The 1153433-nt window shown below is 46.1% G+C and overlaps 3 protein-coding genes across 4 annotated transcripts in view; 1 reads left to right on the top strand and 2 right to left on the bottom strand.

Annotated features, from left to right (window-relative positions):
* Positions 1–138100: 138100 nt before the first annotated feature.
* Positions 138101–675439, bottom strand: ZC3H18 (zinc finger CCCH-type containing 18). Its single transcript, XM_085638957.1, has 17 exons — positions 674806–675439; positions 636795–636879; positions 605373–605521; positions 550986–551078; positions 504215–504366; positions 461218–461386; positions 407354–407616; positions 319396–319698; positions 282245–282370; positions 252735–252974; positions 251022–251183; positions 206164–206304; positions 190203–190360; positions 187016–187230; positions 176819–176915; positions 171126–171219; positions 138101–139430 (listed from the first exon to the last, which is right to left on the bottom strand). Exons 1-17 carry the CDS (start codon positions 675421–675423, stop codon positions 138845–138847), a joined length of 3651 nt encoding a protein of 1216 aa, XP_085495083.1. The 5' UTR covers positions 675424–675439; the 3' UTR covers positions 138101–138844.
* On the bottom strand, positions 623036–626591 carry LOC146776433 (uncharacterized). Its single transcript, XM_085638954.1, has 2 exons — positions 623249–626591; positions 623036–623158 (listed from the first exon to the last, which is right to left on the bottom strand). The coding sequence occupies exon 1, from the start codon at positions 625672–625674 to the stop codon at positions 623821–623823; it is 1854 nt and encodes a 617-aa protein (XP_085495080.1). The 5' UTR covers positions 625675–626591; the 3' UTR covers positions 623036–623158; positions 623249–623820.
* A 40493-nt stretch (positions 675440–715932) lies between the features above and the next one.
* LOC146776434 (thyrotropin-releasing hormone receptor-like) overlaps positions 715933–1153433 on the top strand; it is a 508281-nt gene continuing 70780 nt past the window's right edge. Inside the window, exons 1-2 of one of the 2 annotated variants that reach the window (XM_085638955.1) lie at positions 715933–716132; positions 906903–906944. The gene's annotated coding sequence lies outside the window, so the exon portion shown is untranslated. Of the gene's footprint in view, positions 716133–906902; positions 906945–1085683; positions 1085818–1153433 lie in introns of those variants that run through there. The other variant, XM_085638956.1, reaches the window with a different exon arrangement.

Consider the following 1153433-nt stretch of genomic DNA (forward strand, 5'->3'; position numbering starts at 1 on the left):
AGCACCTGATCGAGGGGGTGAGCAGCAAACACGATCGGCTGTTCGGGAAGCTGTCCCTAAAGGTGCCAGAGTCAGAGAAGCGGCGCATATGGCTGCGCATCCGAGAGAGGGTCAATGCAGTGGGAGTGACGCCCCGCAGCATAGATGATCTAAAAAAGCGGTGGTACAACCTGAGGAAGCGGGCCAAGGAGAGGATTGCGGAGAGGCTCCGGGAGGCATCCAGAACGGGAGGCGGACCTTCAACAGTGCAAGCAAACACTGCCCTGGAGGAGCTGGTGGAAGGGACCATCGAGCCTGAGGCCGTCGTGGGAGTTACCCAGATGGATACCTCCGGCGCAGCCACAAGTGCCCAAGGTAAGATGCATGCCTGTGCCCATACCCAGCATTGCATTAAACCATTCCCAACCCCCCAGCACGATCACAGTGTGCATGCAGATTTGCCCCACACAACTTTACTCCTAACAGTAGTGCATCATGGGAGTTGTAGTCAAGTCAGCCCGGTGTGCATGCACAGGATAAAACTAAAATTAAAATACACTACATCAGTAGAGGCTGGATATAGACAGTTTATTTAGTGGATCACAGAGGGACATGTATGTTTACAATACTACGTAGGTGTAACTATCCCACTAACCATGCACTGTTTCACACACAGATGCATCTCCTGGCGATTCCGAAGACAGCGACCGGCTGATTATTTCGGAGACACCAGCCGATTCGGACGTGGATACACCGCAAGAGACGCATACACCACCTCCACCAGCAACCACACCAACACCACCACCACCACCACCAGCAACACCTGCTGGCGCAACAACTGCAACTAAAGAGCGGAGACGCAGGTCACAAGTTCCACCCATGCAGGTGATGGATACATATCAAACACCTGCAACACCATCGGGCCAAAATCTGAGTATCATCCCACCGCCTGCAGCACCACCAGCACGCGTCAGACCCCCACAGCGCCGCAGGCCTCTGCGCAGTTCACAATCTTCAGGCGACGTTGCAAGCTCCCCAAAGGGTGACATCGAGGAACGGATGCTACGTGTCCAGTGCCTGCAGGGGAGACACATGGCTACAATCAGCTGTAACATAGCGCGCCGTGAGGGACATGAGCACTGTGGTGGCAGAGGGCAATGGGTACCTGAGGGAGGACATACAGGAACTCACCCGTGCCATGAGAGAAGGCCATGACAGCAAGAGGAGGAGGCACCGGCAGAACTTGCTCCGGTCCGCAGCCTCTACGAAGGCCATCACGAGGCTGAGCAACAGCACCGCAGTGTTGGCACGCCGCTCGGTGTCACTGCAGGTGGACCTTGGACACTTTTGCGGTGATGTTGCCAAGGCCCTAGGACAGGTCACCGCTGCAGTTGAACACCTGCAGAGCAGTAAATTCAGTGCTAGCGCATTGGGAGGGGAGGACGGCAGTGAGGCTGCCTCAAGTGTGAGCAGTGTTTCGGTTGCAGAGGCCAGCACCAGGCGGCGCAGTTCGCGGTGCTCCACAGGGACAGGCCGTGGTGAGGTGGTGGAGACACCTGAGAGGAGGCTTGGCGTTCGTGGCAAGCGCCACTAGACTAACTGACAGTCATGCTTGACCGTGGTGGGGCAACCAGGGTCCTCCCCTATTTGACGCTGCAAAGCCGTGACTACAACGGCCATTTGTTGTAACACTTTTGTTGTGGATATATTATTTTATTGCTTGTTTGGTCGCACATACCTCAGTGCTCCTGTGCATTAAACAGTAGGAGCACCAATGAAATCGTCATGTTTCACTCTTACCTGGTTCAGAAATGATGTTGCGTGATGTATGTCCGCCTCCTATGGCCCTCAGCTGTGTTAGGGACGTGTGCCTGTCGGTGTTGCGCGGGTGGTTGGTCATCCCGGTAGTCGTCATTCCTGTCCACCTCTATGGGTATCCCCCTTCTGGTCGCAATGTTGTGCAGCATTGCACATACAGCTACAATCCTGCAGCAGATATCAGGTTTGTATCGCAAGGCACCGCCAGTCTTATGTAGGATTCTAAAGCGACTCTTCAGAATCCCAAAGGTCCTCTCTATGACATTCCTTGTGCTTATGTGGGCCGCGTTGTATCGTTGCTCCTGTGGTGTTGCTGGATTGATGTAGGGGGTGAGTATATATTCCCGCAGGGCGTATGCACTGTCACCTACAAGATAGAAGCAAAGGCTTAGCAACGGTGATGTATATACATGTGTGGTGCTCATGTGTGGAAGTGGTATGTGTACGTACCAAGCAGGAGTCCCTCTCCGAATTCTCCTTTGAGTAGACGCCTGTGGATGCCACTGTGTCTGAATATGTAGGAGTCGTGTGTGCTCCCCGGAAATTGTGCAACTAGGTCCGTGATGATGTGCTTGGCATCGCACACAACCTGCACGTTGATTGAGTGGTAGGACTTGCGGTTACGGAATATGTACTCATTGGCAGAGGGTGGACAGATGGGGACATGCGTACAGTCGATGCATCCAATGACATGGGGGAAATGGGCCACCTTGTAGAATGCCTGTTTGTTGCGGTCCAACTGCTGTGGGGTTGTGGGGAAGCTGATGTGGGTGTGTATCATTGTCAGCATGGCATCAATGAATTTGTGGAAGAAGCGTGAGAGTGCGCTTTGCGATACGCCTCCGGCAACGGCGATTACCCCCTGAAAACTTCCTGAGGCCAGTAGGTGCAGGCTGCATAGGACCTGGACGTGCGCAGGGGTTGCATTGGTCCGATGTGTCTGGTGCTGCAGTAGTGGTTCGAGGTCTGCAATGAGGCGCATGATCATGGCACGATTCAGTCGATACTTGTCGTACACCTCGTCCTCATTCTGTCCTAGCAAGGTGATGCGCACTCTGAATACTCTCTCCTGGACCCTTCTCCTGCGCTGTCCTGCTGCATTGATTCGCATCCTCCTTGCAAGCACGTAGAGGGCTGCCATTTTGTGCTAGCCAACAGGGTCTCCTGGGCCAAATTTAAGAGTTTACTGATTGGTACCATCTGTTGCACATGTAATATTTTTTTTTATTTTAATTTTTTTCTTTGTTTGTAACTTTACCTCCAGGTTCTGATTCCCCTTAATCTGCTCATGCTAAATAGCGATTTTTGGGATTTTCGCTATTTGCGATTTTTGATGCATTGAGTAGCGATTCGTTATTAGCCATTGGCACTTGCCGGGAGCTAATAGTGATTTCGGTGATAGCGAGTTCGGTATTTACCGATTATTTATTTTTGCGGGTTGGTTATTAGCGATTCCTTATTTTTCCGGGTCATTATTTAGCGATTCTTTATTTTTTCCCCGATTAGTGTTGATGCATTGGGATTCGGTTTTTGACACTCGCTAATGGCTGATTTTACCGATTCGGTATTTTACCGACTGGGTTTTTGCTTGATGCATGTGCCAGAATGACATCAATTTAACCTTTGTTTTTTTCCTGTGAATTTTGAGGGTTTTTTTTTTTTACGTTAACAAATATTTTATTACCATATGTAATACCAACCCCACACTGTGCATGGTTTTTGGCGATGTGTGGTGTGAGGCTGGCTGAAAGGCCAGGCCTGTGGCCAGACCCAGCATCCAACCTCTCGGGGGAAGGCAACCTCACACCGTTCATGGCCGTTAGTTTTGCTAGTCGTGAGGTTAGCCACAACAGAGGAACCAGCCCTGGAGGATGGGTCGGAGCCTTTCAAGGCTAAGGAGGGGAGCGCCACGTGCCCACCTCCCCTACATATAAATACATCCTAGGGGGATGGGTCCCTGAGGGCCCCTCAAAGGGCCCTAGCACACCCCAATTTTTTTTAAATGAGCAGGAGCCCACACTTTCTTAAAAATATTTATTTCTGTTGAGTTTGCACTGGAAATCTGTGGCATAATGTAAAAAATATATGTTTTTTACCATAATCAGGCCTAGGGGGCAGGTTATCCCTACTTTTACCCCTTGTAACGTTTTTAAAATCCTTTTTCCTGGGACTCTGGACTGAGTCCTGAGTCTTAAGATGGCTGCCGCACATGTGTTGGTAGCCAATCAGATCTCGGTCTCTCCACAGATCCTCTGTGCTGCTGGTGGTGTGGTGTTGGTGCTGCTTTGGGCCCTGCCCAGTGCTTACCGCAACCCACGAGACTTGTCCCCCAAGTCGCTGCTACTTACCTGTAAACAGCCCCTGTCCGATTGCCCCAGTCCCCTTTGATTTGTATTGAGCACCTGATCTCGAACTGGCACCCTGCACCCAGCCACCCCTGTTCAGCTGGAGGTGCACTGTTGGTGCTGAACTGAACCTTTTCAAATACCGATCTTAACTCCCGAAGACTGGCCTTGTAAGTTGAAGTTACCTATATGTATGTTAATGTTTTCTTCCCCTCATAGGTTAACATTGCAAAGCCAGAAAATTGCACCATGCCCACTTTTTACATTGAAAAGTATTGCAGAATGTATTTACCTAAGATTCCTTTCTGTGGTTCTGCAAAGTAAATATAACCAAGTACTATTTTTATAAATTGGTCTCAGATTTATTCATTGAGTGTGTGTCTCATTTATTGCCACTGTGTGTACAACAGATGCTTAACACTAACCTCTGATAAGCCTAACTGCTCGCCCACACTACCACAAAAGAGAGCATTAGTATTATCTACTTTAGCCTCTCTAAAGCCTCTGGGGAACAACTGGACTCTCTGCACACTATACCTCAATTTGGTATAGTACATAGAGAGCCAGCTTCCTACACCTGCTCTTACCAAATCACCTCTATCTCGCTCATGCTGTGTCTTCTACCGTGGTTGTATGTTTGTCAATGCCAGTACAGAATCTAAAAATAAAGAATACATCTATGACATATTATCTGAAAAAAAACACAGACCTCTTTTTCACCACAGATTCTTGTCTGCGGGGTGGTATGCCAGGCAGTTCCACCAGGGTACCAATGCTTTGTGCAGAATCGCCAAAACAAAAGAAAGTGGAGGTCTAGCATTGATATTCAAGAAACACAATCATCAGCATAATGTGCGGTATAAGAAAATCAGGTTGTGAATCTCTACTGACAAGATGTCACCCTATCCTATTGTTTACATGCACATTTCTACTACTTTACAGACCTCCAACCGAAACAGAAGCATTCACCAATGCACTTCTAGACACCATATCTGACATTACCATCAAATACCCAGACTTATGAGTCCTCGGTGCCTTAAATATTTGGTTTGACAAATCAAAATGTTGCAGCCTAATACCATCATATCTGGATTAGCCACACTCAACCTGTCCCAAATCATCTTTGGGTCAATTTACACAGCTGGACGCTGTCTTCTATGACCAGGAGCTATTGAACATCACAGAAATTGACCCTGTCTCTTGGAGCAACCATGCCTCATCTCAATGAACCCTAATATTCCAACAACACCTCTAGACAATTCCCTGTTTCACAGGTCGACATACAGACAAGGAAAAAACACTAAATGGAAAACATTGAGGCCCTTCTTAACAAATATACAAATGGTCTAAATAAACGCAATAGAGACACTATAAGATTGGGTGAACTCCGCTTCCGAGTTATCGCCATGAAAATGTCAAGCCAACAAAAATGGAAACAGACGCAGCCGTGGACAAATGACGATATAGCACAACTATGTACCCTTGAACAATCGTAGTACAAAACAAACAACATACTGGACACAAGATGCTTACAAAGACATACCAGGATGTACAAATCAACAAGCATTTGCAATGTCATAGGTCTCGAATTTGCGAGACTTTCAGCTATTGTCTTTGTAAATATAAAAGCGGGTGCCATGCTGCAACATAAAGCACGGCTCCCTTGCCTTATTGTAAATACCCGCTGGGCCTTTTATGTGCAATAAAAAAAAAACGTAAATATAAACACAGTCGTACAAGCACAGATACAAAGAAACACACACACACGCACACATTTGGAAACACAGCCACCTGCAGCCGTATACACAGATAGATGAAACCACACACACACACATATATATATATATATATATATTCACTGAAAAAACCATAGGTTTCACACACGTTATAGTTAGGAATTAGCATTTAAAAAACCTTGCAAATTCACTGAAAAAACCATAGGTTTCACACATGTTATAGTTAGCTGGACATTTTACTGATAAAAAACCTATGAAATTCCCCCGTTATAGTTAGTGCAGGCAACTATAACTCACGCGACCGCAATCCTCTGCTGATGCTAATACTGTATTTAGACACTTATTTGCCCATGTCTTCTTCCATTAAATTTTAGCTATACATATATTACAAATATTTTTTTTTCATAAAGACACATATGTCATCAGCAGAGGATTGCGGTCGCGTGAGTTATAGTTGCCTGCACTAACTATAACGGGGGAATTTCATAGGTTTTTTATCAGTAAAATGTCCAGCTAACTATAACATGTGTGAAACCTATGGTTTTTTCAGTGAATTTGCAAGGTTTTTTAAATGCTAATTCCTAACTATAACGTGTGTGAAACCTATGGTTTTTTCAGTGAATTTGTACGGTTTTTTAAATGCTAAGTTACTTTACGCCATTCGTGGCGTGCGCGCCCACTTAACGCAGTTCGTTCCGTGCGGAGAATATAATGTGTGCTTGAAAAGAAGACGTCAACCAGGTAGGTTTGAAGAGCTTCTTTAATCCAGTCTAGTCCAGCAACTGCTGAAACCACTCGTTCTATGCAAGGAACACACGGAACAGAATGCACACGAGAAACCCCCCGAGAGATCCCAACACACCATCCTCCCTTCACATAGAAAACAATGAAAAGTGAAAACTTATCTAACACAAAGTTAATATCTAACACAAAATTAATATCTAATATAATCCTGGAATTTGGTGGGAGGAGACTTAGTTCTAGGAAGGCATTGGCAGGGAACTGTGTCCTTCGCAGGTACAGGAATCCTCGGACTCTCCACCACAGGAGGCAAAGTCGTGCAACGAGTGTGAATCACAAACTCAGCTTTCGACTCCAGCACTACTGAAACAGCACTTATTCGAGATTTTCCCATTCTCCAGCACAACAACATGGTCTCCCACTCTAACAGGAGCAGAAAACCGAGAGGATCCCTTGCTAACAAGAACAGGTTTCTTAATCCTCACCCAGTCCCCTTGACGCACCGGAGATACTCTGACACAAACAGATGCATACTTGGCTTGGGCAGCGTCCCTGACATCAGCTACTCTATCTAGCCTCTGCAGATCCTCTTCCTTCCTTGACATCCAGTCTTTATTCAGCTTGGAACCAGCCACCCTACCCCTTAAAGTGAAAGGAGACATGCCAGTACTAGAGTGAGGAGTAATTCTCATTGCCCACAACATGTCAGAAATCGCCACTTTCCAGTGCAAGCCATTAATAGAAGCCAACTGTAATTGATCCTTGATCACACAGTTCAGGCGTTCAACCAGACCATTGGTGCGGGGATGATAAAGGGAGGTGAGGATATGTTTAATGCCATGCACCTTCAGGAATTCCTGCATCTCTACAGATACCAACTGGGTGTCGTTATCAGTCACCAACTCCTCAGGAAACCCTTCCCGAAGAAAAACATCCTTGAAGAAATTGATGACAGTGGCAGAATTGATCCCATCTACAAACCTAACCTCAGGCTATTTAGACATATACTATTAAACAACGAAAGAGTATGGGGAAAAAACTACAAAAAGGGGAATAAAGCCAGTACAAATAAATCAATCAGATTTGTAAAAAGAGCCCTCACTCCCCAACCTGGTTGGTGACATGCTTCATCATTGGGCTCCCACCAGGGAGGTCTAATTCCTCCCCGGTGTGCTACTACGCCTGTTTACAGCAGAGCTGGTGATTGAATGTGACGTGTAAGTGCAAAAAAATGTGCAAGGTGAGGTAAAAAATGACAGGGTTTTAAACCAAAATTCTTTATTGCGGTAAACCCGGCATTAATTAAAAAAGGGGGATTATAATAACTAATTACCAAATCTGGTTAGTTATCCCTTATAGTGAAAAAATAATAAGAAGAAATGGTCAACATGTTTCTGCCTTTGTGGCGTGTTCACCAGGCATTCGTCAGAACCCCACTGCCCAGGTGGTATGCACACACTAAGGTGCACTCAACCGTTGGCAGTAATACTTTAAAAACTCACGGTTTTTGTTACCGGAAAACTTCAGGATTTCTGAAGACAATGTGGCTGCAAAAGTAAACAGAGACATAAACAAACAGGTATACATATACAGTTTGCAAAAGACACAATACATAATTCAAGAGCATGTCATATAAATAAGACTGGCGAATGACTCCCTTCACCATGTCAAAGTACCAAAAGTTGGTATTTAATGAAGGCTGTTAAATTCAGACTGTTAAATTCAGCAGAACCAGGATACTTAAAAGCCTGCTGGTCAAGTATCTAGCATCAGTGGATAGCTTCCAAACCTTTGTTGTGCCCAAAGTGCTTGGAACATGAAAAACCTATGAATCACAGACAGCATGCGTTTCATTCAATTAGTTCTAAAATACACTACTGCCTCGCGCGCCCTTCAATATGCATTTAAATACATACCTCAGCCAGCTGTTCAGTATAATCTAGCATATTGTTACAGAGACCTTCAGCAATTTTAGGGAGATGGAGTTGTGCGCAGGCCCTTGTCTAAATAAGCATTGGCAAAGTCAGCAAGTCAAGCGGGCGCCTGCTGAAATATTAAGCATGGCGCCTGTGTTGTCGCTAATGCTTAAACTTTAGCGCATGCCCGGGGCAGGCGGTAATGAGGAGCAAGCCTTCGGGCTGCCTAAAAAAAGAATGCAAGGGGCGCGGCTGCTACAGTTAAAGCGTGCTGTGCTTGTTAAAAAAAAATAAAAAATACAGATTAAAAGGAGCAAGTTGCAAGGAAAATAAAGGTGCGTGACAGCTATAGTTACAGCATGCTGCGCTTCCAAAATAAAAAACTTAAAAATGTAGATAAAAAGGTGCAAGTAAAGCGGCGCTGTTGCAGGAAAGCCGGTCGTGCCTGCAGAAGGAGAAAATCAAGAAAGAAAATAGTGCTCCTAGGCTGTAAATAAGACATACTGTGTAACAAGAAAAGTAAAAGGGCCAGTCCTCATGGGAGGTTACAAATGAAGACAAGGCAGTACAAAGGAGGGACTAACAAGCCCATTAACGAACCAGAAGCCAACATTTAGAAAGGACAATGATACAAGCCAATTTAAAATATGGGCGGAGCTCAAGATCATACCTGACTACAGCATGCCTCGCAGAGCAGCGCATGAGCTGTCCAGGCTCGACCTAAAAAGCAAAGACGACCAACAGTGTAAACAAAATGATCACTCCAAATGTCCAAAGGAAATGCCAAGATTCTGTCAACATTTTGCAATCCAGATTGCTCAACTACATCCACTTTAATCCCTAATTCCAATTTGATTTCTAATTCATTTTGGGTTAAAGAACTTTGTGACAAATATACCTAGACCTTGCTTGAAATTCATCTTGTTTTTAACATCTGAATAGCTTTTGTTGTTTCTAATTGCATTTCTAATTCTGTCACTAAGTAAGACTATCAATCACGAGGTGTGGTGTTCCTAACAGGAGGAGTGGTTTCCAAAGAAGGGGGGGATAGCTCCTATAAGAAGCAAAAGCCCTCACATACCCTAAGGGGTGTCATGCTTCATCATAGGGCAGCTCCTCGTTGAGCCAGCGCTGCAATGCCCAACGGGCCCCAATGCCGGAGATCTTTTCCCTGTGGTTTCAGCCGTAGATGGTGTGAGTGTGTTTGAACTGTGGTGTATGTACAAGAGTGAGTAGAGTGTGGGTGGATAAAGTTAAAAATAACTATTGGAACTTGCTGTATTCACTTTATTTAGCGGGTTCCATTTCATAATGTAAAACTTGTGATGCTTGCATAAAGAGATTGCTAATGGTCTTGTCAAGCATTGTGAGTCAGGAAAGTGGTCAACATGTTTCATGCCTTGAGTGTCATAAAGATCATGGCATTTCATCAAGACCAAGATACCCTATTAGCTACTCATAGAGGGTTGGTGTGCATATATACGTAAAAACTTACAACCATACCCTCACCAAAATACACCAACTGCAACAAGGTTTATAGGATGGGATTTATAGTTGGATTGTGAAAAGTTGATTGAGTACACTTTAATATCTACCTTAAAAAAATCAAAGTATATCTTCACATTGAACCACACCGCACCCTGAATATCGAAACCAGAATATCAGTGGCATAGAATATTGTGGACAGAAAATTGAATACAAATTATCGACAGGCAAGTATAGATTTTCTATACATTGCTTCACATATATATCTACATGATATAGATATCTCCATGGTACGTGGATGTGGAGTTAGGAATAGTAAATCTATGCTGCCCTATGTGCACTTGCCTTTCAATATTCAGTACCGATATTCTTGTACTACGGTATTCTGTACAAGCTGTATTTGAGAAATATGCACCTATAGTGCGAAAGATTTAATGTTTGCCACAGCCGAAGTCCATACTCCCTAGAACTTTACAATTATACAATTGGCTATGGGCCTGATGAGAGAGAGCTAAGAGCGGTGATGATGCGGCCATATCTTATGGTGCTGTTGGCAGCAAGTAACCAGAGGAATACATTTAAACTGGTTAAGAGGCAATTTTTCCCCTGCAGATCTCATCTGTAAATATTCCCACATGCTAAGCTTGATGCAGACACCTGCTTATTGGTCACCAGGTGGCATCCAGTGACCCCCAGTAGTGTAGGTGTGCAGAAGTTGTCACTGAAAGTGAGTTACATGGGCCATATAGGTGCTGCCTATGCCCATGCCTTGGCTCTTCTCCATGACTCATAACACACATGCTGGGCTTGCAGCTTCTCTTTCTTGATTTCTTTTTTTTATTAACTTTGTTTTCATAAGGCCCTTACCAAAAAGTGTACCTGCATTTTCAGGCTTCAACCCATGTTGTGACTTCAAGTATCAAATGTCATGGTTGGATCTACACCAATGAGCTGCATGTCGGTTGGTGTTCAAACACGACTTTGGTGCATGGAGTTGTTCTTCGGCACTCAAGGCAAACTTTTTTTTGTGCTGCAGTGTCACAGTGATCAAAAGCCCCAGTCGAGCTATCTGTAGTGGAACTAGCCAGAGCCATCCTAGAGAAGCCTTCCGCAGAGAACCAAGAAAAGCATCACTCCGATGTCTTTGACTGAAGAGGATTATGTGGTCCCTTTTCCAGTTGTCATCTCCATTTAAGCACCGCTCCTGTTTAGGCTTGAACCAGCCCCGGGAAAAGAAGGATTTGAATGCACCAAAGACGTTTTCTTCTGGGTTTGTTCCAATCCCAACTCTGACGAAAATCCAGAGAGTTTCCTGTCCCTTCTGTATCACTGCCCTAGTTTATGGATGCAAGACAGTTCATGCTGTCAGAGCTTAAGGTAATGCTACCTGAAAATCAAGAGCGGCCCTTTACACCTCATCACTGGATGACATGAACCCTGATGCCCTTCCTAGGGTTTGCGTTTCATCAGCACCACTACAGTCCGTGGATCCCTTCAGAAAGTTCCAGCAACACTTTCAGTGCCATTGTAGCTAAGAGGCTGTATTATACGAGGCTCCAGTGCTCCTTCAAACACCATTTCAGCCCAAGGAGAAAATGAACCCTATTCTTTCTGATGTGGGCCCCAGGGCCGAGAACTCCTCCCTTGCATAGTGATTCAAAAGAAGCCAACCCATTGCTTTCTCATCTCCTTCTGTTCTGCAGTGGTCACCTTGTCTTAAAAGATGGCATCCGGCTGACTTCTAAAATATACAAGTGATCTCGCTCTCAACTTGGCTGAGGAACTGAGCATGCTAGAGTTGAGATACTTCATCAAGAATGAGGGACTGATCCCAAGAAGGAGCGAGTGACGTGGGGGGATGAAGGTGGTCAGAGGAAATGAATACACTACCGAAACAGAGGAACAATATGCTGTGCGTATATTGGCTTACTACATGACAGTCACTATGAAGGGGCTAAACACTCTACAATGGGTACTGAAACATTGCATTGCTATTCCCTTCCCCTCCCAAACCCCAGTGCCAGTTTCCACTTCTTTCTTGAAGCTTCTCAGAGATCACTCTTCAAGGCTGCCTACTGCAACAAACTGTATCAATTCTCTTGTGTGCTGTTCAGTATCTTTCCCCTCTGGATGCACCCATTCTAAAGCTCCTGAGTTTACATTTTTCCTGGCTAGGAAGCATATTTGGTACAGTGAAAGTTTATACGTCTTGCTTTTTAACTTATGTTTGTTCACCAGAGTAGGGCTCTTCGTTCGTGTTTTTTCGCATTGCACAATTTCAGAACTGGTTCTTACATCTCTCTTGTAATCACTTACCTTGCGCCTCAAACTCATGAAACCTTTCATTCAGAAACATCCGGATCCCAGTTTGGTACAAATTTCCAAATGTAGAATCCTTTTGAGCCTTAACACTTATGTCCTCTGAAGTAAGTTACTGATGTTGAACAATGAGTTCCTCATTACAATGACTTTCCCAAGTAGAGTGGAAACCTACAGGCTCTTTGTGTTGATCTATTGTTTTTGTCATTCCTACCAGACATTGTCGTTCCTACCTGACCAGTTTGTGGTGCATGTTTCGCCACTGTCTTAGTGGATTAAACTGATATTTGCTTACAAAAAAAGTTGTTTGCCTCTCTACGTTCTCCTCCACGTATGAGAAGAGACTGTATCATCTGGACCTTGAAATAGACTTTGGGCCTAATTTAGAGTTTGGAGGATGGTACTGTAGCACAAACCGGACAGATATCCCATCCCCTGTATTACAAGTTCCGTATATAATGCACTTGTAATACAGCGAATGGTATATTCGTCATGTTTGTGACAGGGTAATCTGTCACCAAAGACAACCCTTCCATTTGATACACTCTTTGCTTCAGCTAATTGCTTGTATGTTTTGAAGCCAGGTTATTTTCCTTACCATTCACACATTTATGGACAAATATTAGGTCCATATATATTGGTCATACAGATTGCTTTCTGTCCACTGACTCGCAGATATTTTCCTAAAACATCCCCAAAAAAGACTTTACTATGCAAAACGTACCCACTTAATCTATCCAAATGCAGGACCAGGCGCATAAATGTATCTTGTCGATTGAACAATTTTTCTGGCTAATTTATAAATACTCTTATCTCAAGTTAGCATGCTATCAGAATTTCTTGATGGTTGCAAATAGTTTACTAATTTGGCATTCCAACATTGTATCCAGTGTTTTATGACTCCCAGATATAGGTGTTGTGATTACTGAGCAGGTGGCACAACACCTGGCACACCTTTCAATGCCAAGATACCACTGTTATGAGGCGAGAGGTAGTCTGATCTCTACCGTTTATCATTCAAGTTATCATTGGCGCATGCAAGAACCAGAAAAATATGACGAACAATTTCCAGTGGAAGTGGTACCTATGCATGTGTTTCTGGTAAGTATTTGGCATTGGATGTACCATAGCATTCTAACCTGGCATAAATGCCACAGTGGCTAAGCCACTTCAGTTTATCGACGTGTTTCTTGTGAAGTGAGTACAAAATGCCGTTTTCTATCCCTTTGATTAGAGGTAGAGAGCGTTTTGGAAAATAATCAAGATTTATTTACTAGTGTTCTCAGATAATGGTCTTTCTTCCTACTCGCCAGCGTAGGACTAAAGTACCCGTTCTATGCTTCCGGCACACAGGTTTTTAAGCGCTCATTCCAAATGTTTTGTTTCACATCCTGGAGCACCAAAGTGAAATTCTGTAGTGATGGTACTCGTAGAATTGCAGAAAGTGCTAATGACTATATACTTGTTACATCAAGCTTAGCTCCCCCCCCCCCCCATTCGATTTTAGCACAGTCCCTCTAAACATATCTGTATTTCTGTGACTTGCTCTTGAATTTAAAACAAAAACAAATCTTCTCCCATGATGTTCAGTGTGCTTCACCCCGACAGCTAAGGATACACTGTTGGAGCCAGAAGGGTCCTTCCACCTCCAAACGGGAAGAGAAAACGTGAGGTTGGTGGATAGAGATTACATCAACTTGTAAATGGCCCCACCAAAGTGGTTTCCCATTTCAGAAAAACTTTCTTATAGAAATGTTAATGCAGTAGCCTCAGTTGGCAGCTTACCATCTTTCATTTATTTATTTTACAAAGCCCACGATTGCCAACAAGCGTGTTGGCATTGGACAGATGGGCCATACACCAAAAAGCTAAACGAAACAAAATGAGAGATGAAAAAGCTAAGTTTTTAGTTGTTTACCAGATCTATACAGATTAGATTCACAACGCAAAGGAAGAAGTTGGACTTTGATACAATGTGGGCGGATGAGGATGCGATGCTGCGTAACAGGTAGCATCTGTTTGCCAAATTCAGAGGACACTCCGTTTCAGCTTGAGACCCTAACACGTCACTTCCTGTACAGATGAGATCATGCTTTTTCCATTGTTGGACCATGTGTTTCTTGCAGATAGGGCCTGTTTGTATTTGCGGATGAACTTCCACTTGTTGCAACGCTTACACACTGCTGTTTACACACAGGCTTGTTATCGCTTGAACCAGGCACCACATTATGAATGAATTATTCCACACCACATCAGTTTCTCGTGTGGGAGTGGAAAATATATTCAATTAGACAAAGGTGAACCCTGATTGCGAAGATCAATATATTTATTTTCCTTAATAGCAGCCGGTGCAATTTCTGACGATAGCAAGGGACTGGAGAATGCCAATGAAGTTTCAAAAGTGAATTATTTGGAGACACTGAATTGAATAGTCTGCAAGACCTAAATAGAGTATTGGAATAATGTAACCAATTACAGCTTGGATAATGGAAAAGTGAGGTGACGCTGGTGAGCAGAGAGAAGTTTCCTTAACAGCTGTCACTGAAAAATAAACATCGAGGTGAATTTATCAATCCGTTGTTAAAAACTATAAAGGGGTTCAATCACCCCAGAATTGATTACAGAACTTACTGGTTCAGGCGGCTGACCAAGAGAGAGAGGCCACCATATGAATGATCAAGGGGAGATAGACCCTCACAAAGTCCTCGGTTTTAACTGACTTTAGTCTCATGTAGTAGTTCGATATCCAGTCTGCAACTGCTTTTAAACCTGTACAGAAACCATCCACTTGAAGGATGATGAAGTTGTCACCTGCATAGAACATGCAGGATGATTCAAATGTCCTCATCAAAGCGGACCAGGCAGCCACATACAGATTAAAAAGAGGTGGGTTAAGGGTAGATCCCTGTGGTACACCACTTTGCAAAGAGTGAGTAAGAAGAAGAGTCAATAAAATGGTTTGAGTGCTACCAGTTAAAAATGAATAAAACAATCTGAGCATGTCTGGCCAATAACATCAAATATCATAGCACACCGTGTCAAACGCCGCAGGTATATTCAGAACAAATAACTCTGCCCCCCCCCCCCCCCCCTCCATTTATAGTTCATTTTGGACTGCGCCAGTGCCACGAAAGGGGCGGAAACCTTTCTGAACAGCATCAAGCAAGGATCTTAAGGAAATGTGCTCCATAAGTCGTGTATTGGCTATTTTTCTGCAATTTTCGCACAGAAAGGGAGCCAGGAAATTGGGCGACATTGCCTCAAAACAAGAGGGCCTCGAGTTGTTTCTTTTAGTAACAGACTCAAGCCCGTGTCCACTGCATGGGCACTAACCCAGACTCAAAACGTGTTAACAAACCGGTCGTTGAAATCGTTCACTGTAACTATCTCTCTTTCAACAGTATTCTTTATTGTAATAACTTTTCTTGCACTTATTGCACAGAACATATACGAGTAAAAACTGCTTCTTTGAGCATGCTTTCAGCAATCTTTTAGTCACTGATCTCTCGTTTCTTTTGTATACACCACTTATTTCTTTATCTTGCCAAAATATACAGTTTTGGGCCCATTAGACAACACTTTCACACAACAGCGTTTTTAAGTTTGACGTGGATTGATTTTTGTTCTCTGCAGTCGCAGTCATTGGCTGCACTTGCTCTTCTCCACAAAGGATGCCCAAATCACTGTTTAAAGACGCATGCTCCATTGCAATTTCAGTGGCACTTGAGCTCTGTCAAGTAAGCCACACAATTGAATACCGCCATTTAATAGAACCAGAACCCAATACAAGCAGATAAGAAAAATTCAAAGCTTTTCAAATCCTCATGGTGTCCAACTTCCATCTCTCTGTAAAATTTGTGAACTCTACACTTTAACAGTTAGGAGGTTTGCACACATCTGTACCTGAAGGTTTTTTTTTTTGCCCCCTTGGCTTCCAAGCTTTACCCCCCTAGAATGGTTAAACGTTTTTGGGTAGTTTGTAATCCTGGAATTTCTACAGGTACTCGGGGTTTGTGGATTCACTGTAGGTGACTGTGAAATTATATATATATATATATATATATATATATATATATATATATAGATATATATATATATATATATATATTAAATAGGAAAAAGCATTCTGCCAAAAAGTGCCTGTTTTTCCTAAGAGGGCATCAATGAAAGGTTTGCTGCGCTAAAGTCACCATCTCCCCAGCATTAAGGTACATGCATAGCTGAATTTGAAAAAAACTTTTTTGACCACAGTTTTGGCATTTTTCAAAGAGGTAGCCCATTTTTCCTAATTTGTGTGCTTTCAACCTACATCCAGTTTGTGATGGAAACCGGTGTGAAACCCATGGGGATCCCAGAAAGCTATAGATTTCTGAAAAGTAGGACAAAATATGAATTCAGCACAGGTCATTTGTGTAGATCCTTCAAAGCTTTCCCAAAGAAACTAACTGTTAAAATAAAACAAAATATCGAAAATTAGTAGAAATAAACTGCAATTTGTGACATTTTCACCTGTAACTTCATGTAATGCTAGGTGACATACAAAAGCAATATACTACGTAAGCTAGACCCTTCTTGTCACAGGTAAATATAAGGTTTGTAGGTTCTCCAAGAATCCGACCTACCCAGAGCGAACAACTGAGCTGCATCTTACAATGGTTTTTCATTGTGTAACAACTATACAGCAATTCATACGGTAAAATATAAAGAGTGAAAAATGGGTATGTAGAAAACCTATGTATTTCTGAAATGTACACCAGATATTGAGTCTATGAGCAATGGTATTTGCACATCTCCAAATTTGTGGGGACCTATTCTAGCATGTGATTGAGGGCATTTTTCAAAATATATTTTTTCTTATACACTGGATTACATTTGAAAGGCACACAGTCAGAGAAATCTAATTAGTAATAACAAATGTTCTACTATGTACTACTGTGCTCCCCTAAGTCTTCTGATAAAAATGGTACTTCACTTGTGAATCACATATTTTCACTGAAAAATTACTTTTGTTTTCCAATGTGGGTAGCTGTTGATTTTGGTCCCTAGCTCAGCCGGCACATAGAGAAACTTAGCAAAGCTGGACATTTTTGAAAACTAGACACACAGGGGGTGTCCAGCGTGGGGTTTTCTTACCCAGAAGCCCTCGCAAACCTCAGTCCTTGGCTAAAAACACACATTTTCCTTACATTTCTGCAAGGAAACCTTTTGGAATTTGTAGGGATCCACACATTTCCTACCACCTGACATTCCACCAAGTCTCTTGATAAAAATGGCACCTTACGTTTGTGGGTAGGCCTAGTGCCAATAATAGGAAAGGGCCCAGAAACACAACATGCACACATCATTCTTCCACTGAAATATTACCCTATTTTGTAAACTGGGTAGCAGTAGATTTTTGGCCCTAGCTCAGCCAGCATCTAGAGAAAACTTCCAAACTGCACATTTCTGAAAACTAGACAACCGGGGAGTCCAAGGTGTGGTGAATTGCATGGCTCTCCCCAGGTTTTCTTACCCAGAAGACCTTGCAGGTCTCAAACCACCCAGCATTCCCCCCCAAGTCTCCCGATAAAAATGGTACCATACGTGTGTGTGTGGGTGGGCGTAGCACCCGCGACATTATAGGGCCAAAAACAATGTGGAGACATCAACATTTCTTGTCACAAAAGTGAACTCGTCTGGCAATGGGGGGGGGGGGGGGGGGTAGTCGTCGGCAACCCAGGGACACCTACCAATCCCAGACATTTCTAAAAACTAGATACCCAGGGGAGTCAAGGGTGGTGTGCCTTGCATGTGCTCCCATTGACCCTGGTTTAATCTGATCCTGTCCCCAGCACTAGGCCCACTCACACAAGGGGGGTATCATTTGTATTGGGTTAAGTGGGGGGAATACTGGGTGGTCCGAATATTTTGAATGCCTGCACATTTCAGAAGTTATGTCACAGGAATGCAAGGAAAATGCTACATTTTATGCAAAGTTTGAGGTTTACAGATCATTCTGGGGAAAAAAACATTGTGGGATCAATGCGAGGCAAACCACCCTGGACTCCCCTGGTTGTATATTTTTCAGAAATGTCTTGGTGTGGTAGGTTCCACTGGGTGGCTACCGAGCCCTAACCAAACATCTGCGGTTACCCTTTTTGTTGATTTGACCCCATTGCATTTTGGACCCCTTTCTGCCATGGGTTCTAGGCCCACCCACACGTGGAAGATATATTTTTTTGGGAAACATGAAGGAATGTTGAGTGATAGGAAATGTGTGGCTCCCGCAGATTCCAGCACTTTCACTCACAGATATATGAAGAACATGTGTGTTTCAGCCAATGTTTGAGGTTTGCAGGGGCTTCTGGGTAAGAAATCCTTGTGGTATCTATGCAAGATACACCACCCTGGAGTCCCGTGGTGTCTAGTGTACAAACATATCTGGGGTTGGTATGTTTTCCCTAGAGACAATGTACACCCTAGCAGTTAAAGTCAGAAAAGATAAATATTACTGCACACTCATCTACCAATTAAGTACACAAAGGGGGCGTGGCTTGCTGCCGTTGCAAATGGTCACAGCTTAGAGGAGCTCCAGAACCCCCGAAGGCCGCAGCTGTAATCCGTACATTGATCCGTGCCCTCAGCCTGCCACTATCGGCGGCTCCAGCCGTCAGAACTCCGGTGGCATCCGAGGAACAAACCTAAAGACCCCTGTCGGCGCGTGGAATGAGAGACTGCGGTGGGCTCACAGAGCGGCCTATGATCGCGCGATAAGCCGGGGACTCAGGTGCGGGCCGGCCTGGCGAGAGACCCGAGAGATTGGCACCAGCACCGCAACACCGGCGCGGCCGGGTCTGGATTGGGGGACGCCTCCTCCCCATCGTGACTACAGACCGCGCTGCCACCTAATGAGGTACAGTGCCCCGTAAGCGCCGGGGGTCCCCACTGGCTGGCCCTGCGGATTGCGTGATACGGACAGCGCTGCAGCGGGGGGCAGATGGCGCCAGCCGGCCCGACGCCCGGACCAACACCATCCTGGGCTTGCGGTGGGGGGGGCGGGCGCCTGTTCATCGGCACCACCGCTCCAATGAATAAGGCCCTACTGCAGGGGGCACAGTGAGGGAGAGGTGACCCCGCGTGTGTCTTCGGGGCCCAGCCTCCACCCCCATACGCCACACAATAGCAGCAGCAACAAGAGGGGGCCTCTGGGCCTGAGAGAGACCCCATTTTGAGTGGCGGTGGGCTCGCTGGGGGCAGCCACCACATTACAGGCGACAAGCTCCACTCAGCAGCGCCAGCGACTGTCCAGGGCACCTACTACCTGGCCCCCACCCCCATACATCGCAGACTGTCAGCGGCGGCAGGGGGGTGTCTCTGGCCCTGAGAGAGCCCCCGCACCAAGTGACCGGTGAACCTGCTGGCAGCAACCATCATACTGTGGGCGGCGTGATCCGTGCACTACCACCAGTGACTTTCAAAGGCGACATACTACACAGACGCAGTTGAGAACGCCCCCCCCCTCGGGATCAGCGACACCCTACGGCTGGTGAGAAACCCGACAGGCCGCGTGCCAGATAGAAAGGCGCAGGCAGGCGGCGGTGAATATCACCTGCTGTTTCCTGGTGAATAAAGCCAGGTGCTCCTGGTCAGGGCACCATGGGGGGCTGGGGCCAAAGAGGGATCCAACAGAACAGACTGGAGAAGTATGCGCACTCCAAGAGCGAATTTACGGACCCGAGAGGGGCTGCTGCGGACGACGCAGCAGGTAAAGGCCCCACACCAGCCAATGATATTACCTTGCAAGACATTATGGCTACGCTCAACAAGGTCCATGCATCACTGGAATCCTGCATAGATACAGTCACCACCGAATGGTCCCTCATACGCGCTGACTTTCGCAACCTTAGTTTGCGAGTGACGGAAGCGGAAAAGACGACGAAAGAATTAAGCGCAGACACACGTACACTGAAGAACTAAATGAAGCAGCTTGAGTTGGATAACAAACAAATGGCGGCGAAGCTGGATGATTTCGAAGGTCGCTCTCGTCGCAACAACATCCGCATCGTAGGTGTGCTGGAGGGAACGGGGGTCCTGCCATGGATCTATTTGTGGAGGATTTGATTAAGAATCACTTGCAGCCAAAAGGACTCTCCAACTACTTCTCAGTGTAACGGGCTCACCGCGTTCCTGGGGGCAAGCCGTGACCGGGTGCCCCCCCCGACCAATCCTAGTGAGGCTCTTCAACTTTCGCAACTTAGATTTCATCCTTCAGACGGCAAGGGCGGCAACCCCCTTAAGGTACCAGCACACGGTGATCTCCATCTTTCCGGACTACACCGCGTCCGTCAAACAGCGACGGAGTTTCCTGGCCATAAAACAAGAACTCAGAAGCCGAGACCTCAAATATTCCATGATGTTCCCGGCTAAGTTGAGAGTGGAGGCAGAAGGGAAAACGTGGTTCTTCACCACACCAGAGGAGGCACAGGAATGGCTGGAGGGCTGGCGACGAGTCTCCAGCCGTAACGGATCCGGACGAGACAAAAACGGCGATAGCCATCCACCGCCAGGGACACAACTTTACGAATGAATGGAACAGGCAACAGCGGTGAGCAGCCAGGCTGCCAAACAGCAGACCTCGCCCTGAGTTCTGGACACTCCCGGAGAAAGATGTGGTCACAAGTCGAATGCGACAGCCAAGTACAGACTCAATGGTGAAACCCAAAAGGCGACGAACCGGACAAGCGTGCAGTAAATGAACACTAAGTCAGCAAAGACCATACCCAGTTGATACTGACTGCAGCCGGGCCTCGATATGTGAGACAAAAGTGGTGAACCACGGACACACTCCGTCCACCTTCGACCTCCTCATACCAGCCAAATTGGGACACTAATCCCGTGCTGCGGCCCATAAACAGGGACATCTGGCGGACGCTCCTCTCCCCCTACAGATGTGTTGGGTAAAGGGATTTAGGCCCTCTGCAAAGTTGGGGTGGCGGGAAGTTTCTATACCATCTTGCAGGGAAGCAGGGAGGGGGGAGGGATCCAGGGTTAATAAGGGAAGTTTTAGTTTAGTTCATTTGCTTCTATTGTTATGTTTTAAGGCACACTGTCAGTTTATGTTGACAACTTCACCGGAATTCCACTGTTATCTAGACCGTACATTATACACCGTCACTACCCCACATGCTCACTACTCATGATGCACCTCAGCAAGACCGAATGCGCATGCATGCCCTGCACATGATTTCCTGGAATGTTAATGGCCTCCGAGACAAGCTGAAACGCGGATTAGTCCTCCAATACCTAAAGCGCAAGGCGTCAGCGATAACAATGATACAAGACACTTACCTGACGGGGACGACATGTAAAGCACTTGACAGATGGGGCTTCAAACTAGCGGTCCACTCAGAGTTGACGACCAGCTCTTGCGGGGTGGGGATTCTCATTAAAAAACAGTACCCAATCGTGGAGAAAAAGACATACACAGATGAACAGGGACGGTTCGCGGCACTGACATTCCAATGGGAGGGCTGCCTACTTAATGTAGTCTCTGTTTATCTCCCCCCAGCGCTTCACTCAGTGACATACCCGGCACTAGGAGCGTTCTTGCTACAGCTCCCCCAGGGCAATTTAATTATAGGCGGAGATCTCAACGCTACGCTAGATGACACCATCGACCGCACACCCCTGCGACACCAGCATAGGGCACACTCGACGCTTACGGACTTCATGGAGACCCTGGGCCTCGTGGATGTCTGGAGGCACCGTTACCCGCAGGCGCACCAATACACATACCACTCGGGCGCCCATAACAGCTTCTCTCGAATAGATCACATACTGGCTCCGGCGGCAAAATAGCTCACTTCTTGGAGATCTCCCACCTGCCGAGAGGTATCTCCGACCATTTCCCACTTAGTACTAATTACACATGGCATACAACAGCTAAACTTAGAACGTACCCGATTTATCCCGGATATTTGAAAAACCCAGAAATAACAAAGGGACTATTAGATGCTACCACGCACTACTTTACCGAAAACGAAACCTCAGTCCCCTCACCGCTTACCCTGTGGGAGGCATATAAAACTGTATTCCGGGGGCAGGCAATCTCCCTCATAACGCAACACAAGAGAGATAAAACCCAGCAAATGGAGACACTTGAGCGAGAGATCGATGATCTAGAGAAGGATCTGGGTCCAGATCCTTCGGACGATGTCACACATAGGCTATGGCTCAAAAAACGAGAATACAAAGACTATCTATGGGAAGACGCTAAGTCACGACTATCGGCAACGCAGCATACAATATACGAAATGGGCGACAAAGCGGGCAAACTGTTGGCCTGGCTTGATAAGCACGAGAAAGCGGACAGATGGGTGGCAGAACTCAGCTTGCCCACGGGAGCTACCACACAGAACCCACAAGAGGTGGTAGATCTCCTAGCACACCATTATGAACAAGTCTATGCCTCCGCACATTCACATACACACAGGAGGAGTTGGATGACTTCCTCCGTGACATCCGTCTTCCTAAACTAGCAGAGGAGGAGTCTCAGCTCCTAGAAGCAAAGCTTACGACAGACGAACTGGCCTTATCAATTCATAAAATTCAGTCTGGGAAGGCCCTCGGCCCCAACGGAATCCCCATAGAATGGTTTAAGCGGAACGCTGCGACCTTGGCACCCCATCTCTTAACGATGTTCGAGGAGGGTCTGGAGGTGGGAGTACTACCACCAGACCAGTGCTTGGCGACTATAGTGGCCATCTGCAAACCTGGGAAACCCCAGACAGACTGCACCTCCTACAGGCCTATATCCCTGATAAATGCGGAAGCCAAAATCTTGGCCAAAACCTTGGCCAACCGACTCACACCGTATCTAGCCAAATTAATACACCCAGACCAATCGGGCTACATGCCAGGGAGAAATACGGCTCTAAACCTACGCCGCCTCCATGGAGTTATGGGGCGCAAGCACACGATCCAAGAGGACGCCATTATACTCTCATTGGATGCAAGAATGGCCTTCGATACGGTCGAGTGGCCTTTCCTATTTGCTGTCCTCAAAAAGCTAGGATTTGGCCCCAAGTTCTGCTCGTGGATACAACTCCTTTACACTAATCTCCTGGCGCACTTGGTGGTGAACGGCCACATCTCCAGAGAATTTTCACTGCATCGCGGCACACGACAGGGCTGCCCACTATCACCACTGCTCTTCGCCCTTATACTGGAGCCCCTGGCAGCGTGGGTACGGCAGGACCCGCTCATTCTTGGGCTCCGATGGACTGCCGACTATGAAGACCATATATCGCTGTACGCAGACGATATTCTCCTATACCTGGCCTCTCCGAGCAGATCTTTGTCATACCTCCTAGATATCTGTGAATCCTAAGGGAGATTCTCAGGATACACAATCAATTCGGCGAAATCCGTGCTCTATGTTCTACATGGCCCCCCACCTCGACTACCAGCTGGCTGCAACGTTAAAATAGTGACAGACCACTTTAAATACCTAGGGATATATATTACGCACAGCCCCGAGATATTCACAGCCCTCAATCTACACGCCCCACTGCAACGGTTGCAGAGAGACACTAAGCACTGGCAATCGCTACCGTTAAGACTTCTAGGTAGGGCGGCGCTCTTTAAAATGATGGTCTTGACACGTTTTCTGTACGCCCTCCAATATACCCCTTTCCAGATTCCCCAATCCTACTTCCAAGCTATAGACGCAGAGGTCACTAAGCTCCTCTGGGACAACAAGCCGGCTCGCATAGCAATGGTTAAACCGTGTCGAACATGGTATGATGGTGGAATTGCACTCCCTATTATCCAGACCTACTATTGGGCATCCCAACTAACGGTAATCAACAACTGGCTGCATGTCCCTCACACATGGGAGACGAAGGTCCGTATCGTGCAATCTACGGCAAGCCGACGGCCCTGCTGGGTCCGACGAAACACACCCTCCAAATATGGCAAACAGTACATAAAAAACTGGGCTGGCATAACAAAATCACACAGGCCACACCACTTTGGGTCACGGACAGACTGGGTAGACTGAGCAAGAGCAAGGGATTCCAACAATGGGATGCTATTGGCATCTCCAAGGTCGGGGACCTCTGGGCACGGGGGAAGATGATTACATTTGAGCAACTCCAATCCAAATATGGGATGGCACCAACAGAGCGTTTTCGATATTATCAAATAAAGCACGCCTTAGAGGCAGCAATCCCGCCCGCCACCAACTTACCCGAGGCATCGCCATTAGAAGACAGGTTACTCACAGAACACATGGACAAAAGGGCAATTTCCCTGATGTATCGGAAATTCATTAACAACGCACCTGACCCCATGCCAAAGCTCTGTGGTAAATGGGTCGCGGAACTGGGAGACCTTGACGACTCAGACTGGCAGGACGCATTAGCCTCACCCAGGGAAGTGGCAATCCCCTCTCGACTTAGTCTGATACAACTTAAGATCCTACATAGAGTGTACTATACACGACTGACACTCCACCACATGGGGAGAAAGGATACTCCACTTTGCTTGAGGGGATGTGGGGCACCTGGCACTTTTTTCCACACTATCTGGGAGTGCCCTGAGATAGTGAAATATTGGAGATTGGTAATGGCAAAATCACACGATTCAGTGGTAGCCCAGTCCCGCCCGAACCGAAGCGCTGCCTTTTAAACATATGGGAACCCACAGACCTTAACATGACACGACAGAAATGGGCAACCTTGGGAATGATGATGGCAAAAAAGAATATCGCAAGACACTGGGGTGCAGCGACCGCCCCCACACTCTGTAAAGACATGGATATAGCTATGGTAGCTGAAAAAACGGTATATGTACGCAGGGGGTGCCCAAAAAAATGGATACGGCTGTGGAAAGGGTGGAACATATACAGGGGGGGAGCTATGCACCTTACCACTTATACCACAAGACCCAGAAGGAACAATATGAAGAAGATCTCTGTAATAGAATACTGTGATCTGCATGTGAGATATTACGTACCTATATGTGACGTCACGCTGATGACTGAAGTTTACAACCCAATCGGTGGATGTGACAAACACGCTAAATGTAAGAAGGAATATCTGGCTGTTTGTATGATTTACTTATGTGCCGCCTGGTTAATGTTATCTTATGTAAAAAAAAAAAAGAAATTAAATTAAGTACACAAACTGGTTGTATTTGGGACAAGGGGAAGTTTAATGTTCAAAATGTAAATTTTATTAACAAAAGATGTCACAAAAATTATAATCAGAAATCACTGTTAATAAGATCATAGAAATTTCAGAATACTGAACCAGTGACTCACAGATTGTTAGTTGTAAAGCCACGGCAAGGAGCGACCGCTTTACAGGCCATTCATGCACCTTTCATGTGTCACACACTGAAAACCATTCACAGCGCAGATCCAACACATTAGAACAACCACAACAACAACAATTGGTGCCATTCAATTGCCCATTACTTTCATACACCCACAGGACTGACACACCAACTGTGACTGGCAGAGTGTGTGGACTGATGTTTGGCTGCTAGTGTGTGCTTAGTACACAGCAACAAGTATCTAACACACACACTAACACACACACACACACACCCACACACACTAACACACACACACACACACACACACACACACACACACACAAAACACACACACACACACTCAACTGCCATTTCGCACACACTGCCAGCCATCCAGTTATGACTACAGACACTGTCAGTCAATTGCCACTATACACATCTCCAGCCAATCACCTGTCCACACACACTGCCAGCCAGACACCAGTCCCCATACAGTGCCAGCCAGACACCAGTCCACACACCACCAGCCAGACTCCAATCCTCACACCTTCCAGCCAAACAGTTCACATACATACTGCCAGTCCACAAGCCACCAGCCAAATGTCAGTCCACACACACCACTATCCAGATGCAAATTCACTCACACTGCCAACCAAATGGCAGTCCACACACACTGCCAGCCAAACACCGTTCCGCATGCACTGCCAGCCAAATGCCACTCAGACATCACCATAAAGCTCCACATCACTTTCATTTCAAAAACGCTCCCAGAATGAACAGATTGCATACGCAAAGCACATACAGAAAAAAATATAAGCTCCACCTAAAAACACATTATTTTCAGTTTGTTTACAAATTTAAAATAACCCACCAATTGGTAGAAGATGAAAAAACATCTATGATTGCATGCACAACAGGTGTAACTAAATACAAACTTTTGGCACCCTGGTGTCTAAACAGAAAATATATAGCAATTCAGACCATAGTCAGTTGCCTTTTACTTTTATGGTTGCTCCCAATACTGGAGTTGTGTATGGTACAGTTTCAAATGTGGGCACATACCGGCCAGGATTAGACACTCGGGGCAGTACGTAGGACTCTCCATTCATACTCCTCTTCGGACACAAACTGGTGATCTTTCAGTCTAGCCACATTTTCCACCACTCCAATGCTAGGAGGACTTGCTTGCTCTACTACAACATGGCTGCCTATTACAGACTTCTAAAACTGTATAGAATACATCTTGGAATCTGGAAAACGATATTTAAAAACAGCGTAAGCATTGAAGGAGGCTAAATAAAATTCATGAACAGGCTATTTCTTGTACCAGATACAGGACTTCTGAGCAGCACTGTAAGGCTCTAAGTTTTGATCTACTCTATCTACACCTCCCATGTGCTTGTTGTAGTCTAGAATACGCACTGGTTTACACACTTCTGCTACCCAGTCCGTGGCGCAGCACTATAATCATGAATAGCTGTGAGCATGTGGACATGTCTTCAGTATGAAAATTTTAACACGAGTAGTTCATTACTAAGCAAGGCACAAGTTTGTCCCATCTGAAGTGTCTTACACACAAGCTCTTTAAGGTAGAGTGAATTATGCCGCAGTGCCCACTCTGAACAATTCTTTAAATAATTGCACACCTGGGTAGAATTTGTCCATCGATAACTGGTGACCTTTATAATAAAAACATGTTCTCTGGTATGTTTCTACATAAGTTTTTTCACTGACTCCAAAAGTGGAAGGACAACCAAAGGCATGTGAAGGTCCACATAAAGAATCATTACACCATGAAATTATACACCTATCCAGTGGCAGTTTCATACAGCACAATACCATACTATTCTCTTTTGCTGGGTATATACAGTCTGAAAACCAAGAACAGGACCAAAGATTCTCCCACAGGTATATATTAACATGGAACATAAATATATGAGAAACGATCAACTAAATGGTCAAGGACAGGCTGAATTTCGAAGAGATGGTCACAGTCGGGATGATATCATGGCAATGCTGTAGCATTATCTACAAAATGCATCATCCGCTGCAGAAGCAAATACCAATCTCGACGCATGGTTGCTGGAAAATAGCAGTTGCTCAATAGATCAATATAAAGACAATGATGGATTCTTTAGCAATCCCATCAAAAAAGTTAAACCCCAGAGTCCACTGAGTAGCTGTCGAGTAGATCTTAAGTGTGGTACTGTTGTCTCTCAAATACTTTTTTGCATGCAAATTGGTCTGTTCAATAATATCATCCAAAAACACATAATCAGTAAATAGCTGGTACACATTGATAGGCAAATGGTTTCTGTGTTAACTCTACACTCTGCAACACCACTAAAAGCAGACAAAGCAGGCTGCACCATGTTGAGAGAAACCCAGGATTTAGCACTTCCAATGGGATACCTTCCAGCACCTGGCTGCAAACCATCTCTCTCATGCTGCATTACCGGCACATCAATACCCACCTCTAAATGAGTTACTTCATCAGCGCTACTAGTGGATTTATCATCAGATGATTAATCTAGGACAGAAAATTAACTGCCAGAATTGGGAATTTGGTCCTCTGCCACAGATGCAAAGTGAGTCTCAAAGCCATGTTGGAAGGCAGATTCAAAAAGTAAACCAACAACGTGCTGGCTGGTCAGCCTGCACGCAGCCATGATGCATAATAATAAAACAGTCACTAAAAAGAAATAGACAACTATAAACAACACTGCGTCAAATTAGAACTCAAGAAACTGTGGCTGTATCAAACAGTAAGTACAACTATTTAAATATAATGATATGAAAAGAAACTATCAATGCAAACCGCACAATGAACATTCTGTGACAAAAAGATACCTAGATGCCGCTTACTTGCCTCAGAAAGCTAGACCAGTGATCAACTACATCTACTCTGCACAGACACAGCAAGCACCAAATATATTCCACTAGAAAGTAAAAACAAAAAAAATACTCTCAAGACACCGCAAAACCTATCTTGCAGAAATCCAAACATGAATTTGAAACACAATAAAGCATAAGTTGCTGCAATCTGATGGAGACTTCTGACACCTGGAAATATTCTTAGGTAAGGAATCTGCGGCTAGATAGTCTCTCTACTGGATAATGCGTTACTGAAGGTAAGTAACTTGATCATTATTACAACAGTTGAAAAAACATTCAAGGAGGACAGTGATACTGATTTGAAGTAAACTTTGCCAAACACATACAACTACACAAACAGCAGATCTACCAATGCCGAAACTGCAAGCAGGCATTGCCACCAAGGAAATCAAAAGCTTTGCACTACAATAAAAAGGAGAAATAAAACATTCACAAATGCAAATGATAACAATCAAGTTAATATTATAATGAAGTTTTCCACTGGGGGCAGATTGGCATCACAAACATACTATCTACCCCCAAGGGGGGCACAAAGCAATGGCAAAAAATTGCCACCCCAGAGGGGAGTGACCCTTGTAAGAAAGTGCCCTTTTTGTATGGTCACCCCCCCCCCCCCCACGAATTTGCTCCAATGTTGATGGGTATGACTCTGATAGTGCACTGGAATCTGCTGCCCAGACCCCGGGGCCAATGCCTTCTCCCTAAAACTGTTGTGTGAATTGCCAATCCCACTTGACAAGAACTTTACCCCCTTATAAGTCCTTAATATATGGTACCAGAGGTACCCAGGGCATGGGTGGGAAAGAGGTCCCCAGGGATTGCAGCACTGTTTGTGCCACCTCGAATGACCCAAAGAAACTACTGACAGCAGGCCTGTGATTGCACTGACCATGTTTGGCAAAATCAATGCACTATCTCTGATATATTCCATTCTCCCTTAAGGAAGGCTCCTAAAGCCCAGGAGACGGGGTTCATAAATCAAAGGTGTGGACATGTAAGTGAAAGCTTATATGAACCTATAGTGCCCTTCACCAATAAAGGAACACTGCAAGTGATAGACGGTCCATAGGATAATATGGGTTGGCACACGGGCAATCCTGAGGTTGGCAGCTCCATTATGGTACCGCTTAAATATGTTGTGTTTGGTATCGAACAACGTGTCTTCTCACTCCTAACACGAATCTTGTGTCAAGGGCAATGAGGTATGCACCCAGATGGCTACCTTAGAGGTTGGCCACCTGGTTGCCCAAACTTCTCTGTGCTCTGGCTGGCAAGCCTGCATATCCGGTGTTTGCTGCTGCCAAGACAGGATTGTGACCTCCTGCCAGGCAGCGTGATCACTCCCAGGAGTAAGGACCAACGGATTGGCCAAGAAGGAGTTCGCACCTCCCTCCTTCCAAGCAGGCTAGTGAAGTGGCACATCAAGGCGGTGAACTTCAAAGGCTGCACTGCCTCTGATATGCCCCAGGAGGCACATTTACACCCAGACAGGTGGGAAATTAGCTAGTCAAGGAGGTGTACAGACCCAGAAGGCGAGCCACATCTCCAGGTTGAGCAGCCTTGTCTGTACACTAAAAATAGATTCCTGCCATCTTTAGGAGTGGCAAAATAGAGGGTTCTGGGCAGAAAAGGTGACCCACATCCCCAAATGTGGTCACCTCAGTGGTGCACTAGCAGCCCATTGGCTACTTGCTCCCACACCCCTAACTCCCGCAAATCTAGGATTTAAACGACACCCCTGATGCCAGAACCTCAGTTCTGACAACCTGCATCAAAGAGAACAGAAGAAGAGACCCGTGTCAGCGACAACAGGACTTTCATAAAGCAAAAGAGGGATACCCTGCATCTGTTGGTACGCCCCTGGAAACTGCCTGATCAAGACTCGTCCTAGGCTATATCTTGGTTCCCCCAGACAGAGGGACCCTTGCGGAAGCCTGACGCACACTCAGTCTCCCCTGGACTGGTGGCAGTAGTCTACTGCAAACTGCAGGTAAAACAATGTTCAGGGTGCGAAGAATCACTGGCCATCGGGCCCTTTGAGGGATCACCCAAATCCAGATGGTCTAGTGCATTGTGGGAACAGTAGTCATGTCTGCCACAAAGTTACAGGCAGCTACGGCGTTCCCCGGGACCACTGGAAGTCGAAGTTACTTTTTGCTCTACTTACTGCTGCCAAGGCTTGTTGGTCCCAAGTGCAGCAGCCAACCTCTTTCCTCAACGTTGCACTCAGAAGGAACTCCATTCGACCTACATCAGCAATCACCCTGTTGTGTTTTTGCATCTTTTTCCCCCCACAGCACCATTTCAGCGGAAAAAGCAGCTCTCCCACTGCTCCCGTTCAGCACCAGGGACAGCAGGACAACTCTGCACCCAGGCTCCACGGGCAAGGTAAAATTCAACTGACTGTTGTGGCTTGGTCCTGGGACCTGCATCACCTACAAGGGTACCATGCCACTCGACCTGCAAGTGACCGATTGTCACTAGTGGTTTTTCCTATTGACCACACTGATAAAGTTTCACTGTATTATTTTGCACTGATTTGTTATGGCTTCAAAAATCTATAACTCTAGTTATATGTATGCTATTCTGTTTGATTTGGTGTTTAAATTAGGATAAAAATACACTCTATTTTCATAAATTGGTGTCAGATTTTGCTCGAGTCATGTTGGTACTCTGAAACTGTTCATACATTTTCCTCTAGTAAAGCCCGACTGCTCTTTGCCATACTACCAGGACTGAGCTAAGGATTTGTTAGTGTGAATCCAGGGGCAGCTCCCCCAACATACAGAAACGTACTCCCTGATGTCTAGTAATTTTCTTCCCCATCCCCCCATGGGCAGATTGGCCTAAACAAAAGTCTGATCTGCCCCCGGGGGAGAGGGGTACGAATAACATGTGTGGGTATTACAGAGGAGCTACCATTGCACAAGGGGTTGCTCCCCCAACATATATAAAAAATCCCTGGTGTCTAGTGGATTTCAGCACCACTTGGGGACAGATCAGCCGTAAAAATGGCCGATCCGCACCCAGGTGGGCAGTAAACAAAGGAGATGCTAATTTCAATATAGGGTGCAAACCTTGCAAAGTCATCCATAATATTAGACTCCCTAGTGACTACTGGTTTTCTGCCCCCCTTGGGGGCAGATCAGTCTGAAAAATGGCCAATCTGCCCTTGGAGGGGGCGAATGGCCATAACATTATCACAAAATTGGGGCGTAACCCTTGCCCAGAGAGCTGCTCACTCAGCAAAATAAACCAGCTCTGTTGTCTAGTGGGTGCATTCCTGCTGCATGATTGCGGTGCCACCTGCAATCCCATAGTAAGATTGCACTGAAAAGAGACACTGGGGACAGGAAAACTCTTCACTTTCTCCTGGTGTCTCTCCCCCCCCCCCCCCCCAATCCCACCCCAACAGAGGGTTTACCTTGGAGTAGGTCATCTTCACCAACCGTGCTGAAAGCAAATGGCTTGCTGCTCCTCTTGATACCATCGGCGTGCCATTCGCTGATGTCATTAGATCACTGGGGAAGTGGGAGGGGTTGCCAGCAGAAGTGCTTTCGCTGTCATCACCTGTAAAATCACGCGGGGGAGCTCCAGACCTTCCGCCATCAGGAGGGTGTTAGGACGTGCTGGACTCTTCCTCAGCACTCGAGCACCTGTGCTGAGAACGTGTCCAAAACATACTTAGCACCCAGGGGATTATATAAAAAAAAATTAAAACATACAAGCTAAGTTTTTCTCAGGACAATTATGTCCGTGCATTGGTACAAACCCGCATCGTTACCTTTTTGCAGCCTGAACATTTAATGTAAAATGCAAAGATATTTTATTTTTTTGAAACACATTTGCTCAATATTTTGATGCATTCTTGAAATGGAGAAACATAAATCATGGAACTTTAACCAAAGGAAATGTTGGCCTCAATGTCTGTAGTGGATAAATACTAAAAGATACTTTCGAATGGAAGGTGACCAGAAAAGCAGTCTGGCTAACGAGCTTAGTCCATCATGCCGATTTTAACTAAAGTTTGAATAAATAAGAATGATGGACTAAGCTGGTTATCCAGACTGCTTTTCTGGTGCACCTTCCATTCAAAGGTATCTTTTCGTCTCTGGATCACAGGTGCTCAATGATGGCGAGTGCCAGAAGTAGATGCACAGGACATTAATTCAAATACGACAGGGATTGAGGTGCTGAACCTTTCGTCAGCCGTTGTGTGCCTTTGTGTATAATTGAATAAATATTAAGTATGTGTGGGTTTACCTAGGGAATATTGAATCCATATTCAACTATGTAATATAAGCACAGATCCCTCAGGACTCTACAGAAACTATATCATAAACTATACAAGTACTAATTCTGTACGATCTAAGGACTCTATTGGTGCAAGTCAGACTTACCTTGACTGGCTATCCAGTAAAGCATACTGAATATAAAGTTTGTCAGACTTTTAGCATTTAAAAAAAAAAAAATGCACTCCAGTCTCACTCACACAGGAACATTTCCCCCCACAAAGGCCTGACCCCAGATTTGTTCCTCTGGATCTCCTGAGAGTGGGGTATGATACATGAATGTTTTTTTCTGAACAAAGGTGCTCCAAGCAAACAGCAGATTACTCGCCTTTGGAAATCATCTCTTTGGTGTATACTCCATCTGCAGTTTCCTCACGCCTAATCTCCTCCAGGCACCAGACCGGATCTGGAAACATGAACTGGCTCTCCTGTGCCAATAGGTGGCTTCTCGATCCATTTCGGCTCTGGGAGAAACCATGCAATAGGACATCACACAGTTATATAAAACATCAGCCTGGCATATTGACATGAGTTCCCAGTTCTTTTTCCACAACCTCTGAGCCGGAGATGAGTCTACAGACATTGACAGGAACTGCAGTGTACCAAAAGTAACTAGGGGCAGTATTAAAGTTGTATGGCCATTCCTCAGAACATGGAGGTGGGTGGGATCAGTGAGTGATCTGCAGGCAGATAGAGTTTCCACCAAAACATTGTTACCGAAGGTAAGTAACTTGTTGTTCAGATGGATACTTCCACCTGCATATTCCTCACCTCGTGAATCATTACTCAAGCAGTAACTCGAAGATAATTGGTCTGAGGAGACAGGCATACTAAAAAGATCTGTTGCACATATCTAGCAACATGGCCATCTCTGCAGACTTAGAGTCAAGGCAATAATTGCTAGTGAGGGTATAGCCTGAAGCCCATGTTGCAGCCTAGCAGATATCCTGAACAGTGCAGATGAAGCAGGATTCACACTGGTGGAATGGCCCCCAAGAGACTCAGTCTTGACAGGAGCATAGCAGATTTTGAAGCACAACGGGAGCCAATGAGAAATGGTCTGCTTCTGAATCACCTTGCTTCTCTTTGAATCAGCGTAGCCAAGGAGATGTTGATCATCATTTCTGGTGCTCACAGGTCTCGTCAGTGTAAAAAACGATGACCATGTTTGGATCCAAGTAGTAAAATCTCTCGTCCTCTTTGGTGGTGTGAGGCGTGAGTGAGTTAAAACATTGGTATGGTGATGCACAGACAGACTTTAATTGCAGCAAATATATTCAGCAGGAAAGAAGCCTTGGACCCATAAAGCGGTTTTTGTCTGGTAAAAATGTGGTAAAGGGAGGACCACCAAACAAAGCCTGCAGCTTAGACACGTTGAGCCGAGGTAATGGCAGTCAAGAACAATGTCTTTCAGGTGCTCAGCCACAAGGAACAACTGTGCCTATGCTGTGAAGAATGTGAGCTCTAAATTAGGGTCCCACTGAGGCATAAAAGAGGAAGAAAGGGGAGCAAATTGGTCAACCACCTTTGAAAAAAGTATAACAATAGGAGACTTAAACAATGATTGCTGATCTGGTAAACAAAGAAAAGCTGAAAGGGCTGACAAATAGCCGTTTACAATACCCAAAGCAAAGCCTCGCCAGGCCAGGGCAAGCACACCACAGATAAGTGCACTTTAAGGGGGCAGCTTCAGAGGTAAAAATGGGGTGACAAGCTGCCAAAATTACATTCACTACCTCAGAAGGCAATTTAACGAACTCTGATTACCTTGCTCAATCTCCAGGCATGAAGGTGGAGCCTCTGAAGGGTTGGAGCAGAACCTGCTCCTTCCACTGGCGGTGAAGGCTCGCCCTAAGTAAATGGAGGGTACAGGAACAGGCAGAGCCGATGAGTGCTACAACCTCTGAGGCCAGTCTGGCGTTAAGATCAATTGCTTGTGATCCTGACACATCTTCCTCAGGTCTCAAGGGTTCAGAGGTATAGGATGGCGGGTAGTGTAAAGGAAAATTCCACTTCAGGTGGAACACATCTCCCAGTGCTCCCTGCAGCGGGACCTGCAAGACTCAGAGTTAAGGGCAATGAGTGTTCTCATGAATGGTAAAGAGATCCAGTGGAAGACGGCCCCCAAAGGACGAAGATAGACTGCAGCACGTTCTGGTAAAAATGTAATTCGTGATTGGCAAGAAGGTGCTGACTGAGGTCATTGGCCTGCACATTGAGAGCCTGTAAGATGGTTTGTGGCCAGCCATTCATCAATGAATCTGATCCCAGAGACCATAGCTTTACAAATTTCAGGCATAGGGGTACAAACCTATGCCACCCTGCTTGTTGGATTACTAAATTGCAGCATATTGTCTGTCAGGACTTGGACCACTCAACTGTGGATGGAAGGCAAGAGCTCGATAAAGGCTAGGCGGATTGCCTGAAACTCAAACTCTGCTCTGAAGGCAACCACAGTTCTCTGGTCACCAATGCATTGAGATGTCTGCACCAACTGAAGGAAGAGGCATCTCTAACCATTGTGGAACTGGCAGGGGGCAGAAGGGCTTCCCACCTATGAGGTAGTCTGATACCAGCCACCAAAGCAGGTCTCGAGCTGTTTCTAGGTTAAATCAAATGCGGTCCGTCAGAACTTCCCGCTGCTTGGCTTACTGAAAATGAGGACACTACTGGAATGTATGCATGTACCATCGAGCATGGGCCCCAGGAGGGTGCAAGAGACGAGCAGGCCCAAAAGACAATCAAAAGATCATAGCCTGAATGTCCCAAACTTGCTGGGCAGGTGAGGTGGTCTTGAGATGTTGGAGGGAGATTTATTTAAGGGTCAAGAGGGCAGGGGGCTGAGCACAGAGCGCTTGGAGCCTTCACGGAGTGATCGAGGGAGTGAGTTAGGGACAAAAGGGGCACCTTAATTTGAGCCGGGTGTCTGGGAACGCTCGCTCTAAAAATTAAGGAAACAGACATGTGAGCCATGGAATTTGATTCTAAGAGTATTGGCAGTTTATTGAGAAGGTGCAACTTCAAAAACTGCAAGACAAAGACATAAAAATACAAAATACAAATATAGTGACCTCGCATGAATCAGAAGGCATTGAACTCGTTCGGAGAGAGACACTTCAGAAAACCTCAAAGATACATCTATAAACGCATTATGAAAAACATAAGTTACATCAAGGAAAATGTTCCCAGAATGCAAAACACACTTGATCTAAAATACAGAGAATACTCACGTACCTACCTAAAACCTAAAAGAAAACAACTTTGCAAACGTAATATAAATATGAAATGCTCAATAAGAAAACACAAATTTAGGGACAAAATAGCGTAGCAAAATAGCATACATAGCATATACAGCAAATATATTGGCAAGTTAAATTGTATCTTAAAAACAAAAAAAAAAACAAGAGCTCTTGGGGAGCACCCACACCCGCCTGCCATCTACTAACAGACGGGTGGGGTAGTCCAGTGATGTCTCTGTGGTCTCCCTTCTTATACTCTTTAAGGCGGTTTGCAGTGCCTACGGTATCGTCATCTCATGCCACGTCTACCTAGTCACTTATGGCATGGTTCTCACATTTTACCATACATGGTGATGCCTTTTCCAGTAACTGTGGTACGTGAGCTAGGTGAAAGTTCATATCTTAGGCCAGGCGCTTGTCGTAAATTGAATGGGGCAAGCAGAAAAATGTGTATTGTAAAAGGATTCTATATATACATATATAAATCTGCACGTCCGGTTTCGCGACATTCCTGCCTCAGCTTGACACATCTGCGGTGGCAACTTCCCTAAAAGTATGTACTGGCCCAGAATGCAGTCTGCTGCATGTCGAAAGAACAGGGGGATGTTGAACTTTGAGACACGAGTAGGGTGGGGGCTCTTTAGTTTGGAGCAGGAGGCCTCGCTGAGAGAGGCTGGCAGGGATTTTGGTCAGACAAGCCTTGGGCATGCTGTTCAGTAAAAATGGGTGCAGAACTCTGGTCAATTTAACAAAAGGCATACAGATCAGGCTGGCAGGGCCTACGTAGGGGTTCATGCTTTGGTGAGTGACAAGGATGGCCCAGGGTATTTGTTATATAGTAACACAGGACCCTCTGGTCAATTTAACACGGCCTACAAATTAGGCTCGCAGGGCAAGGACAAGGGTCTCTTACCTCAGGTGTGGACAGAACGGGCCTGGGGTACCCTATGACCAAAAATAGACCCTCTCATTCCCTCCTCTTGTTCATTCTTGAACAAAATCCTTACAACATACCTTTCAGGTCTTCGAGGTATTTTGGTAATGGTAGTAGGCTGCATTTGGTATAGTCCTATTGTTACTTCTACAACTTCTATAAGTGCTAAGTTATTCATATTCCCTGTTCTATTCTTGTTCTCCCTTTGCTAATTATGCTCTTCTCAGGAGGTGCAACCGCTACGTACTTGGTGTGCATACTGAAGAGCATATTGTACATTAGGACAAACAGGTATGAAATTGTAACACATGCTGCTTTCTGTGTCGGTAGGCCGGTGTGTGCAAACATAACATCCTGCTCTGTCAACTGTTCCCCTGTCCCGTCTTTATCAATGGCAATTTATTCAATGTAGTACAAAAGTCATTATAATAGCAGTAATGGGGGTCAATGCTGCTAGTAGCACCCATGATCATTTTCTCTAATTGTTCTGAAAGTCTTGAGCAAGTCTTGAGGCATTGTTCCAATCGTTGGTACTTGTGGCTAGTGTTACTAGTTGGAAGAATGTCTTATCTTCTGTTGAACTTTTACTCCATAAAAAAGTCTGCTGAGTAATACTGTAGAGCCTCAGAGATGATACCTGTAAACAGAAAAAGTAATCGTTGGTGCCTGTCTTCAAGTAATTTGAGAGGTTTGCAAGCACTTCTATTACTTAGGCACATTCGATATGAAGAAAACAAAGTGAAGAAAAGGTAAAGATGTCTCGTTGTCACAACTTGTAGACTGAGGGGTTGGGGCGTCGATGTTTCCAGACGTTTTTTAGGTGATGTATCCTTGGGGCCCGCTTACACACTCGTCCTTTCTCTTCTGTGTAGCACGTTCAACCCTTCAGGATGAGCTTGGGATACCATTCCCACTTGGTAGTTTCCGTGGAACACATGTAGTTTCTGTGTGGCTCCTTGCCCCTTGCACAACCCCTCAATCACCTGTGAGATGAACGCCGGTCAATTTTCAGAACCCAAAAGCATAGGTACTCAAAAGCGCAGTATGATCTCTTTCAGGAGGCATTTGGCAATAGTTTGTGTATTGCTGTTCTTGAATTGGCATGCCTTAGTCCATTTGCTGATCATGCACACAATAACCAACATGTACTTGTAGTTTTAGTAGGGGAGGGGGTATGTTGATGAAGTCCATTCAATATGGGGAAATGAAGTGGCCTGAGGCAGTGGAAATACAGCTTTAGGAAAACAGTCTGATCTTCCTATCACGTCGTACAAGTGTTGAACCATGAAAAAGACGGGCCATGGGGGCAAGCATTATCATTGGTAAACATTTCTTTCCATTTGGGCCTATTCATATCCCTTTTCTGTTAGCATACATCCTCCCCTGTTCCCTTCTTCCTTTTCTTCCACCCAGCCCTTTCAATAATATACTTAGTGTCATAGTACATATCATCATCCTTTATCTTTATATCAGGATATCATGTATAGTAGAAGCAATTTGAACCATTGTGTACTCACAATCAGTTAATGCTATTTTTTTTTGTACATCTGCATCAATAAATTATTTACCAATTGATACACAGTCCTTGGGGGAGGTGTGTGCAGCACATTCTACAATTGAAACTTTGGTAGTAACATGCCTTGCAATAGTTGAGCTATTAATGGTGCACGCTGCATGTGTTGTCCAGCTGAGGTAAGGAGGGAACTCCAAATGAAGAAAAGAACCCACAAATTATATTGGCATCCCTGTACAAAACTTTAAAAAGAAATTCATTATCTCCAAAAGCAAAAGAGGAATTAAAACATTGTGCTATAGCTTGACCCAACAGCAAACATAGATGAAAATCTCTGTCACAGTAACACATTTCGTAATCAAAAACACTACTAGTTTGTCAAACTGTGCCCAGGGATGTGGAATTCCTGTAGCCCCACTCCCAGGACATATTTTTGGCTACCAGTTTACAGTACCACACTATGGATCAGGGAAAGGCATTGTCTGCAATAAAGGTAATATTTGTGTCCATGTGTTAATGTTGTTCAAACTTGTATTTCTTGTTCATTAATGCAAAGGCTTTATTATTAGGGTGAGCGCTCTAAGTAAATGTTGTAAGCTCAGACTGCACTTCTGACAGTTGTTACAGTATGAAAATGTGTACACACTTTTTAAATATTTAGCTATGTGAGGCTATGTATACTGCTCTCAGAATGCTCTCCAATTAGATGCAAATATTTGCAGCAGCTTGAAAGCAAGACTGATAATTCTTTCCCTTCAAAATAAAAATGTTCACACAAAAAAATGCAAAAACATTTCGCTAAACTACTGGAATAAGGTAGGTACCATTTCTTTGCAACATACAAATAAACAAGCATTGGTAAAGCCAATGAAACTGTTGGTCAGCCTTTTGGCTTTGTCAATGCACAACTTTTTTTGGCAATATTTTTGTGAAACCTCGTTGGTGTGGAAGCTGCTGGGCCCTCACCATTATAACAAACATTGGCAAAATCAGAAATTGTTGTGGTCTCGAGAATCACACATTGCACAGTAGATCCTGGCACTGGATAAAACCACTGTGTGTTGATATGCTCCTTGTGAAAGAACACAATGAAGTCACTCACAGTGAAGCTAGCCAAGAGAGGGAGGGAGAGACAACATTTTACTAAACATAAAAGGTCATTGTTAACGCCAGACCTAATTAGGGGCCAAATCATGAAATAAAGTGCACCCATGTCCTTGTATTAAGTGCAGATATACAACTTTTGTGAATTCACAAGACTACAGAAGTAGGCCAAGGGACAAGTGTATTTTGATACAGGACAAGTATATTTAAGAAGCAACCTGCCCCATGAACAAGTAGATATTTCATTAAATTCCACATCCCTTTGTGCCAATCCGTACACCTTGAAACCTATTTTCAAACACCCTGAAATATTGCACCCATATATTAAATCACATATTAAATCTGTACACATTGTATCCTTGAAACATTATAATATGAAGCACAATTATTCAATGCACACTATCCTTCTGTATGATCAATACGTAAACATAATATAAACACAACATTACTACTTTTCCTATTACTCCTATCCTTTGTGTCCCTGGTGAATGCACTGCATTTAGAATGCATTTTAGCACATTCCACCTTACACTGTAATTTATTACTCCAATATTCTCTCCAACTCTGAAGAACATCTGCTTGTGAAGATGGCAGTGTTCCTGTTGTGGCTGATCACCTGTCCTCCTCTTCTTTGCACTGAGGGATGATGGGGCGGGCCCTTCTCCTTCTGCCTGAATACCTGAGTAGAAAGACACTTCGCAGCGGGTGTTAATTTATACAAATATATGCCTTCTTAAATAATTTCATTGCCACTGTGAGGTCTAGTTGATGTGACCTATACATATCTTAATTGATCAGGGAGAAGTATATGGGGCGTTAAGTTGTTGTCAGAACATTGTAATATTTGTGAGTGAAAACAGAGTGATCCATGGGCAATAAACTATTTTTGCTTTCTCTCAATTTATTACCTTTAAACCAGGGGTACTCACAAACTTTCTCTCGGGGGCCAAATTTACAGTGTGGTTTCTGGCTGAGGGCCGCACCGGTGGGGGCGGGGCCAGTGGGGGAGGGGGCGGGGCTAGACCAAAAAAAACTATGACCATGAGGTTGAACACAGGCCCCTGCAGCGGACGCCTTCGTCCACTGAGCCACCAGACCAGGCATTCACACATATCTATCTATCTATCTATCTATCTATCTATCTATCTATCTATCTATCTATCTATCTATCTATCTATCTATCTAATCTCTCGCTCTGTCTCCCTCCCTCCCTCTGTCTCCCTCCTTCTCTCTCACTCTCTCCTTCTCTCTATCACTCTCCCTCACTCTCGCTCCGTCTCCCTCCCTCTCTCTATCTCTCTCCCTCCCTCTGTCTCCATCACTCTGTTTGTCTCCCTCTCTCTCTGTCTCCCTACCTCCCTCTCCTTCCCTCTCCCTCTCACTCCGTCTCCCTCCCTCTGTCTGTCTCGGTCTGTCTCCCTCCCTCTGTCTCCCTCTCTCTCTCCCTCCCTCCCTCTCTCCCTCTCTCTCTCTCTCTCTCTCTCCCTCCCTCTCCGTCTCCCTCTCTCTCTCCCTGTCTCACTCACTCTGTTTGTCTCCCTCTCTCTGTCTCCCTCCCTCCTCCTCTGTTCTCCCTCTGTCTCCCTCCCTCCCACTCTTTCTCCCTCCCTCTCTCTCCCTCTCTCTCTGTCTCTCCCTCTCCCTGTCTCCCTCTCTCTGTCTTCCCCCTCTCTCTCGCTCCGTCTCCCTCTCTCTCTCCCCCTCTGTCTCCATCACTCTGTTTGTCTCCCTCTCTCTCTGTCTCCCTACCTCCCTCTCCCTCCCTCTCCCTCTCAATCCGTCTCCCTCCCTCTGTCTGTCTCGGTTTGTCTCCCTCCCTCTCTCTCTCCCTCCCTCCCTCTCTCTCTCTCTCCCTCTCTCTCCCTCCCTCTCTCTCCGTCTCCCTCCCTCTATCTCTCTCTCTCAATCACTGTTTGTCTCCCTTTCTCTCTGTCTCCGTCCCTCTCTGTCTCCCTCCCTCTCCCTCTCTCTCTCTCCCTGTCTCACTCACTCTGTTTGGCTCCCTCTCTCTGTCTCCCTCCCTCCTCCTCTGTTCTCCCTCTGTCTCCCTCCCTCCCTCTCACTCTGTCTCCCTCCCTCCTCCTCCCTCTCTCTCGGTCTCTCCCTCTCCCCCTCTCTGTCTCCCTCTCTCTGTCTTCCCCCTCTGTTTTTTTAGTGATTTGGCAGTTGAATGTAATAAAGTTTCAAGAAAGACGTATTGGAAAGAAATTATATTTTTAGTGTAATGTTTTTAGACTTTTGTAATGCAGCAAAAGATGACGTAAAACAGAACCTCCGAAAAACACAATAATAAGAAACATAATGTCTCAAGGCTTACAGAACCGATTGCTATGGAAAGAAATATTTGTACATCTGAACAGAAATAAGTTGTGTTAAAATGTTGCGATGTATTTCCGGGCATGGACTAAAAGGGTTGAAAATCACTTTGTTGTGGCACATGTAGTTAAAGACAAAGGGTAAATACAAAAGGTTTGGGTCAAAGGTTGTGAGCACAGTTATCAGTCTGCTGGGTCATTGTTCAGGCTTTCGTTGGATGGCCTCTTCACTGAAATCACCAATGGCGATGTCTTGGGGCTCTCCCTCTTTTTCTGCTGCTCGGAAGCCTCGAGTCGTCTGGGTATGTTTAGGTGTGCGTGGGGCAAACCATGCTCCCCGACTTCACTTTCTTTCTCGTCTTCAGTGTCTTCCTCCTCAATACGCCCCACTGATTCAGGGTCCTCACTGTAGCGGGGGGCAGGGTACGGTGAAGGGAAGCCTCCGTCCCCCCTGAACCGAAGCAGGTGATGGGCAGCCCTGTTTTTCCCCAAGTTTTTGAAGCTGATGGCAGGGGAAGCTCTTCCCCCTCTCCCTCTCTCCCTCCCTCTTCCTCCCTCTGTCGCACTCGGTCTTCCTCCCGCTGTCACCTCACCCCCTGCTCTCACTCCCTGCTGCCCTCCATCACCTCACCCTGCTGTCCTCGTCACCCTCAGTCACCTCACCCCGCGCTGAGACAGCTTCCCGGGAACGCACACAGCCGTCGCACCCAAGAACTTCACAGGTCTTTTAAAGACCATTCACTTGTTAATGAGAGTGGAGATGCAGGGGCGCTAAGAAGAGGTGAAGTACAACAAAGCCTCATTAACAAGTGAATGTTCTTTAAAAGAATCGCACGGCCCCCATAGCTCGCAACCGGCGATATAAAAAACACAAAGGCATATGATGTCTGCAAGGTCCGCGGGCCGCCAAGGAAGGCTTGCCGGGCCGCTGACAGCCCGCGGGTCGTACTAGGAGTACCCCTGCTTTAAACAGTCCATTCAGGCAGTGCTGAAAGTTGTTGCTGCTTTTATATCGTAATGGACACATGGTCTAGCTGTCATCCAAACGTGTGGGAAAATGTGGTAGGCCTGAGCCTGTGGTATGATAAATTTTCCTATTTGTATTTTATTTCTAACCAGACATGAGGTGATGAAAACAATAACATTGAGCCTATGTAAGCAAACATCCCGAAGACAGGAAATCCAATACACTTCTTGGAGACGCAGGGAAGACTCTAATAATAATAATGTTGCAAAACCTCTAATCATTTATTAACTAAGAAAGCGAAAAAGAACCCAAACAGAAGATAGAAACTTTTAAGAGAGATAAAAACTTGTAGTGGTCGAACTGCAAAATATATGCAATCACCTCTAAAATCTGCAACTCTACTTTTAAAAGGCCTCTTTAAATCCACACCTATAATTCTGACAATACTGCGATACTGAGCATTGCTTACTCCATGCATACCGTCCTTTAACATTGAGATCTACTTTATATCTGCACTTATTATTTATTCTTTTGTATTTTCCTAGTACTGGGGCATGTGGTGGCTATCTGTGGTAATCTGATTCCTACAAATCTCTGGTTGTCTCATATTTCGAAGGCTGCACACGGCTGTGCATATCCGAAAACGTATTCCTTACCTCCTCTCACCCATCTGCACATAAACACATACATATTCCTTCACTAAACTGCACAACGTGAAACCTGAAACACTGTATTCAATCTCGGCTTCCCCCATTACCAAATTGTGTGATTCTAGGCGACTATTTCTCTTGATTCACTTCCACAGACACAAATATATTTCAACACATACATTTTCTTTCTACTCAATCTCATGCTTGCTGCCAACCACAGGAAGCCCATTTCCTGCCTGGTTCAACGCTCAGAATCTGTGGTCTGCCAGGAATGCTACTTCTGAAGGCAGCCTCAAAAATCTGTTAACCCTTCAACACCATGTAATATCCAGACACGTGTTGTCTTTAATTGTACGTAAAATATAGCTTATTTTAAAATAATATGGCATTTTTTGTAAAGCGCACGTTTACTCAAAATGGTACTGTGGCGCAAATAGCAAATCTTTATTGTTCCCCTTACTCAATGGTACTCATTTTATCCAACTTGGAAAGATGAAAGGCTGAGGAGACCTAGCAGCATTTGACGTGTGCCAATGAAGTCAAACCATGGGTATATCTAGCGTGCATTCCACTCCATCATTTTATCTCCCCTCTTCTGTGCACTTCCGTGCACAAGAAATTGGAAGGGAACAGTCTTCAGTCTTAACTTGCTTATTCCAATCGTCTGTCTAATGTTCACCATCTGCTCCGACATTTACGTTGCTCTAAGTCTAGAGTCACTAACTTTCTTGGCCGTGAGACACAATTTCAAAACTTTCCCTATTAACTAACCCCAACTGTGTGCTCTTTGTGGCAGCACTTACTGGATCTGCCTTAGCATTCGGGCTACTGCTTGTGCCTGCTTCAGTTGCTGCTGAATTTAGACGCAGGTAGGAGTAAATTATTCTGTACTTGGTTGATCAGTACTACAGCATTTGGTGTAATCTTCAGTTTGAATTATAATTGGCCATCCAAATAGAGAGATATTAATATGTATTTGAAACTGAAAGTATCTCCTTTTCTGCCAGGAAACTATATTACCTATATTGATGGCATTTTTAGTCTTTTTAATATTGTGGTCCATGATCCAAAAATATCAAAAGGAACAGCTCCATTATACCTGGCATTACATCTTCTATCATTGTGCTCTGGGCGGTAAGGGATGGCAGTCCTTGACCTCACCTTATCATGTCACTCTTTCTTTTGTGTGGCTGGTCTATCATTTGACGCTGGGCCAAGTCTAGGGCGTAATAGCAACCATAAAACGCAAAAAGGTGCTGTGTGTTGTGGCGAGAAATGCATGCAAAAGCCTTCCTCCCCCTCTTACTACCCCTTTACTGAATATTCAAGTGGGAGGATCCTTTACTATGGGTGCACGCACGCCAGAAAGGTGAGATGAGAAGCGTGAGGTGTCACTGTCAAGGAACAGAATGTACTTAATTTAGTGTGTAATGAGTTAAAATAGGGGAGCCTATTTAAAACCGTGCTCAAATATACGTAATTAATAGTCGTGAAGGCAGCTACTTGGAAGCTAGACACAGTATTCACTGGATGCACCGCGCACCAGTTGCGTGGTCTCTAATTGAACCTGTCTCAGTTAAAGTAGGTGTGCTTGGCACGTGCCCAGATGTTCCTGGTTATCACTTCTCACTGCAGTGCACAAGATACGTACACCTATATAAATCATCTCCTGTGGTACCACTGTGAGAGAAAGAGATGAGGAGGGCCCATAAGCAAAATAAGAGATTAATGGTAAGTATTTCCCTTCTGAAAGCAAAAGGTCTTACGTTGAAGTGGCACCTTTATTCATCAAATCAAATCATTAACAAATTCATCAGTTTGTTAGCTCCAGAAAGACAATTCAAAACTACAATTGTAATCAGCCAAAAATAGTAACACAAGAATAGATGTTTATGACGCTCAAGTATCTAGAAGGCAAACCCTTAAATGAGAAAATTAATCATGCAAGAATTTACAATTTCAAAGTACATTTATAGGCAATGAAAAGGGTGAAATTTCATTGTCCTGGGGTACAGCACCAAGGCAGCTTAATTTGAGGGGGTGCTTCTGCAAAAGTATGACAAAAGAGACGTGTAAACGATAAGGAAAAATAGCTGTCTGATTTATATGAAAGAAGAACCCCTTTTTTAAAAAAAATAATAATAATTCAATATATAGCCTGGAAGTCTCAACAAAGTCTTGGCATTTAAAGACACATTTCTGGAGCGAAGAACAAACTCATGTAATGCAAATATACTTTAAGTCAATGGAAATACTTTCAAAATGCAACATACACTTTACTGCAATGCTAGGAATGCACATGTTCAGTTAGGGGGGACAACCATTAGTGCTTTGCAATAATGTTTTAAAATAAGGGCAATGCAGAGGAGAGAGAAAAAGACCATTTCAAAGTACAATAAGAAATTAGAGCTTCAGCCAAAGATGCTTGGATAGAGGGCTGAAGGAGACCACTCAGGCGTCAGTGACCCAAGGGGTCACTGCAGTGGGGTAGTCCGTCGAATGGACTAAGGAGCAGATTTTTATACTCTTTTAATGATGAACTATTGACCACAAAAGGACAACATTATCATGTGCCTCTGACCTATAGGACATGACGCATTGTAGTCACTTCTGGGAAATATTTAAGAAAATAGAAGTGCAACCCACGCTACAAAAATTTTCTCAAAGGTCACAGGATTCTTGACATAATGAAATTGAGCACCTATTGAACAGGATTTGCGTCACTTCAGGGAGAAAGGCTTATAAGCCAGGTAAGATAGGGAGAGACGCTAAATTTCAAATCGAGAGAAGGTGACAGACATTATATCTATTAAAGCACACCGCATGTAGCTGAAAAAGGAGAAGGACAGAGGACACCCATTACAATATGGAGAGAGAAGTCGAAAGGCGTTGGCTACTGCCAGGCCTGAGATAGGAAACCACAATGCGATGTGTTGAAGGATAGTAGCTCCCCTTTTGGTAGCATACAGTTGAAATAAAGACACTGTTAAACTCAATGCGATAAGATGCCTCCCATTCCCTGCAGAAATACACGTTCAAACAATACAATTTACACCAAATAAGTAATCAAAATTCAAAACAAATGTGAGCTGCCAAACGCAGTCCCATAAACATGTATGTGTGGCACAAAGTGGGAGACGCCAGACGCAACCTCCTGTCACCAAGTACATGCTTCAAAATATAAATGTGAGGAAATAGTTAAACAATTCGGGGTATATTGTTGTGCACTACGTGGTCAGTTATCTGAAAGTGACCTGTGCTAATTAAATGTGGTGCTGCGCCACATGGGTCAGACAGGGGCTGGGGGGGGGCAAGGGGTAACTATATAATACTATTTATTCACAAACAGGCAACAGCTTTCACATATAAAAACAGTTACAATTCTAGTTATTAATGATCTCACTAAATACACAAAAAGGTCATTGCGCCAGGCACAGATGCTTAAAAAGACAACCACAATGCATGCTAAAAAAAGTCCATAATAAAAAGACATTTGACCGTAAAATATTCGCACTTCAATTATACAAAATGTGAAGCATATTATGTACACGTCTATATATATTTAAACCCACAGCGCTATTTGCGCATTCTCTTCTGCTGGCCTAAACGTGTACAGAAGGGTGTCTTAAAATAACATAGCAAAAAATAAACGTCTTTACATTTCATTTTAACACAGGAAGAGAACAAAAAACCACATTGAAAGGTGTCCTGTTCATAAACCATAATCACACAATACTCATGTTGACTGTCTTTGGAAATAAAAATATATACTGACAGTCCCTCGCAAAAGCCGAGGAAGTCTGATAACTGTTTATCATGAATCCTCATGTGCCAGTCACAAGACCTAGAGTGGCACATCTTACCTGGGACTCGAAACCGCTCCTGAGCCCGCAAAAAGCTGAGATTTGCATCATGCAAATGCCTTGCCTTCCTGCACAGGCGTAAACTATCTCCGTTGCACAAAATATATCTCTATAATAATTAAAAAAAACATAATGTAAGCCCTAAAAAAAAACAATGCTTAAGCTAGCAAAAATATAATATCTAATAAATCATCCCGGGGAAACCACTTGTAATCCGCTCTAAACAGGAGATATCCGTGAGCCCGTTAGCTAGGCGGGTCCTCCGGTATAATCAACCTCTTCCCTATTAGTATTGAAATAGGGGCCCCCTCTGAATTTTCAGAGAAGCACTGGAAAAACACATAAATAATCACTGAAAGATGGCAACCGCAACCTTTCCCTCCCTGTCAGGTCCTTGTGACTCGGACAGAGGCCCTCCCCTTGCTATATGTGGAGAGGCACGATAACACGTTATAACAATAATAAAAAATGAGCACTGAAAGATGCCAGATGCAGTCTTCCCTGGCTTTCAAAAAGGCACGGTAACAAGTTATAACATCAATGAAGAAAAGTGAGCCCTTGAAAGATGTCTGTTCTATGAGAGGCACAGTAATAACATGTGTCTATTTCTAGACAGATAAACACGTAAATCACATAACTTCCTAACTTCACTCTCTGGCTCATAATTCCATTTCGCACACAAGCTTCCCCAGCTTTAGAATGTCCTTTAGTGAGACCAGCCAGACAGGGAAGAAAAACTGAAAGGGAGAAGGAACGCAGAGGTCTCACAAGCGCTCCTCTTAAAAACTGTTACCAAAAGACACAATCACGTCAGGCAGCAATCATAGACTTACCCGAGTGTTGTTCTCTGAGGTTCAGTCAGAAAGGAGTCACGAGTGTTTAGTCTGCATACTCTCGGTCCCAGCTGTCTCAGCTGTCTGCTGGTACTGCCAATCCGAGTCACAGCGCCAAATGTTGGAGGGAGATTTATTTAAGGGTCAAGAGGGCAGGGGGCTGAGCACAGAGCACTTGGAACCTTCACAGAGTGATCGAGGGAGTGAGTTAGGGACAAAAGGGGCACCTTAATTTGAGCCGGGGTGTCTGGGAACGCTCGCTCTAAAAATGAAGGAAACAGACATGTGAGCCATGGAATTTGATTCTAAGATTATTGGCAGTTTATTGAGAAGGTGCAACATCAAAAACTGCAAGACAAAGACATAAAAATACAAAATACAAATATAGTGACCTCGCATGAATCAGAAGGCATTGAACTCGTTCGGAGAGAGACACTTCAAAAAACCTCAAAGATACATCTCTAAATGCATTATGAAAAACATAAGTTACATCAAAGAAAATGTTCCCAGAATGCAAAACACACTTGATCTAAAATACTGAGAATACTCACATACCTACCTAAAACCTAAAAGAAAACAACTTTACAAACGTAGTATAAATATGAAATGCTCAATAAGAAAACACCAATTTAGGGACAAAATAGCATAGCAAAATAGCATACATAGCATATACAGCAAATATATTGGCAAGTTAAATTGTATCTTAAAAACAAAAAACAAGAGCTCTTGGGGAGCACCCACACCCGCCTGCCATCTACTAACAGACGGGTGGGGTAGTCCAATGATGTCTCTGTGGTCGCCCTTCTTATACTCTTTAAGGCGGTTTGCAGTGCCTACGGTATCGTCATCTCACGCCACGTCTACCTAGTCACTTATGGCATGGTTCTCACATTTTACCATACATGGTGATGCCTTTTCCAGTAACTGTGGTACGAAAGTTCATATCTTAGGCCAGGCGCTTGTCGTAAATTGGATGGGGCAAGCAAAAAAATGTGTATTGTAAAGGGATTCTATATATACATATATAAATCTGCACAGCTGTTTCGCCACATTCCTGCCTCAGCTTGACACATCTGCGGTGGCAACTTCCCTAAAAGTATGTACTGGCCCAGGATGCAGTCTGCTGCATGTCGAAAGAACAGGGGGATGTTGAACTTTGTGACAGTGAACTTCGCACACGAGTAGGGTAGAGGCTCTTTAGTTTGGAGCAGGAGGCCTCGCTGAGAGAGGCTGGCAGGGATTTTGGTCAGACAAGCCTTGGGCCTGCTGTTCAGTAAAAATGGGTGCAGAACTCAGGTCAACTTAACAAAAGGCCTACAGATCAGGCTGGCAGGGCCTACGTAGGGGTTCATGCTTTGCTGAGTGACAAGGATGGCCCAGGGTATTTGTTATATAGTAACACAGGACCCTCTGGTCAATTTAACACGGCCTACAAATTAGGCTCGCAGGGCAAGGACAAGGGTCTCTTACCTCAGGTGTGGACAGAACGGGCCTGGGGTACCCTATGGTCAAAAATAGACCCTCTGTCAGAGGGAGACCGTGTCCAATGCCATCCCGACGAAGAGGAGGCACTGTGAAGAACTGAGGTGAGACTTGGTAAGATTGATTGAAAACCCCAGGTGAAAGAGCAGGGACCTTGTGGCCTGCAGGTGGTTTGACTTGGTCTACTGAGAGCCAACCTTTAGCATCCAGTTGTTGAGGTGCAGGAAAGCTGCAATCTCTGACCTGTGACGATGTGCTGTGACCACCAATATTACTTTGTGAACAATCATGGTGCTGATGTTAACCTACCGAATTTTTAGCGGGGGTAGCCACCACAAAACACAGATACCTCTTGGGTGACTGTAGGATCGGATGTCCTGAATGTCGAGAAATACAATCTTCACTGGGTGCCAGACCTCCCTCATCTTGATTGGCTTGCGAGGAAATCATACTGAACACAGCATTTTTCAGATATTTCAAAACATGGTAGTTCCCTTCAGTCTCCGTCGAGCAGAAACATATCCTTCCCAAAGTTTGACCCTCAGCTTTGTGCCACAGGGTATCCTGAGTGTGGGTTTACCAGATGAGTCTAAGTTTTTTTAAGAGATTGGCATTCTCACAGGTCATATACTGGTGTAGTGCATTTGGGAAATTTGAAAGGCAACTAAAAGAGAAATGCTAGTTTAAGCTACCTGTCGTTTGGCCTCAGGAAGCACCCATGGGCACATGAAAATCTACCACACCCATATATGTTAACACACACATCATAAGGTTTCTGTCACTGAGTGAAAGACTGCCCTGATTGACTGGCTGGGACAATCTGCTGAACAAAACATTTTTCAGATTTTCAGAATTGTTTTTCAGAAGACCAGGTGGTTTTCTTAAGACTTCCTTACCCAAGAACATACCCCTGCCAACGATTGATCAAAATCTGCATTCCCCTATGTCACCTTAATATGGGCTTATCAGACGTGTGGGTTTCCCATGATTTTTAGCAAGGATCCATACACTGGACAGCAGGGAATATTGATAGGGGAAGACTGCAGTATTTGGACTCAGAGTCAGCCGGCACCCTGACATCCTACCCAACCCAGACATTTTCTGAAACCTAGAAACCCAGAGGCATTTACTGTGATGCGACGTCCATAAATCTCAACATGTTTCTTCACTTTTCTGGGACAGAAAGCTTCAGACAAATATGAAACATCCTACCATCCAAAAATAGAACCCCGCATATCAGGATTGGTGTAGTGCCCAGGACTGGAATATGCCCCAATTGTCAGCATGCAAAGACCACACTGACACTATATTGACTGCACAAAGTAATAGATTTGGCCGGTTCCTGTCAATCAATATAGGCTCACCCACACATGTGAAGTACTGTTTTATTGGTAAAAGCGTAGTAATTGAGCGGCTGGAGTTCTGCTGTACCCCACAAATTGAGGAGCATTCCGTTATAGATATTTGTGAAAAATCTGTTTAGTTTTTTTAAACCAATGTTTTAACTTTGTGAGACAAAGTAGTGGTATCCCTACAAGCCACACTATCCAGAACTCCTCCAGGTATCAAGCACTCTGAAATGCCCTGGGGTAGTAGGTTTGCTTTGGTGCTGCACATACTACAGCTACTCATATTCCAAAGCTCAACCTAACTCGAAGCTTCTTTCTTGTGCCTACCTCGGTTGAGTTCTTGTTAGATTACGCTTTAATTATAAGTGTGGGAATGCAGGATAGTAGGACATTTTATTTTGTCCACTGAATTTCACAATATTTGTGACTTCCTTTTGTAAGTCAGTGTCCATAAAATACACCTTTTGAAAAAACGTCTTCAGAATCACCTTGCACTTTGGGTAATCCAGAATTCGGTTTTGTACAAAGGTCTTATAGTCTTAAACACAAATTCTTGCGCATATTTCAGCAATATATAGCATTCACTCACCCATAATATTTAGGCAGTGGATTTTCTCAAGTGATGCATTCTCCGTACATTGCGGAACAAAGCATTTTAAACCACAGCTGGATTGCCCATTCTTGGTACTGTGGGCTTTTGAACTAACTGCAAAAAAAGACATGTCTGCTGTAGGGGGTGTCCCATGAAAGCATTTGTATATTATTTTTGAGGATCTGCCTTCTGTGCAAAGATTTAAAAGTTGAAAACCTTGTGATAGGTTGCTCTAGGAGCTAGTTAGTTTAGATTTTTTTCTTAGCCTATGAAAAAAAAAATTAACCTGTCTGGATCCTTGCAGGAGCTCAGACACAGTTCTGCCCAAGCAAGGAGCAGTGTGGATATATTATATATATATATATATATATATATATATACACACACACACACACACACGCACACGCAAGCACACACACACTTTTGAAAGCATGCAGAAATTACCATCAACTTGAAGTTGATGGTAATTAGCGTTTCCTAAATGCACAGTTAGCATTTAGGAAAGGCTACATGCACCAGCAAATAGGGATTCGCAAATTGTGATTCCCTAAATTCATTCACAATTTAGGTAATCGCAAAAATTGTGATTCCTTAAATTGCAAATGACAAAAGCTACATGTATCTGAAAAGGCCTTTTTCCATCCGCAAACCGAAAAGACTTGATGCATGTGCCCCCAAATCTCCCCATGCCTATGAAACAAATGTGTCCTTGTGTAATGTAACTGGTGCTCATGTTAAGCACTCTAGTACCTTCGGGTCAAATCTGTGCTCCACAAAACTGACAAATAAATAATAATTAATGCGCTAAATTAGTATGCAACTACAGTTATCTTACTGACTCGCCTAAGAGAACATGTGTGCAGATACCTTCCCAATAGCTTAATGCTAACTTGTGAATACAGTGAAATAACCAATGGGTTGATTCTCTATTTATTCGGTTCAGAAGCAGAACACAGCTGAAGAGCTTAAGAGAGTTAAGGAGTTGGCCGTCTCCATACAGTCAAAGGTGATGGTGTTCCCTTTAACCTGAGGCCCTGGGAGGAGGGGTTGGCAGGCTATTCATTTTAAACGGAGCAATTAAGGCACCATGAGCGAGCTGCTCCTAAGCTGTCACATGAAAATTGACCTTGGCCTCGCACGGTGTTTTTAACTTCCCTGACTTGTTTCACTTCATTCCTGAGAATGGACCAGGAGGGTTTGACGATTTTAACTGGAATTGGAATTAATTCTTGGATACTTTAATGAGATTAGAAAGATCGTCTTCCTGAAATTGCACTTTTGCACGATGTATAAACTGCACTATGACAAGATAAAAAGAAAAACGCTTTCAGCTTTGTCATTCTTTTCCAGCTGCAAATGAAAATATGCTTTCACCACATTTAAGACTGCTTTCCATTTATCGTGGGCTGAGCATTCAGACACAGAATGAAATTAGGCAGCTTAAATTGAGGAACATTTTTGAGCAGCAAATACATGGTTAATGTAAGTATCCGAAACTTCTCATATTTACAATTGTTATAATTAGGAAATAATGCAATATGACCCACATGCTTCTATTTGTGTGGTTTATAAACTTTAGAAAAAAAGTTACGTACAATTCAAAAGGTCATTGCATTCAAGTTTTATGATGAGTTTACTTCTTTAAAATCACTTTTCTCTTTGTTGCTAGATGAGCTCCAAATCCTGCAGTGTGTTTAATAATCTAAGTGTGTTTAAGGCCACAGTACCACCTCCTGTCTACAGGGGCAGAACTGAGCAAGAAAATAAACACACTTGGTGAAACACATGTCCCCACAAGGCAATTTTTTAAAAAGTTGTAAAAATTGGTGCATGTTTATTTCAAGTCATTTAGGAGACTTTACCTTGTGGGGACTTGGATTCAGGTCCCCACAGCGTGAGTGTGTTATCATACTCAAGTCCCCACAAGGACTCTCTCTCTCTCTGTGTCTGTCTGTCTCTCTCTCTCTCTCTCTCTCTCTCTCTCTCTCTTCTCCCATCCCCACCCCCCACCCCCACCCACCCCCCCTGCCCCCCCTCCCCCCTTGGATTTAATTCAGCCAGTATCCAGCTCTTTGCTGCAGTACGGACATTTATGTGCCCCAGCAAGAAGTCAGCTGCTGTTTGTATCTTAGACTTAGAAAAAAATCCAAACAGCGCCTTGCTCCTGGTGGGGCACAGACATATGCCTAAGTCCCAATAAGGAGACAGGCACTCCTTGGAATTTTTCTTGGTTTAAGAAAATAACTTAGGAGCATCTGGCTCCTTTCTGGGGCATATGTCTGAGCCCCGGGAAAGAGCCATATGAACAAGTTACGTACCTTCAGTAACGCATTATCTGGTAGAGACTCTACATAGCTGCAGAATCTTTACCTTAGAATTCGGCGTCAGATTAGACCAGGAAATTTTTCGTGAGCAGTACCCCGGCATGCTGGTTGGTGACGTCTATCAGCTCTGTGTGGTGTCGTCTGCGCTGCAAGTGACGTATGCGGTGCCTATATAGATGCCATCCCAGTGCACTGGCAACAATTTCTTCTCACAACTTTCCACGCCAGGAGCACGGAGCCATGAACACAGACCACTGGTGTGGAAAACTAGGGCCTCGAAAGGGGGCACAGCCTTGTCCCTAGAAATCTGTTTGCAGAGCGGGGAGGATGGGTGGGTCAGTAAGGATAGCAGCTGGATAGTCTCTCTAGCAGATTTTCCAGTCAGTAGTGCTTGGTAAGTGGATGCAGAGATGTCCACGTTGCTGCCTGGTAGATGTCCAGGACCAGAACTCTGCGTGCTAATGCAGCAGTCACAGCCTTGGCTATAGTGGACTTAGCACGCAAACTTTCAGTGGGTTGCTTCTTGGCCAATGTGCAGCAGATTTTGATGCAGAGCACGATCCATCGGGAGATGGTCTGTTTCTGTACTGTCTTCCATTTCTGGGCTCCGACACCCCACGAAGAGATGTTCATCCACCCAGAATGTTTTTGTGTGGTCTAAGTAGAATGGCAACGCTCTTTTTGGCTCCAGATGCTGGAGTCGCTTCTCTTCTTTATAGGGATGAGCTGGAGTGTAAAAGGTAGGCAGGGTGATGGATTGGCCCACATTAAAGGGATGACCATCTTTGGTAGGAAGAAGCTCTAGTGCAAAGGACTAGTTTGTCTGGGAAGATGTTTAGTTATGGAGGCTTAGATGACAAAGCCTGGAGCATACTGACCCTCTGGACAGATGTTTTTGCAACTATAAAGGCAGTCTTTATAGTTAGACGCCTGAGAAGACAGTTCTGTAGCATCTCAAAAGGACCGCACATCAGGAAAGTCAGAACTAAATTTAGGTCCCACTGAAGCGTAATGCAGGGTGAAGGTGGGAACAAGTGTTGGAGGCCTTTCAGAAACCTTTGTACAATAGGGGACTTAAAAACAGAATGGCAGATCAGGCAACTGCAGAAATGCTGAGATGGCAGAAAGACAGCCTTTTAAGGTGCCCAAAGCACAGCCCTTCTTGGGATTAGAGAGAATAAAGAGAAGGACCGGTTAAAAGGGCGTAGTAAGGAGGTCAACCTGTTTTTCTGTTCATCATGCCACAAATTTGCCCAAACGGCAGGCATATAGCGTCTTGGTGTAGGGACGCCTGGCTGCTAAGATGATATTACAGACTTCGGGCAAACTGTTGCCACTTAATTTTAATGCATGAAGGCAGAGCTTCAAAATGTTTGGGTGGAGAACCCTCCCCTGCTGCAGTGACAGAAGATCCTCCCGAAGGGACTGCCTGATCTGAGGACCGATGGCTATGCTCAGCAACTCGGAATACCAGACTCTCTGAGTCCAGTCCAGAGCCACAAGGATGACTTAGTCCTTGTGTTCCTGATCTTCTTGAGAACTCTGTGCAGGGGTGGTATGGATGGGAAGTTGTATGGGAGGCCTGAGCTCCACTCACGATGAAAAGTGTCCCCGATCGAAAGCCGCCTATGAAATGGCAGCACGCAGGTTTGCTGACATGGCTCATTCTTGGCAGTGGTGAACAGATCCAACCAAGGTTCTCCCCACGGCTGAAAGAGACCTTGCACCACCTCTGGATTGAGACGTCATTCGTGAGACGCTAGGCATATTTGGCTGAGTTTGTCTGCCCTGGCGTTCAGTGATCCTGCCAGGTGTTGAACCACCAGGGAAATGCCCTGACATCTCAGCCATGTCCAAAGATTCAGGATCTCTTGGCAAAGGGTCCACAACCCCACCCACCCGGCAGTGCCATATGGCGGTGGTGTTATCCATGAACATCCGTACAAGCCGTCCCTTGATGGGGGGGTAGAAAGGCTTTCAATGCCAGTCGAATTGCAGGTTAATGTGGAGCTCATATTCTTCTGAAAAGTAGAGGCCTCTGATTTCCACCTCTCCCAGAGAGCCGCCCCATGCCAGGATTGACACATCGGTCACTAAGTGTTGGGGAAGGCAGAGGGGTCTGCCACTGACCCAATCATGGTTCGTTAACCACCATTGCAGATCTTTTGCTGTACTGTCTGAGATATGGACCATTACGGAAAGATTTCCCTCATGGTGCACTAATTGGAACTTAATGTCCCACATTTGTCAGCTGGTACCTGTCACACGCAGAAGGCCATGTTGCACAGCAGCCTCAGAGTCCGTTTCACCAAAATCCAGGAAAGAGGCTGAAACAGTGGTATCATAGCCTGAATATCTTGGACTCGCTGGTTGGGAGGATAAGCCAGAAGCTGCACTGTGTCCAGAACAGCTAGGATGAAAGGGAGAGTCTGAGAAGGCATCAGTTGTGATTTCGGCATGTTGATATCGAACCCCAGCAAGTGCAGGATGTCCGCTGTAGTCTGAAGGTGGAATAAGAGTGGCTAGGATGAGCCCACCTTCAACAGCCAGTTGTCGAGATAGGGACAGACTGGCAAACCTGATCTCCGTAGATGAGCTGCAACCACTGCCATCACCTTGGTTAACACCCAAGGCTCATTGGTAAGGCCAAAGGGGTGCACAGTAAACTGAAAGTGCTTGTGACCTACCGTGAACCGCTGGTAATGTCTGTGAGCAGGCAGGACAGGGATGTGGAAGTATGCACTAGCATCTAGTCTCCAGGGACCACGGCAGAGAGGACTTGTGCGAGTGTGGGCATTTTGAATTTCTTCTTCAGTAAGAAATTGAGAGAATGTAGATCTATGATAGAACAAAGACCTCTGTCCTTGTTGGGTACCAGAAAGCAGCGATAATAGCTAAGACAACCTACTTCTGGCTCCCTTGGCCAAGAGGGACGCCATTTCCTGGCAGTGTATGGAGAGATGGCCCTCCATCAGCCTGACGTAAGTGGGTTGCATGGTAGGTATTGGTGGTCAGGAAGGGGACAGAGTAGCCCCTTTGGACAATCTGGAGAATTCAGCGGCCTGATGTTATTAATCTCTAGTGGTGCAGTTGATGGCATATCCTGCTGCCCACTGGTTGCCCATGAAAGTCGGAAAGTGAACTAAAGAGACTTGGAGGATGGAGTTTTCCAGGGAGTGGTGGACTGGGTCGGCTTCTGGCTGCCTAACCCACCAGGTCTGTGGGTGCCCTGTCCTCAGCCACACCTAGTGGTTGTAGGAAGGAGCCTGAGAAGAGCCTGGCTAGTCCTCCTGCCATCCCTCACTCCAAATGAAAAAACATGGATTCAGCTAGTTGTCATGGCTAGGCAGTAGTTGGGGGCATTAATAGCTGTCTATAGCCCCGCCCACTAGCTCTACCCTTAGATGGGCTTGCGAAGGGCTGGGGAATCATTCCTTCACCCATCCGATATGTATGCAAGGTCATGCATATATTCATGTGGCGACCCAGAAATGAACACCTGGTTGCCTCATCCAGGAGTTTGTTGGTGACCAGAAGGAGCTCCTTCTCCCAACTACAAGGCACTGTAGGAAGTTGCCCCCCCCCCCCCCAAACAGCACAAACTCTTTCCTGGTGACCATAAAGGGTTCTATATATAGATATGGATACATATATAGGCACAAAGGTTACAGGGACATTTTAGTTAGGCTCAGGTTTCACTCATACAAAACTAAGGAAATTCAGCCATTATAGTTAGTAAGCCTAGTATAACTCGTGCCCCCGTAATGCACTGCTTATGACCTCACATATTACATTACTGATGGCATGGTCCTTGTAACCTTTGTTTTTTTTTTCACTGAATTTCTAAGGTTTTTTAAATGCTAATTCCCAACTATAACGTCCCTGTAACCTTTGTTTTTTTCAGTGAATTTCTGTGTTTTTTTTAAGTAGTAGCAGTCACGTTTGCAGAGTGGTGGAAAAAGGGGTGTGTGGTCTCCGACCGGCTATCAGGAATCCCACTTACAGGAGGTACCAGGAGGACTTATTAGCCCCCAGGCTCCCTTAGGAGTAAAATGGACTTCATCCCCCAACCAGAGTTGCAGCAGTAGCTACGTATGCAGAGTGATGGCGAAAGGGGGCGTAGCCTCCGAAAACCTCTTAGCAATCCCCCTGTGTGGGACTTACTGGACGTAATAGGAGGGGTAGTTGGCCCCCAAGGATGTTCTTCAGGGCCAACTACCCCTCCTGTTACGTCCCATAAGTCCCACAAAGCATGGTTGCTGAGAGGTTGTCAGAGGCCACGCCCCCTTGCTCAACCACTCTGCAAATGCACCTCCTGGTGCACTACTATTTGGGGGATGAAATCCCCTTGGTTATTCAGGGTCCTTTGGGCCAACTAACCCTCCTGTTGTCATGTAGTTCCTACACATCTATATAGGATCTGTGCATTTTAGACAACAAAAACTAAGGGATTGGTGTCCAAATTGATTCCAGACACCACCAAAGAATATGTTAGTCTGTAGACCAGCTAGCTCACAGTGTCACCATGTGCCTCTCTTACCAAGGAGAGAATAGTTTCTGGCAACTATCGAACATGACAACCCTGACCCTCAGGGATCGTAGATACAGTACAATACTTTTTGCTCAGTCACTCGTGCTCACTTTGTCTCAGAGAGATACACAGAATAAATGGTGAGGACGTTTTCAATAAGTATTTATTGAACCAGCGTCATTCTAGTATAAAATACATGTGCTGCAACAACCATGAGACAGAAACAGATGTATATGATTATAAGTAACAATAGAGTAAAAAGAAGGTAGAATTCTACCACAGTGCTAAAACTATGAATATATGCAGGCATATAGATACATGACAGTAATAATGCGTACTCCTGTGATGCAAACCCTAACTAGATGTACCTAAGTGTACCTAGCATGTATGTAGGTGTAAAGCCAAGAATCCCCCTAAGGAAAGAGCCAACCCTATTACCTGCTGTGAGGGAACAAATACCCATCTTGGTCTTGAGATGGACACCCCACAAGGGATGTCAGACCACTGCATGCTGGAGTGTCTGCGTGCAGGTACCTCAGTGTCTCATGTCAGCATGGAAGTCTTTCTTCTCTCCTTTGCCCAGCAAAGATGTGGTGCTTATATACCCGAAAGTTACCCTCAGGGGTTCTACCTAGATGTGTCATGGTACTGTGGGCATGTCGGCCAAGGATGATGATAGTGGTGACCCTTATACAGAGTTGTTATGTAAAATATGGGTATCCTCATGCACAATAAATGAGGTGAGTTTTCAGAGAAAACCACCCAACATTTATGCAGCACCTAACTAGGTAAAAGATCAGCGCCAGAACGGTTATGTAGACCAATGATAGGAGAAATGTAGGTGAAAGGCCATGCAACTACCTAGGCCTATATTGGGATACATTGGATCTCATAACACTGTTACATCAAGTAAGTCCCAAACAGTGTGTTTGCTGAGATGTTTTCTGTGGCCAGGCACCCCTTTCTGCACCACTCTGCAAATGCGCCTCCTGGAACACTACTAGTCGAGTGATGAAGTCCTCCTTGGCTCTTGGGGGCCAACTACCCCTCCTGTTACCTCCAGTAGGACACCCACAGCTGGATTGCTTAGAGGTTGTCAGAAACCACGCCCCCTTTCTCCACCAGTCTACAAACATGCCTCCTGAAGCACTACTGGTTGGAGAAATAAGTCCACTTAAGTCCTGATGCCCTCAGGAGTGAAGTGGAATTCATTCCGTAACCAGTTGTGTGCCAGGAGGCGTGTTTGCAGAGTGGTGGAGAAAGGGGGAGTGGCCAAGAAGTCCTTTCAGCAGTCCCACTGTCTGGTACTCATTAGAGGTAACAGAAGGGTTTCCAGGACCCCAAGCATCCATGGCGACTTCATCCCTCAACCTGCACTGTGCAGGTAGTGCAGTTGCCGAGTAGTGGAGAAAGAGGGGCGGGCCTCCAGCAACTTGCCCTCCTGGCATTTGTTTTCCTTAGGGGAGAAGGGCTGCGTGCCCCCCATCCCTGGGCTCATTTGGGCCCCAGGGACCCCATCTCCCAGACCCCAGCCTATTGTTCTCTTTTAAAGTAGAGGGAGGGGGCAGAGCGGACCCCACCCTGGCAAATTTCAGCCCCCGCCTTTTGACTTATTATTTTATTTTAAATAATGGGAAGTGCGCCGCGCAGCCCACCTCCCGGTCCGATTTCGGACCAAGGGTCCCAATCACCTGAGGCCCCGCCTTTAGTGTAGGTGCCCTGGTTCTACCCAGGGCACCCACTTTGTAAAGGTTGGGGACCGCGGTGGGAACCTGGAGGCCACTGTGGCCGCTACCGACTCCCTGTGTCCTGTGGGAGCTAGCCTTGCTTTTACACATAGGGAGCTGCTAACATGAAACTTCCTATGTGTAGAAGTATTTCTGCTTCGCCTCTAGCGAGAGCATTTTTTCTGCTCTTGCTTGCTAGAAGTGGAGCAGAGTTTGATATGGCTTGGTGGAAGCGGTGCACCCGCCAAGCCACAGCAAACAACAATGTCCTGGGGGTGTATGTAAATGTACATTTTAGGGGTACACTGGTGCAGGGTCACCTTTTTGTCCACGGGTTCAAAGACCAACAAAATAGAGATCAGCACTGGAGTTGGAAATAAATAACAAGTTTATTAATCACTCATGAGTGGGACCACATCCACACAGCACTCTCAAGTGCTGCCTGAGGTAGTACACTGAATTCACAGAACACATGCCTTATGTACAGGTTTTGTGCAGTTTAAGCATGTGAACAGAAATAGGTAGAACAGGTTTTAGATATAGTTATCAGCAAACAAGGACAGATGAAAAACCACATGGTCAGCAAAGTGGGAGGGGGAGCAGGAATGCTTATGGCAGCAGTAAATGATTGACAGTTAACATATGAGACCAGGTGCTCTGGCAGCTACAAACTCTCAGCCCATACATTGCTTTTAGCTGAGTCAGGAAGTCAACTGAAATAGATAGCACAGGCAGAAAAAGACGAGCAGCAGAGGATGGGAAAATTATGAAGGGAACGAAATGGACACCACAGCCAAAATGGCTGCCGCTTATGCTAAGTAAAATATTACACTTTTTCCACAGACGGCCCTTTTGAGATAAGCTAAGACATTTTCTTATGCTTCTAAAGGGGTACAATGAATGTCATGTATATCAATTAACATTATCTCGTTGATTTCTCGGGCTATTGCTAAACGAGCATTTACATTTTGGACATTCGTTTTAGATGGTAGACAAGTAGTACAAGTGGATATACAGAGGGAACAAAGCATTGGCCCGCATTGGATACATAAACAGCAAGAGAAAAGAATTGCAATAATTATGAACAAGGCCAATAGTATTTTTAAACCCCATACAGAAAATACGCTCCAGGACCATCCAGCCGAAGTCCATGTTCCTGAATCGTGATGTATCTCAGTGGCTATTTTATGCATTTCGGAAATGGCATCATAAACAGAAGTGGCGTGATCAGGGATGAACATGCAACAACTACTACTGATAATGCGACATGCTCCACCACGATCAGCTAGAATTACATCTAGCTCCATCTGGTTTTGCAAAGTCACAATTCTCGTAATTTGGAGTTCTTCTGTAATATTTCCAAGCGCCATTGCTGTCTGATTAGTCACAGCCTCTACTACACGAGTTAAGCGTCTGATTTTCCTGCTATTCAAAGCCGCACCAACAAAGAAAATGAGTCCCAAATTAAAGTCAACATATTGCTGTAATGCAGGGTCAGTTTGATCCACTTCATCATTATTTATAGTTCTTTTGAATCGGTTCATGTAAATGTCGTTAAACAGTTTTTGATCTTTATGAGAAGATGCAGGTGCTAGGAACACAGAAGGAAGCCAGAAGGACACGTAACATACCCCAGACCACCCAATTAGCAGATGATAGTAGCTTTTACTCCCACAAATAAAATAAGTGTTGTGCAAGCATAGAATACTGCTATTGTTCGTTCCAGTAATGTTCAATACTGTGGCACACTCACTTTTCCCACTGGGATACTACCAAAACTGCTCACACAAAGATTTGCTTGGGCTCTAGTAACGGTGATGTCAAAAGGCGTTACCCTTAGCTGTTCGAGGGTTGGGGAAAACATAACGTGTGGAGGAATTTCCTTTGCCATGCTCCTCCATTTCCCATACAGTTCCTTTGGCTTGTGGATCCCCTTCCTCATCGGGGCAACAAACTTTATTAAGCTTTGCATTAAGTCCTCCTACATCAGCTAGAGTAATCTTAGCAATTTCAGAGGCCCACAACAGTGCAAACCCGGCTCTACAGGAGCCATTGTGCGAGAATGGCAAGGGAATGAAAGACGTTCCTCCCTTCTTCTGATGAGCTGGCATCATTCCACATACCCAGATGTTGGTAATGTTCGTAGCATTATGAGTATGATACAACATTTGTATGAAAGTGTTATTGAGATACGACATTCGGTGCTTTTGTTCATGATATGGAAGAGCAAAATAATAATGTTCGATGGGGACAGGAGTAGTAGCAGTCAATACGTTTCGAGCCGGTGCTACTTTCTCTACAACCCACACTATTACAGCAATGATAACAGCAGTCAAAGTTAGTCCAGTGATGAACATTGTGCTTTCACTACAGATTTTTACAGCATTCGATTTCTTCTCCTCAGGCATGTTCAATTTCGTCGGAAAACAACAAAACAGATGGTGCCCTACGGTCCTGGGCAGGCGTTGGTTTCTTCTGTAACGTTGAGACGAATAGTCACTAATAGGCTACCCCCTTTGTAGTCAGTCTTTAACCACCCAGGACAGTGACTCAAACAGTCTCTCTTTCTGCGATGAAATGTCTTTCTTCCTGGATCGAAGCAGATATCTAGATGGACCAGGGATCGTGTGGTCCGGGAAGACTTCCTCAGATCTTTCATGTGACACAGCTCGTCCTTTGTCGGTGACCAGGATGTCGCGGTGGTCTGTAAATACAGCTGGGCTCACGAGGGCATGCAGAACTTTACGACAGTGGGTGGCATGCACCCAATTCTTCAGGTTGGTCACTCGTACCGCAGTTCTGGTAGCCAAGAGGACTTGCTCCGGTCCACGCCAACGGGGTGCCAGGGAACTGGTCCGATGAAAAGACTTTGTCAAGACAAAGTCGCCAGGCCGCAGATCATGGCCATCACCCTGTGACCTGTCTGGAAGGGCTTCCCGTACCTGCTGATAAATAGAAGACAAGCTGTCAGTTAACTGGGACAAATAGTCACTCAGCAACACATGGGGTACATCATGTATAGGGCGAGGCTTAGGGATTCCCCAAATTTTCATGGGCCTGCCAAACCCAACCTCATATGGCGTAAGGCCAGATCGTGTATGGGGTATTGATCTGATAGGAAGTAGTGCTAGGGGCCGGGCATCAGGCCATTTCAAAGAATTGGAAGCCTGAATTTTAGCCAATTTCAGTTTCAGGGTGGAATTGTAACACTCCACCAAGCCTGATGATTGTGGGTGAAAAGCGGCATGAAATTTCTGCTTAATCCCTAACCTTTTCATGACATATTCAACAACTTGCCCAATGAAATGAGGTCCGTTGTCACTCCATAAGACCCAACAAATGCCGAATCGAGGAGAGAACTCCTTTAGGAGTACTTTCGCAGTCATGAGGGCTGTATTATCCTTCGTAGCATACGCCTCCACCCATTTACTAAAGGCACAAACCACTACCAGGACATTTTTCAAGTTATTACAGCGCTCAAACTGAATGTAGTCCATTTGCAGGACCTCAAAAGGTGCAGTTGGTGTTGCAAACCCTCCTGTTGGAGTTTGCGTTCCCTTTCCAGGATTATACTGAAGACAGACCAGATAAGACTGGACTATCTTTTTAGCAGTGCCAGTAATATCAGGATGATCCCAAACTTGCATTCGTTGTTTTGTCATTGAGGATGCACCAACATGTGCCGGCCCATGTGCCATGTGAATCATGGGGTATAAGTAGGCTGTGGGCAACTTCCATTTGGTCATATCTTTATTCCTCCAACAGCCCTCATCTTCCAGTTCTCCCTCCTTAGACCATTGGTCTAGTTCATCAGTGGAGGCAGATTGTTGCATGTCCAGCAACTATTGCCTGGCTTCATGCCAACGTTCAGCTTGTGACTTCACTGCATACATAGATGTGGTACTTCGCTGCATTGCGGTTTCACGTGCTGTGTGATCTGCAAAGGCATTACCTGCTCCTATTTTATCAGTCACTTGTGTGCACTACACTTAACAATTGCCACTTTCTTAGGATAGGTTAGAGCAGTAAGGAGATTATGTACTAATTCTCCATACACTATCTGTGTCCCATGTGAGGTGAGAAAGCCCCTTTCTTTCCATAAGCGGCCAAAATTGTGTGCCACCCCAAAAGCGTACTGGCTGTCAGCAAAAATATTTACAAGCAAATCTGTACTAAGCTCACACGCTCTCGTTAGTGCGATCAATTTGGTCGCTTGGGCTGACTTCTGTGGGATGCGAGCTGTTTCCACTATTGTCTGAAGTGTTGTAATCGCATAGGCAGCAGATGTAGTACCATCAGGCAATTTTAGACATGAGCCGTCAACCCATAACTCCCCGTCAACATAAGAGAGAGGTGCATCTTGTAGGTCAACGCAGCCCTTTGTTTGCTCTTCAGTAAGGCATACACAATCATTTAACTCTTGCGACTGAGAAGCTGGAAATGGCAATAGTGTAGCAGGGTTTAGGTATGTAATATGAGGGGACAAAAGTGTCAATTCATATCCTGTCAAGCGGTCACTAGTCAAATGCTATGTTTTAATTTGATTTAGCAAAGCATGAACAGAATGGGGTGTTAACACAAGCATTTTATGTGACATAACTATTCCTTCACTCTGATGTATTGATACAGCCATTGCTGCCACCTCTCGGAAACATCCAGGAAGCGCACGGGTGACTGGGTCAAGAACAGCTGAGAAATAGGCACAAGGACGTTGCTTATCACCGTGTGTTTGTGTTAAGACTGAGAGGGCACAACCTTCCCTCTCATGTACATAGAGTGTGAAGGTCATAGTGTAGTCTGGAGTTCCTAATACTGGTGCAGAGCAAAGAGCTTGGCATAACTGTTGGAAGGCATTCTGACATTCAGTAGTCCATGGGAGGGGCATCGGAGTGTCTTTAGTCATAAGGGCCATCAAAGGTTTAATAATGTGTGAAAAACTAGGGATCCATTGCCTACAGAAAGTAAGGCCAATCAGTGCACGAACATCCTTCTGAGTACGGGGAACAGGAGTATCTGATGTGAGAAAGTGCCATCTTTCTTGCATGGTATGCCCCCACTTTTTGCTGAATTGCTGAATGTACTTTGACTGAGTGTGCCTTGGACTCCTGCCAATCAGGTGCCCAGGGCCTATGTTCCTTCCCTAAACACACAAAACCCAAATTGGCAAACCCTGGCCACATGTCAGCCCTTGGTAAATGGTACCCTAGGTACCCAGGGCCTTGTGACCAGGGATGGCCTCTAAGGGCTGCAGCACTCATTGTGCCACCCTTAGAGGCCCTGTACCCTTACACACACACACTGCCCTTGCAGGCTGGGTGTCTGGGTGCAAGACAAAACAAAGAGTCGACATGGCACACATCCCTGTGTGCAATGCCCATCACCTACACTGCCATGGCATATATCAGCCACCCCTCTAGCTGGGTGCCCTATGTCAATGGTGTGGGCACAGGAGCAGGAGCCCTGTGCCCCTACAGTACCCAGGTCCATTCCTGGGCACTGTAAGTGCAGTGCTGCCATTTAAGAGTACATGGTGCTGAGAGCTCGTCAAACACAAACTCCACAGCACCATAATGGCAACACTGAAGACTGAGAAGTTTGGTATCAAACTTCTCAGCACATTAAACCCACACTGATGCCAGTGTGGGATTTAATGTACCAAGCACCCTAGAGATGCCCCCTAAAACCTAACCTACAATCCACGTCTGTTCTGAGGCTGCCTAGGCTGCCACACAGCAGACATGTTGCTGGACCCCTGGGTAGGAGAGCCCCTGCTCTCCTGGGCCTGCAACAATGCACATCCTGGGCGAGGTGCTAAATCTCCTCCCCCAGGATGGGCAGGGTGAAGCTTCAAAGGCATGCCACCTCTGTGAGCTTCCCCAGGCCACTGCCACCCCCCACTCTGGTGGGAAGCTTGGCCGGAAACCCCAAATAAGGACAGGGGATGTGCCAGCCTGCCAACCCCACCCCTCAGGTGGGGGAGGCGAGGTGAAGCACATCTCCGGGCTCTCGCCATCTTGTAGATGGGAAGCCCTACCCTATCAGTACTAGGCTACTGCCCCCCTCCCACAGGAGAGAGGCAGGATAGGGGGTGTACCCACCCCAGGACAGGGACCCATTGGTCCCTGCCCTTCACCTACCTGTAACGCCTCTAAATTTAGTATTTAGGGCCACCCTGAACCTTCCTTCCCCAGATTCCAGATTCCAAGAATCCAAAGAAGAGCTAGAAGAAAGAAGACCTGCCCTGCAGCTGCTAAGAAGAGGAAGACACAAACTGCTTTGGCCCCAGCCCTACCGGCCTGTCGACCCTCAAACCTGCTCCTGCTCCAACCCGGCATCTCTTGTGGCCAGCAACCTCACAAACCCCGGAGGACCTGGCTACCTACTCTAAGTCCCTGGGACTCCCATGAGTAGAGGCTCTACTCAAAATCTACTTCCTATCCCTGGCAGCAGCCCGGAACCGCGAACCCAGCACACTCTGCACCAGCCAAGCCTGGCCTGTGCCGGAGTGAACAAAGACCACGAGGAGGACCCCACGGCGACTGTGACCCCGAATCCGGCACCCTAGGACCTCCCTCGACACTCCTGAAGAAGCCTGCAGCCTCAGAACAAGGTCCCCTCCAACCGCGATCAACAGAGGGTAAGATTTCCCGACACCAAAAGGCACCCCTGCACTCGGCGCCCCGCGGCCCCCTGTGCCTAATCCCGGAGTACCTACCTATCCTCCAACTACCCAACTTACCTCTCGAAGTGGTGGTGGCACCTGAAGAATCCTCGTCCCCAAGCTTGCAGTCTTTTTCTAAACCGGAGATTTCCCATTGAAATCAATTGAGCGCCCGAAGGCTCAAAAGCACCCTGCACCCAGCCGCCCGAGTGGCCCTGGCAGTGCAACCTCTACACCTATCTACTTGCCCTGAGTAAGTGACCAGGAGCCCAGCTCCCACAGCCACGTGACCTGCTAGTCAGCAGCCACCAACCAAGACCCCCTACCTATCATAGGATAACATTGGGCCTAACTCTCTCTGCACCCGGTCGCCCTTGTGCCGCTGGGGGTCAACCAACTGTACTACCTGACCCTGGGAGACACCCCCCCCCCCCCCCGAGTCTATGCCCAGAACCTTAACTCTGCCAGTCGAGTACTTACCGATAACTCAATTTTCTCCATAGGGCAACATTGACTGGCTTCTTCTGAAATTTCTTCTAAGTGTAGACTTTTTCAAAACCTAAAGTATTCACCAAAAATCAGCTGAGCTCCCAGTGCTGGATCTTGGTGCCCAGCACTAACTCTGAAAACTACTTACAACTGTACTTACCAGTAACCCAATGTTTTTCCATATGAAGTCATAGACTGTTTTTCTGTGAAATTTCTTCCAAGTGTCGATTTCTGCAATCTTTAAATATTCTTTAAAAATCGTATAATATCTGAAAACGTAATTACTTACCTGTTTTGGATAAAGGTCCCAGTACTGAGTCTAGGCACCCAGTACTGGATTACAAAAGTAACGAGAACATACTATACCTGTCAACTTTTAAAATAGCAAAATATTGTCTAAATATCATCACAGTACTTAAGTCGACTTTTATCACTTGATCCCAAGTACTGACCCAGGACTGAATCTAGGATCCAGTCCTGGAATTCCAAAAGTAATCCTAAAAGTATTCTGTGGCAAATAACATGAAACTTCCATTGAACTCAATGCATTATTGTGTTTAAAATAGAGTTGCCTATTGCAACCACTTGTAACTGTTTACAAAAGTCAATTGCATATTGCAAAAGTATTTATATAAAGCATCTCATTCTGAGAAAGTATATTTTAATTCCAATTGTTGGTTCTAAAATAAAACAAGCATATATTTTTTATATATAAACCATTGGCCTAGAGTTCAGTTATTGAGTGTGTGAGACCCTTTGCTGACTGAGTGTGTTCAACAAATGCTTTACACTGTCCTCTGATACTGCCTTACCGCTCGACCAAGCTACCACTTTAGAGAGTAAGGTTATATGTAACTTTAGCCTCTGCCAAGCCTCTGGGGACTGTGGACTCTGTACACCCTGTACCTATTTGGGAACAGTATATACAGAGCCACTTTCTCACATTGGTGGATCAGCGGTGGGATACAAACTTGCATTTGTTGGACTACTTGGTTACCATCTGATCACACGACAGAACTCCTAAAATTGCCTTTAGAATTCGGATTGGTCTTTTCCAAAATTACTAAAAGTCTTGCTAGGGCCTTGCTTAAGTCCCATTAGAATTTTAGAAATATGAAAGTTACTATAGTCAGGGTAGAGGATTAGAACTGTCAGGTTAGAATGACTCAAACAAACCCAGATATTAGAGAAAATAATAACATGGACCTGGTGGAGGAGCTCGACCTCACACCTTACTTACACTTGTCTTTCAAGGAATTGAGGTCCCTATGGAAACTTAAAAATTTACCAATGGGCCTGCATCCAACCAAACTAGGGCTCCAGGAGCTCTTGGCTGAGTATGCTAAGGACCACCCATCTGAACATGGTGATGGCCAGTCAGATGAGGAAGGGGAAGAAGAGGAGGTGGATAATAACCCCCCCATACTATCCCCTAGGGAGGAGAGGGCACCCATACCCTTCAATCCAAGAATTAGCATCTGGGGACCTAGAGATCACACACATGACTCTGGTACCAGAGAGATCACTGGGGGAACCACCAGTGAAGGACAGCCTTATGAGGCTGGCCAGAAGATTAGAGCTAGAGTCCAGGCTCCTGGCTCTAGAAAAAGAAAGGATAGAGATGGGTTTAGCACCCATCAATGGTGGCAGCAATAATAAAACTAAGGATAGGGAGGAAACTTCTGACCTTAAAATCCCCAAAGGGATTGTCCCTACATTTGAGGAAGGTGATGATATCACCAAATGGTTCACAGCCTTTGAGAGGGTTTGTGACATCAGAAAAGTAAAGAAACCTCTCTGGGGGCACTCCTGTGGGAACTGTTCTCTGGTAACTGCAGAGACAGGCTTCTGACCCTCTCTGGGCCAGAAGCAGGATCCTATCACCTCATGAAGAAAGCTCTGATTGAGGGATTTGGATTCACTACTGAGGAGTATAGAATTAGATTCAGGGGTGCTCACAAAACCCAGACCCAGTCCTGGATTGATTTTGTAGACTTCTCAGTAAAGACACTGGATGGTTGGTTAGCTGGACATGGTGTGCAGGATTTTACTGGATTGTACAATTTATTCATGAAGGAACATATATTAAGTAACTGCACAAATGAAAAGTTGCATCAGCATTTGGTAGACCTAGGTCTAATTTCTCCCCAAGAATTGGGAAAGAAGGCAGACCACTGGGTCAAGACTAGGGTGACCAGGACAACCACTGGGGGTGACCAAAAGAAAGTGGTCACAAAACCTCCCCAGGGGAAAGGTGGTGAGAATCCCCAAGATAAAAAGTCTGAGTCTTCCAAAGAGCCCCAAAAACCAGTTCAGGTGGGTGGGACCCAAACTACTCCCTATGTGCCTCAACCCTATAGGGGGAAGAACTTTGATCCCTTAAAGACCTGGTGTAATAACTGTAAGAGGTCAGGACACCTAACTGTAGATAAAATTTGCCCCCACAACAAAGCCCCTAAGGCACCCAGTACAGCTACTCCTGCGGCAGAAAGTATACAAATGGGATCAGAGGTGTACCCTGAGTAAATCTGGGAACACACTGAAGCAAGTCTAGTCTCCTAGGGAGAAGTGGAGTTTGCCACTGTAGCTGTGTGGCCTCCCAACTTAAAGAAATACTTACAGTACCCCTGGGTGAATGGAACTAGGGTAGAAGCTCTGAGGGATACAGGTGCCAGTGTCACTATGGTGAAAGACACACTGGTTTCCCCTGAGCAATACTTGATTGGGAAGTCTTACCCAGTCACCAACTCTGACAGTGTCACCACTAGTCATCCCATGGCGACATTAGGCTGGGAGGGGGGGGGGTTACTGGCCTGAAACAGGTAGTGGTCTCTCCAAAGTTGCCAGCTGCATGTCTGCTTGGAAATGATCTGGAAACCTCAGCCTGGGCTGAGGTTGAGCTAAAGGCCCATGCAGCCATGCTGGACATCCCTGAATTGGTGTGTGTGCAAACCAGAGCACAAAGCAAGAGGAAGGGTGAAAAAGTAGGTCTGGAGCCTGAAATAATGGCCCAACCAACCAAGAGAAAAGGTAAGAAGACTGGGGAACCAGCTTCTGCACAGCAAAACATTCAGGACCCCTCTCCACAGGGAGAGGATTTGGATACCCCTGAGGGAACTGAGTCCATGGAGCTTGACCCTTACCAGGTTGAACTCTTGGGCCTAGGGGGACCCTCTAGGGAGAAGAGTGCCAGGGTCAGCGAGACTGTCCCACTCTTGAAAGCCTGAGGCAGCAAGCTGTTTCAAAAGCAAGGGGAGATGTCAGTGGTACCCACAGAGCTTATTGGGAAGAGGGATTACTGTATGCTGAGGCAAGAAACCCCACTCCTGGAGCCAGCCGGAGGGTGGTAGTGCCACAGAAGTACAGGGAGTTCCTCCTAACTTTGGCTCATGACATTCCCCTAGCTGGACATCTGGGGCAATCCAAAACTTGGGAAAGGCTAGTGAGTTACTTTTACTGGCCCCAGATGCACCAAAAGGTGAAGGGGTTTGTCAGCTCCTGTGTTACCTGTCAAGCCAGTGGCAAGACAGGTGGCCACCAAAAGGCCCCCCTCATCCCACTACCAGTGGTGGGGGTCCCCTTTAAAAGGGTAGGAGTGAACATTGTGGGTCCACTTGAACCTCCCACAGCCTCAGGGAACACATTTATTCTAGTAGTAGTGGATCATGCTACTAGGTACCCTGAAGCAATTCCACTTAGGACTACTACAGCTCCTGCAATAGCCAAGGCCCTCCTGGGTGTCTTCACCAGGGTAGGGTTTCCTAAGGAGGTGGTTTCAGACAGAGGTTCCAACTTCATGTCTGCTTACCTAACACACATGTGGAAGGAGTGTTGAGTGCAGTATAAGTTTACTACACCCTACCACCCACAAACCAATGGCTTTGTTGAGAGATTCAACAAGACATTGAAAGGTATGATCATGGGTCTCCCTAAAAAACTCAAAAGGAGATGGGATGTCCTGTTACCATGCCTGCTTTTTGCTTACAGGGAAGTACCACAGAAGGGAGTAGGTTTCTCACCCTTTGAACGTCTGTTTGGTCAACCTGTAAGGGGACCACTTTGTCTTGTAAAAGAGGGCTGGGAGAGGACTCTTCAAGAGCCCAAACAAGACATAGTGGACTATGTGCTTGGCCTAAGGTCCAGAATGACTGAGTACATGGAAAAAGCATCCAAGAACCTTGAGGCCAGCCAGGAGCTCCAGAAGCACTGGTATGACCAAAAAGCTGCACTGGTTGAATATCAACCTGGGCAACAGGTGTGGGTTTTGGAGCCAGTGGCACCAAGGGCTCTCCAAGATAAATGAAGTGGCCCTTACCCTATCCTAGAAAGAAAGAGTGAGGTCACCTATTTAGTTGATCTGGGCACTAGCAGGACACCCAAAAGGGTCATCCATGTGAAGCGCCTTAAGCTCTACAATGACAGGGCTGACATCACCATGCTGATGGTGACTGATGAACAGGAAGCAGAGAGTGAACCTCTCCCTGACCTCCTCTCCTACAGCCCAAAAGGTGGGTCAGTAGATGGTGTGATCTTCTCAGACACCCTCTCCGACCAACAGCATACTGACTGCAAGCAAGTCTTGCAACAGTATGCTAGCCTCTTTTCCCTAACCCCTGGTCTGACAAACTGGAATACCCATGATGTCGACACTGGTGAAGGTGCACCTGTCAAAAACAAAATCTATCGACAGTCAGACCAAGTTAAGGAAAGCATCAAAGCTGAGGTCAGCAAGATGCTGGAGCTAGGGGTCATTGAACCCTCTGAGAGCCCCTGGGCTAGCCCAGTGGTTCTGGTCCCCAAACCTCATCAACAAGGTGAAAAGAGAGAGATGAGGTTCTGTGTGGACTATAGAGGGCTCAACTCTGTCACCAAGACAGATGCTCACCCTATCCCAAGAACAGATGATCTGATAGATAAATTAGGGGCTGCCCAATTCCTCAGTACCTTTGACTTAACTGCCGGGTACTGGCAGATTGGCATGGCCCCAGGAGCAAAAGAAAAGACAGCATTCTCCACCCCTGATGGGCATTATCAGTTTACTGTAATGCCCTTTGGGTTAAAGAATGCCCCTGCCACTTTCCAGAGGTTGGTGAACCATGTCCTGGCTGGGCTGGACTCCTTTAGTGCAGCTTAGATTGATGATATTGCTGTCTTTAGCTCCACCTGGCAGGATCACCTGATCCACCTTGGAAAAGTTTTAGAGGCTCTGCAAAATGCAGGTCTCACTATCAAGGCCTCTAAATGCCAGATAGGGCAGGGCACTGTGGTGTACTTGGGCCACCTTGTAGGTGGAGGCCAGGTACAACCCTTACAACCCAAGATCCAGGCCATCATGGACTGGATTGCTCCAACAACCCAGACCCAAGTCAGGGCATTCCTTGGCTTGACTGGGTACTACAGGAGGTTTGTGAAGGGATATGGGTCCATTGTGACCCCCCTCACAGAACTCACCTCCAAGAAGATGTCCAAGAAGGTTAACTGGACAGTTAGTTGCCAAAAGGCTTTTGACACCCTAAAAGAAGCAATGTGCTCAGCACCAATTCTAAAAGCTCCAGATTATGCCAAGCAGTTCATAGTGCAGACTGATGCCTCTGAGCTAGGGATAGGAGCGGTCCTATCCCAGACCAATGATGAAGGCCAAGCCCAACCTGTTGCTTTTATAAGCAGGAGGCTGCTCCCCAGAGAGCAGCGTTGGAGTGCCATTGAGAGGGAGGCCTTTGCTGTGGTTTGGTCCCTGAAGAAGTTGAGGCCATACTTGTTTGGTACTCACTTCCTGGTTCAAACTGACCACAGACCTCTCAGATGGCTAGTGCAGATGAAAATCCAAAACTACTAAGGTGGTCCATCTCCCTACAGGGAATGGACTTTGAAGTGGAACACAGACCAGGGACTGCCCATGCCAATGCGGATGGACTTTCCAGGTTCTTCCACTTAGACATTGAAGACTCCATAGGGCAAGATTAGTCTCATCACCTTTCGTTTGGGGGGGGGGGGGCTTGTGTGAGAAAGTGCCATCTTTCTTGCATGGTATGCCCCCACTTTTTGCTGAATTACTGAATGTACTTTGACTGAGTGTGCCCTGGACTCCTGCCAATCAGGTGCCCAGGGCCTATGTTCCTTCCCTAAACACACTAAACCCAAATTGGCAAGTCCTGGCCACATGTCAGCCCCTGGTAAATGGTACCCTAGGTACCCAGGGCCTTGTGACCAGGGAAGGCCTCTAAGGGCTGCAGCACTCATTGTGCCACCCTTAGAGGCCCTGTACCCTTACACACACACACTGCCCTTGCAGGCTGGGTGTCTGGGTGCAAGACAAAACAAAAAGTCGACATGGCACACATCCCTGTGTGCCATGCCCATCACCTACACTGCCATGGCATATATCAGCCACCCCTCTAGCTGAGTGCCCTATGCCAATGATGTGGGCACAGGAGCAGGTACCCTGTGTCCCTACAGTACCCAGGTCCATTCCTGGGCACTGTAAGTGCAGTGCTGCCATTTAAGAGTACATGGTACTGAGAGCTCGTCAAACACGAACTCAACAGCACCATAATGGCAACACTGAAGACTGAGAAGTTTGGTATCAAACTTCTCAACACATTAAACCCACACTGACGCCAGTGTGGGATTTAATGTACCAAGCACCCCAGAGGGCATCTTAGAGATGCCCCCTAAAACCTAACCTACAATCCACGTCTGTTCTGAGGCTGCCACACAGCAGACATGTTGCTGGACCCCTGGATAGGAGAACCCATGCTCTCCTGGGCCTGCAACAATGCACATCCTGGGCGAGGTGCTAAATCTCCTCCCCCAGGATGGGCAGGGGGAAGATTCAAAGGCATGCTGCCTCTGTGAGCTTCCCCAGGCCACTGCCACCCCCCACTCTGGCGGGAAGCTTGGCCGGAACCGCGAACCCAGCACACTCTGCACCAGCCAAGTCTGGCCTGTGCCGGAGTGAACAAAGACCACGAGGATGACCCCATGGCAACTGTGACCCCGAGTCCGGCACCCAAGGACCTCCCTCGACACTCCTGAAGAAGCCTGCAGCCTCAGAACAAGGTGCCCCCCAACCGCGATCAACAGAGGGTAAGATTTCCCGACACCAAAAGGCACCCCTGCACCCGGCGCCCCGCGGCCCCCTGTGCCCAAACCCGGGGTACCTACCTATCCTTCAACTACCCAACTTACCTCTCGAAGTGGTGGTGGCACCTGAAGAATCCTCGTCCCCAAGCTTGCAGTCTTTTTCTAAACCGGAGATTTCCCATTGAAATCAATTGAGCGCCCGAAGGCTCAAAAGCACCCAGCCGCCCGAGTGGCCCTGGCAGTGCAACCTCTACACCTATCTACTTCCCCACTTGCCCTGAGTAAGTGACCAGGAGCCCAGCTCCCGCAGCCGCGTGGCCTGCTAGTCAGCAGCCACCAACCAAGGCCCCCCTACCTCTCATAGGATAACATTGGGCCTAACTCTCTCTGCACCCGGTCGCCCTTGTGCCGCTGAGGGTGAACTAACTGTGCCTACCTGACCCTGGGAGACCCGTGAGTCTCTGCCCAGAACCTTAACTCTGCCAGTCGAGTACTTACCTTTAAACCGATAACTCTATTTTCTCCATAGGGTAACATTGACTGGCTTTTTCTGAAATTTCTTTTAAGTGTAGACTTTTCAAAACCTAAAATATTCACCAAAAATCAGCCGTGTAACGAAAACGAAAATACTCACCTGCTCTTAGGTGTGCTCCCAGTGCTGGATCTTGGTGCCCAGCACTGACTCTGAAAACTACTTACAACTGTACTTACCAGTAACCCAATTTTCTTCCATAGGAAATCATTGACTGTTTTTCTGTGAAATTTCTTTTAAGTGTCGATTTCTGCAATCTTTAAATATTCTTTAAAAATCGTATAATATCTGAAAACGTAATTACTTACCTGTTTTGAATAAAGGTCCCAGTACTGAGTCTAGGCACCCAGTACTGGATTACAAAAGTAACGAGAACATACTATACCTGTCAACTTTTAAAATAGCAGAATATTGTCTAAAAATCATCACAGTAATTAAGTCGACTTTTATCACTTGATCCCAAGTACTGACCCAGGACTGAATCTAGGATCCAGTCCTGGAATTCCAAAAGTAATCCTAAAAGTAATCTGTGGCAAATAACATGAAACTTCCATTGAACTCAATGCATTATTGTGTTTAAAATAGTGTTGCCTATTGCAACCACTTGTAACTGTTTACAAAAGTCAATTGCATATTGCAAAAGTATTTATATAAAGCATCTCATTCTGAGAAAGTATATTATAATTCCAATTGTTGGTTCTAAATTAAAACAAGCATATATGTTTTATATATAAACCATTGGCCTAGAGTTCAGTTATTGAGTGTGTGAGACCATTTGCTGACTGAGTGTGTACAACAACTGCTTTACACTGTCCTCTGATACTGCCTTACTGCTCGACCAAGCTACCACTTTATAGAGTAAGGTTATATCTAACTTTTGCCACTGCCAAGCCTCAGGGGACTGTGGACTCTGTACACCCTGTACCTATTTGGGAACAATATATACAGAGCCACTTTCTCACATCTGAAATAGTCTGAATGCGGTCTGGTTTAAGTGCACGTCCCTCCTTAGATAGGAGGTGACCCAAATAGGTAACCTACTGTCTACAAAATTGCAATTTCTTTCGCGAGACTTTGTGATTGTGAGCGGCAAGAAATTATAGCAATAACAGTGTTCCTTCTTCACACTGCTCAGGGGTATCTGCAGCTAACAAGATGTCATTGACGTATTGGATAAGAGCCACCCCTTTGGGTACAGGAAAATAATCAAGCTGCCTTTTTAATGCCTTACTGTAAATACTGGGACTCTCTGTGTTGCCCTGTGGAGCTCTATAGAACCAATATGATCTATTTTTCAGGGTGAACCCGAACAAATAACGGCTGTCAGGGTGAATGGGTATCGAGAAGAAAGCATTCTTCAAATCAATCGCCGAAAATGGAGTGGCAGTAGGAGGGACCATAGTGAGAAGTGTAGTGATGCCAGAAACCACTGGATATTGGGGCACTACAATTTTAATAACCTCTTGCAAATCAATAATGAATCTGTAAATTTTAGTATCAGTGTCTTTTTTCAAAATAGGGAGGATAGGGCTATTGCAAGTGTTATAGGGGACCTCTTCCACTACCCCCACTTTAATAAAATCTTGAACAATGTGCGCTAATGCTTCTTCACCTTCTCAGGATATTTTGTATTGGGGCAGTCGAGGCAATGAGACACCCTCCTTTACTTGAATATGTACAGGTGGAGTAACCATTTGACCCACATCAGTATCTGATTTAGCCCACAAAGTACTAGGTAAGGATGCCAGAGAAACATCCTCATTGATAAGACAAGATCTCTCAACCATTGGATAATTTTCATACAAAATAACATGCACAGCTTCCGGAGAACAACGTATTGTGGCACAAAAATATTTAAGCATATCGATAGCCACAATGTTGTCCTGTGTGGTAGGGTAAAGAAAAATGGACATCCTGCAGTGAATTTATGAAGTCTGAATTTAAGTGGCTGTGAAAGTGGGCTAGGTGTAGGTGTCCCATCAAATCCTATCGATGTTATCATTGTGCCGGACAGGGGAGCCCTAGGAACCAGTTTTTTAGACAGAGCACTACGAGTAGCCCCTGTATCAACCAGAAACCGATCAGTAGATCCCAAGACGTTTGCGTCAACATAAGGACCCATTTGATCTACAGGCACCTCAACCGGTTCCTTACCCCGTCCTAGGCATCCCTATGCATAATTAGAATCTGCAAAGACCTCATCAGAATAATCAAACATTTAATATTGATTTCATCTATCAAAAGTATTAGAGTAATTTGGTCCCTGTTCAACTGCCTCAAACCTGGGACGAGCTCCTGTACCTCCCCTGTTTCCTGAATTCCCTGGGCGTCCTCTTATACGGCCCCTTCCACGCTGATACTGCTGACCTCGCAAAAGGGGGCACTCAGAACGCCAATGCCCAGTCTCTTTACAATAAGTACAGTGATCAGGGGACAAATTTGCTCGAGGGAGAGGGGGTACTCCAGGTGTATACATTGCACGTCCGCCTCTCCCACCTCTCCTAAATGGTGGACCATATATTTGAGCCAACATAACTTTTGTCTTAAAAGTTTTATTCTTCTTATCCTCCCTGCCTTTCGCTTCCTGTTCCTGTCGCTCATAATATTGGGCCACAGTCAAAAGAGAAATTGGGGAAGACGTAGTCAAAGAACTCTCACTGGCCTTTAAACGACTAGCTATTTCCGGTAACATATTAGCGACAAATTTATTGACAAACAAATGCTTACACGTATCATCGCTCAATGACTGACCACTAAAATCATGGAATGTTTCCTCAAACCTTGAAAAGAAATCAGAAACGGACTCAACCGTTTTCTGTTTACAGGGCGCTAACGTAGTCCAATCTATTTTCTTAGGGGGTATGAAAGTTTTTAACTTAGTCACAATAGCTTTAGGAATATCTAATATCTCCTTCTGAGGTTTCTGCCCAGGTTCCCTTTCCGCATCTATTCTTTCTAATTCCACCCAGGTGTCACCAAATGCCGCATTGTTATCTATTTTAGGTATTGTTCTACACATATCAGGGGGCAAAATAAGCCCAAAGAACATATCAATATCTGGCAAGGTCATAGTGCAGGAGCTGATGGCTCTTTTCACCTTTTCTTAAAAGGCGGCAGGATTTTTCCGGGGGTCGGGCAAAGCAGCTTTAAGAGCCATCACATCAGCTCTACTCCAAGGAGTATAAACCAAATTATATATAAAATATCCCCTGCATCATCCGAAGTTTTATCATCATTAGTTCCCGCACCCTTCGGAGGAACATACAGGAGTGCAGCTTCACGCATAGGTTTTACAGTAACTGTAGTACTACTGGGTGCACCCTCGTCCACCGGAGCGACTACATTCTGTGCTTGAGATTGAACTGCTTCTACACCTCTCTGTGTTCTAGCTAACTCTTGCTCCTTTCGAAAACGCAATGTTACGTCTTGTATTTTAACCACTCATCTAATCATGTCAGATAGGTTTGAAAAAGGAAAAGTCCCCTCTGTTAATCGTTTGTAATTAGTATTTATATCAGTTGGCTCTAGTTCCTGAGAAATTTGTCTATAATCAAATACTACCTCCCAAACAAATTTTTCTAAAAAATAAAATTGCTCTGCACTGTTCCACTGTTGAACCATTGTTAAAATGAGAGATGCCGCGTGAGACTGACTCCCTAGCAGCTGTTTTTAAGGTATCATTTTCTGCTTTAGTCAAAGTAGAGCGAGTCTGTCACCCATCTTGTTTATCTTGTTCTTTGTCGTCTGAGGACAAGTGCTCGTCGTCAGAAGCCTCATTAGGGGCACTTGGAGTGGGAAATGAATACGGGGGTGGGGGACGTTCGAATAGGAGGCAATCATCCTTAGATGTATCAAGTAGGGAATAGAGAGGGCGCTTAATAGGATACTTCCCATTTATCTCTAATCGACGTTCTCTATCTTCTTTTTCTGTTTTTTCCTTCTTTTCTTTATTTTTTAATTCTAGCACTTTTTGATATATTGTTTTTCGTTGTTCTTTTTCTGCCATAGCTTCTGCTCTTTTCGCTCTCTCTCGCACTTTTCTCCCACATACGCACACAATCAAACATATCCGGTCTACTTTTTCTTTTAAATAAACACTGCTCTACATATTGAACCTTTTTAAGATCAAATGACCCATTCACTGGCCATTGTAGATTGGAATCTTTCTTTGTGTATTTGTTCCACAGTGGACAGTACATTATGGAAGAAATACCATATTTGACATACATATCTCGATTTGGCGGTACACTGGCACATGGTCACCCTTTTGTCCACATGTTCAAATACCAACAAAATGGAGATCAGCACTGGAGTTGGAAATAAATAACAAGTTTATTAATCACGCATGAGTGGGACCACATCCACACAGCACTCACAAGTGCTGCCTGAGGTAGTACACTGAATTCACAGAACACAGGCCTTATATACAGGTTTTGTGCAGTGTAAGGATGGGAACAGAAATAGGAAGAACAAGTTTTAGAAATAGTTATCAGCAAACAAGGACGGATGAAAAACCACATGGTCAGCAAAGTGGGAGGGGGAGCAAGAATGCTTTTGGCAGCTGTAAATGATTGACAGTTATCATCTGAGACCAGGTGCTCTGGCAGCTACAAACTCTCAGCACGTACATTGCTTTTAGCTGAGTAAGGAAGTCAACTAAAATAGATAGCACAGACAGAAATAGACGAGCAGCAGAGGACGGGAGAATTATGAAGGAAACGAAATGGACACCACAGCCAAAATGGCTGTTGCTTATGCTAAGTAAATATTACACGTTTTCCACAGGTGGACACCTCTGGACATTGCAAGAGCTGGCAGTAGGGGGTGGCATTCCACAGGGTCATCTATAGCTCCAGGAGGGGGGGTCACGTGGCCCCCCTTCAATCTTCTAATATTCCTGGGGAGGTGGTGGTCCCCGGGGCTGTGGGGGGGCAGCATCCAAAGAAACTTATGCCCCGGGGAGGTGGCAGTCCCTGGGGCTGCAGGGGGGTCCATGTGGCTCCCGCATTATTTTAAGAGTAAGTCCCAGGAAGATGGTGGTTCCCAGGGCTGGGATTTGAGGGCCCCCCATCCAAAAAATAAATAAACCCCCGTGAGGTGGTGGTCCCCGGGGCAGCGGGAGAGCAGTAGAGGCATCCCCCGCATTTATTTCAAAATAAGCCTCTGGAGGTGGTTGTCCCGAGGAGGGAGGGGGCAACCTTTATTACAATGTCACCAAGACCTGGCCCACCCGGGGGGCAATTTTCAAAAAGTTTCAGTAGGAGTCACGGATCTAGCATGACTCCTGCAGATTAAAAAAAAAAGAAAAATGCTTTTTTAGCCCTGAGGGATCCCTGTGAGACGCCACCAAAGGGCCTATGGGGTTTCTACCCTGCACCCTTTTCTTTAAAAAAAAAAAAAGTTTTTTCATGTGACTCGGTTCAATCGAGTCACAAGATGGCTCTGCCCTGGTTTGAAGTGCTGGCAGCCAATCAGATCTCAGTACGAGAACAGGAAATCATATTTCCATTATAAGATGGCATAATGATTAATACATTTTTGAGCTTGTAAAGTGCAATTTAACCAAGTTCCCTGGTGCTCAAGTCAGGTAATCAGCTGAAGCAAAACCCCAATGAGAACCGAAAGTGTTACTGGGATAAAGGAAAAGCTTCCAAGGATTAACAGTAAAATGATTAGGTTTACAGGAGATCACCATGGGGAGGGAATACCGCCTTCTGAAAAGAATCACCTACCTTAGTGGGGTTTACAGATCCTTCACTTTATTGGCTGATCTTAGAGTTCCAAAAAGCATAGAGTTGACAATATTTTATGGAAGATATTGAAGCTGTTGCAAGTAGAGGACACAATGAGACCTGCAGAGGGATTGAGAGACAATGCATCTTTTAGACAGTCAGCCACTGAAGTTTTGCTAAGTGCGAGGCAATAGTCACAATTCTTCAAACCTAACAAGCGACTGGCATCCGGCTTTTTGGACATAGCTCGAAAACCAGCCCCAATCTAAATAGATTTCTGCATTCCCTCTGCAGTATTATTACAGACAATTAATTACTATAGATTAATACTGAGAGGAATCAAAACCTTAATTTAGCTTTAGGCCCTAATCATTCTGTTCGTTACTCTGTTTTACCTGCCTCTCACCCAGAAACTGAAAAGCATTATTATTATGTAAAGAAGGACATTTTGTATGAAGCTGTTTAAATGTGTGGTTAAAGTGCATAGAGAAATAGATGTGTATTTAATTAAACTTGGCAGACTGTTTTTTTTCCTTGTGGATTTATCAGAGAAATAGGAATTATATAAGATTATCCTGACAGTTTAAATTAGGAAAACGCCAGAGAGAGAGAAATAAAGTTGACATGTTGTATAAATATATTATGTGAGTTAAAAAAAAATATATAATGTAGATTTGTAATTATTATAGCATGTGTAATATATTATGAGCTCTCTTGCATCATTAGAGGCACACCTGTTCTTTTAGTGTTAACTCCATTAGTACAACAGCCTTTAATAATGTTAAGAGTTGGGTCTACTAGGATACCAGGCAGATTTATTCCATGTGATATAGATCCATGTGATTTGAGTGTAGGTATTTCATGTGAAACTCTTGTAAGTCTTCCACAACTTGCTTATTTACTGCAGACGAGGCTAAACAAAAGGAAGTAGTCAGTCCTGTAGCCACTAATATTTTCCCCACAAACAAGAATAGAAAAAGTTTCCTGTAGATCAAAAGATAACAATTGCGAGGTCATGCCTTTCTTTAAGAAATGTTACCCGGGGAGAGAGGGAGAGAAAGGGACTCCTTTAGGCCACAAGATTTCCACATTTCCAGGAGACTCTGATAAGATAAAAAGACATTGCCAGGAATGGGCTGAAGGTACAAAGGCTTCCCTGGTTCCATGCCCCCAGATGGCTTTTTTGGTAATACAGTGATAGCTCAAGTTATATTTTATAGGAGCATATAAAGGTGATTAAAGAACAAAAAGATTTGTGTCATTAGACATGTGGAAGATATTCAGTCAGGATTCCCATGTGGAATTCACAGCATCACCCGACATATTCTGAGATAATTAACGGGCCCCTTTGCCATCAGGATATGTATCCATCATTGTTAGTGGAAGATAGGAATCTACTACCTCAAAAGACTCAGCGGACACTGATGTTCCGGCTGTAGGCTACAAAGATCCGACAATAATACCCCTGACTGACAAACAAAATTACACCAAAGGTAGATGATTTGTTAAACATGGGGGAGGATGATCTTGCTCAAAGAATTAATAAAGACTCTCTTAAAGCTAAAGAAGTATATGAGGGAACAGTCTCTAACAGGAGACATTTCAGTAAAATTAAGACAGGGCAATAATGGAAAATTGATGGAATAAAAGTCGAAAGACACATTGGAATGGGCCAGTAGGATACCCCAAAACTCAAGTGAAGGTAATGAATACTATATTAGTACCCAACAGGTGAAGTTTGACATAGTGGCACGATCAAAGATGTTTGAGGAAAAGGATAGGAGTTATCGTGACATGACCACCAGTGTAAAGGGAATACAGAACGCAATTGAGAGACTAGGCCATATTACTGATGACTGTTCAAATATATGTAAATCCATATTATGTAAGAAAGATGAATATCCAGTTGTGAGGGATATGAAATATGATGTGGAAGTCAAGAGTGTGACAGGAGAAGATGAGGACGAGATAAACTCAGTGGGGAGTGAAATCAGAAGGGTTCTTGACCGTGAATGCATGAGATTGTGGCAAGAGGCTGAGAAAAGAAATGCTGAAATAAATAGATGAAGATTAGAGGAACAAATCCCCTTTAGAGAACAAACAAGAGGAAAGCAGATGTTTCCCAGTTGTATAACAAGGTCTGAACGTCCGTTTCGAGCAGAGTGTATGACAGAGTTAGGGAAAAGATCCCTCCCCTCCGACTGGAGAAAGATCTCTTTATGCATGAAATATGCAGGGAATTACAAGTTTTATACAGAGACAAGAAAGGAAAGGAACTAGTGACTTGACACCCAGAGAGCAGAACTTTGCAACTGGCACACTTGCTGATTTTCGGGATACAGAAGACCCCGATTACAAGTCGGGACCTGATTTGCTTGAACCTTATTGTGGGGTGATTTCCTGACTGTTATAATCACGGAAGAAATTATAGAACATTCTACTTGACTGTTTGAGCACTGATGAAGTTCCTTTGGTCGAAGGGATGAAACGCGTTGGCTGATGGCCGTTTTTACTCTTGTCACCAATAAAGCGAACTAATGGACTAAATTGTCCGATTCTGACTTCATTTCTGGTGCACCCCGACAGCAGATGTTTCCCAGTAGTATAACAAGGTCTGGGCGTCCGTTTTGAGCAGAGGGTATGATAAAGTTAGGACCAAGTTCTCCTCCGACTGGAGCAAGATCCTTTTATGTACGAAATATGCAGGGAATGAGTTTTATACAGAGACAAGAAAGGAAAGGAAATAGTGACTTGACACCCAATGAAATAGTAGCGAAGAGAGAAAACAGTTGGTATAATGTTGTCCCATTCACTAATGACTTTGAGGGTTGGACAGAAGGTATGGTGCCACAGATGTAAGTGTGGCCAAGAGCAGGATCCTTTGACCCTGTATTGATAAATAAGGGCTGATTTATGTATTTTTCAAGGTCATGGGGAGCCAGACTGGGATTATGATTACATGCAACAAAGTCTGTGCGTGTGGAAGAAATATGCTATAAGGTCTAAGACACCTTATGAGGGATTAGTGGTAAAAATATTGCTGTAATGCAGATGCCACTGGTGTTTAAGACACAGAGAGCACAGCTTATGTTCCATGGCAACACATGGATAAAGAAAATCTAAAAAAAAGTGCCTGCCTTCAATACATGAAGGAGCAAGGAAATGGATAAAAGCATCTGAAAAGGCAACGACTGGAATACCTTTAGCTCTTGAAGATGTGAAGAGCCTATTGAGCTCTGTAGTAGGAGATGAGGTGGACAGTATGAGAAGTGTAGGGATACACGGAGTAACTATTAAAAAGGGAAAACATGATGGGTCTGATTTTGGAGCAGTGCGCTCTAGGATGTGAACTGAATTAAGGAACAGGTACCCAGACCAACCAGACATTGGGGCATTGATGACACAAACTATGTCTCCAGGACAGTCCTGTGCAGACTACATAACGATGATGAAGAAAAGGTGTGAAGCAGATGTAGGACTTGTAGACATGGGAGGTGGTTGTAGATTATTCCACAATGTTTTAATAAGGGCTACCGGGAGATATACAAGACTATTTAGATCGGGTAGTGTCCGTAGATGTAAAACCCTGGGCAGAAATATAAGCACATTCTATACATTTTTGTAGAAAAAAGGAAGAAAAGGAGAGGAAAAACTAAGACCAAAGTGGCAGAGTCCAAGCTAAACTGGTAACACAAAAAATACATCAAAATAAGAAGGAAAAAAGACAGGAAAAGAAATGACTGTGTAGGAACAGGGAGCATTAAAGGGGTCAAAGAGCAGGGCGACAAATACCAGGAAGAAGACATTTTAAATGCCATTACTGCGGTAACATTGGACTTTTTTTATTGCTGAATGCCGCTTTAAGAAGAGTGCTGAAGCGCACGGAGTGATAGGAATAAGGAGAGGGAGGGAACAACAAAGTGCCAATACGTTAGGGCCAGCGCCTCAATGTGGTCCTTACCAGTATGTCCCCTACCCTCAACAACAAATAAATCCACTACCACAGTTTTATATGCCACAACAGCAATTTGTTAATGTACCTGTCCAAGGGACGCCAGCACCTGTAGTACAGACAGGAGGCAAGCCTCACGTGCAGACTACCGCAGTGGTGAGTACAGGGAGTCAAAGACAAGTGTGAGTGATTGTTCAGGGTGCAAACTCCTTTTATCATACAGCTTGATGGGATGCACCAGGGAATCCCAATTGTTCTGTAGTAGCTAGGACTCTTGACCCAGAGAAACAAACAATGGTAGAAATTATCATAATGGGAAAGAAGTATGCTTTTTTGGTTAATAGAGGGGCAACAAAATCTGGCTTCTCCGAAGGAAATGTTCCGTTGTCCTTTGCCACCATGGATACGCAGGGCTTCTCTGGTGAAGTACAGCGCATTCTGTAAAAGACATATATGCCTATAGAGGTGGCAGGACTGCGAACGCAGTAGCATCTCCTTTATTCTCCAAACTCACCAGCAAATTTATTAGGAAGGGATATCATGTCTAAAATAAACATGACAATAAGGTTTTCCTCTGATGGGTCTATGACCTGGGAAATACCAGGTCAAGCAAAATGTGGGATACATTTGCTAAGAATACCAGAGGAAATTGTGGTTGGAAGGGCAGAGCAAGTGCATTATAAATTACTAGCAGATGCAGTACTCAAGGTTCTGAAGACTGAGGAGATACTTTTAGGTAGATGAATGGAATTGCCACCTAGATTAATTTTCCAGAGGCAAGTTAGTAGTGACAAACTGGTACAGGTGAATTCCCTTTACCTTGAGTGCATAGAAGTAACCAGTAGATGGGGAGTCCTGGTGGCATCAGATAATGGTGGAGGAATTTGAAAGGTCCTGATTTTTCTTACGCTTGATCTGAGACCACAGGACATTTCTGATTCAGAACTTTTTCAGACAATCCCACCAGGGCTGAGATAGTTTACACACTCACTGCACCCTTGCTAGTGCTTGTTTACTGTGCACAGACAACGTCACAAGTTGTACCATATCCCTCCCATAATATTGAATCACTTGCAGCGGTCCTGCTTTGTCTTTGGTCATCAACTCCAGACGAGGTAGGACCGATTCTGTCTGCAGGACCATTTAAGATAAAGTTGAAGCCGGGTGCACAATTGCACTGTGTAAAACAGTATACACTGTCCAAAGAAGCAAAAAGAAGGTATTAGAGGGGGAAGAATCAGGGCAGTCTTGTGTTCCTGTCCATACCCATGTAACTTCAATTTATCCTGTGAAAAAAGCTACAGGATTGTACAGGATTTACGCCCCCTTAATGCCATAGTATTAGCAGAGTACCCCAAAGGGCCAAACCCATTTGTGATATTGACTCGTATACAAAGTGACTGCAAATGGCTTTTTAAAGAATTCTTTTTTTAGCATACCTTTACATCCTGACAATCACTATTTATGGTTAACAACTTGTCTGCTCTTGTCTCCCACAAAGCTATTACGAGTCTTCAGTTTTGAGAGACGATTTGTTAAATTTCCAGTCAGACAGTACAGTCTTGCAATATGAAGACGATTTACTAATATGTAGTAAAACAAAATATGAATGTGTTTTGAACACTGTAAAACTCTTAAAGCTACTTGTTACTAAGGGATACAAAGTGGACAAGAAATAAGTACAGTTGGTGCAACAGGAAGTGCTGTATTTGGGCCAAGTGTTGCCTGCAGAAGGCAAAAAGATAGCAGGTTCTATAATACAAACTATATGTGATCAACCTCAGCCCAAGACAGTAAATGACATGCAAACATTTCTAGGCCTTTGTAATATTGTCAGTGGGTATTTGATTATGCTACCATCATAAAACCACTATTATATGCAATGAAGCAAGCTAAAACTGACAACACAGACATACAGTGGACTGATGACAGTGTAAGTGCATTTCAGACATTGAAAGAAGAAATTGCTTCTGCCCCAGTGCTAGCAAATCCAGACTATACAAAGATATGTTTTCTGTTCTCCACTTACACAGAGGATTCCATGATATCAGTCCATGTTCAAAAATACCCAATGAGTCACAAACCCGTCACCTATTTTAGTGGACTATTAGATCCAGTAATGAAAGTCACTTTCCTTGTGAGTGAGCACTTGCGGCAGCAGCTTTTGCTGTAAAAAAGAGTAGTACTATTACGGCAGTATGCCTAGTAACGCTGTACGCTGAGCACTCTCCATTTGCTCTGATGCCAAAAAGTAAAAGTACACTGACCACTCAGAGCGATAGGTTATGAAGTAATACTGCCAAATCCTTTTATCTGTATTGAGCGTGTACACTCAGTCAATCCTGCAACTTTTTTTAGTGCACCCACTAGAGCCCACTGATCATGACTGTAGTGTAACATTGGAGGAGGACGATCACCTCGCACATGAGCACCCTTTGTCTGATAGCCGACAATTGTTCTTTGATAGTTCCTCATTGATAGACCAGGAGACAGGCAAAAGGCATACAGGTGCAGCTATGGAGGCTATTGGTACATCTACTGATCATACCTTACACACATTGCACCTCTTACCCTTATCATCCCAAGACTCAGTCCAAGTAGCTGAGTTGAAAACATTGATAAGTGCCCTACAGCCTTGTCAGGGTCTGCCAGTAACCATATACACTGATTTAGCATATGTAGCTTCCACAGGTCACTCAATACTGAAGAGATGGTAATGGCAAGGATTTCTCAAATCTGATTGGATACCAGTAGCACACCAACATATCTTAGCTGACCTTTATTCTGCATTACAAATACCATGTCAAGCAGAAGTGGTTAAGTGCCAGGCACATACAAAAGGAACAGACTTGGCGTCTAAGGGAAATGAAGCTGTTTATGCAGCTGCGAAGTAGGCTAGTTTATATGCAATGAAAACATGCAGTATGCACACTTTAGCTGCAGGTGATGAAGTTGAGATCAAACACTATGAGAAAATTTCTACAGAGGCATTTTTAGACATTCAAAACACAGCACCTGAACATGAAAAAGATCTGTGGAAATTGATGGGGGGGGGGGGGGGGGGGGGGAAACTGGATTTCCAGATCTGCTTTATAGACCAAGAACTTCAGGTAAATGTATAATGCCCCAGTCCCTACTTAGAACAGCCCTTCACCAACTTCATTTACCAACACTCAATTATAAAATTGTAATGATGGATGAATTAAGTAAAAGCTGGTTTATCCCTAATCTTGAACCATTAGTTGACGTATTCCTAGCTTCATGTTGTGTGTGTTATCAGTACTCTAATAAGAGATCACCAAAATTGCTTTCATCCTCCATTCCATGACCAATAGGTCAGTTTATAGAGTTACATTTAGACTTTGTAGATATGATACAAAAATGTAACTGATATAGGTACTTGTTAGTAGTGATGCGTCCTTTTTCATGATGGATTGAAGCGGGGGCTCTGCTCCAGGTGTGATGCGGATTAGGCAGCCAAATTCCTGGTGAGCGAGGTCATACCGAGGTGGGGGTTCCAGCAGTAATAGGTTGCGATAATGGAAGGCACTTCACTAATGCAGTATTTCAGCAAATTACTAAACTACTAGGATTGGAACACCAGTTTACCTCTGATTACCACCCAGAGAGTAAAAAAGAGTAAAGTATCAAGGATTTGTGAGACATTGAAAAATAAATGGCTTTATTGCCTTCCCCTTGCTCTGTATACGTTGAGAAATGCCCCTTCAAATGTCATCGTTTGACCCCTCACCAAGTTATAACAGGTAGGCATTATAATTTTTTCTTTAACCCCTTCAGTGTCGTGGACGTAATGGTTGCGTCCTGGGCAACGGTGGAGCTGTGCCGAGGACGTAACAATTACGTCCTGGCACTAGCTCACAGAGGAAGCGCTGGTGCTCCCCCCGTGGGCCGCCCCCCTACATGCCACCACTGGTGAAGGGAGCGGAAGCGCTTCCGCTACCTCCCCAACCCCTCCCTCGGCAATCATATGACGTCGGCACGCTCACGGCGCGCCAACATAATCATAGGTTGCCGGGGACGTGCTGGAAGCCATTTGCTTCCAGAGCTTCCAGAGAGAGGACACAAAGGGTAAGTCCTTCTCTCTGGGAGGGGGGGGTTGGGGAAAACGGACACAAGGGGAAAGGAAACAGTTTTTCCTTTCCCCCTGTGCCTGTTTCTAATGGATTCCTGCTCCACGGAATCCATCCACTGGACCACCAAAGATGTTTTTTTAGTTTGGTAGGGGAGCAATCCCTTAGGCAAGGGTCGCTCCCCTGGGGGCACATATATCCATGTTTCGGCCTCCTCTGGGGGGCGATTTTAGGCCGATCAGCCTCCCGGGGGGGCCAAAACCCACTAGGAACCAGGGAATTTCTATTTGCGCATTTTGGGAGCTACCCCTTGGGCAAGGAATGCTCTCAGGGGGGTGATTTTTTTAATCAATGTTTTGCCCTCCCCCCGGGGGCTGATTTGGCCATTTTTAGGCCAATCAGCTCCACGGGGGGGGGGGGGGCAGATACCCACTAGGCACCAGGGAATTTATTTATGTGCATTTTGGGAATGACCCCTTGGGCAAGGGTCATTCCCATGGGGGTGTTTTTTTTTACCTCCATGTATCGCCCCCCCCCCCCCCACCCCCCTGGGCTAGATCAGCCATTTTTCCTGCTGATCTAGCCCCCGGGGGGGTTGAAACTCACTAGATGCCAGGGATTCATCATTTTTAGTAATATAGGGGAATCCCTTGGGCAAGGATTGCTCCCCTTTTGGGGATTAATGTTTTGGTTATTTTAGCCCCTCTTGGGGGCAGATTGGCTTTCTATTTTTAGGCCCGTCTGCCCCCAAGGGGTATAGAAGCCTCTAGACTACCAGGATTTTTTTTTAATGTGCGTATATACATATATATATCCCAACCAGAAAACACGTACTGTTTGGTAACGTGATGCAGGCCACACCGACAGTGCTTCATGAAGTTGTTTTATTTTCAGGCAAACAGAAGGCATAACGCGTTTCAACTCATGAGAGTCTTTGTCAAATGCACACAATCATTGGGTCAGTTCATTGGTTTCTTTTAAATATTTAACAGCTATGGACATTGAGAAGGGACTAATAGCCCACATATAATTTAAAGCAGCAGTGAATTAATTTCGCGATTATATTTCAAATAACTTGGGCATAGATGGAAAGTATTCGCAGTTTATAAGTTCATGCTTTGTAAATGTAGTATTTATAATTTACCATCCTTGCATGCCTCACATTTAATGATTTTGCAGCCACCTCGACTACATGTCCCATAATGCTCTATTCCTGCTGCTCGTACTTGTTCATAGTTCTCAATTGCAAAATAAGCTCGTTTTCAGATCGTGCCTTACGATTTCATCGAATATTCATACATTCAATTCCAAATGCAGGCTGAACCGCTCCAACTCAGATCTTTCCATATTTATACTCGCCTTAAAAATATGGTAACGTGATGCAGGCCACACCGACAGTGCTTTATATATACAAGGAGAGAGGGTAGGGGCTGATTAGGACCGCACCAAACAAATATTCGTGGTTAACGTAAATAATTCAAATAGTGCACGAAACCAGAGAGTACTGCCCTCTATACTCTCAATTATGTGGGACAAAGTCCTACAATAAAATATACATACACAGGAGGTTCAGCACTATGTACTATGGTTGGATCTCCAAGTACCCAAATTCTTTTGTATCGTTAACAGTAAACGAGTAAAATTCTGATGAAGCACACGACACATTAGAAATATAAGTTTTTTTCTCTTTTTCTTCTTTATTAATTTTGTATGCAGATTTCTTCCATGTTATATTTCACATTTTCATAGCCAACGCGTTTCGTCTCCCATGAGACTTCTTCAGGGCTCAATGATATGGTGAATCCAATTCCTTTATATCGTGTTGTTCTTTAGGGTATGGTTTCCAAAATTCTAGTATTGTTTGCAGCGATCTAGTAACCACCGACTTCGGACATCATTTCAGCCTCACCGACAGTGCTTCATGAAGTTGTTTTATTTTCAGGCAAACAGAAGGCATAACGCGTTTCAACTCATGCAATTCTTTGTCAAATGCACACAATCATATATATACATATGTTTTGGGGAGTGGCCCCTTGGGCAAGGGTCACCCCCTTTTGGGGATGACTGTTTTGGCCTTTTCTGCCCCCCTTGAGGCAGATCGGCCATATATTTTTAGGGCAAAAGGGGGCAAATGCTGCTAGACCACCAGGGATTTTAATGTTTATGGTGCAAAATGTTTTGGGGAGTGGCCCCTTTTGGGGGTGAATATTTTGGCTGTTTTTGCCCCCATAGGCCTTGTATTTTTAAGTCCATGTGTCCCCGGGGAAATTTTGTGTGTTCGGCTGATGGTCTGTGTGCCATTATTTGTGATCATAACATTTTGTTTTCTCCTTTTCCTTTTAGGGCAAAGTTTTGTTGTAAATTGTGCTTACGGTTTCGGGACTGGTAGAACTGTAGTTTAGTTGCAAGTGTTTGCTAAGAAAACTTTTTTTATATTGTTTACTACAAATGTTACCTTCATGAATGTGTTTTTTGGAAATTTTGTAATATTAGAAGCCTATTTAGCTTTTGTTTGAGTGTCTGTGCCATTTTCCTTGTATTTGTGCTTGCTGTGTCTGTGCAGAGCAGGTGCTGGTGATTCTAGCTGCCTCTGGCAAGTGAGTGGTATTGTTTGACAGTATATAGGTCTTTGTGTGCTTTGTATTGATAGACTTTGCCTTGCTACTGCTATATGCTTGTAGTTTTTCTTTTAGTTTTATAAATCCACACTTTGTTTATTACTTTTTTATACACTTTGGGCACTGTTGACTTATTTGTCAATATAGCAGGATGACCGCTCAGCAGGTTGTTGGGATGTTTTTTGAGTCTTCTTCTGACCATGATTATGAGACTGACTCTGCATCTGAGGCAGAGGAGGGAGGGGAAGATTCAGGCGCTGAGTTTTGTCTCCACATGGAATCATCTGATGATGAAGCTACACTCAGTGCAGATGAAGCTACTCTCAGTGCGGATGAAGCTACTCTCAGTGTGATTGAAGTGCCTGTTTTAGAGGAGGACACTGATGTGCCGATAGTGCAGCAAGAGGCATCTGGATTGCAGCTTGAGTCTGCGAGACTTCCCATTGGAAGTGCTGGACTATGGATTGATCCAAACATGGTGCAGCCAATGCTGCCTGTCTTTAATGGTGTTGCAGGGTGTAGAGTGAATTGTGATTTTTTTGCCTATAAATTTCTTTCAGTTGTTTACAGACGATGTATGTTTGGCTGAGATTGTTGAGCAGACTAATTTGTATGCTGAACAGTATTTGAGGGACAACAGTGCCAGGCTTAGGCCCCACTCTAGAGCTACCCGGTGTACTCCCACAAATCTGGATGAGCTTAAGAAGATTTGGGTTTAACTGTTTTGATGGGCCTGATTAGGAAGCCATCTCTGTCTTCATATTGGTCTACTAATCCCTTGATGGCAACAGCTATATTTCCTGCAACCATGAGTCATAATCGGTATTTGCTTCTTCTTCGGATGTTTCATTTTGTTGATAATACTTTTGCGTTGCCCCGCGATCACCCTGATTGTGACCGTCTTTTTAAGATTTGGCCTGTCCTTGATCACTTAGTTGATCGATTTTCTGAGATCTATGTGCCCGGGAAAGAAATAGCTGTGGATGGGTCTTTGGTCCTGCTCAAGGGTCGATTGGTTTTTAGGCAGTACATTCCTAGCAAGAGGGCGCGCTATGGAATTAAGATGTATATGCTGTCAGAGTAGTACTGGATATGTCTATAATTTCAGAGTCTATACTGGTAGGGATTCCAGTATTGACCCACCTGGTTGTCCGTCCACTTTTGGAGTTGCAGAGAAAATTGTGTGGGAACTGAGCAGAGGACTTTTTAACAAAGGTCACCATTTATATGTAGATAACTTTTACACTGCTGTGCCATTGCTCAAGGAATTGTTCAAAGTGGACACTGTTGCTTGTGGCACAATCCGCTCTGACCCTAAAGGTTACCCAAAAGAGCTGGTTTGTAAAAAAAATTGTGAAGGGACAGCGCAGTGCCTTGCGTAGTGATGAGCTTCTAGCTCTGACATTTTCTGACAGGAAAGATGTCTATATGCTGACTACCATCCATGATGAAAGTACTAAACCTGTGACTGTTTGGGGTCAGGTTGCTGAAGTGCGCAAACCTGTGTGCATTTTAGACTACAATAAGCACATGGGTGGTGTAGATTGAGTAGATCAGAGGTTGGAACCTTACACTGCTGTTCGTAAGGCGTACGTTTGGTATAAGAAGTTGGCTATCCATTTATTCCATTTAGCAAGCTACAATGCTTTTGCTGTATTTAAGGATTGCTCTCCAGAGTTAAAGATGACTTTTGTTCAGTTACAGCAGTCTTTGATTGGCAGCCTTGTTTTAGTAGAACAGACAGGAGTGCCTAGAGAAGCAGTGGTGGAGGATGTGGCTAGATTGAAAGATCACCACTTTCCTGATCACCTTCGTCCCACGGCTAAAAAGGACTTTCCGGCTAAAAAATGTAGAGTGTGTGCGCAAAGAGGTGTGCGGAAGGAGAGTCATATGTACTGCCCCTATTGCCCTTCTTATCCTGGGCTGTGTGTGCCCACATGTTTTAAATTGTACCACACACAACTGAGTTTTTGGTTACAACCGTGAGCATTAAAGTAAAGTGAGAGGTCTGTATTGTTTTATATTTTAGTTCAGATTTCATGGTTGGCAAAAGTGTGATGTATTCAGTTAGAGCAGTTGTGCTTGTAGTTAAAGGTTTGTATTTATTTGTGTTTTTTTTGTTTCATAAAATATGTGATGGCGGTGTACGTGGACTGGTGTTTGGTTGGCGGTGTGCGTGGACTGGTGCTTGGCTGGCGGTGTGCGTGGACTGGCGCTTGGCTGGCGGTGTGTGTGGACTGGCGCTTGGCTGGTGGTGTGTGTGGACTGGTGCGTGGCTGGCAGTCTGCATGGACTGGCATGTGGCTGGCGGTGTGTGTGGACTGGCACGTGGCTGGCGGTGTAATGGAGACGGGGTTTATGTGCACACATTGCTATGTTAGCATAAGCGCTTTAGAAGTAAAACACCATCTTGCCACTTTGCTGCTTTTGCACACGACACTACAGGTAACTTATTACAAGTAAAACTGCTTGCTTGCTTTTTCTTCACATGAGAACGGTCTGTTGTTCACATCCCTAGACGTGCACTGCGACCTTAGTCTGAACACTATGTGCAGAAGACGTCGAGGTCAAATAACAATGTATGCTGTTGAATTCAGGTTGATCGACCTACGCTCTAGGCACAACACGCACACAGCTACAAATATCTGAAACTCGGGTGCCTCTAATATTGCATTTGCATGCATGATTCAGGCACTTGGAGAAAACCTTTCCAGACACAGATAGCAGAGCTGATCCTGTGATGTGATTCACCTAAGCTGATCTTTGAGGTATGGGGTTCCCCATTCAAACCTAGAGACCTTCTATTAGTTTATAAAACTAGTTTACTAGCCAAGGGAGGGTGGTTCACAAAGTATTATAGGACTTGTTTTCCACTATCATTTTTAATATGATTTCTCCCTTCATTTTCTATGGTATTGTAACAATGCTGATGGTTTTATTATTAATCATTTGCCTGCTTATATTAGCCAAAGTACTGCACCTTAGAGCACGTAGTTAAAAATAAACATTTAAAACTTTTCCGTGTCTCTGATTACTCATGTTGTGGACTGATGTGAGAATAATAACGAAAAGGTGTTTCTGATTCCCACCATTCCTGAGAGTACTCTAAGTCGCATGTTCTGGGTTTGTCTAATCATTGGTAGCTTCGAGATGATACGGAGAACGAATGAGACACTGATGCTAGTCGGATAAGGGTTCTGGGTACTGAGGTGAGTTTTTTGGTACACCACAATTCACTGAGGTCCTGGTTTCCTGTGCATAGTTCTGTGCATGAGCAGAATCCCCGCAACATGGTGCACCTAACGTTTTGGTCTTATGAATGAGACGCCTTAGTAGTGCTTATATTTGTCCACAACAACCTCACTCTTGTTTCCAGTTGACGGGAGAGACGGTTTAAACCTACCTAAATAGTTAATATATAGGTTCTCTCAAGCTTGAACATTAAAAAGGTTTCATTTAAAATTCTACCCTTTTTGTTCTACGATTTAAAATAGATTGTTTTTCTTCTCTGTATCCTTATGGCTGAAGTCGCTATTGCAGCGCATAGTCTCGCACCTCTCAGGCGTCATTTGACGCAGTTCGGGGTGCCTGACGATGGGATGTCTATTATCTTTGTAGTGAGTGCCGATGTGTCGTTTCCCTATGAGTTGTTTTACTCTTGGGTTACTTTGCCGGAGGTGAATGCGGATGATAAGATGTTTCACACATACACTCCTACGGCAGTCCCAGCTAACTACACGCCATATAGAACTGGCACTTGGCTGGCGGTGTGTGTGGACTGGTGCTTGACTGGTGGTGTGCGTGGACTGGCACTTGGCTGGCGGTGTGTGTGGACTGGTGCTTGGTTGGCGGTGTGTGGACTGGCACTTGGCTGGCGGTGTGCGTGGACTGGTGGCTGGCAGTGTGCGTGGACTGGCGCTTGGCTGGCGGTGTGCTTGGATTGGCGCTTGGCTGGCGGTGTGCGTGGACTGGCGCTTGGCTAGCGGTGTGCGCGGGCTGGCACTTGGCTGGCGGTGTGCATGGACTGGCGCTTGGCTGGTGGTGTAGGTGGGATGGTGCTTGGCTGGCAGTGTGCATGGGCAGGCATTTGGCTGGCCGTGTGTCAGTAGTGACTTGCTGCTGGTTATTACACACACAGCTAGTCAAACGCCACTACAGACACTATGTCAACCACCAGCCGGTGTGATTGTTGTGTCAGTCATGTCGGCGTATGAAAGAGATGGGCCCTTGAATGGCGCTGTGTGATGTAAATGTTGTAATGTGCTGGGCCCGTGGCTGGCGGTGTGAATGGTTTTGTGCGTCATGTATGAAAGGTGTGTGAATGGCCTGTAAAGAGGTTGGTGACTTGCCGTGGCTTTACAACTCACGAGCTGCGAGTCATTGGTTCAGGTTTTTAACCTTTTAAATATTAACAGTGCATTTCCTTTTTGTGAAATCTCTTGTTAATAGAATTTTACGCTCTGAACCTTCACTTACCCTCGTGCCAAATCCGACCAGTATGTGTGTGTACTTGAGAAATAGGTGGACAGGCAGTCATATTTGTCTCATTTGTCTTTCTGTGCTAAGGTGTAGTCTGTCTCAAGGGAAAAGTTACCAACTTTAGATATTTCTGTAAAGTGAAGAAAAAAAAGAAATGGGGAGTTCCGGGTGGTGTGCCTCTCATGGATCCCAACATGTTTTTTTACTCATGCCACGCAAACCTCAAAATGTGACTAAAGTCACTCATTTTCCTTGCATTACTGTGTCAAAATAATCTGTTGTCAGAAAAACCACAATTTTCCTTCCACCCTGCATTCCCCCCAATTCTCCCAAATAAAATGGTACCTCACTTACATAGGTAGGTCAAGTACCCGTGACAGGCAAGGGCCCAAAACGTATGGAGGAGACATCAAAATTGCCTATCACAAAACAACCTGGTTTTGCAAGGGGGGTCACCTGGGTTTTTTGGCCTCGTGCTCGGCGGCCACCCAGGGAAACCTACCAAACTCACATTTCTGAAAACTAGACACCTGGGGGATTCCAAGGAGGTAGGATCCTCCAACGTTTTCTTACCCAGAATCCCCTGCAAACCTGAAATTTAGTAGAAAAAAAATCACTTTTTTTCATACATGTTTGTGTGGGAAAGTTGTGGCATCACGGGGCTGACACAAATTTATTGAGGCAACATCAAAATTGCCTATCACAAACATTTCAGGTTTGCAGGGGATTCTGGGTAGGAAAACGTTGGAGGATCCTACCTCCTTGGAATCCCCCAGGTGTCTAGTTTTCAGAAATGTGAGTTTGGTAGGTTTCCCTGGGTGGCCGCCGAGCACGAGGCCAAAAACCCAGGTGACCCCCCTTGCAAAACCAGGTTGTTTTGTGATAGGCAATTTTGATGTCGCCTCCATACGTTTTGGGCCCATGCCTGTCGCGGGTACTTGGGCCTCCCACACGGTTGAGGCATAATTGTTCTCGAAAGACTTTGGGAAATGCGTGGTGGGTGGAATTTTGTGAATCCACGCAGATTCCAGAACTTTCCACCACAGAAATGTGAGGAAAATTTGTTTTTTTGGACAGTTGTTTAGGTTTGCAAGGGATTCTGGGTAACAGAACTTGGTGAGAGACAGTCAAGTCACCCCATCCTGGATTCCCCTGGGTGTCTAGTTTTCAAACATGTATAGGTTTTCTAGGTTTCCCTAGATGCCAGCAGAGCTAGAGTTGAAAAACTACAGCTAGGCACTTTGCAAAAAAAGGGTCATTTTTCATTGTGATAATGTGGTGTGTCCCCGTTGCGTTTTGCGTTGTTTCCTGTCGCGGCCACAAGGCCTACCCACACAAGTGAGGTACCATTCTTCTCAGAAGACTTTGGGGAACGCTGGGTGAGTGCAATTTTGTTGATCCACACAGATTCCAGAACTTTCCACCACAGAAATGTGAGCAAATGTGTATCTTTTGACAATTCTTTTAGGTTTGCGGGGAATTCTGGGTACCAGAACCTGGTGAGAGCCAGTCAAGTCACCCCATCATGGATTCCGCTGGGTGTCTAGTTTTCAACAAAAATGTATAGGTTTTCTAGGTTTCCCTTGATGCCGGCAGAGCTAGGGTGCAAAAACTACAGCTAGGCACTTTGCAAAAAAAGGGTCATTTTCTACTGTGAAAATGTGGTGTGTCCATGTTGCATTTTGCGCCGTTTCCTGTCGTGGACACTAGGCCTGCCACACAAGTGAGGTACTGTTTTTCTTGGAAGACTTTGGGAAACGCGGGGTGGGTGCAATTTTGTTGATCCACGTAGATTCCAAACTTTCTACCACAGAAATGTGAAGAAAATGTGCCTTTTTTGACAATTTTTTAGGTTTGCAAGGGATTCTGGGTAACAGAACCTGGTTAGAGCCAGTCAAGTCACCCCATCCTGGATTTCCCTAGGTGTCTAGTTTTCACAAATGTATAGGTTTGCTAGGTTTCCCTAGGTGCCGGCAGAGCTAGGGTTAAAAAACTACAGTTAGGCACTTTGCAAAAAAAGGGTCATTTTTCACTTTCAAAATATGGTGTGTCCACGTTGCGGTTTGAGCTGTTTCCTGTTGCGGGCACTAAGCCTACCCACACAAGTGAGGTACCATTTTTGTCGGGATGGAGACTTAGGGTAACACAGAATTATAGAGCAACTGTTAATACCTATTGACTTTCGATGCATTTCTGTCTTCCAAATGAAAGCCAATGTGTAAAAAAGAAGTATTTTTGAAAAATGACCTATAATTCTTATGCTAGTATGGGTTCTCCCAATTTCGGAAATGTGCAAATATCTACTGTTTCTAAACTCTATATTTTGTAACCATTTCAGAAATACATGGGTGTCTTTCATATCGATTTTTCCATGTATACATTTTCCCAGAATAGTTGCTATATACCCGGTACATAATAAAAAAACACTGCAAGACGCTGCTCAGTTATTGGCTCTGGGTTCGTCGTGTTCTTGGTAAACCTACAAGTCCTATATATCACCACAACCACAAAGGTCCAGCGGATGTAACGGTATATTGCTTTCAAGCAGCTGTCATAATTAGAAGAAGTTATAGGTGAAAACGTTGACACAAATTGCTGTTTTTGTGAACTAATATTCAATTTTTCCTACAGTTAACTGTTAGTTTCTATACAGAAAACATGAAGGATCTACACAAATGACCCCTTGCTGAATTCAGAATGTTGTCTACTTTTCAGAAATGTTTAGCTTCCTAGGATCCATTATTGCTTTTATACCCATTTCTACCATTAACTGGAAGGAGGTAGAAAGCACAAAAAATAGCAAAATTAGGCTATGTCCCAGAAAAATGCCAAAACTGTGTAAAACATTTTGGTTTTCTGACAAAAGTCTGCTTGACCCTAAAAGCTAGGAAATGGTGATTTCAGCACCACAACCCCTTATTTTATACAGTTTGCAGGGAAAAAACCAGACACTTTCATCTGGAGCCCTTTTTTCCCATTCCCCCCCCCACACACAAAATTAGCTGTATTTTAGCTAATTTCTGGGTCCCCTCCAGCGAAATCCACAAACCCTGGGTACCTTTAGAATCCCTGTAATGTTGGAAGAAAAGGACGCAAATTTGGCATGGATACCTTATGTGGTCAAAAGGTTACAGGGGCCAAAGCGTAAACTACCTCAAATAGCCCAAAAAAGGCATGGCACAGGGGGGAAAAGGTCTGGCAGCGAAGGGGTTAAACAAAATCAAATTAATTGTTCTGATACTAAATCTGCATCAAAAGGGTTTGGCAAGAAATTAATGCATACATGTCTGCCTTAAGCAAAGCTGTACAGGTATATTCTAAACAGGTTCAGTTGCAACAGGCAGACAGTACTGCACCACCCCTGCCTTGGTCTTCAGCAATAAGCATTGGTTCCTGGGTCTTTGTGCAAAACTTTGTGAGGAAATGGAAGGACCCCAAGTTTCTAGGCCCCTATCAAGTAACATAGAGCATGCCAACAGCAGTCAAAGTGGAGGGAATGCGGAACCGAGTACACGTAACTGACCTTATTCCATTTTTGGCCTTACTTCCACAGAGAGGGGAGGAGGCAATGGCACAATGAAGAGACAGTTAAATGATATTTTTCATATTATGAGTTCAGTGGTTATGATTATTACTTTGATATCATGCTATTGTATTATATGTTATGTAGATGCAAAAGACCCCACCTATAGGGAAGAAATATTACGCCTTCGCAGAGCTGGTTTTATGAAAAAGATATACATCCTTTGCATGTTTCTTTACTTGATAATATGTAGTATAAAGATATGCATAATATTGGTACTAATACACAAAATGAGAGTTATGAATGTTCTCTTATTCCCCATGCCATATAAACGCTGCCTTTAGTATATCCTAAAGAAGTGCCTGTTAACGTAATGAACTGTTTACTGCATTTTTTGTGCAGAATAAAAGTACAATTACAGTCAACTCATGTTAAGTCCTGTCACTGCCTGTTAATACAACTAGATTTGACACAACCCTTGAAATTTTGCAAAATTCTGACAGATAAAACAGAGATAATGAAAGATTTCCAAAATGAAGGGAGCAAAGCAGAAATATAGTTATGTAAATTAGGAGGAAGCGGTATTGGAATGAGGTATTCTAGGGAGATCTACTCCATCATGCACCTGTAGCAATTATTCTGCTAAACCACTCCCCCCCCCCCCCAGATTTTGCAGCCAGGCCAGTATTAAGTATTGAAGCATCAATATTTCCCGCCAATAATAAATGGTTTACTGGAGCAAGGTAGACATGTAAGGCCATATCTTTACAGAATGGTACAGAAACAACTAGTCCTTTGAGATTTGATGATTTAAAAGGATCATGTCAGCAAGTATGGCATGAAAACATACAGAGATATACATGGACTGGAACTAAACAACATCCTAACACAGCTTGAAACTAATTAAATTCTCTCTTTGCTTTCAGGGAAATGGGATTGTTAAAGTGGGACAGAATGGCTATTGCAGCTCAGCTATATACAATGCCGATATGGAGGGCGGTCCCTCAAGCCTCATGGATTTATTCTGGCAGTGTGGCGCTCGACTATACACTCAACTACCCCCCACTCCCCCCGACTAGAGTGGACCCTGCTCCTTGGTGAGGCTGAACACCCCATCTATGGTAATACCTGCAAAAGGAAACAAAGAGTTGCATTTTCATTCTATGAGTAAAGCATCAACTTTGCTGCCTCAGCACAGAAAAAGAGGATGTCTGAGTACTTTGGAATTTCAGTGTGGCAGGATGTGCCCAAAGAGTATAGGCTGTTCAATGATGCCCAAACTTTTTTTGGGAGTCTATTTTTCCATGGTTCAAGCGAAAGCAACTGTTCACTGGGTCCAAATTACCTGTTGGGAATTGATGAAAATAATAAATGCAACTGAAGATGGCTTCAATGCCATTAAAGAGGAACTGCGTACATTCAGACTTATGGTAATGCAGCATCGATATACATTAGACTTGATGACAGCGATCGAAGGAGAGGTGTGTAAGAAGATTGGCTCTGTATGTTGTACATTTATACCAGCATATGATCAAGATGAAGGAAACCTGACTCAGGCCATATTGACTTTGCATAACTTTCATACACAAATGAAGAAAGAGGGGGTGCTCGGATGAATGGTTCACTGGCTGGTTTGACTAGGTGATGTCACGGATGTTGGGGTTGTTTAAGGCCTGACTGTCTATTATAGTTCTATTTCTATTGATGTGCCTAGTATTTCAGATTATTTTAGCATGGTGCAAGAGGGTTAGAGCTACAGTGGGAGATATGTTTCCTATAATAAGAAATAAAGATATGCAAAATACAGAAGTGAGAGAAATCTACAGGCGTAGTAAAGACGAAGTCGAAGAATCAACTAGAGAGGGGATTCTGAAAAGATCTCGTAATCAACTGAGACAGATAAAAATGAATCCTAAAGATATGGATTTGGGTTTAAAATTGAAAAGGGTCAATCGTAACCTACAGAAATTATTGTGGGATGAAAAGATTAAAAAGAAACATGATCTTTGGGCTAAAGTACTCTTTTGTAGTAAACAACCAAACTCCAGAGAGTTCTGGACGTTGATAAACGGCTTAGCACGATCAAACAGAACAGTTGTAACATCATCCTTAACCGAGAATGAGTGGATCAGGTTCCTGTCTATACATCTAAATCCTGCTGGTGATATAATACAACTGAAACCTAGGGCTAATATGTTCGAACCAATAAGAAAAGACAAGATACAAGAAGTTTATATAACAGATAAAAGAAATTGTAAATTAATTCAGAAACAAAAAAATGGTGCGCCAGGCCCAAATGGTATACAGTTTGCACTTTATAAGAATGACCCTGGATTATGGTCAGGATACCTGACAAAGGTCTTTAATGAAATTGTACGGTCATCATCGATACCTGAAACTTGGAAGGGATCGCTGATAGCTCCCATTCATAAAAAAGGAGATTGGTCTTTGACGGAAAATTACCGACTCATTACGCTCCAGGATACTGATGCCAAATTATTTGCAGGTGTACTGCTGTCTAACCTAACAGAATGGGTATGAGAAAAGCGGATGATACCTCCTAATCAAAGTGGATTTACACAAGGTTTAGGTACCACAACAAATAGCCTAGTGTTATCTGTTCTAATGGATAAATACATTACTAAGAAACAGTCACTATACTTGTGTTTTGTAGATTTTAAGGCGGCTTTTGACTGTGTGCATAGAGACCTTTTGTGGCAGAAGTTAATAGATCAAGGTATACCACTCGCCCTCTTACAATTAATCCAACTTCTTTACACTGACACATGGGTCAGCGTTCGGATGGGAGATGGCCTAACAGTAACAGAAAAAATACCAACAGCATCAGGTTTGAAGCAAGTTTGTGTCCTGGCTCCGTTGCTTTTTTAATTTATTTTTAGCGGATCTAACGAGAGTCCTGGACGAGGTGAATGCTTGTCCCCCTAAACTAGCTAATACTACGTTATCAAACCGGTTATATGCAGACGATGTTATTTTACTTAGCCAAACAAAGGTCGGACTACAACGCCTGTTAAATCGGATACCTACCTACTCCAAAGAAAATAGAATGGTGATAAACGAATCAAAGACTAAAATCATGGAAATTAACAAATACTGAAGGTCAAAACATAAGTATAAACGGTTTCTGGATAACTCACAATTAGAGCAAGTAAATACATACAGATATTTAGGAGTACTATTTGATGAACGAGGATCATATCAACCACACAAGATGCATATTCAACGGAAAGCTAAAATATTGCTAGTGGCATTCAGAATTATACAGAATTCCACAGGAGGGCAGAGTTATGGTCCATTGTTGAAAGTATTAACAGCAAAACTTTTACCAACTTTGATATATGGAAGTGAAGCATTATGTGGAAAAGACTCGGTCATAATTAATAACGCAGTCACGACAATCTATAAAGCTCTCTTTTTAATTCCACATAATGCATCACCCGCGCAGATACGATTGGAATTTGGGATGACTAATCAGGTACTTGCGCGAAAAGGTCAATTTATTAAAGTGTGGAAAAGGATAAAAATGGATACTGTAAATCAATTGTGGCAGGAGATAAACTTAAACCAGAAAGCAGAGGCATGGAAATATCTACTCATATCATTAGCGGAATAATCAGTAAACTCGGTCTGGGAAATGCCAATTACTTTGAACTCTTTTAAAAAAGTTATTAAAAGTACAACAAAGCATTTATCACTACTCCTGGATAAAGATACCTTTTCAAAAAGAAAACATGCGTGGCCACTCTTGAATGGCTATACCAAGGTAAAAGTGCAACTGTACCTTGAAACTCCTTGGTCTGTGAATTTGTTTTCTTTTTTTTTTTATAAAAGCCCGAGCATTTCCGGGCACATGTCATCTAATGCCATGGTTGAGAACAGAGGGTCCAATGACTTGTAACTTATGTATACTTGGAGAAGAGAACATTCTGCACCTCCTTTGTGTTTGTCCAGAACTGAAAGTTGAAAGAATATCTATTCTTAAGAGACAAAGGTTTAAATGCGGTCTGACTTTTCAGCGTTTTTTTCCCCCTGCACAATTTGTGTTTCTGGAGACTTTCATGACTTGGAGAGTTTGCAGGAAACTCAGAGCAGCAAAGGATGTTCCAAACTTATATTTCTATAGGTAGCGGGATTGCTAGAGTCACGAAAACAGGAAAGCTGAGGAAGTGTGTGATTATGAAGTAGCAGACTGGTTGGAGAAAAACTGAAAAGCACAAAGCTTTTTCTATTGTGTTGGAGATATGGCTGCTGGTCTAAAATAGCATTATAAGAATGGGCTCGCAGCGTGTGCAATTTGCGACTTACTTGTGCTTCTTTTGTGGTGCGGTCACTCTCCCAGCTGCTTTATTTTGTGCATATGCTATAAATAGGTTTGTCTTCCCTTTGTTGCAGATGTGGTGATTAATGAATTTAGCTACATAAAGGATTTTTACTGAAAATACTTAAAATACAGAAACCCTACTAACGAACCATTTGAGCTGTTCGGTACATAGTCACCACCATTTAGTTAGCATAAAAGGCTTTACCAAGAATAACAGATATTCTGAAAAGTACACAAGCCATTGGTTTCAGGGAAAGTCACTTGTGTACCTCCCATAAATCGGAAGTACCCATAATGGCACAGAAGTTGGGAATTTCTATGCAAAATATTATTTCCTCAGTTGCTGAGAGGTATCCATCTAGAATCCTTAACAACCAAAGCACTAACCAGGAGTGCGTCCCCAAATTAATTTTCTTAATTATTGTTTATTGGTTGCCAGGCCATACCACATTGTTATGTATTTTCTTGGGTTATCACTCTTAAATATTTGAAGTGCTAATCGTCTATTTTGTCAGACAAAACATACATTAATATGACCTAAGAAGTTAAACCCCAACTACATCAGTATTACCAGCTTAACGGCCCTCACAGATATTCCTCTTCCTGTATATTTTATTATTAGAAAGAACCTACGACTTTCTTTTTTTGAAGGTTCTTGGTTTTATATACTTTGCTTATTATTATTTGGTTGACAAAATTAGGCTTCTATACCTAGACATTTCGAGGCAGTGGCATGAAAAAGGCATCATAGGTCCTCATGCATGCTATCAAATTGGGCCCCCTACAAACAGTTTAGCACTGAAGGAAAAAAAAAAGATTTTTGCCCCAGAGAGCCCCTCGCACACCTGGTTCCTTGGGGCAACAGCACCTAATGCACTAATGGTAGTTACGCCCCTGTTTCAAGGTTGGTCTCCTCTCAGGTAAAAACACAATTTCACTTTTGTACTATTGGCTGAAAATAGAATATGCAGCTAACCATTGATAAATAAAGCACAAAAGCTAACCAACACTGTTGTTCCTCTATTCAGATCACAATCTCCCTTGCAGTCGTGTATTGTTTTTTTCTCTAATAAAAGCTAAATTAAACAATTTAATAAGCTGGACCTTGGTCACCAAGTGCAGAAATACATTAAGTATATCCTGTATCGGTGTTTGCATGTATCAGGAAAAGACAAGACAGTTGCTCAAATACCTGTGATGGAGACTCCACAGAGAAAGGTGTATGTTCCAAACATAAAAGTTACTTACCTTCGGTAATGTAATATCTGGTAGAGACACAGTCTAGCTGCAGATTCCTTAAGTTTTGAATTCTCCCCAGGCACCAGTCTGGATCCTGAAATTTTTCAGCAGTACATCTGCACGCCGGGGGACGGCGTCGTACGGCTCCGTGATGACGTCTGCTCCGGCCAAGACGTGGAGCTACTATAGAAACTGGTTGTGGAAACAGTGTGCCAAAAATATCAAAAATCTTTGAAACAATAATGAAGAACATCAAATGGTATGTTAATACCACACATGGATTCGAAAGAAAACCCCAAAGAATCAACGAAGCACAGGGCTACATGAAACCCTGCACCCTAGTGAATAACCTTACACTCCATATACCATTCATCAGTTGTAATGAATGGCATGGTAATAGCAAACTAAACCTATTGAAACAACACCAAGCTATTTATTGAATCACACCATTACATGACAGTGATAGTGCCAATACAAGGTGTGAACTTACCAAACAAAGACTTTCAAAGAAAGAACAAATAAATCAATACTACTCACTGGTGTCTGAACCAGTATGAAAGAGAAGACACACCCACCCTACCGACCACACACATTTGGAAATGGATGGTATGGCAACATCTAAACAAAACCTATGTGGCCAGGCCAAGTGTTCTGTAGAGTCCCAACATAAGTTGAGACAGTGATCACTGGTATATAAAACCAGTACTGAAAAAAAAGAGTATAACCCTTACCTCATTGGTTGTTCTCAGAGTGGGGAGGATGGGCAGGGGGTGAAGGAATCTGCGGCTAGACTGTATCTCTACCAGAGATTACGTTAACAAAGGTAAGTAACTTTTACATCTGATCTGTAGATTCCTTAACTTTTGAATTAAATACCATAGCTATACTCCCCCTGAAGGATGGTCTGTGAACGAATCCTACAAAAGTACTCAAAGAGAACCAGCCGGTCATAGCTAACAACGACCAAATGTACGCAGGAATAGCAGGTCAAGAGCTTGGCTCCTAATAGAAACCATGATCACTGTCACAGAACATATGAATAATAAACAAGCCTACAGGCCCAAAAGAATCGGTCCGTGAGGGAAAAAGGGAAAAAAACCAAAGTACCACTTGTCAGATATCAGACATTATCTTCTATCCTCTAAAGGGCCAAATGCAAGACAAAAGTCATGCAATCCGCATTGTTCACGACAATAAAGAAATGGAGGAAAAACTGTCCTGATAAAATCCAAAAGAAGAACTCTCAGAACTCATTCCCATTATACCAAGATGAATGAATACCAAAAGAAAGATACAATAATGGTATAAAGAATTTTGTATTAACAAAATGACCACTCCGAGGTTAAACAATGCACTGTAAAAAAGCTAAAATGACACCAAGCAGTTTTGAATCTCATATAAACGTTCATCAATTATGCCAGTTGTATAACATTTTGCCACAAAGATGTATATATAGACACATAAATGTGTTACCAGAGACTCCGAGCGGCCCGACAACTCACAGAATTTCGCTGGCTAATATGAACTACCGCAGCGCAAGGATCTACAAAGCTTGCCCCCACACAGCCTTCAGTGCCATGGTCTGACAGTCTGAACAAGACTTCGAGCCGTGAACACACTCGAAGCACCAAGGCAAGCGAGAAAAGAGATCCAACCACATCTCACATTAAAATCTCTTTGTTTTTTATTTTTATTTTAAAAATCAAAAGCAAAATATATGTAACACATATGCACACAGCCATGTATACTCTGTATACCTAATCGTTAACTAGAACTGAGAAATCAGTCCAAAAACGCATATTATTGAAAAAAAGAAACGTACCCATTAGTGCAGAACCAAAATATATCAAAGAAAAATTGAAACATTAAAAAGAAATTAAAGAAATCATACATAAAATGAATCCTTGTCAGTAACAAGCACATACAACCACACTTGTGATACAAAACAAAATTTGATCGCAAGTCTGACAAGGAGAGAGAAAAAAAATAAAGAAAAAAAAAAAAAAATATATATATATATATATATATATATATATATATATATATTACCTACTGGCGGTCGCCAGTAGGTAGTTATAGTTAGGACCACGTTTCCATAGGAAATCCGCAACATTCTATTTTGAATAACTTTGGCGCCGGTCGACGAATCCTCGCGAATTTTTCAAAATAGGTGGGGCGCTACGCTCCGCTCCTACCCTGAAAGTCTCGGGGGGATTCGTCAAGCGGGGGCTGAGATAAAAGGGGGGTCCCAAAACGCATTTTTCCCATGCATTTTTCCATAGGACCTTTAGACAGGGCTACAGCCCGAACGGCTGAACAGAATTACTAGAAATTTGGCAGAGAGGTAGTCCTCAGGTCAAGGAAGTGCCTTTTGTAGGTTTGGTGTAAATCTGTTCAGTAGATTCTGAGAAAATAGCCTTTAAATCAATATATATATCTGAGCCAGCTTACGGTGCGCTTACGGTACGCTTACCGTACGCGTACGGTGGCGTGCGCGAGCGCGATTCTGATTGGCTCTTAGATCTTAGTAAACATTCGAATCGGCCGAAACCAGGAAGCGGCGGCCGCCATTTTCTCTCTCGCACTGAGAGTGATTTCTAAAATATAAAGCCCAAAAACATGTAAAGGGGCTGTTTAGACAGCTCCCACACACATAGCCATGTTGAGGGAGTCCCCAAAGATCCCCCAAGGCCAAAAACGGAATTTTTATTTTTTCGGTAATTTCGCCGATTACGCTTACCGTACGGTTAAAAATTTAAAAAAAAAAAAAATTATCCACACTCTCTCCACCCCGTGTGCAATTGGTGCCCACAGGGCACCAATTGTGCATGGCTTAGTAGAGTTGAGATAAACTAAAATATTTTTTAAAAAAATAATAAAAAAAATAATTATCCACACACTCTCCACCCCGTGTGCAAATGGTGCCCGAAGGGCACCATTTGTGCATGGCTTATAAAATATACGAAAAATTAAAATATTACCTTTCAAAACGAAGTGCATCATATGGCCTCCATGTGCGCACGGTGCGCGAAGCGCATCGTGTGTACATGGCCCATCTAGCGTAACGTGGGCACGCGGTGCGCGTAGCGCACAGCGTGCCCACCGTGCGTGCACGGCACTAACTGCGTAAAGTGGGCGCGCGGTACGCGAAGCGCACCGCGTGCTCACTGTGCGCGCACGGTGCGCGAAGCGCACCGTGCTCGCACGGAACGAACTGCGTTAAGTGGGCGCGCACGCCACGAATGGCGTAAAGTAACTTAGCATTTAAAAAACCGTACAAATTCACTGAAAAAACCATAGGTTTCACACACGTTATAGTTAGGAATTAGCATTTAAAAAACTTTGCAAATTCACTGAAAAAACCATAGGTTTCACACATGTTATAGTTAGCGGAAATTTTACTGATAAAAAAACCAATGAAATTCCCCCGTTATAGTTAGTGCAGGCAACTATAACTCACGCGACCACAATCTTCTGCTGATGACATATGTGTCTTCATGAAAAAAAAATATTTGTAATATATGTATAGCTAAAAATGTATGGAAGAAGACATGGGCAAATAAGTGTCTAAATACAGTATTAGCATCAGCAGAGGATTGCGGTCGCGTGAGTTATAGTTGCCTGCACTAACTATAACGGGGGAATTTCATTGGTTTTTTATCAGTAAAATTTCCGCTAACTATAACATGTGTGAAACCTATGGTTTTTTCAGTGAATATATATATATATATATATATATATATATATATATATATATATATCGTGAAAGAATTGCCATGCAAGGAGATGCCACACAGGTGATAACAGTGCCTCCATTTAATGTGGGCAACAGACACGTTACATTCAGCCCCACCATCAGCGTCGCCAAACATGTTTCGGGCATTCCGCCCTTGTTCACTGGCTGCAACACAAAGTCCCGGCAGCTGTGTGGACTTTCATATCCTGCCCCGCCCAAATGGGACTTCTCCATGCCCAATGGCATTCTGGGGTATGTAGTCCTACTGTTACCTGAATAGGTGCTGTGCGAGGCTTCGTGCTCAAAAATAAATCCCAAGTGGGTCCCAAGGTGAGGAAACGCAACAGTGTCCGTTGAATGAAGCACCCCACAAAATTCGGCAATTATCAGCTCCTCCAGGCGCCCCAATGACAGGCACCGCAGGTCCACAAAGTACGTGGCAGGGCATCTCCGCGGCGTGGCACGCCGCAGTTTCATATCGTGAAAGAATTGCCATGCAAGGAGATGCCACACAGGTGATAACAGTGCCTCCATTTAATGTGGGCAACAGACACGTTACATTCAGCCCCACCATCAGCGTCGCCAAACATGTTTCGGGCATTCCGCCCTTGTTCACTGGCTGCAACACAAAGTCCCGGCAGCTGTGTGGACTTTCATATCCTGCCCCGCCCAAATGGGACTTCTCCATGCCCAATGGCATTCTGGGGTATGTAGTCCTACTGTTACCTGAATAGGTGCTGTGCGAGGCTTCGTGCTCAAAAATAAATCCCAAGTGGGTCCCAAGGTGAGGAAACGCAACAGTGTCCGTTGAATGAAGCACCCCACAAAATTCGGCAATTATCAGCTCCTCCAGGCGCCCCAATGACAGGCACCGCAGGTCCACAAAGTACGTGGCAGGGCATCTCCGCGGCGTGGCACGCCGCAGTTTCATATCGTGAAAGAATTGCCATGCAAGGAGATGCCACACAGGTGATAACAGTGCCTCCATTTAATGTGGGCAACAGACACGTTACATTCAGCCCCACCATCAGCGTCGCCAAACATGTTTCGGGCATTCCGCCCTTGTTCACTGGCTGCAACACAAAGTCCCGGCAGCTGTGTGGACTTTCATATCCTGCCCCGCCCAAATGGGACTTCTCCATGCCCAATGGCATTCTGGGGTATGTAGTCCTACTGTTACCTGAATAGGTGCTGTGCGAGGCTTCGTGCTCAAAAATAAATCCCAAGTGGGTCCCAAGGTGAGGAAACGCAACAGTGTCCGTTGAATGAAGCACCCCACAAAATTCGGCAATTATCAGCTCCTCCAGGCGCCCCATTTGTGCATGGCTTATAAAATATACGAAAAATTAAAATATTACCTTTCAAAACGAAGTGCATCATATGGCCTCCATGTGCGCACGGTGCGCGAAGCGCATCGTGTGTACATGGCCCATCTAGCGTAACGTGGGCACGCGGTGCGCGTAGCGCACAGCGTGCCCACCGTGCGTGCACGGCACTAACTGCGTAAAGTGGGCGCGCGGTACGCGAAGCGCACCGCGTGCTCACTGTGCGCGCACGGTGCGCGAAGCGCACCGTGCTCGCACGGAACGAACTGCGTTAAGTGGGCGCGCACGCCACGAATGGCGTAAAGTAACTTAGCATTTAAAAAAACGTACAAATTCACTGAAAAAACCATAGGTTTCACACACGTTATAGTTAGGAATTAGCATTTAAAAAACTTTGCAAATTCACTGAAAAAACCATAGGTTTCACACATGTTATAGTTTGCGGAAATTTTACTGATAAAAAAACCAATGAAATTCCCCCGTTATAGTTAGTGCAGGCAACTATAACTCACGCGACCACAATCTTCTGCTGATGACATATGTGTCTTCATGAAAAAAAAATATTTGTAATATATGTATAGCTAAAAATGTATGGAAGAAGACATGGGCAAATAAGTGTCTAAATACAGTATTAGCATCAGCAGAGGATTGCGGTCGCGTGAGTTATAGTTGCCTGCACTAACTATAACGGGGGAATTTCATTGGTTTTTTATCAGTAAAATTTCCGCTAACTATAACATGTGTGAAACCTATGGTTTTTTCAGTGAATATATATATATATATATATATATATATAATATTTACACTTCAAGTAGCAACAACCATGATTTCTCAAGGACTTTAAAGCACAGGATGAATTAAATATATACCCAAGAGGACAGGTAATTTCTAACCTTCAGTCAGATGCAAAAAAGCATTGTAGGAAAATAACAAGAGCTCTCTATCAAGCCTAAAAACACCTACCATTAAAGGTACGGCTGAAAACAGCCATAACTGTTTCAGACACTGCCTATCAGACAGCTTAACCTCTTCAGTGCCCATGACGAGATAGTCTCGTCATGGAGCACGGTTGCGCTGTGCCCATGACGAGACTATCTCGTCATGAACCCCGCCCGCTAATGTAACGCCCGGCACAGGGCGGGGAAAGGGCGGGGCACTGAAGGGGTTAAGATACAGTGTTCACACCGACATGTTCCCAAAATTGAACAAAGGAATTACCTATACCGTCACACAAGGGAGGAGGTCACTAACTTGTATATTCCAAAGAATACACCATAAACTCAGAAGTTACCAGCATAACTCTTCAAAAATTGAAGCACTCATAATAATTATGCAGTCCACTCAAGAAGAGAAAACGAACTGCATTGATTACCCTGGCTAAGAAAAACCAGAGCGGCGTGTAAATGAAACAGAACCCCAAAAAGAGCATCACCAGAGGAAAAGAACAGCTATTAGCTCACAACAATAGCACTTAAAAGAGCATATAATGAAGTCCAAGAAGGACTAAGCTGTATAGCCGAGTGATGCCCACACAAGACAGGGTAATCAGAGAAAACTATTTATTTTTATTTATTTTTTTATTTATACATTTTCAAAAGATTTACAACCATAAAAGGTATTAGCAGTTGTGTAGGCATATAGATCACAGGCATCAAATTCAACACATTACAGTAATCTTCCATAAGACTGTTATAAGAGCACGCAACAGTACGACAGCAATAAAACATATAAACAAGTTGAGTAGAGCATCACAGTGCAAGAAAGGCCATCAAATATAATTTACGGTAAGCAAGTAAGAGTTTAGTGGGCCCCATATGTCACAAGGTTTTGAGGCACTGGGTAGTTCTTCAGCATAGTAGGTGAGTTGACCTTGACAGTATACCATGTCTTGTAACCATTGCCTGTGTGTCGGCGCGGGCCTACCGCCCCAGTTTATAGAGACTCTTTGTTTAGCCAATAGAAGCGCCACAGCCACCAGCTTTCTAATAGAGGCTTTAATATCGGCAACATTTCCCAACAGGCATAGTTGTGGAGTGCATACTCTTGGTGTCCCCACCATCAGTGTCAGACTATGCGTGACCTGTCTCCAAAACCAACCGACCTTCGGACTGGACCATGCTAAATGTTTGAAATCTGCATCCAGAGCACTGCATCTTGTACAACTGGCAGATTCACGTAGACATTATTTATATAGCTGAGCAGGTGTATAATACATTTGATGTAAATATTAAAAAATATATCAATCTAAGATTGACGTTTGCTGTTAGTTGCCCTGTCAACCTACAGCAGTCCCTCCAGATCACTTCCGACAGTGGTTCAGAGAGAGGCGCATTCCACTTGTCCAGCAAGCCCCCCCTCGTGACAGTCCCCTCCTTCTGTGAGGCGCAATATAATCGCGTTATAAGTTTGGAACGCGACGGAGTGGCGTAGATGAACTGCAGTGCCTCCAGGGTCAGTGGTTCTGCAGGAATCTGTGGGTATAGCGTACGCAAAACGGAGCGTAATCTAGTGTATACGAATATTCGCATTGCAGCATTCTTTCTATCTTCGAGGAACGCTGAGACCTCCACAAACTGACCCCCAGGAAACATCACCCATCGTTTGCATTCCTACCTCATTAAGAATTTTAAGCGCACCAGTTTCACCTGACACTGAGATCGCAGCATGGTGCAAGAGTGGCATATTTGGCACGTAAAGCGGCAGTTTCTGTGCTTGCCTCCCAAGTTCCTGCCATGCTCCGGACGTGCATTGCACCTCATCTATCTCCCCTTTTCAAATACGGGGTGCTTCTTTACAATCATAGCTGTAAGCGGTATCGGATGTACTGCTCCTGCTTCTACCACAGCATGGGGAATGTAGGCCGGCGTCTGTTGCCAATAGTAGGCATAATGTGCCTGTGCGCAGAGATAGTACAGCTGTAAGTCCGGAGCAGTGAACCCACCCATGTCATAAGGGAGCGTTAAGACTTCCCATTTAACTTTCGTTTTTTTCCCTCCCCATGCAAGTGTGATTAGCAAAGAGTGAAGCATAGCTAAGAAATGGTGTGTTGGACGTACAGGAATATTCATGAATAAATATAAAAATCGTGGAAGCACAATCATTTATATCAGTGCTATCCTGTTGACAAGTGACAACGGCAGTTTTATCCATCTAGTCACTTGGTCTTCGAGCCGTGTGATGGCTTTTCCATAATTAGTTTGAACCACCACCTGCGAATCCCCATGAATCCATAGCCCAAGGTTTTTCACCAGGGTCTGCGCTCCATTCCAATGGGTAGCCAAGCTCTATCTGTTGAGTGCTGTTATTCAGGGGCAGGATAATTGATTAAGCCCAATTTATCCCTAGCCTGTAGTACCATTCACACCGTATATATTCTCTGATAAGTTGTTCTAAATGGGTTGCGGGATCTTGTACATAAAGCACCATGTCGTCGGCGTACATGGAAACTGCCAGAGGCCACTGATAAAAGCGCAGTGCTGCCTGTGCGTATTGTTGCCGTAAGATGCACACTAGTGGTTCTAACACCACAGCAAATAATAAGGGAAACAGTGGGCACCCTTGCCGTGTACCACGTATCTTGAATGCGTCCGATGTCTGCCCATTGACCCTCACGCATACTGCACGGTCCGTGTATAATAATGTAACCAGTTTGTAAAAATGAAGGGCACCTCCATGCAGTGTAAAATTGCAAACATATACATCCAGGAAACGGAATCAAAGGCCTTAGCAGCGTCCAGTAGGACCGCCACTGCAGGCAAATTCGGTTCCAGCACATGCAGCACCGCAAATAACGTACTTAAGTTGTGTGATGTACATCGAGCGGGTACAAATCCCGATTGATCATAAAGAACCATAACAGGGAGTAGCAGACGCAGGCGGTTATCCAGCACTTTCGCCAACATTTTAACATCGGTATTGTTCAATGATAGGGGCCTATCCGATTCACAACTGTCCAGCGCCTTTCCAGGCTTTAACAATGCTATAATCAGTGCTTCCCATAGAGTGGCTGGGAGATGCTGCTCATCGTACGCTTCCATATACATCTCAAGAAGACAGGGGGCCATTATGTCAATGTATTCCTTATAAAACTCTGCTGGCAAGCCATCTGTACCCGTATCCTTCCCATTCGGCAATGCAGTGATGGCCTCCCGAATTGCATCAAGCGTTATTTGATGCATTAGAAAATCCTGCAGCCTTTGCGAGAGCCACACAACTGCGACATCATCCAGGTATTGCGCTATTTCTGCCTCCCCTGCCGACTGTTTGCGTGCCCCAGAGAAACCTTGTGTGTCTGCGATGTGATTGGAGATGGGCAGTGCTCCATCCCTGATACAGGAATATGTAGCACCTGAAGTTGGTGGTAATTTGCGATTCCTTAAGCCAAAATTGCACAACTTGGGTGCTTCCTACATTGCATTTAAGGAATCGCAATTTCGGGATTCCTTAAATGCATTCACAAAATAGGGAATCACAAATTTTGTGATTTCTTATTTTGCGAGTGGGTTTTTGTGTGCTACATTGCACACTGCCTAAATTGCGATTGCAAACGCTGAAATTCTGCGAATTTCTGCATTTGTGATCGCAATTTAGCTTCATACATATGGCCCCAAATCCTTAAACCTAAAGATCCACAGCCGTGGCTGTGTAAAAGATAAGCAAATGACCTCATAAGGTCAAACTACAAGTGACTAGCCATGAAGCATTGTATCGCTGAATCTGCATGGCTGTCAAATAAACAAACACCATAAAAGGACATATCTTTCAAACTCTCCCGAACATTATAGGGGATCTTCGAATCACACACCCAAGTGTGTCTACTGAGAGCAACAGATTGAGCCATAGGTCTGCCAAAAGAATCGGTGGTGTCCATTCCTGACTAAATACTAAACATTGCCATCTCATGGCCATGTTGCGCAAGCTGAAAGAGTTCCTGGCCCCTCAGGAAGGGAGGAACTGGGTGACACAGTCGCACAAAGCATATGAAGATCTTCCTAAGACACAAGACGTGTTTAACGACCTCAAGGCCAAACTAGCAGATGCAAAGTGGTGTATGGTGAATTTGGCTGCGTCTCTCCAATCTGCCACTGCTTGAGAGAGAAGGGTCGAGGCCTCCTCCTGAGTGAAAGTATGGGACTAACGGCCCCAAGAGGCATTCAGTATTCATCGACAGCAATGCAAAGTTGGAGGAAGAGAACATTTTCTTTGCAAGATGGTCAAGCTTCTTGGATTCCCTATCTGGGGAGCAGAAGGGAATGATTCTTTTTATGAAGAGGCTTGGACTACCAAGCTACCAGGGGAGGGGTGTTTGGTAAGGAACACCAGGTCGCCCAGTGGGCAATAGTCCTATCCACAGGAGCCCCTATGCTGGGCTTGGACCAAGTACCCAGAAGGACGTCCCTGAGGGCCTCATTGAATGGCAAAAGGGGTTCAGAAAATGTAGCCGCATGCTGAAGCACCTCTGTCACGAGGTTAGTCCTGACTGCCACTGTAGGGAGCTTGAGGCCTAGGACCTCGACTGTCCTCCTCACCACCACAGCATAGGAAGCTCCCTCCTCCGTTGCCACAGTTGGGGGAGAAAGGAGACCAGTGTCAGGGGAAGTATTCAGCCCACTGCATCACCCATGTCTATTCTCCAGTCCGGTACCCGAAGCTGGTCAGTTAAAGTGTCCAGTGGCCCCTCCCAGTCCTTTTTCTAACCTTCTTGCCCAAAAGGAATGCCAGGCATAACACAGTGACGAAAGTATGGAGTCGACGCCGACCGGGGCACGGACAACTATGCCAGGAGTGCCGTTGTCGGGATCGAGATCGGGGAAGGTCAAGTGAGATCGACCAAAGTTGATCCTGATCCAGGTCTGGATTCATGGGAACCCCACCTCCCCCCGGAGCCGCCAGCGTCAAAGTCCCATGGCCCCTGACTGACTCCGCGTGGCCCGAAGGCAAACCGGTAGAACCGGGCTACCCAAATATGAGGTACAAGGCCTCATAGAGCTTCTGAATTTAGGCAGGAGACGCTTTGGCACTATCCGAAAGGGAGGGAGGCGTGGAGCCGTCTCAGTAGTAGGCTCCAGAGATGGAGCCTTCGAGCGACGACTCTCGGGATCCCTCGTTGCGTCGGACAACCGATGGAGAGAAGTTGAAGAACGCCTGTATCTTACTGTTTCTGGCAACCACCGAACATGACAACCCTGATTCCTCAGGGATTGTGGAAAACAGTACAGTACTTTTCACTCAGTCACTCGTGCTCACTTATTCTCAGAAAATAAACAGGGTGGCAATTAGGACATTTCAATAAGTATTTATTGGTCCAGCGTCAGTCTTGTGTAAAACATATTTGCTGTGACAATCAGGAGACAGAAGCATATGAAAGAGATTGCTAGTACCAATATAGTAAACAGTAGATACATTTCTGCTAACAAGATGAACATAAATAGTTCAGATAAAAACAGTAGCACTTGCATATTCCTAAAATGCGCGCCCTAAGTAATTTGCCTAAATTGACCAAGCCGAGATCTGTATGCGTAGCATGTATATGCGTATATGTCTGTATGTAGCCAAGAAACCCCTAGGGAACAACAATCCCCCTGACCTGATAGTAGAGAATGAAGAATCCCATCTCGACTTAGAGGATGGCACCCCACAAAGGATGTCAGACTGCTGCGTGTTGAAGATTCAGCAAGCAGGACCCTGTGTCAGCTTGGAAGGAATTCTCTAATTTGTGGGAGGCAATAAGGGTCTTATATACTAGAGTGGTCACTCAAGGGTTTCTTCTAGAATCAATATGTTTTGAAAACAATCAAATGTTTTGAAAACAATCAAATGTTTTTCCAAACAAATGAGATCATGCACAGCGGGCTGTTGGCCAAGCATGAAAAAAGTGGTGACCCTTATACAGAATAATTATGCCGTGCCTGAGGAAATGTTTATGCACGTCAGTTACAGGGATTATGATGCAATACTAAAAGCCAGGTGTCGAAGAGACAAGAGCAAGCTACTAGGTAAAAGGTCACCTGTTCAGAAACGTTATTGGCATGTCAATGGGAGAATGTATGTAAATAGAGGTATACATGATAGGACTAGCCTAAAGGACATGACAGTAAGTGCTTCAAATTGTCCACTTTGGGATTATGTCCTGCCATTTTAGGAAACCCTGCCACCCTTGCCACTGTCCTCAGATCGGCTGACGGATGACCACTTCTTGCTACGTCAGAAGTGCAGGCTATTTTAGCCAAATAAGCCATTGTGGGGGTGTCCGCATCAGAAAAAGGTAGTGGTTGCTTTTTCCGATACTTGCTGATTCCGAAAAAGGACGAAGACCTCTACCATATCCTAGATCTTCGCTCTCTCAACGCCTTCCTACGAAAAGAGCAATTCAAAATGTTCAACCTCGCCCAGGTCTTGTCTGCACTGGATCCTGGATGGTTGGAGCTCCAGGATGCGTATTTCTACATCCAAGTCCTACAGGTGTTACCCGCAGTTCACGCTGGTTCAGGAGCATTTCCAGTTCCTTGTGCCCCCTTTTGGCCTCACCAGTGCGGTTATGATTCGCAATGTACCCCAATATAGGCCTAGGCAGTCTCCTAACCTTTCATCTACATTTACTCTGCCATTGTACTACATACGGTTTTGGTGCTGACATTTTACCTAGTTAGGTGCTGCATAAATGTTGTGGGGTTCTCTCTGAAAACTAGCCTCATTTATTATTCATGAGGATTCTCAGAATTCCAGCAAGATTACTATCTTCTGCATTATAACTGTGTATAAGGTTCATCACTAGCGTCATCGTCGGCCAACATGACACAGCAAGGTAGAACCCCTGAGGGTACCTTTTTGGTTATATAAGCACCATATCTTTGCTGGGGCAGGGAGAGGAGAACAGACTTCCATGCTGACACACACCGCTGAGGTCCCTGCACGCAGATACTCCAGCACGCAATGGTCGGACATCCCTCGCGTGGTGTGCATCTCGAGACCATGACAGGTGCTTAGTTCTCTCACATCAGGTAATGGGCTTGGCTTTATCCTAGGGGGATTCTAGGCTATACGCGCACATACATGCCAGGTACATTTAGGTACATCTAGTTAGGGTTAGCATTGTAGTAGTACACATTAAAACAGTCATGTATTTATATGCCTGCATATATCCATTGTTTTAGTAGTATGGTAGAATTGTACCATCTATTTACTCTGTTGGTGCTTATAACCGTATACATCTGTTACTGTCTTATGGTTGTAGCAGCACAAGTATTTTACACTAGAATGACACGGGTTCAATGAATACTTATTTGAAAATGTTCCACCATTTATTGTGCATCTCTCTGAGACAAAGTGAGAATGTGTGACAGTGTGAAAAGTACTGTACTGTTTCCACAATACCTGAGGAGACAGGGAGGTCATGCTCGATAGTTGCCATAAACTATTTAATCCCTGGTAAGAGGGGCACCTAGTGGCACTGTGAGCTAGCTGGCACCCAGGTGAACATATCCAGTGGGGGTATCTTGAATCAGTCAGGACACCAGTCCCACAGTTTATGTTGTCTAAACGCGCAGATCCTATATAGATTTGTAGTAAATACACGACCGCCAATGTTGTTTTGGTTCTTATTTAATGGTCAAAGCTGAGTAATTCAGTCGTGCTTTCTCAGAGACCCCTAATCACATCTACCCAGACATCTGGAATGGGATGGGAAAAATCCGCCGTAGCTAAGTAGACAATTTCTATGTACTGGCTGTAGGTTTATTTAAGCTTGAAGGATTTTAAGCTCCCTAATGTGCATAAACCTTATCTCATTTTCCTTGAAACTCCTTCACCAATGTCTTTCGAAGAGGACTCAGCGCCAGCATTACATGCAAATGCAGCGGGGGATGGGGAACAGGAAGGTGCTACAAAGATTTCAGAAATGCACTAACTTTAAAACTAGCAGAGTTTGGTGTATGAGCATTATGTGGGACCGTAACATTTAATATTGAGGCACATGAGTCATTCAGGATGGAGGTATTCTATTCATGGGTAAAATTCTCACCAGCAGATGCACGCACAAATATATTTCATCCTTACAACCTGGATGAAACACCGGGAGAAAACTGTCCGTACAAGGACAGTGAAGTTCCTCTAAGTTGTCAGGAGCATATAAACTGGTTCAAAGGCACCCTCCCACACACCACAGAAAAAGTGAGACTCAGTCAGCTCAGCAGAGACGGGGCGACTTTGCCGGTCCTAGCGGCTTACACGCCGCATAAAGACGTTGACACATTGCAATAGCAGACTTACATCCACTTCACAAAGAAATAATAAGACTTTACAAAAACTTGACAATTCGTTACGAGAACAAACACACTTCAACCTACAAGGTTTACACCAGCAAGTCAACTAAAAGGGACTGCAACTAAAAATCACCCCACAAAAGCTGAACGCGGTTATGGGGAAAATGCCCACTGTACGTGAGCAAATGCCATTCTGGATAGCACAGAAAATTACACAGTTAGAGGCAGTATTTCCACACACAGGCCCACAAGAAAAACACAGAATACTGACAATATGCTTGCCGATGGGGACAGCTCCTCCGATAGAGGATTGTACCTTTTGGGAGAACTCATGGAATCCCCTCAATAGCTGTGATACCAGAAGTATTAAGACAAATACAGAATGAGTGTGGAGCAGAACCTGCTCTGAATATAGGGGTGAAATTAGGCAATTTTTCCCAAGTATCTACAATTATGTTAGGAAACATAAAAGGGGAGGCAGCAGCAGTGGCTATACACCAACACCTGAAGAAATGCACTCCTGCACAACAGGAGCAAGAATTACCTAATATTATCGAAGATACATACGCCTAATTAGGTAAAGATAATGTGTGAGCTACAGCTAAAAAACTACAAGCTATGGGTAGTCCTGAAAAGGATAACTCCACGCAAGCAGTTGATTCTTCTAAAAAGAAATGGGATAATACACAAAAAAAAAAAAAAAGATCCTAATCAAGGGGCGGTTCTCCTCGACAGGAGGTATAACCTTAGAAATCGTGATAACATTGAAAAACCTGACAGGTATCTGGATACTGATACACATTCCTCTCGTTCCTTTTAGGGTTCATCAAAAAATTCTGAGAGGGAAAGACTGTCAGAACACAGATCAGAAGAGTCAACAAAGTCCAGAGATACACATCGGACTATAATATCAAAAAGATAAACCCAAATCAAAACCTCAATTTAAAAAGAAGAAAGTAGCTGGTCTTAAAGTAAGAAACGCCCAGGCTGCTGAGGACTCAACTTCTGAACGGGGAATGGGCTCTAACGATCCTAGACATCGCAGCAGAAGTAACAGCTCACCAGAACCTGATGGAATTTTTGGCGACAGCGGCATTGAATGAACATATCACGGTGGAGACACCTGATACTAGGGTAAGTGTCCCACAACCGTTATGTGAAATAACACTCCAAATGGAGGGGGACAAACCCAGGAAAGTTGAAAGTCTCTTTAAGGAGAACCTGAGTTTTGGTTATGACATTCTTTTGGCTGAAAAAATTGGCCACCTAAGTTGGTTATGGATTGCCCAAAAGGAGAAATGGTAATTTTACAAGCTTTCTCTGACCTCGTTCCAGAATCACTAAAACACTCATACGCGCAGGAGTGGGCGGTAGCACTAGCTCCTGCATTATACCGCAACCATGTAGGGTGGGATGCGGAGTTACGTCACCATGTAATCCTAGTAAAAACTACTCCAAACCCATAGAGACAGTACCTAATAAAACAAGGTGCGGAAAAACAAATCAGGGAGATCTTAGATCAACTTGAATACCAAGGTGTAATAGAGAATTGCACCTCTTCCATGAATAATCTTTTGTTTCTTGTAATGAAACCAGATAATTCACATTGTCTAGATTTAGACTACAGGCATTTGAACACATTGTCAAAGACATTTGCAGTACAGAATGCACACAGTGCAGACTTGATGAATAACATAGCGCGGAAAAAATACAAAACACTAGATATCTCAAATGGATTCTTTTGCCAAAATATAGCGCCTGAAAGCAGATATTGGACAGCATTTTCAGCCCTAGGCTCTTAGCGCCAATTCAGTCGACTGCCCCAAGGGTACAAGAATAGCTCAGAGCTGTTCTCAGCAAGGGTAGCAGAGTTGCTTCAAACGTTTGATGAAGAGGCATTGTCCTATGTAGACGATATTTATTTGATGGATGATTAATTTTTGGATCACTTGACCAGGGTGAACAACAATTTTGGGATTCGCCTCCGAGGGCTATAAATTTAACTTTCAAAAAATCAAAAATTGCCCACCTCAATGTCCTATTTTTGCGATATGAGCTTTTTCAAGTGAAGGGAAAAGCCTGGCAGCTAACTTTTTAGAAAAGTGTGCTCTGCTCCACCCTGCAAAGACTGAAAAATCTACAATCCATTTTAGGATTCCTAAATTTTGGCAGAACATACATTTTGGATTACACAGAACAAGTAAAATTATTCTACGACTTAATCAGACCTGATTTTGCAGGTCTCCATTGGACACAGGAACACACAGAGACAATTTGTTCCCTAGAAGCTGACAAGATAACTTCAAAACACCTGCACACACATGTAAACACCATAAATTGGGTGATCCCTGTAGTTGCAGGTCAATCCGGGTACAGTTACCTAACCTTCAATGAAGGCAAAACTGTACCCATTGCATACAATTCTCATCTGTACACAAACGCTTAGATGTGCTTTGCATCCACTGAAAATATTCTAACAGCAGATCAGACTGCTGTAGTGAGAGAAAGAGCACTGGCACAGGGGAAACAAATAAATGTTGCGACTCCAGTACCGGCCTTAGAGGCTGTTACAAAAGCTAGCATTCCAAACGCTAAAGCACTGCATCCAAGATAGATACAATGGGCAAATTCTCTCACTGCAACAGATGCCGACTACAAATTTGATTCTATATTAAAAACACAAGCATTTCTGCCGTACGAACAAAAATATCCTCTCCCGAATTAAACAATGCCTCTCGATCAGTATGAATACGTTATTCACACTGGCAGATCTGCTCAGCCTGCCATAGGAACTAAACAGCAATACAGTGCAGCAGGTGCGATTGTAAAGGGTCATATGCGGAATGGCAAGTTCCATCCTAACAATGCACAGAGACAGTCTCTAGGAGATTACACAGTTCAGCTGGTAGAAGTGAAAGCCCTACTACTGGCACAATAAAATACAGAGCGAGAATTCCCCACACTTATTGTGTGCGGTTAATTTTATTGTGTCCAGTCATAAAATGAATATTTTCACTACTGGGGACAGAATGGTTTTAAAGACTCAAAAGGTTGCACAATAAAGCACAAGTTGATGTGCGAACAAGTGGCAGAGCTGAAAAAAGGCTTGCCGCGGACTCACGTGATTCATACGCTGAATCATCAAAGTGTTGGCGTGCACGTTGAAGAGAATTCATTGTGTGATGAAGCCACCAAGGCAACAGTGCGTACCGCTGGCGTAGCTGAAATCACTTGTTCAAAAATGAGTACAGACTGACAGATAATTGTTGCTGTCATTGCTTCACACAAAAACAGTTTAGCCATGCCAAAAGGCTTTCCACTCAAGTACTCCTACAAGTTAGATGCACAAAATATTCCAGATCCTCAAATTCCAGAAACGGTGGATAGAGCGATACCAAACATGGATCGCAGATCTGAAAGAAACACGTTAGTTAGATTCCTCACCATAGAATTAGTAAGGCTGGATCCGGAAAGATTTTTGTAGCAATACCCCTTGCGCGTCGCTAGGCGTCGTCTGCGGCTTTGCGTCCGGCGTTGGTGTCGTGCACCGGAATGACGTCGGAGTACTTAGACGCCGCCCTCGCGCGCTGACGTCAGTTCTTCTTTTTTCCGCGTCAGACAGTGCCGATCCGGGAAGAGCTTACCCCTTAGTCAATTTTTGACTAAACTTTTTTGATCCGTTTTGGTCTTCTGTCGACTCGACTCTGGTGCCGGTAGGATGCCTGGAATTAAAGCCTGTGACTCCTGTCATTGACTGATGTCGGTGACGGACCACCATCGCCGGTGCCTTTACTGCCTGGGGGCCGACCACGACGCGGAGTCGTGCCCCGATTGTCAGGCCTTGACCTCGAAGGCTAGGCGGGAGCGGTCCCGTAAGCTTCTCGAGCTTCGGCACTCGGCTCCGCGCCGCTCACGGTCCCGGTCCAGGAGGAGGTCCAAGGACTGGTTGCGGAGCCGCAGCCACCATCATCGCTCGTCGGGCTCGAAGTCTTCGGGTAAGTCGAAGCGATCAAAGAAGTCCAAGAGACGACACCGCTCTTCGGACTCCCCTCGCCGGTCGCGCCACTTGGCCGAGGGTCAGGGTGGCCCACCCCACGGCTCCGTTGGAGCTGCAGGAGCCGCGTCCGTCCCCATACTCGCCGGTCCCTGGGACTGACGCGACTCCGGCGGAGGTCAGTGCCTTCCTCTTGGCCATGAGGGGCCTGGCGCCATCGACAACTTCGGTCCCGACGCCGCAGGTCCCTGAGGGATCCAGGCCTGGATCTCTGCCGGCGCCGGTCGACCTCACGACGCCTCCTCTGCGGGCACAGACACCAGTTCCGCCTCCATCTCCGGACGACGCCGTTCCCCGGTTTAGCCCCGGTCCGGGCGCGGCGCCGCCGCTTCCGACGCCGATGGATGAGCGTTTCATCTACCGCTCGGCTCCAATCATTCCTCCTGTTTATCAGGAATCGGATGACAGGGGCGACTGGGAGGGGTCTGAGGACCCTACGGCCAGACAGGGCCAACTTTCACAGGACTGGGCAGACGAACTGGGGGATGCCAGTGGTCTGGTCACCTCCCCGGACGCTGGTTTCATCTCTCCTCCGACTGTGGCCTTGGAGGAAGGTGCAGCTTTCTCAGTGGTGCTGCGCAAGGCGGCCGAAGTCCTGGGGCTCGAGTTGCCTGCTGTGGCCGTGAGGACTAACATCCTCACAGAGGTGCTTCAACTGTCAGCAAGCTCCACAGAGCCTCTGCTGCAGTTCAATGAGGCCCTCATAGACGTTCTGCAGGGCACTTGGTCCAAGCCCTCCACAGTTCCTCCTGTGGATCGGAACGTGGCCCGGCGCCACCGCCCTCCTCCGGGCGACCCCAGTTTCCTGTCCCAAAATCCCACCCCGAGAGTCTGGTTATCCAGGCCTCAACTTCCCAATCCTCCTTCCCGTCCGCTCCTCCGGATCGGGAATCCAAGAGGCTGGAACAGTTCGGAAAGAAGCTGTTCTCTTCCCAGCGTTTGGGCCTGCGGTCTTTGAACACCGCTTGCCTCTTGGACCGTTTCTCCCACTCTCTGTGGGATACGGTGGAGGACGTGCTGCCCCTGTGTCCGGAGGAGGCCCAGACACGTCTCTCCCAGGCGCTTGCTGACCGGCGAGATGCAGCACAACATGCTATACGGTGTGGAATAGACACCACGGACTCGCTGGGTAGGGCGCTCCAGCACCACGCTTGGCTGCGGTCCACGTCTTTCTCGGGGATGTCCAGAGTACCCTCATGGATATGCCCTTTGATGGCACTCGCCTTTTTGGTGAGAAGGCGGATAGTGCGCTGGCTCGTTTTAAGGACTCCCGGGCTACGGCCAATTCCTTGAGTCTCTCGGCCCCGCGGCCACAAACTTCCGCCTTTCGCCCCTTTCGTGGCCAAGGAAGGGGCACCTCCTCAAGTCCTCCTAGCCACCGGCCGCAGAACCAACCTGCACGCGGTCGCGGATGTGGATTCCGCCGTGGCGGTACTGGAGGACAACGTGCCGGTCTGTCCACATCCACCCCGGCAGCATCCGCCTCAAAGCCCTCCTAGTCCGAGCTTTCAGGCCCACTCCCCGCCAGTGGGCGGCAGAGTTCGCCATCACCTGCTCCACTGGCGATCCATCACATCGGACAGGTGGGTGCTGCAAATTGTCCGAAGGGGCTACTCCCTCCCCTTCGAGACGACCCCTCCAGCCATGCCACCGCAGTGCCACCGTATGTCGGAGGAACACTTGAATCTTCTGCGGAAGGAAGTTACGGCCCTCTTGGCCAAAGAGGCCGTCAAGCGCGTTCCTGGTCCAGAAGTAGGCCGTGGTTGCTATTCCCACTACTTTCTGGTTCCCAAGAAGGGCAAAGGGGGCCTACGCCCTATCTTGGACCTCAGGAGCGTCAACGCCTTCCTCCGGAAGGAACGGTTCAAGATGCTCACTTTAGCTCAGGTTCTGGCTGCCCTCGACCCTGGAGACTGGATGGTAGTGTTGGACTTGCAGGACGCCTATTTTCACATCCCCGTCCTGCCGGCCCACCGGCGTTACCTGCGGGTCACGGTGGGTCAGGAGCACTTTCAGTTCACCGTGCTCCCCTTCGGCCTCACCAGTGCCCCTCGGGTGTTCACGAAAGTGATGGCGGTGGTCGCAGCTCATCTGCGCAGATCGGGGGTTCCAGTCTTCCCCTATCTCGATGACTGGCTGTTGAAGGCGGGCTCGCCCCAGCAAGTCGTCTCCCACCTCCAGACTACGGCCGACCTCCTGCATTTGCTGGGGTTCTCCATCAACGTGCCGAAGTCGCACCTGCCACCCTCCCAGAAGCTCCTCTTCATCGGAGCAGTTCTCGATTCGGCGCAGTTCTGGGCCTATCCTCCGGAACAGCGGGTCCGGGATATTCAGGCTCTGATTCCCAACTTCCGGCCTCTATCCTGGGTTTCAGTCAGGTTGGTGCTGCGGCTTCTGGGGCTGATGGCCTCCTGCATCCTGTTGGTGCATTACGCCAGGTGGCGAATGTGGGTTCTGCAGTGGGACCTGAAGTTTCAGTGGTCCCAGCATTGAGGCAACCTGTCCGACCATGTCTTGATCTCGGAGGGCACTGCGAAACAGTTGCAGTGGTGGCTCACGGACCGCGATTGGGTCAGGGGTGAATGCCTCTCCCTACCCCAACCGGAGCACGTAGTAGTGACGGACGCGTCCCTCCTGGGATGGGGGGGCCATATGGGAGAGGCGGAGATCAGAGGCCTCTGGTCTCCGGCGGAGTCTCAACTTCATATCAACTTGTTGGAGCTGAGAGCGATCCGGCTTGCACTGAAAGTCTTCCTTCCCTCTGTCTGGGGAAGTGTCGTGCAGGTGTTCACGGACAACACCACCGCCATGTGGTATTGCAACAAACAGGGCGGGGTGGGGTCGTGGACCCTTTGTCAGGAGGCTCTGCGCCCCTGGACATGGCTGGAACACCAGGGCATCATCCTGGTGGTTCAACATCTGGCGGTTCAACATTTGGCCGGCTCTCTGAAGGCCAGAGCAGACGAACTCAGCCGCCGGTGCATGATGGATCACGAATGGCGTCTGAACTCGGACGTGGCGCAAGGTCTCTTTCTGCAGTGGGGAGAGCCTTGGTTAGATCTATTCGCCACCGAAGAGAACGCGCAATGTCAGCAGTTCTGCGCGTTGGAATTTCCAAGGCGGCACTCGCTCGGAGACGCTTTTCGTCGCGAGTGGAGTTGCGGTCTGTTGGACGCCTTTCCGCCTATAAAACTTCTGCCCAGAGTGCTGAAGATCAGGCGCGACCGGGCCCAAGTCCTCGTAGTGGCTCCGGATTGGGCACAAAGGTACTGGTATCCCGAGCTACTCAGTATGTTGACCGATCCTCCGATACGTCTGCCCCTTCGGGAGGATCTTCTGTCGCAGCAGCAGGGGACGGTCCTCCACCCGAACCTGTCCAGTCTCCACCTCCATGCGTGGAGATTGAGCGGCGACAGTTGATGCCATTTGACTTGCCTCCTGAAGTCTGCGATGGGATTCTGGCAGCCAGGCGTCCCTCCACAAAATCGGTATACGCCTGCAGGCGGAACAAATTTGTGGCATGGTGCACAGCAAAGGCTGCGGATCCCCTTTCCGCCCCTCGTTCTGAGGTTCTACTCTTTCTTCTTACTTTGGCCCAGCAGGGCTCTGCTCTGGGGACTCTTAAAGTTTATCTTTCTGCTATCTCTGCCTTCCTTCGGCTTCCTGATAAGCCTTCTCTCTTCAAATCCCCTCTTGTTTCTCGGTTCCCTAAGGGTATTACTCACATGTTTCCTCCTGCCCCTTTCGTAATGCCTCAGTGGGATTTGAATCTTGTTTTGACTTATCTGATGTGCGCTCCCTTTGAGCCACTTCATAATTGTCCTCTTCGTCTCTTGACGCTTAAGACTGCTTTCCTGGTAGCCATCACCTCTGCTAGAAGGGTGAGTGAACTCCAGGCTCTCTCTTCTAAGCCTCCTTTCTTTTCTATTCATCCGGACAAGGTTGTGCTCCACACTCGCCCTTGCTTCCTTCCTAAGGTTGTGACTGCTTTTCATATCGGGCAGTCTGTTACACTGCCCACCTTCTTTCCGCCTCCGCATCCCTCGAAAGAGCGGCTCCACTCTCTGGACCCAAAACGTGCGCTCTCCTATCTGGACCGCACAAAACAGTTCCGGGTGGACGACCAACTCTTCGTTGGCAACGTGGGCGCTTAGAAGGGGCGGGCGGTGCACAAGCGCACCACACTTTCCCGGACAACGGGAAGGAATGCCTTCAGTGCAAGTCGGATCGCTCTCAGCTTCGAAAGGTTGATATGGAGCCGAGACTCCGCCGGAGACGAGAGTCCTCTGATCTCCGCCTCCCCCATGTGGCCCCCCCATCCCAGGAGGGACGCATCCGTCACCACTACGTGCTCAGGGTGGGGTAGGGAGAGGGATCTGCCGCTGACCCAATCGCGGTTCTTGAGCCACCACTGCAACTGTTTTGCAGTTCCCTCCGAGATCAAGACATGGTCGGACAGGTTGCCCTGATGCTGGGCCCACTGAAACTTCAGGTCCCACTGCAGAGCCCGCATTCACCACCTGGCGTGATGCACTAACAGGATGCAGGAGGCTATCAGACCCAGAAGCCGCAGCACCAACCTGACCGAAACCCGGGATAGAGGCTAAAAGATGGGAATCAGAGGCTGAATATCCCAGATCCGCTGCTCCGGAGGATAAGCCCGGAACTGCGCCGAGTCCAGAACCGCCCCGATGAAAAGGAGCTTCTGGGAGGGACTCCGATGCGACTTTGGCACGTTGATGGAGAACCCCAGCAAATGCAGGAGGTCGGCCGTAGTCTGGAGGTGGGAGACAACCTGCTGGGGTGAGCCCGCCTTCAACAGCCAGTCGTCGAGATAGGGGAAGACTGGAACCCCTGATCTGCGCAGATGAGCTGCGAACACCGCCATCACTTTCCGTGAACACCCGAGGGGCACTGGTGAGGCCCAAGGGGGATCACCGTGAACTAGAAATGCTCCTGACCCACCGTGAACCGCAGGTAACGCCGGTGGGCCGGCAGGACGGGAATGTGAAAATAGGCGTCCTGCAAGTCCAACGCTACCATCCAGTCCCCTGGATCCAGGGCAGCCAGAACCTGAGCTAGGGTAAGCATCTTGAACCTCTCCTTCCGGAGGAAGGCGTTGACGCTCCTGAGGTCCAAGATAGGGCGTAGGCCCCATTTGCCCTTCTTGGGAACCAGAAAGTAGTGGGAATAACAACCATGACCAACTTCTGGACCAGGAACGTGCTCAACGGCCCCCTTGGCCAAGAGGGCTGCAACTTCCTCCCGTAGAAGATTCAAGTGATCCCCCCGACATGTGGTGGCACTGCGGTGGCATGGCTGGAGGGGTCGTCTCGAAGGGGAGGGAGTAGCCCCTTCGGACAATTTGCAGCACCCACCTGACTGACGTAATGGAACGCCAGTGGAGCAGGTGATGGCGAACTCTGTCGCCCACTGGCGTGGAATGGGCCTGAAAGCACGGACTAGGAGGGCTTTGAGGCGGATGCTGCCGGGATGGATGTGGACTGACCGGCACGTTGACCCCCGGTACTGCCTCGGCGGAATCCACGTCCGCGTGCAGATTGGATTTGCGGCCGGGGCTAGGCGGATGTGAGGGGGCGCCCCTTCTTTGGCCACGAAAGGGACAAAAGGCGAAAGTTTGCGGTCGCGGCCCGAGAGGCCCAAGGACTTGGTCGTAGCCCGGGAGTCCTTGACGCGCACCAGCGCACTATCCGCCTTCTCGCCAAAAAGACGAGTGGCATCAAAGGGCATATCCATGAGGGTGCTCTGGACATCCCCTGAAAAAGACGTGGACCGCAGCCAGGCATGGTGGCGGAGCGCCATACCCAGCGAGTCCGTAGTGTCTAGTCCACATCGAATAGCATGTCGTGCTGCATCCCCGCCCATCGGCAAGAGCCTGGGCGAGGCGCGTCCGGGACTCCTCCGGACACTGGGGCAGCACGTCCTCCACCGTATCCCACAGAGTAGGAATAACGGTCCAGGAGACAAGCGGTGTTCAAGGACCGCAGTCCCAAACTAAGGGAAGAGAACAGCTTCTTACTGAACTGCTCTAGCCTCTTGGATTCCCAATCCGTGGGAGCGGACGGGAAGGAGGATTGGGAAGTAGAGGCCTGGATAACCAGGCTCTCGGGCGTGGGGTGTTGGGACAGAAAACTGGGGTCGCCCGGAGCAGGGCGGTGGCGCCGGGCCACGTTCCGATCCACAGGAGGTACTGTGGAGGGCTTGCACCAGGTGCCCTTCAGAATGTCCACTAGTGCCTCATTGAACTGCAGCAGCGGCTCCGAGGAGCTTGCTGACGGTTGAAGCACTTCAGTGAGGAGGTTAGTCCTCACGGCCACAGCAGGCAGCTCCAGCCCAAGGGCTTCGGCCGCCTTGCGCAGCACCACTGAAAATGCAGCACCTTCCTCCGAGGCCACAGTCGGAGGAGGGATGAAGCCAGTGTCCGGGGAGGTGTCTAGACCACTGGCATCCCCCAGCTCATCTGCCCAGTCCTGAGATAAGTTGGCCTGCATGGCCAGAGGGTCCTCAGACCCATCCCAGTCGCCCCAGTCATCTGATTTCTGATAAACAGGGGGAATAATCGGAGCCGGACGGTAGATGAAATTGTCCTCCATCAGCGTCGGCTGAGGCCCCGGACGGCGCCGGGCTCGGACCGGGGCTGAACTGGGGAACGTCGTCGTCCGGAGACGGCGCCAGGGGTGGAACCGGTGTGGGCGACGGCGGAGGAGGCGTCGTGAGGTCGACCGGCACCGACTGAGATCCAGGCCTGGATCCCACGGGGGCCTGCGGCGTCGGGACCGAAGTAGACGACGGCGCCGAGGCCGGAGTCGCCGGCTCGCTAGGCCGCCCAGTCGAGCCCGCGGGGCCCGAAAGCGCGCCGGCAGAGCCAGGCCCCTCATGGCCGAAAGGAAGGCACTGATCGCCGCCAGAGTCGCGTCAGTCCCAGGGACCGGAGGGTATGGGGACGGACGCAGCTCCTGCGGCTCCAACGGAGCCGCGGGGGTGGTACCACCCAGACCCTCGACCTAGTCGCGCGACCGGCGAGGGGAGTCCGAAGAGCAATGTCGCCTCTTGGACTTCTTAGCATGCTTCGCCTTACCCGAAGACTTCGGCCCCGACGAGCGGTGGTGGTGGTGGCTGCGGCTCCGCGACTGGTCCTTCGACATCCTCCTGGACCGGGACCGTGAACGGCGCAGAGCCGAGTGTCAGAGCTCAAGAAGCTTATGGGACTGCTCCCACCTAGCCTTCGAGGTCAAGGCCTGGCAGTCGATGCACGACTCCGCATCGTGGTCGGCCCCCAGGCAGTAAAGGCACCGGCGGTGGTGGTCCGTCCCCGACATCAGTCGATGACAGGAGTCACAGGCTTTAAACCCGGGCATCCTACCGGCAAAAGAAAAAAGAACTGACGTCAGCGCGCGAGGGCGGCGTCTAAGTACTCTGACAACGTCATTCCGGCGCACGACGCCGACCCACAGACGACGCCTAGCGACGCGCAAGGGGTATTGCCGACGAAAAATCTTTCCGGATCCAGCCCGACGCCTGAGGATATTCTAAGGTGAGGAATCTAACTAACGTGTTTCTTTCAGATCAACAAAGCACAGATGAAACATTTCTCAATTCGGCCTAACACCGACTTCTATATGAATATGCCTCAAAACAAGTCATCTGCCAGTTCAACAAAACCTGCTGAGCTACCAGAGATAGATCAAACTGCATCTGGCTATTAAATCGATTTTGATACCTGCTCTTTGGATCCGAGTGAACCCGAGTCACAACCAGCTCCAGTTTCCTGCAAAGAAACAACTTCATGATTTCTACCTTTGGCTGAAAGACTTACCTGGTTTCACCGTGGCTACAGATTTGGATAGCGCGCGATCATCTGTTCCTAGTCCTCTGGGTAGATTTAGTGACTGTCTTTTTCTTGCTTATGAATGGATATTATATCCCAGAACGCTCTGCAGTATCACATGGGAACTTGGTACTGAAACCACATACGTCATTTCATCATGAACAAAGGGACCTGTCCTTTGTAAACATAACAGCAGTTACAGTCCCTGAAGGAATAGTTTGGGATAGGGTGTCATACGATGTGTTTGGTCACACTGAACTTTTGAAAATACCACATGTATTTAAAACTTCTTTAAATTATATCACCTCCAGTACATACTCTGACAATTGGGACGTTGAAACTGTAACTAGTATGTTGTCTGAAATTAGAACAATCTGTTGCATTCTCAAAAAATGTAATGTATGATGATACGTCTGATTTCGCCACCATGTACTGTTACCAACATTATGGTCATCGTTTTTTGCATAAAACAAGTACCCCATGTAATGTTTTCACATACCATTGGGAACATTGCCCAACACCACCGAAAGGTAGTTCACAAACATTTGCACAAAAGTTTGCTTATTTTTCTGGGTTTAACACATCAGATCCATGCTTATATTATAAACTTGCACCTACATCTGCAAATATACTCACCAAAACCAAACAGGGTTTTGACTTATGGAAAGTCACTATAGACATAAAAATCAGTCTGAGGACTAAAGAATAACAGGTTCAGGGAACTGAGGCACTATTTAGAGCATGCCTCATTCCACAGCAGATTATTTTCCTGAACAACACTGTGCAACAGACTTCCTGTCTTGGGTTAGCCAAGATTAAGGACTTGAACACCTCGTATTTCCTCGCTTTCACACTTTGAGGTATGGCAGAATTATACAGAACACAGTGAGGGTACGCTAGGTGATATCATACATGACGTTTCATACAATTCATCAGACCTCAATTGGAAGGGATGGTTAGATTCAAGGGTACCACTGAAGGGTTTAGTAACAATAGGCCTGACCTCCGCTATGTACAACGAGAACATCCGGGGGTGGTGACATCATACAGTGTTGGGAAGTTATGCCTAGATTGTCCCAGGTGAAACACAACTGTCCTTACTCTCAGATGACATGAGTTAAGGGATTTTTGCTAGGTCCCCGGAAACCAAGTAGTAAACGCTTCATATACGCCATTTACAACGAAGTTCGGAAAATCTCTCGACAGGAAGCTGCAGAGAGATTGAGTGAAATTGACAGAGTTAACTTAGAAAAGGCTTTGGCAGTGGTTGATAATGGAATGACCACACTAATATCAAGGATTTATTCCCTGGGCAACATTGTCTCTTCTGCTATAGATATAATGGAACAGGATCTGTCCATCCTACAACATGGGCAATCACAGTTGAGATCCATTCTATTATTAAGCTTGACGCTACATTCGTTGCGCTCTGGTTACGTGCCCTGGCGATACATTAACAGTACGTCTCTATTCTCCACATATAATCTATCAGGAAGGCAGACAAGAATGGCACAAAGAGATGCAAAATATACAATGCTACACATTTAAAAATTAGACCAATTCCCTTTCACAGTGGCAGAGTCACCGTCCACAGAATGGTTAATTCATGGACATATACCATCTTTCCAATTTCAATATTGCCTAGACCACCACCAGGTAGGCAGGTATGAAGCGATGAGAAAGGACTTCATCCATGAATCTTGGGAAGTACTATATAGATTTGGATGCAGGAATGGGGACACTGAGGTGTTTCTCAGTGGTACAGACTGCGAGACTTCATTAAGTGGTTCTCTAATTTTCCAGGATATTATGCTTTACGGGGCCTGTAATGGTTCAGTTGCAAGCTTATCCTGTTGTGTAAAGAGATCCCCAGCTGCCGTGTTCAATCCAATGTTCAGGCTGCTCCCAAATGGGAGTTACCTAATGCTGAATGATCAAGGTTGTTGTGGGATGCTTCCAGACATCACACATCTAGTAACAGTAAGTTCCAGTGTTACTTGTATGCAAGTATTGTTTCCACTGACCCACAGTCAGGGAGGCACTGTTATGGCCTTCATTGAATGTTTCCTTTATACGGTTTGATTCTCTGAGCCAATTAAAAGCCATGCTTTCACAGAAGGACGTGCTCTTAACCTCATCCTGAGAAACTTTTGATCTTCAGCGGCGGTACAGGCACTAGTACGAACTAACTGCCCTTTCCATCTCAGAGAAATGGTACAGCGTATCTTTAACATGTCTGATACAAAGGGTATTGTACACCTATTTAAGACCATAGGTTCTGGACTGTTAAGCCCCCTCCAGACAGTCTTCGGAGTGATTCCAGCTTTTATACACTCTGTATTGGGAAGCGTTTTATGAGGGCTTCCACTAATCCTGCTACTGGTAGTGGGTATCCTGATTTTAATTGTTCTGCTACGCAATGAACGTCCTAATCACCAAAGAGATGGAAAAAACACTCTTGGAGCGACGTTGCCATAATCGCATGGTACTCCATCTGGGAACACCTAGACTTCGGGAGCTACGAGAGTCTTGGTTCCTATCATTCCGACCAGTCTGGATTGACTGTGTTCTGCCTGTTCTCTGCTGCTTATTCTGCAGACAAGAATGCATGTTGGACCTCTATCTAACACTTCCATCGGTTGCACCTCCGGACGTGGATGTATTGCTGGACCCGTTAAAGGCCCACGTAGTGAAGTGTCCTCTGCGTATTTCCATGTTGATGTCGGCATTCTTAGAGCACCCACGGGATGCTTCAGCTCCTGTTGGATTGGACACTGGCCCTACCACAGGCACACAGGCTTTGGATGTTTCACATGCTTCCTCAGCATCGGCTTTGCTTGACTGACCTGATCTGTGAGGTGTTACAGGGACCGTCGTCTGCGAAGGCAAGTAGCAGTGATGTTGCATCTCCCACAAAGGACACAAACACTTGTCTCTCCGTGTGCTGGGAAGAATTCGGCCTTTTTCCAAAACAACCAAAATCGGAATTTTAAAACAAATTTTTTTCTCTTCTACTTTTACTGAGCACCATGGCTTTCAGACGTACTCAGTTGCTCAAACTTATTTTAAAGGGCTTCTATAGCTTTTTAACATAAATAAAGGACTTATAGGGTTTACATATTTTTATAACTTTTTAGAACAGTTTATTAACATTGTTTTTATGGTTGATTATAAGGGCATTCTTTTTCTTATACATATATATATTGTGATATATCGTCCAGTCGGATGAGGAGTGGGTGTTATGATTCGCAATGTACCCCAATATAGGCCTGGGTAGTCTCCCAACCTTTCACTTACATTTACCCTGACATTGTACATACCATCTTCTGCATAATAACTGTGTATAAGGTTCATAAATATAGTCATCCTCGGCCAACATGACACACCAAGATAGAACACCTGAGGGTACCTTCCATGCTGACACGAGCCGCTGAGGTCTCAGCACGCAGTGATCAGACATCCCTCGAGGGGTGTCCATCTCGATACCAAGATGGGGTCCATTGTTCTCTCACATCAGGTAATTGGGTTGGCTTTATCCTAGGGGGATTCTTGGCTATACACCTACAAACATGCTAGGTATATCTATTATGGTTAGCATAGTAGGAGTACGCATTATTACTGTCATGCATTTATATGCCTGCATATATGCATTGTTTTAGCACTATGGTAAAATTCTACCATCTATTTACTCTGTTTGTGCTTATAACTGTATACATCTGTTTCTGTCATATGATTGTTGCAGCAAACGTATTTTACACTACAATGATGCTGGTGAGCATGAGTGACAGAGCGAAAGGTACTGTACTGTTTCCATGATCCCAGAGGGGACAGGGATGTCCTGTTCGATAGTTGCTATAAACTATTTGCTCCATGGTAAGAGGGCACCTAGTGGCACTGTGAGCTAGCTGGTATACAGGCGTACATATCCAGTGGGGAAGTCTTGAATGAGTATGGACACCAGTCCCACAGTTTGTCTAAACACGCAGATCCTATATAGATTTATAGGAACTACACGACAAAGCCCCTTGGGTGTTCACAAAAGTGATGGTGGTGGTTGCTGCACATCTTCGGAAGTCATGGGTTCCAGTCTTCCCCTACCTCATCAACTGGCTGAAGATGGGCTTGCCTCCCACCTCCAGACTACAGCAAACCTCCATTCATTGGTATTCATTATCAAGATGCCGAAATCACACCTGACTTCTCAAGACGTTCCCCTTCATTGAAGCAATTATGGACCCGGTGCAGTTCTACACTTACTCTCAAGAACGGAGAGTCCAGGTCATTTGGGCTATGATACCAAAGCATCAGCCTGGGCCCTGGATCTCAGAGACAAACTGAGGCTGATGGCCTCCTGCGTCCTGCTGGCTCAGCACACCAGACGGAACATGCAGGCTCTGCAGTGGGATCTGAAGTCCCAATGGGTGCAGCACCTTGACAACCTTTCTGATCAGGTCCATATCAGGCCTTGAAAATTCTACTCGCCCACTCGCAATTGCGAGTAATATTTTATCAGGTCGAGCTATTTTTAGCACCTACTAGTCACATCTGGCAAATAAACTTACACGGAAAGGAACACGTTTCTGTTCATTCAGAAAGTGAATGAGCAATAAAGATGCAATTAAATCTGTTTTTTAACTTGATACATTTGCTGTCTGTTCAAGGAAAGAGGTCAAGTGTCAGTTTGCCTTTTAACTAATTGCTGCTTGGAAAATGAGATTTATTTTTCTCTAGGTTGCTAGATTTAGAGGTTTCTGTCAAGTGTGCTGCCTGAAGATGTCAGTTATTTTTGTCTAACATAACATTTAAATAAATGGCCAGTTAATTAATATTATAAATATTTCAAAATATATCAGGAATTACAAAAACACCTTCTCTGTGAATAAGACGTTCGATGCAAACAAAGAGTTATATAGGAGCAAAACAAACCAGAACACTTTACTTGGTGATGTGCGAATGACACATTTGCTGAAACTCTATTTCCAAACACTGTTTGTACACTATATAGTTGTATCAGTAAAGCTGCATTTCAATGGAAAAGATTGTGGCTATTTCAATGTAAAATCCGCTGTTTACAAACGACTGTGCTAGCACTTCATGTTTTAGTTATATATTTATTAAAAGTGATAGTTTTTAAAAATGATTTGAGAAACATTCCTGCCCCCGCCCTGATTACAATGCTGTTAATGAACTAAGAGGCAAGTCAGGGGTCATGTGTATCCTATATGTGGCTAGATTTGTATTATATATGGAAAAAAAGTGCTCTGATAAGTGATAATGAAGACCATGTCAGCTCAATAAATTAAAGTATTTGCCTATGGTCACATCATTTTAAACCAGTTGATGGGTCAAGAGCATTACAAATAGGTAGAGTAGATTATTTAAGTCACTAGACCTGAAGGTCTAGTAACATTTTTATGATTTTTGAGGCCTGCATATTTCGGAGACTGCAAGAGATCTGCTGTTGCTGAACCACAACTGGGTCAGCAGCAGGCCCCTCGTCTACCCGACCCAGAACTGACATTGGTGACCAGTGCATCACTTCTGATGATGACCCGTATCTAATTAAGTTAGCACTGAGGGTCAAAAAGTTGACTAAATTCCGACTGAGGACTGTTTTTTTAATTTGACTGTGGATCACAGACATTCATATTATGAGTGCTGTGTATAACATCGTACTATCCATATCAGTCATGTACATTTTTGTTTATAGCACTTGCGCACTATTTGATAACTTTCATTGCGTCATCAACAATTAGGAGCACCTTGTTATACCATTGCAACTACTGAGAATCCTAGTATCTTTATATAGGATTCATATGTGATAAAATAATAAATGCCCTGAGAACGGTTCTTTAAAACTATTGCTGTGGAAGTTAATGGCTACACTTTCTCCATAGGGATCTCTTTATACCCCAAGCATTTCTGGCTGAACCCTCAATTTGCCAATTAGTTCTTCTACTCCCTTTAAGCCATCCCCTTTGGTGCCATGTGATTCCAAATTATACACCTAAACTCCACTACCTGTTGATGGACGGCAAAGCTAAGTTTGGGCAATGTCCTGTTCTTCGCCACTCAGTGACATCTAATTTCTTACCAACTATATGTACATACCCTTGTGCGTTTCAGCAAGAGTAAAATTCATTAATTCAACCCACTGGCACTTAACTGAACTATTACAATAGTCTATAAGTAACTTTCTTCTAGCAATCTTTTCTCCCATTTGACAATGGCTTAAACTTTGCAACTGAAACATTGTACAGCCTAGCAAAAGACACTCCCCACCCTTTACTCTTTACTACAAAGCAGAAACCCTCTTTTCTATAACAGGGCTCTCTTCAATCATATTTCCTGTTTTTTAAACCCACCCATCAACTATACCCAGATTACCTCCAACTCCATGGTCTGTTACCCCCTTAGTTGCAATTTAAGATGTACTAATCATACGTCCCAAGTATCCCCTAAATCACCACGAGCGGCATCTAGATTTCGACTTCCACTCTAATGCACTCCCATCAGTCATCTGAAGGTGCATCACTCTCCAAGCCTTTAAAATAACCCAGAAGTGTCACCTCCTACTCATATACTGTAAATATACTTACTGCTGCTTGTTTCTTTAGCTAGATTTAGGTATGATCATCTGATACTGACTATACTGTTTTAACATTCACACAATGACAACTTGAATCTCACCGCTCTACTACATTATGGCCTATGATAACCAACGAGTTCTGCTAGCTGTAGCAATATTTTCTTTTGTACAGGGTTTCTGATGCAATGCTTTGGTATTCAGTTATAACAAATAAAATAGCTTTACTGCAGCTTACAAGTCGTAAAATGCAATATAAATGTACACTGACACCATACCAAGCCACAGAGTGAACCAGAACTGTTTATCAAAATACTTTATTTCTGGAGAATCTACCCACTTCATCCCCAAAAAAGACCCTCCTTGTTTGACAAACACCCTAACAATACCGTTGAGTTATTTTGTTTCCCTCTCTTTGAAAGAAATAAAACAATCTTATGTTTTAAACAAAAGACAGGCATAATTGTCATTCAAACGTCAGCAAGAATATATATAATACATATATATATTGTCATTCCTTGTAAGAGTGGAAGAGAAGGAGGGGAGGAAGAAGGGTAGATATGCCAGTAGTTCACAGCAGATTTCGGTTTCTGTTTTGGGCAGTATAAAGGACTGCATTCTGAAGCCACGAAACACAGCAAGGATAGCTAAAATACAACTCATGGCACTGCGTGGAACAGGAGCAGATGGGTAAGTATCCTTTACAGAGACGGAAACTGTTTCCTCCATGCATAAGTTACAATGACGAGTCACTGAAGCCTCAAGTCTTTATACAAGTTTGCTCGGTTTCTCTGGTGCTGTGTGCTTACATATGGAGGAAGGTGATCACTGGGTTCTGAAGCTGCATTAGCCAGATCTGCCAGCTTTTGCCCTTCTGGGTTGAAGACACTGGCTTTTTTGTACATTTTATTAAGTTTAAAAAGAACTTGCAGCCAAAATAAGACAACTCCAAAAACCCCAAAATGGCTGTTCTTACACTATTTATAAAAACAACAAATAGTCTCTCTATTCCATAGATGTTCGCTCATAGGTTCATACCCGTGTGTTATACTTTTCCTGGAATTTTTGCTCGTTTGCGAGCAATGGCATCTTCTACAGCTTTCAGTTGTTTCAGAAGCTCCTCGCGCCGCGTCAAGGTGCTGGTCTTGCTAGATTTTGCACTGGTTGATGCTACCTGCCCGGCATCAGCTGGTTTGCCTGGTACACTTGTAACCTTGCCGGGAACACTAGTCACCTTGCTGGGCCCACTTGTACTCTTGCTTGGTCCACTTATACTTTTGCTGGGCCCTCCTATGCTCTTGCTGGGAACACTTGAAAGTTTGACAGGACTGCTCTGAACTTTGACTGGTCCACTTGGAATTTTGCTGGGACCGGTTGGAATTTTGTTGGCACCAGTCAGAACTTTGCTAGACCCACTTGGAACTTTGCTAGAACTGCTTGGAACTCTGCTGGAACTGCTTGGAACTCTGCTGGAACTGCTTGTGGTTTTTGTCGATCCACTGGGTATCTTCACTGGCCCGCTCACAGTCTTCCCTGACCCACTTGTGGCCTTGGTTGGCATGCTTGGACTTTTGCCTGATATGCTTGTTACCTTCCCTGAGCTCTTCGGTGGTGGCGATAACGTCCGCTTCCTATAGGAGAAAGGAGGTCGAAGCATTATTATTAGAACAAACTGGTCGGTGTGACATTTCACAAAGCTACTAAAACATGTAGCATTGCCAGGCTTTATCAAATCTCAATTCATATTTCTTTTAGTAACTATGAAGGCAACATCTGCAATGCCTAGAATGTAATTGCTTAAACAGGGTATAAAGGTTCTGCCTGAGGTTTTAGAGACTAGAGCAGGATACACACAACAACAGGAACGTGGATGATCCTTCAGTTGAGGTGTTTATCGCAACTGGTGGAGTACGCTAGAAAAGAGACTCCATTAGATGCAAACATATAGAGTGGGTTTAAACAAGATGAAAATAGCCTATTTACTAGACTGAACAATTTGTACATTGCTTAGCCGGGTGCGAGCATAAGAAAATAAGTTACTTACCTGTAACTACGGTTATCCGGTATTGGTATCTTTCATAGATTTGCATGCCTGAATCATTCCCCATCGTCGAGATGGGAGCCCCACATTACCATAAAAAAGCAGTATGTACTGCCGTAGGCTATAATGGTCCGGAGCTCTGTTCTATATAGCCTATCTATGTCCTTTTTTAAAAAAGGACTAAATGTTGAATGCAGCCAATAAGCTTCTAGCACCCTCTAGAACCTTCCTAGCTGAGGCAGTTTCCCTCAGATTTTCCCAGCACAAGTGAGAAGTGAGTGTCTTAACGAATAAATGGAAACAGCATCTACGGGGAGGAGGGTGGGTGCATGTGGATCTATGAAAGATCCCAATACTGGATAACCGTAATTACAGGTAGGTAACTTATTTTCTAATCCAATATTGGGGTATCTTTCATAGATTCACGTCTGCATCACAGTAGCAAGCAGTCACATCCAATTTTTAGTTTGTCTGTTGCGGATGGTGGGTGACTTCTGACCCGAAAATTTGAGTTAATATGAAAAAACCATCAAGGGCTATACCTGTGTATACTGTTATGTTTATCAATGCAAGGAATATACTCTTAAAAGAAGGGTCAAATATCACTTATATACTAGCATTTACATATGCACAGCATTAGCGAGGGAAAAGGAAAAAGAAACAATAGCGTAACCAATAGTACACTTAACCTAGATATGCTTTATATCTTTCAATATATGCTAGTAAATGAAAGCACCATAAGAACCAAAGACTCTTTCCAGCGGCTAGAAAGAGGCTTACCTTAATTGAAGAGATGGCGAAGCATGGCTTGGGCTACTGCTGCATCTGCATCCTGTGCGGATTCCAGACAGTAGTGCTGCATGAAGGTATGGGTAGTCCTCCAGGTTGCAGCAAGACAGATCTTTTCAAAAGTCACTCCTGCAAAGAGGGCCTTTGACGTAGCAACCACTCTGGTAGAGTAAGCCTTTACTGTCCTTTCCAAAGGTTTGTAGGCTTTGACATGACAGAACTGGATTGCAGCCAATATCCATCTTGAGATAGTGGCTTTTGTTATTGCAGTCCGTTCGCTGCCTTGGCCATAGGCAACAAATAAATCGATCAGTCTTTCGAATGCCCTTTGTTCTCTGAAGGCAACGTTTGACATTCAGCCCATGTAGTGCCTGCTCTGCAGGCGGAAAAAAGGACCTGTGTATAACCGGTTCATTGAGGTGGAATTGTGATGGCACTTTAGGCATGAATGTCGGATTAGACATTAGAAACACAGCTTCCTTCTTATATATTAAAAAAAGGCTTCTTAATGGTGAATGCCTGGATTTCGCTTACCCTTCTGGCTGAGGTGAGGGCCAGCAGAAGAGCGACTTTCCACGTTAAGAATTTAAATTCAGCTTTATGAATGGGTTCGAATGGTCTTTTCATGAGTTGTGCAAGGATCACGCTGAGGTTCTATTCCGATGGAGGTGCTCGCATTGGAGGGAAAGTATGGAACAGCCCCTTCATGAATTGTTTGATCAGGCTTGAGGCACAAAGAGAAGTAGCACTGAAAGCTCTTCTATAGCAAGAGATGGAAGCCAGATGCACCTTAACCGAAGCGAAAGCTAAACCCGATTTTGCCATGGAGAGACAATATTGTAAAATCTGTTGCGGGGATACTTGAAGTGGATGCAGACCATTTCGTTGGCAGCAAAAAAACAGAACCTTTTCCATTGTAGTTTGTACGTCTTGTTGGTGCTCTCCACTCTAGTTTTCATGAGGATATCTCGCCACTCTTGCAAAATGTTCATGTCTCTAAACTCCAAGAATTCAGGAGTCGAGAGTTTAAGTGCAGTGACTCCGGATTCAGAAGGCATACTTGACCGTTGTCCCTGGACAGGAGAGTAGGAAACAGCTGCAGACGTATAGGTCTGGCTTCTGAGAGGTGAAGAATTTTTGGGAACCAATGTTGCCTGAGCCACCTGGTGGCAATGAGAATCAGGCGACATCCCTTCAGCTTCATTTTGGTTAGTATCCTGGGAATCAATGGAATGGGGAGAAAGGCGTAGGCATATATCCCTAACATTACATCCAAAGGGCCCCTGGGAGGGGGAACCTGCTGGCATAGGACCGGCATTTTGCTTTGATTTTCGTGGCAAACAGGTCCAGAACTGGCTTTCCCCATAGAGCAAATACTCCATGCAGCTGGAATTTTTTGAGTTCCCATATGTGGCAATTGTCTGTAGCTCTGCTGAGAGCATCTACTAGCGTGTTGTGTAAACCTGTAACATGCTCAGCCCTGGGAGAAATCCAGTGCTGATACCCAGCTCCACAGTTCTTGTGCTTTCAGAGAAAGCGTGATAGATTTGGTCCCTCCCTGTTTGTTTATGTAGAACATACTGGTCGTGTTGCCCATACGGACTAGTACAGAAGCGTCTGCTATTCTCAGCAGGAAGGCATGCAAAGAAAAGAATACTGACTTCAACGCCAAGCTGTTGCTATTACTTTATTTTTGGGAATTCAACCACCTGCCTTGAATTTAAAGGTCCTGCAAATGACCTTCCCAGCCTTCCATGGAGGCATCCGTTGTCAGGATGTAGTCTGGTATTTTTTGCGAGAAGGTAAGTCCTTTTGCAAGGATTGGGATGTGGCACCACCATTGCATTGCTATCTTAATGACCAGAGTAATATGAATGATGCCTTCAAAAGATCCCGATGTTTGAAGCCATTGCTTTTGCAATTCTTTCTGGAGAGGTCGCATTTTGAGTCTGGCTAAGGAAACCAGGATGAGCACATTCCTAATAGCGACTTGGATTTCCTTACTGAAACAGACTTTTTTTCTTGAGATGACCATAGCCAATTGTAGACTGGTTTGACGTTCTTCCGGGAAGAATGCTTTGCACTGGATTGTGTATAATCTTGCTCCCAAGAATGGTACTATTGGATTGGGAATAAATGAAGATTTCGCGAGGTTGACCGGCATGGGTGGGAGGTCAAGAGACTGGCAACCCCAGCTTGCTGAACAGTTGAAGACAAGCCTTCGTGGTCCTGGTTGCTTGCTTTGCCATAGGTGCCTTTGTCAGCCAGTTGCCCAAATAGGGGAATACTTGGTGACCCGGAGAACGTAGGGCTGCGGCCACCGGCACCAGGCACTTTGTAAAAATCCTGGGTGCTGACTTGAGGCCTAAAGGAGGAACTTTGAATTGGTAGTGGGTAACAGCCAACGTGAATCTGAGGAATTTTCAATGCTTCTGATGAATGGGGATGCGGAAGTATGCGTCTTCCAAATCGAGGAATGTCATGAAGTCTCCTTTGCTGGGACGTCGTAAAATCTCGGCCAGAATTACCATCCTGAAAGTTTGCTTCCTCAGGAACTTGTTTAACTTTGAGATCCAAAATCGGTCTCCATTCCCCTGACTTCTTCATAATAAAAATAAAACGGGAATAGAAACCTTGACCTCTTTACAGGAGTTGGAACTTCCTCAATAGCTTCTTTTGAGAGCATAGCTTCTTTGTGCAATAAGTGAAGACAAGGGGGAGGGGCTCCACTGGGTGGAGTAGTGGAGGTTTCTCTGCGAACTCCAAAGTATGACTGAAAGCAATCAGATCCAGCACCCAATGGCCCTTTGTTATACTCTCTGAATGCTGAAAGAAACTGGAGAACTTTGCACCCACAGGAGGGGAAGGGGGAGCTGGTACCCTGTTCCTATCATGGTTTGCTCTCGTTGTCTCTGCCTTGGGTTGATCATCTCTTTTGGCCCCCTTGACGAGAGAAACCAGCAGTGGAAGGTTGACGGTAGGTGGCAGGTTGGATATCTTGCCTGTATTGTGGCTGGTAGGGCTGATATTGTTGTGTCCTCTGGAAGTTTCCTCTCGGGGGTCCTGGAGGCCATGGGTATTGGCCCCATTTTCGTGCAGACTTTAAAGAATTGTTATAATGGGGCTATGGCGAAGATGGAGTAGTTTCTTACCTGTAACTCCAGTTCTGTAGTAGGGGTATCTCTGTTATAGTCATAATCTATGAATAATCCCCGCCCATGTGCGGGGACCCCGGAGCAATCAAAAATATCTCTTAAGCTGTCCCGCATTTGCAAACCTGCAAAGACACTTAAGAGACAGACAAAATAATACAGCCTAATCACTTTCAAGCGTGCACTGGCCAGCACTTCCTCTGAAGTGAACACAAAAGCCAAAATAAAGTTTAAATGTCATTTTTATTCACATCTGACATCCTCCTTTATTACCACACACTCCCTTCACCAAAATCCCTTTAAACAATAGAGAGGAAGGGGTGGACAGACAAGCCCTATAGGCTGTCATTATGTGTCTGCTAAAGGGATACCGTGCCTTTAAGAAACTCTCCAGAGACCCCCGGTATCCCAGCATGCACAGCCAACACAAGTTACTTTCAGTTCTTTTTGAAGGTGTATAACAACAGGCCTGATACTATCAGGTTACTCCACCGGGGAGGAGGGAGGGTCACTTATGACTATAACAGAGATACCCCTACTACAGAACTGGAGTTACAGGTAAGAAACTACTCCTTCTGTAGTAGGGGATCTCTGTGTATAGTCATAATCTATGAATAGAATGGCAAGCCCATCCCAACCAACAAGCAGCGGCGGAGTAAGCCCAACCACCAACAAATCACTGTGCAAACAAATTCCTCAGCGAAGCCTGTCCAACCTGCGCATCTGCCCTAGCATCAGAATCCAGGCAGTAATGCTTCGTAAACGTATGGACCGACTTCCAGGTGGCAGCCTTACAAATGTCAGCAATGGGAACATTCCTAAGCAAAGCTGTAGTAGCAGCCTTGCCTCTAGTCAAATGTGCCGTAGGCTTACCCCCAATGTCTTATTAGCTTTTTGGTAACAAAGCTGAATACAGGAAACAATCCATCTGGAAATGGACTGCTTTGAGGTAGCTAAACCAGTTCTTACCGAACCATAATTAACAAACAGTTGATCCGACCTGCGGATATCTTTTGTCTTATCCAGGTAGAATTTCAGTACCCTACGTACATCAAGTGAATGCAGAGACCTCTCCGCCGGAGAGGAAGGATGCTGAAAAAACGTAGGCAAAGTTATCATTTGATTTACATGGAAATCTGATATCACCTTAGGCAAAAATTTAGGATGGGTACGCATCACTACTTTAGAAGCATGGAAAACAGTATACGGCTCTTGACAACACAGAGCCTGAATCTCACTCACCCTCCTGGCCGATGTAATGGCCACAAGGAAGGCAGCCTTCCAAGACAAATGCTGCAACGAAGCCTTATGGATAGGCTCAAAAGGCTCCCTCATCAATCTAGATAACACCACATTCAATTCCCATGGTGGAGAAGGTCTTCTAACAGGGGGAAACACCTTACGCAATCCCTCAAAAAAATCCTTAATCACAGGGATTTGAAAAAAAGAGGTTTGAGAAGGGCCTTTCCTATACGCAGTCAGAGCTGCGAGATGAACCTTAATAGACTGAAAATTAAGCCCAGATTGAGCTAACTGCAGCAGATAAGGCAAAATAACATCATCTTTACAGGATGTAAGGTCAAAGTCCTTTGCCTTGCACCATAAGCAGAATCTCTTCCACTTATAGGCGTAGGAAGTCCTCGTAGACGGTCTCTTCGCCTCTTTCAAGATCTCCATACAGTCCTGAGGTAGGTTCAAGTGTCCATACTGTACTAGCTCAGGAGCCATGCTGCCAAACCCAAGGACGAGAGATTGGGGTGAACCATCTGTCCTCCGAACTTCGTGAGAAGGTCCGGCCGACACGGCAGGCGTCTGCGTGGCAGAACCGACCGGTGAAGAAGGTCGGTGAACCACCATTGCCTCGGCCACTCCGGAGCAATCAGGATCATTCTGGCTCCGGATTGCGACAGCTTGATCAGCACGCCGGGATCAGGGGAATGGGTGGAAAGGCGTAGAGAAAGCTGTTGGACCAGCTGATCCATAGGGCATTCCCCAGCGTCCCTGGTTGGTAGTACCTGGACGCGAAGTCGCGGCATTTGCTGTTTTCTGCCGTAGCGAACAGATCTATATCCGGAGTGCCCCACTCTGCGAAGACGTCTCTTAGCACGTCGTCGTTTAGCACCCACTCGTGGTTTTCTTGAACGAGCCTGCTGAGCGCGTCCGCTTGGGCATTCTGCACCCCCGGCAGATGGGTCGCCGTGATCGTCAGGTTCCTGGCCACCAGCCAGTTCCAGATCGCCTGTGCCTCCCGAGACAGGGTGCGTGAACGTGAGCCCCCCTGCTTGTTGAGGTAATACATGGTCGTAGTATTGTCCGTCTGAACCAGCAGGGAGTTCGTCCTGAAGGAGGGATGGAACGCCTTCAAGGCCAAGTGTACCGCTCTGAGTTCCAAAAAGTTGATATGGTAAGTCGTCTCCATCTGCGACCATATCCCCTGAATCTGAAGAGGGCCCGAATGCGCTCCCCAGCCCTGGAGAGACGCATCGGTCACTATGGTCTGGACCGGAATATCCTTGTGAAAAGGAGTCCCCTTGCAGACATTCCCTGGGGCACACCACCATTTCAGAGACTGCCGAGCGTGTTGAGACAACTGGATCTTGTCCTCCCAACGCCCCCGCCTCTGGTCCCATTGATCCTCCAGACATTCCTGTAGGGGCCTCATATGCAGACGTGCATTGGGGGTGAGAAAGATGCAAGAAGCCATCGACCCCAGTAAGGAAGACACCGTCCTCACCGTAGGAGAGCGGGCAGAGATGAGATGCCAAGCCTTCCCACGGATCGATAAGCGTCTCTCCTCCGAAGGACACACGCTTGCGGTCAAAGTATTGACCGAAGCCCCCAAGTACTGGAGACACTGCACAGGGACCGGCACTGACTTCGTCATGTTGATGTGCAGCCCCAGTCGATGAAGCAAAGCCGCCGTCCTGTTGAAATGGCACTGGGCTTCCTGGTAGGTGGACGCTTTGATCAACCAATCGTCCAGGTATGGATACACAAACACCTTGGTCTTCCGTAGGTGTGCCGCGACCACTGCCATGCACTTGGAGAACGTCCGTGGTGCAGACTTCAGGCCAAACGGGAGTACTGAATACTGGTAATGGTTGTTGCCTACCAGAAACCTCAGGAACTTGCGATGCTTTGGTGCGATCGGCACATGAAAGTAAGCGTCCTGCAGATCTATGGCGCACAGCCAGTCTCCTCGATGCAACTGAGGGTAAATCTGATGCAGGGACAACATACGGAACTTTTCTCTGCGGATCCACTTGTTTGCTTGACGCAGATCCAGAATAGGCCTGAACTCGTTCTTGTCCTTTTTTCTTACGAGAAAGAACCGTGAGTAGAGACCTCTTCCTTTTTGCTTCAAAGGAACCGCTTCTATCGCCCTCTTGTTTAACAGAACGTCCGCCTCCCGCTGGAGCTCCCTCACCATGTAGGAGGAGCGCACTGGTGGAATCTGTGGAGGCGGGCTGGTGAAACGAAGACAGTAACCATTGCAAACAATATTCAGCACCCACTTGTCCTGCGTTAGTCCTCCACTCTGCCAGGTAGTGTTGAATACTTCCCCCCACCGGAGCGGGTAACGGATGAGGGGGAAGTAACTTTTCAGGGCTTCGACCCGGCCGGGCCTTTGTTCCCCGACGAGGACTGATGCTGTCCTCTGCCCCTCTGGCGCTTCTGAAAGGACTGCCTCGGGAACTGCTGTTGTTGCTGGGGCTGTTGTTGGTGGCCCGACTGACGCCCTTGACCTCTCTGCTTGGCGTAGCGCCTGCCCGAGGATCGGAAGGACCTCCTCTGCTCCTTGGGCCTCTCGAGCCCCACCGCCTTCAGGGTTTCCGCCTCAGCCTTCATGCGGGCCATCTCGTCATCCGCATGCGACCCGAACAGCGTCGTGCCAGAGAACGGTAAATTGGCGATCTTCTGCTGCGCTTCAGGCTTGAGCGGGGTCAGCCGCAGCCAGGAATGCCTCCTCATGTGTATGCCGTGGCAGTACCCATGGGCCGCCAGCAGCGACACATCCCCCGCCGCACTGATGATCTGATAAGAGACCATCATGCCCTCGTTCAGCACCTCCTGAAAGTCCTCCCTCTTGTCTCTAGGCAGGGAGGCAGCGAACTGCTGCAGGGAGTCCCAAAGGGACCTGTCATAGCGACCCAACAGAGCGGAGGCGCTAGCGGCCTTCATCGTAGTGGCCGACGTGGAGCACATCCTCCTCCCCAAGGAGTCCATTTTGCAACTCTCCTTATCCGGAGGAGCCGTGGATGAAGGCGTCGTAGAGTGTTGTTTACGAGCCGCCGCCACGATAACAGGGTCCGGTGGAGGATCCACCCTGAGGAACGCCGGGTCCGAGTCAGGAGCCCTGTACTTTTTCAGCAGTCTCGAGGGCGCCGGTTTCACCACGGCCGGCATCAAGAACACCTCCATTGCAGGTTCCTCCAACCCCGGAACCAATGGGAGGAGGGGGCGCGACAGATGAGCCTTATGCAAAGTTTCAAAGATCACAGAAGTAGTGGGAATAGGGGTAGTGACTGATATCCCCAACTTCGCCGCCCCTCTCATCAGCACCTCCTGGAACGTGGCAATGTCATCCACCGGCGAGACGCGGGTAGGAGGCGTCTCCGACAGCGAGGGCGAAAACCGTCCAGTCCCAGAAGAGTTCGTGCCCCTCGAGCCACTGGAACGAGACCGATACCTCCGTCGTCCATGTCCAGAGCGAGTGGACGATCTGCGCCTACTCCGTGATCGCCTGCGAGGGCGAGAGCGAGATCTCTGCCTGTGAGGAACCCTCGGGGCGGAGGCGGTGGAGATGCAGGCCGCTGAGGCACGGGCAGAGGTAGCGGAGGAGGGGGAGGAGGAAGATGAGGAGGAGGAGGAGGAGGAAGATCAGGCGCCGGTAGAGGAGCCGGTGGAAGATCGAGCGCAGGAGGCAGAGGCGGCTGCTGAGTACGCAGCGGGGACAGATGTTCCGAAGCCCCATCACTCCTTGCAGGAGAGCCCGCACCAGAACTGTCCGGGCTCGCGGCCACTCTCCTCTTCTTGGCGGGCCTGTCCCGCGTGGAAGCCACCGACGGGGAACGTCCGCGTCTGCCCGATCCCCAACTGGAGATCGTAATCACTGAGGACGTGTTCCTCGATGTCCGTGACGTCGAACTGTACGTCGACCTCGTCCGGCGTCTCTTCGCCCTCGACGCCGAACGCCGTCTCGCAGTCGAGCGTCCTCTCGACGTCGAACCATGCCTCCTCGACGTCGAACCATGCCTCGACCTCCGTCGCCGCCGCGTCTACTTCTGCCTCGACGTCGCCTTCTGGTGCTTCGACGCCGAACGCTGGTGTCTCGACGTCGAACGCTGGTGTCTCGACGTCGAACGCTGGTGTCTCGACGTCCTGTGCCTCGACGGCGACCTGTGCCTCGACGGCGACCTGTGCCTCGACGGCGACCTGTGCCTCGACGGCGACCTGTGCCTCGACGGCGATCTTCTCCGCCTGGACGGCGGGCGCCGGGATCTCGGCGTCGACTCCGTCAGCGTCGAGCCGTGGGTCGACGGCGAAGGTGGCGAGTGAAGGCTTCCATGGGGCTCGGTACGACGTCGATGGGGTATCGACGTCGACCGCGACACCTGCGACGGCGACCCGGTCCCGGGTCTCGCCGGCCCCTCTCTCGACGTCGAACGCCGAGGCTGCCGCGACCCAGAGCCCTGGATCGACGGCGAACATACCGGTGCCTTCTCCCTCGCCGTCGTCGCCTTCGACGTTGAACGCGACCTACCAGCCGATAGGCACTGTTTCTGCTCCCTGCTCTGCCCGGAGGACCCTCCAGGGGCTGAAGCATGGGCGGAGGAGGGAGAATGAGACCCTCCATGCCCCGAAGTCCCACCGGTCCTCTGCTGCTCCTGTCCCTGAAGGCAAATCTTCTCCCTGTCCCTCAGGGTCCTCTTTGAAAAGGTTTTACAGATGGCACATGTAGCTGGGACATGTGAGGACGACAAGCAGAGGATACAAACATCATGTGGGTCCGTCTTGGCCTTTTTCCTCCCACACTCAGGGCAGTTATCGAACAAAGCCATGCTAAGAGTGGGCCAAAACTGCTCCAGATTGCAGGCAGTAGTAGACAAAGGCTCTAGACGTCGAATGAAAACACTATTTAGCCAAAAAATCCAATTTTAATCAAATAAACCACCCAAAAGGGTAGAGCTCAAGCTCCAGGGTCCTGCTAGCAGGAGCCGGAAAAAAGAACTGAAAGTAACTTGTGTTGGCTGTGCATCCTGGGATACCGGGGGTCTCTGGAGAGTTTCTTAAAGGCACGGTATCCCTTTAGCAGACACATAATGACAGCCTATAGGGCTTGTCTGTCCACCCCTTCCTCTCTATTGTTTAAAGGGATTTTGGTGAAGGGAGTGTGTGGTAATAAAGGAGGATGTCAGATGTGAATAAAAATGACATTTAAACTTTATTTTGGCATTTGTGTTCACTTCAGAGGAAGTGCTGGCCAGTGCAGCCTTGTTGTGATTAGGCTGTATTATTTTGTCTGTCTCTTAAGTGTCTTTGCAGGTTTGCAAATGCGGGACAGCTTAAGAGATATTTTTGATTGCTCCGGGGTCCCCGCACATGGGCGGGGATTATTCATAGATTATGACTATACACAGAGATCCCCTACTACAGAACTTATTGAATGGTTCTCTGACCCTTTGCATTGACATTCAGAGAGGGACAAGACAGGGATGCCCCCTATCTCCTCTTTATTTAATATATATATTGAACCCCTAGCGCAGGCAATAAGACTGGATAGCACCATCATTCCATTCAGATCGCAGAATTATCAGTGCAAAATAGCACTTTACGCCAATGATGTTATTGTGTATACTAGTGACCCCGATTCTACCATTCCGCGGCTTGAAAACATATTGAAGGAGTTTGGTCTGATCTCAGGATATCTTGCTAACTCGGCTAAAACCGAAGTTATGTGTTGGAAAATAGCTTATGGAGGCGGCCCTTCCAGCAAAGAATTTAAGTATCTAGGGGTTAAAATAGTTCAAGATCTTAACAAAATCCGCCTGATAAATCTGGCAAAAATCGAAAAGGAAATTGACTACCTCTTTGCCAGATGGAAAAACCTCCCCTTGACGATCTACGGGAGAGTCAGTCTGGTAAAGATGTTCGTCCTCCCCAAGCTGACATACCTTTTTAATGCTGTCCCCTTAACTTTCCCTCAGAAAAATATCAGTAAAATGCAGGGCAAAATAGGGAGCTTTGTATGGGGACAAAAAAGCTCAAGGATGTCGTGGAAAAAATTAAGAAGAAATCTTTTAAAAGGTGGGTTGGCCCTCCCAGATATTACCTGGTATTTAATGGCTTTCCAATTCAAGGGGATCAGGATGCTGTTGACTACCCCAGAGGAAACTGCATGGGGCAGGTTACTTGGAGAAATGGCTCTAACAGAGGGAGGCAGTGGAGGGGCTGGGTTCCTATATAAATTCGGGCCACCCAGATTCTTCAAGCGTGTACGTCTTAAGGTCTTGAAGGCTGCTCTGTCGACCTGGTACAAACTGAGATGTATTTGGGGTATAGGTTATTTTTCTGATTTTGCCCCCATTTGGGATTCCCCGGGGACTCCCCCCTGCATGTGCGACAGCCTGGTGGCTCCGATAAAAAGAGCTGGTTTGCTGAAGTGGTCGGACCTGGTGGATTCAGACGGGGTCCTCCTCTGGGAGGTTTTACTAAGATCGACTCCACTTTTTCAAGGTTCAAATTTCTTCAGTTAAAATCATGGTGTGAGGTTGAGGCGGGAGACATAAAAGGAAGATGGGAACTTGAACAGTTACTACAAGATCCGCAGCCTAAAAAGAAGGAAATCTCTTTGTGGTATACAAGGCTCCTTGAAGCAGAGGATAGCGAGGTTCCTTCTCAAACTTCAATATAGAACTCAACTCCACTCGTCCAAGGCATTGAAGAAACGTATGAAGCTTCCCTCAAGCTACTCTACAAATACATCCAGCCCGTCCACCTAAAGAAGAACCACTTCTTTGTGTTAAACAGGCTATATTACACTCCGGCCAAAAATGCCCCGGTACCTATTCCAACTTGTCCAAGATGTAAACAAGATAAAGCAGACGATATTCATATTTTTTTGACTGCCCAGAGTTAAGTTCTTTCTGGAAAAATGTGGGGGATTCATTATCAGCTATCTTTGAAATTGATACTGAGGTCGACCCCCACATTGTGTTCTTTGGAAAAAACGATCAAGTAAATGGGTCTACTATACAGTCTCACAAGGGCTTATTGTTATACCTTATAATTCTGGCCAGGAGGGAGATTTGTATCAAGTGGAAAGATCCGTCCCCTCCGGTCAGAGATAGCTGGTTAAAAGCTGGGCTGAGGATGGCCCTGCTTGATCAAGAGAGTGGGGGGGGCTTGGCCCGACAACATCTGGTTCCCATTATTAACTTGGGGACGTGGTCTTCGAATAATCCCTGGATAGATAAAGGTGCCAATAGTGGGTCCAATGATTACACCAGACCCCAAAAAACACGGGGAAGGCAATGATAGCCTAGACAAAAGCAGTTAGCCGAGGGGCGCCCAGTTTTTGTTAAAGTTGTCGGCTTGTTAAATCTGCCAACGTCTTTGGTGAGATGAGGACAAAAAAAAAAAAGGAAGTTTCCTCTGTAGGTGGCAAAACCACGTCCTTTTGCTCCCCTGAATGGTATTTTCCTGTACTGGAGGGAGCCTAAAATCCTAAAGATTTTGCTGTATCCCTATCATTTTTGATGGATAGAAGTGCCTCATCTATATGTTTCCCAAACAAAGCGTCCCCATCAAACGCCATATCCAAGACTTTGTCTGGACTTCAGGTCTAAAGGTGGTGGCTTTCGACCACCCATGGGCCCCTCAAGACTGACGCACTTGCCATTTGGTGAAACCCTGTGTTGGCTATGTCAATAGCGCAGTCGATTGTTTCAGAGGCTGCCCGTTCTCCTTCTAAGAGGATTTTCTGGCTTCTTGCCTCTTGTCGTCAGGAATGAAGTCTAGTAAGGAGGCCATGTCCGACCAAATCGGTCTATCATAGCGGCTGATGATAGCCAAAGCGTTGGCTGCCTTGATGGTAGTTGCAGCCATAGTGGAGAAACGCTTCACAATGATATCTAGCTTACGCCCTTCTTTGTCCAGAGGGGTGGATATCGGGGCAGCCGGGTTATTTGATCTATTTTGAGCCGCCTCAGCAATAACAGAATCCGGCTTAGGGTGGCCTGTCAGGCAGGAAAGCGAATCTTCTGGGACCTTGTACTTCTTCTCTATGCGAGAGAGCACTGGTGGTATCGTGGCCGGGTTCTTCATTATCTTCACTCCCTCTAGCCAGATGTAGTCTATTATTGATATTGTTTGCATGGATTTGCTAGCTTCCTCTTTAAAATCATACAGGAAGCAGTCCGTATGTTTAACCGTCATGGGGAGATGGAATCTATTAGAAGCCCTGTCCATTAAGTTATGGAAACCCCTATGTCTTCTGGTGGGGAATCCGCTAGATGGTGTGACGGAGGTGAGGGAGTAGGAATGATGTAGTTCTCCCAAGGATTTGCAGGCATAGATTCTGGAATTTCACCTTCTTCTATCCTCGTCTGAGGAGGAAGGGTCAACCGGATCAGGCTCCTGTATAGGAGGGCGTGGTACTGTAGGTGTCACTGGCGAAACCGGTGTTTCAAGTATACTCCATCATCATCCTGATAATTGCTAAAGACAACAGCATACAAGTAAGTGACATCTTACCCTGTGACTAGTCAGATCATCATCAAATTCCCTTCCTCATCTTGGATAAGTGCCTGGGTAGAGAGGGACAACCCCTCAAAGCGAAACAACTGACGCGCAATATGAGAACCTCAACATCAATACGCTAACCTCAATCGCCCAAATTAGACTACAACCCCCCCGCTCAACTTGACCAACCTTGACGATCTCTCTGATCACTACATTAACACAGTGTCTAACATTCTTGATTCTATTGCACCGAAGCAACTCAAAAAGATTCCCGTCAAACAATCCAAACCCCGGTTTAATGGTGCCTTAAATGCTGAGCGGTGCAATCTTAGACTCTGAGGAAGAATGACCTTTACAACGTGGTTGTTACACCGCGATAGCTTTACAACGCGGTCATTACAACGCAAATCGTTACGACTTGCGATGGATGGCTCTCTAAACTAAGGAACAGAATGATTTACTATTCCAACACCTTCCCTACTGTTAAGTAGGCTGGAGTTGGAATAGTAAATTATACTATTCCTAGTCCAGAGCCCTTCAGCACATATCGTTGTAATGACTCGCGTTGTAACGAACGGCATGTAAAATACCGCGTTGTGAATGTATGCGATGTAACGTCATACATTCTCTCAGAGAGACTCTGGAGAAACACGCCCTCCACCACTAGTCTCACTCAACTTAGAAAAGTCGAAGTAATTACAACAAACACATCCACATGGCTACAATAGACCACTTCAGGACTCAGCTGGATGGAGCTAAAAATAGACCTAAGAAACTCTTTGAAATCATCAAGTAACAAGCTAATCATTCTTCAAACCCAATCACATCTACGGTTTCCATGCTTCCTAACGGTGATGATTTCACTGTCACTTTTCTGAAAAAACTAGGAAAATCGTACTGGAGCTACATCCTGTCACTCCAACTCTGAGGCCTCCGAAACCATCCACTTTTCCAGTTGAGCTGGTAGAATCCTCGACAATATCATCGCCTGTAGGATGTTCTCTCACGAATAACGCCTCTTGGAATTCCTTTCGCCTCCCTGATGTCAAAGAGCTTCTACACAACATGGCGTCCCTTAAACCCTCCAACCATTTTAGTGATCCTTTACCTGCCAAGCTTTTTAAAGAGCTTAATTCAGCCTTTCCCCCTCTTTGGTCCAGGATCATCCATGAATCCCTCTTAAAGGGAAAGATACCTGACTGCCTCAAGGTTGGGCAAGTTACTCTCATCCCTAAGAAACCCAACGTGGACCTGTCGGACCCTAACAACTTCAGACCAATCACCTGCATTATGACACTAGCTAAGCTGCTTGAAAAATGCGTCCACTCGCAGCTATGCAAACACACGGAGAAACATCAACTCCTCTGACCCCCATTAATCAGGTTTCAGATCAGGACACAGTACTGAAACGGCACTAACCCACATTGTAGATGACGCCTTGACCAAAATGTCCCTGGTCTCCTGATCATGCTGGACCTGTCTTCAGCCTTTGATACCGTCAAACATGAGAACCGGATTGATCTTCTTCAACATGGATGGGTCTCTCAGGCCCGGTCCTAAAGTGGTTTGCCTCTTTCCTGCATAACCGCACACAAAGGATCAAAATCAACCAGTCCCTTGCTTCCAGTACCCCTGTCACGATAGGAGTGCCTCAAGGATCTGCGCTCTCGCCCACTCTCTTCAACCTTTTTATGGAACCACTCTCTGTCATTCTGAACCTTGCTAACATTCAGTACCACATGTATGCGGATGACACACAATTGTACCTGAAGATCTCCTGTCAAGAGGACCTTAAAAACGCTAAATGCTGCCCTTGCACAAACCCAACAATGGTTAGCTCACAACCATCTGCTGTTAAATACCCTCAAAACGGAATTTCTTTTGATTCCACCCCTAATCACTCGGCTCCTATCCTGGATTGGCTTAAGCAACTCACTGCTCTGAACTGCACCCCTCATTTCGTAGACTCTGCCAAATCTCTAGGCATCACCTTGGATAAACACAAACATGCAAGCGCACATCAGTACAGCTAATAGGAGAGCCAACTTTCAACTTAATACCCTCAAGAAAATCAAACCTTTCTTCCCCCCTGAAGACAACAAGCCGGCGGTTCAATCCTTGGTTATCTCTAGGTTGGAATATGGTCTGGTGACCCTTGCTGGACTTCCCAAAGCTAGCTTGGCCCCACTCCGATCTACCCTGAACGCATCAGCCAGACTCATCACGGGCTCCAGAAAGCAGGACCACATCTCCCCTGACCTTTTGCAACTAAGCTGGCTATCTATTGAAGCCAGAATCTGATTCAAGATATAAAATGAATGGCATTATGGGTCAGGCAAGCTAACACTTTGATCTACCTGGCAAATAAGCTTGAACTCTCGGGCTCTGGCCGGAACGTTAGAAGTACGTCCACCCTACTCTTGAAACCACCAAGATTCAAAAAGAAAAAAATCTTACAATCGTACGTTCTCCGGTATGGCTCCAAGAATCTGGAACTCCCTGCCTCCTGAGATCAGATCCAATCCCTGACATATATCTTTCATGAAACTTGTCGAACGGCTACTCTTGAACGAACTTTAACAGCATCAACTGACTCTCATGCTTTCGTTCTGTTAATACTGTGATTCTTATTGTAATACACGAGTGCACCTTATTGTTTGCTGGTATGTTAAAATGTTTTCGTGATCTAGGACACCTCTGATATCCCCAACTCTTAACTGGCTCTGTTTCCCACTTTGTTGTAACCTCACTTACTGTCCCATTGAGTTGGTTACCCTCGTTTTTGCCTTTTCTGTACAGCGCTCTGATACCCGTATGGGTCTTGTTCGCGCTTTATAAAACTTTTCAAATAAATAAATCCATCATCATCTTCTTCCGACTCCTGTAGGTTCATAAGGTGCGAATGAGGCAAAGGGGAGATCTTACTGTATGCTGACATTTCCGGATGAAAATATTTTTTGGTCACTTTAATCATCGTCGAAGGTGGTGTTGACGGAATCCTGGCCACTGGCAATGCAATGCCGGTTGCCTACGGTGTTGTTGCAATCCATGTTGCCGTCGCCGGTGTCGTCGTAATCGCCCTCGGCGATGTCGTCGGCAAAGCTGTCGTCGACGGTGTCAGCGTCGTCGACAGTAGGGATGTCGGCGGTATCTTCGCCGACTTCGCCAAAGAAACTTTCGTCGACTGCACAGGTGGGGGTGGTCCTCAACGACTATGGCGTCAACGATGCTCTCATCGACAGTATAGGCCCGGGGATGGCTGCCGTCGTCGTCCCTGCAGTCGATGGGACCGACGAAGTAACAGTGTAACTTGTCGTCGTCCATGATCTGTCGTCGACGGAGGTGTCGTCTGTGGGGAAAAAAAATCAGTTCTGAATTTCCCTGGATCTGATGAGGAGGCTTTATGTCTTCCCTCACTGGAATAGAGGAGGCTGAAGACAAAGGCTCAGAGGAGACTTTAGAATCTCTCTCCTGTTTTCAGCTCTTGCTCTCTGGGAAGGGTTTAAGGTGTTTCCTGCCCTCTCCAGAGTCTTTCTCCTGAGATCTTGGTCTCTTGTGGGGCTTGGACGAACCATCACTGTCGTCCTCAGATGATTTCCGGTGCTCAGTGGAATGAAGCCATAAAAGCAGCCTTCCTTCTCTATGTCCGAGTTTTTGAAAAGAAAGTAAGACAACATTTGCAATGGTTTACCTTATGGGCTGTGTGGAGGCAATAATGCAGTCCTTGTGAGGATCATCAACATGAACCCTTTTCTGGCCACAGGTCTTGCAGGCACGAAAGTGTCCTTTCTCATCAGACATGATGAAAAAACCTTTTAGGAAAAAATGCTAGAAGGTAGAAGAAAACTGAGTAGAACTCAGGGAGACTCCCTTCACACATGACGTGCGGTGAACATCTGAGGGAACTTGCCTCTGCTGGGAAGGTTCTAGAGTGTGCTAGCAGCTGATTGACTGCATTCAACATTTAGACCTTTTTTTTTTTTAAAAGGACATAGATAGGCTATATAGAACATGGCTCTGGGCCATTATAGCCTATGGCATTTACAAACTGCTTGATTATGGTACCGTGGGCCTCCCATCTCGACGACGGGGAATGATTCAGGCATGTGAACCTATGAAAGATCCCCCTTCTGGATATCACAAGGGATAACCTAATTTAACCACATGGGAAAAGGTTGTAGATTCCTCAAGCACAAATAGGAAATTATTGACTTAAAACAGTTAAAAAAAGATAACCGCCCTAGCATCCCAAATCTCCAAACCCCTAAAACGTCCTGAAGCATCAAACACTGGAAACTTGCAAGGGGGAACTCACTCCACAGGACTCTGTGTTATGCACTGAAGACTTTGGTTGCACAAGTAGGTACCTTTTGCCGCTGAGGTAGTGAAGTCATACCTATATGTAGTGCAGATTAATTGAAACATACATGTGACCCATGATCTCGGTCTCATATTACCTGTCCTGCAAGAAACTTACTGGTTTTGATATAAGTTCCCCAGATCCCTCCCCTAGGTTAATTTAAGAAAAGCATTTACTGTACGCCAGCCTAGTACAAACGTGTACACCAATGGTTAGAAATATCACAATTATATTGGCAATAGCGAAAACCAAATATTTATAGAAAATTAAGTTATCATTTCATCAGTTGGTATATTTGTTATGCCCTGCTTAGTGCAAATTAGCAGTAGTTAGATAATTTGCCATAATGAAGTGAAATTCAGAACTAGGTGTTGCTCAGGACCCAAACGATCTCTATCCTAAAGTGTGGGACTGAATTTCAACTAAATATTTTCTCCCAGTTTACTTTTAGTCAGTCATTCTCATCGGCGAAGCTGTTGCACAATTGTGCGGTTAAAAATATTCTCACAGGAAGTGACCTTTGGCATTGAGCTATGCAAAATCCGCCTATTTGATTGTGACGTCCTCTTTATCCTAACGGAGCCATAGTCATCCCTGGTGGCAGTTTGCAGGTGCTTAAAGGATTAGGAAAAGATATCGAGGTTCAGGATCAACACGGACAAATTTGAGATCCTAAATGTCTCTTTTTCCAGTGATCACGAGAACCACCTAAGAGCTGGACAGTGAAATGGGCAAAATATGCAATAAAATACTTGGGCATCTATACCAAAAACTTAGACCACTTAGACCAAGGCCTACTGGCCCAGATTAAAGGCACAGTTAATAGACGATCTGAATAAGTTGAAGAGGCAATTTATTTAATGGCTTGGGAATATAAATGTAGTGAAAATAAACATTCTCGCTCGCCTCTTATATCTGTTCTTTTTTATAGCTACGCCCATACCTAAAACTGAGCTGCAATTCCGTCAGAATCACATTATAAAATAGTTCTGGGGGGAGAGTTAGAGCGAGACAGAGCAAATAAATGTTGATGGCGCCCCTAGAGAAAGGTGGTCTGGCGCTTCCAGACATTTCCAAATACTACCATGCAGCCCATTTCAAAATATTAATAGAATGGCCAATGCACGAATTTGAAAAGCGTTGGCTCTTTATGGACAGAGCGGTGGCAGGAAGGGAGGTTTAGGACATCCCAAGGCTACTTAAATTTCAAATACCAGGATGGCTTTCTCTATCAGATGTAACTTAAACAACATTTGAACTATGGGATGATATCTATGACAAAAGGTCTCTCCACATCTGTAGCACAATACATACTGATCCACACAAACACAAATTTCCTCCAGGTCTAGACAGACCGATTCCAGAATTAGAAACAAGCATTGGCATAGCCAATAGGTCTCGCCTTTGGGACCTTATAAGTGTTTAGCCATGCAACAGTGGCATAACTAAACACTTACAAGGTCCCAAAAGCGAGACCTATTGGCTATGCCAATGCTTGTTTTAACTGCTGCAATCTATTGAAGCCTCACGGAGAACATCAAAGTGAAAGAAATTGCGGTAAAGTGCGACGCGCGCGTCCGCGCTCATGCACTGTAGCTCTAGGCTGGCCTGGTAGCACTTTATGAGCCCTCACAAAATGTCTCGTCAGACCAGCGCATGCGCTGGGTCAGGCGAGACCTAAAAAGGGGGTTGCCTCATGATATGTTACATGTTTCACAAGAGAAAAATCAAAACCTTCAAAGACTGTAAAAGAGACTTTAAAGTGCCCGAACCGGATAAGCTGCAATATGTTAAACTAAGACATTGGGTGATGCACCCAGGGTAAAGGGACCACACAACTAAAACCCTCACACCAGTTGAAACAAGCATTGAAAATGCAATAGGCCTCGCCCTCGTTTAAGTTAAAGCAATTCTGTTTGTAATTAGGTGGCTTTTTATCTTTGCTTGTATTAGTGTCTTTCAAACTTTCATGTACATAACATGCATATGTATGCATGCATTTATATTTGTATGTATATAGATATGCAGAAGTAAATATGTTTATACATGTATGTATGTATATATATACCCATACATATATATAAATGCATATATATACATGTGCATATGTGTGCGCGTAGAGAGGTAGAGAGTAGTAGAGAGTAGAGTAGTAGAGAGAGAGAGTAGTAGAGAGTGAGTAGAGAGTAGTAGAGTGAGTAGTAGAGAGAGTAGTAGAGAGAGTAGTAGAGAATGAGTAGAGAGTAGAGTAGTAGAGAGTGAGTAGTAGAGTGATTAGTAGAGAGTGATTAGTAGAGTAGTAGAGAGTGAGTAGTAGAGTGATTAGTAGAGTAGTAGAGAGTGAGTTGTATAGAGTGAGTAGTAGAGAGTAGAGTGTAGAGTGAGTAGTAGAGGGTAGAGTGAGTAGTAGAGAGTAGAGTGAGGAGTAGAGTGAGTAGTAGAGAGTGAGTAGAGTAGTAGAGTGAGTAGTAGAGAGTAGTAGAGAGTAGTAGAGAATGAGTAGAGAGTAGAGTAGTAGAGAGTAGTAGAGAGTGAGTAGTAGAGAGTGATTAGTAGAGTAGTAGAGAGTGAGTAGTAGAGTGATTAGTAGAGTAGTAGAGAGTGAGTAGTAGAGAGTGAGTAGTAGAGGGTAGAGTGAGTAGTAGAGAGTAGAGTGAGTAGTAGAGTGAGTAGTAGAGAGTAGAGTGAGGAGTAGAGTGAGTAGTAGAGAGTGAGTAGAGTAGTAGAGAGAGTAGTAGAGAGTAGTAGAAAGTGAGTAGTAGAGAGTAGTACAGTGAGTAGTAGAGAGTAGAGTGAGTAGTAGAGAGTAGAGTAGTAGAGAGAGAGTAGTAGAGAGTAGTAGAGAGTGAGTAGAGAGTAGTAGAGAGTAGTAGAGAGAGTAGTAGAGAGTAGTAGAGAATGTGTAGAGAGTAGTAGAGAATGTGTAGAGAGTAGAGTAGTAGAGAGTGAGTAGTAGAGAGTGATTAGTAGAGTAGTAGAGAGTGAGTAGTACAGAGTGAGTAGTAGAGAGTGAGTAGTATAGAGTAGTACAGAGTGAGTAGTAGAGAGAGAGTAGTAGAGAGTAGTACAGAGTGAGTAGAGAGTAGTAGAGTGAGTAGTAGAGAGTAGTGAGTAGCAGAGAGTAGAGTGAGTAGGAGGGAGTAGTAGAGAGAGAGTAGTAGAGAGTAGTAGAAAGTGAGTAGTAGAGAGTAGCACAGAGTGAGTAGAGAGTAGTAGAGAATGAGTAGAGAGTAGAGTAGTAGAGAGTAGAGTAGTAGAGAGTGAGTAGTAGAGAGTAGTAGAGAGTGAGTAGTAGAGAGTGATTAGTAGAGTAGTAGAGCGTGATTAGTAGAGTAGTAGAGAGTGAGTAGTAGAGTGATTAGTAGAGTAGTAGAGAGTGAGTAGTAGAGAGTGAGTAGAGAGTGAGTAGTATAGAGTAGTACAGAGTGAGTAGAGAGTGAGTAGTAGAGAGTAGCAGAGTGAATAGAGTAGTAGAGAGTAGTAGAGGGTGAGTGGTAGAGAGTGAGTAGAGAGTAGTAGAGAGAGAGTAGTAGAGTGAGTAGTAGAGTGAGTAGTAGAGTGAGTAGAGAGGTGGTAGAGTGAATAGTAGAGAGTAGTAGAGAGTGAGTAGTAGAGAGTAGTAGAGAGGGGTAGGTAGAAAGTGAGTAGTAGAGTGAGTAGTAGAGTAGTAGAGAGAGAGTAGTAGAGTGAGTAATAGAGAGTGAGTAGTAGAGAGTGACAGTGTCTCAGTGTCTCACACAGTGTCACTCACACACACACAGTGTCTCACACACAGTCATACAGTCTCACACACACAGTCTCACACACACAGTCTCACACACACAGTCTCACACACACAGTCTCACACACACAGTCTCACACACACAGTCTCACACACAAAACAGAGAAGAGCAGACTCAAAACCAAAGGTGGAGACTATCAACATCCAAGGACGGTCGTGAACACTATCAACATCCAAGGACGGTCGTGAACACTATCAACATCCAAGTACGGTCGTGCAGTCAGAGGCAACACCTGTGGAGGTCCATCAACAGCCATGGACAGCCAGCAACAGGTAATATATGTGGGGCCAAAAGTAGGCATCTTCTGTGAACAGAGAATAAGTTACGGGAGAGTCAGCCAGACAAAACAATGCCAAACTTTCACACCTCACTAATATGCGGATGACATTTAAATTAACAGTCTCTGCACAAAGTAAATTAAAACAAACACCAAAACTGGGTAAAATCTGCAACAATGGCCAGCTTCTTTCTGGGTGCCCATTTCCCCCACCCGACTCCGATCTGCACCAAACAGTGCTGGTATGCGCCTGTCGGCGTAAACTAACAATAAAGGTCGCCCTGCCAGTGTCTCAATCTATTTCAGGGAATAGAAATACTAGAACGAGGTTGGTAGTTGAGAATGAGAGCACACCACACCAATTTGCGCCACATTTGTCGTCTCCACAAAATGCCATATCAGTGTTGTGTCATGCTATATAGATGTGTGTACTGCGCATAGAGTTTAAGAGGCTTGGCAGGCCGTGTTTTTGCCATACTACGGTCTTCTCTGTATTCACAACCATTTCCGCAGATAAAAAAATAAAAATCGTAACTTGCTGACTCGCCAGTCTGTGTGATAATTAATGCAACAAATCCTCTGGGGCGAATGAGAAACATCTCCAAACCCCCCAAAAGCGTCACCCACTACCTCTCGCACGAGCTTCCTGACGAAACCCCAGCCACAATTCCAGGAAACACAGAAAACAAGCGCTCCTAAAGCGAAAGAGGATTGCGCCGGAGCTTGCCTTTATGGGGCCATGTGTTTGAAACACATGGCCCCATAAAGATAAGAAACCTTTTGCGACCCACGGAAAGCAGGCAAGCCCGTCCAAGTGGGCCGTCTGAAAAAGGCAAAGGGAGGCAACATGGAAAGCTCTTTTCCAATGGCTGGCCACCGTTTAGCATAAACGGTGACGCCAGTCAATGGAAAAGAGGGGCGGGGCTTAAAGCCCTTTACAGAAGCTACTCAAAAACATTAAATCTCGCCGAGCGAACTGCGCAGGTGCGCAGCCACGCTAGCCGAGATCTAAAAACTGCTGGGTACATATGACACCACAAAAGGGCTCATAGGGACGCTGTACAGAATCTTGATGGACAAACCGGTAGACTCGAAATGGTCCTACCAAAAAGCATGGGAAAAGCAGCTGGCACAAACATAAGGAGACAAAATGGCTTCTGGGGAGGAGGGTGGGCACGAGTGAATCTACAGCTCTTCACACTGCAAACAGATGGCTACAGGGTAAATAACATTTCCTGTTCGTTCCATGTGTGGCTGAAGATATATTATAAAGCAGACCCTCTCCAATGCAGTGGTTAGCAAGTAGATGATGCAAATGTTTGAAAAAGTACTCTTTGGACAGATTGGCCAGAGAAAACCTGGCAGCTCAATGCTTTGGTTCATGTGAAAAGGTGAAACTACCTTGGACAGAAATGTTGGGTTAATCCTTAGAACTACCCTATCTTTGTGAACCTTGATGAATAGTTCCTATACTGTAAGAGCTTGAAGCTCACTAATGCAACTGAGGGAGGTGACTGCAACTCTGAAAGCCACCTTTAAAGGCAAGAGCTGTAGGGAGCTCAAAGGAAGGGTCCATGAATTTTATGAGGACCACGTTAAGGTATAGGTAAGAACCAAACAACCTGTCTGGGGATGCAGCAATGCATGAACCTTTTCCACTTAGCTGTATAACAGGCACGAGTAGTAGGCTTTTACGGTATCCACAGGATATCCATGCATTCTTCTGGAAGACTGCTGCAGCCGAACTCTAGTAACTCTGGTGCAACAATACGAGTTTTACCGGTTTGGGAGTCTGAGTTTACCCGACCCTGATGCTCAGTGAGAAGGTCTGACCTAAGCAGGAGCTTGTAATAGGGGTGGACTGACAGCGCTAGGTGCACTGAATACCGAATAGTTTCTTACCTGTAGGTGTAGTTTTGCAGCTTGAAGATCTTTCTGGATTCACTATGCTGTGCATTATTCCGCGATCTGATGGTTGGGTCCGGATTCGTAGTCTTTCTTTTGTTTTTTCGTAGCCCAGGTGGGCGTCGACGTCCCACCATTTGGTGTACCTCTCGTGACGTCGGCGTGCTTCCTGCGGAAATTCCACCTTTGGGGCACCATCTTCGGGTTCTTTTTTCCCTTCCTCTCTCTTTTTTTTTTAACCCTAGGCGTTTTAGTAATTTCCCTTTTATATATCCTTTCAGTATTATCTTGTTATTTTAGTCTTTGTCCTTCCACCTTTTTCTCCTGCCTTATCTTCCTGGCGGAGGTGGGTGGGTTCGCTAGTGAATCCAGAAAGATCTTCAAGCTGCAAAACTACACCGACAGGTAAGAAACTATTCGTTTTGCAGCGTGAATCTTTCTGGATTCACTATGCTGTGCATAGATTTTGTAGCGGTTTCTTATCTCTGTGGCGGCTGGGTGGAAGATGAGCGTTGGTCGTTGAATATATGTTGGAGCACCTTCTGTCCTACTTGTGCTTCCTTGTTCATCTGTATATCCACGCAGTAGTGCTTGGTGAACGTGTGCACTGAAGCCCATGTTGCCGCCAGGCATATGTCTTGAATGGGTGTATTTGCTAGAAAGGCAATTGTTGCTCCCTTCTTCCTTGTGGAGTGGGCCCGTGGCCCCTCCGATAGTTCTTGCCCCGCCTGTTTGTGGCAGAATTGTATTGTTAGTGCGATCCATCGTGCGATGGTGCCTTTTGTCACTGGTCTACCCAGGAAGCTCGTTGCGAAGGACACAAAAACTGCTTGGTTTTCCTGTGTTCTTTGGTTCTCTCGATGTAGTGCATCACCGCCCTTCTAGCGTCTAGAGTGTGCAGTGCCCATTCTGCGCTTGTTGCTGGGTTCTGAAAGAAACTTGGCATTTGAATTGTCTGATTTATATGGAATGCGGACACCACCTTTGGCATGAAGTATGGGTCCGTTCTCATTACGACTCTGTCCTTGTGTATCTGGATGTAGGGCTCTTGCAGCGTTAGCGCTTGCAGCTCGCTTACTCTGCACAGTGAGGTTATTGCCACCAGAAAGGCTGTCTTCATTGTTAGCATTTGAAGGGAGGCCTTGTGGATGGGCTCAAAGGGCGCCTTCATAAGTTCCGTAAGGACTATGTTGAGGTTCCATGCCGGAGGCGGCATCCTCTTTGGTGGCACTATTCTTTTTGCCCCTTCCAGGAATCTCTTTACTACTCGTGACGTAAAGAAACTCCCTCCTGTCTCACCTCGTGTGTAAGCTACAGTCGGCGCTAGGTGGACCCTCAGCGAGGATGAGCATAGTTTAGCCTTTAGTAGGTGTGTGAGGTATCTAAGCACCGTTGATTCCCTTATCAATTTATTTTGCAGTTTATTTTTGCTGCACCACATTGTGAACCTTTTCCACTTTTCCCCATAACATTTTCGTATTGTTGGTCTCCTTGCCTCCCGCAGCACTCGCATAGTGCTTTGAGGTAGTTTAAGGTGTGCGAACTCTATGTCTTCAGGAGCCAAGCTTTCAGTCCGAGGCTCTCTGGCTCTGGGTGTAGAACCTCTCCGTTCTGCATGGAGAGCAAGTACTTTCTTCTTGCGAATTTGTGTGGAGGGCCCTGTGCCATTTCCACTATTTGTGAGTACCATGTCTGTCTTGCCCATTGTGGTGCCACCAGGATCATTGTCATGTTGCTGGTCTTGCACTTGTTGAGTACCCTGTGTATCAGTGGTATTTGTGGAAAAGCGTATGCAAATGTCCTTGACCAACTTATCCATATGGCATTCCCCTGGGATTGTTTTTCTGGTTGTCTGGATGCGAAGTTTCGGCATTTTGCATCCTGGTGTGTTGCAAACAGGTCTATTGTCGGTGTACCCCACCTTTTGAATAGCCTTTGAGTTTCCTGTCCATCGAGCTCCCACTCGTGGGATGCCGAGGTCTGCCTGCTGAGCCCATCGGCTTCCACATTGTCCTTCCCTGGTAGGTGTATGGCCAGCAGGTCTAATTTGAGTGGGATGGCCCATCTCCAAATCTCTTGTGCCAGAGTGGAAAGGGGGAACGATTGTGTTCCTCCCTGCTTGTTGATATAGAACATTGTTGTAGTATTGTCCGTCTGTATCAACACTTTTTGGTTGTATAGCTGCCTCTGGAAGGCCTTCAGGGCTAGCAGTACGGTCTTCAATTCCAGGTAGTTGATGTGTCTGACCGCATCTGCTGGAGTCCACAGACCCCTCACTCTAAGCTTGTTCATGTGTGCTCCCCATCCTATCTGGGATGCGTCTGTGGTGATGGTCACAGTTGGGCTTGGTGGTGTTAAGGGCTTTCCTATAGTTATGTTCTCCCTGTTCCCCCATGCTATCTCCTCTTGCACTGCGTGCGTAACAACCACTAGATCCTCCCAACTTCCACTTGCCTGTGACCATTGCTGTTGCAGCCATTCCTGGAATGGTCTCATGTGAAGCCGTACATTGGGGACTAGGTGGATGCATGACGCCATCATCCCCATGATCTTGCTCGCTGTTCTCACTGTCAGAGCTTGCCCCTTCTGGTAGAGGCGCGTCTCCTTCAGCAGGACTTTTGTTCTCTTGTCGCTGGGCATCACCGTTCTGTCTATGGTGTTGATCTGTGCCCCCAGGAATATCTTCACCTGCTCTGGTTTCATGGATGATTTCCCCCAGTGTATTGAGAACCCCAGGTTCGTTAGTGTCTTTGTGACCCGCTGTGCGTGTTCCTCGCATTTATCACGTGAAATTGCTTTTATTAGCCAGTCGTCGAGGTAAGGATACACATGAATCCCTTCCCTCCGCAGGTACGCTGCTACTGCTGCAAGGCATTTTGTGAAAACCCTTGGTGCGGACTTCAGCCCGAATGCCAGGGTTGTGAATTGGTAGTGATCTTTGTTGATTGTGAACCTTAACAGTTTTTTGTGCTGCCTGTTCATTGGGATGTGCAGGTAGGCGTCTTTGAGATCCACTGTGGACATGAAGTCCCCGTCTCCCATCTGTGGGAGTAGTTCTTGTATGGATGTCATTTTGAACTTTTGCGTCCTTACGTACTTGTTTAGGAACCGTAGATCCAGGATGGGTCTTCGTGTCTTGTCCACCTTTGGTACCAGGAAGTAGTTTGAGTACACTCCTTTGTTCCTCTCCTTGAAAGGTACTGGTTCTAAGGCCTCCTTTTGGAGCAGCTGTAGTGCCTCCTCTGCGAGTTGTGCTAGCTCCTGTCTTGAGTGTTCCCTTCTTTTTGGTTTTCTGTTTGGAGGGCTCCTTTCCAACTCTATGCAGTATCCGTACTGAATGATGTTGAGTATCCATTTGTCTGTAGTTATTTTTTGCCATTCCCGAAGGAAAAGCCTCAGTCTTCCGCCTACTGGTGTTGCATGCTCGTAGGCGTTTGGTTTGTGTAACCCCCCCACCCCCATTTTGTTCTTTTTGTGCTCCACACTTGGAGGTATATTGTGGGTGAGCCATCTTCTCCGTGCGAAGTCACTTTGAGGTGGGTTGGTCTCCCCCTCTTCTTTGTCCTCGTCCGTTCCCCCTACCGCGAAAGGACTGGCCTCTAGGCTGGTACTGCCAGTTTTGTTTCTGCTGCCCCTGTTGGCCGTGGCTCTCGCCTTGCTGGCCTTGCTGGAAACTTTGGTGTGACGTTCCCGGCTGGTTACCTCCCCTTCCGTAAGGTCTCCGAGTTGGGGTACCTCTTCGCATCCCCCTGAATTGCAGGGCCCCCATGGATCTTGCCGTCTCATTCTCTTTTTTGAGTTGGGTGAGCTTTTCATCCACCGGTGCCCCGAACAGTGTCTCTCCGTTGAAAGGGGTATTCAGTATATTATTTTGGACCTCTTGTTTAAATCCTGAAATTCTGAGCCAGGCCTGCCTCCTTTCAGTGATTCCTATCGCCATCAGTCTGCTTGATGTCTCTGCCCCGTCCAATGCCGTCTTAAGGCATGAGTTAGCTATATTCTTCCCCTCTTCCACTAGATGGGAAGCCCTTTGTTGGTATTGTTCGGGAAGATGTTTGATTAGGTCCCCCATCTCGTCCCAATGTTGGTACTGGTGCCTGTTCAGTAGCGCATTTGAGTTGGCCATGCGCCAGTGCATTGCAGCGTTCCACTCTATTTTCCTTCCAGTGAGGTCCATCCTTCTGCTCTCCTTGTCAGGAGGTGGCCCCGAGGTCGCCGGGACACTGGCCCTTTTTCTGGCCGTGGATGCAATAATGGAGTCAGCAGTGACAGATCCCTTGATGGAGGGTCCTGTGAGGAGTGTCTGTATTTCTTTTCTGTTCTGGGCGTGATGGATCGGCATGTTGCTGGGTCCTTGAACGCCTCTTTCCCTTGGTTCATCACACTTTGGAGCATGGGGATGAACTGGCTCCTAGTTTGGATGGGTAGCAGTGTTTCAAGTAGAAAATCTGCTTTCGGTTTCTCCTCCTCTAGTTTCACGCCAAAAGCTGCTGCCGCGCTTTTGACGACCATGTTGTACGCCCCAATATCATCTGGCGGCGAAGGCCTCGAAGGATATGTCTCTATGGGCTCTTCTGGGTTTTCGGCGTCGAGGTCCTGCCATTCCAGCTCTTGCGTCATCGACGGTGCCGAGCCGTAGATCGACTGCTCCTCCTCCTCTTTTTCTCCCTCATAATAGAGATCTTCTTCCCCTTCTTCGGGAGCTTTCGACTGCTCTTCAGCATCAAACTCTTCCTGCTCCTCGACTTCGACGAGAACCGTCGCCGGTTTCGCTGGGATTGTGACTCTCTTCATCTTTTCATCGAACTCCTTCTTCCTCTGAAGGATGCTCTCCATCTCCGCCTCGAGCCTTCTCTTTTTCTTCTCCATTTCGGAGGCATGTTCGTCGTCGAGCGTTGGTCTTTTTGACGGAGCTTGCGTCGACGCGGCCTTGTCTTTCGAAGTCGAACGCCCCACCTCGTGGGCCTGTTTCGACGAACCTTGTTGTTCGGCGGCCTTCGGCACCTGGGAGTCCTTCTCGAAGGATCCGCTGGGCCTATCGTCCTTGGATCCACTCGCGGTCGTCGAAATTTTCGGCGCCGGTGTTCCTTTCGAGGACTTTGACTCTGGTTTCTTCTAGTCAGTGTCTGGTTTTCGGGGCCCTTTCGGGGTTTTTGTGCTCGACGCCTCTCCTACCTTGTCAGACGTTTTCTTATCGGTCTCTGCGACCGTGAAGTCATCAGGTCCCTCGGCGATGTTGTCTTCGTCGGTGGAGAGAGACGGGGCCTTACCCTTGCCTTCCATGTTTAAGTTGGCTCTCCTTTGCCTCTCTCTCACCCGGAGGGTCTTCGGCGTGAAGGCGGAGCAGGCGTTGCAGTCCTTGCTCTCGTGGTCGATAGGCAGGCAAAGGATGCAGACCGGATGGTGGTCCTTCTGCGTGTATTTGTGGTGGCAGTTACGGCAGAATTTAAAAGGTATTTTCTCGGTTGGACGTCGAAGATTTCGAGGTTCTCTTCCTTCTTCGTCGTCCCGGCTCTATGTTATCCTCTCTGTAGTCTTTGCTTTATTTTCCTTCGATGAAACTCGTGCTTTTCTTTCTTCGTTCAAACTCTGGAGCTTCTCGTTGACGATCCAGACCCAACAGCGGAAAACAGAATCTGAAGATGGTGCCCCAAAGGTGGGACTTCCGCAGGAAGCACGCCGACGTCACTGCCCACCTGGGCTACGGAAAAAAAAAAAAAAAAAAAAAAAGAAAGACTACGAATCCGGACCCAATCACCAGATTGCGGAATAATGCACAGCATAGTGAATCCAGAAAGATTCACGCTGCAAAACAGGGTTGCTTTGCCTAGGTTGGTGCCAGTAGGATGAGGACATAGGGGATGAGGGGGGAGTGGTGAAAAAGTGTCGGCAAACACCCCTTACAGGTTCATTAATTGTGCATTGCACATGGACTGTGGATGTGGGTATCACCGTTCTACAAGGCCGAGCCACGATCAAGCTAGATGAACCTTGTGGAATTCAAGAACTGAAGAGGGAACTCAGATGTGCAGGGCAGGTTGTTCCAGGCTGTAGGAGTGACGTAGGAGAAGCCACAATAGCGGGATCTGGTTCTGCATATACAAGGGATGTGTGCGTGAATAGGAGTCTGGTGGAACGGAGGGGTCTGTTAGGTTTGAGAAAGTTTATGCTTTTGTTGAGGCACGTGTGGCCAATGTTGCGCAATGCTTAGTATGTCTGCTTCAAGAGTTTGGGTGCTTGTCTGTGGATTGGGAGACAATGGAGCTCTTTGAGGTGCGAGGTGACATTGAGTCCAGTGTGGGAGGTTGAGGCTGAGACTGGCTGCAGAGTTTCATATGGTCTAGAGTGTTCTGGTAAGTTGCGTGGCTTTCAGCATAGTGTATGTTGCTGTAGTGTAGCTTGATGGGGATGAAGGCTTAGGTGACGGTTCTGCAAGTGTTGGTTGGAGCCATTTTAAGATTTTTTTTTGCATCATTAGTGTGTGGAAGCAGGGAATTGAGACTGCATTCACTTGGCCGATCATGAAGATGGTTGTTGATTACTCTTCTGAGGTTCTTTGTGTGGGCTGCCAGGAGGGGGGTGGGTAGAGTTAGGCAGGATACCAGGTGAAGTCTCAGAGTGAGAAGCCTCCGCCTAAGATTACTACTTTCTTCTTGTCTGCATCGAGCTTGAGGCAGGGGGCTTTCATCTATCTGGCGGCTTTGGTCATGCAGGTGGAGAAATTGGTCAGGGTATTTGGTGCCTAGTAAGAAACAGAGTATGAACTGGGCATTGTTGTTTCCCTGTGTGAAGATGATGCTAGCGTGTGGGGTCATGTAGTTGTTGAACAGCGTGGGGCTGAATAAGCATCCTTGTGGATCTCCACAGATAAGGAGGACGGCATCTGAATTGAAGGAGAACAAGGTTGTCCAACTCATACCTTTTTAAAGGTAATTCACAGAACTACCATAGCTCTTAACGCAGCCTAGTCTTTTACAACTCATCTTGCCTAATTCAGTTTAAGACAAATCAATTTTGTGGCTAATTAATAAATCAAAGAACATTAATAAACAACCCCCTCACAAAAGTTTGTATATATGCAAGTCATAAACAACATTTTCTGCACGGGTAGCATTTTGTCGTTCCCTTCACTGGCAATGATTCACTTCAGATTGTAAGTAAAATCTGGTTCTCATTACTTGTGATGCCTTACATGGCTGCATCGGGTTACCTTCCCCTACGGCTGGCCGAATGTATGTAATAGAAGTAGACTGGAAAGGAGATAGTGGGGATGTCTTACCTGTCGGGTGGAGTAGCAGCCAATTTTGCATTCAGTCCTCTTACACGGTCTTGCTTTGGTGAGGGCGGCCTTACAGTGATCTTTCTATCACGCACTGGATGAAGAGGAAAATAAAAAACAATCAGCATTTACTGTCTCTAGGAAAACGTCTGAACTATAATAACGGTCAACCCAGAAATAATAGTCATGCAAGATGGATTCAAAGCATCTCCTGCACTGAGAATCAAGCATAAGAGCTTGCACCCATTGATGCAACACTAACTTAACACAGCAACCAGAGAACACATGTGATGATATCTTTGTAATGTGTATGAAACCAGCAAGAATCAGAACAGCACTGCTGCTGTTTGTGTGTAGTATATTGTTATTGGCAGTGATGGATACATTTTTAGGAAATGGCCTCTAGAGGCTGGACTGTTGACCGATTTGAATCCTGGCTTCAACTCAACACTAGACTGCTCAAAATCATACCGTTTGAGAAATACAATATCGCTTTACTTCAAAAATGGAATCTTTGGCCATCCACCCGAGGGTCACTCACTACTGCTAGTCGGTCTGTCCTTGCAGAGTATTTATCGAGGCTACCTAAATTCACATCAAGGAACAGCATCTGAAGATTTATAGCCTGACAAAGTGTCTGTGTGACGGCAGCCTCTCAATTATACAACAGTTTGGGCAAAAGCCAACCAAAACATGCAATTGTGTTCTTGCGAAAACTACATTTTAAAAAACTTTTCAATTTAGCTCATGCATTGTCAAAAATACCATCACTTCACAATGGTACTGAGCCCTCCGTACAAAATAAAATCAAAATGATTGATTACATGATCTATTTCAATCTTGTTTAAGTAAATGCGTATACAGTAAATATAAAAAATGCAGCAGTTGGAGAAATTGTCTGTTTGCATCTGTACCCCCATCTTTGTTCTCGTTCATTTATGAGGACCTGTTGAAGATCACATACTTGGTTATTGGAAACCCCAGCATGGTCGTTCTCCTGGTTTTCATTTCAGCAGCACATGGCATACCATTACCAAACTGTACTGCAACAGACGCAATGTGGTCACAGCAAATCATTGTGAAACCACTTAACAGCAATTGGGTCAGAGTTTCCAAGTCCAAACATAAATAAGGCTCGTATTTTTTTAATTAAGCAGTGTCACACTAAACCTACTTCATTGAAAAATATGATCCTGCTTTAAATTAAAAAAATTAATGACTAAAAAAAAACAATAACCCCTGCACTAGGCCCACTCCGACCTGTACATGCATATCGAATCCTAAACATTTAGTTTTTTTACATTCTAGATTACGCGAACCACTGCAGCTTGGCTTCTGAAATGAAAGAAAGGAGGAAATGCACAGCAAACAGAGCTTTTCGTTTTACCACAAGTAACTCAAACCGAGGCCAACATTATCTCTACCTCTGGAAAGAACTGTTCATTTATTCCTCCAACCTCCGAAATAACCTACAGTTGCTACCTCCAAACTATATTGTCCTTCTATTCCAACCTCTATTGTATATTATTAGCCTGTATGCCTACATTTTCTTGTGTATGCCTTATAAATGTTGCTTATGTTGCTCTACAAACTTTGTAAAGCGCTCTGATACCCTCTGGTCAAGTTTGCGCTATATAAAAACTAAAAAATAAATATATTGCATACATTTTGAATAAGTTTAAACCAGATGCATCTCAATGTTTCATGTGGGAAATCTTGGCCGCAGTTTTATTTAACATGTATGATATTCTTTGCATCACGGCTTCATAACTCACAGTACCCATGCATAAGTCAATATGACAGGGCCTTAAATCGAAGTGACAGTGTCATAAAACTTTTCTGACCGGGCCATAAATCATACACACAAGAGGTCCTAAATAACAAATGGATATGCAGTCCTGTTATTTGCTTGTCATATTTTTGACACCTTTTATTTGCTGAGGCAATCATACATGCTGTTTATGGGGTCATAAAGTGTCTTGTTGGTTTTTCTTAGATCGTGTGGGGGTGTAGCCTCACACTGCTACTACCTTGTCTGTCCATATTGTGCCCTGTTCTCGGGCAGGACTGGGCTGCGAGTGCCGTGCTCAGTTTACACCCACCTTTGGTCTACTCACCCTGCCATAACACATTCCCAGGTAAGAGGCCTTACTCTGGCACACCATCTTGCCGGTGTGCTTCCTTCACCAACATATATATACCCCTTTAAATCCGCTTTGTCTGCATTTCAGCACTGCGACAATGCTGATGCTCGGTGTGGGTGGGTCTTGGTTGTTGAGTTGAGTTGCGTGCTGCCCCAGCTTCCAGAAAGTAGCATGTGCAGAGAGGGGCAGCTCGTTGTATATACCCCACCGTTCCCCTCTGGCCATCAGCGGCATCCCCCCCATGGAGGGAGGGGGGGGTCAAACGATTACCTGGGCCCCCATTGGTCCAGTTTTTTCGTGCCATTCTTGGCCTGGGGGGAAGTGGGGGCAATCCACCCCCCCAGTCCTTCGCTTTTGGGCGCCGGCCCAAACCTGGCTTTTCAGGTCCATGGTGGCTGTCATGGTGCTGGCTCGTGAGGCCCCCTTCGGGGGCGGCCTCTATTATATTATATTGTCTGTTCCGCTGATCAGGGAATCACTCACTGTTGCCAGCCAAGCTACAAGGTAGTTATTCCCAGGCGTGCAAAATACTGAAGGAGCTTGACGTTTTATATATTGACTTCCCTAGATTAGTTGAAGCAGGCAAACTCCAAAGTGAGAGGATGGAGGAGTAAAGCATTAAGCTTGTGAAGGAAGTTAAATAGGAGGGATTCCTGAAAGATCCTGTTAGTGCATGTGCGCTAATCATTAATATATGGTGTCACCACAAACAAAGGGAAGAGCTTCAATCATAGGGCCCAGAGGATGCCTCTTGAACCCTGATAATTGCTGTATTTACTACCACACCATCATTCAAAGTGACCATTTCCACTACTTGCACCAGTGCCTATGGCATCCTTGCTACGCTACTTCCTCCGACATTGCATTTGACTCACGTGGTACCAACCATCTTGCAGAAATCGGATGCTCGCAGGTCTGCTGTAGACTCTCTGAGCTCCAGCAGTGCTTAGTGTCAAGGGAATGCATAGGTGAAGATAAAAGGTCTGGCTTTAATGTGCTAAAGCATCAAAGAAAAGGCATGCATATATGCCTTTGCCATTCGTTAGCACATTCAACCCGACCTTTAAGCCTTCCAAATGTGTCCAATGCCCAGTGTGCGAAATTGTAGCCCCACCACCACAGTTTCGTACTAGCCCCTCTCCCCCAAGTTTGTCTAGTCGTGCCCCTAATTAGACTCAACATTTCTTGGTCCTGATCCTACCTGAAAAGATTTCAACCCATCATCCAGCGTGGTCTGCCAGCACCAACTTTCATGGTAACAGATTCTGTCTTTACATCCACACAGGAAATCCTATACAGTTTCCTCCACACAAATTAAGTACTGTACACACTCCAAAGAATATAATCAAATCAGTCTCCAATTTCCCCTCTCGTGCATTAGGACATGAATAAAACATGATCTTGCTTATCTAGCGAAAGATTAACATGCAATAACTCAGGAATTAAATGGACACTAGAAATTGGACGTAGGCCAAATTCGTAGACTGAATTAGCTTGGGACAATAACTTACACCAAAAGAAGGCACAAATGATGGCACCAGGGGCTCTGTTGGATTGCATATAGTTGCCTTTGGCTGTATACCATTAGCAACGTGACCTCTGTTAGGTCCTGGGTGGATTCCATAGCTTTTCTGGTAAATATGGAGCCAGGGTTTCAGTTTCTCCTGGGTACACTTCATGTAGCTTACTGAGGCTCTTTAATCCTACCAACAGGGACATGGCCCGTTGAAGCTATGTGGTTTCCACTGAGTTTCTCTGGTGGCTCATGGTTGCAGCTATGGCATTGGTTTCTATTACTCCTGGGTAATCACATTCAGTATGTTACCAAAGGACGGTTTTACCAACATCATTTGTGGAGCCCACTGTATGATTTAGTCCACCCTAAAAATGGTAAGTATTCACTTGCATCTACTCACACTCCCTGCAACACTCCATGCTTAAGTGCAAGGCTGATAATGCACCATCTTTAGAGCAAGTCTCCAAACCTACTATACCTCACCCATTACCTCTCTTATAGGTAAAAGTACTATCAACACCCTTTTTCTAGCATACAGTTTGAAACAGCATCCAGGACCCCAATGCAAATTTAAGCACTTCGTCACCAAGTCAAAAGAAAGCAATACAATTGTTCCAATTTAAAGACTGTATGCAGTGCCTGGAACGCTTGGGGCGTCAAGGGCCCAGTACATGATGCTCACCACTTGAAAAGGGCTAACATATTTGGTAATTCTAGCTCATCTCCACAGTCCCTCAACCATCACAGTGAGAAGGGGAAGGTAAGTTGAGAGGCGGGGAAGGTAAACTGAGAGGCGGGGAAGGTAAGCTGAGAGGCGGGGAAGGTAAACAGAGAGGCGGGGAAGGTAAACAGAGAGGCGGGGAAGGTAAACAGAGAGGCGGGGAAGGTAAACAGAGAGGCGGGGAAGGTAAACAGAGAGGCGGGGAAGGTAAACAGAGAGGCGGGGAAGGTAAACAGAGAGGCGGGGAAGGTAAACAGAGAGGCGGGGAAGGTAAACAGAGAGGCGGGGAAGGTAAACAGAGAGGCGGGGAAGGTAAACAGAGAGGCGGGGAAGGTAAACAGAGAGGCGGGGAAGGTAAACAGAGAGGCGGGGAAGGTAAACAGAGGCGGGGAAGGTAAACAGAGGCGGGGAAAGTAACCCTTTGGGTGCCAGGCCTTTTCCCCCTCCTGTGCCTGGCGATTCCCTAGTGGGTGGGTGTCATGACGAGATAGTCTCGTCATGGGCACAGCGCGACTATGCTCCATGACGAGACCATCTCGTCATGGGCACAGAAGAGGGTAAACAGAGGCGGGGAAGGTAAACAGAGGCGGGGAAGGTAAACAGAGGCGGGGAAGGTAAACAGAGGAGGGGAAGCTAAGCTGAGAGGAGGGGGGGGGGGCTGAGAGGAGGGGGAGCTAGGCTGAGAGGAGGGGGAGCTAGGCTGAGAGGAGGGGGAGCTAGGCTGAGAGGAGGGGGAGCTAGGCTGAGAGGAGGGGAAGGTAGGCTGAGAGGAGGGGAAGGTAGGCTGAGAGGAGGGGAAGGTAGGCTGAGAGGAGGGGAAGGTAGGCTGAGAGGAGGGGAAGGTAGGCTGAGAGGAGGGGAAGGTAGGCTGAGAGGAGGGGAAGGTAGGCTGAGAGGAGGGGAAGGTAGGCTGAGAGGAGGGGAAGGTAGGCTGAGAGGAGGGGAAGGTAGGCTGAGAGGAGGGGAAGGTAGGCTGAGAGGAGGGGAAGGTAGGCTGAGAGGAGGGGAAGGTAGGCTGAGAGGAGGGGAAGGTAGGCTGAGAGGAGGGGAAGGTAGGCTGAGAGGAGGGGAAGGTAGGCTGAGAGGAGGGGAAGGTAAGCTGAGAGGAGGGGAAGGTAAGCTGAGAGGAGGGGAAGGTAAGCTGAGAAGCGGGGAAGGTAAGCTGAGAGGTGGGGAAGGTAAGCTGAGAGGTGGGGGAGGTAAGCTGAGAGGTGGGGACGGGGGGTCTCCACTTCTCCCAGTCACCACTGTGAAAATGGGAAGATAAACCATGAAGGCAAGGAATGGGCTTGGAGGCACAGTTGATGCTCACCTCTGTCAGGTGAAAAGTTTGCTCTTTTGGCTGGGGGAGAGGGCTGCCGGTCTTTGTCTGAGGGCTCGTACCTCTTCCTACTTCCTTTATCAGCTGCCTAGAAGAGACAAGAAAACAAACAAGACAAACACCAGATTAAAAAACGATTCCACAGTAAGGCATATACGTGCAGCAGACAAGCACCAAGAAGGATTGGTACTTTGCCACCGAGTTAAGCAGAATCACAGGATACCACGAGTGCAATGTTACATGTGTCACCTGTCATGCCCTGCTGCCGCCAGGTGCACCCGACTTCCAAGACTCACCAGTGCAGGTTAGCAGCCATGAAAATGTAGATTGTTACCTTTATCCTTAAATAACCAGGCCTTGAACATGCCCTGCGAGATTACCTAACTAATACACTCCTTCTCTTGGCACGAACAGGTTCTGAGGCTTACTTGGTACTTTAAAAGGCCCATTGTTTGTTTTGGCATTGGCCTGGGCTAGTTCCTGTCGTCTGGACGTCTGCCAATCATACTACAGAAAATAACAAAATACTTTGCCGTCTTTGTAAACATTACCAATAGGTTTGTTTCAATATGTGAAACAGTTTGTGCCCTTATTTACCACGAATTATTAGTGGTCTATTAACTATTGTAATGCTGGTCTACCAGAAAAATGGTGCAGCTCACTAAAATATAAAGGGCCTGTGTTATACACACTTGCAATGAGCAAGACACAAGTACCAACAGTCAGGAAACGGAAAGAATTCCCAGTCAAAACGTTTGAATCTCCTAGCAACATCGCATTGTAAATGTCAATGAACAGGCGGTCTAATGTCACAGTTAGTAAATACAGGAGTGTACGTTTGTAGCCTTCCCTCTTGGTCACAGACTAGTGTGGCTTCAAAGTTTATGACGCGTTGTAAAGCGCTGCACGTTGCCTGGCAACTTCAGAGCGCTCAAGTACAGTGGAAAGCTTGGATAAACAGACGAGGGGAAGCTCTGCGAAGCGTGGGCTATGTCTAGCGATGGGACTGGATATGAACGAGTTGGGCTTTCTTTGAGCTGGACGAAACGCAGATTGGTTGGGCCCTTTGTAAGACACGGACAGAAGGAGGCTTTCTTTATAGTGGATGATAGGTGAGAGCCCAAAGGTAGGGCATTGCCCCCACTGGATGTGTAGTGGTGACTCTATGACGGCTGGCCCACGAGGAGCCCGTGAGGTGTGAGCAGGTTACGTACTCCGTGCCCCACTCTGCCTTTAATCACGCGCCCCCTTGGCAATGATCACCATGATGCGTGCCCCAAGATCTGCTCCTCCCGCTTAGCTCCTCGTTGGCCGGTCGGGTCGTTTCTTCTCATTCCAGCATTCATTTTTGAATTCCATAAATCTAGTCTCTCCAGACGGCATGGGGTAGCAAGGGAAATGTTTTGAGCAATCCAGCTGGTGGCAACAAAGTCCTGGTAGTGACTGAATCACTAATCAAAATTCGTTCTTAAAGCAGCTGAAGATCAGTTAGGTTGCAGTCCTGAGCTGATAAAAAGCAGAAGGAACACGTTGACTGTAGTCCAGTCCGTCCCATTCTTCCTATTATACATACACATCCTTTTAAAGTGGCATACTCTTTTCAACCTCGAGAGAGAGGGGTGCAGAACGAGAGAACAAAAGACAAGGGCCAAGTTCCAGATGACATTCATGGCTTCGCTACACGGGGGTTCATCAAAGGGATCACACATTTAATTTTGATGTGTGTTTTAGCAACCAATTAAAACAAATCTCAAAATAAATTAAAAACAACATTCAAAACCCACTCTATTAAAAAGATGAATATAAAAGGCAAAATAATTAAGGTGCTGCTTTTAGAATGATATGACTGTTCAATAAACTCGAATTAACTTTATTTGTAAGGCTTACACATACCATTGCTTACAACCACCTTGATGGTGAGAAATAAAATATTCAATTCCTGGGCATTGACACCCTCCACATTCCATCTCTAAATCCAAGTGCCTGGGAATTATATTTTGTATATTGAATAACAAAATCAGGCCACCTGCCCGCGAGCACACAATGCATAGAATGGACAGTACAATGTGTTGTCCTCAAATCACCTGACTGGACGGGCTGAGAGCGCTCTTCAAGAACAAAGTACAACAGCTGTCGGATTCGACATGAAAGACAACAAGGGAAACCAGTTAGCTTCAAAGTTGGGAGGAGAAAGCGTTCTCCATTGTTAGAACATCCAAAAGACGAAACAGGCAGTCTGTGTGGACTGGGAGTACTAATTTTTCCCACTGAGCCAGATAGTAGGAATATGCTACTTACCAGTATGCATCTGTTCTTGGCATGTAGAGCTGCAGAGTTGTACACTTAGCATAGATCGCCATCTGGTGTTGGGCCCGGATGTTTGCAGTTTGTTTTTCTTCTTGGACAGTCTTTGGAAGTCACGAGTTTGGTGACTCCTCCTTCGGTCCGTACTGCGCATGGGCTTCGGCTCCATCCTCAGATTGTTTTTCGCCAACAGGGAAATGATGGAGCTTGGTAATCACAGTGAGAAACCCATGTGTGTAGTATCTAAATAAGATGTACTGGAACGGATACAGGTAGCCGGGGAGGCGGGTGGGCGTGTACAACTCTGCAGCTCTACATGCCAAGAACAGATGCATACTGGTAAGTAGCATATTCCGTTCGAGGCATATGAGCTGCAGATTGTACACTTAGCATAGATTATATAGCAGTACCCAACCCTAGCGGCGACCACCGGTATCCGTTGCAGTGGTTTGAAATAGTGTCTTTAGTACAGCCTGGCCCACTCTAGCTTGCTGCTTGGAATGCACATCTACACAGTAATGTTTTGTGAAGGTGTGCGGTGTAGACCATGTGGCTGCTTTGCAGATGTCATCTAAGGGTATATTCCCTAGAAAGGCCATAGAAGCCCCTAACTTTCTTGTAGAATGGGCTTTAGGCGGAACAGATAATGTTCTTTTAGCCTTTTGGTAGCAAATCTGTATGCATTTTACAATCCACCTAGCTATCCCTGATTTAGAAATGGGGTTGCCTTTATGTGGTGGAGAGAAGGAGACGAACAATTGTTTAGTCTTCCTGAAGGGTTGCGTTCTTTGTATGTAGAATAGCAAGGCCCTTTTTACATCGAGTGTGTGTAAGGCTCTTTCTGCAACAGATTGAGGTTGCGAGAAGAAGACAGGTAATTCCACCGATTGATTGAGATGAAAGGGGGAAATGACCTTGGGCAGGAACTTCGGATTTGTGCGAAGTATGACCTTGCTGTGATGTATTTGTATGAAGGGTTCTTGTATAGTGAACGCTTGTATTTCACCAACCCTTCTAAGGGAAGTGATAGCTACGAGAAAAGCTGTTTTCCAGGTGAGAAACTGTAGCTCGCATTTATGCATTGGTTCGAAGGGCGGACCCATTAGTCGTGTAAGAACTAAATTTAGGTTCCATACAGGGGAAGGTGGTGCCCTGGGAGGAATTACTCGTTTAAGGCCTTCCATGAAGGCTTCAATAGCGGGCACTCTGAAGAGAGATAAATGCTGTCTGTTTTGTAGATAAGCAGCAATCGCTGCTAGGTGTAGGCGTATGGATGAATAGGCCAGGTTACACCTGTGAAGATGGAGCAGATAGCATATGATGTGCTGTATGGATGCATCTAAAGGGTTGATTGTATTGTTACGGCAGTAAATAACAAATCTTTTCCACTTTGCGGCATAACATGCTCTAGTGGTAGGACGTCTGGCTTCCATGATGATGTTCATGCAATCAGGGGGAAGGTTAAGGTATCCGAATTCTAGGATTTCAGGAGCCAGATCGCCAGGTTGAGCTGAGCTGGGTCCGGGTGCCTGATTTCTCCATGGTTCTGGGTTAGGAGGCATGGAGATAGGTGCAGTTTTTGATGTGGTACCACTGATAGTTGTAGTAGCGTGGTGTACCACGGCTGCCTGGCCCACGTCGGAGCTACCAGAATGAGTGTGAGGGAGTGCTGTTGTAGCTTCCTGACCACTAATGGAATTAGTGGGAGAGGTGGAAAGGCGTATGCAAATCTGCCTGACCAGTTCATCCATATCGCATTGCCCTTGGACAATGGGTGTGGGTATCTGGCGGCGAAGCTTGGGCATTTTTTGTTTTCGTGGGTGGCGAAGAGGTCTATCTGAGGATGCCCCCACTGTTGGAAGAATGGTTGAAGAACTTGTGGATGCAGTTCCCATTCGTGTAGTTGTTGCGTTTGTCTGCTGAGCAGATCTGCCATGGTGTTTTGTACGCCTGGAACGTGTTGTGCCAGGAGAAAGATGTTTTGGGGAATTGCCCATCTCCATATGCTCTGGGCTAAGCGGGAGAGCTGGGGAGAGTGTGTCCCCCCCTGTTTTTGGATATAATACATTGCAGTCATGTTGTCTGTGCGAATGAGGACTGCTTTGCCCGAAATCTGTTTTTGGAAAGATTTTAGGGCTAGAAAGATCGCCAAGAGCTCCAGATGGTTGATGTGGAGCAATTTTTGCTGTGGCGTCCATAGACCTTGCATTGTGAGGTGTAGGAGGTGCGCTCCCCAGCCGGAGAGCGATGCGTCCGCTGTTAGAATCACCTGAGGAACCGGGTCCAGGAACGGCCGCCCTTTTGAAAGGTTTGTGGTGTTCCACCACTGCAGAGAGTGATGTGTGCGGCCGTCCACCAACACCAGATCCGTCAGCTGACCCTGGGCCTGGTTCCACTGTTGTGCTAGGCACTCTTGAAGTGGACGCATGTGTAGTCTTGCATGGGGCACTATAAAGATGCAAGACGCCATCATTCCTATGAGCTTCATGAACACTCTTGCTGGAAGAGAGTGTTGGGGAAGGAATGTTTTGCGTAAGGCTTGAATGCTTGTGATTCTGGCTGTGTTTGGATAGGCAATACCTTTGGAGGTGTCTATAGTGGCCCCGAGGTATTGCTTTGTGTGAGATGGTATGAGGTGGGACTTTTGGTAGTTCACCGTGAAGCCTAGCTGGTGGAGCAGTTGGATGGTGCTGTTTGTATGCTGCACGCATTGATGGTAAGACGCGGCTTTTATCAGCCAGTCGTCTAAGTAAGGGAAGACGTGAATGTGTTGACGTCTGAGGTGTGCTGCTACTACCGCTAGGCATTGGGTAAACACCCGTGGTGCGGTGGTGACCCCGAAGGGGAGAACCGTGAATTGGTAATGTTGCCCGTCCACCACGAACCTGAGGTATTTCCTGTGAGAGGGGTGTATTGGAATGTGAAAGTATGCGTCTTTCAGATCCAATGTTGTGAGAAAATCTCCCTGACAGAGGAGCGGGAGGACTTGTTGTAGGGTGACCATATGGAAATGGTCTGAATGTATGTAGGCATTTAGAGGCCGGAGGTCCAGAATGGGCCTGAGGGTCCCGTCTTTCTTTGGTATTAGGAAATATAGGGAGTAAACCCCTAGATTTTGCTGATTGATGGGGACCTGCTCTATAGGGTGTTTTTGGAGGAGGGAGAGTACCTCCTGTTTGAGCAGTGTGGAATGTTCTTGAGACATTGGGCGGTGCCTTGGTGGGATATTGGGTGGGGTAGATGTTAGCTCGAGACAGTACCCTGACCGAATGATTTGGGTCACCCATTTGTCCGATGTTATGGACTCCCATGCGTGGATAAAGTTTTGTAGTCTGCCCCCGACCGGAGTGGAATGGTCTGGGGGGAGCGGAGGGAAGTCATTGTGTGGGCGGGGTGGCAGAACGGGTGTTGTTAGTTTTGCCCCTGCCCTTATTGTTGTTGCCTCTGTAACCACCCCTTTGGTTGCCCTTTGAAAAGGTATTTTGAGGAGGGGATTTGTAGGAGGTAGAGGTGCTATCGGTGGAGAAGCCTCTGCCTGTGCCACGAAAGGAGGAGCGTCGAAAGGAACGTTTAGACGCTTGTGTTTGGAGTGCCCCCATAGACTTTGCTGTGTCTGTGTCCTTTTTCATCTTTTCCAACGCTTCGTCTACCTTGGGCCCAAAGAGCGTTTGTTGGTCAAAGGGGTGATTGAGTATGGACGCCTGGACTTCAGGCTTAAACCCTGAGATCCTGAGCCAGGCATGGCGACGAAGCAGGACACTGGTATTTATGGCTCTAAAAGCAGTGTCGGCTGCATCGAGGGCACACTTAATGGAGGTGTTTGTAATGAGTTTACCCTCCTGTATTAGCTCATGAGCCCTACGCTTGTGTTTCTCGGGGAGGTGCTGCATAAGAGCCTCAAGTTCATCGTAGTGTGCTCTGTCATAGCGCGCAAGTAGCGCTTGTGTGTTTGCAATGCGCCACATGTTTGCAGCTTGAGAGGCGGTGCGCTTGCCAGACGCGTCTAGGAGTTTGGATTCCTTGTCTGGCGGTGGGGCTTCTCCTGAGGACTGGGAGTTAGCCCGCTTTCTAGCTGTAGAGACAACTAGGGAATCTAAGGGAGCAGGGCCCTTAATGTATGCAGGGTCTGTGGGTGCCGCCTTATACTTTTTCTCTATTCTAGGGTTTAGTACCCTGGCCCTGACAGGGTCTTTGAACACCTCTGCGGCATGCTTGGTGACACCCTTAAGCATGGGTAAGATAGAGGTGGATTTGTCCTGTATGTCGAATGTATCCAGTAAGAAGTCGTCTTCCACTGGTTCAGTGTGCATGTCCACCCCATGGTAGTGTGCTGCTCTCTGCACTAAATGATGGAACCCTAAGGAGTCCTCTGGAGGAGACGGCCTGGATGGGTATAGGTCGTCCTGAGGAATATCGGGTACATCAGGGTTATTGTAATCCTCCCACGGGTCTGGGGTCCCTGGTGGAGTGGGATCCATTGGGGCGTCCGCCGGATAATTGTCCGGGTCCCCGTCGTCCGGATCTGGGGACGGGGCCGGAGAGTAGTGAGGTAAAGGTGGCGGAGACCTGGGAGGGGGAGGGGGTGGAGGAGGTGGAGGAGGTAGGGGAGGTGGTAGTGGGGAGGGCACTCTGAGGGGAGAAGTAGCAGAGTCCTTCCGTTTGGGTGGTGGAGGAGGAGCCGGAGTATCAAGGCGTCTTTTCTTGATAATTAAAGTCAATAGTCCAGTCTTTGGATCTTTGGACAGAGTCTTTTGTAGAGGGTCTGGTGTAAACAGAGCCAGTGGCGTCGAATCGTCCGTCGGCACCGGTGATTTCGGAACCGAGGACTTCGATGGTTTGTGTGCGCCATGCTTTTTTGGGGCCTCCGGTTTTTTCGGCGTCGAAGGAATTTTCGGCGCCGGAGCGTCGGTGCCGACAGATTTATGTTTGTGTTTGGTCGGCACCGAGAGTCCAGGCTTCGGCACCGGTGGCTTCGGAGTCGAGCTGGATATTGCTTTCTTCGGTGCCGGATGCTGTTTTTCGGCACCGGGCGTCGGCTGGCTCGATCCCGAGCTGCCGTGAGACTTTGGATGCTTCGACACCGAGCCCGAAGGTGGGGTGATCGAAGCTTTGGTCTTGGTTTTGCCCAGGCCGGCAGGCGAGGGAGTAACCTGAGTCTCTTTGGTTTTGGGCGCGGGGGTGGGAGGGGGCACAGTACTCACGGCCCGCTGCGCCGGTGTGATGTCCTCCACGTCGGAGTCGTCGGCCTCAGAAGCGCTGACGACGTCTTCTTCCTGCTCGGTGTGTGTTTGCCCCGAAGCTTCGGCACCGTCTCCGAAGATGTCCGGTGGAGCTGCAGACGATGAGTGCGCCATGGTGCGTCGAGCTTTTCGATCCCGGATGGTTTTCTTCGATCGAAAAGACTTACAGGCGGGGCAGTCTCTGGCCTCGTGTTCTGGAGAGAGGCAAAGATTACACACCTGATGGAGGTCGGTGTGGGGAAATTTAGACCCACATTTTGGGCACTTTTTGAACGGAGTCCTTTCCATCGGCCGGGACCGGAGTCGAGGAGGGCCCGAAGGCCGGTGCCGATGTACGGGATGGAGAAAAGTGCCGCTTCGAGAGATGAAGATGATGATGAAGAAACTCGAAGAAACGAGGATTTTCCGTCGAGGCTGGAACCGTAGAAGTTCGAAGCCGGAGCACGAAGTATCACATCCGAGCCCGATGGCGGAAAAAAACAATCTGAGGATGGAGCCGAAGCCCATGCGCAGTACGGACCGAAGGAGGAGTCACCAAACTCGTGACTTCCAAAGACTGTCCAAGAAGAAAAACAAACTGCAAACATCCGGGCCCAACACCAGATGGCGATCTATGCTAAGTGTACAATCTGCAGCTCATATGCCTCGAACATGTACTTTCACTAAGGCCAGAGGATTGTTTGCCTAACTGAGAAATGGGGGCGCATTTGCCCTAGAACGAGAGGCCAAAAAAGATCACCCCTGGGTTTGAACGTTTAATAAGCAGGTCGTCGCCCCAATATTTGCCTAACTTTGGCCAGTGCCAGAGGAGATGGCTAAGTGCATTCTTTTCATCACATCCCCCTCAACAGGTGTTCGCCTCATTCGTCCCAGTCTGATAACCTCTGTGGTGCATGATACTAGTACATAATCAATATATGCTGGGTGTCTAACCCGTTTACAGTACGTAGCCGTGCAGGACTTCTCGCAGACTATCTCCCATTTATTTGCGTAGACCTCTCATGCTTGTTGTCTGTAATCTCCCTATCCAAATCCCTTTCCCAATGTTTGACAACTGGAATTTTATCTTGGGGTGACACGGTTATAATCAGTATGTAGAAAGTTGGTATTAACTCATACCTCTGCTTCCTGACTTTTATCTAACATAGAGTTTCTCTGGCATTAATCAAGGGTTGCAATACCCAGTGTCTAAGTGTGAAACTGTAGCGCCTCTGGTAGGCCAAAGTTTTTTTTTACTTCCTCTAATGACTTACATTTCTCTCCATTAAACAGTGATCTTTTTTTTGAAGCATTGAGCCCCTGGAGCGTACCTTTATTATTTTTATTTTGGAGAATTGGCTCGTTGACCAGTAAATCAATTTGAGTAGAAAAGAATCAAGTTTCCCTTCAAATGTGCCAATACAGTGCCATGCACCAGCACACAAGTCTCTCACATCTTTCTACACCAATCCCGCATCCAAACTCCCCAAATTCCCTTCCAATAAACAGAAGTAAAGAAAACCATAACAGAACATTTCCACCCAATGGGTACATCTCCTCACTTCACTGGACTGACACAGGTCAACAGGTCCACTGAAGTCTGTTTGCCTCTCCCTGACGCACAGGAATCGTCTGCCAGGTCAGAGCTTGCATCTCTTGCCACAGCATTGGTTATTTGTCGTAAAGGGAATCGGGCTGTTGCAGTTTGATTCCAGAGGATCTTTGCCGTGCCTTCTCCATCAGATCAACTGATTCTTTTCACCTCTTGTAGTTTCTCCAATGTAGGTTTCTCTATTATCTTCTCTGTGGGGAGTTTCTCAGTCCTCTATGGTGCACCCTCTGCTTACTTCGGCCCCAGCACCTCATTCCCAATGGCCATCAAATGACCCTGCAGATGTGCTTCCATCTCCTTGAATACTCCAGATGGACCTTGCTTCAAGCAGGAGTTTGCAAATATCACTTTTCATTGTCACGGGTGAAGGTCAGGAGAAATGGATGGCCCCTTGGCAAGGCACTTCCCAAGTGTGACACTTGTCTAAACTCCCTTCTACGTGTTTGCAGCTACAGAGTAGATCACCTATATTGGAGACCAAGCTCACAATGCTCTCTTAATCTTCACACAAGTGTACATGTGTTAAAATACCTAGTAGGGCTTCCCTCTGCAGTCCTTTCCACCCTATGTGTACAGTCAGGCCAAACTGAGGGGGAACTATTTGGATCCTGGTATAGTGGAGGAGCTTTCTAATATATATTAGACTATCTTTGCTACTACCAAAACAATTGTAGTTTTGAAACTTCTACAGACTGCTTTGCCGCATTTCTAGCAGACGATAATAACTCATTTGACGGAGACATAATGTTATGCATGACCTTGTAAAGTGGTGGTCCGAATATCTATCAATCTAGATTTTTAAAATCAGTTGATAGTCTCTTTTGGAGTAGTCTGATTTTAATTATACTTAACCAAAATCTGATTATATCTACTGTATATTCTTTTTTCTTAACATATTATTTGCCTTTCTATAACATAAAATGTACTATAAAATCGAGATCTATTTTTCTGATCCAAGCACAGTCTATTGATAATTCACTTTCTTAGTTAGCATCGTTTCAAGACATAGGGCAGAAAGTAACTCATTAACAACAAAACTGCAATTTCTCTTACCTTATTTAAGAGCGTCAACTTGATCTCTTTGTGGGCGCTAAAGCCACTCTGGGTTAGTGACTGCTGCGGTGGAGGTGGCAGTATCGGTGGCAGTAGAGGTACTTTGCTGCTCTGCTGTGGCTTTGGTGCTTTGGGGGTAGTTTTCTGTGACTGAGATGCCGTTTCACGTTTCCGCTTTTCATCTTTAATACCATCTTCTTTTTTTGCTTTTCCACCTAAAATGAGATATCAGAATGATTTTCATGTAGTTTAAATAGCCTCCGAGCTATGTTGTTAATTTAAGGTGCCAGAAATATGGGTCAAAAAATGGTGGGGACTGAGCCGAGATGCCCTACTGTAGATCTCTACACAATGCTGCATAATCTTTTTTTAGGTCTCACTTGAGACAGTGCAAGCACTGTTACTTTCAAGACATTTTGTGACCATACAGGGGGCTTGTAGCCATTGCTTATAACCCATTGCTTACCGCTGGTTGGCTTCATCGTCACTCTCCTTTCCTTGCTTCTCTCCGGTCAGCATGTGCCAGCTCCCCCCCCCCCCCCCCCCCCGCAGAATGGCCCAAGTACTCGTTCCTAGCCCAGTCTCTTTCCACTGCTCGTGCTTTCTAAGTTACTTTTTTTCTTTTAGTTGCTGGTTGTCTCTCCCCATCCCCATTGCTTGCCCTGCCCCCTCTCCTCCGCTATTGGTTGCTTGCCCTGTTCCACTTGCTCTCCCTCCCACATTGTTGCTTGCCCCATCCTATCTGCCCCCCTCCTGCGTTGTTGCTTGCTTGCCCGGCTCCACATGCCTCCTGTGCTGTTGCTTGCTTGCCCTGTCCCTCCGCACTCTCCAACGATTTTGCCTGTCCGCTCGCACCATAACTGTGTTGTTGCTTGCCCCACTCCTCCCACCTCCACCAGTGTTGCTGTGGCTCCCCTGTTCCTCCGCCCCCCTCCTGCATTGTTGCTGCTTGCGCCATAGTGCTCCCCCTTCAGCCATGCTGCTGCACAACATGGCTAAAAGACACTGACAAAACCATTAGCTCTCATGTAGAAGAGACCTATTGGCATTGCCGATACATATTTAACCTACTAACTACTCAAAGTACTACGAATTACCAGTTACCACTTTTCACCTATTGCTGATGCATCATTCAACTCCCAGTTCCCAATTCATTTTCACCCGGAATTGCTGCAGGGCCCCACTTCATGTAATATTAGGCATAGTAGGATTCTTAACTCCCAATGCATTTGAGTGGGAGGTACCCTGCACTACCAACCTATTCCTTTCTGTCCAATTAATGCACTGCAGTGGAGGTTGATGCAGGCACACTGAAGTCTCATATTCTGCAAAGTCAGGTATGGCAAGAGCCCCAAAGATCAATAGACTTCGAATGGGCATTTCTATTCCTTTTAGCAAGGAAGTGTCACTGGATGATTCCTATTACCCATAGCATTTCCAAGAGCTCCTACAGGGTCCCAGTGATCCAACAGATTTTACTTGGAGTTGCTTATGAGCCTCACAAATGCCCAAACCATTTCAGTGGAAGCTTACTGTTGTCTGGCACATTTAAAAAAGTTTGAGGGGGATCCCTCTGGGAAGAAGCAGTTGGAATTGAAGACTTGCTATGCACAATCTGTAAATCTAACCAGGCGATACCAGCCAGGCTTGAAAATGGCTCTTCTGTAGCCTTGAAGAGATACAGAACTTGCCAGGACGGTCATTCCAGTGACCCGCCACTCAAACCAGAACACATAGCCAGAAATCTAAGGCAACCTCTCAGGAGGAAGTGACCATAGTTTCTTATCAAAAGACCGTTTTGTGTGAAGATATTCAACCAACGGCACTTCATCATTTCATAAAACTACACTCTAGAAAGGACACATGATTTTGCCAGATAATGGAAGACAGAAAGATTATCCTACCTTGCACCTCATCAGGTTAGCTTTCATGAGAGAACGATCAGCTGACACACGAAGATGTATGTGAGTACTCAATGTTTTGTTTACTGCATTTTTTTTGTCTGTGCACTGCACTGCAAAGTTTGAGATTGAGCCTTCAATATGAACGGTCTGCTTTTTCCTTGCACGAACATAAAGGTGATTGTGCCACAGCTATGAACAGAGTTTGGCCTGTGTAGAAGATTGGTCCTAAGGCCCTTCCCAGTGCCACAGGTTCGGTCACTGGCTGGAAGCTGGGTTGCGGCAGGGTAGGTAACACTGGGCATGTCTTGGCTGCGAGCTTGGTGCTGGCCGGGATTGATAATGAAAGCTCTCTCAGTGGATGGTTAGTTTGTGTTGGGACCAGTACTGTGTTTTCGGGATATTTTGCGTATAATGGAGTGTTCTGTCCAAAGAGTCACAATATTTATTATCATTTTGGGTAGTTTTATTAATTGTCAGTATTTGCAAGGACACCTGAGCCCCGGACTTTGAACCCACCTATTGTGTCTTCATTCAAGGCCACTATGTCCTGAAGCATCAGCTGTGCCTCCGACTCCTCCAATCACACGTTTTAACAACTACTCTGATAGGTGTTACGGAGGAAAACCGACAGCTAAGTTAGCCAGTCAGCAAAGCCTGAATATAGCCCCCCTTTACGCAATGGCCATACAGCCAGGGAGAAGTGAAGAGGGGTGGTACTGCCCAAGTATGGAGCACCATAACAGAATAGGAACACTGCAATTTCTCTTCAAACTATAGCTCTGCAGCAATAGGTGGTTGGATCCAATGTGCAAATCTGCTTTACAGTACTTTAGTGAGGAGCGTTTGTGGACTGTATTCAATATCCCGAGGATTGCAGGGTACACCGTGTAAAGCAACACATGCAATGCTGCCGGTTGCACGCCAGCCACAGTGAATGGGCAAGAGGGGGGGCCACAAGGAGTGGCAAACATCTGAGATACAAATTAATGCAAAAACGTTCCCCTGAACAAACGACAAGTTTAAAACACACAAAAAACTGAAAACAATGCCCAATTATTGTACACTGGTCCAAGTCTGCATATACAGTTCAATTCTAGTCAGGATTGTCAGGCTTTTGCCAGTTACGAACCCATAGCCTGAGTATTGTTAACAGTTTCTTTTCTTATTTGTAGGCTAAGTGAAAGAAAACAAACACCGATGGACTGAAAACCAACCAACCAAACTAGACAAGTCAGAGCCCATGCACAAGAAGGGAACCCACTGACTCGAGCTGCAAAAGATACCTTTATCCTTCTTGGTCTGCGCGGGAGTTGGGGACCGGGAGCTGGCCGACGAGATGGGACTGGCGAGGTCTGCGTACATGTCCTCAGAGTCGGCACTTCGGACGGAGCTGCTGGAGGAGGCGCTAGAAACCGAGGACACGCTGCTCACACTCAGCGACCTGGATCACACAAACCAGATAAACAACACTCAAGAGTTGTACTGGGGTAAGAACATCTAGCGACCATGCAGGAAGAAGAATCAGCCGTGGATAGAGACATATTGATACAACTGCGAAACAAAAGGAATTGCCTTAAATATTATACTAAGATGGCCGACAATGGCCATTTTTACGGACACCTGACCACCCTGGCACTTATGAATAGGGTAGTGGGCTTAGATAACGAGAAGTCTTGTATCAGGAAAAAAACCCTGAAAGTATGGAAACTTGGGACAAAATCAAAATAAATCACTAGGTTGAGAGTTTAATATCTCTCATCTTTAAAGGAAAAAATATTTGTGGAAACAGGTGGCAGAAGTTGATAATGTTATGTTACATTCTTTAAGCAAATTAAATGCTTAAAATCAATTTGGTACATATTATAAGAATCCCGCTTTTGTTTTCCTTTCTCCTTTATACGTTATTTTTGTGTATCTCATTAGATACATAAAAGTGGTGGTCCCTTAATAAGTAAGAGGTATGACCTTGTGTTTAGTTAGTGTGCGTTTTATCTTATACATAGCGTAAGTAGCAATGATTTCTATTCATTTTTATTTCGTTATTATGGCTACCTCTTAACATTTATACAACACGAATACGTATCCTTTAATAAAGGTCGCTCTCCAAAACAAAAAAAAAGAAGGAAAAAAGCAATTCTTGCAATGAAATGGATATTTCTGTTGTACAGGCAGGGCAGGGTTATAAGGTACAGAGGAATTGTGCTACTGGACTTACATAAGTAGTCAACATACCTGGACTTCCTGTACTCGGCACACAGCAAAGGAAAGATGAGAAAAAACATTTGTTTACAAATCATTTCTCTGGCATAATTTACAACCTTTATACAGTGGCACAAACAGAACAATTCAAATGACAGCAAGGCAACATGTTAGAATAGTAATGTCAGCATATAAAAAAAAAACTTAACTCCACCTTCTCCAAGTTACTCACCATTACAGCAAGGTTCATTTTAGGACAAGTGGCAGCATCTGTTGTAACTAAACGCAACCAAATACACCGAGAACAGGCACTACTGTTAATAGATGCTCAAACTGCCCCCTCAGACAGCAAAAGGGCAACCACTGCATAAAGGAACAGTGAAATTATCTGCAGGGCTCACTTTTCTCCCTTTTTGAAACCTTAAAGTAGTGTTACACAGTGGTCGAAGTGGGGGAACTGTGGGCGGAGAATCAGAGGGCGGGAATAACCAAAGGATTGGCTCAGTGGGCGGAGCCAGAGGTGTGGCCAGAATGCGCAAATATCCCAATTTTTAGTATTTGTTTGGCATTTCACTGCCCAGTTTAATCAACCAATGCATACACATGATTATAGTTCTCGTTCGCCTAACAAATTGGTTGGAAGATAAAGGTATAATTTCCGACTTACAATATGGGTTTAGACAAGGAAAGGGCACAGTGGGTCAATGCCTCAATTTACATCTTATCATTGGGAAGTACACGGTCGCTAAGCAGGGGGACTTGCATCTAGCTTTTATGGATTTGTCCACTGCTTTCGATCTTGTAAATCGTCAAAAACTATGGGCCTCCCTAGTGGTATTGGGGCTTGATCTCGTGTTAATATCATTCCTGGCACTTATTCACGAGGACACTACCGCTGTCGTCCGCTACAATGAAGACGGGAGTCTGTCAGATGCATGGCAGGTGAAGCGAGGGGTAAGACGGGGTGTATTCTTGCTCCCTTGCTTTTCTCGCTCTACATTAACAATCTGGGGGTGGCTTTAATTTCGAACAGCAAGGATATCCCCAGAGCCGGCTCAAAATTGATTCCCGCATTATTGTATGCCGACGACACGGTTCTGCTGGCAAGAACCGCGAGAGGCCTACAAGCCCTTTTAAACGGATTTTATGGTCTCTTTAGACTTATTAATAAATTTCAAAAAATCACATTCCATGTCAATTGGTTGTGGGGGAGCGAAAAAAGGCTACATTCTACTGTAATGGGCAGGAGCTCACAAAAGTGCAGACCTTCCCATATTTGGGGATTGTCTTTGATGACAGGAGATCGTGGGTCATGCAACGCGCCCAGAAAAAGAACATTCTTGCTAGGGCGACAGGAGCGTTGTTGGGCTTTGCAAAACGTTTGGGGTGTAAACCCCTACCCGCTCTTATGAAGATATATAGAGCTAAGTGTGTTCTTATGGCCCTATATGGTAGCGAGGTATGGGGTTACAAGGCTTCGACTGCAATCCAGACAGTAGAAAATGCCTTTTTTCGGAAATTGTTGTCACTCCCCCCCCCAATCTGCTCCTATTTTTAATGTTCACGAAGACCTGGGGGCAGGCTATCTTATTGATCAAATTTCTGTGGCTCCATTACTAGGCTGGTTGAGAATTTGGGCACAGCAACCTCCGAATTTAAATCAACTTATTATTCAAGATTGCTTGTCTCTTGATAAAGTCATGTCTATTCCATGGTTTCGATACATTAAAACTAATTTGGAGTCACTTGGCTGCCTCGAATTGTATGACAAACCAAGTGCGTTGAGTAAAGGGGAGATAAAGGCCTTTAAGTCTCAGTTCTTGAGTAGAGCAATGTCACTGAGGGAAGGAAGTGAGCTGGGAAAGTCGGCAGTCAGGAGGTTTGTCACGCTAAGTATAGGCAGAGAGATTCAGCCATACTTGACCTATATAAACAAACCATTTCATCTGTTTTTGTTGATAAGGTTCAAGCATGGCATGCTTCCCTGGCTATTGGCTTACCCTAAGGGTTTTTTCAAAGAGGGAACCCTGTGACAATACCTCAGAATAAAATACGTTGCATTTGGTATTTTTTTTGTAAGTTTTACTCTTTGCAGCGTAAGAAATTTATTTTTCCTATTCTTAAGAACTGTAATTTTGAGCAAGTGAGGCCCGCACTGGTTTATCTACAAATGCTTGGGTCACCACTGGTATGTTTTGGGGTAGCCAGCTATATTACAGGGGCCATTATGCGTAGAAATAGGGTGCAGTCATTTTAGTAACCTCCCCACATCTTATTAGTATTGTTTTTAATAATGGGAGAATGTGGATTGAAGATGCAGTAATGGTTTTATGGATTTGTAAAAATTGTAGAATTTTTTGGATGACATTTTTTATAGTGACCAGGTGCCAATCGTACTGTATTATTTATTATTCATGAAATGTTGTAATTTGAGTTTTTAATCTGTTTTGAGTCAGTGATTTCATTTGACTTTTGTAACTGTAACTATTTGCACTATGAAACTTTGTTCTGTGCTTTGATGGTTTTAAAAATTTTTAACCGAATAAAGCAATCTTTGACTTTGATTATATAAGGTTATAATGAGTTATTGACAGTAAAACATTCACAAAGTGGGATATGCTCCTAATCACAGAATGTCCCAAATACGATAAAATGTGGAAGCACAAGCAATTTTTCGCAGAGCCATGGTGTTTATCATCAGCACTTCTCCCTTCTTCCACAACAGCAGTTCAAACATGAATGGCAAAATATCCTAGTTTGCAAATGTTTTCTATATAACTCTGGCTCTGCCATATTTGCCTCCTAATGCAAGATCTGCTGCATGATCTGATCATTTAAACTAATAAATTGTTTATAGCTCAAATGTATCAAAAGTTAACAAAAAATGTCACTTGTTTTGCTGCAGAGTGGCTGGCTTATTGCAAAGGTTGGCTGATCATCTTTCTCACTGTTGCATTTGTATGTTGCACTGGTGCTAATAAGGCAAAATCTTTCCAAAGACTGTTAGCATGTGTACACGTCAAAATAATAAAATATCAGAAAATATACTGCATTACGCTGCAGCCTTTTTTAAAATGCATAATTTAGTCAACACTGTGGCATAATTTTGTCCTCCTTTGCTGCACATTTAATTCCAGTGACCCCACAGCAAGCAGCACATGTTAAAAGTGCTTGTGAATGAAGCAGAGAGACTGTGAAGTTTGCGAACTTAGTTTGGTGTGCGTGCAAATTCTGCATTGCCAATCCCTGGTGAGCTGCAGCTACTACTTCTGAAATAAGGCCAACGGAGCTAACTATGGGTGAGGCAGACTGGCCTCAAGGGCAGGGCCGGTCTTGGCACTGGTGGTGCCCTGTGCATTAATGTTTGTTATTACCCTCTAATGGCCACCTCTGTCATGGATTCCCTCACTACCACCCTTTAACAGTGTCCCTCAAGTCTCCATAACCACACTCTCTCTCAGATGCATTTAATTTGATTTACAGCGCCACTCATACCAGTGTAGGGTGTCAGAGCACTTTACATCACACACATTACTCAGAGACAATCAATATGTGTGTAAATCACTGTATAGAAAATGTTACATAAGACTAAGGACTACAAGGTGTAGGAGTCACATGACAACCATACTACTAGGCGGTATAGTTTAATAGTAATTGGTCTGGAGAAACATATAATCAGAATTGATTTCTGTCCAAAAGAACACTTTTTGCAACATTAGGATAATCAAAGACTGGGGGGAAAACATAACGCTCTAATTTATACCTTGCAGGTTGTATGCAGCTCTTAGATGAAAGTTAATAGCTCACTGTTGTATGTTAGGATTTTAACTTATAAACTGCAAGTAACAAAAGGAGCTGTCTGACAAAAGCAGTAGCCCACTGACCTATTTACATTATGTGCACTTTATGATCTGTGTAGGAAGGTGGAATCCGACTACATGGTTGCCCCCACTTTTTTCCTGGTGTTTTGCTGGTTTTCAACTTAGTCTGCCTGGGATCCTGCTATTCAGGACCCCAGCCTATCTGCTTTCTCCCTTAAATTGATTACAAGTACTATAGGTACACTCCAGATTGGATTCTGGGGTACCCTTATAAGTCCCTAGTATATGGTATACTATGTACCAAGGGCATAGGTACCCCAGCGGCCTACCAGGGGCTGCAGCATGTATTGTGTCACCCCTGGGAAGCCTTCCAAAATGACACCACAGGTCTGCTACTGCAGCCTGGGCAAGGTGGTGCATGCACCCCTTACTGAGATATAGGTTCACTATATCTCTCCATATCACTGCACATATAAACCTATCAGTCACCCCTATGGCAGGCATTACCAATCCTGAAGGCAGGGTGCTGGGTTTTATGTGAGAGGGTGCCCATGCATGAGCAGAGCCCCTCAGCAGCCTCCAGAACCTTTATTCTGGGGTTGTTTGTGATGCTGCCAAACCATACACTCTTAAGTGCATTATAACCAAACGGTAAATGCTAACTTTGGAATGGCTGCACGGAAACATGTTGTATTTGGTGTCAAACACTTTGGAATCATACCCCCACACCAGTAACTGGTGTGGGAGTATGATCCCACCCTTCTAGAGGGAGAGACATGACAGCACCAGTATACCCGGGACCAGCTAACAGAGCCCTGGCATCACAAAATGGATGCTGCCAGCCACAGACACGAGTCTGCCCTCCTGTTGCTGGACGAAACTCCGGTAGGGGAGGCCTGGACAATAGGTTTCCTGTCACAGGGAGGTGTCACCACCTCCCAGAAAGGCTTTAGTGTATTGGGGCTGGGTGGGTGCACTCCAAGAGTGCTTTGAAGTTCAGCACTGGGGGCACATTTGGTGTCCCTGTACATAGTTCAGCTCAAACCGGTTGCAGGGGCTACCAGCCCCTGCAATGGCGCGAAACTGGACAAAGGAAATGGGTGTAGCCACCCCTCTTTCCTGACCCTCCCATAGGTGGGTCCCTAGAGTTTGTCCCACCCCTTCCTTGGGTATAAGAAAGGAACCCCTGGCTACAGGACTTTAGATTACACCTGGACGAAACTCTGATACTGAATCCTGGAACTTCAACGATCTACATTGAACAAGATAAGAAAATAATCTCCCTTGGAGTAAAGGAGTTACTCCCCTGCAAGGCAGGCACCAAAGACAGATCTGACCGGTTTGCAGCTCTGAAACTCCCGCCAGGCTCCGAAGAATTTTGCAACACAGGAGGTGGGTTTCCGTGGTCTTAGAGGTCGAAGAGTGCCCACAGCAAGTCTGAGGCCCGTATCCCTCGTGGCGACTGTGCAAACCGAACCCCTGGACACCACGTCACTTTGCAGATGCATCAGCTTTTCAACAACTCCTGCAGCTAAGCTTTGGATTACTTATAGCCCTGACCCAGAGCAGCATTTGCACTGAAGATTGCCCGTCTACACTCCATGAGTGTTCCGTGAGCTGGCCCTTTGTGTTTTCTCTTGAGGTCCCTTTGCGATCCCTAGTCCGTCGACTGGTGGGTCCCTGTGAAGGCAACTTTACCTCTAATTAGGCTTACCTGATTGCTCCAGACGTGTCCTGACTCTCCATTGCTTGGGGAGTCCCCAGGACCTTGCTGGTCCGCACCAAAGCATCTTTTCTCTTCCTGCATGGGTTGCTGTTGCCAAGGCTTGTTGTGTTCAATACGCGGACCATCACCCCAGCACTCGACATCCTTTGTGGGACAGCTCAAATCCAGCTTCTGGTTGTCGTCGACGCCTCCTGGTCCTCGTGGCTGCAGAGTCAAGCTTCACCTCTTCGCACTTGAATCACCCAACATCGGTGGGGATTCATCTACCGTGCCCCTGGTCACTTGCAAGTGACCCAGACTCTGTACCCTCTGCTTTCAGGTTCTTCTGATCTTCGATCCAGGCTTGGATCACACCGGACACTTTTCTCCTTCCCGGCAGCAGCACTTTGCAGTAGATCGCCATTGAAATCAACGACGATCCCTGACACCATTTGACACCTATGCACCCGGCTTCCCTAGGTGAGGTAACTCAAGTACTCCGGTGCTCCCGTGGGTGGTTTCTTGGGGCCCCAGCGATTCTACTTTAGGCACTGTGTCTAGTCAAATCGTGGTTCTTATACCACTTTCTTAATATATGGTTTGGTCTGCCCCTAGGTCCCATTGTATATTGTGCGATTTACTCTCGTTTTAGAACTGTATTATTGTGTATCATGGATTCTAATCTCATAAAGAGATTAGTAGTGAGTGTTTAGAAATAAATACATATATTTTATATATACCTTGTGTGGATCTCCTTTCATTTAGTAATTCAAGAGGTTATAATCTGGTAAACCAAGCTGCTTTACACTCCTTCAAGACTTAGCCTGAAGGCTGCTCTCCATAGCTACCACTAGGATAGCTTTCAATAAAGGTTGTCTTTAAACCTATCATCAATAAGGGTTGTTTGGACTGGTACAAGGTGCCCACTATAACTACTGGACAGCATATACCAGGCCAACTTCTCACAATCTGTAAGATACATGTTCTTTGCAGCAGGCACATTAACCCTCTGAGCTACCTTTCCATGAATCAGAACTTCCACTAGACAAAATGATCTCTCTCTAGGAAGAACATTAAACACCAGAGTCATCATGACATTTTTATTGTTGCCGAAAATTGCTGGAGGCCAGGAAGGAGGCAGCAAGCACTTTTAAACCCTTAATATACTTGCAAACATAATGCCTCCACCCAAAGTCAGCACCCGGTGCGGTCACACCGGTTGCACTGCCCTAGAGCTGGCCCTTCTCAAGTCTCCTGTGACCTCAGTGACAGAGTCACTGTCGCTCTAGGGTGTGCTGCTTCATAGGCCTGTCTGCAAGACTGGAGGGGAACTTCAATATGGATTGTGGTGGACAAACCTTGAAGGTTAACCCACACTTGCCACTGCTAGGGGTCCACCTGCTGGTGCTAAGACACCAGGGCTTCTAAGGTCTTGTGAAGCCTTCTAAGGTCTAGCATGGGATTATGCTCTCTTAGGAGAGTGGTCTGGTGGACTGGTTATTAAGGCTGAACCTGGTTCCCCAGTTACAAATTCAGTAGCTCTGGCCATAGTGCCACATCCTCTCCCCCACTAAACACCATACTGCCCCAATTAGAAAAACTCACACTGCCTTCAACTACAACCCAATTGTTGCCAGCTATAAACACCTGGATGCGGCTCAATTTAAATGACGCAGAGCAATATGCAGCCTACAAAAAAAAGTGACAACATCCTGGAAAAAGCAAACACTCATAGGGAATGCAGAATTTAGCAAACCATGTAAATTGTAAGCAGGAACAACATGGTTACCTTAATGCGTTTACACTCACTATTCAGAAATCAGTGAGTGCTTTTGCCTGAAAAGTTAAGGACATGACTACAGGGCCCTGAATGGACCCATTTCAATACCCATTGCTTATATCCTTACAAAACGTAAGCAGTATGGTAAAAAGACCACATCCCTGGACGCAGAGCCGCAGTACACATTTTGTTTTCCAATCCACACTTTGCAGTACCTCCAGGATTGGGGCACTAGTTGCAAGCCCAGGGAAAACAAAGACAAGAAAACAAAATAGCGCTTCACTGGCAAACTCTGTAAAAGTGGCGCTAATGTGTTTGGGTGTGAATAAAATCAATCTGGTCAGTTTGCTACCAGCAGGCGCGTAACACTCATTGGCACACACACAGCCGCACCCGAGCACTTCACAGGTCTTTTAAAGACCATTTGCATGTTAATGAGGCCTTGCTGTTGTTTCACCCCTCCGAAGAGCCCCTGCAGCTCCACTCTGCCTATTGCTTAAAGATTGAGCGCCCCCCCCCCCGAAATTTCTTTGCCCCCCGAAATTTGGCTCTAGTAGCGCCTCTGGCTACCAGTCTGTCTTACTTTACTTAGTTATTTTTCCTATTTTTAACCTTTTATTCCAGATGCTGCACATTTCCAGCAAAAATTATTTTCTTTTTTGGATCCATTTCACAGGGGAGGAAATAAAAGAAAAGAGAGGAAAGAGTGTAAAAACCCCGTCTTGAAATCTCGGTTTTCTGTAAGAAAAGAACTGCTAGACAGAAAGAGAGGGAAAGGGGAAAGAGTTGGGGGGAGGGGGGAAGGCAGCTGAAGCTACAGAGCAGAAGCGTACACTGTATTTTTCTTCTCTGGGTATGAAGAAAAAGACAGAGTCCTGTTACTTCTCTGCCGCCTGTCCTCGAACGCCAGGAACGCCGAGCTTTATAGGCGATGGTGATTTCTTGCGTCCCGGGACGCATTTTCAAAATAAAAATGTAGGGGAACGGAATCGCTGGAATTGAAGAAGTAGGGGCACGCCGGTGATCCGGTGTCCTGCGAGCCGCGGCCATGGCTACACAATGGTCCAATAAGGACACCATGATTAAAGACCCCTCCATCAAAGACCTGCTCCAGAAAACAGGCTGGAAGAGGGCTGGCGAAGTGGGGATGGATCCAGAAGTAGGGCACAACGCTGAACCGATTACAAAAGATTTTATGGAACAGCTCTTCGGCTCGCTCCGAGAGGACTTTGCTAGCCTGCGACAGGAGATGGCCTCAGATATCAAGCAGCTCCAGACGGAGCTCAGTGAGGTGGGGGACAGAGTAGACTCTCTGGTACGCAACGGAGACTGTCAAGAGGAGGAACTCACTACCCAAGCCTGGGAACTCATTGACCTTCATGAGCGGAATGAGGAGCTATACCTCAAGCTGGAAGACCTGGAAAATCGCTCGAGGCGCTCTTACATCCGTATCAAGGGAAGCCACTTCAGGCAGACGGCGGCAAACTGGAAGATTGGGTCCTCCGTTTCTCTAAACACATGGTCCCTGAACTGCGGGACAAGGAGGCCACGTTGGACCATACACACCGAGCTGGGCAGCCTGCTTCCGGCTCTGGCCAACCACAGGATATCCTGACCTGCCTTCACTCCTACCGCCAGAAGGAGTTTATCATGAACGCTACACGAGATCGAACAACGGTGGAATTTGAGGGACTCCAGGTGGGGGTCTTCCAAGATCTCTCCCCCCTCACCCTACAGCGGTGCAAAGACTTACGGCCTGTCACATCCTTCCTCCGTGTGCAGGGTGTTCGACACAGATGAGGACACCCGTTCCGCCTATCCTTCGTCTGGAAGAATGAAACACATGGGGTGCGGAATATACAGGTGGCGAAGGCAGTACCTGGTAACGCTCCGACGGTGACGGAGGAATCAGATGAGACGGAGGGGGGTCCCTCAGCCGGGAGGCCCTCGTGAACGGGTAGGAGACGTGGCCCTAGGAGGGGTACCCAGACAAAACCGTCAGAGGAGGAACGCCAACAAGAACGGGAGGCCGTGCTGCGACAGCTACAAAGCCGGAAGGGGGTCAGAAGACAGCAACCATTGAATGACCCTGGGGGTCGGAAGCCTGGGACCTGTTGACAGAATGACTGGTCCGATACCAATAGGATAAGACATTGGTCTTGGTGGTGGGAGCCCCATCCCACGAGTGGCGATGTCGGACCGTCGGATCCATGGACCTCTGCACGCCAGTGCTTACTTTTCCTGTTGGAAGATGTTGAAATTTTCCTATGCTTTTCTCTTTCGGCCTTTTTTCTTTCTCTTCTTTCCTCTGTCTTTTTTCTCCACCCAAGAGAGATCTGCTGCCATCCCACAGACAGGTAGGGTGATTCATCGACTCTGGGGGGCGGCGGGAGGTGGCAGGAACAACCTGGGGGGGGGGGGGGGGGCATGGGGGATTGGGAGGATGGGTCTGCTGTGCTCACCGGGGGTGTGCTGCCTGTGTGTCTTATTTGCTCTTCTAATTCGGGGGTGCGTTATATGCTTGGTTCGATGCCAGAGGCCTACCTCACCACACACACACTGGGCCTGCGCTATTGTGCTGGAGAGACACTGTGAGGCACTGCTGCGGGAGGGCGGGAGTGGGGACCCGCTGGCGGGACACGTGATGGGGAGAGCAGGTACCCCGCAACTGAGGGTTTCCCCCGCGACAGGCTAAGTCAGTACGCACTTGTGCCTCCTCACATCACCACATGACACGACTTAAGGTAGTGATTATGAGCTTCAATGTGCGGGGTCTTAACTCGCCAGCAAAGTGGCGCGCTCTTCTTGCCTTGTTGTGATACGCTAGGTGCGATATTTGCCTTTTACAGGAGACCCACCTCATGCGGGCGGATTGGAAGCGGCTTAGACCTAAATGGTTCGATAGACAATATTTTTCATCGGGGCTGGGGAAGAAGGCTGGGGTGGCGATCCTTTTTGCTATGCACTTTCAGGGGAAGGTTGTGGGAACTCACACAGAGGTCGCTGGGCACCTCCTGGCCCTGCGGGTGTTGCTGGAAAAACTAGTACATATGAGAGCATCGGTTTATAGCCCCAATCAGCAGCAGGAGGCCTTCGTACGAGATAAGAAAAGTTTAATCTTGAAGTCTCCGGATGAGGACCTTGTAATCGGGGGGGGGGGGGGGGATTTTGACTTGGTCCCGGCGGTGGACATGGACAGATCGACGCTTAGGGTGGGACACTCAGGCTCGATCTCCGACATGATGCTTCAGAGACTGGGGGAGGCCTGGCACCACCGCTTTCCGACTACACGGGAGTACACCTTTTTTCCACGGCCCATCAAACATACGCCCGCATTGATCTTTTTTGACCCTCGCCTAGGATCACGGTGTCCATCGACGATGTATCCATTGGGGTGGCGGCGCTTTCGGATCACTCCCTGGTCGTCTTGAAGTTGCTACTCCCAGGCGGACCCTCACGGCAGAGCTCATGGCGTTTAAACCGCAAACTGCTCACTTATGATGCCCATATTATTGAATTACGTGGTGCTATCAAACCTGCCTGGAAGTGAACAATGTAGGCTTGGTAGGGGTCGATATACTATGGGACGCCTTGAAGGCTATCCTCCGCATACGCTGTATAGCCATTGAGGCAGGCCTGATTAGGGACCCTAGGGCAAAGAGGGGGGATTTGGAGGACCAAATTAGGGAGCTGGAGGGGTTGCATCGTCGTACGGGGGCAGTCCAAACCCGGCGACTACTTACACAGGCGAGGAAGCAACTACGGGCGTTGGATCTCGACCGCGCCGAATACGCCTTGCTCCGCACTAAGCAGCGCTATTACGAAGGAGGAAACAAGGCGGGGAGACTCCTGGTACACGCTCTCCAGGCTGAGACGGCAGTACGTCGGGCCGCAGAACTCACAAATGAGCGGGGGGGTGGAGACCCTGCGTGCAGATGAGGACATAGCGTCCGAATTTGAGGCCTTCTACAAGGCTCTCTATTCAGCTGAGCACCTGGACCCTGCTGCGACCGGGGATTATACGCAAGCAGCGCCAGTGACACCGCTTGCAGACTCAGTTGCGGCCGGTTTGGATGCGGACATCAGTCCTGATTAAGTTCTGCGGGCCATCCGGGGACTTTCGGTTGGTAAAGCCTTTTATAAAATTTTCGCACCGGCCCTCGCCCCCCTCTTGGCGCACCTGTTTAATACCTTCAGCGCATCTGGAAGACTGACCCCTTTGATGTCTATGGCGAAGGTAGTGGTCATTCCCAAACCGGGAAAGGATCCCTGCGGGTGTGCTTCATACTGCTCTATCTCTCTGCATAACGTGGACCTGAAGATCTTCACAAGTATTTTAGCATTCCCACTCGCCCTCCACATGCAAGGCATGGTGGACCTAGACCAATCGGGTTTTATCCCGGAATGCAATTGCACCTGGACCCTGCTGCGACCGGGGATTATACGCAAGCAGCGCCAGTGATACCGCTTGCAGACTCAGTTGCGGCCGGTTTGGATGCGGACATCAGTCCTGATTAAGTTCTGCGGGCCATCCGGGGACTTTCGGTTGGTAAAGCCTTTTATAAAATTTTCGCACCGGCCCTCGCCCCCCTCTTGGCGCACCTGTTTAATACCTTCAGTGCATCTGGAAGACTGACCCCTTTGATGTCTATGGCGAAGGTAGTGGTCATTCCCAAACCGGGAAAGGATCCCTGCGGGTGTGCTTCATACTGCTCTATCTCTCTGCATAACGTGGACCTGAAGATCTTCACAAGTATTTTAGCATTCCCACTCGCCCTCCACATGCAAGGCATGGTGGACCTAGACCAATCGGGTTTTATCCCGGAATGCAATTGCGGGGATGGGACTCGACGACTATGCCACTTACTGGACAAGACGCAACAGACCCAGACCCCGGCGATACTCCTCTCGGTGGATGAAGAAAAGGCATTTGACCGAGTCCATTGGCCTTACTTGCAACAAGTCCTCTGCCGATTTGGGCTTGGGGAGAGATTCCGGAATTGGGTGAACTGTGGGTATCATGGTCCACAGGCCCGTATTCGGGTTAATGGGGTGGTCTCCCGTCCCTTCCAGATTGGACGTGGCACGAGTGTCCTCTTTCTCCCCTCCTCTTTGCGCTCTATATGGAGCCGTTTGCCGAGAGGGTCCGCCAACTCCCTACGATCACAGGGATCCGGATGGGTGACAGGGAACATAAGATCTCTCTGTACACAGACGATGTGCTCCTTTTCTTAATGCGCCCGTTGCAATCTCTTCCCCCTCTGCTGGCAGAGGTCGAGGCCTTTAGCGCAGTCGGGATTCAAAATCAACTTGAAAAAGACTCAGGCTTTGACCCTCACACTACCAGCGGCGGATCAACACCAACTATCGCTGCACTTCCCATTCTCTTGGGCTGCTACCGATATCACCTACTTGGGGCTCCGGGTTTTCTATACCACCGCAAAGACTGCCCAGGTGAACTATTTGGAGGGACTGGCCAAGGTCATCCACAAACTGAATAGTTGGAAGAAACATGCCCTCTCCTGGCTGGGCAAGATAGCTGCTGTCAAAATGACGATTCTGCCCCGTCTGCTCTACATTATGCAGACGCTCCCCTTATGTCCGCCACCCACGACGCTGGCTCAAATGCAGCAACTCATCAACAGCTTCATTTGGAGGGGGGGGGGGCAAGGGGGTAAAGAAACCACACATGGTTCGTCACCTCACGTACCGGAGTCAAGACGAGGGAGGCCTCGGTGTCCCGCATCTCGGGCGCTACTACGAAGCAGCACAATTGCGATGGATGATTGAATGGTACCAACTAGAGTCGGAAAAACATTGGTGCTTCGTGGATAGGGGTGTGGCAAGGATCCACATCTGGAAGGTTCCCTGGCTTCCTAGACGTCATCGGCCACTGGGCGCGTACATCTCTCCGGTCCTGCGCGCCACTATGAAGGTGTGGGACAGGGTTCAGGAGAAGTATCAGCTGTCCTCAGCTATCTCACCCCTGACCTCTTTCATTGGGAACCCAGACGTCCCCCAGGCTCTCGTAGGGAACACCAACTTGAAATGGCAAGAAGCAAACTGTAAACGTATAGGCGATCTCTTTGACGAGCGGGAAATCCTGGACTTCCCCAGGTTGGTGGCTCACTATGGGATCCCCAAGGAAGCGTACTGGCAGTATTTGGCGCTGCGCCACTGGGTCACACAGCACCAGGTCCGTCTACATGCAGGCCGTCTCCTCACAAAATTTGAGCTTTGTTACATTACTCGCACCTCCAACAAACGCCTTCTGTCAGATATTTATGGCTTTCTTAACAATGCAAAAATTCAGGCCAAATCCCCAGCACAGTGTAGGTGGGAGGCGGAGCTGGGTCGCGAGTTCTCACCCAAAGAATGGGTGAATATATTCCACAGGGCCTGGGCATCATCGTGCAGCACATCAGGGAAGGAAATGCACCTAAAAATTGCACACTATTGGTAGAACACCCCGGTGAGGGTCGCCAAATGGAAGCCCCGCAGCAGCGATCTCTGTTGGCACAAATGCGGACAGGCGAGTACACTGACCCATATCGTATGGCATTGCCCTAAGATAAAGGCATTTTGGGAGACCATTCTGCCCTTACTTGATCAGATATATCAGACAGAACTCCCCAGATTCCCTAGTTATATCCTGCTGGGGCTACCCAACCCTCTCCGGTCTTGTAGGGGCAGGGCAATCACTCTAGCGCTAGGGGCAGCCAAGCAGGTTCTCCTGGCAAAGTGGGGCACGGCCGACATCCCGACTAAGTTAGATTAGCTACACAAAATGTGGGAGGTGGTGGGGATGGAAAGGATCACAGCGGGTATCAATCATACATTGCCTAAATTCGATAAGACCTAGGGGTCTACTGTGGCATACTTACCTTCAGAGTTCATAGAGCTTACCTGCCCTCGATATCTAAGAGTCCTGCGATTCCCCACGACTCCCCTAACGGACCCGCCACTCCCTCCGAAGGAAAATCAGCCCTAGATCCCTACCAAGTCATTCCATAAGCTGGGGGTGGATACCTGTCCTCTATCTCTTCTGTTTCTCTCAGTCGCCGCTTCGCTTTCCTTCAGTTCCTCTTTGCCTCATTCTTTTTCTCTTTAATAAAGTTTGAATTTGAATAAGACGTCCCCCGCCGGCCAGTGGTTGTAGGTGGGTGTAATGTTCACGATTGCAGCATATTCAATAAAAACGATTTAAACCATAAAAAGGCATGTGTTTCATAATTTATCATACTGAATTTTGATGCATTGCCATATATCATATTAATATACGATTCTAAACATCGCAAAATGCATGTGGTATAATTTGCATGAATTAATGAAAGATGTACTATCATTCAACAATGTGTCGGAATTAGTATCATAATTATTTCTTCACCATCATAACTTCAGCATTCTATGGATATTTATGTGCTGAAATTTACAGATATGGAGCTATTATTAAAATATCTGAACGCTAGTGGTTAGTTCGCTTCTCATTTCTGTTAATCAATTTCAGTACTTTTTGTTTTAGTATAAACTAAAAAGCAGTCAATGGGGAGCTAATATAAGTGGCAACATGCATTTTGCACAGAATTACCTTACTCAGTGCTGTTTGGTAAATGCAGTCATTACCAGCTGGAAGGACATCTTCAATCACCTCTTAGTTTGGAACCATTGATCATTAACCTCTGGTGTGCCCATTTGCTAGAATGATACTGGTTGAAAAGAAAGCAGAAAGGATTGCTTACCGAGACTTCCTGGACCCTGCTGGAGATGGTGTTACTGAGGATGAATGGGAGCGAGACCTTGAGCGAGAACGAGATCCTGAGCGGGAACTGGAGCCACTGTAGCTGCTAACACTACCACTGAGGCTGCCACTGACCGTCCGCCTAAAAGCAAAAAAATATGTTCAATAATGGAGTCAAACTGAAATATGTATTTTTCCTGGAATAATGCAAAGGTGCAAAGCTATTCAACTGACCACTGGCAATGAATGCAATGTGAACATCATAGTCATATTTGCCTTTCGAGTGCTGCAGTGTCCTTCTACAGTTTTGGCTCTGTAGCTTGATTATGTGAAATTGCAGAAATAAACTGTGCCTATTTTTTTTCTTTACTTGAGAACAAGGGGCATTGCGGGCACCCACAACCTTTTTTAACAATCATCTGTGGTTTTCTAAAGCAAACATGAGCAAGACTGTTTTATGTCCCTTAGGTATATGGCTATGTCAATTTAATCTTTTAGAGAGGACAAAAAAAACCTGTCTACTTCTCTGTGCGTGCATCTTCTTCACAAAAGCTACTCACAGAAAATGCTAAAACAAACATAAAAAGGAATATGCTACTTACCAGTATGCATCTGTTCTTGGCATGTAGAGCTGCAGAGTTGAACACTTAGCATAGATCGCCATCTGGTGTTGGGCCCGGATGTTTGCAGTTTGTTTTTGTTCTTTGGACAGTCTTTGGAAGTCACGAGTTCGGTGACTCCTCCTTCGGTCCGTACTGCGCATGGGCTTCGGCTCCATCCTCAGATTGTTTTTCGCCAACAGGGAAATGATGGAGCGTAGTAATAACAGTGAGAAACCCATGTGTGTTGTATCTAAATAAGATGGACTGGAACGGATACAGGTAGCCGGGGAGGCGGGTGGGCGTGTACAACTCTGCAGCTCTACATGCCAAGAACAGATGCATACTGGTAAGTAGCATATTCCGTTCGAGGCATATGAGCTGCAGATTGTACACTTAGCATAGATTATATAGCAGTACCCAACCTTAGCGGCGACCACCGGTATCCGTTGCAGTGGTTTGAAAAAGTGTCTTTAGTACAGCCTGGCCCACACTAGCTTGCTGCTTGGAATGCACATCTACACAGTAATGTTTTGTGAAGGTGTGCGGTGTTGACCATGTGGCTGCTTTGCAGATGTCATCTAAGGGTATGTTCCCTAGAAAAGCCATAGAAGCCCCTAACTTTCTAGTAGAGTGGGCTTTAGGTGGAACAGATAATGTTCTTTTTGCCTTTTGATAGCAAATTTGTATGCACTTTACAATCCACCTAGCTATCCCTGATTTAGAGATGGGGTTGCCTTTATGTGGTGGAGAGAAGGAGACGAACAATTGTTTAGTCTTCCTGAAAGGTTGCGTTCTCTGTATGTAGTACAGCAAAGCCCTCTTAACATCGAGTGTGTGTAAAGCCCTTTCTGCAACAGATTGAGGTTGCGAGAAGAAGACAGGTAATTCCACCGATTGATTGAGATGGAAGGGGGAAATGACCTTGGGCAGAAACTTCGGATTTGTACGAAGTATGACCTTGCTGTGATGTATTTGTAGGAAGGGTTCCTGTATAGTGAACGCTTGTATTTCACCAACCCTTCTAAGGGAAGTGATAGCTACGAGAAAAGCTGTTTTCCAGGTGAGAAACTGTAGCTCACATTTATGCATTGGTTCGAAGGGCGGACCCATTAGCCGTGTAAGAACTACATTTAGATTCCATACAGGGGAAGGTGGTGCCCTGGGAGGAATTACTCGTTTAAGGCCTTCCATAAAGGCTTTAATAGCGGGCACTCTGAACAGTGATAAATGCTGTCTGTTTTGTAGATAAGCAGCGATCGCTGCTAGGTGTAGGCGTATGGATGAATATGCCAGGTTACACCTGTGAAGATGGAGCAGATAGCATATAATGTGCTGTATGGATGCATCTAAAGGGTTGATTGTATTGTTACGGCAGTAAATTACAAATCTTTTCCACTTTGCGGCATAGCATGCTCTAGTGGTAGGACGTCTGGCTTCCATGATGATGTTCATGCAATCAGGGGGAAGGTTAAGGTATCCAAATTCTAAGATTTCAGGAGCCAGATCGCAAGGTTGAGCTGAGCTGGGTCCGGGTGCCTGATTTCTCCATGGTTCTGGGTTAGGAGGCATGGGGACAGGTGCAGTTTTTGATGTGGTACCACTGATAGTTGTAGTAGTGTGGTGTACCACGGCTGCCTGGCCCACGTTGGAGCTACTAGAATGAGTGTGAGGGAGTGCTGTTGTAGCTTCCTTACCACTAATGGAATTAGTGGGAGAGGTGGAAAGGCGTATGCAAATCTGCCTGACCAGTTCATCCATATCGCATTGCCCTTGGACAATGGGTGTGGGTATCTGGCGGCGAAGCTTGGGCATTTTTTGTTTTCGTGGGTGGCGAAGAGGTCTATCTGAGGATGCCCCCACTGTTGGAAGAATGGGTGAAGAACTTGTGGATGCAGTTCCCATTCGTGTAGTTGTTGCGTTTGTCTGCTGAGCAGATCTGCCATGGTGTTTTGTACGCCTGGAACGTGCTGTGCCAGGAGAAAGATGTTTTGGGGAATTGCCCATCTCCATATGCTCTGGGCTAAGCGGGAGAGCTGAGGAGAGTGTGTACCCCCCTGTTTTTGGATATAATACATTGCAGTCACGTTGTCTGTGCGAATGAGGACTGCTTTGCCCGAAATCTGTTTTTGGAAAGATTTTAGGGCTAGAAAGATCGCCAAGAGCTCCAGATGGTTGATGTGGAGCGATTTTTGCTGTGGCGTCCATAGACCTTGCATTGTGAGGTGTAGGAGGTGCGCTCCCCAGCCGGAGAGCGATGCGTCCGCTGTTAGAATAACCTGAGGAACCGGGTCCAGGAACGGCCGCCCTTTGGAAAGGTTTGTGGTGTTCCACCACTGCAGAGAGTGATGGGTGCGGCCGTCCACCAACACCAGATCCGTTAGCTGACCCTGGGCCTGGTTCCACGGTCGTGCTAGGCACTCTTGAAGTGGACGCATGTGGAGTCTTGCATGGGGCACTATGAAAATGCAAGACGCCATCATTCCTATGAGCTTCATAAACACTCTTGCTGGAAGAGAGTGTTGAGGAAGGAATGTTTTGCGCAAGGCTTGTATGCTTGCGATCCTGGCTGAGTTTGGATAGGCAATACCTTTGGAGGTGTCTATAGTGGCCCCGAGATATTGCTTTGTGTGAGATGGTACAAGGTGGGACTTTTGGTAGTTCACCGTGAAGCCTAGTTGGTGGAGCAGCTGGATGGTGCTGTTTGTATGTTGCACACATTGGTGGTAGGACGCGGCTTTTATCAGCCAGTCGTCTAAGTAAGGGAAGACGTGAACATGTTGACGCCTGAGGTGTGCTGCTACTACCGCTAGGCATTTGGTAAACACTCGTGGTGCGGTGGTGACCCCGAAGGGGAGAACCGTGAATTGGTAATGCTGACCGTCCACCACGAACCTGAGGTACTTCCTGTGAGAAGGGTGTATTGGAATGTGAAAGTATGCGTCTTTCAGATCCAAGGTAGTGAGAAAGTCTCCCTGACAGAGGAGCGGGAGGACTTGTTGTAGGGTGACCATGTGGAAATGGTCTGAATGTATGTATGCATTTAGAGGCCGGAGGTCCAGAATGGGCCTCAGGGTCCCGTCTTTCTTTGGTATTAGGAAATACAGAGAGTAGACCCCTAGATTTTGCTGATTGACGGGGACCTGCTCTATAGCATGTTTTTGGAGGAGGGAGAGCACCTCCTGTTTGAGCAGTGTGGAACGTTCTTGAGACATTGGACGGTGCCTTGGTGGGATATTGGGTGGGGTAGATGTTAACTCGAGACAGTACCCTGACCGAACAATTTGGGTCACCCATTTGTCCGATGTTATGGATTCCCATGCGTGGATAAAGTTTTGTAGTCTGCCCCCGACCGGAGTGGGATGGTCTGGGGGGGAGCGGAGGGAAGTCATTGTGCGGGCGGGGTGGCAGAACGGGTGGTGTTAGTTTTGCCCCTGCCCTTATTGTTGTTGCCTCTGTAACCACCCCTTTGGTTGCCCTTTGAAAAGGTATTTTGAGGAGGGGACTTGTAGGAGGTAGAGGCGCTATCGGTGGAGAAGCCTCTGCCTGTGCCACGAAAGGATGAGCGTCGAAAGGAACGTTTAGGGGCCTGTGTTTGGAGTGCCCCCATAGACTTTGCTGTGTCTGTGTCCTTTTTCATCTTTTCCAACGCTTCGTCCACCTTTGGCCCAAACAGAGTTTGTTGGTCAAAAGAGTGATTTAGTATGGACGCCTGGACTTCAGGCTTGAACCCTGAGATCCTGAGCCAGGCATGACGACAAAGCAGGACACTGGTATTTATGGCTCTAGAAGAAGTGTCGGCTGCATCGAGGGCACACTTAATGGAGGTGTTTGTGATTAGTTTACCCTCCTGTATCAGGTCATGAGCCTTGCGCTTGTGTTTTTCGGGGAGGTGCTGCATAAGAGCCTCAAGTTCGTCGTAGTGTGCTCTGTCATAGCGCGCAAGTAGCGCTTGTGTATTCGCAATGCGCAACATGTTTGCAGCTTGAGAGGCGGTGCGTTTGCCAGACGCGTCTAAAAGTTTCGATTCCTTGTCTGGCGGTGGGGCTTCTCCTGAGGACTGGGAGTTAGCCCGCTTTCTAGCTGTGGAGACAACTAGGGAATCTAAGGGAGCAGGGCCCTTAATGTATGCAGGGTCTGTGGGTGCCGCCTTGTACTTTTTTTCTATTCTAGGGTTCAGTACCCTGGCCCGGACAGGGTCTCTGAACACCTCTGCAGCATGCTTGGTGAAACCTTTAAGCATGGGCAAAATAGACGTGGATTTGTCCTGAATGTCAAATGTGTCCAGTAGGAAGTCGTCTTCCACTGGTTCGCTGTGCATGTCCACCCCATGGTAGTGTGCTGCTCTCTGCACTAAGTGATGAAACCCTAAGGAGTCCTCTGGAGGAGACGGCCTGGATGGGTATAGGTCGTCCTGAGGCATATCAGGTATGTCAGGGTTGTGGTAGTCTTCCCATGGGTCTGGGGTCCCCGGTGGAGTGGGGTCCATTGGGGCGTCCGCCGGGTCATAATCCGGATCCCCGTCATCCGGATCTGGGGTCGGGGAGTGATGAGGTAAAGGTGGCGGAGACCTGGGAGGGGGTGGAGGAGGCAGAGGAGGAGGTAGTGGGGAGGGCACTCTGAGGGGAGAAGTAGCAGAGTCCTTCCGTTTGGGTGGTGGAGGAGGAGCCGGAGTGTCAAGGCGTCTTTTCTTGATAATTAAAGTTAATAGCCCAGTCTTTGGATCTTTAGATAGAGTCTTTTGCAAAGGGTCTGGTGTAAACAGAGCCAGTGGCGCCGAATCGTCCGCTGGCGCCGATGGTTTCGGAGCCGAGGGCTTCGATGGTTTCTGTGCGCCATGCTTTTTTGGAGCCTCCGGTTTTTTCGGCGTCGAAGGAGTTTTCGGCGCCGGAGCGTCGGTGCCGACAGATTTGTGTTTGTGTTTGGTCGGCACCGAGAGTCCAGGCTTCGGCACCAGTGGCTTCGGAGTCGAGCTGGGTATCACTTTCTTCGGTGCCGAATGGTGTTTTTCGGCACCAGGCGTCGGCTGGCTCGAGCCCGAGCTGCCGTGAGACTTCTGAGGTTTCGACACCGGGCCCGAAGGTGGGGTGATAGAAGCTGTATGCTTGGTTTTGCCCAGGCCTGCAGGCGAGGGTGTAACCTGAGTCTCTTTGGTTTTGGGCGCGGGGGTGGGAGGGGGTACAGTACTCACGACCCGCTGCGCCGGTGTGATGTCCTCCACGTCGGAGTCGTCGGCCTCGGAAGCGCTGACGACGTCGTCCTCCTGCTGGGTGTGTGGTTGCCCCGAAGCTTCGGCGTCGTCTCCGAAGATGTCCGGTGGAGCCGCGGTCGAGGAGTGCGCCATGGTGCGTCGAGCTCTTCGATCCCGGATGGTCTTTTTTGATCGAAAAGACTTACAGGCGGGGCAGTCTCTGGCCTCGTGTTCTGGAGAGAGGCAAAGGTTACACACCTGATGGAGGTCGGTGTGGGGAAATTTAGACCCACATTTTGGGCACTTTTTGAACGGAATCCTTTCCATCGGCCGGGACCGGAGTCGAGGAGGGCCCGAAGGCCGGTGCCGATGTACGGAATGGAGAAAAGTGCCGCTTCGAGAGATGAAGATATGATGAAGAAACTCGAAGAACGAGGATTTTCCGTCGAGGCTGGAACCGTAGAAGTTCGAAGCCGGAGCACGAAGTATCACATCCGAGCCCGATGGCGGAAAAAAACAATCTGAGGATGGAGCCGAAGCCCATGCGCAGTACGGACCGAAGGAGGAGTCACCGAACTCGTGACTTCCAAAGACTGTCCAAAGAACAAAAACAAACTGCAAACATCCGGGCCCAACACCAGATGGCGATCTATGCTAAGTGTACAATCTGCAGCTCATATGCCTCGAACATTGAGTTTTCTGTTTTTACAAGTCTTTTCACACATGAAAGAATCGCAGATACCTCCTGCATATAATATCCCCAGGAGACTCGCACCAACTCCGCAAACTTTGTATAGCCACATCTATGAGCCACCTCTGCGTGCCTATCACAGTTTACTTTGAACTTTACTGCGCTCTCAAGATGTGGATCACCTGTGACAGGTTAGAGATGACAGCCTGCCAAATATTTGGACCTCCATATCAGTTATGAAAGTACACTCCACAAAATTAGAATTTGGGAGGGTTGTGAGGAATCTGTGGTTAGATAGAGTATCTACCAGAAGGATTATGTTACTTACCTTGTAAGAACAAATGTTACTTACCTGTAAACTGTGGTTCTCCAGTATTGGTGTCTTTCATAGATTCACATGCTTGAATATTCCCCGTCGTCGAAGTGGGAGTCCCACGGTATATAAAAAGCAATAAGTTTCATGTATATACATAAACATACATAACCACATAATAGCATATACATATCCAAATAAACTTTATATACAATTCAGAAATAACATATCAAGTGAAAATACCATAGGATATTGACACATAGGAAAGCATTGAGAAAAAGAATCACTTTACTGACATATTGTTGTTTTATAGTCCAAACTCCAGCCAATCAGGCGCAAGCACCCTCTAGAACCTTCTCCTCAGAGGCTCAGGCCCTCAGATTTTCGTAGCACGAGAGTGACAAAAGAGCCGGAAGAGGAGAAGAGAGCCTCTGAGGGGAGGAGGATGGGTCGCATGTGAATCTATGAAAGACACCAATACTGGAGAACCACAGTTTACAGGTAAGTAACATTTGTTCTTCTCCAGTATTTGGGGTGTCTTTCATAGATTCACATGCTTGAATAGAATAGTGAGCAGTAAGCAGCAGCCGGCTGACAAGGCCGTAATAATATTGCATGAAATACAATGACAATATATTTAATACGCATTTGAGAATACCCAAGGAGAAGGGAAGTAGCAGAGGCTCATCTTATTTAAACAGATTCCGTAGAACTGCTTGTCCCACAGCCGTGTCCGCTTCATTAATCGATTCCAGGCAGTAGTGCTTCGTGAACGTGTGCCTGCTGGACCACGTAGCTGCCCGGCAAATCTGATGGATGGGTACACCAGCGAACAGGGCAGTGGAAGATGACATGGCTCTCGTTGAATGAGCCCTTACTCCAGAAGAAAGCGGCTTGCCAGCCCTTTGATGGCAAAAGGAGATTGCTGAAGAAACCCAACGGGCAATCGTGGGCTTGGTAACCGACTGTCCTTTACAAGTGCGTCCGTAGGCCACAAACAGCTGATCCGACTTGTGAAAGGATTGTGTTCTGTAAACTCTGCTCCGCCGGAGACTGCGGATGCGGGAAAAAGGTTTTTAAGATTACTGGTTCATTGAGATGGAAATCGGATGGCACTTTAGGCATGAAAGCTGGATTAGTGCGGAGAATAACAGTCCGATCTGAATTGAAGAAACGGCGGTTGTATTGTAAAGGCGTGAATGTCACTGACTCTGCGGGAGGAAGTCAGAGCAAGGAGGAGGGCCACTTTCCAAGTTAAGAATTTGAAATCCGCCGAGTGGATTGGCTCAAAGGGCGCCTTCATGAGCTGAGCCAATACGATGTTCAGACGCCACGTGGGTGGAGGACGCCGAATGGGCGGGAACATTCGGAAGAGACCCTTGAAAAATTGCTGTATTACTCTAGATGAATAGAGAGAGGACGAGCCGTCCTGCCGAAAGCGAGATATTGCCGCTAGAAAGACCTTTAAGGTAGAGTGTGACAGTCCAGACTGCGCTAACTACAGGAAGAACGGCAGAATGTGTTCCGGTGAGGCGTGCACTGGATGTATGTGACCGGACGCACACCAAAGACAAAATCGCTTCCACTTTAGCCTATAAGTTTTCACTGTGGAGGTCGCCCTTGCCTTAGCTAACACCTCCCTGCAGGCTGGTGGAATGTTCAAATGAGAAAATTCAAGGTGCTCAGGTTCCATGCCGACAAGCTGAGAGAACTGGGATTCGGATGGCATATCCGCCCGTCGTTCATTGTTAGAAGGTCCGGCCTCTGGAGAAGAAGGATGGGTTCGCATTGGGAGAGGAGGAGCAACTCCGAGGACCATGCCTGCCGAGGCCACCGTGGAGCTATGAGGAGCATCTGGCACGGTTGTTGCCGCATCTTCCGCAACACTCGAGGAATCAGAGGGATCGGCGGAAAAGCGTACGCAAATGCATTTCCGCACGACCCTTTGTGGGGAAACCAGCTTGCGTAGGACTGGCATTTGGTATTCTGAGGGGTTGCAAAAAGGTCGATAGTCGGGCGACCCCAAAGGCCGAAGACAAAGTCTAGAGTCGGCTGATGCAATTCCCACTCGTGGGTCGATGACGTTGACCGACTGAGTGCATCCGCCAGATTATTGGAAATGCCGGGCAGATGAACTGCCTGGAGCGTAATCCGATGGACTATGGCCCAACTCCAAATCCTCTGAGCCAGACGGGAAAGCAGCGGAGATCTTGTCCCGCCCTGCTTGTTCAGGTAGTGCATGCAGGTGGTGTTGTCCGTCTGAATGAGGACTGACTCCCCCTGGAGCTGGAGGCGGAAGGATTTCAACGCCAAGAAAATGGCCATCAGCTCCAATCTGTTGATGTGCCAGAAACGCTGAGCCGTTGTCCACTTGCCCTTGACGGATAAATCTTGAAGATGTCCGCCCCAGCCTTCCATGGATGCGTCCGTGGTAAGAACGAGTTCTGGGGCTGTCGTTAGAAAAGATGTTCCTGCTGCGATGTTGGAAGGACGGGTCCACCAATGCAGCGCCTGAGGCATGTGGGGGGTCACTACGAGCTGGTCGTTGAAGGAACCGGAGACCTGACGCCACTGCTTGTCCAATTCCTCCTGAATGGTACGATTCCTCAGTCTGCAATGTGGGATCAAAGCGATGCATGAGGACGCCATCCCCAGAAAAGACTTTAATGTGCGGACTGAAACTGACTGCTTTGCTGCGATGGAGCTTGCAAGCTGTCGAATCCGTGCTTGACGTTCCGCAGAGGCAAAGGCCATAGCCGTGCTCGTATCGATGGTAGCGCCGAGAAAGGTCTTGAGCAGAGCTGGCGTGAGCTGAGACTTTTGCAAGTTGATCGACAAGCCCAGAGACTGAAACAGATTGAGACAGCGCTGAGTATCGAGGGCCGCTTGGTGGGAGGATTGAGATTTGATGAGACAATCGTCCAAATACGGGAATATTTGTATGCCCGTCAGTCTCAAATGAGCCACCACCGGGGCCAGAATCTTTGTGAAGACCCGCTGAGCGGAGGCCGAAGGGCAGGACCTTGAATTGGAAATCCCTGTGACCCACACGAAAACGCAAGTACTTCCGGTGGCGTGGAATTATGGGCACATGGAAATAAGCATCCTGAAGGTCGATTGTTGTCATGAAATCGCCCTGAGAGAAGAATTGAAGGATGTCCTTTAGCGTGAACATGCGGAATGATTGGTCCTTGAGAAATTTGTTGAGCGACCTTAGATCGGGGATGGGGTGCCACTCCCCAGATTTCTGTAGTATGAGGAAAAAGCGGGATTAGAACCCCAACCCCTTTTGTGATTTCGGAACCACTTCGATGGCCCCTTTTTTGAGCATTATCTGAATCTGATTGAAAAGTTCTTTGAGGTGAGCGGGAGGAGGTCCGGATGGAGAGGTGTGTGGGGGAACCTTGACAAACTCTAGGGCATGGCCCCTTGAAATAATGTCCAGAACCCAGCGGTCCGAAGTGATTGAGGACCAAGTTGAAAAGAACTGGGAGATTCGTCCTCCAACAGGAGAAAGGGGAAAACTGGAAAGAGGGGACCCTTGATGTACCCAGTCATTGTTTTTTTGAAGAGTTTCCCTTGTAATTTGACTTTCCTCTATAAGATTTGCCAGACTGCTGTCCGTAAGACTGTTGTGGCTGTGAGGAATAACGTTGTTGTCCTTGGTTGTAGGAGCGGTACTGGGAAGAGGACCCACGAAAAGAAGAGGAGGTGCCGTGGCCGCGCGCACCCCGAAAGGGCTGCTTCCGGAACTGGAGAGTGCCGAGGGAGCGAGCCGTCTCCGTGTCCTTCTTGATGGCTTGTAAAGCGTCCTCCACATGCTGGCCGAATAAAGATGCTCCGTCATACGGCATGTCCAGAATCTTGGCCTGTACCTCCTGACGGAACGAGGTGGAACGAAGCCAACCCTGTCGTCTTAAAACAGCCGCTCCATCCAATTGACGAAAACCCATGGAGGCAATGTCGACGGAGCAGTCGATGATTTCGGAGGATGCCCTCTCACCCTCTTGCAGGATCTTTAGAGGGGGTTATCCGTATCTTTCAGTTTTTGAAGCCACAATAAAAGGCGACCCTCCCTGTCCTTCAAAGTCTTTTGAGAGAAGGTTCTACAGATTTTACAGTTGGCCACCTTATGGTCAGGGTAAAGACAATAGATACATTTGTCATGAGGATCCTCAGAAAAGAGTCTTAACTTCCCACAAGATGAACAGGGACGGAAAAGAGACTTCTTACTTGAAGACATGATGAGAAAAACTCAAACCAGACCAAAGAACTGAGCAGAGCTCAGGGAGACTCCCTTCACACGACGTGCTGTAGAAAATCTGAGGGCCTGAGCCTCTGAGGAGAAGGTTCTAGAGGGTGCTTGCGCCTGATTGGCTGGAGTTTGGACTATAAAACGACAATGATATGTCAGTAAAGTGATTCTTTTTCTCAATGCTTTCCTATGTGTCAATACTATCCTATGGTATTTTCACTTGATATGTTATTTCTGAATTGTATATAAAGTTTATTTGGATATGTATATGCTATTATGTGGTTATGTATGTTTATGTATATACATGACACTTATTGCTTTTTATATACTGTGGGACTCCCACTTCGACGACGGGGAATATTCAAGCATGTGAATCTATGAAAGACACCCCAAATACTGGAGAAGTATCTATCCCTTGCATGTAGTGCTATAGATTCACATGCTCTGCATACTCCTGCTATCTAATGTTGGGCTCGGACATTAACTTGTTTTTCTTCGAAGAAGGCTTTTGAGTTCCGAGATCTGATGAGGACTCCTCTTCTAGGTTATGCGCATGGTCATCAGCGCCACCTTCATACTGTTTTGCGCACAACAGGTGCAGGTATAGTCGAGCAAGAAATAGCCTTTAGTAAGGGCTATGCGTTGTGAATGTAACTTAATTGAATATATGAACTACCTAAATATTTGGAACAATCAATAACTTCCGGGGAGGTGGGTGGGTGCATGTGAATCTACAGCACTACATGCAAGGAACGGATTCTTACAATGAAAGTAACAATCCATTCGTAGTATGTGGGGTTGTAGATACACAAGCTCTGCATAAGCTTGCTAGCAGTTCTCGCCACATGGTGGCTAGTCACTGGGTGTTGCATATGTCTGAAATAAAGTTCTGAATACAGCTTGTTATACATGTTCCTGTTGGCATGCAAGAACATCCACACAATAGTGTTTGGTGAACGTATGTGGGGTTAACCAAGTAGCTGCTTTGCAGATGTCAGCCATAGGGATGTTACCCAAGAAAGCCATAGAAACACCCTTCTTCCTAGTAGAATGTGCCTTTGGGGAAACTGGTAGGGTTCACGTTGCCATGGCATAACAGGTTTGAAAACCTCTGACTATCCATCTAGCAATACCTGTTTTGGATATGGCGTGACCCTGCCTAAAAGATTTGGTTCTGTCAATGTAGTATAGTAATGCTATCTTAACATCTAAAATGTGAAGTGCTCTTTTAGCTACCATGTCTGGATTGGGAAAGTAAACTTACAGCTCAATAGTCTGATTGAGATGAAAAGATGACAACTTTAGAACCAAACTTTGGACTGGGTCTTAAGACTACTCTGTTGTGATATACTTGAAAGGAGGACTCTTGAAGAGTGGGTGCTTGCATTTCACTAACTCTTCTGAGCAAGGTAATTGCCTCTAGAAAAACAACCTTCCACAAACGGTATTGAAGAGGACAGGAGTTTAAGGACTCAAAAGGGGGACCCATGAGCATGGTTAGTACCACATTAAGAATCCACACTGGAGCAGGTGGTGATCTTGGACGAATAACCCTTTTTAAACCTTCCATGAACGCTTTCACAACTGGGATTCTCAACAGTGAACGGCGTTCTATGTTTTTTTAGGTATGCAGCAAAGGCTGCAGGGTGAAGACATAGATGTGTAGGTTAGGCCTGATCTTTGAAACCATAATAGGTAACATAATACATTTTGTACAGTAGGTTTGATGGGTCAATGTGTTGTGCAGTACAGTAACAAACAAATCTCTTCCACTTAGCTGCATAGCCAGTTCTAGTGGTAGGATGCCTCGCCTCTTTCAGGATGTTCATACACTCTATGGGAAGGTTTAGGTGCCCTAACTCTAGGAATTCCGGAGCCTGATAGCTAGATTGAGCTGTTTGGAATCAGAGTGTCTGATTGTACTGTGATTCTGTGTGAGAAGGTCCCATTTGATTGGAAGCTTCTCGAAGGGGACTACCGACAACTCGAGTAGAGTGGCGCACAAAGGTTGTTGAGCCCATGTGGGGGCTGCTAGGATTAGGATCAGATGTTTGCCTGATCTTCCTCACCACGTATGCAAGGAGTAGGAGAGGGGGAAAAGTGTAGGTAAATATCCCTGACCAATTCATTCATAGTGCATAGCCTAGTGGCTCTGGGTGGTAAAACCTGGAGGCTAACTGTTGGCATTTTGAGTTTTCTGCTGTTGGAAAGCGATCTAGGTTTGGTGACCTCCAAATTAGGAGGTACCACTAAGGGATTTGTGGGTGGAGTTCCCACTCGTGAACTTGTTGCTGCGTTGCGCTTAAGAAATCTGCAAAGTCATTGTCTACTACAGGGAGATACTCAGCCAGGAGTTGAATGAGATGGTGTTTTGCCCATTTCCATATGTTCGGCGCTGAGATTGCGGAAGAGAATAAGTGCCTCCATGCTTCCGTACGTAATACATCACTGTCATATTGTCTGTTTTTATGAGGACCAATTTGCCATGAATCTACAAGAGGAAGATCTTGAGTGCCTGCTGAACGGCTAGGAGCTCTAGAACATTTATGTGGCGAGCACTGTTCCCAATAAGCCGCGCGCGCCCACCGAAGTCACCCCAAGCGCGCATTGCGCTTAATTTAGCGCTCTCACAACGACATCTAATCCTGTAAAACCGTATTCATGTTAATTGTGGCACCCGTGTGCGCTGCAATTAACATGAAGGGTCACAATCAGCCCCGCAGCTTGCACTGTTAAGAAAGGAAAAACAGTGTCTCCGACACAACGTGTGCTTTAGCACACGCTGTGTTGGAGACTCTGCTTTTCTTAATTGTGCACAGGTACGGGGCCGATTGTGATCCTTTGTTTTAGTATAATGTTAATTTTGGCACCCCTGTGAGCTGCAATTTACATGAACGGTGCTGGACCCTGGATAAGGACGCACAGCCCGCCCTGGGCGAACTTCAGCGCTACCCCTGGATGAATGCCCTCTCCCCGCCTTAAGACTGATTGGCTAGTGTTGGGAGCCACGCCGGGGGACCCTGGATTCGGACATCACGCAGGCAGGTAGGGGCCATCTTTACTTCTTCCCAAGCCGCACCCCCCCCCCCCCCTGCCAGGGGTCTTTATCCTCACACCAAGACCTCGCTGTCCGGTGGCGCCGCCAGCTATATGGGCCCAAAGCTTGTGGGCTGGCGCCCTTCGCACACGCACATCTGTCGTGCCAGAGGTCTGATAACCTCCGTTTCATGCACGCCTTACAGGTCCACGGGGAGGGGGGGTGGGATCAATAGGTCCCAGTGGCAGCTTCTGACGGTGCAAAGATACCCGAAATTAGGCATGTGACGTCATATGACAAACACAGGTCGCAATGGACGTGATCTGCTCACCCTTTCCACGGAGATTCCCCTATGATTCAGGCCCGGTTCTAGCGGGTGGGCCAGGCCCACCCAAACATAAGCCTGGCCCACCCAAACAGGAGCCTTGGCCCTCGCAGTGAGGGCTTGAAGGCATGTACGCAACGGCATTGGGCTCAAAGGGCTGTGTGTGTGTGCGCCCAAGCTGGGACAGCTTCCCGGGCGTACACACACACACACACAGACAGTTTTAGAGATTATCGCAGCCGCACCCGAGTACTTCACAGGTCTTTAAAAGACCATTTACATGTTAACGAGGCTTTGTTTGTTTTTTCACCCCTTCATCTCCACATGGCGAAAGGCGACAAATCCTTTCATTGACAAGGGTAACCTTTGCCTACATTTCTGCTGCGTGGATATTTCTTTTTCTATGCAGAGCAGGAGAAAATAAGTTTGTTTATTCCTATTCACCTTTCCTGACCCCTGCAGCTACTTATCATATCAGGCTGTGACACAAAGTTTGACTAATGGAGTAGTAGGAAAGAGAATGTGTTCCTATTTGGTTTTTCTTTTAAAAATCTGCATAGGCCCAGTAGGACATCTACTTCGTGTGCGCTTCATTTAAACAGTTTTTATCATTATCATGGCTGATGCAGGACAACAATAAGACAATACAAAATGCCCAGATAACGCTGGTGATTAATGATCCTGCTATAGAGCAATCATTTGTCTGTTAGTAGTTTTTAAATGCAGATGAACTGTATTTAATGTGGAAGCTCAGTGGGTTACGCCTTTGTCACAGAGATCCTTCTGCTACTTGCAGTTCAGAAGATACAATCCTAACATAGGACAGTGACCAATGAACTGTCACCAAAGAGCTGCATACAAACATGAATGGTATAGTTAGAACTTCGCTTTTTTTGTTTTGTGATATAGTTAGAACTTCCTCAGTCTTTCATTATTCTAATGTTGCTAAAATGAGTATATCTGGGCAGATATTCATTTGTATCAGTAAAGCTGACCCCCATGGAATACTCTTTAAATCCTAAGATTGTGTTTCCCCAGACCAAACCCTCTTAAAATATACTGCCCACCAGTATGGATGACATGTGATTCATACACCCTGTAATCCTCATTGGCTTATGTGACATTCCCTGTAGACTGATTTACATACTTGTATGATTCATTGTCTCTGTATAAAGTGTGCGTGGTGTAAAGTACTGACACACACTACACGGATATGAGTAGCGCTATACAACAAATGAAATGCATATGAGAGAGGGGCTACGGAGCGATGAGGGGCACTGGTGGAGGGTGGAAGTGAGGGAATCTGAGGAGGAGGTAGCGGGAGGGGCTGTGGAGTGAGGAGGGGCACTGGTGGAGGGTGACAGCAGGGCTCGAGTTGGGGTACCGTGCGGGTGGACGGCATCCCCCCACTTATTTTACCGGGAGCTTGATAACTGGAACAAATGGAGCCACACATTCACTCTTTGGCCTCTCTGACCATTGTGATACCAAGCACTTCTGTAAGAGGCACGTGTGAAGCCTGGCATAGGGTACATAGGCTATACAAGAGGACATAAGACCAAGGAAATGCATTACCATTCTGACTGGCAGGTATTTATCTGGCTGAAAAAGACCAATTGAAGTCGAGAATTGCACCCAAATGGGGTTAGATTGGGATTGGTTTCAGATGACACTTTGTGGCATTTATAGTGAATCCCAATCTGAGGAGCAGGGAGATGGTGGCTTGTGTGTGTTATACACATTTGGCTCTGTCTGCACTCATGATCAGCCAGTCATCCAAATATGGGAAGACATGACTACCAGTTCTCCTTTGTTGAGCTGCAACTACTGCTAAACAGTTTGTGGATACTCTTATGTTGTGACTCCGAAAGGTAATACTTTGAATTCATAATGTTCACCACTTACCACAAATCTCAAGTATTTCAATTGAGCAGGATGGATGGGAATATGAAAATGTGCACCTTTGAGGTTGAGGATGACCATGAGCTCGCCTTCTTGTAAAAATGGCATTACATCCTGACGGGTCACCATATGAAAATGTTCCAATAGGATGTACCGGTTGAGGGTCCCGAGACCTATTATAGACCGTAATGTCCCGTCCTTTTTTGGAATTAAACAGTACAGTAAATACACTCCTTTGCCTTGGTACCATTTGGGACCTGCTCTATGGCCCCTTTTGCAAGGAGCACCTTTACTTCTTCCTTCAGAAGAAATAGATGTGGGCTGAAGATGTGTTTGTGTGGAGGAATATTTTGTGGGATTGACAGGAGCTCGAGACAATATCCATGCTGTACTACTGAAAACACCCATTGGTCGGAGGTGATGTCTTCACATTGTCTCTGGAACCCAAGAAGTCTTCCCCAATAGGTGTTGTGTGGTTGAGAGGGGGTATGGTGGGGGGTGGGCTTGCGAAGGGAGTCACTGTTTGGTGATGGAGGCCTCCTTGGTTGGCGTACCTCTACCTTTCCCTTTGGTTCTATTGCCTCTTTATGAGACATGCTAAAACCTTTACCTACCTGCTGATTGTAATCCTGCTGCTGCCTTTAGTAGATTTGTCCCTGGTCTGAAGTGGATGGTTTAAGTCCACCCCTTCCTTGCTGCTTCTGAAAGGACTGGTGTGGGGTGGATGTTTGCAATGAACCCATAGCCTCTGCTGTCTCTTGTCATTCTGAATCTTTTTTAACATTTCATTTTCTGGGGGCCGAAGAGATGTTTTTCACCAAATGGGACATTTATCATGGTGTTGCTGCACCTCGGGTCTGAATCCCAAAATATGCAGCCACATATGACTATGTAGAAGAATTGTTGATACATCTTGCTGAAGTGTCAGCCACATCAAAAACGCATCTAATGGTTGCATAAGATATCAGTTTTCCTTCACTGACAAGCGCCTCCTCCTTTTTATACTCATCTGGAAGATGCTGGATGAGATATTCCTTTTCGTCCCACTGTGCCTGGTTTATATCTAGAGAGCAGGCCCACAAAGTTGAATCGTCAATGATTAACACTGCCTACAGCCACCCTCTTCCAGGCCGCCTTGATCCTCTTACATTCCTTATCAAGAGTAGGAGCATCTCCTGTCACTTACGCTGCAGATGGTTCTGTGCGGTATCCATCACTAAGAAATCTGGGAACGGGTGTCCCTTAATATATAAACCATCTGAGGGCGATACAGGATACTTCCCCTCTACCCTGGGAGTAAGTACTCTACTTTTTACCAGGTCTTTAAAAATCTGCATTGTGGGTTATAGCATAAACTTTATCATAGGCAGGCACTGAACTGTCTTTTCTGGATAAAGTCTCTACCAAAAGTTCTCCTCTTCAGAAGTGGCATGCATATTCACCTTGTGGTATGCTGAAATTCTTTGTATGACTTTGTTATAATTCATGGTGTTGTCTGGTGGAGATGGGTTAATGGGGCTTGGTTATAAATCTGGGTCATCCTGTGGGTCGATGTTATAGTCTTCTCAAGGGTTATAAGGGCTCTGTGGATAATCTGATGGCCCTTCCAAATCATTTCCTGGGGAATATGGATCTATACTTCCAATAGTTGAATGTGTAAGAGAGTGAAAATGTGCTGGTGAGCCGAGTGGTAATGAAGGTTTTGGTGGACTGGCGCCTTTTTTGACAGTAGACTTTGTGGGGGTGGAATCATCAACAGCTCCTCAAACTCTAGCCTGCTCTTTTTAGGGACAGTGAGTTTCCTAGTCTTTGGGTCTATTGTGGGCTGCCTCTAGTCGAGAACTTGAGGCAGCTTTGAGGATTTGGCTCTCTTCTGGTGTTTTGGAGGTGGTCTTGGTTTGGGTGCCAAACTGTTTCTGTGAAGACTTTTTGAACGGGCCTTTGGCCACCGTTCCTTCTGCGCAGAGGGTTTCAACGCTGACTGTTTTGGCACCATTGGCTTCGACGTCAATGGCACTGGCGAAGCATGGTGTTTGGAGGTCTGCGATTTCAGGGCCTCTGCACCATGCTTGATCTTGTGGCTAGTAGCACGATCAGGATCAATGGGCCTCTCAACCTTTTTCAGCTCTGAAGCCTTGTCTCTGTGTCGACTGGAACCACTTGGTCGTGCAGTACTAAGACCTGTGTTGTGTAGTGGGCTGCTGGGCTGATCAGCTCTAGGGCCTGGCGCCGAGAAGTCTTGCAGCCATGCTTTGTGTGCTGTGGTTGGAGGAGTAATAGTACTCCCAACCCGTGGCGTAGTATTTGGGCCCGTGGTTGTCTCAGGCTCAACCTCTGCAGAAGGGGATAAATGGCTGCATATCATAATTGCTGCCCCCAGAGTCGATGTCTGAGTCTCCTGATGCGATGTAGTGTGGGCTACTTGCCAACTTGACTCCCTTGTACTCTTTCTTCTCATCATCGCTGATGATCTCCTCTAGCTCGGATACCTCCTGCTCTGCGGTGGTCTTCATACTGTTGGCAAGTTGTCGTGCGAGACGTTACTGTACTGTGAAGTCTTTTCGAATTGAACTGCTGACGCTGCACAGTCCACCTCTGGGGAGAGGCACAAGTTACACACCAAGAGTTGATAGTTGTGCAGGTATCTGGCGTTACACTGAGGGCACCTTCGAAATGAGGTTCGTTCCATGACCCTTCCCGGAACAGTATCTGCACCGGAAGGAAGGCGCTGAGTCGTTTCCTCAGGGACTCGCTCGCCACCGATGCCCTGACAGCATTGTGGAATGAATACTTCTCAGGGTCTGTAAGGCATTGAGAAAGGACGCTGAAAGAGCTCCGACGACTATATGCAGGTCAGATGGACGAGATAAACAATCTGAAGAGGGTACCGATGATCAAGTGCATTACCACGAAGAGGAGGAGTCATGTAATCTCCTTACTCGAAAGACTACTTTGATAAAAAACAAGTTTTAAAAGTCCGAGCCCAACACTAGATGGCAGGAGTATGAAGAGCATGGGTATCTACAGCCACACATGCTATGAACAGAGCTTTACCAAAAGTAACTTATTCAGCTGATAGATACTTCTAAGCGCAGATTCCTCACCCTTTGAACAGATACCCAAGCAGTACCTCCCAAAAGGTGAAGGATTTGAGGAATGAATTAACAAGACGACATCTTTTAGGACCGAGTGGGCAAATTGACCTCTCTGCAGACCTGACAGTCAAGGAAGGAGTGCTTGGTGAACATACGCACAGAGGCCAATGTAGGAGCCTGGAAGCTCTACAGGGCGATGCACTTGGAAAGGTCTTGTTTCTGTATTGTCTATCCCTACTGAGCACTGGCAAAGCAGACAAAAACAAAACCTGGTCATCAACTTGGTACTTTCTTATGCACTTGATGTAGAAGCTGAGTCTTTGGAGCTAAATGTTGAAGCCGCTCCCCCTCTTTAGGAAGGAAGTGGTGGAGAGAAAAGAGCAGGGAGTCTAATGGACTGGGCCACATGGAAGGATGATACAACAACAGAAATTAAGCAAGAATCCGCAGCACAAATTTGCTTGGGGAGGTGGTGGTGTATGGGGGTTGTATTGGCAGCAAGTAAAGCTCAAGAACACAGAGTGGAGAGGAAATCGAGATAAAAATACCATCTTGATGGACAGCAATTGCAGAGAACAGATTTTCATGGGTTCGAAGGAATGCGCATTAGAAACTTAAGGTCCCAAGTCAAGGTCCCATTGAAGCCTAATTAAAAGCATTGTTGGGAACATGTATGTCAAGTCCTTTGAGAAATCTCATCACAACTGGCCACTTGAATAACAAAGGTTGATCGAGCAAGCTCAAAAAGGCACATATATAGCGTTTGTGTGTGCCCTCTGCAAAGCCTTGCTGGGCTAAAGACAGAACAAGCCAGAAAACATTGGATAAGTTGGACTACAGAGGTTCCAACTAATGGGCCACACATTTCTTCAAATGCCCCGAATAGATAGATTTAGTGGTAGGAGATCTAGCTGCAAGAATCACATCCACTACTTCAGAAGGTAAGTCAAGATTGCTGGGCTGCTTTGGTTAACCTCTGTGCCAACAAATGGAGGTTTATGTTCTGGAGATCCGGGTGTAGAACCCTGCCCTGTTGAGTCAAGAGTTGCTCCCAAATAGGTAGATGGGCTGGAGGGCAAATGCTCAGGCTCAATACATTAGGCCTTCAAACTGGAATGGCATGGGGAGCAAAAAAACGATGGATTTAGGCCCAGATCTCTGTACTGGGGTGAATGTATGACATTGTTCTGCATTCTGTCCATCAATTGATCTTTTTGCATTTGTCAATACAATAGGGAGCTACACTCACCTGGCCCAATCCAGAACTCCCGAGATGATCTCAAACCCGTCAAGTCCTGATCTTCAGTGGAAAGAGTTGCAAGAGTCCTGCTCCCCACTGCAGATTGAATGGGTCCCCCAGGGATTCGCTTGGTAGAAACATCAGTGCCCAGTAATCAAGATACTTTACAATCTTGGCAATGGTGAAAAGGTCTAGTGAGGGCACGCTCCACTGGACGAAGATGTCCTGAGTCTCCTCTGGATAAAGACACCATTCATGGCCCACCAACGGATGTTTGCTGAGCTCAACTGCCTTGTCGTTGAGTGTGCCAGGCAGATGATTGGCTACTAGGAAAATTCCCTGAATGTCTAGGCATGTCCAAAGGCACAGTGCTTACAAGCACAAGGTCCAAGATCCCACGCTGTTGCTGTGGAAGGCGCAGATTGAACACACACCACCATAATGGGCATGCTACAGAGTATGCACCTCCCCAACCCATCAAACTTGCAGTAGCTGCTTGGTCCATAAGAATTTCGGTCCACCGATATGAATCTTACTTTATGAGGCATGCCCATCAAGAGAAAGAAACTGAAGCAAAGTGAAAATGTAGAAAGTGGAGTGGAAAAGGAAAGGAACCCCCCTCCCCAAAATAACAGGCACTGAGATGAAATAAGCAAGGCTCAGTTAGTTAGCAAAGAACAAAGAGGGATGAAATTAAGCAGGGGAAGAAAAAATTAGACGCAAATGAGGTATTGCCAGGAGGGGATGTAGAGTGTGGTTGACGAGATGAAAAGAATGTGAAGAGGTTGGTACTAGATGGCACAGACATCGGAGAAAAAACATGTCTTTCTCTCGTTTTGACATGGCACTTAATACCAAACAAATCTGTGAATCCAGTTACCTCCCAAAACGTGTGAGCCATGAGCTTCCTCCAACCTGCTCATGGTTAACCTCCCTAAAACTGTTTACTCATTGGCATCTCCTATGAGTGGACCCCATCAGACACTGTTTTTCAGGGGTGCCACCTCAGCAACATCTGCCACAATGTCCGTCCTGTAACTTATGGCCCTCACAGGGGCTAAAACAATACTTAAAAAGCCACAGCCAACATAGGCAACTAGATAAATGAAAAATAGGAACCATTCACATAGGTGATCAGGCTCAGCTAAGCAGTCAAGCAGGAGAGATATCAAGTGGGGAGAAAGTGGCAAATTACTACTCTAGTTCCTCATATGCAGTCACAACCCAAAGCACTCTGAGAAGGGCACAAATAAAAAAAATCAGAATTGCTGCCACACAAATTGATACCCATGCCTGCATCCAAGCATTAACTATAATACCATGTGCAAATGCAAGTCCACGTGTAAGCCCAATCTCTTGCCAAAGGCAATCAAGTCATATGGAAGCTCAAAAGCCAATGCTGCCTGCTTGCCAACTTGGATGCAATCACAGTGCCCTTGAATGTTTCAACAAATAGTGGATGAAACTGCAAGGGATGTGAAGGAGTAAAGTGTTTCAGATCGATGAACTCCTGCAATAAGGGGACAATTGTGCGGCCGAGAAAAACAAATGGAAAAAAGAAGATATTGCATGGTTATTTTCGGACTTATCGAAATATTCTAGAGAAGTGACATTACACAACCAAAAGATACTGAAAGCAAAAGGAATGACCAAGAGATAGAGGCTGCTAGCGGGAAGGGCCCCGAACCATGGAGAACTCATCACCCATCACTGCACAGGGTAAGATCCCTCAAACCACTTATGCTGTTCACTTATGAATGAAGCAGAGCAAGCCTCTGAAGGGATGAGAACTACTGGCCTAGACGGACAAGTTACTTACCTTCAGTAAAGCCTTTTCTGGTAGAGACATGTTCTGACCTCAGATTCTTCACCTTTAAATTTCAGAGTCAGGTAGGATCCGGAAGATTTTTGATAGCAGTACCCCTGCGCACCGATAGGTGGCGTCCTTCGCCTCCGCGTGCCGTTGTAAGCGTCAGGCTCGTTGTGACATCTGCGTCATCAATATAGGCGCCACCCCAGCGTGCTGACGTCAGTACTTTTCACGACTATCCACGCCAAAAGCACGGAGCCATGAGTGACTGACCGTGGAGCACCAAAACCAACTAGGGCCCTGAAGGGGAATCAGCCAGACACTAAACCAATCCACAGTGCAGAGAGGATCGGTGAGTCGTAAGGAATCTGCAGCTAGATCATGTCTCATGTCTCTACCAGTTAAGGTGTTACCGAAGGTAAGCAACTTGTCAATCTGAGAGAGATATCAAGCCACAGATTCCTGACCTTTGAACAGATACCCAAGTAATATCATCCCGGAGGAGGTACTGCGGAAAGGGTTTAGACCAAGAAGTCCTGAAAGATAGAGCGGCCAAAGTGGTCCTCTCTGCAGACCTGAGAATTTAGGCCATGGTGTCTGGCAAACGTGTGCAGAGATGCCCACGTGGTCGCTTGGCAGATGTCAGAAACCGGGACATCAAGCTGAAGAGCCCTGGTGGCTGCCTTTGCCCTGGTAGAATGGGCCCTAAGACCTTTAGGAGGTTGTTTCTTCGCCAAGGCGTAGCATATTTTTATGCAAAGGATGACCCAGTGTGAAATGGTCCTCTTCCGAACTGCTCGCCCCTTCTTTGCTCCAATGTACCCTATGAAGAGTTGGTTGCCCACCCAGAACTCTTTAATACGATCAAGGTAGAACGATAACTCTTTTTGGGTCCAGGTGGTGGAGACTCTCTTCTTCCTTGGAGGGATGCAGGGGTGTATAGAAAGTGGGCAGAGTAACAGATTGAGCCAGATGGAAAGGTGATACTACTTTAAGCAGAAAAGATGCCCTAGTGCGGAGCACTACTTTGTCTGTAAAGATGGTCAGGTAAGGAGGCTGAGATGACAATGCCCTTAGTTCGCTCACCCTCTTGGCAGAAGTTATTGCCACTAAAAAGGCTGTTTGGATAGTGAGCAGCGGGAGAGGACAATTGTGCAGAGGTTCAAATGGTGCACACATCAAAATGGTAAGAATAACATTAAGGTGCAGGGGAAACATATGGATAAGCCCCATCAAAATTCTCTGTGAAGAGGTGATTTGAAAAGAGATGGCTGATCCGGCAGTCGAAGAAAAGCAGACAGGGCCGAAATGTAGCCCTTCAGAGTGCCCAGACCAGAGCCCTGCTGGGCCACGGAGAGAACATTTGACAGAGGGCCAACAGACCGTTCTGTACATTATTTACAAAATGTCTGCCATCTGCAGGCATATACCGACTTTGTGGAGGGACGCCTGGCTGCCAGAATAACCTCACAGACTTCAGCAGGAAGGTCAAAAGCTGTCAACTGTCGCCGCTCAATCTCCACGCCGGGAGGCGGAGAGTGGACAGGTTTGGGTGGAGGACCCTCCCCTGCTCCTGCAACAGAAGATCCTACCAAAATGGCAACCTGACTGGAGGATCGATGCTCATTTGGAGAAGCTCGGATACCAGACTCTCCTTGCCCAGTCCAGAGCCATGAAGATGACTGGGGCCTGGTCACTCCTGATTTTCTTATGCACTCTGGGCAGGAGTGGTACAGGTGGAAAGGCGTATATGAGGCCTGTGCTCCACTCATGAAGAAAAGCGTTGCCGAGCGAAAGCAGCCTTGGAAACTCCAGCACGCAAAACTGCTGATATTGCACATTCTCTTTGGAGGCGAATAGATCTAACGAAGGTTGTCCCCCGTTAAGAGACCTTGCACCACCTCCGGATAAAGACGCCAATCGTGATCCGCAAGGCACCGACAGCTGAGTTTGTCTGCTCTGGCGTTCAGAGAACCGTCCAGATGTTGAACCACCAGGAAAATACCCTCTTGTTCCAGCCAAGTCCAGAGATGCAGGGCCTCTTAACAGAGTCCACGACCCCACTCCACCCTGTTTGTTGCAGTACCACATGGCGGTAGTGTTGTAGCTGAACACCTGAACTAGCCTTCCTTTGAGAGATGGTAAAAACGGCTTTCAGTGCCTATCAGATGGCACAAAGCTTCAACAGGTTGATATGGAGCTTGGCTTCCGGAGACCAGAGTCTTCTGATCTCCACCGCTCCCAGATGGCTGCCCCACCCCAGAAGGGACGCATCCGTCACTACTGTGAGATCTGGGTGGGGAAGAGAGAGGGGTCTGCCTCTGACCCAATCGCGGTTTGTCAGCCGCCACCAACGCAGGTCTTTCTCAGTTCCCTCCGATATTTGAACTAGGGTGGTGACATTCCCTGATGCTGTGCCCATTGGAACTTCGGGTCCCCCTGCATGTGCCATCTGGCATGGTCCAATAGCAGGACGCAGGAGGCCATGAGGCCCAACAGTCTCAGTCTCATTCTCACTGAAATCCAGGTTAGAGGCTAAAACATCTATATCATAGCCTGAATATCCTGGACTCGCTGGTCGGGAGGATAAGCCTGAAACTGCACCGTTTCTAGAACTGCTCCGTTGAATGGGAGCGTCTGAGTGGGATTCAGGTGTGACTTCGGCACGTTGATAGTGAACCCCAGCGAATGCAGAAGGTTCGCCATAGTCTGGAGGTGGGAGACGACTGCTTGTGACAAGCCCGCCATCAACAACCAGTCGTCGAGATCGGGAAAGACTGGGACCCCTGATCTCCACAGATGAGCTACGACCACAGCCATAACCTTGGTGAACACCAGAGGAGCACTGGTGAGGCCAAAGGGGAGCACGGTAAACTGAAAGTGCTCGTAGCCCACAGTAAACCAAAGATAGCGACAATGCTGGGAATGTGGAAATAGGTGTCCTGAAAGTCTAACACTGCCATCCAGTCTCCCGGGTCTAGGGCAGACAGGACCTGAGCAAGTGTGAGCATCTTGAACTTCTCCTTTTTGTGGAATTAGTTGAGGGCCCTAAGGTCTAGGATCGGACGAACGCCTCTGTCCTCCTTTGGAACCAGAAAATAGTGGGAATAGCAACCACAGCCTATTTCTGGCCTGGGAACCCTCTTTATAGTTCCTTGCCCAAGAGAGCCTTGACTTCCTCGTGGAGTAAGGCAAGGTGATCCTCAGTCAGCCGATCGTAAGTTGGAGGGTAGGGGTAGTCTTGATGGAGAGGAAGTAGCCCCTTCGGACTATTTGCAGCACCCACCTTTCCGAGGAGATATCTCACAAGTGGTGGAGGTGATGGTGTATCCTGCCACCAACTGGGCGTTCATGATCTGGAAGGATCAGACTGGGAAGGTTTTGCGGTGGAGGAGGGGGTTGTGGCTTGACCTGACTTCTGGCACAAGACCCACGAGGACGAGGTAAACCCCGTCCACGGCCCCATAGAGGTTGTTGGGCTTGTGGTGTCCTCTGGCTGGAATAGGGTTGGCGCAGTTGGGAGCCCCTTCCATAGCTACGAAAGGGACAAAAGGCAGACACAGGCCGGGATGAAGTGGAGAGGCCCAGGGACTTGGCTGTAGACCACAAGTCCTTGTAGCACTCAAGCGCTGCGTCTGCCTCGTCTCCGAAGAGACAGGAGCCATCAAAGGGCATGTCCATAAGATTAGCCTGGACATCCACCGAAAAGCCAGACGTCCTCAGCCAGGAGTGGTGCCTAACGGGTACTGTTGAGGAAGGCGATCTGCCTAGCGAGTCTGTCGTGTCTAAGCCAGATTCTATGGTAAACTTTGCTGCATCTCTCCCGTCTGTAATAGCTTGTGTGAGGAAAGCCCGGTCCTCCTCTGAGACTCTGGGCAGCACTTGCGCAACCGTATCCCATAGGGAATGGGAGCAACGGCCCAAGAGGCATTTTACCGACCACAATGCTAGGCTGGTGGAAGAGAAGATCATCTTATCGAAGCTGTTCAGCATTTTGGATTCCCTACCTGGAAGTGCGGAAGGGAATGCACTGTGGGAAGTGGGGCTTGGACAACCAAGCTCGGTGGGTTGGGTAGAGAGGAAAGCTGGATTGCCTAGGGCGGCGGCGGCAGCTGGCAATGGTTCTATTTACATGAGCCCCTGTGCTGGGCTTGGACCAGGTGCCGAGTAGAACATCTGTAAAGCCCTCGCTGAATGGCAGCAACGGTTCCGAAGAGGAGATACAAGGCTGCAGGACCTGTGTAAGGACGTTAGTCTTGACTGCCACCATAGAAAGCTGCAGGTCCAAGACCTCTGCAGCCCTACGCACCACCATTGCAAATGAAGCTCCCTCCTCAGTAGCCAGGTTAGGGGGAGACAGGATGCCAGAATCTGGGGAAGTGTTCAGGCCGCTGGCATCACCCAGGTTCTCATACCATTCCAGGTCTTGAGTGGGCTGCGGGATTTTTAAGGGATCCTGCTGCCCCTCCCACTTTCATCATCCATGCCTAACCCTTCAGAATAGGACAGGTTCAACGTCATTGAGCCGTAAGGCTCTGTTGGTGCTGGTCTCGGCGGACGCCCGACTGGTTCCGTGTCATCTGGAATGACGATTGGGAGGGCCTCAACGTCGGACGAGGTGTCAGGGAAGGTCAGAGGTACGACCACCGGCGGTCCGGATTAGGAAAGGATCCAAGAGGACGGAGCCGCCAGCATGGAGCCCACAGGATAACTTTCAGCTGAACCTGCAGGGCCCGAAGGCACGCAGGCAGGGTCAAGCCGTCCAAATATAGTGCACATGGTATCATAAAACTCTTAATTGGGCGGGAGTCGCTCCCGGCCCCGGAATGGGTGGGAAACGCGGAGTCGACCCAGCCACCTGCTCCGTGGATCGGGGCCTCATCGCGTGATGGACAGGGTGAAGTCGAAGCACGCTTCGACTTCTTGTGCTTTTTATGGTGCTCCTTACCTGACCGCGTTTACTATGAGGAAGATTCTGACCCAACGGAGTGGTGCTCGGGCCTTCCTCTCGACCGAGATCGACGAGGCGACCTCCGTGGAGTCGGGCCGCAATCAGCTTTAGGGACCGCCCCCTCAAAGCCTTCTGCGACATGGCCCAGCAATCGGAGCACGACTCTGTGTTGTGGCCGCGCTCCAGACACCAGAGACACAACAAATGGGGGCCTGTGACCGACATGGCACAGTGACAGGTGCTGCACGGCTTGAATCCAGATGCCTTCTTGCTTGACATCCATAGGACACCAAAAAGAGTCGACAAAAAGTCGAAAAAATCTGTCAAAAAGCTCTTTTCGATGCATCTGGCCTGACTGGCGCGGAAAGAAAACTGTTGTGAGCACGCCAGGGTGGCGCCAATATTGACGACACAGACATCATGACGATGAACCAGACGCCTAAGACGTCAACGATGCCAGCTATCGGCATGCAGGGGTACTGCTATCAAAAATCTTTCGGATCCAGCCTGGAAGTTCAAAGGTAAGGAGCCTGTGGCTAGATGTCTCTCTCAGATATAATCATGAAGTAAGCTGGTCGCTTTCATCAAACTAAAAAAAAGAATATTACATTTTACACAGCCCATCTCACATATTCTTATTACAAAACAGAAATCCAAACAACAGCAAAAACATAATCACTGTTCTTCTGCAATTGAAAGAGAATACTATGGTTCGAAGTTTTATTAAAGATAGAGTTCCCAGTATCCTACAAAGGTGATCAGAGCAAAGTGACAGTTGAGCTGCCCTTGATGCCAAGGGTACAAGACTCCCATCCTAAAGCAAGTACAGAGAGGTAGCTCTGTGAGATCCAAAATCTCAATGTCACACGTGCAGGATGAAGAAAGGAAAAAAGGTTAAAATTATTTTAAGGGGCGTGGCTAAGATGGCGGCTGAATAGGACGCATCTTCGTGTCCCTCCGGCTTCGCCGCTGCATCAGCCTTGTTTAAGCACCCATCGCTTCTCTCCTGGGGCCCTCGTCCGGACTGGTGAGGACAGAGAGACCACTTTAGCCAGACCGAAGTGCTGCGTCTGGCCCCCAGTCTGGCGTGAAGGAGGCAGCAATGCTGAGAAGCCCGCAGGCAGCGGTGCGACTCAGGGCAGGGAAGACACCGGCTCCGTGTGCAGGGTGAGCCTATTAGACTTGCATTGCTCGTGGGAGATTGCGGGTACCGAGTAGCTTTGTGTCTCTGCTGAGGGAGCGCACCAGCATATCCCGGAGTTCCAGCGGCCCTGGTGGAGAAGCGGAGCGGGCTCTGAGTTCCGCCCGCCATTTTATGGACGAAGACGAAGGCACTGGGCCCCGCGCTCCCCGAGGCGGCTGATCCTACCTGCGACCCTGGGTGGCCAACGCTGTAGCTGCTGACCCTGTTACCCGAAGCGGGGACCCGGTTACCCGAGGCGGGGCTGCCTGCGGAGGACGAGCGGCCGCCATCTTGAAGCGGCGATCGGCAGCCCGGACACTGCGATCCTTTGAGAAGATCCGGTAAGCGACTGGCACCGGGGTGCCTGCAGAGGAGCCAGTGAACTGTGTGGGCTGCTGTCCACCCTGGGGGCCCTCACTGCTATCCTGTAATTGCTGCCTCCCTCTCCCCCCCCAACCTGGTTGTTTTGACGCAGTGAAGATGACTGGTGCTTTATCTGGGGAGGAGGTGAGGAGTGTGAGCCCACGGCCTTCTCCCCAGTGTGCGAGTGTGTACTGGAATGCGGACCAATGATCTGTGGAGAGACCACGGTGAGGCCTGGTTCCTCCTACATTGTGCCCTGGCCCAGAGGGATGGCCTACCCGCGGCCCCTTCCAACCCTCTCCTGGACAATGAGAGTGCAGCCACTGGGGGTCACCTTCACGCTGATGAAGGGCCTTGTGCTGGAGCACGGACGCACACCCCTTGCGTGATTCAGATCTGGCAGTGGGGTCCCAGGGCATTCGAGACCTCCGTCCTGGGCTGCCCTCTAGTCTGCGACGCTCCTTGGCTGCCGTCCCTGGGCTTGTGCAGCAGGGGGATCTTGCTGCTTCTGCTCGCTCTCTCCAGTCCCTGGATTTTCAGCCGCGCCCGCACCAGGCTTCACCTGATTCCGCAACGCCTGCTGCTTATTCAGGGGGGGGAAGGGGGCCTGACACGGAGGGCCAGCTATGGGCTTTAGAGAACCGCTTTCTATGGAATAATGTAAGGATCCGGGGAGTCCCCTGGCGAGCGGCGGGAGACGATCTTAGAGCATATGTCCTGGCCCTTTTTCAGCATGTTTTGGATGAAGAAGCCCCCATGAGTATTCAGATGGACAGGGTACTCTGGGTGGGACTACCGAGAGGGATCAATGCTCCTCCGCCGGACATTCTGGTGTGCGTCCATGACTTCCAGTTGAAAGAAAAATAATACGCAAAGCACAAGACAGCCAGCCCATCCATTTTCCAGGCCATACACCTTCTCTATTCCAAGACTTGGCAGCATCCACATTGGTGAAGCGGAGGGAATTTAGAGTCATCACTACTCACTTATGGGAGCAAGGTATCACTCACTTATGGGAGCAAGGTATCTCTTACTCCTGGGGCCATCCCGTCAGGATTATTTTTCAAGTATCAGGGCTGGCTGCGGCAACTGCACTCACTGAAGGAGGCACAAGAGGTTCTTGGCCTCTCAGACACATCCAGTTCGCCCTCGTCAGGCGGGCCCCGTGAACCTGCCTCGCAAAAAACCTACACGTTGGCAGATGGTTGGGAAGCCCTCGTCCAAGCTCAAGCCGGACCCAGCAACAATAGCCAGAGAACGGGAGGCGGTGATTACCTCCCTGTCCCAATCACCGGACAGCCCGGCTACCCCTTGACACGCTTCCTTATCAGTGGCTGAGATGGACACTTGAGGCGGAGCTGGAGGGACCCTCGGATTGGTGTAAACTCCCGATGCTGGACACATTTGTGCTGATGCTTAGGGGATTCAACTCGGCCACACCATACTACCACCACACCATGTCCTCTTGGGATGTCCCGCTGTTGACAAACTATTGTCTTTCCTTGTGCTCCCAGTTTAGGGGACCGGAGGGTTTTAGTTGTTATTGGGGTTGTTGTTTATTCCTTTTTTTATTTTCTGTTTTCCGCACCAGTCATGAGGGTTCCTTTCATTTGATTCTCATCACTGCTTCTGGTCTGCCTAGGATAGGAGGGGACGAGGGACAGAGCAGCGCTCCGCATTTAATACCTTTCCATATCCCACGCAATGGGTAGAGCCCTTAAAGTAGTGAGTCTTAACGTCCGAAGGTTGAACAACCTAGTTAAAAGGTCTGCGATTCTCTCTCTTTTAGAAAATTCTGGATGCGACATCTGCCTACTACAGGAGACGCATCTCCTAGCGAGGGATACTGTGCGCATGAGAACACGGCGTTTCCCGCAGCAATTTTGGTCCTCTGGCCCAACCAAGAGAAACGGGGTGGCGATTTTGCTTAAGGACGGCTTCCAGGGTAAAGTAGTAGCTACCCTGGTGGACACAGAGAGCCGCCTTTTAGCGATCAGAATCTACTGGGACGACTCATTTCACCATAATCTCCATATACACACCTAACATACACCAAGAATCATTTACTCTTAAAGCTCTCGCAGAGATGCTGGCGTCCCCCTATGCAGCGGTCCTGGTGGGTGGGGACCTTAATTTAGTAATGGATACAGGGCTGTATCGATCCGCACAGAGGTTGGCCAAAGCAGGAGCCTTCTCCACCAATGGGTTACGGTGGCCCGCAGATAATGGTATCATGGATGTTTGGCGCCTGCACCACCCAGATGAGTGAGACTTTACCTATTACTCTGCGGCTCATAAATCATACGCACAGTTGGATCACTTTCTTGCCACTAAGTTCCTCATGTACCGTTTAGCTGATTCTGCCATAGAACCCAGATCCCTCTCTGACCACGCCCTTCTCTCGGTCTCCATTCGGGGGACTCGGGCCCTTTCACCCCACACCCCCAAGGTGGCGCCTCCAGGAGAGCCTGCTACAGTCCCCTGAGACGGTGGCTTCGGTGAAAACCGGACGGAAGAAATAAAATACCTCCAGATCAACGATGTGGGCACGGCGTCCCTAGCAGCGGTGTGAGAAACACGTAAGTTAGTAATGAGAGGGGAATTTATCTCAATCTCTGCAGCTGAAAACAGAGCCCGCCGTGACAAGCGGCAGGAGCTTGAGGGTGAAGTAAGGGAGATGGAAGCCATACACAAGCGCACTGGGGCTCCGAGGGTGTGGCGTGACTTAGAGAAAAAAAAGACTTACTTAAACGGCTAGATCTGGATAGGGCGGAGTACGCTCTTCTCCGTCGGAGACATAAATTTTACCTGAGTAGTGACAAATATGGTAGCTTCTCACGCAAAGGCTCCGGGTTAAAATGGCGGCGTCCTCAATCGCTGCAATTAGACGCCGCAGAGGAGAGGAGGTAACTGACTACTCCCATATAGTAGAAGCCTTTCAAGATTTCTACCACTCACTCTACTCAGGGCATGATCTCCTGGTGCGTGACCCTTGTTCCTATCTGGAGAATTGTACCCTCTCCGCCGTATCGACGGATACGGCCGAACAGCTCGACCAACCTATCCGAATTGAAGAGACTATCTCTGCCATCGCGCGCCTTAAAGTGGGGAAGGCCCTGTGCCCTGATGGCTTCTCGGCCCTGTTTTACAAGCCATTCTGCCCAGAGATAGCGCCTTTCCTGACCAAGCTCTTTAACTCCTTCCTGGAGTCCGGCACGGTGACTGATTCCATGTTAGAAGCTGCCATTTCGGTCATCTTGAAATCTTCCAAAGACCCCACTGGATGTGGGTCTTACTGACCCATCTCTGTGCTCAACATAGACGAGAAGATCTTCGCGAGTATCCTGGCCTCCCGTCTCAACACCCTGTCTCTTATTGACTGTCTCTGATTGACCCCGATCAGGCTGGCTTTATTCCTACTAGACAGGGGGGAGATAATACCAAACACTTGTTCCATCTTATGGACAGCGTCCAAAGGTCCCGCAAGCAAGCCTCGTTTTGGCTGGCGTGGTTTGGTAGGATTGCCGCTGTCAAAATGACGGCCCTACCTTGCATTCTCCATGTTTTCCAGACACTTCCCATGGCGCCACCTCCTAAAGCATTGAATCGGCTACAGACGCTCATTAATAACTTTGTATGGGGGGGGGGGGGGGGGGGGGGGTTGAGGGGGGTAACCTCGCCTAGTGCTGTCCCAACTGTCGCTGTCTAAAAGTAAAGGATGGGGGAGAATCCCTCTGATCCACCGTTATTTTCAGGCTTCTTGTCTCAGATATATTGTCAAATGGAAACAACCCCTCTCTGAAAAGCACTGGATCTTTATGGATTCATCGGTAGCTGGGGTTAACATTTGGCGAGAGCTTTGGCTCCCTCACAAGCACAGGGCGTGGAGGCTCTTTTCCTCCCCAGTGACGTCTGCAACCATGAAGGTCTGGGATGCAGTCGCGGTCAGACGAGGCTGGACCACCTTTCCCTCACCAATGACCCCAATCGTTTACAATCCAGAGTTTCCACCCGGCCGCAACTCTGCAGTTTTCCAGAGATAGAGGGAGGCGGGATGTAAATGGATTGGTTCCCTTTGACACAAAGAATCTTATCCCTTTTGTACAATTATGCAGAGACTATGACCTCGATCCCGCTGATGAGTATCCTTATCAACAACTGAAACACTGGGTGTCTCAGCCATCCTGCTTGGAAGGTGCATCGCGCCCGCTCTCGTTTTTTGAGAAATGGCTTGTCTGTAAAACGGGGGATCGTCGACTCATCTCTGAACTATACTCAGTGCTTGCTCCTTCCAGGTTAGGGAAGCATACGAAAGGGCAGTTGAGATGGGAGGCTTAACTGGAAAGGACATTATCCAACAAAGAATGGGACGATATACATTTTCGGGCACAGCACACAATACAGCAGGCATGGAATCTGCATACAAGCTGCTATCTTATTGGTACTTTACGCCTGCGCGAATTCACAGCTGGGACAGGAATAAATCTGAACTATGCTGGCGGGGTAGTGGGATGCCTGGAACTTTGGTCCACCTGTTATGGCACTGCCCCAAATTGCAGCGCTACTGGACGGAAGTGCTAGATAATATAGATGAGGCCTTCAACACAACTCTCCCGCGCTTCCCAGCTTACATCCTTTTAGTACTTTTGAATCCCTTGACCTTCCCTCTCCGCTCTTTGAGGGGTAGACAGATTGCGTAAGCCCTTTGGGCTGCCCGATTTGTGATTTTTGCGCTTTGGGGGACACCCACTGTTCCTGAATTTAATGCATGGCTGCAGAAATTATGGCTGGTCTTGGCCATGAAGTGACTCTCCTTGGTTGCTGACCACAAGGTTGAAACGTATGCAGAGTTATGGGCTCCTTTCCTGCACTTGCTATCTAAAGAACTGAGGAAGATCATGTGCCCCAAATACTTGCATATCTTGCGCCTATTGCCCCTGGACACTACTTCACTACCTGCGTTGTCTTAAGCTTAGAGAGGAACACGCTAGCTCATTCTTTACCACCTTGATTTGGGGAAGGGGGGAGGGACTGACTGGTGCGGAATGGTGGGGTGGGGGTGAGGGATGTTTTCTTATTGTTTTGTTGTGCTGTTTTATTATCATTCCGAGATATCGATACAGTCTGAACAGGAATTCTTGTAATTCACGCTGCCGGCCTCCAGGTTATAGGCGCACAGCTGTGTATACACATGTTCAACGAACGCTGCCAAGTGGTTGTAGGCGAACAGCTGTGTTCCATGATTCTGACTCTCCTTTACTAAAAAAAAAAGATTGGTTCCATTACATTATTTTAACGCTCACTCCCAGGACCGAAAAACACAAACCCTAGGAGGTTCTCTGTAACGTAGTTGAGTGTAAGGACGGGTCCTGGAATTATGTCTCATCAAGATTTCAAAATATTGACAAGAATCTCGATTTTGAACTGGGACCCAAAGTGACTGCATGGCTATTAGAAAGCTAATCTTTTTAAAACATTATACTTACTCTGTCTGGTGAGGCCTTCATTGAAGAATCACCATCCACTAACCTAATCCTTGACTCATTCACAAACAGCAAGGGGTAAACAGCCAGTGATACTAGTTTTAAGAGGATTCACAATGGACTGACACCCTGCACCTCTCACCAGCCTTTCTGGTTAAGGCCAGTTGAAACCACTTTTGGAAATTTAAGTTTGGACTAACAAATATTTCATCCAAACCGCTGCCTGCTCCCTCCACTTCCTTCAAATCATTGTATCCACTTCTATTTCTGCCTACCACCCTTCCCCAAACCATCTGTGGTTTATAAAACAGTTCCCTTGACACTAATAGCGCCCTGGGAGCTTCCTCCATTCCACTCATGCGGCCATATACATAACTGTATTTGGCTCATGACGATGTTTGCTTTTACCTTTTAATTATGTACACTTTTAATTTTAACTAGTTCACTTTATCTGGTATTAATACTGGACATCAAAGTCTGAAACAGCTTACTGAAATAAAACATTAAAAAATATTGGTCCACTGTCTTCCAACATTAGTATCAAAATGTTACTTATAACTAGATGGTTACCATCTAATTTTTTCACCTAAATTCATCTGGGACTATGCTCGGACTTCAAATGATTGAATATGTAAAGAATTTCCCTGTTCAAGCATTCAAGAAGCTGGCACGCTCAGCATGAATGGAAGGGAATTCCATGTTACGCAGTGTGGGCATAGGAGGACAGAAATGATGCAGTCCTGGAGATAAGAAACAGTCAAGCGATTGCAAACCGCATAAGGGTTCACTGAACTTCCCTAACGCAGTAGAAAAATGCCCCAATGACAGTAGCGAGTGAAAAATGAAAGCACTGGAAATACCACACTATTTAATCAATTACTAATTCCAACAGAGATCAGAAGCGCACATCAGCGGAAGAGGTCATTCTGCGGAAATCCCCTTCAAGTAGGCTCTAATATTGGTGGACTGGACTGGAGGGGAAGGTAAAGCACAAATGAGACTTCCCACGAAGATGTTGATTCTTATGTAATAGGTAGCATGTGAAGACTTCAAAGGTGACCTTGGAAAACATTAAGGAACTAAGTCTGCTTAGTTCTAGCACAGCGAAGCAAAACAATCGCTGATACCTAGGCCTGGTACAAAAGAGGTCTACAGCATAAACGGAAATAAAAAAAGGGATCCTCTCTATACTTACAAGAGGTGATCTCATGCGATCAGAAGAGGGACAACGTTCTAAGTAGAAGCTTGCATTGAGTACAGGCTCATATTTAGGTCTCGCCTAGCGACACAGCGCATGCGCTGCTTACTTGGCAAGTCTATTTGTCGTTGATTCTGCTTCCGAAGGGGGACAGGAGATGTGCACGCGTCGGACAGGAGATGTGCACGTGTCGGAAATGAGATGTGCACGCGCACAGCGTCTCTTCTCTGGTGATCTCAGCTTTCACTTTCGCGCGCTCAAAGTTAGCGACTGAAGCCCATCTTTGTACTCTCCCTCCTCCCACTCCCTCTTCTGACACAGACATCAGGAGCGGCAGGGGGTGGGATGCTACCCTACACCGAATCCCTTCACCAGCTGCTGTCAGGGAGCACATAGCGAAGTTGGGGAACCGTTCGAGGCGCTGGTGGGGATTGTTGGGTATTTATCGTGCATTAATGCCCGGTTCAGTGCCGTGGCCTGCGTCCTGCTATGGGCAGGCTGTGATCTGAGCAGGGCAGACAGCCCGGAGCAGCTGCTGGGGGCACATTCCTGGCTGTGTTGTCTCTGGAGTGAACACCCTGCCCGGGAGCTCCTCTCCCTGAAGGGGACAGAAAACAGGGGAGGGGGTGTTATGGGGCGTCAGCAAATGAATCTTCATGCCGGTTAATTAGACATTTTTACAAGACTTACTCAAAGGTAACAGACGTAAAAGAGGGTCGCACTCGCACAAAATAAAAATAGCGCCAAAAGTAGCCGAGTGCTCTGGTCCCTTTGGAAGGATGAATCGGCGACCCTGGTAACTCTTAGGAGATTCACCTAAAAACGTAGCGCAACCTACAAGACGTGTGGATAGACTCCAGATTTGGGCAACGTAAAATGACCTTTCTCTAACTTCGGACTTTCTTCCCTTCAATTTCAATGTAAATTAAATACCCAGGAGTTTTCCTTAAATCTCTTCCCATATTTTGGCCCCTTTTAGTAATTTTGGACGAAAACTGTGCCTGATTCACAAAGAAGTGAAATTAGATGTGTAAACTTCGCGGTGCGTAAAAGTTTGACTCTTAAGACATGTGTAGTTTACTGTTGATTGAGATCTCAGTCCCATTTTTTTGTGTTTTATGCGTAAAGTGTGCATGTCGTGATATACCAGACTAGTTGCTTATTTGATGTTTTCTATAGCACGAAGTAGACCCTGGAAGCGTTAAGGCGCTTTAAAAGTAATTTTACAAACGGATATTCAAATAACGGGTTATAAAAAGATGTGGAAACAGTAAAAACGTGATGTACAATAAAAAGTGGACTAGATATTCAGTGAAACAAATAATATAAGTAAATAGAATATGCTTGTATAACGTGATAAAGTTGCCGTGTCACAGCTTAACAAAATAAAGCAAAGTGCAAAATATAAAAATATCTATTTATATTTCATGTGCGCTGGTAACCTGTATGTTGCACCCTGTGATTTGCACATTATAATCTTTTCCCGCTATTCTGTGCCTAGAACCGTCTTTATGAACCGCCATTAGGCTGTCATAAGCCATTAAATATTAATGAGCCGAAGGCACCTCGGTGGGTTGTTGCACCTGCTGCAGAAGTCTGTGTGCAATCTGCAGGATCGAATTTCATGCAACCTGATTCATGGGTGCAGGGGGGATAAAAGGAGTGCCACCGAGTTAGGTAATAGTAACACATGTTATTTCCCAAGACTGCCGTTGGGGTCAACACATTCTTGTCAACATTTGAGAAATCAAAGAGGGACATTTCGAAACAGGAGAAAAAACAAGCATTTGCAATGCAATAGGTCACGCATTTACGCGAGTTTAAGCTATTGGCATTGTAAATGACAATGCCTTTTATTTATGTTTTACAAATAAAAATAAAAGGCATTGTTATTTGCAATGTCAATGGCTCAAACTCGCGTAAATGCAAGACCTATTGCATTGCAAATGCTTGTTTTTCCAGCATCTGGCCTTCCATTTTAAGTGATGCAACTGGAGCATCTTTAACAAGCATTACATTTATCTAACGCAAGGTCATTTCGCTTAGTGTGTAGTTCTGTGGGCACTAGCAGTTTGGGCAGAATTAGCAGAGCTTGCTCAAGGTGCTAAATGGGGCTGCATGAAATGTATATTCTACCACAGGACTATATGTGCTAACCGGTCAAGACATCTGGCTAATTTAGCGCCATAAGTAATAAAGCGGGTACAAAAACCTCTGCCCTGAATACCCAAGCAGTACTTTGAATGTCAGTGAATATAACAGAGCAAAACAATTAACTTTTTGTTTGATAACATATTTTTCATGTGAACTGTCAACATAGTACGACACTTAAAATTCACAATTTGGTGAGGTGCTGGAATCAATAAGTGGGTGCCTTGCATAGTCGTTCTAGTGATATTCAAGTCTATTTAGCTTAAGAAGAGGAAGACTGAAAGGCACGAGAGGGTTCTAAACAGATGGCGCCGCTTTCGACTGCAGCAGAAGCAGCCTCTTTCTGGTGGTGTGCTCTTTGTCATTTGCTTTTGTTTAAAGCATTTCTGTAACATCCCTTACTAACCATTTGGCAGGTTAAAAATAAACCGGCATTTTACCAATTGTATATTCACTTTTTTTGTGTGGCGATTTTATCATTTCAGCAAACATTACAGAAAAATAAAACGATACAGCTCGTAATATCAGCATCGTTATCTCTACAGTATCATCTACATGACAGACAGTGACATGGTACATTTCTAAACAGCACATTGCAATTTATCATTTGGACAAACATCAATTCCCTGGATATCATGAAGAGCCTCCGGGTTCCCCAACAAATATGTTGTAAGGGGAGTCCATATGTCCTTCGGCCGTGACATCATAGGTAGTTCCAATGAATACACTGCCAAGGTGTCCCTGCAATATACCATATTTTTCAACCATCGCTCGTGTTTTTGTGCATTGCGTTGACCCCAGTGTATAGCCACCCGTCTTTTAGCCATCCGGAGCGCAACTGCCACAAATCGGCGCAGATTTGTGGCAGTTGCGCTCCTGAGGTTTCAGCTTCTTAACTAAACTCAACCAACATACAAGGCTAGTGCAATCCACTGAGTCTGTCGTCATAAAGCACAAGTCCTGCACCACCTTTCGCCGAAAACCCGGAACTCTGCACAACTCCACACAAGATGTACAAAATCTGGATCTTTTCTCCACATCTGACATTGCGTGTCTTCACACAACCATATCTACAACGGGCATGTGTAAAGTACATTTGCTGCACGTATTTAAAATGTATAAGGCGTAGATTGCAATTGGGGGTCACTAGAAACTTCTCGAATATACAAGAAGGGATTAATTTCTGACAACCGCATAAACATGACAACTTTGTTTCCCTTAGAGTCTGAACAATCTCAGAACAGTGGAAACAATAGATAACAGTTTCACTCAGTCAATCGTGCATGCTTCGTTTCTACAGAGTTGCACAGAAATAGAGACGGGCGTTTCAATAAAAAGGGGGTTTATTGAACAGTCTTATTTCTCATGCAAGAGATATGAACTGCTACAATCGCAAGACAGGATGCGAAGTACAATACGTACAGAGTTAGCAGTAAGATAAAATAAAACTGCAATAGCATGGTTTGTAGCTATGACATATATTCATAAAATACATACATAAATAACACAGGCTAAAATGTGAATACTCATCTGATGCTTCTAAATAGTTCTACCCCAGTGTACCTAACCTAAGTGTAGTACGAGGTAAGAAGTAGGTGCTGTTTCCTAAAGTATAGCTAGCTATAGTTTTAGTTTTGCCAAGAGTTGCCAAAAGCTTCTCTAAGTTCTAGTCTGCTTCATGCCTTAAGAATGTGTGAGGTTGGAATCTCTTTCCGGGACTCAATATCTAACACCCCGCAAGGGGAGTCAGAAACACTGGAGCTGGATTCTCTGCGAGGAGGATGTCAGCGTCTGGTCAGTGTATCAGACGGGAAAACGATCTCCTTCCGAACTTGCTGTGGCGAACCGCAAGTAGGCAGTCAAACTGGACCGTACCGGAACCGTGGTTTGCCAGGGCAAGTGCAGGTATATTTATACCTTGAAGGTGTTTAGGAATGCCTGTATTGACGTAAAAGTCGGACATCGGAACGTCATGAATGAACCCCTAAGGAATAGATGTTCATGCATACTAAATGAGTTCTTGGAGAAATCAATATCCAAGCAAGGGAAATTCCTTAAGGCTAAAGAGTCTGGTTTTCCAAGAACTCGTTGTGACGTGGATAGACGGATGTAGGAGACCATGCCTGTATTTGGTTAGCATGGACAATGCCTAAATAAGGGCTGGATTTTCTATGCCTAAATAAGGGCTGGATTTTCTATGCCTAAATAAGGGCAATATGAATTGTACCTATATAAGGGCATAAATCGGGAAACCTATATATGGAATCTAAATCTACACACAACAGTACCTCCTACTTAGGGCCTTCCAGTGGGAGACAACTTAATGCATCTGCCTCCACAATGAGGGAGAAGTTCAGGCGAGTCACCATGGGAAGATTCCTGGTTTTTCACCATGGGAAGATTCCTGGTTTTTAAATCTACTTCCCCAAATTGCTTCTGCCTCGAAACATAAGATCAATTACCTCACATTCTGCTGTCTGTAGGTAAAATGGACTGTAGCAATGTTATCTGAGTGAATTTTTACATTGTTGCCTGAGATGGAAGAGGAAAAGGCCTTCAGGCAAGACTGCAGAACAAGCACATTTATATATGTAATTGCTGCGCTGACACAGACCAAAGGACCCAAACCATGAAGTCACCCAGATGAGCACACCAGCCGGGTAAATGGGTGACTGACCACACAATTCTGAGCTTGTAGGGACTAAAAGGGTGACCTCTCAGGAGACTGGATTGGCGCATCCACCAGTGAAGATTCTGGTGCACTGACTGGAAGATCTGCACTTGAAGTGAGAGGGTCCTTTGGGGTAGATGAGGAGAGCCAGGGGCACACATCAGTCTCAAGAGTTCAAGAATGACCGGACTGACTCAGGAAAAGCATCTTTACCTTGTCTTGCAGGACAAACCAATTGAAAAGGCGGAAATCTAGAAACGGTCCCTGTACTTCTTTGTGGCCAGAAAAAAGGGATTGAAGAGCACCTTGGTGAACAGGCTATACAGGAAGGGAGTTGGTATTGCTGGTAAAACAGAAAGGGAAGGGAACAACCACTGCAGATCAGCTGGACCATGCAGTGATTTGTCACCACCAACCTCCAGGTCGGAAGTGAAAGTAGACCCAAATGAACGGGGACAGTGACTGTCAGTTTCAAATTCATCTTAGGCACCAGAGCGGAAAACTGAGAAGGCATGGCGTTTGGAGTAGTGTCGGTCAGAGCCACTGGAATTGCAAAACCAGCAGACTGTTCCCGTTGGAAATGTCCAAAAGGGTTGTGGGGCCATCCTAAAAACCCACGCACAGTCGGTCAAAGTTAGGGAGAACCCTAGTTTCAGCTATTTAGCTACAGACGGTTCATGAGATGTCAAGGAAGAGTCCGAATTCAGTAAATAGAGTTGAGATTCTGAATGTTCCTGGCAATGGGACAGCTTTCTCATGGAAGAGGAGGAATTCTTTTTACTGCACTTTTTGTGGGAATTTCTCTTAGGTGAACTCTTCCTACAAGGTGGCTTACCTTTGAGAGTGAGAGTCTGCATGGGGGAGTTCAGCCACAAATAATTTTGCCTCCTACTCCTTTGTTGACTTTGGGTGCATGGTGGTGTAAGATCCACAGATTATGATGACGTGTCCCCATCCCAAACACCACATACAGTCATCACTAAGGTCCAAAAGGAAAATGCTCTGTATGCATCATCTGCAAGGCTTGAAGCCCCAGGCCCTTTTAGGAGACATTTGACCTTCTCTCTGTGGGAAGCTGAGAATGTCATTGTTGAAACAGTGTGCTTTGAACCGTGTTGAGAAGGTGCGTAAAAAACCAAAAAAAACGAATGGACCTCAGTGCATTGATGGGTGCCCTATGTACTTGTTGGTGTCACATCCAGAAGTGAATTCGCAGTTGGATCAATGAGCTGTATTAATTTGAACTGTGCTGTTCACAGGACAGGTTAGTCTTCATTATGGAAATCCTCTTTGAAGTCAAACACTGAATATCTCCACCCTTAATGCAAACCTACATGAAATCAGTTCGTTCTGAGAGACTTAGTTCTTAACTGATTAGCATATTATTACACATTCGGAGAAAAGGGTAAGCCTTTTAGAACTTCTATGAACGCCCTATATGCCGGAATCAACAGATCTCTCCTACACAGACTCCAGACCATCCAAAATGCCACAGCCAGACACGTCCTCGGGACCCCACGCCTCGAACACATGACCCAACACCTTCGAGACCTCCACTGGCTCCCAGTTGAGAAGAGGGTCACATTCAAACTCCTCACCCACGCGTACCAAGCCCTCAACAAGATCGAACCCAATTACCTCAACGATAGACTCTCCTTCCACGTACCCAAGAAAAACCTCCGCTCCGCCGACCTCGCCCTGGCAGAGGTCCCCCACATCCACAGGAGCAGAACAGGTTGCAGAGCTTTCTCCTACATTGCAGCCAGGACCTGGAACCAGCTCCCCGCCAACATCAGATGCTCGCAAACCCTGCACACCTTCAGGAAGGACCTCAAGACCTGGCTCTTCGACTGATCCAGAGCACCCCCCCCCCCCCCCCCCCAAGTGCCTTGAGTAGCGCGCTTTATAAAACCCTGATTGATATGAAGAATCCCATTACAGAGCAGATGGTATGTGACTCAGTGTGCTGGCAGGCGCACCCAATCTCCACCCTCCTGGAACACAAAGGTGGAAGATAAATGCGATGCTGGAACAGTAATAAGGAGCAGAGCTAGTGTAAAGTTTGCTAGTTGCCTAGCAGTGCAAGACACTGCTTAGTGCTAGTGGACACAATTGGGGATGAGCCTGGAGGCCATGCGTGAGAAGAGCCAGATATCCCAGACAAGAGTCAATGCACTTCTAGAGTTTGCATTCGAAGAAATATCTTGGCGCTCCGTGTATCCTTTTGCTCAGGGTTAACTGTCTCCAGGATATGTTTAAAGACTTTGATTGTGATCGTAATGTTTAAAGGCATTTGCACAACCTTCAGATCCTCATCTTGGTCACATTTTGACTAAAGGTAGTCAAAACTGTAGCAAGAGCATATCGTAAGCAAGACATGCACTAGGCTGAAGAAGAATCTTGCAAAGTGAGATTCACCTTGCGTACAAGACCCCTCTCTTGATGGAGTACAGCTGCTTGAGTGGTGATGTACTCTCTTCTTTCTAGGTAACTCGTAAGAATGTGTGGAAACATTCTTTTTGCAGGTTAGACTTTCTTTGACACTAGGGACTCCCTTAAGGGTGGAGTCTTGTAGTGACTGGTCCTTGGCCTGGAATTCTCTTAAGTGCTTTCTACTTGGTAGGCAATTAATTGCTAACCAGCATGTTGAAGCCACACTCAACGACAAAAAGTTCTTCAATGCCAAGTGCATCTTTGACATCAAATGGACACAAAACTCCTAAGGATGAACAGGCAAACATGTCACAAGTGAGCTCTTCTTTGACTTGAACACTCAAATGTTGATTACGAGTTTAAAGAAGGTTCTGATCAGGTGCCTTTGTCTCCGATTTCCCTCTGTGGGAAGGTCAGGAGCAGGGGTGGAATGCCCCGAGATAGAAGAAGCGTCTTCTTTTGGACGATTTGAAGGATATAGCTTTGATGAAGAATACCAGCGAGATCGTCAAGCTTGCGGTAAAACCTGATAACTGTCTGTCCAAGACTTATTTTCTGGCAATTTTTGGTAAAAGGAAACACCTCAACAAAATGACTCAGGAAAACTCAACAACACAAAATAACACAAGACAGCCTTGAGATTTCTTCCTCTTGCAGGAATGGAACTTTACAAAGTGTGAAGGCATGCTTATTGTGGACCGTCAAAGAGGAAAAAAAGAGGCAAATAAGGAACACTTTAGTGACAAATGACTTTAGCTCACATGTCAACAAAAGAGTGGAGTCAAAACAATACAGGTCGAACACCTGAAGTATTTTATGTGGGAAAGATGTTTTAAAGGGCGGGAAAGAGACCAGTGCTTGTATATCTTATTCACGAGTACGAAAAAAATGTACAGATTGATTTTCACCTGCCACAATTGTGTCTTATGGTGCAATGGGACTGCTTGCTTCATTAACCCCTTCGCTGCGGCGCGAATTCCGCCGCAGCGCTGGGGGGGTTTGGGGGCAGCACGGTGGCGCGGTGCTCATGACGGAACCGCGCCGTCATGAGTCACGGGCGAGCTGTGCTCATGACGGCGTGGTTCCGTCACGACTCCGCCCACTCTCTAATTCGCCCGCACAGGCGGGGAATTCGAGCCGCGTGGGAGGAGCGGCCGCTCCATGACGGAACCACGCCGTCATGAGCACACGGTGCCCGTGGCTCATGACGGCGTGGTTCCGTCAAGGGCACACAAGGGGTTAAAGGATATGTTTTCCATTTCCTTGTTGTAAATGTTATAGCTTATTCTCTAGCACTTCTTTCCTTTTTCTTTTCCAAATAAAGAGACTGTCTTGGATCAGCTATTTTATTTTCAGTTCGGCCTACTTACTAATGGGGTTAAATGTAAACTTTCTCTTTGTAATATTGCAATCATATTTATGTACGAGTGAACCATACAAATCAGTTATCCTAATAAATTAAAAATATTCTTAAAAGTAGGAGTAGCTAAAAAAAAACACTGCTGATAATTTGATTCCTTTCTAGCCGCCGACAATTATAATTTTTTTTTGGGACTCTCAAAAATTACATATAAGGCAGCATTATATTCTGACCTTCATGGTAACATCACTTAGAAGTAACAATATGCTAATACCATCTGCAAGAGTTACTGTACAAAAATAAATAAATCAAGAAATCACTGTTATTGCACTAATCTAGTGCTACAACTAACTAACATGGTCCTTGTCTTGGAAGAAGATGATAAAAGAAAGAAAGCCATCAAAAATTCAATCACCAGGCCACTTGGTACTGTCACATAGCATTGTAAAAGATTTAAATCTTCTATGTAGTTGAGATACCAGTAAGAGTGTTGTAAATACATTTTCTGCTCAAAAGAAAATACAGAAAAGAAAATACAGAAATTAAAATTAACTCTACACATCTTCTGCTTCCTCTTATTGACCAACATACATAAGTTTAAAACTCACCTTCGAGGAGGAGTTTTTGGCTTGACTTCCTTCTTTCGCCCTTCTCTTGTATCTGAGAGCTGAGGGACTTCAGGTGGAGGTGGTTTTGGGGGTTTCACAACTGGCGTTGGTGCAGGCAATGTGGCAGGCAATGGAGCTGGCTTCTTCACAACTGGCTTATCTCTGTGCAGAAGATGCAAAACAAAAACTGAGGACTGAAGTTCTTCCCCCACTGTTTGGTGTGTTTTTGGTAACTAATTCGAAATACCATTTAACAAGACAGATCTAAATCTGAAAGGGCTTCAAAGGGATATATCTCTGTAGAGACTATAAGTCAACGTAGGTTTGACAACATGTTCAGAATGAAAGTAAATGATTAGGGTCAATATACAACTTCACAGGCACTATCATAGGATGCTTTACTTAAATAATTAATGAAAGTTCAAAAGTGTATGCTAACCGCTACAATGTACTTAAATGACATGTCCTTGAGAAGACTTTTGCTGCAGTGCATCCAATCGTTTGAACATGTTTAATGGCAACTTGTTCGGGCACATGACAAACTCAGAAACTGGTTGTTCTGGTAGTTTCAGGTTTTGCACAAAATACTATGCTGCAATCTCTAAAAAGAAACATGCTTAAGAAAATAAACACATTAAGAACTACAGAATTCGAGATGCAATTCAGAATGAAAAGGCAGAAAAATAAGAGGTAAATAGAGACATAGGGGTCTGCGTGGTTAACCTTATGGTTTGCGGAATTTAACAGCACATTTGCTAGTTTGTTTACACTTTTGTTAAGACAACAGGCCGTGGAAGTTAAAGCTAGTCATAGTCCTACAACTAGTTATCAGCCTTCCCAAACCAGAAGTTACACATCATATAATTCAACCAGTCATAAACTTGGACCTGACAAGGTGGCTGGCTCCAACAAGGTCTGCTTTTGTCGAAGGGTTGTTGTAGTAGAGTCCGGGGTCATTAGCCTATCAGGTGGCAAAATCGCTAGCAACCATGGGTAAGTCTCTTCAATCACTGGGCTGTACCAGCAACTAAAGTTGCTAAAAGGCATCTCCAACCCAATGTCATTTTCAGCCACATAAATTAATGAAGCCCGAACCTCAACTTGTGCTACAAAAAACACTAAAATGAGAGTAAAGATCAATATATCCTGGGATTGGCATAGTAAATCCAACAATAAATATACTTCCTAGTTGAAAATGTAGCCTCAAGACATCTCCTGGTCACGCCCACGCTGCTGGTACCATTAGCAAAACCTGTGCCTATGCAGCACTTTTATGGGTCCTAAATTACGTTTCAGTCATTGTCCACGAACTCCATGTTCTGGGCAATAAATACAATTCCCCCCTTTGAGCTTCAAAATTCCCTGAGCTTCTGTCTTAATATGCTCTAAACCTCCCTCAAACAATGTGGTTTCAAATACACACATATGCTATGACTGATCAATTACGTAGAGTAATTAGCTTGGTTATAGGCTCAAAGACCCATTTAGGTCATCTGCGGAAGACTCGGGCCGAATTCTTCCTCAGGTAAATAAAACTAGTTCCACATCTAGAGTGAAAATGCTAAATTGCACAAGAATTTGTGGCAATATATTAAAAAAACAGAAAAACTAAATGAAACCAGACACCACAATGATCCCAGAATGCGGTATATCAAATGGAAGACATACAAATTAATCCTGCACCAATAAGTAGTATTGCTGATAGTCTCCTACCCTTTAGCAGCAGGAGTAGGAGCAGGAGCAGGAGCAGGAGCAGGAGCAGTAGCAGGAGCAGTTGCGGTTGCAGTTGCGGTTGCAGTTGCAGTTACGGCAGCCGCAGCAGCAGCAGGGGCAGTTGCAACGGAGGTGACAGGTGGGGCCACTGGTGGAGCAGGATTACTTTTAGGTTTGACAGGGGCTCTGTGTGGAGATGGCGATGGGGAAGGGGAAGCAGATGTGGAATAGGATCCGGACCTGAAATGAGAATAAACCGCACTCAGTCATGACACTGTGTAGGCAAAGGCATTTAAGAAAATGAAAAACAGTATATTCATTCTAAAAGTAATTTGATACAGTGGTTCCCAAACTTTTGACTCCTGAGGACCCCCATTGAGTCACCACTGGAAGCCGGGGACCCCCAAGCAATTTGTAGGATTTAAATTTCAAACATTAAAACAGTAATTCGAAAAAAAGAAACACACGTGTGCACACAAGACAGATACTCTCATTACTAAGGATTTTAGGGGCATATTTTATTTACAAGTCTCTATCGCCATGGGAACGTCACTTTTTGCGATGTTCCTGTGGCAATATGGGCTTCGCCTTATTTACAAGGCAGCGTTAAACCACTTATTGTGGCTTAATGCTGCCCTGTAAATAAGGCCCCCTTTCACGCAATACTTAGCGTGATAAAGGTGGGCAGTGGGAGTTGCAGAGGGCGTTTCACTCCAACACCCATTGATTTTGATGCTGCCCTCTATTTACCAGGTCAGCTTAAATAGGAGACAGCACCAAAATTAAGACCATGAAAAACCTGGTCTTAACTTGGCAAAATGAGGAGAAATGCCTTATTTCTCCTAGTTTTTGCTTTTTCCAACAGAAAAAGCAAAACACCTTTGATTGTTTATGTTCAGGAAGGTGGCCCTTCCTGCACCTAAACAATCTTTAATAAAAATGACATAGAAGTGACAAAACGGCATTACAAAATTGTTCATGTACAGGAAGTGGGAACATAGCAGCATCAGGATAATGATAGACTGGGAATAAACATATGTTGCTAACTTTTACCATGCAGTTTGCCAAGCAGCTCTTTGATGACAGTTTATAGGAAACTACTAGATTACGATAGTCCCTTATGAATTGCACAGTGACAAAAGAATCTCTGTGACAAAATAAGCAACCCACTGACCTATGCACATAAAGGAATATGCTACTTACCAGTATGCATCTGTTCTTGGCATGTAGAGCTGCAGATCTACACACTTGTGCATAGATCGCCATCTGGTGTTGGGCCCGGATGTTTGCAGTTTGTTTTTCCTCTTGGAAAGTCTTTGGAAGTCACGAAGTCGGTGACTCCTCCTTTGGATCGTATTGCGCATGGGCTTCGGCTCCATCCTCAGATTGTTTTTCGCCAGCAGGGAAAGATGGAGCGTAGTAGTAACAGTGAAGATGCCCATGTGTGTGCTATCTAAATAAGATAAACTGGAACAGATAAAGGTAGCCGGGAGGCGGGTGGGCGTGTGTAGATCTGCAGCTCTACATGCCAATAACAGATGCATACTGGTAAGTAGGATATTCCGTTCGAGGCATATGAGCTGCAGATTACACACTTGTGCATAGATTATATAGCAGTACCCACCGTTAGCAGCGACCACCCGTATCTGTTGCAGTGGTTTGAAATAACGTTTTGAGTACAGCCTGGCCCACACTGGCTTGTTGCTTAGTTTGCACATCTACACAATAGTGTTTGGTGAAAGTGTACGGTGTCGGCCATGCAGCTGCTTTGCAGATATCATCTAATGGGATGTTCCCTAAGAATGCCATGGAAGCCCCAATTTTTCGTGTAGAATGGGCTTTCGGGGGAATGAATAGCGTTCGCTTTGCTTTATGGTAGCAGATTTGAATGCATTTTACAATCCACCTAGCTATCCCCGATTTTGAGATGGGGTTACCTTTGTGTGGTGGAGAGAAAGAAACAAACCGTTGTTTGGTCTTACGGAAAGGTTGTGTTCTCTGAATGTAGTAGAGTAAGGCTCGTTTGACATCCAGTGTGTGAAGAGCCCTTTCTGCAACTGTCTGTGGTTGCGAGAAAAATACTGGTAGTTCTACTGTTTGGTTTAGGTGAAAGGGAGAAATGACTTTAGGGAGGAATTTTGGGTTGGTACGGAGAACAACTTTGTTATGGTGCATTTGGAGAAAGGGTTCTTGAATGGTAAGTGCTTGTATCTCACTGACCCTTCTAAGGGAAGTGATGGCTACAAGAAAAGCAGTTTTCCATGTTAGGAACTGTAGTTCGCATTTATGGAGAGGTTTTAAGGGAGGCCCCATTAGCCTTGTGAGAACGATATTTACGTTCCACACAGGTGAGGGTGGCACTCTGGGGGGAATTATTCTTTTAAGGCTTTCCATGAAGGCTTTAATGGCAGGTACTCTGAAGAGTGAGAGATGTTGCCTGTTTTGTAGGTAAGCTGCAATAGCTGCGAGGTGTAGTCTAATGGACGTATAGGCTAGATTGCACCTTTGTAGGTGGAGTAAGTAGCCTATTATGCGTTGAATGGACACGTCCAGTGGATTGATGGTGTCGTTATGGCAATAAACAACAAAACGTTTCCACTTGGTGGCATAGCACGCTCTAGTGGTAGGTCTTCTAGCTTCTCTGATGACGTTCATACAGTCAGGGGGAAGATTTAGGTACCCGAATTCTAAGATTTCAGGAGCCAGATCGCAAGTTTGAGCTGCGCTGGGTCCGGGTGTTTGATCTCTCCATGGTTCTGGGTTAAGAGGTGTGGAGAGAGGTGTAGTTTTTGGTGCGGCACTACAGATAGTTCCAGCAGTGTGGTATACCACGGTTGTCTGGCCCACGTTGGAGCTACTAGGATTAGTGTGAGGGAGTATTGTTGTAGTTTGCGCACCACTAGTGGAATGAGTGGGAGAGGCGGAAAAGCGTACGCAAATTTACCTGACCAGTTCATCCATATCGCATTTCCTTTGGACAATGGGTGTGGGTATCTGACGGCGAAGCTTGGGCATTTGGCGTTTTCGTGGGTGGCGAAGAGGTCTATCTGTGGATGCCCCCACATTTGAAAGTATGGGTGAAGAACTTGCGGGTGAAGCTCCCACTCGTGGATCTGTTGTGTCTGTCTGCTGAGCAGATCTGCCACTGTGTTTTGGACTCCTGGGACATGCTGAGCTAGGAGAAAGATTTTCTGGGGTATCGCCCATCTCCATATGCTCTGTGCTAGGTGAGAGAGCTGTGGAGAGTGTGTGCCGCCTTGTTTTTGGATATAATTCATGGCTGTCATGTTGTCTGTCCGGATCAGGACTGCCTTGCCTGAAATTTGAGTTTGAAAAGATTTTAGGGCTAAGAAGATCGCTAGTAACTCCAGATGGTTGATATGGAGTAACTTTTGTTGAGGTGTCCACTTGCCCTGTGTGGTGAGATGTAGTAGATGAGCTCCCCAGCCGGAGAGCGATGCGTCCGTTGTCAGTACTATTTGAGGAACCGGGTCCAGGAACGGTCGACCTTTGGAAAGGTTTGTGGTGTTCCACCACTGCAGAGAGCGATGGGTCCGACCGTGTACCAACACCAGATCTGTTAATTGACCCTGGGCCTGGTTCCATTGGCGCGCTAAGCACTCTTGGAGAGGACGCATCTGGAGTCTTGCGTGAGGCACTATGAAAATGCAAGAGGCCATCATCCCTATTAGTTGCATAAACACTCGAGCTGGAAGGGAGTGTTGTAGTGCGAATTTTGCGCGTAGAGCTTGAATGCCTGCAATCCTGGCCGGATTGGGGTAGGCTAGTGCTCTTGAGGTGTCTATGGTGGCACCGAGGTATTGTTTTATGTGGGATGGTTGGAGATGGGACTTCTGGTGGTTTACTGTGAAGCTCAGCTGGTGGAGAAATTGAATGGTGGTAATGTGTGTTGAACACACTGATTGTACGACCCAGCTTTTATTAGCCAGTCGTCTAAGTATGGGAAGACGTGGATGTGATGTCTTCGTAAATGTGCTGCTACCACTGCTAGGCACTTGGTGAATACCCTTGGTGCTGTTGTGACTCTGAACGGGAGCACCTTGAATTGGAAGTGTTGTCCGTCCACTACAAATCTGAGGTACTTGCGGTGAGCTTTGTGCACCGGAATGTGAAAATACGCATGTTTTAGATCTAGGGTGGTCAAAAAGTCGTTTTGGGAGAGGACCGGAAGTACCTGCTGAAGCGTTACACTCAGACCATTTTCATATGGTATGTACGTGTTTAGGGTCCGGAGATCTAGGATGGGCCGCAGAGTCACGTCCCTTTTTGGTATGAGAAAATATAGGGAGTAGACTCCCATGCTTTGTTGGTTGGTAGGAACGGGTTCTATTGCCTGTTTTTCTAGGAGGGAGACTACCTCCTGCTTTAGGAGTATTAAATGTTCTTGTGACATTGGGCGCTGCCTGGGTGGAATGTTTGGGGGGGTAGATATTAGTTCTAGGCAGTAGCCTGATTGAATTATTTGTGTCACCCATTTGTCTGAGGTGATGGTAGCCCAGACGGGAAGGAAATGTTGGAGTCTGCCCCCGACCGGAGTGGAATGGTCTGGGGGGAGTGGGGGGGGGGGGGGGGCAAGTCATTGGGTAGGCGTTGTGGCAGAGCAGGCGTTGTTTGTTTTGCCTCTGCCTTTATTGTTGTTACCCTTATAGCCGCCTCTTTGATAACCCCTTGTGAAGGTGGACTGAGTGGGGGATTTGTACTAAGTGGACGGGGTATCTGAGGAGTAGCCTCTAGATGTACTGCGAAAGGAAGAGTGGCGAAAGGAGCGTCTAGGAGGGTGTGACTGTAAGGCTCCCATGGACTTCGCCGTATCCGAATCTTTCTTCATTTTTTCTAGGGCCTCATCTACCTTTGGGCCAAATAGATGTTCCTGGTCAAAGGGATGGTTAAGGATGGAGGCTTGTACCTCCGGTTTAAACCCTGATATTCTCAGCCAAGCATGGAGACGCTTGTATTGATGGCCCTGGAAGCTGTGTCTGCTGCATCTAAGGCACAGCGTATAGAGGTGTTTGTGATAGTCTTACCCTCTTGAATTAGAAAGTTGGCCTTAGCTTTATATTTCTCAGGGAGGTGGTGCATTATGCTCTCTAACTCGTCATAATGTGCCCGGTCATATCTGGCCAATAGGGCTTGAGTATTGGCGATACGCCACATATTGGCTGCTTGTGACGCAGTGCGTTTCCCTGATGCATCCAGTAGCTTTGACTCTTTGTCAGGTGGTGGTGCTTCGCCTGACGCCTGGGAATTTGCCCTTTTACGTGCAGTGGATACAACTAGAGAGTCTAGTGGCGCTGGCCCTCTAATGTAGGAGGGATCGGTGGGGGCAGCTTTGTATTTTTTCTCGATGCGCGGGTTAATGACCCTGGCTCTAACTGGGTCCTTAAAAACCTCTAGCGTATGCTTTACCTCTTCTTAGAGCATAGGTAATATGGAGGTAGACCTATGTGTGGTGTCGAACGTGTCGAGGAGGAAATCTTCCTCCACGGGGTCGGTATGTAAGTCTACCCCTTGATAGTGTGCCACCCTTTGCAGTAGGTGGTGGAACCCCAATGAGTTTTCTGGTGGAGATGGCCTGGAGGGGTAAAGGTCATATTGTGGGACATTGGGGATATAAGGTATATTGTAGTTGTCCCATGGGTCTGGGGATCCTGTAGGAGTGGGGTCCCCTGTGGGTAGGTCCTGGGGACATCCCCTATGTCATCATATGGGTCCCCGTGATCATCATCTTGTGGAGAAGGGGTGGGAGAACGATGAGGTTGGGGTGGAGAAGGCGGAGGGGGTGGAGGTGGAGAAGGTGGAAGAGGTGGAGGAGGTGGGGAAGGTATTCTGAACGGGGAGGTAGCAGAGTCCTTTCTCTTTGGAGGCGGAGGTGGAGCAGGCTTTTCCAAAGGTCTCTTTTTGGAAGAAAGTGTCAAATGTACAGTTTTTGGATCCTTGGTGAGTGTTTTCTGCAAGGGATCCGGTGTAAAAAAAAGGCCGGTGAGGCTGGTCTGTCCGTCAGCGCCGAAGGAATCGGGGCCGTTGCCTTTTTAGGCTTTTCCGTGCCGGTTCGTTGTTTGGAACCTGGTTTGGGAAACTCCGGACGCTTGGTCGGCGCCGAGATGGATTTCGGCCTCGAAGTGTCGGTGCCGGTGGCCGTGTGTGCTTTGGTCGGCACCGAAGGTGGTGTTGGTGCCGAAGAGCTGGGGTTCGACCCAGAGTGCTTCGGTGCGGAGCTCGGTGTCGATATGGGGGTCGGCTTCTTTTTCGGCGCCGAAGCGTGTTTATCGGTACCGGGAGTAGGCTGGCTCGAGTCCGAGCCGCCGGAAGGCTTGCTTGGCACCGGTGGGGTGTTGGAAGCAGTGTCCTTGGTCTTGCCTAGGCCCGGAGGCGAAGGCGTGACCGGAGCCTTTTTCGGTGCCGGCAGGTGTGTGGGATCAGTACTCACGACCCTCTGCGCCGGGGTGATGTCCTCCACATCTGAGTCGTCAGCCTCGGAAGCCCTGACGAGGCCCTCTTCGGTGTACTGCTCTGGAGCGTCGATGCCTTCTCCGAAGATGTCGTCCGGAATCGTCGTCGAGGAGTGCGCCATAGTTCTTCTGGCTCTTCGGTCCCGAATAGTCTTTTTGGACCGGAAGGACTTGCACGCCGGACAATCTCGAGCCTCGTGTTCAGGGGAGAGGCAGAGATTGCATACCTCGTGGAGATCGGTGTGGGGGAATTTGGACCCACATCAGGGCACTTTTTAAATGGAGTCCTTTCCATTAGCCAGGCCCGAAGCATGGAGAGGCCCGAAGGCCGCCGTCGACGACTGGAACTGAAGGTCCGTGCCAATGAGAAGGCGCGTCGAGTGGGGGAGATCGCGATCGAAACAATACCGCGGTTTAAGGTGAGGATTGCGCGTCGACCGTCGAACTGGAAGCTGTTCGGAACCGGAGCGCGAAGATCACATCCGAGACCGATGGCGGAAAAAAACAATCTGAGGATGGAGCCGAAGCCCATGCGCAATACGATCCAAAGGAGGAGTCACCGACCTCGTGACTTCCAAAGACTTTCTAAGAGGAAAAACAAATTGCAAACATCCGGGCCCAACACCAGATGGCGATCTATGCACAAGTGTATAATCTGCAGCTCATATGCCTCGAACATACTGTTTTTTAAAATTCATTGTACACGTTCTTTGCAGTAGGCATTTTAACCCTCTGTGTCACATTAGATAAGTCAAAGCTTCCACTGGACAAAACACTCCTCTCTCTCCAGCAGGTACATTAATCACTGGCATTTTCTTGACACTTTTATAGTTGCTCAAAAACTGCTAATTTTACAAGGAACTTTGCAGTGCTTTTAAAACTGCTGCCTGCGGACCCCCTGGGAATGAGCCACGGACCCCTGCCACTGCCCTAGCATATTTTTTTCAGGATTCTCCTGTGCATGCACAGACCTTTCCAAGACATTTCGTTTACTTACAAGGGGTGTAGGGCCAGCCCATGGCTTACCATTGGTTAGGGTCCGCCCATTGCTTGCCATTGGTTGGCTTCATAGTTATATATTTCCTCGTTTCATTTTAGTAAGTATGTGCAGTTTCTATACCTCTATGTGTGTTTGTCCCTTCTGTGGAGCATGGCCAATGTACTGCTTCCAGTACTTTTTACTTTTCGGTGCAGCACTCCATGAGAGCTCATATGTTTGCAGGCTGAATCCAACCTGCTGCGTTGCTGCTTGCTTGCCCCGTCCCACCAGCCCCCTCCTGAGTTGCTGCTTGCTTGCCAAATCCCACCCACACCACAACATTGTTGATAGCTTGCCCATTTCGCCCGTGCCCCTATGTGGTTCTTGTTGCCCTATTCCTCCTGCCTGGTTGTTGCTTGGCCTATCCTTCCCTCTCTCCAGCCTCCTCTCCTCAGCCCCCTCCTGTGGTGCTGCTTGCTTGCCCTCTCCCTCCTGCCTTGTCTCTTGCTTTTCCTGTCTCAGCGACAACACTCTTGCATTGTTGCTTGCTCACTTGCCGTGTCCCAACTGGCCAACACCTGCGTTCTTGCTTGCGTTTCCCATTCCACACGGCCCCCTCCTGGAATGGAATGCTTTTCCCGTCCCACTCACCCGCCCACATGTTGCTGCTTGCCTCATCGCATTCATGCCCCACACACATTGCTGCTTGCCCCATCGCACTCACCCCAACGCATTGCTGCTTGCCCCATTGCACTTGCCCCATGCGCTTCCGCTTGCCCCATCGCACATGCCCAATGTGCTGTTGCTTGCCCAGTCGCGCTTGTCCCCCAAGCATTGCTGCGTGGTCTGTCCAACTTCAACCCCCAGCATTGCTGCTTGCCTCGTCCCACCTGCCCAACTCCTGCATTGTTGCTTGCCCAGTCCATCCCGCCTCATTATTGCCACCTACCCTGTCACTCCAGCGCTGTTGCTTCTTGCCCCACCCCTTCTTGTTGCTTGCTCTTTCCTCTCCGTGTTGTTGTTTCTTTCTCAGTCCTTGCCACCCCTTTCTCTACATTGTTGTTGTTTGCTCAATCCCTTCCACCAGCCCCTGAGTTATTGCTTGCCGCCTCAATTCCCACCAGGAAATAAAAGCACAATGATGAGTCTAGCGCTGGGTTTTGCCATTCTGCACAACATGGCTAAAAGACATTGTCAAAGCTGGTAGCTTTTGCAAAGGCAAGACATACTGGCTTTTCCAATGCTCGTTGTAAATGAGCAGTGAACATGGCTGAAAACATTAGTTTTGCATCCAGAATTTTCAATGAGGTTTGACATAACCTATATTCCTGGGAAACTGTGTCTTGGGGTATACCCGTCTTTTTAAAAATTGTATTCCATTGCTTGGACACCCTTCCAAGATGGCGCCCGAATGCCAGGCATTCATGTTGTCCTTCCACTATGTTTAGCATGTTTGTTTAAGAGGAGAATTTTGATAGACTGCTGGTTGTGTCATCTAGGCCGCCAAGTCGAAACATATCATGTGTTGTCTGTGCCGTAAATAAATAAATAAATATATATACATACATACATATTGAATATGCTACTTACCAGTATGTATCTGTTCTTGGCATGTAGGGCTGCTGACATTCATATCTGTGCATAGATCGCCGCCTAGTGTTGGGTCCGGATGATTGCACATTGTTGTCCTGGAAGAGTCTTCGAAGTATCCTGAGATGGGTGACTCCTCCCCTGGACCACAGTGCGCATGGGCATCCTCTCCATCCCCAGATTGTTTTTCGCCATTGTGGCAGTGATGGAGTAGATACAGGAAGTGATGACCATGCTATACAGTAATTCTGAGAGCTGCAGCTGCGACAGGCGCCGGGGAGGAGGGTGGGCGATATGAATGTCAGCAGCCCTACATGCCAAGAACAGATGCATACTGGTAAGTAGCATATTCAGTTCGAGGCATGTGGGCTGCTGAATTCATATCTGTGCATAGAATACACAGCAGTACCTCCTATTAGCGGCGGCTACCCGTGCCAGCTGCAGCAGTCTGAAAAAGAGTTTTGAGAACAGCCTGTCCTACAGCTGCCTGCTGTTTTGAGTGTACATCTACACAGTAGTGTTTTGTAAATGTATGTATAGTGGACCATGTGGCTGCTCTACATATTTCTTGTAAAGGAATGTTTCCCAGGAAAGTCATGGAGGCCCCTAACTTCCGTGTTGAGTGGGCTCGTGGTGGAATCGTTAATGTGCGTTTAGCTTTTTGATAACAAATTTGGATACATTTAACGATCCATCTGGCTATACCTGCTTTGGAAATGGCGTTGCCTTTGTGTTGTGGAGAGAAGGCAACAAAGAGTTGTTTAGTCTTCCTAAAGTTTTTAGTTCTGTCAATATAGTACATGAGGGCCCTTTTTACATCTAGTGTGTGGAGCATCCTCTCAGCGACATTTTGTGGGTTTTGAAAGAAAACAGGCAGTTCAATGGTTTGGTTCATGTGGAACTGCGATATTACTTTAGGCATGAATTTGGGGTTGGTACGTAGTACGACCCGGTTTGTGTGAACTTGTATAAATGGCTCTTGAATGGTTAGCGCCTGGAGTTCCCCAACTCTTCTTAAGGAAGTGATGGCAACCAGGAAAGCCACTTTCCAGGTAAGGAATTGAATCTCACAAGAATGGAGAGGTTCAAAGGGTGGACCAATTAGTCTGGTGAGGACCAAGTTGATGTTCCACACCGGTGCTGGGGGGTGCCTTGGGGGAATCACCCGTTTAAGTCCTTCCAAGAAGGCTTTGATGGCAGGCACTCTGAATAAAGAGAGGTGCTGCCTGTTTTGGAGGTAGGCTGCTATTGCTGTTAAATGGACACGTATTGAGGTGTATGCCAGATTGCATCGGTATAGGTGTAAGAGATAGCAGATTATGTTCTGAATAGATGCGTCTAGTGGGTTAAGGTGATTGTTGTTGCAATAAATGACAAACCTCTTCCATTTGGCTGCATAGCAAGCTCTGGTAGTGGGTCTCCTAGCTTCCTTAATGATCTCCATACAGTCAGGTGGCAGGTTTAGGTAGTCAAACTCTAAGACTTCAGGAGCCAGATTGCCAGGTTCAACTGTTGCGGATCTGGGTGTTGAATTTCTCCATGGTTCTGCGTCAAAAGCGTGGGTTTGATCCGCAGCCTTTGATGCGGCACCACGGAAAGTTCTAGAAAGGTGGTGTACCATGGCTGGCATGCCCATGTTGGAGCAACCAGGATGAGTGTCAGAGAGTGCTGTCGCAGTTTGCGTGCCACCAGCGGTATCAACGGCGCTGGGGGAAAAGCGTACGCAAATCTGCCGGACCAGTTCATCCATATCGCATTGCCCTGCGACTGTGGATGTGGGAACCTGGCGGCAAAGCTTTGGCATTTTGCGTTTTCCCTTGTGGCGAATAGGTCTATCTCTGGATGACCCCACTGCTGGAAGTACGGTTGGAGTACTGATGGGTGTAACTCCCACTCGTGCATCTGGTGGCTGTGCCTGCTGAGCAGATCCGCCATCTGGTTGTCTTTGCCTGGGAGGTGTTCCGCCATGAGGAATATATTCCTCTGAATGGCCCACTTCCACATGCTCTGAGCCAGATGAGACAACTGTGGGGAGTGTGTTCCTCCCTGCTTCTGTATGTAGTACATGGCAGTCATGTTGTCCGTCCGGATCAACACGACCTTGTTGCACAGGTGTACTTTGAATGCTTTCATTGCCAGGAAGATTGCCATCAGTTCCAGAAGGTTGATGTGCATCTTCTTTTGTTGTGTAGTCCATAGTCCCTGCACTGTGTAATTGAGTACATGAGCTCCCCATCCCTGGAGAGACGCGTCCGCTGTCAGTATTATTTGTGGAACAGGCTCTTGGAACGGTCGGCCCTTGCAAAGGTTTTGTGGATTCCACCAATGCAGAGAGTTGTATGCCCGACCGCTCACCAACACTAGGTCTTTCAACTGTCCTTGAGCCTGATTCCACTGACGTGCTAAGCACTCCTGAAGCGGGCGCATATGTAGTCTCGCGTGTGGGACTATGAAGATGCAGGAGGCCATCATGCCTATCAACTGCATGAACACTCGCGCCGGAAGGGAGTGTTGAGGTTTGAATTTTGAGATCAGCAGTTGCATGCTGTTGATTCTCACTAAAGTTGGCTGAGCTGGGGCAGCCAGAGTGTTGATTGTCGCGCCTAAGTACTGTTGTACGTGCGCAGGTTGGAGACTTGATTTTGGGTAATTTAGTGAGAATCCCAGATCGTGAAGAAGGTGAATGGTGTGGGACATGTGGGTGGCACATTGTTGTGTCGATTTGGCCGGAACTAGCCAGTCGTCCAAATAAGGGAAGAAGTGAATATTTTGTCTTCGCAGATGCGCTGCCACTGTCGCCAGGCACTTGGTAAAGACCCTGGGTGCTGTTGTTACTCCGAAGGGGAGAACTTTGAACTGATAGTGATTCCCCTGAATGGTGAATCTGAGGTATTTCCTGTGTGAAGGGTGTATTGGTACGTGGAAGTATGCATCCTTCAGGTCTAGTGTAGCTAGGAAATCCCCCTGAGTGAGTAGTGGGAGAACCTGTTGGAGGGTGAGCATATGGAAATGCTCCGACAGTATATATAGGTTTAGGGGTCGCAGGTCTAGAATAGGTCGGAGCGAGCCGTCCTTTTTTGGGATCAAGAAGTACAGAGAGTACACTCCTGTGCCCTGCTGGGCGGTGGGCACTACTTTTATGGCCCCTTTTGCGAGCATAGCAAGCACTTCTTGCTGGAGTAAATCGTGTTCGGCTGACATAGGACGGTGCTTTGGTGGTATATTGGGTGGAGTGGAAGTTAGTTCCAGACAGTACCCATGTTGAATGATGTCCCTGACCCACCTGTCCGTGGTGATGTTCTTCCATGCGGGCAGGAACAGCTGGAGCCGTCCCCCGACAGGTGTTAAGTGGTCGGGGGGTAGGGAGAGGGCGTCACTGTTTGTTTTTTGGGGAGGACCTGGTGTTGCCATATCCACGTCCCCTGCCCTTGGCGCTGGATCCACGATATCCACCCCTGTTGTTTTTGTCGTAGGTGGTTTGTGTGCCACCTTTGGCATACTGTTGTTTTGACCCCTGGCCCCTTGACGTTCCCCTATTTCCAGTGCGACGAAAGGAGCCACTACGAAATTGTTGGGTTTGTAGCGCCCCCATAGATTTGGCAGTATCTGTGTCTTTTTTTATTTTCTCTAGGGTAGTGTCAACGTCTGGGCCAAATAAAAATTCCGTGTTAACCGGTAAGTTGAGGATATTGTTTTGGATCTCGGGTTTGAAGCCTGAGATGCGTAACCAGGCATGGCGTCGTAACATGACACTTGTGTTTATTGCCCTGGCCGCTGTGTCAGCTGCGTCTAGGGCGCATTTTATGGACGCATTAGTGAGGAGTTGTCCTTCTCTAATGAGGAGCTCCGCTGACTCTTTATACTCCTCTGGTAGGTGTTGGAGCAGTGACTCTAGCGTGTCATAATGTGACCTGTCATAACGTGCCAGGAGTGCTTGTGTATTGGCAATGCGCAGGATATTGGCTGCTTGCGCTGCCACACGTTTGCCAGATGTTTCAAGGACCTTTGACTCTTTGTCTGGGGGAGGAGCATCACCAGTTGTCTGTGAGTGGGCTCTTTTGCGAGCGTTGGCAACCACCATAGAGTCTAATGGCAACTGACCCCTAATGTATTTAGGGTCACCAGGTGCAGGCTTATATTTCTTTTCAATCCTGGGGTTTAACACTCGGGCTCTGGTGGTGTCCTTGAAAATGTCTTTGGCAGGCTTCAGAACCCCTTTAAGCATGGGCAGAGTCTTGACAGTTCTTTCCGAAGATGCGAAAGTGTCAAGCAGGAAGTCCTCCTCAATGGCGTCAGAGTGCAGTTCCACCCCATGATGAGCAGCAGCCCGTTCAATAAGGGCATTAAATGCGGCCGTGTCCTCTGTAGGAGACGTTTTAATATTGTAGAGTTGCGCATCCTGAGCATGTGGCGTGACACTTGGGTCTGTGGGGTCATCCCATGCCTGATCAGGATCCTGTGTTTCGTCGGGATCTGCGTCCCCGGGGTAGATGGTATCGTCCCCACCATATTCCTGCATTGGGTCCGATTCGGTAGGAGAAAAGGACTGCGGAGCTAGTTGGAGGGGATGGAAGTGTTCTTGTAGCACTTGTTTCTGCTCCGCCGGTAGCTTGCGTTTAAGAGGAATTTTGTATGGCACCTCTTCCCTGACTGGCGTGATCTTGCGCTTGTGGAGCATGAGCCTGCCAGTGTCGGCGTCGATAAATTGTGGCCCTGAAGGGTCGTGTTCTGTTAGGCCAGAGGTGGTGGACTGTGTGTGGAGGACACGTGTCCGAATTTGAAAGAGTTTCGGCGCCGATGTCGGTAGCAGCCCAAAGGTAATGTTGGTGGGCTCCGAGTGCACTGTACCGGGTGAGGTAGTGTGGGGACCCGAGGTAAAATGGGGGGCTACCTGGTCCCGGATACGTTGGAGAGATGCAGAGACCTGCTGCACAGCAAACTGAGATGGTGGTTTGGTGGGCATCTTGGTAGTAGGCGTGGAGGCCGACCCCGACTTTTTTGTCGGAAGGGGGTCACTGGCTTGAAGGGATGCATCGATAGTCGACGTAGTCGAGGACTTCTTCGGCATCGGTGATTTAGGCGTCGACGTAGCCGAGGCGGCCATTTTGACTGCGGAGGCGACGGGCTTCGGTGTCGGTGCCTTGTGGTGCACGAGGGCGCGCTTCTTTTGTGCGTCGACCGCGTCTGCTGCGGTGAGCTCGGCGCCGAAGTCTTTCTGTACGCGTTCGGAGCCGACGACTTTTTTCGGCGCCGGGGCAGTGGACTGTTTCGACGCCTTTGATCCGACCACCACCAGTTTCGCTTTCGATTTTGAAGGGACTGGAGCGATGGATGTTTTTGGGTTTAACAACCCGGTCGTCTTGGGTAATATTGGCTCTTGCATAGTGTTCAATGCCGGGCCGGAAGGCTGGGCCGAGGAACCATGGATTAGGTCTTGGGTAAGGCCCGAAGGCGATCCCTCGACCGGAGCCTGACGACTAATTTCGGCCTCGGTTTCAACGGATTGGCCTAACTCCTCGGGAGAGCTGTCTTCTTCAGCCCCATAGGCTTCGTCGAGGTCCCCTACCTCGTCGACGGCTTCTTCACGTCGAAAGAGCTCTTCGTCATCGTCGTCCGATCGGGAACCATGCTCGGAAGCGGGGCTAGATAGTATTTCTTCCACGCTCTCGGCTTCCTCGTCCTCGGTGCTGAATATGTTGGTGGCTGCGGGCGCTGCCTGCTGCGCCTCGAGCCTCGCTGCCCGTCGGTTCCGTAGAGTTTTCTTGGATCGGAACCGCGCGCAGGCCATGCATTTTGATTCGTCGTGATCCGGCGAGAGACATTTGTTACAGACCGGGTGGACGTCGATGTGAGGGTACTTGGCGTGGCACAACGGACACCTCTTGAACGGAGTTCTCGATTCCATCGTCGATGGAGCGTCGAAGTTTGGACCAATTCGATTCGAAATTTTGAAAAGGGTGTGGAGCACTAGAACTAGTAGTCAACACCGAACGGTAACTGTACCGACGAAAACTATAGGCCTTTTGGCCTAAAACTAAGTATTCCGAAGTTGAGCTAAGATAGTTGCATCCGAACCCAATGGCGGAAAAAAACAATCTGGGGATGGAGAGGATGCCCATGCGCACTGTGGTCCAGGGGAGGAGTCACCCATCTCAGGATACTTCGAAGACTCTTCCAGGACAACAATGTGCAATCATCCGGACCCAACAATAGGCGGCGATCTATGCACAGATATGAATTCAGCAGCCCACATGCCTCGAACATATATATATATATATATATATATATATATAATTTTTTTTCCATGCTGGCATTTCCTTATGCATTTCTGTCACATCTTTGACCTTCACCAGAGGGAAGCCATAGCATTTTGAAGCAAACAGCACACTAACCCGATAATTGCCAATTTGTATGATTATTGCCCCCTGGTGGGCGCCTCATTCGGCTGGGTTTCGGGCATGCTGGATCATGTAGTGCGCTGTATACTTCCTAATTGTTACCCTGCAATGGGCGATGTTATTGAAAGTTCATTCTGCCTTTTCCTACACCGGAATCCCCATACATTTAATTTCTGCAATGCTGGGGTCCCAACCAAAGTCCAATCCTTGGTGGCACCAACTACCCTTTTTTTTTCAGTGAATTTCAAAGGTTTTTTGAAATGCTAATTTCTAACTATAACGTGCCTGAAACCTATGTTTTTTTTAGTTAATTTCAAAGGTTTTTTACATGCTAATTTCTAACTATAACATACCAGTTGCGTTTCCAGTGAGGTGGAGAAAGATGAGCGTGGCCTTCTAAACACCTCTTAGCAATCCCACTATGTGGTATTTACTGGAGGTAAAGGGGAGGAGTAGTTAGCCCCCAACGTCAACCTTGGGGGCCAACTACCCCCTCTATTACCACCAGTAAGTCCCACACAGCAGGATTGATAACTTCTTATATCAGGCCCCGCCCCCTCCCTGCACCACTGTGCAAACGCGCCCCCAACTTGCAGCGCGCCAGAAGGCCCGTTTGCAAAGTGGTGAAGGGAAGGGGCGGGACCTGATGTGACAAGTAGCGCAATTTAAGTTGGGGGATTAAGTCCCCTTTAATTCTGAGGCGCCCTGGGGGCTAACTAGCCCACCAGGTACCTCCAGTAAGTGCCACAGGACTGCGCTGCAGAGAGGGGTAAAAAGGGGCTTGGCCTCGGACCACCTCTCTGCAACGCAGCCCTGTGGCGCATACTGGATGTACCTGGTGGGCTAGTTGGCCCCCAGGGACCCTCAGCATTCAAGGGGACTTAATACCCCAATTTATAATGTGCCAGGAGGTGAGTTTGCACACTTGCCATGTCAGGCTTTGCCCCCTCTCTGCACCACTGTGCAAACGCGCCCCCTGGCGCGTTGTAAATTGAGGGATTTATTCGAGTCCTGAGGGTCCCTGGGGGCCAACTAGCCCACCAGGTACCTCCAGTAAGCGCCACAGGGCTGCGCTGCAGAGAGGTGTAAAAAGGGGCGTGGCCTCTTAACACCTCTCTGCAACGCAGCTCTGTGGCGCATACTGGAGGTACCTGGTGGTCTAGTTGGCCCCCAGGAACACTCAGTATTCAAGGGGAATTAATTCCCCAACTTACAACGCGCCAGGGTACGCTTTTGTGGAGTGCTGCAGGGAGGGGGCGGGGCCTAGCCGCGATGCCGGCTTTTACTTTTAAAAAACAAAACGGGAAGGGGGCCGTGAGTCCCCCCTCCTGAGGCCAATTTCGGCCCCGGGTACCCCATCCCCAGGTCATGCCACATATATATATTTTTATTTAATATATTTTTTAAGGTGGGGGGCTGCGTGGCCCCCCTCATGAGGCCTCTATTGGCCCCAGGGACCTCATCCCCCTGGGGCAGTGCCTCTTATTTATTTATTTTTTAAATGAGGGAGGGGGCCACGTGGCCCCCCTCCTGGGCCACTTCTAGCCCTGGGGACCTCATCCCCCAGGGCCTGACCACTCTGTTGGGGACCGTGGGGGGAGCCCCAATGCCCCCACGGTCCCTGCCGGCGCCCCGCCTCCTGCGGGAGCCGGCATTGCTTTTCCACACGGAGAGCTGCTAACATGCAGCTCCCCTTGTGGAAAAGTAATCTGGTTTGGATTTTATAAGCAAGAGAGGGAAACCTGCTCTCGCTTACAAAATCCAAACTAGTGTTTGCTATGACAGGGCGGGAGCCCTGCGGCTCCCGCCCTGTCATAGCAAACAGCAGTGTCCCGGGACACTGCAGGAGCCGGCCCTGGGGGGTGGCGGTCCCGAGGGCTCCAGGAGGGGTGCCGCGCGCCCCCCCTCCCAACATGTGTGAAGCCCTGGGGAGGTGGTGGTCCGCGGGGCCGGGGGTCAGCTACGGACCCCCATATTTCAATATTAAGTGCCCCGGGAGGTGGTGGTCCCTGGGGTAAGTGTGGGGGGCTTGAGCCCCCCCCACTAATTATTTCTTTTTAGCCCTGGGGAGGTGGTGGTCCCTGGGGCTCATGGGGGGGTCCCGCGAGCCCCCCCTGCCAATTTAGATAAATGCTCCGGGGAGGTGGCGGTCCCCGGAGCAGCGTAGGGGGGCTGCATGCCCCCCACATTTGATTTAATAAGCTCCGGGGAGGTGGTGGTCTCTGGGGCTGCGGGGTCAAAGCAACATAATTTATGAGTGCCCCCGGGACCTGGCCCACCCGGGGGTTTTTGAAAATGAAGCGCAGGAGCCTGAGCTTCGTTTTTTTTTTCTTTTTCAGTCCGGATTCGTGCACCCAGCGCGAATTCTGCAGATGTAAAATATATATATATATATATATACACATATATATATACATATATATATATATACATATATATATATACACACTTACAGACTGCAGGACTTCATTTACCAGCATCCTTGGCGTTTACTGCTCACAGTGATTGAAGAACAAGGGCTGTGATTGGACACTTGAGTACCAATAGGAACACCACGAGCAGTATGTAAAGTCCCTGCACATTGCAACTAATTTTTAAAACACAATGCTGGCAATGAAGAAGGCATTCGCCGAAACGCGTCTGCCAGGTGTTTTAAGCTTGAATCTCTCTGTTTGGTGGCAATTAAACCTACCTGATCCGTCCAAAAGCATGTGTCGGACCCGTTTTTTGGCAAAGAGGCGGGTGTGGTGGTGGATATGTACGCAGCTGTCGACGCTGCTTAACCGGCACGCCTCTCGATCTGGTGCTCCGCTTCAAGTCGACAACTTTGTTGGTGTTTGGTGCTGAATGCACAAAGCGGCGCCCCCTCGCCCAAGATAATGTTCCTGGTATCGAGGAGAGAGCAGCAGCAGTTTGCTGCTGATTTGTGACGGCGACAGGCGTTGTTTGCTGCCATGGTCCCTGCGGCAGTGGATGAGCGGACTCACAGGCTGGCCAAAAGCTGGGGCATTACTTAATGTACGGACCGGTCACTGTACCAAAGTCCGCGGTGTGGGATTGCTGACATGCACTACTATTTTTGGGGACCCTTACAGACTGCAGGACTTCATTTACCAGCATCCTTGGCGTTTACTGCTCACAGTGATTGAAGAACAAGGGCTGTGATTGGACACTTGAGTACCAATAGGAACACCACGAGCAGTATGTAAAGTCCCTGCACATTGCAACTAATTTTTAAAACACAATGCTGGCAATGAAGAAGGCATTCGCCGAAACGCGTCTGCCAGGTGTTTTAAGCTTGAATCTCTCTGTTTGGTGGCAATTAAACCTACCTGATCCGTCCAAAAGCATGTGTCGGACCCGTTTTTTGGCAAAGAGGCGGGTGTGGTGGTGGACACATATATATATATACACATATATATATATACACATATATATATATACACATATATATATACACACATATATATATATATACACATATATATATATACACATATATATATATACACATATATATATACACACATATATATATATACACATATATATATATATACACATATATATATATACACATATATATATATACACATATATATATATACACATATATATATATACACATATATATATATATACACATATATATATATACACATATATATATACACATATATATATATACATATATATATATACATATATATATATACATATATATATATACATATATATATATACATATATATATATACATATATATATATACATATATATATATACATATATATATATACATATATATATATACATATATATATATACATATATATATATATATATATATATATATATATATATATATATATTATATATATATATATATATATATGCTTTTTTTTTAGGGCTGGGGGTCCTTGTGGGACCCCCCTGAGAAGGCCTAGGGGGTCAGGGTGTTTTTACCCTGCCCCCTTTTTTTGTTTTTCATGTTAAGTCTCTGTTTTCTTCAAGACGGCTGCCAACACTTCCTGGTTTGGAGTGTTGATAGCTAATTAGAATAAAGCTTGTGGTCTGGAAGGTTCGCAAATCCACTGCGGCCATAGATATCAAAACTTTTATTTTTTTAATTTCTCAGCAACTACTGAACAGATTGACACCATTTAAAAAAAGGTCGCTTTCTGAACCAAGCACTACCTTTTTGCTAAATTTGGTGCAATTCCGTTCAGCAGTTCGGGCTGTAGCATGTCTCAAAATTTCCTATGGAAATTAACACACGAAAAACACGTTTTGGGACCCCCTTTTTTCTCAGCCCCTGTTTGACGAATCACCTGGATAAGACTTGTTTTTTGGAGAATTTCGCGAAGATTCGTCAAACGACGCCAAAGTTATTAGCAAATCAAAAAACGCTTTTCCTATGGAAACTAGGTTCCAACTATAACTACCTACTGGCAACTGCCAGTAGGTAAGATATATATTTTCACTAGAAAAACAAAGGTTACAGGGACATTATAGTTAGGTTCACATTTTACATACACTAAACCATAGAAATTCAGCAGTTATAGTTAGAGTTCTCAAGTAACTATAACGCAAATAACGCGTGCACTAAGTTAACTATAACTCACCCCCCTGCCATGCACATTTTTCTCAATAATTTTACAGCAAATGTTGCAGAGATATTATCAATGATGCCATAGAAGATGTTATGAGTGTTGTAATATGTGGGGTAGTTAGCTCTGCATGGCAAGGGCGCAAGGTATACTTTTATACACCAGTAGGTGTAGTGGTGAAATATCTCTATATGCGGTGGCACGTGCTGTGTGTCCTAATACTGCCCTCACTCACACAATTGTGTGACATGCTTCATCATAGGCTGCTTCAAAACACCCCCGTGCAACCAACGCCTGGGGTGGAGCAATAGGGTAGGGGAAGACAAAACAACACAGAAGAGAAAAAAAGCCCCGTAAGTGAAAGTGCAGTGTAGATTAAAACTACCTCTGAGGTGTCACTGTGTATACAATTTATTCCTGGACCCTCCAGCCAGGATTCTCCCCGTGTCTACACGGCAGAAACGGACAAGCGGTCTATGGGAGGAGCACCCACCTTGAAGTAAGTGTGACTACACGGGGTCTCTCCTTGTCTCTCGCCATTTTTAACAATTTTGTAAGGTAAACTCGTGTAACAGAAGTATACTCTCTAGGTGATACCTCCGTGTAAGAACAACTTGTTCTGACACACCCTGATTTCAGGTAACAAGGTGATTTTTATCCTGGGGGCCGGTTGAGTCCTGAAGAAGGCCGGCGTGACCCTTCATTTTGGGGCGCAACTCACGGTTGAAACATGTTGACTAATTGACAGTAAGGAGGGGTGTAAGGAGCCGATAACTTTTCCCAATCAGCACCATCCTTCACATTTAATAATCCTGGCCGGAGGCTCTAGGGGGTGTAGTCAAAGTCCTTTTAGCTTTGGCATAACATGCCAGAATGCATTTAACTATTCATCTGGATGCACAGTTGCATCAAACGGATTAATTAGTTTACTGCAACAGTAGAAAACAAATCTTTTCCCATTCACTGCGTGAGATGCTTTAGTTGTAGGTCTATGTGCTTCTTTAGGAATGGTCATACATTCAGGGGGAAGATTAAGGTATCCAATTCAATGACCTGATGAGTCAATTCGCAAGGTTGAGCTCCTTTGGATTTGGGTGCTATATTTCTCCATGGTTCTGAGTCAGAAGGTCCGGGTTGAGGGGAAGCTTTTGGTCAGGAACTACTGAGAGTTCGAGAAGAGTAGTGAACCATGGTTGGCGAGCCCCAGTGGGAGCTACTAAAATTAGGGTGAGAGACGTTTGCCTGAGCCTCTGAACCACAACCAGGAGAGGCAGAGAAGCATAGGCAAATATTCCTGACCAGTTCATCCCTAGAGTAATGCCTTTGGATAGTGGGTGTGGAAACCTGGAGGCAAAGTCTGGGCATTTTGCGTTTCCTGCAGTTGCAAACAGGTCTGTGAAAACCCCCACTTGTAAAAGTATTGGAAAAGGACTTGTGGGTACAGTTCCCACTAGTAGACTTGCTTCCGCATCCTGCTGGGAAGGACGGCAATGTGGTTGTCAATCCCAGGGAGGTGTTCTGCCAGTAGTTAGATGTTGTGACATATTGCTTAATGCCAAATCGTCTGAGATAGGCGTGATACCTGTAAAGAGTGTGTCCCCCCCCCTCCCCGTTTTGACAACCTTACCTGCCAGGTGAGTTAGAAATACTTTCAATGCTAGCTGAACAGCTTAAAGCTCAAGGTAGTGGATGTGGGGAACCTGGCGATTAGTATCCCAGAGACCCTGAACTGTGAGATCCTGAAGGTCAGCACACCATCCTGTAAGGAATGAATCCACTGTGAGAATGATCTGGAGAACAGCGTAGAGGAATGGCACCCTTCTGACAAATTGTGTGTTCTACCACTGCAGAGAGCGATGAGCGTGGCTGTCCACCAACACCAGATCTTGTAGCTGACCCTGTGATTGAGACCATTGGTGTGCCAGACATTCTTGAAGTGGCTGCATATTTAGTTGAGTATGTGGCACGATGGCTATGCAAGATGCCATCATGCCAAAGAGTGTCATACACTGTTTTGACTGTTATTGTTATATGTTGGCTGGGTTGAAACTGCTGTAGCAGTGTTTGGATGTTTTGAATCCTGGCCATATTTGGGTATGCCAACCCCAATTGTACTGAGCATGGCCCGGAATACGGCTGTATACGAGAGAGCTGAAGGTGTGATTTCTGTATGTCGATAGTAAATCCCAGTTGCTGTAGAAGATGGAGAGTAGTTTGAGTGTGTTGTTGAACCAGGAGATGTGTACTGGCTTTGATGAGCCAGTTGTCTAGATATGGTAAGACATGAATGTTCTTTCTGCGCAGATGTGCTGCTACTACTACGGCTAGACCTTTGTTGAACACCCTTGGTGATATAGTGACTCAGAATGGAAGAACTTTGAACTGATAATGCTTTCCAGCTATAACAAATCGTATCTATTTGCGATGAGCTGTGTGGATTGGAATGTGGAAGCAAGCCTAGTGCTTAAAAAGTCGCCTATCTGAAGCAATGCAATCATGTCTTGAGGAGTTACCATATGGAAGTGTTGTGATAGTATGTAATGATTTACGGGCCTGAAATCTAATATAGGCTGCAGTGAGCTGTCTTTTTGGGGAATTAGAAAGTACAGGGAGCAAACTTCTGTACCTTGATGTTGAAGAGGGACGGGCTCTATGGCGCCTTTGAGTTAAAGACCCTCCACTTCCTGTTTGAGCAGATTTAGATGTTCTATGGAAAGATTGTGTCTGCGAGGTGGAATGTTTGAAGGTTTGGTTAGGAGCTCTAGACAATAACCATGTTGGATAATGTCCAACACCCATTGATCTGAAGTTTTGGTTTTCCAGGTTGGGGAAGAAATGTTTTAGTCGTCCCCCGGCAGATGTTAAGTGGTCGTGGGGAATATGGGGAATAAGTAGAGAGTCACTGCTTGGAGGTGCAGGAGGCAGAGCGTGTTGAGGGAACCCTACCTCTACCTTTAAAATTATTTCCTCTTTAGGGGGAAGTTTGCTGTTGCCTAGGAGAGGAGGTAGAGGAATCAGGTGTTGTTTCAACGCCCTGTTTGTAGAAGGGATGCCAAAAGGAGTCACATGAAGCAGGGGTTTGTAGCTTCCCTGTTGATTTAGCTACTTCAGCCTCCTTTTCATTTTTTCTAATGCTTGGCCCAACTGGGGACTAAATAGATACTCTATCAAAAAGTAAATTCAATACTGTTTGTTCCACTTCTGGCTTGAAACCAGATTTAGGTAGCCAAGTAGGTCTACAAAACAAAACACTTGTGTTGACTCCCCTGGCGCTCTGTCAGCGGAGTCTAGGGCACATTTAATGGAATTATTGGATCCCCTCATTTGCAATCTCATGACCCTTTTTTTATTTTCTTCCGGGAGATGTTGGAGGAGTTTCTCCATTTCATCCCAATGTTCCCTGTTGTATCTTGCTAACAAGGTTTGAGTGTTAGTGATCCCCAATGACTGGAGAATTGAGCTGCCACCTGCTTCCCTGAAGCATCAATAAGTTTGGATTCTTTTTCAGGTGGCCGAGCACCTGCTAAGGATTGAGGATTGTCTCTTTTACGAGCATGTGATTATAAGTGCGCACACTGGGTCCTTGAAAATGTCGAGAACATGTTTAAGCATACCAGTAAGCATAGGCAGGTATTGACATGCTCTATGCATATTGGACAATATTTCAAAAAAGAAATCATTCTCAACAGGGTCTTTGTGTAGGGGAATGTGGTGATAGGCTGCTGCCCTAGTGACAAGGTCTTGGAAAGATTAAAGCTTCATCGGCAGGTGATGGTCTGGCCGGGTAGAGATCTTGGTCAGTATCGCCCGGGGGATCAACTTCATAATGATCCCAGAGATCTGAGGGCAGTGGATATGAATACTTTCCTCCCCCATGATCACTGGTAGGAGACTGTGGAGTCCCTTATGGTGCGAAGTCTTCTCGTTCACCATGTGAATGGTGTGGTGGTGAAAAGGGTGACGAAAAGGGTGACGGTGGTGGAGAAGGAGGAAGAGGAGTATGCTTAGGGCTGGTTGCAATGTACTCCTTTTTAGCAGGTACCGGTAGATATGTGGCCTTCACAAAGGAAAACTAGCGCTTAGATGATTTGAACCCAGAGTGCACAGGCTGAGCTCAAATACAGCCAGTTCGAGGTTGTATATGTAGCTTTTTCTGCTTCGGATCGAGCTGCTCCTGCATGATCTGGAGGATGGGTTCTGGAAGCAACTTCGATGTGGAAACCAAAGGTTTCAGTGCCAAAGCAGTTTTGTTTTTCGGATCCGAAGAAGTCAGAGCTGAAGGTGGTGGAATCGGGTTGCTCGGAGTTGAAAAGACAGATGGTCGACAGAGTACTGAGTCCGATCGGCGGGGGGAGGGTCAATCCTTCCTCTTTGCCCTCCTTTATGTTTTTTGGTTTCCTTCCAAGGAGCAGGGACCAAGTATTGTTTCTTTATGCCTTGGTTGTTTATCTGCTCATTTGAGGGACTATTGTGTTCCTTGGTTTCCAGCTCATGTTTCGGTGGGTGCATGTTCAGCTTAGGCGCCCAAAGCTGCAATTGCACAACCAACAATTCCAATCCAACCTACAAAATTCCACTCCACACCACATACATCCACTCCGCTCCATAACACACAGGTGAAAGACTCATTTACAAGACCCATAACTCTAACTCTTGCTAATGAGACATACTGGTTTTGCCAGTGCTTGTTGTAATTTGGTGTAAATCCGTTCAGTAGTTTTGAGTTATTAAAATAAAAAGATCTATGTATATCTATCTAGGTATGTGGGTGGGTCCGCAAATCAGACAGGGCTGCCACCACTTTAAAAAAGAGGTGGTGGCAGCCATCTTGGGACTCGGACTCAGCCGAGTCCCAAGAAAAAACACCCCAAAAAAAACAGGCATGGTGGTTGGGGTCCCACGGGAACCTGGCTGGGGGCCAAAAATATGCACTAAATAAATAAATTACTTTTCCTGCGAATGTGAGGAAAAATGCAAAATAGATTTGCCTCTCCCTCATGTGGGTAAGGTCCTGGGGGAATTAATTATATACTGGGGGGTGAGGGGCCACACGGCCCCCTCTCCCTGGGCCGATTTTGGGGCTCCGGACCAAATTCCCTAGCGCTCGGCTTTTCAGTTAAATTGGTAGGGGAACACCTGGCCACAGTCCCCTTCTGGCTTTTCTCCACTGGATTGAGGTTGGATGCTTCGGCTCCCTCCTTGTTTCAGGGACATTGGCTTGTTCCAGTTTTTGTTGGGGTGTTTGTTCAGGAGTGCACATCACTAGGTCGGACTTTTTTGAGGTCTTATATATATGGGCAGATGGGTTGTTTTTATTGCTGGATGGGGTTCCTTCTGGGGCTGGGAGGCAGCTCTCCCAAATAACAATGTCACAGGATGTCATATTCACTAAACAAATTGAGGGTTCTGACTCGCAATGTTAAAGGGCTTAATAACCCAGTTAAAAGATGAGCTAGCCTCTCCTACCTGAAACATACACACGCTGACATTTGCTTCTTGCAGGAGACCCACCTAGTGCAGGACTGGCACAGGCTCAGGTCTGGAGTCTTACGCCAGCAATATTTCTCCTAGGCACGGAAGGCAGCAGGTGTGCAATTTTCTTATCACAATCTTTCAGAGGGAAACTGGGGTCTAAAACAGCAGAAATTAGAGGCCGCCTCCTGGTTTATCGCAATCATCTGGGCTTACACTCATTGATAATAGGATCTCGGTAAACACCCCCAACGAGGGACAGCAGCAGTTTTTGCGGAGGGCAGTGGCAGACACCATGACAACACAGGTGGGTGGCTCGGGGGGGTGGGGCGGCAAGGTGCAGCTGGGGTTAGGGTTCTATGGCTCTAGGAGATAGGACTTAGAGATCTTTAGTGAGATAAACACCCATTAACGCGAGATTACACCTTTTACTCTCAAGCACATACATCACTTTCTAATCATGCAGCCATCTTACTAGACCTAACACTCCAGATTAGCGACTCTGCCACCCGGAACTGGCTACTGCGAGAGTCACTTTTGCGTAGGCCGGAGGTTGTCCAGCAAATCGAGTAGGCAATTGTGGATTATCTGCAGATTAACGACGCCACTGGTACCCCTGTCTTGATTGTCTAGGATGCACTGAAGGTAATCATATGTGGGGAGTTTATTGCTATTTCTGCAGCGGATAATAAAATACTGCGGGATGAGCAAGCATAACTACAGCAGCAGCTTCGGGAGTTGGAACGCATTCATTACCGCACAGGGGCCCCTAAAGCATGGTGTTAGAGTCTGGCCAGAAACAACTAGTGGGCTGGATCTGGATAGTGCAAAATACTCCATTCTACGTCTTAAACACTCCTTTTAAGTAGGAGGGGATAAATCCGGGAGGTTATTGGCAAATAAACTCAGAGCCCAACGGCAGGCCACCACGGTAGACGGAAGAGGGACCCTTTGTGGTGGGTGATGAGCCTGTGGCGACACAGTTTGGGGAATTCTATGGAAACCTCTATTCTGTGCAGCTGCTCCCAGCCGCTAGTAAAACCACTTTTTAGGGAGACTCCAATGCGACCCAGTTGACTTAAGTGCAGGCAGCAGAGTTAGACAACCTAATAAGGATTGTGGAGGTTAGATCAGTGATTTTGAGGAAGAAACCCCTTAAATCACTGGGCCCAGATGGCTTCCTGGCGACCATTTATAAGGTCTTCTGCTCATTCGGAGCTCCATTTCTTACAAGAGTAAGTAACTCCATCACGTGTTCCGCCTCACTTCAGCCTTCAATGACGGCGGCCTCCATAGTAGTCCTTGCGAAGCCCGGCAAGGACAAGTAGCAGTGTGGGTCTTATCACCCCATTTCCCTCCTAAATGTTGACGCAACATTATTGACAGGCTTTTTGGTATCCCGCCACGCATCTTTGATGCCTGGATTGGTGGTCTATGATCAAGCCGGTTTTAGCCCAAACAGAAATCACGCAGAGAACACAAAACGGATTTTACATCTTATAGACAGAGCCACTCGTTCCAGAGAGAAGTCATTCTAGTTTCCATCGATGCGGAGAAGGCGTTTAATCGCTTACATTGGACCTACTTAGCAGAGACACTGGCATAATTTGGTCTTGGGGAACGGTTTTGCGCCTGAATTTTTAGTGGCTATGGGGAACCGAAGGCCTTTGTAAGAGTCAATGGGAGTAGCACAGTCCAATTTCCCATATGACGCAGCACACAGCAGAAATTCCCCTTGTCTTCCCTGCTATTTGCCCTCTATATGGGACAGTTTGCCGAGAGGGTCAGGGATAACCCAAACATCACAGGCGTAAGATTTGGGTCCGAGGAACATTTTATTACACTTTACACAGATAATGTTGTTGTTTCTTAGAGAACCCCAGAGAGTCTCTTCCCAGCTTCTCGGACGAGGTGCGGCATTTTGGAGCGGCATCTGGATTTCATTTGAACCTGGCTAAATCACTGGCTTTGACCTCACTGTCTCTTTCACCACAAGAGACTATCTGACTCAAAACCACTCGATCCGGTGTGTTTCGGGTTCTCTCCCTTACCTCAGTTTTCAACTGGCCCCGACCATTGCATGGGTCACAACTCTCAACTATAAGGACCTGACTAGGATGGTAAAGGCTGATTCGGCATGCTGGCAACTATATCCCCTCTCCTGGTTGGGACAGGTCGCCGCCCTTAAATTGACGATCCTGCCCAGGATTTTATACCTTCTTCAAACACCCCACCTACAGTCCCCATCAGGGATCCTCCAGACTCTACAAGATGCGCTACAGCGTTTCGTGTGGGCTGGCAAGCGACCCAGGATGAAACGCGATTGCCGTTGGCATCCCCGGTCTTGGGCGGTCTGAGAGTCCCTTGCCTACTACATTATTTTCAAGCAGCACAGCCGTATTTGGTGGAGTGGTCCCACCCAAAGTCGGAAAAGGCATGGTTATTCATGGATAGAGCACTGACAGGCACGGCTTTATGGACGGTTCCTTTTTTGGCCCGCACTTACGGCACTGCAAGTCTGTACCCGTTCTTGGTCACAGCGCCTACCTTGAGGGCATGGAATAGTCTGGCTACTCCAAGGCCTTCCCCTTTAAATCCGGTAGTGGAAAAAGGGGACTTTACTCCAGGTTTGGATAGCACCCTGTTCAAAGCTCGGCAACAGGCTGGATGCCGGTCCATAGGTCACTTGTTTGATGCAGATGGCCCTATACCGTTTGAATCCTTGCGCGCAGACTTTGCGATTACAGAAGACGTACAGTTTCGGTACACGCAGATCAGACACTGGCTAATGCACCCGGTAGAAAGAAGGGCTACACAATGGAAATTTGAGTGCTGACTTCTTAGCAAGGACTCAGATAAGCGTCTCATTACGGAACTGTATAGGATGCTGCTGAGTGGGGACCTCAGGTCGAAGTCCCCTGCGCAAGTCCAGTGGGAATTGGATATTGCAGGCAACTGTCCCCTAAGGAATGGCAGGACAATTATTACCGGACACAGCACACAACGTCCCATATGTCTAGCATTGGGACTGCAACAAAAATTGCCATGTACTGGCACCTAACCCCGGTTCGCCTGCACAGAGGGAATCCAGTGTGTAGCGATAGGTGTTGGAGGCATTGAGATTCCTCCGGAACATTGGTACATATCTTGTGGGAATGCCCCAGACTTGCATAGTTTTGGAATGAGATCCTGACTGATATAGACACTCACTTTAATATCCAACTACTCAGTTTCCTCTCAAATTGGGACTTCCCAACCCACTCACATACCCACTTAAATACCGGAGGGGCCAACATACAGCTCTGGCACTGGGGGCAGGACATCAGTCAATCTTAGTTTATTGGGGAATAGACCTGGTTCAATCCCGAAAGAATTGACTACACCTTGTTTGGCATCTCCTGGGGATGGAGAGGCTTTCTTTAAAACTTACGCAGCCCCAGCAGTTAAGGGGTCAATTTGCAATGGCTCATGAAGTTCATTTGCTTTCTTGCATTTTTGTTTGCATGTTGTGCATATGGTGTATCATAACTGTGTGGTAAATTCCATGGAATTGAGAGTTTCCATGGAAATGACAGTTGAAGACCCAATAGACTCTACCTGTAACAGAGAAATTAAAGGCAGACTTAGTCTCAGACATTCAAGAGGGCATCCCAAAAATGTTTTAGTACAGCAAGGCATTCTTTCGTTTGTAAGCTGTTAAGAAACAGAGGTTTAAGCCTTACCTTCACCTGCTAATTTGGCATAAGCTACAAAAGCTTTCACTTTTATAGCCTTGTGGGATCATCTCTTAAGATGGATGAAAAAGTTCAGACAGTATTACAGTAACAAATTCATATCTGGATAAAAGCAAGAGAGGCATAACAGACTTGTGCAAAACTAAATTGCAATTATTTTTTCATTAACTTGAAAACTATGTATGGCACATACATTTATCAATATACGAATAACCAAATTAGAATACCAATTGAGATCTGTATTTTGAGGACATTACCTGGATCTGCTGCCTGAGAACGAACTTCGCCTCGATGATCGACTTGAGTAGGAACTGTAGGATGATGATCTGGAGTTTGATTGTGAAGATCCAGAGCCGGAATAAGATGATGAATGAGAAGACGACCTTCAAAGGAGAGAAAGAAAGGCAATAAAACATTTACTCTCGACCGTGTACACTGATATTGCTCAAAGGTGTCAGAAAAGCTTTGCCAGCAATCTTAGCAGTCAGTGAAAGAGTATTTATTGATTTTGTTTTTTTATAGTGCAAACATGACCCTTGTGGGTATTGGAGAGCTTTACAAATATACAGAGAGCAGAATAATAACAATAATAATTTAATATTCGAGAAAAATGCGGGATAAGGTAGAATCCAGAAAATGAGGGTATGCTTTACGATGTTCAGAGAGTAGAGGAGATAAACCAATAAAAACTAAAGTATCATAGTCAAGGAGACTCCAGGATCAGGCAGTTTAGAGAAAAGGGAGCGTAATGTCAGGACTGATAAGTCGAAAAGAACTAAGTAGTGTGTACGCCATAGTCATGAGAAAAATTGAGGAATCAGGATGGGTCTCTTAGGATCTGGGGAAAAAATGTGGTCACAAGGAGTACTTTGACTTCTTTCTTGAAGGATACAGTTGAGGGATTAATTTTGAATTCAGGGAGAAAGGTGTTCCAAATTCTCGGGGCAATTACAGAGAAAGATCAGTTGTAAGTTTTCTTCTTGTGGAATCTCTGAGATTTCAGAAGCAAGGTTTGAAGCTTGTGGACCCCTGTCCTGAATCACCCTTTGGGAGATGAGTAAATTGCGGTATAATAAGGAAAATGCTACTTACCAGTATGCATCTGTTCTTGGCATGTAGAGCTGCAGATTTGTATACTTTTGCATGGATCACCATCTTGTGTTGGGCTTAGATGTTTGCACTTTGTTTTTGTCTTGGAAGAAGTCTTTGTAGTCACAAGGTAGGTGACTCCTCCCTAGGACGATAGTGCGCATGGGCATCTACTCCATCCTTAGATTGTTTTTGCCACGCAGGATTACGATGGAGTAGTAAGAAGTAGAAAGAGATGTCCATGTGTAATGCATCTAAGTAAGATAGTACTGGAACAGATAGAGGTATCCGGGGAGGCGGGTGGGTGGATACAAATCAGCAGCTCTACATGCCAAGAACAGATGCATACTGGTAAGTAGCATTTTCCGTTCGAGGCATACGAGCTGTGGATTGTATACTTTTGCATAGACTATACAGCAGTTATCTCCTTAGCTGTGGCTACCTAAATCTGTTGCAGTGGTTTGAAAAAGTGTTCTTAAGACAGCCTGGCCCACACTAGCTTGTTGTTTTGCCTGCACATCTACACAATAGTGTTTTGTGAAGGTGTGTGGTGTAGCCCAAGTTGCTGATTTGCAGATGTCATCTAGGGGAACGTTCCCTAAGAATGCCATGGAAGCCCCTAGTTTGCGTGTGGAATGAGCTCTAGGGGGAATGGTTAGTGTGCGTTTGCCTTTGATATAGCATATTTGGATGCATTTAACAATCCACCTTGCAATTCCTGTCTTTGAGATGGAATTGCCTTTATGAGGTGGGGAGAAAGCCACAAAGTTGTTTGGTCTTTTTAAAGGATTTTGTAATTTCAATGTAGTAGAATATTGGTCTTTTAACGTCTAACGTGTGAAAAGCTCGTTCTGCCACTGAGTCTGGTAGAGAGATAAACACTGGGAGTTCAACAGACTGGTTGAGGTGGAAGGCGGATACGACTTTGGGTACAAATTTAGGGTTAGTCCTAAGAACCACTTTGTTATGGTGGATTTGTAAAAATGTTTCTTGTATGGTTAATGCCTGGAGTTCACCAACTCTCCTGAGAGATGTGATAGGAACCAAAAAGGCTACATTCCAAGTGAGAAACTGTAGTTCGCATTTGTGGAGAGGTTCAAAAGGGAGACCCATGAGAATGGTAAGGACCACATTTAGGTTACACACTGGAGAGGGAGGGACTCTGGGTGGAATTATTCTTTTAAGTCCTTCCATAAAAGCTTTGAAGGCGGGCACTAGAAACAAAGACAATTGTTGTCTGTTTTGGAGATAGGCTGCTATGGCAGCTAGATGTAGCCGAATAGCTGTATATGCTAGGTTACATTGTTGTAGATGCAAGAGGTAGCAGATAATGTTCTGAATAGAAGCATCTAGTGGATTTATTTTGTTGTTTGTGCAATAAATGGCAAATCGTTTCCATTTTGCTGCATAGCATGCTCTGGTGGAAGGGCGTCTTAACTTCTTTAATAATATTCATACAGTCTGCCTGAAGATTTAGGTAGCCAAACTCTAAGACCACAGGTGCCAGATCGCAAGGTTGAGTTGATTGGGATCTGGATGTCTTATCTCTCCATGGCTCTGAGTGAGAAACTTGGGTGAGAGACAGTTTTTGGTGAGGGACTACCGATAGTTCCAATAGGGTTGTGAACCATGGTTGTCGGGCCCATGTTGGAGCAACTAGGATCACTGTGAGGGAATGTTGTTTGAGTTTCCGAACCAATAACGGAATGAGTGGGAGAGGCAGAAAAGCGTAAGCAAATTTGCCTGACCAGTTCATCCATATCGCATTGCCTTTGGACAATGGGTGTGGATACCTGGACGCCAAGGTTGGGCATTTTGCGTTTTGGTGTGTGGCGAACAGATCTATTTCTGGGTGGCCCCACATGTGAAAGAATGGTAGAAGAACTTAAGTATGAAGTTCGCATTCGTGGATCTGCTGTGTTTGACGACTGAGCAGATCTGCGATTTGATTGTGTACCTCTGGGAGGTGTTCCGCAAGGAGATATAGGTTTTGCGGAATGGCCCATCTCCATATGCTCTGAGCTAGGTGTGAAAGCTGCAGAGAGTGTGTTCCTCCCCGTTTCTGTATGTAGTACATTGCTGTCATGTTGTCTGTACGGACCAGGACAGCTTTGCCTGGGAGGTGAGGTTGAAAAGATTTTAACACTCAGAAGATTGATAACAATTCCAGGTAGTTTATGTGGAATGGTTTTTGTTGGGGGGTCCATATGCCCTGGATGGTATGGGTTTGAAGATAAGCTCCCCAGCCGGTGAGCAATGCGTCTGCTGTTAGCACTGTCTGTGGAACCGGGTGGAGGAACGGCCGCCCTTTGGAAAGGTTTTGTGTGTTGCACCACTGCAGAGAGCGATGGGTGCGATTGTCCACCAACACCAGATCTGTTAGCCGACCTTGAGCCTGGTTCCTCTGATGCGCCAAACATTCCTGTAATGGACGCATTTGGAGTCTTGCATAAGGGACGAGGAGAATGCAGGAGGACATCATCCAGGTTAACTGCATGAACCCTCGAGCTGGTAGTGAGTGTTGAGACTGAAATTTTTGGATTATTGCCTGTATGGCGCTTATCCTGACTGGATTGGGGTATGCTACAGCTTTTGAAGTGTCTATTGTAGCCCCTAGGTATTGTTGTATGTTGGATGGTTGCAGATGGGATTTGGCAAAGTTTATTGTGAATCTCAAGCAGTGAAGCAGTTGAATTGCCTAGTGTTTGTGTTGCACACAGCTGCTGTGTGATTTGGCTTTTATCAGACAGTCGTCCAGATAAGGGAAGACATGAATGTACTGTCTCCTTAAGTGGGCTGCAACTACTGCGAGGCATTTGGTGAAGACTCTGGGTGCTGTATTGACCCCGAACGGGAGGACTTTGAATTGGTAGTGTTGACCAATTACCACAAACCTGAGATATTTCCTGTGAGAGGGGTGAATGGGAATATGGAAGTAGGCGTGCTTTAGATCCAGAGTGGAGAGAAAGTTGCCCTGTTGAAGTAGTGGAAGCAACTGTTGTAGAGTGACCATGTAGAAGTGGTCTGACTGAATGTATGTAGAGGTTTAGTGGCCTGAGGTCCAGTATGGGCCTGAGAGCCGTCCTTTTTGGTAATTAGGAAGTAGATGAGGCAAGGGGACTGGTTCTATTGCGTGTTTTTGTAATAGAGAGAACCTCCTGTTTGAGAAGTGTTAGATGTTCTAAGGACATGAGGTGCTGTCTGGGAGGAATGTTTGGGGGCTAGAAGTGAGTTCCAGGCAATAACCATACTGGATAATTTGTCTTACCCACTTGTCTGTTGTGATGGAATTCCAGACACGTTAGGAACTGTGAAAGACGTCCCCCGACAAGAGTGGGATGATCGGGGGGAAGTGGAGGGAAGTCACTGTAGTGGTAGGGGAGGTGCAGCTGTTGTTGCCGCGACCTCTTCCCTTATTATAGTTGCCTCTGTATCCTCCGCAAAAGTATCCTTTGGGCGATGTTTGAGTGGGGCTTTTATAGGAGGTAGGGGGCTGTTCTGAACCCATGGTTTTTGAGCCGGCTCCGTAGAAAGAGTGGCGAAAAGAGCCTCTAGGGGAAGGGAACCGTAAGGCCCCCATAGACTTAGCAGTCTCGGTGTCTTTCTTCATCTTTTCTAGGGATGTGTCAACTGTAGGCCCGAAAAGATGTTCCTGATGAAACGGCTGGTTTAAAATAGCAGTTTGAACCTCCTGCTTGAATCCAGAAATCCTGAGCCAGGCGTGTCTGCACAACAAGACACTAGTATTAATTGCGCGAGATGCGGTATCAGCCACATCCAACGCTCTTTATTGAGGTTTTGGTAATTAATTTGCCCTCTTGAATAAGGTTGTTAGCCTTTTGCTTATACTGGTCAGGAAGGTGTTGCATGAGCTTTTCAAGCTCGTCATAGTGGGCTCTGTCGTATCTGGCCAATAAAGCTTGGGCATTGGCGATGCGCCAATGGTTTGCTGCCTGTGACGCGATACGTTTACCTGATGCGTCAATTAATTTGGATTCCTTATCAGGAGGTGGGGTGTCGCCTGTACCCTGCGAGTTTGCCCACTTGTGTGCATTAGTTACCACAAGGGAATCCAAGGGGATCTGACCTTTAATATAAATTGGGTCATTAGGAGCGGCCTTGTATTTTTTATCCACCCTGGGGTTGAGAACCCTGGCTCTGACTGGGTCCTTAAAACCTTCTGGGGCATATTTTATCGAGCCTTTTAACATTGGCAGGGTGCTTGTTGTTTTTTTGCGAAGGTGCAAAGGTTTCTAGCAAAAAATCTTCATCTAAGGGGTCGGAGTGCAAGGGGACTTCATAGTACTAGGCAGCTCTGGTGATTAGTTGCGCGAAACCAGTGTTGTCATCTGGTGGTGACGGCTTAGATGGATAGACATCCGAGTCATTATGTAGGTCGGGGTCTGTATTGTAGTCCTCCCAAGGGTCTACGTTATGTGGGATGGTATGTGAATCATCATTATCATCCCCCTGTGGATCTGTATTCCCACCTACGACATCGTCTGTATCTGATGTCTGAGGTGAATCTATAGGTTGTGGGGAGTGTGGTGTAGAAATCAATAGGTGTGGATTAACCGGAGGAGGAGAAGGAGGTGGGGAAGTGTTAGTGCCCATGTCCTGTCTCTTAGGAGGTATTGAAGGGTCCTCTGAAGTGTCCAGTTTCCTCTTTTTTGGAGGCTTGGCGACTAGTTTGCCCGTGTTTGGATCAATAAACAACGTTTTTTGTTTTGGGTCCGAAAAATAAGGCTGAGTGGGCAAATTGTCTTTGTTCGGTGCAGAAGATTTCAGAACCCAGTCTTCCTTGGAGGGAGTCTGAGTGTTTTTTCTGCTCCGAGGCTTTTTTATGCTCCGACGACTTTTTGGAGTCTTTGTTTTTGGTATGCTTCGATGCCGAGAGCTTTGTCTTGTGGCTTTGGTGCCGGGGAGGACTGCCCGGCGCCGGAATGTGGTTGACTTGAGCCTGAAGGCTTATGTTTCGGTTTCAGAGCCGTGCCCAAGGATGGTGCGTCTGAAGTAGGTTGTCGGTGTCGACCCGAGCCGGGGCCTTCGGTTTGTTTTTGGGAAGAGGGGTTTCGGTACTCATAGACCGCTAAGCCGGGGTGACTGTCATCTTCAGCGTCGGAGTCACCAGCTTCAGAGACGTAGAGGTCTTCTTCGTAACCCGATTGTTCCGGCTGGATTTCGGGATCTGCTCCGAAGACGTCCGAAATCGAGCTGCTTCCGCGAGACATTTCGTGATGTCGAGCCCGATGATCACGGATGGTTTTCTTCGACCTGAACGGTGCATAGGCCTTGCAGTTCTTTTCTCCGTGCTCCGGGGAGAGGCAGAGATTGCACACCTCGTGCTAGTCTGTATGTGGGAACTTAGCACAACATCCGGGGCATTTTTCGAAAGGAGTGCTTTCCATTGACTGCAGGCGTGGTCGGCGCGGAGAGGCCCAACTGCCCGCGTTGAAGATGGAGGTCGAGAAGTTTGTTTTGAAGATGCGCATCGAAAAGGGTAACGCGATCGAGCTACAGTTGAGTGGAGAGAATTGCGCGACGAAGGGGGATTTGAAACCGATATCGACCTGGAGCGCAGCAATGTACATCCGAACCCTATGGTGGGAAAAAACAATCGATGCCCATGAGCACTATCGTCCTAGGGAGGAGTCACCTACCTCGTGACTACAAAGACTTCTTCCAAGACAAAAACAAAGTGCAAACATCCGAGCCCAACACCAGGTGGCGATCTATGCAAAAGTATACAATCTGCAGCTCATATGCCTCGAACAGATATGTTTAAGATATGTTATTTTGACCATGCATGTATTGCTGGATGATTTATAGGTCATATGCAACAGAGCTACTTATAATTTGAGAATAGAAAACACTGCTTTGGCTTTCACATGTCATCTTACTATTTGGTCTGAAGCTTTTTTTTGTAATATTTCTTTATTCATTTTTTTTTTCTTCAACTACATGAGAAATATTCAACAATAAAAACAAGTGCAACGTATATATGTGCATCATCTTTACATTAGTTGAGCCAAGTATACATTACCGGACTGCCGCTCACCATCCCAAACCCGCATTTACAGAATATAAATATTGAAGGCAATACATTCTGAAGTAGGCCTGGTACTTAATGTGTTCAGATTCGTAATAAACCATTCGGCGCATTTGGGATATGCATATTAAGTACAATTTCATAAGGTGTAGGTGAGCTTTAAGCACAGCATTATCGATGTGCTGCAATGATATGCATGCTCTTAGGTAAAGAGTAGCGTGGGATTGAAAGGCAGTGAAAATGTTTAGTCCAGAAAGAACTGGACATCAAAGTACTATATGCACTACAGAATGTGTCCTTCACTGCTATACTGTACAAGACTTGCAGCTTGCATCAACGTGCCATATCGACCATTAAAGGTCAGCTCCAACATTATAAGACCACAGCTAAAGGGCTTTAACAAGGGAGTGGGATGTTAGTGGCCAGTATAGCCCACTAAGGCAGGCTTTAAAGGTATTAGAATGTTGAGCCACATAAGGGTGGAATGTCCCAATATAAAAAAGTCTCTCCTGTGAGACACAGGGATTTCAAACCATCACTGCTCTGATTCTTCAAAGATTCTGCTGTGTATGCTTAGCAGCTGCTGACGCGCACAGAGCAATGATATTTAAGTCATGCATAGGCAGCAGTAAGCCTCAAATTCTGTCCAACTACTTTTCACAGCGTCGCACACCACACAGGGACACAGGACCCAAGGAAGATTCTCCCTCTTCTTGAGGCTCCAACAACATTGTGAACCACCGGAGACGTTAACACTTAATGTTTTCCCTCACCGACAGCCTCTTCCCTGCAAGATCCACAAATCCTGAGGTGACGCAGGGGAGAGAGAAAAAGACTGACTATAAATTCAGGGATTGCAGTGCTGACAGCAGCCGGGCTATACCAATGTTTAGAACCCGCTATTACTTTATTGTCTTCAATGGAGCTGTCAACATTCCAATGTCCTGTCAATTATTATAAGGCTATTTCTAAATATACAAAACAAATATATATACTTGTGTGGATATGTTGCGTGCGGCCACTGCACGCTGAGGGAACCCATCCTAACATCTCCAGAAGTCAGTGGCACACATGTACTTTTTTCGAGGGATCGAATGTTTCTGGAAGCGCTGCGGACACGAGAGGCCTGTGTTTGGCCAGCATGGGGCCATGATTACATGGCGAGGCGCTGAGTACTTACCGGCGACTCACAAACTGGTCCGCATCGGCAGGCTTCAGAAGACGTTGGGCGCCGCAGCTGGGGATTGCGGAGTCTCAGGCACACTGGCTCCGTTGCCTGGCAGCTACCTTCAGTGTCCCAAGATGGGGGATGCTGGGACTTGCAGTTTTTATGGGCCATCGGGCCTCCACCAATGGGGGGGAATGCAGGCAGCATTCAAAAGAGGAACTGCGCAGCAGCACCAGTAATGTTTGTTTGGCATCTGATGAAGGCAATATGCTGAAACGCGTCATGCCAAGGATTGAATAAATTACCTACCTGCTTGCAGACAACTTGTGTGATATATATATATATATATATATAAAATGCTCCACAATCCCCTCACTTTGTAGAAGGAAGAACAGCACTCGCGGGGCTTAGTTTTCAGCGGTGATTTTATATCTGTTCTTATATGTTCGTATATGGGATGTTTGCAACCTGAGATAACAGGTTGCAAGGGGCCGATACACGGTGAGATTGATAAATTACAGACCGTTTCAACACAGCAATAATACACTAATAAGAATGAATTATTGATTAGTTTTTATTTAGAACTCTCGATCTACATTGAATATTGGCTGTGTATGTTATTTTATAAACTGTGATGATAACCATCTCAAAATGGCACATACAATACGGTGTGTTGACATCCCTTGTTTGTTTTTATGGCGAAACTTCTGACGCTTTAAAAATGGTGCCTCCCAGCGCGTACTGTAAACACCGACGAAGGATCTTTTCCGAAACGTGTGTTTTAATAAGAAATAAAATCACAGCTGAAAACTAAGCCCCGCGAGTGCTGTTCTTCCTTCTACAAAGTGAGGGGATTGTGGAGCATCAATATTATGCGTAGCACCGCCGCATCACGGCACCCGCCCTACGAGTGACTCGCGTTTTGGTGCATTGGAGCGAAATATATATATGTATGTATATATATATATTTCCATTCTAAGCCCTCGGTCGGGCGTCAGTGCTTCTTCCTTGGGGTGGTGCGCGTTTCTCCGGCAGGGCCAAGCCGGTAATTAATGCATCCACATTTCGCACACAGAAAAGATTGAATGCACACTCACTCGGGATTTGCTTATATTTTCCTTTATTTGTGCAAATGGGAAATTTGCACAAATAAAGAAAAATATAAGCAAATTCCGAGTGAGTGCGCATTCGATCTTTGCCGTGTGCGAAATGTGGATGCATATTATATGTAACATTTTTAATTCAGGTAACAAATAAAGCAATTAGATAATGTTATGGATGCATAATGAGGCAAGACTTGTTTAAGTTAATAAGATAATACTTCATTGGGTAAAATAAGTGATACACCTTTAGAATAGAGCTAGGCTTTTGCTCCATAATTGAACACAGGAAATGCCTTACAAATTAAATGTCAATCTAACAGTCAACAGGACAGGGTTAACTTTTCATTTATAAACCTCTCAGTTCAGGTGTCATCCGAGTGTATTTAGGTGTTTAGAGATACAGTATCTCTTTTACAGATTTTGTCTTTATTTAAACGTTTTGGGCAGTATTTATCTTCTTTTGCCCCACTTTTTGGTGCTTCTAGCCGGTCACCTTGAGCTTTTGTAAACCGCCTCCTGGTGGCTGCTCCCTCTGCCTCCTGTCATCTGAACACTGCCTCCGAGGTAAGGCTGAGCTACTCTGCTCACACTCAGTACACATGCCTTTACCGCTTTGCTTGCAGGCCTCCTACTGTCGTTGAAGGCAATTCCCCATGCTTCCGCCATCTCTTCTCCAGTCCTCTCCCCCATCTCTGCAGGAATACTGTGCTTTTGTCCTCACAATGCAGCCTCCTACCCCTCCCTACATGTCTTCCACATTCTGCTCTTACAAGGACTCTACTGCTACACCACTGAAATACTTTCTCATATATACACCCTCCTTAACTGAGCATGTTCTGGAAGTTTTGCATCAAATTCATGCCAATACTCCAGACTTGCTTTTCAACTGAAGCTTGACTTAAACCAAAATATGCTCCTGACATAACAATTGGGATTCCTCTCGGTTAAAGATACTCATAAAGGAAAGAACCTATAAGCCTGTGAGTGTAGTAGCTATCATTCATTATTTCACCCTTAAATGTTCCATCATCTTTGCCAAGGAAAATTACTGGATTGAGTACCTTAAATGTAAAATCTGTTCTCCCATCTCCAGACCCAGTGAGGATGTCAGTGCCTAGCTTAAGAAGTGCATTGCGTTATTTGGGGGAAACCATTACACAGGTACTCAGGCAGCCCAGTAAAAAATTCTGTTACAATGACCAGCAGGGTAAGGCTATAGGGTCCTAAAACGCAGATACCACTCAATAAAGGTAGTGTCCGAAAACACACTTTTTTGCCCACTATATCAATTATTTTCTTTATTTCTGAACCCAGGGTGTGGAAAAGGAATGAGGTAGAATTGACCTTACAAGCGGAGGTCTGCACCACAAGGCTGCTTGTGGCTTACCAAGGAGGAGTGTTTTCGTATGGATTATTTAGCGGCCCGCTCTGGTCGCGGAAAGCCCACCCACTGACAGTGTGAGTCGAACGGCACCGAAGAGGAAAGTGGTGCCCAGAGAGCAACGTGTCACCATTGGCAGATCTACAGAGAGTGGATCACTCACCTGGCAAGTTTCTGGCGATCCAACTGTGGTGAGATATGTATTGAGGAACGTTAGGGGAGGCTCCCACTACGGGTTTATACACAGGACTCTAACTACCAGAATGCCCGGAAGGACACGCCCACTGTGGCAGTTCTGGCGTCTGTATGAGGCATACAGACGCCAGAACTGCCGAGTTTGTGATATACAATCTGCCAATAAAGAAGCAGATGACATGCTGTGTGTGGCTTTCCAAGGAGGAGTGTTTTCGTATGGAATATATATACACACACACCCATAAATTCTCACACCCCATATATATATGCACACACACACACACACACACACACACATATATATATACACACACACACATATATATACACACACATATATATATACACACACACACATATATATACACACACACACACACATATATACACACACACACACATATATACACACACACACATATATATACACACACACACACATATATTACCTACTGGCGGTCGCCAGTAGGTAGTTATAGTTAGGACCACGTTTCCATAGGAAATCCGCAACATTCTATTTTGAATAACTTTGGCGCCGGTCGACAAATCCTCGCGGATTTTTCAAAATAGGTGGGGCGCTACGCTCCGCTCCTACCCTGAAAGTCTCGGGGGGATTCGTCAAGCGGGGGCTGAGATAAAAGGGGGGTCCCAAAAGGCGTTTTTCCCATGCATTTTTCCATAGGACCTTTAGACAGGGCTACAGCCCGAACGGCTAAACAGAATTACTAGAAATTTGGCAGAGAGGTAGTCCTCAGGTCAAGGAAGTGCCTTTTGTAGGTTTGGTGTAAATCTGTTCAGTAGATTCTGAGAAAATAGCCTTTAAATCAATATATATATCTGAGCCAGCTTACGGTGCGCTTACGGTACGCTTACCGTACGCGTACGGTGGCGTGCGCGAGCGCGATTCTGATTGGCTCTTAGATCTAAGTAAACATTCGAATCGGCCGAAACCAGGAAGCGGCTGCCGCCATTTTCTCTCTCGCACTGAGAGTGATTTTTAAAATATAAAGCCCAAAAACATGTAAAGGGGCTGTTTAGACAGCTCCCACACACATCGCCATGTTGAGGGAGTCCCCAAAGATCCCCCAAGGCCAAAAACGGAATTTTTATTTTTTCGGTAATTTCGCCGATTACGCTTACCGTACGCGTACGGTAAAAAATGTAATAAAAAAAAAAATTATCCACACTCTCTCCACCCCGTGTGCAAATGGTGCCCGAAGGGCACCATTTGTGCATGGCTTATAAAATATACGAAAAATTAAAATATTACCTTTCAAAACGAAGTGCATCATATGTCCTCCATGTGCGCACGGTGCGCGAAGCGCATCGTGCTTACATGGCCCATCCAGCGTAACGTGGGCACGCGGTGCGCGTAGCGCACCGCGTGCCCACCGTGCGTGCACGGCACTAACTGCGTAAAGTGGGCGCGTGGTGCGCGAAGCGCACCGCGTGCTCACTGTGCGCGCACGGTGCGCGAAGCGCACCGTGCGCGCACGGAACGAACTGCGTTAAGTGGGCGCGCACGCCACGAATGGCGTAAAGTAACTTAGCATTTAAAAAAACGTACAAATTCACTGAAAAAACCATAGGTTTCACACACGTTATAGTTAGGAATTAGCATTTAAAAAACCTTGCAAATTCACTGAAAAAACCATAGGTTTCACACGTTATTGTTAGCGGAAATTTTACTGATAAAAAACCAATGAAATTCCCCCGTTATAGTTAGTGCAGGCAACTATAACTCACGCGACCGCAATCTTCTGCTGATGACATATGTGTCTTTATGAAAAAAAAATATTTGTAATATATGTATAGCTAAAAATGTATGGAAGAAGACATGGGCAAATAAGTGTCTAAATACAGTATTAGCATCAGCAGAGGATTGCGGTCGCGTGAGTTATAGTTGCCTGCACTAACTATAACGGGGGAATTTCATTGGTTTTTTATCAGTAAAATTTCCGCTAACTATAACATGTGTGAAACCTATGGTTTTTTCAGTGAATATATATATATATATATATATATATATATATATATATATATATATATATATATATATATATATATATATATATATATATATATATATATATATATATATATATATATATATATATATATATATATATATTATCTACTGGCGGTCGCCAGTAGATAGTTATAGTTGGGACCGTGTTTCCATAGGAAATCCGCAACATTCTATTTGGAATAACTTTGGCGCCGATTGACGAATCCTCGCGAAATTTTCAAAATAGGCGGGGCGCTTCACTCCGCTCCATCCCTGAAAGTCTCGGGGGGATTCGTCAAGCAGGGGCTGAGAAAAAGGGGGGGTGCCAAAACGCGTTTTCCCCATGCATTTTTCCATAGGACCTTTAGTCCAAGCTACAACCTGAACGGCTGAACAGAATTACTTGAAATTTGGCAGAGAGGTAGTCCTCAGTTCAGGGATGTGCCTTTTGCAGGTCTGGTCTAAATCTGTTCATTAGTTCCTGAGAAAATTGCAGTTAAAAGCATATATATATCTATAGGCGCGCTCCGTGCGCATAAGGTAAGCATACCGTACGTGCACGGTGACATGCGCGAGCGTAATTCTGATTGGTTGTTAGATGTCAGTAAACATTCGAATCGGTCGAAATCAGGAAGTGTCGGCCGCCATTTTGTCTCTCGCAGTCTGAGGCAATGAAAAACAAAGGGGGAAAACGTGAGAAGGGGGCAGGATGGACAGGTCCTGGCCCCCTAGCCTGTGTCAGGGGGTCACTGAAGGACCCCCAAGGGTAAAAAAATATTTTTTTTTGCTAAAAATCGCGGGGTGCGCGCACGGTACGCGCACGGTACGAACAACGCAACGCTCCACCAAGCGCCCACAGCGCGCACACGGTGCGCGAAGCGCTCCGTGCGTGTACGGTGCGTGCACGCGGTGCGCGAAGCGCTCCGTGCGCGTACGGTACGCGCACGGTGAAAAATCTTAAAAAATAAAAATAAAAAATACATAACTTAGCATTTAAAAAACCGTACAAATTCACTGAAGAAACCATAGGTTTCACACACGTTATAGTTAGGAATTAGCATTTAAAAAACCTTGCAAATTCACTTAAAAAACCATAGGTTTCACACATGTTATAGTTAGCTGGACATTTCACTCGTGAAAAACCATTGAAATTCCCCCGTTATAGTTAGTGCAGGGAACTATAACTCACGCGACCGCAATCCTCTGCTGATGACGTCAGATACTACATCACTGATGACATATGTGTCTTTCTGAAAAAAAGTATTTGTAATATATGTATAGCTAAAAATTAATGGAAGAAGACATGGGTAAATAAGTGTCTAAATACAGTGATGTAATATCTGACGTCATCAGCAGAGGATTGCGGTCGCGTGAGTTATAGTTGCCTGCACTAACTATAACGGGGGAATTTCAATGGTTTTTCACGAGTGAAATGTCCAGCTAACTATAACATGTGTGAAACCTATGGTTTTTTAAGTGAATATATATATATATATAACCCCCCCCCCACCCCCCCCCCCCGAACACAGAAAAAGTCACCGCCGCACCTCATAGCCCGGGTGCTGTTGAACCGCGATGTTGAATCGAGATGTAGAGCTTCACTGCAGCAATTCCATCTTTGATCAACTGTAAATAAGGAGAGATCTCGCAGGAATTTGATGTCCATCGAAAAAGGCAGAGTGCCGAAACGCATAATATATATATTACCTACTGGCGGTCGCCAGTAGGTAGTTATAGTTAGGACCCCTTTTCCATAGGAAATCCGCAACATTCTATTTTGAATAACTTTGGCGCCGGTCGACGAATCCTCGCGAATTTCTCAAAATAGGTGGGGCGCTACGCTCCGCTCCGACCCTGAAAGTCTCGGGGGGATTCGTCAAGCGGGGGCTGAGATAAAAGGGGGGTCCCAAAACGCGTTTTTCCCATGCATTTTTCCATAGGACCTTTAGACAGGGCTACAGCCCGAACGGCTGAACAGAATTACTAGAAATTTGGCAGAGAGGTAGTCCTCAGGTCAAGGAAGTGCCTTTTGTAGGTTTGGTGTAAATCTGTTCAGTAGATTCTGAGAAAATAGCCTTTAAATCAATATATATATCTGAGCCAGCTTACGGTACGCTTACCGTAAGCTTACCGTACGCGTACGGTGGCGTGCGCGAGCGCGATTCTGATTGGCTGTTACATCTAAGTAAACATTCGAATCGGTCGAAACCAGGAAGCGGCGGCCGCCATTTTCTCTCTCGCACTCTGAGGGGGGGGCTGTAAATAAAGGCAAAAAACATATAAAGGGGCTGTTTAGACAGCGCCCATGCACATAGCCATGTTAGTTGAGTCCTCAAAGGCCAAAAACGGTAAATTTTAATTTTTTGAAAATTTCGCCGATTACGCTTACCGTACGCGTACGGTGCGCTTACGCTAAAAATTTTAATTAAAAAAAAAAAAACACTCTCTGTGCATGGCATATTATTGTCATCACTTACAAATTAAATTTAACAGATTACCTATCACAAGGAAGCGCATAATATGTCCTCCATGTGCGCACGGTGCGCAACGTGGGCACGCGGTGCGCGTAGCACACTGCGTGCCCACCTTGCGTGTATGGCACTAACTGCGTAAAGTGGGCGCGCGGTGCGCGAAGCGCACCGCGTGCTCACCGTGCGCGCACGGTGCGCGAAGCGCACCGTGCGCGCACGGAACGAACTGCGTTAAGTGGGCGTGCACGCCACGAATGGCGTAAAGTAACTTAGCATTTAAAAAAACGTACAAATTCACTGAAAAAACCATAGGTTTCACACACGTTATAGTTAGGAATTAGCATTTAAAAAACCTTGCAAATTCACTGAAAAAAACCATAGGTTTCAGACATGTTATAGTTAGCGGAAATTTTACTGATAAAAAACCAATGAAATTCCCCCGTTATAGTTAGTGCAGGCAACTATAACTAACGCGACCGCAATCTTCTGCTGATGACATATGTGTCTTTATGAAAAAAAAATATTTCCAATATATGTATAGCTAAAAATTTATGGAAGAAGACATGGGCAAATAAGTGTCTAAATACAGTATTAGCATCAGCAGAAGATTGCGGTCGCGTGAGTTATAGTTGCCTGCACTAACTATAACGGGGGAATTTCATTGGTTTTTTATCAGTAAAATTTCCGCTAACTATAACATGTGTGAAACCTATGGTTTTTTCAGTGAATATATATATATATATACACACACACACACACACACACACACACACACACACACACACACACGCACACGATAAATAAGCTATGCAGTGCAATATGTGCTATAAAGCTGGATATTTGCAATTTATAAAAGTTATTTTTATCATTTTATGTTTTATTGTTTGTCCTACAATTGCAAAAAAGCACAAAAGCAGTAGTACATCAGGTTAAAAGCATTGTCGCAATACTGAACAACATGATGTGGTGGAGTAGTACAAGTAAGTGTCCTGGTAACATGTAGTCAGAAGGTTAGCTACTGCATACCTTATCTACCCATCACATCCAATGAGAGATACAGAATAAAGGCATAGGATTGGTGGGGCAGAAGGGTTAGTAGCATGATGTGCATTTTTTGTCTTGTGTGTACACCTCGTGGGGCATCTCTCCTCTCTAGGAACACAAACAGTGGACTCCACACGTCCTTTGGCCTGGAGGTGGCCGGTTGCAGCATCTTAGTCCTCCGCCCGTTCACTGCAAGTGCCATGTTGCCCATCCAGTTGGCTATTGTGGGCATTGTCTCTCCATGCCAATGCATAGCTATTCGTCTTTTTAGCTAGAAGTAGGTGTTTTGCTATGAATCACCTAGCCATTGCCGGGAGAAGCCAAACATAACCCAGCAGTGCAACTGTTAATTCGGGAGCCACTCTGTGGCCAGTCATTAATGATATGTGTTTCCTTAGAGTCTATTATGCAATGGGGTCCTAAACAAGGCCATGCGTGCCATGTCTGCTTGGTCAGTGAAGCATCTTGAGCAGCGGTCTGTGCAATGTTGATTAACTTGTGTTGCTTGATTGGGTGTGGCATGTCCTACACAAGAATTTGTAATGGAGCAGCTTGTGTCTGTGGTTCATGGACACATTTCTCGTTTGCCGGCAACCATAAGTCAATTTTTTTCTGTGATGGCTACTTCCAAGTCAATATCCCAGGCGTATCTATCGAAACATATCTCTGCCTGTTTCTCATCTGACACAAGGCTTTAGTGTCTTGAGACCCACCTCGCCCTGTCTGTGGAAGTGATCAATTGTGTCAGAGGTGTGATATCCTGCAGCTCCTCTAGAAATGTAGGTAGCTACTCGCTGACCGAAAACAGTGCTCAGGATTAAGGAGGTGGACCTGTTCAGTACAAAGCCTGTCTGTGTAGGAGAGATGATCTGCTCCATCAACAGTGAGACTCGGTTAAGGATAATGGATGGGATGAGTTGAAATGAGAGGGATCCATCCCTGGCTTGGAAAGGGCTGTAATTATGGCTTCCCTCACCCTATGCAGGTGGGTTCCCCTCTTGAGCACCCCTTCATGGAATTTCAGAAGACGAAGCACCAGAAGGTGCTTGTATGCTTGGTAGAACTCAAAGCAGATCATCTGACCCAGGGAGCCTCGCAACCAGCAAGCCCCTCCTCTGCTGCCATGATCTCATCAGCATGTATTGGCACAGCAAGGTATTCCTGTGGCAGTTTTCAAGCCAGATCAAAATCACCTCCTCCCTTGTGACTACTCTTCCGGCCATCAGCATATTGGCGAGTTCTGGCCTTTTTACCCATGTATAATATGTTTCTGTTTGCCAGATCTCTGTACTTCTTTGGAAATTTGTTTGGGTTTTTATAATCAATCATCTGACGTAATCAAGGGTGCTGTGGATATGCGACTTTCAGTTCAAACTCAGTGGAATCTAGTCGGGCTCTGATATCACGGAGTATGCCTACCCATTTAGAACACACAATGTCCCTTATGTAGGTTTTAGATGCATTCCACTGAGTCGCGTGATCAACGACAGCAATGTGTATTTCATCCCGAAAGACCTGATCATGTAGCGACTCGGTTTGGAATTTCCACATTGTGTAACTACCAGAGGTTGCAGGATGGTCATTTCAAGTAACAATGGTGAAAGATCGGAAAAAGCTCAGGGCAAATGGTCAATGTTGTGTACCCAGGGGTTAACATCTGTGGTAAGCAGCCCATAGTCAATCCTAGATTATGTGTTACGAGGGTGCAAGTAAAACGAGAAGACCTGTGCAGATGGGCTACGTCTTTGCCACATGGCAGAGATCCCACATCTCTATGACCTCCCTTAGGGTATGAATGGTTATGGGTCTACGGGTCTCTGGCAGTCTGCTATGATCCAGGTTTGGGTCCAACGTGAGGTGGAACTCCCCTCAGGATGCTCTCCAGTCCTGGGGTCTGCACTGCAGTGTATTCAGTTCACTTCTCAAAACAAATTGCGAGAGTCAATGTTGGGGCATATAGATTTATCAGCAGTACCCTGTGGCTATATAGTAACCGCTTGAGGATGATTTAGCGACCCTCATGATCCATATGTTGTTTTAGCAACCGGAAGTCTACGTGTTCAAAGACACACTACCCTGTTAGTAGAAGCTGTAGGAGGAGTAGTACCTATTGGCACCCCAATGGCAAGCAAAGGTGGTAAGTAGTGCCAGCGACATGTGCATTTCTTGGAGCATTGTCAAGTCTATTGCGTGTCTGTCAAGGAATGCCAAGACCCTTTGTGTTTGTTAGGGGTTGTTTACCTCCCATATGTCCACTGTCATGTTAGGCTGAGTCTATGTGGCCTATCGAGCGTATTTGTGTGTTTCTGGTAAATGAGAAAAGCAGTGGTGACCTGCACTCCAACAGTATACTTGCTTATGTGGCCCAAACCCCTCCCCCCAAGTTCCCCCAACATTAGGTGCCAGATAACCTACCCAGATCTCAAACATATCAAATTAGACATAAATTGGCTTTGTACACTGTGGGACGTAGCATAGCCCCAGCATGTAAAGCAGTACTAAGGGTCAACCTCCCAAAATGAGATCAATATAGCATTCGTGCTGGGAATAAGTATATAGCCACCGGCTCGGAATTAACTGAATAGGCGTGCAAGTCCAGGAGTATGACGCTGCCCACCCCCTAGTGTACAGGACCACGGACCAATGCACACTACCCAGCTGTCCCGCCAGCACAAAAGGTCTGACCAGCCAGACTCAGAAGGTTTACACCTCATGGATGAGCAGCTCAGTAAGATTAGTGACTTCTCAGTAGTCTTTATTCCACATTGTCCATAGTTGGCTGGATGGACTGTTTGCTGTCCCGTCGTATGCCTGAATTCTGTCTCGTGGGCAAGCCAGACTTAAGGATCTTGGCACATGTCTTGGACACAGTGTCTGCTGATGCGAAGATCTGCGTCTTGCCGTGGAGATCCACCATCATGAATGCCAGGAAGAAAACAGCATACCCAAGACCCATGGAGCGCAGAGCGAGTTTCACTGTATCTAACGTCCATGTGGCCACCTGTACCGCAACAGTCAGAGTAGATGGAGACAGTGAATGAGAGGGTTCTGTTCTTGCACCAGTCTCAGCGCAGTGGCCCAGTATCAGGAGTTTGAGAGTCTTGCAATCAGCAGGCTTTGCGGTGCACCAGGTGGGTGACTGGGGCCAAGTAAGCAATGTGCACGCTCCACCATGAATAGCTCAGAAAAGGATGAATAGCTCAGAGAAGGAGTCCCTTACAACTAGATGAGACAGCAAGGTTTATACAAAAGTATCCAGTTACCCCATGTTGGGTGCTTCAGCAATGCCTGTGATGTGGATATTGTTCTATCTGGAACACGCTTCCAGGTCATCTTTCTTGACGGCGATCAGTGCCATTAAATTCTCCACCTTCCGAGATGCGTCTGTCAGCCCCTTCCGTCCTCCCGTTCTTACGATCCAGGCACTTGGATATCCTATCCAGGTGCGATTTGACTGCGTGAAATTTGCGGTTTATAGATGCCAAACCTGCCCTAAGCTCCACAAGAATAGGATCTGTCATGGAGGTCCCTCTGCGCCCTGGGGCCCAGCGCGCCATAAATATAAACGAGGCAAACCCCAGGCATGTTAAGCTTATTGAGGAGTGCATCGGTTCCCCCGAGTGCAGGGTCTAAATCCCCCTCCCATCATATCACAGAAAGGAGGAGGTGCAGGCAGCCCCAGGCTCACGAACTTCCCCTGTGATTGCTGTGCTTCCGGGGCTCACCTGAGTGTGCAGAGGGCCTATCGATGCTCGACTCATGCCCCGGCCAGCAAGTGGTCGGTACCCGACCCAGATAATTCCAGCAGGGCCCCCAGCTCACACCTGCTGCAAATACTACCAGGCATCTGCAGGATAGTGTCCCACCATCAAGGATTGCTATAAATATCCTGGATGGGACACTGGAGCACCACTACAAGCGGTCATTTTGGCAGCAGGCAAGGCACGCCTGAAATTTATCAATTTGAATCTGTTTTTGATAATGAAATCATATTGCAATTTGAGATCGTTTTTTAAGCAATTGGGTAAACGTGTGTTTATCATGCCGATTACATTGTTGGTGTTTGGAAGCAGCTTGTTTGCATCATTATGTAAATTTGACCATGAAATAAATCTTAAAAAGTTAGGAAAAAAGAAAAGAAAAAATAAACAATTGGCCAAGACCACCACCTTTATGAGGTTCAAAACAGTCAGGAAAAAAGAAAAGAAAAATTAAAAAATTGGCCAAGACCACCACCTTTATGAGGTTCAAAAAAGTCAGGAAAAAAGAAAAGAAAAATTAAAAAATTGGCCAAGACCACCACCTTTATGAGGTTCAAAACAGTCAGGAAAAAAAAAAAAAAATTGGCCAAGACTACCACCTTTATGAGGTTCAAAACAGTCAGTCAAGGAAAGATGCATCTATAGATATATCTATATATATATCTATATATATATATCTATATATATATCTATATCTATATCTATATCTATATATATATATATATATATATATATATATATATATATACGGCTATATATATATATCTATATATATATACGGCTATATATATATATATATCTATATATATATATATATATATATATATATATATATATATATATATATATATATACGGCTATATATATATATATATATATATATATATATATATATATATATATATATATAGCCGTATAGATGTGTGTGTGTATATATATATATATATATATATATACACACACACACACACACACACACACACACACACACACATCTATAGATACACAGATATATATGCAAGCGTGTGCTTGTAATTCAATCGATAAATGTCCTTATAATACTCAGAGAACCTGATTCTTAGATATCTCACTGATGAGTTACAACCGACCTGCAAAACTAATGGCAATACATTTGAATTACTAATACCGGAGATGACCCCTGTTTTGACCTTGTTTACCCTGTATGCCAAAAATTTCAAAATACTTTGCTATGACTGAAAACATTTCTTCAATACTTATGTTCCGGATGCACAGATGCAAATACAGCAAAATGAGTTCAGCTTACAATGTTAGTTTGGAGGTCCCTAGTATATTCTGTCATTTCTAAACTATTTAGAGAGGGGTTAAATGTAAATAGCAAATGGTAATGGAGTTAAAGAACACCACTGTCAGATGCATATTTCAATCATAATCCATCGTACACATTCCCCATTGAGGACAAGCACACTGGGTGTATGGGCATTATAAATTTGGTGAACTGAGAAGGGAAGTTCCTTCTTTCAGCATACCTGTAAGATGAACAAATTACTAACCTTTGGAAGGAATATGCTACTTACCAGTATGCATCTGTTCTTGGCATGTAGAGCTGCAGATCTACACATTTTTTTTTTTTTGTTTCAAAAACCTTTATTGACAATATAGGAGGTACATAAGGCAGTTGCTCGCCGTACCATATACAAAGGCCGCGGGCATCCAAGCGAGCGGGTCCCCTTAAGAGCAATAACACAGCCATTCAGCCGACATCCCGGAGGACCGGCGGCGTCGTGAACACCCAACCCATGACTAATGAGCGATCTCGCGCCTGACAGCGTACCGCCGCTGCGCTACTTCTGGCCCATGCCGTAGTCTGCATATGACTCCGGCCGTCGTAGGCCGTCTGCCGGTATCCGCGAAATCAACGACACACTCAATAACTTCAACTAAAACCCCCAACTCCCCGCTCTCCCTCCCCCCCCTCGCGCGCACATCTTCTTATCTGGTCAGGCGACCTTGTCCAAGTGTGTCAGCTACCACTGCAGCCCAAGCCAGCCAGGCGCAGCACACCACCACTAGCAGACCGTCCGCCTCACTGCCCCGCACCACTACTCTCCTAGGGCTTCCACTCCCCGGATCTCCCGGGGCATACCAAAGGCCCCCCCGCCCGCTCCCCGGACAATCGACCCCTCCAGTTCACCATACAGCACCACACAACCACACCTTCACCCTGGGAGCGTGTCAGGGGCAGCTGCGTGCTCCACAGGAGCACGCGTATCTATGATCTCCCCCCCGCGAGTCCCCTTCGTCAGTTGGGCCCGGAGCTGCAGAGGTGAGGTACGTTTTGTATAATTCCCAGAAATTCTTAGGGCGACTCCTCAGCGGCAGCAATTCACTGTAAATCTCAGCCTGTGTGCTGCAGTACAGCATGTCCCTAGCCCACCGTTTCATGGTGGGGAGGGGCCCTCTCATCCAACAAAGTGCGACAACTCGTCTAGCAATAAGCAATGCCATGTCAACCAAGCGTCGCTGAGCCACCGGAAGAGGCCTTGAGTACCCCAGCAACACCAGAGCGGGGTCGGGGGGAACCTCAGTGCCCAAGATCCGGCTTAACTCTGCAAAGACCTCCGTCCAGAACTTCGCCATTCCCGGGCAGAGCCAGGCCATATGCATAAAGTCGGCCACAGGATAGTGGCAACGCTCACACTCCGCTGACGGCCTGAGCCCATACCTATGCAGCCGTTCCGGGGTATAGTACACCCTCTGTAGGAACTTAAAATGCACCAACCTGTGCCGGCCGTTGAGCGAAATCTTCTTGGTGCTAGCACAGCAATATCTCCACATCTCGTCCGTGAGTTCCAGTTGTAGGTCCTCTTGCCAGGCTAGCCGCGCCACATCATACTGACGCGCCAAGTGCCTGTCTCCTATTCTTTTAAGATTCGAAATCAATTTTGGCGGGGCTACCGTTTTGATTACATAGGTAAGTTCCGGAACCACCGGGGGCTCCACCATGCTCGGGCTCAGCGCAGCCGAAAGAGCCCGACGGACCCTGTGGAACTGAAAACGCTGCAGGAGCGTGGGGGTGGACTGAGTCAGCTCAAGCTGGTCCCAAGTTCTGGCAACCCCATCCAAAAATAAATCTTCCATCCGCACGATGCCCAACGCCTTCAACGTCTGAATCACTCCCCTCTCCTGCAGCGGCGGGAGCCAAGTTGCCCATTCCACCGGTAGCAGAGGTGAGTACAGCAATGTACAGCCATGCGCCCGCAGATCTACACACTTTTGCCTAGATCGCCATCTGGTGTTGGGCCCGGATGTTTGCAGTTTGTTTTTCCTCTTGGAAAGTCTTTGGAAGTCACGAGGTCGGTGACTCCTCCCTTGGATCGTATTGCGCATGGGCTTCGGCTCCATCCTTAGATTGCTTTTCGCCAACAGGGAAAATGGAGCGTAGTAATAACAGTGAAGAAACCCATGTGTGTTGTATCTAAATAAGATAGACTGGAACAGATACAGGTAGCCAGGGAGGCGGGTGGGCGTGTGTAGATCTGCAGCTCTACATGCCAACAACAGATGCATACTGGTAAGTAGCATATTCCGTTCGAGGCATACGAGCTGCAGATTACACACTTTTGCATAGACTATATAGCAGTTCCCAACCTTAGCGGCGACCACCGGTATCTGTTGTAGTGGTTTGAAATAGTGTTTTTAGTACAGCCTGGCCCACACTAGCTTGTTGCTTGGTTTGCACATCTACACAGTAATGTTTAGTGAAAGTGTGCGGTGTTGACCATGTAGCTGCTTTGCAGATATCATCTAATGGGATGTTCCCTAGAAAAGCCATAGAAGCCCCTATCTTTCGTGTAGAATGGGCTTAAGGGGGAACGGATAGCGTTCGTTTTGCTTTGTGGTAGCAAATCTGGATGCATTTTACAATCCACCTAGCTATCCCTGATTTTGAGATGGGGTTGCCCTTGTGTGGTGGAGAGAAAGAGACAAACAGTTGTTTGGTCTTTCTGAAAGGTTGTGTTCTTTGGATATAGTAAAGTAAGGCTTGTTTGACATCTAGCGTGTGTAGAGCCCTTTCTGCAACAGTTTGAGGTTGTGAGAAAAATACCGGTAATTCTACCGATTGGTTTAGATGAAAAGGGGAAATGACTTTAGGTAGGAATTTTGGGTTGGTACGGAGAACAACCTTGTTCTGGTGCATTTGGAGAAAAGGTTCTTGTATGGTAAGTGCTTGTATCTCACTGACCCTTCTAAGGGAAGTGATGGCTACAAGAAAAGCTGTTTTCCATGTGAGAAATTGCAGTTCGCATTTATGCAAAGGTTCGAAGGGCGGCCCCATTAGCCTTGTGAGAACTATATTTAAGTTCCACACAGGTGAGCGTGGTACTCGGGGGGAAATTATTCGTTTTAGGCCTTTCATGAAGGCTTTAATGGCAGGTACTCTGAAAAGTGATAGGTGCTGCCTGTTTTGTAGGTAAGCGGCAATTGCTGCGAGGTGTAGCCGAATGGAGGTATATGCTAGGTTACACCTTTGTAGATGGAGTAAGTAGCATATGATGTGTTGCATAGACACATCTAGAGATTTGATTGTGTTGTTATGGCAATAAACAACAAATCATTTCCACTTGGCAGCGTAGTAAGCTCTAGTGGAAGGGAGTCTAGCTTCTCTGATGATGTTCATACAGTCAGGGGGAAGGTTTAGGTATCCGAATTCCAGGATTTCAGGAGCCAGATCACAAGGTTGAGCTGAGCTGGGTCCGGGTAACTGATCTCTCCATGGTTCTGGGTTAGGAGGCATGGTGAGAGGTATAGCTTTTGGTTTGGGACTACCGAGAGTTCCAGCAGCGTGGTGTACCGCGGTTGTCTGGCCGATGTTGGAGCTACTAGGATCAGTGTGAGGGAATGCTGTTGTAGCTTTCGCACCACTAATGGAATTAGTGGGAGAGGTGGAAAAGCGTACGCAAATTTGTCTGACCAGTTCATCTATATCGCATTGCCTTTGGACAATGGGTGTGGGTATCTGGCGGCGAAGCTTGGGCATTTTTTGTTTTCGTGGGTGGAGAAGTCTATCTGCTGATGCCCCCACATTTGAAAGAACGGGTGAAGAACCTGCGGGTGAAGTTCCCACTCGTGGATCTGCTGCGTCTGTCTGCTGAGCAGATCTGCCATGGTGTTTTCGACTCCTGGTACATGCTGGGCTAGGAGAAAGATTTTGTGTGGAATTGCCCATCTCCATACGCTCTGTGCTAATTGAGAGAGCTGTGAAGAGTGTGTGCCGTCTTGTTTTTGAATGTAATACATGGCCGTCATGTTGTCTGTGCGAATGAGGACTGCCTTGCCTAAAATCTGACTTTGAAAGGATTTTAGGGCTAGAAAGATTGCTAGTAACTCCAGATGGTTGATATGGAGTAACTTTTGTTGCGGCGTCCATGTGCCCTGCACTGTGAGGTGTAATAGATGAGCTCCCCAGCCGGAGAGCGATGCGTCTGTTAGTATTATTTGTGGAACCGGGTCCAGGAACGGTCGACCTTTGGAAAGGTTTGTGGTGTTCCACCACTGCAGAGAGCGATGGGTGCGACCGTCTACCAGATCTGTCAGTTGCCCCTGGGCCTGGTTCCATTGGCGCGCTAAGCACTCTTGGAGTGGACGCATCTGGAGTCTTGCATGGGGCACTATGAAAATGCAAGAGGCCATCATCCCTATCAGTTGCATAAACACTCTTGCTGGAAGGGAGTGTTGAAGTATGAATCTTTGACGCAAAGCCTGAATGCTTGCAATCCTGGCCGGATTGGGGTAGGCTATGGCTTTTGAGGTGTCTATGGTGGCACCGAGGTATTGCTTTATGTGGGATGGTGTTAGCTGGGACTTTTGGTGGTTCACCGTGAAGCCTAGTTGGTGAAGTAGTTGGATTGTAGTGGCGGTGTGGTGTACACATTGGTTGTAGGACGTGGCTTTTCTCAGCCAGTCGTCCAAATATGGGAAGACGTGAATGTGCTGTCTTCTGAGGTGTGCCGCCACTACCGCTAGGCACTTGGTGAATACCCTTGGTGCTGTTGTGACCCCGAATGGGAGCACCTTTAACTGGTAGTGTTGCCCGTCCACTACAAATCTGAGGTACTTTCTGTGAGCATGGTGTACCGGAATGTGAAAGTATGCGTCTTTCAAGTCCAGTGTGGTGAGGAAGTCGTTCTGGGAGAGGAGCGGAAGCACCTGCTGAAGCGTTACCATGTGAAAATGGTCTGAATGTATGTATGTGTTTAGGGGCCGGAGATCTAGAATAGGTCGTAGAGTCTCGTCCCTTTTTGGAATTAGAAAATATAGGGAGTAGACCCCTAAATTTTGCTGATTGGCAGGAATTTGTTCTATTGCCTGTTTTTGTAGGCGGGAGATTACCTCCTGTTTTAGTAATGTGGAATGTTCTTGTGACATTGGGAGTTGCCTGGGTGGAATGTTTGGGGGGGGGGGGGTAGATGTTTATTCTAGGCAGTACCCTGACCGAATAATTTGGGTCACCCAATCGTCTGAGGTGATGGTCTCCCAGACCTGAAGGAAATTTTGTAGTCTGCCCCCGACCGGAGTGGGATGGTCTGGAGGGAGCGGGGGGGAAGTCATTGGGTAAGCGGTATGGCAGAGCGGGCGGTATTTGTTTTGCCTCTGCCTTTATTGTTATTGCCCCTATAGCCGCCTCTTTGATAACCCCTTGTGAAGGTGGACTGAGTGGGGGATTTGTAGGAAGTGGACGCGCTATCTGAGGAGTAGCCTCTAGACGTACTCCGAAAGGAAGAGCGGCGAAAGGAGCGCCTAGGAGGGTGTGACTGAAGGGCTCCCATAGATTTCGCCGTATCAGTGTCCTTCTTCATTTTTTCTAGGGCCTCATCTACCTTTGGGCCGAATAGGTGTTCTTGGTCAAAGGGATGATTTAGGATAGAGGCCTGTACCTCTGGTTTGAAACCTGATATTCTGAGCCAAGCATGGCGACGGAGGAAGACGCTAGTATTAATGGCCCTGGAGGCTGTGTCTGCTGCATCTAAAGCACAGCGTATGGAGGTGTTAGTTATTGTCTTACCCTCTTGAATTAATTCATTGGCCCTGTTTTTGTATCTTTCCGGGAGGTGGTGCATTATGGTTTCTAATTCATCATATTGCGCCCTATCGTATCTGGCCAATAGCGCTTGGGAGTTGGCGATACGCCATATATTGGCTGCCTGTGACGCAGTGCGCTTTCCTGACGCGTCCAGTAGCTTGGACTCTTTGTCAGGTTGTGGTGCTTCGCCTGACGCCTGGGAATTTGACCTCTTCCGTGCAGTGGAAACCACTAGGGAATCTAGTGGCGCTGGCACTTTGATATAGGCAGGATCTGTGGGGGCAGCTTTGTACTTTTTTTCTATGTGTGGGTTAATGACCCTGGCCCTGACTGGGTCCTTAAAAACCTCTGGCGCATGTTTTACCACCCCCTTGAGCATAGGTAGTAAGGAGGTAGACCTATGTGTGGTATCTAAGGTGTCGAGGAGGAAATCCTCCTCCACTTGGTCAGTGTGTAACTCTACCCCATGATAATGTGCCGCCCTCTGAAGTAGGTGGTGGAAACCTAATGAGTCTTCCGGTGGAGGTGGCCTGGAAGGGTAAAGGTCATCTTGTGGGACGTCTGGAATATCTGGGTTATTGTAGTTGTCCCATGGGTCTGGGGATCCTGTAGGGGAGGGGTCTTGGGGTACATCCCCTGGATCGTGATATGGGTCCCCATGATCATCATCGTCTGGAGACGGGGTCGGAGAGCGATGAGGTGGGGGTGGAGAAGGTGGAGGGGGCGGAGGTGGAGAGGATGGAGGAGGTGGGGAAGGCATTCTGAAAGGGGAGGTAGCAGAGTCCTTCCTCTTTGGAGGTGGAGGTCGAGCCGGTTTGTCCAAATGTCTCTTTTTGGAAGAAAGTGCCAAATGTCCAGTTTTTGGATCCTTGGTAAGAGTTTTTTGCAAGGGATCCGGTGTAAACAGTTCCTGTGACAATGTTTGTTCCGTCGGCGCCGAAGTTTTCGGGGCGGATGACTTTTTAGGCTTGTCCGTGCCGTGCTTAGCACTGGGCTTGGGAACCTCCGTTTTCTTGGTCGGTGCCGAGGTGGGCTTCGGCGTGGAAGTGTCGGTGCCGAGGGCCTTATGGGGTTTGGTCGGTACAGAAGATGGCGTCGGTACGGAAGCGCTGGGTTTCGACACCGAGGACTACGGTGTCGAGGTAGAGGCTGGTTTCTTTCTCGGTGCCGAAGTGTGTTTGTCGGCACCGCTGGAAGGCTGGCTCGAGCCCGAGCCGCCGGAAGGCTTATTTGGCTTCTTCACCGGGCCCGAAGGTGGGGTGTGTGAAGCAGTGTCTCTGGTCTTGCCTAGGCCCGGAGGCGAAGGCGTGACCGGAGCCTTTTTGGGTGTTGGCGCGGGTGTGGGGGGGGGGGGGGTGTATATTACTCATTACTCACGACCCTCTGCGCCCGGGTGATGTCCTCTACATCTGAGTCGTCGGCTTCGGAAGCACTGACGAGTTCCTCTTCGGTGCGCTGCTGTCCTGGATCTTCGACGCCGTCTCCGAAGATGTCGACTGGAACGGAGTTCGAGGAGTGTGCCATGTTTCGTCTGGCTCTAATAATCTTTTTCGATCTGAAAGACTTACAGGCTGGACAGTCTCGAGCCTCGTGTTCAGGGGAGAGGCAGAGGTTGCACACCTCATGAAGATCGATGTGGGGGAATTTGGACCCACATCGAGGGCACTTCTTGAATGCAGTTCTTTCCATCAGCCGGGACCGGAGCTTGGGTAGGCCCGAAGGCCGCCGTCGACGACTGGAACCGAAGATTTGTCGATGAGAAGGTGATTGAGGAGATCGCGATCGAAACAATACCGCGATGTGAGTGAGGATTCCGCTTCGATCGTCGAACTGGAAATGTTCGGAACCGGAGCACGAAGATTACATCCGAGCCCGATAGCGGAAAAAAACAATCTGAGGATGGAGCCGAAGCCCATGCGCAATACGATCCAAGGGAGGAGTCACCGACCTTGTGACTTCCAAAGACTTTGCAAGAGGAAAAACAAACTGCAAACATCCGGGCCCAACACCAGATGGCGATCTATGCACAAGTGTGTAATCTACAGCTCATATGCCTCGAACATGAGCTTTCTGGTTGATGCAGTGTGTGACCGCCGATTCTTCACCTTTAGAATATACCCAGGCGCCAGAGTGGCTCCTAAGATTTTTTCAGCAATGCTTCCCTTGCTGTTAGGCAGTGTCATATGGCTTCACAGTGAGTAATCTGAGATTAGAAGTACACATCACATAAAAAACTAGTTACTTACCTGTACACTATGGTTCTCCAGTATTATCTTTCATAGATTCACATGCTTGTATCTTCCCCGTCGTCATGGTGGGAGTCTCACGGTAACAGAATGACCACAGCAGTATAAGAAAAACTGCATAGCAAAATCCCATAGGGAATCATCTTATTTGGTAACCAAATCTCATCATTATGTGGTCCAAGACTCAGCCAATCGGCTGCTAGCCCTGCCCTCACACTCCCCAGCAGAGCCTTCCTGCCTCAGATTTCCGGCCCCGAGTGCGAGACTAAAACACTGCTAGAGACAAGGAGGTTCTGCCTGAGAAATGGGGAGGTGGGCGGGCCGCATGTGAATCTATGAAAGATAATACTGGAGAACCATAGTGTACAGGTAAGTAACTAGTTTTTTCTCCAGTATTGAATCTTTCATAGATTCACATGCTTGTATCAGAATAGCAAGCAGTACTTATCGCAAACTTCATTTCCAGGCTAGAACCCCCAATAACCGTGGGCTCTGCTCTTTTGGATAGAATGTTAACATACATTGCAGCATTTGAAAAATTTGTGTAAATATACATATATCTGTACATACATACATCGTCATAATCCATGATAAATACCTTAATGAAATAGGTGCCGTAGAACTGCTTGTCCCACTGCTGCATCCTTTCTCCATGCTGTGTCCAGACAATGATGTCAAGTAAAGGTGTGCGCTTTCTTCCATGTCGCAGCTCTACAAATGTCTGGCAATGGCACCCCTGCAAATAGAGCCGTAGAAGTTGCCATCTTGCTTGTGGAGTGCGCACGTACTTTGGTTTGCAAAGGTTTTCCAGCTTTGACATGACACAAGGATATTGCTGACGATATCCACCTCGAGATACTATATCTAGAAAGTGCCACCCCTTTCTTGGGGCCAGCAAAGGCTACGAAAAGTTGATTTGTCTTTCTGAATGATTGGGTCTTATCGATGTAAAATTTGAGACATCGTTTGATGTCTAAAGAGTGCAACGCTCTTTCTGCCGCTGTTGACGGGTCTTTAAAAAATGCAGGCAAAACTACTTGTTCATTCAGATGAAAGCTGGAGGGGACTTTAGGAATAAATTTGGGATTCGTCCTCAGAATCACTCTGTCCTGCCTGAATTGGAGGAATGGTTCTGCAATTGAGAAAGCTTGGATCTCGCGGACCCTTCTTGCCGACGTGAGCGCTAATAGTAACGCTGTCTTCCATGAGACAAATAATTCCGCCTTATGGATTGGCTCAAATGGCGGTTTCATTAGCTGTGCAAGAACTGTATTAAGCTGCCATGGCACTACTGGTCTTCGAACTGAAGGGAACATTCTGAAGAGCCCTCTGAGGAATTCTTTAATAACTCTTTGGGACCAAAGAGATGGTCGGTCAGGAACTCTGGTGTACCTTAAAATAGCGGCTAGGTGTACTTTTATGGACATATGAGAGAGTCCAGATTTGGCCAATGTCAACAGATATGGAAGAATCTGATCCGACGAGACTCGAAATGGATGTAAATCGTTAGATGCACACCACTGACAGAATCTTTTCCATTTAGCCGCATATGTTTTGTTTGTGGAGACTGCCCGGGATCGTGAGAGAATCTCTCTGCACTCCTGAGGGATCTTTAACAGGTGGAACTCATGCTCGTGAGGTTCCATGCTGACAAGCTCAGCGATTTCAAATTTGGATGCAGTATCTGTCCGTTGCTCATAGTTATCAGATCCTGCACTAATGGGAACTGTATCCTGGGTGTCGCTGAGAGTCTGAGAAGTTCTGAGAACCCTGCTTGTCTCGGCCACGCTGGGGCAATCAGAATCAGATGGCACAGCTCTGATTTCATCTTTCTTAAGACTTTCAATATTAGAGGAAAGGGTGGAAATGCATACGCAAACATCCCCGTCCAGCACAGCTGTAGCGCATTGCCCCACGATCCTTTCTGCGGAAACCTGCTTGCAAAGTTTTTGCATTTCGAATTGTGGCGATCTGCGAACAAGTCTAGCCTTGGAGTGCCCCATGCCTTGAAAACTTTGGAAAGGTGCTTCCGATTCAGTTCCCACTCGTGAGAGATCTCGGAAGATCTGCTCAGAATATCCGCTCTTGTGTTGTCTACCCCTGCAACATGCTGCACTTGAAGCGAGATGTTGTGAGCTAGAAGCCATTTCCAAATGTCTTGTGTTTCCTTTGACAGAAGTTTCGACTTTGTACCCCCTTATTTTAGAAGGTAAAACATAGACGTTGAGCTGTCTGTCTTCACAAGAACCGTAGATCCGCGAATCTTGGGAAGAAAAGCCTTGAGTCCCAAGAACACGGCCCTTAGTTCCAGCAAGTTGATGTGGAGCTGCGTTTCGGACTTTGACCAGTGGCCCTGAATTTCGAGCTCCTGGAGATGCGCTCCCCAACCTTGAAGTGAAGCATCCGTCATCATTACGAAACTGTAGCTCTGAGATTCAAAAGTCAGTCCTTCCGTTAAATGATCCCTGATCTTCCACCATGACAGGGCGTTTCGGATCTGAGGAGTGATCACTATTCGATCCTCGAAGGATCCCTGCGACTGAAGCCATTGCTTGTCTAGCAGTCCTTGTATAGGTCTTATGCGGAAGCTGCAATTTGGAAGTAGGGGGATACAAGAGGACATCATCCCCAACAATGACTTGTAGATTCTTACTGAAACTGACTTTTTTATTTGCAAGTGTGTTGTCAACTGTATGATCTTTTGAATACGCTCCTCTGATGGATAAGCCTTGGCCTCCTCCTTGCAAATTAGAGCTCCCAGAAATTGAACGGACTGTGAGGGTCTGAGATGTGAATTTTCTAGGTTGACTCTGAGACCTAGCTGATTGAAAAGATCCATGCAAACTTGAAGAGAGTGTTGGGTGTCTCTGAACGAACCTCCTTTTATGAGCCAATCGTCCAGATAAGGGAAAATCTGGTGACCTTGGAGTCTTAGGTGCGCCGCTATTGGCGCCATACACTTTGTAAAGATTCTCGGCGCCGACTTTAGTCCGAAAGGCAATACTTTGAATTGGTAATGACGCCCCGCCACCATGAAGCGTAGACATTTTCTGTGGTTTACGTGGATTGGGACGTGAAAATAAGCATCTAAGAGGTCCAGGGATGCCAAATAATCTCCTCTGCCAATCAGGAGAAGTATTTCCTGCAGGGATAGCATTCGAAATGATTTCTTTTGGATGAATTTGTTGAGACCTCTCAGGTCCATTACCTGCCTCCATTTTGATGTGTCTTTCTTCTTTATGAGAAAGAAATGCGAGTAATAGCCTTTCCCGCGTTGAAGCCGCGGAACTTCTTCTATCGCCTCCTTTTGTAGTAACGCTAAAACTTCTGGCTTGAGGGCTGATAGATGTTCTTGTCTCCTGTGTATAGGAGGCTGATTTGGAGGCTTTTGTACGAACTCCAGAGTATGGCCATGCTGAATCACATCTAAAACTGGGTAAAATGAAGTCAGGTAATGTCAGCTGCTTCTCGGACAAGTGGCGGATGTGTTGATGAAGTCATTGTCGTTGATTGGATTGCTGCGATTTCCCTCTCGCAGATGATCTTCCTCTGGACTGTTGCCGATAGTTGTTTGAGGATCGAAATTGTTGATTGTTTGAGTATTGGCGATATCCCTGCTGATTGTATGGCTGATATCTATTCGATTGAAACGAGGATCTCTGTGTAAATTGTCCTCGTGATCCTCTCCTCCGAAAGGACTGAAACCTGCCCTGTTGAAGAGATCCCAGCGCCCGCGCTGTATCTGTGTCAGTTTTAATGCTTTGGAGGGCGTCATCTACATGCTTTCCAAACAGGTTCTCTCCGTCAAATTGCATGTCCACTATTTTAGCCTGCACCTCCGGTCTAAACGAAGAGGCTTTCAGCCATCCTTGTCTTCGCAGGGCTACTGCACCTGCCCTTTGTCGAAATGCCACTGAGGACAAATCCATAGCGATGTCTATGGATTCCGAGGCCGCCCTAGCCCCATCCTTCAGAATAGCAGCCGCTTCTTTTTTATCCTCTGGAAGATGGGCGAGTAAGGGTGCTATATCGCACCACATCTGCCTATTGAACCTGCTGATGAGGGCTAACGCATTGGTAGCCTTTATGGAAGACGCTGCCATCACCGCAAAACGCTTCCCTGCGCCATCCATTCGTCTTCCGTCTTTGTCCGGGGGAACTGCCGATGTAGAAACCAGATTTTTTGAGTTCCTTTGGGCGGCCTGCGTCACCACAGATTCTGGTCGTGGATGACCAATCAAACAGGCCAGAGACGATTCTGGGGCTCTATATTTCTTGTCTATTCGAGGAACTGAAGCAGCCAATGAAGCCGGGTTCCTCATTATTTTCAATCCTTCCTCCCAAATATGAGCGATTATCGGTATGGACCGAATAGATTTGCGTGATTCCTCCTTAAAGTCATAGAGGAAACATTCGGCTTCCTGAACTGAAAGTGGAAGCTCAAAGCGTTTTGACGCTTTCTCCATGATATCATGGAAACCTCCTATATCTTGCGGCGGAGAGTGCGCCGGTGTCGGAGATGGAGACGGAGTAGTTGGGAGAGTATATTGGTCCCATTCATCGTCAACCTGCGTATCTTGAAGAAGTTCTCCTTCTTCCGGATGATCGGCGTCACGGTCTTCCAAATCGTCTCGAATTGTCACAATTGGTGGAGATCGTATCTTTTGAGAGGTAGTTTTAGGAAAAGAATGAGGTGGTTGTACTTGTGCAGGCTTATCTGCCGTCTGTGGCGCTTGAGAGTTAGCGTCAGGGAAACGCCGATAGTAGTCATTTATCATCAGCCGCAAGTCAGTCACTAAGGAAACCGGCATTGAGATAGAGTCCTCTCTACTAGTAGGCTGAGGCTCTTCCTCTTCCTCGTAGTCATAAGGCTGCTGAAATGACTCATATCTTCGTGAATCCCGTGGAGGGCGATCTTGAAAAGAGAAGACTTCCTGAACCTCATGATATTCCTCCTCATTCGTTTCTTGACTCTTAATCCGAAGTTGGGACAGACTATAAGCCACTCCTGAAGACTCTTCATCTTCTGACTGCAAATTTAGTAGATTGGAAGGAGGAAGCAGAGAAATCTTCGTCCAGGCCGTAAAATCTGTAGATTTAGTCTTCTTCGTCGCCGACGGAGATCTCGGCGACATGGAAAGCTGTATTATCGTCGACATAGTGCTCGTCGACATAGTAGTCGTCGACGACGAAGTCTTCGCCGACGAAGATAATGGGGCCCTCGACGAGGATCCCGTCGACAAGATAGTCAACGAGCCTTTCTTCGACGACGAGGTCTTAGTTGTCGCCGTCAATGCCGCTGTCGTCGTCGAAATGGTAGACGTCGACGGAGTCGTTGTCGACGTAGTCGTCGACGGTTTTAAAGCAATCACAGCCGGCGACGCCCCAATTTTCGTCGACGGAGCTGAGGAGACTTCTCTAGACTCTGTAGATTTTTTAAGAGGAGTATGAGGTAATGAAGACGAAGGAGCCCCTTTGTCTTTTGCTTTTTTAGCTCTGTATTATCTTCCGAAGTCGAAGATTTCCTCTTTTTTGAAGACTTAGATTCCTCTTCAGAGTCAGATTCTGAAGTGACCTTCTTCTTTTGAAGCCACAGCAGAAGACGTGCCTCCCTGTCACGCAGGGTTTTCGCAGAAAAAGTTCTGCAGTGCTTACAGTCTTTAGGCACCTGTTTTGGGTGCAGACAATATAAGCAGTCCTTGTGGGGGTCTTCAGAAAACAATCTAGGTTTTCCACAGGATCTGCAGGGCCTGAAGAGCCTCTTTTTAGAGCTTTCAGCCATAGTAAGCAAGAAAATATGAAGCACAGTACCTCAATCCAGCAAAGAGAAGGAAATTCTAGATGAACAAGAGGTCAACAGTTCACACAGGAACAAAACTGAGCAAAGCTCAGGGAGACTCCTCCTCACACGAAGGCGGTTGGAAATCTGAGGCAGGAAGGCTCTGTTGGGGAGTGTGAGGGCAGGGCTAGCATCCGATTGGCTGAGTCTTGGACCACATAATGATGAGATTTGGTTACCAAATAAGATGATTCCCTATGGGATTTTGCTATGCAGTTTTTCTTATACTGCTGTGGTCATTCTGTTACCGTGAGACTCCCACCATGACGACGGGGAAGATACAAGCATGTGAATCTATGAAAGATTCAATACTAGAGAACCCCAGTTCACCAGGTTGAAGGCTTTCTCAGTATCCAAAAACAAAACCTCTAATGTGGATTTTGTTCTCCAACAATAATCAAGGCCACTTAAAGATAGTGTGTATTAGTAGTCAAGATTTGCCTGGAATAAACCTAGTTTGATCTGGATGTATAAATACGGACATCAAACTGGTAGTCTCATTAGAACTTTCATAAACTGTTAGAATCAGAGTTTAGCCATGGGATTGGCCGACATGATCTTCAAAACTCGGGATCCTTATATGGGTATAAATAAAGTTACAAAGCTTCCCCCATTAGAATGAGGATGGTATCTCCTTGACCTGAGTACATAATGCACTAAACAAACCTGCTAACTTTAGGACTGTTGCTGATGTATGTAACTGATGGCTTTCACAAGACAAACCATCCTTCGTTGGAGGTGTAGTTACCAGAATTGAGGCTATTGCATAAGTTCAGAATCCTTTTCTTGTACTTGACTACATTATGTTAAATCACCTGCTACTCAACTTTATGATTCTTAATACGTGGACCTTAGCAGCTAACAGTACCTACCAATTTGTTGTGAATCCACTTGCCGAATTTCTTGCTGCTGACTATCAGGGGATTCTTCACCTTCATCACTAGCTCACAACAGTGATAGTGAACAATATACAAAACAGAACTTACAGACAGAGCTTTGTCAATGGAAGTTAATATCAGTCTTACAATATGAAGGACTAATTCCTCAAAGACTAAAGAAGCCCATCTAATGTTCCACCATTCGCTGCAAATTGTAGAGAATTGCTGAAGGAAGTATAGGCTTTTTATAGTAGGTGAAGGTTTGTATTTATGAAAATGGGATTTGGATTAATTTTGGCACTAGTCTCAGCTAAAGATTTCTTCATGAAACTATCAAAACTGTAGTAGGTAAACATGCTTAATATTTTCTTATTTTTTAGCTAAAAATACATCCCAGGATCAAACCTTAGCTTTCAGGAATACTACTTGTAAAGCCTCACTAGCTCATCCTCAAACTATGATCCTACCTCATTAACCTTTCTCCTAGAGACTGGCTGTGCTACAATCTCCCACTACCAATATATACTTACCATACAGTATGGTAGCCAAAAACAAATTATTATATAACATATCAATCATCATACCAGTATTGCAACTTTGAAGTAAGTAACACTTTGACAGACTTCTGGCCCCCTAGGGCAGTCGTAAACAGATTAAGAACATTGCATTACCCAATATTATCTTCTTTATCTAATAATCTAGATGAATGATCATCCAGGTCTTCAACTGGGTTTCGGGAAATCAGGAAAACAACAGGGAACATAACTAACTTTATGAATACTATTGCCGGCCTAGGCTACCAGGGTTCAGCATGCTACATAGGTTGTTATATAACTGAGACAAACAGAATCAACTACATGTTGCTTAATCCCTGTAACATGTTTAATCCCCGATATACTGAAATTCCAGTAAGAGGTGTAAGGAATGTTATCCATGTGAAGGCTGTCTAGGATCTGCACTGGCTGTTCAATTCACCATTATTGAAGTAGATATATTCTCCAGCTGAGATAATAAGCTATTGTAAAGACATAGTTAGAGACATCAGTAGTGGGAGTAAAATAACTGGAAACTTGGATTAAGCTTAGACCATCAACATTTTTCTGGAAACCTTACCTAGAAGAATCTGAGCCAGATCCAGAAGAACCAGAAGTCCTTCGACGCCGACGACCCCTGCTCGGAGAGGCAGAGAGCCCAGATTTCTTTTTGGGGGACTTGGATCGACGCCAGGGATCCTTCCATTCATCTGCTCTTATTTTTGACGTTGATCTTGTTGACAATGCTGTGGTGGTAGTGGTGGTGGCTGTGGTTATGGCTGCATTGGTGCCTACTGCTGTTCCTGGTACAGATGCTCCAGTCGTCACTGCTTGCGTTGCCAATGCTACTGTACCATCTTTTTTGACTGGTTCAACTGGACGGCTAAAAAAGAAATGGCAAGGAAATATTAAGTCTTCTATGTAACCATATCTTTATATTATGAACCAACAGTAGCATCCTATGAAGCCTTAATAGGGAGTACAGTGGTCATGAAACCAAATGTTAACATTCAAATTATGCATGAAGAAAAATGCAGTTGGGACAACACTCAAGATATGTTCATTTCCATCTAACAAAGACTTTTACAAGTTAATCAACTTGTTAGTGCCGTGCACTGTTCACTAGGTACTAATACCCAAGTCTCATGTGAGACAAACAATCAAAACATTAAACCATAATTTTGACAATGCTTCTAATTTATATGTCCATCATTATTTCATGATAAAACAACACAATTCGACAATGTGATATGTAAATTTTTCAATTGATATATGTGAATGTATACACATTTGCAATCTTAATCGCATGACTGTACATATTTAAGTATAATAACACAAGATAAACATTTGTTCATGTGAGCTCGATGCATTTCGGGACTGGGAAGTCCCTGCGTCAGGGGCCAACCTGAAAAAAGTCTGTGTAAACAAACTCGGTGAGAACTGCCCGGTCGTTTCAAAAGGTGATAAATAATGCGCAGCCGGACACTGCCGGTCTGATGATAATGTGACAACGTTTCGGAATACACAGCAAACAGAATAGAGAAATCTTGACGACTGACTCACCCCGTGGAGTTGAGACGAGTTACCAGCTGAGCCTCTCATCAGACCGGCAGTGTCCGGCTGCTCATCGTTATTTATCACCTTTTGAAACGCGCAGCCGGGACGATGCAAAAAATAAACTCAGACCCGCTTTTACCTGCTGTTCCGCTTGCAATAAATTTTCCTGCTGAATGAACGCTTGAAGGAGGCGCACTGGTTGAAGGGTGAAGAAATTCTTTGGCTGGGGCTTTGAGGTACACGACTCGCGTGCTTTTTTATTTGTATTTTGTGCAGTTTTATATAGCACAAATTATAGCGCTTTACATGAGCACCCGTTCATAGAGTGTTCGCGGACACGGTGCCGAAACTTCCAAACAAAGCAGCGTCACCACAGTGCTGGCCCTCTTCCCGCATTGCTGCCCACTGTCTCGCATACCTTGCAATCCGAAGATGGCTCCAAGGCTTGCAGGATCAGAATGGCCTACGCGCCGGAGCATCCATGCTGCCGTCATTGCAAGGACACCGCTTCTGAAAACCTTATCAGGCCACGGGGAAGGAGAGAGCCGGCAGCGCTGACCTTCCGTTCCCATGTCACACAAGCCGCTCTTTCTCTCTTCTCTAAATTCCTTTGGCTGGGGCTTTGAGGTACACGACTTGCGTGCTTTTTTATTTGTATTTTGTGCAGTTTTATATAGCAAAAATTATAGCGCTTTACATGAGCACCCGTTATGTTACACAAGGACACATTCATTTTTGGTAGGCAGCACGGGGATATCAAGTGATTTGCCCAGAATCACACTATGTTGAGCCGATGCTCAAGCCTGTTTTCCCAAAGTTAAGGACGACATGGCATTGTTCCGATGATTGTATGAGAACGCAAACTGCACCCTTTTTCTCGAATAATCTATAAACTCGCATTTCTTTCTATTTGTGATTTTGTCAACATGTCTATTTGTCGCACACTGTCTACTGGTGAAACTGCATGTCACAGAAGTAAACGTAATGTTGGCTACAAACGCAGGAAACGTAGAGGATGCCACAGATGACGTGGATCATCTTAGCAGCTGTGCATCTCAGAACACCATTAAAATACAGTCGTAAATTGCATGAACACTTTAAAACCTAAAGAAAGTTCAACTTAAATCGTACAGTAGATGTTACTGCAGGTTCACTAAAACAAACGTATTCTCCACCCCCTTGCGGGGCCTGAATGTGAGACTCCCAACAAGCAACAACACGCCATTCTTCATTGATAGTAATGTGGTGTCTAAGTTGAATTGTACTTCCACATCACTTAAGCAGGGCCTACTACTGTGAGGCTGTTCCTAATCTCCTGAGGATCACGAAGGACATTGTAACACAGTGTCCAAAGCAGCCCTAGAACTGTCTTCTCAAGTGAGTGAAATAGCTCGCCTGAAGTAAGATTGCCTGTAACAGCAGGCAACACACAGAAGCTGCATATATATTCATTCATATTCTCTCTCTCTCTCTCTCTCTCTCTCTCTCTCTCTCTCTCTCTCTCTCTCTCTCTCTCTCTCTCTCTCTCTCTCTCTCTCTCTCTCTCTCTCTCTCTCTCTCTCTCTCTCTCTCTCTCTCTCTCTCTCTCTCTCTCTCTCTCTCTCTCTCTCTCTTCTCTCTCTCTCTCTCTCTCTCTCTCTCTCTCTCTCTCTCTCTCTCTCTCTCTCTCTCTCTCTCTCTCTCTCTCTCTCTCTCTCTCTCTCTCTCTCTCTCTCTCTCTCTCTCTCTCTCTCTCTCTCTCTCTCTCTCTCTCTCTCTCTCTCTCTCTCTCTCTCTCTCTCTCTCTCTCTCTCTCTCTCTCTCTCTCTCTCTCTCTCTCTCTCTCTCTCTCTCTCTCTCTCTCTCTCTCTCTCTCTCTCTCTCTCTCCTCTCTCTCTCTCTCTCTCTCTCTCTCTCTCTCTCTCTCTCTCTCTCTCTCTCTCTCTCGCATTTAGTTAAGTCAGAAGAAGTGTGCATGGGCGTTTTGAATTAAATAGCTGTGTGCCCTATTTCTTAAACAGGTGTGTGATCCCCGTGTGAGGATTGTGACCCCTCTCACAGCCATATTGCTGTACCTAGTTACAAAAACAGTTCGGTCTCTCCAGAGCAAGTACGAACTCTACAAATTCCCTATTGCACAGGAGAGGGTGCAGCAGCGTAAGAAGAAGAGGCAGTTTTAAAATGCTGCTGATGGATTGTCCTACATTTGGAGGGAGCAGAGATCCCCTCGAAGCAGAGTTCAAGATGGTCAGTGCAGCCCCCAGTGAGTGATATTTGGTGGGCTGCTCCTAAGAGTCTCTGTGCCCCAAAGCCCAGCATTAGTAATATGCTACGGGTGCAAAATCTAAAGCATTGCCTCAATTGAATGGGCCCACACACTACTGCAAATGAGGGAACACTTCCTTGATTATGTGAATCTTTTTGAACAGCTGTAAAAAAAAAAAAAAGTTGCATTGTACTTCTCGGCACATTTGCAACCATTAGAATGTCTATGACATTACACAGTTCAAATCAATGCAAAACTGACAGTCAAAACGCATTAGTTAGTTTCATGCTGAGGATATACTGCAACACAGAGATGTAGGCGAACGTGTCGGACAGTTTAGGACAGTTAAAAAAGAACCTTTGGTTGCTGAATGTATGTGTTCAGTTTACTCTACGCTATCTTTGTACATTTTGCCAGGCCATAAACCAGCGCCATGTCTGCTGTGTTAAAGCAAGCTTTAACAGCAGCAGCACATGTTCTGATCACCAGCAGGCTAAAGGCTGGGAGCAATAGTCCTTTTCTTTCTGCATGAAAACAATAACACAGCATCGAAGGTGAGCCAAAGATTCCTTCTATTGAGCACGCAGCCTTCAGGCAGCTGATGATCTTTGATATTTCCAATATTGACGGATCTCTCAGTGTCAAATTGAACAAAGTCCTAGTATAACTTTTTTTTAGATTTCATTGAAGAGCTTTCTGCCAGGTAAGTCTGCATTGTGTTTTTTGGGGAGATAGTAATATGCAGATGTGTTTTAGCGATTGGACGAATTTTAAGTCTGGTTTAAATGAAATAGCACAAGTTTGATAATTTAGTATTACTTTGAACAGTTGCTGTAAAGAGTTGGTTTCCCAGGCTTTTTGCATGTTTAAATTGTTTAGCACTCGATGAAGCTTAACAGAGTGGTCGGAATCTCTTTTTCGATCTGCTTTTCTCAAGCTGGAGACACAATAATTTAGTGAGCCAGGTTTTGCAATCTTGCATTCATGCCAAAAACCGATAATACATGATTTCTTGCAAAAATTGCTGTTTGGTCAAGCAGAATTCCAGACGTAGCTTTGCCTGAGATGTGGAGGTTGGACAAGAAACAATCATTTGCAATGCAAAACGTCTCGCATTTACACACGTTTATGCGATTGGCATTGTAAATGACACTGCCTTTTATTTATGTTTTAAAAAACTAAAACATAAATAAAAGGCATTGTCATTTACAATGCCAATAGCTCAAACTTGCGTAAATGCGAGACTATTGCATTGCAAATGCTTGTTGGGTTAGGAGACAAGTTTGTAAGAGTTCCCAGATATCCGTGGGCCTAGAGCAAGGGGGTCGTAGTCCACCATGGGTAGTTAGTAGATCTTTGCAAAGAAGTTAAGTCTTGCAGTCATTCCTTAAATTTCGGTGCTCGCCCTCTTCCCCATCTGCATGCAACCCTACGTTTAGCCAGTAGGAGGCTGAGAACTACATATTTCCTGACACTAGCTTCCACCTCTCCAGTGTGTCCCAGTAGGCTATGAGTGGAGTGAGGGTAACATTTTGTCCGATCATGAGTGAGAGAGCCGTAGAAATCTCCCTCCAGTACCCTTGTATCGGGCTACAAGCCCAGGCAAGGTGGAGAAAGTCTGCCATGCTGCATTGGGCAGTTATCATCCGGGCAGAGACTGTACTGGTGTAGCCTGACAGGGGTATAGAATACTCTATGTAGGAGCTTCTAATGATTATACAGAGCCTACTGCTTGAGACAATTCGCCCTGCCATGTGCACAGCAAAAACAGCAAATGCTTATCCATAAGGGGAGCCCCAACTACAGCTCCAACCTGGAGCAGGTGTGACACCACAATACTTTGTGTGCCTTTAGTTGAGCGTCTGACACAAAAGGGAAAATCAGATGGCTCAGATTTGCGGCGTTGAGCAACGTAGTCTGGGTGTCTTTAGAGGGGAGTTCCCGGGAAAGTCAGGAGTGGCAGCTTTTACATGGTTTCTTAATCGAATATAGTGGCAGACCTCCAATGGTGTTGGCGCTTCCTCTGCGAATAGTGTTTCTCAGGTGTCAAAAGAGAAGTCAGAGTACAGGTCTCCCCAGTTGAGAGCCCTAACTTTGTGGAGAATGTGGCTGCAGGCTGTTTCATGAGGGACCAGATAAGATAGGTGATGGGGTAACAGAATTAGAAGAGAATACAGCAGGGGCTTGCCAAGTCTCTTAGCCAGTTTGCACCATGCCATTGTTGTGCACGCGACTGTTGAGTCCGTTAAGGCAGCAGTCTGCCCGTGAACCCAGGAAGGAAGAGGGGGTTATGGGAGCCATATAACCCTGCTCTATAGCCAAGTGCAGCAAAAAAGGGTTAGGCTTGTACCAATGAATCGCACAGTGTGCCGGGGCGCATAAATAGCAGAGTTCCATATCCGGCGCTTCAAATCCCCCTTTGGGGAGAGGCTGTGTGAGGACGTTCCATTGAAGACGTGGTTGCTTCCCCACCCAAGCCAGTCGTATTATTTGCGTTTTTAAATCTTTAATGAAGTGACTTCCAGGCGATAGAGGAATACTGAGTAAAAGTTTTGGCATTTTAAGAGCGAGACACGTCCCGCTAGAGAAAGAGACAGTGAAATCCAACAAGTAATGCTATCAGTTATAGTGGAGAGAGCTGCACCATTATTTGCTCCGACCAGCTCATCCTGGTCTCTAGATACCACAATCCCCAAATATCAAAGCTCTGAGCCGCACCATTTCAATGGAAAATCAGGAGTAAATTGCCATATAGTTGGAGTTTGGGGGTATAAATTGGACTTTTCCCAATTGATTTGAATGCCTGCCTGCCCACCAAAAAGAACAAATTCACAAAGTATCCCATTCAAACTTTCTTGGGGATCTCATAGATATAACGTGATATCATCTGCATAAAATGAGACTAGCAAGTATCTAGAGGGGTATCAAAGTGCATATTCACTGTGATGCTTGCGACGCCTGGCAGCCAGTGGCTCCACTGCCAGGGCAAAGAGCAGCGGCGTCAACAGACACCTCTGTCGAGGGCCCCTTGTATTGGCAAATGGAGCTGTGCTAGTACCACTGATCCTCACCCTGGTAGTTGGTTGGGAGTAAAGGAGGACTTATCCATGTAAAAAAACAAAATAAAAAAAGGAGGAAACCTATATGCCGGAGTACAATTGTTAAATAATCACAATCTAATGAATCAAAGGCCTTAGTGACATAAAAAAATGCCTCCCCCGCTGGGCTATCCAGATGTATGTCCTTCAAGAGCACAAAAGGCGTGCGCAAATTGTGCGATGTGGGTTGCCCAAGGATAAAGCCTGATTGGTCTGGTCTGACCAGGAACGTCATTAGGAGGGTAAGGCGATTAAGCTAGTATTTTTGCAAGAATTTTGGCATCACGGTTGAGAAGTGACAGAGGTCTGTAAGATTCACAGTTATCGGGGTTTCCCCGGTTGCAGAGTAATAATCATTGCTTCCCTCATGGAGGTTGGGAGTATACCATACTCCTTCGCCTCCTGATATACAGATTTCAGGATCGGTAATAACGTACCAATTATGGATTATAAAAATCAGAGGGAATACCATCAGGTCCGGTGGCTTTGCCAGATTGCAGCTGCATGGTTGCCTCTCTAATGTCATTGTCTTCTACGTGAGCAGCAAAAAAATCCCGTTTGTCTAGATAGGCATCGATTTCTGCGCGATGCATCCTCCAGGACGGGTACATGTTGCTATAAATGGTGGAAAATGCATGTAGTATATCCGGGGTGTCTCTAATTGGGCTAAATAATGAAGGCTTGGTGGGCCAAATATATCGACCAAAATTAAAAACAATGTCAGTGAATATATAGCTCAATGTAGAGCTCAACACTAACTGATAAGTAAACACTACTTTCACATCATGAAGCACCGGGAAGAAAAAGTAAAGGGAAGATTTTGCGCATAGAAAACAGATGGCTTTTGCATGGCAATGTCCTACTCAGAATCAAGAAATGTTACTGTGACTTCAAAAATAGGGTATCCTGAATCAGTGGTACTTTTTAAAGTGCCAAGCCTGAAAGGCTACCAGTGATTTTTACGTCCTCACAGATGCTTGTAGAAATATTTGAATCACCTTCCACTCGATGACCAACTCGTACTCAGAGACTTGACCCAACAGCTTGCCTAACTACAAAAGAGCGGCTACGCCTTTCTTGGAGAGAGATAACCCATTCTAATAAAAAGAATTTCTTCAGCCGCAGACTGCAGAGGTCACATGATGTTCATAAGTAATGTTATTTACCTGAACACATACAGTGCTTCAGTATCCTTTGAAACCTGTTGCTTTCCCACTTTGCTGCAAGTGCTGCATGACAATGAGACTTGAAGTAGCGAACTATTCTCTTTAAAAGTAGGCATGGCTGCAGATAAAGGTCTTGGTGACCTCACAAGAAATCAAGTGTTTTCACATTCTGCCTTGCATGGACTGAAGCAGCATCTAAGGAAGTCCGATGTTCTTGTTAACTGTTCAATGCTATCATTACTCCAATCCTCAAACAATGGCATGGATAGCTTATGGTTAGAGGAGACGTGTTGTGGCACATTTTATTGATTGGTTGTGGCAGGGAGCATAAGAAAAAAAAAAGGTTGCCCAAAAGGTTCTAGAGATCCAGTTGCGTTTGATTAATCTCTGCAAATTGTTGCATGATGACTGCTGTCTTTAGACTTGAGGCAATTACTTTGGGAAACACCATCTGTAATAGGTTTGAAATATGACTGACACGAACGAGTCATGAAAGTTTTGAGTGCCTTCCATCAAAAATCTGAAATGGGCAGGGAATAATGTGAGTTAATCCTGCCTTGTCCCCCCACCAAACCCCCATTTCAGGATCGACCTTACTGGGCAACTCCAAGATTACTCATGTTACCTCACAATAATGGAAAGTGAAATGCAAACTGACAGCAACATCTCAGGTTAGTGAAATGAAGACGAAGTGATCACAACAGTGTCACAGATCACACTGGACAAGACATCAGGATCAAAACCTTACTTTCTGGGACCCCAAATATAATTTTGGACTTGTTTGGAGGTATGAAGACAGTTTGAAGGTTCCCTGAAGCTTTCCAAAACACTTAGTTGAAAGTTGGTGGTGTGCTTGACCCTCACTGTTGCGCCACAAGAACTCGAATTCTGAAAAGAAAGCCCACTCATGGCAACAGCAGTGCAGTGAATATTTTATGAACGGCCTCACCGCTTCCTCTACTGAAAAAGTGAGGGAAGAAATATTAATCTTTGTTTAATTTTTATAGTGTGGTGCACCGACCCACCTGGGCATCCAGAATTTGTATTTGTTTTTCTTAATGGTAACGCGGGGAGCCAATTCTCAAGCTGCCTATCCAGGGGCCTGCTTTTTCCCCCAATTGGGTGCTGTGGTCCCATCTAGAGCACCCAGAGGTTTAAAAAAAAAATAATAATAACTAATGGCAGCGCAGGGAGCCAACTTCTGAACTACAAAGCCAGATCCGGCCTGCCAGCACATAGCTTGCTGGTGGCGGGAGCAGGCAGCTTCCTGCTCCATGCTGGCAAGGAGTGCAGCTGTGGTGTATGCCCTACTCTCCCAGTCATGGTGAGTGGGAGCAATACACTGCAATGCGGGGGTAGGAGAGGCCAGCGCCCCCTCCCTTTTGCCCCTGCTTTATTATCCCTGGGATGGGCATTCCTCCGAGAACAGGGGGTGGTTTTTGGGAGGGTTTGACCTAAGCACACCCCCTTCCCAAATGTAATATAAAATTAAAAACGCGCCGACCCGAGGGCAAATTGGGGAGGATTTTAATTTTAAAAAATAAGGAAAAAAAGACTGCAGCTAATTAGATCTTCTCTTTTGATTTGCTGGTCTCGTATGATTGCGTCCTGAAATATCTATGCATTTTGAACTTTCATTTTTCAAAAACTACTGAATGGATTTACACCACTATCTGGGTAAAGTCTAGCTTTCTGTTAAATGTTGTGCAATGCTGTTCAGCCATTTTTACTGTAGGTGTTTCTAAAGTTCCAGAAGGTAATTGGATAGAAAAAACGTGTTTGGGGCCCTTTTTCTCAGCTCCTGCTTGAAGGATCACCCCACAACTTTCCAGAAAGGAGTCGATTCATCAAACTGTGCTAACGTTATTACCCAACACAAAAAAAATACATATATATACACACACACACATATATATATATATACACATATATATATACATATATATATTCACTGAAAAAACCATAGGTTTCACCCACGTTATAGTTAGGAATTAGCATTTAAAAAACCTTGCAAATTCACTTAAAAAACCATAGGTTTCACACATGTTATAGTTAGCTGGACATTTTACTCGTGAAAAACCATTGAAATTCCCCCGTTATAGTTAGTGCAGGCAACTATAACTCACGCGACCGCAATCCTCTGCTGATGACGTCAGATATTACATCACTGTATTTAGACACTTATTTACCCATGTCTTCTTCCATTAATTTTTAGCTATACATATATTAGAAATATTTATTTTTCAGAAAGGCACATATGTCATCAGTGATGTAATATCTGACGTCATCAGCAGAGGAATGCGGTCGCGTGAGTTATAGTTGCCTGCACTAACTATAACGGGGGAATTTCAATGGTTTTTCACGAGTGAAATGTCCAGCTAACTATAACATGTGTGAAACCTATGGTTTTTTAAGTGAATTTGCAAGGTTTTTTAAATGCTAATTCCTAACTATAACGTGTGTGAAACCTATGGTTTTTTCAGTGAATTTGTACGTTTTTTTAAATGCTACGTTATGTTTTTTTTTTTAAAGGTTTTTCACCGTGCGCGTACCGTACGCGCACGATGCGCTTCGCGCACCGTGCGCCCACGTTACGCAGTTCGCGGAATTTTTCCGTTTCTACCGTACGCGCACACTACGCGTACTCCGCGATTTTTCGCAAAAAAATTAAAGGAAATTTTGGCCCTTGGGGGTCCTTCTGGGACCCCCTGACAAAGGCTAGGGGGTCAGGAACTGTCCACCGTGCCCCCTTTTCACGTTCTCCACCTTTGTTTTTCACCCCCTCAGACTGCGAGAGACAAAATGGCGGCCGACACTTCCTGGTTTCGACCGATTCGAATGTTTACTAAGATTTAATAACCAATCAGAATCGCGCTCGCGCACGACAGCGTGCGCGTACGGTAACTTTTACCGTACGCGCACGGTGCGCGCTTATAGATATATATATGGTTTTAAATGCTATTTTCTCAGGAAATACTGAACAGATTTACACCAGACCTGCAAAAGGCACATCCCTGACCTGAGAACTACCTCTCTGCCAAATTTCAAGTAATTCTGTTAAGCCGTTCAGGCTGTAGCTTGGACTAAAGGTCCTATGGAAAAATGCATGGGGAAAACGCGTTTTGGGACCCCCCCTTTTTCTCAGCCCCCGCTTGACGAACCCCCCCCCCGAGACTTTCAGGGAAGGTGCAGAGCGGAGCGCCCCACCTATTTTGAAAATTTTGCGAGGATTCGTCAATCGGCGCCAAAGTTATTCCAAATAGAATGTTGCGGATTTCCTATGGAAACACGATCCTAACTATAACTATCTACTGGCGACCGCCAGTAGATAATATATATATATATATATATATATATATATATATATATATATATATATATATATATATATATATATATATATATATAGTTGAAACCACTCAAAAATAAATAAATATATTTATACACAAACATAAACATACATATATATATCATGTGATCAAAACCCTTGACGGGTCGAAACGCGTCATGGTTGCAGAAGTCCAAGCTGAATAAAACTCTTTAATCTGCACTGAACTGTGGTACGTGCTCCGTTATTGGGTGGAATTGCCAATGTCAAGATGGAGTGCTGCTGACATATAAATATTTACACATACATACACATATATACATACATATGTGTTTCGGTGCTCACACGCAACTTGGTCAGGATCAAAGTGCGTGTGAGCACCGAAACTCGTTGGAGTAACTGTCTTTGCTGAGGCAGACAAAATAAACGTTTTTACTTGCACCGGATTGCCGTGGAGTCCTTTATCAGGAAGGAACAGTCAGAGTAATTGAACAGCGCGCTGCCGAGCGCTGTAATTGAGCACCATCAGCGATCTGGTGCCCGAGGGTAAAGACAGACAGACAGACACCTACCTACCTACGTGTATATATATATATATAACCTATTGGAGGTCGCCAGTAGGTAGTTAATAGTTAGGACCTATTATCCATAGGAAATCCGCAACATTCTATTTGGAATTACTTTGGCTGCCGGTTGACGAATCTTCGCAAAATTTTCCAAACTCGTGGCCCGCTCCGTTCCGCTCCTATCCTGAAAGTCTCGGGGTGATTCGTCAAGCGGGGGCCGAAAAAAAGGGGGGTCCCACAACGTGTTTTTCCCATGCAATTTTCCATAGGGACCTTTAGTCGCAGCTACAGCCCGAACTGCTGAACGGAATTACACCAAATTTGGCAGAAAAGTAGACCTTGGTTCAGAGTTGTGCCTTTTGCTTAAATGGTGTAAATCCATTCAGTAGTTCCTGAGAAAACCAAAATCAAAAATATATCTATGGCCGTGCTTAATCCGCGCACCCTGATCGCACCCTCCCGATCACGAGCTTCATGCTAATTGGCTGGCAACTGTCTGTCAACACTCCAAACCAGGAAGTGTTGGCAGCCATTTTGTGCCTCGGTAGAAGAGAGGCTGATGAAATCAGTGGAACTAGTGTGTAAAACTCATAAAGGGGCAGGGTAGAAATACCCTGACCCTCTAGACCTGCTTAGGGGGTCCCACAAGGACCCCCAGGGCCGTAAACATTTTATTTATTTTTTTTAAATGACGAAATACGCGCAGGGTGCGCGGATCATGCAGTAAAAAAAAAAATTTTAAACGAAGCGCGGGCTTTAATAATTAGCCTCCGGGGGAGCCAAATCCCGGGGGCAAAAGTTTTACATTTTATGGGGGGCCCAGAGGGGCTCCCCAGCCCCGGGGACCGCCACCCCCTGGGGCTACAACATAAATGGGTGGGAGGGCTCAACCGCCACCCTCCCAGCAAAATAGATGGGTGGGGGGCTCAAAGGCCCACCCAGCCCCAGTGACCGCTACCCCCTGGGGCTTTCTCAAAAATGGTTGGGGGGGCTCAAAGGCCCCCGCAAGCCCCAGGGACCACCACCCCCGGGGCTTTGTATGTTATGGAGGGGGGCCGCGTGGCCCCCCATCTGGAGCCCTCGAGGGCCCTGGGGCCCGCCACACCCCTAGGGCCGGCTACTGCAGTGTCTCGGGGTGCCCACCCCCAGGACACTGCTGTTTGCTATGGCAGGGCGAGAGCCAAGGCTCCCGCCCCGTCATAGCAAACTTGGTTTAGATTTTAAAAGAGAGCAGGGAAACCTGCTCTCTCTTTCAAAATGCAAACCATTTTACTTTTCCACATGGGGAGCTGCATGTTAGCAGCTCCCCGTGTGGAAAAACCATGCCGGCTCCCGAAGGACGCGGGGAGCCGGCTGGGACCGTGGGGGCATTGGGGCTCCCCCCACGGTCCCCAACGTTATATATGAGCCCCGGGGAATGGGGTCCCTGGGGAGAATAGAAATTAGTGATAGGTGCTATTTTTATTTTTACGGTAAAATTAGGAGTCGCGCACCCAGCGCGGCGCTCAGCGCGGCCCCCATAGTGTGCACACGCTGGGTACGAAACTACTAACGAGTCGAACACGTATATGACGTCACGCGCAAGTGCGCGAGCGTCGCGTAAAGTAATACGTATGTGTTGCGTATCACAACGAGAGCACATAACTGGCTTGCCTAGTAGTTCACTATTGACATGGTTATCAGGGTGGGATAAAGTATGAATGTTTCTACATTTATGTTTAAAATCCATCACCTTTAAAAAAAATACTTCTGAAAGCACTTATATAATTTGCTGTATTATGGTGAAAATATTCCGTTGTGAATTAAATACACTTTATGAATTTTGAACAGACTATCAAACTTTTGCTGCAAGATATATTCAAAAATAGATGTATTTAAAAATAAAAAAAGATCGAAAGTTAAGCTGTACAGGGCACCTAGTTACTTCCTTTCTATAACTTAAATTAACCTTTAAATAAATGCATGTGTTAATTTTGCAAGCTTTGCACACTTTGCCACTGGATTCATTGGAGCATGGCTGATGAGGGGTGTTACCACGAAACCATTCCCAGGATGCTCGTTTCCATTCCAGGGAAGACGTGGCGTGGCAGTTCGGCTGGACTGTTCCCATGAGGAACAGGCTCAAGACTGATTTGCATATGGCTGGGTCTGAATGTAAGCTAAATAACGATGATGGATGTAATCCAGATCCGTTCATCATCTTATTGCGTTTGCATTGTCTTTTAATTTTAACATCTTTTTAATGTTAGTGCTGAGTCGAGTAAACGGCAGCTCAGCGCTGCTGTTGAGGAGGGGGCCACATGTAAAGGTCAGGAGGGCCGCATACGGTCCTAGGCCGTACTTTGAGTATCACTGCTCTATAGAGTACATATATTTTTCATACCACTGTAAAATATTTTCATTTTCTCACTCATAAAAGTAACTAGAAGATTGTTCCTCCACTCCCAGGGAAAACAGTATCCCAGTAACCCTGTCTCACTTCCTTCAGGCTCGCCAATACTAAATGACCCTTCTTCACTGCAGACATTCTCCACTCCCAGAATAAGAGCGAATCCTCCTGCATAATCCTCCGGAGCAGCAAAGCCACAAGCAAACAGATAACCATGCTTTGCTTGGATAAAGTGGCTAGTGTTGTAAGCCTAAGAAAGAAGTGCTTCACACGAACATTCTCTTATGTGCAATGTTTTTCAAAACCTTTGCCCTCAGTATACAGTGAGTGAGTGAGAGAAAAAAATACGGAAAAAGCTAAAACACTTTTTATGCCAAGCAGCATTTGATTGTCCACTTCACTTATTCCTCAATGAAGCTACCAGAGGTGTGTATATGTATTTACAAATAACATGCAACAGTAAAGTCTAACATGTAACGATGTTCTGTCTGCCATTTCTTCTTATTACTTTAGTGCAATGCGACTGAAGTGTTCATTCACTGTGGCCAGAACTGAAGAGCATCAAGGCATGTTTAAAACAGGGCCCGTGTGGTCAGCACTAGGTCATTCAAGCTGCTTACCGTACAGCACAAGATTTGATTAGTAGGCTAGCACTTGGACAAAGCTGGGTTTTTAGCACAACACACACTGGTTTATAGGACACTAACATGAACACAAATGTAAGACTGCCTTTTTAACAGAAATGCGAATTAGAAGAATGTAGAGAGAGGATTTTTAACCGTGAGCACGAGGACTTTTCCGTTTTTGTCGGACTGTTTAAAGGCAGAGTGAAAATATGGGAAGGGTTATTATGTACTTGTGCAGCAAGGCTTAGCATCCGGGTAGGGAGCTTACATACAACACTACATCACAAAGCAGTGACGTCCACAACCCAGCTACCTTTCCTGTCACTGGTTAACGTTATGCTCGTCTTTGACCAAGCACAGCGCTCCGCGGCTTTTTGGCTAGGTTGGCGCTATTGGAATACTATGGCCGTTCTTTTGAATGTTTCCACTAAGATTAACAAGTGATTTAGGCACAGTGAGAACGTGAAAGCGGCACCCGCCCGGAGGCAAAAGATACCGTATTCGCCAGCATCAAGTGCACCACTCTTGCACAAACGAACGAACGAACCGGTCGGTGCTTGCTGTTTTTGGACCACCTTGCTCAAGTTTCGGGGTCACTTAGCTCTGTCCAGGCACAGAAGAGAGGCCGCAGGTCAAGTGTAACTCGATGCTCAGCACAGACGGGTACACGTTTCTGAAATATAACCCCTCGGTCAGTCACCAAGGTGCTTTAAAGAGAGGAAAGTCCGGCCTGCTTATTAGACGAGAGTTCGTAAAAAACGCCACGTCCCTGGGATCTGACTTTCTCTCATACACACAGCACCAGGAAAAGTCCCGGCTCAGCCGTGAAACAATGGTCGTCGCTGTCACTGGGGAATGCACAGCGATTTTCCCCTTTGTGCAAGGAGCTCGATTCTACGCTTCGGCGGACGCAGAGATATCTCTCACTAATCGCTGAATCTGGGCTGAAGGCCACAGCGTAACAGCAAACAAACTGCAGGTCAGCCACCCGAGGCAACATGACTCTAGGCCACCCCAAGCCACTCGTGCCTCACTGATATGTACGTTAGAAAAAAATACACTCCAATCTCATGATACTGGGAGAAATAATGGGTTCAATAAACTAACGTGGGTTGTCTCTGAAAGCACAAAAGCCACATATAAGATTTAAAACATTTGTCTGAAACTGTTTTTTTTTTCAAGCCAGGAACTCTTTTACAACACTGTTGGCTAAGTAAAATGAGCAAAGGACACCAAAATAAAAGCCGCCTTCCCCATACGTGACCAGGACCAAAACAAATCAGTTTTAGCCAGGCACGGGGCCAAGTTGGTAAATGCTGATGCAACCTGGCGACGTCAGAATGGGATTGCAAAACGTTTTATCATCACAAAGACAATACACGTCCGCTATATGTAATGACTTCCTGTGCTCACCACACCCGACAAGACAAGGTGAAGTCCAACATTAGCCAAGAAGTAGGTGATAAAGGATGGGTTCACAGAGAGAGAAAGAGAGAAGGCAGGGCAGATTGAGTTCTTTTCCATTTTCTCTTAATTATTTACACAAACGTTTGTTGATTTTTCGTTTCACCATAATGGAAAAGACAAAAGGAGAAATATAGCTATTGATGGCCAAAGAAAGGCAAGTAAGTCTCATTTTGTCTTCATTTTTGTTCGGCATATTCACTCGCTTCCCTCTGGTCCATGCTGTTCTGAGTTCTAGTGCTTATTTTCCACGCTGCTGCGTCACCCAGAAGATAAGTCAGGTCTCCACAAAGGTACAGCCTGCGTCATCAATGCTACATTTATTCATGGCACAACACAGGCTAGGGAGAAGACCGAGAAGATGTCACAAGGAACTGACAGCAGAAAATCCCCCAGAGGCTTTTAAGGCACTGTATGAACCCATGAGACAAAAACTTCACTCGCCTACTGCCCAGAAATAAAGTTTCGAAAGATATCAATAAATCAGATACACATTTCAGGTTTGACTTAAAAAAAAGGTTTAGTTAGCCTAAAACTGGATTTCTAAGGGAAAGGAAAACCATAACTTGGGAGGAGGGGGAGATACCAAATGCACACGTTTTAGGTTCAGTCCTCCTACAGCATGAAACTATCCCACAACATTTATTTGAAGACCTCAAATTTCTTTGAGGACCATACCAGGCTAAAGGTTTATGTGGATAATTTCCACACAGAATCAAGTTAAACACAGAGCCTTAAAAGCAACTCGTTTCTTAATGAGCAGATAGGGTACATTCTCTAAAACTGGAGCCACGTGGCCTAACCTGGATGCTCCCATACCCCTCTGCCACCATGATGTTGGATAGTTTGCAGTAGTTTCATCAAGCCCTCAGCAAGTCTTAAATACAGGGCTTTGCAATAACCTAGCCTTCAGCCTAATAAAACTACTACTGCTATTTTTCACCCTGTCTCTGCAAGACCAGGTGTGTTTAAGGCTTGAACCCTTTTTGGTTTTTAAAATGAAGAACAACCGGAAGTCACTGCAGCCAACTGATGTTTTAAGATTGGCATCAATCCTATTCCCAGGTTCGTCACTACTTTCACTGACTAGGGACACTGTCCCCTCTCCTTGAGCTAATAGTTACTGCTCCAGAGGTCTGTTGTCCTGCACTTAAAAAAGCCTGTCTTTTCAGAGTTTAATTTTAAAAATGTTCTCATTAAATTCTTGATTCACTAAAGTGACACTGTTTGAGTATGGCTTCTTAAGTCTCTACTTTCAAGTCGTAAAAGCAGTTGTGCGTTATTAGCACAAGTATAACATTGGAGTCCAGAAAAGGATGATGGTTACCAAAGGGGCCACAGAGGTTGAAAAGTGGGGAGAAAGCCCTGGGGCACTCCATATTGAGTGAAGAAAACTCTGGAAGATGTGTTAAGTTCAGTTTGACAAAGAAGTTGTTTACCACTTGATAGCAGCTTAGCAATTCAAATCAGTATCACTCTGGAGATAAAAATAGAGTGGTTAACAGTGCCAAATGCAGGTGACAGATTTAATACAATTGAGACACAGACACCGTTGACATTGTCAGCCAGTCTGAGATCAACCATCACAGTAATTAAGGCTGACTTAGTATTCCTAGGTGGTCAAAAACAAACTGGGCATCAGCAAGGATTTCCAAAGTCCTCTAACAATGGTCACAGTTGGGGAACCACATGCTTTTCAGGTATCCGTCATGGCCAGCAGGAAGGAATAGGACACAATCTCACAAGGACAGCTGGCCTGGGTCAAAGCCAGGTTCTTTTTCCTCAAAGCTTTGGCTATGCCACTAGGTTTGGCGATGGCTCCTAGACATTTGGCTTTGTCACGGGTATTGAAAGATATTTTTCGTGGAGGTGTCTATCTATCTATCTATCTATCTATCTATCTCGCTCTCTCTCTCTATATACATACACACACACATAGATATATATATATATATATATATACACACATACACACACACACATATATATATATACACAGATACATACTCATATATATATATATACACACACGTGCACACATTTTTTTCTCTCATTCTGGCTAAAGGCAAAAATATTTTTAATGAAAATATACATAATGGTACGTTGCATTGAAGAAAACTGCTTATTGTGCAGATGTGCCCTGTGTGAAAGAGCAGTATGCCATCACTCACAGTGAAGTTAACAAATATGTGAAGAGGGCTGGCCAGTGCCCTATGCTGTAGTAGGTTAAAAAACATGTAAAAAAAACAATACCAGACAAAAGGCCCAAAAATCGACACGCACATATAATAAATATACAAAGACAGATATGAAACAAATCAAAAGACTGCTACCAAGGCAAGTAGCTATTTCCTCTAATGAATACATCTTTGCGCCAACCTTATTTTCTCTGTATATCAATGACGTAGCAAAACTATTAATAGACGCGAAAGTGGATGCCCCTTCTCTGGCAGGTGCGAAAATCCCTATTTTAATGTTCGCCGACGATTGCCTTATAATTTCTAAAACCCTGAGCGGCCTACAGAGGTCCTTAGGTTTGTTCGAGGAGTTCTGTCTAGCCCGTGGGCTCGAAATTAATGTTTTAAAATCCAAATTCATGTCTTTTAATCAGCCAAAATCTACTAAATGTAAGATATTTATGAATAATTTGTTACTGGACCAGGTCCAAGATTTTACTTATCTGGGCATTTGTATTCAGCATGATCTGGGTTGGAAAAAGCAGGTAAACCTGGCATCTCTTAAGCACTCCCAACTCTCTGGTGCTTTAAGCAAAGAACATGCTAAATCTTTGACCAAACCTATTGATCCTGCACTTCGGGTGTATGATGCCAAAGTGGTTGGAGCTGCACTTTATGGAGTTGAGCTGTGGGGATTTGAAAATGTACATAAATTATCTTCCTCTGAAAATAATTTCTTTCGAAATCTAACTAGACTACCTCAGAGTACTCCCCTTTGTCCCCTGTTCTATGACCTTGGTATGAGACCGATAGCATTAATTGCCTCATTCCGCCCTATTCTATACTGGCGGCGTTTATGGGTCACCCCCGAACTTAGGCTTTTTGCTCTTGGCCTCATGGACATTATCAAACTGGACATTTGCCGAAAGGTCAAGTGGCTCCGTAGGATTTATGAGTCGCTTCGGGACCTGGGCCTAAAAAACCTGTGGGAGGATCCTCAAAATGCTTGCTTCCCCACTAAACAAGTCCTGAAGGCTTTGTACTGGGAAATGGTAGCTTCCCGAGTTTTCAGATCTACAGCACCGCTTTCACTATCAGGCATCTTCTTGGACTTTAAGGACACCATTTCCTTGGCACCCTTTTGGGATGATATTACCAATCCTTTGGACAGGAAGCTTTATTTTCAGTTCAGAGTTGGTAGTCTCCCAGTAAGAGAGTTTACATCTAGATGGTCCACAGAAAATGTGCTTAATTGTCCCGGTTGTACTGCATCTATTGAATCTGTTAATCACTTTCTGTTCCAATGCCCTTCCTATATAATCCCTCGACAGACCTGGCTTAAACCAATGTGCCGGACCTTGGGTACTAGAAATACCAAGGTGGCAGTTCGTATTTTACGGTCTGCTGAAACTTCACTTGTTTATATATCTGTTGCAAAGTTTCTTGGCAGGGCATGGGTGATTAGGAGCAAAATGTTGTCTTGATTAATTTTCCTTCCCGTGAATTGCTCAATTATTCTGTAAATATCTCTATTTATTTATTGTTTTAAACTATCCTAAAATATTTTAAAATGTATTGTCTCGTAAATGTATGGTATTTGTATGCTTTTATGACAATCGTCGAATAAAGCTTTCTTGACTTGACTTGACATCTTTCGACAGATACCCTTCTGAAAAAAGCACGGAGATGACCTTATGATAACCAGTCACAAGAGACATTATTAAAGAATGTCCAAACAGAACAGTTCTGAGGATTTTTTTTGCTTTTAAGTCCTGCCTGTAGTGCCTTGTAAAAGCATGACCTGAAGAATAAATTGATACATGAAAGATGTCAATGAAAGAAACACCTCTTTACAGAACCGTAGAAAATTAAAATGGGGCTGAATCAAAATCCCACAGAAAATCCAAACTAATCAGGACCTAAACAAAAGTACATTTTGACCCCTTTGCCTATCAATTTATATACTGCCGGTCTATGTGCAATTTTAAATTAGCTAAGAACTTTCCAACAAAAATGGAATCTTTACATATACAAATTAACAACATGCTGACAACACTGTCATACTAGATTCAACAGCAAAAGTACTTTAACTATCCATGGCAGTATTAAATACTTACAATGAAAAGAATGATTTAAAAGAAAATGTCACTAAAACAAAAATTGTTAGCATTGAATTTTAGCATTTAAACTGATGGAAAAAACTAATGACCCTAACACCAGTTTTCTCCCATTGTGTGGGGGTCGTTTTGTAGGTAGGTGTCTACCAGACAGTACTGTCTGGGATGAAAAAGACATCTAGGGGACTTTCAGAAAGTTGACCTGGGAATGCATTTGCCTATAGCTTGCTATTGGCTCTGTGGTTTGTAACTCACGTTTTATGGCTTTCGATTTGCTAGCTTTAAGTGGTTTAGGCTGGGCAGCTTGAGTTCGTACCTCCACACCCTAAAGCCAGGTTTACAGTATTCTTTCACAAACTCGTTTTCTGTAATAAACAGGCCTCTAAATCTTGATCTTATCTCGTCACATTTGCTGGGCATTCAAAGACCAAGGTCAAATGTCAAGCTGTGTTTTCAAGTGAGCCTGGTATTTATTTTGCTTTCCGCTGACTTCAAAGTGACAGCGTTTATAGGAGAGAGAAATTCAGCATACCTTCTCCATGGAGCCTGCTTGTGCTCTTTTTTAAAAATTGTATTTGAGAAATAGACATCTCTATAGGTATCTTCAGCTTCAACTGCACAACACACTTGCACGTTTTTTTTAATTACAAAAATCATCTTCTTTGGGGAGTCCATTAAATTTGTGAAACTGCATTTTTAGGAACGAACTACAAACTGTCAGCCTAACAGATGGTGATTTTAGACAATTTACATTGTTTACGGCCCAATTCAGTCAAAAAAGTCTTTATTACGATTGTTCATCTTAAAAGACATATATATACAATAAAACAATGTGAAATACTGCGACCATATATTGGATATCACAGGGTATATAATTTATACACAACATACAATTCATTGAAATTAAAAATGTCCATAAAATTCCATCTAAAAAGAGAAAATTGGCAAAGTTTACTGTAGTCCACCATATCTTTCGCGAATAGCCCCTGACCACCTTAGGAATTTGGCTACCGCTATGATAATAGTTCCATTGTCTCCAATTTTCAGAAGCCTTTTAGCAGTCATAGCGGAGGTTGTGCAAAGAGATCTACTCAAGGGTTTGAGCCACGTGCTCCTAGCTAAATGATAGGCTGGATAGACAGAGAAGGTGGCTTACATTTTCAATACAGTCAGGGCAGAAAGGACACCTGTCTCCCATACCAGTTTTCCATTTACTGGTAAATTTACTGAGTGGGAGCGTTTCTACCCTGAACTGGTGGTACAGCCTGCGATCTCTAGGTTTGGTAATCAGATCCCAGTAAATTTCAAGGGATGGTTCGTCCTTGAAATCCCAAAAAACTCTAGTCAGTGGGGATCCTACCAGAGTAGAATGTCTCCTAGATTTTACTAAGCTCCAGTATGCGGCTCTTAAATCAGTCTTGGTTGGAGGGACGACCATTTCCGGGGATACTCAGAAATCCCTCATTCCCATATCAATAAGGAGGTTTTTGACAGTTTTTAGCCATAGAATCTTATTAGAGTGGTCCAACCCCCTTACTTCAAGTAAGGCCTTTGTGAAGTGATGTAATTCTGGGGTAGACCACAACCTTCTCCAAAAGAGGACCATTCTAAGCTGTGCAATGTCCTCAATAGGGTTACAACCAAGGACAAACAATAGGGGGATTCGAGGAGTCGATTTTGGAAGGCCCACAATTGATCTTAAAAATTTATTTTGGGCCGGAGCTAAATTGGACAAGTTACAACAACCCCAGATCTCAGCACCATATAAAATAGCAGGGACTATTTTCAGGGAATACAGCTTTATCGCTGGAGCCACTGGCTTAGTTAGAGATAGCCTATGCTCCCTTAAAAGGGCTCCAGCTAGCTGTGAATGTTTCAGGGCTAGAAGCTTCACCTGTGGAATCCAGCTCAATTTTTCACTGAGGGTAATGCCCAAATAAGTAAAAACTTTGGTCTGCTCCAGGGGCTTCCCACCCATGAAGACTTTTGCCGAAACGTCTCCTGCCCCGTGGAGCACCATAAGGAATATGCTACTTACCAGTATGCATCTGTTCTTGGCATGTAGAGCTGCAGAGTTGTACACTTAGCATAGATCGCCATCTGGTGTTGGGCCCGGATGTTTGCAGTTTGTTTTTCTTCTTGGACAGTCTTTGGAAGTCACCAGTTTGGTGACTCCTCCTTCGGTCCGTACTGCGCATGGGCTTCGGCTCCATCCTCAAATTGTTTTTCGCCAACAGGGAAATGATGGAGCTTGGTAATCACAGTGAGAAACCCATGTGTGTAGTATCTAAATAAGATGTACTGGAACGGATACAGGTAGCCGGGGAGGCGGGTGGGCGTGTACAACTCTGCAGCTCTACATGCCAAGAACAGATGCATACTGGTAAGTAGCATATTCCGTTCGAGGCATATGAGCTGCAGATTGTACACTTAGCATAGATTAAATAGCAGTACCCAACCCTAGCGGCGACCACCGGTATCCGTTGCAGTGGTTTGAAATAGTGTCTTTAGTACAGCCTGGCCCACTCTAGCTTGCTGCTTGGAATGCACATCTACACAGTAATGTTTTGTGAAGGTGTGCGGTGTAGACCATGTGGCTGCTTTGCAGATGTCATCTAAGGGTATATTCCCTAGAAAGGCCATAGAAGCCCCTAACTTGATTGTAGAATGGGCTTTAGGCGGAACAGATAATGTTCTTTTAGCCTTTTGGTAGCAAATCTGTATGCATTTTACAATCCACCTAGCTATCCCTGATTTAGAAATGGGGTTGCCTTTATGTGGTGGAGAGAAGGAGACGAACAATTGTTTAGTCTTCCTGAAGGGTTGCGTTCTTTGTATGTAGTATAGCAAGGCCCTTTTTACATCGAGTGTGTGTAAGGCTCTTTCTGCAACAGATTGAGGTTGCGAGAAGAAGACAGGTAATTCCACCGATTGATTGAGATGAAAGGGGGAAATGACCTTGGGCAGGAACTTCGGATTTGTGCGAAGTATGACCTTGCTGTGATGTAATTGTATGAAGGGTTCTTGTATAGTGAACGCTTGTATTTCACCAACCCTTCTAAGGGAAGTGATAGCTACGAGAAAAGCTGTTTTCCAGGTGAGAAACTGTAGCTCGCATTTATGCATTGGTTCGAAGGGCGGACCCATTAGTCGTGTAAGAACTAAATTTATGTTCCATACAGGGGAAGGTGGTGCCCTGGGAGGAATTACTCGTTTAAGGCCTTCCATGAAGGCTTTAATAGCGGGCACTCTGAAGAGAGATAAATGCTGTCTGTTTTGTAGATAAGCAGCGATCGCTGCTAGGTGTAGGCGTATGGATGAATATGCCAGGTTACACCTGTGAAGATGGAGCAGATAGCATATGATGTGCTGTATGGATGCATCTAAAGGGTTGATTGTATTGTTACGGCAGTAAATAACAAATCTTTTCCACTTTGCGGCATAACATGCTCTAGTGGTAGGACATCTGGCTTCCATGATGATGTTCATGCAATTAGGGGGAAGGTTAAGGTATCCGAATTCTAGGATTTCAGGAGCCAGATCGCCAGGTTCAGCTGAGCTGGGTCCGGGTGCCTGATTTCTCCATGGTTCTGGGTTAGGAGGCATGGGGATAGGTGCAGTTTTTGATGTGGTACCACTGATAGTTGTAGTAGCGTGGTGTACCACGGCTGCCTGGCCCACGTCGGAGCTACCAGAATGAGTGTGAGGGAGTGCTGTTGAGCTTCCTGACCACTAATGGAATTAGTGGGAGAGGTGGAAAGGCGTATGCAAATCTGCCTGACCAGTTCATCCATATCGCATTGCCCTTGGACAATGGGTGTGGGTATCTGGCGGCGAAGCTTGGGCATTTTTTGTTTTCGTGGGTGGCGAAGAGGTCTATCTGAGGATGCCCCCACTGTTGGAAGAATGGTTGAAGAACTTGCGGATGCAGTTCCCATTCGTGTAGTTGTTGCGTTTGTCTGCTGAGCAGATCTGCCATGGTGTTTTGTACGCCTGGAACGTGTTGTGCCAGGAGAAAGATGTTTTGGGGAATTGCCCATCTCCATATGCTCTGGGCTAAGCGGGAGAGCTGGGGAGAGTGTCCCCCCCCCTGTTTTTGGATATAATACATTGCAGTCATGTTGTCTGTGCGAATGAGGACTGCTTTGCCCGAAATCTGTTTTTGGAAAGATTTTAGGGCTAGAAAGATCGCCAAGAGCTCCAGATGGTTGATGTGGAGCAGTTTTTGCTGTGGCGTCCATAGACCTTGCATTGTGAGGTGTAGGAGGTGCGCTCCCCAGCCGGAGAGCGATGCGTCCGCTGTTAGAATCATCTGAGGAACCGGGTCCAGGAACGGCCGCCCTTTGGAAAGGTTTGTGGTGTTCCACCACTGCAGAGAGTGATGTGTGCGGCCGTCCACCAACACCAGATCCGTCAGCTGACCCTGGGCCTGGTTCCACTGTTGTGCTAGGCACTCTTGAAGTGGACGCATGTGTAGTCTTGCATGGGGCACTATAAAGATGCAAGACGCCATCATTCCTATGAGCTTCATGAACACTCTTGCTGGAAGAGAGTGTTGGGGAAGGAATGTTTTGCGTAAGGCTTGAATGCTTGTGATTCTGGCTGTGTTTGGATAGACAATACCTTTGGAGGTGTCTATAGTGGCCCCGAGGTATTGCTTTGTGTGAGATGGTATGAGGTGGGACTTTTGGTAGTTCACCGTGAAGCCTAGCTGGTGGAGCAGTTGGATGATGCTGTTTGTATGCTGCACGCATTGATGGTAAGACGCGGCTTTTATCAGCCAGTCGTCTAAGTAAGGGAAGACGTGAACATGTTGACGCCTGAGGTGTGCTGCTACTACCGCTAGGCATTTGGTAAACACCCGTGGTGCGGTGGTGACCCCGAAGGGGAGAACCGTGAATTGGTAATGTTGCCCATCCACCACGAACCTGAGGTATTTCCTGTGAGAGGGGTGTATTGGAATGTGAAAGTATGCGTCTTTCAGATCCAATGTTGTGAGGAAATCTCCCTGACAGAGGAGCGGGAGGACTTGTAGGGTGACCATATGGAAATGGTCTGAATGTATGTAGGCATTTAGAGGCCGGAGGTCCAGAATGGGCCTGAGGGTCCCGTCTTTCTTTGGTATTAGGAAATATAGGGAGTAAACCCCTAGATTTTGCTGATTGATGGGGACCTGCTCTATAGCGTGTTTTTGGAGGAGGGAGAGTACCTCCTGTTTGAGCAGTGTGGAATGTTCTTGAGACATTGGGCGGTGCCTTGGTGGGATATTGGGTGGGGTAGATGTTAGCTCGAGACAGTACCCTGACCGAATGATTTGGGTCACCCATTTGTCCGATGTTATGGACTCCCATGCGTGGATAAAGTTTTGTAGTCTGCCCCCGACCGGAGTGGAATGGTCTGGGGGGAGCGGAGGGAAGTCATTGTGTGGGCGGGGTGGCAGAACGGGTGTTGTTAGTTTTGCCCCTGCCCTTATTGTTGTTGCCTCTGTAACCACCCCTTTGGTTGCCCTTTGAAAAGGTATTTTGAGGAGGGGATTTGTAGGAGGTAGAGGTGCTATCGGTGGAGAAGCCTCTGCCTGTGCCACGAAAGGAGGAGCGTCGAAAGGAACGTTTAGACGCTTGTGTTTGGAGTGCTCCCATAGACTTTGCTGTGTCTGTGTCCTTTTTCATCTTTTCCAACGCTTCGTCTACCTTGGGCCCAAAGAGCGTTTGTTGGTCAAAGGGGTGATTGAGTATGGACGCCTGGACTTCAGGCTTAAACCCTGAGATCCTGAGCCAGGCATGGCGACGAAGCAGGACACTGGTATTTATGGCTCTAGAAGCAGTGTCGGCTGCATCGAGGGCACACTTAATGGAGGTGTTTGTAATGAGTTTACCCTCCTGTATTAGCTCATGAGCCCTACGCGTGTGTTTCTCGGGGAGGTGCTGCATAAGAGCCTCAAGTTCATCGTAGTGTGCTCTGTCATAGCGCGCAAGTAGCGCTTGTGTGTTTGCAATGCGCCACATGTTTGCAGCTTGAGAGGCGGTGCGCTTGCCAGACGCGTCTATGAGTTTGGATTCCTTGTCTGGCGGTGGGGCTTCTCCTGAGGACTGGGAGTTAGCCCGCTTTCTAGCTGTAGAGACAACTAGGGAATCTAAGGGAGCAGGGCCCTTAATGTATGCAGGGTCTGTGGGTGCCGCCTTATACTTTTTCTCTATTCTAGGGTTTAGTACCCTGGCCCTGACAGGGTCTTTGAACACCTCTGCGGCATGCTTGGTGACACCCTTAAGCATGGGTAAGATAGAGGTGGATTTGTCCTGTATGTCGAATGTATCCAGTAAGAAGTCGTCTTCCACTGGTTCAGTGTGCATGTCCACCCCATGGTAGTGTGCTGCTCTCTGCACTAAATGATGGAACCCTAAGGAGTCCTCTGGAGGAGACGGCCTGGATGGGTATAGGTCGTCCTGAGGAATATCGGGTACATCAGCGTTATTGTAATCCTCCCACGGGTCTGGGGTCCCTGGTGGAGTGGGATCCATTGGGGCGTCCGCCGGATAATTGTCCGGGTCCCCGTCGTCCGGATCTGGGGACGGGGCCGGAGAGTAGTGAGGTAAAGGTGGCGGAGACCTGGGAGGGGGAGGGGGTGGAGGAGGTGGAGGAGGTAGGGGAGGTGGTAGTGGGGAGGGCACTCTGAGGGGAGAAGTAGCAGAGTCCTTCCGTTTGGGTGGTGGAGGAGGAGCCGGAGTATCAAGGCGTCTTTTCTTGATAATTAAAGTCAATAGTCCAGTCTTTGGATCTTTGGACAGAGTCTTTTGTAAAGGGTCTGGTGTAAACAGAGCCAGTGGCGTCGAATCGTCCGTCGGCACCGGTGATTTCGGAACCGAGGACTTCAATGGTTTGTGTGCGCCATGCTTTTTTGGGGCCTCCGGTTTTTTCGGCGCCGGAGCGTCGGTGCCGACAGATTTGTGTTTGTGTTTGGTCGGCACCGAGAGTCCAGGCTTCGGCACCGGTGGCTTCGGAGTCGAGCTGGATATTGCTTTCTTCGGTGCCGGATGCTGTTTTTCGGCACCGGGCGTCGGCTGGCTCGATCCCGAGCTGCCGTGAGACTTTGGATGCTTCGACACCGAGCCCGAAGGTGGGGTGATCGAAGCTTTGGTCTTGGTTTTGCCCAGGCCGGCAGGCGAGGGAGTAACCTGAGTCTCTTTGGTTTTGGGCGCGGGGGTGGGAGGGGGCACAGTACTCACGGCCCGCTGCGCCGGTGTGATGTCCTCCACGTCGGAGTCGTCGGCCTCGGAAGCGCTGACGACGTCTTCTTCCTGCTCGGTGTGTGTTTGCCCCGAAGCTTCGGCGCCGTCTCCGAAGATGTCCGGTGGAGCTGCAGACGATGAGTGCGCCATGGTGCGTCGAGCTTTTCGATCCCGGATGGTTTTCTTCGATCGAAAAGACTTACAGGCGGGGCAGTCTCTGGCCTCGTGTTCTGGAGAGAGGCAAAGATTACACACCTGATGGAGGTCGGTGTGGGGAAATTTAGACCCACATTTTGGGCACTTTTTGAACGGAGTCCTTTCCATCGGCCGGGACCGGAGTCGAGGAGGGCCCGAAGGCCGGTGCCGATGTACGGGATGGAGAAAAGTGCCGCTTCGAGAGATGAAGATGATGATGAAGAAACTCGAAGAAACGAGGATTTTCCGTCGAGGCTGGAACCGTAGAAGTTCGAAGCCGGAGCACGAAGTATCACATCCGAGCCCGATGGCGGAAAAAAACAATCTGAGGATGGAGCCGAAGCCCATGCGCAGTACGGACCGAAGGAGGAGTCACCAAACTCGTGACTTCCAAAGACTGTCCAAGAAGAAAAACAAACTGCAAACATCCGGGCCCAACACCAGATGGCGATCTATGCTAAGTGTACAATCTGCAGCTCATATGCCTCGAACATTTAGTTTTCTCTACATTAACCTCAAGCTCATGTTCGCTGCAAAAGGCCTCAAAGCGGGATAAAGCCCGCTGCAAACCCTGCCGTGTTTTGGATAGAATCAGGGTATCATCAGCGAACATGAGCAAGGGCACCCTTTGGCCGGCCAGCTTTGGAGCATCCGTGGGATAATTTTCAAAGTACTGTACAACCCCATTTATGAACAATGAAAACAGTGCTGGGGCCAGGACACACCCCTGGCGGACTCCTTTCTCTACCTTGAATCTTTCGGTGACCTCTCCCGGGTTCCCCCAGCGAACCTGAGCATAATTAGAGCTGTGAAGCTTGATCACAAAGTCAACTAATTCCTTGGGCATCCCTAGTCTTAATAAAACATCCCAAAGTTTGGATCTTGGGACAAGATCGAATGCGGATTTTAAGTCCACGAACGCTGCGAGAATGAGCCCCTTACCCAAAAGGACCTCCTTCCAGTAAAGTAAAACAAACTTAAAAACCTGGTCCAGTGTTCCCATGTGTGCCCGAAACCCTACTTGGAGGTTAGATAATATATCATTTTCGTCCATCCAGCTATGGATTCTTCAAAGTATGACACGGGCAGTGATTTTTTGCAGCGCATCGATGAGACTGATTGGCCTGTAATTGCCCGGTGCAGAACGAGCTCCCTTTTTGAAAATCGGGATTATTTCTGCACCGGACCAAGAATTGATGAATGGAGTCCCCCCCTGCCAGTGTGTTCATCAGATTCGTTATGTAAGGGACCCAGAGATCGCGATCCTGCCTGAATAAATCCGCTGGGATACAATCAGGACCAGGTGCTTTACCACTCGGGATGTTCTTCAGGACCACCTCAACCTCCTTAGTACTAAACCTTAAGGGAACATCTATCGATATAGGTGGAACGAATGACACCCGCTCCGAGTCCTGCTGGTATTGGGCTTCGAAGTGGGCAACCCAACGGTGTGGGTCCACGTTATTATTAGGAACTGCCAACCTATGTCCATTCCTCCACTTTATTAAATCCCAAAAATGGGACATATTTCTGCCTTTGCATGCTTCCAGCAAGTCCTTCCAGCGTCCCTCATCCCACTCTCTTTTAGCCTGCTTTAAGGTGGATTTATACAAAGTCCGGGCCTGTTTAATTGTAGGGTAAATTCTGGATTTAATAGCGGACAGAAGGGCTTTATGTGTGGACCTGCAAAGCTCGTTATACCAGGAAATAGGATCAGGTTTTTGGTTAGGCCTCCTAGGCTTTGAATTAATAAAATAGGTCTTCAGCCTACTAGTGAGCTCCTTGTGGATCAATGGCACTTTAACATTAAGGATTTCCTGTGAGCTGCATTCGTTTATTTCTCCTAGAGCTCTTGCAACCAGGGCCCTAATTTCTAACACTATTGTCTCATCAAGTGCCACCTTGGCCCATTTGACCCGCCTAAAGTCATTACCCAATGTTAATGGGACACCACAGCTTACTGTGTTCCCAACGGCCAAGGGGTTGAAACCTTGGATATCCAAAGTGAGAACCAGAGGGTTATGGTCGCTTTCGGTGCGGGTTTGAACTACCATATCTAGCACGGTGTGCCAGATTTCCAAATTTACCAAAATGTAATCGATCCTACTTTTCGTACGACCGTTATCAAAAGTCGCTACACCCAGGACATCGGATTTGGTCCTACCATTTGCTGCTCTGAGGCCCCATTCCAAGCACAGCCCTTTCACCTGGAGCGCTACCTCAGTCCATTTCTTTATGGATGGTAAATTCAGCTGGGGCACGGCCCAATAGGCGTCGTCCTCCTCACTCAATCCACCATCCTCGCTGTCCAAAGGTTCAAAGCAAGTATTAAAGTCCCCCATAATAATTAAGTTATTATTAAAGGGGCCTTCCGCTAGAAAGGTCTCGAGTACAGTTATAACCTGTGAACTCCTGCCACCCACTTGGCCCCTGGCATATATGTTAAGTAAAAATAAACTGGGGCCACTCTGAAATCTGACTTCAATTGCCAAGATATCCGGGTTTTCAAGTGGAATCATATCAACTGTGACCCCCTTGGTTTGCCTAACCCAGAAGGTCAGACCCCCCTCCGGTCTCCCCCTATGTCCCCTGATTGCAGGTTTTGAGAAGTTTAAATAACCTGCATGAAAGATATTCTCCACTGCCCATGTTTCTTGGAATGCCCAGATGTCAACTTCATTGATTAATAACCAATCTGCTAGGCCAGTCTTAGATTCCAGCCCAGCGATGTTCCAAGAAGCAATAACCATAGGTTTCCTAGGTCCTGAGTTAGTCGGACACCCCTCGGGGGTTGATGACTCTACAAGAGGGCTACCTAAATTTGTTATGGACGGGGAGGAGATCCTAGTTAGGGCGTCGGGCTCTAGGGAATTGACTTGTTGGGCTGCGGCGGATTCGACTGTAATTCCAGTACTACCTTCCACAGGATACCCTGAGCCATCCGACCTCTGTCAATCAATATCTTCTAAGGAAGATAGGACCTCAAAACGATTATTAAGCTCGATTCGGGGGTCTGGTCTGTGGTCAGCTCCCTTATGAATTTGGACACCTCTGTGTCGCATTGCCCCGTCCTGTTTGTAAAAGTAACCTAGCGGTAGAATGCTGATGGATATCCAGTCGATGGAAGCATTGGCAGCAATCTCAAGTATATAGTTAACCAGTCCTGGCGACCTAAAACTTAAGACCACGGAATCCCCAGCTAAGATTTCATCAGAGTGGCCAACCCAGTCAATCCGTCTAACCATTTTGAAGTCCATATACAGCCTATCCCCAATGCCAGTCTTTTTGTTCAAATAATGTAGGGCCTTATTTCTGAGAGACGACCAATGCTCTTGTGAGTCCACTGGTAAGGGGGGAACGTTTGCCAGGACAATGGTGTAGGGTGTCGCTTGAGGGGGCAGGTGAAGAAAGGGATACCTCGAATGAACACCAGGATTATTCGCAATTTGCCCACAAAGGCTCCTAGGAGCCAAAGATGTTTGGTTGGGAAATGCCTCTGCGTTAGGTCTTTCTGTTGGCACAATAGTTCTTACTTCCCCCACTTTCCTTGCCTCGTCCACCAATTTTTTGGGACATGTCGTGGCACCAGTCTGATTGCTACAATTGTTATCTACCGTGGACAGAACAGCCCCTACTGAGACTTGCATAGGGGGCTGTAACGTGGATACTAGGGATGTTCGATCAAAGGCCTCCTCCATCTTAGCTAACCTTTGGTCGACCAAATCCAAACGTTTATTGAGCGGCTCAAGAATGATTGCTAGATTTTCCTCTAATAGTTTAATAAAATCCCTTTTGGTTAGAGAGCAGTTTATGATAGGGGGATCACTAGGGTGGTTGTCTGTGGTTGGGGGGTTAGGACCACCAAGAACAGGAGCCTCAGTCGGGACTTTGGCAGGCGTGGATTTGTTTTTAATAGTACTGCGTCCCTTCTTTGTTTTATTCTGGGGATCCTTAGTAGTTCTTCCTACTGTTTTCATCCCCCTACTCTTAACCCTGACTGGACTGACCAGATTAATCTGTGTGGCCGAGGTGGAGGGATGCTCAGGGGACATAGGATCTAGGCTATGGGTAGATGTCCTGGGCTTGTCGATGGAATCAATAACTTTAGATGACGGGCTGGGGGCATACAAAGGGGCGGCAGGAGTAACACCCCCCCCCCCCTAGCAGCCTAGGGTCTAGAGAGTGTCTCCGCTCTGTAGCCTCGATTTCATGTACCAACAGGGATTCGGCTCTTACAAGAAAAGCATCCAAAGTGCCCACCACCTTATCCCCAGATTTCCATTTGGACATTTTGGATATTAGTACAAGAATACAGCCAACGAGCTTGACTACAACTCAGGAATCAGGCCCAACTCACCAACCCAGTGTCAAATGCCAAAAATGAACAGCACCTGGCCCAGCCCAGCCTCCTTCGGCCTCTGACGGCCGTAGACAGCCCGCGCGCGAGCCCGCGACGCGGGGAGTATGTCCAGATTTAAAGCGCCTCCGGGCGCAAGAGGTGATAACGCTGCTTCCGGGGTGGTGACTGCCGGGGAGCCTGGGAAGTGTAGTCTCTCCCTCCCTCCTCACTGCGGCCAGAGATTGCAAACACGGCGGCGGGAGGGAGGAGGTGGCAGGGACTGCAGCGATGGCACCACACGAGGGGGACCCGGAAGTGAGCGCAAGACCCAGCAGAGCAAGTCAGGTACCCAGCAGAAGTACACCCGCTCCACCGGGAGTATGTCCAGATTTAAAGCGCCTCCGGGCGCAAGAGGTGATAACGCTGCTTCCGGGGTGGTGACTGCCGGGGAGCCTGGGAAGTGTAGTCTCTCCCTCCCTCCTCACTGCGGCCAGAGATTGCAAACACAGCGGCGGGAGGGAGGAGGTGGCAGGGACTGCAGCGATGGCACCACACAAGGGGGACCCGGGAGTGAGCGCAAGACCCAGCAGAGCAAGTCAGGTACCCAGCAGAAGTACCCAATTCACTGTCAAGCACAGGATAAGATCTTTCCATAAAAAGAGCCAGCAACACTAACACAATTTAACAATGCATGGTTTCACTTTGATGTATGAAGCATATGCTTTTTTATGACATCTGTGGCAAGGCAGTTTTTATGACAGCTTTTGTGTTTATGTTTAGCTACACAAAATAATTATGTATTCTGTCTGCAACTGTGCCTTTTTCGGAACACATACATTATTGGATAGAACTAATTTGTCCTTGCATGCACTAGGGTCATGAGTTAAATAGTGCAGTGGCATAGGGGCAAAAAGGATATACCAAGATTCGTATCAATATCTAGGAGTGTGACAGGACATCAGATCCAAGGTTACTATTCACTTAAAAGCCCTAAAATTAAAAGTGTCATATCTCCAATGGGAATTAAAAGGCCTAGATCATAAACTTCACAGTCCTTCTGCTGTTCCTTAATGTACTTTTTTTGGTCAAGTTTATTCCAGCAATGGCCTATGGTGCTTCTACTTTTAGAGACAGATTACATTTTGACCAACATCCTAGCGGTGAACGATAGTTAAAAAAAAAAAAAGTAAGAAAAAGCACTCAGACGTCCATTTTAAATAGGGCAGATGGTCAGATTGCTTACCAACGGTGGTGGCACCTACTCCTTTGGGGAGTCAAAGGAAGTTTTACATTGAAAGAATACATTTTACTCCATCTGCGTTAAACTTGCAGTCCGCTTGACACTAAGTTAGACAGGCAGAACGGGATAGAGTTTCGTTAACAGGGTACTCCATCACGTTGCAACAGAGCACTTGTCCGTCAATCTCTAAATCAGCCCCAGAGGCCCACCTATTGCACATCAGTACTGGCCTGGCACCTCATGGGAAAAGTCTATCCTGAACAATAGTAAGGTCACACATTTAAACCATGTGGTTCACTGCTTTTTTAGTGGGAAATTTGAGATTCTCACTCCATGAATCTCACTGACTAAGCTACGTTGATCTTACGTGGGTTACTAGAAATAGGAGTGGTTTAGTTTATTCAATACAGAGGTAGAGAAACATGCCTGCCTGCTTTGCAACCAAATGACTCAATCTCTTTAAATTCAAATTTATCAGCTGACGTTATGTCTTTAATGTCAACTGGTATTCTGTATGCACACAAAGACTTTAATTTGAACTGATGGCTTATTACAAATCATGGTTTAACATTTTCAGTACCAGTTTATTACAGTTTTTACAAAGGCACATTTTAAACTAATTAACATTTTCAAACTTTCTTAAATTCAATGCTGGTTAGTTGTTTTAATAGGGCCACATTTTCAAAAATAAATTAATTCTCACATTCTGTATGGTTTCTGCTGGTTATGTACCCTATGAAGAATTATTACTTTCATCATAAAAACTTTTTTCAAATGAATGAATTGCTTGTATATTTGCACACCAACTTTTTTTTTATTTTCTTTTGCAGATTTTTTTTTTTTAAGTTTAAATGAGTTTTAAATGGCGCAAACATGACCCTTTCAGTGACAGAGCACTTTACAATAATAACGAAAAGAAGTTGTGACAAAAGGACTATGTACAAGAACAGAGTAGGCACACATATTCCTTCGAAGTGCTGGCATGGGCAGAGTCCGATAGGTGTCAAGCTGGTGTGCAGATGAGTTGGGTAATGAGCATACAGCGCAGATCTCAGAGAAGAGGACAGGCGTGAATGACGGAGTCTCACACTGGCAGGTACATGAAACACTGAAGGAGAAGGAGGTGTGGCCTTAATGTGAGAGAAATCTTGTTGGCTAGTAGAAGTCTTCTTTTAGGAAAAAGGAAGAGGAGGGGTTGCACCTGGTCTCCCGAGGAAGAGAGTGGCCAGACCAGAAAAGGATTGATTGTAGGTTTTCTTGTTGAATTTTTGTGGTTTAAGTAGTAAGGAAATTGTGCTTCTGGAAGTTCAGTTTCCACTAGAAAGGGTCAGTTTCTGAGACAGGTAAGATGGGATGCAGCACTTCATGGGTCATGCAGGCTATTTTGAGATGGATCCTGGCTTCATAGGGTAACCATTTCAGAGACTTGAGGTCAGGGGAGATATGATCTCTTTTTTGTGGGCCGGTAACGAGCGTAGCTTCCGTGTTGGAGGTAGGCTTTAGCAGAGCTGGTTTGCTTTTCGGGAGGCCCACAAGGGTAGCGATGCCATATAATGTGGATATTGCAAGTAATTGAATCATTGTTTTAAGATCTGCAGTGGGAAGGAAAGGTTTTAGTTTCCTTAATTTACGTAGTTGATAGTTCGCCTCTCTGGTGGCGGCACTGATGTGGTTTTGCATTTAGAGGGTAGCGTCCAAGATTATTATTAGGGATTTAGCCGAGTCAATTATGTGGGGAGTACAATTCAGTACAGTAAGTTGTGGAAGCCAGTCTTTGATGTTAGGGGCGGTACTGGGTGGTGAGATCAATAGGAATTCTGTTTGAGGGCATTGAGTTTGAGGTAGTTACAAGTCAGCCAATGCTGCAGTTTTGACAAGGTGATATAGAGGGTGCTGATGTTACTGGGGGAGTTCATTTTCATGTAGAGTTGAGTATCATCTGCATATATGTGATAGGAAATGTGAGAGAGTTTGAGGATTTTGGTCAGGGGCTCCATGTACAGGTTGAACACTGTCTGGGAAACAGTGGAACCTTAAGGCAAGCGTAGAGTAACTGGCAACTGATCGGAGAGCGCGTGATTGATTAGGACGCAGTCAGAAGATCTGTTGTGGAGGAAGGAGGAGAACCATTTTAAAACCATATCGGAGCGACATCATCCTGTGTTCTAATAGGTTCAAAAGTGTTTTATGACTCACAGTTTCGAACGCCACTGACAGGTCAAGAAGGATTAGTAAGCGGGATTCATTCTGATCGAATGAACATAGGGCATCGTCAACAATGTGTACCAGGGCAATTTCGGTACTGTGGCTTGGTCTGAAACAGGATTGACATTGGTCAAAGAGGTGGAATTGCTCAATGTGGTTGCAAAGCTGTATGTGCAAACATTTTTCTAGAAAGTTTGTTCAAAAGTTGGGAAGTTGGAGATAGGGCAGTAGTTGTAGGGGTTAGACTGGTCGGTACTAGTTTTTTAAAAGTTTTTTTCCCAAAGATTGGAGTAACTAGCAAGACCAAGTTATGTTACTATACCATCTCTGCGATGCATCTTTGCCTACCAGGGATTCCAACACATGGTCCAGGCTACCATCTCTCTTGTTCTGTCCAAACGCGATTACGCCAAAAGCCTCTATTACAGATCACCTTTAACAACTGTGAAAAGACTACAACGGATTGAGAACTCGGTTGCCAGACTACTTTTACACATAAAACCGCAAGCTCACATCTCCCCTCCTTTGAGAGCCTTACATTGTCTACCGGTTGCCAGAAGATGAACATTCAAGCTGCTTTGTATCACAAACAAAGCGATACATGGAACAGGACTGCTCTTCATCGGGAAAAAAAAAATCACAAAATACATTCAGCAAAGAAACCTCTGCTCTAGCAAAAACTGGCTGTTCCCCACATAGGCACCATACTCAAACATAAATATTCTGCATATCCCTCATATATGGAATATGGATGTGCACATACATATGTTTTGCTTTGTATAAACCTGTATAATAATTATGTTTTTAAGATATTGATTTTAGTTAGTTCTGCTTATGAAATGGAAATATTCTAAGTTTAACATCTTTATAAGTGATTGCATAAATAAGTACATCTTTTATCATAAATATCAACAATTGCTTCACTACTGAATTACAAAAAAACCAAACACATTAATTTAAATGAAAGTAACATTTTAAAGTCTGGCTTTATTAAATGCATCTTTATTCTACATATATTACATTCCTTATACATATATACCTTCCATGTACTTGTGTATCTTTATGTTTATTACTTTGCTTCTAATTTAGCATATCCAATACACAACCCTATATCTCTTGCAATAAATCCTCTACCTCCACTCTGACTCATCTCAAACCTCATTCCACTACTCTCTCCATCGCACTACCCTATTTTTCACTTATACAGCTCTCAATATATCCTCTACCTCCACTCTCACTCATCTCAAACCTCATTCCACTACTCTCCCCAACTACCCTATTTCTCACCTATACTGTTCTCAATATATCCTCTACCTCAACTCTGACTCCTCTCAAACCTTAAATTACTACTCTTTCCAATGCACTACCCTATTTCTTACCCTATACCTCTCTCAATATATCCTCTACCTCCCAAACCCCAACTACTATGTTCCCCAAACCCTTTCAAGACTCTTCCCTCCCCTACCCTTCCTTGCATTATCTCATACCTCTTTTACTATTCAGATCTCCCAACCAAGCCTTTCTAAACCTTTCCCTCCTCTACCTTCTCTTTACTCATACCAAACCCCCTCCTACTGCTATAAACAAAACAAAAAACACACCCCAAAAAAAAATCAAGATCCTACCATTTTCTACCCCTCCACTATTCCTTTTACAATCCAAATAACAGACTAACATGTCCACCGCTCAAATCAAATTAATTTAATTTTTTTCTACAATAATTTACCACTAATCTTTTTTGGGGTCCAGAGTAGACTGCTACCCACCGAAAGGTGCTACAACACCTCATCAGGGGAGCAACTGCTATATAAATGCAAATCCTTCCATTTTCTAGCCCTCCATTATCCTTTTCAATCCAAACAACAGACTAACATATCCACCGCTCAATTTAATTTCATATTTCACTAAACTAATTCACCACTAATCCTTTTTGAGTTTCGGAGTAGTGAGCTACTGCCGAAAAAGCACTTTGATGCATTGTCAGGGTTAGTAAGCGCTTTATTAATGCAATTACAATACAATACAATACAACCTGTCCACTTCTTAGGTACGGAGCCTTGTATCAGAAAAGCATGAATAATTCTAGTCCATAATGGGAGTAGAAGGTGACTGGGCTTGTTGAGGAGTTTGGCAGGAAGGGGATCATTGAAGTGGTTGGAGTATTTCAGAGAAGTTAGAAGTTTTGAGATGTCATTTTCATCGGAAGTTTCTAAGCTGGACCAGGTGGCATTGTTTTTAGGTTTGTGGGAAGAGGTTAACTGGCCTGCTTCCTGAACAAGAGTGGGGTGGGGGTGCACACGGTAAGAGTTTCAAAGAGTTCTGGGTCTCTGTGTTGATTAGTCTAGTTTTCTAGGCAAAGAAGAACGTAAAATCTATACGTTTCTTTGAATAGAGACACAAATAATATAACAATGAATGATGTAAAGGTTCGCCTTGTTGGCCATTTACCGCAGTTATCATTCAGATGAGAGCGAAGTTCTAGTTGAGTGACGCAACTGGAAACCCTAAGATATATATTATCTGTTACTGACAACTGCCCATCTTCAATACTATCTTGTGTATGCCTAATTGCCACCCAAACAAGCATTTGCAATGCAAAAGGTCTCGCATTTGTGAGAGTTTAAGCTATTAGCATTGTAAATGTCAATGCCTTTTATTCATCTGCTTTGATAATTAACATAAATAAAAGGTTTTGTCATTTACAATGCCAATAGCTCCAACTCCTGTAAATGCAAGACCTATTTTATTTGAAAGAAGCTGCCAGCATTGACCTGGGCTGCTTGGAAAGTGAAAGCGCACATGGCGCTCTGAATGTTGCAGGAAAGCATGTCGTGCCTGCAGTAGGAGAAACTCGTTAAAGAAAATAGTGCTTAAAGACTAAATAAGACATACTGTGTAACAACAGAAGTAAAAGGGCCTGTCCTCTTGGGAGGTTACAAATGTAGACAAGGCGGTACTAAGGAAGGACTAAAAAGCCTATTAACAAATCAGAAGCCAGCGTTTACGAAAGACAATAACACCAGTCAGTCAGAGTCTCAGTCTTTCTCTCTCTCTTTTGAAACTCTTAAACTGTTGATTATTCCACAACATATTTTGCTTCAAGTAACTAACAATTCGCACTGCTCTCTTTCCACTGCCCTTTAAGCTACCCATGCCCTGCTTCTCAGATGTTTTTCATGATACACCAGCGAGTTTGTTGGGAAATATGAATGTGTGCCCCCCCCCCCCCCCCCCCCCCCAAAATCTTATTGATCAAGCTAGGCCCTAGCCTGCAGATCTTACTAAGTAGAAGATGTCCATGTTTTCCAACATCCTAAGAGTTTGTGTCCCTAGATTTGTTACCTCAGTCTCTGTTGTGCATTTTGGAAGCAGTAGGCATCCTTATGAAGAGCAGGGCGGGGGGGGGGGGCTTAGAGGAGGTGTATTTTGTGTGTGAGTCTCTGTGCGTTTGTGGGTATGTGTATGTTGCTAGATTTGCCACTTTGCTCAGTATCCCAGGAAATGATGCCTTCTGGGAGACAGAACATTGGTTTTCCTCCACTGAACGAATTCAACCGGCACTCCTAGAGACAATGCTTTGCAACAAAACTGCACATAGTGGATGGCGCACCGCATTGGGGGAAATTTGCAACACCAAAACCTTTGTAAAGCATTTTTATTGTTAGCAAATGTTAAGCGTATAATATATCATCCTACCCAAACTGGTAAGATTTCATAAAGTGATCTCTTTCTGCTGGCATTCCCACCGGCCAGACTAAATACTATGCACTATTACAATTTTGAACTGACATTTCCAGATGCCAATGGTGCCTTGGCAATTTTACTCTGATAATTGGACTGAAAGACATGTGCAAAAAGTTCTTTTTGAACTGTTTAGTGGGTCCAAATGTTATTTTAACACTTGTCAGACTTAAATTAGTGGCTAACTTTACCACAGCTGAGGTAACCTAATCTAAAATAATTTTACCTAAGGCAACCCAAACTAAACTAATCTAAGCTAACCTAACCCAAGTTAACCTAATCTGACACCAACTAACTTAAGCAAGTCAAGTCAAGTCAAGTCAAAGAAGTCTTTATTTCGAATATTTCATCTTAAAAGACATAGATAAAAATAGTACGAAAATGCATGGCAATATAGAACAAGGTACTTACCTTCGGTTACCATATATCTGTAAGAAACATAGGTTAGCTATAGATTCCTTACCTTAGAATTACCCCCAGGCGTCAGACTGGATACGGAAGTTTTTTCGTCAGCAGTACCTCTCACGTTGGAAGGTGGTGTCGGTCTGCTCCGCGTCCGTAATTGGCGTCATGTCGCCAATGAGACATGCAAGACACTGACATTGGTGCACAAAACTAGGGCCCTGAAAGGATATCCTTAACCCTAGAAATCAGTTCGCAGAACGGGGAGGATGGGTGGGGCAGTAAGGAATCTATAACTAACCTATGTTTCTTACACATATATCGTTACCGAAGGCAAGTAACTTGTTCATCTGAAAGAAACAGTTAGTTATAGATTCCTTACCTTAGAATAGATACCCCAGCAAAACCAACCAATGAGGCGGGTCTGCGAATCAAGTTCACACCAGAAAGTCCTGGAGAACAGAACGGCAAAAGAAGCCGTCTCTCCAGACTTGGCTGTCAAGGCAGTAGTGTCTCGTAAACGTGTGCAGTGACGCCCACGTAGCTGCCTGACAGATGTCATGTAGAGGAACTACTCGTCCAAAAGCAGTAGTGGCTGCCGTCTCCCTGGTGGAATGGGCGCGCAGCCCCACTGGAGGCTCCTTTTTTGCTAGAGAAAAGCATACTTTGATACACAAAACGACCCATCTAGAGATGGTTCGCATGTGTACGACCCAACCTTTCTTGGCGCCCACGTAGCCAACAAAGAGCTGGTCATCCACCCGGAACTGCTTGGTGCGATCCAAATAAAAACAAAGCGCACGTTTTGGGTCCAGACGGTGGAGCCTCACCTGCTCTTTCGAAGGGTGTGGAGGGGGAAAGAAGGTGGGCAAAATGATGGTCTGCCCAATGTGAAAGGAGGTGACAACCTTGGGAAGGAAGGATGGACGAGTCTTGAGGACAACTTTGTCCGAATGGACAGGCAGAAAAGGAGGCTTTGAGGAAAGGGCTTGGAGCTCACTCACTCTTCTGGCAGATGTGATGGCCACCAGGAATGCCGTCTTAAGAGTTAAAAGCCTCAAAGGACAGTTAAATAGGTTAAGACTAGGTTCAAGTCCCACTGAGGCATAACGAAGGAAATCGGAGCAAAGACAGGAGTTATGTGTTTTAAGAAGCAATTTACAACCGGGGACTTGAAGAGAGACGGCTGGTCAGGAAGCCGAAGAAAGGCAGAAATGGCCGAAAGATAGCCCTTGATGGTGCCCAGAGCAGAGCCCTGCTGGGCCAAAGACAGAAGGAACAAGAGAACCTCAGAAAGAGGGTCAGAAATGAGATCCACAGCCTTTGCTGTGCACCATGCCACAAATTTGTTCCACCGGCAGGCATATACGGTCTTAGTGGGGGGACACCTGGCTGCCAAGATTACATCACAAACTTCAGAAGGCAAGTCAAATGACGTCAATTGCTGCCGCTCAATCTCCACGCAAGGAGGTGGAGGCTGGACAGGTTCGGGTGGAGGACCGTCCCCTGCTGCTGCGACAGAAGATCCTACCGAAGAGGCAGTCGGATCAGAGGATCAACGGCCATGTTGAGCAGCATGGGATACCAGAATCTTCGTGCCCAATAAGGAGCCACAAGAATGACTTGGGGCCTGTCGCGCTTGATCTTCTTCAGAACTCTGGGTAGAAGTGGTATAGGCGGAAAGGCGTACAGACCGCAACTCCATTCGCGATGAAAAGCGTCGCCTAGCGAGTGCTGCCTTGGAAATTCCAAAGCGTAGAATTGCTGACATTGCGCGTTTTCTTCAGTGGCGAATAGATATTAACAAGGCTCTCCGCACTGTTGAAAGAGACCTTGCACCACCTATGAGTGAAGACGCCATTCGTGATCCATCATGCACCTGCGGCTGAGTTCGTCCGCCCTGGCGTTCAATGAACCTGCCATGTTTTGAACCACCAGGGATATGCCCTGATGTTCCAGCCATGTCCAGATGCGAAGGGCCTCCTGACATAGGATCCACTACCCCACCCCGCCCTGTTTGTTGCAGTACCACATGGCAGTGGTGATATCCGTGAACACCTGCACTACTCTTCCCCGGACAGAGGGAAGGAATGCCTTCAGTGCAAGACGAATCGCCCGAAGCGCCAGAAGGTTGATGTGGAGCCCGGACTCCGCCGGAGACCAGAGGCCTTTGATTTCCGCCTTTCCCATGTGGGTGCCCCATTCCAGAAGGGATGCGTCCGTCATCACTGTGTGCTTTGGTTAGGGAAGGGAGAGGGATCTACCGTTGACCCAATCCTGGTTAGTGAGTCACCACTGCAGTTGTCGTGCAGTGCCCTCCGAGATCTGGACGCAATCTGACAGATTCCTCTGATGCTGCGCCCACTAGAACTTCAGGTCCCACTGCAGAGCCCACATATGCCACCTGGCATGATCGACCAGCAGGATGAAGGAGGCCATGAGGCCCAGCAGCCTCAGAGTCATCCTGACCGAAACCTGGGATAGAGGCTGAAAAATCGGAATCATTGCCTGACTATCCCGGATTCACTGGGAGGATAAACCCAAAACTGCGTCGTGTCCAGAACCGCTCCGCTAAACAGAAGCTTCTGAGAGGGAATCAGGTGAGACTTCGGCACATTGATGGAGAACCCCAGAGAGTGCAGGAGGTCGGCCGTAGTCTGGAGGTGGGAGACGACAGTCTGGGGCGAGCCCGCCTTCAACAGCCAGTCGTCGAGATAGGGAAAGACTGGGACCCCTGATCTGCGCAGATGAGCTGCGACCACCACCATCACTTTCGTGAACACCCGAGGGGAGCTGGTAAGGCCAAAGGGGAGCATGGTAAACTGAAAGTCCTTGTGAACCGCAGGCAACGCTGGTGGGCCGGCAGGACGGGGATGTGAAAATAAGCGTCCTGCAAGTCCAACGCTACCAACCAGTCTCCAGGGCAGACAAGACCTGAGCGAGCACCAACATCTTGAACTTCTCCTTCCGGAAGAAGTGGTTGACATTCCTGAGATCCAAGATAGGACGCTGGCCCTTGTACTTATTGGGCACCAGAAAGTAGTGGGAGTAACAACCACAACCTACTTCTGGGGGCAGGAAAGTGCTCGATGGCACCCTTGGCCAAGAGAGCCGTGACTTCCCGTTAGAGAAAGCCCAGGTGATCCTCCGACATTCGGTGGTATTGAGGTGGCATGGCTGGAGGGGTAGCCTCGAAGGGGAGGGGGTAGCCCCTTCGGACTACCTGCAAAATTGGTGGGATTGGTGGACTGGCCCATCCGCTGGCCCCCTGAACCATGGCAGTGGTTTCCACGTCCCCGCCCGCGCAAAGGTTGGGGAACTTGTGTTGGCCTGTGGCTCTGGGCGGAACATAGTGGGGCACACCTTCCGCAGCCACGAAACGGGCGAAAAGCAGACTGCGCAGGGCGGCTGGAGAGGCCCAAGGACTTGGCTGTAGCCCGTGAATCCTTGAAGCGCACTAGAGGGTTGTCCGCTTTGTCGCCAAAAAGGCGACGGCCATCCAAGGGCATGTCCATGAGAGTATTCTGGACACACCCAGAAAAGCCAGTCTATCTCATCCAGGCGTAGCGTTGAAGGGCTACCGACATGGAAATCGTCCTGCCCAGAGTCTCGGCAGTATCCAGCCTACAATGGATGGTAATATTCGCCGCATCCCTCCTGGCGGCAATAGCCTGGGAGAGCACTGTCCGGGCCTCCTCCGAACACTGATGCAGCACCTGCGCAATCGTATCCCACACAGAGTGGGAATAACGGCCTAACAGATATGCAGCGCTACCGACCGCAGTCCCAAGCTGGCGGAAGAGAAAATCTTCTTCCCAAGATGGTCCCGCTTCTTGGATTCCCTTTCTGGTGGAGCGCTCTGGGGTAGAGGCTTGGACTACCAAGCTCTCAGGGGTGGGGTGTTGGGAGAGGAAAGTGGGGTTGCCCGGAGCCGGGCGGTGGCACTGGGCAATCATCCTATCCACAGGAGCCCCCATGTTGGACCTAGGGACCAGGTGCCCAAAAGGATGTCGGTGAGCACCTCATTAAATGGAAGCAGGGGCTCCGAAGAGCTTGCTTGCGGTTGAAGCACCTTTGTCAGAAGGTTAGCCCTGACTGCCACAGTAGGAAGCTCAAGGTTGAGAGCCTTGGCTGCCCTATGCAACATCACAGCGTAGGACGCTCCCTCCTCCGTAGCCACAGTAGGAGGAGACAACATGCCAAGTTCAGGAGATGTATCAAGACCACTGGCATCCCCCAGGTCCTCTCTCCAACTTGACCACCTGACCCCTCCCAGTCCTCCTTGTCCTCTGTGTGCCAGTCTGGTCTAAACGGGACCCCATGAGTGAACAGAGGCACAAAAACCCCGCTATCGGGCGACATCGGTCCGGCTCCGTGTCCACATCAGGATGGAGGTCGGGGTCGACGCTGGCCGGGGGGGAACCGCCGTCGAATGCGGGCGTGGTGCCAGAGGAAGTGGCGCTGGTGGAGGCGTAATGAGGTCATCTGGTGTCGATCCGGATCCAGGCCCGGATCCAAGGGGGGCCTGCAGTGATGGGGCCGGAGCCGTCGGCGGAGTAGGCTTAGGCCCCTCCAACCGAGTCCGGGGGGCCCAAAGGCACGCCAGCGGGTCCGGGCTGCCCAAAAATGGCGTGCATTGCCTCATAGAACTTACGAAGCTGGGCAGGAGTCGCTCCGGGTCCCGGGAAGGGAGGGAAACTCGGAGTCAACTCTTCAGGCTCCTCACGCGGAGCTGCGGGAGGGGCCCCTCCCGCATCGCTCGTCGCGTCAGCCGAGCCATGGGGAGAAGTCAAAGAGTGGCGATGCTTCTTTGACTTCTTCTTGGTCTTCGACTTACCTGACCCCGAGTGCGAAGACTTAGAAGACTTTGAAGGGTGATGATGGCTCCGCGACCGGTCCCTCGACCTCCCTCGCGACCCCGAACGGCACGCCGACGCTCAAGAAGCTTTCGGGACAGCTCCCGCAAAGCCTCCGGAACCATTGTCCGGCAGTCGGAGCACGACTTGGGGTCGTGGTCTAGCTCCAGGCAAAAGAGGCCCACGCGGTGTGGATCCGTCACAGACATGAGTCAGTTACAGGATCCGCAAGTCTTGAAGCCGGACATCCCTACGTGCACTAGGAGTCGTTCGGACTCAAAAGACGTCGACAAAAGTCGCAAAAAGTTGAGTCAAAAAGTGACTGGAGTAACCACTCTCTCCGGATCTGCGCTGGCTGGCACGGAAAAAGAAAGAACTGACATCAGTGCGCAAGGGCAGCATCTAAGTAGCTACCGTGACGTCATCCCAGCGACACGACGCCAACAACGGACGAGGAGCCGACCAACACAACCTTAAGAGGAGCAGAGGTACTGCTGACGAAAAATCTTTCCGGATGCAGTCTGACGCCTGGGGGTAATTCTAAGGTAAGGAATCTATAACTAACTGTTTCTTTCAGATATAAACAATACGTAAAGTTATTATAAATTAAGGTAACAAACTATCCTACATTAACCCAGTCTTGGAAAAGTATAGCATGGTATAGCTTGGCACTGCCTGACGGAGCATAGATTAACATTACATAACACAAAGTAGCCTAGCATAACATATCACATTTTAGCGTACAGTAGCATAGTACGACAATAAACGGCAATATAATAAACAAGCATTGGCATAGCCAATAGGTCTCGCCTTTGGGACCTTATAAGTGTTTAGCCATGCAACAGTTGATGTTGTTGCACCAAGGATATTGTGCTGCAAAGCTAAACACTTATAAGGTCCTAAAGGACCACAGGACACAAGCATTATAAAGAATTCCTACTGACTCAAACTAGTTCAAAGGTACTGAAGGGAAAGCAGCTACGGCATCTGATTCCTGGACTAGAAAGGGGGAGTTTGCCCTATTAGCTGTGTTCTCAACCATTCAGATTTGTTGAGTTTCAAATGTAATCACACAGCCTTCCGTGAGGTTTTCGCTGATGCCTGCACATACCAATGAATCATTTAAAAGTAGAAAGCCGGGCCGCCGCGGATGGGGTGACCTCAATAACTGACAGGAAATGCGTCACTCTGCGGCTACCAGTTCAACACAAATAAAAGAACGCAAAGCGCTATTTTTACGACAAAGACACTGGCCCTGATGCCTTTGTATGAGTGGAGGGGAAAGAAACGTTAAAGAAGGATGAAATGAGCAGTGATTATTAAACCAATATCCTCCCCTTTTGAGAGACCGGTGGTGGGGTTCGGAAACGCCATCAATGCGCGCCCAAGGGTAGGAGGGTCCGCAACCCAAGCGTGGGTAATGGGGCAGACGGGGAGAAGAGGTGCCCCGGGTAGGGAGAGGTGCTGAGGGCAAGGGGTACAGAGAGGGGGCCCGGGTGATGGGTGCACCGGGCTGTTACCTCCCCGTGCCAGCTCACGGATCCTTCTTCCTCGTCGGCCTCCCCCTCTTCCATGGCGGGGCTGCGAGTCTGACAGCGGAGAAGGCGGGTCACGGCAGCGGTAAGAGCGCTGACTGCAGCCAGCGGCGAGGCAGCACCGCGTGTGCGGCAGGGGGAGGGAGATGCCCCCACCGGCTGCACAGGTCCTAGCAGGAACTGAGCCGGGAGGTGAAACGGGGCGGAAGGCAGGTAAGGGCCCGAGCTGGATACCATCAGCGAGAAGAGGACAAGGACTCGAGGGAAGACTAGGAGGAGGCGAGGATGGAAACAGGACTAAGGGAGGCTAACGTGAGAGCTGGAAGGAAGGAGGCGGGAGGGGGGGGACAGTGCAAGTTTTGGACGGGCGAGACTCGCCTAGCGTTTACCTTAGGGTGTGTGAGCAGCTGCACCATCTGTTTCAAAAGTGTGAGCGCGATAATTGCAAAAGATGGCACCGCAGCTCGGTCCCGCAAGGTAAACGCTGTACATGCACGAGTACTCATTGGAAATAGTGCAGTACACGCACGATTTTCCAAGAAAGTACAGAGTGATTCCAAAAGGTCACTTGAGGCACAACTTGGTACAAAATGTTTCTGTTTGAAGTCTTTGTAGGATGTGTTCACAAGTACACACTGCATGCCTGCCTGAAGGCAGGTCGACTGGGGGTGAGGATATATATGGTGCTGTACAAACAGGCATTCACAGGAAAAGCGCCTCTTACCTCAGTGAAGCCTTCTTGCAGGATCCGCTCACCAGCCCCAAAACCACAGCGCAACGGCTAATGTGCTCACCTGCTCAGCAGCATACGGGAACTTCACAGACATTTACATAGGAACATTCTTGCACAGGAGAATTCTTACACAAGGGCACTTCTGCAACCACTTAGGAACACACGAGAGATTCAACAGCCACTTGACTCTCACAAGAACACCCTCACACAGGAGCACACTTTCACAAGCGCAACTGCTAATAATCACACCCACGCAGTAACATAGGAACACACGGAAGCTTCACAGACATTTATATAGGAACACTCTTACACTGGAGCGCACCAGCTAACAAGCATGCCTAGGTGGATACATAGGAGCTTTAGCATAAATGCAACTTACACAGGAGCACTATTGCAAGGGCGCAACTCCTCAAGAGCACACCTGCGCAGACACACAGAAGCACAAGGGGACTTCCACATGAACACACTCACAGCCACGCAAACGTAGAAGCACTCGGAAATCCAATAGAAAGGCTCTTCCACAGGAGCACATAGGGGCACTGGTATACAGGGGCACATTTACAAATGACACTAGAAACTCAGAGACACACGCAGGGCTTGGAGACAGACTTAGTTACTTGCTTACATGGGAACACAAACTTAGGGGCACACACGGCATTTCACACGAGAACGAACACCTGTGCACACACTAGTTCACACGTATGCAGGGCCACATTTACAAAGGACGCTAAATACCTAGAGAGGCATGCATATTTGAAGACAGATTTACACGGTTACTCGCTTACATAGGGACACAAACTCTTAGAGGCACACACGTTATTTCACACTTTCACATAGGAACACCTGTGCACACTAGATCACACTTACACAAGGGCACAGTTGTGCCGAGAGGTGCTTACAATCTGGGCCGTTCTCGAACAGCCTCCTCTGGACGCTAGTATGCCTCTGCTCCGTCCCCTGTTGACCCTGCTGCTCTAGATATGCTTGGCATGGCCGGCTCTGGCCGGCACCGGGCGCTGCACCTACACCGTGCCCAACCCACATGAGGCCAGCTGCCCAGACGAGGGCCAAGGCGGACTCGCCGTGCAGGAGCTGGGGGGGCCTCAGCACCCGTTTGGCTCTCACGGAGCGGCTGCTAGACCGAGTGCAGGGAGCGGATGCTAGACCGAGTGCAGGGAGCAGCTGCCCCAGCCCGCCAGAGCTGCAGTGGGAGCTGGAGGCCGTGAGGATGGAAATGGCTGAAGCTGAGGCTCAGCCTGCAAGAGGCAAGGCTTCTTACCGGGACCTGCTGAGGGACAAGGTCACCCTGGAAGAGGAGAAGAGGCGGCTGGAGCGAGAGATGGGGAGTCTGGGACGGAGCCTTGAGGGCAGCAGCCAGGACGTGGCACTGCTCAGAAACTGCCAATGCCCCCCTCAGCCATGTTAGTACGTCTCGTCAGGGGTAAGTGTAAGCGCTAAAATTGACATTTTCACGCCGCATTGTTTTTATCAAATGAATACTACGGCATGAATTGATAAGTATGAAGGGGGAAGAGAAAAACTAAAAGTGAAAGTACCACCAGTGTCGTCGAGTAACAGAAGACTTCAAAAGGCTGCAGGGGCTGGGTTCAGTGCTCTCTGTCTCGGTGATTAAAGCTAGAGTAGTAGCCCCGTGCAGCGCTTTCACTTTAATGGCGGCCATGCGCTTTGCCTTAGACACAGCTCGTCTGAAAAAAAGGGGTGTGGCCGCCATTAACACAAAAGCGCTGCATGGGGCGCTTTTACAAACAAAAGTGAAAAAATACCCTTACAAGAGAGCGCGTCCTGCCCATTTGCATGCAGATGAAAAACATTTAACAAAATAGTACTCGGAAGCTGTAATTAAAGCCTACTGAGCAAAGCAAACGTACCAGGGGGTGTCGCCATGGGAAGTTACAAATTGAAGACAAGGCGGTACTAAGGAGGGATTACCAAGCCTCTTAACAAATCAGAAGCTAGGATTAACCAAGGACAATGACACAAGACAATGGCAAATATGGACGGAGAGTGGGCGGGGCTTCTTTTTGCTACTCCACCACAAGTCTCGCAGAGCAGCGCATATGCGCTGGCTCAGGCTCGACCTAAAAAATCTCTTCCCCTTCTCAAAACAGTAGAAACCTTATCACCCCCTGCATGGAGCTGGATGTCACACAAGACACTACTGATATCCGGACAGAACTCATGTTAAGTTTTAGTTTCTGCTTCAACATCTAGATAGGTTGAACTTATTTAAGACAATAGACGCAACTAACAAAACACAGGTGCTAGGGATAGCAAGGGTCAATGAGCACGTCCAGTCATGTGCTTCTTTGAGACATGGATTAGGATGCCAATTTAGGGATTTACCTGTATCCTAGCTAACCAGCATCAATATGGAGATTCTGGAAATAGACTAAATGCCTTAATGAGCAAGTTACTTACCTTTGGTAGTGCTCTTTCTGGTGGCTACTCTATATAACCACAGATTCCTCAACTTTCAAATATACCCTGGCATCAAATTTTAACAGCATGACTCCCGTACACTGGTAGTGCAGTCATGAGGCTCCTTCTCATAAGATGTATCAGAATTAGCCGGGAGACCCCACTTCGGACTGGACCCACAAAGCTTACAAATTAAAGCTCACAAAATGAAAGTAGAATATTTCAATTGTAAATGCTCTTTTCTTGGTGCAGAAACAAGCTGCTTAAATGGTCTGCAATTCACAGCATGAAAACTAAGTCGCTAAGGTTGTTAGAACTTCGCAGGAACTGGAATGTGCTTTGCTGCAGGACATGCGTGCTGTTTGGTTATCCCTTAGGGCTGTGTGCCAACTGTAATTCAATTATTTTTACAACACTTCCTCAGTCTTTCCTAAAAACTAGGCAAGGTAAACCTAACCTATTAGCACCGATGCCTGCTTGCATCATAGGACTTTCCAGACCTCTGTTCTTTAAAAACACAAAGCAGATAAAATTGGTGTGCTTCTCTAGCAGGCGAAACAATTTCTCAGACAAATGTACCAAAGTATATATGTTATATGAAGGGGAGAAGGGATGTGCTGGCACAAACTGTATCGCTTATTATCATGGAAAGACCGATTAGATGCTGATTCAAATATAAGTTCCAAGATCATACATTCTGCACTATCTGAGAATTCACTAGGAGAGACAATAAAAGATTCTATAGAACGCACATTTTATTATGTGCTTTTATATTTTATTTATCAACGTATTTGCCATGCTCTATAAACTTGTTGTACTATTCAAACTGCACTAACCTTAAGAACCAGCATCAGTATACACACTCACCAGCCTGGTAGTATTATTCTGTGGTCGGTTTACTTTAATTCCTTTTACTGAGATGCAGGACGGCACAATATTTTCATCTTGGCCTTCACTTTCTGCGAAGGCCAGAATAACAAAGATGAGCATCAGCACCAAAACAAGAAGCGATCCTAGTAGGTATTCTTATATTTTGAGCATTTCCTTCGTGAAACCAATTAGTGGTCGTTTTAAACCACTGTCATTACACACAGATGATGATGAAGCACAGCATTTTGTAAAATATTGCTCTATTTGTTAGAAAAGTCAAGAAAGCAGTCTCCACACTACAGTTGCAGATTAAGAAAAACAATCTTTACACTACCACCAATTTTGCTTCATACCACACTATGGAACCTGCTTTTCAAGTTAGTGGACGAGAAGACCCCGTTCTCACCAATGACCGACACCCCCTCAGGCTCCTGAACCTGCTCAGCCTCTTAACATCCTTTGACATTAGACCATCAAGCAGTGTTTCACACCCTGGAAAGGCACCTGGGCTCTTTTTACACTTTACAATGGTTCACCTCTTACCTTGCCAACTGACACTACTTTTTAAAGATTCCAAAATCTCCCCATCTCATCTACAATGCCCCAGGTTTCCAAACTCTCTCGCCATCTTCAGACTGAATATCGAAACACAACACTATGAGAATCCCTCACCCACAACATTAAGATCCATCTCAATGCTGCCAATAACACTCAACTTTTCCTTAAAATCTCCTTGACCAAAGAAATTCAGATACTCAAAGTCTGCCTCAAGAATTGGATATCACCTACTTATCAAAAGCTCAACCATACAACGACTGAGTTACTCTTATTCACCAATAGCTACAAACAATATATCCAAGCCTGGCTATCAGTCAAAAATACGAAACAAACCTAAACCAGATCTGTTCAAAGAACACCATCCTCAATCCCTACCACATGACAAATGCTCACCAAATACCTAATTCTCTATAGCAACCATGAATCTCTATTGCAAGGTATACTTTATAAAATGACTGTTACAAAACATAAATGCTTCAATGTACAGTGAGCAGATGTAAAGCTAGTGCCCGTTTCCAAATAGGCTAAGCAAAATGTAAAACTAGTATTCAGTAAACAACCAAATCACAGTGCTATGGTACAAGGCGTTAGTTTACAGAACAGGTTTAAGGCCATTTTAAGCCATTGTTAACAGTATAATTGCCCACAGTTGTGCAGAAGCAAAATGAAAAATGTCATGGTGCGATGGTATCAGATGAGAGAAGATGGCGCGATATGAATATATCAGACTGAATCTAAACACTAAAACATTGAGCGTTCCTGCAGTCGGGGAAAAGAATGAGAATATCCATCAGATGTTCAACGATGTAGGAGGACGTTTAGAAGCACACAAAAAATGAACAAAATAGATTCATCCCACGACTCCAGAAAACCCAATGCACGTCAAAAGAAGAATGAATGGTTCCGAGGCTATAGTGTAATAAATACACACGTCTCAACAATATGTTCATCAGACAGATGTGCCATCAAGCCAGACCTCAAAAGGAGACATAGGCTTGCATAATTTGGCTGGAGGGGCCATGGGCAGTGTCCCAGGGTATAAACGATCAAGGCAATGCAATACAGCAGAGGAGGGTGGACCCGAGAGTCGGGAGGGGTTGGCAGGAGGTCATCCATTTCACCCCTCCTACAATGCAGAGAAATTGATGGCTTTTTCAGTGGAGGGAATTGAAAGTCTCTGAACAGAGAGTTTTTAACCTTTTATCTTCTGCAGATGCCGCTGAATAGCAACCGGAAGCTAGGGGACCCAAGCCAAGCATACGATTTGAACCTCAACTATTCCAGCGCGAGCGCTATCCATGCAGCGCTTGTTTTGTGGCAGCTTCTGTTTTTAACTACCCGTTTTGCATTTGATTTGAAAATTGTTTTAAGGTTATTTCCTGGTCTTACCTGCCTGGCCTCGCATACCCCCACCTCTGCCATCACACCTGCACTGTAATTTTGGTATATCACCGCGTTTTGCGGGTCCTTCGCCCCTGACTCGCGGCGGCCATCTTGGGTGAGTGGGTCCCAGCGCGCCAGCAAGTCCTCTCTCCATTTCGTTTGGAGACTACTTAGGTAGCCATGCTTACGCGCAGCGGCCACGCGCAGCGGGGACGCCGGACTGACGCCGGAGTTACGCCAGAGTTTAGCCCGTCCGGGCCCAGACGGGCTCAGGGCTGGTCTCTATGCCCGCCCCTCTGGAACCGCGTTACACTCGTATTGGGTATAGGAGGGAGGAACTTATGTCTTGGCGGTCCTCGAAACCCTCCACATGTAGATATGCCCACGAGGGTGGACTACCGTTCTTGCCTTGCGGGACATGTACTGGGGGTCGGGGTATGACCCTTGATAAATCGGTGCTTTCTATAGCTTTGTTGAATTGTCGGTCTTTACCCAGTCACGCCACAGAAATTAATTCCCTTATTTTGGACCACAAGCTGGATGTGTTATTTTTAACAGAGACCTGGATTTCCTCCTGTTCGGGCCCCGACATGGTTAGAGCTCTTCCTTCTGGTTTTCTTATTACACATTTGGATAGGCCTGTGGGGAGAGGAGGAGGAATTGCCATCCTCTATAGGGACTCGCTAGTTTGTAAGGTGCAGGACGGAGGGATGAGCGACTGCGAGAGCTGTCAGTTCTCTCTCCGCCTGTCACCCACTGCGTCTTTGACGGGTTTTTGATTTACCGTCCACCCGGGTCCTTGGGAAATTTTCTTAACTCCTTCCTAGAATCAGCTGCGCTCCTTGCCTCGTCCACTGGTAACTTTATAGCTTTGGGTGATCTTAACATCCACTTCGATGACCCTTCCAACTCCCTGGGAGTAGATCTGCAAGGCGATCTTAAAGCCTTTGGGATCAACTTGGCTAATTCGGGTGCTACACATGAGAAGGGCCACTTGTTGGATCCTATATTCTCAAACTCTGTTTGCCTTAAAGCTTTTCCAGCGCTGGCCCTGCCTTGGACAGACCATTTTATGGTGCCTGCCCAGTGGCAGTTTGATGTCCCAGTTACATCGGCCCCCAGGGTATACACCGTGGAAAGAGCCTGGTCCAGGCTCCCAGTGGATACCTGGGCGGTACATCTGGAGGCGTCCCGGCCTCCCCTTGGGTCCAATCCGTTAGTTGCCGATGAGAAGTTAAACATCTGGCTCACCAACTCGCTTGATGCTCTCCTCCCCAAGAAGAAACAACTCACCAGGGGTAAGAGAGTGGGATCGGCGCCCTGGTACACATTGGAGTTGAGAACTTTGAGGAAGGGTTGCAAGAGGTTGGAACGGACCTGGAGGAAAGATTGGAGCGAAACGAGCCGGAGAGAATATCGGGCGGCTCTTAGTACCTACAAATCTGCTATTCGGGTGGCTAAATCTGTGTTCTTTGAGGAGAGAATAGGCTCTGCGGCCAACTCCTCAAAAGAATCGTTTAGGGTTATCAAAGAACTTCTTAAAACTCCCGAACCTCAAGTCATTCACGATGACCCCCGTGAGAAATGCTCCGAACTTGCCTCCTTTTTTAAAACCAAAATAGACAACATCTTGGCATCTCTCCCTCGGCTAGCCGAGGAGACTCCCTCTGGTGGTAACCCAGAGTCTCAGCCCAGGGTGCGGACAGCGGAGCTGGTTTCTTTCGGACCTGTTACTGTGGAAGAAGTTCTCACAGTCTTGATGACCATGAAAAGTGGTTCCCCTAAAGACCCTGCACCAATGAAATATCTTAAGCAGGTAGCCCCTACCATCGGTGGCCCAGTGACGGACTTGATAAATTTATCTTTTACCCAAGGAGTGGTGCCCCCGAGTTGGAAGGGAGCGGTTGTCAAGGCTCTCTTGAAGAAGCCTAACTTGGACCCCGCTGACCTTGCCAACTTCAGGCCTATTTCCCTGCTCCCCGGCCTTAGCAAGGTGGCGGAGAAGTTGGTGAATCGTCGCCTCTCGGGCTTCCTGGAGTCCAACTCCCTTCTGGGTGACTCCCAAACGGGCTTTCGCCCCGGTCAGGGGACCGATACTGCCCTGCTGGCAGTCGTGGAGAATGCCAGGAGCATTTTGGATTCAGGGGGGATCAGTGGCAGTGATCCTCCTGGACCTCAGTGCGGCATTTGACACCGTAGACCATCAGGTGCTTCTCCAACGACTGTCGGGGGTGGGGGTCTCTGGGATGGCCCTGAAGTGGTTTGCGTCCTTTTTGGATGGCCGGACGTTTGAGGTGTGGGAAGGCCACAAGAAATCATCATCGGTCCCTCTCCAGTGCGGTGTGCCACAGGGCTCATCGCTGAGCCCTACTCTATTTAACATTTATATGGCCCCCCTGGAGAGTGTGATACTGCCCCTGGGTATCAAGATTATCAGCTATGCTGATGATACTCAGCTGGTGGTAGGTCTTCCCCAGTCGGCTTACCATCCCGACCGGCTGCACACGTGTTTGGATAAGATCTTCACGTGGATGTGTAGCTCAGCACTCAAGCTTAACGGCTCCAAAACGGAACTGATGATGCTGGGGCATTCCCCTCCCCTCCTTATCTCCGAGCAGCTGGCCTAGTTGCCTGGGAGCGGCTCCCACCCCCAAACAGGAGATCAAGAGCTTGGGGGTGTGGTTGGAGCAGGACCTTGCCTTTAAGACACACGCTAAAAAGACCGCAGGCGTGTGCTTTGGTCTGCTCCGATCAGCCCGGAAGATCTTACCTCTCCTCCCAGTGGCCTCCAGGAGGTTACTCATCCAGGGGCTTATCATCTCTCGGCTGGACTTCAGTAACGCGTTGTTTCTGGGGGCTCCAGAGTCCACCCTAAATAAACTGCAGCAAGTGCAGAATGCGGCCGCTAGGCTCCTGATGGACCTTCCCAGGCGTCAGTCTGCCCGACCTGCGCTGAAGGCGCTGCACTGGCTCCCCGTTAGGGAGAGGGTGAAATTCAAGGCGCTTTGTATGGCCCATAAAATCCTGCAGGGGAAAGGCCCACCTATCCTACGGGATATGGTTCAACCCTATAAGGCCTCCCGTTCCCTCCGTTCAGACCATCAACATCTGCTGCAGGTCATGAGGGTAAGGAAGGTAAGAACTGGGGGCAGAAGATTTTCCATCAATGTGGCCATCTTGTGGAACTCCCTTCCTCTTTACTTGCGCTCGGAAACAATTTTCTTACGCTTCCGCAAGCTGTTAAAAACTCACCTGTTTCCTGCTTAACTCCGGTGTTTTCGTGTCATGGCGTCTCTCTCTGGATGAGCGCGGGGATGCCCAAGGGTAACCAGGCGCGTTATAAAACTCCTTAATAATAATAACAATAATACACAAACAAGTACAAGTTGAGGAATTCAGGACAGCTACTTCCCTCTGGAATTTCATGTTTAAGAAAGAGAGAGACTGCACATGGGCATAAGACTTTTCGAATTCACAAATCAATAGGTTCGCAAGTGAAAACAACCTCTCAGCAGAAGTGGTGGAACAGAAGTGGTAACTTGATTGGCACGGGTTTTTGGAAAAACACACAGTACCAATCGAGCTTCGTCAGACAAAGCTGAAGACCCAGCAATTCCTTTGTGTCAAAAGGTGACAACGGCAAGAATTACATACCACTAGAAGAGCAGGTGGTAATTATGCCAGAGTATGGTGCTGCCTATTGAGAAATTGTATTTTGCCTTAGAGAGTAGTGCAGCTCTGCTGAAAATCTCAGGCATGCTTCCTTTACAACACGAGAACTGTAGGTGCTTAGTCTGCAAGTGTTTGCCCCTATAAAGCAGTGGATGAGAGATCGGGCAACCTGGAAAGGCCTTTGGGGAAGTCAACCCAGGCAAACATGCATAGATCACTGAGCTTTTAGAGCCACTGGTTCTCTAAGTGTGCATGTGTGTATGATTTACTACAAAATCACACGCAAATTAACAGTGTTTCTAAATAGTAAAGGTGGAAGCATGTTATTACAAGCAATTCAACTGTGTTTTTAGTTAGCTCAGGTGGAAGCTTGTCTGAATGCAAAAAGGGATTGTGATCTGTCCTGAATTAGTAGCAGTGGAGCACACATCAACACAAACAGCACACCTTTTATCGCAGGAAATAGCCGAAAAAAACACAACTTTGCTTCACAGTTGAATACAGTGTGGCAAATCACTACGCCTTAAGGGCAAACAAAACCTCACAGGCCAGAGGCCACCATGTTTCCCCGCCACAAACTGAGGAAAGAGCACGATCGCTGCAAAGCAGAACAGTATTTGATAAAAACAAGGACATCGTTAGTCTAATTTTATTGGCTTTTTCTGAATTTACATCACTCTTTCGTTTCCCTTCCACAAACACTCAGTCAAGAAACGCTTTACTGAATTCCAAAAGTAAACTATTTGTAATGTGAAAAAGTAAGGTGCTTGGCAAAATCAGCGGTAAAGTGGAAATAAATAAGTATACAAAGTGACAAAAGCGTCTTGTAAAATCAAACACATCCTCCTTCAACGACTGACAAGAACCCATGCGCTAATAATAGTTTTTAAAAAAATGAAAGAAGGGGACTGTCTAAAAATAAACTAACGTAATCTAAACTGCAGTCATAGCATTTAGTACGATGCCAGAAGCATGAAAAGCAAATATTATGTAACTATTCCTGGCCACTCAGACTGGTCCACAAGAAGGTCTATCTTTAGTACAATTTTAGAAAAGCTAAAAATAGCAAGTGGTGCGATACATAAATAGCTCAGTGACGCACTATGAACTAATTTAAGAAATCGGTGAATTCCCAATCCTGACAGACTGTATACAGATGTTTGTAGCACGTTTGCCACAGGGCAATTTGCCTGAATGCAGAACCGGAATTTAAGTTAGCTGTGGGAGGTTATTAGTGATGATGAAATCTTCCTAGCAAGCAGTCGGAGAATAAGACATGTTATTTCACCTTCATAAATATAATATTTGCTGAAATAAAAAGTAGAATGTTCTGTAAAAAAAATATGTTTTTTAAAAGAGCACTGCTATTTGTGGTGCTACGGGCATTCACAACACAGCCGACCCCAGTAAACTAGGCAGCATAACGTTCCCTCCGCCATTTCTCCCAGCTTCTCGTTCTTACCAGAACCTAGCTACACTCTTCCCCTTATGGTTCCATTCATCTTCACTCCCTATGACTGTTTAATTGCACCCCGTGCGCCACTTTGCCCCTCGACCAACTCCTGCCACAGCTTCTGTTCCCCCTGAAATTGCCCCCAGTGCTAATCGATGCTTTAGCGCCGCCATTTTGTTCGCAGGAACCTGGTACTGCTGCCGAGCACGCGGAACCTTCTGAATGCGTTTTACTGACGCCTGAATATCTTCTATCTACATAGAAGTCATTCTAAAAGATCACCTTTGGCAGTGCTTATCTGTGGCGTTTATGAAACTCAGGCGCAAGGACGGTTTCGGCCAATTCTTCACCATAATTTTTGTGGATGAACAGTTTTCTCCTGATATAATACACCACTTTATTCTGGCGAATTCCATGTTTGAAATTAACTTTGTATGATGCTATTTCAGTCAGCGAAGTTATGACAAACCATGCTGTCCCCAACACAGTCTAACCGTTCTAGCATGCCTCTCACTACTGCTTCGCACCCCTCTGCCCCCCCTTAACCCATGCCAATCTACTCCTCACCATTTTCATTCCGAACAGCAATCAAGAGCTTGACTATTCACGGATCTCAACGCATTGAAGCCGTAATATTTCAATGGGATATAGTATTATATCCCATTGCATCAATGGGTGCTGGACAAATGACCTATGAAGGTGGGCATTATATCCATGATAAGACGGGAGCTATCTGGATAGAGCGTGATATTGGGCTTCAGTTGTCCATTTTTTGTCCACCTTTCCTCGCTGGAGGTTCTGGTTTCCTTGCTGGAAGCGATACCCTCTATGATGGAGATTCAGGTGCCTCCATTAGCCAGGACAATTAACTTCTTTAAGAGTATAGTGGATGTTCATGAGCAAGGGTCCTACGCATCAACGTCAACCGGTCGTTCTACACTAAGCACTTTATCCAGATATCTGATCCTAGCCTGTTCAGGATGAGGTCTACTGCAGAACGCGGGCCCTTCCTTTTGCTTGAATATGAATAAGACAGTTAATCCAGAAACGTCACAATATTCAATTATATAAAATAACATACCTAGCGGATAATAATTTAAAGGAGCCTAAAATCCTCAATACAACTGCATCCTATAGTTGCTCATGCACACTTGTAGGGTATGTGGGAAATCTTGGTAGTGAGGGGAGTCATTAGACTTCCAAGACCTATTCACTGCGGTCAACGATTTCTTAAAGGCCTAAAAGACCTGTATGAGAATTCTTCATCACCGTTGCCTTTCAGATTGCACCTGAGAAGACAATCTCACTCAAGGAAATCCACCTAGAGATGGACTGCATTGCTTGTTTTACCTTTTAAACCCAGTCCTGCCAATGCATTAAGAGATTACCACCTTTTTAGGTCGAGACTAGAACAGCGAATGCGCTGTTGCTCGACTTTTAGTAAAGGGGATCTCGAAAGTGCTTCCCAGGCATTTGCTGGATGGCTACAAGCTTGAGTGCACGTGTGCGTGCACGCGCGGCCATCTGCCTTTCCTGCGCCAGCCTTCAGCACCATCTGTCTTTCCTCTCCCTTGCTCCCTGCCTCCGGCTCCTCCCCCCCCACTGCTGCGCACGCATCCCTAGCGTGCTTTAGCGCGTCATCGCGATAGCGATCACTTTCGCTTTCAGAGTATTCGCGATGACTTGACTTCCGCTTTTACGGCCGCGCGGCGTTACTTATACTTCCGCGCGGCCAATGCTTGTTTGCACTCTTGCACCCTTTTCTCTGTCTCTTTATTTCCTCTGTTTATTTTCTGTTTTGCCCCTTCCTTCTCTCTCTTTGCCTCTCATTCTTGCTGCAATTCGCTGTAACCCTTGTGTTGCTCTCCTGCTTTTTTTTGTTGCTGTTTCTGCTTCCGCTTATTCTCTCATTTCTTTCTCACCTTTACCTCTTTTAGTTATGCATCCCGTTTCCTCTTTCACTCTCACTCTTGCTTGCCTCAGTCTTGTTTTGACCGTTTCCCCATTCCACTCTTTTTTCCCTCACAGTCTCCTACACCCAATTCCCGCCTCCCGTACCTGCCTGATTCTCCTGCCCCCAAACCTCAAGCTGACCAGTCCCAGCCACCGTATCTCCTCCCTCATCCTCCAGATCATTATGGTGGCTGCACCGCAGACACCTAGCTGGCGTGCCAAACCCGCCCACTCAGCAGATGCGCGCCTCTCCCTCAAAGCAGATGCCTCTCCCCTCACTGTGCCAGGGCCTCCTCCACCCGGATGTTTGGAGCCTTGACCTGCTCCCCCTGCCTCTTCTCCTGCAGCTCGCCCTCATTTCGCCTAAGCGCACTACCAGTGCATGGAACTCTGCCCCCTCACCACCCACCCCAGTCCCATCTCCCTCAGCCTCGGCCGCTCGCTCCTCATCATCATGAGGCAATCACGTGCCACGCTTCAGTGATGTGTAAAAGAACATTTATTAGGACAGGAATGCAAGCATTTAAACCGCTTCAATGTTTATCATAACATCAAAACTTCTTAAACATGATCCCTTTCTCCACCCAGCATTCTCACGCCATCGTGCTTCACTCATTCTTTTCACCTTTCTCCCAATAACCTCCTTCGATTCCCAGACTCTTTCTCACTTCTTTTTCTCAATCATCCTCCAATGAAGCCTTCTTCGCCTGTGCTTCCTACTTACCCCCCAAAGGGGTGGATCCGCCCACATCTGACTCTCCACCCCTCCAACTACCTCCACCCAGAACAAGCATTGGCATAGCCAATAGGTCTCACCTTTGGGACCTTATAAGTATTTAGTTATGCAGCACAATACCCTTGGTGCAACAACACCAACTGTTGCATCAAACACTTATAAGGTCCCAAAAGCGAGACCTATTGGCTATGCCAATGCTTGTTATTTCATAGCTTCTCATTCAGGGAGGGCAACTGAACAGAATCCGATAGCCTGTGACACTTTTTTGTAAAATCAGTATTTAAATGTCCTCTTCTGAGAAGAGAGGTACAAGGAAGATAAAACCAACTAACGCCAATAACTAACTGATTCTAGTAACTGTGAGACTTCAGGTTTGACCACTGCAGCATCTGATGTGGGACAAAAGACTTAGCAAAATGTTAAACAGGGACAATAGATGGTAACACCTAAAGGAACTGTCACCTGGCCACAGTTTTCATCCCATCATCTTGCTATGTTTAATAGGATACATGCTGTGGAAGGTCACTGGGTTCTGCACAACTAGTGGCAGTTGCTGCTGGGCAAGCACAGTGGCTCTGCAGCGATGTTGTGTCTTGATTAAAACCTGAAGAATTAAATCCGGCTTAATGTGGAAGTTCATCACCACACAAAAATAACCAAACTATCACATTATTGTTGCGACAAGTGGAGAAGTCCCGATTTATGTCTCTATTCATAAAATAGAAAAAAAATTAAAGGGTTAAAAGAAAAGTCAAATACAGCCTTTGGCCACTGCATTGTGTGATGCAACGTTTCAGATCTTTTCAGAGTATAGAAAACAATGTTTCTATACTTTTACATTTGTTACTATATGTTTAACATGGTCACTCGCCCGTACCAGCTTTGCCAATGGCACTCGATTTTAAAGGCATCCTAGCATTGGCAACTCTAAGAACAGAGCAGGAGATGGCTGAGGGGAGAAAGACAGAAAAAAATAGGCATGGAAGGTGTGGAGGACAACAGACAATGGAAAAAGCAGTGAAAGAACCTCTAGCACATCACCAAAGCCACCACCTAGAGTGATGTGGAGGAGCACCATGGGTGGAGATGGAGTAAGTGAAATTGAGTGACGTGGGTGGGCACTTTGAAGAAAAGCAAAAAAGACAACACCCACTCTAGTGATACTTTAAACATTAAGTCAAAATTCCCATGAGCTTAAATAACTGGCTTTGGATTAGGTTGATCTTTCCAAGGGAATTTAATGAGTTTAACACTGCTTGAAATGATCACGTCATGCCATCTCTGCACCCCCCAACATCTCTCTCTACCCCTTCTCTTCACAGTAGCGCTTGGAAGTGGCTTTACAGCCTTATCGGGTAGATATGAGTTTTAATGAGCGTACACATGACGCAAATATATTACTAACTTGGAACTGAAGTTATCCAGTATTGGTATCTTTCACACCTGCTTGAACCATTCCCCGTAGTTGAATCAGTAGTCCCACAGTACTACAGCAAAGCGGTATGTATAACTAACATAGGCTATACTGGCACTAGGCCATAAGTTTAGTAGCCTATCTGTGTCCTTTTTGTTGTTGTTGAAAGGACCCAACTAACTAGGACCAATCGGGTGGTAGCACCCTCTAGAACAATCCCAAGAGAGGCTGGCTCACAAGTGGGAATAACATACGTAGTCATAAGGGGAGCCTCTTGGGACGAGGGTGGGTCGCATGTGAATCTATGAAAAATATCAATACTGGATAACTGATAACTTCAGTTACAGGTAAGTAACTTATTTTATTATTCTGTACTGGATCTTTCATAGTTCACATGCTTAAATAGGAACAGCAAGCAGTACTGTAGGTCATTGAAATACCCTTAGAAGATGGTGGGTAAAAATAATACAGTTTTGTAGAGTTTTCCAACATATATATAATATATATATATATATATATATTATCTACTGGCGGTCCCCAGTAGATAGTTATAGTTAGGACCGAGTTTCCATAGGAAATCTCAAAATTCTATTTTGAATAACTTTGGCGCCGGTTGACGAATCCTCGTGAAATTTTCAAAACTAATAGGGCGCTCTGCTCCGCTCCTTCCCTGAAAGTCTCGGGGGGATTCGTCAAGCGGGGGCCGAGAAAAAGGGGGGGGGGGTCCCAAAACGCGTTTTCCCCATGGATTTTTCCCTAGGGACTTTAGTCGCAGCTACAGCCCAAACGGCTGAACAGAATTACGTGAAATTTGGCAGAGAGGTAGCCATAAGGTCAAAGAAGTGCCTTTTGCAGGTCTGGTGTAAATCTGTTCAGTATTTCTTGAGAAAATAGCATTTAAAAGCATATATATATCTATACGCGCGCACCGTGCGCGCTGGGTGCGCGCACCCTGCCGTGCGCGAGCGCAATTCTGATTGGTTGTTAGATCTTAGTAAACATTCGAATCGGTCGAAACCAGGAAGTGTCGGCCGCCATTTTGTCTCTCGCACTCTGAGGGGGTGAAAAACAAAGGTTGAGAACATGAAAAGGGGGCAGGCTGGACAGTTCCTGACCCCCTAGCATTTGTCAGGGGGTCCCAGAAGGACCCCCAAGGGCCAAAAAAAGTTAAAAAAAATTTCGCGAAAAATCGCGGAGTGCGCGCAACGTGCGCGCACGGTGGAAACGGAAAAAATTCTGTGAACGTTGCGCACCGTGCGCGTACGGTCCGAACTGCGTAAAGTGGACGCGCGGTGCGAAGCGCACCGCGTGCCCAACGCGCGCGCACCGTGCGCGAAGCGCACCGTGCGCGCACGGTAATATTTAAAAAAAAAAATATATATATATATATTAATAACTTAGCATTTTAAAAAACGTACAAATTCACTGAAAAAACCACAGGTTTCACACACGTTAGTTAGGAATTAGCATTTTAAAAACCTTGCAAATTCACTTAAAAAACCATAGGTTTCACACATGTTATAGTTAGCTGGACATTTCACTCGTGAAAAACCAATGAAATTCCCCCGTTATAGTTAGTGCAGGCAACTATAACTCACGCGACCGCAATCCTCTGCTGATGACATATGTGTCTTTCTGAAAAATAAATATTTGTAATATATGTATAGCTAAAGATTAATGGAAGAAGACATGGGTGAATAAGTGACTAAATACAGTGATGTAATATCATCAGCAGAGGATTGCGGTCGCGTGAGTTATAGTTGCCTGCACTAACTATAACGGGGGAATTTCATTGGTTTTTCACGAGTGAAATGTCCAGCTAACTATAACATGTGTGAAACCTATGGTTTTTTAAGTGAATATATATATATAACGGTAAATAGAACAAGCATTTGCAATGCAATAGGTCTCGCATTTGCGAGAGTATGAGCTATTGGCATTGTAAATGAAAATGCCTTTTATTTTTGTGTTTTGCAAACCTGCAAATGTTGCATAAATACGCACATTTTACTTATAGTTCTTGCTTACGAGAAGCAAGGCTGGCAGTAACTGCACGTCTTTTAATGCCAGCCTTGCTTCTCGTAAGCAAGGACCATAAGTACACACTACTCACAGATTTTCAAAACACATAAATAAAAGGCATTGTCATTTACAATGCCAGTAGCTCAAATACTCACAAATACGAGACCTATTGTATTGCAAATGCTTTTTTTCCTACGCACTTGATCCTTAGCTGGCTTTCCTATATTTCATTTTTTTTTTTTTAAGGAGAAAGGATACCTCTACCTCCCAAAATTAAGGCAGTATTGATCTGAGCTTTACATACTTACAACAGGTTTACAACATCTTGGTTTAATACTTTGTTAAACCAGATCAGTTTCCATGTGACTGGGGAGTTTGCGGGTGGGGCTGAGAGAACATTTTTATTGTACTCTAGTATACCATACTATTGGCACCAGATATTGTACATTTGGGTTTACATATTGCCATTGAACTCTTCAGTTTGAGGCTAGTATAGCGAGACTCGTAAACCGCAACCCTTTTTGATGACAGAGTCAGCCCACTGCCCTGCATAAGGCAAGCTTTGGGGCTGGCGAACACTTCAGCCCTGATCTCTTGAATAACAAATCTTTTACAGGCGCGCTGCCTATGGCGTCTAGCAGCACACAAGGTTACTGTATTTCTTATTAAAGGATATCATGCAACTTTCAATCAGATTGTAAAGCGTCATATTGGTTTAATCCACGTAAAACAAGAACACGTGTTTGGCGATGGTGGTGTTTCATGTGTAGTGAATGATTGGCCATTGGCCCAGAAGTATTCAAGATTTAAATTGTGTAAAGAAAAATAGAAATGCCTGATTTAAAAGTGCACAGTAGTAAAGAGCTGCTTCGCTGAGGGGTGCTGCAAATGGTAAGTCACAAGCAATTAAAATTGCTGGAAGCTGTGCCAAGAGCAAATACTGAATCATACAGCACCCAACGTGGTGTCAATCCCGGCCACTGGGTGGAAACAGTCATGTAGTGCCTAGAGTAAATGCTGTCTTAAAACATTAAGCAACTCAGCACCAAGAGCAGCCATTGTATTAACCAGCAGCCCATATAATGCAAAGACCAACCACCATTTTCAAAAAGCACACAATTCGGCGTCAATAGCAGCCCAAGGCTCAACACAGTATCCCCAATATAGCGTCAAGATTAACCAGTAGTTTAAAACAGCATCAAGTACGCAGAGCCCTTGTAGCTTCAATAGTTAACAAGCGCGCACTGAAGCTGACGGAGTGGGAGGGGGAGTGGGGGCGGGCACGCAGGCTGCCAAATGGTGCGATGAATCACGGCTAAAGTGAAAGCAAACAAGTGGTTGCAGGACTCCAAATGGTGCGCGCGCCCGGACGGGTCACATGCACTGTAGTTGGAGGCCTGCAAAGCCACTGTTTGCACTTCCAAAACGCGCTTACTATAAGTCTCGCCAGAGCAGCGCTAAAGCGCTGGTCAGGCGAGACCTAAAAATGAAGTAGCAATATACCCTTGTCTGGAACATCTGGCCCTGAACATAAATAAACTCCTATATTTAAAGAGGCTCATCTTATTGGAATAAATGGCGTAACACTTCCTGGCCTATGGCTGTGTCGCATCGCTGCACTGATTCTAGGCAGTAATGCTGCGTGAATGTGTGGGTGCTCTTCAACGTCGCAGCACAACATTTTCTCCAGCGGAATGCCCACAAACTGAGCAGGTGAAGAGGACACTGCTCTTGTTAAATGAGTTTTAGCTTTTCTCATTAAGGGTTTGACTGCCTTGGAATGGCAAAACTGAATTGTTGCCGAAATCCATCTTGCAATCATAGTTTTGTCACTGCAGTGCCTTGACAACTGTGGCCATAAAATACAAGTAGCTGGTCAGTCTTGCGAATATACTTAGTTCTATGAAGGTAAATTTGAGACTCCGTTTGAAGTCTAAAGTATGAAGAGCCTGCTCAGCCAGTGTGGCTGGTTTGGAGACAAAAAATTCGAAGGATGACAGCCTCATTGAGGTGAAATTGTGAAGGAATCTTTGGAATGAACTTCTGATTTGTTCTGAGAAGTGCAAAGTCATCTGTGAAACCAAGAAAAGGTTCTTGAGTGGTAAAGGCCTGTAACCCTTCTGGTAGATGTGAGAGTGAGGAGAAGAACAACTTTCCATGTGAGAAACTTTAAGTCAGCCTTATGAATGGGTTTGAAAGGCTGCTGCATTAGTTGCTAGAAGACCACATTAAAATGTAATTGAGGAGGATGAACTTGCACCGCTGGGAACGCTCTGACAAGTCCTTTCATATACTGCTTTATGAGCCTTGTAGAGCAGAGAGATGGAGCCTGTGCAGAGCATCCGTACCTTGAAATTGCAGCAAGGTGGACTTTGCTGAATAAACCAGGCCTGACTTGGCCACAGAAAGAAGATAAGGTAAGATCTGTTCCGGCACAGCGTGTTTTTTGTCGACAGTGATTTTTTTCACTCTAGCTTGTATGTCTTGATAATGCCTTCCATTTTAGGCTTAGAAAGAATATCTCTGCATTCTTGAGTGATATTTAGGTACCGAAACTCCAAGAATTCAGGACCCATGCATGCAAGTGGAGAAAGGCTGGCTGCGGGTGACATATTGACTTTGGTTCAATGTCAGGATAGATGGCCCTGCTGGAAGGCCAATGGGCTTGGTCTCCAACATGAAGAGGAGCTCCAAACACCGGTGTAGACTGGGCCTCTTGGGAGCGATCAATAAGAGACAGTAGCGTTCTGCCTTCATCGTGGTGAGGACTTGGGAATCAATGGGAAGGGGGGGGGGGGGGGGGACCCTCATGCATAATATCCCGGACCAGCACATCGAAAAGGCATTTCCACCCACAACCCTGGAAGATGGAATCGAGTGGCATAGACCTGGCATTGCTGTCCAACGCGAAGAGGTCCAGTGCTGGTTTACCTGACAATAAGAAAATTTTGTTTAGCTGGTTTTGGTCCAGTTCCCATTTGTGGCAACTGTTTTTGGTCCTGCTGAGGGTGTCTGCTAGCTTGTTGTGGACTCCAGACATGTGCATGGCCTTTAAGGATATTCGGTGGGCCGTAAGTCAACCCAACAGCACTTGGGTTTCTTGATATAGTGTTCAAGACAGAGTTCCTCCCTATTTGTTGATATAATACATGCTAATAGTATTGTCGGTACAGACCAGCATGGAGGATTTTGCAATGCTTGGGAGGAAAGCCTGCAGGGTGAGAAAAAGTTCCTCGAGCTCCAAGCTGCTGATGTGGAGAGACCTTTGACTTGTCAACCACCCTCCCTGGATCTGAGGGTCCTCTAAATGGCCTCCCCAGCTCTCCATGGAAGCATCGGTGGTGATGAAGAAATTCGGTACTAGTGGTAGGAACGTGTGGCCTTGAGAGAGAGAGATGTGGTATGTGAGACTACCATGCCAGCGTGGGTACCATTCGAGGAGTAATGGATAGCAAGTCCTCGAAGGACCCTTCTGACTGTATCCATTGAAGCTTCATCTTCTAGAAAAGGCCGCATCATGAGGTGCACCAACCGGACCAAGTTTATTGTGGAAGAGATTATGCCTAGGAGCGACTTGAACTGTCTCACAGAAACGTACAGTTAACTTTCACATTTTTTTTAGCCAAGTGTGCTAGCCTTCCTAGTTGGTCCAGGGAGAGGAAGGCCTTGCTCTGTATCGTGTCTCGATTGGCACCCGAGATATGTCATAGTCTGACTGGGATTGGTGGAGGACTTTTGTCAATTAACAGGGAGGCCCAGTTTCAGAAAAAGGGAGAGTCAGGACTTTACCGCTCTGGCAGCGTGTCTTGGAGTTGAAGCTTTTAGCAGCCAGTCATTTAAGTAAGGGAATGCCTGATGACCTTGTTTCCGGAGTGCAGCTGATACCGGCGCTATGCACTTGGTGAATATATGAGGGGCTGACTTGAGGCCGAAGTGAAGGACCTTAAATTGGTAATGGGTACCAGCTACCGTGAATCGAAGATATTTGCAGTGTTTGGGATGGATGGGGATATGGAAGTAAGAGTCTTCCAGGTCTAGAGATGTCACGAAATCTCCGCTGTTGCGAAGATGAAGCATGTAGGAGAGAGTTATCAACAAAAAGGATTGCTTGTGGAGGTATTTGTTGAGCTTCCTGAGATCAAGGATAGGCCTCCACTCTCCTGACTTCTTGCATATAAGGAAAAATGGTAACAGAGTCCTTTCCCATTTTGAGCAACTAAGACTTTCTTTATTGCTCCTTTGGCAAGCATTAAGAAAGCTTCCTTTCACAGTAAGTGAAGACAAGAGTGGGTGCGGTCCCCTAGGAGGAATGGTTGGTGTTTTTTCCGTAGACTCCAGGCTATGGCCATAGGTGACTAGGTCCAATACCCATTTGTCTGAGGTGAAGGTTTGTCAATGAAGGAGGTAATTGGATATCCTCGCACCTACAGGATGAGAAGGTGGTGTAGCTGGTACCTGGGCATGGTCACGGTTTGTGGCCTGTGTTGCGGCTCTGAGGTGGTGGTTTTTTGAAAGGCCCTTGCTCAGAGAAATCCACTGTGGAGGATTGACGGTATGACTTGTCGATAGCCCGGCCTGTATTGAGGACGGTAGGACTGATACAGCTTGAAGTGCTGGAATCCACCCCTGAAGAAGAGAAGCCGTGCCCACGCATTCCCCGAAAGGCTACCTTGCAATAATGGAGGGTGCCGAGGGATTTGGCAGTATCAGTGTCTGTTTTAATGGCAAGAAGAGCATCATCAATGTGCTTGCCAAATAGCGTGTCTGTCATATGTTGTGTCCAATATCTTAGACTGGACCTCAGGTCTACAGGAGGTCTCTGAGCCATCCTTGGCAATTTTCTTGCCAGCTCTATAAATTCATACAGGAATCAGTTGGACTGTTCGTCGACATAGGGAGATGAAATCTGGTTGTCGCCCTCTCCATGAAGTTATGGAAACCTAGGATATCATCTGGAGACGAATTGGCAGGATGCTGCAGGGATGGGGACAGTGTTGGTAGAACGTAGTCATTTCATTCACCTAAAGGTGGCAGTGTGTCCGGGATCTCACACTCTTCTTTTTCATCGTCAGATTATGATGGATCATCCCTCGGTATCGCTGCTACATGGGAGGCAGGTGTCTCTCTAGGGTAGCTGGCAGAAGGATTAGTGCTGTAGCAATAGGGGTGGCAGGCTGTGGTGGCACACCTGGTGTTGTTCAGGGGGTTGCAGAAAACTCCAATTGTCTGTGAGCATCGCCTGGAGGTCTTCCATCAAGGAAGCAGGAAGATGTGCAGTATTTCGCTTAGGTGCAGGGCCAGAATAACATCCACAGGGATTGTAATGTCTTGGAGGATACTGATAATGATAATAATGTCCTTTCTCCTCATAATCCTCATCTTCCTCCTGGCATTAAACTCCTCCTCGTACAGTCTACCGCTTGCTCCTTTCCCTTCTTTTTGTACATTTCTTCCACTTCTTCGGGCTCCCTCAGTAATCGCAAGTGACCTGAAGGTACATCATGCGCCACAAGTGACAATGTACTAAGGGTGAAAGCAATGCCTTGGAGCACCATTCTCGCTCTGCCTTCCTGTTTTGGGGGTGAGGCGGGGGTTACAGTGATGTTTCCAACCACATGAACGTTACAGTGCTTAGATTCATTTAAACTGGCTTGGAACGGCAAAACAAAGATTGCCTCCATACCATGCTTTCCTCAAGGTTACGATTTTCAAAAAGTAAATCCGTTTCGCTTTATAAAAATATTCCCGGATTGTGCACCTGGCAGGGATGCTCTGTCTATTAGTAAACGAGGAAAGCTCACGATGGAGGGCCGACCTACCCAGGGATCCTGACCCACCGCGCGGATGCAGTTTATATCAGGTTAGATGAAGAAGGGTGTGGGTAACCATAAAAAATTGGCTAATTGTGCTGAAATGTGGTTCTGGTCGGTTTCTGTGCTTGACGTTTGTATAGCGCAGTCGGGCGTTAGTATAGCATCGCAGCACTTCTGATAAAGGAAGTCATTTAAAGTGAATACTTACAAGAAGAAGTATGGAGAGGAAGTCTAGGGTCATAACAGACAATAGCAGTCCCCTTTGCAGACACACCGGATTTTGGCGACGAGAGGGCTGCCACGGGAAAGTAAACTAGTCAACAAGGGATATAGTAATCGCTACAGGAAAAACAATGGAGACTGATTTAGAAACAAATAACAGCAAAAAGACCCAGTCATTGACATATGCATGTCACTAAGAGATGGCAATATTTAATCCTACAAGTGTGTACTGTGTCGGATTTTGAAAAACACAACCAGAGTAGCAGGTACGAGAACAGATTGACAAAGAAACACTGCCACCCTGTGTTCTTCACGAGAAACGCCGGTTATACTAAAATATCCCACCGGGGATTTGGAGGACAAATCACGTTCGAATTGATCCTTTGCCGTGTGAAAGGACGGGTTTGGTTTATGTGCCAAGCGCAGTCGTGCTCTGGCACAAGGGCGTGGCATTCTGGATAAGACTGCTCGAACTGACAAAGCGAATGAGACTGCACTTTAAGGAGACTGCTGTGACTGAAAAACAATTCACGAGTTTGCTTTAAGCACCGCTTTCAAGGTTCTGTCACGATACAATACACTGCACATTTCATGTAACTCACCTGTTAAACAAATTATACTTAAAGTGCTCTTAGCGCCCAGCATTTGCGTGGGATTTCGACACCTTCTGCAAGAAAGGTTTGAACAAGGTAAGTGCTCCAACTACAAATGATAATCATGTTGGCGGTATTCTCGCACAGGCTACTAGTTCACTAAGTCTTGGTGAAGTGCTTCGAAACCTCGAGAGGCCCCTCGAAGCCCCCATCCACACTCTCTGGAAACCTGCCTTCTGTTCCTTCCTCTCCAGTTTTCAGACCAGGGCGTTTCCCAGTCTTCACGATGAACGAGAGCTGCCCGCGGCCTGGCGGCGTCTGAATGCTGCCTGGCCTCATCTCTCCATTCAGAGCCCTGCTCCTGGTGAACGGCCTGCCCCTCTGGAGCCGGGCATGAGAGATACCTGCTTCAGGGGGGCAGCAGGCGGGGCAGAATCGCTGTGTTTGGGACGCCGTCCACGCACACAGCTGCTCGCTACTAGAGTGGCCGCGGTAACCCCAGCTCCAGAGCCGCGTAAGGCTGCGCAGATCGCCACCTCCCCTAGCAGCTGATTCGGTCTCTCCACCACTGCTCAGTGTCCGCTCATCCCAGAAGCTAGGGGTCCTCGCAGCGCCCACTGGTGTCCCTCTTTCCTCGCCGCTGCCTTCGGTGATGTACACTGTGTAAGCGAGTGACACGGGCCTGCTGCGCTATTGAACGGCGGCTTCCTCTGTGCCACCGGTCACCCCTCTGCCTGTGTTCTTGAAAGGGACCCCTCGCATCGCACAGCTTCTATTGCTCTCACTCCGTGCACAGCGGTCTGTAAAGGTAAGACCCTCAGGCTCCCGGTTCTCCACGCCCTACCATCCTACATTTAGAAAGGAGCATCGGGGCCTGGTGTACACCCACAATGTGCAGGTACCTGCGCATGCAGACCGATGGGTGTGTGACTTCACCTGCCAACAGACGAGGATGGATGCATCTGCCCATGGGTAAACTGACGGCACCATGCACACAAATAAACAGTCTCATGTGGAGCCTAACAGCAAATGGAACAGAATCCAGCATAACCAAGCAGGGCAAGTTGGAAAACGACAGAGGACACAACAGGGGCTAAAGGAGCTGATTGTAGCTGGCGCTGAGCCGAAGGCGCTTCAAAGAAGCACGGGGCAAGGCACGTCCAGGCGGCACTGGGTGTTTTGTATTATGCGCGCACCTCACGTGTGCACTTTTCAGGAGTACAAGGAATGTACACCGACGAAGCATGCGTTGGATGTACCGACTAACGGCCATGACCATTGGTAGGGGGGCCTAGAAATTCTGTGCAGCTCGTGACTGAGAACAGGATCGGAGACCCGACAGTTTTTTAAAAAAAAATTTATTAACTCAGGGCCACTAAAACCATTGCATTCAGCACGAAGCACACCCGCCGGTCACTCTTCTCGACCAGTCCACTTCCCTTCCTGTTGCAGTCCATATAATCTTATATTACTAGCTCCGTCTCTCTCTATGTTCCACACCACTCCTGCGCCCCCTGAATAAGGATATGCCATTGAGATCACCTTCCCCTCAGGCTCCACAGTGCAGCCATGAAGCAGGTGGTACAAGCTTCTCTCCAATCCCGCTGCAGAGGTTGGGTCATTTAAACGAGCACGGTCCAGCTCTCGGCATCCTCTCCCTTGCCTTCAGGACAGCAGCTTCCCTTGAAGCCATCCCCGAAGCCATGGGCACACGACATTAGGGCGACGGCCGCCCATCTCCACAGCCTTTGGGTCACCACAGAACACGAAGGAGTGCACAAGCCAGAACCCTTTCCAGTCCAGCTGTAAAGACTGGCCGCCTGTGACGAGCCGAGACGACACCAATCTGATCTTTCATGGGGGAAAAAATGGTAATGTGTTCATTCGTTGGAACCTAGGATTGCCACCGCTAAATGAACGCCTTTTTTCACTTAACAGACCGCGTTAGAAAGAATACTGACATGCAGTACAAATGTAACAAACAGCAAGAACACGTCAGACAAAAAATAAAACACACATGCCGATTATACCGCCCCTGGATTGGCACAGTCTTGGGGCTGGGCCACAGCCGAACCACACAGCACAGCATGGCTTGCACCACACCTCGGACAACTCACAAGGTATGACGATATCCTACATGTACCATACGATGCCAATACCACCATAATATAAATGATCACAATTTGAATCTCACTTGGACGTTTTTGCTTTCAGGTTCCTTTTAACAACAAAGTCCATAAGCGAACGCTGGGAATATTAGCCGAACCCGAAGGATACATACTTTAAAACGTTCAAAATCCAAACAGGTTAATTGTGCACATAAATAACAACTAGGCATTATTAATGTTTACAATTTTATGCGACTGCATCCCTGTTAAAGGCCTCCTCGAAGAGTTTTCAGTATACATATTGCACAGGACCAATAAGTTTGCATTTTATCCAGTGAAGCAAAGCAATTTAAACATCGCCAATATCTCATGTTTCACCATCTATTAAGAGAAGGATTTTACAAACAGTTAAAACAAATAAAATGTATCGGATCAATTCCTTTTAATGTTAAAAATTGCATGTACACCCTTGTCCTCAAACTATGCTGGTAACTACACCTATCATTAGTTAATGATTTAGAATTCAGGTTGAAAGCCCCAGAGCCTTGCTGTGATGTCAGACACAGCTGCACGATCACATCCTGACACGGGCCCACTTGATGAGTAACAGCAGCACAAAAGACTTTATGGCAGAGTACACGGAAGGAAGCTATTAAGATATGTTCAGTCCTAGTGAGGAACCGAGGAGGGAAGCTCGGATACAGCACATTTAATAACAGCTTTAGGCACACTGCAGAGGCCGATGCATCACCTTTAATAGAGAGAGCTCCAAGTACACATTCAGCTGGGACAGAGAAACATTTACAAGTCAAGTACAACTCTCTGGTGGGTGGAAGTGTGATGCCAATTAAACTGAATAGCAATCTCTTTTTAATACTGTAGACACAGATGTAATGGTTACTTGGACTCCTGGCTCTGTATTGTAGGAATCTTCATTGGTGTCATAAATGTTAGAATAATTCTCTGCTGCGTGTATGGACCCTGGAACACTTCATATTATATCTGTTCGATATGCTGCAAATTTCCATATGTTCAGACGATCTGCAGCACCCCTCAGGAGATTATCAAAGCCAAGACTTTCCCTACATATAGACTGCTTAAACACTTGTCTCAAGACTGCATTGTACCATCAACAATGTAAAGTGCAGTAACTGCCTAACACTGAGGGAAAAGCATAGCATGATATGCTTACATTGATGAAGCTAGAGAAAAAGCATCCTGTCCCTTTAAGACTACAGTAGCTTCCAGCAGTTCGAATGCTTTGTCCTGGCAGCTGCCTCACAGAGTACGTTCTTTTGCAAGAGCCATGGAGATGTGAAGCAAACGACGCAATTGCTGTTTAAAATGCACCAAAAGCAGAAGCTGGCGAAGCCAGAGGGTTGTTTATGACTTAAATGGAGATTCATAGGATGCAGAACCAGGAATACAAGTAACAAACTCTTCTGCATTGCTGGATCTTTATTGATAGTCGTAAACGTTACAACAGAACAGGCAGCTTAAAAACAAATACTCCCTCTAGCATTTCTAGTGGGCACAAAAAACAAGTATTCCTAACAGGCACTGGGAAACCGTGACCTGATTTCTGGTCCAATCATCCAAAGAGATTTCACCTGGTGGCCTGATCAACCTTAGAATCTGGATGTGTATCAGAATCCGGGGAGCAATGCCTTGTGAAGAAATACACTGATTTCCAGGTGCCTGTCTTTTTGTCTGTGAAAGGGAAATTTCTAAGGCAAGTTGTGACGTCTGTTTTACCCGTAGTGGATTGGCCCTTGATTTCCTTGGTAGATGTTTACCACCCACAATTGGTAACACATGGATAGGAAGGCTACAATCCAGTGGGCAATGGATTATTCGTAATGTGACACGTCTTTAGTGAACATGCTCATACATAATATATAAATTACTGATTGACTTACAAATTGACTTAGTTTGTCCAAATAAAATCACAAACCCTTATAACATCCGAAGGGTGAAGGGAGCGTTCTGCTAGAGTAAATGGATTTGGAAAATACGACAGGCAAGGCATTGGTATGGATGATGTGACATTCTGACAACTCTGGATAAAAAAAAAAAGAAGTGTGTTCTCATCCCCAACCTCTGAGTGAAATACTGAGTGCAGTTCAATAGATAAATGGGTTTGAATTTCATTAATCCTAGGAGCAGATGCTATTGCTATTACGATTGTGTTTTCCAGTTAAGGTTCTACCATGAAGCCTTGTGGATAGGTTCAAAAGGAAAGTCTCTTGATTTAGTCAATATAGAGTTCCTATACAGGAGACTCCGTTCTGACTAGAGAGAACACTTTCTTCAGGACTTCTAAAAAAAAAAAAATACTTGCTTTCAGGGCTCTTGAAGGAGGACACCTTGTTTGGCCTCTTTCCGTATTCTGTAATTGTAGCAAGGTGTACCTTGAAAGATGAAAACTGCAGCTTAGATAGCACAAGGCAAAGAAGATATGGGATTAAGACTTCCTCCTGACAGCGGATATTACGTATTTAAAAGAAAGAAAGTCCTTGTGGAGGGTCACTTGGCCTCCCTTAGTATGTTCATATGTGCTGGGGGCACATTTAAATGATATTGTCCAAGTACAGGAGCTATGCTGCCTAATTAGGTGATCTCAAATTCGGATCAACAATTTGTCCCTGCAGTCTAGTCAGTAAGTTCAGAGTGCATGGCAACCTCTTTCGTGGGCAGATGCACACATGCATCACCATTGCCTCAGCCAGTCAGGTGCAAGGATTATTGTTGCTCGAGTCTTGTAGAGTTTTAGAATCACACTTGGTATTAGTGGTTTAGCGGGAAAGGTGTCCAGTACTGTCATTGACCTACTCACCTAAAAGGCATTGCCCAACGAACCTCCTTCCAGCACTCTAGACATGATGTCTAGGCATTTTTGTCTACTGATGGAGTTCCCCACTTGTTGTAGATGTGCTGAAACGCTTCGTCATCCAAAACCCATTCATGGTTTTCTACGTACACGCAACTGAGGAAGTCTTCTTGTTGATTCAGAGTGCCTGGTATAAGCACTTCCTTATGTGAGAGCCCTGAATACGGCCCACAAGATCTTCTGAGCTATCAGCAACAGCGGTCCCTACTTGTTCAGGTAGAGCATTGTCGTCGTATTGTCCATTAGGATGAGACTGGTGCTCATTGCCAGAGAGAGAAGGAAAGCCTTGATGTACCTTCTTTCAACTCCAGCAAGTTGATATAAGAGCTCTCCTTTTCTGACCAACAACCTTGCACTTACGGCTGACTTAGACGAGTTCACCACCCTGAAGATATGAGGGGTTGAGGTTATCATTGTCGGTTACCAAAAGACTGCCTTCCAGATGTATTACAAGGCTGTGATGGTGTTGACTTCTCCTTGGAGGACTTAATCTGCAATGTACCTCTGGCCTTGCTGCTGGTGGTGGTGGAGGTGGTGCTAATGCTGATGAGGCCTGTGAGGGTATTAAAACCTCCGAGGGTAGTAGCAGCACTGTTTAGACTTGTACTGGGACCGGCAGAATATCTTCTTTCTTCGAACCCTAGCATCTTCATGGTTTCCACCTCATTTTTCATTTTTGCCATCTCCTCTTGCAAATGTTGACCAAATAAGGAGGATCCTGAGAAGGGGAGATTAACAATATTCATTTGAGTGTCTGGCCTGGGGTTGTTCAAGCAAAGTAATGGTGATTTTCGAGGGCAAACTATGGCAATACCCGATTTCCACCAAGTCAGCTAAGTCCATGTCAGAGGTTTGACCTGATTAGAAATCAAGGAGCCTTCTCTTATCTCTTCAAAGTCCTGCTGTCTGTAGGCAGGGCAGGTCACCTATAAAGCATCTATAAAGGTCATCCCTTCTCATATCTCTCTGCTGTACCTTTGTGTAGAGTTATAACACTAGCGAGCTTCAATGCAGTAGCCGATGTGACTCACAACTTCCTGCCTGTAGCATCTATGCACTTGCTAGCTCTGTCCGCTGGCGCAGTAATTTCTGGAGCAAAGGTAGGTGGTCTTCTTATCAACTGGACTATTACCGAATCTAGGTTCGACAGCGAAGACTAATATTTCTGGGGATGGTGTGGAATTGCTGTCCTTTACTGTGGCTGGAGTCAGGAATTTCTTCTCAGCAATCTATAGAATGCCTGGACGGGGAAGCCCATGTGTGTCCAGTGCTCGTCATGCCACTGAATTTAAGCTATTCTGAATGATATGGGGTGATATCCTGAAACCGGTCCTAGAATGCTCATTTCAGGTCCAGGGAGGACCTGGCTTGGCAATCTGGGCAAGACTGTTCGCATGGGGAGCAGCGTCAAGACCTATTTGCATATGGTTAGGTCCAAACTGGGGTGCGTGGTGAGCACAAAAAAAAGATTGATTTAAGTCCAGATCTCTGTACTGGGGGTGACTGTTTGACATTGTTCAGCATTCCATCCATCAATAGTTCCCCCCACACACAATTTGTCAGCCCAAATGGGACAGGAATGCCCTAACGTGGATCCCATGCTCGCCATGCCACTGAATCCAAGCTATCCTGGCTGAAGAGGGGTGATACCCTAAACCGGTCCGAGGATCAGTGCTTCATTTGAGCCAATGGTTTCCAGTGCTTGGCACGGGCACTTAATTATCAACTGCAAAAACAACAATAGATGGACAGAATGCAGAACAATATCATACATTCACCCCAGTACAGAGATCTGGGCCTAAATCCATCGTTTTTTTGCTCACCATGCCTTTCCAGTTTCAACCCAGCCATATGCAAATCAGTCTTGACCCTGTGCATCATGGGAACAGTCCAGCCCGAACTGCCAAGCCAGGTCCTCCCTCGACTGGAAACAAGCATCCTAGGACCGGTTTCGGGGTTTCACCCCTCTTCAGCCAGGATAGCTTGATTCCAGTGGCATGGAGAGCACGGGACCCACGTCTGGGCATACCCTTCCCACTCGGGGTGACAAATGCAAAAACAACAATAGATGGACAGAATGCAGAACAATGTCATACATTCACCCCAGTACAGAGATCTGGGCCTAAATCCATCGTTTTTTTGCTCACCATGCCTTTCCAATTTGAACCCAGCCATATGCAAATCACTCTTGACCCTGTGCCTCATGGGGACAGTCCAGCCCGAACTGCCAAGCCAGGTCCTCCCTGGACTGGAATGAATATGCTACTTACCAGTATGCATCTGTTCTTGGCATGTAGGGCTGCTGACATTCATATCTGTGCATAGATCGCCGCCTAGTGTTGGGTCCGGATGTTTGCACGTTGTTGTCCTGGAAGAGTCTTGGAAGTATCCTGAGATAGGTGACTCCTCCCCTGGACCACAGTGCGCATGGGCATCCTCTCCATCCTCAGATTGTTTTTTGCCATTGTGGCAGTGATGGAGTAGATACAGAAAGTGATGACCATGCTATACAGTAATTCTGAGAGCAGCAGCTGCTACAGGCGCCGGGGAGGAGGGTGGGCGATATGAATGTCAGCAGCCCTACATGCCAAGAACAGATGCATACTGGTAAGTAGCACATTCAGTTCGAGGCATGTGGGCTGCTGAATTCATATCTGTGCATAGAATACATAGCAGTACCTCCCATTAGCGGCGGCTACCGGTGCCAGCTGCAGCGGTCTGAAAAAGAGTTTTGAGAACAGCCTGTCCTACAGCTGCCTGCTGTTTTGAGTGCACATCTACAAAATAGTGTTTGGTAAATGTATGTGTAGTGGACCATGTGGCTGCTCTACATATATCATGTAAAGGAATGTTTCCCAGGAAAGCCATGGAGGCCCCTAACTTACGTCTTGAGTGGGCTCGTAGGGGAATCGTTAATGTGCGTTTAGCCTTTTGATAGCAAATTTGAATACATTTATCGATCCATCTGGCTATACCTGCTTTGGAGATGGCGTTGCCTTTGTGTTGTGGGGAAAAGGCAACAAAAGTTGTTTTGTCTTCCTAAAATTTTTAGTTCTGTCTATATAGTACATGAGGGCTCTTTTGACGTCTAGTGTATGGAGCATTCTTTCAGCGACATTTTGTGGATTCTGAAAGAAAACAGGCAGTTCAATCGTTTGATTCATGTGGAACTGCGATATTACTTTAGGCATGAATTTGGGGTTGGTACGTAGTACGACCCTGTTTGCGTGAACCTGTATGAATGGCTCTTGAATGGTTAGTGCCTGGAGTTCACTAACTCTTCTCAACGAAGTGATTGCTACTAGGAAAGCTACTTTCCAGGTGAGGAATTGAATCTCACATGAGTGGAGAGGTTCGAAGGGTGGACCCATCAGTCGGGTGAGGACCAAGTTGAGGTTCCACACTGGTGCTGGTGGGTGTCTTGGGGGAATTACTCGGTTAAGTCCCTCCAAGAAGGCTTTGATGGCAGGCACTCTGAATAAAGAGAGGTGCTGCCTGTTCTGGAGATAGGCTGCTATTGCGGTCAAATGGATACGTATTGAGGTGTATGCCAGATTGCATCGGTATAGGTGTAAGAGGTAACAGATTATGTTTTGAATGGATGCGTCTAGCGGGTTAATGTTATTGTTATTGCAATAAATGACCAACCTCTTCCATTTGGCTGCATAGCAAGCTCTGGTAGTGGGTCTCCTAGCTTCCTTAATCATCTCCATACAGTCAGGTGGCAGGTTTAGGTAGCCAAACTCTAGGACTTCAGGAGCCAGATCGCCAGGTTCAGCTGTTGCGGATCTGGGTGCCGAATTTCTCCATGGTTCTGCGTCAAATGCGCGGGTTTGATCCGCAGCCTTTGATGCGGCACCACGGAAAGTTCCAGAAAGGTGGTGTACCATGGCTGGCGTGCCCATGTTGGAGCAACCAGGATGAGTGTCAGTGAGTGTTGTCGCAGTTTGCGTGCCACCAGCGGTATCAACGGCGCTGGGGGAAAAGCGTACGCAAATCTGCCGGACCAGTTCATCCATATCGCATTGCCCTGTGACTGTGGATGTGGGAACCTGGCGCCAAAGCTTTGGCATTTTGCGTTTTCGCTTGTGGCGAATAGGTCTATCTCTGGATGACCCCACTGTTGGAAGTACGGTTGGAGTACTGACGGGTGTAGCTCCCACTCGTGCATCTGGTGGCTGTTTCTGCTGAGCAGATCCGCCATCTGGTTGTCCTTGCCGGGGAGGTGTTCCGCCATGAGGAATATGTTCCTCTGAATGGCCCACTTCCACATGCTCTGAGCCAGATGAGACAACTGTGGAGAGTGCGTTCCTCCCTGCTTCTGTATGTAGTATATGGCAGTCATGTTGTCTGTCCGGATCAACACGACTTTGTTGCACAAGTGTACCTTGAAGGCTTTCATTGCCAGGAAGATTGCCATCAGTTCTAGAAGGTTGATGTGCATCTTCTTTTGTTGTATTGTCCATAGTCCCTGCACTGTGTAATGGAGTACATGAGCTCCCCATCCCTGGAGAGACGCGTCCGCTGTTAGTATGATTTGTGGAACAGGCTCTTGGAACGGTCGGCCTTTGCAAAGGTTTTGTGGATTCCACCAATGCAGAGAGTTGTATGCCCGACCGCTCACCAACACTAGGTCTTTTAGTTGCCCGTGAGCCTGATTCCATTGACGTGCCAAGCACTCCTGAAGCGGGCGCACATGTAGTCTCGCGTGCGGGATTATGAAAATGCAGGAGGCCATCATGCCTATCAACTGCATGAACACTCTCGCAGGAAGGGAGTGTTGGGGTTTGAACTTTGAGATCAGCATTTGCATGCCGTTGATCCTCACTAAATTTGGCTGAGCTGTGGCTGCCAGAGTGTCTATGGTCGCACCTAGGTACTGTTGTACGTGTGCGGGTTGGAGATGTGATTTTGGGTAATTTAGTGAGAATCCCAGACTGTGAAGAAGGTGAATGGTGCGGGACATGTGGCTGGCACATTGCTGGGCTGACTTTGCCTGAACAAGCCAGTCGTCCAGGTAAGGGTAGACGTGAATGTGTTGCCTCCGTAGATGTGCAGCCACAGTAGCTAGGCACTTTGTGAAAACTTTGGGTGCTGTTGTCACGCCGAAGGGAAGAACTTTGAATTGGTAGTGCTGCCCCTGAATAGTGAACCTGAGATATTTTCTGTGTGACGGGTGTATGGGTATGTGGAAATACGCATCTTTGAGGTCTAGCGTGGCTAGGAAGTCTCCCTGTCTGAGCAGCGGGAGAACCTGCTGTAGGGTGAGCATGTGGAAATGCTCTGAGAGAATGTAGTGGTTGAGGGGTCTCAGGTCTAGTATAGATCTGAGTGACCCGTCCTTTTTTGGTATTAAGAAGTACAGAGAGTACACCCCTGTCCCCTGCTGGTGGACGGGCACGACCTCTATTGCGCCTTTTTGCAGCATACTTAGCACTTCCTGCTGTAATAATGCTAAGTGCTCTGAGGACATAGGACGGTGCTTTGGCGGTATTGTGGGTGGAGTGGAGGTTAATTCGAGGCAGTAACCGTGTTGGATAACATCTTTGACCCACCTGTCCGTGGTGATGGTATTCCACGTGGACAGGAACCGCTGGAGTCTTCCCCCGACAGGTGTTATGTGGTCGGGGGGAAGGGAGAGGGCGTCACGGTTTGTTCTTGGGGGAGGACCTGGTATTGCCGTAACCGCGTCCTCTGCCCTTTGTGCTGGAGCCACGATATCCACCTCGGGTGTTTTTATCGTAGGTACTTTGTGTGCCCCCTTTATTGTAGGTTTGCTGTGACCCCTGTCCTCTACCCGCTCCTCTATTTCCGGGGCGACGAAAGGAGCCACTACGAAATGTCTGCGTTTGCAGAGCCCCCATTGACTTTGCAGTGTCTGTGTCTTTTTTTTATCTTTTCTAGGGTGGTGTCAACCTCCGGTCCGAATAAGTAGTCGGGGTTGACCGGCTGATTGAGGATGTTATTTTGAACCTCAGGTTTGAATCCGGAGATTCGTAACCAGGCGTGTCGTCGTAGCATGACGCTGGTGTTTATTGCTCTCGCAGCTGTGTCGGCGGCATCCAGTGCACACTTAATGGATGCGTTTGTGAGAAGTTGTCCCTCCCTGATGAGGAGCTCCGCTGCCTCTTTGTACTCGTCAGGTAGATGTTGGAGTAGGGTCTCTAACGTGTCATAGTGTGAGCGATCGTAGCGAGCTAGGAGCGCCTGTGTATTGGCAATGCGCCATATGTTTGCCGCCTGGGCTGCAATCCTTTTGCCGGAGGTCTCTAGCACCTTGGACTCTTTGTCCGGGGGAGGAGCATCACCAGTTGTCTGCGAGTGTGCCCGTTTGCGAGCATTAGCAACTACGATGGAGTCCAGAGGCAACTGGCCTCTAATGTACGTAGGGTCCCCAGGTGCTGGCTTGTATTTTTTCTAGATCCTGGGGTTTATTACCCGTGCCCTGGTGGTTTCTTTGAAAATGTCCTTTGCTGGCTTGAGGACACCTTTCAACATGGGCAGAGTCTTTACAGTCCTCTCGGAGGATGCGAAAGTGTCCACCAAGAAATCGTCCTCGATTGTGTCTGAGTGGAGTTGCACTCCATGATTGGCTGCGGCACGTTCAATGAGGGCGTTGAATGCAGCAGTGTCCTCTGTGGGAGACGTTTTTGCGCCATAAAGCTGCGTGTCCTGTGTATCCATAGCGGCACCTGGGTCTACAGGGTCATCCCAAGCTTGATCAGGGTCCTGCTGGCCTTCAGGGTCCATATCCCTGGGGTAGGTGGTGTCGTCACCCATGTAGTCCTCTAATGCGTCCGTGTCGGAGTGCGTCGGAGAGAAGGACTGTGGATATGGGTAAGAGGTGTGGAGGCGTTCATAAAGAACTGGTTCCGATTCCGCCGGCAGTTTTTGCTTTAACGGGATCCTGTAAGAGTCCAAAGCCTGCTCGGAAGTGATCTTCCGCTTTCGGAGCATGAGCCTGCCGGTGTCGGCGTCGATGAAGTGGGACGGTGATGTCCCAGTAGGAGAGTGTTCAGTAGATGGGGACCTTGTCTGGGTGACACGTGTTCTGATCTCGAATAGTTTCGGCGCCGTGGATGGCGGCAAACCAAAGGTGATGTTGGTTGGTGCCGAAGGTGCCTTTTGAGCCTTTTTCGGCTCGGAGCCCGACGTGGCCTGGAGGGCTGCCTTTTCTCTGATGCGTTGCAAGGACGCTGCAACTTGTCGCACCTGTAATGCCGACGGTTCTTTGGCGCCGAGTGGTTCTGTAGAGGTAGGTGTGGACTTCTTTGGAGCCACAGGGTCATCGAGTCGAGGAGAGGTAGTAGCTGTCGACGGCGTCGATGATTGGACCGTAGTCGCTGCTTTCGAGGTGGATTGCGATGCAGCGGCCATTTTAACCTTGGTGGTCGGTGCCGATTGTTTCGGTGCCGGAGGCCGAGGCGCTTTGGCGGTACCGATGGCCTTTCTCTTTGGGTCGGCGCCGACATCGGCTGCAGCGAGTTCGGCACCGAAGTCCCTTTTGGTGCGATCGGAGCCGACGGTTTTGGCTGGCGTCGAAGGTGTGGTGGTCCTCGAGCCGACCAGTGTTAGTTTCACTTTCGGTTTCTGTTGAACCGGTGCGACGATTGGTTTCGGTTTCGTGGAAGGGAAACCAGTCTTTTTGGGTAATAATGGCTCTCGCTGGATGTCCGAGGCCGGGCCAGAGGGCGGGGCCGAAGAACTGCGGGATTGATCTTGGGTAAGGCCCGAAGGCGATCCCTCGACCGGAGCCGTAGACTGACGCACTGGGATATCCTCCGTTTGGACGGGTAGGCCCTGCTCGTCACCGGAGCTACCTTCTTCGGCCCCTAAGGCCTCATCGTAGTTTCCTACCTCATCGTCGGCTTCTTCCCTGTGAAAAAGCTCTTCATCTACGTCTTCCGATCTGGAACCGTGTTCGGAAGCGGGGCTGGAGGGTATGTTTTCCACGCTTTCAACATCTTCGTCCTCGGTGCTGAAGATGTTGGTCGGGGCCGGTGCCGCTTGCTGCGCTTCAAGTCTCGCGGCTCGTCGATTCCGGAGAGTCTTCTTGGATCTGAATCGGGCACAGGCCATACATTTCGATTCGTCGGGATCCGGTGAGAGGCATTTGTTGCACACCGGGTGGACGTCGATATGTGGATATTTCGCGTGGCAAACAGGACACCGCTTGAATGGGGTCCTCGGTTCCATCGTCGATGTAGGGTCGATGGTCGGATATAATGGATCCGAAAAAGTTGTTAAAGTCGCTAAACTAGCAAGTAAACTGTCGATACCGATCGGGAACAGTACCGACGAAAACTAAAGGCCTTTTGGCCTGAAAACTAAATTTTCCTAACTTGAGTCAAGATAAGCACATCCGAACCCAATGGCGGAAAAAAACAATCTGAGGATGGAGAGGATGCCCATGCGCACTGTGGTCCAGGGGAGGAGTCACCTATCTCAGGATACTTCCAAGACTCTTCCAGGACAACAACGTGCAAACATCCGGACCCAACACTAGGCGGCGATCTATGCACAGATATGAATTCAGCAGCCCACATGCCTCGAACACAAGCATCCTAGGACCGGTTTCGGGGTATCACCCCTCTTCAGCCAGGATAGCCTGATTCCATGGTGGTACTGTCTACTTCGGAGAGAAGCACAACAACAATTGTTTATTAATTCAATATACATTATAAATAACTAATACCGCCACCCAAGCCATCCTTATAGCTTTGGGGGACTAGAATATTCTGAAATGTCACACTTCAAAGAATGTGGCGGTTGGGTAGTTATGTCGGTACTGTCATTGCAGCGCTGGCAGGGGCACTGAGTGGTCCAAGCTGCAGTGGCCTTGTGACGAAGGCTCTGGCACCTAATGTTTTAACAATTGAGCACTGTCTAGGATGCTTGTTTCCGGTCCAGAGAGGGTCTGGCTTGGCAACTCGGGTTGGTCTTTTGGAGCAGGGTCAAGATTGACTTGCATACGGCTAGGTCCAAATTGAGGTGGCGTGGTGAGCAAAAAATAATGGATTTAGGCCCAGATCACTGTACGGGGGGGGGGGGGGGGGGGGTTGAGGTGTTTGACATTGTTCAGCATTACCTCCATCAATTGTTCTTTTTGCATTTGGACCCAGGGTCGGGGCAGGTTTTGGCAAAGCCCTCTGTAGTAACATCACCATATTTATTTATTTGAGTTTTATATAGCGCTGGCTAGACCCGGAGGTATCAGAGCACTTTACATAAGGTTCCACAAAGTTACAAAATTACATAAGTTACAAGTTACATCAGCTACTAGAACAACATTTCACGAACATAGAAGATGAGATAAGTGGAGCTTAGAAGGAAAAGGGTGTAGGGTAAAGGGGTAGGACGAAATAGGATGGAGAGACGATGGATAGTCTGCCCAGAGTCCGGCTGGGTCGGTACCGGCCGAGGGGGAAGTCCACAGCCCATCTCCTCTATAGCTATCACCATTATTATAACTACTGCAGCCAACAGCATATCCATAGGGATATTAAGTTTGGAAGCCCCACTTCAAGAGTATGTCATGGAAGGTGGTGATATCATAGGAAAAAACTCTTGAGGGTGACGCAGGAGAAGATAAAGAGTGTACGATGAGCAAGTATCACCACCACCAAAATTTGATTATGATGGAGACTCAGAAGGAAATCGGCTTCTTTAGCACCACTCTGGAATGCACACAGAGTCCTTTCTCGCTTGAAGAGAGGTTGGTACATAATGGGGTGATCCTAAAGTCCATGGTTCTCTAAGTAGCATTGAGATCTTTCTGATGGATGACATGAAGGATGAGACTATCTTTGGTGGTTGTGGTAGGTTTAAATGTTGCAGTTGGTCCTGAGCCAGGATGACAAAAGTCGGGGAGGATGGACGTATAATCTACAGGTGATTCCGTGGAGAGCGCACCTTGACGAAAGTTTGACTACAGGGGCTCTCCTCATTCCAACTCCCATGGGGCAAGTAGGTTGAAAGAGCAGGGTTAATGTACCCTCTTAGTGTTGAGTGACCATAGGTCACCACACCCAGTGGATAGTCTTTGATCAGACTAGGAGCCCTCCCTTTTTCTATATGGTCCTGATGAATGCCACATACCTTTCTGGACAACTGGCAGAAACAGGTCGACCTCTAACACAGCGGCGATGGGATAATTAAGGTCCCTATTCACCGCACTTACGTTTTTATTTCCATCTAGTCACCACATTAGAATAAAAAGTTGTCAGGTGCACTATTATGGCTTTTTAAACTCACATTACCCTCTGGGCCCTCACTTAGTTTAGAAGTGCATCCCTATCTTTAGGTGTATGGCCGCCCTCCACCAAATGCGGTTTTTGGAGGGCGAGGACTGGCAGATGATGAAGCGTGACACCAGGTGGTGTGTGATGCCAGTCCGTCACTTTTTGTAATGTGCCCACTTTAGCACTTTTCACTTCACATATACTCGGTCATACTCTAGAAGCGGTCTTCACTGTGTTACACAAAAGCATGGAGGGCCCAATAGTAGCATTGCAGGTTCATCATGAGGACGTCTTAAGACTTTTTCTTGGTGCTGGAGACACAGACGACACTAGAAATGTCAATGGCGATCGTGGCAATGTCAGAGTGGTGTGACAGTGAGTCCATGTTCGGGGAGTGCTGTGCTGATGTCGAGAGTTTTCACTGTATTAACAGCGAAGAAGTTGCTTTATCATCACAGTGGGTGGTGACACGGTCACAATAATTTCTTGAGGTAGACTTGGAGGATCTATGATGATATTGATAGGTCACTGTCGATAAAGAGCCGCCTTTGATGGTGACCACTTGAGGGCCAAACCATTTGACGTTGTGATCTTCAATGTCAATCAGAAGTGTCATCGAGAGTGGTGATGCCGAAGTCTCCATTCACTCTTGCACGCTCTCCTCACTCTAGATTTCGGAAATCTTTACATTGTGCTCGCTGTTTTTCAGCAAAGGTCCATTGGAGGAGGTTTTACAGCCTTTTGTTTTAGCTTTCTCTGCTCCTCCTTTGCCCTTATTACCTCCAACTTACCTCAAGTCTGATGCTTTTGAGCTTTCAAAGTCCTCTTAATCTTCTTTCAAAAGTCACATTGCATCACTTGACATTAAGAGGGAAGACCAACAACACAGTCTTCAAGTGGGTTGGAAGCCAACCTAATGCCTCCTGAAGGATGGACATTTCATAATGAGGGAAGACAGTGCAATATAAAACTATTCTGTAATAAGTAGTAAAAACAGGTTACCTCAGTAGTTAAATAGTAAAGATATTGAGATATTTCACATAAAACATAGAGGCGTGAAACATCCACTGTATTCTGGGATCCTTATCACATCAATGGTAAAAAAAAAAAAAAAAACAGACAAACACAACTGCGAGTAGAGAGCATTATGGATAGTGGAGGATCCTGCAGTCTTAAATGGACATGTTGCTTTTTCTCAAGCTACTTTGATGAAGTCCTATCAGGCAGCACTTTTCTATCAATGTTAGAAATGTACTCAGCATTTCACATTATAGATGTTACAAAGTAGGCTTGAGACATGCTTTTAAAAAAAAAAAAATTTAAAAGGAGTTTGGCAGTCTAAATTTCGGAAAAATCTTACCTTTAATGGGCTACTGAAGAGTGCTGAACATTATATGCATATATAGAAATTAGCACCCTATCTATGAAAATATGGACAAATATATTGAAGTTTTCTCAGGTCCACAAACCTAGCAACAAATTATTCTAATGTTTATGACTATTAATGAAGATCCTACTATGTAGAAAGCTTATTTACAATGGCGCTGCAGGTACACTTCCAAAGATCTTCATTCAAAACTTTCCCTCTTTACCGCTGCTCTCAAGGTAAAAATGTTACATCCTATATGTGTGTGTAAAGTGCTTATGCATTAGCATACACAAAGCAAAAGGAAAGAAGCCTTCAGAGTGCAGAAAATCCCTGGATATTGGGAGGCAAAATGAGAATAGATACATTTAATGAGTAACTGGGCCCAGAGAATGTATACATCATGAGAAATGGCTATTAACACAATGCATATCACAAAGAAACAGTGCATGGGTCAATGAAGAGAATATACTTAGGCATACAGTCTATAAGGACTACCCACACACACTCACAACAACTCTGCCCCTACTCATCACCTGAAGCAAGCCCAAACTCAATCTGTGAACATCAGAAGCAACCACAACAAAGACAAGACTTGAGGGAAGAAGCACACAAACACGTGAAAACACTAGCGATATGGCTCACTCCATACAGCTGAGAGACAACAGCCTGGCTCTACTCACTAGAGGAATCTGGATAAAGCCTGGCCAACAAAGTATAGGAATGCGACCAGGTCAAACTTAGACAAATTCAACACCGATCAGGCAGTTGCAAAATGTCTGAACATTGGTCTACTGTGCCACTGAAACACTATTATATAATCAGCCTGCATTGTGAGATCTGCGTCACAAAAGCAACGTATCTTTATGTTCTGTACAAAGCTCAGGAGTTTTAAACAACACCAGTTCTAATAAAGTACACATCCACAGAAGACCCCTTACAGGACCACAGGATAACAAAACAACACCTAACATAGTTAGTTTGTAGGTCAACTGTCAGCAGTAAAACATTACAAGACAATAAAACTCTCAAGTCACATGAAAATTGAATTCATTTTAAAGAACACACGTTCTAAGAGAAGTAGCTGCCGATCTCAGAGATTTTGATAAGGCAACAAACATGAATACCATCCAGAAAAACATGCACCATCTTTGACACTGTTATAAAACACCTTGGAAAGGCATCTTCATGTGCCCATGTAAGTCAAAGATAACAGGAAAAGGCTGGAACTAACCCGGTCCCTATTCCTAACAAATTCCAACTTCTACAGATCAACTTGTGTACCTTGGACCCTGGCCGCACTCTTTTAGGTAAATTCTTTGCCACATTCAAAACTTATGAGCATTTTATTGCACCAACAATCTGAAAAAAAATAGAGGATTTCTTAGACAATCCAGCAGAAAATCGCTGGGTAATATTTAACACTCTTAGCATTATTGTTGGTAAAACAGTTTTGTCTAGTGTAACACAACAAGGGGTAAAATTAAGAATAAACGATCACAAGAAAATACCAGATGTCATTGCTTTGTTCACCTAATATCAAGGTACAACTAGGAGCAACATTACAAACGTAGCATTTCAAGTGTGGACAGTCACTTACTTTGGTAGCAGAGGTGATTTTGGCTTTGTTTTATCTTTATCCTTTTCGCGCTCTTTTTCTTTCTCCCTTAGAGCCTTGTCTTTCTCTTCTTTCTTGGCTCGCTCTCTCTCCCACTCATCTTTCCTCCGCTGGCGCTCTTTGTCTCGTTCTCTCTCCCTTTCTCGCTCTCTCTCCCGCTGCCGCCGTTCTCTCTCACGCTCTCTCTCTCGTTCCCGTTCTCTCTCGCGCTGTCGATTTTCCCTTTCTCGTTCCCGCTCCCTTTCCTTTTCAATCACAAGAAAACCAAACTTCATCATATATTCATGACATAAAATAGTACATTAAAAAACAAAGTTTACAAAATACTTAATTTAACTTTTTTCAAAATTACTGAATTGAAAGAGTGTGCATGATATAGATTATTTAGACTAATAACATCTCAAATGTAGCATTTTTGCAGGAGCAAAGTTATTAAGCCCAAACCTATTGCCTTTTTAGTTAAATTTGCTTACGAGTTTTATGGTTTAAATCTTTATTTGCATTTCGCAATAAAGGCCAACAGTAAGCTTCACATACGTTTACCAGCGCAAGTCAGGTAAAGCAACAGTGAAATGCAGTTTATGGAGGAAACCAGCTGTTTTACATCTGCAGATGGCCAAGAAAGAAAACGTACCCTGCCCTCTCCACCCACCCCCCCACCCCGACCCCCGTCTACCAGCTAAGATGCCAATTCAAAACAGGCTTACTTCTCCTCAGTCTGCGAGGCTCCCTGAGATTCCCCCTCAGGAGGTGCTGATAGAAGCAGCAAACAAAGATATATCGGGCAGGTGGGCTCCTAAACTCAGAGCCCAGTAGGTCGAGAAATGGCTGCCAGAGATCCATGAAGTGGAGCCCTTCCCAGCAAATTTAAGAGTGATCTTTTCCAGTCCCAGGACCGACCATAGACATTGCAGCCAGCCAGTAAATGTGGGGATACGAGTAGTCCGCCAGTGAAGCAGAATGCTTTGCGTGGCCGAGCCCAGCGCAACCGCCATCTGGCGACCTCGCTGTGAGCGAAGAGGATATGTGAGAGGATTGGGGAGGTCCAGGACGATGTAGCTTGGGAACCTTGGAAGCTGAGTATCGAAGTGTTTATCTATTTCGTCAATGACCTGTGCTCAGTAGGCATGCAGCTGCTCACAGTCCCACAGAAGAAGCACCAGTGTGCCCCGTTGCCCGCAACCCCGCCAGCAGTCAGCACTTTGTCAGGGGTCCATCGAGTGGAGGCGGTCGGGTGTGTAATACCAGTATGCGGTCACATTGGTCAGGGTCTCCATGAGTCCCATGCTTCGTGCTGAGTGTCGAGCTATATAGTATATCCCTTCCCATTCTTTTTGGCTGAGGACCTGACCTAGATCTCTTTCCCAGCGCATGCGCCCTGCGTTATAAGTATGTGTATGTCCAGCTAGCCACATCTTATACAGGTCTGAAATGAGCTTTTTGTCGGATGAGCGCGTTAGCATCGATTTTTCATATGGTGTGAGGAAAAGCTGTGCGTGTGGTTTTATGAGGGGATGGCGAGCCCAGTGTCGGAGCAGGAGATAATGGAATCGTTCCGACTCCGGAATCCCATAGAGTGACCGGACCTGAGGGAAAGGGAGAATCCAATCAAGGTCAAACAAATGCCCCAGAGACCGGCAACCTGTAGGGCGCTAGCTTGTGAAGGAGGTCTCACCCATCCCCCGGTTGAAATTCAGGGTTGTCAAAGAGCGGAGTGAGGGGAGACGGGAAGGAAGTCAGGTTGTATTTCTGACAGGTCTGATCCCAGGTCTCAAGAATCGTCCTGGTTATATGGGAAACAAAGATTGGCAGGTCTGTGGGCCCTGCGTAGAAAGGGAATTCTCTGCAGGGTCATGGCCGCTACCGTTTGGTCTTGGAACAGCCCATGTTTCTCTGATTCGGATCTGCTCCATTGTACTAAATGTCGGAGTTGTGTCGCTTGAAAGTAGAGTCGGAGATCCGGGACCCCTAGTCCGGCCTCCGCGGGAGGCAGCCTTGCGATGGCTCCCTTCATGCGGGGTCGGCGGGCCCGCCAGATAAAGTGTGACAGCTCTGATTGGACTTGCTTGATCCACCCGTCGGGTGGCCGTTAAGGAAGAGTCTGGAAGATGTACAGTATTTGGGGTAGAATCGTCATTTTTATAGCAGCCACTCTCCGCAACCAGGAAATCAGGAAGTACTTCCACCACCGCAGCTCCGCTCGGATCTGCGTCAGCAGTTTGGCGTAGTTGGTGGCGGCTATTTCTGGCAGCATGGGCGTCAGCTGGATGCCAAGGTAGGGTACAGGTCCGTCCGCCCATTGAAGGGGGTGCGCGGCGCGTAGGCGTGCCAGGGTGGAGGGCAGCATGGAGAGGTTAAGTGCGATTGATTTTTAAACATTAACTTTGAAGCCCGAAACCGGAGTGAAGCGATTCAGTTCCGCCATGAAAACACCCAAGGCTCGAGAGGGATCTGAAAGAGATACCAGGACGTCGTCAGCGTAGAGGCTAATGGTGTGGATGTCGCCCCCGAATTTAATCCCGGCGTTAAGAGGGCTGTGCCGAACACTTTGGGCAAAGGGCTCCATATACAGTGCAAAAAGCAGGGGGGAGAGAGGACACCCTTGGCAGGTTCCCCTGGAGATAGGTGGGCAGGACGAGGTAGGTCTGTTAACTAGGACCGTAGCCGTCGGGTGTTGATAGCAATTGAGAATTAATGTATGGAATCTGTCCCCAAACCCCACGTGGATCGGCACCTGTTCTAAAAATGGCCAATGGACCCTGTCGAAGGCCTTCTCCGCGTCTATGGTAAGGTGCATGTATTCCCCGGGGACCAAAGAAGCCTTCTCAATCAGGTGAAGTACTCGCTTAGTATTATCGCTCGTCTGGCGTTGAGGGATGAACCCCGCCTAGTCTGGGTCAATGAGTCCCGGCATGTAGGGTGCCAATCGGGCAGTCAAGATCCCTGTGAAAAGTTTGAGGTCAATGTTGAGGAGCGAGATAGGGCGATAGGCCCCACAGCTAGTCTTGTGCTTCCCGGCCTTCGGGATGACCACAATGGCCAGTTCCAACATGTCCTCCAGAATTGCCCCCGTGATCGCAAAGGAGTTAAAAAGGAGTGTCAAAAGGGGTGCTATAGTTGGGCAAAAGGTTTTATAATAGGTGGCCGTATAACCGTCAGGTCCGGGCGATTTAGACCGCTTGAGGAGTGAGATCGCCGCTATGACCTCTTCCACGCGTATCTCTCTTTCCAGGTTGTCCACCTGACCCTGCGTGAGTGAGGGAAGGTGTGCTGCAGCTATGTATGTTTCGCTAAGCGAGCCATCTAATGCTTGTGCCGCATAGAGTTGGGCAAAGAAGTTGCGGAAGACATTCGCAATTTCCGCGTAGGTCGTTACCGCTTGCCCCGTACCGTCGTGTAGTTCCTGAACCCCTTAACGTTGCTGAACCTCGTGCAACTTATGAGCGAGTAAACGGCCGCACCAGTCACTCCCCGTGTGAAATGCCTGGCGCAGTCGTAAAGCAGCATATCCCGCCTGATCGTTATCAATGGCCGCAAGCTGGGCCCGTACGGTGCGCAGTTGTCTCCAGATCCTAGGTGCGCTGGTGCATCTGTTCCAGCTCCCTAGTTCGTTGAGTAAGATCATCCCTCTTGCCCTTGCGGTCAGCATTACCTGCTGCCTTAAGCGCTGTCCAGCGTGTAGAAAGTGAGGTGTCATCATTATCATTATGGGTCAGGAAGTCGTCTATCGCGCGTTCTATCGGTTTGACTACGTCTGCGCAGTGCAGGAGGGTGTTGCGCAAGCGCCAGTGGCGGGAGGGTTGTTGTAGTGCGGGAAGCGTGAGGGTGACCATCACCGGTGCGTGATCGGAGAGAGAGGCGGTTAAAATCTCTGAACCCCGCCAGCAGGGTCCGGAGCGCCTCTGTGCCCAGAAAATAGTCACGGCGGGCATAGGTCTTCGCATTCGCGGTTATAAGGGTGGGTAGTATGCCAAAGATCCACAATTCCCAAGTCCCTCAAGCGATCTAGGCCCCTCTGGGAGAGCGCGCCTGTCTGACCGGAGTGCTGCGCTGATCTGTCCCACGAGTTGTCAAACACCAGGTTTAAGTAACCTCCTAACAAAATTCTACACTTTGCCATCACCGTGGCTTCTGTCAGTGCTTCATGCAAGAACTGTTCTTGCCCATCGTTAAGGGCGTAGATAGACCCTATCATGAACGTCAGTCCCTCAATGTCGAACCGGTATGTGAGAAGTCTCCCTCTAATTTCTGCCTCCCTCTGAAGAACCCTTCCCTGGAAGGAGCGGGAGACCAAAATGGCCACCCCAGCCGTTTTGGTGGCGCTAGAGGAAAAATGCTGAGCGGGGAAGAGGCGGGATTTAAGGCGGTGACAGTCCCGAGCCAACAGGTGCGTCTCCTGAAGGAGGCAGATGTCCGCCCTCAAGTGTTCTAGATAGGATAAGATTACCCTCCGTTTGATGGGGTTGTTAAGTCCCTGCATTCAGGGTAAGAATACGAAGTGTAGTGGGAGCCATCTAAACAGTGAGAGTCCAGGAGTATCTCTGAATCCCGGGGCCCATCAAGCAGGGATGAATATTGAGCAAAGGTAGGCTATCAATGCCAACATTAAAAAACTGTGGACGAGGGCTCCTCAAAAAAGGGAAAAAACAACCCCAACAAGAACCAGAACTCCAACATCATGTTTGGAACAAGAAAGTCCGTCATCCCAGGATGAACAGAAAGAGTTTGGCAAGGGGTCCGTAGAGTGGCCAAGATTACTCCCCCCCTGCCTCCCAATAATAAACAACAGGCAGCCTCTTCTTTTCTCATGAAGGTTGGGGCTTCGCCTATTCCTCAGGGAGCGACTCCAATGCTGCCTACCGACTCATCGCAATTTCGGCAGGGTCTGGCTGTTTAGGGCTTCTGCAGCGTCTCTGTCTCTGCCAACCCGATGGTGAAACACCGGCCGCAGGCCTTGAGCCACGATTACTTCCTTCCTCTTCCGGCAGCTAAACGCCAAGAAGTCTGCAGGCGTCCGCCAAAGAGCGAAGCTGATATTGTTTCCCGACCAAGCGGAAAAACAATAGGAATGGGTGGCCCCAAGAATAAAAGATGTCTCGTTGGCGGAGATGAGCCGTGATGGGACGGAAGTGCCTGCGCTTCTGCAAGGTAATCGCAGCTAGGTCTTGATAGAGGGTGGGACGTTGGTCCAGATAGACGATCGGGTTGAAGGACTGGGTTATTCTAAGACCCAGCGGTGCCAGGGAACAACACCTGAAACCTTCGTGGGTTACCTGTTCTGGCGTACCAAACACAGAGACACGGGACACTTCCAGCGACGTCAGAGATCAGCGTTTATTTACTGCAGGGATACAGAGGTCACAAGAAGTACACAACGTGTAGGTTCTCGGAGACTGCTTCAAATTGCAAAAGTGGATCGCTCCTTTTATACACGTTTTTCCCATAGCACAGTATGGTGAACAAAGATTACAACTCAGCTCCCACAATAAACTTCAAAGAGTCGCGTTCATGTTTCAGGAGGCCGGAACATAATTACAACAGTATTGCCAGTTCCCAACTGTAAAAACATATCTTCTCTGCAATAAAACACATTCCATCCTGACCGTAAACACATTAGGAGAAGGGACGAAAACAGATGCAAAGAAAGGACAAGGATGCACAACAGATTAGAGAAGAGTGTTAGGAGTAATAAAGGAAACTTGATAACGGGATCAGAGACCTCGTGTCTAATGTATGCATGACTGAAACAATAGACCGGCACGGCAAGATGAGCCTCGAGCGGGCCATCTGCCTTCGCCGTGTCATTTCCCTCGTCGTAAAAGTCACACTCAAAGGAACACGTGTCCCTCGTGTAAGCTTGGGAGTCCCAGGGTCACGAAGCGGACAAAGTCCGTTCGCTGGCTACTTGAGGGCAAGAAACAAAATGGATGCCGTATCTAAAATGGAACCCGAGGGTTCAGATGAACAAACCCAAAAATAAGACGAACCATACGTGGTTGCATAGCGAAACTGCGTACACCCACTATACTCGTCATTTGCGGTTCGTGGATACCCAACTCATCCATATTCGTCACCACTCAAAAGTGTCGTTCCGTCCCACACGGAACCTCAGACGCTCCTTTTGCCCTCATGTAGGCAAGCACTAGTCAAGATCAGAATCTATTTCAATATTCATCAGATCGTTCAGTTGCTGCTGGAACATCATTCTATTCATCAACGTCTCCTTGGTAACAGATGGCCGTCTTATACACGTTGTAGCACATAGGCCACATAAGGCAGGACCACACTGTACACAAAGACAACACGTGAACAGAAACGTTACAACAACCCCTACGATCATCAGAATCTTCCAACCCCAAGTTGACATCAAGCCCCAAAACCATCCTAGAAGCGTCCAATTACCTTCGTCCACGTGTATGGACTCGGAAATCTTGTGCAACTTCGAGATGGCTTGGTAGACAGTTGGAGCATTGTCAGGAATAAAAATGCAACAACTCGAATGGATAACTTTACACACACCTCCTCTATCTGCAAGAACAACATCTAGAACCATACGGTTCTGCAACGTCATGAGTCTATCCGCCTGAAGTTCAGCTGTTAAATTACCAAGGGCACTTGCAGTAATATTAGCAGTCGACTCAACTACACGTGTCAACTGTCTTAGGTTCCTACTATTAACCATAGGTCCCCAAAACGGCAAGAAACCCTTAAAGAAGACTCCTGCTTCTTGACCGGCAGTATCCTCTTTGCTAATAACGCCTCTCACGACTCTAGTTTTGTGATAATCTGAGGCGACTGTGAAAGTCGGTGGTAAAAGGTTCGCAATATAACAGGTACCCGAAAAATCACGGGGTAACCATGTATATGCGCGTTCATAACATACAAAATAGGTGCCCTTAGCGGTCAGAAAAACAGGGGAAGAGAGCATCGGTAGAACATACGTGTCAGTGCAAGCACTGTTCCCAAGTTGTGCTCTTGGATTTCGACCCAACCCTTTCAAGCAGAAATTACCAAGGTGTGGTACAATCCATATTGGGGACGAGCTCTTAAGCTGTCTATCACCCACTGACGTACTATACTCAGCCTCGCTCAGATCCTTATAAGCCTGCACCTCTTCATTTGGGATAAGCGATGCATCAAAAACATCTCTATCTAAATCCGCTATCGCCAAAGGCTTGTGATACGGCCCAGGACCAAAATTGACAGAACGTGGCTCTCGACTGGGGTAGGAATCTAGTGCACTACGGAACATAGTTTGGAATGCTCGAGCTGAACCCTGGGAGCTGTAAGGAAGGACCAAATATGGAATACCCCTATCCATGGTATGTGGCATTAACCCACACACCCAACAATTGGTAGTATTCATCACCAACTGATGCTGATGTAGCAGCTGAACGAAGGAGTTATTCATAAATTCCGCACGCCTAACCTGTTCATGTTGAGGCAGAGGATGAAAAGAATGTGGGGAAACAGTGGTGAGGGAGCTTAGTTTAGGAGAAAGGATAGGTGAAGCAGAAGGTAATAACAACTGTACTCCAAAATACACTCCACCCACCAATAACATAGATACGGTCAGAAACAGTAGGAACACCTGAAACAGAAAACATTTCGTTCGTACAACTCTCCTTAACTCTGATCTCTGCGCCGACATCCTTTCTACTTCCAACAGCTTAGAGAATGCCATCCTCTACAAACCGTCCGTGACGTACTTGACGCACTTCGTTCTGAGTAGCGATTATCAATCCCCAGGAGTTCCCAGGAATCGACAAAAGTAACCGACCTAGCGTCAGAAACCTGCTAAACGGAAAGGAGTACCCGCACGGCCCTACGGTAACCCGGATGGAGAGGTTTCCTCGAAACGTTCAGTGTTATTACAAATCTCTTAGCCGTGGGACAGCACATAAAAACTCAAAAAGAAAGGATATAATTGTCCATAATGTTCATAGCATCAAAAAGCAAATATACAACTAATTTTTATTAGGCCTTGAACGAAGAAAGTATCGACTTCTTCCAGGTCGAGTTTGCTCTACAAACAATTGTTCAGCTGGCGCAACAGTGTTCGATGAAGTGGACAATGAGTCAGACCTTGGGTTCTCTGCTACCGATGACTCCACATGTGGGTTTGGCAGTGACAAATCATCCCCCACAGGTTGAGCGTCGCTAAACGGCACAAAGTGCAAAGGAGTCTCAGTTTCTGTTGCCGAAATCCCAGTTCTCACCCAACCGTCTGTTGGTAAGGGGATCGGTACCTTTTTCGTGTGGCTGGCGTGTACCCAATTTTTCCGGCCCTCCAGCCGAACCGCAGTCCTTGTTGTCAATAGGACTTGAAAGGGTCCTATAAATCTTGGCTCCAAGTTACGTTTCCGACCGAAATTTCGGGTAACGACCCAGTCGCCTGGCCGGAGCTGGTGTCCAGGACCCTCTGTCTGCGCCGGTAGAGCTTCAAAGACCTGTTGATGGATCAACCGTAGTTTAGTGGTCAAATCATGCAGGTAATCAATTAACATTGGATACTCAAGACTATCAAAAGCCCTTGGCCTCGGGACTCCCCAAATATTCGCAGGGCGGCCGAACACAATCTCATATGGGCTAAGCCCTACTCGAGAGTGTACGGTCGCTCTGGTTGATAGGAGAGCCAGAGGCAAGGCATCAGGCCATGATAGACCAGTCGTAGCTTGAATCTTGGCGAGTTTTAGTTTTAGGGTACCATTGTACCCTTCAACCAAACCCGCTGCCTGAGGATGATTAGCACTATGGAATTTTTGACGAATTCCCAGGCCCTTACACACACTCTGCATTACACTTCCCACAAACTCGCTTCCATTATCCGACCACACGATCCGTGGCATTCCGTACCGAGGAAAGTATTCCTTCAGCAGGATTTTTGCTGTGGACAGGGCAGTGTTATCCTTAAGAGGATAGGCCTCAATCCATCTGGAGAACGCACAAACCACAACCAAAACATACTTCAGGTTATTGCATCTCTCCATATGGATAAAGTCCAGCTGGATAACCTCAAAGGGACAAACAGGAGGAGCAAAATGACCAGGTGGAGTGGGGGTGCCCTTGCCAGGATTGTGCATCAAACACACCATACAATTCTTAACCACTCTCTCGGCACATTTAGCAATACCCTCATTCCTCCATACAGGGGACAAGAACTTACATATTCCTTTCGCACTGATATGTGACAATCCATGAGCCATCGTCACAACAGCTAATACGTACGCATCTGGTAACATCCACCTCTGACATTCCGTCAGGTCAACCCAACATCCATGCATGTCCAATTTTCCCGTACCTTCTTTCCACTTGGTCTTTTCAGCTTTAGTAGCTTCGTTCTGAATTGCTCTCACACTCTCGACAGTATTTTCACACATACCAGTCTCCGTCGGCCACCTCACTGAACTCGTGACATACATTCGGGTCGCAAGATCCTTAGCCGTTTCCTTAGCAATCTCATCCGCAAACGCATTACCACGACCAACATCATCCGTCACTTTCCGATGTGCACTACATTTAACGATCGCCACTTGTTTAGGCAATGTAAGTGCATCCAAAAGGTCATTCACGAGCTGCCCATGCTGAATCTTCGTACCATGCGATGTCATAAATCCTCTTTCTCTCCACAATCTTCCAAAATTATGCGCAACACCGAATGCGTACTGACTGTCGGTAAACACATTCACTCGCTTCCCTTTAGACAAAACACACGCTCTTGTCAATGCAATCAATTCTGCCGCTTGTGCGGAATTCTGATTCAATCTCGCAGTTTCCACAACCGTGCTCAACGTCACTACAGCATATGCAGTCGTCACATCGCCATTCGGTAACTTAAAGCACGAGCCATCCACATACAAAGTACCATCGGGATCTGTCAAGGGAGTGTTTTTCAGGTTCACACGACCTTTTGTTTCTTCCTCAGTTCGTAAATAACAATCATGTGGCGGCACATCATCTGATTCCATATTAATCGGCAACAATGTCGCCGGATTCAGTACATTACAACGTTTGATCTGTATGTGACTTGCCAAAAGGGTCAGCTCGTACCCAGACAACCTTGCACTCGTCAGATGTTGAGTCTTTGTCCGATTCAAAAGAGTATCAACTGCATGCGGAACCATCACCATGAGCATATTATCCATAACAAGACCTGCGGACTGCCGAATAGACGCCGCTGCTGCCGCTGTCGCCCTCAAGCAACTTGGCAACGCTCTAGCTACTGGGTCTAAGGTCGAGGAAAAATATGCACACGGGCGCTGCTTGCCACCAAATTGTTGCGTTAAAACACTCAACGCACAACCTTCCCTCTCGTGAACGTATAATGTGAATGGCTTGCTGTAATCAGGAGTACCTAACACGGGAGCCGAACACAGTGCATCACGTAGTTCAGAAAAACTTTTCTGACATTCCTCCGTCCATGGCAAAGGAGTCGAAACGTCCTTGCACGTGAGAGCTATCAATGGCTTCGCTAACAGTGAAAAATTTGGAATCCACTGTCTACAATATGACGTGATACCTAAAAAGGCACGCACATCTCTCTGAGTCATCGGCACAGTCATTCGAGCAATTGCTGCGATTCTTTCAGGGGTCAACCTTCTTCCCGCCTTTGACAATAAGTGACCTAAGTAGGTAACTTCTTGACAACAATATTGTAATTTAGAAGGTGACACTTTGTGGTGTAAGTCACAGAGATGCTGTAACAGTGACACAGTAGCAGTCTTGCAAACTTGTTCAGTGTCTGCAGCTACCAACAGATCGTCGACGTACTGAATCAAAGCCGCACCAGTCGGCAGCACAAATGCATCTAGTTGACTCTTAAGAGCTTGGCTGTAGATTGATGGGCTCTCACAGTAGCCTTGAGGTGCGCGTTTGAACCGGAAACTGCGACCGCCTAATGAAAATCCGAACAAATCACGACTTTCCTCAGCAATCGGAATGCTGAAGAACACATTCTTCAGATCGATTACCGAGAACCATGATGCAGAGGCTGGAATCAGAGTCAGTAAAGCTGTAATGTCTGGAACCACAGGAAACTGCGGGACAACAATTTTATTTACTTCCCGTAAGTCAATAACTAGACGGTACATGGGAGGCTTGGACGGATCAGTTCGTTTCAGAATAGGCAACACGGGACTATTACACACGTTACCTCGTGTCTCCTCGATAACATCTTTATCGATCAGATCATAAATGATCGCTAATAGTGCCCGTTCACCATCAAGGGAAATACGATACTGGGGTATGCGTGGTAAGCGCGCATCAACTTTCAATTGAACAACATAAGGTGGTATATCCAGCAGGCCCACATCATTAGGACCTGTCGCCCACAAAGAAACCGGAAGAGAACTCTATTCCGGTGGGAGCTTATCGATCGATAGATACATAGGGGAAATCACATTCTCACCCAATGTAAGCTCCACGCCCGTAGGAGAGCAGTACAAAGTCGCATGTAACCTCTTCAACAAATCCAAGCCCAAAAGATTCTCACCACAACCAGTAGTCAAAATCAAAGGAGCTTCTAACTCATGAGACCCAATCGTAAGGGGCAAGGGGCTAGAAACTGGATTGCTAACGGGGGCGCCAGAGAATCCAACGGAAACATTCGTTAAGCCAGACAAAGGCGCGCCAGGGAGTTTCGAATGCATAATGGAACTTTTTGCTGCACCAGTGTCCAACAGAAAAGGCTCAACGACGCCCAATGTGGCTACTGCAACATAAGGCCCTCTCTGATCAACCGGAACTGATACTTCTCCCTTCCTTTGTCTATGGCTGTCCTAGTAGATACCGTCCGTATCAACATCACGCTCAACGTAACAGTCATCCACATGATACTGTGCAGATCTACCGGACGATGGTTCGCGTCGATCGAAACAATTCTGCGAGTCTGAGAAAGTGGCAAAACGCTCTGCCTGATTCTGAGTAACTCCACGACCTCTACCACGTGAAGCTTGTTGAGGACCACCACGACCTCCTCGAGCTGACACACCATTGTTCCTATCACGGAGAACCGGACAATTAAACTTTAAATGGCCCTCCCCTCGACAATATGCACATTGATTATATCCCAACACAAAACGAGGTGCGGGAGAGTCATTTCGTGTCTGCGATCTGGAAAACTGTAATTGCGATCGATTTGGCTGTTGCGAATCACTGAAATTCGAGCGCGGAGGATACGCTTGCTGCAATAAGACCTTAGTTTTAAGATCCTTCGTTTTCTTATCTGCACGCTCACTTTCCTCCTTTTCCCTATTTTCGTAATATTGGGCCGTAGCCAATATTTGAGCAGTGGTAGAAACAGCCCACGAACTCTCAGAATTTTTCAACTTATTGCTAAGTTCGGGCAACAAGTTCGATACAAACTTATCAACAAACAGCTGCTGACCACCCTCTGAACCCATGTCCTGGCCACTATGATCAACAAATGCTTCCTCGAATCTCGTAAAGAAATCGGAAACGCTTTCATCCCTCTTTTGCTTGCACGCGGACAACTTGTCCCAATTGACGCGCATCGCTGGCATAAGCGTTTTCATAAGGGTAATTATCCTCTGGGGCAAATCCACAATAAGCTGTTCAGGATTAGCCCCACCAACTTGCTGAGCGTCTGCCGCCGTAAGGGCAGCCCAGTCACCGCCTAACTCGGCCGCGTGATTCTCGTGACGAATGTTCGCCCAAATCGGCTGAGGCACTACATTGCCAAACAACATGTCAATATCAGCAAGGTTCATAACAGTAGCATCCACCAATTGAGACAGCTCCTTATAATAACCTGCAGGATTTTTACGGGGATCAGGCAAAGTTTGCTTCACCTGTAAGACCTCCGATCGTTTCCAAGGGAGGTGTATCCACACTCTCTGAAAATGGCCTGGGACAGCAGGGTTAGCATTAGGATTACCTGGCATCCATACTGGGGGAACTTCCCGCATCGGATATTGACCAGGTTTTGCCATCCACTCTGCAGTCTCTTTCTTAAACAATGCTCGAGGTTGCACTGTACATCGAAACGATAACAAGCGTTCTAGAGCTTCTCGAACCTTGTCACCTACGATCACACCAGTTGTGAACTGATGCTGGAGCTCAGAAACCCCAGACGGTACATTATCTACCACATCATGATCCCACTTCTCCTTCAACGATTTACACAATTCCTCAAACACGAATCGTTGAGTGGGCGCATTAAACTGAGAAAATGTTTCAAACACTACACGTGAAGTGTATTTAACAGGATTACGAATCCATTTACGTGCCATTTTTACCAGCGAGTCACGTTCCCTACCATCAGGAAGCTGGCTGCGCCTCTGAGCGACATCTGAAAGAGTCGAGCCGAGTATTGGCCCAAAAAGCGGAGAATAAAGAGTAGCAACAGCAGTCAGGAGACGGCTACGAACAGAAGGAGAAGAGGAAGAAGATGCAGGCGCAGCAACAGTAGGGGTGGAGGCAGTAGAAGTAGACGCGGCACCAGGAGTAGCGGGAACGACAGACTGAGGAGGGACTTGGAAAGGCGCAGTAGGAAGAGAAGCCGGTAAAAGAGGATGAACGATCTGCGGCACAAGGGGATTCGGGAGAGCGGGAGGAACGGCGGGCTGACCAGCAGCCGCCAAAACAGCAGGTTGAGGAAGAGGTAGAATCACAGGACCCACAGCATCGGGAGCATAGGGAGGTGGTGATTTCAACAGATAAGACAATAGCGAATCTTCTATCGCTTCTTCTCCCGTCTTATCGACATTAGACGGTAGCACCGGATAACATTTATCCACCGCCATATGATGAAGTCGAGCACTAACTTCCTGCTCTTTCTCATCTTTGTCTCGCTGATACTGTTCAGCATTTCGCATCACCGTAATAACGCCTTCTCTTTTATTTTTCTTACTCTGTTTGATTTCTTTCTGCTTGGCCTCTTTCCGCCATAACCGGAAGGAATCAAACATGGCCGGCCTAGCCTTCTTTTTAAACAGTTTAGCTTCCAAATTATCTAAAACGGCAGTTTCGAAACTACCATGAGATGGCCAACTAAGAACACCATCATTTTTAGTGTAGCGGACCCAATATTCATTATACACGATAGGACCCACACCATGGCGACTATAGAGCTCGTAAATTGGAGTTCCGACCGGAGGTATCGGACATGAATCCTCCAGCCGGGAATCCATTCTGCAACATTTGAGAAACCCAAACAAAGTACTACGGCCAGGCATCGTGCACACTAACCGAGTTTACAAACTTCAAGGGCTTATCGAATTTATGATATCCTCGCAAAAAAATGCAAGACCCTCGGTTTTTGGCAATTGCAATCGTCAAATAAAACCCAACAACTAAGAACCACAAATGCTATGGTACCATGCAAACAACAAAGGAACACTGGGAGCGACCCACAAATACTTTACTGAGAGAACAATGGCGTCACCAGGAAGGCCCGTCTATCGTCTCGCCGTACAAAGGACTACGCCAGGCGCCAAAACAGGTCGACAGTCAGGGCATCAGTCCGTCGCAGCCGTCAGGAGGCAGGGATCTTCGCGGGAAAAGACGTCGGGCCACTTATTTCGACAACTGGATCGATGAAGCGGGGTGCACCTTCCCTCGGAGATTTCACACGAAGTTCCTCACGATCGTCGGGCTTTGGACCGATACCGTTGATGTCGCCCCACGTTGGGCGCCAACTGAAGGACTGGGTTATTCTAAGACCCAGCGGTGCCAGGGAACAACACCTGAAACCTTCGTGGGTTACCTGTTCTGGCGTACCAAACACAGAGACACAGGACACTTCCAGCGACGTCAGAGATCAGCGTTTATTTACTGCAGGGATACAGAGGTCACAAGAAGTACACAACGTGTAGGTTCTCGGAGACTGCTTCAAATTGCAAAAGTGGATCGCTCCTTTTATACACGTTTTTCCCATAGCACAGTATGGTGAACAAAGATTACAACTCAGCTCCCACAATAAACTTCAAAGAGTCGCGTTCATGTTTCAGGAGGCCGGAACATAATTACAACAGTATTGCCAGTTCCCAACTGTAAAAACATATCTTCTCTGCAATAAAACACATTCCATCCTGACCGTAAACACATTAGGAGAAGGGACGAAAACAGATGCAAAGAAAGGACAAGGATGCACAACAGATTAGAGAAGAGTGTTAGGAGTAATAAAGGAAACTTGATAACGGGATCAGAGACCTCGTGTCTAATGTATGCATGACTGAAACAATAGACCGGCACGGCAAGATGAGCCTCAAGCGGGCCATCTGCCTTCGCCGTGTCATTTCCCTCGTCGTAAAAGTCACACTCAAAGGAACACGTGTCCCTCGTGTAAGCTTGGGAGTCCCAGGGTCACGAAGCGGACAAAGTCCGTTCGCTGGCTACTTGAGGGCAAGAAACAAAATGGATGCCGTATCTAAAATGGAACCCGAGGGTTCAGATGAACAAACCCAAAAATAAGACGAACCATACGTGGTTGCATAGCGAAACTGCGTACACCCACTATACTCGTCATTTGCGGTTCGTGGATACCCAACTCATCCATATTCGTCACCACTCAAAAGTGTCGTTCCGTCCCACACGGAACCTCAGGGTGCATGGCCCAGGCCTTACGAAGAATCTCCTCCTTGGTGCGAAAGTCTTGAATGCAGGCCAAGATGTCTGCCGGAGCCGCCCTGTCCGCTCTAGGGGGCCCCACCTGGTGGGCCCGGTCGATTTTAATTTTGTAGTCAGATGGGTTCCCCAGCACATGGTTAAAGAGCCCCCGCACATAGGCGAAGATGTCCCCCGCTTCAGAGTTTGTGGCCACCCCTTGAATCCGTATGTTGTGTCTCCGAGAGCGGTTTTCGAGATCTTCCAGATGCGCTTGGAAGTCGAGCTGCTGCTCATGTATACGAATGACCTCTTGTTGGAGCGAAGAAAGTTCTGTGTCTTTATCATCGCTTTTATTCTCCAACGACGCGACGCGTTCCCCAATGCTATCGACGTACCTGCGGATGTCCTTTATCTCAGAGGTGAGATTGCGTTTCACAGTTTGTAGATCCTCCCGTAGCGTCGTAAAAAGGGACTCAAGGAAGGCCCGCGTCACCGGTTCATCTCGGGCATGCTTACGAGTTTTAGAAGATATAAGTTAAGGCTGTTGTTAGGTTCACAAGGTACTGGTGAATTGTAGAGTATCTAATGTTGAAGTTAAGTGGCCTCAGGAACAGACAATTAGCTAAAAGAAGTCACCTGGATTCACAGAACTACTGACATATTGAGTAATGAGTCATTCCCAAATTAAGGGCAATTTGAGTGTGCACATAACAAGTTTAGCTCTGTCTTTGTTGGAAACATTGTAACGCTGTTGGGGCTCTCTCCTTTCTCTAGTCAGCAGCAATAGCCAATCTGCCTGACAAGGAGGATATTACACACAGGGTTTTCCTGTTGTGCACTCTTAGTTGGATGCCTCAAAGTGTACAACCTCAGGAGTACATCAGGAATACTAGAAACACAATACTTCATAATATCCTTTTTCAAAGCGTACCTATTTTGGGCATCTTCAACACGTTTGCCAGCTGTTACCTTTACTTTTAGGTGTACAACAATCTTATTTCTAAGGATCCAGCATAGATTGTCTTAAACGTGCTATACCAGTTCTTAATTTGTAAAATAATAAGTGCTGGGGCTCTCTTTGGGAGCCCACTGCAGTTTGCACCACACATTGTCCCTGTCAGCTCTGCCAATGACAGTACATACACAGCTACTGACCATCGCACTCTTACAATTTACTATTCCATGCAACCAGAGCTAAAAGAATTGCTTGGGAGGCAGGTATTAGTCATTGAAAGTGTAAATTCAACTAATAAACGTCTGTTGTGCTCATACCCAAGTTAGCAAGACAGGGCCACCCCGTGGCAGACTGTCATAAGCCCTGGTGCTGGCAATTAGGTGCTGGTGCTGAGCACCAGAAACCACCGGCTCAAGTTCAGCACTGTGCTACATCAATAGTTTTGGTAATAAATTATTTTATGTGGACTGCATGATGAAAGCAACTTAGTTTGCCAGTAGTAGACAGATAAAGTTTTCTGCAGTTTCATGGATTAATGTTTTCTCGAGGTATTCTCCAATTGTGCACAACGTGGGTGGTCAATCCTGGTCACGATTAGTTCACATTCTGTATTCCCTGGCTGTTTCCTCTTTCTAAACGAGGCACAGAAGTTAGTATTTTATTTAAAGAAACTGTTGCCGGTAAATCCTTTTTGCACTGGTTGAATGTGTAATCTTCCCCTCAAGAAATGTGAGGGATTACCATACACAGACCACTCCGCCTTGTTGTGTCCAGAAAACACAGAAGTAATTTCCTTGATAAAATGAACAGACATCGAATGGAATGAGTGAATCAGTGAATTATAGCATTTATAACATCACTATCGATCGGTCTCTTGATCTTCATTTATTGCCATAAAATGTCAATCCCGAAGTAATAGCTTGGTGACTGCGTGCATTCAGATTGGGTGGGCTGTCTTGTTTGCAGATTTATAAAATAAATCCAATAGGGTTTTGTCATTTCTGGCCTGCCTTTATCTTAAAAGTTGCATGTTCCTTTCAAGTTAAGTCATTTATTATGCACAGGCTAATAATTTAGGAAAGCCAAATTTTCCATACGCTTGGGGCTATAAGAAGCTTTCCTGAAGCCCATGTCTTTTTACCTTGTTGTATCAAAGGTAATTCCTTTCTTCTGTTAATACTGCAAATGTGACGGGGTGATTGAGTCTTCGGGCTTTAGATATTTTGAGACTCCTCGCTCACAATGCACCAGGGAAAGGACTCCACCTCAGCACATTTTTCCCCAGTGGGTGAGTAACAAAAGAGGAGGGTGACTCGGTAAACATCTTAGATTATAGCTTGCTTCTGGGAAGGCATGAGATGAGGGAGCATGTGAGTCTACAGCACTACAAGCTACAAATAAATGTATGTGGGTTAAGAAACATTTTCCATCAAGAGCACATGCTGCTTTATATCACTTACTTTGATTGACTGAAAAGCAGTATTCTGCGATAAAATGGTAGCGACGGAGCAAATGATGTAGATGTTTGGAATGAAGTTTCCCAACTGAAGCCTCTTGACAGGCCATGATTGACTACGCAAAACTGCTTTGTACATGTGTGTGTGGAGTTGCAGATCTCTGCTCTTGGTAGACTTTTTAAGAAGGCCATAGCTACTTACTTCTTTCTAGTAGAATTTGCCCTGGACACTAAATGCAGTGTGTGCTTAGCCTTAGCACAGCATGGTTGTATGCACATAGCTATCAAACTCGCAATATCACCCTTGGAAATGGGATTTCATAGATGAGGTTTTGCGAAAGCAACAAATAGTTGTTTTGTGTTGCCATGATTTTAACCTTTCAATTTAACACATTAGTGCTGTCTGAACATCTAATATCTGTAATGGCCTTTCGGTCACAGTTTGAGGCTGTGGAAAGGAAATAGGCAATACATTCATCTGGTTCTCATGAAAAGTGAAAACCTTTGGTAGTAAGTATTTGCTCTTAGAGCAACTTTATCCCTGTGGACCTAAATGAAGGGTTTCTCTAGTTTGAGCACTTGCAAGTCAGTAACTCTCCTCAGTGAGGTAGTGCAACAAGGAAGGCCACATCCCATGGTAAAAAGTGAATATCCCAAGAGTGCTGTGGCTCACAAGAAGATCATATAAGTCTTAGGAGTACTTTTATGTCCTAAGTAGGGGCCAGTGGACTTTTAAGAGGGATGATTCATTTACAGCCCTCCATGAAGGCTTTAATGATGGGTATCTTGAACAAAGAAGTGTGTTTTCTATTTTGCAAATAAGCTGCCAAAATAAGCTGCCACAGCAGCAAGATGTAATTGACTGGAAGTGTATGCTAATCACTTTTCTGAAGATGTAGCAGGTAATAAATCATATCAGGCACAAATGCAGCAAGGGGTTGTACCAGTCTGCCTATACAACGTTGGACAGATTTTTCAGCATAACATGCTCGTGTGGTCGGGTTGTGTGCTTCACACAGGGTTTGCATGCACTCCAGAGGTAGTTTTAAATAGCCAAACTCTGGGATCTTAGGTGCTCAATTGCTGGCTTAATTTCACAGAGGTTTGGATATCTGAACTAACCCTTGTGATGAGTCAGGAGGACAGTTCTGAATGGTAACTTTTCACGCGGATGGACTGACATTTCCAGAAGTAGTGAATACCATGACTGTCCCGATCATATTCGTAGAACTATAATGAGAGGCATGGATGTTTGCTTCCTCACTACGTATAAATCAGAGGCAGTGGAGGAAAAGCGTAAGCATATATCCTCGACCAGCGCATCTACATTGCATTGCCCATGACTAAGGATGCGAGTAGCTGGAGGCAAAGCTTGGACACTGTTTTCGGAGGTGACGAAAATGTAGGCCGTGGGTGTTACCAATTTTTGAATATACAGCTGAAGTACAATGAAGTTCATATCCCAATCATGTACTTATTGATGCGTCCTGCTAGGCGGGTCTGCAAAGTCATTGTCCACACTGAACAGAAGCTTCAGTATGAGAGGAATTTGACTGCAGATGGCCCAATGCAAAATCGGTATCGCTGCCCAACCCTTTGCTAGGACAGTTTTTGCACGAATAACTGTATAAAACGAGTTGAATGCAAATTAAATTGCCTTCTGCTCCATGTAATTAATGTGACAATCCCTTTTTTCTCCCGTTCTAGTACCCTGTACAGTCAGGTCACTGAGATATGCTCTCCACCCCATGAAAGAGGAGTCTATGGTAATGTCACAAGTGGTTGTGCTTCAATGAATGGCTGGCCCGGTGAGAAGTATATTTTTGATGATCTATTATTTGAGACAGTGCTGAACACTGGGCTCCACCAACACTAGATCTTCCCATTGACCTGCCACTTGTGACCATTCCATTAGACACTCCTATAATCGGCTAATGTGCAATACTGTACGCAGCACTATAGCTATGCATGAAACCATCACCCCCAACAATTTAATAACTGTCCTCACAGTTACAGGACGTGCGGGCTGAAAAAGAGGTAGCTGCCGTCGGAATGTCAGTAACCTTCTCTTAGTTTGGGTAGGCCTTGCCTATGATGGAGTTTAACACATGCCTTAGAAATGGTCTTATATGCCGTGGGTGGAGGTGCTTAGTTTTATCACAATGATACACTGGCTCAAGAGCACCCTTGCATAGAAGACCCTGTACTTCCTCTCACAACAGTTGCTGGTGTTGCGGACTGAATGTGTGCTGGCGAGATAGTATGTTTGGTAATGTGGAACTCTAAGCAATACCTCTGCTGAACGACAAACATGACCCACATATCTGAGGTGATTTCCTCCCACTGTGGGAGGAATAACCAGATTCTTCCCTTGGCAGGTGGTGGGTGGTCGGGAGACAGTTTCTAGTCACTTCCTAGCGTGGAGGAGCCCTTTACAAAACCACATTGATCAATTCCTCTGCAGTTCCCTGATGACCACCTCAACCATATGGTTTGAAGTGTGCCCTTCCAAAAAAGGATTGCTGCTGATGGTATCCTGGGTGATGAACAGTGGTCCCAGTCTTTGCACATGCTCATATGGTACTTAGGATACTCCGTTTTCAGGAACTGGATTTGCAGGACACCCATTGCTTTGGCAGTGTTGGGGTCCTTTTTGTAGCTTGCCAAGGATACTGTCTACTTGAGGCCAGAAGAGATGTTGAACGGTAAGTTTATGAGATGCTGCTGAGCCTTCTCCCAGAGAATGAACACTCGCAGTTACGCGTGAGTGGAGGATAACACTTGTATTGAAAAACCCGGAAGTTGTGCCAGTTTCATCGAGGGAACAACTAATACTGGCATTTAAAATAATTTTTGCCACTCTTGCAGATGCCTATGGTAGGTACTTTAACAGCTTCTTCATTTCCTCCCCTCTCTTGTGGAAGCGGGTAAGCAAGAATATTCCCCAAGGATAGGTGGATGTAGACCTTGTGTTACATGACATTAAGCACCTCAGGGAGCCCGATGGTAGGGGCCACCAAAGTTAGTATCTATGTTTTCCTAGAACTTGGCATTGGAGAATATTTCAGCTTAAAGGGGGCTGGTCATGGCTTCTGGGTCAAGTCAGTGTTTGCTAGTGCAAAGGCAAGGAGACCTTGCCTCAAGGCTTCTGCAGAGCAGAGGAGAGGAGAATGCTTGTTGTAGACGGGCCTGGTGGCTGTGGTCGAACCCAGAGGTCAACATCTCATGTGGGCAATCTAGGCGCTTGAAGGCAGACTACCTCTGCTTGAAACTATGTCTGAGGTTAATCCAAGGAGGGTCAGGGCGTAGGCTGAGGAATGGTGATTTATGGTGAGGTCTTTGTCCTGGGTCCCAATGTTTCCTGTGCAGGAGCAAGCTGTTTCTCTACAGCATTGCCCTCAGAGGAGAGGAATTTTTACTGTTCTTGAGCAGCTGGTATACCAGATGGACAATTGCCCTTGTTGTAGGCTCAGTTGGGATCCTTGGAGCTGAGGCCTACAGGCATATCGTCGAGCATCAAACCTGCATCATATTGTGTGCGGAGTGACATTCTCAAGGGTACCAAAAGGACTTAATTCTTGAAGGTCTTGGACAGCAGGCAATTAGATTTCTTATGGTCTCGGGGGGGAGGCACAGGTTGCCCACTTGGTGTTTAGATTACACTTGGGGCAGAACTCAAAAGGTGTAACCTTTACATCACTCTCCACTAACAGACATTCTCATATGATCTTACTCCTGGAAACTGCCCTAACAGTTTGAATCTGATACACAATTAATGCATTTTTGCACCTTTTTTGTAAAGGATTCAATTGATAAAACTAACTGCAGAGAGGAAAAGGAGGATCTATGACTAGATGCACAAGTATGTTATTCGGGCTTATAAAGCGCCTGGTTACACTGAACAGTGTGTCCCCGCGCTGCGGTGCACGTCGCTTTAGTGATCACAGAGACCTATCCAGGCGGGAACAGGTGAGTTTTCAATTTCTTCCTAAACATGCTCTCAGAGGGTTCCAACCGAAGGCTCTCAGGGAGTTTGTTCCATAATTGGGCTGCCAAAAAACGGAAGGAGCGACCACCCATCCTAGCTCTCTTTACTGCCGGGACGCGTACCAAACCCCTCCCCTCAGACCTCAGGCAGCGGGTAGGGGCGTAAGGGGTAAGGAGGTTTAACATGTATGCAGGCGAAGTCCCCTGGATAATGCGATGGCAGACACACAACGCTTTAAACCAGACTCGCTCCTGTATAGGTAGCCAGTGGAGAGAAGCCAGAGCCGGTTTAGAGGTAGTTCTCCTTGGGCGCATCAGGATCAAGCGGGCTGCTGCGTTCTGAACGCATTGGAGTCTCTTTATACACTTTCCGGTGGTACCTAGGTATAAGACATTCCCATAGTCGAGTCGAGATGTCACGAGGGCGTGAACTAAGGTCTTCCTAGCAGCAATAGGTAATATATCCAAGGTTTTACGCAGACTTTTAAGGATTCCGAAACAAGCTCCTGCGACCCGTCTGGTGTGATGTTCAAAGGAAAGGTGAGAGTCCATCCAAACCCCTAGGTTTTTAGCCTGTGCGCATGGCACAGGGGTGGGGCCCAGATTCTGTGGCCACCAGGCAGAGGACCAAACGGATGGGGCTCTACCCACCACCAGTACCTCTGTCTTGTTACCGTTAAGTTTCAGACAGTTTTTGTCCATCCAGGAGGCTAGTTCTTGCAGGCACGCCACCAAATTGGGAGCTGCCAACTGCTGTTCCTGGGTCAAGGATACCACCAACTGGGTATCGTCGGCGTATGAGACGACTTTAATCCCCAAACCATCCGCGATCTCTGTTAAGGGAGCCACGTAAAGATTAAACAAAGTAGGGCTCAAAATTGAGCCCTGAGGAACCCCCTGCTGCAGTCCCATGACCCTAGAGTAGAATTCGACCTGTCTCACCTGGAAACTGCGGTTAGCTAGGAATGATATAAGCCAGTCTAAGGCCCTCTCAGACACACCTCCTTTCTTTAGACGGTGAACTAGGGTGTGGTGAGCTACCGTGTCAAAGGCCGCACTAAGATCCAGCAGGATCAGGGCGGCCGTTTGACCAGCATCCACATATTCCCGAATGGTTTCAGTTGCCTGAAGAAGGGCCGACTCTGTCGAGTGGTGTTTACGGAAACCCAATTGAGTGGGGTGAAGGAGGTGACATTTCCCAATGTGAGCCGTAAGTTGTTCATTTACCACTTTCTCTGCGATCTTAGCAAAGTAGGGTAAAAGAGATATAGGTCGCAGATTATCTAATCGTTCAGGGCCTAGCTGAGGTGATTTTGGGAGGGGAAGTACTACTGCCTCCTTCCAACAGCCAGGGACTGTATTGGTTCTGAATGAAACCTCCAAGAGATGTCTGATAAAGGGCTCCAAAATTTCTAAGCACCCCTTAAGCCTGCTCGGGGAGGTCGGATCCTTAGGGGAACCTGATTTGATGCTCAGGCAGAAATTTTTCAGAATTTCAGGGGGAGGGATCATAAAACTCTCTAGTCTCTCCTCTTCACCTAAAAATTCTGACACATCCGGAAGATCCTGGTCGACCCCGGCCGACTCAGGAAAAGTGGAGTAGATAGTCACCACTTTGTCAGAGAAGAAATTCGCTATAAGATTACAGCGTTCAACTGACCCTGCAGCCGGAGCTACCACTATATCTAAGGCAGAGATCTCTTTATAAAACTTGAATAGTTCCCTGGTAGAATTCCCAGCAGACCCAATTCTTTCAAGGTAATATTCCGCCTTAGTTTTCCTAATGAGTCCATGATATGCCTTAAGCACCGCTTTGTACTCGCACCTTCCTGAGGTTGAGAAGTCCCTCCTCCACTGCCTTTCCGCACGTTTACAGTCTGCCTTAGCATGTTTCAGCACTGAATTGAACCATGGGGCAGAATTCTTTGCTCTAGTTAGCGGTTTCCATGACCAAGGGGCTGTGCTGTCGAGTGCCTCTCCTATCCTCCTATCCAGCTCAGAGCAGGCACAGTCAGCATCTTCCCCCCCCCGGCGAACCCCCCACCAGGAGAGCGTTCTTAAACTTGCGTGGGGAAAAGCCACCCCATTTGGAGGTTAATCCCTCCTGCAAGTTCTCCTGCGGCTTGGGTAATCGCATAACAAAAGGGACTAGATGGTGATCAGTCCACACCAAGGGCTGTGGTAGACCAACCTCCACCGCCTCCCAGTTAGTAAAAATGGGATCGAGCAAATGACCCTTCTGATGCGTGGGCCAGGTAGCACTAAGATTTAGTTGTAGTGTCGCGAGTTCCTGGATAAGTGCTGCAGCCACCGTACATCCTGCATCCTCCAGATGTAGGTTCAAATCGCCTAGTACAAGGAACTTGCTATAGCGCAGGGCTGGTTGAGTGAGATACTCAACCAGGTTAGAGACAAAACGGGAGGGGTAGCCCGGAGGGCGATAGACCAGGAGGCCCTTGATAACGCAGTTACTGCCAACCGTGATGGTAAAGAGACCTGCCTCACTATCGATAAGAGGGATGGGTTCAAGGTGGCACTGAATAGCGTGTTTATAAATCATTGCCACCCAACCTCCTCTGCCCGAGTCCCTATCGATTCGTTTTACAGTATAGCCATATGGAATCGCCTCAAGGAGTTCCGGAACAGAGTCCTCATCCAACCAGGTCTCAGTAGAAAACAGAACATCCACCTGTTTATCGATCATGGATCTCAAACCTATGCTTCCTAAGAGATCGGCAGTTCAGCAGGCAGCAGCTCAACATGGGCAAACCCCCCTTTATCTCGTCTCCAAAGTTAAATGAGAAGGCACGTGCCTGCACATTCTGGCTGGGCCACCGACTTGCATGTTATGAGCACAAATATCGGCAGTTTGGGGGCAAAGGGCGCGAAGGTCTAGGCTAGAGTAGCAGAGTTTCAAGCCCAAACTACCAGGGGGGTGGCCCCGAGACCCGTCCGGCTGCGGACTGGCGCAGACGGGCTTGCCTTAGGCGCGCCCGCTGCGCGGTCGCCGGAGCATCTGTTTTTAAGTGCCCTGCTTCCTGTCTGCCCCAGTAAGTGTCTTGCTCTGACCTGCTCCGCACTAATTGCCGCGTCGGACCGGGGCGGGCAGGAGGAAAGAAAGAGCTCAGACAACACCCCGCTAGATAAGGTCCCACAGTTACTAATTGTGTAACGATATATCTGTAAGAGACATTAGTTAGTGATAGATTCCTTACCTTAGAATATCCCCAGGCGTCAGACTGGATCCGGAAAGTTTTGCAAGCAGTACCCCTGCGCGTCAGTAGGTGGCGTTGTGCGGCTCTGCGTCCGTCGCTGGCGTCGTAAGCGCCGAGATGACATCACGGAGGCTACTTAGGCACCACCCATGCACGCTGACGTCAGTTCTGTACACGACTTTCCGCGCCAGGAACGCAGAGCCATGCAAGAAACTTACCACTGGTGCCAAGAAACTAGGGCCTTGAAAGGGATGACCTTAACCCTAGAAATCAGTTCGCAGAATGGGGAGGATGGGTGGGGCGGTAAGGAATCTATCACTAACTAATGTCTCTTACAGATATAGTTACACAAGTAGTATGCGGAGGCGGAAAGAAGGTGGGCAAAGTGATGGTCTGCCCGATGTGGAAGGGCGTGACAACCTTTGGCAAAAAAGAAGGACAGGTCCTTAAAACCACTTTGTCCGGATGAACAAAAAGGAAAGGAGGTTTGGAAGAAAGAACCTGGCGCTCACTCACTCTTCTGGCAGAGGTGATAGCTGCCAGGAAAGCCTTCTTGAGAGTGAGAAGACACAAAGGACAGGTATGAAGGGGCTCGAAGGGAGCGCACATCTGATATGTCAAGACAAGATTTAAGTCCAATTGAGGCATTATGAACGGCACGGGAGGCAAGGTGTGCGTAATGCTTTTTAGGAAACGGTTAACAACCGGGGACTTAAAAAGAGAAAGCTGGTCTGGAAGCCGCAAAAATGTAGAGATGGCCGAAAGAAAACCTTTGATAGTGCCCAGAGCTGAGCCCTGCCGGGCCAAAGAAAGAAGGAACAGAAGGATTTCGGAAGGAGGGGCAGAAAGGGGATCCACAGCCATAGCTGTGCACCATGCCACAAACTTGTTCCACCTGCAGGCGTATACCGTTTTAGTGGAGGGACGCCTGGCTGCCAGAATGACATCACAGACTTCGGAGGGAGATCGAAAGCGGTCAACTGTCCTACCGAAGAGGCAATCGGATCGGGGGGTCGATCGCCATGCTGAGTAGCTCGGGATGCCAGTATCTTCGTGCCCAATCCGGAGCCACAAGGATGACTTGGGCCCGGTCGCGCCAAATCTTCTTCAGCACTCTGGTCAGAAGTGGTATAGGCGGAAAGGTGTACAACAGACAGCGACTCCAATCGCAACGAAAAGCGTCGCCAAGCGAGTGCCGCCCTGGAAACTCCAACGCGCAGAACTGCTGACATTGCGCGTTCTCTTCGGTGGCGAATAGATCTAACTAAGGCTCTCCCCACTGCTGAAAGAGACCTTGCACCACGTCAGAGTTCAGACACCATTCGTGATCCATCAAGCACCGGCGGCTGAGTTCGTCCGCCCTGATGTTCAGAGAACCTGCCAGGTGTTGAACCACCAAGGTGATGCCTTGATGTTCCAGCCATGTCCAGAGGCACAGAGCCTCCTGACATAGGGTCCAGGACCCCACCCAGTTTGTTGCAATACCACATGGCGGTGGTGTTGTCTGAACACCTGCACCACACTTACCCGGAAAGAGGGAAGGAATGCCTTCAGTGCAAGTCGGATTGCCCGAAGCTCCAAAAGGTTGATATGGAGTCTGGACTCCGCAGGAGACCAGAGGCCTCTGATCTCCGCCTCTCCCATGTGGCCACCCAATCCCAGGAGGGACGCATCTGTCACCACAGAGTGCTCTGGTTGGGGAAGGGAGAGGGATCTGCCGTTCACCCAATCGCGATTCGTGAGCCACCACTGCAATTGTCGTGCAGTGCCCTCCGTGATCTGGACATGATCGGACAGGTTGCCCCGATGCTGCGCCCACTGGAACTTCAGGTCCCACTGCAGAGCCCGTATATGGCATGTGGCACCAGCAAGATGCAGGAGTCCATCAGGCCCAGGAGCTGGAGCTGGAGGGTCATCCTGACTGAAACCCGGGATAGAGGCTGAAAAATTGAAATCATAGCCTGAATATCCCAGACCCGCGGCTCGGGAGGATAAACCCAAAACAGCGTCGAATCCGGAACCGCTCCGATGAAGGGGAGCTTCTGAGAGGGACTCAGGTGCGACTTCGGCACATTGATGGGGAACCCCAGCAAATGCAGGAGGTTGGCCATAGTCTGAAGGTGGTTGGCGACTGCCTGGGGCGAGCCCGCCTTCAGCAACCAGTCGTCGAGGTAAGGGAAGATGGACACCCCTGACCTGCGCAGGTGAGCTGCGACCACCCGAGGGGCGCTGGTAAGGCCAAAAGAGAGCACGGCAAACTGAAAATGACACTTGGCCTACCGTGAACCGCAGGTAACGCCGAGTGGGCAGGCAGGACGGGGATGTGAAAATATGCGTCCTGCAAGTCCAATGCTACCATGAAGTCTCCAAGGTCGAGGGCAGCCAAGACCTGAGCCAGAGTCAGCATTCTGAACTTCTCCTTCCGGAGGAAGCGGCTGACGTTCCGGAGATCCAAGATGGGACACAGACCCCCTTTGTCCTTCTTGGGGACCAGAAAGTAGTGGGAATAACAACCACTCCCTACTTCCGGCCCAGGAACGAACTTGATGGCCCCCTTGGCCAACAGGGCCATAACCTCCTGCTGGAGAGTTGCCAAGTGTTCCCCCGACATGCGGTGGTACCGAGGTGGCATGGCTGGAGAGGTGGACTGAACGGTAAGGGAGAAACCCTTGTGGATGCTCTGCAACATCCACTTGTCCGATGTGATAGCGTGCTAGTGGGGAAGGTGATGGTGGATCCTGCTACCCACTGGCATGGGGTGCTCCACAAAGCTCGGATTAGAAAGGTTTGGAGGTAGAAGCAGCGGGGGCGGAGGTGGACTGACCCCCACAATGATTCCCAGAACCGCCCCTGCGGAAGCCGCGTCCGTGCGGAGGTTGGTTCTGCACAGGCTTGCTGAAGGAACGTGCCTGAGCGCCTCTGCCGCGGCAACAAAAGGAACGAAAACCATGAGTGGCTGGGCTTTTCCTGGAAAGACCTAAGGACTTGGCCGTGGCCGGCGGGTCCTTAAAACGCTCCAGTGCACTGTCGGCCGTATCGCCAAACAGGCGAGTGCCATCAAAGGGCATGTCCATGAGCGAGCTTTGGACATCTGGCGAGAACCCGGTAGATCTCAGCCAGGCGTGGCGACGAAGCGCCACAGTCGTAGAAATCGCTCTACCCAGTGAGTCTGGATGTCCAAACCACACCGAATGGCGAACTTAGCCGCATCCTTACCCTCGGCAACAGCTTGGAACAGCACAACTTAGGTCTCTTCAGGACACTGAGGCAACACCTGTGCAACTGTATCCCACACCGCGTGGGAATAGCGGCCAAATAGGCATGCGGTGTTCACCGACCGCAGCCCCAAGCTGGCCGAAGAGAACAACCGCTTACCAAACTGCTCCAGCTTCTTAGAGTCCTTATCCGGCGGAGCCGTGGAAAGGCACTCTTGACGTCGAGGCTTGGATGACCAGGCTCTCAGGCGTAGGATGAGTGGTCAGAAAAGTGGGGTCACCAGGTGCCGGGCAGTGACGCCTGGTGACATTCTTATCCACAGCGGCCCCTGTGGCTGGCCGCGACCAAGTGCCCAGCAAGACGTCAGTAAGGGCGTCGTTAAATGGCAGCAGGGGCTCCGACGAAGTGGACGCAGTCTGGAGCACTTCAGTGAGGAGATTAGTTTTGAGGGCCACCGTAGGGAGATCAAGGTTGAGGAACTCAGCTGCCCGACGGAGCACCATCGTGTAGGAGGCGCCCTCCTCCATGGTAGGCGGGGGAGAGGCAAACTCCGGGTCAGAAGAGATGTCGAGATCGCCAGCATCCTCCAAGTCGTCCGTCCAGTCCTGCTCAGAGTCACACTGACGGGCAAGAGGATCCTCGGACCCTTCCAGTCGTCGTCCAACTACGCCGCATGTGGTACAGACCGCGGCGGCAGAGGAGGAGCCGGAGAAGGAACAAACGGTGTCGGGAACGGTGCCGAGAACGGCGCTGTGTCTCAATGCGGATCCCAGGTAGGAACAAAATGGTCCTGAAACCTACGCAAGGGCGGGACAAATGGCACCCACTGCGGCACCGGAGGCGATGCCGAGGGTGGCACTGAGGCCGGAGCCGGCAGCGATGGACCACGTGGCGCCGGAGCCAAGGGCGCAGGATCCTGTGGCGCCGAAGCTGAATCCACTGGCGGCCCAACAGGATCCTGACACGGGACCGCGGGCCAGAGGACGCGCCGGCGGGAGCCCAAGACCTAAAAATGCGGTCCATGGTAGCAAGAAATTCTTGCACCTGTGCGGGAGTCGCCGACGGACCCGGGTAAGGTGGGTAGGCCGCGGGACTCTCGAGCTCCGGAGGAGCTGCAGGGGCAAAGCCCCGGTCCCCCACGTCTGCATCCGAGGACCGACGGGGGGACGTCGGAGAGCGAACACGCTTCTTCGACTTCTTTTGGTGACGTCTCTTACCCGAATCCGAGGGTGAAGACTTGGAGCCCGAGGAGCGACGACTGTGGCCCCGCGAGCGTTCCCTGGAACGGCCCCTGGACCAAGAACAGCGCTGGGACGAGTGCCGGACCTCCAGCAGCTTCCGGTGCAGCTCTCTCAAGGCCTTCGGGGCAATGGCCCGACAGGATCGGGAGTCGTGGTCGGTCTCCAGGCAGTAGAGGCAGACCCGTGGGGGTCCGCCACTGACATATTGCGACGGCAGGCCCCACAAGACTTAAATCCAGGCATCTCTACGTGCACCAAGGAAACCAAAATTGTACAGGAGACAAAAGTCTCAAAAAGGTAGTCAAAAAGTGACTAAGGTACATGCTCTAACCGGATCTGCACTTTCTGGCGCGGAAAAAGAAAGAACTGACGTCAGTGCACATGGGTGGCGCCTAAGTAGTCTCCGTGACGTCATCTCGGCACTTACGACGCCTGCGATGGACACGGAGCCGCACGACGCCATCTACTGATGCGCAGGGGTACTGCTAGCAAAACTTACCGGATCCAGTCTGATGCCTGGGAATATTCTAAGGTAAGGAATCTATCACTAACGTGTCTCTTTCAGATCTCCTGTTCAGCCACATTTTTTTTTAGTGGAAGCTATTTATGTGCTCATTTTCCAGGATGTATTTAGTAAAATTCAAGCCAACACTAGTAAACCTAGTGCATTTTCTATAAAAGTCCACCTGACCTCCTCATTGTCAAACAGCACAGCCAGTAATAATTTCTTTTCATTTTTCCATACAGTGGAGTCCAGTCATTTTATGTACATTTCCAATCACCTGTTTAAACCACACAAATTTTGGTTGACCTTGTTGCTCCAGCTGAAGACGAATGACCATGTAAGTAGAAAACCATTACCGATTAGTGGTAGTAGTGTATAAGAAGTCAGGTGCAGGCCCCTTTTCTAGTTTAAGGAGTAGTGCTATATCTACTTAGGCCAATGAGTCAGTGAAATACCACTCAGTAGAAAGTGGTTATATAAGGTGTTCCAAGGGGCCTACGAATACTACCTATTGCAAAGTGCAATGTAAAACCAACATCTTGCTGACCTTAGCTTCTCTGAGGCCTTCTTTCTTAATGGAAAAAGATAGTGGGAAACCAAATCGACCCTTGAAGGCTTGGGAAGTCGAATACAGGTAAATGTGCCTACAGTGGATTGATTTAGGCGCACTCATTTAAACAGTTCATGTAATAATGTATCAAGGTTCCAGCCGGTAACCTACAGTTAAACAATCTACAATTCAGTTTTTAATATCTTCCCAAAAGATCTATAAAGGATACTGATCAAATGAGTGCGAGTTCTTCATGAATCAAATTTATACATTAAGAATATAGAGGGTGCAAAAGATTAAAGCAACACAGTGATGACCGAGGCTTACAAAAAAGGATTGTGTGATATTAGTACCTCCGAGTCATTAATGCAAACATCTATTCCAAACACAAAAACATAAATAGAACAGCGAGTCTGAACAAAACAGAAAACCCTTTCTAAAGAGAAACAAATCATTAAGGAAATAGATGCGATTGTCGACGTTTCAGTCTTGTTGGTGTATGCATCCGTTAGACCATCTTCTAGACGATGAAATAGACTGTTGTATGATCCTTATGTACATTCTATGGGGAATGTCTAATCATGACTGAATCTGTTTGATAAATAAAATCTTCCTGGTCATTTGCACGAAAAAAGAGGCTATTTAAGAGCTTGGGAATTAGGTGTGCTTTCAAACAAATTGGAGGGGCTCTAATGTAGTAACCATCAAGGATTGGCTGATATTTGTACTCGCAGTCGTCAAATATGAAGGCTTAAGTGAAGTCACCGTAATCGTAACTCTGGTACTTGTGCTCGCAAACGTCGAGCAGAAAGCAGAGTGCTACTCCTCGGACACGCCGCCGTCACTTCACTTCAACCATTAGACATTTAAGAAAGCCAGCATCTACATTCTGATGGTGGAGTTATCCTAGTCATCAATGTTAAGAATCGATACACAGGTTTTGAAATCCTATGGTGTTCCACTCTATATTTTGACTTACTGTCCATTTTGCGTTTCTCCGTTCTTTCAGGTACATTGGCTTCTGTTGAATTTTCAAATGATACACAGACAGAACGTTTGTCACAACTTGATAATGCTACTTCAGGTCTGCTGGATTGAAAATATTACTTTGACCCCTAACTTTGCATTAGTCGCAAACACGGCAGAATAGTGACAGCTTCATGGATCAGTTTGAAGTATTCTAGCTTCAAACATTTTTTCTTGAGCCATATTACTTAAGGACTTTTAGAATGGCCTTACCAGGCGTCAAATGGCCACTTCAGAGCACCATAAAATTAATAAAAAGCAAGGAACAAGATGGAGTTTTGGAGGGAAGAGAGTCGATGTTGTGATGCACAAAGACTAGAAAGGAACAGAGAAGCACTTCAGTAGACTGTATAAGCAGAATGAAAAAAGGGTATAATGGTTTTAACTTGGATGGTTTTAACATAGGGCAGAATAAATGCACTTGGTAACAAGGTAGTTTTCAAATCTTTCCTGAGTGGCAGAGTATTCAAGAGAAATGGTCACCGGACTTTTAATATACTTTCCTTTGAATATCAATTTCTTTGTCATAGATTAACGGAGTTGTGGTGTGCAGGATGATTTCAAATTCCCCGTTGGATGATATGGTGAAGAAATCTGTTAAAAATACTTAGGCTACACTAATGAGATGCTTTAAGCGTAAGATCTTAAATTGCATCCTGTGATTGGTGCCAATTAAGATTCAAAGTGAGGTAGGTCCAAAGTTATGGAGATTAAGGCAGATTCTTGCTGCTTGATTTTGCATTCTTTACAGTTTCTGTAACTACGATTTGGTAGGCATGCATGGATGGTATTGCAATAGTTTAGTGTAAAGCAAGGGTCTGGTTAGCTCAAAATTAGGAGTTGACATGAGGAAAGATCTACTTCTCCTTAATATTGATAACTGCCAGATGTCGCTCTTAACTAAAGCGTTTCAGCATTCCTGAAGGCCCCATAAGTTAGATGGAAGTCTACTAACTTTACTTAAAAGTCAGAATGGACCCTTTGAAGTACCGACAAAACTATGTTATATTGGGAAGAAGTTAGGAACCTGAATTGTGGTGTGGACCACAAAGTGACCAGACCAAGATATTGGGGTGACATTAGTGCTCGTAATAAGACTCCAACCAAATATCAAATCGATGGATGGCCAGTCATATAATAACTTAATTGAATCCTAAAAAGTCCATGTTATCAATTAAGCAAATTTCCCAGCTGTGTATAGCAACTGAATCAATCTAGAGATTGCAGTCTCCCATAATTCTAACTTTTGCGGCTAATGACTGAAGATGCAAAGAGAAGTTCAGGAGCCTTTTAGTCACTAGCCTTTTTGTCACTGCAGTAACAGCAATTAATTTTATCCTAAGCAGCACATTGTGTGTGTGAGTTTTACAGTAGTGAGAGGTCTCCTGAGAAGAATGGAGAAGGCGTCTCTGATCCCAAATTTATGTTTGGGGAACCAGGTCATCAAGTACCCTGCCAATGAGGCATTAGTTAAAGTGCCGACTTGGTGTTTGCAGCACATTTAGGCAAATCTTGATGGGGAAGTGTAGCCAGACTGTATTTACCCATTCATGAAACCTCTGTCCTTACGGATTAACTTACTACACAATAAGAAAGAACACATCCCCATGTAGAATGCCATTCTTAAGAGGAAAAGTTGTTGCCTGAGAGTCACTTGTGTCATACATCTCAGAAAGTGAAGTTCTACTTTGCTAACTGAAGATGTCACATGTCTGTGTCTTTTCCAACTACCCACTTTACACCAGATTAAAATCCAAACCAAATATGATATCCCTTGATATAAATTCAGAAAGCAGATGTCGGAATGAAAGTATAAAATGCAATAGCAGGAAAATGAGCATAAGTGGGCAATATGACTTTGCCATATAAATCCCTTGTGTGTGGCCTCTATGCACTCTCTCCATTCTTGAAAGTATGCATTTAGAAATAATGACTGCAGTCCCTGCTGGTTTACTTTTAGACACTGAGTAGGGAACACATACATGGCAACATAAGAATGATGCCATTGCTACAGATGCATTTCTTCAAGAAGACTGAACTAGAGTTAATTACCAAATCACACACTTTAGTTTTGCAAGGTCAGACCTCTCACTTTTCATAATGCTATTTTTATTTATGCCTCATCTTCATTTCTCTTGTGCCGCTGTAGTCAGGATTTTGCCATACACGTTCATATGTGTCTTTCAGCCTGACAAGTACAGCTATGTTTTGGCCACCCGTCAACCACAACAGCAGCCCATCTCAAGGCTACATAGTGAACTTTGCTGAGTAATCAAGTGTGAAAGCCGTGCAAAGGAGATATGCCCATTAGTACTTTAGTTACCTTTCATTGAGCCTCTTATTGAGTGAGTTGAATTTATATTTCAGTTCAGGATTGGAGGCCACATCCTCCCTATCCTGCGGACTCAATTGAAGCTTATTCCAAAGACCAGCAAATGAAGTATGGCCTGATAGATCTGAGCAGAAGAGTTGATACTATTTATTTTAGAGAGCACCTGAAGATTATGAGTTCTGATTTTATCAATCTCACCCTATATTCTGGACATGGTATGCTGTTTAATAAGAGCAATGTCTTGAATTTTCATGTGTTTAGAGTGTCTCACGACCTGAGTCTACTGTTCAGTCACCTCCTTCCCATCACTTCTGCCATATACGCCTTTGCTTCTTTTTCAAATATCTCTTCGTAGAATGATGTTCAACTAAAAATGCTCATACCCAACAGCCATTTAACTATATTTTCTAAGACTAGCACGGCAGAACCAGAGTTCACGTTTAATCACCATGATGCCGTCAGACTGATGCTAGCCTTCAGTGTGCCACATCTCAAATTCAAAGACCGAACACCACTGTGCCTTTATTAATTTCTACCTGTCCCTACAGTTTCAGGTCTGGCTTGATGTTGCCAAATCTTTAAAATATAGAGAGGGTTTCCAAGACGTGCAGAGGAGTATCTCTTGGTTGGCTGTTAGAGGAGTCATTTCACTTTCTATAAAGTGATCTCATTTGAATGCATGATGAATCATTTTACATCTGAAACGTACATTCAATCATCATACTGGTTGTCATATTCAATTATTTATCTGCATTCCATAAATAAAACAATCCATTTCTGCTATGTTTTTCTCCCAGTATTGGCAAAGCGATTATGCCGGGCTTTAAAATAATAAAAATCCTTGGGTCTCATGCTGTGGGAGAACAGAAAATAAGATAGGGGTCTTGTATAATTTGTTCTCCTGTACTTCTAGGTTTCTTTTGTAGAGTAAATAACACCAGGCTGGAAAATATCTTCCGCGTACGTGGGTAGATACACAAATTAGCAAGGATGCAAATGGGTAGAATGACCCTCTACTCAATACCACATCTCTATAAATGTCGGAAAGTTGCCTCGATGACTTACACATATGCAACAAACAGCAGTGTCTTGTGCTGTGTTGTGTTCCCTAACTGGATCAATCTTCTGTAGTTTGTTTGCTTCAGGCCTTCGGTCTAGACAATATTTATATTCATATAATCACCCATATAATTGCCTGAAACATTTTTTTACGTTACATAATTGATGGGGAAAGTTTCCATTACCCGCTCCATATGGTATTCTGAACTTTTTCGGTGACTGAGTGCCATTTGGCAAAGGGAACATACAGACAAATATTTTTGTCCTTCATTTCTGATGTGCCTAATAATGTTTTCCACCTTATTTGAAGGTGAAAATGTTTAAACATATGCCATCTAACTCGTGTCTTTTTATTGACATCTAAAAGACAATACCCAAGCCCACATCTTATTTATTCTGCAACGATCTGTCTAATCACTTGCTTTGTGCAGGTTTACATATAGGTTTTCATTGTGGGACATGTCTGTCAACATAATTTTGTATACATTGGTGTAGTGTACTATTTGCTTGGCTAGGTGTTTGAGTGCCTACCACAAGGCCGGTAAGCTCAATGCAAATGCTACAATACAATATACTAAGTCACATGAAACTAATGCTGATCCTTCTTCAAATTTACATCCCATCCTCAGACAGTATGCAATCTCAAAAAAGCATCCCCTTACCATATTCTCACAGATGCATGAAAAATTAACCTGGATATGAAACTATAGTGTTCTCCATGTCTGCTTCCGTTCTACTGAATGACCTTTCCCTATTCCTCTGCATGCCTACTCTCTCAAAGTACAGCCTACTCTCTCTGGCATGTTTGTCTGCCTTGCTCTCCACTATTGCATTTCTACAAATTTTCCTCCACCTCACTTCACAGAACACAAACTCTCCTTCTTTATAACTATAACTATGCAAACCAACAATAGTTAATTAAATCTAGCTTATTTATTCACCCCACCAATTATGGTTGTGAACTTGCATATTCCCACTAATGATCACACCTGACTTCTATTATTTAATCTACCACAAATATACTGGAATAAATGCATAAAATGTTTCCACTGAAAGCTCTATGCTAATCCCAATAACCAACAATATTCAGTCATCAGCAGTAACCATTAAAATTGAGTTAGCCACTATACCTTGGTTCTGGAGTAGACTAATACCCGCCATAAAGCACTGCAATGCCTTGTCTGGGGTTCTAAGAGCTACATGAACAAAATTACAATACAAGTTTTGCAAGGACTATTTGGAGGAGAAAATGCCTGATGAGAGCCCTGGGTTGGGGCACTCCTGAAGAGCAAAACAGCTTCTAGATACTGCCAAAATATTAAAGTGACAGACATTCATAACTTCATTGATTTTCTTGGTGTCCTCTAAAATAGTGTAGCTGTAGGGTTCGCTGATCTTTTTATGGTGATCATAATGAGAGAAAGTGATTTGAAAGATTTCTTCCAAAAGTTGCATCTTCCCGGTAATGCATTACACTTCTCCAATCTCAGTATTACTAATCTTATCATTTACAATTGGCAAAATATTGAACTTTGCTAACTCCAAGAAGTCAACTGTCAGCAATAAACTCTAATAGCATAAACGTATCTAACTACGAAACGCCTCTGTGAAAATCTTACAGTAAATAGATGGAATTGTCTAGTTCAATTCAACACTGTTCATACATATACTTGTATGTTATTCGTTTTAATTATTTCAATTGTAACATTTTAAACAGTTTAAATATATAAATCTTATTCCTCAAAAGGCTTTGGTCATTTACTGTCCTCTGAATGAGTGTTATGGATAAATGGTGTCTTCATATGTAGATGATGGTATAATCATGTACATTGTGCTAAATCTTCCTCTTAAGTCTCACATGGCAAAACTGTCTCTAAAGTGATCAATGAGTGATACTTTCAGTGCTAATGGTGGTAAAGGATGCCTGCTTGGCTTTCTTCAGGCAGAAGACACAAGCTCACGTGTATTGTCCAGCACTGCTTTAAAGGTTAAAACGGGTATTGAGGATTGCTGCTGAGAGGATAGCTTTGTGTGTCATCTACGCTTGCTAGGAACCCAATGCAACCAGGTTCCTCATGTGCCATGTCAGCCAATAACTGGCTAACTTGGGCATCAGAGTCTCAGAGTTTGACAAACTATTCATCATCAAAATCTTTATTTCGGTTTTGCAATACCATAAAAGAGACAAGCACATGAATCTCGAATGCCAATGTTCAGAATAAAAAGAGAAACACTATAAAATGCATCCTGTACGTGCTGTCGGGACTAAAATGGAAGAATACAAATTAACACATCCTGAACACGAATGAACATGCACAAAAAGAGAACAAAGATACACAAGTTCCAATGTTAGATACATTTTTCCTATCAGTACAGGGCTCAAGTGCATTACTAAGCATTATTTATGTCTCATTTTGCTGGGAAGTGCGACCCATTTACACAACATCACACATTTTAAAACCCGTGCCCCTAGCGACCAATGAAAAAGGGGATAAAAAGCTTAAAATAGTAACATAAAAACCAATTTTTACAAGCCGACACACCCAACTGGACTGATCTATATGGTATCAATTTGATTTCTTGGTGCCAGTCGGGGAGGTAGATGAACAATTGTTACTTACCTGTAAACAGGTGGTTCTCCAGTATTGGTGTCTTTCATAGATTCACATGCTTGAATATTCCCCGTCGTCGGAGTGGGAGTCCCACGGTAAATAAAAATAGCAATATATATAGTCATAATATACATAAATAATCACATAAATAGAGCTATGCAGGTGTAAAAACACCAAGAATGTACCTATATGAAATCTCCATAGGGATACATGGAGAGAGAAAAAAAAGACATTTGTAGTCTATCTCTGTCATTATCTTGGTCCAAACTACAGCCAATCAGGCGTCAGCACCTCTCCAGAACCTTCTCCTCAGAGTTCCTGACCTCAGATTTTTGAAGCACCAAAGTGTATGCATAGTTTATGAGGAGGAAAGAGCCTCTGAAGGGAGGAGGGAGGGTCGCATGTGAATCTATGAAAGACACCAATACTGGAGAACCACCTGTTTACAGGTAAGTAACAATTGTTCTTCTTCAGTATTGGGGTGTCTTTCATAGATTCACATGCTTGAATATGAATAGAAAGCAGTAACCATATTATTGTTTCCATAATGACATCAACGTGAGATCGCAATGATCATAAATCTTCTTATAAAAACATCACATATATATTCACATCTATATATATATATATTCAATGAAAAAACCATAGGTTTCACACGTTATAGTTAGCTGGACATTTTACTCATAAAAAAACCAATGAAATTCCCCCGTTATAGTTAGTGCAGGCAACTAGAACTCACGCGACCGCAATCCTCTGCTGATGCTAATACTGTATTTAGACACTTATTTGCCCATGTCTTCTTTCATTAAATTTTAGCTATACATATATTACAAATATTTTTTTTTCATAAAGACACATATGTCATCAGCAGAGGATTGCGGTCGCTTGAGTTATAGTTGCCTGCACTAACTATAACGGGGGAATTTCATTGGTTTTTTATGAGTAAAATGTCCAGCTAACTATAACATGTGTGAAACCTATGGTTTTTTCATTGAATTTGCAAGGTTTTTTAAATGCTAATTCCTAACTATAACGTGTGTGAAACCTATGGTTTTTTCAGTGAATTTGTACGTTTTGTTAAATGCTAAGTTACTTTACGCCGTTCGTGGCGTGCGCGCCCACTTAACGCAGTTCGTTCCGTGCGCGCGCCCACTTTACGCAGTTAGTGCCGTGCACGCACGGTGAGCACGCGGTGCGCTACGCGCACCGCGTGCCCACATTACGCTGGATGGGCCATGTACGCATCCACCGTCCGCACACGGAGGACATATTATGCGCTTCGTTGTTAAATGTTAAATGTTCATTTGCTCTGATATGCAATGCACAAATGGTGCCCCGGGCACCATTTGCACACGGGGTGGGGGAAAATGTGGATAATTTTTTTTTTATAATTAATTTACGGTAAGCCTAATCGCCGTTTTTTCGAAAAAATTTAAAATTGAATTTTTTGCCTTGGGGGTTCTTTTGGTACACCTTATTCAAGGCAAGGTGGTTAGGAGCCGTCTAACCAGCCCCTTTAAATGTTTTCCACCTTTGTTTTTCCTCCTCCCCTCAGAGTGCGAGAGAGAAAATGGCGGCCGCCGCTTCCTGGTTTCGACCGATTCGAATGTTTACTAAGATCTAACAGCCAATCAGAATCGCGCTCGCGCATGGCACCGTACGCGTACGGTAAGCTTACCGTAAGCGCACGGTAAGCTGCCACAGATATATATATTGATTTAAATGCTATTTTCTCAGGAACTACTGAACAGATTTACACCAGACCTACAAAAGGCACTTCCTTGACCTGTAGACTACCTCTCTGCCAAATTTCAAGTAACTCTGTTCAGCCGTTCAGGCTGTAGCTGTGTCTAAAGGTCCTATGGAAAAAGTGCATGGGAAAAACGCGTTTTGGGACCCCCCTTTTTTCTCAGCCCCCGCTTGACGAATCCCCCCGAGACTTTCAGGGTAGGAGCGGAGCGTAGCGCCCCATTAGTTTTGAAAATTTCGCGAGGATTCGTCGACCGGCGCCAAAGTTATTCCAAATAGAATGTTGCGGTTTTCCTATGGAAACAGGGTCCTAACTATAACTACCTACTGGCGACCGCCAGTAGGTAATATACACATATATGTATATATATATATATATATATATATATATATATATATATATCTGTCGACATACAGCATGTATATAAATGCAATGAATAGTATTGAACAGTAAATGGAAACAATATGGAGGCGGGAGGAAGAGGCTCACCTTATTTAAAAAGATTGCGCAGCACTGCCTGTCCCACTGCAGCATCCTCCTCGCTTAAAGCCGCCAAGTAGTAGTGCTTAGTAAACGTGTGTCTGGTCGACCACGTAGCTGCTCTGCAGATGTGTTGCAAAGGTACTCCAGCAAATAAGGCGGTAGATGATGATACTGCCCTAGTGGAGTGTGCTCTCACTGAAGACTGCAGTGGTTTGTTTGCCTTTTGATGGCAGAAGACAATAGCCGTCGAAATCCAGCGTGCAATCGTCGGTTTAGTAACCGGACGTCCTTTATGACAGCGTCCATACGCTATAAAAAGCTGATCGGATTTTCGAAACGAAGCTGTCCTGCTGATGTAGAACTTTAAACATCGTTTCACATCCAAAGAATGCAACCTTTGCTCTGCAGGTGTCTGAGGATTAGCAAAGAAAGTCTTTAATATCACTGGCTCGTTAATATGAAAATCAGAAGGCACCTTGGGTAGGAATGATGGATTGGTACGCAACACTACAGCATCCGGTTTGAACTGCAGGAAAGAAGGTTTGATGGTAAAAGCGTGGATGTCACTGACACGACGTGAAGACGTTAGTGCCAGAAGTAGGGCCACTTTCCAAGTTAGATATTTTAAGTCGGCCTTGTGAATGGGCTCGAACGGTGGTCTCATCAATTGCGCTAACACAATGTTAAGATGCCACAACGGAGGAGGGCGCCGAATTGGCGGAAATTTTCGAAATAAGCCTTTAAAAAATTGGCGGATTATTCTTGAGGAACAAAGGGAATTTGATCCATCCTGTCGGAAACGGGAAATCGCTGCTAGGAAAACCCGTACGGTTGCATGGGACAGTCCGGAACTAGCTAGGTGCAAGAAGAATGGTAGTAATTGGTGTGCCGTGGAATGTATTGGGTGGATTCCGTTAGAAGCACACCAGTGGCAGAATCTCTTCCATTTCAACTTGTACGTCCTGACTGTAGAGGGTGCTCTTGCTTGGGCCAAAATGTCCCTACAATCCTGCGGGATGTCTAGATGGGCGAACTCATGGTGTTCAGGTTCCAGGCCGATAAGCTCAGTGAGAAGGGATTCGGATGACAAATTCTCCCTTCGCTCATCGTGAGCAGATCTGTCCGAGGCTGCAGGAGGATTGGTTGGCATTGGGACAGCAGGAGCAATTCTGAGAACCATGCCTGTCGGGGCCAGCGTGGGGCTATTAGAATCAGGTGGCAAGGTTGTCTCCATCTTCCAAAGGACCCGAGGTATGAGGGGAATTGGAGGAAAAGCGTACGCAAATAGATTGCACCAGTTCATCAAAAGGGCATTTCCCTGCGACCCTTTGTGGGGATGCCAGCTTGCATAATCTCGGCATTTTCGGTTCTCCGGCGTAGCAAAGAGATCCAGCCGTGGACGACCCCATTGTTGGAATATCCTCTCTAGAGTTGGTTGGTGTAATTCCCATTCGTGGGTCGATGAGGAGGACCTGCTCAAGGAATCCGCTAGGACATTGGATATTCCTGGTAGATGAACTGCTGTAATCATGATGCGATGATTGAGAGACCAGTCCCAAATTGATTGAGCTAACCTGGACAGACTTGGGGATTTCGTTCCGCCCTGTTTGTTTACATAGTGCATACAGGTTGTGTTGTCTGTCTGTATTAGCACTGATTCTCCTTGGATTAAGGGTAGAAATGATTTTAGAGCCAGAAAAATCGCCATAAGCTCCAACCTGTTGATGTGCCAAGTTCTTTGATGTGTTGACCACCTTCCTTTTACAGAGAGATCTTCTAAATGCGCGCCCCATCCCTCTAATGAGGCGTCTGTCGTGATTGTCCTGTCCGGCGTCACCGACAGAAATGAAGTGCCTTTTGCTAAGTTGGCTGGTATTGTCCACCATTCGAGTGCTGAACTCATTTGATCTGTGACACATACCATGTCGTTGAAAGATCCCGAAACTTGACGCCATTGAACATCCAGTGCTTCCTGGATAGGACGTGTCCTTAGCCTGCAATGAGGAATCAAGGCAATGGACGATGATGCCATCCCCAGAAATGATTTTAACAGTCTTACAGAAACTGACTTTTTTGACCTGATCAAAGTCACCAGCCGTAGTATCTTCTGTAGACGCTCCTGGGAGAGAAACGCTTTTGCTGATACCGTTTCCAGAGTGGCTCCCAGAAAGTCCCTTTGTTGCGAAGGATGAAGTTGGGATTTCGTTGCATTTATGGAGAGACCTAATGAGCGAAACACCTCCTGGCATAGAAGCGTGTGTTGTCGCAGGTGAGTGCTTGACTGTGATTTTAGTAGACAATCGTCTAGGTATGGAAATATTTGCACTCCCTGGAGTCGCAGAAACGCTATCACTGGAGCTAGTACCTTTGTAAACACTCGAGGGGCCGAGCGCAGACCAACCGGTAACACTTTGAATTGGAAATCGTGTTGACCCACTCGAAAACGCAGGAACTTCCGATGACGTTGTAATATAGGGATATGAAAATAGGCATCCTGGAGATCTATCGTTGCCATGAAATCTTCCTGCGAGAGTAAACGCAAGATCTCTACTAGCGTCATCATACGAAAGGATTGGTTCTTTAGATATTTGTTGAGTGCCCTCAGATCGAGGATGGGCCTCCATTCTCCGTTCTTCTTTGTGATAAGAAAGAACTGGGAATAAAATCCTTTTCCCCTTTGAGATACTGGTACCAACTCTATAGCTCCTTTTTGCCTTAGAAGTCGAACTTGATGTAAAAGTTCTTTGATGTGAGCTGGTGGTGGTCCGGTGGGTGGTGTGGACGGAGGGAATTTGGTGAACTCTAAAGCGTGCCCCTTTTTCACAATGTCCAAAACCCAACGGTCCCTTGTAATGGAGGACCATTGAGAAAAGAACAGAGAGATTCGACCTCCAACTTTGTATGTCTGGTAAGAGTCATTGTCTTTTTGACGCGTTTCCTCTGTATGAGGATTTCCCTCTATACGACTTGGAGGCCTGCTGTCGTGATGATTGTTGGTGCTGGCTATATGAATAGCGGTTGGATCCTTGATTATAGGGTCTGTATTGATTATTCCCCCTTCGAAAATTTGAGGAGGTGCGGCGTACGCGTGCACCACGAGAAATGTTGTCTTTGAAAATGTAAATTTCCGAGAGATTTAGCAGTCTCAGTATCTTTCTTTATGGACTGGAGCGCTTCATCGACGTGATTTCCAAATAACGCCTCTCCGTCATAAGCCATGTTTAGAATCATGGACTGCACCTCCTGGCGAAAGGATGTCGATCGTAACCACCCCTGCCTGCGCAGAACAGCCGCTCCAGCAAGCTGACGGAAACCCGTGCATGTGATGTCCACTGCACAATCAATCATTTCCGCCGACGTAGCTTCTCCCTCTTGGAGCAACTTCATTGCTTCGCCTTTAGATGGCTCCGGCAGTTCTTGAACCAAAGTTGAAATATCAGCCCACACTTGTCGGTCATAACGACCCAAGATGGCCAAGGCATTAGCCGCTCTATCCACAGTAGAGGCCATTGAAGAAAACTTTCGCCCTATGGCATCCATTCGACGTCCGTCACGATCCAGTGGTGCGGTGACAGTAGACGCAGGATTTTTCGCCCTACTTTGCGCTGCCTGCGTAATGACGGACTCAGGTCTTGACTGACCAGTGAGGCATGCTGGGGTTACTAGTGGTGCCTTATACTTCTTTTCTAATCGAGGCACCTGTGCTGGCAAGGTATTCGGTGTTTTCATCAACTTCTTGCCTTCTTCCCAAATGAATTCCACAATGGGAATAGTATGCGTCTGTTTAAAAGGTTGACTCTTGAAATCATAAAGGAAACAATCTTCCTCTCTGCGCTCCGTTGTCAGTTTAAAACGTTGTGCCGCCCTTTCCATTAGTTGGTGAAAATTCGCTATGTCCACTGGAGCTGAGTCACCAGATACTACCGGAGAGGGGGATGGTGTTTGTGCCTGGTAATCGTCCCACTCCGCCATATCATCGTCGTTATCAACATCACCATCATCATCTGGGATTTCACCCTCTTCTCTTTCTTGAGGGACCTCCTCCACAGACTCATGGTGAGGTAAAAACCTCGCTGAAGGCTGTCTTGTTGGTGCTGACGGTATCGGGGGTGAAGGATTTCCAATCGGCACCGGAGTTATATTTGTCGAAACCACAAGAGTTGACGGAACCCCAGGATGTTGCGGAGACAGAGGAAAACGTTGGTTATAATCGTCCAACATGCGTTGGAGATTAGCTATGAGTGACAATGGCAGAGTCGCAGTTGAATGTTTCGCAGGGACCTGCTGCATGTAAACTGGATCTTCAGCCTCACTACTGTCATCCTGGCATTTAATTATTAAGTCGGATGGGCTTTGCGCCGTTCCAAAAGATTCAGGTAAACCTTCCTCGGACTCCTGTTCAGAGTCGCAAATAATGGTGATGGAAGCTGCGAATCGTCTACAGCAGTGGTCTTCAATCTGTGGGGCGCGACCCCAGGGGGGCCGTGGAGTCATGGGAAGGGGGTCGCGCTCTTCCTTTGCTAAAAGAAAACGTTCCAGACATGGTCGTTAAAATGCCTTCCCTGGAGTGGTATTCAGGGACTCTGCCATGCTGGAAAACAGAAACCAGGCAGACAGTTAAACTCACCTTTCTGCCAGTGTACTGCTGGCCTGAAAGAAATGCAAATGTACACAACGAGTTAATCTGCAAATCCTTTACATTTGCAGATTAACTCGTTGTGCACATTTGCATTTCTTTCAGGCCAGCAGTACACTTTCAGAAAGGTGTGTTTAACTGTCTGCCTGGCTTTGATTTCTCAGGAAAGGAGAGTGCTGTTGAAGTTCATTTATTGAATCACTTGAAACTTTTGGAGTGGTAGTGCACATAGTTAACTGAGCTGTGAAGTGCTTGCTTTTAATTGTCATTGTATTTAGATAGCTTTTACTATCCCTGAGAATGTGTTGAAGGGACAGTTATGTTTAAAAAAAAATGCATTACATAGGGTCTAGATATTACTAAAATCTATGGGACTCATTTACAATGAAATGGTGTAGGGCAGCTCCGCAAGTATTTTTGCTGCGCTGCCCTATGCCAATTCAAAAGGGCAGGATTGGACTGTATTTTTAAAATACAGTGCATTCCTTTCCTTTCTGGCTGCACACAATTTGGTGCATAGCGCCAACGCAGGCAGCCTTGCACCGTGGTGCAAGGGTGTCTGCATTGTTTGCAGGATTGTTTTTGTGTAAGAAGGCACGCCTTTCTGCGCAACAAAAACTCATGGAGGCTTTTTCCTCTTTCTATGTGTGCCACACAAAGAAAGAGGAAACAATTGAGGAGAAATAGATATTTCTCCTCATTACGCATCTCCGGGGGCAGCATACAGTTCTGACGCATCCTCAGGTTTACAGAACCCACCGCAACGCCCATGGAACGCCCCCACCCCCCTGGCACAGTGTAAGGCAACCCATCAACTTGCGCAGCGTTGCCTTACACCATATGTTAGAGCCCATGAAACGCCACACAAAATGACTTTGCGTGGCCTCATAGATATGGGTCTGCGCAACCAGAGCGTCATAAAAAATTATTCAGCGCAAGGGGCTTATAAATAAGCTCCAATATTTTGAAAGCAGCCCATATATTTTGGAAGCACCATTTTATCATAAAACATTTTGCGCATTTTGTAGCAGTCTATCTTATACTGTGTGCAATGCAAATATAAAATAAAGGCATGTCCCACTGAGTAACAATTTTTTAAAATCTATCTTTTATTCATTGAAGCTGCCTGTTATTTTATATGTAGCTACCGGATGGTGAAAGACCTAAAAAATATATGTATGTTTTAAATATGATGAATGATGTTCAGCCACCTCCAGTTACATGCAGCTGTAAATGCCAAGCTGTCAGCATCCCCTGAAATATAATATGCTTTTCCTCTAAAGCCGTGCAATAAAGTTGCAGCCCGTGCATTACAGCTATTATACCAAGGGCCACTGGAATTATGTGATTGTGAGGCTGCAGAGATTTTAAGCATGATTATAGATTTGTCGCATTTGCCACATAATCCATCATCTGCCACATAATCTGCTGATTTTAACCAAAAAATACGTATTTATTCAAAAGGTTCAAAAGTTAATAAAAAAGCAGCAACAGGTGTTGACGCTTAGTAGAAGGCCATTTGTAGAGCTGTGCTGGTCACCTTTTTGTTGCTTATTGCTATATTTGGGTGATAAACTGGTACTAAGGAGGTGCAACCACAGATTGACCGTTTCTCTGGTAAACATTTATGGTTGTCAATGATACAGAGTACCAGGTTTTAGAAATTTTTGTTGGGTCCTTATGCCTAAAAAATGTTGATGAGGGGTCTCGGCATCAAAAAGTTTGAAGACCACTGCTCTACAGGAATAATCTCGTCTTGCCTATCTAGGCCAGTACTAGGTGGCAATGGCATCAAGGGAACCACAGCGAAAGATGAAACCGGCGCTGAAGTCGCGGGAGGCAGCTGCTCCCTCAATGACCTTTGAGCAGATGACAGTCTGTTCACTTTTATCCTTATTGACGAACCTGCCGTCGACGGCTGCATGGTAGTCACCGAGGACGTTTTCGGAGAGGGCCTCGTCGACGGAGCTACCGTCGATGGAACGGTGGTCGACGGAACAATCGTCGACGAAATTTGTGCCGACAAACTTATCGTCGACGGAGCCGTCGTCGACGGAGCTGTCGTCGACGGAGCCGCCATCGGAATCTTCTTCCTCTTCGTCGACGGAGTAGCCGTCGACGAGATCGACGACGAAGTCGATCTCACACTCTTCGTCGACGACGAAGTCATCTTCGACGGAACCTATTCCTTCTTCGTCGACGACGATGTAATGGGCAATATAGAAGTCACCGACCTTGTGGTACTGATGGTTACCGTCGACGAGGATAACGTCGACAGGACAATCGTCGACGAACACGCTGCTGATGTCGTCGTCAGAGTCATCGTCGACGAGCCGGTCACTGCAGATTTCGTCGTCGGAAGCATCGTCGACGAGGCGGACAGTCTTTTTCCAGAAAACTGGGAAGTAGACGCCTCAACAGCCTGAGAACTAGGTCTCGAAGGCGATAAAGCAGTAGGTGAGTCAGCAGATGTGGCAGATGTCAAAGCCAAAGACAGTTTCTTTTTCTTCAGGAAGGGAGATAGCAACTCCTGCACACTACTGCGCTTTGAGGCTGTCTGGGAACGGCCAGAAATAAGGCTTTCAATATCAGAAACTGGATCCTCCTTATCTTTCAGTCTCTGTAGCCACAATAAGAGACGGCCTTCCCTGTCCTTCAAAGTCTTTGTAGAAAAGGTTCTACAAAATTTACATTTTGCCACCTCATGATCTGGGTACAAACAGTAAATACACTTACTGTGTGGGTCCTCAGAGAATAAACGCAGTTTTCCACACGAAGAACAAGGTCTAAACAAAGATTTCTTACTTGAAGACATTCTGACAGACAAAAACTGAGCAGAGCTCAGGGAGACTCCCTGTCACACGACGTGCGGAAGAAAATCTGAGGTCAGGAACTCTGAGGAGAAGGTTCTGGAGAGGTGCTGACGCCTGATTGGCTGTAGTTTGGACCAAGATAATGACAGAGATAGACTACAAATGTCTTTTTTTCTCTCTCCATGTATCCCTATGGAGATTTCATATAGGTACATTCTTGGTGTTTTTACACCTGCATAGCTCTATTTATGTGATTATTTATGTATATTATGACTATATATATTGCTATTTTTATTTACCGTGGGACTCCCACTCCGACGACGGGGAATATTCAAGCATGTGAATCTATGAAAGACACCCCAATACTGGAGAAACAACCCTCCTTCTAATGGCCCAAAACTGGCCCAGCAATTTTGCAATTGCACAAGCATAGAATGGTCTCGCATCTGTCTTTAAAATGCGTAGGGCATCGTTGTGGCTATATGTCCCAAGTTGTCTACATACCGGTGTTAGCCATTTCCTTCTGGGTCTAGCATGGGCGGCACAAGCAAAAAAGGCACGGCCTATAGATTTGTAAGGGCATGGACAAGAGGGACAACACTTAGGCTGTGATGAGTTTGTCAGCCACAAATTCATAAAAGCATTAATAGGTAAACAGCCATGTCTAAACTGGATGTACAGTTTCCTATCAGCCGGCACTTTGATAAAATCAAGATAAAATCTATCAGCCGGCTAGAAAGTTATGTCAGTAAAAACATCAGTTAAACAGCCATGACAAATTTTCAAAAAGTTCTTCTGTTCTACACATGCCCATTACTGAGATTTGAGTTGACTCCTGGAAAATGTAGGCAGGAGACCTTCTTGCTCCTTAGGCATACCAATGCCTGCCCAGATGGTATCTAAATGTTTAATCCATCCAATTTTATGATATTTATCCAAAGCAGAAACTTCTGTAAAAGCGGCGGCATAAGGGGCCAGATCTGGGGTTGGAACTAATCTATGCCAAAAGAGCAATGGGCGTAGGCTCACTTGGTCGTTTATAGACTTGATACCCAAGTCAAGTTTCAAGGGAAGAAGGGGGGTGCTTTGGGGGAGTGATACCAAGCTCCTAAGGAACTTGTTTTGCACTGTTGAAAGGGTATTAACATTGATAAATCGCCACAGTTCTGCCCCGTATAGCACACTACTCACAACCTTGCAACTATACAACTCGAGTGCGGGAGCTAGTGTACGAGAGACAATGTTCCCGCTGCAAAGACCCAGTTAACTGGGAAAATTTCAGGGACGCCTTTCCTAGGTGTTTCCTCCAGGCCATTCCCTCAGAGAACTGGATTCCCAAGTAATCAAATAAACCAACTTGCTCGAGTGGAACATTATCTATTAGCAAGTTACCTTTAAAGGATTTGTGGGGGGTTTAGCATCATCAACTTAGTTTTAGTAGTGTTGATGACCAAACCCCTCGCATCACAAAAGGCCTTAAAATGATTTAAAAGTTGTTGCAGGCCCATGGGGGTTTTGGACAGCAAAAGGGTGTCGTCTGAGAACAATAAGGTGGCTATTTTGTGATTTGCCAACGAGGGAGCATCGGCCGGGATGAAACACAAGAGGTCGGCCACCTGGTTTACATATAGGGAAAAGAGAGTGGGGGCCAGGACACACCCTTGACGTACCCCCCGCCGGATCTTAAATGGCTCGGTGGTTTGGCCCTGGTTGCCCCACCTCACACAGGCAAAATTATCCTCATGTAGCCTGATAAGTGGTTTTAAGATTTCCAGAGGCATACCCATGTCCCGAAGGACTTGCCACAGCAAACCCCTGGGGACTAGGTCGAAAGCTGTTTTAAGATCTATAAAGGCAAGATATAAACTGCCTTTGCCCAGCACAACTACCTTCCAATACAGCAAGACCAGGTGAAAAGCCTGATCGATGGTGCCGGTCTTCCGTCTAAAGCCCACCTAGAGCGAAGAGAGGATGTCATTCTCATCCATCCAGGTCTGACCAACTATTCAATAAATCTCTAGTCCAGAGCTTTGGCCTGACAGCATGGTGTGCCAAGACAAACATTTCTTTCTACACAGCTACACTGCCTTGGCTGAACGTTCCAACTATCTCTGCACAATGCAGTGCCATGAATCAGTTAACGAAAACAATTATGTTATGTTATGTTATGTTTTTGTAGTTTATAACGCGCACAGCTACTCCTGGGAGTGTCCCGGCGCGAGCTCAGAGGACAGAGACACAGAGGCAGTTAGAACAAGAAGGTTTTCAGGTGTTTCCTGAACAACAGTGAATCCTGAGTAGCACGTAAGGATAATGGCAGCGCATTCCACAGCAAAGCAGCCTTAGAAGCAAGAGATCTGCTCCCTATGCGATGAAGACGAACGCGTGGGGTATTCGCAAGGAGCTGTGAAGATGATCTCAAAAGCCTGGTAGGCCTGTAGAAAGAGAAGCGCTTCCTAAGATAGAGAGGCCCTCCATCGTATAGAGCGCAATGAGCAAGAATCAAAGCCTTGAATTCAACGCGTTTCTTGACTGGCAGCCAGTGCAGCAGGTGGAGCGTAGGCGTAATGCAGTTTCTGATGGGAAGATTAACCACCAGCCGGGCTGCTGCATTTTGGATAATCTGTAATCTTTTAAGTAGGTAGTCAGGAAGGCCAACGTAAAGACCGTTAGCATAATCCAGGCGGGATAAAATCAGAGCCCTGACCACTGTTTCCTTAGCAGGTCTAGGAAGCAAAGGTAAGAACTTTCGCAGGGATCTGAGAATGCCGAAACAGCAGCCTGTAAGTTTCTTAATCTGAGTCTGAAAGGACAGCTGCTCGTCAAACCAGACCCCCAAGTTCTTTACAGGAAGCCCCGTGCAGGAAGGAGAGGGATAGGCAGAGGGCCAGAGAGAGTCTCTGAAACAAGGAGGAAATTTGCCGTATAGTAAAATTTCCGTCTTATCCTCATTACACTTCAATTGGGTGCCGGATAGCCAATGAAAAACCGCTGACAGACAGCCCTGTACTCTGGTGGTAGAGAAATCATATTTACTCCATGTGAACAGGAGCTGAGTGTCGTCGGCATAAGCAACAACTTTAGCCCCACATTCCTCTGCCAGTTGAACTACGGGTGTGACAGATATTAAAAAGCAGGGGACTCCGCGAAGATCCCTGAGGCACACCGGTAGTAACAGGTTGAGGGGGCGATGCAAAAGGCGGGAGCCAGACCTGTTGGGACCGTTGAGAGAGAAAGGATTTCAGCCACTTCCAGGCGTGACCAGTAATGCCGATATCGGCCAACCGAGACAATAGCATCGCATGCGGCACGGTGTCGAATGCAGCCGACAGATCCAAAAGGATAAGGGCTGCACTTCCACCCCCATCCAGACACTCGCGAATAGCCTCCGAGACCTCAACCAAAGCAGACTCGGTGCTGTGTGCGGCTCTAAAACCCGATTGAGCCGGATGGAGAAGCCCCGATTTCTCAACAAAAGCAGTAAGCTGTCTGTTGACCACTTTTTCGCAGATTTTCGCCAAGCAAGGAAGTAGAGAAATCGGGCGATAGTTGGCAGGATTGCCAGAGTCAAGGGAGGGCTTTTTAAGCAGCGGGATGATTTTGGCTTGTTTCCATACACGTGGGACCTCAGCCTCTGTGAGGGACAAATTGACAAGCGAATTTACCTCCAGGTTGACTGTCTCAGCAATGGAGGCCAACAGCCTGGCCGGGCACGGATCAGACGGGGACCCTGACTTAAGAGATTGCAATAATTTCAGGGACTCGGAGGGGTCCACAGGGGAAAAAGAAGAGAATACCACCGTTGGAGAGGGACCTCCAGCTATGGGCACACAATCACCGGCAAACGTCGCCTGAATGGACAGAATTTTAGCAGCAAAAAAGTCCGATAGTTTTCCGCACCAGGACGCAGAGACAGGGAGTTTGGTGGCCATAGCTTCCGGGGCCATAAAACTTTGAACAATTGAAAAGATTTCTTTAGAATTGTTACTAGCGGACTCAATCCGCTGAGTATAGTACAGGCTCTTCGCCTGACGGATGGCCTGGTAGTACGTCTTCTGTGCATCTCTCAACGCCTTCTTAGCAGTAGGACAGAAGGCGATACGCCAAATGCGTTCCAGCTTTTTACAGTGCCCTTTAAGCTGTTTCAAATTAGGAGAAAACCAAGGTTGCGAGGGAGACTCTCTGTGACGGCGACGGCAAGACATGGGAGAAAGACTGTCCACAGCTCGGCCAATCCAACCCAGGAAGCAAGCAAGGGCTCCGTTGAGGTCAGTCGGAAGAGTAACCCTAGTGTTGTTAAGGCAGAGCCGAAAAGCCAGAGGATCAATTTTGGCCGACGGGGGACACGAGTTGACCTGTTGGTCAGCTGCCCCTTCCCTCATAGACCACGCAAAACAGGTGAGGAAATGATCAGACCAAGAGACTTGAAGCGGGGTTGCCACAGAAATAGGAAAATTAGAACAGATAGGGTCCAAAATATGACCGCCACAATGGGTAGGGAGGCTAACCCATTAGGTAAGCTGGGCTAATTCAACTGCTTCTAGAAAGGCTTGACTGTCATTTAAATCTTGTTGGTCAAGGTGTATATTGAAGTCTCCCAAAAAGAGATATTGCGAAAATCGCAGAGCGCGGGAAACAAGCACCTCGCCAAGACCACTGAGAAAAGGACCGGCATAACCAGGTGGCCTATAGACTAGGGTGCCGGCCAGCGTAGAATGGGCCGAGAAAACAATAATGAAATCGAGGAGTTCACTCTGGTCTAACGAGAGATTATTACCCAGAGTTATCCACCAGATATTTCTGTAAACAATGGCTACGCCACCCCCCCTACCACACAGGCGATCAGCTCTGCAGATCGAATAGCCTGCTGGGATTGCCAACTGAACAATGGGATTAGAAGCATCATTCATCCAGGTCTCCGTGATAAACAGCAGATCGAGGTGTTGGTCCAGGATAAGGTCAAAAATATCCTGGTAATGTTTTACCAATGACCGACTATTTATCATGGCAGCTTTAATAGTTGGATGAGCTCTAGAGCTATCCGCCCCCCTGAGGCGGGATTGTAGTCCTCTAGGAGCATGGCTCAGATGGAATTGACAGACAGTACATGATAGAGGATGGCTACAGCTCACATCCCAATTCGGGATAGGGGAACAGGATGGGGGTCTAAGAGACAGTAGATCATCGTGGCTGTAAGTCAACAGGCCTCCCGGTAGATGAGTGGCACGGGCAGCGCAACTGGCGCTGTAAGCGGTCGGGACGCGGACGGGCGCAGACGGGCTTGCCTTAGGCACGCCTTCAGCGCGCCCGCTGCGCGTCCGTGCGGCGCGCATCAAATAGTCGTCCCGTGTGCGCGCGACTAGAGCGCCCCAGACCCAAGATGGCGGCTCTCAGCGGCACAGCGAGGGACCAGGAAATGGTGGAACACACACATACACAGGTAAAAACGAGATAAAACCAAAGGATGGGGACGTCGTGATAAAATGTAATTCAATTTTTTAAAGTGCAAGTATGAGGACCATTCCACTCAAATGTGCAAATAAGCAATTTCATGTGCAAAAGATATAGAGCAAATCAGCAAAGATGTAGAGCAAATCAGCAAGGGTACGCCTGACTAACACGGGCGTGGTGTCAGCTAAGCCTCAGAGCGCCGCGCGTCCGTCCGGCGCGCATCAAATAGTCGTCCCGTGTGTGCGCGACTAGAGCGCCCCAGACCCAAGATGGCGGCTCTCAGCGGCACAGCGAGGGACCAGGAAATGGTGGAACACACACATACACAGGTAAAAACGAGATAAAACCAAAGGATGGGGACGTCGTGATAAAATGTAATTCAATTTTTTAAAGTGCAAGTATGAGGACCATTCCACTCAAATGTGCAAATAAGCAATTTCATGTGCAAAAGATATAGAGCAAATCAGCAAAGATGTAGAGCAAATCAGCAAGGGTACGCCTGACTAACACGGGCGTGGTGTCAGCTAAGCCTCAGCCTTATGCACAAGCGTATAGCCACACACATCTCATGATGAATGTTGGACAATGCTTGAACAGAGCATCTCAATGAACAAAGCAAACAAAGAGTTTATGGAATGCTCACTCTTTACATTGAGAAAAATATCAATTTTTCCTCAAGCCATTGCATTATGCAAGCATATAATTGAAGAACAGCACATTACAAAATGACATTTGCAGTTAGTGATTAGATTCCTACATCAGTAAACATGAAAATAAACCAACTGTGGGAAAGCATCAGATTGTTAACATCAGATTAGGAGAAATCGGCTAACAGACGAGAACCACTAAAATAACTACACAAGGAAAGGAGCAATATGCCAATTTATTGTCATGACAAAAGTAACCAGAATCTGCTAACCTATGGATTTTCACGAAAGCAATTATGGATTATGTCTTTGATGACAATCCAGAAGCTAAAGCTCAGCACTTACCTTTTTTTGGACATTGACTGCTGCAGCTGCCAAATTTGCCCGATATGGATATGGTGCATCTGCATACTGGACTCGAAAGCTTTCATACTGGATTCTAAAGTTTTCATACTGCCCGCCTCTCCAGAGTCTCTCCATATCAGGGTCACCATATGCGTCTGCATAGGGATCACTTTTGCATAAAGAGAAATAAGAACATTTTAGACATAAGACAATAAACCTTTAAATATAGTGAACTTTGTAAAATAAACAAGTTATCGATCTTGGGAACTTTTCTGTTCTTTCAAAGAGATGTTCACATAATACTCGCAAGCAGGTCCACTAATACATAATGTAACATACAAAGTTAAGCTAAAAGGTCACAAAAGATGCAGCATCTTATATTGAGTCTCAAAATAAGAAAGGGGTCCTTCTCACCAAAGGGACATGACGTCAAAATAGACACTAAGTCAGAAACACTTATTTAGAGCATACCATCATGGATACACACCCAAAAAGATCACCAACGTCTATAGCAGAAGCCAAAAGCTAATATCAAAATATTTTATTCAATGGATCCTTTGTTTAAATTAAAAAAAACTAAAATACAATATAGACAATAGGCCAAAAGTTAGCACAACATATATAAAATAATCCTCATAACATTAAAAAAATGGTAGAATTGGTAATGAAGTTTAAAATATAAAGCACACCAAGCACCAAATCAATGATCATTACAGGTTCAACATTTAATATACTGCTGTTGTTTTATCAATGGGAACCAATTCGATTTGGTGCTTATAAATAGCAAGTAGCGACGCGTTTCGATGGTACAAGTTGATCCAACCACCTTCTTCAGGCTTAATGATACGATGTCTCACAACACTTTCATCAAAAATGGTGATGAAGAAATTCTAAAACGAGGCTCTATCTCCTCCAGAACAACAGATCTTCTCTCTCCTGTCTCCCTCAATCATTGATGGACTGAAGGCGAGAAAAGACTCACTTATACCCTTTCCTTGGGCCAATCAGTATGCAGGCACAGATGAACATCTCTTGAAATATAGAATAGGCCAATTTCCAGGTGTTTTAACAGAACTTCTTATGGCAACCACTTGTCATTAAAACGGAGCCAAATGCCTGGACTAAACAGCCTCCTGGCGTGCTCCGGTCGTCATGACGACCGGAGCATGCCAGGAGCCAAATGCCAGGACTAAACAGCTTCCTGGCGTGCTCCGGTTGTCATGAAGGTCGAAGCACACCAGGAGGCTGTTTAGTCCCGGCAACTGGCTCCGTGTTAAGGACAAGTGGCTGCAATAAGAAGTTCTGTTAAAAGACCTGGAAATTGGCCTATTCTATATTTCAAGGCAGGTTCATCTGTGCCTGCATACCGATTGGCCCAAGCAAAGGGTACAAGTGAGAGTCTTTTCTCACCTTCAGTCTATCAATGATTAAGGGAGACACGAGAGAGAAGATCTGTTGTTTTGGAGGAGATAGATCCCTTTTTAGAATATCTGCATCACCATTTTTGATGAAAGTGTTGGGAGACATCGTATCATTAAGCCTGAAGAAGGTGGTTGGATCAACTTATACCACCGAAACATGTCACTACTTGCTACTTATAAGCACCAAATTGAATTGGTTCCGATTGATAAAACAACAGCAGTATATTATTAAGTGTTGAACCTGTGACAATCATTGATTTGGTGCGCTTTATATTTTAAACTTCATTACCAATTGTATTTTCCCATTTTTGTAAATTTTATGAGGATTATTTTATGTATGCTATGCTAACTTTTGGCCTATTGTCTATATTGTATTTTTAATTTAAACAAAGGATCCATTGAATAAACCATTTTTATATTCGCTTTTGACTTTGCTATATTCGTTGGTGACCTTTTGGGATGTGTATGAATGTGTTATGTATCCATGATGGTATGCTCTAAATAACCCAAAGAGAAGTGTTTTCTGACTTAACTTTTTTCATGTAACACAATAAAATGCCAAGTCATTCATCACAAAAACTCTAGAATCACCTCAGCACATAGGAGCAATTGCTGCAAAACATTGTGAAGGTGCTCCTTGGAATGGAAACTTGTAGAACACAAGGAAATTCTAATAAGAGTACGAGCAAAAGTAGAAAAACTTAGGGCACCCAGCTACGGCTATCACCTAACCCTCTCCCTCTCTCTCTCCTGTGACCGGCATATCCCATTGAGGATACCTGGTTCAAATGAAGGTCTAAAGAAAGATTTGTCCAGTGCTGCAATAAGAAAAATAGAGCTACGGTGAATAAGACTTCATAAAATGAGACATATGTAAACAATCTAAATCTAGAATAGTGGGTAATCAGAAAAGATTGGAGACTAATGGCCTCATGCTAAATGGCAAGTTATTTGTCATAGTAATACCAAGCTCGAAAATACTGATAACTCAGGTATTGTCAAGGTGTGGCGTCATTGCTGGCATGTGTAATTACCAGGATTTTCCCTCTTTCCAATTAGTTTTATCCATTCACATTTCACAATCTTTTCCATGGTGAAATGTAAACAGCTATATTTTCAAATTTTGGGCAAATTTGCTCAACTTCTACATTCTAATCAGGCTCAAACTACACCTTCTGTAATCTAAAATCTAATGAAATCTATTTTCCAGGAGGACCTGCCATCGAAGAAGCAATAAAAAGGGTTCACTTAGTCCGTATCAACAAAACTTGAACCGTTTTCATATCTATTTTTCTGACATTTTTATTGCATGTAGAATATATTATGAAAGGAGATTCAAAATAAATATTTAGTACAATTAAAATGTCCTAAGTTCACAAGGAAGGCATTTCTGTTAACAGAAACAATAAATAAGCTATCTAAGAGCAAAACCTTATTTGTAATATTTAAATGAGAAGACGAGTCAAACTTTGGCGGAACGAACATTGCCCAATCCTTTAAACAAAGAAGCATTGGCAAACCGATCTTACATTTATAATGAGAGTGCGAAGCAAGTGGCTCTGCCAATGCTGGTTTGTAAAGTATTGTTTAGAAATGTTAAAAGAAATATCAAAATACTTGAAGGAAAGCAAACATATCATAGTATCTCTAAACTGCATATTGAGTTTAATATTTTCAATATTTATAAATGGCTTAATTTATTTTTTTAATGCTTTTCACTCAGGAAACTGAACAGAATTAAAAAAGATTCATGAAGTTTATAGTAAAACACCTGCCAATACCGTATTTACTTTCCACAGGACTCGGACCTGTAACACGATCCAGCTATCTGATCCTCTGCATTAGTCCAATAAGCACATTTATGGGCTGCCAGGATAAAAGACATCTCTTCAGCCATTTCACTTTAACACCTGCTGCCTCAAAAGCCACCTGAGTGAGTGTGACTGCCGACACGCTCCCCAGCACCATAAAAACCGTTGTATGACAAAGCCTGAGCTTTTTTGCAATATATAAAATGCCGGACATAATACAAAAACAACCATTAGACGCTAATCTTTTGTCATACCCTGGCAAAAATATACTTGTTGCTATGCTTTTACATACCAGCTGAGCGGGTTGTGGGAGTGACAGAGTGCCAGGACACAGGTATTTTCCGAAGTGGTGGGGCTCTGGTTGCGGGAGGGGAGAAATAAATCGCAAAATGGAGAGCAAAAAAAATGATGCACTCATTGGGCGTTCCGAGTGAAAAAGAAGGAATATGCTACTTACCAGTATGCATCTGTTCTTGGCATGTAGAGCTGCAGATCAACACACTTTTGCATAGATCGCCATCTGGTGTTGGGCCCGGATGTTTGCAGTTTGTTTTTCCTCTCGGAAAGTCTTTGGAAGTCACGAGGTCGGTGACTCCTCCTTTGGATCGTATTGCGCATGGGCTTCGGCTCCATCCTCAGATTGTTTTTCGCCAGCAGGGAAAGATGGAGCGTAGTAACAACAGTGAAGAAACCCATGTGTGTTGTATCTAAATAAGATAGACTGGAACAGATACAGGTAGCCGGGGAGGCGGGTGGGCGTGTGTAGAGCTGCAGCTCTACATGCCAAGAACAGATGCATACTGGTAAGTAGTATATTCCGTTCGAGGCATATGAGCTGCCGATTACACACTTTTGCATAGACTATATAGCAGTTCCCAAGCTTAGCGGCGACCACCGGTATCTGTTGCAGTGGTTTGAAACTGTGTTTTTAGTACAGCCTGGCCCACACTAGCTTGTTGCTTGGTTTGCACATCTACACAATAGTGTTTAGTAAAAGTGTGCGGTGCTGACCATGTAGCTGCTTTGCAGATATCATCTAGTGGGATGTTCCCTAGAAAAGCCATGGAAACCCCTATCTTCCGTGTAGAACGGGCTTTAGGGGGAACGGAAAGCGTTCGTTTTGCTTTGTGGTAGCAAATCTGGATGCATTTTACAATCCACCTAGCTATCCCTGATTTTGAGATGGGGTTGCCCTTGTGTGGTGGGGAGAAAGAGACAAACAGTTGTTTGGTCTTTCTGAAAGGTTGTGTTCTTTGCATATAGTAAAGTAGGGCTCGTTTGACATCTAGCGTGTGCAGAGCCCTTTCTGCAACGGTCTGAGGTTGCGTGAAAAATACTGGTAATTCCACAGATTGGTTTAGGTGAAAAGGGGAAATGACTTTAGGTAAGAATTTTGGGTTGGTACGGAGAACAACCTTGTTCTGGTGCATTTGAAGAAAAGGTTCTTGTATGGTAAGTGCTTGTATATCACTGACCCTTCTAAGGGAAGTGATGGCTACATGGAAAGCTGTTTTCCATGTGAGGAATTGCAGTTCGCATTTATGCAAAGGTTCGAAGGGAGGCCCCATCAGTCTTGTCAGAACGATATTTAAGTTCCACACAGGAGAGGGTGGTACTCTAGGGGAAATTATTCTTTTGAGGCCTTCCATGAAGGCTTTAATGGCAGGTACTCTGAAAAGTGATAGGTGCTGCCTGTTTTGTAAGTAAGCTGCGATTGCTGTGAGGTGTAGCCGAATGGAGGTATAGGCTAGATTACACCTTTGTAGGTGGAGTAAGTAGCATATGATGTGTCGTATAGACACGTCTAGAGGATTGATTGTATTGTTATGGCAATAAACAACAAATCGTTTCCACTTGCCAGCGTAGCAGGCTATAATGGTAGGGCGTCTAGCTTCTCTGATGACGTTCATACAGTCAGGGGAAAGGTTTAGGTACCCGAATTCTAGGATTTCAGGAGCCAGATCGCAAGGTTGAGCTGAGCTGGGTCCGGGTGCCTGATCGCTCCATGGTTCTGGGTTAGGAGGCATGGTGATAGGTGTAGCTTTTGGTGTGGTACTACCGAGAGTTCCAGCAGCGTGTTGTACCACGGTTGTCTGGCCCACGTTGGAGCTACTAGGATCAGTGTGAGGGAGTGCTGTTGTAGCTTTCGCACCACTAATGGAATGAGTGGGAGAGGCGGAAAAGCGTACGCAAATTTGCCTGACCAGTTCATCCATATCGCATTTCCTTTGGACAATGGGTGTGGGTATCTGGCGGTGAAGCTTGGGCATTTTGTGTTTTCGTGGGTGGCGAAGAGGTCCATCTGTGGATGCCCCCACATTTGAAAGAACAGATGAAGAACCTGTGGGTGAAGTTCCCACTCGTGGATCTGTTGTGTCTGTCTGCTGAGCAGATCTGCCACGGTGTTTTGGACTCCTGGGACATGTTGAGCTAGGAGAAAGATTCTGTGGGGAATTGCCCATCTCCATATGCTCTGTGCTAATTGAGAGAGCTGTGGAGAGTGTGTGCCGCCTTGTTTTTGAATATAATACATGGCCATCATGTTGTCTGTGTGAATGAGGACTGCCTTGCCTGAAATCCGTGGTTGAAAGAATTTCAAGGCTAGAAAGATTGCTAGTAACTCCAGATGGTTGATATGGAGTAACTTTTGTTGCGGCGTCCATGTGCCCTGCACTGTGAGGTGTAATAGATGAGCTCCCCAGCCGGAGAGCGATGCGTCCGCTGTTAGTATTATTTGTGGAACCGGGTCCAGGAACGTTCGACCTTTGTAAAGGTTTGTGGTGTTTCACCACTGCAGAGAGCGATGGGTGCGACCGTCTACCAACACCAGATCTGTTAGTTGCCCCTGGGCCTGGTTCCATTAGCGTGCTAAGCACTCTTGGAGTGGACGCATCTGGAGTCTTGCGTGAGGCACTATGAAAATGCAAGAGGCCACCATCCCTATCAGTTTCATAAACACTCGTGCTGGAAGGGAGTGTTGAAGTACGAATTTTTGTCGCAAAGCCTGAATGCTTGCAATCCTGGCCGGATTGGGGTAGGCTATTGCTTTTGAGGTGTCTATGGTGGCACCGAGGTATTGTTTTATGTGGGATGGTGTTAGCTGGGACTTTTGGTGGTTCACCGTGAAGCCTAGTTGGTGAAGTAGTTGGATTGTGGTAGCGGTGTGGTATACACATTGGTTGTATGAAGTGGCTTTTATCAGCCAATCGTCCAAGTATGGGAAGACGTGAATGTGCTGTCTTCTGAGGTGTGCCGCCACCACCGCTAGGCACTTGGTGAATACCCGTAGTGCTGTTGTGACTCCGAACGGGAGCACTTTGAATTGGTAGTGTTGTCCGTCCACTACAAATCAGAGGTACTTTCTGTGAGCATGGTGTACTGGAATGTGGAAGTATGCGTCTTTCAAGTCCAGTTTTGTGAGAAAGTTGTTCTGGGAGAGGAGCGGAAGAACCTGCTGAAGAGTTACCATGTGAAAATGGTCTGAGTGTATGTATGTGTTTAGGGGCCGGAGATCTAGAATAGGTCGTAGAGTCTCGTCCCTTTTTGGTATTAGAAAATATAGGGAGTAAACCCCCAAATTTTGTTGATTGACAGGAACGTGTTCTATTGCCTGCTTTTGTAGGAGGGAGATTACCTCCTGCTTTAGCAATGTGGAATGTTCTTGTGACATTGGGCTTTGCCTGGGCGGAATGTTTGGGGGGGTAGATGTTAATTCCAGGCAGTATCCTGACCGAATTATTTGGGTCACCCATTTGTCTGAGGTGATGGTCTCCCAGACATGAAGGAAATTTGTGAGTCTGCCCCCGACTGGAGTGGAATGGTCTGGGGGGAGGGGGGGGGGGTGGAGTCATTGGGTAGTAGGTGTGGCAGAACAGGCGTTGTTTGTTTTGCCTCTGCCCTTGTTGCTGTTACCCCTGTAGCCGGCTCTTTGGTGGTCTGAGTAGGGGACTTGTACGATGCGGACGCGGTGTCTGAGGAGTAGCCTCTGGATGCACTCCGAAAGTATGAGCGGCGAAAGGAGCGTCTGGGCGGGTGTATCCGAATCTTTCTTCATTTTTTCTAGGGCCTCATCCACCTTTGGCCCGAAGAGATGTTCCTGGTCAAAGGGATGGTTAAGGATGGAGGCTTGTACCCAGATACCCTTAACCAAGCATGACGATGGAGAAGGACGCTGGTGTTAATGGCTCTGGAGGCTGTGTATGCTGCGTCTAGGGCACAACGTATAGAGGTGTTTGTGATTGTTTTACCGTCTTGAATCAACTCGTTGGCTTTACTTTTATATTTTTCAGGGAGCTGTTACATTATGCTCTCTAATTCGTCATAATGAGCCCTGTCATATCTGGCCAGCAGTGCCCGAGTGTTTGCTATACGCCATATGTTGGCGGCCTGGGATGCTGTGCGTTTGCCTGAAGCATCTAGCAGTTTGAACTCCTTGTCAGGTGGTGGTGCATCACCTGATGCTTGTGAGTTTGCCCTTTTACGTGCCGTAGAGACCACTAAGGAATCGAGTGGCGCTGGTCCTCTGATGTAAGAGGGATCTGAGGGAGCAGATTTGTACTTCTTTTCGATACGTGGGTTAAGGAAAGGACCCTGGCTCTAACTGGGTCTTTAAAAACTTCTGCTGCATGCTTTACCACCCCTTTGAACATGGGCAGTATGGAGGTGGACCTCTGTGTAGTATCGAATGTGTCTAGGAGGAAATCTTCCTCCACAGGATCATTATGCATGTCCACCCCATGATAATGTGCTGCTCTTTGCAGAAGATGGTTAAACCCTAGTGAATCTTCTGGTGGAGATGGTCTAGAAGGGTAAATATCATCTTGTGGGACGTTGGGGATATCTGGTATATGGTAATCGTCCGATGGATCCGGAGATCCTGTAGGGGTGGGGTCTTGTGGCACATCCCCTGTATCATAATACGGGTCCCCATGATCATCATCGTCTGGAGACGGAGTAGGAGAACGATGAGGTGGGGGTGGAGGTGGGGAAGGAGGAGGAGGTGGAGGAGGAGGGGAAGGTATTCTGAATGGAGAGGTAGCAGAGTCCTTCCTCTTTGGAGGTGGAGGCGGAGCAGGCTTCTCCAAATGTCTTCTTAGTAGAGAGCGTCAAATGTCCAGTTTTTGGATCCTTGGTAAGAGTTTTCTGCAAGGGATCCGGGGTAAATAGCTCTGGTGAGGTAATTTGGTCCGTCGGCACCGAAGGCGTTGGGCCGATGATTTTTTTTAGGTTTTTCCGTGCCGGTTTGATGTTTAGAACCCAGCTTGGGACCCTCCGGTCTCTTGGTCGGCGCCGAGATGGGCTTCGGCTTGGAAGTGTCAGTGGCCTTGTGTGGTTTGGTCGGCACCGAAGATGGCGTCGGTGCCTAAGGGCTGGGTTTCGACCCCGAGGGCTTCGGTGCGGAGCTTGGTGTCGAGGTGGAGGCCGTCTTCTTTTTCGGTGCCGAAGTGTGTCTCTCGGCACCGCTGGAAGGCTGGCCCGAGCGACCGGAAGGCTTACTTGGCTTCTTCACCGGGCCCGAAGGTGGGGTGTGTGAAGCAGTGTCTCTGGTCTTGCCTAGGCCCGGAGGCGAAGGCGTGACCGAAGCCTTTTTGGGTGACGGCGCGGGTGTGGGAGGGGGTAGATTGGTACTCACGATCCTCTGCGCCGGGGTGATGTCCTCCACATCTGACTCATCGGCCTCGGAAGCGCTGACGAGGTCCTCTTCGGTCCGATGATGTTCCGGATCCTCGATGTCGTCTCCGAAGATGTCGACTGGAATGGACGTCGAGAAGTGTGCCATGTTCCTTCTAGCTCTTCGGTCCCGAATAGTCTTTTTGAATCGGAAAGACTTACAGGCCGGACAGTCTCGAGCCTCATGTTCTGGGGAGAGGCAAAGGTTGCATACCTCATGAAGATCGGTGTGGGGAAATTTGGACCCACATCAAGGGCACTTTTTTAATGGAGTTCTTTCCATGAGCCGGGACCGGAGCCAGGGTAGGCCCGAAGGCCACCGTCGACGACTGGAACCGAAGGCTTGTGTCGATGAGAAGGCGCGTTGATTGAAGAGATCGTGATCGAAACAATACAGCGATTGGGGTGAGGATTGCGCGTCGATCGTCGAACTGGAAGTTTTTCGGAACCGGAGCGCGAAGATCATATCCAAGCCCGATGGCGGAAAAAAACAATCTGAGGATGGAGCCGAAGCCCATGCGCAATACGATCCAAAGGAGGAGTCACCGAACTCGTGACTTCCAAAGACTTTCCAAGAGGAAAAACAAACTACAAACAGTTAAGGATGACTAGAACCTCATATAACAAGCATATCCGTAGTGCCAAAACTGATCACTTCAGGGCACAGCTTGACTGCCAAAAACAGTCCCCAAAAAGCATTTGAAATCATCAAACAACAAGCTAACCACTCAACCAATCAACTCTCTGCACCCAAGATCTTTTGCCCCAGTGGGGAGAACTTCTCAGCACACTTCACTGAAAAGGAAAGAAAATGTAACTTGAACTGCAACGCGCCTCACCTAATCTGCTGCTTCTGACCTCCCTCTCACCTTCATCTTGGCTAATGGTACCAAGAGCACCTACTTCCTAAACCATAGTTTACAGTCCAAAAAACAACGCATCATGGAATTCATTTTAACTTCCTGACGACGCGGAGCTGCTCCAATCTATGGCTTCTTTAAAACCTTCCAATCACTTCAACGATCCTCTACCCGACAAGTTTTTTTAAAAGAACTCAAATCTGCCATTCTTCCACTGTGGTCCCAGACTATTCATGAATCTCTTGTGCAGGGTAGAATTCCTGATTGCCTCAAAATGGGTCGAGTCACTCCCACCTCAGAAAAGCCAAATGCAGACTTAGCTGATACTAATAATTTCTGTCCAATTACTAATATCATGACTTTGGCCAAATTGCTCCAGAAATGCCTTCACACACAGCTCTGCAACCACATTGAGAAGTTTCAGCTCATTGACCTATACCAGTTAGCTTTCAGAGAGGGTCACAGTACTGAAACAGCCGTAACACACATCGTTGACGCCTTGAGATCTCTTGACCAGAATGTACCCTGTCTACAGATCCTTCTTGATCGGTCCTCAGCATTTGGCACGGTCAAACATGAAAACCTGATTGTTCTTCCTCAAAAAAGTATGGGGCTATCACACCCAATCTTAAATTGGTTTGCATCGTTCCTACAAAACAGAACGCAAAGACACATTCTCACCCACGATTTTCAAAAATATGTTTAAACAATTAAATGATGTAGTTTAAACATTTCAATTAAACATAGCAACAATTTAACTAGAAGCAGAGGCCGATTTCTACAACACCACGTATGTCCTTCATTCAACAGCTCTGCACATACTGTAGCAGCAACAACAAACAAGCATTTGCAATGCAATAGGTCTCGCATTTATAAGAGTTTGAGCTATTGGCATTCTAAAATTACAATGCCTTTTATTTATGTTTTGGTTTTAAAACAAATAAAAGGCTTTGTCATTTACAATGTCAGTAGCATAAACTCGCATAAAAGCAGTGTGTGGAGTGCAGCAGTGTGCGGCATGCAGCAGTGTGCGGCATGCAGCAGTGTGCGGCATGCAGCAGTGTGCGGCGTGCAGCAGTGTGCGGCGTGCAGCAGTGTGTGTTGCGTGCAGCAGTGTGAGGCGTGCAGCAGTGTGAGGCGTGCAGCAGTGTGAGGCGTGCGGCAGTGTGAGGCGTGCAGCAGTGTGAGGCGTGCAGCAGTGTGAGGCGTGCAGCAGTGTGAGGCGTGCAGCAGTGTGAGGCGTGCAGCAGTGTGAGGCGTGCAGCAGTGTGAGGCGTGCAGCAGTGTGAGGCGTGCAGCAGTGTGAGGCGTGCAGCAGTGTGAGGCGTGCAGCAGTGTGCGGCGTGCAGCAGTGTGCGGCGTGCAGCAGTGTTTCGTGTAGCAGTGTGAGGCATGCAGCACTGTGTGGCGTGCAGCAGTGTGCTGCGTGCAGCAGTGTCGTGCTGCGTGCAGCAGTGTCGTGCAGCGTGCAGCAGTGTCGTGCAGCATGCAGCAGTGAGTAATGCAGCAGTGTGCAGCAGTGTGCAGCGTGCAGCAGTGTGTGCCGTGCAGCAGTGTGTGGCGTGCAGCAGTGTTTCGTGTAGCATTGTGCGGCGTGCAGCAGTGTGTGGCGTGCAGCAGTGTGTGGCGTGCAGCAGTGTGTGGCGTGCAGCAGTGTGTGGCGTGCAGCAGTGTGTGGCGTGCAGCATTGTGTGGCGTGTAGCAGTGTGCAGTGTGCGGCGTGCAGCAGTGTGCGGCGTGCAGCAGTGTGAGGCGTGGTTTGTAAACAACAAGAAAAGCGGACATCAAAGGAAGGGTGGGAGGGAACGAGCATATGGGGTGTGAGTTATAACGAAAGTTAATTGTTGTAAGAGGGGATGCAGGAAGTGAGGTCGAGCGCGCGCTGGCGTAAGCAGTCTTCTGCTTTCAAGTCCGATGCCAAATGCCAGCTTTGCGCTTGAATGCCTCACATGCACTGGCCATAAACCGCATTCCTAAGGTCTGTACACAGCACTCAGACCTGAATAACCCATTCATTATGAGCTGTATTTTGAAGTCAATGGAAAGTAATTTGAGTGGTGGATAGGTTGGTGTCTTATTCTGAATGAAGAGGATCAGCAGTAGGCAAGACTGCTGAATGAACATATGGGGTTGAGGAACGTATTTCCTTTGTCAGTGGTCACACTAAAAATATGGCTAACCTCCAGCGTTGTAGTACATAATGTATACAGTATAATATCTGCCTGTTCCTGTACTCACTTGGGTTGAGAACTATGCACATGAACCAATCCGTGATACCTTAAGTACAAAGAGCAAATGAGAACCCTAAAAGATTTTTTTTAAGTTCAAAAACGCTAATTTTTGTCAGCCGTGCAGTGCCAGGGGAACTCAAAGGCAAGGTGTGCTTTTAGTCCAAAAAGATTATCATATTTATGAGTGCCGCCAACTTCCCCAACAATGAAGTCTGCCAAAAACCAAGACAAAACAAGTCGCGGTAAAGCCAAAAGACTTGCAGCCAATGCTTTGTGGAAAGATACAGCCCTAGCAATGTGTTGCCGCGCAGGCTGCTTTTAATGCGTCAACTGACATCATACAGGTGCAGTTCTTGATGAGCAGGGACGTAGCTTTGGGGGGCGTTTGGGGTGTTACACCCCCCTAACAAAATGTAATTTGCAGTAAATAGTTGGAGGAACAGAGGAATATTAGATGTTGTCCGTATGTGACACATAATCAAATTTCTAATGCAAATCCGCCAGATGGACAAATACACCTTCTGCGGCTCTCATTATGTCTGGCAGCTGAACGTCATCAAACGGAAGTGAAGTAATAGTGACTGTTTTACCCGGTATTAGTGCTGCAGTAGAGAGTTGGAAGCCCTGTTGATGTCGTTGTTAGAAGCCCTTAGTGCTGCCAGTGCATCAGCTCTGGAAAAAACAGTGCCTTCTGGTTTAAATAAAAATAGATAAAAACAACAAAAACAGCTGTGCCGCACCGGCGCTGTCCCTTCTCTGTACAAGAGAAGGCTATTTCGTTAACAAGACTGTTCTGCCGGCCATTACAAGAACTCATTCCGGCGAGAGCGATGAGGGCAGAATTCTGCTTTAATGAACTGTGGCACAATCAAACGAAGGATGCATTGAAGTCAATCGCAGATGAGGGCCCCGGTGACGTATAAAATAATTATGGGCATTCTTGTAAAAGTCCCTCATTAATGAAACTTTAATGCAAGAGAAAGGGGCAGACCACAAAGCAGCAGAACTGAAGAGCACTCTAGCCGCTAATGTAGTCAAATATGAACATCTCACCCGAGAGGATAGGCGAGGCGCGAGCTGTCTGATTTCGCTTGGTGTAAACAAAACAAAAACAAGCACAAGCCCGACGGAGCGTGGCGCGCGCACGCTTGGGGGCGGGGGAGCGCATTCCAGGCGGGGGAGCGGACCCTTTGAAGTGCTCCTAAAAAGCGGATTGCACGGTGGCACGATGCGCGTGATTGTGCGCGTGCTAGCCATGCAATCCGCTTTTTGGGAGCACTTTTCAAACCCGCTTTCTATAGTCTCGCTTTGCGATCGCTTACGCGATAGCAAGGTCGAGACCTAAAAACGTGTGTGTGTGTGTGTGTCTGTCACCACCTCCCCCTCCCCAATAACTGGATTCTGGTGTGTGTAGTTGTGTCCAGGGACTTTGAATCGGGTTAGCAGTGTCTGTCGTCGGGTTTCCACTTGGATTAGCACAAACAGTCATCTCTATGAAAACTTTACAGAGATTGTATATGCCCACCCTCCTCTTCCCTCTCACACAAAACAGGCCAAGAATAAACAAAATGACTGGATGTCTCTTAAGTAGTGCAGAGAAGCTTTTTAAATGTAAGACCATTTTCATCTATTTTGCAATTTCAATGGCTGTGATGGTTGGAAACTTCTGTTTCACACCCCCGAATTCAACTTGGGGTGTTGGTGGTGGGAATAAAGTCTGTGGACGGCAAACACAATAAAGACCGACAGATATTAACCAAAGGAAAATGCTACTTACCAGTGTGCATCTGTTCTTGGCATGTAGAGCTGCAGAGATTCACACTCTGTGCATAGATCGCCATCTGGTGTTGGGCTCGGATGCTTGCCCCTTGTTGTTGTCCTGGAAGAAGTCTTTTGTAGTCACGAGATAGGGGACTCCTCCCTTGGACGATAGTGCGCATGGGCATCGACTCCATCCTCAGATTGTTTTCGCCATGATGGTAAATGATGGAGTTTGAAGAAACAGAAAAGATGACCATGTGAATGTATCTAAGTAAGATAACACTGGAACAGATACAGGTTCCAGGGAGGTGGGTGGGTGTGCGAATCTCTGCAGCTCTACATGCCAAGAACAGATGCATACTGGTAAGTAGCATTTTCCGTTGGAGGCATATGAGCTGCAGAATTCACACTCTGTGCATAGACTGTACAGCAGTGTCTCCCCTAGCGGTGGTCACCTGTATCAGTTGCAGTGGTTTGAAAATGTGTCTTAAGAACAACAGAAGCTTGTTGCTTTGCCTGCACATCTACGCAATAGTGTTTGGTGAAGGTGTGTGTGGTAGACCATGTCGCTGCCTTACAAATGTCTTGTAGGGGAATGTTCCCTAAGAATGCCATGAAAGCCCCTAGTTTGCGTGTTGAATGTGTTCTAGGGGGAATTGTTAATGTGCGTTTTGCTTTCTGGTAGCATATCTGAATGCATTTGACTATCCACCTGGCAATTCCAGCTTTGGAGATGGGTTCCCTTTATGAGGTGGAGAGAAAGCTACGAACAGTTGTTTTGTCTTTCTAAAGGCTTTAGTCCTGTCTATGTAATAAAGTAAGGCTCTTTTGATGTCGAGCGTGTGAAGAGCTCTTTCCGCTACCAAATCAGAGTTTTGGAAAAACACTGGTAACCCTACTGATTGATTAAGATGAAAAGCAGAGATTACTTTGGGAAGAAATTTTGGATTTGTCCTAAGAACCACTTTGTTACGATGTATTTGTAAGAATGGTTCTTGTATGGTTAAAGCCTGGATCTCACTTACTCTTCTGAGAGAGGTGATTGCGACATGGAAAGCTACTTTCCATGTAAGGAATTGTAATTCGCATTTGTGTAGAGGCTCAAATGGGGGACCCATGAGTCTAGTAAGAACAATGTGTAGGTTCCACACTGGAGAGGGTAGCAGTCTGGGTGGAATTATCCTTTTAAGGCCTTCCATAAAAGCCTTTAATAGCGGGTACTCTAAGCAATGACAAATGTCTGTTTTGTAGGTAGGCGGCAAGGGCAGCCAGATGTAATCTTACAGATGAATATGTCAGATTGCATCTTTGTAGATGTAGCATATAATGTTTTGAATTGAAGCATCTAATGGGTCAATTTTGTTGTAACTGCAGTAAATGGCGAATCTTTTCCATTTAGTTTCATAGCAAGCTCTAGTAGTAGGGCGTCTGGCTTCTTTAATAATGTTCATACAGTCGGTGGGAGGTTGAGGTAACCTAACTCTAGAATTTCAGGAGCCAGATCGCTAGATTCAATTATGCTGGATCTGGGTGCCTTATCTCTCCATGGTTCTGCGTGAGCAGCTTTGGTGAGAGCCGTAATTTTTTATGTGAAACTACTGAGAGTTCGAGTAGTGTTGTGAACCATGGTTGCCATGCCCATGTGGGAGCAACCAGGATCATCTTGAGAGACTGTTTGAGCTTCCGTACTACTAGCGGAATGAGCGGGAGCGGCGGAAAAGCGTACGCAAATCTGCCTGACGAGTTCATCCAGATCACATTGCCCTTGGACAACGGGTGTGGGAACCTGGCGGCGAAGGTTGGGCATTTTGCGTTTGCGTGCGTGGCGAACAGATCTATGTCTGATTGTCCCCACATTTGGAAAAAGGGTTGAAGATCTTCCGGATGAAGTTTCCATTCGTGTATCTGTTGAGTTTGATGACTTAACAGATCCGCAATCTGATTGTTCACTCCTGGCATATGTTCCGCCAGAAGATATATGTTTTGTGGAATGGCCTATCTCCATATGCTTTGCGCTAGGTGAGACAACTGCAAAGAGTGTGTCCCTCCTTGTTTTTGTATATAATACATGGCTGTCATATTGTCCGTGCAGACTAGGACAGTCTTGTTGAGGAGATGTGTTTGGAATGACCTTAACACTAGAAATATTACCAGTAGTTCTAGTTGATTGATGTGGAGCGCTCTTTGTTGGGTGGTCCACCTGCCCTGAATTGTGTTGTTTAGGAGATGGGCTCCCCAGCCGGTGAGTGATGAGTCTGCTGTTAGCACTATCTGTGGAACTGGCTCAAGGAATGGCCGCCCTCTGGAAAGATTTTGTGTGTTCCACCACTGCAGAGAGCGATAGGTGCGGCTGTCCACCAACACCAGATCTGTAAGTTGACCTTGAGCCTGGTTCCACTGACGTGCTAAGCATTCTTGTAAAGGGCGCATCTGAAGTCTTGTGTGAGGTACAATGAAAATGCAAGAGGCCATCATCTCTATGAGCTGCATAAACACTCGTGCTGGAAGAGAGTATTGGGGTTGAAACTTGCTGATGAGAGTTTGCATACTGGCTATCCTGGCTGGATTGGGGTATGCTAGGGCTTTGGAAGTGTCTATTTTGGCGCCTAGATACTGATGTAGGTAGGAGGGCTGAAGGTGTGACTTGGTATAGTTTACTGTAAACCCCAAGTTGTGTAGCAGTTGAATGGTTTGATAAGTATGGCGAGCATATTGGTTGTGTGACTCGGCTTTTATTAGCCAGTCGTCCAGGTATGGAAATACATGGATTTGCTGCCTTCGCAAGTGCGCCACTACTACCGCAAGGCACTTTGTGAATACCCTGGGTGCTGTGGTCACCCCGAATGAGAGAACTTTGAATTGATAGTGTTGGCCGTCCACTGTGAACCTTAGATATTTCCTGTGAGCAGGGTGTATGGGAATATGGAAGCAGGAATCCTTGAGATCTAGTGTAGCAAGGAAGTCGCCTTGTTGAAGCAGTGGAAGGACTTGTTGAAGAGTGATCATGTGAAAATGATGTGATTGTATGTAGAGATTGAGAGGTCTGAGGTCCAGCATTGGCCGTAGAGTACCATCCTTTTTGGGGATTAGGAAATAGAGGGAGTATACTCCTGTCCCTTGATGCTGTATGGGGACTGGTTCTATGGCATGCTTTTGAAGCAGTGAGAGAACTTCCTGTTTGAGGAGTGTCAGATGTTCTGTGGATATCGGACGCTGCTTGGGTGGTATGGTGGAGGGGGGGAGGGGGGGATTGGCAGTAAGTTCCAGGCAGTAACCATACTGGATAATTTGTCTTACCCACTTGTCTGCAGTGATGGAATTCCAGACAGGTAGGAACTGTGACAGTCTCCCTCCGACCGGAGTGAAATGGTCTGGAGGGAAGTCACTGTTTATTAGTGGGAGAGGCACGAGTGTGGTTGTTACCACGGCCTCTACCCTTGTTGTCATTTCCTCTGTACCCACCTCTAAAATATCCCTTTTTGGGGGATGTTTGTGTGATGTTTTTATATGAGGAAGCAACCGTGTCTGTACTGATGTTTTTGGATGCTCCTCTATAGAAGAAGCATCGAAAGGAACCTCGTGTGGATGGAGACTGTAATGCTCCCATGGATTTAGCAGTCTCTGTGTCCTTTTTCATTTTTTCTAAAGCTGTATCTACAGCTGGACCACAAAGCTGTTCCTGATTGAACGGCTGATTGAGGATAGTCGTTTGTACCTCCTGTTTGAAACCAGAAATGCGCAGCCAGGCATGTTTTCTTAGTAACACACTAGTGTTGATGGATCTAGATGCGGTATCTGCTGCATCGAGGGCACATTTAATTGATGCATTTGTTATTATTTGCCTTCTTGAATCCAAGCATTGGCTTTGGTTTTGTATTGATCAGGCAAATGCTGCATTAGGGATTCAAGCTCGTCGTAATGAGCCCTATCATACCTGGCAAGTAATGCCTGCGCATTGCCAATCCTCCAGTGATTAGCTGCCTGGGCAGCAACTCGCTTGCCCGAAGCGTCTAATAATTTAGACTCCTTATCTGGAGGTGGAGCATCACCGGAGGTCTGAGAGTTGGCACACTTTCTAGCGTTGGTCACTACTAAGGAATCTAAGGGAAGTTGACCTTTGATGTAGGTGGGATCATTTGAGGCGGGTTTATATTTTATCAATTCTAGGATTCAGAATTCTAGCCCTTACGGGGTCCTTGAATATGTCTGGGGCATGTTTAATGACACCTTTTAACATGGGTAAAGTTTGTACTGTCATTTGTGACTGTGCAAACGTGTCTAGTAGGAAGTCTTCCTCTGTGGGGTCTGAATGCATTTGAACACCGTGGTACTGGGCAGCCCGATCAATGAGCTGACTAAACCAAAATATTGTCATCTGGGGGAGATGGCTTTGTCGGGTATTCATCGGGATCAGGAAGGTCTGGAGGGCCTACTGGGTCATCCTAGTCATCCCATGGGTCCTGTGGCACGTCTGTGTCGTCATCAGGGTCATTGAAAGGGTCATTATTCCCTTCCCCACCCCCTACATCATCATCCTGTGGTGGTGGTGAGTATGGAGGAAGTATGGGAGACTTTGGAGGAGAGAAAGGCTTAGTAGGAAGAAGAAGAGAAGAGGGTCTTAAAGGTGAAGAGGCACAGTCTCTATTCTTTACAGGCACATCAGGGATGTGTAGGGTGTCCAATTTCCTCTTTTTGTGTGGAACGTTGACAATATGGCCTGTCTTGGGGTCCATTTGGAGAGTTTTCTGTTTCGGATCGATGGGATCCGGCCGAGAAAGTTCTTCCTCTTCGGAAACCGCTTTCGGTGCCGATTTTTTCGGTCCTGAGCGAGGTTTAGATTTCTGGTCTGGAGCCTTTGAAGGGGTTTTTGGAGCCTTCTGCTTCGGTGTCGAGTCAGAAATCTTCTTCGGTTCCGAATGTTTCGGTTTCGGATCCGAGGCCTTTTGCTCCTTCGGTGCCGAGGTGTTCGATGCCGATGTTTTTTTGGGAATTGCGGGAGTAGGATGAGCTCCCGGCTTCAGTGCCGACAGTGTCTGGGCGGCACTGATATGCGGCTTGCTCGGTCCCGAGCTGCCGGAACGCTTTTCTTTTGTCTTCGGAGCCAAGGGCAGGGCTTCTGAAGCTTTGTTTCGTTCGCGACTGGGGCCTGCAGGCGAAGTTTTGACCGGTGCCTTCTTTTCCTCAGGTAGGGTCGGGGCTGGGGCACTTGTACTCATTCGTTGACCTGGAGTGATGTGGTCATCGGTGTCGGAGTCGTCTGCCTCGGAAACGATGTCCAGATCCTCTGCATCTTCTGCCTCAGGAACATCAGGCCTTCATCGAAGATGTCTTCTGGCACCGGTGCAGCTTGTTGCACCATAACGTGTCATCGGGCCCGGCAATCACGGATATTCTTTTTGGAGCGGAAGGAGGCGCAGGCTTGGCAGTTTTCCTCCTCGTGCTCAGGTGAGAGACAGAGGTTACAGACCTTGTGTTGGTCGCTGTGTGGAAATTTAGCTCCACACTGGGGGCATTTTTTGAATGGAGTTCTTTCCATTAGCCGTAGGCCCGAATGGCGTCGATAAGCCCAGCGGCCCGCGTTGACGACCGGAATAGAGTATTTGAGTAGCACGTCGAAAAGTACGCGATCGAAAACAATACCGTTGAGTTTGATAGGCTTTGCGCTTCAAAAAGGTTTAGATAATACGGTACCAAACCGGAGCGCTGAAGTTACATCTGAACCCGATGGCGGAAAGAAACTGAGGATGTAGTCGATGCCCAGGCGCACTATCGTCCAAGGGAGGAGTCACCTTCTTGTGATTACAAAAGACTTCTTCCAGGACAACAACAAGGTGCAAGCATCCAAGCCCAACACCAGATGGCGATCTATGCACAGAGTGTGAATTCTGCAGCTCATATGCCTCCAACACTAGTTTGCACATTCTAAATAGAACGAGAAACAAAAGAACATGGACAGACTGCAGGGAAATTGATGGGAGAATGCACACACTACCTCTTGTACTTGTGCGCCTCTTTAAACGGATTGGTTTATATGCTTGCAGTGCTTACACAATGCAAGTGCTAGTATTCTGTTTAAAAAATATAATGCATCAATAAAATGCATCTTCGTGATACTGCAAAATGCTAGGTTTAACGGTATATGTAAATAGAGAAATTCTCTGGTGACTTGTATAGTGTCCTAAATTCAAAAATCAGAAAGTAACTTTTATATAGTACTTCATACTACACGTGTCCTACTTTTAGGCACTATAAATAACAGATGTTACTTTCACCCAATGCATAGTACTTAAGACACATACTTTTTAAGGATGGAAGGTTGAGCCTGTGAAGGATAAAAATCATTCGTTCTGTTCATTCATATCATGTAAAAGTTAGCATAATGTATCTATGACGGTATTCTGACCACATAAACACTTATTGATATGTTCTAGAAGACGCATTTCCTTTCGAGTCTTATTGCACGACAAAAAGGGCTGAAAACCATGCTGTAGCCATCTTGGTTTGTGATAGACCACGTGTCAGATCACGTGGTCTATCCTTTGCCTACCATTCTCATGTTTTAGTTTGTACCAGCCCAGAGACAGGTTAGTGGTATTTACAGCCGAGGCCCAAGGTCACATCTGCTGTAGGGAGTATCAAGCAGATTCCTTCATGCCCCGGGACGAAAAGGGAGTAACCCTGCCGACCTTCTCTGTATAGATAGCAACCCTTTGTGTGAGCCTGAAACTTAACACTGTATGAGCTCATCCAGGAGCCCATGGACTAACTGGTATTTTTCCACTTGTATGGCTTTGTATGCTGAATCTGTTATGTATATAAGTGTGGTTTTGTCAAGGAGCCAGCAGTCTTCCTCGGCGCACCTGATGGGTGAGGATCGATGAGGCTCCTCTATATAGAGTTTTGCTTTGGCCAATAAAGCTTCAGAACCTTCTCCGTTGCCGACGGACTTATTTGAAATATATCTTGCGGGCCACTGGTAAGTGTGGCCCTTGGGATTTTTATTGAGTACTTCACCTGCCTTGCTGGGATTCACTATTGTGGACTTCATATAACAGCATTTGCCAGTAGCAAGTGTGTAACTCACTGAGCCACCCTGTCGGATATTAGCAACGTAAGACAGCGTGTGTGAGGCACTCTGTCCGGGAGTACTGGAGACACCCACCCCCAGAGCACTGGTGTGAGAAGCTGCGCTGGCCAAGTGTTTGGTAATTTCCAAACTTTGAAAGCTGAGCTCTTGGAGTGGGTGAGATGCCAGGTCTCATTTCTTCTCTTCCAAGATATAGCCATGCCACCCTTTGAGAAAAAGATGCAATTCGCTACCATCCGGTGACACACTGAGGTAAGTCACATTTCTGCTGTGTAGGGTGTGTAAGAGAATGGGGATAGGTTTACTTGCCAATCCTTTCATCTTCCTTTATTGTCCAGGTGGAAGTTATGCAGAAGAATGAGACTACGGGTCCTTCTGCTGTTCTTCAGGCACTAACTGACTCCTGAGTGGGTGGTTTCAACGAACAACGTCATATATTTGCGTTTTTCCCCTGCACACCCACACCGTGCTGAACAAATATTCATACCTATGTTCTCTTTCTCTCCGTAGCTAGAATGAATTTATGTTCAGCATTGTCGAGTCAAGGGGCGTGGGCGCCCTCTTTTATTGGTACACGTGTAAATGTCAATATGGCAATTTCAAACTTAACTAAAATTCCACAACAGTTCTTATATGGGAAGGAAACCTCTATAGCTTCCTTTTTACAATTTGCCTGACGTTTTCAGGGTTAGAAGACAAACTGGTTTTATTACGAACGACTGGCATTTGCATGCCTTTCCCGAAACTCAGTTACTTGATATGTCATTTAGTTTACAGGAAATGTTTTAGAAGTTATTTGGTGGACAAAATGCATCTCTCTCCTGGGGAAGAGGCACTTCAATATAGCTGGCGGGGAATCGCTGCCCATCACAGACAGGGAGGCAGTGGGGAAACCGGAAATTCACTTTCCGACAGAATGAGAAGGCCAAATGTTTATTGCGGGGAGCAGCATGACTGAAGAGGCCGGTTTCGGGCAAGGTGCCAAGGCGTACCCTCATGCCAGGATACAGTGAAAGCCACAGAGGTGGCCACAGCTGAGATGGCACCCCTGCAGCCTTCCCTGTGGTGGTCCACATGATTTGGGCCGTGACCCATTAAGACATTCAAAGCTTAAGTCCAGCTTTACTGTCATGTGGGATAAGTCCATCTGGCCCTCTCAGTGTTCTTTTTTGCTTTAATTTGAGTCCTTTCAGCAGATTCATCATCATAAGAAAGGTGATGTAGAAGGAGTAAGGACTGCCTGGGAGAGCGATCTACAGCCTGGGTAAGTGCATTGATCCTCTACCTGTCAAAACAAGTGTTAAAGTCAATCGGTCTCACCTTTGAGGCCTACTGGCTTTGTAAAAGGATTTTAGCCACATCCATGATGCTGTGGAGCATTGCTAAATCGGAAAAAAGCCTATTATGTGTTTTTTTGGTATGCACACACCTACAAAATGACAAGACTGCTTTTTTTGTGGGGAGATACATGGAGGGCGCCGGTGGGGAGCAACACGAAGGCCGCACGTAGAGCAACCCAGAGGGAGTGGGGAAGAGAACAGAGAAGGAGGGTGCCAGTGGGGGGAAGCAACACAGAGGACGTGGTGCTGGGGGGTAGGGTGAGCAACAGAGGGCTGGGACGGGGAGAAATAGTAATGGACACCAGGGAAGGAGGGCACAGGTGGGGGAATGCAACACTGAAGGGCAGGGGATGGAAGCAACAGAGGGCAGGGATGGTGAAGGAGACGCAACAGGCAAGATAATATTGTGGAGCAGGTGGTGCAGCAGCCCACATGTGAGAAAGCAACAGTTGGTTGGAGGACGGGGGGGGGGGCACACGGGGGGAAGTGAGAAATACTGAGTGCAGGGGGCGAGAAGTACATGATGGAAGACAGCTGGAAAATACATGCACTCTTGTGGTGTGCTTATTCAAATAGAAACGTTAGAGCTTAAAAAGCAAGCAGTGGAAGCATATAAGCCAGTCCATCAAAAGACCTGTCATGAAGTTTTGCTACATGGGAGGGACTAACACAAGATTGACACACTGGGACACAAATAGGAAAAAAATAGAAATAGGCAAATGAGTATGACCAGAAACCTAACCAATGGTAAGCAATGAGTGGGATCCAAGCCCCTGTATGCTCTTGGTAAGCCCACAAGATTTGTTTCACAACCAGACACCGTGCTGCCTGGTAGGCTCGACCTAAAAATGCATTATCCTCGGCAAAATCAAGGTTGTTTTTACCACATGATTTTTTTCTGAGCTTTTGCCATCTCCCTTCAGGGGTTGGGGATGGCCTAAAGAATTATTAGAGCTCTGTATCAGTCACCTGGCTTTTCTGAAGAGCTGGGGCTGCATGCCAATTTCTGGTTATTATTGTCTCCTGCCATGTTGTTTGATTACAAACTACACACAATCTGGTTTCTCCTTTCAGGGACTTTTTCTTCTGAACTATGATGGTCAGCTGCCAGCCCCTGCACCATCAGGCCAGGAAAAGGACTGAAAAGCCATCCTCTATTTGGAACCAGCACTGACGGCAGGCTAGTATTGCATAACAGTGAAAACAGCCTGAACACGACCGAATAAAAAAACACAAGGTAGGGAAAGGGAACACACCGAAAAAAAGAAAAAAAACAGTGGTACCCAGTGGCCTGAACACTACCTACTAAGGAGTGATATCCAAAACTAAGCCTCTGGATCTGAATCCTTCCCTTTCATACATTTATTATACCTTCTACTGACTTAACTAGGCAATTGCTTTTGAGCTAACATGGCAGTTTAAGTCCTCACTTACAACTTTCTCCCACTCTCATCATACAATCTCAATCCGTTAAGGGTAACAAAGACAGAGTGGTGATCACCTAGTATATATTGTTGTCCTAGAATTGGCTTACTCCTCGGGTTTAAAGTGACAAATGCTTTCCTTTGTCAATAACACTTTCTCCAAATATCACTGTTACACATTATTACAGGTGATGAATAATAAAGGAGACCAGTTTCTCCATTCGAAAGTTTGTTTCTGTTCATTTTATTTCCGTTTCATGCTTTCGTTATAAAGTGAGAAGCAAAATAGCTAACAAGTGTTTCACCCTGCAGGCCTGAGGCTATTTGAAGGCTTAAATATACAATGTTGCAAAAAACACAGAAAATGTTTTAGCAAACAAATTCCCTAGTAAAGACTTTTTGGTGGTAGTCAAGTGCCACACTGCACAAGTGAGCAAAGAAAACCTCCTTCCAGTTTGATATTCTTTGTAGGCATACTTGTGATAACAAATGAGAACTATTATAATCAAAAAAACGTTGGTCTCAGATGAAAGATCAAACCATTTCTCATCAAAAATCATGGCTGGTGATGGTGGTGAATGACCAGATTATGCACATTTGCGAGAGGGACTAGTTGAAATGTGTATCGAAACCCAGTGTCCATTTAGAATACAGACACAAACTCAAGAGGAAAGATAACAAAGATCACTTAAGTGCTTAGTCAAAGTTTTGAATTAAGAGTACTGATAATGTAATCATAGCTTGGTGTACCACTGGGTACTGAATTTCATACCTCCAGTATACGAGGGGATCCCTACCTCGTGTGATCAATGTTCATAAAACCACAATGGTTGCCACGCTGTGGGCAAATAAGGTGAGGATATTCACTCGTTTTCAGTCCCCCCCTACGGTGCCTCCAGACCGACTGGGATCAGGGGAGGGAGGCATGAAACTCCAGAAACCTCTGTAGGGGAAATTTCAGAAGCTTCTCCCACTTCAAAGTGGGCACCTGATATAACAAGCATTTGCAATGCAATAGGTCTTGCATTTGTGAAAGTTGGAGCTATTGGCGTTGCAAATTATGTTTTTTTCTCCTGTAAAAACATCCCAGCAATAGCAGAAGTAAGAAAAGCAAATGCACGAAACAAGGAAAGGATGCAATACCACAGGCTGTTACTAGGTGTCCCTGTGGGTGCAGTGACTTATGTGGCTAATAGAGGTCTGTTTACCACTCCACAGTGACACCTAGTAACAGTCTGTTGTACTGTACCCTTTCCTTGCTTTGTGGATGGGGAGATTCAGCGCTTAAGCTGCAAGTAAAAGCTCGAGAACGTAGTGTGTCAAAGAAAAGAAGGTCCTGGTATGATACTGAGCCTCTGGTCAGGTACTTTCCCATCTGGCAGTTTTGTCTTTTTTTGATTCATATGTTGATGCATTTCCCTCGCCTGCAGCCACAGGTGAAGAAGGGAGAGCCACTGTCTGTCTCATCACTTGCCAGGGTACCTTACACCCTTTGGGCCCAAGGACTTGACACAGATAGGGAACTAACACAGACCCACCTGGCTGCGCCCTCTTGTCGTACAGAGAAGGTGGGTGAAAACAATGCTGGGTCTGTTCCCTGCCCACGTTCCCAGTGGAGCCAGGCAAACACTAACTTATTCTGGCCCAGAGCTGTGCGAATGCTACATGCAAGCAAGTTAAAAGAAGTTTCCCTGGATCTCTGAAGATGTGGTGGGCAATTTGAAAACAACAACAAAAACAGTGTGTCACGATGCAGTACCACCCTGAACTACAACAAACGGAATGGCACAAGTTTATTTTATTGATCTGGGGGGACGGGGGGGGGGGGGGGGGTGAAAGATTGAGTCAAGTTCTCATGGAAGAGAACGAGTGGTGTAGGCTACAGCCATCTGCAGCAAACACACAAAGCTACTTAATTACATCTCCTTGTGTACACAAAGTTCGCCCTCATGAAAAGTATTTCGCTCAAATGCACTTAATGCTGTTAAAAGTGCAGTTTACAGGCCTGGTGACGTGCTCATATGCCAACACTACGGAAGACTCAGGAGATAAATTATAAATCATGATGAATATCTGGATAAGCAATGTTGAGAATAAGTAACTTTTTAATTGATAAAAAGGAAGAGTGTTTGGTCCCGATTTACAGCTCACATCAAATAAGGGTTGAAAGAATTCAAAATCTTTTAATATTGTAAGAATTGGAAGTCGAAACTCTGTCCTGGCACACACACGGCGACTCCAGATACGGCTCACTCTGGCTCCTACCTTGATCCTGTGCAGGGCCGTCTCCCCCTTCAGGGTCTGAATCCACACCGTGATCCCCCTCTTGTGGTACGCCTGGCTACAGCCCTCCTCCGAGTTACACTCCATCTGGAAGTTGCTAATATCTTCGCCTTTCATGAGATGATTTCATTTTACGCTCGGGAGGGCAGAGTGAAGGGAGGAAAGAGATTCCCCTCTGACTCGGGGCAGCCATTAGATACAAGTCCCGCTGGTGCTCAGAGGGCTCGATTTATGACACGACATGGCGGTATTTAGTTACATTATTGGAGTAGAAAAAGTCCATCATGTTCGAATATGGAAACCTATGTAAGTTTATGACGAAAATGTTAAATACTACAACACTTTTCTGAGAAAAGCTCTACTCATCACAGAGCAGTAACTGCGCAGGCCTCAGTAGCAACTGCTGTAAACAATAAAAAAGTGAAGACAGGAAAAAAAAAACTATGCCGCCACGATCGGTGCCAAAAATAAGGCAAAAGCGCGGCTGCCACTGTATCATCGTGGCGTGCCGTGCTATTAAAAAAAAAGCATTGCGAGAGAGCGTATCCTGCCTGCAAAAGCAGGCAGGACAAAGCTATTTAACAGAATAGTGCTCGGAGGCTGTAATTAAAGCCTACCGAGTAACAACACTTCTAAGAGGGTGTATCCTCATGGGAGGTTACAAAATGAGACAAGGCGCTAATAAGGAGAGACTACTAATGCCTATTGACCAATTAAACGCCACAGTTTCCAAAGAACAATGACACAAGACAATGAAAAATATGGGCAAAGAGTGGGCGGAGCTTCAAGTCCATACCTGAATACGGCATGCCTCGCAGAGCAGCGCATGAGCTGCCCAGGCTCGACCTAAAGAGGGGACCATCAGACCCACTCTTGAGTACTCTCCTGGACCTCTGGATACATGTGAGGATTGTGGAGTATTATGTTGTGGCTGTGTGCCCTCACTGTGTAATAAACTAATGCAACCATCCTGTGTCCAGTCAGGCTCCTTTGTAAAACCTATGTCTCAACCCTACATAGCTGTGGCTTCGAGCAGCAAGCTTAAAAAAAGGAACTAGTGTAAAGCATTTAGACACACCTAACAGAATAAGAAAGTCCCATAGCTCGAAAGAAGTCTGACACCAATTTATAAAAATAGATTATATTTTTATGAATTTCAGATACTAAAACAAAATCCACCAAAGGATTGCAGAGATATAGATATCTAAGTAAAGAAGAAACCTCAGCTTTTTAGCCCAAAGCACAAAACAAGCATTGGTAAACGACACATTTTTACAGGGAGGTCAGGGAGGCCAATAAAGGATATTTGGACAGTTGCCTGGTTACCAAAGAAGTCTCAAGAACAGTAACACACTTTACACAAGGACAGCCATAAACTATAACAAAGTCATCCTGATGCTGAGGATACAGAGTAGTGAGGATACACAAATGTGAGGGTGCTCTGAGTGCTGTCTGGTTAACAAGGGCCTTCCAGGGGTTATTCCTCGGGCAAAAGGAGTTGGAATCACTCAAGCTTTCTTTGAGCCAGCAGAAGTCCAGTTATGACCGGGCTACTAGTCTAGGGAAGTCCAGCGGTTTCCTTTGGTGTGAGCTAGTGTCCATCTTTGGTGACCAATCGCCACTCTGACGACTCTCCCGAGTCCAGCAGACTTGGGTGCAACTTTTGAGTGTAGGGGAGCGGTCTTCTTGGTTGCAAGTTGGTGGTTAGGGTTGATTTGATTAAAGAGGCAACCGACCAGCCAGAACTGGCTAATTCAGCCGACTTAATCTTGAACTTCACATTTCCTGTCTGGAGCGACTTATCCACAAGTCAGGTACTACAGGGACAGTCCTCTCTGCACTAACCCAAGGAGCAGGAGGAGCAGTTCAGCAGTTGGTGGAGCCTCTCTTGCCAGGTCCAGGACTCATAAGGGAGGTCCCTCTTCAGTACTTTCGCCAGTCAACATGTGATCTGAAGTTCAAGGTGCCACGAGTGCCATAATTATGCCCAGAAAGTGCCCTGGGGGGAATGAAGCACTCACTAGCCAATGGGCTGCCAGGTTTCCTCCTGACTTATGCTGGCTATGTGTGGCACCTCAGCAATCCCAGAGTGAACTACTCTGCCCAATCTCAAGATTTCTGACCCCCTCTTGTAGGTGGGAGCTTGGTAGCTCACCCTAGAGGTGTGGCTACATACCCCCACAGAAAAACCAGTTTGGCAACTGATTTCCCCTTACTGTTCCTGCTACTAGCATGTCTATTTGAACAAATGGTAAGCCTCACTCAAGTGTGCTTGCCATTTTCCCATCAAAGGCGACTTCTCCTTTGAAACTCCCCTTTTGGTCCAACTCCTTGTGTGGCTTCTTATGAGGGGGAGGGGACAAGTTCCTCTGCAGCAGGCCTCTATTGTTGTTGGGCTTGGGAGTTGCTCACACTACTCCCCCAGGAGAGCAGAGGTGGTCTGGTGGGCAGCAACTGTGAATGGCTACCAGATAAACTACCTTGTAGACCTGCCTGGAACTGCTTGAGCCCTCCTGATCTCTGCTGCAGTGAGTTCCTGAGCCCAAGAGGTGCCACCCATGTCCTGGACACTTGGTGTGGCATTAGTTTAACTCCTTGAAGAAAAGGAGAAACCTGAAGTTCTAGGCTCTTTATGAATGGGCCAGTTTGTGCCAAGATCCATACAGACAGCCAATGTGAAGCTCCAGTGAATCAGACCCTTCGTGCTACAGGGACAGCCATCGCGAGATCGGAGCTACAGCATCGATAGCCCATGGTGACCACCAACACGAATCTCCAGCTGTGACCGTCCATGACATCCGGCCAACTCTTCGCACTACAATGGCGATCTAAGGCAGCACACTCGTTGCTCCTTGCAGCCTCCTCCGTGAACGTAACTCTTCACTGTTGACTGTAGAAGGTAATTTGTGCAGCAGTACAAACCTGGTCCCTGTATCCAGCCTGCACTCCACTGCGGGCGGCCTGAACTTGTGACTTTCACCTGGTCTAAAACGACCAGATAACTGCAAGTAGCACTTTGTGCTTTAAGGCACTATACTTACCTGAAATCTTTAACTTGCATATCTCCGGTTCTACCAATTCAAATTTTAAAGTTTTGGTCTCAAATAATTTATTAAAATATACTCAATCTTTCTAAATTGTTGTGGGAGTCCTCTTTTGTTGTGTTTTCACTTTATTACTGTTTAAGTGCTGCATAAATACTTTACAAATTGCCTCTAGGGTAAGCCTGACTTATTTGATGCCAGGCTACCAGTGTTAGGCACAGGTTTATGTAATCACTTTTTGTGGTTCACCCTGACAAGAATTGTGGATGTTGCTTGAATAGGGTTTCGCCCCCTCAACCAACAACTCAATTTTTCACAACATGGATCCAGAAAAAATGGGAAATATATAATTTACATCTATTAATTAATTATAAAATGTGGTTGTTTAAGATAGTCTGTAGTTATAGAATTGGTGGCTATAATGAAACATGGCAAATGGTGTTTGCAAGGGGCATTTCTTGTGTACTTAGAAGAAGGGTTTATTATCTAAGCATGTGCCTTGTATTTTGCGTGATGTCCAATTAAATAATCTAATACACTAAATAAGTAAATTTATTGAGCCACAATGTAATTTAACCCTTGCTTATTGACACTATTTATTACCACTTTCTTTTCAATGTTACAATGTTAAGGTATGTATCCAGAAAAAAAGGCCAGTAAATTTATTGAGCCACAATGTAATTTAACCCTTGCTTATTGACACTATTTATTACCACTTTCTTTTCAATGTTACAATGTTAAGGTATGTATCCAGAAAAAAAGGCCAATATATGTTTGTGGGCTAGATAACATAGCAAAGATTGCCTCGAAGGCATGCTTAAATGATGCAAAAGCTCTCTTAAAAATGTAGTAGATGTTTCTAAATGACTTTCAACACTACATATTAAATACTGAAATATGGATGGGCTCCATAATTGAATCTCAAAAAAGGCAATGACATGACTCTCAGACCAAAAATTCACATTTATATTAAATCTGTCCAAATGCTTTAGATATTCTTTGGGTTTTACATTTCTTGTTGTGGTTCACCATAATGGGATTCTCTCTCTCTTCCTGTGAGGTCATGAAGCTATGTACATAATAGTTGCATCATCTGCTTTTCTGATTCTTATTGCACTAAGAACAGTAAACTTGATCTTGAGACATTTGTTTTGAACACCAAAGTAAATAGTTTTAATATATAATATAAAGGAATGCATTCCACCTTAAGCTGCACACGGTGTAATGCAAAACAGTGAAACACAGCATAGCTCTCTTGTCCCTCCCTTATGCTGCATTTTGTCAGAAGTAGCCTTCAATATCTGCTGCATTTTGCAGCACTAAAATGTGCACCATTCATTTAAACATTAAGCCACGTTTATTACTTGCCATCAGCTTCCACTCAGGAGGGCAGATATAAATCTAGGATACTTTCACCACTGAGAGTCAATCTTATTGTTGTTAGTGCTCATTCTGAAATCACCCTCTATTTGGATGATGCAACCTAGCAAAGTGTATTAAATAAATCTCTGAATATCCTCTTCCCTCCTTCCCATATTGAACATTGACAGTGCCCCCATTTAAGGCAAGACCAGTTAGAAAACCCCTTTTCTTTACTACAAGGTTGAAAAGCAGCAGAAGTTTAACTTTAAAACCACATTAAATACCCAGTTAAATTTCTGATAGACATTTGTATCATAAATGATTGTAGCCACCGCCTCCTGATGCTTCCATCTCTCTATGGTCTTTGATATGAAAGAATGGGTATGTTGGACTGCAAATGCATCTCGCTGCCTCCTTCTAGCATTGTGCGAGTTAAGTTAGCATCTGCTGCGCCATTTTGTCTTTAGCCGCCATTTTGTACTATGATCGAAAGTACGTTTGTCTCACTAATTGCCTGTCTCAGCGAAAAGCTGCTGCCCAGTTACTTTATCGTATCCAAGGTTGAATCCTAATGCACTAATGATTAGCTTTATTCTGTCTTCACATGCCTTTCCACCATCATAGCCCTGCTCCCAAACTAGAGAGCGTTGAGCTTGAACAAGACAACTTTGAAAATGTGATAACATGTACCTGTCCAGCAGGTGGTAGCTCATCTTGCTGTACCTCCTTTGTTCATCAGTGCCAGAGCTGGAAAATTCCAGCCTGGGCGGGTCTTTAGGGGTGTTGGAAATGCTTATTATGTTTTACTAAGTGTTCTGAAGTCAGTCCCTCGGCAGCTATCTCGTGAGGCTGGTCAGACTGAACTCTGCTGCAGTGCAATACTAATAAATAACTTGGTTGATTCGCTGCTGTTTCATCGACCCTTCATTTCTTGTGGAAGGCTGAGAGGTGGTCGAGAGTGACCCGGTTGACTCAATTCGGGTCAATTCCTTCAGTTGGCGCCAAAACAGGGACCCACTGGGTGGCCCATCATCGCCCGCAAATGAGGGTGGAGGACGGGGCCGCGTCAGATCGGATCAGGGATCCCCACAAGACAGAGCTTAGTTCTCGCAGCTGCCCCGCCTGTCTGATCGGGCGGTGCCTCGACCAGCGGTCATCGCGGCTGCGCCCTGAAAGGCAAATCCCTTGGATCTGACTGTTTGGTCCGAAGAGTCGGCAGTGGAGAATAATTTTGTTCGACCTGTGTGCACCAGGATGAGTTGTTCTTGATTCTTGGTGAACATGGCGCCATTTTGAATAATCAGACCATTATGTGCTTGCTTGAACTTGGTGGGTCTGCGGACCGTTTAGATACAGAATATCTGTGGACACTCTGCCAGGAAACATAATGAATTTGGTTTACTCTTGAAAATTGCCTGGGGCTTGAGCCTGTCTCTTGGTGCAGTCTGAGGACTGGCTCTTGGTTTCCCTTGTTTGATGCGGTCTGAAGACCAACTATTTTTAAAGAAAAAAGAAAAAAAAAGGTATATTTGTGAGTTATTCATCTGGTACGAATAGTGGACGTGTCTTTTATTAAGATGCCTTGTTTGGGTAAATTGTGGTGTTTGGGGTGCCGTTGTTGTTCTGCTGAGGCTCGACTGGAGGAAAGACAACCTGCACCTGCGGAAGGCACCCCGAATTCCGATAAGTATGTTAAGCACGGCATTGGCCCTATTATGTTTAGTACATTGGGGCACAAATATATGAGGGGCAATGCAGAGCTGCAGTGGCCACTAACGGGTACCTTTGATGAACAAAAATTGAATTTCCTGCAGGATAAATTGTTTGCAAAACGAAGTAGGCAGTCTTCAGGTATGGCCAAAGGAAGCTAGGCAAAGGCGCATGAGAGCAGAGAAAGAGGCCCAGAGAGGGAAGATGCAGACAATGACTTGGAAAGCAGTAGCGTATGATAGAGAGAAAATAGAACAAGGTATAGAGTGTGGTGACAGAAAGCTTCGATTGCAATGTGACAAATCTTATGTCGCCCGAGAGGAAGGCGACACATTCGTGAAGGAGCTGTTAGACGCTCCGCAGATTATATACCCTGTTGTTCCGACACCTCAGTCTTCCGCCCCTCCTGCTTCCACCTCTGGTTCTTCTGCTCTCGACCAGTCTGCTTAGGCTACGGCACCTCCTGCTCTTTCTCTAGCTTCACATGCCGCGGATGCAATGACTGCAAGTCTCCCTGCTACGCCTATTGTTTCCGCTATGCTTGCTCTCCATCCCTCACACCCTCAACACAGCCATTAATAACGTTAGTGCCTGCCCCTTCATCTATTGTGTCTTCCTCAAATGTCTCTTCCCCGACATTGCTGAATATTGGTACGCCGGTGTGTGGATCGGACAAAGGGAATTGGGCAGCAGCTCGAGAACGAATGGGGCGGGTGCTGATTCGATCTGATGTGGGGAATGAGCAGAAAAAGATGGTGGCTGATCAGGCCGCACAGTGGGCCCGGAATCCGATTTACAGCGTGGAGGATGTGTGGCGAAAAATTATGAGCCGTTTGTGTAGCATCACGCCCTCAAGCATACGTCGGCCACACTAGTAGGGTTGTGGGAACAGTGTTTCAATAGTGTTGTGCCTCAGAAAATTTATGACATCCGGGACCGTGTGTATGCTGCCGACATGGCTCCTAACAATGTTTTTAGTAATGTTGCCACACTGATTGGTTATCGAGGTAGGGTACAACAGAAAACCGCAACAGTGTCGCAGTTCCAGATGAGGAAAGTACATCTTATTTTTCACCCTGAGATACCGGAGCTGCGTAATCAGCAGAATGTTGTTGTCAAGCAGCGAGTAGAGGCTCAATTTCAAGAACGATGGGCTTATACTCCATGGAAAAGGAGTGAGGTTTTAGCTCTTAAGGGTCAGTTGCCAGACCCTAGAAAAAAATCAGACTGCATATTACAAAGAATTGACGGAGACCGCCTCGTCAACAGTGATGATGTTGGCAGATATTGAGATGGTTTGCGGTTTGTTGGTACCAGTGGATATTTGGACACAGGTGCATACACAGGACCATGTTGTGGATTTGGGTGGCACTTGGGACGAGATCAGGGCATGGGATAAAGAGTGGAAGCCGGGTGAAAAGCCTAGGGCTGAGATACTAGCTTTGCCGAGTAGTATTATCACTTACATGCATTCCCTCATCCCACCTAGACGGGTAGATTGGGACAAGTTAGCAGCATGTCGCCAGAAGAAAGATGAGTATCTGATTTTTTTACTAGGTTTGAAGGTGTGTTTTGGGATTTCAGTTGGCAGGATTTGTCAATGGAGGGAGGTGTCCGATTGTTCGTTAACAGATTTGTTACGAACCTGCTTCCCAAGTTTGTGACTCGGTTACAGGCTTCGACGAGCGCTTGGACTACATCTTCCCCTTCAGTGATATTGAGTATGGCACAGTATTATAAGCATAGGGAAAATGAAGAGAAGGAAAAGGTGGAGAAGAAGAATAAAGAGTTGAAGACGAAGGTGTTGATGCAGCAGGCAGCTAGGGGGAACGTGGCACCAGTCCGGCCCGGCAGTTGCACCGCACTAGTAGAAATAGTGCACCTGTGGGGCCGAACCAGTGTGCGTATTGTAAGAAGGAGGGACATTGGCGAAGTGAGTGCCCAGAATTGTTACAGAAAGTTGCAGCCCCCAGAGGATGGGGTCCTCGCAGACGGGGCCATGGTGGAGGCGTTCGTGATGAGATTCAGGCAGATGAGTCGTCACAGGGTCGCTCTGATCAGAACTATTTTGATGACCCTCGATGAAGACAGTACTATCATGACAATTATGATATGGACGAGGTGACAGGGATGTCTTACAGTTAGGACAGCCAGGGACAGGGTGAGGGACAAGTTCAGATACCTGTAGATCAGCGTGGTCCTTATGTCACAGCGGATTTGCACGGCTCGGATAAAAACTTTGGGTAGATACAGGTGCAATAAATAGTTCAGTTTCTCGTTCGCCGGTCCCCGGGGCAGCTGTCTGGCCAAAATAATGTTTCGGTAGGCTTTTCAGGCATACCGGTCGTGAGCCCCATTTCCAAACCCCTTGCTTTGACTATTGGCCCTTTTATTGTAGATTCGCCATTCTTATTGACAACAAATTGCAGAGAGAATTTAATGTGACTAGATTTGTTGAAAAAGTTGCATGCCACAGATTTTTGCTCTCCAGATGGTGATGATAGGACCAAACGTGGCTAGTACCAAACAGTGTTTTTCCAAAGATGCACCACTCCCTGCTGAATTCTAAGATGTGCCGCCCACATTGTGGGCTGCAGGTGATACAGACGTAGGGTTGTTGCAGATACCTCCAGTCTCTATTAAGGTCAAAGACAATGCTGTGTTGCCTTGAATTCCCCAGTACAAAATACCGCAGGCAGGGGAGCAAGCTCTATTGCAGATTATACAGGATTTGATTAAGTCAGGAGTTGTTGAGGAGACAGCAGCGAATGTGTGTAATAGTCCTATTCTTCCCATTCTCAAGAAGGCACCCTTGGATTCCTCCGATGCTCATCCTGATGTCTATCGTTTTGTGATTGATTTGAGTGAGGTTAATAAAATAGTGGTCCCTCAGTTCCCAGTGGTCCCCGACATCACCGCCCTTCTGACGATGATTCCTTTCACTGCCAAAATCTTTTCTGTGATTGATGTGAAAAACACTTTCTTTAGCATTCCCATTCATCCAGGTAGCAGGCACCTACTTAGATTCGCCCTGCCCTGCAGAAGTTTTCGATTCTGTCGCGCTCCTCAGGGCGAAACTGAAAGTCCTAACATATATAGTCAAGCTTTAAAAAGCCAATTGGAATTCTCTCACACTTGCCCCAGGTAATGTATTACTGCAGTACGTAGATGACCTCTTAATAGCTTCTGACACTGAAAAAGGTTGCAAAGATGCAACGGTCAAATTATTACTACAGTTGGCACAGCATGGACATAAAGTGTCCCTTTCAAAGTTTCAATATTGTCGACAGGAGGTCACCAATTTAGGTCACCTACTGTCGAAGGAGGGAAGGAGACTAACACCTGAACGCATTGGTGCCATTGATAAAATGCCCATCCCTAAGACTCAAAGGGATGTGCGAGCCTTCATCGGCATTACTTTGTACTGTCGACACTGGATTGCTAACTATTCTTTACTAACAAAGCCGTTATTGCAGCTAACCACTAAAGATGTGCATGAACCCTTGCCCTGGACGCCTAAATGTCAACAAGCTTTTGAGCAAATAAAAGTTGCGCTTTGCTCTGCACCTGTGCTTGGGACCCCAGATTATGCTAAGCTGTTCGTGCTGTATGTACACGAGACGGCTGGTTGCGCTCTCTCGGTTTTAACACAGGCCTTTGGAGGTAAGCAGAGGCTGTGTGCTTATTTTTCCTCTATGCTAGATAACGTCGCGAGAGCCCTCCTGAGCTGTCTAAGAGCGGTCGTGGCCCTGGACGTCTCTATCCCACAATCGGCAGGGCTCGTCCATGATACCGATCTCACAGTCATGGTCCCTCATGATGTGGATACACTTTTGAACAAAACAAAGACCTCGCCAGTGCACATCTGACTGGGTATGAGTTGACTCTTTGCACCACACGTCACGATAAAAACATGTGCCACTCTGAACCCAGCCATGTTACTACCCCTCCCTTCTGAAAGTGAGGATAGAGATATATATACACATGATTGTATTTTTTAAACAGAGGAAGAGACGAAAGTACGGATAGACCCGACTGATGTTCCCTGATCGTCACAGGTGGACACCAAATGGTGGGGCGTCGACGCCCACCTGGGCTACACAAAAAACAAAAAAACAAAAAAAAACAGAAAAGAGACTACGATTCCGGACCCGACCACTAGACCGCGGAATAATGCACAGCATAGTGAATCCAGAAAGATTCACGCTGCAAAACTATATGTCAATGGCTCTTGTTTTAAACTACCAGATGACACTTCCACCGCAGCGTACGCTATTACTACGTTGCGTGCTGTAGTTGAGACATCACGTGTTCCTTATCAATCTGCCCAAACCGCAGAACTAGTTGCTCTCCTTCGAGCTTGTGAGTTAAGTGAGGGGCTGACTGTCAATATTTATACTGACAGCCAGTACACCTTTGGGGTTGCCCATAATTTTGGGCAGCTCTGGGTGGAGAGGGGATTCTTGACTTCACATTGGTTAAAGATCCAGAACGGCCCATTGATACACAGGCTCTTGTCAGCTCTGACAGTTCCCAAAAAGTGAGCAATAGTTAAGTGCAGTGCCCACAAGGCAATTACTGATGATGTAGCGAGGGGAAATGCGTTCGCAGATCAGACAGCTAAGGAGACAGCCAGATCTAAGATAAAAAGAAAGTTTGTAGCAGGTACTGCTAGATGGGTACCTGACAATGCGATGTTTGAAGATACATAGGAGAATGTTAAAGAGATTCAAAGCGAAGCAACAATTGAGGAGTTAGCAATATGGCAAGAGAGAACAGGACGTTTAGACGAGGAAGGGTGTTGGACTGATAAGCCAGAGAAGCAGAGATGGATGTTACCAGATGCATCTGTACTCCCTTGTAGAGCTGTTTTTCTGCAATAGAACACCCTTTGGTTGTGGATTACTTGTGCGAGTTGACCACAAATTTGCGTTCTATTCATAAACAGATTCACGAGGCTCTACCGCCAATACCTAAGGGGCCAGGCCGCAATATTCGACCCGGTGATTACATCCTGTTGAGGAACTACCTGAGGAAGGGAAGTTTGGAGCCACGCTGGAAAGGACCCCTGAAGGTCCTCCTCGCCACCCGGACGGTAGTGAAGGTGGACGGCCGGAAGCATTGGATACATTCGTCCTACTGCCGGAGAATCCCACTACCTCTCCCCTACGACCAGTGGGTCGTCGACAGAGTAGGGGACCACGAAACAGAGAAGGTGCCACGCTTTGTCCCTTTTTTGGATGCTCTACTGACATAAAGGGGAGAACGACTGTGTTTTGAATGAGGCGATTCCCCCAGAAAAAAGGGCTTCCCAGGATTCTCCTCCATCTGGCCCGGAGGAGTTCGAGTCTCAGTCCCTTGGCCTCTCTGAATTGAAGATACTTTTTCGTGACGACACAGTGCCCGGAGTGACTAGGTACAATTTATGCCCCCGACGGAGGGACAGTGCACCAAAGGAAAAGTCAGATTAGTAGGGATGAACTGCATGGATGGAGAATAGGGTGCATGTACCCTGCCTGCGGTACCTACGATAGATCAGGGAAAGGGAGATTGGTGCATTGTCCGAGACACTGGACAGGATAAGTTGAGGGTGTCTTTCCAGGAGGGAGGGTGCCCTATCCGGAGCAACTTTGATTTCTTCAGAAAGGGCTGCGAGCGCAGCTCCACCGAGAAGTGTTCAATAGCACCACCATAGATAAACAATAGGAGTCTGCCAACGAGGCTCTGACGGACGCTGGGTTTTGTTCCTTTCTTCTTTGTTTTACCATGGTTGGCTCCATTGTGTGACCTTTCCTCTGGTAGTCTGATAAAAAAAAAGTACCCATTTGGCAGCCCCATTATGGACGAAGCAGCCCCACGTTTTAAGAAAAGTGGTCCTGGTTGGTCTAGCTGGTCTACTAAAAGCAAGATAGTCTTTGTAGTAATTGTGCTGGTCTTTTTAATAACTGCATTCAGAATTATGTGGTTTCTTGAAGAGAAATATCCTGTGCATTCTTTGATTGGTACTACTCCTGATCCCCCTGAGCAAGTATTTGTCACTTTGGCCCCTCTGAAGAAGAGGCACAGACAAACGTACGTTGACAATGTTTTCTTACAGATGCTCCACCAGGCTCACCATACCTCTAATGTTATAGACTGCTGGGTTTGCGGCTTGCTCCCTTCTGTGATGCATACAAATGATTAATTGATGTCCCTATCCTTCTCTTATTTAGGGAGAGAGCTGTGAGGCATGGTTTCAACTGTTTACCATGGTGTATATCCATTTTCATGCTGATGCAATGAACATAACGTATGCCGATTATGAGACTATGTTAGAATATATCAGTGTACCCCAGGGGTTTACTCCAGGAGAACAAGGGGCCCCTGATACTTTGCAACCAGATGTCTGTTTGAATGAAATGATAGATTTTCAAGATTTTAATGTCACTGAATACTTCAGGTCCTTTCAGATGCGTACTATTACTCAGGACAAAGCAATGCCAGTGCCAATAGTTAACACAACAGCTAGTTTCTGTGTCCAAGGTTTTGGGAGTGTTAAAGTGGGAGGGAGTATTTGCAATTATACTTATGACTTGAGCACGACCAATAGTCCCCCTTTACTTCCACCCCATAATGTGTATTTTGTATGTGGGTCCCAGGCTTATATATGGCTTCCCAGGGGGGTGGTCTGGTATATGTTATGTCTCTTTCCTCCTGCCCCCAGTATACATAGCACCGTCCAGTTATCACAGAGACCATCGTTTGAGGCGTAGGAGCGTATACGTGTCCCGAGTTAGAAGGGTTATCAACACAGAAGACATAGATCAGAGAGACTCTACTCTGCAGCAGTTTACTGATGCCATAAAGCGTATTCTGCCCTTCTGGGGTCCTATGTCCAACAGCCTTAACATTTGCCGAATTACAAGGGTCGTGGAGGGAGTTATTAACACCGCGGCAGGAATACTGAACAACATTACAGCTGAGCTTCAGGCTACGAGACTTGTTGCTCTTCAAAACCGGATGATTTTAGACGTCATCCTTGCTGATTGGGGTGATGCCTGTTGCGTCATCGGTAGTAGCTGCTGTGTGTATATACCGGACCATGCTCCGAATGTCTATGCAGCAATACAGAAGTTGTACTGAGTTGCATCCGATATTCACCAAAAGAATGGCACCTGGTCACTTTCTGGTTGGTTCTGGGCTTTGATAGCATCCTGGGGTAGGAAAATACTCCTTTTCATAGAAGCCATTGCGGGTGTCATTTTCACTTGTTGCCTGTGTATTAATTGTCTCCCTGCCTGCTGTACATATTGTGTTAGCAAGTTAACACCTGCAACCAAGGCCTAGGGCATAATACTAAGCCCTCAGCTATGATGATGCAAGCTGTCCATGATTTAATGAATATTGATGAGGGTGTTTTCGCATATTAGCAGTATGTGTATTGCCCTGCATTAATGATTTTCTTATTATGTTAGTAGTGATAAGTATCTTAGAGCATAGACAAAATTGTTAGCAAATGCTAAAAGGAGGGTCTGTTGGACTGCAAATGCATCTAGCTGCCTCCTTCTAGCATTGTGCGAGTTAAGTTAGCATTTGCTTCGCCATTTTGTCTTCAGCCGCCATTTTGTACTATGATCGAAAGTAGGTTTCTGTCTCACTAATTGCCTGGCTCAGCGAAAAGCTGCTGCCCAGTTACTTCTTTTTTATTGTATCCAAGGTTGAATCCTAATGCACTAATTAATAGCTTATTCTGTATTCACATGCCTTTCCACCATCGTAGCCATGCTCCCACACTAGAGAGCGTTGAGCTTGAACAAGACAACCTTGAAAATGTGATAACATTACCCGTTCTCCAGGTGATAGCTCATCCTTCTGTACCTCCTTTGTTCATCAATGCCCGAGCTGGAAAATTCCAGCCTGGGCGGGTCTTTAGGGGTGTTAGAAATGCATATTATGTTTTACCAAGTGTTCTGAAGTCAGTCCCTCGGCAGATATCTTGTGAGGCTGGTCAGACTGGACTCCACTGCAGGGCAATACTAATAAATAACTTGGTTTACATTCTCTACCGTTTCATCGACTCTTCATTTCTTGTGTAAGGCTGAGAGATGGTCGCGAGTGACCCAATTCTGGTCACTTCCTTCAAGTAGAAGCGATAAAGTTTTAAAATTGTCCACTTTTCAAAGATCTCAGGTGGAATGCAGCTTCATCTCATCAAGAGCGGAGCTCCATTTTGAGTTTACTCCACTTGTTCATTTGCCATCCTGGTCACAAATTGAGACCCATACCAGAGTTTTCAAGACAAGCCATTGTTCCAACTGTCCGTGGAGCCCTTCACAATGATTCAGCACAAAGGCTCACAACAGTTAACTCTGTAGATTCTGCAAATGCGATATTTCAATATTTGGATGTTTTTGAGGCAGTTTTAATTGTGCCTCTATGCAACCTTGTATTTTCTTCATCTGTTATCCTGTATTAGTTATTCTGGAGACTGAATCTTCATTAGAATCTACGGCTTTAATGTTGGCTTTCAGTTCTTTAGCTATTTTGAACTTTTACACATAAAATGTTTTTATGCCATCTCATAAATGTTTAAAATGCTGTGCTGTTTTGTTAAGTTTGATTCCTCATGTCTAAAGGGAGGCTTTTTATTCTATTATCAATGTATTGACCCCCATCACTTCAAGAAGTGATGTCTTTCTATGTGAACAACAGATAAAAAAATTATTGGGTGACGAGAGTTTAATGTGCGATCCCTGCATCTAAATCAATGATTTGACAAAACGTCCACATTTGTTTTACTGTTATCAATTTATATACAGCTTGTTTTACCAATTTATAAACCGAAAGTGAACACAGCAGCCCCCAGTTTGAAATCAGCATAGATAGATTGTGACCTTTAATTAATCAGGTGTCATCCGTGGGATAATTTATCTTCCAAACCAGATGGAGCGTTTCCTAAAGTTAATACTTTGACAGAGACCAAGAATCTTTTTACTTAATGAACATTTGGCATTAAAGTGCTGTGGTCATTAAAAATGTGGAGCGGCATGTTCTATGTTAAATGATATCACAAATTGGGGGTCAAAAGCCCTCTTCCTTGTGCAGTGGCGGGTGATAATTTCCCACCACCAGTTTGCTATTCGACACACAAATAATGTGTTGAAGATATCCTTTATGGTGGCAACAGCACAGTTAGACCCATAGTTTGTTACAGATCCTTCATACTTCAAAACCTTTAATTAAACGTTTTGCCTACAAAAAGTATGGTTCTCAGGACTCATCCTTATTTTGGTCTGAAAGTGCTGTGGGAGTGACATTCATACAAGAACCATAAACTGTTTTAATATAGCTTATTCCTACACCACACTGCATCACTGCATACAATTACAGAGTATTAAACTCCACACAAGGGGTGGGTGGTGTTAGGTTGAAGGCATAGTTTGCCTTCAGAGTTTGTGTAACAGTCCACAAAGTTATGATTATATTGGGATTTACAAACTCCTCTAAAGTCCTTCCCATCCTGAAAGATGTCAGTTACTCCAGTAAACGTCCCATGTAACCGTTTTTAACTCTCGCTTAGGTAGCACTTATGCTGCCTCTTCAAGACATGCTGTATTCAGGAATGGACTTGAAGCTCCGCCCACTTTCCAGCCATCTTTTTAATTGGCTCCTATCACTGTCCTTTGTAAATGGTGGCTTTTCATTGGTCAATAGGCTTAGTAGTCCCTCCTTAGAACTGCATTTTCTCTTCTTGTAACCTCCCATGAGGACACCCACTGTTAAATGCATTGTTAATCAGTATGGTTGAAATTACAGACCTGGAGCACTATTTTGTTAAATTGTCTTTCTCAGGCCTGCTGTTGCGCACACACACTCCTGCAACGTCCCCCCCCCCATGTAACCAGCGTGGTACGCCTCAGATGATACAATGACGGCGAGTCTGTTGTTGTTTGCAGTTTGGCCGCGTGTTTTTTTTCTATTTATTAACTGTTGTTATATTGACAGCACCCGCAATTTAGCTTTTAACATCTTAAGTTAAAGCGCGGGTGTAATGATTGCTTCAAAAGTAAAGGAATAGAAAAAAAATGTGCTTGCCCGCCATTTTTTCCTATTTGTTTACTTATGTTAGAATCAAGGCACCCGCGCTTTAGCTTTAAACATCTTAAGCTAAAGTGCAGGTGCCGCAATTGCTTTAAAAGTAAAGAAATAGAAAAATGTTTTCTTCCATTTCTTTTGAAGCAATCGCGGCATCCCCGCTTTAGCTTAAGATGTGTAAAGCTAAGGAGCGAGAGCCGCGATCCATTTGCAATGCAATAGCTCTCGCATTACTGGAAGTTTGAGCTACTGGCGTTGCATTAATATTAGCAAAACCAACAGCTTAAACTTTCAGTAATGCAAGACCGATTACATTGCAAATGCTTGTTTCAGGATGGGAAGGGGAACAGAAAACCCCCACCTTTGTGGGGGGTAGTAGGGTATTGTGTTTTTTCCACTGAGAAAATGTTTTGGACTCCCAGGACCCTCTAGGAAAAAAAAAAAGAATAGAAAACCAGCACTGGCAAAGCCAATATGTCTGGATTTTATGTGCCAAAAAATACAACACTAGTATAATAAAGCAAGACACACAAGAGAAAGCTAACAGGAGCTAACAAAGAGGGCTACAGTTGTAAAATAGTTCCTTATGCATTTCAAAGCAACTAAAGTTGTAAGCCAATGAATAAAAGAGATTGGTAAAAGACAGACGAAGTTTGAACCAAACCCCACTCTACATATATAGTTAACTATAGGTAAGTTTGACAGTGGTGCCGTCAAAACTCAATACTAAAAAATGTGCACTTGCACATAGGGCAGCATGTCATCAATGCAGAGTTGCACCCAGCCTATAAATAAGCAATGAGGAATTTGTGGATTCACATGACATGTTTGACGGAACAGGCATGTTCAAAATAAATTATTAATATGACCATATAAACAACTTTTCTTAGAAAAGCAAATTTAAAGATCAATGTTTTACCCTTGATCTCTTGCAGTGATGCGATAATTCCATTCCCTGAAAACATCATTTTCCTTGTCAAACTCACGATCATCTTCTCCTATGGTTACCGTAAGCCTCTTTTCCTCAAAATCCGGCTCTTGTTCTTTTCGAAGTAAGGCCTTTTTTAAAACCTGAAGACACAAGGTACAGGAACCATATAAGAGAGCTTACCACTGAACATAGCCAAGTTTCATTTATTAGTTAGTGTTTGATTAGGCCATGGTGAAATTTAAATTACATTGGCATAATTTGCATAATTTCAGTAATTCCCCAAAGCACGTGTGATGTGAAATTCTCCAAATTACACCACTTCATGTAATTCTGCATCATTCGTGGTAAAAATGTACAGCGAATGCATAGGAACAACAGAACACAAATGTGTGGTTTGCTGTTTAAATGCGCCCTCACACCAGAAATTGACATGAGGGTGAATTTTGCATTAAAATGTAGCATGAAATAACAGATTTGCATCCCACCTAAAAATATGTAATTTGACGAAATTTTGCCAAAAGTTTCTATTATTACACAAAAGCAAATTATCTGAGTTTTGTACACGCCTACGTTTGACCTCAGAGCATTGGTGTTTTAAACAGTAACAGTTTAATGGGCCAGTTCTTTCACAAAACATCCCTGCCTAATGCCACACAAACAGCATCTTCTGGCCTAAAAGGACAAAGCTGTCAGATGCTTTTAAAGAAGTAGGTGAAAAAAAAACCACACATGGCCTCACTATGAAAATTCAAGAAGCTCTTGCACATACTTGTTCTTGGGTAAAATCAACTCTGTCTGACCAGGGGAGTTCAGTCTCTAAAATTGCGTCTTACACAATGCCAGAATATTGCAAAACAAGCAGCCACATTCACATTAAACATACAATTGGCTCCTTAACATGGTTAGGGTTTTCATCCATCAGTTTTGTATCATTTAGACTTGGAGATACATTTCTAATTGTAGCGATTCAAGCCACAAGCTCTTCTTTTCAAATGTATTAAATTCATCCCAAGTGGACAGTATATTACAGTGCCATTTAGCATCTCACATGATAACATATGCTCAACTTTCTACTTAATTTTCGCACACGGCCTGCTCCTGGTAAACACTGCCTTTAGTTCTCTATGCCTCATTTAATAAGTTAATTCTTTTTTAGGTATTTCAGTCTGAAACATTTTCTAACGTTGATCTGTTTTTTGCTGAACACAGTTTGCACCTTCTCTTGGACAATAGATGTCTAAATATACAAACTTTTACTAGGATTCACGATTTGGAATCAGGTATTGAAACATGTTGTCAAAATGCACATATCCATGCAAAACTGGTGTGAGATATGTGATAAAGAATAAGCAACAACATTCGAAATAAGCATTGGAAATGTCAATAGGTCTGGCATTAATGGAATGTTATGTGGTAATGTGAAGTATTACAAGTAAATAGCATAGAACCGGGTATGTATTTGTGTCCAAGCATGGAAAGGTAGAATAATATTGGTGTAGGCTAAAAGGTCAAGTGACCGGCAAAATGTTGAACCGGACCTAAAAGACTATGTAGGTCAATGACTTCCCTGCTCTCATCTGTGCTGCTGCCAGAGAAAAAGAACATACATTATCTAGTTATTTAGGACACTTTAATAGCATTCCAATGTCATGTGTGGGGCCCTGGAATTTCACGCTTATGCAGCTGGATAAATAAAACAAAAAAAACATGATCACAGCTGCGCAGGGGACAAGTACTTTCTTTGTGGAAGCACACACCTTCTGCCCCAAACAAAACATGTAATCCTGGATCCTAACATGTGGCCAAAGCCTCTCATGTAATTGCCTGGCGACAGCTGCGCTGTCAAGGAAGAACATATAAACATGAATCCTGCCAAAGGAAGTTTGCAAGGCTTTTTTCTTAACCAAAAGTAAATAATATATAAGGTTAGAAGAAGTTTGGCCATATAGTCTTTCAGAATACACTTCAACCGAAAAAAGTTTCCTCTACGGGACTATTCTGTTAAGAAGAACAAGTTACTTATCTTCGGTAACACCTTATCTGGTAGAGACTCTATCTTGCTGCAGATTCCTTACCATAGAATATTTTCCAGGTGTCAGGCTGTAACTGGAAATTTTTGGTGAGCAGTAACCCTGTGCGTGTGGTGTCACTTGGCTCTGCATGGCGTCCTCTACGCCGAATGTGGCGTGTACGATGCCCATATAGGCGCCACCACAGAGGGCTAATGTCAGTTTCTTTTTACGACTTTCGGTACCAGAAACGCGATGACATGGAGAACACTGACCAATGGTGCTTTTTAAGTTAGGGCCCTTAAAAGGGAAACAACTTAACTCTGAAATCTGTTGGCAGAGCGGGGAGGATGGGTGGGTCAGTAAGGAATCTGCAGATAAGGTCTCTACCAGATACACTGTTACCAAAGGTAAGTAACTTCTTTTGTAGGAGACTTCTAGCTGCAGATTCCTCACCTTAAAACAGATATCCAAGCAATACCTCCCCGGAGGTGGAGGCTGCGATATGTCCTGTAGGACCGAACGGGCAAAGTGGCCATGACGACAGACATGACTGTCCAGGCAGTTTTCCGTAAACCACGCCACAAACTTGCTCCAATGGCAGACGTATTCCCTCTGATGAAGAGATGCCTGGATGGCAAGTTAACATTGCAGACTTCGGGCAGAAGGTCGAAAGCTGTCAACTGTCACCGCTCAATATCAACGCATGAAGGCGAAGCGTTTGGAGGTTTGGGTGAAGAACCCTGCCGACTGCAGTGACAAAAGATCTTCCCGAAGAGGTAACTTGATCAGAGGAGCTGTGATCCTGATTAACAGCTCAGGATACCAGACTCCCCATGCCCAATCCGGAGCCAAAAGAATGACATGGGCATAGTCGTTCCGGAATTTTTTGAGAACTTTGGGCAGGAATGGTATTGGTAGAAAGGCATAAAGGACGCCGGAGTTCCACACGACATGAAAAGCATCTCCAATAAAGAGCAGCTTTGGAAACGGCAGCACACAAAGCTATTGCCATTACGCATTCGACAGAGGCGAGCAGATCCAACTAAAGCTCTCCCACTCTTGGAAGAGACATTGTGCCACCTCCTGATGGAGACACCATTCGTGATCTGCTAAGTATGGACAGCAGAGCTCATCTGCTCTGGCATTCAGAACTCTGCCAAGTGTTGAATCACTAGGGATATGCCCTGGTGTTGAGGCCAAGTCAGGAGGCATAAAGCGGCTTGACAAAGGGTCCACTACCCAACACCGCCCTGTTTGTAGCAATACCACATGCAGGTGGTGTTGTCCATGAACACCTGTACCAGTCTTTTCCCTGATTGAAGGAGGAAAGGCGTTCGATGTCAATTGGATTGTCGAAGCTCCAGTAAATGTGATGCCTGGATTCCGCCAGAGACCAGAGTCATGTGATCTCCACCTTTCCCATATACCCACCCAGCCCAGGAGTGATGCATCTGTCACTACAGTCAGCTCTGGTTGCGGAAAGGAGAGGGGTCTGCCACTGACCAAATCACAGTTCATTAGTCACTCATGCAGGTCTTTAGCATTTTCATCTGAGATCTGGACCATTTTGGAGATAATCCCCTGATGCCGCCCACAGAAATGAAATGGTTACTTACCAGTAGGAGTAGTTTTACAGCTTGAAGAGTTTTCTGAATTCACATGCTGTGCATTATTCCACCATCTAGTGTTTGGGTCTGGAATTGTCTTAGTTTTCTTTTTTCTTGTTTTGGTCGCCGTCGACCAACATTTGGTGCCAGGTACGTCCCCTGAGTGACGACAGACTGTATCCTGGAGGTCGACGTGCGTGGTGGCCATCTTTGGATTCTTTTTTCTGTTTTCCTTTGGTTTGTAATCCTTGAGATGGTTTTAATAAACACTGATGTGGTCTTTTAGTTCCACAGCTGTTTGTTGTCCTTGTAGGGGAAGGCTGGGTGGGTCGCATATGAATCCAGAAAACTCTTCGAGCTGCAAAAGTACTCCTACTGGTAAGTAACCATTTCGTTTTGCACCGTGAATCCTTTTCTGGATTCACATGCTATGCATTAGATTATGTAGCGGTTTCTCCAGTCTTGGGGAAGCTGTGGTGAAAGGAAGATTTTGCAAACAGGTGTTGGAGCACCCTCTGTCCAATTTAAGCTTCCTTATTCATCTGTATGTCCACACAGTAATGCTTTGTGAAGGTGTGTGGTGATGCCCATGTTGCTGCCACCCATCAATAGGTACATTGGCCATAAATGCTAGCGTAGCTCCCTTTTTCTACTGGAGTGCGCTGTTGGTTGGATTGTTAGTTCCTTTTTGGTCTTGTTAAACATACTTGAACAGCTTGTACTATCCATCTTGCAATGGTTGCTTTTGTGATTGCAGATCCTGTGTTGGTATGCGAGTATGCAACAAACAATTGTTTAGATTTCCTTATTTATTCTATTTTTTGTAAATAATACAGTAAAACCCTCCTTACATTCAGGGTGTGGAGGCTTCTTTCTGCATTAGTTTCTGGGTTTTAGAAGAACACTGGTAGCACAATGTTTTGATTTAAGTGATACCGAGATACCACTTTTGGCAGAAAATGTGGGTTGGTTCTCAGTATTACTTTATCCTTGTGGATTTATAAATAGGGTTCTTGTATTGTTAAAGCCTGCAATTCACTTACTCTGCGAAGTGATGGTATCGCAATGAGAAAGGCTGTCTTTAGGGTAGTATGTTTGATGTCTGCTACATGCATGGGCTCAAATGGTTTTTTCATCATTTGAGAAATTACTCCATTTAAGCTCCATGTTGGTACAGGTGCAGCTCTTGGTGGAGCCATTCTTTTTGCTCCCTCTAGAAATCTTTTTATGACTGGTCTAGTAAAAACAATTTTGCATGATTTTCCTCGTGTATGCCACTATGGCGGCCAGGTGCACCTTAAGGCTTGAAAAATTGATATTACTGTTCAAGAGGTAAGTAAGATTTGTGATAACTATTTCTTGTATCTTTTTTGCACTTGTTTTGTTGTTTGCGATGCACCATTTAGTGTATCGTTTCCATTTTGCTGTGTAGCATTTCCTTGTGGAATGGTTTCTTGCCTCCTCAAGCACTTGCATGGTTCTTAGCGTTAGATTGAGGTGACCAAATTCTATGTATTCAGGCGCCAGGCTGCTAGTTGTAGCGCCGTTGGTTCTGGGTGAAAAATTTGGCGGCCCTGTTGCATTGTCTGCAGGTCTTTTTCTGCTGTGATCCCGATCATTTCTCCCTTGGATAGTTCTAGGAGAGTTGAGTACCATGTTTGCCTTGGCCAATGAGGTGCAATGAGAATCATATTTGTTCCTGGCTCTTTTGCCTTTTGTAGTACCCTTTGTATTAGGGGTATCGGTGGTAAGGCGTAAACAAATGTCTGAGACCAATTTAGTGAAAGCGCATTTCCTTTTGACAGGTGGTGTGGAAACCTCGAGGCAAAGTATTGGCATTTCTTGTTTTGTATTGATGCAAACAGGTCCAACACTGGTGTTCCCCAGATGTTGAATAGGTACTGGATTGTGGTCTGTTTTAGCTACCATTCGTGTTCTGTCTGCTCAGTTGGTCTGCTGTGATGTTGTCTACTCCTGGTAGATGTATTGTTTGCAGTAAGTTTTTTTGTGGTATTGCCCAATGCCAAATTTCCTGTGCTAGTTTGCTCAGGGAAAAGGACTTTGTTTCACCTTGTTTGTTGAGATAGAACATTGTGTTTGTATTGTCTGTCTGTATTAGGATTGTTTTCCTCTGAATGTGTTTCTGGAATGCCATGAGCGCCAGAAAAAACATTTTCATCTCCAGGAAATCGATGTGTTTCGTGGAGTCCTGCTCGCTCCATTGGCCATGTACTTTCAGTTGGTTGAGATGTGCTCCTCATCCGTTGAGGGACGCATCTGTAGTGACTGTCACAGATGGAATTGGGTCCCTGAAAGGTCTCCCCTGTGCTATGTTGTTGGATGCCCACCATTGTGTCTCTGCTTCCACCCTTTGTGTAACAACCACTAGATCCTGCCAACTTCCTGTGGCTTGTGACCAGCTGTTACGCCATTCCTGAAATGGGCGCATGTGTAGGTGAGCGTAAGGGATGAGTGGTATACATGAAGCCATCAGGCCCATTAGTTTCATTACCTTCCTCACTGTCGGAGACTGTCCCCTCTGGTAGAGGGCTCTTTCGTTTTGGATAGCTTGTATCCTGTTCTGTGTGGGATAAGCCTTTGCAACCTTTGTATTTAGCCTTGCTGCTCCCAGAAAGATATTTTCTTTCTCTGGGGTGGTTGTTTATTTTTTCTGATCACTATTGAGAAACCCAGGCTTTGCAGCGTTTAAATTGTCTTCTAAACATGATAGAAGCATATCTGTTTCATGAGACCCTTTATTAGCCAATCGTCCAGGTATGGTATACGTGGATTTTTCCTTTCCTTAGGTGTGCTGCCATAGCGGCCAGGCACTTTGTGAACACCCGTGGAGCTGATTTTATTCCGAACGGGAGTACCTTGAATTGGTAGAGTGTTCCGTTGTGTAGGAATCTTAGGTACTCTGTGTCTTTTGTTCATTGGGATATGTAGATAAGCGTCTTTGAGGTCTATTGTCGACAGAAAATCCCCTTTTTGGATTTGTGGGATTATTTCTTGAAGGGTACACATTTTGAAGTGTTTTGTCCGTATGAACTTGTTTATGAATCGTAAGTCAATGATTGGCCTTAGGGTTAGATCTTGTTTGGGTATATAAAAAACTGTAAAATAAAAAAATAAAAAAATCAAGGAAGTATGGTGAGTAGCTTCCTGTGTGCCATTCTTGTTTTGGTACTAATTCTATTGCCTGTTTTTCGTACAGTTCTTTGGTCTCTGCGTTTAGCAGCGTTTATTCTGGTCTTGATAACCCTTTTGTTCTTGGTGGATTTGCAGGTGACGTCTTTTGTAGCTCTATGCAATTTCCGTGTAGTACCAAATGTAATATCCATTTGTCTGTTGTGATCCTTTCCCACTGACTGTGGTAAAAGGATATTCCCCCCCCCACTGGTGTTTTGTGAGGGTCCTTTTCTGTGTTGCAGTCAGTTTGAGCCATGTCCCCTCCCTCTGGAGGTTTGGGCTCTTCCTCTGCTGTTACCTCGCCCTCGAAAGGGCTGCTTCTGTTGCTGCCAGCCCTGGTAGCTAGATTGATGACCCATTTGTTGGTTTGGGTTCAGACCCTGAGCCTGTTGCGGCAACTATTGGCTTTGACTGAAGCTGCCTCTCCCAGTGGTCTTTCTGTTAGAGAATCCTCCTCTTTTGAAAGATCCTCTCTGTTGCAGGGCCCCCATCGCCCTTGCTGTCTTCTTGTCCTTTTTAATTTGTTGAAGTGCTTTGTCCACCTCTTTGCCAAAGAGATCTTGCCCGTTAAAGGGCCTGTTGATAATTGGGGGCGTGGCCAAGCCGCGGGCTGAGATGGCCGCGCGGTGTTGAAGCTCCGTAGCCGACTCAGCGCTAATCCTGTCTTTCCCGACCTCCTGATGCGGGCGGTGGCTGCCCGGACCCGGCGCTGACTCTCCTGTGGCCCTGAAGCGACCCGGAGTGGCGATCTGGCCCTGACTGCGCCCGGAGCGACCTACGAACGCCAGGACCGAGCGGACCCGATGCCCAAGATGGCGGCCTGACTCGGCGGCCGGGGAGGTTAGTGCGGCGGCCGGTCGTGATGCGGGTGGCCGGGGGGGGAACCGGGGGGTAGGGGTCGGGTTTGAGCGCTGGGGCGCGGTCTGGTGTGGGTCTGCTTCGCCCCCCTCGCCGCCGCAGGCCAGGAGCGGTCGGGGCGTTTGGCCGTTGCTCGGCACCGCGGTCGTGGCCTCTCTCGCTGACTCCTCTCGGGTTCCCAGGGCTGTTTAGGTCTGGGGGTCTGGGGGGGGCGACGGAACGGCTGGTTGGCGGTGGGGGTGGGCTGGGGGGGATCCGCGCTGACCCTAGCGCCCGGGCCGCCTCTGCCCCCCTTCCCTGGGACCTTGCTCGGCGGCTCCTGGGATTCGCGGCCTGCGCCGTCAGGTCTCCCTCTCCCCGGCCCTGGGTCGCCTGGTCGCATCTGCTGACGCCCCACTGGCCGCTCGCTCTGCTTGGTCCGGGGCTCAGGCCCCCGAGGAGGCGCTCCCTGGTCTCGGGCGTGGAGAAGTCGCCTTGTAACGGTGCGGCCGGTGTTGGTGCCCGGGCCTGGTGTGCCGCGTGGTTGGGCCTGACCGGAGTCTGCGGGGGACCGCTGCATCGCCCACGCTACGGGCCAAAGAAGTGGCAGATCCGTTCCTCCTCCTGGGCCGTCGTCGCAGCGCCTTGAAGCCGCCTTGTGGCCCCCTACCCGCGACTCGCTGTCTGGCCGTGTGGGCGCATGGGACGGAAGGACCCAAAGCAGAAGACTCTGCCCTTTGAAAGGCTACACGATCAACCAGCGGACCGTCGCCCGGCCATGCCGGATCCTGCTGGGGGCCAGTCCTCTGGCCAGGCGGCTGTTGCTCCATCCCCTGACTGGCTTCAAGAGATGCGTGCTGGATTCAGGGCCCTCGATGGACGCTTTGATGCCCTGAACAAAACGCTAGAAACAATGGGGGCGAAGATCCAGGCCCATGATCAGCGTTTGGTGGAGGCCGAGGCTCGAATATCGGCGGTGGAAGATGGCGCAGTGCAGGACACCAAGCGCTTAGATCGACTGGAGCGCATACTAAAGGACGTGGCCATTAAGAACGAGGACTTGGAATCGCGCAGTCGGCGCAATAACGTCCGAATCACTGGGGTTCCGGAATCCACGGCTACCGGCAGGCTGGATGTTTTTGTAGAGCAATTGTTATCGGACATTTTTGGGCGCGACTCCTTTACACCAGGCTTTGTGGTCGAGAGGGCGCACCGCTCCCTGGGGCCGCGACCTAACCCGGGGCTCCCGCCTCGCCCTCTGATCGCCCGGATTATGAACTTCCGAGACCGGGACACAGCCCTGCGGCTGGCCAGAGGGAAGGGCGAGATCACCTGGCAGGGCTCGAGACTCTCGTTCTACCCAGATTTTACCGCCATGGTACAGGAGGCCAGGCGTAAATATGTTGGGGCGAAAGCGGCGCTCCGCAACCTGGGCCTCAAGTATGGTATGCTGTATCCTGCCCGGTTGAGGGTTGACATCGATGGCCGAATGCGGATATTTGACAATCCTACTGCGGTACAGGAGTTCTGCCGAACATATAAACCACGCAGGGGCCCTTCGGGGGGCGATGAGGATGGACGCTCTCCTCCGCGCAGTGGTTCTGCGACTAGCCAGGACCTGTTTTCCGGCTCTGGGCCTGGCTGAGTCAGTGCCCGCATCCCAGCTTTAGACTTCTTTTTCTGACTGTTTGCAATGGGGAAGTTTGGGACACTTTGTTATGTCATTGCTTTTTCTATGGTGCTGGGTCGGCGGCGGGTCGTTGCCATTCCCCTTTGGTTGACACCGCCGGGAGCACTTTTGGCTTAAAATGCTTATTTCTTGTCTAACTGTACACCATTGGTATTGCTATTTGGAGCTTCGGTTTTTTTCCACAGGTTGGGGTTTGCCTCACGTCTGCGTGATGTGGCTGGGTGGGGGGAGGGGGGATGGGATGGGGAGTTTTGATATTCTTGACATGGCTGGTCAGATTGTAACTTTGCAGATACACGGAGACGCTTCTGCTTTCCTGCTCTCATTGCTAGTGGTATGGCAGCGACGGTACACATAGGCTTACAGGAAGCCCCCCTTGACCTATCACTCATGTCTTGGAACGTCAGAGGCCTGAACAACCAATGAAAATGCAAGCAGGTACTACACTATCTGAATCGGCCCAGGGTTGACATTGCCTTTCTTCAAGAAACGCATTTACACACCTCTGTTCCCGCGCGCTTTGCAGCTTCCTGGGGCACCCATAGATACTTCTCCAATTTTAGCAATTATGCCAGGGGCACCGCGGTGCTGATTCACAAGAGAGTCCCGTTTCACTGCCAGCTGTTCCGGGGGGATCCGGAGGGACGCTACTGCATAGTACGAGGGGTGTTAATGGGTCATGCGGTCATCCTGGTATGTGTGTACGCCCCTAACACTGATTCCCCGGAATTTTTTCATGCGCTGGCTGCCCAGCTGGCGAATCTTGAACCAGCGGGCCTCATTCTTGGCGGTGACTTTAACTTATTGCTGGATGCTAGTTTGGACAGCACGTCTGGGGCTGCTCCTTCCAAGCCTAGGGCGCGGCGCGCACTTTTGGACCTTTGTCACCAGTTCTCCCTAGTTGATATTTGGCACAGGCGCAACCCGAACACCACTGACAACACGCATTTCTCGGGGCAAGACAACACTTGGACCAGAATTGACTACTGGCTGCTGTCCCTGGGCCTGTCCCCATGGTTTCGTGGGCTACTTACTCTCCCTAGAACGTACTCAGACCACTCCCCTGTGTCGCTCTGCTTGGATGTTCCACGCCCCGAGGGTTTTGAGCGACAGTGGCGATTCCCTGGGAGAGCGCTGCTGGACGACTTATTTGTCCACGAGATCTCCGAGGCGATAGAGGACTATTTCACGATTAATACACGATCTGTAGACTCTCAGGCCATGCTTTGGGAGGGGTTTAAGGCCTACATCAGGGGGATTTGCATAGCTAAGCACGCTGGGGTCCTGAAGGCGCTGCGCGCGACCATTAAGCAACTGGAGACACAGCTAGAGTCGATTGATGGTGAAGCGCAGCGTGAGCCGGCTGGTGACGTGTCCGCTAGGCAGCTTTGCCTCCTGACTGACTTCCGGGAGGCAGCAGACAGAGATTCTGTATCTGGGGAAGTACCAGACGGCGCGTAGATATGGCGAGGGGGACAGGCCGGGACGCACGCTGGCTCAAGCTTTGAGGCCTCTGTATGGTAAGTCCTTAATAGTTGAGGTGCGGGCGTAGATGGTTCGCTCCGCACAACACCCGCCGAGATCAGAGACGAATTCCTGACCTACTTCTCCGAACTATACAAGACCAAGCTGGGGGAACCCCCAGCCTCTCGTGCGGCCTACTTGTCGGAGATCGCGCTTGTGTTCCTGGATAAGGGCATGCAGGAGTTCATGGCGGAGCCTATAACTGTGGCGGAGGTGCGCGGGGCGATTAAGGTGCTTCGCGGGTCCACAGCCCCCGGCCTCGATGGCTTCTCCGGGGATTTTTATAAGGCCTTTTCTGATCTGCTGGCACCACAGCGGATAATCAATCAATCAATCAGTGACACTTATAAAGCGCGCTACGTACCCGTAGGGTCTCAAGGCGCTGGGGAGGGGGGGTGCCGCTACTGCTCGAACAGCCAGGTCTTCAGCTTCTTCCTGAAGGAGAGGTGGTCTTGGGTCAGGCGCAGGTCGGACGGGAGGGAGTTCCAGGTCTTGGCGGCCAGGTAGGAGAAGGACCTTCCTCCTGTAGTCGCTCTTCGGATGCGGGGGACGGCGGCGAGGGCGTGGTTGGCTGATCGGAGGTGGCGTTTGGGAGCGTAGAAGTTGACTCGGCTGTTGAGGTAGCTCGGGCCTTGGTCGTGTAGGGCTTTGTGTGCGTGGGTGAGGAGGCGGAAGGTGATTCTCTTGTTGATGGGGAGCCAGTGAAGGTCTCTCAGATGACCGGAGATGTGGCTGGATCGTGGGATGTCGAGGATGAGTCTGGCTGAGGCGTTTTGGATCCGCTGGAGTCTCTTCTGGAGCTTGGCGGTGGTCCCGGCGTAGAGGGCGTTGCCGTAGTCCAGTCGGCTGGTGACGAGGGCCTGGGTGACGGTCTTCCTGGTCTCTGAGGGGATCCACCAAAAGATCTTTCGTAGCATGCGTAGGATGTTGAAGCACGCCGAGGAGACGCTGTTGACTTGCCTGGTCATGGAGAGGGAGGAGTCCAGGATGAAGCCCAGGTTTCGTGCATGGTCTGTCGGTTTGGGCGCGGTGCCCAGGGCGGGAGGCCACCAGGAGTCGTCCCAGGCGGAGGGTGAAGAGCCCAGGATGAGGACCTCCGTCTTGTCCGAGTTCAGTTTCAGGCGGCTGGTCGTCATCCACTCGGCTACCTCTTTCATCCCTTCGTGCAGGTTGGCTCTGGCGGCGGCGGGGTTGTTGGTCAGGGAGAGGATCAGCTGGGTGTCGTCGGCGTAGGAGATGATGCTGAGGTGGTGTTTGCGTACGATGGCCGCGAGGGGGCTCATGTAGACGTTGAAGAGGGTGGGGCTCAGTGATGATCCTTGGGGGACGCCGCAGATGACTTCGGAGGCCTCTGACTTGTGCGGTGGTAGGCGGACTCGCTGTGTTCTTCCGTCGAGGAAGGAGATGATCCATTCCAGTGCCTTGTCCTGGATGCCGATGTTGCTGAGGCGCCGTGTTAGGGTGCGGTGGCAGACCGTGTCGAATGCCGCGGAGAGGTCTAGGAGGATGAGGGCCGCTGTTTCTCCCTTGTCCATCAGGGCTCGGATGTCATCGGTGGCGGCGATGAGGGCGGTCTCGGTGCTGTGTTTGGCTCGGAAGCCGGACTGTGAGGGGTCGAGGGATCCGTTCGTCTCGAGGAAGGCGGCCATCTGCTTGTTGACGGTCTTCTCGATGACTTTGGCTGGAAACGGTAGAAGCGAGATGGGGCGGTAATTCTTGAGGTCGGTGGGGTCCGCTGTTGGTTTTTTGAGTAGAGCGCTGAGTTCGGCGTGTTTCCAGCTTTCGGGGAAGATGGCGGTGTCGAAGGATGTGTTGATGATGTCTCGCAGGTGGGGTGCGATGGCAGCGTCGGCCTTGTTGAAGACGTGGTGAGGGCAGGGGTCGGTTGGTGATCCGGAGTGGATGGAGTTCATCGTGCGGATGGTGTCTTCTGTGCTGATCGGGGTCCAGGCGTGGAGGGTGGTGGTGGGGGGGGGTGGCAGGTCGGTCGTGGTGTGCGTTGGTTGGTTGTTGAAACTGCTGTGTATGTCCGTGATCTTGTTGTGGAAGTATGAGGCGAGGGAGTTGCAGAGGTCTTGTGATGGGGTGATGTCGTTGTTTCCTGCTCTGGGGTTGGAAAGCTCTTTCGCGATGTTGAAGAGTTCCTTGCTGTTGTGTGCGTTGTTGTCCAACCGGTCCTTGAATGCTGTTCTCTTGGCGGCGCGGATCAGCTGGTGGTGTTTCCGGGTGGCCAGTTTGTAGGAGGTCCTGTTGTCCGGTGTCGGGTCCTTTTTCCAGGCTTTCTCGAGGGCTCGGCAGTTCTTCTTGGAGCTCTTGAGTTCGTCGGTGAGCCATGGGGCCTTCTTGCTGGTGGGTCTGCTGGGCGGGGTCCTCAGCGGGGCGAGCTCGTCCGCGCAGGTGGTGATCCACTTCGTGAGGTTGTCGGCGGCCTGGCTGGGGTTCGCTGAGCTGGCAGGAGGGTGTTGGCTCAGGGAGGTGGCGAGCTGGTCTGCTGTGATCTTGTTCCAGCTTCTGCGGGCGGTGTGTTGCTGGTGTTGGTGGGTCGTCGTTCTCTTGAAGGTGAAGTGGACGCAGCTGTGGTCCGTCCATTGAAGCTCTGTGGCGTGGCTGAAGTCTATGTCTGTGCTGGATGAGAAGACGGCGTCGAGTGTGTGTCCGGCGAGGTGGGTGGGGGTGGACACCAGTTGCTTGAGTCCCAGGTTGGCGAGGTTGTCGAGCAGGGTGCTGGTGTTGTGGTCGTTGTTGTTCTCCAGGTGGAAGTTCAGGTCCCCCAGGAGGATGTAGTCGGCGGAGGGGAGGGCATGCGGGCTGACGAAGTCGGCGATGTCCTCGCTGAATTGCGTGCGTGGTCCAGGGGGTCGGTAGATCAGGGTGCCTCTGAGGGTGGTGTTCGGGTTGGTGTGGATCTGGAAGTGCAGGTGTTCGGCGCTGGTCAGGGTGTTGTCGGTGCTGGTCGTGAGACGGATGGTGTTCCTGTGGATGATGGCGATGCCTCCTCCCATCTGGTTGGCGTTGCGGTCCCTCCGGATGATCTTGTAGCCCTCTGGGATGGCGATGGCGATGTCGGGAGCTGAAGAGGCGTTCATCCAGGTCTCCGTGAGGAAGGCAACGTCAGGGGCTGTGGCGTCTAGGAGGTTCCAGAGTTCGATGGCGTGTCTGTGGACGGAGCGGGTGTTGAGCAGGATGCACTTGAGGTGGTAGCTGCTGGAGTTCGACTTTGCGGGTGCTGGTGCGAGGCTGGTCCGGATGCAGGTGAACTTGCAGGCGTGGCAGCTGAAAGGTCCGTGGGTGTGTCGTGGTGTGGCTTGATGGCATTCTGGGAGTCGGCCGGTGTTGAGTGCGATGAGGGTGGCGGCGGAGTACGTCAGGCGGGTCGGTCGGGCTCCTCGGGGGCCAGGGGTCCTGGCGCTGGTCGCGGTCCGGTCGCGGACGGGCGCAGACGGGCTTACCTTTGGCGCGCCTTCGGCGCACAATCGGCGCGCCCGCTGCGCGTGACCGCTGCGCGTTCGCACGGTCGCCATATAAGGCGAAGTGCGCGGGTGGGCGGGGCAGCTGGGAGGCGGGAGCGGGGAGGGATACAGAAGAAAAAGGGGCGGGGACAAGCGGCGGTGGCGGGAAGGGAGGGCGGGGGGTGGCGCGGTAGGCGGGCAACAAGGAAGGAGAGCGCACACTTTAAAATACAAACAGGCAAAAATAAATGACAAAAAACGGGCAAAACAGAGAAAACACAGATCGGCAAGACAAGCACAAATGCTTGATAAAACCAGGAAAAGCGGCAACAGCACTCGCAGCGGCGGCAGCCGGCAAACGAGGCTCAACGAGGCAGCAGGGCAGGCAAGGGGCACACGCAGCAGCTGGTGGCCGTGCGGCGCGGGGGTGTCCCACAAGTGGGTCACACTCACCTGCGTCGCACGGTCGCCATTTAAGGCCAAGTGCGCGGGTGGGCGGGGCAGCTGGGAGGCGGGAGCGGGGAGGGATACAGAAGAAAAAGGGGCGGGGACAAGCGGCGGTGGCGGGAAGGGAGGGCGGGGGGTGGCGCGGTAGGCGGGCAACAAGGAAGGAGAGCGCACACTTTAAAATACAAACAGGCAAAAATAAATGACAAAAAACGGGCAAAACAGAGAAAACACAGATCGGCAAGACAAGCACAAATGCTTGATAAAACCAGGAAAAGCGGCAACAGTACTCGCAGCGGCGGCAGCCGGCAAACGAGGCTCAACGAGGCAGCAGGGCAGGCAAGGGGCACACGCAGCAGCTGGTGGCCGTGCGGCGCGGGGGTGTCCCACAAGTGGGATAGAGGTGTATGCGGAGGCGCTGGAGCGCGGCTCCCTTCCGGCGACCCTCAGCGAAGCGGTAATAGTTCTGCTTCCAAAACCAAACAAGGACCCGACGTTGTGTAGCTCGTATCGGCCCCTCTCCCTTTTAAACTTTGATTACAAGATCCTGGCAAAGATAGTGGCCAACAGGCTCTCTCAATTGATGGAATTCATCATTTCGCCCGTCCAATCGGGCTTCGTCCCGCGCCGCTCTACGTCTTTAAATCTGCGGACGCTTTTCACGGTTCTGCATAGAATTAATCCGGCCACGCCTGCTGCGGCGGTCCTCCTGGATACCGAGAAGGCCTTCGACACCCTAGAATGGCCTTTCTTCTTTTCCGTCATGCAACAAATGGGCATGCCGGAGAACTTCCTTGCTACCACGCGGCTTTTGTATAGCCGCCCCACGGCCCGATTGCGTATCAATGGCACGCTGTCTTGTCCCTTCTCTCTAACGCGTGGTACGCGGCAGGGCTGTCCACTCTCACCGCTACTGTTCATTTTGGCCATGGACCCCTTGATCCGGCATTTCCAAGAGCTCCATCTCCACAGGGGTCTCCAGTTCCGGACGGGTCCCTTGCTTGCTTCCCTCTACGCAGATGACACTATACTGTATGCAAGAGAACCGCAGGTCAACCTAGCCCCCCTGATACGGGAGATCCTTCGTTTCGGCGCACACTCCGGACTGGGCATCAACTGGCACAAGTCCGTAATTTTCCCATTAACCAGCAGCACCTCCCCATGGCAGTGCGAGTTCCCGTTGGAGCGGTGCTCTGACTCGGTTCGGTACCTGGGCATACAGATCCATCTAAACACGGACGAACTCATCCGCCTCAACTATGGCCGCACTTTGGACAGGCTGGAGGCACAGGTGGAGGGATGGTTGAGGCTCCCGCTGTCCATGTCGGCCAGAATTGCAATCATAAAAATGATAGTTCTCCCTAGATTTTTATACCTCTTCAATAATATCCCTGTCCCTCTCACCCGGGCCTTTTTCTCCACGCTGCGATCCCAGCTGATCAGGCTGGTATGGGGTGGGAAGCACCCCCGGATTGGTTGGAAGACTCTCACGCTCCCCCATGACAGGGGCGGCCTCGGAGTACCGGATCTGTATTTATACTATCTGGTTGCTCAGTGTGCGCACGCCTATGCCTGGTACCACCCTGACGCGCGTATTCCGTTCCTTCGTCCCGAGGCGGATTTCGTTCTCTCGGGCCGTTTGGCGGCTGTGTTGCCCAAGGGGGTTGCCCGGGACCCAGTAGATATTCAAACGGTGTCCACCACCAGCTGGGCGTGGCATCGCCTTACTCGCTATCTAGCCCAGCCTCTCCTCTACTCCTCTTCTCTTCCACTTCCCAACCCCGGGTTGCTGTCTGGCACGGGGGAGGCACTGGTGCAGCGCACTTTGACTAAGTTTCATCTCACTAAGATCGGAGACCTCTACCCTGGGGGCCACATATTTTCTGTCTCGGAGGAGGAGCGCTTCAGTGAGGCCACGTTCATGGACAAATTTGTCCTGCGCCGGCTTTATTGTGCGGCTCGTTCGGACATTGCAGGATTCCCTCTCGAGCCTGCATCCTTCGAGCCCCTAACTCTCCTCATTGGCAAAGACACTGGTGCCCATATGGTTTCTAAGCTTTATAAGGCATGTGCAGCGCTGGTTCCATGTGAGGATGGCCGATTGAGAGCGGCTTGGGAGGCAGACTTGGGTAGGCCGATTACAGATGAACAATGGACCGCTTGTTGCAAAGTCACTAACGCGATATCACTCAATAGTCGACATAAGCTCCTCCATTATAAATTTCTTCGCCGCTGCTACATGACCCCTAATAGGCTCCACGCCATTGACCCCGCGCGCCCACACACATGCTGGAAATGCGCTGCACCACATGCTGACTTTGCGCACCTGTCCTGGACATGCCCCAGACTGCAATCATACTGGACGCAGATACATGAGATCCTTGGCGTTATGTTGGGGCTCACGCTGGTTCCCACTCCGGAGGTAGCTTTATTGGGCTACACAGTAAATTTCCCTAAGAATGTTCGCAGGCTTGCCTCCCTGGGCCTGCTACTCGCCAAGCGGGAGGTGGCAAAACATTGGGGCGGTAGAACGGCCCCCACGGCCGGGACGTGGCTCACGTCTATGGCTTATTGCAGCACAAATAGCGAAATCTACGCCAGTCTCCTCCCTGCAGTGGCGCGTCCCAAAGGTATCTGGGGCCCCTACAAGACCTATATCGCTACCCTCCCGAGCTCTTCCCCACCGCGATCCAGTTCCGGAATAGTGCCTACGGGAGTAGGGTAGTTCTGGTCTTCCTCCCTGTTGGGTGTTGGGGGGCTGTATTCTCTCGGTGTGGGCTGAATTGGGGGATGTGGGCCGGAGATGGGGGTGACCGCTGAACATGCTTGGTGGGTCCAGACTGCGTCCTTTTCCTTTAATGGGCACAGGCGGATGAGAATGGTGGGCTCTTGATTGGGGTCTTTCTATGGTCCGATGCCTTGATAATGTGCTGCTTTTTGTATACGAGGGGGGGGGGGGGGGGGGGGGGGAGTGTAATGTTGTATCTCCGTACTTGCTATTAACTGTCTGCACAGCCGATATTTTCATATTGTTATGTTTTCCAAAACTAAATAAAGCTTTCAAAAAAAAAGGGCCTGTTGATAATTGATGTCTGGACTTCTTGTTTGCATCCACATCCAGAAATCCTGAGCCAGGCATGCCTTCCGAGTATGGTTCCCGTGCACATTTGCCTGCTTGCAGTATCTGCTGCGTCTAGTGCAGATTTTAGGCATGTGTTAACCACATTCTTCCCCTCTAGGATGACTGCTTTTGCTCTCGTCTTCCTCTGGGAGTTTGTTTATGAACTCCTCAATTTCATCCCACTGTTGGTGGCCATACCTATTAAGCAGGGCATTTGAGTTGGCAATGCGCCACTGCGTTGCTGCTTCTTTCTCCATCCTTCTGCCCACCAAGTCCATCCTTTTGCTCTCCTTCTCTGGTGGAGGACCTGTGTTGGAGACTGCATTTGCTCTCCTCCTGGCTGTTGTTACGATGATGGAATCAGGCATCACGTTTCCCAGTATGTATTTTGTATCCTTTGGCGAGGGCTTATATTTTTTCTCCACTCTAGGAGTCACCCTTCTGTTTGAAGATGGTTCTTTGAAAGCTTATGTGCATTGGTCCAGAATACTTGGCAACATGGGTGGGTATTGAGTCCCTTTTGTTGCAGGTGCCAGTGTTTCCAGCAGGAAAAAGGCATCCCCTTTTTCTTCCTCCAGGGGCACCCCAAACTGGTTTGCTGCCCTTCTAACAATTTCGTTGTAGGAAGCAATGTCATCTGGTGGTGATGCTTTCGAGGGATAATTGCAGATTTCCTCCTCTGGACTCTCGGTGTCGAGATCGTTCCATTCGTCTTGTAAGTTTACTTGGTCTTCCTCCTCCTCCGGTATGTTTCCGTATTCCTCTGGATCTTCGTCTCGAGGTACCGGCGTTGGTGGGGATTCAAGGATAGCTTCTTCTTCAGCCCTTTCGGCGTTGAAGTTTCCCGGTTTTGCTTCCGGGATTCGGAAATCCTTTAAAGATTCATCTAATTCCATCATTCTCTGTAATAGTGCAGCCATCTACTCCTCGAGACGTCTCTTTCTTTTCGACTTAAGAGAGCCCTTTTGGCGTCGGAGGCCGGGGACTTCCTTTTCTTGTCGACGTTCGTTTTCGGCGGTGTGCCCTTTTTCGTGGGTTCGATGACGACCCTTGGCTTTTGGGTCTTGTGCGATCGTCCCTCTTCGGTAACTTTTGGATGGGTCCCCTGGGTTTCTTTTGATTGCGGCTGACCTTCGATCACCTTTTTGTTTGGTGTCGGGGCTGCCTTGGCCGGGTTTGGTTCGTGGCCCTTCGGTTCCGACAGATCATTGTGTCTTACCTTCTCAGTCTTCTTTTTCGACTCCTTCGCCTTCTTTTCGGCGTCCTTTTCTAGAATTTCGACATCCGACCCTTCGTACGTCGATTCTGCTGGAGCTGCATGCTCCTCTTCATCACTGGAGAAACCCATGTCCCTCAAGGAAGGTTTTTTCGTGGGCAGCGACATTGTGGTGTGGTCTCTGGTTTCGGCGCGTTCTGAGAGTCTTCGGCAGGAACGCTGCACAGGCATCACAGTCGTCGTCCTGGTGATCCTTTGGCAAGCAGAGGTTGCACACGCGGTGTGGATCTCGCTGTGCGTATTTGTGGTGGCACTTTGGGCAAAATTTGAAAGGGGTCTTCTCCATGGCCCCTACCTCGATATGTGTGTCCCGGAGTAGTCCTCTGGTGTTGAAAAAGGGCCCTCTGCACATGACCACGCATCGTTACTCGATGTTGTTCGGTCAATCCTTTGATGACAATCTTCTTTTCTTTAACTTTTTACGGGAAAAACGCAATCTTTCCTCGGAGCTTCCCATCTTCCTTCCAGACCCAACGGCGGAAAAAATAATACGAAGATTGCCACCACGCACGTCGACCTCCAGGGTACCGTCTGACGTCACTCAGGGGGACGTACCTGGCACCAAATGGTGGTTGAAGGCAACCAAAAAAAGGAAGAAATAAAAAAGAAAAATCCGGACCCAACCAATAGATGGCGGAATAATGCACAGCATGTGAATGCAGAAAAGTATTCACGCTGCAAAACTTCAGTTCTCCCTGCAGAGCCCTCCTAGGCCAACGGGCATGTGTTAATAGCAGGATGCAGGAGACAATGAGGCGGAGCAGCCTCAGAGTCAATCTCACCGACTTCCAGGATAGAGGCTGAGACCTTTCTATCAGTGTGAATATCGCCGCTCTGGATGATTTACACAAAACTGCACTGTGTCCAGAACAGCCCCAATGAAAGGGAACGTCCGAGAGGGAGTCAGGTGTGACTTCTGCGCATTGATAGTAGAGTAGCGCAATTTAGGCTCCACCCATTTACTACAGTTATGCAATCATATACTCCCATTTGACATTATATTCACTGTGTGCTTTAACTTCATTAAAGTGTGTGAAGCATTTAAACATTAATGGGATGCAATCGTTGTAGGGATTAGAGATTTATACACGTATACACCAATTGTCATTTGAAACGTTTAAACATTTATTTTTTTACTCACATTTACATTTATTCCTCAGGTTATGTGTGTATGTATAACCATGTATTCGAAGTGCATATGAAATGCTTGGTTAAACATAGCCTAATTATAGGACACAAAAGAAATGTGTTTTGCCTTGCAACATATTCTTTTTCTTTCCGGGTGTATTATCATGATTTTCGTTAGTTAGAGAAAGGCTAATTGTTTGCATTAGACTGCTGATAGTGCATCCTGGAAGGAAGAACTCTGCAGTGAACAGGGTGAATTAATGGTCAAAAAAGGCCTTCCGTTCATCATGTAAGAGGACTGAGAGATGATAAAGGTTGAGAACTACAGTCCAATTAACAATGCGATGGGAAACTGAAGGGATGTTGCACATGGACTCATGTAGCGATTTGGTTGGTTCCTGGTGATAGAAAAGGAGATAAGGGTGTCTCTGAATCTCCTGTATACACCTCTCTGCTTGCCGCCTTCTTTCAAGTCTGAAGCTTTATGCTAAACATTATTTCCTTTTCCAAGACTTCTACTCAAGTCTGATCATGCAGACACCTTCTATGCTCCGTAAATAGACATCCTTGGTAGATGATCCTATATTTAAGAGAGAAGGGACGTTTCTTTATGAACACCTGTTTGCTTTATTTATTGTTGTGGCTATCACAATTTTGCGTCTCACCTTGTTGTGACTCAACCCACTGAGATTTCATCTTACCTCCTGTATTGCTGTACTTACTGAGCTTATTTTTATGTTTGCTTATATACTAGAGATTGATTAAAATCTTAATCAAACCCTTTAACTATATTTGGCGATTTCTGTTCCTTATTTTGAAGTCCCAGTGACTTCACAAGTTACAAATTTATTGTTGAGGTCTTCTCCCTTTCATCGCTTCATGGCAACCAACAAAATGACAACAAAGGTCCAATAAATTTGACGACTTGACTAAGATTGCATTGTAAGGCCCAAGCACAACACTCTTTCAGTAGTGAACCCTAGAAAATGCAAAAGGTTTGTGGTAGTCTGGAGGTGGGAGACGACTGCCCTTGGCGAGCCCGCCTTCATCAACTAGTCGTCGAGGTAGTGGAAGACTGGAATCCCTAACCTCAGAAGGGGAGCTGCAACCACCGCCATCAGTTTTGTGAACACCTCAGGGGCGCTAATAAGGCACAAGGGGAGCATGGCAAACAAAGTGCTCTTGGCCGACCATGAACTGCAGGCAATGCCTGTGGTGAAGTAGGAGGGGGATGTGAAATTATGCGTCCTGTAAGTCCTGCAATACCATCCAGTCTCCTTGGTCCAAGGCAGGCAGGACTTGCGTGAGCATCTTGAATTTCCCATTTTTCAGGAAGATATTGAGAAAGCGCAGGTCTAGAATGAGACAAAGGCCTCCATGCTTCTTGGGCACCAGAAAGTAGTGGGAATAGAAACCACGACCTACTTCTGAACCGGGCACCTTCTCTAGAACTCCCTTGGCCAAAATAACCAACACTTCCTGACAGAGCAAGGAGAGGTGGTCTGCAGTCAGCTAGTCATAAGTAGGTGGCATTCACAAAAGCGAGAGAGTAACTCCTTTGGATGAGCAGCAAAACCCAACAGTCATCTGTTCTTGACTTCCACTGGTGCAGATGATGCCGTATTCTGCCCCCCACTGGATGTCCATAATAGTCTGAGGGCAAACTAAAGGGGTTTAGAGCCTGCAGCACCTTGGTGTGCCAGGGAAAGGCCCAAGTACCTGGCTGTATCAATGCTATCCTTGAAGCGCTCCAGCGTTGAGTCCGCCTTCTTTCCGAACAAAAGGGAGCCATCAAAGGGCATGTCCATGAGCAAAGCTTGGACATCCCCTTGAAAGTCAGTAGTTCTCATCCAGGCATGGTGCCAAGGGCCACCAATGACTAAATCATTCTGCCCAAGAATCTGGTTATGTCCAGCCCACACCTTATGGTGAACTTGGCTACATCCCTACTGTCAGCAATTGCTTGAGCGAGTATGGCTCAAGCATCCTTCAAGACCATGGGTAGCACTTGCGCCACGGAGTCCCAGATCGTATGGTAGTATCGGCCCAAGAGCGAAGCGGTGTTCATCGACCACAGTGCCAGGCGCCGGGGGACTTTGGAGAGGAAGGTTTGGACCACCAAGCTATCGAATGGTGGGTTGCTGGGTTAGGAAACTGGGTTTCCCTGGGGATGGACAATGGCAGCGGGCAATTGTCCCTTGCACAGGATCCCCTCTGCAGGGCTTGGACCAGGCCTAAGGTAGGATGTTGGTAAGGGCTTCACTGAATGAGAGTAATGGTTCAGTGGGGGCACCTGCGGCTGAAGCACCTTCGTTAAGATATTTGCCTTGACTGCCACCACTGAGGGTAGCGTAAGGGGGAGGAGAGGGAGAGAGAGAGAGAGAGAGAGAGAGAGAGGGAAAGAGAGAGAGAGAGAAAGAAAGAGAGAAAGAGTGTGTGTGTGTAGGGGGGGATGTGGGGGGGTGTCTATAGATGTCGGGCAGCGAGGAGCTTGAGGCAGCGCTCTCTCAGCACCCTAAGGTGCATGTCTTGGCATTGCAGTCTCACTCAGACACCAGTGACAGGCCTAATACATGTCTGTCATTGACATCTGTTAATGAACGGCGCCACACACCTTTTTGGTGAACATTCTGCACACCGGGACAGAAAGTCTTAAAAAACCTTTACAAACATTTTAAAAATGTCAGTCAAAAAGTGACTGGGGGTAGGCCGTTTCCAGATCTGCGCAGATTGGTACGGAAAATAAAGAAATGACGTTGGCGCACTGGGGGGGCACCTATATAGGCACTGCGCAGGTCACTTCCGGCTTGGACAACGCAGACGATGTCATGCAGAGCCGAACACCACCACCTACCGGCTCAGGGGTACTGCTCACCTAACAATTTTCAGATTCAGTCAGACGCCAGGGGAGCATTCTAAGGTAAGGAATCTGCATTATCAGATTATCAATTTCTTCTTATTTAACACCTCTAACGGCCTGTACAATGCAGACAATCGGTTTGCTTCACAAATGACATTTTCCCATTTTTTTTAGCTAATTTCAGTCTTGAAGGTGAAGACCACAAATGTTTAGAACATTTAAGACCTCTTTCTCTCTTTAAACATGCAAATTTTGTCAGAAGGTCTGCCTTGAAAGCATCATTGCTGGTCGCTAGCCCACCCAGCATTTCCGCATTATCTTTTTTGCACAAAATGCAAGTCATTTGATCCGCTTACTTTAAGGTTCCATCTACGTCGTGTCAATCACTTTCACTTCCAGAAAATATACACGGTTCTCCTTTCTGCAGTAGTGCAAAGGAATGGGAACATTTAATTCGAAGAGCACATTCTTTTTTTCCAGAACACATTCACTTTACACGTTTACAATCTGAGAAAGAGGGAAATGAAGCGATATGCTTCAGATCACACGATTTTACATCGGATGTTGAAGCCTGGATCAGAGAACATCTGTTAAAACAAGTATCCTTCAAGGAAGGGAACTCTATAAAGGTCCGATTCCTGTTTTAACTCGCTTGTTGTCCAGTTTTCATGAATAAAAGACCCCAACAACAATTCAATGCTATTTTTTTAATGCCATTCAGCCAAGTCGTCTTTTCAACTACGTTCCATCCTCAAGGTTGTTGAACTTGTTGATGATTCTGTCTTTCCTGTAGAATGATATCAAAGGTTTTACTATGAAAGATATTGGATTGTAATTGCATTTATATAGCCCTTACTACCCCATATGAGGTGTCGAAGTGCTTTTTCGGCGAGTAGTACGGTACTCTGGAACCTGTAAAGGATTAGTGGTGAATAAGTATAGTGAAATATGAAAGTAATTTGAGCGGTGGATATGTTAGTCAGTTATTTTAATTTAGAAGGATAGTGGAGGGATAGAAGAGGGAAAAGGTTAGCATTTATATAGCACTTGTTATTCCTGATGGTGTGTTGAAACACTTTTTTGGCGAGTAGCAGATTACTCCGGAACCCATAAAGGATTAGTGGTGAATTAGTATAGTGAAATATGAAAGTAATTTGAGCAGTGGAAATGTTAGTCTGTTATTTGGATAGAAAAGGAATAGTGGAGGGCTAAACGAGGGAAGAGTTTAGATGTTTATTTTTATTTTGTAAGAGTTATTAGCTGGGGAGGGCGGGGGGTTGAGTTTGGGACGAGTAAAGGAGAGGTGGAGGGGAGTTGGTATAGGAAAATATGAAATTAATTTGATTCACGGGTGTTAGTCTGTTATTTGGATTGAAAAGGAATAGTGGAGGGATAGAAGAGGGAAGGAGGGATAGAAGAGGGAAGGGTCTAGAATTTATTTTGAAGGGGGGAGTTCATAGCAGTAGGATTGGGTTTGGGGGAAGAGCCAGAGGTAAGGGTGTAGAAAGGCTCGTTTGGAAGATCTGAATACTAAAAGAGGTATGAGATGATGCAAGGAGGGGTAGAGGAGGGAAGACTCTAGAAAGGATTTTGGGGATCATAGTAGTGATATGGGGTTTGGGATGAAAGAGAGTGCAGGTAGTGGATATATTGATAGAGGTATAGGGTGAGAAATAGGGTAGTGCATTGGAAAGAGTAGTAGAATGAGATTTGAGAGGAGTCAGTGTTGGGGTAGAGGATATATTTAGAGTGGTATAGGGTGAGAAATAGGGTAGTGCATTGGATATGCTGAATTAGAAGAATGGTGTGAATAAACCCCCTTTGCTTAACTGTGTTGGTCGGTTTGTGCAAAGCCCGAGATTGGGATCCCGTTCTGTCATTGTATTGATGCACCGGTCCTCTCCGCAGGCATCGCGCCACCCCTCTACGGGCTCAATACACACACACACACACGGGCTCAATACACACACACACACGGGCTCAATACACACACACAGGCTCAACACACACACACAGGCTCAACACACACACACAGGCTCAACACACACACACACACACACACAGGCTCAACACACACACACAGGCTCAACACACACACACACACACACACACACACACACACACACACACACACACACACACACACACACACACACACACACACACACACACACACACACACACACACACACACACACACACACACACACACACACACACACACACACACACACACACACACACACACACACACACACACACACTCTGGAGAAAGAAGCTTTATTTCAATTGGCGCAGGCAACAACGATGGTTAGGCACCGGACGCGTTTCAGCGAATTGCCTTCCTCAGAGGGCCCCCGACGACAGCAAGCTGTTTTGGATATTTAATAAGGGGGGCATGACCCGCTTGCCCCACTGTGAGCCTGAGGATTTACCGGCGATTATTACAGTGAAAGGCGAGAAAGGAAGCAGAGTGAGGCGGATGTCTCTGCTTGGCGGGTTCTGGATACAGCGCCTTATGGACTTTGTGGGGCTACAACAAAGAGCTTGTGTGCACCAGTGTCTGCCCAAGCACCGTACTTACCTGCAACATCACGCTGGAGCTGACAGTGTGGCCAAACATCACCATGACTGCACAGGTATTGCACTGAGGCTCCGGATGAATTATGGGACTTGCAGTACGGCAGCAGTCAGGCAGGTGACTTCACTATCCACACCTGGGACACTGCACATGTGATGCACCACTGAGGAAGGCAATTCGCTGAAACGCGTCGGGTGCCTCACCATCGTTGTTGCCTGCGCCAATTGAAATAAAGCGTCTTTCTCCAGAACCAGGTTATGGAGCTTTTTTGTGTTCGATGTTAAAGTACGGGAAATGCTGTCTCCCGCATGCCATGACCTCCCTGCAGGGTTGGGCCCCCCCCCCCCGACGACAGCAAGCTGTTTTGGATATGGATTTGGAGATATATATATCTCTCTCTCGCTGCCGGGGCGCAGCGGTGACGCCGAGGTTCGAGGAAACCTCGTATATCTCCAAACCACTGCACTTTACACGAGCACACTCTCCTCCCAGGGTGAATTATTGCCATGGAGTCATGGATCCAGGTGCTTGGACAAGATCTTTATTTTCTACAACAAGCCGCAAAACCCGCACGTGCGAAAGTGCAGTGGTTTGGAATATATATATATTGCTATATGTAGATTAAAGATTAATTTAATAAACTCCGGCTTTCAGGTGCTGTTGTATTTTAAATTAATTTATTTTGTTTTTATTTTTTGTAATTCAATAGCGAAGCAGTTGTAGATAGCTATGATAAAAGATTTATTTATTTATGCAGTCACTTATATACAAGTTAAAAACATAGAGTAATGTAACCATAAGTAATATGTACATTTATTAAGTAGAACTAACAAATATGTATATTTTTTAAAACAATTATTATACATGTTTATACAAAACAATACAAATATGTAGGTACATATCTATAGTCCAAATAAAGGCTCATATACAGAGGGATCTGCTGTATATTTCAGTTTGTGTATGGTGGTTATGTGGGGAAGAGCCAATTCTTGAGTAGTGTTTTGAAGAGAAGGTGGTTATCCTTGGATCTTATTTGGTGGGGGTGGGGGGATAGGGGGGGAATTAAAGAGTTCTATAGTTTGGCAGCTTGAACAGAGAAGGATGTGCCACCCATGTTTTTTTTTTCTTTCTTGTATGTTGGGATTTTGAGGTGAGGTGCCACTCTAGAGCGGAAGCTCCTTTGCTGAATGTATTTGGGGATTTTATTTCTGATGAAGGGCGGTCCTGTTCCATGTATAGCTTTGTGGGTGATACAAAACAGCTTGAATGTGGATCTTTTGGCAACCGGTAACCAATGCAGGGCTTCCAAGGCAGGGGAGATGTGGACGTGATGTGGCTTTATGTGCAAGAGTAGCCTGACAGCCTAGTTCTGAAACCATTGTAGTCTTTTCATAGTCATTAAAGGTGATCCGTGGCAGGGGCTATTGGCATAATCAAGTTTGGACACAACAAGAGAGATGGTAGTCTGGAACTTGTGTGGAAATCCCAGATGGGGAAAGATTTGTTGCAGACTTTTTATAGTAACAAAGCTTGATATCGCTAGTTTGTCCACTTGGGTAGTCATTAATAGCTTGGAGTCCATTGTCATTCCGAGGTTTCTTACTTCCATTGATACTTTAGGCCGTGTTCCCAGATCATCAGGTGGCGAGCTGATCATAATATTTCCAATTGCGACACGTGAGTATTTCCGTTTTGGAAGCATTCAAGATGGCTCCACGTCATTCATTGATCCACGGCTCTAAGCCGACTGAAAATTGGTGGGTTTCCAATGTCTTTGGGCATTATGGTTGAAAGAGTATTTGCTAGTCATCTGCAGAGTTATAGCACGTGAGGTGAAATTTATAGATCAGTGCCGGTAATGACCATGTAGATGTTGAACAGCATGGGTTAGATGAGAGCCTTGAGGGACCCCTGCTTTTGTGAAGTATGGTTTGGACGAGATAGGGGGGTTATGGATGACATTCGTTCTGTTGCCAAGGTAGGATGTGATCCAGTCGAGAGAAGTCTCCTCTATGCCGGTTTCGTAGAGTCTTTGTATAGGAGAGTCATGGTCAACCGTGTCAAAGGCAGCCGAGAGGTCCAAGAGAAGTAGTGCAGCAACCCCGTTGCGGTCAACTGTCTTTCTTAAGGTCATCCCAGATGGCAACGAGGGCAGATTCTGTGCCTCTTCCTGGACGGAATCCCGTTTTGGAAGGTAAAAGTATGGCAATATCTTCAATGAATTGTGAAAACTGGGCGAACGCTGCTCGGTCAATCAGCTTTCCCAGGAAAGGTCCATATGTAATCGGTCTGTAGTTGTCAGGGTTCAGCAGATCAAGGTTTGTTTTCTTCAGTAATGGGCATATGTATGACTATTTAAATTCTTCTGGAAATATTCCCGTAGTTAAGGAATTGTTGATGATTCTTTGTACTGGTGTGGCAGCAGAGGTTGTTAGAAGAATTGTCTTGAAGGTTTGTGCTGGACAGGGGTCAGAAGGGCTGCCAGCAGGCCTGCTTGCTTTGACCAGGTCCATAAATTCATTGTGTGAAATTTGTTGGAAGCGACGGAGAGGCTGGGTTAGAGTATTCTTGGATTGTTGTTTTGGAAAAGGTTGGTGCTGGTGCTTTGTCTTTGTTTTAAATAGGAGTCCAACGTGTCTGCTTTGGCTGTGTAATGATTTGCCAGTTTGTCTGTGAGACCTTGAGTAACGGGTTGAGCACCTTCTAGGCAAGTTGGTTTACGAAATTCAGTATGAATTTTACAGAATTCTTTATTTACACGTTTAGCATGTTGAATTCTGTCTGAATAGTACATTTTATTAATGTGTCTAGCTGGACATTGGTAAACCTTGCAGCTATAGCCACTGTAACTCACTTCTAGTTATTCATGTATTTTTCCTATTTAGAGAATTCCATTAGGATTCGTGAGTGATGATATGCTCGGGTATACATACTCTAATTTTTAGGTATAGTCTAACAGTGAAACTAACTGCAAATGGATAATGTTACTTACCCAATAAGCATCTGTTCTGTAATGTAATGTAATGTAATTCGGTTTTGTATAGCGCTGGTTGCACTCCATGGAGCATCTTTGCGCTTCTGAGTACGAGACAGGGTCTGATGAAAAGATTCTTATGATGTTTCGGAGATGGAGTGTTATATCAGATTTTTACATTTTGTGTCAGATAACGTATAGATCCAGGTTTTGAGGGTGCTTCTGAAAGAAATTTCTGTGGAAATTTGCCGAAGGGAGGACGGCAAAGAGTTCCAGGCTTTGGATCCCAAAACTGCCAGGGACTTGCCTCCTTTGGTTTTAAGTCTGAACTTAGGGATAGTGAGAAAATTCTCATTTTGAGATCTCAGACATCGTACAGGGGCATAGTGTTGGAACATGTTTTCAATGTATTTGGGTCCTGTTTTGTTAAATGCTCTATAGGTAATTAGCAGGATTTTAAACAACACCCTTTTGTGTATTGGCAGCCAATGCAGTATGTTCAGAGCTGTTGAAGCTGAGGTCCTTCTTTTCCAGCCCAACACTAATCTGGCCGCTGCATGTTGTACAATTTGCAGTTTATGGCATACTGTCCTATTTGTTCCCGCATATATACTATTACAGTAGTCAATGCGGGACGTGATAAGGGCAACCGCCACCGTCTTCCTTGCTGCAAAAGGGATCAGATCGAAAAATTTCCTAAGTCCCTTTATTATGCCGAAGCAGATCCCTGCCACGGCATTTGCTTGTTGTTTAAAGCTCAGAGAAGGGTCAAATTTTATTCCCAAATTACGGACTGCATTTGCTGTATTGGGAGGGACGGTGGCGTCTTCTGGCCACCATAGAGTTGGATTGAAGGAGTTGTTTTTTCCAACAGGTAGGATCTCAGTTTTCCCTGAATTGCATTTAAGATGATTTGTGCTCATCCAGTGGAAAGTAGCCTTCAAACAGTTGTGGAGTCTGGCTTCTGCTTGGCTGGATTCACCCTCCATCACTAGGATGAGTTGTGTGTCATCTGCATATGCGATGGTAGCTATGCCGAAGGATGATATGAGGGCAATCAGGGGAGCCATATATACATTGAAAAGTGTCGGACTCAGACATGAGCCCTGTGGCACACCTGAATTCAGTGGGATTTCTGCTGATCTAAATTGGCCCAAGGTAACAACTTGTCGTCTGTTTGTCAAAAAACTCTTTAGCCAACTCAGTACCTTGCCCGTTATTCCTGCCGCGGCTAGTCGGTCTATCAAGATGGTATGCGACACCGTGTCGAAAGCCGCGGATAGGTCTAAAAGTATGAGGACAGCTTTTTTTCCCTGGTCTAGTGCTGTTCTAAGTGTTTCCACGGAGAAATTTAGAGCCGATTCAGTCGAATGTTTTGCTCTGAAGCCAGCTTGGTTCGGGTGCCAGATGTTATTTGCCTCTAAAAAAGAGGTGAGCTGTTTATTTACTTCCTTTTCTGTAAGTTTACAGAGAGTAGGGAGTAATGAGATTGGTCGTAGATTGGTAAGAATGGCGGGGTCTGATAATGGCTTTTTCTGTAGGGGTTTCACTGCTGCAACTTTCCATTCTTCAGGGACTACTCCCTGGGAAAGTGAGGAGTTAATGATATTATTAATGATCGGATTTACGATCTCCACCATGGTGTGGAGAACGTAAGGGGGGCAGGGATCAAAAGGAGAACCAGATTTGATTTTAAGAATTTGGCTCTTGGATTCTTCAAGGCTGACTTCCTGAAAGAAAGGTAACTGGCTTATTGTGTGATTATTTTTATTCTGTAACTCATTCAGGGAGAGGGGATCTGGGAAGTCTTTGATGATCGTTTGTATTTTCTCGTGGAAATAGTCCGCGATATTATTACATAGGATTTGCGAGGGGGGAATATCTCTCTGCATGTTCTTTGGATTTATAAAAGAATTAACAATATTAAAGATATCTTTTTGTTTATTATTACTGTTAATTATGGCATCAGTAAAAAAGACCTTTTGGCTGTTTTTATCATCCCATGGTAGTGTCGGCGGGCTATTTTATACTTGGTCTGGTCAGTTATATTATATTTTGTGCGCCAGGTCCGTTCCAATGCTCTAACTTTCCTCTGTTCTTCCTTTAGTCTTTGAGAAAACCAAGGGGCAGAGGTTCTATGCTTATTATTACGTCTTACACTTGGTTTTATTTTATCATTTTCCATAGCTAGAGCATCCATCCATTTCCTGAAGGACTGACTGTCCTTCTCAGGGTTCCCAACTACTGATGGTCTGGTTTCAAGTGCCTTGGTTAGAAGACCCGGGTTTTCTATCAGGTTCTTCCAGTGGGACCCGTCCTGAGGGATGCAAGGCTTCGTCCGTGGTCTATGTTTCATAATTCCTAGGAGTTCGAAAGGGATGTAGCAGTGATCTGACCAGGTTAATTCTTGGGGGGGTTTTACGAGAAGTGTGTCCAAATTTGAGCAAATGCAGTCAAGAATATGACCTGCATTATGTGTGGGCATGGTAGTAAGTATTTTGAGGCCCAGGACCTTCATTATTTCTGTGAAACCTAGGGTAGTATAATCTGAACAGGAGTCAAGGTGTATGTTAGTGTCTCCTAAGATTGTAAAATTAGCCGATTTTAGGGCTAGATCTCCTGTAATTTCCCCTATGCTACTCAGAAAATCAGTAGGTGTTCCTGGAGGTCGATAAATTAGTATACCTGAGAAGGTAAAAGAGTCGTGAATTCGTAGGGCGAAGCCTATGCTTTCCGCACCTTTGATACCTGGGATAGGGAAGGTCGTGCAGCTCAGAGAGTCTCTATGGACAATTGCTATTCCCCCTCCCCTCTGGAGGGGTCTATCTTGTCTAGTGATACGATACCCCTGCGGAAGAGCAGTTGTCACGTCTGGATTGCTGTTTAGAGTTAGCCAGGTTTCTGTCATAAAGAGACAGTCCAGCTCCCTTTCCAGGATTAGGTCAAAAATGTGTTGTGCATGCTTAGCCATGGACCTGACATTAACAAGCCCACAAAGTAGGTTTTCCGTTTTGTTGGCCCTTAGGGGGCTCTTTATTGGAGTGTTGCCAAGACTGTTCGTACCCACATTGCAGCACCAAGGTTGTGCCCAGTTTTCCATGTTCCGTGGTGGTATACAGCTGGAGGGTTTGGCCTGTAGTCTTAGCAGGGTATCCCTGGAATATTGAAGGAGTCGGCCAGGGGGTATGGCCCTGGGCCCGGGCGCGGCACGGACGGGCGCAGACGGGCTTACCTTTGGCGCACCTTCGGCGCTCCGCTGCGCCCGTTCGCTGCGCTCCCCGGGAGAATGCGTCATTTTATCCCGTTGGTAACGTGATGTCGGGGAGGGGCCAAGCTATCGTCTGCTCGCCCTATCCAAGATGGCGGGTTCCCAGGCAGCGCCTACTCGGCTGCAATGGGGCTAAAGGAGGCACAGGTAAGGAGGCTCTTACGCTTTGACAATAGTCAAGTTCTTGGCATGTAGAGCTGTGGATTCACATGCTTTGCATACTCCTGCGATCTAGTGCTGGGTCCGGATGTTTGCAAGTTGTTTTTCGTAGAAGAAGTCTTTCCTAGTCATGAAGTAAGGTGACTCCTCCTTTCGGTGATAGTGTGCATGGTTATCGACTCCATTGTTAGATTGTTTTCCCGCAAGAGGGTGAGAATGGAGTAAGTGTAGTATAGAGATGTCAATGTGTATAAATGTATAATGAAGAACCGACAACTACAGGTAACTAGGGAGGCGAGTGGGTGCATGTGAGTTTACAGCTCTACATGCCAAGAACAGATGCTTACTGGGTAAGTAACATTATACATTCGAGGGATGTGTGCTGTAGATACACAAGCTTTGCATAGACTGGAAAGCAGTATACTCCCAAAGCGGTGGCTAACCTGTAGATGCTGCACTTGTTTGAAAGTGTTTTAAGTACTGCTTGGCCTACATTAGCTTGTTGACGTGCTAACACATCATAATAAACAAAGGGGGGAAGTAGAGGCGAAGAGAGCGGAGAGCTAACATCTACACAGTTGTGTTTGTTAAATGTGTGCGGTGTAGACCATGTAGCTGCTTTACATATGTCAGATAGAGGAATGTTACCTAAAAAGGCCACAGAAGCCTCTACTTTGCGAGAGGAATGCGCTCTAGGGGGTATGGCTAAAGTTCTTTTAGCTTTAGCGTAGCATGTTTAAATGCAGTTAACAATCCATCTTGCAATACTAGATTTAGAGATGGGATTGCCTTTGAGCGGTGGAGCAAATGCAACAAACAGTTGTTTTGCCAAAGTCTTTTGTCCTATCTATGCAGTACAATAAAGCTCTTTTAACGTCAAGCATGTGAAGAGCGCATTCTGCTACAGAATCAGGTTGAGGAAAAAAGACTGGTAACTCAACCGATTGGTTTATATGAAAAAGCAAGAACCACTTTGGGAAGGAATTTAGGGTTGGTTCGTAGAACTACTCTGTCTTTGTGTAGCTGAAAGAAGGGTTCTTCTAGGGTTAAGGCCTGTAGCTCACCAACTCTCCTCAGTGATGTGATCGCAATGAGGAAAGCAACCTTCCATGAGAGAAATTGCAAGGGGCACTTGTGCAATGGTTCAAAAGGAGGACCCATGAGTCTTGTGAGAACAAGGTTGAGATTCCAAACTGGGGCAGGAGGAATTCTTGGTGGTACTACTCTGTTCAACCATTCCATGAAAGCGTTGATTACTGGAACACTGAATACTGACAGATGTTGCCTGTTCTGCAAATACGCAGCTACCGCTGCAATGTGCAAACAAATAGATGTATATGCTAGTCTAGTTTGCTGTAAGTGTAATAGGTAACAGGTAATGTTTTGTATAGAAGCATCTAAAGGATTGATTTAATTGTTATTGCAGTATACAACAAATCTTTTCCACTTTGTTGCATAACAAGCTCTGGTGGTAGGCCTTCTTGATTCTTTTAGAATATTAATACAGTCTGGTGGTAAATTTAAAAAACCAAACTCTATGACTTCAGATCGCTAAGTTCAGTTCTTTGGGATTCGGATGTCTGATTTCTCCATGGTTCTGTGTGAGGAGACTGGATGTGGAACTAGTGACAGCTCTAAGAGGATGGTGTACCATGGCTGAAGGGCCCATGTAGGAGCTACTAGAATCAGCGTAAGGGATGTTTGCCTGAGCTTCCGAACCAGACACGGAATGAGCGGGAGAGGCGGAAAAGCGTAAGCAAATATCCCTGACCAGTTCATCCATAGGACATTACCCTTTGAGAGCGGGTGTGGGAACCTGTAGCCGAAGCTTGGGCATTTTGCGTTTTCTGCTGTGGCGAACAAGTCTATCTGTGGGAATCCCCATTGTTGAAAGTATGGAAAGAGAACTTGGGGATGAAGTTCCCACTCGTGAATTTACTGTCTCCTGCTGAGAAGGTCGGCAGTTTGGTTATTTACTCCTGTGAGTTGTTCTGAAAGAAAATAAATCTTGTGATGGATCGCCCAATTCCAAATGGCTTGAGGGAGTCTTGACAGTTGGAGAGTGTGTCTCCCATCCCTGCTTCTGCACATAATACATTGTTGTCATGTTGTCTGTTCAAACTAGGCCAGTTTTGCCTATGAGGTGAGTTTGAAAAGCTTTCAGCTGTAGAAAAACTGCTAGAAGCTCTAGATAGTTGATGTGGAGGTTTTTGTGTTTGTTGCTCCACAGGCCTTGTATTGTGTAATCTTAGAGATGAGCACCCCAACCTGTCAGAGATGAGTCTGCTGTGAGCACGATCTGTGGAATAGGGTCAACGAAAGGCCATCCTTTTGATAAGTTTTGTAGGTTCCACCACTGCAGAGAGCGATGGGTACAGCCGTCTACCAACACTAGATCGGTTAATTGACCATGCGACTGATTCCACTGACGTGCCAAGCACTCTTGTAGGGGACGCATGTGAAGTCTTGCATGGGGTACATAGATGCAAGATGCCATAATTCCCAGCAGTTGCATAAACACTCGGACTGGTCAGGCTTGGTTGGACTGAAACTGTAGTATCATAGCCTGAATATTGTGAATTCTGGCTACATTGGGAGACGCTAGAGCGTTGACTGTGTCTAAAGTGGCTCTTAGGTAAGACTGCACCCGTGACCGATGCAGGTGAGATTTTTGTGCATGGACCGTGAAGCCCAGTTGATGAAGTAGGTCTATTGTGATCTGTGTGTGTTGTAGACAGTTTTGGTAAGTGCTTGCTTTGATAAGGGCTGTCGACCTCGAATCTGGGGAACCGGGTTTGAGTCTCGGCAATGAAGCTGAACATCCTGTGATTCTGGGCAAATCACTTAATCTCCCCGTGACTAACAAAAATGAATGTGTCCTCATGTAATGCAACTGGTGCTATGTAAAGCTCCCCGATACCCGATTCGCTACATAAAACTCTGTAAGATAAAATAAAATAAATAAACAAATGATCCAGTCGTCTAAACAGGGGAAGACGTGAATACATTGTCTTCTGACATGAGCCGCGACTACTGCCAGACATTTGATAAATACTCTGGGTGCTGTAGTCACTCCAAAGGGAAGTACTTTGAACTGGTAATGCTTGCCTGCTTCAGAAATCTGAGGTATTAGCGATGAGCCAGATGATTTGGAACATGAAAATATGCGTCTTTTAAATCTAGAGTAGACATAAAATCTGCCTTCTGTAAAAGTGGAAGCACATGTTAAATGGTCATCATGTGAAAGTGTTCCGACAGTATATAATGGTTTAACTCTCCGAGACCCAGAATAGGTCTTAGAGAACCGTCCTTTTTGAGAATTAGAAAATACAGAGAGTAAACCCCTGAGCCCTGGTACTGTGTTGGAACCGGCTCTATAGCTCCTTTCAGTAAGAGAGATTGCACTTCCTGTTCGAGCAATTGTAGGTGTTCTGGAGACAATTTGTGAGATCGAGGTGGAATGTTTGGAGGAATGATGGTAAGCTCGAGGCAAAAACCATGTTGGATAATTCCAATCACCCATTTGTCTGTTGTTATAGATTGCCAAATGGGGAGAAATTGTTGAAGTCTTGTCCCGACAGGTGAGGTATATTTAGGGGGAAGTGTGGGAAAGTCACTGCTTATTGGGGGAAGGAGAGTTACGAGGTGTGTTGCCCTTACCCCTACCTTTAAAGTTGTTCCCTCTAGAACCTCCTGGAAAAAAAAGCCTCTTGAAGGAGAGAACTGTTTACTACATTTGTAGGTTGAGGTATTCTGGTCTGAGGATGTGGATTTGGACCCCCATCGGTAAAAGGAACGATGAAAGGAGCATCTGTTTGACGGAGACTGGAGCACTCCCATGGACTTGGCCACTTCCATCTCCTTTTTCATCTTTTATAATGCTTGATCTAAGTCAGGACCAAAAAGATGTATATCAAATGGTGTGTTAAGAATGGATTGTTGGACCTCGGGCTTAAACCCAGAGATCCTTAATCAAGCATATCTCCTAAGCAAAATGCTAGTGTTGACCTCTCTAGCTGCGGTATCAGCAGCATCTACAGCACGGGTACTCATAGTACGTCCCACGGGCCGCTGGCGGCCCGTCCAGCCTTCATTGGCGGCCCGCGGACCTTGTTGCCATACACATACATACAGTATGCCAGTTCCTTCCTGTAAACAGAGAAGATGGTCGCAGGAGCACACATAGTGAATACGTATTCAATACGTATTCACAACGTTTGCTCCTGCGACCATCTTCTCTGCTTACTGCTAGCCTCTGATTGGCCTGAGCCTATGTGACGTCACACACGCCACCCGACGCGAAGCACAGGCCCTTTAAAAGTCAGCTGTAACTAGCACTTTTGCAGCTGACTTTTAAAGGACCTTTTAAGAAGCTTCCTGTGTCCGTGGTGACGTCGACGTCCTCGCAGCCCGCAGCCCTAGAGAATCTTCACTGCAGCCGGAAAATCTTCAGCCTCACTTCAGCTGCAGGTACGTTTAACTGCGGGCAGTACTATGGGTCGTAACCGAATATTAAAGGTATTTTGCTGAAACATCCCATTTCCTGCTTGTGAAGCACCAACACGGCTTTGAGCTTCGGGATGGAAAACAAACGCTAACATTTCATGTTTGTGCCCGCTTCTGTTGTGTAAAGGTCATACTGCCGAGGGCAGTCACTGAAATGCAACCGGCAGTCTCATAATGCGGTGGATGCATCATGGCAGGTTATATCTGGCTGTATGTAAAAAGAAAATGTCTAGACTAGAGCCCCACAGCTCCCGGAAACTGTTTGCTTGTAGCTCGTCAAACATCCAGCAGTTCAGTCATGGTGCAGTATTCATTTTAGGACTGACTTCCTCTGAAAACGACTGTTTGTGAATAGGAAAAACAGATATTGATGCAGAGAACGTCTTAGCCCCGACCCAAAGTTTATGCACATCCCTCAGTTGCTTGCCAGCTAGTTTTGCCCTACACATAAATGACAAACCACACATACCTTCATTATCCTCCAAGTGCACTGGCTCTGCTGTTTGGGGGTGGGGGCGTATGTGTGTTTCATATTAAAATGTTGAAAATCATTACTGAGATCAGATATGCCGTTTTCAGAGGTCAATAGCCCTTTTCTCATTCCTAACATGAAAAGGACATTGACGCATTACCTTTGTTTCCCTGCAAATGCATTTGGAAAATCCTGCTACATTGCAAAACAATTGCTTTAGCTCGGCTGATGTAGGAGACTTATCTGAAAAGGTTTGTGTTTCTGTCACTGATGTTCTGTCCCTGAAAAACAACGAGTTCTTACAAAAATGGAAGAAGTGACTGCAAATGTTGCAGAGTGAAAATGTCTGTTGTCATGAGCCATCCAGAACTGTCTGTGGCGTGATCTTTTCTAGAACAACAAACTGCATTCTTACACCCGTGTTTGCCAGAGGACTTCAGTTTGTCAGCATTAATGTGAGCAAGCATAGGTGATGTAGTGTGCGAATTTTTTACTTGTAAGTCTTGCGTGTTGTGTCTTGTACTCTCTCATGTCCTAAGTCCAGGGCTATAAGGGGGATGGAAAAAAACAAGGGGGTCTCTCAAAGGGGCGTGGCCTATGTCTTTCTATCTCTGTTCACTGTTACCAGTATTGCCATGTTATAAGCCAGGCATGCATTCAACACTTTCCTTACGTGCAACAGACAGCGCTGCCTCTTGCTGTGAAAGGGAAAGTAGCTGTAGCGTAACAGAATGGAAAATTGCCTGCTTTAATGCTTCTTCTCATCCACCGCAGCGTCTTCTCACCCCGAAGCCTCTTCTCTGCCAGAGGCCCCTTCTTTGCCACTTGGATTTGGCCAGCAGCAGCTCCATCACCTCATCTGCCTCCATCTCCACGACCAATTTGATTTCCATCACCCTGCAACACCAGCTCCACCCGCAGGTTGATCTTCGCACCCCGAGAGGTAAGCACAGGACCCTATTTTAGTATGCAATGTGATGGTCTCTCATCTGTTTCTCCATTTCTTTCTTCCTTACTTTCCCCATGTGTGACTCTTTCACCCTGCGCCTTATCTCAAGACTCATCATCTCTCTTTCTCCCCACCTGTCTCACATGCCATTGTAATAATGTTAGATCAAAACAGGACCTCGCATATGAGAAATGAGAGTGGTGTCACAGACATTACTTGCAGTAATATTAGTGAGCTGCTGCTGTGTTACACTATTGAAAACACTGTCACTAGCCATGATTATAAAATGTAAACACATTTAGAATTTAGGCGAGTGCACCTGTGCACTTTCGGTGACTGGGCCAAAGACGGCAGCAAGCTATCAATTCATTGCAATCTTGCCAAGGCCAGACCTTTTGGCTTTGCCAATGCTTGTTCTGGCTGGTTAGCGATTCTATCCAAAGGTTCTGAAGTTTTCGTTTTCCTCTTATTTCCGGTAGGGGCTGTGTCACATTTTAGTTGTTTGTGAAAAGGTGCTATTCTTCTCCCCGTAGTAATTTTTTTTTTTTTAACTCATAGGACTTCTCTCTTTCCTTTGTGAAGTGAATTGTCCTTGATCAATAGGTGCATTTCGGTTGATCCTGTTTTAAGGTAGCTTTGTGCGTGACCTTGAATGTTTTATGGAATAATGTCGTGGCAGCTTTGCGTTGCATCCTTGTTTTTACTTTCAGCTAGCTGGAGATATTTAAGAATGCAGCAAATCAGCTGGCATAGAGGGCAAAGTTGAGCTACAATGTTTTGTTAAAATTGTCAGATTAAGCAGCAGATTATTTATTATGTGTCAAATATGGCAGGGCCAAAATTATGTGGAAAACATTTGCAAAGTAGGGTATTTTCCTTTCATGTTTTAACTGCTCTTGTGCAAAAGGGATGAGAAGTACTGATGCCACATATACAAATGGCTTGTGAATCCACATTTAAGCGTAATTGGAACATTTCAGTGATTGGGAACATATTCCACTTTGTGAATGTATTTTAATGTCAATAACTCATATTAAACCTTAAATAAACACGTGTATCCATTGGTTGAATTACATAACGTAATAAGCTGTAACTGGGCAATGAAATGCCAAACAAATACTAAAAATTGGGATGTTTTGCTCTTTCTGGCCACACCTGACTCTGCCCACTGGCCCAATCTTCAGGTTATTCCCGCCTTCTGATTCCCACGCCCGCTCAACTAACCCAAACCTGAAACCTGGCCCCTCCCCTCGCCCATTCCCTCTCTACAGACCTGACCATTGTATCTGAGCCTTTCAGATTCCTTTAGTTCGACAGCTGCTCCACACCAAATAGCGCTGTCCAGATTAGCTTCTTCCATATGTGTTTCTACTCTGTATCCTTGTACTGTGAGCATGCCGGGTCTGGTGACGCAGTGGACTAATGCGTCCACTGCAGGGGCCTGTGTTCTACCTCATGGTCATAGGTTCAAATCCTGGCGGGTCGTGCCTTTCATCCATCTTCAGTCGATAAAATGAGTTGGGTAGCAATAAACATCTGTTATTCAGCGCCAAGATACCTATCGTGTGTTTGTATATACGTGTGTGTGTGTGTGTGCATGACATTTATTTCAAATCCCTATTGAGAGACACATTTCCTGCATAAACCACTGGCTTTAGGAAAACCTCCTGTTTTTCATTTACAGGTTTACCCATTACTTTGTATGTTTAAACAAAACATTACTTTGGTGTTGCTCACAGATCTGTTGCGAGAAGTGGTGTCGGTCCAGCGGTCGCGACGGCGTGTCGGTCCAGCGGTCGCGACGGCGTGTCGGTCCAGCGGTCGCGACGGCGTGTCGGTCCAGCGGTCGCGACGGCGTGTCGGTCCAGCGGTCGCGACGGCGTGTCGGTCCAGCGGTCGCGACGGCGTGTCGGTCCAGCGGTCGCGACGGCGTGTCGGTCCAGCGGTCGCGACGGCGTGTCGGTCCAGCGGTCGCGACGGCGTGTCGGTCCAGCGGTCGCGACGGCGTGTCGGTCCAGCGGTCGCGACGGCGTGTCGGTCCAGCGGTCGCGACGGCGTGTCGGTCCAGCGGTCGCGACGGCGTGTCGGTCCAGCGGTCGCGACGGCGTGTCGGTCCAGCGGTCGCGACGGCGTGTCGGTCCAGCGGTCGCGACGGCGTGTCGGTCCAGCGGTCGCGACGGCGTGTCGGTCCAGCGGTCGCGACGGCGTGTCGGTCCAGCGGTCGCGACGGCGTGTCGGTCCAGCGGTCGCGACGGCGGTGTCGGTCCAGCGGTCGCGACGGCGGTGTCGGTCCAGCGGTCGCGACGGCGGTGTCGGTCCATCGGTCGCGACGGCGGTGTCGGTCCATCGGTCGCGACGGCGGTGTCGGTCCATCGGTCGCGACGGCGGTGTCGGTCCATCGGTCGCGACGGCGGTGTCGGTCCATCGGTCGCGACGGCGGTGTCGGTCCATCGGTCGCGACGGCGGTGTCGGTCCATCGGTCGCGACGGCGGTGTCGGTCCATCGGTCGCGACGGCGGCGTCGGTCCATCGGTCGCGGGGCGGTGTCGGTCCATCGGTCGCGGGGCGGTGTCGGTCCATCGGTCGCGGGGCGGTGTCGGTCCATCGGTCGCGGGGCGGTGTCGGTCCATCGGTCGCGGGGCGGTGTCGGTCCATCGGTCGCGGGGCGGTGTCGGTCCATCGGTCGCGGGGCGGTGTCGGTCCATCGGTCGCGGGGCGGTGTCGGTCCATCGGTCGCGGGGCGGTGTCGGTCCATCGGTCGCGGGGCGGTGTCGGTCCATCGGTCGCGGGGCGGTGTCGGTCCATCGGTCGCGGGGCGGTGTCGGTCCATCGGTCGCGGGGCGGTGTCGGTCCATCGGTCGCGGGGCGGTGTCGGTCCATCGGTCGCGGGGCGGTGTCGGTCCATCGGTCGCGGGGCGGTGTCGGTCCATCGGTCGCGGGGCGGTGTCGGTCCATCAGTCGCGGGGCGGTGTCGGTCCATCAGTCGCGGGGCGGTGTCGGTCCATCAGTCGCGGGCGGTGTCGGTCCATTGGTCGTCAGGTGGAAAATCAGATTCCTGGGCCTTGTTACATAGTAACAAACTAGCTGGAGAGCTCCGCAATGGCATACAGTCCCGTTTCCAAGCCTTGCAAACGACCCAGACCGATACAGAGCGAACGCAGGAACTTCCGGGAAGCATGGGAAGAAGGGTACTTGTTTGTAGAATTTCCAAAAGAAAAAGCCACCTGTTGGCTTTGCAAAGAGAAAGTAAATGTTCTTAAGAGGTATAACCTGGAACAGCACTACAAAACTAGGCACTCTGGATACACTGCGAACTTCCCACTGAACTCAAAACTGCGTTCTGCAAAAGTGGCATAGCTGAAGCAAGCTCTTCTTTCCGAGCAGAAGATCTTCCTTTGCCAGATGAAGGAATCTGAGGCTGTAACAGAAGCGTCTTTCAAAATATGCTACTTGCTTGCCAAACATAAAAAAAATTCTCAGATGCAGAGCTGGTGAAGCAATGTTTCCTTTCAGCAGCCGAAATTTTATTTGAGAACTACACTAATAAAGCCAGCATTTTAAAGGAAATCGGTGCATTGCAGCTATCAGATTCCACGTGTGCACGCAGAATAGAGGCAATGGGACAAAACGTCCAGGAGCAGGTGATCAAAGCAGTGAGAGAGTCACCGTTCTTCAGCATTGCCATGGATGAGTCCCCAGGCATAGGCGATGTGGCCCAGTTATTAGTTTGGGTGAGGTATCTGGACCAATCACTATATCCCAAAGAAGAGCTCCTGTGCCTTGTACCCATGCAAGGGCACACAAGAGGAGAAGATATACTGGACAGCATGTGCAACTACTTTAATTAAAACAAATGACATACCACTGAACTCTCTTGTTAGCATAACAGATGGGCTTCCTGCCATGGTAGGCCATGACAGAGGCTTTGTATCTATGCTTAAAAAGAAGCTCATAGGACAGACTGTGATAGACTACCACTGCATTATTCACCAGGAAGTATTGTGTGCAAAATTAAAGCATGGAGAACTGAATAATGTCCTAAAAGGTGCAGTGAAAATTGTTAATTTTATCCGTGCCAAAGCTCTGAACCATAGACTTTTTAAAGCAATGCTGCAGGAATCTGAAGCGGAATATGCAGACGTCTTGATGCACACTGACGTGCGTTGGCTAAGCAAAGAGAAGGTTCTGGAGCGGTTCATCACATTGCTTCCTGAAATTTAACTCTTTGTGAACAGTAGAGGTCAATCATTCCAAGAACTAATGGATGTGAAATGGCTTATTATGCTCCATTTTCTTTCAGATACTTTCACACATTTTAAAGCTCTCAATTTGACCCTGCAATGTAAACAACAGCTTGTGTGCTCCCTCATGAATGGTATTTATGCTTTTGAAAGTAAGCTTGTGCTATTAAAAGAACAACTGGATGATAGTGACATCACCCATTTCCCAAAACTGTTGGCTGTGATGCAGAGGTTTCCAAATTTCTCAATTCAGAGCCCTCACCCCTCTGTTCAGGCTGGTTGAAAACCCCTGGATGGTGAGTGCACGAAATCTTTATGTTGTTGTCTTTATTGGCATGGAAAGGGATCAAGCAGAAATAGAGCTGATTGACATGCAGCACAATTCAGCCCTCGAAACATCTTTTTTGGGGCAAGCACCAGAAGAATTCTGGAAAATTGTGCCCCCTGACAAGCTTCCTCTTCTTTTTACAGAGGCCCAGAAGTAATTTGTATGTTCGGGTCAACATATGCTTGTGAATGTTCATTTTTCACAATGGGACTGTTGAAGAGCAAACTCAAATAAGCTTACAGACATACATCTGGAGCAGCTCTTAAGGCTTGCCGTTTCCAACTTGGTACCAGATTACAGAAAACTAATTGGTGACATGAAATGTAAAATAAGTTCGTAGTGTTTGTCTTTAACATACCTATTTTTTGGACTCTGAAGCCTGTGCTGCACTGGGCATGTGCTGAATATCCGGTTACTGCAAATTGCCATGCAATCCCACTTAAGATTGCTATTGTCTGCTAATAAAAAATTGTTATAAACATGTGCTCCCTGTAGTTACATCTGCTTTGGAAATACAGCATTGTCTAGTAATGTTTTGAAACAGCAGTGATTTTTTTAGCCCTCTAGCCCCGCCCCCACTGACCCTGCCCCCCCCACTGACCCTGCCCCCCCAATGACCCCGCCCCCACCAGTGCAGCCCTCGGCCACAAACCACTCTTTAAATTTGGCCCCCGAGAGAATGTTTGTGAGTACCCATGATCTAGAGCATACCTTATGGAGGAATTTGAAATTAGCTTACCCTTATTTACTAAATCCTGCGCTTTAGCTTTATCCTCATCTGGGAGATATTGAAGCAATTGCTCTATTTCGTCCCAGTGTGCTCTGTCATACCTGGCTAAAAGGCCCTGTGTATTTTCAATGCGCCATTGATTTGCAGCTTGAGCAGCTGATGGTGGTAGATGAAAAGGACTGGTAGCAACAGATTTTCTCTTAAAAGGGATTTTGTATGAAGTATCCTCAACGGGAAGCTTATGTTTCTGAGGCAGTTTGGTATGAGTATGACCAGTCTCAGGCTTAATATATAGTCTCTTTTGCTTGGGATCTGGTCTAAATTCAGATCCGAAGGGACATCTTTTGGTTTCGGCGCCGACATTTTTGGTGCTGGCGTCTACTGTGCCGGCGTGGGCTGGCCATTCAGTACGGAAGATTTCGGCTCCGAAGGCTGCTTGGCTTTCGGCATGGAGGATTTCGGCTCAGAGCCGGATTTCTGTTTGGAACCGGAGGGCTTCAGTTCCGACGAGGACTTTTGCTGACTCGGTACCAAGCCGAAAGGCTTGACTGGCTGTTTCAGAGGTGGGCCTGGAGGCGGGGTGTCGGAAACGTAGTCTTGGTGCCGACCTTGGCCAGAAGGCAGAGGTGGTGCCGAAGCCTTATGCTTTTTGGGAGTGATTTGAAGGGGCAAGGGGTCTTCCGTACTCATGTCACCATGTCCCTGCGGCAGTTCATCGCCATTAAGGTCTATCTCGAGCCCGCCACTGTCAATTGAGCGTGAGTAAAGCTCTCTGAAACAATCTCGTGACACTTAGACCCACGTTAAACGGGGTCTGAAAACTACACAAGGTGCCATTCAACCTTGTGCTATCAAGCACAGCTGGCGACTTAACTAATTTACCTAATGTATACACCAGCCTTGCAGTAGTGTAAGATTACGAGGAAATTTTCCTATACATGGTCCTGACGAATTGCCAATAGACCCTTTAGGGACTGATCTGGCAAGAAACATGTTGACCAAACAATCTAAATAGAACTTATGCTCTATTGGATCATTGTCCCAGATATGAGCAACATTTTTTTTATTTAGGTTAGCGAGCCAGGATTAATAACTGATTTAATAAGAGTCTCCCTAAACCTATTTTAAAATATCACTCACTACACTACACGTTCACATACCCTCACTCACCCAACAGCTTTATCAAAAGAACTCCGCCAAAGAGCACCTTCGCGGGTGCCCATCGAGCATTGCAGCACCGGCCTGACGAGGAGCACATCCTATGATGAAGCATGACACCTTTCGGGGTGTGTGAGGGCACTTCCTTCATTTGAAGGTTATTCCAGAGACCTGTCCACCTCTTACAACCTTAGGAACTGCACACCCACAGATCTGAACTGCGAAGGTTTGTGACAGAAGACCTGCGCAAGAGGACTCAACAATCATTCCGCAATTAAAGTGATAGTGCCTATCAAAAGATTCTGTAAAAGATCCTATCAATGTTCAACCAGTGAGGTAGGAGGAAGAGCAGCAACAAATTCAGGTGAGTGCTATTTTCCAACCTGACTTACTGCAACCTGGGTTTTGAAACACACAGGTACATCTAAACAGCTGTTCAATAAAATGTTTTGAACAGTTTGTTTGTACACTTCATTGGTTTTGTACACATCATAGGTGATGTACCAATAACAGGTATGTACTAGAAGCACTCATCATTTGAAAGAGGTCAGACCAGATTGGGCTGTTTCAGAATGCTACATTTGAGAAACTGTATTTATGAAAGAATTGGAAAACAACTAATTTAGAATTTGTAATGTAAAATAAAACTATTCAGCAGTACAAGCAAATAGCTCCACTTTGACCCATTTCCTGAACGCACGAGGAAGTAAGGAAAGTAAGTGATGCCTGCCCCTTTCTTAAGGTTTGTTTGCAATTCCCTAAAGGAAAGTCTGATCACGTCTGATTTTCTAAATTATCCATTTTACAGCACAATAAACCAATGGTTTGGTCAAAAAACGACACGCTTATCAGGCATTCTATAAGGTCACTCCACGAATAATTAAAATAAAAATACGTTCCACCTCTTAAAGTTACCTTTCATGTGGGGTTTTGGATGGTCTGGGTCCCCAAAATAGTTTGCAAATTATGGGAACACATTTTAGATTTTACAGTGCACTAAAAAAGCCAGCCCTCAAGATGCATTCATGAAACATTCCAATATTCTATTACTTTCATTATGCCACAAACAAGTTTGAGTCTCCCAAGTGTATTGTGAGGTTCATTGCCCCCAATAAACCTACCTACTGCATTGGTAAACATTTGAGGCATGGACAAAATGATGTCCAGAATTCCTACAATAATCAAATGAGGACCACATTATACCAGGCCACAATAATGCTTATAATGCTCTCAAAGAGCCATGAGGGACATTTTATTTATGGGTCATCACCACAGACTGCCCAAATTATACCAAGGAGGGACACTTTATACCAAGTTCACCAACATACCTGAAAGTCAAGCATGTACATCACATCTTCAAGTCTTGCATATACAGTCAATTCTATTTCTTGGTTTCCCTCACCTGCAATTTTCCCAGTTTCAATATTACCTGAATCGGTATCTCTAATGCTAAGTTTGTTTCATTTTACTAAGTAAACTTTTACCACTATGACCTCTTCCTTCATAGGCTTTTCGTTGCTCTCCAATTAAAATGTTTCTCCTATTACTTTTCAACTGATCATCTCCTTTAATCATACAACCTCTATAGTCAATCATGTCTTAATCTCCACTTTTCTGCTTTTGTGTCTACTTTCAATTCTTTGCGTTGAACTGATTTATTATTTCTTCTCTCTCTTCATTTGCTAATTTTTCTTTTTTTCTTGGTGCTCTATTACCATCTCCCTATTTATCAATTTTTTCCCATCTTTTTTCATCCTCCTGTCTCGTGCGTCTTTTCTTTCTACATTTTAAACCATCTTACTATAAATAATTTTTCTTTAGTTTTTTCTAAAATCCTCTCCCTCCATTTGCATCATTTGCTTTTGTTCTTCAATTTCTTTTCTTTTTGGTTTTATTTTATCTTCCGTTTCACTCTAATGACCTCCGTCTCTGAATTTATATGCTCCTCTTTCCACCTTACTCTTTCTTGTTTTCTTTCTTGTTAAGCACATTGTTCTACAATGAGGGTAGTCATTTTATTAACAGATTTAAGAGGTCTCTGTGAGGTAAGTTCCCCACAAGGTCTCACACCCTAAGCAAGCTGTAACGGAAGGAATAATAGAAGCGTTTAATGTACACTTATAGCTTTGCAACACAACTTGCTTGCACCAACATAGCATATTAAGAGTCATACACAACAAACATGAGTAAAGTATGTCTATAAACACAAGTGTTTTGCAGCTCAAACAGTATACTTTCATGCATTCCTTACCTCTTTTGCATGCCTAAGCCCTCGCTCCCATGCACTCTCAGCTTGGGGTTCGGGAGGTGGGACTGGAAGGAGCTCCTCAGCAGCTGGTGTCCCCTGTCAAAGGGCAAAAGGAACAGACTAGTTAGAAAAAATTACTATGAGAAGACTTTGTAATTCTCAACTCACTTGCAACAGCAAGTGAAGGGGTAAAATATGACTAATTCAAAAGTGGAAAGAGAGCACCCAAGCAAAAAAAACAAAAAAACCTCGATTTTTAACTAATATACAAAATCCCAAACAATTTATATGGTCCTAACCAAAAGTGGGCTTATCCAATGGTCTTTTCTAGTAAATATACAGTGTAAATGAAAAAGTCTTCTTTTTAAATACAGGTGAATAAAATGACAAAATGAGCCACACAGGACAAAATGACCCACCATGAACATTTTTACTAATGTTCACGTCAACTGCTCCGAGGTGCGTTAGAGCCATTTCCAGAGAAACAAAATTATCCATGTAAATTTCATGAGGCCACTGATGGTTGTTACACCAGCCCCATGAAAAGCATTAATTTACCGCTGCATATTCAACAGCTACATGTCATAGCATCTAACTTCAGACAAGAGTTCTGTACTTGATAAGATCTTGAACTGTTATAAATGGATCACGGTAGCCAGGTTAAACTCAAAAGTCACAGCTGTTCCTACACTCTCAAAATTTCTGAAAGTATACATGTTTACTAGCAGTTACATCAAGGAAACTAGTTAGCATATGAAAACATTCTTCAACAAACTGGCAGTCCTAGCAGCAACATAAGACCCTAGCACAGACGCAGAGTACCTGCTCTGCAATTTCCCCACACTTCCATATTACATCAGTGCCCTTGCCTGCTTAAATCTGTCAAGAGAGAAAACCAAACGATTTGCACTATGGTACAGCTAGATTAAAATAAAATAAATCAAGAAAATAGATCTAAGGAAACCTATTGGCACCAAGGCAAAATGCTCAACTCGCAGCTGCTGAATAGAGGAAAAAGCTGCTTCCTACAAAGCCACCACTTGAAAGGCCTCAAATGAGAGCAGGGCACTCTTAAAAGTGATCAAGCCCTGCGTTCATTCAATCCACCAATCAGCCACTGCGAGGAACATAATTTATCTGTTCAAGCAAAAGTAAACAGCACAATTGTACTTCACATGATGATTACTACTACAACTTGCAGAGCACCCAAATGGTTCACATTCAATATGCCGTTTACTGGCAATCTGCCAATAACATTCTCATCTCTGAATGCTGCATCTAACAAAGGTGACATTATCCCATCATCAGTAGCAATGGGTTTCATGGTGACGCCTTGACAACTAATACCCAACATAGTAAATGAGCCCCTCCCCTGTGAATCTTCCCGGATGTGCTCCCAATCAAGTAATTACTTTTCTTCGTGACGATTAAGATGGGCATCAGTGATCTTGAAAATTATCATACAATCATTCACTGATTATTGCTGAGGAATATAATTTAGAATGCATTCTTTTCAAGGACCTAGACGCGCTGTATCTGTACGTAACATGCCTGGGATGGCCAAGCAGGCTGGACCCTGGATTCCCTGTATTAGTATAACTGGCCCTAGATTAGAAGCTAACAGTGCACTTGAGATACAACTTAACATATGTCCCGGACAGAACTCAGATATGCCATAAATGGCGCTCACACTAACACAACCCCCTACAGAACATATTAAATAACTGTTGGCGCTGTCAACCACACAACACAGTTACTTGCTTAAAAACTGGCTAAATGCTGCCACCTTAATGGTGCAACCACACACACAAACACATCCAAACTCACATAGACTGGCATCTAGGCTACATAACGGGGAAAGGTGCCCCAAAACAAGTATCTAAAGAACAGCAATAGATAAGTGTACACCCCAGTAGAATGAAATAAGGGGCAAAGGTTCGCCAGCGCTCACATCCATGCACACGATTCTCCAGACTGTTACATAAGAGAATATACTCAACCACTATTAAAAATATTCCACCAATAAATAATACTTTAATCCACAACAAACTTGCCAGCCACTATCCAATTTGACTTGTAGTCACATTAACAAGTTACCTACCTTCGGTAACACCTTATCTGGTAGAGACGTAATCTAGCCGCAGATTCTTTACCTTTGAATCTCCCAGGCGTCAGAATGGATCCGGAATATTTTTCTTCGAGCAATACCCCTGTGCGCCAATAGATGGCATCAGCTGGCTCTGCGTGACGTCGTCAGTGCTGCAGTGAAATAAGCATCACCGATATAGGCACTACCTTGGCAAGCTGACGTCTGTTAATTTTCACAACTTTTCACGCCAGGAGCGCGGAGGCATGAAGTTCACTAACCTTGATGTGTTTTAGAACAACTAGGGCCCTGAAAGGGATGACCTCTGACCACAGTGGGGGGGAAGGATATATGGGTCTGTAAGGAATCTGCGGTTAGATTATGTCTACCATATATGACGTTACCGAAGCTAATTAACTTGTTCATCTGATAGAGACATCTAGCTGCCGATTCCTTACCTCTGAATAGATACCCAATTAATACCATCCACAGAGGTACTGCGAACAAGTAAGACCAGAGTATCCTGCAGGACAGAGCAGCCAAAGAAGCCTTTCCTGTGGACTTGACTGTGAAGGAAGTAGTGCTTGGTAAACATGTTCAGGAATGTCCATGTTGCTGCCTGACAAATGTCCAAGATTGGAACCCCACGTTGTAACGCTGCGGTGGCTGCCTTAGTTTTGGTGGAGTGACCCCTTAAGCCTTCAGGAGGCTGATTTTTGGCCAGAGTGTAGCAAATTTCGATACTGAGGATGACCCATCTGTAGGAAAGTTGGGTTGCTGTTGCAGTAACCCTCCCACTTTTTGCTGGATTTCTGATGCACTTTGACTTGATGCGCCCTAGGTCCCTGGCAATCAGGTTGCCACTACCTGTGTTCTTTCCCCAAACTGTACCTTTGTACCCACAATTGGCATCTCCATCTCTGTATATATATATATACACACATATATATATATATATATATATATATACACACACATATATATACACATACACATATATATATATATACACACACACACACACACACACACACACACACACACACACACACACACATATATATATATATCTGTGTATGTGTGTATATATGTGTATCTCCCTCACTCTCGCTCTCCCTCTCCAGAGAAAGGGTCATGCTGAAACCCAATGCCTATGGTATAGGTATGTCACCCCTCTAGCTGAGTACACTATACCTCTGGCGAGAGTACAGTTGCATAACCACTCTACCCCTACAGTGTCCAAGTCCATTCTTAGACATTGTAAGTGCAGTAAAGCCATAAACAGTATATGGTCTGGGAGTTTATTACAAACTCCACAGCACCATAATGGCTTTACAGAATTCTGGAAAGTTTAGTAGCAAACTTCTCGGCATAATAAACCCGCACTGATGCCAGTGTGGAATTTATTATAAAATGCACTCCGAGTGGATCCTCAGACTGTGGGATGTCCTTTCAATGGAACTGCTCACTGCCTGTCTCTGCCACACCGAACACTCTCGCCTGATGCCCCCTAGACTGCGGGCCCTACAGCTGTTTGACGACCCCCTGGTACCCTTTTCCGGGGGCACGAGACTACCCTTCCCAGAGTAAACTGCTTGACCTCCTGGGCGGCTTCTTCAGGCCCTGTGAGTATTGGCCTTCCCTCGGAGTCTGAGTCCTGACCTCCCTCCCTCTTCGTCCCTCCTTAGGCGCATCCACTATTGTCCTCTTTTCTTCTCCCCATTCCTTTGGGAACGGAGTTCTTTCCGGTCCTTCTCTCATTCTTTCTGTCCGTTACTTCCTTCGGTCCCCCCTCCCTTTTCTCCTTTTTGTTCTTTTCCCCCTTCTCTCTCTGTTATTTGATGATTCTTTTGTTATTTACTGCAATATATCTTGATGCTGTCGCACTACAACCTGTATTTTCTACAGGGGCGGAGGGCCCCGTTTTCACCAGACCTTGTTAGTTTTGCCCAATTGTTTGCTTTACAGATTTTGCTGTTGTGATTTTCTCTCACTGGTCACTGAAACTTTAACTTGGCCCCTATTCTTTAACCCCCCGCGTAGCCTTCCCTCTGGACTTGGCAAGAACTTTCTTTTGGACATTGCCCCATACGTTTTGGACATTGGCTGTGCCCTCATTGCATATGTGTTTTGAATCTTTATAGCCTAGCCCAGCCCTCCTTACAGGATCTTCGGACTGATTGTTTACTCTGTATCCCCTTTTTTAGTTGCCCCCCGCCCTTGCCCCTTACTCTTTGCGACATGTATGGTTTTGTACTTGCTTGTCTTCAATAAACATCTTTAATAATAATAATCTTGGAGATGCCCCTTGAAAAACAACAAGTCTCTGGTGGGTTCCTTGACTGGTAAACACCTGCCTGCCACCACGAGACAAGTTTCTGGACCCCTGGGGTGGGAGCCTTTGCTCCCTGGGCCCAGAAACAAAGCCTATCCTGGGGGAAGTGTTCACATCACCACCAGGTCAGGAAGAGCCATCTGCGGCAGGGGAACTTCAAAGGCCTGGCCGCCTTTGCACTGCTACCCCCAGCCTCTTCTGCCATCAGGAGTAGGCCCCTTCTTATCTCACCCCCTTTTCGGTGGGAAAACAGGCGGAAAAAATTCAGGGGAGGGAGGAGGGGGCTGACCCTCCCCTGTCCAGAGTAATGCAACACACACACACAGTAACAGTGGCGATGGAACCCAGCGAATGCGGTATAACCTTTTTTCCTGACTTCTTGCAGCAGGTCTAGAAGCAACGCCATAGTTTCTTGGAGGTTAAAAGGGCACAATAGGACAAGGAAATAAAGTATTCCATGATGTTTCCGGTAAAGCCGGGTGGAGTTGGAGGGGCGGACATGGTTCTTCTTGACCCCTGAAGAGGCTTGGAACTGGATTGAGAGGTGGTGAACAGTCAATGTAAATGGCTCAAAGAATCAAAGAATGGGGCACAGCAGACACTCTGTGGGCCCCAGCGGGGGCAAAAGAACGGAGTCAAGCTTGGCCAGGAGTCACCACACCGCAACACCAGGCGCCTTGAAAGCCTGTGCTACTCTACTTATACATAATAACTACTCCACCACAAACTAATAAACTTATATGGGAGTGACAATATGGTGATCTTGTTTCAGCTATATTATATCCTTTTGCATAATTGGGTGTTGTCCACTGGACAAGACCCCTGAAATTGGGGGTTACCATTCTGACTTAAAGTTAACAGGTAATGTTGCTTCCTCATGTGCGGGCTCTTATGTACGATTGGCCATAGGTAAAATGATAATCTCTTGTGTTGGGGGTGCAGCAGGAGTTATCCATGCCGAGCCAAGCTCTCCCAAATGGTAAAGTTAAAGTTGGGGTGGGATGACAGGTGCTCTGCAGAGCTGGGGGGACTGGCAGTTTTGCGACAGTCAAGCAGGGATGGGGGATTTGGGTTCAAGGGGCGGGGAGAGGGGTGACTAGTATGTTTGAAGAGTTTTGTCTTTTTCGCATATTTTTGGCACCATTCTTATGCATGCACCAGATAATTATCCTTGCAGTGACACGAGAAGCTGATGCACTCCTGTTTGACATTACCAGTTCGCTTGTTTGTCTTGTACTGATCTGTTAATCGGTCCGATGCCTTGATTCCTTACACAATGTCTAAAACTGAGGTTAAACTTTTGTCCTGCAATGTCAATGGTTTGGGGGGTAAAAAATAAATAAATAAAATGAGGAGTGGTCCTCCAGTAGCGTAGGAGGCACTCTCCAGACGTGGTGTTTTTCCAAGAGACACCTCAAGGGTAATACTTGTAAGGCAAGGGGATACAAGATGGTAATATAGGTGGAATTCACTTCTAGCTCTAGAGGAACGGGGATACTTCTCCAGAAACAATTTCCTATCGTAGTCAACCAAACGTGGTCGGACCGCATGGGCTGGTATGTGGGGCTGTCTGGGACATGGGAGGGTGAAGCACCTAATTTCTTTTCTATAGACATCCCTCCAGGTATGCACAAGGTCACCTTCCCACATCTGGGTGCGGTCCTTTTGGAATTCCCCACAGGGGATCTATTCATGGGAGGGGACTTTATTGTTAATGTTAGTGGAACTTATATAGAGCACAGTGGTAGGGTCTGCTGCCGACGTCTTGCTCTCAATACTGGGGGCTATCTCCTGTACCACGACACGCTATTGAGGCGATCTTATTTTTAAACCATTGACTTTGACTGTTATTTTTGAACTTTTAATAATAGCTCTCATTTTAAACATTTAATACTTACGTTTTTCTCTGCTGCCGGTGTGCTCTGTTCCGCTGCGGCTGTATTGCTGTTTGCTGCGGAGAGCTGAAAATCAGCATAGGCTTCACTTCCGGCTACCGCTATTTCCGAGCAGGGTGCGCAGGCTAGTGTTTGGGACAAATACTGCCCATAAAAACGATGACAGAGTGGGCGCAGCGCTGGTGCGCAAAAGGCGCGCCTAAAGCAAGCCCGGCTGTGACCGTCAACGTCCCTGAGGCGACCACCACAGCTATGCTTCCTCTTTAGTTAAATGTAAGAGTCGAAGGAGACACTATGATAGCAACGAATTGCTCAACTTAAAAACACCTTGCTCAGGTAAATGCTCAAGGGCTGAGGCAGATAAGTGGGAAAATCTTCAATGCCTTGGTTGCAGTTGGTCCTTCCCTCAGTTCCCTAATGAGCCCTCCAAGTCCTCCTTTGCAAGTACTAGGGCTTTTCCCTCTGATACAGATAGGCATTTCAAAGTCATCTTACTCAACACATGTTCGCTTCAAAAGCATGGGGTGTATATTTATGACCTTGTGTCAGACAATCAACCAGACCTCCTATTCCTAACTGAGACTTCAAATCCTACCATTGCCTCTTCCATTCCCTCAGGCTCCAAAATCCTTAGAAAAGATCGGCATACATGGAAGGGATTGCCATCATTTCTAAACAAAAGTTTGAGTGTCTCCCCTTATATTTGACAGCATTGAAGGTGCTGAATGTTTGGGTTTTCCCTGCACGCTCTCCCTGCATCAATGCGTAGCAGGTATTCCGCTGTATCGGCCGCCGGGGGCACGTGGCAATTTTATTTCTTCACTTAATGCTGTCATCACTCCGCTTGCCATTAGAGACTATCGGTTCCTCCTTCTGGGAGATTTTAATATACATATGGACCAAACACAGGATCCTCTAGCAATCTCTCTATCTGAAACGATGAGTAACTGCTGCTTGACCCTCTGGATCTCATCTTGCACGCATAATAAGGGTCACATTTTGGACCAGATTTTCTGCAACACGTTATTAGTGAGTGACCCTTCACTCCCCATTACTTGGTCTGACCATTTCCTTATTCGTTTTAAAATTCCATATGATAATAAGCTCCCCTTACCAAATATGACAATGCAAGAACACAGCTACAGATAATTACATAAAATATCGGTCCCTGCTTTGGCAGAGGCTCTGAAACGCTCTAGCCCGGCACTACAGGGCAATCCAGATTCCGACGCTCTTAGGCTTGAAACCTGGCTAAGGTCCAACATTGATACTGCAGCCCCTTTGACCACTCACCCTGCAAGGAGGATTCACCCTTCTGCTCCTTGGTTAAATGAACTTCTTAGACCCAGCAAAAACATTTGTAGAGGTCTCGAAAGGAAATTGTGAAAACACTACTATCCTGAAGACAGGAAGACTTATAAAGTAGCCCTGAAAGTGCATAATAAAAAAGTGAGAGAGGCCAAGAAGAACTTCCTACCAAGTAAAATTGATATAGCTCACAAGGGTAAAGACATTTTTAACATAGTGAAATCTTTCATTTCCCCTAGGGCAGCCAAGAAGGCGGCCCCTCTTTCAGCCGAGTGGCCTAAGCAAATAGCAACATCCCTTCACACCACAAGAAGATTGCTCTTATTCAACAGTCTGTCGACATGACATCAGAGGAAGACTTACACCTCTATCAATCCCTGAATGAAAAAATTATGTCCCGTGCAGCCTCCTGCACTGTTAAGAGTTCCCTGAACTGCAATTAGAGGCGTCACTCAACTACCTCTTGAGCCTTAAATCAGGTTCAACCACAGGTACCTGCCCCGTCAAACTAGTGATACCTTTAGCTCCTATTGTTAACCCTATAGTTAACAAGGTGCTGAACATATCCCTCTCTGCTGGCATAATACCAAAGATATGGAAGCAGGCAAAAATCCTACCTCTCCTAAAAAAAAACACTACTGCAGATCAGACTGATTCAAACAACTACAGGCTTGTTTCTCTCCTCCCAATTTTCTGTAAGGTTTTAGAGAAACATGCAAACAAAGCACTCTGACAACACATTGAAAATAGAGAACTGTTGCACAGCTCTCAGTCTGGCTTCAGGTTAAACTATGGTACAGAGTCCGCCCTATTGGAAGTTACAGAATACATCAAGGATAAGCTTGATCAGGGTGGCAGGGCAGTTCTTGTGCTACTCGACCTCTCGGCGCCCTTCGATACGGTTCCACATGAGACTTCTCGACAGGTTGAGGAACATAGGTGTGGGAGGGACTGCCTTGGCCTGGATAATGTCATTTCTGAATGAGACCGCAGGAAATGTGGACACCCCCCTTTTCATCTCCCATGCCAAACCTGAGCGTAGGAGTGCCACAGGGCTCCATTCTTAGCCTCACCCTCTTCAATATATACATGTCACCCTTAGTAGCTCTGGTAGAGGAAGGAGGAGTTAAGATTATCTCCTACACTGATGATATACAATTGATCTTTACTTGTAAAAAAGGAGCTGATTTTGTTGGAGACAGCATCAGACTCTGCCTCACAAAGGTTTTCAACTGGCTTAAAATTAATCAGTTAAAAAGCGATCCGTAAAAATATGAGATTATTTTCTTTGACAACCGGCAGTGGGTAACTGAAGTGATTGGTGGCCAACTGAGCTGTTGCCCCCTCAATCGGCCCAAGAAAGGGCTAAAAACTTGCGCATTGTCATTGACAAAATCCTTTCCATGGGCCCCCAGATTCAAACACTGAGTGGCTCATCTTTTGGCATACTCCACATGCTAAAAAAAAAATTCTCCCTCTGTTGTCAGTGGACACCAGGAAGATCGTAGTTCAGGCCTTAGTGACATCAAAATTGGACTACGCTAATAGCCTGTACCTTGGCCTACCCAACTAGCTCATTCAGCGTCTTCAAGTAGTGCAGAATGCAGCGGCCAGAGCGATCCTTAGGCCAAAGCCTAGATCTCATATGACTCCTATTCTTAAATCTTCGCACTAGCTCCGAATAAAAGAAAGAATTAAGTTTAAAGCCATGGTGATATTTTTTAAAGCACTACATGGCCAAGGCGCTATGTATCTTAGCAAGCGCGTTATGCGCTACATTCCAACAAGGACATTAAGATCCTCTCCTGCAGATCTTGCACGCCTCCCCAAAATATGCTTAGCACGCATAGGGGGGGAAGATCCTTCGGGTTTTTGAGTGCACAAACATGGAACAGCCTAACTGCCGCAGTGAGAGCATTCAGCTGACTTGGCAACGTTCAGAAAACATCTTAAAACCTGACTTTTCAAGACTTAGCATCCTGCCACTATGTCTACCGTAGGCCTGATGTTCCATCTTTGCGCCAGGACACTCTAGCCGGAGTCGCTGTTTGCGCTACATCAAATCCTTTCATTTTATTTCACTGTTACCCTGAGATGTCCTGGCGCTAGCTCCCTGATCTGGACTTACTAGGTTCCTAGTGACCCAACTGCTGTCTATTTGCTGAAAAGCCAGGTTTTCAAGACCTTTCTGAAGGTCAGCAAATTTGGGGCGGTTTGGATATTCAGAGGTAGTTTATTCCAGGCTGTGATAGTTCTTGTGAAGAAACTTCTGCCGCCCCCATGTAATTTTTTTTAACTTGGGTATTACCAAGGATTTAGAGTTGGAAGATCTAAGTATCCAGTTGGGTACATACCACTAAAACTTCTGAGAGAAATAGGAAGGTCCTAGGTTATGTAGAGCTTTGTAAGCAATGCATAGTGCTTTAAATTTTACCCTGCTTTCACTGGCGACCAATTACGTTTTTGGATGACCTTTCTCACGAAGATAAACTTGGGTGTGCGTGAAAGTAATCTTGCAGCATCATTTTGCAACACCTGCAGTTTTTTTTAGGTGTTGCTGTAGATTCAGGTATAGGCTGTTTCAATAGTCTAGCCTTGCCATAACTAAGGCCGATATAAAAAAAATTGGCAAGTAGGAGGAATTACATTTAGGATCCTCTTGAACTTTCTGAGAATAAAGAAGGTAAATGATGTTAAAGCGTTCACCTGACTAGACAAAGGAAAGTTTATTATCTACAATCACTCCCAGATTTTTAGCTTTATCAATCTGCCTAGGTAAGCAGCCCAACTCTTCCAGCCACCAACTCTGGGACCAGAGAGAGGGATCATTTCCGAACAGTACCACCTCTGTTGTATTGGAATTCAGTTTTAGGCAGTTACTGCTCATCCAGGTGCTGAACGCTGTCATCCAGTCATTCATTTTTTTCTGATGATATTTGGCTGATTTGCAACTGCCACTACGATCTGAGTATTGTCAGCGTGTGAAGTTAGAGCAAAGCCGAAAGATTTAATTATCAGTGCCAGGAATTCTACATAAACATTAAAAAGAGGAGGGCTGATGGAGGAACCCTGGAGGACTCCGCACAGAAGATTAAAAGGTTCCGACTTTAAAGGTTCTAAGGCTACAAATTGCTTCCTATCTTCTGGAAGTATCTCATAAAATTGAGGGCTGGCCCCAGAACACCTTATGGCTGCTAACCGTTCCACCAAGACTGTGTGGTGGACTTTAATAGGACCCTATGTGATAATGCAGACCATTGCTCCCCTAGGCAGGGGACTCTCACCCACACGGCCCTGGTGGACTTCACCCTCGCTCTGCGCTTTGCAGACAGAGAATACATAAACCTGGGTCATGGGGCTATACTTTTCAGTCGGGCACCCACAGTAGCCTGTCTCGGATAGACTCTTCACGCAGGCCAACAATATGTCCTACTTCCGTGATGTTCAACATATGGCAAGAGGAATTTCAGATCACTCCCCAATATGAGCAATTTATAGTTCTGATAGCTCCCAAACTTGACGCACCATCTTCGTTAAGCCCCTGGAGCCTTAAGAAGGTTAGGCAAAACAACTAAGCACTATTTTGCAGAAAACAAGTTATTGGGGAGCTCTGCACAAATATTGTGGGAAGCTTCTAAGACTGTGGTTAAGGGAAAAGCCCTCTCTCTGACAATTGGCTATAAAAAAGAGAAAAGGGCTGCAATCGATAAACTGGAACGGGACCTCACAGTACTAAAAAAACAAGCTAGCATTGAGCGCAACGGGGACAATAAACATCATTTGAAACTCAAACAGTGAGAATATAGTAACTTGGTATGGAGGCTGCTAAGATTAGCTATCAAACAGTACAACATCAGATTTATGAAGTAGGTGACAAAGCAGGGTATCTCCTAGCATGGTTGGATAAGCAGGAGAGAGCTAGCCGCTGGATAGCTGACATTTGTGCGGCGGACAGGAAACATCACGGCATTACGCAAGAGATAGCGGAAGTCTTTGCGGACTATTATGCCCATCTCTATTCCCCTGTTAATCCCAAAACGATTACTGACTCTTGTGAATTACTAGCGAACTTACCTCTCACTGCACTCTCAGTGGATGACCAATCCATTCTAGAGAAGGAACTTATGAAGGAAAGGGATAGAACAGGCCATTGGTAACATTCAATCAGGTAGGCGATGGGACCCAACGGCCTCCTAAATGAGTTTAGCAAATTTGTCTCTACTGATGTCACTCCCCATCTCTTAGGAATGTATGACAAAAGCCGCACAATAGGTACTCTCCCGGCATAACAAGATTAGCCTTCATTGTAGTACTACATAAACCATGGAAACCACCCGATCAATGTGCCTTCTATAGGCCAATTTGACTTCTTAATGCAGAGGCAAAGATCTTGGCTAAGCTTCTGTCATGCCGACTGTTAAGTGATAATAATCAAAATAGTGCATCTTGACCAATCAGGCTTCATGCCAGGCAGAGCTAGGGCTCTTAATCTGCAGCATCTACATTGAGTGTTGGGTTGCCCAGATACAATTCAAGACAACGCTGTGGTCGGGTCACTGGACGCATGCATGGCCTCCGACACAATGGAATGGCCATACATTTTCGCTGTGCTGGAGCGTATGGGCTTTGGCCGTAACTTCCTTTCTTGGCTGACAGTTCTATATTCAGAGCCTCAGGTGCATGTAGTGGTAAATGGTCGGACATCCTGAATCCTCCCTTTGCAGCGGGGCATCAGGCAGTGCTACCCACTCTTGCCACTTATTTTTGCTCTGATCCATGAACCATTGGCAGCCCAGGAAAGGATGCATCTGTTGATCCGGGGCCAGAGATGGACAGAGGAGTGGGGAGGACAAAATATCCATTTACCCGAATGATATTTTGCTATACTTAGCCACTCCGCGTTTCTCCATTAATAGAATACACCACATATTTACTCAATTTGGTGCACACACCATTAATGTCTGCAATATTTGTCCTTCACGGAAAGAGCCTGCACTGCCATTTGACTGTGAAGCACGTATAGAGTCAGAGGGATTCCAATGTATCTATGTTAGTGTGGACCCCATGCTATTTTATAAGCAAAACCTACCTTGCCACTTACAAAGATTAAAACGTGATGTCCAACACTGGAGAACACTGCCACTCTCGGGTAGAGCGGCCTCTTCAAAATGATGGCGCTACCGCATTTCTTCAGTCCCCGCATCATACTTTAACAAGCATTGGCAGAGGTCTCGCTTTTGGGACCTTATAAGTATTTAGTTATGCAGCACAATATCCTTGGTGCAACAACATCAACCGTTGCATGGCTAAACACTTATAAGGTCCCCAAGGCAAGACCTATTGGCTATGCCAATGCTTGTTTGTTTCGTTATGTGGTTTGGAAAGTGTAGAGAGTGGAATGGTCAGCAGCACCTTGGCATTCGGTAATTTGCAGCCCTTTCTCTTATGACCCACGTCAGCTATAATGATGTAGTTCGCTTTTTTCTGGCCTTGATGGATCTCTGAGGGTGAAAAGTCGTGCACTCCTCCAGAGGATATATGGGTAATTTTTTTTGCCTTCCTATTGTAGCTGTGCAACTTTTCTAATTTTTCTTTAATTGTGTAAGGTGGTTCTATTATCTGCCTTAGGTAAATATTAACTCTGATAAGAGAAGCTTTAATTATAGGCTGTTCGGCCCCTTAAGCAGTGAGCCATATGACGATAGCGTGATGAATCATGGGAGTGTTGACTGAACTGTGGCACTATACCCACTCTTCAATTAAACATTTGAATTTTGTGATATCACTTTCCTACAAAGAGCTATTGTGCAGACTGTAGGTCTCAAACACGCGAGTTAAAAACCAACATAGTGCCAGAATGTTAATGAGTAATAATTGAAGCACCACAGTGCAAAGTAATGAGAGGCGAAACTTGTGAATCCAGCGGAAGTGAAAAAAAGTTGTTTTTGCAGTTGCAAGCAAGCATGTCAAGTTTCAGGTTTGTAGAGATCAGAAAATGCTAATTACTTTTAAAGGTATCCCAGCAGGAACATATGTGGGCACGCTGTTACACATCTTGAGGCCTTTGTGTGCCAAGGCACTACTTACATGCACAGAAAACTTAATTTCTTGCCCCATTTACTTAAAATAGAGCACTATTTAGAGCAAGATTAAAGTACTTTCCCTGCAGCGTAGTTTTTATTAGGTCTCGCTGAGTAATCGCGCATGCGCTGCCCGGACAGACTTTAGTAGGTGAGTTTTCAAAGTGCTGCTGGCTGGCGACAAGCTTGCGTTCACGCGAGCGTGCACGCGCGAACCGCCAGCCTTCAGCAGCACTTTGAAAACTCACCTACTAAAGTCTCTCCGAGCAGCGCATGCGCGCTGACTCAGCGAGACCTAAAAATACGCATTACGCCGGCGATGCTTCCGTAAAGCAGCTCGCCTCCGCCGGGTCTTCGGGGACGCAGCTTCCCAGCAAGTAATAAAAGTGGCTTGTACTGTTAATGTCTCGCCTACTCTTTTCCACGGTTGTGACACACCCCTTTCACTTGGCACCCACTACACCTCTCGAGGTTTTTGACACATTTCCTAACCAAGGACAGTGTATTTCTTGACATAATACACAACTCAACAACACGCGCGCCACGTGATAGACATTACTCACTCTCAACTGTCAAAGCGCTTGAAGGGGTCATAAGTATAGCGCTACCGGTATCTACTTAAAATCATAAGTACTGATTTCGACCTTTGTAGATTTATTCCAGAAGTGTTTACTTGTTTGTCTTGAAATCCTGACTTACCTGCACACCCATGGACTCACATCCCATTTTCTGTACCCAAATAGCCACTTGTTAAAATGTTTATTACCCTACCGTTACAAGACCAAAGGATCTTGATAATGTTTCCCAATTCTTGTTGTCCTTTTCTCTCCCTCCCCTTTAAAAAGGAATTATTTGTATTAATTCCCAACTACTTTCGGTTTACAGCTAAAATTGGTTCCAGGCATTTTCTATTAAAGCGCGCTAGAGCCTGCTCATGTTAATTCCATTATATAATACTGATTTTTCTTTCATACGCACTTATTATTATGACTACATTCATATATATATTTCTAATTTTGTAATACGTGCTTGCCCTTTACAATTTGGAACATAAAAAAAATCAATACAATATAAAAATGTAGCCACTCACTCGCACATCGACAATCCAATCCATTTCGGTTACAGTTGAACATCAAATTAATCTGTCGAGTCGTTTTTTTATTTTTGGTCCATTTACCACCAGAGTCGCGGGAGGCTGAAGCTAAAACCACACTTGGGGGGCAGGATTTCAGCCTGATAAAGAACAGCTGAGCTGAGCTCTTGTGGCGGGAGCAGCGCTCATAATGCGTCATTTCAGTAAAATCGTGGGCGTGGCTTCCGGACAGGAATTATGATTTCTGTAGGTTTCATCTGGAGATGTACGGAGCGCCAGGGGAGATAAGGGTGTCAGGAAGATAACGGAGCGACGGAAAGGCAAGCCGTGAGACTCACGCACTGCAAATATAAACTTGCCTGGTTTCGAATATCCCGTTACAGCTAAAACAAACAAGCAGTCGAGCCTCCTCCCCTTATACTTGAAAACGGCCTACCCACTCTCTATAGGGCAACGTTGTTTTAGTTTTAATGTATATGGTCGCAAAACAGCCACGGTTCGCGGACTTTAGCATTCGCCTGCCTAGAAACTTGGAAAACATATTTTGCCAAAAATATTTGTGATACACTAAATTTCGGAACGGTTCATCAGTGCTCCGACTCCAGTCATGTGCGATCTGCTGACTTTTCACAAACTATATAAAACAAGCATTGGCATAGCCAATAGGTCTCGCCTTTGAGACCTAATAAGTGTTTAGCCATGCAACACTTGATGTTGTTGCACCAAGGATATTGTGCTGGATAACTAAACACTTATAAGGTCCAAAAGGCGAGACCTATTGGCTATGCCAATGCCTGTTTTTCTTTAGTTTTCAAACTCTGCTTTCCAAAGGGATCTGATGTTGTCCACTTCAATTAACGTGTGTTCTGTTAATTTGAGATTATTCCTGGAACTGCGCCACTGTCTAAAAATATCGCCTCGATAAAAAGATAGTTTTTTTTTGTTTCCACATGGAAAATTTTGAATGTGCTTTTGTTATGAACCACTGTGGCTAATGCAATGCTTATCTTTATATTAAAACTGGAAGGATATGAAACAGTAAGTGTTTTAGTGACTTAAATATTAATTGTGCATGTAACGCTCCCTTGTTTGACAGGAATGGGGTTGATGCAAAGGCAAACAGTTATTCGGAATAGCTGAACACATCAGAGGTCGGGTCACTGGAAATAGATCACCAGTGGCCCACTGCCAGAAGTCGACTCATTAATTACCATGCAGCGCATGAAGGCATTTCCTTTCTAAGGACAACATCCCTCCTCCAACAGATATACAGCGCTTATGTAACAAAAAAGCAACAATAATTCAACGTCTCTGATCTCATCAAAACTTAATCCCGCTTCCTGAAACCAGGTCACTCTGTGCGGAGCTTCGCGTTGTGACTTCCATTAATGAATTAAATAAACCCAGATTTTCAAAGTAAAAGCCCCCCGTGCACTACTAAGGACACCAAGGAAGGGAGATGACATCATGTGCTCTTAATGCACAGTAGAATGCTTGCTGTTAAGTAGCTGGGTCACCGAAGACAGGATGTGAAACCGTTTAACACATAACTAGCAACTGTTTGTAAAACTATATTCTTTGTAATGAAACCTGTTTTAATGTAAAGAGTAAAGCACTCCAACACCTTCGGGTGACGTATGCGCTGTGTAGATATAAATAAATGAAGCAAAACCAAAGGAAATGATGGACGGAGTGTTGAACATTGCAAGCACTCACCCCAAGTCAACTGATCTGGTTTTTTTTATTTATTTATTTATTTTTTTAAATTTTTTAGGAAACCTTTATTACACATTAAAAGGATACAAACAAGGGCCTACAACCACAGAGGCCGGCCGCTACAAAGCCCGGGGGCCAGCAAAGCAACGCCATATACATTCAAATAAAGCATAAGCGAAAGCCCCCAGATGTTCGTGAGCACCTGTAACAGGCCGAGGCCGCAGTCCAAAAGCAATTAGAAAGAACGGTTTCATATTTTCTATTTAAACATACCAACAGATACACACCAACAAGGCAATCAGAGTCCTAAATAGCAGCGTGCGCTCCCCAGGACGGGGAAAGATCCACATTATCTGGAGTAACTTATGACAGGAGGTGGCAGTGGGGGGGGCAGTGGAGAAGAGAACAAAGTATACAGCACATCTTGCGCAACTAAGTAGGAATGCGCGGCTAGGGGGACAGAGCGACGTCGACCTCTAGCGGCAGAGGCGGAGCGCAGATACCTCCACGATAGGAATTCCATGGACCCCACACTTTAGTCCATCTCCCTGGCTTGCCTCTCGCCACATACACCGTCTTTTCCCTGAACATGCACCAGTCCATATTCTCCTTCCATACCGCCACCGTAGGCGGCCTCGGGGAGCCCCACAGCTGTGCGATATTACGCTTGGCCACCATGTACCCCAGAGTCACCCACTGCGTTTGTGCCGCGTTATAGTCATTCAGCTCCCAGACATTCAGCAAACACCTCCTGGCCTCTGGTAACAAAGCAACATGCGTGACCTCCTCCATTACAGTATGCACTCCGTTCCAAAACCGTACAACCTCAGGACATTCCCATAGGATATGAAGGAGAGTACCCAACAAGCCACAGCCACGCTTACACATTCCATCCACCGAATAACCCATACGTATCAAACCAGGCCCTGTGACAATACACTCTATGGAGTATCTTCAGCTGCACAAATCGAAGGCGGGCCGGGATCGCCACTTCTTTCGGGGATGCCACCGCCGATACCCAATCCTCATCGTCCAATTCCAATCCGTCGGCTGTCCATGCCTCCCGTAACTGGGTCAGCAGGTCCGTGCGATCATTAATGAGTTTTTTTATAAATCAGAGAAATAGTGCTGTCGGGCACATAGCCGTCTAACACTATCTTCCAACGGGGAATATTCTGGGATAGCAGCAACGTCCGGAAAAACCGAACACAGAGCATGATATACCTGTGCGTACCGGAAGTACTCCCTATCATTCAAGTTATATTCAGTTTTGAGCGCTTCAAACGTTTTAAATTGTCCTTTCGCCCAGAGGTCACCCACCTTACTTATACCAATCATATCCCATTTCTCAAAGCCTTTCGTTTTCCACAAACAACCCAGCCGCTGGGAGGCATACAACGGCGTCGCTCGAGTCAGGCGATCTCTCCACCCCATCGCAGCATTCGCCGCATGCCAGACACGCACCGCGACTCGCGTTGGTCCTGTCAACCGTGCCTCCGGAGTCGCCGAGTACAGTGCTCTATTGTAATCCCCACCAGGCAGTAGCAATTTATCCATCTCGAAGGCCGGGTTCAAAGCAGGACCGTACATCCCGTGATTCACCGCCGTCAATTGAGACGCCCAATAGTATCGTTTGATATCGGGGAGGGCAACACCCCCGTCATACCAAGGGAGTGTCAACTTGGCAAGAGCGATCCGTGGTCGCCCATCCCAAAACAATTGCCGTTGAAGACTCTCCACCTCACGGAAGTAACGGGCCGGCACCACATCGAGCGTATTTTGCAAAGCGTACAAGAAGCAAGGCAGCGACATCATTTTAAACAATGCCGCCCGTCCGAGCGGCGAGAGCGGAAGCCGTCGCCATCTCGCGACGTCGGCCTTCAAGCGCTGGAGCGGAGGAAGAAGGTTCCGCTCATAACAGACCGTGGGATCCAATTATATAAAGATTCCCAAATATTTGAATCCTAGTGTCGCAATCTGAATAGGGCAACCCCGGGGCAGGAGGGGGGGCTCGCCCGAGAGGACGTAGACACATGACTTTGCCCAGTTAATAACCAGGCCAGAGTTACGACCAAAGGAATTCAATACGTCCACCAGTACAATTAAGGACTTTCGAGGGGAGGTGAGATACAGAAGGATGTCATCCGCATAAAGGGAGACACGGTCCTCAAATTCCGGCGTCCATCTAATGCCTCGCAACGACGGCTCCCAATGCAGCCAGGCAGCGAGAGGTTCCAAAGAAAGGGCAAAAAGGAGGGGCGACAGCGGACAACCCTGTCGCGTACCCCTCCCCAGCGCGAGGGGAGCCGACACCCTGCCATTCACCACAACCTGCGCCAATGGGTCAGCGTATAGTAATTTTACCCAGCCAATGAACTCAGGGCCAAACCCGAATTTCGCTAACGCAGCCCAAATATACGGCCACTCTAAAGTGTCGAACGCCATGGTCGCGTCCAATGACGCTAAGATGGCCGGCTCACTCATAAACTCCGCTCTGGCCAGCACGCCATGCAATCGCCGCAGGTTCAGGGCGGTATTACGATGAGGTATAAAACCGGACTGATCCTGATGTATCAAGTCACCCACGACCCGAACCAGACGATTGGCCAACACCTTAGCCAGAATTTTGGGCTCCGCGTTCAACAGCGAGATAGGCCTATAGGAAGCGCAACGATCTCGTGGCTTCCCCTCCTTATGGATCACAACTATGGTGGCAAGACGTTGGTCAGGGGGGAGGGAACCCTCCGCCCGTGCAGCGAGGAACATGTCACGGAGATACGGCGCTATCTTATCTGGACGCAACTTATACAATTCAATGGGAAGACCATTAGGACCCATGGCCTTACCAGAAGCGATCGAGCGAATGGCCAAAGCAATCTCATCCGGCGACAACTTCGCCTCCATCGATGTTCTATCAGCCTCCGAGAGAGACGGCAATGCAATATCTCGAAGTAACAGACGAGAATCCTCCTCCGAACGCCCAGAGGCCGGAGAGTATACCCCGCGGAAGTAATCCGCGAAGCAATCAACAATTTCTACAGGGTCGGTCACACACACGCCATCCACTCTCTCCACCACCGGCACCACTCTGCTCGCTCTCTCCTTCTTGTCCAACCAAGCAATCAGCTTTCCGGCCTTATCCCCCACATCATACAGTCGCCCTTGTTGCTCTCGACTCATCGCTTTAGCAGCATCCGTGACCAACGCTCTATAATCAGACTGTTTGAGACGGAGAACGTGTAATTTCTCATCCGTAACACCCCGCTCCAAGTCCCCCTCCATCTCAGCCATGTCAGTTTCCAGGCGAACCACCTCCTCCCTCCCACATCTTTTATCATGGGAAATGAGAGACAAGGCCTGCCCCCGGATCACAGTCTTATAAGCTTCCCATAGGGAGACAGCTGACGACACTGACCCCACATTGTCGTTGAAGTATTGATCAATGGACTTAATCAGTTCTGCGCGAATATGAGGATTACGCAAATACCAGGGGTTAATTGGCGCCACTCTCCCCTCAGCCCCAGGGACAACCTCCATCTGCAATAGTAAAGGGGAATGGTCGGAGATACCCCGGGCTAAATGACGCACCTCCCCAATCATACCAGCCTGGATCGCCGGCATAAGTATATAATCAAGTCTCGAGAGACTCCCGTGGGCCCCCGAATGAAAGGTGTATTGTGCCTGCCCAGGGTGCATCAGTCTCCAGCAATCTATAAGTCCTAGTGTATCTAGAAATCCACCCAGCCAAGCCTGGGCCCTAGGGAGATCCCTGGGGGGTTGACGGTCATCTGTACCGGATACAACAGCGTTAAAATCACCCCCTAGCACCAGAACCCCCCCAGGGAGTCCCAAGACCAATCTTCCCAAATCAGCAAAGGTATCCGTCTGCAATCCCGGTGGCACATAAGCAGTAACAAGCGAAACAGTTCTACCCTCCCATCTCCCCACCAATGCCGCATATCGTCCTCTATCCTCGTGGAGCACCTCGTCTACCTCCAACGGGAGAGAGGTTCTAATCAAAATACCCACTCCCCTAGAGCCAGAAGTGAAACCAGAATGAACAGCCAGGCGATAGCCCCGCCTATTCAGGGCATGGAAGGAGTTCCCAATCAGATGCGTCTCCTGCAAGAAAACAATGTCGGGCGAGATCCGTTTCAAAAACTGCAATACAACCCCGCGCTTGATCCTGTCCCCCAGTCCGTTCACATTCCATGAGAGTATTCTCAATCCCCTACCCCCCACCCCGCTCCCGTGCATGATGCCCACATCCCGGAGAACACGACTCACACAAGTCAGCAAATAACGTCACATTGCCTTGTAAAACAAACAACCCCCAACACCCCCACTCCCCCACGATATCCCAACCACAACTCCCCCCTCCCTGCACCCCTGCTTGAGCCCGGACAGCCCCCCCCAACTTGCAGTGTGCCTGTCGCCCTAATATATACTGAACTACAAAAAGGAACCCCTGAAGGAGGAAGGGCCCCAATAGGCTCCCCACAACCCCGGAGCAATTTGAGGGCATATTACACCGGACAAAAGTCTCATTGAGCCAAGGTACAAACCGCCGCCACCACAGTCCAGCAATGGGAACCAAAGTTCTAGTCCTGTTCCGCCGAGCCTTCTCCGGTCTCCGGCGTCTGTCCATCTCGACCTCGTCTCTGAGGCAGGGTATCCAACCAGTCTCCAACCGCCTCCGGCCGGTCGAAGAAGTGCAAGCGATCCTCGAACTCAACACGCAACCTGGCCGGGAATAGCATCGCGTACTTCAGCTCCATGTCCCTCAAGCGCCGTTTGACACCCAAGAATCCCAGTCGTTGTTTTTGTACCGCTTGCGTAAAGTCCGGATAGAAGCTAACGTTAGTGTTCTCGAACTTCAGCGGCCCATTCACCCTCGACGCCTGAAGAATAGCATCCCTGTCCCGAAAGTTAAAGAGTCTAGCAATTATAGGCCGCGGGGGGGCACCCACTTTCGGCTTACCACCCGGAATTCTATGAGCCCGCTCCACCGTGAAAAATTTGCTCAGGCCCTTGGGTGCGAGATGGTTGACTACCAGATCCTCCACGAAAAGGTCAGCCGCAGGGTCTTCCGATCGTTCCGGTACCCCAATTATACGAACATTATTTCGCCTTGCCCTGCTTTCGGAATCCTCCAGTCGACGGTCAGTTAGGTCCCTGGCTAGTCGAAACCCGCGTACCTCAGATTGTAGGGCGGCTACGTCCGTAGTGAGGCTCGACGCAGTGCGATCCAAAGAGTTGACCCGCTCATTCGTTTTGGACAGATCCGCCCTGACTAGATTGACATCGATCAGGACTGCATCCAATTTATGAGCCAGGGTATCGAACTGTTGACCTACTGTAGCCTTCATCTCTTCAATGGCGCCCATGACGTCTAGCAAAGTCAGTTCAGCCGATAGGCCCGAGACATCTTTGGACCTTTCCGGCGACTTATGCGATCCACTAGGGGATCCCTTTGACTGCGCATAGCGGTCCATATTATTAGCCTGGCTATAAGCTCCAGGCCGGGTCATCTTAGGTCTCTGCTTGTCTACGTCCAGTCTCGCCGCCATCCTCCGATGACCACCGAGGTTGGCACTTGCCAACACTAGGAATAGGGACCAGACAGCCAATTCAAGGGACCACCGCCGTCAGACTGTAGGCCCGTCTATCGTCAAAAATCCGGGCCGAACACTCGACCGCTCCGCCAGCCACGCTCCTCTGAGAAACCAAGGTCCCGCAGTCGATTTCAGCAAGCAGGCTCAAAAACGAAAGTGAAAGTGCGGGGTACGTGCCAGGCCAGATCCTGCCTGCCGCTGTTGTTCACTTCGTACCCGGGCACCTCACCCACTCGAGTTCGGGGCCAAGGCAGGAGCAGGCCGCAAACTTCAGATCGCGACCATTCCGGTTCCCGGAGTCCGATTTAGATTTGGACAACGGATGTCACCTCAGCTCAAGCTCACCAACAAAAGCCCGTCAATAAAACCAGGATTAATACAGGATAGACGTGGGAGGTTGCGGAGGCCCTCGGGAGCCTTTAGCCTACGCGGCCATCTTGGTTGCGCGCTAGGCTCCTCCAACTGATCTGGGTTTAATCCATCACCGTTCTTTAGCCCACTCTGCCACCCCAGTTCAGACATGGCCATATGCAAATCAGTCTGACCCTGTGCCTCATGGTACCAGTCCAGCACGAACTGCCAAGCCATGTCTTCCCTGGACCGGAAACAAGCTTCCTAGGACCGCTTTCTGGCATTTCAGCCGTCTTCAGCCAGGCTTGCTTGAATCCAGTGGCAAAGTGAGCAAGGGACTCACGTCTGAGCATACCCCGCCAACTTATGGCGAACAAAGCAAAACCAAAGGAAATGATGGACGGAGTGTTGAACATTGCAAGCACTCACCCCCAGTCAACTGATCTGGGTTTAATCCATCACCGTTCTTTAGCCCACTCTGCCACCCCAGTTCAGATATGGCCATATGCAAATCAGTCTGACCCTGTGCCTCATGGGAACAGTCTAGCCCGAACTGCCAAGCCATGTCTTCCCTGGACCGGAAACAAACACTGGGGTGAATGTATGACATTGTTCTGCATTCTGTCCATTAATTGTTGTTTTTGCATTTGTCACCCGAGTGGGACGGGTATGCTCAGACGTGACTCCCGTGCTCTCCATGCCACTGGAATCAAGCTATCCTGGCTGAAGAGGGGTGGAACCCCGAAACCGGTCCTAGGATGCTTGTTTCCAGTCCAGGGAGGACCTGGCTTGGCAGTTCGGGCTGGCACAGGGTCAAGACTGATTTGCATATGGCTGGGTTCAACCTGGAATGGTATGGTGAGCAAAAAAACGATGGATTTAGGCCCAGATCTCTGTACTGGGGTGAATGTATGACATTGTTCTGCATACTGTCCATCAATTGTTTTTGATATAAATAAATAAAGCACATTGCAAAACTTTACCGTGTATGAATGGCACAATCGAAAAAGAGATGGGCGTGTTTGGGAGGCATGTCGTAGTAGAAAGGGAGGGTCAAAACGATACTGAGTCTCATGCGGGTATGGAGGAAATGTTTCCTGAGCAGGCCGGAGCGATGCGGTTGCCAGTTATCTCCCTGGCGGACTTGGAGGAGCCTCGAGGGTAGATCGCCAGAGGAGGCTTCGGTGACATTTATCGGAGCCAAAAATGGGGGTTGCATGTGGGGTTGAAGGTTATGCGAGGAAGCAGGTGTAAATAACACAGAGTAGGCATGGTCACGGTTATGTGGCTGGACCTGCAACATGAACAAGCGCGCGCGCCTCGCAGAAGAGAAAGAATCACGAGAGGGGAGAGTCGAGGGTGGTTGGAAGTGAGAAGAAACAAGCCCGGGAGTTGTGTGCGCGCGCAAAAAGGAAATGAAAAAAAAACACGTGAGTGGTGCGCGCGAAAGTGAGACGTGTGGCCGCGAGACGCGCTCTGTGTTGGGGGAGGGGCGAGCAAGACAGAGGCAGAGCGAGGCTCACGCGTGGGGGTGGAGGAGCATGCTGTAAGGCTTAATGAGCCATGAAAGAAAGGCAGATGGCGGCTGGTCGCACAAGCCTCAGGTAGCACTTTGAAAAGCCATTAAATAAATGTCTCGCAGCGCATGCGCTGGCGAGACCTAAAAACGGAGTGTGAGGTCCGTACTTTACTGTGAGAGGACAAGGCCCCTCGTATCGCTTTGACAAAAAGGACTAGAGGGTTGTACGATGGTGGAATTGCCTTGCCGAACATATATTAATATTTTTGGGCGGCACAACTTGTAGGCAGCTGGCGCTGTAAATACTGTACCAAAGTAGGGTATCGTGTGCACAGATTCAAGTGAGTCCCCAGAGGTATAGCAGAGGCTAAATTAGATAAGCACTAACCACTCTCTTTGTGGTAGTGAGAGCGAGCAGTTAGGCATTCAGGAGGGCGTATTAAGCATTCATTGTATTCACTCAATGAAGGACTGATTAAACTAAATCAGAGCCAGAATCCAGACCAATTGGGTAAGTATAAAAAAGGTATACTTCGTTTTTATTTCTAGAACCAAGCAAGACTTGGCACAGGTAGGTAAAATGTACATGCAAGTGTAAAACTTTACAAGATAATGAAACTGGGACTGGAATTGCAATAGTGCAATCGTTACAGGTTTGCAAATGCTTTAAAACCATTTAAATTACACAGTTATTACTTTTGATTACTTTTCAGTTACTTTTGGATTACAGAGACTACTCGGGTGGTTCCTACAATACAAGGTAAGAAAGACTTTCAGGTTTGCATTATAGTTACTTTTCTTTTCATACAAAAAGTTCAGCTCGACAAAACATTATTAAGAACAAACTGGTAACATTGGTTACTATGGGAGAAAAAGGATTAGCAGATCTCAGGTAAGAAAACGCCTGACGAGTGGGAATTTCGGGGATTAGGACCAACATTCCATGAGGTCCAGTTGAGCACTTGAATTGCACCACCAGCGGCACTGGGGCGGGTGGATGCAGAATGCAGGGGCCCAATGTTAGCCAATGGGGCCCTTCGGTTAGGGATGGCATACGAGTAGGCCACTTGGCTGTGGGAACACAGCTCCGGGGTTAGGATCAGCACTGCAGGGGCCAACACTCAGCACAGAAGCTGCACAACCAGCAGCAAAGAGGCAGCCGGGTACAGTGTGCCAAGGAGACATCAAGGGCCCTGTGGAGTCCAAAGGAGATCTCCAGTTCAGCAAAGGTGCTGCAGGTTTGGGCAGGGAGGCTCCCTGAAGGTGACCACCACCTGGAGAGGTTGGTTGGGTTCTTGGGGGATGCCTGGACACCGTCGGTTGGGCCACCCAAGGACGTGGGGCGTTGGATGCAGGGGTGTCTTTTGGCAACGGGTTCTTCTTACCAGCACCGGATGCTGTCGGGAGACCCTTCTGGTTGAGGCTGCAGGCGCGGCCTGTAGCTTGAGGGAGGTCGTGGATCACCAGATCCAAACTCAGGATCACTGGGGAGACCTCTTCGTGGTGTTGGGCCACTCAAACTCGGGCCGTGGGCGTCGGGTGCAGAGTGGTGCAGAACCGCGGAGCCGTCTGGATCTGGGTTCTGTGTTGGAAGTCTGCTTGAGCAAATCCGGTGTCACAGGAGACAGTCTTTAAGATGGTTGCAGGGCAGGTCCTCCGGCCTTTGGGGGACTGTCTGATAGTGGACACGCCGGGGTTCTTGTTGTAGTCAGGACGAAGTCAGGACAGGCAGATAGGGCTGGGGGTACAGCAGTTGGAGTCCTCTTCTTCCTGGGTCAGCACGGCTCTTTGTTCCATCTTTCTTCCTCGAATCTGAGGCAAGGTTCGGGGTTGCCCCTAAATACTAAATTTAGTGGCATTACAGGGGTGTGCAGGTCAGGACCAATGGGTCCCGCCTAGGGGTGAGTACACCCCCTATTATGCTACCCTCCAGTGGGATAGGGGCATGAGCCTCTTCCTAATTGGTTGGGTCCCCTCATCTCTATGGAGGGGACTGAGATGTGTGCTTCAACTCTCCTCCCCAACCTGAAGGGTGGGGTTGGCAAAGGTGAGCACACTTCCCTGCTCAGTTTTTCTGCAGTTTCTCCCACTCAACGTGGGGCAGTGGGAGCCAGTTGCCAGGGCAGCAAAAGGCAGGGACAGCTTCCAAAGGCGGCAGACCTTTAGAGCTTCCCCTCTCTTGGATCCAGACAATCCTGGGGGAGGAGGCATGACACCTCAGCCCAGGATGGGCTTCATTTCTGGACCCTGAGAGCAGAGGCTCTCTACCCAGGGGTGCAGAAACCTGTCTTTTTGTGGCAAATGGCAGGCAGCCATTTCGGAACCACACCGGGACTGGTCATTTTTCAGGGGGCATCTCTAAGATGCCCTCTGTGAGCATTTTACATCAGTGTGGGTTTAATGTGCTGAGAAGTTTGCTACCAAACGTCCCAGTTTTCAGTAAAGCCACTATTGAGCTCGTAATGACCAACTCCCAGACCACTGCACTTACAATTTCCAAGAATGGACTTAGACACTGTAGGGGTACAGTGCTCATGAAACTGGACCCTTACCTGTGGTCTAGTGCGCCCTGCTAGAGGGCTGGCTTACCTAGGCCACAGGCAGTGGATTGAAGGCATGGCACACAGGTAAGTGTGCCTCGTCTACTATTCACTTTTCTCTGCGCCAAAACACGCAGTCTGCAATGGCAGTGTGTGGGTGTTACGGTACAGGGCCCCTAAGGGTGGCACAATAGTTGCTGCAGCCCTTAGAGGCCTTCTATGGTCAGAGTGCCCTTGGTACCCATGGTACCTTTTACAAGGGGCTTACTTGTGGCCAGAGATGTGCCAATTGGGGGTACAAAGGTAAAGCTTTGGAAAGGAACACAGGCCCTGGGAACCAGATTGGTAGGGATCCAGGGCACAAGTCAAAGTGCATAATGTTTCAGGCTAAACGTGGGGGGTAACCATGCAAAACAAGCATTGGCATAGCCAATAGGTCTCGTCTTTGGGACCTTATAAGTGTTTAGTTAACAACGTCAACTGTTGCATGGCTTATAAGGTCCCAAAGGCGAGACCTATTGGCTATACCACTGCTTGTTTGGATAGGTATTCAGGGGACTGGGAGAAGGGATCTGTTGATGGTGAAAGCCAATGTACGGGTGCTTCTGTCTTCAATGAGAAGCCAATTCAGGGAATGAGTATTGGAAAGATATAGTCTTATTTCTTGGTTCAAGATACCAATCTGGCTGTGATACGAAGTGCTGCTTTGATGTGGGTGAGGTGGGTTTGGTGCTGGAGTGTCTTATCCAGTGGCAGGCAATCCAATGTAATGCTTAATTTGTAAAACCAATACACTAATTCAGTGCCAGGGCCGAGGGTTTTCTAAGGAAGTTGCCACCGGCATCACCTATTCTAATGCTTCCCATTGCAGGCGCTACTGCCAGTCATATTGTTTGGTCTCTTTCTCTGATATGTGGTGTGTAAGAGACTATCTCAAGGTCCACTGTCACCCCCTTCCTTTATACCACAGCCGACTACATCGACTGCAAACACAACAAAATGTACATTTCAACTGAAATTTACCAATGCTTCAACCTTGCTACACCTACCCTACATCTCCATCCATCCTAACACAAAAACGTATCCTCATCCTACAGTAAAGTTAATTTAAATAGATTAGGTTTCATTAAATTATTTAATTAATCCTAATGTAACCCTAATTGTAAACATAGACCTCTTATGAAATGCAATTAATACCTTTAACAAAGCTCTCCTGCTAATCCTATTTTTTTAAATGTTTTTTTATTTATTTCTACCCAGTTCAATACAAAATAATCTTACCCTACCCTAATGCCAACCCTGTTTCTAATAATTAATTAAAATCAATGTATTTACATTTAAAAATGAACCTTAAAATAACGATGATGAAAAAACAATTTGTTATTTAAATTCAATAAAAACGAAACTTAACATAATGCCAACCCTTAGTCGTATTTGATTTGAAATAAATTACCTCAAAATATATCAAATATATATTTATTTAGGGCAGTTTGCCTAGAAATCTCTAATCAGTGGTTTACAGTAATGGAACGTACCTTTTCTAGATTTGTATGGTCTTATTCTCAACCCCGACGGGCATATAAATATCTTACTCTTTCTAAAGATAGAGGAGGGCTCGCACTCCCCAACTTAAGGAGATACTATTGGTCATGTGTATTATTATACAGCAAGGAATTATTACAAAGTCCAAATAACACAGAGGAACATACGGTTTCAATTTTTCAGCTATTGGTGGGGAATTCCTGCTATGGCTATTTTTGGAAATACATACATGACAGCTACCATAAAAAAAGTCAAATTTAAGACTCTCTACAGTTGTTTTAAGGTATGGAAGGCTGTCAAAAAAGTATTAGGAATCGGACGATTTTCATACTACACCCCAGTATTAAATAACCCAATACTTCCAGCAACTATCTTTAAAGATAACTGCATTAATAAATGGTCTAATTTGGGAATAATACAACTAGGTGATTTTTATACTAACCAGGGTATTAAATCTTTCGAAGTTTTGAAGGGAGAATATGGCTTAGATTGGCGGGACTTTTTTAAATATCTTCAGATTAGGGCCTTCCTAACTCATAAATCTGGACTAAAAACATTATGGGAAGAATCTACTGTAGTAGAGACAGTTATACATTCCAGGAAACAGTCGATTGGTGGAGTTTACGAGTTATTGTTGGACAAGCTCCCTGACGATCTAGACAAAACGGCAATAAGGTGGCAAAGTAAACTTGATATATCTAAAGAAGGATTTCTTGGCTCTTACCAATTAGCACAAACGCTTCTTATTTCTACCAAACTTCTGGCACAATTTTATAAAACCTGTTTTTTTCTCTACTATACACCTAACAAGATTGCAAAATGGGGAACTGGTATTGGGACCTGCTGTCCGAGATGCAATCTATTTAAAGCAAATTCTATCCATATCTTCGCCTCTTGCCCAGTGCTAATGCCTCTGGTACAAGATATAGAGAGGTTTTTAACCACTGTTCTACATAGAAAAGTTGTCTTGTCACCAGAGGTAATGGTACTTGGGGTGGAAGACTTCGATAAACCTGAAAATGGTTATGATTTTATTTTTGTTGCCATGGCCGTCTGGCGTTTATGTCTAGCCTCGGCTTGGCTAGACCCATTACCACCCACTTTTCAACAGTGGCTAGCTAGACTTTTAGCGGTGCATAACATCGAGATAGCTATATACAAGCGGAAAGGGAAAAGGCGACGTGAAAGGGGCATGAACATCTGGTCTCCTCTCACATCCTGGCGAGAGCAACAAATCTGATTTATTATCAATGTTACAATGTATTAATGTTATTGGTTGGATTCGGGGGTTTTTCTTTCCCTGTGAAGCATTGAATATGTCTCGCAAAAATTCCTATAATGCTTATTTAAGTTTGACATACATAAAGTATATGATATTAATGTACAGAATGCTTACCTGTCCGGGGGGGGGGGGGGGGGCAGGGGGGAATAAATATGTTAAAACCAATAAAAAATATATATATTTTTTTAAAAATATATCAAATTCTGGTAAATGTAACCTTGTTAAATGTAGTGTTACCACCAGCAGTAGTTGTTAACCAGTACACATCCAGTGTTGTGGCACCACACCCGTGGTAGCTACTCTGTCGGTCCTACTGCAGTGTAAAGTGCTCCATTGATCCACTGATCCATTGATCCACAGCTAGATGTGACAGCAACTTTAACATGTCAATACATACAATGAATATCGTCTTCGAAATGAACACTGTTCCATATTTATTTAGATATGGATTGATTCGGAGTTGCTCCGCTCCAGGTACATATCATGTCAATATTCATTTTTACTCACAAACTTGCATTTATAATGGTAGGCAAATTTAAATACATATAATTTAATAGTTAACATAGGATTGGATCAATTACTGCCTATAGAGAGCAACTTGAAAGCTCCATATTGATTTGGGTGTGGTTATAAATATAAATCTAGAGTGTGTCTAATAAACGCAAGACCAGGGGCAGGCACAAATCGCTGGATGGTTCAGCTGGAAGCATGTAGTAAGTACAACCAACAGGAGGCGAGCATCAGGATGTGACGAGGCCTAAGAACTGATTAGTGTGCGATTCATTCATTGCCCCATGACATTGTCGCAGAGACATTTTTGAAATACACGAAGGTGGGTCTCTCACAAGTTCCAATGAAGCTGTGACACCAGTTGTTCTTTTGTGCAAAATGGACTGCTCTCTGACCACTGAAAAGTTCGATCAGGCACGAATCCAAGCAACACTGAGGAGTCCCTTTGCTCTAAAATAAGTTCAGGTGCTGAACCCTAGCAAACACCAGCTTAAATTAAGCAATAAGTCTGGAGACTGTATGAAAGGCAGCATCTCGGATGGTCAGGATGGGCCAGAGGTGTGTCGGCATTGCAACTGCCTCTTCCCCAGCCCGAACCACCTTTCACACTCACTAGCTTGTTTTTCAGCATTTCAAATTCCCAGTGGCCCACTGTGTCGTAGGATTTTTTTAAGTAGATGATTTAAGAAAATATTTTTCACAGAGCACTGATATATGGTGATTCGAGCTCGTGCTTCAGGTGCTCGGTTTGGTAAACCTTACTCAGAAGCTTGCTTGGCTAGGCGGTCGTGCCTAGTTAAAATATGCTAGCCTGGTTTCTTTATGTACCCTGCTTCAGGTAAAAGTTCAAGGCTCTGAGGTCCAGGATCGGACAAAATCTGCCGTCCTTTTTGGGAATCAGGAAATACCGGGAGTAGCATCCCTAACCCCTTTCCTGCTCTGGAACCACCTCTATCGCACATTTGTGTAGCAATGCAAGAACCTCTTTCTGCAGAAGAAGCAGATGGTCCTCTGAGCAAAAACCTTGGCAAGGAGGGTAAGGGGGAGGAAACTCCCGAAAGGGAAGGGCGTACCCATTCTCCACAAGGTTTAAAACCCAAAGGTCCATCGTGACCAATTTCCAACCTTGCAGAAAGTGGGACACCCGACCCCCAACAGGCCCCACATGATCCAGGATGGGGGATCTAGGGCTGCTTCCCTGTAGCATCATTGGGAGCAGAGGAGACTGAGGAGGAGGAGAGATTGCGGCCAGAACCACGTCGTCCCCTTGGTCTTCCTCTATAGGACTTAGAGTGGATTTTGCTGTTGCAGCTGCTGAGGTTGACGGAAGGTGAGAAAGGAAGACTTTCCAAAACCCCTATACTTGCCGAAGCCAAAACCCTTCGAATCGGTCTGCAATCCCAAGGATTTCGCAGTCGCCCTGCTATCCTTGAACCTCTGTAAGACAGAATCCGCTTTTTCTCCAAAAAGCTTTGTCCCATCAAAGGGTAAGTCAACAAGAGTGGCCTGAACATCAGGTGAAAATCCAGAAGAGCGGAGCCAAGCCTGTCTTCTTGTGGCTATGGAAGAACCCATAACTCTGGCAATAGAATCAGCCATATCCAAGCCTGACTTGATTACCTGCCTAGCTGCAGCCTGAGCGTCTGAAAGAACTTCCATAAAGCAACCCTTCTCATCAGGCAACTTGGGGGCCAATTGCTTTACAGAGTCCATTAAAGCGTGAATGTAGCGGCCCAACAAACCAGTGGCATTAGTTGACTTCAGTGCCATACTAGCTGAAGAGAAAACCTTTTTAGCTGACAGCTCCATTTTCTGTGTGTCTCTGTCAGCTGGAGCTTGTGGAAATGCCCCCGAAGATTATTTGGAGCAGGATGCTTGCACTACCAAACTCTCTGGAGATGGATGTGAAGAAAGGAAGCTCGGATCCCTTGGAGCTTCTAGCCACAGCCCTTGAAACAGCAGGCGAAGAAAGTGGCTTGCGCCAAACGTCCATGACAGGATCCAGGATAGCCTCATTAAAAGGCAACAGAGGCTCAAAAATTGAGGAAGGCGAATGTAGAACCTCCGTCAATAAGTTAGGCTTATATTCAGCATAAGGCAACTGCAAATCTAAAAGCTCCGCAGCCTTCCTTATTACCAAATGGTAAGGAGCCAGCTCGAGGCGGAGAAGACCTCGAAGAAGAAAGTTCCCATTCAGGAGTGGTGTCCAATCCGCTTGCCTCCTGAATTCCTTCGAACTCATCCATTGAATCACCTAATTCACCTTCCCCCACTTCCTCTGCACAATACTGCTCCTCTTCTATAAGCCTCTGAGCCTCTCTCCATGAACGAATCCGTTGACACGGCGTCGGCGCCGCCGTTCGTGGAGTCGGCGAAGTCACACACGGCGCAGATGGCGCCGGCGTCGAGGGAGGCTACAACTAAGGCACACGATCCAGACGAGGCCGGGAGGAAGGCTCTCCAGATGGTGCACTAGTCGAACCACTTTGCGCCACCGTATGCACTTTGCTTTTTAGAAAAAAGGTTCTTACTCACCATGCCACCATTTCAACACCTGGGTGTTGGTAAATATCTTCAACACCGCGATATAACCCTTAGTAATAAGATACATACATTATGTTTTAGGCTATGCGCCAGTCTGATCATGGTATAAAGAAGGTTCAAGCCGTCCATAAACTCCAGACTTGGTATGTAATACTCCCTTTATGAGGTACATGAGTTTGTAAATAGCACATATAATTAGAGAGTTTCACTAGCTTTTCCCTTTCCCCCCTTTTCAACCACATAGGTACTACAAGTCCTCCTTACTAAAGATCCACTTCGATAAAACACTACCCTGATGAAGACCTTCGTCACAAGAGGTGCCAGTTAGAAGGTCGAAAGGCGTTGGTACTCCCCTTAGAGAGGATTGTAAAAAGAACCTAGCAGAAAACTTGTTCTCGGATTTAGACATATTAGAGCCCACGATGTATGGCCCTAAACTAGGTTCTAGAATGTAGTGCGACCCCTTATTGGCATATAACATCAACACATTGTGAGGACATCAATGAAAGAAGTCCCTGTAATGCTTACTTAGATGGGAGTACGACTTCCACTTTTTTGTTGAACTGAACAAGCTAAGTTTGTAAATAGCACCAATATGTTTTATGTTTGCAAATTGTACATATGTGTGTCTACTGTAAATTTGTTACTTATGTATTGATTATGTTTTTTGCATACAATCCACAGAAGAATTTAGGCAAGAAAGTAATTGTCTAATTAGGCCTACACAGGGCTTACACGTCTTGGAGTAAAATGTATTCATAAAATTTTTGACTGTATTAAGTTACAACCCAGGGAAAAATAAAAAGTTCTCCTGGAGTATAAACAAATTTGAAAGTAGGATGTCAGAGGTTACATGTTTTGCATATACTGCCATGACGGCGCCATCGTTATGAAGGGCATAAATGGTGCCTGAGCAGTGTTGTGGCATGCCCAAACTGAATGCCACGGGACCTGAAGGTGCTCTGGATGGGAAGGCTGCTCAATGAAATACTCCATACATGGCATTTAAAAAATGCGACCGATCCGCTCCTGGAGCCAGGAATTGCGGGTATGGATTCGATCCTGTATCCAGCCGGGGAGTGACTGGCGCCGGAGCCAACGGATCCTCTATCGGATCCACTGGTTCACCTTCAGGCACAGGAGAGAGTTCAGCATCCTGATCCAGCCCGGCATCGGAAGCTGGTGAATCCCTCGGCACCGGAGACTGCGCCGGGGTTACCTTAGGCGAAGGAGACTTCTCCGGAGTGACACGAGGAGAAGGAAAAGGCAAAACAAAGTCCCTACTGCAATGTCGAGGTGAAGGCGACTTCGAAGCCCTACCCTTCGTGATCGGCGCCGAGACTCATGCTTCCTCGTTTTCTTATGTCTTCTCGACTTCGACGAGTGCGAAGCCTGCGACCTCTACCCACCTTCTTCGCCTTGGGCCATAAACAGCTTCACTTCCCATTCCTTAAGTGCCTTTGGGTTCATTTTCCTGCAACAGGAACAGTCTTCCACGTCGTGATCCGACGACAGACACCATAAGCAATCTTCATGGGGGTCAGTAATGGACATGTGACCACCACATTCCCTACACAGCTTAAATCCTGACTTCCTCGACGAAGACATGAGTACTTTTAAAAACAGTAACTCACAAGTTAACAACAAAGTAACTCTAGAACCAAGGAGAGTGCTAGAAAACCATTACGCGTCGACGGCGCGGAAAAAAGGGAACTGACGTCATCACACCGACGTGGCTCTCTTATGGCTCCGGTGACGTCATACGGAGTCGCGAGCGGAGCCGTGGAATTATGACGTCCACGTGGCGTGGAGAGCTAGGAAAAATTCCATGGAATGCTGGCGCAGGGGATATTCACAAGGTGAGGAATCCACAGGCAGATGTATGGGCACGCCACATATTTCACACATATGGAGTAAGGGGAGAATGACTGTTCCAGTACCCAATTCCCCGAGGTGAATAAATAGCGTGCTCGTGCGTCAGTATTATGAACAGCTGTAGTTCTGGTTTTGGCCACTGGGTGGTATTAGTACTCTACTTTCAGAGGCAGAACATTGTCTAGGAATAGTGCGCCTTTCCTTTACAATGGGACACAGTTATGCAATAACCATCTGTTTCCAATTAACGTGTCCACGAGACAGGCAAATGTAAACAAGCGCGGGCGCCATAATTGGAAACAGATGGCGCAGCTGCCCGCTCCTGCAAGGTGGATGCTGTATATCCATGAGTACTCATTGGAAACAGTGCAGTACATGCACGGGTTTTCCAAAAAGTACAAACCAATTCCAAGAGATAATCTCTTAAGCAGCGATTGCTCGCTGCACTAGGCTCAACCTAAAAAGGAGTGGTCCTCAAAAGTTTTGGATTTTCCCCTTTCATCTGCATTACCCTTCTGAGAGGTCTGTGATCAGTTTGAACTAGGAAGTGAGTACCAAATAGGTATGGTCTCAACTTTTCAGGGACCAATTCACAGCAAAGGCCTGCCTCTCAATGGCACTCCAACGCTGCTCCCTGTGGAGTAGCCTTCTGCTTATGATAGCAACAAATTGGTCTTGTCCATCATCACTGGTCTGGGATTGGACCGCTCCTATCCTTAGCTCAGAGGCATCAGTATGCATAATGAACTGCTTGGAGTAATCTGGAGCTTTGAGAATAGGTGCTGAGCACATTGCCTCTTTAAGGTTGTGCCAAAAGCCTACTGGCAGCCAACTGCCCAGTTCATTTTCTTGGGCATCTTGTTGGAGGGGAGTTCTGCGAGGGGTGTCACAATGGATCCACACCCTTTCGCAAACCTCCTACAATACCCAATCAAGCCAAGGAATGCCCTGACTTGGGTCTGAAAGATTGGAGCTTCCCAATCCAGAATGGTCTGGGTTTTGGGTTGTAGTGGTTGGACTTGGTCTCCACGTACAGGGTGGCCCAAGTACACAACAGTTCCCTGCCCTATCTAGCACGTGGATGCCTTGATAGTTAGGCCTGCTGCTTGCAGGGCCTGTACAACCTTCCCCAGGTGGACCAGGTGGTCCTGCCAGGAAGAGCTAAACACATTCAAACCATCAAGATAAGCTGCACTAAAGCCTTCCAACCCAACAAGGACTTTATTCACCAACTTTTGGAAGGTGCATTCGTTAGACCAAAGGACATCACAGTGAACTGGAAGTGCCCATCAGGTGTGGAGAAATGTCTTTTCTTTTGCTCCAGGGGCCATGCCAATCTGCAAGTACCCTGCAATCAAGTCAAAGGTACTGAAGTATTTGGCAGCCCCAAACTTGTCTATCAATTCATCAGCTCTGGAGATGGGGCGTGCATTTGTCTTGGTGATAGCATTGAGGCCTCTGCAGTCCACAAAAAAACTAATTTCTCTCTTTCCAACTTGTGGATGAGGTTTGGGGACTAGGACCTCTGGGCTGGCCCTGGGACTCTCAGAAGGCTCAATGACCCCCACCTCCAGCATCTTGCGGACCTCAGCATTGATGCTTTCCTTAACTTGGTCAGACTGGTGATAGATTTTTGGTTTTGGCAGGCAAGCGGTCTCCAGTGTCCACATCATGGGTACACCAGGGAGTCTGACCAGGGGTTTAGGAAACAAGCTGTGCAACCTTTGCAGAACCTGTCTGCAATCAGCCTGCTATTGGGCAGAGAGGGTGTCTGAATAGACAACTCCATCTACTGTCCCATCTTGAGGGCTGTAAGAGAGGTGGTCAGGGAGAGGTTCACTCTCCGTCTCCTGGTCCTCATCAGTAACCATCACCATGGTTACATCAGCTCTGTCACATTAGAGTTTCAGGCGGTTAACATGTATCACCCTTGTGGGGGACCTGCTAGTGCCCAGGTCTACCAAGTAGGTGACCTAACACGTATTTCCTAGTGTAGGGTAAGGGCCACTCCATTTGTCCTGGAGTGCCCGTGGTGCCACTGGCTCCAAAACCCACATGTGTTGTCCTGGTTGGAATGCCTCCAGTGCAGCTTATTGGTCACACTAGAGCTTCTGAAGCTCCTGGCTGGCCTCAAGATTTTTGGATGCTTTCTGCACGCACTCCGCCATCCTTGAACGAAGGCCTAGTACATAGTCCACCACATCTTACTTTGGTACATGATGGGATTTCTCCCATCCTTCCCTCACAAGAGAGTGGTCCCTTTACAGGGTGGCTAAACAGAAGTTCAACGGGTGGAATCCCTTCTGAGGCACCACTCTGTAGGCAAAAAGCAGGGAGGGCAACAGAACCCCATCTTTTTTTGAGTTGTTCAGGGAGTCCCATTATCATGCTTTTCAATGTCTTGTTGAATCTTTCAATACGACCATTGGCTTGTGGGTGGTAAGGTGCTGTCAACTTATAGATCACTCCACACTCATCCCACATGTGCTTTAAGTATGCAGACATGAAGGTGGAACCTCTGTCTGATACGATCTCCTTAGGAAACCCTGCCCTGGTGACGACACCAATGAGGGCTTGGCTACTACAGGGGCTGTAGTAGTCCTAAGGGGAATGGCTTCAGGATACCTGGTGGCATGATCCACTCCACCAGTATGAATCTGTTTCCTGGGGCAGTGTTAAGTTCAAGTGGGCCCACTATATCCACACCTACCCTCTCAAAGGGAACCCCCAACCATTGGTGGGAGGACATCCCATAGGCCCCCTAATTACATTGCCTTGCCACTGGCTCGACAAGTGACACAGGAGCTTACAAACTCCTGCACTTTTTAGGACATCTGGGGCAGACAGCAGTGGGCGACCAGTCTTTCCATAGTTTTTGTCTGACCCAAGTGACCAACTAGGGAGATATCATGGGCTTATGCGAGTAGAAACTCTGTATACAACAGAGGCACTACTACTTTCCTAGTGGCACTAGGTTTGGGGTCTCTGGCCTCAGTGTACAGGAGTCCTTCCTCCCAATAGAACTTGGGGGAGCTACTGACATCTCCCTGTTCATGTGCAGCAGATTGCTGCCTCGGGCCTTCAAGAGTGGGGGAAACCTGCTGCCCAAGGCACTGCTGTTCCCCAGAGGATCCTCCCTGGGCCCAAGAGCTCTACCTCATATGGTTCATGCTCCATGGGGTCACATCCCTCTGGGGCTGACAAGTCCTCTCCCTGAGGAGAGAGGGTCCTGATCCTTGTGCTGTGTGGATGCGGTTTCATCAGTCTTCCTACATTTCCTCTTGGGAGGTTGGACCATCATTTCAGGCTATAACTCTTCTTTTTCACCCTGTGCTAGGCATTGTGCTCTTGCTTTCACTCACACTATCTCAGGGATTTGCAGCATGGCTGCATGTGTTCTTTCTTTCTACCTCAGCCCATGCTGAGGTTTCCAGATCATTTCCAAGCAGACAGGCGGCTGTGAGTTTTGGAGCGAACAGTACCTGTTTCAGGCCAGCAACCAGCCCCCAGTCGAATGCCATGGCATGGTTAGTGGGGACACTGTCAGCATTGGTAAGTGAACAGGTTTTTTCAGTCAGATATTGTTCTGGGAAAACCTGTGTGTCTCTCACCATGGTGACACTGGCACCTGTAACCTTCAGGGCTTCTATCTTAGTCCCATTCACTATGGGATACTGCAGTTATTTCTTTAAATTAGGGGGGCCAACAGACAAAGTGCCTAACCATCCCTCGCCTTCAGAGACTAAAACAGCCTCAGTGTGGCCCTTGATTTGCTCTGGGCCCACTATTGAGCCCATCTGGAGATTTGCAACACCAGTAGAAATTGGAGGAGACTATGGGCTGGTTTGTTCAGTGTCCTCCTTGTTACAGTGGAAACACCAGGCCTTAGCAGGATCAACGATTTTCACTTTATACCCACCAATGGGCTGGGAAGGGTTCTTGGGCCCACTCCCCTGGACAGGATTTTGGGGGCCTTTAGGAGACTCTTGTCTTTGGGCTGCTTACCTTCTTTTCCCTGGGGAGGCTTTGTAACCTCTTTTTTCTGGTCGTCCCCAATGGTTGTCTTGGTCACCCTTGTCTTGACCTAGTGGTCCACCTTCTTTCCCAATTCTTGGGGAGAAATTGGAACTAGGTCTACCAAATATTGATGCAACTTTTCATTGATGCAGTTACTTAAAATGTATTCTACTGAGTAGCGTACAAATTCCACCTAGGACTGACGGATTTCTAAGCCTCTCCTGAATGTAATTCTGCTCTCCTCAGTAGGGAGTTCAATCCCTCAATCAGGGTACCCTTCATGAGTTCCCTAGGATCTGCGTCTGCCCCAGTTAGGGTCAGAAGTCTTTATCTGCACTTATCAGAGAACAGTTCACAAAGAAGTGTCCCCCAGTGAGTTTCTCACTTTTCTGGCCTCAAGCCCTCTCAAAGGATGTGAACCACTTGGTGATATCATCACTATCCTCAAATTTAGGGACAATCCCTTTGGGGGTTTTAGGATCATAAGATCCTTCCTTATCTAGATTTTTTAAATTACTGCTACCATTGATGAGACCTAGGCCCATTTCTGCTCCCTTCTCCAGAGCTAGGAGTCTCGTCTCTAGCTGTAATCTTTTGGTCAACCTTGCTAAAAGGTTGTCCTCTTCAGTGAAGTTGTCCTCACTGTCTGGTACAGATATAGCCCTATCTCTGTAGGATCTAGACCCTGTAATCCTTAGATTTGGAGGGTAGGACACAAAGTTCCCACCCTCCATAAGTAGTTGAGGTGAGTGGTTTAAAACCTCATAATCCTCACTACTTTCCCCATTCTCCTGAAGGCCCTCATATTCAGCAGTAGGGTGGTCCCTTGCATACCCTGCCAGGAACTCATGGAGTTGTATTCTGGTAGGGTTGGACCCAGTTCATATTTGCTTAGCTTTACAGAGAAGCCTTAGCTCTCTAACCTCTACGTTAGAATAAGGGGTGAGGTCGAGCTCCTCAGCCATCTTCTCTGGGTTACTCATTATTTTACTAAAGTAGGGTTTCTTTTTAGAAGATCTACAACAAGCCTAAGTACTCCCCCCTAACTTCAGTGACTTCTAGGTTTCTAAAAATAAAATACCACAGGGACTTAACACAAGGCACCAACAAGACATTTAGAAATTAAAAAAATAGTCAATTCAAAAAATGAGTTGTACTAAAGTCATTTTTTGGATTCTTGTCATGTGATCAGAGGTTGACTAACTTGGCTTTACATCCCACCGGTGATCAACCAATGTAGGAAGCTAACTCTGTATATACTATACCAAAGTAAGGTATAGTGTGCACAGAGTCAAGTTAGTCCCCAGATGTATAGCAGAGGCCAAATTAGAGAAGTACTAACAGCTCTCTTTGTGGTAGTGTGGGCGAGCAGTTAGGCCTATTAGGAGGGTGTGCTAAGCATTTATTGTATTCACTCAATCAAGACTGATTACACATAATCAGAGACATAATCCAGATCAATTGGATAAGTATACAAAAAGGTATACTTATGTTTTATTTCTAGAACCAAGCAGTACTTGGCACAGGTAGGTAAAATGTACTTGAAATTGTAAAACTTTACACAGTAATGCAATTGGGAATGGATTTGCAACTGTGACAGGTTTGTATATGCTTTGAAAACAGTTTAAATTACACAGTAATTACTTTTGCGTTGCTTTTGGATTACATTGACTACTCAGGGTGGTATGCCTAGATACCACACTGTGGATCCTACTATACATGGAAAGTCAGACCTTTTCAGGTTTGCACTATAGTTACTTTTATTTTCATCGAAAATGTTCAGCTAAACAGAACAATTTTAGGAACAAACTTCTATTATTGGTTCCTATGTAAGTTTTAGCAGTTCTCAGAAAAGTAAACGACTTACGAAAGGGAGTTTTGGGGTTTAGGACCAAGGTTCCTCAAGGTCCAGTTGGGCACTCGAGTTGCACCACCAGTGGCCCTGGGGCAGCAAGGTGCAGAGTGCAGGGGTCCAATTTTCGACTAATGGGGCTAAGGGATGTTCTGCTGTGGGAGCAAAGCTCCAGGGGATAGGATCAGCACTGCAGGGGCCAATATTCAGTACAGGAGCTGTACCACCAGCGGTACAGGGGTGGTGGGTGCAGTGTGCCATGGAGACGTGTCCACAGGGGCCCGAGGATTCTAATGGGGATCTCTGATTCGGCAAAGATTCTGCAGGCTCGGACAGGGAGGCTTCCTGAAGGCGACCAGAGGCTAGAGGTAAGTTTGGTTCTTGGGGGATGCCTGGACAACGTTGCTTGGGCCACCAAAGGCTGTGAGGTGTCTTTTGGCGCTGGGTTAGTGTAAGACAGTTGCTCTGTATATACTGTTCCCAAATAGGTACAGTGTGCACAGAGTCCACAGTCCCCAGAGATTTGGCAGGGGTTAAAGTTAGATATAACCTAACTCTCTAAAGTGGTAGCTTGGTCGAGCAGTAAGGCAGTATCAGAGGACAGTGTAAAGCATTTGTTGTATACACTAAGTCAGCAAATGGTCTCACACACTCAAGAACTGAACTCTAGGCCAATGGTTTTGTATCAAAATATATACTTGTTTTATTTTAGAACCAACAATAGGTAGCCAAATATACTTTCTCAGGATGAGATGCTTTAGATAAATACTTTTTCAATAGGCAATAGACTTTTGAACGCAATAGTTACAGTTATTGCAACAGGTAACACAATTTCAAACACAATTATACATTGAGCTCAATGGGAATTTCTAGTTAAATGCAATGGATTACTTTTTGGATTACTTTTCTTACCACAGGACTGGATCCTAGATTCAGTCCTGGGACATCTCCTGTAAACAGTTGAGTAAAAACGTTTTGGTTACAGTTGTGATTTTTAAAGGATTATTATTGTATTTTAAAAGTTGACACTTAGAAACTTTTCCACATAGAATCACCAATGTTATCCTATGGGAGGAAATTCACTTAGCAGGTAATTAGGATTATCGTTACTTTTTCTTACTCAGTGTTGGATCCTGGATCCAGCACTGGTGCATCTCCTATAAACAGTTGAAAGAATGCGTTTTTGTTATACAGGCGATATTTAACGAATATTTGTAAGTTTGCAAAATCGACACTTCTGGCAAAAACCAGGCAATGTTATCCTATGGAGGAAAATCAAGTTAGCGGTAAGTAAGGTTGTAATTACTTTGCAGGGTCAGTGCTTGGCACCAAGATCCAGCACTGGGATCTCTCATGATAGCAGGTGAGTAAATTTGTTTTCGTTGATCGGCTGATTTTTTGTGAATATTTTAAAGTTTCAAAACTCGACACAGAAGAATTTCCAAGTGAAACCAGTCAATATTACCCTATGGAAGAAAAGTGAGTTATCGGCTTTTGGGTAAGTACTCGACTGGTAGAGTTAAGGTTCTGGGCATAGACTCAGGGGTCTCCCAGGGTCAGGTAGGTACAGTTGTTACACCCTCAGCGGCACAGGGGCAGCTGGGTGCAGAAAGAGTTAGGCCCAATGTTATCCTATAGGAGGCAGGGGGTCCTTGGTTGGTGGCTGCTGGGCTCCTGGTCACTTACACAGGGCAAGTGGGGAAGTAGATTAGGATAGAGGTTGCACTGCCAGGGGCACTCGGGTGGCTGGGTGCAGGGCGCTTTTGAGCCGTCGAGCGCTCAATGGATTTCAATGGAGAAGCTCAAGGACGAACAAAGGCTGCAAGCTCGGGGACGAAGAGTCTTCAGGTGTGACCACCACTTCGAGAGGTAAGTTGGATAGTTGGAGGATAGGTAGGCACCCAGGAGTTGGGCACAGGGGGCCGCAGGGCGCCGGGTGCCTTTTGGCGTCGGGAAATCTTACCCTCTGCTGGTCGCGGTTGGAGGGGTCCTTGGTTCTGAGGCTGCAGGCATCGTCAGGAGCGTCAATGTGGGTCCTTGGGTGCTGGATTCTGGGTCACAGTCGCCGGGGGGACGTCCTCGTGGTCTTTGTCCACTCCGGCATAGGCTAGGCTTGGCGGGTGCAGAGTGTGCAGGAGTCGCGGTTCCTGGCTGGTGCCAGGAGCTTGTTACTTGCTTTGAACAGTACCACTGCTCGTGGGAGTTCCAGTTAGTTAGAGTCACAAGGCAGTCAGGTCCTCCAGGGTTTTTGAGGTTGCTGACCACTGGAGACGCCGGGGTTTAGCATGAGCAGGTTCGAGGGTCTACAGGCCGGTAGGCTGGGGCCAAATCAGTTGGTGTCTTCCTCTTGTTAGCAGCTGCACGGCAGGTCTTCTTGTTTCTTGATCTTCTTGCTTGTTTCGGAATCTGGATCTCCGAAAGGAAGGTTCAGTGTGCCCCTAAATACTAAATTTAGGGGCGTTACAGGTAGCTAAAAGGCAGGGACCAATGGGTCCCTTCCTTGGGGTGGGTACACTTCCTATACTGCCACTCTGCTGTGGGAGGGGGGCAGTAGCCTAATCCTGAATGGGCAGGGCTCCCCATCTTCAAGATGGCGAGAGCCCGGAGATGTGCTTCACCTCACCTCCCCCACCTTAGGGGTGGGGTTGGCAGAGGCTGGCACATAACCCTTTCCTTCCTTGGGGTTTCCTGCAAGTCTTCCCGCAGGAGTGGGGGTCAGAACCAGTGAGGGCCAGTTGCTGAGTACAGCAAGTGGCCTGGAGAAGCTCACAAAGGCGGCATGCCTTTGTAGCTTCCCCTGCCCATCCTGGGGGAGGAGACCTAGCACCTCGCCCAGGATGTGCATTACTGCAGGCCCAGGAGAGCGGATGGCTCTCTACCCAGGGGTCCAGCAACATGTCTGCTGAGTGGCAGCCTAGGCAGACCCTCAGACAAGACGTGGATTGTAGGTTAGGTTCAGGGGGCAACTCTAAGTTGCCCTCTGTCGTGCATTGGACATTAAATCCCACACTGGCATCAGTGCGGGTTTAATGTGCTGAGAAATTTGATACCAAACTTCTCAGTCTTCAGTGTTGCCATCATGGTGCTGCGGAGTTCGTGTTGACGACCTCCCAGCACCATATACTCTTAATGGCAGCACTGCACTTACAGTGCACAGGAATGGACCTGGGTACTGTAAGGGCACAGGGCTCATGCACCTGTAACCACACCACTGGCATAAGGCACCCAGCTAGAGGGGTGACTGAGGTATGCCAGGGCAGTGTGTGTTGTGGGCATGGCACACAGGGATGTGTGCCATGTCGACTCGGTTTTGTTCTGCACCCAGACACTCAGCCTGCAAAGGCAGTGTGTGTGTGTCAGGGCACAGGTCCTCTAAGGGTGGCACAATAAGTGCTGCAGCCCTTAGGGGTCTTCTCTGGTCACAGGGCCCTGGGTACCTAGGGTACCATTTACCAGGGGCTGACATGTGGCCAGAGATGCAAGTTGGGTTTAGGCTGTTAGGCAGTTTTAGGGAAGGAACACAGGCCCTGGGCACCTGGTTGGCAGGAGCACAGGGCACACCAAGTCAAAGAGCATCAGTAGTCTGGCAACAAAAAAAGAAAAAGGGGGGTGGGGTGGGTTACTGCAACAGAAACCTACCTTCTCACAGTTATTCTTACCCATATGTTGAACAGAGACGTTTTCTGACAGTAGCGATTGTGACACAGAGCACTTTTGCCTGGTTAAGGAATTCATCAGAATTTAATTAATTGCAAGGCCCAGCTGAGTAATCCGGCTTGGTTTCTTATGAAGGAATTCGATATCCATTCAAGTAATTGTCCTTCGCTCTCACTACTTTGGAGCCCACGCCTACGAATCAGCCCTCAGTGAAGGGCTGTCTATTGTGCCCCCGATCCCTCTCACTCCTGTCCTGAGGAAGGCCCCGTCGTAAGGGATAAAAAAACCTACAGTGTTATAGGGGTTGAAACGTCGACATTTCTATCATTTGCCAGCTTGATCAACAGCAATTAATCACTGTGATATTGTTCTCAATCATGGCTATTTATCTTTTGGATATCATTTTGAATCTTGTGGCTTAAGATATGAGCCTTGTGTTTTTTTGTGACTAACTGTGTGATTTGCACTATATCTTCTCCACTTACCCTGTTATCCTCACTCCAATCACAACACCTACCTCATTACCCATTTCTCCTCCTTCCTCCCTCCTAGGGGCACTAACTTTTGTTATTGTTTAAACAATGTTACAAATTGATGTAAGTTCAGTGTGATTAAATAACACTGATTACTAAATATACTACGTATTTCCTATAGTATCTCTTCTTTATTATTGTATTTTGTGTTGTTGATGAATTGTTCAATGGGACCACTTCCTGAAATGTACTGGGTTATTCTTACTAGCTCCAGTTGCCAGTAGGGGGACCATTCAGGTTGAGGGAGGTCGGGGGATCACCAGATCCCAGGTCAGGATCGCTTGGGAGCCCTCCTCATGGTGTTGGGCCACTCAAACTCAGGCAGTGGGTGTCTAGTGAAGAGTGGTGAAGAACCGCGGAGCCGCCTGGATCCAGGTTCTGTGTTGGAAGTCTTTGCTTGAGCAAATCCGGTGCTCACAGGAGACGTAGTCTTTAAGATGGTTGCAGGGCAGGTCCTTCGCGCTCTAAGGGGCTGCTGGCTACGAAGGGGTTCTTGCTGTTGTCAAGTCAAGAGTCAGGACAGGCCAGCAGGGTTACGGTCAAAGTAGTTGGTGTCCTCATCTTCCTGGGTCAGCACTACTCCCTTTCTTCCTCGAATCGAAGGCAGCAAGGTTCGGGTTGCCCCTAAATACTGGATTTAGGGGCGTTACAGGGGTGTGCAGGTCAGACCAATGTGTCCCTTCCTTGGGGTGAGTACACCCCCTATTATGCCACCCTACATTGTGAAGGGGGCATGGGCCTCTCCCTAATTGGTTGGGCTCCCTGATCGCTAAGATGGAGGGGACCGAGATGTGTGCTTCACGTCGCCCACCTGAAGGGTGGGGTTTGCATAGGTGGGCACACCTCTCCTCCTAGCTCGGTTTTCTCGCAGATTCTCCCGCCCAAAGTGGGTGACAGAACCGGTGGGAGCCAGTTGCTGGGGGCAGCAAAAAGCAGGGACAGCTTACAAAGGCGGCAGGTCTTTGAATCTTCAGGGGTACAGTGCTCATGCAACTGTACCCTCACCTGATGTCTAGTGCACCCTGCTGGAAGGGTGGCTTACTTAGGCCACTGGCAGTGGATTGCAGGCATGGCACAGAGGGATGTGTGCCATGTCGACTCTTCAATTTTCTCTGCACCAAAACATGACAGTGTGTGGGTGTTAAGATTCAGTGCCCCTAACTGTGGCACAATATGTGCTGCAGCCCCGAGAGGCCTTCTCCCGTCACAGTGCCCTTGGTACCCATGGTACCTTTTACAAGGGGCTTACCTGTGGTCAGAGATGTGCCAACTGGAGGGTACAAAGGTACAGCTTTGTGAAGGAACGCAACTTGGGAACCTGATTGGCAGGGACCCAGGACACACCAAGTCAAAGTGCATCCTGTGTCAGGAAAAAAGTGTGTGGGGGGGGGGGGGGGGTAACCAGGCAAAAAGGGGCACTTTCCTACACAACTCACGGTGATCAACCAATGGGTCATCAGCCTGTCGACAACCCGGCATACCGGATGGACCGACTCGTACTACACCCAGGGGAATACCTGCAGGCTCTGTACACAAACCCGCAAATTCAACACTTGACGGGACTTACTGCACTCACAGTGCAAACCTGGCACAGGGCACAAAAAACCCTGGGGTGGGGAGACAAAATTAGGCAGGCCACTCCACAGTGGGATTCAGAAAGACTGAGCATGTTAATATATAGGGTGGGATTTGATAGGTGGGACCTTATCGGCATCTCAAGGGTGGAATGCCACAGATTTAAATCGTATGGGTGACCTGGAGTATTATGATTGCCAAACGTAACATAGCTCGAGTGTGGGGAGCAGAAGAGGCGCCTGATACGATAGACTGGAAAAGAGATCTAGATTGGTGCATGGTGGCGGAAACCGCAACAGAAAAAGTAGGGTCTGCACTAAAAAATGGGAGACTATATGGGGGAAGTGGAACACCTGTAGGGGAAACCCATGCGCCAGTCCTGTAGTATTATTTCTCACAACTGTTGACAATGATTGCATTGCAACCAAATAACGTTATTTGCATTGGACTGATTGAGGATATAGGTCTTGGGGTTGTGCAAATTTGCGGAACTATAACTATGATTACTGGATGGAATTGTGATGTCTATGCTGCATAACATATTGTTACATGCCTAACAAAAAGATGTTACAAAACAAAGAATGACTTGGGGCCGGTCGCTCCTTATCTTCTTGAGCACACTAGACAGGAGTGGTATGGGTGGAAAGGCATATAGAAGGCCTAAGTTCCACTCTAGACGAAAAGCGTCTCCGAGCCAGAGCTGCCTTGGAAACTCCAGCACGCAAAACTGCTGACACTGCACTTTCTCGCTGGAGGCGAGCAGATCTAACCAAGGCTGGCTCTCCCCACTGCTGAAAGAGACCATACGCCAGCTCCGGATGGATACACCATTCGTGATCCACTAGGCATCGACGGCTGAATTTATCCACCCTGGAGTTCAGTAAACCTGTCAGGTGTTGAACCACCAGGGATATGCCCTGCTGTTCCAGCCAAGTCCAGAGACGCAGGGCCGCTTGACAAGGGAATGGAAGGGAGAAAGGTTTTTAAAGCCAAACAGATCACTTGGAGTGCCAGAAAGTTGATGTGGAGTCCAGATTCTGCCGGAGACAAGGGTCCTCTGATCTCCACCTCTCCTAGATTGCCACCCTAGCTCAGTAGTGACGCATTTGTCACTACTGAAAGATCTGGTTGGGGAAGGGAGAGGGGTCTGCCTCTGACCCAATCATGGCTTGTCAGTCACCACTGCAGATCTCGTGCAGTTCACTCCGAGATCTGGACCATGTCGGAGAAATTCTCCTGATGGTGCACCCACTGGAACTTCAGGTCCCACTGCAGAGCCCGCATATGCCATTTGGCATGTGTCGGTAGCAGGATACAAGAGGCCCAGCAGCCTTAGAGCATTGAAATCCAGGATAGAGGTTGAAACATGAGTATCATAGACAGAATATACTTGACTCGCTGATCGGGATGATAGGTCCGAAACTGCAGTGTCCAGAACAGCGCCGATGGAAGGGAGCGTCAGAGAGTCAGGGGTGACTTCAGCACGTTGATCGTAAACCCCAGCGAATGCAGGTGGTCTGTCGCAGTTTGGAGGTGGGAGACAAGACGGGGGAAGCCTGGAATCTCTGATCTACGCAGATGAACTGCGACCATCACCTTGGTGAACACCCGAGGGACGAAGGTAATGTCACAGGGAAGCACAGTGAACTGAAAATGCTTGTGTCCTACCGTGAACCACAGGTACTGCCGATGAACAGACAGGACGGGTATGTGCAAGTCCAACGCTATCGTCCAGTCTCCTGGATCCAGGGGAGACAGGACATGAGCTAGCGTGAACATCTTGAACTTTTCCTTTTTGAGGCAGTAGTCGAGGACTTGTAGATCTAAGATAGGGCGAAGACCCTTGCCTTTTTTCGGACAGTGGCAGTAATAGCAACCACAGCCTACTTCTGGCCCTAGAACACTATCTGTGGCCCCTATAGCCAAGAAAGTTGTGAATTCCTTCTGAAGCAAAGTCAGATGATCCTCAGTCAGCTGGCCATTAGAAGGAGACATGCAGGGAGGTTTAGTCTCGAAGGGGAGGGAGCAGCCCCTTTGGACTATTTTGGAGGACCGAGGTGATGTTCTGCCAGTGGTGGAGGTGATGGTTGATCCTGCCACCATGATCTAGAAGGGCAAGACAAGGAGGTTTTGGAGGCTGACGCTGCGGGGGTGGTGACCTGACCGGACCTCTGGCCGTTCAACCCTCGGGTCGAAACGAGCCGCGCCCTTGGCAACGCGGAGGTTGCTGAACTTGCACTGCCTTGTGGCTGCGATTTGGCTGGAGCGGTTCAAACCCCCTTCCGTAGCCACTAAAGGCAGACTGGGGACATGTGGCCACTGAGAGCCCAAGGGCTTGGTCATAGCCCAAGAGTCCTTAAAGCGCTCCAGCGCCATGTCTGTCAAAGAGCGAGGCCTAGACAAACACTGAAAAGCCAGATGTTATCAATCAGGCACGGTGTCGAACAGCTACGGCGGATGAAATAACTCTGCCCAGCGATTCGGTCGTGTCGAGGCCACAACGAATGGCGAACTTTGCTGCATCTCCCAGTCTGATACTGCTTGGAGAGGATGGCCGATGCTCCTCTGGGACCACCAAGCTCTCTGGGGTAGGGTGGGCAGTGAGGAAATGTGGGTTGCCCGGAGCTGGGCGGTGGCAGCAGGCAATTGTCCCATTCACAGGATGAACTGTGCTAGGCTTGGATCAGGTTCCAAGTTGTCAGATCTGTGACAGGGGGTGAGTGTCTGAAAAGTTTCAGCACTCCCTCCATCATCTCTTTGTGTTTGCTTTGTTCGCCCAAAGTTGGCAGGGTATGCCCAGGCGTGGGTCCCTTGCTTACTTTGCCGCTGGATTCAAGCTAGCCTGGCTGATGAGGGGTGTTACCACGAAAACAGTCCCAGGATGCTTGTTTCCGGTCTGGGGAAGACCTCGCTTCACAAATCGGGCTGGAATGTTGCCATGAAGGACAGGGTCAAGACTGATTTGCATTTGGCTGCGTCTGAACTGGGGTCGCAAAGTGAGCAAAAGAAAGATGGAGTCAACCCAGATCTGTGACTGAGGTTGAGTGTCTGAAAAGTTTCAGCGCTCAGTCCATCATCAACTTTTGTTTGTCAGGTTCCAAGTAGGACATCAGTTAAGGCCTCCTTGAAGGGTAACAAGGGTTCCGAAGAGGAGACACCTGGCTGCATGACCTCTGTCAAGATATTTGTCGTGACTGCCGCGGAAGGGAGCTGAAGCTGCAGGTCCTCAGCCGCCCTTTGCACAAACATAGCATATGATGCTCCCTACTCCGTAGCTACAGAAGGGGAGAAAGCAGGCCAGAATTTGGAGAGGTATCCAGTCCGCTGGCCTCACCCAATTACTCATACCAGTCCATTTCTTGATAAGTCTGGTCCTGTAAAGGGTCCAGCGACCCTTTCTAATCTTCAATTCCTAGCCCTTCAGAATAAGGCTCAGGAAACTACCTACAAACTGTAGGTCAGGATCGGCGTCAGTAGGCACCGATCTGGGTCATCGGGAATCAGAATGGGGCTGGCGGGGTGCCGTCGACACCGGGAGTCTCTGTATCGAGGCCAACGCAAGTCGCAAGGGCATGACTGGCAGCGGTCCGGATCCATGGGGGGGGGGGGGGGGGGGGGGGACGGTGTGTATTAGCACCGGAGCCACCTCTGACCCAGTGGGGCCTGGAGGCGCGCCAGTGGGGTCAGGCTGCTGGAAAATGAGGTGCATGGCCTCATAAAATTCTAATAGTTGGGCGGCGGTCACTTCGGCCACCGGAAAATCGGGGAGGCGCGACCCAGGCACACGTTCTGAAGAATAAGACCTGAAACTCCTCCGTCGCGTCGGCCGACTGTCAGAGAGAATTGGGAGCACGCTTCGAATTATTATGCTTTTTGTGCCTGTTACAGGAATGTCCAAGGACTTGGAGTGGAACAAAGAGGGCTTGAGACTCCTAGGGTGGTGCCTGGACCTTCCTCTCGAACAGGAACCCTAGCAGGATCTTCGAGGAGTCGTACGATGCGGTGTGGGCTACCGGACACAAGCAGCTTTAAGGAGCACTCCGTCAAAGCCTTCAGAGCCATAGCCCAACAGTCAGAGCACTACTTTATGTCATGGTCACGCTCCAGGTACCACAGGTAGACGAGGTGTGGATCCATGACCAACATCGTGCAGTGACAGATGCTGCACGGCTTGAAGACAGAAGTCTTACTAGACATTCCAAAAATCCTAACACATCAAAAAGGGGTCGACCAAATGTAGAAAAATCCAGTCAAAAGTGAGAGGGTATCGTTCTTCACTGATCAGCACTTGACTGGTGCAGAAACAAAAGAACTGACCTCAGTTCACCGAGGTGGTGCCTATATAGGTGACGCGGACGTCACTACGGCACAGACAACGCCAAGGACGTCACGCGGAGCCGACCGACGCCACCTACAGGCGCACAGGGGTATTGCTCGAAGAAAAATCTTCCGGATCTAGACTGACAGCTGAAAAATTCAAAGGTAAGTAATCTGCGGCTAGATGTCTCTATCAGATAGGAAAAACCACCAATACCAACAGACCACTTTCACTCTGCTCAAGGAGAGTCATAGAAATGTGCTGGGTGCCCAGATTCCAAAAGTGCTACTAGAGCAAGCAAATGATGGAAATGTGCTTGATAAATGTACTTACCATATTGTAATGTTGTTAGGACAGTGACCCCACAAAGGACTGTATTGCAACCATTCAATAACAGATATCAAAGGTCCACCTCAAGCAGAAGCCCATATCGAATTACCCAATCTTCACCACTGGTTACAAGGCTTCCCTCCACAAACCGGTGGCAGCGTCAAGTCTGTGATATTCCACAGACACCAACCTTGGCTCAAGGAGCACATCACATACTGGGACCAGTTAACTCTACTCTCCAGAGTGACGTACTTCCCCCTCCAAAAACAGACTTCAAAAATCATACCGAAGTATAAATAATATCAATCTCGACAGCATCAACGACTTTGACTACACCTGACACTACTGAACATCAGCTTACATGAAGCAACCCATTTCAGCAAAGATCTTTGTATGTACAATAAAACAAAATGAACAACAATAAGACTGTGTGTAGCACACAAGATGTACGGCAGCTGCACTGGCAGAGCGTCATACAGGAATGGCCTAAATGAGACAATACTAGGTCTGCCTCAGAAGTACTGAGCTCTATCCCAGTCCATATCTCCAATTGCAATCCCTCACCTCCACTTCTGGAAGAAGAGATGACTCACTTTCTCAAGTGCCACCTCGTCCCAGAATAACCTCTCAGGTGCAGGACCCACCTGAATTCTCTCCTTTTCACTCTCTAACTCTGAGTTCACCCATGTCACCCTTCCTACTCCCTGTGGCCAGCTTCCACTGTGATCGACACAAGCGTCCTCCTTATATTACAACTGTGCCCCAATCTCTGAAATTTCACCTCCTTCATTGTAACCCTCATTTTAATGGTGGGCACCCCCTCCACTTAGTAATTCACTCCCCTCTACCCGTACCTTTTGAATACTGTATTTGCCCTTCCAGACTCTCTGCATCCGTACACTCAGCATTCAACTCCAGGACAATCCGGAGTTCACCATGAAGACTGCAAAATAGTTAAAAGTATCCATTGGAGAAAACTAAATATTAGTAAAGCAAAAAATGCCAGATCATCACCTTCAGAGATCTGAACTGTGTAACTTCATCAAGATGCTACTCACTTAGCATGGAATCACAGGCACAATTTTGCTACTCCTAAGAGCCCTAGTTATTCACAGCGAGACTTCGGTATAAAGACCAAGGTTCAAAATTTAATTTTCACAAAATGTTGAGGGTTGCGAGCATTAGGTTTATTCACTAAAGTCTTCTCCTTAGAAGGCATATCCAATTAAGCTTGTACCTTTCAGGAGGGCTCACAAGTCTATAGTGGAAATTAGTTGTTTTGACAGACATAGGGGATGGAATGAAGAACTCTGCATCAGATGGGTGAAATATTTGGTCCTACGGGAACGTGCAAACTCAGAGCCCAGATTACTTTACATACGTAGAAACCGAGTTCTCCTCAATAAATAGTTTTGTGAAATATCTCACCACCAGTGGCTCTTTCAACACCGTCACACATTTTTACTTCACTTTAAGTTAGTGCCCATCTTTAATCATCCCTTGTATACCACCAATACAGCAGTACTTAACAGTACAGCATTTTCTTGCTGATTGGAAAAATATGCTGAGAAGACAATATGCTGAATAAAAAGATTCTTTAGCAAATGCGCTAAAATTACTTTTGCAGGGAAAAAAATACTGAGTATCCGAAAGCGCATGTGGATGATACCAAGTCTGCTTCATCTCTCACGCCCACCCCTTCCCGTAGAATACCTCATTGGTCAGCTTTCAAAGACCCATCTTTACCAGATCTCGCTAACAAACTCAAGTCCCTTAAGCCACGTCTTTTGAAGATGATGTCTTACCATTGTCCTTAATCAAAGTTCTCTTTGGGGGTGTTCTTTTATCCTCTACTTACCACTGTCAATGCCCCCCTTCAGGACATCTTCCCAGAAACCTTCAAGACTGGCCAGATTCTCCCACGCCTAAATACATCTATACTAGACCGTGATGACCTCACCAACTAACAGCTCATCACTCACATACCATTCATCTGCAAGATTATTGAAAAGGCATTCTAGGTTCAACTCCAAGATCACACCAATGCTCACCATCTCCTGCACAACTACAGGTCTGTCTTCGGATCACGCTGCAGCACAGACAGCCACCTTACAGATCGTAGACAATGCCTTCTTAACCACAGATGAAGATGACCCGCCACTCGGCTATTGCTGGACCTCTCAGCTGCTTTCAACAGTCGGCCATACCATCCTCATACGTACACTCGAGTTGCGAATGAGATTCACCGGCACTGTCCTTCACTAGTTCTCCTCATACCTTTTGAACCGACACCAGTTTGTTGACATGGGCAACACCAGCTCACAAAAGTTCCCAATCACATGTGAAGTGTGCCCCGGGTTCAATACGGTCTTGTGTCATCTTCAACTGTTACATGGAGCTGTTTGTTACTCTGCTCACAGAAACCAGAATCATGTGGCCTAACAGCTAGAGCAGTCTATCTCGAAACTGGGGAACGCTCAACATCCTATGATTTGGGGCAAATCACTTAATCTTCCCGTGTCTAACAAAAATGAATGTGTCAGTCTGTAATGCAATTGGTGCTCCCAAACAAAACCGAAAAAATAAAAGATTAAAAAAAGCATTAAAACATTTATTTTTTAAAAGATTCACTAATATGCCAATGATACACTATGCTACTTGAAATTTTCCTCTGGTTCATCAACCAACGCCTCAATCACGGTTTGCACATTATCCAGACCTGGAAGTCCAGTGCCTACCTGGAAGCTCAATCCAATGAAGACAGAATTAGATTATTTGCAAAGGACAACAAACAAGATACAGTACACACCTGGCTAAATGGGGGAACATTGCCAGTTTCGAACCTCACCTCTCACCGAATGCCAAATCACTTGGATTCATCCTGGGCCCCAACTTCTCCCTCAAGGAACACATTGTCAAAAAACAAAGATGACCTAGTAACAGCTCTCCCTTCTAAATAAAGTCAAACTGTTTCTTCATTTAAGCGACTTTTGTGCTGCTGCTCAAGCCTTTGTACTCTTATCTGGATGGTAATGCACTACTTCATGGCCTCATGGGCTCCACATTGGCATAAAAGGCATCCTATATGCCACATTATGTCTCATCAGGAGCCTGAAGAAATATCACATCAATTCCTCCTTGAAGGAACTTCATTGGTCCCTTGTCAACCTGCACCATCTTCAAAACTAGCTGCGTCAGAACACAAACAGCACCCTCACGTAGCTTGCAGTCAAGCCACCATCTCTGGTAGTTCTAAGCACACCAGCAGCCAGGCCATCACCCGACTGCAGACTAAGAAGTGTAAAAAAACAAAAAAAAAAAAAAACACAAGCCTTTTCCATCTATGCACATTTGATCTGGAACAACATCCCTGGATGCATCAGAATCACCCCAAAGTTGTTCCAATTTAGGTAAGGGTTGAAGACTTACCTCTTTAAAGACTGAATCTGTAAGTAACAAACTGATGAGTCAACCCAATACCGTAAAAAATGTACCAGGTAAATTGTCTATGATGAAGCATGCCATATAGAACTATGTAGGTGAAAGTCAATTTAAAAAAAAAAAAAAAAAAAAAAAAAAAAAGGAGGAGGAGTTTGTCCCTCCAAATAGCGAGGCCCCTTTCTTTACATTGAGGTTAACTTGTATGATATTTTTGTTTTATTCTAATTATATAACATTAACCTTTACCTTCTCTGCTTAACCATGTTGCTTCTTAGAAGCTTGCAAGTAATCTAAGTCTGCAAACAAGCACTGTACAATTGATAAATTCATAATCTCAAAAACAATTTAAAAAAAACAAAGAATCAAGAAAACTTACCCATTGGTTTGCTGGCAACAGAGCTGGAACACCAGCAGGAGGTGCACAGTTGCCAGCGAAGGGATCCTGCTTGGGTATAAGTGAATAGCTTCCTTTATCATTCATTCCAGGGTGGAGAAATCTACAGTCCATTCCCCATGTGCAGTTCCCTAGAAAATAAAGATACCTAAATTAGGGTAATATTAGGCTTCCGACAAGACTCCCGAGATTTTGCTTACCTTCAACAAAAGGAGGAGCTATTTTCCTGTAAGAGTAATGTTGCCGACACAATTTGTTTAGTATCTCTATAATATCATGAAAAGGACCTCAAATGTTTGTGTACGTCTTTTTTGTGGCTTATTTGCTTCATTATGAGCAGACATTCTATTTCCTTCGGTCTGCAGCCCCAATGCCATCTTTGATTCCATTCTGCAGCAGAAGGAATTGGAAGAGGATGTAGCCTTACGGCTAGAGCGGTCGACCTCGAAGCTGGGGATCCATGTTCGAGTCTCGGCAACGACGCTCAATATCCTGTGATTCTGGGCAAATCACTTAATGTCCCAGTGCCTAACAAAAATTAATGTGTCGGTCTGTAACGAAACTGGTGCTCATGTAAAGCGCTCCGATACCGGATATCTTTGGGTCTAGTTTGCGCTATATAAAACTCCCCCCAAAAAAAGAAATGAGTGGCATGGTGGAATACTATAAAATGAAGGAGAGAGCATGCAACTCCGGATAACATGCCAAAGCAGGAGAGCAAGTAAGGAACGAAACTGAATTCACCCTCAGCATGGAATATTCTTTACAACTGTATAGTGGAAAATTAAGTAGTAAAGCAGAAACGGATATTATAATCATTCATATGGTGCTAAAACTGCACTGAAGCAACCAAGTTGGGTGCTCCAGAATCTTGTAGCTAATTTGTCATGAGGGGAAAAGGATTTTTCCACAATTGTTTTCTGAAAGCCACCAGTTTTGATTCAGTTTAGAGATCATGGGGGGTTGCTCAGGGAAGGAGCTTGGGTGGAAAATAATGTTGGGGTGTGGCTTTCTCATTGCCCAGGATATATTGTTTGGAATCAATGGCAACAAGTTTTCATGTATATTTTGTGCACTGGACAAGACGGCCAATCCACTGCTGCACAAAACGATTCTGCCATTTTATAGTACCACAGAATAGATCTGTAAAACAGGATTGTCTTCCACTAAGGAAAGGTTAGTATCCATAGGTACAAGTTGTTCAATGGGTATATTGGATTAAATAATGGAAAACCTTTATTATTAGGAAAGCACTCACAATATTCAGATTTCATAAGTGGTAGTGCCTTAAGTATAAAAATGTGCGCGCATATCAAAAAGTAACAATTTGAGCGTAATTAAAATGATCCCAAAATGCCACCAGAATATATGCAAATACACATATAAGCATGTAAGTAAGATCGACAGTGGTTTGCTTTCAGAATATAATATGCACAAAAAAATTGCAACTTGAAAAAAAAGGTTTTGTTAAACTATTGAGAAACTTTAAATACAGAGGTATCATTTGGCAAAAAGTGCTTCATGCATGCCAATACTTAAATAAAGATGAATAATTACTGTAAAATCATTATGGGTAACAATAAATAAATTATGTGTCCAATTCTAAAAGAAAGATAGAAAAGTTCACCCGCAGGTATAAACTGGAGCAGATTCAAGACTTTTAGCAATTTATAAGAGTTTGCAGAAGTAGACCTGAAAATTGTACTCCTTAAAAACATTTGTAAATTCTATGAGCAAATGTAAACAAGTATATTACTGCAGGTGAAAATATGCTCAACAATTGCAAATTCATTTTCTTTACATTTCCCTTTTTCCTCACTACATAGAAAGTTTTACTCCTGCTTTTGTCAGGAGTATATTTCCAACCCATTCTAGAGTAGGCAGAGATTGGACAAGAACTGGTGAATAACCGTAAACATTAGCTTGTGCAGGGGGTGACGAACCCCTCACTTAATCAGCTTAAGCGGGGTTGCCAGCAGTACCATGGACAGTTGTTTATGGGCCTCCTCTGTCTGCAGATCTGATGATAAAGTGCTCACAAATAAAACTCTTAGGCAATAAATGACAGAAGGGTGTGGCAGGTGGATAGACATGCCCAGAAAAGAAAAGAGAAAGAACAAGCATTGGCAAAGCCTATAGGACTCAGCCCGGCAAACTACACACAGCGTATGCAGAGTTCCTGTCACGTGGTCACTCTCCCGAAACATACGGAGGTTCTTTGCGGGTCCTCCTGTGGGGTAAGTATTCTATCAGTCTCCCAGTGGGGGTTATTGCATTGACCCTGATGCGTGTCCCTGATCTGCGAGATGGTGCTCCCACGGCATCCTCACTTCTTCAGTGGGGGCTGCACATCTGGTCGCAGTTCTTGATGCTTCCTGTTCCTGGTGACCCTTCTGTCACACAAGGCTACAGAGCCCTTACCGCACAGTAGTCTTTTCACATTGGCACTTCCACGCATACAGGGTCGCCGGCTCGGCTCTATGCACGGGCTCCAGCCAGATCAGTGCAGCCCAACACATTGCTCAATACACAGGAACCCTCCTCTGGCACACACGGACTTTGTCTTGTACATGGGCAACGGCCTGATCCATGCAATGCCCTCTTCTCACACCTCGCAAAGGGAGTTCACTCGAAAGGGCTCCCCACTGGAGCTCACTCCCTCCAATGCTCTCCTCTTCCTCTCAGGGCACACTGCTCTTGGCAAGAAGCCAGGCGTTTGTGCTCCAGATCAGGTAGTCTTGGATTCCCTAGGTGATATCCCCTCACCCAGCAGGGAGACTAGCAGGCATTGGCCCCCAGTCCTGGTCACAGGCAGAAGTTTTGGAGAGCTTCCCCTCCTCACACAGTCTGGCTGGCTGCTTGGCAGAGGACTATATTTGGGTCTCAAACTCCCTTTCTTATAGTTGATTTCCAGACACAAAATGTGATTTTAGGGTCTGAGTCTTTGAAGTTTTATGTTGGGGCTCTGCTTCTTTTGAAGTGTCCACTCCTCTGCTCTCTCTTCCTCCGAAAAGCAGTCTGTCACAGCAGGAGCGACTACAAAGCTGACAGCCAGACAACACATGCCATGGGAGTGACTTGAGTTTACACCCGGGTATCATACGAAGTGACGTGTATCAAAAGTTTACCCGAGGGTCCCAGCCCTACTCTTTATGATTCTCTTATCGCCCCATCTTCTTCCAGAGATGTGCCCAGGCTCCTTCCTTGAAACTCCTCACTGAGTCAAAGAGTACCCTTTGAAAAGTACAAAGGAAGCCGGATTCTCCCCTCTCCAGTGTGTGTCCCACCCAGCTCACAGGAATGCAGCAAAACACAAATATGTACAGGCGGGATTTCTCTACCTCCTCTCTATATTTAACCATGCAGGTCTTGGTCTCCCAAAATGGAACCCAGGGCCCTCGATGTATTGTACCATAGGCACACATACACCCAGCACATGCACTAACTATGCACATACTGCTCAGCACTGCATTATCCCTGTAATGTACCGTTCCCAGGAACCCATACACACGGGGGTAGTTGGACCACTTCTGAGCTGTGCAGCACTTCACAACAAACAGTTTTAGGCCAGGGCGAGTTAAACACACAGCAGCAGAACTTTAAAAATGTGTGAGCCTGTAGGCCTCAACTCCAGAGGCACAGGTTAAAAAGGAGATGTATACTCATATTGTTATCTACAACGTATGCTCCCACCACTGCATTTGTGCTGCTTAACTCTTGGTGAAGGCAGCCTTCCACCACTGCAAGTGCAGATCTTTGGCCGCCCCCTCCTGGTCCAAAAAGACTGCAATCAGTGAGACAGGCCTATCTCATGATGCACACGTATGATCAGTGTTTGCCTATGACAACAAAATCATCATTAGGGAACCAAACATCAGTACAGTTGAACAGTCAGGGAAGGGGTGCACATCCATAACCATGCAGAGGACTTTTCCGTCCAACAACCATATTCAGTAAGAAAAATTTTACATGCCCAGTAAGCATCTGTTTGTGGCATGTAGTGCTGTAGATTCACATGCTGTGCATACTCTTGCCATCTAATTGGACGTGTGCACCTACTGTAGACAATGAGCATGGGCATCGGCTAAATAGTTAAATTGGTTTCTTCCTCCCGGAGTGCGAATATGTAGATGGAGCATATAGATACGGAAGACATGACCATGCGAAATAAAGACTTAAAGGTAGGAGTATTTGCAACTGATCTCGGCCCGGGGAGGAGTGTGGGCGCATGTGAATCTAGAGTACATGCCACAAACAGATATTTACATGGTAAGTAACATTTTTTGATTTGGGAAAAAGGGGGTGGTGATGGACAGAGTTTCTGAATGATGCAGAATACTCTACCAAGTCAAGAGATCATGGTTTTAATCCATCACCGTTTTTTAGCTCACTGCACCATCCCAGCTCAGAACCTGGCTACATGCAAATTAGTCTGTACCTGTCCCAGTGCATGATGGGAATAGGGCAAACCAAACTACCAAGCCAATTCTTATACTGGGAAGGAAACAAGCTTCCGGGGACCGGTTTCTGGCATCACAGCCTTCGTCGGCCCGGCTTGCTTGAATCCTGATGGTGCAATGAGCAAGGGACTCACGTCTGAGCATACCCTCCCACACTAAGTGTGGATAAAATCGATTTGGGAAAAAGGGGGTGGTGATGGACAGAGTTTCTGAATGATGCAGAATACTCTTACCAAGTCAAGAGATCATGGTTTTAATCCATCACCGTTTTTTAGCTCACTGCACCATCCCAGCTCAGAACCTGGCTACATACAAATTAGTCTGTACCTGTCCCAATGCATGATGGGAACAGGGCAAACTAAACTACCAAGCCAATTCTTATACTGGGAAGGAAACAAGTTTCCGGGGACCGGTTTCTGGCATCACAGCCTTCGTCGGCCCGGCTTGCTTGAATCCTGATGGTGCAATGAGCAAGGGACTCACGTCTGAGCATACCAACCCACACTAAGTGTGGATAAAATCGATTTGGGAAAAAGGGGGTGGTGATGGACAGAGTTTCTGAATGATGCAGAATACTCTTACCAAGTCAAGAGATCATGTAGATGGAGCATATAGATACGGAAGACATGACCATGCGAAATAAAGACTTAAAGGTAGGAGTATTTGCAACTGATCTCGGCCCGGGGAGGAGTGTGGGCACATGTGAATCTAGAGCACATGCCACAAACAGATATTTACATGGTAAGTAACATTTTTTGTTCATGGCATGTGTAGCTTTAGATACACATGCTGTGCATAGACTGTAAAGCAGTCCACCCCAAAAAGTGGTAGCTTAGCCTGAGGATGTTGCAGAAGATTTAAACAGTGTGCATAAGACAGCCTGCCCAACTATCTTGTTGCCTATCTAGGACATCCACACAGTATTGTTAAGTAAAAATGAGAGACGTGAACCAAGTAGTTGCTTTACAGATGTCAGCTAGTGGTATATTCCCCAAGAAAGCCATCGAAGCACCTTTTTGTGTGAGTGGAATGTGGTCTTAGAGGAACAGGTAGGGGCCTTGCAGCTTTGGCATAACAAGTTTGAATACACTTGACAAGCCAAAGAGCAATTACAGCTTTAGAAATGGCCTGCCCTTTGTGTGGATCAGAGTAGGCCACACAAAGTTGTTGTGTCTTATAAATCGGTTTTGTTCGAATCCACATAATACATTAACGCTCTTTTGGAATCTAAGGTATGCAAAATGCGTTCGGCTACAGACTCTGAATGTGGCAATGGTTTGATTGGGATGAAAAGCGGAAACCACTTTAGGGAGAAATTTGGGGTTGGTTCTGAGAATCATCCTAACAGAATTAACCTGGAAGAAAGGCTCCTCTAGGATGAGAGTGTGTATCTCACTGACTCGCATAAGGGAAGCTATGGCTACAAGGACGGCTACCTTCCAAGAAAGTAACTTAAGCAGGAAAGAGTACAAAGGTTCAAAAGAAGGGCCCATAAACCTAGTTACGACAATGTTGAGATTCCATACAGGAGCAGGGGGCATCCAGGGAGGGATAACCTGTATAAGCCCCTCCATAAACGCCTGATACTCTGAAGAGGGAAGTGTGCTGCCTATTTTGTACGTAAGCAACTGCAGCAGCCACATGTAACCGAAAGGAGGTGTAGGCAAGACCTGACTGATTAAGGAGGTAATAGACCATTTCTTCTACTGATGGTGCGAGAGAATCGATATGTTCTGAAAGGCAACAGTGCACAAAACGCTTCCATTTGACCATGTAGAAGGCCTTGGTAACAAATCTTAGTGTTATGAGAAGAATGGACACACATTCTTCTGATAGATTGAGGTAATCAAACTCTATGACCTCAGGAGCCAGAAGCTGTTGAGTAATGGGGTGCCAGAGTGCCCCCTGGTTTTGCATTAGAAGGCCTAGCCTGTAGGGTATTTTCTTGTGAGGAACCAGGGAGAGTTCCAGCCGAGTAGAGTACCAAGGCTGTCGCGCCACGGGTGGGGCTACTAGGATGAGAATGAGGGACATCTGCTTCAGCTTGCAAACTATAGACGGAAGGAGGGGAGACAAAAAAGCGTAAGCAAATATCCTTGACCAGATCATCCATAGTGAATTGCCCATGGACCGTGGTGTGGTAATCTGGCAGCGAAGTTTGAACATTTTGCATTTCCGTCGGTGGTGAACAGGTCTATGTGAAGGAACCCCCACTGCCGAAGTAAATGAGTAGAATCTGGGGATGGAGTTCCCACTCATTAGCTTTTTCATATGTCCTGCTGAGCAGGTCGACCAAGTCGTTGTCCAGACCCAGAATGTACTGTATGACCAACTGTATCTTGTGATGAATCACCCACTTGCAGATGCCCTGGGCTAAAGCAGACAACTGGGGCAAATGCTTGCCCCCTTGTAGGTAAAAAACAGCCATGGAGTTGCCCGTATGGACTAAAATGACTATGTTGTGAATGACTGAAATGACCGAAGAGCAAATTGTATAGTCAGCAAATCTAGGTGGTTGATGTGGAGGCCCTGCAATGTGGGTGTCTACAAGCCTTGGATTGTACAACCTTGTCGATGCACTCCTCATCCGGTGAGCGAGGCGCCTGTGGTCATGGTCTCTTGCGGAACTAGCTCCAGAAAGGGCCATCCCTTTAACAGGTTGTTGGCATTCCACCACTGCAGAGAGTGACCACTGTGCCACTACGCACTTTTGTAAGGAATGCCATCATGCCTAGCAAAAACATTACTGTTCTTACTGTTTCCAGATGATCTGGCTGAAAAAGAGGTAGCAGCTTTTGGAAAGCACTGGCCAAAGCCACACTTGGGTAAGCTTTCTCCACCACTGAGTCTAGGGCAGCTCAGAGGATAGGTTGTGCCTGGAGGGCCTGAATGTGAGGTTTGGCTATATTTAAGGTGAAGCCCAGCTTGCGAAGAAGATCTATGGTTGTTTGCATGCGTGCCAGACATTGCTGCTGATCAGCCAGTCGAGGTAAGGGAATACGTAGATGCCACCACACCTGAGGTGAGCAGCTACCACAGCTAGATATTTGGTGAAGACTCTGGGGGCAGATGGGACCTCGAAAGGCAGCACCCTTGAACTGATAATGTTGTCCACCCACCACAAACCGCAGAACTCTTCAATGGGCAGGGTGGATGGGAATATGGAAGCAGTTGTCCTTCAAGTCGAGGGCGATCATGAAATCACCTTGCCACAACAGGGGGTGTAATCCTGAACAGTGAAAGTATGAGCCTGAGGGAGCCATCTTTCTTAGGAATGAGAACATACAGGGAGTATACCCCTCTGTCACGATGTAGTGACGGCACCGTCTCTCAGGTCCCTTTGGCAAGTAGCACCTCTTCTTTGAGCAGATGTCAGTTTTCCGTGGATAACTTGTGTGCTCACAGAGGAATATTGGGTGGGTTTGGGTAAGTTGTAAACAATATCCATCCCGTATGATGTCTACGATCCACCAGTCGGAGGTCATTGCCTCCCATAGGTGCATGAACCCCTGTAGTCTGCCATCCACAGATGTTGGGTGGTCGGGGGGGCTCACTGTTTTAAGGCAGTAGCTCCTTTGGGAGCTGCCCCATCACCTCTGCCACTGTTCTCTTTATACCAAACCATGCAGTTCAACCTCATGAAAAGCTACTGCCCAGTCTAGTACTAATGGTAGGAGGTTGCTTTGTCGGGTGAGATGGTTTGGTTGTGTACAAATCTGGGTCCATGTCAGCTGGAGGGGGTGGGGGGTGATCTACCTGGTAGGCATCCCAAGGGTCAAGAGCCTGGGGATCATACGCAGGTCATAAGGCGACCCTGGACAGTCCCCAGCCCCTGTATGATAAGATCCCTGTGGGGAATGTATCTAGGTCCACAGGCCGCAAAGGGGAGGTAGGAATAGGAGGATACGGAGAAGGCTTCTTAGAAAGACCAGGAACTGATGGGGTGTGCCTTTGTCGTGGCACTGAGGCTTTTTGAGCATCAGCTCTGAAGGTGGACTGGGGGCCTATTCGAAAGTAATTCTCCTCATGTAAGGGACAGAATCCTTCAATGACTGGACAGGCTTTGCCATTATCTAGTCCGTCACCGGTTGAATGTGAATCATCTGCTGCCCGGCATTGGGCTGGTCGGTTTCCTCTGATGATTGCCTGGACAGAGCCAAAGCAGGTTGGCACCCAGAATGCCCAGAGGCGGATTTCTGCTCCTAAGATTTAAACTTCAAGTGCGCTCGAGAGGGCATCTTTAGATTCAGTACCGAAGCGGCAGTCGATGTTTAAGGGCGAGGTTTCAAAGCAGACTTCGTCAACAGAGATATTGAGGGCAGCCGATCCTGTTAGGTAGTTTGGTGCCGACCATGTCCCTGATGTAGTGGTGGCCCAGAGCCATAAGATGAGGCCCGGGAGCTCAAGGTGTGTGCCTCTGAGGGATAAGAGATAGCGCCACTCACAAGTTACAGACTTTGTGCAAATCTGTCCTTGAGAACTTGGCATGGCAAGTTGGGTAGAACAGAAAAGGAGTCCATTCTATCTCGTGGACATTCTTAGATGTGGAAGTGATGGGAAAGCCACGAAGAGGAAATTTCGTCAACCACGAGATGGACTTGAAGCAGCATCCAAAGGTGGAGACCGAAGAACAGCGGGATTGTTTGGACTGAAGAGGAACAGTGCCAAAGTCCTGGCAAGAGTGTGTGGCGTCGAAAAACAATCTGGCTTTGGAGCTGATGCTCATGCACACTGTCCACGCTGTTATTTAGCAATCGATTTGCTGCGCGATATTCGAATTTCGCTCGAATGTATGACGGGCACATTTACCAAGGATTCATTCTTCTCTGGCCGGAAAATGTTACTAACTAAACCAGTCATGGAGGCCATCCACTGAACTGAATTTATAGTATTTTGATCCCCATTGTCGAATAAATTATTCATTTTGGGATGCTCAGTTAAATTTCATGTCCTGAAGATGACCATGTACTAATGCCAAAGGTCGAAACGCCGGTGACGCAATTGTGGCCGCAATTAATGGAGGACACATTTTTCTGTTTGTTGGAGTTCTTGCAATATTCTGAAACTCCTGCTTTTATGTAATTTCTCCTTGTGTGCCACCTGTCTGGTTATGTATATGTTTTGTATATGTTATATGTACCAGCTTATAATACTGAGCCTTGTTGATATATTTCATTGAATACATTTTGTATGCTTTTTCTATCAGGGCCTTCTCCTTTTCTGTATCTCAATGTGTGCATTGTTATACATATAATTTGTGTTTCATTAATTGTTTTTGTATTTGTATTATGATAATTTTATGAACACTCTGAACCTTTGTTTGGAATAAGCACAATAGGGGGTAGGCACCACACTTTGTGACTCGAAAAGACTTTTTCGAACAAAAACACGTAGCACATGTTCAAGTCCCACACTAGATGGCAGGAGGATGCTCAGCATGTGCATCTACAGCTACATAACCCAAGAACACCCCCCGCCGCCCCCCCCCCCCAAAACTAGGACAAGTTTGCATATAAACTTTCCACGGAGGTAAATACTTAGTTCTGTCATAAATACAGAAATCCTGTCATTGGCTTTCAGGTAAATGCAGAGTGTTGTTTGGTATTATAAGCTTGTCATACGCGTACATGAATATCTGTAGTGATAAAACACTCCCAAAGTATAGTAATTTAAGGCCTTGTAAAACGTACAGCTTTCCCTAGTCCCTCGAACCAGCCGCAAAAATAACAAGCATTTGCAATGCAATCGGTCTTGCATTTATGAAATCTAGAGCTACTGGTTTTGTAAATGACAATGTTTTTTACTTATTTTGTTTCTTTGCAGTGGACTGATCATTTAGAAATAAGTGCATGCTATACTAAACCAGCTTCAATATTGCTTTTACGCAATAGAGATACTACTTCACTAAATTAGGTACCAATATAAAACATACACAATCCTGGCACCTATGTAACACTAAAAAGCAATGAGGACAGGCAACTATAAATCCACCAACATAACTTAATGACAATATCAGCCCAAGAACACGATCTTTTTCCGTTGAGAGTTCAGCTACTAAATAGATCTTATCCAAAAAGATTTTGCTTAGCGAACGTAACACTGCTTCAGTATCAGACAACACTGGCAGCATAATTTTAAACAAGCAACAAGGTCACATAAATGGTAACAAACAGTACCATTTACAAAAAGGGCCTCTTTGCAAGCTCTGCATTTTTGAAGAGTTCTGACCAGTGTTCCACGAAGCAGGTGGTCTTTTTATGCAATGCATTTTAAAATTGTCTGGGAAGAAGCAGGAGTGTGTGCTATAAAAGCCAAAGAACGTGTGTTTTATTTGCCCTGAGATCATGTTGGGCATTGACTCTGCAATGAAAATACATGCAGCTGCAGGTGATGGCAGAGGTCTGCAGTCCACCCTTTCCGAAAGAACTTGAGGCTTCCTTGCATCCACAGTCCTTACTTATGCGTGGGAAGAAAATGCAACTGGAGACGGCCTCCAGCAAGGAGGGCTAATGTGTGCGCCCTCAAATCATCAATAAAGAGTGAGAATTTGGCAATGAACAATAAATGAAACATGGACAATTAATTAAAAAGAAAGTAACAGGAACAGTCCGGGATCGAACCCTGTGCTGTTTGATTGTATGTCCAGATAACCAAACTTGTGAGCAGTACTAGACTTAAAGATGAAGCAACCATGAAGCAGACACACTTGCCAGAAGTAAGGTTATAAGAGGCTGCAAATAGCAACAATGCATTAACAGTAGTAAACTACGAAGTCCTTATGTATGCTTTGATAGAAATTGTAGGCGCAGCCTCCTGATGTGAGCAGGCTGGTGTTAATTAGAACAAAGTGAACTCCTGCTCGGAGAATCGCTCAGAGGATGGTCCTGCTCGTAAACGTGTGGTAAGTTAAGAATGAGGTACCCAGAGGAGCCAAGATGGCGACCGGAGCAGACGCTTGAGCGCCCGGCTCCGTCGGTCCGTGGCCTCGGACTACTATCCTGATGCCCATCCTCGCCGATTCTCGAGGTGCACCGTGTGCGAAGACGCGCTGACCGCGCTGCTGCTTTCCCGGAGTCTTAACCCGCCCGGATGCCCGAGTTCTGGGTGCTTTTGTCCTCGGCACTGAAACCCTGCGCCCTTACGGCCTTTGCCTGCCTCCTGGAAGCTCCGCAGTTACCGGACCAGCTAGCGCTAACCTGAGCCCCGCGGTCCCGATCTCGCCTCGCACCATGGATCGTTGCCTGATGAGCCCGGGGAGAGACGGCCGGACACCTTCTGCACCCTGTGCCTGACGGGCTGGAGCTGTGGGGTGGGCCCCGGTGCGGTGAGTCTCCTGCCCCGCTCTGAGGACCGAGCTGTGGGGGGCTGCTGCCCCCTTTGCCTATTGCCTAGCCAGCGGCGAGGGGGACCGGCGAGAAGATAAGCGACTGTCGGCCTTTCCTGTTGCGGCGTAGACCTGAGGGGAATTGACCCCTTGCCACGACCCCCCCCCCTGGCCATTGCACCGTATAGCGGCAAAACATGGCGTTGAGTGCCTGCTCGCGGCTGGGGGGTGACACTCCGGTCTCGCCCGCTGCTCACTTCGCCCTCCCTCTTCCGGACACCAGCTCCACAGTGCCGTCCCGGATTGCTGCCGATGTTGGGGCCCGGCTTCCGCTGACATGCGGCTCCGTTCTGGCTGTCCTGCGGGACTTTCAACTACAGATGTGCGCTGGCCTGCAGGCGCTGAGTGAGAGGTTTGACCCCATACTGTCGGCTGCGGGCCGTGGGCGCACTGTTTGTCATCCACAGGGCGTGGGTCCTCCGGTGCTCTTGTCCTCTTGCGGGGAAGCAGCGGCGGTGTATGACTGTGCTACACTGGTGCCTTCATCTAGCGCTCCCGGCGCCCAGGGTCCACCGCTCTCCACCTCAACCGCGGATATTTTGTCCCCCTGGTCATGGCTGCCTGCTTTATTGTTCCCTGCCTCACCGCGTCCGCGAGGCTATCCTGCTGAGCGATACCTAACGGCTTCGAGGGACCGTCCGCGGTGGCCCACTGCTGCCTTTTTGTGGAACTCCTGTACCTTACTTGCCAGGTTTGGATTTTATGTGGTGCAACGAGGGACCTCAATCGATGGTCGGCGGCCATTTCGTGATCCTACTTCACCATCCTCTCACAAGCGGCCATCTTGTCTTTGTCTGCTCGGGACACGGGGCCTTCACGCAGGAGCTGGTTTAATCCCAAGCCCGCGATCGGGCCAGGGCTAGACTGACTTCTATCGCTATGGTTTATGGACGGGCTGGCCTGGGACTGGGACTGTATGTATGTTTTGCGCGCACTCGTCGCGACTTGTATCCCTTGCTTAAACTGTGGTGCCATGGTATCTTTGCATGCCGTTTTTTGGCGTAGAGGGCTCTCAGTGTGTGGGGGCCATAACTGGCTGATGGTTCGGGGCGCTCTGGTGTCCAGTGGGCTCCTCCCCACCTTCTTTTTTGTTTTCTTCCCTTCTTTACTCTGTTCCTACTTTCTCTCTTCTCTATATTTCGGGTTCCTTGGGCGACAGGCACTATGCTGGGGGGGGGGTAGGCCGTAGCCTCCGCATTGGTGTAGGGTGGGGGGGTAATACTCTGTTCTCAATTAGTTCTATGGGCCTTTTTTTCTTTTATGTCTCTGTGCTCTACTTTCTTCGATTCGGGGTCCGGGTGTGGGGTGGATCGAGTGGGGGCGGCTCTGGAGGGGTGCGTACTTGCTCATGTGACTATCCTGATATATCTCTGCACCGCCTCACTGATTGAGATTTTACTCCCATTGTTGTTCTTACTGATGTTGCTGCTCGCCCGTGTGGTGAAGCTATCTTGCGGACTCGAATCTACTTTGCTCTTATCCTTCATTGACTTTTTTTTTTCTCTGATAAAATTATCAAAAAACTTAAAATTAACCTTCACCTCTCCTTCCCCGGGTTTCAAAGATATCTCCAGTATGTGACTCATAACCGGTTGTTAATCCTGACCGTTGATGCACGGGGGCTGTAATGTGGGTATCAGTGCTTTACTGTATCGTGGCCGGCCTGACGGTTGTAGGCCCGTATTTGTTCTTTTAAGATGCACGAATAAAGGTTTTTAAAAAAAAAAAAAAAAAAAAAAAAAAAAGAATGAGGTACCCAGGCAGAGCTGCGCCCTCGAGGAAGATGTGAGCTGGTGGGCATGGTAGCGGGAGCAAGCGTATGGCTGTCTGCATTGCACGGGATCCGGACGGAGGGATAAACTGTGTGCGGGCCTAAAATCGTTACGAAAGGATGCAAATGTGACAACGAAAAATAAATAAGAGGGATGATTTCTTTTTTTTTTTAAATAACTGGAACTGTCGAGGATCGAACCCGGCATCTGTTGATTGTATGCTCAGATAACCAACCGTGTGAGTCGTCCTAGGCTTTAAGATGAAGCAGGGAATAGGGCATGCATTTAATAGGGGGAAGGTGGGGCGGCGCGAGGCCAATGCGGCAAGCAAACAGAAGCAGAAAGAGCCTCCCAGAGGAAAGAAGGCTGCAACCGCCGTGCTCAATGGTCTGAGATGAAAAAAAATGGCGGTGCAAATCTAAAAGAGTGCACAAACACAAAGGGAAAACCCCTATTGTGAAAGGTTATCTGTAATAGGCCAATACTCCAGTGAAGGAGCAAGGCATGAGAGGGTAAGACATAGAATGCAAATAAAACATTGCGAAGCAAGCTTTTGCGAGTGACGCTCTCCTTAACCAATCAGCAGTGAGGGGCAGAATGAAAGCCCACATACTGAAAACAGCAGGTCTTTCGAACAGCGCATGCGTTGCCTAGGCTTGACCTAATAATGACTGCAGGATTCCAAAAACCCAAATAGTGGAGTACCCTCTAGCATTTGAGATATGATCTTCCCACCATTAAGGGCCTTTGAAAGGTCATGAAAAATAGTAAATACATTTGCTGATAATTTCACTTCTACTTTTTGCAATGTATCTTTTTCATAGTAACGGTTTCATAACAGCTAGAGTCAATTTACTTTGTGTTGCATAAATTTACAAATTCATGAACACAAAGAACAATGAAGTCAACAGTAGCACTAAATGGCCAAGTCCAATTATCAATACATAGAATAAAAGACCCCATTACTGTCAAAGCAATCTCATCCAAGTCGTTTACAGACCCACATTAAATACAATTCAAATAGCATTAAAAGGAGTCAACGTCAATGTGATTCGTCCAATAGAAAAACACTCACAGTGAAACTAGAATGCTACCGCACATAGGCATTGGGACAAAATGCTAATTTTAAAAACATCTTTGACCCTTTAAAATACCAGAAGCCTAATAACTTTCAATGTGAACAACAGATATTTGCAAGCAAATAACAAAAGTTGATTTGAATGATACATTCATCCCAGAAAAGGTATGATGAAAACACTTTTGTCAAGATACGTGGGGTAGCAAACTAATTCTTAGCATATTCAGGGACTCTGTTTCGTACGTCAGAGGAACTACGTGTTCCTAAATACCCACCACAGTAATTCATACTCTAGGGAAACGTAGACACTTATTTACAGAGATAGGAACAGTGCTTGCCAACAGGACAATCGAGTCTCTCTGAAAGCTTCCAACGCTCACAAGAAAGCATACAGAGAATCGGTCATGAAATTATTTACCAACTTTAAAGGAATCGTCTCTTATTCAAGAAAACACGTCAAGAATATACATTTGTTTCCAAAGTCCCCTTCTACCTTCTTGAGCAGTAAGGAGGAAACAAGTGAACTTAGATTTTGCTTCAAATTATACCAGGATGCAAACCCGATTGGCCAAAGCTAGACCACCCCCCTTCAGCCCTCCCATGCTATTAACAACTTCAACAGGCTCCCCTCTAACAGATATTCTTAAAGTCGTCAGCCTTCAAGTGGCGTTGTCCCACGTGCCAATTCTTAAGCATCTCCAAATACTTGGTTGAACGATAGTCAGAACGGGTTCAAAGTACATGGCACCAAAATTAAGGTATTGGTTAAGGGTACTCACCAATTGCAACTTCACTAAGGGACTTCACATGAAAGGGCAAAAGACCAGGGTATGAGTGAGGTCAACTCTCACACAAACAGGACTCCCATATCTAGATGGCAAACCTAGATCCAGAGACTTAAGACCTTGTTCACTATGGTGGTCACACAAATTATATGAAAAGTGCAATACAACAACACATTCAGTAGCAAGTACATGTAGCAATGAGTTTAGCAGGCAGTTGTATTTATATGAAATATTTCAGCTACCCCTTATGGATTATGTATGCTGAACTGGGACACATATTGGTGCAGCACACTTCAGATTGTGACAGGTGACAGCTTGTGGTTGTGCTGCAGAGAAGATCCATTTGGCTATTCAGAACACCGTAGAGAACTAAATATGGTAAGCTAGAACATGCCTTTCTGTGAACATCTGCTCAAAAGAGGAATAACAAATAAAAGCATTAGACCGGTTACGATCTAAGCGCCCATAGGACTATAACAAATTGAAAACAAAAACATGGAAAAAAGTACGACAAAACCTTTTGCAGAAAGCTCCCATTGCAGCTGCTTTCCATATGTAGTCTAGAGCAGGATTTGGAGTGCTGAAATTCGGTTATCTGCCCCACCTTAAGTAATAAAAGACATCAATCTTGCAGAAAACATTTCCATTCCACCAGGGAAGACTGAACTATTGTTTGATGAAGGGCAAGTAGAATCCACTACATGACCTGTCTAATATGCAGATGAATAGCTTTAGCCAAATTATATACATGCCTCTTCACTGTAAAAATGTTCTATGATTGTTAGACGCTATGTTATACTGGCACAATTTCAAATCAAAAGTGTTTACTGTTTTACCGATTAAACTTTTCTCATGTGTTGCTGATAGGATACTTGGACAAAATGGCTGGGAGTTAAATCGAGAAATGGAATAGGTCTCAGAGTTAGGCGGTGCGTTAAGACTCCATAGGGAAATATGGGAACAGTAATTATTCCCCAAAAAGGAATCTTTTGTAGTCTTTAGCAAGGACATCTCTCTTTTACACAAAGTGAGCCTGGCGGAAGAGGAGGGCTTTCAATGACTTCCGTACTCTTAGGAGACAAAGCAAAAAAAAAGTGAGGTAAAAAAAGAATTAATGTGTAGCTCTAGTCTGGTGGGAATTAGATTAAACGCTCTAGTGCTACAATCGGGAAAGTGCGCACTCCCAAGATGGCTGGAGAATGTTTGTGCTGTGCACAGTGAACATTTAAGGCTGTGGGTGCTGGTCAAATGATGCACCAACTAAGACTGCATACAGCTTTAAAGGCCATCATTAAATTATTTATAGGTGAGCTTTGGGTATAGAGTGGTATAAAAAACACCAAGTTCAATAAAACATGGCTATCTTGAATTTGATAAGGCCAATGCAGACTGTACGGGATTGGGTTTTCTTTAAAAAGAAATATTTTAAACTGCGTGGCAGTTCGGCTACTTTCTATGAGAAGCTGTCAACACCCACTGGATAGGGAAAAGTCTGGTCAGTATTATTGCCATGAAGCAGCCTCCAGAATCCAGTGTGCCTCTCATAAAAGCAGACGTAATCGATTCCCTAAGACAGCCCCATAAATGGAATGTACCGGTAAAACCTGAATAAAACACCTGCATGAGTAAAATTACATACAGATCTTATATATGTTACTTTTTTTAACGTATTTTATTGGTGTTTTTTGGACAACATAAGATAAGCATCACATTTTAGGTATCATACTCACAGTATACCCTTGCTACAGTAATTTAAGCATATTCAATCTGTTGTTGAGTCCATGCAGTTACATTGATAAAACAATCCCCCCCGAATTCTCAAGATACCCCAACTCCCATCCTCCCACCCCCAGTTGCAGATCCCAACTAACACCAGCATCTTGAATATAACGAATAGTTTCTTACCTGTCGGTGTAGTTTTGCAGCTTGAATATCTTTCTGGATTCACTATGCTGTGCATTATTCCGCGATCTTGTGGTTGGGTCCGGATTCGTAGTCTTTTCTTTGTTTTTTTTTTTTTTTTTTTTTGTAGCCCAGGTGGGCGTCGACGTACACCATTTGGTGCACCTCCCGTGACGTCGTCGTGCTTCCTGCGGAAGTCCCACCTTTGGGGCGCCATCTTCGGGTTCTTTTTTCCTTTCCTCTTTTTTTTTTTTTTTTTTTTTTAACCCTAGGCGATTGATTAATCCTTCTTGTTCCTTTATCTGTATGTTTGTATTTCTTTTATCTTTTCCATTTTTACCCCCTCTTCCTCCAGCCTCATCTTCCTGGCGGAGGTGGGTGGGTTCGCTAGTGAATCCAGAAAGATCTTCAAGCTGCAAAACTACACCGACTGGTAAGAAACTATTCGTTTTGCAGCGTGAATCTTTCTGGATTCACTATGCTGTGCATCGATTTTGTAGCGGTTTTCCTAGTTCTGTGGCGGCTGGGTGGTAGATGAGCGTTGGTCGTTGAAAATGTGCTGAAGCACCTTCTGTCCAACCTGTGCTTCCTTGTTCATCTGAATGTCCACGCAGTAGTGTTTCGTGAACGTGTGCACAGATGCCCAAGTTGCCGCGAGGCATATGTCCTGGATGGGCGTGTTCGCCAGGAAGGCCACGGTGGCCCCTTTCTTCCTTGTGGAGTGAGCCTGCGGCCCCTCCGCTAGCTCCTGTCCAGCCGGTTTGTGGCAGAATTGAATAGTGAGGGCAATCCACCTTGCGATGGTGCCCTTAGTCACTGGTCTACCTATGAAGCTAGTAGCAAAGGACACAAACAGCTGTTTCGACTTCCTGAGTTCCTTGGTTCTCTCAATGTAGTGCATCACCGCTCTTCTGGCATCGAGGGTGTGCAGTGCCTTTTCTGCGTTTGTAGTCGGGTTTTGGAAGAAACTTGGTATCTGGATAGCCTGATTTATGTGGAACGCCGACACTACCTTTGGCATGAAGTGTGGGTCCGTTCTCAGGACTATTCTATCTTTGTGAATCTGAATGTAGGGTTCCTGCAGCGTTAGCGCTTGAAGCTCGCTCACCCTGCGTAGTGGTTATTGCCACCAGGAAGGCTGTTTTCATAGTCAACATCTGCAGTGCGGCCTTGTGAATGGGTTCAAACGGTGCCCTCATGAGCTCCGTCAGGACCACATTCAGATTCCATGCCGGCGGCGGCAACCTTTTCGGGGGGGCCATCCTTTTGGCTCCTTCCATGAATCTCCTCACCACCTGCGAGCTGAAGAAACTTCCACCTTTTTCACCTCTGGTGTAGGCCACGATGGCCGCTAGGTGTACCCTTAGTGAGCTCGAGCAGAGGTTACTCTTTAGAAGGTGTGTGAGGTACCTCGGTACTGTTGAGTCTCTTGTCATTCTGTTTTGCAGGCCCTTTTTCCGGCACCACACAGTGAACCTCTTCCATTTTGCGCTGTAGCATTTTCGTGTAGTTGGTTTCCTCGCCTCCCGTAGCACTCGCATCGTGCTCGGCGGCAATCTTAGGTGCGCGAACTCTATGTCTTCAGGAGCCATGCCGCCAGGTTGAGGGTCTCTGGCTCTGGGTGCAGGACCTCTCCGTTTTGCATTGAGAGCAGGTCCTTCCTCCTCTCGAACCTGTAAGGGTCGCCTTGTGCCATTTCTTGAATTTGTGAGAACCATGTCTGCCTCGCCCACTGTGGAGCCACCAGGATCAGGCTCATGTTGCTGGTTCTGCACTTGTCGAGCACTCTGTGCAACAGGGGTATCGGTGGAAAGGCGTAGGCAAATGTCCTCGACCAGCTTATCCATAGGGCATTTCCCTCGGATTGCTGATCTGGTTGCCTGGACGCGAAGCTTTGGCATTTTGCATTGTGGCGTGTTGCAAAAAGGTCTATTGTGGGAGTCCCCCATCTCCGGAAGAGTTTCTCCGTTTCCTGGCCATTGAGCTCCCACTCGTGTGATGCTGAGGTCTGCCTGCTTAGCCAGTCTGCCTCTACATTGTCCTTCCCCGGTAGGTGAATTGCCAGTAGATCTATCCTGAGAGGTATGGCCCATCTCCAAATCTCCTGAGCTAGGGATGAGAGCGGGAACGACTGTGTCCCCCCTTGTTTGTTGATGTAGAACATCGCCGTGGTGTTGTCTGTTTGGACCAACACCTTCTTGTTGAACAGGTGCCTCTGGAATGCCTTCAGGGCTAGCAGGATTGTTTTCAACTCGAGGTAGTTGATATGGCGGACCGCATCTGCTGGGGCCCATAGACCCCTCACTCTGAGGTTGTCCATGTGCGCTCCCCATCCCTTCTGCGATGCGTCCGTGGTAATGGTCACTGTTGGGATTGGTGGTGTCAGGCTTCTCCCTGCTGTTATGTTGCCTCTGTTCCACCAAGTTATCTCCTCCTGCACTGCGTGCGTAACAACCACTAGATCCTCCCAGCTTCCGTTTGCTTGTGACCATTGTTGTTGTAGCCATTCCTGGAATGGTCTCATGTGCAGGCGTACATTCGGCACCAGCTGGATACAGGACGCCATCATCCCCAACATTTTGCTCACAGCCCTCACTGTCAGAGCTCGCCCCTTCTGGTAGAGCTTCGCCTCCTTCAGTAGAGCCTCTGTCCTCCTCTCGCTGGGCACTACTGTACTGTTGCGGGAGTTGATCTTTGCCCCCAGGAAAATCTTCACCTGCTCTGGTTCCATCGAAGATTTTCCCCAGTGGATCGAGAATCCCAGTTTTGTGAGGGTGTCTGTTACGCGTTTTGCGTGCCTCTCGCACTTTCCGCGTGAGTTTGCCTTGACCAGCCAGTCGTCCAAGTAGGGGTAGACATGTATTCCCTGCCTTCGTAGGTGCGCCGCTACCGCCGACAGGCATTTTGTAAAGACCCTTGGTGCTGATTTTAATCCGAAGGCCAGGGTCGTGAACTGGTAGTGTTCTTGTTCGATGTTGAATCTCAGAAGGCCCTTGTGCCTTCTGTTTATTGGGATGTGAAGGTAGGCATCCTTGAGGTCCACGGTGACCATGAAGTCCCCTTCTCTTATCTGTGGCAGAACCTCCTGCAGTGAAGTCATTTTGAACCTTTGCGTTCTGATGAACTTGTTTAGGTAACGGAGGTCTAGTATGGGTCTGAGGTCTCCGTCTACCTTCGGGACCACGAAGTAGTTTGAGTAGACCCCTTTGTTGCGTTCTCTGAACGGCACTGTCTCTATGTCTCCCTTTTGCAGGAGTTTCCGCGTTTCTTCTCGGAGTATTGCCAGTTCTTGGGCCGATCTCAGTCTTCCCCTTGGTTTCCTGTTTGGAGGTCTTTTCTCCAAATCTACGCAGTACCCGTACTGCACATAGTTCCGTATCCACTTGTCTGTGGTTATACGCCGCCACTCCTGAAGGTAGAACCTCAGTCTTCCGCCTACTGGTGTCGTATGCTCGTAGGCTCTTGAATTTTCTCTTCCCCCTGATGACACCTTTTTTGCGCCTCCCCCTTGGGGTCCTGACGAGGGTAGGCGTCCTCTTGCGTGCTGAGTCACTTTGTCGAGGGCTGTTCGCCCCCTCTCCTCCTTTGGCCACGTCCGTTCCCTCTCCCGCGAAAGGACTGGCCCCGAGGTTGATATTGCCAGTTTTGCTTCTGTTGACCTTGTCCGTGACCTTCACCCTGCTGACCTTGTTGGAACGCCTGGTGCGACGTCCCCTGCTGGCTTCCTCCCCTACCGTAGGGTCTTCTCGAGGGATTTCCTCGCCTCATTCCCCTCAGCTGTAGGGCCCCCATGGACCTCGCCGTCTCGTTTTCTTTTTTCAGCTGGGTGAGCTTGTCGTCCACTGTTGCTCCGAACAGTGTCTCTCCATTGAAGGGGGTGCCAAGGATGTTGTTCTGCACTTCCGGTTTGAATCCCGAGATTCTTAGCCATGCATGCCTCCTCTCTGTGACCCCTATGGCCATGAGTCTTGCTGAAGTCTCTGCCCCATCCAACGCCGTCTTTATACAGGAGTTGGCGATGTTTTTGCCTTCATCTATCAGGTGAGAGGCTCTCTGCCGGAATTCTTCTGGGAGGTGCTTTACTAACTCCCCCATCTCATCCCAGTGCTGGTACTGGTGTCTATTGAGGAGTGCATTTGAATTTGCCATGCGCCAGTGCATTGCGGCGTTCCTCTCGACCTTTCTTCCTGTGAGGTCAATCCTCCTGCTCTCCTTATCCGGGGGTGGGCCCGAAGTTGCTGGTACGTTGGCCCTTCTCCTGGCCGTGGAGGCTATGATGGAGTCCGCGGTCACGCTACCCTTGATGTAAGGGGGGTCCAGGGAGGAGTGCTTATATTTCTTCTCTGTCCTGGGCGTGATCGACCGGCAGGTTGCAGGTTCCTTGAAGGCTTCTCTCCCCTGATTCATCACGCTTTGTAGCATGGGGAGGAACTGGCTCCTTGTCTGGATGGGGAGCAGTGTCTCGACGAGAAAATCGGCTTTCGGTTTCTCCTCGTCGAGTTTGACGCCGAAGGCCATTGCTGCGCTCCTGACCACCATATTGTAGACCCCGATGTCGTCGGGTGGCGAAGGCCTCGAAGGGTACGTGTCCACGGGCTCCTCCGGGTTTTCGGTGTCGAGATCGTGCCATTGGACGTCGTTGCTGGTAGATGCCGCCGATTCGTAGAACGACCGTTGGTCTTCTTCCTCGGCTTCTCCCTCATAATAGGGCTCTTCTTCCTCTTCGAGTTCCCTTGTCAGCCCTTCGGCGTCGAACTCGTCTTCGACCTCCTCGACGTCCGCTGATGGAACCGTTGGAATCTTGAATTCCTTCATTCTGGCGTCGAACTCCTTCTTTCTTTGAAGGATGTTCTCCATTTCGGCCTCGAGCCGCCTCTTCTTCTTCTCCATCTCGGAGATGCTTTCGGCGTCGACCGCGGGTCTTTTCGATGAACCTTGCGTCGACGTCGAACGTTCTTTCTGCGTCGATCGGCCCGTTTCATGGGATGATTTCGACGACCCTTGCCTTTCGGCGTCTTTCGGCACCGGGGAGTCCTTATCTAAGGATCCGCTCGGCCTCTTGTCCGTGGTTCCCCCTTTGGACGTCGAAGTTTTCGGCGCCGGGGCTCCCTTCGTGGACTTTGACTCAGATTTTCTCGAGTCACCCTCGTGTTGTCGAGGTACTTTTTGTTTTGCGCTCGACGATTCTCTTACCTCGTCTTCTTTTTTCTTGTCGGTCTCTACGACCGTGAAGTTTTCGGCTGTCTCGGCGACGTTGTCCTCGTCGTCTGAGGAGAGGCCCAGAGCGTAGAGCGTCGGGGGCTTCCCCTTGCCGTCCATGCTGGCGTTGGCCCTTCTCTGCCGCTCTCTCACCCTGAGTGTCTTCGGCGCGAAGGCTGAGCAGGCGTTGCAGTCGATACTCTGGTGATCGACCGGTAGGCAGAGGTTGCAGACCGGATGCTGGTCTCTCTGCGCGAACTTGTGGTGGCAGTTTGGGCAGAACTTGAATGGCGTCTTGTCCATTGCGCTCAGGGTCTCTGAGCGTGCATTCTCCAAGGCCGTCGAAGAAAAGGGCGCTGGTCCTCCTTTCTTCGCGCTCCTGATGAAATCTTTTCCTTTCCTGATATCTTCTAGTGTTTCTATCGACGAAACTCGCTTTTCTTCCTTCTTCCTTCGAGTGTAATTCTGGAGCTTCCCGATGACGATCCAGACCCAACGGCGGAAAAAAGAATCTGAAGATGGCGCCCCAAAGGTGGGACTTCCGCAGGAAGCACGACGACGTCACGGGAGGTGCACCAAATGGTGTACGTCGACGCCCACCTGGGCTACAAAAAAAAAAAAAAAAAAAAAAAACAAAGAAAAGACTACGAATCCGGACCCAACCACAAGATCGCGGAATAATGCACAGCATAGTGAATCCAGAAAGATTCACGCTGCAAAATGGAGTTTGCTGAGAGCCTTACCTTCTTCTAGCTGGGTTCTCATGACTCCCACCCTTCTACGCTACTCCAGGATTAAGATCAGGCATTTCTGGATCAGTTATGCGGTCCCTCCTCCCCACCCCTAATCTGATGCTCTGGGTTACTCTGCGGGGATTTCCCCGCTGGAGATGGCGTGATTCATACCCACAGTCGTCAGAGGTGGGTAAGATTGGCATGGTTTTTTACGGTATCTAACACATTGAGGTCATCTAGTAATTTGCCCCTTTATTCTGTAGGGTTGCCCCTTATCCAGTCCCCCGTCCAGAGGCAGACCCGCGTGGCTGAGGTTGAAGTATCCATCTTTTGCCGTCAAGTCGGGTCGAAACGTCGACGCTATCCCCCATCAGACTTGGACCACTAACCCCTTGTGTCCCCCTCTCAACTACAGGAGATATATCTCTTGGTCTTTTGTGAATTATGAGGATAAAGTATACATATATCACATTATGTTTGGCCAGGTTATGAAGACTGTTTATTTGTTATCAGTCCGACATATAGTTTTGTAAATATATGCCCCTTGATTTCCTTTGGGAATTCTTTTCCCTTCTAAATTTCTTTTCAATTCTCCACACTTGAGCACTTTCTTTGCACGTTTCTTTTGGAGCAACCGTCCCAGTTTCTGACCCCTTCTGGTTTTCACTTATAATTCAGTGATTTATTTCATTCTGTTAAATAAAAAAATAAAATCAAAATAAATAAATACATGCCTTCTTTGAAATCATTGGTTGTTGCACATCTTATGTCCTTGAACAAAATGTTTTCATGCAACCGTGAGCTGATCTTTTGGATGCTCAGAACTGTTGAGTGATTAGTGCTGTAAAAAGCAATTATCTTTGAGAGATTGGTCCAGGACCATTGTTTTTCGTATCTAGCTAAAATCAAGGCCAGGTCTTAGAACCTGCTAGTGACCCACATGGAAATAATCCCAGGAGATAATGTGCAGGGGTGCATGGGACTGGTCTCTCGATTATCTCCCCAATGGAGGCAGAAATTATAGTCCAATAGTTCCATAATTCTGGACATGCCCAGAGCATATGGAGGAGTTCTGCTCCCACCTCTCCACATCTCGGGCACTTCGCATCGTCTCTCCGGAAGAATTTGTTAATTCATCTTGGAGAGTGGTATGCCCTATGAAATATGAAAAAGTTACTTAGCCGGAATCGGGCATTTCTTGAAGCCCTAGAAATCCCTACCAATATATTCTCCCACGGTTTGCCTTCCAGGCGGATACTCAAATTCTCTGCATATCTATCCCATAACGCAGTCAGTGGTAGTAAGGAGTCCCCGCTCAGGGCCCCATAGAGGCATGTAAGTGCTTCAATCCTACCCCTCGTTGTGCCCACGTAGCCGCAGGTTGGTTGGTGTGGAGGCTCAGTCGTTCCAGTTCCCCAGTGCGCACGAATCGCCGCCAGGATCCTTGCATGTAATAAGAAATGCACGTGGGGCAAATCATATCCCTCTCTGAAGTCTTCGAAAGGTATGAGCTCCCCGCCTCTTTACAAGTCTCCTAGTCATGTTGCCCTTGCTAACAATTAGTCACGGAGACCCTCCCATGGAGCACCACGGGGGGGGGGGGGCACCCTCAATACTGTTACGGGTAGGTCAGGTGAGTAGGGAACCCGGGTATGCGTTATTCGGAGGCAGCGTCTCCAACAGTGCCGTGCCACCTGCACAGACTCGGGAGTCCTCCGCTGAGGCTCCGTCTATTCTCAGCAATATTCTCCATAGTGCATGCAGGTCCGGCGTAAGTGGGTCCGCCTCTTGTACCCGAGACTGCTGGTATCGCACCCACCGCGACAACCACTGTAATTGGGCAGCGATATAATATCGCTCAGTTTGGGACTGATAGCCCTCCCTCAACAGACGGGCGCTGCATTGTTTTCAGGGCCAGCCGTCTACGGCCTGAGCTCCATAAGAAAGTCGACATTAATGAGTGTAAGTCCATGTGCCACCTAGGGGGAATCCATATTGGGAGCACCGTAAAGAAATAGAAGCGTTAGTGCCACCATTTTTAGTAAGGCCACTCTCCCTGCCAAGGAGAGCAGGAGACCCCTCCAGAACTCTGTGCTGGCCTTCAGGGACCTCAGAGCCACCCCCAGGTTCCCCTCGAATAAGTCTGCGTGGGAGTGGTAAATTTTAACTCCTAAATATTCTATACAACTGGGTTCCCATTTAAGATTCCCCAGTCCGGCAGGGGGGATTCTGTCAGTTGTCAGTGGAAAAAGTTTGAACTTTTGCCAATTAATTTTTAAACCGGACATGTCGCCAAACTCTGCCAGAAATGCCTTAGCACCTGGCAGGTCTTCTCCCACGCTCCCCAGGTAGAGCAGGAGATGATCAGCATAGAGGGCTATATGGTGTACACTGTTCCTAAGCTGAATCCCCCGGAGTTGTACTTCTGTGCGGGCCAAGGAGGCCAATGATTCCACGGCCAAGGCGAACAGCAGTGGAGAAAAAGGGCACCCCTGTCATGTCACTCGATCCACTGCGCATTGTTCCGATATGGTCTGGCCTGTTCTAATCCGCGCAACCAGCCTTGTGTAAAGCAATCTGGCCCAATTAGAGAAACCTTGTCCCAGCCCCATTTTATTCAGGACACCATACAAAAACTCCAACACCAGGCTGTCAAAAGCCTTTTCCATATCTAACACGAAGACGACCTCCTCACCCACGATCTCGCTTCCCCTTACCATTAATGCCATGAGGCGCCGTATTAAGTCCTGGGATGAATCCCGCCTGGCCCTGGTGAATGAGGCCGATCATTAGTGGTTGGAGCCTCGTTGCCAATATTTTGCTTAGTATTTTTAAAATCTAGGTTTAGCATAGAGAATGGCCTATATGCCGCGCAATCAATGGGTGATTTACCTGCTTTGAGGAGAGGGACTATCAGTGCCTCTTGGGTGGAAGTTGGCCCGCCTCAAGTGCCGCCTCAAATACATCTACCAGTCAGAGCTAGCTTTTCGATATAGGCAGCGTAAAGCTCTATGGGGATACCATCCGTACCGGGTGTTTTGCCCCAAGCCAGACCCTTAACCGCTGCTCTTACCTCCTGTATGTCTATGGGGGCCCCCAGCGCATCCGCCTCCTCAATTTCCAGGGTGGGGAGTGGGATAGGGGTCAGGTAGTCCCTAATTATTTCTTCTTCCGGTCTCAATCGGGTGCTGTATAGGTTGGTATAGAACACCAGGAATCTCTGATTTATTTCTTCCTGTTGCTATAGTATACGTCCCTCAGTGTCCCCTATTTCAAGTATCAGAGAGCCCCTCTGGGCTGGGTTAGCCACCAAGGCCAGCAGTGATCCGGTTCTGTCACGCTCTGCATATGTGCGTTCCATGTATTTCTTATAGTCAAAGTTACATAGCCTTTCCGTTTGCTTGGCCACCTCCTCCTTGGCATTTAGTAAGGCATGCCTGAACTCTGGATGTCCTGGTCTTTGTACCTCTAGTGTACGAAGTACCTGGTCTGCGGTCTCAAGGTCTGTCTCGAGTGAATGCTTCACTCCAATAGAGGTCGCAAAGCATTTGCCCCCGAGTACTACTTTAAATGCATCCCACTCTCAATTGTGAGTTAGTCGTGTTTGCATTATCAGTAAAGTAGTTCGCAATGCATTCTCTGACTTCCTCAAGAAACACTTGGTCCTCCAATGCCTCAGGTTTGTGGTGCCAAATTGGTATTTGTCGGCGCAAATGTCCCCACCACATGTGTAGGAGGGCCAGATTGAGGTCCGACAATGTGTGCATTAAGTATTCTACTGATTGGATCTGGGTATGTAAGTCCGGGGAGCATAGGAACGTGTCTAATCCAATGTGTAGATAATGCACCGGGAAGTAAAAGGAAAAATCCCTGCTCTCAGGGTTAAGGCATCTCCAGGAGTCAAAGTAATCCCTATCTGCCCTGCCAATCCGTGAATGCTCTCGCTATTCCATTTGTTGCGGGGTCCCTCAAAGGCGGGCGTCCCTCTTTTCCTTACAGGGATCAGCTATGCAGTTAAAGTCGTCTCCAATAATTACAGAGTGCGGAAGATAGGCTGCTAAAATACCTGTAATCTTGTCTAGGAATGTCCCCTGATCTGAATTAGGGCCATATATGCTTACGACCGCTATATCCCGGCCATCTAGCCGGCTTTTTACTGCCACATACCGGCCGTCAGGGTCAATCGTCTCCCCAGTACACTGGAACGGGACCCCCTCCCTATTCCAGATCAATGCCCCCTTGACGAGTGCGGAATACAATGTGTAATATAATGGACCTCGCCATCTATGCTTGAGAGCCTCCCCCTTCTTTGCAGACAGGTGGGTCTCCTGAAGTAGGGCTATGTGAGCTCGCCGTTTGTGCAGGTGGGAAATAATTTTATACCGTTTAGACATAGTATGCATCCCCCTGATGTTCCATGAAATAATCCTATAAGGTCGAGGACCAGCCATTGTTGTGGGTCAAGTGTAATCTCAGGGGGCCTATCCAGCGTGGAGCTTCCCATACCTGCAGGCAGGAGCACGGCTTAGGCTGCTGCATTTTCAGTGTCTGGTCTGCAACCCCGTTATGTATAAACCTATAACAACCCCAACTCCCCTTCCCCAGGACAAACGAGCAAAACACTCCTCATCCAAACATACATAAACAATGCCCAAACTTTGATCTCATGGGGCAGAGCCTGCTTTCCTTGCATCTGCTGGCTTCGTCGTGGTCCTTCCAACTTCTTACCCATTCAGTGAATAGAACAGAGTATGAGTATCCTCATTAGGGGTCCACCCCCCCTCCCCTCCTCCTGCCCCCCCCCCGATTCAGAGTTTGTTCATGTGGGTCTTCCCACCCTTACACTCATCCGCTCATCCCTTCTCAGTACTTGCGATTCTGGGAGAGTGTCAAATGATCTCGTCCGCCCTGGCAGAAGTGACTATCGGCATGTATTCGTTAGGTCCCTCCATCGTGCTGGTGCTGTGTTCAGAGTCCGAATCTCGTGGAACCTCTCTCGCAGGGGAAGATGCTCCACTGGAGCCGGGTGCGCTCAGGGATGCTGCTGCCGCCATGGCTTGCTCCCGTTCCTTTTCGGCTCTAGAGGGGGCCGCAGTATATTTATTACTTTCTCCACGATACTGGGTGGTCCCCCTCTTCCATTGTTCCAGAGGAGCATGTCCGGGCACCTGCTGATCAACCCATTCCCATGCCTCCTGCGGTGCGCTAAAAAACAAAATCGGATACCCGAAGAGGTCTCTACCCTTAGTCTGGCCGGAAAGAGCATTGATTACTGGTCTTCCATTTGACGCAGCTTCTTCTTGACCACTAGGAACGATGAGTGCTTCAGTTGGACCTCCCTAGAGAAATCAGCGAAGAATCTGACCGAGCGACTGTCCACCACCAGGGGGGGTGGGGGTGTCTTTCTGTCGGGCCTGTGCGAGTATGTGATCTCTGTCCTTATAAAACAAGAGGCAAGCCACCACTGATCGGGGCAGTCCTCCAGGGGCAGGAGGCCTCGCAGGTACTCTATGAGCTCTCTCCAATACAAAATACGGGGAGAAGCCCTCCGGGGCCACCTCCTCCCTGAACAATTTTTCCAAGAAGGTCGCCATGTCCCTTCCTTTCATCTTCCCCGGAAACCCTGTGAATCGAACATTGTTGCAACAGGACCGGTTTTCAGCATCTTCGGCCCTCATTTTAAGCACCTTCACTTGTGCTTCCACCTCCCTCAGCCTGTCAACAGTTGTGGTTAAGATCGGTTTCAGATCCTCCATACCTGTTTCCGTTGCAGTTACTCGCTCCACCAACCAGCGATGGTTGACTCTTAGGAGACCCATTTCCTCTCAGACAGTGTCAATTTTGTTCCCAACGGCCAGCCTCTAGGCCACTATGGCCTGCAGAATGTCTTGCATCGTGGGCGCTGCTTGTGCGTCATCTTGCCATGAGTTGGAGGGGGCTGGCGCAAAAGATCTGTCAAGCTCTGCGCGGGGGTGGTCGATATCTCTCCTTCTGCTCGTCTTCCCCATTTTTCCTTCGTATTTGCCCGGTTATCTCAGAAACCTTCCTTTGAATGGTCAGCCTTTGGCCCGCAATCCAGCAGTCTCAGAGGGGGCCCCTATCCAGCCGTTAGGGGCCCTCCTCCCTGTTAATCGCTGCTGCTCAGGGTTGCACCCACACAGTCCCAGCAATCCTGTCTTATTTGCAACTTGATCAGGTGCGGCGAGGAGTCTGGGTGTACCTCACCTATCAGCCCCATCCTCCATCGGATAGAGTATGCCAGTGAACCTCTGCTATCTGCTGCCTTGTGCCTGTACTTGTGTATATGCGCCTTTAGTGCACCTTAGAGATTTCCAGTCTGCCTGGTAGCAATATAGTGCATATAATATGTTACTTAACCACAGATCACCTATTCATATTAGAGTCAGCACTGTAGCAAATGGCTGTGGAAAACGCAAATGTTGGTGAAAACATATCTTTGAAAGGATACACTGATGTTCCCAGCATATTTTCTTGCTGAAGGGTGATAACTGCTCCAGAATGACACATGCCCTGAACAACTAAACCCTACCTCCCAAGGTATTCAAAGAGCACCTGAGACTTTCCTCCTTCCAACGAGTTCCTACTCCATTTACACCCACCTCAATTTCACCTCTAGTATGAAAATTGGAGCACTGTAGTGAGATAAAGAGACGTCTGATATCTTAATGTAATGCCATATTACGTTCTCACAGAGCTAAAAGAAGTGAATAACACAACCAAGGACAGCAGAGCTTAAAGTGCCATTGTATAAAGTTCAAAATAATCCCTGAAAATTACAAGAGACTCCTGCGCAGAGGTGTAACAAATGAAAAAGAAAATGGACTGGGTGTTCGAGAAACTGTGGAACAGCAATAATGCGGGTCCAAATAGATAACTGATCAAATCAAACTACTATAGGCTTGAACTGAATTGCTTTGATGCCCACAGAAAAGATATGGAAGTGATGGGGAAGTACAGTAAGATCTGGGACAATTTGTGTAGCAACAATACACTTGTCACTGAATTGAAAGCAAATATAAAAATGCAGATTTTGCCATAGTGGGTATACTGAAATCATATAAAAATGGATTTGGGAAGCAGAAAGGTGGTTGCTAAAATAAAATTTAAAAAAATCCCTTTGTCCTATGGTGTAACAATACATGTGATATAAGCTGCGAGATATGGATTATCATTGGTCCTTGTGAAGAGTAGGTGCTACAAAACTCAATAAAGGTGGTCTCTCAACTGTATCTTATTCCTCCATAACAAGTATCTACTTACAACTTTGTCACTCCTACCCATGCTACATCTTGTCAACAACTGTGTATGGGCCCACTCATAGATGTGCTGAAGAAAGCCCAGACCAGGTTTAATTCCATACTAACAATTACTAGAACTGCCTTAAGATGTGAACTCTCTCAAACTGAAAGGAAGAGAATACATGTTCCTGATATAATGGTAGTCTAGGAATCAAAGACCACTACATGATGACCTTTCTAAAGCAAATCCTACACTGCACCGAAATTTCAGACTAACTTCTATACACCAGTGCTTACGTGAAAACAGATGTACACTTTGCACACTTGAAGATTTTTTAATTATTTTTGATGAGTGAAGCTTAATGTTCAAGTACAAAAATAAGGAACATGCAATTGTTTTTCTGTGCAACTATGTATTGATTGAACCATGCTTACTAATTGACCTTAACTAAGAAAGCAAATTTCTTATTACACAACTGCCCAGATGAAGTTCACTTTAAGATATGATGTGGTTTTTGTAACAACATCCCAACCCCTGGGACAAAAGAATAAAGGCTGGCTGTTCAGAAAATCATTTGATTAGGAGTTCTTCTATAGCAACCTGAAATGGCACTTCTCTCCTTCCTGTCATCCTCACTCGAAATGTAAATTTCTAACACAAGCATTTAGCAGTTATCAGTGGTTTATCGCCTAGACGCAACAATTAATAAAAGTAAGGCGAGAACCGCTGTTAAGTTAGTTCAGTGTTGATTTTACCCAAGTTATTTCTATATGTATAATAATAGATAGTTTAAAGCACATTGAATAAGCTCTGGTTCTACGTGCGGTTACCTTTCATGAAAAATCGACAGGTGAGCCGTGGCCTCACCTTCCTGTCACTGGGGTCCTTAACTTCACCTTCTTCCAGGTCATCATCCTGTGAATCACAGAAAGGATTATAACAATGACTAAATTGTGTAAACTTAATATTAAACCTCCAGATATTCTAACAGCAAACAATTTGTTGGTTTAAGACTAGGGTTAAAGTGTATCCTTAAGAAAAGGTTCATTGTATTCTTAGTTCTCCACCATGGGAATCAACAAAGAAGTCACAAACAATGAACAGTTCTTCTCATGTGCAGGGTCACAGAGCTTTACAAAGAGTTGATGTCTTGTGTAAAAAAAAAAAGCATTAACTATTAGGCACTCACACAAATGCATACAGACATAGAAACACGCACAGAAACAGACTCCTCTCCCTCTACATCAGCAGGTTACATTAACCACAGGTTGAAGCCACATATAATTAGTAAACACTATATGTGGATATGGGTGGCTGAGCCATCATTATCCAATTCATTTAAAAGAAAAAGCAAAAGGAAGTGAAAAACCTATTGGGGCAATAGAGCTGCTTAAAGCTGAATAGGAACAAAAAGTGCCTTTCTAAGATAGCCAGCTACGAATTGCCCCACAACTTTCTATTTTTAAGGCGCTATTTTGGTTCATTTTGATGGCCCAGCTGAACGATTTAACGTATACAAATCACTAAAATCTGGCTAAAGCCAGGGAGGAAGGTGGTTCCAGATTTCGGTTACCATTTCCATCCTGGAATCTAGGTAACTGTACATTGTTCTTCACTGAGTGATTGTCAACTATAGTCAAACAATGAATAGAATACAGAGGTTATGCTAGAAAGATGCCAAAAGCAGCACAATGCATAAAAAAAGAATACATTAGTATATGCTAGGAAAGCAAATTCAGAGAATACTGCAAGGTATTGAGTCCCAGAAACTGGACTTACCTTTCGATCAAGGAAAACTGGGCAGATCCTCCCGCTGGCCCGGACTTCTGAAAGCAGTTCCCTCAAGCTTCTTGGTGCATAGACAGGATAGATCAACCAAATGAGGTGGTGGACTCGCAGTTATTTATCGGGATTTGTTCACAGCCTCGTTTGAAACTGTTCCCTCGCAAGACTGTGAAGCTTTTCTTTTTTACTTAAAAATTACTAATCTCTTTACCTTTAAGGGCATGTTAATCTATCGCCCTCTGGGGCCTAACGGCAGCTTCCGCAACAACTTTAGTTCTCTGTTGGAGGCTTGCGCCTGGGAGAATGACTTCCATATTTTGGGCGATTTCAATTTCCACCTCGAGACTGGATTGGAAAAAAGCACATCATCTTTGCTAGAAACCTTGAGCATGCTTGGACTCTCTCAGACTACTACTCATCAGGGAAATCCTACCGTTAGTTTGGACTGACCACTGTGCCATTATTATGGAACTCAATGTCCCGCAGTCTCATCATCTAAGCTTAGGAATCAATCCATGGGGACGCACATGCGCAAAGAAGGATATAGACAATAACATACTTAGGCTGCACCTGTCGCAATCTTTACCCGATCTAACAGAAGACTCTGACCAGGCCTCTGCTCTTTTTTAACAACTGACTAAAGGACACCGCAGATAAGCTAGCCCTATACAAAAAAGTCTCCAACAAAAGGGAAATTTCATTAGCACCATGGTTTTCTGAGGCACTCAGACTCGAAAAACAAAATTGCAGAAGACAGGAAAGGCGCTGGCGGGCACAATACAACAAGAGATAGCATCTGGTGTAGAAGTCCTCACTATCCAAATATAAAACCCTCATCAGTAAGGAAACAAGCATTGGCATAGCCAATAGGTCTCGCTTTTGGGACCTTATAAGTATGTAGTTATGCAGCACAATATCCTTGGTGGAACAACATCAACTGTTGCATGGCTAAACACTTATAAGGTCCAAAAGGCGAGACGTGGATCCCTTGCTCATAGTGTCACTGGATTAAAGCTAGCATGACTGATGAGAGGCGAAACCCCAACTGGTCCCAAGATGCTTGTTTACGGTCCAATAAGGACCTGGCTTGGCAGCCTAGGCTGGACTGTTCCCATGAGGAGCTGTAATGTGTGTTAACATTCTATATAATGCCAATATACTAATTACAATTGGAATGTGAATCACACTCATTAAAACTATTTTTGGTAGCCAGTGTTGCTTATTTTAAAGAATGAAGCTAGAAATGAATGTGAAACAACTCTCCAGGTTGCCTTAGTTAACTAAATGTATTTATATAACAAAACATTATATTATAATGCCATGTCTTCAATTGAAGAATATAAAACCACCAACTTAGTCTGCTCTGTTAAATGTATGGATGCTAAGTGCAGTTTCCCAAAAGCTCTTCTTTAACCTGCTACATAGGTGTGGGCACAATCTATTTAGTTTTGGTAGAACGTATGAGAAATTACTTGTTGATAAGTCTGCCTGTTGTAGCGATCGACTACTTGCTGATGCACACATAAAATAAGGCAACACGTCACATCCTCTTTATGGTGCCGATAATTTTTACTTTAGTTTTTGTGAAGAGACTACTCTCTTGTTACATTTGACCATTTTTGTAAACCAATGTGGTAACTGTCAGGGAAAAACATTGCTCGACTTGACAACCCTGAATTGATGTTTACACAAGATTATCTTACAAGCAAATATGGCAGCTAATATTTGTCTTGTACCGCAAATGAATTGCGCCCTTCACCCTTATTGTTGCCTTCATGCAGTGCCTTCCTTTTACACTGCGGTAGCCCAGTGCTATGAATGATTGAATTAATGAATGAATGAAGGCAGCCGGGGCAGGTACCCTTTTCTGTATGGGGATTGCTGAGAAATGTACACCGTGCGCTGGTTTAGATGTAAAAGAACACACGTGCACCTCCACAGTGGAGCATCAATCCCCAAAGCCAAGATGGGATAATGTATTGTTATGAACGACCTGGCACTTAAACTGTATAAATCTACAAAAGGTGCTTTAAAAAACGCCTAAAGAAATAGTAGTGTCTGCTTCATGCATGCTAAGAAATAGAGGCCTTGAACTAAAGAAGGGTCACCAATACAACGTGGCAGCTGAGCGGGGTGTACAGCCCAGTGTAACTAGACACCGCCAGAGGCGGCGGTGATCGGTTGGGGCCCTCAAAGGCATTCTCCGTGGGGAAGTCCTTACAGCGTCAATCACCCGGCTGTGAAGACAGTGCAGCTCTGGTAGAATGAGGGAATAAAGGCGCGCGTGTCGGCTCAGAGCATGACCGGCCGAGGGTCAGGGAGTGTGCGGCATGTGAGTCACCAGCGGGTCAGCTCGTGCACGCGGGAGGGGGCGGAAGGCTCACGAGGGTGCTGTGAGGACTTAATTTCACCGTGGGGTTTTAGAATCCACAGCCCCTGGTCTGGCAGATAGCGTCCACATGACCGCTCACTTAATTCAAGGAACTCAACTCCTGGGAGAGAAAGTACAGTCAGTGAACGAGAGTGGCGATAGAACTGAAGCCTAGATGGCGGAGAGAGGACTGCTAGATCAGTATGAGGGGAGAATTTAGTCTGACGGGAACGGAATGCGAGTAAAGGTGAAGACAGGGGAAGTTTCGGTAAGATAGAATGGGATTAAACATAACAGAAGAATTGGGCTACGGGGGAGGAATTGAGATTGGCGAAAAGAAAAAAACAAGCACGAAAACTGAAATCGTGCATGGCGGGCCAAAAAATTAAAACGAATATTCAAAGTTAAAGCGGCTACGGGGGAGGAATTGACATCGGCAAAAAGAAAAAAAGAAGCACAAGTGCCCGAGATGGAATGGGATTAAACATAACCGAAGAATTTGGGTTTAGATGAGTGACCGGGGGGTGGGATGGAAGTGGACAAAGAAAAGGAAAGAGAAGCACAAGGGAGAGCAATACATGTGAAAAGAGATGAGGGGGAGTCACGGCAGATGGAAGTGAAGTGACTACAGGAAGAGGAATGGAAGTAAACAGATGGTTGGCTATGCGGGAGAAATTGAGATCGGTGAAAAGAAAAAAAAAAAACAAGCACGGAAACTGAAAGCGTGCATGGCACGCCGAAAATGAAAACAAAGTTTCAAAGTGAAAGTGGCTACGGGGGAGGAATTGAGATCGGCGAAAAGGAAAAAAAAACAAGCACAAGCACATTAACTGAAAGCGTGCATGGCGCGCCGAATATTAAAACAAAGTTTCAAAGTGAAAGTGGCACGGGGGAGGAATTGAGATCGCCGAAAAGAAAAAAACAAGCACAAGCGCAGAAACAAAGCGCGCATGGCGCGCCGAAAATTAAAACAACGTTTCAAAGTGAAAGTGATCGCGCTGGAAGGGAGGCAGATGGCGGCTGCGTGCGTGCACGCGCGCATAACTGCAAGCTTGAGGCCAGCAAAAGCGTCTTGGTAGCACTTTGAAAACCCCAATACTAAATGTCTCGCAGAGCAGCGCATGCGCTGGCTCTGGCGAGACCTAAAAAGTCAGTATTACACTCAAAATTGACAGAGCCAAAAATTCCACCAAAGAGCTCGTTCAAGTAATATCCAAGGTCTCCTCTCTGCTCAGCAATACGGTGAGTAATCATTCTCAAACTTTCTGTGATACGTTAGCTTCTAATTTTCAGGATAAGGTGGAACAAATCTATTCTAATTTTAAAGAGTCCACCCGCAACATCGCTCCTGTAGTTGATCCCTAGCCATTTCAAGTCCTCCCTCGTTCTCTGAATTAGTCACGGTCACTAGAGACCTGATTAGCGCCATAATCACACTCACGAATTCTGCCCCGACACATGACCTCCGTCGGCTCCTAAACTGGTCCTTGAAATTAAAAGCAGCAGCCTCTCGTCTATCTTTAACGTTATGTTTAACACTGGAATCTTCCCAGTTACCTGGACAAAGGCCTCTGTTTTACCTCTCGTTCATGGCAGTTACCAAAACCACAGAGGAAATCAGAACAGTACCTGATAGTGGGGGGGAGGGAGGGGTCGGCGCATCTGACACAGTCGACCACATGGTGTTGATTAGCCACCTAAGCGCTTTAGGTATTGAAGAGAAAGCCCTAACACTGATCACATCCTTCCTTCCTTTCTGGAAGACTACAATCCGTGGCCTCGGGCCGTTATAAATCCTCTCTTCTCACTTCCTTGTGGACTATCACAGGGCTCTTCTATCAGACCCACACAATTTAATATACAAGCTACAGAACTGCCCAATCTTATCAGATCATTTGGTCTTTCTCGGACCTCTTACACGGACGATACCCAGGTTGTTCTGTCAGCCTTTAGAAATGGCAACAATATTGCAACCCAACTCCACAATTGCATGCTAGCAGTTAGGTCTTGGTTGAGCTCACACTGCCAAAGATTGAACTCTGATAGGACAGAGGTAATCCTTTTCAGAAACATTTCTCCAATATTGTCCCCAGTTTGGTGGGCGGGTTGAGATGGACCCTTTGCCCTTGCTGGTGATCAAAGCAAAAAACTTTGGAGTGAACACTGAAGAAAAACTTTGGGCCGCAAAGAAAATCTTGCCTTTGATCCCGGCTCAGACTAAAAAGACAGTAATTACTACCTTAATCTTATCAAAGTTAGATTACTGCAAATGTCTCTACCTGAACATGCAGGAAAAACATCTTAAACTTCAAACGGCACAGAATGCAGCGGCCAGACTTATTCTAGGCATTCCCCAGTTCTACTCAGTGTCCAAGGATAGTAAAATTGGCTTCCTGTAAGAAGTCTGATTAAATGTAAAGCCTTATGCATTACCTATAAGGCGCTTCACAATATAGGTCCTCAGTTCCTAAGTTAGTCGTTGAAAAGGTACTCTCCCAACATACTCCTTTGCTCGCCCTGGGCCAATCTTATGATGCTTCCCAGAATCCGAAAGACTAACTGGGGAGGCAGAAGCTTCCATGCAGGATTCATTAAACTATGGAACAGCTTACCAACCCATATAAGGGCTTCGCCCACACTGACTGCCTTCAGGAAAAATCTTAAAACTTGGTTATTTATTAACTAGGGCTGGATCTATTGCTCAGGATAGCTAGCACCAAGACACATTTCGGTATTCATACGCTTAATAGATTACTATAACATAACAAGGTAAAGAAGTGGACAGCCCAGGACTCTTTAATGGGCACGTTCCCAGTAGCAGCATATTTGATTGTGTAATTAGCTCTTGGCTTCCCATGACTGGGTTTCTAAGCCTTCTACTGGCACATGAATATGCAAGAAACCATCTACCTTACAAGAGTGATTGCACATACAGACCCATTCATATTGATTTGGCGGATTTCAGTTTTAGATTTTCAGATCCCTTTTGTTTTTTCTCAAGAAAATAGTGTAAGATTTTGGTCATATCAAGTGAGTGATGAATCTCTGCACAAAAAGAAGGGCTGAGCTTTAAACTTCACTATCAATACCATTAGGTCAAGATTATGACTCAAAGTGCATGTTGAGTATCTTAAAAGTTTAGGTACTCAGCAGATCATTTATACATGCACTCTGTCACTCATTCTTGCCCCCACGCATCCACCCACAGACTCATTCTTGCATTCATCCATGCATCCGTCCATTATAAAACACAAACTCTTAATTCATTTTGATTGTGCTTCCTGAAAGATTCCACCTGCTTTCTCTTGCACCCAGGACAAAGGACTGAACTCCAAGGCCATAAGGCTGACCTCCTGTTAAAGTTAAAGGGCAACAGCAAGCTTGTCCTGCAACTGCCTAGCTGACCAGTGGCAACTGGACCTGGGCTAGACCATGCTGTATGGCCTCTACTTGACATCTTGCAATCTTCCAAGTGCCTTCCCTGAGGTCCTGGGGGCTTTAGAAATTTACTTTTGTGGTGCACTTAGTCAGAAGGTAAAATATTTGACCAGGATGAACCTGGTTGGTGTATCTGACCCGCGCTCCATCGCAGTAATTCTCAAATTGCGCCTAGGTCCCAGTCTACTGTGACCATTGACAATTATGGGCCCTTTATGAGTACTGGCGCTATTCCTACTTAAAAAGTTCATATGTCTGGTTCCTCTTATTGGCCTTTTGTCATTTTCGTTTTGCTTTATTATATTTTTGGGTACTGAATAAATACTTTATACCAAGCCTTAATTTAAGCCAACCTGCTCGGTCACCTGTATGCACCGTAATTAATTTGTGTCCCTCCCTGGTCCACCGCGGATTGATCCGTTTGTGTGGAGGGAGGTGCCACCCATCGGAAGTGACCCACGAGCACTTCCGCCGGATACCAGGATTGAGGTTACAATGTCTAGCTGCCCAACTCTCTACATAAACTGATGCCAAGCCCGTCTGCGCCCGTCCAGGCCTGGACGTCGCCAGGAGCAGGAACCCCTACCACTTTGGCCCCAAATCCAACAAATAGGAATGATGTTTTCCGTACCTACACTAGTCGGGAGCTGGTCAAGATTAAAGACTATTATTCCTCTAGACACACTGGAAATACGGCATGCATCACATCCGCAGAAGCAGTAGGACCTTTCTCATGTAGATCCTGCAGATTCCAAAGTATGGAACAACCACAGCCCCAGATTTATATACCCTACTACTGATCCGGGAATAAATAAACCCCACTGCACCAGTGATAAGAAATGCTCTCCCCAGATCCTCCACAACAACGGAGGTTGGAACTGTCTTTTGGCTAATGTCCGATCTTTGCCCAAACATGCAGTCAATATTTGGGATCTGCTTTCCTCCACACGCCCTGCTCTAACCCCGCAATTGCAGTGACACTTCCAGATGGCTATAACATCCAAAAACTGGACAGACCACATAGGGTGGTGGGGAGGGGGGGCGGAAATAGCCATTGTCTATAACCTGGGCCCCTTCTGCTCGCAGACCACCAAAGTGACCAAGGGAGTACCACAAGGCTCCTGTTTGAGCCCTACTTAATTCAACATTTATGTTACTCCCTTGGCGGGACGACTGAGGAAGTTGGGATTCATCCCTATATCCTACGCTGATGACACCCAACTTCTACGCTCCTTTGACAAAGCCAATTCCAACATTCAGACCACCTTCTCAGAGGGTATGAAAGTCATCGCGGACTGGATGAGAGAATTTTCTTCAGCTCAATGCAGGAAAATCAGAAATAATGCTGTTCGGAGAGGCAACGGTAAGGTGGACCCCTAGATGGTGGCCAGAGGAACTAGGCTCTGCCCCAAGTCCGAAACAGGTGGTAAAAAACCTAGGAGACCGAATAGACCACAAACTAACATTGGGGGAGCATATCACCTCTACCGCTGGAGCATGTTTCCACAACCTTAGTCTTCTTAGAAGAGTCTTCCCTTTCTTGCCACTTCCCACATGGAAAACCCTGATTCAGGCTTTAGTATTAAGTCGTTTGGATTACTGCAACGCTTTGCTGATTTCAGCTAATGAATGCTCCTTAAACACACTGCAGGTAGTCCAGATCACTGCGGCCCGCCTGGTGGCCAATGCCCCCCCCTAGAACAGCGTCTCTTCCCCTTCTTCAAAAACTGCACTGGTTACCGGTGTGGAAGAGGATCAAATTTAAGATCTGCTGTATTGCTTGCAAATCTATAAAAAAACTTGGGTCCCAGTTACCTAAACGACAAATTTGTCAGTTATTTGCCTTCCAGGCCCCTCCGTTCTGGGTCTAAAGCACTTCTCCATATCCCGTGCTTAAAAAAAAAACCCGATTGTGTGGCAAAGCCTTCTACCACCTAGCCCCACTCTATTGGAATCAACTCCCCATCCATTTACATCAATGTACGGACTATCTGGTGTTTACAAAGCTGTTGAAAACTACACTGTTCTGATTTGTCTCTCCTTGGATGATTATGGCAGTCTTAGCGCGGAGATACCCTGATGGGGTGATTTGGGCGCTTTATAAATTAATAATAATAATAATAATAATAACTAACAGGGGGCTGAGCACAGGTTAATTTAGTGACTTTAAGGGTTCACCCTAAGAAGGGTTGTGATTATTCCTTGAGGTGGGTAGTCACCTACATCAACTAATTCAATTTCTTATAGTGCTTTTCTTGAACACATGTATTTCAAGGTGCTCTCATATCCTATAATGAAGTATGACAAAGTCAAAAGGTCTCGAATTTGGGAACAATTGGCTTTGCCAATGGTTTTTAGCAATGCTGAACAGCATCCCGATGCTCTGCAGATAGACTAAGGAAGAATACAAAAAGACAAGCATTTGTAATGCAATAGGTCTCGTATTTACTAGAGTTTGAGGTATTGGCATTGTAAATGACAATGCCTTTTATTTACTTGAAGCAAATCCAATTTTGTGGGAAATGAAGCAAATGGGAAGAGAGGAGAGGATGTGAGGTGTAAGTCTGTGCCCTGGTACAGGAGAGGAGATGCTAGAGAGGGGGGTCGGACTTGGAGGTGCAGGATGAAGGGCGAGGAGGGACAGTGGAGAGGAAGCAAACAAGGGTGAGCACATCACGGAGGGAAGTGGGGAGGAAGCACACAGGGTGAGCACATGATGGAGGGAAGTGGGAGGAAGCACACATGGGTGAGCACATCACGGAGGGAAGTGGGGAGGAAGCAAACAAGGGTGAGCACATCACGAAGGGAAGTGGGGAGGAAGCACACAGGGTGAGCACATGACGGAGGGAAGTGGGGAGGAAGCACACATGGGTGAGCACATGACGGAGGAAAGTGGGAGGAAGCACACAGGGTGAGCACATCATAGAGGGAAGTGGGGAGGAGTACACATGGGGGAGCACATCACGGAGGGAAGTGGGGAGGGAGCACACAAGGGGGAGCACATCATGGAGGGAAGTGGGGAGGAGTACATATGGGTGAGCACATTACGGAGTGTAGTGGGGAGGAGTACACATGGGTGAGCACATTACAGAGTGTAGTGGGGAGGAGTACACATGGGTGAGCACATCACAGAGGGAAGTGGGGAGGAAGCAGACAGGGTGAGCACATGACGGAGGGAAGTGGGAGGAAGCACACATGGGAGAGCACATCTGGAAGTCTGATACCGGCCCTCTCATGCATTGCCCGAGTTACCAATCCGACCCTGCATGTGGCCATTATTATGTTGACCCGGCCCAGCCAGCAAGTTATCAACACAGCCAACGCTTTCATGTCAAGGCCAGTAAACTAAATGAAGGGGGAAAAAATCCGCAAATGCTAGTACTTTCTCCCACTTGAAATGGAAAATAAAGGAAGTACTCTAAACTATTCTTATAAGTTTACTTAAAGCAAGCACACACGCTTGTCATGTTGCCAAACATAACAGAGCATTTTATCCAAAATTCTAGCCAGGTACAAGCAACGACCCTTCCTCCTATAGTCTCAAGATATGAACAAACAACCGCCATTCTACTAAGACAACAGTTGCAACCTCATGAAAGGTGGGTGTGCGTGTGTGGAAGTTCGCCCGGTGCAGTGCCCGCTCCGCCCCCTCTTGCTCCGTGTAACGGTGTTTTACCCCACAGGACGCCGCGTGGTCGCTCCCCTGGTCCCTGCGGTGAGGTCGCGGTGTATGGAAGTTCCCGGCCCTCCTCCCGGGGCGGCCTCCTTGCGCGGAGCTCAGCCTAATCATATGACCGCCGGGCGGGGGCTCCTCGTGCAGCTCTACGGCTTCGTCTTTAAGTACGACACCCCCCGGATCGTGCTGATCAATAGCCGGAAGGTGGGGCTGATGAACAGGCTGGTGCAGCTCGGCATCCTGGCCTATGTCATAGGGTGAGTGGGTGCCATCCTGGCTGGGCACAGCTGGCAGGCCCGGGGGAGTGGGGAAAGTTGTGAGAGAGATCACTCTGCTGTGGTGGGAGGGCTGGGTGAGATCATGCCCACTGCCCCGTGTACGAGGGCTGAGGTCAAAGGTGGCTGAGCAGTGGAGGGTAGAGGGGGAGCACCTGATACAGGTGTAGAGGGCCGCAAAGGAGGAGGGGACCCTAGCTGCAGGGGTACTACTGGAAACCAAATACAAATACTATAAACAGAGCTCTCTCAGGACGCGTGTGTTCAGTAATGCTGGTATTAAATAACTGGGGCGGGGGGGGGGGGGGGGGGGGGGGGGGGGGAGTTCTGTGCTGCTTCCAGACAGGTGAAGTAGATATGATCTCTGGAACCGACCACAGAGTAATTTGCAACCACTTGTCCTCAAAATGCTTTTGCTAGCGCCTTGCCAGGGCTGGGAAGCGCTATATAAATGATTTGACTGCAATTAAAACAAACATTGCCTGAAGCAAGCTCACATCCCTGCAGTCTTCCATACCTTGCATACACATAACACAGCGTGTTTTTACAAGTTCAACCTCGCACCAATGTGCAAACTTTGGCCACTTTTACAGCTATCTAATTTATTTTAGTGCCCAGGCCTATTTTCTGTCTCAGTCCGACCCGGACCAGAAGCCCAGCTGATACTGCGTCTTCTTTGGGGATTTTATAGGGCATAACGTGTGCAAAGCCACATTCAAAGCTTTAAGGGATAAACGGGATATGAACGTGGCAGTGGCAAACAAGTTTAGAGACAAGAAAGGTATAGGGTAGAAAGAGGGAAGTGGGGAATAGTCTGGGCTACCGGAATTGTGTAGCCTCGAAGGTAAATATTATTAAACAGAACCGACTAAATTGTGCATCAATGCGGAGGCAAATAATGTTTTATATTAAGCAGTTAATGACAAATTATGTGGCACGTTCTGTGGCATTATTTTCAGGCTATTTTGACTTTTATAAACCGTAAATACAAACTTACCCAGCACTATAGAAAATAGGGCACATTCAGCCTTTCATACTCATTCAAAATGTATTCTCCAATAAGTAATAATTTTGTCTAGTTTGATAGCAGATGAATACCAGATCATTGACGCTATCCTGTCCACCTTCCAGAGAAAAATAGTTTGTGTAAAACAGATAGTCACTGGGAAATGGATCCAAAAAAGAAGAAACCCGCGAGTGGTGCGCGCGCGCGCCACAGCGAGCCATGTGGTTTCAATTATCACGCCCGTGTCTGGGGACGATAATTGAAACCACATGACGGCCGGTACACGTAATCGACAACAATAGGCCAGGGGCGGAGCAATCCGCCCGGCTTTGGCCAATTGCGTGCTCTCTTTGATAAAAAGACGCACGCAAAACCCAATAGCGTGCCACAAAAGGAAAAGCACACGCACAAGCGTGTGCGATTCCTAGGTACATTTTCTACACACAGCAACGCAGGCGCGAGACCTAAAAAAACATGATATGACACGGCCACCCATGTCATTTTGTAGGTATGTGCACCAAGCATGCATGTACCCACAAAATGACATGGGCACTTTCTTTCCCTTTTTACTTACAGATTAGAGTTGGATCCAGGACTAAAAAAAGAAATGTGTAAGGGATAATTTTTTTAAAAGCGAGTTGAGGGGGGGCGTGGTCTGGCCACGCAGGAAGATGGCCGCCTGACGAGTGAGCTCCGCCGCGGGATGGGTTCTTAACGGAAATATTTTACCCCATATCGGCTTTGAAGTCCTCTTCACGTGCCCTGCGGCTGCCGGAAGGTGGTGGGCACGATTTGAGCGTGTTCCAGAGATGTAACGGCGAAGTCTTCCTGGTGTTGATCGTCTCGACGAGGTTGTGTGGCGCTGCATGTCCGACGCAGCCCGCCTGACGTACTTCCTTCGGCCGCCTCATCTTCCTCCCTGAAGCCGCGCCTCTGTTGCCCATGGAGAGTGCCTGCCCCCTCATGAGGCCGCGCCTTTGTGGTTGCTGAGGAGTGCTCGCTTCCTTATGAGGTCGTGCCTTTCTTGTGGATGCCGAGCGCCCGCCTCCTCATGAGGCCGCGCCTTCGCTGCTGTTGTCAAGCGCCTTCCTCGTGAAGTCACGCCTTCGCTATTACTGTTGAATACCTGCCTCCTCATGAAGCCGCGCCTCCTTCAATTTTCTCTGCTGCATTATTCTCCTCAGAAATATTGCCTGACAGGAGTCACGGTTCTTGTTATGCTGATGGTCTACTACTGGTAGGACTAACTCCTTTTACAATCTCGTTGTGGCGCTTATGTCATTCACTTCAGCCAGTCATTTTGCGCCTCACCCTCTGCAAAGTTAGTGATCCTCTAGCAAGTACAATTCACGATTCGTCACTCAACACTGAACTTCCAAACTTAACTTTTTCACCCTTCTATGAGTGGCCTCACCTTTGTTACAGTTGCAGTTTTGCGCCCTTCGACTTTGATAACGACTGGTGCTGCATGGAAATGACTCTTTTTAGCGCAATTTGGGTGACTCACATAATGGCGTGCCTTATTTCAATGTCATTATAGTGTTCTCGTTAATCTTTTCAGTCAGGCTGTGTATTCTCTACCCTGATATGGGCCATGATTCCCCTGTATTTTGCAGTTCTGGTCACTTTGTAAATACAACTGTGGTTACTATTGTCATAAGCGCGCATATGTTGTTTCATCATATCTCAGTTCTATTTATGCGCCTTTGAGCATCGTGACAGTTACACTATATTCATAAATGTACTAATTCTATGCTTATGGTTTTGGGGATCACTAAGCAGTGATTTCCTCTCCATGTGATGTATTTTTGCATTTTAGTGTCTGGAATTGCGATATTTTATCACCATACACCAACAGCTATTGTATGTCCTGGTACTTCACTATATTTTTTGTGATCATATATAAGCATTGTCTAACGGCAAGACGCCTTCACGCATTTTCAAAGTTTCTGTCAAATATTCTCCTCAAATGCCTGCTCCTAAGCAAGGAAATAAGTCTTCTAAGCCACTTCTTTTTGCAGAAGCTCTTAAGCAGTCCACCAACATGCCAATAAAAGGTAATGCCTCCTCCCCTTCCGTTTCACCCCCGGCTTCGACCTCTAATGGGGGGCAGGCGTCGGCGGCAACTCTACAACGTATTCTGCATGAAATATCTGAGGTTAGTCGTCGATTGGATGACATGAACCTTACAATTACATCATTAGCTGAGGAGACTACATCAATTAAAACAGAATTCACCAGCTTTCATGCGAAGATTGAATCCCTTGACTCTAGAGTTCAGACAGTGGAGAACCGTTTGGACTCTCTTCCCAACAAAGACCGAGACCTCTTATTCTTCCACAGCAAACTTATTGATTTGGAGGACAGAAGTAGGAGGGACAACGTTCGTTTTTTGGTTTTCCAGAGCGCATTGAAGGGCCGAGTTCCAGTGCATTTCTGTGTCGTATACTTCCAAAGATGACTGGTATTTCTTTCACTCCACCTCTGGAGATACAGCGGGCTCATAGAATTGGTCCTCCACGTGGTGATCCTGCTGCGCGCCCACGGCCGATCATTGCCTGTTTTCTTCAACATGAACAAACTAGACAATTACTGTCTGCTGCTCGGCTTCAAGGTTCCTTCTCTTTCGAAGGCCACCGCATCCATATGGCAGCCGATTTCTCCAAAGAAACCAATGAGCGGCGGAAGGCCTTTCTCTCCATGCGACCTCAATTACGTCAGTTAGACATCAAGTATGGTCTATTTGAACCTGCACGTTTTCGCGTTACCAAAGATGGAGTCTCTAAGGACTTTTTTGATCCAGAACATCTTCAGCAATTTTTGGACTGCCTTCAACCTCAAGATATGGAGGTTCTCACTACCTCTTCACAGCAAATCCCGTCCCATTCACCCTCTAAGTCTTCTACTCCAATGTCAGATCGTAGCAGGCGCCCTCCCAGTAGCCCTCGACCTCGGGGTAGGGATCTTGAACGACTTCATCGCTCACAAGAGGATAGGAAATCTGCATTACAATCGGTTTCGGCCGCTACATTCCCACAAGACTTGCAAAGAGATAAGTCCCGCTCTCCTCTTAAAACTCCTTCAGATGCGGACTGAATAATTCTTCCTCCTGTGGAAATAGTTATCTCCAGTCCTATTGGCAGTTAACTGTAGACTCCTGTTCCTTGCGAGTCTTGTTTCTATTGTTAATTCATCATTATATTTTTGACATATTTTGCTGTTCTTATAATATTTGATTGCCTTTTTTCATCTTTCTCATTCGCTTCTTACCTTATTTCCTTTCCCTTTCACTTTGCCTTCTGTTACTCTTTGCTTTATAATGTTATTCTTTTCTTCCTGTATTTATTGCTCTCCATGTTACAATTTATTGCATATTTTTAACTGGTTTTGCAGTTACTTGGGTGCCTTGGCGCCTAATTGTTTGATTATAGCTGTATTATTCTATTTGCTCGCATGCATATTGGTCTAGGCTCTTTTGATATGCGTATGATATGCCTTATGCTCTTAGGTTACCTCACATCTAATTATTGTTAGATTCCTCTTCTTACGTAATGTCGCTTATCAATTTCTATTTTGCTTTTTCTACTTTTCTTCTGTTCTCTTTTACAATGCTCTTCTGGGCTTCCCTTCTATATTATTAACACATTCCTAACTGTTTCTCTCTTTCTGTGGGGTCTTGTCCCGCGGCGGCGCTCTAGTGCGCCCAGACCCGCGGGTAACAGTCTACGGTTTCTTGTTCTCTACTTGCTACTATTCAATATTTTATAGATTTCTCTATTACTGTATTGCTTTTCTAAATCTCATCTCCTTTCTTCATTACTTTTTTTACTGTTTCCTTTATGTATCTCACCTAAATCAGAGTATCGTTTACACTTATTTTCTTTCTGTTTCCCCCTCTTTTTGTCATTTCCTTTCCTTTTGTTATTTCCTTTCCTTTTTTCTTTGTCTGGTTCAACACGTTGTTTTGTGCTTCATTCTCCTGTTTCTGATTTTTGCTCTATTCTAATATGGCACAGGCACATTCTCTTAATGCAATTACTTGGAATGTACATGGCCTCACCCATTACATAAAACGGAAGAAAGTACTTTCCTATCTCCAGACTAAACATGTAGATGTGGCCTTGCTTCAAGAGACCCATTTGGATGCTCTAGAATCAGATAAACTTTGTAGAGACTGGGTGGGCAAGGTTATCCATAGCAGTGTCCAACAAGACGATTCCACAGACGCAGGCCCCCTCCGCAAGCGTGGAGTAGCAATCCTTCTTCGCAAATCCCTTCCGGTCACTGTCTCTAAAACATGGTCAGATGTAAATGGCCGTTATGTATTTGCTAAACTTAAAATTGGAGAGTCTCACATTTGTGTAGGGTCTGTTTATGCCCCTACAGGTACCAAAAAAACATTCTTTCTTCAATTATCCCGCCTGCTGCTCGAAATTAATGCATCGCAATATTTGATTGGCGGAGACTGGAATGTAACGCAAGACTCCATTCTAGACAAAACTGGCCCATTAGATAGGGGCAATGCGTCAAACAGAGCTTTGTTAGGGGACATCATATCAGATATTGGATTGGTTGACCATTGGCGTTTCAGCCATCCAACGGATAAGGAATATACTTTCTTTTCATCGGCTCATGGTACATTTTCTCGTCTTGATTATTTCCTCATCTCACATAGCACAGTTCAATTGGTTACAGATTCCTGCATCCTGGAAGCGGCCTTGTCCGATCACTCTCCGGTTCTCCTTTCCCTTGATCTGGGTCTTTCTAGGCCTGGACGTAAGCCCTGGCGAATGAATATCCAACGCCACAGGACTCCTACTGGTAAGTCCCAACTGCAATCACACCTTCAAGATTATCTTTCTACTAATCAGGGGTCTGTGACCTCCAGCAGGACTCTTTGGGCTGCGGCGAAGGCTACTTTGAGGGGACAATTAATGCGTGATGCAGCAATTGCTAATAAGCAAAATGCAAAGAGACAAGGTGAGCTCGAATACGACATACAAAATTATTCTCGCCTGCACACCACATCTCTGTCCTTACAAAATCGTAAATTACTCGAGCAAGCCCGAATGGCCTTAAATAGTCTTTTTACATCTAAAGCAGAATACGCTTTACAGAAAATGAAAGGTCGACATTACGAGCAAGGGGAAAAGGCGGGAAGGTTATTAGCCGCACAGCTGCGTCAGAGGGAGGCGTCTATGGCCATTCCGGCCATTAGATCTGCGCAAGGACACTTGTGCACAAAACCTCAAGACATTGTTAATGAGTTCGCCTTCTTTTACGAATCTCTTTATACCTCCGATAATCGAATGGATTCGGATAAAATGACAGCATTTCTTGCAAAAGTGCATCTTCCTTCTCTTTCGGCGGATGGCAGAGCCATTCTCGAGGGTGAAATAACCAGGGATGAGGTTTCTGGTGCGGTTGCTGCCCTGCCTTACCACAAGGCCCCTGGAGAGGATTGATTTCCTCCTGAATTTTATCGATGGGCAGGTCACAATATTATTGACACTCTACATGCCGTATTCCAGGAGGCGGACAGTGCATCTTCACTAGGACCCCTCTCTAACAAGGCTATTATTGTTGTGCTTCCAAAGCCAGGTAAAGATCCCCAGCTTTGCAGTAGTTATCGTCCCATTTCTCTATTGAACTCCGATATTAAAATCTTGGCCAGCATTCTTGCATCGCGTTTGCGTAAAGTCTTGCCTTCTTTGATACACCATTCTCAAGTAGGCTTTGTACCGGGCAGTTCCTCCCGGAACCATCTGCGTTCTCTGGCCCATGCACTATGGTCGGCTCAACATCTTACGGAAGATGCGTTAGCCCTTTCACTTGACGCAGAAAAAGCGTTCGACCGCATCGAATGGAATTATCTCTTCAAGGTCATGGAGAGATTCGGTTTAGGTACGAAATTTATTGATAAGGTACGCTTACTATACGATCTCCCTTCTGCTCAGGTAAATTGTGGTGGGTTTCTATCTGACACCTTTACGATTGAGAGAGGGACACGCCAAGGTTGTCCACTATCCCCCCTTGTGTTTCTTCTGGCTATGGAACCTTTGGCTGCTACCATTCGTCAATCTGATGAGGTCTCTGGTGTCCCCCTCCCAATTGGACATTCTAAAATATACTTGTATGCCGATGATATTTTACTCACCCTTACTCGTCTTCCCCGGTCGATTCCTTCTCTCCTTCACATTATTAATGATTTCTCTTCTTTTTCAGGTTACAAGATTAATTGGGACAAGAGTGAGGCTTTACCCATCTCTAACGGTACCACAAAAGCCGCCATTTCTGGATTTCCTTTTCACTGGCAGCCTTCACGCCTTAAATACTTGGGTGTCCTCGTTAATAAAGGATTGCAAGACATGGTTGCAGATAATTTATCTCCTCTTATATCCCAAATGCAACGGGATTTTGATAAATGGAAGGCTTTGGGTCTCTCTTTGGGGCAGAACTCAGGCTGTTAAAATGGTTACCCTTCCGAGATTTATATACATTTTAGGTATGCTTCCCCTGCAGATCCCCTTATCTTTACTTCGATCAGTAGATGCCCAGATTAAAACTTTCATTTGGGGTACTGCTAAGCCTCGCCTTGCTATTACTAAGTTAAAGGCTCACCAGTTATCTGGCGGAATTGGCCTTCCATCTATTGAACACTACTCTTTGGCGTTACATATTTCCCAAATCTCATATTTTTTACCGGGTATCAAAGATTTACCACAATGGGTTCAAATAGAACGACATCTCCTATCCTCAGAATCGAATCTTTCTCCTCTGTACGGTAGTGGCACTAGCCGTCTTGACCCAAAAAATCCGATATTATCTGCCATGCATAAATCCTGGCAGAGAAGTCATAGATTATTAGGCTCAAACTCAAGAATCCATGTTAAAGCTCCCCTATGGAATAATTCGGGGATCCGTATTAATGGTCGTCTGTTATCCTGGCCTGAATGGCGAGCTGCAGGTAGCCTCTGTCCGGACCAACTTCTGCATGATGGAGATTTTAAGCCATTCTCTCAGCTTAGTGTAGAATTTGATCTTCCCCTTCATCATTCTTCCAAATACCTTCAACTTCAACAATGTTTGAAGACCCATATGGGATCATCACCATGGCTCCTGCAAGATTCCCCTATATTATCCTATTTGCACATCTGGGGGAAATTTAAGGGCGTTACTTCTGGTATATACAAAAAAATTTCGTCTCATCTTTTTTCTAAATCTCTTTCACACGATCTTCAGCGTAAATGGCAATCTCGCCTCTCAGTATCCTTTTCCGATAATGAATGGGATTTGCTTCTAGAGAGTTTAAATAAGGGAGCTCGAGAATCAAGACTCAAATTTTGTCTTTTCAAAATTCTGCATGATTGGCATTGGTCTCCTGTCAAATTACACCAAGCTGGCCTTCTCTCTCATTCTAATTGCTGGAGATGCTCCAATTCAGGTTGTGATATTACTCATATCATTTGTGAATGTCCTAGTATCCAATCCTATTGGACTTTTATTGGTGCTACTTTGAACTCCACTATGCCCCTAAAATTGCCACTTACATCAACTAACATTCTCTTGCATGATCTACGTCACTCCCCAAAGCTCACGAAACCACAACTCCGCCTTTTCCATACCTCACTTGCTACTGCCAAAATATGTATACTGCGTCATTGGAAATCAACTTTACCTCCCTCTCAGGAGGATTGGTTGGTGGCAATGATGCAAACTGCCTCCCATGAACGCACAATTTATAATCTTCAGGACCAAACTGACATTTTTCTCCGAATTTGGTCTCCATTTCTTAACTCAAATGCTGCTGATCCTCCGGCCTCCACTCCTACCCAAATACATTAATCAGCTTTCACTCCTTCTGTCCTTTGTTTTTTCTCTTCTCTTTGTTTTTTCCATCCTTTGCTTCATCCGTTGTTGTGTTCTTCTGCCTTGATCCAATTACCTCTTCTTCGTTTTATTTATTTATATTTTCAGCACTTTTTTATTCTTTTTGGTCTTTCCCCTCTTCTTTCCCTATAGCTTATTTTTATTACATTTCATTCTGTGTTTTGATCTCATTGTTGCATTAACTAGTATTTATTTATTTAAATGCATATTTATATCGTATTTATTCATCAATATCTTTTTCCACGATTCCTTTCAACATGAATTTATTTTCTCTTTATTGATTGTTGTATATGCTCTGATGTATTCGTCTTCTAAAAACTCAATAAAAAATTTCAACACAAAAAAAAAAGCGAGTTGAAGTAACAACACAGCGGGGCAGGGTTGGGGGATAAAGGAGCAGCACGGCGGGAGGAGCGGCAACCCGGTGGGTGGGGGAGGAGCGGCAACCCGGCGGGTGGGGGAGGAGCGGCAACCCGGCGGGTGGGGGAGGAGGAGGAGCGACCCGGCGGGGGAGGAGGAGGAGCAACCCAGAGGGTGGGGTAGGAGGAGGAGGAGCAACCCAGAGGGCGGGGGAGGAGGAGGAGCAACGCAGAGGGCGGGGGAGGAGGAGGAGCAACGCAGAGGGCGGGGGAGGAGAAGCAACGCAGAGGGCGGGGGAGGAGAAGCAACGCAGAGGGCGGGGGAGGGGAAGCAACGCAGAGGGCGGGGGAGGGGAAGCAACGCAGAGGGCGGGGGAGGGGAAGCAACGCAGAGGGCGGGGGAGGGGAAGCAACGCAGAGGGCGGGGGGAAGCAACGCAGAGGGCGGGGGGAAGCAACGCAGAGGGCGGGGGGAAGCAACGCAGAGGGCGGGGGGAAGCAACGCAGAGGGCGGGGGGAAGCAACGCAGAGGGCGGGGGGAAGCAACGCAGAGGGCGGGGGGAAGCAACGCAGAGGGCGGGGGGAAGCAACGCAGAGGGCGGGGGGAAGCAACGCAGAGGGCGGGGGGAAGCAACGCAGAGGGCGGGGGGAAGCAACGCAGAGGGCGGGGGGAAGCAACCCAGAGGGCGGGGGGAAGCAACCCAGAGGGCGGGGGGAAGCAACCCAGAGGGCGGGGGGAAGCAACGCAGAGGGTGGGGGGAAGCAACGCAGAGGGTGGGGGGAAGCAACGCAGAGGGAGGGGGAAGCAACGCAGAGGGAGGGGGGAAGCAACGCAGAGGGAGGGGGGAAGCAACGCAGAGGGAGGGGGAAGCAACGCAGAGGGCGGGGGGGAAGGAACGCAGAGAGCGGGATTGAAGAAAGGCAAACTGGTGAGAGCAATGCGGAACACAAGGGTGAGAAAAGCAAACAGGCGAGAAAGCAGACTTGGTGAGGGTAGTTCCCAGAGCACACCGGTCCAATCGGAAACCAAGGCTACACAAGTCATAACTATAGAAGGCTTCTCCATGATGATCAGACACAAAGCCCGGCTGTTGGAGCTTGGCCTTCTCCGGCTACAGTTGCTCTGGGAAGTGATGAACTTGAGCTTCCCTTACGAGATGCCTTGCACATGGCTCACTTCTACACTCACAAACATCAAGGAAGGAGGTAGTGGCATCTGCACACCGCTTAGGTGCAATCTATGCCTGTTCCGGTTAAAAGCTGCAGTGACTACTGCAAAAGTCTCTAAGCGATGGGGTGGAGTGAATTACAAGTCTTTGATGACATAAAGGAGGTCATGGAGTATCATCATAAGCCACAAAATCGAAAGTCAATTGGTTTTTCATTGTAAAACAAAAGGGTGGGAAGTACACTGCCTTACAATCCAGCATTCAGTTCACCCCAATGCATCACAGTAAATGCAGTGCATGATAACACTTACTTCAGTGACAGTCTTTCGTTTTGCAACCTTGTAGGTGCAGCCAGTGCTGTGTATCTCTAGACACATGTCCTACTTCAGTAGAGAGCAAAACATGGTCATTGTAACCTGCACCAGACCTGTTGAAGAGGCGCAATTCTAGACTCTTTACTTTTCACAGGGCATTATTTACTTTGAGACGCTACACAAGGAATTATTATATAAGGCTTTGTTAACACTAGGTCAGTAAACACCAATAGGCAACACAGTACAAAATTGGGTATGCTGGATTGGAATAAAAGCACTCATTGGAAAAGCCAAATGGTCTCTCCTGTAAGAGGGTCAGAGGGGCAAAGGCAAGCAGACAGATAGAGGAGAAGTACACAAGGAAAACAGCTGAAAAACATGCATGCTTCTACAGTGCACAAGCAAAAAGACAAAAGTAGCACCTAATAAAACCAGCATGGAAGAACGGAAATAATGTGCCCATGCTCCAGGGAAGGGACAAACGCACAAAGAAGAAGAAAGCCTATAGCAGCTGACCAGTGCAAATCAAGCAAAAGAGAATGATAATGAAGTCAATCAATGATAGGCAATGAACCAGCTCTAAGTTCACCATTATAAAATAAAAGGGCAGTGCACGCAATAACTGAAAAGGAGGCAAAGTGAAATAAAATGACTGCTTAGGATCACACAATTTAGTAAAGTGGGGGAGCCAGTACTGATCCCAGGGTCTCTGGTTTCACACTGTGCAATCCAGCCACAAGATGGGTATCTTTCTCTTTCTCATTTCGCATCAAAAAGTAATGCTTGTTCATTAATTCTTAACGTAAGAGGTTAGAGCGCGGGTAGCAGACAAAAGACACAAGAAGTCTCAGCTCGTTTTGCTCTTGAGGATCCAAGAGAACGTTGAGCCTTCAGCGGCCTGCCCACCATGATCACAAAATAGCAATTTAGGGGGACAAAGGCATAGGAAGGATATGATTTGACTATGAAACAATTTAGTGTAGCGGGAGTACACACAACACAGTATGGGACTCCTTGTTTCAAGATTCATACATTTCTCACATCATATTTTTGTGAGTGGAATAGGAGACTTCTTGTTCTCTCCCTTTGGATAAAATTAATTGTTGGGTTACACACCCGTTTGCTTATCACATACATACTACAAGTGTTTATTTTGAGTTTTCTCATCTCGGTTAAAAAAGGGGCAGAGAAATCTATTAAACAAGCATTGGCATAGCCAATAGGTTTCACCTTTGGGACCTTATAAGTGTTTAGTTATCCAGCACAATATCCTTTGTGCAACAACATCAACTGTTGCATGGCTAAACACTTATAAGGTCCCAAAGGCGAGACCTATTGGCTATGCCAATGCTAGTTTCTAAAGGGCCCAGTGATGTGGAGTTTTTTGCAAATACAGTGCTGCAGGGCTGGATGTGTCCCCAACCTTGTGGGCTCCTGGAGAAGCGGAATAAACAGCCTTAATGCAGCACCAGGCTCAAAGTCACGGCCCACTTCACTTCAATATGGCTGTCTTTTACTACCAAAACGGGGAACAAGAATGCAATTTACTTTTCGTGTATTAATGCAGGTGGACCCCTCTAATGCAACTGCCAGTGCGGTAGCAAGACACAACATGGTTGGATCGGACGTGTCTTTACAGTCACTCTAAAAAAAAAAAAAAAAAATACATTTGCAATGCAATAAGTCTTGCATTGTAGAAATTTTGACCTATTGGTATTGTAAATGACAATGCCTTTTATTATTGCAGGATTTTTAAACACATAAATAAAAGGCATTGTCATTTACAGTGCCAATAGCTCAAAATCTCGTAATTGCGAGGCGTATTACGTTGCAAATGCTTGTTCTGGTCAGAAAACGATTAATCTTCACAGCCATTTGAAAGTAAAGTTACGGCACAGGCTCGTTTCGCACTGGAATGAATACCTATAACTTTTACTAACACATTTAAGACTGCAGTTAGACCCACAGACACGAGTCACTATTAACTATAAACCACTGTGCGACGGGTGAATGCCATAGCCAACTAGAAATCCCATTTCTAATTTCTAACATAGCTCTTTTAGAGTAATGAGACATAGTGTGAAATGTTTTATGGTGTTATGCTGGGTGGTAATATACGTTTTAAGTACGTATCATTTATTGTATTCTTATGCTCCTATAATTAAAAAAGATGTATGCATGCTTGCTAGGGTAGGTGGGGAGCGCATGGCAGACCCAATACGAGGTTTTTGTTCTCCTGCTCTGTTCTAGTTCCGCTGTATTTCAGCCAATTATGCTATAGGAGTGTTCTGCTCGATTTTCCCGGCCTTCTTGTGTTAACAAGTGATTGAATGTGACTTCAGTCTCTTACCATTCAAGCCTAAGGGTTAGAGTAGTGAATGGAGCCTATTTACTAGGCACTTCGACATGATTCTGTGCTCTTCCCCATAGATCAGGGCTTGCACACATAGCCTAGGGGATAGATTTGTTAGTATTAGGAATAACCTGTCCTGTAGTGAGGGTATTTCATGGAGCTGTGCTGAATTCAGGCCTGGTAGGCCTCAAACGGGAGAGACTCCATCTTTCTTTCTGCTCCGGCAGCTTGGGATTCTTCTAGGTCAAGAGTAATGTTTTAGTTATGAGGTGTTATTCGCTTGGAGAGAACCGGTTCAGGCCGGCCCTTATCGAAGGATTGTATTTTTCTTCATGCCGAAGACACTACATCAGGCCGGCCGGCTGGGAACGTGTCCTTGGTACGGGGAGGTACAAGAATTTGGTGGGCGGCAGGTTACGGGCCGGAATTTTCCATGAGGAAATGCACCTCTATATTAGTGAAAGTCTGAGGCAGTTACATGTTCAGTCCGTAGGCGGCATCTAGCCGTTAGCAGTAAAGCTACTACTTATTCCAGGGAAGACAGACGCCATCTTGAAGGCGGAGAAGAACTGAGAGACAGATGCTTTCCTAACAGAATAGCCAGAGAGGAGAGAGTAGCCGATAAGGAAGAGGTCCCAGTGACTCGGAGAAGGGTGATTCCAGGCGAGCCGAGGCACAGACGAGAAGCGAACCTAGATGACCACTGAGTGCAGGCTACATACTACTAAGGTGATGTCGACCCTTTCTTATTAGAGTGTACAACTTAATCTTTCACTTTTCTTTGCAGGTTATGTGTCATATCGTAATGTTATGTGATTGTGTATGCAATGAGTAATAAAGTATCCAGTTTGTAGTGAACCAACATGTGCTGCGTGTTCTTGTATAAGAGGGTAGCCTATTCTTCTAGTCAGCTGCGGCTACATGAACAGATGTTAACCCTGATCAGGTAAGTGGTAACTGAATAAGGGAAAGAGGAGCCCCTCAAACCTGAGAACAGGCTATGCCCGAACTGGCAATCCTTGTGTGATCTGATGAATAGTGAGACTGATTCCCTTTTTGTATGTTATGGTGATCATAGGATGAACTGTCGTATGAGACTGCCGTCTAGGTAGAGAGGTCTGGATTCGTAGGGGATCGCGAGGCCGCCGATTGTGCTGATACTGTCGTATGGGCAGAGAGGTCTGGGTTCGTATGGGACCGCGAGGCCGCCACTTGTGATACTGTCGTATGGGCAGAGAGGTCTGGGTTCGTATGGGACCGCGAGGCCGCCACTTGTGATACTGTCGTATGGGCAGAGAGGTCTGGATTCGTAGGGGATCGCGAGGCCGCCGATTGTGCTGATACTGTCGCATGGGCAAAGAGGTCTGGGTTCGTATGGGACCGCGAGGCCGCCACTTGTGATACTGTCGCATGGGCAGAGAGGTCTGGGTTCGTATGGGACCGCGAGGCCGCCACTTGTGATACTGTCGTATGGGCAGAGAGGTCTGGGTTTGTATGGGACCGCGAGGCCGCCACTTGTGATACTGTCGTATGGGCAGAGAGGTCTGGATTCGTAGGGGATCGCGAGGCCGCCGATTGATATTGCTGAGACTGCCGTCTGGGTAGAGAGGTCTGGGTTCGTATGGGACCGCGAGGCCGCCACTTGTGATACTGTCGTACGGGCAGAGAGGTCTGGGTTCGTATGGGACCGCGAGGCCGCCACTTGTGATACTGTCGTACGGGCAGAGAGGTCTGGATTCGTAGGGGATCGCGAGGCCGCCGATTGTGCTGATACTGTCGTATGGGCAGAGAGGTCTGGGTTCGTATGGGACCGCGAGGCCGCCACTTGTGATACTGTCGTATGGGCAGAGAGGTCTGGGTTCGTATGGGACCGCGAGGCCGCCACTTGTGATACTGTCGTATGGGCAGAGAGGTCTGGATTCGTAGGGGATCGCGAGGCCGCCGATTGATATTGCTGAGACTGCCGTCTGGGTAGAGAGGTCTGGGTTCGTATGGGACCGCGAGGCCGCCACTTGTGATACTGTCGTACGGGCAGAGAGGTCCGGGTTCGTATGGGACCGCGAGGCCGCCACTTGTGATACTGTCGTACGGGCAGAGAGGTCTGGATTCGTAGGGGATCGCGAGGCCGCCGATTGTGCTGATACTGTCGTATGGGCAGAGAGGTCTGGGTTCGTATGGGACCGCGAGGCCGCCACTTGTGATACTGTCGTATGGGCAGAGAGGTCTGGGTTCGTATGGGACCGCGAGGCCGCCACCTGTGATACTGTCGTATGGGCAGAAAGGTCTGGATCCGTATGGGATCGCGAGGCCGCCGATTGTGAGGTCTTGGTATGCATAGTAGGAATCCCCTGTCCTTAGGTGATAGATATATGTGGTTGCAGGATTGTAAATAGGTTCTAGGGAGGGGGTAACGTTCTGACTGGGTTAGTGAGGCTCTGATGAGCGGGTTCTATCTGATCCGAAAACCCAAGCAGAACAAGGAGGTATGCACAAATGTGGCAAAATAATTCTTCTAGATATGATTGTACTTTTTTCTATTTTTAACTATTAACTGTTGCACACTTGTCCTTTTATCATGGATATACTGTAGTATTGTGATTTGATTTTAAACTTCCATTTACTGCTGTGTTTTTATTGTATAAGTAGGCATATACTCTGAGCTGGTCCTATGAATTGTATTTTGTATGCTTTTTATAACTGAATTTTATTATATACTGCTTTTATGGATGCCTAATTGCCTCAGAATAAAGTTACTATTGATTGATAAGGCCCAATGTGTGTCTGGCGATGTGCGTGAAATCAATGATTAGTTGCACAAGGCCACATTTGATCATGCTCTCGATAAGGTTGGCCATGTTGGGGGTCACTGGGGCCCCCGAGATAGAAGTTGAGATCCCCAAAGAAGATAAAGTTCCTGGACTTGATGGCCAGCGAGGCAATAAAGTCATAGATGGCTTCGCTGAAGGCAGGTTGTGGCCTCTGCGGTCTGTAGGCCAGGGTGCCTCTAATGGTGGCTTTAGGGTCTGAGTTGAGTGGAACGTTTATATGTTCCATGATGGGGGTGGTGCCCTCGGTGGTTGCTGTGAAGTCGAGAGATTCTTTGTGGATGATGGCCATTCCCCCACCGTGCTTGTTGGTGTGGTCTTGATGTAGGATCTTGTATCAGCTGGGTGAGGCGGTAGTGATACAGGGTGCTGAGGAGGGGTTGAGTCAGCTGTCTGTCAATAAGACTACGTCGGTGTGAGGGAGGTGATGGTGTCCCAGATCTCAGTGGCGTGTTTGTGAAGGGAGCGTGTGTTGATCAGGAGGCCCTGGATTCCTCCTGGATCTGCGGCTGTGGGTGGGGGTTCTTGGGACAGCAGCCTGAGGCTGCAGGAGAACCGGCAATGGCGGCAGCATAAGGGTTCTGCCGCACAGCGAGGGGAGGAGCAGTTACAGTAGATGCTGTCGGGTCCGAGGGTTTAGAGATATAAGTTCAGTACTTGTGTAGCAGTAGATGGGGGAAGATCCAGGTGGTCTGGCGCTGGGCGCAGTCCAGGTTGAATGGGCTCAGACGGGCTAGCCTTTGAGTGGGCATGTTGCGGCCAGCATTAAGAAGGTTCCTGAGAGGGGCGGAACGGTGGGCAGAGTCGCAAGAGGGCGTGAAGTGAGAGGGAGAGACCAGGAAGGAGTTGTTTAGGGAAGGCAAAAGTTGGAAGAAGAGGGAAAAATTAAGCAAAAAAGGTAGGTCAGTTAAAGAAGAGAAAATGATTAAAGTCTGTCAAAGGAGGAAATATGGTTAAGGGAGAAAATGAGGCAAAAAGGCAAAAGTCACTTGAGGAGGCAAATGGTTAAGGGAGAAACAAGGAAAAAGGCAAAAAAATCAGTTAAAGGAGGGAAATGCTTAAGGGAGAAAATGAGGCCAAAGTCAGTTGAGGGGGCAAATGGTTACAGGAGTCACAAAAATGAACACAAGTATAGTAGCGTGGTAAGCAGAGGAGGGCAGCTAGCCCGGGAACCGGCTCAATGTGGTTGCTCTGCAGACAGCATTAAGTAGGCTCCTGGGAGGGGGTGGGGTAGTAGGAGGTGTCGCAAGAGGGCGGGAGGGAGAGAACCGGAAGGCGGTGTTTAAGGGGGGGGGGGCAACATTTAGAATAAGAGGGTAAAAACTAAGCAAAAAAGCAGAAGTCACTTAAAGGATGGAAAATGGTTAAGGGAGAAACGCAGCAGAAACGCATTAGTCAGTTGAGGACGCAAAATGTTAAGGGAGAAATTAGGAAAACGTCAAACAGTCAGTTAAAGGAGGAAAAATGGTTAGGGGAGAAAACAAGGCAAAAAGGCATAAGTCAGTTAAGGAGGCAAATGGTTAAGGGAGAAAAGAGGTACAGGAAGAAAGGCAGTTAAAGTAGGCAAAATGGTTAAGGGAAAAATGAGGAAAAGAGACAAAGGGTGACGCAAAAGTCAGAAGACGAGGCTGGAAAAATGAAGCAAAAAGACAGAAGTCAGAAGTCAGTTAAAGAAGAGAAAATGGTTAAGGGAGACACCCGGCAAAAGTCAGTTAAGGAGGCAAATGGCTAAGGGAGAAACGGTTAAAAAAGCAAAAAGTCAGTTAAAGGAGGGGAAATGGTTACAGGAGAAAATGAGTCAAAAGGGCAAAAGTCAGTTAAGGACACAAATGCTCAGGGCTTTAAGTGGGCCAGGTCTTATCGGTGCTGAGCACCGGTAGTTTTTTAAAGGGGGCCTCGAAACCGGTCTCTATCTGGCTCTGTTTTGTGCCTGTGCACAGGCGGTCTGTGTTTTTTCTGGACTGCAGTGACAGCAGGCAGATCGATGTGCGCCTGCTCACACTGCTCCCTTCTCAGTAGTGTAGAAGTTACAGTAGGACGTCATGCCAGATGAGCCTTGTATGTGAAGGGAAATCCTTTTAAGTGAGTCATTTTCGCTTGGCATTTCCCTTCTCTTTTTGAGACTCAGGAGCAGCAACATTGTCCTGGTGTCACCAGGGCTTTAAGTGGAATCTAATTCAAGATTTTATACAAGCCATAGTTGATGCTTATTCATCTTATACAACAAACAACCATTGACAAAGCCAATATTCCTTACTTCTTGTAAGTATGAGATTACTTGTATAATATATCTGGAAGCAAATGACAGATACAGCAAAATAGAAGTCGGGCGGCACACTATGCTAAGCACAGATTTTTACCCTGTGTGTTTTAAGCCACGCCCCTAAGTACAATGGCCACGCCCCTTTGAGAGACCCCCCCTCCCATTTTTTTATCCACATAAAGCCCTGCAAATGCTTAAGGGAGAAACGAAGAAAAGGCAGAAAGTCAGTTGAAGGATGGAAAATGAATAAAAGAGAAACAAGGCAAAAAAAGCAAAATTCAATTGAGGAGGCAAATGGTTGTGGGAGTCACAAAAATGAATCACACGCGAGGCTGGTGCAGTCTAGCGGCGTGGTAAGCAGCGGAGTGCAGCTAGCCCGGGAACCGGCTCAATGTGGTTGCTCTGCAGCCAGCATTAAGTAGGTTCCTGGGAGGGGGCGGGCCAGAGGGCGGGAGGGAGAGAGCGTGAAGAAGGTGTTTAAGGGAGGCAAAAGTCGAAAGAAGAGGGGGGAGGAAGCAAAAAGGCAGAAGTTAGTTAAAGGTGGGAAAATGAATAAGGGTGAGACGAAGCAAATACGCAAAAGTCAGATAAAAGGAGAGAAAATGGTTAAGGGAGAAACGCAGCAGAAAGGCAAAAGTCAGATCAAAGGAGGCAAATGGTTATCGGAGAAGCGAAGCAAACAAGCATTGGCCGCGCGGCTCACTGAGAACATCAAAGCGGCCGAAAGGGGAGAAAGGAGGGGTGAGTGCAAGCCGAGGTGACAAGAAGGGCTGGGCGAGAAGGGAGGGGGGGGAATGCCAGCAGCAGAGGAGCCTGATTAAAGCTGAAGAAAAGGGAGGGGGAGAAGGGAGGAGGGAGTGCGAGCAGCAGCTGTGCATGTGCACGCCATAGTGCACTCAAGCTTCAGGCCTGCAAAATCATGTGGGTAGCACTTTGAAAACCTGTATAATAAATGCTCTCCGAGCAGCGCATGCGCGCTGGCTCAGCGAGACCTAAAAAGCGATTACCCAAGAGTGCACAATTTGTCACATTAGGAAGTGATACCGGACCTTCAGATTCCATAGTTTTCCATCTTACTCATTATACAACTCGGTTTGAGTGGTTACAATGGTGAGAATCAGGGACTACTCTCACCATAGAAATGTCACTGTGAAGTGGAACCTGCTCATATATTAAATACAAAGTACACAACCAGCATATTTTGGCAAAGTAGGAACGCCATGATAAACATTAAGTCTTGTAGTGCTATGGCTAAAACTCTACCACTTTCAGATGTCTAGTGGTGGAGGTTGAACATTTGCATATGTCCACCTCAGTGAATTGCAAAACGTGTTGGTGGTCTTTGTCAAGGATTTTTTTTATAGCACTTGCTTCCTTAACAGAGCATGTTTAGAATTGCTCCTAAAATTTACAAATAAGAGACTTAAGACATAGGGAGATTGTGAGATCGAAGATTCTATTTCATTCCAATTCAATAATCAAGTAAATTCCTTTGTACACTTGGCTCACCAAAGGTATCAATAGCAAGCTGTGAATGTTTACCCCAGGGTGCAGTAGAATGACAGACTCAGATGCAGCATACCAAAGTATTGCCAAATCTGTGACTTTTCTAGAGCCTAGTTGTTTAATTGAGAAGGAAATACGGAAAGCAAACCTCAAAATAATACAAGGACTCATTGTCCACACTATGTTCCCATCCACCAACCCCTTTGTTGGTATCAATGTGGTCCTCTGTCACATCACAGACCATACTTCATGACTCCTGGGAAAATGTTTACAAGTGCTCGTGCTATAGACAATACTCTTCAAGGTGACTTCCAGGTTTAGAAGTAGTGGCCATGTGGGAAGTGGTGCACTGAAAACGAAGAAATCTGCAAACAGGTTGCATTTCTTAAAGAGCTGGTGGCGCAACAAAAGTCATATATAAACAAACAAGTACATACATACATAAATAAGTAAGCAAGAGAGGCAGCTGGCTGACAAACCCTGACACCGAACACTCAATTTCAGACAGATCTGCACATCTGATCAGGAAGAATGCCATCACTCAGAACGGACCCTATGCCCCATGCTCTATGATGTTACAGGTGGAAACAGAATGTGATTTACACTCAAACACACATATGGCTGAAACTCGAGGGCCCAAGTCCCTATATTTATGCCGAAATTTTTTATGTTTGTTATTTTATTACAAGAGTCCGGTTGACAGCTAAAGCTATCAGACCATAGCTAAAAGTAACTTAACATACTGCTAAACTTAACACATACAATTAGAAACACGTACAACAAATCTTCAGTTGGCACAACAATATACAGCTCCCTCCTAAGGCACTGAACAAGGATTTTTCTATTCCCAGAGCTTGTTGCAAGGGGGTAACAAAAACGAATAACCTTGCCCACTACAGTAATTAGTCAAATTCCATGAAGAAACAGAATGTATTCCTACAGGTTTTAGCACATTGTAACAACAATCCATAATGATCTATTGTATTTAACATTTTTCACCATACACAAGTGCACTTTTGCCGTAACTTTTTGTAATAAACGGTGCAGCTATGAGGCATCTGAATTAAAATGTGCAATTAACCAATCAGGTATTTAGCCTTTATCATAAGCTTGTCACTATAACCAATACTGCCCTACTGGGCTAAGCAAAAGCTTTGCTAATTGGCAACCACCAGGCATACATGCAAAAATTACACATGTATACAAATTACACACAAAATGCAACTCGTAAGTTTGGCCTAACAAGGATTCTCACCATGCAAATAGTCTATCAATAGGGTTTGTCAGGGTGATAATGAACACCAAAACCCTTGTCACCCACGGTCATCTACGAGATCACATGTAACAAAATACCATAAAATGGGCTTTACCACCATATAGTAACAATCCACCATAAAAGGCCTACTGGCTTTAACATTCACTATAAACAATACTGCATTTCTCCTCAGGTTTCCTAATAAACACATATCAGAACTAGGGAATATGACAAAATATTTCTGATGAACCATATAAACCTATATCTACAGCTTGTCACAATAAGCAGCTCCGGCCCACTGTATGGAGCATACAATTTACAACAAGGAAGCCATTAGGAATAATTAAACAAGCATTTGCAATGCAATAGGTCTTGCATTTGCAAGCGTTTGAGGTATTGGGATTGTAAATATCAATGCCTTTTATTTATGTATTTGAAAAACCTGCAAGCAGTGTGATGCCACAGCCATTACTCTTGGACAGATTACGCCCTTGTTCCAAGAAATTTGATTTATGATGTGGATATTGATGTTGGCCCCAAGATGATGTGTGATCCAATTATATACCGTTTACTTATGAATTTTATTATTACATGAAGAGAATCTAGGCTCCAAATGTATCAAGTTTTTTGGGGGAGGGATACTTTTGCAATGGACTATGGTTGGCTTGGTCAGATCAGAATATGAAGTCTTTGAGAAAACTGAAGTAGTCCCACCTCCAAATCAGTTTTAGCAAGAGGCTCAAGTCTGTGTGCTAAAACCTACATTAGCAGTTGTTACACAATAACACTTATATTACAGGTGGATGCACTTTACGTAATTTGGGGGGGATTTTAAAAAAGCTTTTGAGAGGGACCAAAATACAGACTGGGTGGCACGCTATTTTTTCATCCCACTTAAAGCCCTCCTTGGGGAGACATACAACCCAGCACCTCCTGTCTAGTTAGTTCTGCAAGGGAGTAGTTGACGTTGGAGTAGTTATAGATCTCCATCCGATACCCTTCCAGCTCCAAAAATATCTAGTTAGGTAAGGCAAGTGTTAGAGAATGTGTAATAGGTTTTTGGTGCAGTCCCAGGTCTACAACTTGTGGTAAATCTGTGAATGCATCAAAATCCATGGATGTTGCATAGGAACACCCACGCAATGCCCATGGAAAAACCTCCCTGGCGCAGAGTAATGCAACACATTGATTTGTGCTGCATTGCATCACTCGAGATTTATGAACCACTTAGGCCACGCAAGAGGGATGCAGGGGGTCTTGTAAATATGTGCCTTAGTATTTTTTTATAGGGATTCTATTTATTGCACGTCAATAAATAAAAGTTAGCGGTGGAGAGAAATGCTCAGGTGTTTTAAAGGTTTGTAAACATTGGTACCCACGTGTAGGAGGTTTCGTTGAACCGTATTCCTATTAGTGCGGATTAATTTAAAAGCGGGATAAAATAGCTATTGAAGAAAGAATATTTATTCTACCTAGGGGAAAACCCAGATGAAAAGCGGTATAGGTAGGTTTTGTAGACATTCCTGCGCCTGAGACAGTGAGGTCATCTGTTGTGTGCCGGATGTGGAAAACCACTTTAAAGCGCAAGATTGGAAACGAGACGCACACCAATACTTAAACCTCTAGCCGGGGGAATTCTGCCAATTACGTCATGTAAGCAGACACTGAACCGGACTCAAAGCGTGCCCGAGAGGTACAGCTAATGGCTTCCTTTCTGCACAGCGGTACAATCCCGAGTTGCAGTGTAATTGTTGGTAGCTCAGTGGGCTGGTAGCACGCTATAGTTGCCGTTTTTACTTTGCAGGTCAGAGGTCGGACCTCCAGCACGACCGACAAACCCTATCTTTTGTATGACCCTGATAAAAGGAGCACCATTGAGGTGGATAAAATAGACGATTTGTTAATTGCGAGTCATAGTTCTGCCTGAATTGTCTCCTGCGCACATTGTCAATGTTGTGAAAAAGAAAGGCGATATCTGCGCAGTTAGGGTCATGTCCTTACTGATTCCGAGAGCTGCAGCAGTATTAGCAGCGCACAATCTGGGCACGCCTGTCAAAGAAAAAAAAAGTCTCCGTTGGTTAATATGCCTGCTGCAAAGTACTGACTGCAGAGCTCAGATCTGAATCCCCGCAAAATTCAGCATTCTAGAGCATTCTGTGTTGACAGAGCAGACCGTATTAAGCTGGGCAAAAGAAACGCTGGATTTATTTTAAAGTATGTGGTGATTGCAAAACGGCTGGAGCAAGTGCTAGACAAAACAAATTAAAAAAACAAGCGCGTGTCTGCCTTGTAGAGTGAGCGCGTGGTGGGAGTGTGTGAGGCAGAGAGGAGACATCATGCGTGTGCACATTGCCTGTCCGTGCGCGCGCGTGGCTTGTCTCCCTTCGCCTATCAAACCCACAACAATAGTCTCGCCAAGGCGAAAGCAGCGCATGCGCTGCATTCGCTAGGCGAGACCTAAAAATAAAATGACAAAAATATACACAACTCCTCCGAAGAGGATATAACAAGGAAAATCACATTGTAGATGTTCTACTCTCAGGATTTGTCAGAGATAGTAACCAGCACCAAAACCTGTATCCATCTACTAAGGCATCAGATCTAACTTTTTTCCAGTAATGACCCAATCAAGCCCATAGCCAGTGTCGTTGGGTTGTCGAAACAACCAATTTAGGCCTGCTGTATGAAACATAAGCTTCCATATAAGACAGTGATAAAATTTGAAATATGTTCACAATTACAAAAGTGCTCTTAAGATGCCCTAACAGGGAATATTGTGAACTTTTTATCAAGGGTAATTTTAGAACTACATGGGAAGCGGTAGAGTACCGCTTTAGCAGAGTGACTAATAAAAAAGGCTTTTGTACTGTTTAATATATGAATACAAAAAAAGTGTCTGGTCCACCCAGCTGCTATTTGCCAGTGTAATAATTACATTTGGATATCTCAATCTGAGGAATATATTAACAGAAAGATAATGTACAGAGAATCATGAACGGATGTGCTTCCTTAACATTTTGTGATCGGTATTGTATATAGACCCAGTCACAGGTTATAATGGTCTGTGCAACTGCTTTTGAGAAGTATATAATAAAGTTTAGCTTACAGTAACTGATTCTACAAGCTGATATGGCTGGTACTAAAAAAGTGGCTTTCCACAGATGAGGAGGTAATGTGCTCATAATCTCCAAGAATGTTTTGAAAGGACAGTGTTGAGCTCACCTGAAGCACAAGCTCTTCTAATTGGAGGGAATATTTTTTATAGCCCTCCGACAAATCCTTAATCACCAGAATTGTGAAGCTGATGTAAGAGAAACTTTTGTCTTCAGGCTGTAATAGTAGAAACATGCTCCTCACAGAACATCAGAAAAGAACTGCAAGAACATTATGGTCACGTGGAGGAGATACAGTGGCACTGCTTCCACTTCACATGGGTTGTTCCTTGCGATCTATATAAACAATAGTAGCAGAATTCTCTTACATTATGAGGCACAAGACAAACTTTTTTTTTTTTTTTTTTAAATCTTTCAGTACCTCGATTATGCCTCGGGGCAAGCCAAATTTCCCATTTGTTAGGGATTCATGAGTAAAACTAAAGAATCGGAGGCTATGATGGAACACCTTGCCTGGGAAGCTGAAGAGGAGACCCGAAATAGCCCAGCTGTCTTATCTGTGCCCGCTTTGGCATTCTGAGAGTCGTACTGTATTTCAGTCTTATCTTGATGAGTAAACGAAATTCCATCATGCTGATCCAGCACCAGAGTTCTCATTTTATTGGGTCCCTAAGTTTTGACAACAGCTGGAGCCTTTCGCCCGTTAACCACAACATACACCCTATAACATCTTGTATGAAACTGCAATTTAAAAAAAATTAAACCAACTATGATAGATAGACTAACCTAAAGCCAAGTCCAAATACGAAGCTGAAATGGATGTACTGCATGCATTAATAACGTGTCAAATCTGAGGCAAAAGGAGGGGTACAAATGGGCCTATCATGTTACATTTCGACTAGAATAGAGTGAAGTAGTCTGAAAACATTAGTCAAGCAGCCCTGCCTGAACATCATTTACACCGAGGTCCTATTCTACAAAATAAACAGGAGAAGAAGTCTAAAGCAAGAATTGGGTAGCATGAGGCAATCAAATCTATGGTCAGCTTGGTTGGGTTTCTTTTATACAATACATAGCTACAGTAGTAGTGACAGCTTGTCTTCAACATACAGAGATAGTGAACTGCATTTTGCTGACTTTACACCATGTGCAGCCCTGCAGCCATAAAGCTGAAAGTAGCGAGGGTGATGTGGGCAATGTGGCTCTTCAGGAGCACAGTTTATCTCTGGTCAGAGATGGCACTCGATTACAACTTCATAAGAGGCTCATTAGATTAGTAAAATAATGCAATGTGAGGACAGGTTTTATAAATAAGAGAGGTTGACATAAAAAAAAATCTGAGGGGATTTCTCGGATTGGATAAGAACACATGATTCAAGTAAAACGGTCTACAAAGCGACTCCAAGATGAATCAAAACTAGATGAAGACTGACAATTTGCTCCCCTTTTATTCCTGTCTGCAATTTGTCCATTAGATATTTATGAACTAACAGGATATATTTTTCTATTGTCTTTAAAGAGGAAAAAAAATTAACGCCAGTTAGGCTATTCTAATTAGTAAAGAGAAAGTTCTCTCTAATCCCACAATGAAGAATTATTGGGCACAAATGGGAAACAATATATTTTTACTTCTAAAACTGAGTAGAGTAAGAATGCCAATATTATACATTAAGTAACAATGTTTTGCCTGTTTACCACATCACAACACATGGAGCCGCAGCCTCTTCATACGACTACTACAATTGGAATTATTTTCTCTTCAATTGAGTCGAAGAACCGGATGGGCACCATCTACAACTAAAATCAACTTACTGAATGCACAACCTTATATGGAGCAGAAAGCCCTCAAAGTGAGAGACTAGGCAAAAAATTGATTGGAATTGGTTTTCCTTTCTCAATGTTTTGTTTTAAAGCATTAATTGAATGGAAAAAACTATTTTAATGCAATCGCATCATGCTGTAAAGGATGTTCAGCTGCTGTGTGGTATGTGCTGTGTTTCTAGATTTAAAATCAAAAAGTAAACTTTTAGAACTGAAAACAATTTCTACTTTTATAGTTGGTTATGTCCCAAAAACTTTAATATTGGAACATACACATTTACATTCTGTAGCGTCACACTCGCATGAGAAAGACCCACGTTACGAAATGCACAATTACTCTACTCCAGACATCGCAGCAACTACCTGCATGCTGCAGAATGTTACGCAAATGTTGAAGAGAAGAAAAAAAAATCAAATAGTTTTAATCAACCTTCAGTATGATTGCCTTTTTTTGGCCAGTGATTTCATGGACATTAAGTCTACAGAGGGACTGGAGTCATTTTGGGATTTAGTGTTTGTTCCACTTTATATGAAATTACATTTTCACTTTCGAATAGGCATTTTACCCCTTAAGAGTGTTTACATCAGGATGGGCTGGAAATTGAGGCAATTCTTGCCCTATCTATAACTCCCCCAGAGAAAGCGTCTCCACGTTTTGTTTGCGTGCCCAGTTTACTCATTCCCACAACAAACTTGGCTTGCACCTATATGCAGGTTAATAGGTATACGTAGTCATCAGGTAGCCCTTCGTATTTTAACATCAGATTCACGCCCCAGTATTGGCTATTTCCATCGCTAAATTCCTGGGTGTCATGTGAGTGCTCCGTAGCAAAGCCCTTCAATGTCCTTCCACATGATTCTATTTATGTGTACTGTATTTGGTATGTACTGTTTGCTGCTTTATTATTACTCTGTTTTAATGGCACTGCCCCATCTGAACTGATAACCAACTGTGCACATATTATTGTTTATTGACAATCAATGAACAGATCTTGAATGAACCTATTTCTTTTAAAAAATATCTTTAATAACTCATGTATTTTTTTATATGATCTTACAATTGATTTTAATAATTTTTTATATTATATTTACTGCAAATAAATTGCACTTTTATGGCCCTGGTGGCCGAAATAAAGGGATTTTGATGGACTTCTTGATTGCCTGTCTTTGTGGTTAAAATACCTCAAAACAAATGTGGTAGTAGCAACCCTGGGCAAAACAGAAACTTAATAGACCTGAAAGTCTAGCATGATAGGTTGCCAGTTCATTCTTCATATTGTAACGATAGGGTAAGCATTCTGAAAAACACATGCATATTACACATCCCTCATTTGAATATGCTTACTTGCTTCAGAGAAACCAGTTATTTTTGGCATGCTGAACTACTGACACGGTTACCATAATTCATCAGATGAGTACTTACATCTAGCTCTCCTTCATCGATTTCCCCTTCATCTTCCTCTTTCTTTTTTTCATTTTGTCCATCAGGATGTCCTTGGTCATCCTCACTTTTTTTGCCGGGATCCTTTTTATCCCTGGGTGTCTTGTCACTTTTTTCCTTATCTTCTTCCTCATCGTCCTCATCATCCTCATCCTCAGGCTTTTCAATCTCATCTTCGGGTGCAGCAGTGCTTTGCTCATCAGGAACCTCTTCATCATAGTCCAACTCATGCTCATCTAGTTCCCGTGTCACAGAGGACGTTTCATCCATCAGATCGTTGTCTTTAAGTGTCCCTCCTTCTTTATGGCTTGGAGAGCCCTTAGGGTCCCTGCTCTGTTCATTATCAGAGTCCTGAGACTTGGTTTCACTGAGACGGTCCTCTTCATCTGAAGGACAGTCCTTTCCAAGTTGAGGAGACACTTTGTCTGTTAATTTAACTTTCTCTTCCTCTTCCTCCTCCAGGCCGCTTCTTTTCTTGTCCTCTCCCTCCTGGTCCTTCTTAGAGCTTTCATCGCCGTGAAGATTCTTACTATCTGAGAGAAGCTGTTGCTCCACTGAAGGACTCTGGTTATCTTGTTTTGGGCTCTCGGGCGTATCCATCTGTAGGTGTAAGCCACTGACTAAAACAAACATAAAAAGATTTTTTTTAAATCAATGCATAAGCACACATTAGATTATTTCACACAGAAGTCCTTGTGAATCAATAACATGGAAGTACAGTAATTTCAAAAAAATTAAAACACAGAAGAAAATTATCTTCCAATTAAGAGAAACAAAATAAAACACCAAATTCATTATTACATAGCCATTTTACTGAAATCCGGTTTCGAAAGACCAACACTCTTTCACAGGTTTATCAGCTGTATTTTTCCCCCACGTGTCAAGGTATAACAATCAAATTGGGTGGTGGTATCCCGATACTATCTTACTAATAAGTCAATTATTCATTCAGTGGAGTAGTCATTCTTCCTGCTCCAAACACAGCATTGAGAACAGAGCCACCCAACACACGTTTGCTGCCTTTCAGTCCCAAAAACCTGCAGCAGAAATGTAAAGCTACATCAATCTTGTTTGTTTTCTTCTGCTGTAGTGCAAAGTATTAAATTGAGAAGCATGCCCATCTGTCTCACTTCCCTTTAAATACAAGAAAGACGGTTTGACCCTGCCCATGCTTGTTTAGTCTTATGAATATCAATGCTGGGTAACCAACTGTTTGTGACAATTAACATACACAGTCCAACTCAAGGCGTTCTTACAAAAGGTGGCACACTTACGGGCAATGCTAAGAAGGCATCCAGAAATTACAATTTCTCATCAATTTTGCCACAATACCAATATATATATAAAATTAACGTTTCTACCATCTCAAATACTCATCTGGCTTTTCAGCATAAATTGAATCCTCACCAATGTGACTTAGATCTGCCTACTGGCAGGTAACGATCAGAAGACCAAGTTGGTAGATAGTTTACAAGCAAGTCAACATAGAAATGCTTTTATGCTTATTTTTACTGACCTCTGACAAAGCGTTCCATTTTATCTTAATACATTTCAGCTCATTGAACAGTGCCTCAGAGAACTACTTGTTTTAAGGTCTAGGACAGTGGTTCAAGACCGTATGACTTCTGTGGACCCCTACTTAACCATTACCGGAATCCGGGGACTCCCAATGAATAACTATTGGAATGCGGAGACCCCCATTGGGTCATTACTGGAGGCCAGGAATCCCCGCCTAAGTAATTTAGAGGATATGAGCAGCCACAAAACAATACATAAGTGATGAAATCTTTTTTTAATTCACAAACAATATACAAAAATCATACTTTTAATGGGTAGGTTGCAGCTTTTCTAAAATCAATTAAGGCAACCTACTGTTCATACTATATTCTGTTCGAAGCACTTGCGCTGTACCACAAACCAATCTGAGTATACAGACTTCATTTTTACCCTTCAATTTCAAATTCCTTCACACTTGCAGGGCATTTTGAAATGTTTAATTTTGTATTTTGCTTGTTTATTTATATACACTATACAATATTTAATTTTTTAACCAGTTGCAGCCCCTCTAAGTAGGCTTTGCACAAGCTTTGGGGGTCCTCGGACCATAGGTTAAGAATTGCTGGTCTAGGCCACAGATTGCTTTTGCTGCCTGTAGGCACCCTATTGTTTCCAATACATAACCTAAATGTAGAGTAGGCTTTGGATCAGCCTGTTGCTCCTGACTGAATGGCTCTGTTGTCTGGCTCAACAATCTCCTCTTGGTTCAAGGGCCTTCCTCCTTAATCTTGAGCCTGTCCCGTCCAGAAGCATTTCAGTCTCAAAGTGTTCTTACTGGCAGAACATAGCCTTGCACTGCTTACTTGAGGGCATTTTGTATTTTTATGTACTCTTTAGCACTTCACAGGAGAGCATGCAACCTTGCTTTCTTCTCCCTTTTTTCCTCTTACACCCTGTTCCACACTTTTGACTCTCCAGCTTCCCAATGCTCCCTGCTTCAAGTGTTTTTTTTTTAACGCACACTTACTGTAAATTAAAATATGAACAAAATTATTAGTATCACTTACCCCACTGCCATGTTAGAATGGTAAAATAAAAACAGCTGCAAATGATGCACGCACACAAATACTTCAAAACGCACAGATGACTGTACGATGCATTCTGCCATCTAGGAATTAGTCTGCTTTGATAAAACCCTACTACCAGATTGCCAGCAATGAGTGTGTATGCATTTGTATGTACACTGCAAAAAGGATCAGCGAAGCACATAGCACAGCCCTGGATAGCCAAGGCGTATTGGCTTTGCTGATGTTTATTCTCTTTTTCAGCAGTTTCTACCATGGTGTGACACTTCAGACTCGTCTTCTAAGGAGCGTCAAAACAGTCTGGAGTCCAACAAGGTGCCACAATCATTTTACTATTTTATCATTTCCCCTATGCTTTTCAATCATAGCTGCACTGTCCCCAAATATATGTTGTTTCATTGCATTTGAAGCGTCACAACTTTGGTGATCCTTATCATGAAGATGTCTTAGCTGAAGAGGTCTTTGTGTGACCTGCAAATCACAAGCCTTAAATCTCAGATTTTGAACAAAAATGTGTACGATAAAAAACAACTTTGTGCCTTCACTTTCATTCCAAAAGAGTGACAAATCTATCTGGGCGTTGGAGACACACAAATAGCACTAGGAACGCAAACTTATTAACATGAAAATTAGAACGAACGAAGCAAAACCATGAAGAAATCTCCACACAATCTTTTGGTCCAGTGAGCAATGGTAACCATTGCTAATTTTATTTATTTATTCCATTTTTTTATAGCTCCTTTCCACCAGAGCAGGTATTAAAGCATTTTAAAGCGAACCAAATGTTACTTACATGACATCATTGGGAAGGGGATGGGGAGGCGTGAATGGGTGGGGATAGAAGAGACGAGGGCACAGGGAGGGTGCCAAAAAGGAGATCCGACAACAAACATACACTGGAATAAAGGTAATTTGTCTGGGGTTGGAGATATCAGGTTGATTCTGGGATTTTGATAATTTTAGTTTGAAGGAATTTCACAAGGATGTTTTGTTGTGCATAGATCAGCAGTACTGGTTTGATTCATTTTTCATTATAGTAAAATAAGTGAATAGGGGAGAAGCCTTAATGGCCCTTTGCAGGGTCAACAGTAAGCAGCAAACAATTTTAGAAGGCGTCATTTAAATCGAAAAATAAAACCACCAATGGCAAAGAGGTCTCTCCTTTGAGACCTATTAGCTAGTTCAATTACTTTTACTCATGCTGTACAGCATCGGCAAGCAACTATGCTGCACAGCAATAAGATTATATATATATATATATATATATATATATATATATATATATATATATATATATATATTACCTACTGGCGATAGCCAGTAGGTAGTTATAGTTAGGACCACGTTTCCATAGGAAAACCTCAACATTCTATTTTGAATAACTTTGGCGCCGGTCGACGAATCCTCGCGAATTTCTCAAAATAGGTGGGGCGCTACGCTCCGCTCCTACCCTGAAAGTCTCGGGGGGATTCGTCAAGCGGGGGCTGAGATAAAAGGGGGGTCCCAAAACGCGTTTTTCCCATGCATTTTTCCATAGGACCTTTAGAACGAGCTACAGCCCGAATGGCTGAACAGAATTACTCAAAATTTGGCAGAGAGGTAGTCCCTAGGTCAAGGAAGTGCCTTTTGTAGGTTTGGTGTAAATCTGTTCAGTAGATTCTGAGAAAATAGCCTTTAAATCAATATATATATCTGAGCCAGCTTACGGTACGCTTACCGTACGCTTACGGTAAGCGTACGGTGGCGTGCGCGAGCGCGATTCTGATTGGCTCTTAGATCTTAGTAAACATTCGAATCGGCCGAAACCAGGAAGCGGCGGCCGCCATTTTGTCTCTCGCACTGAGAGAGATTTTTAAAATCGGAAGCCCAAAAACATGTAAAGGGGCTGTTTTGACAACTCCCTCCCACATAGTCATGTGGAGGGAGTCCCCAAACATCCCCCAAGTGCAAAAACGGTTTTATTTTTTTTTCGGCAATTTCGCGGGGTACGCTTACCGTACGCTTACGGTAAGCGTACAGTAAAAAAAATAAAAATAAAAAAAACACTATCCACACTTACCCCACCCCCTGTGCTTTTGGTGGCCGAAGGCCACCAAATGTGCTGGGCTTATTACAATGGAAAAAAACACTATCCACACTTACCCCACCCCCTGTGCTTTTGGTGGCCGTAGGCCACCAAATTTACAGGGCTTATTATAAGGGAAAAAAACTTAGCATTTAAAAAACCGTACTAATTCACTGAAAAAACCATAGGTTTCACACACGTTATAGTTAGGAATTAGCATTTAAAAAACCTTGCAAATTCACTGAAAAAACCATAGGTTTCACACATGTTATAGTTAGTGGAAATTTTACTGATAAAAAACCAATGAAATTGCCCCGTTATAGTTAGCGCAGGCAACTATAACTCACGCGACCGCAATCCTCTGCTGATGACATATGTGTCTTTAGGAAAAAAAAATATTTGTAATATATGTATAGCTAAAAATGTATGGAAGAAGACATGGGCAAATAAGTGTCTAAATACAGTATTAGCATCAGCAGAGGATTGTGGTCGCGTGAGTTATAGTTGCCTGCGCTAACTATAACGGGGCAATTTCATTGGTTTTTTATCAGTAAAATTTCCACTAACTATAACATGTGTGAAACCTATGGTTTTTTCAGTGAATATATATATATATATATACACACACACATATATACACACACACACACACACACACATTTTAACAAGCATTTACAATGCAATGGTCTCGGCATTGGTAAAGTTAGAGCTATTGACATTGCTCATGACATTTTTGTTTAGGTTTTTGTTTTTAAAACATTTAAAGAAACGGCATTGTTATTTACAATGTCAATAGCTTAATCACTCTCAAATGCGAGACCTTTTGCATTTGCACTCACACACACAGAGCCACACACACACAGCCACCCACACACAGAGCCACTCACATAAAGCAACCCACACACAAATAGAGCCACCCATAGAGCCACCTAAACACACAGTTACCCACACACAGACAGAGCCACCACGCATAGAGCCACACACACACACACACACACACACACACACACACACACACACACACACACACAGTGGCTTCCACAAACCTTCCAGCACCTGTGACGAGTTTAGCAATAAATCATCATTTAACAGTGTTTAAGGCACGAGAAACGAAGGAGTTAAATGGCAACATCAGAAGGAAATAAAAAGAGAACTTCGCCACTAAAGATAAAGCGTGCAGGAACTGCTGAGGGTGCTGCGTAGGATGGACAGTGGAAATGTACAACACCAGCAGGCACTGGCTGCACGCTTCGATGGGGACTGTAATGCACAGGAAGCTCTAGACCACCACCCAACTCAGTAAAATTGGACACTACGTGAACGAGGGACTTGAGACAAGTATTTGGGTAGGAGCGGTGGGGGAAAGCGGGAAGCCCTGGCGTTGTCCCATCTAAGGCTTGAACAGTACATAATTCACAACAAAGCAGTCGTCCCTAGGGCATAAAGATCTGCTGCTTGGCGAAGAGTCTACAGTTCAACCGGAAGAGAGTCAATTCACCCATACACTTCTCTGGTAAACTTTGGAACCACAGGTTCGCACCAGGCAACTCCTTGACTCTAGCCCACCCGAAATGAAGCAGTCACTAAACATGCTTTTTTGACGTGGTGATATTTGACAGCAGACGAAAAGAGAAATGTATACATTAATGAAGAAAATAAAGTCACCGTATGATTAGCGTCCCTTTACAAACCCCTCCGTTGTCCCCACGCGCCTCCAACAACAGCTGAATAGTGTTTAAAGGGGGGAGTGTTTGCTCAAAGCCGCAGGCATGCAGGCTCTATCCTGTGCCTCGCACCGCATTGTTGTTGTGGAATCGGCACGGAGGGGCTGTGAGGAAGCGTTGGATGCCCTGGAGGAGAGCGAGGTCCTAGGGGGTTTTGTTTGGACTCCTCCTGAAGTTGTGGCGAGGGACCGGTAGCACCCTCTTGCTTACGCTGGTCAAAATGAAGGCACATTCCTGTATACTCCCCTTGCCTCCAGCTGCACTCCAGCTTCGGCGGTCTGCTAGGTCCCATCCCATTCATTAAGTACGTTGCCCACTACAACGTAATCTTTTTACATAAATAACAAGCAACCTACATTTCACAGACCAGTAATGCACAAACGGTGCGTAGGTAAATAATGAGGCATTCTTACGTACGTAGCTTCGGCCCGAGGAGAGGGAGCGAGCGCCACCATGTTTCTCCGAGGCAAAGCAGAAATGCCTCGGAGAAAGGCAGCGGCGTTTCCGGATTCGGGGGCGTGTTTTGCTTTTCTCTCCTCTTGCCATTGGCTGAAGGAGATAATCAGAAAAATTGAAAAAAATACGCCCCCGAATCCGAAAAGGACGGGGCCTGTTCGGAGTGACAAAGCTCTTCTCCAATGGCTGGCCAGCATTCAAGAGGCCAGCCAATGGAGAAGAGGGGAGAAGAGGGGCGGGTTCAAGCCCCTCTTCTCCAAGTCATTAAATCTCGGAGCGAGACTGCGCAAGCGCAGCCTTCGAGCCGAGACCTAAAAAGCACAATGACGATGCCCCATCATTTTGTACAAAGTTGCAAACTCTATTAAGCATGTACGTCTGCAAAATGATGAAGGCTACTTTTTTTTTATTTTACCAACCCAAGATGGTAAATAGGGAAAGAAAGAAATGGAAGGAAAGTACTGCAAAGGCGCTTGTAAGGCAGAAAGGCCAAAAGCAATTTGGTGCCTAGACATCTGCATAGCAAAAAAAACATTCAAAATACACCATGGGAGTGCTAAGAAACAGTGAGCAGGTAGTTGGTAGGTCTAAGCAACACGTGAGGGAGAAGAATTGAAAGCTGCACTCCTGGGAGAAGCACACAAATGAGACAGCAACATGGAGAGAAGCTCACAAGTGGTGGGAGAGCAATATAGAAAGCAGAAGAGGGGGAAAGACGAGAACACAAGGGAGACAGCCGGAAAAGCACATGCACTTTTGAGTGCATAGCCAAAAAGAAAAATTAGTACCAGAGATGTAAGCACTGAAATTACTCTGCTCAAGGGGCGGGACAAACACAAGGAGGAGGAAACTTTACACGAGGTAACAAATAAAATGTAAGTAAATGAAAGGGACAAAGCCAATCAATGGTAAGCAATGGGTTGGCTCCAAGGCCACTGTTAACTGACAATAGCTACTTTCGCTTGTGCCGTCTGGTAGGCTGGAACTAAAAAGTAGAAGAGCAGAAAGATCTGTAAAAGCTGAATCCATTGAACTATGCTATGTCAGGGAGACCCAGGTATAATGAAATGCCATTATAAATGTGGGATGAAATGCTAGCAAGAAACATGGATTTATATATTCCACAGGCAGGAGAGGGATAATTTAAAGTATTCACACATAAAAAAAATGCTTCCCAGATTTTTTGTATTCAACCCGAATGTGTCGGCCATCATCCGGCCAAAATGCAGGTGAAGAGGCATAATACGACGCCTTAAGATTATCCTTTAAAAAATAAAAAATAAACTATCTGCCTTTCATATGCATGAGTTATCAGACAGAAACCAGAGCTGTATATTAGATCAGACAGAGGTCTATGCTAAAGAAAGGATGAAAGCCATTCTCACAAACACCTACTCAACAAAGACTGTACAAAAGAGTGTGATAGCACTACCAGTATCGCTTCCATTGCCTAACAGCATGCACATACCATCGATATGGCCAATAGGTGGACCTTTGTAAAGTGCATAGATCAGTAACCTGCCACACATGTATAGACAATACTGCAAATATTTTCCTTTGTACCCTCCGGGAGAAGAACATTTATTATTAGTTATAGGAAGCATCTGTTGGTTTGTCTACATTAAAATACAATACAATTTCAATGTATGGGTGAATAAAATGAATAGAAAATTAATGCTAGGCAAAAACCTACCAGCTGTGATTTTTAATATAAATATATATTGCAATAATAATATAATGTTTCTTTCACAGTCATAGACCAAAGCCTTTGAAGCAACTCAGAAAGTGTTGTTTTCTTTCACTGAGCAAAGAGTTAACAGATGAAAACGGTGACACCCGGCATTTCTGGAACACTGTCTGACAATGCCAGTTACCAACAATATTAATAATAAAAAAAATAGCTTTTATTTGGATTTAGTTTAAATCATAAAAGAGCGACGCAACCGCTAATGCACATAAAATTAACGAGCAAATATACGGATGTGTTGGTTGGTTTGACTCTCATTCAAATATACAATTGATTCCTGCAGTCTTGTTGGTAGCCAGCCATGCTATAAAGACATGCTTCTTATGAGGTTGTACTTAGGCTAGGCACGGCCAGGCTAGGTACGTGATCTCTTGAGTAGCCTTTTGACCATTAGCAAATTTAGTTGACTGTGTTCATTTCATTAAAAAAATATATGGTTCTAAAAGATTAGATCTTTGTGTTTATATTTCCCTTATGATGTCTTTTAAGTTCAACTCCGTAATCTAAAATAAGGTGCCGATACCGTTGATGATTTCCTGTTTTTCTCTGAGGTAAAGTACATCGTGCTGTAAACAAGTGGACTGCGGAGTGTTTAATTGCGCTTTATCACCTTGCATTCCAAACCGGTTCAAGTTGTCTGTCACTCGTCTTATTCATTTGCCGCTAAGCTCAGAAACTTAATTGCCGTGCATGCCAGTTGTACTGTTGAGCTTCTTAAGCATTTTATTACGTCCGATCTGCAGGTCCTTATTTGTTCTCTTTTCAATGTTGGCTGTACGAGTACTTTCCGTATGGATGATAGTGGCAGACAAATACATAGTAGATGGAGCAGTGATTCATCTCCTTGTCCACAAAAGCGGCAATTCATTGACGGCCAGGCCAGTGTCCATTTTGGGATAAGATCTTTCGATGGATAGACTCTCAGTCTCAATAAAATCAATTTCTGCTTTTTGTGATCTGCAAAATGTTCTGACAGGTATGGTTGAGGATTTAGCGTTTTATATGTTGGCAACACCATCCATGCGTTAGTTTTTGAGGTCAAAGAAGCTTGGTATATTTCTTGAGATTGTTGCTTGATGGTTTTATTGACTATTCATTTAAAGTACGGATAGGATGATAGTGTGCCAAGCTTCCTCTAGCCATAGAATTGCAATAGATTAATTCAAGAATGTATAACTGAGTTGCTCAGTCTACATTGCCTTTCAACCTCCAGCAAGCAGTAATGTGCCATAGTCTTCATTCCCTGCTCTCATTCTCCAATAGTATTTGGTAAGTGCCCCTTGTCTTGCCAGGATCTGTTTTTTTAACCCGAATTCCAATGTAATCAGGGCTTGTGGGATGTGGCACGGAATTGAAAATACATTTTGTGAAGAGGCTAGTTTGGGCGGTATCCAAGACTGTTGAGTACTTTGTGTTAAGGAGTTCCGATCCATACGTGATTGATGGCAAGAATTTTGCTGCCACGACTTTTAGTAAATGGGTTGTCGAACAGTCACTAAGTTTTTTTTGCAAGATTTTAAATGCAAATAGTAGCTGTTTTGCTTTGACTTTCCGTAGTTTTATGTATTGCTTATAGTTAAGATTTCGATCTATTATTACACCCAAATATTTATATATTCCCACCTGGTCCAGGCGGTTACTGTTGATCGTCCAGGTAAATTTCGGTTGTTTTTTATGTGAGCTAGAGAAACACATAACCATAGATTTTTTGAAGTTTATCACTAGTTGAGCTGAGGCTCTGTATTCTGCTAGTTGATTTATCAAATCGCTGCAGGCCTCGAGGCGTTTGGGAGAGCAACACAATGTCGTCGGTGTATTTCAGACTTGATATTCAAACATTTCCCAATTTTGGAGGGTCCCCTTATGTTAGACGAAGGTTATGATCTAAGTCAGCTGTATAGATGTTAAATAAACAGGGGGCCAGAACACATCCCTGTTTTAAGCCATTGGTGGTAATCATTTTGTTTGTTAGGCTTCGACCATCCCCCATTTTTATTTGGACCCATGTTTTGGAATGGAGGTTAATTGTGACTAATAATTTTGTGGGGGCTCCCCAGGATTTCATTTTTGGACATAACATGGATCTAGGGACCTTGTTGAAGGCCGCTTTGAGCTCTACAAAACAGGCGTACAAATCTTTTGAGTTGCCATAGCTTGGTGGGCCAGGAGAGTGACAGCGGATACGTTCGTTAAAGTGCCCATCCCGACACGAAAGCCTGTTTGTGTATTGGGGATCAGTTTTGTGCTATCGACCCAGTCCTCTAGATCTTTCAACAAATTTGCAGCGTAGATTTTTGCCTCAACATCAAGGAGGGCTACTAACCGATAATTAGATGGTTCTGAATGGGCCCCAGATTTGTATATTGAGTGTAGGATACTTCCTCGCCATGAATCTGGAATGGTGCAAGTCTCCTAACTGTGAACGAAGAGCAAGGTTAAATGGTTGGACCAGAAAGCTGGAGGGTTTTTTGAGTAAGGCGTTGGGCAGGCCATTTGGTCCCAGGGCCCCATAGGACCTTTGTATTTTTTATGGCATTCAATACCTGTTTTTGTGTGATCTGTAAATAGGAGTCTAGTGGGCCAACCATGATGTATCAGGTGGAGCTGGCTGGAATTTGCCTTCTGGCTGTTTGACTTGGGGGTTGCCGTGGTTTTTCGGTTTCGATGTGCAAGTCGTGAAATCTGTTTTATAATTATTTCCAGACGCTATGGTCTGGGAGGTCAAGCTCGGTGTTACGGCCATCCGGGACTCTTTATTTGGAGTGTCCCTAGAAGTTATTATACCAGGTCATCACGCCTTCGATGTATCGTTGTTTACAGTTGCTCCAGGGACTGTCTGGGTGTTAAATGTGGCTACTATATGAACTCTCCATGTATGTTCAGTTATATCAGAGTTAAATGCCGTTTTTTTCCTTCTGATAGAAGATTGATATGAGCCCAGAACTCTTTTGAGCTTCGTTGTTGGCTGACAAAGCATTTTTGTCCAGAATTGCTCGTTGTTTGTGCGCTTTGCTGCGTGAATCGCCTTTTTATTCGTTCAATTATTATCAGGGACTGCCGGGTGGGTTGTAGGCCATGAGTTCGCATTTGTCTGAGAGCTTTAATTAGTCTTCTTTTTGTTATCCTTAAGGTGTGAGGTTACTAGTCTGCCTCGCTGACCCTGGAAGGATTTGGCTTGATCGAAAACTTTTTGTTTAGACTGTTGACAAAAGACTCCCAGGCCTCTATCCCTAATGGTTTTGCATCAGTAGTGGACAATAAAGCAGAGCAGGACTCCATAATTGCGTCTATGTTGTTTTTATTCCATATTAATCATGTTAAATTGTAGAATTGTGTAGATTGTGTAAGGGAGCTGGCTGGCCGGGAACCTTCTTGGATATTGGTTAATATAAAGGATTGAGGATAATGATCACTGTCCACTCTTTCCTTTATTTGAAATTCGTTATGAAAGGAAATAAATCGGAATCTGCTAAGGTGAAGTCGATGGTTGCTCCTGATTTTGCCGTCACTCTTGTGAAAGCAGTTACCAGGAAAAAATTGTTGCAGGATAAATGCAGTTGACATGAAAAGGGTTTCCAGCACTTTCATAAGTCCTCACTGACGCTTCCCTTAAAATTAATATAGGAAAGTTATAAAAATGAACAACGTCTAGGCATCCATCTGTAAACTGCTTACCTAATGTTTAACACTCAAAAATCCCAAACAGGATAACCGGGCAGTGACAGCCTCCAGCTACTTCATGGAGCTTTTGCAAAGATGTGAATGTCACGCACAGAAAAAAAAAGGATTAAAAACAAACAAGATCTGGATTTGTATTCTAAAATTAGCCCCAAGACCACTCAAGCTAAAATATAATTTGTCTGATAAGGCAAACACACAAGGCATGGCGGTCTTGATCCCATAATTTTACGGGTACGAAAAAAAACAAAGCAACCTTTAAATACACACGGCATGGTGGTCTTGAGCTAATGACAATCAAAAAACAGGAATAAGTATTAACAAGCATTGGCATAGCCAATAGGTCTCGCTTTTGGGACCTTAGAAGTATTTAGTTATGCAGCACAACATCCTTGGTGCAATAACATCAACTGTTGCATGGCTAAAAACGTATAAGGTCCCAAAGGCGAGACCTATTGGCTATGCCAATGCTTGTTTACCTTGGCTGCAAAACCGTGCTAATAACTTCATGAACCAGAGTAGGCACTAGTCTATGAGAGAGGTGCCCGTGAGTGAGGACGCACAAAAAGAAAAAGGAACAAGAAGAAATGTTTCCACATTAATACAAAGAACCTTAAAAAACGAAGTGATCAGGGAAACAGAGACAGGGGTGTGTAACAAAAACCCAGACTCACTGTTGATGCGAGGCAGATAAGAAGATAAAGAGTCATATTACCGGTGTGAATGGGTTCTAAAGGATAGAGGTGGAGGAAAAGCGGCTGCTGCGAATGGCAGGTACCTAATGAAATATTCCAAGGAACAGTCAGTGTTTAAAGTAAGCGTTCCCAGGCAGAGGCGTCAACAGAATTCCTAAGAAGAGCAAATGAGAGCCGTGAGTCACATTCCAGCACATAGCAAGTAGCGGTATGATGGTTCAGGATCTAGAATACTACAAGCTATGGGGAAAACAGCAAAGAGATGCGCGGGGAGAAACCTACCATTGGGTGATTAAAGGTTCCATGATGGATGTTCGCGCCAGGAGGCAGCTCGTCTCTTCGAGGGGGCTACAGAACCAATGAGGGCGCAAGCAGTAAGCTCGGTTAGCTGAAATAGACATGAACACGAATTAAGTAGAGCGCAAAAGAGGGAAGCCGCAGTCAGAACAAAGCAAGCAGGTAGGATATTGCGGCCGGGCGGTGAAGGTCTTACCGATCGTTCAGGTAGGCAGCATGATGGTCAAAGCGATGCAAGGACTCCTGAGATAAGGGGAGCAGACGGAGGGTCAGCTAATTTAAACTCGCCGGTTCGGTGAAAACCGCCAATCGGCAAAGAATGCCAGAAGCATCTAACACAAAAGTAGGTCAGGTGATGGCAAGGTCAAATGGAATCAAAGCTTGCCAAAAAAAAGGAGAACGAAAAAAAGAGACCAGCATTGGCCGCGCGCGTGCCTCGCGCTCAAAGTAAAAAAAAATAAGCAATGGCCGCGCGGCCGTGAAAGTGACATGGCTGTGCAAAAGTGAAAGGAAAAAAAGCTGACGAAAGCCAGATGGCAGCTGTGCACGTCGCGCGCGCTTGTGCGCGTAACAGCAAGCTGGTGGCCGGCAAAAGCCTCTGGGCAGCACTTTCAAAACCCGCTTACTAAATGTCTCGCTTGTGACAGCGCATGCGGTGGCTCAGGTGAGACCTAAAAAGCACAGCATTGTAGGACATAGTGTGACCTAGAATAACGGATAATGTATAAATTCCCTGATATTTCACGAAAGGCGCCAACTAACATTAAGGCTGTTGTAGTGAATGGTCCATTACTGTAGCAAAACATGCAATGAACAATGAAGTGACGCTAAGGCAGACCACCAATTAGGTCGTTCACCATGAGATCCCACTTACAAATTCACAGAACTAGCACATTTTAACACACAAAACAAAATATGTTAGTTGTTGTACACAAATGCTGAACCTGAATAACAAACGCAATTAGTTAAAATTATTCCCATAACATACTTGGAATTTTTAACAACTCCTCAAATGCATGGCTGACAAGTGGCCATTAACTAAGTGAAAGACCTTCAGGAAGTCCTTGTTTCCAGTCCAATACCACACTGCTTTCCGGCACTTGCGATTTTACTAGTAACATAGTAACAACACATTCCAAAATCCCATCCCATCAACAGGTTTCTGCCACAGTATGGTTTGTGTACCACTGGCAGGAGGAGCTTATGTGCCCAAAGTTAAGGGGATATGTTGAGACTGATGTAACCAGCTAGAGACAATGGTGCATATGAAAACAAATCTCTGGAATCCACGTCAGAAAGCGGTAAGCACTGCAGAGGTACCAATCCAAGCAGGTGAGGATAGTTTAGTGAACACACAAAAGCGAGAGCCAGGGCTCAACCCGATGGACCACCCCCTCATCTAGCAGCACACAAGACAAAACATCCACCTGAAGATAAAACAATAATAATGATTACCCATACACACCTCATTTAAATTGGTTTATAAAGCAGCCAGACATAATCTTATCTGTACCATAGCATATCGCTCACTACAAATTAATGTACTCTGAAGCTATAGAGGAGCACGGTTTACAAGAAGCAGACACAATCACATAAGATGCCCATAATCTTCCAGAAATTTCAGTATGATTATTTGAAAATTACCATTTCATCATGTTAATCATCATAGGGCCATATGACCAGAGATTGTTCATTCATCTCTGTCCTGTGTGGGTGCTGGTCAAACACATACCTACATTCAAAAACCATAATTACTCTTGAAATTGTTAGTTCAGTTTAAACAGCATATTGGGTTGTTGTAACAAGGGTATTGTAGGGTGTATTCGTGAAATTGTAGCCGGATGCGAGTCCTAAATATTAAATAATCACATATGCATATCATAAGTGATTAAAAGCTGATGGAACATGTGTTATAGACTATAGTGGGGTAATAGGCATTCCTCCGGACTACTGCAACCGTACTCAATTGGGAACCATGAAAGTATATACATGGATGAGGGCACCTTTTTCGTAGTTTGGAAAAGCATGCTTTCCTGTAACAGATCAAAACAAAAAACAATGCTATATCACAAAGATATAAGGCAAACGCTAATGACTTAATACAAGACACCAATTATTTTCGTTGTTGTCAGTACTGTATTAAAACGTCTGGTTGGGGAAATCTGTATTTTTTTTTAAAGAGTTCATAAAGCAATGTGTTGCCTGCATAATGATTGGTGCTGCTAGATAAAGACGCTTTTCAGGCACCAGTGAGCAATATATCAAACACGGTGTATCGCTCAGTTATTAGGAGGCCATAGAAGTGTAAATCTGTAATTAAGTTGCATCTTTTGCATGCTATTATTGTACCTACATGCACATAGTGGGAATGCTTATTCAACCTCCTACTTACAACCCTAGGTTCTGGTAGCTGTTTATGTACAAACAGGAAGGCTTCTTCAGCGTACTGACTGATAGTGGTCGGAAAGCAAAACAGAACGACCTGGCCAGCTTCAGGTCACATTAAATAATCTGCTATTAAGTGATCAAAATGTCTGCTGCATTTCTAGTGTCAATGCCTTTGTGTAAAACTTTTCAGTGTCAAATAATGACGATATATTGTGTGGAATAGTAACTTATTCATTCTGACTCATAATGCCATTCTACCTTAAATAGAACTTAAGGTGCCATGGAGACTTTAGACATTGGTTGCCATTTGCATCGGAGTTCAGTAAATGAGGAAATAAAAAAAAATGTAGAGAGGTAGTGGTCACGGTAGGGAGTGTGCTGTATGTGAATTTCAAACACTGTAAAGCACTGACTAAACCCCACCATGCGAACCAAGTTGTCAGTAGTTCTGTATCGCTAAGACATGCCAGTCAAGGCCACCACTGACCTATGGATATCGCACTGGAACTGGTGTATCTATCACTATTTGTCACTACTACCTAAGGTATTTGGACTGCATGAAATCAGTAAAAGTGAGTGAAATTGCATAATTTTTTCCTGTGAAATTTTGCAAAATTCTACAAAATTACAATTTGAAGGCAAATGTGGTTTGCCGGTATTTGTATGACATTTTCCCCCAATGAGCATGGGTATATTAAAACAATAAGAATATATCAGGAAGAGACTGGCTCGAGCACAAAAAAAAAAAAAAAGTCTCTTGGTGAGTTGTCTATGGGAACTAGTCTCCATGTGCATAAATTGCGAAAACAAAAAATTGTGTAATGCGGAATTCATTTATTACGCAAGTTTTGTCAGTATGGTCAATATTTCAACCAGACCTAGTAAATCACCTGCATGATTATGGACCAACCAAGTTCATTTTCACCATGGCTGACCTAATGAAAGCGGGACATCAATTTGGTTGTCTATTTCCTAAGCCAGATGCCACTCTTACACTCAATGATTTAAAATCTTACTTGTTCACTAATTATGCCTATGTATTTTTTCCAAAAGGGTACTTACAAAGGTATATTATATTGTTTGATTTACAATGTGTATGTTTCTTCTGGAACCAAGATGTTTTTAGAGAAAGGTAAAAATCCTGTGTATGTGCAGTCTTCTTACACACCTCATAACTGCTAATCATGAAATATCCTGTCACAGGTGGTAAAACGCAGAAGATGTGTTAAGTCAGATGCTGCCACTCCATCTGAGGTGGAGCCCCTCTACTCCAATAGCTGCCAGAGAGTATGCTTTTGCTTTCCCACAAAGTTCTTTTAAAACCCTTAGCTGACAAGAGAAAGTGAAACAACTCTCTAGGACTCCTGGAGCAAGAAAGTCACAAAGAATTCACTGGAAGGGTTAAATAATGATTTGATGATTCCACAACCATTAAGGTGAGAAATAATCTAGAGTGACGATGCATCCCAAATGAGTGACTACTGTAATCCATGTCTTCCTTTCTGGCTTGTTATACCCATAGTGTTCAAAGATGTGGTGCTGCCCAGTTAATGTGTCCCCCATGCCTTGGGAACTACTTTTAATCAAGGTAACACTGTGGCACTGATCAGTACACCTGCCACCACCTCTTCTTTCATGACATTTATAAGTGGTCCATATAGAAACACACAAGAGGGTGAATAGCTTGTACCTTGAGTTAAAAGATACAATTGCACCCCCAGATAAGTACCAGACACCTGCATGTTGCAATAAAGCTTTTTGGTCGGCTATTAATTATCATCTGTAAAGAAATTATGTTTAACAGCCAGTGTAGACATTTTAAAATAACAGAAAAAAGATAAACAAAAAAATACCCCTCTTTATGAGAAATACTGCATTACCAACAACAACTACTCATCATGATGTGTATTGCTCTGCTGCCAGCTGTTCATGCCCCCTGTCCCTGCGCCAAGACTCATGCTACTTTATGTTTTGCTGTTCACGTGCCCCCCGGAAACGCACTGGATGTACTGCTGTGATGATTTAGACCTTGAAATGCCACTGAATATCGCTTATGGCTATTGTATGACTGTAATGTTTTGGTACAAAATTCAATAAACAAAGTTTAAAAAAAAAAACTACTCATCATGATTGCAGTGGCAGTATTTTCATGTTATGGTGAATGGTTAAGGTTATACTTCAACATCATTCACAGGAAGGACAATTTTATATCATTGGGCTTTCTTTTCACAAAATGCACCACTATCGTTTAAAAAAAAAACAATCTGGAGCTAAAAATACTTTAAAATCGTGTCTGGAGATTCAGTTCTCTGGATGAGCAGGGCCAATCATATAGACACAAGAAGAGCATCAGCGTGACAATGAAGGAGAAGTTTGTCGTGGAAGATACGAAAGTCTAACCCCTGCAGTTCTTTGTAGTTGATAAGTTCAGTTAAGTCTGATATCTATAAATGTGTGCGGAACCACAATCTGTCACACAGTAGAGTAATGTGCCTGAATGAGGCAGCAAGCTTTCACACACGAACAAGCACATCAAGAAGATCAAGTTACAACATAGTCTTCCAAACATCTTTGTAGAGTATGTTCCCACAACGGAAACACACAGACACAAAGGTGTACACTAATGCAAAGCAAGAGAGATGGAAGTGAGGAACAATAAGCCTTAGCCTTGTTATCAGACTTTTGTTTCAGACAAGTGTGACCCATATAAGGTGATACATCAGATGTGGCAGGGTTCTCTAAACTCAACTCTGAATAACAAATGTGAATCACAAATGTAATCATAATGCAATCCAATGCTACATATTATCCTACCGTAACCCCGGGTGACAAAGGCAGATGGAAATAAGAAGAGTATGTCCATGCCGAAACTGAAGTAGTTGTCAGGACACTGGAATTACATCAATGATTGTAAAACCCTTACAGAACAGCTTGGGTATTGAGAGCAAAAGAATCTAATCCCATGTGGGAAATTAGTAGTGCTAGAAAACAAGGATGCAGAGTGCCTCACAAACTCTAGGGACACCTTTACAAAACCTAACCCTGTGTTGCAGACTCCTTGGATACCAATTATAGACAAATGAACACCCTTTTTATACTTACATTGTATCAAACATGGCAAAGGTATGCTTCATGCAGATCTGCAAGAATGTTATCTGAAATGCTCTATATAGCTGCCCGGTCCAGATGCAAGTGTGCTTTTCAGAGTACAGGAATGTTCAAAGAAAGACAGAACAGAAAATACTTACTGTATAGTGATGTCAAAATATTTTCAAAGAATGAGCACAAATAAAAAGAAAATGGCCTCCTAAGACATTTTTCTGGAAGGGCATTTTTGAATATATGTCTTTCTGCTTGACTTACCAGAATTATCTAATATGTACGTTTTTACAAGCCCTTTTTGTTACAGAACATTTCTAGAACCATTTTTGGAAGGATAAAAGACTATTCAACCACAAACTGTTAAAACATTTTTCAAAAAAACTCTCATCTACAAGCAATCCAACTAATGAGCAGAGAGGAGCAGCAACGCAGATGACTAAGAGTGTGTATATGCACATCAATGTCAAAAAAGTTAAGTGGGCAACTTGACCTTTGAAAAATCTGATGAAAGTCCCTTGGACTGTACAACATGTAACCATAGCGGTGATATTCCAACGTTAAAAAATTCAACAGATTTTAAGTTTGTTCATTTCTTAGTGGGAATTATTATATATTGAACTGATGAAATGTAGTAAAAATCAGAGTACCAGAAGGCATTTCAGATAAGAAAACACCACATTTCGAACAATGTTGATTATGTGGAAATTATTAGCTTTCATGAGTGGCCTATTTCAGTCATCGAAATTCCTCATTTTGGAGTTGCGTTTTCCGTATTAGCTGCTTGGTGCTGGAATGAATGTTCACATAAAGGAGACCATAGTTGTTCCAGATGTTTTGGCTACTTTGTTTTCATTTCTGAGAGTCAGTGAGATTACAGTCCACCACTGCCTGAAGGTCTGAGGTCCCAATCTTTCCAGTTGGTGGAGATTTGTTGGAGTGCAACTGCTGTCAACAGGTCAAACAACTTTAACTTGTTCTTATCTAGGGGCTTGCTAGAGATTAAAGACATAACAAGGAGGACCCTTAGTAAAAGATTCCCCTTTGGCAAGATCGTGGATATTATGGCTTTGGGGATTCTGTTCACGAAGGTTTCCAGCTTAGGATAGGAAAACTGTATGTGCTCGATGTTAGCATTCGTTTCAGTACAGCACCCATCATTTAAAATAAAAGTAAATAAATCACTGAATAGGAAGATCTTAGCACTCTATGTAGGAGTAAGCAAATCATGTGCATGATATATTTGGGCTTAAAACAGTTACTGACTTTCTCCCAAACTTGTTCAAGGATATGGTCAGTGAAGTGTTAGGAGAGGTCAGCTCTGGTTCAAGCAGATTTGAAGCTGAGAGGCCAACAATAGGAAAGTCTCTGTCATCTTTATAGATGGTAAGAGCTCATGATGGAGGAACAGCTGGAGAATGGATTGTTGGTAAATATTTGCAGTCACAGACCAATGGGGTAACCCAAAGGACCTGGGTAACTTATGATACTGACAAACAATGGTCCAATCGGAAAAAGCAACAAAAGGCATGGAAGAACTGAATATTTCAAAAGATCTCCTACCACTATATGGAAAAGAAGAACAATCACGTAGATTCAATCGACAGTTACGAGGTTAGGGCAGCAGACAATATTCTGTATGGTAAATATTTGCAAGCCGATTTGTCTTTAAACCACACACAGGTTACAGCTTTGTGTCGCATGATCTTTCGGTAAATGTTCTCATCTATATTCTTCAAGTTACAACCTAGTTGAATGGCGCGAAAGGAATTGGAAGAGTTGTGTTTGAATAGCTGACTGACAGTGTAGATGCACTTTCCGTCCAAGACCCCCAAAACAGCTGAGGACTGATATTACATAAGTTATAACTGCCAGAAAGAGTTGTTTAGAGTTTCGAAGAGACCATGGTATTTACTATGTAACATTTTGGTTTTTTTGTGGACAGGGTGACCGGAATAGAAAAATCAGCTTTTCTTGCTGATGATGGAGGGAATAAATAGGGAGTTGTATTGGATTTGTGAGCAAAGCCTTAAACCTAAACCAGGCAACAGTTGTTGGGCGGTGGGCATGGGCATTGACACCCTATGCTGGGCCGGAGCTAGTCTTGTATTGATACCTCCAAGGTGCATGGTGAGCTAGAGGAAAAACAGTTCATGTGAGGGGGGGAATCAATGACCAAAGTTGGGCCACAGGTAATCTTATTGCATCTTGATAAGTACTACAATTGGGAAATTGATACCTTAGAGGCGTTTTGGCAGATGCAGTTTATTTAGTGAGATTTTCAGCTACCTACATATCAAGAGAAAATATCTGAGCACTCTGTTGGCATCAATGAAAAAGTGAGTTTGGAAAGCTTAGAGAAAACATGGGAAGGGTGTACAGAATGAGCGTAATGGGAATCAGCTTAATGGCTTCAAGCCAGCTCCACATTTTCAGAAAAGACCAGGTGGACTTAAAAGAAAATCTCTTTTATTGCTTTCATTTGGTTTAAACTGGTGCAAGCATCTATTTGTTTAGAGAATAAAGTTCCTAGTTAGATTATCTGGCAAGGGCACCATTTCAAATTGCAATATGACAAATGGAGTAACAGGTGTTTAAGCATAGCTTTGAGAGGTGGAGAATTTCAGTTTGGTACTGATTTTGTTTGCAGCGGAGAGGGAGACATGCAACTAGTTCATACATGAGTTTGGGAACAGAATCAAGTGCATTGTTAATGAGCAAGATTATGTTGTCCGCATATCCTGAGAGTTTAAATTAGTTAGACCTTTAATCTCTTTCATTGATTGGTGATTATTATGCTCACTCTCAACTGCTCATGTGCTATGATGAAGAAAGAGGGAAGGATGGGGCACCTTGGTCTCTGGTACCTCTTGTAAGGTTGAAACTACCAGTTAGTAAGCCATTGCTACACCACTGTTGCTTGTGGGCTGGCATATAAAAGTTAAATGTAGTTTAATAATTTTATGCGGGTCTATGCCACTAGAGTGTATAAAGGTTAGGGCCACTCAACTCTATTGGAGACCTCATCCAATGTGATTGGTGATCAAGTGTTATAATCATCTGATTGTGCTTTGGAGAGGATGTTGGTTAGGACCAAAAGAAAAGGCTGAATCTTTTGTATGAGGTATGCGGATTGGAGTCTAATGTAAATTCTTGTTTGTCTGGGTAGGCTACGTGCCAAACATCTGCTATGTTTTCTTACTCTAATAGTTTCTTCAATGCCTTTTGAAATTCGTTGGGGAGTATCTTGCAGATACATTTCTATCAATATTGGCATCTCTTTAAATACTGAAGTCACACCTAAGGGTCAGGTTTTGTTGATGGGGTAGATCTAATGACTAGTATCTCCTTCCAAAAGTGGAAGCATCCGGGGATGGGAGCATAGATAGTAGGCAGGTAGTACGCTCCAAATCAAAAGATAGAGGAGGAGTATCTTTCAACCTTTACCAAAATTAACAAAGAAGACATCATAAGCATTTTTACCTCAATCAAATCATGATCTCCACTGGACACTGCACCCTTTAACATCCTTCTCAAAGGTGGAAATTCCATCTGCCCTGGCCAATATACTCAATCACTCACTAGAGACTGGCAAGGTACCCCCAGCATGGAAATATGCCTTGCTAAAGCCACTCTTGAAAAGGTCGACACTAGATCCCTCACTATGTGAAATTACAGACCCATTTCCCTAATCCCAAGCATCAGTAAAGTTGCAGAAAATTCTTGAATAAAACCCGCACTACATTCCAATAGGATCGGGAATTTCTCCATCCTACTCCAACAGGCTTCTGGGCAGAAAATAGCACGGAAACAGCCTTGTTATCCGTAATCGACGAGCTTAAAAGAATTTTAGCCTCAAATGGCACAGCTGCGGTCATATTCTTAGACCCAAGTGCCGCGTTTGATGCAGCATCCCACCCAATTTTTATTAAAAGATTGGAACAAGCAGGAATTAATGGCACAGCTCTAAAATGGTAAGCCTCATTCTTAAAGAACATAAGCTTTCAAGTGTGCGAGGAATTTTTCTGCTCAGATACCCTATCCCTGAAACATGGGGTAGCTCAGGGGTCCTCCTTAAGCCCTGCTTTATTTAATATCTATGTGCTGCCTTTGGCAGATATTAGAACGGGGTACGGGTTCTCAGTGTATCATACGCCGATGATACCCAAATTATCATCTCCATAATATCAGGTACAGGAGCACTTTAGACCCAACTTAATGTGTGTTTAAGAGAGGTCACTGACATGCTGTCCAGCAGCAATTTGAAACTAAATGGATACATAGCAGAGGTCCTGGTAGTCGGAAACCACTCCACTCTATGGACGGAACTACAGTGGCCCAACTATTTAGAACTACCACCTCTTAAAATTGAAATAAAACTTTGGGCTTCTGGATCTTACCATGGAGGTCGAAGTAAGAAAACTTGCTGCCTCCTGTTTTGGCCTTCCTCCGGACACTAAGGAAGATTTTGAGCTGGCTCCCCCGTGCCACTCGAAGAACCGTGGTCCAAGGTCTTGTCTCGTCTGGACTACAGTAACTCAGTTTTCATGGGAAGCCCTAAGTATGTGTGCAAGCAATTACAAATAGTCCAGAATGCTGCAGCGCGCTCCCTGTTCAAGATGAAGCAGCATCACTTGGCCTCTTCCTCCATTGCAACCTTTAATTGGCTATCAGTATGCAAAAGAATTACATTTAAATCTTTGTCTGGCCCATAGAACAATGCATAACAAAAGTTCCCCCCCTAATTCAGAAGTTGCTAACCCCCTATATCCCCATAAGATCACTATGCTCCACACACCAGAGACATTTTTCAGTACCCAGAATTAAGAAGCCAGAAGCGGGGATTCTTTTGCCTACCTGGTGTCTACACTCTAGAACGCCTTGCCACCATTCTTAAGACTGACTAATGAAGAAACCAAATTCAGGAAACGTCTCAAAACTCACCTAGGTGATATACAGACTTTACCAACTATGTGGTGAACATGACCTTTATTACTGGGAGGCCAGTTGTATTGCCATGCGCTTTATAAATGCCTAGCATAGCATGTGAGACGCCTCTGATGATGGCATAGGCAGTCACCCACTTGTATTGAAACGAATCCATTGGATTAGAACTACAACTTCATTCTTTTTCTTTTCTCCTTGCCCATTTCTTTTTGAGCTTTTTATGCTTTAGGCCTTTAATGGATGAGGGAAATGTCTGAACTCAACTTATGTAGTGTGCAAGGATTTTCTGCCTCATGAAGGGTTATTTATTCTCTTAACGTCCCCAACACCTTACTAATTCTGAAGCATGCTGATTATTAACTGTGGGAGCCAACGGCTACCTCCAAGAACAGATAGTAACAATATTAGTGATAGGGGCATTACCCAGTGAGTGGCGTTCAGAAAGCTGAAGGTTTGAATACACTACAGGGTCATCAATGTGACTATTTTCTTAGTGCGCAATTGTTTGTGTTAGTTGTTGGCTAAATTGTCTCCACTTCATGGGAAGTTAGAGCAGGACGAGGAAAACAAGACCAGGAGTAATGAAGGTTACCAGTAAGTAATAGGGCATTACTACCCGGTCCAGCTTGTCCTTGTCCCATTCATTACAAGTGAGAATACCCAAGCTTTACACTGGCATTCATCCACAACAAATCACAAGGACACAGAGATACAACAACTACCAGTGATTTTTTTGTAGGAATACAGAAGCATGAAGTCAGGAGCTCACAGCCTGCAACACCCCCAACCAAAAATTTGCATTACCACCCATCAAATTCTGGATCTGATAATGCCGTACGAACCTGTTAAAGGATGCCCAAGAAGCCACCCTACAGATCTCAGAAAGGGAAATCCCCCGCACCTCAGCCCAAAGGCCACCACCCCACGAGTAGAATGACCAGGCACCCCAACAGGAGATGGGGAACCCGAAAGGGAGTAAGCCAACTCATTGACCTGCCGCAACTAAATGACCAATGGACAAAGAAGAAGCCTTCCCGCCCCGAGAGGAAACACCAAAAGAGCAAACGGGGAGTGCGACTTCGGGAAAGAACAAGTCCGATCCAGATGGACCCATAAGGCACGACTGACATCCAACAAGGACCGTTGAAGATCATTCTACGACAAACTATCCCCGCGCAAGGCAGGTAAGACCAACTCCGGAGAACAATGGAACTGCGAAGGAAACTTCGGAACAAAAGAGGAATCCAAAATGCAAAACCACCCCATCACCAGAAAACGTCAGGAAAGGCTTCCTCGCCATCAGAGCCCCCAACTCACCAAGACGCCCGGCCGAAGTGACTGCCACCAAAAAACCCACCTTGAAGGTGACAAACTTAAGATCCAACTCAGCCAAAGGTTCAAACGGAGCAGCCACCACAGGGAACAAGGGCTTCACCAAAGGAAAGGACAACGAAAAACTCTGCAGCAACCAAGTGGTCCACATCCAACAAATTCACACAAGAGGAACGAAATTCTGTAATGGCCCCCACTAGGCCGGTGGACTCGAGTTAACCAACACATGGGTGAAAGATCTGAAAAGTATTATCAACATCTTTCCAAGGATCAGTAACAGAACAAAAGAAAAACCTGCCTCAACCTCAACAAGCGAAACATCTCATCATCAGTTTTAAAGCACTCATAGGGACCTATTCACACTCTGCATTTTGTTGTATGTTTATTCTAACAAGCTACAAAATGCTATTCAGAAAACATACATGTAGAGGTCTCCGCCTCTCCTATGTTTAAGTGTAGAGATCGCAACACACATATCTATACGTTATACTACTTAAGGTGGAATAGAAGGGCGATGTTTGAAAAATGGTTACTATTTATTAGTAAATGGAAGGGATTAAGAAAGGAAAAAAAAGGGCTTAAGAGAGGGCTAGGGAGGCATTTAAGGAGAGGCATGCACCCACCCACATTATGTTAAAATAAACTACATTATTTAAACTATTTAAAAATATAAACACATTTCATTTAAAGATTAAAAATGTGTCTATAACTAAAACATGATTTTATTTTAAAAGTGTATCAACTTTTGTTATATAGAAATTAGTGTAACATTAATATTAGAAAATCATATTGCTAATTGATTTTATACATTTAATTTTAATAATTAATATAGCTTTTTTACTCTAGGTGGAAATGTAAATTTCAGATGTTTAATTTAATATGTTCAGAATAATAAAATGTTTAATTTCAAAGTTATTAATGCTGCAATTTTTTTTATATTGTTCTACATTTAAAATAAATATCTAAAATGAACATTAATATCGAACAAACAATTTTCTCATTTAAAGTTTACATGTTTATTAAACTTTTCCCTATACTTTACCATGAGGAGATTGCTGCCAAGTTTACTGACCGCCAAATATAGGGGCAAAGGCAATGCTAGCAGTAACTTTACAGACGTATTTGACATTTTTACTGACTACAACCCCTATTATGTTTGAATAACTTTCTACTTATAAATGGAAAATTGCGAAACAAAGTAAAATTACACAAAATTGTAAGAGTACTTGTAGTAAATTTACACATGTAAATTTACGTTTGTAACTATGCCCCATAAAGTGTTTGTTGATGGGCCCCAGAAGTACAAATATGTTACATGGGAACATTTGATCTGTTGATACACGAGAGCTATTGCACAACCAGTTTGCAAACCATTCATCTTGAGTTGGTTTTTAAACTTGGATACAAAGCATTAACCAACCTTAACACTATCAAATAAACCTAGTATCACAATCCATAGCTCAGCTTTAGTACAAAGCCAATACTTACATTCTTTCGGCAAGAGACCCAGAAGACCTGTAACCTTCAGAAATTAATATATTAGACATTGGCAGCATAGTGGTTTGTTACAGTTACGTTATGCTGCTGAAAATTACTAAACAGGAGTTCACTGAGCGGTTTTATGGAGCTGAAGAGACAAGTAGGTGAATACGTTTAGGCAGAGGGTTAGTTGTAAGCTTGCCTAAATAGCCAGGTCTTTATTGTCTAAATTCCGAATAGCAAGATGCTGTTCTTATCTCAAGGGGGAAAGAGCTCCAGAGGTTGGGAATAATGACCGATAATCGGGCGCCACCCAGTCTCTTCCTCTTCAATTTAGGAACTGATAGGAAGTTCGAATGAGCTGATCGTAGTGAGCGTTTAGGGGTGTACTTGTGGAGTCTGGAGGTGATAAAGGAGTGAAGTGTTTTGAAAATGATGCAGCCGACTTTTAAAGTTATTTGTTCTACAGGCAGCCAGTGGAGGTCTTTCATGAAGGGGATGATTTGGCAGTGTTTTGGTGGTTTATAAATTAGACGGGGTGCCTGGTTCTGGACAATTTGGAGCCTTTTGATGAGGCATTTGGGTAGGCCAACATATAGGGAGTTGGCGTGATCAATCCTAAAAAGAATAGAGGGCGATGACGGCTTGGATAAGGGCTTTGAACGTGAGGAATTTAGCAGTCTTCTTGGTTTTGCAGAGCATTAGAAAGGATCTTGAAATTACTGACCCGATTTGTGGCTTCATGGATAGTTCGGCGTCGATTGTCACACCAAGAATTTTTACTATTTAGTTCCATTTGGGAGGGCTTCCCAACTTGGGTGGCCAGAGTGAGTCGGTCCAGTATTCAAGCTTGTTTTTGGTGATAATGATCTCTGTTTTTTCCACGTTTAACTTCAAGTGATTGCTGGTCATCCAGTTGCGGAACACACTCCATTTTTGTTTCCATCAGAAAGTGGGCCTTCAATTGAGTCAATGTTTTTCTCCACTAGAAGTCACTATAATCAAGCCATATGTACTGTTTTGAGAATTATTATTATTCAACAACATTTATTAAGCGTATAGCTACCCGAAGGCATCCCAGCGCTAGCGGCAAGACTGAGAGGAGCTAGGTAATTTAAAGAGATGCATTTTGGAACAGCCAGGTTTTAAGAAGCTTTAGAAAAGGGAGGTGACAAGACTCTGATCGAAGATAAATAAGAAGAGCAGAGTCTGGCTACGCAGTACGTGAAGGACTTTTTGCCACATCTCACTCTTTTGACTTTAGGGATAACTGCCAAATTTAGATTAGATGAACGTAGACATTTTGTGCGGTGGTAGAAGGTGATGAGGCAATCATTGATTGATGGGCCCTTTCCCCATAAGGTTTTATAGGCTATGCAAAAAGACTTGAAATGTATTCTATCTGAGACTAGAAGCCAATGTAGGTCTTTAAAGTTGGCTTAGCCAACTGAGTTTTAGGAGTACTGAGCAGTAGCTGAGCTGCACAGTTCTAAACAACTTGGAGTTTCCTTATCGTTGAATTAGGAGCTACTAAATAAAGGGAGTTCCCATAGTCCAAACGAGAGAGGAGCAAGACCTGGACCATGATTCTTCTTGCTCTCATGGGAAGGAGGGGTAGGACTTTCCGCAGGAGTATGAGAGTGCCATAGCAGGCCCCAGCCAGCATCACTGCCTGGTGATCGAATTTAAAGTATTTGTCCAGCCAAACAGCTAGGCTTTTAATTTTAGTATTGGGAGTAGAAACAAGACATGTTGGCAAGCTAATTTAGGATCCATACTCATGAAATAGCCCATTAGCTCTGTTTTTCCTCCATTAAGTTTGAGACAGGAGTGGTCCATCCAAGATGCCACTTTCTCTAAGCAAGCTTCCAGGTCGGATGGAGGACTCTGGTGGTGGTTGAGCGCAACCACCAGCTGTGAATCGTCAGTATATGTGATGATCTTAATCCAGTATGGCAAAATAACATCTGCAGGCGGTTTCATGTAAACATGGAATAATGTGGGGCTCAGGGATGAACCCTGAGGTACTCCACAGCTGAGCGATAGCTGAGCGATAGGCTCTTAGAAACAGAATCTCTAGCAAATACCTGGAATGGTCAACCAACTAAGTAGGACCTGAGCCAGGTAATAGCGCAACCAGAAACTCCGACCATGCTAAGTCTGTCCAAGAGAATATCAAAATTGACTGTGTCAAATGCAGAGCTTAGATTGAGGAGGAGGATGGCTACTGCTCCTCCCCAATCAAGAATTCTCTTGGATTCTTCAACCATGGCCACTAGAGCAGTTTCAGTTCCATGTTGAGGGCGGAACCCATTTGTGAATAGTTCAGGAGTTTGTGGGTTTCTAAGAAATTGGAGAGGATCGGGTTGACATACTTCTCTAGGATCTTAAAAATCCCAGGGAGGAAGGAAATGAAGCGATAGTTACCCAGGACATCAGGGTTTCGGCTAGGTTGTTTTAGCAGAGCCTTCACCATGGCGTGCTTCCAGGGGGCTGGGACTAGGCCAGAAGAAATAGATAGGTTAAGCACCTCGAATATGGCTGAAAACACAACCTCTTTGACTTTGCATAGGAAGTGTGGGGGTGCTGGGTCATGAGGAGTCAGATTTTTTTTGGGAAGAAATTTCCGATAGAATATACAAATTCATGGCGGGAAATTCTTCCAGTAAGTACTCAGTGGAGGGAGGGGGCTTCTCTGTTAATCGAGGATCAGTGGGGCATTTAGAGCCAGAAAACGCATTATAAATGTCTTGAATTTTTCCGCAGAAGAATTCTGCAAGTTCATTGCATCAGGCAGGCAAGACACTTTGTTGTGTGTCTAAGGGTGGAAGCTCTAGGAGGTTCTTCGCTATGTGGTAAATTTCCCGGAGAGCGTTAACTGCCAAGTTAATTTTTCCTTCATAGTAGAGTGCTTGTGCTTTCTTCATTTCCAACTAGTAAAGTTTTATAGATTCTCTAGACTTTAATTTACTTTTACAGCTTTGTTTTAGTGATCGGAGTTTAGGCAAGTACCTTGGTGACATTTTCTATCTCACCTTTTTGTAGCTAGAAGTAACAGGGATGACTGTAGAGTGAGGACTACATCCAGTGAGTGAAGTTGACCATAGCTACAACAGGGCTGGGGTCTGATTTAGGCTTAGAGATTTCAAGAGTAGCGACCCAGGATTCTACAGAAAGCTTGGACCATGGACGTGCTCTCCTATTAATGGGATCAGTAGGGGTGGGTTGAGATAATGACTTCAGTAAGATGGGAATTAAAAAGTGATCAGACCAAGGGACAGGTGGCAATACCTCCACCTTTCCTAATTTCAGTCTTTTCTCTGGATATTAGGGGGGGGGGTGGATCAGGTCAGGTTCAGACTCCTTGTGGAGCCAGGTTTCTGTTAAAAACAGCACATCTCGTTGTTCCTCCTCTAAAAATATGTTAAGTTCAGCGGAGTGTTTAGTTAACGATCTACAGTTGATTAAAAACATTTTATAAGTATGAAGTGCCTGTGGATTTTGCAGCATCTTCAGAGCAGAATACAACCTGAAGGAGCACTGAGTGCAACAGGTGTTGCCCCTCAATAAGCACATGAAGTGACGGCATTTATCTTCGCATGGGCTCCTTAGCTTTAATAATTGAGTGGAGGAGTAGGAATAGGAGTGGGCAGTGTTATCTGAGGCTCGAGGGGTTGAGGTCCCTGGCCCCGGTCGGAATAAAGTATATACATTCATTGGTAACATAAAAGACGACCCCCTTAGTTGCAATTAAGGGAAATTAAAGCATGTACTGCTGGTATGACCAACAAGCTCTTCATCACTAGAAGAGAAGCCTTGACAGCTTCTTGTCCACAAATGCTACAAGACAGCAATATTACTTCAATTGTACCAGCATGGTGCCATCTTGCCACACACTTAACAAGCATTGGCATAGCCAATAGGTCTTGCCTTTGGGACCTTATAAGTGTTTAGCCATGCAACAGTTGCATGACTAAATACTTATAAGGTCCCAAAAGCGAGACCTATTGGCTATGCCAAGCGGCCGTGCGGCCGTGAAAGTAATCGCGATCAAACATCAAAGCGGACGCAAAAATGAAAGTAATCGCGGTAAAAGCGGTGCGCACGCCCGCGCACGTGCACTGTAGCTCTAGGCTGGCCTGGTAGCACTTTTTGGAGCCCTCTCAATAAGTCTTGCCAGACCAGCGCATGCGCTGGGTCAGGCGAGACCTAAAAAGGACTCCTACCAGCAAGAAATATTACCTCAATTTTTGCCAGTTTACTATAGAACCAGTCTTCTTAGATATCTCATCCACATATAGCAGTAAAAGTTGAAGCCCAAGCATGCTATGAACAAGCTGAACTCAGGGAGACTTTCACTGAGAATCAATCTTAATAATCAACCAAAGTCAACAATGTATACATCATTAATAATGGAGCATGGGTACAGACCTGTTTCACAACAATTGCCTTAGTCTGATACACATTTTTCCCCAGCTGAACCAGGCCCCAATTATTGTGGGACAAAGACTTGACACACTTTGAAAGCTAAATCGAGTATCCTGGTACTGTGCGGTTTTGCACTTAGAAGATCCTATTCAATACAATCTAACAGTCTTGTGATTACTGGAGTAAAAGTGTAGACACGGGCTGCGCTTATTAAATACCATCAGAGCCACACCTATAAGTACCATGGTGCTTTGTAAAGTATAGAAGGGGCTTCGGAAGCCTGCTTGAGCTAATGGTAAGAAAGCATTTTAACTTTCTAAGTCACTATTTTGGTTGTCAGTCAGTTTTAGCAAATATTTTGCTAGAGGGCTGAACATCACCAGCAATCAGTAATTGCCAGAAGCCGCAGTGTTCCATTTCTATACTAGAAACCAAAGCATAACTATCAGCACTGACAGTTAAGCGCTTCACTGGTCAACTCACCAGGAACCACTATTTAGGTCTCGCCTAGCGTTGCTGCGCACATGCTCAGCTCGCTGGGCGACATTTAATGCTGATGAGTACTTTCTGAAAAGGGCTTGAAGCCCCGCCCCTTATTCCCATTGGCTTGCGTCACCGTTTATGTTAAACGGTGCGCCGTCATTGGGAATAAGGTTTCCAGGGTGCCTCCTTTTCGCTTTTTTGCCCGGCACATCCGGACTGGATCGCCTGCATTACGGCTGTTTTGACGAAGTTTCTTATCAGAAGCTTCGTCACGCTGCCTTGCACGCGCCAGTCCGGCTCTCTGATTGGGCCAGACAAAAAAGGAGACATGGCGCCGCGTGTTTATTTTTGAATATCGCTTTCACTTTAAAGTGAAAGCGCGATGCAAAAATAAACAGCGGATGCCTGGCCAGCGCTTGTTTACTCTAGTGTTACGTCAGGGAGCTCTTTCCATTTGCCGGACGGTGCGCTTCTTATCTCTGCAGAGATAACATGACAGGTTCCCACACGACAAAGTGCGGGCCCCCTCGCTAAGCCACGAAAAGACCGATAAAAACACTCGATTGTCCCTCGACTCGAGTGGCTCCCAAACGGACGATGTTTACCCCTCTATCCCTGTCTTTCTAGTCTTCCCTTAGTTCCCCCTTTTCTTCTGTTCCTTCTTGTCTGTTTTTTTCCGTGTTTTCTCCCTTTGGTGTCTTTGTTTGGTGAACAATGGAGTCGGAGCTCCAAGATCACATGGCGTGCATCCTATTACGGTAATTAAAACCCGCATAACCAACGGGTGCTTCGGCACCGTGCTTGCCAAACCTGGCACTCGGGCAGCGCCGCCAAGTTATCCCCTCACAAAGGAGGCCTGTTTGGGAGCTGGGCACCCTTTGCTATTTTGTAGGAACATTTATTCTGCACACTGCAGCGGTGCGTGTCATAAAACAAACCCAGCCGTACTGTCGCGAGCGCTGACAGGTGATCGTAGAAAAGAGCAGCATTTCAGTCATTTCTTTTTCTCCCTCACCTTTGAAGCGCCTAGAAGTGGAAATGTCACTAACATCCTTCAGCAGAGACCGCAAATACAGGCGAGAGCTGATATGGAAAGAATTACTCACTTCTGGGTCATACCGACCATACCCAGGCTCAGGCAAGGTGTCCTTTTGGTCTTTCTTTCAGAGCCAGTAAGGTCATCTCTGTGGCCCGGCCAGTCCACTGACCTAAGTGTTCTGTTGTTGTAACTTGTCACACTGCGCTGAGCGCACTCTGACGCACTGCAAGATATCATCTATTTCAGACATAGCAAATATGCAAGCAGGGCTGCTCTGTCTCGTCATCCTTCTGATGTTTATCTGATTTCAATTCAGACTGACAGTTATCTGCAGCAGGGCTGCTCTGTCTCGTCACGTTATCATTGGCACAGAGCGGAGCGCACGCACTGATAATTAGTAAAATCTGCAGGCAAGGCTGCTCTGTCTCGTCATCCTTCTGGTGCAGCCACTGACTTAAGTGTTCTGTTGTTGTTGTAACTAAAACAGAGCACGTTCACACATGTAGCACGCCCCTACTTGAGTTCTATATGTGTGCCTGCACCCTTAAGAGTGTGAGGCATAATAGGGCAGAGGGAGCGCCTCAGAACTCAGGAAGGTCTGGAGATGCCAGGGGTCAGTGCCATAACGTGCTTAGAAGCTGAGCGCCTCACACATTCCCATCTAAGTGCCCTTCCATTTCTGATGTTTTGATGCAGTTTTAAAATCTTCTTAGAGTTTCTCGTTACTCCAATGGGAAAGTTTCACTCAGTCGTTCAAATGTCACTCATAATTGCACTGAAATTATGAAAATGTCACACATAGCAATCTGAAACCCACAGCACCATAGCTGCCAAGTCTCCTCTCAGTTTTCGGTAGATCCTTTTCTATTTGCTCACAATTCGAACAACTGATTTCATTGAATGTGCCGACGCTCTTCGGAGGGACTGATGGGAATGCCTGTGTTTGAAAACACGGGATGTGTTTTGCATAATCTTGCAGAACGTGTCCACAATTCTCTAAATCACCAGGAGTAAAATGTCGATCTGGTTTTGAGGGGCCTGCCCCCTTAGAGCAAGCAGGTCTAGCTGACACTCACTCAGATATCGCAGCATACGTCTCCAGGGGACTCCACAAACCGTTCAATATCTCCGATACATTGAGCATGTTAGTTAAATTTATGAGCTAGCATTACTCCTTACTATATTTATTTTACTATGTTCTATAATGCCCTCGAGCACCCTAGGATGGAATGTAAATCAATGCGGATATTCTCGACACTGTTTTTTTTTTAATGGCGTTAAAATTACATTTTTTACTTTTGCTTCTTTATACCAATGCTAATAGCGCAATGCAAATATTAACTCAACTGCAAATAGACAAAAGTAAAAAAAAAATCAAATTTTCAACCCCAACAGCTCTAACTTTAACAAATGCAAGACCTATTGAGGAGATTGTCCTTAATAATATGAAAAAAGTGGTCATCCAAATTACACTACATAGTGGGGCTGATAATTGATATATTGCTATAAGCATTGGAAATGCATTATATTTATGTTGTTAAAAAACAATCACATTAATATCAGCCATTACCATTTACAATGCTAATAGCTCACACTAGTGTGAATTAAATGCAATAGGTTTCGCATTTACAATTTTTTTTGCTATTGCCATTTTATATTACAATGCCTTTTATGTTTTACAAAAGAAAAAAAAAGAAAAAACAATGTCATTTACAATGTCAATAGCTCAAAATAATGTCATTGCGAGACCTATTGCATTGTAAATGCTTGTTTTCAAGATGTTAAGAGTTCAGGTAATTATTTGAGACAAATTACAAGAGAACAGATTTGCAAAGCAGGAACTATTCATGTTAGACACAGCTGCTGGAAGAATCCTGGAATTGCACTTAACCTTACTGACAGGAGCCCTAAAACATCTGACTTCCATTTTCCAGAGCCATTAACAGGAGTATTAGTACATGTTTACCACTCACCAGCTTCCAGGCTAACAACTTCCAACATTTTTTGATATGTCAGTGATGAGATTCCTGTACTGCTCTCAAGTATTACATCATGCTAGGAAAATCCGAAGTATTTACGACCACCCTCACTTTTTGACTAAATCTGGACACTATAAAAAGGATATTCAGGGGCTATTATAGTTAGGTGAAAATTTAATTTAAAAAGGTACATTTTAAGCTAAAAAAAAAAAAAAACTTATGCGCCAGCTATAGTGAACTGCGGTACCACAAATTACTAAAAATAAATTCTTTTTAATTTGACACCAGAGGGTGTCCCTCCCGGATTCCCCCACACAGGCCAAAGGGTCAGGGTGACCCTACCCTGTCTCCTTAGTCCTTATTTTTGTTTTCAATGACACGGAGACCAAGTACCGAGTCGTAAAATGGCGGCTGCAACTTTGTCTTCATGTTGCGACCAGCCGGTCACATTGTGCTTTGAGCTTGCTGTACCACAGTACTCTACTGTAGTACCTCGTTATGAGATATTTATAGATTTTGAACCTTAAATTCTCAAAAACTACTGTGCAGATTTACACCACCCGGCAAAAAGCATGCTTTCTTGGCAAAGATTTAGATTTCTGGCAAATATGGTGTAATTCCGTTTAGACGTTTTTGCTGTAGCACTGTTTAAAATTCATATGGGGGAAACCTCTTTTGAGAAGCTGATGTGCAAGAGCCTTTTTTTGGAAAAGTTTCGTCAAATGGCACCAAAGTTATTAGCATACCGAAAAATAAATTTCCAATGAAAACACTGCCATAACTATCACTACACAGTGGCAGCCACCACAGATATATATATATTCCAGAAAACATGTGATTTGTAACTGCTTATGTATTGTGTAACTGTTACAGCATTTTTTGTTAAAATGTTTTGCTACTGCAATAGACAAGTCCCAACTTTATTCCGTAAGCCATTTTCCAAGCATGCAATAAAAGCTAAATTTGGTTTAAGTGGATTGCTGGCAATGTCCTACATTTCTGTACAGCAAGACCTGAAATGTTGACCTAAGGTTTCTGCATACAATGTAAATATCTAGCAATTACAGATCTGATCTCCATGTTGGCTCAATGTCACCAAATTAGAAAGAACTTCATTTGCAACAAAGTAAAAATATTTTAATCAGTGGTCAAAAAGTTAGGAAAATAAATCAGACAAATACAGTTAAGTTAGCAAATTGCGTATACCAACATTTATAACAATTATATAGAGAAACCTCCAGCCAACTGCAAAACCATGCATCCATCAAAACTTCAATTAAATGGACCTAGACATTAGCAATGTTTCACTCATCCAATACTCAACTGCATTTACTTAACCACGCGCAAAGATAAACATTTTTACCTCTTTATCTAAATTGATTGCTTTACTTGCTTGTGCTGATGGCTAAAAGACAATGCTTTATTTAGCACAAAGGGCAATAATTACTCTCCATATAGACAATACGCTGATTTTCTGAAATCTTGCACCAGAGGAAGATTAAAACATAATTGATTCAAAACGTGACAGCAACAAGTCCAAAGGTAAGAAATGTGTTAATTAAAAACATGAAAATCTATAGACCATTTGCTTTGATTCATAACTGGGAACCTCATCGTTTTAACCAAAACGTAAATTGTGCTTTTTACTTCCACATCCCTATAATGTTGTATACTACACTCACACCTGGTTCCTTTATTCGTGCATTTTTAATTGCTGCATAAGATGGCTTTCTGCAGAGAGCCGTTTGTGTTTACATATTCCTTGCAGAATTCACTTGGTGCCCAGGGACTGAAAGTAATAGGGTATTGTCTTGGTTTAATACTGCTTAATTACTTGCAATCATAGCATACAAGACTAAAGCTGATCCTAATTAAAGGATGGCAGACAGACAACCATTACAACAGATTTTACATTGTGCGAGCAACACAGTTGCACTGTTTTCACTTATTTCAGATTGTCAAATGGTCTTTTTCACAAAGTAGAAATTCCCTAAACTGCATTTCCACAAAAAACGCATTATCCTGTTTATATCCTGACATGCGGCAAAAAAAAATACATTTTTTTAAATAAAAATCCACGAGCTTGCAGCCATCTTTTCCACCTTTAAATTACCTTTGACTTTTTCCCACTTAAGTACCTGTGTCAGGTCACCAAAGCACACACGTTCAAAGAAGAACCCTATCTAGAGAAAAAGTTTAAAAAGTACTGAAGCAACTTTATACAACCCCCAAAGTACCTACATTATGTTAAAGCCAGCGAAGGCACTAAAGACTGGCAAAAGAGAAGGAACATGTAAATTAAAAAGACAAAAAGGTGGCACTGCCAATCTAAAACCATAGTGGGTTGTTGTGTATTGCAAGTCTAAACTCCTTATGTTGCGTTTTCCTTTCTTTTTTATTGATTGTGTTCTGTAGAGCAGACTTTATACATCTCAGTTTTCAGAGCACCTGTAATGCACTTTAATAGATGTGTAGAGGAAGCATAAAATAGGTTTTTAAAACAAGACTAAGAAATGCATTTAGTGGATCAATTTCAGAGCCACTATAGAAAAGAGTAAAAGAATCACTTTAACTAAAACAATTTAGGGTACTATTAACCTGTAGGTAGTGACACAAAATGCAATGGATATCTGTGTGATAATTTCAAGTCAATAGCATACCAATATAAAAATCAAGCAATACATGGTACAGGATTACTAAGAGTAATTGCTTTCAAGAGTATCAAAACCAAGCAGAAGGATGTCAGCAAGGCATAGCCAAGTACAGCAGAGGGCTAAACAAGATAAATGCCTGCTATGAGGCAATTCTGCTCAGGAAATTTGAAGAACAAAGGCATATGTGAGAAGAACAGTGAGATTGGGAAGTACATGGCTAACAGAACAAAATAAGATTATAATAGAGAGCAGAAAGAAGGGCAGTATTCAATGATCAAGACGATGTTTCTCAATTAGCATGCATCTGAATGCAGAGAAAAAGTGAGGGATTCTGGATATGCACCACAAGAAAGTCCACGACTGTAGTGCACCGCCCTAGAAGAGATCCGCACATGATGCATTTCTTCTTGAAACGTGGATGCAGAGTCTCTTGTTTTTAGATCATAGTGTTTGTTAACTTACAGAACCAGATAACTTATCAGGAAGGGAATCGAGATATTGATCTGTAAAGCTTTTTATTTGCCGCAATCAGTTCTCATAGTGCTGCAATAGCCAGCCATTTGATGATAGCAAGACTGTGCGTCATTGGGCACACTTTTGGTAACATTCAGAAATTGCAAAGCAGCAAGGACCACAGCTCTTAATGAAGCTAGTAAGCACTTTGGTAGGTAGGTGAGGAGAGCTGACGTGTGATCAGTAAGAAAATTACCACAGCGTATACCAATTTTAACTTATGTCTAAAGAGAATATTTTTTATTCAGCTGGTGAAATCTTTTCAGTTTTGCCATGGCTTGAATATGCTTCTTAAGGTGGATGTTTTCATCCAGGAATAATCAAGGGCTTTAGCAGTTGTAGTACGTTTAGGTGTAATACTAGCACTGATCACGCGATCAATCTTGATATGTCTGTTATCCACTAGGATACCTCAGGAGAGAGCACCATTTGGAAACACAAACAATTATATTGCAAATTAAGACTACAGTTTGAAGGAGAGGGACCCACTACTGAAAAAATATGGAGCCAGCAGTTTCCAGTGGCGTAGAGTAGTCTAAATTGAAACACCTCCACTGAAAGCATATGCATATGGAGGATTTTCAGTAGCTGCTTGTGTCAGTGAGGCAAACAGCTCTCTGGAGAGTAAACACACTCTTAATATTTCCTTCTCAAGCAGCCGTACTAATACACTGTTTACACATACTGCATAAAACCACAAAACACTATCAACATTGTTGCAAAACATAAGTCAAACACACTAGATAATTTCCTATCCTCTAGTCTACACTGTCAGATAGCCAGGGGTGGGAAACAATAGGACAGTGTCAGGGCAGCCAACATGCACAGGAACCAACTGCAGTCCTGAATAATTTCTAATTAATCGAAGTGACGCTTCACAAGAACAATTCTATGTAAATAAAGACAAGGTTATTGCATCACCAATGGCGCTATAAGAGCTAGGTGAACATGAGGAATTTACAAAATTATTGGTGGGATCTGGTACACACGACTCAATTTTGAATTTAAACTGGGAAGAACTGCGGGTGGGCTCAACCATTTGTGATATTATGCAATTTGATCTATTTTTAAGATTGAACTTGTTTTTACCGTGTCCAAATCCCTGTTCCCGACTTCCTAACAAACACTGCTCCTCTGCTCATAGAATACTCTTACTGCCCTTTCACACTACCCCAACACTGCATGCAGCCTCTTAAACTCGCCCATCCCTCTGCTCAGGTCCCTTCAGCTCAAAATCTGCCTCATATGCCCCCTCGTCCGTCTGAACATTCAATGTCCTCACAGCTTCTTGCTAGATGGCATAGAGAACAGAGCACACTCTTTCAAAACCGTTTCCATAAGACTGGAACGTGTACTTAAAGTATTCAGTCATCCCAAATGAATCACAAAAAAAACTACCTACAAACGTACAGGCAAAACAACAATTAACACAATAAATGTGGTTGAGCCCAATCAATTGTTTGCTCAGCCTCAAGAAAATGTTAAATGCATACGGCCCTTTGATCACCCTAACTGCACATTAAATAAAGATATGTAGCACCGATTTCAGCACTGGCTGCATATTGAGAATAGCGTCGTATTTAAAAGGTAATTGCTGAACGACCCAGTCCGTTTGCACAATAAGAGAGTTGCCCCTATACGAGTTCCGTTGCTATTGGGCATACATTAATGTATTCACACGCCTCTACAACAACAGGGCATGCTAAAAACAAAACCTTCCTGTCATCATGGTGACAGTCCCATGGAGTGTGACCTATTAGCCAATCCCACACTTCCTGCGGCCACTCGGTATAGAACAGCAGACGAGCACCCCGCAGAATAAAGGGAAAAGAAAACAACTGCTAAAATATTGCTAGGTACCAAGACCCAATGCCCATAGAAGTGGGCGTCCATGACATGCATTGATTGATTGATGCGTGAAGGCTCATTTATAAAAGTATCAGCTGCCACACTGGAGGCAAACTGTCATGCTGTGCAGCTGTAGTTGACAAGGGGCGAGCTCCCCTTCCACACCCCATCACACACTGGAGTACATTGCTTAGCGCCAACCGTGGCACACAGTGGAACCCTGTCAGCCACCAGCAGTCACACACCAGAGAACCTTGTCAGGCACTAGCCGTCACACACCAAAGAATCCCGTTAGACACAGACGTTACAGGTCAGAGAACCGCGCTACACCACATTCACTGCACATTCACAGCACTGCTGTGCTGCTGCACACTGTAGAAAACTTGACAACGTTCAGTCATCACATCATAGAAATGTCCGTCTTTGTATCAGCTATTAATTACAGTATATGAAAAAATTACTCGCCATTGTCCGACACACTATAGGAATCTGTGCCTCGCATTAAGTCATTACAAATGTTGGGAATTCCGCTAGCATAAGCCATCACGATTCAGGAAGCCCCATTTAGTACAAGGAATTACACTATAAGGAACCCCTTCAGACACTAACGACCGCTGCCAGAGTCAAGCTGTGACACTAGGCGAACTCTGCCTTACAGCAACTGCCACCTTGGTTAGTGCTATTTGCTTTTCATACTAGGCGGAGCACTCTCAGCAGCAGCATCACCCGATTGACCTGGGAGGATAGTTATCGTTAATCTATTACACTGACTGCACAAATGGTAATTATATACTGAGCGAAAGTCTAGTGCCATGATCCAACCCTCTGCCACTTTTTAAACGATGCGTCCTGACAAAAATGACCAAGGGACAATATGTTCCCGTCTTAGAAAATTACGAACCCGCCAATCACCTGGGGGCGGGGGAGGGTTACTTGAGAAAGGGTCAATTGAGCGGGTTCTTGTCAAGACACGCTTCTCGCGTATGGGAACGGTGGAGTATCAATGAGATCCTCTGCAATACTGCCCCGCGGAGATTACCCTGTCATCCTCTGTTACTTTACTCGCTAAAGAAACACACACCAGCAGGTTTTCTATATATTTTTGACAGACACACATTACAACTCCTTTAACCAGACACACCCACTTCTTCGATTCCACTACCATAGCTTAGTTCCTGTCTACCAACAGGCCTTCCTCCATATGCCATTTTCTTCGCGCCTCTATGCCCAAAGTCCTCTTCCTCTCCAAGCAATACACATCTACTCTTTTCACTCTTCCAAACACACTCAACCACCTACGTCCCCCCATCTACTTTGCCCGAGATGCTCTCCTTGTCTACAACAGCTTGTTTCCCCAAGTCCCTGCAGGCCTCCTGTCTAGTTCCTGGCTGCTCGCAGTCCTGCTCTAGAGCCTTTCTATGTGCAGTCGCCTTACCTGGCCTCCCCTGCTGGCCTCGGCGGCAACGCTGTCCAAGCGCAGGCGCTCCAGATTCTGGGGCGCGAGGCTAAGGGGGCAGTTTGGAACGGGCTGGCGGGCTCGCTCTACTCTCGCAGACCGGCCATGTCGTGACGTCGTCAGTGCGCGCCTCACCGTGAGAACCACTTCCTGCCTGTGCGCCAGCGTTGTATTGTCTAGCCGTACAGTCTCTATGCTTGTCTCAGTGGTTATTAGTCGGCCAAGAAAGACCTGTGATGTCGGCTGGGAATAGTGCGCGGGCAGTTGTTCAACGAGAGACTTCACTTCAGGGCTACTTCGTGGTCGGGATCTGAGGGACACGACGTAACCATAGTTTATTTTATTTCAAACAGTTCTCCTACTTTTTATGGAACGACAACCATCCCGGTTTGGTTCATTCCGACGGCTGAAGTGCTTCAGGTGATGCTTCCATACATGCCAACATTTTGGAAGGAGAGTGTGATATTTTTACAAAATATATCGGAAAAATGTATTTCTCTCACTTATTTCTATCACGGCTTGCATCGGGTCTATTGGCATGTATGGAACTTGCAATTGTGCGGCTGCAGGATTGTACATCTGAGATTCAAATATAAGTTTTTTTCCATACCTGTCAGGAGCACAGAGAAATCGCTATGGCAGACCGAGAAAGTGTGCCAAAAATGTTGTGCACTTGCTTACAGAAGCAGGTTACTTTCAGTGCATAATCCAAGTCACACAATACCAGCTCCTGCCTTCTGAAGCCTGCAGAGGAATCGGGAAATGGGAAACTAGCTTTGAAATTGGTAGTCTGCTGCCTGAATCGGGAGGGTTGGCATGTATGGAGTCAGTCAACTGTCCTGTGAATCCGAGAGGGGCAGACGACTAAACAAGAAACAAGCCTTCTTGCCAGGGTTCCTGCTTGCCTGAAAGAAATGTAAATGTGCGCAACTGGTCAATCTGGAAATGTAATGGCTGTTTAGAACCCAGTATTGGCTTTAATTAACAGAATCACTTGAAACGTCCCGTTTACGCAGATTTATTAATTTTGAATGGTATTGCAAGGGAGTTACCCTCTGAACTGTGAAGTGTGTGCCTTTAAAATACAGTTATTAAAAAAACAAATTGCACTACTTAAACGTAGCATCCTTCCAGAACCGCTAGAGTCCTAGCGCTCATAGTCTTAAAGACTCTACACTCCCCCTTTGTTAAATAAAAAGTTCAAACAATATTAACATCATATTTCCTCATTGAGTCGTTGGGGCGCTTGCACTAATCTGCTAGATCGAGTGGTATGAGATAGTTGAGGGGTACATTCATCATTCACCGATGACATAGGCTCAAATGCTTGGTCTGGACATTCAGGCGGGGTTGCCTCGCTCACGATCTCAGCAGCAGAAAAACACTGAGGCAAATGTCTGAAGTGTGACAATTCATGACTTTCCATGACAGAGGATCAAAAGCAAATGGAGTGTCCGTTTTTCGCTTCTGTTTTTTGACCAGTTCCCTCTACTGAAAACCGTTTCCTGGGTTGCTCGGTATCGATCAGAATAAGTTTTCTTTTTGCACTTTCGAGACGTGTCTGTGACATGAACCGTATAATTGTTTATTGATCTGTTCAATGCCCAATGTGGTAGTTTAGTTCTGATAGCTCTCCCAAATAGTAAGGTTGGCAGGCCTCTCACCGGTGGTGGAGTGTGGAGTTGATCAATAGGGACAAAGAACTTAACACATGGCTTGTTTCACATTGATTTTTTTTTTCCATTGATGTTTGCTGAACCCCTCTCTTGAGAGTGCCCATAAATTGTTTGATAACACTTTTGGCCTGAGGTCAGAGAGGCATACGCCTTTGATGTTTGATATTGAGTCGAACAACAAATGCCTTTCATTCTTTGCTATAGAGAGGCGAGCCATAGTCCGATTTGAGAACAGTGGGGAAGCCCCACGCAGCAAAGATGTCATCAAGTCGCTCAATTACTTTGTCATGGGTTGTCGATAAGTATTCCACGAAAGGAAAAGTTGAGCATTTATCAATGACTACCATGGGATGATGTCCATTTTCTAGGGGCCCAAAGAAATCAACAGCCACACTACACTCTCCCAGGAATGCGCATGAAGGTCAGACATGGTTAGTGGATGTTGCGTCACTATGAGAGATGAGCAGTTACACAGATGGCACGCTTTCAGTTCTTTCTCAACTTGTTAGTTGAGGCGAGGGTGGTGCAGATCAGGGCATATAAATTCTCCCTACTTCCACGGATAGAGTAATTTCACAGATACATGCACATACACTCACCATACTCTTGGGCCCATTTCACTAACATACACTCAGATTACTCTATAAGTACCAACCATGAGAGAGGAAACTCCTAAACACCCTGCATCTACAACAAGGTCGATAAGACCTAATTGACACTGTCTTGAGTCATGATTTAAACAACAATAATCACAATAGAGTACTCAATAATTGACAAGAAATAATCACCAACACTGTATTTAAAATTATGATTCTTTATATAAAATTAGTTCAATTAGAAATGCAATCAAAATAAAACATTATTCTCATAGTTACCTAGTCTAGCTAAATGTCATAAGTGAGTCAGGACAGGTCTCTTAGTAGAAGTCTCCCAAGTCGCCGTCCTCACAGCATCGATCCTCACCAACGTAAATTCGGAAAGAAGTGGCCTCAGAAATCCAAATGCAATGACCACAAACCCTCTCTAGTCTAGTATATTTATAATCAAAATTACAAAATAATAGCAACATAAAATGTTCTTGATTTCCGTTGAGCCGCTGAGCAGAGCGAGCAGGAAAGGATGTAGCATTGCTACATTTGGAAAATCTCCGCTCAGAAAAATCACAAAAATAAAAACGGAAGAAGGAACTCAAATTTACAAATGTTTCTTTCGAAGCCGCTCTTCCTTGATATCTCTAGCAGAGTCACCACAAACTGGACAATGTTCATTGTACTTTATCCTTGCCCAAGGACTTGGACTTACGCCCAGAACTGCTGACCTCACGGAAAACTTTTTTAAACCAGGCGAAGGCTGTGGTCAGGTGACTCTCGACCATGTTCAGCAAGGCCCTCTCATCAAAATTTAATCACTCGAATACAGGCTGCAAACGGTAGCCATCTTGTCTTAGGCCAAAATGAACCATCTTAATCGAAAGAAATACAAACAACGTTACTACATCATCGCAATGGTTAAACAGTGTTAATTCCCACTAATACCCTTATGTGTATGTAATTAACTAGCCATCGGCAACATATTTAAGCATCAGTACACGTTATTTCAAAAGCGTTTTATGCTTTAAAACAAACAACACTTAGCAACATTCATTTAATAAAACCTGCACATTATTATTAAGCAACACATATGCATTCCCACGTATAGTTTTCTCCTGTTAGTTCGTATTGGTTAATCAGAATTTTCACACAAAACAAATAATTAACGTTACAAATTAATATTTTTAATTTTCGACATATAGACAAACCGGAGCTTAAAAACCCAATAGATTTTCAACAGAAAACTCTGCTCCAGCAATCCCCCCTTTGGTGATATTATCACCAAATAAACAACCCCCAAAAATTTTTTTTGTCAAATTTAGTCCCATTTTAGGAGAAATTGGAAATGTCTTTTTCTTTTTCACAACACTACACACCAGACTCCCTTTCATCATCCCTCTTCGTCTCCAAGTAAACACTTTCCCTCAATTCTTCTAATTCTATTTCTTGTGGATCTCTTTTTGACCTCTTATTTCTCTTTTCAATATTTCTTTTGATTAATTCCTTTTTCCCTCCCCTGTTTTTACAACACAAACACCCCAATCTTAGTATCAATAGAGCAACAATTACACAAGTCAAAGGAAACAATATCTTACCTATAATAGTACTACCTATTTTTGCAATAAAACTCTTAACAGCAACTATTTTATTAGCTATTTTCGTCCAGATACTTTCAGCCTCCAGTGGTACTAATTCTTCATGCAAATCAGTAATATTTTTGATATAGACCTTCAGGTCTTTGCTTTCGTCAGGAATGTAAGTGCAACAATGTTGAATTTTCAGCATTCCACAAACCCCGCCCTCCTTGGCCAATAAAATATCAAGGGCAAGTCGATTTTGCATAGACATGGCACGTACGGCAATCATTTCCGTATTTACCAAAAGAAACCCTCCAGCGGTACTTGTCGATAAGCGATCCACCACTGTTGACAATTTCCGAATTCCATATGCATTTAAAGAAATTCCCACTGCTGGAATTAAAGCTCCAAAAATATCACCCACTATTTCGGACCAAGTTTCTCTCTTAAATCGTGTTAGTAAATTAATATGTTCTACATCTTCTATTCTATCTATATGAAAAATCTTTGGAAAGACCAGGCCCACATAACACGTGCCATACCAATGGTCAGGCAACCTGTAATAAGCCTTGTTCCCACAAACATAATACACTCCTGGGAAAACTGGATCCTCTCCTCCTTTAAAACCCCATCCTGTCGCAATGAAGTATGTATCATGACACTCACTAGTCCCAACAAAATATGTATCATATTGGGATTTCTTCCTTGTAATGCATAGTTTACCCTTCTGTGGTGCATCTAGAGCTAACGTTGGACTAGCCACATTTTTCAATTCTTTCCCCATCTCAATGTCCCAAATTGTCTCACTCACTTTGTATTTCCCTACCTTTTCATGCATGCTCATTCTCCTTTCCTCTACCATGTTTAGAAAAGCCTTCTCCTCTTCTTTCAAACTACAAGTCAAATTATTCTTAAAAATGTAATCTAATGTTAATTCTTCTTTCTCAATAAAAATCTCACCCAAAATGTTAGCTTCTTTAGCTGGATTCAGCCTTTTGTTCATAGACAATTGCCCAAAAATATTATCTTTGTTAGACATCTCATAATCTATTTTCCCTAACAAATAGAAAACACTACTCAACACACTACATGAAATTCCATACGTAGCTGGTAAATGGTGATAAGTAACACCCTCTGAAACGGATGCAGGTAACTGCATACATACGTAGCAACCCCTCACTTCCATTGTCTTCACATATTCATACAATAATTTTGAAAAAACATTACTAGAAAAATCATTAATTGACCTATCTTTATGCATGTAAGTATTACTAATTCTAGTTGGGACCACTTTCTGTGAATTCTTCTCTACATTAGTCTCATTCTCAGTATGTATCTCAAATGTACCTATTGTAACTCTAAATGTAACTAATAAAGCTAAAACACCCCATAGTAGCATTATTAATCCAGTACAGCAACAGCACATTCTACACCATCTTTTCAAAAAGGCACATCTACTTTGATTATTCTCTATGTTAGCCATTTTACTACTTTGACCGTGTCTTTTGACTTAGCCTCTACTACTCCACTACTGCAATTCTTTATTTCTGGATTACTTCAGACAGCTTAATTTCAGACTTTCTCCTTTTCACTTTTCACCAAGTGATTTCTTCAGTTCACTCAGTTTGGATATTCATCACTCTTCACTCCTTCTTCAGCAATATCAAATTGTATCAGATCATCAACGACATCCTGTGCATCCGACTCTTCTCCAATGTCAGTCAGGATAACTTTTAGGATTCCAACAGACTTTTCCTTTTCCTCAACCACTTTTCTCAAGATCCCCTCCGAATTGTCTCGATTCACTGTTTCTTCTTCTTCTCCTCCTTCAGACAGTGCCACATAAGACCATTCCGGTGATCTGTACTTTTGGTTGGGTCTTCTAATTCTCTTTATCTCCTCCGGTTCTTTTGACTCCTTTTGCTCCTTTCTCTTCACTTCGTTTTGACTCGACACCTCATTCACTTGTTCAGCTTTCGATGTATTTGCTCTTATCAGTCTGTATCTCAGCTTCTTTACTCTGTTGTTAGGCCAAAGATCTCCTCTTACAACCTTTTTTGGTCTTGTTTCTTTATTATTTCTTTCTCCAATCCAAGTTCTCTTTCTCAGAACTCGACCTTCTGATTTCTCATTTTCACTCTCATCCGATTCTGTTTCAAATGCCTCTTGTTCTTCAGCAGTTTTCTTTCGCTCCTCACTCTTTATCACCACTGTTTGAGACTTCCCTATTTCTTTCCCTCCTCGGGTCTCCAACACGCAATCTTCTTGCTGTCTACTTGTCCCTTCACCTAGCTCATCAGAAATATTCCCTACACCTCCTCGGGGGTCTTCCGCAATCTGTCCCTCTCTATCTTCTTCTGACCCTACTTCTTCAAGTGTAATCTCAAGTGGATTTTCAACCTCCTCATCTGATTCAGGAGTAGTCTCTGTGGAACTGCTCTTTTCTCTTCTTTCTTTTCCACTGCTTGTTCGAACTTCAGGCTCTCTTACAGAATCTGATCTCCCTTTTGAAACTCTTAATGTTTCTCTTGAAGTCTCTCCTGGAAAGAAAGAATCACTTGACTCTCTTTCTTCTTCAGCTCTTCATGAATTTTGATTTCTCCTTACTGGTTCTGTTTCTTCATCATCACTGGAATCTGACTCTTCAAAATACTCTTTACCAGTCCCGTCTTTTGGGTTTGGAACTCTGAGTATGACTTGCATGCACCCAGTTTTTCACACCAGCACACTTCACTGCAGTTGTCGTAGTCAGAATGACTTGTCTTGGTCTTCCCCACCTTGGAACCAAGCAATTTCTTCTTCTGTGCACTTTAATCCTCACCCAGTCCCCTGGACTCAGATCATGAGCTTGCTTCTTCTCAAGTGTAGTAGCGTCTTCTCCAACCTGGTGAAACACAGAATGAACTGCGTCAGCCAGGCCTTTACAGTAATCCAGAATCATGTCATCAGTTATTGTCATCAACTTATTGACAGGTACAAATGCATGACGCATTGCACGTCCCATCAAAATCTCATGTGGACTCAAACCAGTAGTTCTATCTGGAGTAGATCTAATAGTCATTAGCACTAGAGGCAAGACATCAGGCCATTTCATTCCAGTGGCTAAACACATCTTACCAATCCTGTTCTTAATTGTGCCATTTATCTGCTCCACAACACCAGAAGCCTCTGGTCTGTAAGCACAATGTAGCTTCTGCTGTATGCCCAATGCTTCACAAATCAAACTCATGAGCTCATTATAGAAATGTCCACCTCTATCAGACTCAATCGTTACTGGAAATCCGTACCTAGGAATCAACTCTCTTAACAGTAACTTTGCAACTGTTATTCCATCATTTCTCCTAGTCGGATATGCCTCCACCCATCTTCAGAACAAACAGACTACTACTAAAACATACCTCAATCTGTTCACTTGTGGCATTTCAATGAAATCAATCTGCATTCTGGTAAAAGGACCACCTTCTCTGCCTATTGTTCCTAGACTCACCACTGTCTTTTTCCCAGTGTTAAATTGCTGACAAATCAAACATCTTTGACAAATGCTTTCTGCAATCGTCCTGAACTTTGCATTGTACCAAGTCTGTTTAAAAGACCTGATCATCGCATCCCTTCCCAAATGTCCCTGGCCATGATACATCCTTGCCATTGCTGACAACATAGAGTTAGGCATGACTGGTCTACCATCTCTATAGATCCAGACATGATCTGTTTCTCTTGGGGCACAACCTGCCTTGATCCAGTCTTTCTTTTCTTCCTTTCCTGCCTCATCCTGCAACTGTTTCACCTCATCCCACGTTTCTAGGACATTAGTAAACATCACAGAACAAAAAGACATTTCCCCTTCTCATTCCCTATTAATCGAATGATTATTTTTAGCACAATACTGTGCAATGTCATTTGCAAATCGGTTTCCAATTGTCACAAAATCATCTCCTTGTCCATGAGCAGCACATTTTACGACCGCTAACTCCTTAGGCAGCTGTATCGCCTCAAGCAATTTTCCAATCACCTCAGCATTCTTTATTGGAGTCCCACTCGACGTCAAGAAACCTCTCTGTAGCCAAAGCTGGCCAAAATCATGCACAACTCCAAATCCATACTGACTATCAGTCATCACAGTCACACTCAGATCTTTCCCAATTTCACAAGCTTTCGTCAATGCCACCAATTCAGCAACTTGTGCAGATTTCACTCCTTTCAATGGTGATGCTTCCATAACTTCTGAAACCTTGCACACTGCATATGCTGCACTCAGCACACCATCATCATTCCTCAGACATGATCCATCCACAAACAGCACATGATCACTCTCAGGCAATGGAAGATCTCTTATGTCTGGCCTCGGTTTTGTACAGTAATCCAGCACATCCAAACAATTGTGATCATCTTCTGTCTTTATTCCCACACCTTCATTATCTGGCAATAATGTTGCTGGATTCACATTCACACATCTCTCAAGAGTCACATTTGATGCTCCCAGAATGACTTTCTCATATTTAGTCAGTCGACTATGTGACATATACTGAGTTCTGCTTCTTGTCAAAAGAATTGCCACATTGTGAGGTACGAATACCCTTACAGGATATCCCATTATGATTCCTTCACTCTGTTCCAGACTTTTACATGTTGCAGCTACAGATTTCAGACAACCTGGTAAACCCACAGCTACAGGGTCAAGTGTCGATGAGAAGTACGCAATAGGCCTTCTCAGTAATCCATGTTTCTGAATTAACACTGAAAGTGCACATCCATTTCTCTCACTGCAATACAACTCAAACTCTTTTTCATTGTCTGGCATACCTAAAGCAGGGGCTTCACACATTCTGCTCTTCAACTCCTCAAATGCTGCCATTTGTTCTCCATCTAGTTCCAATGGGTCTTTCATCTCACTTTTTGTCAACTTAATCAGTGGCTTTGCTATCGGCGAGAAATTAATTATCCACTGACGACAATAACCCACCATCCCCAGAAACATCCTCACTTCTCTCTGGGTCTTTGGGGCTTTCATTTCTCTGATAATTCTGATCCTGTCATCAGTCACTTTTCTCAGACCCTTTTCAATATTGTGTCCAAGATAATGCACCTCTTTCTTGCAAAATTGCAATTTGGCTGGAGATACCTTTAACCCTCCATCTGCCAGATGATTCAGTAAAGCTATGGTATCTACTTCACAAGCTTCACGTGTCTTCGATGCCACGAGTAGGTCATCAATATACTGCACTAGTACTGAGCTTTCAGGCATGATCAAACTCTCCAATGACTTTTTCAATAACTGATTGAATATCGAAGGACTCTCTGTATACCCCTGTGGGATTCGACACCATGCTAAAATACGCTGGCCAAACCTAAATGCAAAAATCGGTTGGCTATCATGATGCAATGGAATTGAAAAGAAAGCATGACACAAATCAATCGCTGTGTACCACTCAGCATCATGTGGAATCTGATACAAAATCACTGACGGATTTGGCACAATAGGACAACATGCCACCACAATTTGGTTAACTTTTCTCAAATCCTGTACAATCCTGAACTTCCCATTAGGCTTCTTTAGCCCCATTATCGGTGAATTACACGGACTACTCAGTAGTTCTCTCAAAACTCCTTGCTGAATCATTTTCTCAATTATAGGAGTTATTCCTTCAATTATTTCTGGTGTCATTTTATACTGAGGAATGTTAGGATAAGTAATTCCCTCTTTCACTGAAATTTTCACAGGATCTACATTATTCATCAATCCCACATCCTCTCCAGTAAAATCCCAAACTGTCTTTTTCACTGTGTCTCTCAGCTCTTGAGGCAAATCCTTTGGATTAAACACAGCATATGTACCAACCATCTCACTTTCTCTATTATCTAGAGTCATTCGGTACAAAACCTCTTCATCTTGTGTTTCAAAAGCTATTCCATCCGGAGTACAAAAAATTGTACAGTTCATTTTGCATAGCAGATCCCTGCCCAACAAGTTCACTGGACTAGTGTCACAGACCACAAATCTGTGCATGTCCGAAAATTTCCCTATTTGTACCCTTACTGGTTCAGTAAGACGTGTCTTGATTTGTGTATTGGCTACACCAACTACTTGGATTGCTTCATCCGAGAGAGGAAGATTTCTAATATCTGCTGACCTGACAGTTGATCTTGTCGCACCTGTGTCTACTAAAAAAGTAACACTTTCTTCGTTTATTTTCCCATCTACAAATGGTCCTGCCTGGTCTATTTCTAGAGTTGCACCAAGTATGCACTCTTCCTCCTCTCCTCGGCACCGTCAATAATCACCTTCAGACTCACTCCCTTCATTCTTTAACAAATACTGTTGTACCTGGTTAGAACGCCTTGGTTTGTTTACCTGCTCCTCATTGTAGAATCCCGAATCCTGATTGTACTTTTGTGACCCTCTATTCTGCGGCAAGGGCGGTTTTGGCTCTTGGCTCTGCTGTCTCACAACCTTCTGTTGTTGCTGCTGTTGATTATTCCCCTCGTTCTGCACCTGTTGATTTAAGGTTTTACTCTCGTTATTCGCTAATGGTGGATTAGTACAGTCAGATCTCCAATGTCCCAGTTGGCCACAGTTGTGACAAGGGAACTTCCTCTTCGCTTCCTCAAGATTCCCCTTTCCTTTCCCTGCATATCTGGGCCTATTCCCTGAATTATTTGTCTGTTCCACCAACCTTCACTTGTGCCCACATTGCTTTCTCTTTCAGCTTTCTCTGTTTTGCTTCAATTTCATCACTGAAGTACTTTGCATGTCTCAGAATCTCATCTATTTTCTTACTCTGCCAATCCACTGTATGCTCACGAATTCTCTCACTAATCTCAGGTCTCAGGCCATATACAAATCTGTATACAAAATGACTCAAATCTTTGTCACCCAGGTGCTCATCCCCACTGAATTGTTTAAATGCCAGTATCAGCCTCTCATAAAAAGCATGAACTGATTCTTTTGCTTCCTGATGTGTTCGATCTATCTTAACCCAGTCTGTCTCTTTTGGAGGTACTTTATTTTTCAGATATACAATTACCTGATCATACTTCCTCATTACCTCTGGATCTGGTGCTCCTGTTCTCGGATCTCTTGGCTATTCTTCAGTAGGCCAACTTACAACTATTTTACACTCAGTCCACAAATCTGCTGGAACAATTATATCAAACAGACTTTTCAGGTCAATCCACAGCACCTTTGACAATTTCACAAACCTGTCTACCTGCCTATACCACTCAACGGGCTTTTCTCTCAGTCGAGGGAAATCATTCGTAAATGATAGAATATCCTGTCTGGTCCATGGAACATGTACATATCCTCCTCCAGGTATTTCTCTCATAGGATAAGCATCCACTGTTTTCTCCTTTTCTCTCACAGGAAATGCTGAATAAGTCCTGTCCACTGATTCTTCCCTTATCTTATACCACCTATCCTTCCATTTTTCTACGTCACCCCATTTTCGCAATAAGGCGATCATCTCTTTAATCTGTCCTGTTCTACCATTACCATTCAAATTTTCAATATCCTTGTCTGTAAAATCCATCCTATAAGACCTCTGCAATGCTTTCACCTTATCAATGTCAACTCCTTGCTCATTCGCTATTGCTCTTAACCTGTCATGTGTATTTTTAGCTCTCCAGGTAATGTTTTTACACATGAATAACAATTCTCCATCATGATGATTTTTTAGAATGTCTGTAGGAACTGTCCCTACAACAAGCTCCTCTAATTCTATGCGTAACTTGGCCACATCAATTGCCTGGGAATCTTTATCCCTCTTTTGAAGGACTTTCATCCATTCATTCAAATCTTCAGTTGTTATTTCAGTAGTTCTTTTCACTGGAACCACTTTTTCTGGCATCCCCTGTGGTTCTAACATTGGCATCCCTGAACAATTAGCATCACTAGTACCCAATCTCGAATTAGACTGTACCTCTAATCTTCCACTGCATGTGTCACGTCTGGATTGTCTCAAATCATCATTACTTTCCGTCCTTTTTCCTGAATCTCCTGAGGGACCAGCCAAACTTGTTATCTTATTCCCAACATATGGAACCACCAGACCATTTTCACCCATCCTCTGTTTATCAAAAACAGGCATAACCGGACCTATAGTTACAGGCACCGTAACAGCTTCTAGATTCTTCGTTAGTTCCCTAATCTTTTCAGTCAGTTCTGATGTAGTTCTGGCTAATTCTCTCGTATTCTCATCACCACATCTTTTCTCTCCCTCTTTTTCTCTAAAAGGGTTACCACTTCTTAATTCAGGTGTCACAACTTCTGTCTCAATGATACGCAATGTATCTCTTATCGGAGAAACAACTGGTGTGCTCTCTTCTGGTTCTGGTCTATATGGAGATATGGAGGTGGTCTCTTGTAAATCATGTCATTCAAGACCTCATCCTCATAATCGCTAACTCCATATCTTCTCACTTTTGCCTCAGGAACCCTCTCCGTACCCTTCCTTTCTTCCTTCTCGTCAACTGTTCTCATAGGATATAATCCCTCTGACATACTAGCATCTCGCCATCTCCTCATTCGGTCATGATGAGTTTCACGATCATGTTTCCTCCCAAACATGTACCTATAATTGCCTCCAGACCTCTGTTTTTCTCGCTCATGTACTTCCTCTTCCCATTCCACTAAAGCCTCAAACTGTGTCTGCCTTGGTCTAGGCTCTAGGCTCATCATTTTCTCTCGCAAATTTCTCAACACGGCCAGATTAAATGAACCATGTTCTGGGAAAGCTAAGACACCATCTTCCTTAGTATATCTAGCCCAATTCTCCAACCATATACAGGTATGATACCCATATCTCGCAACCATAAAGGATGCAGGCGTTTTCGTTGGAGGTAACAATTCACCTTCTCTTGTTTTAACATCTTTATCCTTGTCAAACCATCTCTTTATTTTTCCGAACAAGGATTTCTTCTTTTTCTCTTCTTGGTAATACATTTCTGCGTTTACCAAAACTTTCGTAATACAACTGTACAGTACGATATTTTATCCAATAACAGCGCGACTCACACCAACGCACCAATCCTGGAGCGTCTACGTCACCTTGTACCCCTTCCAATCCTTGCGCGGCTCACACCAACACACCAATCCCAGCGCGAGCACTATTCTGATCCACTACCCAATCAGAGCGCGGTCTGTTTTACGTCAGCAGTCGCTCCTGCTCCTGTCACTCGTCTACCCCTCCTTTACAAAATCTTCTCAGTAGACTTCGTGTCAAATTTTACAATATCTATTAGTTACAACATATAAACATCTCCATTGTCTGCTTCGCTAACCATAGAATAGTAAAGAAATCTTTTTCACAAGAATCCCGTCTCTTCCCTGAAACAGCACTCACTTCTGTTTCACTACGGAATTAATACTCTCGTTGACACAGTAGCACATTCTTCTACTCTGCCCTTCTAACATGCATCCAGTAACTGCTTCCTCCGGGACTGCTCCAAAGAGTCTTACAATCAACTCAATGCTCATACATTCACGCACTTTCATACAAGAAAATGTAGTACATGCACACAGAATCCTGCGTTTCCCGAGAACAGCGAACAGTCTGTCCCACTACAGAATTATATCACACATTAACCAAGCAGCATTTATTTACCTCTGCCCAGTCCTTCAGACAAGCTCAGAGAATACCTATTACTCCTCCCGTGATAAGCTTTAACGGCAAACCTTACGGATCCCTGGGACTTAAGACTAGAGTTTCACAGATAACCTTCGCTACCATTCACACTCCTTTTATACTAGAAATATATCCCTAATAGTAACACACGACGATGTCACTGATTCCGAACTCAGACAATGTGACGCGCAACTTCAATTGTCACACGTTTTTCCTGCATACGTACAGGTAATTCCAACAATCCCGTCTTTCCCGAGAGCAGCATATACTTCCCTCTGCCCTACTACGGAACTGCTACCAGCTCCCAAATTCCAGAAGCACTACATAAAACTCAACACGACGACTCCAACATATAGTATTAGTACATCAATCAATAATCAATAAATCAAAAAGCCAATATACAAGCAATCTAATCAGATCAAGACAATCAATAACCATCAAATTCTGCTACCAGGAAATTGGTGCAGATCAGGGCATATAAATTCTCCCTACTTCCACGGATAGAGTAATTTCACAGATACACGCACATACACTCACCATACTCTTGGGCCCATTTCACTAACATACACTCAGATTACTCTATAAGTACCAACCATGAGAGAGGAAACTCCTAAACACCCTGCATCTACAACAAGGTCGATAAGACCTAATTGACACTGTCTTGAGTCATGATTTAAACAACAATAATCACAATAGAGTACTCAATAATTGACAAGAAATAATCACCAACACTGTATTTAAAATTATGATTCTTTATCTAAAATTAGTTCAATTAGAAATGCAATCAAAATAAAACATTATTCTCATAGTTACCTATTCTAGCTAAATGTCATAAGTGAGTCAGGACAGGTCTCTTAGTAGAAGTCTCCCAAGTCGCCGTCCTCACAGCATCGATCCTCACCAACGCAAATTCGGAAAGAAGTGGCCTCAGAAATCCAAATGCAATGACCACAAACCCTCTCTAGTCTAGTATATTTATAATCAAAATTACAAAATAATAGCAACATAAAATGTTCTTGATTTCCGTTGAGCCGCTGAGCAGAGCGAGCAGGAAAGGATGTAGCATTGCTACATTTGGGAAATCTCCGCTCAGAAAAATCACAAAAATAAAAACGGAAGAAGGAACTCAAATTTACAAATGTTTCTTTTGAAGCCGCTCTTCCTTGATATCTCTAGCAGAGTCACCACAAACTGGACAATGTTCATTGTACTTTATCCTTGCCCAAGGACTTGGACTTACGCCCAGAACTGCTGTCCTCACGGAAAACTTTTAAACCAGGCGAAGGCTGTGGTCAGGTGACTCTCGACCATGTTCAGCAAGGCCCTCTCATCAAAATTTAATCACTCGAATACAGGCTGCAAACGGTAGCCATCTTGTCTTAGGCCAAAATGAACCATCTTAATCGAAAGAAATACAAACAACGTTACTACATCATCGCAATGATTAAACAGTGTTAATTCCCACTAATACCCTTATGTGTATGTAATTAACTAGCCATCGGCAACATATTTAAGCATTAGTACACGTTATTTCAAAAGCGTTTTATGCTTTAAAAGAAACAACACTTAGCAACATTCATTTAATAAAACCTGCACATTATTATTAAGCAACACGTATGCATTCCCACGTATAGTTTTCTCCTGCTAGTTCGTATTGGTTAATCAGAATTTTCACACAAAACAAATAATTAACGTTACAAATTAATATTTTTAATTTTCGACATATAGACAAACCCGAGCTTAAAAACCCAATAGATTTTCAACAGAAAACTCTGCTCCAGCAATGGAACCACACAATCTCTGAGTGCTCTTTAGGTAGCTGCAGTGCCACACTATCCTTAATGGGCCAGCTCAATGACTTGCTGTCACAGGCGAATATGTGACGTTATAACGCGATCAAAATAACCGAGGTACGTTACTTCGCAGTTTTTACAACGCTAGCCGTTACAAGACTTGCGCTGGAGGGTGCTGGACTTAGGAATAGTATGATCTACTATTCCAACACCAGTCTAAGTACAGTAGGGAAAGTGTTGGAATAGTAAATCATACTGTTCCTTAGGTTAGAGCGCCATCCAGCGCAAGTCATTGTAACGACTTGTGTTGTATACCTGCGATGTAAAGGCATTGCGATGCAGTGCCCGCGTGGTAATGGATGTTTCCCGTCACAGGCCCTTACGGATGACGATTCTTGTGCCTCTTAATACCATACCCTTTCGGGTGACGGGTAGTTGATCCTGTACGTTTTAGAAAACCAACATAGCAAATGGTCAATTGCTTCCACGCTTGACTTGAAATGAAGTCTTTGAGGATAGTCATGTTCTTATTTGTACTGGTAGCAGAAATAATCTGTTCAATTGATAGGGCTGCTGGACCTCACAATGAAGTTGATATACTCTTCAGCCTCTTTAGATGTCGAACTGTGGCAAAGTAGCGGCACTTGTGAGAAGTACTCAGCAGGATTTTAATCTTTCCCTGGCTTGTGCACAATTTCATAGTCATATTCTTGTAGTTGCAACCTCCACCTCTCAAAAGCGAGGGGGTCTCTTAGCCTTTCGGTTTCCCAAGATAGTGAACAACGCCTGGTGGTCTATGATAATTGTGAAATATTTTCCATGCAGAAACACAGGAAAATGTTTGCGGGCCCACACTACTGTCAAACTCTCCTTTTCCGGCTGAGAATAGGCACATTCAGTTTCAGACAATCTTCGACTGGCATATGCCATAATGTGTCTCTGAGCATTTGACTGACCATTGTATTGAGCAAGATGCCTCCCAGCCCCACTTGGCTTGCATCTATGGTGATCTGAGTATGTAGTTTGGGGTCAAAATAGGCAATTTCAGTTACATTCTTAATCACATGTTTTATTTTTAAGAATTTTTGGTCACATTCAGGTGATCTAAATGTTCACTACAAGGGGACTATTTTTACTAACCACCAGTGTGTCAATATCTCAGACTAGCGAAACTGATGTCACAACACGGACCCAGTGCACAGCCCACCGTCACCGGTGGTGCATAATCCACAAGGAGTACAAGGACCCCAGGGGAACCCAATCTCACGTTCTCTCACCCGTGGCAACAATCCACCGTCGAAAAGCACGCATGCTGAGTGCTACTACTACGTGTCTCTAGGTCTAAACAAGCATATAGCACTCACGGGAATAAGGTGGCCCAAAGGTCCCCGGATACCCAAAGGAAGACGAACCTATCAACAAGGAAGCAAGAGGCTAAACACACATGGCGGCACAATTAACATTAATGAGGGGAATACACTCGGGGGTACTAAGTCAAAGGGGGCTTACCTTCCTCCAGCAGGAAGTCCTTCCTGATGACACTATATGTCGACAACTTGTTTTATTTTTCAATGGAATAGCTACCTAGAGAGGCAAGAAACCAATAACCTTAAAGAACTCATCGGGGGCAGACGGTAAACATAAGTTCAAATCCTACTAAACTGGCATGACGGCACTTACTTCGGCAGTAATCCGACTAAAAAGTCCGGAACACACAGCCCCACCGCTCGACAATCCACAAGACACCGGTCTGCGTGAGGCAGCAAGGAGCACCTGTTACTATATTTCCGGCGCTGGTCGAGGGGAGTAAACATAGAGAAAGGATTCCACTAGAATTCAAAACGTGTTGGCCATCTTAACACGGGGTATGTCTAAACTAGCGCTACCATCTACCTCTGAAGTGCAAATCAAAGAAGAAAACACATCGGTCATCTTAACAGGGGGTACATCTCTACTGGCGCTACCATCTACCTCTGGGGTATGAATCAAGAAAAAAACATCAGGTCGTCAGAGATAGAAGTACAACCCAGGGACAACACAGTCACTGCACTGCCGTGAAGGGAAGTATTCCCATACTGTTTACTGAGTCTGACACTGGGGACAAGACCGTATGTACAACATCTAGTGGTCGACATCCCACAAGGCACCACCACCGCCAACTACTCTCCACGGGCAACACAGGAGACCGCGCAGACAGTGCTTGATCAATGCACAATCTATTAATACAAAACTAAAAAACGAATAGATAAAAACATTACTAAAGTGTGTAACGGGAAATGTAATAGGGCATTCGCACTAGTCAGGACCTTGTAATGCAAGACCCCTAACCCTATACATGGTTCAGTATCAAAAGACAGTAGTACGGGACTATGGTACTTATATCAACGCCCAGATTTCATCGCGGTCATTTAGACCTAATCTGGATGTATGATAACGTTCGATCATACGTGCCTCAAGGTGATTAAGCTTATTTTGTAGTGCTGTTTTAGTGGATGCTTTCACCACCACTAACACTGTCCAGTACAGTTCATCTTCATTGTGATTCATTTCAATGAAATGTTGTACCATAGGGGCCCCTTCTTGTACCTAGGGCATAGGTACTAAAGAGGGCCCCTAAGAGCTGCAGCATATATTGTGCCACTGTAAGGGACCCAGCACCAAACTCGAATAATGCCCCCGCAGGCTGGGTGACATGGTGCTCTAAAAAGTAAAAACACAACATGGCAGCCTCCTGTGGGCCATACCCCTAACATTTTATGTACTATTTGTAAGTCACCCCTACAGCAGGCCTTACAGCCCTAAAGCAGGGTGCATTATATTACATGTCTGCATGAGCAGATATGGCCCTTTGCCGGCCAGTTTGATTACTGACAGTTCAAGTGAACAGGGAATTCATCTTAAGGTATTTACTGAGCACTGGTCAAAACAAGCCTCCCAGCTACATAATGGCTTAACAGAAACATATAGTATCAAACATCTTGTATTAATAAACCCGCATTAATTCCAGTGATGCATTTATTAATACATGCACCCATAGAGAACCTTAGAGGTACCCCCTGAGCCCTACTACCTTTCTAGTGCGCTAGCTCACTGGTCCAGTCCAGCCTGCCACCACAGAAAAGTTTAGGACCTCCTAGAAGGTGAGAGCAGTGCTCTCAGAGGTTATAAACAATGCTGCTCTGGAGAGAGGTGTTATCTTCTACTCCTCAGGGAAGGCTGGTAAATCAGCATATCAAGGAAGGAGGCTTCAAAGACCTCTACTGCCTATGATATGCGACCCAAGGCTTCCCCAGATGGTAGATGCTATCCCCTGCTGTGGGCTCATCCGGCCTCAGGACAGGTGGGAAAATTAGCAATGCAAGATGTGTGTTGCACAGCCAGACTGGACTCACCTCTAGGGCGAACAGTCTGAAGCCAACACAAAGTTAGGAATTCCACCATCTTGTGTGTGGTGGAATACGGAATTCTGGGACAAGGTGATGCTCACTACCCAACGAAAATGGTCACCTAGGGGGGTGTAGTGACCCCAGGGGTTTGTAGCCCATTGGCTGCTATCCCTCACTTCCCTTAACGCCCTTACATTGAGTATTTAGGGCCCCCCTGATACCAGGACCACAGATTTCGACTGACACAAAGAAGAAGTGGAAAAGAATACTGCTGACCCAAGGAGCACGACTGACTTGGCGCCAACCCTGCCAGCCTGCCCGCTGCACCGACCCTCATAGAGCAACTGACTCATCCTGCCTCTGTGCAGAGTCCAAGAAACCCGGAGGGTTGTCAGTGCTTCGCCAATTGCCAATGAAACTCCCTTGGAGTAGATGAGCTATTTCCCTGCAGCCTCAGGCATCAAAAAAGCAACGCCCGGTACACCGACCTCCCGCCCATGTGGACTACCAACATAGCAGCCACCCTGGAAGAGTTAGCTGTGCTCCTACATGGGTCAGATCCATCCTCCCTCCAAGTGTGGGGATGCCATGACCGACCGGAGCCGCACAACACCAATGCCTGGGGTACTGGACCCTTGCAACAACCAAGGCTTGTTTTGACTAGACCGGACACCAATGCTGAGGAAAACCAACTTGCACATCAAGGGTCAACAGGTCAGTGAGGCCAACAACGAGAGTGACCCAGCTGTCCTGTTTGCCCCCTTCTGCAGAAACCAAAGACAAAGAATGAGTCCTCCACCCAACACCACAAAGCAGCCCTCTACCCGTGCCCCAGAGCCTCAGTAATGATGTCTTGTGCTCATGGCTAACACTAAATAAAAACATAAAAAAAATAAGCTTGTGTAACAGGTTGGGTCACTTGGTGTATAACATCCTGAAATATTTACGATAAGACCGCTGTGTAGTCGGAAACTGCCTATTTCTATTTTGGCTTGTACTGCGGCCCAGGAAAAGCGTCACAGTAGAAAAAAGTACTTTGTGCACATCCATGCATGGTGTGCCAAACACCACAGTGCACCGTGGGCCAGCCACTACAGTGAATGGATGTGGGGGGGCACTACAAGTGCCTCCCAGGCCACTTTACAGTGGCCCACGGGGGACAGGGGCCCTGCTTTGGGCCCTCAAAGTCCCTTTCCGACAGCTTTTGAAGGCTGTCGGAAATGGACATCATAATCCTGACGACGGTGCCTGCGCAGGTACCTCCTCCATTCAGGATCATCATTCCGACCACTGCCCTGTAGGGTTCAGTAGATCTGACAGTCAAGGGTCCGACCACATTCATCAAAATGCGTCAGTCGGCCCGAAGTGCTGTGTGTCTTTGGGACCGCTACCGATGGCCTGTCGGTAATAGTCCCACCGGCATTGCAATGATGCCCATTGTCTTTTGTATCTGAGCAAACCAACACGAGTCAAAAAAGTAGCAAAGCTCCTGCAATTTTTTTCCAGCTCAAGTTGATGGTATTCCTTGTCGAGAGAAGACTTTGCCTCTGTTTAATTACATGATCATATCTGCCATGTGGGGACCAGGGTGTCTTTCTTTCCTTCTCTGTTGGCGTGATGCATTTCAACACAAATGTGCACTGCACCTTAACTGTCCTTTTTTGGCACCCCTACTATGGGTGAAACCAATGGCTGAGGACCAGTGGAGCATTCAACGATGTCATGCTTCAACAGTTTTTTTAGTTCTTTCTCAATGGCTTCTTGCAGGTGAAAAGCAACTCTGCGATGCCGTTGGGCAACATGGCGAATGTCCTCATTGATTTAAAGTAACACTTTCATTTTCTTGAGTATTCCTAAACTATGAAACGACGATGGTAAGTGACGCTCAATCTCAGACTGAGTATGAAGGTTGTAATTGAGAGATATCAGTTCCATGTCAGCAATGGCAAAGCTGAGGAGGTTTGCACTGGATGAAGTTCCTTGAAGAACATGAATTGGCACTTGCACTGATGTTGGCTTGTGTTTCATGGCTGCTGTAGGAAAGTAGGATCTGCTTTTATGGTTACCCCAATTTTTTGCTTGATGTAACACTGTCTGACTAGTCTGACTGGGTTCCTGCTAATCAGGACCCCAGTCTCTGGGCTTTCTCCCCTTTGAGAGGCCCTTGGTGCTCTCGGTACCAGTCTTCCTGACCCGGACAGCAAACTAGGGCTGCTGCCGGCCAGAAACACGTTTCTGCCCTCCTGCTGCTGAGCCAAGCTCAGGCAGGCAAAGGCAGAGCAATAGGTATGCTGTCGTAGGGGGTTGTGACCACCTCCCAGATAGGGTTTAGTGTATTGGGGCTGGGTGGAGGTGCTTGCCAGCACCACATAGTTTGCGTGCAGGGCACGCTTGGTGCCCTTCATGCATAGTCCAGTTCAGGAAGCCGTTGGACAGGGGAGTGTCCTCCCTCTTGTCCAGCCCCTGCTTAGGGAGACACCCCTGAATCGTCCCAACCCTTTCCTTAGGGTGTTTAAGGGCTTACCTGTGGATGGGTCCTTATATTCGTCACCACTTCTTCAACTATCTGGGCACTGGACTTCGCTCTGGGCATCACGGCTGCAACTAGGAAGACTCCTGCTGCTCCTGATCGTGTTGCCCTGCTCGTCTGCTGAAACGTCTGTGCCTGTGCACCATACAGGAACCTTCCAAGGCCTGTGGGAATCTGAGACACCTGAAGGAATCTTACTTGAAGTGAAGGAGCCACTTCCCTGCATCTGCAGGCACCACAATTAAGCTGACCAGTCTGCTGATCCTGGGCTCCCACTAACTCTGAAAGGCTCAGCATCACAGGTGGTGGTTTTTCTCATCCCTCGAGGCCTGCCCTGCCCTCTCACCATGTTTGAGGCCAGTATCCCTCGTTGGTGCCGCAGGAACTGAACCCTTGTGCACCGCGTTGACTGCCAGTTGCAAAGGCTTGTTCGCTTCCTTCCACCAAGATCTTCAGGCTCCAAGTAGCCCCAACCTCAAGCATCTCCATTGACCAAGATCTTTGTCCTCACCGCATCACTTGCATTGTGGGCTTACATCTTTGGTGAGCTGCTCAAGGTCCTCTTGCGACTCTAGTGCCTCCGGCTTTTGGTTCCTCTTGAGGGTCACCTTTGAATTTTTTGGGCTCCCCTGATTGCTTAGGCCTGCACTGACTCTGCTGCTTGTGGTGAGTCTCCTGGACCTTGCTGGTCCCAACATTGCACCTTCTTCAACTTTCACGTTGGTTGCAGTTGCCAAGGCTTGTTTGTGCTCCCGCCGGACACCGACTCCTTAACTCTCGACATCCGACGCGGGATAGCTCGTATACGGCTCCTGGTCTTCCACAGCGTTTCCTGGTCCACACGGCTGCAGTTTCAAGGTCACCTCAGCTCTCCTGCAACACTCAACAATGGTGGACATTCATCTTCCGGGCCTTCTGGTCACTCTTTAGTGGCATAGGCTCTATCCCCTCTGCTTGCAGGTTCTTCACATCTTGAATCCACCTTTGGGTTCCACCGGTCACTATCACCCTTCTCCAGCAGCGGCATCTTTCTGAAATCCTCAGTTGAGTTTGACTGCAGTTTCCAACGCCACTTCTCACCTATGCAATTGGCTTCCCTGGTGCAGGTATCCTGGTTCCTAAGGTATCCACGGGTGGGGTGGCTCTCCAACCTTCTGTCTTCCGCTGGGTTTCTTCAGGGTCCACTGGGAAGGGTCCTTCCTTTTTAAAATTGCAACCAAGACTTACCCACTGACTTGCATTGATCCCGCGGTTGTGTTCCCACTCTGCACACGGCCTCCGTGGGGACCCTGGTTACTTACCTCAGGTGGTTCCTTAGGTCCCCGGCACTTCTACTTCATCTGGGTATAGTCTTGACTCGAGTCAAGATTCGCATACCACCTTTACTATGGGCGCGATGCTAACTGGCTGAGAGAGGCCGTAACCACATCCCCTCACTTCCCCTTGACATCAGACGCCAAAAAACAGCTGAGAGGAGCCGCACGTGATGCTGACGAAGTCGCTGATGAACCCGATGCTACGGTGTCACAGAGGCCAGTTTTTGATATATCAGTGGGCAGCCTGAGGCCTGCTTTGATACAACAGCGGGCAGCCTTGCTATAGCTGATGAGGTAAGGAGTTTCTATCCCTCCCCTTTCTGCGCTTTGCAGCCCTGCCAGTTTCTCCAAGCGCGAGGAGCTGGAATAGGAGCTGGGACTCCTTGTGAAGATTCTGCAGCTGTGTCAACTTGGTGCAGCAAGCCAAGCTGTTCCAGGTGCTATGGGGAGGTAAAACTCTCTATGCCCTCTGTTATACTGGAGTTGGAGAGTTTGTAGATAATGCAAGGCTGAATACTCTCTGCAGGGCTATAGTGCCAGGACACTCCTGGTCTCGGTCTGGCTCCACGGACGCTGGGACTCTGCGACTCTCGGACTTGTGGTTTTTGGACCATCTTTGGGACTCCAGGTTTCTCTCCAAGACGGGGTAAGTGAAGGTTTTTTCCTTATTCAATGGTATATGGGGGCCCCCTATATCACTTGGTTGAGGGTCGCTGGGGAGGTCCAAGGAAGTAAATTTGGCAGCAATTTAGGCCAGTTAACTACAGAGGGGCTTCGCGATTAGTACACTATGTGAAAGCTTACTAAAGGAGCCAAAGGAATTGCCCAGTGTGAGTCTCAAAATCTGGGCCAAAAGGTTAAAAAGCGAGCTGGCCACGCTGCAGCTCGTTCTAATCACGCAGCCGCTTTCAGAAAAGACCTGCCCCTCCTTACTGAATTCGTTGAGATGGCAAGCACTGAGACCGCTAAACAAGACCATCAGTAAGCAGCCTCAGCGGATCTGGACTCAACCATTAGCCCTAGTGGGTTGGCTTCCTTAAGGGCTGATACATCAATTTTTTCAGCTTCGTCTAAGTTAAAGAATCGTACACCTGACGGAGCAGTGGGGGAAACTAAAGATCTTAGAAAGTACCCTCTATTCTTTAAAGCCAAGCCGGGTAGGCTCTTGGATGAAGTGGAGCAGGAGATGGCAGGTAACGACCTCCTATTAGTTGACAATTCATTGGACTCATGTCTGGAGACTCTAAATCCCGTAATTGGTTGTCATTCCTCCCTTCCATCTTCAGATTTGTAAGGACCATTAGCTGGAGGGGGGCCCCTGAATCAATCTATTTCAGTGGTCCCAACGGTGTCTGTTTTGACTATACCAGTGGAGTCTGTGCTTCCTGATCCAGAGGTTTTGCAGTCTGATGATAGGCCTTATTCAAGTCAGGTTAATCCTTCTTTAGACAGTAGCTCTTTTTCCATGCAATGGGACACTAAGAGTCTTCTTACTTTGATTCTGGAAGAAATTTGTGAACTGAAAGCTTCCCAGTCTGCTGAGATTGCGGTAATCCATGCCTGCTTGACTAAGATTGAGGAAAATATGGCACAGATCCCGGTCCGGCTGTCGGAGGCCAGAACCAGGATTTCGCAATTGGAGGATCAAGTGTCAACTATGAATCGCAAAGCTGACACTTTTCGGTCCCAGAGAACCACGGTGGAATATAAGCTGGAGGAGTTAGAGAACCATTCCAGGAGCTCCAATTTACATATTCTGGGCATCCCGGAGGGCATTGAGGGCCAGCAGACTCTACGATGGGTTGATTCATTCATAAAGAAAAATGTCCTCCCAGAATTCAATGGTGATCTGACTATAACGATGAGCCCATCGCGTTCCAGCACATCTCCCTCCTAATGCTAAATTCCCACGGACTATCTTAGTTAACTTCGGGGACTTTAGGGTCAAGGAACAGATTTTATCAAATGCCATTAAACAAAGACATTTCTCCTCAGCAGAAGTCCCATTATGTTGCATTTTTTCTGACATGTCCGCTTCCGCAGCAAAAATGCGGAAAGAGTTTGCCAAAATGCTACATTTGTTTAAGGAACAGGGGACGCAGGCAATGATAGCCCAGCAGAGTAAGCTAAAGGTGCTCGTCAAGGGTAGATTCCACATCTTCTGCAGTGTCCCAGACGCACAGGAATTATTGCAACAGATTTCCATGGATAAATCCTAATGGTATTATGTTATTTTCTAGTTATGTGTTTGGGGTTTTTCCTTTTCTTTTCTTGGAGAGGCAAAGAGCTACTTGTTCATGGAGGACTGTCGTAGTTTTCTTTTTCTCCTTTTTTCTCGTTTGCTTTTTTTGTGTGTTTAATGTAGGCTTTTTTGTCAAAGAAGGGGAGGGGAGGGTAGGGGGGGATGGGCTGTCCGGCAGCACTAGGCACCAAGTCATTGTGCCAGTAGAAGGGTGGGTGGGATAGGTTGTCAGGTTTTGAGCCGGTGCGGCCATCTGCTCAGGGTGACAATGGGTCGAGGGTGGGGCCACGGGGGTGGAAAGGGAGCTTTTTTTTAAATGTATTTTTATTGACTTTCCACAGCAAATATCCAGACATCAGATTGCGAGGCATTGACATTCTCGTGCCGAGCACTGGTTACATAGAATTACAGCAAGCCAAAGGAATACACAGTCATTTTTAGAGTACCTAGGAGAGGACTTCAATTTCAGTGCATAAAATCTAGGATCCGTGGAATGAGTCCTTATCTGCAAACATTATATAAATGTACAACACAATCTCCAGCATCTGAATACTCAATACGACATTTTTGGTTTTACAGTGTAACATTTTGCTCAAAACTATACCCTTCTATGAAACAAAAACTACCCCCCCTCCCCCCCCCCCCCCCCTGCAAGCCCGGCCAACAATTTCCAATAATAACACATTTGCATGCCCAGTACACTATCCTCCGTGTACCCTGGCTCCATGTTCCGTTCCGCGTGTATCCTGTATCCCTGCTGTAGTGTCGGATATACCCCCCGGTAACGCAAGGGGCCTGTGTGACCTCTAACCAGCGGTCTGAAGCCTGGGTAGACACCAACACGACTCCTCAATAGGATAATATTTCCACCGCCGTATATTCTTCCATCATTGCATTCCAGTCCGTTGATATCGGTGTTTTACGTAGGCCTCTATATTCCTCCCTTTGCAGTTCAGCCCCTTCCGCCCTATCCCACCGAATCACCTCCGCGTGCCAGTCCTGCAGGGACGCAGCTCTAGCGGCCTTCCACCTTGTGGTTATCGTCCTTTTAGCCAGGGGGAGTGCAAGGTTAGCAAACTTGTATATAGGGTTGCTTTTTTTCCCCCAGGGGCCTAGTTCCAGTATGCAATATTCCAATGTGTCGTTACTGCGCATTGGGGCAGTGTCCTGCAGTATCTTGCTTAGTCATCCAGTAGTGCCTCAGTCTCGGACAGTCCCATACCATATGTATCAGTCCCATATTGGGTGCGTAGCAGCGCGGGCATGCGTCGCTGGCACCGGGAAACTTAGTGCACAGTCTACGCGGGGTCAGATAGGCTCTGTGGAGTAGCATCAATTGGATACATTTAAACCTAGGGTTACGAGACACTTTCTTGGGGAAGCTCAGTACAGTTTCCCATTCCTTGTCTGTGAATGGACGAACTATGTCTCTTTCCCATTTATCACGTGAGCGTAGCGTGATCGCTGTTTCAGTTCAGATCTCATAAGTTAACCATTTCGTCAGTCGTGTGCCATTACCCATTAGATATTGCATGGTGAGCAGCTCATTTGTGGCGGGTTCGGTGCCCTCTGGTGACCATGTATTGCGTATAAACCTGGAGGTATGTGCATGTAATAGGAACAGTGTGTCGGGGGCAGCATGTTTGCGCACAAATGTGTCGTGTGGCATTAGAATACCCTCAGAGAAGAGCTCCCCCACGGTGGTGATGCCCACTCCTGACCATGCCCGTAGAGCTCGGCTAGTGACCACTCCGGCACATGTGGGGACCCCCTGTAGCGGAATGGTGGGAGCGTATGGTGGAGTCCTACCAGTGTACCTCACTGAGTTTCTCCAGTAGGAAATGGCTATTCGCAGTAGGTGGGTCGCCGATGCCGTAATCAAGGCCTGGGGTAGCAATAGTCTATGGATGACTCCTTTATCTCTCTCTTGCTGTGACATGTCCAATTCCTGCAAGTTGCATCCTGCCAACCAGTACGCCAGCCACTGCAGCTGGCTAGCGTAACAGTACGCTCGCAAGTCTGGCACTCCCAGTCCCCCCTGTTTCGTACTCAATTACAACTTTGCCAGGCTTATACGTCTGTGTCCTGCGCCCCAGACCAGCTCTATCAATAAAGAGTTCAAGGATTTGAAGGTCCCCGTTGGCACTAGTATGGGCAGGTTGGTGAAATAGTAAAGCAACCTTGGTAAGAGCACCATTTTGATTATAGCTACACGGCCCCCCACTGATAGGGGCAACGAGGTCCAGAATTTAATTTGGGATTTAAGAGCAGTGATTGCGCGTGTCAAATTGCCATCCAGGAGATCCGCGGCCTCGCGGTATACCTGTATTCCGAGGTATCGGAAGGTGTCAGGCGCTATATGGAAGGTCCAGGGGCCGAACGTGTACTGTCCTTCACATGCAGGACCATCAAAGTAATAGGCATAAGACTCGGTAGCCTTGATAGCCAAGCCAGAAAGTTCCTGGAAGGTCACAAAGGTGGAGGGCATTGGATCAAGGTCCCCGTCCATGTCTCTGATATAGAGAATGAGGTCGTCCGCGTAAGCGGAGACCACATGAGACGTCTGGCCTCGCAATATCCCCCTGCAGCCTGAGTCGGAACGGAGTCTATGCAGCAGGGGTTCCAGCGCCAAGATAAATAATAGCGGTGACAATGGGCACCTCTGGCGAGTACCCCGGACCACAGTATATTGCTGTGATATATGCTGTCCCGTACGCACCCGTGCAGTAGGATCCGTGTATAATAATCGCACCCATGCGATGTACTCTTTGGTATGCCAAACCGTGAGAGGGCATAGAACATATAGTCCCAGTGCAACGAGTCAAACACCTGACGCAGATCATGCGAGATGCAACCCTCCGTAGTACCCGTGCCAAGTGTGCCCAGCATAATTTGTTGGAGGCATCTGATATTCAGCGCCGTATTCCTACCAGGCACAAACCCACATTGGTCGGTGTGTATCAATTTGGTAATGAGCTGACAGAGTCTGTTAGCCAACAGTTTACTCAATATTTTATAGTCCGAGTTAAAGAACGATAAAGGCCTATAGCTCGACAGTTCTAAACCGTCCCTCCCAGGCTTAAAAAATGAAACCACCCCCGCTTGTAGTGTAGTGGCGGGGAGCATTCCTGCCCCCAGCGACTCGTGGTAAACGCACTGTAAGTGAGGTATTAGCAAATCGGCATATACCGCGTAGAATTCAACCGGCAAGCCATCGTTACCCGAGGTCTTATTACATGGCATAGCTTTGATCGTTTGTCGGATTTCCATCCCTGTTATTGGTCATGTTAAGTCGTCGCTCTGCTGCTGCGTGAGCTGTGGTAAGTGTAACCCTTCAGAAAAGGGTTCAAAGTCCGAGTTAGTATGCCCATCTGGCGGTCTGTAGAGGTGCGCATAGTAATCCCTAAATGCGGTGTTGATATCTAGTTGCGTGTTAACTGTGTTACCCTCACTATTTTAAATCTCTAGTATAGGAGAGGGTGAGGGAGCATTTATAACTAGCCGTGCCAGCTGTGGTCCTGACCTATCTGCCTGCGTGTGCTGTTTCTGTGTGTAGAGCCGGTGGTCCACAACACGCAGCTCCTCAAGGAGCTCCCCGTACTGTATGTTAGCCTCCCGTAGTTGCGTCAATTGTTCGTTTGTCCCTGCTGCTTCCCCCTCCAAGGCAGCCAGCTTACCCTCTAGGTCAGTGAGCCGTTCTAGAACCGCAATCCGAACTCCTGTCTTTGTGCTAATAGCCACTCCCCGTATAACTGTTTTGAAGGCGTCCCATTCCATTTGACGAGTACTGGCAGAACCGGCGTTCTCCGCAAAATAATGGGTAATCGCCTCAGAGAGTGCCTGACAGAAGACCGGGTCTTCCAACAGAGTGGGTTACAGTTTCCAGGTCGGTATCGGGGTGGGGACCTCACCCCATTGAAGGGTTAACTCCACGGGGTTATGATCCGATAAGGTCTTGCCCATATGAAGCACATTAGTGACAGAACCTAATAGGGTCGCAGAGCACAGAAATCTGTCTATTCGGGTATGCAGCCTATGTGGTGTGGAGTGAAAGGAATATTCTCTATGGTCTGGGTGTTTTGCTCGCCAGGCATCGTGTAGGCCCCATCCTTCCGCCCATCCTCTTGGTGCCTCAGCTTGTCTTGTACTGTCAGTTGCGTGTAAAGGGGGGTGGGATCTGTCAAGCTCAATGTCAAACACAGCGTTAAAGTCGCCCCCTATTACCCAGAGATAGTCAGACCACTCCGTCAGGACCACCCCTAGAGCCGTCAGATATCTATCCTGATCAGTGTTTGGAGCATAAATGCAGCCCATAACCACATGAGCCCCATCTAGTAGGCCATGAATCAGCACATATCTGCTGTTGAGGTCTATCTTTTGCTCCAGTAGCTTAAAAGGGACATTGTTGCGCACCCATATCGCCGTCCCCCCCCTGGCAAATGCGGAGTAGGTCGTGGCGAACAGCTGAGCCCTCCACTTTTTCTGTAACTTAGAAGCTTCAGCAGCGTTGAGGTGAGTTTCTGGTAGGAAAGCTTTAGCAACCCTCCTCCTATTTAGTTGCGCCAGGACCCGATGTCTCTTATGAATCGAACCCATGCCCCTCACGTTCCAGGTGTAGTAGGTGTATTTATTATGTGATGCCATCGTCGCGCAGGTAGCGTAGTTGTCGTGTAGCATGTGGAGTGCGAAGCCCTGTGTATACTAGTTGCATTCGGGCCGAGCATGCATTCCCTAACAAATTCACCAATACTAGGTTCCCCCAGAGAACAACAGAGGACCAAACTGGAAACAAAAAACCAACATAAACTCTAAACAGTAGATGCCATAACGCAGTCGCCAGGGGGGTAGAGGCAACAACTGCTACGATCCACATGAACGTCACTGTGCTCAATAGAAAGATGAGCCTGTTATGTCAATACATTTCCCTATACAGCTTAGTCATACTAGACCCACTAAAGCAGTTACCAGCAGCTAAATACATCACAATACTGTGTATACGTTACCACTCCCGACCATCTCGGAGCCCATTACTAGAAGTCTCTGGCCATTTGCGCAGTGATCGAAGGGAACAGTGTCAAACCAGTATCAGAGTCAGAGCGGACCGTGGCCACATCCGATGAGTGTGTCGAAGTCGCTGCAGTCTGTGCATCATGGGCAGCCAGCGCAGCTGCCGTCAGAAGCGCATCGTTTTGACTGTTTGTGATCTGTTCTGGTGTAGGGCCATTGTCAGTAGTTACCACGACTCGTCTGATCCCCGGTGTCCCAGTAGTCCGCAATGAGGGGGTCCGCTGCAGTTGTCCCAATGGAAGCGAGGTCTGAGAGGTTTGCGACATAAAGGTTATTTCAAGCCAGTCTGCCGCCTCTTCCGGGCTGTCGAAGAAAATTGATTTTTGACTGAACTACTTTCAGTCAAGCTGGGAAAAGCAACACATACTTCAGGTTGCGGGCCCAGAGGTTCCTTTTTACTTCTTGAAATGTTGCTCTAGCTTTCTGCACCGCTGGGGTGAAATCCGGGTAGAGGGAGATTGTTCTATTTTCGAAACGGATTGGAGCATTTTCTCTGGCGGCCCTCAGAATCGTGTTGCGGTCTTTATAGTGCAATATGTGTGCTATTAGTGGTTGGGGCGGTGTGCCAGGCTGTGGCGGCCTGGGCGGCACTCGGTGAGCTCGTTCCACACTGTATAGGGCTGTAAGGCCTTCCTTTGCCACATGATCTCGCAGCCAGTCCTCTACAAATTGGGTAGGATTAGATCCCTCGCTGCGCTCTGGGATTCCAAGGATTCGGACATTATTCCGGCGGGACCTCCCTTCCGCATCATCCACCCTGTCTTGCAAGCCCCTTAGTTGTCGTTGTAATTGTTCAAGTTGGGAGGTATGTGCTGTCTGTTGGGGTATAAGATCATCCAGAGCTAATTTGTTTGATTTGACTTTGTCGGTGAGATTTTTGTGGTCCGCTTGGAGCAAGCCCAGGCTGGTGGACAGTGACCCCATCTGTGTTTCTAGTGCTAAGCGTGAGTCTCGTATCTCCTTTAAAATTAAATTCAGCTTAGTGGCGTGGGGATCCGTTCCCGTAGGAGGTATCACATCACTGTCTGAATTATTGGAGGGGTAACTGCCGAACGCAAGCTGTGTGTCGTCGTTGGTGGCCGTATCCTCTGGTTCCCCTCGGGACCCTTTGCCACACAAATACTGGAAAATATTCCAGATGGAGCTTTTTCCCCCGCTGTACGCTATTTGTTGCCAGTCTCTTTCTTCGGCACGTGTTCCGCAGTGTTGGAAATTAGCAGTGGTCTCACCTTTATTGAAGAAGGAAACTTTGGATCCCACCTGTCCAGCAAATTATAGACCTATATCGCTGCTCCCTTTTCCCATTAAGATTCTGGAGAAACTGGTTACTACACATCTGTCCAGTTTTATGGAGACCAATTTCCGCCTGGACGTGTCTCAATTTGGTTTTAGACCAGTACATGGCACGGAGTCTGCCCTGGTGACCGTTTTGGACTACCTTCGCTCGCGAAGCGACATTGGACCAGCAGCCTTTCTAGTGCTGCTCGACATGTCGGCCGCCTTCGACACGGTCAACCATGACATCCTGGTCAGTAGACTCGAGGATGCAGGGGTGAAGGGTTTGGCTTGTGACTGGCTGATCTCCTACCTAGGAGACAGGCGCCAGGTAGTGGCTATGCCACCATTCCAGTCGAAGATTAAAGCGGTTGAGCAGGGCGTCCCGCAAGGGTCGGCCATCAGCCCTATTTTGTTCAATCTCTATCTCCGCCCTCTGGTGAGTCTGATTAAATCATTCGGCATTTCGGTTATTAATTATGCCGATGATGCGCAGCTCATCTTTTCCATCGAGGGTAAGGATGCGGTGCCTCTGGAGACTTTCCACCAATGTATGGCGTCAACTGCAGATTGGCTGAGGCAGAATTCCCTGCAGTTTAATAGCTCCAAAACAGAGGTATTACACTGCTCGCTGGACCGTGTTCCTCGGCCTCGGCCTCTTGATTTCTGGCCTACATCCTTTCAGGATGCTCCCTCGGCAGCTGCCTCCGCCAGGAATCTGGGCGTAGTGCTTGGGCCTAATCTCCAATTGGACCTGTTTGTGAATAAAACTGTGGCCACTTGCATGATGCTGCTCCGCATACTGTGGAAGATTCTTCCGCTGCTGCCGACTCATGTTCGGCCAGAAGTGGTGCATGGCACCATATTGAGCAGGCTGGATTACTGCAACGCACTATTGCTGGGAGCTCCGGCCAACCTGGTGGCTAAACTACAACGTGTGCAGAATATGGCGGCCAAGCTGGCTCTCTCCCGGCGCCGTTTTGACTCTTCTTCCACGGCGTTAGCTGATCTTCATTGGCTGCCTGTCCCACAGCGAATTATCTTTAAAGCACTTTGTTTAGTGTTTAAAGGACTTCATGGGCAAGGACCTGCTCCACTGCAGGAATTGTTTCAGTGGTATGTGCCCTCTCGATCCCTTCAGTCATTGTCAGCACACCTTGTGGTAATTCCGAAGGTTATGAGGGTTCGGATGGGCGGGCGGGCTTTTAGATATGTGGTAGCCAAACATTGGAATTCTCTACCCCTGTCATTGAGAAGCTCCGGGGATTTCTCTTCTTTCAGGAAGGAATTAAAAACATATCTTTTTCCTAGGTTAGATTAAGTCCTTCTGATCGCTTTGTGTGTTGTCAGTATAATTGTCTAAGCGCCAGGATACCCTTCGGGTGACAGTCCGCGCTATACAAATACGCCATACATACATACATGCATCAGCTTGTTTGTTTTTAGGGCGTCCCATTGTGCCACGGCGACCGTACGTGCGTCTTTGCTCCAGGATGTGCACTGGAGGAGCTACCAAAGCTCCACTCCGCATTCACAGACACACAATTAGGCCCAGTCCATAGGTTCAGGCAAGTAGCACCCACAGTGATGTTCCCCAGGCCACAACCCCCAGCTATGCACCAGGCTCAGTCCTACAGGGCGAGTTAACACCAACGCCGTTCTCCACACTAGGTTGGTCAACAGGCCCGTCTCAGCAGTGGCGGTTCAGGCACACCTCCGGCACCCCCTCAGCACGGTCCACAAACAGGCGGGGGACAACTCGATAGACAATGTCTTTGCTCGCAGATGAGGGAAGCAGGGGGCCGCCGGGGCCCAGCAGCCGCTGCGACAGCGGGGCAGTCGCCCGGTCCCAGTAGCAGCCCTCCGTCCCACAGACACAAGCAGTAGTAGCAAATATAGCCCACTGTCCCTGTGTGGCGCGCAAATAGCCAGTCCTGTTTCACTCACCAACAGGGCATCTCAATAGTATCATTGTAAAGTAAATACCTAGGCAATCTCAACGCAACACAATCGCATATTCAATGGAGAAAACAGTGATGGTATAGAAGGAGACACAACATACAAGATATTATCAAAAATAGATGTGGACTTTATTCTATTCAAATATAAATATAAATATAGCAATGATGTAGAATAATTGATAATGAAGGACTGTATAATTTGGAAATGTAATTCGAAAATAGAAATTGGATGAAATAAACAAAGCATAAAACAGTATAGAACAAATCACATTTCTAGTCGATCAGATAACACAATCTGAGTACAAAAACATAAAAATAAAAGTGGCGAAGACCGAGATGTTCTCAACGCGCGTTTCGACGCTAACAAGGCGTCTTCATCAGGAGAGCCACAGTGTCTTTGAATCTGGGTCGGTAAATGAGCAGAGTGATGAAAAACTGCGTAAGGTCCAACTGTAATTCACTGGCGTAAAGAATTCTTCCTAGTAATTAGAGGCACGCTTGTGGCGTGTGAATGAGCCAGGATAGTTGTCCAAGGGAATAGTACTAAACTATACACGGGGTATTCTAATAATTAGAGGCACGCTTGTGGCGTGTAAATAATCCAGGATAGTTGTCCAAAGGAATAGTACTGAACATTACACGGGTTAATCTGCCATGTAGCTCCAAAGGGTATGTATAATGAAATAAAGCCTCCGGGGATTAGCGGCGGTTCATTTTCTTAACGAATTTAGATGGAGAAAGTGGATAGTTTCCAACCTGATAGATGATAAATATCTATGTTTCACGGATGGCCATGGGTTCAGAACCGCGTACAGGATATCCGCAATATGGTAGCAACAGGCAGGGGTGAGCTGGACCGCTTGAACGCTTGGACGCCCAATTTAAGCGGAAGACATGAGATCACGGATGGCCATTGGTTCAGACCCGCGTACAGGATTTACGCAATGTGGGACCAACAGGCAGGGGTCAATGTCTTTGCTCGCAGATGAGCGAAGCAGGGGGCCGCCGGGGCCCAGCAGCCGCTGCGACAGCGGGGCAGTCGCCCGGTCCCAGTAGCAGCCCTCCGTCCCACAGACACAAGCAGTAGTAGCAAATATAGCCCACTGTCCCTGTGTGGCGCGCAAATAGCCAGTCCTGTTTCACTCACCGACAGGGCATCTCAATAGTATCAGTCATAATGCCCCTGGAGCAGGCCTCCTCTCTCAGGCGTGCAGTGCGGTCAACAGGAGAGGATCCGCAGCCGGGAGGACCACCCTCTCAAGACAGGCCCCACAGTGCTAATTGTCTGTGTAAATGGTCGTGTGCTCACCGCGGTCCAGCATATGTCCGCAATTACAGTAGCGGGACTCGCGTGAGCTATGTTGTAGGAAATCGGGCCGCAAGCCGCTCGCCACGGGCCGCCCCCCCCCTACTGGTACCGGCTGGGAGCAGTGTCCGCCGCACCCCGCCGCGATCGCCAGTGTCCGCTATCGGCACCTCGGGAGCCGTGGGTTCCAGCGGGGACTTCCCGTTCAGTCGTGGCTCTGCATGTCTTTTCGCCCTGCAGGCCCCGCGCTGCTCTGGGCACTCATGTGGTGAAAAACACAGGATCCACCGAGTTTACAGGCGGCAGCTCGCGGCCATCGGTTCCTGGATCATTCCGCCGTCGGGAGTAGTGGAGTGCAGCCGTGTGGGTCCAGGTAAAGGCAGGATTTTAGCAGAGTGTCAGGGTTTGGGACGGAGCTCTCTCAGCTCGCATCCGCCATGCCCGGCAGTTGGCCACCCCCCCTGTGGAAAGGGAGCATGGGGGACAAATGAATTCATATTCTAAGTTCCAATACATCCGTCCATTGTTATATGAAAGGGAAGAAGGGGGGTTAATTCACTCTGCCTGCCTTCTGTTGGAAACCTTTCTCCGAAGTGGTAAATCTATATTCTGTATCAGATTATTGGGGTATCTAGAGCTTCCCTCTTTTTTTGTAAATGGGAAATAAGGAAATATTGATGGTGGTTTCTTTTAATGTAAATGGCCTCAATAATAATAAGAAAAGGCGGGCCATTGAGGCTTGGATTAAGACAGAGAATCCCTCTGCCATCCTCATACAAGAGACCCATATACCAGCGGGGAAAATAGCAGATTTTTCAATGTTTAAATCATTGGCAGTGTATAGGGGTTTCTCTTTATCTTCTGTAGTCCACAGGGGGACAGCGATTTTTCTTAGTAAAAAATTTCTTGCGGAGGTAGTTAATTCTGCGAGTGGTCAAAGTGGAAGATGGTGTTGGGTCACCTGTAATCTAGGACACAGAACTTTGACGCTCGCTAGTATATATTCCCCAGTAGAGGACAATCCCACCTCATATGAGAAATTTTTCCAATCATTAATCCAAGTATCAGGTGATTAAATTGTGGAGGGATTTCAATTTGTCAGTCAGTCAGTCAATTATCTTTATTCGATTAATGAAAATCATAAAAGATCGAGCAAAAAATACATAACATGATTACATCAGATCATAACATTTGCATACAATTATCAGAAAAAGGAAAAAGAAACGATTAAAATTTATACATCTAAAACATACATAAATATTTTAAAAGAACAATAAAAAGAAGGGTACATTATAAAAAGAGGAAATTCATTTCTCGCAGATAAAATGCCTATGCCTTGATTGGTGCCTCTTCCAACGTACTCCTGCCACTAGGAAACTAGCGACAGCGAAGGCTACATTTATATTAGGAAGGAGTTGCAAAAATAGCAGAGCTGGTTTTACCTGAATAAAGCCCTGAGTGCGTAAAATGGGGAGCAGGTACCTTTTTCTGATCTCAGTATAATGGCCGCAAAACATAATAAAATGCATCGTGTCCTGGACCGAAAAGCAATCGCAGTCACAGGGTTCAGCGTCATCAGGACTAGCCCAAGTTCCAAAATTACCTAGGATAAAATGAATTAGATTGAAGCGAAATCTCGTTAAGAGAAAGCGATGGTAAGGATTTGTTACCCACAAAAGATATGGTTCCATTCCAGGAACAGAGGTGAGCAAAAAGTATTTCCTTACCATAGGTTTTTTTGACTCTTGTACTTCCCTTTCCAGAGCATATAGATTTAACAGGGTGTGTTTAACTAAATTTAAATCTTCATAAATTATTTCGTCTGGAGATGAGAAGAGCTCCGATCGACCTGCTAAGGACAGCTGAGTTCTTACATATCTTACCCATGGGATTTTGAGTGCATTGTCCATGTCTAAACAATCTTTTAAAATGGTGTGATTTAAAGTAAGCTCCGGGTTAAGCCAAATTTTTAACCACCCAGTCACTGGAGCTAATTTCAGGATATCAGATATATAACCCAATCCTAACTCTTTATGTAATGCAAGTGTCGGGGTTGATTGAGGAACAGACAGAAGTGATCTTAAGAATTTATTTTCTACATTCTGTATTTTAATGGGGTTAGTGTAGCCCCAAATAGTGGAGCCATACTGGGCGACTGACAAGCATTTTGCTTTATAAACTTTGATTATGCTTTCCATGGGACGAGCGCCCAGTTTTTTGGCAAAACCCATCAGCCCTGCAGTAGCTCTGGCGACAGCATTACTTTTAACCAGAAGCTGGGGGCCCCAGGAGCCCTTTTCATCAAAAGTCACACCTAAATATGGGAAAGAAGGAACTCTTTTTACCTCCTTCCCTGCGCAGTGAAATGTTATCATCTTTTTTTTCCTACCTGCGTGTCCAGAGATCATTACATGAGATTTATCTGTATTAATTTCCATATCCAAAGATACCATAAAAGCTCCAAAAGATGAGAGGAGTTTATTCAGTGCAACTCCAGAACGTGCAAGAAGAACGGCGTCATCCGCGTACAGTAGGACGGGTATCTTTGTCTCCCCTGCTCGCGGAATATCACTGTGTGATGTTTGCATTACTGTCTCAAGGTCATTAATATATAAAGTAAAAAGAAGGGGGGCGAGTATACACCCTTGTCTGACCCCTCTCTCAGACTTAAAGAGACAGGTGCATCTTCCTTCCCTGGTGACTCTGACAGAAGTCATGAGGTCCTTATGTAGCTCAGCTAAGTAATCGACTAAGGGCGGGTCAAGGCCCATGGTCAACAGGATCCCCCAGAGCTTCGACCTGTTAACCAGGTCAAAAGCTGAGGAGAGGTCCATAAAGGCCATGTACAGTGAACCACCCCTAGCGACCACATATTTGTTTATGATAAGCTCCAGGTTTAGGCATTGATCTAGGGTTCCTCTTTTGGCTCTAAAGCCGTATTGTGCATTAGATAAAATGCCCTTGCTTTCTAAAATCGTGGACAGTCTACCTAACAGGACTCTCCCCAAAATTTTAACACTTGAATCAATGAGGGAGATGGGCCTGTAACAGGCCGGATCTGTCCGCTGTCCCTTTTTGAAGATTGGCACAATAGTCGAAATTAACCAACTGGAGGGGAAAATAAATTCCCTAGTGGCGTTAAAAATATTGGTTAAAATTTTTGAACTAAATTGAGGTGCGGTCTTGAAGTCTGCTGGGACCCCGTCTGGCCCCGGTGCCTTTTTACAAAGTGTGTCTTTTAGGGCAAGTAACACCTCTTCTTGGGTAAAAGGAGGAATCTGAGTCAATGGTTTTAACGCTGTTGTTTCACAGTCTATTGTGGTATGAGTTTGACTGTAAATATTACTAAAATGTAAGACCCACTGTTCGTCTGGGATAATGCAGTCAGCTCTCCGATTATCTAATCCCACAAAATATGGATGATTTATGACTGCCCAGAATTTCGCACTATCTTTCTGTGTCTCGGGCAGTAACAGATCATTCCAAGCCTCATCCTTGATCTCAGATTTCCTCTTCCTAATAGCAAGATTGTATTGTTTCCTCAATGATGCTATCAGGACTCTATTTCTAGGTTTACACTTTAACGCCTTAAGAAGGGCTGAATGGGCCCTAGAACAGTTTGAATCAAACCATCTAGGTCCAAATGATTTATTCGGCTTTGCCTTTACGGTCAGATCTAAATTAACTTGATGACATATGACACCAAAGGCATCAACCACTTTGACACTCGGGTTTTCATTATCGAGACAAATAGCAATTTCATCAGGAACTTTAGCCAGTGTCTCCTGTAAAAAAGACATTGGGATAACTTGGTCCCATTTTAACCTGCGGTCTTGATCTTTAAGCTCAAGGCCTGTCGCACACAGTGTGTCAATCTTCCTATTTTCAAGGACTCCGAATGCTAAAACCTCTAAAATCACAGGGTTGTGATCACTAAAAACAGAGGTTTCTACTCCATATATAAATATTTTAGATAAAATACTTAAAGAAACAAAAATATAATCTATAATTGTACCAGATTCATGACCCACGTATGTTGGTAGCCTCGAGTCATTTGAGCAGGTGCAAAATTCATAAAGGTTGAGGGTAGCCAAAAATAATTCCAAGATCTCTCCGCTTGAAGTGTGTTCGAAATGCGAAGAAGAAGGATAAAAAGGAAGTATCTCAGTTTCCCTCTGACAACCTGCCAGGCAGGGGTGGATATTAAAATCCCCCATTAGGATAACCTCAAATTCACAACTACTATTCTCAATATGAGTGGATAAGAGATCCTGTAAGGCTAACAAATGCTCGTTTGGAAATTGACTGGTCATAGAGTTATAAAAATTCACAAGTAAAAAAGGGTTACAGTTTGATAAAGTCAGTTCAACCATTAAGCAATTTTTGGATTTAGACTGAATGTATTTAGGTTTTCCTTTAACGTCAAGAGAAATATACACAACTAGCCCGCCCCTAGCTCTTCCTGCTTTACTGGGGACTGCGGGTACTGAAAAATGGGAGTAGCCGTCTAAGGGCAAACACTCTAACGGGTCCCAAGTTTCTTGGAAAGCAAGAATGTCGTAACTCCTGATTTTATCCAACCACATTGTATCTTTAAATTTGGATCTAAGGCCAGCAATGTTCCAACTCAAAATTCTACAGGCTCTATTGTCTGCAGAAGACTGAAGAGGTAAAACAAGAGTCTGCTGTGGTTCCTCAACATTATCAAATGGGCTTGGCAAAAGTCAATCATTTTGATCCAAAAAAGAAAGTGGCGCAAAACGGTTAAGCAGTTCCAAAGGTTGTGTAACAGGGTTGAATGCGAAGGGTTGTTGTCGATAGGCTGGTGCGTTGTTCCTTATATCTTGGCCCCATCTGGATTGAAAATCCCAATTTGTGATTCGTCCTGGAAAAGGAGTCCTTGGGATTGATACATTCTGTTGTTCCCCATAGAAGAATTTCAGAGTTAGGGGAACGACAGTACCTTGTCTACGTTGAGGGGGAAGAATATTTACAAGAATATTAGGAAGAACATTTTGGTTTGAAAAGCTCACAGCCACACAATCACCTTTAAATTTTTTAGGGCGGTTTCCCAGCCAAGGAACCCTAAATGCTGATTTAATTACACTTGCAAGATGTTGCTGACCTCCTGGAGCTAACCGCACGTTACTGCTTAACCAATGTAAAGCTTTGCTACACAGTGAGTTAGAACTTTCCACCGTGCCACTTTCTAAGAGAGGAACATTTGCAAGGACTAACACCACAGGTGTGGCTTCAACAATAAATTGCAGGGGATCCGATGTAGAGGCGTGGGGTTGTAATGCTTGCATGTGGGTAACATTTGCCGCAGAAATTGAATTTACTGGGGGGCCCTGAAGCGTAGAAATCCCAGCGACAACATTGGGAATCAGTGTCACTGGTTTGCCCCCAGGTGGCTCTGTTCCCTTTCTAACCCCCAAAGTCGTTCCATCAACGGCTTCCCCATGATTTTTGCTCAAAGAAGTAACTAACGTGGTTAAATTTTCAATGCCACTTGCAGCTAAATTTTGCTGCCCACCCAGCTTCTTGATCTCAGCTTGTAATTTGTCTATCTTGGAGATGAGGGGTTTGATGATGGAATTAATTTTAGTCTCGATGAAGTCCGCAATTTTTTCTAAGAGAGCTTCTTCAGTGGGACAAATAGGAGAAACCTCAGCGTAGTTCATTTGTGTAGATTTTGAGGTATTAGCCCTCTTCCATTTAGCCCCAGAGCGTAGACTGCCCCGTTTGAGAGGAATCTTTGCACATTGACGTTTGGTTCTCACTTCATGAACTGTAGGTGTTGCATCAAGGATGGACACCTCGGATGTCTGAGACTGTGTATCTTGGTCAAAATTAATGTCATTCACAATATTTGTATCACCCTCAGTTAAAGAATCTTCAAAAGCTGGAGTTGCATTGACCGGGATATCAGGTGTGGCTTGTAAGGCAGTGTCCACCAACGTGGTGGTGCTAAAAACATTTTGTGTGTTAGTTTCATCAGACGAGGGAATAGCAAAAGAGGGTGGGGACAAACAGAGTAAGTCCGGTGATTGGCTCAGCCCCAATGACTCCCTCCTTTGCGTATTGATTTTCTGGACAGTCTGTACCAAATAATTGTTCATCTTATTATTTTGAACTGTTACAGCTTTTTTAGGCATGACTTGAAATGTAACCGCAAATCGTTCACAAGAATGAATATAGGGGCTTCTTACTGCTCGACTTACTTGCACAATAATGTCCGATGTGACTCCGGCAGCGTATGTGGCCCTGCCCCTGCCTTTTCCTGCCGATGAGGGCCGTAGAGGGCCCGCCCTTTGCCCGGGCTTAGCCCGGCGCCGTCCCGCACGCGTCCCGCGAAGCGGGCCTGACGCTGAATTTATGCGCCTCCTGGCGCTGTTAGTGCGTGCGTGTTGTGTTGTGCGCCGCCGCAAGTGCTGCCGGGATTCGTAGTCCCGTGCGGCCGCGCGGAATCTAGCTGTCAGAGACTCTTGACGGTGGCGGCACAGAAGCGTGGACTGCACGGACTCTTGGCGGTGGCGGCGTTCAGGTAAGTTCGGTTCCCCCCGCTCTGCCGGCTTCAATTTGTTAATGAACCCGAAAATTGATTCCTCATCTAATTAAAAAAAACAGTTAAAACGAAAAACTTTAAAAATTGTACAAAGCTATAGTTCGACGCTTGATATAGCCGACCCTTGGCGGGCTGCATTTCCCACTGAAATTGCTTACACTTGCTTCTCAGGAAGATTCCATTCTTTCTCGCGCATTGATTTTTTTCTTATCTCCAGGCGACTGGTTTTCAGTTTGCAGAAAAGTCGTCAGAATGGGTTCTCGGACCATGCATTGATCATTTTAGAGTTAGAGCTGGGTGAATGTAGTACAACCTCCAAAAGATGGCTGTTAAATCGACAATATTTATTAGAGTAGAATTGGGTGCTCTCTATTAAAACAGAAATCAGAGAGTTCTTTGTGCGAAATCATGGCTCCGCTCCACTGCATGTGGTCTGGGATTTGTTCAAAGACTTTTTCCGAGGGCTAGCTATCGGTAAAGATGCGGAGAACTCAAGGAAGAGGAAGGAAGATAAGCGAACACTAGAGCAAAAAGTGCAAAGGTCTTTTGACATAATTCTTTCTAGCCCCTCGGTCGTTAACCGACGACAGTTGGATCAGGCTAAGTGGAACCTGGCCGAAAAATATTATGCTAAAAGGGAATCCCTATTCCAGCAGGATAGGCAAAAGATTTATGAAGAAAGCAATTATACAGGTAGATTTGTTGCATGGCGGACAAGGGAACGGGCTGCAAGTAATCAAATAGTTGCACTGAGATGCCCCACTTCCGGTTCCCGTTCGGAGGACTTGGGAGCAATAGGAGATATAATGGTACAACATTATAGGAATATATATGGCCAACAACAACCTATTGATATGACATCTTTGGGAGATTTTCTGCAGGAATATGAATTACCTGCCTTATCAGACTCTGAGAAAAGGAACATGGCTAGCCCATTTACAAAAGAAGAGCTAGGAGATTTTATCAAAAATCTCCCGAATGGTAAAGCCTGTGGGCTGGACGGCCTCCCTTCCGAGTTTTTTAAAACATTCGCAAGTGTAATTTTGGATTATCTTCTTTTAGTTGTAAATTCGATTCTTGAAGGTGGGTTTATACCTCTGTTTTTCAGAAAAGGGAATGTAGTCAGTTTTAAAAAAAAAGGTAAACATAGTGAAGACCCCAATTCATATCGTCCTATTACGCTTTTAAATTCTGACTACAAAATAATTACTAAACTTTTAGCCAATCGATTTAACAGGATAGCCTCACACTTAATCCATCCCGATCAAAATGGTTTTATAGCTGGGAGGCAGCTCAGCACCAATACGCATTTTTTAGTGGAGGCTCTAGACTATTTTGAGACCCGGAAGATACAAGCATTAGTACTTTTTTTAGATGCTGAGAAGGCATTTGATTTGGTGATTTGGGAGACTTTATTTTGTATTTTATGGTTTAAATCTTTTTATTGAAACTTCCCAAAACACAAATATAATCATGCAGGTTTTAGCTGTCATATCATCAACATTCGTAGCATATGGCTTATAAGGCCAAGCCAGGTCCGCAAGTATAACATTGGGCTTGTACCAAACAGGAAAACCTTACATGCAATGGAAATTTTAAAAAAAGGGAGAGAGAAAAGAAATGTTGTAAACCCCCCCGCCCCCCACCCTCCCTCACCACCCCCCACCCGTGTTCCATGTCCACTAACCAACCTGCCTGAAACTGTACTCGACTCTAATCACTTCTCTGTCTGTTGTGTACCTGAGAGGCGCAATAGGCGGAGGTATCTGGGGCAGGTGAGTATATTTTGTATCGCCGAACCTAGCGCAATTGCCATCTGGCAACCTCTTTGGGATCGTAGAGGATAGGTCAGAGGGTTTGGGAGGCCCAAAAGGACATATGCTGGGAAACGTGGGATTTCTGTATTAAAGTGTTTATCCACTTCGTCTATCACCTGTTTCCAATAAGGCTGGATATGTTCGCACCCCATAATAGGTGCACCAGAGTGCCTACGTGTTCACAGCCCCGCCAACACGTCACCTCCCGTTTGGGATCTATTGAGTGAAGACGCTCTGGTGTATAATACCAGTAGGTTGCTACCTTTGTGAGGGTTTCTGTTAGCCCCATGCGATATGCTGAATGGCGGGCTCTATAGTATATCCCTTCCCACTCTTTGTGGCTAAGTGTCCTGCCTAGTTCCCTCTCCCAGCGCGCCCGGACGAAATTGTAAGTGTGAGCATATCTGGCCTGTAGCATCTTGTACAGATCGGAGATTAGCTTTTTATCTGATTTGCGAGTGATAGGCCACCGTTCATAGGTGGAAAGACGTCTATCGGCCTCAGAGCGGACCTGATCATGGAGTGCCCAATGCTGTGCTTGCAGATAGCGGAGTCTCTCCATTTCAGGTAGCCCATATTCCTGTTTAAATTGATGGACCGGAATAACTCCATCCACGTCATACATATGGTACAGAAATCGGCAGCCAGAGGGTCTCCACCTTGCAAAGGCTATCATGTCCATACCCGGGGCGAAGTCGGGGTTGTCCATCAAAGGGTTGAGTGGGGACGGGAAGGTGGTGAGATCGTGCTTGGTATTAGTATAGTCCCATACCTCTAGGGGAACTTGTGTAATATATGAGGCATATAAATTGGGGGTTCTATGGCGCTTGCAGAGAAAAGGGATTTCTTGCAGGGGTCTGGCAGCTACTGCCTGGTCTTGAAACAACCAGTGTTTCCCCAACTCCCAGCGGCTCCACTCAACCAGATGGCGCAACTTGGCCGCATGGAAGTAGAGCTGGAGATCAGGGATCCCGAGACTCCCCCTTTCCGGAGGGAGTGTCGCTAGCATCTGTTTCAGTCGTGGCTTCTGACCGTTCCAGATGAACTGAGCAAGATCCGATTGCGTCTGCTGTATCCAACCTGGAGGCGGTCGGAGAGGGATAGTACGGAACAGATAGAGGATCTGGGGTAAGATGATCATTTTGACCACTGCTATTTTGCCTAGCCACGAGAGAGGATAGTGTTTCCACTGACCAAGCCCCCGACGAATCATCTGTCGCGGGTGTGTGTAGTTGGTGGAAACTACTTTCGGGAGAGAGGAAGCCAATTGGATCCCCAAATATGGGATCGTGTCCGTCGCCCATTAAATGGGGAGCAGGCCCTGAAGACATTCACGGGTGGGTCGCGTCAGGGAGAGATCCAGGGCTATCGACTTATCCATATTCACATTAAATCCTGCAACCTGTGCAAAGATTTCCAGGTCCGGTAGGCACGCTGGTAGCGCTCAACCAGGGTTAGACAATGATATCAAAACATCGTCATCTTATAGACTGATCTTTTGAACATAGCCGCCAAATTTAATCTCTGTGAACGCTGGGTTATGCCGCATCCTCTGGGCCAGAGGCTCCATATAGAAGGCAAAAAGAAGAGGTGACAGAGGGCACCCTTGTCTTGTTCCTCTCTCAATGGGGAATCGGGAGGACGTATGTCCGTTCACACGGACTGTAGCTGTCGGAAATTTATAACAATTCAAGATGTACATGCGGAATTTCTCTCCTATGCCCGCCCGCTTATCAGAGTTTTGCCGTTCGGGAATTAAGCCTGCTTGATCCGGGTCAATAAGGCCAGGCATATGGGGTGCAAGACGGGCAGCTAGGATCCCCGTATACAACTTGAGATCTATATTAAGAAGGGAGATAGGGCGATACGCTCCACACTTGGTCTTGTCTTTCCCTGATTTGGGGATCACCGCTATGGAGGCCTCTAGGAGGTCTCCTGGAATCGCCCCGGGGACGGCGAAGGAATTAAAAAGCTGAGTAAGGAGAGGGGCAATCGGAGCACAGAAAGTCTTATAAAAAACAGCTATTTTGTATTTTAGCGAAATTTGGCATACCCTCCAAAATCACGGGGTTGGTCGAGAAATTCTATTTGAATGCGGAGGCCGATATCATTATTAATGCCACTGAGGTTGGCCAAGTAAAAGTCAAAAGGGGAACCAGACAAGGATGTCCGTTATCCCCGGTGTTATTTGCTTTTTTATTGAGCCCCTCGCGATAGCCATCAGGAATAATGGGGATATCTGCCCTCTGCTTCCAACTATGGGTAAAATTCAATTATACGCCAATGACATTATGCTCATTATAAAGCCGGTAGAAGGGAGTGCAGGCAAAAACCTTCCAGATTTTTTACCTTTACGAGTCGTTCGGCAGATACAGAAATAATTTTGTGTGGTTGTGTATCTAGTGATTTACACCTCGATATCCTTCCATGCTTAAATTCAAATCCCAAGAGATACCCTGGTGTTTATTTTTCGCCATTTATTTCGGAATTGTATGATTTAAATTTTGTTCCATTGTTACGAAAATTTCAGGACTTATTCTCTCAATGGAATTCTCTCCCAATAACCATTCTCGGCAGGGTTGCCTTGATCAAAATGTCGGTGCTTCCACTGTTTAATTTCCTTTTTTCAGCAATTCCCTGTGTTTTAGTGAACTCCTTTTTTACGAAATTAGAGTCAATGTTTACATCATTTCTGTGGGGCAAGAAGGTTCCTCGAATTGCACTTAGTACCTTATATGAGGAACTGGAAGATGGTGGCTTAGCCCTCCCCAATTTGAGGGAATACTATTTTGCATGTTTTGCACAATATATGTCTAGATTTAAGCAGAGACCACATCCTGGCCTTTTTATTAACTTTTTCATGAATTTAATATGTAAAGAGAATCAGATCCACTGCCCACTATCAATGTTTAGATCTCCTAAATTATTAAGATATAAGTGTTTACACAGTTTTTTTCATAAACTTCAGGCCTTTTTTAGAAGGTACTCCATCCCAGTAATTAATTTCGCAACTCCGATAGCTGGTCTTATTGTGCCAGCAGGAAGTAGAGATTCGTTTTTAATTATACAAAATTGGACCAAGGCTGGTTTTCGGAAACTCTCCGACTTCCTTCGGAATGATAGTTTGCTGAAAATAAGTGAAATGTCTCAATTAATCCCCAGCGATTTCCTCCTCCTTGGGTCATATAATATTCTCAGTAAGTTTCTTAGCAAACTTGATCTGTTCCAGATCATTGGTCAGAAACATTTAGTACATGACTTACCAAAAGATACAGCAGCGAAAAAGCCTGGGGAATGGAAAAAATGTCTAGCCTCAATTAAGGGGATAGATCTTGAGGCCAAGGCCATAACAAAATGGGGTAAATATGAGGAGTTGGAAATTACAGCAAATATGTGGCCTATAGTTAATAACTTAAATTTTAGTTCGGTTGTAGGGGCTAATTGGCGAAGGATGGTATTTTTCAGCAAGTGGTTACTTTATCGGACCCCTAGCTTTGTAGCCAAGGTTTATCCCAATCAATCGGGGCAGTGTTTCCGGTGCCACATTCACCCTTCAGCCAATTGGACTCATATAATACTACAATGCCCCTTGATCCAGAAATTTTGGAATTATATCTTTGATTATTTAGCAACAGAATATTTAATAACGATCAGGCTTAATGCTCGGCTGATAGTGTTGGGCTATGACCCAGACCTTCGGTTAACAGAGAAGTTGATTAAACTATTATATATTGGAATGGCTATCGCCAGATCACTTCTACTTCAAAGATGGCGAACGGATCTAATTCCATCTAAAAACAAGCATTGGCATAGCCAATAGGTCTCGCCTTTGGGACCTTATAAGTGTTTAGCCATTCAACAGTTGCATAACTAAATACTTATAAGGTCCCAAAAGTGAGACCTATTGGCTATGCAAAGCGGCCCTGCGGCCGCGAAAGTGATCGCGATCATGATCAAACATCAAAGCGTCCGTGCGGCCGCGAAAGTGAAAGTAATCGCGGTAAAGCGTGGCGCGTGCGCCCGCACACATGCACTGTAGCTCTAGGCTGGCCTGGTAGCACTTTTTGGAGCCCTCTCAATAGGTCTCGCCAAACCAGCTCATGCGCTGGGTCAGGCGAGACCTAATGAATGGGCCAGAAAATGGCACAGGTTAAAAGAAGCGAACGAGCCTATGCATTACGAATTGGTGGACTCAACAAGTTTGAGAAAATCTGGGCACTGTATTTTGACTGTGATTTCTGAAATATAGTATTTATCTTGGCGTATTTCTATAATCTGTCCTTCCTTTTATGAATCTCAGAGTTTTGCACCTTAACATGTACAGAATAGTTTATGTCGTTTTACCAGTCTTATAGGACAAATTTAACAATTTATTTAATTGGTATTAATTTGAGGCAGTGGATATAAGTTTCAAGATATTATGTGTTTTTTATCTTACGGTTTAAAATGCTTTTTTAGATCCCCCCGCTTATTGATCTCTGGAATTGTTGGTTTTTGATTCATTGGTGCTATTTATTACTCTTTCGGATGTCATTGATGAATTTTAATGGATGTATATTTGGATTCAAATGTATTTGCTGTGTATGGATTTCAATAAAAAATAAATAAAAAAAAGAGATTCGCATACCACTATTTTAGTATACGGTTTGGTCTCCCCCTGGTGACAACTGTGTTAGGTGCTACTTACCTGTTTCTATTGAACAGTATTGTGTGCATTGTGTATATCTCCGACTAGGAGATATCTGTTAGTGTTATTGAGTGTCTTATAATAAATAAATATTTTTATAAATATACTGTGTGGTTCCTTTTCACTTAATTTATACCTATAAGATTATGTTCTGGTAAAACACGCTGTTTTAAACTCCTGCACTAAGCCTGCCGGCTGCCCTGCACAGCTACCACTTAGAGAGCTTTCTAAGGTTGTCTAAGACCACTAAAATCAATATAAGGGTTGTCTGGATTGGTGCAAGGTGCCCACCTACATATGTGTACACCATATACCAAGCCAGCCTCTCACATTGGTGTGCAGCAGTTGGGATTCAAGCCTGCGTTGTTTTACCAGATGATTTTGGTGTGGATTAATTGAAAAACCATCACTAATATTAGGCCTATATAATACATCTTAGAATAAGTAAGTTCTGCTGAACTTAGGGTTGGGTAGTTAAGAGTATAGCACAACCCTTTCTCCAACCTCAGAGAGTTTAGTTTCCACTAAGTTAGGTAGGTGCCAACACCTCACTACACCTAGAACCATGTCTTTAGTTGGGGATACTAGTGTACCATAGTCTGCTAAGTACAGTGGTCTGAAGTTCCAGGAACTAAGGACCCTGTGTAGTCTTAGCTAAAGAGAGGTGGCAACCCCACCATTAAGCTTCTCTTAGAGCTGCTGCATAAGGACGATGGCTATTCTGTGATGGCAAAAGAACAGGAAAATATGGGTGGGGATACTCTTGAAGAAGGAGCACCAGGAGCTCTTCCTGATGATCCCAATTCTGAGTATGGCAGGAGGACTCCAATAATGACAACCTGCCAAACTCTGATCCCTTAGGGCATAGTGCTGTTGGAACAGAGGAAACACCCTTTGTTCCTCCTGGGAGTGTCCAGAGTATGCTGAGGAGGTCTAGATCCTCCTCTAGAGAATCTAATGCTTCAAGACATTTTTTAGAGACCTCCATATCTTGTAAGAGGGGCAGCTCTTTTGACAGGGAGTACCAACTGCTTGGACTTGAGAAAGTAAGGCTTAGGCTCAGGAGAGACCAGTTGACCCTTGACAAATAGTCCCTAGAAGTCCAGAAAGCTAGGAAGAAATTGGGTAGAGTCCCATGGTGACAGCGACAGTGTTCCTAAAATCGGAGAAACTTCTTTTGACAATAGGAACCCGAGCAGGATAGTCCCCCTTTACCAGGAGGGAGATGATATCCATAAATGGATCACTGTTTTTTTAGAGGGCCTGTAAAGTTCAGAGGGTCTCTCAAGAGCTGTAGGCAGCTATCCTGTGGCTCTCCCTTTCTAACAAAGGTAGAGATAAGCTGTTCGCTGTTAGAGAAGAGGATGTTGCAATTACAATTACTCAGTACTGAAGAGTGCTCTCATGGATGAGTTTGGCTTAACCACCGAACAGTACAGGATTAAGTTCAGAAACACCCAGAAAGCACACACTCAGGACTGAGTAGATTTTGTAGACAGTGCTATTAAGGCTCTGGAATGCTGGCTTCATTGAAGCAAGGTACAGGACTATGAAGGATTGAATTGTTTGATTATGAGGGAGCACATACCTAATAATTGTCTGAACCAGCTTTTGCATCAGTACCTGTTGGAGTTTAATTTGACCTATCCCCAAGAATTGGGACAGAAGGCAGGCAAATGGGTTGGCACCAGGATTAAGCAGAAACACCATGGTAATGGAGGTGACTAGAAGAAGCAAGATTCTTCTAAATCCCAGGATAAGGGTGGGGATAAGGCTAAAGATAAAAAAGAGTCTTCACAAGTCTCCTGGACCTTGCTAGTCCCGACATTGTACCTTCAACTTCCACGTTGGTTGCAGTTACCAAGGCTTGTTGGGGCTCCTGCCGGACACCGACTCCTCAACTCTTGACCTCCGACGTGGGTTAGCTCATGTACAGCTCCTGGTCTTCCACAGCGTCTCCTGGTCCACACAGCTGCAGTTTCAAGGTCACCGTCGGCTCTCCTGCAACACTCGACATTGGTGGGCATTGGTCTTCCGGGCCTCCTGGTCACTCTTTAGTGGCATAGGCTCTATCCCCTCTGCTTGCAGGTTCTTCACATCTTGAATCCACCTTTGGGTTCCACCGGAGACTTTCACTCTTCTCCAGCATCGGCATCTTTCAGAAGTCCTCCATTGAGTTTCACAGCGGTTTCGGGCGACACATCTCACCTATGCACCCGGATTCCCTGGTGGAGGTATCCTGGTTCCTAAGGTATCCACGGGTGGGGTGGCTCTCTAACCTTCTGTCTTCCACTGGGTTTCTTCAGGGTCCACTGGGAAGGGTACTTCCTTTTTAAAATTGCAACAACAACTTACCCATTGACTTGCATTGATCCCGCGGTCGTGTTCCCACTCTGCACACGTACTCCATGGGGCTCCTGGTTACTTACCTCGGGTGGTTCCTTAGGTCCCCAGCACTTCTACTTCTTCTGGGTATAGCCTTGACTCGAGTCGCGGTTCACATACCACTATTTTAGTATATGGTTTGGTCTCCCCCTGGTCCTGCATCTGGGGTGAGTCCCAAAATTCCAAGAAAGACAAAAAGAAACCTTGGTGGTACCTTTGTAAGGTGAAGACCCAATGGACAAGGGATGCTGATTGCCCAAAGGCCAAGGAGACTACTACTACCACTGCCCATAAGGCATCTGCTCCCCCTAGCTCAAGTACAAGTGGTAGTACAGCAACCGAGGGATTAGTGGGGTTAACCTTGGGTTCTGACTTAGTCAGAACTCCAGCTCAGGCTGTTCTAGTCTGCGATGGTGGCATAGATCTTGCCACCTTACTAGTCAGTCCCACTAACTTGGGCACTTACAGACAACAGCCTTTGATAAATGGAAAAGAGGCAATGGCTTATAGGGACACAGGGGCCAGTGTCACTATGGTGACAGAGAAACTTGTGTATCCTGATCAGATCATACTTGGACAAATGTACCAAGTAACTAACACTAGCAATGTCAGGACTGACCATTCATTGACACTTGTGAATCTCAGCTGGGAAGGGGTAACTGGAGCTAAGAAGGTTGTGGTATCTCCAGACAAACCTGTAGCTTGTTTGTTGGGCAATGATCTAGAAACTTGAGCCTGGGCTGAAGTGGAGTTCAGGACTCATGCAGAGATGATGGGCTTCTTTGCCAGTGTGTTTGCTGTCACCAGGGCTCAGGCCAAACAGCTCACCACTGACAAAGAACTATATCCTGAAAGAATGGTCCAGGTGCTTCCCAATAGAAGGAGCAGGAAGGGTAAGGAATTGCCCTCCTCACAAACCCCCAGTGAAGATCAACCTCCTGAGTGAAATGATCTCAGCCCCTGTGAAGGAACAGTCCCAAAGGAACTTGGGCCTGACCAGGCAGAGTTCTTGGGGCCGGGGGGCCTTCCAGGGCAGATTTGAGTTTGGAGCACCAGTCCTGCTCCTCTCTTGAACCCCTCAGACAGCAAGCTGCTGCTGAGGAAGCAGGGAATATCAGTGGGTCCCATAGAATCTATTGGGAAGATGGACTCTTGTACTCTGAGGTTAGAGACCCCAAGCTTGGTGCCACCAGGAGGTTGGTAATACCCCAGAAGTTCAGAGGTTTCCTCCTCTCCCTGGCACATGATATTCCTCTGGCAGGACACTTAGGGCAAAGCAAGAGTTGGGACAGGTTTGTCCCTCACTTTCACTGGCCCCATATGTCTGAAGACAAAAAAGAGTTTTGTCGCTCCTATGCCACTTGCCAAGCTAGTGGTAAGTCAGGTGGCACAACAAAGGCCTCCTTAATCTCACTCCCAGTGGTTGGGGTTCCCTTTGAGAGGATAGGGATTGACATTGTTGGTCCCTTGAACCCTCCAACTGCATCTCTGCACAGTTACATACTAGTGGTGGTGGACCATGCCACTAGGTACCCATAGGCCATTCCCCTTAGAACCACTACAGTTCCTGTAGTGGCCAGGGCCCTCCTGGGAATCTTTTCCAGAGTGGGCTTCCCTAAGGAGGTTCTAACAGACAGAGGTTCAAACTTCATGTCTAGTTATGTTACTGCCAAGTGGAAGGAGTATGGAGTAAACTACAAGCTTACCACTCCCTAACATCCACAGTGCAATGAGCTTGCTGAAAGGTTCAACAAGACCCTAAAGAGTATGATCATGGGACTCCCAGAAAAGCTTAGGCGAAAATGGGATGTTTTAATACCCTGCCTTCTCTTTGCCTACAGGGAGGTTCCTCCGAAGGGGCTTGGCTACAGCCCATTTGAGCTTCTGTTTGGATATCCAGTTAGGGGTCCCTTGTGTCTAGTGAAGGAAAGTTTGGAGCAACCTCTCAAACCTCCTAAACAGGACATTGTGGACTATGTCCTTGGCCTGCGTTCTCGCATGGCTGAGTACATGAAGAAGGCCAGCAAAAACCTGGAGGGCAGCCAAGAACTTCAAAAAGCTTGGCATGACCAAAAGACTGTCTTGACTGTTTATCAGCCAGAATGAACAAAAAATGTGAGGTCACCTACCTGGTGGACCTAGGTCCTCCAAGAAGTCCCCATAGGGTACTTCATGTGAATTGCCTGAAACCTTTTGTTGACAGCACTCACATTGGCTTGGTCATGGCAACTGATAAGAGACAGGACGATGAGAGTGACCATCTTCCTGATCTCCTCCCTCAGAACTCTGATGATGGATCAGTAGATGGAGTAGCCTTGGCAGGCAGCCTCACTGATTATCAGCAGACTGATTGCAGGCAAGTCCTCAATCAGTACAGACATATGTTATCCCTGACACCCAGTCAAACCACCTGGTGTACCCATGAAGTGGAAACAGGTGACAGTCTGCCTGCGAAGAGTAAAATCTGCAAACAGCTTGACATTGTCAGGGACTGCATCAGGACAGAGGTCACAAAGATACTGGAATTGGGGGTCATTGAGCCTTCAAATAGCCCCTGGGCCAGTCCATTGGCCCTTGTGCCAAAACCTCACACCACGGGTGGAAAAAGAGAAATGAGGTTTTGTTTGGACTACAGAGGAATCAATGCAGTGAGTAGGACTGATGCCCATCCAATTCCCAGGACAGATGAACTGGTAGATACTTTGGCCTCAGCCAAGTTTCTGAGTACATTTGACCTGACAGCTGGTTACTAGCAAATCAGACTAGTTCAGGATCCAAGCCAAAAACAGCATTCTCAACCCCTAGTGGGCATTATCAATTTATTGTGATGCCCGTTGGTCTGAAGAATGCGCCTGTCACATTTCAGAGGCTGGTGAATAAAGTCTTAACAGGTCTGGAAGCCTATAGTGCAGCATATCTAGATGCCATAGCTGTCTTTAGCTCTACCTGGGAGGATCACCTGATCCACCTCAGAAATGTTCTAGAGGCCCTGCAGCAGGCAGGCCTCACTATCAAGGCCACTAAGTGCCAGATAGGGCAGAGCAAGGTTGTTTAATTAGGCCACCTGGTAGGTGGAGGCCAGGTTCAACTATTGGAGAGCAAAATCCAGACCACTGTGGACTGGGTTGCTCCCACTACTCAGACTCAGGTCAGGGCTTTCTTGGGCCTGACTGGGTATTACAGAAGATTTGTAAAGGGATATGGGTCTATTGTGACTCACCTGAATGATCTCACATCAAAGAAAATGCCCAAGAAAGCTTGGTGGACAGTAAGCTGTCAAAAGGCATTTAATGACCTGAAGTAGGCCATGTGCACTGCTCCCATCCTGCAAAGTCCTGACTACTCCAAAACTTTCATTGTCCAGACAGATGCATCTGAGATAGGGGTAGGGACTGTGTTATCACAACTTAATGCAGAGGGCCAGGATCAACCAGTAGCTTTTATCAGCAGAAGTTGGACTCCCAGGGAGAAACGTTGGTCAGCCAATGAGTGGGAGGCATGTGCTATGGATTGGGCCCTGAAGAAGCTGAGGCCATACCTGTTTGGCACTCACTTCATTGTTTAGACAGACCTCAAGCCCTTATGATGGCTTAAACAGATGAAGGGTGAAAATCCCAAACTTTTGAGGTGGCCCATTTCCCTACAGGGGATAGACTATACAGTGGAACATAGACTTGGGAGTAACCATGCCAATGCAGATGGACCCTCTAGATATTTCCACTTAAAAAATGAAGACTCGAGGGTGTGGCTTGAGGCGTCAAGATGGCGGTCGCAGTCTAAGAGTGCTTCGGACCCCTCCGTCATCCACCTCGAATCCGGCACTCATCTGCACCACCTACCGGCTTGTTCCCATCCGGTGGTGCCCTTCATCTGGTATTCCGGTCCTGGTTTGCGGTGCCTGTGGCTTCCTGCGGCTCACGGCCTGTTGCAGCCTGCACATCTGAAGGCGCGCGGCCTTTAAAAGGTGGAGCCGGGGCTTCGTGGAAGCGGTGAGGTTGCAAGGGGCCGGGCGGCGGCCCGCGCGGGGGCAGCTCGGCATTGGCTGCCTCTGCGTGGCGGGGCTGCGCCCGTCAGGACGTTCCCAGCTGTGTCTTGCTGCCCCATATCGGGATCGGCCGGTGTATCGCCCAGCGCTGGGGCGGCGGAGGCAACGTTGACATACTCATGGCGGTGTGAGGCGAGCCGGGGGCCCGGCTGTCAGCAACGAGGTAGCGGAGGTGCGAGTTGCGGGCCCCCGCTCCCCCGCATTCCCCTGTAAGGCCTCCTGAGTGATCCGGCAGGTCAGGGCCCGCAGCCCCCGTCTGTGTGATCAGGTGACGGCGGGTGCTGCAGGCGCTGCGGAGTGGCGGCTGACTGCGGTGCTTGAGAGGAGTGGCGCTGGCTGACCTGCGGTCCCGGGGAGCGGTGGCCCTGTGGTTGGCGGGGCCTTTGGTGGGAACTCGGCCGGCACGTCAGCCTGCACCGCAACAGAGGAGGTATTGTGCGACAGTCGCACTACTGCGTAGTGCGACTGGGGAGTTGGCTGGCGGACTTGTGCGGTGAGTGGGGGGACCGGCTGTCGATCCAGGCAGCATCGCAGGTGTTGGTGCGTACCCCCCCACCCCATATCTACTCCCTGTGTCTGGCAAGGACTGTTATCTTCACCCCCCCTTATCTCACGGCGGAGGAGAGGTTGGCTGCCTTATCGGGCTGCGACTCGCCGCAGCACTGAGCCCCCTTCTGAACTGGCACTGTTGGTTCCGTGCCGGCGTGGGCCGGCACAAGGAGCTGTGGTGGTGGCTAGATCTGTCCTGCGCTGGGCATAATGGGCCATCTTACCTGGTGGCGGCGGACGCTCCCTTGCAGGCGGGCCTTGACGGGGTGGCCCCTCCTTCCCACCTGATCTTAGGGCATCGTTAGGCCCCCGCTTGCCAGTGCTCCCAGGCGGCGGTTGGCGGACCCTGGCTGTAGTGGGGGTCAGTCCGGGCCTGCCTGTCCAGCGGTGGGTCAGGCCCTGGTAGGGGGGACTTTTCGGCCACCATTTCGGGTGGCACTGGGGGTCTTGGCGTCCTCTGGCTGTCAGTAGAGTGGGTAACGTCTGGATCGACTGGTCGCTCGAGGGACCCCAGGGACGGCAGCGGAGGTACCCGGGTCCGGGGTTACGCCACCGGGCTCCGCCGAGCCGGGAGGCCCCTAGGGATCCGAGATCCACGTTGTTGTTGCCGCGCCCCTACAGTTGACGGTATCCACAAACTAATTTCTTCTGGCGAGGTCCTCGTGTGGCTCATGGGCATTTCACACGCCTGCAGGTCCCTGGATCCCCTCCCCCTCACTGATCTTTCATCCTCTCAGGGACTCTTGCAGCCACAGTGACATTGGGACTGGCCCTCGGGCATGGGAGGGATAAGGGCCCCAAGCCAACGCCGGCTTCCACACAGACCAAAATGGACCAGTTTACTACTTTCGAGTCGGAACCTCCTGGGGGGGGCGGCGGGGGATCCCCCCCCCACCCCCCCAAGACAAGGATCTGGCCACCATCCTCCAGGCTATCAGTGCCTTTTAGGCATCCGTAGAGGGGAAGATTGGGGAAATCAAGGTGGACGTATCCCTCCTCAGACAGGACCTTCGCAACACCACCGCCCGTCTGACAGAGGCCGAATCCCGTATCTCCACAACCGAGGACGCTATCTCCCTACTTAAGGATCAGGTGGCCCAACTTCGTGCTCGTACCGGAGAGCTCCACAGGCGTGCCGAGGATGCTGAGAACCACGCATGTCGTAACAACCTTTGCCTGGTGGGGTTTCCCGAGGAGGTGGAAGCGGGACAAGTAGCCACTTTCGCTGAACAATGGTTTCGGTCCTGGATGCCGGGAGATGCTCTGTTGGTTTGTTGTAGAGAGGGCCCATAGGTCCTTGGCGCCCAGGCCTCCTCCCGGTGCCCCGCCCCATCATCCTTAAAATCCTCAACTTCAAAGTCCGTGATGCCATCCTACGGGCGGCCAGGGCGAGAGGTCCCCTCAGGTTCCAAAATCATGTTATTATGGTATTCCCAGACTACACCAGGGAAAGTTCAGGACCTCCGGCGCTCCTACATGGAGGTTAAGAAGAAGCTGCGCACTCTGGGCATCCACTATCAGCTCCAATTCCCGGCACGCCTTCGAGTTATTTTTCAGGGCAAAACACACCTTTTCGAATCTCTCCAGGGCATGGCTGACAGAGGAACGTCTCCTCTGCCCTCGGCACGAAGACTCCTCAGAACACACGGGATCGCAACCTGTGGGTCAGAGATCGCCGGGACACCAACGGCGGCGTCACACAAGGTCCCGTAAGGGGCGCCAACTACGTGCTTCGACAACCCGATCCCTCAGTGGGGTGGCCCCTGACCGCCGCGACTCCTCCAGTCAATCAGGCTCTCCACTGCAAAGCAGGCGCCGCTCCGCAGAAGACTTAACGGGCTCGTCCCCAACGCGGGCCCAGGTGGACTCGGACCTTTCTCGTACTCCCACCCTTTAGTTGCCATGCACTCAGGTCTGGCCGCCGGACCGCCATCGGTGTGCAGCGCCTCATCCGGGGGGGGGTCATCGGGCTTTGATGGACTTGTATGCTCATTTATATTGCTTTATGCCAAGGCTCAAATTAATCCGTTCTTCTAGAGGGGTCCTCCATGCTACCGATCCGAGCGTTTTAGTTTGGTTTAGTTGATTAAGGGCTCGACAGATGCTTCCGTTCTTGAAGTGTAGGGTGGGGGAGGGGAATGGGGGTTGGGAGTTGGTTTGGGATTGGGTTCTTCCTTTGTTGTTGTTCTCTTATTTGTTTTACTGTTTCAGCCTTCACGGACAGATACATGCCTTCTCTGCAGAGATAGCACTATCTCTTAGCGCGCGTGACCAACTGCACACGCATCGGCCCCAGCTTGCACTCATACTGCTCAATGCGGTGGCACGGCCTAGCCCCAGACTCCATCCGCCATGACTGATGACCCTGTGACTAGGGCTTCCCTCCATGGACAGACTGAAGCGCACCACTGTCCTGCGCTACGCACAACGCCTCCATATCGATATCCTTCTCCTCCAGGAGACACACTTATTGGGTAACTGTTGCCCCTTTCTTGCCCGTTACGGGTACGACAGAGTGTGGCACGCCGGCTTCTCCAGGGGTTCCCGGGGGGTGGCTATCCTCATGCGTCGCAGCTTACCCTTCGTTCTGTCCCGGGTGATCCACGACCCTCACGGCACATATGTGATGGTATGCGGCTCTTTGGCCGGCTCCCCGCTCAACCTTGTGTCCCTATATTCGCCTCCCTTGTTGCTTACCTCTACACTGGCACAGACTTCCACCCACCTAACCTCTCTCCCCCTGGGCGTCACGGTTGTGGGTGGCGATTTCAATGCGGTCTCCAATCCGGCCGTAGACACAACGGGCCCTCCTTCCGCTGTCCGCATTGCACAAGCCAAACAATTGAGGTCTTGGTCCGAGTCACTGGGCTTCTGTGATGCGTGGCGCACGTGGCACCCTCGCGCCACCCATTTTACTCACACCTCCGCAGCCCATCACACGCAGGCACGCATAGACATGATCTTTCTCCCTGCCACTGACTGCTTGACAGTTGTAGATGCTCGTATCCTACCCAGGGGAATTTCAGACCACTCGCCGGTACTCCTCAGTACGGGGACTCCCCCTCCCTCGGCCCGTCAAACATGGAGGATGAATGCATGGTTCCACCAGGATAAAGAATTTCAGAAGGCGGTAGGGAAGGAGCTTGAGCATTACTTCCTCACCAACGAGGGCTCCGTATCCTCCCCCGGGACCCTATGGGAGGCAGGGAAAGCAACCATTCGGGGTTTCGCGAAAGGGCAACTTAAAAAGCAGAGGCAGGAGCAACACCGGGAAATCACCACAAAAGAGGCGCAGGCGCTTCGCTTGGAGCAGTCCCTTTCACGGTTTGACGATGCTGTCCAAAGCCGACAACTAGCCCTTCTCCGGTCCGAGATTAGACAACTATCTATAGACGCGGCCAAGCTACTATGGGTGTCCTCAGTGGCAAGAATCTATGGCTGGGGTGACAAAAACGGCACGATTTTACACAGGCTGGCTACTTTCCCCAGGGCGAACCAAATAATTCCGGAAGTGGTGGATGATCAGGGTTTGGTATGCAACGCCCCCTCAGTGATGGCAAGCACGTTCGCCAGTTACAATCGGCGCTTGTATGCCCCACAAACCCCCGAATCATCGCTCCGTATTCTCCTTGGAAGGTGCCACGTCAGTTTCTCCCAGTTAGAGACGGCAGCCCGGGAAGATCTAGACCACCTCCTCTCTAAGAAACAAATTGAGGAAGCCAATTTTCTCACGTCCCCGGGCAAGACTCCGGGACCAGATGGTCTCCCCCAAGAATACTACACGGCTTATCGCGACACATTGGTGCCCCACTTGGCTGGCCTTTTTCAAGAAGCCCTCGATCGGGGCTCCTTCCCGCCGAAGACAGACATTGCCACTATTGTCGTCCTTCCGAAATCCCAGCCTCCCTCCCGTCACTGTGCGGACTATCGTCCCATATCCCTCCTCATCAAAATCGAAATCAAACTCTATGCCACCATCTTGGCCCAACGGCTAAAGCCATATCTGCCCAAGCTGGTACATCCGGACCAATGTGGCTTTATGCCCGCCCGTGCGACCCGGCATTGTCTTCGGAGGGTGCAGCTGGCTTTGGCCCACCGACACTTACTTACTCCCTATTTGGCCCTCCTCCTTATAGATTTCGAAAAAGCTTTTGATTCGGTGGATTGGGTATATTTCCAAGGTGTGTTGGCTGGGATGGGATTTGGGCCCCGGTTCCGTGCACTGGTCCGAGTACTGTACGCGCAGCCGCGGGCACAGGTGCTGGTGAACGGCGTCCTGTCCGAGGCCTTTCCCATAGCAAGGGGTACGCGGCAGGGTTGCCCCCTTTCACCCCTGTTGTTTGCCCTGGCAATGGAACCCTTGGGAGTCCTGGTGCAGGCTGATATCCATGTTAAGGGATGGGAGTGGCCATGTGGAAATTTAGCTTGCAAACTGAACATTATCTGCGCCATCTTGTCTCTCCCCAGCGCGACACACTGGAAAGCGCACGGCAGCCATTTTAGGCACCCTGGTCTCTCCCTGCTCATTGCCGATCGCCAGCGCGTCCCCCTGGCGCTGCAAGCAACCCCCGCGCGCCGACCACCCCCGCTCTCTCATACACGGGCCATAAACCCTCTCCTTCTGCGCTACCCTGCCATGGAACCACATCCCACGCTTGACCGACATCCCATACATGGTCATGCATCTCTTTGATAACCGCCTTCCTCTGCGCCCCATTGTCCGAACCGATCCCAGGCCATCACCTAGCCCTGCGGATGCAGTTTATTGCCCCTACTGTAAGGGAAACACCCCACATCAAAGGGATTACAGTAGATCAAGGCCCCCCACCCCCTGAGACCCGACCGGTAACACAAACACCCCCGGGAATAGGAGGAATGTCCAGCTGTGTGATAGCCATCTCCTACTGTGGGTGGGGTGGGGACTTCCACTGTAGATATGTGTGGGAACGAGCTCGAAGTGGGGATTCCGAGGATGTTCTTTCATACATCAAAGTGATCTCAAGAATGTGCCATGTATGATAACCCTGCAATAAAGTCATAAACGTGTGTATAAGAGACCAGGTCTCAGAGATGCAGTTAGAGCACCTCGTGACGATACCTTGCTGTCTGATCTGATGTGTTCTGCTCCGACGGAATAAAACTTTGTTTCCTGCCTTCCAGTCTCCGGCGCCTGCCTCTTTATTGGTTTAACATCGAATGGTATAAGAGGCGATTACCGCCGGGCAATACTTGAAAGGTTATCGACTGAAACTGCCGCTACCATTTAACAATTGGCGTCCCAAGCGTGGGGCCCATCAGCGACACGTGGATCCAGTGGGAGAGGTCCTGACGACAGAGTGAACGACTGCAACGATCGGGAGAGCTCCTGCCCGATAGACCCTCGTCTGGCAGCCGATCATCCGAATTTCACTGGTTCCGAGCAGACCTCTCTCGAGTGATCTACGGTCCTGACTGGGAACCATCAGGAGTGCCGCGGCAAATACGGAGAGTAGAGGACGATCGGGCGCTGGAGGCGGAAGACGAGAAACTGTCCATGCGGTCTGGGTAAGGTCGTGAAACACGACAAATTGCGAAACGATTGATTGATTGATTGAAATACTAGTATTGCTTATTGATTGTTCTCTTTGAGATATTCGCTGTCTACAAACGGGGAGGAGTAGAAATACTCTCTCTCTCTCCCTTTGCAGATAGTGAAGGGTAGGTAACGCAGACTTTTGTCCCCGTTGTAACCCGTCGTGCCTATCTTTATCTCCCCACTGATTGATTGTCCGAACATTGATTGTTTTGAAGAATAGTGCTCTTTGAGATATTCTCTGTTTGCAAATAACGTAGAATAGAAATATTCTGTCTAGTCTTTGCAAATAGTGAAGGGTAGGTAACGCAGACTTTTGTCCCCATTGTAACCCGTCGTGCCTATCTTTATCTCCCCATTGATTGATTGATTGTCCGAACACTAGCTGTTCGATATTGGTTCTTTGGAGGTATTCTCTGCCTACAAATAACGAGGAATAGAGATATTCTGTCTAGTCTTTGCAAGCAGTGAAAAGATAGGTAGTGCTGACTTTTGTCCCCGTTGAAACCCGTCATGCCTATCTTCTCCCCATTGATTGGTAGTTGGTTCTGCCCGGACCGCTTATTAGAGGTGAACCATCCGGCTCCACTGGAGGGCACCCCTAATAAGGACATGTTCACTAAATATGGACTAGTCGCCGTAGCTTATAGCAAGCTATGGCATAAATATACCAAGAAGGACCCCGAGAGTCAGTGGCCACTGATGGGATCCTTCGACGACCATAAGATAGAAATGCTAGAAATAGCTCTGCGTAGCAATAAGACGACGCCTACTATGCTTGACAGTATCGGCATGTGGCGCAAAGAAGCAACACAACGAAAAAAGAGGGAAGAAGTAAAAGCAGAAAAGGAATTACGAAAGGCAGCTCACCTTGCCGCTAAAAAGTTAGAAGAAGAAATAAAGGAGAGAAGGGAAGCTAAACTAAGACAGGAGCCCGAAACATCAGGCCAGTACCCTGTTAGGACCCCCTCTATGCTCTACCCTGAGTTGTCCTCTAAGCAACGAACGAATGACTAATTACTATTAGGTCCCCCGATCATTTACATGCCCCCTCCATACGCACCCTCCCAATCGGTAGTGCAACACCCACAACCCCCAAACACGAGCGAAAGCAGTACAGGGGCCTCGGTCCTCACGGCCTCCGCGCCGGCCGAGCCTCTTGTACTGAACACAACGTCGGCAATAATGTTGGATGACCCTGAGATGAGAAAGAAAGATTCCACCAGAAGGAATCGACTAACAAAGGGTGAACGAGCAGGAATCGACAAGATAGTAGGGACACTGGTGGAGCGAAAGGAAAGTGAGGAGTATATAACAGACGTGTATAACTCGTATGCCGACAACCGCAGACGACACTTTGTCGTACGACTTTGTTATCACGCCCTGAATACATATGAGGATAGGTACCACGATAAAGGTCCCGAAGGCTTAGCGGCCCTATATAGGAAGGTAGACATTGGGGAAGAAGGAGAGGGCGATGTGACGAACCTCTTCACTCGTACACTCGAGGTCTATCGACACCTTAAAGAACACAGACAGACAACCAAAGCAGAAACTCCCATAGCGACTAAGCCCCAGGAAGGAAGGACTGATACCATGATGCCCATCAAAGAGGCCGCCCCCTACTGGGTCCCCCCACGAGGTCAGGGAACACATGACGACATCAACCACCAAGATGCGAAGGGAAGGGTTGTATATAATTGGGTCTACCAGCCATGGGACCGACAAGATATTTTGACCTTTAGAAAAACTCTACCCGACTTAAGAAAGAACCCGACTGCCTTCTACACCGAACTAGGTACAGCCTTAGGCTCAACTATAATGACTTTAGCAGATATCGACTTGTTCTTCGGGTTATGTCTGCCGGCTGATGTGTGGAAGCAAATCTGGAAAGTTGACCACGCTGAGCCGTTCGGATATACCTGGGTACAACTCGATACCATAGATAAACAGCGAGAACCGGGACAGAAACCCCCGAAAGCCATATTGGAGCTCCCAGACAAGATTGTACAGAAGTTAAAGACTCTAATCCCAGAAAGAAAGGTAGACTGGTCGATAGTGACGGCTTGTCGCCAGAAACCCCAGGAGGATGTGTCTGAATACTTCTCTCGGTTCGAGACCGTGTTTTCCGATTATAGTGGCCAGGACATGACCACCGCAACCGGACATCACCTCTTTGTCCAGAATTATGTGAAGGGTCTGTCACAAGAAGTCTCCCAGAAACTACAGACCAGCGAGAGTAGTTGGGCAGCCTCCAAACCCGCAGCAATCCTCCAGATGGCCCAATACTACGAAAACCAAAAGAATGAGAACGATAGGGCGTCAGAGAGGAAGAAAAAGGAACTGAAGGAGAGGGTAATGATAGCACAGTTGCAAGGGGTGACCATAGGAAGGGAACCCCCAAAAGGGAATTACCAACCAATCGCCCCTAGAAAGCTACCCCCTAGAGACCATACACCTGCACCCTACAACGGACGGAGAGACTTGGATGGGAACCAATGTGCGTTCTGTAGAGGGTTCGGACACTGGAAATCCCAGTGCCCGGTCCTTCTGGAATTGAACAAAAATAGGGACCCCAGAGACACAGCATATGACCCCAGAAATAGAGGACAGGGACGAGGATACACGAACGACGCCATCAACGACAGGCCAGGCAGACCAAACACCTTTGATCGCCCCCGACAGAACCAGTGCCAGCAGTCCGACTATGAAAGCACCCATGACTTCGCATAGGACCGCCAGGGGCAAGGGAGGGATCCAGTCGAACTCCGTGTTGACCAGCAAGGTCCTTACCTCACTGCTAAGGTCTTGGGCACAAAGTCTCCATTCCTGGTAGATACTGGGGCGACACGTAGTGCGTTATCTAAACGACTGATTCCTAGGGCACCCTTGTCTGGCTCACACGTAACCTCAATAGGCTTCGATGGAACGCCCTCCACTAACCCCTTATCAGCACCAATCTCCTTTGATTTAGAAGATAACGCCACTGACACGACCTTTCTGCTCTCCTCCAACACCCCCGATGCTATTATGGGACTCGATTTGCTAAAACATTTCCGAGCTACCATCAGATGTTCCCCAGACGGAGTTCGAGTCATCCTGCACGATAACCCAGATCTGTTCAGACCTTGCCACACACGACGTATGCTCTCTATAACCGATGCTGACCTGTCCCTACTCGACACGTTACCCTCACATCTATGGGCTAAAACCGACTCAGATGTAGGACGCATGGTGATCGACCCAGTACACATAACCGTCCGACCGGACGCAGTGCTCCCAAAGCTTCCACAGTATCGGATATCGCCCGAAGGCGAGAAGGCATTGGTGGAAATCATCGAGTCCCTAGTCGATGCAGGAGTGGTAGAAGAAGTAGTCAGTAATGTTTGCAACAGCCCTATCCTACCCATTGTAAAAAAGCAAGGCGAGGGAGATGAGAAAGCATACCGCTTTATTGTTGACTTACGAGAAGTTAACAAAGTAGTCATACCTCAGTACCCCGTGGTCTCAGACATCACCACCATCCTCACCCTGATTCCGTCCACTGCCACCACCTTTACCGTTATTGATCTCAAGAACGCATTCTTTTCCATCCCCATCCACCCAGACAGCCGCTACCTATTCGGCTTCACTTTAAAGGCCCGTTCGTACAGATTCTGTAGGGCACCCCAAGGCTACACTGAGAGTCCCAGCATTTATAGCCAAGCCCTCAAGAGACAACTAGATGCAGTCCAACTACCCGATGGAGTGGTGTTAATACAGTACGTCGATGACATTCTTTTGGCGGCCGACACCACTCCACTTGCCGTCACAGCCACCATTCACCTCCTCCACTTCCTCGCGGAAAACGGTCACAAGGTCTCCAGGAAGAAGTTGCAATTCTGCCAACCCCAAGTGACATATCTAGGCCACCTACTATCCAAAGACGGGAGGAAACTTACCCCTGACCGAATTCAGACCATCCTAGAAACCCCTGTTCCCAAAACTCAGAAGCAAGTGCGGTCTCTAGTAGGCCTCACCTCCTTTTGTCGACAATGGTTGCCAAACTTCAGTCTTATTGTAAAACCTCTGCTTTCCCTGCTGGCTAAAGATGTCCCCTTCCCCCTCCCCTGGACACCCGAATGCCAATCCTCCTTCAAAGAATTACGAGACGCCCTCTGCTCGGCCCCAGTCCTAGGAACCCCAGACTACACTAAACCTTTCTCCCTCTACACCCACGAAAGGGAGGGATGCGCGTTGTCTGTCCTAACCCAGTCCATAGGTCCTAAACAACGCCCTTGTGCCTACTTCTCTGCCACTCTTGACCCTGTAGCCAGAGCTTTGCCCTCCTGCCTTCGAGCAGTAGCCGCCGCTGCTGTCTCTATCCGGCAAAGTGAGGGGATCGTGCTCTCGAACCCCCTCACTGTATTGGTACCCCATGCGGTTGACACCCTCCTGAACCAGACCAAGACTCAACACCTGACTAGCGCACGACTGACTGGTTACGAACTGACTCTGCTTGCACCCCACATCACATTGAAACGATGCACCACTCTGAATCCAGCTACTCTACTACCTCTCCCTGACACTGACCCCAATGCGTCCCCTATACATGACTGCGTGACCCTCACCGACGAACAGACCAAGAGTAGGGTTGACCTCCGAGATACTGCCTTCCCGGACCCTGACGGAGAACTGTGGGTGGATGGCTCATGTATCAAGCTCCCCGATGGCACCACCTCAGCTGCCTATGCAGTCACCACAGCCCGAACAGTTGTTGAGACAGCCCGCATCACACAGCGATCCGCACAGGCGGCGGAACTAATCGCTCTCACACGAGCATGCATCCTGGCAGCAGGGACAACCGCAAACATTTACACAGACAGTCAGTACGCCTTCGGGGTAGTTCACCACTTTGGGCTCTTATGGAAAGAGAGGGGATTCTTGACTTCCCATGGCACACCCATCCTGCATGGAGATCTAGTCTCTGCCCTGACCGACGCAGTCCTCCTCCCCACACGGCTGGCTGTGATCAAATGCCAGGCACACAAGAAGGTGACAGACATTATAGGACAGGGAAATGCACTAGCTGACATTACTGCCCGAACCACAGCCGAGAATAGGTCCGCGACCCATATGTACGTGACCAGGTCGCAAACTGAGAAATGGAAGGATGCTAGGGAAACGATTAGGGATATCCAACTAGCCAGCACACCACACAAATTAACTGAATGGGCCCGGGTGGGATTGAAGGACGATGACGGTTGCTGGCGAACTAAAGACTCGAACAAATGGTTGCTACCTGACTCATACTTGATCCCCATGCTGACCATGGCACACTCCCCCGCACACATAGGGTCTGCCCCCATGATCGAACTCATCTCCAAAGTCTGGCACAACGACAAAATCCCAGACTCAGCCAAACGTCTGGTCCAACAATGCCTGGTCTGCCTCCAACACAACCCTGGGAAAGGAACTGCTGTACCCCGGGGAGGGTTTGGGGTTCCCAATCACCCCTTTGAAGTCCTACAAATGGACTACGTCCAGTTAGAAAGGTGCCAAGGTTTGAAGTACGTACTTGTCGTTGTGTGTGCCTTCAGCAAGTGGGTGGAAGCCTACCCAACCCACGACAACACCGCTATGACTACCGCAAAAGTACTACTGAAAGAATTCTTCCCCCGATACGGCCTTTGTCGAATTTTGTGGAGCGATAACGGCCCCCACTTTGTAGGCGAGGTTATCCAACTCCTCTTAAAGGGGCTGGGTGTAAAACAGAAGTTCCATGCGGTCTTCCATCCCCAATCTGCAGGCTTGGTTGAGCGACATAATGCCACATTGAAGCTTAAGATAGCAAAAATAGTTGCCACCACAGGACTGAAATGGCCAGACGCTCTCCCGCTAGCATTGCTATCAATGCGTTCCACCCCCACCAAACACCACTTAACCCCCTACGAGGTCGTCTTCGGGCGGCCCATGAACCTTTGGACTGCTCCAAAGCCAACATCCATCCACGACGTCCCGGACGTCCTCATGTCCGACTATTTGTATAACCTGACTAAAACGTTGTCTGTTATCCATCAGCAGTTGCTGCAAGCCATTACCGATGTTTCCAGGGGCCCCGGACACGACATCCAACCCGGTGACTTTGTCTTAGTGCGTAACTTCCAGCGCACCAAGAGTCTGGAGCCCCGGTGGACGGGCCCCCTGCAAGTCCTGATCACCACCCGAACAGCTCTTCGAGTGGAGGGGGAAGCGCAATTGGCTGCATGCACACCACTGCAAGAAGGTATCACCGACCCTGACGACCACGGACAACATCACCGCCCAAGAAGAACTTCTGGACAAAGACCGACCATCCCTGAGCCGCTGCCCAGATACAGAGACACTTGAGTTAGTGAAATATCCCGATCCCACCGTGCCATCCAAGGAAGGGTATAACTTACGACGAAAGGAGGGAACTTTGGCTAAGCAGACCACAAACTAAGTGGAAATCTCAGAGCGGTAGCCTAGTCACCTCAAGGGCCACCAGGAGAGAAACTAAACAAAGTCTGTGGTTCTGCCCGCTACCGAGTCCCTTGAAGATGATGGAAGCGCCTGACATGAAGATGATGGAAGCAACCGGACGTCCGAAGATCCACTACAAAAACCTAAAGACTGACAGAATGCACAGCTCAAAGACTATTGCACTTTTCATTTCCCTTCTCTTTTGCCTTCTCCTCATGGTCACCTTCTGGATCATGGAGGAGAGCACGCCCGCTCATACGATATTGCTGACCACCATTCAACCTACCACCGCGAAGGAACACCATCTGATCTCACTTTCACCCCAACTCCGAGAAAGGCGTAAGGAGTTCTGGAATAACTCTTTTGTGCAGTTGCTCCACCAACACAATCTTGCCGCCAACGCCACTAATTGCTGGATCTGTGGAATGCTACCACATGCCACTGGACACTCTATCCCTTTCATCCCTTCACCTTTTTCTGCCCATGGTTCCTGCCTCGCCTGGCTAATCCTCCTGCAGGAAAGCTACAAGGACAATGCCACCTCCGGCAAAACTGTGTCACACTTCTACCATGGGTTCTGGCTGAACAAAACTGGAAAAACTTCTGCCCCCTTCTGCCCTCTGAGATCAAACACTTCCTTTCACCAGGACATCCCTGCCAAAGAACGAGTTGAAATGCAAGTGTTCAACAACCCAGCCAGACCCACCTTCTCTTACCTCCGGAAACGAACGGCCGACACCCTGACAGTGGCCCTATCCGTCATCAACATCACTGGATTTGTGTGCCTCGAAGGCCTGGGGGTGCAGCTGGTGGGCCACAGCTCCTGCCTCATCACCCGAACATTGGACTCAGTTGATCCACCCTCCTTTGTTGCCTCCCCGAATATGTACTTCATCTGTGGTACTAAGGCCTACACCTGGCTTCCGAAAGGTTGGGGGGGCACCTGCTACATCGCTTTTGTCCTTCCTCCGACATATGTGGCTCCAGCAAACCACCACCGACAGAAACGTGCCAAAGACCTTGTACAAGCCGACTCCACCGGAGCACAGTTCCTGGATGCAGTAAAGGGACTTGTTCCACTCTGGGGTCCAATGGCAAACAGCCGTGCCATCCGCCACTTAACTCAGGCAGTCGAGACGGCGATGAACATTACGGCTGGCATCCTCGCCAACAACACCGCCGAGCTTCAGGCCGTCCGCCTGGTGGCTCTTCAGAACCGCCTCGTTCTAGATGTGGTTCTGGCTGATCGTGGAGGAGCATGCCGCATCATTGGGTCCAGCTGTTGTACCTACGTACCGGATAACTCACCCTCAGTCTACAAAGCAATTGAACACCTCCACAGACTTTCCGCAGAGGTTCATCAGGAGCAAGAAGGATGGTCACTTGGGAGTTGGTTTTGGGACACTATTAAAAGTTGGGGATGGAGGCTGTTTTCATTTATCCTCATACCAATTGTGATACTATGTGGATGTTGCTTGGGGATTCAGTGTCTGCCACCTCTATGTTCGCTTTTTATGAACTGCATCTGCCCTAAGACTTTGAACTTCGAAGCGGAACGAATGAAGGCTCTGTATGAGGTGGAAGTTCGTAGTATTATGGGGATAGATCCGAACTAAACAAGCTGGCGAGATATGTTAAAAGGGAGGACTGTGGAAATTTAGCTTGCAAACTGAACATTATCTGCGCCATCTTGTCTCTCCCCAGCGCGACACACAGGAAAGCGCACGGCAGCCATTTTAGGCACCCTGGTTTCTCCCTGCTCATTGCCGATCGCCAGCGCGTCCCCCTGGCGCTGCAAGCAACCCCCGCGCGCCGACCACCCCCGCTCTCTCATACACGGGCCATAAACCCTCTCCTTCTGCGCGACCCTGCCATGGAACCACATCCCACGCTTGACCGACATCCCATACATGGTCATGCATCTCTTTGATAACCCCCTTCCTCTGCGCCCCATTGTCCGAACCGATCCCAGGCCATCACCTAGCCCTGCGGATGCAGTTTATTGCCCCTACTGTAAGGGAAACACCCCACATCAAAGGGATTACAGTAGATCAAGGCCCCCCACCCCCTGAGACCCGACCGGTCACACACACCCCCGGGAATTGGCGGAATGTCCAGCTGTGTGATAGCCATCTCCTACTGTGGGTGGGGTGGGGACTTCCACTGTAGATATGTGTGGGAACGAGCTCGAAGTGGGGATTCCGAGGATGTTCTTTCATACATCAAAGTGATCTCAAGAATGTGCCATGTATGATAACCCTGCAATAAAGTCATAAACGTGTGTATAACAGACCAGGTCTCAGAGATGCAGTTAGAGCACCTCGTGACGATACCTTGCTGTCTGATCTGATGTGTTCTGCTCCGACGGAATAAAACTTTGTTTCCTGCCTTCCAGTCTCCGGCGCCTGCCTCTTTATTGGTTTAACATCGAATGGTATAAGAGGCGATTACCGCCGGGCAATACTTGAAAGGTTATCGACTGAAACTGCCGCTACCATTTAACAGCCAGGCACCAAAACGGACAAGATCGCGCTCTATGCGGATGATGTCCTGCTCTTTCTGGCGGAGCCCGCCTCCTCGGGCCGCATTGTCTCCGGTTGTTGCGAGCGTTTGTGCAAGCGTCAGGTCTTCGGCTGAACCCCGGGAAATCTGTATTGGTCCCACTTCACCTGTCCAGGGACTGTTATGACTGGCAGTCTAATATTCCAATCCGGCATAACTCATTTAAATACCTGGGAATATGAATTACCATGCTCCCGGAGCTGGGCTGGTCCCTCAACATAACCCCTTTGATCAAAAAAGCTAAAGAAGACCTTCTGAAATGGAGGACGTTGCCCCTGAACCCTCTGGGCCGGGTTGCCTTGTTTAAAATGTTAATCCTACCCAGGTTCCTTTATGTCCTCCAGAATACCCCGTTCTGTTTTCCCAGACCCTGGTTTAAGGAGTTGGACTATTTACCAAATTTTTATGGGGCGGTGGGAGGTCGCGTCTGGCTCTCTCCACATGTCGGATCCCTTCCTTCAATGGGGGCATGGCCATGACGCATCTGCACCTCTACTTTTTGGCCACAAGCTTGCTGGTGGTCCACGATTGGTTTAACGGGGGATGGTCCGACCCGGCCTATCGACTGAAGCTGTGCAAACTGGGATTTTCTAAAGTACAGGCCATGTTGTATGGGGGACCCGTCCCGCTTCAGCTGCCAGAAGTGACACGTTCCGTATTCCTGGCTTGGCGGGCTTCGCTGCGCCACACCGGCTGGACCGGCAAATTGACCCAATGCACCCCCCTCTGGCAAGGGGCTTGGCTACGGGAAGTGAGTGGTCTGCGGGGGTTCAAAGCCTGGGACCGCATAGGCATATCACAGCTTGGGGACGTCTGGGTTGGGGACCACATGTTTTCCTTCCAAGATATGCGCAATCGTTATTTCCTGCACCCCTCCCAGTTTTATAAGTATTTGCAATTAAGGCACGCCCTTCACGTACACATCGCAGACAACACTCGGCTCACGTAATACAGCCCCACGGAGGCCCAGACGCTGCTGGGGGACTTGGGAAGGGTGGGTATCTCCCGGATATACCGTACCTTGATCAACAACACTCCCACCTCGTTGGACAGACTGAAGGAACAAGGGGCAGACTGGGTGGGGCCACTGGATGAGGTGGATTAGCACGACGCGCTCATGACGCCCAAAACCATTACCGCCTCCGCCAAACTTAGACTCATCCAATTATACTACCTGCACATCGCTTACCTTACTCCGGTACGCCTTCACCGAGCGGGCCTTCGCTCTGATGCGTCCTACTCTAGGTGCGGCCAGGCCCCAGCAAATTTTTATCACGTGGTCTGGACCTGTCCCCGGCTGTCAACGTTCTGGAGAGCCATTGAAGGGGAACTTACAGAGGTTTTAGGGTGGACAGTGCCTCACGACCCACGACATTCATTATTGGGGATAACAGACAGGCTAGATGGGTCCCGGAACGAGAAGACCTTTTTTAACACAGCAATGATAGTTGCCAAGCGCGACATAGCGGCAGCATGGATGTGTCCTGATCCACCAGCTCTGGGAAAGTGGCGCAAGGGGGTGGACTGGTGCGCGACACATGCGAAGGCTTTATACGCGGCGTGCGGATGCCCCAAGAAATACCGAAGGGTGTGGGGTAAATGGCTGGGTGCTGTCGAAGGAAATTAATGACTCTTCCAGTTTTCCTGTGGTTGTATTCCCCGAGGGGTGCTGAATTGGGGTCAGAGAGTTTTTGAAGATGTAAATGAATATCTGCTATCCGTGATTTTGCTGAACTGTTTGTATGTGTTTAAAATCAATAAAAATTTGAAGACTCAACTGGGCAAGGTTAGTTTAATCCCCTTCGATGGGTGGGGGGCAGAGAGGGGGTTTGTGAAGGAAAGTAGGATCTGCTTTTATGGTTACCCCACTTTTTGCTTGATGTAATATATTTTTCTGACTAGTTTGATCGGGATCCTGCTAATCAGGACCCCAGTCTCTGTGCTTTCTCCCCTAAATTGGTATGGTGAGTACTTAGGTGCATCCCAGATTAGACACTGGTGTACTCTTATCAGTCCCTAGTATATGGTACTAAGGTACACAGGGCATAGGTACACCAGAGGTCCCCCATGGGCTGAAGCATGAATTATGCCACCCATGGGAGACCACTCCATTTGTAGCTACAGGCTTGCTACTGCAGTCTGTGTAAGCTGGTGCTAGCACCACTTACGAAAGATATAGGTTTTCCTATATCTAAGGCCACTGCACTTTAAAGCTATAAGTCACCCCTAGAGCAGGCCTTTCAATCCTGAAGGCAGGGTGCTCGGTTCTAAGTGGGAGGGTGACCCTGCATGAGCAGGACACCCCTACAACCTACAAAGTTCATTCTCCCGAATTGTGAGACAGCCATATAACCTATAGAGGAGCATTGTGCATTACAAGATGACCATCTCGAAACTGGCTGTAACGAATCCTATCATGTTTGGTATCAAACATGTTGGAATCATACCCCCACACCGTAAACTGTGTGGGAGGTAATATTCCATGCACCGTAAAGCTCCTTTGGGAGGCCCTCGTTGCTCCCGGTACCAGTCCTCCAGACCCGGACAGCAAGCTAGGGCTTCTGCTGGACAGAGACACGTTTCTGCCCTCCTGCTGCTGAGCCAAACTTGGGCATGTGAAGGAAGAACAATAGGTATCCTGTCACAGGTAGGTGTGACCACCTCCCAGACAGGGTTTAGTGTATTGGGGCAGGGTGGGAGCGATTGCCAGCGCCACATAGTCTGCTTGCAGGGCACACTTGGTGCCCTCCATGCATAGTTCACTTCAAACCAGTTCAGGGAACCGTTTGCTCCCACTCTGAAGCTAAACTGCACAAAGGACAGGGGAGTATCCTCCCCCTTGTCCAGCCCCTCCTTAGGGAGGGACCGCTTAATCGTCCCAACACGTTCCTTAGGGTATTTAAGGGCTTAACTGTGGGTGGGTCCTTAGATTTGTCGTGGGACAAGATGCATTTCAGGCACCACTTCTTCAACCGTCTTGGCACTCTGAACTTCGCTGGACTTCGCTCTGGGCATCAGGGCTGCAACTAGGAAGACTCCTACTGCTCTTGATCTCATCGCCCTGCTCGTCTGCTGCATCGTCCATGCCCGTGCACCATAAAGGAATCTTCCTAGACTTGTGGGCATCCAAGACACCTGAGGGAATCTCCCTTGAAGTGAAGGATTCACTTCCCTGCATCTGCAGGCACCGCAGCTAAGCTGACCGGTCTGCTGGTCCTGGGCTCCCCCGGCCTCCGAAAGGCTCAGCAACACAGGTGGTAGTTCTCATTCCTCGAGGCCTGACCTGTCCTCTCACCAAGTTTTAGGCCAGTATCCCTCATCGGAGCTGCAGTAACCGAACCCCTGTGCACCACGTCGACTTGCAGTTGCAAAGGCTTGTTGGCTTCCTTCCACCTAGATCTTTGGGCTCCAAGTAGCCCCAACCTCTTGCATTTCCAGTGACCAAGATCTTCGTCCTCACCGCATCACTTGCATTGTGGGCTTGCATTTTTGGTGAGCTGCTCGAGGTCCTCTTTAGGGTTATCTTTAAATTCTTTGGGCTCCCCTGATTGCTCGGGGCCTGTTCTCCCCTGCTTATGGTGAGTCTCCTGGACCTTGCTGATCCCGACATTGCACCTTCTTCAACTTCCACATTGGTTGCAGTTTTCAAGGCTTGTTGGTGCTCCCGCCGGACACAGACCCCTCAACTCTCGACATCCGAAAAGGGACAGCTCGTCTACCGCGCCTGCTCCTCCACAGTGTTGCCTAGTTCACATGGGTGCAGTTTCAAGGTCACCGTCAGCTCTCCTGCAACACTCGACATCGGTGGGCATTCGTCTTCCGGGCCTCCTGGTCACTCCTGAGTGGTATAGACTCTGTCCCCTCTGCTTGCAGGTTCTTCACATCTTGAATCCACCTTTGGGTTCCACCAGACACTTTTACCTTCTTCAGCAGCGGCATCTTTCTGAAGTCCTCCATTAAGTTCAACGGCGGTTTCCGACGCCACTTCACACCTATGCACCCTGTTTCCTTCGTACAGGTATCTTGGTTCTTAAGGTATCCACATGTGGGGTGGCTCTCCAACCTTCTGTCTTCTACTGGGTTTCTTCAGGGTCCACTAGGAAGGGTCCTTCGTCTTTAAAAGTGCAACAGCGACTTACCCATTGACTTGCATTGATACTGCGGTCATGTTCCCACCCTGCACACTGCCTTCGTGGGGCTCCTATTTACTTACTTTGGGTGGTTCCTTAGGTCCCCGGCACTTCTACGTCTTCTGGGTACAGTGTTGACTCGAGTCGTGGTTTGCATACCACTATTGTAGTATATGGTTTAGTCTCCCCCTGGTGACCACTGTGTATTGCGTGATACTTACCGGATTCTATTGAAAAGTATTGTGTGCATTGTGTATATGTCCGGTTAGGAGATATCTGTAAGCGTTAGTGAGTGTCTTATAATAAATACATATTTTTTATACATACACTGTGTGGTTCTTTTTCACCTAATCTATACCTATAAGATTATGTTCTGGTAAAACAAGCTCCATTACACTCCTTCTGGATTAAGCCTGAAGGCTGCTGTCCACAGCCACCACTTGGAGAACTTTCTAAGGTTATCTAAGACCACTAAAATCACCATTAGGGTAGTCTGGATTGGTGCAAGGTACCCAGTTACAAAAGTGTACAGCATATACCAAGCCAGCTTCTCATAGTTGCTGTGAATGATCCCTGGCTTTGCAGTGGTTCAGAATCAACCCGAGCATATGCCTTTGTGCCTGTTGGAGTGAGGCGAGGCACGGGGACAAGCTGTTAAACTTTTCCACAGGCATGATGTTGATTGAGGCACCACTGTCTGTGATGAAAATTACTCGGTGATCATTCAGTTTCAGTGTCCTTTTGGGACAGTATCCAAATTAAGTTCGCCATTTCGTGTGGTGAATTTCTTTTCAACTATGGCCTTTTATACAAGCAGCTAATTTTACATGTGCAAGGGCTCTTTGGTAGCTACCTTTACCTTCATCGGTACTCAACAGCGATGTCGAAGAGACTTTATATGATGAGCTTGACGAATGATCTAGCCTTGTTCCCATTTGTTGTAGCCGATGTTGCTTTTTGGTTTTGTGGGCATTGCGAGAATGGTTTTGGAACCTTCAAGGCTCCCATTTTCTCTTTTCGCAGTGAAGGCTCCCATTTTCTCTTTTCACAGTGATGCATTTGATTTCTCATTTGCTTAGTAGACCATTCAAAAGTGGTTTTCTTTCCTGCACCCTATGCATGTCTATCCGATGGCTGGACATTTACCTTCATGGGGAAATGGAAATCCACAACGGAAACATAACTTTGATTTCTTTAAACATGATGACTCAGTTGCATCTTGTTTTCTCTTGTGCTTGTTTTTCACGGTCAGGGATGAATCATGGCGGGCCATTCCCACTTCCATATCAGCAGCTTGTCAGTTTGCTCGTTCTCCTCTTGCAGCCATCTGCATTTTCTCTAGACTGTGTGTTTGTCTCAACATGCACATTCTAAATGAATCAGAAAGGCAGCCATCGGTGATTCTGAGTGGCATGGCTTCTTCACTGATGAAATCACAGAACTAGCAATGCTTAATGAGTGTATCAAGTCTTTCAACAAACTCATCTATTGTTACACCAACCTGTCCTAGTGCTTGGTTGAAAATGTATCTTTCATAGTCGACTTTCGGCATTGAATTGACCTTGGCTTCCAACACTTCTTTTATCTTTTGGTATGATTTTGAATAATTTGGTGAGACTTTCTTTATCACTTCTTTAACTCCATCACCAACAAGGTTCTTTAAGTTTTTAATGATCTTCTTATCAACTTCTTCTTCTAGCGCATCTATGCAGCCATCAAATGTTTAGATCCATGCAGCCCACGTGGCACCAATGTTCTGTTTCTTCATCGTGTCAAATAGCGGTGATGGTTTCAAGAACACTGCTGCTGTATATTTCGCTCTCCCCTCTGCCAACATTGTGTTAGCACCAGCTGTCTGGCCAACCACAATGGAGGATAGCCGTAGGCTCTTGCAACTTCTGCAAACACAACCCATGTGTTTTTGTTTGGTTCACCACGTCTGATTTAAGGTCGTACAACGATTCACTCGCTTATGTTTTAGCAACAGTGGGAGTGGGAGGCACAGTCCTTAAATGGATGGAATCCTATTTAACAGATTGATGTTAGGCTGCTGCTCTGCCTCCTTATTACTCTGAATATAAAAACCTATGTCAGGGAGTGCCACAAGGATCGACTCTTGCACTGTGCTATTCAATGTTTATATGAAACCCCTCATCACTCTCATTGAAGAACATGGTCTAAAATTAGTCAATTACGCAGATGATATGCAACTGATTCTCTGATTTCCCAATAACCAAGAGGAGTCAGTTATAGCTTTTCAGAGAGTTATGGCTAAAATCAGTGAGTGGATGAATGCCAACTCACTGAAACTTAACGGGGATAAAACAGAATTTCTCTGCTGTGTATCAATAAGAAATCCCATGACACTTTTCCATTAATTTCTAGCCTTTTCCTTCGGAGAAGGCATTGCAGCCTTCAGATACAGTTCATAACCTTTGGATTTTGTTTTATAATAAACTGTCTCTTGAGAATCATGTCTGCGACTAAAAAGTGGCAGACATGTGCTTTGTGCTACTTAGAAACCTTAGGAAGGTGCTCTCTTTAATGCCCCCCCCCCCTAATCCAGAACTATGGTAGTATGGAAGACCATACTGAGCAGACTGAATTACTGTAACACTCTACTTCTTGTAGCACCAAAATACCAGACTAAGTAACTGTACAGAGTACAAGTAGCTGCATCTAAATTGGCATTGAACAGACTTCGCAGGTCTTCGGCCAGTGATGCCTTGCAGGAATTAAATTGGCTTCCTCTGAAGCCGACGAGTATGTTCAAGGCCATGTGCAATGTTTTTGAGGCTCTACAAGGATATACGCCAGTGCCATTACAACATAAATTTTAAAAATACAATCCTCCAAGATCTCTCCGATCAAGCACTGCACACCTTGTCTGCATTCACAAGTACTGAAGAGTAAGACAAGGGGGCCGTGCTTTTCAATAAGAGCAGCTCAAATATGGAATGAGCTTCCGTATTCACTGAGAGCCTCATCGGAGCTGTTGCAATTCGGAAGGTCCTTGAAGACTTTGCTTTTCCCAATGCAAATTCCACTCAGCAGTAGGTTTTTGGCAAGTGCACTTTTAGCAAGACATGTTCCTGTATCCTAGCGGCAGGATACCAGTTTTGGTGACAGTGTGCGCTTTATAAATAAAATGTCGGTGAGTACGTTTCTGCTTTCGCACTTGGTTATCACTGCCTTTAGCGTTTGCTTTACATGGATGATGACTGTGTTATGGTGCAGTGTAATATCTCTTCTTTCAGCCTTACCAGCAGATTTTGGTGGACTTATCGAATGTGCTTCTCTGGCAGGTCTTCAACTTCTTCTAGGGCTGTGTACGGGCTGACATGGAGCTTTGACTCTACATACGCCGTCCTCTGACTGGGATTTTGGGCGCACATGGCACGCACAAGCAGTTTTCTGTATCTTTGCAAACTCTCAGGAACAGCAGTCTATTTTCTTTGGGGCATGTATCCCCTACTTGTTGGCAATTGTAGCGTCCTCCCGAAACTACAAGGGTCCTAGCGCTCATAAGCTTACAAAACAGTCTGGGTATTACTAAAATGTATATTTTGTAGGCACTTTTTTTATGTTAAACTTTTTTGTGCATTTTGTAGCATATATTACAGTGCTTTCTGTCACAGGCTGGGACCTCCTAGTACTAAACATTCACAAGTCTTTATTCTACAGTACACCAACCAGGTTTCAATTCTGTGGGTTTCTGGTTACGCATTCAGACCTGTGCAGTGCATTAACGAACAGAACTTTCACAATGTACAATAGGCCATTATTTTATATATAGTTACATGAAGATGAAAAAACAAAAAAGTTCCCCAATTTCTTTTTAAGCCACACGTTTGACCCGCCCCCATTGCACAAAGCATGGCAGTTCCTATACTTTTTTAATGCATTTTGACCCCTGGTAATACTGAGCAACCCATTTCCTTGCAAGTGAGGGTGAGGCTGAATGTTTAAGAGTGGTTCGGTGTCACTGTGATGCTGTGTGCAATTTGAGCAGAGTTGGAGAGCGTGGGGCGGAGTCAAAGGCCTGGCTAAAAAAACAAAATATTCTTTAACTTTTTTCAGTATTTTACCTTCGGGTAACTACATATCAAATAACACACACTTTAAAAGAATAATAGATGCAAGCTAAGTTAATCAGTGGGAAATGCAGTATCATATGTTATGAAAACCTATATTAGTTAATGCACTTCAGAGCTGTGTGTGTAAAACCAGAGAGCCAAATAATTAAATTCTATGTCAGGACTGTAAGCGAGGATTATGCTATCCTTTCTTTACTTTATTGAATAGCAGCCATATTTTACCAAACTTAAACAAACTACAATTCCCATGAGACAGGGGGAATGTTAACAAAAAATAATATAGTCCAATAGAATGACAGTCCCTCATCTCACCAATCAGGTGGTTCCAACACAGGTTATAGTCCAGCATCTCTGGCCCCTCATCCTCCTCCTTCACTGCTTGCAGCCAAGATAAATGGTGTTTTTCTCTCTTGAGTTTCTTACCATTGCTAATGTTTATTATTTTCCCACTACTGGCCTTCGCGTTTGTACGCGGCTGTGTATTTTTATGCCTTTTTATTTCAGTTTAATCCTCACCGCCGAACAGGCGGTAATTGGATTTGACACTTGACGCTACTCCTTGGCCGCTTGCATGTGGAGAGGCTCTGTGGTGTGGTCCTTCCGCCCCTAGAAGGCACCTGACTTGGCGCCGACCGTCCGCAATGCGCACTCTGCATTCCGATCATCACACAGGATTCGGAGCTGCACGCCACAGTGCAGGAGCCTTGCTTTCTGCAGAAATACTACTGTTACTAGTCTGTATTGCCGGCTCGGCAAATTTCCTTATGCCCTGTTAAGGGTCTGTACTTGGCACGTGGGAGTCAGTAGTGTGTAGCAGGCCTCTGGCCTGCGGGGCCCTCCTCCAAGACGAAGTAACCTCAATCACAGTGCATACCAGGTGTGTGGTGTCCCCGGGCTTCTGCGGTACAAAGTAAAGTAAAGTTAGGACTAATACCCAGCTCCCCATAACTGAGACACTTACAGTGCCTACTCCCCCCGAGTGCACCCTTCAATGCAGGGACTGTCCCCACGCAAATGTTGTAAGAGGGTTGGTGGGGATCTCTCCCAGGAATGTAGTCTTTTGATGAGGCCCAGGGGGAGGAGGACCCTCTGGGCAGGCTACTTTGGGATGATGATTTATACAATGCAGTGGAAGCATCGATTTATAGGGCAGTGTCTGACGCCATGGCCCCATTGGAAGAGCGCCTCTCCCCCCAGATAGTGCAGGCATGTGAAAAGATGGCAGGGCTGCATTCGGCCTATAGCAACCCTGCTGCCTGCTGGGACCCCCAGCCCCCGGATTCGGCCCTGCTGCCAGCGAAGTGTACCCACGAGGTTGTGGTGGACCTTGACGCATTCGCCAGGCTTACACAAGCATTCCTGCCCTTCCCCCGCATGGGACCCCGCAGGATTGTTTACAAACACCCCAGCCCCGGTGTCCCTGCCCGCTCTGGCAGACAAGAGCAATAGGGCCACGGATGATGATGTGAGCCCCTCCCGACCCTGGCTCCCCTCTTCTGAGCCCCCTGCTAACCCCCTGCCACTGACAGCCAAGGGCTCTGTTCCGACATGTTGGACCCGGAATAGATCCTTCAACCAAGTTTTTCCGAATGGGCCCCATCGGAGAAGGTCGTACACTATGTGTCGGCCACATTCGGAAACCTCTGGAGAAGGACTCCTGGAACTGCCTTAGGGCCGAATGCCCCCGCCCCGCCCTTGAAGGCAGAGTGGCGCTGATGGCCGACCTAAACTTCCGGATGGCCACCTTCTTGCAGAAATTCATTAAGGACCCTAAAAAAGAGATAGACAGATCCTGGCGAGCTTGCCAGGATAAGCTTCTGGATACACTGGGCCCATTGACAAAAATCCTGGACATAGCAGAGGAGGTCAAGATATTGGGCTCCCTGATTTCCCCTCCGTCGCACAAGGGGGCCTCTTCGGGGAACCTTTTATCAAAGAATTGGGGAAGTTTGTTAACACTTTCACCTCCCTGGATTATGCGCAGTCGTCCATTAAAAAGGTCTTCCATTCCCGGGTTTTCCGTGGGGCCAGTCGAGGTTGGGGCCCCTCGCCGACTGACCCAATAACCAATACACTGCCAGAGGTCAAGGCTCCCACCAAGGCCAGTACCAAGACCAGGCAAGACTCGCTAACTTCTACCCACCAGAGGGAGAGAAGCCAGGGGTGCATGTGCCTTCAGCAATCCCAGTGAGTGTTCTCTGGCGAAGTTTTTCCAGGCCTGGAATTCCATCACAGGAGACTCGTAGGTTCTACAAACAAAGGCTTTAAGATAGAGTCGATCTCCCGCGACCCATTCGCTTTTCCGCGGCAAAGTCAGCTTTAGTGGACTAGGAGGTTATCTCCCTTCCGGCCAAATTCGATATTACTCCGCACCTCAGAGGCTTTATCAGCATTCTCTTCCTGGTGGGCAGGGCGGATGGGGGCCAGCGCCCAGTCATCAACCTGCACAGATTCAATGAGTGGCTAGTCTATCGCCACTTCAAGATGGAGGGGATCCACTTACTATGGGATATCCTCAGACCTCTGGACTAGACGGTGCATCTGGACCGCAAGGACGCCTATCTCTCAATCCCAATTTACTCCCCTCACAGGAGGTTCCTCCAATTTTTCTGCTGTGGGAAAATCTACGAGTTTGCCACCCTACCTTTCGGCCTCTCTGTGGCACCATGGTGCTTCACGAAGGCCCTCCAGCCGGTTGTGGAACACGTGCGGTCGCAGGGATCAACAAGACCAAATCCCTGTTGGTCCCTCTCAGAAGGTAATTTGTCTGGGTGTCTGGATCGACTCCATCAAGACTTCTCTCAGTCTCCCATCCCGGAAGGTGACAAAAATTAATCACGAGTTGCGTCGGGCACTAACCAGACCTCGAATCTCTCTGAGGCAAGGGGTGCGCCCGGTGAGTCTACTCTCTTCCTCCATTCAGGCCAGCTTTCCAGGGCCCCATCATTATCGCGCCCTCTAACTGTTGAAGGCAGCCCACCCGTGCAAAGGTCTCTCGTACTCTCAGTAGGTGGCCCTCACCATGGAGGCTCGGGAGGAGATCAACTGGTGGTTGACCAATATGGAAGCATGAAACGGTCGGGCGATTTACGGTTCCGCTCAGAATATCTTCATAGAGTCCGACGCAAGCAGATTAGGCTCGGGCCCCAGATGTGGCAAGTTTTCCACAGGAGGTCTGTGGTCTCCTCTCGAACAACGATTACATATCAACTGCTTGGAGCTCTTTGCGGGTTCCTTTGCGATCCGGTGTTGGACCAAAGATGCTATCGAATCTTGTGCTCTCCTTAAGATGGACAACGTGTCGGCAGTTCGGGACATCAACCACCTAGGGGCACTCGTTTGAAGGCCCTCTCCGACCTCGCCACCAATTTCTGGCAATGCTGCCTGGATCAACAAATTTCGGTCACATCAAAATACCTTCCGGGTCAGGACAACCAGTTGCCAGATTTTCAGTCCCGCAACTTCTGGGACACAAGTCTTTGGAAGCTTCATGTGGGGTATTCTCAGCTCTCCTGGACAAGTAGGTTTATTTTCCTGTGGATCTATTCACCTTCCGTCTGGACCATCAACTTCCCGGGTTCTTCAGCTGGAGACTAGGTCCCTGGAGGTAGCCACGGATGCTTTTTCCAAGACTGGAAGGAGGAGAAGGGTTATGTCTTTCCCCCATTCACCATGATCACAAGGACCTTGCCTTAATCGGGCAGCAGAAGCCGGTAGTGGTGATGATGACGCCGATTTGGAAGTCACAAGTTTGGTATCCAATTCTTCTGGAACTTTCTTGAGATTTGCCAATCCTTCTCCCCCTGTTTCCAGCACTGCTACTCACTCTAGCACAACAACCACACCTGCTGATCTTGCAGGGGTTGCTGTCACTCATGGCGTGGCAGATTACAGGGGGCGATGGTCGGTCCCAGGCCTTTCGGGCACAGATGAGAAATTCCTGTCCAAGGCCTGTGCTGGCAGCACAATCAAGCGATATAAGTCCCCTGGCGATGGTGGTCCAGTTGGTATCTGCGACGGGGTCTCTATCCCGTGGCAGCAGATGTGACCCATGTCTTGAATTTACCCTCGTATAGGTCTATCAACACCTTTTGTTCCACTATCTTCGCGGGGCACGCCGTGGTGGATGGGTCCCCTGTTGGGGAATGCCCCTTTGTGTGTCACCTCTTGCGGGGAATCAGACTGTCCCTTTCCCCAAAACCTAGGTATTCAGCGCTCTGGGATGTAAACCAAGTGATTAACCTCTTTTTCTCTTGCCAGCCAAACAGATTTCTGTCCAGAAAGGACCTTTAGTCGAAGCTGACCATGCTGTTCTATCTTATCTCTTGTAGACGGGTCTCGGACATAAGAGCTCTGGACATCACTGATCTGATTTTTTTTCCCCTTCAGGGGTAACTTTCATGATCTGTGGAAGGACGAAACGTGAGAGAAAGGTCATCTCGTATCTGGCTTTTCCGGAATCTCCAAAATTGTTTGTGGTGTCTTGACTTGAAGCATATGAAGAAATGCCAGAAGAGTTTCGTCCCCGGTGAACGTCAACTCCTCATTGGTTTGCGGACGCCGCACACAATGGTGTCCTCTTCCACAATCGCCCGCTGGGTAAGGTGGGTGATACAGAAGCAGGCATCGACCTGCGGTTGTTTGGGGCCCATTCCACACTTGGAGCAATGGCTTCAAAGGCATTTACGTTAGGTGCTCGGTTGGAGGATATACTTAACACCACAGATTGGTCTTCAGACTCTATGTTCAAACAGTTTTAATTCAAACCGGTACTGGAGATGGCCCACTTGGTGGATAAGCTTTAAAGTAGCATAACCCTCACCTCTGGTCCTGACATAGAATGAAAAATGTCCTAGCTATCATAATGAAAAATGTCAACTCAATCAAGGCCTCGGAGGCAAGGATTATGCCACCCAGGAAACACAGATTGTTGGAACCCTCCCTATGCCTAGTAAGTAACACATTTTGAGGTTTCGGTGCTATGCTAATGTTATTTTGTTGGTTGTATTGCTTTTTCTGAGGATCTGTGGTCTTTGAATTTTTCTTCATCAGCCATGAATGTGTGCTAAATTTGTCCTTTGGTTGTAGAAATGAATGCAAATAAACTCGTGAGGTGAATGCAGAGTCTGATCTCGAGCAGCGAAAGAGGAAGAGTGGACAGAGATGATGGACTTTAACCTGTGTTGGAACCACCTGATTGGTTGGGATGAGGGAATATCAACCTATTGGACTCTATTGTTTTTTGTTAACATTCCCAAGGTCTCATGGAAATCATAGTTTAAGTTTGGTAAAAAAATGGCTCCTATTCAATAAAGTGAAGAAAGAATAGCATAATCCTTGCCTACGAGGCCTTAATAGAATTTAAACTTTCCATTACGATAGCTAGGAAATTTGTAATTCTGGGTGGTGCAGTGGAGAATAGTGACTTGTGTATGTTTAGTGCTACGAGGACCCAGCACGTGACAGGAAGCACTGTGAACAGTCATCATTTTAAACTTTCATTACACACAATATAAAATAGGCTGCCAAAAAATTTTCAAAAAGGTTTAAGATGAAAAAGTGCCTCCAAAATATAGATTTTAATAATACCCAGACTGTATTTAGTGCATTTCTATTTATAACTGTCTTTAAAAAGCACACGCTTCACAGCCCAGCTAGTAACTTCCTTGCAATACCACTCAAAAAGAATTCATCTGGCTCATGAGAAAACTTCAAGTGATGCCATCAATAAAAGCCAATACTGGTTTCCAAGCACCCTTTGCATTCGTAGATTAACCAGTTGTGCATATTTACATTTATTTCAGGCAGCAGGCACCCTGGCAAGAAGGCTGATTCAGCCGTCTGCCCCTTCCTCAGTTTCACAGCACAGGAGACTCCCTTCCTTACACTTCAGCTGAAATATTTCAACTGTTGGAATTAACCGTCACGTTAGGATTCGCTTTTTACAAAAAGAAGGGGAACTGTTTTTCCTAAAGTTAGAACCTATGGGCACGTCGTGCCACTCAGATACCGCCCACTTCGAACACTGAGGTGCTCCCATTCAAGTGGATTGAGAAAGAACATTTTTGTGCGGGTAATGTTCGTTTGCAAAGAGAGTGAGCTAACAAAAGTCTTTGAGGGCATGTTGCTTTTAAGGAGAGTGATTATTAAAGCAAGGAGGTAATACCAGCCAAATGAGTTGTGTTATGCAAAAAGACCAATTTATGGACAGAATGCAGAACAATGTCATACATTCCCCAGTACAGAGATCTGGGCCTAAATCCATCGTTTTTTTGCTCACCATGCCATTCCAGTTTGTAGGATAGCCTGACTCCAGTGGTATGGAGAGCACGGGACCCATTAGGATAGCCTGACTCCAGTGGCATGGAGAGCACGGGACCCATTAGGATAGCCTGACTCCAGTGGCATGGAGAGCATGGGTGAGGGCGAGGATGTGTTGACAGGAATACAACATCTTCAGACTTTAGCTGATTTAAGAAACGCTTTATGTGGAAGATTGGGAATTCTCACTAAGGATTTTGTTGTGTCAATGGCATGTTTAACATGTACCAAAATTTAGTGGCATCTAAGAAGTAGGTTTAGAGAAAGAAAATGGGGAGAAATTAATTTCCCATTGTCTTGCGTTTGAGCGTAGGATCTTTTCAGTGAGTGAAAGCTAAAATAACAATTCTTTGCTTAAAAACAGTGAGTCTCTCCCCTAAACTAGGGAGCATTGGCATGTAGTTTGCAGCACCACTAGATAGTGCGAGCAGTGTTCACTGTCTATGACTCCTACAGTAGATGTAGGTAAGCCTGAGTACTCATACACGGAGCCAAGTGGAAAAATACAAAGAAGTATGCAGGAAAGATAGAATTTTATGGCAGGACCAAAGACTCATATTATGTGTCTCTTTGCTTTACTGTGAATAGACAGCAGTCAATCAAAACATATGAAAGTATAATCTACATTTCCCATGAACACAGGAACATGTCATAATATGGTCCGCCAATTACCATGGATGTAGCCCTCTAAATATGAAACACATCATCTTGCTGAATCCTTCTTGTGAAAAAAAACATTGGCTTGTTATACATGAACCTAGATTCTCAACTTCTTACAAACATTTGAACTGAGTCCACAACCCGATTAGTTCTCAACCTCAGGACCGTCCTCATTATAACTGTCCCCTCCTGGCACACCTTGAACTTTCATTCCTTTGGGAAGATTGGAAACTCTAGACCCCTCTGGTTGTTAGATGGACCTCATTATTGCTACTGTTTGTTCCAAAATGTAAACCTGGTCTTCTCAGTCTAGATAACACATGTCATAACAATAATACCATGGGAGGGTGATCAAACATTTCATGGTAAATTACCTTTCACTTAATTTCACACAAGTAACAAGCAATAACAATGAGTTGGATAATCCTCGCATCTGTTTCTTTAATAGAATTGTATGGCAGTGGGGACGAGGATGTTGGCATAAGTGAGACATGTTTCATGATGAAAACTGTGTCAAGTTAATTTGTGATCAGATGGGATTATCGGAATTTATGTGCAGGGAATATAATATCCACTCAGCAAGTGGGGGTGTTTCCCCTGAACATTACGTTTACTTGTAATTAGGCTAAGTAGCCTATCTGGTGGAAAAAGTGGTAACAATTTGCATTTAAATGATTCCCCATAGACCTCTGCTTATCAACAAGAAGATCAATTGTTTTTAACTTAGAACCCAGAACAGAATACAGACACATTTATTCGGCCAAAAGGCATGGCTCCACAGACTGTCCAGGTCTACATTTTGTTGCCATTGACCTTTAGCACGTTACTACTTATTCAGGTCTGTATGGCAGATAAGACCAGAGTGTGTGCTGAAGCTGAGAAGACGACTGAAGCACAGGGTTAGCTATATCTCATCTTCAAAGGAGATCAAACCCACGTTACAATCTTCAATAGTGGCTGCAGTGGCTGCATGAGTATGCTGAAAAGGATGTGGGATAAGAAAGAGCCCTGTGGATCAACACAGGAGACAGATATTTGCTTTGAGCTAAAGAGTTGAATGGGCAACAATGGCGGCATCCAGAAAGAAGAGAGGAAAACCATGATAAGCGCGGGTGCTAGAGGGCGCGCAAGCAAGAGGGCCGCACTTGTGTGAGGCTCTGGTGGCATGGGAGACATCTTCCATCATTATCCTGCTCCCGCTAAATAATTACTCGCTAAACACAGTGACACACACGTTGGACGATACCCGGTTGCAGCGGGTAAGATCAGGTGTGACTGGAAGCCGATAAATTGCAGGTAGAATGGCTCTCCTCTGGGCTCTGCTACGGCACAGGGCTAGAGCCGGAAAAGCAGTGTGGAGACCGGCTACTGGGGAGAGGAACGGCCGCCTCTGCACTGCACAATTGCCAAATGAGCAAGGAGACACAGACTCCTTCCTTTCAATAGGAGACCTGGTAAAAAAGCGGCTCGGGGCAAGAGCCACCGCAGGCCCCTGAATCTGGGGTTGGAAGATGGGACGAGATTGCCGAAGGCCCCAGCAGGCCCCGACCTGTGTGGAAAGGCGCGCACGCCGGTGGTGCGTAGGGCAGATGAGCACGGCCGCGATCGGCCACAGATAGAAGGCAAAGGCTGTACAGATCGGCAGTGAGGACACGTCGGCCAGCGAAATTGAACCCCGCGAGGCGGGGAACCTTGAAGCAAAGGTGAGGAGCAGTCGAGGCCTAGACACACCTTGCGGCCGGTGCGCTGAAACTAGTGAGAGCACCTGCATAGGCCCACGTTCAGACACACGTGGGGCCTCTCCATATCTGGTGAATTGGGGCCTTCACAAAATCCCAGCGAGGACACTGAGTGTTGGGCACCCTACTCAATGTTAAGAGAGGAGGCAAGAACTCCACGCCGTGAAAGAAATGCAACCGCTGTTGACGATGGCCGACCTGAGGAACTGCCGCGAAGGGACGGGACAGTCTGCAGGCCACACGCTGCGAGAGACCGGGGCAGAAGCCCGGGAAGCCCCCTGCTGTCGCAGAGGATGGTGCTGATAGAGACGTACCTTCGATCTTAGACCCCATTGAGAATGGCTTAGATAGCCAACTGGAAGGCGGCCGTTCATTGCGGTGTGGGAGGAACAAACAACTTAAATATACAAGAGCCAGCTAGTACACTCACCCGCGGATCGAGCATTGGCACACCCCTGCCAAGAAGTATGGGACGGACGGAAACCAAACAGGCTAAACTTCCCTTTGAACCCTGCAAAGTGCCTTGAAACCAGAGCGACACGAGCAAACACCCACAGATAGGCAAGACAACACCTCGCAACCAGCAGAAGACAACCTAAAAGCTCTCCTCGTTATTTTTATGAAACACAGCCTTACGTCCATAGAGTCCAAAACGAACACCATGTGCAACCGGATCAACTTAATGGCTCAAAAACTGGAAAGAGACTGGAAAACTGGAAAGCACGACGCACGCATAGGTGAGGCAGAACAACACCTAGAGGACACAGCTACCGCCAAGGACAGGCAGATGTCACAAATGGATAGGTTGTTAAAAGTCATAGCGGCTAAGAACGAAGACCTTGAAGCGTGCTCAAGGTGCAACAACATTCGCGTTCTGGGAGTGCCTGAGAGTGCCAACACTGGCAAAATGGAGGACTACATTGGACGGATGCTTGCAGACCTCTTTGGCACAGACGCTTTCTCAGCCCAGCTGGTGGTAGAGAGGGCACACCGCTTCTTGGGCCCCAGGCCGCCCCCGGAAGCACCATCCAGACCCATAATAGCCAGACTGCTTAGCTATAGAGATCGAGGCACTGCTGATGTATGATGGGCATACAATTGCTCTATACCCGGACTTCACAATCGTAGTTCAGGAGGCCAGGAAGAAGTTTGCATCGGTCAAGCAGAAACTGATCCAAGCACACATAGACTATGCAATGTTGCACGCTGCCCGTCTCCGGGTCACACATCAGGGGAAACTGTACTTCGTCATCAACCCGCAGCAAGTGGAGGACTATCTAAAAAAATGAAAGAAGCAGAGGCTGCATCAAGAGACTGATTACCACGAGACCCGATCGTCTTTGCAACTGTCCGATAATGATTGATAACATCTGTATGGGACTGGCCGTGAGTAAAAATGACCGATGTTGTTATGAGAACTTTACATATATTGACTTGGCTAAGACCTGTAAAGAACTTACGCAGAAATCCGTATTCATAGCCTGATAAAAAGTTATAGTCTAGTATATAATTCAGGTAATAAGTGAGCATGTTTCTTTAACTCCTCGGGTACCCCGCTCCCACTCTTTCGTGGACCTTAAGGGAAGTGGATGTAGGTAGACGTGCCCTCTGATGTTAACCCACATGGCGAACCCCCCCGGTTATTACAGGTTCCCCCTAAACTAGAATAAAAGCAGGTAACGGAGAGGCTTAGGTGATAAACCACTCTTGACCTCTGATGCCTGCTTGTTTCTTCCCCTTTCCCTCCCTAAGGAGATAGAGAAAGAACTGATCTCACATCCTTCCTTTTTTCTCCCTTCTCCTCCTTCTTTCCCCTCCTTTAGGATTATTATAGGCTATCTGAAATCCTTTTGAAGTATTTGCATGGGGTCACTGATGACGCTCATGTACAGTTTATCTTCACTTATGACATTGCCTTGTTTTTCAAGCTCGAATTGTGTGGGTGGGATTAGTCTTCACAACAAGTTTGGGTTGTCAATGTGGGTGAGGGAGGGTAAGAGTAAATGTTGGAGTGTAAATCCATTAGACGACAACACATCATGTATCCCAGAATTTCCGAACTGCAGACAACATACACAAATAGGTGCATTGAACAACAGTAATAGAACCGCCCTACATACAAGGAGAGGTGAGCAACATGCCCTGAACAACCCCTAAATGACTAATTCCCGTTCCCGAGATACGGTTGTTGACCTGGAACATAAGGGGGTTGGGAAAGCCATGCAAATGCAGGCAAATACTGGCATACCTAGATAGACACTCCATATAGCTGGCGATGTTACAAGAAGTTCACCTTGACCCCAAGAAACCACAGAACTTCACTGCTAGATAGGCAGGATATAGCTGCTTTGCATCCTACTCCACCTACTCGCGGGGCACAGCGATCCTAGTTAAGAAAAACACTCCATATGTGCCTGCAGGCATGACTTCAGACCCACAAGGCTGCTTCAGTCTGATGTGGGGAACGCTAGCCTCCCATTCGGTAACAATGGTTAGTTGCTACAGACCTAACACTGACGACCCGATGTTTTTTGCTACTTTGTGGGGGAAAATATCAGATATAGGATCCGCACTTTTGATATGGGGCGGAGACTTTAACACCATACTTAACCCGACGCTGGACAGATCACGATCGCAACCATACCACTATACTTGCACACAACGCCAAGTTTGCAATATCATGACAGAATTTAGCCTGCTGGTCGCATGTCGGCACATACACCCGGAGAGAAGAGAGGGCGCATGCCATACGGTGACACATGCGTCAAACCATTAGGGCTTCGAAATATGGAAATTGGATAAAAGGTAATAAGTGCTAGATCACCGAGCTCGAAGGAATGCCAGCCTGACATTTGCGAAATGCCTCACAAGGGTGTTAATGTGTGGGAACTAAATGGATGGGATGCATCTTCAACTCTGTAAAGTACACTGGGACATTATGAATGTATTTATGCTAACTGCCTATTGTATGCTCTTTTTCTCTCTTTGCAAAAAGTCAATAAAAAAACAAAAAAAGAAAACCATGATTAGCCCATTCCCTGCAGGACCACGGCAATCAGATAGTGGATGAAGATGGCTAGGTTTGATGGCTCAGTGGACTAATGTATCCATTCCAGGAATCTATTATTTTACACCATGGTCATAGGTTTCAATCCCAGTGAGTCCACTTATTCTTTCACTCTCCCCAGGTCAATAAAATGAGTACCATTAAGTTAGGTAGCAATAAACATCTTTTATCCAGCACCACAATGCCCCAAAGGGCAAATGTGTGCTTTAGAAATAAATGTTATGGAATGGTATGGTAACTTCCATCTTTTCAAAGACAGCAGTAAGAGGCTAAGGCCAGCTGAGTGGCTAGTGTTAAGACTATGTCTTAGATTATAAGGAGTTGTTAACAGTACCGTTTTAGTGCCTGTCCTCGGATAAACAGCCTTTGTCGACGAATCAAAGATGTCAAAGGATTACGCATGGTCCAAAAGCCCGTGTGCGAGCAATTTCTGTTTCATCTTGGGGGCTACAGGAAGGGACAAGATGGGTTTATATTTCATCTAAATGTTGCTATCCAACATAGGCTTTTCACCATTGGCCTGGCTTTCCCTCTCCCTTCTTTTATTTCAGTACTGCCCTGGAAGAAAACAGTGAGTTTAATACAGAAGTCAATTCTGGTACCACAGTGGGCCCAAGGCATACACAACACAGACATCCTTAGGGGAAACACCCCCACCTGCTAATTAGGTATTATACTTCCTGCACATACATTTCCAGAGTAACATCTTACCACAAATGAACTTGACACAGTCTTTATCTCTGAAACATCTCTCACTTTCACATTCTTGTTTATGCCTGGCATCGTTGTGCCCACTGGCATACAACCCATGAACTAGACACACAAGTCTAGTGGTGGTTTTACCATCATTCACAAGTTCTCCTGGCACTGCATGCTCCAGAAACCATGCACTGTTGCCTCCAGTGAGCGTTTCACCTCCCACTTTCTTTCTCAACCTTTGTTTAACAACCTTTAACACCTGATGTACAGAGTCTCCCCTACGATCCCAAGAACCAGCAAAAGTTCCATTAAGAAAATCACAGATCTCTAAACCAACTTATCCATCATCCTCTCTGCAGAAAGCCCACCTTCCTCAAAGAAAAAAAAACACTCCACAAATTCTTGCGTACCAAAAAACTTCAAGCAACAAATTAGTGAAACATAGCACTCTAAAACGAACAAAACCTATTTTCCTCTCTATGACGGTCATTAAAAATCAACAGAGTTGGCCACTTGACTGCTCAGCCACCTATGCAGTCCTTGTCATCTTCTGTCACATACTAACTATTCACCAGAGCCATTCTATACAAAATACCAGTGCTTCACCTTTAGTAATTATGCGATTGATGTTCTTGAGCAAGGCAGCAAGAACTTTCAAATTACCTGACCACCCACCATTACTTTTCCTGTCCACAGAGAAAAAGAATGTCAACAATGATATCACTCACAAATTTTACTCATCAAAACCAAATCCCTACCATTCCTGGTAAACCCATGAATGAACTTACAGAAAGTAGACTATTGGCAAACAAGAAAGCAAAAAGGGAAACCCCAACTCCAAATTAGCCTTTCAATTCTGCAGAGGTGTCTACTCCACCTGTAGGAACTTCATAAAAAAACTCTACTCCATAGCTAACTTCACCTATCATGGAAACATCCAACAAAAACAAAGCCTTCTTTAAAATTGTTAAATATTGCACAAACACAGATCACAGATTCCACTCAATATCTAATGTAACGGACAAGTGCAACACCAATAATCAGTTCTTCATCTACAAAATAGACAAAGTCAGATACCATGTTCAAGCACCAAACATTTCAAAAGTCTTTCCTTTCACCCTTCCTTACTACATTTCAAAATTGACCTCCAGAGTGCCCACACATTTAGAACACAATGACATGCTTGCCACTCTAGACTATATCACATATGATGATGGCCATCTTTCCTTCATTATCATTAGAATATTCTCTAGAGATGTGCATAAAACTCTTTGCTACATTTTCACCAGAGCGCTTAAAATCCTATAAATTTCACTGCTACAGAAAAAGTAACCTCAGCTATTAGCAGCCTATTAAACGTCTGCACTTTTTCACTAAGACTGTGAAAGCACTCACCATCTAATTACCACACCATATCAAAGCACAGATACAGCAACTATCTACTCGTGATGCGAAGAATTTTCAGGCAGGTATTTAGGCAAAGGGTAAGAAGCCTCACCTGATATTTCCTCAGAAGTTGAAGAAGCCTTTTCCTCTTTCTCTGTTCTGGCCTAAACTAAGGAAGAGTGAGTCCAACATGGGATTTTACTGAGTGAAACACAGAAGGTCATTTGTAGGTATTCATGAATTAATCCTTATCTGTCCCAGATGTGTCTGTTCCTCCTTTTTAAACCAAATGATTCAAACCAACATGTTAGTTGTGACCAGGGAGATCACATAAGCTATATCCTATCTAAATCAAAATGGCAGATGACGATGATCAGTCCTCTGAAGATGGGTCCGGGGTGGATGATTGATGGAAAATTGAGTGTCTACATTTGTGATTTCCCTGATGACCAAGTGGGTATTGATGCTCTATTGTATGGTGATCTATTCACACTCTTGGTTCTATACATAATTGCCTAGAAGTATCTTGGACAAATGGATAACTTCACATGTGGATCCTATGTATTGCTTGATTGTATACGCCTCTGCTATATATCTTATACTGGATTATGTCTAGCACTATCAGCACACACTACATTTTTGATTTTTACTTAAAATCAACAAAATATATTTAAAAAAATCAAAATGGCAGAGGGTTCTCTCTTTTTGTAAAATCTATGTTGGGACTAGAACATTTCACTGGGTTTCTGAGGGTTTGCACAACAGTCAGAAGAACAAAGGGCAGGATGACTTCAGTAGCTTGTTGATTTACAGTGTTCATCAGAATCTTCACACGTGAACAAAGGAAGAAAGGCAGCGTTTATTTTGCACCTAGTTGATCAGTTTATAGAATTGTCCAAGATCTCACACCAATCTCCATATTGTGAAAGTTATTTCAGTACAAAGCACAGTTCCCAGGCAAACACAAAATGAGGTAATCCAAGTCAGATTTGAATTTTGGAAGTTTTGGCTCTAAATCCGATGTTTCCTGAAATTGTACTATTATCCACCACCATTCCAAAGATCACATTTATTTGGACGTTTATGAGACGTGAAACTAGGAGGCAAACGTGTGCTAGCTGGTGGTGGTTCATAAAAGCCATGTGAGGTGTTTGGCTATGAGGAGGAAATGTTTCACATTCCTAAACTCATAACACAGTGACACTAATGATCAGACAGTTGTGACCCTTTGTATTACAGCCAATTTTCTTTGCACTGGTTAGTAATATTTTAGATCTCCCAGTGCCAACCTAGTCTCCGGCCATCATGTCAAGACAGAGCCTTGTTACTAGTGATTTTCCTAGAAGAAAGAAGGAAACAACACTTTGGAGAGTATCTAGAGGATTAGACATGAGTTGCTTGCCATTAGTTTCTCCAGCATCCTTATGATATATATCAATATGAGTCATTGTAATACACATTTGTGATCAGAGTAGAATGTTTGGCGGGCTGCATTATAATGGTGTTTTGGCTCCTACCTGGCTCTTTTTGAGAAAGATCATGTGGGCTGCTTAGCACCCTACCCCCAAGGAGCAAAGTCTATAATTTGGAAAAGTACAGCTATGGTTATTCTACTCAACTTGTGCTGTAATAGTGGTCTGCAAGGAAAGTTTCTTGGTGATTTCAGAGGATCATTTGCTTGCTTTTGTCTTATCTCCTTTGGTGCTGGCTGAGGACATCTGAATGATGCCAAAGTTTGATGTTCCTCCTTTCATTAGATATGAATCCGCCTTCATTTTGGTTCCAGCGGGTAGCCTTTATAGCCTATCTCATTTTTCTCAGTACTGCAAATTGTTCCATGTGCATGGTCTCTCTCCACTTTAGATGTGTTAACCTGTGTCTCTAGGTAGTCTAGCACCCAGCTATTACCAAATGTCCAAGCAGGCTGTTATGGGTTGTAGACTGCTACGTGGGAGTATTGCGTAGGAGTCTATGAGGCTGTGTGACCCAAGAGGGGTAGCACATTCAGCAAAATGTTTATTGTCTGGTGAGGTGGTGTAGTGAGAATCTATGTGGGCGCATTACTTACTTTTGAGATCTAAATTCAGGCACACATTCCCCTGTTGTTGGCTCTGTCACAAGATCTTCTTGTTCCAGGACAATAGCATAAACATTTTGGAAAAACACTGGCTAATACCATAGTAGAATATTGCATGGAATGCTATGATTGGCTTACCTTATTGGACATACAGTCACCACAGGGGTGTCTTCCTCCCAGATCAACTGTAGGAACGACGACCAACACCAGGCAAAAGAGAATGGGAATAGGAGAAAATAAAAAACAAGCGATAGAGACAGCATTGTCATGGCAAACTGTAGTAGATGCTGCACCCAAACAAGAACTCATTGAGTCTGTGGCATTACTTCCCTCTCCTTCTTGCCTAATATTCTCCTGCAAGTGTCTTATCCATCCCTTTGTGCTGCAACTATAGGTATGAGAATTAGTTGGTCTCATATGACAACATTTATGCAATTTGATTATTTATTTTATTTAATGAGTTTTATATAGCGCTGGCTAGACCCGTAGGTATCAGAGCGCTTTACATTTGGTTACACAATGTTACAGAAAATGATAACAATTACACATTATGTCAAAAAATAAGCAACACATTGAAAGAGGGAAGAAAGGAGAGAGAAGTAGGGAGGAGGGGAAAAGGGGGAATTGTGAGGGAGAAGATGAGGGAAAAGACGGCAGGAGAGACGAAGGGAAGTCTGCCCAAAGACCGACTGGGTTAGATGACGACTGAGGAAGGAATCCACAGCCCGTCTCCCCTTTAGCTAAGCAAGGTAGCTCCATCGGGCATTAGTCCAATATCTAGGTCTCAAACTGATGAGGGATGGTGCATGTAAGAAAGTCCAGTGGATAAACAGGGTGGGAACGGTGAGCAAGGACGGGTGAGGGCAGGGGTCAATAGCTGGAAAGAAGAGAAGAGTAGAGCGGTGGGGGGTAGGGTGAAGGGGGAGGAGGGAGATAAGGTCAAGGAGAGATGCAGGAGAGTTTGCCCAAGGACCGGCTGGGTAGGTGATGGCCAAGGAGGGACTCCATAGCCCATCTCCCCTTTAGCTCGCGAGGTAGCTCCACCGGGCAACAAATGCAAATACCTTTAAGTCAGTAAACGGTTAAAAAATGCAAAGGAAATAATCTGCACTTAAATCTTAACTTGCAAATTTGCTCATATGGAGCACTATTTGTGGAACTGATTGAGCACTTTAGAAACTTTACTAAAGTATGACAGCCAAGACAGCCAAGACTGATTCAGTTGACACAATCTACATAAGGGCAGATATCTGGTTAGGTCTGGCCTGAAAGCTCTGTTATCTACAATAGCTATTGTTACCAATTGGTAAATATTGACATGGAATGCAGGCGAGGACCGCGCAGGTAAGATCGGTGAGGCGGGGTGGGGGTTGAGAGGGGGCGGGGAGCTGACAGACGATGATGAGGTAAACATAAATTTAAAAAATCAAAAAACACTTATCTTGCACTCGACGCAACGCCGACTTGGCGATTAGCAAATTGGAATGGGCTTTGGCAGTATCCAGAAGAGTATTCCTGTCTCACCTCATGCAGCTGGCAGTTTGGTGTATCATTATTTCTCCTGTGCAGTGCTTGCAGTACAATGCAGGAGGGAATATTTCACACCTGAATACAACACTGAATTATTGTTTTATTTTGTACCTGCATTCATATAGGCCTTACTACCCCTAATGAGGTGTTAGTGGTTAATCCTGTGATGATTGTTTAGTGCTGGTTATTGGCAATAGTCTTACTCTCTCAAGGAAATCATTCCATGCATTTACGCCAGTCCCTTTTTCTTTAAAATCTGTTTTTATTTGAAGGTTTCATATAGCAGTTATACAGCTTTAGTGCATAGACAAAATCAGTTCGGATTGTAATACAGTACATACAGCCGATCAACTCCCATGTCATGCATGAAAATAAATTCTTGTTCCCACCCATTCAATCCACGTTCTCCTGGGCTCTCCATCGCTTACCATTAACAAGCAAACTTTAAACTTTTTTTGTCCCTCATACACAAACACACACACACACACACCCACCCACTTCAGCAATGTTGAACATACAGATCTACTTTGTCTGTGGACTTCCCTTCCACGGTCATTGGCAATGTTGATCTATCTTCTATATGACTGGAATTGCAGTATGCACCTTAAGGCAGCATCCTCCACTATTACTCAGCTCTCTACCACTCTCCGTACCCCAGTCCTTTTGCGGTAGATTAAATTCATAGGAGTTATTCATGATCTTTAGCAGGGGCTATGGGAGCTCATGCAGACGGTTGGTGGGATGACTAGTCAGGCGAGAGGAGATTAGATTTAGTTAGGTTGCATGGACAGTGTTTCGAAGAATGAGAGGTAGTGGTCTATGAAACAGAATGTGGGCAATTTGCAGAAATACAATAACAGGAATTTGACTTCGAGTATGCTATATTCAGAGAAAGGAGGTAAGCAGATGATGGAAGGAAAGGAGCAGGTCAATCGAAGGAAAAAACAGAAGAGGGAACAGTTGGAAGTTTGTGGATGTCCTTGTGATGTCCAGTGTCTGCTTATGATGTCGAGTAAGCTAAGATACTTAGCAAATTCACCACCCACTCACCCAGACTATTTATGTCCCATGCTGATGCCCCACCCTCATCTACCCATAAAGGTAGTCCTCTTTGTGATACCCTATTCCTTTGCTCCCATGCTTGTACCCATTCTCTCCGTCTGTGCCTCATGCTTGTGTCCATTTCCTAGAATGCATCCCATGTTGATGTCCTCCTGCTCTCCCTCTATATTAGAATGCCCTCCTTTGAAGATGCCTTCTTTATCTACCCCCACACTGGGTTCTTACAAAAATGTTATGCCCTCATTTCAGTCATCTTCACCACGCTTTGTAGCACCCCATCTGGATTTCTCCATCTTCTCTTCATACCTCCATCCTCTGTTCTGTACCCGTGCCCTTTCGTCTTGGAAGCCAGACACTGACGTACCTTTCCTTACCATTATTCACCATCCTATTTGAGCTGGGCTTCAACTGTTACTCCTTGGGTATGACTCCCCACCCTACAACCCCTCCGCCTTTTCCAAAGCCACCTCTTTCATTTCAGCTACCCCTACTTTTTCCCGAGCTTGGTCTTCAGCCTAGCCACCATCATTCTGCCATACCGATTACAGGCACACCTTCTGCTGCAGATACCAACAAATAATAGGCACAGTTCGATAGCTCTGTTGGCGGAGGATCCGTTCAAGGTGTACTACCCCACCTATGATGTCCAAACTCTCCCCATGCAGTTTATTCAAAACCGCAGTGCATTTTGGGGGAGGCAGCCTTTCTTAATAACATACCTCCTTCCTTAACCTCAATTCCACACGTCATGTCATAGAATTAAGCCTGGAATTAGCCATGCTAAGTCTCACTTGGTAGAGTAAGACTACTCCTAGGGACCACATAGTACAACTCATAACCAACACGAAAGTACAGAAGCCAGCACCCAGTAGTCCCGGATCACATAAATAGTATCAGAATAGTGGTAGCACAGAGAGAGAGTGTGGCAAAGGTTTGGTCAGTCTTGTGAAACTACTAGAATCAACAAACCAAACATCCAAACATCCCAACCCGAGCAAAGTAAGTTCAGTCCCTCACTCCATATCTCTAAAGCTTTTCCCTAGCAGTGGCCGACACTCACCCACTGTATCCCTGACCATATCCAGGCTCCGCGTGTCTCGGCTTCTCAATCCTCATTTCATAGATGCATGCAATGGAGAAAGCACTGCTTTTGTTTTGTTTTTTCACTGAGCAGGCTTTAGAAAATATTTCAGGGCTCAAATGCAAGCCTGACCTATTGGCGTTGCCAATGCTTATTTTTAGTCTACTTAGCTGCTGACTGGAAACGTGTATCATGCTGAGTGTAGGAGTCCAGAAGGCGGATAAGGCAGCAAAGTATTTCACAAAAGAAGGAAGGTGCACTCAACAAGGAGTCATTCAAGACCACAAGTATTGTCCAATATTTATTCCAGATAGTTAAACACAAACGGCAAACAGCCAACACGTTTCGTACCTTTTGCCAAGGAATTTCTTCAGGGCTAAAGTTCAAATGACACAATTATTATTGGAAGGACAATTTGCACAATATCCATAGGTGAAAAATCCGATTGCTGCAAAGTATTCAGATCGGATAAAAAACAGAGATAACTTCTGTATTCAGGATCGACCATAGCAGCATGAGAAAATGGTATCGTGAAAAGTTTCTAGAGTAATATCATGAGAGATGTCTTGGTGATTATAATATCGATTTATAAGGGAAAGACCGTGTCCGCAGCATAATAACTGTTTTTTTGTTTGCCAGTTATTATGCTGCGGACACGGTCTTTCCCTTATAAATCGAGATGACTCCTTGTTGAGTGCACCTTCCTTCTTTTGTGAAATCCTTGGACTCTGTAGCATCAATCAACGGCGGATGCTGGAAGTGGATGCACCGTCTTTTGATAAATTGAACTTAGGAATTTAAGTGCTTAACCTTTGTCTGTCGTTGGTGGCTTTTTTCTGTTTATGTAAGGCAGCAAAGTACCTTGCAGTCATAAGTAAACAGAAAGAAAAACACAATGCTCCAAAGAGTATAATAATTCTAGATGGTATAAGATGCTTGAGACATGCAACAAATTAATAAACAGGGCCACACAGAAGTTGTCATGAAATATCCAATATAAATGTATAGCAATTATCCCTAAAATACACAACGGTTCTATTATTATTATTATTTTTTTTTAAATCTTTTTATTAACAAAAGCTGGAGAGACCATATCATACAGAGACAATGTCATGAGTACGTTAGATGCAATGTACAGAGAATCATAATCAATACTTTCTCGGGTTAAGCAGGCCCCCTTGTTACACTTCATCACATTACTGTTCTGCCCCCCACAGCCCTCTATACCTTCTCCGCGGCATCCACACCTTTTCCCATTTCTTAGCACACCCCCTACTCTTACATACTGTTTCCTCCGCCCTCTGACACTAATCGAGATCACGTTTCCACTCCTCAATCTGTGGGGGTGCCGGCGCCCCCAGCTTCTGGCAATGTTACGCTTTGCCACCCCCGCTGACAGTGCCAGCCATATACCCACATATCTGGACCAATCTGCGGGTTCTATTATTTTTTAAAGTAATATGGTCAGTTCTAAAATATTTATTAGATACAATAGAAGGGTAATTAACATGTTTATTTAAAATCTCAATCTCATGATCAATCCTGTTGAAAAGTTTGGTTGCAACATGACATGTAATTTAGAAAAACAAGGTATCTCATGGAATGAGTCAGGTGTATCTGTCAAGGGCAGGTCTTCCTGACGACGACTTCATGACCCTTCTTGTCTAGAGATATAATCTGCAGCTTCCAGTATCAAACTTAGTTTCCAGATTTTACAGCCAAGTCTGAACTTACCCTAAAGGCAGGTTCAATCCTTGGAAGGGGAAGACTGGATTCCAGAAAGCTTCTAAAAATTACAGGTAATAAAATAGAGAAAGAATAAGCTTGAAACTACGAGAAGAAGCAGGGGAACGACGAGTCAAATAGGAACCTTGAGCGAGCAATCTACCAAAAGATTGCAAAGAATACAAAATGCCCAAAGAACTACGTGAACATTTATAAATACTCAGAAATAATGTGGGCTAGGCACACGCAACATTACACATGAAGCCGCATGTACATAAAAGAAATAAGCATGTTGCGGCCAAGTCTCCATTTCCACGCAAACATCCAAGATCCGTGTTACACGCGGAGAGCCAGCTATCTAAATAAAGGAGATTCATCTCTCACTTTATGGAAGTAATGCTTGTCAGGTATTTTTCTGGTTGATTATACCTCAGTGAAATCATGGGTACCAGATACATATACTTATACACACCAAGTTCTTGACAGAAGCAGATCTTTTCTGACCCTGGAGATAGCTCCTAACCGTATTGTCCCTGGTGTGGAAAACAGTGGTGTTGCTGCCTTTTACTGTTCACCCTAACTATGCTCCCCTTAAAGCAGATATTTGAAAAAGTCGATCACTGTGCCAATGTGTTGTCCAAGGTAGTTATACAAAGGGGGCTATTAAAATTGTATGGACTAATTAAATGTATGTATATCAATCTTCTTCGCACAATATAAAAACTGAGATATGTCACTTCACCCTTGCATTGCAGGGTCAGCTTTTTTCTGTACCTTATGCTAAACATCTGGTGCTTTCACGTCAGCTACATGGGCGCTCTCCCTGAGCCTACAATCCATTCACAAAGACTCATTTTTGTAGTTTGACTTTTGCAGCTTTGTCCAATTTTTCTGTTCTGCGCGTATTTAATGAGATAAAGTGAAACAGTTCTTAAATTCAATGCAAATAAGTATCAGTAAAATATTCATAAATAAACTAGTAGGGCTTTCGTTAGCTAATAAATATTTGTTTTAGAACTGACCAATTCCTATAAATAATAAACGACCGAATCAATGTCGATCAAGGGGTTTATTATATAAATGTTAGCAATAAGGTAACCCCATAGGCAATTTTCCCAAACCCACCCTGGTTTTTAGTTAGTGGAACATCCAATCAGACTACTTAGAATGCTACCTATTGACTTCAGCTGTTTGCTGAAGTTTTGTGTTCGATGAGAGTAGTCTGATTTCCCACATGCTGTTAGGCATTAACAGTTGTTAATTGCTCTTTCCCCTCGATGTGCACCCTCACTCATATCGAAATATGTTCACCATTATTATCATCCAAAGCAGAAAATAACAATGTTTAAATACGAGTTTGGAATGTGGGGTTTAGAATTGAAGGCAAGGGGTTTGCAGTGGCCTTTAACAGCTGGTATTTGCCCACTGCCAGCAATATTCAGATATTTTAAATGGCAGTTCCAGTTTCAGCTTCCCATTTGCCCTTCAGGGCAGAATAAGAGGCAGTGTATGTGGTCTAGTCAAAGAAAATGCTTTTGCTACTCCCTTCCCATTACTCCGGCATAAACTGGCCTTCGGTTATTGTGCTAGCCTCAGATAGAGAGGGGGGATGGCCACCCTCTTACATCCAATGCTGCCCCTGACTCCCCCTCTACTGTGTCAGTGGAACACCTGCTGCCTATATATAACTCCTCCACCCAGAGAGTATCTATCTATCTATCTATCTATCTATCTATCTATCTATCTATCTATCTATCTATCTATCTATCTATCTATCTATCTATCTATCTATCTATCTATCTATCTATCTATCTATCTATCTATCTATCTATCTATCTATCTATCTATCTATCTATCTATCTATCTATCTATCTATCTATCTATCTATCTATCTATCTATCTATCTATCTATCTATCTATCTATCACTTTTAGAGCGCATAGCTATCCGTTGGCATCCCAGCTCCACAGTTTGGCAGAGCACAGATTAACAGAGAAACTGCCCAGCCTTCTGCTGTGGCTCACACTTTCATTGAGACGAATTATATCAGTGGCAGGGACATCCTCATGTGCAGATCCTGCTGCAACATTCATTCAGTGACAGTGCGTGCTTCATAATTCAGCAGGGAAGGCACAGTCACTGGGAGCCAGGGTCGGACTGGGACAGAACATAGGCCCGGGCATCAAAATAAAAGTGGCCCCCATTAGTGAATCATATAGCTAAAAAGGTGACCTACATTTGCAAATCAGGGCATTTTGGAACTTATAAAGACCTGCTGAATAAGTCTTGGATAAGGTAGGAGCATTCTTGCTTACTACAGGCAATGTTTGTGGCAATATCCGGGCCATCAATAGTAACAACACACAAATAAACACATTAATAAACTCTCACAAATGCAGATCTATTGCATTGGAAATGCGTTTGACGCCCATGCTATAAATATTTTAAAAAAGCGTTAGGAGTGAGCGTATTTTGCCTGCTATTGCAGGCAGGACAAAGCTATTTGAGAAAATAGTGCTCAAGGCTGTAATTAAAGTCTACAGAGTAACAACACACGTAACAGGGAGTGCCGCCATGTGAGGTTACAAAATGAGACATGGCAGTACTAGCGTCTAAGCGCTTTTTCTTAGAGTAGCGCGCTACTCCGGAACCCTTAAAGGATTAGTGGTGAATTAGTATAATGAAATATGAAAGTAAGTTGAGTGGTGGATGTGTTAGTCAGTTATTTGGATTGAGCAGGATAGTGGAGGGATAGAAGAGGGAAAAAGGTTTGCACTTATATAGCGCTTGCTAACTTTGAGGAGGTGTTTAAGCTCTTTTTCAGCGAGTAGCCTGCTACTCCGGAACCCATAAAGGATTAGTGGTGAATTAGTACAGTGAAATATGGAAGTAATTTGAGTTGTGGATATGTTAGTCAGTTATTTGGATTGAGAAGGATAGTGGCGGGATAGAAGAGGGAGAAGGTTTGCATTTCTATAGCACTTGCTACCCCTCACGAGGTGTTGAAGGGTTTTCAATGAGTAGCACGCTACTCTGGAACCCAAACAGGATTAGTGGTAATTAGTATAGACAAATATGCATTTAATTTGAGTGGTGGGCATGTTAGTCTGTTATCTGGATTGAAAAGCAATAGTAGAGGAATAAAGGAGGGAAGGATCTAAAAAGTTTTTCGGGGGGGAGTTTATAGCCGTAGGAGGTGGTTTGGGGTGAGTAAAGGGGAGGTGGAGGGGAGTAAGTATAGGGAAATATGAAATTAATTTGAGTGGTGGACATGTTATTTAGTTGTTTTGATTGAAATGGAATAGTGGAGGGATAAAAGAGGGAAGGAGGGATAAAATATGGAAGGGTCTAGAATTTGTTTTTTAGTTCATAGCAGTAGGAGGGGGGTTGAGATGAGTAATAGGGAGTTGGAGGGGGAAGAAGCATAGGTAAGGGTTTAGAAAGGCGTGCTTGGAGATCTGAATAGTAAGAGGTATGAGATGATGCAAGGATGGGTAGTGGAGGGAACAGTCTAGAAAGGGTTATATTGCAGATCATAGTAGTGGTATGAGTTCTGGGATGAATGAGAGAGTGGAGGTAGAGGATTTATTGAGAGCGGTATGGGTATATATATATGCATAAGGAAGGTAGTATATGTAGATTGAAGGTGCATTTAATAAACTTCAGCTTTCAAGTGTTGTTGTACTTTAAATCAATTTATTTGTTTTTTTTATTTTTTGTAATTCAATAGTAAAGCAATTGTAGATAAATAGTTATGATAAAAGATGTACTCATTGATGCAGTCACTTATATACATGTTAAAAATATAGAATAATGTAATTATCAGTAATATGTACATCTGTTAAAGCAGAACTAACAAATTTTAATATTTTGTAAAACATAATTATTATAGACGTTTATACAAAGCAACACACATATATAGGTACATATCTATAGTCCAAATAAATGCCAATATACAGTGGGATATGTTGTATATTTATGTTTGCATATGGTGGTTATGTAGGGAAGAGCCAATTCTTGATTTGTTTTCTGAAGATAAGGTGGTTATTCGTGGATCTTATGTTGGGAGTAAAGTGTTACATAGTTTGGCTGCTTGAACAGAGGATGTGCCACCCATGGTTTTTCCTTGTACTTTGACACAAGCTAATAAAAAATATTGGTGGAAAGTGGGCGGAGCTTCAAGTCCCTACCTGAATACAGCATGCCTCGCAGAGCAGCGCATGCGCTGTCCAGGCTCGACCTAAAAAACAGCCTACCAGACCATAAAACAGGCCCACAAACAGTCAAAAACTGGCCCAAACACTAACCTGTGAGACCAGCCCATCAGACACTGCCTGATTGCCCTTATAGGCCAGTTCCACTCTGCTGGGATTCACCACGGCTCCTGCGCAGCAGATATTAAATTATGTATTTCTTCCATCAAGGCGAAAAATGCCATAATAGACTGATAGCCCTCTACTGAGAGCTATATCAGCCCTTAAACTCCTGTCCTCTTTTTATCGGCCAGGCGAGAGCTTACGTTCTGTGGCTGTAATTGCCTGCTGTGGGTGGCAATAAGGATATGTTAGAACATAAGAATATAGAAACCGCTATTAAATCAATGGAGAAACAGTGGACAGCAATTGGTGATAAAGGACCTCTATTAAAAAAATTATATTCTGCCTCTCATCTGCGCAGCTGCTGTAACTGAATGCTGTAACAAAATATAATTGAGCCTTGAGGGCTCATTTAACTTTGATTCATATTTAAAGTTGTCACAGAAGTGAACACAATTTCACAGAACTCAAAAAGGTTTTCATCAATAAATAGTTCTTTTTATAATAGAATCAATCTATTATCACAATCTATACATTTTCTCAAAAGAACATGGAACAATATTCCTAAATCGTATCATACATGGCAACCAAATAACTACTGTCCAATTTCCTCTAGTATATACAGTAGTGTGTGACATCTTTTGTACAGAAATATGGACAGTATAAAAATCAGCCATATATTGTAGTCAGTTCATTAATTTCGTTCCATTCAATAAACATCCATTGATAATGATATACACAAAAGAAGTGTTGTAGCGTCGATGTTTCGGTCTCATATACGGTTAATCAAATCCACGAGACCATCCTCAGGACGTTTGTTGCACCATCAATAAAAACGCCAAGTCTTTCAACTATTTCTTCAGCAGCACTAAGTACCTTCTGCCACCTTCTCATTTAATGTCAAGATCAGTGTGTTAATCTGCAGTCTTTTTATTTTGGAACTTGACTCAATCCGTCCCACACTCGACAACAAGTCAGAGTGCTGAATGCTGGTCACAGCTGCATGACTTCTGGTGTAAGTAAACATTCTTTTTTGTACCTTTAAAATTTGTCAATGTTTTTGAACACGTTGCCATCGCATAGGTGTTTTAATGGGTTATATGTGAGAAAATCATTTGCAAAACTATCACCCGAAAGAAATCTAGTGTCCTTAATATTGTTTACAAAAACATTGTTCTAATGGGTGTACTTTGTAAATTATTATCTCCAATGGGGGGATATGTTTGCAAACTATATTTAGGGCATAACATTTCTGTCATACTTTATTTTAGATGTGATATTCTGGTACCATAATTGTTAATGAATGTGTGAAGGCTAGACATTGGATTGAACCTTTTTCCTTCTTGAAAGAAGACTGAATGTTTTTAGAAGTGGCATCACCTGTCCCAGCTGAGACACAGGATTCTGACAGATGACCCCTGGAAAGTAGTGCTGGAAAGGCTCTGTAACGAAAAAGCCACAAAGTAACTTTCCCACTGCTTATACACTTTATAATACCAGTCTTGTGAGAGTCTTTTCTTTTGTGTTGAAATATTTTATTGAGTTTTACAATATAATACAAGTTAAGAACAAGGCAATAATACATTTGTTAATAAATACTATAAAAATCAAAGATATGAATGGAGGTATAACATTTGCTGTTGAATAAAAACGAATAAATATGGAATATATAAATAGGTATATAATAAATGAGTAATTACATAAATAAAGAAGTAGTGAAAGTCAATATAGATAATAAATTGATAAAGCATACAATATTAATTGATGAATAAAAATAGATTAAATGTAAATATGAAACAATGACTATACATAAGAGCATCGTAGAATAAGTATAGAAATATATTATCATATAAAAATACTCATCTAGTAAAAGTTTAGGGTGCAAAAGAAGGGGAAGGATAAGAAATATGAATAAAGGAAGATTAATATGATGTGGATATAACAAAATGAGAGAGATGGAGTAAATAGTAATGGGAAGAACTTAGTGGACAAGGAATAAAAGCGATGAATTAGTCTGCTTGACTGAGTGTATTAAGGGGGACAAGAGAGTTGTCAGTTTAATCAGCTTTGGCTTTAAGGAAGGGTGACCAGGTCTGTAGAAATATATCAACTTGATCCTGCAGATTATAAATCAGTCGTTCATGTGAAGGTTTCTGAATCATTGCCACTAACCAGTCTTCTTGAGAGGGTGGGGATTGTGATTTCCAATTACGTAAAATAACATTTTTAGCTGTAGCTAATACAGTGTGGAAGAGACGGTGTTGTGGTTTAGAAAGCTTAGGAGAATGACGTAGATCATGTAAAAGAATGTTGGCAGATGTAAATGGTAAATGTAAGGGCATTGTAGAGTGTAAAGTTTTACCTACATAATTGCAAAAAGGTCTAATTCTTGGACACTCACAAATAATGTGAGTTATGTTACATCCAGAAGCGGAGCATCTCCAACAATCAGTATGTGAAAGTAAACCAGCTTTATGTAGTTTGACCTGTGACCAATGCCAATCACGGAGAATTTTAAACAGGCAAAATTTAAGCCGTGCTTCATGAACTCCTTTATGTAGATCTTCTAATATGTGATCCTATTCCATAGCTGTAAAAGAAGTTGATAAACGAGTTTGCCACTTAAGTTGGAGATTATGAGAGATGGTTTGTGAAAAAAGATGGAGCGTAAAAGTTTTATAAAGACCAGAAGTCACTCCTTTATGCTTTCCCTACATATATAAATTAGATAATATTGGAGATGTTTGAAGCAGCCAAGGGGGAGACCCCAAATGTTTCTTCAAACATTGTTGAAGTTGGCGGTATTTAAGAGAATGTTGGATAGGAAGATTAAATTCCTCCCTCAATTGTGAGAAGGATTTAAATTCGCCATTATGAAGAAGCTGATCTGGGGAATGGATGCCTGCTGCTTGCAAATAATGGCCCAGATAACATACGACCATTAATGCGTATACCTGAATTATTCCACAAAGGAGCCTTGATGTGAATGCATGCGTTTGAATCCAAGAGATGATGTCCTCTTTACCAAGATTTATGCATAGCTGATAAAACCGGGTTTTTAGGATAAGAGTGGCTAGTGCCGCTTCCAAACAAAAGAGAAAGACCTGAATCCATAGCTAAAAGATTGAGGAATATCTTTTAGACCTGGCAGGAAATAAGAAAATTGAGAGATGTGCAATGCAAGGGAATAGTGTTCAATGGATGGAAGACACATTCCTCCATACAATTGATGGGCTTTTAATTTTGCCATTGCAAGGCGAGGTCTAACAGAGCCCCATATAAAGGACTTAATTTTAGAATCAATCATTCGAAGCATAGATAAAGGGATTTGAAGGGGGAGCATGCCTAAAATATAAATGAAACGTGGAAGAGTGACCATTTTGATGGCTTGGACTCTACCCCGAAGAGATAGTCCTAAACTTTTCCACTTATCAAAATCTCATTGCATTTGAGAAAGCAGAGGGTCTAAATTGTCAGTGACCATGTTTTCCATGCCTTTATGAACTAAAACTCCTAGGTATTTAAGGCGTGAGGGCTGCCAATAAAAAGGAAAGCCGTATATAGATGCTTTTGTAGCCTCACTCTTATCCCAGTTAATTTTATAGCCTAAGAAGGAAGAGAAGTCAGCAATGATTTTAAGAAGGGACGGAAGAGAACGGGAGAGATTTGCAAGGGTGAGTAGTATATCATCTGTATATAGGTACATTTTAGAGTGTCCAATTGGGAGGGGAACACCAGTGATTTCAGCAGATTGGCGAACTGTTGCAGCTAATGGCTCCATTGCCAAAAGTAAAAGAAGGGGGGATAGAGGGCATCCCTGGCGCGTACCCCTCCGAATCTGAAATTTATCAGACAAAAAACCCCGCAGTTCACCTGAGCAGAAGGATTGTCATACAACAAGTGAACTTTGGTTATAAATTGATCGCCTAACCCAAATCGTTGCATTGTTGCAAAAAGATATTCCCATCCGATGCGATCAAATGCTTTTTCAGCGTCAAGTGAAAGGGCTAATGCATCCTCTGTGAGATGTTTAGTAGACCACAATGTATGGGCTAACGTACGTAAATGATTTTGAGAGGAACACCCCGGAACAAAGCCCACTTGGGTGTGGTGTATTAGGGAGGGTAAGACTTTACGGAGGCGGGACGCTAGAATGCTGGCTAGGATTTTGATATCGCAATTTGATAACAAGATGGGACGGTAACTGCTGCATATTAGAGGATCTTTGCCAGGTTTGGGTAATACTGCCATAACTGCCTTGTTAGAAAGAGATCCTAATAAAGATTCCCTATCTGCCTCCTGAAATGCAGAATGTAATGTGTCAATAACATTGTACCCTGCCCAACTGTAAAATTCAGCAGGGAATCCATCTTCCCCAGGGGCTTTAAGGAAAGGTAGAGCAGTAATGGCTTTAGAAATTTCCTCCCTAGTAATTTCTCCCTCAAGTAGGGCTCTACCATTGACAAGGTAGATCCACTCCTGTAAGAAAGGAAGACATTTTATCTAAATCTAATTGATTGCTTGGAGTATAAAGGGATTGGTAAAAGGAAGCAAATTCATTGAAATCTCTTGAGGTCTCGCGAGTATGTCGCCTTGCGTTGATCGAATGGCCATGGCTGCCTCTCTTTGACGCAATTGTGCAGCTAGCAATCTCCCGTTCATAATGTCTTCCCTTCATTCTCTGCAGAGCATACTCAGCTTTGGAGGTGAAAAGATTGTTTAAAGCCATACATGCTTGCTCAAGTAATTTATGGTTCTGTAAAGTTGGTCTAGATGTATATAGACAAGAGAAAGATTGAATGTCACATTCCAGCTCTATTTGTCGGGCAGCATTCTGCTTATTAGCGAGCGCTGAGTCATGAATTAACTGACCCCTAAGAGTGGGCTTAGCCGCAGCCCAGATAGTCCTCCTGGAAGTTACAGAATCCTTATTAATTGAAAGATAATCTTGAAGATGGGATTGCAGTTGAAGTTTACCCTTGGGGGTCCTATCCCATTAATGCTCACGCGCCATGGTTTGCATCCTGGCCGAGAGAGTACAAGATCAAGGGACAAAAGAATGATCGGATAAAGCTGCTTCTAAAATGAAAGACTCCATTACCAATTGGACCGCCCTATGCGATGTTAAAAAATAATCTAAACGAGAGAATGTGCCATGAGTGGGAGAAAAGAATGTAAATTCTGTGTCTGTTGGATGACTAAGATGCCAGTGATCAACTAATCCATTGTCTGAAATGATATCATCCAAAATGGCTCTATCTGCCTCATTCCCTTTATCTAATGGACCCGTTTTGTCTAGTATTGCGTCTCGTACAAGGTTCCAATCTCCACCAATAAGATATTGTGAGGCATCAATCTCCGTTAGTAAACGGTTCAATTGGAGGAAGAATGATTTCTTATTTCCTGTTGGAGAGTAAACTGATCCCAGGCAAACAAAAGAATTCCCAATGCGTAGTTTAGCAAACACATAGCGCCATCAGGGTCTGACCAAGTTTTGGAGACTGACAGGGAATGATTTGCGAATGAGGATCACCACACCACATTTACGAATAGGAGTAGTATCCGTAGGTTCACCTTTTTGAACGCTGCTGTGGATAACCTTCCCCACCCAATCTCTGCAAAATGTATCAGATTCTAGTGCATCCAAACGGGTTTCTTGCAATAAAGCCACATCTACGTGCTTGGATTGTAGATAAGAAAGTACTTTTTTTCTTTTAACGTAGTGGGTGAGTCCATGAACATTCCAGGTAATGGTACATAGGGGGCGAGTACTCGTCATATTAGGGCAATGTCAAAATGAATTAATAGTTCAAGAGTGAATATATTTGTCAGGATAAAGAAAATGATTGATTAGAGAGGATAGAATAAAAAGAAAGAAGGCGGTATAGCAAAAGGGTACTCTGGCCAACCACAGATACTCAAGGAGAAAAGAAGAAAAAAAGAATAAGGTTGAAATAAAAGAAAGAGTAAAGAAAATCAGTAGGAAGAATGGGGGGGAATTGTTGAGTAAGAAAGTTTAATGGAAAAGAATGACCAAAGAAAGAAAAGATGTAAAATAAAGTAAGAAATCTTAAAGCTTTAGCCGCGGGTCTGGGCTCACTAGGGCACCACAACGGGTAGGAACCCCGTCAACAGGGTTGAGACTAAATGAGGACTATGGAAGAAAATAAGATAAAAACTGAAGAGCAAAATGTGTGTGGAAAGAATATAGAGAACAAACAGATAGAAAATGATTGTTGAAAGAGAGAAACAAACGTTGGCAAAATTCATAAGCATATAGAAAAATAGATATGAGTTCATTATTACCTAGATGCTACTTAAAATATAGAACAAAATATTACATATTGCAACTGTGAATGGAGTACATTTAACAATAAATGTGGTTATAAATAGAATCAAATAGAGTGAAGGAAAACATCTGTAAAAAAGAAGGGAACTAATTCTAGAAGAATAGATAAGTATATATGTAAAAATACGTATAAATATATTTAATATATAATTATAGACATAAAATGCATAATATTTAGCTGATAACGTACAACTATAAATAAGACATATTTAGCAATTAATGCACGTGAATTAAACGTAATAATATAAACGTAGACATAGAGAGATGGATGAAAAAAAGTGAAGGGAAAAGAATAACTAGAAAGAAAAAGAAAGTTAATAGAGTAAATAGTAAGATATCAGATACGTGGAAATACAATAACAAATAGGTATAGAAATAGAATAGAGAAAGGTGATTAGAAAAGTACAAGTATAAATGAGATACAGAAATAAACTTAGGTACAAGGAAAGATAAAAACACTATTAAATAAATAGGAATATAAATACATTAATAAATACATTAATAAATAGAGCTATTATCTAATGCATAATGATGACATATTGAACCACGACTTATGTAAATGGTAAAAGTGAAAATTGATAAGATTTAAAGGGGGTACAGTAAAATCTCTATATAACTATGGATAAAATACAGTAGACATTAAATATATCATTTATTAAGATTAGAAGGTATGAACTAAGTTACAAGAAGAAATATACATATTATTTAATAAAGAAATGATCTATTATATAATAATAACATATTCAATATTAACTTATTAAAAGAAAGGAAAGCAAGGCTAATAATATGTGAGAGGCTGCAATAAAGTCACCATACCTCCAAAAACGTAAGTGGAGGTAAATACAGTTCATGCTGAAATTACACAATAAATCAGGGTAGCCATTACCAAATGGTGTAATAAATAATCCTATAACCATTCTAAATTGAGAAATAATTACATGTATAAAACAGTGGGTCACCACTGTAGGAGGTAAACTCTAATATAAAGAACTAGAAAAAATATATCTAGAAGATATGAACCATCCAACATGTCTGTATCAAAATATAAATGTTGTGAAAGTTATTCTTAATCCGAAGCGAATTTCAAGGAAATTATGTAGGACCAAAATTAATAGGATATTGCAATAAATGACAGATAGTGAAAACTCCTATAACCAATCAGGAGGCAATCTCTGATGCGAGGAGCTAGAAGAGAGGTAGAAAGGGGATGTGAATTATCAGTCATGTCAGCAGTAGAATACAGACTTTATGAAAGTCACTCTTCATCCGAAGCAGATTTTAAGGGAGAGCGGGATTTGTCTCTATGCAAATCTTGTGTAAAGGCAGAGGCTGACTGAAGGGCAGAGATTTTGTCCTCATGACTACGAATTGATTGTTCAATATCTCTGCCTCTATGACGAACTTCACTAGGATTAAGGCTCCGAGTGTCTGAGAGCTGTGGAGGATGTTGAGGTCTGTGAGAAGTCTGTTCAGTAGTGATATATTGAACTTCCATGTCTTGAATGCGTTGTGCATCTATGAAGTGTTTTAGGTCATCAGCATTCTAGAAGTCTTTGGAGTCACCATTTTTAGTTATGCGAAACCGGGCAGGATCAAACAAGCCATATTTGATATCCATTTTGTGGCCTCATAGAGAGGAAAGCCTTTCTCCTTTCATTAGTTTCTCGTGAGAAGTCAGCTGCAATGCGGATTTCATGACCATCGTAGATGTATGAACCTTGTGTGCGCACAGCTACTAATATTTGTCGCACTTGCTCATGCCTCAAGAAGCAAGTAATGAGGGGCCGAGGATCTGAGGCAGTACGTGGAGCGCCTAATCGATGAGCACGTTGAATTTCCAGAGGTGGACTGAAGGGAATGCCCAGAAGCTTAGGAATTACATTACATAGGAAAAGTCTGGCATTCTGATCCTCAATCTTTTCAGGAAATCCAAGAAAAACGAATATTGTCTCGCCGGCTACGATCTTCTAAGTCAATTAGCTTACTGCGAAGAAGCAAGAGATCCTGATGCTCATTTTGTGTGGAGATAAGTTTGGATTCCAACACTGACAGGCGTTGATCTCGTTCATCCGTTTTAGAATTAATTAATCTCTGCTCAGATGGATTTGGTCTCTATTGGCGAGAGAAGGGATATTAATATCCATATCTGTTAAACGACAACTGATAGTTGATACTTCCTGTAAAATACGTTCCATAGTGGCTTCTGGCATTGCAGAGGAGGTGGCCAAAGATGGTTTAGACATTGGTGAAGTTAAGCTTTTCCAGTCATGAGGCAAAATGAACATCAAGAAGGACCACCTCATGAGGGAATACGTATGACGTCGAAAACCCACAACACAAAAGGGCTCAGACTACAGGGAGCAAGCATTAAAGCAACCTGAGGAATACATCACCAGAGAGCAACAATAATTTGTGGCGCATTAAGCACTTTATAGCCATCTAAAAAGAAGCTGCGCACATTTGTTCAGAAAATAATTTTCCTGTTTAAGAACATTATCCATATCTACGTATAGGAACTGGCAGGTATAGGAACTGGCAGATCGAGAGCAGATAGTCTATTTTGTCAACATTCAGAAAATGCCAAGGTTTCTCGCTATTTATAAATGACCGGAGGCAAAAGAATGCCGCCTCCACATTTACGGTGCGCACGGCAACAAAAAACCTTGCTGTGAGGTGGCAGATGGCGCTCATCAGTCACACGAGGACCGGGGATTCCAATTGCGCGACAGGGCCCAGCGCGCGTCTGACAGGCAATTACCTCGTCGACAAAAATGAATGCGAAGAGACCTCACATTGTCACGGAAGCCGCTACAATCACTGCCGCCACACTGGGCTCTTCGAATTTCACTTTGCTCCGGTCCTATTCGCGCTGAGAAGAGTGTCGCCTCTATCGGAGGTTCCACCGGATGTGGAGCTCCTCTCCTAGGCGGCCATGTTCCTGGGTGGCCAGACCACCCCCTCCGAGAGTCTTTTATTGTTTATTTTTGCTGATCATTATTAGCAAAGTTGGATCAGGGTTTTCAGTCCAGTAATGCTGGAAAATGTTTTCAGAGTTGCACCACTTAACTCATAGAGATTCTGAAAAATCAAAAATCACACAAAGAGCAAGTGTAGCAAATGAGCCATGATCGTTTAGCAAGAGTTATAAGGATCTAGTATGGAGCTGGTGTTGAATTTTGGAGCCCACTGCCGCAAACATATTACTAAAGCTTAGTGTGATAGAACACTACCATTTACAGTCAGCAAATTTTTGTATCGAAATTTCTATTAAATTTGCACAAATATACAATTTTACTGATAAAACTACATCTAGCACAAAAACAATATTGTGTGGAAATTGGGTTTCAGTGAACATTTGTCATTTGGGCATCACCAAGTACAGTGTCTTGATTTGGTTTGATCATATTAAAATCTTTGTTTACATCCAGCAGCGGCTCCTCCGCTGTGGCGGAGCAGGGTTGCCCCCTCCTACCAGTCTCAAATTTTGTATACAAATCGATAATAAAACTGATTTATTACCGTTTTATTTTTCTTCCATTTAATTAGGCTTGGGGGTGAGGCCATCGCGGGGAAAGTCAGGAGGAAGAGTGGTGAGCACTACCTTTAGAGCATGTGGATTTGGCCGGCCATCTCAGGCTGGCCAAACTCACATGCGCAGTGAAGCTGTCTCCAACCGAGCTGCATTGGAGGCAGCAGGCACAGGCTCCCAGTATCCCTCGGAGTGCAAATCGAGGGCACGCAGGCCAATCCTCACGCTGCTGTCATGCATGAGAGCAGTGTGAGGATTGGCCGTAGGGGAGGCTGGGAGCCTGTGCTGCAGTGAAGAAGAAACAGAAGAGCAGGGTTTCAGTGGGCACGATGTAGCAGGTAAGTTCTTTTTTTAAACTTTTGTTTTTTTTACTGTTTTCGTCCGCCGTCTCCCCTCCTCCCCCAACCTCACCACTCTGACAGCATATCAGCCGCTAATGTTTACATCACACTTTAGAATCACTAAAAGGTGCTTCATTTGGGCTTCCTTAACTGCCAATATATTTTGAAATATTTCTAGAGTTCCTTTTATAGGTATTTACATTTTGTTCTGCGTTAAACAAAGATGACATTCAACAGCCTTTTCTTTCACACTTCCTGTGTCCCAGCAAGATTGTGACATAGTTCACTTTACAAAATCTTCTCAATTTGCAGTCAAAGAAAAGTAAACACTAATCTCTATGTTAAAAGAAAAGGCACCAATTTGTCATAAGACTAGCATGACATTTGAACTCTGGAAATGTGAGATTATTAAAACAAAATTTAAAGTAACCTGTATTGCTCTTTCACCTTCAGAACTCCTGCAAGGTTATTTTGTGGAGGGCTGCAGCATCCCCAGGAGCCCTACTTCCAGCACCTATGTTTCAGTCTTAAATCGACGGATTACAGGGGATGAGCAATGGCTTAACCTTTTCAGGTTCCAAACACTGAAGTCAAATGGCAAGGCAGGTATAACCAAGTCTGTATTAGCTGGCAATGCTGGAAAACATTGAACAGAGTCAGGAGCAAACTGAGAGGCTAGACCGAAAGAGCCACACCTTACCATATCTTTAAAAAACCTCACAAAATCACCCCAAAACGCTGTTAAAGTCAAGTTATAGTTGCAAATTAATCTGCAAAACCACTGAAATTTGCAAGTTATGGTTAGTATCACAATCGATCATTTTTGCACAACAGCCATACAGACCATAACTTGCTCTTGCTAGATCATCTATCCAACATTCTGCTGGTGGTCAACCCTTCGGCACAAGGCCTTTGAAATGGTTCTTGACCACAGGGTCTGGGCTAAGACCAGACCATTCTTTCCTTACAAAAAAATGGGATTGGATCTGCTGATCCAGGGCTAGTTTTCCTGCCCTGATGCTACAGACCAGAGCAAGGCTCTCCTGCTGGTGCCCCATATAAGGATCCTCTGTGGATTCATGAAGGGTACTCAAACCAAGCGAATCCAGAACCACACAGGAGTGCCTCACGGAGATTTAAAGGTCTGTTGATTCTTCTAGAATTTTTTTTATTTTAAACACAGGGCGGTCTTTGGAATCTGCCCATCGCTGCCTAACATGGGCTTGGGTAGCTGTGTACCTGAGCCCTGTAATGTCTGTCACAACGTTTCCTTTCAATGTTGTGGCAGCCAATCAGATCATTTTGGAGGATCAGGGAACATAGATTTCTCTAAAGTATTCTGAGCTTTAAACCCTTCATACCCGATTCCTCATTTAAATACTAATTTCTTGAAAACTACCAAAAGGATTTATATCGAATTTAAAAAAAAAAGCACACACAACCCTTGAGCAAATACCTTTGTGCCAAATTTGCTGTAATTCCTTTCAGACATTTCTTTCTGTATTGAGGTGCTAATAGTTCTGTGAGAATTAACATATAAAATTGCACTTTTGAGACTCCTGCCTCCTTTACTTGACCCTGGCTTGACGAATCTGCACAAAACTTAGCAGAAGGGACCCAAAATAGATAAACCTTTATTTTGGAAAGTTTCATGCAGATTTGTCTAATGGCACCAAAGTTATTAGGAAAACAAACAAAATCTTTCCTATGTAAACTCAGGTCCACACTTCTCATAATGAACAACACTTATCCAGAATCTGTATTCTTGAACAATTATGATAGCTGCCCATGGTTTATTTGTGGCTCAGCCACCTTTTAGGTATGGATGGTTAATTCAATATTTTCTCGGTTTATGTCGGCTAGCAAACCCATAAAACAGGCCTGTTACATAGTGCTGAGGCAGAGTAGTGTTGTTTGCAACGCTAACTTCCATGACTCTTATTCTACATTCTGGCACCTGGCAATCTGATGCACATGGATGCTACGTGACTCTAGAGGCCTGGCACACCACGCTGCATGATCCTAGGTGATGTTGCAGGAGTAGCTGGCGCAAGCTTTAACAGCCCTTCTGAGTTGGCCAGGACCAGTGGCTGACACAGGAAGCAGCACAGTGTAGTGCTAGAGCTGATTCCAGACCAAGAAGCTCTGGAAGCTAGGAGCAGCTGCCAGGACTGAGCTGGCAGCAGGGGCCATGCGGTATTTGTTTTATTTCCATTGCCCCACTCAGTGTTTAGCCTGTTTGCCATGTGTAAATTCGTTCGCTTAGTGCTTTTCGTAGTTGTTGTAATTGTATATTTCTTAGAGAGTCATTTTTTTTACCTTTTCTTAGGGAGAAAGATCATGAGGATGTTTTTTGGTACTGCTCAAATGGGAAAACAGCGTTTACAACCCTGTCAACACAACGCGGCCGTTACAACGACCGCTTTGTTTCTACACGATCCATTACATCGCAAGTCGTATCAACGACTTGCTGTAGGGGGCGTGCAACACCAGGAAATGTGTTGGATTCTTAAATCCAACACCTTCCCTGCTGTTGTGCAAACTGGAGTATGAATAGTAATTAATACTATTCCTAAATCCAACGCGCCCTCTACAGCAAGTCGTTGAAACGACTTGCGATGTGATGGATCGCGTAGAAACAACGTAGTCGTTGTAATGACCGCGTTGTAACGGAATGCGTAGTGAAAGCATTGGTTGTAAAGGGCCATATTCGCTAAAATGCAGCACAGCACAGCAGGCACAGTGAGGTCAAGAGCTGAAGAGTGGGAGGGTCAGCAAGGGTCTCACAGTGAGGTCGATTTGCTATGGGGAAGGTCAAAGGATTTAGTGTCCTGATTAAGGGGTGGGTTGCTCCCCATGCATACACCCTTCCTAACCTCGCCCATCCCTTGACAAGTCCTGCAGCCTCAGAACTGACTCTGAACCTCAACAAGTGCAACCCAGCTGCAGCACACAGGCCATCATGTCTCTGTGGGGTACATGAATGAAGGCAGGTGGGTGCACCTGCTTGTGAGTAGCCAGAATACAATGTTTGAAGAGCTCTGGCAAGATGCACTCTAGGCAACATGGCTCTCAGTCTTCTTTTTGCAGGATGCTATCATCCTGCACCTAGTGTTAACTGTTAAATAGTCATTCATGAACACCAAAAGTAGGCCATCTGAGTTCTGATTAATGTAAAGAAGGACATCATGGCTGATGATATTCAGTCTGTTTGACTTCCAAGCACATAGAGACCCAAGAAAAATATTTTGTTAATCACATTCTTTTGAGACAGTGATGTCCCCTGCATGGCATATGGGCATTTAGCTCTAGCATGAGTGATCTGACCACTCTTGAAAATGGTATCCTGTCTTTTTGTTGGCCTAGGAAGCATGCTAATATAGCATATGCACTGAAACATTAGTTCACTAGGAACTAGAGGAAAGGGGCCTATAGAGACAGGAGGAATGGGCTCAAGAAGAATGAAAACACGAGGAAAAAGAGAGGGAAATGAAAAGGGAAAAGGAAAGAGAATTGGAGACAGAAAGAGTATAACCTTAGAGAAAGAGAAACTTATGATGGTAGCAGAAATAGATACTTCTGGGAAAAGTGATTCACCCTCCAACTCTGCATGACATTCTGGGGATTTTTCTTTAAAAAAAAGCACATGTACGGCGAAGGCAGGATATTGTGTAATGGTTTGTGAGGTTTGAGATTGCTTGCTGAACACAGGAAAGAGCTGCTGTAATGTGCTTCCTGCATATCGTAGGTACAGCAGTCAATGAAAAAATGCCTGTAGCTGACCAGATGAACTATGAGTAAAAGAACGCAGCTCTGTTAAGATGATTTGGGCTGAAGCCAGTTCAGTATCTTCAGGTATTCAAAAAAAGCAAGGTTAGACTTGGCATCTTTTGGCGTGTTTTCCCTGAGTTTTGGCTTTCTGACCTCCCGGTTATGACTCTGTTTTTGCTGGCATAGTGTGTCTGCACACTTTTCTCACTGCTGATCAGTGGTAAAGTGCAAGTGCTCCTGTGGTAAATTGTGTTATGGATTGGTGTTTCCATGATTGGATATTTCATTTAAAGTGCACTGAGTGTGCCAGGGCCTGTGAATTAAATGCTACTAGTGGGCCTGCAGCACTGATTGTGCCACCCACGTGAGTAGCCCTGAAAAGGTAACTCAGACCCGCCATTGCTGAGTCTGTGCGCAGTTTGTAACTGCCATGTCTACTTGGCCAGTGCCCCCACATGCCAGTCCCTCACCTTCCCTTTTATTACATGTCAGCCACCCCTATGGTAGGCCCAAGGTACCTCTGTGGGCCGGGTGCACGGTATGTGAAAGGTAGGACATGCCCTGGTGTGTGTGGCATGTCCTGATAGCGAATTACGGCCAATTTTGTTTTTTGCCATTGCTTCTGTTCCCCATAGGACAGAATGGGGAGTTTGTTTATAACATCTTATAAACATAACTGGCCCGGGGAATTAGGTAGGAAAATAAAGTTTAGTATCCCTGAACTTAGAATCTAAAGATGCATCTCATTGTGAAGGTGATTTTTACATTCTGTGTTTGAAAATACCACTTTTAGAAAGTAGATATTTTCTTGCTCTGTCATCCCGTGTGCCTCTACTGGAATGTGGATTGCCTGTCTGGGTTTTGGATGACAGAAGGCTGGGGAGCAGGAGTGGCTCCAGATAGTCTAAGTGGGTCAGGAAAGGGCTGAATAGGCCTGGGTTGTAATTGGGGAAGGGGGAGGAGATTTCCTTGCACCTCAAAGGGCCTGGTCTGCCTCTGACCATGCCGTCTCCACCTCCTGCCAGGAAGGCACACCAGAGAAGGCAGAACTGGTTCTGGCTGGGCACAGACACTCTCTGCCTAAAAGATCAAAGAATTTTGGGATATAAATATTGGGGCCCAGACCCCTGAACTTTAGAACTCTTTTGGATCAAGAAGACTGCCAAGAAGAAGAGCTGGAGAAGCTGTGAGGAGGAACTACCACTTTGCTGTGTGCTTTGCTGTGTTGGCCTGCAGTGGCCGCTTCTGTCTTGGGCAGTGAAAGGAGTGGACTGAACTTTCTGCAATCTACTTTTGTGAGTTTCTACAAGGGCTTGAGGTAGAGCTTGCCCCCTGTTCAAGAAGTCTCAGGGACAGCAAAGACTTCAAGCTCTTCTGCCCTCAGCACTGGGGACTGCGTGTTTTGTGCTGCAACAGAAGAAAAGCAACCCAACGATGTCTACGATGCTGCTGCCGACTCTGTGTCCTGAAGGCACTGCCACAACGCCGCACTGCGACCCTGGTCTCACCGATGACACCTGCTGATGCCGCCACCGAGCCGCTGCTCGCACCGCGATCTGTGGGCACCACACTCCGCACTGCCTCACTTCACAACGGCACCTTGATATCCCCGCCGCCGCCGCCGCTCCATGCCGAAATCAACGCCGCTGCTTGCACCGTGACTCGAGGGCACAGCTCGTAAAGTTACACAACGCACCACTCTCATCTCGCACCGCAGCCTTGGCCTATCGACGCCGGCGCCATTGACTCCAGTCCATCAGCTGGCAACAGCGATTCAGCAAGGACGTCGACGCTGCTTGCACTTTGACCTGCCACCACCACGGCGAGCACCGTATTCACCTTGCACCGTGACCCTGGTCTCACCAACAATGCCATCTGACACCGCCACCAAGCCACTGCTCGCACCGCGACCTTAGGGCACCGCATGCCGCACCCCTGCACTTCGCACCGCAGCACCCAACGCCTGTCGACACCAGCACTCCTGACTCCAACAGAGAGGGGATCGATCTGCAACGCTTGTGACTTCGAGAGCCCCGACGACTCCTGCACTGACCTCCGGAACCGACGCCTGTGGACACCGTGTTTTCGGAAGCTCAACGAGAGGTCGCGGACGCCCTGCATTTCTAAAAGGTACTGTTTGCGGGTCTTCCCGACACCGTAGCTGGCCCGCGACGTCACGGTCAGCCGGAACGGTTTGGATTTGTTTGCTCACGACACCGTGATAGCCCCGGACGGACCTATCGACATCAAGGAAATGTTTCTCAAGCATATTTTGATAACTGAAGATTTTTAAGTACTGTCTATTGTGGATTTTTTTTGGGGGAAAATATTTTTATTGGAAATTTCAACACAAATCAACGTACATTGGCATTGAATAAATCAGCATTTCGACCATTAGAAAGTGTACAGACAGTCAGAGAGCATCTTCACCATACAATAACATAGCAGAATTGCGAGGCACCGCATTGGCCTCCAGTTGCATCATGTAGTAGTACAGCAGTTTTTAATCTACGTATCTATCTACGGTACTTTCTCAGTCACTCAACTCCGACTCTGAGGTCTCACGTGGGGGGTCGCATATGTTCCCTCTGTACTTATTCCATCCTCCCCACACCTGGGTCCACTTTTTGGGGCAGCCTCTATGTATGTATACTATTTTTTCAACAACCATTGTGGTATCCATATCCTTACACCATTGGGATAGGGTAGGGGGCTGTCTGGATCCCCATCTTTGGGCTATGTTGCGCTTTGCCAATAATAGTCCCAGTGTCACCCAGAGCTGCGCCACACGGCCAAGGTCCGTAGGCTCCCATACATTGAGGAGACACCTCCTTGGTTCCGGAAGAGTCGCCACTTTTGTCACCTGGGAGAGTGTACGCATGATCGCCCTCCAGTACTGGGCTATGACGGGGCAGTCCCAGAGGGTATGGAAGAGACTGCCATCCGCACCACACTGCCTCAGACAAAGCGGTGAGTCCGTCCGTTTAAGTTTATATAGAAGTGTGCGTGTATAGTATGTGCGGTGCAGAATTTTTAATTGGACCAGTTCTGTCTCCCATTTAGCCTTAAGGGCTAGAAATGGATCTGGTTGGTTATTTATCACCTTCCGATATGTCAAAGACGTAGCCCTCTTAGTCAAATGCTCCATGAGGAGTCTATCCTCCAGGAGCGAGGACTCCGCCAACTGAGTCCCAGGCGGGACCACCGCCCGGAGTGCGTGCCTGATTTGCAAATAGCGAAATTTTTCAGTATCTGCCAGGTCATATTCTGCTTGCAAGTGGGCAAACGTGACTATGTCACCTTTTTGCCTATTGTAGATTTTTATCGTGTTTGGTCTTGTCTTAAGTATATAAAAATATTGGATATCTTTCTAAACTGGTGTGGTGTCCTTTTGTAGGGCCTACACTGTATTACTATTGGTTATGTGCAAATACTTGACACACTGCCTCTAAGATAAACCTGACTGCTCGTGCCAAGCTACCAAGAGGTTGAGCAGGGGTTATGTTAGGAGTGTAACTCCCTTATCCTGAATAGAGTGGTGGTTTCTGCCCAACTTTGGCACATGTCCTAGCCGACCGAAAAATCCCATTTCTAACAAGCAAGAGAGCAGATTGTCTTCTGTTTGAGACTTAGGGAGTGCCTTTTTTTAAGCTTTATTCATCCAAATAATCACAGACCCATGGTACACAAGAAGCAATGTATCAATAATTCAGGAGCAATAAATATAATGTACAGTAATTATTAACAGATACATTAAAAAATCTTTATCGTCGCAGGATACATATGTTTCCAAGCCAAAAAAATGACAAAGAAATTCATTTTGCATATTTTAACTCATTTATTCCAGTACTCCTAAAATCTATAGTTACCCTTACAAAAAATGTCTACAGTAGGCTCTTCATTACTAATGATTGGCTTATGTGTGTCTATTGCTCCCCTCTCCGCCACTATTCTTGAAGCATTTAATCTTCCCCCAGATTTGTATAAATTTATGGGTAGCTCCTATTCTAAGGGAATAGAGTTCTTCCTTATCTTTAGTTTGCCTCATTTTAAACACCCATTGTTGGGATCTAGGTGGATCCGGCAATCTCCAGTTTTGCAAAATCAGAGACTTGGCTACCAAGGAAGCAATGAAAACAAACTGCTTTTGTCGAACTGTCAGATTTAAATTGGGAATCCCAAATAAGGTAAACAAAGGATGGGGGACTAGATTTAGGGTAAGTTTCCTGCTAAGCCACTGGAAGATCTTAGTCCAATAATCTGTCAGTTTTGGACAGGTAAAGCATATATGGAACCAGTCTCCTTTTGGATGATTACATCCAAACCAAGCTATTGACATTTCTGGGAATTATTGGGGGAGATTATCAGAGATATAATATAGCTGTCATTTGGAAAGAAATGCCATACGTTTAAAATTAGCCACGCAAATGGCCTTATTGGAACACCTATTATAGTCTGTCCATAGAGCTGCATCTATCCGACACCCCGTAGACTCTTGTATTTCTAGAAAGGCAATAGGGACTATTTGCTCGTAAAGTTATCGCTGCAGGATTTGATACCAATTATCTATCCTCGACATTTTCTTAACATATAATGCGTAGGTAATAAATAAACTTCTTCCAGCCAAGGGAGGGTGGTTAGGCCTCATAGTCCTTATTCCACTGTCTTTATAAAACGATGTAGTGAAAGAGCCACTCTTGTAGTCTGGCACCCTAAGATGACCTCCGACTGCCACAATTTTAACTGATTTTAGTGTGTTATTTAACCCTAGCCTTAATGTAGGATGGTCCTGTATATATCTGCTTCTCTTCTATCCTGTAATCTTGCTGTCTTTCTTTGACATGGCCTCATGTCATCCTGCTTTCTGACTTTACCTTGCTTCAAACTTTTCTGTGTGCACAGTGCTGCTTGTAAAATGTGTGGATGAGAATTATAGGTGCTGACTATTGCCTTTGGCAGGGACTCATGTCTGACTCTGCCTTGCTGCTGCGTGCACAGCAGTGCTTGCAAGTTGTTTGGGTTATTCACATTCAAGGTCTTGCTGTTTTCCTGAGCTATTGTTTTTGTTTAAATGTACTCTGGAAGGCCTTGGGAGAGCTTCGTCAAGACAGAGGCTGGAAGAAGTGCAAATGGAGGAAGAGACTTGAGAGCTCCTTACTGCCATGAGGATGCTTGCTTGGAACTTGGCCAGTTCTGGTAAAATTCCTCTGGCAAGGGGAGGAGGTCTTTCACAAATCTTCTAGTGTGTTTAAAGCTGAGGGTTGCAGGCTGAGAAACTGGGAGTTTGGATTCCGAGCGAGGGCAGACGTGTCTATCTTGGATTGAACCCTGGCTTGCTGAGCTGTGAACCCCGGCTGTGATTCCCCCGGTCAGAAGTGGGCAGTGTTTGCACCAGGTTATGTATTTAGTTGTGTGGTTCTTTGACCATTTGAGGTGTTTTCTTTGTGGTGTGGGAGTTGCACATTCAGAGTGATCCTCTACTGTGTGTGTGTGTATATATATATATATATATATATATATATATTCACTGAAAAAACCATAGGTTTCACACACGTTATAGTTACGAATTAGCATTTAAAAAACCTTGCAAATTCACTTAAAAAACCATAGGTTTCACACATGTTATAGTTAGCTGGACATTTCACTCGTAAAAAACCAATGAAATTCCCCCGTTATAGTTACTGCAGGCAACTATAACTCACGCGACCGCAATCCTCTGCTGATGACGTCAGATATTACATCACTGTATTTAGACACTTATTTACCCATGTCTTCTTCCATTAATCTTTAGCTATACATATATTACAAATATTTATTTTTCAGAAAGACACATATGTCATCAGTGATGTAATATCTATGGTTTTTTCAGTGAATTTGTACGTTTTTTAAAATGCTAAGTTATGTTTTTTGTTTTTTTTTCAGGTTTGACACCGTGCGCGCACGGTGCGCTTCGCGCACCGTGCGCGCTCTGTGGGCACTCGGCGCGTTTCGCGCACCGAGCACCGACGGTTCGCAGTGCGCGCAGGGTGCACGCACCTCGCGATATTTAAAAAAAAAAAACTGTTTTTTTCGCCCTTTGGTGGTCCTTCTCTGACCCCCTGACCAAGGCTAGGGGGTCAGGAACTGTCCACTCTGCCCCCTTTTCACGTTCTCCACCTTTGTTTTTCACCCCCTCAGACTGCGAGAGACAAAATGGCGGCCGGTACTTCCTGGTTTCGACCGATTCAAATGTTTACCGACATCTAACAACCAATCAGAATTGCGCTCGCGCACGGCAGGGTGCGCGCACCGTGCGCGCACGGTGCGCGCGTATAGATATTGATATGCTTTTAAATGCTATTTTCTCAGGAAATACTGAACAGATTTACACCAGACCTGCAAAAGGCACTTCCTTGACCTTATGGCTACCTCTCTGCCAAATTTCAAGTAATTCTGTTCAGCCGTTCGGGCTGTAGCTGTGTCTAAAGGTCCTATGGAAAAATGCATGGGGAAAACGCGTTTTGGGACCCCCCTTTTTTCTCGGCCCCTGCTTGACGAATCACCCCGAGACTTTCAGGGTAGGAGCTGAACGGAGCGCCCCATTAGTTTTGAAAATTTCACGAGGATTCGTCAACCGGCGCCAAAGTTGTTCAAATTAGAATTTTGAGATTTCCTATGGAAACTAGGTTGTAACTATAACTATCTACTGGCGGCCGCCAGTAGATAATATATATATATATATATATATATATATATATATATATATATATATATATATATATATATATATATATATATATATATAATCTTTCTGATCTCTTGCAGGACGTCCAGTGTATCTTATCTTATATCAGTTATTGCTTGTTTATTAAGCAGCATAATTATTCATTCATGCCTTTAGATTATAAGTTTGCTACATATATTTGAATCTTATGCGTTTGGTATCTGAGATAGCCTTTGTTTAGAGTGTATTATGTAATAAACCCCAAGCCTTATTCTATAAGTGATAGAGTCTTTGCATTTTGTTAACAGACTGCCAAACAGAATTACTTTATTTGATTAAAATATAATCATAAAAGCAGGACATACATACCACACATATACAAAAAAGATAATTAAAATATCCGAAAATAAAAAAAATTGAATTTTAAAACTAAGTAGCAGCAAAAATGTTAATGATGTAACAAGGAAATAAGTGTTACTGTCAGAATCTAAGAAGAAGGCCCAGAGTTGCAAGGTGACCCAGAGAGTGTAAACGTTTCAATAAAACAGCTGTCAAAAAGTAGAATCCTCAAGATCGCATACCCTAAAATTGCAGGCATTGAGAGCACAGGGGAGCCCAAAATAAAGTTTTGTGGGTCTACAGTTTTGTTTTAAACACCTGTGGCCCTCTTTAAAATTGCTACCGGGCCTGCAATTTGCTGTTTAAAATTACGATATACATGATAAATACAAATAGTAAGACTTATATTTAAGGCTGTGTACTCTGGATTCAAAGCCGCAATAATTGCCTGCCTGCAAGACCGAACTCCCAGTCTGTTCCATTCTGGCCTCAATTTTAATTTGCGCTGAGTCAGGAGAACGGGGCAGAGGCATACAACATGCTCCATAGATTCCACCGGGGCCCCGCAACCCCTGCACTGTTGGTTATCTGACGAGCGACGCCAGATGGGTAAGTGTTTCAGCAGGTGCCATTGCCCCAGCCTAAGTGCCAAGAATCGCAATTTTAGATGCAAAGAATATATGCAGGGCAGGTTTAACGATGATAATGCCGGCTGATAGGAATTAATTACTGCCCATGTATGCTTGCGTTTGGCAAGAGAAGCTTTGTCGACGGTGTGGGACAGGATGCAGGTGCGCTTCTTGATGCTGATTTTAAAAGCTGTTTGACTGGGGTTTAGATTCCAAAGGTCACCTGCTGAAAATTGCTGTACACATTTATTGAAGAATTTACTGTAGGACCCACTTAGATTATTAATGCTAATGTTCAACCACTAGCAAGACAAGCTTGGGTTTTGACTCATAGGCAGCAAGGCCAAGTCAAGGTACTGAATAGAACAAAAGAGATGCCGGTGCTGCACTAAACTTTAAAGGAAGTTTTTGCCAAATGAATAGATTAAATCAAATCCATTTTAACCATTTATTGGCTGTTTTTAATCAAAAATATTTTTTATGCAAATTTTTCTTATTATTTTGCACGGTAGTACTTAGAACAATTCAACGATATTAACGAAAATAGGGACAAACATTAAAAAGCATTTCAAATATTTACATGACATTACATCAACACATACACATCACCACACCACTAGCATACCTCAGACATTCAGACAATGGGACAACGTTCACTTAACACTTATATAAACACAAAAAACCATAAGTGAAAAACATTTGCAATATTTCAAAAGCATCTGTTTTTAGATTTGTTTGGCAGTTATTTGACTGAAGGCGAAGACAAGTCAGAGTAGGTCAACGCGTTTCGAATCCCTTCACCGGGGATTCTCTTCAGGACCAATGCTATCTAGAATTTTGAAATGACGCAAAAGAGGCTCTAATTGGATGGTAGGAGAACGTCAAATAAAGGATTGGCAGGTGTATCCGTGCACCATAACGTTATGGTGCACGGATCACGTCGGCTCCAAGGGCGCGCAACTTATGAGATTGATCAGATTTAGGCCGGTGATTTTTTCTCGACCTTCAACTCCTTACTGGAGCTTTCCCAGACTGCCCTGGATTAAACAAGGGGCCACAGACGTGTATAGAAGACAACACATACACCTGCCAATCCTTTATTTGACGTTCTCCTACCATCCAATTAGAGCCTCTTTTGCGTCATTTCAAAATTCTAGATAGCATTGGTCCTGAAGAGAATCCCCGGTGAAGGGATTCGAAACGCGTTGACCTACTCTGACTTGTCTTCGCCTTCAGTCAAATAACTGCCAAACAAATCTAAAAACAGATGCTTTTGAAATATTGCAAATGTTTTTCACTTATGGTTTTTTGTGTTTATATAAGTGTTAAGTGAACGTTGTCCCATTGTCTGAATGTCTGAGGTATGCTAGTGGTGTGGTGATGTGTATGTGTTGATGTAATGTCATGTAAATATTTGAAATGCTTTTTAATGTTTGTCCCTATTTTCGTTAATATCGTTGAATTGTTCTAAGTACTACCGAGCAAAATAATAAGAAAAATTTGCATAAAAAATATTTTTGATTAAAAACAGCCAATAAATGGTTAAAATGGATTTGATTTAATCTATTCATTTGGCAAAAACTTCCTTTAAAGTTTAGTGCAGCACCGGCATCTCTTTTGTTCTATTCAATGTTCAACCACAGCATTGACTCAAGGGTACCGGCTTCAGCCCGCCTTGCCTTATGGCACAGATTTAAGTAGGCACCTAAGCTGAGGATTTCATAGTTTAAGAGGCCCAGTTCTAATCTAATATGTGCGGCGGAGGCAGATTTTGGCATATGAAAAACACTTTTATAAATCTTGGTCACGTGTTGATTTAATGTTGTGCTGATTTTTCCCTTGAAATTTTCAAAACGGTATGACAGCGTGGGGCCAACTTTGGCTTTCATAACTTCCATCATTGGGGTTAAACTCGGACCCATCAGTTTTTTTTGAGAGTTTTGAAAAATTCAATCGGAGAGCTGTGGCTTTCATTGAAATGTCTCTACGGTGTATGGCGAAAGTGCCCCTAGAGTCAAAGTTAACCCCCAAGTATTTATAGGATTTTCCTACAACAAGACTGGAGTTGTTGTACGACCAACCACCACCTCCATAACGTTTTCTGCCGAATATAACCACTTGGGTTTTCTTTAAGTTAACCTCTAAATTGTTCTTGACGGTATAACTATGTAGTTTGTTCAACAATCGTTGTAGCCCTACTCGGGTAAGGCTGAAGAGAACAAAGTCATCAGCGTACAGTAGATTACTTAACTTCATACCACCGATCTTGGGGGAATGGCTATTGTCTCATCCAGTTCGGCTTAGAGATTGGCAATAAACAGGTTGAAAAGCAGTGGGGCTAGCACACACCCCTGTTTCACTCCTCGTGTGGTCTGAATTTTTCGAGACAGGTGTGTGCCAGTACCAAGCTAAACGTGAATCCAGGTGTTGGTGTGTAATTGGACAGTGGCCTCCAGTAGTTTGACCGGGATTCCCCATTTCATTAACTTTGCCCAAAGTGCTGACCTAGGGACCCGGTCAAAGGCAGCTTTAAAATCAACGAAACAACAGAAGAACAGCTTAGATGAAATAAGCAATTTATCAATAAGTATTGATAATGCCAATAGATTGGACGTTGTACCTGAGTTTGCAGTAAAGCCAGTTTGGTGTTTTGGAATCAAACCTTTTGGTCCGCCCAGGAGCTCAGTTCTTCAAGTAAGATGCTCGCAAAGTACTTTGCCTCATTGTCCAGTAAGACTATCAACCTATAGTTGTTTGGGGACGAATGGGCGCCGGACTTATATATTGGGTGAATTACTGCCCCTCGCCATGAGTCTGGTATGGTTGAACAACTCAGCATAGAGCTAAAGAGGGTTGCTAATTGTTGTGCCCAGTAGGGAATATTTGCTTTAAACAAGGCCTGTGGCAGACTATTTGGATCTGGCACTCTGTCTGGTATCGCTTTTGATAATATTTTGACCAGCCTTGCTTGGGTAATAAAGATCGTCTCGCATTGAGGCTGCATCAGCTCTTGGGAGCTATCCTGATGCTCCGAAGGCCCGTCTTTGAACATAATGGAGGTGTTTGTTGCTAGAAAGTCTACACCTCCATTGGCCTTAAAGTGGTCAGTTAAAAATGTGAACCATTCAGCCTCAGCAATATTTGCACTCCCCTGTCTGGTTGTTCCATTAAGTTGTCTGTTCAGTAATGCCCAAAATTTTTGTGAGTTGCGATTTTTGCTTTCCCAAAGAAGTTTGCACCAAAATTGATCAAGATGGAATTGTTTGTCTTGTTGGTATGCCTGTCTATAGTTTTTTTGAGCAGTTTTGTAGCCGATCAGATGGTTGGTAGATTTTGGATGCTTCCTAGTTGCCCGCAAGGCAGTATTTCTGATCTTTTTTAATTTCATGGTTTGACTTGAAATAGAAAACTGGGAACTACAAATAGTCGTGTGAGGGTGCGAATGCGATGGAAAAAGGTTTAACAGATGGTAACAAAAATTTGACCAATCAGCAATATGAGAAGCTATGGGAGAGGGGCCACCTAGTGTAAAAGACAGACATTCCTTCTTCATGTTAATACTAATTTCATCATTCCATCTTAAGCGTTTTACATTTTTTTAGTGGACTCCTTTATGAGTTATTGGGGCGGAATTATGAAAAACTGGATTAGTATTGATGATGACGACTTGTGGTCGATGGTCGCTCTCTGATCGAGCTTTAATGCTATAGTTTTCCAAGTGAGAAAACATAGCTAAGTTACAAATGGTATAATCTAAAAAAGAAAACTTTTGTCCATTTGTCCACGACCAATTTGGGGGAGTATCCTGCGCGAACCTGACGTTCATTACAATGAAATCTGTACTGAAAAGTTGCAACACACAAAGCTCCCCCAAAGCGCAGTATGAGTGATTTGGAGGTTTGGACTGAGACTTCAATGCCGACAGAGACAATGAGGGGAGACCTTCCAAATCCGACGGGTTTCCCTGAAACAAGTTAGTATTGAAGTCCCCTGTAAGCAAACAGTCGGCATAGGGAAAGGCCACAACCAGTTCGCTCAAGATATTAAGCAGGCGATTTAGGTGAGCTCTTTTTGTCCGTATGCTTGGATTGATGTAAACATTAAGCAACAGCAGAGATCGCTGTTGTCTCCACGAGCTAACTTTAACTCCGAGCAGCCAGTCCTCATCGAAGTTTAATAACTCTGTTGGGCCCTTTAGGCTACATGAAATGTAGATAGACAATCCTCCCTTGGGGCGACCATGGTTGCTGACTCTGTCAGCTGGTTTCCAGTTTTCAATAAATCCATCAATAGGACAATTACGAGTGGCCCATGTTTCCTGAACAGCAATTAGATTGTGACTAAAAGTAAAATTTCGAGTCTCTGGTGAAGACATTTTGAGGTGAAGGCCACTAATGTTCCATGAACACAGGGAGAGGCGAGGCTGCGACTGGTGTTTTATAGAATTTGTAAGTTGAGGCTGGGGGATGTTAAATTTGACAGCCTCCAGAGGGTTCAATTCTGAAATTTTTTGTCCGAATGGTCAGGCTGAGTTTTGACAAGACAAGGCTGCTGATAGCCACCCCCAGTCTTGGGTTTCATTGCAATTCGGGAGCCCGGACCATAGACTTCCTGTTAAAGGTGCATCTCCTACTGCATTTTTTTATAATTGAGTATGGTTTACTTCTATCACTGGTCAAGATCCGACACAGACTTATCTGAGTGGCCGGTTACTTGGCTAGTGCCAAAGGGTAGCCTGGGTTGGAGTGGGGATAGATTTTAATTCCCCATGACCGAAAAATGTCTTTACAGGCTAGGAGAACTCGAGCCCAAGTAGCAGATTTAAATGTCACCAAGGTTACTTCAGAGGGTTGCGGCCCTCTTGGTGGAAGAAATTCTATATATTCAATATCTTCAGATGCCAATTTATCGAGGTCCGGAACTCCTTTTGATAATTTGAAGATGTTTGCTCTATTGAGAACATCATGATGACCTTTTGATTTATATTCAGGATCAAGGAGAATTTTAAAACACCAGAAATCACTGGCAGGACTTGATTGACAATGACCCTTGTCATTTGAAGTGTTTTTTTTCAATTGAAGTATCGGGTACTATTCCAGGATGAGACAAAGGATTATCCCGAAGCCCTTCCAATGTACTCAAGGAGTCCTCAGGCAGCATTAAAGTGTTCTTAAAGGTTACTTTTGGTTGGTAGCCTCCAGCTCTTGATGGGACAGTTTGAATACAAGAATAAAGAATGGGTTGAGGTTGAATAATTGTTTCAATAAGTGGGTTTGTGTTTGCTGCTTGTGTTTGACCAGTCAGTTGGTCCGTACCAGTTAAAAACTCTTTTGGTTTATCAATGGCCGCAACTTCATAAGGATTTAATGCAGGACTTCTTCGGCCGGAAGGGGGGTTGGTTGGAGCCTGGTGGTGTGCTGGAGTGAGCTGCTGGACATTTAGCATTGGAGGGGCTGTTGTAGTCAACTGGTCCTGATTTGTTGGAGTGGGGCTCAAAGCTCGTTTATTATCCAAGTTCCTAAACAATGGGAACAATTTAGGGGATACCACCACAGGTTTTATTATTAATTTGTTTCTTTGTTTGCGTTGTCGTTTTTTCTCTCTCTTACTAAGAGGATGGAGTAATTGAGAGATAATCTTCGGAGGGGGTGAGGCCGAGGTGAATGGCTTAGGGTCCAGGTCTACCTAAGGGGGATTGACCGCATTTGTTCAGCCACTCACAATTTGGGGGCTCAGCAGCAGTGGTGGTGTCTGCTTGACTGGCTTTGTCAGCCCTTGGACTGTATGGGGCAATTTAAGTGATTCAGAGGATTTTGGCTCTTTGCTTTCTAGAATCCCATCGACCCCTGGTATCGGTGACTTGTCATTTATTTTGACGGGGTCTGTACACTGTACTTGGTCCTGAACCTGGCTCTTGCTGACACTGCCTCCTGATAGTTGTTTGACTTCATCTAAAACACAGGTCAAAAAAGCTGGAAGTGCTGAAAGGCTGTCAATGATGGGCGAACAACAGCAGACTGACTGGACCAAGTTTGAAGATGATTGAGCCCTTAATATTAGATTGTTTAAATTCTCTAACTTATTGTCGATGCCTGCTGTAAACAAGGCTAAGGTGTTCAAAAGGTCAACCTGCCTGTCCAGTTTGTCAGAATGGTAGTTTAATGCCGTGACTGTGGACTGAAAGGTTTGCAACAGTTGTGGCCAGATGATTGACATAGATGTCGGGGGGGCAGCTTGTGGATCATGTTTCAATTTCAGATCGGATAATTTATCTGAGTCTTTAAGAAAAAAGGATAGGTCCAGTGACGACTGGTCTTTTAGGTCTGTTTTAACAGATCCTTGTTCGGACTTTGTGAAGACTGTGGCTGCAGCTGTAGCAGTAGCTGTAAGTGCTACTGTAGTTGCTGCTACGTTTCAAAGTGTTTGCAGTAATGGCGGTGTAACATTCTCCTTTGGAGATCTTTTCCGTTGGGTTACGGTGGGACTAGGTATTCTGAAACTTGAAGATTGGTTATTTTGTGCAAGTAGAGGGCTTGAACACAATTGTTGAAGTGAGATGGACATGAAAATATCTGATTGGTGTAACACAGCATTAGATTTTGATTCAGCTGTTTCAGTCCATGAATGATTTTTTAAAGCAAGAGACATGCAGCTTTCCTGTGGTGAAAGTGAATGACAAAATAAAGACTGTTGGGTGGCCGGAGAAGTTACCATGGGAAGCACTGGAGACGTTTTCAAGTCGTCCTCAGATAACCCGATGCTAGAATCAGTACTGGGGGTAACCAATGACGGTGTGGTTTTACTAGTTGATGACGTATGAATGGTTGCCTCTGTTGTTTGTTGGACGTTGCTAACCTTGGACTCCTCCAAGGTTTGTAAAGGGTTAAGGGGCTTAAGTGGTCCAGGTGTTTTTTTTAAATATTCCAAGATCGAAAAGGGTTGAATGGTCTTATGGCACAGTGAAGAAATGCGGTCTCTATTACCAGCAAGGTCTCGTCCATGGGGGGAAGGATTCAATAAGTCAGGTGGAGACGTGGACATCGGTTGATTAAAAGTTTTCGCTGCGGCTCCCTCTGCCACTGCTGCCAGCTGTTTTAATTTTTTTTGTTTCGGTGATGAGAGCACCTTCCTTGTTCTCACGGATCTCATTGGTCTATTTGTTTTGACAGCGTTGCCAATGAAGAGCTGGTTCTACTTCTGTTGGTTTTCCAATGAGTTCACGAGGCTTGCGGCAGTGAGCACTGCTTCTTGGACACCCCCCCTTTCTTCCACCGCCCTCCAGCTCCCAGCCCACGATAACCTGCCTTACGACCCCTGTGGCCCTTGTAGCCCTGCCACCACGATCAGTTCAATAATGAAATGGAACTGAGGTGATATGCTGGGTATATACAAGGGTCCCAACAAGAAGCCAGTAAGGTCAGTGCCAAAGTGTTAACAGGGGAGTCGGTTCGGTGATGGAGCAGGGGGGAGCGGAATCAGGCGGATCAAGCACTAGAGCAGGACCAGGGCAGCACAGGGCAGGAGTGGGGTGACCAAGGCCAGAGCCAACCAAGCCAGACCGGGCTGTGCAGGGCCAGCAGGTTTGGCAGCTGCAGTTCAAGGCAGTACAAGATAGTGCAACCACACTATCCACTGACTTTGACACCGTAAGTAACACGGTGAGTAAAGCGGCCCAGAGAAGGTGGCTACAGGCTGACGCTATGCTAATGTGTTATGCTGGTGGATGGAGATTGGAGTCTTAAGAGCTGCGGGAACTAAACCAACAAGGGGAAGCTACTGGAGGTCCCAGGAGATCGGGAAATCAGGAGACTCACCTTGGCAAGCCTCTCCAACTCCCTCCAACTCCCTCCGCGGTAGACTGCAGGAAGATCGCGGGAGCCCCAACAGCGTTATCCCGCCGCCGCCTCCACACCGGCTCCACACCAAGCGTTATCCCTCACAGCTGCAGCCGCCACATCCGTCACAGCCGCCACAGCCACCAATACCGTCACCGTCAGCGTCACCGCTGCTGCAAGCCAGCCAAACCCACTACCACTACCGCTGCTGCTTGAGGCTCCGCCCCTACACACTAGGCATACAGCTCCAAGCTCCGCGCTTGATTCTCGCATCAGGTCGGGTGTCTCCCGTTCCGATTGGTTACCTTACTGACCTCTTTGAAAATGGTCAACAGTCTTACTTGCAGGGCCATATGCTTGTTCAGGTTCTTCTTCGGTTTCCCTCCAGCACGTCCCTGATCACAGTGTTCTCACCTTAGTTAGCTGCAGCCTGTTCCAATAAAGAACTTGTTCATCACCATATCAATTTCAAAGATCTTCATCCATACCGTCGGCACAATTAGGATCTCTTATTGCAGCACAATTACCTAATTGAAGCCCTTTGGAGCAGTATTATTCTGGCCCCATGGCCAAGGTTTGATACGTGGCTGCTGCACCTCCACTCTCTTACCGCCTGCGCTCAATTTCTTTTTTTTTTTTTTGAAACCGTTTATTGCAATCTCAAGAATATACAAGTATGGGCCTACAACCTTCCGGCCGGCCGCTAGAATGACAGGAGCATATGACATTCATACAAGAACACTGGGCGGTGCAGAGAAGCAAAATCAGGAGGTATCGGCGTCGTGGGCCACATCACTCTGACCCCACAATACGGTTTCATTTTATACACACAACACAAAAACCACACCCGCAAGGCAACCCGCAATCGAAAGTAACAGCACGTGCTCCCCGAATGGGGGACCCCAGCCAGCAACAGGAGTCTAAAGAGGGGAAAGGGAACAGATCGAGGACTGGGGGAACTCCGTGCTCGGGGCTATGGAAAGGAGTCAACTAAGGGGACGGGGCTGGTGAGGCCGCAGGCAGCAATGGTGGCGCGCAGATACCCCCGCGGTAGGCGTTCCAGGGGCCCCATACTTTCACCCATGCCCCAGGCTTACCCCTCGCCACATACACCACCTTTTCTCGGAACATGCACCAATCCATGTGTTCTTTCCAGGCCGACACCGCCGGGGGCCTCTGGGATCCCCACAGTTGAGCAATGTCACGCTTAGCTATCATATATCCCAGAGTCACCCATCGCGTCTGCGGAACCGAGTAGTCAGTTGGTTCCCACACATTCAGCAGGCATCTCCTCGCTTCAGGCAGCAGCGCGACATGCGTAACCACTCGCAGGACCTCATGCACACCACGCCAGAATCGCTCCACCTTCGGGCATTCCCACAAAATATGCAAAAAAGTCGCCAAAGCACCACACCCACGCTTACACAACCCATCCTCAGCATAGCCCATACGCAGAAGCCTTGGCCCCGTCATGTAAACTTGATGGAGTATCTTAAGCTGGACAAAGCGAAGGCGAGCCGGTATGGCCACCTCCTTCGGAGAGGCCACCGCGGAAATCCAGTCTTCGTCGTCCAACTCCAGCCCGTCGGCAACCCAAGCCTCGCGGAGGCCAGTCAGCAAGCCCGAGCGATCATTAATCAATTTTTTGTAAATGAGGGAGATCGTGCTGTCCGGAACATGGCCATCCAGCACTCTATCCTCCAGGGGGGAAGACTCCGGGATGGAGGCGACGTCTGGGAAGACTGAGCCCAGCGCGTGACGAACCTGCAAGTACCGGAAGTATTCACTGCCCTGCAGCTGAAACTCCGTCTGCAGCGTCTCGAATGTTTTAAATCCCCCCCTCGTCCAGAGGTCCCCCACTTTACTGATGCCGATCGTGTCCCACTTCTCGAAGCCCTTCGAGGTCCACAGAGAGCCCAATCTCTCAGACGCGTACAACGGTGATGCCCGGGTCAAACGGTCCTTCCACCCCATAGCTGCGTTAGCCGCGTGCCATACTCGTACCATGACACGCGTAGGTCCCGTCAGGCGGGGTCCGGGCGCGCCAGAGTAGAGCGCTCGATTATAGTCACCACCAGGCAGGAGCATCTTGTCCATTTCAAATGCCGGGTTTAAGGCGGGCCCGTAAAGGCCATGATTAATTGCAGCTAGCTGGGAGGCCCAGTAATACCGTTTAATATCCGGGAGGGCAATCCCCCCGTCGTACCATGGGAGCGTCAACTTCGCCAGGGCAATACGCGGCCTCCCGTCCCAGAACAGGCAGCGCTGTAGACTCTCCACCTCACGGAAGTAGCGCGCCGGGACTAAATCCATAGTATTCTGGAGAACGTACAGGAAGCGTGGCAACGACATCATCTTAAACAATGCCGCCCGGCCGAGCGGCGAAAGCGGCAGGCGCCGCCAGTGCGCGACGTCCTCCTTCAAGCGCTGGAGGGGGGGAAGCAAATTCCGCTCGTAGCGGGCCTCCGGGTCCAGAGTAATGTAAACCCCCAGGTACCGAAACCCCTGCGAGGCAATCTGGATCGGACAGCCCCGCGGGAGGACGGGAGCCTCCCCGGAAAGCACATACACACATGATTTAGCCCAGTTGATGACAAGGCCTGAGTTGCGGCCGAATGAGCGCAAAACATCAACCAGGACAATCAGTGATTTACGCGGGGAGGCTAGGTACAATAGGATATCGTCAGCGTATAGGGACACGCGGTCCTCATACTCGGGGGTCCAACGGAGACCACGGATGGAAGGGTGCCACCACAGCCACTCCGCCAGGGGTTCCAAGGCCAGCGTGAACAGGAGCGGCGACAAGGGACAGCCCTGTCGCGTGCCCCGTCCCAGCTCGAATGGGACCGATACTCTTCCATTCACCACCACCTGTGCCAATGGGCCCGAATACAACAATTTGACCCAGCTGATGAACCCCGGGCCAAATCCAAACTTCGCCAGCATAGCCCAGATGTATGGCCACTCGAGCGTGTCAAACGCCATGGTGGCGTCTAAGGACGCCAATATGGCCGGCTCCCGCACAAACGGGACACGCGCGAGCACCCCGTGCAAGCGCCGCAGATTAAGGGCCGTGTTGCGATGGGGAATAAAGCCGGACTGGTCTTGGTGGACCAAATCGCCCACCACGCCGACCAGCCGGTTGGCTAGCACCTTGGCGAGGATTTTGGGCTCCGCATTCAAGAGCGAGATAGGCCGGTAGGATGTAACCCGGTCTCGAGGTCTCCCGTCCTTGTGGATCACCACGATTGTAGCCAGACGTTGGTCCGGCGGGAGGGAGCCCAGCGAGTGGGCCGCCAGGAACATCGCACGGAGGTGGGGTGCCAGTACATCCGGTCGCAGCTTATACAACTCAATAGGGATGCCGTTCGGGCCCATGGCCTTGCCGGATGCGACCGAGCGTATGGCGAGGGCAATTTCGTCGGAGGTAGGAGCGGCATCTAACGACACCCTGTCCTCCACCGAAAGGGAAGGCAGCGCGATATCCCTAAGCAGGGCATGGGAGTCCTCCTCCGAGCAGGGAGAAACCGGGGAATACACCTCGCGGAAATAATCCGCGAAACAAGAGACAATGTCTTCTGGCTCGGTGACACGCACGCCATCCATCCTCTCAATCAGCGGGACCACACGACTCGCTCTCTCCTTTTTATCCAACCATGCAAGCAGTTTACCAGCCTTATCACCCACATCATACAGTCGCCCCTGTTGCTCTCTATAGAGGCCCCTGGCCGCCTCCGTGACGAGGGCCCTGTAGGCCGCCTGCTTAAGTTGTAGGACATGTAGTGCAGCGTCCGTCACCCCACCCTCTAGATCACCCTCCAATTCAGCGATTTCGGCCTCCACCCGGGTCACCTCCTCCTGCTCGCGCCTCCGGGCATGGGAAATAAAGGAGAGGGCCTCCCCTCTAAGAACTGTTTTGAAGGCTTCCCACAGGGAGATAGCCGAAGGGACAGACCCCACATTCTCATCGAAATACCGCTGCAAGGATTTAATCAAATCAGCGCGAATAGTGGGGTCGCGCAGATACCAGGCATTGATTGGAGCTACCCTGCCCTCCCCCCTCGGGAAGACATCAACGTGCAACAGGAGCGGGGAGTGATCTGAGATACCCCGCGCCAAATGGCGCACCTCTCCTACCCTCCCAACATAGGCCGCAGGGACAAGGACATAATCAAGCCGTGAGAGGCTACCATGGGCACCCGAGTGGAAAGTGTACTGCAGCTGCGTGGGATGTTTTAAGCGCCAGCAGTCCACCAATCCCAGTGTATCTAAGAAGCCGGACAGCCACGCCTGCGCCCGGGGGAGGTCCCTAGGGGGGTGACGATCCACGGTCCCAGAAACCACCGCATTGAAGTCCCCCCCAACCACCAGAAGCCCCCCCGGAAGGTCAAGGAGGAGGCGCCCTAAGTCTGCAAAAGTCGTAGACTGTAACCCCGGTGGGACATACACTGATACAAAGACAACTACTTTACCCTCCATTCTCCCCACTAAGACAGTGTAGCGTCCCCTCTCATCATGGCGCACCTCGTCTATTTCCAACGGGAGCGAGTTCTTCACCATGATGCCCACCCCCCGTGAGCCCGACGTGAAGCCCGAGTGGGCCACCAAGCGATAGCCATGTCGATTCATGGCACAAAAGGAATTACCAATAAGGTGTGTCTCCTGCAGAAAGACCACATCTGGTGAAAGTCGTTTCAAATACTGCAGGACCACACCTCGCTTAATCCTATCCCCCAGTCCGTTAACGTTCCAGGACAATAAAGTCAGGTCCCTACCCCCCATCACATACAGAAGCCATCATTTGTCCCCCGGAGAGCACCTTAAAAACACCAATACAATAAAGGGTTTGCCTTGCGGTAAAAACGAACAACACCCCACCCCAACCCACCCATCCCAACAGAACTCCCCCCTCCCTGCACCCCTGCATGAGCCCAAATAGCCCCCCCAAAGTGCAGTGTGCCTGTCGCCCCATGAATGATTAAACTAACTAGTCCCCCAGAGGAGGAGGGAGAGCCCCCAAGAGACCCCGTACCACCTCCACAGGAGGGAGACTTAACGAACAGTCAAAAATGACGACAATGTTGTCCAGAGCGAGGCCTACTATTAATCCCTCAGTCCTGATCCAGCGAGCCCTCCCCTCCAACCGCGGCCTCCCCACCCCCCCGGCCCCGATCCCCGGGCAAGGAGTCCAACCAGTCCCCGGCCGCCTCGGGACGATCAAAAAAGTGCGTGCGGCCATCCACCTCCACCCACAACTTAGCTGGAAAAAGCATCGCATACTTGAGGTTCAAGTCCCGTAGACGACGTTTGACTCCGAGAAAACTCAGTCTCTGCTTCTGGACCGCTGGGGTGAAATCAGGATAGAAGTTTACGTCCATATTGTCAAGTCTGACCGGTCCTTGTTGCCTAGAAGTCTGAAGGATAGCGTCTCTGTCCCGAAAGTTGAAAATCCGGGCAATGATAGGCCTCGGAGGGGCTCCAGACTTAGGTCTTCCTCCGGGAACCCTGTGGGCACGTTCCACTGCAAAGAATTTACTCAGCCCCCGGGGCTGGAGATGGGTGAGAATCAGGTCCTCCACAAACAGGTCCGCCGCCGCCTCCTCACGTCCCTCCGGCACCCCGACAATGCGGACGTTGTTCCTCCGGGCCCGACCCTCGGAATCCTCCAGTCGACGATCCATCAGGGCGCTCGCCTGGCCAAGCCGGCGCACCTCCTTTTGGAGGGCCGCCACGTCCGCTGTAAGGCCCGAGGTGGTGTGGGCCAAAGAATCGACCCGGTCATTGGTCTTGGATAAATCAGCCCTCACCAGGCCAACATCCACGTGGACCGAGTCAATCTTTTGCGCCAGTGTGTCAAAGCGCTGGTCCACCGAGGCCTTCATCTCGGCGATAGCACCCATGACATCTCGCAGGGTCAGATCCGCGGGCAGCGCAGGAGCATCAGTCGGGTCCTCAGGAGACCTACGCGGCACCTTGGGAGATCCCTTCTGGAGGGTGTAACGGTCCATACTGTTGGACTGATGGGCTGCGCCACGGCGGGTCGATTTCACCTTTGCCCGGTCGCCATCTTGTTTTGAGGACATGGTTTCAGTCCCCAAATCGTGCCAACCACCTCGGAAAGGGCCGACAAACCAGTTCACGGGCTCCGGGGGGGGGGCAGCCACAGGTCCGCAGGACGGATCACAGCCGGCGGGCCAGCAGGGCACCCCAACGAGGCCACACCACCACACACCGCCCCGCAACCCAACCTCGCCTACACAGCAAGGAGGGTGCAAAAGCGAAAGTGAAAGTGCGGGGTACGCGAGCCGCCCAGCCCTGCCCGCCGCTGTTGATCACTTTGTCTCCGGATCGCCCCGTAACTCCAATCCAGGGGGCCGGCGTGGAGAAGGCCGCAAACCTCAATCGGTGCTCCCGCCAGTGTCCGAGGTCCAATTTGGAAGCGGAAAACGGGTGACGCCTCAGCTCGGGCTCACCAACACAGTCCCCTCATCTAGGACAGGATATTTTCAGGATTTATGTAGGAGGTCACGGAGGTCCTCGGGAGCCTCGCACCTACGCGGCCATCTTGGTTGCGCGCTAGGCTCCTGCCTGCGCTCAATTTCAATCAACTGTGAACACGCCGATCTGCTCCACAGCCCGCGCTTCCTGAACCACCCTCGCTCGTTTCACATCTTGAGTGAGACTCAGAGGTAGCATAGAGTCTTTGCATTTTGTTAAATAAAACCCCTTTTCAAAAGGGGACGTTTGTTTTGTGTTGAAGTCTTGCTGTGCCAGGGGTGGTAAGACATGCTCAAAAGTGTATATTATTAAAGGTGCAGTGGTATATTTGCCTCCCAGGTGGGAGTGCAGAGATTGGGTGTGGCTTATTGGTGAGAAGCCACATTCAAAACATTTTGGCGTAATCGGCAGGATGTGAACGTTGATTTAAAAGGGGAAGAAATATGTTTTCTAGAAATTAAAAGCGGACTCTCAGATACCAATTGATATATGTATATATTTGGATAGGAGGTAGCCCATATGGTGTGCTAGCCCGTGAGTGAGCTAATTGTGCTGGGTTGAGTGAGAATTGGAGTGTGTGTTTAAGTGTGTTTTGTAAACAGTGCTTATAAATATTTTGCTATGTTAGGCAGAAAGGGCTGGATACCTTTCAAGTGTTTATTAAGAAATGTATACAAAATAGGTTCAGCTGTAGTGTGAATTTGAGACATGAGAGACACGGTTTGTTGGAATCAAAAAATACCTCTGCAATGTTAACCTGTCAGAATAAATTATTGCAAAGGTAAATGGGAAACCTACCAGACTGTGGCAGAAAAAGGATATGGTTTGTATCATGCAAAATAAGTATAGGAAAAGCAGAGGAAGGGTTAATAAGAGAACAGTGCGTTTAAAGGTTGGAATTGCCCTGAAATGTGGGATGTTCTTTGTTTGACGTCTTTGGAAAAAGCGCTTGAAATTGTTTGGTTTCTTTGAGAACATGATAAAATAAAAGGAGCATTTGCAATTACTTTCCCAGGCAAACTAATGAATTTGGTCCTTTTCTGAAAATGCCTGGAATTAGTTTCTTGTTGTCCTGGTTATTCTTAATTTGTAAAATGTAACAAATGTAAAAATATGGTTTGATTAGAAGTATTAGAATGTATACATTATTTTAACATAGGAAGTGATTTAACATGAGAGAAATGTCAGGAAAGAAATGTGCGTTTAAATTAAAGGCAGTTCTGTGACTGTTCAGGCCAATGTGAATTTGTGCTGCACAGACACGCATTTAAATGTGCACTAGGACAAGTGAAATACAGACTCATGGTCTGACAGGGGGCAGTTTATAGCTTTGAGATAAGAACAGAAGAAAGGGAGACAATGGTATATTAGTGTTGAATAAAATGTTTAGCTTGTGAATTCTGTTTCGTTCTGACAAGAGGTGAAAGGGTTGAGGAAAAGATGTGAAGCTGTTTTCCTTTTCAGACATGAAAATGGCTCCTGGTAGTGGATGGCACGTAAAAATCTGGTACAGGAGGGAAAATTAAATACACAGTCAGTGATGGTGAAGTGCTTGCATCTTTAAGATAGATGTTTGGGAGGCTTGCAGTGAGATCATCCAGCAGCGTTGAGAAGAGGTCAGGCTTTCTGTGAAGACTGAGGAGGAATTCCTACGGGAGGGGTCATCCCAGCTCCTCGCCCCAGTAGACAGAGCAGCTTTTTTGAGATAGATGTTTGGGAGGCTTGCAAAGATGCAGGTTTCCTTAGCCTCCCCCCATGAGGAGAGTCGCAGAGCAGATGGGAGCAGTCGAAAGTTGGCAGGCGTGCATGGCACTTCGGCCTTGGAGGTGATAAGGTGGGGTCTAGAGGCAGCAGAGGAAGAAGGCTCTGCTTGTTATTTTTGGGGAGGGACCCAGCAGGTTCTGCGGCAGACTTAGAAAGGAGGGACAGCGCTTAAGGGGGATTGAGAGACACACAGAGAGCAGCTTCTGATAGTTTAAAAAAATGAAGTAGGAAAGAGGTACAGAGAATAGGAGTTAAAAGGTGTCCTTTTGCCATCCTTGTAACAGATTTGAACATTAGATGAAGAGATGTATTTTTAAACCAATTTGAAAACAAGTTTTTTTTTTTTTGAAGAGAGAATTAAGCATGTCCTCAAGCCATTTGTTTTGAACAGCTAGGATGGGTCAGATGTGAAAAAATGTGAGTTCAGAGAACTTGAGGAAAATGAGCATACCAGTTTTTTTTAATTTTAGATTTAACGATCGCTGTTCGTAGGTATAAATTAGACATGTTGGTGAATAATGAATTATGTGTTACAGAAAGGAATGTTATTATAGTAAATGAATGTAACTCTGCACAAGCAGTTTGTGTAGAATGCTTTTAAAATGTGGTCTTTTTAGAAATGTGACAGTGTATTTTGTGTGCCAGTTCAAGAGAAATGTGTTCTTTATAGTTTTTGTAATGAACAGGGAAAGGACAAAATACAATGTGATTTCTCAGGTCCTAATAAAAGTCCAGAAGTGGAGATTAAGATATAGGATTCCCCAAATTGTACTGCAAAGCGCAGCTACAGTTACTGAGCATTACAGAGCATTTAATTTCCTTACAAATGAAAAGGCTAAAATCTTGGAGACAGAGGTGATGACACACAATTCAGATTTGGTATGCATGATTTAATTCGAGCACCTAGGAGATAAAGACCATACAAACAGGTGGGCAGACAATGAAGGTATGTATATCCCCCTAGATTTTCTCAGATTTGTGATTCTTAAGTGTCAGAATGCACAAGCCAGACAAGGCCCACAAAAGGTGAAGGGCTAAAGGAAAATTACCAGAGCAGATGGAGTGCCTTGGGCTGCTGCCAATTGATAAAGGGAGCATGCATTCAGCAGTGAGTGAAAAAATAGTCAGGAAGGAGACTACCCCAGCCCTTCTTGCTGTGAAGGGAAAAAGAGAGTTTCATTCTCATACCAAGGATTCAGAGGCTAACGCGTGGGTAGAATTCTCAGACAATTCCCCAGAGCCAGCGGAGAGCTATGCAGACAGTGATGAAAATATTGTACTTTCAAGAAATGCAAGACAGAAAACGGGTGCTTTCGAAAAATGTTTTTTGCAAGAAGAGTGATGCTTGTTTCTTTTTTCAGATCATCTTACTGCGGCGCCTTGGTGTGCGTGGTACCCAGTCCCCATATGAGTGGGATTCTCCCCCTTCCCTGTTGTTGTTGCTTTTATTTTTCAGCGGGCAATTCATATTAGTTTGGCTGCCTTAGCAGTAGAAGTTTCAGTTTAGCTATTATAGACATTAGGAGCATTCAAAAGCTTGATGCATTTATTTTGTGTTTCTATTCAACATGTATCCAGATACATATGAGCTATTTCTGTGCTTTCATTTCAGCACAATAGTTGCTGCTTCAACATGTATTTAGGGAATGTAGTTCTTTACTCACAGTTGTGTTTCTTAAGTTTTGAAATGTAGTCTTTCAAACATAGTTGCATTTTTAGTGAAGACTTGCTTTGAATTATATGTTTTTATGCAGTCACTTCAGCACAAGAGTTGCTGTTTCAACATGTGCTTTATTAGAAGTTGTGTTTCTGATTGTGTAATGAGGTTTGTCATTTGTAGGTATGCTTTCAATTACGAAATGCAGTTTTGTGTCTTTTAATTAATGTAGTTTTAAATGGTTTTGCTTTCATTTAAGAAATGAAGTGTTTCAATCATAGTTTTGTTTTTCAATTATGAATTGCAGTGTTTTTCGAACATAGTTGTGTCTTTAGTTAAGAGGATTAATTGTTGATATATGTGAATGGTGATGATCAAAGTTCATGGGGTGGAATGTAATGAAAGAGCCACTCTTGTAGTCTGGCACCCTATGATGACCTCCAACTGCCACCATTTTAACTGATTTTAGTGTGTTATTTTACCCTAGCCTTAATGTAGGATGGTCCTGCATATATCTGCTTCTCTTCTATCCTGTAATCTTGCTGTCTTTCTTTGACATGGCCTCATGTCATCTTGCTTTCTGACTTTACCTTGCTTCAAACTTTTCTGTGTGCATAGTGCTGCTTGTCAATTGTGTGGATGAGAATTATAGGTGCTGACTATTGCCTTTGGCAGGGCCTCACGTCTGACTCTGCCTTGCTGCTGCGTGCACAGCAGTGCTTGCAAGTTGTTTGGATTATTCACATTCAAGGTCTTGCTGTTTTCCTGAGCGATTGTTTTTGTTTAAATGTACTCTGGAAGCCCTTGGGAGAGCTTCGTCAAGACAGAGGCTGGAAGAAGTGCAAATGGAGGAAGAGACTTGAGAGCTCCTTACTGCCATGAGGATGCTTACTTGGAACTTGGCCAGTTCTGGTAAAATTCCTCTGGCAAGGGGAGGAGATCTTTCATGAATCTTCTAGTGTGTTTAAAGCTGAGGGTTGCAGGCTGAGAAACTGGGAGTTTGGATTCCGAGCGAGGGCAGACGTGTCTATCTCGGATTAAACCCTGGCTTGCTGAGATCTGATCCCCGGCTGTGTTTCCCTGGTCAGAAGTGGGCAGTGTATGCACCAGGTGATGTATTTAGTTGTGTGGTTCTTTGACCATTTGAGGTGTTTTCTTTGTGGTGTGGGAGGTGCACATCCAGAGTGATCCTCTACTGTGTGTAGATATATATATATATATATATATTACCTACTGGCGGTCGCCAGTAGGTAGTTATAGTTAGGACCCCTTTTCCATAGGAAATCCGCAACATTCTATTTTGAATAACTTTGGCGCCGGTCGATGAATCCTCGCGAATTTCTCAAAATAGGTGGGGCGCTACGCTCTGCTCCTACCCTGAAAGTCTCGGGGGGGATTCGTCAAGCGGGGGCTGAGATAAAAGGGGGTTCCCAAAACGCGTTTTTCCCATGCATTTTTCCATAGGACCTTTAGACAGAGCTACAGCCCGAACGGCTGAACAGAATTACTAGAAATTTGGCAGAGAGGTAGTCCCTATGTCAAGGAAGTGCCTTTTGTAGGTTTGGTGTAAATCTGTTCAGTAGATTCTGAGAAAATAGCCTTTAAATCAATATATATATCTGAGCCCGCTTACGGTACGCTTATCGTACGCTTACCGTACGCGTACGGTGGCGTGCGCGAGCGCGATTCTGATTGGCTCTTAGATCTTAGTAAAGATTCGAATCGGCCGAAACCAGGAAGCGGCGTCCGCCATTTTGTCTCTCGCACTGAGTGTTATTTATCAAACATGATGCCAAAAAACATGTTACGGGGCTGTTTTGACAACTCCCTCCCACATAGTCATGTTGAGGGAGTCCCCAAACATCCCCCAAGAGCAAAAACGGTTTTATTTTTTTTTCGGCAATTTCGCCGAGTACGCTTACCGTACGCTTACCGTAAGCGTACGGTAAAAAATAGAAATAAAAAAAACACTATCCACACTTACCCCACCCCCTGTGCTTTTGGTGGCCGTAGACCACCAAATGTACAGGGCTTATTACATCAGTAAAAAAACTATATTTTGGCAACATGAAATTATAAAATCGAAATAAAAAAAACACTATCCACATTGACCCCACCCCCTGTGCTTTTGGTGGCCGAAGGCCACCAAATGTACAGGGCTTATTAAAGTTGATAAAAACCGTGCACGGAACGCACTGCGTTAAGTGGGCGCGCACGCCTCGAATGGCGTAAAGTAACTTAGCATTTAAAAAACCGTACAAATTCACTGAAAAAACCATAGGTTTCACACACGTTATAGTTAGGAATTAGCATTTAAAAAACCTTGCAAATTCACTGAAAAAAACATAGGTTTCACACATGTTATAGTTAGCGGAAATTTTACTGATAAAAAACCAATGAAATTGCCCCGTTATAGTTAGTGCTGGCAACTATAACTCACGCGACCGCAATCTTCTGCTGATGACATATGTGTCTTTATAAAAAAAAATATTTGTAATATATGTATAGCTAAAAATGTATGGAAGAAGACATGGGCAAATAAGTGTCTAAATACAGTATTAGCATCAGCAGAGGATTGCGGTCGCGTGAGTTATAGTTGCCAGCACTAACTATAACGGGGCAATTTCATTGGTTTTTTATCAGTAAAATTTCCGCTAACTATAACATGTGTGAAACCTATGGTTTTTTCAGTGAATATATATATATATATATATATATATATATATATATATATATATATATATATATATGTGTGTATGTATATATATGTGTATGTATATATATATATATCTTTCTGATCTCTTGCAGGACGTCCAGTGTATCTTATTTTATATCATCTATTGCTTGTTTATTAATCAGTATAATTATTGAATCATGCCATTTAGATTATAAGTTTGCTCAGTTATTGATTCATGCCTTTAGATTATAAGTTTGCTACATATATTTGAATCTTATGCATTTGGTATCTGAGATAGCCTTTGTTTAGAGAGTATCATGTAATAAACCCCAATCCTTATTCTAAAAGTGATAGAGTCTTTGCATTTTGTTAAATAAAACCCCTTTTCAAAAGGTGCTGTTTGTTTTGTGTTGAAGTCTTGCTGTGTCAGGGGTAGTAAGACATGCTCAAAAGTGTATATTATTCAAAGGTGCAGTGGTATATTAGCCTCCCAGGTGGGAGTGCAGGGATTAGGTGTGGCTTATTGGTGAGAAGCCACATTCAAAACAAATGACTTCCCCCTTTGTATTCTATGGAATTGTAACAATGCTAATCCTTCTGAGTATATGCATTTTGCTAGTGGTAGTGGCTTGTATACTGTATTGTAGAGCATGATAGTTAAAATAAACATTTTGAACTATTACAGTGACTCTGCCTATTCTCATTGTGGACAAGTGCGAGTGGGTGAGCGAAAGAGTATGTCTTGCTACCGCGATTCCTGAGAGAGTCGAGAGTGTTGTGTTCTGGGTTGTCTAATCAGTTGTAGCTTCATGATTTTTGAAGGAGACCGAATGAGACACTATAGCTAGTCGGTTTTGGGATTTTGGGTACTAAGGTGATAGGTTGGTACACCCCTATACACCGAGGTCCTGTTTTCCTGCGCATAGTTCTGTGTAGGTGCAGAATCCCTGCAACACCTCGGGAGTGGGACATCGGGAGTTGTAGATTTCTTACTAGGCTAGAAATCTGAATATATGAGAATATTAGGGCCGAGCCTTCTTCTGTTCTTTCCCCTTTAACTTGTTTCCAGGACTTCATCTTCCCCTGAACTACAAGATCTTTTATTTGATAAACTCCAAGCCTTTCCTAATTGCTTAGCATCTGCTGATCCACCAACACTCCTAGATCCCTGCAGTGTCTTAATTTCATTTCTGGATGGATTGGTGTAAATCAAAACTCGTTCTTCAATTGAGTGAATCTGTCTAGGATTATTCGCGGTGTCTTATATCTATTGTGTTTGGGTAGTCTGGGGATCCTAATAAAGGGTTTTAGGTGGATATTATTTTCTAATAACATTTGCTGAAAATAAAAATGAAACCCATAATCGTGTGGCAAAACTGCAAGCCCACACCAGTCCAATAAAGCTGCTTGGAAATATTTTTTGATGTGGGGGAGCCCTGGCCCACCTTCTTCTAGGCTCAGCTGTAGTGTTTTTAGTTTGGTGGGTGGTTTCTTCCCTGACCAGATAAACTTACGTAGCATTCGATCTATTTCCAAGAAATTGTTTTGAGGAATTTTAATAAGAACATTTGAAAAAATAAAGATGAATAACGGGAGTAACATAATTTTTATCAAAGCTGTTCTTCCAATTATAGAGAGAGGTTAAGTTTGCCAGTTAATAAAAACAATTCTGACTTTATTAAAGGTAGAGATATAATTAAGTGAAAAAAGTTCTGAAAAATCATGCGAAACCCAAATACCCAAATAACGAATGGGATTATCCTCTGCCACCTGGATCTGATCCCGGGGTAAGACTTGGTCGGGGCAGTTAAATAAAATTTCAGATTTCTTATCATTGATTTTGTACTCCCCCAGATCGGAGAAAGCTCTAATTGTATCAAAAGTTTGTTTAATGTTTACTGAGTCTGCTTCCAGACAGAGAATTAGGTCATCGGTCTGGCCTATCAGGGAAGCTAATGGCTCGATAAACAGAGCAAATAAGACAGGGGACATCGGACAGCCCTGTCGGGGGCCTCTCTGGTTCTTAACTGCACCAGCAACATGCGCATTAATTATTACTTTTGCCTCAGCTTTCTCATATAACTTCCATAGTATATCAACAAAACCTAAAGGAAACTCACGTTTTGTTAAAATGGCAAACAAAATACTCCAATTAAATAGGTCAATCATAATGATTGCCGCTTTGATATGGTTCTTTGAAAAAAAGGCAATTTCCTGGATTAAAAAATTTGTATTGTCAGTAAGAAGTCTCCCTGGCAGAAAGCCACATTGGTCCTCATGGACCACACTTTGCGCTGTTAGCGTAATTCTATTCGCCATTATTTTAGAAAAAAAGTTTATAATCAATTCAATTCAATTCATAAAGCTTTATTCGGAGCTTGACAACGAAGTCCATAAAAGCAATACACATAAAAAACATCAAAGATACACATAGGCTAATAGCAAGAATAATTCATAAAAACATCATCAGTGGAGTTAAAACAGATAATACATAAAAAACGACAATATCAATTTTAAAAGATGATAATACTAGGCCTAGCCTTGATAGCTTTTAAAAGGAATGTGGCTGTGAAAAAACAGACATCGGGAGTGGGGTTAAATATCAATTTCGTAACATCCTTAACTGTTCTGACACCGAGTTTCTTATACAGGGGTTTTAAAAATGCAATACGGTAGTTACCATATAGTGGGCAAAACAATAGAAAGTGCATGGTACTTTGGGCTGTGGTTCCATCACAGGGACAAGGACCCATGGGGTATTTTTTGGTATTAGGAAACGCCACCAAATGGTGAACAATTCCGAAGCGCAGTCTGGTTAAAACGAACCTGTGAGAGGGCCTAGTAACAAAGCTCAAATAGGGTTGATAACCTGACATCTCACAGCAACTGTCATAGAGCTTGCAGGTGGATAAGTTGCTACTGGCCTTCAAATGTTGCTCAAACTTTAGTGATAACCAAACAGACTTAATTTCACTTTTGGACATACTATTGGCAGCATAGCAGTCCTCGTATAGATTAACACCATAAATGTCCTTAAAACTGTGCATAACATATTTTACCCAGGGGATCTTCAAATGATTATCTAGAGATAAACAGTCCTTAATATTATCTCTATTCATGGAGGTCTCCTCCTTGGCCCAGATCGCACGCCACAGCATTAAAGGTCTATGGGCAATGGAATCTAGAAGATGGGATATTCCAAATTCCCTATGGACCAAATGCGTGGATGCTGAGGTAGGCAAACAGAGTAACCTTTTTAGAAACAGATTTTCCTCCACTTGGAGATTCCCAACCGAAACATGCCCCCAGACACCTGCCCCATAAAGGGCAATTGAAAGGCACCTCATTTGGTAGATCTTCAGCATGTCGCTAATACGTTTATCCCCGATCTTAGAGGCGAACGTAAATACCCCGTGAGCACATTTCGCCATTCTTGCTCTAACGTGGGTAACTTCGCTGGTCCAGCTACCTGTCTTGGAGAAGGTGACACCCAAGTAGTTAAATGTATCTACCGTCTGTACCCTCTGTCCTTCCATAAAGAATGAATGAGGTTTTTTACGGCCCTTACCACATTCCATGACAAAGGTCTTTGTTTTGTTAATGACCAGCTTCCTTTCCCCAATAAACAAGGAAAACCTGTCCATGAGGCGTTGGAGGCCTACAGGGGTCCTAGAGAGAAGTACTGCGTCGTCCGCATACAGTAATACCGGGATATAGGAGTCAAGAATGGTTGGGGCATCTGCCCCCACAGACCTTAAGACAGAGTCTACCTCGTTAATAAAAAGTGTGAAAAGCAATGGGGCTAACACACACCCCTGCCTAATGCCACGCTTAACAGAGAACTTAGGAGTGCACTCCCCACCCGGGCCGTATCGAACGCTAGAGCTAAGGTTAACGTACAGTCTGGCCAGGAAATGGACAATGCCCTCCGGTGCCCCCATTCCAAGTAGTGTCTCCCAAAGAATCTGATGGTTAACCATATCGAAGGCACTACTAAGGTCGGCGAAACAGAGGAAGAGGGAACCTTTCTTGGCCATAGTATATTTCCCAATTAGTAGTTCTAGGTTGAGGCACTGTTCAACTGTGCCTCTGCCCTTCCGGAATCCATATTGGGAATTGGCCAGGATATTATGATCTTCAGCCCACTCTTCAAGTCTGACAAGGAGCACCCGGCTCATGATTTTCACGGACGAATCGAGAAGGGAGATAGGCCGATAGTTCTTAGCATCACCCTTCTCCCCCTTTTTATAGATGGGGATAATAATAGATTCCTCCCAAGTAGGCGGTGCACCATGTCTCACAGCAGTGTTAAATACCTTGGTCAATAATGGGCCCCAGATTTCAGGTTCTTTTTTATAAATATCCACCGGCACACCATCAGGTCCCTGAGCCTTCCCACCTTTACTTGCAATAATACATTTCTTAACCTCGGCACATGTAATATCTAGGGGAAGTATTGGCCGGACCCCACCACCATTGTCCATGTGTTTATCAGAATCAAAAATCAGGGAAAAGTGGGAAACCCAGCTTTCGACGCTAACATTAGCTGACAGAATAGGTGCAGCCTCGTCCCTTAAAAAAGGGCTGTTGACTGTGGCCCAAAACAGCGAGGAATCAGAGGTTTCAGCAGCCCGGTCTAACTTATCCCATGCCTCACGCTTAAGTTCTGCCTTTCTCTCTGACACGGCTGCCTTATAAGTTGCCCTTAGATGCCGAATAAAAATAATGTCCCTCTGTTTATCTGCCAATGCCACCTTAAGGGTCTTCAGGGCAGCAGTACAGGCATGATCAAACCACCCCCTTAGCCGATTTGAATCGCCCTTAAAATTTTTGGTGAATACTGCTTCTATGGAGTGATTGATGTCGACAAATGTATTCAGAATTACAGCTGACGATTCTTCACTCACTAGGATAGTTTCAATTTCTTTAGAGCAGTTCTTAATGATGGAGCTAGACAGGAGGTCTGCCTTCTCTCCCTTCCACCTAATTCTATATCCATTTGTTCTATGTGGTTCAATGTTATCCACAATACTAGGTTTGGGACCTGTATTAATTTTCCAAAAAGCCATCTCCATGGTCAGGCAGTTGTGATCACTAATCAGATTATCTACTACCAGAGGGGCAGAACACCATGGAATAAGGCTAGTGGAAGTACAGATAAAATCAATGACAGAGTTAGCGTTTCTGCCCGTGAAGGTAGGGACAATTTCATCAAAGACACCCCTCGCATTCCCCATGATCTCCATATCATATGTCATCAGGATTTTATTTAATGAATCCCCATAAGGATTATGGGGAAAATGGGCGACTCCTTCTCCTTGGGTGCTTAAAAAACCACAAACCCTATGGGCAGAGGGCATACAGGTAGAAACATTAAAATCACCCAACTAGATAAACTCAAAGGCGATTTCATTTCCTGTAACAATTTTAACCAAAGCTTCCTCCAACGCAAAAGCTATCCGTTGCCTAGAATTATCAAAAACATTATTATAAAAGTTGATTAAAAGGATATTCCTATCCTGCTCCTTACAAAGCCAAAGGATTTGGGAATGCTCCCCCACCGGGACATGTTTCTTTACTACAAACGGGGCGTCAACAGAAATCAGTGTCAGGAGGCCACCCTTGGCTCTTCCTGAGTTTGAAGCCACTGCAGGTATTGAATATGAGACAAACCCGTTATTATTAATGGGGACCAAACTCCAAGTTTCCTGGAAACATAAAATATTAAAAAGATTGATAAAATCAAACCAACCTAAACAATCATCCTTGTGGGAAACTCCCGCAACATTCCAACAAGCTATAACACTTGAACCAGATTTAACTAAACATGTGGAAGGGTTCATCGGGGGCCTAACCCCTCTCCCGTTAACCAAATCACCTTGGTCGCATGCCACAGTAGAGTCCAGGTTGTTTACACCAATATTGTTAATAATAGTTGTTGATATCCTGGGGACCCCAATGTAGCTCACTTTACTCGAGTCCAAGTCTTCCGACCTAACACCATCTATGGTCGGCTCCAGTCAGTCATTGTAATCAAGCCCACTTAATGGCTGGAATCTATTAAACGTAGAGATAGTGGGTATAGCTCCCATATCCTGTACTCTAGGCCTATACCAATGGGGCTCGTCAGCAGATTGAATGGCGGGTTGAATTGCAAAGTCCCTATAAAAGTACCCAAGCGGGCGCAGGGATATACCGTGTTCGGTCACTGGGAGGGAAGCGGCTTTGATTAAAACTGTGGAGGTAAGTTGGGGGTTGCGAAAGTTGATGACAATACAGTCGCCTTCGCAGGTCTTACGGGACTTACCAACCCAGTTAGTTCTCCTAGTACAAAGTATATCTCTGGATAGTGCTATAGGGAAATCACACTGTCGGTGGAGCCAGTCCACAGTTTTATTCTTTAATGACGAGTGTGATTCTACACTAGCAGGATTGCTGTCAAGCCTCTTAGCAGGGGGAACGTTCATAAGGACGGCAACAAATGGTGCACACGTAGGTGGCAGGTTCGGTTGGGGGTTTCTGGAGCTAGGGAAGTTAACGTTGTGGCCCAACGATTCCCCTGGGACTAAAGCGGCAGGTGGTTTTGTAGTGTTTTGCCGCTGAGATAGTACATTGGGGACCGCAACAGGCTTTCCAGAGGCACACCCAGGTCTACATACAGAACTACTGTTCCCGGCCATCATTGGGGCTGTATCAGAAGTAATTAAAGAAGTCTCCTCGGGCACCTGTGTACCAATAATATTGGTTGGGGCTGGTCTAGCCTTGATAAAAGAATCCAAGATACCTCCCAATCTGACTACTTCATCGGCAAGAGTGGAAAGTTTGGTCAACAGAGGTTTAACAAATATGTCAAACTTGGCAACTATAGCCTGGGATATAAGATCCAGCTGTTCCTTATCTAAGTTGACCTTAGCTCCTTCCGTTGGCACAGATTGGGCTGGGACGTTTATCTGCGGGGTGGTGTCCTTTTTATTACTATGGCGATTCCCTCCTCGCTTAGACTGTGTGGGTTTAGTAATGTTCCTACAGGTGCGTGTTAATTTTTGGCGTCTAGGAACAGACTGACTGGGGGTAGGTACATCAGATAAAATAGCTTGGCCTGGTTCAGGGTCGATCGTAGACTCAGGAGTGTCGCTATCCGATCTAATAATGTCAGTAACAACTCCCTCAGATATACAGTCAGGGGGTAATAAGGGAGTATTAAGATCCTGAACAAGGGGGCGCTCAGAGGTCAAACAAATGGGCGGAGGGGAAACCAGATTCTGTGACCCCGGACGACCTAATGATTTCCTTCGTTCCTGATTAATTTTGTCGACCATCTTAACCAGGTAATTATCCATGGTTGTGGTCGAGGCTGCTATCTTTGCTTTAGGCATAATTAGCAGATCAGGCTCCGGGACCCCCCTGAAATTTCTTATTATAAACACCAACAACAATATACCAGGGTTTCCCAAATAGGTTATCACATACAACCTCCGATCCCCAGGGAGCTTTAAACAGTAACCAACAGTAACTTGGCAATCGATACACACAACAGAAAGTACGATGGTAAACTTCAGTGACACAGGTATCCAAAAGCCAGTCTGCTGCTCCCACCTGCCCCCTCCTGTCCCGGACTGTCTCAGACTGTCCGCCCTTAGTCCGGGCTTCGTCCAGGGCGTCCCGCGTCGCGTCCCGCTCCGCTTGTAATGGTGCAATTTAGCCGAAGCACCATCCAATGGGAAATAGGGGTGGAACGTTATCCCGTTAGTGGGCGGGATGGCGGGAGGGCGTGCCGCTACACAGCTGCGGCGCTGCGGCGCTCAGGGCTCCTGGGACCTGCAGTCCCGTCCGGCGATTCCTTCCTCAAACTGTGACCAGGTAATGAGAGCCTCCACCTCCTCCTTCAGAACGCTGCGGGACCCGCGCCAGCGGGTTCCGCGAGGTATTTTATCCCGTTAGTGGGCGGGATGGCGGGAGGGCGTGCCGCTACACAGCTGCGGCGCTGCGGCGCTCAGGGCTCCTGGGACCTGCAGTCCCGTCCGGCGATTCCTTCCTCAAACTGTGACCAGGTAATGAGAGCCTCCACCTCTTCCTTCAGAACGCTGCGGGACCCGCGCCAGCGGGTTCCGCGAGGTATTTTATCCCGTTAGTGGGCGGGATGGCGGGAGGGCGTGCCGCTACACAGCTGCGGCGCTGCGGCGCTCAGGGCTCCTGGGACCTGCAGTCCCGTCCGGCGATTCCTTCCTCAAACTGTGACCAGGTAATGAGAGCCTCCACCTCCTCCTTCAGAACGCTGCGGGTTTATAATCATTATTTTATAAACTAATGGGGCAGTATGATCCAGAACTATGAGGTGCCTTTCTCTTTTATTAAAAACTTGACTAAAACCGCTTCAGAAAATGTTTTTGGGGTCTGGCAACCTTCCAACATCGCATTAAATAAGGATACCAATAAATTAATTATCTGTGGCATAAAGATTTTATACATTTCAACGGTTAATCCATCATTGCCACAGGCTTTGCCACTAGGGGTATTTTTGAGGGCCTCCTGGACCTCAGTTTCGGAAATTGGCTGGACAAGCTTGGCTTTTTGGGAACAAGTTAGAGTGAGGAGCTCCATTGTATTGAGAAATGTATTAATCCCTTCAAGCGATGTGGGTGCGGGGCGGAGTACAGCCATTTATAATGTGATAGGAAAACCTTGTTAATTTCTGCTATTTGATGCACATCTTGGCCTTTCTCCTCATCAAAAATAGATTTAATAGTGGAGTTATTGGGAGACGTGGTTCGGCGCCGGACGTAATGGCCACCTGAAAAGAGAGCTCCGCTGACCAACCATCCCGCAAACCAAGTCAAGTCAAAGTATGCTTTATTCGAATAGTATTCATAAAAGCAAAGTACAATTTACAATAAACATTTCATTAAATGAGTTAAAAAACTATTAAATTCAGTATAATTCGATGCAACATACTTAAACAAATTCTGGCTGAATTACGTCCATAAGGGAGACATTATAGTCAATTAGCGACAAGTGTTATTTGTTAACGTCAGGCAGGTAAACATGGTTGAAACCCTGGGTTAAACATTCCGCATTAATAACAGTGGATACTAATTATTAAAAAACAGAAAGAATTAATTGATAAAAAATTTTTAAAAACAGATTACAAATAGTAAAATGCTAAGAATAGCAAGGGGGAGAATAGTCAAAAGACTAGCAGTCTCTCCCTGTTCGAGAGAATAGTCAAATGACTAGCAGTCTCAATCTAATCATCCACGCCCATCCTAGATATTTTGCAGTGGCAACCGAAATCCAGGGCAATGTACTGGTGCATATAATACGTAAAGCAACAGTGCTACTGGTAGTTCCTAAATTTTTGCACATCGGGGACAGCCATATACGCCTTGGTAAAGCATAAACTTTACAAGAAAACAAAAAATGACCAATGGTTTCTTTGTTTGTACCACAGACAGGGCAGACAGCACTAGTTCCCGCTTCCCACTTTGATGTCAAAAATCTGAGGGGGAGTGCACCAGCTCTCAATTGGAAGAGAAGCTTCCTGTCTCTGGGCTTAGTTATAATGTCCCAGTAAGGTTCAAGATGGGGATACATCTTGGCCTCTAGGAACTCTCTAGTCATATTACCAGTGCTGGAGCTGCACCAATGCCGCTGGGCAACCTTCTCCCAATAAATGGTCTTAAGCATACTTTTAGAAGGGAAGGTTGAACCTGCAGGATCTTCCCAAAGTGTGCTCAAACCAAGCTCAAGCAAGGATGCCCTAAGCGCATTTAACCAACCTATTTTGTGATGGACATCGGTTCTTATAATATCTAAGAAACCCCTGCATAGTGAGAAAGCGCAGGTGTTGTCCATAGCCTGCGCCAGTACAATATTGGGCGGAGCCGCGCCAAATCTAAAATGGCTCTTCTGCCCAAATCATACTTAAGGGGCAACAGTGGAGTACTTTTGGGAACACCTGTGATGGCCCTAAAAAATTTATTCTCTGAAAGTTGAAGAGCAGGCATTTTTTCAAAACCCCACAGCTCTGCGCCATAAAGTACAGAACCCAGAGCTTTTGCTTCATAGACCTGTAAGACAGGTTTCACAGGTTTGGTGAAGGATTTTCTATGCTCTGAGCTAATTGCGCCTGCCAATTGCCTATGTTTAATTGTTGTAATTTCGATATGGTGCCGCCAGGTCTTCGCATTAGATATATGCATACCCAAGTAAATGAAATTGTTCACTACCTCCAGCGGTCGATTATTTAAGGTAATTTTTGTCTTAGAACTACGATAGGGGTTGAAAGTCATCAGCTTGGTTTTGGCAATATTTACCTCTAGGCCGTACTCACTACAAAATTGGTCAAAGATGGACAAAGCACACTGCAATCCGCTAGGAGTTTTAGCTAGGATGAGTGTGTCATCAGCAAACATTAAAATGGGGATTTTAATCCCGTCTAAAAAAGGAGCATCCACTTGTGCAGAAGTCATACGTGTTACAACATCATTAATATAAAGTGTAAAAAGAACTGGGGCCATCGAACATCCCTGCCGGACGCCCCTCTCAACTGGGAAGTCTGAGGTTACCGAACCTAAACCACCCCACTGGATTCTTGCATAATTTGATTCATGAAGCCTCATTATGATAGATAACAAATCGTTTGGGATGCCCTGCTTCTGAAGAACCGTCCATAGCTTTAGTCGGGGGACAAGATCGAAAGCAGCCCGTAGATCGACAAAGGCCGCATACAGGCTTCCTTTGCCGAGCACTACCGTCCTCCATTGTATCATGGTGAAACGAAAGACCTGATCCACCGTGCTTGTGGATCGTCGGAAGCCAGCCTGGAAGGTTGAAAGGGCATTAGTCTCTTCCGCCCAGTCCAGGAGCCTATTGACGATCACACGCCCCACTACCTTTTGGATGGTATCTATAAGGCTTATAGGCCGGTAGTTACCTGGCAACGATCGATCACCTTTCTTAAAAACGGGGATAATTACAGCACCCTGCCAGGATTTTGGTACTGATGCACCCAGAGCAATAGCATTAATAAGGTGATGGATATATGGGCACCAGCGCTCCTTATCATTAGCAAGCCAATATCCGTAGCCCTATTCGACCCTCGTAGCTTTGGAAGAGTAGGCAACGAAAGCCCTGCTTGCACTGATTGATTGGGGCTGAGTGCCACCATAGTGGAGGTCGTGAAGACCCCGGATCGGGGGTCGATGAGAACGGCCGGGATTGTAGCACAGCCGACTGAGATGCTCCCAGTGAAGCCCGGCTGTCTCGAGGAGCCTAGAGAGGTGGAGGCACAGAGGTGAGAGCGCCTGTTGCCCTCAGCAACGTAGCTGACGCCGGTGAAACCAGGACCGCTCAAGCGTTAAAGACATCCCGTGAGCCTACACTAAGCTCCATTAACGACCTCCGTGACACACATGTGAAAGATGGGCCACAACGGGGCATCCTGGACGGCGGACATATTGGGAGGACATTTTTGAATGATCGGACCCCTGAGGGCAAAGTGGACACAGCGCAGTAAAACGATGTAAGGTGAAGCCTGGGGCTGAATTCAGAGGGAAAAATGTAAGGAGCGACAGGAATAGTGGGTTCAATTTGTTTTCTGTGAATAGCATTAGCAGAGAAACTTAAACAGCCACCGGGGAAAGGCCCTGACGTGGCATAACTCGTAGAGACAGCCGGAATGAGGACAGAGGGGCCTTTCCCATCCTGAGCTCCTTGAGACCATGGTAGAGCGTCGAGGGAACCTGAGACCAGGACGCCCTTAGTTAGGGCCCCAGCCAAACCAGCCCTCGCTCGTGACAGAGACGCGAGACGAGGAGGAAAAAAGCACCTCTGATGCGGTAAGCCTGGTGGGGAGAACAAACCCCAAGCCCGCACTCATAACAGGGGCGACCTGGGAGCAAATGTCCCCCCGGCTGTAGGAAGGTAAACAATCAAGAGAAAGTGGGACTAGAGGCTGGAACCAGGAGTCCATCCGGTCAGCTCAGAAAGCCTGTGGAGACAATCCCAAATCGAACAGACATCGCTGACGCCTGCTCGGAAGTGAGGTCACAGGATACAAGTCTCCTGAAACCACGAGTGCGCCCAAGGCAGAGGCAGGGGAAGACGGTCTGGGAGTCTTGCCCGGGGACTATCATCTGGGAAGTGACTGGGCTGTGGGCCAGGGGACTAGACTACAACCATGCCCAGGCAATGAAGGGTGACTGGATGCAACAAGCCTCCCCAACCCCCTGGAGGCACTTTTGGCGCAGAACACAAAATGGTACAAAAGATGAAGCCCAAGGAGAACATACCGCCACAATCCAACAAGATGGACAAGTACACGGTTCCAAAGTCCCATCAAGAGGAGGACATCAGGCCTGTCAGTCCAGTGTCCTCAGAAGAGCCCTCTTTGGGAGCAATAATCGTGGCGATACAAACCTTCCAGTCCTTCCTAGAGCCTAAAATAGACTCTGTAACTATGGAAGTGGGTCTCCTTCTAGTGGACTTCCAAAAGGTGTTGGAAAAAGTACAAACAGCAGAGGCAGATATCCGTGAGCTCCAGTCCTCATCGACGTCACTTGAGGAGTAAGTGGGTAACCTAACAAAACAGCAGGAAGTGCTGGAAGGAAGAGTCGAGGACCAAGAAGGGAGATCCAGGCAAAACAATCTACGGATAGTGGGAGTCCCAGAAGGAGCGGAAGCCCAATGTGTCAATCTCTTTGTAGAGGGCCTCCTTACAAAACACCTGAAACCCAAATGCCTGTTGAAGTTCTTCTCAGTTGAAAGAGCACATAGGGCCCCGGTCCCACCTCCGAGACCAGGGGCCCACCACACACCATCATAGCACAGACGTTGAACTTCAGAGATCAAGATGTCAACCTACAGGCAGCACAGTCATAGGGCGATCTGAAATACGAGAACTCTACAATCCGCTTTTTTGCTGACTCTACCTACCAGGTCCAGAAACAAAGGAGGAGTTTTGATGAGGTCAAGAGGGCAGCAAAATGAAGGGTCGGTAGACTCCAGCTGTTTCCTCTGGGAGGCCTACAAGCCAGTGATAAGAGGACAATATAAAATCCTGGCAGGGGTTAAAAAGGAAGTAGACAGGCAAAAATTCCAGCAGCTTGAGCATGGGATAGTGACCCTGGAATCCGAGTTGGTCATTGGGGACGAACGTAATGAGACCCTAATACACCAATTGAGTATGGCACAACGAGAACTACGGCAGGTAGCGGAGGGCACAGCAAGGGTCCTAGCTCTATCAATCCAAGGGAGGCGGTATGAGGTGGGAGACAATGCCACAAAGCTTATTGCTTGGCTTGAAAAAGGAGATAGCGAGTGAAGCTGGGTGATGGAAATTCTAGACCACAAAGGGAAGGGATGGTACACATGGGAGGCGGGAAAATAGCCAAAGTATTTCCAGATTTCCACGAGGATATATACGCCCCCAAGTCCAATAGATCTAGCGCAGACAGCAAGGAACTTCTAGCAACAATGAATCTAAGTACCCTAAGGAAAGAGCACAGGGAGACGCTAGATAGTGAAGTAACGACAGAGGAGATAGTGGGGTTCTTAGGGCACTCCAATCCGCTAAGGCCTCCGGCCCAAATGATCTGCCTCTTGAGCTGTTTAAGAAAACAGCTCAGAGAATGGCACCCCACCTCCTGAACATGTACTAGAGGCCAAGGAGAATAGACAACTACCTAAAGACCAGAAAACCACCACCATAGTGGTAATTTCCCAAAAAGGAAAGCCGCAAGCAGAGTGTACATCGTACTGGGCCATCTCCCTGCTTAATGCAGAACCCAAAGTCCTAGCCAAAGTCCAGGCAAACAGATTAGCAGGTGTAATATCATCATTGATACACCCTGATCAATCCGGCTTTATGCCAAACCGTAGTACACATCTAAACTTAAGACAGGTATACAGGGTGCTCCACCTGACGAGGGCGTAGTGGGCGGAGGATGTGGCAGTCCTATCTCTCGACGCCCGAACGGCCTTTGACAGTGTGGAGGGGAACTACATATTTGCTTTACTACCTCAATTGGGCTTCGGCCTTAACTTTTGCGCCTGGGACCGTCTGCTCTATGAGGCACCCTGGGCCAGGGTGCGGGTAAACGACTGCCTCTCCCATGTGATAGAGCTATGGCGGGGCATGCAACAGGGATGTCCGCTTTCTCCCATGATTTTTGCTCTTGCACTTGAGCTATTGGCCACCTGGGTGTGTGGAGAGCTGCTCATCCGTGGAATTGCAGTAGACAATACCGTGGAGGAAAATATATCGCTCTACGCAGACGATATCCTACTCTATGTAAGTAAACCCCGTACCTCGATACAGGGAATTCTGCATAGTTTTGATTTATTTGGGAGCTATGCCAGGTATCAAATTAATTGGGACAAGTACCTGATTTTCCCACTAGCCCCGGGCCCCCTGTCCCTACCAACTCGATGCCCAGTCCCGGTGATTATGGATGGGTTCAAGAACCTGGGGATTAGCATCACTAGAGACTATTTTTATCTCGTAACGTTCACCCTCAGATTGAGCACTTCCAGACAGATGCAGGCCACTGGCATACACTCCCCCTCTCGCTGATGGAAGGGCGGTCCTTTTTAAAATGATGACCCTCCCGTGAGTGTTATACATTCTTCAAAATACACCATTTAAAATCCCCAAATCCTACTTCCGTAGAATTCATGGCATTTTGAGGTCCCTACTGTGGGATAGTGGGGCGGCCTGAATCTCGTTGGCAAAGCTACAGCGGGGTGTCTATGATGGGGGTCTGGCAGTCTCAGACATCCGAGTTTATTACTGGGGCACCCAGCTAGTCGTAGTAAATGAATGGGTGTTTGGGACCGGATGGAACCCGGATATAGAATGGATCGCCTGGCCATGGGGAGTAGAGATTATCCAGCGCTTCTATATGGCAGGGGGGAGAGAGTCGGCTCCCGCCTCACCTGCTCGTGGTAATACGAGCATGGAAAGCAGCCAACAGATGCCTGGGATGTGATGGGAAACTTACGGCAGAAACCCCACTGTGGAATAGTGGCAGCTTGGGCGAGGTCAAGAAACTGAGAGCATACACGAAATGGCACACGATAAGTATCAAGAGGTTGGGTGATGTGTGGTGGGCGGGTACCCTAGTTACATTCGCGACACTACAGACTGAATATGATGTGGCACAGGCGGAAATATTTTGTTACTGGCAGTTGCAATACGCCATGAAATGTCATCTTCCGGATGGGGAAGTTGTCCCAGACTACTCCCCTTTGGAGGACAGACTGTTACTAGACCTGATGCCCTGTAAGGTGGCCTCCCTGACGTATAGAAAGATCATGAATAATATGCCAGACAGCCTTAGAGAGGCCTAGATGACAGACCTGGGGCCCATGGAAGATGAAGAGTGGATCGAAGCGTTGCAGAGCCCAAGGGAGATAGCGATAAGGGCTCAATATCGTTTAGTGCAGCTAAGGATATTACACAGGTCCTACTTGTCTAGGTCAGATAGACTCAGCACAATGCTCCAGGGGATGTGGGGAGCTGGGCACATTCTACCACACACTCTGGACCTGCCCTTACATACAAACTTTGTGGTCCAAAATAGTTCAAACAATGAGGGAGGTGATGGGGGTTCCTGTGCCACTAGAAGTCAAGTGGTTATTGCTGGGTGTGTCAGTAGAGGAGAAGTGGCCTATTCATGTTAACACCTGGCCCAGGGTGGCTGCAGCGGTGGCAAAGTGCAACCTAGCTAGACTATGGGGGGCAAGCAGGCCCTCTGTGGTAAAGGACTGGAAAGAGATCTAGATTGGGGCCAGCTGGCTGAACAGACAACATACCATACCGCCCCCGGGGTTGTCCACGTAAATTCGAAAGAACATGGGGACCATGGATGCAATACCGGAGCAGGAAATGTTTGGGATGCTTAGCGGGGGAAATGGGGCCTGGGATTAGCTCGGTGGCAACGAGTGTTCCACAAAGTTTCAGAACAAGCCGGAGTCGATATTCGGAATGAGCTACGGCCCCCTGCGTGTGGCCTGTTCATGGTAATGTGATCCATTGTAATTGATATGCGTCATGAATCAACTGCTAAATAAAAAGAAGTTAAAAAAAAGTAGTGGCATTATTATGTTTTTTTTTTTAAATGGACCACGCAAAGAATTTGCCCACATGTTCGCTTTCCTCATACCACTTTTATAAACACATATTTTGATTTACTATTGCCAGGCACTCGTAGAAATCTCGAATACTCTGCCTGGGCTTTTTTTTATCTGGATGCCGTTATTTCCGATTGGACTGTAGAGTGGAATTGGCTTGCCTGATCTAAATCTCATGATGACGGGGAGTTTCAGACCTGAGTCCTTCAGTTTTAAGCCCTGAAGTGCCCAGGGCCGAGTGTCAATCAGTTATACCTCATTATCGAGTGGGATTGGGTCAGCAACTCTCACTGACCTCATCCGACTCTGTGACGAGGGAGGGACTGCCACCTTCTCTCATTTGCTGACCTAAAGCCTCAGAGAGGGACTGGAAGGCTGTGCATGTTCTCTACCCAGGCTGTACACTCAAGCCTGTGGAGAACATGCAAAGTGTACATGAGGGTTGGGCAGCCCGAGATGGCCGGCCAACGTGTCATGCGCACTTAAGGTGCATCCACCACTTCTCCTCTCTCTGGGTCAGGTAACCTAGCCCGCCCCGCCCCTCCCTAACCTAACCTGGCTTTAACTTCGAGCTCAATACAAAAATAAATGATAACAGAACGTTATTATCATTTTATTTTTTGTATTGAGCTTGCAGTTGAAGCCGTGTGGCGACGCTCCTCTGCCTTAGTGGAGGAGCCGCCACTGGCCTGCCAGCTCTTTAAAAATGCCTCCGACCTGCCATTGCAGAACCTATGTGTGCAGTTTTAAACTATCATTTCGACCTGGTAAAATAAGCCTTTTGCCATGTCCAAACCTTCCTTTTTAATACATATAAGTCACTCTTAAGGTGGGTCCTGGACAGCCCCCAGGCCTTGATGCAGTATATTTAAAAGGTTGGACATGTACTTTTAAGTTTTGTATGTCCTGGTAGTGAAAAACTCTTAGATTTGTTTTTCACCACTTCAAGACCTATCTCTCTGATAGGATAACATTGGAGTACCTTACCACATTTTATAAGTGTCATTTCCAAATGGGTCGAGATAATTGAGTCATGGTTGGTGTCTCTGGAATCCTATTTTAAAATGCTAACATATGATGAAGTCGGATTTTAAATTACAATTACAATTCTTTTGGAAAATTGGCATTTTCTTGGTGCCTACAGCCTGTTTCTGGAAAATGAACACTTGAAGGATGGAATGCTGAACAATGTCAAACATTCACCCCCAGTAACAGGATCTAGGCCTAAATCCATTTTTTTTCCTCACCATTCCATTCCAGTTTGGACCCAGCCATATGCAAATCAGTCTTAACCCTGCTCCCCATGGGAAAAGTCCATCCCGAACTGCCAGACCAGTACCTCCCTGGACAGAAACAAGCATCATTGGACCAGTTATGGAGTATCACTCCTCATCAGCCAGTTCTTTTTGCAGCCTGTCTCTTGTCACATGACTGGGTGTAGTTGGCAGGTGGACTTTATGTATTTCTCATCGACAGCCACACGCATTAGGAGCTTAGGTGTGACTGGATGGGCCATCACTGGCAGGATGGGAGGAAGGAGCCGGGCCCATCCTCACTTAAACCTGAATAGGCTGTGTCCTGTCTCCACACGAAGGGCTGCATACCCCCTGCAGTTAGTCTGGGGCCAGAACATGGAAGGCGGGCATCTGTGCACTTCAAAGGCATGCCTCTATAAACTTCTTCTCACTTCAAAGGCACAAGTGTGTATAAAAGTAGGACTTCAGACACCACTACTTCAGTACACTTCTGAGCATGTAGATACTCTTCCAGGAAGAAGGACTGCTGTGCTGCTGAAAGGAAAGCCACTCAGCTGGACTCCTGAGCTGCTGTGCTGACCTACTCCCTGCTGCCTGCCACCCTCTTGCCTGGGTGTGAAGGACTGAATCTGCATTACTTTAACCCAGAAACAAGAATGACTCCAAGGGCTAGTTGGCTGGCCTCCTGATCTGAAGTCTCAGGGACATAAAAGTCTTCCAACTACCCTGCTTCTTCACATGGACTCTGCCATCTGTGAGTATGTTTTGCTAAGTGGTGCCAATCCAGTCCTGGCCCCTTGGAAGTGGGCCTAAAGTGTTTGTCACAACAGAACAGATGCATCCTCTGTAGAAGTGATGCATTGGCACTGCTGTGCGGATCAGAACCAGTGCATCGCCCCTACTGTGTGGATCATTATGGATCATTAACGCCACATCACCGCAGCTGCATGGATCCGAACTGGCACATCGCCTCTGCTGCGAGGGTAATCACTTATGCATCTCCTCCTGAACCACCACTGTGCGACACTCTTCCCGGGGCACGGTCCTCGCATACACGTCGACAGCAGCCTCGAGGACGACGCCGAACCTTGCATCACAGCTCCCCGCTCATCCGACCCGATGCACTGCCACTGCTAGACGGATCAGGACTGGTGCATCACTGGCGCTGCGTGGTTCAGCACAAACACATCAGCTCAATAGCACCATGCATCTTCGATGCATCCAGGATTAAGCTACATTTGTTCAGTGGGCCTCACTGGGTCCCCATATCTGGCCTGTGCGCCATCGTGGTTGACCTGAACTTTTGACTTTGTACTGGTCCGGTGCGACCAGATGTCCCAAATACTGCTTTCTGCTTCTAGCTACTATTTTTACCTAAAAACTTTGAAATTCAATATCTTAACTTGTACTTAAAGGTTTTTTGTCGTTTTGGTCTTGTTTTATTTATTAAAATCCATACTGTTTTTCTAACCGTGGTATAAAAAATGTTTGTGTGGTGTTTTCACTGTTTTACTGGTTGAAATGTCACACAAATACTTTACATATTGCCTCCCTGTTAAGCGTGACTACTCTGTGCCAAGCTAGCAGAGGGTGAGCATAGGTTAATTTGAGGTTTGCTTGTGCCTTACCCTGACTAGGATTGTGGGCGCTGCTTGACCAGGGCACACACCCCAGTCAAGCAACAACCCAATTTCTAACACTGACAGCTAGTGTTCTATCTGTTAAGAAGGTGCAGATCCAGTGGAGAGCGGGTCCCTGAATGCCAATCTAATTTAGACGTCTGATGAGGATGGAGTGTGAGACTGTGTCAAATGCTTCAGAGAGGTCCAGGAGAATAAGGATTGTTGTGTCTTCTTTGTCAAGGATCATGCGGTTGTCACCTATGGTGGGATTAGTGCTGTTTCTGTACTGTGGTTTGCCCTGAATGCAGACTGTGTGGCATAGAGGAGCTGGTGGCTGCTGAGTTGATCAATGTGGCGTTGGTTGATTCGTTTCTGGAAGACCTTTGCTGGGTATGATAGGAGGGAGATGAGTATGTAGTTAGAAAGTGTGGCTGGGTGAGATAATACATCTGAACTCTTCATTGTGATTGTATGTGATTTTATTGTCCATAGAAAAGCAGACATGTCAGTCAAGATACCACTGAAACATGTCAACCTCTTCTATGTAGGTTTTCTGGCCCAGACCAACATTGTAACAAATTACAAGGAATAGTCAAATAGTATTGTATTGTAATTGCATTTATAAAGCGCTTACTACCCCTGATGAGGCATTGAAGCACTTTTTAGGCGAGTAGCACGCTACTCCAGAACCCATAAAGGATTAGTGTTCGATTAGTATATTGAAATATGGAAGTAATTTGAGTGGTGGATTTTAGTCTGTTATTTGGATTGAGAAAGATAGCGGAGGGATAGAAAAAGGAAAAAAGGTTTGCATTTATATAGCGCTTGTTACCCCTGATTGTAGGTTGAAGCGCTTTTTTGGCGAATAGCACGCTTCTCTTGAACCCATAAATGATTAGTGTTGAATTAGTATAGTGAAATATGAAAGTAATTTGAGTGGTGGATATGTTAGTCAGTTATTTGGATTGAGAAGGGTTGGGGAGGGGTAGAAGAGGGAAAAAGGTTCACATTTATATAGCGCTTGTTACCCCTGATAGGGTGTTGAAGCGCTTTTTTGGCGAGTAGTATGCGACTCTGGAACCCATAAAGGATTAGTGGTGAATTAGTATAGTAAAATATGAAATTTGAGAAGTCGACATGTTAGTCTGTTATTTTGATTGAAAAGGATAGTGGAGGAATAGAAGAGTGAAGAATCGATTTTTGTTTTGGAGGTCATAGCAGTAGGAGGAGTAAAAAAGGGATGTGGTGTGGAAGAGTCAGAGGGAAGAGTTTAGAAAGGCTTGTTATGGAGATCGGTATAGTAAAAGAGGTGTCTGATGATGCAAGGAGGGGTAGAGGGTAGAGTCTAGAAAGGATTATTTTGGGGATCACAGTTTTGGTATGGGGTTTGGGATGAATGAGTAGATGTAAAGGATATATTGATAGAGGCATAGGGTGAGAAATAGGGTAGCGCTTTGGAACGAGTAGTAGAAAGAGGTTTGAGATGAGTCAGAGAGTTGAGGTAGAAGATATATTGAGAGAGGCATAGGGTGAGAAATAGGGTAGTGCATTGGATATGCTGAATTAGAAGAAAGTAATACATATATAGATCCATAAGTACATGGTAAGTAAATAGATGCATAAAGGAAGTAAGTACATGTAGATTAAAGATATTGATAGAGGTATAGGGTGCGAAATAGGGTAGTGTATTGAATATGTTTTTTAGGAGAAAATAAATAAATATATAGATCCAAATAAATGGAAGGAATATAGATGCATAAAAGAGGTCAGTATGTGTAGATTAATTATGCATTAGATGAGCTCTGGTTTTCAAGTGATGCTGTGCTTAAACATTTTATTTTTTTTAAACAATTATTCTACATGTTTATACAAAGCAATGCAGATATATGGTACATATCTATAGTACAAATAAATGCTTGTATGCAGAGGGATGTGTTATATATTTCTGTTTGGTTATGGTGCTTATGTGGGAAGAGCAGATTCTTGAGTAGTTTTATGAAGATAAGATGACACTGAAGGAAGCTGCTATTTCAAGCCCTCAGCAGCTCTGTTACTTCTGCAATACCTGCAGCAGGCTCCGTCGCCATTTGTGGCGGAGAAAGCAGATCGGAATTAGGAGAGGGTTGAATACTAACATCCTTACACAATGCAGCTCAAGAACCTTCCATAAAAGGCTGAACAAAACTGGTCGACTTCATCAGCGTCACCTGAGACACCTTGCAATGCTGGAGAAACAGTAACAGAGCCAGGTCCGACCTCGGAGCAAAAAGGGAAAGACACGGGAACCGCAGAGGCTATGAGCAGGGCCGGCTTTAGCGCTGGTGGCGCCCAGTGCGACAATCACTTTTGACGCCCTCAACAACCCATGAGCATTTCTTCGGATTCTCTCACCACCACCGGGCAAAAGTGCACCTCATCTCTCCAATCACAAAATATTGCTAAACACAGCGCCCTCCCTGAAGTCAGTACCCCCTCCACAAGTCAGCACCCTGTGCGCTCGCACCGGACGCACTGCCCTAAAGCCGGCCCTGGCTATGAGCAGTGTCTCGGGCGCCGATTGACATCGAGGCACCGTAGTATCGTCATGTACCAGATGATCCACGTAGGACTTTTACACAGTATAAATGTGTGAGCACAGGCGTGCCTAGTGTGCCCCCACCCTCTTTCTTCCCATCTACAGCATAATTGTACAGCAAGAAGGGTGGGGCGCCGTTTTTGTATATGAGGAGTTTTAAAGCACCTGCTGCTGGGTCCTAGCCTTAGCAATTTTCAGGCAACAATAAAAATGTCAAGATAATTCCGGTGATTAATGTTATTCCTGGAGAGAAATGGCACTTTGTCTAGTGGAAGATTTGACTCATCTTACGGTAGCACAGAGGGTTAATATACACCAGGCCTGCTGCAAAGAATGTGTACCAAGGTGATTACAAAGAAATGTAAATAGGTCAGTGAGTTGCTGCTTTTGTTAGAGAGAACCTTTTGGTATTTTAAGGTAAAATCCTAATACAGAACAATAATCTGATAATTTTCATCAAAGCGCTGCAAGCAAATTGCAAGGCACTGATTAGAGTGTTATTATTTTTTCTCCCGTCTTTCATTATACTAATATTGCAGAAAGATTTCATGGGGGCGTGGCTAAGGCACGCGTGGCGTGCGCTTTGCTCGGTCTCGCTCTGCTGCGGCCAAACAAAGCTTACATCTCTGTCGTCGGTAGATTTCACTACTACCGGAGGGCCGACCTGCTGTGGGGACTCCGACGACCGACTTCTCCTCGCTGCTGAACCACCTCAGAAATCCCAGGGGCCGGGACAAAGCCGCTGGGAGAATTTAGTTGTGTTTGATTACTTAGTACAATTAAAAAAAAATGGAGCAATATATAACCAGGGCCACTGGAATTGCTTTGATTGTGCAGCCGCATCATTTTTCGTATCAATGTAGATTTTCTGCAGTTGCCACATAATCTACCATCTGCTGCATTATCTGCAGATTTCAGTAAAAAAAATTGATTCTACCACAAAAGATTCAAAAGTTCAATGGAAGGCCCTTTGTAAAGATTGACTCGTTACCTTTGTGTTGCTTATTGCTATATTTGAGTGTTAATCTGGATCAAATGAGTACAAACAAATCCCAGTCTTAACAAGTGTAAAAATGACAAAATAATGACATAATAGTATCATAAAATGCGCTTTATTAAGCAGCATTACGTTCCTTTTCTTGCCGCACAATTTACTCCACTCTGCAACGAAATTTGGTCCTCTCCTGCCGCATAATTCCGGTGACCCTAAATATAATTTAATCATTCACAACATTAATTTCTTTTGCACCAGCATCAGAAATTTTACAAAATGAACATTTAAAATGGGGTTCTTTGGAATTAAACTTCTAATTATGGCCTGTCGATATGTTCATGTATTTCTTTGATTAAAACATTGCCTAATTAAGCTTCTCCTTTCTGACAATAAGATTGGACAAATGCAGACTCATTTTATAATGTTGGTTGTAAATCGTTTATTGTAAATTGTATCCTGCTTTTATGAATGAAATTCGAATAAAGCATACTTTGACTTGACTTGAAATGCAGACCAGGTGACTTAAAGTTTCCTCTGGTTGTTTATAGAGTCTGCACGCTTTACTTCTCCCTGCTAATTCATTCTTGGGGACATGATCAAGGGAGGGCAGACGGCCAAGGAGTGTAATGATAGTTTGTGCTTTATAAAGTTCGAATAGCCTGTAGAAAAAAAGGCTTGTGCATGCAAGGTCGCATAGCTATTGCTTTCCAACCAGACATTTGAGCATTTTTTCAACAACTGTAGATCCTAATGCATTCCATATGCTTGCCTCTAGGAGATTAATCAAAGTTGCTCCCATATATTGATGTGCAGGGATCATTATTTTGCTGCTGGTTAGTTTGATCCATAGCAGTTTATTCAAGCAGAGGTCCTGTATTGAGATACATTTGAAGAAGCATGGAAGGGCGCTCCTTGGCGTGCGTTTTCTTGCGTTACAATTCCAAACTCCACGCAAATTTGTGCTTCTGATACTGCTTATGGTAACTGGAATAATATTTAGTAACATCTTGTCACAATTTGATCCAGTTGTTTGCATCATGACCCGAAAATATTTTGCTGCTGCAACTGATTGTAGGAATTCATTTTGCATCCATAACTTTCAGTTAGTTAAAATAAGGCCCTTTCAACAATTTATAAAGAGAAATAAAAGCTGAAGTTAAAGCACCCGCTTTTGCCCACAACTGCTGCAGATGAGGCAAAAATGATCCTCGGGAATCTATGGTCACAGCCAAGTGTTTATGTTCTGAAACTTTATCCGCCAACTTCTTTTGAAGAAGCCAAGCACCCTTCTTTTTTATCTTTCTGAGGATTATCATTGTTTTAGTTTTACTTCGATTAATCTCCAGCTTGTTGGTGCTGGTGTATACACTTAGGGGCTGATTACAATGCTGTAGTAAACGGCTCCGACCCTTGGTCAGAGCCGTTCCTACGGCATCGTAATCAGCATTTCCGACCGATCCATTTGGATGGAGTCCGTTGGAAATGAATCCAAACTGGATTTCCTAATGGCTTCCGACGGGATAGGAGAGTCCGTCTACCATTCGGAAAGCCTTCTGTAATCCCGAGGACGGCTCTTTGTGCCCGAGGGATTACAATGTTGGATTCTGACAGCCTTTCGGTGCTGGCCTTTCTGACACAGAAAGGCTGTTAGTAGTTTACTTTAGGGGCCCCAGCAGGGCCCCCATCGGTGCAAGGCCTCTCGATGGTGGCCGAGGGGGTACCAATGGTACCCCCTGTTGATCCCTGCGCCCCGTGGCAGGCCCCTTGAGGTGCCTGTCATGAGGTGCAGGGATGAACTGCTCCTCTTCTCTTCACAATAAGAGCATGCATTCCAGTCAGAATGCATGTTCCCTTTGTAAAGTATAGGACTGCGACCGAACAGTGTTCGCTCGCATCCTATTTTCTGAGTTGGGACCGCCGACAGGAGGTCAGTCGGTCACAGTACCCAATCGATGTTGGACAGACTCAGGTCCACCTGACATCGAAATTGGCCCCTCTATTGGGTAAGGCGCCTTTGTAGGCCAATTTGGGATCTATTTATTAGAACTACATCGTCAGCATACAGTAGGTGAGATATGAATTTGCCGCCCAACTTTGGTGGATGAGAATCCATTTGATCCAATACAATTGAGAGATTTGATATATATAAATTAAATTGAAGCAGAGCAAGCACACAGCCTTGCTTAAGCACTATAGATGTTTTAATTTTGTGTGATACAAATTTCCCATCTCCTATTTTCACTCTAATCCAGGTGTTACAATATAAAAGTTGTATCGCTTTATGTAATCCTTCAGGGATCCCCCTATTAAACAACTTGACCCAGAGTAGATCTCGGAACACACTATCAAAGGCAGATTTAAAATCTACAAAAGTTACAAACAGCAAACATTTCATCAGTAGCGCTTTATCAATAAGGGGCGAAAGAGTCAGCAGGTTAGTAACAGCCTGTGTGTCCGGAGAATAACCTGTTCAATTCAAAGGAAAGAACTGGGCTGACTTTGCCCACTCATGTAAATCTTTTAGCAGAATGGATGTGTAATGCTTGGCATCTAGGACGGTGATCAACTGGTAATTTTCAGGAGAAACCTTATCTTCCCCATTATAGAGTGGTGCAAAATTGCACCCCTCCATGAGTCAGGTATCAGCTCATTTGCCAATGTAAAAATTATACAATTGTGCAAGATCTTCTGACCAATCCCTATGTTCTTCTTGAATAAAGTTTGAGGGAGGCCTTTTGGGCCTGTAGCTCTATCTTTGCAACATTTATGAAGGATATTAAGTAATCGATGGGCCATTATAGTCACTGGTTTTCCAATTCAGTCCCTCCAGCTCGTTTGGTGCAATATTTTCCTCATACCATTTTGCTTGTTGACTTTGTTTTTCTGGCACTATTTAAGTAATCGTTTTTCATATTTATCTATGGAGTATTTTCAAGGCCAGACTGGCCCTACTGGGCATCAGGCATTTCCCCAAGAGGCTGGAAGAGTAGTGGGGGCCGTTTTGTTACTGAGAGCAGTTTTTGTAGTAGTACAGTAGTTTTTAAAGCAGCCACTGCAGAGTTCCTTGTATATCCAGTAGTTTTCAGGCAACAATAAAAGTGTCAAGATAACTGATGATTAATGTACCTGATAGACAGAGATCAGTGTTTTGTCTAATGTCGGTTTAGACTCATATAAGGTAGTGCAGAAGGTTATTATCCCTGCTGCAAAGGACGCATACCATGCAGATCACGGAACAGTATTTTATATGGATAGCTTAGTGGTTTACTGATTTTTCACATAAACCCTTTTGTTACTGTGCAGTTCATAAATTACAATTATAATCTAGCACATTGAGCTATGAAGTGTCATCAAAGAGCAGCATGCAAACTACATGTCTTTTGTTATTCAAATGTTGCTAAAAAAGGGTTGTTTGGGTAAAAATCAATCTGACTAGTAAAGCCAACCCCTAATTACGTTCTGAATCCTGAGTTTGTGCTTCTCCAGAGTAAGCATGAATCCTATACCTTGTAGTCTCCTTTGTCTTATGTAACATTTTCTATACCCTGGTATACACATGTATGATTCATTTTCTTGGTATTTGTATGTGATGTAAAATGCTCCAACTCCCTACACTGGTATGGGAGGCGCTATAAAACAAATGAAATACATGTGAGAGAGGGGCTATGGAGAGATTAGAGGCACTGTTGGAGGATGCCAGGGAGGGAATCATTGAAGAGCCCAAACAAAGATTGTTGAATTCTGGTGCACTCTACGGTCTTCATTTATAATGCTTTGAAAGCTTTTACAATTGAATATATAATGAAAAATTTGTGTTGTAGAAAGCATCATTTTTATCCAAATTTTCTTGGGGGAGAACCCTCCCAGAACCCTTCTTGGGGTGGTCAGGCTCACTTGCCTCATTCAATATGCACTGTATAAGGGCTGGTCTGACAACATTTGCCAGGGTTGCTTTGAGTTCCCAGTCCGGCCTTGAGTATTTTGTGCTGAGAAACATAGCCCAGGTGGGTTCTGAGATATTTGCTTTTTTTGCTATTAGGCCATCTTTCTCTGCTTTATTGACCATCCTCCAAAATATGTTAGAGTTTCTGTCTCTGATGAATAAAGAAGCTAGGCCCAGTAGGTCTCTTCCTGCTGTTTGTTTACCAGCCAAACCTTTTCCTTATTCAGTCAGAGATTTCTCAATGCCCGATTCACTTAGTTTGGGGTACCCACAGTCCTGTTTGTACCACATTGCTTGCCCTTTTTAGACTGTTCACTTGGAAACTGCCCCATGAAATCCTTTATCAACTTTTGCCAGCTTGTTCTTATATTTCCATCTGGGTTATCCTAGGTTTATAATCACTCTCTGCAATAAAGATCAATATCTTCAATTATTCGATCGTTACATTTTAGTCTCCTGTTTGTATCCGTGTATGATGATACAGCCAAACAATCTGTCTCCCCTAATATTGGTATATCAATTTTTATCTCAATAGACTGTGGGAAATGATACATTTCTGAAGGAGACACAATCTGAAAATGTTGAATGAATTTCCACAAGGCAAGATTTATTATCGTATAATCGAGGATGGTTTTTACGGAGTTAGAAATAAGGGCCTAAGTTGGTGGCTAGCCCTCTTTTTGCCTACCATTTAACATTCTTTAATCCTGCCTGGGTTAAATTTAAGGACATGGCTTTCCCAATTTTATCATAATGATTTTTAATTGGAAAATTCTGTACCGCTATGTTCCACAGAAAATCTTGCTCTAGAAGTTGGAAATCATCATACGTGTTGAACAGATTCATTTTAAAATCTCCAGTTAACATTATATGGCAAGAAGCTTGTTCTTGCTTTGCCTCCATAATGGTCGATAGTAGGATAGTTGTAGCGTTATGCCTTTTTTTATATGATGGGTGTATAAATATGTTCACGATTAGAATTGATTAGCCCTCTAGCGTGACTTCTAAAATCCATTACTCCTTTAGTGGAATATGGGTGCAGGCTATATTCACTTCAGAACCAATATAAATCGAAAAGCCTCCCCTAGGGTAACCTCGATTTCTAAGTGTGATCGCTGGCTTAAAAAACTATAAGACTCTGATCAAGAGAATGGACTCTTGAGACCATGTTTCTTGTAAAATCACAATATTATGATGATTATTCAAAATTTTTATTATTTCGTGTAATTTGGCTGGTAGTCCTCCTATATTCCATGGGCACATTTATTGAATTTGATGGCTTTGGTGGAAGCAATAATTTATGATCTGTTTTCGATATCATTCAGGCCCTTGGCTGAAGTATTAGAGAGCTTGGCAGCCAGCTCCAGCTGTGCTTTTGAGTGCCTAAATATAAACTCTGAGACAATCTCCTTCGAATTGTCCACCTCCTTTTCTGCCAGAGCAGGTATCCCTAAAGCATTACGCAATATAGAATAAGTATGGGGTGACACTGAACAAATTGCTCTTTTACATGAATCTTTGGATTCAATCAGCACTTGGGGGTAAGCATCATGATAAAATTTAATAATTTTGAATCCCAAGTTCTTAAACATGCCCTATTCTGATAAAACCAGCTCAGCTGCTTTAGGGAAAGACCATGTTACCAATGTTTGCTCATTTACCTGGTTTCCTCCGGGGACCACGAATTGGATCCAGATTATTTCTGCGGAAGTAAGATGGCTAAGGGTTCCTCCTCTTTGTAGCTGTCTTATTATATTACTCTGATTAAGAAAGTCCTATGTCTCTTTAGATCTATACTTTGGTATAAACAGCAGTTTATTTGAAGCTGATTCTTGAGGGATATCACAACGCTTTCTATTATGTTCTCGGTCACTCATTTGTGATGTTTCTTCTTCTTGCACGCTAACATTCTCCTGGAGTTTTACAGCTTGCATGTCCTTTTTAATATGTGTTTGCCAGTCTTGGACAGAATTCCCAGGAAGCATTACATTATGGCAGTTATCACTTGAAGATGATTGAGTTTGTGCAGCATAGTCTGAATTAATCATTTCTTTATTGACCCCCTCATTGGGTATGTGATTGTGACTCGGCACTGTTTGAGTTTCCATTTCAACCTTAACCTGCACTTGCCCAGCATCTATCTGGGGAGCAGTGATGCTGGCCTGCCTATTGCAGATTAGCAATTTAGTAAAGTTTTTAATTTCAATTTATTTTGATGTGGCAATGCCCCTTCCCATGACTCTGCCGACTGAAGAGGCGATTTTTCCCTACCTGTAGTGTTGACCTGACTGCTGATATCCTTTTTTTAATATTGTATATATTTTCCCTGTATTTGATGTTGTCAGAACGCTTAAATTATCTGAAGTTTTTGCTATTTTATTTCGTGCTTTTCTAAGTCTCTTCCGCTCTCTCTTAGTTAGAGGCTTCACGTTACTATCTCAGCTTTGTGGTATAGTTGACGCCTTAATAGCCGAAGAGATTTCTTGAGCTTTATCCCAGTTAATATTTCTATGTCGACTCTGTGATGTGCTTCATGTCTTAATAGCCAGGGATTTTTCTTGATCTCTATCGTACAAAACTATAGGTATACTTGAGGCCAGCTGCGCATTTAAGGGCTCTTAAGTTTGATAATAATATTCACACTGGGGATCTAGGGATTGGCCCAACCAGGTGTGTACTAATCCCACTATATCATACAGGTCACACCAAAGTATGCCTGGTATTACAACAGAAGTCTGGACTAACAACTAGTACACAGCCAAAGACTGTCCTGTGTATTAATCAAAGTGTGTGTCATGGAACTGCTCAAAAAGAAGAAATCCTTTTTTAGGACAAGAACCCTCTCTCACCCAATTGTGACATGCTTCATCATAGGGTTACCTCCTCACACCCTGTCACGAGCTGGGAGAAGATGAGCATAAAGAGGACTGGTGGTATGTCTCTCCTTCCAGTGGCCCTCTCGTTTCCCCACAGCATGATGAATGTCTTGGTACCTCGAACACTGCACAAGACGTAGCTACCGAAATCCAGTACTGTTCCTTTAACCAGAGTCCTTCCCTGGAAAGCCCGGCCCCCACCTACAGCGTCATCACCCCCTGTCCAATAAGGGAGAAGGAAATCAGGAAGATGGTGTGTGCTGACACCAGCGGGAGAGAAACGAAGGAGAGGAACGAGGCGGAGAGTAGCGGAGGTAAAAGACGAACCAAGGAAGAGTCGGAGGGTGAAACAGACTGGGACCCAAGAAGGCTCACGGATACGCCTGGAGGCCAACGACCCTGCGCTGCACCCAGCCACGCTCCAGGAGGAGCGTGGCTATCACAGGTACGCAACCGGTTTGCGGGCTGGGCTGAGAGGAGGGACCGGACCGGTAACTAGGGCAGTGAACCTTCCCTATCGTCCACCTCTTCTCCCGTACCTAACCACTATTCACCTCTGTATAAAGTTGCGCACCACGGTGTTTTGGTGGTCCCTCCCACCCTTACCCTTTTCACGTTTGTTCAATGCACTTACTCACTTTCCTCCTTTTGTTTTCTGGTTTCAAATCCTCCGGATCTGCGAGTTGCCCTCCAGAAGGCCAGAACCTACCCTGACGTAAAGGAGCGGGTTACCCAAGCACCCCAACGCGACAATGATATAAGACCATTTTTGTTTGCATGTACATTTTGGAGACTGGCTTCCCGTCGGAGAAAAGGGTTTGGAATAATAAAACCTTCACTCCTACGCTCTGGTCTGGCCCTTGATTTCCCTAACCCGCTACACACCCGGACTGTGAAGTCCATGGTGTGGGCTACAACTCCCCTATTCAGGAGGAGCAGAGGTGTTTTCATGAGTGATGGAGGGGGGTCAGTGAGGGACAGAGTGCAAGTATGTGGTGATAGTTAAAACTACCCCTAGAAGGCCAAATAACTTTATTCCTTAGGTCCACTGGGATAGAGTTAAAAAAAAGGACCGGGGTTGTAAAAAATATAAACCCCTCTCAATGGTCAGCATTGTTCCTGCCCACACGTAGTCCCCAAAAGGAGTTCCAGGGCATTCATCAGGATCCAAAATCTTCGTCACTCTGTTTAAAGTGTAGTGAATACAAAATATATTGTGCATCACAAAAGAGCTGCTCCCAGTGTGATAACCCAAAGCGAGCTACAAGAACGTCGTGAGTGTGGGCATCTCACAAAAAGATACGGACTGGTCTCACACACCACCTGGTGTCATGCTTCATCATTGACCAGTCCTCGCCCTCCAAAACCTTCGTTTGATGGAGGACGGGCATACACTTGACGACAAGGATGCACTTCTAAGTGATGGAGTGGGGGCCCGTGACTATGTGAGTGAAATTAAAATTAAAAATCATTATAGTAGTCAGTAGCAATTCTTTAATGTGAAGTGAAAACTATATGATATTAAAATAAGAGTGACGGTAATTGGGATATTTATTGTTCCCAACCGTTAGTGAATGATCTCGTGGATGGTCGACATGTTTCTGCCTGGGTGGCCCCGAAGGGTCCGCGGCATTCATCAGGACCTAAATAGAATAATAATGGGCTCCGTTCTTACCACAATTTGGTAATGTGTCACCACTGCGGGAGTGTGGTATAGGTCACACTTCACCGTCTAAGGGATGCTTCCAATAGTGAAGCCTGAAACAAAGTTTTAATAAGAGACAATGTAACTCGCTGGGTCAGTTGTACCTGTAAAAAGGAAAAAAGACAAAACAATGCATGCATTGGGTGTCGTGCGTGACACAGGTGTGTGCGTGACTCAGTGGCACTCTATTTGTGGACACTAGTACGAAAAATTATGGTGGTAGACAATGCTGCCACCAGGCTTACCCTAATAATATGGACAAGTAGCCTCATGGGAGAAGAGGCGGAGAAGAGAACCACAACTGTGTTTCCTCTGTAAGAGAAAACATTTCAGACAAAAGCGTTATGTGAAAAGGCGATTAGTCCTCATGTATAGCCAGCCTCAAAAGGCGAGTAAAGTTACTTCCACATTCCACATACTCATGCTGTCTTACTCGCGCTACCACCACACACTTCAGGCATACTCTTACTGTTACTCGCGATCATCGCATCCTGCCACCTATGCGTCCGCTCATCGTTCTCCCGTATGTGCAAATGTAAGGGAGTGGGCGGGGTTTATAACGGCTGTCATCCCCGTGTCTAATTGAAGCAGTTAGCCAGAATCGATTTCACGTGGGTAATTCCCGGTGTACCCGGCCGCCGCTGCCTGGATCGTGAATGTCGGAATGGGGCGTGTGAAGGCCTCAATAGACGCTCGAGATACGAGGAGAGGGTTGGGTCCTGCCGGCCAATGGTTGGGATCTTGACGATCGTGCAGGCGATGATGCGCCGTTGGTGAGGTGCTCTGATAGGTTATACTGTGAAGGGAAATCAAAGGCCCGCTCTGATTGGAGGAGCTAAGGCCAGGGGGCGTGACCGAATCGGAAAACGCGATGTAGCCACAGAATTCGTTGGCATGGGGACGTACAAGGGATAATTTCTCGAAAGGTGGTTGCGCGATGCTCCTGAAGATAGGGTCGTATCTTTTTGTGAGATGCCCACACTCACGACGTTCTTGTAGCTCGCTTTGGGTTATCACACTGGGAGCAGCTCTTTTGTGATGAACATTTAATATTGGAGGCTGCTGCTCCTAGAACCCCACGCCTCTAGTTCCCCCCTCCACACATCGTGTGGAGTTCTCTTGTGATTGAATTATGTACAGCTGATGGCTGTGGGAACGAACCAAGGGGTACTTGCCCTATAATAAGGGATCTGTCCTATTATACAGCATTCTGTAAATAGGATTACTACAACAGACCAACTGCGCGTCTGAGCTTGGGTACCAAGGCCCGAGTTTAAGATCCGACTAAAGGTCGCATCTACAACCACCCTAATTTCAAGATGGACACCGAACTCTCATTTGGGGATGAGGTTCTAGCGGAGATTTTGAACACACCATCTCTACTAGCAGAAACTATTGTCACACACACAGTACAGAATTCAGACGAATGGGAAGCGTTATCCACTAAGAAGAAAGAGCAAATACGAACAGCTCTCCATGGGGCATTCATGACAGAATACCTCAGAAAAAACACCGCCCCGAGAGGATTGATTGTCACCAATGAGCCTAGACTCTTCCTTAACAACAAAGAGTTCAGAATCAACTGGTCCAGCATCGCCTGGAAATGTACGAAAGATTGGCTGATCCTGATTATAAACACTGCGAGACAACTGGCCGATGCTCTCCTGGTTGAAATTCAGCAGAGCGAAAGCAGGCTAAAAACCACAGTACAGCTATCAACCTTCAAGAAAAAGTTGGATGAAATTAATAAAGACCATTCGGAGTACAAGGAATATCTGACCCAATCAAAATTGACAAAATTGAAGAAAGACGTACTGAAATTCAGCAAGGAAACAATCTATCCATACACAACGGATGAACATTACGATAAACCGAACCCCCAACAAACAGGGAGAAAACAACGTTTCAGACCTACCCCACAGAACTGGACATTTAGTTCAGGAGATGAAAGAAGCGATTCAAGCGGTGACGAAGGCTCAGGACCACCCTTGGGAAGACAACCCCACTATCAACCATTGATGCAAATCCAACAACCGCAACATCCGCCCTTCGGCTACTGGCAACAACCGTATTTCCCACCTGGGTTTGGCTATCCCCCCGGCCCCCCTTCTTTTTTATTCCAGGGCAGGGGCAGAGGGAGAGGCCGACAAAAAAGAAGAAACGCAAGGGTCCAATGGGAAGACCAGCAACACCAACCACAGGGGATGACAACCAGGAGCAGAGGGAGAACGGAGATGCCCTCAACCAGCAGGGATTAACTAATATTGTTAATATTAGTACATACACACTCTCAACCGAAGAAAAATCCGTCCTCGAGAAGGGTCTGGGCTTTGTTCCCACACCAAGAAACGACCCCTTTGGTCTTAATATGGAATTGGCCCAATTCTTCCGAAAAATCAAACTCCGCGACTTCTTCGGCGAAACAACAGAAACCAGCAAAGATGGTAGGAAATCAACAGGGCTACGTAAAAAATCAACTTTCCAACCTCCAATGCAGAGTATCTCGTGTGAAGTACTAGCATTTGAGCATGCTGTGCTCAGAGACATTGAGAAAATAGATTTCCAGAACACCAAAGGGTTTGACAACCTAACGGGGAGAGAACGTGTGGCCCTACAAAAACTAAAAGATAACCATGACATTGTTATAAAACCGGCAGACAAAGGGGGCGCCACCGTCATTCTGGACCACTCGATGTACCATGAGGAATGTCTAAGACTGCTAGCAGATACCAACAGCTACGCTACACACCAAACAGATCCCACTAAACGCATCATGAACAGAATAAAGAACATAGTGGAAGAGGGACTCAGTAACGATTGGGTTACGAGGCAAGAAGCTGATTTCCTGATCAACACGGAACCCAGGATGCCTAGATTCTACATCCTCCCAAAAATCCACAAGAATCGGATGCCCCCTCCGGGGAGACCCATCGTATCAGGGATTGGATCCGTGCTGGAACCCCTATCACAATTTTGTGATTGGTTCCTGCGGCCAATTGTGAAGGAGGCCGCATCCTATCTAAGGGACACTAAAGATGTCCTCTGCCTCCTAAGAGATTTGGAGATAGATCCCATCAGTGACTGGCTCATAACTATGGACATTGAAGCCCTATACACAAGCATACCCCAACAGAGAACACTGGAAGTCGTAGAAAACATCATTCTACACAAGCAATGGGATTTCATCACCCCCCAACACTTTGTTATGGAATGTGCCGAACTGGCCCTTACAGAAAACTTTTTCCAATATGATCAAACCATCTACCATCAAATAACAGGAACTTCGATGGGGAGCACCTTTGCCCCTAGTATGGCCTGTCTGTACGTCCAACAATTTGAGGATGACTTTGTCAACAATCCAGTGAACCCGTTTCTAAATCATCTCAAGGTTTGGAAACGGTACATAGACGACGTTCTGATTGTGTGGAGGGGAACAGAAGAAAATGCAACCGCTTTTGTACAGTGGGTAAACTCTCAAGATCGACATCTAAAGTTTACCCATTCCATCCACAAAAACCACGCTATCTTCCTGGACCTAGACATCACAATCACTGGTGGAGGGTTTTCAACAAAAGTCCACAATAAACCTACAGACATAAACAGTTTACTTTTATACGAAAGTTACCACCCAAGAGCCCTCAGACAGAATCTTCCGGTCGGCCAGTTTCTACGGATAAGAAGAAACTGTTCTGAAAAAGAAATCTATACAGAACAAGCAAAACACCTTGAGAGAAAACTCATAGCACGGAACTATCCCAGAAAAATGGTTAAAAGGGCCAACAAAAGAGCAAGCAACAACCCCAGAGAAGCACTATTGGAGAACACCGAGCAAGTACAAACGGACAGACAAGTGTGTGTCACTACATTTACACCAGCATCAAACTCCATACAGAAAATCATCAGAAAAAGGTGGCACATACTGAATAGCGCTGGGAAACAATGGGAAACGCCCTTATTTGCGTACAAACGCAACAGAAACCTAAGGGATGAACTGGTACACGCCCAGATGACTACATTGGATGAGACTGAGCAACCCAGACTCTGGGACCAACCACGTGTAGTGGGTCATTTTGCCTGTGGCATGTGCAACTCCTGCAACCTCACAAAAAATACCAAAGAGGTTGACATAGGTACGGGCAAGCCCTGGAAACTCAACACATTCAGCAATTGTAACACGGAGAATGTTGTCTATCTCCTAACCTGTCCTTGCATGCTTCGGTATGTAGGTATGACTACTAGGAAGATAAAAACCCGTATCAACGAACACCGAAGCACTATAAGGTGCAAAAAGACCAATACTAAACTGACTCGCCATTTCTCCGAAGCTAACCATAAAGAAACAGACCTCAGCTGGACTGTACTTGAAGTCATGAGAAAAGGGAAATCTGACCTTACAACCAACCTCCTTTTTAGAGAACAACGATGGGTTTTCCGCCTCCGTACCCATGAGAGGGGTCTTAACGACGATATCCCATGGTTACAACTGACACGATAGAAAAGATGAATGTACTTAGTATATATTATCATTCTCCAATGATGCATACGTGTCTCCAAAACTCATGCCACAACAAAGATCTGACCCTCACACAAAACTCTAGCACCCCACCCATACGCAACACTCAGAATGAGCATTAGTGTGTGTGGGATGTGCAAATTCTGGCTTAGACTATTTTGAGAAGCGAGACACTATTGTTAATACTTGGTTCACCACAGCACCACATGATTGCTGTATATATGGGAGTGATTATATAATTTTTAAAACCATAGAAGTTCACTTGACGCGAGGTCGCTTCTGTGTATGACCGCTTCTTTGCATGACCATTTCTATGGACTCATAGTCATATTTGCCATGTTTGCCACTTTGACCCTGCATGAAGTACAGTAATCTTTCTAGCACGTGGTTTACAATCTGCTTCGTACTTGCCCAGCATGAGACCCTCACAATGACCATCATATCCACTGCACAGAGCCACCTCCACTACGACCCTATCTTCAGGAGGATCGCGCAACCACCTTTCGAGAAATTATCCCTTGTACGTCCCCATGCCAACGAATTCTGTGGCTACATCGCGTTTTCCGATTCGGTCACGCCCCCTGGCCTTAGCTCCTCCAATCAGAGCGGGCCTTTGATTTCCCTTCACAGTATAACCTATCAGAGCACCCCACCAACGGCGCATCATCGCCTGCACGATCGTCAAGATCCCAACCATTGGCCGGCAGGACCCAACCCTCTCCTCGTATCTCGAGCGTCTATTGAGGCCTTCACACGCCCCATTCCGACATTCACGATCCAGGCAGCGGCGGCCGGGTACACCGGGAATTACCCACGTGAAATCGATTCTGGCTAACTGCTTCAATTAGACACGGGGATGACAGCCGTTATAAACCCCGCCCACTCCCTTACATTTGCACATCCGGGAGAACGATGAGCGGACGCATAGGTGGCAGGATGCGATGATCGCGAGTAACAGTAAGAGTATGCCTGAAGTGTGTGGTGGTAGCGCGAGTAAGACAGCATGAGTATGTGGAATGTGGAAGTAACTTTACTCGCCTTTTGAGGCTGGCTATACATGAGGACTAATCGCCTTTTCACATAACGCTTTTGTCTGAAATGTTTTCTCTTACAGAGGAAACACAGTTGTGGTTCTCTTCTCCGCCTCTTCTCCCATGAGGCTACTTGTCCATATTATTAGGGTAAGCCTGGTGGCAGCATTGTCTACCACCATAATTTTTCGCACTAGTGTCCACAAATAGAGTGCCACTGAGTCACGCACACACCTGTGTCACGCACGACACCCAATGCATGCATTGTTTTGTCTTTTTTCCTTTTTACAGGTACAACTGACCCAGCGAGTTACATTGTCTCTTATTAAAACTTTGTTTCAGGCTTCACTATTGGAAGCATCCCTTAGACGGTGAAGTGTGACCTATACCACACTCCCGCAGTGGTGACACATTACCAAATTGTGGTAAGAACGGAGCCCATTATTATTCTATTTAGGTCCTGATGAATGCCGCGGACCCTTCGGGCCACCCAGGCAGAAACATGTCGACCATCCACGAGATCATTCACTAGACGGTTGGGAACAATAAATATCCCAATTACCGTCACTCTTATTTTAATATCATATAGTTTTCACTTCACATTAAAGAATTGCTACTGACTACTATAATGATTTTTAATTTTAATTTCACTCACATAGTCACGGGCCCCCACTCCATCACTTAGAAGTGCATCCTTGTCGGCAAGTGTATGCCCGTCCTCCATCAAACGAAGGTTTTGGAGGGCGAGGACTGGTCAATGATGAAGCATGACACCAGGTGGTGTGTGAGACCAGTCCGTATCTTTTTGTGAGATGCCCACACTCACGACGTTCTTGTAGCTCGCTTTGGGTTATCACACTGGGAGCAGCTCTTTTGTGATGAACATTTAATATTGGAGGCTGCTGCTCCTAGAACCCCACGCCTCTAGTTCCCCCCTCCACACATCGTGTGGAGTTCTCTTGTGATTGAATTACAAAATATATTGACCAGCCAGAAATCAAGGCGGGACTCCGGAATCAACCCACTGGTTAGGTGCATCTGGATGTACCCAGTGGCTAAGGGTGGATATCATTTTGTCTGTAATTACAACGACGGTAGACCCTGAACACACACGGGCCATCGTCTTTGTGGCTGCCTTGATTTCTGCTTTAAAAAAAAATATTATTGATTATAAGATACCGCTGGTTTTTTCAGAGCCTTTTAAAAAAAACGTTGATACATACGTTTGTTCAAGCGATGAAATTTTCATGAGTTTTGTTGTCCCAGCGGGCCCTTTTCTCTTTATGGAAGTGGGATGGTGTGGCCTCGATCGCACTAATCTCATTTTATATTGACAGTAGTTCCAACCACAAAAACCTTTTGAGATCTTGGCAGCATTCATCCAATTACTGCACCTCTGGTTCTTGATAATTATTGCAAAACTAAAACTGGGGTTCGGCTAAGGAAGCTGAAAGCTGTAAGAACGAGAGGCCGGTGGAGGGAGGGAGTGAGAAAGGAAGTCATTGGAGCAGTAAGCTCTAGGCTTCACATTTGAGACAGCTGCAGATGTACTAGGCAAGCCACAAACCACACCAAGGCCTAGACCGGCCGCCTCTGTGGTGCTATACAACCTTCCGCCTCCTCCAGTGGCTATCCCATGAGAGCAGACAGAAAATGCCTCTCCTCACCTCACTGCGACTGTCACTCGACCTCTCCATGCTGCTCCACAACTCAATCTACACTCACTTCTGCAGGGTCTCTACCGGCTCCAACCTGACTTCTTGGACCGGGAGGTCACCAGGGGCTCGCCTCAGTGGCACCCGACTCTCCAGAAAGCTGCACACGTGAGGCTCTTGTCTGCAGATTGGATGAAACATGCTTGCTGCGTGTCTCCTGCGGCCTCCTGCAGCATAACTTCCTCTCTGACATGTCGGAAACCGCGAACAAAAGTAATTTTAGACTGCTTCATGGTCTAGATTAAAACCAGTGAACATTTCTTTGCAGTTGAATGAGTGAGTTCAGGGCACCTAGTATATGTTAAGAATTTGACCTGGCCCTTTTTGCAGGGTTATCCCCAAATGTTTTGCTTCCTTCCTCCTATTTCTTCTGTCAGGTTTTTGGACTCTAGGTACTTTACCACTTCTAACCAGTGCTAAAGCGTGCATGCTCTCTGTCTAAATTGTACTGGAATTGGTTTATCCATAATTGGCATATTTGATTTACTAGTAAGTCCCTAGTAAAGTGCACCAGGTGTACCCAGGGCCTATAAATCAAATACTACTAGTGAGCCTGCAGCACTGATTGTGCCGCCCACAGGAGTAGCCCTGTAAACATGTCTCAGACCTGCCACTGCAGTGTCTTTGTGTGCTTTTTTAAACTGCTATTTCGACCTGGCAAGTACACCCACTTCTCCTGGGAGTGAAAGGACTGAACTTTGCATTCTACATCCTGCTTCTAAGGTTCTCCAAGGGCTTGTGCCTGTTAAGAAGTCTCCGAGCCATCAAATTCTTCACCTGCCAGTACATGGGCTCTTCTGCTAAGAGTCCTGACTTGCCAAGTGGTGTCAAATCCAGTTCCAGGGCCGGTGGAAGTAGAAACTGGCGATCTGAATGAGAAATTCCATGCATCGACTCCCAGCATATACTTTCTTGACGCATCACTACAGAAGATCAATGCATTGCTGCTGCCTAAACTGAAGCGTGGTTCCCGATCGATGCAGCGACAATGGCTTTCACTGCAGGCCCCAGCTCACCATCGCAGCATGTCAGAAAAATTGCCACAGCATGAGTCCAGAGCACTGTGTCACTGCCGTCTGTGATACCCGCTCCGATGCAGCACCTGCTTGCGCCAGTGAAAGCGACATAGCACCTGCTTTGCAGCTGAGAAATCAACCCAGCGCCTGCATCACCACTTTCGCATTGACACAGCACATCTGGATTTTTTGCGCATCGTCCTTCAACACCAACTCTTTGTCGATGCCGCATCCCAGTGAGGAACAGAGGGTGCATGTCCAGAAACCGACCCATCACCTCCCCTTTCAGTAATGAACCCACGTATCACTTTACCTGCCTAGCAGTAAGGAACCGACACATCATCTTCCCTGTGTACGAAGGAACCGATGAATTGCTTTGCTTTTATGGCGCCTAACCTCCCCTGCGTCTACTTCGTTTTTGATTTTTGATGCATCTAAGGTACTTTGTGCTAAAAGGAAAACATCCATTGATTTCTATGGACTAAACTTACTTAACCATTTAAAAATGATATTTTGACTTGTGTATGTTGAATGTTTGTCATTTTGGACTTGTTGTATTCAGATAAATATTGGTTATACATATATACTGTAGACTCCTTTTGTAGTGTTTTAACTGTGTTACTGTTTGCACATACAAATGCTTTTTATACATTGCCTCTGAGATATGCCTGACTCCTTGTGGCAAGCTACCAAGTGGGGGAGCAAGGGTTATCTTGCCTGTGTGACTCCCATACCCTAACTAGAGTGAGGGTCCCTACTTGGACAAGGTGCAAACCACTGCCAACTAAAGACCTAATTTCTAACATTAGGTGATTTATTAATTGAATGACTCTGAGAAAGAAATTTGTATGAAGAAATAGTATTTCATTATAATTAGGGATCCCGGTTTTATGGTATTTATTTTTTTACCATTTCTGTCTGTATTTATCCATATTTATTTTTTGCCCATTTTCTCTGTATTTATTCATATTTATTTAGTGTTTTGGGGCTAAATGAAGTTGTAAAACTGAGCATTTCCATATTTATTTAACTGATTAGATGTGCACTCATACTTTGATGTCTGTCGTGTTTTAGCTATTTTAGCTGGCAAATATTACATAACAATACATCCACTGTTAATACTAGCATCATACCATAAATGTATGTTGATATATGAAGTTATATAAAGAGTTTTCGTCCTGTTATTTAACTTCCCATGCTGTCCTTCTGCTCAGCTGTTAGGCTATAATTCATGAAAGACAGCACAGAGAGTCACTTAAAAGAAGCCCAGTTTTCTGTATTTATCCACTTTTAAAAATAAACAACAATAAAGACAGAAAACACATTGCTTTCTGTCTGTATTTATCTGTAAAAATCCGTAAAAATTGAAAACCATTATAATGCTGTCAAAAAATAATTGTAATTCATCATACTACTGTTAAAAACGTTTATGAGTTAAATAAACTTTGAGGTATCAAAGAAAAAAAGGTTGTTACAGATTAGATTGCTTCATTTACATATAGCATGTCCAGCTGGTTGGCTTTTAAGGTATCGCATGAACCAGCACATGCGCTATCACTTGCAAGAGATCTTGGCCCTGATTCAGCCACTGTAGTAGAAGTTCCATTGTATATGGACTTGTACAGCTGACAGGATGTCTTATTTGCTGGCTCTTACTTGGTCAGCTCGTCCGGTTTTACGTTCCCTTTGTTCCTTTCTCCCTTCCATGGAGCATGGATCAAGTACTGATTGCTTCTTTTTTATTAGTGTGCTTCCGCTGCTCGCGCTGGGATTGAGGTACTTTTTACAAACTTTTTTTTACCAAGGTAAACTGATTAGCCCGAACTAGCTGGTGCTCAGGTGCCCTGATCACTGTGGGCATTTCATTCTCTACAGCACGTGTTCGCCGACATGTTCCTTTACCTTTGGAGGCTACCGTGTGATTGGCTTTTGCTATGCCCAGACTCACAAAATGGAAATGGAGCAAGCCCGAATTTATCCTAACTTCAGTACGCAGATACCCACTCTAGAAATGCTTGGTTATGTGAGTCAATGAGCCAGAATGTTTCGCTTCCCAAATTGTAGCCGGGTCAGACACTACACTGGCAGTTATAAGATCCCTTGATCAACCCACTCCTTGTCACTAGTAGGTGGAATGTCTTCTGTGCATGTAAGGAAGTAGTGCACCCTACTCCTGTCACTACCCCATGGGAAGTTCAGTTTAGAGAAAGAGTGGAAGTTAGAAAGTACTAGCCCAGGTACCCCCCCCCCCCCCCCCCCCCCCTTCCCCAAGGTGATCCACAGAATAGCAGGCAAGAATAATGTATTTTTCTAAGATACCTCGAAAATAAAATCTCAAAAAACATCATTACAGAATTCACTAATGACGTAATTTGCCAGTTTTATGCAAACCCGAAATATGAAACCAGGTTTTTAATAATGATAAATTGTTACATGGTCTTTTCAATTTTTGAACATCATTAAAACTACTTTTACTCCTAAACAATTTATATCCCTCAGCGTTAATGCTTGATGACAGTCCTCTTTGCGCCACAAAATCAAGGAGTCGTTCGTTTTCAATGACAGTGGCTGTATTTTTTTTTTAAACGGCAAACTGTTGCTTTTGTATTTGTCCAGCCATGTGCAGATGGATTTCTTGGCACGGATCTATCATTCCCTTTATTAGGTCTTGCGCCTAGCATTGCACAGCACAGCAGTGCTCGCGCAGCGTGAGGCATTTAGTAGGTGAAAACGGGGTTTCAGCACTGACCTAGGAATCGCACACGCTCGTGCGTGTGCTTTTCCTTTTGTGCTACCCCATTGGCCTTAGTGTGCGTCTTATAATAAAAAAGACTGCACGCTATTGGCCTCAGGCGGGCACATTGCTCCTCCCATGGCCTATTGGTGTCTATTACGCGCACCAAGCGAGCAATTATCGTGCCCAGCTACGGGCGTGCTAATAGAAATCACATGCTTTGCTGTGGCGCGTGCGCGCTCACCACTTGTTGCTTTGGTGAATGCTGCACGGTGGTGCACAGTTTCGGAGCAGAGAGTCCACCTTTCAGAATCTTGGACATTTTACAGATTCCTTTGCCACAATCTAGGATCCGTTTCTCGCCTAAAGTGATCATGGTCTCGAAGAAGCGGAGGCCCCGCACTGGCCAGGCAAGGTCTGTGAGCCTGTGAGAGAGAGGCGCGAATGGCGGCTCGTCACGCAGCAGGCAGGCAGCCTCCCTGCCGCTTTATTTTTACCCTGGCAGAGGTGTCCAATGGGCAGGCCGGGGGCGCCGGGCTCCCGCCAATCTGCAGGCATGCGTGACACCACGGCAACAGCGGCGTGTAGAGGCCACAGCATACCTGACATTTAAGTGCTGCCAGCAGGGCTCAGAAGTGCAAGATGAGACCCGCGCACAGCTGCACCTTTCCGAGGAGCCACTTCTCGGTAGAAAGAGATATTTTAGAGTAAGTACCTGGCAGCATCATGTGGAAATTTAAAGCTCAGATATTTGTTTCCAAAACACCCGAGCCGGCTCCTTATCACTGATGGATGAAAGGTGTGAGGAAAAATAGCCGGCCTATCAGATCGTAAAGTTGGCTGTGGGCGAGTAAGTGAAGCCAGTGCATCGTCACCACAAGATTACATCGTTGATGCTTTTATTGCTATCTGGCAGCTACCTCGCACCCGCAGCTGCCCCCTCGATACTAAAAGATGGTATCTGTGGGGCAGGATCGGGGTTCACGTGGAGCTAGCCACGCCATGTTTATTGCCCCGCACAAGTTGCTCAATAAACCTAGTTCTAATTATGCAGTACTGTGTGGGATTACTAAATTATTACACAAGCATTACGGCTGTGTATGTCATCACCGCTGCTCCCCATCCTATACACTGAAAAGAAACCAATGAGTCGGCAGCGGGTACTGGTGTCCGAATAATCCCCCAGGAGTTATAGCATGATGCCAGGATATGGGTAAATAAAACCTTGGGAGCAACGAGGCAGGGTCACAAATCCAGACACAATAGCGCAAACGACAGCATGAAGCACTCACCAATGAGTAAACACCGGTGTGTAGAACGCCTTTTTAAGAAGCCTTCAACGGAGAGAACAGCTGAGTACATGTTTTTCCCCTGCAATCTAGAAAATCATGGCCTAGTCTTGGAATGCTAGAACGTTTAAAAAAAAAAAAAAAAGAAATGTGATCCTGCAACTTCTGCTGTCAACTCCTTGCATTTCTTCACCAAGCCTCGGTTATTGCAACCCAATCATTGATGATTCTACATCCAACATAAAAGTAAATCACATAGTTTTTGGTTGAGCGAAAGCGTCGCACGGTTATTGAACTTACTGGCACCTCAGGTAGGATTCGTTAACCCGCCTTCTAAGTATTCAGCGCTGTGTGAAAATCTAATCGCTGACACTGCATCGAATACAACACCAGAGCAGCCGGGAATGCAATACTTTCCGTAGGACACTGACATCCTGTGCTCGTTGTTCTCACGAGCGGCTGCAGCCCCCTTGTAAATCTTCTTTTGTTGCGGACGTGAGACAAGGAGATTAAAAGCCGACCCCCATTTGTCAGGGTACCAACTGTCCTTAAACGGATAAATGGGTTGCCTAGCTTCCCTCTCAGGGTCCCCTATGGCCTGAGGCCATCCAGTTTGTGGCCCTCTACTCCATTTTGTGGAGCATATTGTGCTTACGTTAGGATCGCCCTGCAACTCTGCTTGGGACACTGACAAACTGAATTATTAAGTAATAACTTCCTGCTCTCAAAGTTGGGAAGGTATGTGGGTGGCCAAGCGGGAGGAAAGAGGGTGTGCAGCAGCTATGAGCCCTTTCAAATGGCCCCATTACAAATCCAGTGGAAGCACCCAGGTGTGACTTGTGTCGCTTCTGAGGGGCAGCATTTCTCTGTGGTGGCCGCAGAAGACAAACTTTGCTTTCACTGGCTGATGGAAAAAGCCAAGAGGCTGTCCCCTCTATTGTCACCCTGCGGGAGACGTGGCCAGCCGCCTTTCCTAAATGTATCACTAAATCGAGTTTTTGTTAAATACAAACTGTATTTTTTACTTTCGTTTGTGTAATATAAAAGATCAGCGGCGATGACCTTAGGAGGAAGACTAAAGAACAGCAGACAGGTGTAAACCTCATTGAAATAAACAGTGCTATCAGACTTCTGTGTAATGTCCAAAATAATACTTCCAAGCAGCAACCCACAGGGAAGATTCCGATGATTTCAGAGGTACAAAGTCGACAGGTAAAGCATCCAAAAGCTTTTCATCTGACTGGGTTTAAAAGAGCGGCGCAAAGGTTCTTTAAAATATAAATATCAGAACTTGCAGTGCAGAACTTAACAAGTATTTAGTTTTGTAGCACATGAAGGCTGGCATCAGATAAATTTAGAAACGCCAAAACTAGACCAGTGGATTATAGGGTAATGTCAAAGGGCAGAAGCAACCGCTTGTATGCACTACTTCACATATCATCACACGGTACATTTAGAAATCACTTTTATAAGTGCAGATCTTGCTGCTTAAATGCAACAAGATACACAGCAAGGGATTCAACAGATTGTCTAAATGGTTATATTTACACAACCTCTTATTCAGGCACATGGTTTCTGTAAAGACTCAGATATAGCATTTCAAACCCCAATCTCAAGATGTGAACTACTGCTTATGTGTTAAATATGTTTGTGCTGGCACACAAGTATATGAAATGAGACTTTTTTACTTAAGTAGTTAGTTCAAGGTTTGAATTGGTTACCACAAAAAGGCACTTGCTCGTGAACAATGTCTCTGCCTACCAATTGAACACTTCAGGTTCCACTACACCTCAGACCCAAAAAGTCGTACCATGACAAAGCGGTTTATGGTGATCTAGCCTACAAGGAAAGGGTGAGATAGTGCAAGTCATGAACATTCATAGAGCATGACAATCAAAAAAAAAAAAAGATGTTGCATAGCAAAAAAAAAACAAGCATTCGCAATGCAATCGGTCTCGCCTTTGGGACCATATATGTATTTAGCTATGCAGCAAATTCGCATGGGTGCTAAAACATCTACTGTTCTTTAACATTTAGGGAAAGTAAGCACCAAACTGCGTGACACGCCAGGTATGGGAACACATGGAGCTAAATATTTCCTTTCAGCAGAAAATGGTATAGCCCAAAGGTCTGTTTTTAATATAAAAGCAGGACCTTCCGTGATCATATCACTGAAAATACATCTTGAAAAAAATATTATTGTCTATGGGTGCTTGTGGAAGACAATTTCTATGGACTGGAATCTAGAGAATGCTAATGTGATTCTGGTATTTTACTGACCTCTGCTGGTCATTTTCTATCAAGAAAGTTAAATAGAGGCAGTTGCCAGAAAAAAAAGAAAAACAAGCATTTTCAATGCTATTGGTCTCACATTATTAAAGTTTCAGCTATTGGTGTTGCATTATTTATTAATGCCAATAGATCAAACTTTAATAATGCGAGACCTATTGCATTGCAAATACTTGTTTTCCACAAAGCTACATGCTTCTAAATTTGCTTTAAAACATATTATTTCCAGAAAACATGATGCTTTGAATGAATTTTTATTGTACTCAAGATTTATTAAAGACATTGTCTGCATTATGGTCGTGTTGAGGTGTTTTGAATAGTGTGATTGGCAATAGGGTCCACTTTGACACATACATCCACCATTTTTAAATATTTAACTGGTTAAATATTTGTAAATCTTGCTGGGCTGAAGTTGTGCCTTTTTGTTTTTCACTCGTTTCTGACAATTGAATTACTACTAAGGATCAACAACTATAAAGCTATAATGCTCCGTTTGTCTCTTTGTCTCAACAGATATCAAGGGCTTCCAGAAATCCTGAAGTCTGCACGATAACCGTGAGTTTACGCGGTTTATTACACCACAGGTTAGGGTGCGCCTTAGCGAGCGCATACTGCCGTGGTGTTTTTGGTCCTGACGAATGCTTCACTGAATATATCTAGAAGCAGAAACATGTTGACCAATTGTTTCTTTAAACACTAGGATGTAACTGGTCTACTAAAACCAGATTTTGCACATCCGACGCACTTGTTTTTAACAGTCCCCAGTTTTCCACCATTAAAATTATCTTGGGATTAAACTGAGGCACCTTTTTAAAACCACTTTTGCACCACTCACGATTTGCACTCACGTGAAAAAAACCTGCTCCGCTGTAATCAGGCGTTGAAGCACACCGGAGAGGCACTCGATCTCTCTGGTGGGAACCCAATGATGAAGCATGTCACCAACTAGGTTGGTGAGTGAGGTTTCTTTTTAAAACACAGTGAATTGTTCTTGCTAGCTCTTCCCTTCGTTGGATACACTCTTTTGTTGTTTACACATAACTGTTCAGGGGAATTAAGAGTGGCTCCAGTGGCTTTCCCTCTCTCTCCTGTTGTTTACCTATTTTAAAATAAACATCAAATCAATTCAGTCTTTCATACCGTACCGTGCGACTTATAAAGAGTGTCTTTTATAAGTTCAAAAGAGCCCCAGTTTGCAAACATTGGACACTTGTTAGCTTTCTAATTCGCTGTTTGTCTGTCCCAGTCCGACCCTGAATGTTTTAGGTTTGCTTCCAATGCTTTTTAGGAATTGATTTTCTGGACCATTGCACTTTATATTATAATCTTATTTGTTGATATTTCCTTCTTGATTTCATTTGCAGCATTAATATGGTTAAGCATCGTGATTTATGTACTGTGACCTAAAGCCAGATTTGTGTTATCCAAGCACTATTTGAAGTGCTGGTTTGCAGCTGAGTTATCTATGTAAATTGTACAGCCATGACTGAGCCTACATCTAGTACAGCCCCCAAGAAGGCTTAAGGCTTGTTATTACCACAGTGAGACAGGCCATCACTAATAATGCTGGGTATCTGTTTGGTTTGTAATCAGCGGTATGGTTATGCGATGACATTTTTGGTGGTTACACAGCCACCAGCGACATGCCACAGAGAAAAATAAAAGCAGAATGGTGAAACAGCATGCAGCACACGTAGTTAATGTTTCTTTCGCCCCTAACCCCTTATTACTGTTGGCCAGGCCCTGGGGAAAGGGGTCCCCTGGGCTGAAAGCGGTCCAGCAGGAGTGCCAAGTGCCCCCTTCCTACATTTTAATAAGGCCAGGCCCAGGGAAATGGGGTCCCCACGGGCAAAATTGGTCTGGGGGGCATAAATCAAATGGTCAGCCCAACGGATGAGGTCCCCGGGCCAAACACAGCATAGGGAGGGGGGCAACGTACAACGTACCTCCCTCCCCTAAAAGACATGGCAACAGGCCCCAGGGGATGGGGTCAAAATTGGCCCAGGGAGGGAAACACGCATGCACATAATTTCAGGCTTCCAGGGGTCACAGCTGCGACCCCTGGCTTTTCCCTTGCTACCCCTGGCACTGCCTTTGCGACCCCTGACCCCGGAGGTGGCAAAATTAGTGCCTGGAACACTGGGTCAGCTCTTCCTAAAGGACGCTGGTTGGAATCCACTTGCCTGATGTCTGTAAAAGAATTATTATATAAATAGTGAATAATATTATTAGTACATTAGCTTGAATATGACCCTATCTGGAAACTAAGGTAATTAAAATGCGGATAAATGTATGTTGAATGCATGCTTGTGGGTGAGAGTGTGTTTATGTGGGTGTGAGCGTGTGAATGTGTTAGTATGTGTAAGCATGTGAATGCAAGTCAAAGTAAAGGTCAAATGGGGTGCAATGCCAATTCGCTACCCCAGTCATTTTGGTGAATTGGCATCCATGGGGACGCAGGCATCCCTCCTGCACAAAATGTGCCAGGCCCTGGGTCAAAATCGGCCCAGGGAGGGGAGACCCCATACCTCACCTACAAAATGCCCCAGGCCCCAGGGAATGGAGGCCCCAGGGTCCAAAGCGTCCCAGGGAGGGGACCTGTGGGTTGGCTGCCTTTATGGGGATGACCACAGGGCCAGCCCGCAGGTCAGACCCTGCGGCCAACCCCCAATGCCTTGCACAACCAAAGGCCATGTTCGGTGTGAGGTTGGATGCTTGCGTGGGGTTGACTGAAGGGCTTGGCCAAAGACCAATCACTGCATGGGGTTGGCTGCATGTACGGGGTTGGCCACAGGGTCTGATCGCACGCCTGGCCCTGCAGCAAAACCCCCTGCATGGCAGGGGTTAGATTAACGTATGGTAATTAAATATTACTTTACGTTAAAAAAAAAACTAGAAATTCATTGAAAAAAACTGAAGGTTACAGGGATGTTATAGTTAGGAAATAGCATTAAAAAACCATGGAAATTCACTGAAAAACACAAAGGTTACAGGGACTCTATAGTTAGGAAACTGAATTAAGAAAACCTCAGCAATTCACTAAAAAAACAAAGGTTACTGGGGCATTGTAGTTAGGTTCAGATTTTTACAAAAATTCAGCAGTTATAGTTACCGTTATCTCAAGTAACTATAACTCGGGTCCCTGCCATGCACTGCTGATTACCCCACATATTACATCCATGGCGCCGGGAGACCCCATGGTGGGTAGCTGTGCGCCTTATAAATTTATTTACAATACAATACTATACAATACAATACAATCCATCATGACATCTCCTATGATATCATTAATAATATCACTGCGACATTTTGTTTAAATTTTTATTAGAAAAATGTACTTGGCGGGGGCATGAGTTATAGTTACCTTAGTAGCAACAATGAGAGGAGGGTCTCCCTATTTAAATTAAGGCCCTAGAGGAGGGAGCAAGCAAATAAATATCTAGTATGAACCTCTAAACCGGCCTGTATGATTCTCCAATAGATCTCTACAGATTCTGCATTTCCCAATCTAGCTAATCAACAATACATTTATTTCATATTACCACAACATTTTTATAGAATCCAATTGACTACAGTTTTATCAACAAAATATATTTTTTATTTCTTTTTTCTTTTTTCGTCTTGTCAAGATTTATACATAATTTAGAGAATAAAGCTTGTTAGGTTTTACAATCATGATTTGGGATACAAATATTTTTACAAATGGAACAGTTGTGAAAAAAGACATCCTAGACATCTACAATATAAAAAAGCATTCATTCATACTTCATACTTGCATTCAAATAGAAAAAGAATGGGGAGGATAGTGAAAAGGAAGCTAAGACTTTAAATTGGTCAGATTTTTCCAGTTGACAGAAAATGAAAAGATGTTGGCTTTCAATATCTTTTTTTTAGAGCAAGGCAGGGGCAGGGGACGAGCAAGATTTCAAAGACGAGGCAGGAGCAATTACCACACAACAGAGCAAGTACATCCACAGCCATATATGAGAACGAGGAATCAACAATATTGGAAGTCGTAGCAGGCAGTGACGCAGAAAGAGAAATCATACCTATATTCAACCTCTCAAGACACCAACTAACCAATGCTGAAAGTACGCTACTTAGCAAAGGTCTCTCTTTTGTCCCTAGCACTCCCCCGGATATTTTCACTTTAAATAAAGACTTATTCTCCTTTTTTAGGAAAGTCCGCCTACAAAAGTACACGTCAGATCTAATACCGATAGAAGAGGAAGAAAACTGCTCTGGCTGCAAACCACCATCAAACTTTACACCAACCCTGGAAATGGTGGGACCTGAAGTTGCAATATTTGAAAAAACAGTAATTAAAGAATTGGAGAGAGTCACTAAATTCATTCGTGAACCAACTCCAAACCTAACAAAATCTGAAACTACAGCCCTTAAAGAACTAGCTAGGAATAATTCCATCATAATTAAACCTAGTGATAAAGCAGGAGGTATTGTCATCCTTGACAGTGACAACTACTCACAAAAAGTAGAAGCAATGCTCAAAATACCAGAGCATTATCAACCAGCCCGTAGATCAGTTTTGAAGGAACTACAGACAAGAATAGAGACCAGCACGTCAAAAGCTTTCAGAGATGGCTATATTTGCCAAAAAGAACTGACTTTCCTAAATAAAAACAATGCGACTACCTCGACACTATATGGCGTTCCTAAAACCCATAAAGACACACGGGACCCCCCGTTGCGCCCTATCATCTCGTCTATTAACTCGCTTACAGAACCGCTGCACACCATCACTAAGCGTCACACCTCCTCCTACCACAGCTGGAGCAGGTTACCGGAACTCGGTGGAATCAGGCCCTCATCATCACCCAACCCAAAGCCTCAACAGACCTTGACCAGGACGTCCAGAAATTCTTCACCTGGATCACCAACTGCGCCGACAGAGTCGCCTACCTGAAACCTACACAAGGCAACAAAACCTCAAAACAAGCCAGCTGGTTCACCCCAGAGCTCGGATTTGTGATATCCAAGGACTATTTGAGGTGCAACTATCACCTGCTCATCAAGGAAGCCAAGAAAGCAGCCATCACTGCCTGCATCGACACTGCGGCCAAACACACTAAGGAACTATTCAAAATAGTCAAGGAATTCTCCCACCCAACAGCCACAGAAAACACCATCCACCCTGCCCAAGAGGTCTGCGACACCCTCTCAGACAACTTCCACAGCAAGATTGCCACCATCTACAGCAACTTTGAACCCTAACCCCCCTCCCTGGACCTCAATGACCTCAATTAACCAGCGAACACCAGCCAAACGACCACCACCTTTCTCTGCTCGCCGCCGAGACCATCACAGCCATCATGTCCATCCACTTCGGGGCACTCACTGCCCCCTGCCCCCACCCCCTCTTCAACCTCGGCGTGAACCCAATCAGCATGGACCTTTCTGGACGTATGGAAATACGCGAATATCAGATGCCTCCTAAAGAAACCCCCCGCAAACCCTAGCGACCTCAGAAATATTGGACCAATCTCCCTGCTCCCCTACCCAGCCAAAGTTTTGGAGAAAGCCATCAACCAACAGCCAACTGAATTCCTGGAATAAAACGACCTACTGGATGCCTCACAATCAGGATTCCGGGCTGAACACAGCACTGAGACCACACTGATTGCTGCCACTGACGACATCAGAACCCTACATGACCACGGAGAAACTGTGGCCCTGATTCTCCTCGACCTCTCTGCGGTGTTCGATACCATCTCCCACAGCACCCTCATCAACAGACTCCATAACATTGGCATACAGCAAGATGCCCACAAGTGGATTACCTCCTTCTTTACAGGATGCACAGAGAGCATCCGGCTGGCTCCCTTTACCTAAGCAACCAAAAACATCATCTGCGGTGTACCCTGAGTATCATCCCTCCGCCGCACCCTGTTCAACACCTACCTGATCCCCCTCACAGACGCCGTCAGATCCCACAGCCTCAACATATTCTCATACACAGGTGGCACTCAACTTATTTCAAGCCTCACCAAGGACCCCGCCAATGTCAGAACCAATATTTCCAACGCCATGACCAACATAGCCATCTGGATGAGAGACAACTGCCTTAGAGTCAACTCTGAAACGACAGAAGCACTGATCTTTGGGAAAAACACCTCCGCCTGGGAACACAGCTGGTGGCTAGCTGAACTTGGACCCAACCCCAAATCAACAGACCATTCGTGCAATCTAGGGATCATCCTCGACAGCCAACTGACCATGAAACGACAAGTCGACGCAGTCGCCTCCTCCTGCTTCCACATACCCTGCATGCTCTGCAGAATCTTCAGATGGATCCCTAGCAACACCAGAAAGGCCCTCCTCACCAGCTGCCTCGATTACGGCAACACTCTGTATACCAGCATCTCAACCTAGCCCCTCAGAAGACTCCAGACCTTACAAAATGCCACAACCATACTCATCCAGGACCTTCCCAAACGGTCTCACATCACCCCCGCCCCCACCTCAGAAACCTCCACTGGCTCCCCATCCAGAAGAGATGCCAGTTCAAGATCCTCACAAATGCCTACAAAGTCATTCATGATCAAGGACCATCCTACATCAACCATCGACTGAACTTTCATCAACCTTATAGACGCCTGCGCTCCTCCTCTCTAGCCCTCGCATACATTCCCCGCATCTGCTGCAGCTGCAGTGGTAGCCGTTCTTTCTCCTACATCACCTCCAAGGCCTGGCATGACCTGTCTCTCCACCTCCGTACAGCACCCTCCCTTGTAGACTTCCGAAAGAGACTCAAGACCTGGCATTTCGACAGAGACACTGCTCCCCCAGCACCCAGATGCACATAGGGTGAAAGTGTTGCACTGTACAAATGCAGATTGATTGAGTGTTTGAAATAGCTGCTGTTATACGCGCAAAAACAATTTGTGGTGTTATGGTGTAAACTTCCTCCATCAGGTTGGAAGTGGGGAATATGGGCATGGAATGCTGCATTCGTTTGTGTACACCCACAAACGTACATGTTTACGGGGATTCACACATTTATTTGACTCTTTGACAACCTATAATTGTTCAGGGGTTCACTCCTCTCAATGGTAGATGCAAATTCCTTTCCAAGGGGGGGAAACAAAAGATTTTTAAGGGGGAATGAGGCTTACAGTATAGGGTTTCTCCATGGAGGAAAATATTTTCCTGTGATGGGAAAAAAACAAGTTAATTTACACTTGCTTGTTTTTTTCAGATTAGAATAGTCCTATGCATATTTTAGCCTGAGCAAAAGAAGTTTAGAAATGTATCTAGAATCATTCCTGAAAAACTGGAACTGATGCAGGTTTCTGGCTTAACCGGGAAAAGCTATCTGATTTTCAAACAATTTACAATTTGGACCCTTGTGAAGTAGCAAACCTGAGGGTGCAGTTTTACGACTGTTTTTGAGATTGTGGCTCCTTGTGTGCATGGTATCTCGTGCTGTTCCACACTTGGGGGCACTTAAGTTTCATCCTTCACAGGCTGAAGACAATACCTCCATATGTTTGACAGGAAGAGGCAGAATATAAACAAAACAAAGAAGGCGAAACCAAAGGATCTATAGATCTCAAGTTTCTCAAATCCGCCTATGTGTCAGTAATCCACTCCAGGTTTTTCTTTGGACTCTGGTAATTCTGATTTTATACGTACCAAACAGGACTACAAGTTCCAGAATGCAAAGTAATCCCTGTTTGTATGAGCTACTCATGCGCAGAGCTGGGAAACGAGAGCACTGTGGGGCATATAAAGCCAGGCGATAAAATTATCGCCGCTTTAGCGGCAGAAAAACGGCGATAATGGACTTGATAATATGCTCTATGGAATTCCAAATGAAGCCCATGTTAGATGTGAAGGACATCTAACATGGGCTTCAATTGGAATTCTATAGAGCATATTATCAAGCCCATTATCGCCGTTTTAGCAGCAGTTTTCTGTCGCTAAAGCGGCGATAATTTTATCGCCTGGCTTGATAATATGCCCCTGTATTCTCAGCAACACAGGTCTGCACACGCTGGACCTGTTAACTCAGAAGAGGGGTTAGAAGCCTGTTAAAATACTCACTTTGTTGTGCACCAGTTTAAGAGACTTATCAAGATCTCATATTCGCATCCTGGCGTCGCTGGCTCAGGGTCTCTTTCGTCTGCTGAGGTATACATAAAAATAAAATGCAACCCCAACTATTATTTACGCACCTTGAACCAATTTGAGGATATATGACTTGGATGCTAGTGGTAAGGATTATTACTATTTTATTAATTCTTTATTCAGCTGTTTTCAGTTCGGTGCACGGAATGGGACATTCAAATAGTTGTACCAAAGGTAGACACTGGGTGGCGGTGCTACTCCAGAGAAACGCATTGGATTTGCGGTGTCTTTATACATGGGATGTAGTCTCCGTCTGTCCGTTTGTAACATTTTCAGGTTTGTGTAACTATTTGGGTTTCCTCAATAAGAACTCCAATCCTTTTAAGACTGTACACTCCGCATGTGACGATATCAAATCACCTATCGTTTTTAGTAAAATTCAGATTATAATGATATTTCTATTAAATTAGGGTTTCACATCACTGGACGCCCACCAAAGTGAAACAGGAACCCAAGCATATAGGGGAGAGAGAGGATGTGGTCCGTCGGCTAAGACTGCCGACTTTGGTGCTAGAAACCAGGGTTCGAGTCTCGGGGTGGCGTCCACATCCTCTGATTCTGGACATATCACTTAATCTCCCCGTGACTGAATATGTAATGTAACTACGGTGCTCATGTACAGCGCTCCAATACCTTCGGGTCGAGTTCGCGCTATATAAGAGATGCAAATAAAAATTAACAGGACGTCCATTCGTGTTTGTGCTTACACTTAACAAATGACGTAAATAGCAGTGTTTTTTTCAATTGGTTGTTTCACTGTACTCGGGCCACTGGAATTATGAGTCAGAAGAAGGCTAAATTAAGTGGAAGGGTTGAGTAAATTGAGCGACTAGAAAAGGCAAATTAAATGGCATAATGCAGCATTTTTGTTATCGTATTACTTGAATATTTCCTTATTTCTAAACTTGGTAAGACTGTGTGGGCATTGGTTGCAGCTCATTATTACCAGTTAAAACCCCAAATATTTTATAAGCAAGAGAAAGCTGACCAGTCCAGCTTTGCAAAGGGCCTTCCACTGCGCTGCAAAACGTGTTGCAGCATTTTTAGTAAATTATGAACCGTTTGAGCTAGAAACAATTTATTTGGGGTTAAAATCTGCATATTATGCAGCAAATGATGGAAAATGTGGCAAATCAACAATTATGCGGCAATTGCTGCAGCCACACAATGGCATCATTCCAGTGGCTTTGACTATACTACTATACTGGAGATGTGATAGATCTGCAATAAAAATCTGCAAGCCAGAGAATGGATAGGGAGATCCCAGCCAGATGGTCTGGCTTGGTTCTAAGAGCCAAACCATGAGCTGAGCCATCAAAACATTCAGTATGTAATTTACACAAGAGACAGAGTCTAATAATATGATAAATCCTTTAACATTTTAAAAGGTGTGTTTCTCTAACAATTTGAAGTGTTTTAATTTAGTACATTATTTATGAACCAAGGAATAGGCCGTTTGTCATTTATTTTACATACTGACAAAATTGTAGGCTATATTCCAGTTATAGATGGTGAGATAGTTTAATTTAGCTTTTTTAGAAATTAGTTTGTTGGTTGGGGGGGTCCTTGTTCAAGCAGCAGCCACAATCCTTGTCATGGTGAACCACAACATTAAACTGTGCTTAACCCTCTGGTAGCTAGGCACAAAAGTAGTCATGCTTAAATTAGAGGCAATTTGTGAAGTATTAATGCAGCACACAAGCAGTATTAAAGTGAAGACACACCACAAGAATACTCCCACACCAATTTGGACACAATGGAGTGCATTTTAATAAATTATTTGACACCAAAACAACAAAAATCCAGTCAGTAGAACTGGATTTATGGATTTTCAACTTTTTTAGTAAAAGCTAGCCCTTCAAAGATCAGAGTGCCAACTGTGAACATCTAGTCGTGAGCGACTGAGTCAAAGTCGAAAAATATATCCGACCGCAATGAGTGCGGGTCACATACAAGAAGTGAATTGGGCTCAGTTCTCAGAGCAGATTTTAGTAAAAACATTTCTAAATCTCAAGTTTTGGATTTTGACTGTCTGGACACCTTTAATGCCACAACCAAGGGTCCAAGACTGGAAGGGCACCACTTGGGGGTTCAGGACTCACTCCGGCTGTGTCCAGCTGCAGGTTCAAGATGGTGGGAGCCTGTTATGAACAGAAGTCCAGCAAAATAGCCCTTGGAGCCACTCTGGTAATGTTGGGTTCAGACAAAGATGCAGGGTTTAAGCAGCAGGGCATGCTTCTAAGGGTTCCAGACAGGCGCTAGGCAGCAAAGCAGTCCTTCCAGGTGCAGCAGAGCAGTCGTGTGGCGTACACAGCAGGCCACAGCAGCAGCCAGCTCTCTGAAAGTCTTTCCACCGGTCTAGAAAGTGAACTGAAGTGTGAGACTGAGGGCCCTCTTTTGTACCTGGTGCCTTCTTTTTAGTAGGAAACATTTCTGGAGGTTTCTCTTTGAAGTATTTGGAATTTCCTGACTCCCCTGCCCTGGCTCCAAGCATGCTCCAGGAACAATGCAGTGGTGACAATCCATTAGTGTGAAGGCAGAGCACAGCCTATTCAGTTGCAAGTAGGGCTGTGCCCAGCTCTGCCTCTCCATCCTGCCAACTAATGGCCCATTCAGGCACATGTAATCCCTCTGTGTGACTGTCTCAGAAGAATTAACAAAGTCTAACTGCCAAGTACACCTAGCCATGTGACCCAGGGGATGCTGTAGGTACCAAATAGCTAAGGACAAGAAAATGCTAACTTTCTAAAAGTGGAATTTTCAAAATTGTAATTTAAAATCTGACTTTACCATTAAAGAGGATTTTTAATTACAATATCAAAATGCTTATCTGTCCCCAATCAAAATGTTGCACTTATTAAATGTAATAAGGCAGTCCAAAGTTATCCTATGGGACAGGTAGGCCTCGCAGTAGTGAAAAATGAATGTAGGAGTTTTTTTACTACTAGGACATCTAAAACATAAAAGTACATGCTCAACGTTTTAATGACAATCCCCCCTTCTCTATGGTCTGCATAGGGCCTACCTCAAGGGGGTGACTTACGCAATAGACGAGGAGATTAAGTGTCAGCAAGGGGGTTATATTGCCAAGTCTATTTGGCAGTTCAAAACTGCATTCAGGTTGGCTGCAAAGGCAGGCCTGGAACATGTTTTAAAGGGGCTACTTAAGTGGGTGGCACAATAAGTGCTGCAAGCCAACTAGTAGCATTTAATTTACAGACTCTGGGTATGTGACGTGCGCACAAGCAATTTAGAATTGGTTAGCACTGGTAAAATGCACAGAGTCATAAGACCAAAATAACTGAATTTCAGCTAACAGATTTAGAGAAACAGGCAAAACGCTTGGGGTGACCCTGCAGAGAAGGCCAGGTCCAACAAGTTTCTTACATATTTACACTTTTAGCCACACTAGGCCAGAACTAGGCCTCATATCCATTTTGGATTATCTGAAAGAGATTCTGTGTTTTGTTTCTCTCTTTTCTCACACATTCAAAATGTGCACATTGAAGTCGCTTTTTGCTCTCTTCAGCAAAATCACGTATGTAGTGAACTCAGCTTTCCTTTGAGTCACTACACTCAAGGCCTTTTCCGCTTTCTAGGGTTATGGAGTCGAATTTACATTTTTGTAATAGTTTGACACTGTATTTTTATGTAACAAACTTTGCATTGTCCCATCCGCAGCTCCGGTGTCAAAAGTATATTTAATATTTTGATTATTTAGAAATTAGTGTTAGGTAATGTTGCATTAATCAGTATTTTGATTGGTTGCTGCAATGTAGATATTTCTTCTTTTATGCTTTCTATACATTTTCTCTCTTTGAATTTTATTATAAAAGCTTCTGTTTTTGGAGATGAGCAATGATGCTGCGCGCCCAGACTCTCTGAGGCTAAACTCCTGCCGGTTTGTCTCACATTTTAGACTTAGACTTATTAGAGATATTCCCTCAAGCTGATATTATGTCAGACCTCCTGCTGCATTTGATAACACATTCCCTGATTTGCCTAAATTTAGACTATCTTTATATTTGCCTTGCTGCAGGCTCTCTTGAGTCCTTATTGCTGGAGTCCTCATTTCAAGTTGTAATGATCATTATTCGCGGTGTTTGGTCATGGCCCCATTATCTCATGCTCTATTGAGGTTAACACTAGCCAATCCTGCGTCAAAGCTTATTCTAATAACTTTACTACACATCAAAGATAGTATTTCTCAATAGAACAGCATTTTAGCCATTTAAACTGTATACAGCAGAATTTCGTTTACAGTACACATCCATCTGATACTCTAAACTATGATGATGTAGTAACCTGTCTTGTATGTATCTGGTTACTTACTCCCTAGCTGCTCAGCCAGTGTGAATGTGATGCATGAATGTTGGTGTGAGAGTCTTGAATGTAATGTTTGGGTGCCTGGATGCTTGAGTGTGTCCGCTGGAGTATGGGCTGAGCAGCAGGAAGACTGCTCCTGGTGTGGCTGTATCTCTACTACTTATCTACATTAACTGGTCTCAATAAATCCACTTGAAACTACATCCTGGCTATGGAATTCATTACTACAGATTTTTGTCGATGATTCTTGAAACAAAACTACGCGTGTTTTTAAAAATAAAGGACTTTGAAACAAGTAATCTCTAAAGGAAACCTACAGAAACTAAGAAGAAACCTTCATTCTGAAGTACAAGAAGTGCCAGCCCCACCAGTGTCTCTTTCACCAGACAGCCCAGCCTGCTTGTACTTCGGAATTCCTGTTTCAATGACAGCTTGTGATCCTCACTATGACAACTTGTGTGATCCTCATCACTTCACAGCCCCAGCCTGCTTGTGCTTCATTGGGTTAAACTATTGAATTTCCTGCTTTTCTGACATCTTGTGCAATCCTTCTAATCAACTCGTTTTGGTGGTGCTTAGAAGCATACATGCTTTACAACTTTGGCATTTACAAGCAGCATGGGGCACGTATCTAACCTTCACACAAGGTGTTCTAATGGGTACAAGTCCCATGTGTTTTTGTCTTCTGTGCACATAGCTAACCTCCACACAGGGGTTCTAATGGGTACGAGTCCCATGTGTTCGATTGTATGTTCACACTAACCTCCACACAGGGGTTCTAATGGGTACGAGTCCCATGTGTTCGATTGTATGTTCACACTAACCTCCACACAGGGGTTCTAATGGGTACGAGTCCCATGTGTTCGATTGTATGTTCACACTAACCTCCACACAGGAGTTCTAATGGGTACGAGTCCCATGTGTTCGATTGTATGTTCACACTAACCTCCGCACAGTAGTTCTAATGGGTACGAGTCCCATGTGTTCAATTGTATGTTCACACTAACCTCCACACAGGAGTTCTAATGGGTACGAGTCCCATGTGTTCAATTGTATGTTCACACTAACCTCCACATAGGGGTTCTAATGGGTTTTTAGTCCCATGTGGTTTATTGTTCTTTACACTTATCTAACCTTCATTTAGAGGTTCTAATGGGTTTGAGTCCCATGTGTATCATTGTATGTGCGTTTTTTGTGGACACTCGTTGGTTGTCTGCTCCTAAGCTTGTTTAGCTGTATGGTTAGCAGTCAAAATTTCTTTCCCCATAACCATTTCTTTTGTTGTTCTTGTTTGGTGTAGATGTTCCATGCGTAGAGGTGAAGTGGTAGACTTAGCCGAGTAGTGTTTTATTGGAGGATGATGGGTGGGTAATATATGTATTGTGTATATTTATCTTTGCATCTCCTCTACACTTTGTAGATTTTTGTACATCTCATGTATATTTTATCTGTACTCTCTTTCCATTTCACTTGTACTTTGGTTTGAACCTTTTATTTCTTTTTCTCTTGTACTTACTCTTGCTTATTCTTTGGTGCTTTTTCTTCCTTGCTCACGCTTGATTTTCTTGGTATCTTTGCCATGATCTCTTCACGTTTGGGTTCACTTCCTTCTTGCTTTTTCTCTACTTTTCCATTTTTCTATTTCCTGGGGTTCTTGCTTTCTCTCTACTTTTCCATGTTTCTATTTCCTGGGGTTCTCCTTGTTTTAACCTTCCTCTTCTTGGAGGTTGCTATTTTTGTTTTGTGGAAGAAGGGAAGGTATGCAGTAACCTGTATTGTATGTATCTGGTTACTTACTCCCTAGCTGCTCAGCCAGTGTGAATGTGATGCATGGAATGTTGGTGTGAGAGTCTTGAATGGAATGTTAGCGTGCCTGAATGCTTGAGTGTGTCAGTTGGAGTATGGGCTGAGGGTAAACACCCATTACAACAAATCTTTTACCACGACTACCATCACCCTGCATACCATCACAACGCAACGACCAGTACTCTGCAATGCCATTACAACGCATGGTATTACATTTTATATGCTTTTACCACGCATGCTTTTACAACGAAATTCGTTGTAAATGCATGAATGATAAAAGCATATGTTTTTTACATGTAAATATAAGGTAACTATAGGGTTTTGGGGTGTAGGGGTACATGTTTTGGGGTTCAGGGGTAATTTTAGGGTTAAGGGAATGTTTGGGTTGTGGGGTGCTGGGGTATTTTTAGGGTTCAGGGTGGCTTTAGGTTTTGGGGTGCTGGGGTATTTAGGTTTTGGGGTACTGGGGCATTTTTAGGGTTTAGGGTGGGTTTGGGTTTTGGGGTGCAGGGGGTATTTTTAGGGGTCAGGGTGGGTTAGGGTTTTGGGGTGCATGGGTATTTTTAGGGATCAGGGTGGGTTTAGGTTTTGGGGTGCAGGGGGTATTTTTAGGGTTCAGGGTGGCTTTAGGTTTTGGGGTGCTGGGGTATTTAGGTTTTGGGGTACTGGGGCATTTTTAGGGTTTAGTTTGGGTTTTGGGGTGCAGGGGGTATTTTTAGGGGTCAGGGTGGGTTAGGGTTTTGGGGTGCATGGGTATTTTTAGGGATCAGGGTGGGTTTAGGTTTTGGCGTGCACAGGGTAATTTTAGGGTACAGGGTGGTTTTGGGGTGCCAAGGGTAATTTAAGATTTTAGTGGGTATGGGTATTGGGGTGGTATGGGTAATTTAACAATTTTGGGGGAGTTTAGTCATTGGGATACAAATGGACATTTATGGGTTTTAGGGGGTATTTTAATTTCATTTCAAACCTTTATTTCGGTCAATTTTAACCATAAAAGATGCATTTTCCATAGATATGAATTTGTCAATCAATTAGTTTTACTACAACATGTTAGGGCAATTGAGTACATTTAACATGATCCATTCCAGCTATTCCATTAAAACTTAACTACTTCAATAAATACAATAACAACCATTTAAGAATCATATAAAAGCTAGGCGTTTAAAATAAAACCACATTATGTTTAAATCCATACATTTTCAAATCATAAGCACATAATGTACTACATTTATCAGAATTTGATTAATATCATCTCTAAAAATTAAACTTTATAGGATCGCAATTCACCAGAGAACTTCCATTAATTAATAAAGTGCAAAGTGCAAAGGTCTATAAGAGTATAAGCTGCAATTGCACAATCTTGGCTATTATAGCTTCAATCCAATTTTAGCTCTTATAAGGTTCACATTAAATAAAAATCTACTTACACTAAAGACAACCAATTGTGATGTGTCTGTCTTAAGTATACGTTCTGCCTCTCTATAATGTCTAACATTCAAGTTTTTACAAACTGGTTTAAGCCTTCTTTTCCTAGGGATATCATATGAGAGACAGAAAAATAATATGTGTAAGCCATTTTCCTTGACCTCTTTTCTGCATAACACGCACCAATCACAGCTACTATCGCCATAGTTATTACCCCATCTAGATTTAGTAGCATTTGTCTGGAGGACCCCACATCTAAATTTCAAAAACAAGGATTTTGCTAATTGTGGACGTACCTCATCTAGAAAGGGTTCAAAATGTGCTACATCTTTGTAGAGGAGAAATCTTGATGTTAAAGATGCCAAGCTAGAACTATGTAACACGTTGTTGTTAATATGGGCTCAAAAGGAAGACTTTAATAGTTTCTTACACGCCATGATCAACTGGGATGATTCTTCCCAAAAGTGCAATAGGCCTAGCTTCTTCAACCACGTTGTCACATGTTTAAGCCATGGGATGTCTTTACTTTGATACATTTTCATGATTTCCTCTAGACCTTGTTTATAGTGCAATAACTCTGAGGTTACCCAAATCCTCACCCAGAATAAGAGAGGTCATAATAGAGCATGGTGATTGGTTCGTTTGATGTTGAGATCCATAACAGCTGGAATCAGAGGTGTCCTATTTGGGAGGCTTAATGATTTCCAAAAGAAATTATTTTCTCCCAATTCGAAATTCTTTTTACAATAGGGCCCCATATTTCTGCTCCATATAGAGCGGCTGATTGAGCTTTGTATTTAAATACCTCTAAAGCAGGTGAAACTGCTTAGGAGATACTCGCCCCATGTTTCTTCAGAATAGGGGTTGAATTTTGGAGCATGATTAACCTTTTTTTTTCCAGTTGTGGCTTCCTGGTCAATTTAGTGTCTAATGTGATACCTAAGTAATTGAAACTTTGCACATACTCTAATTTCTGATTATTTAGCATTAAATTATTTTTAAAAGATCTGTGTGGATTTATTGACATGTATTTAGTTTTGCTGGAATTGATTTCGAGACCTTTCTTAGTGCAATACATATAAAAGGAATCCATTAAACACTGCAGTCCCTTTGGGGTTTGCGAGATTAAAATGGTATCATCAGCAAATAATAATGCTGGTACCACTTTACCTCCCAACTTTGGCGAGTCGTTATTACAACCTTCTAAGTATTGGAGGATATCATTTACATAAAGTGAGAAGAGGGTGGGTGCCAATACGCACCCCTGGCATACACCCCTTCTCACTGGTATCGCCTTAGTAAGTTCTCCCCTAGGCCCCCATCGTACTTTAGCAAAGATCCCATCATGGAGCCTTATTATTTGTACAAGTAATTCGAGTGGCACCCCTAAGCATTTCAGTGAATCCCACAGCTGGTTCCGGGGTACCAGATCGAATGCTGCCTTTAAATCCACAAAGGCAATGTATAAGCTACCCTTCCTTATGTTTATGTATTTCCAGCATATACATGTAAATCTAAAGACTTGGTCAATTGTGCTGGTTTTTGTTCTGAACCCAGCTTGGTATCTTGAAAGTATTTTGACCTCTTCAATCCACTCAGTCTATTTAAAATGTGCCTAGCAATTTTTTTTGTATGATATCAATCAAACTAATAGGGCGATAGTTTGCTGGATCATATCGATTACCCTCTTTAAAAATTGTAACAATTTCTGTCCCTTTCCATGTTTCCGGTATCGGTGAAAATGCACTATTGCATTGCAAAGATAATTTATATATGGTCCCCAGACACCGATATTGTGTTTTAATAAATCTCCAGGAATGTTGTCAGGTCCTGGAGCTTTCCCTGCTTTAAGTGCCTCAATTGCCTGTGTTGTTTCTTTTAAACTAAAATGCAAGTTGGCTGCCTTTGCAGTGGTCTCCATATCTTTAGTTATCACAAATTGCTCACAGTTGGTTTCTGAATAAAGACGAGAAAAGTGGGCAACCCAAGTATTTTCGTCAAGAAATACATCTTTAGCGGTCCTTCCTGTTTTGTTCCCTTTCGCTATCAAACTCCAGAAACCTGTCTGGTCCTTGGACTTAGCCGCACTGATTAAACCCGTCCAGATATCATCATCCCATGTTTTCTTTGCTTTTTCAAGTGGTCGCTTATAATTATATCTTTTTTCCCTTATTATAATTAAATTATTACTTTTAATTGCCTGGATAAGCTCTGTCTTGGCTACCCGGCAGTCTTTGTTATACCAGGGATTTCCATGGTCATTCCGATAGTTGACTCCTGCGTTTCTCTCTTTGGGTAAATTGTATACAACCGGAGTTAAAGCATCCACCATAGTGGTGTGTAAGTCTAACATTGACATTTTATCTGCTGGTAGGTTTAAAAAAGGTGTAATAGTATCTGCAAAGATGGTATAGATACTTATCATAGATTGTGGATTCCCTAGAATATACGGCCACTTTACAGCTCGTCGATTGTTAGTTATTATAATATCGTCCTCAATAGTACTAACATCTTTTTTGCCCACTAGAGTGGATAAGAAGGGCTTTGGTGTTAATGTCAGTTGTAGGGGATGGTGATCGCTCTCTGTTCTGGAGTCTATTTTTAAGTCCAGAACGTGTGGCCAGAATTCTATCGACACCAGTATATAGTCTATATTACTCCGGTAGCTGCCTCTACAAAATGTATATGCATTTGGTCTATCGGAAGGCAGACGGCCGTTACATGCTCTTAAACTGTGACCCATTGTAAGTTTCAAAATTTGAGCGACTGCTACAGTACACCTTAGCTCCCTACCACTTTCTATGACTGGAATATTATTTGCCATGTCTTCGTCCTCAAGGAAATTACCAAAGCCCACTACAGGTTCAAAGTTGTAATTGAAATCGCCACCAACTATTACACCAGGTTTGGGCCCTAGTGTATCTAAAAAGGAATCAAGCTGTTCTATCACTGATGATTCTTTTTTGGCCGGACTTGGCCTATTATAGATATTGATTACATATAAGGCATCGCCATCCCGTGTTACCAATTTTAAGCCCACCATATCTTTAGATGGGATATTTAGAGGAGCAATGTCAATTTCCAAGGTAATCCTTATCCATATTACCAAGCCCCCCGAAGGCCTGTCTTTAACTGACGGACTTGCGTCCACACTAAACGTCTTGAAGCCCACTCTATGGGGGGTTTCCAGTGACCAAGTCTCCTGTAGGAGAGAAATGTCGCTCTTCTCTATATATTCGTTCCATGCCATGACAGTTGAGTTCCTTTTTAGCCCTGCTATATTCCAGGAGGTAAGACGTACTTCCAAATGCTTACTCAACTCTATAGTCGACAATAGCCCATTCCCTGTGTTTCCATTAGGCAAAGTAGACACATAGCTGTCTGTTAGACTGTCTGGGTGCGCCTCAAGGCAAGAAGCTTGTGGGCTTTGGGTATTCCCTACTCCCTCCTGTTTAGATGGTTCATTAATCCCAGCAATTGATTTCACAAGCTGGGAAGCTTCTGCTCTATGTGTATCTATGGCTGATGGCAAAGCCATCAAGTCATTCGTCTCAGGGATTGCCAAAGCATTTATACTGTATTGCGGAGGCTTTTGTTGTCAATCTTGATCATCTAGGTGTGACAATCCCTCAAATCTGTTTGAAAGTGGAACCAAAGTGTCTGCGCCGTTAACGCTATTTCTGAGAGGTGATCTATAAAAATAACCTAGTGGAAGTGCGCACACACGGGTATTTCTAAGTGAGGTCTCCTCTTTGATGTCTAGTATATTTCGAACCATCTGGGGGCGTCTAAAGTTTATTACCACACAGTCGCCATTTATATTCTTTCTGGATTCTCCCGCCCACCCTACCCTGCGAACTATGAGAGTATCTTCAGTATTTAGTGAGTTAAATTGTTTGAATGTTGATAGCCAATCAACTGTTTTATTCCTTAGGTTGGACCACGTCTCTTTCTGATCTCTTCTTAGAACTGGGACTCCAGCTAAAATTAGCACGTAGGGACATGAGGTGGGGGTAGTTGTAAGACATCGTTATTTGGTATTAAGTCTGTACATTTTGGGCTATATGTCATTGCCCTCCCAGAATGAGTGCCTGGTCTATCAGGGGCTAACCGTTCGTCTGGTCTGTCAGCAAGGCTCCCTCGATTTCCATCGGTGGCCCTTGTCCCACCCTCAATTATACCCTCCTTGTTATTTGCTGTGTTATGAAAATTTATAGTAGGGACATCCCTAGGGACATTACACCTGATACATGCATTGCCTATATCAGATGTAGCCAGATCCTCCACTTGTGGTGAATGTTGTGTTGGTAAATGGTGTCGTATTAGCTGTGACCCTCCCTCCTGAACAATGGGACAAATATGGTCATTACTGTACTTTAATCGCCCGATAACAATATTCAGCTGTTCTATTTTCCCTTCCAGTAACCTTAATTTCTCACTCATGCACTCCTGAATCTGAATTAGCATAACCTCTTTCGCAGATTCTAGGGACGTTTTTATATTTCGCTCCATATTCCTGGTAAGTTCTTCTGCTTGCAAGTGATTCAGATCGTAGTTGGCCTCGGTCTGTGTACAAGCCGATTTTTTTAGTTACCATTTGTGAATCTAAGTTAAAGTTTTATTTTGCCACTTGGGCAGTCCCCCCTACTTTCTTTGCCTTAGTTTTCCTTATAACGGGATTAGCTTTCTTTTTTACCCGTTGATCTTCCCCCTTGTTCCCTACTATCAATCTTTGTTTCCGAAGTCTGGGTACCATATCAGGACTAGTTGTGTTATTTATTTCATCTTGTACCACAGATGGAGAAGTGATAGAAAAATTGGGTGGGGATGCCTCATTTAGAACAACGGTTCTAAATGAGGCATTTTGATGGTAATACTTGCGGGGAATCTATCAATTTTGGAGTACACAATTGTCTGTTTATGGGAAGGTTAGCGGGATCAAGGGATAAGCGCCTTTCTGCTATTTGTATCTTGTGATTTAATAAGGTCTCTGCCCTAACGATAAAGGCATCCAGCGTGGCAGCAGGGCCCTTGCGTTTACTCATAATTTTTGGTGAAGACTAACAAAAGATTGTTGTAACAATATAGCAACAGACCTTCTCAATAGCGCACAAGACCTACTCTAATGATAGGACCTCTGATGACAATATTTAAGCTTAGCACACAAACTATCAATGTCCAAGTATCAGGTGGGTGGCCCAGTCCAGTCTCTGCCAGTCCCTGACGGACACAGACGGACCCGCCCTTGGTCCAGGCTTTGTCCGGGCTACGTCCCGCGCGCGTCCCGCGCCGCGGGGGTAGAGGCAGCACTTTATGAGTGGTCACAACGCCTCCCCCTCACTCGCGGCAGCTGTGCACCCGCTGATGCACCCTGGGGGCTGATGTCCTCACCAGGGGTGTAAGTGCACCTGGAAATCGGCGTCCGGTCTTTGCCGTGCTGGGAAAGTGCAGAGGGTGCTCCCAAGAAGATGTACAAAGGGCTGAGCAGGTATGTCCCAAAAGAAAAGGTCTCCATGCCGTGGGGGGAGAGGCAGTGCTTTATGCGCGGTCACCACGCCTCCCCCTCACTCGCAGCTGCTGTGCACCCGCTGATGCACCCTGGGGGCTGAAGTCCTCGCCTGGGGTGTAAGTGCACCTGGAATTCGGCGTCCGATCTTTGCCGCGCTGGGAAAGTGCAGAGGGTGCTCCCAAGGCGATGTACACGGGGCTGAGCAGGTATGTCCCAAAAGAAAAGGTCTCCGCGCCACGGAGGGAGAGGCAGCGCTTTTTGCGTGGTCACCACGCCTCCCCTTCGCTCGCGGCAGCTGTGCACACGCTGATGCACCCTGGGGGCTGAAGTCTTCACCCGGGGTGTAAGTGCGCCTGGAAATCGGCGTCCGATCTTCGCCGCGCTAGGAAAATGCAGAGGGTGCTCCCAAGAAGATGTACACAGGGCTGAGCAGGTATGTCCCAAAAGAAAAGGTTTCCACGCCGCGGGGGAGGAGGCAGCGCTTTATGCGTGGTCACCACACCCCCCCCCTCACTCGCGGCAGCTGTGCACCCGCTAATGCACCCTAGGGGCTGAAGTCCTCGCCCGGGGTGTAAGTGCGCCTGGAAATCGGCGTTCGATCTTCGCCGCACTGGGAAAGTGCAGAGGGTGCTCCCAAGAAGATGTACACGGGGCTGAGCAGGTATGTCCCAAAAGAAAAGGTCTCCACGCCCCGGGGGAAGAGGCAGCGCTTTATGCGCGGTCACCACGCCTCCCCCTCACTCGTGGCAGCTGTGCACCCGCTGATGCACCCTGGGGGCTGAAGTCTTCGCCCGGGGTGTAAGTGCTCCTGGAAATCGGCGTCCGATCTTCGCCGCGCTGGGAAAGTGCAGAGGGTGCTCCCAAGAAGATGTACATGGGGCTGAGCAGGTATGTCCCAAAAGAAAAGTTCTCATTTATGGGTTTTAGGGGGTATTTTAAAATATATATATTTATATATATATATATATATTCACTTAAAAAACCATAGGTTTCACACATGTTATAGTTAGCTGGACATTTCACTCGTGAAAAACCATTGAAATTCCCCCGTTATAGTTAGTGCAGGCAACTATAACTCACGCGACCGCAATCCTCTGCTGATGACGTCAGATATTACATCACTGATGACATATGTGTCTTTCTGAAAAAAAAATATTTGTAATATATGTATAGCTAAAAATTAATGGAAGAAGACATGGGTAAATAAGTGTCTAAATACAGTGATGTAATATCTGACGTCATCAGCAGAGGATTGCGGTCGCGTGAGTTATCGTTGCCTGCACTAACTATAACGGGGGAATTTCAATGGTTTTTCACGAGTGAAATGTCCAGCTAACTATAACATGTGTGAAACCTATGGTTTTTTAAGTGAATTTGCAAGGTTTTTTAAATGCTAATTCCTAACTATAACGTGTGTGAAACCTATGGTTTTTTCAGTGAATATATATATATATATATATATATATATATATATATGTATATATATTCACTGAAAAAACCATAGGTTTCACACATGTTATAGTTAGCGGAAATTTTACTGATAAAAAACCAATGAAATTCCCCCGTTATAGTTAGTGCAGGCAACTATAACTCACGCGACCGCAATCCTCTGCTGATGCTAATACTGTATTTAGACACTTATTTGCCCATGTCTTCTTCCATAAATTTTTAGCTATACATATATTACAAATATTTTTTTTCATAAAGACACATATGTCATCAGCAGAAGATTGCGGTCGCGTGAGTTATAGTTGCCTGCACTAACTATAACGGGGGAATTTCATTGGTTTTTTATCAGTAAAATTTCCGCTAACTATAACATGTGTGAAACCTATGGTTTTTTCAGTGAATTTGCAAGGTTTTTTAAATGCTAATTCCTAACTATAACGTGTGTGAAACCTATGGTTTTTTCAGTGAATTTGTACGGTTTTTTGAATGCTAAGTTACTTTACGCCATTCGTGGCGTGCGCGCCCACTTAACGCAGTTCGTTCCGTGCGCGCACCGTGCGCTTCGCGCACCGTGCGCGCACAGTGAGCACGCGGTGCGCTTCGCGCACCGCGCGCCCACTTTACGCAGTTAGTGCCGTGCACGCACGGTAGGCACGTTACGCTAGATGGGCCATGGGCTTCGCGCACCGTGCGCACATGGAGGACATATGATGCACTTCGTTTTGAAAGGTAATATTTTGATTTTTCACACCTCTTATAAGCCATGCACAAATGGTGCACTTCGGGCACCATTTGCACACGGGGTGGGGAGAGTGTGGATAATTTTTTTTTTTTAACATTTTTTTACCGTACGCGTACGGTAAGCGTAATCGGCGAAATTAGCGAAAAAATAAAAATTCCGTTTTTGGCCTTGGGGGATCTTTGGGGACTCCCTCAACATGGCTAGGTGTTTTGGAGCTGTCCAAACAGCCCCTTTACATGTTTTTGTGCTTTGTATTTTAATCCACACTCTCAGTGCGAGAGAGAAAATGGCGGCCGCCGCTTCCTGGTTTCGACCGATTCGAATGTTTACTAAGATCTAATAGCCAATCAGAATCGCGCTCGCGCACGCCACCGTACGCGTACGGTAAGCGTACCGTAAGCGCACCATAAGCTGGCTCAGATATATATATTGATTTAAAGGCTATTTTCTCAGAAACTACTGAACAGATTTACACCAAACCTACAAAAGGCACTTCCTTGACCTGAGGACTACCTCTCTGCCAAATTTCTAGTAATTCTGTTCAGCCGTTCGGGCTGTAGCTGTGTCTAAAGGTCCTATGGAAAAATGCATGGGAAAAACGCGTTTTGGGACCCCCCTTTTATCTCAGCCCCCGCTTGATGAATCCCCCCGAGACTTTCAGGGTAGGAGCGGAGCGTAGCGCCCCATTAGTTTTGAAAATTTCGCGAGGATTCGTCGACCGGCGCCAAAGTTATTTAAAATAGAATGTTGCGGTTTTCCTATGGAAACGTGGTCCTAACTATAACTACCTACTGGCGACCGCCAGTAGGTAATATATATATATATATATATATATATTTAGCTTAACCACTTTTACAGAGTTTATGCCTTCACCACGCATGCCTTAGCATTGCGTGGTAAAGGCATATGCGTAGTGAAAGTTTGCGAGGTGATTGTATCGCGTTGTAACATCACTTGCATTGTAAAAAATGCGGGGTGATGGTATGCGGGGTGATGACTTGCAGGAAAACAACATATATTCTGGGCTGAGCAGCAGGCAGACTGCTCCTGGTGGGGCTGTATCTCTACTACTTATCTACATGTAACTGGTCTCAATAAATCCACTTGAAACTAAATCCTGGCTACGGACTTAGTTACTACAGATGAGGAAGGAGCAAGAGAAACTGTGAAATAAAGTAATCGCAGTGGATCACACAGTTTGATCAAGCGGGCAAGCTGGGATTGGTCCCGCGTTTCCTGGCTTTACTCTGGCTTGGTATCTCCTTCTCTTTCCTGTTTTACACCAATGGACTCTGCTTTGTGTTTAATTCTTGAAGGCACTAAATAAGTATATATCTGTAGCATCACATGTTAAATCAAGCTCACATAAGAAGTATATCGAGAAATAAGTGCTAAGTTAAGGCGAATCAGGGCAGTCTATTTTTATGTTAATATCACTAGTTTTCTCCGGCTTAACAAAGAGACTAATTTCAGGAGCACCACAAACGCCTGAATGCCTCAGTATAAGCAATTGCATATTTCACAGGACTTCGCTGAGACAAAAGTGAAGTGCAGAGCTGCATACACATAGACCTCGCACATGTGACTTCAGGTTTTTGGATTTGTTCTTACGTTCTGGGAGAAGGGGGGCACTGTTTCAGATGGGCCGAATGATAATATGCTGTGGAGTGCTGTGAAAGTGCTTGGAGAAGGATGTGTTGCTAGTTACTTTCTCATATCATCAGATAACACAAGAATAACATAAGAATCACTAGTGTAACATCGCTCTTGAATCACTTTCATAGCAGATAATGGATTGTTCACTGTCAGTTCAGACTGAAACCCCCTATTGGACAATCAGAAATGCCAAAATACCCCAGGCTCAGCACAGGACTGCTCAGTACCCCTATGTCTTTCAGTGGGATTCAGTGCTACCTGTTCATAAGTCCCAACCAAAACAAATAAGCATTGGCAATGCCAATATCTCTGGCTTAAAAGGAATGTTGCATGGTAATGTGAAGGATGACAAGTAGATAGCATGGGAATAGAGATGTATTTTTGTGGAAGCAAAGAACTGTAGAATTATATTTGTGTAAAAAGTCAGGCGATAGTTGCACTGACAGCCTAAAAATCCATTTAGAAAAATAACTGCCTTCCTCACATCTGTGCTGCTGCCAGAAAATGAACAACATACGTTATCAAGCTTTAATACCATGCAAATGACATGTGTGTGACCCTGAAAGTTCAAGCTTAGATAGCTGGATAAGTAAACAAAATTAGTGGAGTGGAGGGCAAGCACTTTTTTGTGGAAGCGCACAACACCTGCCTAATCAAAACATGTACCCCTAGCTCCTAACATGTGGGTGGAGCCAAAGACACTCTCTAGTGATGGCTTTGTTGAGAGTAGCAAAAGGGACAAGAAATATTGTATAGTTTTTTGTCTTGAGAACCCAAGAGGGCCTCGAGTTGAGCCGCACTTGAGCCTTGAGTGACTGACTCACCTCTACTTTATATGTGCATGTAGATACAGTCTAATTTTAACGGCAATCTGACCCTCAGAGGTTCTAAACTCAGAGGGCTCAATTCACAAAACTTTAATGAAAAGCTGGAAATCTGAGCATTGTACATTACATCGACAAGTATGAAACTACATTTGAGCTCTGCACCGAAACTGCAATGCTGTGTGGTACTGCAGTTACAATTGTATGCAATAATGTAGCCGCAGTTTTATTTCGTACTAACTCTGTAATTAATCATATTACTGTAGCTATCCTCATTCATAGAACTAAATGATTAGATGTTGAAAACCAAAAACCAGGACATTCCACAAACATAGAAGTAGGACTAAACTTATACATCACATAAAGACTGCAGAAACTCTTGTTTGATAGCGCTCATCAATGTAGAAAACTCACACAGTGATGCAATTAGGGGGATTAAAAGAAACGTTTATACAATTATCATCTATAGCATCTGTTTTAACTAAATGATTTCAGCTAGGAAATGCTAACAAATTCTGCGCTAGAACACATGAAAAAATGCCTCCATTTGTATTCAGTGAGCCTCTCTGAAAGTAACAACATGTCCTAAATTATTAGAACTGTACAGGGACAGACAGTCCTGCCAAGCACCACGCATCAGGCATTAGTGTAACGCATTTCAGTGTTGTGTTCCGCATCACTGCACTGAAATGCCTTGTCATGCATAATGCATAGCGCCTCAGCTCTGCAAGACAAGCCGTTTCATTAGCGCCCAACTCAGCTGCCAAAGCAAAACTCAGGAGTCGGTGGCAGCGTGGCGTGCGCTGCAGCTCCCGCAGGCTTGGGGCTCGTGCTCTGATGCCTAATGCTGCGACAGAGTATCATCATGAAGTTAAATTCAGAGATTGTATTCCTGCTGCGGCTCACAGATGAAGTCACATTGTAGTGCCCAGTGACTACCGAGACATGATGACAAACTTGTCAGGTTACAACCCAGTTTTAGGTGCACCGGCCCAGAAGTCATGTCCTGCTGCCGGAGACAGTTCAGTTAACTTGTGGATAGGCAGGAGGCTGAGGTGCTTATTGAGAGTCTAGCAGATATGGTCCGGAAGAATGATGACCCTGAATGCAGAGTTGAATGGGGTGGTGCAGTCATGGGAAGCAGCAAATGTCCGCTTGTGAAGCCTCATATTTGGGAAAACAGGGAATAGGGTAGGTTCAGGTTTGAATGCTTTTCTGATTGATTGGAGCCCTGCGTTTGTGGTGGGGAGGGATTGGGACGTGTTACCATACTCTGGTAAGGAGGTCACTGAGAATGGGGGGCGAGGGGAGAGATGAACTGCTATAGGGTGCAGTGGAGAGGTCGGTAATCTTTATTGAACTGATCCTCCTGACCAGTGGTTGAAATGGTGGAAAAAAAGTAGGGGAACTGTGGGCGGAGAATCAGAGGGCGGGAATAACCCGCGGATTGGGTCAGTGGACAGAGTTAGAGGTGTGGCAGAAGGAGCAAAATATCCCAATTTTTTGTATTTGTTTCAGCATTTCACTAACTGGTTACATCTTATTTCGTTATTTAATTTAACCAATGGATATACATGTTTATTTAAGGTTTAATGTGAGATAGTGACATTAAAATACATTCACAAAGTAGGATACGTTTCCAATCACAGAATGTCTCAAATATCCTTAAAAGTGGAATCACAAGCCATTTGTCTACCAGCCATGGAGTTTCTGTCATCAGCACTTCGCCTCCCTTTTTCCACAAGAGCAGTTCAAACATGAATGTCAAAATTTCCTAGTTTGCAAATGTTTTCCACATAATTATGGCTCTGCCATATTTGCCACATAATACATCATTTGCTGCATAATCTGACGATTTTAACTAGTAAACTGTTTATAGCTCAAACGGATCAAAAGTTCCTAAAAAATGTGACTTGTGATGCTGTGAAGTGGAGGGGCCTTTGCAATGGTGGACTGGTCACCTTTCTCACTGCTGCAGTTGTTTGTTTTACTGGTACTAATGAGGAAAAATGTTTGCAGAGACTCTTAGCATGTATAAAAATTTCAAAATATTAAAGTATCAGAAAATGTACAGCACCACTAATACAAGTGTAGGGGCACTTTACATCACACATATTACACAGAGACAATCAATCAGACATGTGTAAATCACTGTATAGGAAATGTTACCTAAGACAAAGGACTACAAGATGTAGGAGTCACATGACAACCGTACTAGTAGGCAGCATAGTTTAATAGTGATTGGTCCAGAGAATCACAAATGCTGAATTTAGAATGTAACACCATGGTTGGGGTTTCTCTTTAATAATCAGAAATGTTTTCTACCCAAATGAACCCTTTCTTCCAACATTAGGATCATCAAACACTGGGAAAAAAACCATAATGCTCTAATTTATACCTTGCTGTTTGCATGAAGCTCTTAGATGACAGTTAATAGCTCACTGTTCTATGTTAGGATTTCGACTTATAAACTGCAAGCAACAATAAGATTTCACTGACAAAAGCAGTAACCCACTGACCTATTTATATTATGTGCACTTTGTGATCTGCATGGTACATGTTCTTAGCAGCAGGCACATTAACCCTCTGCGCTTCCTTTCTATGAGTCAAAACGTCCACTAGACAAAACACCATCTCTCGCTACTAAGAACATTAATCACTGGAGTGTTTATTGTTGGAGGCCAGGAAGGAGGCAGCAAGTGCTTTTAAAACCATCAAACAATCATTTGTATAGCGCACTGATCACCTGTGAGGGTCTCAAGGCACTGAGGGGAGAGGGGGTGCAGCTACTGCTCGAACAGCCAGGTCTTGAGACGTCTCCTGAAGGTTAGCAGGTCCTGGGTCTGTCGCAGGTGAGTGGGGAGGGTGTTCCATCTCTTGGCGGCGAGGTAGGAGAATGGTCTGCCGCCGGTGGTCGTCCTGTGGATACGTGGGACGTTGGTGAGGTCAGCGGAGCAAAGCTGGCAGTTCGGGGTGTAGAAGGTGAGTCGTTTGTTGAGGTATACTGGTCCGGTGTTGTGGAGTGCTCTGTGAGCGTGGGTGAGGAGTTGAAGGTGATCCTCTTGGGAGCCAGTGCAGGTCTCTTGCAAACACGACGCCCCCACCTGAAGTCAGCGCCAGCCGCGGTCAGTGCAGGTAACAGCGGTGGGGCCGGGTAAGGCAGGATTCCGAGGGACGATGCAGAGGGAAAATTAATGATTTATTCAATTTTCCCTTTGCATCGTCCCTCGAAATCCCCCATTACCTGGCCCCTCTGCCCCACCGCTGTTACCTGCACAGACCGCGGCAGGTCAGCACCTGGTGCGGCCGCACTGCCCTAGAGCCACCCTGCTCAAGGGTCCTGTGATCCCAGTGACAGAGTCACTGTCACTCTATGGTGTGCTGCTTCATAGGCCTGCCTGCAAGACTTGAGGTGAACTTCAGAATTAATCGTGGCGGATAGGCCTTCAAGGTTAAAACACACTTGCCACTGCTAGGGTCCACCTGCAGGTGCTAAGAGTCCAGGGCTTTTAAGATCTTGCGGGGCCTTCTAAGGTCTAGCATGGGAATGTGCTCCCTCGGGGGGAGTGGTCTGGTGGACTGGTCATGAAGGCTGAATCTGGTTCCCTAGTTCCAAATTCAGCAGCTCTGACCATAGTGCCAAATCCTCTCCCCCACTGAACACCACACTGCCCCACTGAGAGAAACTTGCACTGCACTGACCCGCTATGAACACCTGGATGTGACTCAATTCAAATTAAGCACTAGACAAGAGCAATATGCTGCCTAAAAAAAATTTAACAACATCCTAGAAAAAGCAAACACTCATAGATTGCAAGATTAAGTAAAGCATGTAAATTGTAATGAATGAATGAATGAAAAGACACTTATAGAGCGCATGGCTACCCGGGAGTGTCCCAGCGCTAAGAACCAACATGGAGGAGAGCGAAGCTAAGGAAACAGACGAGTCTTGAGTTGTTTGCGGAAGGTCTGGTGATTGGGAATTGTGCGCAGGTAGAGTGGCAGGGAGTTCCAGAGCTTGGCGGCATTGTAGAAGAGCCGTCCGCCACTTCTGGCCTTCTTTATTCTAGGGACCTCGGCCAGATGCAGTTCGTCTGACCGAAGCTTTCTGTTTGCTTTATAGGGGTGGATCAAGGCTGAATTAATGTTTGATGAGCAATACACAGGGTCTTAAATCTAATGCGTTCTTGCACTGGGAGCCAGTGGAGGGAGCGTATTGAAGGTTTTGCTGATTGTCTATTAGATAATCCCGTCAGAAGTCTGGCTGCACTGTTCTAGACTAGCTGGAGTTTGGAAATAACTGAGGAGGGGGAGCCCAGGTATAGCGCATTCCCGTAATCCAGCCTAGAGAGTAGGAACAACATGGTTACCTTTTTCTTTTTACACTCATTATTCAGAAATTAGTGAGTGCTTTTGCCCGAAAAGTTAAGGCCATAACTACAGGGCACAGAAGGGACCCGATTCAATACCCATTGCTTAAATCCTTACAAAACGTAAGCAGTATGGTTTAAAAAGACCACATTTGTTGATACAGAGCTGCGGTGTGCATTTTGTTTTCCAATTCACCCATCAAGCAGGTATTTCAGTACCTCCAGTAATAGTGCACTTTCCCACACAGGGACAAAAATGTTGTTCAAAGAGCGACAAGAAAACAAAAGTAGCGCTTCACCGGCAAATACTGTAAAGTGGCGCTAATGTGTGTAGGTGTAAATAAATAAATAAATCTGGCCACCTTGCAACCACTCTGTCTTGCTTTAGTTAGTTATTTTTTATATTTTTTATGTTTTATTTCTCTCCACCCTGAGGCTGCACTTAGAAATTGAAATATGTCAGAAAAAGAGGACATTTCCAGCAAAAGTGTTTTTCTTTTTTGAATCCTTTTCACAGGGGAGCAAATAAACGAAAGGAGGAAAGAGAAGGTAATACCTGTTTCTTGAAGTCTCGGTTTTCACTAAATGAGGAGGAGCGAGACAGAAAGAGAGGGAAGAGGGGGAACAAAAAGTGGGGGAGGCAGCTGTCAGCGGCAGGAGAACTGGATACTGTCCTTGTCTTCTTTGGGCACGAAGGAAAAGACAGAGTCTTTTTCCTTCTCTTCCCGTTCCGCCCATCCTCAAAAGCCGAGCCTTATCTATCGCCTTGGCGATTTCTGCCGTCCGGGAGGCATGTTTAAAATAAGAAAGTAGGGGAACGGACTCTATGAAATTAAAGAAGTAGGGGCATGCCATGTCCTGCCGATCCCACCCAAAAGACAGAGTCTTATTTCTTCTCTTCCCGTTCTGCCCGTTCCCAAAAGCCGAGCCTTATCTATCGCCTTGGCGATTTCTGTCATCCGGGAGGCATGTTTAAAATAAGAAAGTAGGGGAACAGACTCAATTTGAAGTGCAATGAGCCCACCTTTATAGGGTCTTGGCGGCGTGACTGCGAAGGAAAGATGGCTACGCCATGTTTCTATTATCCCCCGGAATTATCTGTGCACTATGGTTTAGAGGAAAATAGACAAGTTTGATTTGGTAGTGAAGGGGTGCGGGGTGTACTGTAGAGACGGTTCATCTTTCCGAGCCTTGTTCCTCGTGATGCTCTGTGGCCGCAGCCGCTGGTCCAGGACGTGCAGCATCTCACAGCCCAGGTTAATGAAGAGAAGCGGCAGCATTTCTTAAGGGCATGGAGGTTTTTGTGGCTCTTTCGGTGTAGACAGACAAACACACAGCATTGACTTAGAGATGGGGGTTCTTGCAGAAGGCAGAGCTTAATACGGGGCAGGCCCGGCTCCAGGAATTTTTATTTGGGTGGGCCAAGGGTGCATTTGGGTGGGCCACTGCGGGCTCGATTTGTCGCACATATGTCTAGGCAAGCCTGCTTCAGGGCCCTCCTTTATCTCTTCTTAGTCTTACAAAGCCCAGTAAAACTCGCTCTTTTTCAAATCTCTTTCTAAATATTATCACTTTCAAAAAGTGTTTTTTTCCATGAAATGTTCCTTTGATGGGAAGAGGAGGTTTCTGAGGTGGGAGTATCAGACAAGTGACACTTCTCGGGCTCCCTTTCTGCGAGCCTTCAGTGAGAATCCCTCTTCATTACTACCTCCACCTGACAGCAGACTCTGCAATGCATTCCCTTACAGGGTTGATTATCCACTACTCCTCTTCAGTTCACCTTATCTCACAGCTGACTTTGGGCCCTAGCCCCATATCAGGCACCATTGGGCTCCACTTTCATTTTTCCCAGTAAAAACATTAGTAAAATGATAAATCACCTTCAAACTTAAAACATTGACTATAGCAGTAAATATAATTAGTACGCACTTTAAAGTATGTTCCACAGTAGCCCTAAAGACCCGACTGCTAATTAAATAAACAAAAACAGAAAGGCCATGACAGGGCCTGGTTCAGCGCTGATGCGAAAGTCTTTTTTGGCGTAGCACCAATAACTCTTTCTCCATAAATACCTCTACTACCACCAACAGTGCCCCTCATCCCTCCATGGCCCCCCCTATTGACCTCCTCCTCGGATTCATTCACTGCCACACGCCACAAGTGCCCCTCATCTCCCCATAGCCTCTCCCCCATCTGACTTCCTCCTCGGATTCCCTCACTGCCACACTCCACCAGTGCCCCTTATCTCTCTGTAGCCCCTCCCCCTCATGACCTTCTCCTCAGACTCCCTCACTACCACACTCCACCAGTGCCCCTCATCTCGCCCTAGCTCCCCCCTCCACCCCATGATCTCTTCCTCGGATTCCCTCACTGCCACACTCCAACAGTGCCCCTCATTGCTCCGTAGCCCCTCCCACTACCTCTTCCTCGGATTCCCTCACTGCCGCCCTCCAACAGTGCCCCTCATCTTTAAGTAGCCCCTCTCTCATGTGCATTTAATTTGTTGTATAGCGTTACTCATATAAGTGTAGTGTGTGTCAGTACTTTACACCACGCACACATTATACAGAGACAATGGATCATACAAGTATGTAAATCGGTCTACAGGGAATGTCACATAAGCCAATGGGGATTACAAGGTGTATGAATCACATGTCATCCATACTGGTGGACAGTATATTTTAAGAGGATTTGGTCTGGGGAAACACAATTGTAGGATTTAAAGAGTAGTCCATGGGGGTCAGCTTTACTGATAAAAATGTATATTTGTCCAAACATACTCTTTTTAGCAACATTAGAATAATGAAAGACTGGGGAAGTTCTAACTATATCACAAAACAAAAAAAGCGAAGTATACCATTCAGGTTTGTATGCAGCTCTTTGATGACAGTTCATTGGTCACTGTCCTATGTTAGGATTGTAACTTAGAGTAACAAAAGGATCTCTGTGACAAAGGCAGTAACCCACTGAGCTTCCACATAAAATGCAGTTCATCTGCATTTAAAAACTACTAACAGACAAATGATTGCTCTCCAGCAGGATCATTAATCACCAGCGTTATTGGGGCATTTTTAATTGTCTTATTGTTGTCCTGCATCAGCCATGATAATGATAAAAACTGTTTAAATGAAGCACACACGAAGTATGTGTCCTGCTGGGCCTGTGCAGATTTAAAAAAGAAAAAAAATTAGTAGCACATTCTCTTACCTACTCCATTAGTCAAACTTTGTGTCACAGCCTGATGTGATAAACTGCTACAGGGGTCAGGAAAGGTGAATAGGAATAAACAAACTTCTTTTCTCCTGCACTGCATAGAAAACGAAATATCCACACAACAGAACAGTAGACAAAGGTTACCATTGTCAAAGAAAGGATTTGTCGCCTTTCGCCATGTGGAGATGAAGGGGTGAAAAAATAAACAAAGCCTCGTTAACATGTAAATGGTCTTTTAAAGACCTGTGAAGTACTCGGGTGCGGCTGCGAAAATCTCTAAAACTGTCTGTGTGCGCCCGGGAAGCTGTCTGGCGCTTGCCTTCAAGCCCTCACTGCGAGGGCCAAGGCTCCTGTTTGGGTGGGCCAGGCTCATGTTTGGGTAGGCCTGGCCCACCCGGCCCACCCGCTAGAACCGGACCTGATACGGGGTCTTCCTGACAGGGCCTCTTGGTCTTACACGCCACATCACAGTTTCCAGGCTAACGCAGACAGCAAAGACCAATCAGTGCCCCCATCCTCTTCAGACCCGTGATGTGCCACAGCACTTAAACAGGAAAATGTCTGGAGTGATATATTCCGCGGGCACGTAGAGCGGCCATATTGGGTTGGGTTTAAGATTGAAAATGACTACAGCTCTCTAATCAAAGCCTAAACAGTTATCCTTGTCTTGTAAATCGTGCCAACATAGTTTTCTGGACAAACAATACAACATTATGATTACTCACATTGCTATGTGGCAGGCTCAATTTGCAGAAAAAGGAACCCTGTCGCAGCTATGTTGTTCTCAATGAGCATAATATGGGTTACATTAGTGTTTGTTGAGTACCTAAGTGTGAAATTTACTGGGTGCCGTTTCGAGTGACACAAGCATTTATTTTGTGCATTGCAGTGTATGAAGAGTGCCGTTATGGGCCTGGTAAAGCTAAAATTACCTTTATTAAAAGGGAAAAGCAGAATTCACACATGCAGGGCCGGCTTTAAGGCAGTGCACCGGCACCTGGCGCTCACCTCAGGGGCGCTGTGTTTAAAAACAACTTATCGGTTAAAAGCACATGCTACAGTTTTTTGTTTGTCCAGAAGTTTTCAGGCAACAATAAAAGTGTCAAGATAACTTGGTGATTAATGCTCCTGCTGAAGAGAGCTGAGTTTTGTCTGGTGGCAGATTTGACTCATCATAAAAGTAGCACAAAGGGTTATTGTACATTGTACCTGTTGCAAAGAACATGTACCATGCAGATGTGGAGTCCTGATGCTCTCCTGATTGATTGCAGGCAGGGGAAGGGGGCCAAAGGCTGGCAATCTGTTTTAATTTGTTTTCCTGCTGGCCCACCTGGCAACACTAGGCAGGCAATTGTGAGAAGAGTTACTTGTCTTAGGTCCCCACATCTTGTTTGGAATTGGCCTCGTCCCATATGGGACAGAGAGGCCCTGGTGTGATGCTCTAAGCAGGATCCATTAATTACGAGGGAGAAGCAAGGGGGCCAGTCGGCAAAGGATGACTAAGGCAGCATTTTTATTTAATTATTTGTTCCATTTGATAGGCGCAGGAATCATCCCTGGGGGATCTCTAGGCGCCTTTGCAGTGGGGAGGGAGTGGGGGGGGGGGTGTCAAGCTGTAAATGAAGCACTTACTGAGTGAATAACCATGTTTTTAGAAGATTTTTAAAAGTGGTAAAGATAGAGCATACTCGAATCGGTAGGGGTAGCAGCTGATTCCATTGATGGGGGGCCAATAATGAGAAGGAGTGGCTCCTGAACCTGGTGGTTCGAATGCATTCAGGGCAGAGTTCTGCACCATCTGAAGCCTGGCTAATAGGCGTTCGTTGATACCCTTCAGAAAGGCATTGCCATAGTCCAGGCGACTCATTATCAGTGCCTGTACCAAAGATTTCCTGGCATGTACAGAGGTCCATTGAAATACCTTTTTTAAGTGGTCGCATGAGGCCAAAACAGGTTCCAGTGACCATTTTGACACGCTCACTCATAGTGAGAATGTCATCATGAGCACTGCTAGGTTCTTTGCATATTTATTGGGAATAGGTGGAGGGCCCAGCTCCGATGGCCACCAGTCGGCTCACCAGGCTGTGTGTGCTTTCCCGAACAGCAGAATCTCTGTTTTAGTCATGTTCAGCTGAAGACAGTTGTTGGACATCCATGTGGCTACTGTCTGTAAGTATTTCTTAAATTTAGCTTTGGTCAGTGTTGGGTCATGGTCCATGGTGATGACCAGTTGTGTGTCATTGACATAAGAGATAGTTTAAAATCCACATGATCTTATAAGTCTTGCCGGGGGGCCACATACACATTAAATAGAGTGGGGCTCAGAATTGAGCCCTATGGCACCTCCTTGTCAAGGATTGTGGATGCCGATGCAAGCTCGCCCAGCTGGAACGAGTTTGTACGTTCTGACAGGAAATCCTTCAGCCACTCAAGCGCTTTACCCCTGATACCAAACTCCCTGAGTCTTTGTACTAGGAAATGATGGGAGATGGTATCACAAGCAGCTGAAAGATCCAGAAGTACCAACATGGCTGAGGATCCCTGGTCGAGTGCCAGTTTGATAATATCCGTTACTTCTGCTAGAGAAGCCTCAGTGCTATGAGAGGCACGTAAACCTGACTGCGAGGGGTCCAGCAGATGATTAGCTTCAAGGTATGACACTAGTTGGGCATTTACTGAAGGTTCTGCGGGTCTGCTGTGGCATTCTTAAGAAGGGGATTAATACAGGCTGCCTTCCATTTGCAAAGGGATAATGGCCAACTGTAGGGAGAGGTTGCATAAATCTGTGATGGGGGTGTGCAGATGGGCGACAGAGTAGTGATCACATGGGGGGGGGCGGGTCTGCCGGGGACCCAGATTTTATGGTATTTATTTGTGCTTGAGTTTGGTCCTCCGTCATCAGAGTGAAGGATTCCAGAGAGCAAGACTGCAGTGCCCCTTGAGGTTACTGGATTATAGAGGCTGCATTGTTTGTAATCGAGCTGTAGATGCTGTTAATTTTTTGTTCAAAGTAAGCCGTGTGGTGGTCGCAATGAGATTGTGACACAGGTATTGTATGATTGCCACTACTGGGGTTCGTGAGTTCTCTGACAATTTTGAAAAGCTCCTTAGATGGTTTTTTTGCAGTTTGCAGAGTTAATTCTCTCCACTATAGGAGTTCTTCTGGCCGAATTGCAGTATTTCAAAAATGTCCTAAAGGCAGCTTTATAGGCAAGTTTTCCTTCATTGGTTTTAGATTTCCTCCATTTGCATTCTAGTCTCCTTACTGTCGCCTTCTCCTTCTTCTTCTGCTGGCCCGTCCGGCAACACAGAGATGTCCCATTAGGCTGTGCAGCCCAGGTCCAGTGTTTTCCTGCCTCAGCCAGTGTGCCCCAGCCTGGGCCACTTCCTCAACATGTGTCTAAGAAATCTGCCCTGAGCCAGGGAGAGAGCTGAGCAGGTGTTGCTGAAGCAATACCTGCATCACAGTGCCACCAGTTTTCTGCAACAGAGCGCAGCTCCTCTATTCAGGAGCTGTGACTCAAGACAGACTTTGACTTCATGATTGCTACTACAGCAGCTGTTGCTGCTCAATTAGGTGTCATTTCTGATATTTATATGTTTGCCTCATCTTCATTGCTTGATTTTGCTCCCAAGAAAGTGCCCCTCATAGTCGTTGAAATGTCACTCATAATTAAGCTGAAAATATGACATGGTTGATCACGTTCTTTTGCAGCAGCGGTTGGAGAAGTTGGGGGTATGGCTCTGGCTCTACTGTCCTCCTTTCTTAAGGATCGGAGATTAACGGCGTCACTTGATGGATTTGACTCGGTTCCTTATATCCTGCCGTGCGGAGTGCCATTTGGCTCTTCCGTAAGCCTTCAACATTTACGTCTCCGAACTGGCTCCATTGATCCGAGAATTTGGGTTTAGTTTGACGTCATACACTGACGATACCCAGAGTGTGGTGGCTGCATATGAACATCAAACCTCTCCTTTCCAGCAGTTCCAAAACTGTATGGTTACAATTAACAGATGGATGAGTGCACATTGCCTCAAACTTAATTCTGAAAAAAACGAGGTTTTGATCTTTCGTAACATGCAGCCAACTTGGGGCAATCTGTGGTGGCCGGCAGAGATGGGAATACCACCTAAACCAGCAGCCAAAGTCAAGAACGTGGGTGTATGGATTGACAATAAATTAACACTCTGTCAGCAGACCAACACTATTGTCTCTGCCTCATATTTTCTTATAAAGAAAATAAGGAAGATCCTTCTGTACATCCCGGAGGATACCAGAAAAACGGTGTTAACATCTCTCATCCAGTCCAAATTAGACTACTGCAACGGGCTACATCAGAATGTTCAGAAGCAGTGTCTAAAGAAGCTTCAGATGGTCCAAAACACAGCAGCACGTCTATTGCTCAATATCCCCAGGCACAAAGCGGTATCTAAGGAAATCCGCAATTTGCACTGGCTCCCTCTACATCAGCGTATTAAATTCAAGGCACTGTGTCTCGCCTACAAGGCTTTGAATCACACAGGCCCCTCTTTTCTTCAGCACCTTTTTGTATGGTACCAACCACCCAGACATCTACGGTCTGCATGGGCCAGACTTATTATAGTTCCCAGAATCCGTACTGCGCATTGGGGTGGCCGTAGTTTCCACTACGGCATCTCTAAGCTTTGGAACTCCCTTCCAATGGAACTCAGAAACGCTAGCTCCCTAGTCAGTTTTAGGAGAAAATTAAAGACCTGGCTGTTTCAGGACTAGACGCTGTGCATGCTTACTGTTGTCTCCAGTGCCAAGACACCTCCGGGTATGCGTGCGCTTTTACAAATTCCATTAACATTAACAAAATGTCACACATAACAATCTGAATCCTTGGCAGCTATGAACAAATGATGAAAAACCGGACTGTCCCAGCAAATCGAGGGACCTGGTCATCCTGGTACTAGAGTGACAAATGTACTCAGAACTGAAGTTACAATTCTTCTCACTACAACCACTTTCAAACATGCTTCACTACCGCGGTGGGCAGTTTTAGCAGGCCCACTTATCTTACAACAAACACATTATTTCTAGACATTTGGCAAAAAACGTTTGCAGCTAGGTGCCTGTGAAGCGACTCAGTATGTGCTGGACAAAATAATAACTCGCCACACAGTGCAGTCTCCCTGTCTCAATAGAAAACCATTCTTCAATGGCGGAGAGCAGAACAATCCAGATTGCAGTCTCAATGCGACCTGGAGCTCACCCTGGGAAATACTTTTTGAATTTTAAATAGGTCAGGTTGAAATTCCTGAAATTACTCAATTTCATGTTACATGCAGTTTTGTAAATCTCATGTTGCGTGAATTTGCATAATTTTGCCACGGAGACTGCTTCAAACTAAAAATTGACTTGCTGAGAGACATTTTCTGCTTAAACCAAAATGTGTCCTCGTGTGAAGCAAGTCCCTACTGTCCCTAAGTTACTGGCAAAACACATTTCACATTAAAAGTATAGTTTTGCATATTTTCCATGACATTTAACGAAATAGGGTTTGATGCGATTTTGCAGTTTCTTCATTTTATGTCACAAAATATAATAACATAACTATATTTCTTTGTCTAAGGTCTTTCAGTTCTTTACTCTCATTTTTCTTTGCAACTTTGGGCAGAATTTAGTCAGAAATGTTTTAGTCAGATATGGTGTTGAACATGTATTTGATATATTATTTTAATCTGCGTTACTTTTTATATTTATACAAAAAACAAATTCTCTGCACAAGACAATGAAACAACTGCTGAACAAAAGGTGCTGAACAAAAATCGTCCTCAGTCATGAGCTGCAGGAGGTAAACAAGTTGCCGGCCATTCCATCTCTAGGTGAGAAGGGAAACATTAGAGGAAAAACAAAAGGAAAGATCAGTTTAGTGCTGGTGAGATAATTTAAGATGACAAGCTATCATCAACTGTGAGAGAGGTGATGTGCATGAGGCAAAGATGAGGGCCCTACCCCCTTTATGGTCAATTACTTCTGAGAGCGCCCACTCCTTTGTCCAATATTGTTTTTTGCTCCTTCTCACACAGTCAGACATCACCAGAAGCGCTTTACTCTGTAGACTTGCACAATATGAATAAAAAGAGCCACAATACTATCCCACTAGAATTGTCACTGTATTCCATAAAGCACAAGCAAAGAGTTCTAAAATACGAGTTCAGAAGAAATCTGTACATTTAATCTGATTTAAGTGTAATATACATCACATTCAATAATGCTTAAAGGGATTAAACATCAACACAATGTTGCTGAAACAGTAATAAAAGAAAGATTTATGTGCTCATTCATAATAACCATTGTAAAATTCCAGGAAACATTTGCTTTAATGAACAATTGGCTCAGTGTGGGAGCAACAACACCATTCAAAGATGGCCACTTTATTGCACATCACAATATCTTCATTGTTTAAGTTAGAAACGCCAAATGCGTATTTATGTTAATGTTTGTCTTTATATTGTGCACTCTGCATAACTTAATTGCTTGTGTGTGTTTGAGAGCGCCGTCTTCTATGGCTGGGGTTCTGGCTATAGGGGCTGACATAGGCCCTGCTGTAGAAAAAGAAGCATTGGTTACAAGTAGACCACAGCAGAACAGTCTTGACAATGACATCATCAACATGTTTTTTTTTCCATGTTTATTTATTTATGCATTTTTATATAGCGCAAACGTTACCCAGAGGCTTCAGAGCGATTCGCAATAGAGCTTTGAAGTGACAAGTTCACATTTACAGAAATTCAGAAGGTACAGAAGAGAGAAACGTGGCTAGAAGACGCACATTTAAATGGAACTGAGGTCCAAAGGTGTTTTGGGCAGTGCCAAGCCCTAGAAGGCGCTCTGTGGGGTGGAGTAGGGTGGGCTTGTGATGGATAAGGTGTGTTTTAAGTTTTTACCTAAAGAGCATGAGGTATGGAGCAGTACAGATGTTTGAGAGACAGCTGTTCAAGAGGTAGAGTACCACATCCATTGCATGTGAGTTTTTTCTATGTGGGGAGTGAGTGGAACTTTTTTACTAATGAAGCTTGGCCTTTTTTCTCCTGAAGATGGGGTGGTCGGTGCATTTTGATATGACCTATTCTTTGATCTGCCTATAGAGTGTTTCCGTAGTCGGGCAGCTGATGACTGGTTTTCCTACCACCGTTGCATGGTTTTTCTGAGATGATGTTTGATAGAGTTCTCTTGAGTAGTTTCTTGTGGAATAATTTCAATTTCTTCTTCTTAAGTTGAAGGTTATTGGGGGGCATCCAGTGTTTAATACCCTGAGCCTATTTGATAAGTAGTGAATTAGACCGACTCCCATGACTCCCTTAGGTAGATTTATGTCTCATTAGCATGGCAGTGGGTCTGGGGGTGATGGTCATGGGAAATGTCCGCATAGGGTTTGATCTAGATAATAAATAGTAAGTGGGACAGAGTTGAGCCCTGTGGCACCCTGCAGGTAACAAGAAGGATAGAGTAGGACAGGGTTGCCAAGTCTTACATTTTGGCTGTGTTTGGATAGGAAGGAGGTGAACCATTTGAACACTTTCTCCGAGAAGATGGCCATTGTTTTTGAGTTCGTGAATGAGGCCTTTGAGGTCCGGGTGTTTAAAGAGCCTGTTATGTTGCGCCTGTGATGGAACAGGCGCAACACGTAAAGGTCACGTGACAAAGGTTCAATAAAAGGGTCGCGCACGCACCTACGCCAGTATGGCGACGGCGAGGTGACCAGTAACACACTAGGTGGCTCCCGTGTGGTTATTGCACCCCCAAGGCCCAGTCACGGGCTATACGCGAGTGTCTACCCCGTTCCCCCCCGGCCAGCGTCAGACACAACACTGGCGACGAGAGTCGGCGAGCCCTCGCTACACGTGGAGCACCGGTGAGGCGTCCGCGAGCTCTGTCATCGGCTCGCGGCGCTCATGCCCCGGTGCGGTGCGGTGCGTTTTTGTATTCTGCCTGCCGGAAAGGACCGCGAGGCACCGAGAGTGCCCCAGCGACGAGCGATCCCGGTGAGACAGCGCAACGCTGCTCCCTCGGCCGCATATTGGCGAACTCTGCAGGCTGAGACCCACATGGTGTGGCGCCCCGTGTGGGCGCATGTGAACGAGCGCCAGGCCCCTGGAGCGCTACAGGTAAGGAAACTCGACCACCTTGGTCCCCCCCACCTAAGCCGTGTAGGGGAGAGAAAGAACCCTGCTGGGTCTTCCAGTGGCCTATTACCAGCGCATAGGGGGACAAGTGAGGAGCAGGGCCTGCCACACAAGCCTGCCTGGTGGCAGTGTAAAGGGAAGGGCCTGCACAATAAGCTTGGCTGGGGTGCCCACAGTGACAGCCTGAAAAATAGAACACAGCAAGGCAGGGGAGGGCCACAGCTCCCAGAGGACCCCTCACCCGTTGCCCTCATCATGTAAGATCCAGCCACGCCCTCAGCCAGGCAGGGAGCTGCAAGTTGAGGCTGCCGGAGGGGTTGACAGGCACCAGCACAGAGTCACATCGCTGGACACAGCAATACTCAGGGGACCAGGGAGTTGCCAAGACAGACACAGAGCAAAGCACCAATCATGTCCATAATACCCCCCATAGAGCCCTTCACGGTGGAGGGGTCGCCCTCATCTCTTGCACCCAAGTGGAAGGACTGGGTGGACGCCTACTCATCTTTTTTGAGGCCACTAAAGTCTATAAGGACCAAAAACGGGCCATGCTACTACACCTCGGGGGCAAGGACGTACACAACATTGCCAAGACACTGGTGGAGGCCATGCCCAAGAGTCACCACACACTGATAAATGCCCTCAATGGACATTTCGAACCAATGGCCAACCAAGATTACGAAAGGTTCGTGTTCAGACAGGCGCGCCAACTCCCAGAGGAGTCGCTGGACACCTATCACGCCAGACTTAAAAATCTAGCGTCCACTTGCGGGTTTCGCAACGAAACGGAAGAGATTCGGGGGCAGGTAATCCAGGGTTGCACGTCCGCCAAACTCCGCGAACGTATACTGGAGGAGTCCGGGAAGTCTCTTGCAGATATACTAACCCTGGGACGCACAAAGGAGCTGTCAAAGGCACGGGCGGCACACATGGAAGCGGCCCTCCAGTTTCCCATGAAGTCCCAACCGGTGAACGCAGTGACGACCAAACCTCCAATGAGGTGGGTTAAGAAAGGATCCGGCGCACCGACCTCAGGACATCAGAAGACGTGCGGAGACTGCGGTGGATCACCTCATCAGGCGGCTGAGTGCCCCGCTAGGGGCAAGAGATGCTCGGGTTGCGGACGGTTCAACCACTTTGAGAAAGTCTGCAGGTCCAAGAGATACCGCAAGCCCCGACAAGTGGTCAACGCCCTGCCCGAAGGAGAGAGAGAGTCAAGCGATATGGACAATGATGAGGAGGAAGAGCGAGTAGTACACAAGGTATATGATTGGTGCCGCGACCCGGAGAGCGCGACGCTTACCACAGTGCAGCATCAAGGTGGGCTCACAAGAAGTCATGGCAGTAGTTGACACCGGCGCCACCATCAACATCATGGCCTCTGCCCTTCATCGAACCATGAGCCCACTGCCGGTACTACACCCCTCGTCAATCACAGTCTTTGCCAACGGTCAAGACACACCCTTGAAGTTACGGGCTGATTTAGAACATCCATATCCCATGGTGCTCAGTCTATTAAGACCAATGTCTATGTCACGGAAGACGGACAAGGAATGTTACTGGGGTGTCGGGCCGCCGAAGATCTCGGTGTAGTGACATTCGCTTTCGGTGTACACCATGAGTCCATCCAGCATCTCGTGACTGAGTTTGCAGAAGTCTTCAAAAGGAATTGGCAGGTTTAAGGGCAAAGAGGTCCATCTCCACATCGACCCCACCGTCCAACCGGTGGTGCTGCGGCATCGGCGAATAGCCTTCCACCTGTGCCCCCTGGTAGAAGAAGAGCTCAAGAAATTAGAAGTGGAGGGCATAATAGAGAAGGTGACCGGTCCCACTCCATGGGTCTCCCCAATTGTCATCACCCGCAATCCCAAGCAGCCTGGCGTGGTGAGGATCTGCGTGGACATGAGGTTACCCAACGCCACCATTAAGAGGGAGCGCCACATCACCCCTACAATAGACGACCTCATCGGGGAAATGGCCGGAGCCTGCTGGTTTTCCAAACTAGACCTGGGGTCCGGCTACCATCAGCTGGTGCTAGATGAAGCATCTCGCAACATCACAACCTTTTCGACTCACGACGGGCTCCGGAGGTACACCCGCCTAAGCTTCTGTGTATCCAGCGTGGCTGAAGTATTCCAGAACATTATACAGGAGCTAATCTCAGACATCCCTGGCGTCCTCAACGTCAGTGATGACATTATGATCCATGCGAAGACCATCCCAGAACACAATGCTCGCCTCACTCAAGTACTTCGTCGACTGCGAGATGCGGGACTAACCCTTCACCGGGAAAAGTGTGAGTTCCTTAAGAGGAAACTACAATTCTTTGGCTACACTTTCTCCACCGAAGGATTCAATCCAGACCCGGAAAAGGTCAGGGACATAAAAGAGGCTGTTGCTTCTACCAATGTCACCGAGGTTCGCAGCTTCCTCGGTATAGTTAACTATTGCGGGAGGTTCATCCGAGATCTGGCCAACCTAACCCGACCCTTGAGGGAGCTCACCAAAGATGCCACCCCCTGGAAGTGGGGCCCCGACAAGGCCAAAGCATTCAAGGAAATCAAAGAAGCACTTTCAGAGGCCACCACGCTTGCTTTCTTTTTTTTTTTTTTTTTTTGGAGTGACTTTTTTTTTTTTTTTTTTTTTTTAAACCTTTATTTCTTCAAGAGTCTGGACACAGCTATTCAGCCGACAACCCGGAGGTTCGGCAGCTTCGTTAGAGAAGGACAAAGAAGCGTCCACATTGCATTAAAGGAGCAGTGAAAAGATTCCATTTTTAAATAAACACAAACACACAACAAACCCCAGCAAGGCAAAAACACTGAATGCCCATGGTGAAAGCCCCCCAGGGGAGGCCGGACCCCAATCATCTAACAGTCACAGTACTGTGATAAGAGGAAGAAGGGGGACAGCAGAGGCCCAAGAAGTCAATTAATCATCACATCTTATATACTGAGCTGGAAAGAATGTCAAGAAGAAAGCTGTTCCTCGGGGGGATCCAAATCAGGGGCAAGACATATTCCCCCCCTGTATTGATTCCACCGCCCCCAGATGGCGTGCCACTTCCGAGGGCGGCCTCTAGCGCAATATACTGTCTTCTCCCTGAGCATACTCCAATCCATATTTTCTTTCCACGCGGTCAATGTGGGGGGCCCCGCGGAGCCCCACAATCGCGCGATATCTCTCTTAGCGACCATGTTACCCAGAGTCACCCATTGGGTCTGTGCCGCATCGTGATCAGTGGGCCCCCAGACATTCAGGAGACAACACCGCGCTTCCGGCTGCATAGCAATGCCCGTCACCTCCCCCATCACTGCATGGACTCTCCTCCAGAATTCCGCGATGACACCACATTCCCAGATGATATGCAGGAAAGTACCCACCATACCACATCCCCTCCTACATAGGCCTTCCTCAGAGAACCCCATATGAACCAGCCTTGGCCCCGTCACATACACTCGATGCAGTATTTTGAGCTGCACCAGCCTCAGACGCGACGGGATCGCAACCTCCTTGGGAGAGGAAACAGCAGACTGCCAATCCTCGTCATCCAACTCGAGTCCATCCCTAGTCCACTGGTCCCGCAGCCCCAGAAGCGCATCCGCCCGGACGTTTATCAATTTCTTGTAGATGAGCGAGATCGTGCTCTCAGGCATATGGCCATCAAGGATCCGGTCCTCCAAAGGAGAAGACTCAGGCACCTTCTCACCCTCCACGAGGACTGACCGGAGGGCATGACGCACCTGAACATAGCGGAAAAACTCGGAAGTCCCCAGCTCATACTCCTTCTGCAACTCTTCAAAGGACTTCACCCTCCCCTTAATCAGCACATCTCCGACCCTGGAGATGCCGATCAGGTCCCATTTATCAAAACCTTTTGTATGCCAAAGCCTACCCAATCTTTCAGATTCAAACAGCGGGGTAGCGAGGGTGAGCCTATCCTTCCAGCCCAGCGAGTCAGTTGCCATCTTCCACACACGCACCGCCAACCCAGTGGGCCCCGTGAGGGACGAGTCCAGGGACCGCGAGTACAACGCCCTGTGATAGTTACCACCACGCAGCAACCACCTATCCATGGCATAACCAGGGCTGAGGGCAGGGCCATAGAGACCATGATTAATCGCACTCAGCTGGGTGGCCCAATAGTAGCGTCGGATGTCTGGAAGCGCAATACCCCCATCATACCATGGAAGCGTCAACTTAGCAATTGCTATTCGCGGCCGCCCGTCCCACAACAACGTTCGTTGGAGGCTTTCGATCTCCCGAAAGTATTTGGCCGGTACCCAATCTAGAGTATCCTGCAATGCGTAGAGGAACCGGGGAAGAGACATCATTTTGAACAAGGCAGCGCGCCCAACGAGGGAGAGCGGCAGCCTCCGCCAGCCCTCTACATCCCGCCGCAGGCGCGCCAGGGGGGGAGCAGGTTCCTCTCATACCGCAAAGCGGAGTCCGTGGAGATAAAGATCCCCAGATACACGAAGCCCTGCTGAGCGATCTGGATCGAACAAGTTCGCGGGATCGGTGGAACCTCGCCACTCAGAACATATAAATACGATTTACTCCAGTTGATGACGAGACCCGAATTCCTACCGAAAGATGTAAGAACGTCACAGACCACTATCAGTGATTTCTTGGGCGAGGCAAGATACAACAGGATGTCATCAGCATATAGCGAAATGCGGTCCTCGTGTTCGGGCGACCATCTAAGTCCCCGTATATCCGGGTTCCAGCGTATCCACGCCGCCAGTGGCTCAAGGGCGAGGGCGAACAACAATGGCGACAGGGGGCAACCTTGCCGAGTGCCCCTCCCAAGCTGAAACGGAGTCGACGCCCGGCCATTTACCACCACACTCGCAAGGGGTCCCTCATACAGCAACCTCACCCAGCTCACAAAGCCATGGCCAAAGCCGAACTTGGCCAGCACAGCCCACAAATATGCCCATTCCACCGTATCAAAGGCCATCGTGGCATCGAGAGACGCCACAACGGCTGGTTCACGCAGCGTGCCCGCCCTGGCGATTACGCCATGAAGGCGCCGAAGGTTTAACGCGGTGTTACGATGCGGAATAAAACCGGATTGATCCGGGTGGATCAGGTCTCCAAGTACCCTGATCAATCGGGCCGCAAGGACTTTAGCCAGAATCTTCGGCTCGGCGTTAAGAAGTGAGATAGGCCTATATGAGGCACACTTATCTCGGGGTTTACCATCTTTGTGTATAACAACAATTGTCACCAGTCGCTGATCCAACGGGAGGGTCCCACTCCCCCGCGCCTCCACGAACATGGCGCGCAGGTGAGGGGCAACCCTATCCGGAAACAGCTTATACAGGTCAATTGGCAAGCCATTCGGGCCCGAGGCCTTGCCCGAGTTTAGCGCGCGGATAGCTCCCGCCACCTCATCGACCGTTATGTCTCCATCCAAGTCGTCCCTATCTACGTCGGAAAGACAGGGCAAAGCGATATCACGCAAGAGGTCACGCGAGTCCTCGGGCGGCCTATCCGACACTGAGGCATAAACCATACGGAAATAGTCCGTGAAGCACTGTACAATCCTCTCAGGTTCCACAATCACCTCTCCCTCCTCTCCCGTCAACTCCGGCACTACTCTATTAACCCGTTCTTTTTTGTCCAGCCAAGCTAGGAGTTTCCCGGCCTTGTCACCAACATCATACAAGCGGCCCTGCTGTTCCCTACTGAGGGTCTTAGCAGCATTCGTCACCAGGTCCTTATACTCGGCTTGCTTCAAGCTCAGCTCATGCAGTGAGGCCTCTGTAACCTCCTCCTCTAGCGCTCCCTCCAAAGCCACGATCTCCTCCTCAACCTGCATAACCTCGCCATCTCTCCGCCGCTTGGCCGCCACTACAAGGGAGAGGGCCTCCCCTCGCAGCACGGTCTTAAATGCTTCCCACAGCGACACTGCCGAGTCCACGGATCCCTGATTATCCTTGAAAAAATTATCAACTGTCTTCACCAGTGCGCTGCGCATCTTGGGGTCTCGGAAGTACCAAGGGTTAATAGGAGCCACTCTTCCCCCTCCCTCACGGCCAACATCCAGCCTGACCCACACTGGCGAATGGTCCGATATACCACGCGCCATGTGCCTGGCCTCGGACACCATTGAGGCATGCGCAGCCAGAGTGAGCAGGTAATCAATCCTAGAGAGGCTACCATGCGCTCCGGAGTGGAAGGTGTATTGGCTCTGTGTGGGGTGCCGGAGCCTCCAGCAGTCTATCAGGCCAAGAGTGTCAAGAAAGTCTGGAAGCCACTTCTGAGCCCCCCCTATGTCTCTGGGCGGGTATCTATCCAGCAGCCCAGAGCCGACAGCATTGAAGTCACCCCCCACCACAAGCATACCCCCCGGGAGATCCAGCAAGGCCCTACCCAGATCTGTAAACGTGGAGGCCTGCAGGGCCGGCGGGACATAAACCGAAACTAAAACCAAAGTTCTTCCTTCCCACCGCCCCGCCACCGCCACAAACCTCCCCCTATCGTCAACAATGGTGGAGTCCACCTCAAATGGTAGCGAGGCTCTGACTAGGATGCCCACACCCCTGGACCCAGAGGAAAATCCCGAATGTGCTATGAATTTATAACCCTTCCTATTAAGAGCATAGCACGCGTTACCTATAAGGTGCGTCTCCTGCAGTAGGGCGACATCCGGCAATGACCGTTTCAGGAATTGCAAAACAATCCCGCGCTTAATGCGATCCCCCAAACCATTAACATTCCAGCTAATAACACTTAAACCCCTACCCCCCATCCCCAAACGTAAGGAGGCCCACCCCACACCCGAAGAGCCACCATGGAACAGTCCTGAAAATAATCAATACGCCTTGCAGAAACAAACCCCCCAACAACAAACCCAAAATCCCAACTATCCCCCCCACCCTGCACCCCTGCTGCAGCTTACAAAGCCCCCCCAACTTGCAGTGTGCCTGTCGCCCTACCAAACCCAAAATCTACAAAAAGTACCCTAAGGGAGGAAAGAGCTCCCCTCGTCCTCCCACAACCCTCCGTATTTACTGCATTCTGTTCAAGTCATTAACTAGAGTCAAATCGAGTCAGTCCGGTTCCGAAGACATCAACCTTGTTCATCCCGGCCACTGTCCCCGTCTGCGGCAGTGTCCTCTCCCGTCCGTCGTCAGGGCAGAGCGTCCAGCCATTCATCGGCCATGACAGGCGACTCAAAAAAGAATGTTCGGTCTTCGTACACCACACGTAGTCTGGCAGGGAAGAGCATGGCATATTTCAGTTCCCTCTCCCGAAGCCGCCTCTTCACCCCCAGGAAGCCCTGCCTCTGCCTCTGCACCTGCTGGGTGAAGTCAGGATAGAAATTCACCGAAGCGTTCTGGAAGGGGACCGGGCCCGTCACCCTTGATGCTTGCAGGATAGCGTTCCGATCTCGAAAATGAAAGAGCCGGGCGACAATCGGCCTCGGTGGGGCTCCCACCTTGGGCCTACCACCCGGCACTCTATGGGCCCTCTCAACTGCGAAAAACTTTCCAAGACCCTTAGGCTGCAGATGGTTAAGCACCAAGTCCTCCACTAGCAGGTCTACAGAAGTCTCGTCCGAGGACTCCGGGACCCCGATAACGCGCACGTTGTTGCGCCTGGCCCGGCTCTCAAAGTCCTCCAGCCGACGGGCGGCGAGATCACTCTCGGTCCGCAACTTACGGACCTCGGTCTGTAGTTCCGAGACATCATCAGCGAGGCCCGTGGTCTTGAGGTCCAGGGTTTTAACTCGTTCGTTCGTTTTGCCCAAATCCGCGCGGATCAGATTAACGTCCACCAAGATGGCATCCACTTTGTGCGCCAGGGCATCAAACTGTCTCCCAATCGAAGTCTGCAGCCCTTCGAGCGCGCCCATGACATCCTGGAGCGAGAGCTCCGGGGCCAAGGGTGAGGCAGTCTTCTGTGCATCCGGCGACTGGCTCGGTCCACCCGGTGACCCCTTCTGCTGGGCGTAGCGGTCCATATTATTGGCCTGAGTATAGGCTCCCCGCCTGGTGGCCTTAGGCTTCAGCCGATCCACCTCTGCTTTGCCCGACATGGTTGGCTCAAGCAGGTCGGTTCAAACAGGACGACCCTCTTCCAGCGAAAGAAGGCAGGAGTGCGCAGTCCTGCGATGGGCCGCCAGAGTAGCGTGCAGAGCATCCAAATGATAATAAAGCAGCCGAGAGCACTCCCTGGGCAGGGCCAACAAAGGGCGAGAAAGTGAAAGTGAAAGGATGGGGACCTCCGTCCGGTAGTTCACACCTCGCCTGGCCGCTGTTGTTCAATTAGAGGTCGGGCATCCTGCCAACTCTAGCCCCTGGCATCCCTCGGAGATAGGCCTCAATCTTCCGCCATGCATAACTCCGGTTCCCGGTGGGCGATCCGACCGCGGGTAGCATCAATCGCCTCCCTGACAAGTCATCTGCACGATGCCATGCATGCAAACAGGATTAGAGACAGGATAGTCGACGGAGGGCACGAGGGTCTCGGGAGCTCAAAGCTCACGCGGCCATCTTGGTCAAGCGCTAGGCTCCTCCTCTCGCTTTCTTTGATCCAAGAAAGCTAACACTGGTCGCGGTGGATGCGGCCCCCATGGGACTCAGAGCCGTGCTGCTGCAAAGGCGACACCCTGAAGAAGATTGGGCCCCGGTGGCGTTCGCCAGCCGGTCTCTCACCGAAACGGAGCAACGGTACTACCAAATAGAGAAAGAGGCCATCGCCATTCATTGGGGGTGCCGTCACTTCCACCTCTACGTCTATGGAAAGCCCTTCGTGGTGGCGACAGACCACAAGCTGTTGGTAGCGCTGTTCTCGGGGACATCAACCAAACCACCGCTGCAAATCGAGAAGTGGATGTTGCAGCTCCAGAACTATAACTGCAAAGTGGAGTATCAGCCAGGGTCGAAGAATCCCGCAGACTACTTATCTCGACATCCCCGGGCAGCCACGGTCCAGGAGATGGAAGACGCCGCCGACACGGAAGACTATGTCCGGTGTGTCACAGCTCGCTCCTGTCCCCTTCCTCTTTCCATGGAGAGCCTCAGGGATGCCACTAGCCAAGACGAGTGCCTACAGCGGGCTAAGGCGACCATACAAAGTGGCAACTGGCACAAGGCCAAGGAAGAATGGAGAATACTGACAACTGAAGCACAGCACGTGATGGACAGCCTATTCCATGTCAGGGACAAGCTCACCGAAGGCACCACGGGATGCTTGCTACGAGGTCACTGGCTGGTGATCCCGACAGCACTAACGGCGCAGGTTGTTCAGCTGGCACACATAGGACACCAGGGCATGGTCAAGACCAAGTCGTGTCTCAGGACCAAAGTGTGGTTCCCACTGATGGACGAACTCGTGGGGGCTACCGTCCGGTCCTGTGGTCTTTGCCAAGTGACGGGGGAGCCACCACGACCTGCTCCGATCATCGTGGAGCCCAGACCAAAAACCCCGTGGTCATGTGTTAGTTTGGATTTTGGTAGCCTCCATGACGGCCGACACACCTTTGTGGCCATCGATGACCATTCTAAATACCCGGAGGTTGAAATTATATCCGCACCCAGTGCCACGGAGGTAATCCCCAAACTTGAAAAGATAATGGCTACCCATGGTCTCATACAAGAGTTGAGGACCGACAATGGACCTCCCTTCCAAGGGCAAGAACTTGCGGCGGATCTGAGCTCACTCGGCATCCATCACCGAAGAATAACGCCCCGGTGGCCGCAAGTGAATGGCGAAGTGGAGAGATTCATGCGGACCCTGAATAAAGTAATCAGAATCGCTCATGACAAGGGACAGTCCCTAGAGCTAACCATCTTCACGTATTTGAGAAGCTATCGCCAAACGCCCCACACCACCACAGGCGTTTCCCCCGCACACCTTCTGATGGGCTGAGTGGTCACGGACTCCATTCCTCACCACCCCAAGTGGCAGCCGGAGACACCTGAAGATGACCGAATAGACCGGAGGCGCTGCCGAATCTACGCCCAAGTCAGTAACCAGTGGAGGGCCAAAGACCCCCAGTTCGTGAGAGGAGATGTGGTGTTGCTAAATAATCGCATCACCAGTGGCAAGTTTCGGTTGCCATACGAAAAGGACCCATGGACAGTAGTCAGCGTTAAAGGAACCCGAATCACCGCAAATCGAGGGAGAGAAAGGGTAACCCGCAACACGTCCCATTTCAAGAAGTACCAGTTGGACAGGGCCATACCCTCACCCCCTCGGTGTGAAGCTACTCCTGACATTGTGGCGTCGGATGACGTCAACTCCAGTGGGGTGGCTGACATGCTTGCCCCCCGAGAGCGGTCGGGAGTCACTTGACTTTGGGAGATCCCAGTGTGGAAGCCCGGATGGTGCAGCACTAGAGAGCCGAGGCAGTAGTCCGGAAGCCCGGCCTGCCGAAGCCACGCCGGAAGCGGGAGCCCGGAACACCCAGAGCCGAGGTTTGTCTCAGTATCAACTGCGGGGAAATCCTGCACCATCCTGCCGACTGAAGGACTACCTCATGTAAGACTGTTCTTATTTTTGTTAACTAAATATCGAACTCACTGATTTGACAAATTACGAGTCCAGTAGGGGAAAACACCTAATAATGTTGTTTTGATGTTTGTTGGGGAGGAATGTTATGTTGCGCCTGTGACGGAACAGGCGCAACACGTAAAGGTCACGTGACAAAGGTTCAATAAGAGGATCGCGCACGCACGTACGCCAGTATGGCGATGGCGAGGTGACCAGTAACACACTATGTGGCGCCCGTGTGGTTATTGCACCCCCAAGGCCCAGTCACGGGCCATACGCGAGTGTCTACCCCGGCCGTGTTCCCCCGGCCAGCGTCAGACACAACAGAGCCCACAGGTTAAGGTGTATCAGAATGCTGATGACGTTCATGTCCATTATTTATATGATGTCATCCCACACAGAGAAGCGAGTAGGCTTGATTCTGTGTTTAGGGTGGAAACCTGGTTGGGGGAGTCCAGGAGTTTCAGAAGTGCACTGAAGACTGTGGAGTTTTGTACAACTTTGAGCAGTTCTCTGGGGTCGTTGGAGGCTCCAAGTAACCATTATGTCTATTAAGTAACTTTTGAATTTATGGATGACTCTATAGTTGCTCATACATGCTTGTTTGATGTTGCCTATGTAGGTGGGGAATTCTCACCAGACAGATTCTTTTCATAATCAGTGGATGCTGAATTCTGTGTATTTTTCTTTTTAGAGGGGCACTGTTTGACATATATGGCCTCAATGAGATCCTGGAATGTCGTGTTAATATTTGTGAGGCGTTTCCATGGATTTCTCTGCTGGACCTTACGGCATGTATCTTAAGAGGATTCTGGAGCGCTTTTTGTTTAGGGGTTTCTCTATGCAGAGCACTGTGATTTCAAACGAGATGAATCAGATGGGGATGTCTGGCGGAATTTTCTAAAAGTGTTGATTTGACTTTTGTGGATTAATGAGATTCCTCTATCCCTTCCAGCTAGTCTGTGCATCGATGGTAGACTATGGGAAAACACCTGAAAAAAGCTTATATTAGTGTAACATTATTATAGTCTCTTTAAATTGGAATACATATTCTAACCAATTCCATAATTCTTGGGACCTAAATTTCAGAAAACAAAGTGTGATAGGTAAAACCACATATCCATAAATATTACATATTCAGGACATTTCAGTGCATTATTATTGTGTCTTCTTAAGATACAAAAAAACTTGTTAGCAACAACAAATGATAAATGGCAAGTACAATGATTTAAAAAAATAAATAAACTCAAACGCTAGTACCACCAGTAAATTTACAACCCAGCACATATATATTGCTTGTTAAATTATTTACTTAAAACATTCAGTGATTTTCTCAAACACTTCCACATATGAGTCTAGAATCGTAGGTAAGGTATAGTCTTGAAAATTGACTATGCAGAAGATATATACCCTTTTCTTGAAATATGGGATGGTCCAGTTGTTTTAGAACTATAAATTGGGCATCTGCCTAGTTCTAGCTGCAGTAAGGGCAGAAGAGTGCCTATGTGAAAATCTGAATTAGTCTAGTGCAAGCAACCTAGTCTAATGTATGAATCAGTGTATCTTTCATACTAGCAGAACAGAACACGAATATTACACTTATGTTACCCCTCTAGACTTCAAGGAGAGGGATTAAGTGGATTGCCAAATTAAAGTTGTGATAAATATAGCCCACTAACAAGGAATAGAAAAATATATGTTCTTCGAGTTTCTACACTTAATCCTCACTGCTAACATAATCACCATTGTACAAGGCACTGTAATATACCTTTTATCTTGCCCTTTCAGAGATCTGCTGTTAAGTGGGAGTACATGGCATCTTGCTTGTGGAAATTGAAAGAGTTCTTATTGAGTAAAAATATAATTCTCATTCCTGAGGAAATCAGTTTTAAGTTGGAAAAACATTATTAAAAATATATATATTTTTAATTTTAAATCACACAATTTTATTTTATAAAGCCCAAGATCTGTCATAGCTGGCGATTCAATGAAGTGAAAAGAGGTAGATTGTAAGCATCAAACTACTGAAGGGTTATCTTGTGGCCCGCCACTTATGTGACTATGGGGCACATACATCAAGTTTATTACCGGTCGCAAATGGGCCGATTCGCAGGTTTGCCACATGTAAAAATGCGTTTCCGATGCATCAAACTAAAATGCATTTGCAAAATAGGAAATCGCAATTTTTGCGATTACCTATTTTGCAAATGTATTTCGGGAATCGCATGAAGCATTTGAAAAATGCGACTTTGTATTAAGGATTTGCAAATTACCATCAACTTCAAGTTGATGGAAACTTGCAAATCCTTAGAAAAATGCACAAAATTGCATTTATCAAAGTGCCATGTGGCGCATGTGGGTGTGCCACATGTGCACACTTACCTGTTTTAGGGGTGCATCAGGGGGGCCTTATGCCCTCTAGCACCCTTGAAATTGCATTCGCAATTTGCGATGACCTATTTGGTTAAAGAATGTAGCACAGACCAGCGTGCTGCTTGCTGGGTGGCTAGGGTGTACAGTTTTAATTATTAAGTTTTAGTCATTTTGCTCCTTGTAGAAGTCGGGCACCAATATTACCCATTTGCAACTTTATTTTGTCAGTTGTGGTGACCTCTAAAGTTGAAATTATATAGAATGCTTGGGAGTGTGTGGATGTTGAAGCAGAAAAAAATTATTAAACTCCTTTCCTAAAGGAAGAATTTGGTTTAACTTAATTATTTAAAAAAGTAGTTGCTCAGTTGTGGTATACTGAGTATCATCCATTGCAGTGAGAGCCCATCGGCGCTGTGTCATGATTAAGGCTCCCAGTTTTCTGTTTTTAATGATTTTTACAGATAAAAAGAGACAGAAAACAATTTATTTCCTAAATGTATTAATTTTTTTAAAGTGGGAAAATACTGAAAATTTTGCTTTTTGTGAGTGACTCTATGTGCGGTTCTTGATAAATTCTAGGGCAACAGCTGAGCAGATAGACATAATAGAGAGTTACAAAAAAAACTTGATTAATATTCCTTAAATACAGGCATATTAATGTCAATATTATCCCGTGCGTGTAGTGTTTTGTTATATTTGGCTGCTTAATTGGCTAAAACATGATAAATATCAAAGTATGAGTGAGCGTTTAGCACTTAAATAAATGCAGAAATATTCAATGTTATTTCTCCCTTCACTCTCAAAACACAAAATAAATGTGGAAAAAAACAATAGGACAGACAAAAAATAATCTCTAGGAATCACCCTGGATCCTAAATTAGACATGAGCAAACACGTCAAGAACACTGCAAAGAGCACCTTCATCAACCTTAAACTACTAAATTCATTCATCCCTCCGAACGACCTCAAACAAGCCACTCAATCCCTGGTGTTGTCCAGATTCGACTACGAAAATGCAACCTTCACTGGTGCAGCAAAATCGCACCTACCTCCCCTCAGATCAACTCTAAACTCAGCAGCCAGAATGGTCACTGGTGTAAAGAAATATGAACACATTTCTCCTGCACTCAGGGAGCTAAAATGGCTCCCAATTGAAATGCGTGCTAACTTCAGAACTGCCTGCCTCACGCACAAAGCGCTACACACAGGGAAACCCACCTACTTGGCCTCCAAACTCCAGAAGGCCGGTCAGACTAGAAGCCTAAGGAGTACCAACACTCTACTCATTCCTCTGAAAACTCGCAAACAAAAACCGCATCTCGATCCTTCGCAGGAAATGCACCCAAAATATGGAACTCCATACCAGTCCATAGCAGAACCAACCCCTCTTACCTAGAATTCAAAAGACAGCTCAAAGACCTCCTTCTCAACCGATCTTTCCCGAATGGATAGCCTTCGTCTAACCGCCGAAACCTGCCCACAGTAGCACAGACACCTTTGATATCAAGACATCTACCTCACTTTCCTCATGACCACCTCCTCGTTCCCGTCACGAGTCATTGTGCTCTCTACGACGACAGTACGTGAAGCAACATGAGTCATTGTACATACTAGTGTGATAACATATCTTACAAGTGACTTTGGGCCATATGTATGAAGCAAAATTTTACTCGCAAACACTGCGAATCGCAAAAAACAGCGTTTGCGACTAAAATTTTGCTAAACACGATGTATGAGAAATTCTGCCTTCGCAGATATAAGGAATCACTAAAATAGCGATTAATCACACTGCGAATCAGAAAGTCTGCGAAAATTGGTGCGAATGCCAAAATTGCGATTAGCTCCTAGCAAAAATCGCAATTTGAAAATTTGCAATTTTGCTAATCGCATTGAAATGTATGAAAAATTCGCAAATTGCGATTTCATCATATTCGCAAATTTGAGAATCGCAATTACCACCAAGTCTGAGCAGGTGGTAACCAGGTGCAAACTATTTAAGGAGGCCCACAATGCAACAGATTTTTCCACAATGGCTGGGCTGTATGTGATAGCCAGGAGGCTGCGAATCAGAGCTGCTGCACAGAGGAGGAGACGCCAGGAGAGGATCTTTCGTGTGCGCATAACCCTGTTCCAGCGCACTGCGGAGGAGACCCATACAAACTAAAGGCTGGATGAAGAGAGCATCTTTGATTTAATTGAGGAGCTCAAACCTATCCTTGAACACCACACACACAGGACACACGCCATCCCCACCCACATCCAGGTCCTGTGCTCACTGCATCTCATGGCATCAGGTAGCTTCCAGGGGTGATAGCCTTAGCAGGAGGGGTCTCACAGAGTGCATTGTCGCGCTTTTTCCACGTGTTCCTTGATGCCATGCTCCAGAGGCTGCATCACCACATCCACTTCCCCAGCACACCACAGGCACTAGACCAGATCAAGCAGGAGTTCTATCAAATAGCCCAATTTCCCCACGTCATTGGATGCATAGATGGGACACATGTCGCAATATCCCCCCCTTCCCAGAACGAGTATGTGTTCAGGAATCGCAAATCCTACCATTCCCTGAACATACAGGTGGTGTGTAATGCCAAGCACATCATCACCGACATAGTCGCAAAATACCCAGGCAGCACGCACAACGCATTCATCTTCCGCCACAGTGGGATACACCGTCGACTCCCAAGTGGGGAGTTTGGTGAGGGATACCTACTAGGTAAATGCATTTGTACAAAGGACACACAAGTAAAGGATAGCATTGTCAGGACAGTGTTTAACCATATTCCTCCCACCCCTCAGGTGACAGTGCGTATGCGGTCCGTGACTTCATTCTGACTCCCTACCTTAATCCTGCCAATGCTGGGGAGCGGAGGTACAAGAGTGCCCACACAGCAACCAGAAGTACCACTGAGCGGACCTTCGGGATGCTCAAGAGCAGATTCAGATGCCTACATAAGAGTGGAGGGGCACTACAATACAGCCCCCAGACCTGTTGCAAGATAGTGGTAGCATGTGCCATGCTGCACAACATCGCCACCAGGAAAGGCACCCCAGTGGAGCTCAGTGAATCGGATTCATCCGATGATGAGGGGCCAGCGCCAGGACGCATTCCAGCCAGTGTTGTTGGTGCAGCTGCTGGGCGCCAGAGGTGGGATGAGATTACACGCAACTATTTCTAGGTAAGAATATATGACACAATGCTAAATATCAGTTGGGAGGCAGTGTTTTATTTCCTTAACTTCAGGAGAAATGACGGCACACAGCCTGTGTTCCCCACAATGTATAGTCAAATGCACAGCACATGTTATTATCACAGTGCGATTGCACAATCTGGAGCAAGTGTCCATGTGAACTGTGTTGAGGCACCCAACTCCTGGTCCAACTTAGTACACCTCAAGTGTGGCGCTGTCGTGCCGGAGCCCCTGGCAGGGGGTGCACAGTGCCCTCCTCACATGTCCCAGAAGCCCTGCTGTGACGCCCACTACGGCGCTTCTCCGGGAGGGGGGCGGGGGGGGGGGGGTGATGCTGCTCCTGCCTGATTGTGCGTCCTCATCGTTTGGAGTGAGGACTCCTGGTCCTGTAGTGCGAGCTGCCCGCAGCTCATCCACAGCAGATGTGATCTGTACCAGGGCCCTTGCCACGTCCTGGCTGTTGTGTGCCACCTCACGCTGCATGCATATGCTTCGCCTTGACAGCACATTTGTTGCTGAAGCCAGCCAGTTAACTGCCCGTGTGTACAGGTCTAGGCGCTGCATCTCCCTGTGCCTAGCAGCACGGTCTTCCCTCAGTTCCGCACAGAGTGCCTCCAGGGCACCCGTCATGCCCATGAAGCCAGCCCTGACCTCCCTCTGTAATGAGCGTATGGTTTTTGCCTGCAGGCGCTGTACCACCAACATTTGGCTCTCCAGCTCGCTGAAGACTGTGTCATCTCTTGGGGCTGCTCCACTGGTGGATGGACGTGCCCTGCGCCTTGTTGGAACTGGCGGGATCGGATCAGCACGGTGTTGTGGCTCTGGCTGTGCTGGGACTGGTACTACATCGCCACCTGTGTCCTGGCCTTCATCCTCCAATGGGGGCAGTGGTGGCACTACAATACGCCTGTGGCGTTTTGGAGGGATTACTGGGCTGTCCTCCTCCTCCGTTTCCTCCTCTTGCCCTGGTGCCTCTGGGTTTTGTGATTCGTCCTCTCATCCTCTGGCTAGTTCCTGTGTTTCTGATGGTGCAGTGGACGTAAATGCATACATTAATTTTCTGTCCAGACTTGCACTTGTCATGCATTAAATTTCACTGTTTGGATTTACATGGGTACTGTGTGTCTGTATTTTGCCTTTCCTGATGTGCATATGCTGTTAGGGACTGGCTGGGTGTAAATGCACCACTGTAATGTGCATGTGACTACATCTCCCATAATGCATTGCTGTGTGTGCTTGGGTACCTGCACTGGAGTTTTTGTTTGATTCTGCCTATGGGTCGCTACTGGGTGTGTGGGGGTAGTTGGGGGGTATCAGGGGGGTGATGGCATGCTTCTTACCTTGTCTTGGTGCCGGGGGGTCGGAGCTGTCCAGGTCGGACACGCCCATCACACTCTCTGGTAGCAGGGTCCCCTCAACCAGTTCCTCAAGTGGTGTGGAGTCAGTGGCGGTGGAGGGCCCAGCACCAGTCTTCTTTGCTTGCTCCAAACTGGCAGCCACCTTCTCCTTGGAGCGCTGGCGCATGTCATACCAGTGCTTTCTTAGACCTTCCACGCTCCTGTGGGTGACACCTACTGCATTGACTTTGCGCTGGATGTCCGACCAGATCCGGCGCTTGCGTGTCACCGGCACCCGCAGGGACTTCTTCCCAAAGAGCAGTTCGGGGCTTATCACCAATTCCTGTATCAGGACCTCCAGTTCAGTTTCTGAAAACGTATGTTTTCTCTGCCTGCCTGTTTCCCCCTGCTGCTGTTTGTCCTGGCTGACCATGTCTCCAGTGTCTGCCATTGGTTCTTGCACTGCAGAGTTCCCTCACCTCCACTCCTTCTCTCAAACTGTGCTTCAGAAACTCTGGTGCAGCATGGGTAGTCACACTTCCTGGTTGTGATGACATCATGCTGCACCTGACTTTCCGATTCTCTAATTTGCGAATTCTGCAAATTTGCGATTTTTTCAGATAAGGAATCGCTATTTCACATCTCACAATTAAATAGCGATTTTTACGGAATAGCTGTTTAATTGCGATTTTTTTATATACATCCCGTTTTGCGATTCTCAACTTGCGGTTCTCTAAAAATCGCAAATTAAGATTCGCAAAAGGGGGGCTTGATACATATGGCCCATTATGTTTTATACAATGGTATTGTTTGATGCTTCTTGAGTCTTTGTACATACTAAAGTATTAATGTACCCTACGAGTGACAATGTTGTAAAGCGCTCCGATACCTTTGGGTCTGGCTAGCTCTATTTAAAACTCTTAAATAAATAAAATAAAGATCTAACTACTACATCGCAAAGTAAGTATATGTGGAAGAAAAATTACCAATTACATACTTTCCCCCCAAGTACAAATCGATGTATATAAGAAAAGTAATTATATACCCCCTTGTAATGTTGTTGTATGTAGTGTAATGGATGTCATATTACTGTAGGGTGATATTATCAGTGCTGATACAGTGTCATACAACCAATTTAGAAGGGTAGCCAGGTTCCGAGAGTGAAAATGGAATGTTAGTGTGTTGTGATGTAGTTCTTTAAAGAGGTGCGTTTTAAGCTCTTTACTAAGTTGCAGCAGGGTTGGGGTCGTTCCAGAGGAACCAGTTGTTTTTCCAGATCCATTGCGCATAGATTGGGAAGGCCCGATGCCTTCTTTTAAGGCCTAGACATAACTTTGTCTTACCAACTTCATGTAATCAGAAAAAAATCATAAATACATATATGTTTACAAATATAGAGAGGGCTTTGGGTCAGCCCTCTTCATCCATTGGTTGGTTAAACTGTCATTCACATTTTGCCTCTGCTCACCATAACACACAGCATGGGGCTATGAGTCAGCACTTTACTGTCATTGGCTTTATTGCACCGTAAGTGTCAGCACTTTGCATGATCATTTGGACACATCCCCCTAAAATGATGTGCACTTCAGTGATGGGGTTGGTGACCAATACTTTGCCAAAGCCTTTTCTCTCCACTCATTATCTTGTTTGTTGTTTGTATTTTATGTTTAAACAAGGTTTTCAAGCTGCTGTAATTCAAAGCCAATGGTGGCCTTTCTCTGCGCCAATAAGAATCATATTTTCGTGTGATGTGCACTAAAACTAAAATGAATTTCTGTGCCTGACTGCTGGGGATAGTACCCATACTCGTATATTAAAATGATATGTAATGGTTGATATTTTTTTATTTAAAATGTTTATTGCAAGTAGCTGCCATGTTTAGGTATGGCATGTTTTCTTTTTTGGCATATGTTAGCTAGCAGGGCCGGCTTTAGCGCTGGTGGCGCCCTGTGCGACAATAAATGTTGGCGCCCCCCCCAATGACCACCTCCACCACGGATTCTCTCACTAGCACCCTTCAACAGTGACCAAGACACCATAACCACACTCTCTCAGATGCATTGAATTAGTTATATAGCGCCACTCATACCAGTGTAGGGTGTCAGAGCACTTTGCATCACATACACATTACACAGAGACAATCAATCATACGTGTGTAAATCCATGTATAGGAAATGTTACATACGCCAAAGGACTGAAAGTGTAGGAGTCACACATGTCATCCATACTGGTAGGCAGTATAGTTTAAGAGTGCTTGGTGTGGAGAAGCACAAACGCAGAGTCGAAAAAGAAACAGCATAGTTGGGATTTTTCTTTAATAATAAGAATCGATTTCTAGCCAAATTAACCCCGTTTTGCAACATTAATCAATGTTCTAATAATGTATATTTTGCGGTGTGTAAGTAGTTTTGGGATGAAAGTTAATAGCTCACTATTCTATATTAGGACTTTAAGTTATAAATTGCAAGTAACAAAAGGATGTCTCTTTTGAAAGCAGTAACCTGGTGATCTGTTTATATCATACGCACTCTGTAATCTACTTGGTACAAGTTCTTTGCAGAAGGCATATTAACCCTCTACACTAACTTCACCTAAATCAAAACCTCAACTATACAAAACACTGATCTCTCTCCAGGGAGATAATTAATCACACGAGTTTTCTTGACATTTTTGTGAGGCCTGGTAATTGCTGGCGAAAGAAACGCTGCAGCAGGTGCTTCAAAAGCATAATAAACTTTCAAACACGGCGCCCCCAGGAGGCCAGCACCTGGTGCGGTGGCACCGGTCGCACCGCCCTAAAGCCGGCCTTGTTTGCTAGATAAAAACAAGTTGCACGAGCTTGCCAAGGCCAGATATATTGATTTTGCCAAAACTTGTTTCTGTGATGGTGCTGGTTCTTTGTTTGGGTGTGAAACTCCTTGCCAGATATTGACTGGCCAGGAACCAATCAGTAAGTTTACAGCTACTGTTATTTTCTAGCTCTTTAATCTAATTGAGGCACTAGGGTAATCTGGGTGGGGGAAGACAGGGAAATAAGAAGTAGGAAGGGATTCATAGTTGCCATCGACAGAGGAAATGCAGTGCAAGATAAAGTAAAAACATAATATCCATGGTTAAAATAGACCACAGAGCCACAACATGTATGAACAAGAACATCAATAGATGCTCAGTGTGAAAAACTTACGTACAGGCAAAGCAGGACGTAACCTAGCGCAGCATGTTTTATTTTAGCTCTTGTTGAAAAGCAAATTGTAGCATTTGTAGTAACATCGGCAATGTTTATAATACAATCGACAATCATTAGAAATAATCCACAGGAAAGACCATTACATTTTTTAATCTGCATTTAAAACTCATGCACTATAAGCGTATGAAATGTAGGTACAGCAAAGTGGAGTGTTACAGCTTGCGGCTATATGCTCCTGTTCTGTGCCCACATACATTAACCTTTAGTATAGTGCACCCCACACACCGAATTGTCTCTTGCCACTTCGATAATAGATGTTATTGCTAATTAATTCAATTGGTTGGGTGGTATGGACTTGGGGTGGAAAAGATTAATCCACCCTGCATTGATTTTCACCTGTGACCTCGAAGTTACTCCCTGAACTCTACTGCACCTGATCAGGTACTGATTCTGCATAGGCTCTTTTGCCCCTTGAGTGGCACTAGAATGTCAGAGAAGTTGGCAAATTTACACAGGTCGACATGACAGTTACAAACTGGGCGCAGACCCAAGGTGGCAGGTCTGAGTTACCTTTTTAACGGCTATTTCCGTGGGTGGCACAACCTGTGCTGTGAGCCAACCAGTAGCATTGGATTTACAGGCCCTGGCACACTCAGTGCACTTTACTAGGGACTTACCAGTAAATTCAATGCGCCAATCATGGAAACACCAATCCATAATACAATTTACAACAGGAACACTTGCACTTTAACACTGAACAGCAGTGAGAAAGTGCACAGAGACACTAAACCAACAAAAACAGAGTCAAAACCAGGAGGTCAGAAAGCAAAACGACAGGGGAAACACGCCAAAAGATGTCAAGTCTAACAGCTACCTATTCGTGCAGTCTAATAAAACTGAAGTACGCTGTCCAAACAACAGCTGATCAATATGTTTTGTCTAAGGGCTAAGACCTGGCCAGAACAAGATAACAAGGGGCATTGATGTTCGACCTTGCTCACAATGTTCAGTCAAAATCCCAGGAGCCTGCAGAGAGTGTACACACCGATGAGTTCTCATGTGAAAACAGCCATAGAAATTATTGCAAAAATAAAGTCATATAGTAACGTGCATAAAGCAGCAGAAAAGTTGCAGCATGCTCATGCTAACGTAGAGAAAATGACAATGTCCCCATGGCCCACTTTAATGCCCGGTATAGCCCAGCTACGGAGGGCTATAAGGCTATTAGAACATTCCACCACTAGAGGGCAGAATGTTCTAACAAATAAAGCAAAGGCCTCAGTGAGCCTGTGTTGATTTAAATCCCACTCAGGCTCCATGAGGCCTTTTTTCATAGCAACAGCTGTGAACTACAAACATTGGACTGTTGGCACTCCGGGCTTTTCGTAGCCATTAGAAGCCTGGAGGACTCCACTGTCCTCAATGGAGATCACAACATTCCAATGTTCTAATAAAGTATAGTTTGCTTAAAGGGACATCCAGTGAATGATATCACAACAGACCTCTAAACCTGGGCTGGAGAAGGAGATTTTATTTTCTACACTGGATAACCCCTTTAGAGTTTAGTGCAAAAGATCACCGAAACAAGGAGACTTGTTGTGTTCCACAAGAGACCTTACACTTGCTTTGGTGGGTGGTAACACTGGTCCTAAGCCCAGGTTGCTTCTCACAAACAGAAGTGGAATGTGCTCTTTAAAAGGTGAGAGTGGAATGAATAGTTCCAAAATGATTTGACAGTTTCGGATTTAAACAAAGTGTCAAATTACACCAGCTCAAACTCACCCTTTTACCAACAGTGGTAATATAACTTCCTGATAATGAATTTGATTATGATTGAATTTAAGCTCTGCTTTGCACTAGTCTTTAAAAAGGACTGAAGGGTGAACCAAATATCTCTTTTTTTTTTTTTTCCAGTGTAAGAATTTTATTGCACTTTTTAACACATATCCAACATGTCGAGAATCATTTATACTGCACTTGCCTACATGCGCCTCGGGCCGGCTACATGCAATTACAGTGTTTGCGCTACAATGCTAGTTGTACATAGCCCATCAGCCGACATCCAGCGGACCGGCGGCGTGTTATCCGACAGTATGCAGTTGTGTGTCAGTGCTCCGCTCGCTGTCTGGTACATCTGTAGTCTTACATTTTAACAGTTTTTAGTGTATTGTACGCGCATTTTTGTTTTTAACTGAAACTTATCTTAACATTACATTCCCCAACTTATAGGTCTCCCCCTGCAACCTCCCCTCTGCGTCACGGCATCCTCCCTCCCAAGCGTCGGCACTGCACAACTGATCACCCTGTGTTATCATTTGCAGTCTTTCAGCTTACGCAATTTCCGTTTCTGTGTCTGACGTGCCATGCTCAAGCAAATAGGCTCGTAAGTACCCCCAATAGTCTTTGGGCTTAGAGCCGACCGGCAACTCCTCTTCGTATGTGACGAGCGTATCTTGACAATACACCATGTCTTCAAGCCAGCGTTTAACTTCTGGCGCTCTTTTACTATGCCAGTGAAGCGATACCCTTCTTTTAGCCAGCAGTAGCGCCACAGCACAGAATCTACGCCTCAAAGCTTTCAGATGTGGAGTAATACCCAGCAGACAGACCTTCGCCTCGCACTGCACGCCAACCCCCAGCATTTCACTCAAAACCTTTATGACCTGTTCCCAATATCCCGCCACTTTACGACAGTGCCATGCTAGATGCATGAAATCCGCATCCTCCTGACCACACCTACAACATTTTGAATCGTCCCGTAAGCCATGTTTGTAAAGCCTCTGAGGTGTGTGGTACACTTGATGCAAATACTTGTAATGTATTATTTTCAAGTTCCCGTTGGGAGTCAGCATACCCGTGAGCATGCAAGCAGAATCCCACTCTACATCCGTCAGGGGTTCTGTTAGTCCAGCGCTCCATCTGTCCTTGGCCTTGTGTGTGTTGTTCCCTACCGCCCCTTGTATACTCGCATATAGTTTGGAGACCAGGTGCGATGCTTTGGGTGTAGTCAGGAGTAGTTGTAGAGGTTTCAGGGTAGGTGGTTCTTCCGGATGTGTCGGGTAGTGTTCCCGTAGTGCTCTCTGCAGCCTATAGAAGTTAAAACTGAACAGCGGAGTTGGATTGCTGATGTATTGCAACTTATCAAGTGTCTGGAATTCGCCATTTGTGTACAGGTCCCCCAATGTGTCTATTCCAGCCCGCCGGAACAGATCCATGCCAACCCTTTCTTGTGTTACCGAGAGGGCTGGGTGATGCGCTAGCGGGAGTGTGGGTGCATATAGCGGCAGGCAGCCTGCTTCCCTGCCCAGTAGTCTCCATGCTTCTGCGGTCGTGTTAACTGTGTTAATATCACGGTCGTGTAGCCTGGTGCGCTTATGCGTGAGCATACTGGTCAAAGGGACCGGGTCGGCGTCACCTGCCTCCACCGCCACGTGTGTCAGGAAGGGCACTTCGTGGTACCAGAAGTGCGCGTACTGCGCCTGAGCGCATAGGTAATATAGGTAGAAGTCTGGAACTTTGAACCCCCCCTCGCGTATGGCAGTGTCATTGTGCGTAATTCCATCCTCGCCTGTTTGCCTGCCCATAGCAAACTAAGGACTAGCGCCTTGATGTTGCGGAAGACGGCAGCGGGTGGTTTTATAGGGATATTGTTAAACAAATATAGGAATTTCGGTAGAAGTACCATTTTCACAATCGCTGCCCTGTCCGCCAAGGACAGCGGAAGCCTGTTCCATTTTTTAATTTTGTCTTCCAGGGCTGCAATCGCCCGCCCGTAGTTCGTCCTGATTACCAATTCGGGGTCTCTGTGGAACCATATGCCCAGATATTTGGTGGGTTCCTCATGCCACTCTAAGGGATAATCTAATGTGGTCGGTCGTGTGCTGTCTGTTAGCGCCAATACAAGGGACTTATCCCAGTTTATCTGTAAACCTGCCTGGCGACCGAACTTTATATACTCTCTCAGAAGCGGATTCAGGTGCTGTTCAGGGTGTTTAACATATAACACCATGTCATCCGCGTAGAGTGAGATATGGATGGGTCGGGAGGGCATTTGAATCGCAGAGTGATGGTAATGTTGCCGGATTTTGCAGGCTAGGGGCTCCAGCACTAAAGCGAAAAGCATCGGCGAGAGTGGGCACCCTTGCCGAGTGCCTCTGCAGATTTGTATGGGGTCTGAGATGTATCTGTTTACTCTGATGCGTGCTGTCAAGTTTGTGTACAGCATAGCTATCCACCTCTGAAAGATCCACGGGAAGCCCATGCGGACCAGCACTGCGTGGATAAAGGGCCAACCAATAGTGTCGAACGCTTTAGCAGCGTCTAGTAGCACTGCCACAGCTTTCGTTTCCGGATCCAAATAGTGTGCTAATGCGAACAGTGTGCGTGTGTTGTGTGTAGTGGCCCTATCCGGAATAAAACCCGACTGGTCAGGTCTGATCAACAGCGGCATAAGCGGTTTAAGTCTGTCTGCCAGCAGACTAGCTATAATTTTTGTGTCTACATTTAACAATGATAGAGGACGGTATGAGTCACATTTATCTATTTCTTTGCCCGGTTTCAGCAATGCAATGAGCAAGGCTTCCCTCATTGATGCCGGCAGTGTTTGGGCCTCATGTGCGGCCCCGTACAAGTTCACTAAATGCGGGGCGAGTAGGTCAGCGTATGCCTTATAGAATTCCGCTACAAAGCCATCCGGCCCTGGCGCTTTGTTGTTAGGTAAGCGCCTAATGGTGTCTGTGACTTCTTCTACAGTTACAGGGCGTTCTAAGTACTTCCTATGTCCATCAGCCAGCCACGCCATCTCTATGTCCTCCATGTATTTCAATAACTCAGCCTGTGACGGTGATGGGTGTGCCTTGTATAGTGCGCCATATGTGTTCATGAATTCCTGCAGTATACCCTTGGTGTCTGAGATCACCTCCCCGGTGTCAGTAGTTATGGACGTGATATTTTGTGGTGTTTTGCCTGCGCATATCTTTGAGGCCAGTTCCCTGCCAGGCCTACCTCCTTCCCCATATCTTCTCGCAGTAGCTCGCTTAGACACATATTGCAGCTCTTCAGTTGCAAGTTTAGCATGCTCTGTCAGCAGTACCTGGATTTCCCCCAAGATTTTGGTGTCTCCCGTCTGGGTGTATGACTGTTCCAGTGTGCGAATGGCCTGTTCGCGTGTGCGCAGTTGCCGTCGTAGAACTCTGAGGATGCCTGAGGTTGTACTGAGGCAGACTCCCCTGATTGTAGCCTTAAAGGCCTCCCATAACAAACCCGGGTCTTCCGTTGTTGGGCCGTTAAGGTCAAAGTAGTCTCCTATTGCCTCCTGTATGGTATGAACGTATACAGGGTCTCTTAGCGCCGCTGCGTTAAAACGCCAGGCGAAAGGCGGTGGGTCGTAGTGTGGGACCTCCACCTCCAAAAGCACCGGGTTGTGGTCCGATAGTGTTCGGGGTAAGTGAACAACATCTAATACCCATGAGAGTACGTCTTGTGTGCCTAGCCAGTAATCTATCCTGGACCAACTGTTATTCGCCGCGTTTATGTGTGTCGCTGTCGTTACCCCCGAGTTACGCGCCCTCCACAGATCTACCATGCGTAGGTCTTCCATTGCGTCCCGTAACATTGTCCTGGCGTTCCCATGCTGTTCCGCAGTGTGTGCTGCTCTATCTAGCGCGTCTTGTAACGTGACATTGAAATCCCCTCCCCAAATTACGTGAGGCGCCTGCATGTTCGTGATGGTGTCCCATACCTTTCTAAAAAACCCCGGATCATCCACATTAGGGCCATATGTGTTTACTAATAGGATCTGTTGCCTTCGAATCTTGCCAGCTATTGCCACGCTCCGCCCCGCCGTGTCCCTGTGAACGTCGGTAATGTCAAAGCCCGTACCCTTCCTAATCAATATGCTCACTCCCCTGGAGTAAGATGAGTAGTTAGAGTGAGTGACCGATTCAGCCCATTTAACCCCCAGTGTGGAAGTGCCGTCTCGACCCAAATGTGTTTCCTGCAAGAAAACAATGTTGATTCGCAGCCTATCAAAGTAAGCAAACAGTTGCCTAATTTTCTTAGGGTTGCCCAGCCCTCTCACGTTCCAAGTGAGTAATTTCAGCGAGTCCCTACGTGACATGCGTTTGTATAGGGTGATGGATGATCCCCGTTAGATGTTCAGTCAGGGTTCCATATCGTGAGTACACTGTTGTATACCCTGTGGTAGGTGAATGTGACAGCGGCATACATTGAGTGCAATCATTATATATGTGATAGTACCTTGCCAAGGAGTTCGCCATGCTTCTTAGACACAGAGGTTGTATTCGGTTAGAGTCCAATTCCCCCACCCTCCCCCCACCCACTTTAGCACCCGAACTTTGCCAAAGCCATCCCAAAAGTAACTGTAACTTCAACTGTAGTGTAATTAGCTTCGAAGTGGGGCGCACCCTCCGGGGGGTGTCGCCAGGTTCACACATCGCCATCCACGTAGTGGATGTGGGCAGAAGTTCGAAGCATGAATATTGATTAACTTGCATGTTACCTTCCATCCCCTCCCCCACCCCATACAAGTTTGCAATCACGACCACCGGCCCGGCCGTCTATGCATAAGTGCGCCATGTCCCAATTGTCCAGCATCCCGTTGCACACCTGCAAGTTCGCTTTACCGCTGTCTCTCCCAGCCGGATTGCATCTCCCTTTTATCGGTGGGTCGCCACCTCCCAAGAGGCTAGTGCCACCCAGTGTCTCGCGCCGTTGCGCCAGCACTCCACTTGTGCATGTGCATTGTGTTCCCCATCTTAAACGTAAGTCTATGGCCACCAATCTCCTCATTCCCAATGCGTTTACTGTACTCACTGCGATAGGGGACATCTCCGGTGCAACCGATCAACTGTTCCAGGCAGGGAGTGTGTCATCAGTTCTTACTCCCGCACTCCGTGGGAGAGCCGGGTCTCCCGACATCTCACTGGACGCCCACTGCCACATCAATCGCAGTCCCCCCTGTGGCGCTCGACAGTCTGTATATACCCACAACTGGGTGTAGAGTAGGTCTTACATTCGTCGTCACGCGTGGTCCAGTGTGTCCAGGAGTCATTCAACGTCGCTGGTTCGATCGGTCCTTTCCTGCGATTCCCTTCTCTTTCCCAGCTTCTTGACGTATTCCTGCACCGCCTGCACTGTTGGGAGTATTACCGGCTTACCCGCTGACATGATCTTCAGTTTTGCCGGGTATAGCATTGCATACTCTAGTCCCAAGTCTCGTAATTTTTTCTTCACGGGGGTAAATTCCTTGCGGGCCATCTGTACCGCCATAGTGTGGTCTGGGTAAAATTCCAGGTTATTTCCTTGATGCGTGATTTTGCCCATTTCCCTGGCCAACCTGAGTGCTGTGTCCCTGTCTCTGTAATTCAACATCCTCGCTATTATCATGCGTGGGGCAGCTCCCGGTTTAGGCGTTGGTGCCAGTGACCTATGGGCCCGCTCAACAAGGAAGACAGGTGAGAATTTATCGGCCCCGAAGAGTTCTTTTAGTAGTGTCTCCACATAGGTCTCCATCTTCCCAGTGTTTGTGGACTCCGGAAGGCCAGAAATGCGTATGTTGTTCCTCCTGGATCTAGCTTCCTGGTCCTCCACCTTCGCTCGTAGGGTCTCAAGCGCTTTATCGTGACCACTGCACATTTTCAACGCAGCCATGGAGTCGTCTTCCGCTTTTGAGATCCTGTGCTCCGCTTCCGTCAGCCGTCCATCATGCTTCTCAAGCTTTGCCGCCATGGTGTCGACCCTCAGCATCACGTTATCCAGTTTGTTGTTCATTTCTTGTAGGCTCTGCTGGATCGCCTTCAGGACAGCCTCCATTCCCGAGCCTTCAGACGCTTCCCGATCCCCCTCAGCTTCTGGGGTGGTCGCGCTATTTTTGCCTTGTTTGCGGGTCTCGAACTGCAGCTTGGACTGGTGTTTGTCCGTTTTACCCATGGCAGCCGCCAGTGTCTTGGTGCTGTGGGTCTATGGGTCAGCGTGGTACTTGGCTATCTTCACGACTGCGGCGCGGCGGGCAGGTGTACGGGGCAGCGAGTCCACACATCAGCCATCCATCGGCTGTCGGCAGGTGCGTCACTACTCCCAGCCTCGCCAACTTCGGTCTCTGCTGCCAATGCGTCCCGTCTCCTGCGACGTAAGGAGGTGCTTCGACCAGTGGTGGAACGTTCCAGTTCGAGGCCGGTGCGGTAGTGTCCAGCTATGTGGCGCTATGTGGTACCGCTCCAGTAGGGACAGGCCACACACCCCTCACCAGCCAGCATCGCCCTTCCAGCAACGTTGTTTTCGCGCCTGTCCCTCCCTCGCTGTTGAAGCCGCCATATAACCGCGTTGGTGTGCGTGTTCCCGGGTATTGCCCACGTCATACCCCGCCATCGGCCATCCGTCGTGTGTCTTTCGAGTCCGATATAGCGGTGATCATCTGGCTCCCTTCCTCACGTTATCTCGGGTCTGCAAGCCAGCCCCTCCGCCATTTTGTGGTCGCCAGCATACACGCTATGTGCCCGTGCTTTTCTCGCGTCCCAGGGCTCACCTCCAGATTTCACCAGCGCTCCGTTGGCGGCGTTCCGCTTTGCACACCACGGCAGGTCCGGGCAGCCGCGGACCGGTCGTTGGTCGTTCAGAGGCGGCGGCAGTCCCGGGCAGCGGGCGCGGCCATCTTGTATCGGCTCTCTGGTCCCCGTCCACTTTTTTGCTGAAAATGCCCTGCCACGTCGCCGTTTCAGCCCCGCAACTGCATTTCCTTAGGCACCGAGGCGTCCGACATCCATACTCGCCGTTTTCGCCGTTGTTGGGGTGGTTTAAGGGGGCGAAAGTCCGCTAATTGTCTTCCGCCCGGCGGAGCTGCCTTTCTCAGCCAGCCATTCCGCAGTGCGCCCTCTAGCGCCCCCCGTGAACCAAATATCTCTAACTGTAATGGCTGCATGTCAGAAGATCAAGTATGTTTTTCAAATATATTGTAGGCAAAATATTGACTATTGCAATCTCATGAAAGCTGGTAGTATTAGTATATACATTTAAACATAGATTTGCTATTATTGACTTCACCTTTGCATACATTGATCATATATATATACGAAACGCCTCCATCGTCGGGAGCCACCAACCCTGCAGGGCGGCCTCAGCTGGTTAACAGGGATGGAGCTTCCTGTTACTTGTGCATTCACAACAGAAGAAAAGCGCTGAAGCCAGATTCTGTAGACAAACAGGGCGTTTTATTCTTATTTTGCCTTCTTTAAAATAAGAATAAAACGCGCCCTGTTTGTATATATATATATATATATATATATATATATATATACACTCCGTCGTTCCTGGCTTCACACGCACAGACGGAAATGGACCGCTGTATGGTGCTCAAAAATAGATGTTTATTGCTGCTTTGGCCTGACGCGTTTCGGCTCCAAGGTGAGCCTTGCTCACATGACACAGAGGTAAGCATTTTGCTCATTTTTAAAGTGACAGTGCTTAATGACACATAACACGTGGTATTTACAACTTCATAGACATAGTAAAAATACTAAAAATACTGCCCGTATGTATAGGCAACCCTTTTTGCAATCAATGTTCAAAGTGGTCCATTATTCGAATGAGATATGTTAAGATAGAATAAATCAATTTAAAAACATAATACATTAATTTAAAAACATCTGTATATATACATATTACATAAAATACAACATATATATTGTACAATTAGATCTCATAAGAGTATATATATTTTGTCGTATATGTAAACATGTAACACTTCAAATTAAGGTTGCGAATAATATGTGTACTGTAGACCACTGTTGTTGGTATATCCCCTGAGTTCTAATGGGTACTCTATGGTTGATGTCTAGTTTGTTATAAATTATCCGCTATGTGTTGGTGATTAGCTGGTGCAAAATAATATTAGCTGCGTATATAGTGAATAAAGTGCTGGTGTATTCATAGTGTATTGCTCAGTTACTTGGCAGACTCCTTATATAAGGTATGGGTATCCTGGCATAATACTTGCTTGGTCTTGGTACGATAAAATACCCAGATGGAAAATTTATTAATGGCAATGCATTGTTTAGTGTTGTAGTGTTAACCTATTTCTACTCCTCTCATAATGTATGTATACAAGTAAGAGAGGAGAATCGTATTGTACCTAATATCTTTTGGTCACCTATACATTCCAACATCTGGTATCTTAGTGACTGTTTCTTTGAATAATAGTGCTCTATTTAGATTCAAAATGCAATTCAAATTTTTTGTGCTTAAATCTGATATGATTTCCTTAATAGCGTTACTTCAACGTTTTATTCTTACTAATCTATATAGATTCATAAATCTGGGGTTCGACTCAAAATCATGATTTGATCTACTACATTTAATGACTGTTTACTTTCTAATATTTACTGATGTTTGCCGATAGCCTTCTAATATGCTCTACCTATTGATAATGTTACAGACAAGTGTATAAATCCTCAGATATGTTAAGGCCATTTGGATGTTTGGTATCAAGTGCAATAATGTAGTGTGTTTCCAACCGTCTTAGTGCACTTTCTCTGTCTCCACCACGTCTACTCGGTGGGATAGTGTCAATCACATAATATTTTAGATCTTTATTATTAGAGTGATGGTTCTCTTTGAAATGACGTGCCACCGGGTAGGTATTATCCTGATTACTGATGGCCCTGAGGTGTTGGAGTATGCACTTCTGCACTGCTAGTATATATACATATGGGCATACACACACATTTTGTATGAAACTGGGTTACAGATTGAGGGATGAAACCCTACTCAAGCAGCAACCACAATTCTTGTCAGCGTGAAACCCAAGCAAACCCCAAATTAACCTGTGCTCAACCCTCTGGATGCTTGGTACAAGAGCAGCCAGATGCTTATAGCCAGGTAACTTAGAGCCGATGGGCAATGTACTTAAGAAGTACACAAACAGTAATAAAGTGAAGACACAACACAAGAAAAATCCCACACCAATTTAGAAAAATAGAGTACAATGTTATAAATAATTTGAGACCAAAACAACAAAAATCCAATCAGTAGAACCAGAGCTATGCAATTTTAAATTTGTAAGTAGAAATAGTGCTTAAAAGCACAAAGCACCAACTGTGGTTACCTGGTCATGCCGGATCAGGAAAAAATTACAAGTTCAGGCTAACCGGGATGAAGCGTGGGCTGGACACAGTGACCAAATTAGGCCTGCTGAACAAAGTACCATAATCCTGGTTGCGGTACGTTACGAGGTCCCTTGTCGAGGATGCGCCACACAGGGGAGGTTCCGTGGAGCAGTGGGCTATGATGCAAGGTCCTGTGTCTTGAAGGCATCGTGCAGTGGTGGTTCCAAGGAGCTGCGGGTTCGATCCAAGGTCCTGCTTCAGGGATGCGTTGTGCAGCTGTGTTTCCAAGGAGCTGCGATGTGATGTCCAGTGTTAAGGATGCGTTGCACAGTGGCGGTTGTGATACGGAGCTGTGAGGAGATGCGTTGCCCTGTGTCGATTCTGCTAAGACCCCTGCTGGACTGGCAGAGTACCTTCAGGCCCTCTTCCTAGCATCCAGGACTGGGGAGGCAGCTCTTGGAGGGCAAGACTCAGAGAAGTCAGAGTCCAGGTGCTGGGTTCAAGGTGGCTGGAGCCTTCTCTGTCCCTGAGGCTCTGATCAGGGGGCCTGCCAACTAATCCTTCACGTCACTCCTGTGGTCTTGGGTTCAAGATGCAGGTCCAGTCCTTTCCTCTCAGGTAGCAGGACAGCAGAGTAGCAGTGCAGCAGAGTAGCAGCCTTTCTTGCAGCAGAGCAGCACAGCAGCCCTTCTTCTCAGTTTTACACAGGTCCAGATGTGAACAGAAGAGTTGGATCTGAGGTCCACTTTTTATACCTGGTGTCCACTATGAAGTGGGAGAAACTTCTAGAGTCATTCTCCTACAGAGGTGTGTGGAATTTCCTTCCTCCATGTCCTGCCCTAACAAGTCAGAAATGGCCCATCCAGCTAACACCTATCCCCCCTTTGTCTCACTGTCTGGGAGCAACACACAAAGACCACCTGCCAGCTAATGTGAGCGAGGATAAAGACTGAAGGCAAAACCTTCTTAAAGTGCCATTTTCAGAATTGTGACTCCAAATCCAACTTTTCTATTAAAGATAGCTTTAAATTGCAATTCTTTAGAGACCAAACTCGATATTCCTACCTGCTCCCAATTGAAAGTTATCAGTTATTAAATGTAAAAAGGTAAACTGATATTATTCTATGGAAGAGGCAGGCACAGTAGTAGTAAAAAACAAATTTAAGAGTTTTTCACTACCAGAATATGTAAACGTTAAAAGTACATGTCCAGTTATTTAAATACACAACACCCACCCCTATAGGCTGATTAGGGCCTACCTTAGTGGTGACTTATATGTATTAAAAATATAAGTTGATGCCTGGCAAAAGGTTTGCTTTACCAGGTCAAAATGGCAGTTTAAAACTGCAAACCGAGCCTGCAATGGCAGGCCTGAGACATGTTTAAAAGACTACTTAAGTGGGTGACACAATAAGTGCTGCAGTCCCTCTGTAAGCATTTAATTTACAGGCCCTGGATACATGTAGTACCACGTTACTAGGGACTCACAAGTAAATTAAATATGCCAATTAGGTGAAAAACAATTTTACCATGTTTAAAGGAAACAGCGCAAACACTTTGCCATGGTTAGCAGTGGTAGAGTGTGCAGAGTCCTAAGGCCAACACAAAGAGCACCACCATGTGGCAGCTGGCAAAAGTGTTGGTGTTGACAATTAAGTGCCAGTGCCTAGCACCGGAAACCACCGGCACAAATTAAGCACTGCTTTGTGGTGTTGATGAAATCTCCATACAATTGGAAATCACCTAAGAAGTCCACCACAATGGTATCAAACAACCTCATTAAAGACTCTGTTGATTTATTTCTTTGTGAACTTTTAGCAACAAACATGGCTACACAGTGATCAACTTGATGCCTTGACGGATCTAACATAACATGTGTATTTGAAAAGCACATATTCACCCAAGGGTATCTTGGTGCTGAATAACAGATGTTTATTGTTACCCAACTCAATGGCACTCATTTTATTGACCTCAGAAGGATGAAAGGCTGAGTGGACCCGCCGGGATTAGAACCTCTGACCATAAGGTCGAACACAGGCCCCTACAGTGGACTCATTAGTCCACTAAGCCACCAGAAGAAATGAATGAAAAATATCACATAATTGACAGGATCAAATTCCAGACTGAACATAGAAGAGCACAACTTGAAGACAATGATGGGATGTGGAGCCTTAGAGCCAAGAGACCCAATAGTTCCTAAGCTTCTGTTTTTGAAAATTGTACCCGCTGAAGTGCTTGGGCACCTGCAATAATTTAGCCCTCAGAAATTAACATCTTTGAAGTACTAATAAAAGGTCTGAGGGCTTGCAATACGGAAGTTACTATATTGAGTACCTTTTTTTTAACATTTTCATTATGACTACATTTATCCATCCTTACTTACTCTTTTTAGCAAGTTAGAGCAAAAGCAGGGAAACTTTTACTAGTGCTCCATAGAACTTCAGATTGGGGTAGGTGGTGACCTATAGACCTATCTCTGATTAAACAGAGGTTCTGAGAACCAGACCAATATCGCCCTGTGCCTACTGCAGATATATGTTAGAAAGAAGATGCCAAACACAACGTGCCACTCTGGCCAGTTTCTTAAGGCCTCTTGCTACCTTCACTCTTATGGACACAGACCAGATGTATTGTAGAGGCGAAACCAAGGAGGCATTGGGGCAAATTAAACACTCCGATCAATATCCAGTGAGAAGGACCCATGACCACAGACATCCATACAATTCAAGCTCAGCTATTACTGATTCCCCAAGCAGAAACCCTCCAGAACTTATCAGCACATTCCATTAATGGACTACAGCAGAAAACACAAAGAATAGAAAAAAGCATTAGTAACGGACATACAAAGAATGAAAGCACGGTACATATTACATTATCCCCCTTTTCCCAACAAACTGATAAAATTAGTATAATACATATTTAACATTTTGATAAGTAGTTTGACCACCCGAGAAAACCTAGTCATAACATTACTTCATAAACTTTCACTATTCAGTGACAAATACCCACTTTCTCTAGAATTCATCTGGGAAGAAGATGTGGTTCCTGTGTCATTTGTATGATTCTGGACTGGATGTAAACTCGTTCCAAATTTTGCCCAGAGCTTTGCCCTTCTTTATTTTTGCTAACATCTGTCATCAACCTGGAATCATCTGAATTGGAATAAGTCTGTAAATATATTTCAGCTTGTTCTTTAGAAATAGGCACCACACAACTTTTGTTCCGTCATCCTTTTGCCACGAAGGAGAGCACAAGCCTTGCTGGTTTGCATGACCCTTATCGGTGTTGTATAGGCCTGGACAGTGAACTCCGCTCTGTTCGCTGAGTTTTCAGAGTTTTCTGCACTCCGCATGGTGCAGCAGAAGTTTTTCCTCGCTCGCACTCTGCAACGTTAAGTTGGCGAGCGCGAGCTGCAGCTCGGGTAGAATTTCTATTCCAGAGGCAGAAAGATCCGTGTGAATGGTAGTTTGCGTTGCACTCCACCACTTGCGGAACTTCGCAGAGTGTTTTTTGGCGCTTCGCTGAGTTCCACGTAGCAGAACTCCACGAACACCGTCCAGGTCCAATGTTGTATACTTTTGTTCTTCTTTCATTACAATGAAATACTTCTTAATCAACACCGAATCCCCAACTACCATATCCAGGTTTTCCACATGCTTCCTGTTATCGAAATTTCATTTTTCTTCCTCCTCCCGTTGCTCAACTCTTACCCTAATTTTTTTCTCACAAATATTCGTCTCCAACTCTATTTGTTTGAACCAAACTGGTATGAGTTTGATTGTAGATTCGCTACCCCTTAATATTTGAATGGAGTAATACCTGTTGTCATCTGAGATGTAGTTAAATAAGCCCAAGTTTTCTGTTTGAGTAAGTTAGAAAAATATGATCCTGTCAAAGAGGCAGTTTCCAGACCTTTTCACCCTTGACACAATTAGCCCTTTCAACAAGACCATTTGCCAAGGACAATACAGGGTTACATGCAAATATTTAATGTTACACATTTTTAGGAAATCATGTATTTCTTTCAAGACAAAACGTGTACCAATGTCAGTGACTATTTCTTTAGGAGGTTCTTGTAAAAGGAAAGCCTCCCCTAGAAACTCGATAACAATCTTAGTTTTAGGTGTTTCCATGAAAAAAAAGGTAAAACGTTTTTTTAAAATAGTCAATCAAAACAATAAGATACTTCTTGTCTCCAGGAAGAAAATCGAATGGACCTGAAAAATCCAATGCAATATTCTCCCATGGTTTATCAGGAATAGGAACTGGGAAAAGGGACTTGTTAGCCATATCCAGTGTTTAGAGAGAGTTGGACAACTTTCAACTAATTCAGCGTCTGCCACGTGGGCCTCTAGTTTTGAAGGTACTCACACTGATCTCTCGACGGTGCTGGATTCCAGCATTTGGTGGCTTTCCAGTTTATTTTCTTCCAGTTAACTTCACATTGTAGTGTCTTGATCAAGGGAAACCAATTATTCAAATACATCTTATAGTCATTCACCACTTAACACTGGTTGCTACCTTTTACTGTCCTGATGATGACCCTGGTTACATTTATTTCTATAGGGTCGAAACGTTTACAAATCAACTAGTGGACTGATATGAACTAAATGAAATCAGCCCTTAGTATTGTATTTATGTTGTATATGCTTTGTGCACAGGACCAGTGCACAACTTTTCACAAATGTCACTATTCACCCTCACTGCGACGTTAAGTTGGAGCACCTGCAATGTGATCAATATGATGAAATGTGTCTTTGTGCACAGTAATTAGACAATTCTAACTATAACTTTGCCCAGGAAGTTTTAGGCCAAACTTCCTCTGAGGGAACCATTGTTTTTCACAATGTTGTCCAGTGTTTGTCAGAAGAGTTGCTCACTGGTTAGAGGAGGCATACCCTGAAGCAGAGGTCAGACCCGGGACCAGGGTTCAATTCCCGATGCGGCAGGGTCTGAGCCCAAGTGTCCACGGACTCGATAATTCTCACTTCGGTACCTACTCGAATCAGGGGTTCACACTCTGCAACTCTGGGCAATAGCTTGCTTAATCTCCACTACGCCCCCCCCTGCGGCGGGATGCCTGGCTTTCCCCTTGGGGATGCCCAGTACGGGTTATCTCACAGGGAAAAAGCCAGGACGGGTTCCCAATGCAAGCGCCGAGATGCCCAAGGGTAAGTCGAGCGCTATATAAGAACATACATACATACATACAATGCATTGCAGACATTTACCAATAATGGAAGAAACCTGCTCATCCATATTTGGCCATTAGTAAGCAAGACATAACATTTTAGATGTTGCTGTGATACCCAAGTGTCCCTCATTAGCATTGCTAACAATACATTCTTGCAACTCCTTAGCAGGAACAAATTATCCCTTTATTCAACATATTTGACCTTCCAATGTGAGTTCTGAAGAGACTTCACTTAAGCTCCTCAGATCATTAGATAGGCTCTTAGAAGGTGGCCATCCATCTTTGATGAACTTGAAAACTTTCTGTAGCACCAAGTCACAGGATGTTGCAGTTCCCCATTCATCTTCAGCGATTATTCCTTTACAGTCTACAATAGCATCATCAAGAACTGCTACCACACACTCACTCTCATTATCCTCCTCACACCATTCATGAGAAGGCAGCATCCAGTGGGCAAGGCAAACAGCCTTAAAAAACAAAATCCACCTTGAATATTCTTGATTAGGGCTCATACTCCTGTAGGTTTTGAAGCAGGCGTACCTAATGTGCTGAAGGTCTCCCCAATCTATTACCTCTCAAAGGATAAAGCAAAGGCTTGTGATCTGTATACACATCAGATGACATTCCCCACACATAGGTTTTACATTTCTGCACCACCCACACACAAGCCAGTGCTTCAGGTTCAATCATGCTATAGTTGACCTCTACTTCTTTGAGTGCTCTTGATGCAAAAGCCAACCATCATTTCCTTGCCATTCACTATATGTCCAAAAACTGCTCCTATACCCTTGAAACTGGCATCAACCGTAATAAAAGACTTCCCACTGGACATATAAGGACTTAATGCAGGTGCATTACCCACTAACTTCTTGTAGTTTTCAAATGCATTGTTTACTTAGAACGGTCAATCAACTTCTACTGAAGAGGGAGACCCTACAAAGAAAGTGTTTAATGTGTTCCTTAACTGCAAGAGGCAGGACCATCCTACTTCCGCAGTGAAAGCCCTCCACTGATAAAGTGACATCATGAATTGCATTTGAAATCTTTTGCTATATCCTCATGACCCTGTGGTTAGAAGAACCAGCTACTCGGTGAAATTGGCACCACAGTACAAAACCAGCAAAAGAAAGGGAAGCGAAGAAGCACTGTTGAACAACAATAGGATCACAAGGCATGCAGCTCTGAAACAACCTGGACCAACCAAACCCATCTCAAACAAATAATCATATGTCCAGGGAAGAGCTGAAGCCTGGATGATCCAAACTAGAGTCAAACCAGAATGCTGTGCAAAGGGCCCGCCTAGGTTTTCATTATCAAGGGGCCAGGCACTCGGAAGAGCCCTGTCGGGTCAGATAGCCTGCTGGGTCCGGCACTCCATGCCTAGCTGCCCAGCGCTTCTTCAGTGGTCCACTAGGCCTAACTGGCCATTCTGCCAATTTCCTTGGCGAGCTGCAGTCTAAGAGGCTGCTCACAGAACTGGATGGAATGCCATGACCCAACCGGGGAACCAAGAAAGCGCCCATGGCCCCAATCTTGACACAATCTCTTACAGTGTTGAGCAGGTTTGAACATTTTGCCTGGGCTGACATTTTGCCTGGGCTGACTTTGGTTTCTTGTTTCAGGCCCTGGTAGTTCCATATAAACAACTCTGCATCAATCACACAAACTTTCCTTATCTCCTCCTGCTTGACAAGAAACTTGTGACTCTCTCCAAGATATGGCAACCTCAGTAACAGCCAACATATGAATCTTTGAAGAAAGAGCAGTGCATAATTTGAAAAACATTAAGTGCCAGGGCTTTTCTCGGAAGACTACTGTAGCATGCACTACCCATACCCTGCCAGCGCTGCCGATGACAGTACCAACATAACACCTAGTCATCGCAATCCTACAAGTTTGATCATTCAGACTATTTCACGCCACACAGAGCTATAATAATGGCATGAGAGGCTGGTATTGTTCATTTTCAACGTTTATTGACTTAATAAACACACTTGCTGTGCTCATCTCAAAATTAAAAGACAGCACCCCAATGTGGTGGATTAGCACTAGAACTGGTGCTGACAATTAAGTGCCGGTGCTGAGCACAGAAAACCACCAGCACAAACTAAGCACTGAGAAAAAACAGTTCTTCTTGCCTAGTCCTGCATCTCTAACAAACACCAGCAATAAGAGTTATAGATTGTTACTTTGTTTGATGTCAAATGGGGTTCTTTGATCTACTGTGCCATCTTCACCAGACGGCCCCTTTGAAGATTATGCAACCTGCCATATATATGTAAACATTTACTAAAGGTTTCTCTTAAACCTGCAGTCACTAAAATGTCCTTCGAAATCGCTGTCAAGGCCTAATATGCTGTAATCCTATTGTCACAGGGGCGTGTCCCTACACCTCAAAGTACCTCCAAACTTCACCATGTAAGTAAGTGGTAAGGATGCTCCTAGCTGCACTGTCCTAGGATGTTTATAATCCAAAACAGTCTAGCGGGTGATAGTCCCCTACCGTAGTACTCACAGACTTCTAAATATAGATAAACACTTGCCACGTACTCTTAATTAGAGGTCTCCATGCCACGGAGTGTTGTGTGGTGTGTACAATAGACAGGGCCAATGGAATTTAGCGATTCTTACCACACTGGTGATATGATAAATCATGGCTTCTTAACCCCTTCAGTGCCCATGACGAGCTGGACTCGTCATGGGCTGCGGTGGCGCTGTGCCCATGACGAGTCCAGCTCGTCATGAACTCCGCCCGCTAATACAAAGCGCGGCACTGGGCGGGGAAAGGGGCGGGCATGCAAGGGGTTAAGTTATAGATTTGACGAAAAATGTCCTTCGCTCAAACGGTTCAAAAGTTACTAAAAACAAATCCCATGTGGAGCTGCACAATGGCACAGCCATTGCAAAGGTTAACTGTTCACTTTTTAGTTGTTGATTGCTGTTAATCTGGTGCTAATGAGATGAAACCTTTATTCAGAACTAATTGTTATCAGTTCCAGCTCCTCCGCTAAGGCAGAGGAGCGTCGCCCCACTTCTCAAAAGGAAAAATAAAATGATAATAACGTAACATTATTATAATTTTTCCTATTGTAGGCAGTGGTGAGGCGGGGCTAGCCAGAGCAGGGGGAGGAGTGGTCTGCACCCCCTAAGATCTCATGACTGTTTGGCTGGCTTTCTTGGGCCGGCTAAACAGTCATGCGCACTTTACATGTTTCCCACCAGGCTGCATTACACAGCCTGGTGAGGAACATGCACAAGCTCCCTGAACGCAGAACCATGACACCCAGACCGATCACAACGCTGCATTGCAGCATTGTGATTGACTCAAGGGAGCCTGTGTGCCCAGGTGCTTCCTGCTGCCGGCCTGGACCGTAGACAGGAGGAAGGAAGAGAGGCCAAGTCAGGGACAGAGGAGAGGTGGCGGCGGGCCATTCCCGGTAAGTCTGTTCTTTTCTTTTTTCAACACCCCCACTGCCCAACTATCCCCCCCCCCTCCTTTGGGTAGCAGCCACTACTGATTGTTAATAAAATGACAAAATAGAAAAATAAAAGTATTACAGAGAGTAGCTCATTAGGCTGCATAATTCGCATTATCTTTCTGCATAATATAGTAAGTCAATCCTGCCACATAAATTTGTCCTTCCTCACAACATGATTGCTGGGTCCTGACAATAGTTCAAAATGACACTACACAAGGGGCAGATGTACGTAGGAAAGTGTTTGAGATTGCCAAATAGTGATTTTTTTTGCTGGTAATCGCAAATACTGATGTAGGAATGTGTGTTTAATACAGTTTGCGATTCCAAAGTGGGTTGCAAATAGTCCTACCTCATTAATACTCATGAGGTAGGTCTCGGTTTGGGACCCATTGGGAATCGCAAAAATCCGAAGGTTGGTAGTCTGCTGGGGTCCGCAGACCACCATGTCTATGATTGCTTTTCAATGAAGCAATGTTGTTGTTTTATTTTAATGCAGCCTGTTTTCATTTAAAGAAAATGGGATGCATTTCAAAAAGAAAAATGAAAAGTCTTCTTTTCATTTTTTAAGAGTAGGCAGGAGCCAGTGGGAGTACTGCCTCCTCTGAAAAAGTGTTTTTACAAACATTAACATAGGGGAAGGGTCTGTTGGGGACCCCTTCTCATTTTCGAACTGGGTTACCACCTACTTGAAGTAGTTCATAAAAGGGCACATGTGCGACCAATTTTAGCAGTTGCTAAAGGAGTATTGGGCCGTTATCGACCACTAAATGCCTTTTGGCATGTACTAACCCTATTTTTCATGTCGGTAACCTATTACCGACTCGCAAAATAGGGTTTACAAGTTGCCATTAGGAAGGGGCATGACAAGGACGTCCCATCCTAATATCGAGTCACAGGGGGATGTATGATTGTTTTGCAACTGGAATGCAGTCGCAAAACAATTGCAGTTTACTGCCTACTTCAAGTAGGTGATAAGCCAGTTGCAAACAGGTAGGGGTCCCCAGGGGACCCCTTCCCCTTTGTAAATGGTACTGAAAACATTTTTTTTAGAGCAGGCTGTGTCCCACAGACCACTGCCTACTCTTAAAACATGAAACAGAAATGTTTCATTTTTCTGTTTGAAACGCATCCCATTTTCCTTTAAGAAAAATGGTCTGTATTAAAAAAATGTTGCTTTATTTAAAAGCAAACACGGACATGGTGGTCTGCTGTCCCCAGCAGGCCACCATCCCTGTGTTTTTAGTGATGCCCAATGAGTCACAAATTGCGCCCTACCACATGAATATTTATGAAGTAGGTCAATTGTGACCTCATTGGGAATCACTGAATGTGTCTGAGACCCATTAGTACATCGCGTTTTGCGGCTTTCTAATTGCGAGTCGCAAAAAGGTGCAATTAAGAACTGACAAAATGCTTAATTGTACATATGACCTAGTATGTAAATGTTTTGCGACCACGTTTCGATTGCAAAACATTCACAAATACAATTGTGATTTGGTATTAGGAAAGGACGCCTTAAATACGCCCTGTTCTAATACCAAATCGCAAACCCAATTTGCGTTTCGGTAATAGGTTACCGAATCGCAAATCGGGCCTTTGTACATTGAAAAAGGCTTATTTGCGGTCGCAAACGTCCCTATAGTGAGAATTGGGCCGTTTTGGACGAAAAAACACCTTTGTACTCATGGCCCTAGATTTTCCAGGTTAGGAAAATAAATTTTGCTCTTTTGGTGTGAACTAGTTTTAACCACAAGAGGGCGCTCTAAGACAACCTGTGACATTTTAACATGTATTAGTTCACAGAGAACGTTTCGGACTGTGGTGTAAGACAAAGGGTTCAACGTGGTCCCCCAGTTGCGTAGGAAGGGGGGTGCGGTGGGTGCGGGCCACCCTGGGTTTCATCACTGTGGGGGTGGCAAAATGGCACTGAGGAGGGTGACAAAATGGCAAAAATATGTGTAACTATCTTTTTTTCCTTATTTTAATAATTTCAATGTCTGCAGGGGGGGGGGGGGCGACAAGACATTTTCCGCACCGGGTACCGCCTATACAACAAGTATCAATAAACCTACAACAAGCCAGGACTATTGGTTTTGCCAGTGGTTGTTAGCCGCATAAGATAAATAAGCAACACCTTTGGCTTCGTTGTATATAATATTGAAAATGCTTCAGTTCTGAAATGATGAGACTGTGAAAGAACCATAACGAGTCTCTTTGAAGTTACTTCAAAGGCAGTGAAGGGCGGCACTGCTGCAGAGGTAAGATTTGTTTTTCATCCTGAGGTTGAGAGCAAAAATAGAGAGCCCAGTAGAGGCCCGTCTCAGCGCCTGCTTTTTAGGAACTGCCGGTCTCTGCACCGGCAGGACCCGGTCCACTTAAAGCCCTGAGTAAAGGTATAATTTCCCCTCTACTTGCTGTAGGAAAAACATTGCCTTTTGATATCTGTCACTTCTTAGATGTTTGACCTGCTATCTCCAGTGCTATCAAACTGCACATCTGCGGTACCAAGATATTATTTATTGAGAATGGGAAACATGCTTGAGACTGTGAATTTGCAGAAAGTGAGTGAATGAAAGAGAGGAGCCCCCATGCGTGGACGGGAAGGCAGGAGTAAACACACTAGCAATAACCATGACCATTTAGAAAACGGTCATCAAAAATAATCTTCTGCTTAGGACTTTATTGATACTCCCTGACTCGATGGTATTCATTCTTTTTGATGACCTTTGATAGATGAACATCTGCAAGTAACACGTCTCTGCAGCTGACACTCAACCCACTGAGCTATCTGACCGGCATCCTAACCCAAATACAATTTCACAGACCAAGAGGGCATAAGGAACTACAAGGCGCATATCTGACAAATGCACTATAGGCCCTTATCGCTCCTGAAACTGCAGCTCATGTTATTTTGCTGGTGCTCCGAGGGAGATCCGGTGTTAAATTCATTATTAAAGCCCCATCTCCTCTCCTCTTTTTGCAAAAGCCTGTGATTAAGGTTTTCTTCTCACAACGTTCTGGTGGAGCCACATCACACTTGGCACTGCCCGTACCATGACACTTAGCCCTGCACTCAGCACAGGACTTGCATTTCATTGGCTGCACTTCATCTCGGCGGAAGACGTGTTTTTGCACTCAGAACTGCTCTGGGCAGCATACTTACCATTGCATTTAGGACGGAGCTCAGACTAACCCTTGCCATTGGACTTAGGAATGAACTCAGCATAGCACTTGCCATTGCACTTAGGACTGAACTCAGCATAGCACTTGCCATTACACTTAGAACAAAACTCAGCATAGCACTTGCTATTGCACTTAGGACTGAACTCGGAATTGCACTTGCCTTTGCACGTGGGACTGAACTCCGCATAGCACCTGCCATTCCACGTAGGATTTAGCTCAGCACAACAGTTGCCATTGCACTTGGGACTGAAGTCAGCATAATACACTTGCCGTTGAATTTAGGATTGCACTCAGTAGAACACTTGCCATTCCACTTATGATTGTGCTCAGTCGAACACTTGCCATTGCATTTAGGATTGTGCTCAGTAGAGCACTTGCCATTGCACGTAGGTTTGCCATCAGTAGAACACTTGCCATTGCACTTGGGATTGCGCTCAGTGGAGCACTTGCCATTGCACTTGGGATTGCGCTCAGTGGAGCACTTGCCATTGCACTTGGGATTGCGCTCAGTGGATCACTTGCCATTGCACTTAGGATTGCCATCAGTAGAACACTTGCCATTGCACTTGGGATTGCGCTCAGTGGAGCACTTGCCATTGCACTTAGGATTGCCATCAGTAAACACTTGCCATTCCACTTATGATTGTGCTCAGTCGAACACTTGCCATTGCATTTAGGATTGTGCTCAGTAGAGCACTTGCCATTGCACGTAGGATTGCCATCAGTAGAACACTTGCCATTGCACTTGGGATTGCGCTCAGTGGAGCACTTGCCATTGAACTTGGGATTGCGCTCAGTGGAGCACTTGCCATTGCACTTAGGATTGCAATCAGTAAACACTTGCCATTCCACTTACGATTGTGCTCAGTCGAACACTTGCCATTGCATTTAGGATTGTGCTCAGTAGAGCACTTGACATTGCACGTAGGATTGCCATCAGTAGAACACTTGCCATTGCACTTGGGATTGGGCTCAGTGGAGCACTTGCCATTGCACTTGGAATTGCGCTCAGTGGAGCACTTGCCATTGCACTTAGGATTCCCATCAGTAGAACACTTGCCATTCCACTTATGATTTTGCTCAGTCGAACACTTGCCATTGCATTTAGGATTGTGCTCAGTGGAGCACTTGCCATTGCACTTAGGATTGCCATCAGTAAACACTTGCCATTCCACTTATGATTTTGCTCAGTCGAACACTTGCCATTGCATTTAGGATTGTGCTCAGTAGAGCACTTGCCATTGCACGTAGGATTGCCATCAGTGGAGCACTTGCCATTGCATTGAGGACTGCACTCGGCATTACCATCAAGACTGTAGGCAGCCGAGCTTGGAATCGCCCTTGCCAACTCAGCAGAGCACTTCCATTATAACCAGGAGTGCACTCAGCAGAGCACTTCCATTATAACCAGGAGTTCACTCAGCAGAGCACTTCCATCATAACCAGGAGTGCACTCAGCAGGGCACTTCTATTATAACCAGGAGTGCACTCAGCAGAGCACTTCCATTAATCAGGAGTGCACTCAGCAGAGCACTTCCATCATAACCAGGAGTGCACTCAGCAGAGCACTTCCATCATAACCAGGAGTGCACTCAGCAGAGCACTTCCATCATAACCAGGAGTGCACTCAGCAGAGCACTTCTATTATAACCAGGAGTGCACTCAGCAGAGCACTTCTATTATAACCAGGAGTGCACTCAGCAGAGCACTTCTATTATAACCAGGAGTGCACTCAGCAGAGCACTTCTATTATAACCACGAGTGCACTCAGCAGAGCACTTCCATTAATCAGGAGTGCACTCAGCAGAGCTCTTCCATTAATCAGGAGTGCACTCAGCAGAGCACTTCCATCATAACCAGGAGTGCACTCAGCAGAGCACTTCTATTATAACCAGGAGTGCACTCAGCAGAGCACTTCTATTATAATCAGGAGTGCACTCAGCAGAGCACTTCCATCATAACCAGGAGTGCACTCAGCAGAGCACTTCCATCATAACCAGGAGTGCACTCAGCAGAGCACTTCCATTAATCAGGAGTGCACTGAGCAGAGCACTTCCATTAATCAGGAGTGCACTGAGCAGAGCACTTCCATTAATCAGGAGTGCACTCAGCAGAGCACTTCCATCATAACCAGGAGTGCACTCAGCAGAGCACTTCCATCATAACCAGGAGTGCACTCAGCAGAGCACTTCTATTATAATCAGGAGTGCACTCAGCAGAGCACTTCTATTATAACCAGGAGTGCACTCAGCAGAGCACTTCTATTATAACCAGGAGTGCACTCAGCAGAGCACTTCTATTATAATCACGAGTGCACTCAGCAGAGCACTTCCATTAATCAGGAGTGCACTCAGCAGAGCACTTCCATCATAACCAGGAGTGCACTCAGCAGAGCACTTCCATCATAACCAGGAGTGCACTCAGCAGAGCACTTCCATTAATCAGGAGTGCACTCAGCAGAGCACTTCCATTAATCAGGAGTGCACTCAGCAGAGCTCTTCCATCATAACCAGGAGTGCACTCAGCAGAGCTCTTCCATCATAACCATGAGTGCACTCAGCAGAGCACTTCCATTAATCAGGAGTGCACTCAGCAGAGCTCTTCCATTAATCAGGAGTGCACTCAGCAGAGCACTTCCATTAATCAGGAGTGCACTCAGCAGATCACTTCCATCATAACCAGGAGTGCACTCAGCAGAGCACTTCCATCATAACCAGGAGTGCACTCAGCAGAGCACTTCCATTAATCAGGAGTGCACTCAGCAGAGCACTTCCATCATAACCAGGAGTGCACTCAGCAGAGCACTTCCATTAATCAGGAGTGCACTCAGCAGAGCTCTTCCATCATAACCAGGAGTGCACTCAGCAGAGCTCTTCCATCATAACCAGGAGTGCACTCAGCAGAGCACTTCCATTAATCAGGAGTGCACTCAGCAGAGCTCTTCCATCATAACCAGGAGTGCACTCAGCAGAGCTCTTCCATTATAACCAGGAGTGCACTCAGCAGAGCACTTCCATTAATCAGGAGTGCACTCAGCAGAGCTCTTCCATTAATCAGGAGTGCACTCAGCAGAGCTCTTCCATTAATCAGGAGTGCACTCAGCAGAGCTCTTCCATTAATCAGGAGTGCACTCAGCAGAGCTCTTCCATTAATCAGGAGTGCACTCAGCAGAGCTCTTCCATCATAACCAGGAGTGCACTCGGAATAGGTCATTGCCCTCATCTCGCTCTGGACTTTGCCACACAGTGCATTTGATGTCTTGTGACACGGCCCCCTGACAATTCACGTGACATTGCAGCTGGCTTTGGCGCTGGCTGTGCGCCCAGAGGGTCACTTGACTTTACCCTCGAGGATGGCCAGCCAGCAAATAAATAGTGAGACATGAGTTACAGCCACAAGACGAACCATCAAAATACTTGGCATGTACAGCGTGTACTTACATTGAATGAAAATGTGGTAAAAAATGTCTCAAACTGTACAAATATTGTATTTCTTTTATTGTGCCGAAGCTTTTCACCTTAGTATATTCACATTATATCTCTACATTTGGATCATAGCTCTGAATTGAGTGTCATTTATTAAAAGCAGTGGTTTCTGAACGTTAATTTATAAGCCTTCATGCCCCCACCACCGGACGACGATGCAATTAGTGAACCGAATGGCCAGTCATGTTTCAGGTGCGTCTCATATATTGGTATCAATGGCGGGGCAACATTATAGCAATTACACCAAACTCAAGTCAGGGTTTTGTACAGCGCATACCCTAAAGCGACGTGTTTCAAGGAGCTGTTTCACATGATGTAGGAAAAGGAAACACAGTGAACAAAGTAATTGCCAAAGGTCACACAATTTCGCCAAGCAGAGAAGCCGGGATTAATCCCAAGTTATCTGTTTTCGCATTGTGAAATTCAGCCATGGATGGATATCGTCTTTTCTCTCCATGTTTTTATTAAATGTTAATGCTTGGCGTTTAGTTCTTTACATCAGTGTGCTGTGTTGAATTAATACCCATATCACATGTCAAATTAAATTGACACGAGCAGCTTTCTAGAACAAATTACAATGGTTTTGAAATCTAAGGCACGGTAGGTGCTCCCATTTGATGGTGGTAATGTCACCGGCTTCCCCTGGCTTAACAAAGAACCAATCTTAGGACAGGCTCAACACGTCAGTGGGGGCGATTACACCAGTTATCAAAAAAAGACAGGTCATTAGAAATCAACAGAAGTGATGTGCAGAGACTTTCACTCACAGCTCAGACTGCAGGCTGCTTTCATTGCTCAGAGACTTTCACTCACAGCTCAGACTGCAGGCTGCTTTCATTGGTCAGAGACTTTCACTCACAGCTCAGACTGCAGGCTGCTTTCATTGGTCAGAAACTTTCACTCACAGCTCACACTGCAGGCTGCTTTCATTGGTCAGAGACTTTCACTCACACCTCACACTGCAGGCTGCTTTCATTGGTCAGAGACTTTCACTCACAGCTCAGACTGCAGGCTGCTTTCATTGGTCAGAGACTTTCACTCACAGCTCAGACTGCAGGCTGCTTTCATTGGTCAGAGACTTTCACTCACAGCTCAGACTGCAGGCTGCTTTCATTGGTCAGAGACTTTCACTCACAGCTCAGACTGCAGGCTGCTTTCATTGGTCAGAGACTTTCCCTCACAGCTCAGACTGCAGGCTGCTTTCATTGGTCAGAGACTTTCCCTCACAGCTCAGGCTGCTTTCATTGGTCAGAGACTTTCACTCACAGCTCAGACTGCAGGCTGCTTTCATTGGTCACTACCCTTTGGGCCACTGGTGAGGGGTCAGCGGTTCAGATAGCTGCTGGTCAAGGCCCTGCAGAGTGCTGTGAAAGTGCCCACAGTGACCCAGCATAATACCCCTCTCTGAGCACTTTCACAGCACTCCCACGGATGTTTGTTCACCTTCTATCTGTTTCCATTGCCCAGTTCTGGGCGGCACCTCTGCGGGACTGGAGGAGGAGCTCTGAGCATAGGCAGGGGAGTGGGTGGCAGGCAGAAGCCACGCGAAGGCTCCTTTCTGTGTCGAAGGGTCCTTGAGGAACCAGGCATCAGGCTGAAGCCACCAGTTGTATGCTCACCTCTAAATTACACTCTGTGGCACTCAGTGGCGGCTGGTGACATTTGAAAGTGGTGGGCGTAGATGTTTAGGATGAGTCCCCTGTGGCGTGCGAGTGTAGCAAATGTGCCTGATTGTCATAAGGGGGAGTTGCCCCCACCCCGGGAGTTATATTTTTTAAAGAGTGGGCAATGGTGCATTTTTAAGCAAGTTTGATAAAGCAAGAAAGTTAATAAAGTAATTATAGTTAGGCTATCATTAGGGCACAAGAGAATTTAAGCCTGTAACGCGTGACACAGACTGATACTACTTTGCATATTATGGCGCTTCTGGTAGTTTTTTAATAAAAACGCCTCTATTTTAACATTAACAAAAGTAAACATCAAGGCTCATCAAAATGAATGGTGTGTTGATAAGGCATGCAGATGGAAAAGTTTTGCTTCATGAGCAACCTTTCAGCTTCTCTTTTGGGCTCTTTGAAACATTCTACTTTCTAAATTTCATAAAAGTAGAAATGCTAAGCACTGGGAAACCCGGGAAGGGGGGGGGGGGGGGTGGGCTGATGGGTCTGCTCCTATTCCAGGTATGAGCAGGGATAAAGGAGACATTCAACCACGGGTATAGGGGTATGGGTTTGAGCAAGAGAAACGCAGTAGAAACTAATTCTGTGTTTCAACCTTACAAGCGATTGATGCTGCAATCTTTCTATTTCAGGACTGTCAGCATAATTAGAGCAAAGTTTAATCGCACATGTGAAGTTATCTTAAGGTAACTTTGAGTAATTAATACAATCACATCCTGGAAAGATTCATTAAGCTACTTATTGCACTGTTAAACTTAGAGATCAACATGAACTGATGTGTGTGTTTTTCTTAACCGGTGCTCTTTTCTTACCAATAAAGTACAACTGTCCCCTTGTTCTCAGTTTTCCGTTGGCACCTCATTACTAAAGTACTCTGATTCCTAAAAGTCCTCTCTGTCCTCTGCCTTCAGATTCAACAGCTTTTCACAGACTTTAGCGTTAATGTGCTATTTGTCTTCAAACTTCTAGGCGCGCTTCTGCACTTATCAGTCTGACACCCAATGTCCAAAGCTCACGCGCTGACGTGAATGAAAAGGAGAACGCCGGATCCCTTAAATCACTCCTACATTTGATTTAACAGATTCATAAACTTCCGTGTCTCTGACGGGAGCGCTGATCATAATCGGTCCACAGTGTATGACAACGAGAAATACACACGGGAGACGTGTCTCACAAGCACTAAAGCGGAACTGGAAATGACGTTTTCATGCTACGAGCCTGCAGAGTGCAGAACCTGAATTATGTCACATTTAGATTACATTTCGAACACAACATAACTACATATAAAGTCATTAAAAATACAGGTAGTTCGGGGTTTATGTATAGTGAAAAAAACACTATCCGAAGCTTCACTAACACATAGGCTTCCCTAAAATGCGGCCATATACAGAATTGCAATAGCCGGTTGGCCTCCCAAAAACAACCGTGAACAGATACAGCGTAGATAACATCACAAGCGTGTATCATGCTTCACTTACACCCAGAAAACGGTTGCAATATGTCCAACAGCAAGCATCCTTCACATGCACAGAACAGGTGCAGTCTTTCAGCACACGTGTCACGTATGACACAAATGGCCGCAGTGAAAGATTCACTCACAAGAGTAACAGTAATACTAGTCTGTAGACTTACCACACAAACATCAGATGCAGTACGGACAGCAACTTCTGTCAGTGTCACACGTAGAGAGAGGAGTCCTTGGCTTGAGCAAATAGCAACCCATGGTTGTCGGAAACACAGAATAGATACAGCATTGCCCGCATGGACGTTAATTCACCAATAAATGTCAGGAGCAGCAGAAGTGACATCATACACTTTGCCCCCTTAGCATCACAGGAAGTGTCAAGTGACATCATAATCTTTGAGCCTGGATCTTACCTGTCCTGAGAGCAGGTCCGGGTCCGCGCCGCCTCGTGTCCGTTACTTCTGGCGCTGCCGCCTACACACTCACTCAACAGCCCATCAGTGCTGGCGCCCTTCTCAGCCAATCCTGGTGCTGGAGCAGCACCAGGATTGGCTTAGAGCAGGCTTACGCACCGCCCGCCTACCCATTAGGAGACCGAGGTTTGAGCCTTGGCTCAACCCTCGCTCTCCTAATGGGCATGCGCCAGCCTTGGAAACACTAGTGCGCATGACTAGGCACGGTGCAAAAATCGCCCTCCGTCCCCACTCAGGCGCACTTGTGTGCTGCTGGCTGCCTGTCAGTCAACATGACGCCAGACCGCCCACTCCCTTCAGACTCTGAAGGGGGTGGGCGGTCCAACGTCATACTGACTGACAGTTCTCCCGGCCTCAGCGTCTCTGAACTTAAGTTCAGAGACGTCACGCCGAGGAAACTGCGGGCGCGGGCGGGGGGCAACGCCCAAACGCCCCCAATGGACGGACCGCCACTGGTGGCACTATTGGCATTGCACTTCGCGTTCAATGCGGCGTTGCTTTCAGCGTTGCATTCGGTAATACACACACCACTGCATTCGATGCTGCACTTTTGTATTACAACTAGTTATTTAACTTGACGTTGCTTTTGGTGTAAACTTGCTGTCCGAATTCGTGTTGCACGGTTTTTAAATTCCGATTTCCACTTGAATAGCCGCGGTTGGTAGTGGGAGTAGCTGCTGGGCGGTGACTGGGGAGGGGGAGGGGCAGGGTGGGGGGTATTAAAGTATGGATTACGGAGGTTTTCAGGTAAGTACACATACAAATAAATAAAATGAATTTCGTTGCCCGCACTGCCCTTGCACCAACATTCCACTTGGTGGCACACGTGGCATTTAATGTGATGCCTGCCTGTGCATTTCACTTGGTGTTGCACCGAGCATTGTCTCGGCAGCACGTGGCACGGTTCTCAGCAGGGCTTCTACCTTCTCACCTAGCATCACTCTTCGTGTCACACTTTTACACTTGCATTATTTGCTAAGCTACCTTCACCGTTGCACATGCCGTCGCCACACTGGGATCTACTGCTGACGTTGCACTAGCTATGCACTGAGCATTACCCAGGGATCCATTTCGAGTTGCACTTGATGTTGTAATGTCATTACGCTTCGTGGCACACTCGACGTTCTGCTTGACATACAGCTTGTCAATGAACATAACATTACACATGCATTTGCACTTAAGCTTGCCCTTGGGGGTCACACTTGTCTTGCACTAGTCGTTGTTCTCATCTTGGCACCCGCCACCGCACTTGACATTGCAGTCAATGTTGCTCTTGCCATTCCCGTTAGTGTTGCACTTGACATCATTCTCGACACGGCACTTGCCTTTCAACGTGGTGTTGCGGATAGCAATGAAATGTGTTCGTGTGCAACACATTTTCACTTCTTTTACCCAGAGTATGTTCTCTGGTTCTAAATGCAGGTCTCTGACTTTACATTACCATGCTAAGATTGTGTTATTTTTATTATTATGTTTATACATAGGTTGTTTTTGTAGTTCCCACTATAAGAATGAATTGCTTCTGGGCACTTTCGTGAGCCTCAATATCATTAAAGCCTTTAGAGGCACTGCATACAGATTGTCACTAAAGATGACCTCTAAGATTCACTTTGGTGTGCAACCAGAATATCTTCGAATACCATCTTGCATAAATATTGTGTGCTAAATTCTTAATGAAAAGGTTGCATTCTTGAAGTTAATAATATAGCCTTATAGCATGCCATAGTGGGCTATACCACTCATTAAAGGCCAGCTCCAGAATTAAACAAGGGAGGGGACTTTAATGCCGGCATAACCCAGCTATGGAGGGCTATAAGGCTATTAGAACATTCCAGCACTAGAGGGCACAATGTTCTAATTTCTAAAACAAAGGCCTCACAGAGCCCAACGGGGTTGAAATCCCCTTGAACTTGCTGTAGCCTTTATTCACAGCAGCAGCTTTGAGCAAATATTGGAATGTTGGAGCTCCGGGGTTCTAATGACCATTAGAAGCCTGGAGCACTCCATTGTCTTCAATGGAGCTCCTAACATTCCAGTGTTCTAATACAGCCTTAGAGCCCTACACACAGGGCTCTACCAGCCATTAAAGGAATGCTGGTGTGGGCCTTTAACAAGGGAGGGGGCCTTTAATGGCCGGTAGAGCCCACAATGGAGGGCTCTAAGGCTATTAGAACATTCTGCCACTAGAGGGAAGATTGTTCTAATTTCTACAACAAAGGCCTCACAGAGTCCGAGGGGGTTGAAATCCCCTGGGGCTCTGTGTGGCCCTTGGTCACAGCAACAGCTGTGAACAAACAGTGAAATGTTAGAGCTCTGGACTTCTAACAGCCATTAGATGCCTGGAGCACTCCATTGTTTTCAATGGAGCTCCCAACATTCCAATGATCTAATAGAAAATATGCACCCAATGTATGATATTTGTGTGCAATATTCTAACGCACAGCCTTCAATCTAGCTAAATGCACTTTGTTTGTGGTGAGGGACTATGAAACCATATAACATAGCGCTAGGCAAAAAGAGGCTGGGCGCGGGGGTTCGAAGGACTTTATGATAGAGATCTTTGTGTTTTATTATCCAAGGAACATAAAGATTCTATATCCAGGCACGTGAGAGCTTTGAGCCTGAGCAAAGACCGGGTCCAATGGGGAACCAGTTTAGGCAGCAGGGGTAAGAGGTGTCTATTGAGGCTTTCCTGGAGGATTGAGGCCAGATGTGGAGGTGATGTCTCTATAACCATTCAGACAGATTAGTGACAGCCCTGGCGAAAGCTGCCAAGAAGGTGCAAAGTAGTGGCGTGCAAAATTCACATCATTTCTTTTTGGCTAGTCACACAAATTTCAGAAACATTATATGAAATTATGCAAAATGCAGATCTGGTGTTTAGCACTATTATTTAGCGCAAAATGCATCCTGTGTCCTATGGGTTCCACATACGTCATACTGATGGCCAAAGGAGGAACCTGGGGTGTAACACCAGGGCCTGCATTATAAATGGGGCACACTGTCCCTGTTTGTGCCGTGGCACACCCTTAACTAGCTGCTCTGGGCGCAAGCAGGGACAGTGCACCCTACTGATGATAATGCAGTGCCCCAGGGCAGCCACAAACGTGTGCTGCCCTGGGAGTGGGCACACTAGTGAAAGATGGACTCGCTGATCAAAGCAGCCGGACTGCTTTTTTCAGTGCAGACGGCCTACACTTTCAAGAGGGCAGTGTGGGCAGTGAGTGACTGCACCCACCTCCAGTGGGGTATCTACGAGGTGCAAAGGGGCCCTTTTCCCCCTCCAGTGGGGAGCCCTCGGGGGTGCTCTGCTTGTGCGCCACCTCTTTGTGGTGCACACTCAGTGGGCCTCCTGACAGCCTTTTTGCCTCTGTGCCCGGGTCCATAATACGTCACGGGTACAGAGGCAAATGAGGGAATGGCCCGATTGCAAGGGCTGTTGTGAAAGCGAGTGCAAAAAATACTCAAGTAGATATATCTGTCTTTGTTTCTGGCAATTGGGAATAACATGAGAAAATTGTCTTTGCAACGGGTTTTAATGCACATTAACCCTAACGCACCCTTTTGCGCACACAACCTTCTTTACGTTAGACACAGAGGAAACTGCAAGTGTAAAAACTCCTGAACTGAGTACAACTTTAGCAAAAGCCTTCATTGTAAAACCAGGCAAAACATGACATTGTCTCCCTTTTTACAAGCATCAAGGCATTCAACACGAGGCTGCAAGTAAATTGCAGGGTCATGGAAGTAATGGGACATGCACATCTTACGTTTTGTCTGACGCTTGAAGCACCCGATGTGCACATGTTCTGACCTGTGTTCTTTTTGTATTTTCGTACATCTACAGCAGTTTCTGCGTGCCCCGTGCCATGCTACAAAGAATGTTCCCATTCAGAGCTTCCGTCTAAAAATATGTAAAATATAAGCGCTTTACTTCCACTTCATGTTGAAGCACTTTAAGAACGCACTTTCACCAGACAGTGGCATTTGGGACCCACGAACGGGCACTCTCAGAATCAACATTTACTTTAGAAAAGCCAAGTGTTAATAAAATCTACCTTTCTTTCAATCTCTACGTAACCATTGAGCTACGAACAGGCACCAAGGTGTCATTAGTACAGCAGGTGCAGTTGCACCGGCTCCAGTGTGAGTGGGCCCAATGCACCTCAAGGCAGTTTTTTACTCCCACCTGTTGCCCATTGGGGCTGTTTTCCATGCTTGTTATTTTGTTTACATCCGTTTTATTACATTTTGTTCATTTTTCATGCAGTAACAAGGCAGCCATTCAAAGTTCGTATTACATATCGTTGCGATTTCTTCTGCTGGATATACATCTCATAGTCTACAGTTGTGTAGCATCGACCTGAGCCTATAAATACTATGAACATGGTAATCACTTGCACACGTGTAGCAGTGGCGTAGCTAGAGCTTGTGGCGCCCGGGGCTATCCCTCAGATTGCCACCCCGGGGGGGGGGGGGGGGGGGGGCGGGGGAAGGGCATGCACTTCAAAGAGGTCCGAGAGACAGGTAGTATCGCCGCTAATAGTTACCTTGATCATGCAACTTACATGCACATACATGACACGGTCCAAGGCTACACAGTTGAATACAGCGGTGACTGGCAGTACAAAAGAGAACACACAGACTGCATGATCTATCTGGGGACTCAGAAAAACAGCATGTGACATCCATCAGAGAGCTGTGTGAACAATTACCTGGTAATCCCCTCAACACAATGCAAACATGCACATACATGACACTGTTCATGTAACCTTCATCTACAGCTGACATTAAATGACCATACATCATGCGGGCTCGATTTGTCGTATATATGTCTGGGCAGGCCTGCTTCAGGGCCCTCCTTTATCTCTTCTTAGTCTTATAAGGACCAGTAAAACTCACTCTTTTCCAAATCTCTTTCTAAATATTATCACTTTCCATGTAATGTTCCTTTGATGGGAAGAAGAGGAGGCCGGCTTTAGCGCTGATGCGAAAGTCTTTTTTGGCGCCACACTAATAACCTCTTTTTCCGTAAATACCTTTACTACCATCTTCCAACAGTGCCCCTCATCACTCCATGGCCCCCCTAGTGACCTCCTCCTCAGATTCCCTCACTGCCTCACGCCACAAGTGCCCCTCATCTCCCCATAGCCCCTCCCCCTCATGACCTCCTCCTTGTACTCCCTCACTGCCACCATCCACCAGTGCCCCTTATCTCTCTGTAGCCTTTCCCCCTCATGCCCTCCTCCTCAGACTCCCTCACTACCACCCTCCACCAGTGCTCCTCATCTCATCCTAGCTCCCCCTCCACACCATGACCTCTTCCTCGGATTCCCTCACTGTCACCCAGGGCACAAGTCCTAAAAAAGGAGTGGGGGGACGCTGACGTCACAACAGCAAGTGATGTCACGAAAGGTGGCTTGCACCATCAGACTCATTGCCTCCCCTCGCTCACCCCTTAGATGCCATTGCATCAGAGAAGCCAGTGCGTGAGCAGCGTTCTGAATGAGCTCCGATCTCACCCCAGAGAGGCCAAAGAGTAAATGTGTGGCTCCATTTGCTCCAGTAATCGAGCTCCCGTTAAAATAAGTTAGGGGACGCCATCCACCCGCCTGGTACCCCGACTCGAGCCCTGCAGTCACCCTCCACCAGTGCCCCTCATCGCTCCACAGCCCCTCCAACTACCTCCTCCTCAGATTCCCTCACTGCCACCCTCCACCAGTGCCCCTCATCGCTCCGTAGCCCCTCTCTCATTGGCATTTGTTGTTTAGCGCTACTCATATCAGTGTAGTGTGTCAGCACTTTACACCACGAACACATTATACAGAGACAATGAATCATACAAGTATGTAAATCAGTCTACAGGGAATGTCACATAAGCCAATGAGGATTACAAAGTGTAGGAATCACATGTCATCCATACTGGTGGGCAGTATATTTTGAGAGGGTTTGGTCTGGGGAAACACAACCTTAGGATTTAAAAGAGTATTCCATGGGGGTCAGCTTTACTGATAAAAATGTATCTCTGCCCAAACATACTCATTTTAGCAACATTAGAATGATGAAAGACTGAGGAAGTTCTAACTATATCACAAAACAAATCTATACCATTCATGCTTGTATGCAGCTCTTTGGTGACAGTTAATTGGTCACTGTCCTATGTTAGGATTGTAACTTCTGAACTGCAAGTAACACAAGGATCTCTGTGGCAAAGGCAGCAACCCACTGAGCTTCCACACAAAATACAGTTCACCTGCATTTAAAAACTACTAACAGACAAATAATTGCTCTCCAGCGGATCATAATCTTCCACAGCGTTAGATGACTCTTTGGGGGTTGTTTGATGTGCATATTGCATCTATTTGTTTATGGTTTTATATAGTGCGAACATGGCTTATGGGCATCTTGGCAGGATTTACAATTGAATGACAAAGTTACAGGAGAACAGTTGATGGGAAATATACAGGGGGTATTGCAAATAGACATTTGCGCCCTCCGAGGTTGAATGCCGTACCTTTGGGGAGGGTGGATGTGTTTGATTACCTAGGGATCCGCTTATCGCATAATATGCAGTGGGCTCCTCATTTATGTAAGATGTTGCTAGCCCACAAGAGGGTAACATGGGCTCTTTTGAAGGAGCAGCGCTCCTCAGACCTATAGCCCCTGTTATCGAAATCTACGCAGCAAGGGGAGTCAGCTCCGCTCTCTATGGGGCTGAGCTGTGGGGCTCATGCAACACTAGTGAGCTGTCAGGATCTGAGAGGAAGTTTTGCAGGGCCATTATGTCACTTCCCCAAGGTACCCCTATGACCCCATTGATGCTTGATTTAGGTTGTCGTCCTATTGGGGATCTGGCGACATTTCGCCCCCTACTATTATGGGCTCGGTTGTGGCGAGTCCCGGAGCTAGCTAAATATGCGAAAGGCCTCTCTGAAGTTATGTCACTTCCCGAGTGGCATAGGATAAAATGGCTGAGAGACATGAAAGCCCTCCTGTGCAATCTGGGGCTCAGTACAGCATGGGAAAATAGGTCTTCCCCTCCGAAAGCTACACTTAAGATTTTATACTGGAACTGGATTACGACCCAACGGAACACTAACTGTACATTGGGCAGACTTACGGAGGACTTTCTGAAATTCAAGGACTTGCCGATCCGGGAATTATATCTTGATATCATAGAGAGACCTTTCGACAGGACCCTTTATTTCAAATTTAGGACCGGGTCTCTCCCACTTCATGCTTTTACATCTCGGTGGAAACCCCCAGCCCAGACCACAGAATCTTGTCCTTTTTGCATATCTAGACAAGAGTCTGTGGCGCATTTTTTATTCGAATGCCAGGAGTATGTACACCCAAGAAGAAGATGGCTTAAGCAATTGTGTTGCTCCTTAGGAACCAGGCACCACACTGAGGCGTTACGCATTTTAATGTCAGACTCTCGCCCTTTGTATGCTTGCGCCCTTTCAAAATTTTTATCATGGGCATGGTGCATCAGAAGCAAAAGGCTTAAAGAAATTGTTTAATTCATTCTTAATACTTATTTATGAGGTGCTTCTTATTTTATTGTAAAAATTGGATTTTAAGGTTCAATGAAATCAAATTCTTTTTAATTATGAAGCTTTTATGATATGTTTTTATCGAAAAAAAGCCTTTGACTTGACTTGACTTGACTTGACTTGACTTGGTTGTTTGATGTGCATATTGCATCTATTTGTTTATGGTTTTATATAGTGTGAACATGACTTATGGGCATCTTGGGAGGATTTACAATTGAATGACAAAGTTACCGGAGAACAGTTGATGGGAAATATACAGGGGGTATTGCAAATAGACATTTATAATCACCAGTGTGCAGGGGATGGGAAACATACTTGGGACAATGCCAATAGGGAACTAAGAGATAAGACAGTTGCCACGTATACCCTAAATTCGGCATAGACCCTTATTATAGATGGAGCTGCAGTATACTCTGTTAAATCAAAGACAGAAGGAGCTTTTTATAGTGCACATCCAGCACTCGTGTACTTTAAGGTGCTCTTAATTCAAGCAAAAATTAGGGAAAAAGACTGCGTGAAATACAATATTTGCCAAGGATCGCACAGTGTGCCTGCTGGCCAGCTAGGATTGATCACAGGTTTTCTTGTTTCTCATTGTACAATTCAGCCACTAGATGGGTATTTTTTCTGTCACTCTTTTTCGCATCAAAGATTAATTCTTTATCTACAATTCTTGGTGAATATGATTAGAGCGTGTTGACAGGCAAAAGCCACATGCAAGCTGAGCTCGTTTTTTGCTCCAGTGTCTAAGGCTCCATCTGACCCTTTCAATGACTCCACTTTTAGGTAGTACTGGTACATGATTGGCACACATTCAGTAGACCACCTTGGCAGGATGAAGGGCTGAGCTGGCTTACCCTACTATTGCAGGCAGAGTTGTAATGAGCACTGAACCCACAAACGTATTGTAGCAGAGCCAGTTTAATAAAATTGTCCACGCTCAGAGCTCATTTCTGGCTTCCTTACTAGGTGTTCTGGGAAATAGTTAAATCTCTTTGAAAGGAGCAAGGCATCAGCGTTCAATAGTAGAACTTGTTCTTGAATGGAAATTAATGTATTTTATTTTACTGTCTCATAAATGAATTCGTCTCCATGTTATTTAGGGAAAGATGTCGAGTTGAATTTAGGTTTGTTTGGAGAATCCCCAACAGACTTGGAGCTCACGAAGAGTCAGCCACATGTTAAGGGAAGCATGATGCATGTGTGACTCGGTTCCAGCCCTACCATCCTTACAGACTTCAAAGACTGTGGGGCGCTGGACAGGTCACTAGGGCTCATGCAAACCCAACTACATGTTAAGGAATGTCTGACGTGTGACTGAACCAGCCCCAGACCCACCGGCTTTACAGAGACGTTCAACTGAGGGAAATCGACCCTTTTGCTAAAAGTTTGACCTGTCTTTTGTTGCGATGTGGCCCCGCCGTTTTTGGACCCGAAATATCTGTTTTTCCGACTTCCAATTGTTGGGAGATCTGCGCCCCTTTGCCCCGGCACGAGCCCTTCCTGCAGGTTGCGGCCTCCGATGGGTCATAGAGAGACCGTAATAACCAGCGTTATTGTGGCATCTTTTATTGTTTGTCTTATTGTTGTCCTGCATCGGCCATAATGATAAATGATAAAAACTATTTAAATGAAGCGCAAACGAAGTACGTGTCCTGCTGGGCCTGCGCATATTTTTAAAAAGAAAAGAAGCACATTCTTAGTCTTACCTACTAGTCCTGCATTATACACGGGGCACGGAGTACGGACGCAGCAGAGCAGACTGCCCCGGCCACAAGGTCCTCACGACTCGACTCGAGAGTGCGTAGTGGTGAAGCGTGTGACGCGTCACCGCTGCGTTCTCATTGCGAGGCGCGAGGGCCGGGCAAAAATGTAGCTGCAGGCTGGGATGGGACCAGTAGACGCGGGCGGCGCCGCGCGGGCAGATTAACAGTCAATGATGATGCATCAATCATCATCAATTGCAGCAGCAGGCGCTGACGCACTGGCGTACACTACAACCAAGTTGGTCAGTGCGTGCAGTGCGCAGCGCGCTGCTTGCCTTGCAGTGTTGCACTCAAAACTGTGCCGCCCGACCGCGCGCACCGTTGCGGCGGACTTTATAATTTATTTAGTGACACTGTGCAGTGTCCCTAAATAAATTATAAAGGCCGCCGCACCCGCCCTAAATATAGTGCCGCCTGGGGCGGTCCGCCCCCACGCCCCCCCCCCCCTAGCTACGCGCCCGACGTGTAGGCTCTACATGCCCCCACCCTCGCCTCTGCTACTGTGCACGGAGATCTGGCCCCCTATAATGTTCCAGCTGGGAGCCTGTGACTTAGTAACTAAGAACTAGTCAACCAACTCGGCAGGTGGGCAGTAATGAACGGGGCAAAGAAAAAATAAAAAGGGGATGATTGATGCTAACTGGAGCAGCCTTCCATCCCCCCCCCCCCCCCCCAGCAGGCCCGCACGCTTTTTACTGTCTGGATCAGGGGAGCGCACAGCAAGAAGTCTGCCACAATTGTGATGCGAGTGTGGCCACTTGTGTCGGTCCCCAACCATGCCTGCATTCGGGGCAATGCACCCCCTCTAGTCTGCCGTCAGCAGCGCCATTGGGGTTGAGTGTGTCTGCAGTAGTATTAGGTTCGCTCTGGAAATCGTTCATGATCGTGGCCCAGTTTGCCGCGTTTGGGAGCCTACGGAGGCCTAGTGTGTCTTCCTGGCGTAGTGCAACACGTGGCCCAGATTTGCAGGGAGCGTCGCCAGGCCAGCATCTGTGGGGGTTCAGAGGATTTCCACCTCTTCGTGATCAGCCACTTCCCAGCTACCACCATTCCCAAGGCAATAAAACGGGAGGTCACCCTTTGGTGTTTGCTTCTGCCATAGAGGTGAAGGATAGCAGTGCTTAATTTGTAAAATATTAAGTGCCAGGGCTCTGACCAGGAGGCTACTGCAGCTTGCACCACCCAGCGCCCTTGTCATCGCTGCCATACAACTACTAACCATCTCTCTCGCATGTAAATGCGACAGTTCAGATTTTTCCAGGTCCCCAAAGCTAAAGGAATGGCTGGGGAGGCAGGTATTAGTATTTCTTTAATGTATATTGTTTTCCTAAACAACCGTTATACTGCTCCTCTCTAAATTACATGAGCAGCGTCACCTTGTGGCACACTGCCCTAAGTGTGGTGTTGACAATTAGGTGCTGGTGCTGAGCACCGGAAACCAATTAAGTGCCGGTGCTCAGCACCGGAAAGCTCTGGCTCAAATTAAGCACTAGATACAGGTCTCCCACTCCAGGAGGATTGTATGTTCTGTGCAGCAGTTCAGGGTGTCTATTACTGCTCTTCAGTATCCCTGGGTACGCAGACCATTCCACAACATGTGTAGCAAGTCTGCATCCACAAGGCAACATCGCGGGCAGGTGACATCTGTGCAAGCAAAATATTTGATTATTTTGGCCGCCATGAGATACGCCCTCTGTGTTACATAGTATTGTATAAGTCGAAAGCATGTGTTTCTGGGTACACATATGGGGCTCTCTAGCACAGCGCCCACTCAGCATTTGTGAATGGTCGGTGCAGGTCCTCTTCCTATTACCGCCTTAGAGGCAACAACGTTATCGCAGTGTGGTGTCTGAGGGAGGCAGCAAATCATTTGGTAAGATGCCTGCCTCACCCCATGATGTACAGATATTGGATTGTTAGGTGTGTCGGGGGTTCATTGGTCATGTCTCCCCATTGGTTAGTCAGGGCTGTTAGCAGCAAGCTGTGTAACAGTAATTGGCCCACGTTCAACCCATCGTCCGCAATCAGGGTGGCACATGGTGTTAAGACACCCTCCTTGTACAAGTCTCCCATGTTATGGATCCCTGCCTCCCCCATTGGCGTCGTTAGACCGCCGTGGTCACTACGCGCCCCCTGGGTGTGCCCTGCAATGGCAAAGCAGGAGCATACGGTTTCATGTTTCGTGTAATGTATAAGCATCTGCGATAATAGCGGCATGTCGTGTTAAGCAGCAGGGGTGCCGGTGGTTGCCCTTCGCACAGGGGTGGAACAAGTTGACCAGTGTGCCAAGGGACCAGGCGCAGAGGTTGTAACTGTGTCAGGTAGTTTAGTTGGTGACCCGACAACCATTGGGCTACCCGTTGCAATTGTGCAGCGAGGTAGTATTGCTCAATGTTAGGCAGTGCCAGGCCACCCCGGTTGGTCAGCAGGCATCGTTTTTTAATGGCTACTCTGCACCGAGTGTTCACCCAGAGGAAGTCCCTGATGGTGCTCTCTAGGGTGAGAAAGAAGGGTGGTGAGATGTATAAGGGCAGATTGGTAAAGTAGTATAGGAGTCGTGGTAAGACCACCATTTTAATTAGTGCCACCCGGCCCGTGACCGATAGTGGGAGCATACCTCAGAAAGACATCTGGGATCGGATGGACGTCCGTGCCCTACTTAGGTTACCCTCCATGAGGTACGCATGTTGGGGATATATTCTTATTCCTAAGTAGCGGAAAACATCAGTTCGCCATTCTATGCGAGCTACACTGAGTTCATACACAAGGTCTAGGCATTATATCGCTGTGTTTACTCTCAGCCCCGACAGGGCAGTTAAATCTCCTAAAGTGTGCGCTAGCAATGGTGGGATCACTCTGATGTCTTTGATATATTTTAGAAGATCATCTGCATATAATGAAATTGTGTGTATGCGATCCCCTAGTGGGATGCCCCAGTCCTCACCTCTCGCCTGAATAGCCCCTGCCAGCAGTTCTATAGCCAATGAAAAAAGGAACAGGTATAGTGGGCACCCCTGCCTGGTTCCTCCTCCCACCCTGATCAGAGCAGAGATGTAAGGCCCTATCTGTCCTCGTGCTGTTGGCTCCCTAAATAGTAGTATGATCATGCAAATAAAAGTCCCTCAAAGCCCTTAGCGCGTTAATGACGCAAATAAATATTCCCATTCTAGGTAGTCGAAGGCCTTCTCAAGATCCAAGATTAGGCATCCTGAGTATGGCCATCGACCAGTGGAGTATGCAACTACTCTAAAAAATTGACTCAAGTTTAAAGAACTGTTGCGGGCAGGCACAAACCTGTTTTGGTCAGCATGTATCAGGGTTGGAATTAGGGGCGCCAAGCGGTCGGCCAATACTTTCGCCAGAGTCAGTATTCAATAGAACCCAATGGTCGATATGAGCCCAGGACAGTGGGGTCTCTATCAGACTTTGGCAATGAGACCAGGTACGTTTCACAAAGTGATGAGGGGAGGACTGACTCTGCCAGGGCCGCAGTGTACGGGGCTTGCAGCGGTGGAGCCAGGGATGCAGCATATACGTTGTAGTATTCAGCAGGTAACCCATCAGGTCTATGGGTTTTACCTTTCGCTAGTGTTGCAATAGCCTTGCGGACCTCATCTAGGGCTAACGGTGTGTTCAGCACCTCGCGTTGCTCAGGCGTGATTGCTGGCAGCTTCACCGAGCTTAGGAAGTCATCCAAGCGCACCTGATCATACTACACAGTGGACTCATAAAGCGCAGTGTAGTGCCTTGTCATTTCAGCATGTATTTCGTGTTGTGTATATATCATGTGCCTCGTGCTTGTACGCAGAGCATGTATGGGTTGATGAGGCTGTTCCTGACGCAATAACCATGACAGCAACCGACCAGCTCTGTCCGATGTTGCATGTGTGTGCGCAGAGTGTGCTGCGTAATTCAGACATCTGAGCCTCTCCAATGGCTTAACGTGTTCACTGTGCGCATGGTCTAGTCGCTTTGTGTCTCCTGGGTGCGTCACCTCTTCTGCCTCATAGCACACGAGCTTGCATTCAATCCTGCTAACGGCATCACTTAAGTGTTTGTGAATGTTTCAGGTGAGCCCAAGGCTCTGTCCCTGATAGTGACTTTGAAGCTCTCCATTCTAGTAATGTGCTCGCTGCTGATCCCTCGTTATTCTAAGAAAACTCTACAGTCGTGACCCCCAGAGATGCCTGGAATGCTGAGTCTTTTAGTGCTGCCAGTTAGAGACACCAGATGGGGATAGGCAAGGGTCTACGTCCCACTTAAGCTGCATGTGCTGAGGGTTGTGATCGGAGTGCGTGCGCCCTAAGTATTCTGTCTGTCCAATCAGCAGACGTGATGAAGGCGATACCACTATGCGGTTTAGTCTGATGTGTAGTCCATGCACAAGAGAGTAAAAGGAGTATTTGTGTGTATCTGGGTTACGGGCGTGCCATATATCTATCAGGGACCAGTGATTAAGCCAGGCAGTCAGCATCTGCACATTCGACAAAACTGTGGTGTGCATTAGAGGCGGGAACGCTCCATCCAGATCAATATTAAGGACAGAGTTGAAGTCACCTACTATCAGCTAGGGGATCCCATTCCATCGGGCCAGAACATCAGTTAGTTTACGTATAAATGAAGCTTGTTTAGAGTTTTGGGCATACACGGGACCCACCAGAACATTGCGGCCATTCAACCTGCCCTTTGTGAACACAAAGCTGTCCTCCTCATCTGCCTCCACCTCTTCTACTATATATGGGGTCCCCGCTTTTAACCATATTAGGACCCCCCTGGCCTGAGATGAGTAATTGGTACTAAACACTTGCCCCTGCCAGAGTCTGCGGAGATGGTCCGCTTCCGTCTTTGTTAAATGGGTTTCTGGTAAGAGTGCTATGTCAGTGATTCTGCGCTGCAGGCATGAGTATATAGAGTAGCAACGTGTCGGTGTGTGTATACCTCTCACATTCCAAGTGACAATGTTTACTCATGTCATGTTGGGAATTTGTTGTGACTCTCGCTGCACAGGAAATGTGCTTCTATAACATGTTTCAGTGCTCAAGTGCAAGCGTGCATGCTGAAATTGGGGGGGTTGCTTTTTGCTCCATGGGTCTAAAAAGAAAAACTTGGGTCTTAATTGTAACATGTACAGCTTCATGAGAGCGGACCTGGAACGTGGATCTGCCCATACTGTATTGTACAACTGTGACAACTACCAAATGTACTGGTGTCTGGTAAGGGGGTGCGTGTGATGTAGTGTCCACTCTGAATTACCCCTATGGTGGCTCCTGTGTAGTGTTAAATGTGTCTCATCATGTCTAATGGTGTCTTGTGACCTATTGTGGTGTGACAGTGCCACTCTTCTTGGATTCTGTATCTGAGCCCGTATAGGGTTCTAACCGTAACCCCTGTGGCATAAGTACTGATCCCTGTAAGGGTGGGGACACTCCACAGTGCTCAATAAGGTTTGCGGGGTGCCTGAGCAGCCGCATATCATCTTACACCCAGTCATATGATACCATCCGAGGTCTGCGGTGTGACGACAGGCAAGGCTGGGGAGTTCAGTCTCCCTGACCACACAAGAGTAAGGTCCTCTTCGTTCTGGGACTTGGTTGACTCCACATCTTGGTTGAGTTTTGTGTCGGGTCTCAGATCTCCGCAGCTACATTGAAGGCTTCTCTCCTTTCCCTTATGGTCTGCTGGGGACAGCTGTCGCCAGATCAAGGCGACCCGCTCCCCTGCTTCTGCCTCTGCGGCAACCCCTTTTTCGCTGCGTTTCTCTGTGCTACCTCTCAGCAATGTTTGCCCCTCTTCTAAGCCAGCACTTTTCAGCCGTAGGCAATCCCAGCCTTCCGATGGCATGTCAAAGAAGCGGATGGTGGCCTTCGCCATTACTTGTAGCCGAGCCAAGAGTAATAGAGAGTAGCGTATGTCTGACTCATGGAGGTGACATTTCAAAGCAAGGAAGGAGCTCCCCTGCCTCTGCACCTACTCAGTGTAGTCAGGAAATAGCCTGAGCTGGGCATTTTGGATCTTGAGTTTGGACAGTTTGCGAGCTTGTCTCAGGATGGTGTCCCTGTAGTCTAAACAATAGTGGTCTTGGATTTGCGCCCGGTGGCGGCTTACGGGCTGGCACTCAGTGTGCTCGTTCTACCAAGAAATGAGGTGACACTGCATTCTCAGGCATCAGGTCTTTCAGCCAGTTTTCAACATAGGCCTCCAGAAGACCCACTACTCTTATATTGTTCCAGCGTGAGCAGCCCTCCGCATCTTCCAGCCTATCCTCCAGGGCGCTCACCCAGTCCAATAGATTCTGCAGCGCTGCTGCACTTGAGCGAGTTGTTGGCTGTAATTCTGCCAGGGCGTGTTCATTGGTGGGGACTTTGTCCACCAGCTTATGGTGGTCCACGCACAGTAATGTGAAGTCCGAGGTGACTCTGTCAATTTTAGACTTCATGGACGTGCGCGTTTGGTCGAGGACTGCTCCTCAACAGCTTTCAGCACTGTGTCTAATTTGGTAGCTAGCACGAGGTGCAACGTCTCTTGATCCAAGGTGTCATCCGCATGCACTGTCTTGTCTGCTCTGGGGCGCATTGCCGTTTGTGGGTTCGAAGGCAGCCCATGACTAACTTTTGGGTGGTGAGCATGTGGCAGCTTCAAGCGAGGTTCTTCACTTGTGCCGGAGACCATCTAGTTATACCCTCAATATGTTCAGTGCTGTCTCAAACTCCGGGGCAGCCACTTGCCTAACGATATGTTTCCACCCCGGGCCCAACCTGTGTCACTTAGCGATGATCAGTGTTCGGTTTCCGTTGCCTCTCTAAGTCCGTCGCGTGAGCTCACCTTGCTGAATAATGGGCGATTCTGCGCCCAATGGTAGATCCTGTGCTGCCCTACTATTTCAGTCCTGGGCTGTTTTCCATGGGGTGGAGGGGTGAGGGGGAGTGTTTGGCTGCTATTATTAGTGGTCTTGTGGGCCGATGCAATCGGTGCCCCGGGCATCCACCCCGTAGGCTATCCTAAATTCTGCCTCCTTGTACAGGGCTGCGTAGATCACTCAATTCTAATTCTGGAGGGATCCGCTCAGGGCTAGATCACCTTGCCCGCAGGTTGTGTCGATCCCCCCGGTGTGGTAGCTGCTGCCTAAGGCCACGCTGGTGTGCTGGTGTGACACTACTGATGAGCAATTGGAAAGCTGTCATGGCACGGGAAGAGTATGTCCTGGGTGCCCGCTGTTTCTTGGCTCACTGTCTGCCTCACAACCCCGTAGCGCCCCCCAGCCAGGTCCTTCAGTTATTAATCACATGTGGGCCTAGGCCCAAACCAGCTTCTGGACCCTGCCCAGCTCCTCCTGTCCTGGACAACTCAGCAGTCGCGGGGGCCTCACTTCAATCTTGCGGGCTCACCTTTGATCCACAGAGGCATCATCTCCAACAAATAGCCAGCTGTCATTTCGTTCAGCCCAGCTCGATCAGTCCCACGCAGGCCTCAGTCGAAAATGGCTGCCACCACTTTCTACTCCCAGGTGATCTAAGTGGTTGTTGGGCGATGGAGTCAGTATCCTATCTGTTATGAGCCAGTCGACCACTATAATACATTGTATCACATTCACCCTCCCAGCCAGGCGTCCCCTGTATTCGGTAGGTCCTGAAACCACTCGTACAGTTCCTCCCCTCCCCTCCCATATGGAGCATTGTAGATCACTTGACTGCACCGTCTGTTTCCTTGACTGCTTGAAAGTAATTCTCTAGCCGCCCGATCCACTTTCTCCACCGTGGTGCTACAGTGGCAGGATCTGCCAGCTGGCTAAACGGTAGTAGTGCTGCCAAATTCGGTTGTGACTGATGTGTTGCTCTGCCGTTTGTGCGTGGACATGACCCTCTGTTTGTGCGTGAGCATGATGCTCCCCAACAAGGCCATTTAGAGGGACAGGCACATCACACCTACGATCGACGAAATAGTTGCAGATATCAATGGAGCCCGGTGGTTTTCAAAGGTGGATCTGAACTCTGGCTACCATCAGCTGATGCTGGACGAAGCTAATCGCTTCATCACCACCTTTTCCACCCATTTGGGGCTGCGGAGGTTCAAGAGGCTGAGTTTTGGATTATCCTCAGCAACTGAAGTCTTCCAGGACGCCATTCAGGAAGCTCTGTCAGGGCTGGCCAATGTAATGAATGTCAGTGATGACGTGCTAATTTATTCTCAGATGTTGGAGGGTGTTGGACAGGCCACATGAAGGGCTTGCTCCCTCCCCGCATGACAGGGCCCGAGCCCCGGCCCTCCAGGTGTTACCCACAGAAACAACCCGCACCCCGTCCCCAGACGGGACTCCTGCCCCCGGACCTCTCTGTATCATGGGGCCGAACCACTACCGGCCACCTCGCCCGGCCCGGCCGCCATCTTGGACACTGCACCACGAGGCCGCGTGGCCTCAGCTCGACCCTAACCCTGGGCCTGGCCAGGCCCCGACATCCCGGCACCACCATCCACCCAGGAGGTGAACGGACCACTTGGCAGGTCGATGGGAGAAAGAAGTGTCGATAGCTCTCCCCCGCCAGGTGCCGATCGCCCCCCAGCTCCCCCGGGCGCTGGCTCCACCCCCCTGCTGGGTGTCTGGACTCCCTCATCCCGGACCTCCCGACCTCCAAGTGCGAGGGTCCGGACATCAAAGGGCGCCAGACCTATAACTGGGGCAGCTCCAGAGCAGGAAGGCAGTTGTATCCTGGAGTCGAGAGACACCGTGAAGAACTCATCCCTGACGGACTACTGGCGCTGCCGTAGCCCTGCCTTGCGAACTATCGTCCTGCCTGCTGGCGCTGCCGCGGCCTTCTGCATCCTCCATCCTCGTTGGGACCTGCTGGCGCTGCCGCGGACCGTTGTAACTACCACCTTCACTGGGACCTGCTGGCGCTGCCGCGGACCGTTGTACTTACCACCTTCACTGGGACCTGCTGGCGCTGCCGCGTACCGTTGTACTTACCACCTTCACTGGGACCTGCTGGCGCTGCCGCAGACCATTGTAACTACCACCTTCACCGGGATCTGCTGGCGCCGCCGCGGCCCGTCCATCTAGAACGCCGAGCTCGAGGATTGTGAGCTATCCATCATACCATCTCAGCTACCAGATTGGTAACAAGACTGTCCCGCTACCCCCTTTCCCAACCAAGAGACTAGAATCGAGGGGACCCCTGAGTCCTGACCTCCTTGTACCATTCTATCGTACCTAAAGCTTGCTTATAAAGAACGTCGAAACCTTATCTTTGTGTGGTGTACATCTGTGGGGGGGAAGTCACTCGTCTGTACGATCACTGGAGACGGCTCTCCCCGGAGACCTCTCCCCTTGTCCTCGGCCGACCCTCCCGGTCCGTCTAACATTGGTGGCCAGCGGCGCGATCCGAATCAACGCATAATCGTACAGAGAGTAGCTCACCCCACGACGAAACCACAATGTCAACCAAAGAGAGCGGATCCACCGAGAAATTCCAGATGGAGAAATTGGAAGAGTACAGCCATCGTGATTTGAAACAATTCTGCATTGAACTAGGCATTGCTACCACCGGCCTGAGTACCAAAGACGATTTCAAGCACGCCATTGAGTCGTGGGCAGAAACCGGGGCCGCTAGATCCCCGGACCAAAACATTGCAGCATCAGAGAGGAACACCACGGCTCCCGAGGAGCGAAGAACGGGTCTCTCGCAGGAAGAGATCCAAGAGAGAGAAAAAAGCAGACTACATGAGCTAGAAATGGCACGGCTCGAAATGGACGGTGAACTAAAATTAGCCGAACAAAAACTGAACCTAGAACATCTGCGGCTCCGAGAAGAACGGGAAGAAAAACAGAAGCAGAGAGAGCTCGAAGAAAAGAGATTAGCGTACGAACACGAGCGCAAACTGGCAGAAATAGACCTACGGAAGCAGAACAAAGAACTGGAGGTGCCCGAGCGACCGCGCACCCCGGGAGCGACAGAAAAGAACGTCCACATCCCCAAGGATGTCGTTCGAGAGTATGTCCGAGAGGACGACATACAACAGTGGTTCAAGGCCTACGAGATCGCCATGACCTCCCACCGGATCGATCGAAGTGACTGGGGAGCCGGACTATGGGGGAGGTTCGTCAATGAAGGCCGCGATGCCCTGTTACAGCTCCCAGACCATCTGATGTCATCCTATGACCACATGAAGGCTGCCCTCCTCACCCGATATGGGCTCACACCCGAAATGTACCGCCAGAGGTTCCGAGACTGCACCCGGATCCCGGGTACAACTTGGGTGGAATATGTCAACTATTTCAGCCGAGCCTTCGATGGTTGGATCAAGGGAAGCCACGTAACGACCTACGAGCAACTTTTTAATCTCATGGTGTGGGAGCACCTCTCTAACAACTGCTTCGTCGAGCTCAGGCAGCACCTCCTCGGCAGTAAATTGACTGACCCACGGCAACTCGCCGCCGAAGCTGACCGGTGGGAAGCACCCGAGTGGGCCGGAGAGGGCCGCACGAACAGAACCGGAATAACCAAGGTCAGCACCGTCCCCGAGGAGGAGGAGGAGGCCAGGGACGAGGAAGAGACACCGTCCCGGCCGCTCCCGCTGCCAGCACCCCGCCCCCGGCCAGCCGGGGCAACCCCCCGATGTGCCCGGGGTTCCGAGCCAATGTCACGTGTCACCGATGCCAGCGAGTCGGCCACTACGCCAATGACCCGAACTGTCCACAGAACCAAACTCCGAGACCCCGCCAGGTAGCTGCCGCCGCCCTGGGGGTAGAACAAATCTCCGAAGAACAGGAAGAATACGAGCAGGAACAACAAGAGTGGGAACCGGCCGCCATGGTTCTAGCGTGCCTAGGGGGAAGAGACATGGTCCCGCGGGCTCCCCTACCCGCCAACACCAGAAAATATAGTCAGTGGGTGAACATTAACGGACGCCGGGCCGAAGCACTACGTGACACGGGGGCCAGTGTGACGGCCGTCCGCTGTCACCTGGTAAAACCAGAGCAGATCCTGCCGAACATTCTCTGCCCCGTCCGTTCAGCCGACAATTCTGAGAGTCTATGTCGGATGGCCTGCGTCCCCTTCGAATGGGGAGGAGTCTCCGGCATGTTGAAGGTGACGGTCCGAGATGATGCCCCCGTGGACTGTCTCCTGGGGAATGATCTTGAGAGTTCCCCGTGGGCCGCCGTAGAAAGAAGAGAGCACCTGGGGATGTTGGGCCTCCCGGACTGGGCGTGCGTAACCACCCGGTCCATGGCCGCCCGTGCCATCCCCCGACCAGAAGAACCAGAATGGCCAGCACCTCCTCCCCCGATCGCTCCAGTAGAGGACACCGACCATACCGACCCCCCAGAGCAAACCCCCGAAGGGCTCGCTCAGCCCCAGGACCTTCCCAACCTGGCTCAGTGGCGTCAAGAAGGGGGGCCCACCCAGGAACAGTTCCGTCAAGAACAGAAGACCTGTCCCTCCCTCGAGGGACTCCGCCAGCAAGCCCTCGCCCAGAGCGCAGGGGACACCACCGGAGCCCATTGGATCTATTGGGACAACGACCTATTGTACAGTGAACAGAGAATCGCGGAGTTAGGGGCCAGTCGAGTGCTGGTGGTGCCCCTCCGTTTTAGAGACTTCCTGTTAAATTTGGCCCACGATGTCCCTCTGGCTGGACACCTGGGCCAGGACAAAACCTACAGTCGCCTGGTGACCCACTTTTTCTGGCCAAAGATGAGAAACGACGTCCTCAACCACTGCCGGTCCAGCCCCACGTGCCAGGCCAGCGGGAAGAGCGGCCGCAAACTCAAAGCACCTCTGCAACCCTTCCCAGTTGTCACCACCCCGTTCGAGAGGGTGGGAATAGACATTGTGGGGCACCTGGACCCCTGTACAGCACAAGGACATCGGTTCATCCTGGTACTGGTGGACCACGCCACCCGCTACCCCGAGGCTGTGCCCCTGCGAACTGTAACAGCCCCGGTGGTCGGCCGGGCCTTAATGGGGATCTTCTCCCGGGTGGGCTTCCCCCGAGAAGTCGTCAGCGACAGAGGCACAAACTTTATTTCGAAGTATATGAAGTCCCTCTGGCAACAGTGCGGGGTCACCTACCGATTCACGACCCCCTATCACCCTCAAGGAAACGGACTAGTCGAGCGGTTCAACCGCACGCTCAAGGGAATGATTGGGGGATTGGAAGAGCCCCTCCGTCGCCAGTGGGATGTACTACTTCCGTGCCTCCTCTTCGCCTATCGAGAAGTTCCCCAGAAGTCCCTCGGCTTTAGCCCTTTCAAACTCTTGTATGGCCACCCTGTGTGAGGGCCCCTCAGCCTAGTCAAAGAAGGTTGGGAGATGGCCCCCCTAAAGACCCCTCCAGACGTCTTCAAGTACCTCCTGACCCTACGCAATCAGACCAGGCGATTCAGAGAAACGGCGAAAGCGAACCTTGAGGCCAGTCAGGAGGACATGAAAAAATGGTACGATCAAAATGCCTCCTCCATCGAATTCGAACCTGGCCAACAAGTGTGGGTGATGTCCCCCACCGAACCATGTGCCTTGCAGGACAAGTGGACGGGGCCCTTCAAAGTGGTCGAACGCAAGAGCCCCGTCACCTATCTCATCGATATGGAATCTCCACGGAACCCCCTCCGGGTCCTCCACACCAACAGACTCAAACCCCACTTTGTGCGCTCGGAGCTCAGCCTCCTGATGGCTACAGACAGTGGAGCGGAAGAAGACTCCGAGCCTCTCCCTGATCTCCTGAAGACTCGTGAGGAAGATGGTTCCGTGGACGGGGTCCGGCTCTCCGATGCCCTCACCCCGGAACAGCGCCAAGGCTGCCGGGACCTCCTGCTGCAGTTTGCTACCTTGTTTTCCCTCACCCCAGGGGTCACCCCCTGGTGCTTGCACGACGTGGACACTGGGGACAGTCCCCCTATCAGACACCGGGCGTACCGCGTACCAGATCGGGTACGGGCCTGCATCCAAGAGGAGGTATCAAAGATGCTCACACTCAGGGTCATCGAGCCCTCGGACAGCCCCTGGGCCAGCCCGGTCGTGCTGGTCCCCAAAGCTGCTGCCCCCGGCACCACTCCTGAGCTCCGATTCTGCGTCGACTATCGGGGCTTGAATGCTGTCACCAGAACCGACGCTCATCCCATCCCCCGAGCGGATGAACTGATCGACCGCATGGGGGCTGCCCGCTACCTCAGCATCTTCGACCTGACAGCGGGCTACTGGCAGATCGGTCTCACACCCCGGGCCCAAGAACGATCCGCCTTTTCTACCCCCGATGGCCACTACCACTTCAAAGTCATGCCCTTCGGCATGAAGAATGCCCCAGCTACCTTTCAGCGACTGGTGAACCAGGTCTTGGCGGGGCTCGAGGAGTTCAGCGCCGCCTACCTGGACGATATCGCTGTGTACAGCCGCCACTGGTCCGACCACCTCCACCACCTCCGAGAGGTCCTGCAGGCCCTCCAACGGGCCGGCCTCACAATCAAGGCCAGCAAGTGCCAAATTGGTCAGGGGTCCGTGACCTATCTCGGACACCAGGTGGGAAGCGGTCTGGTGGCCCCTCTGCAACTCAAAATCGCTGCCATCCAGTCCTGGCAGCCTCCAGTCACGCAGACCGAGGTCCGAGCCTTCTTGGGGCTCACCGGCTACTACCGGCGGTTCGTGAGGGACTATGGCAGCATTGTGGGGCCCCTCACGGGACTCACATCCAAAAACCACCCGAAGAAGGTCAACTGGACCCCAGACTGTCAAGCGGCCTTCGAGAAGCTGAAAGCCGCCATGTGCACTGCCCCTGTGCTCCAGGCCCCCGACTACAGTCGGGAATTCATCGTACAAACAGATGCCTCCGACCATGGCATCGGGGCGGTCCTCTCCCAGCTGAACTCCGAGGGACTTGACCAACCGGTGGCCTTCATCAGCAGACGCCTCCTGGCCCGAGAACAGCGCTGGAGCACCATCGAGAGGGAGGCCTTCGCAGTGGTATGGGCCCTCAAAAAGCTCCGGCCCTATCTCTTCGGTACCCACTTCCGGGTGCAAACAGATCATCGACCCCTGCAGTGGCTAATGCAGATGCGGGGGGAAAACCCCAAACTATTGCGTTGGTCCATCTCCCTGCAGGGGATGGACTTCACTGTGGAACATCGACCGGGCCAAGACCACGCCAACGCAGATGGCCTGTCACGCTTTTTCCGCCTCGACGAGGAGAGTCCCCAAGAGGATGGGTGACTCTCCCCGCCTTCAGCTGGGGGGGACGCATGTTGGACAGGCCACGTGAAGGGCTTGCTCCCTCCCCGCATGACAGGGCCCGAGCCCCGGCCCTCCAGGTGTTACCCACAGAAACAACCCGCACCCCGTCCCCAGACGGGACTCCTGCCCCCGGACCTCTCTGTATCATGGGGCCGAACCACTACCGGCCCCCTCGCCCGGCCCGGCCGCCATCTTGGACACTGCACCACGAGGCCGCGTGGCCTCAGCTCGACCCTAACCCTGGACCTGGCCAGGCCCCGACATCCCGGCACCACCATCCACCCAGGAGGTGAACGGACCACTTGGCAGGTCGATGGGAGAAAGAAGTGTCGATGGCTCTCCCCCGCCAGGTGCCGATCGTCCCCCAGCTCCCCCGGGCGCTGGCTCCACCCCCCTGCTGGGTGTCTGGACTCCCTCATCCCGGACCTCCCGACCTCCAAGTGCGAGGGTCCGGACATCAAAGGGCGCCAGACCTATAACTGGGGCAGCTCCAGAGCAGGAAGGCAGTTGTATCCTGGAGTCGAGAGACACCGTGAAGAACTCATCCCTGATGGACTACTGGCGCTGCCGTAGCCCTGCCTTGCGAACTATCGTCCTGCCTGCTGGCGCTGCCGCGGCCTTCTGCATCCTCCATCCTCGTTGGGACCTGCTGGCGCTGCCGCAGACCGTTGTAACTACCACCTTCACTGGGACCTGCTGGCGCTGCCGCGGACCGTTGTACTTACCACCTTCACTGGGACCTGCTGGCGCTGCCGCGGACCGTTGTACTTACCACCTTCACTGGGACCTGCTGGCGCTGCCGCGGACCGTTGTAACTACCACCTTCACCGGGACCTGCTGGCGCCGCCGCGGCCCGTCCATCTAGAACGCCGAGCTCGAGGATTGTGAGCTATCCATCATACCATCTCAGCTACCAGATTGGTAACAAGACTGTCCCGCTACCCCCTTTCCCAACCAAGAGACTAGAATCGAGGGGACCCCTGAGTCCTGACCTCCTTGTACCATTCTATCGTACCTAAAGCTTGCTTATAAAGAACGTCGAAACCTTATCTTTGTGTGGTGTACATCTGTGGGGGGGAAGTTACTCGTCTGTACGATCACTGGAGACGGCTCTCCCCGGAGACCTCTCCCCTTGTCCTCGGCCGACCCTCCCGGTCCGTCTAACAGAGGAGCACCACGAAAGATTGCGTGCAACACTCATGAGGCTGGGGGAACGAGGCCTCGCTCTGCACAGGGAGAAGTGTCAGTTCTATGCCACAGAGGTCGAGGTTTTTGGCTACAAATTCTCGAAGGATGGGCGACAGGTGGACCCTACGAAGGATGAAGCGATAAGAATGGCTGCTGTTCGTCAGAACTCCACGGAGATGAGAAATTTCATAGGAATGTCAAATTACTGTGGTTGTTTCATTCCACGTCTGGCGACCCTTTGCGGAACCCCTCGGGCGCTGACGAAGAAAGATGCCAAGTGGGCATGGACCAGCACGACCGCCCAGGCGTTTCAAGATGTGAAGAATGCCCTTCTACAAGGGGCCACGGTTGCTTACTTCAAACCTGGAATTCCCACCGGACTGATTGTTGATACCAGCCTGGTGGGGCTGGGGGCAGTGTTGCTCCAAGAAAAAGACCGACGTGAGTGTGTGCCTAATGCATATAAGAGTAGAGCATCGACGGCTGTAGAAATGCGTTAAGAGCAAGTGGGAATAGAGGCACTGGCAATCTGGTGGGCCTGCAAGCATTTTGATATATGGACCACCGTTCATTGAGAGGTAGGCAGTGCAGCTTCAACAATATGACTTTGAGGTGCAGTACCTCTCCGGGGCCAACAATCCGGCGGACTACCTCTCGAGGCATTCAGTGACGGCTGATCCCCGGTGCAGAGAGAAGTGGATGAAGGGGCGGAACACTATGTACGACTCCTCACGGAATTGGCATGTCCGAGGGAGCTGTCGATGGAGGAGTTGGTGGAAGCCACCCAAGAGGATGGATGCCTGACAGATGGGGTCCGCAAGCTGACCGGTGAAGAGAGAGAGAATAGAACCTGTTTGTGGCACTGCTGAGATGAGCTGATCGAGAGTGAGGAAGGTCTGGTGCTATGGGGGTCACTCATAGTAGTGCCAAAAGCTCTGTGGAGAAGAACGGCTGAGTTGGCGCACCAAGGGCACCAAGGGATCGCCAAGACCAAAGCCCGGATTAGAGCCACGGTGTGGTTCCCTGGGGGGGACCGGATGATCGAAGACATTGTGAGGGGCTGCCATTCGTGTCTTATAACGGGAAGTGACCCCCCGTACACCCGATCATAACGGAAGAGGCCAGTGCTGGACCCTGGATGACAGTCAGTATGGACTTCGGAATGTTCCCGGATGGGCGTGCCACTTTGGTGCTCATGGACCTCTTGTCCAAGTTCCCGGTTGTGGAAGTGGTGCGTTCAATGGCGTTCTAATATGTCAGGCCGGTGTTAGAGAAGACATTTGCAATGCTGGGGCTGCCTCACGAAATTAAGACGGACAATGGGCCACCATTCCAGGGTGAAGAATTCAGAGAGTTTCTGCATAATCACAACATCCGACACCAGAAGGTGACTTCTCAATGGAGAAGTGGAACATTTCATGTGCATCCTTAATAAGGCGTTGAGGATTGCTGATGACCAGCAAGTGGAAATGGAAGGGTGTCTGCATCAATTTTTGAGAGCTTATCGACAAACTCCTCATAGCACCACCAAATGCTCCCCAAGTGAACTCATGATGCGTCGAGCTGTGCGGAACGTGGTACCTGTAAGCAGCCAGTGGATGCCGGGGGTGCTGGATGTGGCGGTAGCACAGGCTAAGCGAAGGAGAAACAATGAGAGAGCCAACCGTGACAGAAGGGCGAAGAAGGTGTACTTGGAGATAGAGGATTGAGTAGTGATGAAAAGCCGTCAGCATGGGTCAAAATTCAAAACACCGTTTGAGAGGGACATTTGTACTGTGGTCGGGTTAAAGGGGACTCTGATCACGCAAGAAATGGAAGGAGGCATGCAGCGAGAAAGGTGTCATGGTTCAAAAAAGTCTGTCCGACAGATGGGGCACGAGAAAGCCGGGCCCCAGTACTACCGCAGGAGGTGCCAGGAGGTGCCGGTGGGACCAGAGACACAGAGATGACTCCTGGTGTGGAAATGGAACCTGCACTGGTTGAGTATGGAGAAGAAATGATGCCAGAAGGAGAAATGAACAGTGCTGAAGGAGAGGTGTTGGAGGAACTCCAGAGAGGATTCCGTACCGGCTACGAGAGAATCCCAGGCTGAGTCAGAGACTGAGAGACTTTGTATGCTCCAACAGGAAACTGTGAATGTAGCTACTGATGTGGGGCCGTGGTCTCCTAGTTTTCGTTTTGTTTTGAATTAACGGTTATGAGGGATATAGTGAGCCAGTCGGCCACTATAATACATTGTATCGCATTCACCCTCCCTCCCGGCCGGGCGCGGACGGGAGGTAATAAATAAAGGGGTGACTTCCTAATAAATACTACTTCTGCCACTACTTACTGGAGTATTTACTTTACACTTCCGCTCGGCTTTGTCGTCCAGACCCTCTGACTAAGTGTGTCCCGCGTGCTTGTGTGCCCTGCGTATATAGGCCCTGGCTGATAGTAATCAGAGTCACCGGCCATAAATATATACCCCGCTCCACACTACCACTGCGACAGATCAGCATGCTGGCGACTCCAACTTGGGTACATGTTCTTCCCCACCGCTCAGAGAAGTGTCTCGATGGGCCTAGGTCCTTTCCGACCCCAGGGCTTTCGCCGACTCCTTTGGCATCTAGGCTGACCCTTCAGGCCTGAACGCATTTGCTGTCGCACCATGCTCGCTCTGACCTCAGTCCGGCCACGTTGCACCCCTCTTGTTCGTCGCATAGGCTATGGTGGCCAGCGCCGACTGCGGGTCTGCCTCCCCCTCTTCACCATGCAGAATGTGCCCTCCAGTTCCCGGCCCCACTTACCATGCAAGGCCCTTGTGGGCTCCCAGCTCTGTCGGCTGAGGTCACCCACTTGCTTCACCCGCAGAAGGTTCACTTACAGCAACACCGCACACCTCTTATTGAGATACCAGTGCAGGGATTGTCCTCGCTCTAGTCTTAACAGCGGTAAAGTCATTAGCATTTACAGAGTATTATGCAGGATAATAGTGGTGGGATGCGGAGTCGTTCTAAGGTGCGTCCGCCATCTTGGCTCGCTGGCCACGCCCCCTTCCATGCTTGTTGTAGGACGCAGCACACTCCTGCTATGCCATTGGCTGTAAAGTGGTCAAAGGGCAGGTTGGTTCTGCAATAAACACTGAAGCAAACACTGAATAAATACGTACAAAAATAGTAACAACAATAAAGTAAATCATACTAGTTGATTATTTGTTGAATGTAGAAGCAAATGAAGCTCTTCCAAAGCTCTTCGTCTCAGCCCTCATAGTTTCTCCATCCTCCCTACACGCGCATTGCAGTTCTCCACAATGAGGCACCGTGCTCCCTTCCATCCAGCCCCCTATGCCCTCTCTTGTTTCTCCCCCATCCATCTTGTGGTCTGTTCTAAAATGTAAATAAATACATTCCCTGACAGCGCCTTGATACCAGGCTAGGGCGACACAAGCACTGTGCAAATGCCCAATTACAGAGGTGTCCAACAAAGGTCCAAGAAGGCCAGGTGCACATGAGCATTTCAGGATAACGCCAAGCAAGTGAGTTCTATTTAGAGCAACTGTGTCTAAATGTATCCTATATAAACATCATGATAACCTGGCATAGATCCTGAATTCCTGGCTTTATGCTGGACAAGGCTTCCTTACATTATATAGTAATTAAAGCATAAGAAAGCAATTCGATATACAGCGTGAGCTGTGCCCAAGATCACCATTATTAATGGCATTAATGACGTGTTCGCATGAAGTGTGCGGTTCTTTCAGTGCAGAGGGCCTTCGGTGGCATTCTTACAATGGACCCCAAATACTAAACTACTTATTCTCATTCGACATAAAATTGCATTTGCCAGCTGTACACGATTTACATAAAAACAATTCATTAAAACACCTGTAGGCGGTGTCATCTAAGGCTTCCACTGCACATATTTACATAATCCATTTCTCCTGAACGCCAGGGTCGCATTTATTCAACGAGCTGTTGCAGGTTTATATTTCTGGTTCTTCACTCTCTGAATAAGGGTTTTCTTGACTGTTCTGGCCCTCTTCCTACACAGAGGGGCTTCTGATAAGTCACCCCTGGCTCTTCTATTTCGGGGGAGTGAGAGATGACGGGGGCCACCCGCCATCATTGGTAGTCCACAGAGACAGGTCATTGGTCTGGGGGCCTTCGCCACTGATTCCAGCATCTTTGCCTCTGGTGGAGAGAGAGGAAACCTCCCATATAGTACGACCGGAAGGGAAGACAAAGGGAGAGGAAAGCATGGGTGCAGGGGACAGAGGGACTCTCACTACCGAGCCACGTTTGACCTCTGAACAACTAGCTCAAGGTCAAAGGGACATTGCAGCCAAGAATAACAGAAACAGGGCACTGTAGATAGGCCCAGACCTGTTCTACTAGAAGGAGGCAGATACATAAGAACCCAGGGAACATGCTACAATTGGAGCCTAGATCAGGAACACACAACCCCAACGGAGACCCAGAAGACCCCTAGGACTGCACTAGAAAAACTCACCACCTTGGTTCTTTGGAAGGGCGCAGGACAAATTGCACTCGAAAAACAACACTGCCATAGTGGACTACGTGACGGACCTCAAGACCTGAACGGCCACTGCGAACCACTAGGCAGAGACAGCACTGCTACAATCGACATTCACTGGAAAGTTTCAAAACCCACCCGCTTTACGGAATAATCTGTGGGGTAATCCCCACCCTCCAATCCACCCATCCACACCAGTGTGTTCAGGGAACAACGTCCCCTATAGAAAGTCTTGCTGGATGAATGACAACTGAAGGATGGCGTTTGAATAAAGTGCCTAGAGGCCAGAAGATGTCCAATGCTGCTAAACAAATGTTCCCTAGGGTCACATAAGCGAGTGGTGCTAAAGAGACCCTTGCCCTGGTGAACAGATGTTTGAGCTGCAGCAAAACATCTCCTTGAGTTAATTCCCCGTTGCACATTTTGCCTTTGTGTCTCTGTACAATTTCTGCAACACACGCGTTTCTGCCCCCCCCCCCTCCCCCCATCTGTTCGTGCCTTTGTCTTGCTCTTTGCGGAATTCTTTATTTAATGTCTTCATAGGAATACTTCCGCTTGTTCTGCAATTCTTCAGAGAGATGACATTTTCCAAACAGCCTTTTAATCGTCTCGTGATCTTAAAAGGCTTCACTTCTTTTGAGGGTGTCCTCTACTTAATCCAATTCTTGTGTACCAGCCCCTCCACGTGGATTTACTCCCTAAAGGAAAAATAAATAGGCCAATTTTGCTCAGATCCGCCATAGCTCTGCTCTCTGTTGCCGTTCGTATTACTGGGGCTGTGTCAACCCAGGACCACAAGGCGAAACCGAGGAACCTTTACTCAATTTACATAAGATACTTTATTTTTCCTGCCCCCCCCCCCCACAAAAAATAAATCTCACTCGCACACTTTTAATGTGGCATAGAATTCCTTCAATATTCCTAAAACACTGAACCTCTATGGTGGTATTGGAATCGGAGTTTTCATGGAGGTCTGCTTGTTCACTAGGTTTGGCCGAGTGGATTTGCTGGAAAGTACAAGAGTGATGTACTCTGACACATGTTGCGCGCATGTCATCGTTTTCCATGTTCAGTATCTTTGTGCATGGGCATCATTCAGGGGGCCCCAGGGCTTGCCCCTTGCTACCCCTGGCACTGCTTTTGCGACCCTTGGCCTCAGAGGTGGCAAAACCAGTGCCTGAAACACGGGGGCAGCTCTTCCTAATGGACGCTGGTTGGAATCCACTTGTCTGGTTTCTGTCATTTTTTTTAAATTATATAATATTATTCACTATTAGCATAATAAAAAAATGGACTACATTAGCTGAGATGTGACCCTGTCTGGAAGCGAAGGTAACACAAAAATGCTGTTAAATGTATGTTGTATGCATGCTTGCCATTGAGGCTCTGTTTATGTGCGAGAGAGTGTGTGAATGTGTTAGTATGTGTGAGCATGTGTGTGTCAAAGTAAAGGTCAAATGGGGTGCAATGTCACTTTCACTACCCCTGGCATTTTGGTGAATTGACGTCCATGACTTCATGTATGCCTACACACAACTATCTTGACAGCCTCCAATGTACCCAAAGATGGACATTGCTTCTGGGCTTCTTCTAAAGCTGATGTTTGTCTTGTGAAGCAAGATGGCGAGGGCTGCATACTACTTCATAACACCACGCAGAACATTTCTCTTCTCCACATCTTTATGGCTATACCTTCCTGCTAGGGTTAAAGGCTTCCATTTAACAAATTAGCAGGCATTTCTCTTCCCTGCAGGAGTGTGTGAAGGGTTTATTAGGCATGAATAGTTCAGAGTTTCAAGCTTTTCCTACGTTCATGTCGTCATTTACTTTACCACTGCAAGGTCCCAATTTTTCTTCATGAATACTACCTGGTGCTACAATTTAATGACATGTTTTCTCGCCAGTTACCTTTAAAACCGTTTTCCTTGGGACTTTGAAAAGTAAATGATCTTGTGGAATTTTGTTTCCTCTAAACAACTTTAAAGGAGTAAGCAAATCCCAATTTTAACTTGAATGCACATACGAAGAAAACATCGCAAATTTCTATAGGTACTGTAGTATTTACAAGAATTATGGTGACATTGCAAGAGAAAATATGTGTAACTTTGTACATGTCTAGATTGAGGGCCTCAGTAACCACATCTGCCTTTACATAAGGAGTGTAGTTACCATTAGTGCAACAGGCTAAGTGGCACCGGGACCCAGAGCCCTGAGGTACCAGTTGATCCCAGGTAATTGCTATATTTTATTACCCCAACAGCAGTCAAAGGGCCATTTTCCTTGCTTGCACCAGATCTCATGGCATCGTTTCTACACTACTACCTTCCATTACACCTTAAATACTCTGATTACAGCTGCTACATTTTGATGGCTCTTCCTCTCAAAATATTCTTCATTTTTAACTTGTAATGGAGCCGTTCTCGACTGACAGAATCACAGTCCTGTCTCAAATCGCAAAAACCTGCGTGGCTCTACCTTTATAGAGAACGTACTCTTCCACTTAGTAGGCAGCAGTGGCGGCTTGCAGAGATAACGCTGTGAGACAGTGAGGCGGAGCGGGGGCGGGGGCGGGGCTGGGTGGTTGGGTAGTGGAGTCCGCCATATACGATGGCAGATATTTATTTATTTACGTTCACCTTTGTCTTCGTATGTCGGACTCCACTACCCCCCACCCAGCCCCGCCTCGCCTCATCACCCCACAGCGTTACCTCTGCAAGCCGCCACTGGTAGGCAGGGTTGTAGCATGGTCAAGATTTGAAAATGCAGCTCTGTCTCCTGCCTATTTCAAGGTGTCAAGCCCTCATCTACTCTTCATTCAGTTAGCAGCAGCAGAATCCATTTAGTTACCATTATGCCCAATGCCAGGAAGGAGAGGGGCCCGTATCAAACTAGTTAGTTCTTACATCCTTTCTGTCAATAAATTGGAATTAAGTACCTTACCTCCATGTGTCCAGTGTTAATCCAGTTTTACAAATTGATTCATTACATGTGTGGGGGAAGCATTACTGAGCCACAGTCAACTCGGAGGAGGAAACGCTGCCATCGATCATTTGCCTGCCTACCTGTTACCAGCAAAGCGGAGCCCTGCAGTCGTGGTCGCACCCGCCGCCGTGCCTTCACATCGCGCGGCCGCGGAGCGGTGCGGACCACATTTCCCAGCTTGCCCTGCGACTCCGCCCACTGCCTGATTCCCGCGCCGGAGGAGCTGAAAAGAGGGCAGCTCCCACTGGGGAGCGGGGAAGCATTACTGAGCCACAGTCAACTCGGAGGAGGAAACGCTGCCATCGATCATTTGCCTGCCTACCTGTTACCAGCAAAGCGGAGCCCTGCAGTCGTGGTCGCACCCGCCGCCGTGCCTTCACATCGCGCGGCCGCGGAGCGGTGCGGACCACATTTCCCAGCTTGCCCTGCGACTCCGCCCACTGCCTGATTCCCGCGCCAGAGGAGCTGAAAAGAGGGCAGCTTCCTCCGCCTCGCGGACGCGCGCGGGCGGCGCAGGACGGAGCCCGGGCAGAGGGCGGGCCGTCTGTGGCCGTCCGGGGCTGGCCGAGGCTGGGCTGGGGCCCCCCTCTAAGCTGTGAGTGCGGGTAAGTGGTTACTTACTGCATAATGAATGAACACGCGACCCCCCCGCCCAGCTCCGATACCATCGTCCCTACACGTGGAAATCTCGTCACGCTTACCACCTCATTTGAGTATATGTTGGAGGATGCTGTAAACAGAGTCAACAAGGAAATCGAGATCACTGAGAGGAGGCTCTCTATGGGCTATATACCCCCTTATCAACGACAGCTAGAGGGCTCTAGCGAAAACGAAATTGAAACCGCGACTGTGATGCCTGTACCATTAATCCCTACTGTAATTATTAATAAGCCAGCGCACTCTGGAACTACTAGCGAGGCCCACATGATCGCTGATGCTGTAATTACCATTTCTGATTCTCAGCAAAGTTCTAGAATCACAAGTGATAATAATTCCACCGTAATATCAGTAAAAACCGTGGGGGAGAAAAGGAAGAGGGGCCCCGGTAAAACTACTAAAAGCAAGAGAAAACAGCCCCCTTGCAACAAACTTCAACCGACGCCTATGAGTATGTGGTCACGAAGCTCCGATGACCCTGGTAGGGTTCCTACTGATTCCATCGTGCACCCAGCAATAAGCACTCCTGATCTTACAACTTTGACAGCGGCTCGTACTTCTACTCTTACACAAACCGAGCCTGTGCCAAGGAATTCCCCACATGTAAACCCGAACGGGAATCTAATCGACACTATAGTGGACTCCACCTTTAACCGATTGAAGGACCTAATGATAAACCAGTTTAATGTTATTTTTAAAAGACTTGACAGACTGGAAAGCATTATAAAAAATGAGGAAATTAAGAGAAAAGGGTCCATGATCATTGATCAAACCAGAGGCGAGAAGCATCTAAAAGATCTCGACGCTCTCCATAATAGATTTCTAGAGGGCTTCAGCAATAGTGCTCCGCCTGGACTAACTAGCGTGTGTAATGAATGTACTGGGAGGGTTAATCTAAATCTACCATCAATCAATCCTACACATAGTCCCGCGACTAGTCTGCTGGCACCACACAAGGCACACACTCTGAACAACGCTCCTGGTACCCTGGCACCCCCCTCTATTGTACCAACCGTTATAGCTACATCCGGACCTGTAAATCTAGTCCCTGACACAACCAACAGACCTTTAGCCACCCAACAGGTACATAAATGCACGGAAGTTACCCTTCAGCTGCCTCCAGAAGCCTGCCCCTATGTAACAATATTAGCTGGCGTACCCCCTCTTAGACATAACCAGACCGAGTCGTGGGATGAGCTCAAAAACAAATGCTTGGACTGGATATGTAAACACAAGGGTGTTGGGTGGGAGATTGCTAATGACATCCTAATGGTTCGTAGGGTGGCCTGGGTGGGACCTTCTACCAAACACATCATGGGTGACTGTATAGTTATATCCTTAAGGTCTCCTTCATTGGCCAAATGGCTTTTGAATGCCCCATGCGATTCATTTACCAGACCCACTAACATTATTCTTGTACCACTGGGTTTCTTTTACAGACCCCGAGTAATACCATACAATAACATTAACTTGGCACCTCAGTTATTTAATAGGTTTAGCACTTTATCTGACCTGGATAACCAGGATTGACCAATATATAACCCTACTATCACTGAAACATCAATATTGAGCCCCAGGTGTGGCAACCCTGATATAGTTGAACATAGTCCCACTGATAATCCGCTGGGATCACGGATGGTCGAACCTGCATTAGACACTTCCTCTGCGACCACTGTTCCTAAACTTTATGATCAAAATCTGAATATACTCAGTTGGAACATTGCAGGTTTGAAAGCTAAGTTGATTTCAAATGATTGGGTCAATATGGTCAATCGATTCGATATTCTGATGTTCCAAGAAACTTGGTGCACTAGCAATCTATTACTCGAGGGCTTTTCATGCTATAACAAACTTGCATCCATCCCTAACTCTGGTAGACCAAGCGGGGGTTTATCCATATGGATAAAAATTACTGAAGGTAATAGTATCAAATCTATAGATACTAACAATGATAATGTCCAGGCCCTGATTTACACGCACGGAATTACGGTTTGCCTAATCAATTTTTACAACAACGATTTTACATCTGTGCCTAACAAAAACTTCATCGGGTTATTCGAATTTATCGATACCCTAACGCAGGATGGAAAATATGGTAAATTAGATGGGATTTGTCTGGGGGGTGACTTCAATGCCCATCTGTATAACAGTACACACATATTTGCTACAAATAGTGCTGGGAAAACTCCTTGCAGCAGAGGCAATGAATTGTACAACTATCTATCTACCTATGACTTAGTCGATGTAATGGTAAAAGTTGGCCTCGACCCAGTTAACCCCCCACTGCCGACTTATAGAGGACGTGGCTGCTCATCCACCATTGACTATATCTTCATTTCAGCTTCACTCGAAATTTTTTTAGTTAAGGCCGAAGTTTTAGGTACTAGCTATAGCGATCATAATCCAATTTTTACCATCATTAGATTTTTTAACAAATCCAGAAAACGCAAAGAAATAGGGGCCAAAGACCTGACATTATCCACTGACAAGTTGAAAGTCATGTGGAGAGGGATAGACAATAATGCCTTACTGGCCCGTATTATAAAATCCCACCGCCCATCTATAGAGACATGTTTGTCTAGTACTTGCCCCGGTGCAGACATCATTAAGGCTTTTACTACGTTGTGTGCTGGTATAAAATCAGAAATCTCGAAGCCAGTGACGACTCAGGGCATGAGCCCTAGATGGTTCGACGACACTTGCTCTAGTGCAAATAGGTCCTTACGTGACGCCCTAAAAACCGAACCCAGGGACGTGGCATTAGTTAGGCTCCTGAGAGCGCGCTATAAGTACGCAATTAAAATCCGCGCAGAGATGGTGTTAAAGGAACGGTGGGATTCCCTCGCCCGTGCTGCAGCTCTCAAAGACGTAACGGGGTTCTGGAGAGAGGTGAAAGCATTCAGATCCTCAGGTTCAAACATCACCCCCATAGGCTGCAATATATCTAGCAACGTATGGGAAGAGCACTTCTCAAAAATTTATTTGGCTAATCAAATAAGCTCTGATTATCTCCCCTTACCTTCACACTTAACTATACTACTGTCTGAAGTTGAAGATGCCATACACGAAAGCGCAGGGAATAAAGCACCCGGCCCAGATGGTTTGTCTATCGACCTCATTAAATCTCAACCTGATCTCTGGTCCCCTCTTTTATGTAATGTTTTTAATAACCTGATAAACTCTCCCATCCCAGAAACATGGACCACAAGCATAATAGTACCCATTTTTAAGAAAGGGGACAGATCCAACCCTTGCTGCTATCGCCCTATATCTTTGATCGACAACACCCTGAAGATCTTGGGGCGAGTCGTTTTTAATAAAATCCGGAACTGGGCTGAAGAAGAACAAATCTTAAACTGTTGCCAGCTGGGCTTTAGGAGCCACGTTGGCACGGTTGAACAGTGTCTAAATCTAAATCTCATACTGGGGAAATACACAGTAGCAAAAAAAGTACCCTTATATTTGGGTTTTATGGACCTAACTTCAGCGTTCGATTTTGTCAACCGTTCACGCTTATGGGAGATCCTTTTAAACTATGGATTGGACAATGCACTAGTACACTTTCTGGCATATCTGCACAGAGACTTGAAAGCACGGGTGAGGATTAACAACGACGGCGAGGTTTCTAGGGATATTTTAATCGGCAGAGGGGTCAGACAAGGGTGTGTCTTGGCCCCTCTGCTTTTTATTCTTTATATTAATGAATTGAACAACTCTCTGATCGAACTATCTAGTGATGTACCTAAAATTAACGGCGAATTGTACCCTGCACTTTTATACGCAGACGATGCGGTCCTCATGGGCCGCACACCCAAAGTTTTACGTATTTTAATCTCTGGTTTTGTATCTTTTATGGGAGATTTGGGATTATGCACCAATTTTAATAAATCGTTTATAATGTCTTGCGGACCCAAAAAATACTGTACAAAGAATATAAGGATCGGAACAGATCTTCTTAAAAGCATGAGCACTTTTCCCTACCTTGGTTTAGTCTTTTCTGACACAGGCTCATGGAAATCGCATGTAGCCAGAGGTAGAAATAAATTAGGTTTGGCAATTAACTCTATAATGAGTCTGGGACAACCAAAAAAGGCCGATGTAGTGACCCCACTACTGCAGATCTACAGAACCCAATGCCTGCCTACTGCGACTTATGGCTCTGAAGTATGGGGGTTCGCGGACTGCAGTGGGATACAATTAGAAGAAAATAGATTCTGTAGAAGGTTACTTGGGGCACAAATCTCATCACCTACCTTTTTGTGTCACAAAGAATTGAATCTACATTATGTAGAAGATTTTATCAAATCTCGCCCCGCCTTATTCTGGCTGAAGATATGGCGCAATCCTGCAGCCATTTTAACGCAACAAATTATAACGGATTGCTTGAGTTGCGATAGGGGCAAACACATACCCTGGCTTAATGCCGTTCACAAAAGCTTGTCTAGTATACATCTAGAACATAGCTTTTCCTCCCCCCTTGCCGCCGAAAACATAATCTTAAAATCAGCAAGGGATGCACTATACGCCCTATATCGCACTGACAGAGCAAAGGCAGAGCTTAGTAAACCATCTATCATTAGATATATGTCCATCCCGAGAACAGTCGATACCAATTATTCAAAACCACAGGAATATCTAAGGAAAAAGATTGGGAGATGGAATAGGCGTCTGCTTTTTCGCCTTAGGGACAACAGCGTAAAATATCTCCTATGCTTCCCTATCGGCTTTAATAAAAATCTGGAGGATACAGTCTGCCCATGTGGCAATGGCTGCAAACAAACCTTACTACATTTTTTGTTCTCCTGCAGATTCTATGTAAGGTACACTAAGCATTACCTCATCCCCCACTTTAAAGCTCATGGGACGACTAATTATATCTCTGCATACGAAGAAATACTACAACTGGGCAGTGAGGATATGATTTTTCGTGTTAGCTCCTTTTTATCAGCAGCCATAAAATCTCGAGCTTCTATGCTTACCTGATGATAAATGTTATTAATTATTAAAAGGTGCTGATTACGGCTAACCAAGATATGTTTATTCTGTTCTAAACAGGTTATTGTAATTGTCCATTTGTACTATAACTATGTTTACATTGTTTGCTATTTTGCACAGTAATGGTGAGGTTTTCTTTACAACTCATGTTAGATACATTATCGCCTATTTATCATTCAATAAGATTATTGTATACAGGGCCTACAATGACAAAATTCTTATCTTATCGTCGGATGTTTACAATTTGCCTATTTGCACAGCGTTTTAAAGTTTACATTTTGCGTCTTTGCACAGCCAGATTGATGGTCATTGTACGTACTACTGGTTAAACCCATTTCCCACTTTTAAAAATTGTCTTTTTTCCTTCTAGTTATGTATTTGCTCTATGACATTTATTTTTTATTCTTTATATGTCTTATTTTTCTCGAGTGAAGAATGTATGCTATATGTTTATAATGATGTACTTTTATGGATCTTTACTGAATCCGAATAAAGTTAAACTGAACTGAACTGAACATGTGTGTCACTTTTCAACCCCTAATGTAGAGATTGAAATGTAATAGAATGCATTGACGTGGAAAGGCTCTTTAAGATTCTGGTTGGTGTATGTGTGTGTGTGGGGGGGTGCTCCTGCTGAAAACCCTGCTCTTCTACCCCCAAAGCTCATGGGAGCCAGTGCATAATAGAGAAGAGGGCAAAAGCCAGCTAATATGCAAGGGGGACCAGCCACAGAATGCGCGTGCAGCGCCTGTACGCGTGCCTTGCATTCCTTCTGGTGGCTCTTCCGGTTTCTGTAAATAGAACTGCACCACAAGAGATGCATCCAGACAGACCTGAGGGGCATTTGGCCCCTTGGAGCTGTGCGGCTCTGTTTGAATAAACTGACAATCAAATTAGCATGAATAATATAGGAGTGTTTAAGGAGGAGCATGGACGTGGTGCAGAACTGGCAAAGCAAACTTGGGTGTGTGTTCATGTGACAAATTTTCTGTACCGGATACAATACATTTTATCTTTTTTTTGAGCATTTTTTGCACATTCGGAAGCGTTTTATTCTCCCAATTTTAAAAGACAAAGGCTTTTTACAAATTAAACCCGCACTCATGTATTTACAGTTGCTGTCTAATGTTTTGGAGATCTTTAGTATAGCAAGTTTTCTCACCGCAGCAACTAGGATTAAGAAGAAAAAAATGATTTTAACTGTGTAGATTATGAATTTGGGGGATAAAAACGAGACTGATTTTATGCTACAGTTTAAATCGTTTATCTGTGATCATTTCATGTTATGTTTGGTGTAAAAAACTCTTGCTGCTAAATAGAAATGTTTTAACAATTTTTAACCTCATGTATAGCATGCTTTTATGGTTTTAAATAACCGAATAAAGTACTTTGACTGACTGGCAAAGCAAATTAAGTACTGTATAAGGAAATGAGCAGTTCCTGGGAGTTACTGACTAAGAGGGGGGGAAGGGGAAGAACAGGTCTTCCTTCGAAATGCCCTCACACACCCCAAGGGATGTCATGCTTCATCATTTGGGCATTTGCCCCTCGTCAGGCCGGCGCTGCAATGCCTGACGGGCTCCCGAAACCGGGGCTCTTTATCGGGGATCTTTTGAAGAAGCCGTATGGGTGCGTGTGGGTGTGAGGGCTGGGTAGTGCACAAGGAGTGAGGTAAGTAAAAAAGGTATAGAGCCGTCCTTCTTAATTCAATTTTTAATTATTGATGTAGCTCCAGCCTTATTAAAAAAATGTAGAAGCCCTGTATAGGAATGATGTTCCGTGAGGGCTAATCAAGTGTGGATGTGGTCAACATGTTTCGTGCCCCAGCTGCCCCAGAAGGGGTCAATGGCACTTCGTCAGGACCAAATTGAAAGTGTGAGGTGAGTGCACTACCGTTTAGCACTAGTTGCTAGAAACGGTAGGGGGAATTTAAGTAGGAACTGGTACTGGGATGTAGAGAGACCTGAGGGAGAAGGGAGATAAGGGGGGAAATAAAAACAAGGAAAAGAGAAACACAACCAGCGGTTAGACCAGCCTATAGGCATACAATACATGCACTGGAGGGTGATGCAGTAAAAAAGCACACAGGTGATGTTTTGAAAGTGAATTCGCTGTATAATCTCAAGGTCCGGCCAGTGGGTGAAGGTGGACGGGGTCGGTACGTCGTGACTGTATCAACGACAAGGTGCCAGGGGTGGTTGATTGGCAAAGGACCCAGTGCAGTGTGATCGGAATATGAGCGGTCTCATGTGACTAAATTGAGGAACCAATTATATTCATCCAATCAGTCGTAATAGTTGGTGAGGTTCTCTATGGACGACCATCACTATGCCCATGTGTGTTGTAAAAAGTTAAACAAGACGGATCGTAGTGGACCGTAATCCGGAAATAAACTGACTGATGGTATAAAGGGGCTGAATACAGCCAGCCTGGAGGAGAAGGACGGGGAGACTAATAGTGAACAGTTTTCAACTGACATAAAAGCATGCAACTAGACGCGCTGGTGTCTGCGGTATACTGTGCGGGGCACACGGTAAAGACTCACCCCTCGCAACCTAGTCCCGGTTGGCGGGGATGAGACCAGAGCACATTAGTTGCTCCGGTATCTATGAAAACAAAATATAGGAAAAAGGGGTCAGATTACACCAACACGGTCGCAAAAACCGGAGCGGCGAATAAGCTTACCGTCTATATCCAGGCAAAAAGATACGGTACTCACGGAGGTAGACGAGCAACTTGCCGGTGTCCTACCCTCGCTCTGGGCCCCGTGGTGAAAGCTTCCGGGGGATATCCTTAAGTAGCGCTGTCAGACACGTCCCTAAACGTGGCGGCCATTTTGGATAGGGCTGCCATGGCGCTTCTATCAGATGACATCCGGGAAGAGGTTGTGACCAGAGTTGTGGTCGTGGCAGCCATATTGTAACGCGGAGAAGGATTGGATTGGATATGAGAAGTATTGATGTTAGTCAATAAAAGGGAGAAGTGTAATCTTTATTACGTGTAGGGTAAAGTCAGCTGGCCAAGTATGATGTCAGTAGTTTTAAAAAAAATAAAAAAAATTTGTGCAACTCGTGAAATTACCGAAGTGAATAGTGGAAAAGCCACAAGGGAACACAACCGAATGTAATCTTTAAACGGAAGGCAGACTTTATCAGCTATCAAGGGGAATTGTTAGAAGGAGACTCTAAGGAGTCAAAGTTGAGTCAGAGTTGACATCATATTGAAATGGCATAGGTGGGCTAGATTTAATGATTCCGTTCAGCCCAAGGTATGCCATCATTCAAACCCCTTGAGTGTGACCCCAATTTGAACACCCAGCATTGTTCTTTCCTAAACAGGGCTTCTTTTGTGATGGTAGGGAAGGCTTCTAGAATAGTCCACTCTAGGTCATTTGGGGTGTGATTATGTTCTGCTAAACGGTAGTGCACTCACCTCACACTTTCAATTTGGTCCTGACGAAGTGCCATTGACCCCTTCTGGGGCAGCTGGGGCACGAAACATGTTGACCACATCCACGCTTGATTAGCCTTCACGGAACATCATTCCTATACAGGGCTTCTAAATTATTTTAATAAGGCTGGAGCTACCTCAATAATTAAAAATTGAATTAAGAAGGACGGCTCTATACCTTTTTTACTTACCTCACTCCTTGTGCACTACCCAGCCCTCACACCCACACGCACCCATACGGCTTCTTCAAAAGATCCCCGATAAAGGGCCCCGGTTTCGGGAGCCCGTCAGGCATTGCAGCGCCGGCCTGACGAGGGGCAAATGCCCAAATGATGAAGCATGACATCCCTTAGGGTGTGTGAGGGCATTTCGAAGAAAGACCTGTTCTTCCCCTTCCCCCCCCTCTTAGTCAGTAACTCCCAGGAACTGCTCATTTCCTTATACAGTACTTCCTTGGTGCCTACGAGCAGGACCTCATTAACTTGGCTCCGTGTCCCTCTTTGGTTTAAAAGCAAATTAAGTCCCATCCACAAATAAATGTATTAATGACTAGGTGAGCTGGTAGGAGTGCGCACAATTTTATTGCTACCACAATGTTTTTTTTTTAAACACCTTTTTTTTAAATTAAATAAACCTGGCAGTACATCTGACAGTAAGTACATTCTGGGCAAATGCTTCACTACCAATTCCACTTGTCAACATTTGTTACATACCACACAATATCCCTATGACAAGGCATGATCCAGTACATATTTATACATTGCAGTATTCTATCTCCCTCAATTCTCACACACAGTTGAATGGCCCGTGATTAAAGTCCCCTATGCTGTACCCCCAGGTTCCCCATACCTTAGCCCACTTCTTTGGGCACCCCCTCCCCTTGTAAACCACCTTCTCAGTATTACAACACCAATCTAGATCTTCCTGCTACCACTATGTTTGGGCAAAAATTCATTATTTGTCAACATAATGAAGATCTGAAACTCATATTTATTTATTAACTGTGCCTCTGAACACATTCTCCCTTTTTTTGGGAGGAATTTCTCATGCAAGAAATTAATTTGTAGATTTTTGTCCAGAAAAATAAGCAGCAAAAAACTCTTTTCAAGTTTCACTTATTTTGCTGAAAATAATTTCATGTTGTGGTTTTTCCTAAATGAAATCCTCTGAAAATGATGGTTTTCTATTGAATTTCACAAAGCGTACAGAAGCAGTTTCACCTGACCGCATTGATACCCCAGACTCGATATAGAGTCAATCTCCAATGTGTACAGTTATAGTCATCTCATGTAGATGTACAGCGGCATCTCTAAAAGTGATTGAAAGGTTGGGGTCAGAGTTAAAAAAGTGGTGGTGCCACGTACAATCATGAAGATTTTGGCCATGTGTTGGGGTATGTACACACACATACACACGCATACATATAAAGCCATTTAAACATGTTATGCAGACCATGAATTAAACATCACTAAGGTCTGTGGAGGGGGTACTGGTCTTCTATCTCATTCTACCCTTCACACCACCTTTTTTCTGGAGTCTCTCAGTTAAACACTTATGTCTTTTTTCTCCTGACATCTGTCTGAAAACCTCAATCTTCATATCTCATACCTCATCTCATACCTCTTTTCACTGTCTTCTTCACAGACTTCCCTGCATCTTCTTCCCCTCACCTCCCCCATACTCGTTGCACCCGCTCACCTGTAAGCACTGCCTTTTCTTTAGCTTTTACCCTGGCAATATTTTGACATTTGTGCACCTCCTTCACATGCTTTCGCATTGAATTACATGTACAATCGGCACCTATGACCATTGGTCAATTCGCTCTGCAGAGAGGCCAAGGAATGGATGAGGATGCATTCTGGACATCTTCATGACCCACTGATGGGCGCTGTAAGAAATTCACTCTATGTTGGGCCTGAACTCCACACCTCTCAATCACAGCCCATTATAAGCACCCACCCACAACCCTGAACTGCCACAGATTAATAGAGGCAGCTCTTTTTTCAGTGCACACCATACATAAATATTATGTTTCATCAAAAAACATATCCAGAAACACAACATCCTGAAACAATCAGATACTCTTAGGGCATTCAAGAGTAAGTTAAAAGTGAAATGTAAACTTGAGCAACATAGCTGTACCCAGGCTGATAGGATAGGGTCTGTTTTTGCTGCCTGAAGCAGTCATCAGATGGTGGAGCACAAGAGGGGGCTAGGACAGTTATAGATGTGGGCACCAGCTGCAGCCCCCCTCCACCTTCCTTAGCGATGACACTACAAATGTAAGCACATGTAGAGCATTGCAGTGGTGGAGAGCTCTGCTAAATAAAACAGAGTGGCACCAGACCCCCTCTGTGTTTACCACTTTTATGGACTTTGGCTTCAACATTCAGTTTCTTGCCTTTATGTTCTTTTTTGTACCTCAGAAGTATTTACCCTTTGTGGGCATAATGTTTTAATAGCTTTGTAGCCCTTCTGCCTCAGGCTGTACCTATTGTTAAAGGGCCTCTGCGTTGCTATTGGCCCCAGGCCTCTAAGTTGGGAACAAAGCCTTTAACAAATGGTGTGACCCTGGGCAGCTTGGTTGAATGTCAAACTATCAAGTACTTTCTTTATTGTCCTGCAATAATACTGTGTCTAGAGCATCAACTGGCAGCATATTGTCACAGGAAGTATATGTTAGGAAGTGTACATTTGCTGTTCTTAACTCCACATCTACTTACCTTGATAATATATGTATATTTTACAGATGCTGCAAAATTAATTGCACCATGACCATCTTTATAAAGGGAAAAAGGAGATTTTGGCAGGATCACATAATTTCGTGAGGTGTGAAAGCCTTGATTCAGGTGCAGGTTTGCAGTTGCTGAAATTTTCATCTTATCACGAGAACACATATTTCTGTTTTCTGATTCTACTCACAAGTCTTTGCCTGGTACAGTCCAAAAGATGAACCCATTGTCTGGTGTATGTTTGTTATTGTGGGCACGGCCAGGTCAGTAGAAGTTATGTTCTAGAAAAACACAACATCGCTTGCTAGGTCACAAAATGACCTCTTTACATCCTATAACTGTCCTTGTCAGAACACATAAAGATGCGCTGTGTGGTGTTAGAAATGTTGAGATATTCAGAGGAATTAGTGCGCCTGTACCACTCTATATAACCTCTTTTTAATAACCAGAACAGTTAGTAAATGAGTTTTACAATGGCTCATTTGATCATCATTTCCACAGCAGGAGACTTGCACACTGTGTCACTCAGTGACAACCAGGGCCTCGTGTAGAAGTTGGCACCAGGCTGGCTGGAAGGCAAAACATTAGGGCAGCAAGTACGGCTGTTCACAAGAAAACCCAAAGGAGGCAAAATATTGTGTAGTGTACAGTTGGCATATATTAACTGTCGGTCCCGGCCACAAACATGCAGTGACCAGTGCAAGCTGATGGTGAAGTACCCTTTGGGTGGCAAGCCCACTTCCTGTTCCATTACCTGCTCATACATCAGCACCATCCATGCAGGACAAGCTACGCTGTGCAAAATGTTTGTGTTGTGACAAAATTCACACGTGTACTCGGTGCATTTGATGCTCACAAATGTCCCAAGATAGTTAACATTGGTTCTGCAATTGCTGACGTCTGTGCAATTACTATGTGATGCCAGGAGGCATATAACACATGTACCTTCAGACTACTATTCTGCATCATATTACAGTTACATATTCCAGCAGTGGTAATAGCAGCCAAGTAACATGCCTGTGCATGTGGTGAAAATCATGCGGCTGCACGTTTGCATTTCCTCATAATCTAATGCAGTGTTGTGTTTGAAGCAACATAAAAGCAAAACTGCTGCATGTTTCATGAAGCAAATGAAAATATGTGCACACAGATGCACTTTAATGAACTGTGTGGAATGGACACTGAAGTGAGTGTAATAATGTCATAGTTCATATGGACACAAATATAGGCCATTTAAGCTGAGGGAGCAGTGCATCCCTGCGGAAGTCACACATGACCTGTACTTAATTTGCAAAAAATGAAGTGCCAGGTGTGAACTACATCTGGCACTGCGCACAGCTCCTGCCACTGCTGCCAAAGGCAATTGACAGCATTACCTATGTGCTAGTTCTATCAAAAAGTATATTAAATGTTCCACTGATCAATTCAGCTAAAAAATAGACACACAGCGCCTCCATGTGGTAGATGACTACATTCCGGTGTTTGGAAATAAGTGGCAGTGCACAGCACCAGCAAACACCGGCACAAAATAAGCACACTAGCTGACAGCGAAAAACTGGGCATCTGCAGTAAGAAAACACCAGATGTCTGCAGAATGTAAGCTGATCTCACCGCCTTAGCTGGGTCAGGTCGCCGCTGCCACCATTTCAGCTCTTGGTTCTTGAGGTGGGTCTTCTCGGATCTAAAACCCCAGGTGTAGATACCATAACGAAACGATGGAACCATCTGCCATCAGCTCAGATGCTGCTGTGCCAATTCACATGAAAGGATTCATGTCGCTGATGCCCACCTGCGCACACAGGAAGGATTGGGGACCGGGAGCGTAGTTAGAAGTAGGAGGTCCAGTACCCAGGCTCCCAAGAGATCAGTATTGAAATAAAGGGGGTAACTGTTCCTAAAATGGAAAATCAAGACCAGGTAGGTAAAAGTAGCTCACACATAAAATAAGTTAGTGTGAGTGGTAGGGGAATTGCTCCTTTTGTCTATGATGCCGTCACACATCCTTGCAGGTGTCATGCTTCATCCTAGGGCGATGGTCCTCGTGGGGGTGGCGCTGCAGTCCCTCACGGGCCCCGCTGGAGGAGATCTTTTGAAAGGAGTCGCCGCAGCTGTGCATGGAAGTATGTGGGCTTTTAAACAAAGTGAGTGCGTTAAAATTACTGAATGGAACCCAGAACCGAGGTTTTTATTCACGGGTCCAATCTGTAAGTTAAAATATAGTAAGGATCCTGGAGTTCCTCTGTGGAAAAGAATATAGAGGGCAGATGTCTGACTAACTGCTGCTCACAAAATATGTGTAATAGTGTGGAAGATTTGTGATGGGGTCAACATGTTTCGCGCTCTAAAATGGTCCATAAGGGATCCAATGCGCTTCGTCAGGACCAGTGAAAATAAAATAAAAATGATGTGATTCCAGGCGGGGCCTGTGAATCAATGGTACCTTATTATTTAAAGGGAGATGCGTCCATGCGCTGTGAGGTGCTTTCATTTAAAGAACCTGCATCCGACCCCTCTCATTCGAAGAGCGGACTTCTACAGCACCGTAAGGTAAATCAGGCTATGACATTTAGCTCGCATGGTTACGGGATGTACAACCTACCCCACCGTAACGTGTGCCGGAAAAGTGCTGATGTCCACCCACCTCAGTGAGAAAGTGGAGTCTCCTGATCCTGTTTATCCGCAGAGCGCAGAAGATGGTGTCAAGGGCACACAAAGGGAAAGAGATCCCTGAGCAAATCCAAAACAAGCAAACACTTTCTTGCAAGCATAGCAGTGGGGTGGCTTTCAAATCATGTTACGCGGTGTCCATGTCATGACACTTGGCCATCATGGCATGGCAAGTTTGTGTTTGACCATCATATCGACATAGAAAACGAGAATCGTGAGTCGTGTGTAAAGCCGGTGATGTGCATACATGCACCTAATGTAACTGCACACTCACATAGCACAGCAATAGGAATGTACTGACAAGGTGTGTGGAATAAATAATCTTTGACACTACCATTAAGCTTGTAAATGGGGCATACATATCTGATGAACCATCACGACCATTGCTGGAAGAAGGCGCATCCTCAGACATGCATGAGCCTGGGCTCACCACAGTGCACCAAGAATCACCACAATGACTCCTCTTTGAATGTGACATCTGAAGAAGCTCCAGTGGTGACAACCCTCCCCATGGCTGTTAAAACAGCCCATGGCAGGGTGATGGACAGTCATTGTCTCCCACAGATGGGAATTCCACAGAAGAGCTGATGGTGCAGTGTAAAGAGCTGTCGTTAGAAACATCTCTGTATGTTCTCCATCCCAATACCACACATGGGGCCTCATCATGATGGGCTCTGCTGGCTCAGCATAGAGCTGAACACTTGTTTTTATGCACTTACAGAGCTAAGAGTAAATTCATTTAACCCATTAGCTATTCCCGCCTCAGCACACCATTAACTGGATGTGCCGGGTAAAATCAAAGCCAGTGTGCCTTACTACAGGTAACGTGCTGCACCAATTGCAGACGTGAACTCACGCATTAGTGAAAAGCGGAGTGCCTATTTGAAGTAGCTGCAGAGTCTTTCACAGTGCAGGCACCACCTGGCCTGCTCTTTAAAGTGAAACAGAGATCCCCTGCCAGTGGGTGCAGTGAGTGACTGCACCCACCTACATGGAGATTTTTGAGTGTTCCAAGGGACCCAGTCCCCTGGTTGCAGGGGGTCATGCTGGGGGTAGGTGCGCTGACTACATGCTACCTCTTTGTGGTGCCCAGTCATTGTGCCTCCTGGTGCCCTCTTTGCTCATATCCATAATAATTGCAGAGATAAACTGTTTTCCTTATTTCCATAGGGCCATGCCCCCATGCAAATGTGAGAATGCCCCTTTAGAAGAACACCAAGCTAAATGTGCACCTGTGCTATCTGTATTACCAAAAGAGCTGTGCAAGCATCTGTGGTCCCTTCTGTAATACCAAGGTGCCAAGGGGCGCATAGAAATCAGAAGTACATGCCTGTTTACCCTCAGGACACTTAATGTATCGTGGGCCCAAGACCACAGGTACGTCTGTTTGCCACTTAGGGTGTGTGATTCCCAGCAGATACTCTCCTAGTTCCTAAGTGGGAGAGTGGAACATTTCTTTTAGTATGCACAGATTTTTGTACTCTAAACATGTTTTGTGTTGTTCCTAATTTTCGGCCTCTGTGGGATTGTTTCTCCACATAGCAAGATCATTTTCACACTGAAAGAAACCAGCCATGCCAAACACAAGCAAGAGAGCGACAGTCTTGCTACACATTTGCATCATAATTTTCTGTTGAATAATGTATGCAGACTTGTTCTCTTAACTTTACTTTTTGCAGAACTTTTTGATGTGCAATGAAATTGCGGAGGAGACCAACACTGTCTTCTATTACAGAAATCCTCTGCAGAATTATTTTCTACATAAACATGGATTTAGGCTTCATACATTGACACAAAAGAGGTGATTTGAATGCAGATGTCCAAAACATTTCAAATAGCATGCAAACCTGAAAAGATTTCCACAGACTTTTGCAAAAGGCACTACAAAGAAATGTTGTAACCTGCTGCATCCCTAAAGGTTTAGCCAGTTTAATGCATCAAGCACACAAAACGGCACACCATTCAAGAATACCAGGCTTTGGGTCCAGCACAGAGAGTTCCATACCTGCCAACCTGGACCTTGTGCCAAGAAGTACCTAAGAGGCACTTTTGAACCCCACCCTGCACCCAAATCCCCTCTGCCTACACAAAAAGCTTACTGAGTCTGGTGCCAATGTCCTGTAGTGTTTTCACACCCCTTAATGGACATCGACAATTCAAAGCCTCTGAAAACGAGCTGAAAAACCACTGTGCCTATTTTGTCCCATTGCTGCTTTGGGTGCATTCTGCGACATATGGTATAATCAGTGTCACTAATGCGCTCACGAAACCCAGAACCTTCCAGAGCAAGGCCTGTTGGCTCCCGAGTTCTAGGCCTTCACCCATTGCTTATTCTGGTGCCAGAATACAATTAGATCTGCACCATTTTGTTTCTCAATTCCTTGGACGTGTACTAGGTTGGTGCTATGCTGCCAGATGGCCTGCCTGGGTACAGACAACATATGGCCATGTACTTTCTGGAGGCAGAGTGCTTGGCATTTATTTTGCTGCATAAGTGAAAGTAGAGGGCAGTGGTCTTTCGGTGTGGAACATGTTGTGAAACTAGTGGGCGTTGGTGCTGGAGAAGCTTTATGTAGGGAAATGCAAACTCATGCAGGTGTGCACTTCCGTTTTAATGTATGAATAACTTACATAGTTTAACTGTAGTTCATGCTTACAGGATCGGTTTTCCACAGCTTATGATGGATAAATTACACTGTGAATGTTTTCCACTGTAGTGAGGCCCTCCTGGACAAACTTTGGTTCTCCTTTTAGCTTTACATTCCATACGCTTTAGTAGATTTTGTTTTAGACATATTGTATTTACACAATATTATTCTAGGAAGACGTTGTACATGCTGCCTTGTTTTTACAAGACTCTTTCCTGCTGCACTGTCTGTACATTTCATTCAAGGTTAAGAACAGAATGAAATAACCTAGTGTTTGCGTATCCCACTTGGAGACAGTTTCTAACATCGAGACACATCATTGCATCAGAGCTATACCTCTAAAACTGTAGTTTTATTATACAAGCAGTGCACCGTTCCTTTACGGGTCAGAGAGGCACTCCAGCCACAACAGACCTGGAACCAACACTGTGTTTGACATGCAGCTCTACTAATGTTGTTCCATCCTGAACCTTCAGAGAGGGATTGCCAATCCAACTTCCGACCAGGTCATTCTGGTATGGGATCTCAGGTGAACCTAACAGATCAGGCAGAGAGTACACCCCCTATGATCTCAGAGTAGCGGTAGTGATAGATAGTGATCTATATGTATATATAGATATATACAAATCAGACTGCCATGGTTCGACTGTTTATTCTATTCACCATGTTCATAATGCTGGGTACATTGCTTTGTTTTATCTGCCTAATAATTGCTGCTCACTCTTTCTATGCAACATTGCAATTGTTTCAATAAATGTATTGAAAACACTATTTGTATCTTTCTTGTGTTTACCATGGGCATGCAGAAGTAAACAACAAAAAGGTAAGATCTGTTTCCACGATACTTCTGGGAATCAGCATGTCATGTTCAAGGCTGCCAAAATCACCTGCCACCTCAGGAAGGTTAGGGGTTCAGGTGAGGCTCTGTGAGATGGCTGGCAATTTGGCCAAAATCTCTTATGGAGAAGATGGACTCAGTCCCTGCACTCTGACGTCCTGTTGTTCTAATACACAGTCCTAATTTTTGTAGTGGGAGTCGTATAACATGAAGCCACTGACGTTCTTAGGTCAGGTACTTATTAAATGGGTCTCCTGAGTAGTTCTTGTGTGTGCTCAAGGTACCCTATTCACCCTAAATGGAGATGTCTGTGGTGTTAGAGACAAATCCCCCTCACTATTATAGGAAGCTCCAAATTTTGGCTGAAGGTTGTTGAAGCTTGAACCTTTAAAAGGATACCCCACTATAGTTATTCCTTCTCTGACTTCCATTCATTACTATAAAATTAAGATTCCTGCTAATTGAATATTGTGTGTTACAGTACACTTAATATTACATGGGATACAAAATGGGGGTGGATATGTTACTTTCATGGTTAAGGCTCACAACGCGTATAGAACTGAAGTATTTTACTCATAGGTCACTTTTCCAACAATAAATGGTAACACACATACAATTCACTATTGTAATGAAACTGTCTTTCCAGGCCAATACAGGCCCGATATTTACTTAGAAATACCATGTACATATCAGGAGCATCAGACTTGGTTCCAAGGCGCCCTACCACATACATGAAATAACATCAGACTGGGTCCCTCAGAAATGAAAGCGCTACATGGCCCGCACTAGCCAGCTACACACCATATCCAAATTTACCACCGCTTAATCAGAAAGATCTACGCACTCTCTATACTTGTCTAATTAAACTATATAGACATTAAACAAAGTTTGATATGCATACAATAATAACTGCCCCAGCAAGGGCTGTTCAAGCTGTCCAGCCACAGGCAGCTGTGCCTGTGGTTAATCTTGTAACTATTAATGCTATTATGGATAGGATTCCCACCAGACAGGAGGAAATTCCAGATTGCACAAAAAACAAATCAGCTTGAAGCAGTGTTCCCCCCCTACTGGATCCCAGGATAAACTTAGAATTCTCACGATGTGCTTGCCACTTGGAATGGTTCCCACCATTGATGACTGTGCCACATTAGGTACAGTTTTTGTTGCAATATATACCATAACCCATGGTACACCATCACTAGCTTTTTTGCCGGAAGTGCTAAAACAGATTAAAAATGAATATGGGGCAGCCCCTGCCCTGGATTTGGGGCTGAAATTAATTGGCAATTTTGCTACAGTATCCTCAAGTATATTAAGCAATATTAAAGGGGAAGCAGCAGCACCGGCGATACGCCAACGTCTTGTGCTAGTTGCGTTAGCAGACCAGGAGCACGAATTACTGAAAATTATTATGGACACCTATACATCTATAGGTCAAGTTCATTTGGGGGCCAGACCAAATAAGCCACAGCTTAAAGGTAGATCTGAGAAGGACAATACCAAACAAGCACCAGTCTTCTAAAAAAATGCTGGTACAAACAAAAAAATAAAGAAAAACATAATCACAGAGTGGATCTCCACAACAGAAGACTTCTGATCGATGTTACAATTTACATAACCGTACAGCCTGATAGGTATCAGTACACTGATACACGACTTCTTGTTTTTTTCAGGACTCACCAGATAAATGATCAGAGAGATAGGGGGCAGTCAGAGCGCAGGCAAGAAGACTATGTGAAACCAAAAAAGGACTCACAATGCTCGTCTGCCATCAGCATAAAAAAAGAAGAGAAACTTCCACAATGAAAACCACAATTCAAAAAGAAGAAGGTTGTGGGAATTTTGGCTAAATATGCCATACATATTGAGAACAAGACATGGGCAGTGACTCTGCCAGACAGTGGGGCAGTGGTCACAATAGTTTGTCAGAATCTTTAAGAGTGTCTGGATGTGAAAGTAATTAGCAACTTCATAGAAGTTAAAATCGCAGACCAACATGTGAGCCCTCCTGATCAACTTTGTAAACTAAACATACAAATTGAGGATGACATAATGCGGACAATTAGGGCAATATTCTTAGAATCTTACTACAAAAAGAGGAGGGGACCGGGAGCGTAATTGGAAATAGGTCCAGTACCCGTGCTCCCTCAGAATCACGTATATGTATTAAGAGGGTAACTGTTCCTAAAGACACGACTAAGGAGATTGTGTGTGCTATCAAGATGTGGACAGGTCGGGTAGAGTATGGGGAATTTCTCCTCTTGAATATAGTGCCCTCACACACCCTTTCAAGTGTCCTGCTTCACTAGGGAATGGGCAGAAAGAGAGAGGGTGCAGCGTACGGAGGGGTAGGTTACCACATCCTTGGCGAAAGAGCACCCTCTCTCTTTCTGCCTACTCCGCGTTGCTGATGGAGCCCATTCCCTATACTTTAAGGGTTGGGTAAAGGTTTTCCAAATAAGAAGGAGCACCTACCAGCGCGAGGACGCTGTATTTCCTTATTATTAAGGTACCACAGGTTTACAACACAGCACCTTATTTGAAACCTGTTTCGTATATTCACAATTGTTTCACTCACTTTATAGTTTGGTCCTGACGAAGCGCATTGGGATCCCTTAAGGACCCACCCTGAAGCGCGAAACATGTTGACCATTTATTATTAGGACTTTCACTCACTATCCTGAGAGCAGCAGTTATCTTCACATCTGCCCTCTCTATTTCTTTTCCAAGAGGAGCTCCAGGATCACTATTTTTAATTTTTACTAGGTAGAGTTGTGAATAAAGGTTTTGTACTCTATCCAGTAATTTTTAACGCACCACCCACCTCCCTTTAGATAGACCCACACACCCCCATGCACAACTGCGGCATCTCCAAACAAAAGATCTCCGACAAAGAGCCCTCTTGCGGGGCCCGTGGGGGACTGCAGCGCCACCCCCACGAGGAGCAACGCCCTATGATGAAGCAGGACACTCGAAAGGGTGTGTGAGGGCACTATATTCAAAAGGAGAAATTCCCCATACTCTACCCGACCTGTCCACATCTTGATAGCACACACAATCTCCTTAGTCGTGTCTTTAGGAACAGTTACCCTCTTAATACATATAAATATTCTTAGAATACCTAAAACGTGGCTATGATATTCTCTTGGCAGAGGTCGATTGGCCCCCCAGAGTTTGCAAGAACAGCCCCACAAGGAAAGGAGGTAACTTACCTATTTTCTCAGTGCTTGTCCTCAGAGAGGTTAAACTAACATATGCCACAGAATGGGCTCTTGCATAAGCCCGGCATTATACTGCAACCAGGTATGCTGGGATAAGGACTCACCTTATCACATTATACCCATAACGTCAGCCTGCAAGTGCAACCACAATACCCAATTAAACATGAAGCAAAAGCTCCTGTGAGAGAAATTCTCTCACAACTCGAGTACCAGGGAATTATTGAATCCTGTGTTTCTGCTATGAATAATCCTTTATTCCTGGTAGCTAAACCAGGTAAGTCCTACTGCATAGTCTTAGACTAGAGACATTTAAACAGTCATGCACGCACACTTGCAATTCAAAATTCACACATTATGGCTTTAGTGAACAACATTGTCCATAAAAATGCAAAACAACCTTGTATATTTCCAATGTTTTTTTCTGCCAAAACATAGCACCTGAAAGCAGTGATTTGACAGCATTCTCCATACTTGGCTCTCAATGTCGCTTTTGCTGACACCCTCAGGGATATAAGAATAGTCCTGGACTGTTTGCTGCCCCATTAACGTCAATTATACATGGTATTGACCCAGAAACATTGTCCTGTGTTGATGATATCTATATATCTAACAGATGATGACTTAAACATACACTTAGCAAGAGTAGATCACATTGTATTGGGATTTGCTGAATACATCTACAAATTTCATTGAAGAAAAAAAAAATTGCCTTTCTCAGTGACCTAATTTAGCATACGAGTTATCGAATGAGGGCAAGAGCCTTGCACCACATTTCCTAGAGAAATGTGCTCTTTTAGAACCACCAAATACCATTAAAAAATTGCAATCATTACTATGATTCTTCAACTTTGGCAGAATATATATACCAGATTATGTGCCATGCATAAAACCTTTATACAATTTAATTCTCCCTGATATCTCCAGTACACATTGGACATCAGAACATACACAAATACTCACATTACTTCATACTGACATGCTTGCATCAAGACACACACATGTGTCAACTAAACAAATTTAGTCACCCGTATAATCGCAGGTGCCATTGGCTTCACATATCTCACATTCAATGAAGGTGACAGAGCTGATTGCATTTAAATCGCAATTATATTAAAAGGTTGAAATGCTTGTTGCATCCACTGAAAATATTCTGACTGCAGTACATATGGCTGGCATTACGGAAGGACCACTGGCTCAAGGGACAGGCATAATTGTCATTGCTCCCGTCCGAGCCTTAGAGGCTGTTACAAAGGCCAGAATACCTAATGCGAAAACCTTACATCCTAGATGGATAAAATGGGGCTCTTCCCTGATGGCTACTGATGTTTTTGATCCTACTTTACAAACTCACAAATTTCTTCAATATGAACATGAATACCCCATTCCCAGCAACGTTTTGACTCTTGATCAATACAAACACATCATGTATACTGATGGTTCAGCCTGCTGTAGGCACCACACACCAATACTCTGCGGCATGCGCTGTGGTACATGGTGTCATGTTGGATGTATAATTCCATCCTCCAAAAACGTTTACACAATACCTTGGGGATTTCATTCAACACCTGGCTGAACCAAAAGCATTGATTCTTGCACTAGAGAATACAGATCGTGAATTCCCCACACTCATAGTTTTTGATTCATATTACTTTGCCAGGTCTTTTAATGAAAACTTTCATATTTGCCACCTGAATGGAGTTAGAGACTCCTAGGTTAATACTATCAATTACAAGCTGCTTTGGGGAAAGGTGGCACAACTTAAAGACAGTTTGCCACAGACTCATGTGATACTCACATTGAGTCACCAGCGTATTGGAATACACGCTGTAGGTAATTCATTGCTGTAATCAATGGGGGTGGATGAAGATATATCTTCCGTAAATGCTTCAAGCAATGACACTCCTTTTCTTAAAAATATCCAGCAAAATACTCCTAACACCTAAGTGCCTAAAATATTATTTTTGCCACCATCCCTGGGGTGGGTTATCGTTTGATTCCCAACCAAGACCGCAGCCATTTCACCTCACGGCGTACGTATCTTCCTTCAGAGTTTACTGAAAGGGAGAATAACGGAACGCTTAAAGTCTCTACACAAATGGTTTTAGAGAAACAGATTAAGGCATGTAGTTCTGGTACGTCTACAGTTGTTTAAGATGAACCACCTCTGGAGGTTTCTACCAGTTCTCTTCTGCCAACTATGGCTCCTGTTTTACAAAATACTGCTTCTGGTTATTTTGTCGATATTTAAGATTTTTGTTCTGACTCTTCTGACACTTCACTACATGGCGATTTTGTTATTTGACTGAAATGCACTTATCTGACCCTTCCATGGCATTACATTTGGATTGCCATCCCTATTCTTTGGGTTAGATTTGTGACTGTTTTCTTATTGCTAGTAAATGGACACTATCTTCCAGAACACTCTAGTGCAGAACTGGTAGTTGAGGTGCTGAAGCTTCATTCATCTTTCCCACAAAGTGAGAAGAGACCTGTATCTTGTGAACATTTATGCTTTTCCAGTACTTAATGGAATTGTTCGGGATAAGGTTCCCTATGATATTTTTGGTCCTACAGAGACAAGGCAAATTCCTTGCATCTTTAAAGTCGCAATGGGCAATGTGATTACCTCAAACGTTTAGCCATTGCAGGGCACAGGCACCTTATTTAGAGCCTGCCTGATTCCAGTTTACTTTAAAAAGACAGTAAGGCAGACTACTTGATTGGGTCTAGCTAAACTTAATGAACTGAATTTGCCTAAAATTCCCTCATTTACCTTTTTAGATATTTGGCAGCATTTGGTAAATTACACGGAAGAACAGCTCAATAGTATGAGCAAAACGGTACATACAACTCAACACTTTCAGGTCTTGACTGGTGGTTATTATGGCCAATGGACACAAATGGTTGTCATGCACATTTTGTACCTCTACAGAGAGTTTTAAAGCTAGCAGACCAGACCCTCGTTACATCTAGTTCCAACACTCAGGGTGGATTACTAGCTAATCAGTAGGAAAGTTATGCCCTTAATGGTTGCATCATTCTACTTTGTCTGCAGTAAAGAATATCTTTCTCTCCTTTCGGAAGACATGGATTTGCAAGATTTTTTGTTAGGTCCTACCTCACCGCGTTTTAATAGATTATTTTATGCTGCCTATAATGGCGTTTGGAAACTATCACAAATAAATGATGCTGCTTGTTTAAGGCAATTGATCTAGAAAAAGCAACTGCAGTTGTTGATAATTTCATGAATAAGTTGTCAACTTATATTTACAGTTCGATTAACATGGTTTCATCTGTAACTGACATTATACAAAATGAGAAATCTTCTTTATACCATGGGCAGAGTCAGCTTAGGGCGTGTATGCAGTTGAGCTGAACATTACAAGCACTGAAATCTCATTGCATGCCATGGCGCCATTTGAACACAGCAGATTTGTTTTTGCTTTTTAATTTAACACGTAGGGCTACAAAACCTCCTGGATGCAACTCGGTTGTATTCTGATGATAACCAACTGTCAATAAATCTACAGAAGACAAAAACTATGTCAATTAATAAAAAAGGGAAATCCAGCTATGGCTGGTTCTGGAACAACAACCGTATTGAAGACACAACAGTGTACAAGTACCTGGGAGTCAAAATTGACAATGGTGGCCAATTTACCATTCAGAAAGCAAGCATGAGAGGAAAAGGCATGGCGATATCTATTTCGTTAAAAAAATTAAACGGTAAGCTCACCAGTCCCTCTCTCTTGCCCCTGGCACAAGTTATAAGAGCTAAACTGCTGCCCACAATTACTTATGGGAGCGAAGTACAGAGAGGTAGGGATGCGGCGACCCTAGATAGAACTGTGGCATCAGCATACAGAACCATATTCAGCTTGCCAAATCAAACCTCTCCGGCCCAACTCAGGCTGGAATTTGGAGGACAGAAGCAGTCTTTGGCAAGACAAGGTGCATATATAATGACTTGGGATAAAGTCCGTAAGGCAAATGAAGGAACCCTAAACAGCTACTTATGGTCAGAATTAGAACGGTATCCGGCATCGCCAGCTGCCAAATACTTGAAAAGCAGCCTAGTGAATCTAGGGTTACAGGAGCTGTGGAATACCCCTACCAATCACACCACGATCAAAAGAATAGTAAAGAGAACAATAAAACATCTTTCATGGATTGAAGATAAAGCGTGTGTTGCAAAGAGGTCACATGGGTGGATCATCCTAAACTCCTACTCCAAACAAGGCCACCAGAGTTACCTTGACCTCGGCTACTCACGTCATATAAAACTGAAGTTCCTCAAATACAGACTAGGCGTATTACCATGCACACGCCACTTTCCGCAGTGGCTGAGGGTTAATGGGGGTTCCCTCTGTCGCCTATGTGGCAAGGCGTCTGAAGACATGGAACATTTGTTGTGCTCCTGCGAGAAGCTGTTGGAGGAAAGGAAACGGTTACTGAAATACCACTTCAACCACCGTGGAATACGCTCACGAAGACAGGCAGTTCTTGCCTGTTTTACACCTAGTGACCCGCAGTTGAACTGTAGCCTGGTGAAGATTTTGAAGGTGGTAGAAACAAAGATGCAGAAAATTGACCTACCGTCATATTCTTAGAGGCTCTTAAATTAAGCAGATCCCTATTTACATTGTATGAATTATGGAAGGTGGAAGAAGAGTAAATACTGGAATTTGTCCCCTTGCCATAAAACACAGAGGACATTTAGAAAAATACGTTTACTATTTTAACTCTATCAACATATAAAATCTTATGAACTTTTAAAAGGGATTAAAGATACAGTTACTACGTGAATGTAATTTTGTTAAGTGATGAATAATGTACTGTGTACACAATAGTGTTTTTTTTTTGTTTTTTTTTTAAAAAGGATGAATTGCAATGGTTTTAATTAACTATGCTAATAAACTATTACTTACTTACTTACTTACGTAGGCAATGAGTCATGGCTAAGAAAGACGCTACATGCACAATGTTGAACATCGAGAAATTAGAATAGTTGCCTCTCCCAGTAGCGGAGACACAGTCCGCAGTATGGTTAATACATGGGGTGATCTCATTACCAATTTCAACATTTTATTTTACATCTTGCATGAAACATTTTCCAATAGGTAGATATGTGTCTTTAGGGGAGGGTTTTGTCCACAAACTGTGGTCCTTGCCCTTCGATGACAAGTGTGTTAGTGAGGAACAGGAGGTGTTCCTTAGTGGAAACGAATGTGAATCTTCGCTCTGCCACTCACTCATTTGTAAAGAGGTGACACTGCACAGGGCATGTAATGCTTCAATGGCCAATCTGGTGTGTTACTTGAAGGCAGTACCAGCTTATTCGATTCGTCATTAGATTACTTTTGAATGGAACTTAGCTGATGTTTAGTGCTCAAAGTTGCTGTGGGATGAGAGCAGTTGTCCCATATGTGGTTTTGGTCTCTCAGATAGTCACATGTTGCAATTCTGTATTATTTCCTCCAATGCACACTGTTGCAGAAGTTAGTTTATGGCCTTCCATTTCAACCTTGAAGGTTAACTTTGACAAATTGAGCAGACTAGCAGCCTTGTTGTTTCAGAAGGACGTGACACTTACATTTGCCTGTGAATCCTTTTAATTATGAGTAGTAAGGTCATCCTCAGAAATTCAATCTTTGCTATGCACTAACTTCCCTCGGCATTTCAGTTAACTTGTGTAACGCATCTTTAATGGCTCTGACATAGCTTGTGTGTTAAACTTTTTTAAAGCGGTTGGGTATTTTTTTTATCAGCATGTTTCAGTCCTATATATATGTCAATTTGATGCTAGTATTAAGTTGTGAGAGCATTAACCTTTTAAATGCAGTGGATAACCCATTGACATCCACCACAGGATGTCAACAGGTCATCCATGGCACTGATCAAGAAAATGCCTCTGGTGCAAGCACCAAAACAATGTTCTTTGTAAAACTTCAAGGGGTTGATTATGATGTCATCCGGAGAGCATCAGAACGGCATTCGATTTGTCTGAATCCGATTCGGAACCCGCCTTTCTGACCGACTCAGAACTTTTCTCAATGAGCGATTACGATGGCTTGAAAGCGTTCGGACTGTCCGACACAGTTCCGAAAGGCATTGGGAGGAACTGAGTCGGTCGGAGCCGAATCATAGTGGTCTATGGACTGCATTTCCAGCCGAGCAATTAGGATGTCAGATTCGGACAGCCTTTCTGAATCAGTTGTTCCGAGATGGATCGCCTGTCGGAATCTAAATTTAGGGTCCTGTAGCAGGCCCCTCTTCAGCCGGGGTCTTCTGAATCGGGCCCGTGAGGGTACCCATGGGTCACCCCTTCCATGTATGCACAGTGTGCCCGCCACAGGATGCAAGGGTTTCCCCACAACCCCTTTTGTCAATGAGGGCATGTGTTCTCGTTCGGAAAACAGGCTCTCATTGAAGTCAATGGGAATCTGACCGAACAATGTTGGGAAGCATCGTAATCGGTTGGTCGGACTCGCAGACCCCAATTCATTCGGAAATTATTCTGAAACCGATTTGGTTAGAGGAGTTTCTTAACAAGATCGTAATTGGTCCCCAAGTTGGGGTGTGAGGAAAAAGCTACCCTCGTGTCCAGAGTTTGATTTTTATGGTTACTTATGATGCCCAGCATGCACAGTGTGCTGACATCACAATAGACAAAGTGAAAACAGACTATGCCGTTATGCATGGTCTGTTTTCAATTTGACAGTTTGATCAGTGTTCAGGGGGCATAACTCTGCCCGCGTGCACAGATCAAGAATAGGGGTGCAGTGCTGGAAAGTAGACAATCTCCCCTTCCATTTCTGCCTCTTCCTAGTAAATCCCTGCTTGGGAATTGCACCTGGACAGAGAATTTAAAGCAGGGATCCACCCACTAGACACTAGTGAATTTATCAAATCTTTGATGTTTGCAGGGCATTCTGGGTAGGAAAACATAGTAAAATGAGCACAAGTCACACCACCCCAGACTCTCATAGGTGTGTAGTTTTCAGACATTTCTGGGTTTAATAGGTTTCTGTGGGTAGTAGCTAAAGTTTGAGGTTTGCATCATTCTGGTTTGGAAAACATAATAGAATTCATGCAAGTCACTACCCTGAACTTCCCTGAGTGTCCAGTTTACAGAAAATGTCTGGGTTTGGTATGTGTCCCTGAGGGGTCGCTGAGTCCTGGCCCAAATACCAAATTACCAAAATGTGTTGATTTCAGATAGCAAAAGTTTGATGTCTCCATGTTGCATTTTGAGGCCTTACCTGTGGCAGGAGCAAGACCCTGAAACACAAGTATGGTACCCTTTTTTATCATGTAGAAACACAGAATAGTAGAACATTTGTTATTATCATTTGAATTTCTCTTTGTTTTCGGCTTCCAAATAGAAGCCATCATGCAAGAAAGAACACATTTTGCAAAATGCCCTCTGACTCCTATGATAGCATGATTAACCCCAAATTCAGAGTTGCACAATTCCTCACTATTGATAAACAATTCATAAACTCAGTATCTTGGGCACATATACATGTATAGGTTTCCTCCATATCCATTTGTGATTAAATAGATTTTGAATTTTAAGCATAGTCGGTACTCAATGAAAGGTTGTAATGATTATAAGCTGCAGCTCAGTTTGTTGGCTTTGGGTATCACGCATGTGACCATAATGTAATTTCAAAAATATCAATTGACACAAATTTCATGCAAAAAATATTGCTATGCCAAAAACATTGTGGGCATAATATTGCAGGTAAGAATATCATTTTTAGGTACTTTCTATATTTGTTAAACATATTTGTATATAATATCGTTTTTTACTTATTTCTGTAGTGTTTTATTGGTTTGTGTTATAAGTTGGTATTATTTTAATGCTAAGTGTTTGTAATTCTTCTTCATTATAGATTATTTTATTTTTGATTTGGTAATATATTTAAAGATTTATTTATTTATTGCTGAGTCCTTGGCTTTCCTGGGGAATAAGGTGGGATGTTTTTAAATATTTATTTTGTAATGAGTTATAAATAGTTTACCAAGCAAATGGTAATTGAATGTTTTAATTGTTAATTAGTTAATTAGGTTAATGAGTTTGTAAATAATGTAATTGTTTTTTACAGTTTTCACATTAATATATTATTTATATTTATTAATATATTTTTATTGTTATTATTTAAAATAATCTGTATTGTTATGTTTTCCAAATATTATTTTAACTTGTTTTTGTAATGAATACCAATAGGTTCCGCAGGAGCGCCAGGAATCCGGAGAGAATACCACAGCCTTCCCCGGCGACCCCCCGACTCTATCAAACTCTAGAGAAACGGAGGGCACTCCCGGGGAAAACAGGGAAACAAAACAAGGGAAGGCGGGAAAACGTCAGGAAGACCAAGTGCTCCAAGTCTGGTGTAAGTGAGGCTGAATATTACTGTAAAGAAAGAATTGTTAATGCAGGTGTGCAATCCTAAAATCTCTTCAATGGTTAATTCCAACCCCGTGACTCACATACCAGCATCCTGCTAAGTTGGGAAGCACCCTACTGGATCATACAGCCAGTTCACGATGACCACTACATATGTAGAACGACCTTAAACAAGATCCTATACAAAAGAAAGACGTGTACTCAGATTGATGTTACGTTTCTTGACTACACCCCATGTGAGTGCATGATTCCTCACTTACCACCCACTTATGATACGTGAAACAGGAATCGTGTAAGGGTTATGTCAGCTGCAGGTGAAAGTATAGCACCTAATTTGGAAGTAAGTTACATAGGTCAGTGGACTGCAATTGCTCTTTACACTGTTCTTTAACTTCACACTAGATATGGGTTTTTATGAATGTAGAAACAAAAAGCAGCGCCGAAGCGCTGTTACCGTGGTTCAGTAGCAGCTTTCCGTAATCACCAAGTGGTTAACTCAAGTCTTCCCAAGTGAATATTCACCAGCTATACAAAGGAGGAATTCCCAAACGTTTTACCAGGGGTGAGGAATAACGAACAAAAGAGGGAAAAATACTACAGGGTCGCGATATACTTAAAGGGGACTGGGAACGAGGCCAAGAAGTAAATGCCCCTTTCACTCTAGTGTGGACACGGAGCTCAGAATGGAACTGTGATGGCTCCGGGAGTCCGGGTGAAGCTCCCGGTGGGCGGAGATACGAAAGAGACTCCGCGTTCAATGTGCCATTAATCTTCCCCATGAAATGGGAAGAAAGCCAAAGGGAAAGTCTGATGCTAAGTCCTAACGAAAGCACCAGAAATCAAAGGCTCTAAGGAGGACTCGTTCTCCCGTGGAGAAAACGCCGGCAAAGCGCACACACACAGGAAACAGGAAGCAAGGACAACAGGAAGTCAGGCAAGTGTGCGCGGACGGAAATGGGGCCCAGAACTAGAACGCTAAGCGCGTTCGGGAGCGTTTACGCTCCTTTTATACCTGCTCCTGTACTCGACAGGCCGGATTCCGGGGCTGGCTGGACTCCGGGACATGACAGTATACTCCCCCCACAACGGTCCCCCACACATTTGGGTTTCTCCGGGTGTCGCAAGTGAAATTGACGAACCAGACGAGGAGCGTTGACATTACATGCTGGTTCCCACGTGTGTTCCTCCACCCCATACCCCTTCCAATGAATGAGATACTGAAGGGATTTCCCTACCATGCGGGAATCCATAATGGCTTCCACCTCGTATTCTTCCGTATCCTGAACTATAATGGAGGCAGGTTTGGGTGGTAAACGAGTACCCTGTACTACAGGTTTGATCAAAGACACATGGAACACGGGGTGAATCTTGAAGGTGGCAGGAAGTTCTAACTTGAGAGCCACCGGATTAATCACCTTCAGCACCTTGTAGGGACCAATATATTTAGGGTTAAACTTGCGAGAACCACTCAGTGTCATGTGTTTAGTGGAAAGCCACAACTTATCCCCCGGTGCATACAGAGGTTCCAAGCTCCTGTGCAAATCCGCCCCCTCCTTATACCTCACCTTAGCCTGTTCTAAGTTCTCCCCAGCCTCTCTGTGTATGTTCTGTAAGTGCTGAACCAAATCTGTAGCTGCCGGAGTAGGACTGGTAAGGGGAGCTCCGGATGGTAGGAGTTTGGGGTGAAAGCCTGAAGCACAGAAGAAAGGTGTGTGAGAGATGGAAGAATGTGGACTGTTGTTGTAAGCTATTTCAGCTAACCACACCCACTCATCCCAATCGGTAGGGGACTGGAGGACCTGAGTGCGAATGTATTGTTCAAAACATTGGTTGACTCGCTCAGTCTGACCATCCGACTGGGGATGGTGACTTGACGACAACCGAACGTCTATCTGTAGCATGGCACATAGATTTCTCCAGAATCGAGACACAAATTGGGTCCCTCTGTCTGAAATCAAGACAGATGGGAAACCATGGAGGCGCACTACGTGACGTAGAAACACTGAAGCCATCTCAGCAGCCGTAGGTAACCCTCCCATAGGGATGAAATGAGCTATTTTAGTAAAGAGATCTACAACCACTAACAAGGTATTGTTCCCTTTCACCGTGATCGGTAATTCCACAATGAAATCAAGTGACACTGTGTGCCAGGGACCAGGAGGCGTGGGCAGCGGTAAAAGTAGACCCACCGGAGTTTGTCGGGATACCTTAGTTTGGGCGCACACATGACAGGTCTTCACATATGTTTCTATGTCGGCCATCATCGTAGGCCACCAAAAGCGTTCTCTAATTGTCTTGGCCGTCTTCTTAATGCCAGGGTGGCCTGCTAGCGGATGTGCATGATACCACTTCAAAACCTGGTCTTGTAATTCTAGGGTTGGTAACACTACTCCGCCTTGGACACAGACATATCCATTCTCAATCTTTGTTTCATGTGAGTCTACCAGTTCTTTCATGTTCGCCGAAGACTGGCTCTGTCTGATTAGGTTATGAAAGTCTGTTTCAGAGAGCACTCCTCCTATGATGACTTCCTTAGCGAGAATGTTGGGCGCCTCTGACGGCTCTTCTAGTTGGACAAAACCCAATCGGGATAAGGCATCAGCCTTGCCATTCCGTCGTCCAGGCCTGTACTGTATAGAGAACTCATACTCACTAAAGAATTGAGACCACCGCAGTTGCCTCATAGATAAGGCTTTGGCCGACTTCAAATACTGGAGATTACGGTGGTTGGTGTAAACCACAGTAGGATACCGTGCTCCCAATAGATATTGCCTCCATTCCTCAAAAGCCTTCTTAACAGCGAGTAACTCCTTGTCCCCTACCGCATAGTTGTATTCCGCAGGTGTGAACTTATGGGAATAATAGGCCACCGGGTGACATTGACCTGTGCTAGGATCCACTTGACTCAATACGCCTCCCACTGCCACTTGAGAGGCGTCCACCTCCACCACAAAGGGCAAGGCGGGATCCGGATGACGCAAGACAGGCGCCTGCGTGAAGGCATGTTTCATGAATTCGAAGGAGTCCCCAGCCTCCGCAGACCATACATAAGGAACCCCCTTTTTCAAAAGTGCGGTGAGAGGACTGGCCAAATCTGAAAAGCCGCGTATAAAACGCCGATAAAAATTGGCAAAGCCCAAAAAACTCTGCAAGCCTTTCACCGTCACCGGGGCCGGCCAGGAAAGAACTGCAGAGACCTTGACGGGGTCCATAGCGATACCCCAGGGAGACACGACAAACCCTAAAAAGGGAACCTCCTGGGAATGGAAGGTACACTTATCCAGTTTACAATATAAATGGTTGTCACTGAGACGTTCCAGCACTCTACGGACATGGCGGGTATGATCTGCCATAGAAGGGGAGAAGATGAGAAGATCGTCAATATAAGCGATCACGAACTCGTCCAGCATGTCTCTGAGCACCTCATTGATAAAAAACTGGAATGCCGCAGGCGCATTACATAGCCCAAAGGGCATTACAAGGTACTCGAACAATCCATACTTGGTACAAAAAGCTGTCTTCCATTCGTCTCCCTCCCTGACACGCACCAGATGGTAAGCGCCCCGTAAGTCCAGTTTAGTGAAGTACTGGGCTCCGCGTACTCTGTCAAGGAGGGAGGCAATGAGAGGTAAAGGGTACCTGTTTTTTAATGGTAACGAGGTTGAGTTTACGGTAGTCGATACAACAGCGAAGACCCCCCTCACGCTTCGGTATGAAAAACAACGCAGATGAGGCAGGAGAGCGGGAAGGACGAATGAAACCTTTGTCCAACATCATGTCCAAGTACTCCCTCAAGTATACATTTTCCTTTTCTGTCAACGCATAGACCCGGCTACAAGGAATTCTGGCTCCCGGCTCTAAGTCTATACGACAGTCATACACCCTATGCGGGGGAAGAACCTCCGCCTCTATGGGATCAAAAGCAGCCTTCAAATCTTGATAGCAGGAGGGTAACTCCTTAGGAGGCTCCTCTTGCACTAAGTCATGAATCACCTGTGTATTCACAATCAAAGACCTCGAACCTACAGTATTCCGAAATGTCAGAGTAGAATTCACCCAATCTATGACTGGATTATGCACTTTCAACCATGGGATGCCCAAAAGCACAGGGATTTGAGGGGACCGGATTAAGTCAAAAGAGATTTCTTCATGATGATCCGGCTCTATACTCATCTGAAGCATTACTGTCCCATGTGTTATGGGCCCTGAAGCAAGGGGACTACCGTCTATAGTGGTGACTCTACACTTCAGCGGTTTTTGTACGGCAGGTATGAAGTTCTCTCTAGCCCACTTTGCATCCATATAATTCCCTGAAGCCCCAGAATCAATCATTACTGCTACGTGAATACCCTGTTGGTGGAAGGATAAATAAGCGGATACATACAAGTGAGAGGTGGGTGTGATGTCGATCTCAGAGGTGGAGACGGTGCATCCAGAGCTACCCGGGATTCTTGTCTCACAGGACCCCGGGCATTCTAGTTTCCCGACTTCATGGTTGGGGTCAGCTTAATCGGACAGAGGCGCAGGAAATGTCCGGCCTTACCACAATAAAGACAAAGCCTATTAACTCGCCTTCTTTGTCTCTCTTCGGGTGATAAGGGAACTCTCACTACTCCAATCTGCATAGGCTCACCTTCCTCACTGCTCTTAGGGGACTCTGTCTTTTTCTCTCTACTGGGTGTAAACCGGGGTTCCGATTTTCCCTTCTCATGTCTCCTTTCCCGTAATCGATGGTCTATCTTAACCACTAGGTCAATCAATTCAGTCCAAGCCTCGGGTAGATCCACTATTTGGGAGAGGGCGTCCTTTAATTCGTCCCTCAATCCCCTATAAAACAGGGTACTCCGCTTGTCTTCAGGCCAATTTGCCTCTACCACTAACCTACGGAAAGAGGTGATATACTCCACCAAGTCGCGATTACCCTGCTTCAGTGCTAACAGCTCTGTGTCTGCTGAATGCGTGTACGTGTGCCTATCGAATAGCTTTCGAAATTCACTTTTGAAGGCAACATAACTGTATAACAAGGGATCGTCACGATCTACTAAGGGTATAGCCCAATCAGCAGCCGATCCACTGAGACACGAAATCACAAAAGCCACCCTGGCCTGATCCGACGGAAAACAAGTGGCTTTACATGAAAAGAGCAACTGGCATTGACTAAGAAACGCCGCACACCTAGCGGCGTCCCCTGAGAACCTCTCTGGTGGTGCTAGGGGAATGGAGGGCGGGGTGGTAACTTGTATCACAGGAGCGGGTACATCGGCACTACCTCCCGCTGTCGCTACCCCTTGATGTCTCTGGAGTGCGTCTACTCTATTAGCTAAAGCCTGTGTCTCAGTCTGCAGATTCCCAATCATCCCTGCAACATCCGCCAAGGATACCGCCCCCAGATCCATGACGCTCGGGCAGAACAAAGCACGAGGGCTTAGCGTTCTGTAATGAATACCAATAGGTTCCGCAGGAGCGTCAGGAATCCGGAGAGAATACCACAGCCTTCCCCGGCGACCCCCCGACTCTATCAAACTCTAGAGAAACGGAGGGCACTCCCGGGGAAAACAGGGAAACAAAACAAGGGAAGGCGGGAAAACGTCAGGAAGACCAAGTGCTCCACGTCTGGTGTAAGTGAGGCTGAATATTACTGTAAAGAAAGAATTGTTAATGCAGGTGTGCAATCCTAAAATCTCTTCAATGGTTAATTCCAACCCCGTGACTCACATACCAGCATCCTGCTAAGTTGGGAAGCACCCTACTGGATCATACAGCCAGTTCACGATGACCACTACATATGTAGAACGACCTTAAAGAAGATCCTATACAAAAGAAAGACGTGTACTCAGATTGATGTTACGTTTCTTGACTACACCCCATGTGAGTGCATGATTCCCCACTTACCACCCACTTATGATACGTGAAACAGGAATCGTGTAAGGGTTATGTCAGCTGCAGGTGAAAGTATAGCACCTAATTTGGAAGTAAGTTACATAGGTCAGTGGACTGCAATTGCTCTTTACACTGTTCTTTAACTTCACACTAGATATGGGTTTTTATGAATGTAGAAACAAAAAGCAGCGCCGAAGCGCTGTTACCGTGGTTCAGTAGCAGCTTTCCGTAATCACCAAGTGGTTAACTCAAGTCTTCCCAAGTGAATATTCACCAGCTATACAAAGGAGGAATTCCCACACGTTTTACCAGGGGTGAGGAATAACGAACAAAAGAGGGAAAAATACTACAGGGTCGCGATATACTTAAAGGGGACTGGGAACGAGGCCAAGAAGTAAATGCCCCTTTCACTCTAGTGTGGACACGGAGCTCAGAATGGAACTGTGATGGCTCCGGGAGTCCAGGTGAAGCTCCCGGTGGGCGGAGATACGAAAGAGACTCCGCGTTCAATGTGCCATTAATCTTCCCCATGAAATGGGAAGAAAGCCAAAGGGAAAGTCTGATGCTAAGTCCTAACGAAAGCACCAGAAATCAAAGGCTCTAAGGAGGACTCGTTCTCCCGTGGAGAAAACGCCGGCAAAGCGCACACACACAGGAAACAGGAAGCAAGGACAACAGGAAGTCAGGCAAGTGTGCGCGGACGGAAATGGGGCCCAGAACTAGAACGCTAAGCGCGTTCGGGAGCGTTTACGCTCCTTTTATACCTGCTCCTGTACTCGACAGGCCGGATTCCGGGGCTGGCTGGACTCCGGGACATGACAGTTTTTGAGGTCAGTGTTTAGGTTTAGTAGTCTGAGGTGTGTTTTAAACATAGATTGATAATGTATCTAATTGGTAAATATTTTGTAATTTAATTTTATTTATAATCTTAATTGTTAATGTAGTGATTGGTAATTATTCTTATAAATTATATAATGAACAAAATATATATCATTAATATACTGGTTAAAATATATTTTATGTTAACTTTTAATGTTGTTTTTAAAAAATATATAGGACTGGGAATAGTAAATCTGAGCCTTTTAGAGTACAACACATTTCCTACTCTCACTAATGCTGGAGTTGAAATAGTAAATCTTGCCCCTCCAAAGTCCAACACTTTCCCCACTGTTGCTCAGGTTGGAGTTGGCATAGTGAATCTGATCCCTTCAAATTCCAACACTTTCCCTATCCTTGGTTACACTGGATTGGGAGTAATAAATCTCACCCCTCCAAAGTCAAAGACGTTCACTACTGTTGCTCAGGTTGGAGTCGGAATAGTGAATCTGACTCCTCCATAGGCCAACAATTTCCCTACTGTTGCTTGGTTGGAATGCTACAAAGTCCTATACTTTCCCTACTGTTGTTTACATTGGAGTGGGAATACTTTATCTGACCCCTCCAAAGACCATGAATTTCTCTACTGTTGCTCAGGTTGGAAGGGGAAATGTAACCCTGACCTCTTTAAAGTCCACTATTTTCCTTATAAATGCTTAAATCGAGTGGGAATAGTACATCTGATCCTTACAAAGTGTAACGCTATCCCTATTGTTCCTTGGGAATTGTAAATCTGACCCTTTTAAAGTCCAACACTTTCCGTACTGTTGCTTAGTTTGGAGTGGGAATAGGGAATTTGAGCTCCACCAGTCTATTGTTTTAATTTTTGTAAGATTTATTTTCGTGATTTCATTTTTTTTTTTAAATGATATATTTTTGGAGTGATGTAAATTTATCAAGTCATTTTCAAAATGTAATAGTGTTATCGTTTATGTATTTTGCAATTCTTTACTATCTAGTTTTCAATAATTCTTTATTGTATGTATTTGTATATTCATGTGTTTTTCACTATAGTATTTATTTATACATTATGTTCATCATATTTTACATTTATTTGAAAGTATTTAGTTGTATTTCATATTTGTAACTTAGAAAACGTAATTTTACATTTTTTAATTTCTTTTGATGTGAATCCAATATTTCATATTTAAAACTCTGTATACACCCAGTTTTTGTGACAATGTTTTGATATTCTGTATTTTTGTTGGTGATATTCTTTATATTTCATAAAAAGTACATATAGCCGATAATTATGTTCTCCATAGCTTTCTGTTGATATTTTGTATCACAATATTTTTGTTGGCGATGTTCCATCATACAACTGGTCTCGTGTGTTTTTGGACAACGAAAAAAATACTATATCCATTGTGATCACAAGGGTCTGATGGACATAACAGTATATTACTTTTGTGAATCAGCCATCAAGGCAAAAAACTACAGATGAAAAAACAATTGTCATGTATTCCTATTTTCTCTAATTTTTAATAATATTTTTTTCCCATTGAATTAATGTATTTTGGTAAGCCACAAGCCATTTCCCAAAATTACCCCTTGCTGAATTTGGAGTTTTTCTGCAATTCAGAAATGTGCAGCTTTCAGGGTTCACCTATGGGTTTCATATTTGTTTCCACCACAAACTGCAAGCTGAAACCACAAAGATAGGAAAAATGGACTACTACTGTGGTAAAAAAGTATTTTCTCAACTATGGCTGGAAATAGGGTGATGTTAGCACAGCAAACCTTTTCTTGATTCCATTTATACACAAAAAAATGCTTTCTTGCACAACACTTTTTCCCTTTTTTCTCTCACATCCTCTAAGCATTTTAAAGAAATTCATAATGGGGATTGGACAAAAGCGAAGTATTTTGGCCTCGTCACCATACCCAGACATCCAAGAGTTGACAATAGGCCCTCCACACTTAGAATATTAGAATCCCGATATATTCTGCAGGCTGACTGTCTCATCCCAATGGGAATGAATAATGATGAAGAACTGTATAGACATCTGTAAATTAGGATTTACTTTTTCCGCAACTTACACAGTCCCAGACTGGTTTTTAACAATAAGTTGATTAATGTAATTAACTTGCATGTTCTTTAATGGCAGACTCCGGTTGTTGCGTTATTTATGAAGTATTATCAAATGGCCTATTGGGAATATGTGTGATAGATAACTTGTTACTTTGTTTTGCAGAAGAATGGAAGTACCTGCATGACTCTGAGCACTGGTGAAATGGTACATAGGGAGTTAAAACTGCACGAATGAGGTTCTACATTTGGTGGAAACCTTTTTCTTCATCATAGTGGAAAAGGGTATGATCGAGTATGAATCGAGAATGAGATATGCAGTTGGTGGGACAGGGTCCCAGTTAGTGTACCTGAACTAGATTGAATTGTAAAATGTCACGATTATTTACCCCCTCTTTTTAAAAAGGATCAAATAGATTAGGATATAGATTATTAGTTAACACCATATGGACCACACAAGAATAACCATACCACACCAATTATTGAGATTAAGTTACTGACCCGTAACTCATTGCTCACGATATACAGTGTTGTGTAATTATGTATTGAAACATATGATACTATACCTTGAGTTATCATGTTGTATTGAATTGATTGTGGATTTAGATACAAGTGTTAAATACATAGCTGTTTGTCTTCCATTATGCTCAAGAAAGATGCAAACCGGAGCACTGATTATTGATAAAACAATTACACATCTGCCCATTACCACAGTAATGCCATAGAAAATGAATATTACTTTGGAGCAATCCATTTTTTTATTGTACATGAAATTAAATATACAAAAAACCAGACTTTGCATGATGCATCACATTCGTTTGTATTAAAAATATTGACCTGACTAAAGAACATGCAAATCTGTTTACTATTTCTATATCAAGACGTGTACTGTGTGACGTGCTATTTATTACCGGCGCAGGGAAACTGTGGTGATGTGATCAAGACCGTAACAGGTTGAAACGAGTAATTTTCATTTGCTGTCAATAAATCAAACTTGGAAAAGAAGCTCTGTTGGTGCAGCTGGATTTCTTCAAATTGGGAAGATAGTTTTCTAACTATATGTATATTTTTTTTTGTTTGAAAGAAGCAGTATAGAATTCACAAGCTAAATACTATGCTACAAGATGGCCACCAATTGTTGAAGCTGGATATAGTAAAATGATAGTGCATCAGTTATGTCAATGATAAGTCATGTGACACTTTGTTGTGTGAAATACTGCCAAATCGACACAGGGTAACTGACATGGAAAAAGCCGCAAGGCGAAACGCGTCTGTCGGGGGGGGGGGGGGGGTCTGCACTAATAAAGTATTTGATACTTTAATCTACTGTCCCCGCGTGTGTTTTCCACCCGGTATTGAAGATTATCCGATACCTGTTATTGCAATATATATATATATATATATATATATATCCAACACACCTCCTCCCTAGGAAAGAGTGGAGGCCACGCGGGGGACAGTCAGGAAACACTTTAATCGGGTAAATTCAGCATAATGCATTTCGGCAACCACTGGCCTTCATCGGATGCCTCAAATGTTCAGGCGGCTTTGAAACAGCAAATATAAAAGTCCTGCCACTTCCCCATTGGTGGAGATCTGCTCCGCCCCCTTTCCCTCATACTTGCTCACCAACACCGCAATTTGTAGAAACTGCAGGTCCCAGGATGCACCAGGTAGGTGTTGCAGGGGGGATAGACTGTCCAAAGTGGAATGGCGGTATTTGCAGGACAACCAGCGATGTAACAAATTGCCAATAACCTGTTTCAAATAGTTCTGCAGTGTCTCCTTAAGTCCCCAAGCACCGCTGCAGCCCCTTGTTCCAGGTCACCATGCAGGCAGAGGCAGGAGTGTGAAATACATCCCGCCCTACATATCGCTGCCATCCAAGTGCTCCTGAAGGTAGAGGCGGGCCACGGACTTTCCGATACCTCGAAACACACACCAATTCTGCCGCAGCAGCTGCCAGTAAGGTCCGCGTCCAACTTGCGCAGCGGCGGCCTCCAAATCACGTTGCTGGCAACCGTGAAATTATCCAACACACCTCCTCCCTAGGAAAGAGTGGAGGCCATACGGGGGACAGTCAGGAAACACTTTAATCGGGTAAATTCGACATAATGCATTTCGGCCACCACTGGCCTTCATCGGATGCCTCAAATGTTCAGGCGGCTTTGAAACATCTAATATAAAAGTCCTGCCACTTCCCCATTGGTGGGGATCTGCTCCGCCCCCTTTCCCTCATACTTGCTCACCAACACCGCAATTTGTAGAAACTGCAGGTCCCAGGATGCACCAGGTAGGTGTTGCAGGGGGGATAGACTGTCCAAAGTGGAATGGCGGTATTTGCAGGACAACCAGCGATGTAACAAATTGCCAATAGCCTGTTTCAAATAGTTCTGCAGTGTCTCCTTAAGTCCCCAAGCACCGCTGCAGCCCCTCGTTCCAGGTCACCATGCAGGCAGAGGCAGGAGTGTGAAATACATCCCGCCCTACATATCGCTGCCATCCAAGTGCTACTGAAGGTAGAGGCGGGCCACAGACTTCCCGATACCTCGGAACACACACCAATTCTGCCGCAGCAGCTGCCAGTAAGGTCCGCGTCCAACTTGCGCAGCGGGGGCCTCCAAATCACGTTGCTGGCAACCGTGAAATTATCCAACACACCTCCTCCCTAGGAAAGAGTGGAGGCCACACGGGGGACAGTCAGGAAACACTTTAATCGGGTAAATTCGGCATAATGCATTTCGGCCACCACTGGCCTTCATCGGGTGCCTCAAATGTTCAGGCGGCTTTGAAACAGCAAATATATATATAGATAGACTGGATAGTTATAGTTATGTCAGCTGTTCATAGGAAAAAAAACATTTGTGTTGCTAATAACTTTGGCACCCTTTAATGAATCTCCACAACACTTTCTAAAATGGTGCTACTTTTTGACTAGCTTGTGCATGGAAAGTTTCAGTGTGATCCATCCCGCAAGGGCCGAGAAATAATAGGTGTCCCAAAACACAAAATATCCATGCATTGTCTACAGATTTCTTTAGACAAGGCTGAACAGAATTACATCAAATTCGGCTAAGCTAGATCTTGGTAGGCAGATTATGCTTTTTTTGTGATTTGGTGTAAATCCGTTCAGAAGTTTTTGAGATAATAACGTTAAAAAAAATATACATCTCTGGACCGTGGGTAGGCCTGGGCAGTGAACTTGACTCAGTTCGCGGAGTTTTCTGCACTTCGCACTTTGCAGAGCTCGCGGAGTGCAGAAAACTCCGCTTTGCAATGTGCAGCGGAGTTTTTTCCCAGCTCTCGATCGCAAACGGTAAGTTCGCAAACGGTTAGTTCGCAAGCGCGAGCTGCCGCTCAGGTAGAATTTTTACCCTATTGGCAGGAATACTAGCACAAATTGCAGTTCGCTAGGCCTGGGCGGTAAATTCCGCTCCGCTCGGGGAATTTGCGGAATTTTGGCATTTCCGCATTCTGCGGTGAACGCGGAATTGCCAAAAATTCCGTGATCTGCGGCATAGTGGAATTTTTTCCTTTTTTGCGCTTTCAAAATGCGTGTTCGCACGTGCGGGAACAACTTACCGGGATCTCTGTGTTCGCCGATGAGTTTTCCTATCCGTTGGTAGCCGGCCGCGCGATCATGCGAGAGTGTGTGAACATGTCATTCGGACGAGCCATCGGACATCTACGTTCGCGAACAGGAAACACGCATCGCAAGCGGGCGGGACAAGTGAAACAAGATGGTTGCGCCAATTTGCGACCGCATGGGCAAGTTCGCGAGATATTTCTCCCCGAACAGGAAAAACGCAATCGCAAACATGCGGAACAAGCAATTCCGCATGCTCGCGGAATTCTGCGTAGCTTGCGGAGATTTTTTACCGTTTCGCTGAACTTTGCATAGTGCGACTACGCAAATTCTGCCCATCCCTGCAATTCACACTGCACTCCGCCACTCATGGAACTTCGCGGAGTTTTTTTGTAACTTTGCGGAGTTCCGCGTAGCAAAACTCTGTGAACTACGCCCTCGTCTGCCATTTGGTTCAAGGGACTCTTGCAGGAGGCCCTTGAACCCAATAAAAAAAAATAGAGCTTATTTCCCTTGAGGTTCCACCAAGGTCAGACTTCAGCTGGAGTGAGTGCTCTTATTGGCTGTCAGCAACATGATAAAAATGCTAACGTATATAGGAACTGCTTCAAGCACTCTCCAAGAAAGTCTCTTAATCCAGAAAAATATTGGATACATATTCATATCACAACGTGCTTTATATCATTCTTGAACTAGTATTAAATGCTTAGAACACAGTTGGTACTTATGAGTCCAGACAATGATCTGTTGTCACAAAGAACACAATCCCATTTCCATTTAAAGTTGGTTTATTTTGAACAAACAACGCCTCCAGAGAAAACTCAGCCAACACCTGTCTCGTCTTTCTTGACTTTTCAAGGCTGAAGAAATAGGTATATACATGTTGTTGGTGCATAGCACAAATCGTATGCAACAGAAATACACTTGGATATTGCAAGATTTCAAAATCTTAACATAGAGACCTCCTCAATTTTTGAGGTCAGGATGAAAAAATAGTGGAAAAATGAAAAAAGAGAAAGTAGGAGAAAAGAAAGATCTTTTGTGAGACCCTGATATCCAATGTGAAATCATTCTAATATACTAATATGTATAATCATGAATGTTCACCAGGGTGTGTAGCAATACATCATTGTCACCCATGCATGGTAGACAAATAAAGTGAGTGCACCAGTAGTACACCAATACCAAAATCTAAAAACCCACCAGGTAAGTCAAATCGTCACTGATGTAGTAAAATGTCTTCTAAAGAATCGTTGCACTAAATCCATACAAAAAACGTCACAGAGATGAGACTATTGTCTCATGTACAAAAACCCAGGCCCTCCACTTATCTGTAATGGTGAATAACAAAGCCCAATCTGTAATACACAATCATTTTGATTTTAACCTGTAATGCTCAACCGACATATACGTACAGTACTTACTAAAGTTGAACACAATACTTTCTGAAGCACTTGCTAATTAGAGTCCATACTTGAGGCCTTCAGTAGGGAATAATCACTATTTAAAGTAAAGCATACAACAGGTGCCTTAACTGTTATTGAAAAGTTTGGACGTCGTAATTAGGGCTACTTGGTGAACAGTATATAGTATAAGGAGTAGAGACCCATATGGTTGTAATATTTGAAAACATCCACAATGTGTCAGACTTTCAAACATCATGGTTGAGATTACGACGATGCAATACATGATACTTCAATGTTATTGCAGGGAGTGTCCCAAACCATGTAGAGAACAAAAACATCATGCAGTGTATGTACTTGGGAAAGTGGCAGTTACATAAAACCAGATCTACATGTATTTACCCAAAAATGGAGTCAGTACCACTTGCCAAGTGTTTAGAAACCGGCGACCTTAATACTTGTTAAATAGGGAGTCCGTAGTAAGCTCCCCTGCTGCAAAAAGTAAAAATAACAAATGTAAGTGAGGGATACACCCCAGACAGGTCACATAAGTGAAGACTATGCAGTAACGTTAAGCTTCAACTAAGCTGTCCCTGGCTTGAGCAGCTATACATCCAATCCTGTTCGTTTGGTCTATACAACATAAAAATTCTGCTGGCAGCCATTACAGGACCCGGGGACTTAGTCCCCTGTCCTGAACATGTTTCAAAAGAAATGTAGAGGGGAGCACGGTAGAGATACCCTGACCCCCCTATACCCCACTTCAAAACGTTAAAGTTGGCATTGCCATATTCACTTAACTATAACATTACTTTAACCTTTGTTTTTTCAGTGAAATAAATTTGTGTGTGTGTGTATATATATATATATATATATATATATATGTATGAAGCAAAGAACTCTGGGTAGTTCCCAAGTTTAGGTGGAGAGCAGCTCCTATACAGAGCACCCTACAACACCAGCAACACTCTGAATTTGCTCACCTCAAATGTCTGCTTTCCTGTCAAAGTTTTTAAGCATAGGATTAGCACAGTGTTGTCCACATAGAGATAGATAAGGTCAAAGTCTTTTGTCATTTCTACAGCAAAGTCTTTAAGCATACGTTTAGCACAGTGGCATCTACGCCTAGCTGTAAAATGACAAAAGCCTATTACCACTCCAAGCACAGTATTACAGCTCCAAGGCAACCTGAAATGAGGAAAAGCAAACCCTGGCATGTGTTTCGCTATCATTATAGCTCTTCATAGAGGTTTAGCTCTGTCAAGACACAAGGGAGCACCCAGTATAAGTCAAAACAATACCCTTTCAGGCATAGCATGCCGCATAAATTATGCAAAAAAGAAGCAGAGAACTCAGGATAATTCCCAAGCTCAGGTGGAGAGCAGCATCTCTCCACCTAAACTTGGGAACTACCCAGAGTTCTCTACTTCTTTTTTGCATAATGTATGCAGCACTTTGTGTCTGAAAGAGTATTGTTTTGATATACAGAATATATGGACCCCCATTCTTTTTTCTACCTCTACCCACCTCCTAAAGCTAAAATCACACTTCTCTCCTTTTACCTCTACCCACCCCTTAACCTTAAAATAAACCTTAGCTACCTTTACCTCGGTCCACCCTTAACATAAAATCACCCTTGCCTACCTTTACACACATGCAAATCATCCCCTTTCTTTAAAAAAATTAAATTACTTAAAAAAAACTATATATATATATACCTACCTGCGTGGTAAAGTACCGTGGAGTAAAGGATACACAGTAAAGGTAAATCCCTAATATATATACTTACCTGCATGGTAACGACTGCAGGGTTAAGGGACGGCAAGGTGAAGGTAACACACACTCCTAATGACATGTTGGCTCTTTGAAACATAGTTCTACAATTTATCCAACTAAACCTTGCATGGGCCCCAACTTCACATGCCTGGAAATAAACTTTTCAGAGCGTGAGAGAGGAGGACCATGTGAGCACATTTCTTTCCAACCAACTTGGTAAACAATATGCAAATTATTAGGCGGCTTTGCAATTCAGATATGAAAATGTGTCAACAAAGTGGCTGGGTCAGGCTCAACCTTTGCTAATGCTACAGTTTGGAGCACCTGTGTTGCTATTTTCAGAAAGTCTGCTTTGTTTGGTCTGCCTGTCCAACAGAATCTCTCTCCACAGCAGCAGACAGAAAAGCAGACAGAAAAGCACAAGGGCAGACTGTGCGTGAAAGAAAAGCACACTTTACGTGGAGCAAAATTGAAATTGAAATTGAGAAAAATACATTCAAAAACACCTATACAAAAGCTTATAAAACAATTCATTTCTTTGCAGTGAGATTAATTTAAGACCATTTAAAATTAACAATGTGTTTGTACTATTATGTTTATACTGTTATAAAAGGAGTAAATGAATAAAATCACTTAAACTTGTGCAAAGATTAAGATACATTAAGAAGGCCAATGGTTTTAAATTAGTAAGTGTTAGACATACTTTTTCCTACTCCGTTTACCCTGAAGTTCGTAACAATCTAACAGTGAAAGCTAGTGTAATAATCTTAGTAATGAAAAGTTTCTAAAATTGGAAGAATACTTGGCAGGTAAAGATTGTGCAACTGCTTCTAAGTTTTGGGTGGAAGCATTTATAATTGATTGGAGAGGTGTGGCTCACTGGTTAGAGGCGGCAGATCCGCAAGCAGAGAATCGGCCAGGGACCAGGGTTCAATTCCCGACGCGGCAGGGTTGTGGACCAGGGTCAAAACGGACTCGATAATTCTCGCCTTGGTACCTACTCTAACCAGGAACACACTCGGCAACTCTGGGCATTAGCTTGCCTCATCTCCACAACGGCCCCCCACATTCGCCGGGGATGCCTGGTTTCACCTTGGAGATACCCAGGAGGGACCATCTCACAGGGATAGCCAGGACGGGTTCCCCAGCGGTCTACAGCGCCACGACGCCTCAGGGCAGCAGTGCGCTTTACAAGACACATACATTTACATTTACATTCATGTACTAGTAGATAGGTTTAACCTGATTTTTGCTATTTTCATGAAGCGAACCAGTCTGCATGCTAATTGAATGTCGCCTCCTTCAAAACAGGCTTTTATTGCTTGTCTACGTGTTCGAATCCGTCTTGGGGTCCAAGGTGGTTTTAGTGGTAGTCTTCGCTCTTTCTCTAGACCTTTGCAGCTGCACAGTAAATACAAAAGTCCTCTTTTTGTTCGCCGCAGAGTCTACAGTTCGATGTTGTTTCTAAATGTTTCCATGGGGGGAGGTGTTGTTTTGCCAGTAAGACTCCCATCCACAGTTGCAGGTAAGATTCCTTTGTGGCCCATGAAAGCCCTATTCCCAAGTAAGCTTGTGGCAGGGGCTTGATATAACTCTGGATGACAAACCACCCATGGGCACTCCTGGTAAGTGTAGCTTTATCTTCTTCCAGAGATAATATCTTCACTGTTTTATTTACGAGCTGCTTGAAGCTTTTATGTGGACCGTGTACTTTCCAGAGGTCTTGCAACGCAAGAGAGCTTATTGCTGTCTGAAGATAGACCATTGCTGGGCTGTTTTTGTCCTGTTCCAGCTCTTTCCATAAATGTGAATTCAGGGTACCTGTCTCAGCTCCTTTTATGTTGTGCCAACATTTGGTGTAGGCACCCTTACATGCTATTTGTTGTTTTTGAAGGTCGAACTCAAGCCTTAGTTGTGCTGGCGAGGTATACTGTGGGAGGTTGAATATTATTCTCATTTCTTTGAACACCACTTTGTCCAGGATGGTCTTGTCTCTCCCTCTCATGCATTCACTTCCATAAGTGATAGCTGGTAGCAGTCTTGGTTGAAGCACCTCTAGTAGAGGGGTTAAATTTGGACCCGTTATTTTGTGCTTGATGCTCTTTAATGCAGTGGCCAATGATATCCCTCTATTTCTGATCGCCGCTTTTTGTTGCCCAAGCGTTCCATTCCTGTCAAAGATTATGCCCAGGTATTTATATTCATTGACTACCTCCAACTTCTGATCCCACATTACCCACCGAGGTTGATGTTTTTTGCACTTTTGATTTAGTATTATCACCTTAGATTTTTCTAGGTTTATACTTAGCCCATTTTTGTCTGAATAGCTGTTTGTCGTATTTATAAGATGTTGCAGGCCTACTGGAGTTCGGCTAATCCATATTAAATCATCCACATACAGAAGATTCAACAGTGTAAGGGGCCCTAGATTGGGGGTGTGGTGGTTGCAGTTGTTAAGCTCTGCTGAGAGGTCAGACATAAAGAGATTAAACAGGGTCGGGGTAAGAACACAGCCCTGTTTCAGTCTTTTAGTGGTCGGTATTTCCCTTGATGGACAGTTGCATGTCCCCAGCTTTATTTGAATCTATGTATCAGAGTGCAGTAAAATGAGTTGATTCAAAAGTTTCGGGTCTATTTCCCAGCCTGATAGTTTAGCCCAGAGTTTACCCCTGTCTATACTGTTGAAGGCGGACGTATAGTCAATAAAGCAAACAAATAATGGCATTTTAATATTTATTGTGGCATCTATTAAAAGTGAGAGAGCAAGAATATTTGTCGTTGTCCCTGTGTGTTTTTGGAAACCTGTCTGGTTGATGGGAATTAAACCTTTCTTAGGTGCCCATTCAGTGAGTTCTTCATGCATGAGACCCGCAAAATATTTGGCATCTATGTCTATTAGTGCAATAAGCCTATAGTTCTTTGCTTGGCTCCTGCTGCCTTTTTTATAGATCGGGGAAATAATTGATCCCTTTCAGGAATCAGGAATTCTTTCTGCTTCCAAGATGTTTTTAAAGAGAGGTTGTAGTTGCTCCACCCAATAATTCGGATCCTACTTATATATAGTAGGTGAAATACCATTGGGCTTGGGGGGAAACAACCTTTACAACACAACTTTTACAACGCACTACCTTTACAACGCATTTTTTACAACGCATAATCCATTACAACGCATGACATTACAACGCATGACACTACAACGCATTTTTAAAAACTACCTTTACAACGCATTCCATTACAACGCATACTACCATTACAATGCATACCATTACAACGCATAATATTACACTACACTATCCAACACTTACCCTACTGTTGCACCCCCTGGAGTTAGAATAGTAATTTTTACCCCTATACTATCCAACACTTACCCTACTGTTGCACCCCCTGGAGTTAGAATAGTAATTTTTACCCCTATTCTATCCAACACTTACCCTACTGTTGCACCCCCTGGAGTTAGAATAGTAATTTTTACCCCTATACTATCCAACACTTACCCTACTGTTGCACCCCCTGGAGTTAGAATAGTAATTTTTACCCCTATACTATCCAACACTTACCCTACTGTTGCACCCCCTGGAGTTAGAATAGTAATTTTTACCCCTATACTATCCAACACTTACCCTACTGTTGCACCCCCTGGAGTTAGAATAGTAATTTTTACCCCTATACTATCCAACACTTACCCTACTGTTGCACCCCCTGGAGTTAGAATAGTAATTTTTACCCCTATACTATCCAACACTTACCCTACTGATGCACCCCCTGGAGTTAGAATAGTAATTTTTACCCCTATACTATCCAACACTTACCCCACTGTTGCACCCCCTGGAGTTAGAATAGTAATTTTTACCCCTATACTATCCAACACTTACCCTACTGTTGCACCCCCTGGAGTTAGAATAGTAATTTTTACCCCTATACTATCCAACACTTACCCTACTGTTGCACCCCCTGGAGTTAGAAAAGTAACTTTTACCCCTATACTATCTAATACTTACCTTAAATGCAATTTAATATTATGCGTTGTAATGGTATGCGTTGTAAAGGTAGTATGCGTTGTAATGGAAATGCGTTGTAAAGGTAGTTTTTAAAAATGCGTTGTAGTGTCATGCGTTGTAATGTCATGCGTTGTAATGGATTATGCGTTGTAAAAAATGCGTTGTAAGTGCATGCGTTGTAAAAGTGTGCGTTGTAACGTCATACATCCGGCTTGGGGGCCCCCTCTTTTCTGCCTTTTGAGATTCTGTTCTTGATCTGTTTTATTTTGTATGGGAAGTTAACCTCCTCGGCTGGTTGTTTTAGGGCCTGCAGACCTCGCTGGGGAGCCACGACGTCTTGTTTGATTCCGTCGACTTCTTTATTGAAGTAGTGCACTAAGTATTTTGTCAAGGCTTCCTCAGTTATATGAGAGTTGATTCCAGGGGCCCTTGGGTTCTCTATATTGTTTACGGTGTGCCAGAATCTCGCACTGTTGTTGGCTTTTGCATCGTATAACAGTTTGGCCAATATTTTCTCTGTGTTTTCTTGTTTTATTCACCAAATAATTTTGCTCTTACTACATTTTAGTTTCCTCAGTTCCATCTGTGTTCTGTGTCTGGGCCTTTTTGACGGAGTCTGCGGACTGTTCTATTGATTTCCCTTTTTATTTCCCTTAATTTACCAGTTTGGGTTGTTGGGGGATGCATTTTTTGGTTATTTGTGTGCCTGATAGATGTTTCCTTTTAGTTGTTGGTTCCGTTAGTTGCTTTTGATGGTTTTTCTTTTGGGTTGAGTTCTAACATTCCAATCCTAAAATCACTTGCTGATTTGAAAAGTGCATAGGATAAGAAAGTATAGTCTATCGCTGGAGTGGGAAAAACTCTATGAGATGAGTGGAAATTCACGTCCAGGCCATTTAGCACTGATGAATACGTGTCTTGCCCTATGTGCAGTCTCTTATTGTTAGCATGAGCGTGCTACACCATGGTAGGGTGTAATACCCCCTTCTGTACTGCACCATACATCAGCGGCTAAATTGCAAAAATCACTTGGTACGCTTGCTGTCGAATCAAGCCCAATTTTTTCAGACAGGATCCCTGTGGCGTTTCCTGAATACCAACAAATGTTGCACTTTCCAATGGATTACAAAGGTAAACATTCCAAACGTCGAGCATTTTATCTTAGTTTAAAGCTACCAGAGGCTCCTTCTATAATGCCAATCTGTGAGATGTCGCTGGAGTGTCTCTACTGCTTTGTTTTCTCTCCCATAAACCTCAACAGTGGCTGTAAGCCCCTGTGCTATAGCCAGGGCCATTGGAAGTATGTGATTGTGTGGGTGTGACATTTTTTGCATAATTTCATATTTGACACATTCGCCGCATAATCCACCATCTGTATAATCTTCAGATTTTAACAAAACAAATTGATTCTAGCTCAAACGGTTCGAATGTTAGTAAAAACGCAGGAACAGCGTAGTGGGCAGTGGAATGCCATTGACCAAGGCTGACAAGTCACCTTTCTTTTGCTTATTGCTATATTTGAGTCTTAAACTGCCACTAATGAAGTACAACCAAAGTCTAGAAAGTGTAAAAATGACAAAATAATGAAGTAATACTATCGCAAAATTGCCGCATCACGCTGCATAATTTACCTTTTCTTGCCGAATACTTTACTTAATCATGTCTCATAGTTTGTCCATCCCCTGCCGCTTAATACCATTGGCCCTGGCTATAGCTCTCTGTTCAACCTCTGGGGAGTGTCGCAGGGAGCTGTCCATTCAGAACCAACGGGCTAAGGGAGGCATCCCCGGGTAGCCGCTCTCTCATCCCCGTCTCTATCCCTTCAGCACCACCCGGAAGGACACGAGAGGCGCCAGAGCAGCACGCCTCCTTATGGAGCTGTCCCTTCAGCACTACGGCGTGGGACGAGAGAGGCCTCGTGCCTGCTATGTTCCTCCTCATCGAGCTACCCCATCAGCAGCACCGGGTGAGAGAGCGGGCCCTCGTGGCGACTAGGCGCCTCCTTCTGCTTGGCTGTCCCTTCAGCAAATCCCAGTATGACTCTAGGGGCATCGGGTTACTTATCCCACCCTGTGGCTCTTAACTGCCCCCTCATCGGAAGTTCAGGAGGTAGGCCGTGGGCAGTGACCCAACTTTGCCTGTGGCTCCCACATTATCATCACTGTGCATGAAGGTCCGAGAGCACCAAGTCTCCTGTCCTGGAAGGGTGTCTTCAAAAACAAACTTCCCCCAGGTGAGGGGTATCTTTGGTTAGTCAAGACACTCTCCAGGGAGCTTTCCTCTCAGCACTACTGGGCGCGGGAAAGGAGATATTGAGCCAATTACACCCTGCCCGTACGGAGCTGTCCTTTCAGCACCGGCCCCAAAAAAGAAAGGACCGCTGAGCATCCTGCCACCACCTGCGCTAACTGCCCATCAAAACGACCCATCAGAGAGCGACGGTCAAGACCAGCCGACACCCTAGCCCCCAAGAATTGTCCTTCCACACTTCCGGGACAGGGGGGATTCCCAGGATAGCATCCCCCTTCTGGAGCCCTCTCAGTAATACAAAGCGTATGTGTGCACCGTGTGCATGACTCGGTTGTGTATTCTACCCGTGGAGCCCACAGGTAAGTTTACCTGTTTCTCCCTGGGGTTTGAATACCCTTTACGAGGTCGTGGGTTTGTTGTATCCCTGCCTGTCCTTGGCAGGTTCGAACTGGGACAGAAAATTGTCCCGGGCACCAAAATAAACGGGGCCCTTACTAGTTAATCAGATCCCTAAAATAATATGTGGACCATGTGTGCAAACTGGGACATGTTTGAACTTGTAAAGACACACGGTGTAGGTGTTTTGTAAGGTATGGAAGACTGCATGGGTGTGATCTTGCTGCAGACAATGTATTTTTAATATCAGGGAAATCAACAATAAAAATTGAACCCAGCAGACCATACAACAGACCCACACCAGCCAAAAACGGCCATACACTCACCTGCCAGACCAGCTAATCGTGCAATGTCCGATTGCTCTATAGGCCAGTCCGACCTGGTCCTCGGGGGTAGGTGTGCACCCTTTGTAGCACACCCGGTGTCACCATGGGTTGGGTGTACACATTGTATGTTCCGGAGGTAATTGTGCATCTTGTGTATTCCTGGGGTGGGTGTACTCGCTATGTATAGCCAGCATGGCCGCATGCCTATGCATCTCTGGGGTAGCTGCGTAGCCTGTGCATTCATAGAAAGCATGTAATGTGGATCGCATCCTGTGTATGCCTGGGGTTGATGAACCACGCCTGTATTCCAGGGGTAGCTGTGTCCCTGTGTATCCTCGGCGTAGATCCTCCCGGGGAGGCTGTAGCCCACCTGTTTACCAGAGGTATTTTACCATGGGGTCTCCTCGGGGCAGATGCACGCACTGTATGACCTTGAGACTTGGGGTAACCAGGGGATCTCATGGGTAAGTGTACCCCCAGTGTAGTCCATGGGTGAGTTTAGCCTCAGTGTGTCTAGTGTCATAGTGTTAGGCGTAGAACCTGTGCATCCCAGCGTGAGTGCACCGCATGGGGGTTCAATACTTCCGTGACATTCCCGTGTATTCCTCATGTGGGTATACTCCGTGTGGAGTCCACAGGTAAGTGCACTCCCTGCTTCTTCCTAGGATGGCTGTACCCTTTCTGCATCTCTAACCTAGTTGTATTCCCAGTTATCCGTGGGGGAGCTGGTGAGCCCTTGGCATCCTGAGATATTTGCAACCCTGTGTATCCTAGGGCTCGGTGTACCAAAACTTGTACTGATGTGGTTAAAGACTACGAGACCATGTGGGGACCACCCCCTGTGGGTGCATCGGGTGGGTTCAATTGTCCCCCTGGGGAAGTTTACACCCTGTACATCCGTGAAGTGAGTGCTGCCTCCGGGAAGAATGCACCTGCTTTATATACCGGACATATGCTGTACAGTGTACAGCATATGTATCCCAGTGATAGGTTACACAGTGTATACCCCTGGATGAGTGTGTGTAACTGCTATGTATACCGGACTGCCACTGTGGCAGGCTACACTCAGATCAGTGTCTATTTTTTTTTTAAGTGCCAGGGCTCTCGTCGGGAGGCCACTGCAACTTGCGCCACACATTGCCCCTGCCGGCGCTGCCAATGATAGTAACACCACAAGTGCTAGCCATCACACTTCTATAAGTGTGACAATTCAGACTATTCCAGTCCCCCAGAGCTATAAGAATGGCTTGGGTGACAGATAATAGTCATTTTTTATGCATATGGAATTAATAATTAACTAGTGTTGTGGTCATCTCTAAATTAGCCAGACAGCGCCACCATGTGGCAGACTGTCACAAGCGCATATGTTGGCAATTTAGTGCGGTGTCCAGCATCGGAAGCCTGCGGCTCAAATTAAGCAATGCCTCAGTCCACCCTTGGGGTCGTGTGCCCCTATCCTTTGGAGGGTGTACCTATTATATAGCGGTTGGATACCAGGCCTGTCACTGTGCCTCTATGACAGGTTACAACCGAGGTGCGTGTACCCGCTATGAATGCCTGGTTCTCTAGAACACCCAATTGTATCAGTGAGGTGTGTGCCGGATAACTCTGTGTCACCCGAGGGATGAGACTCCGCTGTGTATACCGGATACCCCTGTGGCACGTCACACCCAGTGTAACTCCGAGGGGTGTTTAATGCGCTTTGTATGCCAGATAACACTCTGTGTCACCCGGGGTGTGTGTATCCGCTATGAATGCCGTACACCTCTATGGCAGGTCACCTGTGTCACCCGAGGTGTGTGTGTCTGCTATGTATGCCAGCTAACATCCTGTGTCGCCGAAGGGGTGTGCATCCGCTATGTATGCCGGATACCTCTGTGGCAGGTCACATGTGTCACCCGAGGGGTGTTTGTCTGCTATGTATGCCAGATAACACCCCGTGTCACCCGAGGGGTGTGTATCCGCTATGAATGCCGTACACCTCTGTGGCAGGTCACATGTGTCACCCGAGGGGTGTGTGTCTGCTATGTATGCCAGATGACATCCTGTGTCACCTAAGGGGTGTGTATCCGCTATGAATGCCGTATACCTCTGTGGCAGGCCACCTGTGTCACCCGAGGGGTGTGTGTCTGCTATGTATTCCGTATACCCCTTTAGCCGGTCACACTCTGTGTCACCCGAGGGTTGTGTGTCTGCTATGTATGCCGGATACCTCTGTGGCAGGTCGCATGTGTCACCCGAGGGGTGTGTGTCTGCTATGTATTCCGGATACCCCTGTGGCCGGGCACGCTCTGTGTCACCCGAGGGGTGTGTGTCCGCTTTTCATACCGGATACCCCTGTGGCAAGTAACACCCTGTGTCACCCGAGAGCTGTGCCTTGCTATTTATGCCGAATACCCCTGTGTCACCCGAGGGGTGTGTGTCCGCTTTATTGCGGACACCCCTGTGGCAGCTCACACCCTGTGTCACCCGAGGAGTGTCCCCCCGTTGCCTCCCCCCCCCCCACCCCACAGGGTGATTCACCATCTCCTGGTGTACGTCGATGCGCGGAGCGCAGCAGTCCCTCCCATAGGCTGCACCGGGATGATACCCGCAGCGGAGAAGCCCCCTTATAACGGCCAGCATCCGCGCGAGAGGCTCGCAGGAGCGCATCTCGGAGGGAGACTAGAGCACAGCGGATCCTGGGGAGACCCTAAGCACCCCTACCCCGTCCGCATGGGAGTCTGTCCCTTCAACGGATGCACGGGCGCACACCCCTAAGGTAGGTGCACCTGGATAAGCGGACATGTGCTTTCTTCTCCTTGTCGATGTGCAGACGAACCCTTGGCGGAGGTTTTATTATTAATCAATCATGGAAATAATCCGAATTAATCGCTGGCAGGCATTCCATTGTTCCACATTTTGTGAGCTGGAGGGCTTTGTAAATTGAAAACTTTGTAATCAAGCCGTTATTCTTAACCACTCCCAACATTGGCAGAAATTGGAACTGGGGACACACAAAAGTGAAGTATTTTGCCAAAGATCACTCTGTACAGTTAAGCAGGGGGAGCCGGGATTCGATCTCAGACCATCCTCATTCCACAGACGGTAATTTTGCGCTCTAGACCCCAGCGTCATCTGAAAGTGATGGATTTTATGGAATGCAGCAAAACAGCTCGTGGCAGTCCCTTACTGTGCCATTTATTTAGCAGACGTGTTATCTGAAGAATTGGATGTCATGTCTGGTTGTGTAGCGATATAAGCATTTATATAGAGGTAGCACCACAGTGGGTCATCTGGGCGCTTTCTAGACAGGTTTTCGGACACTGTTTAGATGTTGGGGTGGGAGGCATTACGTGGATTCCAAGTCGTCTTCCGAAGACTGGCATCTTTATTTGTTGGCACATCTTTTGGGGATGCCGGTTCGATGTGCGCAAATGATTTAATCGGGACCTCTTTAGAGGTGCAGTAGTGGACCCCCTCCCCCCCCCCCGAATATAGGCGCCTGGATGTGGTGGCTGGAGAACCATACTTCTCGCCTTTTGTACTTTCGTATGGATGGTCATTGGTTACTTCATTCAAGAGGCTGACACACTCCGAACCGATCTACTGCTCCTCATGGCGTTTAAAGCTGAAGTGTTCCATCCATCCACCCACCCATCTATCCATCCACCCACCCACCCACCCATCCATCCATCCTCCCTTTCACACATACACCATCTTTCCCTTTCACTCATACATCTTTCCCTTTCACTCTTCCACTCTTCCATTCTTACATCCATCGTTTCACTCATTCATGCATGCATCTATTCATCCACCATTCCATCTATTCATTCATTCTCCCTTTCACTCATGCACCCTCTCTCCCTTTCACTCTTCCATTCTTCCATGCATCTTTTCACTCATTCATCCATGCATGTATCCATCTACCATTCCTTCATTCATCCATTCCATCATCCTCCCTTTCACTCATACTTTCTCTCTCCCTTTCACTCGTACACACTCTATCCCTTTCACTCTTCCATTCTTACATCCATCCATCCTTTCACTCATTCATTCATCCATCCATCAATCCATCCACCATCCATCCTCCCTTTCACTAATACACCATATCTCCCTTCCATCCATCCTCCATTTCCCTCATACACCTTATCTCCCTTTCACTCATCCATCCACCCATCCATCTTACATTGTTTCATTCTTTCACCTGCCCTTCCATCCACCTGTTCACTCGTTTATTCAATACTCCCGGAGAAGCAGAAGAGATGTATGTAACTTAAGCAGCTGAATGCGCAGACGCCTTGGGGGCACGGACGTTTCCGTGGTCCAGCAGCGCAGTGCACAGGAAGGCGGGGAAAAGGGGCTCTCCATGGTTTTGCCGCTCAAAACTTCTCCCTGTGAATTGGGGAGGTGGGGTGCAGGAGGGGGGGGGGGGGGAGGGGAGGGGTGGTTGTTATTTGTGTGTTGGCGTTCGTGGACGGGGTCACGGAAAGGGGTATTTGTCTCACACAGTCCCGAACTTCGGCAGTGCCAGGCAGAGAACTGCTGTGAACACAGGCAATGCAGGGACAGAGTGCTGCGCAGAGAACTCTTAACCCAGGCAGTGCCTGCAGAGAGAGAGTGCTGTGCAGGTAGAGTACTGCGAACAGAAGCCATGCAGTGCAGAGGGGAGCGTACTGTGAACAACACAGCGTCATGCTCATAACTCTCAACCCAGGCTGTGCGTGAAGAGTGCAGTGAACACAGACAGTGCAGTAGAGGGGGAGGGTACTGTAAACTCATGGCAGGACGTGGGGGGAGAGTGCTGTGAACAGAGATAGTGCAGTAGAGGGGGAGGGTACTGTGAATCCAGGCAGTCCATGCAGGGCATATACTACGAAGAGAGATCGTGCAGTGCTGAGTGAGAGTGTTGTGAGCAACACAGTGCCCTGAAGAGAACGCCCAGGCAGCGCGTGCAGAGGCAGTGCTGTAAATACTGATAATGCGGTGCCGGGAGCGAATACTGTGAACAGAACAGCGCCTTGAAGAAAACTGTGAACACACACAACGAGTGCAGGCAGAGTGTTTTGAGTGCAGTGGGGGTGAGAGTGTACCGTTCAGCGCACCCTCACACCCACAGGCTTGAGGGTAGTGAGAACCTCGGCAGTGCGTGCAGGGAGGGTGCTGTGAATAGAGGACAGTGTAGTAGAGGCAGAGGGTAGTAAGTACCTCCGCAGTGCGTGCAGGGAGGGTTCTGTGCATATAGGACAGTGCAGTAGAGGCAGAGGGTGATCTGAACCTGGGCAGTGCGCGCAGGGAGGGTGCTGTGAACACAGAGCAGTGCAGTAGAGGCAGAGGGTATTCTGAACCGCCGCAGTGCGTTCAGAGAGGGTGCTGTGAATACAGGGCAGTGCAGTATAGGGAGAGGGCAGTGAGTACCTCGGCAGTGCGTGCAGGGAGGGTGCTGTGCATACAGGACAGTGCAGTAGATGCAGAGAGTAGTGAGTACCTCGGCAGTGCTTCCAGGGAGGGTGCTGTGCATACAGGACAGTGCAGTAGATGCAGAGAGTAGTGAGTACCTCGGCAGTGCGTGCAGGGCAGGTGCTGTGCATACGTGACAGTGGAGTAGAGGCAGAGGGTACTCTGAACCTGGGCAGTGCGTGCAGGGAGGGTGCTGTGAATACATGACAGTGCAGTAGAGGCAGAGGGTACTCTGAACCTGGGCAGTGCGTGCAGGGAGGGTGCTGTGAATACAAGGCAGTGCAGTAGAGGCAGAGGGTACTCTGAACCTGGGCAGTGCGTGCAGTTGGAGCTCAATGAACACAGGCACGAGAGAGCAGTGAGAGGTCACTGTGAACACAGACGGTGCAGTGCAGGAAGAGTGCTGTGAACAGAAAATTGCAGTGTAGGGCGGGCGTACTGTGAACATGATGCCATGCAGTGAACTCTCAGCTCAGGTAGTACATGCAGCGACAGTCCGGCGTACAGACTCAGTGCAGTGCGCCGCAGGGGGGGGGTCGGGGGTGGGGAGTACTGCGAACAACACAGTGCCATGCGAACAACTCTCTACCGAGGCAGGGTATGCAGGGAAAGGGCTATGGACACAGGCAGTGCAGAGTCATAGTGCTGTGAACAACAAGATGATATGGAGACATCTTTCTTCCTAGGCAGTAAGAATGCAGTGAACACAGACGATGCAGTATAATGAGGGGTACTCCGAAGCGAAGCAGTGCAGTGTGTGGAGAGTGCTCTGAACAAAGACAGTGCAGTGCGGAGAGAATGTACTTTGAACAATACAGTGCCTCACAGAACACTGTCAAACCTGGCAGTACATGCAGAAAGAGAGCACCGTGAACACATGCAGTGATGTGCAGGGAGAGAGAGTGCTGCCCAGGAGGTGAGTACCACGAACTCAAAGAGTGCTGTACACGGTGAGAGAGTTGTAAGCCAGGAAATATCCAGGATGAGCTCACTGTACACCCAGCAGCGAGGTGCAGTGGAGTGATCTGAACAGAGACAGCACAGTGCAGGGAGGCCATAGCGCCGTATAGAGAAATGCCAACCCGGGCAGTGCGTGCTGGGAGAGTGCTGTAAACACAGTGCAAGGGGAGAGTACTGTGAGGAATACAGTGCCATGCAGTGAAGTCTTAACGCTGGCAGCGGGTTCCGGGAGAGTGCCTTGAATACAGAGAGCGTGCTGTGAACTCAGGCAGAGCAGGGAGAGTGCTGTAAACAGAAACCGTGCACAGCACAGACCTAACTAAGTGAGTTAGTACTGTGTACACAGGAGGTGATGTCACACGTAGAGTTTACTGTGATCCCAGTGACTGTGGTGCAAGGAGAGTGCTGCAAACAGAACGAGTGCAGTGCAGGAAGAGTATTGTGAACAAAATAGTGCAATGCGGAGACCTGTGTACCCAGGCAGTGCACGCAGGGAGGGAGTACCGTGAAAAGAGGCAGTGCTATGCGAGAAGACGCTGCCGTGCATCCAGGCAGTGCAGGGAAAGCAGTGGCTATTGTGAACATACAAGTGCCATACAGGAAACTGTGACCCCAGGCAGTGCATGCAGGGAGAGGATTACTGGGAAGCCGACCATCGGTGTGCAGCGGGAGAGAATTGCCAGCACGAGCAGTGCTGCACAGGGGGAGAGTACTGTCATGAGTAGTGCTGCACAGGGGGAGAGTACTGTGAACAAGAGTAGTGCTGCTCAGTAGGAGCGTACTGTCACAAGTAGTGCTACACAGGCGGGGAATACTGTGAATACGAGTAGTGCTGCATAGACGGGGAGAGTACTGTCATGAGTAGTGCTGCACAGGCAGAGAGTACTCTGAATACGAATAGTTCTGCATAGACGGGGAGAGTACTGTCATGAGTAGTGCTGCACAGACAGAGAGTAGTGTCATGAGTAGTGCTGCACAGTCAGAGAGTACTGTGAACACGAGTAGTGCTGAAAATGCCTAGAGTACTGTGACAAGTAGTACTACACAGGTGGGGACTGCTGTCACGAGCATTGCTGCAGTGCTGCACAGGTACAGAGTATTGCCAACACGAGTATTGCTGCACAGGCGGAGAGTACTGTCATGAGTGGTGCTGCACAGGAAGAGAGTACCGTAAACTCAAGTAGGGCTGCACAGGCAGAGAGTACTGTAAATACGAGTAGTGTTGCACAGACTGTGAGTACTGTCAGAAGTGCTGCACAGAGAGTTGAGTCACGAGTAGTGCTGCTCAGGCGGAGAGTACTGTGAATACGAGTAGTGCTAAAAAGGCAGAGAGTACTCTCACAAGTAGTGCTGCACAGGTGGGGAGTACTGTCACAAGTAGTGCTGCAGTGCTGCACAGGCAGAGAGTACAGTGAATATGAGTAGTGCTGCACAGACAGAGAGAACTGTCATGAGTAGTGCTGCTCAGGCAGAGAGTACTGTGAACAAAAGTAGTGCTGCTCAGGTGGAGAGTACTGTGAATATGAGTAGTGCTGCAAAGGCGGAGAGTACTGCACAAGTAGTGCTGAACACGTGGGGAATACTGTCAGAAGTAGTACTGCACAGGCGGGGATTACAGTCATGAGCAGTGCTGCATTGCTGCACAGGTAGAGAGTATTGCCAACACGAGTAGTGCTGCACAGGCGGTGAGTACTGTGAATACAAGTAGTGCAGCACAGGCAGAGAGTACTGTCATGAGTGGTGGTGCACAGGCAGAGAGTACTGTGTATACGAGTAATGCTGCACAGGCAGACACTACTGTGTATATGTGTAGTGCTGCACAGGCGTGGAGTACTGTCCGAATTAGTGCTGCAGTGCTGCACAGGCAGAGAGTACTATGAATACGAGTAGTGCTAAACAGGCTCAGAGCACTTTCATGAGTAGTGCTGCACAGTCAGAGAATACTGTGTATACGAGTAATGCTGCACAGGCAGAGAGTACTGTGTATATGTGTAGTGCTGCACAGACAGAGAGAGCTGTCATGAGTAGTGCTGCAAAGACAGAGAGTACTGTGAATATGAGTAGTGCTGCACAGACAGAGAGTACTGTAATGAGTAGTGCGGCTCAGGCAGAGAGTACTGTGAACACGAGTAGTGCTGCTCAGGTGGAGAGTACTATCATGAGTAGTGCTGCAAAGGCGGAGAGTACTGCCACAAGTAGTGCTGCACAGGTGGGGAATAGTGTCACAAGTAGTACTGCACAGGCCGGGAGTACTGTCACAAGCAGTCCTGCAGTGCTGCACAGGTAGAGAGTACTTTGAATACGAGTAGTGCTGCACAGGCAGAGAGTACTGTCATGAGTAGTGCTGCACAGGCAGAGAGCACTGTGAACACGGGTAGTGCTGCTCAGGCGGAGAGTACTGTGAATACGAGTAGTGCTGCAAAGGCAGAGAGTACTGCCACAAGTAGTGCTGCATAGGTGGGGAATACTGTCAGAAGTAGTACTGCACAGGCGGGGATTGCAGTCACGAGCAGTGCTGCAGTGCTGCACAGGTAGAGAGTATTGCCAACACGAGCAGTGCTGCACAGGCGGAGAGTACTGTGAATACAAGTAGTGCAGCACAGGTAGAGAGTAGTGTCATGAATAGTGCTGCACAGGCGGAGAGTACTGTGAATACGAGTAGTGCTGAAAAGGCAGAGAGAACTGCCACAAGTAATACTGCACAGGCGGGGAGTACTGGGAATAAGAGTAGAGCTGCACAGGTGAAGAGTACTGTCATGACTAGTGCTACGCAGGCAGAAAGTACTGTGTATACGAGTAGTGCTTCACAGGCGGAAAGTACTGCCATGAGTAGTGCTGCACAGAGTACTATGAATACGAGTAGTGCTTCACAGGCGGAGAGTACTGTCAGGAGTAGTGCTGCAGAGGCAGGGAGTACTGTGAATATGAGTAGTGCTGCACAGACAGGGAGAGTACTGTCATGAGCAGTGCTGCACAGGCAGAGTGTACTGTGAATATGAGTAGTGCTGAAAAAGCAGAGAGTACAGTCAGGAGCAGTGCTGAACAGGCAGAGAGTACCGTGAATACGAGTAGTGCTGAAAAGGTGGAGAGTACTGTCACAAGTAGTGCTGCACAGGCGGGGAGTACTGTCACAAGTAGTGCTGCAGTGCTGCACAGGCAGAGAGTACTGTGAATATGAGTAGTGCTGCACAGGCGCAGAGTACTGTCATGAGTAGTGCTGCACAGGCGGGAAGTACTGTCACAAGTAGTGCTGCACAGGTAGAGAGTACTGTGAATCCGAGACGTGCTGCACAGGCGCAGAGTACTGTCATGAGTAGTGCTGCACAGGCAGAGAGTACTGTGAATACGAGTAGTGCTGCACAGGCAGAGAGTACTGTGAATACGAGTAGTGCTGCACAGGCAGAGAGTACTGTGAATACGAGTAGTGCTGCACAGGCAGAGAGTACTGTCACAAGAAGTGCTGCACAGGTAGAGAGTACTTTGAATACGAGTAGTGCTGCACAGGCAGAGAGTACTGTCATGAGTAGTGCTGCACAGGCAGAGAGCACTGTGAACACGGGTAGTGCTGCTCAGGCGGAGAGTACTGTGAATACGAGTAGTGCTGCAAAGGCAGAGAGTACTGCCACAAGTAGTGCTGCATAGGTGGGGAATACTGTCAGAAGTAGTACTGCACAGGCGGGGATTGCAGTCACGAGCAGTGCTGCAGTGCTGCACAGGTAGAGAGTATTGCCAACACGAGCAGTGCTGCACAGACGGAGAGTACTGTGAATACAAGTAGTGCAGCACAGGTAGAGAGTAGTGTCATGAATAGTGCTGCACAGGCGGAGAGTACTGTGAATACGAGTAGTGCTGAAAAGGCAGAGAGAACTGCCACAAGTAATACTGCACAGGCGGGGAGTACTGGGAATAAGAGTAGAGCTGCACAGGTGAAGAGTACTGTCATGACTAGTGCTACGCAGGCAGAAAGTACTGTGTATACGAGTAGTGCTTCACAGGCGGAAAGTACTGCCATGAGTAGTGCTGCACAGAGTACTATGAATACGAGTAGTGCTTCACAGGCGGAGAGTACTGTCAGGAGTAGTGCTGCAGAGGCAGGGAGTACTGTAAATATGAGTAGTGCTGCACAGACAGGGAGAGTACTGTCATGAGCAGTGCTGCACAGGCAGAGTGTACTGTGAATATGAGTAGTGCTGAAAAAGCAGAGAGTACAGTCAGGAGCAGTGCTGAACAGGCAGAGAGTACCGTGAATACGAGTAGTGCTGAAAAGGTGGAGAGTACTGTCATGAATAGTGCTGCACAGGCGGGAAGTACTGTCACAAGTAGTGCTGCAGTGCTGCACAGGCAGAGAGTACTGTGAATATGAGTAGTGCTGCACAGGCGCAGAGTACTGTCATGAATAGTGCTGCACAGGCGGGAAGTACTGTCACAAGTAGTGCTGCAGTGCTGCACAGGCAGAGAGTACTGTGAATATGAGTAGTGCTGCACAGGCGCAGAGTACTGTCATGAGTAGTGCTGCACAGGCGGGAAGTACTGTCACAAGTAGTGCTGCACAGGTAGAGAGTACTGTGAATCCGAGACGTGCTGCACAGGCGCAGAGTACTGTCATGAGTAGTGCTGCACAGGCAGAGAGTACTGTGAATACGAGTAGTGCTGCACAGGCAGAGAGTACTGTGAATACGAGTAGTGCTGCACAGGCAGAGAGTACTGTCACGAGAAGTGCTTCACAGGCAAAGAGTACTGTCACGAGTAGTGCTGTACGGATGCAGAGTGCTGCCATGAGTAGTTCTGCACAGGCGGGGAGTACTGTGAATATGATTAAAGAGAGAGTACGGTAAAGCCCAGAGCAGGGACAGATGTGTGTGAATCCATGCAGCACACGGAGACGATATCATGCACCCTAAGAGTGCTGTGCAGGAAGAGAATATTGTTGATCCATGCTGGCCTTGGGGGGCACCTTGTGAGCCCAGGCAGTGCCGTGAAGAGGGTGTACTGTGCACCCTGGTATTGCTCTGAAGAGAGAATGTACTGTGTGCCCAGGCAGTGCCGTGAAGAGAGTGTACTGTGTGACCAGAAAGTAGTGCGGTAAAGAGAATGTGTGCTGTGCACCCACGCAGTGATGTGCAGCGAGACATTACAGTGAAACCCAGGCAGTGCTGTGAAGAGAGGGTACTGTGCGCCCAGGCAGTACTGTGAGGAGAGTGTACTGTGCACCGAGGCAGTGCCGTGAAGAGGGTGTACTGTGCGCCCAGGCCGTGCTGTGAAGAGCCTGTACTGTGCACCCAGGCTGTGATGGGCCGGGATCTGGTCCTTTCACATGGAGAGAGCTTTGCCTGGACAGAGCGTTGCCATCGCAGACGCCTCCGTGCTGTGAGTAAAGGTGGTGTTGCGCAGGAAGAGAGAACCAAGTCAGTACTGTGCAAGAACGGGATTTTTTTAGGTCATGCCGGCAAAGTCATCAACACGCCATGGGCCCAGGTTGTGCTGAGTAGGGAGAAGGTGCAGTGGTCGCAGGAGGGTCTGTGCAGGAGGAGACGGGTCTGTGCAGCTACGTAGAGATGTGCCGCCTTGATGAAATACCAAAGGCGGGCCTAGCTGTGCAGGACTGTCAAGGGACCCCTCAGCTGTGCAGTGCAGGACTGCTGAATGACGTTAAGCTATGCTTTGCAGGGGTGCCCTAGTGAGCATTGTTTTGTGCAGTGCATGGATGTTGAAGTAGCATTACTCAGTGATGTGCAAGGGTGATTAGAGACATTACGTGTTGCTGCACAAGGCAGTTGTGAGATCTTTGAATTGTGCAGTGTAGCGGTGCTGGCGCAGTAGTAGGCTGTGCTGGGGAGGAGTGCTGAGGGAACATCACGCCAAGCTCCGAATGAGCGCCAGGTGGCATTGAGCTATCCTGTGGAGTAGTGCGGAATGGTGTTCAGCTATCCTGTGGAGGAGTGCTCAGTGGCGTTCAGTCTTCCTGTGGAGGAATGCTCAGTGGCGTTCAGCTATCCTGTGGAGGAGTGCTCAGTGGCGTTCAGTCTTCCTGTGGAGGAATGCTCAGTGGCGTTCAGTCTTCCTGTGGAGGAGTGCTCAGTGGCGTTCAGTCATCCTGTGGAGGAGTGCTGAGGGTCGTTCAGTCCTCCTTTGGAGGCGTGCCGATTGGCATATAGCCTTACAGTGAAGGAGTGCCAAGTGACATTCAGATATACTGTGAAGGAGTGCCGAGTGACATTCAGTCATATTGTGGAGGAGTACCAAGTGTCATTCAACTGTACTGTGAAGGAGTGCCGAGTGGCTTCAGCTATACTGTGGAGGAGGGCCAAGTGGCATTCAGTTATCCTGTGGAGGAGTACAGAGTGGCATTCAGTTATACAGTGATGGAGTGCTGAGAGACATTCAGCTATACTGTGGAAGAGTGGGAAGTGACGTTCAGTTATTCTGTGGAGGAGTGCGGAGTGGCATTAAGCTGTACTGTGGAGGAGTGCCGAGTGATGCTCAGTTGTACTGTAGAGGAGTTCCGAGTGGCGTTCAGTTATACTGCGAAGGAGTTCAGAGTGGTGTTCAGTTATACTGTGGAGGAGTTGCGAGTGTCATTCAGTTGTACTGTGCAGGAGTGCTAAGTGGCATTCAGCCATACTGTGGAAGAGTGCCAAGTGGCGTTCAGTTATACTGTGAAGGAGTGCAGAGTGTCATTCAGTGATAGTGACGAGGAGTGCGCTTGGCATTCAGCTATACTGTGGAAGAGTGTTGACTGGCATTCAGTCATACTGTGGAGGAGTACAGAGTGGCATTCAGCTATGCTGTGGAGGAGTGCTAAATGGCGTTCAGGTGTACATTGGATGAGTGCCAAGTTGCATTCAGCTGTACTTTGGGGGAGTTCTGAGTGGCATTCAGTTATACCATGGAGGAATGCTAATTGGTGTTCAACTGTACTTTGGACGAGTGCCAAGCTGCATTCAGTCAAACTGTGGAGGACTGCTGAGAGCCATTCAGCTGTACTGTGGAGGGTGCTGAGACACAATATTGAGTTGGAAATGTCGACTTACCCAAATATCGAGCTGGAGATATGATTCAGAAATATCGACAGCAAGAATATCGTGGTCAAGAATATTGAATTTAGGGTAAGAAATATCATTTAAAAAAAATATAGAAGTCATTAATATTGTTTGCAAAAATATAGATGTTTAAAATGTTTATTTTTTAATTAGTGTTATGTATTTTAGTTTATATTTTAAATGTATGTGATGTATTTTTTTTGCATAAGTATTGTTTATGTTTTTTAATATATGTGTTAGATTTTTAGTATTTAAGAATTTTATTTTAATTACATTTTACATTTTTAGTTCCGTAGCTGGTTGTGGGTTTATAGGGAAATAGGGTGGGAAGTAATTTAATTATAATACATGAATGAATAGTTTTTTATTCATTTAATCTAGATTTTATAGCGTTAATGGTGGGAAGTAATATATTTGTAATTATTAATTGGTTGTTAATTCATATTAATTAGTTGATAATTAATTATGGTAATTGTGTAATATTTTTTAGGTGCAGGTTGTGCGATTTATGGGGTAAAGGGTGGGAAGTAGTTTATGTTTAATAATCAGTTGTTAATCAATATTAACTAATTTATTGAAAATTAAATATGGAATTTGTGTAATTAATTTTAGGTGTGGGTTGTAGGGTTTATAGGGGTAAACAGTGCCAAATAATTTTTGTTTAGTTAATTAAAAATTAGTTGATCATTAATATTAATTAATTTATATTTAATGAAGGTATTTGTTTATTTTTTGTGTGTGGGTTTTATTGTTATGGGGGTATAGTGTGGGGAGTAAATTAATTTTAGTTACTTTATAATTAGATGATAAATACTATTCGTTTTTTAATTGAAAATAAGTTTTGATTGTTTAATTAATTTTTTTATAGTTTAATTTTAACTGTGGGTTGTGGGGATTATAGGGGTAACGTGTGGGAAATGAAATTATTTTTTTGAGTTTTGAAAAATTAATAATCTTTCTTTAATTAGTCATTAATTATGTTAGTTGAGGAAGTATTTCTTTTTAATTTAGATGTGTGTTGTGAATTGTGTGGTGTTATAGGGTATGAAATAAAAAAGTTATTTTATGTAATAATTAATGTTTTTGTTTCTAAATAAATTTTAATTAAACATATTTGTTTGGAAATATTTTTTTCTTTTATTTAATATGACATTTGCAGGTATTTGTTATATGTATTTAACATGATAAAATGTATTTTTTTAATATTACATATATTTATATTTGGATTTGTAACATATTTATATATAGTTTTTAATTTATGTTGTTTTTAAAATATTTTTATTGTTGTTCAAATTTAGTTTGTTTTTAATTTTGAACTGACTGGAGTGAGAATATTAGTTGTTACTCCTCTGAAATCCAACACTTTCCCTACTGTTGCACTCACTGGAGTGGGAATAGTAATTTTTACCCCTCGGCTATCCAACACTTTCCCTACTTTTGCAATTATTGGAGTGGGAATAGTACATTTTATCCTGCCACTATTCAACGATTTCCCTACTGTTGCACTCACTGGAGTGGGAACAGTAATTTTTATCCCTCCGTTCTCCAACATGAGTGGGAATAGTAATTTTTACCCCTCCGTTATCCAACACTTTCTCTACTGTTGCACTAACGGGACTGGGAATAGTAATTTTTACCCCACCGCTATCCAACACTTTCCCTACTGTTGCACTCACTGGAGTGGGAACAGTAATTTTTATCCCTCCGCTATCCAACACTTTCTCTACTGTTGCAATCACTGGAGTTGGAATAGTAATTTTTACCCCTCCGCTATGCAACACTTTCCCTACTGTTGCACTCACTGAAGTGTGAAATGTAAGTTTGAAGATTTTTAAATAGTTTAATGTTTTCATTTATAATAGAATGTTTTTTTATTAGATTTTATGTTATTGGTATATATATTATCTACTGGCGGTCGCCAGTAGATAGTTATAGTTAGGACCCTGTTTCCATAGGAAATCCGCAACATTCTATTTGGAATAACTTTGGCCCCGGTCGACGAATCGTCGCGAAATTTTCAAAACTAATGGGGCGCTATGCTCCGCTCCTACCCTGAAAGTCTCGGGGTGATTCGTCAAGCGGGGGCTGAGAAAAAAGGGGGGTCCCAAAACGCGTTTTCCCCATGCATTTTTCCATAGGACCTTTAGACACAGTTACAGCCCGAACGGCTGAACAGAATTACTTGAAATTTGGCAGAGAGGTAGTCCGCAGGTCAAGGAAGTGCCTTTTGTAGGTCTGGTGTAAATCTGTTCAGTAGTTTCAGAGAAAATAGCATTTAAATCAATATATATATCTGTAAGCGCGCTCCGTGCGCTTACGGTAAGCTTACCGTACGCGTACGGTGACGTGCGCGAGCGCGATTCTGATTGGTTGTTAGATCAAAGTAAACATTCGAATCGGTCGAAACCAGGAAGTATCGGCCGCCATTTTCTGTCTCTCGCACTGAAAAACAAAGGTTGATAACATGAAAAGAGGGCAACGAAGAGAGTTGCAGACCCCCTAGCGTTCGTCAGGGGGTTCACAAAGGACCAAAAAGTATGAAAAATAAATTTAATAATTTAAAAAAAAAATCGCGGAGTGCGCTTACGGTAAGCTTACCGTACGCGTACGGTAAAAAAAAAAAAAAAAAAAAAAAATTAACAATCACATTTAATATATAGATCTAAGGACCCCCAAGGGAGAAAAAACCAATTGATATTTTGTAAAAAATGGCGTGGCGTGCACGGTACGAAATGCGCAAGGTGGGCACTCGGTACAAATTCACTGAAAAAACCATAGGTTTCACACAAGTTATAGTTAGCTGTACATTTCACTCGTAAAAAACCAATGAAATTCCACGTTATAGTTAGATCAGGTAACTATAACTTGCGCGACCGCAATCCACTGCTGATGACATCACATATTACATCACTCATGACATGGTCAGTGACATCACTCATCACATCAATGATGACATCTCAAATGACACATTGTGCATTGCGGTCGCGCAAGTTATAGTTACCTGATCTAACTATAACGTGGAATTTCATTGGTTTTTTACGAGTGAAATGTACAGCTAACTATAACTTGTGTGAAACCTATGGTTTTTTAAGTGATATATATATATATATATATATATATATATATATATATATATATATATATATTCACTGAAAAAACCATAGGTTTCACACATGTTATAGTTAGCTGGACATTTTACTGATAAAAAACCAATGAAATTCCCCCGTTATAGTTACTGTAGGCAACTATAACTCACGCGACCGCAATCCTCTGCTGATGCTAATACTGTATTTAGACACTTATTTGCCCATATCTTCTTCCATTAAATTTTAGCTATACATATATTACAAATATTTTTTTTTCATAAAGACACATATGTCATCAGCAGAGGATTACGGTCGCGTGAGTTATAGTTGCCTACAGTAACTATAACGGGGGAATTTCATTGGTTTTTTATCAGTAAAATGTCCAGCTAACTATAACATGTGTGAAACCTATGGTTTTTTCAGTGAATTAGCAAGGTTTTTTAAATGCTATTTCCTAACTATAACGTGTGTGAAACCTATGGTTTTTTCAGTGAATTTGTACGGTTTTTTAAATGCTAAGTTACTTTACGCCATTTGTGGCGTGCGCGCCCACTTAACGCAGTTCGTTCCGTGCACGGTTTTTATCAACTTTAATAAGCCCTGTACATTTGGTGGCCTTCGGCCACCAAAAGCACAGGGGGTGAGGTCAATGTGGATAGTGTTTTTTTTATTTCGATTTTATAATTTCATGTTGCCAAAATTACGTTTTTTTTCTCTATTAATAAGCCCTGCACATTTGGTGGCCTGCGGCCACCAAAAGCACAGGGGGTGGGGTAAGTGTGGATAGTGTTTTTTTTATTTTTATTTTTTTACCGTAAGCGTACGGTAAGCTTACGGTAAGCGTACGGTAAGCGTACGGTAAGCGTACCCCGCGAAATTGCCGAAAAAAAAATAAAACCGTTTTTGCTCTTGGGGGATGTTTGGGGACTCCCTCAACATGACTATGTGGGAGGGAGTTGTCAAAACAGCCCCGTAACATGTTTTTGGCCATCATGTTTGATAAACAACACTCAGTGCGAGAGACAAAATGGCGGACGCCGCTTCCTGGTTTCGGCCGATTCGAATGTTTACTAAGATCTAAGAGCCAATCAGAATCGCGCTCGCGCACGCCACCGTAAGCTTACGGTAAGCGTACGGTAAGCGTACCGTAAGCGTACCGTAAGCGGGCTCAGATATATATATTGATTTAAAGGCTATTTTCTCAGAATCTACTGAACAGATTTACACCAAACCTACAAAAGGCACTTCCTTGACCTAGGGACTACCTCTCTGCCAAATTTCTAGTAATTCTGTTCAGCCGTTCGGGCTGTAGCTCGTTCTAAAGGTCCTATGGAAAAATGCATGGGAAAAACGCGTTTTGGGACCCCCCTTTTATCTCAGCCCCCGCTTGACGAATCCCCCCGAGACTTTCAGGGTAGGAGCGGAGCGTAGCGCCCCACCTATTTTGAGAAATTCGCGAGGATTCGTCGACCGGCGCCAAAGTTATTCAAAATAGAATGTTGAGGTTTTCCTATGGAAACGTGGTCCTAACTATAACTACCTACTGGCGACCGCCAGTAGGTAATATATATACATATACATATATATATATGTAAGTTTTTATATAATTTTAAAATTATAAAATAAATTAAAATTAATAGTTTATCAAATGTTTTAAAGGAAATATATTAATTATTATGTATGTGTGTTTAAACTTTTTTAATTAAGGTTATTTTTTATTTATTTATATCAAATCTACTTTATTTTTTAGATTTATTTTAATATTTAACATATTTAGGGCCTCATGTAGGTAAATAAATTTTACCGGTTCTTAAATACCGAGCCGTACCGAATCGGTAAATTAGAATCGGTAAGTTATATGTAGGTAAAAATTCGGTAACAGTTACCGATTCGGTAACATTCGGTAAATACGAATCGGAATTCACCGAATCGGTAAATACCGAGGTGATAATTACCGAATCGGAAAATACCGAGGTGGTATCTACCGATTCGGAAAAGACCGAGGTGGTATCCACCGAATCGGAAAATACCGAATCGGTATGTACGGATTCGGTAAATAACAGCACATGACTTGACGAAACAGCTAATCCTGTGCAACGACAGCCCACCCAACCAGGAACTGCCCACACCCAGGCAGGTGTACACAATTAGCCGACGTGGCCACACCCAGGCAGGTGTACATAATTAGCCGACCCTGGAGAGGCTTGGAGTGCAGAGGAGAGGCAGGGAGCAGTTGCATGTGCGAGCGGGAAACGAACAGCATGTCCAGCCAGAGAACACAGAAAGACGGAGGGGAAAGGAGGAGGAAGCTCAAATTCAGCCCCAAGGAACTCCAGGTGCTGGTGGAGGAGGTGGTGAAGCAGCACCAGAAGCTGTTTGGGAGGCAATCCCTGCAAGTGCCTGAGGCCGAAAAGCGCAACATATGGCTGGCCATCCAGGCGCAGGTCAATGCTGTGGGAGTGACCCACAGGGACATTGAGGTCCTCAAAAAGCGCTGGTATGACCTGAGGATTGTGACCAAGAGGAAGATGGGCGACATCCAGAAGGAGGCCAGCCAGACCGGAGGTGGAACCAACAGGGCACCTGCCCTCACCGAACTGGAGGAGCTGGTGGCGGCCACAATCGAGCAAGAGAGCGTCGTGGGTCTTGGGGACGCCGACAGCTCTGCCAGAGCCGCAACACACCAAGGTAAGACGAAAGCACAGCAATGTAGCCCCCCCTACCCCTATCCCACATCCCCCATTGTGAAACGAGAATCACACTGCAGTCCACACGTGTCAGTGCAGACAGGCAATGCATTCCGGGAGATGTAGTCAGGGCAACACTAACCATGACGTAAATGTCACAGGGCAACAGGGCATGTCACGCACTCGAGGCACAAGGAGACAGAGGACAGATTGGAATGTGAAATGATTTATTGTGACGCTTGCAATGCAGCCCTTCGGGGACACTGAGCCAATGTTGTTTTTCTGTCCACAGATGTGACATCATGCAGTACAGGGCATGCTGCAGGGGAGACGGCACACCTGCCACAAAAATCACCTCTAGCCAGCACGAGTTCAGACCAGGGAGCAGGCCCACTGGCAGCCGCACCACCAACACAGCCAGCCTCGCCGCACACAGAGCCAGCATCACCTCACCGAGAGCCAGCATCACCACAACCACAGCCAGCATCGCCACTCATGTTCGAATCACCGGCCACATCTCCGCTTGCAGGTGTGAGAATGAGGAGGCGTCCAGCAGCCAGGCTACGAGCCTTCGACACCTCGTCAGACGACAGCATGGGCCCAGAAGACCGCACCGGGCACCAGGAAGGGAGCCATCCCACTGTGCCCCACACCTCACAGGCAGCACAGACGGGAGCAAGAGGGCGCCGCAGGTCGCGTGTCCAGAGTCCACCAGCACCCACTGACGGCCATGGTGTCTTCTTGGGGCTCGAGGGCCAAATGTTGAAGCAACAGCGCCTGCAATCAAAGGCAGTTATGTCAGTCCAGAGGCACATGCGGGTGATGAAGACAAGCTTAGTCAACATGGACACAAACATTGGCGGCATGGCTGCGGGCATTCGGGACATGTCCCAGTCAATCCAGCAGTTGTGCAGCAAATTAGATGCTGACATCGAAGCACGGCGCTGGGAACGCCAGAGAAGGGACACTACCAGCAGGGCACTCAACCGTCTGGCAACTGCGACTTCCCTACTTTGCCGGCGCTCTGTGACGATGCAGGAGGGCCTAACACAGTGCTGCAGCGACCTGTCTCGGGGGATGGTGCAGGTGACAAGTGCACTAGGGGTGCTATTGACTAGTCAGGCGTCGACAACTGCTGCAGGGGATGCTGCGGAGCGCATCGACACCAGCAGCAGCATCACACCCCCCGTCCCAGAAGCACGCAGGAGCAGCAGGCGGCTTGGGGTTGGCTTTAGTGAGGATGCACAGGCCGTGCAATCCACCACTGCAGCGCGTATGCGCAAACATTGATGTGGCCCTGCTTAGCCACTTCCCATTGGGTGACGTAACCCTGGACATACTCCTTGTATAGATGGTATATTGCCAGATTGGCCTGTTCATGTGTTCATGGCGTGGTGCCACATTAAACTACGTCATGACTTCTCACAACTCGCTGTGTCCCCTCACTTACTCAGAAATAGTTGCATGTGATCTCTGCCCGTCTCTCTCTCCCATCGATTGCAGTTGGCACTCTAGCTGCGCTGCCCTCTGGCTGGCCTGACTCATCCTCGTTGTCCTCAAAATATGTTAGTTCCACATCTGTACCTTTTTTCGTGGCAAGGTTGTGCAGCATTGCACAAGTGGCAATAATCTTGCAGCAGGTGATGGGTTTGTACTGGCGTGCGCCTCCGCTCTTGTGGAGGCAGCGGAACCTGCTCTTCAGTAGTCCAAACGTGCGCTCCACCACATTGCGTGTTGTTTTGTGGGCCACGTTGTATCGTCTCTCACTCTGGGTTGCTGGGTGTAGGTAGGGAGTGAGGATGAATGAACGGCATGCATATGCACTGTCGCCTGGATGAGTAAGAGGGAACCATCAGTTACATGCCTCTATACACTCTGATTTGCAGGTTTCAAGGGGCGTCACTGTTACTTACCCAGCAGGTATCCCTCTCCGAATTCGCCGGCACTCAGTCGTGTGTAGATCCCACTATTCTGGAAGATGTAAGAGTCGTGGGTGCTCCCAGGAAACTTTGCAACAATATCTGTGATGATGTTCCCTGCATCACAGATCACCTGCACATTGATGGAGTGGGTGGACTTCCTGTTCCTGTAGATGTGCTCTGTATCAGCTGGTGGACAGATTGGGATGTGTGTACCATCAATACAGCCGATGACATGGGGGAACTGTGCCATGTGATAAAAGTCTGTTTTTGTTTTCTGCAGTGCAGCCTGTGTGTTTGGGAAGCTTATGTAGTGGTGCATTCTCTGCATCATGGCATCCAGGAACTTCCTGAAGAAACGGGACAGGCAACTCTGGGATACACCACCCACCGCAGCTATCACCACCTGATAACTGCCGGATGCCAGTAGATGTAGGCTGCAGAGCACCTGCACATGTGGTGGTATGGCGTGCGCCCTTCTTGTTGGCTGGTCCAGGAGTGGGTGCAGGTCCCTTATCAGGTCCATGATGGTTTCGGGGTGTAGCCTGTACCTCTCATGTATCTCTGCATCAGTCAGCTGTAATAGTGTGATGCGCTGTCTGTAGATTTGTTCCTTCCGTCGCCACACCCTCAGTCCTGCTGCCTGTAGACGTAGGCGCCTTGCAATGACGTACATGGCGGCCATGTTGTCCACGCTGTTGCATTTTGGGATTGCTTATGTGCATTGTTGATGGTTACCACCTGCTTTCAATCCGTGTTAATTACCGACTCTTATTTACCGATTTTCCTGGATTTCTTAATTACCGCCTGCTCCTACATGTCATTTTAAATTTTTACCACTTCATATTTACCACTTCATATTTACCGATTCGTTAATTATGTATTCGGTAAATATGAATCGGTATTTTGGAATTCGGTAACTATGAATCGGTATTTACCGCCTCATATTTACCGAAAAGTGGTTTTTGGACTCCTACATCTCACTTGTCTGCATACCGGTCGGTAACGGCATATTTACCGAAAATCGGCCGTTACCGACCGGTATTTCGCTACCTACATGAGGCCCTTAATATTTATTATTTTATTTTATATGCATATATAAATTCGATATTTTGTACACCTATATTTTTTTACATCAATAATTTTTTAACAATATTTTTGTACTTACCTGTTTAAGGATAGGGAGTAGATATTTTTGCATTCTATCTTTTTACATAGATATTTTTTACTTCTATATTTTTTTACTTCGATATTTTGTCAGTGAACCGACTTCCGAGTGGCGTTCAGTTATTCTGTGGAGGAGTTGTGAGTGGCGTTCAGTTATACTGTGTAGGAGCTCTGAGTGGCGTTCAGTTATACTGTGGAGGAGGCTTCTTGCTGAAGCCTCAGCACACGTGACAAGTATAAGTATAAGTGTTTAAGTAAATATACACATGAAATATGAGTACATAAAGCATATCTTCTTTTTTTGAAAAACAAAGTACAATCTCTTTCTTGTCTTCTTTAATGAGACCATTCCAGGTGAAGTGTCGAGATTACAGCCAACACGTGTTTCGTCGCATCGGGAATGTGAACCCGCGACTTCCTCAAGGCTGTACAAATAAACAGAAAAAATGCCAACTCATACCGTGTGCTGGAAAATCGTGAAACTACTCACTATGTTTGGAATCACGATACCAAACTGTATGTTGACTACTGTGGATTGCATTTACTGTATGTACGTTCACGGTATGAGTTGGCATTTTTTCTGTTTATTTGTACAGCCTTGAGGAAGTCGCGGGTTCACATTCCCGATGCGACGAAACACGTGTTGGCTGTAATCTCGACACTTCACCTGGAATGGTCTCATTAAAGAAGACAAGAAAGAGATTGTACTTTGTTTTTCAAAAAAAGAAGATATGCTTTATGTACTCATATTTCATGTGTATATTTACTTAAACACTTATACTTGTCACGTGTGCTGAGGCTTCAGCAAGAAGTTTTGTTAAGCTCCGGCTTACATTTGTAGAGTGTGTGGTGTCTCTACGCCTTTCAGCACCGTCCTATCAGAGAACGGATGATTTTTTGTGCACTTTCTCTGTAGCGCCGGATACCTATGACACATACCACGCATCTCTAAGCTCATACTGTGGAGGAGGGCTGAGTGTCCTTCAGTTATACTGTGGATGAGTTCTGAGTGGCATTTAGTTATAATGTAGAGGAGTTCTGAGTGGCGTTCAGTTATACTGTAGAGTAGTTCTGAGTTGCGTTCAGTTATACTGTGGAGGAGTTCTGAGTGGCATTCAGTTATATTGTGGAGGATGGCCGAGTGCCCTTCAGTTCTACTGTAGAGGAGTTCTGAGTGGCGTTCAGTTATCATGTAGAGGAGGTCTGAGTGGCATTCAGTTATACTGTGGAGGAGTTCTGAGTGGCATTCAGTTATAATGTAGAGGAGTTCTGAGTGGCGTTCAGTTATAATGTAGAGGAGCTCTGAGTGGCGTTCAGTTATAATGTAGAGAAGTTCTGAGTGGCCTTCAGTTATAATGTAGAGGAGTTCTGAGTGGCGTTCAGTTATTATGTAGAGGAGTTCTGAGTTGCGTTCAGTTATACTGTGGAGGAGTGCTGAGTGGCGTTCAGTTATACTGTGGATGAGTTCTGAGTGGCGTTCAGTTATACTGTATATACTGTAGAGGAGTTCTGAGTGGTGTTCAGTTATACTGTGGAGGAGTACTGTGGAGGAGTTCTGAGTGGCGTTCAGTTATACTGTGGAGGAGTTCTGAGTGGCGTTCAGTTATACTGTAGAGGAGTTCTGAGTGGCGTTCAGTTATACTGTGGAGGAGTACTGTGGAGGAGTTCTGAGTGGCGTTCAGTTATACTGTGGAGGAGTTCTGAGAGGCATTCAGTTATACTGTGCAGGAGTGCTCAGTGGCGTTCAGCTCTACATTGTAGGAGTGCTCAGTGGCGTTCAGCTCTACAGTGTAGGGGTGCTCAGTGGCGTTCAGCTCTACAGTGTAGGGGTGCTGAGTGGCGTTCAGCTCTACAGTGTAGGGGTTCTGAGTGGTGTTCAGCTGTACTGGGGAGGCCTGCAAAGAGGCCCTGCAAAGAGAACCTCAAGCCACGTTGTGCATGTGTAACGAGCATGGATGTGCTGTACTGAGCAGGGGGCTGAGAGACCTTACACATCGGCTACCGATGGGGTATTAAGCTGTACATAACTGATGCGGTGCAGTGTGAGCACCCAAGAAACTCTGAAATTCCTTTGCTGAGGAAGTACCGACTTAGGAAGATGGAACCTTCACCTGTGGCGAGAGAGACACACAGGGAGAGAGTGCCCAGTTATGAGGGGCAAGTGCTGAGTTGTGAGGAGGAAGCCCCCAGTGATGAAGAGCGAATGCTGAGTTGTGAGGAGGGAGCCCCCAGTTATGAGGAGCTAGTGCTGAATTGTGAGGAGGGAGCCCACAGTTATGAGGAGCGAGGGCTGAGTTGTGAGGAGGGAGCCCCCAGTTATGAGGAGCGAGTGCTCAGTTGTGGGGAGGGAGCCCACAGTTATGAAGAGCTAGTGCTGAATTGTGAGGAGGGAGCCCACAGTTATGAGCTAGTGCTGAGTTGTGAGGAGGGAGTCCACAGTTATGAAGAGCGAGTGCTGAGTTGTGAGGAGGGAGCCCCCAGTTATGAGGAGTGAGTGCTGAGTTGTGAGGAGGAAGCCCACGGTTATGAGGAGCGAGTGCTGAGTTGTGAGGAGGGAGCCCACAGTTATGAGGAGCGAGTGCTGAGTTGTGAGGAGGTAGCCCCCAGTTATGAGGAGCGAGTGCTCAGTTGTGGGGAGGGAGCCCACAGTTATGAGGAGTGAGTGATGAGTTGTGAGGAGGGAGCCCCCAGTTATGAGGAGCTAGTGCTGAGTTGTGAGGAGGGAACCCACAGTTATGAGGGGCGAGTGCTGAGTTGTGAGGAGGGAGCCCACAGTTATGAGGAGCGAGTGCTGAGTTGTGAGGAGGGAGCCCACAGTTATGAGGAGCGAGTGCTCAGTTGTGGGGAGGGAGCCCACAGTTATGAGGAGCGAGTGCTGAGTTGTGAGGAGGGAGCCCCCAGTTATGAGGAGCTAGTGCTGAATTGTGAGGAGGGAGCCCACAGTTATGAGGAGCGAGTGCTGAGTTGTGAGGAGGGAGCCCCCAGTTATGAGGAGCTAGTGCTGAATTGTGAGGAGGGAGCCCACAGTTATGAGGAGCGACTGCTGAGTTGTGAGGAGGGAGCCCCCAGTTATGAGGAGCGAGTGCTCAGTTGTGGGGAGGGAGCCCCCGGTGATGAAGAGCGAGTGCTGAGTTGTGAGGAGGAAGCCCCCGGTTATGAAGAGCGAGTGCTGAGTTGTAAGGAGGGAGCCCCCAGTTATGAGGAGCGAGTGCTGGGCTGTGAGGATGGAGCCCCCAGTGATGAAGAGCGAGTGCTGAGTTGTGTCAAGGAAAACCTAGCTTTCACGGAATAGCGCTAAGATCTGTGGAGGGATTGCTTAGCTGTGAAGAGAGAACTCATAGGGCCATATTATCAAGAACAGCGGTAACATTATCGCCGCTTTGATAATATGCCATAGAGAATTCCAATAGAAGCCCAGGTTTGTGGTCCTTCACACCAGAACCTGGGCTTCCATTGGAATTCTCTAGGGCATATTATCAAGCCCATTCTCGCCGTTCTTGACAATCTGGCCCATAATTGTTGGGGGGATCCCCTAGTTATAAAGAAAGAGCCACGAATCGTGCTGAGGGGGCCCTACCTTAAACCACAATATGTTGCCTGACCCTTTCCTTGTCAATGCGATTGTAGGAGAGTAGGGTCTGCTATCCTATGGTCACCCCAAATTTTTGCTTTTTGCTTCACTGGTTTTTGACATATTGAGGCTGTGGGCCTGCCAATCAGACCCCCAGCCTGCTGTTCTCTCTACTAAATTAAAACTATGCACCCTAGGTGCATAACCAATTGGAAGTGGATCACCCTGTCAGCCCCTGTACCAGTGTACACTAGGTACCCAGGGCATTGGTGTACCCAAGGCCTGCCAGGGGCTGCAGCATGTATTATGCCACCCCAGGCTTGGCCTAACAATCTGACACAACTGGCTGATCACTCAGCTGGGGTAAGTTGGTGTAATCACCTCTTACTTAGGTGTAGTATACCTATACCTAACCTTAAATGGGACACCTGGTAACCTCTAAGTCACTCCTATGGCAGGCCTTAACAATCCTGAAGGCAGAGTGCTTGGTTCCATGTGAGATGGTGCTCTGGCATGAGCTGAGCCTGTCTGCAGTGGTCCGAACAACTTCCTTCTACTGTTTCCAGATATCGTCATACCATATACTCTTAAGTGCATTATGAACCTCGCGGTTAAATGCTATCTTTGGTTTGGCTTTATCAAAACATGTCGAGTAAGGTGTCATACGAATTGGAATACTAACCCCTCGCCAATTCTGGCGACGGGGTTAGCATTCCACCCTTCTAGAGGGACACGACATGTACAGTACCTGAAACCCGGGTAAAATCAGACATAGCCTCAGCTCCACAAAATGGATGCTGCCACCACAGACACAAGTCTGCCCTCCTGCTGCTGGGAGTCCTTCCAGCTTGGGAGGTGTGGACAAAGGGTTTCCTGCCAGGGGAGGTGCGTGCACCACCCCAGACAGGATTTTGTGTATTGGTCAGGTAGGGCTTGAAAGAAACCAGACATGCCTGTGGCTCACAAGGAGCCTCGGTGCATATGCCAGTTCAAACCGGTCCTGGGGCACACCAGTCCCGGGCCTGGGGCGAGCTGGACAAAGGATTGGGGGTGTAACCACCCCCCTTCCTGGTCCCACCCATAGGGAGGGACCTAGCAGGTAGTCCGGCCCCTAGAATCCGAATAAAGGTAGGAGCTGTGTCCTAAGACTTCAGACATCCTGGAATCAACTTGAAACTAAGAAGAAGACGAGAACTTCGACATTCTGCTGCACAGAAGACTGAAGAAAATCTCCCCTGTGGTCAGGGAGTGACCACCTTGCTAACGCAAGCACCATCCAGCGAATCACCGTCTGCTTTGCCGCCGCCTCCCGCCGGAGCCCGAGCCCAGAGACTGACAAGACCTGGACCTCCAGACCTCTCACCGCCCGATCCACAGTCCCTGAAAAGAGGAGACCCGTGGAGGCACCGAGACACGTGGAGCCAGCCATCTTGGAACGACTACGACAAGCTGACCAGTGCAACAACCGAGGCTCCCTCCAAGTTGTGCTTTGGGTCCTGAGAAGCCCAACCCTCGAGCAGCATCTGCACCAAAGGTGAGCCCTCCAGCATCTCCACGATCTGCGTGGGGCCCCTCTGCATTTTGCCACTCGACGCGCCTAACCGGTTGCTGGCCCGCTGGCTAGTGGCCATCTTGGCGACGAAATCTACGACAAACACCGCTGGTCTGGTTGCTCCAGACTGGCCCTTGCTCCCCTCCAAAGGAGCAATCCCTCTGACCTTGCTGGTCAGAACCAACAGCTGATTTCCGAATCCTCCTGCAATTGCTTTTGCCAAGGCTTGTTTGCTTCGATCAAGTCGCCGACACCGCCGACAGCGAGAGCCTGCGTGGGACAGCTCGTGAGCCGACTCCTGGACGTCGTCGACCTTCAGGGACCACGTGGCTGCGGAGACAAGCTACCCCTCATCACCTGTTTGCACCCGACATCGCCTGGTACCCACCTGGTGCCACGCTGGTCACTAGCTAGTGACTGTGAACACTGTCCCCTCTGCTTACAGGTCTTCAACATCTCCGATCCACTCTTGGATCCACTGCATCTCTTCCCGACCGACCGCCTGCAGCATCTTTGTCCCAGGCTCAACGGAACAGATAGAAGAAACCCGACGCACTATGAGGCCTATGCACCCGCTTCCTGTGGGTGAGGTAAAGCTGGTACTCCGGTGCCCATGTGTAGTAATACATCTCTAGTGCCTGTGTTCCAAATCCTAAGTTCCTAGGTCATCCGGAAGATTCCTTTTGCAGTAACTTTGTACTTTTTACGCACCCATTGAAACCTATGGGAGCCCGCGTGTGACTATTTGCTCTGCACACGCCACCCGTGGACCTCCTGGTCACTAACTGACGTTAGCTCCTCGTAGGCCCAGCGATTCTAGAGGCCCTAGGCCTTTTCCCTTTTCTGTTCGTGGTACTTATACCACTATTTTAGTATATGGTTCGAGTGGCCACCAGGGCCTATCCATATAAAGTGCAACTTCTGTGTATTCTGTGATAATCTTGTTTGACGATTTGTGCTCCTGTGCTCATAAAGAGACTAGGGGTTACTTTGAGAAATAAATACATATATATTGTGAATATATATCTGTGTGGTGTCCTTTCATTGGTATAAAAGGGGGTTACTATTGGTAAAACAGCCTGCTTAACACGCTTCACGAGTTTAGCCTCAAAGACTGCTTAGCCTACGCTACCACTAGGGCAGCTAGTCCAAAAAGGTTGACTTACAACCACACCATAAGGGTTGCTTGGCATGGTACAAGGTGGTCACTAGAACTAGTGAACAGCATATACCAGGCCAACTTCTCACATTGGTGAGCAGCGGTGGGATTTGAGCTTGCTGTGTTTTACCATTGTAATCTCTTGGTTACCAATTGAAAGATCACATAGGTACCTGTAGGTACATATAAAACAAGATTAGATATACATAAGTTCTACTGAACTTAGTTGTTGTAGAGCAAAGGGAGTAGCACACCCTGACTACAACTACTAGATAGGTTTAGTAGGTAAACCCAAGTGTAGGTAGATTGCAACACATCCACCCACACTTAAGAGCAATGGCCGGGGCAGAGGGGTCCACTGTACCCATCTCTGTTGAGAGTGACCCCCAGAGGGCACCATCCAGCTTTGCTACCCTTAATCAGAATGAGCTCAGGCATTTGGCAACTCTTAGAGGCCTTAAACAGCCCAAGAACCCAAACTCTGCTGAGCTCAGAGAGCTCTTACAGAATGATGAGAATCAGAGAGCACTCAAGAAAGCTTCCCAGTTAGCCCCCTTAGGGACAGGAACAGGAGGCCCCCCTTCTAAAGATGCCACTGAAGTACCCCTTCCCAATAGTCACCCCTTAGATGGGATGCCTACCACAGAGGATGAGAGTGAAAAGGATACTGACAGTAGTGAGGATGAAGGGAGAACTAGCCCAGTGCCAAGTGTTATACTTGGCCCAGCTAAACCAAGGCTATTGGGGACTGACAGTGGGTTCAACCCACTGGATCTCCCCAGTGGACTTAACACAGGGCTGGGAAGGCAAAGGAATCGCTCAGGTGACTCCAATGCTTCCCATGGCTCTAGAGGCTCTCAAGGTCACTCCAGGAGAAGGATGACCACCCCTCAGAGGAGGGAACATGAGGCCAAGATGCAAGAGGCCCAGCTGAGGATCAGGAAGCAGGAGCTAGAAGTAGCCCTGATGGAAGAGAAACTTAGCAAGGCTAGACAGCATAAAGAGAGTGGGTCTATACCCACTGGTGGCAGCATTGTCCCTAAGGACAAAGATAGGGTTTTCGACAATAGAAACCTGTCTAAGGTTGTGCCCCCCTACAAAAGTGGGGATGACATCCACAAGTGGATAACTGCTCTTGAGAGAGCCTGCAAAGTGCAGCAGGTTCCTGAAGATCAGTGGGCAGCAATCCTCTGGCTCTCCTTTGAAGGAAGAGGCAGAGACAGACTCCTCACTGTTAGAGAAGAGGATGTCAGAAACTACAGAGTCCTGAAGAGTGTTCTAGTTGATGGGTTAGGCTTAACCACTGAGCAGTACAGGTTAATGTTCAGAGACACCCAAAAGACACAGACTCAGGACTGGTCTGAATACATTGAATGTGCCACTAAGGCTTTGGAGGGTTGGTTGCTGGGAAGTAAGGTATCTGATTTTACAGGATTGTATAATTTGATGATGAGAGAACAGATTTTAAATAACTGTCAAAACCAGCAACTGCATCAACACTTGGTTGACTCTGATCTGACCTCTCCCCAAGAATTGGGAAAGAAGGCAGACAAATGGGTCAGAACCAGGGTTAAGCAAAAGAACCAGAACCAGGGCCAAGGGGGTGATCAGAAGAAGACAGACCAAAAGGGTGGAGATCAGAAACCTAAAGACCAGAAGTCTTCAACAGGGCCCCAAACTACTGCTAAGGAGGGTGGGTCCCAACAGTCCAAGAAGAAGAAAGAAGGTCAGAAGAAACCCTGGTGCAATCATTGTAAAAATACAACTCACTGGACTAGTGATTGCAAAAAGGGTGGAGCCCCCAACACTGTTGCCCCTAAGGCACCTGCTCCCAGTACTACTGTTAGCGGTGTTGGTCCCCAGACAAAGGGTGTAGTGGGAATCACTATGGGAACTGAAGGAGATTCTGACTTAGACAGAACCCTTACACAGGCAGTCTTGATCTGTGATGGGGACATTGATTTGTCCCTGACTGTGAGCCCCAGTAACCTGGGCAAGTACAGACAGACTCCTTTAATTAATGACAAAGTGGCTCAAGCCTACAGGGACACATGTGCCAGTGTCACTATGGTGACACCAGGCTTTGTGGATCCTGGACAGTACATACCAGGTGAGAACTACCTGGTGACCAATGCCAGCAATGCCACTACTTCACATAGTGTGGCAGTTGTTAACTTCTCATGGGGAGGGGTAACTGGCCTCAAAAGGGTTGTGGTTAGTGCAGACCTCCCAGTAGAATGTTTGTTGGGCAATGACCTAGAGAGTTCTCTATGGTCAGAAGTGGAGTACAGGACTCATGCAGAGATGTTAGGTATATCATCACATGTCCTTGCTGTGACCAGGTCACAGGCCAAAAAGTGCCTCACTGAACCTCAGGTCTTGGATCCTGGAACAATGGACCAAGCACCTACCAAGAAGAAGAACAGGAGGGTCAAGGCTGTGCCTTCCCCCTGCCTCAGAGTGATGATCAGCCTTCCCAGGAAGCTGATCTAGAGGACCCTGAAGGAACTGCCCCTGAAGAGCTTGAACCTGACCAGGTTGAGTTTCTGGGGACAGGGGGACCTTCAAGGGCTGACTTGAGGCAGGCTCAGTTATCCTGTCCCTCTCTTGAACCCCTCAGACAGCTGGCTGCTGCTGAGGCTGCTGGGAATGCTCAAGGTACCCATAAAGTGTATTGGGATGAAGGGCTCCTTTATTCAGAGGCTAGAGACCCCAAGCCTGGTGCAACCAGGAGGTTGGTTATACCTCTGCAATTTAGGGGCTTCCTTCTTACCTTGGCCCATGATATTCCTTTAGCAGGACACCTAGGCCAGAACAAGACCTGGGACAGACTTGTCCCTCACTTTCACTGGCCTCATATGAATGAAGATACAAAGGAGTTTTGTCGCTCCTGTGTTACCTGCCAAGCCAGTGGCAAATCAGGTGGCACAACAAAGGCCCCCCTGATACCACTACCTGTGGTGGGGGTTCCCTTTGAAAGAGTGGGAATAGACATAGTGGGTCCCATGGATCCTCCCACTGCATCTGGGCACAGATTTATACTGGTGGTAGTGGATCATGCCACCAGGTATCCAGAGGCAATTCCCCTTAGGACCACTACAGCACCTGTTGCGGCCAGGGCCCTGCTGGGAGTATTCTCCAGAGTGGGGTTTCCTAAGGAGGTAGTATCTGACAGAGGTACCAACTTTATGTCAGGATACTTGACAGCTATGTGGAAGGAATGTGGTGTCAACTACAAGTTCACCACCCCTTATCACCCACAATGCAATGGGCTTGTTGAGAGATTCAACAAGACCCTAAAGGGTATGATCAAAGGATTACCTGAAAAGCTCAGGCGAAGATGGGATATCCTTCTACCCTGCCTTCTGTTTGCTTACAGAGAGGTCCCACAAAAAGGAGTTGGCTACAGCCCCTTTGAATTGTTGTTTGGGCACCCTGTGAGAGGCCCACTGTGTTTGGTGAAGGAAGGATGGGAGTTACCTCTCAAAAAGCCTAAGCTGGACATAGTGGACTATGTACTTGGTCTCCGCTCCAGGATGGCTGAGTATATGGAGAAGGCATCTAAAAACCTTGAGGCAAGCCAGGCCTTACAGAAAGCTTGGCATGACCAAAAGGCTGTCTTGGTTGAGTATCAGCCAGGACAGAAGGTATGGGTGTTGGAGCCAGTGGCCCCAGCAGCACTCCAAGACAAATGGTCTGGACCCCATACAATCCTGGAAAAGAAGGGAGAGGTCACCTACTTGGTGGACCTAGGAACTCCCAGGAGTCCCCACAGGGTACTCCATGTTAACAGGCTTAAAGCATATGTTGACAGGGCAGACATGGGCTTGCTCATGGCTACAGATGAGGGACAGGAGGAAGAGAGTGACCCTCTCCCAGACCTGTTGTCTCAGAACCCTGAAGATGGCTCAGTTGAAGGAGTGACCCTTGGAGGCAACCTCACTGCCCATCAGCAGACTGAATGTAGACAGGTTCTACAATCATTTTCACATATGTTTTCCTTGATACCTAGTCAAACTGACTGGTGTACCCATGTTGTGGACACTGGTGACAGTCTGCCTGTAAAGAACAAACTTTACAGACAACCTGACCACGTCAGGGACTGTATAAAGGCTGAGGTACATAAAATGCTGGAATTAGGTGTCATTGAACCCTCAGAGAGCCCCTGGGCTAGCCCAGTGGTTCTGGTCCCCAAACCTCACACCAAAGATGGCAAGAGAGAGATGAGGTTCTGTGTGGATTACAGAGGACTCAATGCTGTCACCAGGACAGATGCACACCCTATTCCAAGGGCAGATGAGCTCATAGACAAACTAGCTTCTGCAAAGTTTTTGAGCACATTTGACTTAACAGCTGGCTATTGGCAAATCAGATTGGCTGAGGAGTCTAAGGCCAAAACAGCATTCTCAACCCCAGGTGGGCATTATCAGTTTGTGGTGATGCCCTTTGGTCTGAAGAATGCACCTGCCACCTTCCAAAGGCTGGTGAACCAAGTCCTTACTGGGTTGGATGACTTTTGCGCAGCATATCTTGATGACATTGCTGTCTTTAGTTCCACCTGGGAGGATCACCTGATCCACCTGAAGAAGGCTCTTGAGGCTCTGCAAAGGGCAGGCCTCACTATCAAGGCTACTAAGTGCCAGATAGGGCAGAGTAAGGTTGTGTATTTGGGCCACCTTGTAGGTGGGGGCCAAGTTCAACCACTGGAGAGTAAGATACAGTCCATCAAGGATTGGTCCCCTCCAACCACCCAGACTCAAGTTCGAGCTTTCTTGGGCTTGACTGGGTATTACAGGAAGTTTGTTAAGAACTATGGGTCCATTGTGACTCCTCTTAATGATCTGACATCCAAGAAGATGCCCAAAAAGGTTCAGTGGACAGTAAGCTGTCAAAAGGCATTTGATGACCTGAAGGAGGCCATGTGCTCTGCACCTATCCTGAAAAGTCCTGACTACTCCAAAGAGTTTATTGTCCAAACAGATGCTTCTGAGTTGGGTGTGGGAGCTGTGCTGTCACAACTTAATGTAGATGGTCAAGACCAACCCATTGCTTTTATTAGCAGAAGGTTGACCCCCAGAGAGAAGAATTGGTCAGCTATTGAGAGGGAGGCCTTTGCTGTGGTGTGGGCCCTGAAGAAGCTGAGGCCATACTTGTTTGGCACTCACTTCAAGATTCAGACCGACCATAAGCCCCTCTTGTGGCTAAATCAGATGAAGGGTGAAAACCCCAAACTGCTTAGGTGGTCCATTTCCCTACAGGGGATGGACTTTACAGTGGAGCACCGGCCAGGTACTGACCATGGGAATGCAGATGGTCTCTCCAGGTACTTCCACTTAGGACATGAAGACGAGACTGGTCAAGGCTAGTTTAATGTCCCAGCGTTTGGGGGGGGGTTGTGTAGGAGAGTAGGGTCTGCTATCCTATGGTCACCCCAAATTTTTGCTTTTTGCTTCACTGGTTTTTGACATATTGAGGCTGTGGGCCTGCCAATCAGACCCCCAGCCTGCTGTTCTCTCTACTAAATTAAAACTATGCACCCTAGGTGCATAACCAATTGGAAGTGGATCACCCTGTCAGCCCCTGTACCAGTGTACACTAGGTACCCAGGGCATTGGTGTACCCAAGGCCTGCCAGGGGCTGCAGCATGTATTATGCCACCCCAGGCTTGGCCTAACAATCTGACACAACTGGCTGATCACTCAGCTGGGGTAAGTTGGTGTAATCACCTCTTACTTAGGTGTAGTATACCTATACCTAACCTTAAATGGGACACCTGGTAACCTCTAAGTCACTCCTATGGCAGGCCTTAACAATCCTGAAGGCAGAGTGCTTGGTTCCATGTGAGATGGTGCTCTGGCATGAGCTGAGCCTGTCTGCAGTGGTCGGAACAACTTCCTTCTACTGTTTCCAGATATCGTCATACCATATACTCTTAAGTGCATTATGAACCTCGCGGTTAAATGCTATCTTTGGTTTGGCTTTATCAAAACATGTCGAGTAAGGTGTCATACGAATTGGAATACTAACCCCTCGCCAATTCTGGCGACGGGGTTAGCATTCCACCCTTCTAGAGGGACACGACATGTACAGTACCTGAAACCCGGGTAAAATCAGACATAGCCTCAGCTCCACAAAATGGATGCTGCCACCACAGACACAAGTCTGCCCTCCTGCTGCTGGGAGTCCTTCCAGCTTGGGAGGTGTGGACAAAGGGTTTCCTGCCAGGGGAGGTGCGTGCACCACCCCAGACAGGATTTTGTGTATTGGTCAGGTAGGGCTTGAAAGAAACCAGACATGCCTGTGGCTCACAAGGAGCCTCGGTGCATATGCCAGTTCAAACCGGTCCTGGGGCACACCAGTCCCGGGCCTGGGGCGAGCTGGACAAAGGATTGGGGGTGTAACCACCCCCCTTCCTGGTCCCACCCATAGGGAGGGACCTAGCAGGTAGTCCGGCCCCTAGAATCCGAATAAAGGTAGGAGCTGTGTCCTAAGACTTCAGACATCCTGGAATCAACTTGAAACTAAGAAGAAGACGGGAACTTCGACATTCTGCTGCACAGAAGACTGAAGAAAATCTCCCCTGTGGTCAGGGAGTGACCACCTTGCTAACGCAAGCACCATCCAGCGAATCACCGTCTGCTTTGCCGCCGCCTCCCGCCGGAGCCCGAGCCCAGAGACTGACAAGACCTGGACCTCCAGACCTCTCACCGCCCGATCCACAGTCCCTGAAAAGAGGAGACCCGTGGAGGCACCGAGACACATGGAGCCAGCCATCTTGGAACGACTACGACAAGCTGACCAGTGCAACAACCGAGGCTCCCTCCAAGTTGTGCTTTGGGTCCTGAGAAGCCCAACCCTCGAGCAGCATCTGCACCAAAGGTGAGCCCTCCAGCATCTCCACGATCTGCGTGGGGCCCCTCTGCATTTTGCCACTCGACGCGCCTAACCGGTTGCTGGCCCGCTGGCTAGTGGCCATCTTGGCGACGAAATCTACGACAAACACCGCTGGTCTGGTTGCTCCAGACTGGCCCTTGCTCCCCTCCAAAGGAGCAATCCCTCTGACCTTGCTGGTCAGAACCAACAGCTGATTTCCGAATCCTCCTGCAATTGCTTTTGCCAAGGCTTGTTTGCTTCGATCAAGTCGCCGACACCGCCGACAGCGAGAGCCTGCGTGGGACAGCTCGTGAGCCGACTCCTGGACGTCGTCGACCTTCAGGGACCACGTGGCTGCGGAGACAAGCTACCCCTCATCACCTGTTTGCACCCGACATCGCCTGGTACCCACCTGGTGCCACGCTGGTCACTGGCTAGTGACTGTGAACACTGTCCCCTCTGCTTACAGGTCTTCAACATCTCCGATCCACTCTTGGATCCACTGCATCTCTTCCCGACCGACCGCCTGCAGCATCTTTGTCCCAGGCTCAACGGAACAGATAGAAGAAACCCGACGCACTTTGAGGCCTATGCACCCGCTTCCTGTGGGTGAGGTAAAGCTGGTACTCCGGTGCCCATGTGTAGTAATACATCTCTAGTGCCTGTGTTCCAAATCCTAAGTTCCTAGGTCATCCGGAAGATTCCTTTTGCAGTAACTTTGTACTTTTTACGCACCCATTGAAACCTATGGGAGCCCGCGTGTGACTATTTGCTCTGCACACGCCACCCGTGGACCTCCTGGTCACTAACTGACGTTAGCTCCTCGTAGGCCCAGCGATTCTAGAGGCCCTAGGCCTTTTCCCTTTTCTGTTCGTGGTACTTATACCACTATTTTAGTATATGGTTCGAGTGGCCACCAGGGCCTATCCATATAAAGTGCAACTTCTGTGTATTCTGTGATAATCTTGTTTGACGATTTGTGCTCCTGTGCTCATAAAGAGACTAGGGGTTACTTTGAGAAATAAATACATATATATTGTGAATATATATCTGTGTGGTGTCCTTTCATTGGTATAAAAGGGGGTTACTATTGGTAAAACAGCCTGCTTAACACGCTTCACGAGTTTAGCCTCAAAGACTGCTTAGCCTACGCTACCACTAGGGCAGCTAGTCCAAAAAGGTTGACTTACAACCACACCATAAGGGTTGCTTGGCATGGTACAAGGTGGTCACTAGAACTAGTGAACAGCATATACCAGGCCAACTTCTCACAGCGATTGTCTCGTTTGCCATTGCATTCAGTGCTTGAAATGGAAATATAAAAGTGCAGGCTCAGAGTCTCCGAGTGCCTGTTTCGTCGTGATAAGTGCCAGTATTCCCCCATTAAACGTGTCGCACTAATGCTGTGAAGTGCTGATAATGACTGCCATTTTAAAGCAGTAGGCACCATTAGTTATGACATGTATTTATGTTTTTATGTTTAATTTATTAGGGACACAGCGATGGTTTGGTTTAAAGTGGGGGTAGGATAGAGGTTATGTCGAGGTGATCCTGTCTTTCACTTTATCTATAGACTAGCGAGGGATTGGGGGGCGAGGGATAAACAACAAGTTAGCGGTACTAGCGCTAGACGTAGAGGTGTGCACCCCCCACAGGCCTAATGGCTCCGAGTCCGAAGGCGCTCTCAGCTTTCCGGTGAAGCGCGGAGATGCGCTGAGAAATCCCCGGTATTATCGACAACGCGCTCACTTGTCGAGATGGAACACACAGCGTGTGAAGGAAGCACGAAGCGAAAGGAGTATGACTGCGCAGGAATTGCGGGGGCACCAGCTGTGTGGTGTAGCGTTGGTGAGCGGGGACACACCTGTGCAGGTTGACGAGGGATTTGCTAGGTGTGGGTTGTAGGGTTGGTGAGGGGCACACACCTGTGCAGGTTGACGAGGGATTCACTAGCTGTGTGGTGTAGGGTTGGTGAGGGGGCACACACACCTGTGCAGGTTGACGAGGGATTCACTAGCTGTGTGGTGTAGGGTTGGTGAAGGGACACACACCTGTGCAGGTTGAGGAGGGATTCACTAGCTGTGTGCTGTAGGGTTGGTGAGGGGCACACACCTGTGCAGGTTGAAGAGGGATTCACTAGCTGTGTGGTGTAGGGTTGGTGAGGGGGCACACACACCTGTGCAGGTTGACGAGGGATTCACTAGCGGTGTGGTGTAGGGTTGGTGAGGGGCACACACATCTGGGCAGGTTGACGAGGGTTTCACTAGCTGTGTGGTGTAGAGTTGGTGAGGGGGCACACACACCTGTGCAGGTTGACGAGGGATTCACTAGCTGTGTGGTGTAGGGTTGGTGAGGGGCACACACCTGTGCAGGTTGACGAGGAATTCACTAGCTGTGTGGTGTAGGGTTGGTGAGGGGGCACACACACCTGTGCAGGTTGACGAGGGATTCACTAGCTGTGTAGTGTAGGGTTGGTGAAGGGACACACACCTGTGCAGGTTGAGGAGGGATTCACTAGCTGTGTGCTGTAGGGTTGGTGAGGGGCACACACCTGTGCAGGTTGAAGAGGGATTCGCTATTTGTGTAGTGTAGGGTTGGTGAGAGGCACACACCTGTGCAGGTTGACGAGGGATTCACTAGCTGTGTGGTGTAGGGTTGGTGAAGGGACACACACCTGTGCAGGTTGAGGAGGGATTCACTAGCTGTGTGCTGTAGGGTTGGTGAGGGGCACACACCTGTGCAGGTTGAAGAGGGATTCACTAGCTGTGTGGTGTAGGGTTGGTGAGGGGGCACACACACCTGTGCAGGTTGACGAGGGATTCACTAGCGGTGTGGTGTAGGGTTGGTGAGGGGCACACACATCTGGGCAGGTTGACGAGGGTTTCACTAGCTGTGTGGTGTAGAGTTGGTGAGGGGGCACACACACCTGTGCAGGTTGACGAGGGATTCACTAGCTGTGTGGTGTAGGGTTGGTGAGGGGCACACACCTGTGCAGGTTGAGGAGGGATTCACTAGCTGTGTGCTGTAGGGTTGGTGAGGGGCACACACCTGTGCAGGTTGAAGAGGGATTCGCTATTTGTGTAGTGTAGGGTTGGTGAGAGGCACACACCTGTGCAGGTTGACGAGGGATTCACTAGCTGTGTGGTGTAGGGTTGGTGAGGGGGCACACACACCTGTGCAGGTTGAGGAGGGATTCACTAGCTGTGTGCTGTAGGGTTGGTGAGGGGCACACACCTGTGCAGGTTGAAGAGGGATTCGCTATTTGTGTAGTGTAGGGTTGGTGAGAGGCACACACCTGTGCAGGTTGACGAGGGATTCACTAGCTGTGTGGTGTAGGGTTGGTGAGGGGCACACACCTGTGCCGGTTGACGAGGGATTCACTAGCTGTGTGGTGTAGGGTTGGTGAGGGGGCACACACACCTGTGCAGGTTGACGAGGGATTCACCAGCTGTGTGGTGTAGGGTTGGTGAGGGAACACACGCCTGTGCAGGGTGACGAGGGATTCACTAGCTGTGTGGTGTAGGGTTGGTGAGGGGCACACACACCTGTGCAGGTTGACGATGGATTTGCTAGGTGTGGGTTGTAGGGTTGATGAGCGGGGACACGCCTGTGCAGGTTGACGAGGGATTCACTAGCTGTGTGGTGTAGGGTTGGTGAGGGGGCACACACACCTGTGCAGGTTGAGGAGGGATTCACTAGCTGTGTGGTGTAGGGTTGGTGAAGGGACACACACCTGTGCAGGTTGAGGAGGGATTCACTAGCTGTGTGCTGTAGGGTTGGTGAGGGGCACACACCTGTGCAGGTTGAAGAGGGATTCGCTATTTGTGTAGTGTAGGGTTGGTGAGAGGCACACACCTGTGCAGGTTGACGAGGGATTCACTAGCTGTGTGGTGTAGGGTTGGTGAGGGGGCACACACACCTGTGCAGGTTGACGAGGGATTCACAAGCTGTGTGGTGTAGGGTTGGTGAGGGGCACACACCTGTGCAGGTTGACGAGGGATTCACTAGCTGTGTGGTGTAGGGTTGGTGAGGGGGCACACACACCTGTGCAGGTTGACGAGGGATTTACTATCTGTGTGGTGTAGGGTTGGTGAGGGGCACACACCTGTGCAGGTTGATGAGGGATTCACTAGCTGTGTGGTGTAGGGTTGGTGAGGGGCACACACATCTGGGCAGGTTGATGAGGGATTCGCTCGTTGTGTAGTGTAGGGTTGGTGAGGGACACACACCTGTGCAGGTTGACGAGGGATTCGCTCATTGTGAAGTGTAGGGTTGGTTAGGGACACACACCTGTGCAGGTTGACGAGGGATTCACTAGCGGTGTGGTGTAGGGTTGGTGAGGGGCACACACATCTGGGCAGGTTGACGAGGGATTCACTAGCTGTGTGGTGTAGAGTTGGTGAGGGGGCACACACACCTGTGCAGGTTGACGAGAGATTCACTAGCTGTGTGGTGTAGGGTTGGTGAGGGGCACACATCTGTGCAGGTTGACGAGGAATTCACTAGCTGTGTGGTGTAGGGTTGGTGAGGGGCACACACCTGTGCAGGTTGACAAGGGATTCACTAGCTGTGTGGTGTAGGGTTGGTGAGGGGGCACACACACCTGTGCAGGTTGACGAGGGATTCACTAGCTGTGTGGAGTAGGGTTGGTGAGGGGCCACACACACCTGTGCAGGTTGACGAGGGATTCACTAGCTGTGTGGTGTAGGGTTGGTGAGGGGCCACACACACCTGTGCAGGTTGACGAGGGATTCACTAGCTGTCTGGTGTAGGGTTGGTGAGGGGCACACACCTGTGCAGGTTGACGAGGGATTCACTAGCTGTGTGGTGTAGGGTTGGTGAGGGGGCACACACACCTGTGCAGGTTGACGAGGGATTCACTAGCTGTGCGGTGTAGGGTTGGTGAGGAGGCACACACCTGTGCAGGTTGACGAGGGATTCACTAGCTGTGTGGTGTAGGGTTGGTGAGGGGCACACACCTGTGCAGGTTGACGAGGGATTTGCTAGCTGTGTGGTGTAGGTTTGGTGAGGGGCACACACCTGTGCAGGTTGACGAGGGATTCACTAGCTGTGTGGTGTAGGGTTGGTGAGGGGGCACACACACCTGTGCAGGTTGAAGAGGGATTCACTAGCTGTGTGGTGTAGGGTTGGTGAGGGGGCACACACACCTGTGCAGGTTGACGAGGGATTCACTAGCTGTGTGGTGTAGGGTTGGTGAGGGGGCACACACACCTGTGCAGGTTGACGAGGGATTCACTAGCTGTGTGCTGTAGGGTTGGTGAGGGAACACACGCATGTGCAGGTTGATGAGGGATTCGCTCGTTGTGTAGTGTAGGGTTGGTGAAGGGACACACACCTGTGCAGGTTGATGAGGGTTGGTGAGGGAACACACGCATGTGCAGGTTGACGAGGGATTTTCTAGCTGTGGGGTGTAGGGTTGGTGAGGGAACACACACCTGTGCAGGTTGAAGAGGGATTCACTAGCTGTGTGGTGTAGGGTTGGTGAGGGGGCACACACACCTGTGCAGGTTGACGAGGGGTTCACTAGCTGTGTGGTGTAGGGTTGGTGAGGGGGCACACACACCTGTGCAGGTTGACGAGGGATTCACTAGCTGTGTGCTGTAGGGTTGGTGAGGGAACACACGCATGTTCAGGTTGATGAGGGATTCGCTCGTTGTGTAGTGTAGGGTTGGTGAAGGGACACACACCTGTGCAGGTTGATGAGGGTTGGTGAGGGAACACACGCATGTGCAGGTTGACGAGGGATTTTCTAGCTGTGGGGTGTAGGGTTGGTGAGGGAACACACACCTGTGCAGGTTGAAGAGGGATTCACTAGCTGTGTGGTGTAGGGTTGGTGAGGGGGCACACACACCTGTGCAGGTTGACGAGGGATTCACTAGCTGTGTGGTGTAGGGTTGGTGAGGGGTCACACACACCTGTGCAGGTTGACGAGGGATTCACTAGCTGTGTGCTGTAGGGTTGGTGAGGGGCACACACCTGTGCAGGTTGATGAGGGATTCGCTCGTTGTGTAGTGTAGGGTTGGTGAAGGGACACACACCTGTGCAGGTTGATGAGGGTTGGTGAGGGAACACACGCATGTGCAGGTTGACGAGGGATTTGCTAGCTGTGGGGTGTAGGATTGGTGAGGGAACACACACCTGTGCAGGTTGACGAGGGATTTGCTAGCTGTGGGGTGCAGGAGTTCTGAGGGGGCACCCACCTGTGCATGCTAATCCTAGCTGTGTTGTACAGGGTTGCTGAGGAGGTTCCCAACTGTGCTGTGTGCGGATACCGAGGGAGTCATGCTTAGGGACCACCCTGAAGTGCAGTGCTAGAATGCACAGGGTTCATCCAGCGGTGATGCGCTGCACAAAGATGGCCCCGTTTTGAGGCGCATGGATGCTATGTAGATCCTCGATGTGCTGAGATAGGATGTTGGGGGGTCCCCGTTATGTGCTGCGCAGGGGCCCTTTGTCCCCGAGCTGTTCCTTCCACGATTGAGCCTGATACAGGTTTTGGCACCCTGGCCTCATTGACTGCATGCACCCTTTCCTGAATTCGGGACATACATGTTGAATGAGAGCTATGTAAGTGAGGTACTCACACGCTTCATTGGCACAGTGCCTTCGAATGTATATTCATATGTGATTATTGTATGTAGACCTGCTGAATACAGGTTCGAACATGAATGTGCTTTACCAGGATTCAAACTTTTCATGATCCTTGAGCCAATAAGAAGAGCGCTGAGGGCTGACATGGATACATGTGTTATGAGTGTAGAGCCTCGGACTCAAACATGTCTCATGAGTGTGGTGCTTTAGTATTCAAGCACATACATGTTTGATGAGCGTAGAACCTCAGGATTAGCAGAACAACATGTTTGATGAGTCGATCTGTGTGGAGCCTGAGAAATCAAATACATACGTGGCCGATGAATGTAGAGTACTTGGATTCACACATATACATGTTGGTGAGCGTAGATCCTTAGTGTTCAGGATTAAGAGATTGCGATTTTCGATGAGTCATTGAGTGTAAACCCTCATGATTCAACGACATGCATGTTCCATGTGTGTAAATTCTCATAATTCAAACACATACTTGTTCCATGAGTGTAAACCCTCATGATTCAAAGAAATGCAAGTTCCATGAGTCTAAACTCTCATGATTCGAACACATACATTTTCCATGAGTGTAAACCCTCATGATTCAAACACATACGTTTTCCATCAGTGTAACCCCTCATGATTCAAACACATACATTTTCCATGAGCGTAAACCCTCATGATTCAAACACATACATTTCGATGAGTACAAAGCCTCATGTTTCAAACACATGAATGTTCCATGAGTGTAAAGACTCATATTTCAAACACATACATGTTCCACAAGTGTAAAGCCTTGTGCTTCAAACACATACGTGTTCCATGAGAGTAAAGATTTGTTTCAAACACATACATGTTCCACAAGTGTAAAGCCTCGTACTTCAAACACATATACATTCCATAAGTGTAAAGCCTCACCATTCAAACACATACACGTTCCATCAGGGTAGAGCCTCATGTTTCAAACACATGCATGTTCCACAAATGTAAAGCCTTGTGTTTCAAACACATACCTGTTCCATGAGTGTAAAGACTCATGATTAAAACACATACATGTTCAATGAGGGTAGAGCCTCGTGTTTCAAACACATGCATGTTCCACGAGTGTAAAGGCTCAAGTTTCAAACACATACATGTTCCACGAGTGTAGAGCCTCAGGTTTAAAAACATAGGCATTATGCGAACCAATAAGTGTCGAATCTCAGAATTCAAACACATACATGTTCAATGGGTCTATTAGTGTAGAGCCCTTGGATGAATCCACATACATGTTCAATGGGTCTATTAGTGTAGAGCCCTTGGATGAATCCACATACATGTTCAACGGGTCTATTAGTGTAGAGCCCTTGGATGAATCCACATACATGTCCCTTGAGTTAGTTGCGCAGGTAATATACTTCACTGCTTTACAGACCCTAGGCATAGGTATGGTTCACGTCTTTACTTTTAACTTTCCATGATGATAGTGTCAATCAATTCAATTCAATTTATAAGCTTTTATTCGGTCAAATAAATCAACCATATAAGCAATACATCCATAAAACAATCTGGTTAAAAGAAAACAATAAAATCTAAAAACAGTGGGGATGAAAAGTAAGAGTATCAAAATTCATAAACATGATATGTCAAGTACAAAGTGCAAAAGTACAAAAGTGCAAGTGCATAGATCGTAAAGATCCCCTAACATATTACTTGAACATAAGCAAGCCTAATTCAAAGCGCGGGTGCAAAATATACCAAAAGAAGCGTAGAGTGTATGCCTGAGCAGGTGTACCTCTACCCAGACTTCCTGTCTCCCAGAAGAGTGGATGCCTCTGCAGGAGTACCGCTACCTAGAATGCCTGTCTCTCAGGAGAGTGGATGCCTCTGCAGGAGTACCGCTACGTAGAATTCCTGTCTCTCATGAGAGCGGATGCCTCTGCAGGAGTACCTCTACCTCGAAGGCCTGTGTCTCATAGAAGTGGCTGCCTCTGCAGGAGTATACCTCTATCTAGACGGCCTGTCTCTCATGAGAGTGTATGCCTGAGCAGGAGCACCTCTACCTAGAAGGCCTGTCACTCATGAAAGTGGATGACTCTGCAAGAGTATACCTCTATCAAGGCTTCCTCTCTCTCATGAGAGTGTATGACTCTGCAGGAGTACCTCTATCTAGACTGCCTGTCTCTCATGAGAGTGGCTGCCTCTGCAGCAGTTCCACTAACTAGGCTGCCTGTCTCTCATAAGAGGGGATGCCTCTGCAGGGGGACCTCAACCTAGATTGCCTGTCTCTCATGAGAGAGGAATTCCTCTGCAGGAGTACCTCCATCTAGATTGCCTGTCTCTCATAAGAGTGGAGGCCTCTGCAGGAGTACCTCTTCCAGTGGCGGTACCACAAACAAAAGTTGGTGGCGCGGGTGAAGGGAACACAGGAGGGGGAGCGCTGGCGATATTGTGCAGAGAGGTGTTAGTAATAATATATATGTTTTTAAAACTTACATGTAGCTGCCAGCAGCCTCCTGTGTCGTGTTGTTCCTCCTGCCCTCCTCCTGGTCCCAGCAGTCGCTGCAGGGCAGCGAGGTGATTGGCCTGAGTGGGCTGGAAAGATGCTCCGCTCAGACCAGGGAGCCTCTGGGGTTTCTCCATCCCGGCAATTCATGCAGCAGGGCGGGAGAAACCTAAGTGCGCATGTGTGTTTAGGTCGGCCTGAGACGGCCAGCCAAACACATATGTGCACTCTTAGGGAGTTCACATAGCACTCCTCCTCCCCCCTCCTATGCCTCGGCCCCGCCCCTCCCTACAGCGCTGGCTCAGAGCCAGGAAATGAAAAATAAAACAGTGCTAGAACATCCTTTCATTTTTCATTTGCTGGCTCTGAGCCCGGCAGTAGGCGATGCTCCTCCGACATTGCGGAGGAGCCGCCGCTGAGTCCCCTACCTAGAACGCCTGTCTCTCATGAGAGTGGAATTCCTCTGCAGGAGTACCTCCATCTAGATTGCCTGTCTCTGATGAGACGATTGCCACTGCAGGAGTACCTCTACCTTGAATTGCAGTCTCTCATGAAAGTGGCTGCCTCTGCAGTAGTACCTCTACCTAGAATGCCTGTCTCTCGCGAGTTGATGCATCTGCAGGAGTATACCTCTACCTAGAATGCCCACCTCTCATAAGAGCAGATGCCTCTGCAGGAGTACCTCTCCCTAACATGTCTGCCTCTCAATGAGAGTGGATGCCTCTGTAGGAGTACCTCTACCTAGATTGTCTGTCTCTCATAAGTATTGATGCCTCTGCAGGAGTACCTCTACCTAGAATGCACGTCTCTCATAGAGTGGAATTTCTCTGCAGGAGTACCTCCATCTAGATTGCCTGTCTCTCATAAGAGTAGATACCTCTGCAGGAGTACCTCTACTAGTGGCGGTGCCAAAAACAAAGATTGGTGAGGCGGGTGAAGGGAACACAGGAGTGGAAGCGCAGGGGAGGGGTATCGTGTGGGGGGGGGGTGTTAGTAATATTATATTGTTTTTTAAAAACTTACCAGAAGCCGCCAGCAGTCTTCTGTGTCGTGCCTCCTGCCGCTGAGTCCTCTACCTAGAATGCCTGTCTCTCATGAGAGTGAATTCATCTGAAGGAGTACCACTACCTATTTTGCCCCTGTCTCCCATGAGAGCGGATGCCACTGCAGGAGTACATCCACCTAGAATGCCTTTCTCTCATGAGAGTGGAATTTCTCTGCAGGAGTACGAGTACCCCTACCTAGAATGACTGTCTCTATTTTTTCTAAAGAGTTTTATATAGCGTGAACTAGACCTAAGACATCGGGTATCAGAGCGCTTTACATGAGCACCAGTTTCCTTACAGAAGTACACATTCATTTTTTGTTAGGCATGGGGAGATTAAGTGATTTGCCCAGAATCACAGGACGTTGAGGGTCGTTGCCGAGACTCGAACCCGGTTCCTCAGGTCCGAGGTCGACTGCTCTAGCCACAAGGCTACATCCTCTCCTCATAGAGTGGATGCCACTACAGAGGTACCTCTACCTAACATGCCCGTCTCTCATGAGAGTGGATGTCTCTGCAGGAGTACCTCTACCTAGAATGCCTGTCTCTCATGAGAGTTGATGCATCTGCAGGAGTACCTCTACATAGAATGCCAGTCTCTCACAAGAGCGGATGTCTCTGCAGGAGTACCTCTACCTCGAAAGACTGTATCTCATAAGAGTGGATGCCACTGCCGAGGTATCTCTATCTAACATGCATGTCTCTCATGAGAGTGGATGCCTTTGTAGGAGTACCTCTACCTAGACTGACTGTCTCTCATGAGAATGTTAATCTGCAGGAGTACCTCTATCCAGCCTGCCTGTATCTCATGAGAGTGGTGCCTCTGTAGGAGTACTTCTACCTAGACTGCCTGTCTCTCATGAGAGTGGTGCCTCTGTAGGAGTACTTCTACCTAGACTGCCTGTCTCTCATGAGAGTGGATGACTCTGCAGGAGTACCTCTACCTAGACTGCCTGTCTCTCATGAGAGTGGATGACTCTGCAGGAGTACCTCTGCCTAGACTGCCTGTCTCTCATGAGAATGGATTACTCTGCAGGAGTACACCTCTATCTATCCTGCCTGTCTCATGAGAGTGGAAGTCTCTGTAGGAGTACCTCTACCTAGACTGCCTGTCTCTCCTAAGAGCGGATAGCTCTGCAGGAGTACCTCTACCTAGAATGCCTGTCTCTCATGAGAGCGGATTACTCTGCAGGAGTTTCTCTAACTCAGCTGCCTGTCTCTCACGAGAGCGGGTGCCTGTGCAAGAGTACCTCTACCCAGTCTGCATGTCTCTCATGAGAGTGTCTGTATATGTAGGAGTCACAGTTGTGTAAGAAAGGGTGGGTGATTCTCGAGGGCTCACATAGGTTCCAATGCTATACCTTACCCAGCCTGGCTTCAAGGATTTCTCTGCAGCGATGCCCTCTGAGCAGGCCTCTCGCGCTCTCCACCCCCGTGTGCTGCCCCCTACTCCATGCCTGCTCCTCCGCCCCACCCGAGCTCCCGGGGGCTGTAACACCCCCCCTGCCGTCTGCGCTTTCCCCTAATTAATAGAGCCGCCAGTAACATTCAGTGAACTTTGCAGAACTCGATGCTAACTGCATTCAGCTCGCTGTGATGTACACACTGCTGTCAGCGGGGGGCAGGCATTGTCTGCTGACCGTCGCACAGCCATGTGACCTCTCCAGGAAAGGTCACCAGCGGAGGGACACACGGTGTCCCGCTCTCTAATGAGAACGAGGCCCTCCTCGCGCTCTAAATGGCCTGACATTAGAGTCAGCGTTTGCCCTTGCTGCACGGCCTCATATTTGTTTCGGAAGTCAAAGAAATGTCAACAGAAATGGAAAACAATACCTCTGTTGATTTAACAGCTGCGCGAGCTAACGGGAAGAAGAGGAAAGGGTTATATACGGACAGCTGCTGGAAAGAAAGGGTACAAGGAATATATAAGTGCAGGTGCTCACTATTTCGAGTACCTGTTTGCTACTTACAAGTGCCAGTACTCTCTCCCATTAGATGTATAGCAGCAGTGCTGAAAAGTGCAGGCACTCTCCCTCTCAAATTAAAGAAGTGCAGGAACTCAGTACCCGACACAGCCTGCCCATTTAAAGCACTGTATACAGGTGACAGTTGGAAAGAAGTGGTAAAGGTGATATATAGGTCACAGCTGGAAAAATGATATGTAGGCAGAAGCTGGAAAGAAGGGATGTGGATTATATGGGGTAAAATCTGGAAAAGGAATGTATATGAGTAGAAACTGCAAAGGCGCAGCACTCATGTTATATCAGTAACATCTGGAAAGATGGTGCATAGTTGACACATGGGTAAGAGCTAGAAAAAAACATACAGGTAATTGCTGGAAAGAAGGGTTATAGAAATATGTGTAAGATTAGAAAGAAGGGGTATTGATATATGGGAAAGAGCTGGAAAGAAAGGGTATAGATATATGGTTAAGAGCTGGAAAAAGGGGTATAGATTTATGAGTAAGAGCTGGTAAGATGGGGTTTAGATATATAGATAATCACTGGAGAGAAGGGGTATAGATATATGGATAAGAGCTGGTAAGAAGGGTTATTGATATTTGCGTAATAGCTGGAAAGAAGGGGTATAGATATATGTGTAAGAGAAGGGAAGAAATGGTATAGATATATGCGTAAGAGAAGGAAAGAAGGGATATAGATGGGTAAGAGCTGGAAAGAAAGGGTATAGATATATGCGTAAAATCTGGAAAGAAGGGATACATGAGACATGCTATGCTAGGCATTTATAAAGCGCATGGTTACCCTACGGGTCTCCCAGCGCTTAAAGTCATGTCCATCACAATAGTTGAGGTGAAGCATTTTCCTAGAAAGGGTGAGTCTTGAGAGATATCTTAAATTTGGTTTCTTCTTTAATCATTCTCAAGGGTAGTGAAAGCGTGTTCCACAGTTTGGATGCTAGATAGGCAAAAGAACGCCCTCTGCTTCTGTCTTTCTTGATTCTGGGCACTATAAAATGCCTCTGGTTCGCGGACCGTAGTGATCTTTTGGGGTTGTACGGGATTAGCAAACGCTGTATAAGAGGGGAACACTTGTTATGCCTAGCCCAATGGGCGAGACAGAGAGATTTAATTGTAATTCTCTTAAGTACTGGCAATCAATGGAGGGCGCTAGAGATAGGGAAGCTGAGTGATGTCTCGGGATCTTAAGTAAAGTACGTACTGCGGCGTTCTGAACAACTGGTAGACGCATGACCACATACAAGGGGCTTCCCAGAAAAGCTGAGTTGTTGAAGTCAAGACTGGGCAGCACAAGTCCTTGGACTACAGTTCTTTGAGTGCTGGCAGGGGAGCCAACTCAGAACCTTCCTTAGTAGCCAAAATACTGATCTGGCAGGTTTCTTACTTGGACTTCCATTATCAAGTGCTGTCAATCCAGAAGCTCAGACTTTTTATTTCCATTTTGCGGTGGGGTAGGACACAGAGGCCGTCGTGCCACTGTGGTTCCATCCATAGAGCGGGGTTGTTACCGACTACCAGGACCTCAGTTGTTTTCTCTATTAAGTTTAAGGTTAGTGCTAGACATCGAGTCTGTGACTTCTCTTAAACAAGCATTAAGTCGGATGGAGAGTGCTGCTGTGTCTAATGTTAAGGAGATTATATTTTGAGTGTCATCAGCGTACAATACCATTAAGAATCCATCCCCCATTATGATGTCTGCCAGTGGCTGGACGCAGAAATTAAATAAAGTAGGGCTTAGCCAGGAGTCCTGTGGGACTCTGTGTTCCAGGCTAGAGTGTCTGAACAAAATGCATCCTCACAAACTTGAAAACTTCTGTTGCTTAAGAATGAGGCAAGCCATTTGAGGGCTTTGCCCTTGATTCCTGCCTCTTCCAATTTCTTGATAAGTATTGGGTGGGGTACTGTGTCAATTGCGTCACTAAGGGCCAAGAATATGACAGCTGCTTTGCCATTTGAGTCTAAGATTGCTTTCAGTTCATCAGTCACGGCTAACAAGGTTGCTTCCGTGCAGTTTCTCGCTCCAAAGTCTGTTTGAGTAGTGTTAGACCTGGCATCATTGGCGTGGGTTTCCCCTGTACTTTTGCCTTTGCCTCCTGTTTTTTTCCTCTGTGTAGGACTTCGTTTTTGCTGGTCTATATTCTTTGGGCACTTTGCCACTGCTGTTCAGTGTCAAAGTGCAAGTGCTCCCTGTAAATTGTTGTTATGGATTGGTGATTCAATGATTGGCATATTTGATTTACTAGTCAGTCCCTAGTACAGTGCACTGTGTGTGCCCAGGGCCTGTAAATCAAATGCTGCTAGTGGGCCTTGAGCACTGATTGTGCCATCCACATGAGCAGCCTGTAAAAGTAACTCAGACATGCCACTGCAATGTCCCTGTGCCGTTTGATACCTCCATGTCGACTTTGCTAGTGCACCCAGTTGCCAGGCCCTAACCTTCCCTTTTCTTACATGTGAGTTACCCCTAAGATAGGCCCAAGGTACCCCTGTGGGTAGGGTGCAGTGTATGTGAAAGGTAGGACATGCCCTGATGTGTGTGGCATGCCCTGATAGTGAAATACTGCCAATTTCGTGTTTCACTATTGTAAGGAAATATGTCCCATAGGATAGAATGGGGAGTTTGCTTATAAAATCTTATAAGCACAATTTCCAGGGTGAGTCAGGGCTGGGCTGCATAGACTTGGGTTGCATTTAGAGTAGGGAGAGGAGATTTCCTTTCAACTGATGGGCCTGGTCTGCCTTACACACTGCTGTCTCCACCTCCTGCCAGGAAGCTGCACCAGAGAGGACAGAACTGGTTTTGACTGAGCATAGGGCTTCTCTGACACCAGAGAACAAAATATTTTGCTGTATAAATATTGGGACCCAAACCACAGAACTTTAGATCACTATTGGACTTCAAGACGAACCTCTGCCAAGGAGAAGAGCTGGAATAAACTGGAGGAGGAGTACTGCCCCTTTGCTATGTGCAGTCTGGGGTTGGCCTGCAGTAGCTGTTTCTGCCAAGGAGAGAAACTGTGTGTGTATCCTGCTTGAGAAAGTATCTACACGGGCTTGGAAGTGGAGTTTGCTCCCTGTTCAAGAGATCTCAGGAACAGCAAAGACCTCACCATCTTTCTGGGCACCTTCTCTGGAACCGCTGGTTTCAGTCGCCGCAGAAGAAAAGGGCAACCGACTCTGTCACCGAGTCCGTCGCAGCATTCCGTGTCCTGAAGGCCCCGCAGAAGGCACCGAAACACTTCGCACCACATCCTTGGTCTCACCGATGCTGTCTGGATGATCGTCACCAAGCCGTTGCTTGCACCGCTTCCTGTGGGCACCGCACTCCGCACCACCTAATCTCACCCTGCCTGGATGTCATTGACACCATCGTTGCTCGACCCACATCGACTGGCTCTGTCACCTGCACCGCAACCTGCCAGCACCGACAGTGTCGGTGAGCCCTGCACCGCAAGCCTTGGGCTCACCGACTTCGTCTAGACGATCATCACTGATCTGCTCCCTGCACTGCATCGTGAGGACACCGTGCCCTGCAACGCTCCCATTTGTTTGCAACACAACTGCACCGGTTGCTCTCAACCGACTTGCACCAACGTGTCGACCGCAATGAGAAAGGTACTGTTCACGAGTCTGTCAACGCTTTAGCTGGCCTGTACCGACGCGGTCGGCTGGAACTGCTACTCTGTTTTTTTTTAGCATCGAGGCAGCCCCGGACGGAGATCCAGACTCGGAGGAACTGGGTTTTTCAGCTATTTCTGAAATTTAAAGGTTATCTTGCACAGTAACTATTTTTACAGTATTGTATTGTGGATGTTTTGGTAGTATTTGGTCTTGCTTTGGGTAGTATTTGGTCTTGCTTTGGTTTAGATAAAGATTTCTTATTTTTCTGAACTTGTGTGGTGTCCATTTGTAGTTTTTTCACTGTATTACTGTGTGTGTGCACCAATGTTTTACACACTGCCTCTGAGGTAAGCCTGTCTGCTCATGCCAAGCTACCAAGGGGGTGACCAGGGGTTATTCTAGAAGTGTATCCCCCTTATCCTGACTAGGAAGAAAGGTCTCTACTTGGACAAAGGTACCTACCTCTGCCAATTAGCGACCCCCATTTCTAACAAGTAGCATATAGAGTTCCCTGATCCTCTAGGAAAGAAGAGTGAAATTTATTAATGAATTTCTCTAAAAGTTTGCTAATACATGGAAGCAATTAAATAGGTCAATAGCTTTCAGGTAGAGAGGGATCTAGGGTAGGCTTCTTCAGAAGAGGTTTCAGCATGACATGGTTCCATGGTCGGGGCACTTCACTGCGCTCTAGTGAGTGATTAAGTATCTTTTCCGATTCAACGGATGGTTTTTCCACCTTTGAGGAGAATGTTAGAGTGTGCAGGATCCAGCGGAGAGCCTGATTTCATTGGGGCAAGTAGGCTTTCGATGTCTTGTATTTTAATCTTCATGATGGATTAAAGAATCACCTTTGCCTTCTCTACCTGAAGAGATGATGTGGTCTTGGCATTTTAAGGCAAACTGGACAGAGTAGCACAGATGTTATTGACTTTTTCCTAGAAATACATCACTAGCATGTTACACCTAGCTTCAGAAGCTATCAGGCCTGTTTGTGAAGTAGGCGGTCTCATAAATGTGTTGACAATTGTAAAAAGTTAAGTTGATGAGTTTGCAGCGTTATTGATCTTCGTGCTGATAAAGTAAACTCTGGCCTTCCTTAAAGCATCATGATATTTTTTGCAGTGTCCTTATAAACTTTTTTGCTAGCTGTATCAAAATAATCTTTTCTCCACCTTCTTTCTTTCCTTTTGCAATCCTTTTTAGAGCTAAAAGATCATCTGTGAACCAGGGGGAGCGTGATTGAGACCGGCTGCTTTTCTGTAGTCTCTTAGGGATTAGTTGTTCTATAGATCTCTTTTCATTCTTCCAATGTGGAGTGCATTTCAGCTGTTTCTCCTGTTATGGTGGACACGGAGCTGTCCATCTAATTTTTCCCAGCTTCGACCATGCCGGGGTAGCCGATTTTGAGTGAGTTTGATTCCTACCTTACTGAGGTAGAAAGGGATCATGTAGTGATCTAGCCAGCACAGAGGCAGAGGAGTTGCTGGTCTTAACTCAGATATGTTTGAGAAAATGGGATCAAGAATGTGCCCCTTTTAGTGTGTGGGCAGGAACACTCTCTGAGTGAGCAGAATGGCCTCCAGGTCATATGTGGTTGGTTGCATTGGTGCGCTTAGTATCTTCAAAGTGTAAATTGAGATCTCCTGGGACTATATAGTTCACCTTCAGCATACTTTGTTCTGCTACTATATCTGGCTATGCCTGTATGAACTGTGCAGGTGCTCCTGGAAATGGATAGGGAGAAAAGCTGGAAAAAAAGATGAGGCCCATTAGGAAAGAATGAGTACAGATGATACATTGGTAACATTTGGAAAGATAAGAGTGTACTAAATACATTGGTTCCTGTTGGAAATGGGCAATGGTTAGATATTGGTAATAAGTGGTAGAGATTACATAGGTCAAGTCTGAGAGTGGGGATTCTAATGTAACAAGCATTAGCAAGAACAATAGGTCTCACCTATGTGCCATCTATTGGCTTTGTGAATGTTTTCTTTATCCATGTTGCACAGCAGCAGCACTCTGTGGTTTTCAGGGAACAAATGTACACTCGTACTTGCACACACCGCTCCGGCAGCAACAGGTCGTTTGAGTGGAAAGAGTACTCTGCGCAGTGTCATCAGTGGCATTTTGTAGACAGGGAAAAGATGGTTGTGAAAAACCATCCGTTGTCTGCAGACTAGTTATTTCTTTGTGCGGGGGCGGGGACAAGAACACATTCATGCTGGCATCTTATCAGGCGCGCAACACCCATTGGGCTTAAAGGGCTTCAGCCCCCCCCTGTTGTGTGTGGCAGCCCGGGTTGAGACACCTTCCCGGGCACACACACAGCCGCACCCGAGTACTTCACAGGTCTTTAAAAGACCATTTGCATGTTAATAAGGCGTTGTTGTTTTTTCACCCCTTCTTAGAGCCCCTGCATCTCCACACTTCTTACTGCTGGAAGAATTAGCCCCCCCCCCCCCGAAATGTTTTCTTAGCACCCCTCTGAAATAGTTGCGCCTCTGCATCTTATGCGATGATGTGCAAATACAGGCAATAAGGAAAGCAGCACAGCGGTAATGCAGGCTGATATTTGTTTTGCACAGCACAAGGAGGCGCCTGGAGGCAGAGCTGGTCTTTGCTGAAATAGCGCCCTGGGCATGGTGGGCGGAGAGAAATGTGGCGCCCTTGCTGATGGTAGTGAATTAATTGAGACAGCAGGGGGTCCCATTTTTGTTTACTGTTCAGTACCTGGATGAGCAGGGACTGGCCCCTAGGCACAAGCATCCTCGTACCTCTCCCAGCTCACCCAAATCACCAATAGCTTGTTAGCAGGGGTCACAGGGTGATGGCAGGGCAAGGAAGGGGGCTAAAAGGGTGTTAAAAACATTGCACGTCGTATGATAATGAAGGACTAAAATCACTTTAAACTGGCAAATCAGGTATAAATGAACAGCCAAGGACAAAGATAATGCTGAAGCAAGATGAGAAGAGCGCTGCTATTGGCATAACCCTAATGCACACACCTCTGTGTGCCCCTCAGGAAATTGGAACCCTGTGCGTCAGCCCAGCTCACCCATGCTAAAGGCCGGCCCTGACTGGAGGACACATTAATGGCATAAGGATGCTATACAAATACAGTTAGCGCAGCACACCGTGTACTGTAATGCATATGAAACACTCCAGCCGTTAATGAAAGGCCCATACTTCAGTGTATGTTCAGTAGGTTTGACGACCACCTGGGAGTTTGGAGCAAACATTCAACTCTTCTCAGCACAGTATACTCTCAAGCGCCTGATCCTTACTTAAGTATATATCGGAACCATGCCAGAACTTTAGCCACTCGACTGATAATCTCGGCCCCCTCATAAACCTCCGTAAAAATTGTTGCCCAGAGATTTTCGCTTTTGATTTGTGTTTTTGGATCATTAGAGAAGCAATTTAGCTTGGGTAGACATTGCTGATCAGGTTTAAATTGTTCTGGATGACATTTTTAAAAATGGCAGATGTGTTGCAGTAATGATGTAATATTTCAGGACCCATGAGACCTATATACTTCAATTTGGTGTTAAACTATAGGTCCTGGGGGTCAGATAGTCTTAATAGACAGAAAATAACTCCTCAGAGCAACCCTTTTGGCATTTTCTAAAATGACGGCTATAATAGAGGAAGAAGAGACATATATAGAAATGAAACAAATAACATTATTTTTTAATCCATTTATGTATTAATCAAACAATGTTTATGATCTTAATAAGAAAGAAAATAATGTTTATCACTCCTGTATCAGGCACATTTTCATAGTTCACTTTATTTATTTGTTTCAACAATCCCTCATGGTACATTTGCAGAATTGTGAGTATTTGAGAAGAGCATATCAACAGGGACATCATTTTGTAGCACAGGTTTTGCACATACATGTATGTGTAAGTTCTGTTGGTAGAGGCTCTAGAAATGTCATAGGTTTCAGCACCAAATCAATATCTTCCCAACTAAATTCACATGGATATTTCTCTATATGTTCAAAAAATATTTACACATCTTCTGATCAAGTAGAACACTCTTTTGATGTGTCCATGCACAGAATATGACATCGGTGGAAGGTCACTTAGCGGGACTGATCTCTTGAACTCACTGTACCGAAGATTGTCAAATGTGTGATAGTCAGAACTCATTTTCCATACATGCACAAGGTATTATTCTATGTCTTTGAAGTAACATTCTTTTTCTGTCCCAGCAAATCCTTTTAGAAACTTCACAGGTTCAGCAGATAAAGCTCCAATCATTGTCCCAATTTTGCTCATAGTGTCATCACCCTTAAGAATATCTACCTCGATAAGAACACTGGGCATCTCAGGGGCAAGTTTCTTGCACAGAATTTGAAGCGGGATTAACTGTCTTTTCTCGCCTATTCCATAACAATCCATAACTCTGAAAATCCTTGACTTATGAACATTGCAACAAATCTAAGTAGCACAATAATAACATCTGTCTCATTTGACAGTACAATGACTCTATTGGAACCATTTCAAGCAGCCCACTCAACATGTGGCAAAACACGGAGGTTAGCTTCCTCCAATTTGCTGTTAACTTCTTGAGCAATATGGCCCAGATCTTTTGACTATATCTCTGCAGGTACCAACTCCTCATCAACAATCATTCCACTTGCAATAATTGAAAATTCAGTGTTCACAGAAGCCTCAGCAATGTTTTGGTAAGTTAAAATCTCCAAGTTCATCTTGTTCGATGTAGAAGACCAGAATTTATAAAGTTGCACATGTATAGGCGTCGAATTGTTGATGCAGGCAAGGTCAATTGTTCCACGTGTGGACATTCAAATGATTCTTTCATCACTCTTTGACAGATTCTTCATAATAACTGTGTAAGACAATGTGCAGTTCTTGCAAGGTGCACACTGACTTTAATCTGTAGAACAGTCTGAATGATCTCTCTTAAGTTTTGCATGGATGAAATCTTGACCATTCGCAATTGTGACATATAGTCCACAACAACAGCGTTTTCAATGAGGACACCTTTTTTAATTGAAATTCTTCAGGTGAAAGTTATTTTCTGAGCTCTTGTACAAGTTTGTGCATCACTGGTTTGGATGCAGAATTTCCATCAAATAATGTGCTTGTTGGAAGAGGATCATGTGACAGAATGTCCTTGATAAATTCATCCCTTTCCTTTGCTATATCCATCTCTCTAAGTGCTTGTGAAAGTTGCTTTTTTGTAACCTGGTTTGTAGTGGCTGGTTGGACGAAACTCTTACTATGGCAATTAAATCATGGAATTTTAGCTTTAGTGATTATGTCAAACATATTTTTCTCTTTCAATTCAAATCTTTCCTGCTTCAATTCTGTGTATAGATTCAATCCATGTTCCAGGACATCTAGTAGACATGTCTTTATATTGTTATCCGCATGTTGTTTGGTCACAAAGTTGTGTAGTCGCAAAGGCTGAGTCATTTCAAAGGGGTTTCCTTGTGGCTGCATTAAATGAAGAAGACTGTGAACATGTATTAAAGCATTGCCCCCTCTTTCCCACAAGTTCGTGGTGACGAACAGTTTCACGATGATCCATTTATTTTAAATTTGTCATCTATCTGAAAACATTGCAAATAGAAAGGGCTTCATGGTAAAATAGCTGCCATTGAGCAACATATTCACTTTTACGTGTCTGACCAACAATTGCCTTAGAGCTTTTCTGTGATCTCTGGATCGTTTGTTCCAGTTTCGTTCCTGGAGCCACAGCGTTGAACTCTCTGTCTTTCACCACAAAATGTCTTTGGATAAATTTTCTATAGAGATAAAGTTTTCCACCTCTAGCTTCTTCACTCTTTCCAAATACTAGGACCCAAATCTCAGGTAGTTTATGCAATCCAATGCACGAAACACAATATTCAGTGACTCCACAGTCTTCAAATGCAGCTTCCACTCACCTTCCCGATTAGCACGTTCCAAGTTTTTCACTAGAGCTATCAGGTATAAAACATTACCCCAGTACTTGCAAAGTTCTGATTTTTCTTCACTTTCTTTGACAAACTCTACAAACTTGTTTTTCAGGCTTTCTGATTCTGAACTGAGTGTATTGAACATTGCCTGGCTTTGCATTATGTCTTTTGAATGAAGTGCACCCTGTCCTTGTTCACTTCTGAGATAAGATATGCAAAACCTAAATTATCATTATTTTTCCAGAAGGCACTCTAACACATTGGGGCATATTTATAATAACTGACGCATCCCTGCATATCAGCAGGGATGCGCCAGTTATTTTGCGCCCCAGCTCCGCCATCATGGATGCGCCGCATTTATAATGCGGCGCACCATGGGGCAAAAACAGCACAGATGCGTCACGCATCTGTGCCGTAAAAGTGGCGCATTGCTGGAGTTGCGTCGCAAGCGTGACGCAGCTCCAGCAATGCTCTGGGGGGCCCTATCTGCACAATGCTGCGTCAATCCTTACGCCTGCTTCAAGCAGGCGCAGGGTTTTGAAGCAGCATGGGCTCAAAAGTGACTGAGTGAAATCTTGTAGATTTCACTCAGCCACTTTTAGGAGGCGTTCCTGCGCCGGAACGCCCCCACCTGCCCTGGACCGCCTACATGTGGCGCAGGGCTTTACAACGTGACGCATCTCCCAGATGCGTCACGTTGTAAATACCCCGCACCATGGCGCAGGATTTGCGCCGCTGCTGCGTCACAAAAGTGACGCAACAGCGGCGTAAATGAGGCGCAAGTCAAACATAAATCTGCCCCAATGTTTTTATAGCTCAGACATGATGAGGATAGCTTGTAACGAATGAGCACAATAAGTTCTGACTAATTTTGCTTCCATAGATGTCAGCCTCAATAAGTGCATCCTCTGTGCCAAATCCACTGAGGTAACTTCCTGCACACCGCAATGCAGCTTTTTTCGTGTGAAAAATCGCCATCATTGGATAAAGATCAACACATTCTACTGGATTGCTCATAAAAATGTCAGCTACATTACAGAAAACAGATTCATTGCAGAAAATTGGCAGGATAGGCTAGTCTTCAAGCTGAGCACACACATTTTTGATTTTTTTTTAACTGTGTATACTGTTGTGCAGTTTGTCATTGGAGATGGCATGACTGGTAAAACCCCAACCTTCTTCACTGGGATGGTATTCTGGGAGATCAGAGCATGAATTCCAGTTTGCGGAGGAATTGACTTTTCTTCATCCTTCAGTCTGCCCCGAATAAGCAATATGTTAAATCAGCTTTGTGGACCGCAGAATCAGGTAGAAGAAGATCCATGTCCTCAACCACTTTGAAACTTTCTGGTAGACTGGGGCGTGTTGATGGTGTGTAGTGATTTTGCACACATTGGCAAGGCAGTTGGGTTATATGTTTGCAGCTTCGTTTATTGATGCTTACAGCTGAAACAGCTTGTTTTTTAGCAGCAACTTCATTGGTACAGTATTGAAAAAGAACCATGACAGTATGGCGTGTGCTGGATGCTCCAGACAAAGAAGAGCTACCTTCAAAATCAAAATTATCATGAGCATTAATTGTTAATCCTTTCCTGGTAAAATGACTTGGAAGTGGTGTGCTGTCTGATTCACAAGGTTTTACAGCATGAGCTGCTAACAAGTTCCTGCTCTTTACTATGTCATTATAGCTTGTTGATACACCAATCCTGTACATTGAAGTGATTAGCTCTCTACTTTTACACTTGTCATAGATTACGTGGGCAGTAATCAGCGTTTTCTTTTTACCGTGATGTAATTCATAAAACATGATTTGGAACACAGCATAAGCCTGTCGGCTCATGAGATTGTCTTCCACTGCTTAGCTTATATTTCCAAAGCCTTCATCAAAGTTGTTGGCTTCTGTTCCAAACTCAAGACCTTTATTTTGTAACAGTCTTGCTTCGCTGGTATTAAACACTGAAGTAAAAAATATAAAAACGACATCAGGCATTCTTCTTGACTCCCATGATTTGCAGAGCTCTCGGGCATCACAAAATATGTCATTAAGTCCAAAATCTAAATCTTTCAGGATGTTTCTTAAAATGGTTCCTGCTGATTTTACTGTATCCCGTGATCTTATTTTGGCAGCAACAACTTCAGCAGTCAAATCTGCTGAGAACACCATAAGTGGCTCACTCTTTTTGTTAGACTGACAAAAATTCTGTCATTGTACATTCACACCAAAAAAATCTTAATTTAATTATTATGGATATATACAGTTTCATCAATGTTGACCATTATTTCTCTGATCTCATGGAGTGTGAACCTAAAGCAAGCAATCGAGTGGCTTTAAAACTTCATTTGCTTTTTAAAAGACTGCAAACTTCTGCAAATACATTCACCTCACTGTTTAGATCAGCTACTTGGCTGAAAACTTCACCTTGGAAGAAACTAGCTGCAGATAAAAACATGTTTGCTCTTTGAGACTTTGAGGTTCTGGCTAACCACAGATAACACATTGAAGATCCTCTGCTTTCTGATCAGATGTTGGAGGTGGACACTGGGTAGTCATCAATCTTCTAAGTGGATGGGCATTGGGCATGGTTGTCGTTGCTTACTCAGAAGACTCAGATTCTTGTGATTTGCTGGTTTCTGCTATTTTTTGATGAATGTTTTCCAGGCTTTTTCCATTTTATGTGACTTATAGCACTTGTTGTTACAATGATAAAATATTTGATCCTCTTCACCCATTAGTTTCAATCTTTTGTGAACTTCGTCTTGCCGTATTTCTGCAGCATGTCAAACTCTCTTCTGTTCATCTGCAGTTGATGTTAGCTTTTCTTTCAGATCTCTTTGGCAAATGACACATTTTTCTTTGTTGAAGGAGTCCTCAGATTTTGTAGTTAGCAACACTCTGTCAAGAGGTATCGATCCTCTGCTACCACCTGATTCGCTCATGTTTACGAATTTGAATCAACGGGAAACTTGAAACAAAACCAATATTAAATTACCAATATGATGGCTAAAACACATCATTATAGAGCCATCATTTTGGAAAATGGTGAAGGGGTTGCTCTGAAGAATGATTTTCTGTCTCTAAAAGACTATTTGACCCCCGAAACCTATGCTTTGACATCAAAATGAAGTATATAGTGCTCATGGTTCCTGAAATATTACATTATCACTGCAACACATCAGTCATATTTAAAAATGTTATCCATAAAAATTGAGCCTGGATTAGCAATGTCTACCCAAGCTAAATTACTTCTCTAATGATACAAAAACACAAATAAAAAATGAAAATCTCTGGAAAACAATTTCAAGCGACTAGGACTAAAGAGTTTCTTGCTGAGTGGCTTTTGAAAATAATATGTGCAATAACTAGATCATAACACAGAAACTGGCTACGGATGCTGCAACAAATGAAACAAATGAAAGAGTAGGGATCGGATGGGGAAAGAAACATTTTCCCTCACCAATTAAGCCTCCTACCAGGAACTCCAACACTGTTTCAAGATCGGAGAGAGATAATGGTAAGGGCAATTACACATGCAATTTAAGGGTTCTGAATGGATTTAAATATCACAGTGTGTAAAGATACATCAAGGTACTATTTTAAGAGGGCTATGGTATGGGTATTTATATAGCGTGTACAAGGAGCTGAACTGCTTAGTAATGCTTCACGGTGCACATAGATTGCAACTTCTCAGTGGAACCTAAATGTCTGTGGAACTGCACTTCTGCATAGAAGTACCATGGCATATTATTTTCAGGTAGTCTGAAAAAGTCCATAGTGACCTAACGTGTTTCGCACAAGTAGCGCTTCCTGCCTTAAGTCTCACACACTCTGCAGCACAGCTCCTCTTCCGGGCTACTTATCATCTCTTCTTGTGAGTTCCTTGTTAGCAAGGGTATGAGGAAATGGAGTGCCTACTTGAGGGCCAATGATAGGAAACATGATGAGGATGCCCCACTGCAATCTACTATTGCAGCCTGAAGTAATTTCACCCATTAGCCCATGTTAACCTAATGGAAGAGCAAACATCATAGGTGGTGAAAGCACGCATGGGTATTCTTCACTACCTGGGCAGACTACACACCTATGTACCTGCCCTGCCTTTAACATACCATGTGCTTCACCCCTCATGACTTAACCTAGGGGAAGTGAAAGGCCCCCTCAGGATTGGTCAGAGGTTTAGGCCAACCTGTGCATAAATGCAATTACACACACACAGACCCGCAATGGCAGGCTTGATGCATGTTTAAAAACACCATAGGTGAAAGCCTGCACACACTGGCCTTCAATGGCAGGCTGGACACATATTAAGAACACCATAGGTGCCAGTGGGCGCACACCGGCCTGCAAGGGCAGGCAGGACACTTATTTAAAACACCATAGGTGCAAGTGCAAATACACCGGCCCATAATGAGAGGCGGGACACATATTTAAAACACCATAGGTGCAAGTGCCAGCAGACCCAGGCCTGCAATGGCAGACCTGACCTATGTTTAGGAACACCATGTCAGCACCGCTTCCTAACATGTGTAGAAAGGGAGCTCGCACTTTCACACTGCATTTAAAGTGGGAAGTGCCAAGAGCCCTGAGGCCACTACAAGAGAATCAGCAACACCCCGGTGTTGTCTCATGGGCAGAGCTGACCTCCTCCGTAGGGAAAACCCACATGGGGGTTCTTCAATTCCTGGGCATGGAACACCCATGTGTACATGCCCTATCTTTCACTTACCAACAGCTCCAGTGGTGGTGGAAGGCCACTCAGGGTTGGCAAACAAGGTAGAACTGCCAACCTAAGCACAAGCGCCCCTGCGCCCCCACAGGCCTGCAATAGCAGGCCTGATACTTGTTTGAGAAATGATTCGGGTGGGTGGCACACTCAGTGCTGTATCCCACTATTAGCCAGTACCGTACCTGCCTAGGATAGGTGGAGTACCTTTTTACAGGGCATTAATAGGTACAGCACCTAAACCAATTAAGTAAGTGCCCCTTTCTGGCATGTGTAGGAAGGGTGCATGTGCTTTCCCACTGCATTACAGTTGGAAAGCGCCCAGAGTCCTAAGGCCATGCAAAGAGAGTCAGCAAACACCAGGAGGAAAAAGCAAAGAACGTTATAGGGAAATCCCCTAAGAAGGGCCATATCCAACAGTCAGCATTTTCCATTGCGATAATTTTGGTTGGGGTAGTTATTTTTTAAGAATTGTGTCGCATTTGATTGTGATTTTTATTGTACTGATCTCTACCAATTAGCACTGAATCGGAAACAGCGCCCTAATTCTCCGGCTAGAACTCTGAAAAGATATATTTGAAATCTGCTGCAATATTTTTTAAGGAGTTTTTGCTGCTAAATGTCAATAAATCTATCTTCTAAGGTTTTCTTTTTAACTGTGCCTTAGATCTGAGTGATAGACAGTGTTCTTGGGAGAAGGGCTGATCGGAACACGGAGCAACGCCATCTTGTGTTGGGGGCGCTCTGGTGCTCCAAAAGTAGCACTCTTTCTCCAATAAAATGGCCTCAGCACAGATGTGCAGCAGATGCGTGCAACGTGAACCTTGCTGGCGCACCTAAGACATGCATAAGACATGCCAATCTGCACCTGTCTGCATCCTGACTGCGGCCAGCTACGATGACCGAAATGTGGATGAATGCGGATGCCAGTCCTGAATTGCACTATGCGATTACTGAGTCCTATGTATGTAAGCACTTAGACTGGATTGGGGGGTGGCAATGGTGTACAAAGGTACTTATAACTGTGAGGCCTTTAAACCTCGTGGGATAATAGGAGCAGAAGATTTGGGCTTTAGCTTATCTATTGATGGACAACACTGCTTTTCTGAGGTATTGATTTACCGCCCCCGGGATATGCAGGATAATTTATTGCATCCCTTTATCAAGTATTAGCCCTGAATTGTATCTCCAACACCAATTTCACCATGCTTGGGGATTTTAATATTCACTTAGATATGGTAGAGGATCCCTTAATGATGCCCTTAGTGGAAACTCTACCCTACTTTAATCTAGTAAGAGTTACCACTGGGCACACCCATAAAGCTAGCCATGCTATTGATGGCATATTCTCGAGTGCAGTGGAATACCCCCAGCCAGTGCCTTGGTCATATTACTTCTTACTGCCTTTTCTGTGGAAGTTCGACTATCTAAAAGAGCCTGATCTTCCCTGCCGCAGAATGAGAATAGATGCTGGAGTAAGGTGCCCATAAAGAGCACCGTGCTGGATTCCAAACTGGTTATGTTTGACTACGCAATAGAAAGGGACATTGTCATTTGTTCATGACTTAGGAGGGTGGCTGATCTTGTAGCCCCTATTACAGCTTCAAGAAAAGCTATTAAGACTCACGCAGCACATTGGTTCTTGCAGCAATTAGCTCAAGAAAGTGCTGCATACAAGAAATTGGAAAGAGTCTTGTGGCGCTTTTATTGGAATCTGATAAAGCCCACTATAAAATGGCCCTGAAAAGTTATCATTGCATTAAGGAGGCAGAGAACGCCGGGTGGGAGATTTTTAAAATTGTCGCCAACTTTACGGATCCTAAATTCACGTCCCCCCGCTGGTACCTGATCGGTCCCAATGCACTCGACTTGATGATTTCTTTGAGAAGAAAATCCTCAGAGTTCAATCTAATTTGTCGGGGTGAATAATACTTTGGGAAGGTTGGAATTAAGTGACTTGGATGGCCCAATATCACATACAAAACTGTCGACGTTTTTGGCTTCAACTGTGGAAGGTGTGACAGCCTCTTTTGCAAACTGCAAGTTTGGGTCCTCTACGCATCCTATATCCCCCCACATTTTGAAGTCCATTTCGAACATTATTGCTCTGATATATCAGGAGCTATTTTCCATTTCCTTCCAGTCAGGTGTTTTACCAAATGGCTGGAAAAGAGCCAATGTGATTACTCTACTTAAAAAGGCTAATGCCGATCCTGAATGCTTAGATACTTTTAGACCAGTCTCGCTGCTTCCAGTAACCTCAAAGGTGTTGGAGAAGTTGTAAACCAGCGGTTCACTACCTTTCTGACTGAGAACAACCTACGGCACCGTCTCTCATTCAGGGTTCAGAGCCTGCCACAGTACCAAGACCACATTATTAGAGGTGTCTGAGTCCATTAACTTTAGCATGGAAATATGGCCTTAATGTGGCTCTGGTGCAGTAGGACCTGTCAGCAGCTTGGTACTGTTGACAATAACTTCCTGCTGCACAGGTTAGAACATCGGGGAATAACAGGCTCTGCGCTAAGCTGGCTGGGCTCCTTCCTTGAGGGATGAAAGCAGGTGGTTTGGATGAAACCCTACGCCCCAGGAGCAAAAAAGTCAAAGTAGGGACTGTCACAATGTGCCCCCCCCGAGTCCCACACTCTTCAATATTTACATGTCTCCTCTAGCATATGTTGTTCAATCTTTTAACATTAAAATCGTCTCATATGTATATGATACCCAACTCCTGCTCACATACGATGGGGATCCTACAAAGGCAAGAGATGCTTATGCCCGCTTTATGTTGGCACTAGATTGCAGTGCAACCCAAACAAGATGGAAATCTTACTGTTTGGGCAATATCCCCTTCCAGGCTGGGTTGGTGCCTGTCCCAACAGTGTTCCCCCACCATCCCATCCAATGGCAGTGGCTTAAAATTTGGATGTGCTGTTGGACGCCCAGCTCCCTTTTGTGGAAAGGGTGTCAGCTGTGGTGAAAGCTTGTTTCTGGATTCTTTGCATGCTAAAGAAGTTCCTTTATTTGCTTCCTCATGAGGCCCAAGTTACAGTGGTCAGGACACTGATCTTAACTAGGTTGGATTATGCCAATATCCTGTAACTAGGTCGCTCGGAATTCCTGACCCAGCAGTTCAAGTTATGCTGAACATGGTAGTCCGTTTACTGTATAAAATTCCGAAATGTACCTCAGTATCATTATTTTGGGAAAGACTTCATTGGCTGCCAGTACGACAACCTATAATGTATAAGGCTCTGACCCAAACGCACCAAGCTCTCTATAATAGGGTGTTTTGTACCTTAAAGAATGCATTAAGGATTACAGACCCGGTAGGAACTTGCTTTCTTGCACAGCTGGACTTATTGCAGTTCTCCGTTTTCAGAGATAGGCGCTATAGAAGAATCCTTAATTCATTCATTCATTCACATAGAGGGTGTAAAAGCCGGATGCCATCACAGAAACAAAGTAAATAACTGAATTCCCACGCATTAATAAACCAAAGTAGCAAGGTACAATTATGAGCTTAGAGAACCTATGATGGAAAGAAAGATTGACAATTGCACACTGTTATAACAACTGCATGTCAGTGAATGCAAGCTCTTGCGTCTATTTTTTACAACCTTGGGGATGTAAATTCACTGATGCCTATACCAGTTGCTCCACCCATTCATTTATCAATTCTTTCACTTGCTAGTTTCCCTATTTGCTGTTTTCCTTAGCGCTGCTCCAAGGCGCAACTTGGAAACTGACCCAAGTGCTCCTCAAATTGAGTATTAGGCAGGTGATGAGTGAAGGGAGTCCTGAAAGGCGTCCTTAAATGGTTGGTGGACAATATATATAAATAGTACCCAGTGGCAGTCACCAATGGGTAGTTAAGGCAGGTCAGCTGTTCCTTAGGAAAAACATTTTTTGTATTGCTAATAACTTTGCACTGCTTCACAAATTTCCATGAAACTTTCTACAAAGGTGCTACTTTTTGACTAGTTTGTGCATGGAAAGTTTCGGGGTGATCTGTCAAGATGGGGGGGGTGGTAAAAGAGGGGGTCCTAAAACACAGAATTGCTGTGCATTTTCCGTAGACTTCTTTTAGAAGAGCTACAGCAAAAAACTGCTGAAAGGATTACACCAAATTTGTCAGGAAGATCTCGGTCCGCAGATTATGCTTTTTGTGTTTTGATGTAAATCAATTCAGTAGTTTTTGAGAAATTAAGGTTTCAAAATAATTGTATATCTGGACGATTGGGTCCGCAAGAGGCTAGAGAGAATCTTGTGGGAGCACCAATTTAAAATCAGAGCACTCTGATTGCCACAGGGAGTTATTCTGACTCTTGCAGGAGTGAGCGCTCTTATTTTCTACCAGCAACATGAGAAAATGTTGCTGGTAGTCATTACATGACTCGGGAACCTTAGTCCTCTGTCCTGAATATGTTAAAAAATATATATATAAGGGGGCAGGGTAGGGATACCCTGACCGCATAGGCCCCATGAGGGGGATCAGGAGGGACCCCTGGGGTCAAAAACAAAATAAAATTGGCAAAAATTGCTGCAATCCCATGAGATCATACAAAAAAAAAACAGCAACTAGGGCCACATTGTTTAAGTATAGCCCCCCAGGGAGCCCACTCCCGGGGCCAAAATGCTTGAGAAAGGGTAGGACGCTGCATGGCCCTCCAACCCTTTAAAATTCCATAAGGACCCCATCCCCCAGAGCCGCTATTTACAATTTAAGGGGAGGGTGACCGTGCGGCCCCGTCCCTGAGCATTGTATGGCTCCCGAGACCCCATGCCCTGAAAACAGCATACTAGCTGTGTCCCGGGGAGTTCACCCGTGTTCCACAGCAGTTTCCCTGCCTGCACCGGTGCAGGAAACCTGTGTTTGCTCCTGCTTGGCAGGAGCATTTTTTAATCTCCCACCACACAGGAGCAACTCAAAGTCTGCTCCCAGCAGGTGGGAGCTGTAAAAATGCGCCTGCAGACTGGGAGCAGATTTTTTATCTGTTTCCCTGCCTGCACTGAAGCTGGTAGGAAACAGATACAAATATTTCTCCCACCCAGAAGGATCAGTATAAGTATATTCAGCCCGGAGCAATGCTGGCTTGAGCTTCATGTGGGGAGCTGGCTGGGATCAGGGGCGCCCGAGAGCTCCCCCAGCAGCCTGAGAAAGTGTATGGTGGGTGGCCTGGGTGGGCACCAGGGCATTCGCCTTTAATAGTGTGGGTCCTGGGATTCCCAGAACCAATAACGGCTTGGAGTGAGAGGCTATGTATCCACCTCCCCTTTAGTAAGGAGTGGCCCTGGTGGATGGGATCCCCAGGGCACAACAAGGCTTGGGGAGAGGGACTGCGTGCCACCCTCCCTTTTAATAAAAAGAAAACGCACTGGGTGTTGGGGTCCCCAGGGCCTAACAAGGCTCGGGAGTGGAGGGATGAGCCCCCCCCCCTTTTCTTGAATTCTTTAATTAAATAAAGTGCCCTGGGGAATGGGTTCCCGGGTCCAAACAATGCTCGGGGAGGGGGCCATGCTGCCCCCTCCCATTTAATAAAGAAAAGGTGCTCTGGGGGATGGGGTCCACTGGGCCTAAGAAGGTTTAGGGAGGGGACACACACACACCATTCCCTTTAATAAAAAATAAATCCGAGGGGGATGGGGTCACTAGGGCCTAAAGAGACTTGGGGAGGGGGATGCACAACCCCTCCCCCTTTTTGTACATTTTGGCCCCTGGGGTATACTCTCCGGACCTACAATGGCTTGGGAAGGGGGCATGCAGCGCTGGGGAATGGAGTCCCCCGGGCCTAATATGGCTTGGTTAGGGCGCCACCTGAAAATATTTAGGGCTTTAAGGGATGGGGTTTCCAGGGCCTAATGAGGCTCGAAGAGGGGGTTAATATGGCCTCGCTCCCCTTAAAAACACAGCCCTGGGCGATTGGGTCACCAGTGCCTTTTAAGGCTTGGTGAGGCGGGCTGACCGGCCACCCCTCTCCTTAAAAAATCGAAAGGGATGGAGTTACCAGTGGCTAACATGGCTTGGGGAGGGGGTGGTCATGTGGCCACCCTCCCCTTTAATAAAAAAACGAAAGGCCCTGGAGGATTGGGTCCCCAGTAGGGGTGGGTGAAAAAATCCCCTCCGCCGGTAGAATTTGCTGAGTTTTGCCTACTCCACACGGTTTCTCTCGCACGGGCTTGGCAAAGTTAGGTTGGCAAGCCCAAGCGAGAAAAATTGCTATTTAGCGGAGCAAAACGGTTACTCGTTGTTGAGGAGTGCACTCGTAAGCTGGTGCGGCAGGGAAGGTGGACTTCACCCTCTATATAATCGACACACTCCAGGAACTTGTCTTTCTAATATTTATTGTCACTCTCAAGCGACTGCACTAACGCGTTTCGACCTTCGCGGTCTTTCTCACGATGGTGAGTCCATCATTAGTTTCAAGTTAATCAAGACGGCATCCCTGCTTTCTATGAGGCATTCTGGGACACATGGTTTCAATACTCAGTGCTCTAAATGACGTCAACATTGTTAACAAAACAAATAATATTTTAAAACTCAAATGTAATGCTATTCATAGAAAGTCACCGATTTGATCACTCTTATTTCAGAGGTAGACTCTAACATACAATTATACATTGCGTTCTCAAATTGATGATTGCGAGTGGACATTTCGTTATGACATGCCACATAATTTGTATAGATCTGGTCGTGAAGGCTTTGTAGATGATGCAGCTGGTTTTGAAGATATTGTGATCTAAAAATGGGAGCCAGTGGAATTCCACCAGGGCGGGGGTGGTATGGGCATATTTCTTTAGGCCCTTAACGAGGTGTGGTGTGGCATGTAGGATGCTGTTCAAGAGGGACACGTGTGGTATCTGAGATGCCTTGAAGCAGGGTGTTGCCACCATCCATACCCTAGATTATGAGGGCTTGAAAAGAGTGTGCTTTGTTTTACTTCTCCTATATAAAGTCAAACTTGAGATAGGAATAGTTGAAATATAAACTCATTAGAACATTTGGAGACGAAAGGTCGGTCAGCCTGTAAAGAATGCACTGGTGTTCATGTGAAAGTCTGTCCAGTTCAGTCTTTTTTATACTCATAACGTGCATGGCAGCCATAACAATACCCTTATAAATGCCTGCTCTAAAGTACGGATTAGCTGTGCCATATTTATTCAACTACAATACAGAAAGGACATCACTGTTCTGGTGTAATAATGTACTATGGTTCGCTTCTGACATCACTGTTCTGGTGTAATAATGTACTATGGTTCGCTTCTGACATCACTGTTCTGGTAATAATGTATTATGGTTCGCTTCTGACATCACATTGTTTACTCCTAAGACCATGCACTGTGCTGAATGCAGCTCCGATGCAAATGCCGATGATCAATTAATTAAACTCGTGTTCTTTTAGATTGCTTTCATGTGATGCTTCATACTCTGACAGTTTATAGCAATTAACTGATAAAGAGATCTCCAATGTGCCCCGTTTATTTATAGCACTTCTGGAGTGAAATAAGGACAGGAGAGAAGGAATCTATCTACATGTTAACATAAAAAGAAACACAAGCACACAGGCAGCTTTCGTGCTGACTTACTCTAAACTGCTTACATGTTTAATTGCTTCAAACCAGACGCTGTTTTTGCTTAATTTCACCCTGAGTTGTATTTTAAATATCTGCATGTCGAAAATCCCTTGCATAGTACAGAAATGCATTGAAGGAGGGCAGCTTTGGGTTGGTCATTGAGAGGGATCGGTTTAGTAGCCATCTATTATAAGTGTTAAAGTGCTTCTTCAAAATAGAACAAGCACTGGCAAAGCTAATAGATCTGGCTGTTTCTATAAGTGAAAGTGCTTCTTAACTGATCGGAAGGCTGTGTGATTGTGAGGAGTGGTGAATGAGTGGGTGAATGTGTCAATGGTCAGGCTGATGATTGAAAGAGTGAGTATGAGCATGGATGACTAAGTGTGTGGATCGGTGGCTTTCTGAATGAATGAGTTAATGGATGTATAGGTTAGTGTCTTGATAAATGAGAGAGTGCCTGCACAAATCCTGTGCACTGCAGCCTCAAACAGTAGTAGTGATCTCATGGAAATGACAAGAATGATCATTATCATGCCAGATGAATCATTACACCAGGGTTGGCGTGCTCTATCAGATTGCATTGCGTAATGTATTTGCATAGCATCGTATGGTATTGAACTGCGTAGTACTCTGCATACGCCATTTCATTTCAGCCGCCTTATCTTTAATAATATTTAGATATCCTGGTTTAAAGTTAGGAACTTTCTTAGTGTATAGTATTTTGCTTTGTTTTATTTTTATAAATATTTTTACATAGCATTGCATCGTGTAGTATTGTTGCATTGCATTGCTTAGCAGTGTTGCACTGGTTCGTTTTTCTTTGCACTGATCTGTTGCGTGGCATTGCTTTGTATAGTGACATTGTAATGCACAGTACTGCAGTGCACTGTCCTGCACCTCATTAGTAAATAAGCGTTTCCAGCTAAAGGTGGCCACAGGGAACAGTAATGTACCAGGAGTTGGC

Source organism: Triturus cristatus, chromosome 12, assembly GCF_964204655.1.
Source record: "Triturus cristatus chromosome 12, aTriCri1.1, whole genome shotgun sequence".
Taxonomy (NCBI): domain Eukaryota; kingdom Metazoa; phylum Chordata; class Amphibia; order Caudata; family Salamandridae; genus Triturus; species Triturus cristatus.

Coding starts and splice junctions, on each gene's coding strand:
- LOC146776433 (XM_085638954.1), bottom strand. CDS start 625,674: ATGCCTGTCGGCGGTAGCGGCGCACCTACGAAGGCAGGGAATACATGT.
- ZC3H18 (XM_085638957.1), bottom strand. CDS start 675,423: ATGGATACGCCCGAGAGCCCAAAACAAGATAACCAGAGTCCTTCAGTG. Junction 605,522..636,794: donor CTGTCGATTTTTCATGAAAG/GTAACCGCACGT, acceptor TTTATTTTCTAG/GGAACTGCACATGGGGAATG. Junction 187,231..190,202: donor GCAGACCAAGAAGGATAAAG/GTATCTTTTGCA, acceptor ATCTCATTTTAG/GTGGAAAAGCAAAAAAAGAA.